This window comes from Hippopotamus amphibius, chromosome 5 (genome assembly GCF_030028045.1).
Source record: "Hippopotamus amphibius kiboko isolate mHipAmp2 chromosome 5, mHipAmp2.hap2, whole genome shotgun sequence".
In the NCBI taxonomy this organism is placed as follows: Eukaryota; Metazoa; Chordata; class Mammalia; order Artiodactyla; family Hippopotamidae; genus Hippopotamus; species Hippopotamus amphibius.
Genome location: NC_080190.1, coordinates 64102333 through 65248527, shown reverse-complemented (window position 1 = coordinate 65248527; position 1146195 = coordinate 64102333). Strand labels below are relative to the sequence as shown.

Below are 1146195 nucleotides of genomic sequence, written 5' to 3'. Positions count from 1 at the left end.
TGGGAGGGGGATCATACCCCAAAGGACCAAGCCTGAAGGAAGCAGGCAGTCCAGCCAGCTCTGAAATGCATGCTGGAGTGTTGTAGTGGGCTGGGAGATGACAGATCTGTACACAAAGCAAGACCAGCTTGGGAGGCAGCTGGGGAGGGGGACCTTTGCTGAGGGGTCCTCAAGCTGGATGGCCCTGATGGAGAGGGAAATGAGGTCACCTAGCAAGCAAAATATGGGTCCAAGGCCAACGCTGCTGAGTCTACAATAAATTGTTAGCTCTTTGAAGGGAAAGGGGAGACATGCACCATCCAGAAACCATTGTTACCCTGTGATCCTTTGGCAGTGCCCTGTCCCTGCATTATTGCAGAATTTCCTTCTTCAGCTTGGCTGGGCATTCAAGGCTTTAGCCATACACTATTGCTCAGTCAAAGCACTTGCTTCTCTCCTACGGTCTCAAACTGGTGGCCCATGGGCCACATTTCATTTGGCTTGCCCATGTTTTGTTTTGTTTTGTTTTGTTTTTGTCTTGAGTGCCCTTGGCTGTTTTGGGTACTCTTTCCATTTGTCCATCCCTACTTTTCCTAATTTCATCTTGAACCTGGGCTGCTTCACTCATTTACATCATTTACCTGGCTCCATCAGTCATATAAGTTTGCAATCCCTATGTGCTCATCCAAACCATGTGCTGTAGCTCATTTGGCCTCTCCACTGCCCCTAGACCCCATCTCAGCCTCCTCACTCCTCCCATCTTTGCCATACTACAGCTCCCTCCAAACACACCTCCCCAAATCCCGCTGGTCTTTTAAGGCCCATTTCTAGGAGGCCATCACCTCTGGCCTTGGGACCTCAGCATCTCTGTTACTCTCAAGCCCCAACAACAATGCTCTGGGGGCATTCCTCCTGGGTTCCCCTTAAGTCACTCCCTTCCTGGGGTCATCTTGTTTACTCAGGTTTCTAAAACACATCCTGGAAAGGCCTTACCCAGTATCCCCAAAAAGCAAGTTGCCAGAATGGGAACATAGTATAAGCTGAGAGACCGCCCAGTATCCAGCTGTCAGAGGTTGAAGGGGCCTTCTGTGTGCAGAGCTATGGACAGGGCAGCAATATAGGAAGGGAGTTGCCCCAGGATGATCTCATGTCCTCAGGGCAGCGAACTTCTGCTGTGAGTGCTACCCTCTGCTGTGATGCTAAACCTTTGCCATCTTAGCACTCACCTGTTTCAGTATTCCACACTGCTGGCCAGCCCACTTCCTGGTCTATGTGACCCTCAAGCCACCACCTCCGGCACACATACACATACACACACACTCATATATATACACTCACATATACAGAGACCCCCCCAAACACAGGTATACAGGCCATTGTACCCCTATCCATCACACCTAGAATTCTGCCCTCTCCACAGATACCTCACATGTAGAGTTCTGTTCCCAGTACATGTACCCAGAAAGCTCCCCGCTATCCACACCTAAAATTCTGATCGCATGCCTAGGACATTCCATTCTCCCTTATGCAACAGGAACCTCTGCCCCACCTTATTACCACTCCATTGCTTTGGAAAGCCTCCCCTTTCCTCACTCTTGGAGTGATGCACCCCGCATCTGTAACATCTCCCTTTCCCTCCATTATACCCGCATCTTGCCCGTATACCTGCCCATCTCAAATTCCAAACCCATAATGTGGGAGGAATACTACCCTCCCGCACAGACATACAATAGGAGCCTGGAGAATTCTGAGCCCCCACTGTCTGCCTGCCTCCCACCCTTAGCAGTGTCTTGTCCTTCCCCCACACTAGGGCAAAAGTGCTTTCAGGCTCATTGTTTTATAGTCTGAGTGAATGAAACACAACTGCAGGGAGATATCAGGATTCACCTCCAAGAGGGGGAGGGGTGAGGAGGGGAATTTTCTCCTCCTTTGTGTATGAGGTGAATATCTTCCTGGTTTCCTAATTCTGAGCTTGGTTCATGGAGCATTTTAGGGAGGCTGAGATTTGAGCAGATGCTCAGAGATTTTAGCTCCTGGCTGTCAGGAGGAAAGGTGGGGGGACCAGAGTATTGGCCTGGGAAAGAGTATTTTTAGTTTCTAGGCCTTGTGAAATGTATGGGCATCTTACCCTCTTTGGTCACAGACTCCTATATTAAAACAAAGCATCACTCTTGAATAAAGTAATCTATGAGAAAACAAAAGGTACTGAAACCCTCTTATTCAGAGAGAGAAACCAAAGTAGATTGGGAGGTCTTGCAAACACAGGCTTCAGGCTTCTGAAAGCCAGGATATGAGAGATGAGTGACAGCTGCTATGTGATCTTGAGCACATGAATTAAAGTGAAAGAGAGAGAGGGCAGGAGAAGTTTCCAACATGGTTGGTAGGTAGAAATGGGAGAGGTTTATCTTTGAGGGAGGTTCGGTTGATAAGACAGACAAAAGCCACCAACCAATTATGCATCCAAAAAATTCTCATTGAGCACCTATCACTTGTTGGGCATGATGTAAAGAGTCTGGGGTAGAAAGATCTAGCTGCCCAAATCCTGTCCCTGAGAGAGAGGAAGAGGAGCTGGGTGATGTGGGGGTGTGGACCTGTGGGAGACCAGAGGTGCACTGAGGTCAGTAAAGGCTCCAGGGAAGAAGGGCCATTTGAACTGGTCATGGAAGACTATAAGAGGGGCTTGCCAGCCAGTGGAGGTAGTGAAGGTGGGAGGTATCACATACACAAACACATGGAGGAGGGACAGAGCATGGTGATTTTTGAGAGGCCATGCTAAGTTGTTTGGACTTGACCGTTGAGTACAATGGGGAGCCCTCCAACTAGTGTGGAGGGTCGATAGGCATAACGTGGAGGCAGGAGACCCAAGAGAAGCTGTGATTCAGAAATGAGGGTCAAAGCCCACAGTGGTAGAAAGAAGGGCATAAACACACTTCTAAACTAGCCTTGGTGTCTCGCAGGCTGTGGGGGCGAGAAGAATGGAGGGGCTGAAGATGACTCAGAGGTCTCTAGCTCAGGCAACCAACGGATGGTATATATTCAGAATTTTGCTCAAGAAAATGAATGAAATCAGCCATGCTTCATTCTGTACAAGTGTGCACTGCCTCCCATACCCAAGTCTCAGCATCTCTCCCAAACACACTGATACTGGTAAACAGGGTATAGATGGGACAGAGCCTCAACCTTACCCTAACTTCCCAGGAGGAAAACAAACCTATGGTTACCAAAGGGAAAGGGGAGGGGAGGGATAAATTAGGAGTTTGGGATTAACATATACACATTACTATATATAAAATAGATAACCAACAAGGACCTACTGTATAGCACAGGGAACTATACTCAATATTTTGTAATAACCTATAAGGGAAAAGAATCTGAAAAAGAATAGATACATATGTAGGTGTAACCGAATCACTTTGCTGTACATCTGAAACTAACACAACATTGTAAATTAACTATACTTCAATTAAAAAAAAGAAAATTTTAATCTTTACAAACATGATAGAATTGCCAAAAGTGCAAGAATCAGCTACATACATTGGGAAGTAAGAGGCATGCTTCTTTTTGTGCTGCAACATTAAAAAACCCTTTCATTAAAATTATCAAGTAATAAAAAGTGTGAGTCTTGGGAAAGTTTGGATAGGAATGAAAGAACAGGAGAAACCACCTCACCTTTCAGTCTAAGGAGGCTTCAGCACAGTGGACAGCAACACATCAAGGAAGGTGCCAAAAAATGTAGTCCTGAAGCACAGTGGGGCTTGAAGATATCTGTGAACCACCTACAATTGTGCACAAATGTAACAGGCTGAGTCATTAGGAATTCAATATTGTAGGTGCTTTAATATTATTCTATCCATCCTTAGGAAAGGATAACCTTGAAAGCAGAAAGCTTGCCCACCCCACCTTCACCACAAATGACTGTATTTTTGCACCACGCACCAACCCTGAGTAAAGGAAAACAAGCTCCACTGAGGGTCTAGATTTTGAGTGTGACCTTGGGACTATCAGATCTTTTGATAAGGAAAAGGGGAGTGGGAAGGAAAAATGTATGTTGGAGTTGAGGAGCAGAACAACCTGGCATCTGAGTGTTATGGAGCCTCTGTAGCTTGTGAAAAGAACAGCATTTCAGGCTTCTTGGGAAGGGAGGGAGTGTGGACCTGAGCCCATTCCCAGGAAGGAGGACACCCAATGGGCTGGCTGTTTGGGTGGCTGTGAGGACTGGTCACTGAATGGCAAAGTGAAGGTCCTTGTGAGCTGGCAGGTGGAGCCTCTATTAGGGGAATGGATTGTACACTCAATCAAGGCTGAACAAGGAGGAATTGAGGGGAGGTGTGACTCCCTACATCAAGCAAGCATCAGGGCCTGTCCAGGACTCTAAACCTGGGGCATTTATTCAGACAAAGGCTTAGGAGAAGCCTGGGGAGTTACTGATACTGCTTGGTGGGTGCTGAAGCTGAGTTTACTTTGTTCAGAAAGAATAAAGAAATGTGCACTATGTATACTTTGAGCACTGTGGAGTAACAATGCTTTAATTCATTCATTCATTCACTAAACAAATATTGGACACCTATGATGTGTTCCATCCACTGAGTGTGGCCTTGAAGATAACTAGGGGGCAAAAATTCAGTTTCTATCCTCTTGGATATCATCTAATAATGGAGACAGACATTAGTCAAATAATAACACAAATAAAAGGAAAATTGCAAGCATAACAAACATTTCCAAGGAGGAAAGTTACCCAAAGGTATGCTAGAAGAATGCACAATGGGGTGTGTTGGCTGGTCTGCAGGTAAGGGAGGTCCCTGAGAAAGTGATGCTTGAGCCAAGAGGTGAGGAATTAGCTGGAGTCATCAAGAAGAGGAGAGGGGAGGGAAGAGAGCCCAAGAAGCACCCGCTTGTGCAACAGTCCTGAGGAGGGAGGAATTCCAGAGAGGGAAGGACACTTAAAGGAGGCAAGTGAGGCTGGGGTGGGAGTAGAAAGAAGGGTGGGAAAAATGGGGCTGGAGAGTCAGGTAGGGACAAAACTTCAGATTCTCATCAGTCACAGAAAGAGTTTCATCACTAGCACAAAAACACTGAGGAGTTATTGAAAGGTTTTAAGGGCAGTGGGAAAAGGGCCTGGCATCATGCTCAAATTTGCATTTTGGAAAATGTACTGTTTTTTCCTGGTTTCCACTCAGATGGAGGACGTGAAGTAAGGACTCATGTGCAGGCAGTTTATTTAGAAGGTGATCCCAGGTATCGAGGATGAAGGCCCAGGGAGAGTAAAAGAGGGAAGGAGAAAAAGCCAATATAAGGGTGCATTGCTGAGTTGTCCCCACCCATGTAAAAGCAGAGCTGATCCCACCGGGACCCTCTGAGGAGCACATGGAGTGCCTCTTGGAACTTTCCACAGATGGTCCATAGGCAGAAGCATTTCTACGTTGACTCCTATCCCCCTACTGGCCCGGGAGTGTTGATTAACCCCCTGCCATGCTTGAGGCTGCAAACGCTCCATGCTATGCAGACCTCTGCTGGTGCCCCACATTGCAGCATCAGAGGAGTGCAGAAGCAGAAATCACACACTATGTAATTGAGCTAAGATGCTCTCAGTGGAAACCATGCTAGAAGTGTTCACTGCAATCATGTCTGGCATCAGAGAGAGGCTGAGAGGTCTGTTCAGTGAGCACTTGGAGCTTCTGGTACATTCCTTTAGCCACAGAGTCTATTTCAGGTGAGGGAGGAGGGTGGTTTCAGCCAGGCCACAAACACAGATGGTGGCGGTATAGACAGAAGTGAGTTGGGGAGAAGTGAAGATGGAAGACTTGGGCTACATTTTGGAGGCTGAGCCAACAGGACTGGCTGATAGGTTGGCTGTGGAAGGGCATGAAGGGAAAGTGGAGTCAAGAATGACTCATGTATACCCAGAGAAAACCGTAATCCAAAAAGAAACATGTACCATAATGTTCACTGCAGCACTATTTACAATAGCTAGGACATGGAAGCAACCTAAATGCCCATCAACAGATGAATGGATAAAGAAGATGTGGCACATATACACAATGGAATATTACTGAGCCATAAAAAGGAATGAAATTGAACTATATGTAATGAGGTGGATAGACCTAGAGACTGTCATACAGAGCGAAGTAAGCCAGAAAGAGAAAAACAAATACCGTATGCTAACTTATATATATGGAATCTGAAGAAATGGTACTGATGAACCCAGTGACAGGGCAAGAGTGGAGATGCAGATGTAGAGAATGGACTTGAGGACATGGGGCTGGGGTGGGGGGTGGGGGCAAAGGGGAAGCTGGGATGAAGTGAGAGAGTAGCATAGACATAGATATACTACCAAATGTAAAATAGATAGCTAGTGGGAAGTTGCTGTATAATAAAGGGAGATCAACTTGATGATGGGTGATGCTTTAGAGGGCCAGGACAGGGAGGGTGGGAGAGAGTCGCGGGAGGGAGGGGATATGGGGATATATATATATAAATACAGCTGATTCACTTTGGTGTACCTCAAAAACTGGTACAAGAGTGTAAAGCAATTATATTCCAATAAAGAGCTTAAAAAAAAAAAAAAAAAGAATGACTCATGGATTTTCAGCCTGAGCAACTGAGCAGATGGTAGAAACTCTGCTTGTAGAGTCTCCGAATAAAGGCAAATGGGAAGGAGTGGCCAATGAGGGAGGAGATGCATGGAAACCAAGAGTAAAAAGAGCTTCGAAGACAGTGGCTAACTGCGAGGAAGATGGTGTGACAGGTTGAATTGTGCCACCTGCCCCAAGATATCCACACTTTAATCTCTGGAACCTGTGAATGTTACCTTATATGGGAAAGGATGGGAGGTTTTCCGGGTGTGATTAAATCAAGGATCTTGAGATGGAGTGATGATCCTGGATTACCTGGGTGGCCCCAAATGTATGTACCCTCATAAGAGGGAAGTAGAGGGAGACTTGACACAGACAGAAGGGAAGGCAACATGATCAGAGAGGCTGAGCTTGGAGTGACATGCCACAAGCCAGGGAATGCCAGCAGACACCAGAAGCTGGAAGGGGCAAGGAAGAGGTTCTCCCCTAGAGCCTCCAGAGGGAGTATGGCCCTGCTAACATCTTGATTTGGGCCCAGTGAAATTGATTTCAGACTTCTGACCTCCAGAACTGTGAGAGGATAAATTTCTGTTGTTTTAAGCCACCAAGTTTGTAGTCATTTGTCACAGCAGCTACAGGAAGCTAATACAGATTTGGGTAGGAAAGTGATCACTGGATTTGGAAACATGAAAGTCATTAGGGACTGAATGTGGGGAATGAAGGAAAGGGAGGAATCAAGGATGATACCTGAGTTTTGGGCTTAAGTAACTGAATAGATGATGGCGACACTGAGATGCGGAACAGGTTTTGGGGAGCAGGATCAAATGTTCTGTTTTAGCCATGTTAGGTTTGAGACAAATGTAAACATCACTGCAGCTAAGAACATGACAGCCAGATGAACTCCAATCCCAACTGCTCCTGCAGAACCTTGAAAAACCCATGGGGACAACGCCTCCTGGTTTACATGTGGAATGAGAACTAGAAAAGATACTTTAGCCCTTACCCAGTGCATACCAAGTGAGCATGTACGTGCCCAGAGAATTCTTCCCTGTGCCAGAGTAAGTGCCAGCTCATGCCAGAGGTGTCCCTAGGCATTCCAGAAATAGCGGTTAGTGCCAGAGGTTTGTGATGAATGCAAGGCAAGTTAACTTGATGCTGCAGATGTGGAATGCATGCCAGAAGAGAGATAATATAGGCTGGGGGGATTAATAACATGTTCCAAAGGGGTAACACTGATACACTGAGGGAGGAAAATGAGTTCAGAGTGACTGCATGTGCCAGGGGAGTCACATGGCACGTGGTGGAACTGAAGGAGCCAAGGAAAAACATGTGACAGGCTGTATGCTGTTGGATTAACCACTCATGCAGCAGGAATGAGGTCTTGGCTGCCAGTGCCAGTTCGGGGCAAGCCAGCACTCAGGCTCCAAGAGCCCAGGACTACTGCAATCCTGTCTCACACCTGAGTCCTCCCACTTCAGAGGAAGCTGGGATTGAAAACACCCCTCTTGTCTCTGGGATCAACATCACATATGTGAGAAGGACAGGTCCCAGCTCAGAGGGGATCAACTGTCCTGGGATCCAACTAAGGGGGATCCCAGGAGATTCAGGGGTGCTGATGTCCGAGGGTGTGAGGCTCCAAGAATGTGCATACCATAGCAGCCTCCCACGAACTATCCTGGTTTGCAACTCTTCCCCTCCACTTAGCACACCTGAGATGGGGTTCCTTGTTTTTATCCACCTCCAGGAACCAGTAAGGAGAGAAATGTGAAAGGGAGGCCAGGTAACTGTAAAACCACCATCAGGCCACAGGGATTTGCTGAGCACTGACTGGGTCTGGGCCTGAGCTAACAGCTCAGGAGGACAGGGTGTGCCAGGAACAGAAACTAGCAGATCACGTGGTGGGGAGACAGGGGTGAGCAAGTGTGTGGCAGTGTGTGCCAGTAGCCAACCACTTCCCAGATGATGTCACACTCACCTTTTCCTTTTCTCTGTGTATTAGGTATGCTGAGCAGGAACTCTCCTTACCCTCGTTTTACAGATGAGAACACTAATGCACAGGAAAGGGAAGTGATCTGCCCAAGGTGACCGATCTTGACCTCTCTTCCCTGGCCCAGCACTCTTCTCTTTATAGCTTTCTGCCTCTGGAGATAAATCAGACGTGATCTCAACTTTGTATTCTTGATATAAGCTCCACCTAGTCCTGGTGTATTAACTTTTCAACTATTACTAGATTCAGTTCACTATTATTTTTGTTAAGATATTTTGCTTTTTGTTGACCATGGGAAATTGGACTGTAGCTTTTCTCTCTTATAATGTCTTTGGTTTTTAGTATTGGAGTAATGGTTGCCTCATAAAAGGAATTGAGAAGTGTTCCCCTCTCTTCTATTTTCCAGAAAAGCTTCTGCAGAATTGTTATTATTTTGTTGTTAAAAGTTTGATATAATTAATCAGTTAAGCCATCAGAGACCTGGAATTTTTATGGGAATGTGTTTTTTTTTAAACTTTTTATTTTTTACAATAAACTGCATATATTTAGAGTGTACAATTTGGTATTCCAGTCTCCCAATTCGTTTCCACCCCCGCAAGCCTCCCCACTTTCCCCACTTGGTGTCCATATGTTTGTTCTCTACGTTTGTGTCTCTATTTCTGCCTTGCAAACCAGTTGATTTGTACCATTTTTCTATAGTCCACATATATGTGTTAATATACAATATTTGTTTTTCTCTTTCTGACTCACTTCACTCTGTATGACAGTCTCTAGGTCCATCCATGTCTCTAAAAATGTCCCAGTTTCATTGCTTTTTACAGCTGAGTAATATTCCATTGTATGTATGTACCACATCTTCTTTATCCATTCATCTGTTGATGGACATTTAGGTTGCTTCCATGTCCTGGCTATTGTAAATAGTGCTGCAATGAACATTGGAGTGCATGTGTCTTTTTGAATTATGGTGTTCTCTGGGTATATGCCCAGTAGTGGGATTGCTGCGTCATACGGTAGTTCTATTTTTAGTTTTGCAAGGAACCTCCATACTGTTCTCCATAGTGGCTGTATTAATTTACATTTATGGGAATGTTTTTAACTACAGAATTAATTTTTAAAGTATAGATGTGGACCCCAAGAAACAAAACAAGGATGTCCACTTTCATCACTTGTTTTCAACATTGTACTGAAGATTCTGCACAGGGAAATTAGGCCATAAAAGAAGTAAAAGGCTTCCAGATTAAAAAGAAAAATATAAAACTATCTCTATTTGTAAATTATATAGTTTTATATATAGAACCCTAAAGAATCCTCCCCCCACAGTATTAAAGCTAATAGGTGACATTAGCAAAGATGTAGGATACTAGCAAAGACTAATCAGAAAATTAAGAAAACAACCCCATTTACAATAACATCACAAAGATTAAAGTACTCAGGAATAAATTTAGTCAAAGAAGTACAAGACTTGTACACTGAAAATGATAAAAAAAATGTTGAAACAAATTAAAGAAAACCTAAATAAATGAAAATATATCCCACGTTCATAAATTGGAAGACAATATTGTTAAAATGCCAGTACTCTCCAAACTGATCTACAGATTCAATGCAATTTCTATCAAAATTCAAACTGCCTTTTTTTTTTCTGCAGAAATGACAAAAGGATCCTAAAATTCATCTGGAAATGTAAGGGACCCAGAAAAGTCAAAACACAGTTGATAAAGAAAAACAAAGTTGGAGGACTCACATTTTCTAATTTCAAATCTTACTACAAAGCTACAACAATGAAGACCATGTGATACTGGCATAGAATATACATATAGATCAATAGAATATAATTGAAAGTCCTCGAAAAAACTCATACATCTGTAGTTAATCAATTTTCAACAAGGGTATGAACACCATTCAACTGGAAAAGAATAGTCTTTTCAAATGGTGCTGGGACAACTGGATATCCACATGGAAAATAATGAATGAAGCCCATCTTATGCCATATATAAAAGTTAATACAAAATGCACCAAAAACTTAAATGTAAGAGTTAACATTATAGGAATTTTAGAATGAAACATAGGGACTTTCCTGGTGGCACAGTGGTTAAGAATCTGCCTGCCAATGCAGGGGACATGGGTTCGAGCCCTGGTCCAGGAGGATCCCACATGCTGCAGAGCAATGAAGCCTGTGTGCCACAACTACTGAGCCTGTGCTGTAGAGCCCACGAGCCACAACTACTGAGTCTGTGTGTCACAACTACGGAAGCCCATGTGCCTAGAGCCCATGCTCCACAATAAGAGAAGCCACAAGAGAAGCCACAGTACTGAGAAGCCTGAGCACCACAACGAAGAGTAGCCCCCGCTCCCCGCAACTAGAGAAAGCCCGTGTGCAGCAACGAAGACCCAATGCAGCCAAATAAATTAATTAATTAAAAAAAAGAATGAAACATAGGTGTGACTGACCTTGAATTAGGCAATGATTTCTTAGATATGACACCAAAAGCACAAAGAAAATAAATAAATTGGAATTCATCAGAATGAGAAACTCCTGTGTGCCAAAAGACACTATCAAGAAAGTGAAGAGACAGTCCATAAAATGGGAGGAAGTATTCGTAAATTATATATCTCATAAGGGTGTGGCATCCAGAATACATAAAGAATTGTTACAACTCAGCAATAAAAGACAAATAATCTATTTTTTTTTAAAATGGGCAAAGGATTTGAATAGACATCTCTCCAAAGATACACAAATGGCTAATAAGCATATGAAAAAATATTCAATATTATTAGTTATTAGGGAAATGCAAATCAAAACCACAATGAGATACTACATCACACCCACTAGGATGGCTATTTAAAAAAAGAAGAAAGAAAGAAAGAAAGAAAGAAAGAAAGAAAGAAAGAAAGAAAGAAAGAAAGAAAGAAAGAAAGAAAGAAAGAAAGAAAGAAAGAAAGAAAAAGAAAAGGAAACAGCAAATCTTGGCAAGCATGTGGAGAAATTGGAACCCTCAGACATTGCTAGTAGAAACATAAAATGGTACAGCTCACCTCATACTGATCAGAATGGCCATCATCACAAAATCTGGAAACAACAAATGTTGGAGAGGGTGTGGAGAAAAGGGAACTCTCCTGCATTGTTGATGGGAACGTAAGTTGGTACAGCCACTATGGAAAACAGTTCGGAGGTTCCTTAAAAAACTACAAATAGAACTACCATATGATCCAGTAATCCCACTCCTGGGCATATACCCAAAGAAAACCATAATCCCCAAAGAAACATGTACCATAATGTTTATTGCAGCACTATTTACAATAGCCAGGACATGGAAGCAACCTAAGTGCCCATCAACAAATGAATGGATAAAGAAGATGTGGCATATATACACAATGGAATATTACTCAGCTATAAAAAGGGATGAGATGGCGCTATATGTCATGAGGTGGATAGACCTAGAGTCTGTCATACAGAGTGAAGTAAGTCAGAAAGAGAAAGACAAATATTGTATGCTAACTCACATATACGGAATCTAAAAATGGTACTGATGAACTCAGTGACAAGACAAGAACAAGGACGCAGATGCAGAGAATGGACTGGAGAACTCGAGGTTTGGGGGGGCAGGGGGTGAAGGGGAAGCTGAGACGAAGCGAGAGAGTAGCACAGACATATATATACTACCAACTGTAAAATAGATAGCCAGTGGGAAGTTGTTGTATAACAAAGGGAGTTCAACTCGAGGATGGAAGATGCCCTAGAGGACTGGGAGGGGGAGAGTGGGGGGGGAGTCGAGGGAGGGAGGGAATACGGGGATATGCGTATAAAAACAGATGATTGAACTTGGTGTACCCCCCAAAAAATAATAAATAAATAAATAAATAAATAAATAAATAAATAAAAACTAAAAGAAAAAAAAGAAAAAAAAAGGTACAGCTGCTCTGGAAAACAGTTTGACAGTGCCTGAAAAAGTTAAAAATGGATTACCATATAGCCCAGCAATTCCACTCCTAGGTATGTAACCAAAAGTGAAAATATACATTCACACAAAAACTTGTAAAAGAATGTTCATCGAAGCACTATTCATAATAGTAAAAAGTGGAAACAACCTAAATGTCCGTCAACAAGATATGGTATGTCTATAAAATGGAATATTATCCAGTTATAATCAAGAATGAAGTACTGATACATGGTAAAACATGAATGAATCTTGAACACTTATGTTAAGTGAAAGAAGCCAGTCACAAAAGGTCATATATTGTAAGATTCCATTTATATGAAATGTCCAAAATTGGCAACTCCATTGAAACTGAAAATAGATTAGTATTATCAGGGGTTGGGGGAAGAAGAGAATGGAGAGTGACTAGTATGGGTATGGGGTTTCTTTCTAGGGTGACAAAAACAGTCTGGAATTAGATAGAGGTGATGGTTGCACAACCTTGTGAATATGCTAAAAATCTCTGAATTGTACACTTTAAGATGGTGAATTTTGTGTTACATGAAATTTTATGTTATATGAATTATACCTCAATAAAAAATAGGTTAAAAGCTATTCAGAATTTTTATTTCTTGTGAAGTGAGCTTTGGTAGTTAGTGCATTTCAAATATTTTGCCCATTTCATCTAGTTGTTACATTTATTGGTTGAAGTTTGTTTATAATATTCTCATATTATCCTTTTAATATCTACAGAATCTATTGTAATAGTCCCTCTTTTATTCCTGATTTTAGTCTGTGTCTTCTCTCTCTCTCCTTTTCTTCCCCTCGTTAATATGGCTGGAGGTTTCCCAACTTTATTGATATTTTTGAAGAACCAGCTTTTGAAGTCAGCCTCCCGCAGTCTCTCTGTCTCTCGTTCTTTCTCAGTCTCCCTTCCACCCCACACTTTTCTATTTTTAAAAATGTCTCCTCTTATCTTTATTATTTCTCTTTTCCTGTTTACTTTTTATTTTAATTTGCTCTTCTTTTTCTACTTTCTTGAGGTATAACAAATAATTGATTTAAAACCTTTTTTCTTCTAATACAATCATTTAATGCTATAAATTTCTCTCTAAGCACTGCTTGAGATGCACCCCACACTCCTAGATATGTTTTGTTTTCATTTTAATCCAATGCAAAACATCTTCTGATTTCCCTTGTGATTTCTTCTTTGGTCCATTGTTTATTTAAAAAGATGCCATTTAATTAACAAATATTTGGATATTTTCCAGATATCTTTTTCTTATTGATTTCAAATTTATTTTTGTTGTATTCAGAGAATATGCATTATTTTGTGGCCTGGAATATGCTCTATCTTGGTAAATGTTCCATGAGCACTTGAAAAGAATGTACATCCTGCTGCTGTTGGATGGGGTGTTCCATAAATGTCAATTAGGTCAAGTTGATTGATAGTGTTAAATTCTTCTGTATTCTAACTGATTTTTTGTGTACTTCTTCTGCCAATTGCTGAGAGGAATGTTGCAACTCCAACTATAACTGTAAATTTGTCTATTTCTTTTTTTAGTTCTATCAATTTTTGTGTCGTATTTTGAAGCTCTGATGTGCAGTGCATACACATTTAGGATTGTAATGTCCTTTTGATTAATTGATGCATTTATCATCATGAAATGTCTCTCTTTATCCCTGATAATATTCCTTGTTCTGAAGCCTACTTTGTATGATATAATCACTTGAAATTTCTTTGAATTAAGCTTTGCACTGTATATATTTGTCCTTCTTTTTACTTTTAACCTATCATATATAAAATAGGCTTTTTATAGATGAGATATAGTTGGATCTTGCCTGTTTACCCTATCTTCAAATTTCTGCCTTTTAACTAGAGTATTTAGATGAGTTTACACTTAGCATAATTATTTATATCACTGGTTTAAACTTATGATCCTGCTATTTTTTAAAATCTGTCCTGTATGGGGTTTTGGTTATAATGTCTTTTGTTAGCTTTGCTTTTTTGTTTATTTTTTTTTCTTAGATGCTCTACGGTTTACATTACACATGTTTAACTTATCAAAGTCTACCTTTAAGTACACTATGCCACCTCACATATACAGTAAAAACCTTATAACTGCATACTTACAGTTCTCCTCTCCCATCCTTTGTGTATTGTCACCATACATGTTACTTCTACATATGTTTTAAACCTCAAATACATTATTATTTTATCTTGAAATAGTCAATTATAGGCCCAAGAAGGAGTAAAAGGGATCAGATTTACCCTCCTATCCAACACAATAATTTTTTAAAACAGACACAATGTAAGAAGCAAAATTATCAGACACTAGACATCAGGCAATTAAGGAGAATGATCTCTGGGAAACAAGAAATAAACCAAGTGAGGCTTGCAATTGCTGCAGCTTACTGAAAGAGTTTTCAGGCCTCAATGCAGGGAGGAGGAATCCAGGTAATTTAGCTGTATCATCCCAAGGGGGGAAAATACCAAGAATATTTGCAGGAATATAAAAATAGCCAGCACTCAACAAGATAAAATTCATAATATCTGAGATCCAATCAAAGATTACGAGCCATACTAAGAAGAAGAAAAACATGATCCTTATTGAGGAAAATAATCAATGAACTGAATCGAACCCAGAACTGAAAACAGATGTTAAAAATGGCAGACAAGGACATGAAAACAGCCATTATAGCTATATCCCATATGTTCAAAAAGTTAAGTAGATATATAGATGATAGTTTTTTTAAAAATGAACATCTAGAATTGAAAACTACACGTCTGACATAAAAAATCTCAGTGTCTGAGATGGGATTAATGACAGATTAGACATGGCAGAAGATATTAGAGAATTTGAAGGCATAGCACTAGAAACTATTCAAAATGAAACACATAGAGAAAAAAACCTTTTTAATACAAGGGCATAGTTGAACTGTGGCACTTCAAGGAGATTAACATAGTATAAGTAATTGGAATCTCCAAAGGAAAGGAGAGTGGGGGGTGGAGAGAAGAGAAAAAAATATTTGAAGAAACAGTAGCCAAAACTTTTTTCAAATTTGATGAAAACTATTAACCCATGAATCTGAGAAATGAAACAAATTTCAAGCACAAGGAACATGAAGAGAATGACCCCAAGGCATATCATAATCAAATTGTTCAAAATCAGTAATAAGAAGAAAATTTTATCAGAGGAAAAAAGACACTTTAGAAAAGAAAAAAAGGTAAGAACAATATTGCAGATTTCTCATCAAAATAATAAAATCAAAAATACAACTTTTTAATTACTGGGAAAAAATTGTCAACCTAAAATTCTATCCCCAGTGAAAATGTCTTTTAAAAATGAAAACAAGATGAATACATTTACAGATATTCAAAAGCTGAAAGAACTCATTGCCAGAAGATTTGCACTCTGAGAAATGTCAAAGGATGTTCTTCAGACAGAAGGAGCATGACACCAGATGGAAATATGCATCTACACAAAGGAAAAAAAGAGCACTGGAACTGGTAACTACATTAATACAAATATTTTAAAGCTTTTAATTATGTGAATATCTTCAAAAGATAATTTATTGTTTGAACAAAATGATAACAAATATGTTGCATAATATGTATCATGACAATAGCACAAGGGCCAGGAAGAGAGAAATAGACATGAATTATTGTAAGATTCTTATAATATGTATGTAGTAGTATATTATTTGAAGATAGACTGTGATAAGTTAAAGAGGTAACTATAAACCCTAAAGCAAACACTACTATAATAAAACAAAGAGTGATACATAACAAAAAAGCCAAGGATAAAATGGACTCATAAAAAATACTTAATCCAAAAGAAGGAAGAAAAAAAGAATAGAAAGAATAGATAAAGGAATACATCAATGTGATGTTGGGCACTCAGCTGCTCTACAACCTTGAGAGATCACAGTGTGCTAAAATCCTGGCAGATCCCTCTGATGGCGCCCACGTCCCAGGCACATGGAGCGCCGCATTTACTGAGATTATTTGTACAAATTGGAGCAGTGTTGGCCTATACACCTCTGGATGAGAAGAGCTTTGCTTTATTACTGAATTATCTTCAGGATTTCCTTTTAGGAAAAGAACTCTGCAACTTTGTTTAGTGCCAGTGACTAATGAGTAGCTCCTCCTGAGTACCAACGGAAAGCTGTGTGAGGTGCTTGTACTCACTTCCGTTTGGATCTCTGTAAACACATTTTTGTTTCTTAGTCCTTCTCTTGTACAAATGATGTACTTTGGAAATGTTAGTGTATAACAGAATCGATGTTTGTTTTCTGTTTAATTTTAAACAGAGAAAATAAAAGGAGTTAACAGCTAAAAAAAAAAAGAATAGATAGAAGGTTTAGTGACTAAATAGCAAAATGATAGATTTGAATATAACCACATCAATAATTACATTAAATGTAAATAGTCTAAGCACCCCAATTAAAAGGCAGAGGTCATCAGAGTGGATAAAAAAGCAAAGCTCAATTATATGCTGCCTACAAGAGGTGCACTTTAACTGTAAAGATAATTAAGTATAAAAGGTTAAAAAATATACTAACAATATATACACTAAACATACAATATATACACTAAACATAGTATATATATAAGTATATATATATATACACACACACTAACAATAAATACACTAAACAAAAGAAAGCTGGAGTGGCTATTTTAATATCAAACAAATATCTCAGAGCAAAGAATATTACCTAGGATAAAGAACTTCATTTGAAATGATAAAGGGGTCAATTAAGAAGTATCTAACAATGCTAAACATTATGCCCTTAATAACAGAACTTCAAGATACAAGAAGCAAAAACTGTTAGAACTGGAAGGAGAAAGAGAGAAATCCACAATTATAGTTGAAACAGTCAATACACTCTCAATAATAGAGGGAAAAGTAGGCAGGAGATCATCAACAACATAGTAGGTTTTTAACAACCCTACCAACCAAATTGACCTAAATGACACTTGCAGAACACTCCAACAAAAAATAGCACAATATCAATTCTTTTCAAGTGCACATAAAACATTTATAAAGATAGACCATATTTTGGGTCAAAAAACAAGTCACAATTAATTAAAAATGATTCAAGTCCTACAACGTTTGATCTACCAAAGCTCACTTGGGAAGAAAGAGATGTCCTGAATTACCCTATATCTATGAAAGCTGTTGAATTCTTTTCCATAAAGAAAACCCCATGCCTACATGGCTTCACTGGTGAATTCTACTAAGCATTTATGGATAAAATAATAACAATTCTAGAGCAATTCTTCCATAAAATAGAAGAGGAGGGAATACATCTCAATTTCTTTTCTGAGGCAAGCATTACCCTGATATCAAAATCAAAGGCATTATAAGAAAGGAAACCTATAGTCCAATATTCTACAACAACAAAAAAGCTAAATGCCTTGATGAAATATTAGTGAAGTGAATTCAGCTACATATGAAAAAGGTAGTACACCATGACTAGTGTAGCTTATTTCCAAAGTTCAAAGTTATTTTAACTTTCAAAAATCAAGGGACTTCCCTGGTGGTGCAGTGGTTAAGAATCTGTCTGCCAATGCAGGGGACATGGGTTCAAGCCCTGGTCTGGGAAGATCCCACATGCTGCGGAGCAATTAAGCCCATGTGCCACAACTACTGAGCCTGCGCTCTAGAGCCGGTGAGCCACAAGTATTGAGCCCTCGTGCCACAACTACTGAAGCCCGCATGCCTAGAGCCCATGTTCTGCAGCAAGAGAAGCCACCGCAATGAGAAGCCCATGCACCACAATGAAGAGTAGCCCCCATTCGTCGCAACTAGAGAAAGCCCATGCACAGCAATGAAGACCCAATGCAACCAATAAAATAAACAAATAAATAAATTTAAAAAAAATCAATGCATTTCACCAGCTTAATAGACTGAAAAAGAAAAACCATATGATCATCTTAACAGATACAGAAAAAGCACTTAAGAAAATTAAATGCTCATTTGTCATTTTAAAAAGAAAATTCTCAGCAAACTAGGAATAGAAGGAAAATTCCTCAATCTGATAAAGGGTATTTATGAAAAACCAACAGCTAACATCATATTTAATGGTGAAAGACTGACTGTTTCCTCTTAATATTGGAAACAAAGTAAGGATTTCCACTCTCACCACTTCTACTGAACATTGTAATGGAGGTACTAGCCAGTGCAAGCAGGCAAGAAAAAAGAAGACATACAGACTCGGAAGGAAAAATTAAAACTATCTTCTTCACAGATGACATGATCATGTCTAAGAAGAAAACCCTAAAGGATGAAAAAAAAGCTACTAGAATTGGTAATTGATATGGTCACAGGACATAAAAATATGTTGTGTTTCTGTACACTAGGAATAAATAATTTGAAATTCAAATTTTTAAATACTATTTACAATAGCAAGAAAAATATTAAATATTGAATACTTTGGAATAAATTTAATAAAATATTTGTAATTCCTGTACAATAGAACCTTTCTCAGATAAATTAAAGATGAACCAAATAATGGAGAGACATACTATTTTCATGAATCAGAAGATTCAATATCATTAAGACATCAATTCTCCCCAAATTGTTCCATCGGTTGCATGAAATCCCAATCAAGATCTGATCTCATATATTTGTAGAAATATCACAATTTGATTCTAAAATCTATATATATATGTAAAGGACCTCAAAAAGTCACAAACTTTGGGAAAAAAAAAGAACAAAGTTGAGGGACAATGCTACCTGTTTTCAAGACTTAATATAAAGCTACACTAAAATATGGAATTGATGTAAAGACAGGCAGTAGTTCAATAGAACAGAATAGAAAGATCAGAAATAGAACACTCATATATGGATAACTCATTTTTTTGTAAGGCACAAAGGCAATTTAGTGGAGAAAAGATGTTCTCTTGAAGAAACAGTGCTGGAACAATTGGATATTCGTGTGCAAAAATAAAAAGAACTTTGATTCATACAATATCATACATAAATATCACATACAAAAGTTAACTCAAAATGAATCACGTGACTAAATGTAAAGCCTAAAACTATAGAACTTCTAGAAGAAAACTTAGAAGAAAATCTTTGTTACCTTCAGTTAAACAAAGATTTGGTAGATGTGACACCAAAAGTATGATCCACAAGAGAACAAATTGATAGACTGGACTTCATCAAAATTAAAAATATCCGTTCTTAAGAGAGTAAATAGACAAGGGACAGACTTGGAGAAATCTTTGCAAAGTATATATCTAATAAATAATTTATTAGATATAAAGAGATCTCAAAGTTCAATAATATGAAAATAAACAATCCAATATAAAATTTACAGAAGATATTTGTGAAACAGATACCTTATTAAAGAAGATATCCAAATAGCAAATGAGCACATGAAACGATATTCAACATTATCAGTCATTAGGGAAATACAAATCAAGTGCCACTTTATATCAATTAGAATGGCCAACATTAAAAAGACTGATTATACAAATTGGTAATGAGGATGTGGAGGAACTAGAACTCGCATACATTGTTGGTGGTTATGTAAAATGTACAAGCATTTTGGAAAAGAATTTGGTAGTGTATTTGATTGTTAAATGTATCACTGTTAATTTAATATGGTCATTCCTCTTTTAGGTATTTACCCAAGGTATTACACATGTCCATACAAGAACATGTACATAAATATTTATAGCAGAATTGTAATAGTCCCAAAGTAGAAACAATTCAAATGTCCAAGCATTCATCAATAGGTGAATGGATCAACACCTGCTGGTATATCTAAACAATGGGATACTACTCAACAAGAAAAAGGAGTAATAGTCAGTCACAAAAGAATACATACTGTATTGATTCCATGTTTATAAAATTGTAGAAACTGCAAACTAATCTATATTGACACAATAAGTTTAGTGAACATCCCTCATCTCATAGAGATACAACATTAAAGAAATAGAAAAATTTCTTTTTCCTTGTGATGAGAACTATTAGGATTTACTCCCTTAACAACTTTCATACATAATGTACAGCAGTGTTAATTATATTTATTATGTTGTACATCACACCCCTAGTACTTACTTATCACAGGACTGGAAGTTTGTACCTTTTGACTACCTTCATCCAATTCCCCCTCCCCCCACTTCCCCAACTCTGGTAACCACAAATCTGATCTCTTTTTCTATGAATTTAGTTGGTTGGTTGGTTGATTGGTTTTTGAAGTGTAATTGACCTACAACACTAAGTTAGTTCATAATACACAACATAGTGATTCAATATTTCTATACATTTCAAATGATCACTACGATAAGTCTAGTTTCTGTCACCATACAAAAATATAACAATTATTGACTGTATTCCCCATACATTTCATATCCATGACATTCATTTTGTAACTAAAAGTTTATACCTCAATCTCCCTCACCTATTTCTTTCCTCTTCCCCTCCTCCCCTTGGCAACCACCTGTTTGTTCTCTGTATCTATGATTATTTTTGTTTCATTATGTTTGTCAATTTGTTTTTTGTTTTTTAGATTCCACAAATAAGTGAAATCATACAGTGTTCGTCTTTGTCTGACAGTTCATTTAGCATAATACACTCTAGGTCCATCCATATTGTTACAAATGGCAAGCTGTAAAATATTCTAATTCAACTATATTTTAAAGAGATCAAAAATTATTTTTAAAATGTCTTTTATATTTATTTGCATTTCTGCATTTCCACCACTCTTGATTTCTCTATTTCTATCCAAAATTTCTACTGGGTATTATTTTCCTCCTTGCACAATTTCCTTTAATGTTTCTTGTAGTGGATGTTTGCTGCTGATGAATTCTCTTAGCTGTCATTGGACCAAAACTTAATTTTGTTTTCATTTTCAAAAAGAAATTTCTTTCTGGGTATTAAATTCTAGGTTGATAATTTCTCTTTCAGTATTTAAAGACATTATTTCATTATCCTCTGGATTGAATAATGTCTCACAAGAAGTTTGTTACCATTTCTATGTTCCTCTAGACGTGTCTTTTTCTTACGGCTGCTTTTAAATTTTTCATTTTATCACTGGTTTCAGCAATTTTATTGCATTGTGTCTTGGTGTGGTTTTCTTTATGTTTCTCCTGCTGTGGGTTCATTGAGCTTCTTGAATCTGTGGGTTTATAGTTTTCAGCAAATTTGGAAAGTTTTGGCTCATCATTTGTTCAAAAAAATATTTGTCTCCTTTGTGTGTATGTGTGACTCACTGGATTGGTTGAAAATGTTCCACAGTTTTGTGTATTTTTTTCTGTGTGCTTCATTTTGGATCGTTTTTTATTCCTGTGTCATCAAGTTTACTGTCTTTTCTTCTGCTATGTCTAATCCATGGTGAATCCCATCCAGTGTATTTCCAGATACTGAAAATACAGTGTAATTTCAGACACTGAATTTTTCATTTCTAAAAGTTCCATTTGAATGCTTCTTGTCAATATATCTTCCATTTCTCTCTCCATCACCATCGTAATTTCTTCTATTTTCTGGAACATATGGAGCATATTCATAATAGTTGATTTAACATCTTTGTCCACTAATTCGAGCATCTCTCTCATTTCTGGTCTATTTCTAATGTTTGATTTTTCACTCAGAATGGATATCTTCCTGCTTCTTTGCACACCTGGCAAAATTACAGCCCCCAAGAACATTCTATACTCTAATCTAGAAAGCTGTGGATATATTACCTAATATAGAAAAAAAGTACTTTGCAGATGTAATTAAGTTTACTAACCATTTGACCTTAAGATAGATTATACTGGATTATCTAGGGTGAGCCCAACATAATCACATGAGTCCTTAAAGTAGAGACAGAAGAGACAGTCAGGGAGATTCCGAGCATGAGTGTAACTTGATGCACCACTGCTGATGTGTAGATAGAGTGGGTGTCACGATGAGGAATGTGGGAAGCCTCAACGAGCTCAGGGCAGCCCCTAGCCGACAACCGACATGGAAATGGGACCTCAGGCCTACAACCACAAGAGCTGAGGTTAAGCTGGGAAGACAATCCCAAGCTCCAGAGGAGAACTAAGCAAACTGGCACTGTGTTCTCAGCCTTGTGAGACCATAACCAGAGTGCTCTGCTGAGCTGTGCTATGCCTGTACTTCTGACCCACAGAAACTGTAACATAATAATTGAGTGTTGTCTGAAGCCACTAAGTTTATGGTTATTTGTTATGGCAGCAATAGAAAACTAATACATCTGGTAATTTTTGGTTGGATGCCAGACATTATGAAGTGTACCTTGGGTGCTAGATATTTATGTGTCCCCACAAATATTCTTAGGTTTTATTCGGGGACACATGTTATTTGAAAGTAGTTGGATCCTTTCAAGGCTTGTTATTTTATCTTTTTCAGAGTGATTCCAGAGCACCCTTTGTTCTAGAGATAATTTAGCCCTACTATTCAGAACACACTTCTCAGGACTCTAGCTGATGTCTCCTGTATTACAAGGTTTTCCCACTCTAACTGGGGTGAACAAGAATAATTCCCAGCCCTGTTTGAGCTCTGGAAATTTTTCAGTCTTTTGCTCTCTAGTGGTTCTTTTCCTGGTGGTTTTCTTTCACATGTGCTCAGATGAGTTCTTAGCCAAAGCCCCAAGAGGACCCCTCTGCTATCCTCTGGAGTGCTTTCTCTCTTTGCAGCTCTCACCTCACCAGGACTCTCCCCTACAAATTCTAGCCACCTTGGTCTCTTCAAACTTCAACCTCTGTTTCCTTAACCTAGAGTGGTAAGTTGATGAAATTGTAGGACTCACCTTGTTTATTTCCTTTCTCTAAGCAATTGCAGTCCTGCCCTGCCAGTTGTTCAAAGTTAGAAAACCATCATATCCTATATTTTGTCCAGATTTCTGGTTGTTTAAAATAGAAAGGTAAATTCAGTTCCTATTACTCCTTTATGGCTAGGAACAGAAGTCTCTGGGGGAACATTTTAAATATTGAAGCATGGATCCCATCCCAGGATGTCCTAGGGGCAGACCTGGGCATTTTTAAAAGCTCTCTTAGTGGTTCTAATGTGCAGCCAGGGTTGAGAGTCACTGACCTGGAAGAGCTGGAAAGTGAAACCAGCCAGCCTGACTGCAAGGGTTCTTTTCACCCCATGGCACTACCATGTCTTTCTTATCTGATCATCAGATTCTGGGTTGCCTTATGCTGGGTTCTGTGGAGGTTGGACAGACCCATGGGCCAGATAGGGGTGGGACTCAGCTCCTGACTTTCCAGTGCTCCACTGAAGGGCTGTGGGCTGAGAGGGCCCTTCTCACCTTCTTCTCAGCTCAGAGCCCCTCCTGATATTCAACTCCTATCTCTGCTCTTGCTTGAAGCTGCTGATAAAAATACTATCAGCCTCCTGAATTCCCCACTCACTCCCTAAAGATGGGGAGGCATCAGTTGCTTTGGAGATGGCACAGCTGGAGCTGTTTGTTCGGGGCAGATGGACAAGAAAAATGGCTTCCCTGGGTCCTCCATTCCCCTCACACTTTGGGCCAGTGGGTCTGGATGTGACAGGAGAGGGGAGTGGTCTCAGGAGAAAGTTATAGATCTGGGGGGGTGGGGGTAGGGTGGTCATTAGAGACTCTTTGTCCAGTGCTTTCATTGTGCTGGTGAAAGCCAAGCCCAGAGAACCAAAGGGACTATCTCAAGGTCACTCAGAGACCATGGTGGGGCAGGGAGGGGGCAGGTGGATAGCCAAGTGCTTTAGCCACCTGCCTACCTACCTAGGATCAGGAGCCTGCGAAGGGACCAGGCCATGTTAGGTGACCTGCCCGGGTCCCTCGGCAGGCTGAAGCAAGACAGAGGGCTCCGCTGTACAGACTGCTGCTCTGGAAGGCTGAAGGGCTGCTCCAACCTGGCTCACCCTCCCGTTCAGGGACCTTGATTGAGCCATGTGGTTCCCTTGGAAACAGAGCCGCTTGTCTCCTGGGGTCAGCAGCACTTAATCTGCCGTACCTGCAATTTTGAGGCTAGTGGGGGAAGGGATCCAAACTCTCTCCACATTCCTACACCACCCCACACACCACCCTACACACCCCTACACACCCTTACACACCGTCCTACACACCACCCTACACATCACACCACCCGACACACCACCCTACACATCGCACCACCCTACACATCACACCACCCGACACACCACCCTACACATCGCACCACCCTACACATCACACCACCCGACACACCACCCTACACACCCTTACACACTGCCCTAGACACCACCCTACACACCCCTACACACCGCCCTACACACCACCCTACACACCCCTACACACTGCCCTACACACTGCCTTACACACCACCCTACACCCCCCTACACACACCCCTACACAGGGCCCTATACACCCACCTATACACCCCTACACACTGCCCTACACACCACCCTACACACCACCCTACACAGCACACCACCCTACACATCACACCACCCTACACACCACCCTACACACCCCTACACACTGCCCTACACCCCCCCCTACACACACCCCTACACACCCCCCTACACACCGCTGCTTCATGAGGGTGCACATGCTTTCCATCCTCGTCCTCACACGCAGCTTCCCCACATGCGGGATACATGTGCGCACACGTGCATGCACACACACGCACACATGCTTTCTCCTAAGCTCAGAGAGCTTTTAATGACTGTTTTCTAACCTCCAACTGAAAAGGAGCAATCGTGTTCCTACCAATTACCCACCCTTTGTGCCCTGAGGTTGCCCAAGAAGTAGAATTGGAACACCCTTTCCTTTCAAATGCTATCCCCATAGCAGTACAATCAGATTAGAACTAGGATGGGGGAAGCAGGCCGGATGATCCATTTTCCTTGCCCCTCTACTTCCTAAAAGACTCCAATGTCTGCCAGGAACGTCCACATTATGTTTGGGCATTACTTCGGACACAATGAAGTTTTTAAAAATCTGCATTACACTTTATCACATGTACTCTGCTCCTGGTGGAGTCCTTTGAGGGCTGGCTTCCTGTCTAACCTCCACTGTGGCTCCCTAGTACCCTGGTGCCCAGTGCTGAATAAAGCTATCCTAGACTTCAGGAAGGCAGAGATGAAAACTTTCTGAGCAAAGATGGATATGGTCCCACATCCTGTGCCCTGATTCTGACCCATGAAAACAGTTGACATTAAGCAAGAAGAGGAGAGGCTTCTAAAGTGTCAATTAAGCTTTACCAGGGATCTAGGCAGAGGAAGGAAGGAGAGACATACCCAAACCAGAAAACAAAAGGTTTGAAGTGAACCTGTAGTTCAGAGGATAGTGTCTGAATGAAGATTAACTGGGGCGGGGTGGGGGAGGAGAACTTCACCCAAACAATAGAAAAAAGAAAGAAGGATCCTTGAGTCTTGTCTGGCATCCTTCTCCATCAAGAAGAATGATCAGGAGCCTGACACAGGGGCTACTGGTGAACACTTGCATAGTTACATGATCAAATCCTTAAAGGCAAAGACATATGCATTTAAAATTTTGATAGGTATTATTAAACTATCCTTCAAACATATTGCAGCAACTTACACTTTCATCAACCATATATGTGAGTGCCCATTTCTCCACGTCCTTGCTAGCATTGGGTTTTATCAAACTTTAATTTTTGCTAATCTAATAACATACAGATTTAACCTTGTTTTGCATTAATGGTGAGAGATTGAGCACATTTTCATATGCTTATTAGACTTTTGTATTTCTTGCTTCTATAAACTGCCTGTTTAAATCCTCTGCTCATTTTTCTCTTTTTCTTATTGATTTTTAAGACCTACTGTATGACAGAAAAGTTAGTCTTGTGTCATATTTGTGGCAAACATTTTTGTAATTGGCTTTTACTTTGGAGAGGTCTTTTTTCCATAGACATGTTTTTAAACATTTGTATAGCCAAATACAAGGAATTTTTTCTTTATGACTTCCAGGCAGCTAGCTGCTTTAAAGAAGTTTGCCTTCTAGTATGCACTAGTTATCTTTGAAGTTTCTGAAAGAACCAGCAGATATGTTTGCAGAAGCTGAAACAGCAATCCTTGAAAAATCATGCAAAACTAAAGAGGGGCAAAGGAGGTCACTAAATGTCCCAGTTTTCCAAAGGAGAGAGATTCCAGAAATGTTAGACAAATTAATTTTATGCTAGTTGCAAGTAAAATTGTAGAACTGATCATTAAGCAGGTAGTTTAGGGTTAGTTGTCAAAGGGTGTGTGGGCATCAGGAACTGGCATGGGTTCCCCAGGAGGTCATGTCAAACCTACTCAGTTCCCATTTTTGTCAGGATCCTGGACAGATGAATCAGAAGATTACTGTAGACCTAAAACTTCTGGGTAGGGCATTTGATAAAGTCTCTCAAGACTTCCCTGTGGACAGGATGTGAGCCAGACCCATAGCTGGTTGAACAACTATGTCCAAAGAGACTAATTAATTAATCAATATCAAATTGGAGGGCTCTCTAGAGGCTACAGAGCTTTCTCTGAACTTGACCGTGTCTTGTTTAATGCTTTTATCAGTGGCTTGGATAAAGGCACAGAAGGCCATTTATCAGATTTACAGAGGACGCAGGCTGGGAGAGAAAGCTAATACAATGGGATGCTGGAATCAAGATACAAAAAGACATTACCAGCTGGAAACAACATTAAGGGAGTAAATGTAAAATGCTGCGCTTTTTTTGGCTGGGGGTTGGGGTGGGGGTTGTGAATAAGCAGAGCTTGGGAGAGATATGGGTTAAAAGCAGTTACTTACGTGGAAAAAGACAAGCAAATTCCCAATGTGACTGGTTGTGGAAGAAAAGTCTTAGGACCTCGCAGGGACTAGTTCCGCTGGGCTCATGGGGGGATGGTTCCAAGATCAGTACAATGATCTGGAGAAAACCCAAGAGGATAAGCTACTGACACTAACCATGGCAGGGCTGTCCTGAGAACAGAGAGCAGGTGGATGCCTTGTGGCTCCAGCTGGCTGAATATGATCCAGCTGGTACACTGACAAGGAGGAAAACTGAGGCTCAAAGAGAAGAATTCACTAAACAGCAGACAGCCCAGAAGTCAGAGATCCATGCCTGGGCTGGGAGCTGCCTGGCCACCTTCTGGCCCAGGTGCTAGGGTGGAACAGATTGCTTTGCTGTAACTTTGGATTCTACCAAAGTTCAAGGTCACCTTCAGATGCAAAAGCAGCTTCACGATAAGCCCCAGTACTCATCCTTGCCAGTTTGCTGCCCCTAAACTCCTATGGGATAGAAATCCTGGACCCCCATTGTGCTTCTTAGACATACCCTCTCCTCCTTACCCCAGTCTTGGGAGTCCCCAAAACATTTCAGGGCCTGGTACTAGCTCAGTCACAAAGTCGAGGTCTCTAGCACCTGGCACCTGGTCCCATTTTTAGGGAACTTCTGAATTCCTCAGGGGGAGCAGGGCCCAGAACCTCCCTAAGCAGAGCCTGGATTGGTGAGGCCTTAGGGTAGGGCTTGCTGGGAGGGGAGCTGACTTCTGAAAAAACTTGATCTTCTGTCCTTTCAGGCACCCCTTTCTGTGGCTGGGAGCTACTCACATTATATGACACCCTCAGGTCCACAGAAAAAGTTAGTGTCCATGGGACATCACAACCTTCAGAATTATCTGATTACAGGAACCATATACCACAGATCCCTCAAGTTACCCCCAGGCAAAGCTACTACTCAGTCCACCATGCCAGCCTTGGGGCTCCTGTCACCCATCACCCTCACGGATATGTGTGAGGACATGGTCGGCTAGGAAGGTCCCATTTGCCTGGCCAGATTCTGGCCCTGCATTTAACATGCCTGACACCCACCACCTCCAGTCACTTCCAGCCACACGGTCAGTTCCTGCCACACTCAGCAGCCCAGAGTGCCCTTTCAGCAGAGGGCCAGCCCAGCTGCCTCACCTCCCACCATCATTTCCACCCTCTGCTGGCATCTGCTTCCTGTTTCCTTCCCTCCCTCCCACCCTCCCTGTCTGCCACTGTTCTTTCGGACCCAGGTCTGCTCCCAGCTCTGAAGTCACTTCCCAGTGTCCCCGCCCCACCTGGGAGCTGGGGGGAAGAATGCTGAGGAATTTTCCAGGTTTTTCTCTGACTCCTTTGCCTTAAGCTTTTAGAACTTCAGTTTTCTCTGTACAAAATGATGATCTTTCAGATTTCTTCTGCATCCAGCATCTAATAGCCTAGCATTTTATGTACTTCTGCAATTCCTAAATCCAAATAACAAATGGTCTGCATGTATGAAGAGCCTATTACGTGCCAGGCTCCATGTGTGGTTCAAGCCTCTGGAAACCCTGAGACGTGGTAGTATTAGCCCAAAGGGAGAAAGAGGCGGTGCTGAGAGGTTATGTAACTCACCCAAAGTGAGCGAGCTGGCCTGTGGCAAGCCAGGACTGAAACCAGGTGGTGGTGTGGCCCAGCTCCAACGTCCCACCATGGCTCAGGCTGCCTGAGGATCCCAGAGCTCTGGGCTTCCACCTTACTTGTGCTGATCAGGATTTGGGGCCTACAGGTGAAGAGAACTTTTTGCCTTGCTACCCCAAGCTCAGAGGAGTGGTGATGCTCCACACTGTCAGCCAGGGGGCCCTCTGAGGAGCCCCCCAAAGCCATTACCCACCCCAATTTGATCCAAGTACAGGCTAACTGCAGATGGCCTTCCTGTGCAGTGGGAGGGATTCGGGTTAGGCAAGAAGATTTGTTAAAAAATGAGTTTTCATTTTTGTCGACGTTCATCAGTACCGATCGGCTGTACTGACGACAGCCTCGTTCTTGATCCTCACCCCTCAGTCCAGCTGCTCAGAGGCTGCCGTGCATAATGGTTCTAGTTGTTCCTTCTAGTTCTTGCATCTTTCCAGATGGAATGCTTTTGCAGCTATGTCTTACTGATTTTAGCCATTTTCTATTGACTTGGACCAATGATTTCTGACAGGATGTACACAAGTGCCCCAGGATCAGGGTGGGAGGTGGGGAAGAATGCCCTTTCCTAGAAAAGAGGGGTTAGTGGGCCGGGCCTAGGGACAGGGGACGGCCTATATTTTGTATCATAAAGAAACAGCCATGCTGAGGTGCAAGGGACAGCCTTCCAAGCCTGAGGCACCCATGGTTCCAGGACTTAATGAGCACGTCTCTCCTCTCAGCTTGAACAGAAACACCAGTTCAGTGCTACCTCCTCCAGGAAGCCTTCCTGGCCTCCCTAGCCTTCCCTTTCCTTGAGTTTCTGAGGAAATAGCACAGCTTGTACTTCCCAGTTCTCTGCCAACTCAGGGGTGCATCTCACCTCTCTGGTCAGACACCAAGGCCCTAGGAAGCAGAAACCTGATGGCTGACTGGCATCCCCTCTCCTGAGCTTAGCCCCTGGCGCATGTGAGGGCTCAGGACACAGGGCTGTGATGATGATCACGGGTTCCCCTAGAGGCCCTGCAGCAGGGAGGAAAGTGAGTCAACTAGATCTGAGGTGAGACCCCTGCTCTGCTGCCTGAGGTTCTGAAAAGAATAAAATATCCAAATCGCCTTTTACAGTTTACAAAGCACTTTTACAACCACCCCGTGCATTATGCATTGACAACATTCCAACTTTTAGGATGAATTAAATGAGGCTCAGAAGTCCCACGGCTGGAAGGAGCAGAACGGGCCTAGAGACCAGGTCTTCAAATTCATTCCTTTGTCCCAGGGCCCTGTCCAGCCCCCACCCCACCCCAAAGTGGGTTTTGAGCAGAGGCTGCTCAGGCAGCTGCGACACCGTGTGGGGAGGAGGCCACCTGTCCTTTAGACTGACGTGAGACAAGGGGCCGGTTGTCCCTCAAGCTGTCAGGAGCGCCCTGCATGGTCACATAGCTCTCATGGGTCCCTGAGACAGAGGCTGGGCCCAGCTCACCTGTGGGAAACACCCTCGCAAGTACTCACCTCTCAGGGACACACCTGTAAATATTCCGCCGTCTGGTGGGCTAGGCTGTGCCTAGGGCTGTGTCCAGAGGTGGCTGTGGGCTCTCTGGTCTTCACGCAGCCTGTCTGCTGCGGTGGGGCCCTGCCCCCACCCAGGTAGTTGTTTGGCCTGAGGTGCCGGCAGTCTGTCGGGCGGAGCCCGCCCTAGTGAGCGAGAGGGAGGAGCCCACGCAATGGCCCCGCCCAGCAGCACGTGGCTCCTCCCAGAAGGAGCGCCCAAATATGGCTGCCGCAGTGTCTGTGTCCTGCTTCCCGCACCACGCCCCTCCCTGGGGAGGCTCTCCAAGACCAGCAGGTAGGTCTGGCCCAGGCTCCTATCAAACGAGTGCTTTTGCCCTGGGTCCCCGGTGCATGTGAGGATTTGTGTGTGCCCTCCAGGAGTGGAGTCTCTGTTTCCCTCAGTCCTGTGGGGCTCCTGCAGTTAAGCCCCACTGGCCTGCAAAGCCAAATGCTCTGGGGGCTCATCTTCCTGGTGCTAGACTCCGCCTGCCTCCCCCACCTCGGGCTGGGGAGCCTGACTGGGGCTCAGAGCTCTCACTCCTGTGGGAGAACCTCTGCAGTATAATTACTCTCCAGTTTGTGGGTCACCCACCTGGGGGGTATGGGACTAGATTATATGGCGAGCCTGCCCCTCCTACCTATCTCGTTATGGTTCCTTCTTTACACCTTTAGCTGTAGAAGATCTTTTCTGGTAGGTTCATCTTTTTTCATCGATGGTTGGTCTGCAGATAGTTGTGATTTGGGTGTGCTCATGGGAGGACATGAGTTCAGGGTCTCCCATCTCTACCATCTTGGCCCACAGGCACCTGTCTAAAAAGGGAAATTTCAGCCAGATGTCCAGATGTTTTCAAATAGCCATTGTGCACTGGGCACGCCAAACATCTGATGGCTTGAACTACCCCATCCACATGGCTGGGGTACAGTCACCCTCAACATGTCATCTGTCATTTTCTGTGCCAAGAACTTGGGTGGGGGCTCTATTTGTGTCCTGTGGGCTGCAGGTCTGGGAGGGATTTTATGCACACGGCACACCCTTGCTTCCCTTAAGTCCTCCAGAGGAAGAAGGCTCTGGTCATCCTGTGGCCCTTCCCCTGACCTGCTCCCCCTCCATGTCCAGCAGGGCAAAGACCATTTAGTGCTAGTTCTTGGCGGGTTCTCTGGAGGCCCAGCCAGCGCAAGCAGATGCTTGGAGCAGGCACATCCAGAAGCATGAAGGAAAATCAATGTCCCATTTGTCCGAGGACCCAGACTTCCCATGACTTAGAGATGAACGTTCCACAACCACCACACTGCCTTATTTGGAAGGGAAACTGAAGGCTAGGAGAGGGAAAATCCGTTTCCCGTGACAGAGCCTGACAGTCCCCATCCCCATCCTGCTCAGCCTCAAGCTGCCTCCTGGCTCTGGGGAGGGCGCCCCCCACCCCTGCTGAGCCTGGAACATGAAGGGTAATTTCCTCTGCCGACTCTCCCTCCCCAACCCCCAGCGGCTCCAGATGAGCTTGGCAGCTGGAGTCCCAGGGAGCGGCTGAATCCATCACTGGGGTCAAAGACAGGGCCTGGGGTATGTGTTAAGACAAGAAAACCAATCAGAGCTGAAAATGAAAGGCAGTGGAGGTGTGAAATGAGGATGGAGACTGCCAGACGGGATGCTTGGGTGGCTTGCAGCCCGGGCGGCCGGGTGGCCGCTGCCCGCACACCTGCCCCGAGTCAGTGTGGGCCCTCTTCGGTGACCTGCTGCTCCAAGAAGCAGGTGGCCAGTGCAAACCAAGGGCCTGCCTCTCTCAACCTAAATAGCAGGTTCCCAGTCCAGGGCTGCAGTGACAAGGGCATGTGGGAGAAAGAATTTCCATATTTATTTGTCTGTCAATCCTCAGGCACCTCCCAAGTTGGTACCCAGATGTCCCCTGTTGTGACATTCCAGGCTGAGATGATCCTTGCTCTTTAAGAGTGATCTGTGTTCTCAGAGAGAATCTGGGTGGCCTCCGGATTCCAGGTTCCATAGCCCCCTCCCTGTCAAAGCTGGGGGTGGGTATTGTGGGGGTACCGGGTCCAGGGAACAGGTGGCAAATACTGACCAAGCATGTATCCTGGGCCCGGTCCACTTACCATTGAGTCAAGTGTCACACCTGTGAGAGAGACGGTATTTTTGTGCCCACAGACTGGAACTCCCAGGGCTAAAGTGATTGCCCAAGGTCACAGAGCCGTGGAGGGGCAGAGCGATGGCTGGGAAGCTGGGGGTCGCTGGAATAGACTCTCCCTCCCAGACAGCTAGTCTCATCTGGGCCACAACCATGGTCCAGGTCTTCCTGAGAGGCCAGGGCCCTCCACCTTCCGTGCCTGGGGTAGGCCCAAGCATGGTGTCCCCTCAACAAATACTGATAGAGCGTGTACTGTGTGCTGGGCATGCAGCCATAGTGGAGCCAACAGGGTCCTGTCCCTTCAGACATTACCGCCCATAAGAATCAAAGCACTGAGTCCTCCCCTTAGTGTCCCCTCATTACCAGTTCCCCACGGTGGCACCCTGTGTCAGGAGAAAGTGTCAAAGGAGCCCAGCTCGCTGGCCCCAGCTACTGGCTACCCAACAGGATTAGCACTCGTCCAAGCTCCCATTTTACAGAAGGAGAAGGTGAGGTCAGCTGCACACAAAGGTGGGCAACTGAGTGGGGCCACCTCCTGAGGCCTCCCGGCACCACTCCCTACAGGGCCACTTCGCCCACAAGGCAGCACTGGGCCTGCTCTCTGTTGGTACATGGCTGAGGGTTAGGCTGGCATGCAAAGGCAGCTAAAGATCATGGGTGCTGGGCAGTAGGATGGGACAGCTAAAGATCAGGGGTACTGGGCAGTAGGTGCCCCAGGGACACGCTGTCAGCCTGGATGGCACATGGAGCGCAGGAAACAAAAAGAGTGGGCAGAGAGGCGTGAGGAAAGTACATCATGCTGGGAGACCAGCAAGATGGGCTGAACTGGAGGGAACTTGGATGCTGGGCTGGGCCGGCAGGATGCCTGTCTTCAGGCTGGTGGCAGGAGGTGAGTTGTAGTGGGCTCTGGGCCCTCAACCTTGCATTGCTCAGAGCTCCAGACAAGAGAGTAAAGCCAGGTGGCACGGTCAGGTTGACAAGGGGACCGCCAGCTTTAGGAGGAGGCGAGCGGCTGGCCGAGGCGGAGCCCCCACTTCCCCTCAGCCTGGCCGCCTCTGCTGACAAGCCCAGTTGCTCCGCTGGCCTTGGACTCCCAGCAAAGCCCGGGAGAGGACGGGCAGCCGCTCTATTAACACACAAACGGATGGCCCGCAGCTGCTGACACCGGGGTTAATTAAATCTATCTCCCCATCAATTCTCATTCAACTACTATCGTCGGCCATTAGATGGGTGATAGAGTGACAAGGAAACAGTAATAGACTTGTCTTAACCCTCCTGCTGTGTGGAGAGGGGGCACTACGCTAGAATCTCCCAGGAGAATCACCCTTCTGCTGTGGTCCCTGGCTCCCTCCCAGGTAGAGCTTGGCTCACCAGAGAGGCTGTGCCTCCACCACCTGGCAGCCAGCCAGATGCACCTCACTTTTTGTTCATTTTGCAAATTCCTCCTGGGCTTCTTCTCTGCACCAAGCTGACAGGTAGAGAAGACCATGGCCAGAGCTGGACTGCTCCTTCTCCGCACTTGACCCAGCCCTTCCTCTGCCAAGTCGAGTCCATCCAAGTCTGTCCCCTCTCAGAAGCCTCCGTCCAAGCCCAGCTCCCATGACCCTAATGGTCTGGGCTACACAGTCCCCCTGTGGCTGCAGAATAATTCTCCTCCAAAGATGTCCACATCCCAATCCTGTGGGATGTGTGACTATTACCTCCCATGGCAAAAGGCACTTGGCAAATGAGATTAATTTAAGGATCTGAGATGGAGAGATTATCCTAGATTATCCCGGAGGGCCCAATATAATCACAAGGGTCCTTACAAGGAGAGAGACTAGCCAGTCGGAGAAGGTGTGACAATGGGGGCAGCGTCAGACACATCCAATGTGAGAAAGTCTGCACCAGCCATTGCTGGCCTTGAGGATAGGAGGCCACAAGCCAAGGAATGCAGGAAGACTAGACACCGGAAAAAGCAAGGAAACGGATTCTCCTCTAGGGACCCAGCCCCACCAACACCTTCATTTTAGCCCAGACAAAATAATTACAGACTGACATCTAGGGCCATAAGAAAATTAACTTTGGTTTTAAACCACCGAGTTTGTGGTTATCTGTTACTGCAGAAATAGGAGAGTAACACCCCTTGTGTCCATCCTATGCTCTGCCTACAGTTATGTAAACCACCACAGTTCACATCTCCGTGCCTTCATACATGCTGTGTCTTCTACCTGAGGAGGCATTCTTGGCTAGTTGCCAGAGTCTTACTTTGAAATTCTACCCAGAGCCTCCTCTGTGAAGCCTTCCCTGATTTCCCTTCTCTGTGGACAGCTTTGTACATCCTCGTGCCCCCACTGTACTTGCACATTCCTCTCACTGAGTGCTGCTGAGTTTTGCATTTAGTGTGAACTCCTTTAGCAGGGAGTTTTATCCACCTTCATAAGCCCCAGTCCTCTCACACATGACAGTTCGAACAGTAAACATTTGCAAAATGATGACTGTAGGATGGCCTGGTCAGTTTTGCACTGTGTACAGAAGCAGTAGAGCAAGGTGGTTGAAAATGAGTTCGTGCCAATTTCACATCAAGCAAAAAAAAAACTCAAATATTAAACCTTAAAGATTCATGCTGAAGTATTTAGGGGAAGTATACAGATATCCTCGACTTATTTTTAAACATATCAAAAATAAGATGGGGATGCATAGATAAGTGATAAAACAAACTCTGTGAGATATTAATAGTATATTGACGTTCGCTGTAAAAGTCCATCAGCTGGGCTATGTTTGATTTTTTTCATTGGGGAAAAACGTATACACCTGTGATAATTAATTCTGTGTCAGCTAGACCAGGCTAAGGGATGCCCAGATAGCTGTTAAAACATTGTTTCTGAGTGTATCTGTGAGGGTGTCTCTGTAACAGATTAACACTTGAATAGGTAAACTGAGTAAAGATCTCCCTCTTCAATGACAGTGGGCATCATTCAATCCCTTGAGGGCCCAAATAGAACAAAAAGGGCAGAGGAAGGTCTACTTTGCTCTCCACTTGACCTGAGACATCCGTCTTCTGGTTTTTAGGCCCTCGACTCAGACCAGGAGCCATCAGCACCCCTGCTTCTCAGGGACTGAAGTTTGGGCTGCAACTACACTGCCAGCTTTCCCGAGTCTCCAGGTAGCAGATCATGGGACTCTTCAACCTCCATAATCATGTGAGCCAATTCTTTATGATAAGGATCTATCTGTATATATATATATATATATCCTATTGGTTCCGTTTCTCCAGAGAACCCCAATACCCAGGAACTAGATAGTCTAAGAGCAAATTTTCATTTTACCACTCCCAACCATATAAACCTAAGCAAATTGCTTAACCCCTCCGGGCGTCAATTTCCTCATTTATTAAATGAGACAATAGCAACTTCTTTGGTGTTAGTGTGAGGACTCGAGTTAATGCCTATGAAGCACTCAGGAGCACACTAAGTGCTCAGTAAATCTTAATTTTCACGGTCATCTCTTGATAAGCCCCACATTTCCTTCCTTGCCACCCTAGAAGGGTCACCAAGTGCATGGCAGACACTTGGGAGCTCCTTGGTGGCCCAGGAAGAGTTTCTATTGGAACTGAGGACAGAGGGGAGAGAAACATCTGCCAGCAAGCCTATTGAATGAGAGGATTGAGTCTTTCCAAACTTCATTCCCAGCACATGCTGGGCACTACTGCTCCTTGGCATCAGGGCTGCTTTGGAGTTCTAGGCAGATGGAATAGTCCACAAGGTACAAAGGCATCAGACTGGCTTCTGGAAGTAGCAGCAGTCAGTGGAGGTAAGCAGGGCCCTAATGAACAGAGCATCTGAATTTGTATTAGGAGTCATAGGCTCTTGAGGAAAACCATATTGGTATGTGCTTGGAACAGTTATACTTGAAATATTGAGAATAGGTGGGAGGGGAATAGAAACCCAGAGACCAACTAGGACGCTCTTGCAGCACTCCAGGGTAGACAGAGGCAATGGTGGATGGAGGATTTATGTATAACTCTCTACTTCCTGGTCTACAAAAAGAATTCTTATTCTTAGCCTTTACCCCAAGTCTGGCACATCTGATTCACACCTGCTATTAAATTCAATCAGGGCCCTTTTACCCCCACCTCATACTGAGGTCCTCTAGAGGAGCAGTGATGTCAGATCCATCCACTTCCCATCTACAGACCTAAATAGGTACTTAGTAAGTCAGAGTAAGCAAACCCCTGCTAGAGTGAGGGGGACAAGCCTGGTGGGGTCCTGGTGCTCATGGGAGGGGTGGAGGGAAGGAAGAATCAAGAATCAAGGATCAGCTTAAGCTGATTGTTGCATCTCAAGCTGCATACAGTCCCTGGAAGCCCTAAAAGGAAGGCTTCAAGGCAAAGGACAGAATCAGACCAGACGATTCCTCTCCTCTGGGTTTGGAAAATAGTTGAAAAGTTGAGCCTCTTGCACCCAAATTCTGACGCATCCAGCTAATGCATGGGTGGGAATAAGGCCTCTGAGTTAGAGGAGCCAGAGATCCAGAGCAATCAGGCTAGAGGGGAATTGGCTTGGTTTATCCTAGAGAAACTCCACCAGGAGTTAAAAGTGAAGAGCGATCAGGGCACTGAGCCTGGTGGTCAGGAAGGGTTCTGAGCATAGATAGGGTGTAAGGTCAGCAGAACAGGGGATACTGAAGGTAATGTACCCATACAGGAAGGCTCATGTCTAACCATGCTCTGACAGATGCTGCCCATGTGTAGGTATCAAGATTAGACAGCAAATGAAGAGCTGGCTTTTAAAAGGTGAGAGCTGTGACAGGACATATAGGCTTCAGGGGGCAGGCTGGGCCTTCCGCCCATCTAGAGAATGGGGTAGTGGTTTAACCAGGCCAAAGAACATGCATCCAGAGCATCTTCTGTGTGGTCACACAATGGCCATATTGATCTGAAACACTGATTTAAGCAGGAAAGGAATTAGAATATATGGCCCATGTAATGACTCAGTCAGATAACAGGGATCAAGAGAATACCCCCTCCTCTCGAACCACCCCCCAAAAAAAAAAATCACAGCTTAGAACTGCTTCAAGATCCCACTGCTGCCACCTTCAAGCATGAGCTATAAGAGTAGCTGACATAGTTATAGTTTCATACAGGACACTGACACATCCAAAAGACAAACCTCTAGACAGAGGGACAAGTTCACAGCAAGTCATCCTTAAATGTTCACTTCAGTCCAGCCCCCTTTTACTACCTAACGTCAACATCCACTCTTCCTATACATCAAGGAAGTGTGATACAATTATTAGATACCTATTCTCTGGTCCCCTAGCAAGGGGAGTATCCAAATCAGCTATATTCTATTGTAATCCAATATAAGGTGATACTCAGTTTTATCCCAATCCTGTCATATTGTGATCTATGAACTAGAGTATCAACTGCCTCCATCATACCCTATATAAGGGGGTAAACATGTCACTTCAAGGAAGAGGGTAGACAGCAGTATCAAGCAGTATCAGCAGTATTTCATCTTGTGGAACTGAAAACCACAGGCACAGAAAGACAGAGAAAATGAAAAAGCAGAGGACTTTGTACCAGATGAAGGGACAGGATAAAACCCCAGAAAAACAACTAAATGAAGAGGGGATAGGCACCCTTACAGAAAAAGAATTCAGAATAATGATGGTGAAGATGATCCAGAACTTTGAAAAAAGACTGGATGCAAAGATCGAAAAGTTTACCAAAGACCTAGAAGAATTAAAGAGCAAACAGAGATATGCAACACAATAACAGAAATGAAAAATACACTAGAAGGAACCAATAGCAGATTAACTGAGGCAGAAGGGCGAGTAAGTGACCTGGAAGACAGAATGGTGATAATCACTGATGTGGAAAAGAATAAGGAAAAAAGAATGAAAAGAACTGAAGACAGCCTAAGAGACCTTTGGGACAATGTTAAATGCACCAACATTTGCATTATAGGGGTCCCAGAAGGAGAAGAGAGAGAGGAAGGACCTGAGAAAATATTGGAAGAAATTATAGTTGAAAAATTCCCTAACATAGGAAAGGAAATAGCTACCCAAGTCCAGGAAGCGCAGAGAGTCCCAGGCAGGATAAACCCAAGGAGAAACATGCCAAGACATATAGTAGTCAAACTGACAAAAATTAAAGACAGAGAAAAGTTATTAAAAGCAGCAAGGGGAAAAAGGCAAATAACATACAAGGGAGCTCCCATAAGGGTAACAGCTGATTTCTCAGCAGAAACTTTGCAAGCCAGAAGGGAGTGACACGATATATTTCAAGTGATGAAAGGGAAGAACCTACAACCAAGAATACTCTACTCAGCAAGGTTCTCATTCAGATTCGACAGAGAAATCCAAAGCTTTCCAGACAAGCAACAGCTAAGAGAATTCAGCACCACCAAACCAGCCCTACAACAAATGCTAAAGGAACTTCTCTAAGCAGGAAACATAAGAGAAGAAAAGGACCTACAAAAACAAAAACAAAACAATTAAGAAAATGGTAATAGGAACATACATATCGATAATTACCTTGAATGTAAATGGACTAAATGCACCAACCAAAAGACACAGACTGGCTGAATGAATACAAAAACAAGACCCATATATATGCTGTCTACAAGAGACCCACTTCAGACCCAGGGACACATACAGACAGAAAGTGAGGGGATGGAAAAAGATATTCCATGCAAATGAAAATCGAAAGATAGCTGGAGTAGCGATACTCATATCAGATAAAATAGACTAAAATAAAAAATGTTACAAGAGACAAGAAAGGACATTACATAAAGATCAAGGGATCCATCTAAGAAGAGGAGATAATTGTAGATATAAATGCACCCAATATAGGAGCACCTCAATACATAAGGCAAATGCTAACAACTGTGAAAGAGGAAATGCAAGGCAGAAATAGAGACACAGGTGTAGAGAACAAGCACATGGACACCAAGTGGGGAAAGCAGGGGGGATGAATTGGGAGATTGGGATACCAAATTGTACACTCTAAATATATGCTGTTTGTTGTCTGTTAACTGTATCTCAATAAAAGTTCTTAAAAAAAAAGTCACTGCAAGGAGCATAAACACAGATCATAAGGACATTTTATTAGAACAAGTACAAGGCCATGGTTATTTGTGACCCATCTTCCAAAACAGACTTCGTTGTTCCCTTTGCCTTAAGGAAACTTCAGCTGATTGGGTTATTTAGCTGGTGGAATGATCCAAACCTTCATTACTGAGAATCATACCATTGGTGGCACTGCTAGTTGGAGCTGATGTGGTCTCCTAACCTGCCCAAGCACAAGGTATTTCAACAGGGGATTCCCTGGATTGTGTCTGTACACCCCCTGCCTCTACTGCATAGAGTGATCTTGTTTTCTTAGACAAGATCATCCCAGGCAACACTGTAAACCACCTCCCCCCATTTCTTGTTCAAAGTAGCAGAGAAATGACTAGAGCTTGTCTCTACTTCTAGTTCAATGATAATTGTATTCTCTGGTAAAATCCTCTTAACTAACGCCTCTAAACTAGCAGAGGCCAGGAACTTAGGAAGGGGAAATTTAATGAACAGGACCTTTGTTACAGTGGGAGATGCCACATTCTTTTCTACCATTCAGTAGCTGGATCTAAGCAGTCTGGCTATGAGGGAACCACCACCCCATTAATCTCTGGTTTAGAACATATACTACACCTTCTGATAGTATTCCAACCTCCCAGGCAGTGAATCGAGGTAGCACAATTATGGAAGTTTCCATGAACTATTCCACAGTCCTATAAGGCTAGCTACTTCTGGGAGGTGGGGTACATGCAAACGCAAGAGGATTCCATGGGCTTCAGCCTATTGATTTACACCAAGAAACTAGTTCCTTCATCAGATGCAGTGGATGGAGGACATTCAAGTTGGTGGATGCTTTTTAAAATACTTGGTGGGCAGGAAAAGTTATACTTCCTTGGGTTTATCTGTTCTGGTAATGGCAAATAGCTCTATGAGTCCAATGAAAGGAACCCACCATCAGGTAGCTGACTGCTTTCCCAGGTTTATGTGCTTTATCAGGGGCTCAGGGTCATTGTTGCTGGCAGGTTGGTCTCAGTTGCTGTCAGTTCAGTTTCTATGAAGTTCAAGTTGATCCATGCATGGCCCTGAACTTGCCCCCATAGCACTTCATTCCTGAGTCCTTTAAGCAAGCACTGGAGTGCCTGAGGAAGAAGGCTGACCAATCAGACAGCAGACCACCTAGCTCATCTAACTGAGAGCCTTCTCAATTCAATGAGGGGCTTTTGTGAGCATTTGCAAGGGATAGCACCACATTTTGCATGTATTCTAAGAATCTTACCTACGTACTTCTTCCCTAAGCCTCCTTGTCGCTAATCATATAATCTTGCTCCCAAGTCCGTGACTGACAGTCATAGCCTTAACCTTTGACAGGTGTGTGTGGATCTTTTATACCACATGCAAGGGATAAAATAGCCTGCCCAAAGTCCTGCCTGTCAGGAAGGCTTCCTTTTCTGTGGTCCTTCAAGGTCACTTTGAGTGGGGCTAGAACACTATAGCAGTCTATCCAGCTGATACTTGTATATTGTCTAGACCTGTGTCTAGGTTTCTCTCTATGAGAAAGGGATGGATTGAGGGATAGGTGGCAGGTTTAGTCATTATGTTAACCAACTACTCATGTAATTTACATGTGTCCTTAAGACTTGCCTGGACCTGTCCTTACATAGAAATTCCATTTGATGGGCACTGGGCATGCCCAGTAATGGCTGGGTACATCACAGCTGGTTTGTGTAGACAGTATCTGCTTTCTTGCAGGGACCAAATAGCAAGTCAAGTGCCACTTCAAGAACAGTTACTTACAGATGGCAGCCTCACTTTGCCCTAAAACCTTAGGAGAATCTCAGTGGACACCCCATCAGGGCTTGCTAGGAGTTCCATAATGCATCTTGATTTGCTACAGACACTTGGACACCAACATTCTGCTGGATCCTGGGAGCCAAGGGGCAGAGCTACAACCTGCTCTGAGTACCACTCAAAGTCAGCCTTTTTAGGTCACCACTGAAACCAGAATAATTACGGTACATGCTGTCTTCAAAAACCAAAAGCAGCCCATCGAGTGTCACGCTTCTTACTGAAAAGGTGATGTAAGGAAGGCCCAGCAGCATTATGTCCACAGGAGCACAGCTCTGGGCGAGGAACCACTCTCTGAGCAGCATGAAAGATGTGACAAGACCAAGCTGAGTGGTCGCTGGGCAGCTTAAAGCCCATTGTTCTCGGTGACTGTTCTGTTTCCACATGCCACAGGCTGTGAGAATCTCACACCTTCATACCAGCTGGATTGTCACTGCCTCCAGGCCCAACTGGGCCAGAATATAGTCCATTTCCTTTAAGGTCTAGTTCCTTGCCAGCCAGCCTAGCTTGCAATTCTCCCAGGCAACGTTCTTGGTTATAAGGCAACAAAAGCCTCTTCTGGCCAATTTAAGCAGAAAAAAGGAACTCATGAAGACAGGGTAGCTCGCAGGATCCTAGGAGAGCTGCAATCTGGTACATAGCACACCTGTCTGGAGAGGACATCTCAACCCCACTACTGAGTACTAGCTGCTCTAGCTGACGCTGCTGATGTGACAGATGGGGCCATCTCCAGTGCTGCCTGGAACTTGATCTTGTTGCAGTTGTCACAGTTAGCAGAGAGAAGGTTATCGTCCAGAGTCCTTGAAGCTTTGCCTCATTGGCTTCTATTCCAAATCCAGGAAGGGCACATCGATGGAGCCTGGGTCCCATGTCTACATTCTACCTGCAAGAGGGGGTACCCGAGTTTGCTTCCGTAGTGGCAAGTGGGTGCTGCTCCCCACTAGGACCAAAATGGTAAAAACCCAAGCACAGGCAGAGGAATTCAGACAAGTGGTGGTCAGAGACAGACAGTGTGGCTAGTTTCATACATACAACCCTGACCTCCCCAGGTTTGGCTCTCACCTGTTTGCACAGGATGGAAGTCCCTTGCTGTCTCTGCCGCACCTAAGGGACGGTCACAGTCCAGGCTTCAGACAGATGCTGTCTACTGGTTTTTTGCCCTTGAGAATGCCTTTGTCCAAACAGCTACTGAGGGAACATCCCCAGAGCCAAATCACAGCCACCATGAGAAGGCCAGCTTCCATGCCAAGTGCCTGGGCTGCAAGGCCACCACCAAGAAGATGCCAGGGCAGTGCCTGGCTCTGGGCAGAAAACAGAGTAGGGAAGAAAAGAAAGTGCTTTACAGCCTGGTTAGGATGATACCCAGGGATCCAGACTGCAATGTTCAGCCCCCCTTCACCCCTGTCCTTTGGACCATAGCGCTTTCTGAGCCATCTGCAATCCTTTTGCCATGGCCTCATGCTAGCGCAGAAGCAGGGCTATGTGGTATGTTGCGTGCTACTCCTGGGTCCCATCTCTCTCTACCCCCAGGCCAAGGGCTCACATGTGAACCTCCTGCAGCTGGAGGCTATGGAATGCTGGCTTATGCCCTCCAGGCAGGCCTTTGTGGATGAGGAACAAGTGGTCCAGGCCCTGATATACTCATTCTTGGCCTCTAGCCAAATGCAGTTGCTACATTTTCTGTCTTTCACATTGGCTTTGGCTCAAGTCTTCCATGTTTCTCAAGAATTCTGGAACCTACAGAGGTAAAACAGAGGTCAGAGCAATGGTCCTGGATATTGAGTCCAAGCCCCCACCATGGTGATATTTGTGCTGAGATGGTCTTCCATCCTTTTAGCACAGGTCTCCAGCCCCTCGTGATGCTACTGGGTGCCCTTGGGACCTAACATACGGTGAATAGAAGACAATGTACGATGTAGGTCAGGGCAGACCAGTTAGATAGATGCAGAGACCCAAATTCCAGTGTACATATGGAATTTCTTACCTGAATAGACATTCATGAGCTGTAACAAGGATACAGGGAAAGCTTTGGGCCACAGGTAAAAAGCCACTTCTGTTGGGTGTCAGAGTCTTGCTTTAGCACCAGGTTCACAGTCTATGTGAGACTACTGCAGCTTCTCCAAGGGATCAGGAGCCAAGTGTGCAGTCGTGCAAACCCACGCAAGGGCTGCTAGTCCTGTGGGTGGAGGTGGCTTGGCCTTCTCAGCACATCTGTATAGGGCCTAATAGCCTCAGCCATTATGTGCACCAGCCTGGTCAGATGGGTGCAGAGTTTGCTTGGACTCTACTTGCTCAGTCACCTGTTTTTCCAAGATTCTACAAGAAGAACAAAGTCAGGAGCCACTCACAGGGAAGGTTGATGCTCCTGGGAGGAAAGGGAGAGATCCCTGGTTCTTGTGTGGTAGTTTCATGCCTGCTGGGAAGATCTTTTGGCTGCTTCATAGCAGTGACTATGGAATCTAACAATCATTCAGCATGCTGATGTGATGACCAGCTGCAGGACCACCACTAGTCAGAGTGACGTACTGAGCTTTGCCTGCACATGGACCAGGGGCCTGCATCCAAGCCCAGTGGTCTCCAGCTTCGATTCCAGCTCAGCTGCCAATACAATTTCTGGTTCAAACATAGACTGTTGACTTGAAACACCTTCTACAAAACTCCTAGGAAGTTCTGCTTCTGGTGCCTTCTCATAGCTGCCAGTATTTCAGGCCAGATTAGTCCACCCAGTGATCTTTATTGGGCTCCAAAGAAAGTCCACAAGTTGGGGGTATACAAGCTGAAGATGGCAGCACCTTCTTCTACCATCTTGGGCACCTCCCTTAGGTCTGGCTGTTGTAGAGGGTTGGTTCTCCCAGCTCCAATCTCTTGCCTCCTGCCCGCCCTCCCCACATACCCCCACTCCCCTCTGAAAGCTTCAGTTTGGAGAAAGGCTCCCCCCTGTGTTTGAGGGTTATTGTACTTGTGGCCTCAACCCGGTTTCAGGTGGGGCTGAAGCCAGGAGTGAGTGATGGCTTAGACAGGCTTCACTTAGAGCTGTCCTCTGCTAGAAACAAGCCCTGCTCTAGACCCCTTCTGCTAGGATTTCACTGTATCAGAGCAAACTTTCTGACCAGCACTGATCTCCCTGCAGGGAGGTAGAGAGGTCAAGAGGCCATAGCACCCAGGAGAAATGCCTCAAGACTTCTCTCTACAAAAGGTCTAGCACTGGTAGCCTATTTCCACCTTTCAGACTATTACATTTCAGTGCTTAGAAGCGCAACTACGACACCAGGTACTTCAACAAATCTCAGCTGGGGAACATGAGATGCTTAGATAGACCTGGCTGTCCCAGTCTTGTCCATGAGAGCCCTCTTTCACTCTAGCAGCCATGGATTATGCTACAATTCTATTATCCTGTGTTCTGTTCCATGCTTGGCCAGAACTCCGATCTCTATAGAAAACAGAACTTCTAGTATATTGGTACCCTTGCAGCCACCTCCCCTCCCTTCTCCAATTTCTTCTGTTTGTGGACAAGTTCTCCCATCCCCAGAAATGCTGCCTGGGTCCAGACAGATCCCAGAGATACCATCCCTTCCTTCTGCTTATCACCTACACTCAGCTGATGCCTTCTGCTAGGGTCATTGTTTCTGCCTCAGCCTCAGCACATCCTAGGGCTAGAATTGCAAGAAGTCTGAGGAGGTCCTATCTCCCCAGGACTCCCCAGGCCTATGATGCTCATTTCCTGGGGATGCTAGTCTAGAAGGCCAGAGACAAACCAGCTTTTACCTGGAAGTAAATCCATGCTCACTGTTCCCAGCCTCTGTTCTACTAAACTTCCAAGACCATTCTTTTGGAGGTATGGAAAGGGTGGGGAAGGTATAAGACTTGAAGGGATAGCAGTCTGTACCCCCTGCCCTGGCTGTGCGTGATGTGCTTAGGACATCCTTAGAGTCTGGGTCAAGATCAGCCTCCATAGTAGCCCAGCACCGTCTGCATCTGGCCTTAGCCTCCCTCGCCAGCCCAGGCCAAAAGACCCAGCTGCTAGGGCCCCAGGCACTGCCTGATCCAGGGTGAATCACAAGAAAGATTCACATGCCACTCCTGGAGAGCCAGTGCCCCAAGCAAGGCTATAACTTTCTCTTCCTGCAAATTTAGGGAGCTTCAGTCTCACTCTTGGATAGAAAGAAAGGCTGTGTATATGTGAAACTAGTACATTTGACTCACCCATGAACATAGACCTTAGTTCAAGGAGGAGTCTGGAGGTCTATACCATCATAGGACAGGTGCTGGCAGCAAAGCCAGAGGGGTAGACTGCCAGCAAGGGGCCCAGAGCAGCCTGAGGAGCAGCAGCCAGACCAAAAGGTCAGAGGCAATAAGTAGGACATAGTCAGGAGCCCAGGAACCAGGCTGCAAAGAGAATATTAGGAAAGTCTGAGGACCAAGAGAAGAGTGGAAGAGAAAGATGAAGGGGCCCTGGAGAATACACTTCATGGGCAGCAGGGAATCGGGATGGGCCCTGGGATAGGGAGAAAGCTGAGGTCCAGGAAGGCAACCAAAGGCTTGATCCAAGGACCAGGGCTCCTACCCAAAGCAGGTGGGAGCCAGGAACCTACACTTGATGGACCTTTAGCAACCTGAGGGGAAGTCCCAGGGGAAGTACTTATGGGAGAGAATGGAGGGAAACCAGCAAGGCCGAGTAGAAGGTGAAAACCTAAGTCATGTTTCCCCTCTGAGAGGGACCCTGCCATACACAATTTGCATTTCTTGAGCAGACTCAGCCCTGTGAGCCAGTGGGTACCTGAGTATTCTTACTTCTAATCAGAAGCTCAGCTTGGGGGTACCCAGCCCTGAGAGAAGCTACGCAAGGTGCCAGCAGCCCCAACTTCTACACAAGACCTCTGCTAAGAGATGCTTTTCCCTGGGGAGAAATGTTCTTCCCTGGGGAGAAATTCTGAGCCCTGAATCAGAGTCAGAGCTTCCTGGTAGACCTCCCATGCCGAGTTTGGGCTTTACCTGGCACATATTTGTTATAGCCCAGGGATGTCACCTATTAGTATGACCTGTCATTCATTACCCTGAGCTCCCTAAAGGCAGAGACTGGGCTCTCTTATACCCCAGGCCATGACAAAGTTTACACAAGTGAATCTAGTGGAGGGGTAGCCATGTGTGGAGTTTCTATAGAAGATAGACCCCCAGGAAGTTTCTCAGGTTGAACAGACAAGCAGGACCCTAGGTGATGTGTTCTAGGGTGACAGATTTGGAAGGTCTGTGGGACAGATGTTTAAGGCGGCTTCCTGAGTGACCTTGGCTGTTGATCCTAAGCAGAGTAAGGCAGGACAGTACAGCTCCTGGGATAACTATGGAAGGACAGTGGTGACCAGTCCATAGGCCAGTTCTGGTCTTTGTCCAAGGGAGGACCAAGTGCTTGTCTGCTGTGATCTTCTGGAAGATCCATGGTCAAGGGGTATCCTTGTGGTCACTTCTTCTCTAATGGGACCAAGAGTATTAAGGGGGCTTTGGCCTCATAATGATTTCTAGTAAACACCAAGCATGCCAAGTTCATGGTCTACTGCTTAGGCTGATATTCCACATACACAGCTGCATGACAAATGTGACAAGCTCTCCCCATGTAAGAATTCTAAAGTAACTCCTGGGGCCAAGAGTTCATAGGAGACATGATCTGAGGAAAGAGGCAGGAAGGAGAGATGCTTACACAAGTGAATCTAGTGGAGGGGTGGTCAAGTTCCAGCCACATTTATTCTTATCAGACAGAACCTGACCCATATGACTAGGGTGAAGGGAAAACTGGGATTAAATTGGGCAGATTTAGACCTTAGGTGCCTCACCCACTGGACTGTGAGCAAACCATAACAGATGAAAATTAGGGCTCAGAGGTAGAAGAGGCAAAATAGCTTTGAAGAGAAACCTCCAGCCCAGCTGGGATCCGAATAGACCTCACCAGGCGAGCGCCAGTGTCTGGCATAGCTGGGAGACCACACACAAGCAGGCAGAGCCATGGCCCTGATGCCAAGAGCCATGGCTGCCACTGTCCTTGTCTCCATGGTTGGCAGGAACAGAGGACCCAGGTAGAAGGGAAGGCAAACAAGTTCGAGAGAACCAGGAAGAAGTCTCTGAAGACAAGGTTCCACATATAGCATTGAGCAGACCAGGAGCTGGGATGCTCATAGCCGGGGTCCCTAGATGCCACTACTGGTGCAGTTAACTCTGAAGAGATGGGAAATGAGTGAGAAAAGCCATTGGGTCAAGTCCTGAGAATAAGGCCCTGCTTTCCATCTAGATTCTAGAACAAGCAAGTTCTCCCCACACCTTGGCTCTCAGGGAGCCACACACCTGGGAGGTAAACTGAGGGGGACATTCAAAGTGGCTCCCAGGCATCCTGGGGATGCCTGTTTCAGCCTGCGGTGTCCTTCCCAGACATCTACCTGAGGTCCCCGACCTTGGACATCCACCAAGGCAGATCCTGGAAGGCTTCCATGGAGTGAGGTCGGCAGCCAGCTTCTAACTGGCCCCTCGACACAATTAACACAGTGCTCCTTCCTCCTGACATGCCTGCTTGCCATTGACTTCATGCAGTTCTTAGCTAATATCAGCCCCAGCTTCTCTTCTGTTCACCTCCAGCCCTGGGGCAGGCTCCTCATATTTTAATCAGAAGCATCTGTGATGGAAGCCATCTTCCAGAATCCAGGGCTGCCAGCTGACTTCCAAATGGAAGTTTCTAGATGGACCTGACCAGTTCCTGCTGCCTTGACTCACCACGCCCAGTAATGTGGAAGAGCTGACAACTGAGTAAAGAGATTTCTTGCTAAGACTTCTGGAACTATGCCTGTGGCCAGGCACCTGCTGGGTAGCCTCAGACCTTACCTACGCCCTTGATGCCCTCAACAACCTCAAGGTCCACTCAGGAGGTGGAGCCTCCCTGGATGATAACTGTCACATGTGGCTTTAGTGGAAGCAAGGGATGATAGTCAGCTGACAAATTTCAGCAGGCTTGGGCCCTGGGAACCCAGCAGGCTCCCCTAGCCTGGGATTACTAGAAGAGAGGAACCCAGAGCATACAGTAGAGAAAAATATTCAGACACCCTGCTCTGTACTACTGGCTTTGGTCACCAGTCAGGTAACACTGATTCAAGGGGTGTCAGGAAATGCTACCTGGTAAAGGCCAGAAGGACCAGGACACTTGGCCCCCCTACATGCAGAACAGGGCAGAGAACCAGGTGTCCAGGTGCTCCCCTGCTGTATTCCCTCTTGCTTCCCCACCTCTCCTCTGCACCTGGGGTAAAGAACAGACTCAGAAGAGTGAAAAGTTGTCCCCACAGGCCGTAGAAGATATGCTGTGGGAGCAGGCTCTGCACACAGTGTAGGAAGAATGATGTAAGAGCCTGGCATGTATCCCTGACCCCCCCCACCCTCCCCCCACCCCACCCCCGCCGCCAGGCTGCCATGTCTTCTAGACCAGCGAGGTCCTCAAGTGATAACCCCAGAAGCCTCACTGCAGCTTCTTGCCTCCTAGGGGCTGCTTTGCACCGCTTAGGATGGCCTGTGGGGCAGCAGAAGCCTACCTTTGGTGCTGGTAGCTGGTCTGTCTGCCTGGTTATCAAACTTCAGCCACTCTGAGTCTCCCTAGGGAAGCACCTCTGGCAGCTTAAGGGTGGGCCAGGGGGTTAGAAAGAGACCCAGTGGCAAGTAGGGAGAGATTTATAGTCTTCAGCCCCGATAAGGTCAAGACACCAGTACAAACGGGCAGCAGATCAGTTTGAGTTTCTGTGATTGGAAGAGCCCACAAGCCTATGTAAGTGCCAGAAAACCAGATCAACACCTGGCTAAACCCCCCACACTGTAGAAGGGTAGGAGCAGCGACACCAGAACGTTAAGTGGATACTGAGTGTTGGTTTTCCACTGTTTTGGTTTTACGTATTCTTGTGATAGAATGTTCAAATGCTTCCCTTTAAAGTTCTGTCCAAGATCTAGTTTTGTACTGTCTAATAAGATGTCATCTTCATCTGGTAAGTATAGGAAAAGAATTCTCTTACTAGCTTGAGTCTTCTATGGGGGAAAAAAAAAGATCAGTGGTGTTCTAGCTTCAGTTTGTACCAAAGTAGAGACAGCCTGAGCTCTCCTCCATGGGGTGACCTAAAGAAATAGTGAGATCTTGGGAGAACAAGACTACAAGGTATCTTACCAGAAGTAGAGGGAACAGCAAGGCATTTAAGCCCTGAATGCAGCCTGGGCTCTAGGGTGACAGTTCTGGAGATCTGGAGTTGTCCCAGGAGCAGCAGTGGCTGTCACAGCAGAGGCCCAGAGACAGGCAGTGATGGAGTTGGTCAGGAGAGTACTTCTCAGCCCATGGGGTACATGTACCAGTTCACATAACGCTAAGTTATGGTCTTATAACTCAGTTTTAGATGGCTTGACACAAATGTTTACTTCCGGCTCAAGTCCCATGAGGGTAAGGTAGTTTGTGCAAGGCTCTCTTCTTAGTACAGGCCCAGGAATGGCCTTCAGCTATGCCATTGGAATACATAGCTTTTAGGGCCACCTCCCTTGAAGTACATGGGGAAAGCACACCTACCCTCTAGCGCCCTGGACCGGAAGTGACATCGTTTTCACTTACATCATGTCAGTGAGGTACTCATGTGACCTGTGATGCACGGCGACAGGGAAAGAGGGCATAGAGACGGTCACTGAATATAACTGATGGCAATATGCCTAGTTCCTGCCACAGTCACTGCATGTTACACTAACACAAACAGCATCACTACCACACTGGCTGAAGGATTCTTTGAATGAGAACAACCCCTGCCCCACCCCCCTCCCTGGCCGGTGGAGGAGAGATGCCAGTAGTGGCCTCACATGTTGAATTTTACATGTTACTTTTAGTATGATACATATTAGCACACAAGGACCTTTTGGGGCAAGGAACATTCAGAAACAGCCTTAAATACTCAAAGAGTAAATCCATCCCTTTGGGCACAAAGTCACCATCAGGGCAGGGCCTACCTTAGGCTTTGGCATAGTCTAAGATGCTACCTCATCTTCTAGGAGCATTGGCTTTCAGCAGTCTCCATGACTGAAGTTCTCACCACAGCATCCGAACGTGAAGGTGGAGTCAAAAGGGCCAGCCTCGCCCCATGGGTACAGTCAGCGTCAGCCCCACGTAAGCCACAGTAGGTCTGAGTGAGATTCTGTGAGCCCGCCTCTAGGAGTTGGCCTGACCCTAGTCTCAGTGGCATGCTTTTCATAGCCAGTCTGAAGTCCATAGAGCCTCATTCACCTGGAGGGCAGAGGCCTTCCTCCCATTCACTGCCACATCTGCTGCCCAAGGTGGTGCTACAGCGTGAACGTCTCATGCACGCTTAGAGGGCGTTCTGTAGCGCAGTTGACTGCAAGCTCCCACATAGTTCAAAGTGGCTGCTTTCCCCAGGGTAGCACCCCTGGGAACCTCTCTGAGAGCACAAAAGCTCTTTAAAGAGGAGCTACTGAAAGTTAACTAGGTCCTCACGAGGTCTCTGCTAGTAAAGCGTAAATCTGAGAAAACTTGCTGTTGTAACAGAAGCGCCATCATGTGAAACAGCTATATCAATCCCAGGAGGTGGGAAAGAGAGTGGTGGACGCCCAGGAGGACCAGGATGGAGCTCCTTCTGCAGGTGTATCAAACCCTCTGCAGAAGAGACTGAGGGCAGTGTTGCCTCTAAGTACAGCACCCCAGGTCCAGGGGAGGACTGTCAGTGTATGTCAGGATAGCTAATAGATGGAGGTAGGACACTGGATGTTTGTCTAATACTGAAGTGATGACACTTTGGATTTCTTCCCCCTCACAAGGAGGGAGAGACTATGAGAGATCAGATTGCCACCTTAATCCAGTAGAAGTTCACTAATCGCATCTTCTGGCGAAGCAACGTGGAGTATTACCTAAAATGAATTTGAGCTCAACATTACACTAGACCTCAAACATTTAGATGTAAGTTCTAAGTTCCAGGATATATGGAAGATAGAGGTACAATCTAGACAGCACTAAAAGGCAGCTACCAATCCAATCTAGAATGTGGGACAACCTAGAACTTACTTGGTCTCTTAAAGATCAGAAGGGACTATACTAGACTGAAACTAGATATAACCAGACAAGGCATAGTAGGATGGAGAACAGTTTGGACAGGTTTTAGGGAACATTAGAACCAATGGATAAAATCTGAAATATGAATTCAGTGAGCTCTTACTGATGTGAAGATAGATCAATGATTGAAAGAATTATAAGATTGTATTCAGGTTAGTCTCATTTCATACATAGAGAAATATCTGTGTAAGTACTAGACCACTGCAGTACTGTCTGAAAAAGACATTTTTTGCTTATCTTTGTAATGTGCTCCTTCTCATAACTGAGTTATTGTAAATACAGGAGAGTCTGGAAAAATGTGGTACATCTTTTTTTTTGACTAAAGCAGAAGACTTGACATTAAATTCTCAAATGATCCCATGAGTTCAAACTTACTATATCTGCATGAACATAAAGAACTTAGTTGGCTCTCTGGAGATGATACTGCAGATGTTCACCGGCTAGACAGCCCCCAAAGTGGCTTCAGGCAGACCAGCATGGAAACACCAGCTCTGCTGACAGGAAGCCCACCATGATGGGCCGATGCCTCTGGGCCAGTGTGAGGAGTCGGACAGCCTTTTTTCCTAGCTTTAGTATGTTCTGGGCATTCAAAAAGTATAACTTATTTTGGAGCACTCTGTGGAAGAATGATTTTACTGCTATGGAGTGTCCGATTTAGTTCCCAGCCAGAAAAGTCACAGGCCCATTCCACTTACAAATATGGATGCAAAGACTGAAAAGTTAGTTAACTGAATCCAATGGTGTATGCAAGATTATGTGATCAGGTAGGTTTTATCCCAGGAAAAAAGGAGAGTTTAGATTCAGAAGTCTAAAGGTGTCTTACCATGTTAATATATGGAAGAAAAAAAGTCAAATGCTTTTTATTCTAGCAAGGAAGATAGTTTGCTTGTTTAGGATTTAATTTAGCAAGCCAGGAAGAGGGAATGTACTTAACTACAAGGTTTCTAGGAATTAACTTAAGGTTCTAATAAGGTTCTGAGTGAATGAAGAGAACATGCTCTATAAAAGAATTAAAGATTTTTGTTCTCTCTAAATTAGTTCCATAAATTCAAAGTCATCCCAAATTCTTGATTTGAATACATTTACTGTAAAACCTACATGGAGAAGAGTGTCCACAGATAGCTAAGTCAGCTTTAAAGTATAAAGGGGACTTGCCCTAGCAACAGATTGCTATAGTGAGAGGCAGCATGGTATTTGCACAAGAACAGAGGAGCAAGGCCCAAGTGTGCATAGGAACTATGACAAAGTCACTACCGCAGGTTAATGGTAAAGGATAAACTTGTCTATCTTACTTTAGTGAGAAAGATAACTGAATACTATACCACTGTATGTTTCAAGTCTTTTGGAAAGCTCTTTAGCCACATTTTTATAATGGTACCTAGATTTATTAGAGACCTAATAAAATAGAAAACAGACTTTGTGATCTGGGGATAGGAAATAATTTTATAAGATCCTAATAGCATAAACCATTAAGTCAAGACTTGAGGTTGATCAAAGTTTCTCTTCAACAGAGGATACTGAGAACAAAATTGTCAAAACAGGTTGGAATGTAATATAAAATGAATGAGGGACTATTATCTTTGAATAAGAATCCCTTAAGATCAACTCGGTGATGGGTGATGCCTTAGAGGGCTAGGACAGGGAGGGTGGGAGGGAGTTACGGGTGGGAGGGGATATATGTAGAAAGACAGCTGATTCACTTTGGTGTACCTCAAAAACTGGTACGAGAGTGTAAAGCAATTATATTCCAATAAAGAGCTAAAAAAAAAAATCACTTAAATACGAGACCTATGGAAACCCCAAAAAAGGCAAAGTCAAGGATACCCAAGACCCTATCATAAGAATGTCCAAACTCAGAAATGCAAATGATACTATGAGATCCCTTCATGCCCGTTAAACTGGCAAGTGCCAGAGAGCTGAATTACATGAAATGTTGACAGGGATGCCGGAACACAGGAATACTCATGTGTTGCCATGGGAATGTGTACTGGGACGATCATTCTAGAGAACCATCTGGTATCATTTAGTCGAATTAAGCAATTCTGTTCCTGGGGTAAAACCCAAAAGATTTTTCCTACAGGTACCTAAGGGCACATGTGGAAGGATGTTCTTGGTATTTGTGGTGACAGAAGCAATTAGTGTTCATTCCTGAGAGAATAGCTAGGAAAGATACAGTGGCCAAATGACAGTATCATAACAAAAAACACTAGGTGTATATATAATGTGAATCAGACAAGACCTGGTAGGTAAGAGACAGGTTGACATTAATATATGCACATGAGACATTTTATAGTAATGGAAGTAAGCTACCAGCACCATTGTGAAGCTCTGCGAAGTACCCTATGTGGCTTCCATGCTCTTCTAGGTCTGGATTCATTGACCATGTAATCACTATGACCATGTAATCTACTCATACTGCCATGTGGAGTTGAACTCCATGTATTTCCCTGACATTAAGCACAGCTTCCAAGACCATGATGCCCCTTCAGTCTGTCATCTTGGCATTTATTTTATGGGTATCCTGAAGTAAAGGTTTTATTGGGTATAATAAAGCATGCTCAGACCAGCAGACAGTAACCATGCTTAAAGTATCCAGAATTAGGAGATCTCAAGATGGCGGCGAAGTAGAGAGACGTGGAATGCATCCCTCTCCACAGTTGCATTGGGACTGCACGGAAGGATGCAGTCATTCCCACAGAGAACCAGCTGAACACCAGCAGACGGCCTCGGACACCAGAAAGGGCAGCGGGGAGCCCGACATAGCCGGTAGGGAGGCATCTACGAGGGCTCAAAGAGGGTGAAGCGGCGGAGCTGTGGCAGACGGGAGGGAGTGAGAAACATACGGACGGTCCGCAGCGCAGCTCAGCGTTCCCGGACCGAGACATCGATCTGCGGCTGAACGGAGGGTCCAGGAGCGGGAGCGTGGGAACCGGAGAGCTGGTTCAGGGGGAGAAACATTGTTGCCGGTAGGGTCACCGACCGAGAGCACAGGAGGGAGGAGGTCCGCGGAGAGCAGTGCCCGTCCCTGAGAGCTGCCCGGCCATGATGGCGGCTGGAGGCTGCAGGCTCCCGGGCGCCGGGGAGGAGCCGCGCGCATAGCCTCTCCCTCTCTTTCGGCGCCTCTGCAACAGGCAGTGGAGAGACGCCCTGCGGGCCACCTAAGGCACTCAGGGATAACAAGCACCCTCAGGCACTCGGGCGGGGCTAGATTAAAACTCCTTGCAACGCCAGCAGCAGGGAGGCTGCCGAGAGAAAAAAAAAAAAAAAACAGCATCAAAAAGAAAAAACCCTGAGAGAGGCCCAACTCTAAGACTTTCTGTGTACGCCTGAGCCACCAGCGCCCTCTGCAACAGGCACCTCCAAGCCTGACTGAAACAACAGTGCACCACTGCTCACTCACTCCCAGGAGAAGGAGCCACTATTGTACCCTCTCCCTCCCCACACACCAAGGCTTACAGATGAACAATAAAGGAACCTCTGCTGGTCACAGAATAACGCAAAAAAAAAAAAAACCAAGGCAAGGAGAAGGACACTTACAGCTGAGACGCTAAGGAAACAGAAATAGTAGTATCAATACCTATTGAACTGGTCCATTCTGGGATCAGTTCTGGATTTTTTTTTTTTCTTTCTCTCTCTCTCTTTTTTTTTTTTTTTTTTGATTTATTAAATACAATCTTAGCCCTAAGGGATCTACAAGTTTTATAACATAATTTTTTAAGGATATTTTTTATTCTTTTTTTTTTTTTTGCCTTTTTATATACTTCTATATCTAGCTAAGTTTTTGGTAGTACGGACAAAATATCTTTCATACTTTCCTTTCATCCCTTTCTTTTATACACTTCTATTCCTTTCTTTTTCTTTGCATATTTCCAACCACATTACGCTCTTCTGTTCCCCCTTCTTCCAGCCATTTTAAGTGTATTTTATCTTAACATACTTATAAGCAACACTATCGGTCTGCTCAGACTCCTTGCTCTATTCTCCAGATGATGCACTGCCTTGGTATTAATATTAGGCTTTTGTCTTTATCTTAGTTCTTACTACAGTTGTCTAATTACATTCTGAGAATCTCCATTCTCTCTGGTGGTACTCCAGCTCATTTCTATATTTGATCCTAGCTTACAAAATCTCCCTGGATTGATGTTTGTATGTGTAGGGTGTTATTTGTTGTTTGTTTGCTTTTGCTTTTGTCTCTGATTTGTTCTGTTTCAGTTGTCAATTTCTGCTGGGTTTCTCTTTGAATATCTGATAGCACACTGGGGTTCTGTCAGGTCTTTCTAGAGCCTTATGTCCTAACGGATTCAATAATTGTGTGTCTTATACATGTATGTGTGGGCTTCCTAGGTGGTGCAGTGGTTAAGAATCCGCCTGCCAATACATGTATGTGTTTCCTAGACTGAATATTCGTCTAATCCAATACTTGGACATTAGTCTGAGGCTTGGACAGTCTTCTATAAACAGCTCTATCACCAGGACAAGCAACCCCAAAAGCTTGGACAACCATGAGGAAACAAAGAAACCCCATGCAGGCAAAGGAGCAGGAAAAAAACCCACAAGACCAAATAAATGAGGAGGAAATAGGAAAAATGCCTGAAAAAGAATTTAGAGTAATGATAGTAAAAATGATACAAAATCTCGATAACAAAATAGAGAAAGTACAAGAAACAGTTCATAAGAACTCAGAAAAACAAACAGCAATGGATAACAAAATAACTGAAATTAAAAATACTCTAGATGCTATAACCAGCAGAATGACTGAGGCAGAAGAACGAATAAGTGAGTTGGAAGATAGAATGGGAGAAATAAACGCCACAGAGCAGGAAAAAGAAAAAAAAATAAAAAGACTAGAAGACAGCCTCAGAGACCTCAGTGATAACCTTAAACTTACCAACATTCTAATTATAGGCATCCCAGAAGAAGAAGAAAACAAGAAAGGGACTGAGAAAATATTTGAAGAGGTTATAGTGGAAAACTTCCCCAACATGGGAAAGGAAATAATTCACCAAGTCCAAGAAGCACAGAGAGTCCCATACAGAATAAACCCAAGGAGAAATACACCAAGACACATATTAATCAAACTAACGACAATTAAACACAAAGAAAAAATATTAAAAGCAACAAGAGAAAAGCAACAAACAACATATAAGGGAAAACCCATCAGGATAACAGCTGACCTTTCTACAGAAACTCTGCAGGCCAGAAGGGAATGGCAGGATATACTGAAAGTCCTGAAAGAGAGAAACCTACAGCCAAGAATACTCTACCCAGCAAGAATCTCATTCAGATTTGAGGGAGAAATCAAAAGCTTTCCAGACAAGCAAAAGTTAAGAGAATTCAGCACCACCAAACCAGCCTTACAACAAGTGCTAAAGGAACTTCTCTAAGTAGGAAACACAAGAAAAGGAAAACACCTACAAATACAAACCCAAAACAATTAAGAAAATGGTCATTGGAACACACATGTCAATAATCACTTTAAATGTAAATGGATTAAATGCTCCAACCAAAAGACACAGACTGGCTGAATGGATACAAAAACAAGACCCTTCTATATGCTGCCTACAAGAAACCCACTTCAGACCAAGGGATACATACAGACTGAAAGTGAAGGGATGGAAAAAGATATTCCATGCAAATGGAAGTCAAAAGAAAGCTGGAGTAGCAATACTCATATCAGACAAATTAGACTTGAAAGTAAAGACTATTAAAAGAGACAAGGAAGGGCACTACATAATGATCAAGGGATCCATCCAAGAAGAACATATCACAATGGTAAATATCTATGCCCCCAATATAGGAGCACCTCAATACATAAGGCAAATGCTAACAGCTATAAAAGGGGACATCGACAGTAACACAATTATAGTGGGAGACTTGAACACCCCACTTACATCAATGGACAGATCATCCAAACAGAAAATAAATAAAGACACAAGCTTTAAATGACACATTAGACCATCTCGACTTAATTGATATTTATAGGACATTCCATCCAAAAACGACAGACTACACTTTCTTCTCAAGTGCACACGGAACATTTTCCAGGATAGATCACATCTTGGGTCACAAATCAAACCTCAGCAAATTCAAGAAAATTGAAATCATATCAAGCATCTTCTCAGACCACAACGCCATGAGACTAGATATCAATTACAGGAAAAAAACTGCAAAAAAGACAAACACATGGAGGCTAAACAATTCACTCTTAAACAACCAAGGAATCACTACAGAAATCAAAGAGGAAATCAAAAAATATCTAGAAACAAATGACAACGAAAACACAACAACCCAAAACCTATGGGACGCAGCAAAAGCAGTTCTAAGAGGGAAGTTTATAGCAATACAGTCCTACCTTAAGAAACAAGAAAATGATCGAATAAACAACCTAACCTTACACCTAAAACAACTAGAGAAAGAAGAACAAAGAAACCCCAAAGTGAGCAGAAGGAAAGAAATCATAAAGATCAGAGCAGAAATAAATGAAAAAGAAAGGAAAGAAACCATAAGAAAAATAAATAAAACTAAAAGCTGGTTCTTTGAGAAGATTAACAAAATTGATAAACCATTAGCCAGACTCATCAAGAAAAAAAGGGAGAAGATGCAAATCAACAGAATTAGAAATGAAAAAGGAGAAGTCACAACGGACACCTCAGAAATACAAAACATCATGAGAGACTACTACAAGCAACTATATGCCAATCAATTGGATAACCTGGAAGAAATGGATACATTCTTAGAAAAATACAATCTTCCAAGACTGAACCAGGAAGAAATAGAAACCATGAACAGACCAATCACAAGTACAGAAATTGAGGCAGTGATTAAAAATCTCCCAACGCACAAAAGCCCAGGACCAGATGGATTCACAGGCGAATTCTATCAAACATTTCGAGAAGAGTTAACACCTATCCTTCTCAAACTCTTCCAAAATATTGCAGAAGGCGGAGCACTCCCAAACTCATTCTACGAGGCTACCATCACCCTGATACCAAAACCAGGCAAAGATGTCACAAAAAAAGAAAACTACAGACCAATATCACTGATGAATATAGATGCAAAAATCCTCAACAAAATACTAGCTAACAGACTGCAACAGCACATTAAAAAAATCATACACCACGATCAAGTGGGGTTTATCCCTGGGATGCAAGGATTCTTCAATATACGCAAATCAATCAACGTGATACATCATATCAACAAATTGAAGGATAAAAACCATATGATCATTTCAATAGATGCAGAAAAAGCTTTTGACAAAGTTCAACATCCATTTATGATAAAAGCTCTCCAGAAAATGGGCATAGAAGGAAATTACCTCAACATCATAAAAGCCATATATGACAAACCAAAAGCCAACATTGTTCTCAATGGAGAAAAACTGGAAGAATTCCCTCTAAGAACAGGAACAAGACAAGGGTGTCCACTCTCACCACTGTTATTCAACATAGTTTTGGAAGTGTTAGCCACAGCAATCAGAGAAGAAAAAGAAATTAAAGGAATCCCAATTGGAAAAGAAGAAGTCAAATTGTCACTCTTTGCAGATGACATGATATTATATATAGAAAACCCTAAAGACTCTACCAGAAAACTGCTAGCACTCATTGATGAGTTTAGTAAAGTAGCAGGATACAAAATTAATGCCCAGAAATCTCTTGCATTCCTATACACTAACAACAGAAGAGCAGAAAGAGAAATTAAGGAAACTCTCCCATTCACCATTGCAACCAAAAGAATAAAATACCTAGGAATAAACCTGCCTAAGGAGGCAAAAGATCTGTATGCAGAAAACTTTAAGACATTGATGAAAGAAATCAAAGACGACACAAACAGATGGAGGGACATACCATGTTCCTGGATTGGAAGAATCAACATCGTGAAAATGACTGTACTACCCAAAGCAATTTACAGATTTAATGCAATCCTGATCAAATTACCAATGGCATTTTTCACAGAACTAGAGCAAGAAATCTTACAATTTGTATGGAAACGCAAAAGACCCCGAATAGCCAAAGCAATCTTGAGAAGGAAAAATGGAGTAGGTGGAATCAGGCTTCCTGACTTCAAACTATACTACAAGGCCATAGTGATCAAGACAGTATGGTACTGGCACAAAATAGAAAGGAAGATCAATGGAATAGAATAGAGAACTCAGAAGTAAGCCCAAACACATATGGGCACCTTATCTTTGACAAAGGAGGCACGAGTATACAATGGAAAAAAGACAGCCTCTTCAATAAGTGGTGCTGGGAAAATTGGACAGCAACATGTAAAAGAATGAAATTAGAACACTTCCTAACACCATACACAAAAATCAACTCCAAATGGATTAAAGACCTACATGTAAGGCCAGACACTATAAAACTCCTAGAGGAAAACATAGGCAGAACACTCTTTGACATACATCAAAGCAACATCCTTTTTGACCCACCTCCTAGAATCATGGAAATAAAATCAAGAATAAACGAATGGGACCTCATGAAACTTAAAAGCTTTTGCACAGCAAAAGAAACCATAAACAAGACTAAAAGGCAACCCTCAGAATGGGAAAAAATAATTGCCTATGAAACAACGGACAAAGGATTAACCTCCAAAATATACAAGCAGCTCATGCAGCTTCATACCAAAAAAGCAAATAACCCAATCCACAAATGGGCAGAAGACCTAAGTAGACATTTCTCCAAAGAAGACATACAGATGGCCAACAAACACATGAAAAGATGCTCAACATCACTAATCATCAGAGAAATGCAAGTCAAAGCCACAATGAGGTATCACCTCACACCAATCAGAATGGCCATCATCACAAAGTCTGGAAGCAACAAATGTTGGAGAGGGTGTGGAGAAAAGGGAACTCTCCTGCACTGTTGGTGGGACTGTAAGTTGGTACAGCCACTATGGAAAACAATTTGGAGGTTCCTTAAAAAACTACAAATAGAACTACCATATGATCCAGTAATCCCACTCCTGGGCATATACCCAAAGAAAACCATAATCCCAAAAGAAACTTGTACCATAATGTTTATTGCAGCACTCTTTACAATAGCCAGGACATGGAAGCAACCTAAATGCCCATCAACAAATGAATGGATACAGAAGATGTGGCATATATATACAATGGAATATTACTCAGCTATAAAAAGGGATGAGATGGAGCTATATGTCATGAGGTGGATAGAACTACAATCTGTCATACATAGTGAAGTAAGTCAGAAAGAGAAGGACAAATATTGTATGCTAACTCACATATATGGAATCTAAAAATGGTACTGATGAACTCAGTGACAAGAACAAGGAAGCAGATACAGAGAATGGACTGGAGAACTCGAGGTATGGGAGGGGGCAGGGGGTGAAGGGGAAACTGAGAAGAAGCGAGAGAGTAGCACAGACATATATATACTACCAACTGTAAAATAGTCAGTGGGAAGTTGTTGTATAACAAAGGGAGTCCAACTCGAGGATGGAAGATGCCTTAGAGGACTGGGGCAGGGAGGGTGGGGGGGACTCGAGGGGGGGAGGCATCAAGGAAGGGAGGGAATATGGGGATATGTGTATAAAAACAGTTGATTGAACCTGGTGTACCCCCAAAAAAATAAAATTTAAAAAAAAAAAAAAGTATCCAGAATTAAATCCCATTAGATTCAGAACTAAGAGAGTCCTAGATGAGGAAGGAGTCTTACATACATCTAAACACTAGGCTCTCATCAGGGTGAGGTTCAGGAACACCTGCTCTTGGCCATGAACTGGGCTTTGCCAGAGCTCAGATCCCACCCTAGGGCTCACTGAGCCTCCTAGTATCTTCTGTTTGCATGAGCACACTGAGGGCAAATGCCAGCTTTTCTCCTAGCATCCTTTATGCCCTGGCCCCTAGGAAGAGGCAAAGCAAGATCTTTGGTTAGTTACTTTCTCACAGATATAGCTTGATCCAGACTATGCCCAGAATCCCAGTGGTGCCTCTGCCTCTGTTTCCATGTAGTGCAGTCCGTGGTAAAGAAACCTAAATCTGTGTTCCCCCATTGGTAAGTTCAGTGCCTCCATATCAAGTGACTAGGTGCCATGACCTAATCAGTAGCTTTAAGCACAAACCTTTTACATGCCCATATAGCCCTAGGCCCTCACCATCTGCTATAGAAATTCCAAGTCAAGCCATGAGCTACCTGGACTTTGCTGCTAGGCAGACCTCAAATTCTGCCAGAGACAGATATTATTTGTATGGTTTCCTTACTCTATGAGCCCAGGAAACTAAAGCCAACTGTCTGCTTAGGAGGCCCAGTAGAAATCAAAGTCAACTGGAAGACATCAGGGCAGGTCATCGCTAACCTCCAAGGCCCTAGCCAGGTCTAGTGGTCTCTGCTAGTCCTGTGAGCTCAATTCAATGGAAGGGAGGGCCTGGAGACATGCTTGTACTTAGGAATGAAAAGAGCAGACAAGATCCAGTTAAGCAAGGGCAGGTGAAGGTGACCATGGCAACAAGTAGTAGAGGTTTATATATCTCTGTCAGCCAGAAATGTCAAATCTAGATGCTATATCCAACAGCCTTTTTGGCCAAGGGTCTATTCTTTATAGATGGACAAGAATTTAGATAGCGTCTCAGACCCTAAGAAAAAGGGTATATACAATGCCATGTTCAGAAAGGTCTAGGAGACCAATCCGGAGCAGGGCCAGGTCTCATGCTCAGCTGAGCATAGAGTATACCTGCCATTTCTGTTCTCAGTTGTTGAAAATCAAGGCCTCAGAAAAGAGGAGGAAAACACAACCCTACAGAAAGGCAGACTGAAGAGCAGGGCTCCAGAACAGAAGTGGCAAGGATGCCTAGATTCTTTCCTGTACTGATATATTGCAGGGAATAGTCACTCCCGGGAGGAAAAGAGGCAAAGCTCCCAGTGGAAGTGGAAGGAAGTTCTGTCAGGTCTTGAAAAGAGATCTAGATAAAAGCCCTTAGGTACCTCGACACCTGATCCTAGGACTCTTCCAGGATGAGTGAGGCCCATGACCAGCTTCCAGACCATCCCTCTAGTCAATGACAATGATCAAAGCAGATGAAATACATTAAAGACAACTTGTTTAAGTACATTTATCCCATCACTGGGGCCAGTGCCAACAGACAATGTCAACTGTCAATTCGAGGACTTCATATTGCTAACATGTACATGTACATATTGTACTATACTACCACAATAGGATCCTAATTTAAGATATTGAATTTATGTGGAAATGTCATTATTTACCACAGGTTGGCCACTGCTGATGTGAAGCACACATTATCCGAGACTGAGGCAAACTCCAAGCTGTATCCTGATTTTGAAAGGTAGAGAGAGTAACGAAAATTGTGATTACTGAAAAAAATATACATTGAATTTATGAATTAGACTTAGGACTAGATCTGGAGTAATATGTTCTACATGGAAATGGTTGCATCCTATTTTCTTTCATTGTACTTGTATGTGATTATTGAAAGCCTGTAGTAACCAATACACTTCTTGAAATTGACCATTTATATATGCTTGTCATGGTAAAGATGTTTCTAGTAAGGGAAGAGCCATTTACTATGTTCTTGAGATTGTGGTCAAGATAGTGGAAAAGTTACACCTTTGGATGGCACCGAAAGCAATCATAGGAAGTTCTACACAACTCAAAGTATAAGCTGTTTCTCTTGAGATGGAGCTCCTCACTACATATGCATATACAGCATGAGTAAGGTCCCAGGGAACAATGGTGGAAGCTAAGGACAAGGATCTTAAGAGACTCCATAAAAACTCAGCCTGAACCTGAGTCAGGTCAGAAGAAGAAAAAAGACTAATTTTGACAGTACTGGGGAACACCTGCTAGGGTACTATGTGGGGGTCAGGCAGGACCAAGGACAGTCACACTAACCTACCTAAGAGCCTACATCTAGCTTGTGGGAAGCAGGGATGAGGCTGCCTAGTTGAAGCAACAAGCAAGCATCAATAAGGGGAAATACCAATACAGAGCTATCCCAGACTAGCCTGATGGCTCCAGAAATCCTAGAGTCAGAAAGGTGAGAACTAGGACAATAGTCCAAAAGGGCTCATTTCACAGGGCAGCAGAGTGTGGGTGGGAGGGCCCCAGAGTGAAGAACACCCTGAGTCACAGGCAGAGAACAAAGCTTTCTTCAAGGGCTTCCAGCAAGGAGAACCCATCTGCTAGCAGACTCGACAGCTCAATGACAGCATCTGTGACAGGAAAGAAACAACCCAGGAGGAAGTGACGTTATAGACCATCTAGAGATTACATACAGCTGGACATCATGAGCCAGTCATTTAGCCCCACATAGCTACATATCCAAGTATATTTTGTGTTTTACCTAAGATAGGTAACAGTCTTTCAAAGTAAAGAGATTGGAATGGACTCAAATAACACATCTGCATCATCCGTAGATGCAGATTCTAGAATAGTCCTTCGGGTATTAGAGGAAACTCCCATGATATTTCACCTCAGCTAGGATGACCAATGGACCCAACAGCCAACCTTGAAAGGATTCTAGAAATAGAATTTTCTCCTCCATAGACCTGGGAATTGTTGTGTATGTACCTGTGTATGTCCCTATCAATGGGACAGTCCCAGGCCCCATTCCTGACCGTGGTCTCTACATAGCTGTCTCCCTTGATACCATGGGACTCTTACCTCGTTTGGCACAAGTCCCCTCTAGCGACTCACCACCCTTTGTTAATCCTTCTGCAACAGCACTCTGAAGGGCTAGAGAAAGTGTCTGGATTTTTCGTAGTTATTAGTTGATGCGGACAGCACTCCCTGCCTTAGCTTTCAGGCAACATCCATGAAGATGAAGCCTGCCCCTGATGGATGGTAAGTAGAAACTTTCCCAGGTGGACCCAAGGAAGCTAGCCACCCAAGCTAAGTCCTTTAGCATCCTAAAGTCTGGACCCCTGACCTACCAGCATAGTCCAAGAGACCCTAATCTCTTCCCATGAGACCATTAGAGTCATGCTTAGGTCTCCCAGGAGTTGTACTGCTTGGCCCATCCAAGTTCTGCCAGAGAGGGACATCTATCAGGAAGAACCCTTACTTAGCTTCCTAGGATCTCTTGCCACTTAGCCCTAGGACTGTGAGGCCAAGTCCACTGTCCAGAGACCAGAGCTGCCTAGAAAAGTACATACCATCACATCTAGATCTCTGGCCACTGGCCTTGTAGTACCGGCAGTTTCTGAACAATTTATGACCTAGTATTGCCTCCTGTACCTGTCAGCTTAACTTCAGGAAGAAGTGGCCCAGGGGCATACCTATGCTCTGAATTTGAATCTCATTCTCAGGTTAGAGAACAGATGAAAGCCAGAAGATCTCATGATAAGACAATTCTTATATGTAGCCTGGAAGTCAGAGCAAGTTGTTGGAATTGTATTCACACCCACACCTGCCTGCCCAGATACTACCCACATACGTAGGTGTGAAGCAAAGAAACTAAGCATGTTTACCAACAGTCTATCCTGACAGACTGTACCAAGGGCCTATTCTATACATATTGTGAAATGATCTATGGAAAGTAAAATTCTATATTCTGAATCACAGATAACCATCCACAGGACTAGAGATGTCACTGAAGGGTCAGATCTGTGCTCAGATCAGAGGAGAAATACAATCTACATCTCATACCTGATGCTACAAGGGACGGGGTGCCAGGTTTCTACAAGCAAAAACAGATTTTAGTATAAAAGAAAATGGACAGGAAAGAATAATCCTGGGCTCAGCAGACCGAGAAGCAATCCAAGCTGCACCCCATCCTCATGCCTTAAGTCTCGGGGACAGAGGTGCTAGGTTTCTACAAAAGAAACCAGGTTTTAGATCCAGCAGATAGGTTGGACCACAGGAAAGGATCAGACCTGTGCTTAGTAGACCAGAGCAGCAGTCTAAGCGATCCTCCATCCTCATGCCTCACGTTCCAGGGATAGGGGTCCCAAATTTCACAGTTTCCCACAAAAGAAACCAGGTTTTATTAAATCTAGCAGAATTGTTGGACCACAGGAAAGGATCAGACCTGTGCCCAGCGAACTAGAGGTAAGCAGTCTAAGTTATGCTCTATCCTGATGCCTCAAGTCCCAGGGACAGGGCTCCCAGGTTTCTACAGTTTAAGAAACCATGTTTTAGATCCAGCAGATGAATTGGACCACAGGAAAGGATCACACCTGTGCTTAGCAGACCAGAGGAGCAATGTAAACTACATTGCACCCTGATGCCACAATTCCCAGGGACAGGGATCCCAAGTTCCCATAGGTTTCTTTTGTAGAAACCTAAGGTTTTGATCCAGCAGATAAGTTGGACCACAGGAAAGGGTAATTCTGGGCTCAGAAGACCAGAGAAGCAATGCATGCTACACTCCATCTTGATACCTCAAGTCCGAGAGACAGAGTTACCAGGTTTCTACAAGAAAAAAAGAAAAATAGGTTTTAGTCTAAAAGAAAAAACTGGACCACAGGAAAGAATCATCCTGTGCTCAGCAGACTAGAGATAATGCAAGCTAAGCCTCATCCTCATGCCTTAAGTCCCAGATTCCAATATCCAGTTGTGTTTTACCTGGGCATACACCCTAGGAAGCATACATGGAAGATGAAGCCATCAGGGTACATAAAGCAGTCAGACAGACATGGGCAGGTCCCTAGCCTGTGGCAAAGCCAGTGATGGCTGTCTTCTTTAGGGACATAGGAATGTACGTGATATATCCCCAGGTCAGTCCACTCTATCTGGGCCCAGGATACCAACTCATCTGTCAACCAGAAGGCAAACGTGGAACTTTCCTTCCTCCTAGAGGTAAAAAATGTCTGTAACTGGATACATGACACCTTTCTTGTCAAGCCCCATATCTAGGAGTTTTCATATTTCTGCCTTTCTGAAGATGCTAAAACACATTGAGAAGTTAGGTGTCCCAGAGACACTGGGATCTCAGAAGCCTATGAGAGTCCCAAGGATACCCTCCCCGAGTTGACGTCAGCACAGCCAAATGACTTTCCGATTTTACATGAGTGAGATGCCCTGGAGCCCTCTCCACTCAGCCGGTACCTTAAGGGCCTCAGTAGCAGAAGTGTCCTTCACTCACCTAGCAGCACGCTCTACTGCTGAGCAGTCACTGACCTGCTGAAGCTGCTGCTCTAACTCCCCAGCTCTACTTTAAAACTGGTCTTGTTCCCATAGGCTTCTGAGTCCAGGGAAAGAAGGAAACATGGCAAGAAGATATGTTCTTGATCTCACTTGTCTGTTGGAAGGACTAAAGTGATGGGAACCTGAGATCACACTGGGGAGTCTCAATAGTTCTTAGTGGTGATGAATCTGGTTGAGATACTGATACATCTAGTTCTGTCATAAGGCTGCAGTTACACCAAGAGAAAGTGAAAAGTGCAATTGTGCATAAAATGGTTCTAGAATACATCAAGGACCTCACAGAATCCTAGACTCCAATGCTGTAGATCTCATGGCCAGGACAAGGAAAGACAGCTCGGGAACTATGCCAATCTAACCAAGAAGAGCTACAGCTGGACTGACCTAGGCAGAGCTAAGGACAGAGGGTCAGATGCTTTGGAGGCAACAGATTACAGGACCTGGGACGCGACAGCCTAGAGGCCAGTCCAAGTGAAGATAATACCAAGTTGCAGCATCTCTTGGACCACTTAAACACAGAAAGCAGAGCACAGAAGCATATGCTGCCAGCCAAGGATAAGAGTCTGGTGGGATGGGTCCCATAATCACCAGGGGGACGGCAGGGAGAAATGCTGGTAAGAAATCAGCTTAAGTTTAGCTCTCCCAGCGAATTTCCAGTACACAGTACAGTGTGTTCTCAAAGACAGCAACTGTGTGAGGGGATGGATATGGTAAGTGGTGATGATTACAGTGGAAGTCATGTTGTATGCTTTATCATTTGCTCAATTCTACCTCAAGACAAAGCTTCTAGGGAAGAGGTAGACGTCATTGTGTCATGGAAAAACAAGCCCATAGGAAACCCTCATTACAGAAGGGGAGGGAAGTAGTGACCCAAGAGGAGAAGATTTTAGGCCATGTCATGCTTTCAAGTTCTTTGTACAACCGGCCACCATGAGCCACATGCTTAGCCTGCCACTGCCATGATAATCCCATGTCTGTTGTTAACAGGGACAGTACCTATACAACAGAAGCTCTAAAAGCACTAGACTTATCTCCTGAAACAGTCCTTCCTTGTGTAGGTGATGTGGGAACAGGAACAGACCACCAAGATATATGGTTACTCAAAGCCAAGTTAAAGAAGTATAATCAACTTCTAGTTTCTGGTTCTACATGTAATAAGCTTGGAAGCTGCCACGTCCTGATCGTTAAGCTGAGCAGACCATAAAAATGTTCTTGGACCAGTAAGAAGGGAGGACATAGGATGGAGCAGTGTGAATTGGGGAGACAGACTAATACAAGGAGCTGCAGTTTACCCCAGCAGAGACTCAGGAGCTGAGCCTGCTGTAAGAACCATGCTGGAGTAGGACAACCTCAAGTATAATTGCTAAGTTGCTGGAGGCTTAGTGCAAACAACCCTGTGAGTTAAAGGCTCACATTTCCTTCCAAGAACTCAACCAGGCTCCCATGGTAAATAGAGGAAAAACATCTGGCTCTGGCAGAAAGGGAAAAGGAACCTTTGTGAAATATGCCAGCACATGCTTCTTAAAGGCCTGCCCTCATAGGAAACTAGTTAACTAGGCCCTCACCTGCTGGGGTATGAGGGCCTAACTGACCTAGGGAAGTAGAAATACTCAACTCCAGTCCACTCCATCCAGCCTTTCCCACCTTCGGGGGCAGGGTGGGGGGGAGGAAAAAAGGAAAGATGTTTGTGAGCCTATGCCTCTGGACAACTTCACTAAGAGAAAAAGTTTCACAGGACTACAGAACGCTTCGCTCCGCACTCTCTACCACACTACTGAAGACCTATCCACAGCAGTTCCTTGTACCTAGATACCTGTTTGGCTATTGAGAAAAAGTTACAAGGCATACTGGAGAGCAAAAAACATTCAAGAGAAAGCAGACATCAGAACCAGACATGGCAGGAGTGTTGGAATTAGACTGGAAATTTAACTATGATTAATATGCCAAGGTCTCTGGATAAAGTAGACCACTTAGAACAGATGGTCCTGTAATCAGATGGAAATCCTAAGAAAATGCTAAAGAAAAAACTGCAAAACAGAAATGAATAAGGCCTTTGATGTGCTTAAATTGGACATGGCAAGGGAAGAAGCGAGTTACAGGATATATTGATAGAATCCTTAAAAATCAAAAGGACAAGTAGAATAAAAACTTTTAGAATATGTGAGGGCTGGGGGCAAGGTGTAACATACATGTAATGGGACTACCAGAAGGAAGAGGTATTTGAGGCAGTAGTGACTGAAAATATCCTCAAATTGATGTTAGACACCAAACCACAGAAGTTCAGAGCACCAAGTAGGAGAAATGGCATGCTATACTTTGAGTTAAAGAGTAAAATCCCTGAAAGCAGCAAGAAAAGGCACATTATAGAGAAACAAAGAATCACATCCTACTTCTCAAGCTATACAAGCAAGGAGAGTAAATTATTTGAGATGCTGAGAACTCTAGCATGCTGTATTCCACAGAACTATCCTTCAGAAGTGAAGACTCAAACTTGTTGCCAGTAGACTTGTCTGACAGGAAATGTTGGACATTCTTTCAAAAGATATAGGTCAGAAACTCAGGTCTATTATACTGACAGGGAAGAATGAGTAAGTGAAGGTCAGTTTCTTACTCTAATATGAGTTTATTTGCAACAATCTGATTACGCTTATGAATACATATTTTACTTGTGAATAAGTATATAAAAGTCTGACAGAGATACGAGGGATGGGAAGGAATTAGGGTTTTTAAGGTACTCATTACCCATATAGTGTTATTTGAAAGTGGACTTAGATTAGCTGTAAATTGTAAACTCTAGAGCAACCACTAAAAAGTCGAAGTATAACTGATATTTTATGGAGGGCAACTGGAATCACAAGATACCCAATTAAAACCACAGAAGGACAAAAATAGGAAAAGAACAAGGGCAAAAAAAACCAAACAAACAGTAATAATGTGGCAGGTATTAATCTACTCAGTTACATTTACTGTCAGTTGTCTAGATGCACCAATTAAGAGATCACAGGAGATCAAAACACATGACCCAGCTACAGGTTATCTACGAGAAACTTTAAGACATAGGAGTAGACAAAGATATGCCATGCTGACACTAGTCAGAAGCAAGTAAGAGTAGCTATTCAGGCAGAACTGACTTCAAAATAAGGAAAGTTATGAGGGATAAAGAAGGGCATTCCATGAAAGAGTCAGTTCTTTAAGAAGGCATAACAATTCTTAATGTGTATAAGCCTAACATTGTCAAACTACATGAGGCAAAAAGCTGATAGGTGAATCCACTACTATAGTTGGAGACCAACACCTTTCTCAGCAAATAGATGCAGCAAGCAGAAAGTAAGGACATAGTTGAACTCATTCCCTATCAACTGGCTTTAAAAGGACATCTCTAGGCTACCTCATTAAATAAGAGCAGATATGTTTCCCGAGCTCACATGGAACATTCACCAAGATAGACCATTTTGGCCATAATTGGCCATAAGACACTCTAACAAATTTAAAAATAGAAGTCATAATCTCTGTTCTCAGACTACAATGGAATTTAGCTGGAAGTCGGTAACACATAGCTACAAGATCCTGAAATGCTAGGAGACTGCACATACTTTTAACAGAGGTCAAAGAACTATTTAACTAGATGAAAAGATAACTTATTAAAATGTGTTGTGAAAGCAGTACTTAGAGGGAAACTTACAGCATTGAATGCTTAAAAATCTAAAAATCTAGTTTCCTAAGGTAGGAACTTAAATGAAAGAGCAAATTAAGTCCAAAGTTAGTGAAGAATTAGCAGAAATCTGAAATTGGTAACATAAAGTCAATAAGGGAGGAAAAATCTAGTGAAACCAAAATCTTGTTCTTTAAGATCAACAAAGTAAACTTCTAGCCAGGCTAAGAAAAGACAAGTTAGTATCTAGAAGAAGGGGCATCACTGCGGATACTAAACATTTAAGAAAGTGATGTCAATTCTCTATAATCTTTAAGATAGAAGCAGAGGGAATACTAACTCTGAGGCCAGTGTTATCCTAACACCAAAACCAGACAGACCTCTTTCCACATACCACCTTACCTAAGAGCTGCCTATAATCAGGCTGACTAATGGATCCAGTCCAAGTTTAGGGAAAGTGTCTAGAATTAAGCTACTTTTTCATTATCTGGTCGCTAAAGGGCTCCCAAGTAGGGCAGGGGGTCTTGTCTTGGAACAGCCCAAAGTTCTGTTCTTGGCTATGAAGAAGGCTTGGCAAGAGACCTAGATCTTACCCCCGTCTCTCTATAACTGGCTCCCCCTAAGGGCTAGTTTCAGTTCCTCTCTTGTCAGCCCTCTAAATCTGGCCCCCTGGGAAGGACATTAGAGCAAGATCCTTGAATTTCCTTTCCAAGTTTAAGGGATTCACTCCCCAAAATCCCAATTCTACCTCCAACTCCTAGTGTGTCCTGCAGCCCTGCCTCAGTTGTGAGGCAAGACCTACAGGAAAGGAGCTAAAGAACTTTTCAAAGGGCTAATTAGAACCAAATTCCTCTAGGTATCCTGGCAGAAACCAGCCACCATAGCTTAGCAGTCATGTTATCTTCCAAAATGAAGCTCACATTCCTACAGCACAGCCCAAGAGGTGTGAGCCACCATCCTTGAGCACACCTGAGCCCTTCTCAAGCCACCCGGCTCCACAGCCCGGCAGACCTTAGGCTCTGCCAGGCATACCTTTGGACCCAATCCTAGAAGATGGCATGGGGTATGTGCCACCTTATCCAGGGAAGTAAAGGCCAACAATTTGCAGATTAACTACCACAGACCAGAGTTAAACTGAGACTCTCTGCTCAACTGACCTAGCCTTAGTGCTACATTCCCTAGACAAGGGGAGCCCAAGGACTCACCACTGGACCTGGGAGCTCAACTCTAGGCTTGAGTCAGACATGCAGATCCTCAGTCCTCAGTTTGTGGGCAATTGCAGTGTTGGGGGATTAATTGTGTCCCCCCTCAACATTCATGTTTTGGGGTTCTACCTGTTAGTACTTGGAGATGGGGTCTTTACATAGGTCAAATCACTATGAGGTCATTAGGTAGGGTCATAGGCCCCAGGCCAATAGAGCTGATGTCCTTATACAAAGGATAAATTTGGACATCCACAGGCAAAGATGCCATGTAAAAATGAAGCCAGAGATCGGGGTGATTTAAGCTATGGGACATCATGTTGTCAGCCAGCCACCTGAAGCTAGGCGAGAGGCATGGAACAGAGTCTCACAGCCCTCAGAAGTTACCAACACCTTGATCTCCAATGTCTAGCCTCCAGAACTGAGACAATACATTTCTATTGCCTGAGCCACCCAGTCTGTAGTACTTTGTTATGGTAGCCCTAGCAAAGAAATACGTAGGAGGGAAATGACCCAAGAAGCAAGACAGAGTCGCTGTCATGGTCAGCCAGGAAAAAGCCCAGGACAGCAAGTAGAAGCCCTGCTTATACCTGTTTCTCAGCCAGGGCACTGGCCAGGCTGCCGGGTATGGAGTAGAGAAGCCAGGCCTTGAACCTGATTTCTTTTTTCTGACAGACACGGATGCCAAAAACCCATTTTATAAATATCATGGCATATTTAAATGGGGTCTAGGTCCCAAGAAGAACTCCACATTCAGATCAAGAAACTGTTTTATCAGAACCTGGAAGAGGTTTCCTTGGAGGAGTAGACCGGTCCTGTTCTCAGCCAAGAAAGGAGCAGATTCAGGTTCTAATTCTCCTGATGCCACTGGCTGCAAGGGCCATTATTCTATTTCTCTAAAGATCAAAGTTGGAGGTCTCCAGGAGAAAGAACAGGACTTAGACCAGGGAAAGAGCCTCTCTATAACCTCGGACAGGATAGAGCAGGGCAGGAGCTAGGTCAGAAGCAGAGACACCAGGACTTCCCACTTATAGCTGCCAGGGACTCAGAGGTAGTATCCCTAGTTTAGGAAAAGAAATGTAGTCCTGGCATGTCTTAGATGTAACCAAGCTCCATATATACAACCTTAGATCTAGGGATGGGCTAGAAGGTCCTAACAGGACTCATGCCTTTCACACCAAGGACTACTGGTGCCAGAGAACACAGAACCACAGCAATGACCTGAGACCGTAGCTTCTCTGCCTCACACCTCCAAAATGGAAACCAGCTTTGGGGAAACTCTCCAGCTGCTGGGTTCTAGTAATTTTCCAATCTTATAGGGTGAAGGAGGCCCTCAGAATCATATAAGACTGCCTGTTTAGCCATAGACAGCCATCAGAAGAGAAACCATAAAGAGAAATGGTACATCTAGAAGAAATTATTTTACAGGGGGCCCACCAGGCTGTAATATGGGACCAGAGGCCATCAAGAACCTTCACACTGAGCTGTCAGTGTCTGAAATAGCCTAGACCTCTTTCTAAACCAAGATCCTGCTCACGTGCCTAGGTATGGAAAGAAAGTCAAGCATTAGGTGTCATGGCCGTTGCTGGCCAAACCCATGTGTTCTTGCCCATCCTTTAATGTATGGTTAGATATAGCTGACCCTGTCAGAACCTAATGTCAAAAGGTCTGACCAGAAACAAGCCCTTGTTGGAAGACTAGACCCTGGGCACAGTTAGGATGCTACAAGCTGCTCTGACTATGGGCAGTTGCTACACCATAATGCTATCCTCTAGTTGATAGGAAAAGCCATCCCAGGTAGTGAGGGAGGGATAAGAGGTGTTAGAGCAGGAAGGGACTCTGAAGCTAAGCTTCAAGCAGAATCAGCACAAGGAACCAGAATGTGGTGAGAGTACCAGAATCCATCTTCTGCAGCCACTGGGAAGAATGATACTTCTTAAGTTAGAGGTCCTAGACTACTTTGAGAACAAGTACTTCATGGCATAAAACCTAGCTACGAACAATGGTAAGAGCCCAGCTTGACATATGCTTGCATCCTAAGGGCCATAGGTACCCAGGATGAAGGCCCCCAACATAGACCACAGGCTCAAGCTACATGCTCAGAGACTTACAGCACTGGGATCCCTGAATAGCGAGCCTCAGACAGAATCTCTAAGAGAATTTCCAGCATTGTTCAGCCCAAGGGAGGCTCACAGCCAGCTAGTTCCCGGGCCATCCATCCAGTCATGGGTAGTGAGATATACCATGGGTAATACAACCAATTCCACCAACACGGCCAAAATCATTATAACGGAGAGTAGCAGCAACTAGACCCTTGAGAGTCACTTGGCCAACAGACAAGTAATCAGATCCCATTTAAGGACAGTCACATACATGAGTAGGCTTAGGACTGAATCTGAAAATATATGCAGCAACAGTTGTGTTAGTTTCTTCTGTAGCCTTGTCTAAAGTTTGTGAAATTAAGCAGAACCAAGCATCTTTTATGTTTTTGTGTGAAGAGTGACATTTAATAGATAGGAAAGTTTGGTTCTTAGGATTATATACAAACTTGTGAAAGGTATTAAATCTTTAGTCCCATAAAGTGCCATAAGAAAGCCCTGTATTATGGAAAGACCTACTGTGTTCTCCTGTGGAAGAGGAGTTTCCTTTTCTACACACGCTGGGACATAAGACAGTATGGAATCATTGTGGGATTCCATGCTAGAGGATACAGGGCCTTCAACTCCATCTAGGCCCAGAAAAGGCTAGCCTCAAATTCCAATACCTCTGACTTATCACATGGGGGCATCATTTTCTACTCAATCATACTTCCCATATAGGCCAGGGACTTCTTCCTGCCTGTTCCTCTGAAAAATGTTAGAGTTGAAGGTCACCAAAGAGGTATAAGTGGGCCCCAGGAACAGGTATCTTAGACCTGTGGGAGTCCTCAGTTGTTCATGCTCTAAGACATCACTAGCACAGATTGGGCCACATCCGAGTGTGGTTTGTATCTCATCTGGCTGAGACAGGGCATTCTTTAGCTGATGGACCCTCCGTATCCCCCTCAATTCAGAGACACTGGATATTCCTGAGGGGACAAGGTGGCAGAGTAGAAAGACCTTTAGCTGACCTCCTCTCGCAAGCACACCAAGTCACAACTGCTGAACAAACATTGATAGAAAACTGGGACCAAAAAAGGTCTTCTACATTCCAAGACATAAAGAAACCGCAATGAGACATTAGGAGGGGCACACTCGTGAGATAATCAAGTCCTATACCCTCCTCCCAGGTGGATGACCCACAAACTGGAGAATAACTATCACAGAAGTTCTTCCACAGAAGTGAGAGTTCTGAGCCCCACATTAGGCTCCCCAGCCTGGGGACCTGGCATTGGGAGGAACCCCAGAGCATTTGTCTTTGAAGGCCAGTGGGGCTTGATTGCAGGAGCTCCACAGGACTGGGGCAAAACAGATCCACTCTTGAAGGGCACACACATACTCAGGACCCAGGGCAAAAGCACACACATACCCAGGACAGATCCACTCTTAGAGGACACACACAGCACATACATACACTCACGTGCACCAGGACCCAGGGCAAAAGCAGTGACTTCATAGGAGCCTGGACCAGACCGACCTGCTAGCCTTGGAGAGTCTCCTGGGGAGGCGAGGTGTGGGGGTAGCTTTGGTCACTCTGGGGACAAGGACACTGGTGGTAGAGGTGTCAGTATTCATCAGCATACACTCTCCTGGAGAGTGACATTTTGGAACCAAGACCTGGCCCGACCCGACAGCCCGAAGGCTCTAGTGCTATAATACCTCAAGCCAAACCACCAACAGGGTAGGAACACAGTCCCAACCATCAATGGTCAGGCTGCCTGAAGACTTCCTGAGCCTACACACCCCTTGACACAGCCCCACCCACCAGGAAGCCTATACAAGCCTCTAGACCAGCCTCACCTACCAGGGAGCAGACACCAGAAGCAAGAAAACTACAATCCCTCAGCCTGTGGAACTGAGTCTGCAAACACATCAGAACCTGCCCTGGAACTAGCTGGTCCCCGGCCCTTAGGGTGATGAGAGGGGAGTGAACTGCTGGGACACAAAGGACATCCCCGACAGAGGGCCACTCCTCCAAAGCAGAGAAACATAACCTTCTATATACATAAAAATACAAGTAGAAATTTACACAGTGAGAGAGAGGAGCATGTTCCAGATGAAGGAACAAGATAAAATCCCAGAAGAACAACAAAGTGCTGTGGAGATAGGCAATCTATCTGCGAGAGTTCAGAGTTACAATCATAAAGATGATCCAAGAACTTGGGAGAAAAACAGAGGCACAGAGCGAGAAGTTTCAAGCCGTTAACAGTTAGAAAATATAAAGAACAGAGTGCACTGTAGACCTCAGGAGATAAGATCTACCCTTATCCCACCTACCTCCCCATCACTCCCAAACAAATGTAATCATCCCCAAGCTCCTGACCACAGCCATAGATGTCAGCAGAGGCCTCCCTCTGATCTCAGGGATCTGCCTCATACCTGCTCTTTCCTAGGCTATCAGGAAATCACCCCCAGCACTTTGGGAGGCCCATCCCAGGCAGTCAAGTGCCACTACCTATATAACGAGCCACACTCAGTCCCCAGCATTTCTTTTTTTTTTTTTTTTTGGGGGGGGGGGTACGCCAGGTTCAATCATCTGTTTCTATACACATATCCCCGTATTCCCTCCCTTCCCTGACTCCCCCCCCCTCGAGTCCCCCCCACCCTCCCCACCCCAGTCCTCCAAGGCATCTTCCATCCTCGAGTTGGACTCCCTTTGCTATACAACTTCCCACTGACTATTTTACAGTTGGTAGTATATACACGTCTGTGCTACTCTCTCGCTTCGTCCCAGCTTCCCCTTCACCCCCCGCCCTCTCCCATACCTCGAGTTCTCCAGTCCATCCTCCGCATCCGCGCCCTTGCTCTTGTCCCCAGCATTTCTTAATAGCTCAAAATAAGAAAGCCAAGAGCCTAATAGATGGGCTATATGATTGACTATTCCAGATGAGTCTGTAGAAGTAGACACAAATTACTGCTATTTGTACCACAGATCTCCAATACTTGAGCCTTTGAGTACTATAAGTTCTTATAAAATTCAAAGAGGCAAGACTGAAATGATCTATGTTTTATCAGTTGAACTTCTGTTCCTGAGCATGAGAGGCTCAGACAAAATGAGCAGGACTCCAGAGGAATCAGGAAAGACTCCCTACCATCAGACCCAATGCTGTCATAGAACCTGAAGCTAGCGAAGTATGTCAGCTTCACCAAGTACCTGAGCTTGGAGGTGGGGGTGAGACAGTACTCTCAAGACTACAAAGCTCCATGCACTCAAGAGGATGCAGCTTGAAGATTGCCAAAACCTCAAGACAGTGGTCCCCGCCTTGTCCTTGGGGGCTACGTTCCAAGTCCCCCAGTGGATGCTTGAGACTGAATTAGTACTGAAACCTACATGCACTGTTTTTTCCTGTGTATACTAATAACCTGATCAATTAGCACAGTAAGTTATGAATTTTAGTATACTGTCAGAAAGTTGTATGTTCTCTCAATGCATTGTACAAATTTAATGTCTTTCCCTTCTTAAGCACTGACCACATACTACGGCCACTGCTTTTGCAATTAGAGATTCAACAAGACTAGCATGCATTTTTCTCCTTTACAAATTCACAGATAGAAGATTCTTTCTTACCATAGATCTTATTAACCTCAGCATAGGATTTCTTTCCTTAAGTCAAAAACTTTCACCTTTTCACTTAAACATTTTATGGCTTCTTTGGCATATCTGAATGCTAGCATTGCTACTCATGCTCTTTGGGGCTGTTATTAAAATAAGGGTTACTTGAACACAGACAATGTGATAGCCCAATAGTTCATCTGATAACAAAGAGGCTACTGAGTGACTGGTGGGAAATGTTGGACAAAGGCAAGTCACGTTCAGGACGTCATCATGCTACACAGAACATGCAACTTAAATTATGCAGTGCTTATTTCCAGGATTTCCGACTTAAGATTCAGAGCATAGTTGAACACAGTTACCCGAAACCACGGAAAGCAAAACCGCAGAAAGGGGAGGGAACTACTGTACATCCTTTGCCCCCAGCCAGTTTTGTGTACGAGGAGTTCCACAGGATTGTGCTAGCAGCTCAGAGTGAGCTGAATATCCATGGCATAAAGGTAGAAGTCTAAGCCACTCTACCAGTGTGATTTCCCTGTCAAATTGTTCCTACCAAGATCAAGATAGTTACAGCAAAGTATATTTCTACAAAGTAGAAGCAGCAAGCTGCGGGAGCTCCTCCCACTAAAGGGCTAGTACAGTTGTAGTACCTACTGCAGCCTTGAGTGTCACTGACCGTCATGGGGAGGAGTCGTAGGACATGCAGGAGGCCGAGGCAGCTGCCTTCTTTCTAACGTTCAAGGGCCACACGGGAGCCTAAGTGTCAGGTGGCTAGTGGTAATATGGGGGATGTCCCTCTGCTGGGTTTAGCAGACGTAGGAGGGAAAGAAGGTTGAAGTTTGAGTTCCAGACGGATAGCAGGCAGTTTAGTCTGACCATGCCGCAGACCCTGCATTTGACCTGTCAACCCTGTACCCTGAAGAAAGTCAGTGGTCACTTGTACTTTCTTGCTGGACAGACCCTAGAAATCATGGGAAGAGAGACATCCATGGCCTGCCCGCAAACACCCTTATATGGAAGGCAAGATGTTCATTGAACACTTTCGGGATATACACCCTTGAGAAGCTTCCAGTTGATGCAAACTACCACAAGAGGACAACCAGGGCACTTTCTTAACTCAAGAAAAGTGAAGAACCCCAAGGAACTCCAGGGCCTCTGGACTCATACCCAGAACCACTGCCTTCCACCCTGCTGGCAATGGGCAGATGGCAGGTGGTAGATGGCACTTTCTCTGGGCCCTCCACTTGGAGTTCACCCATGGTGACAAGTGCTTTGTGAACTGGTATAGAGGAGACACTAAATGGACTGTTTTTTTCAAACTACAGTTAGCCACTCACTCCTGTTCAGGCTGGTTGCACAGCCTGTATCTTAACTGTGCCTCTGAAGTAGGGGCAAATTCAGCAGCTCTTAGACAGGAAGATCTCCAGCTGAGCATCATTGAATTAAGGAGTCGGAGCTTCCTTCTTGCTTAGATTTCCTATTCAGAAGATAGTCTCAGGAGCTGTTCCTTCTGAACTGGCATGCAGTTTAAGTCACTGAACTGCTGGCTTAAGAAAAACATTAGGAGGGGGACAAACATGTCTACACGTGACAGTCACTATTTATATCCAAGCCAGCATTTTTCTAGTTTCCCAAACTAGAGAGTTGTGCAAAAATGGCTCCAGTGTCAGGAAATAGACCATTCAAAAGCTAACTAGAACAGAGCAGTTTTGTTTTAGGTACTGTAAGCCATGCCAAGTAAAAACTATAGGTATTTAGTGAATTAAGATACTATTTTTTCTTAACAAGTACTTACGGTTAGGGCGTCATTTTGGTTACATCTCAATTTAGAGAGACTAAGCCAGCTAGCAGGATTCCTTAGTTTTATACTTAGTCCTGAGTAACCAGGGAGACTTACCTGGCTGACCTTTTTCATTGCAGGTTCTATCATTTCGTGATTAAGAGCGTCCCTCCACAGAATGTAATAGTGCAGCTCTGTGGAAATCACAGGATTGGGCCCACGATGTGGGGAGAGGAGCAACTTTGGGTAAGTAACTTATACTTCCGTTTCTCTAACTGTAAAGGCGATACATTTACATGTGTTTAGGGTCCCTGAGATGTGTTAGTTTAATCTTTAAAACATCTGAGACACCGCCTCAGTTCTCATGTGTGAAGTAGTTATACTTTCTACCTTAAAGGAGTAGAGAAGAAGCTGTTAGACATTTGAATTGCTTACAATTCCCTCTAGCATGTAAATTGCATTCAAATGGTAGTTAACACCTGGCACAGGAGCTCCATCAGTATTCATTCTACGAAATGAGTATGCCCCTAAAACACCTGGGCGTGATACCATGAAAAGGTGTGAGCAAGACTTTATCTTGGATATCTTACCTTGGTTATTTACCAGGGATATTTTTACCTATTCCTTAACAGAGGGTCTTAGGGAGCTTCTGGGGATGCTAGCAGTAATTTCTGCTCTAAGTGCCAGTTACGTGAGTGTTTAACCTTGGAAGTTCATCCAGCCGTATACTTGATTTGTGCACATTTCTGCGTGTTTTCCATGTGTACAAGGATGCTCATAGCAGCCATATCCAAAGTAAAATGAAACTATAGTTCAAGGCATACTCTTATAAAAAAAAAAAAAGCAAAGAGTTTCCATAAGAGTCAGGCTGTGTTACCACTAAGAGGGAGTCAGAATCTAGAAGTAGGGGGTACTGATAGTTCTATGTATTCATACAGGGGTTAGCTTTGTGAGATTGTTTACTCAGTTTCACAAGCAGTTTAAGTTATAATATGTTTCTTCTACTTAAAGGGCTGACTTTGGGAAGCCATAGGGCTCTCTCACCCACAGTTCCATGACCACTTTGAACACAGGTGTACTACGACTCTGAAATGGCTGATGGGTAGGAGTTGAACCATTGTGGTTTGACTTGCTTTCCTGCTTTAGATGGAGCAAGGCAGCTAACAACTGCTAGATCACTTCCCTACCTAGCCTTCACCCACACATGTACTGGACCCGCTCGGACACTTCTGCACGGATTGTATCTCAGCCTGAAACTAGCTAGTGACTAAAATTCCCACTTCAAGATATCCAATTTGCTTTTAACTGCTAACGTTTAAGATTGGGATGGTCAGCTTAGAAAGTCAGGAAAACAAAGTAAGCAGCCTTTCACGTTTAATGGCATGGTAGGTTGTGTTAGTAACACTAGGCGTTTTCACAGGCCTCAGCTTCAGAGGCTAAGTTTCTCACATCATATCACTATTCAAAGTGGGTGTTCCTGTTGACCTCTCTTGTTCTAGCTCGGGGACTGGAGCTTCTTCCCTGTTGTGGCTTGACCCTCCCTGGGGTCTTCTCCATTAAACCAGTGGACATGGGGGAGAAAAAGATTCGGGGAAAATTATGGATTAGACTTACAAGTAATGTGCATTTCTGGTCACATTCTACTGGCTAGAATTTGCCACACAACCATAGCTAGATGTAGGGGAGGCTAAAGGCTAGTCAAGCTTGGTAGCCAGGAGGGAATATGCGTGTTGGAAGCACTAGAAATCTCTACCACAAATGTGTACTCTGAAGGTGTTTAAGAAATCTGACATCTTCCCAAAGTGAAGAATCTTTAACATACCACACTAAATCTTGTTTGAATAGGTTTTGCTTAACAATCATTGAGTCTACGCTATTAAGAGACTTGAGTTTTACTAACATGCTTCCGTAGGACCTTCTAAGAGAGGCTGCTTGCTTGGTCTGATCAGTACAAGTACGATCAGTACAAGTGACTTTGGGAGTCAGTACCAAAATGTCCCTGGTGCCTCAGAACTGGCTCTGTTTTCTTGGCATGTATCATCTTAAGAACTTCTAGAAAGCCAGTGTTAAGATTCTGTTTTAACTTGACAGTATTCTTTTGAGCAGGTTTCAACCTCTTGCCTATTTTTTTTTTAATCAAATGCCAACATTTATGCTCCCAGGCAGCTTTGACCTATAAGACTAATACTGCTTTACAGATTTCTATAGAATCTGTTCTTTGGACTCACTTTTGAGCACCTGTAATGCGACACATTCTAGTTGCTACAGAACAATCATCTCTATAATAGACTATGCTATATTCATAATCTGACCTCCATGAGCATGTTTCATTCTGTTTATATCAGCTAACAATTTAATAAAAAAAATCATGGTTAAGTTATGGGAACTGATAGAAGGAAAGAATTACGTGTTTATGCTGACTTTTTTAAAGGGATAGTTCTTTAGAGATAAATGACAGGGACTGCAACTTGGCAGCACGCTAGTAAGACAAATGAGGTGATAGTTGGTGGCTGTTAATCTCAAGAAAACAGAGGGTATGTACCTCTTGATGTTGGTACACAGCTACATAGGAGGTAGCCTTGCCAAGAAGTAAACTTGAAACTCATCTTTTAGAGCCAACCACAGACTTACAGGAGACAGGAAAGAGGGGAACTTAAGGTAAACCAGAGATGCTGTTAGATTCCCAGATGTGGGTGATTCTGTAGGACAAGAGACTGTTAAGAATTAGGGAAAGAAATATGTTGAGACATAAGATTCCAACCATTAGATTCTAGTTCCCATTAAAACTAGAATGAACGAGACTGGTAAAATGTGAACTCTGAGTATAATTGATACCTTGGTTTTGTTTAGGTGTGAGTAGTATCGTTAGGGTCCCCCCTCCAACTCCCTGTCTGAGAAATACTAACCTATTTATAGAAAGTGTAAAGGACAGATATTTTTAGAAGTAGGACTATTCAGCCTTCTGTTTCTAGGCCACTAGGACATGATAGCCAATTAGACATCTTCCCAAGTCCTTTAATACCCCTTATTGGCGGGGGTGGGAGCTTTCCTGCAAGAGGATCTAGAATGTCACAGCCTACCCCTGATCTCCAGCAGAATAACAGGTTAGATTGAGGTAAGGTCAAAGTGGCTGAGCTCAAGGCAGGCTCTTTCAACTAAGAACCCTATTGTTCTATCTACCTCCAGCAGTAAGATCCTCCTCCCCCCTCCCCCAACGTAAGAGTAAAGTACCTCCTTAATAGAACATGTAAGGCATATGCTCAAGTCTCTAGGAAAGATGAAGCAAAGAGACTCCTGGGTGGAGGAGTATGGTGCATCTTGGTCATCTTCTCCCATCCCTACCACTCATCTTCCCATCTGTGGCCAATAGATGGGAAGGCACGTTGTGAGAACATTGCATGTCTACTTCCCCTCAGAGACTTTTTCTCTCATTAAGGTGGCAGTGGGAAATACATCACAGGCCTACAAGCTGACCTGTAACCTACACCTTCTTGAGCAGTGGTTTCATAGAAAGGCTTGTTGTCCACCTGTGTCATAAACCCTTTGCTTTATCATCTCATGCTTTAGGTAGTCTTCCATTTTAATATTGGACTACCCTCCCATCATTATCAAAGTGAAATATCTCACTTGATAAGACACCAGAAACACCTTATTTCTTCCTTCTATTGCCAAAGTGTTTATGGCTTACAGCCAACTGTATTTCTTTAGTTCAATCAAGCTTCCATTTACACTATTAAACAGCATCTATGGAAACTAAATTACTCCTATTTTGGTAAATCCAATGGATGCTCCCATTTCCATTCACTTTTCTAAGCCTTCCGCGTTGACTTCTTGAAGCTCTCCTTTGCTTTGTTACCACCAGCTGTTTTTGCTCTTCAGTATTCATTTCCTGCGTCCCAGTCCCCTCTGCCTATATACTTACTTGTCCAGACATTAAAGTTGGGCATCCTCTGGGCACCCCATTTTTACAAACAGGCTATTTCTGAAATTGTTTGGTAATTGTATTCTAGACAATTCCAAGTCTTTCCCCTCCTGGTACTTCCTTACTTTTGGGAGCTCCAAGTTCAGTTTTCCAATTCCCTGGTTGATGTTTCTACTCAGATGTCCTATGGGCAGTGTAAACTAAGCTGCCCAACACTAAATTAGTCATCTTTCCTGTGAATCCTCCAGCTAGTACTGTTATCTAACTCATCAATGGAGCAAAATTTATACTTAAGTTTTGATGGCCTAGTATCTGGGGCTTCTCAATTATTCCTTCTCTCCCTAAACGTGGTCACTAAGTCCTGTCATTTCTACCACTCAAATCTTAAACCTATCCATTTTTCCTCTTGTTTCCATGTCATCACTTCTAGCTAACACTGCCTTCCTAGCTTGGGCTTACCCTGCTCAGCCCCCACAGTGCTTTCTGCGAGTCATCTTTCAGGAAACTGATAGCACCTATTTCAATGGCTATGCTAACATGGCCTTGAACTCTGGGTAGGCATCAAGGATGAAACAGACAAGCCGGTCTAGCTATCGTAAGCATAAGTGGGACACTGAACTTTCTTTAAGAGACTTTAGGCTGGCTTCTGAAAGTTGCTAGAGCAGTGTTAGAGAACTTGCCAACCAGGAGAGTAGATACCTTTGCCATGACCTAGAAGGTGAGGAATTAGAACTGCCTAATTTCCCCAACACCTATGAAGATTATGCCAGATACTGGAACACTAAGTACTATCCCTAGATCCTGGCTTGCTGAGAGAAGACAGGCTCAACTGCATCCAGTTGGCAGAATCTGATTGCATCTAGAGTCTTAGCTGTAAGAATGTGAGAAAAGAAGTCTTGGAAATGAGTTTTCTATTTTTTTACAGTATAGGAAGGAGGCAGAATGCTCAGTTAGGAAGGTGGATGTACCAAACTTACTATGTAATTGGACCTTGTCCTAATCTTCCTTTTATTCTCATTTTGTGCTTCTCATCCAAGATTTTAGTTACACTGCCTCGTACTGCCACCCATCTACACTTTCACCTTCAAACCCAGGTTGGCTTTTAAAGTCAGTTACTGGACCAACCTGGAAGATTGAAGGTAGAGGCATCTAAGGTTTCCCAAATATCCTTCAAGGCTCATTTGTGAGACTAGGTCAAAGAAAAGCCAGTCCTAGTGTATGCAGATGTCTCCTACTTCCTGGCAGCTCTAATATTTGCTCTATGACCCAGGGTAGTTGTGATTTTGTTTCTTTAGGGTAGAGAAGCTATCCAAACGACCCCCACCCTCATGGTCAGACATATGGATGCTTTCTGCTAACAGCAGTTGTACTATTTTATATTCTCACCAGCAGTGTATGCAGTTTCCAGTTTCTCTGCCTCAACACTTCTTATGTTGACTGTTATGAAGACAACAGGTGATACTTGCACAGTGCCTATGTCAGTTCGTTTGGGGCCTTCAGTGGTATACGTGCCCCTTTCTCTCACTATCCCTGTCTTCACTGCCTGTTCGACCATGCTCCTGAACCTGCTCCTACGAGTCTGGCTGATGCTTTTATTGGAAGCAGTTAAAACTAATCCAGTACTGTCTTTTCATACAGGTCTACTGACAAAGCTTAGTTTTTGGCAGCACCTTTCTACCTAAAGACTTTCCAAAATTAGATACCGTGTCCCATTGTAGGCTAGCACTGAAAAGTCGCCTTTTGTGGTTTGATGGGGAACAATAACTTTGAACCACAGATTTCTTGAAAGCAGCTCTTTCTTTCATTAGTAAACTTGCATGACCTAATCAATTTTTACTCCTATAACTAAGTCTTATGAACTTTTGTCATTAGTACCTCTAATATCCTCAATTTGGCCTCTTAGCCCACAAAACCTTAAGTATTTACTATCTGGGCCTTTGTAGAAAGAACAGAGGTCAACAACCCTAGGAGGAAAAAAACCATAGAACAATTCTAAGCCTGTTCTGATATTAGCAATGTATTTCATTAAATATAGTATCTAATTTTCTCTTCTAGAAGATGGAAGATCTCACCCAAACCCAGGCAGGCAGAATATTGCATTTGAAAATGTGACCATAAGCCAAATCCAAAGTAAGGCCATTTAGACTTAAGGAACAGAAACCTGACAAGAGCCAATTCAGGCTGGAAAGAGTTGTAAGCCCAAAGCTCAACATGCTTAGCTAATCCGGCTGCCTTCATTTGCCATTAAGTGGTCTCTTGTGGTTTCCCCTAAGCCTCTCATCACTAACCATTTCCAAAGTGGAGATTCAGTCATTAAGCAGGTTGTGAAGACACCACATGTGAATGAGCAGACAGGCACGGGAGGTACTGTCGTATCACAGCCCCTGCAGACTTATTCACTAACACAACTGTATTTTCAGCTTAAGTGTTAATTCCAAAGTTAGCTACTGCTAGTTACTTACAAGACTAGCTCACTTGAATTGGCAGGTCAAGTGGTAGGAGTTAAGAGCTGCATAAAGAAGGCTTGTTACGTTCACTGTCAGCCACTAAGTACATCTCAAAGAAACCAACAGCTCAGACTTTCTCCATGAGCCTGGATGTTTGGTCTTGATACTATGGCATTGATTTAAAAGTGTAGATTCAATTCCATGTCACCTTTTACTCCATTCTGCAAATTACTGATGTTTATAGCCACCTATGTTCATGGAACTTCAGTGAGAAGGCATAGGTATGACAGAAGGAGCCATCATTTTTAGATCTTTGGACACAGCAAAGTATCCCCAGAAGTTAGCTTTGAGAAGTCAAATTCACATATCCCTCACTACAGATGGATTATATGTCTAGTTAAAGTCCTGTTCACCACACTGATTCCATTTCATATAGAAGCCCAAGATTGTTGTAGCCCCTAGAATATCCAGGAAGTTCTTAAAGTTCAGAAACAAAAGCAAACACGTAGCCCAAAGAAGATATTTCTGAGAGGTCATGGAAGCATCGATTTAACATGCTTGAGATGATAGAGAACTCTAGAAAGTCTACAAGACCAGTGGTGTCCAATCTGAGGCCAGGAGATTGGAAGCCCAGCATTTGACCACAGCAGTGATTATGGTCAGGATAGAAGGAGTAGTACGACCAGCAGTGGTTCTTCAAGTACAACTGCAGGAGTTAGAATTACCTACTTTTATGTCTAAGATTTCTAAACTTAGAAAAGTGTTAGAGTAGAAAAAGGAATAATGTTTGACCTTGAGGCTAAGACGTCATTAATACCCAAATCATAAGTCATAATGGGCTGAGACTAGAGAAGGACTGAGCAGAAATATTAGGCTTGTTTAGTCATATCAAAACTAGACTGCTGACTAGAAAAGATATCAGCACTAGAAAGTGACAAGGGGTATCTGTAATACACGGGAACTCCTACCAAGAGAGGATGCCAATAGGAGAGTAAATGCATCAACAGGTAATTCAGGAGAGATTTATACAATTTTACTAATCAGAAATACAATTTTATAGTGATCATCTTTCCCCCATCAAGTTAAATCTACATTCTAATGTAGATGAGGTAGGAACACTGCCAGCTCTGAGGAGCTGTTGTACTTCGTAACATGCAGTGTGCCTGTGTCCAGCAGTCCTGTGGGGAGGTGGACCCCTCAGCCTCAAACACGAGGCACTGAGAGGCTGTCCGTCCTTCACAGCATAGACAAGAGTGTGACCGGCACTGAACGCCCACGGTATCGCCGGCCCTGCCTCGACTCCTGCAGCAGTAGTCTGGCGAAGGCTGACGGGGGCAGGCACCTAATGCTGTTCCTGTCGGTCAGCACACCAACCAGCATTTCCCAGGATAAGCATAGGAACTCCCCCAGATGGGAGAGTCTAGTTCTATCCCCACTCCGCCCCCACAGCACCAGAATGGGGTGGGAATCCCTGCACATCTCAAGTGCTGCTCCTAGGGTAGGTAGCCCATGAGCTACACACAGGCCAGACAGCCCTGCCCAGGGCCCACACCAGCCCCCCTCATCGACTCTGGTTACGAGTTCCTCCAGGTTCATAGCACACGCTGCAAACCCAGGCCCAGCTTTCCACAGCCAAGTGTTTTCAGATCAGTTGTTTGGCACTTGATGTTTTCATGATGGCCAGACATTCCTGAAGCTTCTGTAGGAGTCTAGGACACACTAGACATCAAGTTTTGACATAGCTGAGCTAATCCAGATCAGGCCATTTAGTTTGTAGTAACAAGACCCCAAACCAAATTCATGTACACCATGGGCAAGAATTGGCCTTCTACATGTTCATGAACTCACTTGTCTTTAAATTCAATAAGTCAGAGTCCCTGGAGTTACTAATTTTTAGCTTGCTTCATGTCTCACCCAGAACTCAGGTAAACAGGGTTAGCAGGGAACACCAGATGCTCTGAATAAACCAAACTGAGGCCAACTCTATCCAAGAGAGAAACCATCTTCCCGACACCGACCTGAGAGGTTTTTATCCCAAACATAAGGTCATGGGCGAAAACATATCCCAAAGTCCTCTTAAAAATAAGGGGACTGGACTTCCCTGGCACAGTGGTTAAGAATCCATCTGCCAACGCAGGGAACACGGGTTTGAACCCTGGTCCAGGAAGATGCCACATGCCACGGATCAGCTAATCCCGTGTGCCATAACTACTGAGCCTGCGTTCTAGAGCCCGCGAGCCACAACTACTGAGCCCGTGTGTCAGAACTATTGAAGCCTGCGTGCCTAGAGCCTGTGCTCTGCAACAGAAGAAGCCACTGCAGTGAGAAGCCTGTTCACTGCAATGAAGAGCAGCCCCCACTTGCAGCAACTAGAGAAAGCCCACGCACAGCAACGAAGACCCAACACAGGCAAAAAAAAAATTATTTTTTTTTTTAAAAGGAGACTAAAGGAGCCAGGTACTCTACAGAGTCAGGATGGAGGCGCCATTGTGGGGTGGACAGCTTGCCTCCCCCAGGGTGGAGCCTCCACCTTAGGAACAAGCCAAGTGCTATTGGGGCTCCAGTATTCTTCCTCTTCTGTGCCCAAGGTAGAGCCTTCGGTCTACACTGGGCCTGGGGAAGGAGGGAGCGCCACCTCTCGGCTGCCCTTTGGAGCTGTTGCAGAGACTATCACACATATGGGTACAGCTCAGTCTCAGACCTGAAAGGGGGGCTCCAACCCCAAGAGGCCCAAAGAGAGCCTGGAGCGCTTCGGGTCCTTTATGCTACTTAAAGGGCCATGCAATCCAGTGTGAGAACCGCAGCAAGCAGGGGTGTTCCATGAAGAAAGTTATTCATGTGAAAACCAGCTCTAGCATGTGAGGAGCCTAAGTTATTGCTTAACAGTCTGGAGAGAGAGCAAGCACCAGAATCAGATTCAGATTTTGGAATTATCAGATAGGAAATTTAAAATAACTTACATGTTAAGGGCTCAAATGGAAAAAGGCAACATGCAAGAACAGAGGAGTAACATAAGATGGAAATTCTACAAAGGTCTAAGGAAATGCTAGAGATCGAACACACTGACAGAAGAATGCATTTGATGGGCTCATCAGTAGATCAGATACTGCTGAGGAGAGGAATGAGAACTTGAAGATATGTCAGCATACGCTTCTCACACGCAATGAGAAAAGAGAAACATTGACTCGGATCCCTGACCAGCAGGTCTTTAGTTAGTCTTCTTCCCCATAGGCCCAGAAGCAAGTATTCTGAGTAAGAAGCTTCCTAGACCAACTGTGCATCAGATTCTCCATCCTTGAGGCATCCAAGTCCTGCCTGTTGGCTAATAGGCAGAACAGTAGAGCCTTCCCCTGTTCTTAGAGATCACTGCCTCTGGCTGCACCTTGGAACCAGCTGGGTTTACCCTGCTAGGCCTTGGTTCTGGCTTAGGTCAGTGCTGGCCTCTCTGCCAACCTTCTTTCTTAGAATAAGAGATATGCTGACCCGGGATCTCTGTACCTGTCACTTTCCTCATAGTCGCAGCATGTTCTTGATTTCCTAGTATCCTATGCCGCTGCCCAGTTTCCAGCATGTCCTGATACCCTAAGAGTTCTTGAAGGTGATGCGCTATTAGAACCACAGATCTGCTGCTCTCCCTTGTGAGAACTCTTACACAGGGGCATATTCTAGGTGGTTAGCTGCCCTAGCCTTGTTAGTCCCTTTTAGAAGCTTCATCCCCTGCAAGATGAAGTAGGGAAGGCCCTGCTGCCTTTTAGAAAGCCATTCCAGCTATCCCATGTAAACCTGGTGCTCCTCTGCCTTGAGCCCTGCCTGTCCAAGATAGCCCCAGGTAGACCTCGTATTACTACTTTCCATAGCCTCCTGTCAAAGCAAGGGCAAACTAGACAGTCAAGAGTCACCAAGAGTGGTACTGAAAGTCTTAGCTGGTAGTGTGTAACCTGCCCTACTCAAATTAACACCCATGCTCCCCAACAGGAACTTGCCCTTGTCAGTAGGGCAGAACCATAGACTCACCTATGATCTGAATTTAAAAGCTAGGAATCCTGAAGATTGAGAAACCAGGTGAGAATTAGAATGAACGTTTCAGCACCACTGGAAGTTAAAGCCCAGACATTTTACAAAAAACAAACAAAATAATTTTTCTCCTCCGGGAACTGAGAAGCGGCAGAACTGATAGAAGATAAGGGACGAGGGTCTTTTGAGTAGGCATCGAGATGCTGTGATGTGGGGTTCAGGAACAGGACTGGGCAGTCCAGGTAGTGCCTAGTGTACATGTAAGCATGAGGGCTAGTGCCTAACGTAATCTGAGCCTAGAAGGGACTTGGGAGTAGGAACATCTTCTGTGACAGACACAGATACCCACCAGTAGGGACCAGAGATGTTCATACTGCTTGCAAACTTTATTTTTCTGACTATTAATCTACACTGCCTTGATCTGGGATATTTTTCTGATCTTATTCACTGATCATCTCTACCCCCTTCCACAGTAGCGTCAGGATAAAACCCACAAGGTCTTGTTAAACTGGCCTTGAACTTCCTTCTCTTACTTCCTTCCCAGCAAGACTGAGTCCCACCAGGTACACACGTTTGTCCTGTCTGTTCCACAGGAGCTGTCAGGTGGAGAAACAGGCAGATAAGAGATCAGTCCTTCCATAGTCTCCAGAGACACCAGCACCTGCCCCTTTCCTCCATGCGCTCCTACAGGAGACACCTGCTGGGTAACAGTCCCCTCCAATTCCCAAAGCAGCTCCCTCGGCTTGTAGCCATGCTTCCCATCTATCTGCCCTAGTATTGTAGCCTTCGGCCCAGAAGGACACTGACCATCTTCCTTTATCAGGTAACAGGTTAAGCAAGATCCAGGGGTCATTAACTGCCTTCATGACTCATGAAGCATCCAGCAGGGACCTGTGGGATCGTGTCACGCGTAGTCCAACTCAAGAGGAAGAGAGAAAGGGACAGAAGCCAAGGTGGCTAGGAATTTCCCAACAAGAAAAGCCCAGAGGTCTAAGAAATACAAACTGCAAGCCAAGTAGGCTAAGAACGTAGGCATGTCAATTTTGGTAACTGATAGAAGTCCCAAAAATGAGCCAAGAAGAACAGGACTAAGGATCATCGCCAACTTCCCCAGAGCAAGAGAAGCCAGGAGATAGTTGGAGAAATACTTTGACAGCGCAGAGGTCAGGCGTCAACCCAGAACTCTATACCTGGCAAAGACATCTTTCAAAACTTAAAGCTGAAATAAAGATATTAAGACAAAAGCTGGAAATGTCACCAGCAGACTCACAGTAAAAACTGAATTTGGCCAGAAGGCAAGTGATTCCAGATGGAATCCCAAATACCTGGAAGAATGAAGTATCCAGGAAAGTCATGGTCAGAAAAGTCAGGATTCAGAGGAAGCAGTAGGAACATGTAAGCAAAGCCAGAAGACCCTAGTTGAAACACAGCAATCCCTGGGTGAGGTTAAGCTGCATATTCACGTAGTCAGTTACTAGAACTACTTTCCACCTCAGGATTAGACACTATAACAAACCTCATGTCTCTTAACAGAGGACTGAAAGCCTGCCACAATAGTAAAGGCGGTTTAGTCCTTTGGATCTTCCAAAGGACCCTCTGAGGAAGAGTTATACAGGCAAGTAAGTCCCTACACTGTGCTCTGGGTCTTGCCATTGGCCCGTTAGCTATCACTGGCCAGGAAATGATACCAGGAGTGGGCCTGGATGTCCTCACAACTCCTCAAACACTCCAGTGACCTAAGAGATCAGAAAAAGTAAAAAGAGAGCCAGGAAAAGACTGGCATTAAGATCAAGGGCAGATGGCCTTCCCAGCAAGGCAGGGAAAGCAAGGAGTACTTTCCAAAAACATGGTTAAAAGGATAGTACAGGAAAGCAAAGACCTGGAAACTTCACAGTGGACTTAGTACATTCATATTAATTATTTGTTTAGCTTCTATTCACTAGGACTGCCAGAACCAGCACAGTTAAATTTGTAATCAAATGATACCTTTTACTCAGTTCTTTGGGGGGAAAAGAACAGGGATTGGGTCTAGGTTCCTGCTCTTACAGTGCTGATCCCAGTTGCTAGCTCCCTCCATCACATCAGGCCCAGGAAGAGTAAGCGAACCAAAGATGCAGGCAGCCACAGGGTGGGCGTGGATGTGACCTGCGGATGGGGTAGCTCTTCCAGGATAGGAGGCAGCCTGATGTCTGTGGAGGAGTTCAGAACAAAGGTAGTTGGAATTCTGTTCCTGATTCTCCCCTATTACTCGGGGAGCGAGCTTGCCTCATACCTGCAGCAACTCTGTTTTCTAGGCCAGGTGTCTCCAGGAATACAATCAGGACCTGGCGGGATCCATGGGCCAAGGAAGAATCGGTGGGGCAATGTTTGGCAAGGGGCCATTCCTCCTCTGCCACCTTCTCCCCCATGGCTGGGGTTTACAGTCTGACTGTTCTATTGCCCCTTATGCCTGGCAGGCAAGGGCAGGCTCTGCCTTTTGTGGGGTCAAGAGTGATTAGCTGGTTTCTCAGCACCCAAGTGCTTCACCCAAGGGCTCATCTTCCCTCCCACTCTGAGCTCAGTGAGCCCTTTGAGGACTGGTGTCTGGCCTCCCCTCAAAGGTATTGCTGCAAGTAGCCAACAGCCCCGGGAAAACGAACTCAAGCCAAGTGAGACGTTAGGAATGCAACTATTTCAAGACAGTTAATAGCATCAGATTCCGTAGATAGAAACGATAGAACAGACCAAAGACTTTAAGGGTATTAAGTGTTCAATTAGACATGAAGATAAGTAAAATGAAGGAGATATCTAAGAGACTGGACTTAGCTAAGGAAGAAGCAAACTTACGTGGAGTTTGGATTGAAAAGCCTCCCAGAAGGAAAGGTCACATGTAGGTAAGAAAAGTTACGATGTGGAAGTTGGACAAACCAATGGCTATGTTGAAGGAGTCTTAGAGACTGGATTGTCTGAAGGGAACTCTCAAGGTCCAGCGATACTGAGGACAAAATGAAGAGGCCCATAGAGCAGGGATAGGTAAGGAAACCAAGCCATACAGGAATTGGCTCCGACATTCTTACACTTCGGAGTCTTCTTAGGCTATAGTCAGAAGCTGGAGAAAGGCATGTCACCCCAGACCAGAGTCAGACTCACTCCACAGTGAGTGTGGGTAGAGGGGTAAGGCCAGGCTTTGAGGAGGTGGCCTTCCAGAGAAGGGAGCTAGGAGGGCGGCTCTCAAGTACACAGGGAAAGCTAGGGACCCTGCCTCTGCAGGTGGGACAGCATCCAGACCCCTGGGCCACATGATGGTCCGCGGAGCTTGTCCTGGGCCAAGATAGGAGCACCCTGACTCCTTGTCACAGCTGCAGAGATGGCAAGAGGGAGTGGCACCACAATTGCTTCCCTCCCAGCCCTTGGGGGACCCTCGCTGCTGGCCTGAGGCCTGGGAGGGGCAGGGCAGCCCAGCTGAGGCTGCTTCACAGCCAGCTGGGGAGGGGTGCCTACAAAAACACTAGATGCCATTTAACCAGCTGCTTCCACTTCGTTTGGTGGAAGCCCCGCTCCAGCCTGTCATGGTATCTTGTCCTTTCACGCACGGTCCACCCACTCTTCTAGCCCTTAGTTCTTGCTCAAGGGAGAGCGACTCCAGCCTCCTCAGCTTGACCTCAGCCCTCAGTCCCGTATCTACCATGGCCTGGCCTCTCTTCAAAGAGGGGGACATTAACACCCTGCATTGCTGCAAGGGAGAGAAGACACTTTTCTCACCTGCAGCCTGTATTCCTGCTACTACCCACCTCCTCTTCACTCAGTGAGGTGGGACCACTTTAGTCTAGGCTAGATCCCTGGGGGGAGGGAAGGCCAAAGGCTTCAAGGCAAAGTAGGACCCATCCCATCCATCCTTGGCACCGGTGCCCCTCCTGGAGCCAGGATCCTCCTACATGGATGAGGGAAGCTTGGAGGCCCAGTGGAATAGTGAGAAGGCTGTGCTTCCGCCACAAGGCCCACTGGAGGAAGGGGGCCAGGCCACCTAAGCTCTGTGTGAGACCTTCAGCCCAGCTTGTGAGCTTTCCCAAGTCTTTCCCCACCCAGCCACAGTTGGTTCACATATTTCGCCCAGGGAATCTAGAGCCATTTACCACTTCCCCAAAGTCAGAGGGCCTGCTCTGTGCTGGGGGTGGGGGACAGAGAACCCCACCCAGCACTTGAGGCCTCTCCTGCCAAGGAGGCACACGCAAACAGCATGGCCCAGGGCAGTGACAGAGGATTGTTAAGGCAACAGTAAGGCATCCGCACTAGGGATTCTGTGGCCTGGGCTCTTCCCTACCAGGCCCTCTGGTTCTAGTTCCTTCACCAGGAGCCACAGCTTAAGAACCTGGCTGAGCAGGTGTTGAGTGTACCCAACTGAAGACATTTCCTGGCTTCAGTCCAGACATAAGGAAGTCCTCAGGCCACCAGTATAGACTTCTAAGCTTTGGGATCTCCCTGGCCACAAGCTCGTTTTCCCCAGGTGGCACCTGAAGACAGATTAAGAAGGTTCTGCCTACCTGGATTTTGGGACAGCAGGTTGCACAAGACTGGGGATCCCACACAAGAGGCCTGCATGCAGGACTTGGGCCTCTGCAGGGCCCTTTGTGTCAAGTACACAGACATCGAGCTTTCACCTGTCAGTCCCTTCCTGAGCCACAGACCAAGCCAGACTGATGCTGGGTTGGGATTCTCTCAACAGACCCCAGGAGTTCAGGTGAAATAGAGGCTGTTAGGGAATTTCACGGCCACCTGGCCATTGGCTCCCTAGCAAGCCAGGTAGCTGTTTAGAGCCTCTGGTATCCTCTGGTATCCTTTCTCAAACCCAGCCCTGCTCAAAGAAGGCCCTTAGTTCTAAGAGCCAGGCCCAAAGCATGTGATCCTGGTGCACCAGTGTCCTCCTCTGGGACCCTTCCTGCGACACTGCCTGGACATTTGAAGCAGCAGGATCCCTCCCAAGAGCAGAGATGCAGGACCTGGGGCATCAGTCTCATTTCACCCACCAAGGCCAAGACTCTGCCTCTTCCTGCAGCCAATCAGCCAAGGTCTGCCCAGCTCAGGAACTCAAACCCAGGCCTCCCCAGGAGATCGGTCTGCCCCAAGCACCCAGAGTTGACCAGGTACTCCCCATAGCAGCCACTCCCTGCATCCATGGGGGGGCCACACTCTAAGGCCAAGATCAGGTTCCCATCCAGCCCAGGACACAGGTGCTGGCCCAGGCTCCAGCTTCCCTCCTTCTCCCAACTCCACCCTTCATCCGGTGGAAACCCTGCACAGCTGTGCCCCGGAGGTTTCTCATCCCACCAGCTCTTTTCCCCTCAAGTGGCCGGGAGGCTGCCAACTAGCCTGCTGGGTCGAGCACCAGAGCTACCATGTCTCCTCCAGTCAGGACTGCCAAGAACTTCTTCCCCTGGGGGACACTACCAGGCCCCCTCCAACTGAAGCAGGAAGGCAGCTGGGGGGGGGGGGGGTGGGGGCAGGGAGGGAGGGCAGAGTGCTGACAGAGGCAGGACCCACATCCCCTCAGGATGTATGCCCAGGCCAGCAGCCTCCAACCCTGAGCACTGACCACTAGATGACACCACGCTGAAGGCAGTCTGGCTCTCAGAGTTCCCTCACAGCTCTTAACTCAAGCCCAAGTCAGAGAGGCGTAGCCAGTCACAGATGTCCAGTTGTCTTCTCCCAGCCCAAAGCAAGCACATCACCTGGAGACACAACCTTCAGCCCCGCAGTCAGGGGACCAAGTCCAGCAGTCCCAGCCTTCAATCAGACCTTCATCTTCATCAGTCACCAGTGTGCATGTGTTCCCTAGGTCATGGCTCTTCTAGAGTCAGGAATCCCCTCCAGACCCAGCCAGGTATGGCCACCTCCCAGTCCAGGCAGTACTCCTTACCCATTGACCATGGCTCAAGGGGATTACTGGCTTCAAGTAGATCTCTAAGGCCCTCACTGGAGGCCACTTTGGTCTGGAGTTGAGTAGGAGGAGATATGTCCCTCCCAAGGTTTCTGCTAGGCCTTGAGAGGGCACGGCAGCAGGCAGCAAGCATGTCTAGCAGTGCGGCTAAGGCTCTGCGTGAAGGTTTTTATAGAGCCCTGCTGCAGCTTCTAAAACCCTGGTTCTCAAGCCTTTAACATATATTAGAATCACCTGGAAGGCTTGTTAAAACATGATTGCTGGCCCCACCCCCAGAGTTTCTGATTCAGTAGGTCTGAAGTAGGACTGTCTCCAGTCTTTGCATCTCAAAGATGTTTCCAAGTGGTACCGATATTGCTAGCAAGAAGCCCATGCATTGAAAACCACTGTTCTAGAGTTTCCAGAGATGAAAGGGCCTTTGCCTCCCCCTTAAATGAAGGCACAGGTGGAGCTGTGTTTATTGGAATAGTTTTAGTGCTTTGGGGTTGATCCTTGGGATTGTATGAAGAGAGTGGCCTGCCTTGGTCCTGATGGCCTTTGGGACTCCTAGCATCAGCAGACCCCGGGGTACTGACGTGTCTTGGGAATGAACATGTATCTTTCCTACTTCTGGGCTTCCTGGAGTGGAGTCGCTGCAGATGGGAGAAGACAGGCAGAAGAAGAGGGTGTGGGGATTGTGGGGAGCACACCCTAGAAATCAGAGCAAATGGGTCTCAGGTCCAGCTCTGCCACCAGCTCCTCAGGGACACCGGTAAGTCACTTGCTGGGGTTGGACCACATCTGTCATTAGTTCAGCCAACTTATTGAGCACCTATTTTGTGGCGGGCACTTATTGTGTGCGGGAGGTGGCAGTAAAAGATGTGGCCCTTTGCTGGGAGGAGTTTTCAGCCTGGAGGGAGAGTGACAGGAAAACCGGGGCAAACACGGGGAGCAGTTGGGAGCCTCTCCTGTTGCCCCCAAACCTGAAGAGAAGGAACGGCAGCCAGAAGGGAAGGCCAGCCCAGTCATTCTGAGGCAAGCCGCCTCCCCAGCTCTGGGGAACAAGCGCACCAGCTTTCAGAAGGAAGAGGCGATGCTTAAATTAGAAGCAAAATCAAGCTTTTAAAACTTATCCTCCCTGCCCTGGTGAGGCTCATTCTGAGGCGGATTATGGGCCGTGTGTTTTATTGTTTATACAAGCTTATAGTTTACCGAGTGTCTCGGATGTTAAGATATCGAAGCCCAGACTCCATCCCAGACCGATTTAAGCAGACCCCTGGGGGCAGGACTCAGGCATCAGGAGGTTCTCTGTAGACAGCCCTTGGTTGGTTGGAAAATCACAGGCCTAGATTAGGAGGAAGAAGACACCAGCGGGGACAGAGCAGTTCCAGTCAAGGGGAGGCAGTCCAGACCGGGGTCCTGGAAAGGTGAACCTCCCAGTGTGACTACTGGAGCAGAGAGGGGGATGAGAGTGTGGAAAGGTGGTTTGGGCCCAGTTCTGCAAAGGGCCTTCCTCGAAAACCTGAGGGGTTAAGCTTTTACTTCGTGGCCAATGGGGAGCCACTGAAAATCTCTGAGGGGCACGAAGTAATGAAAACTGAGCAGCCAGCCTCAGCTTCCTCCTGCCTCCTCTCGCTCCTAGGTGTTACTGTTTCTATCATGTGTTAAAAAGGAAAGAGTTTGGGCCGCAGGAGCCCATCCTGTTAGAGGATGCATCTTTGTGAAGATGCTGATGGAGGGACACCCCAAACCAAGAGATCAGAGGATGACTATCAGAGTCGACTCCTACCCCTTCACTATCATTAAAAATTTCCTGTGTGGCCTTGAGCAAGTGGATTAACATCTCTGAGCTTAGCGGTCAAAGATGGCTCTTCTGCCTGCCAGGAATACAGACAGTGTGCAGAAGTGTGCTTTAAAAAGGTGAAAGCCAGGTCCAGAAGCAAGGTATCAATACATTTAGTATCCTTTGCTGAGCCCAGTTGAAGCAGGAGGTGCTGGTGTGGTGGGTGGGGGCCAGGGAATCCAGGTGACTGGGAGAACATTTGAACAAGATGACTTCCTGTTTAGGCCCAAACCTGGGAAAAAGCAGGTGGAGTAAACACATCTATTTTTCATGATCCCAAGCTCGAATGTGAGAAGATAGTAGTGGGGGTGATATGGGATAGAAAGCAGATGAAACATTGATAAGAAGCAGATGAATATTGCAGGAGGGGCCAGGTGTGGAGAAGGACCCTAAGGTGCCCCTCCCAGACTCAGCTTACCTGGAAAAAAGAATTGCGCATGTGGCTTTAAGAGGAACTAAGGGGCCGGGCTGGAGCAGAGGGTTATGATGAGGAGTTTCCTCTTCAGAATTCAAGCCTGTTTTGCTGTGTGACCTGAACACATGGAGGCACCTCTCTGGGCCTCATTAGAGCTACTTTACCTGCTCCCCTAATTAGGGTAGACCTCAGACCTTTGCTTGGGTTATTAACACATTGCTCTGGTTAAGTAGGCATCAGTGTAGGTCTGTGTGGTGTAAAGTGGTAAGATGAGTCTGAAGTGAGTGATGGGAAATAAAAAAGCAATTTTCTCCATTGCTTTTTTAAAATTGAGGTATAGTTGGTATACAGCATATATGTTTCAGGTGTACAATATAGTGATTCACAGCTTTTAAAAGTTATACTCCATTTATAGTTATTATAAAACATTGGCTATATTCCCTGTGTTGTACAATACATCCTTGTAGCTTATTTATTTTATCCATAGTAGTTTGTATCTCTTAATCCCTTGAACCTATCTTGTCCCTTCCCCGTTTCCTCTCCCCACTGGTAACTACTAGTTTGTTCTCTGTGTCTGTGAACAAGATATATTCATTTGTTTGTTTTATTTTTAAGATTTCTCATATAAGTGATGTCATACAGTATTTCTTTCTCTGACTTATTTCACTCAGCATAACACACTCCAAGTTCATCCATGTTGTTGCAAATGGCAAAATTTCTTTCTTTTTTATGGCCGAGTAGTATTCCATTGTGTGTGTATGTGTGTGTGTGTGTGTGTGTGTGTGATCTCACATTTTCTTAATCCATTCATCTGTTGATGGACACTTAGGCTGCTTCCATATCTTGGCAATTATAAATAATGCTGCTGTGAACATTGCAGTGCATATATCTTTTTGATTTTGTGCTTTCATTGTTTTTTCCCCTTCGGCTGTATAAACCGGAGTGGAATTGCTGGGTCATGTGGTAGTTCTATTTTCAGTTTTCTGAGGAACTTCCATGCTGTTTTCCACAGTGGCTGCACCAGTTTACATTCCCACTTACAGTGTACAAGGGTTCCCTTTTCTCCACATCCTGGCCAACATTCATTATTTGTGTTCTTTCCGATGATAGCCGTTTTGACAGAAGTGAGGTAATATCTCATTGTAGTTTTTTAAAAAGAGCAATTTAAATAACTAGAGTTATTCAAAGTGATTCATTTGACTCCCAGGCCCCTGCAGCCTCAGGCCCTGAGACTCAGCCAGCAGGGCCCCTCCCCAGGCAGGCAGCCGGCCCCAGGGCAGCCCAGCTGCCTGACCTGCCTGACGGGCTCCTGGCCTGGGTGAGTCCTTTGAGTCCTAGCTCCAGGGACTGGCTGTCCCCAGATAAAAGCCTTGTCCCCAGGATGGGCTCTCGGGTGGCTAGCCCCACCTCAGATTTCCTTTTTTTCTCTTTTCCTTTTCTCTTTTAAAAATTGTGTTTTTAAACCAATACGGCCCATCAAATAACCTAGTAGCATGCAATGCAGTTCACCTTATTTTAACAACCACCATGTTCCTCTCCCCAACCAAGATACCAGGGAGATAGAATAATAATTAAGAAGTTTGCCTCCTCTTCCTATTTTCTTTTATACACAAATACTTACTGAGTCCCTAATATGAGCCAGGCGCTTCCACATAAGCCAAGCTTCCACATAAACCAACAGCCTGAATTCTCACAACAGCCTTACCAAGGGGATGGGAGGGAGCTGGGGGGAGGGGCAGTGGGGGGGGAAACCCTGACTCAGAGTTGCAGATCTGGCAGAGCCAGGATCTCAGTTCAGACTGACTACCCCCAGAGCTGTGTTCTTCCCCTGCAGTCTGACGGCTCTGCCACTATTAGTGCTAAGATGCACACTGGCCTCAACATCCCCCTCTGGACAACGGGTGTGCTGTGCTCTGCCCTGCCCCCATCACGACCATCAGGATGGTCATGAGGAGCTCAGAAGGCAGTGGCCCTGAGAGCCCCACTAGGCCTCCCTGTGGCTTCCTCCTGGCTTTGCACATGGAGGGCTGTTTTCCACGGCTCTCCCATTCACCCCCGGCCCGGGGTGGCGAGTCCCACTGCACGCAGCGTGGGGGGCCACGTGCCAGAAACCTCAAACCTACCTGGGGGCAGAAAAATGTGGTGAGAGATTGAGATTTGGAAACGGAGACACTTAGATTTGAATTAGGGTTCTCACATTCACTGTCTTTCACTGTGTGACCTTGGGTAAATTGCTTACCTTCTCTGGGCCTTAGTGGGCTTTTTGCTTTTTTTTTTTTTTTTAATCTCTCTCGAATGGGGATCATGCTACTCACAGGGTTGCTGTGAGGCTTTGGAATGATAGTGAAATAATAGGCTCACCAGGAAGGGGGCCCACCCCTATTGTTAGTGCTATCAGCAGCAGTTTGCCAGAGACAGAGTTCACCTGTAGAGAGGTTGGCTTACACCCTACTTGGAGGGCCTAATGACCAAAGACCCCATACCCAAGTGGTCTCACCTGTGAGGGACTTCCAACGAGTGCTCCAAGGGCCGTGGCCTACAGACCCTGGTGAAGTCTGGGGGGGGTGAGGGTGGGGGGTTGATAGTGCCACCTTCTCCTCTAGTCCTGGAAGCACCCCCAAGCCCTTTCCTCCCCCACCCCACACTGCCTGGCCTGTCACATCTGCTAAAAGCCAAGCCCCTAGACTCTGGCCACCCCACCTGGAAGTTCAGAACATTTCCACACTAGCCTTAGAGCTGGAAGGAGCCTCATCAACCATCCAGTCCAGCACTCTTTTATACAGAGGGGGAGACAAGGCTCAGAGCAGAAAAATCACACAACCTACACAACCGGTGGGGCCAGGACCAGACCCAGGCTCCATGACTGCTGGGCCAGAACTCCTTCAGTTGCTCTAAACTGGCTGCAATTGCTCTTTTGGTAGAAAAACACAAAGAAAGCAACCAGTTTGTAGACCAAACTAGTAGCTGGGACTGGATTTGGTCCACTGATGAATTTGCTTTGCTGGTACCCCTCCTTTCAAATTTTTAACCCACATTTAAAAATCAGGAGATTATTTATGAAAATCCACATTCCGTCTCTCCCTTGATAAGTAGGTGAGCACGGCAACCCACATGGCATCGTCTGCTGTTGCCGAGTAGTAGACACCTGTTTTCGACAGACGTGCAGCTCCAATTCTCCACAGTCCCCACCACTCCCTGTAGCCTCACACCCAATCAGCTGCATGCACTGTACATTACCTACCTGTCCGCTCCAGGAAGCCCTCTGAGGGCAGGGTCTATGTGTTTTTGTTTCACCCCCTTCCTATCCAATCCCCAAAGTGTCTGGCCCTGGTGCAGCCTCCATGGCAAAAAGGACTACTTGAGGCATTCATCCCGTCAGTCTTGGCTCGGACAGTGCTTTCCCAGCTTTCCAAGGTGATATCACACCTGCTTCCCGAACCACTGTGAAGTGTGATGGGGAGAAGGGGGGAGAGAGGGTATTAGCAGCCTTATTTTACAGGTGAGGAAAGTGATTAGCAAGTGAGGTTGTGGGATTAGAACTAAGTAAACTGGTAGCTGCCCACAGAGGTGGGCCATGGGGTGCTCCCTGCCTATTTGATTATTAGAACTGAGAGGCAGGTCCTGCCTGGGATGGATGGGAGGCAGGGGCCCTGAGGCCTGGCCTGACCACAGGACTTGGAACAGGCAACTCTGGGAGGTGGGCAGAGAGGGCCTCCCAACCTGACACCCCCTTTCCTCTCCTCCTTGGCCAGCCTGGCTCTTCTCATGAGCCACTGGGGGTCCTGTTGGGGGCGGAACAGTGAGCAGGCTCAGGGCCAGAACTCAGCCCCGCATACATTAGGAGAAACACAATTGTGCAGAGATCTGTAAAACATTATTGCCTGTGCATTATTGATAGTTATCGTAGCCTGCAAGCCATAAATTATTGACAGGACCGAGAGCACAGAGAGGCGGGAGCTGTGGCCTGAGCCAAGGGGAGGGGGCTGGGACCAGGGTGTGCAGGATGCAGGGACCAGGGAGAGGTGCCACGGGTTTGGGCAGGAGGATCCAAGTTGCGGGGAAGGGTGCACCTATGCGCACCCCCAGGCAGGAGAGTGATACCAGTGTTTCTCTCTTTCTCTCACTCCTCCTCAATCTTTCTTCAAGATCCCCCTTCCAAGGGCCATCATTTCTTCCCTCCTGCCCCTTCCTCCTCCTCCGCATCCTCCTCCTGTTCTCTGACCCAGAAGAGGACCTCTGCTGCACTGGCTGACATCCAAAAGGAGCCATCAAGGACAACTCAAGTGATGAACACCCGAGTGCTGGGGGCACCATGTCCCAAGACAGGGCGAGCTAGGGCACAGACATTTGGGTGGGGTGAACCTAGCAGTCCTGGGTAAGTTTGAGACAACTGTCAACCATGCAGGTGGAGGCGGGGAGGATGTTTGTTATCAAAACAATGGCTGACGCTTGGTGGGCACTCTCTGTGTGCCAAGAGCTTCAGGCATATTCCTGTTGTCCTCACCGCAATGCTAGGAGAGAAGTACAGAAACGTTAAGGCACTTGTCCAAGGTCACACAGCTAGTTTTCACAGCAGAACCAGGATTAAGCCCAAGTAGTTAGGCCCCAAGCCTGGACTCTTACCCATCACACTGGGTATGAGAGTGACTGTCCCTGAATGGGGAGATTAGCAGGGCTTTTATTTGCTTTTTGCACTTATCTCTCTTTTCCAAATTTTCTACAATGAATATGCATTGCTTTTGTAATCAGAAAAAAACACACACAACAAATTACTTTTTTTAATAGCATTTCCCCTCCTCCCAGGTCCCTAGATGCCTCTAACCTATCACCTCCTTGACCCCTTGGCAGCCCCAGCGCCATCCTCCAAGCCGGAGGGAGCAGGAAGGAACAGGCAGCTGACCCCACACATACACCCTCCAGCAGGTGCTGCCCCCTCCATCTACCTCATCCACGTCCTGAGCTGTGACCACAGGCACTGGGTGTGGGGCTCCCTCCAGCCTCCATGCGTAGCCTGGCAGCTTCTCCTTTGGCTCCTCAGGGACTAGGGGGTCAGCGCCAAGCCAACCCCCACTGTAGCTCTATCTGTCCATAGCAGCTGGGCTGGCGGCTGGGCCCAGGGCCAGGCCAGCAATGTGGAAGGGACCCTTCGTAAACCATTCCCAGCCCTGCCTGTGCCTCCCGGAACACTGTCTCCACCTCTTGGTACCAAGTTCCCCTGGATTAATTAGTGTTCCCAGACTGGGTCTGTAGGGACATTGCTTTACTTTCATCCTCATGGCTCCAGGTAAGAGCTTCTCTGACTCACCACTCGTGGCTCTCTCCTACAAAGACTGGGTGGGTCCAGGAGGGAGTCAGAGCCCGTGATATGGGCAGAGTCTCAGGAGGAAGGCTGGGGCTGCCACCATTCTGCACACCGTGCCTGCCCACCTCCCCAGCAGTGGGCAGAAGGCAGTGCACTATCCACACTCCCACCCAGACCCCCAGCACCCCTGGGACTTACAATATCCATTCACAAGCCTGGTGGCAAGGACGCCAAGTACAACCAAGAGATGCCCACTCCTGTCTGGTGAGGTCAGCTGGCCTAGGTGGTCTTGAAGCATTGCTTTTTTTTTTTTAACTTATGTTATTAAAGTATAGTTGATGTACAATGTTGTGTTCATTCCTACTGTATAGCAAAATGATTCAGTTATACATATATATGCATTCTTTTTCACGTTCTTTTCTGTTATGGCTTATCGTGGAATATTAAATATGGTTCCCTGTGCTATACGATAGGACTTTGTTGTTTATCCATTCCAGATATAATGGTTCACATCTGCTAATCCTTCCCTCCCCCACCTCCCCTTTCCCTTGGAAACCACACGTCTATTAAGTATGAGTGTAAGTCTGTTTCTGTTTCATAGATAAGTTCATTTGTGCCATATTTTAGATTCTACATGTGATATTGTATGGTATTTGTCTTTCTCTTTCTGACTTAGTATGATAATCTCTAGGTCCATCCATGTTGCTGCAAATAGCATTATTTCATTCCTTTTTATGGCTGAGTAATATTCCACTGTATATATATGTACCACATCTTCTTTATCCTTTCCTCTGTTGATGGACATTTAGGTTACTTCCATGTCTTGGCTATTGTGAAAAGGGCTGCTGTGAACATTGGGATGCATGTCGTTTCGAATTATAGTTTTGTCTGGATATATGCCCAGGAGTGGGATTGCAGGGTGATATGGCAACTCAACTTTTAGTTTTTTGAGGAGCCCGTACTGTTTTCCATAGTGGCTGCACCAATTTATATTCCCACCAACAGTGTAGGAGGGTTCCCTTTTCTCCACACCTTCTCCAGCATTTATTGTTTCTAGACTTTTTGATGATGGCCATTCTGACCGGTGGGAGGTGATACCTCATTGTAGTTTTGATTTGCATTTCTCTGATAATTAATGATGTTGAGCATCATTTCATATGCTTTTTGGCCATCTGTATGTCTTCTTTGGAGAAGCATTGCTTATGTACACACACACGCACATACACACACACACACACCTGAAAACAACTCAAGTGGCTGTTGATGGGTGGACAACTGGCTGACCAAATTATGATGCATCTGTTCTACAAAACACCACGTAAACATTGAAAAGAGTGACAGAGATCTTTGTGTGCTGACCTCCAGTAACATCACTGTGATCATGTTAAGGCAAAAGCAAGTTGCACCCCAGTATAAAGCATATACTCAATTTTGTTTTTAAAAATAGATATTTTAACCATGCTGATATAAACCAACATGTTGTATAATCTCATGACCTAATTGGAACATGCACCCAGAGACTGTTAACAGAGATTAGGAGGTTGGTTGTCTGCAGTGACTGGTTAAGGGCAGCCAGGAAGAAACGAACACATCTTGTTTTACTTAGTCCAAAAATAGAAGTGATAATATATGGGTTTTTTCCTACCATGGTAGATACAACTTTAAAAAGAACTAAACATGGTGGGCACATTCATGCCTCCAGACTCTAGCAACAACTAGCAATCCTGTGACTGGAAAATAAGTGCCCCTGCCTCAGAGCAGGGTCCCTCTCCAGGGAGTGTCGGGCACACCCTTGGTAAATGATGGCCAGTGGTCACCATGGACAGGTGACTCTGGGCTTCTTTGCAGACCTGGCCTTGGCTCTGGGAAAATCCAATTGTTCATTCAACAATTATGTCAGGCACTTCCTATGTGCCCAGCTCCCTCCCTGGATCCTTCTATCACGTTTCCACCCTGTGCCCTAAAGGATCCAGCTGACAAGAGGGACCTCTGACCTACTCATAGGGGACTAAGTCTATGTATTCTTTCAACTCATCACGCCCCTGAAATGTGTCAGGCAGTATGCTAGCTGCCTCCATTTCCCTATCTTGACATGATTGTGTAACTATTGTCTGGGAGGGAGGATGGGACAGATAAGAGAACAGCCAGGGATGGGACAGACCTGTCCAATTTGGAAATGCGTATGTAACAAAACTACTGTTTTTATAAACCAACTGTAGAGAGTTAGATTCGAAGAGATCTTGGCTGGCAGGTGCCACGGGAGACAGAGGGAGAGTGTAAGTGCTTCCTTGAAAGGGTTGGAGACACAAACCCATGGAATGTTTGGAGCTCACAGGACAGAATGGGGTAAAGGGTCTCCCAAGGGGAAGAAACTGAGGGGAAGAGAGAGCTGGTCCTTTTTTGGATGGGTGTTGACAGGGGGGGAGCTGGTGGTGATATGGGGGCCCATGTGATCTAAGGGGGCCTCAGATACCCTCTGGATTGAACGTGGCATCTATAGGAACAGGCCTCTGGCATGGCTGAGCAAAGCCTTGGGTGTTAGTGGAGGCAGCCGCAGGTATGTGCTGAATTTGGTGAGCCCACCCTGTTGTCCCCGCAGAGGTCACTGTCTTCCAAGAATGAGGAGATCCCATTGGGCAGAGGGAAAAACTGAGGCTCAGAGAGGCTGGGTGCCCAGAGTTAGAATCAAGACAGGGGCTGTCCTGGGGTGACTAGCCCTCCCTTTCTGGGTGAGCCTCTGCCCCCTATGACCCCCATCCCCAACCCAAACTGCCCGTCTCCCTGCTCCTGAGTTCAGCCTTCGGAAGAAGGGGAGCCGTGCTGTGTGGGCCTCCTCCTCCCACAGGCAAGGCCTGGGAAGCCTCAGAGAAGGCAGTCAGTGAGGGCACAGAGCATCCTGGCTGTAGCCGCCCCCCTGCTGGCCTGGGCCAGCTCCAGGAGGACGAGGGAGAACAGGCGTGGGGAGAGAGCTGGGGAAGGGGAAGCGGGGGTCTCAGTCCCAGCTCTGCCGCCCGCTTTCCACATGGCCACAGAGGGCCCTCGCAGGCTGGGCCGGAAAGGACAGGCCACCGTGAGAGTCAGGGGCCGTCAGGGTGAGGGTGCTCATCCCTGACACCCACTGCTGGTGGGGGTGAGCGAAGTGGGGTCTAGGGAAGGGGCGAGGCTTAGAGGTGTGGACAGGAGAGGACGCCCGTGTGAAGGGACAGAGGGCGGGTAACCAGGTGTGCTCAGGAGAGGCCGGAGGGAAGGCGAGCGTGAGCACGAGGCTGGGAGAAGATTCAAGAGCTCGCCTGCATCTGTGCTGTGCAGTGCGGCAGCCACTGGCGACAGGTGCCTACTGAGCACTTGAAGTGTGGCTAGAGTGACTAAGGAACTGAAACTTCAGTTTTAATTTTTAAATTTTCATTCATTTAAAAAGTTTTAATTTTCATTTGAATTTAAAATTAAAATTTTAGTTTTAAAACTGATACTTGCGGGACTTCCCTGGCTGTCCAGTGGTTAAGACTCTGTGCTTCCACTGCAGGGGGCACAAGTTCCATCCCTGGTTGGGGAACTAGGATCCTGCATGCCACAGACTGCTGGGAACAAAAACAAACAACTGACACTTGATTCACTTACTGGAAAACTTTAGTATGTTTATCACAACATGGATACTTTAATGCTGTAAATTTTATGAAATGTGAATACTGATCAAGTGTTTCTGATGAAAATGTAGCATCCAAATTAGAGGAGCTTTAAACATCAAATATACCCCAGATTTTGAAGACTTAGTATTAAAAAAAAGAATGTAATAACTATTAATAAATTTTATATCGATTACAGGGTTACATACTGAAATATTTGGGGCATATTCAGTTAAATATAGTATATTAAAATTAATTCTGCTTTTTTTTAACCTTTATAATGTAGTCACTAGAAAATTTTAAATTACATACATGACGAGTTATATTTCAGCTAGACAGAGCTGAAAGTCTTGAGCACTGCCCTAAATTTAGCTTTAGAATATACATTGTCCATTAGGTGGCTCAGATGTGAGTGGCCCTGGGAAGCCTTCCTCGCTGCCCAAGGGTGAGCAGGGCCCCCTCTGTGTGCTTCCAGAGCACCCCACATTCATCTCAACATCAAAAAAGCACTATGACTCTAAGGCTTTATAAGTGTATCTTATTCAAGACACCCAGAGGGTGTGTGAGTTGGGGTTCTGCTTCTAGGTTCTGTGCTCCCCCCACAACCCTGAGCTGTCAGCAGGCCTGGGCCCAGCATGTCCTAAATCCAGCCAGGCGTGAAAAGCAGGCATGGCCAACCCCTCCCGCCTCCCTGCCCACGGCCTAACGGCAGCACAGACAGGCCCGGGGCAGCTGTTGTCAGCCCAGGCCTCTGCAGGCTTCCTGTGGCCGGGTGCTGGCAGGCAGCTCTCAGAGGGAGCATATCGTGACCCACGTCAGACCTGTCAGCTCTGATGCTGGAGAAGGGATACATAGGCCAGTGAAATATGACCCCAGTTTCTGCCTTGCGGTATCTGGGCTTGGGCCACCAGCCTGGAGGGCCCTCCCAGGCCTGCCAGGAACTCCCTAGCCAGAGAGGGGAGGAAGGGGAGAGGAGACTGGGGCCACATCCTCCCCAGGCCAAGAGAGGAACCAGATCAGCTGGTCTGGCCTGTTACTTTTCTCTCTCTCCTTAGTTTCTCTGGACCTTTTTCATAGGGAAGGTTTTCACCCAGTCCTTGAAATCACCTTTGACCTGGTCTTCATCATAGGGAGAGAATCTGAGGCCAAAATTCTGGCCAAGGCAGTTTCTAGGGGCTGCTGTGCTACACTGGAATTGCTGTGCTGCCTGGGAGGGTCACTTGGCTTCTTTGTGCTTGTTTGCCCAAGTGGGAAGACTCTCCTGGAATCCCCTCTGATGTCCCACACCTGACATCAATCAAACCTTTATGGAGGGGAAGAAAGCTAGGACGAGTCCTGTGTGTGCAGGCATGCAGAGAGGAGATCCAGTCACAGACCCAATACCTCAAAAGAAGTGGCTGCCCTTACGGAGAGCCAGGTTTGCAAGTCAGGTCGTTAAGTGAAGACTACAAACATCATGCTTCCCATTTCTCTTTAAAGACTCCTCTCGATCAACTTGATGATGGGTGATGACTTAGAGGGGTGGGATAGGGAGGGTGGGAAGGAGTCGTGGGAGGGGGGGATATGGGGATATAAGTATAAACACAGCTGATTCACTTTGTTGTACAGCAGAAACTGGCACAACAGTGGAAAGCAATCATACTCCCATAAAGAGCTTAAAAAAAAAAAAGACTCCTCTCTCTCTGAACACTTGGGACACCTGCCTCTCTATATAGGGATAGGCTCATCTTGTTCATTTATTCAGTCAACAAACATCAATCTGCTATCTCTTATGAAGAGGCCTGGCACAATGCTGAAAGCTCACTAAGATGTAGCTGTAGTATTATAATCCTCCTCCTCAGCTTCTATGCCAGGTGCTGAGCGTGCTCTTCCTGGGGGACTATCACCTACTGAATACTCCCTCTCGGGACCAAGCCCATCCCAGGGATGATGCAGATGAAGGCTGTACAGTCTCACAAAGGGGTCATCCATGCCTCCTCCATCGTTCCAAAATCTCTACCCACTCATTCCCCTGGTTTCCAAACTTTTTTCTTTTAGTAGTTAAACCTTTTCTTTAAAAAGACCCCAATGTGTAAACCAGCTACATTTAAGAAGGGGGTGGGGTTGTGGAATTCTCCTACTCAACATCCCCCGCCCCCCCCCCCCCCGCCCCCATCCCACTCTGTGGCAGCCTCTTAGATACCTATGCAGAACTCTGGGACTTCCTGGAACACAGATTGAAAATCACCAAGGTGGAGAAAAGACTGAGAGTCAGAAGAATTGGGCTATATACCACAGGCCATTGTCTTGCTGTGTGACTTCAGGCAAGTTATTACCCTCTCTGATCTTCAGGTCCATTTTAGTCAAATGAAAAGTGTAGGATGTGTGAGTCTGAAGAGATACCCACAACCCTACGTGGGGAGAAAGGGGAAGGTTACCATGAGCATAGGTGAGACAGTGCCTTACCCTCCCTGAAACAGGCAACCTGGGAGCAGCCACATCTCTTCAAGTGGCAGTGCCCCTCTGGAGTGACATTGCACACCAGGAAGGTTTTGAGGTCCTGCAAAGACATTGCCCCCAAATATGTCTCCTTTAGTCTTTCACAATGTCTAAAATTCCAACATTAACAATGCATCCCTTTGGATCCCCATTACTTCAAGTTCCACTCAGATCTCGTGAAAATACAGAAGCTATACATAAAAGACAGAAACAGCCCATCAGATAAAACCTTGGGGAAAATGAGCTGGCATCTGGCAGAGATGGGCTTGGAATAACAGTCAGGGAGGTCAGCCGGAGAACTAAAGACCAACTTCACCAACACCATCATTTTCGCCAACAGATGCTCCAGCAAACAAGCTTGAGATTTTACCCAATCTCAGGACCAACCCAGTGCAGCCAAGCTTCCCTACAAACTCACCTCCCACCCATCCCCACTCCTGCCTCCCAACCCAGCCATCATGTTGTGCTGATTTAATTTCATCAGCAGCCACTGCCTGAGTGCCCCCGTGCACTAGGCACTGTTCTCTGTGCCTGGGACTCAGTCATGACAGAACAGACCAGGTCCCTGCCCTCAGAGGAAGACACACAATAAACAAACAAGTCCCTAGCAGATTGTGCAAGTGGTATGACCTGGTTTATGCTTTAAGGAGTCACTCGCCGCTGGATGGAAAAGGGATTTTTACGGAGATAAGAACGCAGCCATTTGCTCAGGAAACTGGAAAAGGGCCTAGTAACCATCTTGTCCAGCTGGGACCTAGAGTGGGAAGTGGCAGCAGTGTGGTGTAATGAAGACAGTCTGGGCTGACTGGTCTCGTCTTAAACCCAGCCTCGACAACATTCGCTGGGTGGCCTCGCTGGAGTTCCTCAGCCTCTCTGAGCCTCACCTCCCACCTCTGAGAGTGTGGCCCCCATCCTGCCTCGTACGGGCCTATGCGTGTGGACGAGGTGACTTGTGCAAAGAGCCCAGAGCATAGTAGGTGCTCAGTAACAGTCGTCATCAGGATGAGCTGCCCCAGGAGGCCAGCAGACAAGCCAAGTCCGCACCCCAGGCCTCCCACTGCCCTGTCCACCCCGACAGTCAGCTCTCAGTGAAGTATCCAGGTCAGATGACGGAGGCTGGAAAAAAATGAATGGGATGTTATGCAGCTGACTAACATCAAGATAAGTGATTTAAAAAAAAAAAAAAGGGAAAGTGCCTAAGAGGTCACACCGTCTTCATAAGCTGCTACTCTGTCTCCCAGCATGTTTTTCCCTGAAGTGAGCTCAGTGGAAGACACACTAAATTACTGTTGAACAGGAAAGACCGTCCCAGCCCCAGGAAGCACTCCCGTCCAACCAGAGCTGTGAGGAAGGGAACTTGCTTGTCTAGCAAGAAACCCCAGAGATTGCAGCAGAGTCCTTCAGCCAGCCAAGGCTGGGAGAGCCCCAGGCAGAACAGAGGCCCAGCGGGGGACCAGCACGCAGCACGGGCACCAGCCTGCTGGTGGGGTGAGCAATGTGGGGTCAGAAAACGGAGTCATTGTTATTGCTGTCATCATCCGGGTGACCTGCCCCAGGTCACGTAGGAAGCAAGCAGACAAGCCAAGACTGGACCCCACGCAGTGCAAAGAGGAAGGCTTTAGAGTGACCGCTGAGCCTGATTCTTGACATTCCCCTCTTGAGCCTGCTTTTTCCCAATGAGTGTGAGCCTCAGTGTCTTCATAAAGCACGGGGCTGGCAGCATCCTTCTCGTGGGGGTGGGGCTGCAAGAATCCCAAGGGACTGCTGATTGCAGAGTCCAGGAGCAAAGGAGGGACTCAAGACTTATTTACCTCCTTGTGGGTTTAGGTCCCCATTTTGGAGAGTAAGGGCAGAGGTGGCTCCTGGAAGGCGAGAGCAGGATGGAACTAGGGGAGCAGAGGCAAAAGGAGGAGGGTTGGGCGATCCAGTAGCTTCTTCTCTGGGTGGGGCAGGGGCAGGGGCAGCTCCAGAGCCCCAACTAGGAGGGACTTGGGGGAAGAAACTCAGATAATAAGGGAGCGCAGAGAGGGGCATAGGGGACACACTTGGCTGTTTTTAAGGTCAATAAAGTAACACTTTCTAAAGGGGCTTGTTTAGTTTCCTAGGGCTGCAACAACAAAGTGCCACAGGGTGGCTTAAAACAATGGACATTTATTGTCTCACAGTTCTGGAGGCTAGAAGTCTGAGATGAGGTGCCAGCAGGGCCATGCTCCCTCTGAGACTGGGTAGAATCTTTCCTTGCCACTTCTTAGCTTCTTGGTCGGCAGTCCTTGGAGTTTCTTGGTTTGTAGCAGCACTGCTCCAATCCTCTGTCTTCACGTGGCCTTCTCCCTGTGTGTTTTCATGTCATCTTCCTTTGGTGTGTGTCTCTGTCCAAATGTCCCTTTCTCGTAAGGACACTAGTCATATTGGAATAGCCCCCCCACACCCCATATCAAGCAATACTATTTTGGGTGATGGCTTGGAGGAAGGACAGATAGCATCATAAGGGGACTAAAGCCGCTACCAGGCCCCTTTTGTTGTTGCCACTGGTAAGAGACAGTGCTAAGGTAGTCTCTCCAGGAGAGATGAGCACTCCAACCTCAGACTGGAATAACTAACACTGGAAAGGAGGGACCGGGTATCATGCACTGTGCTAGTCACATCACATCGCTCATCTTATTTCCTCCTCCCAGTAACCCCATGAGGGCTCTTTCCCAGGTAGGGTTCATGCCCATTTCTCAGGTAGGAAACTGAGGTTGAAACAAGCAAGGGGTCATCTTCAAATGCACACAACTGTCAAGGACAGGAGCTCAGATCCCAATCCAAGCAGTCTGACTGCGCTGCCTCTGGGTTTCACCACGAAGCTACGTTGCCTCTGAGAGAGAGAATCACGTGGTGCTATACCTTCCTCTAGCCCTTGAATTCCAAGGTCCTGCCAGAATCGAATCCAAAGGTAAACCAAAAGGCCATCTGAAACTGCAGCCAGACCCTTTCCCAGCTTAGTAACAAGATTGAAAAGCTGCTCATTGCACTTGAGGTTGCAGGTAGAGCTAATCATAGGTGACCCTATCTAATTAAAGCTGAAGCCCAACACCAATCAATTCAACCCAGGAAGAATCTGATTGATCTTCTCCTCACCACAGACAGAGGAAAGTGTTTATGAAAGACAGAAGCAAAGAAAGCAAAATTACATCTCAGTCTTAATATTTTTTCTAGATAGTATTCATTAAAAGAAATTTATACGTATGGGGAAGTAAGAAAATATGCAGTGGTGTGCTGGAGCTACCTCTGCTCATGAGAACCAATTGTACACATCTTTTTATAACTCTGTGTTCAGATATGGTATGTTATCAACATGTTGGTTACTTGAACTCAGCTCTTGGAGTATTCGCATAATGGAAATTGGCAGACACTACAAATCAGGGCCACAGCTGCTCCTGCTTCTTTTTCTTTCCCTTTCCCCTCCTTCTCCTCTTGCTCCTCCTGCTTCTTCTTCTTTTTTTTTTTTTTTTTTTTTTTGGCACACGGGCTTAGCTGCTCCGTGGCATGTGGGATCTTCCTGGAGCAGGGATCAAACCTGTGTCCCCTGCATTGGCAGGCGGATTTTTAACCACTGCGCCACCTAGGAAGCCCCCTCCTGCTTCTTCATCAGAGAGCTGGTTGTTAAGCATTTATAACACATCACTGCAAATACGACCCATAACCAAGGAAAAAACAGTCACTAGAAGTAGATCCACAGATGACCTAGTTATGAGAATAAGCAGAATGGAATGTTAGAAAGAACTGTTATAAATTCATTTTAGAGACTATATACAGGAAAAGATGGGCATAACAGGTGAATAGGTGGAGTATTTCAGGAAAGAAATAGTAACTCTAAAATGAACTAAACAGAAATAATAGAAAAGAAAAAAAATTATTATATGAAATAAAGAATTTACTTATGGACTTAAACATTGCAAATGAAACGATAAGTGAAACTTGAAGCTAGGTGAAGAAAATTATCAAAAAAAAGCAGAGAAATAAAATTGATATAAAAATAATGAATGGAGCATCAACAACCTGTGGGATAATAGTAAGCTGTCTGACATGTATTTGGAGTCCCAGAAGGAAAGAATAGATAATGGGGCAAAAAAATTTTTTTTGGAAAAAATAATGATTAAGTGATGAGAAATATTAACTCACAGATCTAAGATGCTCAATGAATCCTAAGCAGAATAAGCAAACAAAACAAAAAACCAACCAAAAAAACTCACACAACCTTGATATATCATAGTCAAATTGATGAAAGTTAAAAGTGAGAAGTATGATAGTTTTATAATGTCTACAAATTCTTTGATACCCTTCCCTGCAAGAGGTTATGCCTAATTTCTCTCCCCTGGAATGTTGGCTGAACTTGGTGCCTCCCTTCTAATAAAGAATATGGTGGAAGGGACAGTGTGTCTGTCAAGACTAGGTCATAAGAGGTGGTGCTCACTCTTGGATCACTTACTCTGGGGGAAGTCAGATGCCATGCTCTGAGGACCAGAGCATGACCCGTGGAGAGGTCCACATGGTGAGAAACTGGGGCCTCCTGCCAACCAACAGCAAGGAACTGATGGCGCCTGCTAGTGCCATTTGAGTGAAGCATCCTGGAAGTATATCCTCCGATCTCAGTTGAACCTTTAGATGACTGTAGCTCCAGCCAGCACCTTGACTGCAATCTCATGAAAGATCTGAAGCAAACAAAACCATGAAATCAAGTTGCTCCCAAATTTCTGGCCCACAGAAATTATGAAATAATTAATGTTCAATGCTTTAAAACACTGATTTGGGGGGTAATTTGTTACATAGCAATAAATAACTAATGCAAAAAGAAAGTCTTAAAGCAGATAGAGAATAATGACACATTATATTCAGAGGAACAATAAGAACATTGACTTCTAAAAAGAATGAAAGCTAGAGGATAATGGAACAAGATAAATGGTGCTGGGAAAACTAGATAACTGCATACAGAAGAATGAAATTGGACCACTATCTTATACCACTCACAAAAATTAACTCAAAATGGATTAAGACTTACACATAAGAACCCAAACTGTAAAACTCCTAGAAGGAAACATAGGGGAAGAGATCCTTGGCTTTGGTCTTGGTAGTGATTTTTATGTATGAGACCAAAACACAAGAAGCAAGAGAAAAAATTAAGAAGTGTGACTGCATTAAATGTATCAAACTAAAAAGCTTCTGCACAGTAAAAGAAACAATCAAAATAATGAAAAGACAACCTATGAAGTGGGAGAAAATATTTGTAAATCATATATCTGACAAGGTGTTAATTTCTAAAATATAAAAAAAAAACTCATACAACTCAATAGCAAAAAGCAAGCCAATTTTAAAATCAGCAGAGGAACAGAATAGACATTTTTCTAAGGAAGACATACAAATGGCCAATAGGTACATAAAAAGATGTTTAACATCACTAATTATCAAGGAAATGCAAATCAGAATCACAATGAGCTATCACTCCACACCTGTTAGAATGGCTGTTACCAAGAAGGCAAGGTAACACGTGCTGGCAATGATGTGGAGAAAGGGAACCCTTGTGCATATATATAATGGAATGTTATTCAGTCATGAGAAAAAAGGAAATCCTGCCATTTGTGACAATGTGGATGAGTCTTAGGGGTATTATGCTAAGTGAAATAAGTCAAAGACAATGTTGTATGACCTCACTTATATGTGGAAACTAAAAAAGCCAAACTCATAGAAACAAAGTAGAGTGGTGGTTGCCAGGGGCTGCAAGGTGGAGGGAATGGAGGGATGTTGGTCAAAGGGCACAATCTTCCAGTTATAAGATGAATAAGTTCTGGGGGTCTAATGTACAGCATGGTGATTACAGTTGATAATACAGTATTACAGACTTCAATATTGCTAAGTAGCTCTTAAATGTTCTCACTACAAAAAAGAAATGGTAATTATGGGACACGATGGAGGTGGTAATCATTTTGTAATATATGAGCGTATACCAAATAAATATATTGTACACCTTAAGCTTACACAGTGTTATGTGTCAATTATTATACAGGTTCTAGCCAGGAAAATTAGGCAAAAAGAAAAAAAGTCACCCAGATTGGCAAGAAATAAACAAAACGGCTTATTTGCAAATAATATGTTGGTCTATGTAAAAAATCTGATGGAATCTACAAAAAAGCTAGAAGATTTAATGAGTTTAGCAAGGCTGCAGAATATAAGATCAGTATACTTAAAAATCAATTGTACTTCTGGACTTCCTAGGTGGTGCAGTGGTTAAGAATCTACCTGCCAATGTAGGGGATACGGGTTCGATCCCTACACCAGGAAGATCCCACATGCCGCGGAGCAACTAAGCCCATGTGCCACAACTATTGAGCCTGTGCTCTAGAGCCCATGAGCCACAACTATTGAGCCCATGTGCCAAAACTACGGAAGCCTGCGCGCCTAGAGCCCATGCTCCGTAACAAGAGAAGCCATGGCAATGAGGAGCCCACACACCACAATGAAGAGTAGCCCCCCTTTGCTGCAACTAGAGAAAGCCCGTGTGCAACAATGAAGACGCAGCCAATTAATTAATTAATTTTAAAAAATCAATTGTACTTCTATATATTGGCAATGAACAATTGTAAGTTGAAATTTTAAAAAATATTACAATAGTGTAAAAATATAAAATACTCAGGGATAAATCTGATAAAATATGTGAATACCTGAACATTGAAAACTAAAATATTGCCAAGAAATTAAAGAAAAGCTAACATTAAGATATAAATTCTACCCAAATTGGTGTGTAGATTCAATGCAATTCTAATCAAAATCCCAGCAGGATTTTTAGTTGAAATTCACAAGCTGATTCTAAAATTTATATGGAAATGCAAAGGAGTTAGAACAGTCAAAACTACTTTGAAAAAGAAAAAGTTGAAGAGCTAACACTACCTGATTTCAAGACTTACTCTAAAGCTAGGGCAATCAAAACAGTGTGGTATTGATATAAAGATAGACAAATAGATTAATGGAACAGAATAAAGAATCCAGAAATAAACCCACACATAGATAGATAACTGATTTTTTACTAAAGTACAAAGGCAATTCAAGGGACACAAGTTAGTCTATTCAACAAATGGTGCTAGAAAAACTGGGTGCCAATATGCAAAAAAAGAAAAAGAAAAGGAAAAAATGCAGTTGGATCCCTACCTTGTACAGTGTACAAAAAAGTAACTCAAAATGAGTCATAGATCTAAATGTAAAACCTAAAACTAGAAAATTTCTAGAAGAAAACATAGAGAAAATTCTTTGTAAAAAAAAAAAAAAGAGAGAGAGAGAGATTTCTCAGATATACCACCAAAAACAAACATAGAAGAACAAATTGATAAACTGGATTTCATCACGAAAAACTTCCAATCTTTAAAAGACACTATTAAGAGACGGAAAAGACAAGCCACAGACTGGGGGAAATATTTTCAAAGTTTATATCTGATAAAGGACTTAATACCCAGAATATCAAATCTCAACAATAAGAAAAGAAATAACCACCTGAAAAATGGACAAAAGATTTAAATAGATGCTTCCTCAAAGAAGATGATACAGGGGACTTCCCTGGTGGTGCAGTGGTTAAGAATTCGCTTGCCAATGCAGTGGACATGGGTTCAATCCCTGGTCCGGGAAGAGCCCACATGTTATGGGGCAACTAAGCCTGTGCGTTACAAATACTGAAGCCTGTGCGCTTTAGGGCCCGTATGCTGCAACTACAGAAGCCCATGCACCTAGAGCCCATGCTCCGCAACAAAAGAAGCCATTGCACTGAAAAACTGGCGCACCACAGCAAAGAGTAGCCTCCACTTGTCACAACTAGAGAAAGCCCGCACACAACAACAAAGATCCAACATAGCCAAAAATGAAATTTTTAAAGTGGTAGAATTTGGGATATAAAACAAAAAAGTACATGAAAAGATGCTCAGCATCGTTAGTCATTAGGGAAATACAAATTAAAACCACAATGACATATTACTATATACCTATTAGAATGGCTAAAATTCAAAACACTGACCATACCAAACATTGGCAAGAATGTGGAGGAACTGGAACCCCCATGCACTACTGGTGGGAATGTAAAATGGTGCAGCCACTTTGGAAAATGAACAGTTTGTCAGTATCTTAAAAGTTTAAATATATCAATACACCAAATGGTATAATCCAAGTATTCCACTCCTAGATACTTATCCAAGAGAAATGAAAGCATATATTCTCCATATGAAGACTTGGACACAAATGTTCATGGCAATCTGTAATAGCCCCAAACTGGAAACAATCCAAGTGCCCATGGATAAATTGTGCTAAATCCATGCAACATGTTACTGCTCAGTAATAAAAAGGAATAAGCTATTGATATACTCAACAACATGGATGAATCTCAAAATAAGTATGCCGAATGAAAGAAACCAGACAAAAGAAGAATACATATTGTATGAATCCATGTTTATAAAACTGTAGAAACTTCACTCTGAAATGTAGTGACAGAAAGCAAATCAATGTTTGCTTGGCAGAGATGGAGAGCACGGGGTGGGTGGAAAAGATTACAAAGTTACATGAGAAAACTTTTAGGAGTGATGGATATAGTCACAATCTTGATTGTAGTAAAAGTTATATATATATATATCCAAAATTTGTAAGTTTTTACATGTGTATATATATATGTGTGTGCAGTTTTTAAAAATGAACTTTATTATGTCAATTACATTTCAATAAAGCTGTCTAAATTTTTTTAAATATGTGCTATGGCCCATATGTACAATGAATCTAAGTTCATATTGATTTATTTGATAGATTGTTTGCCTTTGTCTTATTGCTCAAATGTAACTATCTTTTTTTGTAACAATCTTTTTTGAAATCAATTTTGCGCTATAACATATAAAACAAGTTTTTCTTAAAATGTAAGAAAAAGTTGTTGTTGCTATATTAATATCAGACAAGTAGGCTTCAAAATAAAAACTATTACCAGCAATAAAGACAGATATTACATCATGATAAATGGCCAATTCATCAAGAGGACATGTTGCTCCTCAATGTCTATGCTCTTAATAATAGAGCTTCGAGACACATGAAGCAAATATTCACAAAATTAAAGGAAGAAGTAGAGAAATTATATTAGAATATTTTAACACTATTCTTTCAGCATTTGATAGAATAAGTAGATTAAAAATTTTGTAAGGATAGAGATTCCAACAAAACTATCAATTTGTTAGCCGTTTTCCACTAACAAACTACCTAAGTGACATTTGTAGAACATTACAGTTAACAATTACACATAATTTATGTGTATTTATTATTTTACACTCAGCATATTCATCAAGATAGACCACATATGTATACAATCCTGATAAATTTTAAAGGATTGAAATCATGAAAAGTTTGCTCTGTGACCACAATTGAATAAATTAAACATCAGTAACAAAAAGGTATCTGGAAAACACCACATATTTGAAAATTAAACAGCCCATTTATAAATAATTCATGGGTCAAAGAATAATCCCGTGGGAAATTAGACAATATTTGGAACTAAATGAAACTGGATTGAGATCCTTTTCTCTTTCCAATGCAAGTATTCAGTGTTATAAACTTCCTCACCAAGGTGCATTTCAGAATTTTTGATATGTTGTATTTTCAGTATCACCCAGTTCTAAGTATTTTTAAAATTTCTTTTGTAACTTCCTGATTGACCCACATATTATGTCATTATTTAATTTCCAAGTGTTAGGAGATTTTCCGGTTTGTTTTTTTCTGCTATTGATTTCCAGTTTGATTCCATTGCAGTCAGAGTACAGACTCTTTATGATTTCAGTTCTTTTAATTGCAATTAATTTTATAGTCTAGGGTATGGTATATTTTTGTGAACTTTCCATGAACACTTGAAAGAATGTGTATTTTACTGTTTGGAACGGGGCATTTTGCAAATGTCTATCAGGTCCTACTGGCTGATGGCATTGTTCAGTTCCTCCATAACCTTGTCGATTTTCTGTCTAGTAGTTCTACCAGTTGCTGAGAAAGGGATGTTCAAGTCTCTAGCTATAATTGTAGATTTCTCTATTTCTGTTTCTCCTTTCAGTTTTATCAGTTTTTGCTTCGTATATTTTGAAGTTCTGTTGTTTGGTTCATACACATTTAGGATTTCTATGTTTTCTTGACATTTTGTCTCTTTTATCAATATTTAATGTCCCTCTTTGTCCATGGTAATTTTCTTTGCTCTGAAGTCTACTTTATCTGGTATTAATATAGCCACTTCTGCTTTTTTAAAATTAGTGTTTGCGTGGCATATCCGCCCCCCCCATTTTACTTTCAATCTACCTATATTTCTATATGTGAAATTAATTTCTCATAGGCAGCGTATAGTCATTTTTTTATCCACTATGCTAATCTCTGTCTTTTAATTGATGTATTTAGATTATTTTTATTTAAAGTAATTATTGATATGTTATGGTCTAAGTCTGCCATTTTATTATTTCTTTTGTTTGTTCTGTTTCTCATTCTTTTGTTTCCTTTTTTTTTTTTTGCCTTCTTGTAGGTTACTTGAACAAAGTAAATGAAATTGAAAACAAAACATATCAAAATTTATGAAATGCAACCAAAGTGCTACTAGAAAGAAAATACAATTTCAAATGCTTATATTAGATAGGAATAAAGACTTAACATCAGTGATCCGAGTATCTACATTAAGAAGTAAGAAAAAGAAGAGTAAATTAACTCCATGGTAAGTAGAAGGAAAGAATTAATAAAGAGTGGAAAACAATGTAGAAAATGGAGAGATAATAGGAAAATTCATCAAAGACACATTTGGTTGTTTGAAAGATTGATAAAATTGATAAACCCTTAGCTGGATTAAATAAAAAGAGAGAGCAAGAGGAAACTCAAATTACCAATATTAGAAACAAAAGAAGGGCTATTACTCTAAGTTCCACAGACATATGAAAATACAAACAAATATGACAACAAACAAAATGGATAAATCCCATCAAAGTACAACTTCCCAAAACTGGCCCAAGAAGAAATAGAAAATATTAAAAGCCCTAAGTGTGTTAAAGAATTGATAATTACAACATTCCAACAAAGTATACATTAGTCCCAAGTGACTTCACTTGTAAATTCTATCAAATATGTAAGAAATAAATAATACCAATTTTACACAAACTCTCTTCAAAACTGGAAAACGAGGTAACATTCCCTACTCATTTTGTGATACCAGCAGAACCCTACATCTAAACCCTACAAAAATATTACAAAAATTAAACTTATAGACTAATATCCCTCATGAACATCGATGCAAACAAACTTAACAAAATATCAGCAAATCAAATCCAGAATATATTAAAAAGATAATATATCATGACTAAGTATTGTTTATTTCGGGAATAAAGGCTAGATTCACACTTGAAAATAAATCAACATAATTTACCACATTAAGAGAAAAAAAGAAGAAATAATGTATGATCATCTCCATAGATGCAGAAAAAGCATTTGACAAAATCCAATACCCACTCATGATATTAAAAAAAAAACAAAACCTCAGCAAATTAGGAGTAGTAGGGAGTTTCCTCAATATGATAACAGATAACTATGAAAATCTGACAGTTAATATTATACTGAACGGTGATATGTGAATGCTTTCCCCCTAAGATCCAGAACATAGGAAGAATGTCCATCCCATCACTTCTGTTCCACATTTTATTATAGATTTTAGCCAGTACAATAAGGCAAGAGAAATAAATATAATTCATAACAATTGGAAAGGAATGAATAAAAAAAATTTTTTTTTTTGGCTGTGTTGAGTCTTCACTGCTGCACACGGGCTTTCTCTAGTTGTGGTGAACGGGGGCTACTCTTTGTTGTGGTGCGTGGGCTTCTCATCGTGGTGGCTTCTCTTGTGGAGCACAGGCTCTAGGCACATGGACTTCAGTAGTTGTAGTTTGCGGGCTCTAGAGTGCAGCCTCAGTAGCTGTGGTGCACAGGCTTAGTTGTGGTGCGCAGCATGTGGGATCTTCCTGGACCAGGGATTGAACCTGTGTCCCCTGAGTTAGCAGGAGGATTCTTAACCACTGCACCACCAGGAAGTCCCAGTAAAATGTTTTTCATTCATAGATAATATGTTTGTGTATAGAGTCTGAAAGAATTGACAATAAAACAACTAGTACTAATGAGTGAATTTAGTAAGTCACAAGGTCAGTATACAAAGTCAATGGTATTTTTATCCAAACAACTGGAAAATGAGGTAAAAATATTTTACTAGCACAAAAAGCTATGAAATGTATAGAAAGACATTTAATAAAAACGTACAAAGCCTATACACTGAAAACTACAAAACAATGCTGAAAGAAATTAAGAAAATGAGGAGGTATGCCTGTTTGTGGGTTGGAAAACTCAATATAGAGATGTCAGTTCTCCCTAAATTGATCTATATATTCAATGCCCTCTTATTAAAATGCCAGTGGTTTTGTATGGAAATTAGAAAGATGATTCTAAAGGAAATGGAAATGCTAATGATCTAGAAGAGCCAGAATCATATTGAAAAAGTTGAACGGGGTAGAGACCTTAAAGATTAACTATAAACCTATAGTAATAAAGGTGGTATGGCATTGGGGTAAGGATAGACGAATTAATGAAACAGAATAGAGAATCCAGAAATAGATCCACACTTACACATTCCATTGATTTTGAGAAAGGGGGCAAAGCAATTCAATGAGAAAAGGAAAGTCTTTTCAGAAAGGTGGTGCTGGAACAACTGAATAATCATACGGGAAAAAAATGAACCTCAACCCCTACCTCACATTATACATTTAAAAAAATTGAAGACAGACTTAAACAAAAAGGCTAATTACTGTAAAGCCTCTGGAAGGCAACAGAATATCTTTATGACATGAAATGCAGTAACCATGAAAGAAAAAAGTATAGAATTAATCTTTATCAATTTAAAACATTGGCTCTTTGAAACACAGTTAACCAAATGAAAAAGCAAACTAGACTGGGAAAAAGTATTGACAAAGCATATGTCTGACAAAGGATGTATATTGAGAATGTTTAATAAAATATTATTATAATAAAAAAACAGTAATAAAAAAACAAACAACTCAATAAAACTTGGGCAATAGGTGTGAACAGATCCTTCATGAAAGAAGATTTACAAATAGTTAATAAGCACATGAAAAAGTGATTAGCACCCACTAGTCATCAGGGAACTGCCAATCAAAACTAAACTGAAAAACCTACTGGCTAACAGTAAAAAGACAGACAATATCGATTGTTGGTGAAGAACAACTGGAACTCTCATGCATTGAAGGTAGGAGTATAAAATGTTATAATAACTTTGGGAAAGAGCTTTGGCAGTTTTATATAAAATTAAACGTATACTTGCCTGATGATCCAACAATTTCACTCCATTTCCTGCTGAAAAGTGAAAACATGTCCACAGAAAAATTGCTCAAGAATATTTTAGCAGCATTATTCATATTAGACTAAAATGGGAAACAATCCAAATGTCCATCATAAGTGAATGGATAAACAAATTACAGAGTGTTCAAATAATGAAACCTCTTCAACAATCTCAAGGAATGAACTTCCTTTAACAGAACAACACAGCATCCTGGAATGAATCTCAGTCATTATGCTGTGAGAAAGAAGCCAGACACAGAAGACTACATGTTATTTGATTCCATGTATGAGGCATTCAAGAATAAGCAAAACTAATCTCTCTAGTGTTAGAAATCAGACCAGTGGTTGCCTCTGCAGAGTGAGGACTGACTGGGAAGGAACAGGAGGGAATTTTCTAAGATGATGGAAATATTTGAATCTTGATTGAGGTCGTGGTTACTAGGTGTTTTCCCTTGCCAAATGTCATGGAGTTTTATGCTTAAGACCTATGCATTTTGCTATACATAAATTACACCTCAATCAAGAAATTTTTAAGAGAAAGAGAAGAGGAAGCACTGGGCATGAACATGGGTGTGCTAGTTCTTTAACTTCCTTTTCTCAAACTTGACCTTCTTTCACCATTGGGCTTTCCTGGTTCCAGCAGGCGACGCCAACCAGGTGACAACAGTCTAAGTCCTGATTTCAGCACATCTTTGGGTGATGATGTTCTGGGGAGCAGCCATTGGAATTTTTAATAGGTCTCTTAATTTGGAGCTGGAGTTTTCACTTGTTTAAAAATCTCTCACCATACAACCTAACCAAACTACTTGAAAGAAAAGGTAAATTTCTCAAAAAGCTTAGCCATGTTAAGACAGAATATGTATATCTGTGTAGGCATTCACACTGACAGCCTCAAGTCCTGCTTAAAAGATGCCAGCAATGATAAAGAGTCATCACATATATACACTAATACGCATAAAATAGTTAACTAATGAGAACCTGCTGTATAGCACAAGGAACTCTACTCAGTGCTCAGTGGTGACCTAAATGGGAAGGAAATCCAAAAAGGGGGGGACATATGTACACGTGTAGCTGACTCACTTCGCCGTACAGCAGAAACTAACACACAATTGTAAAGCAACCATACCCCAATTTAAAAAAATGATAAAGTCGTCAGGAACAGCATCTCTAGAAGCAAACAATGAAAAGCTAAATAGTTCCAACTTCATAGTTCAGAGTGGAATCAATTTTATAGCAAAAATGCAGAACAAAGAGAACCAGATGAGTTGATGGCTGATATTGCAAGAAAGAGCAGAGGATCAGAGGACCTAACAAGGAAGGCTCTCCATAAGGGAAGGTTTTCACTACCCCTCCCATTATACACACCCTCTCCTTTCCTGTGGGATTTCTTTCCTTTGCTTCTTCCTCCAATTAAGATCTTTCTTGCCAATGCATCCCAGGGGACAGAGTTCACAACTCAGGGACCTCCTCTTCCTCCTGCTCCCGTGGAAAGCTTGTATGTTCAACCTCAAGAATCCTTTCTACTGTAGGGTTTCTTTGGTGTGTATCCTGAAGACAATAGTGAGTTATCTTCAGTGTCAACTCAAGCTTCAAAAGAACCTGCTCCTAAAAGTCCACAACCACAAAAGAAACATGGGAATTTTGCCTCTCTTCCAAATTAATTTTGAATTCTTCCTCAGTCTTAGTTTAAGGAACTGCTATAACTTAAGTGGTCATACATTTGCCCAAAAGAAAGCTTTACAGAATTGTAATTATCAAGATGGTGTTTTGTAAGTAAAGTTGATTTAAGTATTAATCTAAGTGAATTATTGCTGTTATCTTGTAGTTTCTGGATAGTTTAAATATTGTGTTTAATTTGATTAACCATCCTTATTATATGAACAATACTGGAAACATCACATGAGCAATTCTGAAATTAGACATATTTGGTTTTTTAATTTTTTTTAATTTTTATTGAAGTATAGTTGATTTACAATGTTGTGTTAATTTCTGCTGTATAGCAAAGTGATTCAGTTATATGTATATATATTCTTTTTCATATTCTTTTCCACTATGGTTTATCACAGGATATTGAATATAGTTCCCTATGCTATACAGTCAGACCTTGCTGTTTATCCATCCTATATATAATAGTATGCATCTGCTAATCCAAACTTCCAATCCTCCTATCCCCCAACCCATTCCCCCTTGGCAACCACAAGTCTGTTCTCTATGTCTGTGACTTTCATAGATATGTTCATTTGTGTCATATTTTAGATTCCACACATAAGTGATATCATATGGCATTTATCTTTCTCATTCTGACTTACATCACTTAATATGATAATCTCTAGGTCCATACATGTTGCTGCAAATGGCATTATTTCATTCTTTTTTATGGCTGTGTAATATTTCATTGTATATATATTCCACATCTTCTTTATCCATTCATCTGTTGTTGGATATTTAGGTTGTTTCCTTGTCTTGGCTATTGTAAACAGTGTTGCTATGAACACAGGGGTGCATGTATCTTTTCAAATTATAGTTTTGTCTGGATATATGCCCAGCAGTGGGATTGTTGGATCATATCACAACTCTATTTTTAGTTTTTTGAGGAACTTCCACACTGTTATCCATAGTGGCTGCACCAATTTACATGGCTATAGGAGGATTCCCTTTTCTCCACACCTCTCCAGCATTTGTTATTTGTAGCTTTTTCGATGATGGCCATTCTGACTAGTGTGAGGTGGTACCTCATTGTAGTTCTGATTTGCATTTCTCTGAGAATTAGCGATATTAAGCATCTTTTCGTGTGCCTATTGTATGTGAAATTAGACATATTTAAAATGGCAAAAGGCATTTTTATATGCCAAGGGCTATATTCTATAGTTTTAAAACAAATGTGAAGTGCCTTGATGTTTTTATTAGACAAAGTAACTTTATGTTTCCCTGAATACATTTAAATTGGAATGTTTATAACAACAGAGTATGAGCAAGTTTAAAAAGGTCCATCTTGCTATTTTATAGTCTCCCTATTAGACTGTACCCTTTCCTCTACATGGATAATTTCCCACTCAAATTCCAGAGAGGATCTGGAAGAGGCTGGTAGTGTGGACTGGTCAATAAGAATGTGGGTTTAAAGCTCAGAGTCAGTACTTACCAGCTGACCTTAGGCATGTCCCTTTCCCTCTCAGAGCCACAGTTTCCATTTTAATGGTCCATGACTAATGCCTACCTCCAAGAAAAATGGAAATGAACAATGGGAAATCATACTGTTAAGATAAAACAAACAAACGAACAAAAGCTACACCCCGGGGATTTGTTGGATGTGCAGGCTCTGGAACCAGGCTGCCTGGGTTTGAATCTAGCCTCTGTTTCTAGCTAAGCGGGGAAACCTCAGTCACAGTTTTCTCATTAAAATGGGGATAATCATAGCATCTACCTCACCACTTGTCACAGAGATTGAAGGAGCTAATTCATGCAGAGCTCTTGGCACAGTATCTGGCTTGCTGCAATTGCTTTAGTATATGTTAGCTGGCTTTGTTATTTTTCAAGATGGCGACCCCCCACCCCCTGTAAGCACTGGTCAGTGCTGCGGTCACAGCTCTGCACTGGGACGTCCACAGGCACCTCTGACTCACCACGTCAGGGCTTGGACCTGGCTACCCCCAATCACACCATCCACATTCCTGACCCTAGGCCTTCCTCACAAATGTTCCCTCTGCCTGGAATGCACTCCTCTTTCATGTTTACAGTTTCCTTCTCACCCCTGGGTCTAGCCTCCTCCGCTTTCCCTTCAGAGCGCTAAGTAAGCCCCCTCCACCAATGCAGGCAGGACCAAGCCATGGTGGCCACAGTCTGCAGCCTGTTCCAGCTCTGTCCTCGCCTGCCTTTTCTGTGCCCCATAACCCACAGGCAGGACCTACTGCATAATTTATGGGACCCAGCACAAAATTATTTTGAACAGGGCTCCTTGTACAAAAATTATTAAGAACTTCAAGATAGACAAATCCCAACTGAGGGGTATTCTACAAAATACCTGATGACTAGTGCTCAAAACTGTCAAGATCATCAAAAACAGAGAAAGTCTAAGAAACTGTCCCAGCCAAGAGAAGCCCTTAGAGTCCTGACTGCAATGTGTAATGTAGGATCCTGGAACAGAAAAAAAATTAGGTAAAAACTAAGGAAATCTAAGTGAATTTTAGCTCATAATAATGTTTCAATATTAGTTCATTAATTGTAGCAAATCCACCATACTGATATGTTATTAATAGGGAAAACAGGGGTGAGGGGCATATCGGAATTTTCTGTACTATGTTTATAATTTTTTTATCAATCTAAAACAGTTCTAAAATTAAAAAAAAATTTTAACTTAACAACAACACAGAATTTTGAGAAGACAACAGCAGAGTAAATTGTCCAAGACAGAGTCAGGATTTGAACCCAGATCTGCCTGACCCCAGAGCTTTTGTGAATGACTGCCTACACTGTTTGAATTCCAGGGAGAAGGGCCTCCCCTGGAGGTAAGAGAAAAGATTTGTATATGGTGGGGGAGGAGGTGGAGGGTTGTCACAGTATTTAGTAGAGAGGTTAAGAGCCCAATCTTGATGACTCAGGCCACATAGCGTGTGATTCCATTTATATGAAATTCCCAGAATAGGCAAATCCATAGAGACTGAAAGTAGATTCCTGGTTGCCAGGGGCAAGGGAAGAGGCGGGGAGAATGGGGAGTGACTGCTTAATGGTATGTGGTTTCTTTTTGGGGTGATGAAATGTTATTGAATTAGTGGTGATGGTTGCACAATAATGTGAAGATACTAAAAAACACTACATTGTACACTTTAAAATAGTTAAAATTGTAAATTTTATCTTATCTCAGTTTTAAAAAAAGGAGTACACGCTTGAGATCCATTCTGCCTGGATTTGAATCTCCAGGGTACCGTTTACTAGCTGTATGCGACCTTGGGCAAGCTACCTCCCTGTGCCTCACCTGGTAAACGGGGTGGGTTGCTGTCAGCAAGGCCCAGGCGTTTGGGGTCCATCCTGGCCTTGATGGGTCAGGGGAGGGATTGTGAACTCATCCCCAAACCTTCCTACCCAAGATCTTGCAAACCGAGTGGCCTGAGGGCCCCCTCCCCCGACAACCTGGAGTGGAGATCCACTCCTGTGCGGGCCCCAAAGTGGAAGCGAAGCTGGAGCGCATCTCCCTTCCAGATCCGCTGCTTTAGGCAGCAGGCTGAAGCAGCGGGGAGGAGGTGTGAGCTTCAGCGCGCCGCCTAGTGGCACCTTCGAGCACAGCGGTACCGGCCGCCGAGAAAAGGACCACCCCAAGCCTCCAACCACGCCTTCAGGGAACCCCGACAGCTACTCCTTATTATAAAACAGGTGGCTTGTATTCAGCCAGATTAGAGGCTTTCTGTATATTCTTTTCAACCCCACGAGCTAGTTATTGTCGCCGATTTACAACTGATGGAACTGATGCTTGGAAAAGCTCAGCAGCCAGCCCAAGTTCTCCCAGCAGCCCCACATCTGGTTATCCATCGCTCAACTCCAGATTTAAAACTCTGTCTCCAACACTCTCTTCTGATTTGGGATAAATGAGGGTAGGCCGTGGAAGCACCTTAGCCCCCACTAAGGGTCAGAACTAGCTCTGAGACTGATTTCAAAGCAGTTGTATTGCACAAAGTCTGCCCCACTTCCAGCCTCCTTCCCTGTAGACCACTCCCCCCCCCCCCCCCCCCCCCCCGCCCAGGAAATGGAGGGGAGGTGGGAGGCTCCTTCTAGGGCTCACTCGGCAAGGGTGTAGGCCCTTTAACCAGTAACCCTTCTTTCCCCAGCCTCACTGATGCATCCACCCAACCAATATTTATGTATGCTTACTATGTGTGGGACAGTCTGAGGTACTGGATACATCATGGTGGGGGGCAGGGCGCAGCCTCCAAGCAGCTCACCGTCTCATCCTCTTTCTTAACTCATAGCAGGACCTCTTTGCTGTGAGTCTGATGGCACTGGGTTTGGGACCACCCTGGTAAGTCTTAATCCAGCTACTCCAATGTGTCATCCCAGGGCTAGGGCCTTGCCCATTCTTCACCCATTCTGGAGAAAGGTGTGGGCTCAGGGCAGTGTGACTCCCTCGGACATCCTTTCCCTGGCCGCAGCCAAGGGCCAGCACTTGGAGATGCCCAGGGTGGGGAGAAACCACACCCAAACTGGTTGCTTAGCTGCAGATGACTGGGGAAGGGGCATTCTCCCGGACACTGGAACAGCAGGGAGCAGGTACAGGGGAGGCTTCCCCATGTGGTTAAGTCCCCTACCCCGAGGTGGGAGCCCTGGAGAGAAAGCAAGGTCCAGGATCTCCCCTGGGCATATTTCTAGGCTGGAGGTCGAGGACGTGGGATGGGGACCAGCAGAAGAAGGGGAAATGACCACTCTTCTTTTGCTTCCCTGCCCCCCTGTCCCCCTTCTCTCCAGTTAGGAATTAAAGTCATGAAACCTGACACTAGGACTGGAAAGGCCTTCCTCGTGCAATTAGTGTCTGAACAGCCAAGTCCTGAGCACCGGAACTTTTTTGAAAAATCTCCAATATCCCACTGGCCTTCTGGTTGAGAGAAAAGAGGGGATGGGGGTGGGGGCTGCCCTGTGGTCCCTGCCTGCTGAGGCTCTACTGAGGTCCCTGCTGATTTATCCAGCGTAATGCCCTTGACCTTGTGCCTGCGCCAGGGGTTGACAGTCAGATGCTGGGTCTCAGTACATGTCCCTATATGTCTTGCCTGATGGAAGTTAAGTATCGAAATATCTATTTGTCTTTATCATCATCTGCCTGAGAGTGTATTTGTGCTTTTGGATGTGCATGCCTTTGTGTGTGTTTGTGTCTGTGACAAGGTGTGTGTGTGTGCTTTTTTTTAATCCTGTGTCGTAAGTATGTGGGTGTCTCTGTGATGTTTCTGGAAGGGTCATTTTGCACCTGTATATTTTTGTTGTATGTTTCTTGTGTGTACCTTTGTAGGTGTGCCTGTGACTGTCTAGGGGTGGGTGTGTGTATGTGGGCTTGTACTTCTGTGGCTGGGTGGGGCTGGCTGGGTGTGATGAGCTATTGACTCCCTCACCCACTGCCCTTGCCTGGGCCCAGCTAAAAATAACCCACCTATCTTTGCCCACAGGGACCTTTCTCAGTTGGCCTAAGTTCTTCCAAGGGAGTCCCACTCACCCATATCCACCCTCCTGACCCTGGGTGCCCGGCCAGAGAGCGCTGAGGAGGTGGATTGACCACATGCACCCTCCCCTGCATTTTTCAGACTCCTGTGTGGGGAGTGTGTGTGGAGGGGTGTCCTGGGCAGTCCTGCCTTTCGCTCTCCTCTGGGGAAACGGCTGGGGCAGGCTCTTATTGCTTCTCTGCCCCCTCCAGTAACCCTTCCAACCTGCAGTTCTGGCCCCCAAGTCCTTTCTCCTCCAATCTAGGAAGTGTCCATGGGAACACTGACCCCATTCCAGCCTACCCCCTACTGGCTTCTGGGCCTGGCTGGACCGCCCTCTGCCTTCCTTTACCCCTTCCTAAAGCAGCCACAGCCTCTGTATTTGAGGAGTGATTCCAGATCCCAGTTCTGGAAAAATCCCAAGTAGTGAACAGATCAGGGCCAGGAGGAAGAGGCTTTCCTGCTGGCTGCCTGTCCTTTCTCATCTACCAGCCCCAGAAGAGATGTGAGGGTGGAGGATCCCCAGTTCAAAGCAGTTCTTTCCAATCCTATCTCTCCTGTCCCTTTCACTCACCCACTCATTCACTCAGTGCTGTGTGCTCTTGGGCAAATGACTATGTCTCTGTGCCTCAGTTTCTTCATCTGTAAAATGGGGCTGCAAATGGTACTTACCTCAGAGAGTTGTTGTGAGGATTAACTGAAGTGATACATATAAAGTGCTTAACCCCATACCTGGCACATAAAAGGACTCTGCCAATGTTAGCTGATCCACCCCTTCTAATGTCACTGGGTTTCAATCTCAAGATATCGCCCATCCCCTCAAACTCCACATGATTCCACATGCCCTTTGGCTCACCCTTGGGGTGGTCAGGATTTTCCACCAGGAATCAGATTGGCTGAAAGGGGAGATCTTGGAAAGAGAGATCACTGACATTTGCGTTGCAGTTTCTATATATATATATATTTTAAAAATTCAGTTCTACATCCCCTTATAAAATTATCATTTTTCTCCATTTTGGAGTTCACGATGAAGGAAGCATCAGAGTAACAGGGTCACACAGCAGGCAAGGGGCAGAGCCCAAATTTACACCCACGAAGCCAAAAATGGCTTCCCTACGCCCCATTGTCACTGAGGGCGAACATCCTAGGCCCTGGGTGCTACAGGAGGTTCAGAGGCGTCTAGTCAAACAGATCTGCCCAAGGTCGTACCGACGAGTGGGCTAACAGGATGACCCAAATCCACGCCCAAGTCCACATAGCTGTAAGCCCCTGCTTAACAAGGACTTGAGTGTTTGAGATTTTCTCATGTAAGGGGCTTTTTTGGGGAAAGGACCCCACCCCCCCCACCTCGCCTTGTAAAAGGCATAGTAGTACAGACCAGGGAGCCAAAAACGACAGTGCTGAGTTTCATCAGAGGAGGAAGCTGACACAGCCAAACTAAAGGAAAGCGCCAAGATACATTTCCTTAGTTTCTGGAAACAAAAATTGGGCAGACTCCGCTTCCAGCTACAATCCAGAGGCCAGGTTTTGCAACGCTCCGGGCCCAGCGTTTCGAAAGGACCCCCCCTGAAGGGCCCCCAGCTCCGCCGAGGCCGCGCCCAAGTGGCGGTCGTCACCCCCCTTGAAAGGCCCTCCGCCGGCTCCGCCCCTGCCCGCCCAGGCCCCGCCCCGGCCGCGCGCGGTCCCCTTCAGCTGGCCGACTCACTAGGGCGAGCGGGTGGCAGCGCTCGGCATTGTGGCAGGCGGCTCGGGCCGGCGAGGGCGCCGGAGTCGCGGGCAGCGGCCGGGCGCAGGGAGGCGCGCGCGGGGGCTCGGACGGCGCGGCGTCGGCCGCTGCGAGCGCCGCTGAGCGCTCTCGCCTTCCGTCGCGCAACTTCGAAGCCAGGACGCGGGAGCCCGGGGAGCGCTCAGCCCCGGAGCCTGAGGAGCGCAGAGAGGGGCGCGCCTGAGCCTGGCCGGAGTGCGGGCGCCGGGCACCCATCGCGCTCCGAGCGCCGGGCAGCCCTCTGCGAAGCGTGGCTGCCTCTGCCCCCACGGAGGGCACGGGCTGGCGCGGCCGGGCACCGGGGAAGACGGCGAGGAGGAGGCGGCGGCGGCGGAGACGGCGACGGCGAGGCTGGGGCCAGGGAGAGAGCCCCGGGGGAGAGGCGCCCGAGCCGGGCCGCGGGAGCATGTGGGCCCGGAGCGGAGCGCGGGGCGCGCTGCTGCTGGCGCTGCTGCTCTGCTGGGACCTGAGGCTGAGCCGAGCAGGTAGGGAGCGATTGGGCATGGGGGAGGGGAGCCAGGGGACCCCGGCACCTCACTCTGCCCCGAAGTTGAGGTGGGCCATCGCGCCGTCGGTGCGCACAGGGAAGGCGACAAGGGCGCCCAAGTTAGAAGGTAGATTTTTCTGCCCCACCAAAGTGGGCGATGGCGCAGCCATCTCGCGGGGTGGAGGGGGTGCAGGCGCTCCGGCTCTCGCCTGGAAGGGAGGGATTGCTTCTTTTCCCTGGAATGGTGTCCGATTCGGCGTCTGCCCTTCCCGGAGGACCGGCCTCCAGAGGACCCCTAGTTCCGCGCGCGCCTGGCGGCAGCGCCGAAACAACACAGTCGCTGCACAGGCCAGCTGTGCGCTCGCTTGCCGTTTGCCGGCAACTTCCTAGTCCAGGTCCCGGCTCGCCCAGACTCCTAACGTGGCACCGACCCGAATCCGCAGACGGGAAGGAGGGAGCGAGAAACCTGGGGAGCACGGGAAGCGCGGGTCCGCCCCTCCAGCCAAATGAGGCCGGCTTGCAAGGGTTTGATTGTCGAAGTGGATAGATCTGAGTCTTGCACGTACAGCTTTCCGTGAGATCTTGGGATCCGCTGGTCTGAAAGAATTTGTTTTTTCTGGGTGTTGCTGTTGTGTGTTGGGGGGGGGGGGGGAGTACGTAGTGATCCAGCCGCGTTTCCTTTTAAATGAATCACTGACATTCTCCCCTTATGGGAGGCCGACAAGGTGCGCTCTCCAGGCTCCTACTCTGGACCCAGTAAGATGCCTTAAGGAAGTCGGTGGGCTCCTAAAATAAAGTCCCTATACTGCCTCTCTCGCCGTGGATGTGTACATGTCTCGTTGGTCTGTAGCTGGGCCGGGCGTAGCTGACTGGGCTGCGTCTTCCTGGGGAGCGCGTGGACGCACGGGAGCCAATCCACCTCCCTCCCTCCCTCCACAACGCAAGCACCGGGTTTCAGAGGTAGGATGAAGGTGGGCCTAAACCTGCATTGCCTCTTCGGAGTTGAGGCCGAGAATGGGGCAGGAAAACTGGTGCAGAAAGTGGACAGATGACGCAGCCCTCCCTCCTCCCCACCTTCCGCTGAGTTGTTGACGTCCGCCGCCCTCCTCCCCAGACCCCACCTTCCCACGCCCGCCCCCTCCCCGCCACTCATCTTATAGTCCGAGATTCCTTACTCTCGAACTACTGATTCTCACGGCCCAGGAGTGAAGACTTGGTTTTAGCACAGCCCCACTTTTTTTTTTTTTGCCAGCCCTGTGTTGTAAAGTTACGACACAATCATTTGATCCACGTTAATTATGATTTGGGCAGACTCTGGTATTTAAAGCAGTGTTTTGAAGTTGGAAGGTAATGATGGGGGAGGGGCAGGCTGCTGAATGACGAACTGTTTTAAAGAGTGTAGTTGGGTGTGGGAGATACTGGGCTCGGGTGTTGGTTCCTGGTTTGGGGGTGTTTGAGGGGAGGTGATTGAAGGGTTGGCCGAAGTCTCTGTAAATGGCACATGGGCAGGATTGGGTCTTCGGAAGCTGTGTTTGGACCAGCAGGGCAACGGTATCAGGAATAAATACTGGGCGGGGGGGGGGGGGGCGGGGGGAGGGGGCGCTGGGTAGGCAGGAGAAAGACAAGACTGGTTGGCTTAGAGTTCTCCAGAGCTACAGAGTAGGCACCGCTGGGGAGGCTGGGGGTGGCCTGCCTTGCCTGCTTAACAAAGCATCCAGTCCCCACCTTCCCCAGAAGAAACCCCAGGCCCAGGGCTTTGATGGATTTGGGCACGATCGGTGCCCAGCCAGAAATGGCCTCTAATACTGGGCTTTGATTTCTCACTAGCTAGCAGAACTGCCGTTGGAATCATGCTCATTACTTAGCACAGCAGGGGTTGCCTGCCCACCAGCCTGGAGAGGGGCCAACTGATGGGGTTCGCCTGCTGCCTTCCCTTTGCCCTTAGAAACCTGCCTTCAGGAGAGAGAACATGCCCCTTCCTCCTACACAGCCCTTGTACTCTAACGCCACAGGAACGGAACATTTTTCAGAATGTTCTTTAGGTCTTCCCAGTGATTCCTCATGAACTCCACTGCACAGATGGGGAAAATGAAGACCAGGATGTTGCCTTTCCTCAAATCTTGCCTTCAGATGACCACAGATCGCAGATTTGTATCCAGGGCTCCTGTCCAGTAGCTGGGCTGATTCAAGCCACTTTGGACGACTCCTTGTGGTCCCATCCATGGAGGGGGCTCTTTCTTGGAGTGTCCAAGCTCTCCTCAAGGGGCAGGCACCTCTCTCTCCTTTCCCCTATCCCCATTCCCAGTGAATATGGGAATGAGTTCCCTTTCCAGCACTGAGAATTTTCTTTTAAGCCATAAAGTTTGATGGCAGAGAAATCAAACCCAGAACCATAAGCCCCAGACTCTTAGAAGGAGATGTCAGCAAGTGACTGGCCAGGAGAGGCCACTTCAAAAGCCCAGATTGGCCCTGGGAGTCTCCTACCACCCACCCCTCAGCCTTTCCTGGAGCTTTTAATGAGCCTTTCCTTGGCCCCTGGCTGGGATGGTTGAGAAGGAACCAAGGTGTCATGATAACATTTCTTTTTAAGGTACAGTTAAAATCGGAGCTTTCCTAGTGTCTCTGCTGTGTGTGTATGTGTGGTGGTGGTGGCCTGTCCTTGTCTTCCTCTACTCTATACCAAATGCCCATTTCACTTAAATAAATGGAAAATCAAGAGTGTCTTAATGGGTTTTTTCATTAAAGTGAAAGTACCACCGCAGGGGAGGAATTACTTACGTAATTTCTCTCACCCACCCCACAAACTGGGAATTCCATAGGACAAAACAATTCCCCTCTCTCCCAATCCACTTATTTAACTGCTGAAGCTTTGGGACAGGCCCTGACTTGCCCAGGACTACACGGGGACTCAGGGATAGAGCTGAGATTTGAACTCAGCCCTCATAAACCTCATTCTAGTCTTGGCTCCTTTATTCCCCTTGGGCTATAGACTGGCAGCATGGGTCTGGGATTGAGATTCTGAAATCAAGGCCCAGCTAAGGCAGGCAGTTAAAGATGAAGTCTGTTTGGTAGCTCAGTTAGACTGAGACTTGCTGGGGGATGGTGGAAAGAAGTTTGGAACAGGGACCTGGGGGAGGTGGAACAGGGCTGGGCCAAAGGTCAAGGTGAGACCCTCAGACCAGGCAAGTGCCCAAGGGTAGCTTCACCTTCCTTCACCGGAAGGGTAGCCTTCCAACACTGATCCTCTCAGCAAAAGCCCCCACTTGCCACAGGTGAGATAAATCACAAGCCAGGCTCCCTTGGGCTGCAGGGCTCCATGTTAGCATTTTAGAGCTCTGTATCCATTTGTATAGTTGGGGGCAAAATAGGTTTTTCCATTTTTATTTTGAAGCTTTGGGGGCTCATCTCCTGCACCCGCTTTGTTGTTGAGTTTTTCCTGCAGTGAGGTACTATGACCTGTTCCTGGCTGTCAGACCAGGCCATCAGGTCTGCCTACCACTTCCCCTTCCCTTTTACCAACAGTGTCTTCTAAGGAGGGCCTGGCTGCCCAGGACTTTGGGGATGAGGCTGGAGGTGAGGTGGATTTCTTACGTTCCAAGTGCTTGGTTAGTGATTCCCCATGGCCCATTCTGGAGCCTCCTCCCAGGCCTGCTGGCCAAACATAGGGTCATTTGAACCTTATCGCTGGGATTGGAGGAGCGAGGAGGCAACTTGGAGCCCCCTGAGGCCTGGAGGAAAGGGAGAAGAGGCAGGGGTCATAGGGTGGGATTTAGGGGTTGCCCTCATGGGGCTGGGGAGTAGAGAGCAACTGCTGTCTAGGCAGGATATCCCCCCGGGAGGGGGCGGGGCGGGGGGGGGGAGGGGAGCTGCATTGAGGCCAGAGCTGATGATTCTGGCCTCCTCCTCATCCTCCCCAGTTTCCTAAACAGCTTACACAAATGGAATCATTAAAGCTGTGAAGGCAAAATGAAACCAAACAAGTATGTTCTGTGCTTTTCTGTTTCTTTCCCTTTTTAAAGGAAAATTTAGAATACCGTGATTAGAATAATATGAGGAAGAGTAGCCTCAGGAGGGTGGAGGGAATGTGCGCTCTCCATCCTTTAGATTTGCTACTGAAGTTGGGGCTGGGGCACCGCCTCCCGCCCCGGATTTGGGCCTGCGCTCAGCCGGGTGCCAACGGACCCTGGGGAGTGTCTCCCCGACCCGACCCGGTGCTTTCTGGTGAGTCTCAGCCAGGTGAGCCCCACTCCCCCACCCTCAGGGCTTTTTGGGAGAAGCCTGGCTCTTCGCTGGGATTTGGGCGGGCAGTTGGATTGCGATGGTTTCGAACTCGGGCCGCACCGCCCCAGCCGCTGCGCACCCCCAGGCCAGGCGAGGCCCGGCCACAGGTCCCCGCGGCGCCCTTTTCTCTCCGATCCTCGGCTTCGGCGAGGCTAATGGTATCGAAAACATTTGCTGAAGTGCTGGCATAAATCAGCCGCCTCCCCGCTCCCCCCCACCGCTGTTGTCTCCTCTTCCTTCTCTCCCAAAGCCTTGAGTTGCTGGAAGCTCCCGAGTTTACCCTTGCAGACAAAGCGGCCTGGTTAGCGTCTCCGCATGGGGGGCTAATTCAGCGCTAGGGTACCTGGGGGTTGCCGCACCTCGGCACCTCCCGCTCCTCCTTTCCTTCCTATCCTGAGCCGTCCTGCTTCCCCTTGGCCGTCTGGCCACCACCCCCCCTCCCCTGCCGAGCTCCATCAGTCTACAGGAGCCGGAGCTCTCTGGCCAAGATTAGGGAGTGAGCTCGCCGAGCCTCCCTCCTTCTCACCTCCCAGAACAGGCTGCCCCCACTGCTTCACAACTTCGCTGCTGCGCGGCTGTTTTCTCGAGGAAGGCAGGCTGTGGGTGTGAGAGTGTGCAGGGAGGAGGGGGTGGGGTGGGGGTGAGAATGTGTATGGAGGAGGTGAGCAGGGCAGAAGTGTGCGGTGGCAGGTGAGGAGAGATGTGGTGCTTCATTGGGTGCTGGGCGTGTGTGGAGGTGAAGTGTGCAGGAGGAATGGGTGTGTGTGTTGAGTTGTACCTTTTGCATGGAGGATGTGCAGTGTAGATGGCTGTGTGTGTTTGGGTGGAGGGGTGTGAGATGTGCATATGGGTGCAGCTGTGGTGTGTTTGTGTGTAAATAGGTATGTGTTGTGTGGAAATGGTGAGTCACCACCAGGCTTGGGAAGCTCCTCTTTTAAATTCTTAGGGATGCCTGTTTGAGGTGGGACCCAGGTGAGCAGGATTTGGTCCATTTGGCCTGAATGCCAGGTTGTGGAGTTGGAAGGGAGGAAGCTGGCTTCCCCCACTGAAGGCAGGTGGGACAGATTGGCCACAGGCAAGCCCTAAAGCCAGCCTAGGAGCTTTCGTGACTACCCCCAGGAGGAAAGGGGTCCAAGTCCTGGGGTTTCCTGCAGTCACCTCCCAGCTTCCCTAGAAGAGTGGCAGGGCCTGTGGTTTGACGATCTGCTGGGTCAGATTCATGCTTCAGCCCTCCAGGGGGAGTGGGGTGTCCTCTGGAATTTGCTGGAGAAGAGGCAAGCAGAGCTTGGATGAGTGGCATCCCTCGTGGAGAGCAACATGGGCAGGCACGGCTGGGCCCGGGACCCTCCTTGGATACAGTTAAAAGAGGACACATGTACACACAGACAGACACACACGCTGTTCCTCATTTCCTGGGTCATAAAGGGCTCCCCTGCTTTCCCAGTTCCTCTCCCATCCTTAATGCTAGGGTAAGGTGTGCTGTTGTGAACCAGAGAGACCTATAGGAAAATCACAGCCCCACCGATATACATATTGTTTTAGATTATAAAACCCTCTTATATGTAAGACCTCAGTTTGTCTTGTAAGAACCCCAGTGGGGAGATGGGTGCCACTTAGGAAGCCCACCTCAGACCTGGGTCAGAGCCAGAGCAGCTCTGGCCCCAGCCCTCAAGGTGGATACTGTGTGTAAGGGATGCTGATGTCCACTTCGAAAAAATGGTAAATGACATTCTGAGAGCCTCTGTATGTAGCAAATGAGGGCAACGACACTATAGCTGACCTTTGAACAACTTGGGGATTCGGGGCACTGACTCCCCAGCAGTTAAAAATCCTCTGTCTGCTACCTCAGCCTCAAAAAAAGAAATTGATAAGTGACTCACCCAAGGGCAGGAAACTGAAATGGTTTGGATAGAATCAGCACTCAAGCCCTAGTTCTTTTGATTCCACATATCTCTAATTGAACATAAACGCATCCCCACATTTAATTAATTTAAAGGTCTGTAGAATGAAAATACAGGTACTATGTTTATTGAAAAAAAAAATCCGCCTATAAGTGGACCCACACAGTTCAAGTCCATAGAGGAGAGCCTTGGTGCTTCCTGGAGCCAGTGATGTAAGCCAGACCTTGACTCTTTTTTTGAATCTTTCTAAGAGCATTTCTGAAGAGGAGACCGGATGGGGGCAGGGGTGCTGGCCCGAGACTTCTCCCACTCTCAGGAAGTTGGCCCTGTCAGCATCTGCAAGACCGCCATCTTGCATGGACACCAATCCTTGATGAGCCAACCTTCAGGTGTATTCCCATCCTGGCCCTCCCAGGTTCAACTGAAGGGGTGTGCATTGGGGACCGCCCCCTCTCAGCTACCTCTGGCGCTGGAATAAGATTTTGTATTCTTTGATTTGCTCTCTGTGATTCTTGAAGATGGAGTGAGCCCAGAAAACACTTTTTGAGCAATGGTAGGAATTATGTAGGGCATGGAGGCATGGGCAGGTATACTTCTTTGCCTTCTGCCAGGCCCCCACCAAAGAACACAGAGTGGGTAAGAAGGGAAGCACGGAATCCTCAGCCCAGCTACTCCCATGAGCCGGTTGGAGGGGGCAAGCTTGCTTGTCATCACCTCCAGGAACCCCCAGCCCCTCCACTTACCCCTCCTCACAGAGGCCCCTCCCTAGGGCCTCAGATTTGGGCACATGGTGTGGCCAGCTGGGATTCTGAGGAGGTTAACATAGCCACCCAGCTTTGCCACTTACTAACTATGGCCTTGGGCAGCTCACCTAACTGTGCTCTGCCTCAGTTTCCTCATCTGTAAAATAGGGATGATAATAATATTGTCCTCATAGGGTTGTTTTGAGGATCACATGACCTGGTATATGATAAAGCACTTAGTACAGGGCCTGGGACACAGTGAGCTCAGGGAGTGCTCAGGCACAGCTTCCTCAGGAGAGAGCCCTGCAATGACAGAGACGTCTGTCCTCCAGGGGAGTGGGGGGAAGAGAAAGCAGGGAGGCTCAGGGCCTGGAGGCCCAGCAGCTCCTGGCCTGAGAGTTAGGAGACTCTGGTTTTTGCTCTTTCTCTGCTATGTGACCTTAGGCAAGTGCCTTTCCCTCTCTGGGTCCCATCTGTAAATTTGGGATGGGGGAAAGGTGGAAGGATGATCCTTAGGGGCTCTGGGGTTTTTGTCTGGTTCCATCTGAAGAGGCCCCAGCAACCAACAAGAGACAGAGGTAACCAAAGCCCAGAACCACTGTGTTTACAGAGGCCCCTCTGGAAAGTCAATATATCGACTAGAATGCCCTTGTGAGCATTATGTGGCCCTGGGTCTCTCTCTCCCCAAAGCTATAAATCACCCTCTGGGACCTCGGTCCCTTCTTCCTATTTCATACGCATCTCTTGCCTCACAGACCGAGAGCCCCAGGTGCCAAGCAGGGCCCGGGAGGCAGAGAAGGACCCCATCACCAAAGACAACCTGGGCATGTGAGCAAAGAGACACTTGCTCCCCCTACCCTGTCACCCCCACCAAGCCTCAAATGAGCCCTGTGGAGGGTGTGGTAGGAACACACTGTCCAGACCTGGCCATCCCATTCACTCTTTCGTTTCTCAGGGGTGGAGGGTCGCTGAGCTCAGGGGTGGGGAATGAGGACTCCTGTCCCCACATCAGGTATTGGAACACAGCCAGCCCTAAAACTTTGTACACATGGACATTCATTCAGTCTGAGCATGTACTGGGCTCTGGGGTCAGAGGTGGGCAAAGTACTGGCCTGGCCCTTGAATTGATTTGTGTCTCTTCTTAAAGCACGAGTGACATGCCAGGCCTGTGATGCTAGGAGTGTGTGATGGGGCAACAGAGAGGAGCTCTTTCGAGGAATCTGGCGTGGTGCTTAGAGGGCAGGCTGTGCAGTCAGACCACTTGGGTTCAAATCCTGGCTATTCCAGCATCTGGCTGTGTGCCCTAAAGCAAGTTGCCTACGCTCTCTGAGCTTTAGTGTCTTCATTTTAAAGGGGGAGTGGTCATAGCACCAATCTCGTCAGATCCTTGTGGGGATGAAGAGATATAGTGTATGAAAGTGCTTTGCACATCCTCAAGCACTCAGTGATGCTCACTGCCCTCCTCCTCCCCCTCCTTGTTATCGGTGCCAGGTATTGGGTGGTAACAACAGGAAATCCTTCAGCTGTTGAGAGAAGACTCGTGTGGGCCTGGGTGGTTGATCAGGGAAAGCTTCCTGGAGGAGGGGAGGATGGTGCTTGACTGGCCTTGGAAGGATGAGCAGAGCTTGGGTGAACAGGAAGGGCGTTCTCGGTAGGGGGTGTATATGCGAAGGTGTGGGGTGGGAATGTCTGACGCATCCACCCAGGAAATGGATTCTGAATTCAGTCATCTGATCATCTGGTAAAACAAGACTTCTGGAGCCAGGGGTCCTTCCTTAGTGGAAAGAGCCAAGGCTTTGGAATTAAAAGGATTTGAGTCTTACTAAGTGCCCGGGCCAGGTGGATCAACCTCTATGTACTCCAGTGTCCCCATCTGTGGGGTGGGGTGACCCCACTGCCTTCACCGAATGGTGATGTTACGTGAGATAGACATGCAGTCCTGGCACAGAGTGGGTTCCACTGATTCCCCTTGGCTTCCCTCCTGCCTGCCTCTCCCCTGCCCCAGTCTGGCTGCCCCCTTGGCTGGGCCTGGGCCCTGCTTCTTTCCCTGTACATCTCTGGGCAGGAAAGCAGGGGGACAGAGAGTTCCTGGTGACAGCTTCCTGGCTGACCAGAGAGCCAGGGAGAGGGGCAAGAGGAAGGAGGCTGCCTTTTCTGGTCCCTGTTGCCCACCTGGGCCTGGTGGATATCAGGAGGCATCCCCAAGGTCTGGGAGGAACATCTGCTGAGATCACCCAGGAGCCTGCAACCCCCAGAGGCCCTGAGTGGCGTCTAGAGGCATTACTGGCGTCAGGAGACAGAGCCGAAGGCAAGCAGCTCTGTAATGCTATCAGAGGCGCCTGCCTGCCCAGCCTGGGCCTGGGCACCCATGAAGGATGCAGAGCTTACAAGAAGTTGAGTCAGGATTCCAGGAACACTGTTCCTGGCCCCCTCCCCCATCCCACCTTTGGTCATTCTGTGACACAGCAGGACAGAGTGAGACTCAGAGACAGAGTGAGGAGTGACCTGGGATGGGGTGGGGTATATCTTACGGGGCAGCTTCCCACCCTTCTCTTTCCTTGTCACCCAAGCCAGGGCCCCGGGGACAAGGAGGCAGGGTCAGTAGGTGGAGGCAGGATGGGGTTGAAACAACTAGATGACAGGAGAGCAACTGTGACACTCGGTGCTTAGGGAGACTGAGTCTGATTTGTCTGATTTTGCTTACTCGCATGTCCCTGGCGCCGAGCACAGTCCCAGGCACATGGAGAGTGCTTGATAAACACTTGTAGAACAGATGAATGAGGAACTCACACAGGCCTTCCTCAGCCAAAAGGTTGCTGTCACTCACTCCCTACCACGCCTTGGACTTGCTGCTGCAGATGTATAACCAAAGAATTAGAAGATTCTCATTATTTTGCTTACAGCCCCTGCCCCTCCCCTGCTTTGCCTACCTCTCTCCCTCATTCTCTCCTGCTTTCCATCTTTGATCACTTACTACGCACGGGATGCCATGAATGTCAGAGCCAAGTCTTCAGTGGTCAGAGCCCCTAGATAGGAAAGAATTTACTCACTAAATCCAGTGGAGCCACAGAGAATTAATCAAGGACTGCAGTGAAGTGCCCTCTGCCCCTTTGTGTGGAGAAAGCAGACTAGCAGACGCTGGGCTGGTAAACTGTACTTATCTGCAAGGTAGCCTCCACAAGGCACATCTGGCTGGTCTAGGCCCTTTAAGGATGTGTGTTTCCTATTTGCAGTCCCAAGCGCATTGATCACTCCCCTCCACCTTGCCTTCTAGTGGCTCAGTAGAATGTCCATTGCAGGGACACTGGCCCTGAAGTCTGGGGAAGGTATATCTGAGAGTTCATGGGCAGAGTCTGACTGAAGTCCTCAGCCCTCCAGAGCAACTGTCAGCAGCGTCTTGGCAGGAGCTGGGTTTGATGCAGGGGAGCAGTTTTGGCTGCAGAGTCTGGCTAAGCCAGGCTTCCCCTGGCACTGCTTCTAGTGTTAACATTCAGGAAGCATCCCTGGGAGATTAAACACCCCCCCAGGCCCTTAGCGAGGCAGCAGTAGTCCTGACCCCACTGCCACCCTCACAGCTGGGCACCCGCTGGCCCTTGCCAGGAGCCCTTAACACAGGCTGATCTGGAACTCCTGCCTGGCAGCCCAAGATTGCCAAAGCTGATGGGTACAGCAACCCCTGCTGCAAATCTGATCTGGCCCCATATTTTCCTGCTGGTGCACCCCACTCTGTACAAACACACACATACAGAAAGAGCCCTGAGCTGAGGAGTGGGAAATCTGGATTCTAATCCTAGCCATGCAGCTAATGTGCTGTGTGGCATTGAGCTAGTCCCTCTCCTTCTCTGGGCTTCAGTGTCCTCACCTCTCCAGTGGAAGAGGGTCTGCCCTAGAATCAGTAAACTGGGTTCAAGTCCTGGCTCTGACACTAACCGTGATTCCCCTAGCCTGCGTTGCCTCACTGTGAAACAGGGTCCTGATTGGTTGTTGGGGAGATGAAACGAGATGAGGCATGGTCAGTAAAGGTCAGCTCTCTTTTCTTTCTACTTGGGAGGAAATCAATCTGCAAATCACTGGTTACACCCCTCCTTTCTTTCCAATGTTCCCCTCTTGACATGGGGAGTATTAGGCATAAGGTTCAGGATGGCCCACAGGGTGACTTGGTGAGCTGCCTAGGGAGAAGCCTGCATTGTTATATGCATTTGGAAAGAGCACTGGACTAGGAGTCTGGAATCTTCAGCCCTAAGGCCAACTCTGTCTTTGTGTGACAGGCAAATCACTCACCCTCTCTAAGCTTCAGTTTACCCATCAGCAAAAGGAATAAAAGAAACCGAGCACTAGGTAGGGCCCAGGGAGAAAACGCCTGAACAGGTGCTTTGGAAACTTCTCCAAACCCCAGGGGCCGCTGATCTGAGGTGGAAGGAGGCTGGCACAGCAGGCTCTGTTCCCCCAGGGGCTGTGCAGAGAGCTGTTCCCTGTGGGGCAAGCAGGAGAGGGCCCACGTTTCCACTCTTCCGGCTGGAACCTCCTGCTGGAGGGTGGGCCCTGGCTTCTCCCCATGGCCTGGGTGGCCACGGCTGTTGAGCTAGATGACAAGAGTTTGGGTTGCTTCCCATCCCTCTCTGCTCCACACCCAAGAGTAGGGGAGGCCGAGGTGCCACGTCAGGGAAGGTTAGTGTCAGTGCTGGGTTTGATGTGTCCAAGCCAGCACGCCATCTGCCATGCCCACCAGAAGTTACATAATCCCTCGGCCGGCTGCCTGTTCTTAGAAAACAGGGCAGGCAGGACAAGCAGGGAGTGGAGGTTAGGGTTTTCTTCCCTGTGCGTTGTTGCCCCACAGCCCACCACCTCCCTGGACCTGTCTTCATTCTCTAAGTTGTTCCCACACTGTCCAGAGCCTGAGACATACATGCCAGGGCTGATCAAGGCTGAGATTGGAAGGGGATGTGGCAGGCCCCAGAGCTGCTTGCGGCCTGGCCTTGGGGCAGCCTGCAGGCTACTTGCCGACAGCACACTCAGTGAGCAGCCCGCACAGCCCCGCGTGTCCTTCCTCTGCTGAGCTCGGGCAGAATGGGCTGTGGAGGGCCGCTCAGGGTTCTGGGAAGTAGGGGCAGACCCTCCCCCCAGTTCCTACAGAGGTGTTCCCTTTCCAACACCTTATCAAATAGTCAGCATTTTTAATGTATCCAAATAACAGGTAAATAATGCTGCCCTTGTATTACTAAGGCCTTTGGAATCACTGAGACCCAAGATCCAGCCCTGTCTCTTTTATGTGCTAGCTGTGTGATGTTGGCCAGGCTACTTCACCATTGTTAGTCTCTGTTTTCTCATCTGTGAAATGGGACTGATAAAGCCTGCTTCACTTAGGTATCTTAAGGATTGAATCAGACAATAATGCTTATAGAGGACAGAGAAAGTGTTCGATAAATGGTAGCTATCATCATTGGTATCCAATTCCATTCCCCCCTTTTTTTTTGAAGAAAAGAATATATAATGACTGAATCTTATTTATTCTAGAAAAGCAAGGTTGGTTCAAAATTAATCTATTAATATTAATAATATGTGCCAAATTAATTATATATCATATTAATTAATCTAAGGAAATGAAATCATATGATTCTATCTATAAATGCTGAAAAAGCCTTGGACAAAATTCAACACTTATTCATGATCTTAACATTCAAGAAAATAGGAATTAAGGGATACTTCTTAGTATGATTTTATATATGCATATATATATATATATATATATATATATATATACACATACGCACACATACCCTAGTCCTAAAGCCAGTATCTTATTTAATGAGGAAACGCTAAAGGCATTTCCATTAAGATCAGTAATACAGCACAGACACCCACCATCTTTCTTACCATCCAATACTGTGCTGGAAGTATTAGCCAATGTAATTAAACAAAAGAGATCAATTAGAGGCAAAAGAATGGGTAAAGAAGGAGTAAAACTGTCCCTACCAGATATTAAAACATACTATAATGCCTCTCTGTAATTAAAATAATGTGGAGCTCGTGCCTGAATTGGCAGATAGACCTGTGAAAGATAAGAGAAAGCCCAGAATTAGACCCAAATGCATATGGAAATGTAGTATCCCAGGTCGCTGGGATAAAGACAGACTTTTTTTTTCTTTTTTTTTTATAAATTTATTTATTTATTTTATTGGCTGTGTAGGGTCTGTTTTGCTGTGCACGGGCTTTCTTTTTAGTTGCAGTGAGTGGGGGCTACTCTTCGTTGTGGTGCTCAGGCTCCTCATTGCCGTGGCTTCTCTTGTTGCGGAGCACGGGCTCTAGGCGCGTGGGCTTCAGTAGTTGCAGCACATGGGCTCAATAGTTGTGGCTCACGGGCTCTAAAGCGCAGGCTGAATTGCTGTGGTACACGGGCTTAGTTGCTCCGCGGCATGTGGATCTTCCTGGAGTAGGGACTGAACCCGTGTCCCCTGCATTGGCAGGCGGGTTCTCAACCACTGCGCCACCTAGGAAGCCCTAAAGACAGACTTTTAAATAAATGATGCTGGCCATTGTGTCTCCCTCATCTGCTTCTTAGGATGCAGCTATCCTTAGTTATAACTTGTTGATTAGCCAATCACAAAAGCATTGGGAACAGAAGATAATGCCGGGCTACCCTGGTGGCGCAGTGGTTAAGAATCTGCCTGCCAATGCAGGGAACATGGGTTCGATCCCTGGTCAGGGAAAATCCCACATGCCACGGAGCAACTAAGCCCATGCGGCACAACTACTGAAACCCGTGTGCCTGGAGCCTGTGCTCTGCCGCAAGAGAAGCCATGGCAATGAGAAGCCTGCGTACCGCAACAAAGAGTAGCCCCCGCTGGCCGCAACTAGAGAAAGCCCGTGTGCAGCAAGGAAGACCCAATGCCACCAATAAATAAATAAATAGAATTTATCAAAAAAAAAAGAATGGATTATTTAGAAAAAAGATGATGCCCACTCTGTATTTTGCATGATATTAAAATAAATAACACTAGCAAACTCAAAAAAAAAAACGGGGTGCTGGGACAGCTGAGTAGCCATTTAGAAAACAATAAACATTGATACATATTTCACACCAAACAGAAAAATAAACTTTAAATGGATTAGGGATCTAAATGTAAACAGTGATACCATACAGGTAGTACTAGATGGAAACTGGGGTGAATTTCTCTTTAATGTTGGGGCAGGGAAAGGCATTCTAACTATGACTCAAAATCCAGAGACAATAAAATTAAAAATTGATAAATTTTATTACATAAAATTTTAAAAAACTTTTACAGTAAAGCACCCTAAAGAAAGTCAAAGGACGAAATATTTTACAAACTAGGAGAAAATGTTCATTACTTGCCACAGACAAAAGACTAATATCCCTAATACATAAGGCACTCAAAAATATTGAGGGACACAGGACAAAAAAATCTGATTAAAAAGTGGGAAAAAGACACGAACAGCCAATTCACAAAATAAGATATAACAGTGAACCTCAAACACATGAAAAAAATGTTACAACTCACTCATAATTAGAAAGGTGCAAATTAAAACAACTCTGAGATATCACCTCTCACAGGACTGGAAAAACTTAAAAATTGTGACCATACATTCCATTGGGGAGGCTGTGGGGAACAGGCACTTTCAGACATTGCTGGAGGAAATGCAAATTGGTAGAATCCTTTGGAGAGCTAATATGGCAATACTTAACAAAATGGCATATACCTTTTATTTTTAGCCCAACAATCCTACTTCTAGAAATCTACCCTTAAGATATACCTTTATCAATACAAAGATGCTTATTTGCCTGGTGATTCATTACAGCATTATCTGTAATTGCAAAATATTGGAAATAACCCGAACACCCTGGTAGAGGAGCTGAATAGACTAGGGTATAACCACACACTGGAGTACTATGCAGCCCTAAAAAAGGATGCTAGAACTCACCAAGAACTGATATGGAGAGATTCCCAGGACATACTGACAAGTAAAAGAAACAAAGCACAAAATAGTATCTATAGGATGCTACCTTTCATGTAAGAAAGAAGTGGATATAAGACCAGGCTGGACCCAGACCTCTCTTCTCATTCTCTTTTAATGGCTTCTTGACTATGTTCTGCTTCCTCATCAGATGCCCCATCCCACTCTGCTTATCGATCTAAGCAGTGAGCCCTGCGTGAGGAGACGGATTCCCTGTGCTGCCCCCAGGAAGATGCAGAGGAGAGGGGCACCCACAAGTGCCATCCCTGCCCCAGCTTGAATTGTGACTCTTGGCTTCATGTAGTCCTATAGCCCTCTGGGCCTCGCTTTCCTCTTCTGTCAAATAGGGGATAATGAATCCCATACCACTGGCCACACAGACAGAAAGTGGGACCAACATCATAATTAGTTTGTGTGCAAAGGGCTTTGCATGATGTGGAATGTGTTATTTATTACTTACTTACAGGCTCTGCACGTTGCTCCTTGGGGCTCAGGTGGGTCTTGGGTCCTCCTTTTCCAGTCCCTTGCGACACACACATGCATACACACATATAAACACACACACACTCTCCATCTTGTATAGAGCTGTGGATGATGCTGAGGGGGTTGCTTAATGTACTGTCTCCTTGACCCATGAGGCTCCCGTCCACATACATTCCATCTGCCCGCCAAGTGTGTTTCAGGCCCTCCGGGCCCTTGGCGTCCCTCCTGCTCTGGGCCTGCTCTCGTGCCCACATTGGCCAGTTTGAACACGTTGTGTCATTTAGTCCTTGTAATGACTGGGAGGAAGGTCCTAGCAGAGGAGCAAAATGGGGCTCAGAAGTGAAGTTACCCACCCTGATCTCCCAGCTTTGGGGTCAGAGCCTAGTCTAGGTCTAACCCTAACTTCTGGACTCCAGACTCAGTGCTGCTTCCAGGAGCCCACTCTCCCTCCCCTCTCCAGGGCCGGGGCCAGGTCTTATCCCTGTGTACCTCCCTGGGTGTCCTGGTGAGCGCTGGCTGCTTGGTGATGACTCATGGAGTGATTGCATCGTGAGTGAACAGAACTTGGAGCTGCTTTGTAAAATGCAGAATCCCCCACTGACGTGGTTCTGGCCTCAATAAAGAGCTGTGGATTGTCGGGCAGAACTGGCCTTTTCTCACAGGCTGATCACAGCAAGCATCATCAGTCAGCCCCTCTCTCCCCGGCTTGTGCCAGTCTAAGGATTGGTCCAAGAGCGTGTGTGTTCACATGGGTACCTGAAAAGGAACATTAGCAGCTGCAAGGGGTTATCTGCACTCCTCAGGCCCCTGCAGGTCCAGTGGTCTGCGGGGAAGGGGCCAAACCAGACCTGAGTCTCCACAAAACAGGAAGGGCCTTGGACAGGCAGTGGAGGGTGTAATTGCCAGAAGGTCATGCTCCAAGCACTAAGAACTCTGCTTGCCAGTCAATAAGTCATTTGTTACACCCTTGACAGCATTTTCCTCTGCCCCACCCTGGGTTCTTGCAGCTTGCAGAGGAAAGGGCCGGGCCAGCTAGGGGTCTGGCCTCTCCAGGGAGAGAGGCCGCTGGGATCCTGAAGTAAGCCGTCCTCCCTGCCTCCCCATCACGGCCCACTGGACCAGAGTGATTGCTCAAGCCCCCAGGGACCCTGATCACTGCTGAAAAGAGCTGGCTACACAGAAGTTCCCAGGTGCTTAGGCATCTGCATTTCACTGCCCTGGACTTCCTTTCCAAGGCTCCTTCTGGAGAATTGTAGTGCTTGCCGGGGAGGGTGTGGTCCTTAGGAACCACAGCCTGGCAGACCTTATAAAGGGGCACCTGAGGGCCCAATGTCCCCTTCGCTTGAGCAAGAGCTGGTCAGCCCCATGCGGTTTTTGGCTGTCCCACCCACCACACGTCAAGGTGGTGCCCATCGGCTCACAGGTGTGGTACACTTCATGCAAAAAGCACCTTCACATTAAATGAGAAAATGTATAAAGTTTATAGAAATCTAAGTTATTCTTACTTCAATGAAATTCAGTGCAAAAGTTACAATAAAATGCTTTATAATGTTGTCTAAAAAAAAAAAAGCACCTTCACAAGTGAAGCTGAGCGTCTCAGCAACCTCAGGACAGTGTCCCGGTGAGTGCTTGCACGGCACGTCCCCCCCTCCCCTCCGCTTCCAGCGGGGGGAGCTGAGGCAGAGGGAGGGGGCTGACTTGCCCACGTCATCCCTGCACTTGCTTTGTCACTGCCTGATTTTCCACCTTACTGGCCCGTCTCCACTCTTCACGTGGCGGAGAAAGATTAAGAAGATTGTCCTTCCAGGGCACCCTGTCTAATCTCCAGGTTTTACCCCAGGAAACTCAGCAGGAGAGTAAGAGGAGCTATCAGGGCTTTAACTCTCGTTGGCCTGAGAGGGTAGGGGGGGTATAGCTGTCCAGGGAATAGGAGCTCTCCTCCCTCCGTGGCCCTGCGAGGGAAGCTGCTGACGCAGCCCCTGGCCTCGCCCTCCTGGCTGCATCACGTTCAAAGGTGGAAATGAGGGCCGAGCAAGAACAAGCAGTGGCCGCTTTCAGAGGTCTGTCCACAGAGTGACCCAGTGACCCAGCCTGCCTCTGCTGGGCACGGGTGTTCCAGAGACAGCCAGCCACCTTCTCTCTGCCCACCCTGCCCTCCCCTCAACATCAGGCCTCTGACCCTGAGTGCCTGCGTCCCACCTCCCCAAGATACACCATACCCTTCCCTTGCATGCCCACTGGGGGTGGACAGCGGGGACCAGCCTTCCACATAAGGGAAATTCCAGCTCCCACTAAACTCTAAATTCCATGGCCTTATCGCGCACCATTTTTTCTGACCTTTGATGGCTTCCCCGGTGTGGGAGGAAGGATGTCCCCACCCTCAGAGAGACCATGGCGGGAGGCCCCACTTTCCCGCCACCCAAGCCCCCTGGGTGTGCCGTGGCCTTGTACTGGGGCTGGAACACACAGGTGGTTGTTACAGAGATGAAGAGCAGCGGGGAATTTGGGAGAAGGGTGGACACTGGACCTAACAGTGACTCGCAGTGGAGCCATGGTCCCATTTAATGCTTTCAGAACTGGGATGCCACACCAAAGCAAATCACTGCCTCTCGCCGAGCCTCAGTTTCCCCATGTGTTAACTGAAGGGACTGGGCCAGGGAGCTCTGAGGTTCCTGACAGCTTTCAGGTGGACGTTTTCTAAACTCCTTTTATTCCAGTCACCTGTTGAACTTCCTGAGCGCCAGAAGAGGGCGATTGTGACACCATCGGCCTCTGCTCAGCATTTCCTGTCTAGCCAGGACCTGTAAACGGGGGTTTTGATGAGAGTGTGGGTCAGCAGCTGACAGGAGGCTGCAGCTCCCACGTCAGTAAACACGCCTCTGCACGGGGTGCTCTCCCCACTGACCTCGACGTGGCCTGTTCCTTCCTGTCATCTGGGTCCCAGCTCAGATGGCCCTTGCTCAGAGAGCCCCTCCCCGATCCCCCTACCGTGTTTACTTTTCTTCTAGCACTTATTGCCGTTGGGAATTATGGTTTGTGGACGTACCTATGTGTTTGTTGGTTTATCGTCAGCCACGCCTCTAGCATGTCAACTCCATGAGGACAGGGCCGTGTCACTCAGTACTATACCCCCCAGGTTCGGGACAGCGCCCAGAATGGACTGGGCCCTCAATGTCTAGCTGCCCAATCAACAAATAATCAGGGTTGTACCTAAGAATCTCCTAGAGATTTTTTTTTTTTAATTCACATGCCTGACCTTTGCCCTTAGCAGCTCTGGTTTAGGAAATCTGGGCATATGAATTTTGACAGAGCACCCCAGGTGATTCAGATGCATGCCTCTTGTTAAAAAGAGAAGGGCTTGCTGGTTCTTAGCCTTGGCTGATCAGTGGGACCACGTCTGCCTGGTTCCCATGCAGAGATTCTGACTTAACTGGGCTTAGGGTCTGGCCTGGCCATTGGGAGCTTTAAAAAGGGAACCCTTCCGTACTGTTGGTGGGAATGTAAATTGGTACAGCCACTATGGAAAACAGTATGGAGGTTCCTTAAAAAACGAAAAATAGAACTACCATATGGCCCAGCAATCCCACTACTGGGCATATACCCTGAGAAAACCATAATCCAAAAAGATACATGTACCGCAATGTTCACTGCACCACTATTTACAATAGCCAGGACATGGAAGCAACCTAAATGTCCATCAACAGAGGAATGGATAAAGAAGATGTGGCACATGTATACAATGGAATATTACTCAGCCATAAAAAGGTATGAAATTGAGTTATTTGTAGTGAGGTGGATGGACCTAGAGTCTGTCATACAGAGCAAAGTAAGCCAGAAAGAGAAAAACAAATACTGTATGCCAACTCATATATATGGAATCTAAAAAAATGGTACTGATGAACCCAGTGACAGGGCAAGAATAAAGATACAGATGTAGAGAATGGACTTGAGGACACCATTGGGGGAGTGGGGGTGACGGGGGAGCTGGGACGAAGTGAGAGAGTAGCACTGACATACATACACTACCAACTGTAAAATAGCTAGTGGGAGGCTGCTGCATAACACAGGGAGATCAGCTCGATAGGTGATGACTTGGATGGGATAGGGAAGAGGGAAGGAGTAGCGGGGAGGGAGGGGATGTGGGGATATATGTGTAGATGCAGCTGATTCACTTTGTTGCACAGTAAAAACTGGCACAACAGTGTGAAGCAATTATATTCCAATAAAGGGCTTTAAAAAAAAGCAATCAGGTGGTTCTACTGTGCTGCTAATGTAGAGGCTCCAGGATCCCATCATCTCCAAGGCTTCTCTGGTCCAAAGTTCTGCCATTCTTAGAGAGCCCTGCAAGGTCAAGCCACTGTTTCTTCCAAACCTCCAGTGGGAGTCAGCTCTTTGCCCTATCCTTCTGCACAGATAAAGAAAGGGATAGCCTGCTTGGCCTTTGTAGGTGAGCTGGGAGTGTTGCCCGGGGCCGCACAGCCCCTCTCCAGTGACTTCCCAGGAGTGGCTGGTGGCTCTCTGCACTATCCAGCCTCCTTTTCCTGGCAAGACGGCGGAGCTGTGTTGGAACCTGTCTCTTCCTATCCCCTGAGACCACACAGTTTTAAATAAGATCTTCATTTACCAGACGTTCACACCACAGCTTATGTGTTATATGAGAAGCAACAATCTTGTGTTGTGGGGAGATGCTCTGGGACTCGCTCAGGGAGTCTGGAGGAGAACGGACTGCAGAGGGGGTGCGGGAGGAAGGAGGAACCCGGGGAATCCGAGCTGGCGCCCGCCCCGGCCCTGGCAGTGCCATGCTCCTCTGGGCTCCGTGCAGTGGGTGGGGGAGGTGCCACTGCTCTGCAAGCTGACCTCACGGCGACTAGAAGGCTCAGGGCTGGGTGCTGGCAGGGGTGGGGAGGGAGTGTGATGTCCACACCAGTTCTGCCAACTGGTGCCCGCAGTGTTGTTCCAGGTCAGTTGTGCGTCTTCAGTTGGTTCAATGGGTGCTGTTGCTGTTGATGTGTCAGCTGCCTCCTGCCTTGCCTTGGAGGCTGGGATAGGAGGGGATTGGTGGCCTCGGACAGACACCATTCCTCCCCCATGGCCATCCTGCTTCACTTCCTCCCAGCCCAACCTATGCGGCATCTAAATCAATAAACAAATTCCAATTATACAGCGCTTTACCATTTCCAGGGTTTCTCCATGCAATCCTCCCAGCTGCTTTGTGAGGTGAGTGTGATCCCTTGCTTGTGCAGAGGAAGAAACTGAGGCCGGGGGGGCAGGGGGTTGAGTACCTCATAAAAGACTCCTGTGGCAAAGCTGCGACCTTGTGCCAAGATTCCTTTCTGCTCTGCCTGCACCTGGGGGGTACTGGAGGGCAAGTTGCTGTCACATCTCGCCATGTGGTCTGCGGTATTTTTACTCCAGCGGCGTTTGTTCTGGTGGCCTGAAAGCCAAGAGATCAGGGATCAGGTACCAGAGTGTCCTGTAACCTTGAGCAAGGCTGCTTCTCCCTCTGGGCCTCAGTTTTTCCCCAAAGGTGAACCAAAAGAATTGGATTAGGTGGTCTTTCGGGAAGATGCTGCCCTTTAGCTCTTCCTTGCAGGTGTTCAAGTGCCCTGGCAGGGAGGAGATGCAGGGAGAGGGTCCTGTGGCGGCCCCATCACGGGGTCCGTGGTACAAGGCCAATGTGCTTGTAATAAATATTGAGCTGACAGATGCTAAGCCGCATCCCCAGCCCCTGAATAAATAAAAAGTTGCCCAGAATAACAGCCCGGAAAATGCTGGGGCTCCAACCAGCTCTCACCTCCACCCCTCCCATTGGCCATGCCTTTGTGCCTCCTCCTCCCACTCCCTCCCATCCCCCTCCCCTTCCCCTGTCCATCACTCACTCCAGTCCCAAAGGCAGGCACTGTCCCAGACTGGCTTTAATTCACTGCCTGTTCCCAACCCCGCCCCCAGCTGCCACAGCAGCTAATGAGGACCAGGCCCTGCAGATGACAGCTGGGGGACAAGCCAGCCAGGCCTTCATGGGGCTGTGGGGAGCATGCCTTTAATCTCCAGTGCTAGCCAGAAGCCTTTCTTTGCGGACACTCCTCGCATTTCTGGCCTCCCACCCTGGGAGATGAGCTAGCCGAAATCCAGCAGGAGGCTGGTCCACTCTGACTGCTCCTGGCTGAGGCCACCAGGGAGTCAGGGCCAGGGTGCACATAGGGTGTTCCCAGATACATGGCTCACCCTTAGTTTGATGTTTCTCTGATATGTGTATGAGTATGTGTTTCCTAACTTCCAACTGTTAGGTCAAGTGTGAAGTCATAGAATGTTAGAGTGAAAAAGACATCTCCCTCATTTTACAGAGAAGGAAACTGAGGCCCAGGGTGGAGATTGGGGGGGTGAGGACACCTGCCCAAGGTCACAAAGTCAGACAAGTGACAGAGCCTGGATTTGAACTCACATCTAGGCCCTGTGCCCTTAACCCCCATTGCCATTGCCCTTTTCCAGGGGCCTTTCTTGGGGCAGCACAGAGATGATGCCTCATGCTTGGGGTTCAGCGCAGCACCAGTGGAGAAAGGCCAGGCCAGGGCATCATGGCTCCTTGATCCCATTCTTGTTTTATGGACCACCCTGGGAAAACATTGCACCAGCAGAAAACCTGCTTTCTGCTCTGTAAGAGGGACCACTGCATGTGGGGAGCCAATGCAAGAAGCAAAACCCCTTGCATGGCCTTCCTTTGGGCTCCCAAGCTGTGTGAAAACCAGCAGGGAAGCCTCCTAGGTGGGGAGCACCAGGCAGAACAACAGCCGCCCTTTGCATGGCTCTTGCTGGCTTCCACAGACATCTCTATGCAGGATGCTGGTAGTGCAATGCAAGAGGCAGTGGCGGTTTTAATCCCCATTCTACAGGTGAGAACGCTGAGGCAAGGCCAGTCAGGAACTTGGCCGGAGTCTTGTGGCCAAGCCAGTTCTGGGCCGCAGGATCCAGGGACTCACCTCAGCCCACCTCCCCTGTTCTCTTGGGGAGGTCCTAGGGCCAGTCTGAACAAGTAGGGCCTGAGAGCTGGGCTGGAGAGAACGTTTGGTGTCTAGACCCCCTTCTAGGCAAGGCAGATTCCCCTTGGTCCTCAGGCTCTGCTGGCCCAGAGCAGACGGTGCTGGCCCCATCCCTCCGCAGTGCCCTGGGCACGTCCCCCACCGCCACCCCCGGCTGCAGCTGCAGGGCCTCCTCTGCTGCAGGACGCCTGGCCTGCTGCTGCCGCCTCTGACATCCCGCCCCGGAAGATAAGGATCCTGTCTGGCGCCTGAGTGCTTTTTTTCCTCCTACTTTCAGAATCGGTTCCCTGATTATCTGCAGACAACCCCTCAGTAGGGGGGCCACCTGGGGAGGGTGCTCAGAACAGAGAAAGGCATTGGGGGGGGGGACCAAGAGGCCTGCAGCCACCCATCTGGGGTCTTGACAGCCATTTACTAAGCCTCACTTGCAACCTGAGTGCCCAGTTCAGCAGAGAGCTAAGGACTGGTTTCCCTGGGTGGACTGACCCACTTCAGTGGGAAGAAGGGGTGTGTGGGCTGGGGGCCGGGGTGGGGACAGAGGGTGGGCTCACTTCCGTGGTCAGCATTCCTCAGCATTGAGCCTGGACAATGCCCAGAGGGGATGTGGTGGAGGCTGCAGCCAGCCAGACGGCCACATCCTGTGGGAGACGCTGGCCCTTCCCAGGCCAGACAGGGTCTGAGGACACTTAGGGACAGGGGAGGGAGGGTGCTGGAGGGCTCCCAGAGCCCAGCCTCCAGCTCTGGGGACTGGTCTCAGAGAACGGCTAGGGCTAGCATGGCCTCCTGGCCTCAGCCTGAAAAGGAGGGGCATCCCCATCCCCTGGGACTAGGACCAGTCCTCCTCATAGAAGCCCAGCCTTAGCGTGCCCAGGCTGCCCCTGGAGAGTGTCTGGTCACATTCAGGCAGCATACAGACAAGGAGACCTGTTCTGAATGAGAAGGGATCATGCCCACCTCACCCCTTGGCTGGGCAGATGTGCGTCCATCTTCCAGGGGTCAGGAGTCTGCAACATGGGCCCCGCTTACTGGGAGTTGGGAGCCCATGCTTCACCACTAGCATGCTGTGTGACCTTGGGCAAGTTTCTTTCCCTCCCTGGGCTTTAAATTCTTCAGCTGTAAATTGGGGGGTGGGGGGGGCAGCCTGTGTGGGAATGATATACAGCCTTCTCTCAGTGGGGGCAGGAGGTGACAGCGGAGACCTGAGCCCAGAGATACCACCTTTCCAAATCTTGTCATACCTCCCAGTGCTGTGAAGATTGAATGAGAGGTAGGAGGTGATATCCTGGCTTGGAGTAGGTGCTCCATAAATTTAAGTATGGCCAGCTATTAGCAGCACAGGCTGGGGACCCCAGGACTGGCAAAGCTGATGCAAGAGCCTGGGCCCTACAGTGTCAGGAGGCTGAGGGGCCAGCCCTCTCTCTCCATGAGTATTTGCTTGTGCAGGCTTTGGAAAAGGCCCTACACCTTCCCTGCCCCCAGCCTCTGCTCGCCATCCCCTCCCCCACACCCTGCAACCATTTGGGGGAGGGGAAGCAATGCAAGATCATTTTTTATGGCTTCCTGGCCCCGGATCCAGAGGGCTGAGGATGGGGTGGTGTGGGCTGGATTCCTGAGCCTCCCCCTCGGAGCCTTCAGCTCGTAAATATGAAGCCCGGGGCTGGGAGGAGCTGGCTGTTAAGCTGTCAGCAGAGCGCCCACTTAGAAAGTCGTAAAGCGTTTCGGAGCTTCTCGGAGCTGGGCCTAGCGCTCTCTCACCCCACCCTGATGGGCAGTGGCCTCCTCTTCCATGTGTGGTGGGTTCCCTCTGCCCAAGCCCCCATTTAAACTCACCAGCCACTCCTGCTTCCTCCCCACGCCCACCACTAGCAGTGCCTTGGTTTCTCCTCTGTGCAAAGAAAGTCTCGGGGGATAGATGGGGAGGCCCAGGCTCAGGGGTCCCTGGAACTCTTTGAAGGCCAGTGGAGATTTCAAGAGGCCTTAGAGAGATCTGCTCCTGGATTTCTCCTCCTGAGAACAGTGAAGCCCCCATTCTTCCTAATTCCCTTCTTTGTGCCTAGCCTAAGGGAACCCAGAACCTGCCCCAAGGAGCTCTCAAAATTGCAGTCAGATAGAGAAGATGCATGCCTAGGAAGAGAGAGCTCACATTTTCTCCAGCTCAGAGGAAGAAGGGTCTCCATGACTAGGATGGAAGAAGGCTTCCTGGAGGAAGCAGGAATGTGGGGGCAAATGGGCCCGCCTGGGGTGGAGCACAGCTCAGGGCCCAGGGTGAGTGTGGAGTGGCAGAGGCCAAGTAACCAGGACCTGAACTTGGGGGCCATGAGATCCATGGAACTTTGTGAACACATCCCCCCAGGACCCCTGTCTCTTGGTCACCTAGACTCGTCCTTACGTGGATAGGCTCTGGCAACAGGCTAGGTTCAAATGCCATCTTCCCCACTCCTTAGCCATGTATCCTGGGACAGGTTAGCTTATCTGAGACTCATCTTCAACCTTGAAATGGAGTTAATAGCAATCCACCCCATAATGTCCACCGTCATGAAGTTTCAGTGAGAGCATGTAGAGGGGGAATATTGCTCAGTGGTCAGGGGTCTTTGGAGTCTGGTAGCCTGGATCCCAAACTCAGTTCTACCTCTTAACCAACTGCGTGACCTTGGGTGGTTATTTCACCTCTCAAGGCCCCAGTTCTCCCATCTGTAAAACGGGAGTATGCGTAGCGAAGAGTCGATGTTAGCTGTTACCGTGGGCAGCACGCACACGGCAGCTGGTAGAGGGTAGGTGCCGGCAAGTGTGCCTTGGGAGCGCCTGCCTCCGTCCTCACTCAGCCTGTGGCCTCTGTAGGTTTGGGAAGGGATCGCTTTATTGGGAGCAAGAATGATCTTTACCAGGGCTTCTTAAGTCGTTTTTTATGTCTTAAGAAACATTTAATGCTTACCCTAAGGCAAGTAAAAACAGTAAAACACCAGCCAGTCCATTTTCCTTGTTCACGGAGAGGGGGTTGGGGGAGGAGGGGTGGTAACCTGAGCTGGGAAGGTGGGGAGAGGCCCCTGTTGGGCAGGTAATTGGGGATGGAGGGGCCTCCTCTGTCTTCCCACAGGGGAGTGGGAGAGACCTGGCTTCCACTGTGTCGCCTCATTAACTCCACCACAAATAGCCCAACTGCCTGTAACTCCCTCAGGCAGAAATCAGGGGCTGCTCAGAAACTAAATAAATAGGAGTGTGATCATTGAAAGTAGGATGGCGCTGGTGGCCCCTGCCCCAGATGGAAAGCCTGCTTCCTGTTGGAAACACCAGTCTCTTTGGCGTCCTGGGAAGGACGGACACCCTCCAGGCAGGCTTGGTCCCTGCCCAGGGGGCAGGGAGGCAAAACTGTTAGGGAGTCACTTCCACAGAGTTGCCCTTGTCCTCCGCAGGATTCCAGTGACCCCAAGCTTTGAAGCGCCATTCTTTGTCCCCCATCCTGCCCACCTGCCTCGACCTCACCAGCACGTGAGGCCTCCGTGCATCTCCCCTTCCCACGGCATCTACAGTCTCCTGCTGGGACTCCTGATAACTTATTTCCCTTCCCTTGAGCCGCCCTGGATGGTTGATGGTGGGGGAAAGCATGGGTTCAGGTTTGAGTGGCCTGTCCTCCAGCCACCCCAAACCCCTGTCTCCTTTCCCGGCACGCCTGTGATCCAGGAGAGGCTGACTTACCACCTCCTCTCACCTCGCAGACACCTAGCAGTCTGGGGTTCACACAGCAGTGATGACTTTGGCGGTAGTAGGGTGGGTTTTAGCAGCAGCCTGGGAAAGAGAACCGTCTTCTGTAATGTGGGGTCCACAGAGCCCCCCTCCCCCAGGAAGTCCTCGTGATGGGGCGGCAGCAGCAGGCAGAGGGAATGAAGGAGGCTCTGGGTCCCCATCCTGCAGAGCGGTGAGGCGCTCCCCCACCCCCGCCGTGAGTGCCCCATCACTTCACCTGTGCCCCCTTGCTACCGCAGAGGAGCCTGTGAGGGTCCATTGAAGATCCCTGAGAAGTGTCCAGCTCAGGGCTGGTACATTGTTAGTGCTCAGACGGGTACGCCATGCCTCTCCCAATGCTCATACTCGTATTTGGTGCTAGGCTGGACTCTACCCCCACCGCATCCCATTCTCTGACAGTGCAAGAGCAGGGCGTCCCTAGGTGGGCAGTGGACAGCAGGCTGATTCCTGGATGAGCCTGAGGCCCAGGTTTCTTAGGTCAGCTTCACAGAGGTCTGTCCTGTTTCTGTAGGTGCACCCTGTACATAGAAATCACCAGGCCTGCCCTCCAGGAGCTGCCTGCTCCGAGGGGGAGACCGGCTTCTGGCTCCTGGAGAAATAAACAGGTGTCCCACGTGGGGTTTTTGGAGGTGGGAGCGGCAGGGCTCTGGGGGGCTTCAGACAGGGCGCGAGGGGGGCACAGTCGATGCTGCCGCTGCTGCGCCTGCCTCCCTGCGCCCGCCTCCTACCCCACGGTCTCTCTCCCTGCCCCCAGAAGCCCTGCCCTCAGAAGCTCTGGCCCACAAAGAGTCCCAGAGCTTGTGAACCACACTTCTCACATGCCAACCTCTGCTCCTCACCCCGAGTGGCACGGTGACTCTGCTGCTGGTGGTCTGCTCCATTTGGGGATGACTTGAACAGCTGCTGATATCAAGCCTAAATCTGCTTCCTCTGGCTTCCACTTGCTGGCCCTGGGCCAGCCGCTTGCCGCTAAGGAAACAATTCCTCTGCTGACGTAACCTCCCGAGTCTTCATTTCACCTTGCCTCAGGACCCCTGTAACCCCAGAAAGGAATGAAGGCTCTCAGGGCATGGGCAGTGCCCACAAGAACCCGTGTCCCAGCCATGGAGGGGATGGTGATGTGGGTGGCTTGCCTCTGCTAGGCTCCAGAGTGGGTGCAGGGCCAGCAGGGTGGGCGTGGGCGGTGAGGCTTGGAGGGTCCAGTCTCCATCCCTTGTCTTGCATTCTGTTCCCTCAGACTCCAGCCTTCCAAGAGGCCCACGCAATCGCTTCCTGTCAGGGTCACGGCTAAGCAGAGGCCAGCAGCTATGATTTCCTCCCTGCTTGGTGGACGCCTGTCTCCTCTCTGACCAAGACAGAGGCCCACCCCCTACTGCCCTCACCCCCCCCCCATACATCCCCCACGACCCCTCCAGGGGCAGGGGAAAGCAGAGGGCATATTTGATATTTCTGGCCACTCTTCTAGTCTGAGGACACCTGTGGCTGAGGAAACTGAAGGAGGTTCCTTTGACAGCCCTTAGAAGTCAGAGGAGGCAGCTCCTTGGTACCAGTCCCTGAGGGCCAGAGAAGACTTTGGCGGGAATTCCTGCCTGGAGGGGAGTTCAGGCTGGCCTGCTTAGCTCCCTTTCACTTAACAGCCTGGGAATCCAGGATTCTCTGATTTTTTCGCTCCAGGGCTTGATGTTTCTAAGAGTCTGTCATCCTGGTAGCTTCCATGTGTGGCGGGAACAGCTCTGTGCTCTCGGTTTATGTTGCCCCATTGCTCCTGAAAGCCTCCTTAGGTGGGAACTCTATCTGCATCTTCCAGAGAGGCCAAGCGGCCAGCTGGGGTCTCGTCCTCTGGCAGCTCACCTGCAGACCCCACACCTGCGATCGCAGTGCTACCACCGTTGCCTGCATGATGCTTGGCAGCTTTCTACAGCTCTCAGAGCCTATATCTTGAGGCTCTGGGGAGAGGTTGCCCAGGCATCCCCGAGAAGCCTGAGGGGTCACGGATGCCCAGGGGGCCCCCTAGGGAGACTAATAACTGCATGGCTGCACCAAGAGCTCCCCACACACATCCTAGATGTTGCCTTGGCTCATTGCAAAGGCATCTGAAGGCTTCGTCAAACACTCCGCATCCGTACTGCAGCTCAGCCCTCTGGAGTCAGAGAAACTGCGTCATGGAACCTGTGGCTGACGTGTCCAAGGTGAGTGCTGGCTCCAGTGGCCCTGGTCTGCTCAGGGAATGAGCCAGAGGCCACAGTGAGCACGTGAACCCTAGAGCCAAGAGCTGCCCTTGGGAATGGCCTTGTTGTCCTTCCCCACCCATCACCGCCCCCTGCTGAGTGCTGCGCAGGTGGCCCGTATTATCTGAGTAGGCGGAGCGCTGGAAGGGAGGGAAAAGGTGCTTATTGGGCATATCTAGCTTTGTGCCTGGGAGCATGGGCTGGACTTGGACATTGACAGTAGTAACTGGCCCCAAGACACAGGCCTGCGGTCTTCTCGGCCTGGCACCTCCCCCGGAGATCTCTATCTTTAAATCACAGGCTGTCAGAGCTGGAAGGAGCCTCCCGTTACCATTGTCCAAGTCCAGGCCCAGAGTCTCTAAGTGCCACCCAAGGCCACAAGGTCATCATGGTGCTCCTGGGCCATTAGAGTGGGTGAAGGCCAGGTTAATCTTCATAGTAAACTTCTAACATTGGGGATAAGCACAGCCCAGGCCGCTGCCCCCTTATCCTGAACATCACCTCCAATGAGGTTACCACCCAGAGAGGATGTGGGGCTGGCCTGGAGTCGCGGAGCGAGGAGGCGAGGATTGCCCGGGAGTCCCTGGTGCTAGGGAGATGCTCACACGTGGTCTTGTGCTCCAGGAGGCTGCAGAGAAGCTCGTCGTGCTGATCTGTGCTGCTGGGGCCTCGTGCCTTCTTCCTGGGCTCACCACAGCCAGCGCCGCCGCCGTGGCATAGAGTGGGGAGGGGGCAGGGAAGGGGGGTGGGGTTCGGGGGGCCAGTTTGCTTTCTGCCCTCCCTGTCTCCCTTCCTGTGTAGCCCCCCCGACCGTGTGCCAGGCCCTGTGTTTGGTGCTCACACACGTGAGCCCACCTGATCCTGCCACGGGAGAGATGATCACCTTTGTGCCGCGGAGGGAGCGGAGGCTCAGGGTGCCCCACACGACAAGGCCAGAGAGTAGGGAAATTGATGGAGAGGTTCTGTGAGGTCCCCTGAGCTAGTGCAGCCAGAAGAGGAAGCCCACTGAGGGAGAGGGGAGACCGCCCTGAGCTCCTGAGGGGCACCAGTGTCTTCATCTGGTTTCTGCAGTGCCCGGTCAGGACTCCCCTCTTCTGCCTGTGGGGCTAAGGGTGAGTGCAGAGGGGCTGCTGACTGCCTGGCCAGCCCTCTGAGAGTGACAGACACAGCATGTGGGCACCAACCTTCCAGGAGGAATGCTTTGCAGCTGGGATGTGGCAAGGCTGCCTCTCAGGCCCTCCTGTAACCTTTATCTCCTGTGAGACCCAGCTGCCCCCCGGCGGAGGGTTGGGGCTCTAGCCTGCAGGCCAAGGGTGCCCACTGCCCCCTCATGCCATGCAGACCCCTGGTTCTGAGCTCTTAGGGGCTCCTGAAATCTCATCCAGGCACGCATAGGAGGCATCTCGATGAGGCCTGGGGTAGGGAGAACAGGCTATGTGTGCCACCCGCTCTGTGCTTGGTTTGGCCCTGCCAACGGCAGAGCAGCAGGTGGGACCGTGGAACACCTGATGAGGACCCAGACCTCAGGGCTGGGGGGACAGCCCTGGGGCTGAGAAGAAAGAGCAGAAAGTGCTTCAGGCTGGGTTTCCCCATCTGTGCAGGGGGCCATCACACCCTCCTCTAGAGCAGTGCTGTCCGGTGGACCTTCTTGTGGAGCAGGGATGTTCTCTACCCACGCTGTCTAGGACAGTAGCACTGCTGCGTGTGGCTGTTGAGCACTGGAATTATGGCTATGCAACTAATGAACTGGGTTTTTCATTTTAATTAATTCAAGATTGAACAGCCACATGTGGCAACTGTATTGGATAGCACAGGCCTGAAGTTTCTGGAAAGATGCCGTCCATCATGTGTCCAGTGCCACCGTAGGCACTCAGCCAGGGCTAGTCCCCTTCCCTGCTTCCCTGAGGGGCTCCTCGCAGACCACCCCTCCAGGCCGCCCCACCTGAATGGCCAAGGCAAGAGGACCAGAGACTCCAGGGTGGACTGGAAGGCTCTCTGCTTGTCTGAAAGCCTTCTGCAACTTAGAGGAGAATAATGACTGTGACAGTGCTGAGCACACACGGCGGCAGCTTCTCCTGTGCCTGGTAACAATGACATTTGTTGAGTGCCAGTCAAGCACCAGACACTGTGTGAAGAGGCTGACATGTCATGCTCCTTAACCCTTGGAGCTAAGCATTGTTTTCCCTAGTTCATAGTTGAGGACTCCAAGGCCCAGAGAAGTGAAGCAACTTGCCCAAGGTCACACAGCTCGTGTGACCAGGATCTGTACCTGGGTGTGTCTGTCTCCGGAATCTATGCCCTTTACACAACTCCATGTTTATTTACCATCCACCTATTCTGCTGTGGCCGGTATTAGACCACAGAGCCTCTAAGTGCCACCCAAGGCATCTTTGGGGGACATGGAATTGTATAGGCAAGGTCCACACCCGTCAAGTCTCACACATCACTCCCTGTACAGAAACGGTAAAGGGGGCCCCAGTGCCTCATCAGCAGGTCTCTGAGCCCCAGACTTCACAGGGTACACGTCTGTCCCTGCATCCTGGCTTCCTCCCCTGGGACCACTCAGGCACTGTGGCTACACCCTAAACCTGGATGCTGAAGTTTGAATCATAAGCTTTTAAAATGACACCCAGCACCCAGCAGTTTTCTGGCTCACAGTAAGTAATAGCTGGATGGAGGTTCTCTAGTGTTCTTTCTCTGGGGAGCCAGGCAGGAGAATCACAGGGTGGCCCCCCATTCTCCTGACGCCTGCTCCAGGGCTCTCTCTGCTTCCCGCGGCTGCTTTTCTAGGATAGCCAGGGAGCAGGTGGAAGGAAAACACTCAACTTGCGTACTCAGAGGAGCAAGTCATAAATATAATAACATCCAAGAGGGGAGGAGGGGAGGCGGATGCTGAGAGCAAGGATGTCCGCTTCCGAGAACCTGCGTTCTCAGCCCCGCTGTGAGCAAGGCTCCTGTCAGTTACTGGGACGGCCTGTGTGCGTGCGCGTGTGTGTGTGCATGCGTGCGTGTGTGTGTGTGTGTGTGTGTGTGTGTATGTGCATGTGCGTGCTCCACGTTGGCGGGCAAGCTTGGGGCTTGCTGCCGTGGCAGCGTGCGTCTGTGGATGACCACCACACACAGACTGTCTCCAGCTTCCTCTGGCCCTCCCCAACCCGCTTCCCAATTCTCCGGCAGCCAGATGTCTCCCAGATGTTTCTCACTTCCTGCCTGGCTCCGTGCAGTGCGTGTGTGTGTTTATTTTGGACAGCCCACTAAATAATAACCATTTTAAGAAAAGCTTTTCATAACCCCGTTCCCACGAGGAGTCAGAGTTCAGGAAATAATCCCAACTCTACTCACTATTGTCCCCAGGCTCCCTTCTTTCTGACCTCTACTCCCCCCACCCTTGGGGATCACTTTTGAAAAGATTTCTTTTTATTCTGCATGACGTGTTCTCTCTCTGTGAGGCTGGCTCTCTGGGAAGCTGGGGCTGGGTGTTTGAGAAGAGCAGGGTGAAGCTGGAGCAGAGCAGGGAGCCCGTTAGAGCTCTGCTACTCAACGTGTGGTCCCCGGACCAGCATCCCCTGGGAGGTTGGTAGAAAAGTAAAGGCTCAGCCCTATCCCAGAACTCTTGCATCAGAGTCTACATTTCCACAAAGTCTCAGCTGATTCATACCTACTTCAGATTTGAGAAGTGCTGATCTGGGCCCAGGTCTGCCTTGTTGTTGAGGAATAGGAGCTGACTCTGGGGGTGAAGGGCCCTGCCATCAGCCTTTTCTGAGCAGACCCCAGGTAGGACCTGGTGGTACAGACTAAGAGGCCCTGAGCCCCCAGCGGTTGGATCCTGGGTGGGCCAGGAGAAAAGGCAGCCCAGCAAGCCCCTGGTGGAGGGAGCCAAGGAGGTAGATTTGTCCTCCGAATGTCATCCCAGCCCTGGCAGCCAGGCGGGCAGCAGGCTAAGTGCTGTTCTGGCCTGGCCACCCAGCATGGTAAAGCGGCCATGGTAAAGCTGGCCCTTTCTGGCCAGCCCTGTCCTCTGCTTCTTGGGCTCTGTTAGTCCCTGCTCTGTCCCCAGGTGACCTGAGCTCTCAGGTGGCATGCTGCAGAGTTCGTGTCATCGTTACCCTGTCCTTGTGTGACCTAGCTTGTGGTCCTGCCTTCTGTGAAAACAGAGTGAGTAAGGTCGGCTCTGCTCGCCTCACGGGGACCTGGGGAGGCTGGGTCTGTGACTGTCCCATAAACTGCCAGACTCGCCACCTGCCCCGCGTTTCTGTCTCCACTCCATCTCTCAGTGAGGGTTTGCGGGAGGCGTGGCGCACCTGGCTCAGGGTGGATGCGGTAGGTGCCCGGAGAGGCCTGAGACCCAGGCTTGGGCTTGACCTCAGCTGGTTAAGCTGGTAGCTTAACAAGGGAAATAAGACTCCCACGTTTGGAAGGTTAAGGAAAAATCAGACCCCACTGCAGGAGACCACCAGCGAGCAAAGGCTGCCTCTCAAGCCAGGATGGAGCTGACAGGCATTCCTTCATGGATAAGGTGGTGAGGGGGCTGCTGCAGGCTGGGAGGGGCGAGATTCTGAGGGGAGTGAGGGAACATGGAGAGGTCGCAGCGAGGTGGGGACCCCAGGGGGAGGGGATCCCAGAGGGCTCTTTCCAGAGAAATGGCTCTGTGGATCTTCAAGCGTGGGAAGGCAAGGTCCTCACAGGGTGGGGGTCAGGATGGTAGAGGAATCCTCCCCGAGGGAAGTGGGGTCCAGACAGGGAATGCCCTTGTGTGCACCCTGAGCTCCTTCACTACAGAAGGTGACCAAGTCACATGTCAGAGTAGGTACACATTAAATATTTCTTCATCAGTAATCAGCAGATGTGTGATTAGGTAAGTGAAGGAAGGAAGGAAGGATGGAGGGAGGGAGGGAGGGAGGAAGGAAAGAGAGAAGAATATAACCATCCTAACATTCTGCATTTGTCCAAACCCTTTCACAGCCACCACCCCTTTGATCCCACTTGCCCTCTGAGGGAGAAAAAGCCACAGTATTTCTCCATAGACAGGATCAGGAAGACCCAGACCCAGACCCAGGGAGGGGACGCCGGCAGCCAGCCGACCACAGCGGCCTCCTGTGAAGAGTGCCTCTTTCCTCACACTCCCCGCCGCGGGGCGGGCCTGGCACCGACTGATCCACACTCCCTTGCCCGTTAGGGACCAGAGACCCGCCCTGCAGGCCGTCCAGGACCCGTCTGATCATGCCCCTGCTGCTTGGAGCACGCCCACCCAGCCTTTCCCCAGATGCCAGCGCGAACTCAATGGGAAAGTTGATGGCCCTGATTGTCCACCAGGGCCATGTCCGGGCCCAGCAGTGCTGTCCAGGAAGCTCGTCACTGAACATTTATTGAGCACCAGCTGTTTGTTGGTGGTTCCTTGAGACAATAAGGATAGTAAAGGTCTGTTCCTGCTGCAAAGGTGCACACGGTATCTGGGAACAGAGGAGTCACACAGAGGTGGCAGCAGCTCAGGCTGTGGTGTGAACGTCCCGGGCACGTTGCAAAGGCTTCTAGGGCAGGTGCCATTGGAGCTATGCCTGAGGGAGGGTGGGGGCCCCTGGAGAAAGCTCTGTACCATCTGGCCAGCCCGTCCAGCGGTTCCCCACCACCCTGGCTGGGTACCATGCAGGAGAGGAGAGGGGAGGGGAGGGGAGAGGAAAGGCCAATCAACAGGCCAGGCTTGTTTCTCTCTCGCCCACTGAGGGCTCCGCTCTTGGATGAGCTCCCAGACACTGTCAGCTGGGGGCCTTGCCTTCTGTGAGCCCCCCAGACCTGACCTCTGCACTTCTAAACCTGATGCTCACTCCCCAGCCCCGGGGAGCTGTTTCAGGGACCTGAACCCAGGCCTCACCTCTACACCCCCAGCTCCCAGGCCCTGGATCGTGTGAGCAATTCCTATATTTCCCAAACTGGAACCCGTGCAAGGTTGGGAGTTCTGTGCCACAGGGGTCTGTGGGAAACCAGGCAGCAAGTTCCATAGACATCAGACAGAGGGCCTGAGGAAAGACATGCTTCCTTTGGTTTGCCCTGGGTCTAATGCCAGGGGAAGTAAGGCTCCCTAGTGATTTGGGGACTGACTTGTATCTGGGAGACCCTTCTCGAGACCTCAGGGAATGGAAGAGGGGACTGGGAACACCACACATGCTGTTGGCTAGCTATGGTCACCCTCCTCCTATGTGCCTTTATCTTCTTCCTCTGTGAGATGAAGGATGGACTCACTGGCCCCTGCCTTCCCCCCCACCTCCAGCCCCTCTTCCAGGGCTACCTTGCCACGCGTGGGATCCTCAGGGATGAAGATGCCAGCTTCACCCTGGGGACCTGTCCGAGGGCCCTGGGCCCCTGGACCAGCTCTCATCTCCTGGTGGCAGAGCCTTTGAGAAGCAGAAGACAGGCGCCCCTGGCCACCCTCCCTGGGCAGGCAGTCTTGCCTCTGGCCTCAGCAGTGCTTACCCAAGCAGGAATGTCCTGGTAGGCTGCAGCCAGAGGGGAGGAAGGAAGAGAGGGAGGCAGACAGTAAAGATGAGCCCAGGGAGAGGAGTCCTGGAGCCAGAGGGGCCCTCGCCCCCTGGGCTCCACCTGGGGCCAGCATGTCCTCACCCCTGTCCAGGAGGGATGAAGCGGTGGGAGGCCCACCCTCCCCTTCTTTCCCTGAGTTGCCACGTTTTCCTCTGCATGTTAAGCTCAGTTCTTCCTCCCTTTTTCTCCCATTCCTGACTGCCTGTTAAATAATTTAAATATTTGGGCCTAAAGGGCTTCAATTATCCTTTAATTTACATTAGTAATTTATGTATTGGGCAGAATGGACACGCAGTTAGTGTAACAGCCCCCAGTGGACTGGCTAGTATCTGCTGCACTCGCTGTTCTTAAGAATTTCATCATTTTCCTTAGCAGCCCAGGGTCTTTGTTTTAAAAGCAGATCCTATACATGCATGTTTATGCAGACCTGTGCACATGTTCCTGTGTGCACACAGGAGGATGCCTGAACTCACAGTGAACATGGACATGCACCATCTTGCATGCACGCAGGTGTGAGGACGTCTGAAGCAGAGGACACAGGTTTTACACACACACAAACACATACACGCACACACACATACACCCTACAGAAAGATATAAAACACATACCCCACTGACCTACAATCCCCACTCCCACCTGTACACCCTTTCTTATTCCTCTAGGCAGTGGTGTACACAGAGGCCTGTGTATGCGTTGGTTGGCCAGGTGGTCCCAAACATAGCTCCTTCTGGCAAAAGGCTGGGGGCCCCAGATGGCATTCAGATGGATCATTCTGTGTGCTGGTTTTCTGTCCCGCCTTGTGTAGCCCCACACAGTTCCTGAGTGACCCCAGGGCAGGATGCACATGTGAGAACATTATCCCCACGTCTCCAGCCCACTCATATGCCAAGGGTTGGCACCAGCTCCAGAGTCCTTCTGGGTGTCTGAGGTATGCTGCCCACCTGGCCTTGGCACCAGAGTCTTGCAGCTTGGGTACCAGCAGCCTCAGCTCTTGCCCTGACACAGCCAGGCTGCCATTTGGGATTGCCAGCCCCCGGCTGCTCTCAAATCCTGGCTCAGCTGCCCCAGTGCCAGCTTGCAAGGGCTGGGGGCTTCCCAGGAAGTGGGGACAGTAGTGACAGAGAATGATGTTCCAATGTGTGAGCGTATGTTTCTGAGCTCAGTGGCAGCTGAGATGGGCCCTGTGGGAAGGCACCTTATAGCTCTGTGCTGAGACCATGCTTTCCACCAAGACTCGTAGGATCCAGTGCTGTCCTTAACTTCAGCAGAGCCCCCTGGCATGGTTCCTGGCCCCTCCCTCACATCACCCCTCACGCCTTCCCTGTGGCCCCAAAGCACATGGTAGCTAAGGAGGCAGGTAGCCCAGTGGGCACTGCAGACATGGTTGGTGGGATAACCCATACAAGGCAAAAACCAAGGCCACAGAACAGAGTACTTAGGCCTCTAGAAAGGCCCCTTGTAGGACACGGGCCATATATCCCAGTGTCTGTGGGGCCTTTTGGAGCCCAGACTTCTTTCTTCCCACTCTGGTACCCAGCCTGTGGCCCTGCTGCTTGGGATAGGGTAGGGATATGGTTCCTTCCCCAAGCACCTGCCCAGGCCTGGGAGAACAGCCCAGGAGAGCCAGGCGTCAAATGTGTGGGCCACAGGTGCCCATCTCCCTGCCCCATCAGGGGTCTACCGTGGCACAAGCACCTGCCACTCCTGAGCTGGGGGGTGGGGGGGTGGCACAGGGAGCCTGTGGAACACCCCACTGGGCCCAGGCTTCCTGGCTGCTGAAGGCCTTTTACCCTGTGGGGGCCCCAGGCCCTGCTCCCCAGGATGCCTTTGATCATGGGGCAGTGCCAGTGGGGCAGATTTCAGAGCCCCTTTTACCTGGTCCCCAGGGATGACCCTGCCCCTCTAGCTGTTCTGCTGGATCCAACAGGATGCCCCTGCCTTGATTGGCATGCTCTCAGGTCCTCCCGGGAATCCCTGCCATGGCCCTTCCCCAGCCCTGGCCTCTCCCTCTTCTTCAGCTGTATGGTCTTGCTTGGGTGTTTGGGTGCTTCCTCAACTCCCAGTTAATTCCTGCCTCTCCCAAGAAGTCTTCCCTGATAACCCCAGCTTCCCCAGGCCTGTAAAGCCTGTTTCTCAAAATCTAGGGCAGCAGTGGCCAAAAAAAAGGGTTCATCTCAGGTGGCTATTTTGAAAGCCTGAGGGTGACTGCTTGGTGTGTTATGTTGAGAAGAATTCTAGGGCCACATCACCTGCTGTGGGCACGAGATTGGAATGTGGTAGCACTGTCACCAGGTATTTGCCATCACTGATCCAGGTTAAAGTCCCAAAGTCTAGTTATTACTCTCTAGTGCTTTCACAAAGGGTTATCCCCCTCCTAACTCCCAGCACCCCAACATAGATTATAACTTTACGTGTGAGCAGAAACTGTTTCCCACAGATTCTAACATACGTCCAGATACATGTAAAAACTGAAGAGGGGAATGCCTGTAGCATTCTAGAGGTGGGAGGACTTCTAGAGACCATCGAGTTCAGGGATGGCAAATAGGTTTCCTCTTGCCTACCAACTCTGAACAAGAAGTAATGATTTCCATGAGCTGTGCTGGTTCTGAGACTAAGATCAGGTTCCATCAGAAGAGTGCCACAAGCGATTAGTGATGCCTGTAATGGGCTCAGCCGTGGCAGCAGTCGTATCACAGTATTGTTATCTCTGTTTTATTTCAGTCTTCCAAGTATATTGATGTGGAAACTAGGACTTAGGGAGGGGTAATCTGTCAGAGGTCATTCCATTGCTTGGTTGAATGGTTAGAGAATCCTAACCCCTGCTAAGGGAGTCAAGGTAAGGAAAGCAGGAGCTTTTCCAGCACATGCTCATAAATTTCCACTTGTGCTTACCTACTCACATTCCCCTGCAAACACGTGTACTCACATACACACATACTCCCAAACATACACACCCCCCCGCCGCCCCCCCCCACAGACACAGTCTTTGCCTTCTCACCTGGCAAACCTCATCCTTTCTCAGCTGGTGAACGGGACACAGTGACAGCTCAAGGAAGCCTGGACAGACACACCGATGATGTCCCTACAGCTGCAGTCTTCATGCAGTTTTTAAACTTTTAAACTTTTACCTTTTCCCCTTTAATATCTTGGGTGGTTAGTGTGATAGAAACACTCTGTAAATGGCATTTAAAGACGAATTGGATTTTCTTCTGGCAGCTGCCCTGGACTTCAGACTTGCAGGCCACAGAGCCCCTCCCTATGTGTGAGAGCAATTTTCCATTTGCGCTTCAGTGGGAAATGAGAATCCATCACATGCTGGTGTATGGCGAGGGTGGCCCGCACTTCAATAAATTTGCTTTTAAATACTGTCTCTCCAGATTGTTTCGCTTGTGCCTGCAAAGTGATGGAAGTTGCAGAGTGTACATGGCCCCTACATCAGCTCCATCCCTATCTGAACCCCCTGCCCCACAGTCAGTCCTGGGCAGATAAAGGAATGAATGAACCAAAAAGTAACTCCTGTCCTGAGAGAGTCTCGCACCGCAGAGTGGCACACAGGCGGGGAAGAAATGGGGATTATTTTTCTTTAAGTTTTTTTCTTTTCTTTTATGAAAAAATCCACAGGCTGGGGATATATATTTCCAGCCAGCCATTTCATTTGCTCTCATATCTTACTTTTCTGGGACTTTGCATCTTTAAGTATACCAGGTGTGCCATTTTTATAAGTAAGTGAAGTGAGATGTAGTGCTTTTTTTTTTCTCCCTCAACAAAAAAGTGACTTGAAATCTGGGTTAAAATAATTATCATATAATATTTTCCCAGTGTCTGTACTCTCTGTCCAGTGCTCTCTTCAGGAATGTCTGAATCTTGAGTTTCATCTCTCTGGGTCTAGTTCCTTCAGAGTTGTTCACTCACTGTGCTGTGTGACTGTAGGCTGGCCTGTTGCCCTCTCTGGGCCTCACTTTTTTTCATCCATCAAATGGGATGACTTTGGGCCTGGGCAGCAGAAACGGTGATAGAGCACTAGGCTATAGCAGGCAGCTCCCTTTTGTGACTCTGTATCAGGGCGGGTAAGGTTTGACCTGATGCCCTACAAGGGGCCCAGCATCAGTCCCAGAGGACTGATAATAGCAGCCTCACGCCCGCAGCCTCACCCACTTCTGTTTACAGAGTGCGTTCATGTCTCTCATCTCTTTCTAATCTCACAATCACTCTGTGAAGGTGGAACTTGTCGAAAGAGGAAACCAAGGCTCTAAGAAGTTGCTAATAATAAAAGCCACTAGCAGTTGTGCAGCTTTTATGATGTGCCAGGCACTGTGCTGAGCTTGTATTAAATTGCCTCCATTCAGTCCTCAGAACAATACAAGAGGTAGGCAGCGTCTTTCCCCTTTTGCAGTGGAGGAAACAGGCTGGAGTGGTGAAGTGACTTGCCCAAGGCTTGGACCCCTTCTTGGGTGCTGGAGGCATTAAAGTACACCCAGAGAGGAGAAGAAGTGGCTGAGAGCTCCAGAGACAACCAGGGCCTGACTTAGACCCTGGCAATCTATTCTACCAAGGGAGTAGAGGGCAGGCAGGGAAGGGGTTGGGGGTCAGGGGAGCAGAGAGAGTTTTCCTGGAGAAGTCAAAGGGTGGGAGGAGGGCAGAGCACAAGCACCAGGGCCCCAGGGTCTAAGGGCAGCCCACCCTGTCCCACTTAGCTCTTTGGCTCTTCGAAGCTCAGGCATGTAACTCCTCCCCCTCCCCCCCCATTCCCTCATCAACTGTGGGCTCTGGGCCTCTGCCCTCTGCCACCCACACTTGCTCACTGTAGACCCCAGCCTTAGGGGACCCTCAAAAGCTGAGCAGCAGAAGGGCCACACCCCCCCAGTATGGCCACACTGGGCACCCCACCGTGCAAGGCGCAGGTGCCAGAGTTTTGGCGTTCTGCTCTTCCCCCGACAGTGTGCCCCAGAGATCCTGATGCAAGGAGAAGCAACAGCTGAGCTTCCCAGGAATGAGGCTGAGCTTCCCAGGAACGAGGTTTTCTTTCCTCCACCTCCTTTTCCATTACCCAGGAAATACATGCAGCATGTAGGCAGGCTTGTGAGGAAGGCCAGGGTGGCAGATCTCGGGAGTGGCACTGTTTTGGTCCAGGCTACAGTGGTGGTGGTGGTGGCGGTGGCGGTGGCGGCATGGGTGTGTGTGTTTGTGTGTATGTGTGTGTGTGCGTGCGCGGGCCGAGTCCTCTCAATCCCTGGACAGCCCGGGGCTTTGCCTCCCTCTTCCTGGGGCCCTGCCAAGCTCCCAGGCACCTGGCTCAAAGCATTTCCAGGGTGTCAGAGTTGCTAGGTTCCTGAAGGCTGCCAAGGGAAGGAGGGGCAGGAGAGCTGGTCAGGGCCATGAACACTCTTCCTCCCCAGGGACCCATCAGCCTGGGGATGGTCTGGGGGCGGCCCAGGAGGCCAGAACGCTGGCTCAGGGATGTCTTTCAGGAGATGATCAGGGAGCACCTGTCCCAGGTAGGGGTCCCAGGGACCTCCTGCCTGCTCCATGTGTTCCTTCCTGCCCACCATGCCATGTCAACTTACAGTAAACCTGCAGTGCCATGCCCAATTCAGCAGATGGGAGACTGATGCCTAGAGAGGACAGGATTTGCTCAAGGTCGCATTGAGTCAGTAGTAGTGTTGGGACTAGACTCCAGGGTTTCTGACTCGGTTCAATGCTCTTTCCACTATAGCAGGTGGTTATGAAAATTAATGTAAATTATATGCAAATGTCCACGGCTCTCTACACCTAGCATAGGGGGTGCATTTCCTGGGGGGCTGATGGGGATCTCCTTCCTTCACAGACTGTCAGATCTGATAAAGCCCTTAGAGATCATCTTACCCACCCCAAGGCCTGGGTCCCGGAGGGCTGTGGTGATAGGGGAGGAGTGCAGGTCAGCTCTGGGACTGTGGGCGTGCGGCATTCTCCGGTTGTGGGGCTGACAACACCAGGAAACAGCCAGAGGAAGCCTCCAGGATGGGCCCCTGAGTCTACAAGACGCCGTGGGCTCAGCGCAGGGAAGTTTTCTCACGCATCCTGGGAAGGCGGCTTGCTCTCCCCAGGCCCCCTGGGTCCCCATCAATAAGCTGGCCTGAATGGAGAGGCCGGGTTGGGGGAGAAGATTGATTTCCTGGCTTTGGAACCAGCCATTCTCCCTGCCCCCCACCTTCTTCCTGGCCAGAGAACAATGGGGCATCCCCCAAGAGGCCTTCCTGGGGCGACAGGTGCACAGAGCAGGGTAGATGGCCACTGGCCTCCACAAGCTCCCAGCCTCAAGGCTATTAGGCATTTGATGAGCCTAGACTGTTCGCTCTGCTTCCAGAACTGCAGCCCGAAGGTCACTTGCTAGAATCCCTGGGACCCTTTGAAAGAACGCCAGGCTCTGGCCCTCTCCCCAGTACCTCTAGGTCTGAGAAACATTTGTTTGTTTGTTTATAAAGCCCAAATAATGTTGCCATGTTGCCCCAAATAATGGGAAACAAAGGTCTGAAAAATAGTCAGCCATCATCCCACCACTCAGACCCAACTGTTACTTACATATTAGTGTGTTTCCTTTTAGGCTCAGGTCCAGGTTTGTTTCATGGTGTAATCCAAGTTAATACTTTCCTTCACACTCTGGTCTCCTTACTTCACATGGTTCCATGGACCTTTCTCATGTGATTACATAGACTTCATACATAGCACTGTTGATACCTGAGAACCATTCACACTGGGGATATACTTTAATTTATTCAACCCGTTCCTCCCCCTCTATTTTCCCTGGTAAATAACACTGCAGTAAACATCTCCATGCACACAGCTTGGTTGAGCTCCTTGGGAGAGCATCCCAGAAGTAGAACTCTAGGTGAGAAGACATGCCATCCTTGACACATGAGTCCATATTGCTCTGTGGATTTGGAGCAAGGTTATCCTCAATTCATCCTCAGTGCTGGCAGATGTGCATGGGCACGGGAGGCGGTAACAAGTGTTTCCCAGACAGCACAGACTCGCAGACGTCATCAGCTGTCCCTACTTATGGGGGCAGGGAATGTGAATCAGAGACAAAAGGAGCTCAGGGCTCCCGCTTCCAGAATCCCTAACTTAGAAACATGGGGCCCCCAGGGACCTGCCTTAGGGAGCGGACCACTCCTTGTTGGTAATTAGCGCCATCCATCTGCAGTGATATCTGCAGTGAGCTGAAAGCCCTTTAAAGCAGTTTGCTCTTTTAATATCACCCCTGTGATCTCATTTAATTTTCTCAACCAAACTTTGTTCACTGAGGATGCCAACGACTCCTGTGTTCTACCCGCCTGGGCTGAGTTCTCACCCTTTCCAAACAGTGGGTCTGACTCCAGAAGCTCTGCTGAGAATTGTTTTGCCTCTGGCAGTTTCGATTCCAAGAAAAGAGCTGTCCCTGTCCTGCTACAAAAAGGAAGAGTATAGTGTAAAACATGTGCCTTTAAAGATAGAGAGCAGACCACACTCGCAACTCTGAGCCCCCACAGGGGGAAGGCCAGTGGTTATTTACTGAGTCATACTCTGTGGCGTTTTGTGTATGTGTGGGTGGGTCTCAGGGAATCCTCCCATGAACTTTGTGGGGTTGATATATGATCACCCCATTTTACAAGCCAGGAAACTGAGGCTCTGGGTCATGATGACTTGCCAAGGAAGGTCCCTACCATGTCCCCTTCCTTGAATGACCACCAGGTGACCCTCTGTAGGGATCTGGGGGTGCTGCTATCACAGTGTCATACCCCAGAGGTGACAGGGTGAGTGGCTGTGTGCCTGCCACACGCTTGAGCCACTGCCCCTCACACACCCACTCCAGACCTGGCCCCAACTCCTCTAGGAAGGGAGACTCAGCTGAGCCAGCAGAGCTTCCAGGCTGTCCGCAGCCAGGCTGGGAGAGAGGGAGCCACGGTGATTTATGGCCACCTCATCCCCCAGTGCCCTGCCCAGGCCTGTGTACTTATTGACTAATGGAAGCCCAGCACAGAGGGAAATAATTCTGCCAGGAGCTGGCTCCAGTGACAGGGGCAACCACCATTGCCATGGGGTGAGGACTGGACAGGGAACAGAGGGAACTCGGGCAGAGGCCAGAGACAGAGGCGCATTGAAGGCTCTGAGAAAACAGATGGAGCCAGGCAGGGACTCAAGGGTGCAGAGGGTGGTACTGCCTGGCAGCCCAGTCCCTGGAGCAGCTTCTCCAGGGCCCCAGTGGGGAGCCAAGAGGTGAGCCAGGAACCCAAGGTCCCAGATGCCCACCAGCACACCAGTCTGAACATTTGGTGGGTTTTGATATTCATAGAAATCAGAACTTCTCGCCTAAGCCCTCAATGACAGATGAGCAAGCAGGGGCCCAGAAAAGGTCACGACTTGTCCAAAGTCACACAGCAGTGGATTCCTAAGTTGAGACAAGAGCCCAGGTTCCCTGCCTCCTTGGGATGTCACAAGAACACTCCAGCCTGTGTGGAGCCTAATGGGGTGGAAAGGAGGACTGTGAAGAAGGCAGAGGGGCTGAGGCAAAGCAGAGAATATGGAGTTGGTGGTGGGGGCCAGTCAGGGTCCAGGGAGAAGGAGGGGCATGGGGATTAAGGAAGTCTACTAAGAAGGAGGATCGGGACAGCCCCAGGAGCAGGAGGGGAAGGGGGTGTAGTGTCCTCCATCCTGGCAGGGGCAGGTTAAGGAGGGACCCTGGAAGGCCACACCCCGATGGATCTCTCTGTTAATTAGCAGGTGCTCCCTGAGGTTCTTTGCCTAGGGCTGAGTGAGGGGAGAGGCAGCGGCACCCTTAGATCTTACCTTGTTCTTCTCTGCTGGCATCTGCCAGCCGATGTGCCTAGCCTCACGGTGGGAAGAGAAAAGCCCTGGGGTTGCACCCCAGCTTTGCCACCAGCTCAGCCTGTGAGCCAGGCCCACCATTCACCTCTCTTTAGCCTCTGTTTCCTTATCTGTTAAATGGGACCATTCTGCCCAAAGAAAGAGTGAATCAGGCAGTTTGGGCTGAGAGGAAGTCTAAGTGAAGAGGAGGCACTGGCCTCAGGTCAGGGGTCTAAGGACCCCTGGTGCCCCTCTTCGACCCCTTCCCCCTCTGGGCTCACCCAGACCAATCACATAGGTGGCTAGTGCCTCTATGATGGGTCCCATCTGTGAAATGGGCAGAATCAGGTCACTTCCCTGGGCTCCCAGCTCCCTGCCAGCCCCTGGTGGAAAAGTATCCCTGGCTAGGCAGCAAGCTCCCACCTCCTCATGCCAGGTGCTGCACAGAGGGGCCGCTTGGGTTTGGAAGGTGTTGCCCCTGGCTGGGGGCCCAGCAGCCATCTGGAGCCTGACAACCAGAGCTGAGAAAACAACCCTCGCCTATTGCAGGGCTGAGACGAGGCTTGGGTCCCCTCCCTGGAACCGGGGGCGGCTGTGGCCAGGTGTGTGTGAGTGTCTGCCAGGTCACCTGGCTGCAATGGCTTCTACAGACACCTAGCAAGCTTGCTACGCACCAGGCCTGTGCCGAAGCCTCTCATATGTGTGTTCTGTCAGAGGTAGGCGAGGTCCTGATACCTGCTTTACAGACAAGAAAACAGAGGCCCAGGGACTTGAAGCGACATGTCCAAGGACAGCACTGCTTTACTGAGGAACTGCCATTGTACTAAGTATTTCACACACAGTGCCACTCATTTTTCCCAGTTATCCTCTAGGCTAGGGGCTGATACAGGTGAAAAAATCAAGGCCCAGAGAGGTAAAGCTTTGTGCCTAAAATCCCACAGCTGCTGATGCCAAGTCTCTCCTGGGTGCATTGGGCTCTTTCCAAGAGCAAGGGCCTCACCCTTCTGATGTCTCAGCTCCAGCCAGGGCTCCCCAGTTCTGGATCTAGGCTGGAGGAATCTGTGCGTTGCCTCGTGCTGGCCTCTGGCCGTCAGCAGGGTCAGGATGCAGCCCTCATGGTCTCAACCACTCTTGCCTCTGGAGTGTTCAGAGACCACCCCGATGTCCCTCCAGACCAGCCCTGTGGCCTCTCACTGAGCTGTGTGGACGCGCTGGCTTCCCTTGTGCCTTTTGCAGGACCCTCCACTCCCATCAACCCAGGAGCGGCGGGACGAGCCATGTGCTTACAGGTTATCATTTCAGAGGTAGAAGTACTTCCGAAGAGAGGAGGGGGCTTGTCCAAGGGTCCATAGCTGGGGGCATTCCAGGGGACCTCACTGGAGTTCCATCTGAGGAAGGAAAGGAGGAACCAAGGATGGGCTTTACCCAGCTGGCTCCTACCTATGCCCATCTGCCTGCAGGGTCTCTTGGGTCCCCCCAGTCCCCACCCCAACATTGCCTTTTCTCCTGGGGTTGATGCCCAGCTGGTCAGAGGATTTGCCTGATGGGTAAAACTTTTTCCCAGAGAACTAAGCATCCAGAGCCCCTCTTTGTCCTCCCTGCCCAAGGACCCTCCAGTCACCTGCCTGTTCAAGAGGTAGCTGGCAGATAACAAAGAACAGGCCGAGCCTCGGGGCAGGCAGCCGCGTAGGGCCATGTGAGCCAGATGTCACCAGATTCACACAGGTGAGCTGGGTTAGAAATGGGCCAGCCTGACCTCATGGGTAGGGTGGAGGAAGGGTAAGTGTAGCTGTTCGTTGGAAAAATCACAATGACTAATCTTAGACTTGGATAGCCCTTTATAGGTTATAAAACACACTCACGGGGCTTCCTAGGTGGCACAGTGGTTAAGAATCCGCCGGCCAATGCAGGGGACACGGGTTTGATCCCTGCCCCGGGAAGATCCCACATGCCGCGGAGCAACTAAGCCCATGAGCCACAACGATTGAGCCTGCACTTTAGAGCCCGTGAGCCACAACTATTGAGCTCATGTGTTGCAACTACTGAAGCCCATGCGCCTAGAGCCGGTGCTCCACAACAAGAGAAGCCACGGCAATGAGGAGCCTGCGCACCACAATGAAGAGCAGCCCCCGCTCACTGCAACTAAAGAAAGCCCACGCACAGCAACAAAGACCCAACACAGCCAATATAAAAAAAAAAAAAAAAAAAACACACACTCACGTCTCTAAGAAGAATGCACTGTTCACCCCATCTGAAGATTAAGAAACCGAGGCCCAGAGAGGTGAATTTAGTATATGGGCAGGATTTCAATCTAAACCAAGTTCAGCATGAGTTTTCTGAGCAGCGCAGCCAGACCCTGGGCTGATTACTTTCACATTTGTGACTTTGTGTATGCCTGGAAGATTCATGTGAGTCTTTCCATTTTATACAGAAGGAACTCAGGGCATAGAGAAAACCTGTGGGTGCAGGGCCTCAGCCACAGCCACACTCAGCCAGGTCAGTGGGCCTGGGCCCTCTGCCCCACTCCTGACATTTAGGGGCAGACAGCCCTGGGCAGGTCCAAGGCTGCCCATCTTAGATGTGGGAGAACACTGTCTGCTGGGGAGGATGGCTGGAACAGCATGGTTTGGGTTTAAGCCAGAGCCTCTAGGAGACAAACAAACCTTTGTCATTGTCCTTACTGCTGGCCAGAGGTGGGGGCACACAGGGCCAGGGGTGGAGTCTCCGGTGCCCAGTCCCTTTCGTGGCCCAGCATAGGGGTGGCCGCGGCCCCCTGCCTCCTGCCTGAGGATGGCTTCTCCAATTTTGCCAACCATCTTCAGCTCCCCTGTTTCCGCCCCTGAGATCCATGCCTCAGCTCACGCAACCACACCTGAGACATACGGTGTTCCTTTCTAGGGGCCCCAACATGGGGGCAGCGAACGGGTGTTCAGGGATCTCCCCTCCCCACAGTCCCAGGGAGCAGGTGGCAGTAGGTGGAGGCTAGAGAGGAAGGCTGGGCCTGGGAGTTTAGAGGCCTCTGACGGCTCCGGGCGCGGCCTATAATCCTGCTGGCTGACTGCCCTGTTCCCTAATTAAAGTGTCCTTTTGAAAATGCCCTCCGGTCCAGGCCTGGTACTGCTGGGTGAGGCAGAGGCACCTCCCAGAAAGCTCAGTGGCTTTCACACCTTCCCTGGAGGGCCTCTGAGCTCAGGACCTTTGGTCATCCTGGTGAGGCTGGGGGTGGGGGGCGAGGGGGAGTGTCCCATGAAAGTGAGGACCTCAGGATTGTGCCTGTCCTGTCATGGTCACCATCCTCCCAGACCCACCTATTTCCAGCACCCGTCGCTGAAGGCAGCAGGCCATCCTTGTTTAAGAGACTGGAGGCCCTGGATCAAAGGCGCTATTGAAGAGGCTTGTCAGAGCGGGGGACGCCGAGGGCAGAAGACGTGGGGAGGAGGGAACAAGGAGACTGAGTCACCACAGGCCAGTTGTGGTGAGTGGGCAGCGGGTCGCTGCAGCCAGCTTTTTGGGGCTGGGAGGAGAGCCCAGCCAAGAGGCCCAGGAAGGGGCATGCGGGCCGCTCGGGGCCACGTGGAGAGGTTGCCACTGCTGCGGCTGGGGCACCTCCACCCGTGAGCAAGCCTGTTCCCCTACCGTCCCTTAAGAAAGCTGCCTTCTGGTCAGGGCAGCAGATCAGCCAGCTGGGTCAGTACTGCCGGGCCTGGAGAGAGCCTTAAGGGAGCCTTTCCCACACAGGAAGCCCCACGTTGACAGGGCTGGACTGAGGGTACAGTGGGAGTGGCAGGTTGGCATCCACAGAGGCTGGGTCATTCAAGAGTAAGAGCCACTCCATTCCTGGGGCAAGTCACCCCAACTCTCTGGGAAGTGAGGATGAGTGGGAACTAATTAGATCAGGGATGCTTGAATCTTTTCTTCCTTGCTTGATTGGTATGGCTGTGTGGGCCTGGGCTGAGAAAGAATCAGAGGTCCTGTCCAGGCCTGCCATGATTGATGATCAATTAGTGATGTCTGCTGCAGCCTCAGGATGGGCCAGACTGCTGTGTATTTGCCCCTGCACTATATTTTCCCTATGGTCCTTACATACTAACATCCTGAGGTTCTGAGACCAAGACCACCCACATCCTAACTCCGCTTCTGGATCCTGAGATGCCAGTGGAAATCAGAGTCTCGATTTCTCCATCTCTAAAAGGGAGAGGAGGACTCGACTGGACCTCTCAGGACTTGACCTGCAAAACACATCATTCTCAGGATTCACTGAGCCCTTCCTGTGCCCCACCCCATGCCCAGTGTAGTGAGGGGGAACAGAGGGAATGTACCCACACCCCAGAACCTTCTCCCTGTGTGGGCCTGGCTCGAGCCCTGGGTCTGCCTCTTGCTGCCTGTGTGATTTGGGGCAAGTTTGTTAAGCACCAGACCTCAGTTAGTAACACAGGGGTGTTGTTGGCTGTACCCGTGAAATACGACTGTGGGGAGCCATTAGCCGGCCTGGCAGAGAGCTCAGCCCCGAGACGGGGCGCGGATGAAAGGATTACAAAAGCAGCCTCAGCTGGTTTCTCTGCCCATTTCTGACCTCGGCTTTGGATGGGCATTTTTGATGAGGGTGGGGTTGGAGGAGGTGCAAGGACAGTTTCAAAGCAACACAAGCCAGACTTTCGACTCTCCTCGGCTCTCCACTCTTCCGAAACCACAGCTCCGGCCTGAGCTGGCTTCTCTGTAAACTCCCCGGTCCCTCCCTGTAACCAGCCCCATAAAAAGGGAGCGGGGCAGAAGGGAGTCCGGCTGCAGACTTTGTAATGTGGCTTGGGGGCGGCTCCTGTTCGTTTTAACCAGGCTGCAATTACCGCTGGCACCCAACACCCCTCATTACTGGAGCCTGGAAGGAGGACTCTAATTATAGCGTGTGGGTCCCGGCCGGGGCGGCGGGGGGCCCGGCAGAGCTGGGGGCTGTGAGGCCAGCAAGCAGCGCTAGGGCGTGGGGCCACCCTGGGCTGTGGGTGCCTGCCCCGAGGGTCTTCATTTCTCTTGCTTTCAGAGCCATCCGTGGGAAGAGTGGGGCTTAGGTCGAATTGGGGCTCCTCCCTCAGGGAGAAGAGGAACCAGAGGAGCCCGGAATGTTCATTCATTCATGCAGGAAGCGTTTACTGAACATCTGCCGTGTGCCAGGCTGGCGCTGGAGGTCAGCAGTGGGTATGCTTGTGCCATCCAGCCAGGGGTGGGGTCTGGGCAGAAAGTGCCGCTGAGGCCATCCTGCTGCTGACAACGGCCGAATTTGTTGACTCTTCTGAGCCTTGAGTGGCCTCGGTCACTCCCCTGGGACCCTGTGCCTTCCTTGGCACAGCAGGAGCTCCAGGACTCTGCCCTAGGGCCCACACAGATGGTTAAATGTTGTGTCGACCCCTAGGCCCCCAGAACCTGGTGGGGACTTGCATTAAATAAGGAAATACACAAATGAGTTTATAACTAAAAAAGGTGATGAGGGCAATAAGGAAAACAAACACCAGAGGAAGAGCCAGGGCCCCAGTGTAGTTGGGAGGGTGTAGTCAGGGCCGGGCTCCCTGAAGAGGTGACCTTCAAGGTGAGACCTGAGGACGGAGGAATTCAGCCAGTGAGGGGGTGGGGAAGGGCAGGTGTCTCCACTGGAGGCCAAGAGAATGGGAGGCCTGCAGTCTGGGGTCTCACACTCGCAGGTGTCCCCATGCTGGGTGGAAGCCCAGACAGCGGTAGGATTTCTCCTGCACGTGGTGCCAAGAGCACTGGGCCATGCGCCTGTAGACTTGTCGCCCAGGCCCAGTTCTGCCGGAATGCTGTGTGACCTTAGGATGGTCACACCCTCTCTGTGCCTTGGCTTCCCCTCTCTGTCCACAGGAGGCCCCTTCAGGCCATAAGCCCTCCTTCGCTGCCCCACCCCTGACAAGGTGAGGAGACTGAGCAGCAAGTCTTATTTCAGTGCCACATTCTGAGATGCCCTGGCAGTGAAGCCAGGGACCCTGCAGCCTGGGTGGGGGTGGGGGCCTGAGAGCTCCAGGCTGCCCCTGTGAGTTATTAAAAGCCACCCGGAAGCAGACACAAAGGGAATTGTCCTGAACTGGAGTCAGCCCCTTGCCCCCCAGCTGAGAACAATCGGGGAGGAAAACCTAGGCCATTTGTCCAGCACAGAGTGCGGCAGTGACAGCGGCTGGGAAAATGCCTATTATTTCTCAGCTAAAATTAGCCACCTACTGAACCTTTACATCAAGGGCGCCCCGAAGCCTCCATTGTTTTGAACTGGGGATCCCGGGGGACGTGGGGGCAGGGAGTCTCAGGAGAAGCAAGTGACCGTCTCCACTCTCAGGACCTGGACCAGCCAATGCCAGGCCAGCCCTCACACCTCGAGGGTGCCCAGTAAGGAGGAACAGGCAGGGGACAGATGGACAGACACAGAGGAAAGGGGTCTGGCTACCTGAGGTCACCGAGTGTGGGTGGCTGACACAGCCTCTGCTTCCCTACTGGAGACATTCTCCCTTCACTGGTGACACTGATGGAACCCTGGGCTAAGCTTAGGGGTCTAGAAAGAAGAACAGAAAAAACAAGTAAGAAAATAACTCTTCATCCTTTCCGGAGGAAGCAGCCAGTGTGGGCATCTCTCTTTGTTCGTGGTGGACAGTTTATACCACTGGAGTCCCAAACCCAGCTTAGAATCTTTCCTCTACCGCTTAGCGACTGTGTGGCTTGGGCCAGTTGGTTATTGCCTGAGCAACTGTAGGTAAACAGTGGAGGTGGATAGAGTTGTTGGGAAGATAATGTAGATGAAGTAGATAGTAACAATGATAATAATTAAAAAGAACAGTAATGCAGCTTATACTCAGTAAGCCCTTTTGATGTGCCAGGCACTGCTGTAAGCAACTTGTGTGTATAATATGTTTCCTGGAAATATTATTACTCCCATTCTGCAGATAAAGAAACTGAGGCCCAGAGAGGCTAAGTAATTTGCAGGAATGCAGGTGCAGGTGGTGAGTGTCACAATCTTGATTACCACACACTGGGGCCTGATGCAAGCTAAAGCAGCCGGTACCATGCTGCCATGTAATTCCTTTAGTTCCTCTTGAAAGGTCTCCAGCTGAATCATAGAAGTGCTCAGGGAAAGGAGTTGACCTGCATTAAGCACCATTATGTGTGCTAAGTGTTTTATATTTCTGTTGGGAGGCAAGGGAGTGTCGAGCAGTGGACCAGTGGCAGCACCTGGGAACTTGTTAGACGTGTACGTTCTCAAGCCCTGCCGCAGACCTGCTAAGTGGAAACCTCCGGGTAAAAGTGGAGGTTTTCCCAAGCCTCCAGCTGAAACACGCGGCAGTTTCAGAACCTCTGGCACAGAGGTTAATGAGTGTGGTCTTAGAGTCAGGGAGATCCAGACTGAAGTGCTGATGACCCTGTTCTGTGATCGTAGGCAAGTTGCTTAACCTCTCTGTTTCTCAGTTTCCTTACCTGCAAATTGGGGATCAGAGTAAGAGTATCTGTCTCGAAGGTTGTGGGCAGGATTCAGGTAGGTGATATACACCAAGTGATCTGCACAGTGCCTGGGAGTGGGTTAACCTGTAAACAGTAGCTGTTGTTGGCTGAAGGGAAAGATGGGTCTTTGCGGCCAGGGAAGCTCACAAATCCCAGCTGGAGTGCAGCTCCCGCTCCAGCGCAACCGGGCAGAACTGAGGGCCCAGTCAGGAAAGGAAGCTCCTCTCTCCCAGGCCGAGGAGTTGGGTGCAGCTGAGATGGACATCTCCTCCTCACCTGGCTGGTCCCTGTCTTTTTGCCTTCAATGTCAACCAAAAAGAAACATGAACTATGTGAGGCTTTTTCCTCCCCAACCCTTTCTTAGGGAAAGAGCAAAGGCATCTCCAGGGAAACCAGCTTTGAGAACTATAGTCTAGAGACAGGACAGTCCTCAGATCGTGGGGTCAGGGGGCCCTCAGCTGCACGCAGGTGGCTTTGCAGTTTCCAGCTCTTGTCCTCATCACCTGCGTGTTTTTGACAATTCCTTGGAGGCCTCTGGGGAGGCATGTGCTGCTCTCCCGTGCCTTTCTTCCCGAGGGGAGGCTCCTGGGGCCAGGCCAGGCAGAGTGTACAGCTGACAGCCCCATCTCCCTTACCCAGCGTCTGGGAGCCCCAGGCTCCTGGCAAGACCTTCCTTCCCAGCTCTCCCCAGGTCCCCCGAGCTATCCACATGCTTTAGTGTCATGTCACACTTTCACACCTCTGGCCCCAACTCTCTCTGTGAAGTGGCCACCGTGATGTTGTGCCCATTTTACAGATCAACAAGCTTGAGGCCCCAGGAGGTGAGCTGGTAGCTGGCCTAGGACTGTTCTGGTGTTTTATTTCCACAGAGCCATGCTTCCGTCCTTTCTCTTTTCACCTCTCAAACTTCCTTATCTGCCTTGAGACATCCCTGGCAGAGAGTGACAAGTTGAGTGCCTGTTATGTCCAGGCTCAGACATGGGACTGCTCACTCCCCTGAAGTGACACAGTGGCAGAGCTGGGGTTGGTTGACCCAGGTCCTGCTTATCTCTGAGCCTTTTTCATGCTATTTCTCTGGCTCTTTCCCTCCCTCTGCCCTCACTGGGGCCCCATCACCCCTCCCTAGAGAAGATCCCTTTAGTGGTGCACGCAGCCGTGACCTCACACCCTTCCTTTGGCTCTGAAGGCCGAAGTGAGCAGGCCGAGCCCTGAGCCAAGGAGGCCCAGTGATTACATCAGCAGGTGCAAACAAGCAGGCAGGGGCCGGGCCTAGCATCCCACGAGGCTGGGGGTGGAGCTCCATCCGCCCCACTCAAGTCTGTTTCATTCCCTTCTTCCAGCTTGCATCAGCCTTTTGCAGTTGTGTGTCATCACAGAGTGGGCTGGGCAGCAGCTGGGAGGCCGGGGCAGGGTTGGGGGTGGGGAGTGGGGCACCTGGCTGGCATCTTGAACCCGGAGGGAGACCCTGAAATTGTTGGTCAAGATGTCAGCCAGTGCTCCTGCCAGCCCAGTGAAGGTACGCCTACTGTTTCTCACTGTGAAAGCAATAATAAAAATTAGCAAATGCACAAGATGGCCCGGGTGGCAAAACAGTTTCACACTTCTGACCTTGATGTTCCCAACAACCTGGAGGGTGAAGCAAGTCAAAGTGGCCCCGTTTCCCAGAAGGGAAGACTGAGGTCCAGGGGGTAATGGCTTACTCAAGATCACCTTATGAGCCAGTGGCAGCACCAGTGTGCTTAAGCCCAAGAAATACGAAAGATTTTAGGAGCCTGGAGAATGAGAAATCCCTACAGCCATCAAGGTGGAAGTAGTCAAAGCCTACTTCCTGGAGGAGGTGGACTGAATCCTCGACAGAGAAGGAGGGAGCTGCAGACAAAGCTGTAGATTTATTTCTGCGCTGATGGTGGGTCAGCAGGCAGAAGGACCATCACATGGCTGTGGGCTTGCCTGGAAGCAGACTGAGCACGAGTCTGAGAGCCAGGGTGTCTGGGTCCTTAACCTGAACTTTGTCGTAAGCTTTTTGTTGGTGGGACTGAAGCTTGGTTGTTGCTCTCCAGACCCTACTATAGGCGTGGTAAGGGGAAGCACTCAGGCAGTGTTTGAGGAATGAATGGAGGAATGGGGGCGAGTCCCTGCCCACCACCTTGCCTCCCTCAAGGTGCACCCGTGTGGCCATCTAGGCCTTTCCCCTGGGCCAGTGCCACCAGTCTCCCCACATCTCCACCCCTGACAGCTCAGCTGCTCACCCAAACTCAGGGCTAGGGTCTTCCCCACTGCTGGAACCACAGACAGACAAGGCAAGAGCACGGGGCTGAGTGCCCGGGTGCCCACGTTCCAGTCCTAGCTTTGCTCCCAATCCTCTGGGTGACCTGAGACCAGTTACTCCGCACCTATGGTCCGCAGGGTATTCCTGGGAGCCTAGTCTACAAAGTCTGCCTTCTCTGGGGCCCATGGAGCTCTGGCCCAGTGCCAGGCTTGTGGAAGAGGCAGAGCAGAGTGTGGAGGAAGGCCAGGGATGGATGGCACCTTCTTCCCTTGTCCCTGGGGCCCTAGCCCCTGCACCCAAGTGGATTCTAGGTTCAGAAAAGTACAAGAAGCCCACATACAGCGCCTCTCACCCCCTGACTGTTGAGCGCTCTCAGATTTCTCTTTCTCAGTCCTTCCTGCCATGACTCCATCTTCACCTCTCCCATTTTGTCCCATGCCCCATTTCACAAATTACAAAGGCCAGAGGCTGGGCACTCTTTCTCTCACCCTGTTGTGATTCTCTTTATGCCAACGTGAGGCCAAGATACCAGGGGTGCTGCAGCCACTGACCGGTCATTTGCACTGGGACAAGCCATTGCTCCTCTCTGGCCTCAGGATCCCCCTCTGGAAGTGAAGGGCTTGGACTTAGTTCTAAGGGCCCCACAGCCCAGGGTCTGAGCCATCTCCTGGTGCCTGCCAGGGGGCCCACAGCCAGCACTGGGGCAGGGTCGGGCCAGGCGTGGTGATGGTGCTGACGGCAGCGGGCAACGATCACAGTTTTTCCACTTTGCAATGTGTTGGCAGCCGGCTTCCCTTTGGGAGGAGGGGTGGTTCAACCCCAGAGCATGACGCTGGGAAGGCAGGGGAAGTTCGTACCTCGGGGCGCTCTAAGAACAGCCCTGACCCTGAACTTTCCAGGGCAGCTTGGGCATACCTCACTTGGAAGGGCAGCAGGGATGTCCCCTGTCAGGCAGCGCCTGGGCCAGAGGCTGTACCCATGGGCGTTTTGACTTTTCCGGGAGACAGGGACAGGACCCTGGTGTCTTTCTGCCCAAAGCCCAAGTGTGCAAAGAGACCCTGATGTCATTGCCCAGCAGCTCCCACACCAGCTCTGCATCCTGCAGCTCCTCCAACAACCTGGAATGCCATGCAGGGGCAGTCAGCCCAGCTGACGTGTGCCCGTGTGACATGTGTGACTGTGAGAGAGGGAGAGGGAAGTACCTGGTGCACTTAGCTTGTGATTGTAAAGTCCTCAGTTAACAGCCTTGAAGAAAAGCATACGATACACAGACTGTATCCTATGGTGAGACCCCGTAAGTAAAACAATATGTGTGCATCTAAAAAACGGCAAGACCAACGTCCAGTGTTAATTCTGGTCAGTTGGGGGCAGGAATGAGTGACTTTTATCTTCATCTTCATTTTCTCCTAAATTATAATCAGAAAAGGCCAAGGAAAAAAAAGTATTTTCATTAAAAAGAAAAGGAGGATTTTTCAACTGGTTTGCAAGACAGAAATAGAGACACAGATGTAGAGAACAAACATATGGACACCAAGTGGGGAAAGCAGGGAGGGTTGGGGGATGAATTGGGAGATTGGGATACCAAATTGTACACTCTAAATACATGCAGTTTATTGTATGTTAACTCTATCTCAATAAAAGTTCTTTAAAAAAAAAGGTTGCTACTGGGGCATGACAGCAGCTGGGATGTGGTAAGGCAGGGGACTTTGACATTTTATTATAACTCATTTCTTGACCATTTGACTTTATACAATGTGTATAGATTACATTGATTAAATGAGAATTTTTAATAAAAACGTATTAAAAGTAAATCTATAGCAAATAATGGACTGGAATAATAACACATGGCATCTATAGAGAAACATGGAAAATATGTGTTGTATGCTGAACCGTCTGTGAAAGTAGAAGTACAATATGATCACAACTTCATCAAATATGTAGGCATGTGGACAGAAATTAAGAGGTAATATGCCAATAAAATAGATATTGTGTGGAAAAAAAAAAAGGATTTTTAAAATAAAGTCCTCACTCCCCCAGAAGTCTAGAGCCAACTTTCTTTTAGTGGCTCTGCTGCTCAGGTGCTTTGTGATCAAAGCCTAGCCCACACCTTCTCTGGTCTCCATCCTAGGGGACAGTAGTTAGATGGTCTCTGAGGTTCCATCAGTTGGTGGCATCCTACAGGATGGGGTTTCCAAAGGGACTGGCTCCCACGGCCCAGGTCAGCCCAACCTGTGCCCACCTCCCCTGGCTGCTCCCCCACCCTCACCTGCCACCACAGGTGTTTCCGGAGGGGCTGGGCAGCACAGCTGGAGAAAGTCTTGTGTCCTCAGTGGGCCCAACTGAATGAGCAAACAGGATTTCCAGGCCCTCAAGGAGCTTGCCTTCCAGAGAGTAGACCTGTCCAGACAACCATCAAACAATCAAGTACATGGAAATGGTAATTCCAGAGAGAGGTGAACACTGTCAAGAAAAACAAACAAAGCAGGACAATGTGAAGACATCATTGGGGAGGGTAGAGGATGATGAGTTTTCACTGGGTAGTCCAGGAGGGCCTCACAGGGGAGGTGGCAGGTGGCATTTGAGTTGAGATCTCAGTGACAGAGAGTCAGCCACGGGAATATCAGGAGATGGGCAGGTAGGGGTGCATTTCAGAGGGAGAGCAGCAAAAACCCTGATGTGAGAATAAACAGGCATGTTCAGGGGCCGGAAGCACGCCTAGGTGGCCTGGAGCCTCTGAAGTCTGGGGGTTCGGTGGGGGTTCAGACTTCCTTCCAGGTCCAAATGGAAGCCATTGGCGAGTGTGAGCAGGGGAATGGTTTATTTGGAATTTGCAAGATTGCTCCAGCTGTTGTGAGGAGAGTGAATTTGAGGGGGCAAGAGGGGAAGAAGGTAGTACAGTGAGGGGGTTCTGGGCTGGAAGACGTGGGCTTGGAGATGGTGGGAGGTGGTGGTGGGTGGTAGTTTGAAGCACATCTTGAAGGTTTACCTGGCAGCATCCAGGTTCGTCAGCATCATGGGTTGGATGCAGGGGAGGGAAAAGGGGGGTCTCCCCATGTGGGACCTAAGCTCTTGGGTGTTTGGTGGAGTCTGATATTGCAACTCAAACTCACCCCATCCCAACTCTGGATGGGGGAGAGATGACCAAATAAAATAACAGATACCCCACAGGCCAGAGTCACTGCCATTGCCTTAAAATTGACATCAACAGCCCTAATAAAGGAGCCACTGTCCCAGCCTGGTTGGGGCTCTCTGGGTGTCCAGGGGGGATGGTTGTGGGTTGTGACCTTGGGCAGGCATGGGTGGTTCTGCTGGTGTGAGCCTGTGTGTCTGAGTGTGACATCTTAAGGGCTGCACCAGGCCACCAGCAGGCCCTTCCCAGACTAGGATGAATCTCTGTTTGGCTGGGGCATTCCATACAAGTCCAAGACTTGTCAGGCCCACAGAGGAAGGGGGGCCAAGGGCTGGGGCTAGGAAGCTGAGACTCTTCCCCTCCAGCAAGCTAGTGAACTCTGGAGAGACTTCATGTGTTCATCTGCAACATGGGCAGAAAAATAGCTGCTGCCTGCTGATCCCTCAGGGGCATCGTGGGCCAAAGGAGGCCTTGGGGTTTAACGGAAAGAGCTTTGTTTCTTGGTTGCTGAGTGCCTGAGCATGTCTTTTCACTTCTTTGAGCCTCAGTTTCCTCATCTGTGAAATGGACCGCGTACTTCATAGGATTATTGTATTGTTGATGGTGTTTACTGTCACACTGTGTGCTGGATAAATGGTTATTATCGGGAGGGTGATGGATGAGAGGGAAGCAGAATGCCCCCTCCTCAGGGCCCAGACCTCCGGGCACAGTGACTAGGACTTGGAAGGGGAACTAAAAATTAGCCCTAGAGGGACTCAGGCCAAGGCCAACCGAGCCCAATGGCCAGAGGAAGGGTCTGGAGGGAGGGTCTGGGCCTGTGGGTGTGGAATACAGCTTCCCCAGGTACCACTGAGAGTCTGAGGGTAGACCAGTGACCCAGGAGCCGTAGTGTCCCCTCTCTGTTTTGTAAGCAGTGTGGCCCCTGGAGAATGGGGCCTGGGCTTCATGCCAGGGCTCTGCGCCTGCCCTGGGACCTTGTCCCTAGCCTTCCATCAGATCCTTCACTTGCCCCTAAATCCTTCCAGGGGAAAGATTTCTTAGGGTTAGCCAGACACGCCTTCAGGATGCAGGCTTCTGGCCCAGCTGGCCGTCTTGGTGAGGCTGCTTCCTGTGGCCAGCAGAGGAAGTGATGTCACTGGCACGGGCAGGTCTGCAGAGGGTATGGGAAAAGGGCTGTGCAAGCGGCCTCCTTTGTTAGGAAGAACTTGGCGCCCCCCAAGCCCCACCAGGCCCCATTCGTCATCGGTAGCGGCTATTGTAACTACCTCCGAGGGGGGCCCAGCCTGAACCCCACAGCCGCCAGAAGCCAGGGACAGATGGAAGAAGGGCTTTGTGTCCAGGGAGGGGTCCTTCCATGTGGGGTTTGTGTGTTTTTAAAACATAATAATAAGCAGGCTCCTCTCCCCCCACTCTCCCCACTCCCCGCTGAGCACATCCACCTCATAGTGAATGGAAGAGATTTTCCATGCGGTGGGAGGTCAAGTCTGGAGAGAATTAGCCGGTGTCCAGGGGTTAGAGAAAGACTGATTGCTGATGATAAATGTGCCCAGCGTGGGGCGTTTCTCGCCTCCTCAACTCCTGCCTGCCCCCCATTCTCCCCTCCCAGTCCTGCCCCTCAGTGTGGGCACCGCCTCACACCAGCCAGCCCTGCTCAGCTACCGATGCCCACTCCCTGCAGTTGAGACCCCGGGGGACCCAGGCCAGGCCTTGTCACCCATCTGGGGACAAAACCCAGAGGGCAGGAGTATCAAGGCCCTCTCTACTAAACCGCTGCAGCCTCTGAGGTCTCTGCCCTATTGGCCAGGGGTGGACCTGGCTGAGATGGGTGGTAGTGAGTTCCACCCCAGGCATGGGAAAATACAGAGCCCAAGCTTTTACCCATAGCCATGCCATGCTGTGCTGTCTCCCGCCTCAGCCCTGAGTCAGAAATGGGGCTCTGGTCCAGCTTGGCTGTTAATTTGTTGTGTGATGTTGCATTGGTCACTTCCCCTCTCTTAGCTGGTAGAACAGGGCGCCAGGTGCCTCTGTACTTGACTTGCTGTGCTTCTGGCCTAAAGGGCTGAGGTGTCTATAGGCCAAGGAGTCTGCCAGTGCAGGGTTTCAGGACTTCGCACACATGGCTCTGCTGGAGAACCTTTCCTGCCTGGTGCTTCTCCCTGGGACATGGGCTCTACCCAGTTAATAGAGTTCATTTGCATCTGTTTTCTTAGCTGAGCTTCACAGCAACACCACAGAATTGACAGGGCAGTACCTGTTAGCCTCTTTTTCATAGAGGGGAAACTGAGGCCTTCTCAAGGTCTCAGTGGCAGAATGAGGATTTGAATTGGTCTGCTGGCTCTTAGCCCAGCCTGTTCCGCCATATGCCCATCCAGGCTGGACCCCAGGCTCAAGGTCACTGTAAGGGAAGCAGAACTCCTCTGGCCTCTCCTATTGACTGGTGACCATCTCTCATCCAGGGATGTCTGAGCACTGTAGTTTTAGCTTTCCCTTCCTCTCAGGGGTAGCTCTGGGAAATATGGTTTCTTTACCTTTGTTCTGAAGCTACTTCCTTCATCTCCAAGGCCCCCTGACTTCTGCTTATTCTAGTGGCTCAGATTCTGGTACCTCTTAAATAAGCCCATGGCCTTGACTTCCACCCCATGAGGACCTCCCATCTGCCAGGTGTGTCTCCACACTGGGCACTGCCCAGGCCCGGCCCCAGGGAAGGAGCATGCAGGCTGGCACGGGTCCTGCTGTCAGGTGGAGACCAGGCTCAGACTCCTGTGTCCTGCAAGCTCCAGTCCCCTCCCAGGGGACGGGTACCCTGTCCTGGACACCATGGAGACACTAAGAAGAGTGTGGTGTGTTCCCTGCTTTCTGGAAGCAGCCACCCACAACTGCCAAGGAAGCAGGGAGGTGCCACCAGACCCCTCCCTAAATTTTAAGTGGATTGTTAGCAGAATGGAACTTGCCCATGAGGAAGCCAGGTTGGTGTTGAGGGGATGCAAGACAATGTCTTGTGAATACTTGAAAGAAAGGCAAAAAAAAAAAAAAAAAAAAAGTCAAGAAGACCAGGGCAGGCAGGCCACAACCTCCAGAGCCTAGGACAACATCATGGGGAGGAGGAAGCACACTGTTTTGCGTAACCTCAGAGGTTGACATTATAGCGATGGCTGGAGCCTCTGACAGCAAATTTCAGCTGAAAGCAAGGAAGGCTTTTCTGTTAGATCTGTCTAAAGGAGAACCTGGCTTTGGGGAGCTGTTGTGAGCTCCTTGTCCCTGGAGGTATGTGAGTCAAGGTTGGATATGGAGTTGATGGGGGTAGGGGGTGAGTTGTATGAGATGGTCTTTGAAGTAACCTCTATCCCTGTGAACCAGTGCGTCCAGTGACACCAGCTGACGAGAGACCCCATACAGGAAGGCATAGGTCAGTGAGAAGCGAGGGTTTGAATGGTGCCCATCAACAGTGAATAATTCCTCCTTCTCCCTCCCTGGTCTCCCCCCAACACTGTGCCCTAGGACACCAATAGGCCTGGGTCTTTGAGCCAGGAATAAAAATGGCAAGAAAGGTGACCCCACTTTAAGCAAATTCACGTCATGAAAAAAAAGTTATGCAAAAGGGTCCTGTCCTACATTAACAGATTTCCCCATCAGGCATCTTCAAATCTCAAAATGTGAGAACCAGAGCGGGGCTTGAGAGCTTGACTCAACCAACTTCCTGATTGTACAGATGGAGGCCCGAGACCTGAGAGGAAGGCCACATGACAGTGCCAGTCCCCAGCCGGGGTGCAAACCCAGGGCTCCTGACTTCAGTGGTGATTCTTTCCCTGTGTCTGACCATCTTTAGTTACATCTGTGCAGGGATTTCATACCTTCAGTTTGGATTAGCTGGGCCGTTCGTGGATGCAGCTGTAAAGGCAGGTTGCATTTTTGCAACTATAGGTTCAAATGAATTCTGTGATTGGAAAACTATACTTTATGTGGGCCATTTTCCCACCAGGAGGAAATCCAGATCTGGCCTGGAAGTGGCAAAGCCTCCTCCTAGAGAACCTCTTCTTAGGTGTTTTATTCTCCTCTGTGAAGATGGGGCAGTGGGAAGAGCGGTAGTGAAGCCAGGGAGACAGGTGATGGAGAGATACGGCTCCAGGCCTGGCTTCCTTCCACTCACCAGGTGACCTCAGGCAAGTCCCTTGGTGCCCCATGTCTTCTTCTGTAACATGGGAAGACAGTGCTCACCTTGGGGTTGTGAGGAGTAAATTAGGTGAACTATCTGAAGCACTTGGCAAATAGTGGACATAAATGCCAATTCCCAGTTCAGAAGTCAGATTCAGGTATCTACCTGCCTGGATAGGCTCCCCAGCTCTGCTACATTCTAGCTTTACAGCCCTGTGCCAGCTACTTAAACTCTCTTGGTCTCAGTTTCCTCATCTGTAATATAGGGATAATAATAGTACCCAATTTAGAGATGTGGTTCCCAAACTGTGTGCCCAGGCACCCTAGGATGCTACAGCAAATTCACAGGGGGTGCTGTGGGATATTTTTAATCTTCATGGAAACACAGCAATACTGGACAGCTGCCAGATGCCGTAACAACTGCTAGCTCCAGATAGCTTACAATTTCAGCATCACACGTACTTCTTTCCTTTAGATGGCACCATACCTTTGCAAAGCTGGAATTTGGCATTTGGGAGTACCCAAGACAATCCGTGAGGGTAGCAGTGTCCACTATGATTCCAAGACATCCTCATTGTAAGTCGTTGTGGCTATTTAGGAGTGGAATACAAATATTATTTTTTCTTCGAATTTATGTGTATTATTTTTTTCTAATGGCTACTAAGTTGTTAGGACACACACACACACGTACACACACGTAAGCTGGTTGGATCTAACTACTAGGAATTTCTTTTGACCTTGGGGTAAAATTACCAAGAAAAATTTCTGGGTAAAAATTACCAAGATGCTAAAGACCAAAAAAGTTTGGGAACCTCTATCAAGGATTGTTGCAGTGCTCAATGAGTTAATATAAAATACCCTCTGAAAGCCTCTGGTAGAGGAAGCACCCAGGAACCCCAAGACTTCATTATTCTTCCCCCCTCCAAGCTGGAGAGGGCAGGCTCAGGTGGCCCCCCTCCAGGACACCTGTGGAGCCTTCCTCACCCGATAAGGCCCAAGCCAGGACCAAGAAGGAGGGGACATGTCCACTGGTCAGGACAGGGGCCCAACTCAGCCACTACCCGGGGTCTGGCAACACCCCCCCCCCCCCCCCACACACACACACTTCTAATTTGTGTCCACTGAGCACGTCCTGTGTGCCGGCCAGCACATGGTCTGCAGTGGTCCCTGTGGGGAGGAATCTCAGGTCAGCCCTTCGTTCTTTTTCCTTGACTCCTGCAGGACCCCGGGGCAGGGTGGGGGCGGTGGGGGGGGAATGTTGGCAAACGGGCAGTGGCTGCATTGAGAGCCACCCAGCACTGCCCTGAATGACAAGGAGGCAGTGATGAGGACGCCCAGCCATCCTCCTGCCAGGACCAGGGCTGCGTCTTTGTGCCAGGGCTGAGAGGAGAGGTGGGGCGGCAGGGCGGGGCCCCGGGGCCGCCAGACTCGGGCCTACTGCCCTAATGGATGTCTGATGTTTGCTTTGCTCAGTCGAGCCTGCGCCTGCTTTATAAATGAGCTGCATTAGGGTTATAAAACAAAGTCATAAATGCAGCCCGCTGTGCCGCAGAGATCCAGGGCAGCCGTCTCCTGCAGGCTGGGGGCCGTGTGTTTAGAAGGTAGGGCGAGCCTGCGACTGCACCCATGTGCTCCCATATACCTGGTCTCATGGCTGCCATCCCCAGAGGGAGGCCCAGTCCCCCCGTTTCACAGCTGAGGTGCCTGAGGCCAGTAAGGACTGGTTCAGACCCAGAGGTGTCTGAGTCTGAAGCCTGAGCCCTGGCTTACACCCCTCAGGCCTGAGACTGAAGCAGGGATGCTGGTGGTGGGAGTTGGGCGTGGAGTCCTCTTGCCCCACTCTCCTCTCCCTAGAACTGCCCGGTGTGGCAGAAGGGCCACAGTGAGCAGCTCTCAGGACACCAGCATCCAGCTCCCTGGGCACTGTGTCATCTTGCCATCCAACTCACACTCCCAGACCCTAGCGGCTGCCAATTTACCTACAGAGAAGGTGTCTGCCTGCCTGACAGAGGGAAGCAGGTGTGGGGAGCCCTGGCCTGGCCTCAGGAATCCTCATTGCTGTTCTCAGTGTAGATGCCCACTAACCAAGTGACCTTGCATCAGTTTGATAGATTTCAATTTCCCCAGCTTTGAAACACGAAAAACAGTCCCAGCCTTGCTGGCCCTTTGATGAGAGAGCCCCCATAATTGTAGAGACCTGGCCAGTGTCAGAGTCTATTAGGAATCTCCCGTGTGGGGGCAGCCGCAGTGTTATGGAGCTACTCCAGGGATAGGCCGTGGGGACTCCTGGGCAACATCTGAAACACTGCAGTCTGGCTTCTGCCTCTTGCCAGCTGTGTGACCTGGGCAAGCGGCTTACCTGCGCTGAGCCTCCACTTCCCCATCAGTAAACCAGGGACAAATATAATATACTTTACAAAGTTGTTGCAAGAATTAGGTCCGTTCACTAGATATGTAAACTGAAAACATAGCAGCTCATTCCAGGGACGCACTGGTTGCTATTTTGACGCAGCAACGTGAACCCATGGGGCTAGGCGCCTCCTAGGTACTCATGTCTCTGCTGGCTTCAGAGACAAAGTGACGAGGTCGGAGTGAAGGGCTCTGCGTGGGTCCCGCAGACCATGCTAGGAGGAGCTGGATTCATCCTCCTCCTCGCTGGCTTCCCCTTCACTCCCCCATGCCTCTCACACACACCCCACCCCCGGCCCAGAGCTCGGAGCCGGTGACAACCCACGCGTTTTCTCAGAGCCCCCGTCTTAGCAGGAGCTCGTGGTCCACACGGAGATGACACGGCTGAAGCACGTCAGGAGTGTTTTGTTCATTCTGCTGTGGAAGAGCCAGGTGTCCCTTGGGCCCCTCTGCCCACGGGGGGACTCCCGAGGGCCGAGCGTGTCCCACCTGTGGCCTCCTGGGACCCCAGCTCCACTTGGGGGACTGGAGCCCTGGGACCGCGACAGGGCCGCCTCAGGCTGGGGAGGGGCTGGGCAGACACGCAGCCCTGCAGCGTCATTTGTTGGTTCCTCTGGAGCAGTGAGCAGAGGAGGACAAGCCCCCTGCCGCTCGTCCCCAGCCACCTGATCGTTTGGCGCTTGGCATTGGAAAGTCAATTTTCCTAAGTGGATGGTAAACCAGCCGCCTGGCCCGGCCTGGTTTCCTCCCTCCCAGTGCTGGGGGTGGCCAGGCCCCCCTCCCTTCCTGTTTGTCTCCCCTCCAGGGGTGCTGTTCTTTCCAGGGAGGCGGGCCGGGCCAGGGTTTCCCTTTGGCCCCTTTGGGGGAGGAGCTGGCCGCGGGCACAGCCTCACTGCCTTCCCAGCCTCCCTCGTGTCCTCGTCCACAGGGCCAAGGGTGTGGATCTGGCTGAAGCGGGAAAGGCTAAGACGGTGGGTCAGAGCCACAGACCAGGGGAAGGGAGGCGGCAGGGAAGGTGGTCTGCCCCCTTGCTGCCGCCCGCCTTGGGCTTCCTGGAGGAGGAGGCACGCTGGGAATGAGCACCAGGGAGCCCAGGCCTGGTGCTGCCACCCCTCTTCAGCCCACCCCTCACCCCTGCGGGCCCTGGCTTGTCTCCCTGCTTCCACCAGCCTGGCCAGCCTCGGCTGCAAAGGGCAGCTGTTGCTTCGGGGCAGAGCTGGCCTGGTTTGAGCTCCAACCTCAGGCCCATTCCCAGCTCTTCACATACTGTGGCATCACCATGGGAAACTGGAGGCCCAGGAGGGCCAGTGGGGAGGGCTGGAGAGGGGTGTCCTTGCCCTGACGGATCGTCTCACCTCCCTGGGCCACCCTGACTCCTTTATCTGTAAAGTAGAATCACGCTGCGTCGTAGAGCTGGGACTGGCTCCGAAACACAGCCTCTTAAAAGCAGGGTGCAGTGGGGAAACCGAGGCCCCAGGAGTGCCAGACCTTGCCCAGGTCACAGAGGGTGTTCCGGCAGGTCTCCTCCAGCTGTCCGCCCCGCCCCCTCCCCAGCCTCCTCTCTCTGCCACAGCCCCCCGGGGATGAAGGGGACCCAGGGCCTCCCGGTCCGTGGCCTCATGGAGCCCTCCACCCTTCACCCTCCACAGGCACTGATCCTGGCAGCGAGGAGCTCCCCGACTCCTTCCCGTCGGCGCCGGCAGAGCCGCTGCCCCACTTCCTGGAGGAGCCGCAGGATGCCTACATCGTGAAGAATAAGCCGGTAGAGCTGCGCTGCCGCGCCTTCCCCGCCACACAGATCTACTTCAAGTGCAACGGCGAGTGGGTCAGCCAGAACGACCACGTCACGCAGGAGAGCCTGGACAAGGCCACCGGTGAGCCCGCCCCACTCGCCTGGCACCCCCAGGTCACCCCGGGCCCAGAGGGTCCTGGGCCTGGGTCCACCCTGGCTCCGTGTGAGACCTCACCGAGCCACGGTGCCCCCAGTCCTCAGTTTCCCCTCTGGGGTTCACCCTGGACCAGTATTTCCCCAAGGCTTGGCCGCTTGCCCTGCCTGCCTGGGTGACCGGGTGAGACAGCACCAACGCCCTTGCTGAGTGCGAGCTCCCTTTTCCAGTTTCTCCCATCCTCTGCTTACATCAGAGAGCAGGTCCAGCTGGGGACGAGGGTTCTTCCCTCCTCCCCCGGCACCTGCTGTGCTCCTTGTTTAAGGAACAGGAGCTGGCTCTGTCTCACAGCCCTGCCCCCAGCACCCAGCCAGAATTCTAGACCATCGTTAGTTTCACAGGTCCTCTCTGTTGGTGAGAAGGGATACTGTTTTTGTTCACATTCATGGTGCAATGCTTCCTTCATAGAAATCAATTGGTGTAGGTTTTTTTAAAAAGGCTAATGATCTTAAGTGAATAATCACAGAAGTGGTGCTAGGATATAGCTCCAGTCCTGCAGGAGAGGAGAGTGGCAGAAGGGTGGAAGGCTAGGAGGCAGCGTGAGGTGTGTGCAGGTCCCTGGGCGCCCTCCGCGCCCCAGGCAGGAGGCAGAGCCCCGGGCTCCTCGCGTCTCCCAGAGCACAGCGCCTGTTTACTGTGGAGGACCCGCGGGGGTGGAGGGCCTTGCCCAGACTCAGGCCAGAGAGGGGAGCCATGCCCTGCAGGTCCGCTGCAGGTGGCCAGCTTTGGGCAGCCCCAGCCCTAGGCTCGGGGTGGCTCCGTTGCCCCAGAGCCTGCCTCGGCTTTGATTTTGTTTTTACCATCTCTTCCCTGACCTTTTCTCTCTCCTTTTTCAGCCCTCTCTTCTTTCCTTCTGTCTCTCCTGCTTCTCCCTTCTCATCCCTGTCTCCTTTGGTGTCTGCCTTTTTTTCCTTATGTCTCTCGCTTTCTCTGCCTCTCTCATTCTCTGTGTCTCTCCCCTGACATGTTCTCTTTTACTCTCTCTCCTTCTTTCTTCCTCCTTCAACTTCTATTTTTCTGTGAAAAGCTGACACATTTCAGAACCGCTCAGGCTTGAAATCATACCCCAGAATGTACTTAATGTCACTCAACACTATACCCTAAAAAATGGTTAAAATAGTAAGTTGTAGATTATGTATATTTTACCAAAAATTTTAAAGAATTCCAAGAAAGTTAGATCTGGAGTCACATTCTCGCCCAAGGTCTAAAAATATAAAAAAAAAAAAAAGGAATTTTTAAAAGGGAAAAAAAAACCCTTATCCCAGCTGCCCCTGTGCTCTGGCTGTATGCCCCTGAGGAAGTCACTCAACCTCTCTGAGCCCCAGTCCTTCTCTCTCTTTTTTTTTTTAAATTTTATTTATTTATTTATTTATTATTTTTGGGGGGGTACACCAAGTTCAATCATCTGTTTTTATACACATATCCCCGTATTCCCTCCCTCCCTCGACTCCCCCCCCCCCACCCTCCCCATCCCAGTCCTCTGAGGCATCTTCCATTCTCGAGTTGCACTCCCTTTGTTATACAACAACTTCCCACTGGCTATCTATTTTACAGTTGGTAGTATATATATGTCTGTGCTACTCTCCAGTCCCTCTCTTTGTAAACTAGGATGTTAACAGAAGGTCTTGGTGTGGATGAACGAAGGTAGTACCTGCACAGCATTGAGAACGGTGCCAGGGGCCAACAGGCTTAGTACACACCCGTTTCCTTCATCTTCCTTCTGGGTTTTTGTTGGCTTCTTTCCTCTTGAAACCTACTTCTCCGAGCCCCTCTGGCCCTCACAGACCCTGTGATTATTGGTAACAGGGTAGCTCTCACTCCCCTGCTACCAGGCGCACAGGCCCTGCCAGCCCTAGAAATCGAGGCACTGTTGTCCCCATTAGCTACAAAGGATGGACAGTGGTCCAGCAGGCCACACCCTTGGCGGCAGTGCCCACCCCCAGCCCTCCCGGGCACTCCCCAAAGCCCTGAAAACACAGGATGACAGCTGGGGGCCAAGAGAGGCAGGACGAGCCCACCCACTAGCTCATGCCAGGTCGAGGCAGACAGCCCAGCCCTGGGTGTCCTGGTCCAGGCGCTGCCTGCCACTTGGCCATCATGCTGGGCGGACACCTCATCTGGGGCCCAAGTCTCGGAGACCAAAGGCCCCCGTCCTCCTCTTTTCCTGCTGGTGGCCATTGCCGTGGTGTCGAGCCCTGCTTGGTGGTGGTTTTTCTGTCCAGCTGTTGGGTGCTCCTGAACCCTTCTGGGTGGATGACCCCCTTGAGAGGGGCCACTCCTCCAGGCTCCCAGCCTGGTAAGTAAAGGGCAGGGCCCCGCTTTCCTGCCCCGGGCCATGCAGGCGCTTGGGAGCAAGCACTCCAGGGCAACCACCGCCAATGGGCAGGGTCGCCCTCCTCGCCCAAGAAGCCTCTTCTCTCCTGGCGCTCCCCCACAGCAAACACCCAGCCCCTCCCCACAGTTTAGATCCCTGGCCATCAGGAGGGGGGTTTCCTCACTGTCTGGGCTCCCAGTGCAAGAGCCCCCTCCCTCAGGGTGCAGGAGAGTTAAGGCAGTGATTTCATTGGGAGAGGTCCAGAGAGGTGTCGTTCATTACTGGGCAGAGTTCTAACTGGGGTAAGACACCAGATAGCTGATCTCAGCTCTGCGGGCAACTTGCTGTGGGACTTTGGGCCCGCCACCTACCCACTCTGAGCCTCACTTTCTCCAAATGTAAAAGAAGGGGGCTGGTGAGATCCAGATGAGCTGCCAGAGTAGTTTTGTGTCCAGCCTGGGCTGGGTGCTCTAATTGCCATGACTCATGTAGAATTTACCCTGAGTGTTTTACTCTGATGAGGGAACCAAGGCTCAGATAGGCTAAGGAACTTAGCCAAGGTCACACAGCTGGGGAGTGAGGGTGGGGCCAGGATTCAAACCTGTCAAGAAGCAGTCCAGCCCTCCACCTAACAACCGTGCCACAGTACCACAATGTGTACACTCAACAGTCCCGCCCTCGGGGCTTATCAGAACCCACATGCAACCGTGAGAGGATGAGCTCAGATACACGATGGCAGGGAGGAGTAGCTTTAGGAATTCTGAGACGGGGGAGGGGAGAGGGCAGTCAGGGAGGGCTTCCTAGAGGAGGAGGCCTCCTAGTTCTCCCACAAGCTTTGGGGAGGAGCTTCGAGTGGGCACCCTCATCCCCGAAGGTTCATCCCTTTCTTGAACGTAGAGGGTTTTGTCGAGGGAGGTTGGCAAAAGAATGAGTGATTCCTTCTCTGTGGGCTGGTGGATCTAGTCAGTTATTCAGGGAGGCCCTCGGACTCTGGCGGGAGCCATTGAGAAATTAGGGATTGCCAGGAAGAGGGGCCTCCCCTCAGCTCCAGCCCCACAGGCTCCTGGGCCATGACCAGAGAAAGACCTCATGCTCGCCTCATATTTGTTGAGCCCATTGTCTATGCCAGGCTCTGGGCCACAGCAGTGAGCATGGCAAAGCCCCACCTCGTTCTCGTGCAGGAGATACAGTTTACATGTGAACACGTCAGCAAGTCAGACAGTTCCAGATAGTGGTCAGAGCCATGAGGGAATCAGGCTCGGTGGGGATGATAACTGCACAGACCAGTGCCCAGTGCAGTGGTGGGAGCGCTGAGTGCCAGTGGGGGTGGACCAGCATCAGGGGGCTTCCCTCTGAAGTGAGGCCCAGTCCAAAGCTGACTGTGTTAGGGAGTTCACCGGACACAGAGAGGACAGAAGAGAGTTCCAGGCAGGGGACTGGATGTGCAAAGGCCCTGTGGCTAGAGGCTCCTGGGAAACATGAGGCCTGAAGACACCCAGTGAGGCTGCAGTGGGTAGATCATGCAGGGCCTGGAGGCCACGTGGAGGGTCTCGGTTTTTACACTGGGATGACTGGAGACATAGCAGAGGAATGACACGCCACTTGTGCTTTTCGAAGAACACACGCTGTCTGCAGGGTAGAAAGTGGACTGGATGCGGGCAGAGGGCTTGGGTTAGCCATTGAGTTTCCAGGTGAGTTGCAGTGGTGGCTTGGGCCAGGCTCGAGGCAGAAGAGATGAGAAAGATGGAAATAGGAGGCACCTGTGAGAGGAGCCCGCAGGACTCAGGCGGTTGGAAAGGAGAGAGAGATCGTGGCCCTATGCCTGTGTCTCCTGTCCCCAGACCTCCCCCCGATGGCATCTCTCTCCTCCTCCCAGGCCTGCAGGTGCGAGAGGTACAGATCGAGGTGTCACGGCAGCAGGTGGAGGAGCTGTTTGGGCTGGAGGATTACTGGTGCCAGTGCGTGGCCTGGAGTTCTGCGGGCACCACCAAGAGTCGCCGGGCCTATGTCCGCATCGCATGTATGCCACCCTGATACCCTCGCCCCATTCCCCCAGGCCCTTTCCCCTTTCCTGTGGATCCTGGAGACGGAATCCCACACACAGACAGTAGGGCACAGGGATGCCAGCTCAGAAGGCAGCTTAGAGACCCAGAACCTGTGCCACCTTTGGCCCCAGGATTTCCAATGGCCCTTTTTCACCTCCTTGTATATAAGGAAGCTGCCAACTTCCTGACCATCCCTGGCCACCATGTGCATAAGATCCCAGAGTTAGGCAGGGTACCTTGTTCTCCCAAGCCCCCATTTTGGAGACGTTCCCCAGGTAAAGCCAGATGGCCCAGTGAATGTTTCTTTGGTGTGCACTGCCACCTAGTGGCCAGAATGGGGCACTTCAGGATCCGGCTCTGCCTGACTGGCCTCCTCCCTGACCCCACCTGACTGTGCAGTGGACCCCTTTCCCTTCTCCCAGACCTGCGCAAGAACTTCGATCAGGAGCCTCTGGGCAAGGAAGTGCCCCTGGACCACGAAGTTCTCCTGCAATGCCGCCCACCAGAGGGGGTGCCTGTGGCTGAGGTGCGTGGGGATGTGGGGAACACTGGGCAGGGCAGAGGCCAGCCAGGCACGGTGTTTACCACCAGTCATGGTGCCTCAGCCTCCCAGAGCCCTCCCATTTCACAGGTGGGGGTATCAAGGCTATAGACAGAGAAAGGAACCATTACCTCTGTAGGACTCAGCCCATGCCAGACCCCAGCTGGGCCCTCCACAGGCATAACCCTATGGGATGGGGCAGAGCTGGGGCAGAAGGCCCAGGGCTCTTTGGGCCGACCCCAGGCTCAGTCTCCTGCACGAGAAGTGGCCATATACACCATGCTCCCCACCCCACCTAGAAGCCGAGGCCCCAGCTTTATGGACACCAAAGGGTCTCCTACTGCATGCGTCTACGCAGATCTTAGCCCATCAGCTGATCCCCTCTTCCACACCGCATGGCCTGTGCACCCTGGGTGATGCCCACCTGTCCCCTTACTGTCCAGCTTGTGTTCCAGACCTTCTGCCTCTTCCACTCCCTGCACTGGTGGTCCTGGCATCAGAGCAGGGCATGGGGGAACATCTCAGCTTTGTTGCCAGGGACCTCAGTAGAACAGGGATTGGGGAAGATGGGACCCTGGGCTTCCAGCTCAGGGTCAGACCTCAGAATCTCGCTCTAATCAATTAGCTTCCCCCCAGCCCAGGCCCCCATTTGGAAATGGGCTCAGACAGACACCCTCTGTAATGGCCACCATCGTGGCTCCCACATGTGCCTGGCACTCGGCATTCTGGTCCTCATAGCAACCCTGCAGGGTGGATGTTGCCATTCCATCTCTGGCCAGGAACACAGCACTGGGGTGGGTGAAGCGGTCACCCAGGGTAACCCAGCTAGTGAGTGGCAGAGCTGCGCACCCAGGTCTGCCGGACCAGGGACTGTGTTTTTAATCACCTGCCAGGCCTCTCACCCTGGCTAAGGGAGTCAGTTTGCAAAGTTGATGATGGAGACATGTACTTATTTAGTACTTACCGTGAGCCAGGCATGTCCTCCCCACTTTCCATATACTGATTCATTTCATCCTCACAGTAGCTCTATGGGTAGTGCTATTAAATATCATCTTAGAGTTGTTGAAATTGAGGCCAAGTGGAAATCCCTTCCCAAGGCCGCCCAGCTGGTGGGTAGTCATCTTAACCACTGTGTTCTGTAGTGTCGAGCACAGAGCCTGGCCTGTGAAGGCCCTGCCCCCTGTGTCACCACCATGGGTGGACACGGCTAGAACTGCTGTCTTGTTTATGTTCAGGCCTCCCTTCCCCTCCAGAGAGGGCCCACTGCCGGGGGTGCAGGGGATCGGGCACTGGGCCCTCACACTCCCAACCCCACCCCTGCAGGTGGAATGGCTCAAGAACGAGGACGTCATCGACCCCACCCAGGACACTAACTTCCTGCTCACCATTGACCACAACCTCATCATCCGTCAGGCCCGCCTGTCAGATACGGCCAACTACACCTGTGTGGCCAAGAACATCGTGGCCAAGCGCCGCAGCACCACCGCCACCATTATCGTCTATGGTGCGGCCTAGATGGGGGGGACGGCTGAGGGAGGGGGAGAGCCTGGGGCTATTTCGGCCCAGGGGCCAGCAGGACCCTGGTGAACAGGTGGGGAGGAGGAGGAGGCTCAGAGAGGGGAGGTACCTTCACAAGGCCACACAGCAAAGGTAGTGGTGAAGTCAGGCACTCCTGGGTCCCCAGCCAGGAGCATTTGCCCCTTCTCAGGCCCTTTGCTTATCCCCGAAGGAGAAGACCCAGTTCTCTGGGAGTCAGGGCTGAGGCAGGGCCCAGTCGGTATCCCAATCACCAAGCCAGTTGTCCTTGCAGAGTTAGGTACCGCTGCTCAGGCCTGTCAGCTGTTCCTTGCTGTTCCCTTGGGCTGGAGGGACAGAGCCATGGCTGAGAAGAGTGTTGTAGAAAGAGCTCTGTACTGGGTTCCAGTTCCAGGCCCCCCATTACTCACGGGGAGACCTTGAGTAAGTGTCAGCCCTCTCTAGACCTTCGTTTTCCATTGCACAATGGGGCGGGGAATAGACAGTGAGCTTCCAGGTCACCTCTGGTGCTGACAGATGCAGCCCAGGTCTTCCCACTGGTATCTGGGCGCCCAGCCTTGTAGGCAGGAGGGGCCCACTGGAAAAGGCCTGGCCTCAGCAGAGGCTGGAGGATGGGGCTTCAGGGGTCCACAGGGCGAAGAGCCAGGCTAACCGGGTGCCACCTGCTGTGCCTGCAGTGAATGGCGGCTGGTCCAGCTGGGCAGAGTGGTCACCCTGCTCCAACCGCTGTGGCCGTGGCTGGCAGAAGCGCACACGGACCTGCACCAACCCTGCCCCCCTCAATGGAGGCGCCTTCTGCGAGGGCCAGGGCTTCCAGAAGACTGCCTGCACCACCGTGTGCCCAGGTAAGGCCACTGGCCAGGTGGCACCACGCCCAGCCCCGCGCCAGCCCCAGGCCCGCCTCTGGGCTGTGGTGTCTGCCAGACTCAGCACTCCCCGTTCGGGAGCGGTAGGGGCAGAAGGTGCCTGTCCTGGGACCCACGGCTGGCGGACCAGGCTGGACTGGGTGACCGGTCTTGACCTCTTCTTCTGCCCTGGGCTGAGGCAGGGATGAAGGCAGAGGCTCTGCGCTGCGGTCTGAGGGGTGGGCTCTCTGCCCTCCAGGCTGAGGGTTCTCAGCATCAGCCCCCGGCCTGGGGCCCCAGAGGCGCCTGGGGTCAGGCAGCCTGCACGCCTGCCCTTGGCTGCTAGACACACTGGCCGCTGACCCCTGTCTTGCAGCAGCCCTCTTTGCCTTCTGTCTTACGCCGTGTCCCCACCAGGTGGTCTGTGTCCTTTCTTTGGGGACGTTTGTGTGAGCACGTGGTGTCTTCACCCACCTGGTGCTCCTGACCCTGCGCCGACAGGCGGCGTGGCTTTCTCTGGGTGGCCTGCGTGTGTCTCAAGTTCCTCATTCCCTGCCACGCTGTGTGCGTCTGTGTGTGTGTGCGTGCACTGCTATGCTGTACACACATAACCGTGTGTGTTCTGTGCCTGCACGTGTCCCCATACCCCGCGTGCTGTGCCCCCACAGTCGACGGCGCGTGGACGGAGTGGAGCAAGTGGTCGGCCTGCAGCACCGAGTGTGCGCACTGGCGCAGCCGCGAGTGCGTGGCACCCCCTCCCCAGCACGGAGGCCGGGACTGCAGCGGGACCCTGCTCGACTCCAAGAACTGCACCGACGGGCTGTGCGTGCAGCGTGAGTCCTCGGAAGGAAGGGCCCAGGGTGGGGGCTCTGGAGCCAGATACGGGACCCCCAGCTCCCCGAACCTGGCCTGCCGTGGCGCGGCCCCTTGGGGCCCCTGCCACACCAGCATCTCACCTGCGCCTCTCCCCATCGCCTTCTCTGCCACCCTTTCCCTGCCACCTGTGTCATTGTCTTTCCCTTTATTTCCCTCGACAGATAAGAAAACTCTAAGTGACCCCAAAAGCCACCGTAAGTCCCATTTCACGGCTGTCCTCTTGCCTCTGGGGGGATCCTTGGTTCTCCTTGGCCGGTGTTTCTAGGGGGCGGGGCGCGGGGCAGGGCCGGGGCCGGGAGAGCTGAAGGCCCCCCCCCCCAGCCCTCTGTGGGGTTCGCGGCGCCCAACGCTGCACACGGCCTGGTCCCCATCGTGGTCAGACAGGCAGACCCGCCGCTGACGGAAGGACCCTGGGACTCCATCCTGGCCTTCCCGTTATAGGAGGAGAAACTGAGTCTCAGAGAGAAGGGGCTTTCCCAAGGATCCAGCCAGGACTGGAGCCTAAATGTTTGGCCGGGGCTGGTGCTTCGAGCCCCAGCCGCTCTGGGGGAGGGGCCCGCAGGCAGGCCCACCCCTGCCCTTCCCGGTGCCTCTCACGGTGCCCCCAGCAGCCGACGGAAGCCTCCCAGGTCCCTGGGACGCCCGCTGCCCTGCGTCGGCCCCGGGGGTTGGTCCTGCAGCCCCTGGGGGCTGTGCTGCGGCCTGGGGTAATTAAACCACAATTTCCACCTAATTCCAGAATTATAAAATCAGCAGTGAGGCCCCCAGGGCAGTTCACAGGGGGCTGCGGGTGGTGACTGATGACGTATCGTAAATCGCCAGGCAGGTGCCCCCCCCCACCCGTGATTAGCAACCGTGTCACGAGGCAGAGCCCCCAGAGAGGTGGGAGCCCGGCCCTGGGGACCTTCTCTGGCAGCGCTCCTGGAGAGCCCCAAAATGAGGAGAGATGGGGGTCCAGAAGGTGGTGGAAGCAGGCAGACGTCAGGGCTGAGAGCCCTGCCCTACCTTGCGGAGGCTCAGGCCCCCGCCGGGCAGAACAGCGGGCCTCTCTCTCCTAGGACCCTCGGGGAGGGCAGGGGAGTGGACAGGGGCTTCCCGGAGCTCCCAAAGGAGGCAGGGGGTCAGGGCAGCCGTCTTGGCTCTGCTGTGCTGTCCAGGCTAGTAGCCACTAGCCGCGTGTGAAAATGACATTTATCTTAGCTGCAAATAAATATATTGAAAAACTCATTTCCTCTGTCAAGCCAGCCGCATTTTAGTTGTTTAATAACCACGCGTGGCTAGTGGCTGTCACGGGGGGTGGCACAGACACGGGACATGCCGTCATCGTAGGAAGGTCTGTCCGACGGCCCCACTCTAGCCCCTGCCTCTTGACCCCGCCTCTCCCTGCCTGGCCGGGTGGACTTACTCCCAGCTGAGCAGCAGCCCGCCCTGCTCCCCACCCAGAGTTGGGGGTCCTCCAGCCCAGCAGCCTGTCTGGGGGCAGGGAGTGTGGCCGTGGGTTGCCTCCCTGAGCCCCTTCCTTCCCTTCCTCTCCATCCCATTGCCATGCATCTCATTCCCCTCCTGCTGCCCCCCCTCCCCCCCCACCTCCTGCCCTCAGCACAGAATGGAAGGTGAGCTCAGAGCGGCTATTTGCAGAGATATCTGGGACCCTGGGCCTTGGGTCCTATGGAGATTACTGCAGGCTGCTAGTGAGGGCCATAGGTTTAAATCCCAGCTCGTGGAGGACACTCAGTGGCCCCATGACTCTGAGCCACAGGCTCTGTCACCTCCTGGGGAGAGAGCAGTGAGTTAACTCTTGGGAATGTTAACTCCAGGAACCTCTTTGCCTCTCCTTGCCATACTGGAGGAAAGCAGGGCAGGGGGGCAGGGGCGTTTAGACCATTTTACTTACTTGCTCAGAGAGGCTCAAGGTCACCAGCCTGTCTGGCAGGACTCTGAGTAGAACCTAGCACAGCGCCAGTCTGCCCCAGGCCCTGCCTCTCCCCGGGAACTAAGGGAATCTCTGGCTCCCCCGAGGCCTGGGTCTCTGCCCCCTGCCCCTCACTCGGCCCTCCTGTCCCCACAGTCCTGGAGTCCTCGGGGGATGTGGCACTGTATGCAGGCCTTGTGGTGTCCATCTTCGTGGTGGTGGCCGTCCTCATGGTGGTGGGCGTGGTGGTGTACCGCCGCAACTGCCGGGACTTCGACACCGACATCACCGACTCATCCGCTGCCCTCACTGGCGGCTTCCACCCAGTCAACTTCAAGACCGCAAGGCCCAGTAAGGACCTGGGAACACCTGGGGTGGCAGGTATGGGCAGGGTCCCAGGGGACGTGGCAGCCAGCCAGACCAGCCAGACCAGAGCAGAGGCTCCTGACTCTTCCAGAGTTTTTTCTAGAGTTTTCTCTAAAGATGACTGGATGAGTATGGGTTAGAGAGATGCAGGAAAGAAGAGAAGTAACCCAGGTGGTACGTCCCTAAGCTTCCTGCTGCAGGTGGCAATGGAACCTCTCAGAGCTGGATATGTGGGTGGGATTTTGTAAAACAAGGGCCTCTGGCAGGAGCAGAGGGTGGACGGGGCCCGTGAGGCACGGCTGGGTCTGAGCGCACCCCTGGCCCTTCAGACAACCCGCAGCTCCTGCACCCGTCTGTGCCTCCGGACCTCACTGCCAGTGCCGGCAGCTACCGTGGGCCCATGTACACTCTGCAGGACTCAGCTGACAAGATCCCCATGACCAACTCACCCCTGCTGGACCCCCTGCCCAGCCTCAAGATCAAGGTCTACAACTCCAGCACCACCGGTTCAGGGCCAGGCCCAGCAGACGGGTCCGACCTGTTGGGAGTCCTGCCGCCCGGCACATACCCTGGTGATTTTGCCCGGGACGCCCACTTGCTGCACCTGCACAGTGCCAGCCTCAGCTCCCAGCAGCAACTGGGCCTGCCCCGTGACCCGGGGAGCAGTGTCAGCGGCACCTTTGGCTGCCTGGGCGGGAGGCTCAGCATCCCCGGCACAGGTGGGTCCCTGCTCTGCTTGCCCATCAGCCTGGCCTCACCTGTCCCCTCTAGACAGGCCCAACACTCACCCAGCAGAAGACAGGGCTTCCCTGGTCCCATTTCGCAGGCAGGGAAAGCGAGGCCCAAGGAGAAGAAGTGATTATAAAATAGAAGATCTGGGGTCCAGGCCTGCCTCTGCTTTACTAGGGCGGGGGAACTCTCTAAACCTCAGTTTCACTATCTGGTAAGTTGGAAAGAATACCCCTATATAGTCAACAAACCCACATAGTGCTGTTGAAAAGGCAGGGATGCCCAGCTCAGGTTGCCAAGTCAGCAGTTGACAGCTTCCCAGTGTCATACACTGAGCTAGGGCTGGAGCTGGCACGGCACCTTCAGACTCCAGGTCTTTGCCTTATCTCTGCACCCCATCGCCGTGCCAGTGGCCCCCTGTGCTACTGGACAGTCCCTCTGCGGTCAGTGACCTGGCCTTTCCTCGCACCCAGTCCCTGCTCCCCACCCCTTGCTCATGCACAGAAGACACCTTTCTCTCCCTGCTTGAAGCAGGGAGCCAACCCCCCCATCCCCTGTTCTAAGCTCTTGGCCCCCCCCAGCCCCTCCCTGCTGACCCCCCTCTCCTCTTAGGGGTCAGCCTGCTGGTGCCCAATGGAGCCATTCCCCAGGGAAAGTTCTACGAGATGTACCTCCTCATCCACAAGGCAGAAAACACCCTGTGAGTAGAGACCCCCAGTCCCGGCCCGGCTGCCCCCTCCTTGGCCTCTGTCTCCCTGCTGCTTGGCCACCTTGGACTGAGATGTCACCATCTCCCATTCTAAGTCCAATCCTAAGGCCAGAGGTAGTTCTCCAAGGAAGATATTGCTAGATCTTACTATGTTCACATTTAAACCATGCAAAACCAGCACAACAAATCATAAAACTGAAAGCCAGTTGACCAGCTGGCTACAACACGACAAATGGCTACTGTCCCTGCTGCGTAAAGAGGTTTGAGAGACCCATAAGAAAAACTGAACATCTCAGTACAAAACTGGGCAGAGGATATGAACAACTGATTCACACACACACTCTCTTTCTTATACACACAGACACACACACACAGTGACCAATAGGTTATGAGAAAATGTTCGACCTAATTTGTAGTCAAAGAAATAGTCATTCAAACAGCCATGAGATACTGGAAGTTTTTTTGCTTCATGAACTTGCAAAGATATTTTCAGATGTCATAATAGCTTCATACGGGTGAGAGCGTGGGAACACAGCCCTCCCCATGCACGTTGGTGGGAATGTGGGTGGGTACCGGCTTTCTGGAGGACATTTTAGTAGCACTTACCCACAACGTCCCCAGAGCGCAGAACCTTTGAAAATGGGAGCAAAGATTTGGCCATGAGAATGTTGCAGCGTGATAACAAAAATCTAGGAACGATCTCAAGGCCTGTGCTATTTTTTCTTAACCCATGGTCTCTTGGAGCCCCGGGGGGGCAGATGTACCTTCTCCCATCCCAGGAGCCGGGGTGGGACAGGGAGCCCGGCACCGCAACCTCACTGCCTCCCTCCCGCCCTCCGCCCTGCCCCAGCCCGCTCTCGGAAGGGACGCGGACAGTGTTGAGCCCCTCAGTGACCTGTGGGCCCACGGGCCTCCTGCTGTGCCGCCCGGTCATCCTCACGGTGCCCCACTGCGCCGAAGTCAGTGCCGGTGACTGGATCTTCCAGCTCAAGACCCAGGCCCATCAGGGCCACTGGGAGGTGAGGAGCCGCGGCCGGGGCCCGGGTCCCCTCGTCTAACCTGCCCCAGGGGGCCTCGGAGCGGAGAGAAGGCCCCTTTCCTCCGGGTCCCACCTGGATGGACCCCCTCCACCCAGGGGGTGGCTGACGCGGCCTCCTCACCCCCACTGTCACCCTGCAGGAGGTGGTCACCTTGGACGAAGAGACCCTGAACACCCCCTGCTACTGCCAGCTGGAGGCCAGGTCCTGCCACATCCTGTTGGACCAGCTGGGCACCTACGTGTTCACGGGTGAGTCCTACTCCCGCTCAGCAGTCAAGCGGCTCCAGCTGGCCATCTTCGCCCCTGCCCTCTGCACCTCCCTGGAGTACAGTCTCAGGGTCTACTGCCTGGAGGACACGCCCGTAGCACTGAAGGTAAGGCCAGGCCATGGGTACCCACATGGGCCTGCACCGCCGGCCTCACCCACAGCCAGCCAGCTGCATGGTATCTCCCAGTGTCCCCCTCCCCAGGATCATGGTACCTGCCAGGCACCCTCTGCCACCATCCAGTCATTCATTCATTCCTCAGATGTTGAAGTGGCATCAGATCCTCGAGATAGCTGGGCGCAGTTCTGCCCCCGCCAAGCTGCGGGCTGGAAGTGGGAGACAGACCAGGGGAATCAGTGATGCAGGGCCGAGGGGGCACCCGCCTGGGAGGGGCTGGCAGAGCCTGGTTCTTGGGGGTAGGGGGTGGTCTGAGAGGGCTTCACAGCAGAGCTGACCTTAGACCTAAACTCCAAAGGACAGGTAGGGATTCCGGGCAGAGAAGGGGAAGGGCATTCCAGGAGACAGAGCAGCTTATGCAGGGGCAGGTGTGTTGTTCTGTGTGCCAAACCCTGCAGGGGTGTGAGAGGTGGGGCGGGAGAAATGGGCAGGGCTCAGCCTCCCAACAGCCTTGGGGTCAATAGCCTTGGAGTCATGCCAAGGAATTTGGAGCCTACCCAGTGGATGGGGCAGAGATCTGGCAGACACCTGGCACAGGTGCTCTTTTGAAAGCTATGTTGTGGGGATGGGTAGACAAGAGGCAGGGAGACCAATTGGGAGTCTGCAGCTGGACCCTGAACAACAGGCAGTGACAACAGCTGGAGAGGGGGCTGGACTCTGTCTAGTGAGTAGAATGGACAGAAGCAGTGACTGATGGGAGCAGGGGCGGGGGAAGGGTCAGGGCTGACAGCCAAGCTCCTAGTATGTGTAAAAGAACAGACAGTACCCCCTAAGCAAAAGGGGGGCGGGGCGTGGCAGATGAGGAGGGGCCAGGGCAGGAAGAGAGAGAACGTGAAGGGATTGGATTTTAGCATCTAGAACCTGGTAACGGCGGGTGCTAATACTACCCTGTCCTCCCAGCCCCTAAGACCCTGTCCATTCTATGCCCAGCCCTTCTGCCAGTTCCCAGGACCTCAGTCTCATCCTGACAAACAGTGGAAGAGCACAGACCCTTGGCCCTGTTTCAACCCCTTTTCCTTCATCCTTCCACTGCCCGCCTCTACAAAGCCTCCTCCTTTCCTGAGCTCCAGGCCTCCTCCCGCCCATATGTGGGCTCTTCTAGCTCTTTTGCCTCCCTGTCTCATGTGACTTGTCTCAAACTCCAAGTTGCCAACTGATGCAACACAGGTGAAAAGGCCTTGTGGGAGAGTGTCTCCTACTGGGACCAGGCTGACCTGAAATTCCAGGAGGCCCATAATGAGTTAGAAGCTCCTGGGAAATGGTCTTGCAGCCTGGATCCCTTGGTAGTGGGGCATTGGCTAATATCCAGTTATGGCTAGAGAATGGAATGGAGATCAAGAGAGAAGTTGCCACTTATTGGCTTGATGACATTCTTTGTTTTTTCAATCCCCATCCATCCATCCATACAACTTTATGCCCATCTGTCTATATATTCATTTAGTCTATAATCCATCTGTCCATCCAGCCATCACTCATCCACCCATTTATCTTTTCTTCCATCTGTTCTTCTGTTTATATATCCATCCATTTGTATATTCATCTGCACATCATTTTGTCTGTCTGCCTCTTATTTATCTGTCTATCCATCCATCTGTCAACCCATCTATTTATTCATCTACGTGTCTATTCATCCATCAGTCTATCTATTCAGGCATCTATAAATCCATTCAGCCATCCACCTGTCCCACCATCTGTCCATTACCTATCCATTTTTCCATCCATCCATTCGTACATCCATGTATCCGCACAATAAGTCTTCTATGAGCACTTACCACATGCCCAGCCCTGTGGCTTAGATGGGTCCCTGCCCTCAATGTTAAAGCCTGGTTCCCTCTGCCCACCTGTGTCCCCAAGCCCCAAATTTGCAGCAGGAAAGGACGCATTGGCCAAATGTGAGAAGCTTCCCCTTCCCATTTGTTCCCTGGCCCACAGGAGGTGCTGGAGCTGGAGCGGACCCTGGGTGGCTACCTAGTGGAGGAGCCAAAACCCCTGCTGTTTAAGGACAGTTACCATAACCTGCGCCTCTCCCTTCATGACATCCCCCATGCCCACTGGAGGAGCAAGCTGTTGGCCAAGTACCAGGTGAGGGCTGGACCAAAGGAGAAGGAAGGATGGAGCTGGGGAGGGGTCAGTTGAGAGGGTGCTGCCCAGAGAAGACCAACCGCCCTTCCCTGCCTCCCCTGCCTCCCCTCTCAGTTCTACAGCCTTAGACCCCACACCCACCCATGTCTCTCTCTGTCTCCCTCCCCCTGCCACCCCTGTCACACACTCCCACACACAAATGTCTATACACATCACCTTTAAAGAGACCTTACCATCTCTAAGAATGTTCACGCCTGGCAGATTGTCCAGACTAATCTCTGATGGTCACGTCCCTCTGCCTGCGCCCACCTGTGTGACACCGTTGAGTCCACAAGGCTTCCCAGCCCCAGACACATGGACGCACAGTCACATACCCGGACTCGTGCCTCTTTGCCCGTATACTCCCTTTCTCAGCTGCAGGGCCCTTGCCCAGCTCTTCTTCCTCTGCCCACCTGGATGGAGAGGTCCTAGCCCTCCCTGAGGCTGGTCCCCTTACCTGCCTCTGCCTCCATTCCCCGAGGGCAGGGCAGGCTGGCCTCGCCTCCTTAACTCTGCCCCCCATTCCACCAGGAGATCCCCTTCTACCACATTTGGAGTGGCAGCCAGAAGGCCCTGCACTGCACCTTCACCCTGGAGAGGCACAGCCTGGCCTCCACAGAGCTCACCTGCAAGATCTGCGTGCGGCAGGTGGAGGGGGAGGGCCAGATATTACAGCTGCACACCACGTTGGCCGAGGTGAGGGCCGGAGCGTGGACGCCCCGTGGGGCTGGGCGCTGCAGCCTTTCTGGGGGAAAGACCACCTCCCACAGAGCTGTGCCCCCCCCCCCCAGTCTGAACTGGGACTTGGTCACTCTTTGCTGACAGCTGTGACTTATTGAGTGCTGAGCCTGGGCTTGGCCTGTACCGAATCTCACCAAATCTTCACAACCACCAGGGAGACAGGTACGAGGATCCCCATCTGGGAGATGAGAAAGTTTTAGGGAGAGCAGGTATCATGGATCTTGTATCAGGACGATGCTTGGCCTAAGCCTGCGGCTCTCCACCCCTGTAATCCAGATTGAGGTTTATAAAACCTAGGCCACCCAGGAAGACAGTGCTAGGCCCTCCTTGCAGTGCAGTGTAAAGAGCACTGGATATACTCTAGCCCCAGCTCTGCCACCAACGTGGCATGTGACCATGGATTAGTCACTTCCCCTTTCTGAACTTCATTTTTGTTTGTGTAAACGTGGATTAGACTGTGGCTTCGTAGTCATAAAACAGCATCAGCATTAGTGCGTTAGCATGTGCACCGCGAGGGTGGGGAGCAGGGGGTGCAGCCCTGGCCCTGGAGAGCTGGCCTTCCAGGGGAGGAGGCCTTTGACTGAGCAGCTGGAGCCGCCCTTGAGGGCGGGAGCGGCTGGAGCCTCCATGAGCTCACAGTCTTCAGGTAGGAAGGCTGGAGGGACAGATGCCTAGTGGTGCCTGTGCCCCTCTCACCCTTACCCCCTGCCCTTCCAGACACCTGCTGGCTCCCTGGACGCCCTCTGCTCCGCCCCCAGCAGCACGGTCACCACTCAGCTGGGACCCTACGCCTTCAAGATCCCCCTGTCCATCCGCCAGAAGATATGCAACAGCCTGGACGCCCCCAACGCACGCGGCAACGACTGGAGGCTGTTGGCGCAGAAGCTGTCCATGGACCGGTCAGTGTCAGGACGGCCTGCCCGGCCTGAACCACAGCCGCCCCCCTCTCTTTGTCTCCATGGGGCCGGCGGGGCAGGCAGCCTGAGGGTCTAGGAGTGGATCCGCCATCTGCGGTGGCCCAGGAGCTCAGGCTTCGAGGGGCTAAGTCAGAGAAACCAGTTCCTTGAGGAGCACCGGGCTCAGAGCGCTGGCCTGGGAGAATCTAGTAAAGTAGGGTACCAGCCAGGTGTGATCACCGTTAGCAGCCCAGTGCCCAGGACAGGGCACGTGTTCTGGAAATGCTTGCCGGGTGACAGAATACATCCTGGTGTCAGAACTCTTCTGGAGAACTTAAAATGCTGGATAAATACAGTGGCAACAGTTGCCATCATTGTGACGGTACATTTACTGAGAAACCATTTAATAAAGCTGCACTGAGCAGATGCCGGGTATAAGACGTCTAAGGCTGTGTTCCTACTTTCAGAGGAGTGCACGGGATGGGTGATAACAGGCAGGGAACGAATGTGGGACAGAGAATGGAGTGCTAGGTTTGGACAGTCTCTCCTAGGGTCAGTGTCTTTCAATTATAATAATACCGATGATGATGGCTGATGCTGAGTGGGAGAGTTTCCATTTTAGAGATGAGACTGGGGCTCAGAGAGGAGCAGTGCCTTGCCCAGAGCCACACAGCCTGCAAGCAGAGGGGCTGAGATTCAGACCCAGGATTGTGGGAACGCAGAGCCCACAGTCCCAGTGCTCCCGGGACGTACTCCCAGTGCCTGCTCCACCCCAGGCTCCTGGGAGGGGCTGAGCATTTTGGGAGCCCAGTGTCCTTCTCCTTTCCTCCATCAGGTACCTGAACTACTTTGCCACCAAAGCAAGCCCCACGGGTGTGATCCTGGACCTCTGGGAAGCTCTGCAGCAGGACGATGGGGACCTCAACAGCCTGGCGAGTGCCTTGGAGGAGATGGGCAAGAGCGAGATGCTGGTGGCCATGGCCACCGACGGGGACTGCTGAGCTGCCCTAGACCTGCGGGCTGGCAGGGACCAGCAAGAGATGGGCACAGGCAGGCCCAGGGCAGCCTCCTGTGGGGCAGTTGGGTCTCCTCGGCCACCAAGCTCATAGCCAGAATCGCCCCTCTTCCTCCTCCTCCTCCTCCTCCACCCCCTCCCCTTGCCCCACCCCCAGACCACGACCAGCCTTAGGAAATCCATGGACTTTGTTGTTGGGAGGACTTAGCGGTCCTTCTCCACCCCCGTGCTGTCTCCTGACCTCAGACCTCTGCACGTGAACGCGGGGACGGGACGGGGCTGGGGCCTCTGGAGGCAGCTGTGGGGCAAGGCGGTGGCCTCCGCCCAGCCCTGTCTGTTTTAGCTGTGTTTTTCATCTGCTTCCTCGGTTACAAATCCCTCCCTCCTCCCGAAGCCCCTTCCCCTCTCACAACGTTTTCCTCTTTGAAGAGTCAAGTACAATTCAGACAAACTGCTTTCTCCTGTCCACAAGCAAAAAGGAAGAGGGAAGAAAGAAGGAAAGAAAGACAGCTTCAGCTAGTAAGGCTCAAAAAAAAAGAAGAAAAATACCAAAACCACAAGGGAAAAGAAAACCCAGTTTCTTAGGAAACGCAAATGATTTATTATCCAGATATTTGGATAAGTCCTTTTTAAGAAAAAAAAAAAGAAAATGAAAACACAACACAAAAAAATAGAAAATGCTTTTCTTACTGTGGGTGAGTGTGGGCATGCTTGTGGTTCTGGCCAGGAGCCTGTGTGTGTGTGTGTGTGTGTGTGTATCAGGGAGAGAGAGACTGAATAGGGAACACTTTGCTGTTAATGATTCCATCTTAGACTAAATTCTAACAAGGCCTCACCTTCAGCAGTTCTACAAGGTCAGATGAGGTGTGAGCTGTGGTCGCATGTTTCCTTCTAAAATCTTAAGCAGTTGCTGACTCGGTGAAGCCAAGGAGCCCTGAGGTCTGGCGTGGGGTGGGGTCCTGCCTCCCTCTCACAGACCCAGGCAGGGGCCCCAAGGCTCCTCTGGGCTCCTAGGAATCCAGATTAAGAGGCCCTGGGATGGAAAATGTAGGCAGGCAGGCCCAGCTGTGAGGCAGGGAGAATTTCCAGTCCTGTGGTCTGATGCCCCCTGGAGACGGGGCGTGGCCCAGAAGCGGGACCCTAGCAGAGAAAGAAGTCAGGGATGAGAATCCCCCACGGACACCTCTCTCCCCCACCCCAGTGTGAGGCCAGCCGGCACGCCCCCACCCAGCAGCCTCTAGACCAGATGGGCCAGAGCAGGTGGGCATTCTCTTAATGCCCAGGAATCCAGGATCTGTCCTTTCCCAGCTTCAGTTTCTCCTTCTGTACCGAAGGAGTGGATGAGATGGCCTTTCTAGCTGCAGAAGCCTGAGCTTCTGGGGTCGGTGTGACTTTGAGGGACGTATTAGCAGACAGCCCTGCGGGCAGCATGGGAGGCTGGGAGGTGGGTGGCCTGGCTGTGCTTTACATGCCAGACTGGAGTGGAGGAGGAAGGGTGGAGGGCTATTTTCCCAGCTCTGGTCTCCACAGGCTCCTCCCTGCAACCGTCTGCAGTCTGGGAGAGTTTGAAGGAAGCTTTGACAGGCCGGGTTGCCAGGGTGGAGGGTCTGGAACCACCGCACCAGCCTGTTCCAGGATGTTCCAAGGGGGTCATCAGCGTCCCTTTTGGGTCATCAGCCGAAATCTTGAGCTGGCGCACACACCATATCAAAGGCCTCTCCTCCTTGGCACCCAGGCCAAAGCAAGTGCCAGCTCTGGGCCCTGACCCCAGGGCTTGGCCCAGCAGGTCCATGAGCCGCTGCTGGGACCAGCCCAAGCACTTCCTGGCCTTTGAAAGTCTGGTCTCCTGGGGGGAACGCAGGTTTGAGGGCTGCAGGACCAGCCGGTGTCCCCAGCCCGGCTCCCCTGCCATGCACTCTGGGGCTAAAGGGGATAGTGGGGCTCTTGGCGCCCAGCAGCACCCCCTGGGGAATGGGTTGGCTGTGGCTGGTCAGGGGCCTGCTGGGTCTGAGGGGTTCCTTTTTATCAGGGCTGCCGGAGGGGTCAGGCCTGCGTCGGGCTTTGGCCCCTGAGGCTGAGACCATGGCTCTTCATCACCCCAGGGCCTGTGTGGACGTTGCTTCAGACAAAGGCAGCGAGCCTTTCCTGCCAAAAATGCCCGTCCACTGTGGGCTCAGCCTCCCCGCTGGCGCCTCGTCTGAGGTGTGGGCCTGTGCGGCAGCTTGAGGGCAGTCTGGAGTCCAAAGACCAGCGTTCAGGCTCCAGCTTGCCATTAAATCTCTGTGTGACTTCGGGTATATGACTGTCCTCTCGGGGCCTCTTTTTTTTCCTTTTTATACCAAGAAGGCCCCACAGCTGCTGATGACTTCTGGGCTCTGACACACCATTCTAGGCTTCTGACGGGAACCCTAGTGGGTAGTAGTTGACTGAGGTCTGCTGTGCCCCTCCTCCCTGCCCCACCTTCAGAAGCCTGCTTCCTCAGCACCCAGGACGGGAGCTCTTGGCGGATGAGGCCAGCCAGCCACCCAGGTGCCATTTCTAATCTGATTTCCAGAAATTGTATACCAGGGCCTGGAGCACACAACCAATTGGCTTAAGCCTCCTGGGAGGGTTCATACTGCCCAGCTTTATAAGAAAAGCCTGGAAAGGGTTTGTGGGCTCCATCAATCTGCCGTGGCTGCTGTGACTGCGTCTGCAGGCTGCCCGCCTCGGGGTGGGATGGAGGTTTCTCTGCTTCTTCAGGCCTGAGAGGCAGCCCCATGCAGCCTGAGTCCCTTGAGAGCCGCAGATTAAGTGCCGCTGCAGAAATGCAGGGCCCTCACGTGGTGTTGCCGTCTCTCTCATCTCTGGGGTGTGCTTGCCCATGCGTGCATGTGTGTGTGTACTTTTATCTGTGGGCACATCAGCGTGCCTCTCCAGGAACGTGTCCCCACCTGTGTGCACATGTGTGCCCTCCTCGCGTCCATGCTGGGCCATCTGGAGGTTGGCATGCCTGGTTTTGCCCTCTCTGAGTCCACAGGGTCAGTCAGTGTATCTTCTACGTGCCTCTCCCTCTGCTTTCTCTTGCAGTGCAGTGCCCCGGGCTCCAGAGGGACTCCCCTCTCTCCTGGATGATCCAGGCCCCTCTGGTGGCCTTCCCACAGCAACCAGGCAGCTGAGCCAGGTCCCTTAGCAGCCCCTCTGAGGAGAGGTGACCAGGAGCCTGGGTGCAGGGAGCAGCTCTCCTGCAGGCCAAGAGCTGGACCATCCGCCTGGGCTGTGGACATGGTTATATGCCCGGGACTGCAGGGCTGCAGGGATGGCCCCAATCCCACCTCTGTTTATTCTGTAAACTACAGCCTGTAAATAACATTTAGCATTGCTATTGTAACAAAATTAATTTTTATGAAATAAATTATATTTCCTAGTCTAATAAAAAATTCAGGTTATGTCCTGCTGTCTTTTTTTTTTTTTTTTAGATTTTTTTTTGATGTGGACCATTTTTAAAGTCTTCATTGAATTTATTACAATATTGCTTCTGTTTTATGTTTCGGTTTTTTGGCCACAAGGCATGGGGGATCTTAGCTCCCTGACCAGGTATCGAACCCACACCACCTGCATTGGTAGGCAAAGTCTTAACCACTGGACCACAAGGGAAGTCCCATCTGTTGTCTTCTTGAATGTCTTTCTGTCAGCAATTAGGAATGACCTTCCTGCTTTTCTTAAAATTCCACGGGTTAGGGGCCAAGAGGTCATTGCCAGAGCTCTCTGAACTCCTGGAAATGATCAAGTTCAACTGCCTAATTTTACAGAAGGGAAAACTGGCCCAGAGATGAATAAGAACTTCCGCGTGATCACACAGCAAGTTAGGGCCCATGCTGACTCTAGACCCCAGTCCCTGCTCCCCAGCCAGCGCTCTAAGTGCGTAAGCATTCATGGGATGTGTTCAGGGGTCAGTCATTTGAGCCTGTCATGGGTTAGGTGATGGGTGGGAGGAATAAGAGAAGTGAAGCCCTCAGCGTCCCTGTCTACCTGTGAGTTCAGAAGGGTGTTTCCCAGCTGGGGTTGAGGGTGAGGTCAGTTGAGAGCACTCACCTGAGACATAAGAAAAATCATGCAGGCAGAAAGGGAATGATGGGCAGGCTGGGATTGTGTAACTTTGGTCCCAAGGCTGCCATGTATGGTTGGGCAGGTTACACACTGGACAAGAATGCCATATCTAAGGGGGAGGGTGGTGCCATTCCCACACAGATTGTAGATCTGTGTATTTACTATGAGATATTTCCAGCAGATGTCAGTAAAGGGTCTTGTTCTAATAACATCAACACATTGGTGTTAATTTTCCTGTAGGTGGAAATGTCTTGAGGGGATGTTTTTCTCCAATTTGCATAAAGGTGTCATGCGAAAGCAGCCCTGGTCTCCTCTGTGCCGTAGACCTCAGGTCTCCCTGTGTGAGTTGAGTCTGGTCCCAGCATTTTCCAGCATGCATTGTCTGCTCTGCAGGTGAATTCTGTAATCCCGAAAATTTGAGGTGAGACCACCCTTTGGCTTTGTAGTAGAGAGTCACACCACATTAAAGGCTCTGAGAAGGCCTGCATGAAGAAGCTGATCTGATAATATAGGGTGTTCCACATGTATTTGGCCATGGGACGCTTTTAAAATTTTTCATGCCCTAAGGGCCCTGCCAGCTCTGACTTTCAGGGACGTGTGGCCCTAGGGTGTGTGTCAAGGATGGCCTGGCTGTCCCCCTGGGGTAGGGAGCGCCTGTGGGCTGTGTCCTCTGGGAGCTTATGGCCTAGTAGCGGAGGTGGGATAGGCAAGGCACATACATATACACACACACAGACCCTCCACTCAGATGGTCATCATTTCCTGGGGATCCAGAGTACCTGGAGGCTTCACATTTGTGTGTGTGTGTGTGTGTGTGTGTGTGTAGGAAAAGGGGGTTATAGGCTGAGGTGGGGCAGCAGCCCAGGGAGGGGGTGAGCAGAGTCAGGTGGGGGGCAGTTATTTTATACAAGTAGCCCCCATAGGCAGGTAGATTATCTTGTCCCCCCAGGAGTCAAGGGTACCTCTGGTGGGCAGAGGTGCTCCTCACCCTCTGCCCACCACCTAAGCAAGAGGGCCTCATTTGCCAGCTGCTGCTTGGTGTGGTGCAAAGAGTTCCAACCTGGGAAGCAGGAGACCCAGGTTCTAGCATGATGCTGTGGGGGTCACTGTCCCTCCCCAAGCCTCAGTTTCTCCACCCGTGAAATGGGGACCTTGGACCTGCTGCTCTGTAAGTTTTCTTTGCCTGCTGTAGTTCTGTAATTTGGGGGGATGGGGGGGGTCCTCATTCTAGGCAGGGGTATGACAGCCCACCCCCTGGACCCTCCTCTATCCCAGGGTGGATGATGGAAAACCAGGAGCAGGCAGAAGATGGGCTGGTTCCACCCCTGTGACCGAGCAGCTCCCCAGTGAGATGCCCTAGAGCAGAGCAGTGAGGTCACAAGGCTGCCACACATGCCACCCAGCCTGGCACAGCCAGCGATCTTCAGGCCACCTGCTGTTGCCCCTGAAGGGTTGCTGGGTGCGGGCGGGCCTCCAGCTGCCCCTTCCTCTACTAGGGGCCAGAAGGGGAGAAAATCCATTCCAACCCCAGCTGACAGCTTGAGATCAGACTCAGGAAGACCTCATCCATTTCTGTTTAGCAAATTTTTGAAACTTTTACCATTTGAACTCGAAATATCATACATGCTTATGGTTTAAAAATTAAGATACAAAAGAATAGGTGAAAATTAGATCCCCCTCCTCCTCCTGTCTCACCCCTTCCATTCCAGCCCTCCCCTGTCCCCCGTCCTCCCCCACAGAGGCAATTGTTACTTTTCTTATATATCCCCTCGGGAAGATCTATGCGTATACAAACATACACTTGTACATGTAAATATTTAAATATAATGGGTTTGATCCAAGAGTCTCAATCCCTTAAGGTATAAACATGAAATAGTTTTATTTTTCCAATAACTGCTCAGATATTCATTTTGTTGACACCATCTTTCCCGCTGGATAGTAGGCTCTCTTAATGATGTCTCCATGGAGGTCCCTAACTTTTCTCTCCCTCACTGTTATTAAGACAGATTCATTTTGGTTGCTAAGGCTCAACCCATCCATCTTGGAACTCCAACCTCATCTTTAACTAAGGTGCTTGTAGCGCCCTCTACAGGCCACTGGAGGCTGCGCTGCCTGTTCTCCGCGCCTCCCCCTAGCCTCCCTCTATTCACTGCCTCAGCCAACCACTCCCTGTCCCAAAACCAGGATTTCTTCCTCCCTCCCGACCCGCCTCCCTTGTCACTTCGTCAGAAAAGTTGCCGTCAAGCCAACTGTTGCCTCCCGCACCAGGTACACACATCTCACATCAAGACCCCAACCTTCTCTGAACTGGGCCCTTTGAGGGTCTAGGGATTGTTCTTGACAGGTTGCTGTTTCTAACCATAATCCTTGCCCTGGGTCAATGTTGCAGGGAGAGCAAGCGCTTGAGTTTAGGAACCACCAGGCCCTGATATTTCAAAACACAAACTGGCAGGGTGGGCGCAGCCTCCATGCTGCTGCATGTCTCACTCGGGGCAGTGCCCGTCACTGCTGGGTACCAGGGCTGGGCAGCACACACTGCCCTCGGAGCCACAGCCTAGGGGGAGACAGGGAAACAAATGGGCTAGGGGACCACGGACGCTCAGAGGGGCTCTGACCGAGCCTGGGGTCCACAAAGACTTTCTGGAACGAGGATGTTTTAGAACGCTGAGGTTGGTTTCCCTGAGACAGTTTCTCAATTATGCATTTTGTGGAAAATGCTTTTGGGCAAAAGTCGGCAGCAACTTTTTTGATGAAACGTCTTACAAAGAGAAGATGCTGATGTCCTTTTAGCAGCTGATGAGCCAGATATGAAGGCTGCTCTCTGCCAGAGGTGCTGAAGCAGCCTCAGGGCCCTCTTTGGGTGTGTGTATGAGTGTGAGGGGTGTGGGTTGGTTTCCTCTCCATGACCCTAACCTGGGAGACCGGGTGGGAGTGGGGGATGGGGCGGGCACCAGCAAGCCTGTGCTATTCCAGCAGCCCTGAGGGGCTGGCCCAGCCCAGGCCTCTCCGTGGGTGATTTGCATCTGCCCATCCCAGTTTCCCCACCTAAGAAGCTTCCTTAAGGAGAGAGTCTGGATATCTGGAAATATAGTCAATATATATTGATCTAATCCATAAACCAGCTTGGCACAGGCAGTGCAGGGGAATGAATCAGACCTGGACTCAGCCTTTAAGCAGCTCAGCAGAATAAAAAGCGAATTCTCGTAGTGGGTACGCCAGGACCAAGCAGCAGCCAGCCTGAGAGGGGCACCCACAGAGCACAAGGGAGCGCGAGGAAGGGAGGGGTCATCCAGCTGGCCCACCTTGAAAAGTGTGGTATCTAGGCAGGTGGAGATGCGGTGGAGGGCTGGGTCCAAGGGACCACCAGGTGGCAGGAATGGGGTGATGACAAGTACGGAGGTGAGAAAGCCCATAGTGGAGAAAGGGCTCGTGGAGTCAGAGAAGGGGCAGGATCAGGCTGGGGGGCTGGGAAGGACAGAGGGCCCTGCTGACCCGACTGCCATAGGGGTGTGGCTCCCCATAAGGCCACCCGCTCTAGGTTCACAGGGATCTGCTTCCTGAGGCCAGAGGTCAAAAACAAACATCTCCAGGACCCATGCTGCTCAGTCATGTGAATAAGAGAAGCAGCCTCAGCAACACTTCACAAAGAAATGTGCCCTCTCGACTGTTTCGTGGCACGTAGGCTGTCTCAGCACACTGCCCACTTCCCCCTGTTGTTAGCAGCGTGGGTCTCTACTGGAAGGAAACAGGAGGGTAAGTGTTCTGTTAAATGGACTCTCTCGTTTGGGCTTAGCACAACAGGGAGGCGATAGGGGCAAGTGGTGACTGGGGCTCACTAGAGACCACGCAGCCCACCCAGAGGGGAGGCCCTCACTACCGGCTCAAACCGTGGCTGCCAGGCAAGAGTGAGTACCCAGGGCTGCTCCAAGGTCCTGCTCTTAGAAACCAGAGACCACGATTAGGATTTGTATGTGAAATTATTCTATCTGTAATTGTTGGCTCAAATTTCATTTGATGCTGTGTAGGCCAAATAAGGCCCACCCAGTCTGTGACCTGCTGGACAGTGGGGAGCGGCAGAGAGGTTTTGAAGCAGCAGTGGGTCAGGCTCAGAGATGCTCTGGTTCAGGGCTCTGCGGCCTGGGTAGGGTCCCGAGCCCCTGGCCTCTCTGCAGACCGCCAAGAGGCCCCTGCCGGGGTGCTGCTTTCCCCAGGTTGCATCAGAGGGACAGTGGCACCTGCCCCAGCACCCCCTGCCGCATCCCTCCATGGGATGGCAGCCTCGGCTGGTCCTCTTCCCAGGAGCCTCTCCTCTGCCTGATGAAACCCAGGGCAGGGCTGAGCTGCCAGCCCTCAGGTCCCAGCGATTCCCCTACGACCAGGAGCTCAGGGACAGATGCCCTGCACTCACACCAGTAAATACTGTGATCACCCAAGGGGGTGACACTGGGCAGAGGCAGCTCCTGAGAACCACAGGCGTTCACTGGGGTCCATTTCATAGACTTCTAGGATGGCAGAGGTGGGGCTCCTTGGCCATTATCTAGTCTACCCTCACCTGACGCCAGAATTCCCTCCACAGTGGCCCACACGTGGGCTTGACCTACCTCTGCTTGAATACTTCCAAAGTTGGGGAACTCATCACTTATTAACAGTAATAATAATAGCTGACATTTGAGTGCTTATTTACTTTCACTGTAGGGGCTGATTTTATCCTCAGGAACCAACAAGAATAAGTCTAAGTCTTGAGTCCCTGAAAGCTTATCAAATATTTGAAAACAGTTCTCATTGTCCACGCTGGAGCCATTTCTCCCCCATCGAAATGCTCCCAGGTCCTCACGTGGTGCGGCTCAGCATCCACGTGCAGTTTTGTGCTCCCTCAGGTTCCTGCCTCTGTGTCCTCGACTCCAACAGAGGAATAACAATGGTGCCCACGTCATAGAGTGTGTGAGGCATAAAAGCCACCAACAACTGGGAGGTGCTGAGCACAAGGCTTGGCACTAAGGAGGCTCAGGAAATAGAAGCTAACATTAGCCATAGCCCCATCTCAGCTGTGGGTTTAAGGGGACAAGTTCAGGGGTCTTCCTGCCCTGGGTTTGAACCCAGACTCCATCATCTGCTTTCCATGTGACCTTGAGCCAATTGCTTAAACCATATTCCTGACCCACAGACTCTGTAACATAATAAATTGTTGTTTTATACTACTACATCTTGGCGTCATTTGTTTTGCAGCCATAGCAACTGGAACAGAGGAGTTTCTGGGGTGCTAGTGTTACCGACCTGGGTTCTTGCACTCTTTAATTAATAGAAATTGATGATGCCAGGTGAGGAATTCAGACAAGGCTTCATTGAGACTCGTGCTAGCATGAAGGAGCGAAAGCAAGTTACAGGTGCCCTTGCTTGTTCTCAGTGGAGGGCAGGCTGTTTCCTTCACTGGGGTGAGGCTGGGGGCAGATCCATGGTGGGGCCAGAAGGGTGGCTTAGGTGGTCTGCTCACCCCCTTGGTGGTGCCATGTGCAGGGACCATGGGCACAGGACTCAGCTTTTGCTCCCGGCACCTCAGAAGTGGCAGTTGGGTTTTGGCCTTTTTGTATCTTGTTTATAATTTGCCCCAACTGCACACGTGTGCAGTTATTTTTGGTCCCTTAGAGTTTCTTGGTATTCTGCTGCTCAAGGAGACGAAAAGACATTTGTCCAGGTGCAAGCACTGCAGCAAAGGGTCCCGGGTTCCAGCCTGTGTCACTAGTAATGTTCCACTTCTTAATCTGGGCGCTGGTGGCATGGAAGCATCCGCTGTGTGGTCATTCATAAATTCGATCCTTACGATTTGTACACTAGGCTGTACGGAGGTTATACCTCCATCAGAAAACATCAAACAAGAAAACAAAAGAAACAGTGGAAAGAATGCCTTAAGGAGTGTGAGTTGAAGGTGTAAGAAAGAGAAGGGTCGATGGATCCTGAAAGGCTCCTGAGCTGGTGGGAGGGGAGGGTTTGGGATCTGGAGCCAAAGGGGCAGCAGACCTAGGACAGAGAGGACAACTTTCCTGTTGTACCTGGAAAGAGAGAAAAAAACAGAAGCGAATAGAGGCATTTTTGGTGCTGAGAAATGAGGAGGTTTCCTCTCTGGTGGCTTCTGTTTTCTCTGCCAAGTAGGAGGCAGGAGGCAAGGCCATCTCAGGATGGGGTGTGTCCAGGTGTTTGAGATGAGTGGAGAAGGAAGACAGCAGCCGTTCTTGCGGAGAGCAGAGGCTAAGATGTGTTGTGGGACTGCCGGGATTCTGGAGGCCCATCCCAGGTTGGTAACATGAATTCAGAGTGGAGCCACTGGCCCGCTGGGGACTTTCTCCTGCAAGGTCCATCTGCTCAGGTGTAGGTGGGCCCACCTGGGGTTGGCCGGCAGTGCCACTGAGAGACGAGGGGCGTGGGAGTTGAGGGTATTGCTGAGATGTTACTGAAATGGTGGACCATGGGACCTAAGCTGGCTCCGGCTTGAAGGAAGGTGCCTGATGTGTAGAGGGGAGACAGACGGGTCAGGAGCTGGAATCTCCAGGAGGTTCCCAGAACCTCTCCCAGAGGGAGTAGTTGAGCAAAGAAAAGGAGAGGTGGTTCAAGTCAGAGAGCTGGTTAGGACTTGAGCTAGTGATGTGGGAGCAGAGAGCTATGGGTCAGCAGTTATGGATGATTCCTTATCTCCCAGGAGCCACGTTCCCTGCTTGGGGGCCTAGGAATTCCTGGTGAGCAGGACATGCACTGAGCCAGCCAGGCCTGCGAGCATGACAGTGACAGGAAGGGGCCACAAGATGGCAGCGTCAGCCTGATGGAGCCTCAGCCTCCTCCTGGTGGCCTTCTCGCTGTACAGGCGCTTCTTATTGCTTAATGGCCTGCAGGTTTGCAGGCTTTGGGTGAAATGAGGCATTTATGTGAGCCTCTCCCCGCCCCCACACCCAACCACCTTTGACAGAATCCCTGACTGAGCTCCGGAGGCTGAAAGGCATTGATCTGAATCTTGGCTCTGCTGCTTACCAGCTGTGTGGCTCTGAACACATTTACTAACCTCTCAGCACCCCCAGCTTCCTCATGTGTAAAATGAGGCTAACTAGAGTACCGACCTCAGGGGGTGTGCCTTAGGCTCAAGGAGATGGTCGCTGGCGGGTGGGGAGTGCCGCCAGAGCCTCCCTGAGGACAATCAGTACTACCTGCCCCCAGGTCTCATAGAAGACTGTTAGGTTGGGATGATCAGAGAAGGGAACCCAGGCTTGTCTTCCTAGGGATGCCTAAACAGCATCCAAGCCCAGGGCCTTCTGGCTCCAGTTCTGTCCACCACGCCAGGTGGCCTCTCTGGCCAGTCCTTGGCATCATGTCCCAGCTCCCTGGGGCCAGGAGCAAGTCCCTTTGTAATAGTGAGATGGCTCTGTCCAACACTCAGAACTCTCAGGGTACTTCCAAGCCAAGGAGTGACAGGATGCTTTTCTCATATGGTTAAGAGTTGTGAAATATCAGTCCAGTGGAGAGTGCTTTGGATATTTTGAGTTTTCCTTCCTTCCTTCTCCTGTCTCCCTTCCTCCCTTCCCTCCCCTTACCCTCCTCCTTCTTCTTCCCCCTCTCCTCCTCCTTTCTCTCCTCTACTTCATGGGTATTTCAGAATAATGGCAATGCCCAGATGCCGTGCAGCACTGCACCAGTTACAAATATTTCCCGACATTCTCTGACAACGCCTGCAAGCAGGCATCAACTCTGCCCAGTTGCAATGCCTCTAGTCCTCATCCCCACCCCAGACATAGAGTAGAGGGCCCTCAAGGCAAGCAAGTGTGGCTGCTCCACTCCTAGGCCTTATCGAAAGGGGCCTCCACAGCCAGCCCACAACAACAGCAGGTCAGGGTAGCGACCCCGCCAGTCACAGGGGCTGCCCGCCTGCCCAGCCGCTCCCATCCCCTCCCTGGTCCTGGAATCAGTCTGCTCTCAAGTCGGCTACAGGGCTTCCTATGTCCTCTCCCCTTGCTGGCCTGTCCCTCTCAGGGAGAGAACAAGCTCCTCCAAAGCAAAACCCCAGCCCTTTGTACCTTTGGGTCTTTGCATTGTTTTTACTCTCAACACTTCTGACAACAAATGTGGTAGGTTTCTTTAATTTATATTCCAACAACAAACTCTCCAACTCTCTGGACACCAACTGGGTGTCCTACAATTCAATTCAGTTCTGACACTACCTGGAGCCACAGACCCCACAGGTTAAGGGCTCAGTCCCCCAAGCCTGTCCCCACGTCACACTCCGGTCACAAGTATGGGGTACCCAGGGTGCCCAAACTTCTGTCCAACTTGGTGACAAAATTGGGGGTTCCCACACACCCCCTTCAGTTTCAATAATTTGCTAGGATGGCCTACAGAACTCAGGAAAACACTTAACTTACTATCACTGGTTTATTATAAAGGATACAAAGGAACAGGGTACCAGGTCCAGAGCTTCTGTCCCCATGGAGCTGGGGTGTGCCACCCTCCCTACAGGTAGATGTATTCTGAACCCCCATCATTTAGGAGTTTTTATGGAGGTTCCTATGGAAGCATGGTTAATTAACTCATTGGTCATGGGTGATTAAGTCATCTCCAGCCCCTCCAGCCTCCGCCTCCCTGGAGGTGGGGCATGGAGCTGAAAATTCAAACCCTCTAATCCCAGGGTGGGTTCCTCTGGTGTAAACCAGCCCTCATCCTGAAGCTATCATGGGCCCTCAAGCCCATCTTATTAACATAAATTTAGGTGTGGTTGAAAGGGGCTTGTTATGAATAACAAAAGACCCTCCTATCACCCCCGCCACTCAGGAAATTCTATGGGTTTTTTTTTGAAACATCCACGTCAGGAACCCAGGAACAGACCAAATTTCTGATTCTAACACAACACCACAGGGCCCCATTGCAGGGCCTGGCACACAGAAGGTCTGCTTAATGAAGGAAGCACCGTGTTCTGTGAGCCTCACCATGAAACAGGGCTGCCACCTCCCTTGGCCTCAAGAGCGCACAGCACTGAGCCAACCCCCCTGGGGCCCGGGGCATCTCAGCAGGGGTTTTCGAACCAGACATATCTGGTGTTACATTCCAGCTCCATCTGGGCTTCCCACAAGCCCAGCTCTCTCAGGTCCCTAACAGGGGCACAAGGCAACTCTGGCCCCTCGGGGCATGTGACGTTAATGAGACAGCGGATGTCCGGGGTCACGGCAGAGAGAGCATAGGAAAAAGGGGGCTGCCTTGGCCCTTAATTTAGATAGGAAGGTCTGGAGGCTGGTGCGAGGTGCCTCAGCCAGACAATGAGCTTCTGGAAGGTGCTGGCACACTGGAGGGTCCCTGAGGCGGCGCGGAGGAAGGGGTGCGGGGAACAGCAGAGGATCGGGGAGGAGCCGGTGAGACTCTGCAGGAGTCTGGGGGAGGACGGAGGGCTCTTCCGGGGCCTGGGGACCAGGGCTCTAGGAGCTGATGGGGTCGGGCTCCACCGTGGAGAAGCAGCAGCGGCAGCACCGGCTCACTCTCACGCCCGCCTGGGCAGTGCACCTGGCGGCCCGGCGCCTCACTTTCTCCACCTGTGAAATGGGCGCGTGCCCGCAGCCCAGCGGCCGCGCAGGCGGCGGCCAACAGAGATGGGCTTGCGAACAGGGAAGCGCCGGCGGGGGTGGGCGGGCCGGGGCGGGGCCTGGAGGCGGAGCCCGGCCTGCGGCCCCGCCGAGCCGCGAGTCGCAGTGGCAGCGGCCGCCCGGGAGGCAGCGGCGGTGGCGGCGCGGCGGCGACAGTAAGTGCGGGCCGGCGGGTCGGGCGCGGGCCAGCCCCCCGCCCAGCTCCTCAGGCGCCCGGTCGCCCCCCGGGCTCGCGCAGTCGGCGGCCTCCCGCCGGAGCCTCAGAGCCCGGCCTCTGGCTTGGCGCCGCTCGCTGCGACCCCCTCCGCGGCGGCCCTCCCCTTCCTCCCTGCTCTCTCCTTCCCCCTTCCCCCCGCAGCTTTCCTCTCACTTTCCCTCTTTCTCGGTCGCTCTCCTCTTTCTCCCCCAGGTTCTCTCCCCTCCTCTTCATGGATTTCCTGAGGCTGGACCTCACCGCCTGAATGTGGGCGACCTGAGTCTGGACAAGTCAGCGCAAAGTATACAGAAGGTTGTTGACTGTCCAGGCTGGGGAGCCTCAGGCAGGGGTGTCCGCAGCCCCAAGGCAGATTCTGTCATGGCCTCTGGGTGGCGCCCTGTTTCCCAGCAGTGCTTCCCCATAGGTTCGTTTCACCAGCCCCCGCCCCCATTTCACAGGTGAGGAAATAGAGGCACAGAGGCGAGACCGACCTAGCCAGAGTCCGTCAGAAACTTCCCGGGAACCAGCACCCAGACCCAGGGGATGGTCTGCAGTGGCCTCAGGCCCCCAACATTTCTGCTGCTTTGTGCAGGGGCTGCCCCTTGCCCCGGGTCACCCAGGACAGGAGCAGGGCTGAGCCCAACCAGCTCCTGCAGGTGCCTGAGGAACACACTCCAGGCCATAGCCAGCCCGCCAGCTGAGGCTCTTCCTTACCTTTCTCTTTTTCTTTTTAATCCAAAAGCCAGCAGCTAGCTTTCATAAAGAGTAATAAGACTTTGCTCACTCCAGTGCCCTGGCCCATGACCTGGATGAGAGAAAATTCCTGGCTCCTTCAGAAGCTTGGTCAAGGCTGAATGGTCCTGGATAAACAGACGCCTGGAGCTGAGAATGGACTCTGGCCAAGTGTGGCCTGGGGGACTGAGCTGTTGGCCCCCGCACCCACCCCTGGAGCTGGAGCATCTGGAAAGAACCACTTGCCCTTTGTCTGTTGTCATACGTGGGTCATCATTTTTATATTTTTTAGACACTAATTTAGAAATGGTGTGTGTGTGTGTACGCATGTGTGTGTGCGGCCACACTGTCTGGGTAGTTTGTTAGTGCTGACTTCCCTGTGAATCAAAGCTGGGAAAGGACTCTGCTCAACCAGGGAGTTTAAAATAGACTTGCTGACTCGGATGCTCTGGGCCTCCGACAGCCTCCTGCCTGCCTCCTGCAGGGTGTGTGCTGCCTCAGTCAGGGAAGACATCCTGGCTGCACAGAGTCCGTTCATTCAGCAGACATTGATGAGGGTGCCCTGCACTGCGGCCTTCACCTCTGCTCACAGCTCACTGGCCAGGAGGCCTTCCAGAAGGTCTGTACTTGGAGCCAGCAGACAAGGGTGCACATTGTCAGCCACCTGCCTCCCAGCCAGGCCGAGGAGTCCACATGGGCCTCAGGCTGCTTGGCTGTGTAAACTCACTCTTGCCATTTGTTAGCTGTGTGACTTTGGGCAAATTACTCAACCTCTCTGAGCCCCACTCTTCACCTAAGAAATGGGTCTTTAGAGTGCTACCTACCATCTTGGACTGTTGTCGGTCTCAAGTGCTAGGTACCAACCTCGACATGCATGAGTACTGGGTTTAATTTTAACTATTGGGAATTCTTACTGTTTGAATGTAGGACAAATTAAGTGACTTTAAGACTTCATTCTTTGAATCTGATAAAAAGGAGGCAGTGATTCCTGTCCTGCCTAATTCTGAGAAATATCGTGAAGCTCTCCTGAAATAGCAGATAAGTCTCTGTACCTCTGTGACAGTGTTCCCATCTCACCTGGCCTGGCTTGATGCTCTTGAGTTAAGGCTCAGCCTCCTATATAAGCCGAGATGCACTGATTTATTTATTGCAGAAGGGACTACAGAGTGTCCCATCCTCAGGTTTATGGAATTATTTCCCATTTATCAAGCTGCTGCCACAGCCTAAGTGCTATATAGAGCATAGAAGTAGGCATGCTACCTTGCAGCCAAACTCCACAGCCAGCCAGCCAGCCAGGTGACAAGCCCAGGATGGCAGGGAAGATGCTGACATTTGTCAGTATTGCCAGCCAATTGCAGTTTACAATAACCATTGTAAAAAGGCTTCCCTGGGTTTGCAGATGGGGGAAGTGAGGCTCAGCATGGTGACTTGCCCAAGGCCATGTACATAATTGTTACTGGCAACCCAGAATCTTTAGTTTGTCTTAGCTGCTACCACAGATGGAAAGCTGCTATCTCGTGGTGGGATGTGATGAACAGAGGTGTGGGCCCAGGGAGGAGCTGCATGCCCAGGCTTGGCCATTTGCCTGGTCTGTGACCTGTTCTTTGGACCTTGGTTTCCCCAAAAATGAAATGAGAGAGTGGACTGTTAGATGCTTCAAACCAACTTCTAGGGGCAGCTCTAGACAGCATGAGTCTTTTTTTTTTTTTTTATGTTATTTAACTTGAATGCCTTTATTTTTATTTATAATTTCAATTTTGAACAGGTAGTACATTCACAAAGTTCAAAATTGGAGACACGCAAAAGAGTATGCAGTGAAGTCCCCACCTCCCCATCCCAAGCCTCCCTCGGAGGCAACCACCGTCCGAAATTTCTTGTGTATCCTTCCAGAGGATATATGTACATATTTGTGTGTTTTCTTTTCCCTATCTAGCCCATCCCTGCTTTTTTGCACAGATAGTACTGTATTCTACACATGTTCCTGCTCCTTACTTTCCTCACATGAAGTTGAGAAGGATTTAGAGAGCGTTCTGGGCTCATCAAGGGTCCTAATTTTGTATGGCTGCTTAGAAATTTGAATGCCTTGAAACCAGATTTGCCCTTCCACATTGATTGCCACAGGCCCGCACTGCATTATTCCCAGCCGGCCCCACATTTATTTGCTACTGGGTTGCCCCTGTATGAATTTGGGGGGAACCTGATGTCACTTACAGTGTGACATCTTGTCTTTCTCTCTTAAACCTGAGAGAAACTGAAGTCACCCTTCACTTTCTGTGACCCTGTAGACCCCAGAGTTGGGACATATTCAGCTCTGTAGGTAGCTGAGTCCCCAGCTATGCCTGGCCTCAGCTTCTCATCACCTGCCCTAACTTTTCCTCTCTCTGCTCCAACAGTGGCCATCGTCTCAGAGGATGACTTTCATCAGAGCTCCAACTCCACCTACAGAACCGCAAGCAGCTCTCTCCGAGCTGACCAAGAAGCGCTGCTTGAGAAGCTGCTGGACCGCCCACCGCCCGGCCTGCAGAGGCCTGAGGACCGCTTCAACGGTACCTACCTCATCTTCTTCAGCTTGGGCATCGGCAGCCTGCTGCCATGGAACTTCTTTGTCACAGCCCAGGAGTATTGGACATTCAAATTCAGCAACTGCTCTAGCCCAGCCACAGGGGAGGAACCTAAGGGCTCAGACATCCTGGTAAGGCGGGCTTCTCCTGGGAGGAGGCGGGGAGCAAGCTGCCTGGAGGGGTGAAGGGCGACTTCACTTGGGTGCACTCTTCCAGGAAGGCTTGCAGCTTGCTGAGAGGATGGATGCAGATTGGGAAGCTGTGTGGAGTACAGTAGGTAGATGGATTACACTTCACCTCTAAGACATGCTCTGTGTTGTGTATGAGGCCTCATTCTTCATGTGGCAGGGGAAGATGGAAATGGATAAGACGCAGTCCCAGCCTTCACATTGCTTAGCATTTAACTCGGGGAGGAGATGCAAATGATGATTCTGTGCTGTGTGGTATGGTAACCCAAGAATCTAGAGTCCGTGTCCCCGGGGATTTGGAAGGGTGGATATGATAGTGCTAAGTTCAGCTGTGAGTTGCAGAAAATTCCAAAAGAGCAGTGGCTACTACAAGAGGGAAGGTCATTTTACTCTCATGTGCAAGTCTGGAGGGGCCAGCCCAATGCTAGTGTGATATTCCATGTTGTCAGGAACCTAGTTGCTCCACTATATGTAGCTTCCATGTTCAAGTTCACTTCATAGTCCAAGATGGCTGTTGGAGTTCTAGTCATTACATCAGAAAGGAAGAGGAGAAAGTGAGACATAAGAACATAAACACTCTGGGAAGTAAAACACATTGCTTCTGCTCATACTGCATTGGTCAGAACTCAGTCATGTGACCACATGCACTGCAAAGGAGGCTGGGAAATGTAGTCTTTAAGTGCCATCTTCATCCCGGAGAACCGTGTGCGCAGTTCAGATGGGAGTTTGTGTAGTTATGGAATACAGGGAGAACCAAAGACTGGGAATAAGTAGTCTCTTCATTAGGAGAGAGATCTCTATGACTTAGAAGAATGAGGAGGAGACATTCCAGGTGGAAGGAAAACTCTGAGCTGTGGCAGGATGGGAGGAAGTTTCAGATCTCTATGAGAAACAGTGAAGCATCTGGTTTGGCTATATATGGGGTACACGTAAGAGAGAAATAAGGCTTGAGATCATTGCCTTGGCCTTGAAGTCATCGCTCAGGCCTTGAATATCAAGGTGAAGGGTCTCAGTTTGGTTGGCAGTGGCATCAAGCCCTCTTTCTCCACCTGGAGCTGCTCACTTTGTATGGTGACCTGGGGCAGGGAGAGTGTTAAAGAAAAAAATTTTTCTGCCACTTGTTAAAGTGGTAAGGAAGCCTTTACTCAAAACGTGCAATAAGGGAAAGAGATTGGGCTCAGCTCCAAATACTGCAAGGACAAGCAGGGATTTATAGCTAAGGAGCAGAGTGAGGGGGTTAGTGGATGGAAAATTACTAAGAAGAGCCATCAAGGGTAGGGGGATTTTTTTCTCATAAATTAAAGTTTTATTATAATTTGGTTTAGTATAAAAGTTGTCACTAACCTTACTTGGAAAGTTGCCATAGCATTTGAGAATTATTTCTTTTTTAAATGTATTTTGTTGAAGTATAGTTAACCTGCAGTGAAAGGTAGGGGGATTCGTGCTAAAGGCAGGCCAAAGACATAGGCACCAAGGGTGGCGGATGAAGAACTTGATCAGATCTTGAGGGTGATCAGATGTCAAGGGTGGGAGGGATTCTCCGTAAATGGACTTAGCAGGATTCTTGCTAAGACTGGGCTGGGCAGGTGGAAGACAGGATGGGGACCACGATCGAGGTCCAGTGGGAAGAGGACCCAGTATGGTTACTCTTTGTCAGGAGCCTCAGTTTCCCCAGCTGATCTAGGGCAGGGTCTGCTCTCTCTTGAAAGCTCATGGTTGGGGGAAGTGGGTCGTCTCTAACGTTATGCTGGGCTGGGGGTTGCCAGCAGCCCCTCTCCTCTAGGAGTGCCCCAGGGGACAAGAATTGGCAACCCTTGCAGACCCTAGCTGACCCCTCAGCTGGCCTAGGAGTTGGCTCACCACCCCTCTTCTGAGAGCACCTTTGAAATCCTTGACCTAACCCCTCGGGACTTTTAATGAGTCTGATACATTGGCTGAGGCATCCCTATTGTCTGTCTGGAAGGGCTGTACCATGGCTACGCATTGGAATCACCCAGGGAGCTTTTTAAAAAATTCCAATCCGGGCTGTACCCCAGAGGTTCTGGTTGAATAAGGCTGAGGTGAGGTGTGGACATGGGCATTTTAAGACTTCACACCCCTTCCTCCAGCCCCAGCCGCTTGATTCTGACACCCTGGGAGGGCCTCTCCCTGTGAACTGATGAATTCACAGATGCCTCCAGGGGCCAGAGCAGTGCATATAAACTCATTTCTGCAGCTGAAGGGCTGTCATGGGAACGTAGTATAGTAGTTTAGAGTGTCCTACTCAAGACGTGGTCGTGGGACCAAGCATCGCTGGGAGCGCGTTGGTGATGCAGAGTCTCAGGCCCCCAGACCAGCTGCGTCAGGAGCTACTAACACGCCACCCCGGCGACTGGCAGACATGGTCGAGTTTGGGATGCACCGGCTATGGCAGGCTTCTGGTAACAGACTGCGTGCCTCTGTTCTTAGTTCCCTGGCCCCTCGGTGCTGCCTCATCTTCCAGGTATGTAACAGGAGGGTAATATCCCCACCAGCTTCTTAGGTTGTGAGGATTAAATAAATTAATATGCATGCTAAGCGCTTAGAACAGGGTCTGGCGCCAATACTGTGAGTGCTCTATAAACATTATTATTGTTATTACCATTCGAGGGATGGGGCCCACACGTCTGAGCTGCATGTGGCCCTGGTGTATTTCCAGACGTCTGGCTTAGCCAGGGTGCTTTATGATCCACTTTTATTTACCAGTGACGCGCACGTCCCAGCTTTCTGCCAGCCTCAGTAAATCAGCCAGCCCACTTGGGCTTCATCCAGAAGATCCCTGTCTGACTGGGCCAGCACCCAGGCTCCGGTGGCCCGCAGGACTAGATTCCATGTGCACCTGTCCTGCCTCCTCCTCTGCCCGCTGCCCCAGCCTCAGCAGCAGACAGCCCAGGGCGGGCGAGGACGCGCAGTCTGGTCTCTGGGAGTGTCGCCCAGTGGACTTGTGCAGTGAGCTGCTCTCGCTGCAAGGCGGTCCCTTCCCAGCTGCAGGCACTTAGCATTCCAGGCCCTGCTACTATGCTTTATTGCCTCTTTCGAAGTGCTGGCAGGTGCAGATGTAGTACCTGCGGCTGCCCGGAGCTCCTGGCTCTTGGCATCAGAGATGAGAGACCTGTCACCCCTCGATTCATGGGCCGGGTTTGGGAAGCAAGCATGCTGGGGTGTTTCTGCATTTTGTGGGCCATTTGTCTTTGCCTGATTCCTCACTCCTGCCACCCACCTCCCCAGTTCTTTCCCCCTCTCTTCCTGAGTTCCCTGTGAGAGGCGGCTGGGCTACACGGTCACCTGAGGGCTACTCTGGGGGGAGGGAGGGGGAAGAGTCAAATGGGTCTGTCTGCAGCCACCACCTGCAACTCAGTGAGCTATGGGTCTGGATGTTGGTTGTTCTCTGTACTTTCCTTTTTGTATTTCCCAGGGATGGGTACCACTGGGTGGGGAGTTTGACTCCGTAGGAATGTTTACACAGACCCTCCCCCCCACATGTGTCACTTTCAAGGTCGCCTCCCTTCTCAGGCTCATTTCCTTCTGCCTGGAACAGCTTTGGGATGGTTTAAAAGTCATTCTGCTCACATGCCCCCTTGTCTCCATTCTCTGGAGTAAGAACTTTGAATAAACTCACCATGGGACTGTGGGCCCAGAGCCAAAAAAATTAGAGCATAAACGAGGAAGAATTGATAGGAAAAGACGGTGCGGTGGGGAGCCATCTTCTGAGCCCGACTGCGGGCCACCATGCTGGCAAGGGTGTTAAACACATTGTCTCTCATTAACCCTGTTTTTGTTTTTTTCAGACAAAAAGCCCGAGGCTTACAGAGGTTCGATAGCCTGGCCCTAATTGCGTAGCTGGGAAGGGCTGTGAACCATTCTCCAGAGCGTTTAGGTGGATAGGTGTCATGCTCCTGGAGACAGGGGCCACCCCACACCCTGATTTGGCCAAACCCTGTCTTTCTTCCTATGGGGAGGTGACCCTGGTCTGGCCTCCTTTTCCACCCTGGAACCCCTGGATTCTGGACCCAGCGTCCAAGCTGTCAGCATCCCTGATCCCTCCCCTCTACCACCTCTACCATACACCCCTTGCCCGCCCCCCCCCACCCCGCCCCAGTCCTTGCCTGGCTCTGGGGTTTGTAAATCATCCGTGATCCTGTGGGGCTTCCTTGCCCTCCCCTTGGCCTCTCCTGCAAGCCTGTAGGGCTGCTGCTGGGCCAGAGACAATAAGCCAGACACACCCCTGCCTTTCTGCCCCAGGGAGGACGGTCATGACACCTCCCAGTCATTCCCTGCCATGAGGCCTCCACAGCCCCTCCCCACACATTCTTCCCATGCACCTTGGCCTGCCCAGGGCTCCTCTGAGGGGGCTGCGGGACGTGGCCAGGTTGTGGGTGGGACCCACAGTCTGACTTGGTGTCAGCGAGGCCAGGACCCAGGCCTGACCATCTACTGCTGTCCCATCCGTCCTCTGACCAGAGGGGGCCCCGGTAGCCCAGACTCAGGGCAGGAAGCAGGTACATCTCTTACTCCTGGGAGCCACCCCTGCCTCCACACATCTGAACTATGGGCTCCTCATCTGGGTCCCCAGAGCCCAATGTACTTCCCCATCAGGTCCTCAGCCCACAACGCGTGGTATTGAGCACTTATTGTAGGGGAGCCACGCTCTCAGCACTTTGCCTGCATTAACTCATTTAATCCCACAGCAGCCTGTGAGGCAGGAACTGTTATTATCTGGGATGACAGTACCTTTTTCAAAGATAAGAATGCCTCTCCCACCAAACCGTTTGCTCTTTGAGGATAGTGAGTACAGCTCTCTTACTGCATATCCCTGTGCCCCCAACACAGAGTTGTACATAATAAATATTTGTTGCATTAGTTATTATGTGGCTGGGGAGGAAAGTCCCATCACCCCAATCCAAGAGAAGGATGGCATGGTTTTGCAAGGGAGCAAAAGATCTGAGGGTCACAGTGGCCACCACTAAAGGAGTTCTGATGTTTTATGTGGGTTGGCAGATACATGAAATGGGATTCCTGCATAAGGAGGGGACCCAAGTTGATCTGGTTCAGCAGGTGGGGGCTAGAGCATCTTCTCATTTATGGCACCTTGGTCTTGGCCCAACCCCTCACCCCGCCCCCCCCGCCCCCCAAAGAAGCAGGATGGCATGACTTGGGAGCTGTTCTTACAACTAAGGGCAGACATCCCAATTCAAGGAATAAGGGTTAAAAGTAACCCTAAACTAGGATGAACTAGTTTATTTTATTTATAAATTTGTTTCTTTATTGGCTGTGTTGGGTCTTTGTTGCCAAGCGAGGGCTTTCTCTAGTTGTGGTGAGCAGGGACTACTCCTTGTTGCGGTGTGTGGGCTTCTCAGTGCAGTGGTTTCTCTTGTTGCCGAGCATGGGCTCTAGGTTCGTGGACTTCAGTAGCTGCAGCAGGTGGACTCAGTAGTTGTGGCTCATGTGGTCTAGAGAGCAGGCTCAGTAGTTGTGGCACAAGGGCTTAGTTGCTCCATGGCATGTGGGATCTTCCTGGAGCAGGGATCGAACCCGTGTCCCCTGCGTTGGCAGGCGGACTCTTAACCACTGCGCCACTGGGAAAGTCCCTGAACTAGTTTAGAGAAGAGGAAACTGGAGGACAGATTATCAGAGGTCTTGGTAATGGCCTGTTGATTTTACAAAGTCCCCGCCACACAGCCTGTGCCTACAGCCATTGGACCCACCATATTACTTCCTCTGCAGGATGACCTGGTGGGTTAGGTGCTGTCATCCCCAGTTTTCAGATGGAGAAACTGAGGCTCACAGATCTGGAGCCACTGTCCCAAGGTCACTGGCTAGCAAGTGACAGAGCTGGGCTGTAGACCAGTCTGGAGGTCAGCAGAAGCCCGTACTGGTAACCAGCGTGCTTTGGCCACTCCACCTCCCCTGGCATCCTCAGCTCTGGCTGCACACCAGAATTACCCGGAGAGCTGTGAAAGCTTACCCACCTGTCGCACCCCCCTGATTCTGGTGACATTGAAGGAGGGGCCTGGGCAGAAGCATTTTGAAGCTCTCTAGCTGAGGCTGACATGCAGCCACATGATCCAAGAGAAAAGTTACCAGCTGGGGGTAATGAGCTGCTGTCTTCTGCCTCTACCAGAGCATCCACTGAATGGGCTTAGGCTACGTCAAGAGAGACTTAGGTAAGCCCTCTGGAAGGGCTTCCTGCAGTGCAAGTTGTCAAAGCTGGCAGGGGGGGGGAGAATGAGAGCAGGCTCCCTGCTGGAAGTTTGAGGAACAGTTTTCCTTCACCTGGTCTTCTTCAGAGAGTGTGGGGTCCTCACTGGGACTCTTACAAACGGAGATGGTGATGCTGAAAGCTCAGCCTTTTTGCACCGGTGCCAACTCAAATCTTGGAGACAGTTTTGGGTAAAGTAGAAAAGAATAGCTTTATTGCTTTGCCAGGCAAATGGGGACACAGCACCCCCAAAAAACTAGTGCCCCAACCTGGAGGATTTGGTGAGGAGTTTTATAGCAAGAGTGGGGTTGCTGATAAGATTAGGATGTGAGCAGGGCCTGTACTTCTCTAATCTGGTCTCAAATAGTCTTCTTGATGAGCTTCTCTGGTGTGAAGAATGCTGACATCTTCCCTTTGTTGGGTTTTACTTCTATAAAGAGCTTAAAGACATTGTTATGTGTATTCCTTGAGGGGGACCCAGGACCCTGCCCCATGGCTGCACTGTTGTTTCCTGGCTGCCCCTCCTTGTCTTTGCCTATTCCCTCAACTGGCCTGGATACCGGTTACAGGCAGGATCCCTGTTCTCTATCATGCCAGTTCTCAAACTCATTCAGGAGGCAAGGTGCTTGTGAAACAGGAGGGAAGAGGGCAGGGCACAACCTCTAAAAGAATGACAGCCTCAAGGGCTCTCACTTTCCTGAGATGACCCCATGCCCTGGGGCTGCTCTCACCTTTTGAGACATTCTGTCTATGGAATGTGTATCTCTAAAGAAATCCACATCTTATCTTTCACTTTGTCTCTCGCTGAATTCTTTCTGTAATAGACATCAACAGCCTGAGCTCTGTTAAGTCCTGAGACCAGGTGAATGATATCAACTAAAAGTGTGGGTTCAAGTCCCAACCTGGGCTCTGGCCAGGTTCGAGTCCTGGTCCATGGGTTCAAGTCCCATCTGAGTTGTGCTATTTCAACTGGCAAGAGCGACCCCAGGGCATGGGATCATCTGGGAAAGTGAGAGCAGCCGTGGGAGAAACACACTCCATGGAGTGTGGGCCATCTCAGAAGGTGAGAGGCCCAAGGTCTACTGGAAGTTGACTCTTCCACCACCTTGAACCTAGTTGGTTCTAACCAGTTTATGTCATATCCTCAAGGGCTATGTCATTCTTTTAGAGGTTGTGCCCTGCCCCCTTCCCTGCTGTTTCGCTTGGAAGGTATGCATTCTGCAGAACACTTCTTTCTGTTACAGAAGTCCCTTCCCTTCCTGGATTAGCAACTGTTTGAGTCTGCCCTTTGGAACTCAGGAAGGTCATGGAGGCTGGAGTCTGTTCCCTACAAACAGGGAATGGAGCTCCTGGCCTCCGTGCTCAGGAGCCCCACAGGGTCCTGCTTGGTTTCACTGAAGGTAGGGTCTGATGCTAACCTAAACGCTTCGGGCTGAATTCCTCAACCTGACTCTGCTGTCCCTTGATGCTTGACAGCCTGGGAAGAGACTTCAGCCCTTCCTCTGGGCACATGCTCGGTGTGAGCTGTGGGGCTCCATATCTACCTTCCTCATCCTCCTCGTTTGCCAGCCTCCTGGAAAAGGAGCAGTAGGGCCGACTGGGCCCCGAGGTACATGTCCTAGCACCTGGGGTGACAGGCAAAAAAAGTGAAGCCATGAGAACAGAGGACAGGGAAATGGAGGCAGTCTCGGCCTCCGCTCTCCTGTGCTGCCATCACTGTCAGGACCAGCCAGTACCCTCTCTGCTGGATCCGGGGTGAACTGTGACCTGCTTCTGGAGTTTTAAGAGCCACGGGTCGTTTATTTTGTAAAAGCTGTGCACCTGGGAGGAAGCTGGGTCTGTCCGTCTCATGGGACTGCAGGGTAGCTGCAGCTACCCTGGAGGAGCCCAGAGGGTGACAGAAAGACTTCAGCTCCAGTCCTAGTGGTGCCCTCCCCCCGCTCTGTGGCTTGGGGCCAGGCTTCATGGCCCCTGGGTCCTCTGCACGCAAACCCACCCACAGCATGTACAGAGTGCTCCAGATATCGCCGGGAGGGAAGTCTGGTATTTACTGCACGTCTCCCATGTAGCAGCCGCGGTGTGAGGACTAGGCCAAATCTTCATAACATTCACCACCTTTACCAAACCCTTACCCTGTGCCAGCTACCGCGCTAGAGGCTCTGATTTGGTTCTTAATTCCATGATATTTATTAAGCAACCTACTGTTTGCCAGAGGCTTTCTTTTCCTTATCTCTTTTGGTCCTTACTACAGCCCTCAGGGATAGATATTATTATACCCATTTTACAGAGAAGGAAACCAAGGCTCAAAAAATACAAGTTATTTGTTCCCAGGCACAAAGTCAGTGACAACTGTGACTCAAGCCGGGCCATCTGAACCCATGGTGTCCATGCCCTTAACCCTGGGCTCCATGTCAGCCTTTCCAGATGTTTTCAGACTGCACATTTCATCTGGCAGCACCTCCATGTCTGTAATGGAAACAGCAGTTTCATGAAGCAGCATCTACACTTAAAAAAAAATCTCTGATTGTAGTTTTCAAGGAGGAGCAGGTGCTCATCCGTGCTGACCTTAGAAATGGCTTATAAGCCACCCAGGCTGAGGATGGAGAGCTTGCCTTTGGACTTAACCTCGTGTGGGCCTTAGTGGCCTTGGGGAACAGTGTCATGGTGAAGGGACAGAAGATGGACCCGAGGCTGTGGGGGAGGGACTGGGGAGACCTCAAACCTGGGAAATACCTCTAGGAGTTTTGCTCTGAAACTGTTTCCTTCTGGAGGGTTGGAGTGGGAGTTACAGGGGACGTGTGGTCAAGAGGGTATGGATTTTCTGGGTTTGTTTGATTTTCAATACAGGAGCAATAGCAGGTAGTTTGTGTGCTCATGTGAATGGTCCAGTGGAGAGGGGACAATGGATGCTGAGGAAGAGGAAGAAGCGTGGCTGAGTGCGGTCTACAGGCAGGCAGGGCCTGGGCTTGGGGTGCAATGGAGGGGGTCCCGGAAGAGCACACAGATGATTCATCCTGGGGAACAGGAAAGAAGGCAGCAAAAGAGAAAATAAAATAAAATGCTGGTCGTGACCCATTAAGTGGATTTCATATCCTTTATGAACAGGGTTGCAACCTGTCATTTGAAAAGCCCTGCTCCACCCATTTGACGGTCACCTCACATTCAGCCATAAGGATGCATTTTGCCCACAGAGGAGGAAAGTGAAGCAGAAAGGGACTTGCTGATGCCACAGCGCTGTGGAGACGAAAGTGGGGGCTATAACCCAGGGGTATCTGAGTCTGCATCAGATTCCCTGGGGGACATGGCAAACACCCAGATTCGCAGGCTGCGCTGTGCTGACGCCTCCCTGGGCTGGGCCTGGGCACCGTTGGCAGGGGAGCACGTCTCCAGGTCTCCTCTGTGCCACATGCTGTTCCTTGAGAAGTTTGCACCATTCTGGAGGTAGATGGATCATGACGGTCCTGCGATCCACTCCTGTTACAACTCGGATCTCTCCGAATAGAAAAGGTGCTTAGATGCCATTTGGGAATCTACTATCTATATCTATCTATCTTAATCTATCTGTCTATTGGCTGTGTTGGGTCTTCACTCCTGTGTGTGGGCTTCCTCTAGTTTCGGTGAGTGGGGGCTCGTCTTCATTGCGGTGCCCAGGCTTCTCATTGCAGTGGTTTCTCTTGTGGAGCATGGGCTCTAGGCACGCAGGCTTCAGTAGTTGTGGCACATGCGCTCAGTAGTTGTGGCACACGGGTTTCGTTGCTCCATGGCATGTGGGATCCTCCCAGACTAGGGCTCGAACCCATGTCTCCTGCATTGGCAGGTGGATTCTCAACCACTGAGCCACCAGGGAAGTCCCACAATCTACTTTCTAAGAGCAGAATTCTGAAGAATGGTGCCAAGTGAGTGAAACACCCTTCCTCACCCCATGGAAGCATATTAAGACAGGATTTTGCCTGAGCCCTGTCAGCCCAGAAAATGAGAAAATGGGGGTGGCCTGGGGGTCAGGCAGGTTGGGATGGGGCTCTCGGCTTCCTGCACAGGGTGTGGCTGAGTGGCCGCCAGGCAGATAGGGCAGGTCTCTCCTCCCAGCTGCCCAGTGGCCTGGGCTCGCATGGATGGCTGCTCTAAACCGTTTTTAAAAATTAGAACGAAAGTGAGTCATTTTTTTTTTTATTCCCTTGTCCACCCTCTGATTCTAACTGCAGACCCGACCAGCATACTAGTCCCAATAAATATACCTGGGATGGCTTTTTCTTCTGTTTTTAGCTCTTGCTGTGTCCTACAGAGGGAGAGGAAAAGCCCGACCTGAGACGCTGTCAGTCATGCCTTTGGTGGCCTCGACTTCTCTTTTCACTTTCCGCCTGCGTGCTCAGGGCCCTCTCCACGCACCTGCGCCCTGCTCCCCGGCCCTCCCGGGCTGTCCGTCGCTCCACCTCTGGCTCCGGCTTTATTTCTTGCTGCGCTCACCCTTAGCATCCAGAGGCGATTTCCTCGACAAATTAGAACACAGCCTGGGCCTTAAGTGCTCCAGTGTCTCCTTAATGTGGTTGATCGTCTCCAGTGTCTGGAGAGCAGAACCAAACTGTAGTCCTTGCTGGGCGCCTTCATTACAGGGTCGTCATCCGGAAGGGGTCTGTGGTGGTGGCAGGGGCTTGGGGGACCCTCTTGGGAGTCCTGTGTGTGTGTGCACACACGCACATGCGTGCACCTGAGGCCTGTAGCAGCCTGTGGTTTCTGGCCACACGGATCCCCAAAGAGAAACAGCCTCCCTGCAGAGGAGAGCGCGTGTTGGGTGAGGAAGTGCAGCCAGGTCTGCTCAGGACTACCTCTTCCTGGTGGTTCTCCTAGGTTTCCTTCTACAGAGAGAAGCTGGAGCACCACCAGACCACCTCCTCTTTTTTTTTTTTTTTTTTTGCCACCACCTCCTCTTTACGCATATGCCACAGGGCCTGGTCCCTGTCCCCAGCCGTCAGTCCCCTGGGGGCTGCAGGAGCTGAGGGTAGATGGGGAGTTTCCTTGGAAGGCCTCTTCCTCCTTGCCATGGCCACATGGTCAGGCTGCAGAAGAGGAAGGACAGGCTGGCCAAGTGTCTGCAGGGACCGAGCCCTGAATCAGCTCTCACCCCGCAGAGGTTGTGCGCGGATTTACAGGCTCCCTGTTTCTCTGACCATTCCCTATATCTGTTTCTGAGCTATCTCCCTGCTGATGAAGGATCCAGCCTGAGTGTGCGCAGGCGGCACATAAAAGATGAAGATCCAAGGCCCGCTGGCCCCTGGAGGCAGGGGGCGGAAGGATGACAGAATTGATGTTGCCACTTTCTGGGCTCACCCTGCGTGGTGGAAAGACCTGGGGCTCAGGAGAGCTGGGTTGTTTGTGACTTTTTGTTAAATTTGCTGGGTGACTTAGGGCTCCATCTCCGTATTTAAGAAACTAGATCGAGGCTGGCAAACTTTTTCTAAAGGGCCAGATGGTAAATGGTTTAGGCTTTTGGGGCCACAGGATCTCTGTAGCAGGTACTCGGCTCTGCCCGTGTAGAGCGAAAGCCACTGTGAAGAATCTGTAAACAAATGGGTGCAGTCACTTTCCAGTATTTCCAAAAAATAAAAAACGAGGATGAGTGGATTTGGCCCCTGGCCAGTCTTTCACCAGGACTAGCCGCTCCCTGTGGTTCTCCCACAAGTGTCCTGAGATCTGTTATAGAGGTGCCTGCCTGGCTTAATTTCTCTTCATAACGCTTAATCACTGCCTCACATATTGTCTAATCATTTGCTTATGCATCTGCTGACTGTCTCCTTTTTTTCTTTTTTCTTTTTTTTTTGGAGTCCAGGCCTTTGATTTTCTTTACACCCATCATGCCGTGAACTCGTAGGGAATGGGCTCCAGCAGCTCAGGCTCCTTTCCATTCGTTCTCACGAAGTGTGCTTCTCTGGGTAGAGCAGGCTGGCGCTTCAGCTGAACCCAAGTACTCTTCTCTTTGGCTTCCTTCTTTTTCTGATCATTTTCCTTCACGCGTTTCAGGAAGTTATCTCGGCTCTTAGAGTGCTTAATATGCTTGATACGCACATTAATTCTCTTGGCAAGAATCTTGCCCTTAACTAGTTTGTTTACAGTGATGCCAACAGCATGCTGGGTAACATTGTAGACTCTTCCAGTTTTGCCATGGTAACATTTGTGGGGCATTCCTTTTTGTACATTGCCCATTCCCTTGATATCTACAATATCGCCTTGTAGATTCGCATGTATGTGGCCAAAGGAACAACTGTGTTTTCTAAAAGGCCTAGAGAACATGTAGCGGGTGCCCCTCCTCTTCCCTTTTGTGTTGGTCATTTTGGCGAATTACTGGAAGATGGCGGTTCCGGCCGAAAGCTGACCGTCTCCTTGAGCAGAACATCATTTCCACGAAAGCAGGAACTTGGACTGAATCCCCTGTGAATAGCTGTTGGGCTTAATAAACATGAGCAGAGTGAAGAGTTAATAAGTGTTTGTAGAGGGCCTGTTGTGTCAGTGCCGGACCGGCGGGGAGAGGGCACAGGAGGAAGACCCTCGTCCCAGGATTAGACACCGTGGTTGTCTAATCATTCAGGGGGTTGGAATCTCACCGTGAGGTCATTATTTTACCCACACGCTCAGACTACACCAGCGCAGACTTCCTTCCCTGACCAGTCAAGTTGCTGAAGCCAGAAACTGAGGCGTTATCCTTTATTTCCCTCCGTCCTTCCACCCCCACATTTGGCCCATCAGCAAGTCCTGTCCATTCCACCTCTGAAACGTCTCAATCCCTCCAGTTCTCCCCTCCACGGCCTCAGCCTCGCTGGCTCCCAGGGGGTCCCACACCATTGATTGTCCATGGAGGCTGCAGAAGTGGTCTCTTTAGGACAAAATAGAGAGGCCGTCCACCTCGCCACGTAAGGGGACAGAGGACTAGGTCTGAGCTGTGTGACTTGGGGCGAGTGCCTGACCTCTCTGAGCCTCAGTGTCCTCCTCTGCAGCATCGAGGGAGTGAAGATGTGAAGAGCAGTCAGAACAGCACTGTGTGGTGGGGGCTTGGTGAATGGGTGCTGGTACCAAGTTTCACAGCTGTTTAGAGTCCCACATCCAAACGCAACCCAGCCTGGATGCCCAGGCCCTGCCCATGCCCCCGGCCTGGTCCCTTACTCTCTCCCTCCCTCCCTGGATTCCAGAATAACCCTGGTTTTTCAGTTGCTTGAACACACCAAGCTCATTCATGCCTCGGAGCCAGCTATCTGCTGTTCCCTCTGTCCAGAATGCTTTTCCCCTCACCCCTCACAAGCTTATCTTTGGGTCTCTGTTCACACATTACGATCTCACTACTCTCACCAACATCAATCCCCCCACTGTGCTATATTTCACCTTATTTGGTTTTTCTTTTTATTGCATTTATTATAACTGGCAGTCTTTTTTGTAAACTTATATACTTGTTTTTTTGCCTCCCTCATGAGAGCATCCCAGCCTCTAGCACATGTTGGGCAAATAGAAGGTGCTCAGCCATTACTTGATGAGTAAGTGAGTGAGCTCTAGGAGATCGACTGCCTTTAACGTTTCTTGAGTGAATGAATGAGTGGATAAATGCATAGCCCCTGCCACCCACTTCTCCTCCTCCAGTCACCCCACCCCCTCCTGCCAGGTGACTCACTAGACCTAGCAGTCATCATACGGTTTAGCTGCTCAGAGGCCTTCCATAGCTCCCTAGTACCATCTGAAATAAACACCCCTCTTCAGCCTGCTACATGGGACCCCCCCATTAGCCTCCCTCATCCCCATTTGTCCCATCATTTAACCAAACTGGAGCCTGGAAAAGGGCCCAAAAGAGGGGACAGTGCATTAGGCGCTCCAAGGAGGGGCCAGGAGGCCAGGCTACTGGAAAAGGGGGCATAGCTGCTGGGCGCTGCGGGGCAGAGGGGCACTGGACAAATGGGCTTGACTTGGGGGTGGGGTGCTGCAGGCAGAGGAGAGGGCTGAGCAAAGATGAGGGAGGAGCTGGGACCCAGGGGAGTGAACATGAGCCACAGTCAGGTGATGGGGACGTGGGGACCAGCAAAGATGGAGCTGGGGTGAGGGTGAAAGGGAAACCAGGGAAACACTGAAGGGAGGACACTGAGAAAAGGAGGGAGGAATGATGGGGCCTCGGGAGGGGGGCTTGGGGTTCTCTTGAAGGCCTTTGATTTAGCAGCTTAGAGCTTGGGCTCAGCAGTGGAATGGCCACCAGGCAGTGGAAAGTGTTCTGGAGGCAGGGACCAATGCAGGCATGGGGGCCATCGAAACCAGGGGAGATGAACTCCCAGGCTGGGGCTATAGCACAGGAGAGAGGAAACTAATGAGACCCCTCCAGTGGCAGAGAGAGCAGGGGACTGAGACACCGAGGAGGGGGCCTGGAGGTGGCCCATGAGTCCAGGTGGGGGTGCTGGAGGGAAGGTGTGGGGGTTTCCCGTGGCTGCCCCATGACAAGGTACCACAACCCTGGTGGTGTGGAACAGCAGGAAGTATATTCTTATACTTCTGGAGGCTAGAAGTCCAATATCAAGGTGCCAGCAGGACCACGCTCCCCCTCTAACCCCCACAAAGCCTCTAGGAAGAATCTTACCTCGCCCCTTCCAGGTTCCGGGGGCTCCCAGCGAGCTTTGGCCTTCCTTGGCGTGTGGCAGCACAACTCCGGTCTCGGCCTCTGCGTTCACCAGGTGCCCTCCCTGCGTGTCTCTCTGTGTGCCCTCTCCTTCTTGTAAGGACACTGGTCCTTGGATTTAGGGCTCACTCTGATCCAGTATGGTCTCATCTTAACTAATTATATCTGCAAAGACCCTTTTTCCAAACCAGGTCACGTCTGAGGTTCTGAGTCGATGTGAATTTTAGGGGGGACACTGTTCAGCCCATTCGAGTGGGTGGCATGTGGTGTCAGGAGCCTGAGGGCTGAGACTGGACCTTGGTTGTGGGTGGGCTGCAAAGAGGACCTCTTGAAGGAGTCTCCCCAGAGCCACCTGGGAGCGGGTAAGGTGTTCACAGTGAGGGCATGGGCTGCATTTTTAGGGAGTTTGGAGTGAAAGGAAGGAGGGGACTGATAGCTGGAGATAGTGAAGTCAAAGAGGTTTTTTTTTTCTTAGCCCAAGGGAGACCTGAGTAGGCCTCTGAGATGGAAGAGAAGGAAGGAGCAGCAGTGAAGGAGAGAGAGGAAATGCAGACCAGGAAGGTGAGGATTTGCGGGAAAGGTCTCCCAGAAGCAGCTTCAGTGGAGGAAGAGCACCTTCTTGCCCTGGAGAGCTTTACACAGAGGAGGGCTGGGAGGCTCATTCCAGAAAACCTCAGGAACTTTGCTTATACTCTGGCAGGAATTCCAAAGGAGTTGTAAAAAAAGATCGCAGGCTGGGGAAGGCTTCCTGGCTATTGAAGAGCAAGATTTATAATGTCCCTGGGAATCTGGGCCTGAAGGAGGCCTGAGAGGCCACGCTTGGGCCAAGCATCAGGGCTGGTGTTAGAACATCTTGCAAAGGTTTCATGGGCCTCCTTTCCTTGGAGCGGCTGGGTCATCTTTCTGGGTCTTACCTGTCTGGCTATGACCCCAGCTTTGTTGTACCCTTGGTCGCCTGGCTACCCCATTGCACCTCAGTGGATCTGGGCTCCTATTTCCCTCACCTGTCTGACCCCTGGAACAGGCCCTGCCCCTCCCTCCCTGATCAGCCAACCCTCCCTGCTCATCCAGGCCCCCGGCCACAGACCCCTTAGCTTTCTGAGGCCAGTGCCCCAAACAGGGGGCCTTAGAACCCACAAACAGGATGCCACCTGCACCTCTCCGATCCCCATGGGGACACTGGCCCTCTGCTCACTGCGTGGCCTGCCCCGGAGTGACTTTGACCAATGCCAGGGTGGGGCTGCCTCCCCTGCAGCATCCCAGACACAAAACTCAGCGCTGGGCTGTCCGAAGGCAGCACGGTAGCAACGGCAGGCTCGTCTTGGCTCCAGCCTGCTCGCTGCTGCTAATTTCATGCCCCTGTGATCCAGGTAACGCATTGCTGCCTCAAGCTGCCACCCCCAGGCGTGAATCGCGTTTTCTCACCCTGCAGGAGCCCAGCTGCCTCTGCCCTGCTCTTGAGGTGGGGGCCGCACAAAGCTGCCTCTCAGAAGACGCTGGGCGGTGGGCCCCGAGCTCGTCGGCCGCGGCCCGTGACTCATTTGCTGCATTTATTTCAAAGTGCCCAAATGGCATTTTGGGGAGAGGACGCTTACCCAGGGTCTGCCAGAGATACACGGGCTCATGTTGGGGCCTCCCTGCCCGAAGAAACCTCTTGACCTGGACTCTGAGCTCAGAATTAAATTCTTCCGGAAGAGATGCTTAGCACGGAGCCTCTCAGCGTGGCGGAAGAGAGGAAACGTTCCCCGTCATAAAATGGGCCTCGCGTCTGGCCGGCTGGCTCTGGTGGGTTTTTAGATTGTGTTTGAAGAGTGTCTCTCCCCTTTCTGGTGTTCACAAGCTGGGCCAGAGTGTCACCGATAGAAATGGGTTTCCTCATCTCCGTCTCCAGTGGATCGACGCCCTGCAACCTGGCCACAGGACTCCTCCACACCAACCTGCCGCCTGGGTGCCGCTGGCACCTGGTGCCCCTGGGTGGGCTCTGTCCCCAGCCATCCTGGGGCATTCTGCTGGGGTTTGTATGGTCAGGAGAGAAGCTGGAAGCCTTCCCAGTGCTTCCCAACTGTAATGTCCTCTTTCACATGGTCTGTGCTTATCAGCAGACCGTGTCCATCCATTTCGGTGGCTAACAGTAGTGAGGGCTTTTCTCTTAATCTTTATTATTATTATTATTATTTTCCTTTTTAACGCTACTCAGATCCACAGGCCTGAGGAAATGCCCAAGGGAATGGATGGTAGGGTTTAAGGAAAAGAGTTAGCAGGCATAGGGGAGAAATCAAGCACCATCACTTGCTGGTTGGGGCAGAGGGAAGACGCCACCCTGGTGGAACCTTTGATCCTGCGGGCTGGTCCCTGCTCACTGCTGGGATGGCATGTGGGCTGTCAGTCCCGGCCTCTGGGGCAGCCAGTGACACGCTATAATCTCAGTGATGGCGTTTGTGTTTGTGTGACTGTGAGGCAGGCCGCCTCAGCTAGAGCAGCTCTTAGGTTTGTGGAGTGATGATAACAATCTCCCCATCCCACCCCTGCCCTGCATCAGAAAATTCTGGCACCAGCACTCTCCATGCATCTCTCTGCAACTCATCCACCTCTGTTAGCCTCAAGCTTCTTATCTATAAAATGGGCAATCCCAGCTCTCACTTCCTTTTAAGGCCGAGTTAAGAACAAATGGACTGGGGTCTGTGCAGGCCACAGGTAAGCAGTTTTATTCAAATGTCAATAACCTGGTACTCTACAGGGCTTCCGTGTCCATTGGGCTACCTGGCAGGTGCCAAAGAGGACCTTTGATGTTACCTTTGCCAGACGCCGAGCCCTAGGTAATTGCAGAGTGCGGGGAGATACTGGAGGGCAGGGGATTAGATTAGACATTCAAGGAGCAGAAGCTTTCCTCTCTGTTCCTCAGAGCTAGGCTCTCCTCACATTGAATTGGAGAATTCAGAATGGTGATTGATAGGGCTACTCTCTCTCCTTAGCACCTCAAGGGGGAAGGGCAGGTGCCGCAGCTGCATTTCTGCCTCTCTTCCCTGTGTTTGCGTTGAATGGACCACAGAGTGCCTTTCTGTCTCAGTGTAGTAGATTCCTGTGGATGCTGAGGAAAGCCTCAGGGTGGTCTGTTCCGACAAATGAGCTGAAGTTAGAGTCCTAAGTGGCAAAGAAGCATCCGTCCCTGCCTTTGCATGTGCTCTGCCCGCCTCTTGGAATGCTGTTTCTCTCCCCACCAGCACCCCTGCCTCCCTATATCTGTCTGGCAAAATTCCCCCATCTTTCAGGTTGCAGTCCAAGATGGTCTTCTATGGGAAACTCCCCCCACCCCCTAAACTCCCTCCTTCCCTCCCCTCCCCTCCCTTGCATCCATTGTTCCAGAGCTGTAGGATTGCACCAGACTATATGTTCCCTAAGGTCATCAGGCCCCCTATCTTGTCTATTTTATACGCCAAACCAGCACAATGTTGGGCACACGGGGCCTGCCACATCTTCAGTGAACAAAGGAGCGGGTAGAACAGGAAGGGATGCTAATCTGGATGCACAGTGGCCACTCAGCGAGGCTGAGGGCTGTGGGATTACCAGCCTCTGGATCTCCCGCCTGCTGGGGCAGACCAACCTGCCTAGGGAGGCTTCATCATCTCCTAAAGTCCCGCCCTGCTTCATCCACCCACCTTCCAGCCCTACCTTCTTCCTGAATCACATATGCGCCTCCTACCTGCAATTACGTCAGGCCCAAACTGACCCCCTGGGCTGTGGGTTTCTAAGAGTTTTCTATGAGCTGTGTAAACAGCTCTGAGGAGCTCCATTCACATCGCTGTCCATATGACTGGTGCCCCCTGGGGTTGTGCACAGCACAGCCTCCACTGTTTATAGGAGGGGGCCAGTGTCATCGCCCTGGGGGTCTTCTTGTTCCTCCACTCCTCCGCAGCCAGAGTTCTTGGGGTCCTTGGACTCACCTCTGGAGGTGGAGGCTGCAACCTTGTTGCAGGGTGCCTGGTGGGATAAATAACAACAGAGCCTTTTGAGGGAGCTCCCAGGAATCTGTCCCAAGTGGAGGTGAACCATGGTGTGAATTATCCCCAAACATTGCATTACATAAAATTGCCCTGTGGGATGGAGATTTCAGATTGCTTTGGAGGGGGCAGCACTGTTACCATTCTCACTGCAGTGTGCTTGAACCAGTATTCAGATGTCTTCACACGAACCCAGGAAGGGAGTGCCAGCTGCAAGTCTGCAATGTGTGCGGTCAAGAATTGAACATAGGGCCATCACTGTTGGATGTTTCTTAGGAGTCTGAGGCAGCACCTTCTGTGTGATACTGTGTGGGGAGTGCAGTCCTGGGGAAGTAAGAGTAAGGGAAAAGGAAGTGAGGCGGGAATGGAAGAGGGCAGATACAGGCTGTGGTATCACGTGCTGGCCACAGCTTTGCGATTAACACAGCTGTTTGCTCAGCCTCCCAAGGAGCCACCACATTTTAGAACAGATGTGGTTGGGGTTGGGGGTGAGGAAGGAAAGACAAGCAATGTGTCTCTAGTCTCCTTCCCATCTCCCACCTCTCATTGGTTGAAGCCTACCTGTGGGTGGGGCTTTGCCGCCCCCACCCTTCAGAGAGGGTCACCTGACTCCTCCCACAACCACCCAGGGAGCAAGAGCCGCTGGCCCTGGGCAGTACGCAGGCTCAGGGGTCTCTCCTTGGCAGTTGCCCCCCCACTTGTGGTGGCAGTGGCCCTGGCATTATGACCACGTGGGACCAAGTAGCAAGACAAATGGCCTGAGGGGCAGGTGAGGTGAACAGATCTGGGGTGGCACATAAACTAAGTCCAGTTTCTTGAAATCAGTGTGTGCTGCTTGCAAAAATGATCCTAATTTCAGTAAAGGATTTGGAGAGGAAAGGCTAAGGGGACTGATGATGTCAGCAAGCATAAACCCTCTTTCCCCTAGTGGGCAGGCACGTTGGTCCTCGTGTCTGGCAAGAAGTTGAATAAAATCATGGTCAGCTGTCTCTACTTTCATCAAGGAACTGAATGTAAATCGCAGCTGGAAGGCTGCGATACTCAGAAAAACCCCGGTTTCTAGGAACTCAGCTATCCCAAACCCTCACTAATTAGGAATCTATTGCTATGGAAGAAAATACTACAAACTTAGCGGCTTATGAAAACCCATGTGTTATCTCACAGTATTTGTAGGCTAGGAGTCTGCACACAGCCTAACCCAGCCTTTGGCTCAGGGCCTCACATGGCTGCAATAAGGGGTTAGCCAGGGCTGCAGGCTCACTGGAGGCTCGACTGGAGAAGGATCACTTCCAGGCTTACTTGGGTTGTTGGCAGAACTCAGTTCCTTGCAGTTGTAGGACTGAGGGCTTCAGTTTCTTGCTGGGTATTGGCCAGAAATCACTCTCAGCAGTTAGGGGTCACCTGCTGTCCTTGCCATGTGGGGTTCCTCAGCCTGGCCATTCGCCTCCTCCAAGCCATCAAGGGAGGAAAAAAAGAGTCCAGCAAGATGGGTACCACCATCTCATGTAACATAATCCCATGCACATGTGTATATCCATCACCTTTCCGTGTTCTGTTAGTTAGAAGCAAGTCCAGGCAGGTCCCAGCCAAACTCAGCAGAGGAGATGATACAAAGGCATGAACACAGGAGGCTGGGATCATGCAGGCCACCCTAAGATGCTGCCCACCATACCTCATTTTGCTGGAACTCTACATATAAGCTAAAGCAGCAAATAAGTAAAAATCACCACATGTTTCTATCAGGAATTAAGTTTAAAAATAAAAAGCTCTATGGGATGTGCTGAGTCCAACTATGTCACCAACCACAGCTCCCCAATCTGAACCAGTAGAAAGATGGCCCAGGGTCAAGTCCATTCTTCCCCTGCCTCCACGCCCCCCGCCACCCCCACCCCCCCCCCACACACACCATGCTCTTTGTAGAGAAACGGGCTCAATCAACAGAAAGGGAATCCTAGCCTTATCCAGTTGTCAATATTTAAAAAGCTTTCCAACATTAAAAGGAACTTTTTCTGCTTAAATATCAACAAACCAGAACATTCAATTACCTAGAAAATCCCCATTCCTAAAATGTTCAGGGAACCTGAGCCTGCATGAAAAAACAAAGACAGAGCTTCTGCATTCCACGTGATGGCCGTTCAAAGACTTGCCACAGAATGAAAAGCCACTGAGGAAGGCTGTCATCAGGAGCTCAGATTTGGGGCAGTGCTGCAGCCATCTCTTCCTTGAAGCCTTTTTCCATTGCTTCCACCCACCCAACGCCTGCCTGGCCTCACGTATGCCCAGCCACTGTGTCAAGACATAATTGACTGAGTGCCTCACACCAGTCCAGCTCTCCTGAGCCTATCAGGGCAGGAACAATGAGGTGGCTCCTCAAAGGAGGAAGGCTATTTCTAAGGCTCATGGTTGATGGACCTCACTAGCTGTGATTATCATTTTAATTGCAAGGCCACCACAACCTTATATTCAGGGTGCGGATTTCAAAGACCACAAAGCACTCTGCAGGCTTAAAAAGGGACCATGGCAATGGTCTGTGCTTCAGACTAGAAGGGGCCCATTATGACATCTTTCTTTCTTGGCCTCCACATTGCAATCTGACTCTCCCATAAAGGAAAGATCTTACCCTCCATTTTAAGGTCTGACGCCAATCCCTGCTCCTCTGAGCGCTTTTCCCCAAACCCACACTCATTCCCATTCTCCCCAGGACTCCACCCCCTCTTCCCACTCCCCTACCTGGAACTCCCTTAGAACTCAGTGCTCCTACCACTGATGTGACCAAAAAAAAAGAAAAAAAAAAAAAAAAACCCACAGAATTCTAACAGCTCTTCCCATGGTGTTTTGAGACTTTAAAAAACCTCATTCTATCTTACACTCCCAGTAGGACACCCTGTTCTGTAGAGATCCCTACAATTGCCGGAGCTCTTTGCACATTGGCAGGATTTTTGCACACATTGTTCTTTGCACTTGACACATTTGTACTCAAAATATTTCTCCAGTTCAATTTTGTAAGCTTTCCAGAGTACTCACAGCTTTTTTATATTTAGGGTAAAGAATATCGTTCGTATAAAGTCCTTGTAGTTGCACACAGTATGTTTAATACATGTAAGCTGTTTTCATGGCTTAGAACCCATTGTCATAATTGACCTGGGGCTCATGGTTTGACATACAAGGACCAAAGCCAAGATATGTCGGCCCTTTTCCAATGTTTTGGTTTTTTGTTCTACACATGTATTGAGGGATAAGGTACACTCAGTAAAATCTACCCTAGTGAGTGGACAGTTCCCTGAGTTTTGAAAACTGCACACCGTTGCCACACAGCTTCTTCAGCTGTAAGTGCCGGCACATTATAATTAGGAATTCTTTGTCTTGTCTGTAGTCGCATGCACGCTTTGTCTGTAGTACCATCAAGCTACTTCCAGGAAAATGCCTTTTTCCTCATATTGGCCAGTCTAAGAGCCACTTCCCAAAATGGCTTTGACCTTGGGTAGCAGCTCTATTGAAGGAGCAAATCCAGAGTCGGAACAGAGTTTCTCTGCAGGCATCAGGGCCCCATGTATTACTAAGAGGCCTCACTTGGTTGTAAGAATGTGAGAAGGTGGATGAGTCATGACAAAACCCATTTGGATAACTCTGAAATTTGACAATGGGCTAAGGCGACTGATAGGACAAAATTTTTCTTGTAAGCATACATCAAGTCCTGTCTCCCTTGCCTCACCCGTGGGTGGGACAGGTAGGATGGGTGGGAGCATGAGCTGCAAAGCATTAGGGTGGGGACAATGTCCTACCTTTCCTATGTCCCCAGCACTAAGCACATCTCATTGCTGGTGTCTCTGAGTGACCAAGTGCATGGTCTTAGGTAGTGATGGGGTGAGACAGTGCCGTCTTGGGGTGGAGTTACCCGTCATTTGTAGGTGTCTAAAGGCAGTGGGGAGAAGCCCCACCGAGAGGGGCCCTGTTCCTGCTCTCGGATGGGGCCCCTCCCTCCATCCCGAGTGACCTTAGCAGCCTCCCCACTTCTGTGCTTGCAGAACTACTTTGAGAACTACCTGGCTGTCGCCTCCACTGTGCCCTCCGTGCTGTGCCTCGTGGTGAACTTCCTGCTTGTCAACAGGTAGGCTACTTTCCTCCCTCTCCCAGGCCTTATCCCCTCCAGCCTTATCCACGCCCCTTTGGTCCCCAGCTGCTGCTTTCCTGCCAGCTTAAACACGGCCACTAAAGTAGGAGGCAGGCAGCTCAGACTCCTCCATGAAGACTGAGAGTCAGATTGGTTACCTGGGGCCCTGCCTATGGAGGGCCCCGTCAGGGAGCCACACGCTGTCATGTGAAGTCAGCAGCCACAAGGGAGCCTGTGGGGACACAGGTCTCCCTCCCTTTTCCCCTCAGAGGAGCCTGACTGTCAACAGCTGCCTGGGCCACAGAGCACCACGGATGGTAGGTGGGGCCCAGGGAGCAAGGCTCGCAGAGGCTGGTCTTCCAGGTCTTTCTGAGAGCAGTCGGAAGTGAAGAGCCTGGCGCCCCGCCCCCCCAGCTCTCACTGTGTGCTCAGCGCCAAGCTGGTAACTGCAGCTCCTGAGTCAAGCATTCACAAGGGGGTCAGTGGGTGACTTTGTGTTCATGAAGGGTGGGGTGCACTGTGGAAGAAGGAATGATTTAGGAGACAACGTGTGGCCCTTTGACATGACCGGTACCATCCCTTCTCCATTTAGGTTTATAGGGTAACAGCCTGAGCTACATTGCCTGCATTTCCCCTAAGCTATCATTAGCTGATAATGGTGGCTACATTATGATTCAGAAACCTGGGCATCGCTTGGGCACAGCCTACGTGACCTTAGGTCACTGGTGGCAAACCTGTTTTACCCAGCTCTGCTCAGTTTGTAGTGACTACCTGAATCTCTGCTTGAACAGGATTCTATGAGGCAGGTCTGGCCTCAGGGAGTATGCTGTGATTGATTAGTGATGTCTGTTCTGAGGCCAGGCGTAGGGAGGGCAGCATATGTGCCTCAGGCGTGCTAAGCCTGAATAGACCCGGTCTTTCCAGACACGTTATGGGGTTATTCCAGTGATCTGTTGTTGCATAAAAATGATCCCAAAGCATAGTGACTGAAAACGCTAACAGGAATCCGTATCTCTCGTGGTTCCGGGAGTCAGCAGGCTCAGCTGGCAGCTCTGGCTGGCCGTCTCTCACGCAGCTGTAGACAGCTGGGGCCAGAGCTGTCAGGCCTCCATGCGGCGCCTCTTTCTTTGTCTCTCTGTCTCTGTCCCTTCCCTTGGTCTCTTTCAGGTTGGCCTCAGGTAGTAGGACTTTTCATATTGTGGCTGAAGAGCAGGTGCTCCAAGAGAGCAAGACAGACGCTGTGTGGTTTTAGTAACCTAGTCTCTGCAGTCACACACTGTCCCTTCTGCCCGCTTAATTTCAAGGGAACATGGACCCCACCTTTCATCGAAAGGAACGTTAAAGAATTTGCACGCCTCTTAAAACCAAAGTGCAGGCTGGATGCACGAGAGGGAAAATGGTCTCAGACGGCCTGGGGGCGGAAAGCCAGCTGGCCCCTAACCTGCTTCCTCATGCCTGCCCCTGGCACGCAGGGCTACAGTCAGTGTCCTCACAGGAGGAGTGCAGGCTCCAGAGATCCCACCCAGAAGGAGGTGGGGAATGGAGTTAGGAACAGGGCAGAACTGGGTCCCTGAGGGCAGAGCTGGGTCCCTGGCAGTGACGCAGAAGAGGAGGCATGAGGAAGGAAGGGCATGCAAGAGGAGGACAACGAGGAAGAGGTGACAAAGCCATGGTGGTGGGCAGCCCCTTGACCTCTCACTGCCTTCTCTCCTTTCCAGGCCCATCTCATGATCCTCTGTCCAAAGTGGAGGTCGAGAGATGTGCCCAGGACCACAGTGCCAGGAAGAGGTGGCCCGGGCCTGCTTTGTATCTGGCCCTGCCTCCTCTGTGGTCATGAGGTCCAGCAGGCCAGAAGCCAGCTGGGACCAGGGATAGCAGTGGCAGGGAAGGCCCAGCCTCAGGGCCCTGGGCAAATAATCTCTAATCATTGCAGTTAGCAGTCTGAGCACTCATAGCCCTTGGAGGCATTCTCTCTTTTAATCCTTACAATGGCCTAGAGCAGCAAACTTATTCACCTGTTTTACAGACGGGAAGACAGGCTGACAGAGTCGACCTGCACAAGGTCATGTGGCCGTTAAGAGGCTGGAGCCAGGATTGGAAGTGGGATCTTTCTCCACCCACATATGTGCTTGGAACCTCTGGGCCACCTGCCTCCTAGTTCTCCAGCTTCGCCCAACCCCTCCCTGCAGCCAGAGCCACATCTCAGACCCTGTAAGTGAGAGCCCGTCTCTTCCCTGACTTCAGGCTACTGGAGGGAAAGAGGTGGTGAAGAAGGTCTGGGTCTGTCTGCAGTGGGGACGGTGGGCCGGCCAGGCAGGTGCCCTCCCAAGGATGGCTGGGAGCTGGCTCTGAGGCATTATGGGGCATCCTCCAAAAGGGTCCAGCCTACCCCAGGGCCTGCCCGTGCCCTTTCCCAGCTCCAGGAGAGGGGCGAGGGCAATGTGGGAAACACTTCCAGCCTCTGTTTCTGGACTGTGGGAAGACGGTTTGAAGCTAAGCTGTTTTTTATTTAATGTGCGAGATTGAAACATCCTTTTTTCTCCCCTCCTGGAGAACCCGGCTTTCTTAACTGGCTCATCCATAATCGCCAAGTGTTTTATTATGTTAAATCTGTAGCATCATAAATACTTATGAGGAGGATTTACATTTTGGAGACTTAGGAAGAAATCAGTCCCCTGGGGTCCTGAGCCCTCAAGAGCAAGAGGGGGAAGCTGGCAGCCCGGGTACAGCTGGCAGCCTGGGTACAGCTGGCAGCCCTCTCCAAGAATCTCACATCAGCGTGACTTGCCCCAGGGTCCCAGGGCTGGAGCTGTCACCTCAGACATCCCCTGTCCCAGAGCAGAGCCACCAATTCTAAGGCAGCACTTGTCTACACTTTCCTAAAAATCCCAGCAGTGTTACCACCCCCTGGGCCACTGTCCAGGTGGAAGAAGCAGAGAGTAAGGCAGCGTGCCCCCACGAGTGGATGTGGGGCGGACTTGCACAGGGCACATTTCATAAGGCTTTACGAGCATTGAAAATAGCCACAGGCAAGATCCCTGAGGGCTTAGAGGCCTTGCGTGGACGCTCCAGCTGAGAATGAGTTCCGCAGCCGGTAATTAGCAGGCAAGGAGGAGGCCTGTGCAGGTGAGGGACGTGATGAGGGGAGCAGAGGCATAGTTGGGAGTTGTGTTGCTCTTGTAATGCATTTGGTGTTTACCTCCTCATCTCCCACTCTGCCTACCTCTCCCCGCCCTAGGGGTGTCTCAGTAAGAACTCCCCCCACTCTCTCCAAAGCAACTTTCCTGTTCAAGCAACTATTTACCTTGTCGTGACAGGCACAGGAGAGCTTCTGGGATGCCAGCAGCGTTCCTGGGGTGGACTTTTTCTGCGTTGCATCTGCGAGGAGGCCGTTAGAGGCAGAGGCCATTCCCAAGGCTGTCTGGGATCGCTGCTGATGTTTCCAGCTGTCTTGCTGCCATGCTGAGGGGGTCAAACAGCAGAGAGTGAAGGGAAGCTTGAGGCCCCGTGTGCACTGCTGGGACCCCTTTCGTATCAGTTTGTGCATCCGCAGGTGTTTACCAGGTGCCTGCCAGGCCCTGTGCCAGCCCTGGGGGTGAGAACGAGACAGGGCCCTGTCCCTGTGGTGCTTCTCATGTCTCCTAGCCTGTCGTTTGCCTTTTTCTTGCTCCAAGGAACTGATAAAACTTTTCGGCATTTGTCCCTAGCCTCTCTCTCCACTTGAATTTTTTCAGATTTAGAAGCACAAACTGGAAGAAACCTGAAAGGTATCTTGTCCTACCTCTTCTTTTTCAGGATGAGGAAACTGAAGCCCAGAAGGGATGAATATTGCCTGGGGCCACACAGTGAATTGGTGGCAGAGTTGGCAGAGTTTCTGTGTCTAGGCTCTGTGCCCCTGTGGGTGTGGGTGGGGAAGCTCCAGCTGCTGGCAGAGAGTGGGGGCGGGGGGGCCCTGTGACAGGGTCGAGGGTGCAGCATCACCCCGAGCATCAGAGGCCAGGCCTGACCACTGGCCTTCAGGGTACCTGGTATGCATTTGAAATAGATACTCTGGGCCCTGTGGGGCCAAGTGCGCACCTGACTGCGCACCAGCCCCTGCCCAGGCCAAGGCCCCTGCAAACCCTGTGGGGAAGATGTGTCTTGATGTGGAGTTTCTCAGAAACAGACCCTGGAACAAGGATTCAAGTATAGGTAGTTTATTTGGGAGGCACAGGAGGAGAAGAGGGGAGATTGGGAAGGGATGGCAGCCAATAAAGGATGCCTTATTGAGCCAGCTCCCAGAGGTGAGAGATTGACCTGCCCAGAACTCTGGCAGCCAGTGTGGAACACACACCCAAGGGGGAGGGAGCTGGGATATTTATCTACCATCCCATCATTGGTTGAAGGCTGCTCTTGGTGTTAATTACCTGTCACTTACAGCCTGCTTCCTCCTAAGAGTGGAGGGCAGGTGGGCAAGGCACCCACAGGACAGAGGTGGAGTTCTGACCATGTCACTCACCATCTGGAAACCCTGATATGCCTCTATGTGTCGGGTGGCGCTCTTGGTAACGAAGGAGAAACAAAAAGGATTTCCTCATTCTTTCCCTGGAAAATTAAGGTCAGGCCTGCCTCCATTGCTGGACCTAGGAGAGTACAGATGTCCTTCTCATCCATTGTCCCTGGGCTCTGTGTGTGTCTGCTTGGCTTCATCTCAAGTGTGGCCTCTCCCCAGGCAGCTGGGCAGGTAGTGACCAGCAGCCCCTGACATAGTCTCGGCAGAGAGACAGCTTCTTTCCACCTTTGAGTCCTGGGGATGACTGACTGGCCCTGCCTAGGTCATGTGCTATTTCCTAACCCAATCCAGTGGCCGGAGGTATGGGACTCTCTGATCACCCCAGACCGGGTCGTGTGGCCTCATTCGTGAGTGGGTTGGTATGGACAATATGACCGGCCACCTCCATAGGACGACTTGGTATGGAAGGAGTGCTTTTGGTGGGAGGGATGCTGGCAGACAGCCTGCAAGCCACCCCACGCCCCACTCTGAGGATCAAGTCTTGCCACTTATCAGTCAGACAAGGCCCTCCAGCGTGGGGCTCTGTGTCTCCCCAGCATCCTCTGCTCTCAGTGTCACCTGCAGCCAGAGTCCATTTCAGTCGCCTGAACGTGCTGCTCTCTCTCACAAGATATATTCACTCACATCCAGACACACCTTACACGCCAGCTTAGGTATCGCTTCCAAAAAGTCTTTGATGCCCAGGGTGGGTTTTGTGCCTCTCAGATCTGCCCAGGATGCCCTTTGGCTCTGCTGGTGGAGCACTTTGGACACTGGAGCAAAATGCCTGTCGCTCATCTGTCCTGTGGTCTGGGCATCCAGCCCAGTGCTGGACACACAGTAGTTGGCCAATATATTTGTGGAATGAACACACCAGAAAGAATGTGCCTTAGCAGACAGCCATGGGCTGGGGCGCAGCAGACCTGGGTCCTCATCCCAGCTGCTCACACCACAACCTCGAACTATCCCTTCACTCCCTCGGGCTTCCTTCTGCCCCTGACACAGCCCGGGCAGCACTTGCTCTCCCTTCAGCCGAGGATCAGAAGGAAACTCAAATCAGCCTGGGGCCACAAAAGCACTTTGAAAAAATCCTTTCTTGCTTTTCATGCTCCTCATTTCACACCTATTTATGTACGTACATATTTTTTCTATCTTTCATGTCTTTCTTTTTTTTATCCAAAAGAAATTTGTGTATAACTAATCTGGCTTTTCGCCCAGCCCCCACCCACTGGTAGCAGGATAATTAACTAAACATCCAGTTGGGTTTAAAGCTTAGTCTAATCTGATGATTTAAACAGCCTCTTTAGATGATGTTCTCTCTCTCTGGAATAAAAATGCAGTTTCTCAGAGAGCCAGGCTTCCCTGCTTCTTCCTGCGTTGTGGTGTCTGGGTGGGTTGGGGGCTAGGAGTGGTGTATGGTTTACATGCAAGAGTGGGATTGGGGAGGGGGGCAGCTGGCTCTAGCTTAGCATCGGCTGCTGCCCGTTACAACTGAGAGCCTCCTTCTGCCCTGGCCACCTGTTCTGGGCCACCACAGTGCCTTCATTCAAGGGAGGCAGTAGAGTGTCATTCTGGGAGCACAGATGGGAGCAGATCTCCTGGGTTCTCAGCTGAGTGACCTTGAGCAATTTGCTTAGCCTCTCCAACCTCGGTTTCCTCATCTGTATATGTGGGGTAGGTGAGAATACCTATTTTGTAGAGCTGGGGTGAGAACTCAACAAGTTAGCATTTAGAAAACACTTAGAAGAGTACCCAGCACACATGAAGTATCAATACTGTCTCAGTGTTTGCTGTGATGACAGTGAGAGGGATGATGATTTCCCTCCCTTCCCCCGCCTCTCCTGCCTCTGCTAAGTTTTGGGGGAAGGAAGCCCGGTGGGTGGTTGTTCTGGTTAAACACTAGACAAAGCCAGCAGCAGCTCATCCCCGTGACAGGAGGAGTGGGGGTCTTGCCTCAAGAGCCCTCATCCCCTGTCCTTGAACATCACAGCAGGATGAAAAGAAGCAGCATCTGAGAGCATCTGCCCTGAGCAGGCACTGCTCCCTTTCTCTATACACTCCCCTCTGGAGCTCCTCACAACCACACCTTCAGGTAGACTGATTCTCCTTTCTGTTGTACATATGCAGAAATCAGAATGATTGAGTCACTTATCCAAAGCCACACAGCCTGTGAGCCAGGAAGGCAGGATTCAGACCCTGGCCTCCTGACTGCAGAGTGCACGGTCCCAGCCACTGAGTACACCGCTTCCCTTAAGAATGTTCACCAACCCCAGCCTGGCATGGGAGGCCCAAGGGGACCTGTAACGGCTTCTGGTGTCCTTGCTATAGAGTTCCTCTTCGTATCCGTGTGCTGGCCTCGTTGACTGTCATGCTGGCCATCTTTGTGGTGATGACCGTGCTGGTGAAGGTGGACACCTCCTCCTGGACCCAGAGCTTCTTCGCCATCACCATTGTCTCCATGGCGATCCTCAGTGGCACCTCCACCATCTTCAATAGCAGCGTCTTCGGCATGACTGGTTCCTTCCCCATGAGGAATTCCCAGGCGCTGATATCAGGTGAGAGCTGGGGTCCAGACAGCTGACCTGGTCAGTCTTCCTGAGAGTCATTCAAAGGAGCCAGAGGTGAGCATGTGGTAGCCCTTCCAGAAAAAGTGTTAGGTGTGTTTCCATGATCTATTATCGTGTAACAAAGCACCCCAAAACTTAGTGGCTTAGGACAATAAGATTCGTGTCTTTGGCTCACATATCTGCAGTTTGGGTAGACGTTGGAGGGGGCAGCTTTCCTCTGCTCCACGTGGCGTCAGCCAGGATAGCTCGCCTGGAGCTGGAGGACCCACTTTCGAATTGGTGCTGGCTGTTAGCTGGAAGCTCAGCTGGGGTTGAGGAGGCCAGGATTCCTCTCCACGTGGACGTCACCACAGCTGCTTGGGCTTCCTTACGGCATGATGTCTGCGTTGCGAGAGCAAGCATCCTAAGAGACCCAGGCATAAGCATTATTTCCTTTTATGACTTAGCCATGAAAGACATTGAGGATCACCTCCGCTATAGCCATAAGCCCACCTGGATTCAAGGGGGGAAACAGACCCACATATCTCAGTGGGTGAATATGAAAATCATACTGTAAGAAGGGAATATGGGAGGGGAGACATTGTTGCAGCTGCTTTTGGAAAATAGTCTGCCTACCAAGTGTGTTGCTTGAACCAGTGTTCCTTTTTTACCCCTTCCCGCTTCCTCCTCCGTCTCCTTCTCCTGTCCCCTTACCTTCTCTGTATTTTCCCTTTCCTTTACCTTTTTCCTCTTCTTTTCTCCTTCTTTCCTCCCTTCTATCCATCTTTTCTTCCTCTCTAATTTTATAGAAGACCTACTATGTTCCAGGGATTCAACGATGAACAGGACTCAGCCTTCCAGGAGCTGATAGCCTAGGAATAAACTGCTCTGTTACCCTGAACTTTGGCATTTTATGGGGGTGCTGATGTGACGTGGGCCAACCCCTTTAACTGAAATTTTGGTGCTAACCTAAGCCTGTTGCCTAGAGCCTAGCAGGTCTATTCTGTCTCCCAGGTGTCTCAACGAAATAAAAGAGGGCTGGGTCAGTAAAAATCTGTGCTTTCCCAGGAGACCACTGTCCCTTAAAGCAAGACTGGGGTCAGCTGCTCTGTTCAGTGTCTCTGCATGTCTGTGTCGTGTGGAGTGCTGTAAGCATTTGCCCACTTGAGAAGAATTTTGCAAAGAATCTGCCCTGTGCCCATTAGTTAATAATGCCAAGTAGTATGTGACAGGGATGACAAACACCTCGACAAGTGTATACCCCCTCCCCATTCCCGTACCAGTGCCAGACATCACTAACTGATCTGTATCTTTCCTCCTAAGCTTCTAAATCCTTCTCAGCATAGCACTGTGTCAACAGATCAGCATTCAGATGTGAGCTCAAATCTGTTTGCCTTTTTTTTTTTTTTTTTGCCATTTTTGATATAAGATTTAGCTTCTGGCTATATCCTCGGAGAAGTCCTTGGGCCTAAAATAAAATAAAAGTGGACCCATGGCTAAGTTTCCTGAGTACAATCAATATCCCCTAGCAGTGCTTCAAGAAGGGCATGCCTAGGCTGAGGGAAGTGGCCACTGAACATTGGATTTAATCCCTTCTGTCACCCCAGTGTCTTGTCCCCTCATCTCCTCTGTCCTACTCTAGGATATATTTTTCAACATAACAACCTTGCTGGCTGTCTCTCCAGGAGCCAGTGACCAAACACACCGATATGTTGGCAAGGGACCCTTCAGGTTTATCTGGCCACCTGCGAATCTTCCAGAGAACGAGACTCTCCCATGAACTTTTAAGAAAGTCCATTTTTGAAAAAGTGGAGAAATCTAGTACTCACATTTCAGTATTAATTACCCTGGGCCCTAAACCATTGTCATCACTGTGTGCAGCCCCCAGTGGGGGCCCATTGCCCTGGAAGATCCGAAGTGTCCCGATCTCCCAGAGGCCCCAGCGCCACTCACCAGCCCCTGTTGTTTTTGGTCCAGAGGAGCCCATCTGTGAATTCTGTGTGTCTTGGCATCTGAGGAACAATTCATTTGTTTTGTACTGCTGTTTTTTTTAAGCCCCTAATTTGCATGTATTTCCATAACTGATGAGATAAACGTAGGGAGTCATGAAGGATGAGCTCCCGGAGGCCTGGTTTGTTGTTGATGATAATATTGTAAATTCTCTACAAGTTGGGAAGAGAGAGAGGAAAATCAATAGGCAGTGATGTTAAGATCTCTTCCTCGGGGCAGCTGGGGAATGACTTACCAAGTTTAACTCCAGTTCTTACAAAACACCCAGGTGGGGATTACAGCTTCTTAGAAGTTGGCACCCTCTTGGCAAAGGGTTTGCCCTGTTGTTGCTGCTTTGATGTAGGAAGGACAGAAACAGCCAAACACCTAGTTGGGAATCTGAGAGGATTTATATGGCACTTCTGAGCACCAGGCAGTGTCCTGCTTTACATGTAATGAACCTTTTAATCTTCATAACAACCCTAAGAGGTGGGTTTTAACATCCTCATTTTACAGATGAGGAAACAGGCACAGAGAGGTTAAGTGAGTTGCTGAAAGTCACACAGCAAGGAGTGGTAGAGCCAGGATTGGACTCAGATGTTTTCATTCTAGAGTCTATGTGCTTTATCATTATGCTAACTTTCATTTCTTTGCCCTCCCCTCAAATCCCAACCTCGGGCCCCACCCAGGCTAATAGAGCTCATATTGAGAAGGTCAGGGAGAAAAGGGCTGTGGGCTGTTCCCTGCAGACCACAGAGGTGTTGGGCAGAGTGTGGGTGAGGCAGACAGGATGGGCATCATGGTGGACGAGGCCCCGACTATCCCTCTCTCACCTCTGCTCCGTGCAACAATGGGCAGAAAAGCGGTGCCTGGTCAGACCTGCCAACTACTGACAAAGCTGCTCACGCCCACACGGACCAGTGGCATGTTTGCAGTCAGTGGCCTCCTTGCCTCCTTGAGACTCAGTATCCTGACCCTCTAATGCAGGCAAATCCATCCATGCTGCCAGGCAGTCCTGTATTCACAGACACTCACTGTGTTGATCCTATTGGACGCATCCATGTATTCAGTGTTTTTTCCATTCATTGGCTCCGTTTCCAGCCCACTGTAGTCTCATGGGAGGGACAGAACAAGTATGAGCTCCATCTTCCAGGCAAACACACAGGCCAAGAGGAGTAATGATCTGCTCATGTGTGACCATGTATAAGCTCTGACTCATGGCCAGCACCCGTTGACCACCCACAGTTGTGAGGGTTCAACAGAGAAGCAAGACACATGCCCTGCCTCCCAGAAGTGACTGTGTGATTGTGGTGAAGAAGGGGACTGGCATTTGTAGAAAGCCTGCTGTGTGCCCTTTTCAAACATCATCTCAGTCCTGAAAGCAGCTCTGCAAGGCAGGTGTCATTGTCCCCATTTTACAGATGAGCAAGCTCTGGTCCCAAGAAGTCATGTTAGCCCCCAGGTCACAGCAAGCAAGGGGCAGAGTCAAGGGTCAGATGTACATCTGTTTGTCTCCTGGAGCCATGGGTCCCCTCAGCTAGGTTCTGCTGCCTCCTCCGTTAGGAAGCAGAGAAAGGTGTGGTGCCACGAGGTCACCTGGGCCACCTGTCAAAGCCCTTAGCAGGAGAGCACATTGCATGCGGTGGGGCAGTTGCATGCATGTGAGTGTGTCTATAAGAGTGTGCGGCAGCATGGTGTGTGAGTATATAGGAGTGTGTGTATATGATAGGGTATGAGTGTGAGTGTGTGTGTGTGAGATAGTGTGGTATGTGAGTATATGTGAGTGTGTGACTGTGTGTGTGAGTGGGGGTGTGTGTGAGCGTATGGTAGTGCATGTGTGTGAGTACTGTATGTGTGTGTGTGATAGTGTATATGTGTGGGTGCATGTGCACGTGTGTTCACATGTGTATGGTACACAGCTGCCATGCAGTACAAGGTAAGCTCCGTGAGCTCCCAGGTGAATGGCATGGGGGTTTTCTAAGTGGTAAGGACTCCCAGATCGGCTGGCCTCACTCGAGGCAGCGGGGAGCCTGTGCTCCGATAGGCCTGAGCCTCTTTCCCAGTGTGGTTGGTGGGTGGTTGGGCCCCAGGGCAGGGAGAGGAGCTCTCTGAGCTGTCCCACCCCTGAATCTAAAGTTTCTGATGCAAGTAGAAGGGCAGTAAAGAGAGATGGAGGGTCAGGGGTCAGAGGTGAAATCAGGATGCAGGTGAAGCCTTGGAAGGCGTTTGCCTCCTCAGGCAGCAGCCTCTTTCATGCCCATCAGAGAGGAGGGGGCTAGGGATACCCTCGTAGAGTCAGAAAGCTCATGGCTGCAGGACCTTCCGTGTCTGCCAAAGCCTTGGGGTACTGTGAGAACCACAGCATTTTTCTCAGCAGGGAGAACATTAAGCCAGAGCAGAAAGCGGGTGGGCCTGAGAGGCAGGGGGGATGGGCCCACTCTGACCATCTCTGTGGTGTCCCACGCTCTCCGCAGGAGGAGCCATGGGGGGCACCCTCAGTGCTGTGGCCTTGCTGGTGGACCTGGCGGCGGCCAGTGACGTGACGGACAGCGCCCTGGCCTTCTTCCTGACGGCAGACGTCTTCCTGGCAGCCTGCGTCGGGCTGTACCTGCTGCTGCCGCGGCTGGACTATGCCGGGTGAGGCCTGCGCGCGCGCTCGCCATCATCCTTCTTTTGTGTGTGCTTATACCTTTATACTTCTGTCCTCTAGCTGGAGCTCATGTCTGTTTCCTAGCTTACTGCCCGTCTCCCTGCTGTAGTGTGACGCCCCTGAGGGCGGAGATCGTGCAGGTTTTGTACTTTGCTGTATCCCATGCCTCAGGCTGTGCCAGGCTCATAGTAGTTGCTCAGTAAATTGGCTGGGCCTTTGGACGTGAAAAGTCGGCTTTGCTTTGCAACCCCAAGCAGCTGGAGTCTGCACGTTTCGGTCAGAGAGGGTAGGTGGTGGAAGTGGGACCTGAGGAAGGAGGATGGAACAGTAGCTCCTTGGGCTGAACACCTCCCCTGCTCCTGCTCTGCGCACAGCCCGGCCTGATGGGGCCTCGCATTTAAAGCTCACACACCTGCTTCTCATCGGGTGCAGTGCTGTGACTTATCGCGATTATTCCCATTCACACATGAGAAAACCAGGCTCAGAGACATGGAATTACCTTGCCTGAGTCCTAAAGCCCATCAGCAGCACAACCAGCATTCGAGCCCAGCTCCAAACCTGTGTTTTTAACCGCTGTCTCTTGGGGCCTCTCTCGACCCTGCAGGGCCTCTTTCCTTGCCTCAGTCTCTCTGGCTTTTTCTTTCTCCTTCCTCCTTTTTCTTTCTTGCTTCCTGCTGCTCTTTAAAAAACAACCCGTGACCTTTTCTGCCTTTTTATTGTTTTCAGTGCATTTTCATAGCCATTGTCATCGTTGATATAGGAATGGCAGGAATTATTTTCCCCATTTTACAGATGACAAGGTGGAGACAGAAGAGGCCAGATGTTTGGCCTGTGGTCCCACGGTGTGCAAGCCGGCAGAGCAGGCGGGAGCACACGGGTCCTGGCTCTGCTGGGTCCATGGGAACCTGTTTGGTGTGGGGGCGCTGAGCTAAGCAATCCATTTTATTCACTCGGAATATATGACAACCTTGTGCCGTTATTACTGTATTTTCCCATTTTACTGGTGAGGAAACTGAAGCTTTGGAGAGTTAACAAACATGCCCACGTTGCTTACCTAGTGAGTCGTAGGTGGGGACTCACTCGTTTCCTGGCTGCATGCTCTCCACTGCATCCCTGGCTTGTGACCGCAAGGTCCTTCCTCGCCACTGATTTCTCCTGTCCTTGTGAGAGTCGCCTCGTTAATCCCCAGAGCGCTCTGCCTTCCCCAGAACCCTGACTCTGCCGGGGCAGGTAGCTCTCCCCAGGTAGAGGATTGCTATAACTTCAGCTGGCCTCCGTGGCCTCAGGAGGGTAAAAGGGGACTGAGCGCTGACACCACGTGCCCCCGCTGGCTGCAGACCTGAGTCTGCCCATCCCCTCCCTGCCCCCTCAGGGCTGCCGTCAGAAATTACCCAGTCGTGCTCCGTGATGATGTTCCTGTGACTCCCGGGGTCTGGCTGGGTCGCTGTGCTGCCAGCACCTCACACACTGCCTGGGCACCTTGTTGCTGCTGATTAAATTATTTCTGAGTCAATGAACAGAAGGCAGGAGGTTCCCACCACTCCTTCTGCCATTTCCCTGTGTCCTATTTCAGGGAGCCTCACCTGGGCTGTTTCCAGAGGGGTGGCCAGCCTTCCTTGTTTGCCTGGGACTGAAGGGGTTCCCAGGACCAGAGGCTTTCAGTGCTAAAACCAGGACAGTCTTGGGCAAACCAGGACAGGTGGTCACCTCAGCTTTGTCTCACTTAAGCAAGCCAAAATCCTTTCCAGCTGCTCATGGGAGGCCGAGAACAACCAAGGGCTGTGCCAGCCCGTGGAAGTTTCTGTTCCTCTGCTGATTAACACTTTGGTCAAGACTTCCAGGTTTACAGTAATTCATCTCAGGATGGAGCTTCAGAACTGTGTTCCCAGGGCTGCTCAGACTAAATCTGACTTAAAAGTAACCCACAGGTGCTGCACCCAGGAGGCTGGGGAAGACTGCCCCATCCCACTCAGGAGGAACTGAGCCTGACACAGTGGTGGAGGCTGCTGACTGAAGTACGGTGAGATAGGGCAGTTAGATTTGGAAGAACTTATGAGGAAGAGCTTTGACCAGAGGAACTTGGTGGGGAGCTTCCTCAGAGCAGACTAAGGCGAGGACTTGACGCTGAATAGAAGGGGAAGTAAAAATAGTCCTTTCTCTAAATAGCGATTAGGAAACAAGGTTCAAGGCCGAAGTGCCCAGCTCAGCATCACATGGAAAAGTGATTCTGGGGAGGAATCCTCCCACTGACTTGCTTATTGACAATATGTGGGCTCTTAGGAAGGGAGCTCTGGCAGGGATCTCAGAAGCTACAGCTACAGAACCCCTCCACTTTTACAGAGGAGGAAACTGAGGCCCTGAGAGGGGAGTACCTGGCCTAAGGTCAGAGTGGGGAGGCAAAGTAGGGCTGAAACCAGAATCTAGCTATCGCCAACTTACTGTTCTCCCTGGCCCCACACCAAGTCTTCTGTTTGAGATATATTAATATAGCCAACCTATGTCTCCTGGTTTTTAGGCACCTAAGGCCAGAGAGGTTGAGTGACTCAGGAAAGGCCACACAGCAATGCAAAGAGACCCAGGCCTTTTCTACTCTGGTCAGAGAGGCAGAAATTGAAAAAATTGACCATATTCAGTGTTGAGTATATGGGGGAAAAGATTCTTTTCTAAGCTTATCAGTTCTTTCAACAATTATGTTTTGAAGGGTTATTCTGTTCCCAGAAATTTAGCTGGGAACAGCCAAACTTCCTTGCCCCAGGGAGCTGTCTTCTGTTGAAGGAGACAGATGATAAACCAGTAAATCAACACAATGGTTATAAATTGTGGTCAGTTTTTTGAAAGAAACAGGTACTCTCATGGAGACTGAAGGGTTAGGTTGCTTTAGTTAGTGTGGATAGGTGGTACAAAGCAGAGATAAATTGGTTCTAGCTCTGGAGAGCAGTTTATCAATATCTATCAAAATTTTAAAGGTACAAACCTTGTGATCCAGCAGTTCTTCTTCTAGAAATCTGCTCTACTGAAATACTAGTATATATGTGCAAGGATTTATGTATAGGGATATTCACTGCACCGTTATTTGTAGTAGAGAAAAACTGGAGGTAACCTAAAAGTCTAGGCTTAAGGGAGCAGTTAAATTGTATATCCATACAGTGAAGTACCCTGCAGCAACACAGCACAGAGACAGAACCATGTGTCCTTGTGTGAAAGGATGGCCGCAAGATACTGTTCTTTTAGACGGTTGTGTGTACACGTTTATGTATAATAGTTATACATGTATTTAGGCAGTTACATTTATATTATGTTAGTTATATTGTTGCAAAGTTTTACAGTATATTTTGATCCCACTTTTGCATAACAGTGTGTGTGTGTGGTGTTTGCACAATGCATGGAACAATATACACCAGACTTTTATTAATGATCTGTACCTCTAAGGAGCGAGACCAGAGGGGGGAGGTGAGAGTTCTTATTCTCCTTTATCATTTCTCTTCTGTATTATTTGGGTTCATTGAATCAAGCATGTGTTACTTTTTTTTTTTTTTTTAATTTTACTGCTGCACCGCTTGGCGTGTGGGATCTTATTTCCCCCACCAGGGGTCGAACCTGCGCCCCCTGCAGTGGAAGCGCAGAGTCTTAACCACTGGTCCACCAGAGAAGTCCCTAAGCATGTGTTACTTTTATAATTTAAGATTTTAAATTACTTTTATATTTGAAAAATAAATGCTACTTTAGCTCCACCTCTCCCCACCCCAAAACCAAACAAAAAAAAAGTGAGTGAAGACCGGAGCCCAGACTCCCTGTGCGGTGGTCAGTGCTGGTTTCCTCTGTGCCTGCTCATGGCAGGGCCAGTAGCACAGAACAAAGGACTGGAGTCCAGCCTTTCAGGCAGCTCCAGGACAGGAAGGCTGGGGACTGTGCAGGCCTCCCTCTGGCCGCTCCTCAGCACATGTGTCATCTGAGGGCATCCCAGGGCTTAGGCTTTACATGCTGGACCTAAAGACCCGCCTCCTTGTCCCTGGAAATCCCAAGTGACCCTGCTTTCCAGGCCCTTTTACCACTAGCCTCTCCCTTGCAGGTACTACATGAGGCCTGTCTGGCCAGCCATGTTTTCTGGTGAAGAGCAGCCACCCCAGGACTCCCCCAACCCCGCTTTGGGGGCCCCTGGATCCAGCAACTCCCAGACACCACCCCTCCGCCCCATCCTGAAGAGGACTGCCGGCCTGGGCTTCTGCGTCATCTACCTCTTCTTCATCACCAGCCTCATCTTCCCCGCCATCTCCAGCAACATCAGGTCCCTCAGCAAGAGCTCAGGCTCGCCCTGGAGCACCAAGTTCTTCGTCCCCCTCACCACCTTCCTCCTATACAACTTTGCCGACCTGTGCGGCCGGCAGATCACAGCCTGGATCCAGGTGCCAGGGCCCAGAAGCAAGGTGCTCCCCGGGCTTGTGCTCCTCCGGACCTGCTTCATCCCCCTCTTTATGTTCTGCAACTACCAGCCCCGCATCCACCTGCAGATGGTGGTCTTCCAGTCCGACATGTACCCGGTGCTCTTCATCTCCCTGCTGGGGCTCAGCAACGGCTACCTCAGCACACTGGCTCTCATCTATGGGCCCAAGATCGTGCCCAGGGAGCTGGCTGAGGCCACTGGGGTGGTGATGTCCTTTTACATGTGCTTGGGCCTGGTGCTCGGCTCAGCCTGCTCTGCCCTGCTCGTGCACCTCATCTAGGAGGGGCGATGGCTAGACATCTGTGCCACGGGATGCCTGGGAGCCTCAGCAAGATAGGCAGGAAGGGCCAGGAGGGCCCAGGCGGCGAGCAGGAAGGGCTGGAGTTGGGCTCTGCAGAGCACAGAGCGCACCCGGGCCTCGTTGCTCCCAGGGAGCTGGGACCAGTGCTGTCCCCAGGCCAAGTAGACATTCCAGATACTTGGACAGATGTCCTGAGATGTTTAGGACCAAAGACACCTGAATAAGACACAGTTACAAGTTACACAGTCAAAAAGCTCCTTGCCGATGGGTTATTCCCTCTTGGGAACCATGTTGCCAGTGTTCAGCTCTGAGTTGTTACAGGGTGAGTGCCAAGACCATCTGTAGGCCCTTTGCCTTCTCTCAGCCTTGCTCCTTCTAGCTGATGGCAAGATGCGAGACTCCTTAGCCCTCCCTACCCAGAGGAGGTCCGCGTGGGATGGCCAGTCCTCAGGCCTAAGACCCAAGCCTGTGCACACCCCCACTTTCCACCAACTAGACCAGGGACCCCGGGAAGACAGGCCTTCCAGGAGCCCTTCATTCCCTGAGATGGGCTCCAGAGAGCCTCCCTGCTGTACCTGGGGTCGAGCATGTTGGGCCTGGATTTCAAGCAGGGATCCTTAAAGTGGTCTATGGCCTGGGTCAGGGCAGGGTTTAATGTCCATGTTTACAGTATATCAAGGCCATTGGTTCAAGGGCCTGATAAATACCTGGGTATTTAATGAAAGCCTTACTGGTGACTGTTTTAGGGTCTTGGCAGGAAACAGCATATGCAAATTGAGTAATTTAAGGATATTTGAAGCGTGGGTGTAGGAACCCTAAGGGGTTATGCATTTTATCCCAGAAGTAGTAAGGCTGTTCCACCCCAGGCCTGAAGGGATGGGTACGACCAGCCTGCTGTGACCTGTAGGAGGCATGTTGCCTCCTCCCGTCCATCTCCTGCAAGTGCCTGTGGACTGACTCACAGCCAAGGAGCAGGCGGAGGATGGAGAGTGGACTGGAGGGGCAGAAGGTGCCCAGAAGGGGCCGCCAGCCCCTTGCCCTTCATAGGCTGGTTTATCATGAACATCAGTAGAGCTCTGAGGCTTTGGTCAACAGAATTAGGTGTTGCTTTGTCCTGGCTTGTTCTGGGTAGTTGTGTATTTTGAAGCTGTTGTTTCAAAAGGCAACCCTCAGGTTCTGAGGCCCCCATACACTCATGATCACCTGAAATGAGGAGTAATTTATATTTTTTCAGGTTCCTTGAAGGCTCCTGCAAGGCTGTTCCTTGGGGGAGCAGGCTGACATGGGAATCCGAGAGAGAAAGGAACTAGATCAGGCCAGGAGTTCTTTCTCAAGAGTCGTGCAGGAAGCACAGAGCTTGCCTCCGAGAAGTGGCAACGCTGAGAGCCGTACATCCACCGGCTCCTGCTCTGAAGTGCACGGAGCGGAGGTGTCCTGCAGACAGCTGATTAAACCGGGAAGCAGTCAGTAATCCACCCAGTGGCAGCAGCTTACGTTCCCCACTGACTTGGGCTGGTACACACTCCCTCTCTTTGGCCAGAGAATTGAAAAGGACACCCTTGAAAGCTTTTCTGAAACTTGATACTTGAAAAATAAAATTTGTTTTTAACTTTAAAAATAAATTCTCCCATCTTCCCTCCCCTTGCAGGAAGCTGAAATCTCCCCCTTGGTTTTTTTTCCACTGACTTCAGTGCTGTTGATCATTTGGGGCATCTGAATGGGAGGTGACTCATCTCAACCTCAGGTATCTTATAAATGAGCGGCATGCCTGTTTTTAAGGTAAAACAGCAATCTGAGCTCAGAGGTAGGGGCCACCCTGGAGCTACCAGGGGAGGAGGAGTGGGGGTCTCGCATGCTCTGTTGAAGGGGGGTAGCTTTCCCATTAGTGAGTTGATTTGAAATTAGTGTGGAGTGAAGGGGGAAGATGGTGGCCAGCTGTGAGGATGCAGCACTGGGGGGGGAGCTGAGGAGTTGACAGGACTCGGTCAGTGCCAGCTGTGCTGCTGCTGCTGCCGGCGGAGGGGCCCACTGCTTGGCAGGTGGGAGGATTATCCAGGCTTTTGCCCACTTTTCTTTGTTGCTCACTTTAGTGGGCATTTTGCAAAGGATCGTTCCTTCTCAGGGAGGGAGGAAAGTAAGTAAAAATAATATCTCCAAGTAGAGGGGCAGATTGTAGAGTTCAGGCACCCTTGTCCCCGGTTACTATGGTAGCAGCTCATGGGGTTTGTCTGCTCTGGGTCTCAAGACTTATGTGACCCCAGCAGGCTTGTGGAACTAGCGCACGTGTTGTGGGTGTGAATAAAACTTGCTAAAGAGAAGGGGATTTTGCAGTAAAAGAGGTGGAGGGGGAAATCCCTGAGAAATTGCCTTTGTCTAGTTCTCTGATTTAATCCCAAGCGGCAGTTTTTAGTGCCTGCCCTTGTGTATTTCCAGACCATACACATTTTCATTTTTTCCTTTCATTCAAGGAAGAAAGCCAAGGCAGCCAAATGAATTGACTCTTTAACTAGTGGGTGACCAGTTCCTACATGCATGGGGACATAAGGAGGCTTGAACCAGGGGGTGGATATTATTAGCAAAGACCCTTCATTCTGCTGTCTTCAGCCCAGTGTTCCTGAGAACATTCAGGGCCCTCTAATCAGCTTGAACATGATGTGGGAGGGAGTCAGTGCAGGGCCCTGGCTTCCGAGACCATGGAATGCTTTACTACGGAACTTCAAATAGAAGAGAGAAAGCCAAAAGTCAGTTGAAAGATTTTATTCTACTGGAGGGTAAATTTAAAGCTCATACACATCTTTTTTTTTTTTAATTGAAGTATAGTTGATTTATAATGTGTTAATTACTGCTGTATAGCAAAGTGATTCAGTTTTATGTATTTTTTTCTTTTTTTAATATTCTTTTCCATTATGGTTTATCATAGGATATTGAATGTAGTTCTCTGTGCTATCCAGTAGGACCTTTTTGTTTACCCATTCTATATATAAAAGCATACATCTGCTAACCCCAACCTCCCACTCCATCCCTCCCCCAGCTGCCTCCCCTTGGAAACCACCAGTGTGTTTGTTCTCAAGGTCCGTGGTCTGTTTCTGTTTCATAGATAGTTTCATTTGTGTCATCTTTTAGATTCCACATGTAAGTGATATATGGTATGTCTTCCTCTTTCTGACTTAACTCATTTCACTTAGTATGATAATCTCCAGTTGCATCCATGTTGCTACAAATGGCATTATTTCGTTCTTTTTTTTATGGCTGAGTAGTATTTCATTGTATATATGTACTACATCGTCTTTATCCATTGATCTGTTGATGGACATTTAGGTTGTTTCCACATCTTAGTTTCCATGTGAACAGTGCTGCTATGAGTGTAGGGGTGCATATATGTTTTTGAATTATAGTTTTGCCTGGATATATGCCCAGGAGTGGGATTGCTGGATCATATGGTAATTCTATTTTTAGATTTCTGAGGAATCTCCATGCTGTTTCCCACAATGACTGCACCAACTTACATTCCCGCCAACAGTGTTGGAGGGTTCCCTTTTCTTCACATCCTCTCCAGCATTTGTTACTTGTAGACTTTTTAATGAAGGCCATTCTGACCGGTGTGAGGTGATACCACACTGTAGTTTCGATTTGCATTTCTCTGATAATTAGCGATGTTGAGCATCTTTTCATGTGCCTATTAAGCCCATGCTCATCTTAACCCTGTGTGCTTTTTGAGTGAAAGTATATAGTTTCTACTTTACCAGCATCACTTCCTTGGTGGCAGCTTTGTCAGTGCCAGTTATGTGTGGGGCCTGAGTCACTGCCGCCTTCCACCATTGGCTGGGGTCAGCCGTTTCCAATCCAGCTTTGACCCCAGCAGGATCCCACAAGGAATTTCAGCCCCACTAAATGGTGGAGGCAGGGACTAGCCTCCTGGCCCAGTGCTCCCTGTGCTAGGTGCTTTATCTGCATTATTCTCCCATCTGTAGATGCACACAGTGAGGCTTAGAGAAGTTAAGTAACTTACCCAAGATCACTCAGCTACTAAGTACCCTAGACAAGAAACCTAGGTCTTCCTAAACTCAGAGGTCCTCACCCACCCTGCCCTGATACTTCCATGTTGAACCTTCACTTTCTCCTTGGTTCTGTTGCCCCTATTCTCACTCATGGGTTGCTGGGGTGTTGTTCCAAGTAGATGTAGTGCCCAGAACCCTAGCCTAGTTGATCTGACTAATGCAGCTGGCCGGATCCCCTGCTGGACTGGGCCCCTGTGGATCCAGACCCTGGACCACGTCAGGCTTACCACTCTGACCATTCCTTGTTGAGCATAGGATCTTGGGCTGCTTCCAGGCCTGCCCTGTCCAGTCCATTTCCATCCCCAGCCCCTGCCCTCCTGGCTGCTGCTGACAGACCCATCTTTAGACCCAGAGTGGTAGGACACAGTGGAATTTGGGGGTCACAGAGCTTGCGCCCAGCCCCATCAGGTTCTGGCTTTGTGAATCACGAAGCTGCCCTGAGCCAGTTTCCTCGTCTGTAAAGAGCGTGGTAAGTCCATGAGTTGTGACTACCTGCTGTGCCAATGAACTGCCCAGCATATCTGGTGACACCCACTTCCCAGCCCACACAGGCAGAGCTGCACTGTCTTGCAGCATTTGTATCAGGGCGACTCAAGGACACAGTGCACACCCTCTGCTTCCGCCCAGACGCCAGCCATGTGGGAGGTACAAAGGCAGCATGAACCTGAGAGGACAGCCTCAACTTCAGGCTGCCGTGGGCTTGACCCCAAAGGAGAGCAGTGATGACAGCCATACTCTCTGCGCCACGAGACTCCAGTCCGCTGACCCTGTGCACTCCACTGAGAACAGTTCCTGCCCTCGACTGCAAGTTAAAGGAAACTTGGGGTCTGCAGCTTGGGATGGAGGAGTCAGTCGTAGCTTCCAGTGCCCAGCAGAGGCTGGAATTCTGGTTCTGTCACCTCCTGGCTGGTCACTTTGGTCCAGCCTTGCTGACACCTTCTCACATCTAAAATAAGAAGCCTCTCAAGCCTGTTAGAAGGATTAAATATGCCCCAATATTGTAGGTCAAAGTATCTGGCATTTAGCAGATCCTTAACAAATGTGTTTTCTTCACACTTTTTGCTGCTGCTTGGACCGTCTGTTGTGATGCCCAACGCCTTGCCCGTGGCAGGTACCCTGTACCCAGTGCTCAGTGCCCACCCTTTGTCTGGGCCAGCACCTCCAATTCTGATGCCTGCTGGTTGATGCCCAGGCCGCTGCCTGGGTCATGCCTGATCTGAGGCAGGCAGGGTGTACAAGACAGAAAGCTGGAAATCCAAGACACCAGACCAAGCTCTGCCCCTCACTCTGACCTCCGGGTAAGCCACTTCACTTTTTTCTAAGCCTCAGCTGGAAAAAATGGACACCCTAACACTCTCCTACCTTTGTCATGGACATGTGGCCAGGCACCCAGATGCCCTTTAGAAACTGGTTCTGTCCAAAATGGTTCCGAGAGCCTGCACCCTGGAGCCAAGACTGCCTAGGTTTGAGCCCTCACCACTTCCCAGCTGCGTGCCCATGGGCAAGTTCAACCTGACTCCGTTCTCTCCACTGACAATGCGGGCAGTTGTAGCCCTGGCCTTGTCTCACGTCTGGTGGTTGTGTACACCTAATGGTAACTGGTAATGCGTATAAGACATTTAGAGTTGAGTCTGGTGCGTAATCAGTGCTAATCTCCTCCTAGAAAGCTGTGTCTTCAGACCTTTCCTGTTCACCCGACACTAAACTGTCGGTACTAACCCATGCCCTCGTTTCTCTTCCTCACTGGATGCTGGGCTTGCCCCCGTATCCCAGCTCCTGGCCCCTCCCCTGTGCCAAGTGCTGCCTGCAGCTGGGGGCAACAGAGTCTGCTTGAAGGAGCGTCCTCAGGAGTGTGGCTTTATGGTGCTGCTCACCCAGTGATGTTTTTAAAAAGGGAAAGAGAAGAGACAGGAAGGGAAGGGAAATGAGGAAGGGAAGAGGAAGGAAGAGAAAAGAGATGAGGATGGGCTGGGAGTCTGGAGTCTGCTCTAGGATGCAGGCAGGTTCAAGAATGAGAGTGAGAGGGGATCATTTAAGTCTCTTAAGTGCAAAGTTCTGGAAGGATTCCAGCTGTGTCCACCAGATCTGTCTGGAAAGTACAGTTGCTTTCTTCTCCTTTTCTCCTTGCCTACCGGTTTCACCTCTCCACCTTTCAGTGAGGCAGCTGGAAAGGCATTTCTGCCCCATGGATGACACTCTGCTTTGTGATCCCATGGCAGGTTTTGGTGCCTTTAACCTTGGAAGAGCACCTTTGGATGAGGTGTTTCTCTGCTGGGCGATGTCACAGACCACGATTCTGAGGGAGGCTCTGCGAGGCGCTGGCCTGGCAGGGAGCCTCTGAGCAGGCCCGGCTCCTGTAGCAGGGCGAGGGCGTGGTCTCCATCATGGTAAAAGAGGTGCCAATTACTGGGCACCTACAATGGACAGGCTGTGCCACATACAAGAACCCTGCCAGGTGGGGCTGGCATCCCATTTCACAGGGGGAAACTGGGATTCAGAGAGGTTAAGTCTCGGCAAGAGGCTGAATTGGAACTCAACCCAGGGCTATGAGGCTCCAAAGCCTATCTTCTCTCCACCCAGCTGCCTTAGGAGACTGAGAGGGTGCTGCCAATTTAAATGGTTTGTGGCTCTGACAAGCCCCAGGCCACATGCTGGGTGGGCAGGATGGGGTTCCTGGAGGCTGGATTAACCTGTCCAGTGTGAGTGACAGCAGGTGCCCAGCCTGCCCTCCATGCCTCTGTGGGGCTTGGTGCAGGATCACTGGTCTCCAGTAACCAAGGCTACAGTCTTCATGGGCACTTGAACCACAAGCTCACCAAGCCGAAGCCAAGGTTTACAGAGACGTGATAGAGGCAGGAGATTCACTGTATGGACCTTACGTGTCAGACGCCTTGCATGTATCCCCTCCAGGGTACCAAGGAACCAGGGGGCCCATCTTCCCAGACACAGAGCAAAGTGTGATGTCCTGGTATCACCACATCTCCTATCCCTGACTTAAACACACACCCAGAGCTGGGAGGGGCCCTGCAGTCACAAAGTCCACCCCCTGCCTCTTGCCAGGGTGATACTTGGGTTATTCCAGGTATCACCAGGAGCTGGCAGCAGGCCTGTGCTACCCTGCAGATTCTTCCAGATTGAGCCCCAGAGCCCCAAGAAGATTAGCATCCTGAGTCCTGCTCTTATTCTGGAAGCAGTTCCATATTCCCAGCCCATCTCTCACACACTTCACTGTGGACAGAAGAAGGACATGGAATCTTTTCCCCAAGCAGTTTCACCTGACAGCCTTCATCCCTGGTGCTCTGGCCTCAATCTTGCTCCCTGGAGTTTAATGAGGGCAGAATGTCTAATACTGTTGGACTTCTAAGTCCTTCCTACTTCCTTCTAAGACTCTTACACAGGTCTCGACTGGGAATCCCTGGATGGAATGAGAAGTTCCCAGAACCCTGAGATCATATTCAGAAGTTGGTGTGTTTCCCATGGACCAAGGAGCCATAGCTTCCATCAGATAGTCAAAGGGGCCATGTTCTAAGGCATCAGAGCCCTGGGTGCCAGGCTACCTGTCCCATCCGATGGTATCCCTATACAGGGCACAGAGCTGAAGGGCAGGACTCTGGAGCCAGGCTACGTGATTTTGAATCGCGACTCTCTTATTAGTGATTTTGGGCAGGTTTTGTAACCTCTCTCAGTTTCCTTATCTATAAAATGGGGCGACAGAGTACCTACCCTCATGGGGTTGTTGTGAAGACTGAATGAGTTAATCCACATAAAGCTTTTCATCTGCGCTGAAGTATTACTTCTCCCCATTGTCCTGTGAAGTTGGCAGGTCAGGGGTGAGCCTCACCCTCTTCTGATGAGGAAGAAGGTGGAGACTGTAACTCAGGAACAGAGCCTCTGCCTGCAAACACAGCAGGTCCTGCTGGGCAGACGGTGAGATCACTGCAGAGGGGAAGTTGGTGCAATGCTCTCAGAGGTGGGAGGGCTCCCTTTAGAGAAACTGCCAGGAGTTTCCGTCACAGGACACAAGAAGCTGGAGTTGGCTTTAGATGAGTCAGAAGCCACACACCTGAGTGGGCCCGATGCCCTGGCCTGTGAGCCTCTCCACGATGGCCTCCTTGAGGCCACCCTGTCTAATCTGATTTGCAGAGAAACACAAGAGCTACCATTTATGGAACACTATCTGCCAAGCCTGTTAATACATAATCTTAATCCATTGAATCACACTATGAGGAAGTAGTATTATCCTCAATTTACTGGTGCCAAAACTAAGATTCAGACATAGCTGCTTAGCAGCGGCGCTGAGATTCAAAGCCAGGTCTGTCTGACTCCAGGACTCCAGCTCCTAAAGATTATGACAGCAGCAGTTTGCATCAGAATCACCAGAGCGTTGACAAAGTGCAGACTGCTGTACCCACCCGCAGGGATTCTGATTTCACAGGTCTGGGGTGGGGCGTGAGAACACGCATTTTTAAACACCTTCCCAGGCGGTGCTGATACTGCTGGTCGGGAGCCCCACTTGGAGAACCAAAGTGCTGGACCACCAAAGACGGATGAGGGGCTGTCAGGAGCTGACACCTGGCCTGAACAAAGAGAGAGCAAGGGCTCCTGCTCCTGTTCCAGTCCAGGGCTCTGGACTGGAAAGTCTTTAAAGAAGCGAATGCATTGTGGACGCTCACACATTGTTCCTTAAAATGATCACGGATCCGGGGCAGAGACTGCATTTAAGTGCCAAGCTCATCTTCTCCACCAGCCCCCAAGGTTGGCACCCAGTGGCTTTACTCCTCTTTCCCACCTGCTTCCTCCACCCTGAATGTTCAGGAGGGAGGAGGGAGCAAGAAAGGGTAGGGCCTGAGGGGTGAGTCGGCCCCAGCCCACTGCGTAGAGTTGGCAAGTTGGAAGGAGCCCTGGTCTCACTCCCTGCTGGGCCATCTGTAACGGGGAGCCGAGGGAGCAGCGGGGTGGGGGTACAGGGCTGCCTCCTGCCAGGGGTGGGGTCACACCTCCTACCTGTTCTCGGGCGCTCGTGAGCTGCTGAGATGGTGTTAACTGTTTTTCATTTTGCTGAGTCTTTGCTGAGACTCAAAAAGGGAAATGAGCCATTACCAAATGGCAGCCTTTTTTGAAACAGAAACTGAATTGACTGCATTTTCTAATAACATTTTGTGAGCTAAGAATGCAGAAGTCTGGCCTTGCTTTATCAAAGTTGTCTTTCAGAAGTTGTCTCTGGCTCACCTTCTGCTCACACAGTTCTGTGAGGGGGGATGGGAAGCGTCATCTGCCAACACGTGCCAGCCTCTTAGTGCCACACCAGTTGGTATTTAGTGTCCAATCCATGGCCTGTTGTGAGGATGTCAGGAAATTCCCCTTTCCTTGCTTTTTGCTGCTCCAGACCCTCAGGCTCTGCCCTAATGGGTAAGGACTAGCCAGCTCAATTCCTGAAATAGAGAGGCAGGGTGCAAAGCTCACCATCAGGGGACTTTGGGCAAGTCAGTAACCTCTCTGAGCCTTAGTGTGCTTACCTGCAGAATGGGGATATTAATCTTGTATATCTCAAAATCCTGATCAGGTCAGAGTGCCCTGTAAACTGCAAAAGGTATACAAGATATTAGCTCTTGTTATTATTATTAAACTACCTGTAGGTCCATTTCTACCCCATCCCAAGGGGCAAGGAATCTGTAGATCTAAGGGGACATGACAGCCTGGAGGTCACACCTCTTCCCCCTTCTGGACCACTCTCTGGGTACCCAGGATCCCTTGCCTAAATGGGCTCAAACTGCAACCAGGAACTGGGCAGGCTCTTTCCTAAGTCCATCCCCCCAGGGGCTGACTGCTCAAGGAACTTCTCAAGGGATGGCTGTGTACAAGTGGTACTGAGTTGGGACATATGGGTTGGGGTATCTACATTTGTGCGTAGGAGACCTCTTCAGGTGTAGGATTGACCATCCCATTCCAGAGTCAGAGAATTCCAGATTCAAACCTTCCAGGTTGTTATAAAGGTGTATGTGTCAAGGTAGGAGGAAGAATATGTTGTATTTAAGTTTGCTACCTGATTTATAACTAACATACTGAGACACATGGTATATGCGCCTCTATTTGTAGTCTTGCCCCGGGCCCACAGATGTTCCTTTTTATTACTAGAAGTTTGAATTCTACTTCCTTTGAGCCAGGTCAACCTCTTACTTTCCTCTTTGAGTCTATTCTCCTATTTCCTCTTCTCTGTCTTTCTAAATATTCAAAGCTGTACCTTATTAGAAATGTAGCCAGGTCTAGTAGAAATTCTTTGAGATTCCAGGGGCCCCCTTTCTTCTCTTCCTTCAACTATTTTTCACCCCCTAGAGATACATAGGTCAGACCATGGGCAGGAGCATGGGTCCCCTGGTTGATGGCTGTGCTCCTTTTTTGTCTCCTAAGCAGTGTCCAGACAGTGTGTATCTGTACTGTTTTGGAGTATGAAGACAAAGCTCCACGCGGCTGCCATTATGGTAACCCCTAAACCATGGGGACTAGGTGATTCTAAAAAAAGCCATGGGCTCCATCATGGGGGGTGGAGGAGGCCCAAGAAGCCTACAATTTTGTACAAGACGCACCTATAGGAAGAGTGGTGCTGCCTGGTCCGCCCCCATCTCTGACCTGGAAGGGTGCAGGTCTTCAGCTGGCAGAAGGAGGGGAACGTTGGTTGGTGAGAGGTAGCAGCCAGCAACTAACTGCAGGCCATGAGTTGAGGCCCATCAGGCCCCCCTACCTCTTCCTTGGCTTGCTGTTGCTGGTGTCATCATCCACATTTTGCTCCTTATAAAACCCTTTCCCAATGTCCCCTTTCCTATTCAGGCACCCTTTGGCAATGCAGAGACTCTGATCCGGAAGTAAGGTTGCTTGCCTCTGTAAGTTAAGTCTCCACTGCCCAGAAAGTAAGACAGAAAGAGGTGCTCCTTCCCTCTTGCCTTCTGCGGTCCTGGGAAGATGCGGACAGTAGTCAGACAGCCTTTGGTGCACATCAAATTCTGCTGAATGGCTGTTGATCTCACCTGTGCCTGAGATGGTTATATGTAGAGGATGAGGGACATGGGGAGAAAAGGCTTGTAGTGGACCCACTAGGGGGGTATCTCCTGCTCCCCACCTGCCCACAGACCCTAAAAGAATCAGGCCAAATGCTGGCTATTAGACAACTCCAAGGACTGTTGACCACTGTTTTCCAAGTGTTGAGAGTGAACTATTGGTACTGTGCTGGGTGAATTTAGGTGCCATCCAGCAGAGCATTAAACAACACAGAATCTTATCATGTGGAAGTTCTTCCCTTTTCAGTTCTTTCAATTCTAATTACTCACAGGAGGAACTTTCAGTTTAATTCGTGAATGTCTTCAACACCTCGCTAAAATTTGTTCTCCCTTTTTAACAAAATGAGATCAGGCCTCAGTTCAAGGTCTTGCCTGCTAGAATTGAGAACACTGGTTTGTTTTTATTCCTATTTCTTTTTATAGCGTCTTACCTTCTATTTATGACAGGTGATACTGATATTCCAGTAATGATATACAGTTTGCTTTTTAAAGAAAATTTAAGTAAAGCAGGTGAGTTAATGAATATCAAATTTAAAAGATACAGGTAGTATTTGCATATGACAAATATCATTCAATTTTAGAGGCAGGGAAACTGAGACCCAGGCAGGAGTCCTCAGAACCCAGGATGGCTAAGTGTCTCTAACATTTAGGAAGGACACAGACATCTATCTTTCCTGAAAACTACAGACTGTTCTGCTTGAAGGTCATGGGCTAGGTAAAGCCCTCTTCTAAGTTTAGGTTCCCATTAACTCCTTCCACGGCTGATGTTTTCACTACTTCTATTGATATTTTAACCAATAAAAGTGAGAACTTCTGAAGTTCCTGATTGTCCCCTTTAAACTCGGGGCACAAACCTGGCCTTTTTCAGAGGCAAAGGGCTTCATCTCTGTAGCTAGCAGTGACGGGTAGGGAGAAGAGGAATGGGGTAAAAATAGAAGTGAAGTGTAAGTAGGAAGTATAAGACACAGCAGCTTCAACATTTTTAAGGACCTGAAACTCCAGAGTGGGGCGGTGCCATCTCCCAGAATGCCCCTGTCCTAAGTGGACAAAGCAACATGCCTGACAAAGCTATGGCCAGGGTCACCCTTTAATGCTGATATGACTGTTATTACTTGTTACCACGACTGTGATGATTTGCCCACTAACCTTGCCTGAGTACTTCGTAGGTGTCTGGCACTTGGCTATGGTTTGACATCCTCTCATCCATCCTCACAAGAAGGCTTTAAGTTAAAATCTTGCCTCTGGAGTTGCACTACGTGAGGCTGGAAAACTGGCCTCTTGGAGCTGTGTGACTGAAGGCAAATTAAACCCCTCCCTGAGCCTCAATTTCCTCACCTCTCTCAAACAGGCAGAATAATATACCTATCTCTCAGGATCAGAATGGTTCCATAATAGTACGCTTATCAAGGGTATAAAGTAAGCAATGATAACGTCACTTATTAATCACTATTGGTATTAGCGCCACGAAGGCAAAGCTTCTGATAGTCTACCCAAGGTCACAGAGCTGAACCAGGTTGGCTGAATTGGTGGCAAAGGTCCAGGAGTGTTTGGGCCTCCGGGCTTCGGGGCCCAGAGCTGGGGTGGCGTGACAGGGGCCCGAGCCGTCTGCCGGATGCTCCAAGCTGCCTCCAGAACTCAGTCCCTTTTTCCTGGCGCTCGGACTGGCCAGTGACACACACTGCTGTGACCTGCCAGGCGGGATGCACCATACCCTCAGCCCCGCGAGGCCGCCCCGCCTAGCGTCAGGTAGCGATGACCTGCCAGCCGCGCTCAACTCTGGGAACCGATCCCACGCCCGCCTTTCTGGAGCTGCAAGAAGCAGAGGCCCCAGAGCGCCTTCCGGGAGCCGCGGGGCATTCCGGGAGGGGCCGCACAGCCAATCCCCGCGCGGAGGCGGGCAGCAGTTGCCTGGCAACGGGGCGTGCGCCCAGGCGAGGGGGCGGGGCCTGTAAGGCTAGGCAAGCTGATGTGGAAGCCAAAGAGGTAAGCGACAGGCCAGTCCCGGAGGAGGCTGGTTTTCCAGTCCCCAGTTCCTTCCGTCCTACCTGGACTTGAAGGAAAGAGACTATCAAGGCAAATGATGAGAAACAAGAATAAACCATGGGAACTAATAATAAAGATACTCATATTTATTGAGCACATACTGTGGACCAGGCTCTTTACAGGGATTATGTCATTTGATCCTCATTTGATCCTGCTGGGAAAGTCCGATTACTGGCCTCATTTTGTAAATGAGTAACGGGAGATTTAGACCGATTAGGCACCTTGCCCAAAGTAACTCAGCTAGAGAGTGGCAAAACTGGTATTTGAACCTGGGTGGTCTTGAACCCAGGTGGTCTGTGTTCTTACTGAGTCAAGCAGTGGAGGGCACATTTCAATTCAGCAACAGAAGTCTGTTTTCCTAGTAGGCCTACATGCAGGGGCCAATCCAGTTTTTAAGGGGGCTGAAGCTTAGACAATTTGGGGGCCCTCTTTAGGAAAAAGAATAACAGATTGCAAATACAAAATCAAGTACAAAAAAAAGTTTAGAATGTAAAAAAATCACAATAAAACACTTGTGCTAATTTTATAAAAATATCTGACCATGTGAATACTTTTCTAGGGTTCTACACAAAGCCATCCTTTGCCCTTAGCTCCTACTGAAGTCCTTCAGTCAGAGGTCAAACTACCTTAAAGGCTTCTCTGCGCTTTCCCTCACCACCCTGCATCCCAGCCACAGACCTTCCCTTGGCTGGGCCCTAGCAATGGGTTTAGCAGGGCTTTTCTGGCTGTGGCAGCAAGCATGGCCTGCTCAGTGAGCAAGCTGAAGTGCCAGAGAGTTAATGCCCTTGGTTGGAAGCAGCCCTCAAAAACTGATGGGCCCAGAGTTGGTAACCATTGAAATCAAGTAGCATCACACCAGTGGTTCTTAGGGTGTGGTCCTGCAGCACTTGGCAACCTGTTAGAAATGCACATTCTCAGATTCCACCCTACACCTACTGAAGCAGAAACTCTGGATGGTGGGGCCCAATAGTTGGTGTTTTAACAAGCCCTCCTAGAGAACCTGATGCCTGCTTAAATTTGAGAACCACTGTTCCCAGAGTTCCCTGTTGCCTGGAGCTCCCGTGTCTATAATGGTAACCTGCTCAATAACACCTATTTTTTTTGTCTCCTTCCTTTGCTTATCTCACTTCCTCAACTCTTCAACTGAGGCTTCCTAGGATCATCTCCAATAAACTACCTGCACTTTAACCCTTACCTTGGGTCTGCTTCTAGAGGAACACCAGCTCAGGTGAGAACAGGAGGTGTCATGCCCAGTGAGGAGGAGGATGGTGGCCGGCACCCACAAGATGGATGCTGAATGTTCTGCTAAATGCTTTGCTTTCATCGTCTCATTCCCCACCCCACTCCTCCACGAGGAAACTGGAGTTGGAGGATTTAAGTGGCTTTGAACTCAAGGATTTGAACCCAAGTCTGCTTAAGTCCCCAGGGTGAGCTCCTTACCCACAAGGGTAGAGGGTCAGCCCACATTATATTCGCTTGTCACCGCTGCTCTTCTCAGGGCAGGCAGTTCAGTTTTGTCAGGAGACCTGCTACAATCTGTGACCTTTGGACACAGCCAGAGCACCCACTGTGGGACGCTGAAATGATGGGTGCACTGGCCTCACAGAGGGCGCAGCTGGAGAGGCTCCCTCACTCCAGTGCCGAGTTCCCTTGGGTCCAAGGCTGGTCCCTATGCCCTCCAGCCCACCTCTGTGCCCAAACATGTGCCCTTAACCCAGAGCTGGAGCCTTTTCTGTCACAGATACTGAAATCCAGCCAGCTCTGCAACTGAGGGTGCTACTTGGCAGCAGGTGGGAGGGATGTGTGCAGACCCCTGAACTCTGCTTCCTCTGATGTTAGAGGCCCTAGGCCACTTGATTCTGCACATTTCCAGGAAACTACAGCTCTCACTCCCTTGTCACCTGCCCTAGCCCTCTAGGCTTGTACCCTCAAGAGGAATGGCTTTGCCTTCTCTGGGCCCACAGCACCTGGAGCTTGAGGTCCCAGCTGTCTTTCTCATTAACAATTTCTTCCTACTCCTCCTACCTGTGATCCAGGAAGGATGGCTGTGTTAACAGGTTCAGGTAGATGGGGGATGCTGAGGAGAGCACAAGCCTTGGTCTTCAGCTCTGCTGCTGACTTTGGGTGAGTCTTTTTTTAACTCCTCAGAGCCTTGTTTTTCTCACCTGTAAAGTGGGGAGCCCTCCTCCCCTCCCCTGAGGTTGTTCTAATAATGCTCATGGCAGATACCATTGTACACGCACGATACAGGCATGAGCAGTGATGGCTCCAGTCTGCACTTGGGGCCTCTTGTTCTCTCCATCACAACGACAAGGGACCTGGGGTCTGGTCTGGGGTTCTCCAGGATCCTGGTCTGCCAGAAGGCTGCTGGTGATGCCCAAAAGGTAGAGCTCTGCCTACGACACTGCCAGCCCTCCCTTCAGGGTGGGAAGAGACAGAAAGGCTTACTTGGAAGATCACTAGCTTACGAATGTTCCAGTGCCTCACCCTGCCACAAACTGATCCTGACTCTCTAGTTGAAATCAGGCCCCTCTATAATAATTTCTAACCACCTATTTGTTTTTCCTTTGTGGTAGTTATCATGAACTGTAATTATTTGTCTGCCTTCTTTTAGACTTTTTTACAATGGAAAATTGTGAACAATTACGAATGAAAACAGAATAGTACACAGCCCTCATGAGCCCCACCACCTGGCTTCAACAACTGCCAACTCAGGGCCAATCTTTTTTTTTACCTGTACCTGCACTCACTTCCCTCTCCCTATATTAATGAGTCATCATATCATTTCATCTGTAAATATTTTGTTATGTATCTCTGAAAGATTAGGGCTCTTTTATGAAATATAACCACAATGCCATTATTACACTTAAAAAGATGAACAACAATTTCTTGCCATGTGATTATTATTAAATGTCTGCGTTCCTCCACCAGGCTGGGGGCTTCACGAGGGCTTTCTCTCTTGTTCTTGACTATATCCATAGTGCCTGAGAGCTAGCCGACTCAGTATTTGTCAGATGGATGGATGGATGGATGGATGACTGGGAGAAAGGCAAAGGATGCTGGGGACCCACCCTGCTTTCTGTGGATGCTGCTCCATCCCTTCAACACTGCAGTGTGATCGCTGCCTTGGAGGCCCACAGTTACATAGTCTCTCTGACGTGAGCAACACCATAAACCTCTCTGTTTCTTTCTCTCCCAACCTGCCTTCAGCTTAATCGGGCGGCAAGTCACTAATCCTCTCCTCGTGGCTGCAGCCCGCTCCCCCTGCGCAGCTAATTCCACCTTCCAACTTAATCATCATCCTTAGTGCTTTCAATAAGGGGCTTTGCATCTTCAGAGTCCTGCTCAGGCATTAGCTGATTACTGTAATCTTTCCGACTCCCAAGGCGTCAGTCAGGATGGCAGGGGAAGCACAGGGCTTCCTTCATTCTCTCGGAGCCTCAGTTTCCTCATCTGTAAAATTGGGTGAGTGAACCTAACTGGCATTGGTGTGGAGATTAAGTAAAACGAAGTATTTAAAGTGCCCGTCCTCTGACACAACAGAAGCACTCAGGAATGATGACTATTTCCCAGGATAATTCAAGGGATAACTCTCACTGGAGAGCCAAACAAATCTGGGTTTGTATCTGGCTTTCTCCACTTAAAGGGAAAATTTTCCGAGCCTCAATTTTCTCATCCTTAAAATGGGGATGACGGTGCCGACATTTCAGAGTTTGCTAAAAGGATGAAAGGACACAATATGTGTCTGTGAAGGACTGGGCAAGAGTGCTGGGCACCTAGTAAGTGCTAAATAAAGTGCTAAATAAGTGCTGCTGGTTACTGCTCTTCCCAGAAGGAGGTGGAGGCAGGGGAAGGAGAAGGAGGCCGTGGTGCCTCTGGGAAGGTGCCAATTACATCTTTTCTCCTCTGGTCCCTAAGGTGTATAGTCGAAGGAGGATGCCTGTTGCACTCACCATAGTACCCTGGCCCTTTGCCTAGCTGTGTTTTCAGTAATGAATAAGTGAATGAATTTGGTGAGGGGGGAATCAGAATAACACATCTGAACAGGACTGGATAGTTTATAGAGGACTCTCAAGATCTTTATCACACAACCAGAGAAGATAAGCAGGCCAAGGATTATACCCACATGTTACAGATGAAGAAACTGAGGCTTGGGGAGATCAACACTTGGTCTGTAAGTGTTAACAGCTGGAGCTAATCCCACACCAATTTGGCTCTGCCAGGAAGCGTGGGGCCTCTGTCATAGGAAGAGTTGCAGGTCTTTCCAAGGTTTTCTAAAGCTGCAGGGATTCTGCCTCCTATGCCTTCTTCCTCCCATTGTGCCTGTATCCCAATGCACTTGTTCTTTTTTGTTTGTTTGTTTCTTTTTAATTTTCTGGCTATTTTCATTAGGTAAGTTTTTCCTCTTTATTTTTTTTTAATTGAGACATAATTGACATCCAAGTGCACTTGTTTTTAATTACTGACAGTGTCAACTTCAGGGCTGCCATGAGCATCCACAGAGGTTACACACTGTGCATCGCCAGGAGACAGATGCCATTCACCAGGACAGCCACAAATCACCAAGAGGTAAGTCCCACTGTGAAGCTGGAGGTGGCCCTAGGAGGAGAGGGGGGGCCTCCCCCTGCACTGGCTGGACTTGGGTCAGGAACTCTGCTCCAGGAACCAGGGCTCCTGGACACCCTCTGGTCTCCCTGGCAGGGTCCACGTTTGGAGTGTGGACATCTGGGGGCTGATCTCCACCCTTCTTAGGGATAAGGGTAGGAAAGCTCTAGGAACAGAGCCCTAACTTTAAAACTTGAGGTAGTTAAGGAAAAGGAGTAAGACTCTGAACCTGGTACTTTATATATTATATTACATATATAGGTAATAATTTAATCTTGATAATAAGGCTTTTTAAATAGGCATCATCTGCCCACTTTACAGATGACTTAACTGGACACATGGAAGTTAATGAACTAGCTCCAAGGGTCACACAACAAGGATGTGGCAGAGTTGGGATTCAAACTCCAAGCCCCCCATGTTACCTCTAGTTGTAACCTGCATTTTACAAGGGAGGTAGCTGAGGCCCAGAGAGGGGCAGTGACTTACCCAGGGTCACACAGTCAGCTAGTGACTGAGTAGATACTGAACCCAAGAATCTAGACTCTCAGTCCCAAAATAAGCCTGTAAGTATGCCTGGCCCATCAATTAATATTTTTGATAAAAGCAAGCCTAGGGAGAGACCTAGGATGGCTGGAACAGGATTGCTGGGGGATGGGGGGGTGTGGACCAGATGGTGAAGGACAGCCACCAAGCCCCCGAACTTTTGGCCCCGGGTCTCTCTGAAAGGAGAGCCCGTGTTCCCTCCATTTTGGGACTGCGGGTGGGGTCCTAGAGGGTGAGAGGTGCTGCACTGCACTCGGCCTCTAGGTGGCGCCGGTACTGCAGATCTGGACTCCCTCGGGCAGCCGGGCACTGGAGAATTAGTCTGTCCCTGGGGGCTGGTCTGTCCCCAGAGTTTTCAGTACGCCCTGGACAAAAGCTTCCCGTCCCGTCCCGCCCCCCCCCCCCCCCCCCGGCTACTTCTGCCTTGGCTTTGGCAGCGAAGGGTTGGCAGGGCCCAGACTGGGAGCTCTGCCTTCCTTACAAGCCCTCTCTGCAGGGCCCTGGGTGAGCACATTCAGAGGGACTTTGGGAGCATCCCATCTGCTTGACCTTGGGCAGTTTGCTCAACCTCCTTGAGCCTCACTTACCTCATCTGTAGAGTGGAAGTGGGTTTTCTTGCCAGGATATTGAGAGGATCAGATGGAACATTTTATAAAATGCCTGGCCCCTTGCAGGTGCTCGACAGATGGGAACTATTAGGATTGTTCTGTGGACGGTGGCTGCCAGTTGTTACTTCTGCTTGGCTGCTGTTTCTTCTTCGTCTTGGGAGGACCTTGAACTCACTCTTCACGTTTAGTTGAGGAGACAGAGGCTCAGAGGGAGAGATACCTTCTTCAAGGTCATTCAGGCAGAAAACAGCAGAGTCAGGGCTGAATTGTGGGTCTTCTGACCTCTGTCCAGAGCTCCTCCAGATACACCTTGGCCCCTGCTCTCTGGGAGCTTATGATTTGATTGAAACAAGATATACAGACATAAGACAAAATGATCACCGAAGATTCCATGCGGGAGTTGTCCAGAGAGTGAGGATCCTGAGGGTCAGAGGAGGACCTGGGGGTCTGGGAGGTGGGAAAGGAAGGCTTCCGGGACGTGGTGGGGCTTGGGAGTGGGCTTCAGCAGAGAGCAAGGAGGGCAGTGGGCAGTAGCAGGACAGAGGACAGGGTAAGCCTAGGCCAGGGGATGGGGAGGTCTGAAGAGCCGGGCGGCCCACAGTCAGGGCATGGTCTGTTTAACCGGTCCTCCCCTGCCCCCGCCCCCCGCCCCCATTATAAAGAGCGCCGCACTAAACATCCTCATACCTGCCTCTGTGTATCTGTGTATTTTGCCAGCTGAGATAGAGGCTTTGTAGGGAAGAGAGGTTGGGTTGACTCCCAAAGGTACGTTGGACCTGATTTCTTAGAGTGAGAGGCTTGGGGGCTTTGAAGGCCACCCTGATGCGTCCCCTTAAGTCTTCACATCAGGAGACATGAAAATGGGAACAAGCTCTTTTCTGGGGTAGTCTGACTGCAGTAGGGCCGAGAGGTGGGAAGCAGGGCCAGCTGATCTTGGGCTGCGTCTCTCTTTACTGGACATTGGGTTTTCTGGTGTGTGACTAATGGGGCCGGGGTGGGGGCTCAGAGCCTGGAGGTGGCAGCTCTTGCTTATTGCGCCCCCAGTCCAAGCTGTGGACGTGCCCAGGGGCGTTGTCTCTCTGCCCCGCAGTCTGCAGCCAGGGCCGGCTCTGTGGGCGGCACCCAGGGCCCCACTTTGGAACGGCCCAGCCCTGTTTCAAGCTCTATCTCCATCCTCCTATGGAATACGTGCTGGCAGATGAACAAGGGGGAGGCAGCCCCTCTGTGTATCCATGTAGAAAGAGCTCCAGGATATATTTTAAGAGCAAAAAGTCAAGTTATAGAACAATATGTGAAGTATGACTATTTATAAACAACAAATAATTCTTAAAATTATACATACACATGCAACCTTATTATTCAATTTTCCCCTCTATTGGCTGGTTATTTCCATCCATTTACGATTCTTCTAGGGTTAGCCTAGAGATAGAGCAGGCATCTGTGATTTATTAACGCTTACCACGCATCACATTTTCACCCATTTCCCAGATAATGCAAGGGCCCTAGAACATCCTAACTCCATTTACCCCCTTCCTGACTCATGTGCTATTGTGTCGTGTATTTTAATTTTCTCTCTGTATTTTAAACATTAGTTGTATTGTTTTACACAACCAAGATTCATTTGTATTTATCCATATTTCCCTTTCTATTGCCCTTCTTTCCTTCCTGAATATCCAAGCTTCCATCTGGGACCACTTTCCCTCTGCCTGAAGCATCCCCTTTATATTTATTTTTATATTTGAACCATTCATATGGTTCAAAATTCAAAAGAGGAGAAGTGTTCTATGATAGATGTCTCTCTCTCCTACCCCTGCCCCCAGTCCCAAACTATATATTTCCATGTGTACATAGAACATTGCTTGGAAAGATACACACCAAATTGAGAGGGGTGGCTTGTCTATGTGGTCTGAAACGTCTGCGATGATAATATATTCCTGCCTCCTGTGTGCAAAGAAAAGTCAGGGCCCAGGACAGGCAGCCAGGAGAGCCAGTCTTTGCTGACTGACAGCCTCACTGTGTCCCCCAGTGCACACAGCCTCTCTGTGTTATCTGAGTCCTCTTTTGGTCCTGGCCCCAGCCCTGCGGACCAGGAGGGGCAAGGTTCCCCATCCCCAGGACAGCTAACGACCGCGGCTCCTGGGTACCATTTTATATTCATCAACTCATTGAGTTTTCGTGCAACTATACTGGCATTGTCACCATTTTACAGATGAGCAAACTGAGGCAAGAGAAGTTCAAGAACGTCTCTGCCAATAGGCAGAGCCAGGATTCAGACTAAACCCAAACAGCTCAACTCCAGAGCCCAAGCTATTACTAATTCCATTTTACAGATGAGGAAACGGAGGCCCCAAAGTGTTGAGCCATGTGCTCTACTTCACATAGTCAGTGGTGGCAGAGCAAGAACTCACATCTGTGACTTTTGGGGTCAATATCCATACCTCTCCGCTCAAGACCAGTGGTTTCCCTCTGCACATTACAATCACCCAGGGAGCTTTCAAAAATGCCTTGTGTAGATGTCAGCCCAGACCAATCAAATCTGAATCTCCGATCCTATTTTTATACCCCCGACCCTCCTCCCAGGAGCTTCTAAAGTGTAGCCAGGGTTGAGAACTACTTCCCAGGCCCACGGGTGGTCAGGGCTTGGGATCTGACTACCTGGTTTTGCTTTAATTCGGACTTTGCCCCCAGTGACCTTGGGCAACTTGCTTTCACACTTCTGTGCTGCCTGCATTTCCTCTTCTGTCAGACTGGATCATTAGAGGGTCTTGTCCACGTGAGGACTGAATGAGGTAATCCATGCGAAGCACTTGCAACAGGGTCTGGCACAAATCTGTTTTAAATTAGTGGCATTATTATTATTATTACTATTACTATCTGTGTAGCTTTGTAGAGAGCCTGCCCCTCTCCCCTCAGGTTCTCCGTCTGTCAAGGCACCTTGAGGTGTGGACTGCCTGGTCTTGAAAGGCGTCTTACAGCTCCTATGTGCTCATGTCAGTGTTAGCTGGCTGGATCGCAAGCCTTCGCCACCGCCCCCACCCTTTGAGAAGCCCAGCCCTGCCCATTTTGTGCAGAGGCTGCAACAGGCACGTGCCTGCAGAGCCAGGGACCTGCTTCTGTGGGCTGAGGCCAGCCTCTGATTATGGTGTTGATGCCACTCCCAGCCAGGACATGCTGGGCTGTGCGGAGAGAAATCGCCCATGGAGGGGGGTGGCGGACGTGGCTCCAGCTGCCCCTGGAGAATGACAGAGGGTCCTGGACGGAGGGCCCCTCAGAGAGGGAGGGTGGGGGACCCTGGCAGAGCCGGGGACCCCATGCCCACAGCACACAGTGCTGGTCCGTGCCATCAAGTGCCATTCCACACCAATGCATAATTCATGCCCCCATGTGCCAATCTGTGCCAGCTTTAATTAGCTCCTAACTTTTTGTCATTCATTTTGCTGTGAATACCTTATAAATAAGTGATGGGAGAGGGGAGCAGGGAGCGGGGCAGGAACGTGAGGGGAGGAGCCTGGTTCCTAAAGCCTCGTGGGGGAGGGATGAACTTCCGTAGCGGGGCCAGAGAAGCCATGCCCTTGGGGGTTCCCAGGCGGCCCTCGACTCTGCAGATGGGTGGCCCCAGCCCACCCTGTTCGCCTTCCAGACTTGCTCGTTCACAAGCTGCATCGAGCCGCCACAGCTGTGCCAGGCTCCGAGGGCCCACAAACTAAACTCAGGAGCACACATGCTTGGTTTATGGTGGCAGGCGCTGCCCCCGGAGAGGGGAGCGGGTGGGATGCAGACAGGAAGCAACAAACGGCTCCACACCAGCTCAGGGCTGGGAATAGAGGGGGAGCAGGAAACGGTGAAGTGGAAAAGGGATGCTGTTATGGAGGGTGCCCAGAGGAGAGGCGTTTATGTGCGTTAAAAATAAAAATCGACCCGGGCGGGGAGGAGAGACTTGTTTGTGAGTGTTGTTTTGTTTTCACGGTTTATAAAGCACTTGAGTGTGTGTTTTTCTCTTTTGACCTGAACAGCAACCTTGGGAGGTATTTAGGGAGGCTGGGGGCTACCGTGCCCATTTACAGCTGAGGAAACTGAGGCTCAGACAAGTGGGCTAAGACCCAGGTCCACTGCGTTCTAGTCTCCTGTGCCTTGCATTACACCCCCTTTCCTGGCCTCCATTCCCGGGGAAGATAGGAGGAGTGGAAAGCTCCCCAGTGGGGGCTGGGGGGCCGAGGGGGGAGCCAGTCCAGTCCCAGGTGGTTTAATAGGCTAGACAGATTTAAAAGAGCAGATCTGGACTCCCTCCCCCTCCTTTCCTCCTGTTCTTTCTCGTTGAGAGTGCCAGTGGGTCAGTGGATTATTTGGTGTTTTAGGGATGCAGAGACAGTGAAGGGGACATGCCCATTCCTCCAAGATGCCAGCCCAGGGCCACTGTGGGGCAATGCGGTCTCTTCCTCTCCATCCTTTAGGTCATCATGCTTTTTAGTATGATCACGCATCATGCTGGGCATCTTCGCCTCCAAGTCCATCCCCCTGTGCCTCCAGCATCATTTGCTGAGTGATCGCCCAGGCCCAGGTGTGGCATACCAGGCCCTTCATGGTCCAGCCCTTGCCCCTCTCCTGAGACTCCTCTCTCACCTCTCCTAGCACACCTTGGTCCAGCCCTACTGCCCCACTACCTGAAGTCTCTAAACCGTGTGATTGCCCTGTGACTTTGCACACACACAGGCCCCTCTACCACAGATGCCCCTGCTGGCCTTATCTGGCCAGGAGCACTCATCTTTCAAGCCTCTGCTTAAGTGGTCCCTCCTCTTGGAAGTCTTCCCGTCTCCTTGGTTAGGGTGGACTGTACCCTCCTTGGGGTTCCTCTGTCACTGCTGAACCTGGTCCTGGCCTCAAGAGTGGCATCGTCTTCTGCCTATATCTGCCATTCCAACTGGACTGTAGCTTGTCTCAATACCAGAATGACGTCATATGCTTCTCTGTGTTCTCAGCACCCAGTCCAGAGCCTGGCACACTGTGGACCCTCCAGGAAATCTCATGAGATGAATGAACAAAGACATGGTCCCAGCCATTGAGGAGGTTAAAATCAAATGTGTCTCTGAGCTAAAGATGAACTTGAACCCACTGCAGACATGTGGCCACTTCTGGAAATACCTGGACAAGGTCATTCTGATATGGAAGGAGCCAGTATATCAATTCTTTCTTTTCCTTCTTTCCTTCCTCCCCTCCCTTCCTTCCCTCCCTCTTTCTTACTCTCCCTCCCTTCCTTCCTTTCCTTCTTTCCTTCTTTCTTCTTCCCTAAATCTTGGGAAAGGGGGGATGGAGGTACTCTGGCAATGCTGACCCCATGCTGTACTGTAATCCCCTATGACTGACATCCTCACATGGTCCATACCAGGTAGGGTTCTCATGGCTGCCAGCAACAGAAATAAGCTCTGGCTAATTGATGCAGAAAATGAATTTACTAATTAGATAAGGGGGAGTGCTTGCAGAATCAAACAGAGGCTGGAGGGCAGGTCCAGAAAACAGATAGGAACCAAAGGAGGCAGGTGGCCAAGAATGCAGCTGAGAGTGAAGCCCAGGCCAGGCCTCAAGTGCTATTGGCCAGGGTTTGGTACTTTCCATAACTTCTAAACTATTCTAAACTCTTTCTAAACTTTGTGATTCTCTTCAAGGTTCAAAGTTGAGAGGGGAGCTTCTGATTAGCTGCCTTGGCCATGTGCTGTGCCCTGTGGCCAGGAGGTGAGATGATGGAGGACCTTCCCTTTTAGTTGTTAGAGTTAAAGCAGAGTCTGGTCCTTCCCCAGTGGGGAGCGCCCCCCAATAGGAGGGGGGTTTGCATGATGCTGGGCCCTGAGCAGGTAGCATCTCTATGGTTCTTTATGGTTGTCAAAGTGCTCTCACACTGCCCCAGGAGGAAGGCTGGGCAGGTGCCATGACCTCAATTGCAGAAATGGGAACCAGAGCTCAGAGAGGCTGAGTGACTTGACTTGTCCAAAGCCACATAAAGTGGTAGGAGATACCCCAAAGGGGAGAGACAAAGGTTTTCTAAGGGAAGGCAGCTGGGAGAACTCTGAGCTGTTGGTGGACAACCCTGAGATAGTTTGAGAGATGGAAACCCCAGCCAGGAAAGAAGGCTAGAATTCCAGGGATTCATCCCCTGGAGATGAGAAAGCGCTGGTTCAGAGGGTAGAGGCTGAGTTCTTTTTTACCAGATCTGAGTCCCCTGCAAACACTGCCCTCCTGCATTTGGCTGCTTTGTGTACAGAACAGCAGGACAGCTTCTCACCTCTAGGGTCAGAAGACTCCCACTGCTCCTGTGGGGAGAGTCCATATGCATGCCCCCAGACCTTTGCCCATGCTCTTCCCGCCACCTGAGATCCCCTCTGCTCCTGTGGAACTCCTGATCATCGCAGAAAAACTCAGCTCTGGGGTCTTCTTGTCCAGACAGCCCTTCTGGAATCAACTTTCTTGAGAATCCATCACCCGCCTCTCGTTGGGCTACCTCTCCACTTTGCGACACTTACCTTGCCAGTCTATATTGATTTATATGTCTGTCTCCCGTTTGGATTTGGAGTGCCTCAAAGACAGGGCTGCCTGTTATCCACAGCTCTGTCCCCAGTGTGAAGTGCTGGCTTGTTCCCCTCAGATCCATTCCCTGCTCTCCTCTGCTGTGCTTTGAATCATAGCAGGGCTGACCCCAGGTCCCACCTGGGTCTGCAGCTTCTGGCTGGGGTCAGCCAAGGGGAGGCACTGGGGGAGGCCAGAGGGCTGGGGGTAAGGGAGAAGTCAGGATGTCTCTTCTTCACACTTGACCTGAAGAAGTATCTCTGGCAGTAGCTGTGTCTCCGACTCCCACCAGCTAGGTCCACTGCGGTTCCATCTTTCGCTGCGTGACCCTGATCCTGGTGACTCTGCTTCCTCCCTTCATCCCTCCAGCCTTGGGGGGTAGCAACTTTCTTCTGTTGATGAACTCTGGATTTCCTCACCATCCCCTGTTTGAATTAGCTTTTCCATCACTGTGAGACCAAATTTGCTTTGAATCCCCTGTCACACACTCAGAGCAGTTCTGTGGGCTGGCTGCACTTGGACAGACACCCCAGTTCCTAGCACAGTGCTTGGCACAGAGTGGGCACTTGACAAATGCTTGTGGAATAAAAGTGGCAGCCAAAGAGGTTCTGTGAATAGAAGTATGATACCCACATTGGAGGAGGTGATGGTCTCCCTGAATTCAGCGCTGTTTTGTTCACATGTAAAGTGACTGCAGACAGCCTGCGGAGTCACAGTTTAAGAGAGAAGGTGGCAAATCAGAAAGAAAGGAGGTTTTAGGATTGGGGAAACGTTGAAGAGTACCTCTTCTAGTACTTTCATTTTATGAATGAGGAACAGGAGGCTAAGAGGTTGTGTCTAGCCCAAAACCAGACAGAGAATGGTCTGATATTCAGAACCCAGATATCCCAACTCCCGGCTCCATCATCCTGCCTCAAACTGTGACCCCCTGAGACTTGTCAGACTGCATCTCCAGCTTTGCCCTTTGTCTTCAAGCCTCAGACTCATGTGTCCAGTGGCCTACCTGACCTCTGCATTCAGTCATCTCACACTTGACATGTCCTGGGGGGCTCTTACTCCTCTCCCCATAGCGGTCCTCTTCCCTCACTCCCAATCTCAGGGAACAGCACCCATTCATCTACTTCCACAAGCCAAAAACCTGGGACCTCCTTGACACCTCCCTCTATCTCACCCTGTAATCACTCTCTCTCCTAATCCTATAGATTTTTACCTCGAGTATCCCTTCTCTTCACTTCTACACTACCGCCCCAGGCCAGGATGCTGACACCTGGGCGGCTGCCATAGCCTACAGAGACATGAGCTCCAAGAGGACAGGGATTTGTGCACACACACTCGTGTGTGTGTGTTTTGTTCACCGATGTATCCCAAAGTGTCAAGATTCACAGGGGTTAGCAGCTTTTTTGTAAAGGACCAGGTAGTAAATACTTTAGGTTTTGTGGGCCATGGAGTTTCCGTTGCAGTTGTACTGTGACAAGAGCCATAACCTGATGGACATGTCTCTGTTCCCCTAAAATTTCTTTACAAAAAATGGGGGTCAAGTTGAATTTGGCCTGAAAGCTGCAGTTTGCTGTTCCCGGTTGAGAAGCTCCTGGCACACAGTAGATAAGTGAATATTTCTAATTGAAGAAATATGCTCTTATCATCTATTACCGTGCAATCAATTCCCCATTTTTCCAACTATAAAACAGATCATCACATTCCCACCCCTTAACCTCCATCTCAACCATCTGCTTCAAAGCCTCCACTCTTAGCATAGAGATCAACCCCTGGTTAAGGCCAACACGCCCTGCACAGTTTGGCCCCTGCTCCCGCTGTGGCTTCACGCTCACTGTCCTCCTCACCCTTCCAGTGCTCTAGCCTCTCTGGCCTTCCTTAACTTCCTTATGTATACCAGTTACTTTGCTGTTTACATGCTGTTTCTCCTACCTAAAATCCACTCTCTCTCTCTCCATCGCTCGTCCTTGAGATCTTGGCTCAGTGTTACCTCCTCCAAGAAGTCTTCCCTGATCCCCTAGGCCAGGTGCCATTAAAACACTCCTCTTCTGAGCACGGATTCTGACTGTAATTTTACCTGTTTATTTGTTTCATTGACTGTCTGTTTCCCCATCAGAGGAGCGCTACAAGGCACAAGGACCAAGCCTATTTTTTTCCCCTCCATTACATCCCCAGAACCTATTTCCATTAGCTAGCACGTAATAGCAATAATGACTGAATGGTAAAGAACAGGAACTTTGGAATCAGGCAGATTCTAGGTTCAGTACCTGATTCTACCACACGGGAACCGACTTCCCTAAAAGCCCATTTTATAACCATAAAACCAGGCTAATGACGGGACCTACCAGAAAGGCTATGTTGAGGATAGAATGAATTGAGGCCGAAAGTCTCAGCCCAGAGCCTGGCTGCAGGCAGCTATTGTCAGTAGGCTGATGGCAACAGTGACAGGTCCAGACATCCTGTCACATGAGAAATAGTTAAAAGAATTCAGAATGTTTAGCACTGGGAAGTAAAGATCAAGGTCAGGGAATGGCCCTCTTCAACTATATGAATATGGACTCTTCCTGACTCCAGCTGTCTGGAAGTCATAAAGTCTCCATCCCTACTGATGTGTAAAAAGAAGCTGGGATGCCATTATGCAGGTGTCCAGCAGAAGTGTCTCATGCATGGGTGAGGGTGCTCAGGTGACATCAAGGGTCTCTTCCAATCCGGGGTCCCTCATTTGTAAGCAATCGGGGGCATTTTGAGTTCGATTAATGGAGAGGGCGCAGATGCAAAAGCATGAGTGGGGTGGGCAAAGGCAGCTGGTTGAGCCAAGCACAGCTAAGTGGCCCCAAGGACTAGAGGGGCAGCCCAGCTCGGCGCTCAGCGCGACTCTGGGAGCAGAGAGGGGGCGCTTAAAGCCAACAGATGGCGCAGGCTCACCTAGGCCATTTGCCCGCTAGCTTGTTCTGGCTTCCCGGGAGCGTTTCCCAGTTCCGCGGGAGGCGCAGCACCGGCGCTAGGCCGGCCGGGCCCCCACCCCTCTGCGGGACAACGGGCTGCCCTGTGGAGCACGGCTCCAGCACGCACCTGGGGCCGCTTCCTCCGGCTTCCTCCTTGCCCCTTTGGGGGATTCGTCGAGTTGCCACAGCAGCCGGTGCCATGACATCGGCAGAGGGCAGCTGGGCCAGCACTGAAATATTCATGCCCTGAGCGCCTGGCCGGGCTTCGCACCGCTCCCGGGGGTCCGAGTGGGACCAGGGGTGGAGGGATCCCAGAGCCCACGGTGCAGGGAGGGTGGGCGACGGGGCGCGGCGGGTCGGCCGGGGGCTGCGCTAGGCGGGAGGTGAGGGAGGGAGCGTCAGGAGGCGGGGTCTGGGTGGCGGGGGCCGAGCGGGGCGGAGGAAGCGAGGGAAAGTTGATCGCGGACTTGAGCGGCGGCGGCGGCGGCTCGGGAGAGAGGGGCGCGGGCTGCGGGCGCGATGCTTGGTGAGAAGACGCGTCCGACGGCGGCCGGGCGCTGAGCCGGGCGGGGCGGGGCGGCCCGGCCCCGGGCATGGAGCGCAGGGGTGCGGAGCCTCGGGACGATTGGGGCGCGCCTCGTCTGAGCCCGCGGCGCGCCTGAAGTTGCGGCCGGCAAGCGGCAGACAGCGAGCGGACAGCCCAAGGGGACCGCGGAGCAGCCGGCGTGCCGCGGATGAGCCTTCGCACCGGCGGCGAGACGCGGCGGTGGGCAGCACCCGAGCAGGCGGCCTGCGGGGGCCGATCCAGCGGCGAGCAGAGCCCAAGGCGCGGCGCGGCGCCGCTCCGCACACGCATACGGTACTAAGAGCCGCGCACCGCCCCTTCCCTCCCCGCTTCCCTCGCCTTCTCCGCGCCGTTCACCCGCCACGCGGTGGGAAAGTTGGAGCCGTGGGGTCGCGACCGCAGCCGCTGAACCACTTGTTCTCGGTGCGGCCATCGCCCCTGGCGGGCGCCCGGGGCTTCCTTTCATCCCGGGCCCCTAGCCAGCATCCTGAGCCCCTCTCCGAGCCCGCGGCCCGACGCGCGGCAACTTTGATTCCCTGGAACTCGAATTCCCTCCGCGTTGGCCTTGGGAGGAAAGGCACTCCACTCCCCACCTGGACCCGCGAACATACGGGCGCTTTGCTCTCTGCGCCTCAGAGAGGGTCTGAGTCTGGGGTGGGGAGAATTTCGGGGACAAAAAGGGCGTTGGGACCCGATCCCGTCCTTCTGCGCCCTGGGTCCCCTTTTGGACAGTGGGGATGGGGTGGGACACACCCCCACCGCGGGGTAGGCATCGGCACTGGAGGGACCTAAAGTCACGTAGCTCTCCCCTTCCCTTATAACCTCTCAGTGCCGGCGAGAGACCCCCCCCCCCCCCCCCCAGAGAACTCCTGCAGCCCACCCCACTCTGGTCCGGCTATGGGAAGACGCGCCCTTCGCCAAGCAGGGAGCCTTGTGCTCCTGGCGCTTTGCTTCCCCAGTCCCCGGGGCAGGCCCGCCACAGGCGGTGGTGGTTGTCCCCAGGGGCTTGCGCTCAGGAGCGCAGCCCGTGTCTCCCCTGCAGGTCAGCCCGGGACGCGTGCAGAGCCCGTGCATTCCAAGGTGGTGGCGGCACCAGCCGGCGGGCACTCAGTGCCTTGCTTTCTTTCCCTGAGCCGACACCTAGAGCGGCTGCCTCCTTGCCGTGCCTCGGGCGGAGATCCTGTGCCCTAGCCACCGGCCACCGCCCCACTGCGACCCCAGCCCGAAGTGTGTGCCATCAGCGGCCCACTGGGGGCAAATTAGCCTTTCCTGGGTAGTAGCACGCCCCACCCTCCCTAGTAATTCAGAAAGCAGCGCCTGCCTCTTTTTCATACTTTACCCTCTCAGACAAGAGCGGGCACCGACCCTTGCCTTTCAGCGGCTTAACCAAGTACCCCCAACCCCAATTTGGATTTTGAAGTAAGCTGGAGAGGCACAGGAGGAGTGTGTGTGTGTGTGTGTGTGTGTGTGTGTGTGTGTGTGTGTGTGTGTGTGTGTGTGTGTGTTGGGTGGAGTCTGACTGTTGCATAGGGGAGAATTAGGCTGCATTGGGTGGGGTGAGCTTGAAGAGCCCGGCTGGGGCCAGGTGAGAGGTGCTGATGAGTCAGCCCATGGTGGTGGAGAGCAGACTTGGAGTTCATGTTTGGTTCGTGGTGCAGGGGTAGGCGCACTGTGGTCGGCACCTATGAAGGTGGTCAGCACCTAGGAGCCTGGGGCACCAGATGTTACCCTGCTGCAGAGGGGCTGGGAGGAGGCACTTTAGCTGGGAAAACTGGGGTGCTTGGTGCTGTCCGGGGAGGGTGGTAAGGCAGAGTGCTTGAAAGGCAGAGGGGGAGAGTACCCCGTGGGCTGGAAAGGTGGCACTACAGAAGTGGCTGGTGTGAATCGAAAGGCTCTGCTCTGGGTGGTGGAGAGCTACAAGGATGTGAGAGGTCTAGAGCTGGTATCCTGGCCTTGTCTAGGCTGGGCCCCCATACACGTTTGTCTTCACTTTCCTGAGCCCCCAAACAGCTGGGCTTCTCACATCTACTTACCAAAGGGCTTGATATGAGGTTTATGATGGTGGATGGTCCTGGTTGCCTCCCAAATAGCTCCTCCACCCGACAAATGACTTTACCTGAAAATTCACCATTTGAGGTTCATTTCTTTGAGCTTGACATTTTAAAGGATGCCTTTCTGAAGTCCTAATTTAAAATGCACATGCTTCTGGGAGGTGAGAGTCTAGCAGAGCCTTGCTACTCTAAGCATGGCCCGTGGATGTGCAGCCGCTGCATCATCCGGGAGCTTGTTAGAAAGGCAGACTCTTGCACCCCACCCCGACCTCGTGAATCACAATCTATATTTGACAAGATCTTTGAGTGATTTGTCTTCTCAGTAAAGTTTAAGAAGCCCTGGTTCACGGTACCTTCTCAGGAATGAGCGTTTCACCGCCTCTTGGTGCAGAAAGAGGCTCAAAAAGGCAGTGGATAAGAATGTAGGTTTGAAAATGAGACTGGAATTTCTTTTCCTGGACACTTGCATAGGGTTGGATTAACAGTCCACTGCTTCTTGGGGGTATTCCCTGCTAATGCCGGGAGGGTGTTTGTGCTTTGGGGATCTTTTAAATAGATTCAAGTAGCAGGTCAGCTTTCTGTGCTATTAAAACATTGCCATGTATGCTGCGTATGGGCAATAGGAAGTGGGCAGAGGGAGCAGGGTTTCTGGAAGCTGGGTAAGCTGCTCTGCCTCTAGGAGGCCTGGGGCTGGGTAGATGCTGTCCCTTAAGAGGAAATAATTAAGTAACTGTCCTCCACTTCATCTGTGCCTCCCAAATGGGTGGAATAACCCACTGATCACACCTCTCCATGGCCCTCAGGACTTATGCAGAGGGAGCTGAAGAAATGCTGATTTAGGGCAGCCCTCAGAGGAAAGGGTACCAACCGAGCTCCACTCTTAGCCCCACCCCCCAGCCCAAGCTGGACATCCCATTTCTGCTGCCCTGGTGCCATGGGAGGCCCCTAGCCCCAAGACACAAGGATGATGCCAAGGCATGGTGGCAGATCACCACCCCTGGTCCTCTGGAGGAATAATGGTGACCCTGAAACCATCAAGGCTAGCCTGGGAGTGGGGGTCTGAAGGACTATAGAGGGATTTGGATCAGAGCATGACTCATGCTCCCCAGACCTACCAAACGAGGACTATCCTTCCTGTATGCCGGGCTCTTTGCCGGGGGGCAGAGTGGCAAGGGGGAGCCGTGGGAGGACGTGCGTCCGCATGGTCTTGGGCCTAACGGACGGCGATGCTCAGGTGAAAGATTCCTTCATCGGTGAGTTCAAAAACAACTAGGTCAATAAAAGTCTTACTGTTTCCTAGCACCCTCAGGTATTAAAAAATTCATTGTTTTAAATTGTAAAGGTGGCTTTTAAAAATTAATTTAATTGATTTTGTTCATTTCTTCCGATTCTGAGCCCTGATTTGAGTTTTTCTTGGCCTCGGGCCATCCTGCTTGTCCAGTTAACAGGTGAGCAAGGCCATTTGTGAGTTGGGTCCTGCTGGATGGGCTATTTCAGGATGGGGTTATTTTGCCTCCAGTGGAAGAGAAGTGGGGTTGGGAACACTTCTGTGTTCTCCGCTGCAGCCTTCTTCACCTGTGTGGGTGATACCATCAGTCAGGTCTTCACTGTGGGTGGGGTGGCCTCTCCAGCTATGCCTCCCTCTCTCACTGCCCTTCCATCGTGTTTTTCACTACTCTGCAGTGGTCTGGCCCCTCACAACATGGTGAATGCCTTCAGCACGAGCTGTATGTTATTCCTCCTTGTATCCGCAAGGACTGGTGCTTAATCACTGTCCATTGACTAAATGGCTAGTACATTAGCATTTGGTGTGCCTATAACCAGTTTTAACTATTCACGTTAGTTCAAGACCGGACAGTGAACGCTCGTCTTGCCGTATTCTGGGCTCTAGGTAAATGCCCTTGGAGTAGAGATCTCAAACTCACAGGGCTAGAGGGGCTAGGAAGCTGATCAAAGAGTAAAGCAGCACCAAATGTAAGACAATAGGGCGTGGTGGGGACTGTGGAGAACAGAAGAGCACAGCCCCCAAGTAAAAGGCACAACTGTGGTCAAAACCTACCTATATGACAGGAGTCAAAATAATGGTTACTCCAGGGTGTGTCTGGGGCCCAAGGGGTGCTTCTGGAGTGCTGGAAATTTCCATACCTTGATCTGACTATCTACAACAGTGGCAAGTGATCATTTGTGCAGAAGAGTCAATTCAGAAGAATCAGAGCATTTATGGAGATAAATAGAACCATATTTATTTTGGTTCAATATGAAAATGGCTTTATTGAATTCCATAAGGCAGAAAACGCATATTCTTACCAACTCTATTGACTAGAAGGGTGTCAGTGAGAAACTTGGCATATTTAAGAAGTAGCCACGTGGAGACAGCTTTCTAGTCTTTCACTGTGAAATTTAATCTGCTTCTGTCCTGGGGAGTGGACGGGCTGCTGCTGCTGCTCCTTGCTGGCTGTGTATTTGGGTCTCGGCTTTGGTGCTCTTGGGGCGCTGTCTCACCTCGGCAGCGGAAGGGCACGTGGCTCAGTGTGTTGCTGGGGGATCAGGACTATCAGACGTCCGTCCTCAGCCCCAGGGGCCTCAGGCGGTGACACCGAGAGTGACACAGCAGGCTCAGGCTTAGCGTTTGGAGTTTTGATCTTTCCTTTGCATCGTTTAAAAGCTCATGCGCGAGTGGGTTGTTATCGTGATCGTAAACCTGATCCCTTCGTGGTTTTTGTGAGGTGGCTTGGAGGCAGACAGAGCTGGGGTTGAACGCCAGCTCTTCCAATCCTGAGAGCTAAAGTCTTGCCCAGGCCTTAGTTTTCTCCATGGTTAATGGGAATCATTTCCAACTACATTGTAGGCTTGCTAGCAACATTACTAAGAAGAAAACTGTACAGAAAGCCTTTTGTGCAGGGCCCGACACACGGTACACACGCAGAACGTAGCAGCTTTTATCATTCATTTCAGTTCAGTCATATGTTAGGCACGTTGTATTCCACCTAACAGGTGAACCGTCCCCTTATTTTGAGAGCTGGACAATCTATAAGTTCATAAATTGAATCCTGCCTGTGTGCGTGTGGTCTTTCATTTTGCGTTAGTTATTAGCAACATTTTAAAAAACCCAGCATTTTCATTAAAAAAAAATCAAGATTTCTGGCATTTCTGGCGGAACTGGCAACACTGTGTCTATGTTCCCAATTGGCAGTAATTGGTTGGGGCTGAGTTGTAGCCACCTCTTTTATTTATTTGTATCTTTATTTAAGAAACTCTTTGACTGAGGGTTACATACACACAATAAGGTAAACAGATCTTAAATGAAAGTGGTGGATTTTTGCATATGTGTGCACATGTGTAACCTGGCTGGACCTGATGCATCCCTGGCGCCTGGGTGGGGCTCCCTCAGGCCCCCTCCTGCTGCAGAGGTAACCACTATTCTGACTTTGCTCTGACTTCTGTCACATATGTAAGTTTTGCAGGTGAGCTTGTAGCCTTCAGTTCTCCTGTCATCTCACATTTGACCCCACTTTACTCATTTGCACTACATCCTGGCTCCTTTAGCCATTTGAGTTTGTGTCATCTGTGCCAAGGGCTGGAAGCGTCCTTAGAGACTAGCTAGATGTATGTACCACGTTACCTGTGCAGAAACTGAGGCTCACAGTCGAGGAGTGAGCTTGTTTTAGACCCTCTCCCTGGGTGAGGTGGGCCTGGGTGGTGGCCAGTCGAGGGCAGAGCCGGGCTCCTCCCAGCCAGCATGAGGTCAGGCAGACCCTCATCTCTTGGACCCCAGCAGCCCAGGGCCTGACCCTGCAATCACAGTCACCCAGAGCCTCCCGCAGGCTGATCAGCCTAAGAGGGAGGGAGTCTTTGCTGGAGATGCATCTTCCCCAAGGCAGGCTGTTAGTCGCACTGCCTTTCTCTTTAAAGGCCATGCTCCATTTGGAGAGGACCTGCAATGCCATTTGTGACAAGGGCCCTGTGTAGCACCTTGATTGTGTCTGTTTCTGAAAGAAGGCTGTAATTTGGAGCCAGTGAAATCAAGGGAGGGAAGTAGAGGAGAGCACGAGAGAGAGAGGGAGGGAAGAGAGAGAAAACAAAAGAGGTGGCTGGGACCATGTCTGAGTCTTCATTTTCAGCACTGGTCCCATCTCCGAAATGTTGGCTTTTCCTGGCTTCCCCAGGGGTCGAGTCAGGGTAGGCTTGGTCCCTCGAAGGGCCCCCTTTTAGCTCTGCCCCTCTTTTCTTCTGCTCTTTGCCTTCAGAGCTAAGAGCCTTGTCATCCTGCCCCAGGCTTACCCAGGGCTTCATTCTCCAGCCCTCTGCATCCCTTCTCTGGCTCTGAGCTGCCCTTTCCCTGGGAGGAGGCTGATTTTGACCTTTTCTCCTGGGGCCAGGAGAGCTGATATTATCTCCAGGGAGCAGTGTTGACAGAACTCTAAGCCAAGCCTCTCTCTGCCCCTTCTACAGAGGCCTGAGGCTTTGTCTTGGGAGAGGCATGGGTGGACTGGCACAGGAAAACCAGCACATACTGGACAGTGGGGCAGGAGGTCCTTCTAAATCCATCCTCTTGTGTTTTAGGGTCCCACATCCATCCCACATCCACTGCTGGGAAGACCTTTCATTCAGCCATTCAGTCAACCAGTACAGAGCATCACCTGTGTACCAGGCTCTACCTAGTAGCTGGGGATTCATGCTGAGTGTCACCTAGTAGCTGGGGATTCATGCTGAGTGTCTACAGCAGTGCTGTCCAGTAGAAATATAATGCAGGCCACAGGTGCAAGTCACATACGTAGTTTTAAATTTTGTAGTAGCCACTTTAAAAAAAATTAAAAGAAATAGGTGAAATTATTTTTGATAACCTGTTTTATTTAACCCAGTTTACCCAAAACATCATTTAACATATAATCAATATAACAAACTATTAATGAGATATTTTACATACTTAAAAAATTAAGTCTTTGGAATTTCGTGTGTGTTTTGCATTTATAGCACATCTCAGTTTGGACTCGGCACATTTCAAGTGCCCAATGGCCACGTGTGGCTGGTGGCTACTGTATTGAACTGGGGTAGACAGATAATAAATACACACTCAATTACAGATGGTCATGAGTGCTTCATAGAAAACAGAGAGGGTAACTGTCATGCTAAAGGTGGAAGATAGGGTGGTCTGGGAAGGCCTCTTGGAGGATGGGAAGATGTGGTCCATCTCCATGGACCTGAGCCTTGGCAGGGCTAGGGAGGGGAGTGGAAGGGCTCATGTGTCCATAGGCAGCACCCCGCCCAGCACCCCACTGCACCATGGTTACCGAGCATGGGATGAAATATCCCCCTCTCCATAGAAGACCCGAGTGGAGGGGCCCAGAATGGATAACAGTATTTTAGAAAAGCACCTTATCTCTGGGGTGTGTGCGCGTGCGTGTGTGTGTTCCCCCATGTTTTCTACACACTTTCTGTGAGTTTTCCAAGCAAGGAGGAAGTTGGCCTGAAAAGCTGAGGAAGTTGGGGTAACCTGGAGCATTTGGGGTTGTGTCCTCTCGGGGAGAAGGACTGGCCTGTCCAAAGTAGGGGGCTTGGATGTCAAGGGGTCTCGGGGTGCTTAGCAGACCTGAAGGCCCATCTTTCCTCCTGGATGTGGAGTGGGAGGAGGACTGGGATGGGATCTTGGGCCATGGAAGAAGCGCTGTGGGCGGAGTGCTCTGGGGCTGGGTAAATGCAGACCTTCCTTGCTGTCTGGACTTCACCTGATTGACCTGAGCCAAGGTGAATGTTCAGGTGCCCACAACGTGCAGTCTGTCTGCAGCTGGTGTGAGAGAGTGAGGCTGGCTGGGCAGGCAAACCGCACATGCTCGCCCCATATAAAGGGGGCACTGCGGCTGCCGTTTCTTGCGTGTGATGGGTAAGCAGGTGTGCAGGACAAGTGTGGCCAGACACTTTGACTTTTCAAAATTCTCTGGAAATCCAGATTTTAAAACTACAAACTTTTATTTTAAATGTTAGCAACTGATTGAAGTATTTAAAAACACTGTGAAGCCATTCATTCATTGACCAAATATTTATTGAGCCCCTACTGTATGCCAGGCACTGTCCTAGGCCTCCGGGGTCCGTCCGTGGCTCCTGCGCTATGTAACGTACATAGTTGGGAAACCCCTCAGCAAGCTGCAAGTGGCCAATGGGTGACCAGTTTACATGTGACCTTTGTCATAGTGTTGGGGCTGGCAATAGTAACAGGAAACATTCATTAAGCACTTATTGTGTGCCAGGCCCTGCGCTTAGCACCTCATAAAATCCGTCACTTAGTCCTGACAAGAACCCTATGAGATAAGGACTTCTGTTACTTGTATTTTACAGATGAGAAGTCAGGCACAGAGAAGTTAAGCAGTTTACCCAGAGTCACATAACTAGCAGGTGACAGGGTGGGATTTGAGCCAATGCAGTTTGAGTCCTTAATTCTCACTGTTCTTCTCTGTACTGTACTTAGAGAAGGCCAGATCCCTGACTAGACAGATGGAAACTGAGTCTAGAAAGGACAAGTGACCCCGTCAGGTCTGCACAGAGTGGCAGGGCTGGACTTTCAATCCAGGCATGTCAGGTGTGTTTATTGCTATGTGGACCTCACCTGTTATTGACCCTGGGCTGGGGTTGGACAGTCAGGTGCCTACAGCACCCAGGCATTTAAGAGTAGGGCTGGGCAGTGATTTAACACCTGTGGGAGTAAATGAAGGGGACAGCACAGCTCACTAGCTTGGAAGCTACAGGTCATCTACCTGGATCAAGTTGCCCCATCTGTGAAGGCCTTGTACTTCAGTGCTCTCTGCGCTTGCCCGGACTGGAGACTCCAGCCTGACCCCAGCTCTTCCACTTATAAAACCAAGGGGGTCGAATGCAATGACTCCTGTGATTTAATATCTGCCTCACATCTCTCCCCCTGCTATTGGCCAGGCTGGCTGGTGACCTGCCCTCAGTATTTCTGGCCAAGTGTTAATCCTGTACTGACCTCAGCCTGGACTCTGGGTCCTGGCCTGAGTGACTAGAGGACCACAGATTCATCTTGTAGTTTCCTTGTGTTGGTGTACACGTAGTAAGCTAACCATGAGGCAGGGAAATATGTGTGAACGCTGAAGAAAGACGCCCCTGGCTGGTGTGTGAAGACTGCAGTGACAATCCTTGCATTGACTCAAGGGCTTTCATCCTCTGAGCCACAGTTTTCTCATCTGTGAAGCAGAAGGAAAAACCCTTCTGGCCAATCCACTTGATTCAGGGAGGAGTGGGCTCTCGTGAGATATAGGAAAGTGCTTGGCTAAATTAATTGTGATATATAGACCTTGCAGTAAATAAATATTTATGTCATCACTATGTATTAATGACTTGAACTATGCAGGATTTACAAGAGCTATGCAGATAGATGTGGAAATATCTTGAACATCTGTAAACCCAACAGCTGTGTCTTTGCATGGCTTGATGGCTTATGCCCACTCTAGCAACTTGACACCCATCTTTAGGGGAAGGTGTACAAGTCAACACATCAAGGGGCTACTGTTGGCAGAACACTGTGCAAGGCACACTGAGGATAGAAATAGACAAGTCCAAGAGCTTTCACAGCTATTCAGAGTACTATATTTGGACCAGTCAGTTTGGGGGTGGGGGGGTGTGTGTGACAGAGAGAGAGAGAGAGGGAGCACGCGCGCTCTATAGTCCCCTTTTGGAATTTCAGCATCTCATGCCTGACTCAGCTAAGGTTTTCCTTCTACGCTCTTCTTCTTCACTGAAGCCAAAGCTCTCCCATTCACCTGAAGTGCCACGTGAAGTGAAATGCTGGGCGCTGAGTTAGCACGGGGATGGCTGCGTCCTGGGAAGGAGACAGGAAGGACATGGGGTGTAAAGAGTGGGGGTTGCCGCAGGCTAGACCTGCCGGGCTGGCTGGCCTGCTAGCCGAGCCTGAGGGCTGTTGGAAACTGGAGCTCAGGCGGGAAGAAGGGAGCCCATGAATAATACAGCGGGAGGGAGGCTGTTAACTAGGTGACCTCCTTGCACCTGCGTGTTTCACAGCTTCCTGGGGAGCTGCCGCAGGGAGCCCGGGTGTCGGGCAAGGGCAGAGGGGAGAGGGAAAGGCCAGGTGGAGACACAGCTCCTTCGTTTTCCTTCGTGCTCTCCTTTCAACTGTCCAGCTCAGAACTTTGTGCTAACAGCTCTGTTTCCTTCTGGCTTTAACCCAGATGGCCTTGGCTGTGTGCGTGCGTACGCGTGAGTGCGTGTACGCGTGAGTGCGTGTACGCACGTGCGTGTACGCACGCAAACACAGGTGCGCTGGAGTCAGTCACGTTGATGTTTCTGAGCAAAGGCTGAACATGAGGCTGGGCCTTCTCCTGTGCCCTGCCCCCCAGCTCTGGTTTCCGGGTCTGTTTGCTGATCTAGGTGTCGTGTCGGGCCTGCCCCTGGCCTCTGGCACTGATGTGCTGTGTCACCTTTGCCAAGGTGGCCCCCTCTCTGGCCCACTTCTGGCTGCCATGGACAATGCAGGCTCCTGGGCCAGGACTGTGTTGTGTCCCTAGGTTTTGGCCTCACACAAGGGGAGCACCGTTTGATGTAAGTTGGGGGTAGGTAACTGTGACTTTCTCTTCTAATGTTGTATGGTCTGTCATTTTAAGTGTTTGTCACTGGGGCCTGGTTACAGCCATGCTGACCTGGCACAAAGGAGCTTCCCTAGCTCCCACACCTCCCAGTGAAGCAAAGAAAGTCTCTGGGCAGAGACGGGGGCCTTTTTAGGACAGAGCAGAGGGAGATGAGCTTAAGCTGCAGCAGGAGAGCAGAAAGGTAGACCTAAGGAGAAACGGGTTGAACAGTGTGTCGGGTGAGGGGTCGAGGGAGGTGAGGTGCTGCAGTCCGTTCCCAGAGGAGGCTGACTTTACCTGGCTTTACCTTCTAAGGAGTTGCTTCCAGACCCCTGGCCTGGGGTGGTAAGCAGAGAGCCCCAGGCCAGTGTCTGGGACAGGAACAGGAGTCCTGGCCTCCACCCCCTCCATTGTCCTGAGTGCTGTCAGCAGGGGACAGGACATCCCAGGCCCTCCTCCCCAGGACGGGGAAGGGACTTCCCACCAAAGCCACGCTCTGGCCTCAGCTTACTTCCTCAGGCTTAGGAGCCCAGGCCCAGTGACCCAGGCCTGCCTGCTAGCCTCTTAGAACTGGGCCTTCAAGAGGTTGTACACGTCCATACACACACACCTCTCTGCACAGATGTGTAGACACATTTGCCTGCCTGGACGAGATGGGAAGCACCTCCTCCTCTGAGCTTCATCTACGTGTGTGTGGCCAGAGCTACAGGTAACAGGCCTCTTCTTTGGGCTCATTGCCTAAGCAAGGGGAGTATTTCTATCTCCAGGTTCAAATCCCAGCTCTTCCAATGATTAGCTGTGTGACTTACAGCACTTTAATTAATCATTCTGTGCTTTAGTTTTCTCGTCTAGAAAATCAGGATAATAATAGTACCTACCTCAAAGCGTTATTGGGAGGGTTAAGTGAGTTATTGCCTGTAAAATGCTTAGAAAAAGTGCCTGCCATATAGTAAATGCTCAAGAAATGCTGCTGTTAGTTATTAGTAGGCTACTGTTATTCTCAGCTGTTAGTTATTATGCTACTGTTATTCGCAGCAACTGCGTTCTGGAGGCTCACAGTCTTGTAGGCTGTCTGTGGGTACCAGGAGTAACTATTATGCCTGTGAGAAAGACTATGTATCAGTAGGTTCAAAACAGGTTGGGGCGTGGTCTGGGTTGGGGGGTCAATCTTGGAAGGCTTCATGGAGGAAGAAACCTTGCGCCCTTGCTCAGAGGCTGTAGCTTCTCTCTGTGCCCACTGGCTGCGTTCCCATGGTAGAAGGGCAGGAAGAGAGGTAGGGCGGTGGCAGTGGTTAGTAGCATTGATGTTGGCCCCAAGTCAACTAGAACTTTTTTAGTCAGCTTTTTAATTGAAGTATAGCACATATGGAAAAATGTACCAATGCTACATGCATAGCTTGAATTATCACAAAGTGATCACTCCTCTATAACTGCCACCCAAACTAAGAAAAAAGAAATTACCAGAAGCCATTTCTCTGTCATTAGCCAAAGGTAACTTCTATCCTGACTCCTAATAGCATGCATTCATTTTGCCTATTTTGAAGTTCATAGAAATTCAGTCATACAGTGTTTTCTCTTGGCAATGTTTTCTTCTCCTCGACTTATTTGTGAGACTCATCCTGCTGTGTATAGCTACATTTATTTGTCTTCATTACTGTATAGGTTTCCATTGTGTAAATATACCACAGTTTACCCATTCTATTGTTGATGGTCAATTGGATTGCTTCTAGTTTTTGGCTATTATGGAAAAGGTTGTTAGGAACATTTGTTATGTATCTTTTGGTGTACATGTATGTATATGCAATGCTATTGGGTATATTGTTTTTTTACCAACACAAACTTTATAGTGTAATTACTAGCTTTATATATATCCAGTAATATAAATTCTCTAGTTTTATTCTTCAACACTTATATTTACTTTTGGCTCTTTGCATTTCCATATGAACTTAGAGTCAAATTTTGAAATTCCACAAAGACTCTGCTTAGATGATTGAGACTATGCCACCAATATGTAGATCAATTTGAGGAAAATTGAGATCTTTATAATATAATATTGAGTTTCTGATCCTCAAACAAAATATACTCCTCCATTTTCCTAGGTCTTAATAATTTTCTTTCAAGAATGCTTTTTAGTTGTCTGTGTAGAGGTCTTACACTTCTTTTATTAGATTGATTTCTATGTGTTTTATGTTTTTTGATATTATGTGACATTTAAAGGTTTTTTTCACTTCTAATTATTTGTTTTGGGCATATAGAAGTACCACTGATTTTTAAAATATTGACCTATATCCAACAATCTTTGTTAAATTTACTTATTAAACCTGATAGTTTATTTATAGAATCCTTGACTTTTTACCATGCACAATCATGTTTTTAATAAATAATAAAAATTTAATATCTTCCTTTCCAATATTTATATCTTTTTTCTTGCCTTGTTGGAATGGCTAGGCCTTCCAGCATAATGTTGCATAGTGGTGATAATGGGCATCCTTATTTTGATTCTGGTGTCGAGAAAGCTTTCAATAGTTCACCGTTAAGTATGATGTTTGCTGTAGGTTTTTTGTAGATGTCATTTATCACATTAAGGAAATTTTCTTCCATTACTTTTTCCAAAACTATGGAAAAATATACATAACATAAAATTTACCATTTTAACTACTTTAAGTGTACATTTCATTGGCATTAATAACGTTCACAATGTTGTGCAACCATCACCACTATCCATTTCCAAACTTTTAATCATCTCAAACAAAAACTTTGTACCCATTGAACAATTACTCCCCATTTTCTCTCCCTCCAGCCCCTGGTAACCTCTATTTTCTATCTCTATGAATGTGCCTATTTCTAGGTATCTTGTATAGTGGAACCATATAATACTTGTCATTTTGTGTCTGGCTTATTTCACTTAGCATGTTTTTGGGGTTCATTCTTGTTTAGCATGTCTTGGAATTTCATTCCTTTTTAAGGTTGAATAATAATTAAATTGTATGCATATACCATACCTTATTTATCTGTTCATTCATTGATGTCATTTGGATTGTTTCCGCTTTCTTGCTATCGTGAATAATGCTGCTAAGAACATCAGTATACAAATATCTGTTTGAGTCCCTGCTCTCAGCTCTTTTGAGTATATATTTAGGAGTGGAATTATCATATAGTAATTCCACATTTAGTTTTTTGAGGAACCATCATAATGTTTTTCACAGAATTTGCTTGATTGTACATGCCCTCAAGTAATGAACAAGTTACAATTTTCTCCACATCTTCACCAACACTTGTTATTTTTGTTATTATTAATCTTTTTCATAATAGCCATTCTAATGGGTATGAAGTGGTATCCCATTAGATAAAATTGTGATTTTGATTTGCATTTCCCTCATGGCTAGTGGTGAGTATCTTTTCATGTGCTTAATTGGCCATCTGAACATCTTCTATGGAGAAATGTCTATTCAGTCCTTTGCAAAGCTGTTTTTGAATTGGGTTGCTTATATTTTCGTTGTTGAGTTGTAAGAGTTCTTTACATGTTCTGGATACTAATCTGTTATCAGAATAGAAATATTTTCTCCCATTCTATAGGTTGCCATTTCATTCTGTTGATAGTGTCCTTTGATGTACACAAGTTTTTAATTTTGATGAAATCCATTTTACCTTTTTTATTGTTGTTGTTGCCTATGCTTTTGGTGTCATAGCCAAGAAATCATTGCCAATTCCAATGTCATGAAAATTTTCCCCTAAGACGTTTATAGTTTTAGTTCTTACATTTAGGTCTTTGATCCATTTTTAGTTAATTTTTGTATGTAGTGTAACAAAAGAATCCAGCTTTTGCATGTGGATATTCAGTTTTCCCAGGACCATTTGTTGAAAAAAGACTGTCTTTTCTCCATTGAATGGTCTTGGCACCTTTGTTGAAATATTCAGTGGTTTATTTCTGTGCTCTCTGTTCTATCTCATTGGTCTATATTCATGCCCGTACATCAGCATCACACTATTGTGATTAATATAACTTTGTAGCAAATTTTGAAATCAGGAAGTATGAATTCTCCAACTTAGTTCTTCTTTTTTCAATATTGTTCTGGCTATTTGGGGTCCCTTGAAATTCCATATAAATCTTAGAATGGGTTTTTCTATTTCTGCAGAAAACACCATTGGCATTTTGATAGAGATTACATTGTCTGCAGATTGCTTTGGGTAGTATTTTACCTTAACAATATTAAGTATAGTATTTTAACAATATTAAGTCTTCCAGTCCATGAACATGGGATGCCTTCCCACTTATTTAGGTCTTCTTTAATTTCTTTCAGCAGTGTTTTATAGTTTTCAGTGCACAAAGTCATTTGTTTTCCTGGTTAAGTTTATTCTTAAGTATTTTATTCTTTTTGATGCTGCTGTAAATGGAATTGTTTTCTTAATTTTGCCTTTATGTTATTCATTGCTAGTGTATAGAAATGCAACTTATTTTCATGAGTTGATTTTGTGTTCTGCAACTTTGCTAAATTTATTAGCTCTAACAATTTTTATTTTTTTCCAACAATTTTTAAATGGAATCTTTAGAGTTTTCTATATATAAGATCATGTCATCTGTGAATGAGATAATTTTACTTCTTCCTTCCCAATTTGGAAGTGGAATTCATTGCCCAATTACTCTGGCTAGCGCTTTATACTGTGTTGAATGGAAGTGGTAATAGAGGGTCTCTTTGTTTTGTTCCTGATCTTAGGGATGTCTTTAGCCATTGAGTATGATGTTAGCTGTGGGTTTTTCATATATGGCCTCTTCTCTTCTGTTTTGCTTAGATTTTTTTTTATCATAAATGTGTATGGAATTTTATCAAATGTATTTTTGCATCTATTTGAAATTGTCACATAATTTTTCTTCTTTGTCCTGTTAATGTGCTAAATTATATGAATTGATTTTCAAAAGTTAACCAACTTTGCGTTCCTGAAATAAATCCAACTTTGTCGTGATGCCTTATTCTTTTCATAATCCCTTGGAAGCTATTGGGCTAGCTATAATAGCTTTCCCTTGACTATATTTTGCATGTGAATTGTTAATATTCTTTAAAATTTTTTTTTTCATTTGTGTTCAGTAAAGAGATTGACCTATGAGTTTCTTGTCAGAATATAGTATCAAGTTATGCTGGCCTCATAATATAAATTGAGAACTGTTCCTCTTTTTCTGTTTCTCTGTAGGGGTTTGGATAAGATTTGTATTATGTTTTTCCTTAAATGTTTAGGAAAATTAAATGGAGAAGCCACATGAGCTTGTATTTCTTTTTTTTTTTTTTTTTGAGCTTGTATTTCTTAGTGGGAAGGCTTTTTATTACAATTTCAGTATCTCTAGAGAAATAGGACTATTTTTATTTCTGTGTTTTTGTGTGTCAGTTTTGGTAAGTTGTGTTTTTTTGAGGACTACATAAATTTTTATATGAATTGATATAAAGATATTCATAATATCTCCATTATTGTCTTATAGTCTCTATACTTTGTAGAATCTGCAGTGATACTTTCTTATTCATTCTTGATACTGGTAATATATGCCTTCTCTCTCATTTTTTCCATTGTCTTGCTGATCACTGGATTTGTCAATTTTGTTAGCCTTTTCAAAGAACCAACTTTTAATTTACTGATTTTTGTTTGTTTTCTATTTCATTAATTTCTGTTTTTGTTAGTAAATTTAAAAATGTCTTTCTACTTTCTTTGAGTTTAGTTTACTCCTGAAACACTTTTTTTTGAGATAGCTACATAGATCATTGTTTTTTAGATTTTTTTCTTTTCTAAAACCTGAATTTAAGGCTATAAAGTTTCCTCTAAGCACAAAAGTTGTATGTCAAAAATTTTGATGTTTTATTTTCATTATGTTAAGCCTCAAAATATTTTCTATTTTCTGTTGCAGTTTCTTCTTTGATTTACAATTTTTTAGGACATTGCTTCATTTCCAAAGATTTGGGGATTTCCTCATTTTTTTTCATGGTTGTTTTTGAACTTAATCTGCTATGATCAAAGAACATACTTTGAATGATTTCAATTCCTTGAAATGTTTTGAAAGTTACTTTATGGCCCAGAATGGTGGATTTTGGTAAATTATCCATTGCCTCACAAGAAGAATGTTTATTCCATAGTTGTACACAGTGTTCATTTTTTCAGTGAGGTCTGATACGTAAGTCAGGTTGATAAGATGTTGGTATCGTTATTGATTTGTTTTTTTGCTTTTTCTATCCTTTTGTGAGAAAGGTATGTTGATGTCTTCCATTTCAATTGTAGATTTGTCTATTTCTCTTTCTAGTTTTCCCCAAAAGTCCCCAAACCATAGGACAAGGGCATTGGAGGGCCCCCTAGATATAAAAAGCCACTTGAAGTTTTGTGTAGTTTTTAATTCTCCTCCTTTCCCCTAGTTTTATCATATAGATTTTCAAACATGGAGAAAGTTTGAAAGACCTATACAGTGAACACCCATGTACCCACCACTGGGATTCTACAGTTTACATTTTGTTGCATTTCGTTGGTCATATATGCATCCATCAAACCATTTCTTTGGGGCTGCATTTCAAAGTTAGTTGTGTAACATTGGCTCACATTAGCCCTAAACCCTTTGCCATGTGTGTCATTAAGTTGTCAACTTGCCTAATTTTAAAATCAAAAGTGGGGACCGGAAACTTAGTTCAGACACAAGGACAGCTCTTTAAGAGAAAGTTGGCCAAGTAGGGGAGAAGATGTATCATCAGAAGGGTCTCACCTGGAAGACCTAGGACAGTGATGGTGAGGCCAAGGGTCCCTCTCATCTGCCAGGCCGTGGGATGGGGTCTGGCTTGGCCTCTGTTAAGTGCTTTGCATCCAGCAGCTTGGGACTGGTGTTCAGGATAGGTCTGCTGAGTGAATGAGTGGCTTGCTTCAAAGAGCAGAAGTTGACTGTGTGATTCTGGAGGCCATAAGCCCAAACAGAGAGCAGAAGTTCCTGGAAGGCAGCTTGGGATCTATTAGAAGAGAAATTTGTCTTTCTTTTTCTTTTTTGAAATACCAAATTATCTTTTGTTTCTACAACTTTATTTTTGAGTCAGTCATATAGTGTGTGTAGAAAATTCAAAAGGCCCCAAATGGAATACATTGAAATATCTTTCTCCTCCAGCCACCCAGGTTTCCGTCCCAGAGGTGGTCAGCTTCTGGTTTTGTAGTGTCCTCTCAAGTAGTCTGTACACACACGTGATGGTGATGATGGTGGTGGTAACACTACTTATAACATTTATTGTGAGCTTGTTGTGTGTGAGCTTGTATTCCGAAATGCATTACTTCATTTGATCTTTGCAGCAACCCTATGAAGTAGGTACTATTATTACCTCCATTTCAGAGGTGTAGGAAACTGAGGCCCAGAGAGGTTAAGCAGCTCAGACAAGCTCACCCGCCCACATGGGCAGTCAGGATGTGAGTCCAGCTGGTGTGGTTGTTCTCTTGACCTCTTGTTCTATTCCTTTCAGTGCTCCTTGGAACCAGCTCCATCAAAAGCTCCCTCCAGTGGCCTGACAGTGGTGCATTTAACAGTGCACCAGGCTGGCTGAGGTGGTGGTGAGCTCCCTGTCCCTGGAGGGAATTCAACCAGACGACCCCAAAAGCTTCTCCACAATAGCCTTGTTAGTTTCCCGCCAGCTTTAGTTTCTGCTGCTCTCCTGCCTGTGGGGTCAGTCTTTCTTTCCTGTCTGTAGGGGTCTCAGGTCTGTATCCTGTTCCCTCAAACCCAAAAGAGGAGCTAGCTCTCTGTGCATTTCATAAGGCAGGATGAGGCCTGGGCAGGTGTGGCCCCTCCCTGTTTGCAGGATGCAGTGCTGAGGCACAGAGTGGGCAGCTGGTGCTACTCAGTCACAAGCAAGGCTTTGTCTGCCAGGAATGGTCCTCCACACTCCTTTTCAGGTCCCTGCCTATCTCCCTGTGTTTAACCTGGCTTCTCTCCCCCTTTCCATCCCCCACCCCAGGCCCGGCCTGAGGAGAACCTGTATGCCTGGAGAGGTGGGTGGGGGCATATGGGAAAGAGCTGAGTAAAATTCTTCACTAGGAACAAATCTCATTTTCAAGAAAGTCTTGACAAAATGAGGCATTAAATTACAATATTTCGGAGAGCGTTGTAATTCTATTGCAGACAGCCCTTCATCATGGAATCTGAAAGCTGGGAAAATACAAAACTCATTAGATTAAAATAAACCACCTACCACTCTAGAGAAAAGCTTATTTATCAATATCAATTTACTTATGATTACTCTGGCCTGCAATTTGTTATTTTTAAGAATTATGATGTGTGTATTGCTCATACAGATGTGAAATATTTTTTCTTAAATTGAGTGTTTTAGAAAAGATGTCCTTAGTAAAGGTTAGAAAGTGGGTACTGAGGATGAGGAATGGGGGTGGGTCAGGAGATAAATTAAAAGAGGCTGGGATGGGGGATGGTGAGGAAGTGGGTGTGTGAGGAGCTGAATGGAAGCAGATGTGGACAGAGTGAACCCGAAGCCACATGAAGCCTTTGGGTCTTTAAAAGAGGTTTTTTAAAATTCATTAAGAGGAAGTACATCCCAATCAGCCAAGCTGTCTAAAAGATGGAATGTGTCCTGTGTAGGCAGTGAGCTTTCTGTCACTGGAGGCATTCAAGTTCAGGTTCAAGGTCTAGAAAGGAGGATACTGTAGAGTACAACTGTTGAACGAAGAGCCAACTCTAGTTCTCTCCAATTCTGGTGTTCAGTGATTCTCTGAACTGCACACACCAGGTCTGGAGGGTAGGATAGTGTGGGGCAGCCTTGCACCATGTAGAAGAGAGAGCATGGGTTGGGGGTCAAAAACCTCCATCTTGAATTCACTGGCTCTGGTGCTCCTGGCTCCAGGCCAGCCCTTGCTCTGTGGTACTATGGAAAGAGCTCTGTTCCCGAAGCTAGAGCCTCCTGGGTTTGAATCCCATTGTCATCACTTTTTGCTGTGAGACCCCAGTCAAGTTGTGGATTCTCCCTCAGCCCCAGGTTCTTCATCTGCAGAATGGGTCAGTAAGGTCCCCTCACAGGTGGTGGTAAGGATCTATGAAACTTTATAGAAAGTCTAGCACATGGAGGCACATCCAACATGTGTTAATACCCTTCCTGCCTCCCTCCTGGGACTCGGTTTCCTTATCTGCAAAATGGACCGTCTGCTGGGAATCTCTGGGTTTGTTCTGGTTCTGTTTTTTTGCCCCACGTATTCAGTGTTCCTTGTGTGAGGAAGCAAGGTGGTTGGGGTGAGCCCCAGCAGCTCCTGGCACCTCAAACCTCCTTCATGGCCTCCGCACTGATGTGGGTGGTTTTCCTGGTCAAATGACCTGCTCTCAGTTCTCCACGTGCTTGTTCTGCCTTTGGGAAATCAGATCCTCATTTCATAGATGGGGAACTGGAGGCCCAGGAAAGAGGGGGTAGTATGCTCATCTGCCTCCCCCAGAGCCCTGGGTCCCCCTACTTTTGACTCCCTTTCCTGGGCAACTCCGAGGGTTGGGAGGAGCAAAGGGGAAAGCCTTCAGAATTTCGGGGTGTGTTTGGCATGGGACACACCCACCGTAATCTCTCTTTGGCAGAAGCAGTTTCTCTTCGGGAGAAAGTTTTACTTTCTCTCCCTCGCTTCCTCTCTTCCTTCCATTTATTCTTGTATATTTTCAATACCTAATACCTTCTGTGCTATGACAACCCCTATGTTAGGCTCCAGAGCATCCAAGGTGAGTAAGACAGAGCCCTGATTCTAGGGGATTTCAGAGGCCAGTGAAGGAGATAGAGGTACACACACACACACACACGCACTATGTATGGTATGCTGGAATGGGGGTAGTTTGTGAGGGGCACTGCAGAGTGGAGGAAATCATGCCAAAGACTAGCTGATGAAATCAGAGAAGACTTCCCAGAGGAGGTGATGGCCAAACTACCTGTAAAAGGAGGAGAAGGAACTTGCTGTGGATTTTGTGCCCTTGCAGAGCTGGGACTCAGTGCCAACCAAATGGCTAACCATGCATGGCAGCTGCGGCTGGGTTTGAGACCACTCCATGCCCCAGCCTTCACCTCCGGAGGAGGAAGTCCGAGCAGGAAGGCCCTCCTTGGCTGGGTCCTGGTGAGGAGCACATCTGGGCAGTGGTTAGCAATGGACAGGCAGAGGGGTAGCCAACCAGCAGCTCTGGCAGAGTGATTTGGCCTCTCTGGGTGGATCTGTTTGCTGGGAGTGGGATGGGGAGGCAGGGAGGTCTGCGGCGGGAGGTGACAGCTTTGGGGCTCACCTGAACAAATTTCTAGTTGTCAGTTGAACTGAGGTCCAAGCACTTCAGAACTTAGGGGTCATGCTTCTTATCCTCCCCGACATTCAGTCTCACTGTCTTGATAAGTGGGTGTCGTTACCACCTGCAAGACACTGTGAGAACCAGTAACCTAAAGGCAGCACTAAGCTGGGTAGGCAGGACGGATGGTGCTCCCTGTCCTGTCTGAGACCACGTGGTGCCTACGCCCTCGTGGCTTGTGATCTCGGTGGGGGGAGGGGCCGTGATGAGTGTGACAACGGTGACATGCCCTACACATGCAACGGCATCACTGCTGCTGTTAGTGTTTTGTGAATTAGGCAGAAGAGACAGAGACTGAGGATGGAGCAAGGCAAGCGGACATTTGAATCAATTGGATGCTCACATGGGCGAGGTGCGCTCGAGGGCGCAGGGATTTGAACGCAGATGTCTCCCTCCAGTCTCCTGAAGGTCCCCATGGGGAATTGTCCCTTTCTTCCCACCCCACAGTAAGATAGCCTAGCAGGACCCCGGTTCCTCACCGAGTTCTTGGTTGAGGGTCCAAAACTCCTTCCCCATCAAGCCCCCACTGGGCTCCTCTTTCTCCCTTCAGGAGCTGTGATATTAATAAGCATAAAAACAATTGAACAGCATCTCACACAATTATGTGGGGAGGAAGCAGCTGTCACAGACAATCTGGAAAAGATTTATCACTTAACTTCAAGGGAAGAGTGTTGGCTTACTGTTAGAGAGAGAGCCCAGGCCTTATCCTCCATCCTCCCCGTTCTCTGGGGTGGAGACATAACCCTCACCCTGTGGGGACCCCATTTCTCCCATATGGACTTGGCTGAGAGTGGCTTTCCTGCTGGCTGGGGGTTCAGGCCAGGGCCTTTCCCGCATCAGAGCCTCGGGCTGTTCAAGCTAGAAGGGGCCGTATCTGTATCGATTTCCTCTTGGAATGTTGACTGTGCACCTATTATGCGCAGGCTCAGCCTGGCTGGGGAGGAGCGCTCAGCATGGTTAGCACAGAAATGAGAACTCATGTGCCTGTCAAGTGCTTTAAAGCAGTGTAGTCGCATAACAAAGATCCCAGAGGATGGAGGGCTGCTTCCACCTGGGAGGCTGAGAGGGGATCAAGGGAGACTCCTCAGGGGAGGTGACATTTCAGCCTCTTCCTGATGGGTGAGTCCCCACATGGCCAGGTGGGATGGAGGGCCTCTGGGCCTGGGGAACTGCCGAGGCGAAAGCATGTGCTGTGACACCCTAAGCGGCATTTTGCAGGCAAGGACACAGAGGCCTGGAGAGACCTGACATCTTGCCCAGGTGATTCATGGCTGCCCTGTGATTGAAAACTCCTGTTTGCACCTAAGGATGAAGAGGAGAGGCTCAGTGCTGAACGGGTGTCTGTGAGAGACTGGAAAGTGTTACGGAGGGCGTCCTGGAGGGGTGAGGTGGAAGGCGGGTGAGGTGGAAGGCAGGTGAGGGAACCAGTGTAGCTAACATCACAGTGGGAGAGAGGGAAAGAGAAAGAAAGAATAAGAATGGGCTCCTAGTCATTATTCCCCTGGTGTGGGGATGAGGAGCTTGGCAGGGCCTTTCCTAGGAGTATGGCTGTCTTGGAACCCGCCCTGCCCATCTGCCAGGACAGTGCCTGCCCTGGCCTGGATTCTTGAGCTCCTATGTGGGTGAGACCACAGCAGGAAGTGGGCACCTTCGTGCGCTCTCTCTCTTGCCTTCACTCCCTGCAGCCCCTGGGGTCCTGTGCCAAGGAGGAGGCCTGGACTCTGCCACTTGACCCCTTGGCCAATTCTCAGCATCAAATTGATCCTCTTAGCACTCAGTTTCCTCATCTGTGAAATGGCCTAATATCTGCCTGTCTAGATTCGCCATCGCATTCATGGAAAGCCTTTGCAAAGTTAAAATCAGCAGAGATGTCCTCCTGACAGCTCCCTACAGCTGGGGGTTGTGCCTCAGGACGCAGCGCAGGAATTGCTGGGTGACAGCTTCCCAGCATTCCAGACTCTTTGGGGACAGGTTTTGGGGTGCAGGGAGCAATAGTGGGAAGAGCAAAAGGAGAGAAGGAGGTGGAGACTTGAAACCGATGTGGACCACTCCATCTGTCTGGTGAGAAAGGGAAATAAAAAAGGATGACCTGGCTTTCCTCTCACCCCTCTGCGTTGGGGATGCCAGTGAACTGGCTGATAGAGATTAAACTTGGTCCCACTCACAGTTCCCTTGACTGACTGGCCCCTGAACAAATGGTCTTGTCTGGGAACCGGGCGGGGCGGTGGTCAGCATCTGAGAGGCAGAGAAGAGCAGAGCTGGGAAAACCGAGTCTACCTTGCCCTTTACAGAGGTGGGCCGGGACTCCCCAAAGGCTACCCAGCAAGTGAGTGGGGGGACAGGCTCAGGACCTAGGGTCTCCATCTCCATCCCTGGCTCTCAGGCTGAATTGCTGAAGACAAGGAAGGCAGCCTCTGTGGCACTCAGTTTCTGTGTTTGTAACATGGGCTGCTCCTGGCCCGGGTTGGCTCAGCACCGGGCATGGACGTCAGGTGTGGAAAAATGGGGCTAGGTGAGGCCAAGCCATCTCCCTGGTTGGGGGTGGGAGGCAGCACCCAGGGAGGCCAGCGAAGGGTCTGCACACTGTTGAACTTGGCAGGTTAACTGGCATAAATTCTGATACACTTCAGTTTCTACACTAGCTTGCTTTCTTTCTAAGTTTATTTTTTAAACAGCTTTATTGAGATATAATTTACATAGGATACTATTTACCCACTTAGAGTGTGCAATTCAACGATTATTAGTTCATTCACAGAAGAGTGCAACCTTTGCCACAGCCTATTTTGGAACATTTTCATCCTCTTAGAAACTGCACACCTTTTACCTATCACCCCTGCATCCTTCCATCACCTCAACCCTAAGCAACCACTGATCTATTTCTTGTCTCTATCAAGATTTGCCTTTTCTGGCCAGACATTTCATGTAGATAGATGCATATAATATGTGGTCTTTTGTGACTGGCTTCCTTGACTGAGCATGTTTTTAAGGTTCATCCGTGTTGTATCAGTACTTTGTTCCTTTTTTATGCCTGAATCATATCCTGTTGCATGGATACACCATGTTTTGTTTATCCATTTGTCCATTGATGGACATTTGGGTTGCTTGACCTTTTGACTGTTAAGAATGATAATGCTTGAACGTTCATGTGCTAGTTTCTGTGTGGACATAAGTCTTCATGTCTTTTAGCTGTATACCTAGAAGTGGTATTGCTGAGTCTTATGGTAACTGTTAATAGTTTGAGGAACAGCCAGACTATTTTAAAGTGGCTGTACCATTTTACATTCCCATCAGCAATGTAGGAGGGTTCTGTTTCTCCACATCCTCTCCAACACTGCTATTATCTGTCTTTTTGATTATAGCTATACTAGTGAGTATGAAGGGGTATCTCATTGTGGTTTTGATTTGCATTTCCCTGATGACCAATGACATCGAGCAACTTTTCATGTGCTTATTGGCCATTTGTACATCTTCCTTGGAGAAATGTCTATTCAGATCCTTTGCCCATTTTTTTTAATTGAGTTATTCATCTTTTTACTGTTGAGTTGTAAGAGTTCTTTATATATTCTAGATAAGTCCCTTGTTAGATGTATGATTTGCAAATACTTTCTCCCATTCTGTGGGTTGTCTTTTCACTCTCTTGGTAGTGTCCTTTCAAGTATACATATTTTTAATTTTGATGAAGTCCAACTTATCTATTTTTTCTTTTGTTGCTTATGCTTTTCATCTCATATCTAAGAAACCATTGCCTAATCCAAGGTCATGAAGGTTTACACCAGTTTGTATTCTGAGTGTTAGCTCTTTGATATAGGTTTTTGATTTTGAGTTAATTTTTATAGATGGAGTGACATAGGGTCCAACTTGATTCTTTTGCATGTGACTATCTAGTTGTCCCAGTACCATTTTTGAAAGGACTGCTTTTTCCCAGTTAAATGGACTTGGCACCCTTGTTTAAAATCAGTTGACCGTAGACACATGGTTTTATTTCTGGACTGTCAGTTCTATTCCATTGATCTATAAGTCTGTCTGTATGCCAGAACCATGCTGTCTTGATTACTAATTTTTAAATGGGATATTTGCTCCTTTGTTTAAATACTGTTAGTACCCCCAGTGGGGATAGCTTAGAAAACACAGAAAAACATTAAGGATAAAAAAAAATCACCTGTTATTTCACTATTCAAAGATAAAATTAAGATGCAAATGTGTTGCTGTATGTTTTCTATACAGATGTATACATATATAACTTAATTTTTTTCCAACATGGTAACACACTATGCATATAGTCTTGTAGCTTGGGTTTTCTGTGTAACAATTTGTCATGAACATTTTTCCTTGTCAATAAACGTTCTCTGAAAACATGGTTTTCTGTGGCTGCCCTGTAGTCGGCTATATGAAAGCACCCTAATTTACTCATGTAAACCTCTGTCATTGATTATTGACTCACCTGTTTTTACCAGTATAAACAGTGCTGCTGCAAACATCCTCAAAACAGACCTCTGTGCCATGATTTTGACGATTTCCTTAGGGATATTCCTGTCGGTGGAACTGCAAAGTCAAAAGGTGTGAGTGTTTTTAAGGCTAGAGTTTTATTGTGCCAAATGGCCTCCCAGAAAGCTGTACCATTCATACTAGAGGAGACTTTCACAAAAAACTACCGTGTGGAATATAGTCTGACTCAAAAGCTGTTTAGGAGTTGTTTATATGCTTTATATACTAATCCTTTATCAGATATGTGATTTGCAAATACCTTCTGCAGGTTTGCCTTTTTACTCTGTAGGTAGTGTCCTTTGATGTACAAAAGTTTTTCATTTTGATGAGGCCCAATATATCTATCTTTCCTTTTATTGCCTGTGCTTTTGGTGTTATAGCCAAATCCAATGGCATGAAGATTTCCCTCTGTGTTTTCGTCTGTGTTGTATATATTTCATAGTGCTGATATCAGTCACTTATTGCCTCAATAAAACTGCATAACAAACCACTACAATAATCATTTACTCTCACTTGTGTGTCTGTGGACTGACTGGGGAGGGTCAGAAAATCTAGGCGAGGTGTGACTGCGTTTGACTCCGGGCCTTGTGTGGGTTCAGTCTGCTCACTCTGCCTTGGGCATGTCCTTCTCAGGTTGAAAGGCAGAAGCTCAAGAGGCAGGCCCCTCTGCATACGGGTCATGCTTCTGCCATTATGGAGCTTGGCCAAAACATCCACTGGTCAAAGAAAGTCACATGGTCAAGCCCAGCATCAAGGGTGGGACAGCATCCTCTGCCTATTGTGAGACCCCAGCATGGGTATAGATGCTCAATCCTACGCAGAGTGAAGGGTTGGGACCATAATTTGGTCATCCACAGTGATGACCAGGGTGGGGAGATGAACTTGGCAGGTTTGAGGCTGAGAAATGGCTAGTGTTCCTGAAATACGGTGATGGAAGGGGTAAGGAGGAAAGTGGCGCTTACTGGATACATGAAAGATATTTGTTACTGAATTAATCAAAGGAATGTATCAGTGGAAGTGAATTTACTGAGATGGGAAAGGTGAGGATGGGAATCTATTTGGAGAAGAAATCACATTGCTATCGGATAAGTTAAATGTTAGAGACACACCAAGAGGAGATGTTAAGTTGGCAGATGACTGTATGGGGTAAAGTAGACTCTGCTTGCAAGGAGCTGAGAGTCGTCTTGCAGAAGGAGAATGTGTGAAGGTCTAACCCTTGCAGCTGGGATAGCTATCTCCAAAAATATACGAAGGCCAAGGGAGCTGAGGATCCCACTGCCAGCAGAGATCTGGGAAGGCTTCGCGGAAGAAGTGGCATTAGAGCTGCGCCTTGAAGGGGGGCTGGACAAGCAAGGTGTGGCCAGGTGGTGGTCCAGGTGGAGAGAGTAGCTTGACTGAAGCACAGAGGGAGAGCACAGAGTGTGGTGACTGGTAGTGACCCCTTGAGGGAGAGGGTGCAGGTTTCAGCAGCATGCCAGAGCTTGGCCAAGGTCTTTTGGCTGTTACCCTGCTGGTGAGTTGGGGGGGTAGGAGAAAGATGACCTTGAGCAACTCTGTTCTTCCTCCCTGCCCTGATGGGACTGGGGATCTGAGGATCAGGAGCCTCAGTTAACTTTTCTGGAACTCAAAAAAAGAGTGGGTGCCCAGGGCTGGTGAAGGTATGGGGAAACTGGCCCTTTCCTAATTTTTGGAGGGAGTGCAACTTAGTGTACCCTCTTTGGAGAGCAGTTTGTCAACAGCTATAAAAATACGAAAATCTCCTACTTCACATGTGTGTAAAGGCACAGGAACAAGGATATTCATTGTGTCTTCATCCGTTCATGCAAAAGGTGTAAAACAAACTAAATGTTCATCAGCAGAGGTTAATTATGGTGGTCCCCCTGTATAGAACACTCCACAGCTTCTAAAAAGATCAAGGCAGCTCTGTGTGTACTGAGATGGAACAATCTTCAGACTATATTGTCATGTGAAAAAGCTAGGAGTAGGATAGCATGAATACCCCTTGGATTTTTTTTTTTGGAGAGAGGAGACCTATATGCTATATCCTTACATGTACCTACAATACTTCAGGAATTATTGGTTGCCTCTGAGAAGGTGTAGGCTTGGGTAGAAGGAGGATTCACTTTCTGCTCTACACCCTTCTATATAATTATTTACCATGTCTGTGTATGACTTCCAAAAAGAATAGAATAAAATGTAGCTCCTGCTGAGTGATTTTTTTTTTTAAAGTATAGGTTGAGGGGACTCAAGACACCAAGCTTCCTGTGGAGGATGCTGGACCACCTGACATGCCACCATGGGGATCTCAGGCTGTGCCCCTCCCAGTCCTGCCTGGCTCACCTCCTCCCTGCCCCCCAACCCCAGTTCACTCAGTGGGAGCTTTGGGGAGAGACCCAGCGGAGGGCACAAGAATATAATGGCAACAAGGCAGTCTTTTCTCTCCTTCCAGGTAGGGTCCCTGTAAGTGACCTTCCGTCCTAGCAGCCTCTCTAGCCAGTGGCCTGGATGGTGTGGGCTTTGAAGCATGGCCATCGGTGGCCGACCATGGCTTGTCCATCAGTGGCCCTAATGGTGTGTCTGCAGGCATCTCCTTGCACGCACGAACATCTCTGTGTGTAGTGGTGGTGAATAATCCTCAAATTGTCTTTGATTTCTGCAGTGTATTTCTGTATTTCTATTCAAAGTTGAGTGCGTCTGATTTTATGGGAATTCATAACAGTTCAAACAAAATCGTGGCACCCTGCTGTGAAAATCTCTCATTCCTGAGAAGTTGAAATGCTGCTCAGATGTCCCCTCCTGCCCTTTCCCTCCCCCTCTGCTCTGTTCCTTCCTGTCCCCTTGCTTGCTGGGACGGAAAGCCCTGCTTCTCTGCACACTGAGTGCAGCCTGTGCCCCTGCGCCTCCTGACCGGGCTGTGGGGAGAGGTGGGAGATGGTGACAGGAGGGCCCCGCCCGGGAACTGAGCCCAGAGTGGGCTGGCTTCCTGGAAGAGGGGAGAGGGCTTTGCTCCGCAGCAATGAGGAGCACGCTTTCCAGTCTGTTCAGGAAGCCAGGCTGCGATGGGCTTCATCTTGGGTTTGGTTGCAGAGGCGTCTGGTGAAACCTCTGCAGATGGGGAAGGGCTTTGTAAAGAATCTGGCTCCCTCCAGCCCGGGGAAGTGGGGGACAGGAAGGAGGGGCCCTCCAAGGTTGGGCCAGGGGCCCCACTGGGCGGTGGGTACATACCCTGCAGCAGTTCATAGAGCCCAGATTGCGTGTGTGAGAGAGCGGATAAGTGCATTCAGGTACTTGTTTTACTTTAAAATTGTTAGTCCTCCCAGACCCCCCACCCGGGGAAAGAAGAGCCCTCAGGACAGGGCCACGCTTCAGACCTGGGCCTGGTCTCCAAGGCCTTGGCTGTAGCCCACTGCGCTGCTGGTGGGTCTCAGCGGGCGTGGGCAGAGCAGAGGGAAGCCCTCCTTGGTGATGGGCCTCCCCTCCCCTCAGCGGGGAAGGTGGCCTGACTTGACTGGCAGGGCAGAGACTCAGGGCCTCTGAGCTGGGACCCACTGCCTGGGAGGGAGGGAATGCCTGTCCCTAGAAGGGTCTGAGCAGCTGCAGAGGGGTGTGGTTAACCTGAGGACCACTGAGAACCCGCCCAGCTCTGAGGGTCTCCTCTGGCCTTCAGACCCAGGACTGAGGGCCTCAGGGAGGCTCAGCAGAGCATAGGAAGGAACTTTCTAATCAGAGTTGTCTGTCTGTTCACAGGCTGCTGGCAAGGTTTTGGTAGGGTGGACACAAGCTAGGTCTCTGATTGTCAAAACATTGAGTGTTTATTATAGAAAATGAGGAAAATGATAATCGTATATAGAAGAATATAAAATCAGCCATAACCTCACCAGTCAGGTGAAACCACTGTTTCATGTAACAGTCCTGGATGTACACCGACCCCCAACACACACTCACACACGTACATAGCTGTACACAATCCTCTGTGTGCTTCCTGTGGACATCCCGCAGCTGAACCCGTCCCCCTTGGGTGTCTGGGCTGTTCCGCTGTCGTAAGTAATACAGCAGTGGACATTCTGTGGTTGAGTCCATGCGCAGCTATGATGATTTCCAAAGCTAAAGTTCTGTAAGTGGAATTGCTGCCACCACAGTGGCTGGCAAGTAATACGTGCTCAGTAGGTGTTAGCATTATGTGTCCTTGAACTCTGTGCAGCTCACACCTCAGCTCCCCTAGGAGGCTCGGGAGTTCTCTGTTTGCATGGCCCCGGGCAGTGACAGGCACTATTGCTTATTTTATACCTCACAGGCGTTTTCAGCCATTCTCATGGCCCTGTATCCTCCCACAGTGCCTGGTTCAGGGCCTGGCATGAAAAAGGATGTTGAAAATTGGCAGCCTGAGGGCTTTGGGGACTGCTTTGGGTCTTCTTGGCAGTGGGTATGTTTGAAAGGTATCTGGAAAGCTTTCTGCCAGAATGGGTTTTGGGGTAGCCGGCTCTAACCCTGCTCATACCTCTGGGGCAGGTCTCTGGCACTGATCCCAGGCCAGACAGGAAGCCCAGCACGGAAGGGTGTGTGTCTGTGTTTCCTGGTCCAGTGGGGACAGGTGAGGGTTGGTGGGAGCTCAGGCTGCACCCTGAGGGTGGTGCTGCTAGACGGGAGGTGGGAGGGCTGGGAGGCTGGAGGAGCAGCTGTTTCACAGGGCGGAGCAAGGTCAGGCAATCCCGGGGGACCCATGCCGCTCACTGCAGCCCCAGCACCTAGGGAATGCCAGTGGGTAAAGGCAGCATCTATTGCAACACATGGCTTGGAGGTTGAGGCCCAGGGGCCTCTTCCTACTGCCACTAGCTTCTGTTCTCTCTGGACCTTGCTTTTCTCTTCTTGGCCAAAGGGACCAGAGGAAGAGTAAGATCTGGGATCTCTGGGAAAACCCGGCAGCAGGATGGACCCACTTTGTCCTGACTACTCTGCGTCACCCTTTGGAGCCTGTGGCCCCTCGACCTAGCGTCCGTGCTGCCTCGCCCCAAGGCAAGGATGGAAAGTCAGGATGGAGCAAAGATTGTCCCTGCTTCTGGATGCTCCAGAGGTGCCAAGTGAGGGCTGTGTTTGGCTGCGCTTGACTGACAGAAGGGGCACTGAGGCAGTGTGAGTGCCTCTGAAGGGGAAACAGACATTTAAGGAGAGAGGATGGGGACAGTGCCCGGCCGCGTCAGAGCCTGAGCCAGCACGTGGAAACTTAGATGCATTTTGCACGTGTGTGTGTTGTGCACACATGCTCACTTCTTTGTGTCACGTTCATCCTGTGTTTACTGTGTTGTGTTTTGTCCTCCTTGAGGGAGAGGCCACACCTTCCCCTTTCATAGATGAGGAAACAGGGCAGGCGGGGGGGTGGACAGCAGCATGGTGTGATGCAAATAGCATGGGGCTCAGGTCCAATCCAAGGTGACCTCTCTGAGCCTTAATTTCCTCATCTGTAAGATGGGAACAGTAATATCTATGTTTTAGAGGTATTTGGGAGGATTGAATAAAGTCATACCTGTAAAAATCCCAGGCTTGTGGGAGTTGCCTAGTAAGTGTTCATTTTCTTCCTTCTTCCACTGAGAACTTCCTACAACACCCAGCAGGATGGTGTGCACTCCCAGCTATTTGTGGATGATCTTCTTAGCAGATGTTGTTTAATTCTCATAACAGCTGGTTTCCAAAGGCAGAGGGCTGGAGACTTTTTTTAAAAGACACTCACTCACTAGGTAATGTCAGATTGCCACTTAATTGCTGTGTGCCTCGGTTTCTCCACGTGTAAATCAGGGATAATGCTAGCAATGCTGGCCGGCTTCTTTGCAGGATATGGTAGGCTGACGCAAGGTAACAGATGGAAAGTGGTTTGAACATTTAGAGAAAGGCGTCATGCTCAACCTCACTGGTAGTTAGGGAAATGCAAATTAAAGCAACAAGGCCATACCATTTTTCATGCTTCCGATTGGCAACCATTTAAAAGAGGGATCACTTCCAGGTGGGCACAGAGGCCCTCTCACACACTGCTGGAGGGAGTGGGAATTGCCACAGCTTTGCAGAAGGTAATATGACAATGTCTAAGAAAAGTTTACATGCATGTTCTGTGTTGTATTTAATTGGCCCATTAATGCTACTGTTGGAGAACCAAGATTACGAGCAAAGTCCCAACACAGTTACATGCAGAGAGATGTCCACTGTGACGTTGCCTGTGTGGCAAGAACCTGGAAACATCCAGATGTCCAACGACAGGGGGTGTTTGTCTCCATGACGAAACATCCGTACCAGGAACTGTTATCTAGCTTTGAAAATGGAGGAAGTGGATGTGGCACTGTTGACCTGGAAGGTTGTCTGTGAATTATTATGACATGAGAAAAGCGAGTTTCTTTTGTGTGGAGGGTAACTTCATCACCCTAAAGAGAACCAACAGCCACCCCGCTCGTATGTGTTTATAATGTGAACGTATCTGCTTGGGTGTGGAGAAGGGCCTTGTAGGATACATGCCAGGCCCAAGCTGCCCACTCTGGCCATCAGACAGGTCATGTTTGGCTCATAAAAATGGAATTATTTGCCAACATTTAAAAATTGAATTTGTAGTAAAAGCCAAATTTCCAGCTTTTCATTGAGAAAAATCGGAAGCTCTGGGCACACTGGACCCACATTCCCCCTTGGCTGAAACACATCAGCAGCTGCTGGTTTTGGACAGAGCGTGTGGCCTCTGAATGGCCATCATCCCCACCACCAGGGTCTCCTCATTTTTATGCCTTGCCTGGCCCCTGTGATAGGCTGTTGACCTTTGGAAACACAGTGGGTGGAAATATAGGGATATGATGGGGGCATTTGTCTTTTATTATGTGAAAGCATTTTAGAATCTTTTATTTCCCACATCACTGTTTCATACCTGGTGATTAGAACATTTTAAGTACAGTGTTCAAGGAAAACAAGGGTACAATGGGCCATTGCATGTGGTGTGGGACAGGATCCATCCTCTGCCCAGCGTGGGGCTGGGAGAGGGAGCCCGCTCCAGGTCCAGAACCAAGGGATCTGTGCTCTGGGCCCCTTCTGCAGCCCTCACCCTGAGGTCTTGCAGCGAGGTGAAGCCTCTCCTTTTCTTCAGCTCCCCTCTCCTCCCCATGTCTTTCCTGATCATTTATTGATGAGGGAGGTGGCATGTCAACTTGGGTCCAGATGCTGACCCCGCCACTAGTCGGAGGTCTCTGAGCAAATTGTTGAATGGCTTTCGGCCTCCAGACCCCAGCTCGTGAACCCGGGAGGATAATGCCTCCCAGGCAAGGCGCACAGTAGGTGCTCCCTGAAGGAGGATGTGCGGGCCCTTGGCTAGTCCGTGGGGATGTGGAGGTGAGCGGGCTGTGGGCTGAGACACGGAGCTGAGACCGTGTTAACAGAGCTGACTGTTTGTTCAGTGGGAGGCAGGGGTTCCCAACTGAGGAACGTGGGCCCCTCCCAGTGTCACCGCTGGTCTCCAGGGAGGCCTGCTCTGGAGCTGCTGCAGGCGTAAGAAGGAACCAGAGGACCATGGCCCTGCTGTAATGGGGCCAGACAGGCCACAGCTGTGGTGGGAGGAGCAGCACCCAGCCCTGCCACGCTTAGAGACGGGAGCTGGCCTTGCTGAGCCTCTGGCAGCTGGACCCCAGAGGACTCTAGAGCTTAGCTAGAGAGAAAAATCCAGCTCCAGCTTTCCTCAGACTTGCTGGGGGGCCTCGGGCAGGCTACTTCCCTTCTCTGTGCCTCTTTGGACACCATGGCCGGGTGCCTCCTTTCACATCCAAGGCTATGAGATGCTATGTAGATATAAAAAAGGAAAAGGCATGCTTGTTGGGCACTTCGGCTGGGGCTGGAGGGAGTGGGGGGCGGTAGTTGGATGTTGGGCTCTGAGACCCTTGTCTTCCAGCTCAGCGCCCATCTCCTAACTCTGTCCCCACTAACCAGGTTCCATCGCTCTTGGGGGATGCTGCCCTGGAGGATGGAGGCAGCAGCCCCTCCCTTCACCCACTGAGCCCTGCATGTGTCACGAACCTGTCTCTGTGCCCCCTGAGCTTTGCCCACAGGCCGTGCAATCAGCCTCCACGAGGGCAAAGAGGGAACTGTTGCCCCCGCCCTCGGCCCCGTCCCTCTCCGGCCGCTGTGCCCTAGGAAACCACAGGGGCCCCTCTCTTCTTCCCACGTCCCCTCCCTGCCCCCACCCCACATTTGCATTGATTCCCTCTTCTCCCTTCTCAGGCCCAGTTCTCCCGAGCTGCAGGGGCTGGGGCGGTGCTGGAGGGGCTGGAAGAGCAGGGCGGCTCCCATGGGAGGCTTCTCACCCTCTCCTCCTTTTGTCCCCAGGAGCCATGAGGTGCCACGTTGCCTCCGGCTGCCTCGTGGTCTGGTTTTTTGTGCTGATCTCTGGATGCTGGGGTAAGTCCAACCCTTCACTTCTCCCCCCACAGTGAGCGTGGGAGGCCGGGCTGGACGGTGTGTGGTGGGGGTTTGTGCTCTGGGCCAGGGCTGCTCTGGGATTCTGGGGACCCTGCCTCGCTGTGTGTGTGACTGGGCACGCACTTCCCTCTCTGGGCCTCAGTTGCTTCTGCAGCACTCACAGGACTGAAAGTACCAGCCATCCCCAGGGCCTGGGACACACAAGGGAAGGGGAGGAGCCTTGAGAAATACTTGAGCTCTAAGGGAAGGCATCTGTGACCGTGAACTGTCCTTCTGGGATGCGGGGACTGGCCCCAGTTCTAGTCTGTTTCACAGTTGTCTTTTGAGCACCTACCGCGTGACGCTGTGTGCCTACTGTGTCCAACTCCAGGAGTATGGAAAAAATGACATTCGCAGGAGCTCAGAGTCTCGCCAGGGAGAAAGACACAGATAGGACTGCTATAAGCAGGGTGAATAAGGTGGTAATAAAGGAGGTACAGAGCTCCAGACAAGCCCCCATCGGAAGAAAAGATGAATAGAGCTTGTGGACACAGGAGAGACCCAGCCAGAAGGGAGATGTTTCATCTGGGCTCTGAAGACTGAGAAGTCATTTTAGAGGCAGGAGCAGGAAGGAGGGGATCCTGCAGGAAGGAACAGCCCGAGCGAGGGTGTGGCTGCCAGCAGTCTTTCCTCTCTGCAGGGGGACCAGCCCTCCTTCCCCTGGCCCTGCAGCAGCCAGGTCAGTGCCAGCTCTGGAGCCCACGGAGGAGGCCAGGAAAGGCCTGGGCATTTGCCTTTCCTGGAGCAAAGCAGCTCTGGTCTGCGCAAAGGAAGGCCAGGACAGTAGGTACAGCTGGCTCAGTTCCCCCAGGGCCAGGGTGTCCTTAGGGAAGAGCTATGGGCACAGCGTGCCTGGCGACAGCAGACACATTCCTGAGGGGCACCGGCTCCTGCTGTCACTCCAGGGCACTGGGAGCTTCTGGAGGAAGCCAGAGCTTCGTGCTTGGTGGATTGCTGCTGGCATCCTGCTGCCCGAGCATCCCTTGAAGTTCCCCTCTCCTGGCTTCCATGCTGGGAGGGATCTCTGCTGCAGTGCCCCTGTGATGGGGAGCTCACGCCCATCCAGGCAGCGCAGGGTTACTGCACAGCCTCAAACACTCTCAGGGGCAGAGCCGGAAGGGGTCTCAGACACTTTCTCAACTCCCGGCCCACTTTACAAAGGAGAAACTGACACCTGGAGAAGCAACTGGCCCAAGGTCATACAAGCAGGGCCCGGCTGGGCCTCAGTCCAGGTCTCTGCCCTCCATTGGGGCTTTTGTCAAAAAATCTCCCCTCCCGTCGCTCTTTGCCCCATTCGGGGAGGCTTCAGTGAGGAGCACCTGAGACCAGCTCTGACCCTCTGGGTTTACTGGACAGTGTCCTCTGCCTCCTCAGGGACTACGTGACCTTGGACACTCACACCCCCCCCACCTCCATTAAAAAGACATATGTAAAAATAAATCAGGTGCTAAGAGCTCAGCTGCCTTCCTAGAAGAGGGGGCAGTTCTCCCCTTGATCTCTATAGATCAAAGACGGTTCGTGCATCCACAGTGGGCACAAGGCAGCAGCATACAGGCAGGACGCCTGGGTTCCAGCCCCGCTTCTCCAAGGGGTTCCTTCCCTCTGGCAAGTTTCTTAGCTTCTCTGTGCTTCAACTTCCTTCTCTCTAAAATAGGAAGGACGATAGGACTTTGCTTCTTTCATTGTCAAACTGATCGGATGAATTAATAGATGATCAAGCACTTAGAATAGTGCCTGGCACATATTAGGTGCTAAATAAGTGTAAGCTCGTTTATTATCAGCTGTATCTTTCTCTAAGGGGAGAAAAATGGGGCATGGAAAACAGAGGAGTTAAGCAAGTTTCCCAAGGCCACCCAGCATTCTCTAGCCTGCTCGTTGGCGGGCCTGCTTTACGTGTGTGTGTATGTGTGTATATACATATATATATGTGCATGTATTTATGTATATATATCATTGCTGGCACAGTCCTCTTTCTTGGTCCCTGTTGGAGGTGGCCAGTGTTGTTCCTCTGGCACGGTGGGGCCGTGGCTCACCTTAGGGACTGAAGGGCACCATCTTCCCGCCCTGCCTTCTGGCACCTGCCTCTGACTACTAACCCTCGCCTTATCCCCCAGACCACACCACACTGCCCATTCCTACTTTGTTTCCATCTGACCCTGTAGCCCCAGCTGGTCTCTCCTCCCATCCCTGACAGTCAGTGATGGGTCAGGCTCAGGGGCAAATGCCCCCTCGACGTCATACTCCCTTGTCAGCCTATCCTCTTCTCTCTGCCGAGCGTTCTACTCCCCTCCCCCAACAACTCTACTGCCTCAGTGTGCGCCCTAGCATTTCTCATTCTTTGTCTGTGGGCTTATTGGGAAGGCAAGAGGTGAAGGCCTGAGCAGGCCTGTCCTGCCCCATCCTTGTCTGGCCTGGCCAGTGAACATCCTGCCGGGTCACACAGGCAGTCCCCAGGCACCGGCTGTGAGGGGCCCCTGATGGGGACGCCCCGGCTTCCCCACTTGATGTCAGCACGTCAGGCCTCTTACTGCTGCTCTCCCACGGGCCACGCTGTGGCCACCATAACAGTGATGCCGTGCACAGGGCACTTCTGGCAAGGAGGCAGGGAAGCAGGGAGGCAGGGCGGGAGGGCAGTGATGGCTTTTTGTCCTCATCTTGAAGCTGGGAAATGGTAGCCAGAGAGGTGGAGAGATTTGCCTGGGTCACACAGCCGCGAGTGGCAGGGCAACAAGGCCTCACTCCTGGCTGCTGCTTTGCGCTACCTGTCCTGTGCACCTTCCTTGTCATGAGTTGGGGGCGGGGTCTAGGCTGTGCCCAACGTGGACCTCAGTGAGAACCACTGCGCCTTCGGAGCCTGGGCGGGCCTGGGCTGGGATCGGGCTTTCCTGGTTCCAGTCCAGGCCCTGCCACTCGCCAGGGTCCTTCAAGCCCTAAGAGGAATCCCCTGTCCTGTCCCCGGGTTCTGAGTGAAGTTTGTGCTTCCCGGCCGGGTGGACGCCTGGTGCTTCCCACATCTCCACTGCTCCGTGTCTTCTCAGCTTTGCTTCCTTCGCAGGTCTTTCCCTTCCTTGCCCGCATGTCACCCAGCACCGCTGCTCAAATCTACCTTCTCTGTGAGCCTCCCCCTCTCCCTTCTCCCCTCAGGCCTGTGGTAGTTAAAAGCTCGATTCTTATTTAGGTGTTTGATGTGTTTAAACTGGTGGAGTCGCATCTACGTTGTAGGGAAAGATCAGTGTGAGTGGGCCAGGGAAGCGCGAGAAGGCATCCAAGACAGAGCAAACAGTAGGTGCCACAGCAGGGAATGAGCACGTGTGGGGCGGGGACAGAGGGGTGCACCGTGGGTGCAGTGCACTCTCCTTCCTTCAGAGAAGTCGCTGTTGTCCCCCCCCACACATGCACTCCTGTTCCTACTTGGCTGGAGGCCTCAAAGCTCCTGAGGCTGCAGTTTGCCTGGGAAGACACAGCCTTCGTGCCTGAAAAGTGTCTTTTAAGAGGACAGGCGATCTGTATGTCAGATGGCCAACACACACATGAAAAGATGCTCAACATCACTCATCATCAGAGAAATGCAAGTCAAAGCCACAATGAGGTATCACCTCACACCCATCAGAATGGCCATCATCACAAAATCTGGAAACAACAAATGTTGGAGAGGGTGTGGAGAAAAGGGAACTCTCCTGCACTGTTGGTGGGAATGTAAGTTGGTACAGCCACTATGGAAAACAGTTTGGAGGTTCCTTAAAAAACTACAAATAGAACTACCATAAGATCCAGTCATCCCACTTCTGGGCATATACCCAAAGAAAACCATAATCCCAAAAGAAACATGTACCATAATGTTTATTGCAGCACTATTTACAATAGCCAGGACATGAAAGCAACCTAAATACCCATCAACAAATGAATGGATAAAGAAGATGTGGCATATATATACAATGGAATATTACTCAGCTATAAAAAGGGATGAGATGGAGCTATATGTCATGAGGTGGATAGACCTAGAGTCTGTCATACAGAGTGAGGTAAGTCAGAAAGAGAAAGATGAATATTGTATGCTAACTCACATATACGGAATCGAAAAATGGTAGTGATGAACTCAGTGACAAGAACAAGGACGCAGATGCAGAGAATGGACTGGAGAACTCGAGGTTTGGGGGGGTGGGGGGTGAAGGGGAAACTGAGACGAAGCGAGAGAGTAGCACAGACATATATATACTATCAACTGTAAGATAGATAGCCAGTGGGAAGTTGTATAACAAAGGGAGTCCAACTCAAGGATGGACGATGCCTTAGAGGACTGGGACGGGGAGGGTGGGGGGGACTCGAGGGAGGGTTGGGGAGAGTTGAGGGAGGGAGGGAATATGGGGATATGTGTATAAAAACAGATGACTGAACTTGGTGTACCCCCCAAAAAATAAAAAATAAAAAAAAAAAGGACAGGCGGCCTGTGGGCGTGCCCCTTTCCCACCCGGCCCGTCACCCTCCCAGTCCCCACCGGCAGCCCAAGGCCGCTGCGCTTCCTAGGGTGGCAGCCTGTTCCTGGATCAGGTCCTTCTGGGTGTGTGGCAGGCGACGCACGTCCCCGAGGCTCCGTCCAGCTGCCTGAGCAGGGCTCTCGGTGGCTGATTATCGGCAGGTCCTGTAAAACGAAATTTGAAAACGAAAGATTCTGCTGCAGGTGTGTTTTTCCTGGCCTGTTTCCCTCCCTGATCAGCCCGAATTCTCTGGGCACCCTGAGCCTTCTACCCTGCTCAGCTCTTTCCGTAAGGGAGCCCAAGGTCCCCAGCAGGGTTCCAACATATACCCCTCTGGCTGAGCAGACAGCATTGTCATTAATACCAATATTAATAATAGCTACCATTTATCGAGCGCTCGCTGTGTGCGGCAGCACGGCGCTAAGCACTTTATGTGTGTCATCTCATTTAATCCTCAGCAGAGCTGAGAAGTAAGTCCTATTGTTATCGTTATTTTACACCTGAGTAAACTGAGGCATGGGGCGGTCACATGACTAGAAAGAGGCACAGGGAGGTTCCAAACAAAGGTGAAGCCCTTGACCGCTGGCCTCTTTCTGAGGCTGTTGCGTGTGCAAGGAGCCCCAGGTTCCTCATATGAGAAAGTGGAAGGGTGTGGGTGAGTGTGCATGTGTAGTTGCAGTGGTCAGGGAGGGCTTCCTGGAAGAAAGGACATCTAAGACAAAAACCTGAAGGATGAATAGGAATTTGGCAAGTGGAGGCAACAGGGCCAGCAGTCCTGGCCAGGAGGGGAGAGAGAGGCTACACTGGCTGCAGAACCAGAAATGACATCCGCTTGGGTGCCTGAGCAGATGCGGTGGGGGTAGGGATGTTACTAGTTCTGCGTATTCCCCACTAGGAGGTCTCCAGCAATGAGGGAAGTGCTGGCCTCTGTGTTCTTGCCTGGCCCAAGCTCTGAGGGAGCGAGGTCGGTAGAAATGAGGAACGCACCCACGTTCAGGGTCCCAGGAAGACCCAGCAGGAGCCGCTTATATGTGTGCTGCACAATGTTGGCCCCATGTGAGACACACCAGCCCCCCACCCCCGGTTAGTAGGGGCAGAGGGGGAAGTGCCCTCACTTGCCTCCTTCTGGGGTGTTTTCCAATACCAACAACCAGTTCTCCAGCTCTCTGGACACCACTGACTGTGTGTCCAACAATTCAATTCAATTCTGATGCTCGCTACCCAGAGTTAGCGTCAGATTCCACAGATTTAAGGGTTCAGCTCTACTTTAGATGCTAGTGGTGAGTCCCAGGCCACCTGTACTTCTGACCAACTGGCTATAAATCAGGGCTTCCTACTTCCCTTTCTCAGGTTCAGTTAGCTAGAATGACTCACAGAACTCAGGGAAATACTTTACTTACATTTACTGGTTGAATGTAAAGGATACAACTCAGGAAGAGCCAGGGGGAAGAGATGCACAGGGCGAGGTATAGGGGGCGGGGTCAGGCGGTGTCTCCATGCCTCTCCAGTGCACCACCCTCTCAGCACATGGATGTGTTTGCCAACCTGGAAACTCATCCGTCTTGGAAATCTCCAGCCCCTCTCCCCTCCCTAGAGGTTGGGGGTGGGCTACAAGTTCCCCATCTAATCACTCGGTCTTTCTGGTGACCAGCCCCTTCCTGAGGCTCTTTGTAGAGGCCCCACTTTAAGTCACCTCATAGGGAAGAGGGAACCCTCCTACCCTGTTGGTGGGAATGTAAATTAGTGCAGCCGCTGGGGAGAACAGTATGGAGGTTCCTTAAAAAACTAAAAACACAGCTACCATGTGATTCAGCAGTCCCACTCCTGGGCATATATCCAGAGGAAACTCTAATTCGAAAAGATACATGCACCCCAATGTTCATAACAACACTATTTACAATAGCCAACACATGGAAGCAACCTAAATGTCCATTGACAGATGAATGGATAAAGAAGATGTGGTGTATAAATATATGCAATGGAGTACTACTCAGCCATAAAAAGAATGAAATAATGCCATTCGCATGGATACAATTAGAGATTTTCATACTAAGTGAAATAAGTTAGAGAAAGACAAATACCAATGATATCGCTTATATGTGGAATCCCAAACATGACACAGGTGAACTTAGTTACGAAACAGAAACAGACTCACCGACATAGAAAACAAACTCATGTTTACTAAAGGGGAAAGGCAGGGGGAAGGGATAAATAGGAGTCTGGGTTTAGCAAACTACTATGTATAAAATAAACAACAAGGTTACCATACAGCGCAAGGAACTATATTCAATATCTTGTAATGAACTGTATACACTGGAAAAGAATATGAAAAAGAATATATATATAAAACTGAATATATATATTTAACTGAATCACTTTGCTGTATACCAGAAATTAACACAGCATTGTATATTAACTATACTTCAATAAAAAATTTTTTAAATTAAAAATTTTAAAAAGTAAATCACCTCATTTGCATAAACTTGGGTGTGGTCAAAGGGGCTCCTTATGAATAACAAAAGACACTCCTATCACTTTGAAAATTTCAAAGATTTTGGAAACTCTGTTCCAGGAACTGGAGACAGAGACCAAACATGTTTCATGTTATCCCACACTACTGAAGGCCACTTTTGGGGGTGCTCAGGGGACAGAGGAAGCCAGCCTTGAGGAGGCTTCACGTGGGGGACTTGTGATATGAGGGGCTCTTCATAAATGTGAAATTCCTCAGCCCATGCTGGCATCACGCTGTCCCCTTCCAGAGCCAGCCGCCAACCCGAGGCCATCACAGAGTGGTACAGGGCGCCTGCTCAGGCGTCCACGTCTGGGTTCCGGAATGGCCCATGCCACACTTCGTAGCTCTGTGACCCTGGGCAAGTTACTGGCTATCCCCTCGAAGCCTCATTTTCCTCAGTAGTAAAATGGGGATGTGACAGCACATGTCAGACCACGAGGACTGGTGGAGATGGTGTAAGTGGCTGGTGTAGAGAAGGGTTCCACAGGTGGTGGTTATTATTATTGTTGTTGTTACGATTATTGTTTTTAATCCTATGGCATCTGCTGGCCATTGCTTCACACAGCAAATAGCTGCTGAGGGCCTTCTGAGTACCAAGTCCTGTTCTGGGCACCAGGGTTGCAGTGCTTAACAAAGCAGACAGCCCTTGTCCTCGCCGAGTTCCCGTTCTGTCTACAGCTGGGAGGCCCAGTAGAAATACAATGTGAGCCACACGTATGATCTTAAATCTTCTAAGAGGTGCATTAGAAAAAGAACAAGTGAAACTCATTTTAATAATGTATTTTACTTAATCCAGCATAGCCACAAGATTATCATTTCCACGTCATCAGTGTAAAAGATGAATGAGATATTTCACACTCACTTTTTTGTACAAAGTCTTCAAACTCCTGTGTGTATTTTACACTTCAGCACATCCTTGTGTGGACCAGGGCTCAATAGCCACATGTGGCTGGGGGCCTCCCTGAGAAAACGACCTGACAGCCTTCTGCCTGCCTACTGACGTGACTCCCCGTTTCCCTTGAGGCAGATCAGTGGGCGGCCAGGGGCCTTGGAAGCTATTCGTGGCACTGGATGCAGGTTCAGTGCCCACTGTAGCCCCTATTCTGTGCCCCTTGCAGAACGTGTGGAGCTGGCATGAGGGGACTTGACTGATGCTCTTGTCCTCTACCTTCCAGGCCAGGTGAACCGGCTGCCCTTCTTCACCAACCACTTCTTTGATACATACCTGCTGATCAGCGAGGATACGCCTGTGGGTGAGTTGGTGCAAGGGCTGGTGGGCATGCTGGGTGGCATGCGGTAGGCTCCTTCCCCACAAGTGAAAGGATCCTAGAGATTGAGATGATCTTCCCCCTGTTATTGGAACCTCTTCCATTGGGTGTTCGTGCGGCCTCTGCTTGGTTGCCTCCAGGGATGGGACACTCACGACTTCATGTGGTGGCCTAGTCCAAAAGAGAGGAGTTCTCGGTGTCAAAGAGTTTATCACATTTAGCCCAAATTGCTTGACTTTCTTTCACTTCTGCACTAATTTGGACCTACAAAATGGCTTGTTCCTTTTCCTTGTGAAAATTTAAAGGTGGAAGCTCTTGCAGAGTTTGCTTTGTAGCCTTTTGTACTTTTCCATGATTACTGAGTTTTCTGAACTGAGTATGCCTATTTTTTGTCATCAGAAAAAAATTAACTATTTAGGAAGTGATCATAAACATCCTGGTGCCCACTCCCTGCCCGCTCCCTCCCCCCCGCCGCCCACCTGCCCTGAGCTTGAGTCACCTCATGACCCAGGTCTATCCTCATAAGCCCCTCTCTAGGGCCTGGCTCCTACATCTGCTGCTGGAGGTCGGCACGCATAGCCCCAGGGCCTTAGCTCAGCTGTAGGAACCCCAAAACTTCTCAGGAGATGCGGTGGAATTGAACAAACCCATGTCGCAGCTGTGCTGATGGGATGGCACTAGTTCCTGTGAGCACCCAGGAAAACCATGCCGGGGGGTGCCACTCACCTCCACCGACACTCCCTCTTGCGTCCTTTCATTCTTGTCCATGTCATTTTAGAGAAAGTGCTTGTCATCTGGGCTTCTTCCACTCAGGTCTGCCTGCTCCGGGGGCGGCAGGGTGGGGCTGTGCACCAGGAGCAGCATACGTCCGCGGCCAGCATGGTGCGTCTCTCTGGAGCGTCACTTGTATTTCAGAATGAAGGAGGATGGCTTGGAGAGGGGAGGGCTGTGAAGATATTTAACCAATAGGTCATGTAAAGCACTCTTTCATATATGTGAAACCAAACATAGATGCAAAATTTTTCAAAGAAAATCCCTGCTTGAAGCAGGGAGCTTCAGTGGGCCCCAGACCCTCCCCTGCTGTTTGCAGGGGCACACGAGCAGCCCCCTGCAGAGGTCTTTCCTTTCACTCTTGCTTTCTTCGCGGGTGGGTGCTGGGCATAGCGGGTGTGTTTCTGACTGTTGTGGGGATTGTCCCCGTGGCCCAGTGATGCTCTGTCTCTAGGGCTGGGGCAGGACACTGTGTGGAGAGTGGCCACTCTTTTGATGTTTAGCAGCCCCCACGTGTCACTGTTCTGAGGCTGGATTTGGAGGCTGGTGTTTGGGGATCTGGGTGTTTGAAGTGTCCCCCAGGAAGGAGACAGATTGCCTCTCTGGAATGTTCTTCCAGAGGCTTAGCTTACCGTCTGAGGGGTGGAGAGGGTGGCTGGTAGTCCCTTGGCGACCCTGCTGTTCCTCCCCACTGAACTGGGTCAGGGGGTGTTTGTGGGCTCCTGGATTCTTTGTGACTCCTCTCCCTGCCCAGACCTGGCGTGGAGCTGGCACCAAGTCAGCAGAGCAGGTGCCCAGCACTTGTGGATCCGTAACTAATGAATGTTAGTAGCGTTTATTTCCATTAGGGGTTCTGCTTTTTTCAGTTCATTCATCAGTTTATCAGATATAGATGGGGTGCTCCCCTGTGCCCAGCCTGAGTGCTGTGGATTCAGAGAGGCATTCAACAGAGGGATAAAGAAATCAGTGTCATGGGCCATAGGGGCTGGGCTGGTTTTCCGGTTCAGCCCCAGTGGGGATTGAGGGGGGAGGGGTCGTCCCTCTGGGGGCAGGGCAGAGGCAGGAGGAAGCAGGAGAGGTTTTGGGGAGGTGGTAGCACTTGGAGTCCTGAAAGGGTCCGTTCCGTTTCTTCACACATTATTTCCCGTGGCTGATTTTTGTACGTATCTCATCCTCCTGGAGATTCTTTCGTGGTGGGGGGGATATATCTGGGACAGGTGGGCCCCTGAGGCGTGGCCAGCCACTCGCTGAGCGGGGACGCTGGCGAGGAGAGGCCAAGGCCCCCTCGGCTGAGCAGCACCGGCCCCGTCGCCCCTCTGTGGCCCGCACGGCCCCGCTCAGCCCTGAGTGTGGGCTTCTCGGAGGCCTGAGCTGCAGGGAGGGTGGGGGGGAGGGGTGCGGGGGCTGTTGCTTGGCCGGTGCTGATAGGGATACGCCCTGGGCTGGATGCCCCCCAGTGAGCCCTCCAGCAGGCCTTGCTCCAGTTACCTTTGGCTCTGGCTCTGGACCGTCCTCTGCAAATGCTGGCATCGATTGGCCTCCAGGAGCAACGCTCAGGACTTGGCCCCATTATGGCTGCGCTTGGCAGTCACAGCAGGGGCGTCCATCTGATGCAATGGGGATTGATCCCTGGCTCTGGGAGGCCGCAGGAATGAGAGAGGGCTCAGTGAGCTGGAAGACAGCTCTGCTCGTCTCTCTGGGCAGGGGCCGGTGCTGAGCGGGCCTGCACCCTCCTGGCCTCCTCCCTTCCTTTTGCATCAGGATGGGGCAGCACAGCTCTGCCCTGGAAGTCATGAGCCCAGTTTCTGTTCCTTGCTGTGTGGCATTGGACAGAGTGCCTCCCCTCTCTGGGCCTCTATCTCCCCATCTCACCAGTGAGAGAAAAGATCGGTCCAGCAGGCTTTGGCTTGGGCAGTCCTGCTAGCCCAGCGTGTCGTATCTCTGCGCTCTCAGATGACACAGCCCTGGAAACCACGGAATGCTGTCACCTGCTTGCCCTGGGCCATTCAGAGGGTACATGTGGATTCATGTGGACAAGGCAGGGTGCAGACCTCTGACCGGCAGCGGCCAGGGTGAGGGTAAGGGTTAAAACGGCTTGTCAAGGGAACTGGCCCTTTGCCTGCTGTGTGGAATGGGGTGGCCTAGAAACTTGACTTTGAGGCTCGACTCTCACTAACCCTTTGCTCTCTGACTCTCAGTGCTGCAGACTGTAAATTGGGGTGGCATAGTCTCCCCTTGGATCGTTGGGATGTGTCTATACACTATCAATAAGTCGAAGGTCTCCACACCTAGAATGCATTGTTGTTACAGGAAAGAGAACTTATGTGTGGCCCAGGCATGTCTGGTTGGACTATCCTGCCAGCCACAGGCTTGCAAGGGGGACAGACAAGCACACAGGTGAGCTGGGTCCAGTGGGGTGGCTGGTGCCAGTGGCTAGAGCCAGAGCCCAACTTAGTCTGAAAGTGTCAGCTCAGTGGAGGCGGAGGTCAGAGCTGTGGGCAGACCAAACTTCCAGCTCTGGGACAGATAAGCTGACTTCTGCTTAGACCCCCAGTGATGAGGAGCTCATGACCTTACCAGGCTGCTCATTTCTGTGCTGTGGGGACAGTTCTGGAAATGAAAGAGTCTTTCTAATATTACTATGAAATCTGTCCCTGGAATCTTACCCAATGGACCTAATTCTGACCCCTGGAGGCTTACAGAATAAGAATAACATAACATATGATATACAAGATACATGTATAATATGTATTATTATAATGTTTATTGAGTGCTTGAGGCAGTGTCCTAAGTGTTTTAATCCATTTTTAAATTCCTTTTAAGAATGGAAGGTAGAGTTTGTCTACAGGCTCTATCAGAATGTAGTTTCTGTGAATACACTCTCCTGGGTTAGTGATTGGGACTTTCATTCACCCCAAACCTTCTGAGCCTTTCCATTTTTTATGCTCTTGCCTCAATTTCCGACCAAGGGCCAGCAGCCACGTGCTCAGGAGCGGAATGGGAGGGCACAGCCCGGCCATCTGAAATCCCATGCGGAGGCCGCATGTTCCATCTCTGTCTCCTCTTATCTCAGCTTCCAATTCCCTCTGCGTGATGTTCTTTTTGTAGACCATCTCCCAGCTGGAAAAGACAGAAGCCAAATGAAGTCGTTCAGTGCTTCTGCCTTGCCCCAGCCCGTTAACATCCAGGGCCCTCTTCTCCCTGCGTATCTTCTCCAGACGTGAACCTCAGTCACTGGCAGCAGAGCCTGGCCTGGGCAGGGCAGGGCAGAGCAAGGGCACAGCGAGGACTCGATACCTGGTCAGGCTGGTTGGCATCGCCCACACCTTGGTCCTGGCTGTCGGCAGTGAATGGCCACATGGCGCCTTTAGGATGAGAGACAGCGTGCAAGGATACTGTGTCCAATTGCCCTCCCCAGTCCACTCCAAACACTCCGCCAATATTGCTCATGTCAAGAGCACCCACCACCTCCCTGTGGCTAAAGCTGACTGTTAATCCTCAGACCTTGTGGCCTTTCAGCAGTTATCTTTATCTTCTCCAGAGCATCACCTCTGGCTGTGCCTTCTTGTCTCCTCTGCTAATTCCCTTACCTCTCCAGGACCTCTTGGCACTGGAGGGCCCCAGGGCCCAGCTCCTGTGTCCCTTCTCCATACCATGTCTAGTCTGGTGACTCTGGGTAGTATCTGTGTGCTGACAGTCCCGAGGCATCTACCTTCTGCCTGGGCCTCCTCGCACTGGAGATTCTAGACTCATATACACCTCTCCACTCAGCGTTTCCATGTGGGTGTCTCAAGGGCTCTCAAACTCAGTGTAAAGCCGAACTCCTGATCTTCCCCCCAAACCTCTGCTTCCCTGCAGCCGGTCCCATCTCGGTTAGTTGTGACTCCATCCTTCCAGTCACTCAGACCAGCAACCTGGGGTCATCCCTGACTCTTCCTTTTCCAGTTCATCAGGATATCCTGTTGGCTCAATCTTCAAAATATTTCCAGAATCTTCTCACTTCTCACGCCTTTGCCTCCTACCAGCACAGACCCAGTCTGGATTATCCCAGCAGCTTCCCGATGGTCTCAGGGATCCCCCTGCTCCCCCTGCCCTGCTGCAGCCTTTCTCACCCTCACAGCCGAGTGGTCAAGGGTCCTTTTCAACCCGAGACAGAGCCTGTCTTAAGGTCTTCTCAAGTCCCTTCAGCCTCTTGGAATGAAAACCGTGCTCTTAAATGGCATTGAGGCTCTTTGCAGTCCAGGCCCTGCTACCTCCCAGACCTCACTGTATCCCCACCCACCGCCAGCTCACTGCACTCCAGCCACACCAGTCTCCTTGAGGTTCCTTGAGCGTGACAGGCAAGTTCCTACCTCTTGCCTGTTGCAGTTGCTGCTCCTTTTGCCTGGAAGAGTTGATCCATCAAGTCGGTTCAGATGCCGCTGCCTCCATGTGGCCTTCCTGGGTTTCTCCTGGCAGGGTTCACGTGCTGCTTCCTTTGCTTTCTCTTTCTCTATTAGTCCCAGTCGCAGTGCTGTTGTTACTCAGCTGCTCATCTGTCTCACCTGTTGCCCTGTGAATGCTTCCAGGTGCCTGGGCCATCTCTGTCCCCTGGGCCCATCCTTGTGCCCGGCTCATGCCTGGGGCTCAAGGTGCCTTGGGGAAGGGGTGAAGTCTGGAGTTTGTGAGTGCAGGGGAACGTTCCAAGTCAGGGGCTGGGGCTGGCTCCATGCCTGGTTGCCATCCTCCTGGAGTCACAGGCCAGGGGCCCCCCTCCCCAAGGTGTCAGGAGCGAGGTGTTGGTGATGACAGGGACGGCTGCCCAGGGAGAGTGCCCAGGAGAGTATGTCTCCCAGGTGGCACAGATGCTGTCCGTGCCTGTGCTTATGAATGGCAGAGCTGACACTGTGCCAGCTGCCTCCCTGGCCTGTGTGTGGCATATTTGCTGGGGACCCTCGGGGCACTGAGCCCTGGCTGGCCTCCAGGGAGGGACACAGAAGCAGCAGCATGAAACCTGGCTTGAAGGCACCGAGCTGACTTAGGAGTTCTGAGGGGGTGGAGGGCATCTAGTCCATCTACCTTGGCTGCCACCCCAACCCTCACTCATCAGGTCCTGGAAGGGGACAGTGCCCTTCGGGGCTGGGTCCCAAGGTCAGTCCTCCTATCCCAATTCTAAATACCCCCAGAGCAAAGCCTCCCAAGTGCCTAGAGAAAGGAGTGAGCACTCTGTCATGGCCTGTCACCCACCACGTCTCACCTGCTCCCCGGTCACGGGGACCCGCTCAGCACCGCAACACCTCCCTTCCGTCTCACCACCACACCCTCGCCCACGCTACCCCTTCGGCAGGGAGTGCCCTTTCCTCTTCCCTGCCTGGTGAATACCTACTCATCTTTCGAGGTGTAGCTCAGATGTCACCTGCCCTGGGAGGTGCCTTAGCCTCCCCCACCCACCACCATCTGTTTGCTTTGAATTTGCTTCTATGAAAGCTCTTAGCAAGTCCTGTCATGGTTATTTGTGTGTAACTCCCCGTCGGCTGTTCATTTTTACTTATTACCTTAATTAATATCGACATTACAATTAATTATCATTTTGGTATTTATGTATAAGATTGTAGAGCCATACTATTCGCTAGCGTTTATTGACTGCCAGCCTCCGGCCAGGGCCTCTGTTAAGCATTTTAAACACGTGGGCTCCTGTGTGCCTCACCGTGCGTCTCAGAGGGGTGTCGTCATGTCCATCGTACAGCTGAGCAAGCTGAGCCTCTTGGGACATGTGCTCTGTGCAGGCACAGTGCTGGGTGCAGGGTGCCTCAGCAGATGCCGGCCGGATGAGCAGAGGGAAGAATGAGAGGCTGAGTGGATGTGGACTGTCTTGCCAGTTCCCCTCCCCTTGGCTCCCGGTCCCTCCATGTGTTGCCAAGGTTGGTGCACATGGAGCTGGCTTCCCCAGGCAGACCCCGCCGGACCTCCAAAGTGTCTTGAGCCACAATTCAGGTGATAATGCCCACGCTAATCACCTACACGACTAAATTAGCCTTGTCAGGAGCCATTAAGGCAGGAGCTCGGGATTCATTAGGATGGATTGGGCCCAGGCAGCGCCTGGCACCGCTGCCAGTCGGTGCTGATTAATTTCTCTGCAAACTCCATCAATGCCCAGCTGTTTCGTCTGGACCCAGTGAGAGCAATTTTTAGGTGGGCTGACCCACGTCAGCGGTCTCGGTAGACGGAGGAGCTGTGTGCCTGCAAGCATGCAGACAACTCGCTGCAGGGCCAGCCCTCACCGGGTGCAGAGTGGGAGATGTGGGGCGGGGTGGGGGGAAGGGGGTTGACATGAGTGGCGGGCGTGTGGGCAGCACACACTCAGGGATGGCAAGACATCCAAGCACGAGGCTCTGGAGCAGACATGAAGAGGGGCGGGTGAGAGGGGAATCTGGGAGCGTGCTGGGTCTTTCCTGGACCATTCTTTGTATCTGGCGTCCTGGGAGGGGCTATTTATCCTCCCGTGTACCCCTCTCCCCTTGTCTCAGTGTAGGGAAGACGTCATCTCTCAGGAGAGGATGGAGAAGCGTAGGATGAGAATATTTCTTCCTTAACCAGAGTGTTCCTTAGGATTGCCATAGAGGAGAGGGGGTCATTGTCCCCCAAAGCAATTCCTGGGCAAGGGCTGGTGGCAGGACTATAGAAATGGACGGGTTAGAGGAACACGGATATGAGGAGTCCAGTGGGGGGCCCTAAACATCAGCTAGGTGTGTGCACTTTTCCACCAGCCGCCTGTGCAGAGGCAGTGTAGCTCGGTCGCTAATAACAATACAAAAAAATGAGGATGCCTGAGACAGAGATACGTGCTAAGGAGAAATAACCATCTGTGGTTGAAGTTGTCAGAGGTAGACAGTGGTAACAGCCTGAATTTTTCACCTTGACTTTTACCCCCGACATGAGGATCCTCAGAGGGCCTGCAGTGAACAGCTGGGGCCTCCTGTGGGACAATTTGATGATCACTAGTCAAACACTCCCACTTTATAGATGGGGAAACTGAGGCCCAAGTGGGGAGCTTGCCCAGGAGCCTCAGAGAGTTACTGCTGGATTCCTGCCCTGACTTCTCATACCAGCTGCAAAAGGAGCTCAAGGGGGCTCTGCCCACGCTGGCATGGGGTGCCTGTGGGCCTGGGGAGGAAGCGGCATCCCCCTGGGTTGGTGGGCTGTGAGCTTGGGACTTCATGTTTAGAGAAAGGGCTCCAGGTGCTTCCGAGCTGTGACAGTCTGGGGTTGGAGTGCTTAGGGAGGAGAAGTGAGGCTATCCTAGAGGCTCCCTAAGGCTGTCAGTACTGGGTGAGGTTTTGGACGAAGGAGATGATCTAGTATCTGTCCAGGTGATCAGGTGCTAGGACCAGCTGGTCTGGGGCCTTGGCTTCCTGGTGACTTCACAGAGAGGGATTTTACTCTCCCTTCTTGGAGGTGGGGGATGACTCACGGGACTTCTGGAAGGGCCTGAATGCCTCTGTGGCCTTGCTTCCTTTCTGCCTTTCTCCAGGTCAGCGTCGGCCCTCAAAGGGGGTTATAGGACAGATTAGTGCCCTTTGTGGGGTCCTGGGCTATAGCCATTGCCAAGAGGCCCCTGCCTGAGCACATCTGGAGCCTGTGGCAGCCCCAGCTGTGGACTGCCTTTCAATACATGCGTGGAGTGGGGCAGGTGTTTTGGATGCAGCCATAATATCACTAATGATAAGGATGATGTGCCACCTGTTGTGTGGGCAGGTGTTAATGGCCTGCACGGCACACCTGTGCCAGGCTGTGCTTGGGGGCAGGGTAGGGACACACACATTAAGGATAACAGGGAAAATGGCAACTGTCTTTATTTACACACTTACTCTGTGTCTAGGTAAGCTCTTCATACACATCACTTCATTGAATCTTTGTAGCAAACCGAGAAAGTGGCCCTTATAAACCCCATTTTACAGATGAGAAGACAGAGGCTCAGAGAGGATGAGTAATTTCCACATGGTCACACAGCTTATATAGGATGGCAATTGGGCCTGAACCCCGTGCTGCCTGACCCCAAAGCCTGTGCACTTAACCACAACTTTGGGATTCTGTGTGTGGGTCATTGCTTTTAAGGAGCCCCAGTCTGGAGTGGAGAAGAAGACGTTTTGACCAGCCCACCCCAGGCAAGTGGGAGGCGTGAACTCCAGGGTGCTGCTGATGCTCAGGGGAGGAAGGACTTCATTCTAGGCATGGAGAGGCAGAGGTTCATAGTGGAGGTGGCATTGAGTGGCTGAGTTTATATGCAGAAGCCACAGGTGAGGCCTGTCAGAAAGGCACGGACCAAGCCAACCAGCAGTGGGGCAGAGTAGCTTGTGTTGTGTCTTGGATAGCAGAAATAGGTTGTTGTGGTTAAAAATAAAAATAGTGGTAGTAATCATTTAGTACTTGTGTTTTACTAGCGAGGTTACCTGCATGATTTCATTGAATCCTTACAGCAGTGATGGGAAGTCTGCTCTTTCATGTGCCCCATGTCACAGGCTCAGAGAGATCGAGCTGCCCAAGCTCCCACAGGATTTGAATCCCAAGAGTTCAGTTTTCAACATCCACACTCTTACTACCCCACTGTGCCACCCCTCAGGATTTTTGAGGACCTTTCCTCAATCTGTCACCCAGGAAAGGGTCTCAGTGACCAAGGGTGCATATCGGAGAGGAGCTGGGCGAAGGGGCAGCTGCCCCAGAGAGGGGAGAGTGGCCAGCACAGGTCCGGGAGCACAGGCCTGGCACTGGGGCAGGAGCGTTGGTCTCAGGCCTGGCTCTGCTCCCTGACAGCTGTGTGAGCTTGGGTAAGTCAATTTCCCTGTTTGGGCCTCACTTCCTCAGTTACTCAGAACATGCTAGTGCTTGCTGGACGTACTGTGCGGGGTTGGAAATATTGCTGAGAAATGACGGAGGAAATAGATGAGAGTGTGGGATTACCCAGGTTGTTTGCTCCTAGGCCTGCAGGCTTTTCCGGTGATCAGCAGCGGAGGAGGTGGGGGCCTCGGCCAGCTGTGCCGTGGCCAGGCAGCGGGCACCCCCTTTAGGGGGGTTGGGGGGCTGTCAGCTGAACCTGCCTCAGCTGCGTCGTTGGGTGAGGATGTGCTGAGCTTGCAGCCCGCCGGGAACACTTGGGCTGTCTGGGAACCAGCCGAAGGTGTGATTTACAAGAGCTGAGCATCCTCCAGCTGTTTGGGGAGATGATGGCAGGCAGAGCCGACTTTGAACTTGTCGTCACTTCCCTCACCCTGACTGTTCGTTACGTGGCTCAGGGGACCTGTGAGCCTGACTGTCCAACTACAGCTTAGCTCGGAATAGGAGATCAAGTCCCTGTGTCAGCCCTGGACCTGGACTTGGACACCCAGGAAAGTTGTCCCTTGGGGTAAGGATCTCCCTGAAGGTCCCCTCACCTAGGTGCCGTCCCCTTCCTCCTCTTCGCCATCTGGGCACAGGGTCCCGAGCACTGGGAGGGGAGGCATGAGGCCTGGGTTCTAACCCCAGCTGTACTACTTCTTAGCTCTGTAACCACGGGCAAGTCCCTTAGCCTCTCCGAGCCTCTTCTTCCTCCTCTGGAAATAGGGCTGACCATACTTGTCTAGCTGACTTCACAGGGAGCTTTATGAAAGAGCTTTGAAAACGAAATCGCCATGTAAATGGCAGGCTTTGTTTTTATTGCGGTGTTTGTCTTGAAGTGCCTCTTCTTCCAAGAAGCGCCCCATTGCATCTTGAACAAGTATGGACCATATAAACCTCTCTATGCCTCAGTTTACTTGCTTGGAAAATGGGGGTGATGATCACACAGTGTATGCTCACAGGATTAAATAAGTTAACTTCAGAGATTGAGAACTGCGCTTGGCACTAATATATGCTAACCATTATTGTTGTCACTGACGAGTGCTTTTCCCAACTAGGAGGCAAGCAGCTTGGGGACGAGAATGACGCTCTAAGTGGCCAAGCCCCACTGTGCCCAACACATAAATATTTGGTGTGGTTTATATGTTTCCCTTCCAAGGGCATTCGCTTTGCAGATAGGAGAGGCCCAGAGGTCCCCAGTCCCACCTCCCAGCCTGAGTGAGCACGTACTTGGCACAGCTGTTGGCCAAGAGCTGGTGCAGGTAGTGAGCACACCTCCCTGGTCATGGGCCGCCGGCCTCCTCCCAGTGCTTTGTCAGTCCTGGTCTATCAGTCCTGGTCTGCCCAGAGCGTCCTGCAGCCAGCCTGGCCCTCTTCACATGACGCTGTCCATGGTCTGAAGACAGAGACTTGCCCCTGAATCTGCTCTGTTTTACTCTGGAGGTCCTGGCTCCTGTAGCCATCCCCCAGACTCAGGACAGGCTTTCCCACTTGCTCCCTCCTGGCCACCCTCCTATGTGCCAGGTGCTGTGCCCAAGGGCTTCGCATGCCTTGCTTGTTTAATCCTCATAGCTGCCTATGAAGGAGTGGTTATTCAGCCCATTTTACAGATGAGGAAACTGAGGGTTAGAGAGATTGTCACTTGTCCAGGTCATTAAGTGAGCTGGACTCAAGCCCAGGTCCTATTCCCTCCACAACCACACTCTACCCTCTTTGCAGGTGAGTAGATCAGAGTAAGTGAGGAGGAAAACCTTCTATCCTTGGGGTAGAATGGGGTCCTCACCCACCATCTGTGACTTCTTTCCAGCTTCCTCACTCTGCCCTCATTCCACAGTCGATGGAGGGGATGAGAGCCTCAGACTCTGGTCCCCTCCCACCCCTTGCCCTTGGGTGAAGGAGAAGGTGTTCTTTGCCTGCCTGTCTCTGTCGCCACACCCTGGTGTCACAGTGCTGCCCACGGACCCTCCTTTCCTGGGCTTTCTTGGCAACAGGACTGTGTACGGCGGCAGCCCTAGCACTTCCTAGGATTGATTTGGCCTTTGAAAAGGATAATTCAAGATGAATATGCTGGCATCCGACCAGAGTGAGATGGAGGGATTATTGAGTGTGGAACCTGCTTCGCCGCATCAGCTGCTTTATGAGCTCTCCAGAGAGCCCTATGCCGGGGATAACTCAGCCCTGACGGCCAGGGAGGTGGCGTGTGGGTGAGCTGTGCCAGCAGGGCCCAGGCACCTGGCTTGCCCCACCTGGGTGCCAAGAAGCAGCTTCCAGCTTCATTGCGATGCAGGTCATTGTCCCTCCCACTTTGTTCATCCTGTGCTGCCCCAGAATGTGGGGTGAGGGCAGTGGTGCCCACCTGCTGGGTGCCCTGTGGTCTCTGGCTCCAGGCTGCCTGGGACAGTGCAGGTAGAGTGGAAGTGAGTGGAGCAGAGCCTGGGGACAAATCTCGTTGATTTCTGGCAGCCTGACACTCCTGGGGGCAGCCCAGTCCCATCGCCAGGGACACTGCCTCTGCCGGCTGGCAGGTGCCCCAGCAGATCAGCACGGATCCGTAGTTGGGGACTCAGTGAACTCTTGGGGGTGTGCTTGGTGTTGACACACAGGGCATGAGGTCCAGAGAGCAAAGCTCCCTGTAGGTCCTGGCAGCTCAGCTAACCCCCAGTCACCCCAGGTGTCTGTCCTCATCAGCCACCCTGGCAGCCCCTCGGTGTTGTAGGGGACCAGCTAGAGTGGAGCCAGGGAATAGACTGGGTTGTGAGCTCTTTGAGGACAGGGACCATGTCTTAAAGCTTGTTAGGTGGGGTCACTGGAATGTGCAGGAGGCTGGCCGTGAGCACCGATGGCCTCCTTCCTCAGTGTCCCCTGTGGAGCCTGGCACAGGGAGTGGCACTTGTTCTGTGTGTGACGACTTCAGTATCTGTCCCAGCCCAAGAGTATGTTCCTCCCTGGGCTGCAACAGCCTTTGGTTGGGAAAGGCTTTTCTGAGGAAGAGGTGTCCAGGAGAGGAAGTGACAGGAATGCACACTGCACACACAAGGGGTAGCTCTGGGACAGGAGACCGCGGGGGGGGGGGGGGGCTTCCCCACGGCAGGGGTCCAGAAAGATAATCAACAGTTTCTGCCCTGGGGGGGTATTCTGGTGCTGGCACTAGTATTCTGTCTCTTTTTTTTCTTTCTTTATTAATCTTTTAAAAAAATTATTTATTGGTTGTGTTGGGTCTTTGTTGCTGCACATGGGCTTTCTCTAGTTGCTACGAGCGGGGGCTACTCTTCAATGTGGTGTGCGGGCTCCTCATTGAGGTGACTTATCTTGTGGAGCACAGGCTCTAGGTGCATGGGCTTCAGTAGTTGCAGCACACGGGCTCAGTAGTTGTGGCTCACGGGCTTAGTTGCTCCACGGCATGTGGGATATTCCTGGAGCAGGGATGGAACCCATGTCCCCTGCATTGGCAGGTGGATTCTTAACCACTGCGCCACCTAGGAAGTCCCTCTGTCTCTTTTAACACAGTCGCCATCTCCTCCTCAGTCCTCCCTCTTCTCTGTGCCCATCACATGATGGGACTCGCAGTGTGATGGCAGCATCTTGGGACAAAAGCAATTTACAGACCTTGTGCCGGGTTCTCATGCATCTGACCCTCAAGACAGCCCATAAGGGCCACTTCTGCCCCCACATTATAGGTGAGGAAAAGTCAGTGACTTGTCCGAAGTGAAAGGACCCATTAACTGTTAGCACCAAGGTTTGAACTGGACGGTCTGGCCCCCAAACAGGGCTTATGGCTGCAGTGCCCAGCTCCATCCCCACTGTGTGCCCTTGAGTAAACCTCAGCTCTTCAGACCTCAGGCCCCCCATCTTGTAAACTGAGGCTAACAGGGTCCTTCCATTTGCATTCTTTCCCTCCCACTAGTAGTTCAGATCCCCAGGACTTGTTACAACAAGTTGCAGGGCCATACCCTCTGCATTTCTGATTTAATAGGTATGGCTTGGGGCCCAATAATTTGCATTTCCAGCAGGTTCTTAGGTGATGCTGCTGCCGGTCCAGGGACCGCATTCTGAGACTGTTATCCTTGCCATGCTACTTCCCAACCTCTGGAATTGGCTCTGGAGTCTGGCATGAGTCCTCCGTCATCCGGGCCTGTTCAGGCCTGCAGCCCTAGTGGCAGCTGCCCTGTAGGCCTCGGGTTGGACTCGCTGAACCCGTTTCTTGCCTGCCTGACTTTCTTGCAGTTCCCCTGCCTGGGACATTGCCAGTGTTCGCTACATCTCAGCTGTGTCTCATCATTGGGTAACAGATGTGTGAATTAGGAGGGGGTCTGTGGGGGAGGGGAGGCACAGTAGAACCGGGATGCTGAGATGCCCTCAGTCCCCGCCTTTTGTGTTTACACAGAGTGGCCGCGAAGCAGCAGACATAATTACTCCTGACGGCCTTCATTAAGAGCTCTGGAGCAATTTACAGTCAATTAAGGAGAAGGGAACGTCTTCCTCCTCAGGTGCCCCCCACTACCACCTGCTTGGGAAGGAGTCCTGCCCAAGGAGATGTGGATCTGGTTTGGGGGCAGGGCGTGTTTCAGGATCTGTGCAGGGAGGAGGAGGAGGGCGGTGGCTTCTGAAGCCAGTGAACCGCTGTTCTCACTGTCAACAGCCTAGCCATCCATCACCAGCTCCTGGCTGAGCACTCCCAGCGTGGTGTGAGAGGCCGTGAGCTGTGGAGGAGGGAGCTCCAAGGCCTGGCTCTACCTCCACACATGCTGAGGCCTCAAGCAGATCCTTCAGCCCTGGGAGCCTCAGTTTTCTCAACTATAAAATGGGGCTAGTCCCATGCACTTTGCAGAACTATCGTGGTTGTTGAATGAAATAATGAATGCGGTGAGCACAGGGCCTGACCCCCACCAGGTGCCCAGTGGCAGGGATGGTCATTCCTGTCCCATTTGGGGACCTGCCCCTGCCTGCACAGGTGCTTTCAAAAAGCAAAAACCTGTTCAGATGTTGATAGGCCGAGGTCCCCCTGAGCCTGGCTCAGTCTCTGCCCTCACTCTCTGGACACAGAAAACCAGAAGACACAGGTGGGGAGTGGGCCTGTGGTGCCTGCCCCTCTGGGTGGGACCGCTGAACTTAGAAAGCCTCGGATCCAAGGGGGAGCACTTCTTCTGTTGCCTGAAGGCCAACTTAGGAAAATCAAAATATTTAGCAGCTGCATTTCACTCCATCTAAAATAAAAATAGCTTCATTGAGTGCCATGGGTGAAGGTGGGGGAGGAGAATGAATATTTTCACAACTTAGATTACCTACTTTTTTGACTAGAAACATGTCAATGAGAAAAGTGGCACTGCTTTTTAGCTCCAAAAATATAAATATATCTGAGTCTATTTGAGAAGCGGCGATAGCGAGGCTGCATTCTGAAATTAGACCAGGGGCCACACTGAGAAGACAGGCTGCCTGGGAGCCCCGGGTGCTTGTTCCCGCTGCAGCCTGGTGCCCTCATTTGGTGAGATGACATATGGGTTGTGACATAGGACATGTGACATATGCCTGGCACGGAGCCTGGCACACCATCAAGGCTGGTTAATCCCAGCCTGCACTCACGCGGTTGGCAAGAAGTGTTGTCTTTTCCTTCCCAGTTATTTTCTGTGCAGTCGATGCCATTAAAAGAATAATGAGGACTGAGGACAGGGTCACCCTCCCTCCCTCCTTTACCCATTCCTCAGCCTCCTCTCTGGGCTCTGGGAGAGGTGGGTGAGTGTCAGGGAAGACAGGGTGGGTGGTGGAGGAGGTTAACATTCTCTTACCAGCCAGCTCTCTTGTCAGAGTTTTCTCGTCCAGAAATCAGGACGTTGACTCTCTTGTGACAAAGCATCACTGGGTGTAAAGTCCCCAGGGTGTTGGAGAGCAGGCCCTTGATGTCAAGGCATCTTCATGTTAGAACTGCTCTGTTTGGTTGAAGTTTTCTGCTGAGTTTCTCATCCTCTGCCCCTTCACTTTGGCCAGGGCAATGTCGTGCCGTCAATAGGTCAAACCCCAGGCCTGCTGGGGTTTCTTACATTGGCCATTTCCTTATGAGGAAATGTAGACATCGTCCACCTACTACCCTATCTTTGGAGGTCTCGTTAGAATATTTAATTTCACCAACACATGTAGTCCTTATTCTGTGTCAGTAACTGCTGTAAGCCCCTTTAAACCCTTATAGCAACCCTGTGAGGAAGGGTTATTATCATTTCCATTTTATAGATGGGGAAACTGAGGCACCCATTGGAGTGACTTGCCCAAGATCATATAGCTGGTGGATGGGGGTGGAACTGGAATTTGAACTGGAGTGGTCGTGCCCCAGCAACTGGCCTCTTAACCAGTGTTTTCTGCTACCTATGAACAATAGTGGATGATCACAGACGATAGTAATCACAGCTTTTATTTACTGATCACCTGTGAGGCACTTTGTACACATTATTGCATCAAATCTTTATGGTGACCTGTCAGATAGGTATTTTTGTCTCTGTGTGGCAGATGAGGAAACTGAAGCTTGGAGAGAACAATTAATGTGCCACGCTCCCAGAGCTAGTAAATGGTGGCGTCAAGACTGAAACCCGGGGCAGCCTGTTTGTGAATCCCTGACTGCAGGGTTTTAGAAGATTGTCAGATGGTCATTCCCCCAGCCAGTCCTGCCTCACCTCTGTATGCTCTGACTCCAGAGAAGAGAATCTTCTAAAACCCACTAGTTATCTGTGATGAGAACTTGTCTCATCCAGAAGCAATTCTGCCCAACCCTACTATGCCAGAACCTGGGCAAACGGCTACCTTCACATTTCTGGGTGATGCTGAATGAGGAATAGGGGTCGGGGATGGAGGGAGCAGAGGGGGATGGTAGCGCAGGACAGCAGGACCTCTCGTGGGCCATTGATTGCTGACCCTGGTCATGTGTCCCATGTGCCTCTCACTGGTGGCAGTTAAACTAATTAAACTGAAAACTAATGACAGGAAGGTAAAGTGCTGTTATAACCGAACACTCCCAAGTTCAACTCTTCTTCCCTTCTGTGCTTCCGACCATGTCCCGTAGAGTTAATAAAAGCTGTCACTTATGGAGGGCCAGCTAGAGGCTAAGACTTTATATGCACCATCTCATTCAATCCTCACAACAACCTAGAATGAGGGCGCTATACTCATATCTGCATTCTTGCCCGTATGAGATACCTGAAGCGCGTGGAAAAGTATAACGCTGCATTCTCTGAAATGCAACAGCCACTCGCCACATGTGGCTATTTAAATGTATATTAATTACAGTGAAATAAAAATATAGAACTCAGTTTCTCATTCACCCTGGCCATGTTTCAAGTGCTCGGTAGCCACACGTGTGGAACGGCTGCTATCTGGGACAGCACAGATAATGTTTCTGTTCTCCCTGCACACTGGGTTGGATGGTGCTGGTACAGAGTATCTCTGTTCTTCAAGTGAGCAGCTGAGCCTCTGCACCCAGCCCGTGGCCACTCAGCTGGGCACAGACGGTCCCCTGAGTGAGCGACTGGGCTCTTGCCCACTGTTCTCCGTGCCTGGCCCTAAGGACAAAAACCTTCTCTCCAGGTGGCAGCTAGAACGCTTCAGGGACAAAGGCAACGTGACCTACTCGAGGTTGAGGGGCTGGGGTTGATGGGGTAATAGAAACCAGGGGCTCTGAGTCATTGAGTGCCAGCCAGCTTCCTGGCCCCCAGCCGGGCCGGCTCAGAGCCGGGGCTCCGGGGCCAGAGACAGCCCTGCCGGTTATGAATTTTTACAGCTGTTTACCTGACATTGTTCCATCCCGGAATGAAATAATTCTCCCCACGGCCGCTGTGAATTCTTTGCCTCCCTGGGAAAAAAACCGGCCCCTGTGATTGGAACATTGTCTGCAGTCCTGTCAGGTAGCCGGCAGTGAATGACAGGTGAGAGAAAGCAAACGGCTGAAAGCCATTACCCGCTTACTTCAGTGGACTTGGGAAAATAGTCATAAATTAGTGCCGTGTGCTGAACAAGGGGAGAGGAAAAAACACAGAAAAAAAAAAACCTCCTCCCTGAGAAAGTCATAATTTTCCTTCCGATGGTGGGAGGAATAGGATGTTCAGAAGGTAATGTCTTAGAAGAGCCTGCCCGGCACCCCGGCCTTTGCCCGCTGATGAGACAGAGTGCGGGGGCTGCGTATGTGTGTGTGTCTGTGTGTGTGTGCATGCGCACGCGCGCACACTCACGCGCACACACCCGGGGTCACAGTCCACCTTGGAGGCTGCTATTTATTATGAAGTCAGAATCTGGGGAAGAGCAAAAGGGCAGCCTGGGAGCCCTTGTGGGGCTGCATGCGCTCGGAGGTTGTTATTACTTAAAGGACATGGTTTCTTTTTCCTTTGGGAAATGGTAGGAGGAGGGGTGGGGAGGAGCTGGCATGAGGCAGAATGGCTGAGCGAGCCCCCTTGGAGATCCGAGAGAGGATCCCTAGGATCGGGGTTACTGGGAGCAACCATCGAATTCCAGCAAATTAAGCTGACAAACCTGAGTGTGAACTTGAACAAGAACATTTTGTAGGTGGATAACGTACACCAGTGGTTCTTAGACGTCAGTGTGTCTCAGAATCCTCTGGAAGGCTTGCTAAAACAAATTGCTGGGCCCCAATCCCAGAGCTTCTGATTCAGCAGGTCTGGGATCGGGCCAAGAATCTGCATTCCTCACCTGTTTCTAGGTGATGTTGATGCTGCTGGCCTGAGGAGCACACCTTCAACAGAGTCCTTTCATGGATCCCCAGTACCCCACCCCACCGTCTCCTGAGCACAGCTCAGCAGGTCCAATGGCCCCAGCCTCCTAGAGCTCCCACTGGGGTGGGAGGGTCAGACGGTTCTCAGCTTCCACGACCACCCGGGCTGGACATGGGTAGCAATGAGGGGCAAGCTGGGAGGGATGAGGGGAGCACCGGAGACAGTCACGCCCTCGGGAGGGGTCCTGGCATTGTAGTCAGACCCCAGATCTCTGCAGACATCTCTGTGAATGCTCCTGCTGTGCTGGAACCAGGGTCCTCGCTGGTCTTCCCTAAGGATTCGAGGCGTGAAGGTGTGTCAGGGGCTCAGTGCACAGCACAGGCACTCGGATGAACACTATTGGGTCAGGTTTCTGGTAGGAGGGGGGTTGACGGGGGTCTTGGTGGATGCTGGGCAGAGCCTCATGAGGCAGAAATGAAGAGGAAACGTGAAGATTGAGAGGCAGGGAATGCTTGGGGCCTGTCGCAGGTCCCAGGGACCTCTCACTGCCCCCTTGCAGACAAGCTCCATCTGGGCTGTCACTCGACTGTCAGCAGCGGTGGCTACTCCTCCTTGGAGCCTGTGGACTTGTTTGCATGTCACCTGTTTCACACTAAGCACCTTGGGTTCAGCCGTTTGTTCCGTATCTATCCTTCCACCTCCCCAGAAGGGGCTTCCCTGGGTGGAGGAACCATGAATCCATCATCCTGGTCCCCCTGCTGCCAGCTCAGAGATGGACCCAGTTGTTATGCTCTCTGCTGTATCCTCACCTGTGTCCCTTTTTCTTTACCTTTTTTGTCTCCCTTTCTCCTCTGCCACTGCTCTTTCTTCTCCCAGATGTCCTCACCTTCCCCTGGACCTTGTCTCCCTGGCCCCTAGGACCTCTAGGCAATTCTTTTGGTGGCACCAGGGGAAAGGAAGGCTGCTATGGTCCAGAAAGGTGCTGTGCTGTAAGAACAACATCTTTCAGGCCCAGAGGCATACATCCTGTCCCTACAGGCAGGCCAGGCCCAATGCAGAGGCCTCCCTCCCTCCTTCCTCCACCCTCCTCCCTCCTCCTCCTCTTTCCTCCCTCCTCTATCTTTTATCCTCCATCCTTCACCCAACAAATGTCATGAACACAGCTCTGTCCTTGGCACTAAGAAAGTTTTAAGTTTATAGTTAATATTAAAAGGAGTTTTCAATCTATTGGGAGCCATGGCCAACCACCCGCATACAAAGATTTAAACAGCCAAAGAGCTCAGTAACCAAGAGGGTCTTGTCAGGAGAGTCTATGATTGGGTCCAAAATAAATGGCAGCTACAATGAAGACATCCAGAGAGAGTGTTCATCACTGACACAGAGTAATAATAATCATCATGATAAAGAACAGTTCTTGAGCACCTACTATGGGACAGCACTCTTCCGAGACGTTATGTCTGTTAACCCGCTCATCCTCACCTCTCCCAATGTACAAGCCAGGAGACCTAAGCTCAGTGACATACGTCCCTGCCCAGGGCCGCCTAGGCAGGAGGTAGGGCTGGATGGGGCTGGCATATGGGAAGCACTCACTGAGTCGTCTTAATGGATGAACAAGGAGGTACTTAGGACAGGTTTCTTCAGGAGGGAGGTGGAAGGCCAGCCTTGTTGCCCCTCTCCTTCCAGGGCCACCCAGTCCACCCTGCAGCTAGAGACATCATTTTAAAGCATAGATCAGCATGAGCTTCTCTGCTTACCACCCTCCGTGTGCTTTCCTTCTAGTTGGGTGAAACCCAGACCGCCTCCTTGGCCTGCAGAGCTCTGTGACCCATCCCCTGTCTTCCTCTGACTTCCTTTACTATCAGCCTCCTCCTGGCGCGCTCTGCTCCTGCCACATGACCTGCCTTTGGTCTTTGAAGGAGCCAAAGCATATTCCCACCTCAGGGCCTTTGCACTTGCTGTTCCTTCTGCATGGGACACTCTTCCCTGAGTCTTTGCAGGTAGTTTGCAAAACTGGGACCTCCTCATCGCCCATTCCCATTTCTCTGGGAAGCCTTTTCTGACCACCCTCTCTAATGTAGCCCACCCCTTTCTTCAGCCCCTCATCATCCCGTTACCCTGCCTTATTTACTTCTTAACGCATCACATCTGAAAGTCTCCATTGTTTCTGTGTTTATTGTCTATCTCCTACCTTACCAACTCCCACATCTGGCTTCATAAGAGTGGGGACTTTGTCTTTCAGCGCTGTGTCTGGTGCCTAGCTGAGGGCTTGACACACAATGAACCTTCAATAGATATAAAACAAATGAATGAGTGAATGAATGAATGAATGAATGTCAGAGTGGGTAGACCTTAGAAGAAAGGACAGCATTTGGGTGGGTGGATACTATAAGCAGAATCAGAGAGTGGTCTTGTGTGCCCAGGTGGTCTGGCTTTAGGGGAGGGCTTGAGGAAGGAAGTCATGGCAGAAAACATGGTATGAAAAGACAGGATCCCACTGTGGGGGCCCTGAGGCCGAATCCTCATGACCTGAACTTGAGCCTAGGTAACGGCAAGCTGTAACCATTTTTTTTTAATTATTTTTTTTTAAGAAATTTTATTGAGATAAAATTGACATACAATAAACTGCATATATTTAAAGTGTACAATTTGATTTTTTTTCTTACTAATAATGGATATATGGTAATCTCAATCTCCCAATTCATCGCACCCCAACCCCTCCCACCCCCCACTTCCCCCCTTCATGTCCATGTGTTTGTTCTCTACATCTGTGTCTCTGTTTCTGCCTTGCAAACCGGTTGATTTGTACCATTTTTCTATATTCCGCGTATGTTAATATACGATATTTGTTTCTCTCTGTCTGACTCACTTTACTCTGTATGACAGTCTCTAGCTCCATCCATGTCTCTACAGATGTCCCAGTTTTGTTCCTTTTTACAGCTGAGTAATATTCCATTGTATATATATACCACATCTTCTTTATCCATTCCTCTGTTGACAGACATTTAGGTTGCTTCCATGTCCTGGCTATTGTAAATAGTGCTGCGATGAACATTGGGGTGCATATGTCTTTTGGAATTATGGTGTTCTCTGGGTATATGCCCAGTAGTGGGATCATTGGGTCATATGGTAACTCTAATTTTAGTTTTTCAAGGACCCTCCATACTATTCTCCATAGTGGCTGTATCAATTTACATTCCCACCAACAGTGCTAGAGGATTCCCTTTTCTCCACACCCTCTCCAGTGTTTACTGTTTGTCAATTTTCTGATGATGCCCATTCTAACCAGTGTGAGGTGAGACCTCATTGTAGTTTTGATTTGCATTTCTCTAATAATTAGTGATGCTGAGCAGCTTTTCATGTGCCTCTTGGCCATCCGTATGTCTTCTTTGGAGAAATGCCTATTTAGGTCTCCTGCCCATTTTTTGATTGGATTGTTTGGTTTTTTTTTGATATTGAGTTGCATAAACTGTTTATGTATTTTGGTGATTAATCCTTTGTCTGTTGATTCGTTTACAAATATTTTCTCCCATTCTGAGGGTTGTCTTTTCATCTTGTTTATAGTTTCCTATGCTGTGCAGAAGCTTTTAAGTTTCATTAGGTCCCACTTGTTTATTTTTGTTTTTATTTCCATTACTCTAGGAGGTGGGTCGAAAAAGATCTTGCTGTGATTTGTGTCAAAGAGTGTTCTTCCTCTGTTTTCCTCTAGGAGTTTTATAGTGTCTGGCCTTACATTTAGGTTTTTAATCCATTTTGAGTTTATTTTTGTGTATAGTGTGAGAAAATGTTCTAATTTCATTCTTTTACATGTAGCTGTCCAGTTTTCCCAGCATCACATATTAAAGAGGCTGTCTTTTCTCCATTGTATATCCTTGCTTCTTTTGTCATAGGTTAGTTGACCATAGTTTATCTCTGGGCTTTCTATCCTGTTCCATTGATCTATATTTCTGTTTTTGTGCTAGTACCATATTGTCTTGATTAGTGTAGTTTTGTAGTATAGTCTGAAGTCAGGGAGTCTGATTCTTCCAGCTTTGGTTTTTTTTCTCAAGGTTGCTTTGGCTATTCAGGGTCTTTTGTGTCTCCATACAAATTTTAGGATTTTTTGTTCTAGTTCTGTAAAAAATGCCATTGGTGATTTGATAGGGACTGCACTGAATCTGTACCCATTGCTTTGGGTAATATCGTCATTTTCACAATGTTGATTCTTCCAATCCAAGCATACGGTAAATCTCTCCATCTCTTTGTGTCATCTTTGATGTCTCTCATCAGTGTCTTATAGTTTTCTGAGTACAGGTCTTTTACCTCCTTAGTTAGATTTATTCCTAGGTATTTTATTCTTTTTGTTGCAGTGGTGAATGGGATTGTTTCCTTAATTTCTCTTTCCGATCTTTCATTGTTAGTGTATAGGAATGTAAGAGAATTCTGTGTGTTATTTTATCCTGCAGCTTTACCAGATTCATTGATTAGCTTTAGTAGTTTTCTGGTGGCATCCTTAGGATTTTCTATGTATAGTATCATGTCATCTGCACACAGTGACAGTTTTACTTCTTCTTTTCCAATTTGGATTCCTTTTATTTCTTTTTCTTCTCTGATTGCTATGGCAAGGACTTCCAAAACTATGTTGAATAGTAGTGGTGAGAGTGGACATCCTTGTCTTGTTCCAAATGCTTTCAGTTTTTCACCATTGAGAATGATGTTTGCTGTGGGTTTGTCATATATGGCCTTTATTATGTTGAGGTAGGTTCCTTTTATGCCCACTTTCTGGAGAGTTTTTTTTTTTATCATAAATGGGTGTTGAATTTTGTCAGAAGCTTTTTCTGCATCTATTGAGATGCTCTTATGGTTTTTATTCTTCAGTTTGTTAATATGGTGTATCACATTGATTGATTTGCATTTATTGAAGAATCCTTGCATCCCTGGGATAAATCCCACTTGATCATGGTATTTGATCCTTTTAATGTGTTGTTGGATTCTGTTTGCTAGTATTTTGTTGAGAAATTTTGCATCTAAATTCATCAGTGATATTGGTCTGTAAATTTCTTTCTTTTTTTTTTTTTTGTAGTATCTTGTCTGGTTTTGGTATCAGGATGATGGTGGCCTTGTAGAATGAGTTTGGGAGTGTTCCTTCCTCTGCAATTTTTTGGAAGAGTTTGAGAAGGGTGGGTGTTAGCTCTTCTCTAAATGTTTGATAGAATTCACCAGATGAAGCCATCTGCTGATCCTGGACTTTTGTTTGTTGGAAGATTTTTAATCACAGTTTCAATTTCATTCCTTGTGATTGGTCTGTTCATATTTTCTATTTCTTCCTGATTCAGTCTTGGAAGGTTATACCTTTCTAAGAATTTGTCCATTTCTTCCAGGTTTTCCATTTTATTGGCATATAGTTGCTTGTAATAGTCTCTTATGATGCTTTTTATTTCTGTGGTGTCTGTTGTAACTTCTACTATTTCACTTCTAATTTTATTGATTTGAGTCCTCTCCCTCCTTTTGTTGATGAGTCTGGCTAAAGGTTTATTAATTTTGTCTTCTCAAAGAACCAGCTTTTAGTTTAATTGATTTTTGCTACTGTTTTCTTTGTTTTTATTTCATTTATTTCTGCTTTGATTTTTGTGATTTCTTTTCTTGTACTAATTTTAGGTTTTGTTTGTTCTCCTTTCTCTAGTTTTTTAGGTGTAAGATTAGATTGCTTATTTGGGATTTTTCTTGTTTCTTGAGGTAGGATTGTATTGCTATAAACTTACCTCTTAGAACTGCGTTTGCTGCATCCCATAGGTTTTGGATCATTGTGTTTTCATTGTCATTTGTCTCTAGGTATTTTTTGATTTCCTCTTTGATTTCTTAAGTGATCTCTTGGTTATTTAGTAGTGTATTGTTTAGCCTCCATGTGTTTCTGTTTTTTAGTTTTTTTTTTTTTCCAGTAATTGATTTCTAATCTCATAGTGTTGTGGTCCAAAAAGATACTTGATATGATTTCAGTTTTCTTAAATTTACCAAGGCCCGATTTGTTACCCAAGATGTGATCTATCCTGGAGGATGTTCCATGTGCATTTGAGAAGAAAGTGTAATCTGCTCTTTTTGTATGGAATGTCCTATAAATATCAATTAAATCTATCTGGTCCATTGTGTCATTTAAAGCTTGTGTTTTCTTATTAATTTTCTGTCTGGATGATCTGTCCATTGGTGTAAGTGGGATATTAAAGTCCCCCACTATTATTGTGTTGCTGCCAATTTCATCTTTTATAGTTGTTAGCATTTGCCTTATGTACTGGGGTGCTCCTATATTGGGTGCATATATATTTATAATTGTTATATCTTCTTTTTGGATTGATCCCTTGATTACTGTGTAGTGTCCTTTCTTGTCTCTTGCAACATTCTTTATTTTAAAGTCTATTTTATCTGATATGAGTATTGCTACTCCAGCTTTCTTTCAATTTCCATTTGAATGGAATATCTTTTTCCATCCCTTCACTTTCAGTCTGTATGTGTCCCTAGGTCTGAAATGGGTCTCTTGTAGACAACATATATATGGGTCTTGTTTTTATATCCATTCAGCCAGTCTGTGTCATTTGCTTGGAGCATTTAGTCCATTTATATTTAAGGTAATTATCAATATGTATGTTCCTATTACCATCTTCTTAATTGTTTGGGGTTTGTTTTTGCAGGTCCTTTTCTTCTCTTGTGTTTCCCACTTAGAGAAGTTCCTTCAGCATTTGTTGTAGGGCACGTTTGGTGGTGCTGAATTCTCTTAGCTTTGCTTGTCTGTAAAGCTTTTGATTTCTCCCTTGAATCTGAATGAGATCCTTGCTGGGTAGAGTATTCTTGGTTGTATGTTCTTCTGTTTCATCACTTTAGATATATTGTGCCACCCCCTTCTGGCTTACAGAGTTTCTGCTGAAGAAATCAGCTGTTAACCTTATGGGAGTTCCCTTGTATGTTACTTGTCATTTTTCCCTTGTTGCTTTTAATAATTTTTCTTTGTCTTTAATTTTTGTCAATTTGATTACTATGTGTCTTGGTGTGATTCTCCTTGGGTTTATCCTGCCTGGGACTCTCTGCACTTCCTGGACTTGGGTGGCTATTTCCTTCTCCATGTTAGGGAAGTTTTTGACTATAATCTCAGATATTTTCTCTGGTGCTTTCTCTCTCTATTCTCCTTCTGGGACCCGTATGATGCAAATGTTTGTACGTTTAATGTTGTCCCAGAGGTCTCTTGGGTTGTCTTCATTTCTTTTCATTCTTTTTATTTATTCTGTTCTGTGGCAGTGATTTCTGCCATTCTGTCTTCCAGGTCACTTATCCATTTTTCTGCCTCAGTTATTCTGCTATTGATTCCTTCTAGTATATTTTTCATTTCAGTTATTATATTGTTCATCTCTGTTTGTTCTTTAATTCTTCTAGGTCTTTGTTAAACATTTCTTGCATCTTTGCCATTCTTTTTTCAAGGTCCTGGATCATCTTCACTATCATTATTCTGAATTCTTTTTCTGTAAGGGTGCCTATCTCCACTTCATTTAATTGTTTTTCTGGGGTTTTATCTTGTTCCTTCATCTGGTACAAAGTCCTGTGCCTTTTCATTTTTTCGATCTTTCTGTGGCTGTTTTCATTCTGCAGGCTGCCAGGTTATTCTTCTTGCTACTGCTGTGTCTCTGGATGTGGGATGTCTTTGTTGGTGAGTTCCAGTGTCTTCCTGTCAATGATTGTTCAGCAGTTAGTTGTGATTCCGGTGCTCTCGCAGGAGAGAGTGAGCGCACATCCTTCTACTCTGCCATCTTAAACTAATCTCCTGTAGCCATTCTTGAGCATGATAAATGTAGGGTCTTTGAAGCATTGCTTTCATGGGGTGACTCCTCAGTTTAGAAACCTTCAGTGGCTCCTGCTGCCCACATATCCATCCCATCCTTGGTCTACCAGGCCTGGCCATCTGTGGTTGGCTTCACTACCCTTCCAACCCACATGAATACTTGGTTCCCCTGGAAAGATCTGTGCCGCATCCCCCACGCTTTCTCTGGACCATTGTGTTGTACAACTCCAGGGGGCGTTGTTTGTGCACTTAGCTGGACTGCACTTGCCCTGCACTTTTCAGCGCTGCCTTCTGCCCACATAGTCCCTACCATGTCCTCCTCTGCAGAACTCCTCTCTGCTCCACAGCTGGAAGTGGTTTCTGTCACCTCTGCCTTCCAGGAACCCTTCATTTGTATGATTCCGACACCCTCCCTGCTTATGATGATTTGGGCCCCTCTTACCTGGAACACTGGTTCTGTAGTACACAAGCCCCCCATACAGTGACCCCACATTTCTACTGCAGGAGCTGGGGAGAGGATGGGGGTGGAGCAGATAACTTGCTTGTAGCCTCCACTCCTCGCCTCTCCCAGAACTCCCTGACACCTGCATCCCTCTCTGCCTTCAGGACACTGTCTCCCCTCACACGGGCTCTCAGGGGTTGTCTTTCTCCTAGGCTCTTTCTCTGTGGGCCTGAGGAAGGCTCACCAGTCCCCTTGTCCCCACAAGAGCCCCAAAGCAGGGCTCACATCCCTTCCATCCTAAAGCACAGCCCTTCTGGACCCTGAAGCTCCTGTCACCAACTTTCCTTTCTTTCCCATTCAAGCTCCTTTTGAAAAACAAACTTATCTACAGCTTTATTGAGGTATAATTGACATATGAAAAATGACACCATTTAAAGTGTATAATTGATTCGTTTTGAGATATGTGTATACCCTTGAAAGCATTACCACAGTCAGGATACTGAACTTATCCATCACCCTCCAAAAGTTTTCTCATGCCCCTTTGTAATTCTTCCCTCTACCCCCTCCCATCTTCCCTCCTCAGATAACCATTGGTCTACTTCCTGTCTCTGTAGGTTTGCTTTTTCCAGAATTTTGTGTAAATGGAGTAATACCATATGTACTGTCTGTCTGCTTTCACTCAGTGTAATTATTTTGAGATCCATTTGTATTGTTGCTACATAACAGTTCATCTCTCTTTGTTGCTGAGTTGTATTCCAAACAAAGATAGGTCACAATTTCTTTATTCATTCACCTGTTGATGGCCATTTGGGTCGTTTCCAGTGTTTGGCCATTCCAAATAAGACTGCCATGAAACTCATATACTTCGTATGGATATATGCTTTTATTTCTCTTGGGAAAATATCTAGGAGTGGGATTGCTGAGTCATAGGTATATGTTTAACTTCTTAAGAAACTGCCAGACAGTTTTTCAAAGTGGTTGTACCATTTCACATTCCTATTCAGCTGCTCCACTCACTATACTTGCCAGCACTTGGCATGGGAGGTCTTTTTTTTTTTTCATTACGGAAATATATACAAGGGTGAGTCAAAAATTATCCACACTCTGGCTGTAGAATTTATTTTAATTAACTTTTAGAGAAGACAAATAGGTCATTTTTCGACATGATCTCCTTGCTTTTCAATACACTTTGTCCATCTGTCAATAAGCTTTCATATTCCCTCATTAAAAAATGTTTTAGGCTGAGTTGCGAGCCATGAATGCACCATTATCTTCACTTCTTCATCAGAAGTGAATCTTCACCCTTGTAGGGCTGCTTTCAGGGACCAAACAGGTGAAAGTCTGATGGAGCAAGATCAGGACTGTAGGGAGGATGCTTTAACACCTCAAAATGAAGTAATCCACGACAGACTTAGGTTTCAAAAATTTTGTGCAAGATGAATTCTGAAACAACTCATGGAAGAGCATAAACAGAAGTGTTTGGATATCTGCAAACAAAATTTGGACCAATACTCTAAGGAAGGTGAAAGTTTCTTAAAGAGAATCATTACTGGTGATGAGACATGGATTCATCACTACGAGCCTGAGAGTAAATGGCAGAGTATGGAACAGAAACATCCTCAATCACCGACCAAGAAAAAGTTCAAGAGTCAACCATCAACCGGAAAATTGATACTTACAGTTTTCTGGGATTCTCAAGGGCCAGTACTGGAACATTATCAGGAAAAATGTTCGACAATCAGTAGTGCTCATTACAGTGAGATGCTTATTGGAGAGCTGAAGCCTAAACTTCGGGTTAAACGCAGATGACTGCTATCCAAGGGCATTGTGATCTTGCATGACAATGCATGTCCCCTCACTTCTGTCCACACTGTCGACACTCTGCAAAAACTTCATTTTGAGGTGTTAAAGCATCTTCCCTATAGTCCTGATCTTGCTCCATCGGACTTTTACCTGTTTGGTCCCCTGAAAGCAGCCCTATGAGGGTGAAGATTCACTTCTGATGAAGAAGTGAAGATAGTGGTGTATTTGGAGCTCGCAGCACAGCCTAAAACATTTTTAGTGAGGGAATATGAAAGCTTGATGACAGATAGACAAAGTGTATTGAGAAGGAGATTATGTCAAAAAATGATGTATTTGTCTTTTCTAAAAGTTTAAAATGAATTCTACAGCCAGAGTGTGGATAATTTTTGACTCATCCGTGTGTGTGTGTGTGTGTGTGTGTGTGTGTGTAACATAAAATTTACCATTTCAACTATTTTTTTAAAGAACTTTTATTGAGATACAGTTAAGGGACAATAAACAGCATATATTTAGAGTGTACAGTTTGGTATCCCAATCTCCCAATTCATTTCCCCCCAACCCTCCCCGCTTTCCCCACTTGGTGTCCATATGTTTGTTCTCTACATCTGTGTCTCTATTTCTGCCTTGCAAACCGGTTGATTTGTACCATTTTTCTATAGTCCACATATATGTGTTAATATACAATATTTGTTTTTCTCTTTCTGACTCATTTCACTCTGTATGACAGTCTCTGGTCCATCCATGTCTCTACAAATGTCCCAATTTGTCTACTAAGTATACAATTAAGTGGCATTAAGTATATTCCCAATGTTGTGCAACCATCACCACTCTTTCCAGAACATTTTCATTGTCCCACACAGAAATTCTGTACCCATTAAATAGTAACTCCATTCTTCCCTCCCCCAAACTTTAGTAACTCTATGATGGGAGGTATTTTTAATTTTAGTCATTCTGGTAGGTGTGTATGGCGTCCCATTGTGGTTTTAATTTGCATTTCCCTAATGACTAATGACGTTGAGCATCTTTTCATGTGCTAATTTGTCATCCTTATATCTACTCTGGTGAAGTGGCTAGTTAAATCATTTGACCATTGTTGAAAAACAAGTTGTTTTCTTTTTTTTTTTAATACATTTATTTATTTATTTATTTTATTGGTTGTGTTGGGTCTTCTTTGCTGTGCACAGGCTTTCTTTTTAGTTGCCGTGAGTGGGGGCTACTCTTTGTTGTGGTGCGTGGGCTCCTCATTGCCGTGGCTCCTCTCTTGTTGTGGAGCATGGGCTCTAGGTGCATGGGCTTCAGTAGTTGCAGCACATGGGCTCAATAGTTGTGGCTCAAGGGCTCTAAAGCGCAGGCTCAATAGTTGTGGCGCATGGGCTTAGTTGCTCCATGGCATGTGGGATCTTCCTGGAGCAGGGATCGAGCCCGTGTCCCCTGCATTGGCAGGCAGATTCTTAACCACTGTGCCACCTAGGAAGCCCCACAAGTTGTTTTCTTATTATTGAATTTTGAGAGTTCTTTATATATTCTGAATAGGAGTCCTTTATCAGATGGGTGATTTGCCATTACTTTCACCCAGTCTGTGGCTGGTCTGTTCATTCTTTTAAGCAGTGTCTTTTGAAGAACAAAAGTTTTAAATATATGCAGCCAGGCTTCTTGACGGGTGGTCTACACTCACCCACTGACTGTCTCTTGACCTCTGTCTCCTGTTTACTCCTGACGCCCCTGCCCAGCTTCTGCCCCCACATTGCACTGACATGCCTCGCACTGAGGCCAGCTGGTGGGGCAGTTTTCAGTTTTCAGTAAACAGATGCCCTACTGTGTTTGACCTTGCAGCTCCTGTGACCTAATTCACTGTCCTCCCGGGTGCCCTCCTGCTCCTCTCCTGTCTCTGTGACCACTCCTTCTTGGTCTCCTTCTCCCCCTGAGCAGTGCTTCCCAGTGCTCTCTCACCCCTTTACATGCTCCCCATGGTGAGATCTCCCGCTCCGTTTGATCCATGACCACCCCGAGCCAGTGATACCCAGGTTGCCAACCCCAGGCCAGTTACCTCCTCAGCTCGGGACACATGGCCCCAGCTGTGCCCTAGCAGCTGCACGAGGAGGGGCAGAGGCACCTCTGTTGTCATGTGCCCCACAGTCTGCTGTTTCCTGCCTCAGTGCCTGGTTTGTACACTTCCTGCTGCCTAACATGCCCTTCTTGAGTTTCCTTTCCTCTTTCTTTTCCCTCACCCATCTCACACCGTCTCTCTTCCAGGAAGCTTTCCTGGAATTTCTTCCTCAGGAGTCTGTCCTCTGGCCTCTCATGGCCTGTGATACAGCCTTGCACCTATCACATTACATGGAAATGATCTGTTTAGGGGTTTATTTCCTTCACTGGTCAGTTATTGCTTTGAGGGCCAGTATGACTTCTAATGTTTGTTCATATGCCCCACATCTGCAGGTGTGCCTGGAATGGATTCGGTGCTCAGTAAATGGGTGATTAAATTTCAGGACTAGACCCTGGGTCAGTCCTGAGCTTGTTTATACTCAGATCCATTCTTGGCCTCTTCAGCTCCTCCCTCAGTCTCAGGGAGCTGACCCCGTGGGCCGCCTTTCCTGGGTCTGCTGATTTCCATCTGGATTTAGCCCCGGCAAGAGACTGGACAGTGGGAGAAAGGGTGTCCACTGCTTGGGTGGTGGCTCCAGCTCCCGCCAGGTGACCATGGCCCCACAACTTTGGAAACGCTGCTTCATCCCTTGTCCCTGCTGCGCAGAGCTGGCAGTGGGGGCTTCCTGCTGCTGCTGATCTCTGGGTCACTGGGCCACCCCCTGCTTGGCCTCTCACTCCTCTGTCCATCACCCTTGTGACCGATTCCCTGCATTGGATCCCCTCTGCGCTCCACACTGACAGTGCTTCTCTCTTCTTGGTTGGGTGCTCTCAGACATCAGGGACATGAGGGCAGGGACCCCTCTGCTGGTACCAAGGACCAGCCCCGGGATCATTGGTCCCAGGAAGGCACGGTGAATGGCAGGCATGTGGGCCCAGGCCCAGCTCGCTCTATCCTCAGTCTTTGGCCCTGAAAGTCCTTCCAGGTACTTCACAGCTAAGCAGGGCCTATGTCCTTATACTAGGGTCACCGAGGGAGCAGCCGAGCGGGTGGGTTGACCAGGTGGCTAGCTCCAGCTCCTCCCACGCTCTTGGCCTGGCCCCTTTATCGAGTAAGCCTGCTGAGTGGTAAGAGCCAGCCAGAGTGGCCCCAGGTGGTGGGATAATAGCATCTTTAATTGTGCTCAAATGAGATTAACTTCTTATCTGACAGTTTGACATCTTTATTGTTATTAATGCCCAAATAATGCATTGTTATTTTTATAAACTCCATGGTGGCAAACATTTTCCCTTTATTTGGATTAAAAATAGATGTATCTGTTACTTCCTTCCCCTCGTTACCCCAGGCGAGACTCAGGGTCCCCAGCTGGGGAGCAGGGACTGGGGTGAAGGGAAGCCACATCTTCCTAGTCACCTCCCAAGGGGCGTGAGGGACGAGGCCCAGAGCTGGTCACTTGGCAACAGTGTAGCCAGGGCCTGGGTGAGCCAAGGCCGCCAGGCTTTTAGTCACTGCCCGAGAAAAAGGGGTGCTTCTGGGTGCCCCCCCACCAGAGAGGCAGCATTCTGGGATGTAAAGTGTGGATTCTGTCCTGGGCGGTTTCAGGAGAAATGGCCCCAAATTTAAATTCAGATTCTCTATAGTACTAAATAGATTGAGAAAGAAGATGTAACATGTAAATTAATATAAGCACTCTGAAAGAACTAAGAGCTCCCTCTGCTTATTCATTTGTTCATTTGTAAGTGTTGATCACCTGCCAGTGATAGTGTTAAATGCTGGGTGAGCTATGCTGTGCTGGCCTCCAGGTTGCTTCTTTCAGGGGTGGGATCGAGAGGAGGGGTAGGATAAAACAGAGGCCGTGAGCATGGCTCTGGAGTCACACTGCCTGGATCCAAATCCTGCTACCCGTTTATCCCAGGGCAAGTTACTCAACTTCCCTGAGCCTCAGTTTTCCTCTTGTGTAAAATGGAGCCAATGAAAGTATTTACTTCTAGGGATTTGAGGAGCATTAAATACATGTGAAAACATTTAATACACAGCGTGGAGCACGTAATAGCCAGTGTTAACAGTAGTTATTGTAAGTGCTAGCCATCACTGGGACTGCCCTGCCTGGGGATCCCACAGCCTATGTGGTGTGGGGAAAGGTCCCCGCAGAAGGACTGCTGGAGGGTCAGGTGAGCCCTGGGAGGGAAGGCTCATGGCCTTGCCCCAGGGCTGAGAGCTGCTGAGGGGCAGTGCCCCAGAGAGCTCTGTGCTCGGCCCCCACTCCCGTCACCTGTTACCCATTCCCAGACACCCTGTCGCCTCCACTTACCCATTTGTTAGCCCTGCTGACAAGGTCGATAATGCTTCCGCCTTGGAGAGCTGGCACCAATGTCTTTATCAAAGCCAATATTAATTTTCACTAATTAGGAGCTGCCGCTAATGAGCGTCACAGCTAATTTAGCTTATCCATAACCCGGGAACGGCACCGCTCACCTGCCAGGCTCCAGAGTTCAGGATGCTGGCACCCACTGCCTCCCCCGCCCCCTTGCCACAGTGCTGAGGCACCAGCTGCCAGTACAGCCTGCACTGCCAAGCCGACCCAGCCAGTTCGTTCTGCTGCTGACGACCCAGTGGTCCCGTCTCCAGGGAGGCCCCGGTGGGGCCAATCGGCAAGTCCCTCAGGGGTAGATTAGAGTGTGTGCCCGCCAGCCCCCAGTCTGGGAGGCTTTCTATTAGGAAGGCTCTGGCTCCGTTCTGATGCTTCTGCCACCTCCTCCAGGAAGCCTTCAGAGACTACCTCAGCCTGTTGGGCTCCTTCCCCTCTTGGAGAGCCTTGCAGTCACTGGAAAAACATTGGCAATGAATTAAGTCTTGTCAAGGACAGTGTTTGCCAGCTTGCCTCTTCCTGGGAGACAGTAGAGCCTGGTGGTGAGAGGGTGGGCCCCAGATTCCGACAGCTAGCAGCCATGAGACCTGTGCCTCATTTTCCTCCTTGGTACAGTGGGAAGAATAACATTACTTCTGGGGTCCTGGTGGGGGTGAGATGAACTGTTGCATTGCTGTGATCCTTGCTCTTAACGTTTCCACTGTAGTTCGAGGATCCACATGCTTAAATCTGTCTCTTCTTCATGCATCCTTGTGCCCCTCTCTGTGCCCGGTACCAGGTTTCCCTGAAGCAGTGGGGCAAGAGCCCTGGCTGACGGGCTAAACACCCAATGCAGTGCCAGTAATTGTTAAATGAATGAATGGACTTGGATACTTATATCTCCTATCTGAGCCTTAGTTTATCCATCTGTAAAATGGAGCCAACAGCCTGGTCAGTCTCTAAGAGCCCTTCAGCTCTCTGTCCTGTGATTCTTGGAGGCTCTGGGTAAATATTTAGTGAATGGATAGACATTGACCTTTGCCCCCCACTAGGAAGACTGGAGCAGTGATTTATTTCCCCTCCAGGCCCCTCAGGGCAGCTCCCATTTCTCAGGTTGGTCTTGAGATCAGACGCTGGCCTGAGCTGTGCAGCCTTGGAGCAGGGCCACTTTGCCCGGGCCAGGCACAGCTCTCTCTTCCCCTCACCATCCCCAAGCCATCACTTCCAGGGAGCCAGAGAGGTGCTTTACCTGGCTTGGCCCTTGGGCACACTGTGCAATCCCCAGAAGCGTCCTCTGCCCCTCCATCCTCTCCTGGCCTCCCTGGCACCTCACAGCCACGCGTGAACACATTTGAGGATCGTGGTGAGGGTAGGGAGGGTGGGAAGGGAGGGAATATTGGGGCAATGGGTTCAGACTCTGCTTTGGAGAAATTCCATTCCTGCCTCCTTCCCTCAGATTCCTTCTGTGCAGCCTGAGCTCTTGCTAGAGAGTGGGGGAGGGCCCGGGAGGACCCAGGAGGGCAGGTGCGGACATCGTTTTTGCACTTATCACCTCGGAAAAGCGACCTTCAGGCCGAGCCAACTTTGGGGAAGTGCCTTCAGCCGTGACAGATTTGACTATAAATCTTCAGTATTAATGCCTGGGTCCCAAGGTCTGTCATTCTGTATGCCCGCATGACAAGCAAAAACAGTGCGTGGCCCATCCGTCACCCAAGGGGTCCCCACCTCCCACTGGCTTTGCCTGTGGAGCGTGGTAGCTGGGGCTAGGGGTATGAAGGAGACAGGGAAGATGGGGACGATCTGGTCAGTGCCAGAAGGCGGGGCATGAGCCAGTAACTTGAAGTACAGGACCTAAGGGGTGGAGACTGGAGGCTCAGGGCGAACAGGCTCTGGTTCCATGTCTGGGTTCCAGAAGCCTGGAGGAGTGTGGGAGGAATGTCAGCCTGTGGGTCGGAGCATGGTTGAGCCTCTCAGGTGGCTGAGATGATTTTCGAGGTCCTCTGCCCTCTGGTTGTGTTTACACAGCTCCCACTTCCTGGGGGCTTGCAGACCTGTGGTGATTCTTTTGATGGGAGCTGAGTATAGCTGTACATAGGTAGCAGCACACACAGCAGGTAACTGCGTGAGAGGCCAGCAAGTGGGGAAGATGTGTCCCCAGCTCCCATTTACTCTCCTGGGTTCTCTGCAGAGATTCAGGGTTGGAACACACTTTACAGCCAAATGGAAAACCACTGGCCTGGCTGAGGGGACAAAGGTGGTGTTGGGAGGGGACCCAGGGAGCTTAGAGAGGGTTTGTCTGCTAGGCCTTGTCCCCTTTGTGCCTATTTTACAATCCATATTTTCACTTCTGTGAAAATATAACATGTAGACAGAAGAGTGACTAGAACCTGAACATACAGGTTAAAGAAATATTATAATGCAAACACCTGTGTGATCTCACCCTGAGCACTGCCGGGACCTTTAAAGCACCCCCTTCCCGTGCTCGCTTGGTCTGTTCCCTCTTCCTCAGGAGTGGGGACACTCCTCCTTCAGCGCTGCTTCAGAGTGAGAACATTCTCCAAAAGAGCCTGAGAAGAACTTTGACAGAGAAGGAGCCTGGGAATGTCGGGGCTACTTTACTCTTGGCCTTGAATGACAGCCTCCGTGTAGCATCCCACATGGCCAGCCTCTCCCACTTCTCCATCCACTCTCCCAAGGCCCCCCTCCTGCCTCTCTGACCATTCCTTCTTGCCTTCCTCCTTGCTCCTCTTTGAATGTTGGCATCCCTCAGGCCTCTGCCTTCAGCCTGCTTCATCATACCCGCTACAGCCCTTTCCCTGGTCCTTACCTCTCCCATGGCTTCAGCTGCCACGTGTAGGGTCCAGCTTTAGAAACCACCTCCGGAGTGCTAAACATGTATGTCCACCTGTCTCTTGGACCTTACCTGAGGTATTCCTCAGGCACCTCAGACACAGATCTAAACCAGAATTTGTCTCCTGCCTATCTTCCAAAGTTCAGTTAGCGGGACCGGTTGCCTAAGCCAGAAATCTACAAGTCAACCTTCCTGTCCCTAGGCTAGTTTACTAAGGAAGTCACTAGGTCTTGCTGTTTTTACTTCTGAAATCTCTCTCACACTGCCTGTCCTTTCTTTCTATCCTGGACTGTTATCATCTCTGCTTAGTGCAGGATTGGTAAATCTTTAGCACTCATGCCATATTTCTCTTATCCTGTGCCCATGCCAGACATCATTAGTCAACTGTTGGACTTTTTCCTTTCTCAACACAGTAACCCAGCAGCCACTACCAATCTATCAGAATTGGTGCATGAGATGAAACTGATTTGCTACCCATGACCTGGGTTTCATAATAACTTCCCAACTGGTCTCCCTGCCTTCAGTGACTGCCCACACAAATCTACCTTCTATACTACTGCCAAAAATCTTTTTATTTATTTATTTTTATTGAGGTATAGTTGATTTACAATATTATACTAGTTTCAAATGTACAAATAGCAATTCAAAATTTTTAAAGTTATTGTATTATATAAAATATTAGTTATATTCTCTGTGCTATATAACACATACTTGTAGTTTATTTTATACACAGTAGTTTGTACCTCTTAATCCCCTACCCCTATCTTGCCCCTTCTGCCTTCCCCCTCCCCATTGGTAACCACTAGTTTGTTCTCTGTATCTGTGAGTCTGTTTTTGTTTTATTATATTCATTTGTTTGTTTTGTTTTTTAGAATCCACTTATAAGTATTAACATAACAGTATTTGTCTTTCTCTGTCTGACTTACTTCACTAAGTATAATATACTCTCCAGGTCCATCGTTGTAGCTGCAAATGGCATTATTTTATTCTTTTTTAATGGGTGAGTAGTATTCCATTATATATATGTACCACATCTTCTTTATCCATTTATCTGTTGATGGACACTTAGGTTGCTTCCATATCTTGGTTGTTGTAAACAATGCTGCTATGAACATTGGAGTGCATGTGTCTTTTTGAATTAGTTTTCATTTTCTTTACATATATACCCAGGAGTGGATTTGCAGGATCATATGGTGGTTCTATTTTTAGTTTTTTGAGGGACTACCAAACTTTTCTATAGTGGCTGGACAAATTTACATTCCCACCAACAGTGTATAAGAGTCCCATTTTTGCCACATCCTTGCCAACATTTGTTATTTGTGGTATTTTTGATAATAGCCATCTGACAAATATGAGGTGATCTCTCATTGTGGTTTTGATTTGCATTTCTCTAATGATTAGTGATGCTGAGCATCATTTCATGTTCCTGTTGCCTTAAAGCATCTTCTTAAAGTGCTTATTCAGGTCTTCTGCCCATTTTTTAATTGGGTTGTTTGGTTTTTTGATATTGAGTCTTATAAACTCTTTTTATATTATGGATATTAACCCTTTATCAGTCATAGCATTTGCAAATATTTTCTCCATTCAGTAGCTGTCTTTTCATTTTGTTTATGGTTTCCCTTGCCGTGCAAAAGCTTTTGAGTTTAATTAGGTCCCATTTATTTATTTTTGCTTTTGTATCTTTTGCCTTAGGAGACAGATCCAAAAAAATATTGCCCCAGTTCATGTAAAAGAGTGTTCTGCCTATATTTTCTTCTAGGAGTTTTATTGTTTTTGTCTTGCATTTAAGTCTTTAATCCATTATTTTTTCTTTAAGAACTTTTATTGAGATAAAATTGACATACAATAAACTGCATATATTTAAAGTGTACAATTTGATTTTTTTTCTTATTAGTAATGTATATATGGCAATCCCAATCTCCCAATTCATCCCACCCCAAACCCACCCCCCCACTTTCCCCACTTGGTGTCCATATGTTTGTTCTCTACATGCATATCTCTATTTCTGCCTTGCAAACTGGTTGATTTGTACCATTTTTCTGTATTCCACATATATGTGTTAATATACAATATTTGTTTTTCTCTGTCTGACTCACTTCACTCTGTATGACAGTCTCTAGCTCCATCCATGTCTCTACAAATATCCCAATTTCGTTCCTTTTTATAGCTGAGTAATATTTCATTGTATATATGTACCACATCTTGTTTATCCATTCATCTGTTGACGGACATTTAGGTTGCTTCCATGTCCTGGCTATTGTAAATGGTGCTGCGATGAACATTGGGGCGCATGTGTCTTTTTGAATTATTATGCTCTCTGGGTATATGCCCAGTAGTGGGATCGTTGGGTCATATAGTAACTCTATTTTTAGTTTTTCAAGGACCCTCCATACTGTTCTCCATAGTGGCTGTATCAATTTACATTCCTACCAACAGTGCTAGAGGATTCCTTTTTCTCCACACCCTCTCCACCATTTACTGTTTGTCGATTTTCTGATGATGCCCATTCTAACTGGTATGAGGTGATATCTCCTTGTAGTTTTGATTTGCATTTCTCTAATAATTAGTGATGTTGAGCATTTTTTCATGTGCTTCTTGGCCATCTGTATGTATTCTTTGGAGAAATGCCTATTTAGGTCTCCTGCCCATTTTTTGATTGGATTGTTTGCTTTTTGATATTGAGCTGCTTGAACTCTTTATATATTTTGGAGATTAATCCTTTGTCTGTTGATTTGTTTGCAAATATTTTCTCCCACTCTGAGGGTTGTCTTTTCGGCTTGCTTATAGTCTCCTTTGCTGTGCTGAAGCTTTGAAGTTTCATTGGGCCCCACTTGTTTATTTTTGTTTTTATTTCCATTACTCTAGGAGGTGGGTCGAAAAAGATCTTGCTGTGATTTGTGTCAAAGAGTGTTCTTCCTCTGTTTTCCTCTAGGAGTTTTATAGTGTCTGGCCTTACATTTAGGTCTTTAATCCATTTTGAGTTTATTTTTGTGTATAGTGTGAGAAAATGTTCTAATTTCATTCTTTTATGTGTAGCTGTTCAGTACCACTTATTGAAGAGACTGTGTTTTCCACATTGTATGTTCTTGCCTCCTTTGTTGTAGATTAATTGACCATAAATGTGTGAGTTTATTTCTGGGCTCTTTATTCTGTTCCATTGATCTATGTGTATATTTTGGTGCCAGTACCATACTGTTTTGATTACTGTAGCTTTGTAGTATAGTTGAAATCAAAGAGCATGATACTTCCAGCTCTGTTCTTCTTTCTCCAGGTTGCTTTGGCTATTCAGGGTCTTTGTGTTTCCATAAAAATTTTAGAATTATTTGTTCTAGTTCTGTGGATAATGCTGTTGGTATTTTGATAGGGATTACATTGAATCTGTATTTGCCTTGGGTAGTATGGTCATTTTAATAATATTCTTTCAATTCAGGAATATAGCATATTTTTCTATCTCTGTGTGTTGTCTTCAATTTCATCAGCATCTTATAGTTTTCAGAGTACAGGTCTTTTAACTCTATAGTTAGATTTATTCCTAGGTATTTTATTCTTTTTGACACAATGATAAATGAGATTATTTTCTTAATTTCTCTTTCTGATAGCTCATTGTTGGTATATAGAAATGCAACAAATTTCTGTATGTTAATTTTGTATCCTGCAATTTTACCAAATTCATTGATGAGCCCTAGTAGTTTTTTGGTGGCATCTTTAGTATTTTCTACATATTGTGTCATGTCATCTTCAAACAGTGACAATTTTACTTCTTTCTTTCTAATTTGGATTCTTTTTTATTTCTTTTTCCTCTCTGATTGCTATGGCTAGGAATTCCAATACTATGTTGAACAAAAGTGATGAAAGTGGGCATCCTTGTCTTGTTCCTGATCCTAGAGGAAATGCTTTTAGCCTTTCGCCATTGAGTATGATGTTAGCTATGGTCTTATCATATATGGCCTTTCTTATGTTGAGGTATGTTCCCTCTATACCCACTTTGTGGAGAGTTTTTGTCATAAATGGATGTTGAATTTTGTCAAAAACTTTTTCTGCGTCTATTGAGATGATCATATGGTTTTTATTCTTCAATTTGTTAATGTGGTATATCACATTGATTGATTTGTGTATATTGAAATATCCTTGCATTCCTAGGATAAATCCCTCTTGATCATGGCATATAATCCTTTTAATGTATTGTTGAATTTGGTTTGCTAATATTTTGTTCAGGATTTTTACATCTATGTTCATCAGTGATATTGGCATGTAATTTTCTTTTTTGTGATATCTTTGTGTGGTTTTGGTATCAGGGTGATGCTGGCTTTGTAGAATGAGTTTGGTAGCATTCCTTCTTCTGCACTTTTTTGGGATAGTTTGAAAAGGATAGGTGTTAACTATTCTCTGAATGTTTGGTAAAACTCACCAGTGAAGCCATCTGATCCTGGACTTTCATTTGTTGAGAGTTTTTTTTTTTCTTTTTTAATTACTTTCAATTTAATCACTGGTAATTGGTCTGTTCATATTTTCTTTTTCTTCTTAGTTCAGTCTTGGGAGATTGTACATTTCTAGAAATGTGTTCATTTCTTCTGTGTTGTCTATTTTATTGGCATACAGTTGTTTGTAGTATCCTCATGATCCTTTGTATTTCTGTGATTTGATTGTAACTTCTTTTTCATTTCCGATTTTATTAATTTGGGCCCTCTCTCTTTTTTTCTTGATTAGTCTAGCTAAAGGTTTATCAATTTTACTTATCTTTTCAAAGAACTAACTCTTAGTTTCACTGATCTTTTCTGGTGTTTTGTTTTGTTTTGTTTTTGTTTTTTTAGTCTCTATTTCAATTATTTCTGCTCTGATCTGTATGATTTCTTTCCTTCTACTAACTTTGGCTTCTCTTTGTTCTCCTTTTTCTAGTTCTTTTAGGTGTAAGGTTAGGTTATTTGAGATTTTTCTTGTTTCCTGAGATAGGCTTGTATCACTATAAACTTCCCTCTTCAAACTGCTTTTGCTGCATCCCATGGATTTTGGATCATTGTGTTTATGTTTTCATTTGTCTTCAAGTGTTTTTTTATTTCTTCTTTGATTTCTGCAGTGATCCAATGGTTGTTTAATATCATATTGTTTAGCCTTCACATGTTTGTGTTTTTTGCAGCTTTTTTCCTAAAAGAATCTTTTTAAAAGTACAAACGAAGGTGGGTTACTCTTTTTTTTGTTTTGTTTTGTTTTTGTTTTTTTTTGGGTTACTCTTTTACTTTAAAAATCCTTCTATAGATATTTTTTAATGGATATAGAATTTCAGTTTTGCAAGATGAAAAGAGTTCTGAAGATGGATGGTGATGATGGTTGCACAACAATGTGAATATACTTAATACTGCTGCACTGTACACTCAAACATGGTTAAGATGTAAATTTTACATTATGTTCATTTTTTCACAATAAAAACATTGAAGAAAAAAATGAAATTCTGACACATGCTATAATAGGGATGAACCTTGAGGACATATACTAAGTGAAATTACCCATTCACAAGAGGACAAATATTGTATGACTTCACTTATATAAGGTACTTAGTAGTCAGTTTCACAAAGACAGAAAGAGTAAGGGTGGTTACAGGGCCTGGGGGAGAGGGAATGTGGAGTTACTGTTTAATGGCCATGGTGATTGCAGAACACTATGAATGCCCTTGATGCCACTGAACTGTACATTTAAACATGCTTAAAATGGTAAGCTTTATGTTATGTATATTTTACCACAATTTAAAAAATATATATATATTTATGATTTTATGTTATATTTTATAATTCTATATATACACACATGTATATATACGTGTGTGTGTGTATACACTCATAAATATATAAATTCCTTCTATAGCCCTCCATTGCCAACAGGATAAAATAAAAGCCTCTTAGTCCTGCATATAGGGCCTCTCCTGGTCCAGGCCCTGCCCACCTCTCTCAGCTTCTTAATCTCATCTCCTACCTGCTGCTTCATTGCCCCTATCCACTCCTGCCACACCTGGAGGTTTGCAATTCTGTTGACACATCATGCAACCTCATGCCTCTGAGCCTTTGCACCTGCATTTCTCTTTGCCAGGAATCCCCATCCTGCCCCCTGCCTCCTGCTACTTCCTTTTTATCCTTCAAGGCTCTGTCTTCTTGGATTCCATGGTCACCTTACCGCATCGTAGTGGGTTGCGCCTCCCTGCGCTCTTGGAGTATCCTGTTTGACAGAGCTTGTCATGGGGTTCTCTTTGCCACTCTGACTGCATCTGGCTCACCTTGACATCTCCCAAACCTGGTGCTGGGCTGGGTACACGGAGTCATTAGGTAGTCCACTGGGTGCTACTGGGGCAGAGTTTGGGATGCTATGCCTCCCTCCCCCGCTATGTTTCTCTGGTGCGGCTGCCCATTGCTGAAGGGCACCCCACCTTCAGTAGTACATTAGCAACCCCAATGGCTGTGGAGAAATCAAAGAGCCTATTCCCAAAGACTTGACGAGAAAAGAAGTCTTTTTCTTCTCTCTCCTTTTGTAAGAATGGAGAGGCTGGAAGGCAGTGGGCTGGTTTATCTGTCCCCTTGGTTCTTATGTCTGTTCACTGGTCACATGGAGACTTAATGGCTTTAGTTTGGGGAAGGGAAGGGAATGGCCATTTACTGAGCGTCCACTTTAAGGTACGGACTTTCAGATGTGTTTCTTTTCTTAATCCTCAGAAAGACTCGAAGAAGCAGGAATGATTGTCCTTATTATATAGATGAGGCACAAAGAGGTTAAGTGCCTTGCCTAGGGTCACACAGCAGGCAAGGAAAAGAGGCAGGATTCAAACCCAGGCATAGCTGTGTCCCAAACCTGCATGCTTCTGTCTTTCTTGAAGTTAGGACTGATCTCCAACCTGCCCACGTGAAGGGAGAGTGGAAGGCAAGCCTTAATGTTGGGGTTTCTGTGCTCGTTTCTTTCATCTTCTCTTTCCCCTCCCTCAAGGAGTGGTTCCTCCAGGTTCCTTGGGGAGCCTGCAGGTGGGAGCCTTCGGGAGGTTTGTCTAAAGAGTTATGGGTCGGGGGTGAGCTGAATCCCTGAAGACAGTAGGAGTAGAAGGAAGGGGATGGGGTCAAGGGTGAGTCTGCCCTCGTGGGGGGTGGGCCGGACTTTGAAGGGGGACAGAAGGACCAGAAAGGGTTCTCCTGAGCCAGGAGAGTGGCTCTTTCAGTGCCAGAAATTCCACCATTATGGTGTCATTCCTTTGGGTCTTTAAAATTTTGATTCTTTAAAAAATAAAGTGCACCTGAGAAGCATCACACCTGAAATAGTTACTGGTCCTGATTCAGGTGAGGGCCTGCAGCCCTCACCTGCCGGGACGTTCAAGAGTGGGGAGCCAGGTGAGGGTCAGGGCCGATGGCAAGGGAGGCGAGGGCACCAAATGCACACGCTGGTGTGAGAGCAGTGTGACAGGTTCAGAGGCATGCGCGTGCGTGTGTGTGCGTGCGCCTGTGCATGAGGGCACGTGTGTGTCCACGAGGGCTGGAGGGCCACTGGACACACACATGGCTGAGATCACACGCTTATCGGTATCATCTCAGGACCTTAACAGATCTCCTTCTCGTTCACATAAAGTGCAAGTTGGGTGACCAGGTACCTGGCCCCCGCACAGTGTTCCACTGACGCAGCCCACTTCGATCGCGTGGCTCCGCCACCGTCTCTGCATGTGGCCTCTACGGTCCTCCATGGCAAGGAAGGATGGGTGAGGACTCGCCCTGCTTCTTTCTCCACACTCTGGCCAGGAGGTGACACACAACACTGCCTCTGTTTCCCGTTGGCCAGACCTGATACGTGGCCCGCCCAGGTGCCAGGGGGCTGGGAAATGAGGGGTCGCAGGAGGGGGGAGAGCAGCAGGTACAAAGGCATGGGGGCGGGAGGGAGTGTCACCCACAGCAAGCATGCTAGCAGGAAGCCCCTGCCACGTTTGATGAGGGACAGGTTGGGGTTAGGAGGCTGAGTGCAGACGAGGCTGGAGGAGTGGGAGAGAGTGCAGGGAGACCAGGTAGAAGGCAGTCGTGGTCCTTGCTCGCACAGGGGAGCAAAGCACATGGATGAGGGTGCATTTGGGGATTAGACTTGGCAGCACTCGACAGTGGGCTGGCTGTGGGGTGACACGTAAGGGAGGTCGGGCTGTCAGGGCTGGGCTTCCAGTTCTGGCTTTTGGAGTTAGAGAGTTAATGATGCTTTCCAGGGGCTCTCCCCTCAGAGGAAGATAGGCGTTCATTTTTAGCCTTTGGGTATCCAAGTAAGCATGTCAAGATGGCTTTGTGAACATCTGTAGCTTGACAGCCGAGGAACCTAGGGTTGAAGTTGAGGTTGGGGCGACCTCCTGGACCCCTGGGGAACCCCACCAGTCTTGTCATTGTCCAGCTGTAGCCCTGGTGGCAGCTCCATTTCCCCCGTCAGAGGCCCAGACCTTGCCTCTGCTTGTGGGTACACTGGCTTCCCCTAGGTGTCTGCAGGCTGCAGCACAGTCTGGGGCATGCCTCCAAGGAGATCTTTGATAAGTGGATACAGCAAAAGGGACAAAGTTCTCTGCCCCCAAAGGGTGCAGAGCAGCTGGGACGAGCGTAAGGGGAGAGGCTTGAGCTGGGGCCTTATGTGAGACAGGGCTGTGGCAGGCAGGAAGCTCCCCACTGACAGCCACCCTTGGGAGTCAGGAAACAGGGAAGGAAAGGGTGTGTGTTTGGCAGTCAGAAGGCCCCATAGCCCCAGGGAAGGGAGCAGGGATTGTGAGAGTATCTGAGTGGCACCTCTTCTCAGAGTCACATTAGATAAAGTGGGGTCTTTGGGCACCCGGGTGACCTAGGCCAGGGCCTGACCTGCCACATCCCTCTGCTTGGGTGCCAGTTAGCAAAGAGTTCAGTCAGTACCAGCCTCTGTCTACAAATGGACAGTTAGGGCTCCAGAGGAAAGCTTTATGAAACTGGAGGCTGGGGAATCCCTGGAGAGGGCCAGCAGGAGGGAAGGACTTCTTGGGTCAGTTCTTCCTCTGTGCTGCTCTCCTCAGCCGAGCTCCAGAGGCCAAGGCTTCCCTCTCATTCTCGGGGCTGAGTCCTGGGACCTGGCTGTGGGGGGGGATTTCTGGGGCAGCCCCGGGTCTGGCTCTGCGTGGGTGTCCTCTTGCCTGCATGGGGTGAACGAGCTCCCACCAGCCCACAGCAGGGTAACGATGCTCTCCCCAGACAGGGAAGAGTTGGATACTGTGGGCCTGGCCTGGGTCTCGACTGTTTCAGGGCAGCTCAGTTCCTGAGCGGTGCCAGGAGAGCCTGGGCTGCCCTCCCCTGCAAGGGACAGGGGAGTCAGGGGCTGGCTTGAGTCCCCGACCCACCTACCCACCCTCCCCAGAAGAGCAGGAGCTGGGTGGAGGTCCTTTGCCATGGGGGCAGCCGAATCCTGGTCGTCCCTGTTTTGTGCATTCCCCACCCGGAAGGCCTCATTCCCAGCAGCTTCCAGGCAGGAGGGGCCCTTCCCTCTCTCTCGCCCTCCCCTCTTCTCCTCTCCTCCCCTCCCCTCCCTTTGCATTTCTTTATCTCCTCTGTATTAAACCTCTAAAGTACAGTTCCCTGACATCAAGGGCCTCAGACCCAGAATCCCTTGCAGGATTCTCCCACCTCCCCCCACCCTCTCCCTATCCCAGAAGAGAAACCTCTCCGTCATCTCTCGATCACAGGACTGCTTTCAAGTTGATGTCGGAAGTTTCTGGCCCCTTGGAAAGTTTTTCTCCTCTAGGCCAGAGAGGACAGCTGAGGCTAGGACAGGTGAACAGGCCCCACAGGGAAGGAAGAGGCTGCCTCCTCCACCCCAGGAGGTCACCTGTGGGAGGGGGGCTCTAGTGCTTAGGACCACACAGGCCAGGCCATGCTGCTGGGCAGGTGGAGGGTCGGGGTGTCATTGATGCTGCTGGGCTGGTTGTTTATTTCAGATTTCTTACTTCCAGAAGGAACTGGGAGCTTAACAGGAAAAGCCCAGTGTGACTGGAGACTCAGGGAGAAAACATCACAGCGGATCCAGGAGACGCCAAGGGATTAGGTGGTTTCAGGTGCCCGAGTTGAGCAGATTACAACATTTAGGGCATTAGCATCTGGCCCTAAGTGTCCTGAGAGTTAAATCCAAGAGGGAGCCACGCTAAGTGTTTGCAGGCAACAGAGTGGGTGCCCATTAATCTACGGAGGCACTTCTCCCTGGAAGCGGAATTGATCATGTGGGTCTTAGGACGTTGAGGGGTACAGTCTGTAGGGTCTTACGAGGAGGTTTTGCAGGAGGTCTGAGACGCTGCTCGCCTGTCCTGGCATTGACCGTGGAGGAAGGCAGGGGCCTAACGATAAATCACAACACAGTGGAAGCTCAGATTCCACGTGGGGCTGGGCTGGGGCCTTGTTTTCTGTGAAACTCCCTTGATAAGGGCTAATCCTTAGGACTCGGCCACCCACCTGGCATAACCGTGCACTGCTCAGGCTCTGGAATCACACCCCCACAGCTGCCACAGGTGACCTTCAAGATGCTTCCCAACCTTTCCAGCGTCGGACATGCCAAGCAGAACAGATGCTGGCCTGCTATGGGGCTGGAGCAGGTCCCACAGACCCTCTGGAGTGAGCTTTTGGGGGAGGGGGCCAGGGCAGAGGGGTGGGGAAGGTCTGGGGCAGCCTCACTTTCTTAATTGGCACGTGGGGTTTCAATGTTTTAACAACTGGTGTGGCTGTTAGGGAGCATCCCAGCTGGGGCTCAGCCCTGCCCCTCCTTTTGTTTCTTCCTGTGCTCCATCTCCAGCATCCTTCACAAACTCAGGTACCCATCATCTCTTTCCTTCATTCTGGTACCTTCTTCTGGGCACTCACTCACATGCAAGTTTGCTTTAATAATCACAGCCATGGGAAAGAGAACTTCCCACCCTTTCCTGGGTCTTCGCCATCCTTGAGGCTCAGCCTTTTATATGAATTAGCTGATTTAATCCTCCCAGCAGGCTGTGTGGTGATGTGGTTATCACGCCCATTCTACAGGTGAAGATACTAGGGGTTAGAGAGTTTGAGTTGTAGCTGTGGGACTGGGTGTTGCAAAAATCACTCTTGATGTGTCTACTCACTTACACGTATCACCTGTGTCTCCACATTTCGTGCCCCTGCACACACACACGCACATGTACACATGTACACACATGCATGCACAAGCCCTCTCATGTGCGCATTTTTACATCTTCGGTGCCTGAGCTCCCAGAGGGAGTGCTGGCTCTTGTCCTCCAGCCCACGTGCTCCTGTCGACATCACGGCTCTGGGATCCTCTGGTTCCCCACACCTCCCACGACCATGGGGTGCGGCTGTGGTTTTCCTGGGGCCTGTGCCTGGAAGTGGGGGCCGAGAGCCCGCGGCACAGCAGTCTCATTACTCACAGGTGGGAGGATGTGAGAACAGTCGGTCCGCTCTTAAACGTCTCTCCACGTCGTCCTCATTAATAACTGTAATGCCGGCATCACTCGCTCTTAAATAGCCTCATTTATCAACAAGCAATTTGCCGTGGCGAGGTGGCAGGGACGCAGATAAGCAGACGGGGCCGAGGTGCTTGCAAGACACCTGCCAAGCACCTTCCTCTCTCCTCCTCCATCTCCAGGGCAGTGGGAGGAAGAGGAGGCAGTGGGCAGGAAACTCAGTGAAAGGAATATTCCAGCCTGGAGAGAGGTTCTCAGACTCACCTCCTTTTCTAAACACAAAGGACTTGGCCAGTGTGGGGCAGGTGTGCCTGCTAGAAAGACCCTGTCCTCTCTGGATCCCAGAGCTTGTTTGGTGCTCACATGAGGTCCTTTGTCCCCTCAGCTGAGAGCAGGACTGAAAGTCAGGGGGTCCGAGCTGGGCCCTGCTCTGTCACCTCCAGGTGATGGCCTTGGGGATGCCGTTTGACTACTCAGTGTGTCATCTGTAAACCTTAGCAGTGGTGGTGAGCATTCTTGTCTTGTTTCTGGTCTTAAAGAGACTGGCTAAAGTTTTTTCCATTAAGTATAATGCCTGCTGTATGTTTTTGGTATATAGATTCTATACAGTTGAGGAAGTTCCCTTCTATACCTAGTTTGCTGGGGTTTTATTACAAATAGGTGTTTATTTTAATCGTATGTGTTGATGGACTCTCCTTCTGTAAAATGAACACCTTGTAGCCATCATGGGGATTGAATGAATAATTGACACAAAAATTCTTGTACACTCTAAAGAGCTATATTACTTAGGAGTGTATCTGGCTAGTTATAGAAAATTGACTGACAGTGGTATAAACAATTAGGGGCTTGTGTTTTCCTTATAAGGAGGCGTAAAGGTTGGGAGTTGCTGGAATTGATCAGCTAGTGGGTGAATGACACCATCAGAAACCCAGGATCTTTCTTTCACCATCCTTCCTACATTGACCTTTTGTCCTCAGGCTGCCGCATCTGCAGCCATCACCTCTGCCTCTTCATTCCAGGAAAGAGCAGGAAAGGAGCCAAAGCCTTTTCCTTTGACATGTCTTTGAAAAGACCTTCCCACTTGCTCCCAAGCAGATCTCCCCTTAGATCTCGTTGGCCAGAGTCAGCCAAGGAAAGTGAGGCTGTTTGACTGCTTTAGCTCAGTTCTTATTCTGAGGCCAGGAATGGTTGTACCAGTCAAGGGTACTCCACTGGCTGCCTGAAAAAATTGAAGTTGGTGGGCAGAGAAGGCTGTGTGGACAGAGAAGGCTGTGTGTATGGAGTGGGCATGGTTTCTGGGCAGGCACATTGGCCTGCTGTCACTTGGGTGGTGAGGACTGGTTTGGAACCCATTGCTCTGGGCTGATCTCCAGGTGACCGGGTGTCCTGCTTGCCCAGGATTCTTGGATTCTCTGACAAAGCCAGGAGTAAGCAGGAGGTATGGTCTGGACTTCTCATGCTGGGATGCATGGACCCATCTGGCACACAGAAAGCCGCAGATAAATCCGACTCATCTTCCTGGAGGGCTGATTTTATTTGATAATGGAATAGAGAAAGAAAAATTTCATATTAAAATAAACATGAATATATTTTGGAGTAGAAAGCAGAATTTATAGATTTTTAAGACAGGCCCACTGGACTCTAAGCTCCTTGAAGACAGGGGCCGTGTCTGTCCTGTTCAGTGTTATGTAGGCTCTCAGGTGCAGCTTTATTGAGTGAGTAAATGAGTGAACTAAGATGTAAATAAATAAAATATCAAACAGACTTTGAATTAATTTCATCTTTGGGGTCTGCTCCTTTAGGTCTACATCTTCAAGATCTCCCAAGATACAAGTTCCCTTCTCCTCTGCCTCTAGGGATATTTTGGTGTGAATTAACTTTTTATTTGGTGAAGACTCCAGGTGCTCTGAAAGTATACAGAGGAGAGGGAGGCAGAGAATTCAGAAATATCAGAGAAGGCTTCCTGGAGGAGGTAGGCCTTGAGCTGAAAAAGATGGGATGGGAGGAGGGGAGGAGCAGTGTACTTTTGTAGCCAGGGACCAGCCTAGAGTAGAGGGTAGGAGGGGAGGGCTGAGATGGGATAAATGGACGGGGCTCAACTGTAGTAACATGGCTTAAGGTGGCAACACTGTCTACCAGGGTTTCCCCACATATCATCTCACACCAGGCCTCCAATGGAGTAGGCCAAGTGTCATAGTCCTCGTTTTATAGATAAGAAACGGAGGCTCAGGACAAAGCCAGTTCCATAGTTAGTAAGGAGGAGGCTGGACTTGAACCTGGCATGACAAACTCCAGCTCTCCTGCTCTTGGACCATTTCTCATTGCCTTAGGCCAGGTTCCCTAGAAACAGGCTCTGAGGTGGAGATCTGCATGCTGGAGGTTTACCGGGGTGTTCGGGAGTGAAGGGAGCAGGATTGGGCAGAGGGAGAAGCTGGGCTGTGCTGCAGTTGCAACAGTGACCTCGGCTGATTCTCAGGGGAGCTCTGGAGCTGGGATGATCCAGACTGAGGCAGGGGGCCCGGCCTTTGTACCCTGCATCAGTCACTCACGGGGCACAGGCTGTAACCTTGGGCAAGCCATGTGCTTCATGCATTCCCCCTGTTGGCAGAAGCCATCCCCTTCTCTCAAGTCTCCATAGTGTAGCTGTAACACATTGTTCCCTCTGCCTGGAATGGTCCTCTCCTCCCTCTCACCTATAAAACTCCACTTTATCCTCCAAGTCCAAGTTCACATGCCATTTCCTTTAACTCTAAAATGTGTTCCAGGTATATAGCAAAGTGCAGGACAGTAGACTCCCACTGGTATAAAAAAAAGAGAAATAAAGTATCTGTATATATGTACACACATTTGCTTGTGTGTACATAATATAAACATCTCTCTGGAAAGACACATAAGAAACTGCCAACAGTGGTTGCTTGCAAGGACCGAGTGGGTGGGGACTTTTTGTGCCTTATGCATTTTGAGTGATGTTAATTGGATCAATTATTTAATAAAAGGAAAATAAATAATTGTTAAAACACAAAGAAGGAAAAAATGGTTAAATCATTTGGTGGGGTAGGGCCTAGCTGCTCACTTTTCTCTAATATGGCCTCTCACCACTGTAATTAAATAATTCATGGAGACATTATTTATTTAGAGTCCATCTCCACGCCCAGATCGTAAGCTCGGTGAAGGCCGTCTTGTCCACCACGGTCACCCTGTGTGCAGCACACCTAATGAGCAGTTGAGGAGATCCAGTCTTAACGTCCTCAGACTGGCTGCTGCTTCTCCTTCACCTCTCTGCTTCCCACACCCCATGCATAAAAACAGCCCGCTTTCTTTCCAGTTTTTGCTTATTAATGCTCTTTATGATCACTTATGCAACCAGCCTAGAGGCCCTTTGCATAATACATCCATCCTGTGCACAGGGTGGAGAGTCGTTGCGTACGTAATGTGCAGGCATCTGCATTCCCTGGCCCATGGTCCTCGCCCTTGTCTGTATATTTCTGAGATTCTCAACTATTGTCCACTGAATGCTTACCCCATGCCCTGCAAGAGAGCCAGGGTCAAGCTCTCGAGAGAGTGGGGAGATGGGCCATGGACACGTTATTTCATGTGGCCAAGTGCATGCTCTGATAGCAGCCAGCACGAACATCTTTGGGGGTGGGTCAGGGAGGGCTCCCCACTCCTGCCATGCCACCCCACCCAGGGGATATCTGGACTGAAATATGGAGGAGATGGCATATACTGAAAGAAAGGAAGTGAAGGGCCATCCAGACAGAGGGATTTGGGCCTTGAACCTTCTCCTGAGTACAGGATGCTGTGAGTTTGGGTATGGTGCGTAGAGAAAAAGATGGGAACCTTTCCACCCAGGAATGAGGGCTACCTGCTGCTCCTGGGCCTCTGGGGCTGCTGCGTTTGTCCACAGAGCCTTTTCTCGTGCTGCTCAGGCTACTTTGACATCCCTTACCCTGTCACTTGCTTAGTCATTTGTCTCCATCAGCTACTGGTGTATACCAGTGATCTACTGCCTGCATTTCGTTCCCACACTGGCTTTACTTGGCCCACTCAGGGATTCTTTGAACCTCTGATTGGTTGCCAACACTTAAAACACTGGGAATTTTTTTTTTATGTATCAAAACATGGGTTTCCAGTTTGGATCTGGCAACAATCAGATGGCTGCCCCCTTTAGATGGGACACATATGCCCTGCAGTTTGGCATAATCCCCGCTGGGACTTCTTTGTTCATCTCTGTTCCAACCTGACCCCTAGTGATACTGAGCTATGACTTCGTTGTTTCCTGAAGAGACTAATAAATAACCTAAACATGTCTTTGTTTCACTCTTGTTCTTGAAAGGTATTTTTGCTTCATAGGGAATTCTAGGTTGGCATTTACTTCCTCTCAGCACATTAAAGATATCAATCTATTGACTTGGGCATCCATTGTTGTATTTGAGAAATTAGTTCCAGTTTAAAATGTTGGTTCCTTGATGGTCGTCTGTATTTCTTCTCTGGTTTCATTTAAGATATTTTGTTTTTCTTCAGTGTTTTGCAGCTTTGCTCTCACCTGTCTGGTGTGGATTGTTGGTAATTATCCTGATTGGGTTTCATTGGGCTTCCTGAATCTATAAATTGGAGTCTTCAGTCAATTCTGAAACATAATCTCTTCAAATATTGCTTCTGTCCATTCTTTGCTTCTGGAATCTTAGTTAAATATAGGTTAGACCTTTTAATTTTATCCTCTGTGCTTCTTAGCCTCTTGGTTATATCTTCCATCTCTGACTCTCTGTGCTACATCCTGGATAATTTCATCAATTTTATCTTTCAATTCACCACTTGTTTTCAGCCATGTCTAAGCTTCAATGAAACCAATGCTTTTGAGATTTTAATGATCATATTTTGATTTCTACGAGCTCTATTTGATCCCTTCTTTAAATTTGCTTGCGCTTGTTCCTATTGGCAAGGCTCTCTCCTGGTTCTTAAAACATAGTAAACATTTTATATTCTATGCCTGATAATTCCAGTATGTGAAGTATTTGAGGTCTGATTATGCTGTTTTTCTTCATGTTTTCAGTTGGAGTGTTTAGTGTGTGTGTGTTGATTTTGACTGTGAGATCCTCATTTGGTTGGCAGGGTGAGGGGAGGGATTCTTTGAGACCTGAGACCTTTAGGTGGGTCACTACAGAGAGGATTTGTATTTGTTTTTATTAAGCACTTAGGCTTACTACTTGTCTAGGACCATTTTAAATAAAACCTTTTTGCTTACAGATTTTTGGACACCCAGACAAGGTGAACTTGGACTATAAGTGCATCTGAGGGCCATCTTGTGGTCATGAGTCCTTGAGGGCTGCATACCCCTTTCATCATCATGATTTCAGAGAGGCATTTTTTTTAAGCTCCTGGTTTATGTGGGGGTACAGAGTTATTTCTAGTTCACTCTTACACTAAGGGTGTGGGGTCCCTGCTTTGGTGGGGATAGTTTTCTTTTAGACACCTTATCTTCAATGGGGCATGTGGACCCTAGCCTTTTTTCTCCTCTTCTCTGAGCCCTGGGAGCTCTGACAATGATAACTCAGGTTTACCTGGTTCAGTAAATGGCCCCAGGGCATCAGATAGCCTCTCTGGGTTTCTTCCCTCACTTAGTATTTCTGGTCCAAGCTGAGCCTCTGAGAGGGCACTGCTGTGTGCCATGTGGCCTGGCTGCAGCTCACTCGGGCACCTTTAGACTTCTCCCCCAATGCTACCTTCCATCCAGCACCCCTCACTTACCAGCTCCCTGCCTTTGCACACCCCAGGAAATACAGTCACCTCGAGGTTCCCCAGTCCAATAAACAGACTTGCACAGTTTGGGGCACGTAGTTGAAGTCCAACAAAATACCACCCTCCAAACTTGACCTGAGCCTCAGCACCTGTTTACCATGTAAGGGCTTTGAACCATAGTGATGGTGGTTAATGTGACTGACTTGCTCTTGGAGGAGTCGGTTATTTTTTTTAATAACCTGAACTAGCTTCACAGTCTATGCCCTTCATTTGTGATGCAAGTAGAAACATCACATTTTGTTCTCTGAGGTTGTCTTTTTTTTTTTTTAATCTTTATTGGAGTACAGTTGCTTTACAGTATTGTGTTAGTTTCTGCTGTACAACAAAGTGAATCAGCTATATGTATACATATATCCCCACATCCCCTCTCTCTTGAGCCTCCCTCCCACCCTCCCTATCCCACCCCTTTAGGTCTTCACAGAGCACCGAGCTGATCTCCCTTCTGAGGTTGTCTTGATATATTCTGTACAATTTGCGGGAGGAAGGGGGTACGGCAAAGTTGAGGTAAAAGAGCACTGAACTGTGACAGAAGAGAGCAGGATTTTAGCCCTAACTCCACCACTGTATAGGGAACCTCGACTAGCCCCCTCCCACCCCTAGGTCTCCGTGTCCCTGTAAAGTAGCCTCAGGGCACTTCATGGTGTCTGAGGTTCTGTCCAGCTCTGACATTCTGTGATTCCCGCTGGACCCCCTTCTCCATGGGAGCACGGCAGGTCAGGGCCCCGCACTCAGGGGTTCTTTGCCCCACCGTGCACAGCTTCCCAAAGTGCCACGTTGGCCTCGGTGAGGTGGGGTTGGGAAGGCAGCCAGTGCCTCCTGCATCTGCCTGGTGGGTGGTGGGACACTGTCGCTGACATCCTGCCACGCCCTCTGGTCTGCTCTGGTGGGGAGATGGTCCTCTGTGCCCTGGCCGCCCAGCCTCAGGCCCTGTTGCAGTGAAGGACAGAGGGACCTAGAGGAGATGAAATACATGTCCTCTGCCTCCCTTTCTAGGCTTCTTGAAGCACCAGCAGGTTTCAGAAATCCATTTAAGAGGGAAGACCTAACCAGAGAGAGAGAGAGAGAGAGAGGAGAGAGAGGCCAGAGTCTTGCCCACAAGTTTCCAGAAGTGAATTAACACCCTGATGTTCAGAGAATGGGGGCACTGAAAGCCATGGGGGGAGAAGTGTGGGTGCAGAGGTGTGTAGGTAACCAGTCGCTGGGCAGTGCCTTGGCTAACTTGCCAGGGGACCCCTCTGCAGCCCACCCTCAACTCTTCACTTACTTGTTCCCACCTCTCGTCCACCAGTGTCCACCATTTCCATCATGTGAGGCCCGAGAGCTTCCAGCTCTGTCCACAGGAGACTGGGAGGAAGAGTTTTTCTTTTTAAGAACTCTTATTGAGATACAGTTAACAGACAATAAACAGCATATATTTAGAGTGTACAATTTGGTATCCCAATCTCCCAGTTCATTCCCCCCCAACCCTCCCCGCTTTCAACCACTTGGTGTCCATGTGTTTGTTCTCTACATCTGTGTCTCTATTTCTGCCTTGCATTTCCTCTTTCACAGTTGTTAGCATTTGCCTTATGTATTGAGGTGCTCCTATACTGGGTGCATATATATTTATAATTGTTATCTCCTCTTCTTGGATGGATCCCTTGATCTTTATGTAATGTCCTTTCTTGTCTCTTGTAACATTTTTTATTTTAAAGTCTATTTTATCTGATACGAGTATCGCTACTCCAGCTTTCTTTTGATTTTCATTTGCATGGAATATCTTTTTCCATCCCCTCACTTTCAGTCTGTATGTGTCCCTAGGTCTGAAGTGGGTCTCTTGTAGACAGCATGTATATGGGTCTTGTTATTGTATCCATTCAGCCAGTCTGTGTCTTTTGGTTGGGGCATTTAGTCCATTTACATTCAAGGTAATTATCAATATGTATGTTCCTATTACCATCTTCTTAATTGTTTGGGGTTTGTTTTTGCAGGTCCTTTTCTTCTCTTGTGTTTCCTGCTTAGAGAAGTTCCTTTAGCATTTGTTGTAGGGCAGGCTTGGTGGTGCTGAATTCTCTTAGCTTTGCTTGTCTGTAAAGCTTTTGATTTCTCCATCGAATCTGAATGAGATCCTTGCTGGGTAGAGTATTCTTGGTTGTAGGTTCTTCTGTTTCATCACTTTAGATATATTGTGCCACCCCCTTCCGGCTTACAGAGTTTCTGCTGAGAAATCAGCTGTTACCCTTATGGGAGTTCCCTTGTATGTTACTTGTCATTTTTCCCTTGTTGCTTTTAATAATTTTTGTCTTTAATTTTTGTCAATTTGATTACTATGTGTCTTGGCGTGTTTCTCCTTGGGTTTATCCTGCCTGGGACTCTCTGCACTTCCTGGACTTGGGTAGCTATTTCCTTTCCCATGTTAGGGAAGTTTTCAACTATAATCTCTTCCAGTATTTTCTCAGGTCTTTTCTCTCTCTCGTCTCCTTCTGGGACCCCTTTAATGTGAATGTTGGTGCGTTTAACATTGTCCCAAAGGTCTCTTAGGCTGTCTTCAGTTCTTTTCATTCTTTTTTCCTTATTCTTTTCTGCATCAGTAATTATCACCATTCTGTCTTCCAGGTCACTTGTTCGCCCTTCTGCCTCAGTTAATCTGCTATTGGTTCCTTCTAGTGTATGTTTCATTTCAGTTATTGTGTTGCATATCTCTGTTTGTTTGCTCTTTACTTCTTCTAGGTCTTTGGTTAACTTTTTGATCTTTGCATCCAGTCTTTTTTCAAAGTCCTAGATCATCTTCACTATCATTAATTCTGAATTCTTTTTCTGTAAGGATGCCTATCTCCACTTCATTTAGTTTTTTTTGGGGGGTTTTATCCTGTCCCTTCATCTGGTACAAAGTCCTCTGCCTTTTCATTTTCTCTGTCCTTCAGTGGCTGTGGTTTTCAGTTCCACAAGATGAAATACTGCTGATACTGCTTGATTCTGCTGTCTGCCCTCTTGTGGAGGAAGCTGTCTAGGAGGCTCATGCCTGCTTCCTGATGGGAGGGACTGATGGTGGGTAGGGCTGGGTGGGCGGAGCTCAGTAAGACTTTAATCCAATTTGGTGGGCAGAGCTCAGTAAAACTTTAATCTGCTTGTCTGCTAATGGGTGGAGCTGTGTTCACACCTTGTTGGTTGTTTGGCCTGAGGCTACCTAGCACTGGAGCTTATAGGCTCTTTGGTGGGGCTAATGGCAGACTCTGGGAGGGCTCACACCAAAGAGCACTTCCCAGAACCCCTGCTGCCAGTGCCCCTGTCTCCTCGGTGAGCCACAGCTGCCCCCCACCTCTGCAGGCAACCCCCCAAAACCAGCAGGTAGGTCTGGTTCAGTCTCCTATGGTGTCACTGCTCCTTCCCCTGGATCCTGGTGAGCACACCTTTTTGTGCGCCCTCCAAGAGTGGAGTCTGTTTCCCCCAGTCCTGTGGAGGTCCTGCAATCAAATCCTGCTGGCTTTCAGAGTTTGGTCCTCTGGGGATTCCTCCTCTCGTTGCTGGACTCCCAGGTTGGGAAGCCTGACATGGGGCTCAGAACCCTTACTTTAGTGGGTGGACTTCTGCAGTATAACTGTTCTCCAGTTTGTGAGACACCCACCCAGCATTTATGGGATTTGATTTTAACGTGATTGTGCCCCTCCTACCGTCTCATTGTGGCTTCTCCTTTGTCTCTGGATGTGGGCTGTCTTTTTTGGTGAGTTCCAGTGTCTTTCTCTGGGAGGAAGAATCTTGATTCCAATGGGAAGAAGACCTCCAAGGACTCCAGGAGTTTGCCCTCTGCCTAATTAAAAGATAAACATACCCAATTAAAGGATATCCTCCCAGCCAGGCAGTCCCCAGGCAGGTAGGCACTGGGAAAGCTGTCTGGCTCTTACTCTCTTTTCTCTGCTCCTCAAAGGCAGCAGGACACTCCTTGGGATGTGTCTGGTAGAGACTGGGGATGAAGTTCTTAGCATGGCTTTTAGCATTACAAGAACCACACTCCTGCAAACTCTAGGACCAGATCCCCTAATGTTTACACAGCGATGTGTCCCTTCATTCACTGATTCATCCATTCACTCATTTGCTCAGTAGACGCTGACCAAGGGCCTGTTCTGTGCCAGGCACTGGACAAGGATCTGGGGATCCAGCAGGGAACAGGGTCACAGTCCCTGCCCTCAGGCCTGCTCACTCTCAGGTGGGAGAATCAGACCGGAAAATCAGCCACGCGTTAGGACTCAGGGTGCAGAGTGCTTTGGTTGGGGTCTGCTGTGAGGGAATCAAAGCCTCTATAGGATGTCTGGCATTTATGAAGTGCTTCATCTTCTGTGGTCTGGCCTGGCCCTTGCCACAGGCTTCTAAAGCAGGAACAAGGCCAGTGAGGTGGCAAGATTTGCTTAGATTACACAGATGGGGCCGGGAGCGGGACCTGGGCCTCTGACCCCAATTCCAGGAGCCCGCTCTGGACTCTGGACTCACCACTCAGCTGCACTGAACCATAGTTTCTTCCCTGTTAAGAGAGTCTGTGGCCCCTGGACAGCCCCCTGCCTGGGGGTGTGGTGGTGTGGACTTGGAACGAATGGCCAGGAAAGCGCTTGCTAAGTGCTGGGTATCGTGCACATATTTAGACTTGGTATGATGATTATCTCAGGTGTCAGGTGGGCAGAATTTGGCCTGAGTGAGAAGCAGTTCACCTGCCACCCAACTAAGGAGGCCCAGGTTCCCTATCCCTGAAGCAGTGATTTATAACCTGGCAGGGAGACATGCGGAATCATCTAGAGGAGCTGTCTCAAGCTCTGTACTCATGTGTTCCCCTCCGTGACACAGGTTCTGAGAGGCTCCTTGGATGAGAACAGCTTACTCGTTTATTTCTTCCTTTATTCATTTGTTCTTTTGCTTATCCATCCATCCATCCACCCACTCATCACCCACCCCAAGAAAAGATATGCCTGAAGTAAAACCAGCCAGAAAACTTTCTGGCACAATGTTTCTCCAATTATTATTTCCTAAACCACTGACGTCCTTTGAGATGCTCTTGGAAGAAAGGTTTTCTTGGCCAAATAAATTTGGGGAAAGCTATATCTTCTCTACCACCTCATGGAGCTTCACAATGCATGTTAATGTAATAAAGGCTCTGAGATGTCCTGCAGGAAAGAAACCTATTTAAATTTTTTTAATGCAGTGTTCCCTAGACCTTCGCGTCCAAGGAATGCTTTCTCATGGTGTATCCATTAGCCTCCTAGGGAATTAATGATTCGTGAATTACACTGTGGGAAGCATTCCTTTAAGCACAAAATCTTTTTTTAATTATAATGACTTGCATGGAATATTTATAAGATATATTTTATATGCACCTGCCACCTTACATAGGGATGACATCATTCAACACTTTCTGGGCACATCACTGAGCGCATCACCATGAATAGCACTCTGTGACGATGCATCGTCATTGACAAGAACTAGTGAAGGGACTTAGAGTATTTTAAGTTTTCACTTTTCCGAGAGTTTTGATCTTTCCCTTTTGTAAGCAGCAGAAGCTGTTGATAATTGCTTCTTCATCTTGTTCATGTACCTGCTTGATATGTCTATGAATTGAAAAACAAAGAACCAGTCTGATTATAATTGTATGTAAAGTAAGAGTAAACAGGCTCTGAGTGAAGACCTGACCATATCTCTCTTTCTCATAATAGGCTTGAAACTTGGTACATGGATTTTGTACCATCACTTTTAGCTGCTCAAAGATGTTTGGGGCTAATTTCCTGCTTTTCATCTATGGTATGGATATGTGAATTTGTGGGATATGACCCTTAGATATATGGAGTGCTACTAAACCCCCAGCAGAGGACAAGCCCCTGTGAATCTTTTGGTGCCAGTATTAAATAAGAACACTGTTTTCATGGTCAGCTGGTCCTGGATTTGGATTCTGACTCCACCTCTTTTTAGCTGTGTGATCTTGGGCAAGTTGCTAAACCTCTCTGAGGCCCAGTCTCCCCATTTGAGTATGGGAATACCTTTCTCACAGGTTTGTGGTAGGTAGTAAATGAGATTGTGCCTGTGACGTGCTTACAGAGTGCCCGTCAGACAGTAGGTGCTCATTGAATGGTGTCTAATGGCAAGGCCGGGACAAGGATGAGACAAGCGAGGTGCCCAGGTTACAGAAATCGGGGGGACGCTCTGAGACTCGTGCAAGTACAGGGTCAGTGCTGAGAGGGAGTGCCACCTTAAATTTTGAGTCCTGCGTGCCTCTCGTCTCACGCCCTTGCTAGTGGATGCTGTTACCCCACAGTTGTTCTTAGAGACCAAGGGCCTGGGAGGCCTCTGATTATGAGCCCACCACCTATAACTGCCTCACCCGAGGCGGCAGGTGAGCCCGCTAAGAGGACTGGCCCCAGATGAATAAAGGCGTACCTGGGAGAGATGGAACAAGGGGTGAGCCACGTGGGAAGGCTTGCTCACCTGGACCCTCCAAGGTCAGGAACCAGCACGGAGCCCTACCCCACCAGCCCCTAAGTAGGGACAGGGCCTCTGCCAGCTGGGCTGGACCCCACTTCCCTGTCAAAACTTTTAAAAACACAAACAGTGGCAAGAACAGCATTTGCATAAATCTCATTAGAAAAAGTACAAGTTTCATAAATCTTGTGATAAATTAGTGCGATATCATTCTCAACGTGATGTATTAATTTTAGGGCAAAATGAATGGTGCTGTGATCATTGTGGGTAATTATGAGTCTCCTCAAAGAAGAAGTGATTCCTGGAGGGACTTTTCTGGCCTCCTTTGCAGCGGGAGGGGGAGCAGGGGTAAGGGGAAAGGCGTCTTTCTCACCTGCTTTTTGCTTGCACCTTCCTTAGTTTCGTACTCTCCCTTCCTGCTATTGAGAGGTGAAAAGAGGCAGCCCCTGAGGTTTGAGGTCACAGGAAAGGATGAGATTCTGAAACTGGCCCTAAGGTCTGAATTCCCCTTGAAAAGAGTTTTGAATGACTAGGACCAAGGCCCATGGAAGTTCTAACCCTGTGGTTCTCAAGGTGATGGTTCCAGACCAGCAGCCTTAGCATCACCTGGGACCTTGTGAGAAATGCAGATTCTGAACCAGAAACTCTGGCAGGGGCCTATGAAACTGCATCTTAAACAAGCCCTCCTCGTGATGCTGCTGAAGGTTCCAGTCTGAGAAGCTGTACTCTAACCCAGTCATTCTCTATTTGGCTGCACGCTGGAATCACTTGGGGAATTATAGCAAAATACTGATGTCGGGGCCCTGGACTAGACCAGTTAATTAAAACAGAACCCTTAGGGAGTAGGGCTGGGGCATCCTTATTTTTAGAAGCTCCCTAGGTGACGCTAATATGGAGTCGGGTCAGGGTTCCCTGCTTTAAAGCCATGAATTTCTTTTTTTAATATTGGTACTTGGGAAATGTTGAACACGGGAAGTGGCATCAGAGCAAACAGTTTTTTCTTCCTCTGCCCCACCTGTGGAATTGGCCTGAGCAGAATGTGTCTGGGGGCACTGATGTAACCAAAGACCCACGTTTGAGGCTGTGGAGTCCCCTGGAGGAGGGTCATCGGGAAGTCGGCTTCCCTGTTCGCCAAGTGAAACCACCACCTAGAGTAGTCATTCCCAATCTCGCCAGCACGTTAGCATCACCTGGGGATTTAGACCTTTCCAAAGCCTAGCTGTACCCCAGCCCAATCAATCATGGCCTTGGGGTGTAGGACACAGGCATGGGGAGTGTTTGAAAGCTGCAGGTGATTCCAGTGGGCTGACAAGTTTGGGGACCACTGACCTATAGGTTTTCCTACATCATAGTTTCTTGGATTAGTCCTGGAGATTGAAGGAATCTCAGGGATCATCTAGATCTTGATTCAACTTTGGCTGCCTTTTGGAATTATCTGGGGATTTTGTTTTTTGAGAATTCTGAGGCTTGAGTCCCTTCCCCAGAAACTCTGACACACTTGGTCTGGAGGGTACAGCTTAGCATCTGGAGTTGCAAAAATGCCACAGGTGATTCTGACATGTAGCCTGGACGAAGATCCACTGGACTGAAATACCCCCTCATTTGCAGGAGAGGGAAGGGACACCCTGGAGATGCAGCCTGTTAGCAGAGCCTGGCTTCACTATCGCTGCTCTCACTGGGAGGCTGTGCTGATGGGTGACAGCAGCGTGGCTCATTCTGAGCTGGGGGACTGTGAGTGTCGACGGGGTGCGTGCGAGGCCGGAGGGGAGCACCAGGGTCGCTCGGAGCGGGGAGGAGTCAGCATGTGCCTGCAAGTGTTTGGATAATCTCTCCTGAGCCTTTAAGGGCTGGCAGTGCTCTGTTTATTTTAATGATAATGTCAAGTTCAATTTGCCATCATTTTTCCACATTTCCTTTTGTAAAGTTAATTGAACAGTTCAATGAATTGAAAAGTTTCAGGAGAAGGGGAAAAAAATACCCACCCCACTATTATCACTGTTATTAAATCTGGTAACTACTACTTGGCTTTCCCGGCCCCTGTGACAGGACTTCAGCCCCCGTGGGCTGGGGAACTGCAGCAAGGACTCAGGAAGGTCAAACAGAATATTCCGGAGCCCCTTTATTCATGGCTATTTCATGCTCAGTCTGCTATTCTTGAGCAGGAGAGAATATCCAGCCTACCCTGGACCCGGGCTGTCAGCCCTAACGAGTCAGGCTCTTTCTGGAGTGTTTCAACCAGGTTGGAGAGCCATGCCTGCGGGGCTGGGTCATCTACGCCCTTCTGTCTTCCACAGGGCCTCGGACATAGTGCGTGGCAAATAGAATCACAATACCGTAGATGCTTTAGCTGGACAGGACCTTAATGTGGTGTAGTGGAAAGAATATTGGGGAGCCCAGGACCCACCTGAGTCTCAGCTCTGCCACCTGTAGCTGTTGGATGGGTGACTGTGGACACACTGCTGAGCTGCCCAGCCCTGCTCCCTCTCCTTTGCCTGGCTGGCCTCATCAAGAGTGTGAACATGTGGCACGTGTACTGCTACCCCTTCCCCTACTCATGCCACGTGTCTTTAATGGGTCACAGCGTCCTTTGCCCCTGAACCGAGGTGCAGCCTCGAAACCCTTCACCACATTATGCCCACGAAACCATGACCTGGGAACCAGCCTGGCACCTGAGCCGAGACCCACTTGCCAAGTTGGATTCAATTCTCCCCGAGGGCCTCTGTGCTTTGGCCATGGATGTCAGCCCCTTCATAGTGTCAGTGGGGAAAGGGAGGCTCAGAGAGGTGAATGACTGGCCCGTGGTCACACAGGAAGTCGTGGCTGAGCGCCATCCAGTGTCAGCCTTGGTAGCTCTAAGCCCTGCTGCTTCTCTCTGTCGCAATAAAGGGATTTCACTGAGGCTGCCTTCCTCTTGAAACTTCTTCTGTCTCCTTCGATCCTGTGCCCCGAGTCCCCTCCTTGCCAGGTGTTCATCCTGAGGGTCACAGCCCGTGAACCAGAGGGAAGGGTAGAAACTCAGTTCTTCCTCCATCTAGGCTGTGGCCAGACCCCAGACCAATGCTCACACTTCCCACATGTGCCTGTGAAAGGCCAGAAAGAGCGTGTGGCGTCAGGGGTATGTAGGCGTGTCCACTGGACTGTCGGCTCTGGGACGGCAGGGACTTCTGTCTGCTTTGTTCACTGTGGTATCTCCAGTGCCTAGAGCAGTGCCCAGGACAGAGCAGGTGCTCAGGCAATGTTTGCCGAGTGAATGAATGCAGGACTATAGTTGCCACATGGGAATTAGAAGGGTTAACAATCCCAGCTCTGCCTTGTGTGAGCTGTGTGACTTTAGGCAGGTAACAACCTCTCTGTGACGCGTAAGGTTATAGGGGCTTAGAGCACGTTGGTGTCTACTGCCAGGCCAGGCAGCCCTTGGCAATGATGACTCTATCACGGTTGTGCCAGAAGCAGGACAGCTCTGGGATTCTGAGACTCAGGGCCAGGTCCCTCAAATATTTAATGTCTGATCTTTCCTCTTGTGTTTTATTGCTTTAAAATAACAACAACACGTAGCTCCGACTCTTCCCCGCCGCCAAAGCCTCTGAGCTTATATCGTCCTGCTCTGTTTAACGTCTCTTTCTGTTCTGCTGAATTAGCCTGTCCCCTTAGCCATCAGACCACCTGTGTGCCCAGATGAGCCAGCGGCCCCTTCTCTGACTCTCAGAAGGGACTCGCCATCTTCTTGGCTGGTGATGGGCTGTGGAGGGCGTGGTGGAGGGGGCCCCCACAGTCCCTGCCTCAAGGGTGCTCACCTTCAGGCTAGCCAAGCAATCCAGAGCAGCCTAAAACATGGAGGGGGCCTGGGGGTCTCCCTGGGGGTCAGTCTTTGTGGAGCAAGGAGAGGGAAGCCTCAGATTGGGGCTTAGTAAAAGGCTTTATGGTAAAAGCTATGATGGTGGTGGAGGGAACGTGACTTCTGAGTCAGACAGACTTGGGTTCAAATCCTTGCTTTGCCACCTCCCAGCTGTGTGACCTTAGGTAGGTTAGTTTACCCCTATGAGCCTCAGTTTTCTCGTCTGTGTCATGGGGATGCTGACTCCTCTCTGTGGGGCCATTGTGAGAAATAGATGACAGAGAATGAACAAAAACCATTGAGCATAGTGCCTGGAAAACAGTAGGTGCTAACTGAATGCTAGTTTCCTTCCCGCAGGCAGTTCACGGCATCTATGCTGAGTGGACGGAGCTGTAGGAGAGAGAGGATGTGAGGAAGGCCTGTGGGCTTTGGAGACAGAGACAATTCCTTTATCTGGACAAGGGTGTTCTCATGAACGTGAGGGCATCCGCCAGTGCAGGGTAGGCTTGGAGAGAGGGGGCCGCCTCACATCTCACTGTGGAGTAGGTAGGGCCCAGGACCACAAAATAACCCCCAAAGTTGGCTCCCCGGAGGTCAAACCAAGTTCAGGACCCCAGGGCATTAGAGGGAAGGAGCCTGACTGATGGCAGGAGAGGGGGGAGGGGAAACCTAAGACAAATGAGATTATCCCCAGGAATCAAGGCACTTAACTGGCCTGTCTGATCCCAGAGGGGAGAAAAATGAGATTGCAGCCTCCAAGGCCAGCCCTGGCTCTGGGGGACTCATCTCAGGGGAGAGGGGGAGGGCAGGAGCCCCTGGCTCTGACAGAGACCAAAGCCAGAGCAGCTAGGTCCCTCCAGACCAGGGGTGGGGGGGGGATGAATTCCCTCCTAAAGGGGATGGGACTTGTGCAGCGGGCCCTTGGCTGTGGGGAGCGGGGAGTGGTTATTCTCAGAAAGACCTGGGCATAACCCCGGGCCTGTAATCTGGGGTTGGCGGCCTGCCATCTGCTACTCCTCGCTCAGCCACTCACCCATACACAGCCCTCTGTCAAGCAGCCGTCTTCCAGCTGGGACCCTTGCTCCTCTCTCTGTAAAAGGAGAAGGCACTTTTTTTGGTTCTCATTTCCGCTGTAATTAGTCCTTGGTTCTAAGCTCAACTGTAGACTCTAAGTCTGATTCTCTCCCTCCTAACTGCCCTGAGCCTGATAGGAGCAGACTGCTAGATCTTTGGCCCCTGGTTGAGAAGGGACAGATCAGGGCTGGTGTGAAGCCCTTTTAGGTCACAGATTACAAAGGGTTTACTCTCACATGCCTTTGAGGATTGATTAGTAGTGGCTGTGTGGAACCCAGTGTTGTGAAGGATTCTGAAGCTGAATATAGACTCAACAGAAAAGGGAGCTATGATTGGTTAGTAACGTCTGCTTAGGTAGGGGAACGAATGGGCCAGCTCCTAGGTCCCAAGAGAGGAATGATAGTTAATCATGGAGAGGTGGGAAGATTTGCCAAGTGTGTCCCAGAACATCAGCCTCTAGCTTCAAGAGGTGATGCCCGCTTCCTGCTGTGCAGAGGTACAGACAACGAATCAGGGAGATGTTTATGATGCAGGTGGCATTTGAGGTGTGCATTTTAGGGTGACCAGGATTTGAGAGGCAGTAAGAGGAGGAAGGGCTCTCCAGGTTGAAGGAACAGCAGCAGCCCAGGTGTCGGAAAAGGTGAGGCCCCAGTGTTGAGGGATGACAGCAGTGTTTTGGGCTGAGCCCAGAGGATGTGGTGGAAACGTGACCAGCCAGGGGGTTGAGGACAGGTTGGGAGGAGCATTGGCCATTCAGTGAGGGATTAGGTTTTAATTCTGTGTGAACTCTGAGAGGTGTCTGAGTAGGGTGTGGCACAATCAAAGGTTTGCCTTAAGAAGATGCTCCTGTAATGAGGAAGACGGTGTACTCTCCTTAGCCTGTCTTCATTCTGTAGCACCCTCTCTGTGTTTGGGGAACATAGCTTTCATCCTTCCCCCATCCAAAACATAAAAATAAAATAAAAGGCCTAGCAGCCTGCCACTGCCCTGCCTGAGTTTCTGGCCCCGCCTGGTCTAGCAGGTAAAGACTCACAGCTCCCCAGCAGTGTGTGACATGCCAGTCCCAGGCCTCGCCCCTCAGTGCAAATAACAATAATAGCAGTAACAGTCATCTCAGCGATCAGCATGGGCCCAGCAGGGCTGCACAGGAAGCTGTGATTGTCTACCCCTTGCCTGGAAAGCAGATGTGGCCTGCTGCTGAGGGGCTGAGGCCACCGTGGGGGATGTGTCACCAGCCCTGTGCCTCCCAGGGAAGGGCATTTGCAGCCTGCTGAGCAGATCCCCACTCCCACTGGTGTTCCTGGCCTCCAGGACAGGGTTCACTGCCTGAGGACGGGGTACTTGGGCCCTAGGATAGGGTACACTGCCAGGGATGGGGCACATGGCCCCCAAGATGGGGTACACTATGCAGAATGGGGTGCATGGCCCCAGGATAGGGTAATTGACCCTAAGATGGGGTACATGGCCCCAGGATGGGGTACCTAGGTGCCAGGATAGAGTACTTGGCCCCAAGAATAAGGTGTATTGCCCCTAACAACCCCCGGGGTAGAGTACATGGCCACAGGATGGGGTACAGGGTTGTTCCTGAGAGAATGGACCACCAGCCAGTGCCCCAGTATGATTCCACCTGCATCCAAATGCAAGTACTTCTGGTTTGGGCATTGGTAGGTTTTGATTATCCATGCTTTTTCCTAACCATTAGTGTACATAATTAAGAGTTAGCTTGCTGTACTCTCTCCTCTTGTCGTGGCTCAGAGATCTTCAAGACTTTTAGGAGCTATCTTCCCCCAACACTTCTAGGCAGTTGGCAGCATTCATTTATTTACCCAATGATTATTTACTGAGTGCCTCCAGGATGCCAGCCTCACATCAGGCTTAGGGATACATCAGGGAACACGACAGGCCAGGTTGCTGCCCCCATGGAGCTAACACGAGTGTGTGTGTGTGTGTGTGTGTGTATGTGTGTGTGTGTGTGTGTGTGTGTCAGAGAGGGGGTTGGGGCAGGCAGGCAGCAGATCCAGTGAATAAACAGATCATTTCAGAGGAGGGAGGGGCTGTGAAGACAGTAACTTGGGGTGTGAGGGCACAGAGTGATGCGACATCTCCTTAGATAGACGCTATCTGTATGATGGCGTATTTGAGGAAGGCCTTTCATTATTCATGGCCCAGGAGGTGAATGAGTAGCATGTAGTGACCTAGGATTGGTACATTCCTGGCAGAAGACATGACCAGGGCAAAGGCCCTGAGGCAGCCACAGAACGTTCAGGATCAGAAAGAAGACCATGGCAGAGGGGGGTGAGCCCAGGGACCCCTTTGTGAGACGCAGTGGGAGGATTGTCTAAGGTCAGGTCACTAGGGCCTTAGATGTGATCTGATTTAAGTTCTGGTTTTTAAATGTTTAAATTGTGGTAAAATATGCATAACCTAAAATTTACCATCTTAACTATTTTTAGGTGTATAGAGTGCTAAGTACATTCACACTGTTGTGCAACCGATCTCCAGAATGCTTTTCATCTTTAGAACTAACACTGAACCTATTAAACAACAACTGCCATCCCTCCCTCTCCACAGCCCCTGGCAGCCACCCTTCTCCATTCTGTCTCTGTGAATTTGACTACTCTCGGTACATCGTGTAAGTGAAATAATACTAGTGTTTGTCTTTTGGTGACTGGCTAATCAGCATAGACTTAAGCACAATGTCCTCAGGTTTCATCCATGTTGTAGCATGTGTCAGAATTTCCTTCCTTTTTTAAGGCTAAATAATTTCCATTGAATGTATATGCCACATTTTATTTATCCATTCTTCCTTTGATGGACACTTGGGTTGCTACCACATTTTGGCCACTGTGACTAATCTTGCTATGAAAATAGGTGTACAGTGATTTAAGTTCTTTAAAGTCCATGTTCCACCCAGGAGGTTAGGCTGGGCCCTGACCTGGATTGGGTGGGCAGAGGGTGGAGAGGCCAGCCTCTCTGGGTTACCCTTCCCATGAGAGTAGGGGAGGCCAAGAGCAAAGAGTCCTCTAGCAGCACTGATTGAGCTGAGAGCCCTAAGACTGAGCCTTTAAATCATCCTGGGGCCAGAGGAGCTTTTCTCTGCATCTAAAATGTGAGCCATAAACCAGGCTGACTTACAGGCAGTACTCACTGGTCCGGTTGTTTATGGCCAGCATCCTTTCTGATTGGTTGATGCCTGTACTGTGCCCGTTGTTAAATATTTGAATATCACCCTGCTATAAACCAGTCTCAGGACTTCTAAACCTGGCTGTGTGTCAGAGTCTCTTGCAGGGAGAATGGAAGCTGCAGTTTAAACGTTTACACTCTGGGCTCCCCAAGGCCAATCAAGGCAGCAGGGCTTGGGAATCTGTATTGTAACAAGCACACTGGGCGATCCTAATCCTGCAGCCTTAGGGGGTCTTATGAAGCAGAAGCAGGCCTCGTGATGAGGATTCAAGCGCAAATAGTTTATTGGGGAGGAAATTCCAGGAAACACAGGTCGGCCAGTGAGGATGTGAGAGTGGGAAGGGAAGGAAGCCGTAAAGATGCTTCATCAACCACATCACCTCTGTGGGCAAGTGGAGATGAATCCCATGGGGGAGCTCCGAGAGCAAGTGTGGAACACGGCCTGTGGGTTACCCCCCAGAGGGGCGAGAGAGCTGGGGCATGTATCTACCAACTCTTTATCTGCCATCTTCCATCAGTCATTCATTGAGTGCTGCTACCAGGGGCGTTAGTTCCCTGGCACTACTGGCCTGTCCTGTGTAAGGGTGGGGCAGTCTCTGACGGCCAGAGCCCCTCAGGCCTGGCAGTTGGAGGTCGGGCTGGTGTGTGTGACAATGGGATGTGCTGAGGCGTAGCGGGCAGAGTACCAACAGCATCAGCTACGGAGGGCTGCTGAGCTCCCATCTCTCCACCATGCAGGGAGTGCTCAGCCCCTGTGAAACACTGATTATCCTTCTTACCACTGAGAAGAACTCCAGGCCTCATCCATTGTTGGCAGAAATGTCAATGGTGTGATCACTATGGAAAACAATCTGGTGGTTCCTCAAAAAGCTTAACATAGAGTTTCTATAGGACCCAGCAATTCCACTCCTAGGTAAATATGCCCCCCTCCCCCCAAAATTGAAAACAGGTGTTCAGACAACAACTTGTCCGCAGGTGTTCATAGCAGCGTTATTCACAGTAGCCAGAAGGGGAAACGACCCAAGTGTTCATCTGCTGATGATGTGGGTAACCAAAATATAGCATACCCACACGATGGAGTATTACTCAGTCATAAAAAGGAGTTAAATACTAATACACGTTACAAATGGATGATACTTGAAAACATTATGCCGAGTGGAAAAAGCCAGCACTTACTGTGTGATTCTGTTTATATGAAATATCCGGAACAGGCAAATCTGTAGAGATAGGCAGTGGATTAGCAGTGGCCAGGGGCTGGGGGAGGAGGGCACGGGGAGGAAGGCTGATGAGTGTGCGTTTCCTTTAGGGGTGATGAAAATGTTCTGGAAACAGGTAGTGGTGATGCTTAACCGCATTGTGAATGTACCACATGCCACTGAATTGGTTAAAATGATACATTTTATGTAATGTATATTTTATCACAATTAAAAAAAAAAAAAGAGCTCCAGGTATTGCACATCCTGAGTTGCAGGGACTACTGTTTCCCAGGTGAGAAACAAATCCAGAGTGTGGTTTGTGTATCCAAGAATCGCACAGCTGGGATGGTTCTCCTGAGGGGCTGCTTCTGGGGGCAGCGGGCGGGAGTTGGGCCCCACAGCTTGGCTTCATTCCTGTCTGAATGGTGCAAACAGAGGTTGCTGGAAGCTTCCCTGAGGGGGAAATGAGCCCTGTGTCCTGGAGAAGCCAAAGCCAAGCCCAGCTTCTACAGAATGGCAGGACAGCTGGGCGGGGGAATATGTGCCCAGTGGGAAAATTGCGGGGCGTCTTATCTTAAATATAATATTAAATTGGCACCTTTAATTAGTACACTTAGAGAAGGTCGCTAGCAATTACCTGGGACACAAAGAAGGCGTGAGCAAGCAGGAGCTCGTGAGGAAGTCGAAAAGGACCATTTTGAGCAGCACATAATTGAGGGGAAAATGGATAAAAGTCCAGGAAATTACAGGGTGGGTGACAGCAGCTGATGGCCCCATCCCTGTCCTGCCCAGCGCCCCCCTTCTTAGGAGAGCCTGAGCATCGGGCCTGAGAGAGCCATTTGGGATACTGGGCCAAGTTGTGTGACCTTGGCTAGAGGGCCAGTGTGGCCTTTCCAGAATCCCATCGGCCATCCGGGAGCTCGGCCCAATATTCTCCACCTGGGCCGGGCCCCGAAAGAGGTTGGCAGGTGAGGTTTCCAGTCCAGGGGGCCGCCATGGACTCACTGATGTACTGTGGACAAGCAGGGCCCCCGTGGGCCTTGGTTTCCTCAGGTGGGATCTCCCCAAGGCCTTGGGAAGTAGCTCAGTGTTCCTCAAACTTTGACACTGAAGGACCCCTGCGGATATCAGAAAGGAAGTGTGTGTCCCTGGAAGTCAGGGGGAGGCGAGAAATTCTTTTACAGCTTTAGATTGTGTCTTTAAAAAGTGAATTAAATGTTATATTATACTCCCATTATAGTCCCATTTATTTTACTGTAAAATAGTCGCTTGTCACTGAGCAACACAGCTGCTTCGGGGAGATGTACTCAGTTTAATCCGTGACTTCACATACCTCTTCCTTCCTCATCTAGGAGAGAGCACTGTGCTGGGAGTCTGGAAGCTTGGGCTTAAGCCCTGACTCTGTTGCTCACAGTTGTACTTTGGGCAAATTGCTAAATGCCTTCAGTTTCTCCATCTTTAAAATGGGAAGGTCAGGCTCCCCGAAAGGTCTCTGTTCCATGATTTCACTCCCCCTTCTCCTGCTTCTCACCTCCTCTCATCACCTTGGATGCTTCCATGTCCTACGCTGCTGTGTGACTTTGGAGAGTCTACTTTGCCTTTCTGAGCCTCAGCTGCCTAATCTGTATCATAGATAGAATAATGACTACCAAACAGAGTTGCTGAGAGGATTTAATGAGAGAACCCATGTGAATGGGCTAGCACCGTGTCTGGCATATCGTAAGAGCCCAGTGATTGTCCAGTATCTTCCTTTTCTAAGTATTGGGCCTCCACTTAGGGCCTGATAGGGTCATGCATGGAAATCCTGAATTTTGAGTTCACATATCAAGTGTCGAGATTTGTAAGGTTGTGGAAACAAGTGTGGGCACTGTGGCAGAATGCCTGGGCTTTGAAGTCCAGCTCTGCCATTTGCTAATTGTGTGGCCATGGGAAATTGCTTAATCGCTCTGTTACTTTATCATTAAGTGGGGAGAATAACAGGAAGGACTGAGCTGTAGTACACAGAAATCCCTTAGTCCAGAGTCTAGAATGTGGTTACCACACCAAACTGTTAGCTCTCATTGTCATGTTAGAATTGTCTTTTAGAAGTTGACTTAGAAAAGCTCGTTGGGGGACTTCCCTGGTGGCACCGTGGTTAAGAATCCTCCTGCCAATGCAGGGGACACAGGTTCGAGCCCTGGTCCAGGAAGATCCCACATGCTGCAGGGCAACTAAGCCCATGTGCCACAACTACTGAGCCTGCACTGCAGAGGCTGTGAGCCACAACTACTGAGCCCACATGCCACAACTACTGAAGCCCACGAGCATAGAGCCCGTGCTTTGCAACAAGAGAAGCCACCACAATGAGAAGCCCGTGCACCACAACAAAGAGTAGCCCCCACTCACCGCATCTAGAGAAAGCCTGCACACAGCAATGAAGACCCAACACGGCCAAAAATAAATAAATAAAAATTAAAATGGATAACTAGTTGTCTTAGAGCCATTTAATGGCTACCCTATTCTTTAGGAAAAGAAAAGAAAAGCTCATTGGCATTCTTTTCTAGATAAAATTCCCAGAGTTTAGAATCCTTCCTTCCTTAGCTATTAATAGATCTTCATAGCTATTCAGTAAATATGAGAGTCGGTATGTAGGGAAGAGAGAGTGTCCGTCTCATTTTAGAGGGTAAATTGAGGCTTTAAACAAAGTGATTTGCCGAAGGCCATGGTTCTAACCTAACTACTCCTTGAGGATCAGTTGGAGACTGTAGACCTTCTCTGTAGAAACTGACACACTGTACACTCAGAACATTTTGCACAGTTCCTAGGGGTTTAAGGACCTCTTGAAGCTAAGGTGACCAACTGATCCAGTTGCCTGGGACGTTCTGGTTTTGGCACATATCCTGGGAAATGCCTCCATCCTAGACAAACCAGGATGGTTGATCACCCTACCTGAAGCCCACCTGTGGGGGTGCTGTGGACCCCAGGAGAAGATGCCCTGCTCTAGGACTTCTTAAGCAGGGCTACAGGCCAGGCATCCTGATGCCCAGGGTGGCCTCTGGCCAGGGCTTTGCTTCTTGGTGAAGGCAACACCTCTGTCCTCTAATTGTGGACAGGAGCTAGACTTTGTCACCCAGTTCTAGCCTGGAGTTCCTTGAGGCTGCTCTGTGTCTTCCTAACCCCTGTGTACTCCAGTGCTTACCACGAGGCCAGCACCTAATCTCTGTTGAATGTAATGCCAGGTTTTATAAAATTTTCTGAATTAGAAAATATTGTTTCCATTTGCAGAAATCCAACTCAACTTACTTAGGCAAAACCGAAATTCAGCTCAACTTAGGCAAAACCGAAAAAAAAAAAAAAAAAAAAAAGGAGGGGGTGATTTATTAACTCATATAGCCGAGCAGTCCAGAGGATGGAGCTAATATCGGGTACAGTTGACTGCAGACCCTCAAATCGCCAGGAATCTCTCTCCATGCACCATGTGGCTCTGTTTTCTTCCTTGTTGGCCTCATCCTCAGGCAGGCTCTTCCTGTGGTGTCAAAGATGGCTGCCAGCAGGACCCATTTAGCAACCCGGGTGGAAGGGGAGCGCTTCTTTCCCAGCTGTTCCGGCAGAAGTCCCAGGGTTGGCTTTGATTGGCTAGTTTGGGTCACATGCTCATCCTTGAACCAATCACTGTGACCAGGGAGATGGAGTGCTCCGAGTGGCTAGGGCTGAGTATTGTGCCCATCTTGGAACGTGAGAATTGAAGGGCTGGGGGCTTGCGCTCAGCTGAGCCACTTGGAGAACCCCTTCTCTAAGTTAAAATTAAGAAAAGAGGACAGGCAGAAGTCACAGTAAGTGGTGAATGACAGTTCCCTGTTACACACTGTGACAAGTGGTTGGGAGGAGGCAAGGAACCTGGGACAGAGCCAAAGAAGCCCAGGGGTCTCACGGTAGTCACTGCCCTGCTGGCGGTTTGCTGGGCAGCTGTTCCCCATGGGGACTAGGCCACCTGAGTAAGGCACTGAAGAATGCACTAATCTCCTGTTTCTGCCCTCTGCTTTCTCCTGCGGCTATTTCAGGTTCCTCTGTGACCCAGTTGCTGGCCCGAGACATGGACAATGACCCCTTGGTGTTCGGCGTGTCTGGGGAGGAGGCCTCCCGCTTCTTTGCCGTGGAGCCTGACACGGGCGTGGTATGGCTCCGGCAGCCTCTGGACAGAGAGGTAAGACCCGCCACGACCTCTGCCCCCATCCTTTCCTGGGGAGGCAGGAGCACACATTATTGTCTTCTGACCCTGAAGCAGTATCTTCCTGCCTGAATGGTGTCCCTCTTCCAGGGCCAGTGCTGGTATCTGGGTGTCTGGTTGGGGTGTCTCCAAGTAAAGGACAACATTGGATAGGCAAGAGGGACAGTGACCTTGTGTTCATCGCCTGTAGAATAGTGGCTCCACGGGGCGTACAAGTCTACCTCCTCCCAACAAATGTTCCCCCAAAGAACATTTTCCAGAGACACAGGAATTGATGGCAGTAGCCCTTAGCAAATTAAGGTAAGAGTTTGAACAAACTCTTACCAACTCCTGCTTTCTTCTCACATTGAAGTGGCCCTGGAGGTGATTTGCTCAAGATCCCCCAGCAATTTAGAGACAGAGCCCAGATTAGAACCCAAGGTTTTTGACTTCTAATCTGTTGCCTTTTTATGGGAAGGGTCCATATTTTGAACCTACTTCCCCAACCCGAAAGTCAATGTTTATTTTTTAGGGAAGCCTTCAGATACCCAGTCCCAGACCAGCTCCTGGGGTAATGCTGGAGGGTCTCCACCCCGCGTAGGGCTCCGGACTCAGGACCGCAGCTCACCTTTCTGACTCTGTCTTCCTCCCTCCCTCTGTTTTCTTTCAGACCAAGTCGGAGTTCACAGTGGAGTTCTCTGTCAGCGACCACCAGGGGGTGAGTGTGCCCAGAGGCCCCTGCTGCCCTGGGAGGCAGGTTCCTGTGCCCTTGGGTGGGAACAGGCCGGAGGCTGATGCCGTTGCTAACTCCCCACCCTTACCTTGCCAGGTGATCACACGGAAGGTGAACATCCAGGTCGGGGACGTGAATGACAACGCACCCACATTTCATAATCAGCCCTACAGTGTCCGCATCCCTGAGGTAGGAGCCCCCAGGGCCACACGCGCGGAACACGGGGGGCCTGCCACTCTGGGGCCCCCTGGGAGTAGGCTCATGCTGGGGATAGGGCAGCTCCAGCTCCTCCTCTCCTGCCCACACCTCAGCCCAGGCACCAGCGCTGGGCAGTTGGTGACCGAGCTGGCACCTCTGAGGGGTCCTGCACCGGTTGGGGAGAGCCGGTTGATGGGAGCCTCATGCCTGAGAGAGGGCCTGCCTTGGATGAGGCCCCCAACTCCAACTGGAGTCAGGGACAGGACAGAGGTTGGGAAGGGCAGGTTGCATCTCGTTTTCTCCATTCATAGCCAATGCGGGTCTTGGGCGGGTGGGTTGGCAGACCTAACCCCGGGCCTCCCAGATTTGGCCAGAACAGGCCCCCCAGGCCACAGGGGGCATGCAGTGCCTAGAAAGAGCTTTCTTTCTCGAACCCTTTGCTCGGCCTGCTGGCTCGCCGGCCCTCAGCTCCTTTGGGTCGTCTGTGTACTTTGAGTGTGTTTGCATGAGTGCATGTGTGTAGAACCAAGCCATTGCTGGTAATTGAGAAGCACAAATTATTGCATTACAGACGGTTCGTTAATGAGCTGGCTGCTGGCTCCTGATGGCCCCAGGGTTCTCACTGCTTGCTGTCCCTCTCCCCGGTGGCTGATGGCAGTCTTCTGGGTTGGCAGTTAGTGATTCAAAGACCTTGAAGGTGGCGGGTAAAGAGCTTCTAACTGAGTGCCCCTCAGGCTTGCCCTCAGGGCTCTGGGTTGGGCAGCGGCAGTAAAGGGTTGGGATGGGAATGATGGGAGACTGAATCCACCCGGGAGAGGCAGGCTGGCAACATGGCATCGGCGTTCTAGCCCCTTTATGTTATAGGTCACTGGATCAGGAAACTGAAAGAGCGTTAGAAAATACCTATTCAGTTTATAGGTGAGAAAAGTGAGGCACAGTAAAGGAGAGTGACTTGCCCAAGGTCACACAGCTTTGACTTTGAGCCTCCTGATTCCCAGGGCAGCCTCAGACTCCTCAAGGATGAAGGAACCTGATCTCATGCCCCAAGTTCCTTTTGCTAGCCCTCCTTACTCAGCTGTGAGCCAAGGGTCCTATGCTTGTGCCAGACAGAGTGCAGTGGGACCAATGTGCAGGTGGGCACACACCAGAGGTGCCCATGCCCGTCCCCTGATCAGGTGGGACACAGGGAGAGAGGGCCTGCAGTCCCAAGCATGGGGACACGGTGCCCTGAGCTGGGGCTGGCGTGCCCAGGACTGCAGCTTGGCTCTGGGCCCCTGCTCATGTGGAAGTCTCCCTAATTTAATTAAGGGTCTCTACGTGCCAGCCTGCACTCCAGGCCCGGGCTCAGAAACCAAGGGCATGGCCTGGAGTTAATGAGCCTTGGACCCATGGCTCAGCTGCCGTCCTGGCAGGCATGGCTGCCCTCTGCCTTCCCTCACGGGGGGCAGCAGGCGGCGGCAACGGCAAGGGGATGAGGGGTCACATCCCTGCTCCCCGGCCCTTGGGCCAGGGCCAGGCTTTTCCTCTCTCCCTTGCCCGGAGAAGATGTGACCTCCAACACCGCCCTGTTGGAATCCCCCGGGATTCTCCAAAGGCCTCTGCCTCCAAGGAGAGAGCCTCTTTAGTCATTCATTTATTTAACAAATATTTATTGAGTGTCTGTTGTGGGCTTGGCGCTGTGCCAAGCTCTCACTGCACAGAGACCTGGGAGACCAGAGGAATGTATAATGAGGGGAGCTAGAACCAGAGGCCAGAGACCCCAGGCCTAGCCTCTGCTCTGTTCCCAGATTGCTGGGCCCATTTGGGCATGTCACTTAACCTCTCTGGGCCATAGTCCTGCTTAGCTAATAAAAGCAGAGGACAGGTGGAATAAAATGGCCTGCCTCCTGCCCATCTGATGAGGAGAGGTTGGGCTGAGAGGGGCCCGCTGGAAGGACACACAGTCCTTGGAGGAAGGCCCGTGTGGTTTACTCGCTCACATGTACACCTCCCTGGGTCACTTCAGTAGCCTGATACTTGATGCCATGCTCAGGGATGCTCCGTGTGGCCAGTGGGGATATGGTGTCAGCTGGATGGAGGCCTGGCCACTCCTGGCCTGAGGTGGCTTGGCACTGACCAGCCCTGGCCTGGGGTGGTCACCTGAGCTAGAGCTTAGCTGCCTGGCTCAGGCCCCAGCTGGAGTACCAGCAAAGAGTATGCTGGTCCTGGCCCAGAATTCAGCTAGGGGTCTCCTGCTCACATTGAGGTCACCCTGGAAACCCCAGGCCCTCACCCTTGAGAAGCATGATTCAGTGGAAGAGGCCCTCTGATGTGAATTGGGTGAGAATGCAAACCAGAGAAACAGCGGGTGCTGCAGACCCTGTGAGGCATTGCTCTTGAGGGGTTCCCAGAGTGAACAGAGAAATCTCAACAGACTTCCAGGAGGAGGTGGGTTTCCAGGAGAAGCTCCCCAAGGTGAGCAGCAGAGCTCCTGTGTTGTATGGTGGGAAGAGGGAGACTAGAGGTCAAGACATCTGGGTTCTAGTCTTGACTGTGACAACAACTGGCTGGGTGAGGCTTTAGACCTGATGCTGCCCCTCTGCTGGCTTCAACTCCCACAGCTGTTAAACTGGGGAGTTGGGTCAGGCCCCCTCCAGGACTGACATGCCGTGATCTGAGGAGGAATCCCAGCAGGAGTGGCTCCTTTCTTTTCCTCCAGTAATTCATTATTCCTTGAGGGCTGACAAAGATCTCCACTGGCTGCCTGCATGCACTCAGCTCCTCTTTTGGTCGTCCCAGCCACCTGCACGCCATCCCTAACCTTCCCAACCTCCACTCCCCCCAGCCCTAGGGACCCTGATAATGTTTGGGTCTGTCGTGCCCAAAACCCAGGGATAGGTGTGGGGAACAAGTTACAGGGAGGTAAATTCCAGGTCTATATACGGAAGAACTTTGTAATGAGACCCACCCCACAGCCTCTTCCCCTGCCCTGCGGAGGATGTACTGAGCTCCCCATCTCTGAAGTTATGCAAGCAGAAACAGGGGAACCCCATGTTTCAGAAGCCATCTACTACTGAGTGTTGGAGAGGTGATGAATCAGAGGCTCCCAAACATACCCCATCAGAATTTCCTGGGGGACTAGTTAAGATGCATATTCCCAGGCCCCTGCAATTCTGAATCAGTAGTTTGAGGAGAGCTGGCCCAGGAAGCTGCATTTTTAACTCCATGGTGACAGCAAGCCCTGGAGGATAACATCTGTGGCCCTCCCTATCAGAGGGTTTCTGAGACATGCGGAGGTAGCCCATCTTCGAGAACTTTCAGCCTGTCAGAAGCTCCCTAGAGACATCACCCATGGGGACCCATGTCCTCGGGCCTGGAATAGGAGCAGATGGGAGGCAGGTCAAGACCAGGCACTGCCCCTTTCCTGGGAGAAGCCCCTTTCCCAGGAGACCACCCCCTGCCCACCCAGCCCTGCCCCCTCTCCCTCTGAAAGCCGCTACCTAAGCCAGGCAGGTGTGTTTGTGTTTGTTTGTTCTCGGTTCCCCTCCTGCCCACCCCTCTCCCCTCACTAAGCTGTTCTACATGTAATTATCCATTTTATAAGGGTGAAAGGCCCTGCAATTCACTTGTCGAAGCCCTAACAAGGCAGCGTGGATGCTTTCAAGTCCGTAAAGAAAAGGGAAATCCTGCTAGAATTGGCAACTTAATTCACCAAGCCAGCCTCGACAGACCTCATTAAGTCCCTGTGTATTCATTTCAGGCTAATGGCTGTCATGCTGACTGCTGTTTGATTTGCTGTAATAGACTTTTATGGCGTTCCAATTTGCTCAAACGTGTTTGCCTGTGTCTGTGCCCAGCAGCTCTGCTCCAGCACCTCCGTTAGGGGTGCGTGCCCACCTCACTGACCTTCAGTGCTGCTCCACCCCCCATGCCCCTTCTCCCAGCCCCGCCCCTCAGCCCTCCCGCTGTGCCCTGGGGAGGTGATCCTAGAGCCCGAGAGTTTGGGCAGGAGGATGGAGTGAGGTTAGAAGTCAGATGGTACCAGGTGACTCCTAGGGTCAAGGAAGGCCTCTGGAGTGTCAGGGATGGCCGTGTCATTGAAATGCCTAGAAGTTCAGCTTCCTTAGCTGGGTAGTCAAGGCTTTTCTCCATCTGGCCTCAACCTACCTTTCTCCACTTATCTTCTGGAATTCCTCCACATGAATCCTCCTGTCTGCCAAGGGGCTGATCCAGTGCCTCTGAGCATGTGTCTGTGTCTCTCTCTTTTCTTTCTAAAACACACACTGTACTGTTCTAACTAGTATTGGGGTGTGTTTTCTTTCTTCTCTCAGCCTAACTCTATTCTGCCTATCCTTCAAAGCCCAAATGTGATCCACTGTGCTTTGATGCACTGATTGTTTGAAATGAACGCAAACATTTGTTGAACAGCCCTGGAGCAGGCCCCAGGGATTTTCAGCTGGCTTGGACAGGCAGGGTAGGAAAAACAGACTCTACTGTTTGCTAGCTCTACAACTTTGGAAGGAACTTAACCTATATGGAGCTCAGTTTTCTTATCTATAAGATGGGCAACAGTATTTGCCCTTGTGGGGTTATTGTGAGAGCTATCACACTGCAGGTAGGAAAAGCCCTTAGCCCAGTTTGTGTAATTGGCTCGTAGTATATTTGGTAAAATACTGGTGATTGAGACCAGGGTCTTTGTTTTCAGGGAAGGTAATTTTACAGAGAGAAAACCAAGTAAGTAGATGTCTAACTACATCTAAATGTATTAAATGCTGTGGTAGCTTAGAATGTGCAAAAGGGGGTGGAAGGGGTAGACCTATGGAGGGGACGGTGGTAGGAGTAACCTGGTCTATAGATGGGGGCTATTTGTTTGGGACCTTAGAGGATAAGTAGGAGTTTGTCAGAGAGCCAGATTATGTTGTCTCTGAATATCATGTACTTTCTGAGATCCTTTAGCTTCTTTTCATATATTGGAATTTCCCGAAGGGGGAGGTAAACTCTAACTCCTGACCTGAGGTGGGACAGTGACTGTATAGGTGTAGGTGTCCCTTGCAGCTTGTGGAAACAAAGCTGGGCTGGAAGTGGGCCCCCTGGGTCCCTGCCCAGGTTTCTGTGATGGACAGGTCCTACACAGATCTTTGTCACCCCAACTTCGGGTGACCAACCGTAAGGTGGTGATGAGGCTAGAGGTGGGTAAGGGAGTTGACAGGGGCCTGAGAGACTGAGTCCTTGCCTGAGCCTCAAACCTGGAGACAGGGTTGGAGCCAGAACCCAGGGCTCCGGGCCCTGGGTCCCACTAGGTCACACGTCTCTCCATGTCACTTAATAAGGACAGATGAAAGTTACTTACTCCTTTTATGTCCTTACTAGAGATGGGGAAATGGAGAAGAGTATTCCTGTCAATCATTTGTCAATGAAACAAAGTAAATAATTCATTTCTCTGGTGATAATAATAATTTGATGTTTTGTTGTTATTGAGAGCTTCCTATGTGCTCCATGCCATGCTTCCACTGTGGGAGCTCACGGAGTCCTTACCTCATGGCGTAGCCACTCTTATTCCCATTCTACAGATGTGGATGTGGAAGTAGAGAGGTTATATAAGTTGCCCAAAGCTAGGCAAGGATGGAGGCAGGATTCAGAGACAGGTCTGGTTATGTGACCTTCGGCAGGTAGCTTCAATTCTACCTGCAAAATGGAAGTAATTATACTGCCTTGCAAAATTGCTGTAAGGATTAAAGTATATGGGACCATGTATGAGAAGTGCCTAGCAGAGTGCCCAACATAAATGCCCAATAAATGGTCATGGTTGTAATTGTTATTTGTATGTCCATCTCTCCTGTCAGAGAGAGTAGGGACAGAGCTTGGTCACCTGTGCGTCCTCAGCACCCAGCCTAGGACCTGGCCCTTGAATGTTGAACTTCACGAATGAGCAGAGCCCTGCTGCTTCCTTTGCCTCTTGGGTGTTGGAAGGACAGCAGGAGCATTTATGCAAAGAGCTTGTTGCTGGTGCTCACTGATGCCCTCTGTTGCCTGCCAATTCCTGAATCTCAGTCATGCCATGCCACGTGCTGCGGGCATGTGGGGAGCCCAGAGTGGCCCAGAGCGTGTGGAGGTGGACTTGCCAAACTTCTTAGCACCCACTGGGCCCTTCAGCAGTGCCCCCAGCTGCCCTCCTCAAGGCGTGCCCATCAGACGCTGAATGATTTATAAACTGCATCCTCAGGTTGCAGAGGGAGATGGGGGTGAGGGGAACTCCCACTGGCTTGTGCCTGCCGTCCCCCGCGAGGTGTCAGCTCTGCTCATGAGAGTGTCGTCTCCCACGCCAGGGGAGGCAGCCCCTTGACAGGCCATATTAATTTATACCTCGGGGCCACGGTGCCCAGTGGCCCCCTCTGCATCTATAACCACCCGTCTATTGATCTGGGAGAGGGAGACCAATAAATCATTGCAGCGGCTCTGGATCCTGCTGGCCAGAGTCCGAGTAGTTTGTTCTCACCAGGCAGCAGCCCTGGGCCATGTCTCTGTGTCCCTCAGTGAGCACCCTGAGGTGCTTGTGCCTTTCTGGTCTCCTCCTGCTATCAGCACAGTGACGGATACCTGGAACCCCTCCTTTCTCCCAGCGGGCAGGTGTCACAGCCTGCAGCAGCAAGGACAGAGAGCTTTGGGCTTTTAGCAATGAAGATACGCATATGGGCAAAGTAATAGGGCTGCCTGCTTCTACAGTCTTGAGGTGCCGTGGGTGTCGTGGTGTTGTGCGAGTGGGGGGTGTGTGTGTGTGGGGGTGGTGTGTGCACACACTTATTTAAGTAATGTCTTTTCTGTGTCCTAGTGTTTTCACTATCTTTCATCTGTCCTTATGACAACTCTGTAAGTCAGGAGAAAATTATTCTTCCCATTTCCAGGATGAGAGAAATTGAGGCCAATACAAGGTCACTGCCTTCCCCAAGGCCCCCTGTGTCAGATATGCTTGCAACTAGAGCCATGGTCTTGTTCTCACTCATTTTTCAGCATCTTTGCGTGGGTCTTTTTGCAACCTTGTCATGACCTGCTGTGGTTTGCCAGATGTTGCCCTGATATAGCCAGGATGCAAGGAGACAAGCTGGGGACTCTGGGCTCTGAGCAGAGGCTTCCCTCTATTCACGGCTGGATGCTGTCACACAGCCCTGTGAACAGGCTGTGGGGGTCCAGTGGAGAAGCTTCACTCAGAGCCCACCGCCCACTGTCTGCAGTGAGGACCATCCTCAATGGTTCGGACCCAGCCATGGTCTTAGTGATGCCCCTTCTGTGTGACCTGCAGGGTTAGTGTGCGCCCAGAGGGAGCCTCCAAGCTTTTGGTCCCCAAATGTGCATGCAACATTGTTCGTGAGACATGTGAGACCCACATACGTGGGTACATGCCAGCCTGCTCCGCCTGCCTGCAGGGAAGAGTCAGCATCTTTCCGCCACCTCCTCCTTGGTCTTAGGTGCCCAGGAGGCAGTAAATGGAGTCCCATAAAACCCAGGCCCAGAGAGCTCAGCCCAGCCACATAGTCCAAAGCTCCTTGCTCCCTCCTCCACCCTGTGGAGTAAAGCCCAAGACCCCTGTGGCACCTCCGTTCATGCCCATGGGGGCGTGGCCAGCACGCCCACCACCCTTAACATGAGGCAAGAAGACAGTGTGGGAGCAGGAGACGGAAGGAGCCCAGATGTAATTAAAATTATTATTTTCTTTGAATGGTAATAATATTCTTAATTACGTCGGTTTCCTCGCCGATTCTCGCTGGGAGTCTTTGGGGGCCCATATAGTTCTACTGCAACGACTGCAGGACCCTCTGCCATGAATACGAAGCAGAGGACTGTGTGTGGAGCCCAGTTCGTGCGCATTAGGGATTCTCTGGCACGTGCCGGGATTCCTTTTATTGTGTCCCCCACCCTTTAAATAAAGAACTTCTAAATGGGAGGAGATGATCACTGCGTGCTGGAGATGTTCCCGTGGTGTTGTTGGGCTGTCAGCCTTGCGTGCCGGAGTCCATCTGGCATCTTCCATCTCCCTTTATCTTTATTGCTCTCCTCTCCCCTCTGGTGGGGCCTGTTGGAGGAAGGGTGCAAAACTCCTGCCTGTACCCCTTTTCTTCCAGGCAGTGAGCTTTCCTTAGACCTTAAGTGGGAGGACAGGTTTAGGAAATCGAGGGTTGAAGAAGGTCCCTCGTGCAGCCAAGGGAAGTTGTGGCTTCACTGCATCGTGAGAACCTGAGCCCCATCTATGACACGGGGACCCTGGTCCCTACTGCAACACTGTGATGGAGCCAGGCACGCGTGGGCTCTCATTCCACATCGGGAGGCTATGAACAAGGTGCTGAGCCTCCCGGAGCTCAGTTGCTTCATCTATAAAATAAGGATACATCGGGGGTTGTTGTGAAAGTTTAATGAGAGCACATGTATGAAGCAGCACACCCACGGGGTAGCTGATCGGCATTCCTGTTGTTCTCAAAAGTTCCCAGAGAACTTTGGGAAAGTTGCTTGGAAGTCCAAGGGGCTCGACAGGTAGGCTCCATTGCTATGGACTGATTAGTTGATGTTGGGGTGTCAGTGGTGGACAGGAAACTTGTGGAAAACATGAAACAAAGATAGGGAAAAATGGAAACAGTCACCTAGGAATAACTAGTAATAGGCCAAGAGCATTTCAGAGAGGCCCCTTAAAACCAGCACCAGAGGGACCACTGAGATGACTTCATCCCACCACACATTCTGTAGAGACCAACAAAGTCAGAGAGGGTCAAAGATTTGCACAAGGTCACCTGGTAGATCAGTGGCAAACCACTGAAGACCTCAGGTAACTGGGGAAGATGCTCAGGGAGATGGTTTCCAGACCCCTGATGAGACTGAGCGCATTGCTGGGTGGGAGGTGCAGCACTGTCTTCCCAGGTAGATGTCCAGAGCTGGGCTGGAGGCGCAGCGGGTGCTGCCTCCTGGACTCTCATAGCACCCCCATACCCCAGGAGCAGTGGCCTGGCAGTCTGCCTTCTCGATGCAAAGCCCACGTGCGGGTTGTGGCCTGACCACCAGCACGCGCTGCTGCCTTTCCTATTCTCGGGGGCTCTGGGATTTTTGTCTCAGCCCCTCTACTTACTCTAACAAGTTCAAATATTGTCAGAAGGGCTTGGGGACAGGCCTGGCAGCCCCCCATAACATTAAGGCCTCCACACAATGAGCTTGTTTTGATGTGTTCGCAGGCTGTCTGACCCACCTTGTTTTCTACCAGAAAATGAAAGAAAGAGAATGAGCGAGGTCTCAGGTGATGGAATTATTATAATTTCTCTGATTCCTTAGCAGCCTTTAATTACTTTGCAACTTTGTGGCGCTGGCTGGAAGCTGGGAGGGACCGAGCTCTCCCTCTTTATAATAACCTTAAGTGGAAACCTCCTGTCCCTCTATTGAAAAGCCCGCTCTTCTCTCCAGATACAATAATGCGCCTGAGAGATTTCACCCAGGCGTAATCACTAGGTGCAAGGCAATGGTCCCCACTCACTGTCTTCATCAGCCAATGGCCAGCCCACCTCCCCGGCGTGGGGAATTGCCAGCCACAAAGAGCCGAGTGCCTGGTCGTGTCCTTGTCCAGGAGGATCACAGGCTCAGACTGGTCCCCTCTCCCAGTTCTGGCCCCGAGAGAGGGAAAGGGCTCGGAGGCCTTTCCCACTGACCCCTCCCCTCTCTGTATCTCCCAGTGTGAGCCCAGCTGTGCCGCCCACCATTCCTAGCACAAACCCTACACTGAAATCCATCCCATGTGCATGAGGCTTTACTCTCCCAGCTTTCCTGTGCTCTCTCTCCTGGATCCTCACTATAGGGTGGTCATTTTCCTGCCACCCTGCCTTTGTTCATGTTGTGCCCTCCCTGGAGATGCTCTCACCCAAACCCACTGCACCATCTTCCTTCCTACTGTTTAGCCAAACCCTGCTCTTCCTTCCTCAGAACAATCCAGTGGGGGAGGGCGGGGGAGGTTGGTCCTCTCTGTGCCCGTTTCGAGATCATACGTGCAAGCCAAGTAACAGAGGAGTTGGAAGGCTTGCCTGGGTTGTTCCCTTAGGAGGTGGCCCACTGGGATCATACCCAGGCCCTTTACTTGGTCTTCTGCACTGGACTTGAAGGCACAGGTCTCTCTTAGTCCTTGCCCTTGGAGTTTCTCCTACACCCATTCCATCTATCCTGGCTTCTAAACCCCACTCCTGGGCTAACCCTCTGCCTCCTTACCTTGGCCTGGCCTTTCCTTCCTGGGGTGGCCCTGGCCCGCCCATGGGCAAGAGAGGCGCACCAGTGCTGGTCGGGGTGCTGAGTCTTCCTCGGGCTGGCTCAGCCAGTGGGCAGGCCCTCCTGTATTGTCACCTGTCCGTGCAGCTCAGGGAGTTAAAGTGCAGCGAGCTCTAGCCTGGAGGGGACAGGAACGCCACCACCTGTGGCTGGTGAGTCGCTTCCCCCGTCCAGGGCTCAGTTTGCCCCTCTGTTAAATGGGACTGTTAGTCGTGAGCCTGTTCACTCCATAGTGGGGGTCAAGGACAGGACAGGCAGGAAGGCCCTGAATTTAAAGCCTCATGCAAGTGGGATAGATTAACCCCTGGAGTATTTTCTCCAATGGCTCTGCAGGCTTCATGAGTTTTCTTTTCTTTTCTTTTTTCTTCTTTTCTTTTCTATTCTTTTCTTTCTTTCCTTCCTTCCTTTCCTTCCTTTTTTTTGTCTGCATATTACATAAGATACATATAGAGAAGTAAATAATCACAGGTGTTCGTAAGTTTATGAGTTAATTGCAAAGTGAACACATTTGTGTCACCACATCTGGATCAAGAAGCAGAACCTCTCCAACATCTGGAAGCCCCTTTGTGACCTTTCCAGTCCTTCCTCCTCCCTCCAGAAAGTAAGCATGATCCTGGTTTCTAACCCCATGGACTACTTTTGCTCATTTTCACTTTATTGTATACACTTTATTAGGTTTTTATCATCACCTAAGACCTAGGGTACAGGCAGCCAGCTTCGTATCAGAGGTCACTTCCCACAATGAATAGAAACAGTGGTTAGGTTAGTGGTTTGAACCTTCGTCTCACAAGAGTCTCTAGGAAACTTCCTGTCTCTGATTAAATGGGTGTGGTGCTGACGCAGAGTTGCCACCGTGCAGGCAGCATGAGACGATGCACGTGCAGGGCGCAGCCTACAGCCCACCTAGGGTGAGACTGGAAGGACTATCCCCTGTGGGCATCACCTCAAGGCAGCCCCTCCCGGGTCGGGGGTCATCTCTGTAGGTGGATATGGAGCTCTCTGGATGCTGGGGCAGGAGGCTGCACGGGGAACTAAATGGAGTGGCTGAAACTTGGGTTCAGAGGAAGGGGAAGGGAAAAAATGAGGTATGGTTTCCTTCGATCCTCATAGAAGTCCTTCATGTTGGTAAGAAAGGTGTGATTGTCCTCATATTATAGCCGGAGAAATGGGCCCAGAGAGGTTACCTGGCTTGCCCAAGGCTACACAGCTAGTCCCAGATGGTGTCCTCTTTGTGCTGCCTCCCCAGAGTGAGTCTAAATGCATTTTACTCCTAGTGTATCCACGTGGGGTTTGGGGTTTACTGTAAGTCTGCCAGCTTCGGAGAGGCCAGCCTTAGATCTGGAGAAGGTGGAAACGGGGAGGTGTTTGGTTAGGAGAGGGATTCTTGAAGTGACCTTTATTGCATTTTGGCACCTTCAGCCTTCCACAGAGCTGCAGCTCCTCTCAGCAGCCCAATCTCAGGCCTGCGTGAGAAAACACAAAAATCTTTAAAGGCTTCTTAACAGCTTGAAGTGATTGTTGGGTTTTTTTTCCCCTTCTCTATTCAGGGCTGGGGCAGGGCCAGGACCATGGCAATGGGAGAAGAATAACACATTTCCCCAAAGCATTGTCTTTCTCCCCACCTCCCCAAACCATCAGATTCCCCAAACTCAGGGGCCAACAGACCTTTAGAAAAAGACAACAACAAATGCACCCAGCACAGCCCAGAGGATGGAGATGGAGGGAAATGCAACAGCAGCTATTGGGGCGGAAAGCCCTAAATGGTGTGGAAATAATGCCTAAAGTGTGCTGGCGATTACAGACATTTCCACGAAGCCACGCTCGGGCTGCATGGGTCAGTGGCAGCAGCCGTGGGAAATAAATAAATAAGTGAGCAAGCCTGGGAGACCCTGTTAACTGTTGCTGTGCAGAAGGGAGGTTTGGGGCAGGTCACTGATGCAGGGTGGAAGGAAGGTAGACAGGCTCATTCATTCATTCTTCCAGCCATCTGTTCATTCAATTGTACTGAGTCCCTGTGACGTGCAAGGAATGTCACTAAAACCTTTCCATGGTGTTTTGAGGATGGCGACCAGAATCCCACCAGGCTGGCAGGGTCTGGCCCCAGTCCCTTCTTCACCTCCCCTTGACTCTGTGCTTTCTTGTGCCTTTACCTTCTTTCCAGTGCCCGAGGGCATTGTGCCACAAGGTCCTTGCATGACTGTTCCCTCCCCCCCCTTTTCATGAACCATTCCTGGTGTGCTCTGTTCCCAAGGCCACATGGTGAAGGTAGCTCAGAAGTGCTGGCAAGCCCCACACCAAGGCCTTCAGAGAAGGGTTGAGCCTGGTCTCGCCACAGTTTACAGGCAGCAGTGGGAAATGAGGGCGCCTCACTCAGGGATGTTGGAGGAAAGGGTGTCATCTAATGGGGCTGGGGTATGGTGATAGAAGAGTAGCCCCAAAGATGTCCACATCCTAATCACAGGAACCTGGGACTATGTTACCTCATGTTGCAAAAGGGACTTTGCAGGGGTAAGTTATGGGCCTTCGTGGGTAAATATCTGGCTGATCTCTGTGGTCCCACTGTAATCACAAAGGCCCTTATAATACAGAGGTAGGAGAATCAGAGATGTGACCATGGAAGCAGAGGTCAGAGAGAGAGATTTCAAGGTGTTGTGTTTCTGGTCTGACCACGGAAGAAGAGGCCACGAGCCAAGGAATGAGCGTGGCCTCTAGAAGCTGGAAAAGGCATGGAAACAGATTCTTCCCTAGAGCCTCCAGAAGGAACACAAGCCTGTTAACCACGTGATTTTAGTCCAGTAAGACCCCTTTTGGCCTTCTGGCCCCCAGAACTGTAAGACGATAAACTTGTATTGTTTTAAGCCACTAGGTGTGTGGGACTTTGTTTCAGCAGAGATAGGAGACTGACACAGGTGCTTTGAAGGCAGAGCAGTCGAGCACACGTTCCGCAGTGCACCCCTCTAGTTCACTTGCTCCTTTGGGGCCCTTCAGGCAGGAGGATTCGTGTATCCGGAGGTGGGTTGTCTGGATGTAGGTGTGAGGCCGATGATCATTGGGGATGATCCATGAGGGCTGGCCATGGGGCAGGAGCACCCAGAGCTGGGGGTGGGGGTGGGGGTGGGGTGGGCACTGGCTGGAAAGATGGCTTGTAGAAACCAGGAGGGCTGAGGCGGGAGAGCCTAAGAGCCCATACCGTGGGTGTAGAGACAGGGAGAGCTTGCAGGTGAGGGGGTGGGCGGTTGTGTTGAGAGGTGCTGTATCTAAGAACTGGCCGCCGTGCTCCTGGGATCCCAAGAAGACCTCCCTGTTGCCCAGAGGAGGGCCTAGCGGGTGCCTGAGTGCTAGAGGCCCTTCTGGAAGGCTTGACCTCTTGGCACCAACGAGCCCAGAGATGGAGAGAAAGGAGTCTCTGCTTGGCTTACTGCTAGAGTAGTAATGGGATGCAGAAGTGTTGGTCCCTTGTGCCTGACCCCACCTCATTTATTTATTTGCTCATTCATCAAACATTTTCTGGGTTCCTGCTGGATGCCAAGTCCATGCTGGGTCCTGGGGACACAAGAGGAGTGAGATATGGTCCCTGGCCTCCAAGAGATCCCGGCTGGGCCCTGCTCACCCACAGTGGCACCTTTAAAGCAGGGTGGGAAGCCAGTGCTTAAGGACTTGGGCAGCCACCACCTAAAGCTTGGCCCCCTCTGGACTGCTGATGGGTGGACTAGGGCAGTCCACCCATCCCATCCTCAGTGCTACAGAAAAGCTGGGCCCTGCCACCCACCCCCTCCCCCACCTTCCCTGTCCTAACTCCCAAGTCCCGTGTGACATGTGGCATGAGTGGAGATCAAGCATATCTCCCTCCAGGCAACAGAATTGGACACACGAGCTCTCAATGAACTTGGCAAATTGATTCTCTGCTCTGTCCTGCCCCTCTGCCACCCTGCCCTGCGACAGCCTAGGTCACCTGTGGGCTGGGGAGGGAGGGAGCAGGGACCGACTGGCTTGGGTCTGAGGGCAAAGAGGCTCCTTATCTGCTTCCTTATATCTGAAGAGGGTGCTGACCCCACAAGATAGAAAAGGCCCTTCTGGATTCAGGGGCATTATCGAGGAAGGGACGGGGCACCAGGCCCTTAGGAGACCTGGCCTGGGCTCAGTGACCATGCCTTCCTCCCACCTCCTGTTCCAGCTTCTGTTTATACCACTTGTCTGATGTGGGGGTTCTCCTGGTCCCAAGTCCCAGGATTCATGAACTGATTAAAGATGGGATCTGTATCTTATAATTCCTTGAACCCGTAAGGGCCAGGGGTACCGGGCATGAGGAGAGCACTGAACAACAGTAATAGCAATACTGGAGACTGTGTATGCATTCACTTGGCACCTTTTTTTTTTTTTTTTTTTTTTTTTTTTTTTATTTTATTTTATTTTATTTTATTTTTTTTGGGGGTACACCAGGTTCAATCACCTGTTTTTATACACATATCCCCATATTCCCTCCCTTCCTTGACGCCCCCCCCTCGATTCCCCCCCACCCTCCCCGCCCCAGTCCTCCAAGGCATCCTCCATCCTCGAGTTGGACTCCCTTCGCTATACAACAACTTCCCACTGACTATTCTACAGTTGGTAGTATATATATGTCTGTACTACTCTCCCGCTTCTTCTCAGTTTCCCCTTCACCCCGCGCCCCCTCCCATACCTCGAGTTCTCCAGTCCATTCCCTGTATCTGCTTCCCTGTTCTTGTCACTGAGTTCATCAGTACCATTTTTAGATTCCGTATATGTGAGTTAGCATACAATATTTGTCTTTCTCTTTCTGACTTACTTCACTCTGTATGACAGATTGTAGTTCTATCCACCTCATGACATATAGCTCCATCTCATCCCTTTTGATAGCTGCGTAATATTCCATTGTATATATATGCCACATCTTCTGTATCCATTCATTTGTTGATGGGCATTTAGGTTGCTTCCATGTCCTGGCTATTGTAAAGAGTGCTGCAATAAACATTATGGTACAAGTTTCTTTTGGGATTATGGTTTTCTTTGGGTATATGCCCAGGAGTGGGATTACTGGATCATATGGTAGTTCTATTTGTAGTTTTTTAAGGAACCTCCAAATTGTTTTCCATAGTGGCTGTACCAACTTACAGTCCCACCAACAGTGCAGGAGAGTTCCCTTTTCTCCACACCCTCTCCAACATTTGTGGTTTCCAGACTTTGTGATGATGGCCATTCTGATTGGTGTGAGGTGATACCTCATTGTGGCTTTGACTTGCATTTCTCTGATGATGAGTGATGTTGAGCATCTTTTCATGTGTTTGTTGGCCATCTGGATGTCTTCTTTGGAGAAATGTCTATTTAGGTCTTCTGCCCATTTGTGGATTGGGTTATTTGCTTTTTTGGTATGAAGCTGCATGAGCTGCTTGTATATTTTGGAGGTTAATCCTTTGTCCGTTGTTTCATAGGCAATTATTTTTTCCCATTCTGAGGGTTGCCTTTTAGTCTTGTTTATGGTTTCTTTTGCTGTGCAAAAGCTTTTAAGTTTCATGAGGTCCCATTCGTTTATTCTTGATTTTATTTCCATGATTCTAGGAGGTGGGTCAAAAAGGATGTTGCTTTGATGTATGTCAAAGAGTGTTCTGCCTATGTTTTCCTCTAGGAGTTTGATAGTGTCTGGCCTTATATGTAGGTCTTTAATCCATTTGGAGTTTATTTTTGTGGATGGTGTTAGGAAGTGTTCTAATTTCATTCTTTGACATGTTGCTGTCCAATTTTCCCAGCACCACTTATTGAAGAGGCTGTCTTTTTTCCATTGTATACTCGTGCCTCCTTTGTCAAAGATAAGGTGCCCATATGTGTTTGGGCTTACTTCTGAGTTCTCTATTCTGTTCCATTGATCTTCCTTTCTATTTTTGTGCCAGTACCATACTGTCTTGATCACTATGGCTTTGTAGTATAGTTTGAAGTCAGGAAGCCTGATTCCACCAACTCCATTTTTCCTTCTCAAGATTGCTTTGGCTATTCGGGGTCTTTTGCGTTTCCATACAAATCGTAAGATTTCTTGCTCTAGTTCTGTGAAAAATGCCATTGGTAATCTGATCGGGATTGCATTAAATCTGTAAATTGCTTTGGGTAGTACAGTCATTTTCACGATGTTGATTCTTCCAATCCAGGAACATGGTATATCCCTCCATCTGTTTATGTCATCTTTGATTTCTTTCATCAATGTCTTAAAGTTTTCTGCATACAGATCTTTTGCCTCCTTAGGCAGGTTTATTCCTAGGTATTTTATTCTTTTGGTTGCAATGGTGAATGGGAGAGTTTCCTTAATTTCTCTTTCTGCTCTTCCGTTGTTAGTGTATAGGAATGCAAGAGATTTCTGTGCATTAATTTTGTATCCTGCTACTTTACTAAACTCATCAATGAGTGCTAGCAGTTTTCTGGTAGAGTCTTTAGGGTTTTCTATATATAGTATCATGTCATCTGCAAAGAGTGACAATTTTACTTCTTCTTTTCCAATTTGGATTCCTTTAATTTCTTTTTCTTCTCTGATTGCTGTGGCTAACACTTCCAAAACTATGTTGAATAACAGTGGTGAGAGTGGACACCCTTGTCTTGTTCCTGTTCTTAGAGGGAATTCTTCCAGTTTTTCTCCATTGAGAACAATGTTGGCTTTTGGTTTGTCATATATGGCTTTTATGATGTTGAGGTAATTTCCTTCTATGCCCATTTTCTGGAGAGCTTTTATCATAAATGGATGTTGAACTTTGTCAAAAGCTTTTTCTGCATCTATTGAAATGATCATATGGTTTTTATCCTTCAATTTGTTGATATGATGTATCACGTTGATTGATTTGCGTATATTGAAGAATCCTTGCATCCCAGGGATAAACCCCACTTGATCGTGGTGTATGATTTTTTTAATGTGCTGTTGCAGTCTGTTAGCTAGTATTTTGTTGAGGATTTTTGCATCTATATTCATCAGTGATATTGGTCTGTAGTTTTCTTTTTTTGTGACATCTTTGCCTGGTTTTGGTATCAGGGTGATGGTAGCCTCATAGAATGAGTTTGGGAGTGCTCCGCCTTCTGCAATATTTTGGAAGAGTTTGAGAAGGATAGGTGTTAACTCTTCTCGAAATGTTTGATAGAATTCGCCTGTGAATCCATCTGGTCCTGGGCTTTTTTGTGTTGGGAGATTTTTAATCACTGCCTCAATTTCTGTACTTGTGATTGGTCTGTTCATGGTTTCTATTTCTTCCTGGTTCAGTCTTGGAAGATTGTATTTTTCTAAGAATGTATCCATTTCTTCCAGGTTATCCAATTGATTGGCATATAGTTGCTTGTAGTAGTCTCTCATGATGTTTTGTATTTCTGAGGTGTCCGTTGTGACTTCTCCTTTTTCATTTCTAATTCTGTTGATTTGCATCTTCTCCCTTTTTTTCTTGATGAGGCTGGCTAATGGTTTATCAATTTTGTTAATCTTCTCAAAGAACCAGCTTTTAGTTTTATTTATTTTTCTTATGGTTTCTTTCCTTTCTTTTTCATTTATTTCTGCTCTGATCTTTATGATTTCTTTCCTTCTGCTCACTTTGGGGTTTCTTTGTTCTTCTTTCTCTAGTTGTTTGAGGTGTAAGGTTAGGTTGTTTATTCGATCATTTTCTTGTTTCTTAAGGTAGGACTGTATTGCTATAAACTTCCCTCTTAGAACTGCTTTTGCTGCGTCCCATAGGTTTTGGGTTGTTGTGTTTTCGTTGTCATTTGTTTCTAGATACTTTTTGATTTCCTCTTTGATTTCTGTAGTGATTCCTTGGTTGTTTAATAGTGAATTGTTTAGCCTCCATGTGTTTGTATTTTTTGCAGTTTTTTTCCTGTAATTGATATGTAGTCTCATGGCGTTGTGGTCTGAGAAGATGCTTGATATGATTTCAATTTTCTTGAATTTGCTGAGGTTTGATTTGTGACCCAAGATGTGATCTATCCTGGAAAATGTTCCGTGTGCACTTGAGAAGAAAGTGTAGTCTGTCGTTTTTGGATGGAATGTCCTATAAATATCAATTAAGTCGAGATGGTCTAATGTGTCATTTAAAGCTTGTGTGTCTTTATTTATTTTCTGTTTGGATGATCTGTCCATTGATGTAAGTGGGGTGTTCAAGTCTCCCACTATTATTGTGTTGCTGTCGATGTCCCCTTTTATAGCTGTTAGCATTTGCCTTATGTATTGAGGTGCTCCTATATTGGGGGCATAGATATTTACCATTGTGATATGTTCTTCTTGGATGGATCCCTTGATCATTATGTAGTGCCCTTCCTTGTCTCTTTTAATAGTCTTTACTTTCAAGTCTAATTTGTCTGATATGAGTATTGCTACTCCAGCTTTCTTTTGACTTCCATTTGCATGGAATATCTTTTTCCATCCCTTCACTTTCAGTCTATATGTATCCCTTGGTCTGAAGTGGGTTTCTTGTAGGCAGCATATAGAAGGGTCTTGTTTTTGTATCCATTCAGCCAGTCTGTGTCTTTTGGTTGGAGCATTTAATCCATTTACATTTAAAGTGATTATTGACATGTGTGTTCCAATGACCATTTTCTTAATTGGTTTGGGTTTGTATTTGTAGGTGTTTTCCTTTTCTTGTGTTTCCTACTTAGAGAAGTTCCTTTAGCACTTGTTGTAAGGCTGGTTTGGTGGTGCTGAATTCTCTTAACTTTTGCTTGTCTGGAAAGCTTTTGATTTCTCCCTCAAATCTGAATGAGATTCTTGCTGGGTAAAGTATTCTTGGCTGTAGGTTTCTCTCTTTCAGGACTTTCAGGATATCCTGCCATTCCCTTCTGGCCTGCAGAGTTTCTGTAGAAAGGTCAGCTGTTATCCTTATGGGTTTTCCCTTATATGTTGTTTGTTGCTTTTCTCTTGCTGCTTTTAATATTTTTTCTTTGTGTTGAATTGTCGTTAGTTTGATTAATATGTGTCTTGGTGTATTTCTCCTTGGGTTTATTCTGTATGGGACTCTCTGTGCTTCTTGGACTTGGTGAATTATTTCCTTTCCCATGTTGGGGAAGTTTTCCACTAGAACCTCTTCAAATATTTTCACAGACCCTTTCTTGTTTTCTTCTTCTTCTGGGATGCCTATAATTCGAATGTTGGTACGTTTAAGGTTATCACTGAGGTCTCTGAGGCTGTCTTCTAGTCTTTTTATTTTTTTATCTTTTTCCTGCTCTGTGGCGTTTATTTCTCCCATTCTATCTTCCAACTCACTTATTCGTTCTTCTGCCTCAGTCATTCTGCTGGATAGAGCATCTAGAGTATTTTTAATTTCAGTTATTTTGTTATCCATTGCTGTTTGTTTTTCTGAGTTCTTATGAACTGTTTCTTGTACTTTCTCTAATTTGTTATCGAGATTTTGTATCATTTTTACTATCATTACTCTAAATTCTTTTTCAGGCATTTTTCCTATTTCCTCCTCATTTATTTGGTCTTGTGGGTTTTTTTCCTGCTCCTTTGCCTGCATGGTGTTTCTTTGTTTCCTCATGGTTGTCCAAGCTTTTGGGGTTGCTTGTCCTGGTGATAGAGGTGTTTATAGAAGACTGTCCAAGCCTCAGACTAATGTCCAAGTATTGGATTAGACGAATATTCAGTATGTCTGAAGCAGGGCCCTGGAGCAACACCTCACGGAGTGCAGCAGCCTGCGGACAGGACATGGCGGCAGCCACTTGGCACCTTTTATCACGCATCTGTGGTGTAGGTGTTGGGAGTATCCCCAGCTTTAAGGCGGGGAACCTCAGGCTCGGAGAGGTTAAGTCAGTTGCTGAGCCAGGCCTCCACTCACCCTGTGCTGCCTCCGATGACAGTGGGCCTGGGGGCGGGGCCATGGCGGTGTTTGAGGCCGCGCGTGCGCGCCTTGTCGCGTGCACCTGCTGGATTCTCAGAGGACCCGGCAGGCGGCAGACCACTGTGAGAGGGGTGCTAGGCTCCCGGGCATGACTTCTGGACTGTGGCTCCTGGCAGCCCTCTCGAGGTCTCCCCTCGTCCTCCTCTCTCCAGCACAGTGCCCAGTACCACGATCAGCATGGGATAGCGAGAGGGTGGGAGTGCCAGACCCCGCTCCCAGTCCAAGAGAGCGCGGCTGGGCGGCGTGTTCCTGGAGAGACGCCTTCCCACCCCTGCACCGGGACACGCACGTGTGCACACACCTCAGGCGTGACGTCCGCCCTGCCTCCTTCTGTCCCATGTGTCTCCCTCACGGGTCAGCGCCCCAGAGTGGTAAATCACGAGCAAATCGGCCACAGCCAGCGGGAAGCCAGGAGGACACAGGGAGGGGACACTGCCATCAAGGCCATCAGCACCAAGCTGGCCAGGCAGAGGATAGCACAGCTGATTAGGAGAGAGTGGGCCAGCCTCTTCCTCTGGGCGCTGTTCTGGAGGCCTCCAAGGTGTGACGTGGTGTTCCACACATGTGCCCACTGGAAATTCACCGAGTGTGCAGCATTCATGGTATAGACCCTTGGTTATGCCTCCCCTGTGAGAATAGTTTTCAGATGGGGACAGTCAGATCAAACATAAGCGAGTGGAGATAAGCCAGTTCCTGCCTAGGTTCTTTGGACTGGAGCAGACCCACCCCCACTCCTCGCCCCTCACCTCTCATGGCAGCAGTGTATCTTAAAGGAACACGAGACTGAGAGTCTTCCTCATGTCTTTGGCCCTCTCCTTCCATCTCCTTGGGCCTCAGTTTACCCACCTATGCAGTGGGGTTAATACCCTTAGCTCTAGCCAACTTCCTAACTAGTCAGCGCTGTTGTTAAGACACAGACGAGCCAATGGGTACAAAATGACATGAAGACTAGACCCCAGCTCCCCAGGTTGTGGCCCAGCTGAATAGCGCCATCATGCCGTGGCACTCAGAGGGGTCTGGGTGGCATTCCTGCCCCTAGAAGGAGGAAGTAGAATGAGTGTTGTGACAACGGAGACCGTTCTGAGGCACGCCACTCCCTGCTGCCTCCCTGGACGGGGGCCTCGGGGTGCTCTCCCTGGGGCTGAGAGTCGTTCAAGCCCGGTAGCTGATGAACAGAGGCAGGGCATGTGTTGTCGGCAGACTGAGGCTCTGCCCCTCAGTGTCCTCTCTGTGCAGCTGGGGCCTTGGGACGGGTCCCTTCCCATAGTCTCCCCTGGGGGGCTGTTAGGCAGGCAGGCCCATCCCTTCTGCACGGCTGGCCTTGCAGCCGGCCTGCAGCAGACACAGCTTTTTTGTTTTTGGTTAAAAAGCCTCATCGGAGCGTTATGATATTGGAATGTGAAGGGTAATTGAGCTGAAAGCTATTCTCTTCCTGCGACCAGCGCGATAGGAGTGATTGAGGCTCGCGGGCCTGCGCACCAGGCTGGGAATCCTGATGAAAAGCCTGTGCAGAGATGGGGGGTGATGGACAGAGTGGAGTCAGGCCCCCCAGAACCCTGGTTTCCCACCCCAGGGGTCCAGGCCTGCCCTGAAATGTGCTGCCCTGGGAGTATGAGCTGCCAGGCCGGGCCTCCACCCACCTGGAGCAGATAGCCGAGGTCCCAGGTGTGCTAGGACTAGGTGGAAGGGCCCCGATGACAGGTCATGGGGGGGCTGGGCTCTGGACTGAAACAAGCAGAACAGGCTGGTGCCAGCATCCTCTGCCCCTCCTCCCTGCTTTGTCTTCTCCTGCCCCTGCTCTGTAGAGGGTCTCTTTCTCTGCTTTCTGCATCTTCCTCTCTGTCTCTCCCTGTATTCTACCCTGCCTCTGCCAGCATCTGGACAGCTCCAGTGTTTTCTAAGCCATTTTACTGCACAGCTGAGCCACCTGAGGATCTTGCTGAAACGCAGCTCCTGATTCAGTAGCTCTGGGATGGCGCCTGAGACTCTGTTTCTCCCAGGCTCCCATGGGGTGCCAGTGCTGCTGGTCCCCAACCTCACTTTGAGGAGGAAAGTTCTAGGAAGCAACCAGGGCAAGCAAGAGTGACCCAGATTCTTAGTGTAGGGCCTGAATGTAAGGAGACACACAGGGGGACCACAGGGCTGCAGGGCTGCGCTCTGTGGTTGTGCAGGTAGTACACTGAGCAAGCAGGAGAATGCTGGTAAAGTCCAGCCCAGTGCTGCTCATGAAGCTGCATACCTGGAGCCGGTGGCATTGCCTGAAGAAAGGAGCGCGTTTTTCTTGGCACAGTAGGCCATTTGCTCACCAAGCTGTGTGCTCACAGGGCAGATCCACTCTGAAGGGCCATCTTTTTCTAATTTTGCACAAAGGCATCATACAGGATTGCCCCCAAACTCCAAGCCGTCACTCTGTGCTTGCTTCTGCATCCCCTCGGTCCTCCTCCCTCACGCTGCCCAATCTCACAGCTCTCCTGCAAGTCCAGGGAGGTCCAGGGATTTAAGGGAACTGGAGTGCATCACACTTACACGTCAAGACCCAGATTCTCCCTTCAGTCACTCCAGCTGCACCTGGGTGCAAAGGGTGGGCTCGGGGCCCCTGAGCCCCAGAAGCCTAGGAAACAGGCCCTTTCCTACCTCCTGCCCCCTCCCTGCCCATAGAGTTCAGCTGGAGAGGTTAGGTTAGGACAGCCTCTCTCTCCCATCTGGGAACGGGGATGAGGTCTTCTGCAGCTAGGGGTTATCACTGAGGAAATATACTCAGTACCCCCAGCCAATCCAGCCTACACGCCCAACCCCAGCCTGTATGTACACGCGCACACACACACACACACACACACGTACACGTACACACAACAAACTCGGTCTCTCTGCCTGGCCTGTTATTAATTACCATGAAGGCTGAGCTGAATAGGTCCCATTAATATGTGCTCCAGCAGCTCCGAGGAGCCAGGGCTTGTGCTGGGACGCTGCAGCTTATCTCTCTCGGCCAGGCTTTCCCTGCACAGGACTCCACTGGCATCTAACAAGCCCTCCTCGGGGACTTCTGGGCCCGTGTGCCAGGCCCAGCAAGGACAGAGAGGCCCAGCCCTTCTTGGCTTTGCGCTGCGAGCTCCCAGGTACAGGCTTTCCTCTTACCCTGCTGATGCCCACAGCCTGGGTAGGGTGGCGCCACAGTCACGGGACAGGCCTCTGCAGGCTGCCACACCCCCTTCTCACCCCCTACTGGGCCTGAAGCCACCCCTCTACCTTCTGCTTCAACCCTGACTTCCCTCATCCCTCAGCACTGCTGTGCCAAGAACTGCATTGGATGGCCTTGTCATTCTTGCCTGCTTGGCATGTTATCAGTGGGCAGATGTACAAGGCAGGGTCTCTGGTGGTCTTGTAGGTGGGTCACCTCTTCTCTTTCTCCCTCTTTCCCAAGCACCTACCTTCCTGACAGCCTCTCATCTCACATCATTCACAGCCCCTGTGCCCATCACAAGAGGAAAGAGTCGGAATGCTTATTTTTTCCACCTCTCTGTCCCACCAGTAAATAGAGTGATACACATGGTTAATGCTTACCGGATAGCTAATGCTTATCAAACACGTCCCGTGTACCAGGAACTATGTTTGGCACTTTCTAGGCATTATTTCATTCTTAGACCAGTTTGGAGAAAGGCGTATTCACTCTCCCCATTATGCAGATGAGGAAGCAGAGGCCCAGAGGTGTTAAGTAACCACCCAAGGTCACACAGCTTGCTAGCAGACACCACAATATGCACGACAAATAGAGTGCCTCTATTTGGACACTTTCCTGTGACATGGAGCTCCCAGCTCCTTGGGGTCATCCAGGACAAGTTCAGGCATCTCTAAATTGTAAGAAAAGTCTTCCTATGTCAAGCTGAAATATACTGGCCTGGGGTCAGTCTGTGATAGTGTAGCCACAGGAGGCTGCCGTGGGGTGGAACCCACTGCCTTGGCCCCATTAGCACCAGCATGTAAGGACTTGTAAGGGGCAAGGTGGGCCTCAGAGTAATCTCTTCTCCCCAGGACTCCCCCAGCTGTGGACCCCAGGGCTTCATCTCCTCTAGCTTTTGGCTGGCACAAATAGTCAGTACTCCCAAACCCCTGGAGGTAATAACCCAGTGTCCCCATTCAGGATGCTGAACCCCCTTTGTTGGGGGTCCCCAGACTCTATTGGCACTAACATACCTCCCGGAGTATTCTGTTGCTTCCATTCTAAGATGCCCGTTTGCCCCTCATTTTAAAATATATGAAGTTGAAATTCATCTGAGTTAGTCACCTACAGTCTTCGCCTGCACAAATGGTGACCACACTGACCTTACCAGCGTGTGGCTGCTCTCTGCTCCTCAGCCCCGCTCCACAGGAAATATCTCAGGGCCCCGTCCTTGGGAACGTGGGCATGGCTCACCCCTCCCATCCCTAGGGGCAAGCCAGGTTGCATTCGGTTGAGAACCTGAGGACCAGGGAGCCTCCAAGGGCCATCACTGCCCTGGTCCTTCTAGCCATAGACAGCACCCTCATTTGGTATTTCCTGTGCAGGCAAGAAGTGCTGACATTTTTAAGCTCCTATACTTGGTCTGCTTCAGCATCGGTGTGGTACCTCAGCACTGGCCCCTTCGGTCCAAGATGTTCCTCTGAGTGTGCAGATCACAGCCAAAGAGGGGACTAGCAGGATTAATTTTTACATTCTGCTCCCAAGTTCAGCTTTCTAAGAAGTTGAAGAGTTCTGGACTGGGCTGAGTATTTTTCCTTCTTGTTCAGAAGACACTTAGTCCTCAGGGAAACTGCTAGCCAGCCCCTCGCAGAAAGGGGGAGTCCCTCCGAGGTCCCCGATATCCACAGCAAAAGGCAAAAGCAGCTGCTTGGGAGCTGGGTTTGAGACCCCTCCAGGGGCCTGGGTAGCTTGAGGCATCAGGACCTTTTGGCGGGAAGCCAGTCTGCCCGCCCTCCCCCACCCCAGCTCTTCCCAGAAATCCTCAGGCAGGAAGGCTCTAATTGATGAACTTGTTCCTCTGTAGCTGTCACACGTCTTCAGTTCATTACAGCCCCATCTGCCTCTCACCGAGGCTGCTCTGCCAGCCTCCAGGCTGCGGCTCAGGGAGAGTGCGCACGCAATGAGAGCAGCTGGGCTCTGAGGCCCTGCGATTATCTTAGAGAGTCCAATCAGGGTAATGGCAGGTCCTTCTTCAGGGGAACTGAGTGTCAGGACAGGGTGGCAGAGGGGGTGGAACTTGAGGAGGCAGGTTAACCCTCAGCCTTCTGAACCTGGAGGCTGGAGCCACAGCCAGCACCTCTTTCCACCCCGCAGGGGGCCCTCCCTGAAGTCCACCAGGACCACTCTGGACTAGACTGAGAGACAGCCTGGCTTTTTGAATCTCTACCCTTGAGCTTTCCTGACGCTAAGCCCTGGAGCTTTCAGATTAACACTATTAAGTTTGACCACTGGCACGTGTTTTTAGTTGTCAATATGTCCCCAGCACTAGAGCTAGCCCTGTGGGACGTGACAGTCCCCTGCTGTTCCAGCATCTCCTGTCTGGGCTCCACCTCCCTGCAGAGCATGGGTCTCTGGTACTGCCTGGCTCAGACGGCGTTCAGGGAGTGTGCAAGTGAATGAGAGGGCCGAGATGCAGCGTAACGGGCTGCAGAACCGCAAGCCCCTCTCATTGTAGTCCTGCCTCTGCCACTGGTCAGGAGACTTGGAGGATCATTTCCTATTGGACTTTAGCTTCCTCACTGGCACAATAAGCATGTGACTACCTTCTCACCCACCTCACAGGGTCAACCGTGCCATGCTCTATTTAGCCTTCAATTTTATGGGTAATAAATTCAACAGATACTTACTGGCTCCTGGGAGATGGAAGACACACAAATGTCCCACAACCCTGGCCTCTGGGAACTTCTCATCTAGTGAGGGAGAAGCACAGAAACCCACTAATTGTGAGCCGAGGTTGGCTGGACAGGACACATGCAAATACCTGCTGCAGGTAGAGGCCGAAAGGCAGTGGGTGGGGGAGGCAGCCTTTGCCTCCTGCTGAATGGGCTGAGATGGAGAGAAGGGCAGCCCCGGCAGGAGAAGAAGGTGTCGGCACGAGGGAAGGTGTGGAGTCGGGCAAGGGCCAGGTGCGGTTGGGGAGCAGTAAGAAGTACTAGAGCAGGCCCCATGGACGTAAGGTAGAAACTTGGGCTGATTAGAGCCTCCACGTGAAGCACCCCGGATGCCCCTGTCAGTAGTTTGGGTTTTCTCCTCTTAGGCAGTGGAGAGGGGTTGGCGGTGCTTTGGGGACAGGGAAGGATGCAGTCATAGCTGAGCTTTTGGGAAGGGTCTCTGGTGGCTGCAGAAAGGATGGATGGGGTGGCAGTGCAGGATGTACAAAAATTCTGTGCCCCCCATGACCACCACAAACTGTCTAAATCTATAACTCCCTGTTCTAGAAAAGGCGTCCTGTCCCACTTCTCGTTTCCCTGCATTATCTTTTTCCTGAGGTTTCAGAAAGCCTCTCCTTTGAGGCTCCCACCGTCCCCACCCCCATTCCCGGCCAGGCTCTGAATTTTAACCATTCTATTTTCTTTACCGATTTTATGATAAACAGCCCAGTGTTTTCCGATGCCTTTCCTAAGTGTGTCAGGCTGTCCCTCGAGGCACTGATGCGTCCCTTCACTCCAAGATGCCCAGTCTCATCCCCACCCGCATATGTGATTGTCCCCACATCCCACTGGTTCCTTCTAAGTGGCCGGCACAGCTCTAGCCCACCCCAGATCCATAATATTTGGGGGCGAGTGTCCATCATCTCAGGCTGAATCTGGGTCATGCTGGCTCATAAACTAGCCCATGGAACAAGCCCCCTCAACTCAACCAAGGGACCTCTGTCCTGATTTTTCACATTTTTCCTGCCACTTCCATATCTGGAAGGGCTGGCTGCCCCTACAACCACTGAAGTACCATCGCTCTGCCCAGGACAGCTCCCCATCATCCTGGGATCCCCCAGTGCCATTCGTCAGCTGCGGCACCCCAGTTCAGTCTTTCCTTGCTGATACAGAAATGAGTGTATTTTAAACACCTCTGAGCCAGGGACTTTCTTGAATTGTCTCTTTTTCCCAGTATTCAGAAGTATCTTGCCAGCCTGACAAGCATGCCTATCTCCATTTCCCCCCAAATATTGCCACCACCATCCACATCAGAACCAACAGTTAAACTCATAGGATGGTCACACCAGGTTACCTGAAACATTAGACGCCCGTGGTCTTTTAAGGGTCTTTCCTCTTCCTGACTTCCCGGTCCATTGGCTGTGTCCTGAGGGTGGTGATGGTTACCTACACCGGACACCACGGGTAGGGCAGGTATAGACACTGCCATAGGCTACTTTGCTTGGGACCGAGGAGTGAGGCTTGGAGGTCTATAGGATTCACTTTTGCTGTAAACTCCAGGATCCTTGAGCCTTCCCGCCCGCTTGGACAGGCAGAGGGAAGAGGTCCTTTCCGCCGAGAAAGCCAATAGTTCCTGGCCTCATGCCTAAAGAGCCCCCATCACCCCCTCCCTGCGCAGGTGGCCAGGAGAGGGCCCCTCGGGGCTAGACTCACTCTGCTGCTGGCCTTCGTCCTCCGAGGCTCTTCAGGGAAGCATGGCTGACTGCCCGCTCCATGCCCGATCTCTTCCATCCAGACTGCTCATTGCACTTTTTATGGCTTGGAGATGGTGGTTTATGGAGCAGGAGAAAGACAGCAGTAGAACTGAAGGAAGGGCAGACTGGCTGGGGGCGGGGTGGATGGTGCTTATAACCTCTGGTTAAGCCCAAAGACACTGTGTAAATCATGGCCCATGTCTTCCTTCGTCCCCACGTTGCATTCCTGATCAGATCATCACTTTCTGCTAGGAGAGGGGTGAGTGCTGATCCCCTGCACACAGGGCCCAGGCCCCTCTTGCCTCCTGGGTCTTGTTCCAGAGGGCCAGGAGCCTTCACAGCCACAGCTACAATGAGTCTGCTCATTTTTTCAAGTTGATCCCAACTCACAAACATATTGGGGTTTGTGGCATCATAGAAAGCTTTGCTCCACCTCCTGGTAGCCCTAGAAAATTGCCACATGTTGAGGCCATTCAATGGGTCTTAAGAAACAGGAAGAAAGCTTCATTGATGGGAAGACACCCATCATAAGGAGCTTTTACTGTGTGGAGTTGTGCGGGGTAGGATTTGACCTGTGTCTGCCCAGTAGCATTTGCCCTGGGGCTGGCTAGCTGGAGGAGACTGACCCCTGATGTGACCCCCCCACCCCACCCCCACCCAGGGCAGGGACTTGGTTAATCAGGCCAGGGCATAGCTGGGGCCCACCTTCACCACTGTGCACTGGAAACATGATGATTTATGCCAGGCAATTGGCATCACATCTCCACTTTGTTATCATCCAGAAGTGCGGACCAGGCAGCTCTCTGCATGTGGCATGAGTTTGGACACCGAGGAAAGTGCCTGTAACTGACAGACGCTGTCAACCCAAGACAGTCAGGGAAATTGCCAAGGAAAGGCCACATTCTCTCAGCTCAAGTTCTCAGTCTGAATGTCGAGGGATTAGCTGCCCTGGTCTCCACTCTGACTTGGGTGTCAGAGGGCAAGCAGGAGGGTAAGTCCCTTCAGCCTTGGTGTCCCCACATTCACATCGCAGGATGGAGAACCTAAAACAAAAGGAGTTCATGGGGACAGGGAGGCTGGGGGGAAAGGTTACTTCTGCACCATGTGGGGTGCAGGCTGGGGGTGATGTTGGGGAGATAGAGAGTGGGGAGACCTTTGAGGGCCTGTGGGGACAGAAGGGGTTCTGTGGAAGGAGGACTTAAGGCCCCTTGAACATGGAGTGATGAAGGGGGCACATTCTAGGAAGAGGACAGGGGAACAGAGGCGGGGAGAGTGGTGTGATTGGGGCTGGTGAGGAGGGGACTGGTGGGACTGAATCACAGAAGGCACTCAGGGAAGAAAGAGGAAGGGGTGGACTGGAACCAATGGGAAGGAACAGACCCCAAGGGCTTTGAAAGGCGTGGAGAGCGTTTACTTTCCATACAGTGGAAATAGTGAGCCTCTAAAGGTTTTGGAGTGATGGCATGACTCAGTGAGAGTAGGAGGAAGACTGTCATGAAACAGGAAATGAGTGGGCAAGGCTGCAGATTTGGGTTGCAGCTTGAGTCTGCAGTGGGGCTGGAGACTCACTTGTGGGTGGGGTAGAGTTGTAGATAGTGGATCATGGAAATCCACCACCCATAATCAATCCGCACCCCTTCTGTTCCATCCAGACCCCAAAGGGGTCAGTGGGGTCAGCTGGGAGCATATGATGTTACAGGAGGAAAGGTCTTCAGGGGAGAATGTCACCATGAGGCAGAGAGGCTGGGAGCCCTTGTGTCTGAGGTGGTGGAAGGGACCCATCACATCAGAGCTCAATGGTGTGACTGAAGGGTGGGGAGGCCATCAAACTCAAAGGGTGAGCATCTCAGCCACACTCCTTATAGCACAGGAGGTGACCTGGAGGGAGGACAGTCTGGTCTATAAAGTGGGACAAGAGTTAGGACAATTTGGATGTTTATTTGCAAGGCTGTTCTTGACGCTTCTGTGTTCCTCGGACACCTGCATTGGACAGAACCACTGCAGGAGCCAGTGTGGACCACCCAATAGCTCCCGCCCTCCAGCCCCATATTCCCAGCTTCCGCCAGTCCACAGCAGAGGGCCTAGGCATGGGAGCAAGAGGAAGTGCCCGTTCTCTGGGGCTGGCAACCCTGACTTCCCAAGCAGAAGAGCAGTTCAGATCGCTAATTGAATAATGTGAGGAAATAACGGGATTTCTCCAGAACCATCGGTTATGTTTCAGAGTCAAATCGTAACGAGAAAGTCATCCGTAGTAATAAACACAGCCGAGAGGGTCTGTCAGGGGCCTGACAGGGGAGGCAGGGGGAGGGGAGTCGGCCCATTTGCATTTTCGTTAGCTAGCAGAATGTCACCAACACTCCCCTTTCCTCCCCCCCAAAAGAAGTTAAGATTCACAAAAGCACATTAATCTGAAGGACTTTTCTCTGGTGTCGTGATGCCAAGGACAATGCAGCCAATAATAGCTTTGCCTCTTCTGAGTGGCTCTTTATATTTCCTTGAAAAGTGAGTATCATCAAGGTGATTTCCACATCCCATCCCTTCTTCCTTTGCATACCCCGAGGAACCCGATAACGGATGACCGCTGTGTGTGCCTCTCCTGGCTTGTCTCTGCTTCCTGCCCATCCCATCAGTCTGGTTTTCAGTCTCCCCCGGCTCACCCCCCAAAAGATCCAGGGTCTCAGCTGTTGATCCAGTTTTGTCCCAGGGCCCCAAACTGACAGTGTGGGTGACCACATGAGGCGTCCTTACTGTGAGCCAGCCCTGTGTTGCTTGTTCTCAAACATCACTTCATTTCTTCCTCCTGACTCTTTTGAGATGACGGTGTTATTAGCTTGTTTCACAAATGAGGAGACCGGGACCAAGGAGAACAAGTCAACCACTCAGATTCACTCGGTTGGCGTAGAACAGAGCTGCAATTCAAACCTGTGGTTTTCCCATCTCCCTCTCGGAAAAGTACAGTTGAGGCTAGAACAATGCGGGGGGCCAGCCCTCCGTGCAGTCAAACATCTGAGTACAGGTCACCATCGTCCCTCCATATCCGCGCATGCTTGCGGACTCATCCAACCTCGGATTGTGTGGTTTTGTAGTATTTACTCTTGAAAAACATCCTCGTATAAGTGGACCCAAGCCAGTCAAACCCGTGTTGTTCAAGGGTCAGCTGTGGGTGCCCAGTAAGTGGGTGGGTTCATTTCTGCCACAGCTCTCCTGGGTGTGGTCCAGAAGCCCCCAGCATTGTCCATATCACCACGTCCTTCCTGCAGGTGGGAGTAAGTGAGGGCGGAGTGCAGGGTCGGTTTATTCTAGGGCAGGCAGGGGAAGAGAGAAACAAGCCTGTCTTCCTCCTGCCAGCACCATAAGGTCCCCAGGGCTCCTGTTGCTCAGGGAGGAGCAACTGAGAAAGTATCAGTTAATTTTCACATACACTAAGGGTTACCCCGAAGCCATGACCTTGCCACACCCTCAGCAGGTATTAATAACCTGCCACCAGGTCCCCCAGGGAGCGTGACGATGAGAGAACATGTTGGTCTGATGCGTAACTGTTGTCCTGACATCTCCCAGAATTCCGGGGCCTATCTGGTCTACCCCTCAGTTGACATCTGGGGAAACTGAGGCCCAGGAAGGCGAAGAGACTTGATCTTGCGCACATGACTGGCAGAGCCATGGCCCCACACAAACCATCTCTCTTCCCAATCCGCTGTCATGTCCAACATATTTTTTCCCTGTTCCTCAGATTAATCTGATTTAGCTAAACAGAAGAGAGGCAAGTGCATCAGGACTGTCTGATGCTGAGGTGAATATATTCTGGCAAATGACAGGCAGCTACAAGAACTGCCTTCTCGGTGGACTCGGCGCGCGATAAACTCCCTGGGGTTAGCAATCCATCATAACTGTTTGTATTTTCTTTTCTTCAAATGAGCACGCTTGGGTTATAGAAGCGTCCCGGGTGCTTTTGTGTGCCTCAGTCTAGTGAGTCCTCACCCAAACCTTGTGAGGTTGTGCAGGCGGGAGTTCTTATCTCTACAGTACAGATGAGGAAACTGAGGCTGGAGGCGGCGATTTGCTGAGTTCACACAGTAAAGGGAAAGGATCAGAAATTGGGAGACAATGTAGGAGTCGGAGGGCCAGAGCCTGGGCTCTGTCACTGCTGTCCTCAGTTGATTTCCAGCGTAGGAGACTGTGCCTTTCTCCTGGGCACCTAGAGAGTTTCCAGTGCCCTCCACCAAGTCCAGACATGAGCCCCAGAAGAGTGGTGGGAGGCTCTCCTCACCTCGTGTCCCCCTATTTCTGTCTTCCCAGCTGGTGACCTCTGCCTCCAGAGGGCAGCAGCCTGGACCCGTTCTCCCCCCATCCCCGGTTCCCCTCCCCTGGGCACCCCAGCCAGGAACCCAGAGTGAGCACCTTGGTGGATGGTGCTCCCCGGGCTGGGACTGACTCGCCTCATGTATTTCGCGCCTGCAGCCAGGTGCTCCACGGCTCCCAGTTCCTTCAAGCAGGGCATCACTTCCTCAGAATAAAAATCAGAAGCACCTGCTCAGTGCTCAGAGTCAGGGGAGGGCCGCTCTCCCCGGCTCTCTCCCTTCCTTTGCCTTTCTCTTTCTCCGACGTCTTTCGTTCCCTGCTTGTGGCTTTGTTTGTTAGACATACGTCAAGCCTGATGAACTAAATGATGCAAAGCTGGAGATATAACAGCTCCTTTTATCTCTCATTTCAAAACCCAATTTGTTCCTGCTGTCTCCTGAGGGCTGCACTACAAACGCAGCCTCTCTCCTCCAAGAACGTGCATGTTCAAGGCCCGTCTGCTGGGCCGGCTCTGTCCTTCCCTTCTTTCCCCTCTTCTCTCTCCTTCCTCTTCCCACCTGTGTCTCTCTTGGTCTCTCTTCCTCTCTGTCTCTTTCCCCAGTTTATTCCTTGTTCTGACTCTTTGGTCTCTGTCTATTCCTCTGTCTCCCTGTCTCTCTGTTTCTTTCTCCCTTTCTCCCTCTGCCGATCGCTGCCCGCCCCCCCCCCCCCCCCGCCCCCATCATCCCTGTTCTCTCTCCTTGGCGACAGGCTCTCTGTGTTTGCCTTCTTCCTGTTAAACAGCAGAAGAGCAGGTGTGCTTGCTGGGGGTGCGGCTGGCAGGGAGCAGGTCGGCTTCCATCCTTTGTTGCCTGGTCTTGGCTGGGGAGTCAAGGCCTCTCTTTTCACGGGAGCCCCTGGAGTTCTGGGGAGGAGGCCCATCCCTCCCCCAAAGCAGACCAGGACTTTCTGCTCCTTAGGGCTGTGGAGCACCCAGCCCACTCTCTTGGACGGTAAGCGGTCAGGTGGCATAATTTTCCTCCTGTCTCCCCACCTCCAAAGACATTGGTGCAGAGGACTGAGGCTCCCTCACCAACCAGCAGTTCATGGCCCTCCTAGGTCCGCACTGGGGACCCCTTAACCAGCCCAGACCCTGAAGCAGAAAGCAGCTCCTTCCCTACACCTCACTTGTCAAGTTCAGCGTGACTGGGTTATTCAGTGCGTGTGCCGAGCAGCCAGGGACCCTGCGGGCAGGGCCTGTGTTGGCCAATTACTTGACTGTGGTCACAGAACGTCCTGTGCACCCCAGCCTCCCAGGCTCGTAGACCCCCAGGGACTGACACAGGAGTGGGGCCTGCTCTGATTCCCCTGCACAACCACACCCGTGCTGTTGCGATGACTCGATACAGTCTCCATTACCCAAGAGGATCCCCGCGCATCCCCCCAAGAGATCAGGGATTACCTTAGTTCACCCTTCCCTGCCCACTTGAACACAGAAAGGAGAGGAAGGACCTGAGATGGGCTGGAAGGCGTTCCTCCTCCTAACTTCTCCAAGTTGTGCCGACTGCGGTCTTAGCTCAGGAATTCCCAGCAGCACAGTTCGGTGCTCATCTCAAGTTCCCAGGTGCCTCCTAACTGCTTGGGCCTCACTGGGGCTGGGGGTTAAAGGCCCCAGTGGGAAGGGCCTGCCCGGGATGACACAGCAGGTCAGACTGCTGCTAGGCCTGCAACAGTGTGTTCTGCTGGCGTCCCTCAGCCAGGCGCACACCTGGGATGGGTGGCCTCCCTCACGTGCCCCACTGTTTCCACCTCAGCACCTGGCTCTTGGGGCCTCAGGCTCCTCCCAAGGATGCCCAGCTGAACCCTGTTCCCTTGGCGGTCAGCAGGAGCGTGAGCATAGGGCCCCTCCTCGGCCAAGTCCAGCCAGAGCTCTCCTCCTGCACACCATTCTCATGCAGTTGACGGTCCCCTTGGAAATAGACAGTCATCAGGCTCTTATGGATCTTTCAAGCCCCCCTTTCTCCCTAATAATCCCTCCTCTGGGGCGGTATTGATTCCTGGCCGCCGGCAGCCTCTTGGTATGCTGAGGCCCGGTTTGGGGTGGATAAATTGCTGTGCTGTCATTTTCACATGGCAATTACCCGCTCTGATTCCTCTCCTCCCGGGCCCCCCGCACCTGCCACACAGCCACCCACTTATTGACAATATACGGAAGGGCAGGCCAGCCAGGCAGGGAGTCTGTGGACCTGTGCGCCACGGGAAGTCAGCAGGAGAGGAAACTTTGGGAAGGCAGGCCTCGGGCCCGGCTCTGGGCTGGAGAGCGGATGGGAGGCAGGTCCCCAGAGCTGCAGCTCTTGGGAGGAAACCTCTGCACCCCAGCCATGGAGGAGGGTGTACCCCTGGAAGTGTGCACCTGGTGTAGCTCAGTGTTTTAGACTCTTGTTCCCCTGTGAACAGAGTGCTCAGCACGAGTTGCTTCACCTAGCTTCCTCCCTGAGCGTTCCCAGCCCTGCTTACTTGGGGGCTTTGGAGCCCAGACCCAGCTCAGCCTTTTACATCAGGGCTCAGGAAACATGTTCTCGTACAGGACCTGTTGGTAAGTATTTCGGGCTCTGCAGGCCAGTCTCAGTGTTGTTGTAGCACAGAAGCAGCCACGGACAGCATGTAAATGAATGAGCATGGCTGCGGATGCTGACGTGTGAATTTCATGCAATTTTCACGTCACAAACCATTATTCTCTTTTGATTTTTTTCCCCCAAATACTTATATTTTTATTTAATACTTAGTTTTTATTTATTTTATAAGTATTTCCCAAATAGTTATTTTTTATTTAGCAGTATTGTGTTAGTTTCTGCTGTACAGCAAAGTGAATCAGTTATACATATACCCACTCTTTTTTAGTTTCTTTTTCCATATAGATCATTACAGAGTACTGAGTAGAGTTCCCTGTACTATGTACAGTGGGTCCTTATTAGTTATCTGTTTTATATATAGTAGTGTGTATATGTTAATCTCAGTCTTCCAATTTATCCCTCCCCCCTTTACCCATGGTAATCATAAGTTTGTTTTCTACATCTATGACTATTTCTGTTTTGTAAATAAGTTAATTTGTACTTTTCTTTTAGATTCCACATATAAGCGATATCGATATTTGTCCTTCTCTGTCTGACTTAACTTCACTTAGTATGGTAATCTCTAGGTCTATCCACGTTGCTACAGATGGCATTATTTCATTCTTTTTTATGGCTGAGTAATAGTCCATTGTATATACCAAATACTTAAAACCTGGAAAGCCACTCTTAGTTGGTAAGCTGTACAGAAACAGGCAGTGGGCCAGATTTGGTGCAAAGGCCGTAGTTTGCTGAGCCCGGATTTAGATCTGAAAGGGCTATGAGGACTTTTCACTCATCACTCCTCCTCTCCCCGTTTTCCAGATGAGGAAACCAAGGCCCTGAGAGGAAGGATCTTGGCCACATGAAGGGGGAGGGCCCCCTTGAAGGATTTCTCAGCCTATGGAGACCTCTTGGGAGCGTCCATGTAGTTTTCTTGGGGATAGAGAGGTGGACTCGGGGGTTGACAGCGGGGAGTCTGGGCACCACGGCCTGCGGTTGGACCTCGGCTCCGTCAACTCCATGTGGCCTTGGGCAAGTGATTTCATTGCTCCAGAGCCTCAGTATCCCCATGTGGAAAATGGGGAAGGGTGGAAGAGACGATGAAATAGTCTCAGGGATCTTCCAGCTCTGATGATGGTTCATTTCTGACTGTGATTTCTCACCCTGTTGCTGTGTCTTTGGGATCAGAAGGCCCTACCTCCTATAGCAGGACTCAGCCTGGCACCCCTAACTGCCCAGCAGATGTCAGCTCTCCAGGGCCCCCCTGCCCCCACGTCTTGTCCCTGGAGCAGCTTTGCTCTGGGCTTCGCAGGGAGGCTGAGCTCAGCAGGCACCCACCCTGGGCAGGAGGCGGAGGAGATAAGGCCCACCCGGGGCCTGGCCACGGACACCTGGCGTGAAATTGAAAAGCGCCAGACTCCTGCCTCCACAGCTCAGTGCCTGAGTGAGAGAGGGCTGGGATGGTGAATGAAACCAAAGCTCCCCAGCCTGCTCGCTGGGCTGGGCTCCAAGCTGCCACACTTTAGCTCCTCGCCCTCCTCCATGCAAAAGTGCAGGAAGAGCAGGTTCTTGTACATCCGGCTTCTTTGAGGATGCCAGTGGCTCTGAGCAAACAGCCCCCTGCAGGGGGGCTTGGACGGACCTGTGTGGGGTTTTTGTGGACCTGTGAACCCTTGGTTTTGGAGGGAAAGGGGGAGTCTTGGGAAGGGGGTTTGGAGGAATGTGTGGACTTCGCCCCGTGGAATTACGCCCATCCAGAATGGCTCAGGACGGCCTGAGGTGCAGACTCATGGGTTGTTCCTCCTGCAGTCCCATTCAACAGGTCAGGGCACTGAGGCCCAGAGAGCTAAGCACCTGGCATCAGGTGCACAGGGAGGCAGGTGGGGGCCCAGGCCCTGATTCCTGGGACAGAGCTCTCACCTCTTCAGTCCAGAACGTGTCACCCTCCAAACCTCCTGCCATGCGGAAGTCTGTCATCCAAAGAGCCCTGGAAGAAGCGTAGCTATGGCAGACTTGAGGATAGGCCGGGGGCAATCCTCACTCCTTCCCCTCACTGTCAGAGCACCGACAGGGTAGCACGGATGTTGGCAATGACCTCGCCAGGGTCCAGCCCTGGGGGGACTGGCCTACTGCATGCTGTCCCTGCTGGGTTATTACATGCCAGTTGCGTTCCTGTAGAAACACCCTGTTCCTCATAGATGATTCTGGTTATAACAGTGTGAGCAAACAGCGGGGAAGGCCACCATCTTTTTTCCAATCAGTAACCTGAATTTGACCAAATCCTTGCAGTTCTCCAGACCACTCTGGCAAGGGAGAAGTTTCTCTCATCTCATTCGACAGATAGAAAAATAGGGGCCCAGAGAGATACTCTGGTTACCTTCAGGCCCTGTCGGAGTTTAGGGGCCAAGGTGGAACCGGACCTCCCAGCCTCCCGTTCCCAGCCACCACCGCTCTCCCATGCTGGGGGGAGGGAGGCTCCAGGGCCGCTGGGAGCTGCTTCTTCCAAGTGAATCCGTCCTAAAGTTGTCGAGTACTGAGGGCAGAGTGAAGACTGGTGGATGTGATCCTCTCGGAGGGCTGAGAAGGTGAAAAAGGGGTGAGAAAAAACAAATTGGAGACAAGAGCAGGCTGCCTTTTCTGTCCCTACAACTCTGTCCTGCTTTAAAGGGCCAGCCTCATCCTTGTGGAGTGGGGGTGGGGTGAGGAGGCAGGTCTCAGCTTTTAAACAAAGTTACATTAGATGAAGCCTTTATTATTCACCTGGCTTTATGATAGCTATTTTTTACTCTAAGGTTAGAAGTTAATTTTTCTGGTTTTTACTGAACTCTGGTCTGCATGGCTGCCGTAGGCCCAGGCAGAGTGGATGCGTGTAGAGGAAAAAAGGGAGGTGGGGGGAGGAATCAAATCGAATAAACTCACCTCATCCAGTAGACCAAGCAAGTAGAAGGAAAACAACTTTAACAACAGGGGAAGGTTCCAGAGGTGGGAGTAGGCTGGTGAAATCAGGCCTAATCAGCCCTAGCAGAAGGGTTCCAATCGCCCCCCGCTCCACCAAGGGGAGGGCAGAGTGGAGAGACTGGAGACGGGGCAAGCTGGGGGCTGGCGCGCGGGCAGTCAGGGCCCTGCAGCAGAGCCTGCCCCGTGCCCCTGGCCAGGGGCTTAACCGGGTAGTGACCAGATGAGGGAGAGGAGCCGCACACCCACTCCAGGCCCAGGGGCACGGGCACCCTGCCCCAGGGAGCACTGCCCCAGCCCCGAACCCCGCTCCCACTTTCCAGCGTGAAGTGGGGGTTACCAGTGCTGCAGACGAGCCCACGAGGCGGAAAACATTAGGGAAGCTGTCTGGGGGAAGAAGATGGTGCTTCTTTTTCTTACTCTCTCCACCTACACAGGGAGTCATATCATTTTAAGCTGACATCTCAGCCAGCCTATCAAATGATGTTCCAGTTTCTTCATAGTTGGGAGTCATTTTATGGCTAGATTGAGAGGTGGGGGGTGGCCCATGGCTGGGGTCTGGTATCCATTCAAGACCTGTGCAGTGTGGGGCCTGAGGTCAGCCTGGGGCCTGGGTCAAGGCTACTCCATCTCGCCATAGCAGTGGAAGAGAACCAGCCACATCTGCCCTGTAAGTTACTGTCACAGGAGACACTCACAGCCACTAAACAGAGCCTTTAGCCCGAAAGCACCAGATGCAATAGTTTGAGAGAGACAGCACTTCTCGCCCAGCCTTTTCTGGCGATTGATTGTTTAATCTTTCTAGTGCCTGCCAGAAGGAGGGAAGAGGGCTGCAGAGTGAAGTGGCACAGAAGAGGTATAGGTGCTCCCAGGCTGTGTTCTCGTATCCCGAGAGGAAACAGCCGCCGGTGGGGAAAGGAGGAGTGACTGGGAGGGGGTGATGGGGTGGGTGTCGCAGACCGAGAGGTCAGGTCTGCAGAGGAGCAGTGCACTAGGCTGTTCTCATCTACCTGGTGTTTCAACAGACGCCCCTCCAGGCGGTTCACATCTTCCACTCTCAGCGAGCACATGTCACATCTCCAGGGTTCAGGATGCAGGTGGGCAATGTCTGTTTGCTCCACAGGGGATCCTCCTTCTTATTCTCTAAGAATCTTTACACTTTTAGCCCAGTAAGAGTTAGACAGTACATACCGTCTTCCTATTCCTTCATTTGTTCAAGAAATAGTTCATGAGAGCTTATTGTGTGTCAGGCCCTGTTCTCAGAGCTGGGGACTCAGCTGAACAAAACTGACAAAGTCCCTGCTGTTGGCAGCTTCATCTAGTGAGGGAGACAAATAAATAGCACATAAATCTACGTCTGTTGATGATAAGGGCCCTGAAGAAAAATAAAGCAGGCAAGGGGCTTGAGCAGGATTCATGGCCAGGGAAGGCCTCTCTGAGGACACTGGGGCAGGGACCTTGAGGGAGGGAAGCACACGCTCTCTTGGGGATGGAAACTCTCCAGGCAGAGGGCAAAGAGATTGCAGAGGCCACCTCCCACCCCACAGTGAGGGCAATGCCAGGAGGGCATCCGGGAGGTATGGACACTTGAGGGAAGCAACAGACCCAAACCCCTGAGTAAGGTCAAAAGTGGAGAGGTTTGGAGTTGTGTGTAACAAATATGTCTGAGCTGGCCTGTCTGAGGTTTCCACTCTGACCTTCTGGCCTCAGACTCAAGGCAGGGAAGTCCCAGTTCTTCAACTTATGTCTCCTCTCTGTGTCTTATCTCAAAGCCATCCCCTCCTCCTCTTCGTCATTGCCCACGGCCTTCTCACAAATCCCCTTCTCCGTGTTTATTTCAGCCAGCTGTGTCTTGGTTCAAACTGTCTCCCCCTCTACCTTTAGAGCTTGGGGAGACACAAGTGGAAGAAATGGAGGAATTTGTTCATGCAGAAAATATATACTGAATGGCTGCTATGTACCAGGCAAAGGGGTACAGAGGTACCGGGGGTACTCTGGTGAGCAAGACAGTCATGGGACTTTAATGCTATGTAGGCAGTTTTAATGCAGTGCAATAAATGCTGTGATGGTAGCAGTACAAGGATGGGGCTCTAGGAGCCCATTGGTTGGGCACCCAACCCAGGTTCAGGAGTTAGGGAGGGCTTCCTGGAGGAGGTGATAACCAAGTTGAGACTGAAAATGCATAGGAGTTTGCCAGTGTGTCCCCTGCACCTCAAACACTGCTTGATACATAATTAAGTGCTCAGTAATTATTTGAATGAATGAGTGAATGAGGAGGAAGAATGTTCCAGGCAGGAGAACAGCGTGAGCAAAGGCCAGCGGGTACCAGATCCAGGTGGTGGCAGTGGAGCTAGGAGCCATAGCTCAGGTTCTGCACGTGCCCGTCTGTCTCTGGCGCCCTCAGACTTCCTAGATAGGGTACCCCGCGACAGTGCTTGTCCGTGTCACTTCACCACCCAGCAGAGTCTGAACACAGGTGGCGCTCAGTCCATATTTGGTGAATTCACTGAAGGGAGAAATTTTGGAGCTGGTGTTTCCCAACCATCTCACTAGATAGGAGAGTGGGGAGAGTGTCCAGAGAGGCGTGCGGAAGATGGTGTTCATTCCACAAGTATTTATTCGGCACCAGCCGCGTGCTGGGCCCTTGGGGCACAGCAGTGGGCAGAAGCAGACATGGCCCCCGCCCTCAAAGGGTTACCCTCTAGTGGGGGGACAGATGGGAATCGATGGGTCATAAGATTACCAAGTGGGATGGGAGCCCCTGAGGAAAAGCCCAGGAGGCTCTGAGCAAATAGAGCCAAAGATCTGACCCAGACTGGGGGGTCAGAGAATGTTCTGGAGAAAATGGGGCTTGGTTGACATATGAAGGCTGAGTAGGCACTCATTGGGGGTGAAGATGAGAAAAGATGGTGGACAGAGAGCACGGGCGAAGCCTCAGAGGCAGAAAGGCACCTAGTTTATCTGAGGAGGTGGAAAAGGGTTAGAGTGGCTGGAGCACGGGCAGAGGAGGTGAGCGGAGGGAAGCAGAGCTGGAGAGCTGGGCAGGGTCAGGCCGTCTAGGGCCATGGAAGGGATTCTCTGATATTTATCTTAAGGTCAGCAGGAGGCCACTGGGGGGTTATTGGAGCACAGGGGACAGGGTTGTGGCACATAATCAGATGTGTGTTTCTAGGGGAGTCCGCATTGCAGGGGCCCAGTTAGGAGACCACAGCAGTGGTCCAGGTGAGAGCTGGCAGTGGGCAGGAAGGGGGAGCAGCAGACTGATGTTTGGGAGGAGAAATTGCAAGGAGGACTGGTTTCTGGCTTAGCACCTCGATGCAGAGGGAATGTATAGCTATCACAGAGCCAGGGATGCAGATTCCAGGGGAGACTGAGAGTTTGCTCCTGAGTGAGTGGCATCTAAAAGGGTCTTGGTGACATCATGTGGGGGTGTCAAGTGGGCAGTGGTTTGTTTAGAACCCAGAGGGGCTTCTTTCCATGGAGGCTGGGGGTCCCCAGGCTGCTGCAGCCAGGGTGAAGGAGCAGCTCAGCCTGTGCGACCCTGCCGGTAACAGGAGCCAGAAGAGAGGCCCAGTGGGGCGGGGTCAGCTGGGGGCTGGCCACGCCCTCCAGCCTGCCTGGAGCCTGTCAGCGGCAAGGTGACAGGGTGCACTTCTCAACACCACAGTAGATTTGGGCTCAGCAGTTGGCTCTGAGTGCTTTCTGCCCTGACCGTTTGGAGACGAGCACCGTGGGCAGCAGGAGGGCTGGGATGGGGGCGGGAGCCCAGGGCACGGGAGCCCCAGCCTGCTGGGGCCTGCTGCTTGCCCGAATGAATACACGTTTACCCGACAGCCGCTCACGCACCTCACATCACACGCTGGCGCCCTGGCGGGGGTGGCGGTGGGGGTGTTACAGGGCAGGGAGGGGAGAGTATATGTGTGTGTGCGAGTGGTGATGGCCTGTGGGTTTGTGCCCTAAATTCCAGTGGCCTCAGAGGACAGGAATTTTTCAAAGTCCGGATGGGATGGACAAAGTCTGAAAACATTTCCATTCTTTTTCTTCCTTCATTTGGCAAAGATCTCAGTCAGAAGCACCAACCCTTCTCCAAGAGAGAGTACTGGGAAACAGGGGAAGCAGAATCTGGGACAGGCACTGAGATGGGCTGGGAAGAGGCAACATAGAACCCCTGACTTGGGGGACCAGAGGACAGTATAATTAATACGCACGTGTAACCTCCTTGTAGGTTTCTGGGGGTGTGAGGATGCCGAGTCTGGCCAAGGAGGGCACTGCGTATTCACTCACAGAGACACAAGGAAGAAGGAAGCGGTACAATCCCCAGGGTAGTGCTTAGTGGTTATCATTTCATCTTTTAGGGGAACGAGGGGACTACTTTTATACAATAAAGACTACATTTAAGATCCGTGTGGAGCTGCCCCTTATTAGATTGCAAGGCCTGAAGAGGCCGCTGCCTTGGCCACATCTGTTGGATGTAGCCTAAGCTCGGACAGAGTCCTGTGAGAGTTCTCCGTGAGAAACCAGCTCTGAGCCTGGCTAGGCCGCCTCTACATTGGCTTGAGAGAAGTGACAGCATGCCTACAATCACCATAATTGATAGCTTGTGAGGCAGAGACAGTAAATAATTGTTCCACACATTTCAAGAGCGAGTGTAATTAGTACAGTTAACAATCTTAGGTGATTAATTGGTTCATTCAGTACCCGTGTGAATGGGGGAGAAGGTGAGCAGGAGAGGGCGCTGGAGCTCCCCAAACACCCAGCCATGGGCTGCAGCCCACTGCTAGTCCGTCAGGATCCAGCATCTGAAACAGCATCCGATAGTCAAGTGGCGTTAACCTCTGAGAACTCGGACTCCAGGGGCCAGGGCAGAGGGCGGGTCGTAGAGCGAGGGCCTGCAGAGTTTGGCCACATTAGCAAAGACTCAAGGGAGGAAAGAATTGGATTTGACGTCCATGTTGTTTCACGTTAGCCAAAGGTCCGAAAGCTGTTGTACACGGAGATAAGACTGGCCAGTTGATTCATTTAGCAGGGGAAGAAGTAACCGATTCACGGAGCTCCAGGCTCCATAGGTTAGAGGGATCCCAGGAGGCTGTGTAACCAATTTCTTGGCCACTGAGCTGAACTGCTCTTGGGCATCCCTGACAGAGGAGTCTGGATTGTATTTTAAAATTCTGCAGGGAAAGATATTCTAAAACAGAGATAGCACACAGCTTTCAATCATGTGCCAACTCCACTCCGTTGATAGAAGCTGCTTCGAGCACTGGGTTGGGAATCCTGCGGCCAGGACTGGGGAAGAGCTCTGGCATCATTTGGCACTGTCTGCCCTGAGTGCAGAGGGGATGAGAGGCAGCCTGAGTGCCAGCGAATGGCAGATCAAAACCTGCCTGAGTCACCCAGGCTGGCCTGACACTTTCTTCCAGTGTGGTTTCCTGGGGCCTCACTTATTGCAGAAATGGTCTTGATCTCAACTTCAAGGAACTGAGAGGCTGTGAGAGACAACTCAGCTTGTTGGGGGCCTCTTCCTCACCCCCAGGAGACCTGGGAGATGACCACATGAAGCACTGAGCCGAGGGGTGGAAAGTCAGGGCCAGCCTGCTGGGTTCGTCCAGGCTGTACCTTGCCTCCACCAGGATGCTGACCCATCTCCCTGGGAAGAGCTGCTATACTGGCAGTTTTGCCGTGAGGCAGAGCTGCGTCCCGAGCTCGGCGCCTCCTTGCTCAAACTCTCTAAACCTATTTCCTGCCCTTTACAATGGAATAAAGCCTTGAGGACCGTGGTGAGCACTGAAGAGGAGAAAGTGGATAAAACGCTTAGCACAGTGCTGGTCAGTGAACACCTGAACTCTCTCCTTGAAACGGTAAGACCAGTCAGACGGGAGGAACCTCTGGAGAACAAATGGTGGCCATAGCTGTACCCCTGCAACCCTCGTTCAACCGAGCTGCCCCTCCAGGGCCCTCTTGCTGTTGTTCCTTCCCCCACCATCCCATCTTCAGGGCCAGAGAGCGCACACTGGGGGCACTGGATTTGGGGGCCATCCCCAATCCTACTTCTGACATGGGGGTCCTGAGCCTGGGGGAGGGCTCTGGGGAGAGAAGGTGGGATTCTCTGGGGGTTGAGGTGGTCGGGGGAGAGGAGGAAAAGCAGAGGCAGCAAAGTCTGGACGAGGCTTCCCCTTCCACTACCACAGAGCCAGCCCCCGCCGGCTGCCTCCCCCACCAAAAGGCCAAGGCACATTGGCGGCAGCAAACATACACACATACTTGCAAGCTGCAGTACAAACGAGCAGCGAACCTAATGATTCATGATTATTATTTGAAGGGTCCCACTGTTACAGATTTATTTGTCATTTCTTGTAATAACACCGACGGTAATGAATTCATTTGTATTAATGTGAGTGTCACGCGGACTTCCGTCGAAATTCCGCATTCATTAATGTACCATTAAAACAAAGTGTCGCCCAATTAATATCAAACGGAGGTAAGGCTGCCAGGGTCCTCTTCATCTGGGTTTCATTTGTAATTCATGGTATTAGCACCCCGCTTAATGAAAGTCATTTGCAATTCCTACCCATGGTCTCTCCTACTTCCTAGGGGAGGGCCAGCGCCCCTCAGCGCCTCATTCACTGGGCACCCTGGGGCCAGGAGGAGGAGGGGCGGGGAGGGGTGTGTTTCTCGCGATAGAAATTGGCCTCCACATTCCTAATTCCAGGAGGAGGTTGGGGAGACCCTTGGAACTTCCTGACCGGCTTGGTCATTGACTTGAACCACTGAGGACGTGTGTGGAGGCACCTTCTCTGGGATCTGTTAGGGAAGGGGAGGTTGATTTGTTTCTTGGTCAAGTCTGGTCTTAACAGATGAGGCCTTGCCATCCTAGGACCACCTTCAAGCAGGGATTCTGGGTCTCCATTTTGTCTTGGGGTCAGTCTGGTGGTCTTTGTGCGGGGACTCTTGGGTCCCCGAGGCCAATGGTGGAGTCCATGGGCCTTGGTCTACCATGCACAGTAGACCAGAGAGTTATACTTCCTGCGCTGTTTCTCCCACAACCCCTGCAGAGGGGCCCTCTCCCCAGAGCAGTGGGAACAGATGCTCCACCCCACCCCAGCCTTTAAAGCCCTCAGGACCCCTATCATGGGAAAGTTCTCAAGGACAACATAGCAGGGCACCTTCTCCCTCCCCAGGTGTGTTCCTTGGATGAGTGAATCTTCCTGGGTCACCCCCACCAAAGCAGGAGAATGGAAGGCTGCCCTTACCTGGTAATAATGAGGTTTGTCACATTGATGGGGGCTGCTTCTGCCATTACCGTGGGCCAGGCACTGGGCTAGTGTTTCGTAATCATTACTTCATACCCAGTTTCTAGATGAGGAAACTGAGGCTGCAAGAGTTTTAGTACTTGCCCAAGGTCACACAGAAGTGGAAGAGGTGGCAGGACAGGGATCTGGGATGGTTGCACTGATGTCTTAGTATCTTCCCATCCTTTAAGGACCATTTGAGAGCTAGTGAGACAGAGCCACAGGGGTGCAAGGCCCCTGGCTTCCTGACCCATAGTGCCCTTTGTTCTTTCCAAAATGTTCTTTCTGGGCTTGTCGCCCACACTCGGGGCTGTGCTCTGCTGTCCTAGTACAGGGCAAATACCTGCCACCGGCAGTGGGGCACTTTTCCCTGTGTTCTGTCCACAGGAGAGTGTTATGTATCCCAGTAGAGAGCAGCACGCTAAAGGAAAGGAAGGGGACCGGGAAATGCCTTTACCAATTTTTGCTTCGATACATGCTGCCTTTATATCTTCTGAAGACAGTCTCAAATGAAAGGACTGGCTTTGTAGCAAGAGAGCCTTGGATTAGATTTCAGGAAGGACTTACAGTCATACCCTTGCAGAAGAAGAAGGGAATGTGGAGATAATGGGCTTCAGTTCCCTCATTTGACAGATGAGGACTTGAAGGCCAAAGAGGGTTGTAACTTCTCCAGGATCCCACGGAGACCACATCCATTCCAGGTCTTCTGTCCCGCAGCCCAGTGCTCCTTGTACCTGAAGGATAAGCATGATGGGAGTCACCTCCCATCCTTGCCAGGACAAGGGTGGGGGAAGTCAGGAAGTAAGCACTGAGGTGGGTGTCTGCCGCCACTGACCATCTGTGTGACCTCGGTCAGGCCCCCTCCACTCTCTGGGTCTCAGCTTTTTCGTCTATAGAATAGGGTGACTGGGTAGGGCAGCGCTTCTCCCCGCAGGCTGTACAAGAGAATTCCTCTGAGAACTTAAAAAACACAGAGGCTGGGGTGGGTGCCGGCACTGATATTGTTTCAACGATTCCCAGGTTTTCTAACATGTGGCTAGGGGAGTGAACTGCTGGACGAGGTGGTTTCTAAAGTCCTTTGTAGCCGTGATAGTCCCCGTCTGCTCTCTCCACTTACTGAAGCTTAAACATTTTCCCAAGGCCCCGCGGCCCAGTGAGTTCCTGCAGCTGTGCTTTCCCTGCCTGGGTCCTGGGCCCACCGAGTCCCCTGTCTCCAGCCCTCACCATCCCTCAGCTCCCCTGCAGCCTGGGGTGCAGCCTCCCCCAGCCTGTCTGCCCTTAAGCCCCTGGGCACCAAGTGACAGGTTCCACTTATCACATCACATCGCCTGAAGGGCCAGCAGCAGTAGCTACAGGGGAGGCGGGGAGATTGGAGAGGCAAAACCCAGACCAGGCCCAGACCACTACTCCTGCCGGCCCAGGCCTCTGCCGCCTCCTTCACCCGGCCCTTCAGACGGCACACCCAGCTGGGGACAAAGGGGCACACGGATGGGTAGAGCCCAAAGGTCGGGGGAGGAGAGATGAGCAGGAGAAGTTGCATTGCTTGAGCTGTCTTCTTATTCAGAATCCATTTGTTAGCCTCGGCGTCTATAGATGTAAGGCCCGCCCTAAGGAGATTTGCATATTCATTTTGTTTAACATGATTCATCTTCCTGTGGGGGAATGGATTTGGGGCTGGGAGATGGAGCCCCATTTGTGAGCCATGGAGCTGTGCACAGAGAGCTCAGGGCAGCACTGGAGGCCCCACACACTCGCAGTGGGCTCCATGCAGACAGGGATGGAGGTGGATGCCACAGGGAGAGCCCCCCAGCCCTGCCTCTCATCCGGGACTTTTATCTCTGCTGAGTGCAGAGCAAGGACCGCAGCCTTCAGAGGCATTCGCTCCCCTTCCAGACTGTCTCACCAGAAGTAACATTTACCAAGGACTTTATAGACCCTTACATCTGCCCCATGAGATAATAACATTAAAATAGAGCCTAAGGTTTGTGGAGCATCTATTATGCACTAAGCACTTATTGTGTGTTCTCTCCCATAAGCCTCACAGTAATCGCATGGGGCAGGTTTTGTTATTATGCCCATCTATAAGGAAACTGAGGCTCAGAGAGGTTCCCTAACTTCCCTGAAGTCACACAGCAAATAAAGGGTGGAGCTGGGACTCATACAGCACATTCCCTCTTGCTCTTGCTTCCTCAGAGGCTCCCTTTATTGTGTCTCTTTTCTTCCCCGTGAGTAACCACTTGTAATTTCTCGTAACCATGTTTCTGTTGGAAAGATAAGAGGTGTGCGTGTGGGTAACACAGTCTTGTACTGTGTTGCTCCATAAACATGTTTGGGATCAATGGATGAAAGAACCTGACAGCTCCTGATAACTGACTCCTCCCCTTCCAGCACCTTCCTGGTAATGCCTGGCACCTGTAAAGTCCTGAGCCTGGGACCTCTGGATGGCTTAAGTTATTCTGTAGCAACCCCTTTAAACATCATTAGTAGGCCTGGCACTTAGCCATAATGAAAGGATCCCAATTTCTCAAGATCATCCTGGCAACCCCCCTGCTTCCTGGACCTGTTACACGTTGCTCACTCAGCACTGAGAATAGTATTGCATGGTGGTTAAGAGCCTGGCCCTGGTGCAGCCTGCCTGAGTGCAGATCCCACCATTCCTGCTAGTACACATGACCTGGGACATCTGGAAAATGGGGATAGTAATGGTGTCTGCTTCAGAAGCTGCCAAGAGGATTATACAAGATAATGCATACAAAGTGCTTAAAACAGGGCCTGACCAGATATAAAATACATAGCTAGTGGGAAGTTGCTGTGTAACAAAGGGAGATCAACTAGGTGATGGGTGATGCCTTAGAGGGCCAGGACAGGGAGGGTGGGAGGGAGTCACAGGAGGGAGGGGATATGGGGATATATGTATAAATACAGCGGATTCACTTTGGTGTACCTCAAAAGCTGGTACAAAAGTGTAAAACAATTATATTCCAATAAAGAGCTTAAAAAAATAAATGAAAACAGGGCCTGACACAGAGGAAGTCCTCGGTGGCTATGAGTTATTACCCTAGACCCCTGGAAGGACTTTTCTTATTTTTAAAAAATCCCAGGAGACTCCATGCATCTATTAGTTTCCACTTTCCAAAATTGACCAAGTCACAAGACCAGCCACTTCATGCCTCAGCCAAACCCTATTTCTGTCCTGGACTCGGCCCCCTGCAGCCCTAGGCTCGGGGGCAGTGTCCTGGAACCCAGGCGACCCTGGTTCTGGACTCCAGGTTAGCTTTTTAGAGAGGATTCTTCTATAAGTCTCATCATAGCTTTCCCTAATTTTTTAATCTTAGAATTTTCTGCTTCTGCAGAAGATTGTAAAGATTTTGTTTTGGCCTTTGATTTTTCAAAATGACTCATTTTATCTCCCTTGAAGCTCTGTGTGGAAGGCAGTGCAGGGACTGCTGTACCCATTTCCTGGATGGGAAAACTGAGACATCAGATGTTTGCACTGACGCCCTGTAGCAACAGAGAGGGAAGTCACACAGATTGTTATTGGAAAGCCAGAATGTGACCCAGAGTTTGAGGACAGTTGTTTCGGGATTTTTTCCCTGATCAGGCCAATGTTGATGGGGGTGATTGTCAGTGAATGGATCCTTTACTGTCTCCAAAAGCTGGTTTCCAAGTCCCTGCGGGGGGAGGGAGGCTCCCAAGTGTCAATCAGACGACTTTCTTGGTTTGGGGAAGGGTGGGAGGGTAAAACTGAACAGCTGAGGTCTGGATTCCTCTCTCTACTCCTGTTACTCCTCCCACACCATAGAGAGGGAGATGGGAGCCCAGCCCTGAGGGAGGGGGTCATACTGCCTGTGTTGAAAGCAGGGCCTGGGCATGAGGGGCTGCCTCGCCACCACAAGCCTTCCTGTCGCCTTCTCTGCACTGGGCCTTCAGCAGCTGCTGGGCTGCTCTGTCAGCTGTGCACTGTCCAGGAGGCCTCACGCCCTGTGCTGCAGCTCGCTCCCTCCCTCAGCTCCTGCAGGCCAGCAGCTGAGAGGGTGGAGAGGGTGGCTGGAGGAGGGCGGGTGCAGGGACAGCCCTGGAATGGGGGGGCTAAAGGGGACGGGGTGAATCTTGAAACTCTGTTACTCATTCTGCAGGAAGGTCCCTGGGCTGGGGAAGGGATGCTGCGATGGGGTGGGGGGCGGGGGGAGGGGGGAGAAAAATGACCTGGATCTCCTTAATCTCTGAATAGGAAGGTAGCTGGGGCCATTTCACACTTGGGTATCCTACCTGGCTTTGAAAACCAAACTTCTGAGGAGAAGGAAGGGAGGTCCCAGATGTCCCTCTGATGCGGTTTCTCCCAGTCCTACATGCCCCGCATCTGTGTAAAGCAGGGCCTAGGAGTGTGCGCAGGAGAGGGTATCTCAACCCGAGCCTGGGCACGTGTGCCTAGAAACATCAGGCAGCCTGGCCTCTTCCGGGAAGGGAGGGAGCACCAGTCCCATATGCTGGCTGGTGATGTCTGCTCTCTAGGGGAGCTCTCAGCAGGAATGCGTGTGGAGAGGGCACAAGCGCCTCTAGCAAAGGTGGGCCGTCACTCTGGGGGCTGCTGTGTAGACCAGTCTGACTGAAAGAGTGTCTCAGTGAGGCAAAAATGAAAGATAGGCTTAGAAAGGGAAGCTTGGATCAGACTGTGGTGATGTTCGAGGTCCAGGAGGAACTTGCCATGGACAGAAAAGAGGAGCCATTGATAGTGTTTGAGGAGGAACATGAGATTGGGGGTGGGGGGAGGCGGTCAGTGCTTTGGGGCAGTGATGTTCCTGGATTGGATTAGTTACAGGAGCAGGGCTGAAAGAGGGGAGGCTATTGCAGTGGTTCAGCCATAGCGATGTTTTTTTTTTTCAATTTTTGTATTAATTTTATCAATCATATATGCATGAGTTTAAACGTCAAATAGTAAAGCTAGGCTTATAATAAAAATAGCAGTGCCCTGCCTCGTCCTTTCCCACTCCTGATTCCCATCCTGAGATAACACTGTTCAACTTCTGATAGTTACCTTCTTATTTCCAAATTGCATGCTTATACATTTTTCAGTTTTAGACATTATCTATCGACTTTCAGCTGTGAAGGATGAGAATTGCACTTTTACATCACCCTCTACCTCATCTTTGCTACACACACACACACACTGCTCTTAATGTGCTCCACCCATCCTCCCAACATAATTATATCCCTCCTTTTAGCTTAAACAGCATTTAATGTATACAGTGTTATAATTATGTAAATATTATTCACAGCTGAGCCACATAGTGTACAGTACTATCATTATATTGTGTTGGCCAAAAAGTTCATTTCGTTAGTGAATACATTGTTTAATAATGTTCTTCGTGAAAATGAAAAATGTCTTTTATTTTTACTTAAATCCAAGCTTTTTGGCTTACCCAATATTTCCTCTGTAATTATATTTCCTGTTTTGTTTTCTCTAGAATTAATAATTACCTCTTTTTGTTTGTTCGCCTAGTGTTCTATGAACCTATCATTCATTCATCCCTAAATATTCTGACGTAATTGAATACCTCCTCTCAGTGTATTAAAGGTATATTGATTTTTTAATTCAGTTTGTGTTTTTCTTGGTAACATTCTCCCTGGAGCTTTCATCCTTCTGCTCCAATCTGGACTAGCTTTGCTCTGGCTTGCTTGCTATTCTGGTTGCTGAATGGCTAAAGAGGTCTGATGTAGGGTAGGCTTGGGGGAGGATAGGGCAGTCTCCCTAAGAATATCTTTATCTCTCTCCTATGTTAGATCCCCTGTTACACGGGTTCCCTAATATCCTCTATCTTGATTGCTGCCCTCATTTTAGTAGAGTACACCCTTTATTAACTTCCTGAAAAAGAATTAATGGGAATTTTTTAAATTTTACTTTGAAAAATGTTTTATTCTACACTCATATGTGTTGTTAGTTTGGCTGGGTATAGAATTCTAGAATGAAAATAGTTTTCCTCATACTGTGATGTCATTTTTCCTTTGTGTTCTGGCTATTAAGAACTTTGATATCATTTTGATTCTTGGTCCTTTAAATGTACCCTTTTGTTTTCTCTCTGAAAGTCTCTAGGATTTTTTTTTAAATACTCAATGTTTTGAAATGTCATCATTTTATGCTTCAGTGTGGATCTTTCTTCTGAACACATAGTGGTCTGTTTCCATTTGGAAGCATGTCCTTCAGATCTGGGAGTTTTCTTATGTTACTTCTTGGATAATTTCCTCCCCTTTGCTCTGTTTCCTCTCTCTGGAATCCCTATTAGTTGAGTGTTAAATCTTCTGAACTACTCTAATTTTCTTACTTTGCTCCCCCATTTTCCATCTCTTTGAGTTTTGTCCTACTTTTGGAGAAATTTCTTTATTTTCCAGCTCTTCTGTTCATTTTTTTTTATTTCTACTAGCTCTTTCTTTCTCTTGAAAGGTTATTTCAAAGATGCCGTCTAGCATTGTCTAAGCATGTTAAAGATAATTATTGTTGTTACTCCTTTTTACTGTTCCCCCCTCACTGTCTTTCACATTAGAGGCTCTTCTCAAATGTTTAGTGACCTTTAGTTGTCTGTTCACATTTAAGAGTGAGTTCACATTTACTTGCCTGGAAGCTCACTGTGTGTATTAGGACAGGGTAGGGAGGGGGGCTGCTCATTAACCAGTGGACTTCACTATGGGTTGATTAGGTGAGGACCTGGATGTTTTTTGTGAAAACTCCAACGTGTTAATATTTGTGTTTTCTCTTGGGCCAGTTTTCCCTATCTCCTGCCTGTCTGTCAGTCTTCAGAAGGCTGAATGGCTGAAGAGGCCATTGGAGATGGGAGTGGAGAGGAGAGTCAGCTTTTCACTTAACCTCCCTGTTTTTAGTGCCTCGTCCAGCTCCCAGCTTGAGTCCAAAGCCCAACTAACTCAGCCCCTCCAGAAAACAAACCTCCTACTTCTGCAAGAGTTGGGAAAAGCATTTGGGAATCTTATTGCTCTTCTTAAAGATTTCCAGCTGGTCTTCCTGTTTTGAGCATTGCTTTGTGACTCAAGTTACTGAGCTTTTCCAAGATCCTGAGATGCTGGCCTAAGAGGCTTCCCCTCTCTCCTAAGGCAGCTTCCAGTTCCGTTTCCAGGATTGTGTTGACACTCTCATCTGTTGTCACCTCCTCTCCTGTTCTTTTTGCCCTTATGTATTTATGCATTTTTAATTCCCATATTGTCATTTTGGTGAGGGGATTGGGACAAAAACAGAAATCAGTGGATGTGTTCAATCTGCCATGTTTAACAGGAAGTCCTGATGCTCCTAAAACATTTATTAAATGCCTTCTGTGTGCAAGTGACAGTGCTAGGACTTCAGAAGTGGCTAAGGTAAATCACAAAGAGAAGGGGAAGGATTTGAGGAGTGTTGAAGGAAGAATTGACAGGCCCTGGTGGATGAGGAGTGGGAGGCAAGAGAGGGGCACATCCAAGATCACTCCAGCAGGTGAAGACACTGGCAGAACTCAGGAAGTCAGGATGGGCATTAGGTAAGCACTTTGATGGAGGTCTTCCTGGGATTCAGAACAGGCAGTCCACAGCCAGAGGCTGAGAAGGAGCAGGGCCTCAGAGATGGGAGAGCACTGAGCTGGCTCCATGGAGATGTGGAACAGCTGAGGAGCCAGCCCAGCCCAGGGAAGGTGCTGGAACCATGTCAGGGTATGTGAGACTTGGGGCCCAGCCCTTTGGGGCTCCTTCTGCCCATAGAGTTGGCACCTACACCTGATAGTCAGCCTGGCACTCAGAGCAGACCCAGCACCTTTTAGAGTTCAGTGCATGTCATCCAAGAGAGAACAGACACTGGTCGACAGAAGGGATGTTGTAAAATGATCTCTTCCAGACTCATCCTCAGAGAGAGGTGCTGGAGCACGTGTGTACATGTGTGGGTATGTGCACACCATGTGCCCTCTCCCCGACCAGAATGGGGCCACCTGAGACATCCACAGAGGCCTGGTGGGCACCTGCCTGTCCTGGTTCTTCCCCCTGCACCGCGTCCCTCCTTGGACTCTGCTCTCAGCTGGTGCCCACACATGCCTTCTTGCCTATATGAGAAAGAAACACAGCCCACATCTCCCACAGACCCCATTTCTCCTCCCCCACAAGCTGGAATGCCACAAAGCTTCCCAAACTTCACACCCTCCTCAAGTACCGCTGTGGGCCCCTGGCTCTAGAATCACAAGTGAAAAAGCACTTCTTTGGCATTCAGTGGAAACCAAGGCACAAGTGCCTCCACTTTGCCCTGGCACCACCCTACCCCCTCCCACCCCCATCAGAAAGGTCTTTACTTATGACTTTAATTCTTCTTGTCACAGTGGAAGCTCATTTCCTTATCCCCAGTGAAAGTGTGCAAATTTTGAGATACTTTCTTCCTTCCAAAATTCTCTTTGGGGAGCTAAAGCTCCCCACCAACCTTCTCATCTCTAATCCAGACAACCTGAATCTCCCATCTTCAGCTCCCATGTCATCCCCAGCCCTTCCATAGAGCTCACTCTCCAACCTCATCTCCAGGGTCTCCAAGGTATGGGGACACAGATAACCTGATTTGAATCCCGCTCCCACCACTTACAAGCTGTGTGACTTTGGACAAGTTGCTTCATTTCTCTGAGCTTCCAGTTCCCCCATCTGGGAACAGGAAGTAATGATTTAAGATTTGTAAAAATGCTGATGGATGGAGGGTTGAATCCCCTCGCCTCAGGGACCAGCAGCCCAGCCTCTGAGCCACAGGCTTGGTCCAGGAGGGTCTGTTCCCAGCTTGGCTCCACCGAGGCACCCGCACCTTGTCAGAACTGCATCTGTCAAGAATTTATTACTAATGCATTTTATAACAGGCTTTATAATAAGATATTAAAGACTGTGGCGGCATCTGGCAAGCATTCCATAAATATTAATATAGCCTTTAGAGATGGCACCTATGGTGGAAACAGGCAGGCGTGTTCCAAGGTTTGGTCCAGGGTTGAGAATAAATCTAACGGGCGGGGAATTGGGGTGCACTGAGAAGATGAGAGGGTATGCTGTTCTTTTTTGTTTCTCCGATCTTCCTTTCTCTTGCTGCTTTGAATTTTTATACTTCTTTTCCTTGGTTCACGACTTTTCCTCTGTAATGTCTCTTTTGCTCCCTTAAGTTTTCCTTTCCTCTCTCCCCAACTTTCTTCCCTCTCTCTACTCTCACAAATTCTCTCCCCCGTCATCCCCATCCCCCTTTGGCCCCCAGTTCTGCCCCTTTACCACCCCATCCTATTTTTCTTTGTCCCCCTATGGTCTTCCCTCCACTTTCCCCCTCCTCTCCCTTCCCCTTTCTGCACACTCTCTCTCTGTTCCCTCCGCCCTCTGCTCTGCCTCTCTGTCTGGCCCTCTCCATCCCGCAGCGCCCATGCACCCCCCACCCGTTCCAGTGAGCACCCCGAGCCACCTCTGTAGCAGCCCGGAGTGTACTGTGACTCACACTGCATGTGAGAAGTGAGCTATTTGTCATTATTATTAACGAACAAGATCCCGTGCACGGTAGAACTTTGCCAGAGTCTATTCCCTTGTCACCCCAGGAGTAGCAGAAAGATTTATTTGTCTCTGAATTGCACAGGGTGGCCCATTTACAGCAGGTCCATCAGAAGTGATGTGGAGCTGAAATGGGAGCTGGAAGAGGCAGGGACCTGCCCTGTCTGCAACCTGCATGGAGTGGGCCTCTCACTGAGAGGGACAGTCTGGCAAGGGCAAGGGACTTGCAAGGGATGATACCTAAACACATTGCCCAGCCCCCAGGAGGCATGGGCAATGCATTTGGGGAGATTTCCCTTGAAATGACCCAGAAGACTGTGAGGGAATGGACAGGGCTGGACAGGGGATGCCGTGGAGGAAGGGACTCTGGAAGCAGAGTTGGGAGAGAGAAGTGGGCTAAGAGGCCTGTCTCAGGGACAGGAGTAATCATGCCCCATGGGGGCCTTTCCTCCAAAGACCAGCTGCTCCTTTCCAGCAAAAAGGTGGACCCAGAGCCACTTTCCGCAGTGCATGTGTAGGGAGAAGTTGCCCTAGAATGGGGCTGCCCCACCCCCGGCTGTAATGGGCCTTTTGGCCCTGCCTCCACGGCCCAAGCCCATCTGCTGATAGTTCTGTAGACCTCAAACTCCAAGGCTAAACACCACAAGGGGACCTTCTCCCTGGTCTCCTGTCTCCAGGTGGGCAGAGCCTGGCTCTCTGGGATATCTCTCCTCCAGGCCTGTCCTGGCTGATTGTGTCAAGCCCACGGTCAAATTCTCCCCTGCCCATCCTTGCCACCCCACATGCACGCTGATCATTGCAATGACCTGAGCAGATTTGCATGTTAAGAGGAGTGTCTAGGGATACTTAAAAAGAAGAGGGAGCCAGCATTCATTCATCCAGGCCGCTTTCTTCTCCCCATATTACTTCCTGTGCCCTCAACAGTTGGGAGTGCAGGCCACGAGCTTTGCTTTCTGTGGCCCAGCTGTGGGCATTAGAGGGGCCAAATCCCGGTAGGCAAGGGGCAGTGTGAGCCTGGGGCAGAGCTGTGGGGATGAGGAGGACTTGCCTATCGCTGGATGCATTCTGGGGGTGCCAGAGGGGCAAGGAGCCAAGACCCATGCAGGCCAAAGTGAGCAAGTGGTACCCACGGGAAGGACAGCATGGACCATGTCTCAGCATCACAGCCAGGGACAGGAAGGGAGGGCCAGAGAGGCCCCGGCGGGAGAGGCTCTCAGAGCCCCTTGTCTCTGCTTTTTGCTTCACCGTGCTCCGTTCTCACTGACTTCTAACCAGGTAGCAAGAATCTTTTTTTCAGGTCCTTACAGAAAATTGATTGAATTTCCAAGGCCACATCTGATTGGCTTGCTTGAGTCAGGTGGTTACCCCGGGCCAATCACATGAGACCTGGGTCTGAAGTCACTTGGTACAAACATGGCTGACTAGATCCATCCCTTTGAGCAGAGCTGTGGGTATAAAGAGCATCTCTACTGGGAAGGAGGGTGGGCAGGGAGGCAGTGGTTGGTGTCTCTGGGTGGGGTAAGAAAAACACTTATATAAGAGTCAAGGCACCCAATTTCCAGTCACGGTGCTGCCATTAACCACCCGTGAGTTGGAGAGCACAGAAGCATGTCCCCCACTTTTCCCATCTATAAAATGGGGAGACTAGGCTGGCTAATCTCCAAGGTTCCTTCCAGCTTCTACACTCAAGCCATCCCTGAGTGGTGCATGGTCAGGCCTGGCCTCCATGCTCAGGAGTTTCCTTGGCCTCCAGGCACCCCTCCCACCCCTGTCTCAGATCCCACCCACCCTCTCCCATTCCCCAAACCCACTTTGGAGGGTCTTCAGAGGTTTTCCCATCCTGACCCTGTCTGCAGCAGCCATGAACCAACCAACAGAGATGTTCTCTTTCTGAATTTTGATATGCCCATTTGTCTAAGTTCATGATAAAGAGGTTGGCTGTTTACCCTATTACTAATAACCACCCCCCCTTTAAATAGGGCTCATCTCATGCCACCTGTGATGGCATTTTATTACCATAATAATAATGACAACGGCTGTTTATTGAGTATCACTCAATATTGCCTTGTGCCTGGCTTAGTGAGAGGCTTTTTTTTTTTCATACCTTATCTCATATAATTCTTTCTTATAACCCTAGGAGGTAGGTACTGTTAACACCTCCATTTTTACATCTTCCTTTACATGGAGAAACTGAGGCCAAAAGCGTTAAGTTTAACAGCATGTGTCCAAGGTCTCCAACCAATAAGTAGAAAGGGACTCAAACTTAGGGGGTCTGACTCAGAGCCCACGCTCTGAGCCATGAAGTTTTACTGCCTACAGTGTACGTGAAAATCCAGACGCACCTGGCCCCACAGAGGAAATCTGTTTGCAGTGAGGATGTAGACCTGTGAGCACATCTGCACGTTTCTGTGAAACAGCAGCTGGGTGCTCAAAGAAGCCCCCAGTGTATGTGCTGACGAGAGTCCCTTTTCCCCCATTTCCCCAACAGAGCATGGCGCCCAGGATCTGAAATGCGGGGACGTCAGCATTCTTTCCTCTCCAACGGCTTGTCTCTCCCGAGTATAGGAGCGGCTCTTTGCCAGGCCTATTTGAAGCCTTTTCTAAGTCACGCAGAAATTAAATGGGTTTCCACTGCAGGGCATGAAACATAATCCAAGAAGGTCAGACCCAGGACCGTCCCTTCTTTTCCTCCTTTTCCTGTCTTCTTGGATTTTGCTCTTAAATCCTCTGATCAGATGCTCAGAGAGCCTTCGCCCCAGACCTCACGGTATAGATGGGTGAAATGTCCTCTCCTCCCCGAGGCAGGGGGCTGGGGAGCTGACATTCTTGTGGGAGCTGTCCCTCTCCTCTGGGCACTGGCTCCATGTGGGGTGTGCTATGAAGTGCTGTCTAGCTGCCTCACGGGGGCTGGCCGCTCTGAAATCAGAACATGTCCTTCCCTCTTGAGGCAGGAACCACCCGCTCTGATGGTGTGCTTTGTTCTGGAGCTTGGGGCTGATGCTGGTACTCCTGTGATGTGCATGTTGGACCTGGTTGGGGGAGGGGGGGCTGTAGGTTAGATGAGAGCCTCATAAAGCTCTCCTCAAGACCAGTGCCCCTGTGGTGGTATGTTGGGGTGTATTAGGGTGGAGGCAGGCTTCGCTGCGCCCAGGGAGTTCAGTTTCCAGGGCTTTGCACATGGTGACTCAGGGTAGGTCCTTGCAGAGTGCCTGTATCCATCAGGGTCCCCTAGGAAACAGTCCATCTTGGATAGTTCCAATAAAGGCATTTCAGTAAAGAGACAACTTGCAGAGGGGGTGCGGGGCTGGTGCGGATATTAAGTGACGTCGAGGCTGCACTTCCCAGCAGCACTGGGAAGCTCGCTCTACTTCTGGGTCTGGAGGGGCAAGGGGAGGGGGTGGAGCCCACTGGAAGCTGGGGCCAGGGAGGAGGGGATGCTGGGTTGGAGCTGGAGGGATTGGGGAAGTAATACCCCAAACTCTTTCTTCTCCTGCCTCTTCCCCAAACTCTGAGCTCCTACCAGCATCCCTTCATTGGCAGAAGCCAGCCATCAAGGGAGCCTGGGAATGCAGTCCCCTGAGGCCACCCTGGGCTGGGGAGGCGGGGCGGGGGTGGGGCACGGCAGAGCAGAATACTTGGTGAATCTGGGGATTGCAGACAGGGAATGCCCAGTACAGTATCATTAATAGTCATAGTGCTTCTTTATGCCTCCCTGCTCTACCCTTGAAGGTGTTCTTGTCTGCCATCCTCTAGAAGGCATTCAGACAATAAAATCACAACTGCCATGTTCTAAGCACTTATTATATGCTGGGAAGTTTACACCCATGAGCTCGTGCACTCTTCACATTAACCCTATTAGATATTATTAACTTCGATGTACAGAGAGGGGACTAAGAATCGGAGAGATTAAGTAACTAGCCCAAAGACACACAGTGAAGCTTGGGTTCCAACAGAGGTCTGTCCATCCCTGAAATCCTAGCACTGTTCACTCTGCCCCCTTGTACACTTGATTCTCTTTTGGAGGGAAAGAGAGCATCTGGTTTCCAAGCCACTGAGCTGGGTAGGACAGATCTAGCAAAAGCAAAGCAGGTTCAGAAACTCAGAAGTATGAGGAGGCTGCTGTGCTGGAGAAGTGCAGATAGCTCTGCCTGCCAGGAAATAGTAAACTGATAAGTAAAGACACTACTCATGATCTTAGCCAAAAGGCCAGGATGTGATACCTGCCAGGAAATACAGTATAAAGGAGGAGACAGGGCCAGACCTCGAGGGCCTGCGTCGTGTGCAGAGAGGCACTGGGGTGTCATGGATGGTATGGAGGAGAGGGGCTTTGCCCATCTGCCCCTGTCCTCAGTACTGCTTGGAGAAGGACAGCATATGAGCTTGTCCGTTCAGGCTGACACTGGCCTGGTGATGGGGGAGGGACAGCACACTCAGAGAGAAACAGTGGCAACTCCGTGGCATTGTCCTCTGGAGGCCCTTTCCAGTCTGTCTAGGGGCCTTAAAAAGAACACCCTTGCCTCCAGAGATAGTCTTGGGGAAGGGCTGCCAGTGTGCCCGAGGCTGGTCTCCCCTCAGAAAAGCTTCTCAAGGCAGTGACCCAGGGCCCAAGTCATGGCCAGCAGCCTGGAGAGGGGGCAATGTGGATACCCTCCTTGGAAGGAGCACTGCAAGTGTCAGAAGGGACCCAGTCATTGTCCCAGCGTAAAAAAGATCACAGAGAATCAGGAATGTTGTCTCTGCCCTCAGGAAACTATCAGGCCAATACCATACTCCTGGCTAAGGGGTACCACTTATGCTGGCAGGTGACCTCAGCACTGGGCAGAAGAGTTAGGGAAAGAACTGCCACCAAAGTTTAGAGAAGTGTTTAGAACAGAGCATAGGCTTAGAATTACCTACACCTGAATTCAAGGCCTTCTTTGCCACTGCCTGGCCGTGTGACTTGGATGAGTTACTTAACCTCTCTGAGCCTCAGCTTCCTTTTTAAAAGTGGGGCAATGGAACCACCTAGAAAGCTACTTGTTACAAAGCTGACAGGTACGGCCCATAGCACAGACATGGTACATAACAGTCAGTCGTCAGTGGGAGCAGGGATTGTTTCTTCCTTTCTGTCTCTGGGCAGAGCCTCGTTAGGTTGCCTATCCTCAGCTGTGTGTAGAGCGCACTAAGGAATAAATTTACTCACCTAGAATTCTGCAGTCATGGCTTACTTACATGCCAGGCATTGTGGTGTGTGCAGTGGTGATAAGAGCTGACAGCTGGGCAGAAGATGCAAACAGATACTTAGAATACAATGTGCTAAGTACTGTCGTAGAGATTCGTTCCTGTCTTCATACAGGATATTTATTGGACACCTGCCATGTGCCAGGCACCGTGCTGGGCAAGGCAGATAGAGCCCTGTAGCTTCCGTGGAGCACACGTGCTGTGAGGGAAGACAGGCACTGACCAGAGAATTACAGAAGAAATGTAGGTGAGGAAACATTCCAGGGTGCTGTGGGACCCTGAATATAAATAGAGGCAGGGGTTGGGAGCGTGGTCAGGGCTGACCTGTTTTAAGGGTCAGGAAGGCCTCCATGAGGAAGTTACATTTAACCAGAAGTCCCAAGTCAGAAAGGAGCAGGGGTCTATACACAGTGTATAGCAGAGGGAATCATGGAAGGCTCCCAGGAGGTAGTGACGTTTGAGCAGGCTTTGGGGGCCTCTCTGGTTATAGGCTGCCACGTCCCAGGGATGGCAGGTGGGTGCCCCACCCTTGGGTAAACCAGGTAATTGCTGTGGGCCAGGCAAAGCCCCCAGACTCTCTGCCACATCCCTCTATCACATATCTCCCAGCTCCCTACCCTTGGAACCTCCCAACACGCAGACTCCTGGGGCCCTCCAGAGCACCCGCGCCTGAGGCTTGGGCAGCCATGGGGCACCGGACAGAGGAAGTGAAACCGCCAAGAAACAGGGGTTTGGGGACCAAAAGGCCCTCATCTGGAACTCCAGGACGAGCAGATCATCTTTGGAACTGGTACTGTTACAGCCACCAGGAGGCCATCAAAAAAATGAAAGAAAAAAAAAAGATATTGCATTTTAAATTCCTCTGAACCCTCTTAGAATAAAAACGACAAAGCCAAGGTTCTGGTTGGCTGGAGGGATGTGGTTAATGGGCTTTGGGGGAATAGTCGCTGATGGAGGCAGCTGCTCCGCGCTCCAGCTCAGCCTTTTATTTGCTTCTTTTCGCCCCCAGAACACACCGGTGGGGACGCCCATCTTCATCGTGAACGCCACGGACCCCGACCTGGGTGCAGGCGGCAGCGTCCTCTACTCCTTCCAGCCCCCCTCCCAGTTCTTTGCCATCGACAGCGCACGTGGCATTGTCACAGTGATCCGGGAGCTGGACTACGAGACCACGCAGGCCTACCAGCTCACCGTCAACGCCACGGTGAGTCCCATTGCCGGGAGCCCAGGCAACCAGATGTCAGCCTCCTCCCGCCCTCAAAGAGAGCAGAATGTCAACTTTGTTCCCTGCTAGTCAAGGCTTATAATGATGATGCTGGCAGTCGGAATAATAGTAACAACAGCTCACGTCACTGAGGGTTCGTGTTATGCCCCTGGTGCCGTGCAGAGCACTTGAAAGGATTGTCTCCATTAATCTTCACAACAGCCCTATGTCATAAAAATTACGATACCCATTTTACAGATGAGGAAACTGAGGCACAGGAGCAATTCAGACTTGCTCACAGTCAGCCGGCAGCTGGACTCTAGCTCCTGCTCTGGTAACCCCACGGGGCATTCCTAGTGCAGGGTGTCGTCTCTGTCTCTGAGACATAGGATGGAGGTGTCAACCCAGTTGTGTCCTGACACCACCTAACATGCCACAGCCAGAGGGTCCAGGCATCCTGGCTGCTGCTCTAGAGTGGTGATGCTTCCACAGAAGGGAGCACCCATCTGTGCCAAGCACTGTGCTGAGTTCTGGGAATTCCTGGATAAGTTAGTGAGGAGAGGGAGGTGGGAGAGGAATAACTATCCGTTTTATAGCTGACACGGTTGAGCCTCCCGAGCCTGTGAGTAGTAGGCAGCAATAACCCACACCCAGGTTGTCTGACCCGCTCGTCCAGTGTCCCATGGCGAGGACTCTCTGAGTCTCCAGAACGCCACAGCTACTTGGCCTCTGTCACCAGCTGTTCCCGAGGGCCTAGGGGCCAGGCAGACCACACCCTCAGTAGGGTTCTTCCCCTGCACGCCCCTCTTCCCTGCTTCTGGCCGCTGCCTCCAAGCACAGCTGGAGCCTTCAGCTGGCAGCAGGGCGAGAGCTGGCCTGTTGCCCCTTAAATTTCTGTTTACAAAGCTCAGGTCAACAGTGAAACAAATCACAGGAGTCCCTCTTGATCCTCCGGGACCCGTTAGCCTGACACACAGCATCCACCACCAGGCCCCATGTCACTGCAGGGGGGCTGCCAGTAGCCCTGGGGGCTCCACTTGGCAGGTCACAGAGCCCAGATCCCAGGGGAAGACACACTGGATTGGGCCCAGGGTCCAGTTTGAAAGATGGGTTTCCCCTAGGATTGGACAAGACCCAGAGGTGCCCCCAAAACCAGAGAATGCAAACTTTTTCTTTGCACCTGGTCCAGCGGCTCCTGGGGAGGCCACTGCTGATGACAGCCACATTCTTTTCTTCTCCCCTGATTAAGTGTTAGTTGCCTGGGAGAACGTGTGTGCTGCTAATTGTAAAACTGATTCCTGGGATCAAGGGGACTTACAAGACCAGAATCCACGTTTTGGAGACACCTATACCCTTCTGCACGCCCTTGCACAACCCCTCGGGGTGGTGCCCCTGTGACCACTCTCCATTTGCACACGCCTGGGCCCACAAGTGCACCGATGCTTGCTCTCTTTCTCACTGTGAACTTGTTGCCGTGGGATATTTTCCACCTACCATAAAAACGTCTTTGGGCCAGTGGGGAAGAGAGCAGCGCTGGCAGAGGCACGCATCTGGGTGGCCGGGCCTGTCAAGAACCCTGGGCTCACGCTGGGATGGTGAATGCCGTTAAATTGCCATTAATCCTCCAGGGATCAGGCCTGGAAACAGTGGAACAGGAGGGGCCCTAGAACTCCCTTCGGTCTTGATGGCTCCCCCACCTGATGCACAAATCCCTCCCAGGGCTGGCTGTGCCCTTGGCCATTGGGCATTTCCCCAAGGAGATTCTCCGGTGTGGCATCGCAGGGAGCAGTGTGGGTCCCCAGCCGCTACTGGGTGGGTAGTGGGTGGGGAAATGTGGGACTGCCCTGGGGACAAGCTGCTGAGGACAGTAGGTGCCAGAGTGGCAGCTGGAAGCCTGGCCAGGGGTCTGCCCGGCGAGATCTGCCCACTGCCCATTCCCTTTCCCCAGCCACGGAGTCCAGGGTGGGCTGGATGGGAGCATCCGTGGAAGGAGCAGGGCTGCAGCCACAGGTGTGGGACAGGAAGGGCAGGTGCCAGGCTGGACAAAGCCAGCTGCCCACAGAAGCCTGGAAATGGTAAATCAGAACCACGGGCATCCCCGGCCCAGAGGTCAAGGGACTTCCTGCCAGGCCTCGCCCTCTGGTCCTGTCTGCCTGGTGGTCATGCGAGGCCCTAGCTGAGAGCTCTCACCATGGGTGGTCCCTGAGCCTGGACCGTGGGCTCTGCCATCTTGGATGCTGGGGGGCTGTCTCCTCTGTGGTCCAGAGGGGCCTAACTCCTCCTGCCTCCAGACTCTCCCCTCCCTTGCTGCACCCACGACCTATCCCCAAAGCCCCTCCACCCTCTCCCTGGCCGTCCCCGAGGACTTGTAAGGACAACCAACCCTTCCTTCTCCTCGAAGCCTCAGCAGCTGTATCTCTGGAGGGCAGGAAGAGGCACTGGGCTTATTGTAACATGGAGAATGCCTTGCATCGTTCATGTCACCCCAGACAGACTAAGGGAGATCTAACCCAAGGACAGTCACTCCTCAAATCCCAGACCAGAGAATTTACAAGCCCTAGAGTCCATAGAGGTCATTCCAGCAAATCCCTTCATCTCACAGAAGAGGAAGTTGAGACTCTAAAAAGGGAGAGAACTTATTTGAGGTGACCCAGCAAGTCAGCAACTGGGCTGATATTAGGGTCCCAGATAAAGACAGGGCAGGTTTTTATGTTAAAAGGACCTGAGTTCGAGTCCTGATTTCTACATACTTGCCAGCTGTGTAACTTGGGGCAATTTACTTAGCCTCTGTGTCTCTGTTAAATCTGAATAATGGGCACATAATACCTACAAAAGTGAATGAGGTATCTAGTACAGTGCCTGGTATATATCTACTTAGCATGTAGTTTCTATTCTTCTTGGTTACTGTTTTTCAGTAGCAGCAGCAGCAGCCATTTAAGTCATTTATCATGTTTAGGGTAATAGAAGATGGGATTTGGATTGCCTTTCTTGGTAAGCTTTCATAGGCCCACATCTCCAACTAGGAGGGTTTAAACATTGCCTGCCTGGCCACATGGCCTGCATGACCTCTCAGGATTCCTTCCTGGAGTCCCCCAAATGTCTCAGGCCCTGGAGCTCCCCCTACTGGTTCTACTGGGAACGTTGCTTGACCAGTAAACCCAGAGCGCAGACCAGGGATGCATGTCCCAGAGGAGCCCCCACTGCAGTCAAAGGGCCTTTCTTCTGAGCAACCCCCATCTGAGTTAATTCCCTTGTTGCCCCTAGAAAAGAGGGGGCAGGAAGTTGGCATGGAGGGGGCAGTGGGCCCCTGGCTGAACCCAGAGAAGGAGCTAAGGGCAGCACCATCCCTTTACCCCAAGCCAGTCATCCTGCCCACCAGAAGTCAGGGGTGGTCAGGCCTAGGCTGGGCCAGGAGCTGGAGATGTGACTCTACTCCAGCCCCGCTGTGTGACAGTGGATAAGCCATCTTCCAGTGGGCCTTGGGGGCCCTGCTTGTGTTTTCCTGCACAGGTCAGAGATCACTGAGGGTTCTTAGAGCTCCAGAGCTCTGTGTGCTAATGCCCTTCCCTGCGGGAGTGTGGGAGTACGTGTGTGCCTATGTGCACACATGCTTGTACACATGGGTGTCGTGTGTGTGTCCATGTGTGTGCATGTTTAACCTAAAGCTGTGTATTTTGTCCCCTAAGGATCAAGACAAGACCAGGCCTCTGTCCACCCTGGCCAACTTGGCCATCATCATCACAGATGTCCAGGACATGGACCCCATCTTCATCAACCTGCCTTACAGCACCAACATCTATGAGCATTCTCCTCCGGTAAGACCCTGCCCGCCCTTGTGAGACTTCCCTCTGCACTTCTGGTAGGGGTGGGGGCCCTGTTCAGTGGGGTGGGCTCCTTGGCGTTTCCTACTCCCCCAGACCCCTATACATGGCAGTGCTGGGTGTCCTCGCACCGTGAAAACCCACCCCCTTCTTACACCACACCCCACCTCCTCATTGTCTCTCTTCATCCCTGGAGGCCTTTGAGTGACAAAGAGCAAAGACTGGCTAGTGCAAGTGCAGGGTGGCAGTTCAGAACGATTCATGTGGGATGATGGGGATGCCCGTGGAAAATCCAGCCTGGGCTGGAGAGCAAATTTAGACTCAGCCAGCCTCACCAAAACATCAGTGGGGCTCAGCCATGCCCCTCACCGGTCAGTCGGTCAGTCTGCCTCTCTTGGCCAGCCAACACTGCCCTAGATGGTGGCCACTTGCCATCTGCCCCACAGGCCCTCTCAGGCTCGGCTCGCCCCTGAGAGCTCACAGCTCCAGCTGCCCCTTCTAACTGCCCATGCTTTGAGTTTCTCAAGGCCACGTGTTCAAGAGAGGCATCTGATTGGCCGTGGTCTGATTTTGTGCCATGTCCCGAGGTCATAGGTCACCAACCAGCCTGTAGATTGGCTGCCTGTGGGCCACGTGCCCGCCGTGGTCCAGTCAGCTGTGACTGGGGGTCTTAGAGACAAAGCACGCCGCTGTCCGTGGGCAGGAGCTGAGGGTTGGCGGCTTTGCTCAGCTGTGGGCCAGGCAGGCAGTGCCAGGCGTCCCTTGTGCAGTAGCCAGCCATACTTTTGTACGGACTAGAATAGAACACCCGCTCTGGGCTGATGAATTAGCAAAAGGCGGCTCCTCTGGGCAGGTCCAAGCCCTGGGCGTGCAGCCTCGGGAGCAGCTCTGTGGAAGGAAAGCCGTGCCCCTCCTCCTGAGGGAACTCGGTGTGCCTAGGGGCAGGACACAGCTTTGCAAGCAAAGGGGGGTCACCCACCTGAACACGTGGATGTTCAGGCCCCTGACTGCACGTCTGCTCAGACTCGCAGAGTTGGGTACAAGTGAGAGGCAGGCTCCCCTGACCAGAGTGCAGGCCATGCTCCTGGACCACCACAGACCAGGAAGCCTGCCCCCCGTTTGGGACCGTGGTCTGTCCTAACTGTTGGCCTCCTCCAAGCACCATGGTGCAGGCTCCAGGTGTGGGGGGGTAACTCCTTCCTTCTTGGGGCCGCTGGTAGGCTGGAGGGTCTAATGAGCAAGACGGCCTCCTGTTACAGGTGTCCGAAGCTGCTCTGAGGGTAGAGGGAGCCCTCTGAGTGTCCCCACCCCAGTCCGTCTTTCTTGGTGGTCCATGGACAGCAGGAGCTTGGGCTTTTGAGACTGAAGTGTGCCTCCCCCGAAACCTCTTTTAATAAGCCCACACGTTCTCAGCCCTGACCTTTCAGATGAGGTGGGCCCTTCCGTCGGCCCCGGCCCCTGGCTGTGCCTCCTCAGCGCTCGGTGCTCCTGCACAACTCACTGGCCCTCGGTGTCTCTGCTGGCCTGTGGGAGCAGTGCAGCAGGAAGGGGTCTGCTGTGGGCATAGCACTCTGTGGGTGCTCAGGAAGTGTTTATGATTGATTGAATGCACGAACAGATGCTCTGGTCAGACCAGCCCTGTCACTCTCCTGTCATGCTCGTCACTGCTTGTGCCTGCTCTGGTCACCAATCCCAAGTCCACCATCTGTTGGTTCCCAGCTCACTGACGACCTTCCTTAGGACTTTTTCCTGGCTTTGTCCTCACTGGCCCGCGGGCCTAGTCATCCCTCTCCCCTCAATTCTGCTGGAGTCCACCCTCCTCATGCCGCATAACTTCCCACTGCATTACAGCCACATCTGTAACATTCACTGATGTGTAAGTGGGTTACTTTGGGGATCCGGGTCATCAAGGTGGCTAAGTCTTTGGGACCTGGTCTTGAACCTCCCAGGGCGTCGTGCTCAGGGCTGCATGCGGCAAATTGGGCAAAGCCAGCTTGTTGATTGAAGTAAGGATGTGATGGTGGCCAGGCAGCCGGGGGATCTTGGAGCAGTTCCCTGTACTACCATGCACTTGCTTGGCCAGATCGCATGACCTCCAGACTGCTTGCTTCACTGAGGCTACAGCTGTCTCAATAGTGCCTCCTTGGCCTGGTGGTTTTAGGGATTGGAGCACCCAGCAGTGCCAGCATTAGCAGGTGTTAGAACGCTGTGGTTATGTGTTTGCGTTGGGCTGGGGGGTCCCAGCTTCAGCCTCATCTCAGAGTCTCGGTGGTCAGCAAGTGGGGTGTTGATATGAGTGTCCTCCGAGACCCTTCAGTTTGTCTTGTCTTTCCTGGCATCCTATATCGTAGCAGAGTAATACTAAATCAAACTATTACACAGGTGTTCCTTTCAGATCTGCAGATTTCTGAGTTCGTCCAGCCATCCATTTTTCTCCCCATTCTTTTACTCATCCACTAGACATCTATTAAGCCCCTGCTGTGTGCAGCCCTGTGTTAAGCCACATCCTCTCCTTTCCAGATGATTCCATGGGCTCCTGCTAGGATGACTCCTCCGAACAGGCAAACAGGGCCCTTGCTCCCCGTGGCCCCTGCCCTCCTTATGCTCAGTTTCTTGGCGTCTGATATGGGTCTTTCTCAGGATGAGGGACCTTGATATCTCTTTGCCTTGCCAAGGTTGTCTCTTTGTCCCCAAGGCGCCTCTAAAGCCAATGTCTGGGGGGCTCCCAGGGAGCAAGTCCAAGTCCTGCCTCTTGGGTCATGAGCAGGCTTGGGCAAGCCAGACAGGAAGGAAGTTGGGAGTTTCGAGCTCTCCCAGCACCCACAGCATCACCTCTGTGTCCGCACACCTCTGTCCTTCCTCCCTGCCTCCAGACTTGAAAGTTCACCTCATCTCTTGCACAGCTTCCCATACACCCTAGGCCTGATATTTCCAGGCTTCTAATCGGTTTCCGTGCCTTGATCCGGTCCCTTCATGTCCCTTTACAGTGTGGAACCCTGATTTAACGCAGCACTTCCCAGGCTGGGCCAAGGCTGAGGAGCACCACGGCCTGATCAGGGCCAGAGGACCCAGGCGTCCCCCATCGCCGGTCCTACCTCTGCTGGCCCGGGGCCTCCATCCGGACCCTCGCACACTCTCCCTCACTCCCCCTTTTTATCTGTGGCTCCCAGCATGTATGCCCCCCTCTATCAGTGTATCAGGCCAGCATGCCTCATCTAAAGTGTATATATTACCTAATAAAATCCTTCTTATTTGGGATTATTGCATCAAATTTTAATTTCCTCACTCGAGCAGCAGCATGTCGGCCTGCCCGTCAGTGAAGGACCGATAGAAGGTGAAAAGAGCGGATAAACTGCACAAATTACTGCCAGCCGATGCCTATCAGCCCTTTGACTGGAATTGACTGGAATTAAGGACTGAGAAATAGGATTTTCTGCCTCAGAATCTGCTGTGGCAGCTCTTGTCGGAAGTCCCCTTCAGCCCCCACCAGTCTCCTCCCTGCAAGGGTGCCTCCCTCTCCCGAAGCAAACTGCATGTCTGCCTTTCAAGTTTCAAGTCCTTAATCCTGTCATGGGGAGGTAGGGGGGAGGTGGGGGTCGGCCTGGGCTGGCAGAGAAAAAGGTGGATGGGCCCCCTGAGGCTCCAGCTTCAGCCACTCTTCGGGCCAGCTTCTTTGGAAGGAGGCAGCCACAGAAGGGAGAGCCATGTTCCCATGTTCCTTCTAGAGCCGTCCCAGCTCCTCTTGACTCTGTGCTGACTTCCCTACTGGTACCCAGGCCTCGGAGCCTGGGGCTGCCTGCCTGGCACCCTTACCCACCCACTCATCACACCTTGTGACTTTAAGCAGATTCCGGAACCCTTGCGCCTCAGTCTCCCCACATGTACCCCCCGTGAGAGGTTGTAAGGAAGAGGTAAAGGGACCTATGTGGGGGCCCAGCACAGTGCTTCCGTGCTTGGCAAACAGCAGGTGCTCAACTAATGCTGGCTCTCCCTGTGAGCTCCTAGCTGTCCTGTCTATAGAATGCCTGGAAAACGCCTTGCCTCCAGGGCAGGGATGATTAGCCTGAGGTCCTGGGGAGTGTGCATTTGCTGACGTTGTTTGGACTATCCCGTGGGTGCCTCTCCTGGGAAGAGGCATCTTAGCTTTCATCAGCTGCACACGGCAGTTCCAGGCCCCAGTGAAGAGTGATGCTCACTTTTATAGCATTTTCGTGTACCCAGTGCTGTTTCAAGTGCTTTACGTGTATCACTTGCTGCGGTGTGGGGACTGTTGTTACACCCATTTTATAGATGGGGAAAACCAGGCAGCAAGAGGTTAAGTAACTCACTCAAAAGGATTCAAACCCAGGCATTCTGACCACAGAGTTAAACCCTTAACCCCCTTGCTGTACTGATCTCACCGCAGGAGTTGGGACCCAGAAAGCCTGTGCACCTGTAGCCTCTCTGGGAGGAAGGCGAGGGGCTCACTTCCCAGGAGGCCTTCTCCTTGCCATGTGGTTCCTATGAAGGGAAGAAGCTCCATGGCCGGGTTGGCCCCATCTCTAGCCCTTCTGGGCCCACCCACCTGCTCTCCCAGCCATGCCCTGGTGCACGCCCAGCTGGGGTCCCTCTCTGGAGAGCCAGCCAGGCGGAGTGACCCCTGTAGAGGGGCCCAGGCCCAGGGTAGGCACTTCTCCATCCCCTCATCTTTGGAAATAAGTTTCAGTATATTGAAAATATAATCACTGAGACTCTGAAACAAGAGCCGTGGGTTCCCAAGAGCCCCCGTTCCTCCCTGTTAATTCCTTCTCATAACATTTCCAGTCTTTGTGGCTGCACTTGTATTAAAAGCTCAGGGTTTTATTAAAAATGGATTTATTTATCCAAAAAGAGATGAAACCCCAAACTTTGTCAGGAGCCTTTTAGAGCTCACTTCTTGGAAGCTCCGGAGTGGCTCTTCCTGGGGGAGAGCCAATCTCCTTGCTGTCTGGTCCTGGCTCGCCCGCTGGGCCCTCTGAGCCCCACCCACCCAGGGGGACTCCAGGCCACTCAGGGCAAGGTTGCCCATGGGGTGATGCTCACAGGGCTGAGGGTTCCTTGGCCACCAGCTCCCCTCTTTGCACAGGACAGCACTGGCCCCTTTAGTCCTCCTGAGGCTCACTGTCCTGGGCCCGCCCAGCCAAACCCAGGCTCTGATTGTACGCCTGCAGGCATGCAGCTGCCCCTTGAGGTTTATTATTTGTTTGTTTGTTTGTTTATTTTATGGTTTTTTGGCTGTACCATGCGGCATGCAGGATCTTAGTTCCCTGACCAGGGATCGACCCACGACCCCTGCAGTGGAAGCCTGGAGTCTTAACTGCTGGACCACCAGGGAAGTCCAAGGTTTATTGTTTAGCGACTGTCTGGAATGGTGCTTTGGTAGGCACTGGGCCCAGTCAACCTGAAAGGCCAGTCCCTGCCCACAGCAGGCCAGGGGCAGCCAGGGGACCCTCATGCTGGAACACAGGAGAGGCTCAGGCTGGATGGGGCTATAAAAGAGGGAGCGGTCCCTGTGTCCAGAAAGCCCTTCCTGGCAGCCAAAGCCTCAGACCAGAGTCCTGCACTCTCAGGACCTCCTCCTGGGACAAAAGCAGGCCTCTCCTATGTAAGGAGTGACCCTAGGAAAAGCATACCTCTAAAAAGAACCCGATGGAGTGATGGGGGGAGCCACTAGTGTAGACCCTTCAGATCTAATGCACTGCTTCCCAAATGACCTCCCACGGACCCCTGGGTCTGGAGCTGTTAAGATGTTACTTGAAAGGAGTCTGTCTTCAGCTCAGAAAACCAGGGAGAACAAAGGTTAGCAGCTTTCTTTAGCACTTGACTACTTCTGGGAGCCTTTACCACGTTAAAGCCCATGTGCATCTCCAAGGGAGGGATGAGGATGTCTGTTTTCCCATATTTGGCATGAATTAATACTTGTAAAGTGTTGTATGTGTGGCACATAGCATGACTTTCATAAATGACAGTTATCATTATTGTAACAACCTGTTACAGAAACCTCATCGCCTGGCGGGCAAGAGCATTTTGGAGCTAAAGTACCTGAACTTGAATCCTGGCTTCACCATTCACTCTTTGCGGTGGGACCTTGGAAAGGCCACTTAACTCACGGTCCTCAGTTTGCTCATCTGTAAAATGGAGCTGGGATGGTTGTGAGAGTGAAATGAGTTAATGCATAAAAAAGGTTCGCAGCAGCGCCAGGCACTGAGTGAGTGCTGGAGAAGGGCCCCTGCTGCCGTGGGTGCTTCACACTCTCTCGCACAGCTCAGGTCCTCAGAACCCACTTTGAGAGATGCTGCTTTAATGGCATCTTCTCTGACTTCTTGGCAGCCTGTTTCCCCCAGACGATCTAGCTAGGGCTCCTGTTGTGGAGGGTGGAGGGGAAGGGGCCAAAGGAAGGAGCCAGACCTGTTTTCTGCACAGCCTCAGCCTCTGCGCTGTGTCCATTTCTCTAGGGGAGATGTTTCTTCTGCAGCACTCTCACCTTCCCTCAGCCAAACCTGGGGACATTCCGGATTGCCACAGTCTAGGCTCAGGAGAGGCTGGAGATGGTGGGGTGGGGCGGGGCGGGGGTGGGGGGGTACTGCACTGGGAGGATGAGGTGGCGGACACCCTTCCTGTGTCTTGCCAGGGAGACCAGGAGAAGTTGGAGGGGAGGCACCTTGCCCCCAGGGCACCCTTTCCGGGTCAGAGACCTGCGTATCAGGAACTAGCCTGTGTCCACAGGAGAAGGTGCTCAGATGGAGGTGGAGGGTACAGTCTGCAGGCATCAGTCTCCAGCTGATGAATGACCAATGCGTGAGAGGCACCAAGGCCACAAGAGACCTTCATTAGATGTGCGGATGCCAGGGTCGATATCTCCCTAGGGGATGATGCAGGGCTGCCCTGCTCTCCATCAGCGAGGGGAGCTGCAGCCTGGCCAGAACCTCAGGCAGACATGGCTAGTGTGATAGGGCCTGGAGAGCAAAGTGCAGGTTGCCCTGGGCAAGGGGCAGCTCAGCAAGTGGTGGTGGTGGTGGTGAAGTTAGGATGCAATCGTTTGTATGTTCATTTATTCAATGTCAACCAATCAGTTGGTATTTTAGTGTGCCTATTATACGCCAGCATCTCTTCCTAGAGTCTTAGGCCTCTAAGCCCCTGCTGGTGCTGTCTTTTGCCTGGAGCACCTTCCTTTTTATTTTCCCTCTCTGGCAAACTCCTACTCACGCTTCATGACACATCCTAAATGTCATCATTTTCCTTTTCTCCAGGTGGACTTCTACACTGCAGGGTACAGTTATGCATCTAAGCAGCCCCATATCTGTATAGCAGTGTCTGTGCATATGTCCTTGACCCCTCACCATAGACTGTGCTCCCCCAACGTAGGGATGCCTGAATCCCCATCATGGGAGTCCCAGCCCCTAGCCCCTTCTCCCCCAGTGCTGCAGGGAGAATGAATGGGACATGGGACAGAGCCATGTGAGGCAGGAGCTGCCGGTTGCAGTGTTGGGTGGGGCATGGTTCAGAGGACCATGGTGGCCTCCAGGGTTGTCACGATCATCCCTGGAGATGCTCACTTTCAGGATTTATGATGCTTTTATTCATAGAGTAATTGGTCCATGATGTTCTCCTTTACTCAAGCCCTAATGAAAACAAGGTCCCAGGGTTTTGCTGATACTCATATTAAGGTGAGGCAAACTGAGACCAGAGGGGCGCAGCAAACTTCCTGAGGCCACATAGCTGGATTGGGGACAATTTCAGTTCTCCTAGTTGCCCTTAACTTTTATTTCCAGTTCTAATTCCTTGGAAAATCTCCAGTGTATGTAAATTTTTTTATGATGTCTGTACATAAAGGCAGTTCTGAAAGAATGAAAAATTTTACATAAAAAAAAAGGTCCTCCTGCTGGATGCTTCTCTATCAGCTCTTTTTCTCTGGGTGGTTCATCCACGAGGGGAGGTGGGGAGGGGAAGGGGGAGTGAGAGCATCAGGAAGATGAGGCCTCTCCGGTGGACCCTGAGGTGTTTGCCTGGGGGCCTCAGTGCGTGTCCCAGGGATGTTGGGGACAGCTGAGGCCTGTGTACTCGGCACCTACTTTGTAGGCTGGCCAGGAAGTCCCCATGGGGAGGGAACCTGTGGGTGCCAGCACAGCTACAAAGAAGAACAGCAGCCTGGAGTCTAGGTGACCAAACTCAAGTCCTTTCTCTTTCCTACCCAGGGCACGACGGTGCGTGTTATCACTGCCATCGACCAGGATAAAGGACGTCCCCGGGGGATTGGCTACACCATCGTCTCAGGTGAGGCCTGGGCTCCCCTAATCCTCCACCCTGACCCAGGAAGAGCCATTGTTGGAGTGTCAGGCTCTGCAGGGCAGAGGAGAGGTCTGTGGGCGTGTGGGGCCATGGCGTGAGAAGACCTACCCCAGGGACCACCCTGGCCAAAGGACCCAGGCAGGACACTGACCAGATGAAGGAGGGAGGAGAAGGGGAGGAGAAGAGGAGCTTGGGACAGAGGCTAAGGTGTCTGGGGCTGCTTGGGTGGTGTTGGGGCCAGGAGCATGTGCCGCTGTCTGAGGTCTCAGGCTTCTGGGCACGTTGGGGCCCTGAGCCCTGGTCATTGGTGACTCCTGTCTCACCTGCTTCAGTACTCTGAGTTTTTCTTTAGTTGATGAAAAGACGGTAGTTTTCACATCATTTTAGAAATAATACAGCTGCAACGTTGGCTGATTTCATGCTCTTTTTACATTTCTGACTGTTAGAAAGTCATGTTTTGTCTGGAATGTATCAGGGAAGCACATATGCCCTCCTCTCCCACCCGATCTCTTGATTGAACAGAATAGCAACTGAATGAAAAGAGAGTTCTGGCTGATGGGACCCCTGACCCCACATACCCACTCGAAGACTAACAAAGCAGCAGCTTCTTGGCTGTGTTGGGACTAGGTGGCTTTGGAGCAAGGGGGCTGGTGAGAGGTTCCAGAGGAACTGCTCACTCACACACATACTCTGGATCTGTCCCTGTTCTCCCACCCCCACCCCCACCCCACACGTGGCCTCCCTGCCCAGCCCACTGGTGAGTGAAGGGTCAGCCTGGTGCATCTGGGCAGGCCAGACTGATGACCAGGAGGATGGCAGGCCACCAGGCCCGTGCCCACCCCATTGCCCCTCTAGCACACTGCCAAGAATAGAGAGTGGCATTTTGGGGGCATGTTCTCCCTACAGCTCAAAAGACACCAATATGTAGTGAACAAGAACATGGATGCAGTTTCTTGAGCGTACTACCTGGGGTGGATCTCCATACCTCAGTTTCTCACCCATAAAGTGGCAGCAGTAAGAATACCTGCCTCAGGTGGTTCAAAAGTCAAAAGACTTAATATATGTAAAGAACTTAATTAATGTAAATAGGTACTTTATAAGTATTAGCTGTTATTATTATTACTGCCAGCATCTAATACCTTCAGGATGCTGGGGGTTAGCTAGTGGGAGGGAGACCCCTCATATCCTTGGGAATGCAGGAAATCAGGGGTATTATGGGTTTCCTGTGACAGGCAGCTTCTAGCATAGCTATTACTGTGCTTCTAAGCCCAGGGGACCCCAGGATCCAGAACGAAAGTCAGACCAGCTCACGTGGTTAGCGCCTGTAACAGCAGTGTGGATTTGGGCCTCTGCTCCCCTCATCCTGGTGCCTAGCACATGACTCAGTAAGAATAAAGCCCAGTATGTACTTGTAGAATGGATGAATCAGTATCACTCTAGGTAATGGGCTCTCAAATTCCAGTGTGCCCAAGAATCACCTGGGGCTTCTACCAAAAATGCAGAGTCCTTGGCATTCATGACGATTCTCATTCTGTAGGCTGAGATGCAGCCCAGAAAAGGTCCTTTCTCCCAGTGCCCCAGAGGCAGATGGTCCTTACACCAGGATGTGGGAAAGGAGGTCCTAGGAAGGAAGCCATTTTGTAGGAAGGCAGGGTCCTCCTGGGAATTACCAGGTCCTCTCCTGGTGGGCATAGGAGAAGGGAGGCCCGTGCTAGTGCTGGTCTCCTTCATGAGTTTGTCAAACTGGGAAGCAAAACAAGTGCCTCCCGGTGACAAGGGGCTTGCGCTGGAAATCTGAGGGAACACCAGAGAGCCTCAAGGGTGATGGTGTTGGGGACCCAGTATAAAGTGGTAGTATGATCAGGACACCTGGCTGGGTAGGGGATTGTCTTCTCATCTCACTGTCTCTGGGCTGGGTCTAGACATATTCCTAGATGGGAATGGGGAGCAGAGAGCTAGGACCTGACCTGAGGTCATGGCCAGACTGGAAATTCCTGCAGTGACATTGGGAGGCCATCCTCCAGGGCACTGGTCCATTTCAAGTCCACGCTGGGTGCCAGGCCACTAGCCCCAGACCCTTGGCTCCTCTCTAGCTTCAGAGATGGCCCCAGACACCGCTTTCCTCTGGAGCAGGAGGCTGGAGGGCATAGCTGCTTTGGTGTCTGGGTTGGGCTCTGCAGCTCAGAGCTGGGAACAATTGCCTGCAGCAACATCCTGTGAGATTTCCAGGGGCACGCTCTCCTGGGCCACGTCCCCAAGTGCAAACAACAGGATGAGGAGGGAGACCCAGGATGTGAAACTACAGGTAGGGGATGTGTGTGAAGGTGGGGGCAGGAGGCAGACACTTCTGGAAGGCCTGGAGTACTTAGCATAGCTGTATAGGATTCCTGTTGCCAGCACAGATGTGCCTCGAGGGCTTTTAGAAAGGATGACACATGGGTTTTCTCTTACCTGCCGACTTTGATTGATGGGTAATGGCTGCCTGAAGAGGACCAGGAAGCCAACAGGCTCAGTGCAATATTCAATCGGTAGAGTCTGCTATGGGTGCGGACATGGAGGGGCAGCACTGCAGCAAACATCTGCCATCCTTGGTGAGATAGTGCTTGGGCCACGTTTGCAGGGTGGCCACTGTGGTCCTCTTTGTCATGGGTATTTGTCACCACCCAACCCCACCCAAATCCTCTTCCGACAGCTTGAGGAAAGGGCAGTCCTCGTTCTTCCCTTGCCATCCTGAGCACTTGACTGCCCTCCCTGCCCTTCTCCCGAGGCCTGGGCTGGCGTGGTCTCTCTGTGAGCCAGCCTCAGCCCAAGCCCAAGCCAGCAGACAAGGTAGGAGGGCACAGCCCCCAGGGAAGCAGGTGGACAGAGGCTAGGATTTAGACTCTTCTCTACCTCCCTCGGCCGGCCAGTGTAGACACTGCTGCAAAGAACATTGTCTGCCGAGGGCCTGACCTCACACGCCTGCCTCCCAGGTGGTGGTAAGTCGCAGCCCTCTCCTGGGTGATTTGGCCGGTGCCTGTTTGGCTTGAAGCAGGAGGAAGGATTGCCCTGCCCGGGCGCCTCCTTGCTGACTTCCACACACTGGCCCTGAGTGCCCAGGCGGAGCCTGCTCCAGCCTGGGGGCTCTGGAACCATTTTCATTTGAAAGAAAGAACTGAGGCCTCAGGGGCTCCTGCAGCCAAGTCCTGAGGGCACTGTGGGCAACCGAGTCTCCGGGCCCCTCCGGAGCCTGGGCAGGTGGTCTGTCTTGGACACAGGCCTGAGCCCGCAGTGATCCATGCACACGGTTAACCTGCCCAGCTGCCTGAGGCCCCGTCCCCTCCGGGCTGTTTATCAGCCCCGCAGCTGGGGGGATTTATGTCCGCATACCTGTGCTCTCCCCATTACTAATGACCCCTCTGTTTTGCCAAGAACAAAGAGGCCTTCTGAGGTAAGTTATGGCCCCGTTGCCATCAATTTGTTCTCAGCCTCTTGTGGCCAAACTACGACTGAAGAATGACAAGGTTCTTTCCCGTAGAGGACCTGGCACGGGCCCCATCACTCCCTCAGCCTGTGCCTGCCCTGCCACTCACCAAGGGCATCGCTTCCTCCGGGACCTGACCTCTGGAGTTCTGCGGGCTTCTGTCCCCAGCGGGCAGCCCAGCTGTGGTCTCAGCAGACACTCTCCTCCTCCAGATGGAGGTAGTCCTGCTTCAAGGGGCAGCTGCACCCCTGCCCTGCAGAGCGCTGGACTTGAAGTCCAGAATTGTCAGTTCAAGGCCCAGCAGTGCCACCTGCAGCAGGGCATCCAAGCAAGGCGTGTGGCCCTCTCAGCCCCATAATCCTCACCCATGAAACGGAGGTCATAACTCCCACAGCAGGTAAAGTGATGCCGGAGAGGCTCTAAAGGGCCAGTAAACATTAAGCATTGTTAATTGTCTAAGAAAGATCAGGACCAGGGTGCTAGGGACTCCTCCTCATTTCCTCCTTCATTCATTTAAGTACAGGGAAGCACGTGGTTGGGAGTGCAGGCTTTAGGGCCACGGCCAGGGTGGTGACCGCTAGCTGTGCTGGCCAGCACGGTTGCCTGTATGGCATTGGTGCACTTGAAGTGTGGCCAGTCTGATTTGAGATGTGCTGTAAAGATAACACACAGGATTTTGAAGACTTAGTATGCAAAACAGATTGTAAAATATCTCAATAATATCTTACATTGACGACGTTGAAATAGTATATTCAATATACGGGGTTAAAGGCAACGTATTATTTAAATTCATTTTACTTATTTATTTTTTCTTTTAATGTGGCTACTAGAAAATTTCACATGGCCCATGTGGCTCGCACTCTGTTTCTATGGGCAGCTTTATTCCAGAGGTAGACTGCCTTGGCTTACCTTCTACCACGTGTGTAACTTTCTGAGCATCAGTTTTCCAGTCTGTAAAGCAGAGGTAATAATAACCCGTGTCTCATCGGGATGCTGTGAGGATTCGGTGAGCTAAGACGTGAAAGCAGTTAGCAGAGCACCTCAATTTGTAGTAGGTGCTCAACAAATGGGGACTCTTAATATCCACCCACAGTGGACTGAGGGTCTTCTCTGTGCTAAGGTCCTGAGAGCAGGTGGGGCCCGCGTCACTGTCTCGGCCTCAGGAACCTGCAGGCAGTCAGTGGGGACAGGCTGCAGTGCCCTGGTGGAACGCTATGGAGACCAGCAGGGGTTGTGCTGATAACTGGTAAGGTGGAACAATGGCTCCCTGGGGGGCTCCGCTGCACCGTTCTTTCTACTTTTGTGTATGTTCGAAAATATCATCATGTCATAAGAAATAAGAAAGCATCTGTGGGAGGGGACCGCCTCCCTAGTCATCACCTCACCGTCACTGGGTGGGGAGGCTGGCTGAGGAGAGATCACCTAAGCCAGCCCTGACTGATGAGCAGGAACCAGCTGGGAGGTGTGGAGGGGCTGGGGGTGGGGTCTGTTGCAGGCAGAGGCACAGCCCGTACCAAGATCCCAGAGCAGGAGAGAGCAAGGCCCGACAGTGGAGCTGCAGTAATTGAGCGTGGCTGAGCGCAGAGCATGAGGGAGGCTGTGGGAGAGGAGGCCACGGGGGAGGCAGGGCCGGCCATGCAGGGTGCAGAATGCCTGGCCCGGGAGAACGCGGGCCCTGGCTCTGAGGGCCGTGGGGAGCCAGTTCAGCAGGGGAGGGACATGGGAGGGGGTGCATTGTGCGAAGCTCATGGCTGGTTGGGAGAGGGCAGGTAGGAGCAAGCAGGTCAGCAAGGAGACTGCCCCAGTGTCCCCCAACTGGGAGACGTCACAGAGGAGGCACAGAGACAGACAGAGCCAAACGACGGGGAGGAGGCCGAGTTGACAGGTGGTGACCAGTGGGCTGGGTGGTGTAGGTGCGGGGGGAGCCCAGGACTGGCCCTTGGCCTGAGATGTCTTTAGAGCCTCCTCAGGCTGAGAAATTACTTAATTTCAAACTACTATTTGTTCCAGAGAGGCACCCCCTCTTTCCAATTAAGTGACCTGGAGGAAGCGACTAAAACTCTTGAAGCATCAGTTTCTTTCTTTAATCTGCAGCCAGGGGTGTCTTTCTCACAGAGTTGTGACAAGTAGATGAGGCTGTTATATAAAGCAAGTGGTATTTCGTGCGTGTCCACCATAGGTCAGCACACAGTAGGCCCTCAACTGACGTCAGCCGTTTTCTTTCCTGCCTACCACCGGTCAGGATGCAGTAGGGACAAGCGCACGTCATGCTGTCAGGAGCCTATCTCACTAGCTGTGGCCACTCTTACGTGTCAACAAGCAGGCCTGCCCAGGTGGCCGGGAGCCTGGGTTGGAGGCTTCTCCCAGTCAGTCCTAAAGGCTCTGAGGCCCAGGATTCTGTCATGTCATTATCTTCCCACAAGTGCCCAGACTCTTCATCTCTTCTTAATCACCCGTCATAGGAAGCCCATCTATGAGAGGCTTTGAAGCAATGGTTCTCAAAGTGGGCCTTGGACCACCAGCAGCATCCCCTGGGAACCTGTTAGACATGTGAATTCCCCGGCCCCACCCCAGAACCACTGAGTCAGACACTCGGGGGTGGGCCCAGAAAAGTGTCTAACCTCCAGGTGGTTCTGATGTTGTCTGAATGCTTTTCCCCACATTGGAAGCTTTTTTCCCCCTCGTTGGTTATTTATTTTACATATAGTAGTGTGTGCATGTCAATCCCAAACTCCCTAACCATCCCTCCCCCCAGGTAACCGTACGCTCGCTCTCATTTTTCATAAGTACTGGACTGATGTCTGTCATGACGCTCTCTTTCCTTTAACTGACACTAAACAGAGCCTTCTCAGCGCCTGAGGGGCTCTCGCCACCCTGGGGTGTGAGGCTTTGGTGACGGAGCCCAAGCGAGTGTTTTCCACCACGACGGCACAGCAGCCTCCACCTCAGCCCGCACGCCACCTTCCGGGCAGGCGGAAGAGGCCTAACCACGCTCCCCACTCCTTTCCCTATCCGAGCCCTGCCACCCGGGGCCTCCCGCAGTTCTGCCACATCCCCCGGGGGGAGGGGAGGGGAGCCCCATTTGTTGGGTGCCTGCCGTGTACCAGGCGCGGGCCGGACCTGTTCATCTCTCACAATAGTGTATGAGGGAGACGTCATTATTCCACTTTGTAGGCATGTTAAAGCAAAGCTCGGGGACTTTTATAGATGGACCGAGGGTCACAGCCATAAAGCGGAAGAGCAGGGATTTGAACCCAAGTCTCTTGGGCTCAGGAATATAGTCAGTTTGCATGACGACAGTGGTTCTCAAAGTGTTGTCTCCAGATCAGCTTCACCTGGGAATTATATTAGAAATGAAAATTTTTTTACCCCACTCTAAACCTGAATCAGAAACTCTGGGGGAGGGGCCCGGGTCCTGCTGATGCTGCGGGTGTAGAGACCACCCTTCGAGAAGCTCTGGTCTAGACGAGCACGTGTCAACAGGACAGTGTCACCCCCAAGGGGGCAAAAATTTGTTCTAAGAAGTAAAAAATATCTTACTCCTTTTATGTATAAAGCACAGATATACATATGTTAAATCTGTGGTATTAAAATTTCATGCAGTTGGGGGAGCAGTTAGGAAAAAGGTCTCAAAGGGCTAGGGAGGTTGCAGGGACATGCAATAATGAAAAAAAGGTTGAGAAACACTGGCGCAGAATGAAGAATAGGTGCACAGTATCAGGGCCGACACCCCTCAGTCACAGCTTGAAAGGCAGTGGCCTCACCGCCGGGTCACACCGGAGGACCTGCCCCGGCACGCTAGTGAAGGACAGAGCCCTCACTCGCCACTCACTGGATTTCACGTCTCATGCTACCAAGTGAGGCAGTTCCTTGAAAGTACATTGAGCACTTCAAAACGAAAGGGGTGTGTGTGTGTGTGTGTGTGTGTGTGTGTGTGTGTGTAGAGAGAGAGAGAGGGAGAATAAGCAGTCTGACTTGCACAAGCCCACATCCCCACATATGACAATAAAGAAATCGGGCCCCTGGCCATGGCCTGGTGGGGGACAGCTATCACAGGGTACCATCATTTGAATCACTTCAAAGCCCTTGTGATTAAGCTGCGTGGCATGTTTCTGCCCACAAGAAGTAAAAACTCAGGAAAAGCAGATCTGCTTTGGAAATCTGAATTGCACACCAAAGCCCCTGGCTTGGGATACACAGTGGGTGCCTGGAAGCCCCAGAAACCTCAGGGCATCTGGCCAGGCACAGCGGGGAACGGCTGGAGCCAGGGAGGAGTCAGGGAGGAGTCAGGGCAGATCAGAGACAGGTGGTGGGGCCCGTCGGTGGAGGGCACACAAGGCAAAAGACGTGGGCTCTCGAGTATGGCTTGGGGTGGATGGTCATCAGCAGATGTGTCTCATGGGAGTTCTGGACCATCCGAACAGGAAGCCCTGCAGTGAGGGTGATCTGCGAACAGGCTACTGCACCCGTCTAGGGGAGGACTGGGGGTCGCTGTGGAGATGTTCAGCAGGGAAGTCAGCAAAGTGATAGAGATGGTGCAGGAAAAGGGGGAGACAAACAAGCTTCTAGCCTCTAAGTCTAGGTTTCTGGGCTCCTGGTGGTGGCCTAGGCAGAAAGGGACATATTCATAAGGAAAGTTGATCTGCTCACACCTATGACTGCCATGCTAGACCCATCTCAGCACGTATACCAGAACTCCCCCATCCGGTACCAAAGCAGACGTGACTAATTGATCCCAGCACAGTTTCCCACTGAGCCTGAATGGGCCTCCAAGGCTCCATCAGCCACTAGTAGTTGATAGGCATTCTCTTGAGAGCTGGAGTGAATGTGCTATCCAAGATTTATCCAGTTTGCATCCCATGGCTCTCTTTCAACAATATTTAGGGACAGTGCCTCTGGCTTTTTAAAATTTTGATTAAACATATGTTATTTCCAGTTCTTTCCCACCACCATATCAAAACAACAGTAGGTCACACTAACACTAAATTCCTCCCGGTGAGCCACGGGAGAGCCCACACTTCATTCTCCCTGACCCTTCTCCCTCCTCTCTTCGGGGCACACTTCTTTGCTCCTGCCCCCCACACTCTTCTGTGCCCCACCTTTGTGATAAACCCGAGTCTTTGTTCTTCTCTCCTTTACGAGACCCTGCACACTCTTTGTCAGTAGCTGTGCCTTGCCCCTTACGTCTTTCACGTGAATTGAATTGGTCAGTGGACTTTGAAGAGGTTTCACTGCCATGGTCTGAGACCCTACCTTTCTTCCTCTCCTCTTTCCCATACCCTCCTCACGGGCAGGAGTCTCTGACCCTTGCTCAGAACACTGTCGAGCCTCCTGAGGATCCTGTGCACTGTGCGAGCACCCCAGCACCTCCCACTTAGGCCTGAGCAGCACCTCAGTTCCACCACCACAGATGGGCAGGGATGGCTCTCAGCTCAGCTCAGGAGCCTCTTCTCCCCAGGCCTGGGGTCTGGCAGACCAGTCATGGTAAGAGGCTGCCTTCGGGGGCTAGGACTCATTCTGATTCATGCCTAGAGGCTACTTTGGGAGGAAGTTCTAGTCTGGTTTCCCCATGTCAACAGGCATTTGTCTTTTTTAAAAATTTGGCTTGTTTCTAGTTTTTTCTCATCTCTAAATAACTGCTTTTTATTGGACTGCTGGGAGCTTGAGCTCCTCGGAGGATTATGAAATTAGCCAGCATTTATTTTGTGTTCTCTTTCTTTCTTATCCTGGCACACTTCAGGCACACAGAACTGATTTAGACACCAGCCTTGGCTACGGCCAGCATTGGTCTATGTGTAGCCCTCGTTAGTTTTATTATTAATTTTTAATAATATTGTGGACACCTGTGAACCCACCAACCAACCCCAGAGCTATACCGTCATGTATGCCTCACATCTGCCTGTGTTCCTCCTCCAGCCCATCCCCTGTCTCCCCATCCCATAGCCATCTCTTTGAATCTTGCGTTTTTTCATTCCTCTGCTTTTAAGAAATGTTTTGTCACGCGTGCCTGTTGCTTGGATTTAGTTGTCTTTGAACTTTATTTAAAAACTATCATGTTATACACAATCTCCTGGGACTTGTATTTTCTCTTCAATATGATATATCCATGATCCATCTGTATTTTTTTTTTGGTTTGGATATCAGTTCATTTTTATTACTCTATATTACTTCGTCATGTGAAGATATCACAGGTAATCCATTTGCTTGTTGAATGGTGTATGCACTGATCTTTGCTATTACAAACCAAGCTGCTCTAACATCTTGTATATCTCTCTTTGAACATGTGGGTGAGTTTGCCTTGGGCTGCATACATCCTCTTTTACCCTCACCCTAACCCCAGCATGCAGCTGGCCAGAGCCATTTTACAGGTAAGGAAATCAGACCCACAGAGCTCATGAAGCATGCTTAGGGTCACACAGCATGTAAGCAGGGGACACAGGGTTTAAACCCAGACCTTCCTGCTTCCAAAACCCACATTCTTTTTGGCATCTTTTACTGTTCTGCCTGGGAAACCAAGTGATTTGTGTCAACCCGCTGGTCTGTGTGCCGGACTGGTATCCTAGAATTCATTCATTCATTTATTCAGTTAACCAGTGGATATTAATTGAGTGCCTACTGTGTGCCAGGCTCCATGTCAGACCCCGGGCACCAACTGTGAAGGGAAAGTCACTATCACTGCTCCCACGGAGCTCACATTCTAGTGGGGAAGAGAGAACTAAATAGCAGCAAAGGCAGGGTCTCCTGGCAGTGTTAAGTACTGGGAAGGAACCACCAGTGTGAGGAGAAAGTAACTGGGGCGAGGGGCCACTTAGGAAGGGGGTCCGGAGGGCTGGACTAGGGGGACGTCAGCCGCCCGCCTCAGCCTCCCCAGGCTGTGGGCCTGGGAGGGGATCTCGTCCCTCCCACCTCAGAAAAGTTCTCAGATATCTCTGGGGAGCTTTGAACCTGCAATAAGCCCCTCTAAGCAGTTCAGATTCCCAGCTCTCTTTTTCATCTGACTCCCCGGATGACTGCTCAGCTTTCAAGGCAGCCCCCAGCCGGGGCTAATCTGAAATAAAAGTTTTTATTTATCTAGTGTGATACCTGGTGCAAGGTTAAATCATTCAGGAGAAAAAGCAATAAAAAAGAAAGATTAAGCATAAGGCACCGTCTTAGGCATGCCCTCTTGCAATATGGTTACAAAGATATTAAGCCTGAAGTCACCCCCAGCCCCACACCGCTGTTCCCTCACCTCTCTGGGCTTGGTGCAGCCAGAGCAGGAAGGGGGAGATGATGGGGGGGGGGACTACAGGAGGGAGACACCCTGGGGAGCCCTGCGGAGAGGGTGAGTAAAGCAGATGGAGTTCTAGTGGCTCAGCCCATCAGCCACCTCCCGCCCCCACGCAGCTCTGATTCATGACTTCCCAGGGGAACAAAAACGTTGACATCTGCACCTACGTTCCTGTCAGCATCACCATGTCATCAGTATTTATTGTGTGCCTGCTGTGGGCCAGGTACTGTGGAGAGAGGGGGGAGAAATCTTAGTCACAGGCCCTTACCATGGCCACCCTGGCTCAGGTCTCAGTTGACCTTGAGCAGGTTAGTTTGCCTATCTGTGCCTCAGTCTCCTCATCTGTACAATGGGAATATTAATAAGGTTTATCCAAACCATTATCGTCTGGTTGATGACAAGCACATACAGGAAAAGATACTAGGGTTCCTCAGCACATAGGTGGTAATGGAGTCTCTAGAAAGGCAAATGTCACTGGCTCTGCGCCCCCCTTCCCCCCTACCCCTGGCCTGCAGACACCTAATACTACAGCTCAGTAAGATCCGCAAGCATTGCAGGGGCCCCTGTGGGTAGGGAGGGAGACGGTTCCCATGTGCTGTCTTACTGACCTCGTCTTTTGCCCCGATCCCTTGTGGGTGTCCCTTGCACAAAGCTAAGTGGGTAACTCACCTGGGGTGCTGCTATTAGCACCCTCCACAGCCGCTGGAATGGCCCAGCATCCCCCAGACACTCCCTGACCTTGGAGCCAAAACAGATCGTGGACAGAGATGGGGGCTGCTCCTCTCCCCGCGTAGCTGCACTTGGGCTTGGGCCCCACAGCATCCCTGCTGGGCCCCTTTGTACTCTCTGCCCCGCTCCGTATAAACAGCTCCTCCCACTCCAGCCTTCAGTTCATTTCCCAGTGGGGCCCAGACAGGGCCATGAGGACACCATGCCACCCTCCCCACCCCCATCTCTACTACAGAACCCATGTTTTAAAGCAATTTAAAATATGAAAGGGAAGGGACCTTTCTTTTACCCCATATGTCAGCCACTGCAGGCCCACCTACAAGTTCACCAGACAGGTCCAGTATTGGCCCAGGGAGAACCCAACTGCACAAGTAATTCATCATAAAAGCCTGAAGCATGGCATGGGTAACAAATGCTCCAGGAGGTCAGGAAAGGGTTTGTTCTTAGGAACAGCAGTCCTTGAGAGATGATTTGGAGAGACCACAAGGAAGGGGGTGTTACCAGCCAGGGTGTGAGCACATATTCAGGGGACCTCCTCTCCAGCCCTAACACCCTCTTCCAGCATGGGATTCACGTTGCAAGAGCTTCAAATGCCAGAGTAAGGGGTCACAATAGCAAATACTTTGTGGGTGCTTAGGACTAGATCTAAATGCTTCTCCTGCATCAACTCTTTAAATTCTCCTACTGTCCCCATGAGGTAGGTACTATTATTGTCAGCCCATTTTGCAGATGGAGAAACTGAGGCCCAGCTACCCAAAGTCACATGGCTGGTGGGAGGAAGAGCATGCTGGCTCCAGAACCCACACTTCTCCAGTGCCCCTGGCCTCACCCCACCCCCCTTGCCCTGAGCACCTGATGGGACCACTGGGGTTCGGGAGTCACTGGATCTGCCTGTGGCCTCAGCTGTCTTCCTGTGCCCCCGTAGCCCTCCCTCTGCCTCTCTGTCAAGTGCTCCCTCCTCCTGAGTCAATTAACTGGCTGCCCCATTCAAATATTTGACCAATATCCTGGAAACAGAGATTTCAGAGCAGATATTTTCAGACATTGATTGAAGTGAACAAACATTCTGACATAGAAGGAATTTATCGCTCACATTTTTCTTCTGCTGTGCTCCATTCCAGCAGCTTCAGAAGGCATTTCTTTTGTGGGGGGCAGTGGGGCGGAATCAGGCTCCCTCTGCTTTCCAGTTCACTGCCCTTCCCACCCTCTCCTGCTGCCAGTGCACAGGACGCCCCACTCTGAAGGACCACATCAGTGAAAACAGAGGCTGATGGTCACTTCACAATAACATCCAGCATAGCAAGGGTTATTTTAAAGGAGCCGGTGACTGATATTTCTTAATGATGGTGGGAGTCTTAAATGTCCGAGAGCCATTTAGCTGGGACTTAGGGAGCACTTTGGAAAGGAGGACTTGAGGTCTTGGGGTGCTATCAGCCTAGGCACAGACGCGTTACCTCTTGACGACTCAGCAAGTGCTTAGTGAGGAGGTCTTGGTGAGCCAGCCTCCCTCCTTGGTGGTCTTGAGGAAATGGGATCTCGAATGGAAATTGCAAATGGAGAACCAGTCTGTGAGAAGCTTAAGGACTTGCTGGGGAGATGAACGTATGAAAAGTTGCTTGTCCATCCTACAGCATTTGCTGAGGGGCTCATGCTGTGAGTGAGTCTTCCGGGAGAGGAAAGGAGGCTGAGAGTGTTGGGGCTGGGGCAAAGGCAGTAGCTTCACCCCAACTGACTGCTGATTCCCCAGAGAGATGATTTTAAGTGACGCATGGGTGGGGCGTGAAATAACATCAAATGATACAGTGAGACGGCTATTCCCGTCTCAGTTTTCTTTTAGAATTTCTATTTCTGTCAGTCCTGTCCAGGAGAAAGTCCAGTTGGGTATTCACACCTTTAACACCTCTCTACCCGTTGGCTCATCTACCTATTTAACAAAAAGAAAGCAGGCTGGAGCCTTCAGATGCCAAGATGATGCAGCTAAAATCTCACCATGTTGTCTCATTTTATCTATTTTACAATCACTATTTATGGCGAATGAACTGGTTCTCCATTTGTGATACTCTTTTTTAAAATTAATTAATTAATTAATTTATTGGATGCTTTGGGTCTTTGTTGCTGCACATGGGCTTTCTCTAGTTGCGGCGAGCAGGAGCTACTCTTCATTGCGGTGCACAGGCTCCTCATTGCAGTGGCTTCTCTTGTTGCAGAGCATGGGCTCTAGGCATGCATGGGCTTCAGTAGTTGCGGCACATGGGCTCAATAGTTGTGGCTCACAGGCTCTAGAGCGTAGGCTCAATAGTTGTCACGCATGGGCTTAGTTGTTCCGTGGCATGTGTTATCTTCCTGGGGCAGGGATCAAACTCGTGTCCCCTGCATTGGCAGACAGATTCTTTTTTTTTTTTTTTTTTAATTTTATTTATTTATTTATTATTTTTTGGGGGGTACACCAAGTTCAATCATCTGTTTTTATACACATATCCCCGTATTCCCTCCCTCCCTTGACTCCCCCCCAGGCAGGCAGATTCTTAACCACTGCACCACCTAGGAAGTCCACATTTGTGATACTCTTAAATGGATTCTTTTAGAATGATTATTTAAAGGAGATACTGAATCGAATTACAGAAAAATAGTAAATAATACTAATAGGAGTTGCACACACATATGGAAAATGTTGAGAAGGTGGCATCCAAATGACTAAAGATGGGGCAATCCTGACAGTGGAGTAACTTGACCTGAGCCTTTCCTTATCTGTACCATGGGAAAGACAGTGGAGCTCCCAGGGGTTCTGAGAGTTGTTCTGATACACATAAAGTGTTCAGAACAGTGCCCAACAGCAGGCAGGAACCCAGGAAATATCAGCCCTCGATTGGGTAGGATCGTGTAAATGATACCACCTTGGAAATGGGGGAGGACTAGAGCCCACAAGGTGGTGTTATTGGGACTGAAGGATGGGTGGTTTAGGTGGGGAGGAGGGCATCCCAAGCAGGAGGGACCAACTGGAGCAATGCCTTAGAGGAAGGACTATTCATGAGATGTCTGAGGGGCAGCAGACAAGCCCACTAGGCTGCAGAAGAGGAAGGAGGGAGGTGATTTGAAGGGTCTTAAGGGTCAAGCTAAGGAGTGTTGGTTGTTCCTTTCAGGGTACCTGTGGTCCCAAGAATTTGAGAATGCTTAGAAGGCTCAGAGAAAGAGGCCTTCTGTGAGGCTGTGGGATTCCTACAGGAATCTGGGACAGACCCTCCTCGAAGTCTGGCCTCCCAGGATGAGGAACTGGGACAGAGCTTGAGCCCTCTCTCCTTTCTTATAGCATTTGTGTTTGTTTCCTATGGCTTTAGTAACAAACTACCAGAAACTTAGGGGCTTCAAACAACAGAAATGTTTTCTCTTATGATTCTGGAGGCCAGAGTCCAAAATGATTTAGCTCCATAGGGCTGAAGTCAAGGTATCAGTCAGGCTGGTTCCTTCTGGAGGTTCCAGGGGAGAATCCATCCCTTGCCTCCTCTAGCAGCTGGTGGCTGCCAGCATTCATTGGCTTGTGGTTGGCTTGTGGCTAGGTCATTCCAATCTCTTTTTCCCTGGTCACATTGCCTTCTCCTCTTCCATAATCAGATCTCCCTCTGCTTCCCTCTTTAAGGATGCTTGTGACTATTTGTAGGATCCAGCTGATGATCTCCGTATATCAAGATGCTTAACTGAATCACATTTGTAACTTCCCTTTTGTTACACAGGGTAACATTCAGAGGTTTCAGGGATTAGGGCCTTGGTGACTGATGGCCATTATTTAGCCTACCACAGCACCTTTGCCCCTCTCTGCCCGTTTGACCCGCTCATATCTCTCTTCCCCACTGGCTCCCGCATGATCTTCCAGGATGGATCCACGCATCTACCTAGTCCATGATGGGGTATTGACCTCTCTCCATCATGACTACTCTTGAAATGTCCTTTTGGCTTCTGTCTCAGCTGTCAGTCATCTCCATACTCTAGCTTTCTAGTTCCAGATTTCCTAGAGGGGGTCAGATTGGCCAGCTCGTTATCACAAGCAGTGTCCACAAGCCATAGGGACCTGGCAGCCTGAGATGGTGTCATCCCCGGAAGCTGGTACAGAAGAGGCAGTAGGGCCACGGGTGGGACAAGCCCCAGATCTGTCTATTACATTTTTTTTTTTTTTTTTTTTGGCACACGGGCTTAGTTGCTCTGCAGCATGTGGGATCTTCCTGGAGCTGGGATCGAACCCATGACCTCTGCATTGGCAGGCGGATTCTTAACCACTGTGCCACCTAGGAAGCCCTGTCTATTACATTTTAAAAGATAGACAGAATAGAGCTCTTAGAACCTGACCCACATATAAATATGGGAACTTGATATATGATAAAGATGGTACCACAAATCAATGGGGAAAAAAGGATGACTTGTATAGTAGCTGGTGTTAGGAAAACTAACTCACTATATGGAGAAAAATAAAGCAAGATCCCTACCATACACCATATACTAAAGTAGACTCCAGATGGATTAAAGACTTCACTGTGAAAGGTGAAATATAAAGCTCATAAAAGGAAATGTGGGGGTATATCTTTGTGACCTTGTAGTTGGAAAGGACTTCTTAACACCCAAAGAGTACATGCCATAAATGAAAAATTGATTATCAAAGGATTTCCAATTCCATAGAAATATATAAAGTTAACAACAGATGACGTGAGGAGAAGATTTTTGCAACAATTGAAACAAACAAGGGACTAATATTTAGAATATATAAGGAATTCCTGCAAATCAGTAGGAAAAAGTTGGGAAATTCAATAGAAAAATAGGCAAAGTATATTCACAGAATGGGACACCCTAATGACTAGTGGATATATGTAGAGGTACTGAAACTGACTAGAAATCATAGAAATGCAAATGGCCATTACAGTGACCAGCCTCTTCATAACCCCACACGGGCATATGGGTGAAAGCCTCCCTCTGCCTGTTTTTCTGTGATCTACAGACTAAGAATGTATTTTAAAGATGAGTATTTTTGCAGTTGGTTTGATGGTAGTAAGCACTATCTTTGAACTCCACTTAAGTTAAATATTATCCTTTGCCCCCAAAATTCCATTCTTCTTACTGGTAGACCAGGGTTACAAAAAATTGTGCTCAATTATTGTTATATTTCAAATTTCATCAAAAATTTTGTGAAAATTTGTTTTTCTCTCTTGTTAAATAAGTACCAACCTGACGTCCTCATTTTTTCCTCTTGACCTGCAAAGTCTAAAATATTTATTATGGCCTTTCATAAAAGGTTTGCCTACACTAAAGAATACTCTGTATCAGTTAGAAGCTACATACTATTAGGTTAAATCACATGAAATCACCATTTTTGTAGGTCAAAAATGGCTGAATATCAGCAGTGTTATAGGATTCAGCTTAATAGATGTACATATGGCAAAACAGGTAAATCTTTAAAACCTAGTGTTGAGTGATAAAAGAAATAGAATGGAATAGCATAATACCATGTCTGTAAGTTTTTTAAAAAAAAGCAATAGCTACAGTAGATATTTAACAATAATAGGTGCATGTACAGGGACATTTAGCAAGGCAGTGGATTGGTACTTCTTTGGGAGAAGGGAAGGGGTAGGATGGGAGGTAAAGAGGAAAACCCATCCGACTAATGATAACATTTACTAACATTTATTTGGTAATCACCATGTGCTGGCACTGCTTTAAGCAGCTCATGTTTTAACTCATTTACTCCTCACAGCACTCTGATGACAAAGGTACCATCGTTGTTGCCACTTTACTGATGAAGAAACTAAGATCAGAGAGGTTAAGTAACTTGCTCAAGGCCACTCAACTTATAAACATCAGAGCCAGGATTTGGACCCGAGCAGTTTGGACTCCAGTTTTGGAGATCAAATCCGGAGTCCAATAAGACGGTATAATTCAAAGGGATGTAGATGGACCCAACAGATATGAAGAAGCACACTCCCCTTTTACCTAAACCCTACACCCATTCCATGCCCAGGAAATCCCTGCTGTTTCTTTCTCATCTTACTTCTCTGGGACGCAAAGTACCTACCTCAGCTACTGGCCATCCTACAGGCACAGTGGCCAAGGAGTTAGGAGATATGGACCCTGTCCCTAACTTGGCTCAACCTGGAGTGATGGAATGTGCCACCCACAGGACAAAATGACCGCCTGGCTGCTCCCTGAGAAGTGGCTTCAGCATTAGTGTGCTGAGGGAGCAGCTAAGGGCTTTGGATCTGATAGATCTGAGTTCAAATCCTGACCCCGAGTTCAACTGCCTGTGGGACCATGACAAATCACTTCTGTCAATTGACGTTCAAACCCCAACCTCAAAGAGGAGGCAGTGCTTACTTAGCACATTGACTGGCACATCGTAAGTGCTCAGTAAATGACTATTGTTCCCAAGTTCGTTGACATCACCTAGAGCAAGGGTCCCCAATCCCCAGGCCGTGGACGGGTACCGGTCTGCAGCCTGTTAGGAACCGGGCCGCACAGCAGGAGGTGAGCGGTGGGCAAGCAGGCAAAGCTTCCGCTGCCGCTCCCCCCGGCGCTCATTACCTCCTGAACCGTCCCTCCCTCCCCACCCACGCCCCCATCTGTGGAAAAATTGTCTTCCATGAAACCGGGCACTGGTGCCAGAAAGGTTGGGGACCGCTGACCTAGAGGAAGTGACTGCTTTTCACTGTCCCGTCTTGAAAGAAGGGCACTTGGGAAGAGCAGAGAGGCGCTGTGTCGTCCTGTTTACCTGATTACTCTGCCTGTTCCGCCGTGATCCGTCTTTCTGTGCCCCTCCCCGCCTTCAAACTTTATCTTCCCACTCACCGCCTGCGGAAGCCTTCCCTGAGCGCCAGACTTGCCCGGCCCACTGAGCCGACGGCAGCAGGCTGGTTGCTCCCTTTCCTCTTCTGAGGCGAAGTTCATGCTCACCGACCAGATCAGCTTCCGTTTTCTCTCTGACCCACCGTCCCCCACCCCGTGCCCAGGACCGTGTCCCCTCTGGCCTGTGGCTGCCTGGGTTGGCTCGGGGTCCACAGGCATCTGCCTTCTTATCCTCATTCTCCCCCTGCCCCACCCCCGCCACCCTCATCAATGTGATCACAGAATCACCTGGAATCCACATGTCTACCAGGCCCCTGAGACACGAGCCGCGGAACCCTGGAGGCCTGCTTGGGCCCCATCCACATTTCCCTGGGAGCCCAGAAAGCAGCCATCCTTTCCTAAGGGGCTCATGTGTGCCTGAGCAGCTGCCAGGGGCCTTCACCTAAGTTATCCATCCTCAGGATGACACTGCAAAGGAGGGATGGCCTTCGCGTTTCACCCCATGAAACCATGGAACCCAGCCAGGGATGGCCTGCCCAGGCTTGCCCAGGTCACGTGGGGCATGGCCACCCTCAGCTCACATCCGGGACCTTTCTGTCACACCCTGGCCATCTCCATCCAGAGGTCACCATCTAACATCCACGTTTCTACTGTGAAATCCATCCCCCTTCTTATTTTTCCAGGGAACCAAAGGCTATACCAACCGCCTTTCCTTCGTGGCCCTTGTGACTCAGACAGCTAATTGGGGCTTGGCTGGCGTTCAGCCTGGCCCTGGGCAGCTTCCCTATGATCAGCACTGATGTTCCCTGGCTCCAAGAGTGGTGCCTTCTGCTTGGCTCCACTTGGGAGTGGAGGGAGGTTTGCACACAGAGTGGGTCAGCAGGAAGAAGGGACTGCCCTGGGATGAGAGCAGAAGACAGAAAGCCACTGTGACCGCATTCCTCTTGCAGTATAATTAGGATGTCAGTGGAAGCCCTCCCAAGGATGTCATGCCAGGCCCTCTACAGAGGTTGCATCTTATGCTGACAACAAGCTCTATCAGTGTCCCCATTTCACAGAGGAGGAAACAGACTCAGAAAAGTTATGTAACATTTAGGGTCATGCTAGACCAAGAAATGGCAGGTCTATGTGAGTCTGAAGTCCATGTGCTTTCCACAGGCCACCCTGCCCCATTGGGTCTTCATGACAGCCCCATCATGTACAGACCTTACCTATGCTGTTCCCATTTTATGGATGGGTAAACTGAGACTGAGAGAGTTCAAGAAACTCAAGGTCATATGGTTGGAGAGGTGGTAGATCCTGAACTGGCTCCTGGTCCATCCTTATTCTGTCTACTGTACATAGAACTTTCCCACCCCTACCAGGAAGCCCCACCCCCCAATTCTGGGCAGTAGGAGTGTAACTAGGAGAGGACAGGAGATAGTGCTGCCCTGAGCTGGCATGAGAAACAGATGGTAGGGAGGGCCGGGTTGTTGGAGATCAAGAAGGGCCAAGCTGCAGAAAGTGTTGAAAGCAAGTAGACGTGGTGTATTGGGCAGGAGGAAGCCGTGCAGGGTCTTCTAGGAGGAGTGCAGTGCCGGCCTGGTATTTTACAGTGCCCACGTGTGCAGCCCACCCCATGGCCTGCCCCCCAGCACAGTGTCCCCCACCCCCCGAAACCTGCCACCAACCAAAGCTCCCTCCCTCACAGGTTGGGGACCTTCGGCCGCTGAGGTCAGGTCTTTGTTTGAAGGACAGATAATTAATCCCACAAAGTAATCCCAGCACACGCTGGCAGATTTATGGAGATCGCCTCTGTCCCAGGAACTCTGCCTTATCATCTTTCATTTCCCAGGCAAAGCGAGTGACTTGTTATATCACAGGCCTCACGCCAACAGGAATTTCATTTAGGGGTGTTCTCCAGGCAGAGGGAGATTGATAACACGGGCCTGAGCACAAGGCCATGGCAGTGCTGGGGTCAGGGAGGGAGAGGAGCAGAGCTGGTACCATCGTGCCTTCACCTGTGTCCTTGCCGATCTCCATCTTTCTCCCAATGCCAGTGGCCCAATCTCATGGGGCTCACCTGTCACTGGCCACAGGGACCCAGAAACCATCCAGTCCAACCCTCCCAAGTTACAGGTGAGAAAACCAAGGCCCAGAGCAGTGAGGTAGGGACTCACTCTTTGAGCTACTCTGCCCTAGTTCTCCCACATCAGCACATCTCCCTATTCCTGACTCCCCAACCTGCTCTGCCCTGAAGCTGCCACAGGTACAGGAAGCTGCCAAGGTCCATCACTGGAGGGGAGAGGGTAGGACTCCTCAGAACCCCCATGATGGTCCTTGGAGCCTGGCTCCTCAGGGGGCTTTTATGGTGAGGAAGGGAGCAGAGGTTGGCAGGCCTGGCAGCTCACCCCCCAAGCGAAGATGGGCTGGTAGAGCAAGGAAGGGGGGCCTGGTCCTGGAGGTCAGGGTAGTCGCTTCTGGTCTATCAGCTGCCTCTAGCTTGCTGGGCAGTGTGGAGGTCCTTGTCCCTTTTTGTAACGCAAAGAATTGGGGCTAATTTAATTATTCATAAATATTTATCCAATGCCTCTCATATCAGCTGTAGGGACACAGCCATGAACAAGACAGATAAAGCTTTGCCCTCGTGGATTTTATAGTTTAGTGAAAAAGACAGAAAATAAACAAACAGATGAATGCACAAGATAATTGTAGAGAATGACAAGGGCTTACAAGAAAATAAAACAGGGAGTGGGGGTGTGATGGAGAATGAGCTGGAGCCACTTAGCTGGGGTGGTGACCTCTTTGATATGGTGACATTTGAGAGGGGCCTGAGCAATGGTGGAGGAGACAGCCATGTGGAGCTATGGGGGAAGAAAGTTCCAGGCCAAAGAAACAACATGTGCAAAGACCCTGAGGCAACAATGAACTGGGCATATGTAAGAAACAGAAAATTAGAAAAAGAGGTTCAATGAGGCTTGAGTGTGGTGGGGAGCAGAGGATTAGGAGTAGGAAATGAGGTCAGAGAGCTGGACAGGGACTGATCATTTAGGGGCTTGCACACCAGGCTGGGGAGTTGGGGTTATTCCATTTGCATTGGGAAGATATTGCAGTGGAGTAACTTGATCTGTATCAGGCTTTTGAAAGATCTCCTGGGTGGAGAATGGGCAGGAGAGGGGGTGAGAGGAGAAGCAGGGAGACCAGCTGGAAGGCCACTGGGGTGACCAGGTGGTAGATAATCTGGAGGGTTCTTCATGCTAACCGTCTCAGCTACATCCATTTGTCTGTCCAGCCACTCACAACTCTTCCATACCACCGCAGCTTCTTTGGCAGCCTTTCTCCTTCAGGAGGGCCTGGTCCTTGTCCTGAGTGCTCCTGGGCCTCACCTGCTTTTCCCTGCCCCGGCTCATCCCTCTTGCATCTCCCCACAATTCTCAAGACAAAGCTCTCTCAGGGGCCAGCCTCAGAGCCGCTCTGCCTGCACACTGCACTTCATCCACACTCCTCCACCCCACCCTCAGAGCAGGTGGGCAGGCTGCAGGCACCCCAGAAGGAAAGGAAAGGCTTGGTCACCACCCAGAGAGCAGGGGATAGCGTGGCAGCATGCAGGACAGCCCTCGCCAACTTGGCAGCCCCTTGTCGACAGGAACCGAGCCTGGTGGGGCTGACTCCTTCCTGAGGCTCACACCCGGCTCTCAGTAATTAAAGCCATAAGTCATCTTCGGACTGGGGAGCTGCAGGCTGGGGCTGCCACAGCTGGCATTGCTTGGGGCTTAGTGCTGGGAGGGAGAGTGGGCACATCTGGGGAGAGGTTGGAGGGGGCCAAAGATCAAAGACTGCTCTCCGTCTGGCCTGGGCTAAAGGGTGTTTGGGCTCCGAGGCTCTGCTCAGTGCCAGGGACAGTGCCCGGAGCTTCCTCCACAGAGGGGGTTTACTTCCACTTTTCCATGGGCACTGAGAGTCTCAAGCTTGCAAAACATCCCCTAAAGATACCACCTGTCTCCAGCCAGATCCTTTGCTTCCCCTCCCACCAGAAGTATCCATTCACAGAGCTTGGAGTGGGGGTACCATAGGGTGCCCATCCCTTCAGCTGTGCTGGGAGCATCCCAGAGAAACTGCCCTCCTGCCAAGGGAGTAGGGATCTGTTGCCCAGGCCAGCCTCTGTAATTGAGAAGGAGCCCAGGCCACACATCCCAAGGGTGGCCCAGTGGGGAGTACCCTGAACACTGACCTGTGGCCTTTCTCTTTCAAAAAAGTGGCCAGAGGCCTTGCAGAGATTTTGGTGGCTGGCCATCCTCCCTGGCCAAAGAGGCAAGGACGTCTCTCTTTTTCCTGTTTGTTGCTTACTCAGCAGAAGTTCCTGCCTGTCTGAGCCAAGGGGACGGAAATGTCTCGGGGCACCCCTCCCTGTCTGGCGGGGCTCACTCATCAAGCATTCTGAACGCCCACTTGGTGTAGGGCATCGGGCCAGGGCCTGGGGACATAATGAGACAGCTGGGGCTGATGCTTGGGCTGAGAGGATGAGGGCATTCTGGAAGCCAGGCTGCCAGGATGAAATGGTCAGCAGCCCCCCGCCCCCCAACACAGACACACGCACACCAGCCCAGGACCCCTGGCCTTCATCAGAGAAGCAGGGCCAGGATCACTGCAAATGTGAAATATTAAATATTTAGAAAAGTACAGAAACTGACGTAGCACAGCCCCATGTATTCACCACCCAGCTAACATTTGTTGACATTTTGCCATATTTACTTCTGACATTTTTTGCTCTTCTTTTTGTTCTTGTTTAAGAAATGGAACTTGACAGGTATTGTTAAAAGGACCTTTTCTTCCATTTTCAGTGATCTTGGAGGCTTGGTCTCTGAGGACTGTGTAGAAAGGGTTAATGCCTGTAACCCTAACATCAGCCTCAAAAATGGCCCCCAACTTGAATATGGTCTGTCTTGGGTGGCATTAAGGAATCATTGGCTTTGTTTTATGTGATAATGGCATGTCTGTCCACATGTATGAAGGCCTTATCAGAGATGTATGCAGTATTTAAGGATGAACTGGAATTTGCTCTAATAGCTCCAGTGGTGTCAGGGGCAGGGTGATTTTAAAAGAAGGAAAATTGGCAAAATGTTGATCAGATTGTTGAGTCTGGGTGATGGGTACACAGGGCTTCATTGTGCTCTTCTCTTTACATTGTTTATCTTTGAAATTTTCAATAGTAGAAAGTTTGTTTTTTTTTAAGTGTGGTCCCAAAGTTCCCAGGGGACCCACTCCTGGTCTGGAATCCACATCCAACTGTATCTTGGTTGGGGGCCCAGACTTGAGCCGGACATGAGGTTGACCTGTCTGGTGCCAGCTCTGCCTCTAACTTGCTGTGTGATGTTGGCCAAGTTACTCACCATCTCTGACCCTCAGTTCCCCAGGGGAGAAGGAGAAATTTGAACCTGATGGGCTCTAAGCATCTTCCATCTCAGACACTGGACACATCTACCTTGTGTGCTCAGAGGGCCCACTGGAGAGCAGTGTTTCCCACACTGCTCCTTAAGAGAGCCTTTGCAAAAAAGAATTTTGTAGCCAAATAAGTTGGAAAGATGCCGCATCACAACATCCTTCTTCCTGGCAAGTCACAAGTCACATTAGCACATTAAAGGCTCTGACAAGTCCTGCAGTGAAGATGCCTGTTCAGCATTTCCCAAATTTATTTGACCACAGAACTTTAAAAAAGTTGGCCTTTCCTATACCCGAGGCATCAGAGTTCCCAGGTTCACTCTCTGAGAAACCCCAACCTTCCAGTTTTCACAATGGGGCCTCCTGCCCTGATGGATAAACTTGCCATTTTTTTTTCATAATTATTCTGACTCATTTTCAGTAGAACACAAAATTTATTTTCCATATTGTCGGGTGGGTTTTGTACTTAACTAAATCTGTAGTTTCCACCCCTCCCGTCATTCCCTGATCAGAAACATCTGCTTTGATGTCACATTCTGAGTCATTGACCAGATGCTGGAAAACCCTCCGACATCAGGAAACTGGGCCTGGCACAGTCTGGAGCTTTCCTAATGGGGCCTTCTAGAAGCAATGTTTCTAGGGAGGAGTAGGAGAGAGAACACAGGCTTTGCCATCAAATGCTATAGGTTCAAATTTCAGCTCAACCACTTACCAGCCATGTGACTTGGGACAAATTTTTTTTACCTCTCACCTCAGTTTAGTAATCGATGAGGATTAAGCTGCAAGGGATGTTTTGAGTGCCAAGTTTCCTTCCTTCTCCAAAAGAACTTATAACTAATGTTTACTGAGCACTTACTATGTGCTGGACTAAATAGATGCATTACCTGCTTTCGTCTTCCCATTAGCTCCATGAGACAAATATCACCCCTCCCCTTTTGCAACTGAGGAAACTAAAGCCCAGAGAGGGTAGGTAAACTGCTCATAGTAACACAGCTTATAAGGAGTGATGCTGAGATTTTAGCCCTGGTCCTAGACACTACAACATCTGCCATTTCCAAAAAGATCCGATCTGGATGTAGAAATGTTGATCCTCTGAACATCTTACCTTACCTGCCTGGTCAGCGTTTATTGGTCCTCAGGTAACCCAGATGGTATGATGTCAGGCCTTGTGTATCCTTGGCAAAGCACACTTAGACAGTCATGGAATCCTAAAACTGAAAGAGTCCATGGGGACTTCCAGGTTCCCTGAATCCCCAGGCCCCCAACTCCATTCCTTAGGGCCCCCCCTGGGGGTAAGGGGGGTACTGAGTGTGCTGGACTCCAGCACAGCCCCTTCATCTACTTCAGCCAGGGCAGCTAGCTTTAGTTTTCATTGTTTTTTATATGAAATTCTGTGCAAGATTTTGTCCGATAAAAGGATTCACTACTAAAACAAAGAAATTTGAAAACTGCTGCCATAGAAAAGCCCCCTCTTTTTTAAACAACAGAGGACCCTGAAGCCCAGTAAAGTAAAGCCCAAGTAAAGTAACTTGCCCAGGATCACCAGCTGTCCTCCTGAGCCCCAGGCAGATCTCTGTCCTCTTTTCAGGACTCAGCAGGGATCAGATTGAGGGGGGCTTCTCAGCCCTCAGGGAGCCCCTCAAGGTCAGTTATCCAGACCGGTTCTGCCAGCTGGTGGCGTTTCTATGAAGATAACTGTGTCTGAGGCTGGCTCCCTGAACCTCGTCTGACCACATCTATTTCTGGGCCGCGGAGCCCTGACGGAGCACAATTTGACTCATAAATTACCCAGCTCAAGGTGTGTGTGATGGCCTCTCCTTCCCAGATTTGAAAGTCGTTCACTCTGGAACTTGCAGCACTTGGGGCCGAAGGGGGGGGCAGCTGTGCGATCAGCACTCAAGGAGGGAACGTGGCGGAGGAGCTGGGAGCAGGCAGGGACTCAGGGAGCGCTGCTCTGTGCCAGCTCCGTGCTCCCCGTCTCGTTGAATCCTCCCAGCAACCCCAGGAGGCACCTTCTCTTATGAGTGTCCCTATTTGGCAGGTGAGGAAACTGAGGCTCATAGAAGTGAGGTCACTTGCCCAAAGTCACATGGCTGGAAGTAGCAGAGCTAGGATTCAAATTCAGGGCTCTCTGATGCTGACGTTTTTCCCAGTCACAATGACGGCAAGACAAGGAACTGAACAAGCGGCACTTAGAGGAAGAGGTTAGACCCTGGGAAATAGGATTGGAAGGGAGTGCCGGGCCTCCTCTTCCCACCAAGTTCAATGTGCACCGACAGCTGGCGTTGCGCCCCACCCTGCCCCTCTTGGCCACCGTCCTTCCTGTCTAACGTCATCCTGTTCCAGGCACTGCTTAGTTCCACCTGCCCCAGGCACTGGGTTCACTGTCCTTGACACATACCCAATGTAGGCTCAGCACTTTACAGTTTGTAAAGCATTTTCTGGTCCCTTATCCCATTGAACCTCCAAATATCCAAGTGAGTAGGACAGGTATTCTCAGCCCCAACGAGGAGACTGAGGCTCAGAGAGGCCCACGGGCCCATAAGTGTGCATCCTGTCAGGCCATTTATGAGTTCTTCAGTTGGCTTCTTTATACGCATGCTTTATCCTTCCCCTGGAGGTGCCCAGTCTTCCCCCTTAGATGGTGGTCTCCCTGGGGACATTACCCATCACTCCCCAGACCCCATGCATCAGACAGGAAGGCCTTATAGTGTGGAAGGTGGTCTCAGGTGCCCCACTCCCCAGGAACCCCTGTCCCCTGGGCCTGCCTTTCCCATGTCTCAGTGCTGGATCCGTGTGGAGGTGCTGGAGGAGGGGGTGACGGCCTCACCAGGATGACAGATAGCATATACCCCCCTTCGTGCCTCCTTCTCCTTGGGCATCCGATCACTGTCCTCTTTGTTTTCTTAAGTATCTCCCCTCCTCCTTCCCTCCTCGTACTCCCCCTCTGGGACAAGGCCTTTCAGATCATCAAATATCAAACGCTTCTTATGCGAGGGCTGAGATGGCTTTATCGGAGCCCGTAAATCTCCCAGAGCCCTGACGCTCTCTTGAGTGCCAAGCCTCAGGTGAATTATGTGGGCCAGTCCGGCAGCGGGCGGAACACAGCCGAGGGACCCAGCGCACCTCAGCACCCACCCTTGGCCCAAGGAGGGGCTCCAGCCGAGGGTGGGCATGGGTGTTCTGGGCCCACCTGCCCCAGGTCCTGGAGGTAACCAGCCTCCAGGCAAGTGAGCAGGTGGGTCCCTGAGGGACTCTCAGCCTCAGCTTTCCTTCTCCTCACCTTGTTCTTCTCCTGGCCAGCCTCTGGCCCCCAGAGCCAAGGGAGCACCAGCCCCACCCAGGAGAGACCACAGCAGCTAGGAGGGCCATCTGAGACCCAAAAGACCCAGGTTCTGATGCCAGCATGGTCACTAAGTAACCAGGTGTTCTTGGACATGTCACTTCCCTGATTGAGCCTCAGTTAACTCATCTGATAGCAGTTCCAGCCTTGCAGGGTGTCTTGAGGGTCCAGTGAGCTCAGAAGTGCTCTGCCAATGGGCAGAAACATGCATCTTCCCTGTGGGGGCAGCCTCCAAGCTCTGGAGTCAGACAGACTTGAATCCTGGTTCTGCCACTCACCAGTAGTGTGACTTCAGGCAAATCACTTGGTTTCTCTGTGCCTCGATTTTCTCACCTATAAAATGGGAATAACGATAATGGTGATGGTGATGGCAATGCTGCCGCTCTGCACGTGGAGGTGCCTGACGCGTAATTGACCAGTACATCAGAAGCCCTTAGAACCCACAATAAATGGCCCTGGTTATTGCTCCTTTTCTCAGTGCCATCACCCAATCCATGCTCTCATCACCAACAGGCCTTCCTGCCTCCAGGGCCTCCCCACTGCTGTGGACAAAAATCCAGACTACTTACCCGGCATTTGAGGGTCCTGCCTCCTGGCATCAGCCACTGCTGACACCGCTTCATGGGGGCTTAGCTCCTCCCACTGGCTCTGCACTTGGGAAGTGATTCTCCCCTCCAGCCCTTTGCTCACAATGCCCTCTCCCTCTCCATACTGACCCAGACCTGCCCTCCAAGGCCTGGTGGCGGAGCTCCCCTGCACCAGGCCCCATGAGCTTCCTTGTCTAGATCAGATGCCACCTGGGCACAGAGACCTTATCTTTTGCTGCTCAGCCTCTTCAAGTGCCTCGCAAACTCCCCTTAGAGTGAACCCCTTCCTTCAGCCGGCTGAGGTAGCAGTGACCACAGCAGGAAAGGTCCCTGTCCTCAGGGAGATTAAATTCAGCAAATTATTGTCAGTCATGTGGTAACCCAGATAGAGAAAGAATTACTCATTAAAGTGAACCCGTTGAACCCGTTTCGGAACCAGCGCATATCTAACACCAACTTAGAACACGTGGACACACATCATCAAACATTGGGGGGTTTTGGTGGTAAATATACACAACATGAAATTTACCATTTTAAAGTGCCATTACACGCATTCACAATGTTGTACGACCATCGCCACTATCTAGTTCTAGAACTTTGGGGATTATTCTTTAAAGGTACTTGTATTAATTCTTTTTACAAATATAATTCACATACATCAAAAAGGAGAAGCTGAAACGGCCCTAGAACAATAGTTCTCAACCAGGAGCGATTTTGCCCCCCTCGACCCCCACCCCAGGGAACGTTTGGCAATGGTCTGGAGAGTTATTGGTTGTCACAACTGGGAGAAGGGACACTACTGGTTTCTAGTGGCTAGAGGACAAGGGTGCTGCCAACCACCCCACAATGCGTGACGTCTTCCGCAGCAGAGAACCATCCCCCCCAGATGTCATGGGAGCTGAGGTTGAGAAACACTGTTCTCACATCACTACTCAGAGATCATTTTTGTTAACATTTTGTCAACATTTCATTCCTTTTTCTACCTATATATTTTTAAACAACAACAACAAAATGTGTTTCATGAAACTATGCTATTTTGTGACTCCTCTGGGGGGAACAGGTTAAACATCTATCTTTTCAAGTTGCAAACTTCTCTTCTGAAACATTGTTTTTAGTGGCTAATGGAATCTCATATCATAACATAATTAATCCCTATTGTTGGACATTTAGGTTGTTCCCAGTTTTCCTTAGTAAACAGAACCATGGTGAATATCCTGGTAGCTGCACCTGTGGGCACATCCATGATTATTCCCTTTGGAGAAATGCACGTGGTTGCAGAGTAAAGGTTTTTCAGGGAATGGGGAGGTTCTGATTGCAGCCCTGGGCCTTGGTGATGTCTTGCTGATCCCCATTAAAGTATCCGCAGAGGACGAGGGGCTGCCTGTCCCTGTAGATGGGGAGCCAGGTGCTGCTGTGGGTGAGAGGGGCCTGGCTTGACCCTTAGCAACCTTAACATAATAGGCTTTTCTATCCTTGGCTACTCAGGTTAATGTTTCATAACTTGGAGCCAGTTATTAGCAGATTAGTAAGAGTCCAGTTTGTAGTCTTATTAGGAGAGGCGATCATTGTTCGTGTACTTGAGCTTGATGAAAACCGTCGTTCTGTGAAATGTCTACAAGACAAGCAGACTGCAATTCCCACTTGCTTGGGGGGCTCAGAGGTCGTCTTTCCCTGACTGGCTGGTAGTAACAATAATTAACAAGACGCACTCAGCTCAAACAAACATGCCCCTGTGGGTGCACCAGGAGTGTGTGATAGCCCCAGTTGGAATTGCTAATTGGCTGACCCCTCCTCATAGCCCTGGTGCAGTTATGGTCTTTGTGATGTGCGACATTATGTCACCCCAGTACCTGTAGCCTTTTACATTAGCCTCAGAATGGTGCCCTGACATCCCTGCTGCATCCCATGCATCATTCAAAAGCCTTTGTTGAGCACCTACCATGTATCACTTGGGCACTTGGAGAAACTGGTCCCTGCCTTCCTGGGACATATATTCCAGTGCGGGGAGACAGACAATAAGCAAACACATAAATAGATGAAAAGAGAGGTTCAGAAAGTAGAAGTGCTTTGAAGGAAACAAAACAGAATAATGGAGAAAAGAGTGATGAGGGTGAGAGTGGGATGGTGAGGTGACTAGAGAGGGCTCCTTTGAGACCCCTTCAAAGTTACCACCTTTGAGCTGAGACCTGAATGCAGACAAGGCATCCACAGAGATGTGCAGGGTGAGCATTCCAGGTGGCTTCAGGGAAAGCTTTGGAGAGGGGGAAGGCCTAATCTGCCCCCTCCTCGACAGTCCCTAGGAGGGGCAGCAGGCTCTCAGCCTGCGTCTCCCTCTCTGATTGAAAGCCGAGGTAACCCACACCGCTGGTTGCCATATGTTGGTCACAGAGCTGTTGAATGCAGCCCAGCCCAGGTGCCACCCGGGATTCAGCCCCCTTTGTCAGCAGGCAGCTAAGTAACGATTTTTAATTCATAAGGTATCTTGCCCAAAGCCCATACCTCTGACTGACTCCCAGTTTTCATTACACAGTGATACAGTTCTGTACTAGTCAGAATTATAGGCTCCACTGGACAGTGATAGGCCTGCAGGCCAGCTTGTCCCACTGGCCCAGGTGGCATAGACAGCACACACATAGCTGTTTAACAGGCTACCCCTGGCGGGGGGCAGGAGGGAGGGAGGAGGAAAATCCAGGGGCCTGTGCATAGGACATGAACCCTTTAGCTTAGTGAGAGCTGAGTTTAACTCCCTGTTCCACCTCTTGCTATGACCCAGGACCAGTTATTCTCTGTTCCTTAGTTTTTTCATTTGGAAAAGGCGGATAATTGTACCTATCTCGTGGGAGCTTTATGAAAATTGAAAAAAAAACAAATACACACACACACAACACTTTGCACACTGCCAGGCACAGTACACGTTGGCTATTGTGGGGAGAGCTCCTCCTGACTCCTTCTGGGTGAGATGGGCCATAGTTGGGACTGATGTGGCCCGATTCTTCTATTCAGAAAGCAGGCACAGCAGGGAAAGAAGGAACGGGAACCAAGTCAGGCACCACAATAGGTGCTTTACGTACATGATCATGCCTGATCCTCACCCAGCCTTGTGAGGTGGGAGCCGTTATCCACACTTTACAGATGAGGGGTTTGGCTCAAAGGAATTCACAATTTGCAGGAGGTTTCACAGCTGGTAACTGGCAGATCTGTTGTTGGTGCCTAGGTCTTTTGCATCCTGTGAGTTCACGCACAGTAGGCAGTCTTCACTAGGTGTTGATGTAACAGACTCCAGGCAGAGACCCCGGCTGAAAGAGGGACTGGGGGGGGGGGGGGGGGGGAAGTGTGGTGCACATCCCAGTTCTGCTAACTTGCCTGGAGCCCTGGGGAGGGCCGGGTGACCAAGTCAGAGGCCAGCTGAGGCATCAGGGTCCCAATGGTCCTCTCATCCATTCAGGGACTAGCATTTGAGTGGAATGATACCCGGGCCCAGAAAACAAGCTAAATCATGAGCTCCTCATAAACATGGCTTTTAATTTTCTGTGTCAGCCCCGTGGCCCAGCATGGGCCAGGCCCAGAGTACACCCCACCTAGTGTGTGCTCATTGACCCTTCCTAACCCCTGCAGAGGGGGACGAGAAACTTCAGGCCATCCAACAGATAGGTAATGAGCATCGTTCTGGGTACCATGGGGGATGGAAGCATGAGACCCTAGCCTTTACCCTCGAGGCCACGCTGGGTCTCTGGATATGAGAACCAGGGAGGCCCCACAGCACAGGGCTATTCAGAGGGTACCAGCCCAACGCTGGGGCTCAGTGGAGTGAGAGAGGGTGCAGCCTTCAGGACTGGCTTTCTGAGACCGGCAACATTGGTAATGGATCTTGAAAACAGATGGGACCAAGGTGGAAGCCGTTGGTTTTCCTTTAACTCTGAGGACAGTCAGAGTGGTTGCTGTCAGCCCAGTGGAGCAGACAAAGCAATTGAAAGTCATCAGCCTGTGTGTCCACATGCACCATCAGCCACTCACTAAACTGCTTTTCGCCCAGACCCAGCTTCTCCAGGGGTCAAGATGCTGCTGGCGAGATAACCAGAGGACAAGATGTGGGAGTGTTGAGATTGGGCAGGGGCTGGGAGGAGGGGTGCCTGGGGAAGGGGAGAGGCTGCCAGCCTTGAAGGAATGAGGAGGTGGGAGGGTAAGCCCCCCACGGCCCAAAGAAAGAGCCACCCCCCTGCTCTCCAAGTCTGACCATCTACCCCCATCTGCATACCCTCCAATCCAGTTTCCCTCTCCCTCTGCCTTTGACCATATATGAAACCAAAGCCCTTTGCTTGACTCTGCTGCGCCCTCTAGCTGCCACTCTGCCTCTCTCATTGTTTTTCACACCAAAATCTGGGCAATAGCGCTTGCACTCAAGGTCCCCAGGTCTGTGCCCCACTCAGCCACAGTATCTCACAGTCTGACCTCCAGGGGCATCTGAAGATCCCAGTGGGGGACCTTTGCTGGATCTTCCTTATCCTGAGCCTCTTTCTTGGTACTGTTTGACCCTGCTAACCGCCTCTTTCTCAGAATTTCCGCCTCTCCTTCCTCTGGGCACCTGGCTCTATACTGGTTTCCCATCTGCCTCCCTGACCACTGCCTTTATATCTAAAGTTTCCTGTGCGTTCTCACTGGAGCCATAGGTCTGCCCTACAGGCAGGCTTGCCAGAGCCTTATATGTGTCACCACCTTTGTGCTGACAGCCCCTGTCTTCCTACTTTAGTCCCCATCTAGCCCTCCCCTCCAGCTCCTGGAGGACATTGCCATGTGGACATTCTGCTGCTACATAAAACTCTCTCATTTTAAGAGGAATTTATCTAGAACTTTTCAGAATGTATAGACATTTTAACTAGGACTCCTTCTTGAGAAAAAAGCAACTTATTTGCCACCTCATTCTATGAAAGATGACAGTCTCTTGTTTGTCTCGTCCTGTTCCTTGTCCCTTAGCACAGGGCCAGGTGCAGAGTGGGTGCAAAAGTATGTATAGGGTGAATGCCTGCAGGGAGAAAAAGAGAGACGTAAATCTCAGTCCAGGCCAGCCACTCACCAGCCATGTGACCTTGGACAAGTTATTTAACATCTCTGAGCCTGCTTCCTCACATATAACATGGGAGACCTTCTTCTAAAGTGATTGTGAAGACTGAGTGATATAATTGTGCAAACAGCTTAGCTCAGTGCCTGGCACAGAAAAGTGCTCAATACGTTGTAGCTACTATTTTTTAATAAATAGGGAAAAGAGGGCTGTGACTCCCCTTCAGCAGCCTTTTGTGCTTTTGCAGACTTGATACACATCTTCTCAACCTCCCTCTTGCAAATCTGAAGAGGTCTTGATGCCCGAAGCTACTGGAGGACATTGCTGCCCCCCACGAGAACCAGCAGGGCCAGCAATGACCTGGTCCTTCCCTTGTGTGAACGCTTTAAGTCACCAGTTCCCAGAACCCTTAGGGCGCTCAAGGTGCAGCCTCACTCCCCACAAGGACCCCTCCCCTACCAGGTATATCCCCGTACACCTAGGACAGCACCTGTCAACCCAGGGAAAGCAGCTGCCCTTCTGCTCAGCAGTGGGGGCTGCACAGGTGAAAGGCATCCCTGGTGAGCCTCCCCCAGCCCCCTGGTCCCCATGGGACTTGGAAAAAGAACGTCTGGGAGACCAGAGGGCTGAGAGGGTGGTATCAATTTCCAGGACAGCAAGAGAAACTTGTGTGTATGGTTGCCAAGCCCACGCCCCCCCGGGGGGAGGGAGGATGGTGAGAGGGAGCAATAAGGGAGGGAGTCAAGGAAGCAGTGACCCTCCCCGAGGCTGGAGCCCTGGGTGCAATGCCCTGGCACCTGAGGGTTTTGTTCCCAGCCTCGGCCCCAGGGCTGCCACCTCGTACATACGGGCCGTAGGCTGTGAGGCTCTCCTGGCAAGAGGGTGGGCGAAAGCTCTAGGCATAGGCTTCTGGAGTTGGGGTGGGGGTGGAGGAGATGGTCCATGGTGGTGTCTTGGTTTAGGACAGGTGGCCAACATTTATTGAGAGGTTCCTATGTGATAGACACTGTATTCACTCATTTAATCCTCACAGCAACACTCTGAGGTGGGTACTATTGTTACCCCCATTTTATCAACTAGGAAACTGAGACCCAGATATATAACTTGACCAAAATGACCCAGCTAGCAAGTAGCAGAGCCATGACTGGAACCCAGGGCATCAGTGTTTCTCTGCTCTGCATAGCTTTCCTTCAGGGGCCTTGGCTTAGCAAGTACTTATACATTCAATAGTGTGATTTTTATCCTGAATGTGGATCTTTCGTGTGAGACTGAAGGCATGAAACTTGCCTGCTTTTCTCTGCTGATTCTCTAGCATTTTGTACACAGTAGGTGCTTGATATGAACTTGAATGAATGAGTGATCTGATCAACCAGTCAGTCTTTGAGTGAGACCTGCCCTGCTTGGGGCACAGGGCTCACCTCCTGTCCCTGCCCAAGCCAGCATCCCAGTGAGTGCTGATGTTGCCATGGTGACAGTAGGACCATCAGAGCCAGTGGCTCACTTAGGTGGCCTTGTCAGCTCCCTGGGTGTAACCCTTTCTGACTGTTGGTCCTGGTAAGTAGTCACTCATACTTTGCAAGAGGCTGAGAGGTGAACTCCACACAGATAGATATGTGAAAAACAATGTGTGTGTATGTATGTGTGTGTGTGTGTGTGTGTGTGTTGGGGGAGGGTCCTTGAGTTTGGATTTATACCAGTTGAGGGGCATTTGCCTGCAGGTTGGTTAGAGAAGGTGCCTAGGCTGGGGGAGGGGTATTTTATGTGCTGGGGAAAGACTCAGTTGGGGATGGGCAGTGTGGCCATGAGTTGGGCAAAGGTGCTGAGTGGGGGACCCAATTGAGTGTGTCAGGGGAGATAACCTTATTTTCTAAACTGAAAACCGCAGCACTTCATTCAACAAGGGGCTTCTGGTTTGTGAATGATTTATAGGAAAAATCTGGCAAAGATAAAATTTGAATCACATTTAAACATTGATAGCTTCCTTTATTGGAAGAATAAATTTATATGAAAATCTGGAATGATAGGATGCCGGACAGGGGCCCTGGGGAGGTGGGACCTGTGCCTGTGTGAATGGTGGGGGAGAGGGTGTAGGAGGCAGGAGACTGGAGGTCTTGCCTCAGGGCAGCCCTCGGGCTCAGCATTTAGGGGCTCAGAGGACCCTGTGCTGTCCATGCTACATCCCTCATGGAAGGTGTCCCTGGTACATTGTAGGAGCTCAATAATTGTTTGCTGAGTGGATTTGCTAATAATAAGCAGATGAAAGCATACGTCCTCTTGTTTCCCCAGCAGCAGAATTCCTAGCTAAAAAAACTCCTTTATCTTCGTGCATTTATGTGCCTTTTTGCAACCCTGTCCTCCCTGCTACACGAGGGCAGCCATATAAAAGCCCGCCAGGCTGCAGGACGAAGCCTTAGGCAAGGTGGAGGCTGGAGTGACGTCCCCTCCCTGGACTGGCCCAGGTCAGAGTCTCCAAAGCCCACAGTCTGAAAGTGACATGAGACCCGAACGGGCTCTGCTGTCAGCAGCAGCCTCTCCCCTGCCTCAGACAACCTCGGGAGTGGGCTGGGAGGATGGGGTAGGAGAAGGCCATCTTGCTGACCAGAGCAGGGTGGCTGAGAACAGCCCCTGCCTCAAAGCCTAAAGTTAGAGGAGGACATCGTCTCCCCTCTTCTTCTCCCCTAGTTAATCCAAGAGAGGATATGAGCCCCTACTGTGTGCGGATCCCTTTAGAGCCGGGGAAGAGGCGGAGCGGGGAGATACAGCAGCTTCCGTGGGCACTCCTGGTGTCCACCTTGTGTGTTGGGGGCTTGGATGTTAGTTCCCACCTGTAGAATTAGTGTCCATCCGTCCCCTTCCCCAGCCCTGCCTGTCTTCCAGGGTCCAGCTCAAACAACATGTATGAAGTACTTATTTTGTGCCGGGAACTGTTCCAAGCCTGTACATGTGTATGTTTTTTATTTTCTCACATTTGTTTTATTCTCATAACCGTATGAGGTAGATCCATTATTATCCTCATTTCCAAATGAAGAGACCAAGATACAAAGTGGTAAGATAAGTTGCCTAAGGTCACACAGCTAGACAGCGGTGTAGGGAGTTGCTGTCACCTCCTGCATGAATCTTTCCTTCTTTGAGCCTTCCCCTGTGCGAACAGTCTCTCCCTGCCGTGAACTGAGATGTTGATTCTTGTGTGTGTCAAATCTCCCGTAAGAGGCTGTCAGTGCTTCAGCGTCAGAATTCCTGGCAGAGTGGCCTCTGCATCCCCACAGCGCCAAGCACAGGGCCTGGCCATAGGGCGGCCGTCCAGGGGACCGCTGAATCTGAGTGAACGGCAGGGAGTGAGCGAGTATCTGAGTGCACCAGAACACTGGGTAATGAGGGGGAGAGAGGAGTGGCATCGGGAGTGTCCCAGTGAACTCACAGCCTGGTGGGAAGGGCACAACAGCAAGTGTGGGGGCCCGGGGAGCTGGGAGCAGCCATCCTTCAGAAGCACGCTTGCCACTCTGTGCCCAGCGCTGGCCAGGTACCCTGAGGAACGGGCGTGAAAGCCCTCCATCTCCAGGGGACCTTGAGGCTGGGCGGAATGAGCACGTTAACACACAGGGAGCAGCTGGGGAACAAACGGAGACGCACCCACTGCCTGTGGGGCCAGAGGGGTCAGTGAGAGAGCCGGGGGCCACCCTCCTGGAGGAGGAGGAGGAAGGGCTGGCGCTGGGGGGGAGGACGGGAGGGGAGGCCGAGAGAGAAGGCGGACAGTGAAAGACAGGAGGCAGGAGTGGATGTGGGGAACCTGCGGAAGCCGCGGTGGGGGCTGCGGTGCCTGTAGGGGAGCGTAAGCCAGCGCCACTTGTGTGTGATTTTTGCCAGGACTTGAAAGACATGTTTTAAATTTTAATAAATACATAAATACTTCTTAACATTGCATTTTCTTCTTAACTCATATTTATTATAAAAGGAAGCTTTAGATTACTGCCACAGAGAAAATTAGAGTGAAATAGAATAGACTAGAAAGAACAGAATAGAATAGGAAATGACCATAAGAATAAGCATGAGAGGAACAAAACAAGGTTACTGCCTTGGTCCACGGGGGCTGCCGTAACAAAATACCACAGACTGGGTGGCTTATAAACAGTGGAAATTTATTTCTCACAGTCCTGGAGGCTGGAAGTCCGAGATCAGGGTGCCAGCACGGTCGGCTCAGGGCCCTCCTCCTGGCTCAGGTGGCAGCTTTTTTTTGCAAACTCTTCATATGGTGGAAGGGGCAAGGGAGCCCTCCAGAGTCTCTTTTATAAGAGATGAATCCTGTTCATGACGGTTTCACCCTCATGACCTAAGCTCAAAAGCCCCACCTGCTAATGCCGTCACCTTTGGCGGTTAGGATTTCACCATATGAATTCTGGGGGGACACAAATATTCAGACGGAGCAGTTGCTGAGTCCTTGCTGTGTACCACTCCCTTGAAAGGCTCTGAGCCTGAAGCCTGCTCTCTCTCTGTTAAAAAGGAAAAGAAGCAAGTGTTACAGAGACTGTTAAATACATGTAAGCACCAAACCAAGACTTTCTCCTTGACTCAGAGAGCCCTGGGGAAGAGTGAATGGGCATAGTGTTCTCATCCTGTGATCCAAGGCTGTCTGCTGCCCGGCCTGTGTGCTCCTTTGTACCCCAGAGCTCTTTTCATTACTCCTGGAACCAGCGTCCACTTCAAGTTACTGGTTAGTCCTTAATGTCCAGAGAGGAGCCCCGGCCCCAGCCCTATGTCCACCTGCCCTGGGCCCTAGTCACACCCTGACTTCTTCTTTCTCTTACAGGGAATACCAACAGCATCTTTGCCCTGGACTACATCAGCGGGGCACTGACCTTGAATGGCCTGCTGGACCGGGAGAACCCACTGTACAGCCACGGCTTCATCCTGACCGTGAAGGTGAGAGCCGGGCAGTGGGGACCTCCATCCTGAGTAGAGAGGATGCACATGCTGTGGTGCCAGCCCCCAGCGGTGCCCCAGGCAAAGCCTCCAGGAGGCGTGCCACTTCTGTTCCCTTACGCCGCACTGATGCCCAGGGTTCGTGCCCAGGGCCCCTGTCAGGAAGGGCCAACTCTTGTCACGCGTGGGCCTTGTCAGGGGCCCTGCTGGGCATTTCACAGCCCTTATCAACAGCTGCAGGGGATGGCAACTTTCATCCCAATTTCAGGGGTGGGGAGGCACAGAGTGGGTGTACATCCTGTGGTCCTTTCTGTATCCCATGATTTCAAATTCTGTTATAGCCAACTCAGATTCTTAGGTGTACCCTGTTTCTAGGGTTTTCTCCCATTTCTAATTCTCGGGACTTCCCTGTGGCTACTACCTGGTTAGGAAACAGCAGTGTGGGGGGCAGAGGAGAGCAGAAGCTGCAGTGGTCCCCACCCTGGAAGGTATGAAGGAGCCACAGCCCCCCGCCCCCTGCAGCCCCCTGCCACTCATGGTTGGTTTTAATTAAAGTCAACAACTTGCTGAGGCATTCCCTGGGAAACCCATGTAGGGTACAGATGCCGCCTGGACCACAGGGTCCTCCCAGCCCCAACCTTCGATTGAGAGGAGGGGGTGGTACAAGGACTGAGGAGAGGGGCTCTGGGAAGGAGGCCCTTCCGTCAGCGTGGGAAGGATGGTGCAGCCCAGCCTGGCCCTTCGTTGCTCTCCTTGACCTTGAGAAGGCCTGTGGCGGCGACGGATTGATTAGCCTTGACGCGCCCACTGGCTCCGTCCTCTCTACCTGACGTGCACACATGTCGGCCAGCAGGGGAGGGCGAGCTAACACCGCCTTTCTCCATCCGGCACCAAGCCTGAGGGCCCCCCTCAGCCTCCCCTCCTGTCTCTGCTCCCTTCCTATGGAGGCGGGCAGCTCCAACGGGAGGGCTGCTCCCTAGTCCCAGCACCACCACCAACTCACTCTAGGACCTTGAGCTCAGCTTTTCCATCTTTATGTAAAATATAAGGATGAGTTCCCACACTTGGCTGTGAATCTGAATCCCCTGGGGAGCTGGTAAACGATACCTAGTCCTGGGCCTCTCACCCAGAGACTGTGGTGCAGGAGGTTGGGGTGGGACTGGGAATGGGGATTTAGAGGCCCAGGGACTCTGGTCCAGAGACTGGGTGCCCAGGTATCTGTGTCCATCTATTGCTGGGTCCAACCCAGCCCCTCCCAGCGCCAAGCACAGTGTCCAGTCCTTAGCAGATGCTGAATCAAGTCTTGATTATCTGCAAACACAAACATTCTTGGCCTCAGTCTCGTCATTCACCACATGAATAAAGACTCTCCCTTTGCCCATAGATGAACCCCTAAATCTTACTTGTCCTCTCCACCCCACCTCATCCCCTTGGTTCTATAATCCCACTGCCTGAGTTTGACAACTACTCTGCCTGTGTGTCCTTGTACAAGTTACTTAACCTCTCTGAGCTTCAGTTTCCCCATCGGTAATGGGAATCAGTAAAACGGGGATGCCAATGATAGAATCTTCCTCCTGGGGTTATGGTGAGGGCCAGATGGGATAATTCACAAAAAGCGCAGTGCCTGGCATTGAGAAAGCCCTGGGAAATGACGGCTCTTTTTGTGATTTTGGCCACCTTCATCCCTGGGGTGCTCGTTCCCCTATCTGCAGGGCACGGAGCTGAATGATGACCGCACCCCATCTGACGCCACAGTGACCACAACCTTCAACGTCCTGGTGATTGACATCAACGACAATGCCCCAGAGTTCAACAGCTCCGAGTACAGCGTAGCCATCACTGAGCTGGCGCAGGTCGGCTTCGCCCTCCCCCTCTTCATCCAGGTGGTGGACAAGGACGAGGTGAGTCCCAGAACACGTGGCTGTCCAGACCCACACCCGGCCTGGGCTGTGCAACCCCGGGAGGGTGCCAGCGATCACTGGGCTCCCAGGTCCCCATCTATAAAACAGAAACAAATGTTGCTGCAGCCTCCTCCGCTAATGTGCTGAGGATAAATAAGGCTGCAAAAATCTGTAGTCTCTAAACTTTTGGACCAACCCCCCTACACCCTGTAAAAAATGTTTGAACATACACCTCCAATGTATAGTTCTATATTTAGAAATTTATATACATGATCATTGCACTAATCTAGTATGTACATTATGAAACACACACACCAAAAATAGAAAATTTTAAAGGTAGAGGCTCTGTATCAATGGTGACTTTGGAAAAAGTCTTATTCCTGCTTTTGGGGGAATAATGACCTGCCTTTTCCTTGCAAGGAGTGTAAGTGCCTTCCAGAGGACCCCAGGCCGTAAGGAGACTCCAGAGGGGTCCAGGACACCTGCATCCCCTTGCCCAAGGGCCTGCGGGGCTGAGGCCAGTCTTAAGAGGGAGGGACATGGGCCACGAGTGAGGGAGAGCACAAGAGGGACCGGAGGGAGGGGCTGGGGCCAGGCTGCAGGTCCTGTGAGCCCAGCCACGCCCTGTATCATTGGGCCCAGGGCCAGGCCTGCATGGGGCAGCTTCCATCCCTTCAGACCTGCTCAGCCTGCCTCCTCCCCAGCCCCTCCCGTTGCCCCACCTCCCTTGCCCGTCAGCAGTCACAGCTTTAATAGGACTTCTATTTATTACCGCTGCTCCCCTGGCCCGCTCTGCTCAGGAATTCCATTAGGTTTTCCTGCCCGAGGTGCTTCTCTGCAGTTACTCCTCACATGGGGCTCCCGCACTGGCCTTGCTCCAGGCCCGGCTCCTCCTCACTCCCTGGCCCCTCTCCTGTCAGCTTCTCTCAACTGGACATAGTCCCCCCAAGGACTCAGGTTCACAAGGGCAAGTCAGCCCCAGTGCATGTGTGTGCATGTGTGGACACATGCAGTCACATCTGTGCATGTGTGTACACGTATGTGCACATATGTGTGCGTGCACACGTGCCTCCATCTCCTGCTGTTTCCATCCCTACCTGTCTGAGATAACTGAAGTATGTACTGAGCGCCTACTGTTTACAAGGAGCTATATTTGGCCACTTCAGGGAGTCTAGGAGGTGGAATCCATGGTCCCTGCCCCACAGGGCCACATGTATTTATGCAAATGTAATATGTAATTTTAAAACATGTACAATAATGTGGAAAGTTTAAAAGGTGGAGATAAACGGGTTCTAACATTTTCTCACGCCCCAGTGGATCATCTTGCATCCCCCCAGAGTGCAGGCCCGCCTTTGGAGACACTGTGTGAGTGAGAACCTCAGAAGAATGTCCCATCCTTGGTTTCAGGCTGATAATAATGCCCAAGGGAAGAGAGGCACCGGATGCAGGTCTGAATCCCTCCAGAGTGTTGGCTCACCTGGGCCATTCTCCAGTCTCCCGGTAGGGCTGCACCCAAACCACCCGACGTGTGGTCCTGGGCTGGTTCCTAAATAAGACGGAGAGAGAAATTGCTTTCTCCGTTGCCCTGTTCTTTTGCACCTCCCATCTCTTCTTCACTCTCCAGAACTCTGGAGGGATTCAGATCTGGCCAGGTAAATGCTCCCAAAGCCTAGTCTTGGATGCTGATGGTCAGGCCCCAGGTTCTCAGGGTGGAGTGTTCAGCCAACAGGAACAAAAGACAGGGGCCACTGGCACTTGCTGCACCGCCCAAGTGTCCAGAGTCTGAGAAAAATCAGAGAACCTCAAAGAGGAATCAAGAGCTATTATAAAAGATTTTTTTAAATTGTCATTTATTTGACTTGTCTTTCTGAGGGGAGATTCCATCTGTTGGGATTTGTGTCTGGGTTGAAAGTGACTCTAGATTTGCTAGGTGTGACAGGAAAATGTTTATTGAGCAGATTTGGAGAAGGGAAGGGAGCATGAGGAGAGGTCAGATCCCTTTGCTGTAGATTCTCTAGAACATGTGATTCACTCATCATGATTGTGACTTTGCAGTTACCAGTGTGGTGATCTCAAGAGTATCTGTCTCCCCATTAGACTGAATGACCCACCGTAAGAGCAGGTCTGTTTTTGCTCACCAGTGTAACCCAGTGCCTCAGGCTCTGCCTGGCATTTGAGGGGCACTGCAGAAATGTATTTTGGTTGAGTTAAAAGCGTGATTAAATGATAAAAGAAGCAATGAGATTGCCCAGGGCTTTATCCAAACTGGATCACCAGTCAGCACCCCTACGCTAAAGCCCAAATCCGGCTGAGTTTGTGCAGGAAGGTGACCTCAAAGGTCCACTGTGGGGCAGTAGAGGGTGCTGACGGAAAGCAGAAAGGGAAGGGGGAGGCAGTTGAAGCTCTCCATGAGCGCTTTGTGGCAGTCTCTCCTAATAAGGATGCTAATCTAATTCACAAAGACTCGCTAATGCCTGCCATCCCCTCCAGATCTAAGATTCTACTCAGCCTCTTGCTGAACCTCAGGCTCTGCCAGACCCTTCAGGACAACAAAAGTGCTTGAAAGAGGCCCTTTCTCTGTCTGAAGGATTCCATCCCCATTGTCAAGTCTCGCCCGAGTAATTTCTTCTGCTTTGCCCAGCTATAGAAAACTCACAGAAGCCAGAGGAGAAAAGGATGGGGTGGGCTGAAACCAACAACCGCCCCTCTGCACCCTGTGACAGTTGAGATGCAAATAGATGGTTGTAATGCAAATCACACACAAAAAATCTCAAGGCAAAGGCCCCAGGAGTCAGCCTTGGTAAGGGAGCTCATCTCTGAGTTTCAAATTAAAGGCTGTGGCAGCCTCATTCCCCAGCTCAGCTGCTGGGCATTCTCCTATCTCCTCCTTGCTGTCCTCGGAAGCCACAGGGAATAGCTACACACTCCGCCACCGGGATTCCTACCGTGTCCTTATCCACTCGCTTGCCCTCAACATGATCTTTGCATTTTCTCCATTTTGGTCAGCTTTTCTCTCCCAATCTTGCCTGGAGCCCTCCCCAGTCCTACCTACAGCTGAGCCAGCCACAGGCTGTCATGTTTTCCCATCTGCACAGATTGGGAGTGTTGGAAGTTTCCGTTTAGTTGTCCTAAAAAGCCGCTCTTCTGCTTAGTTGCAAGTGGTTTATCTGCATCCTGCCTCTGAAGGGTTGTGGGTGGGAGGCAGGGATCGTGGAAGCCCATCCTTGCCTCTGGGTGCTTTACAAATTCCAGCAAAGTGGGTTGTTTTAAAATACTGCTTCTGCACCACACACAAATGACCGCGCCCAGTTGACTGGACTAAAAATGGACAGTTCCTCTCACGTGCTCCTCAGGAGAAATACTGTCCATGTTACATCCTACCTGTCTTCTCCGGAGTTGGGAGCATTTGATCCAGTTTACCTCTGACCCACAGTTTCTCAGAACAGATTTGCTGCTGTCCTTGAGAATATGTTTGCAGAGGAGGGGCTCAGAGTGGAGAGTGGGGTACCAATATCCCCCCAGAGAGGCCTCTGCTGCCCGGTTCTGCTGGCTTCTGGGAACTGCAGTCATTACAGAATGGCCCTCAGACCTCATTCATTTGCCGGCTGCCCCCATTCCCTGGCCTCTCTGAGAGACTATATTGAAATGTACACGGGTGGAGGATGATGCATTCATTCGCTCAACAAACATTATTGTGCACCTACTGTGTGCACGCCACTGGGGAGACAGTGCTAAAGATGTGGTCCCTGCACTCCAAGAGCTTCTGTTTCATTCCAGTGGGGAAGCTAGAGGAGTAGGCACCAGGATCACTGCAGGTGGGACTGCGTGTCAGGAAGTCAATAAGTAGGCTGAGTGGTGGGTAGGAGAGGTACTTTAAATTCAGGCTTCCCAGAAGACTTTGCCAAAAAGTGCCCTTGGGGCTGTGGTTCAGTGGTGTGGAGGGGGCGGCCACGCAGAGTTGCGGAGACCCTTCCAGCTGTGGGCGCTCCCCTGCAATGGCAGAGGTCCTCCACAAGGGATCTGGACTGGTTTCCAGGGAGCAGAGGAGAGGCTGGTGGGACAGGCTGGGGAGCTTGAGCGAGCGGTAGCGGGTGAGGCTGCAGCCATCCGCAGAGGCTGGGCCGGGCCTGCCGGCCACAGAGAAGTCTTCCTCCGTGACTGTGAGCCTGGACGGGGGTGCTCTGAGTCATCTCTCTTAAGGGGCCCCTGATGGCTGTGTTGAAAATGGGCTACCAGGGGACATGAGTGGAAGCAGGGAAACGCAGCAACATCTCCCGCACAGAAAACCCTCCCACCTCCCTTAACCACCTGTGCCAGCCGGCAGGTGCTTCCTAGTGTCTGACTTGAGGCTCTCCTGTCCTTTAGCTACTTTCCTCTTAAGGTATTTGCAGAGAACCCCACACCCCTTATAATGAAACCTAAAAAGTCCGCTAGAAAGCGCCTTCAGAACGCTTCTCAGGAGGACATCAAGTGGCCGTCTTCAGTCTTTGTGACAGAGGCTTTCCTGTGTCCAAATTGATCCAAGGTTTTGAACTCTGACCATGGCACTCTGTTACCAGACCTGCTCAGGTGCCCAGAAAAGATGGTGGTGGAGAGAGCAAGGGAGCCAGGTCCCCGCCCCCCCCATCACTCATAGAGGGATTCCAGGCAAGTCATATCCCCGCTCTGTGCCTTAGTGGTCAACGCTGGGAAACCATGGGTTGGACCAGTCAGCCTTAAGACTATAAATCCTAACATTCTTTTTGTCCAAGAGGACCTAGGTGGGAAGGGGAAGGATGCCACCTGAAGCTTCCCTAACCCTAACCCTAACCCTAACCACTCCCCCACAGTGACATCGGCCCATCCTCCCTTCCCTCAGCGTGCTCCAGCTGCCTCTGCTCCCGCTTTGGGCAGAGGGGCCTGGCACCTCTGTGGGCCTCATCCCCCACGCCCAGCCTCTCCCCACCCACCCACGTGTTTCTTTATTTGATGCACCTGGGGAATCCCTTCGTGGGTTAGGAAGAACGAACCAGCTAGAGTGGTTAAAAATAAGGGCTTTGCAGCCAGTCTGCCTGGGTTCCAATCCTGATGCTGCCACTTTGGTTCTGTGTAACCTTAAGGGACTTATTTATCCTCTCTGATTCAGTTTTATTATCTGCAAAATGGAGGCAATAATAGTACTTACCTCATAGAGCTATTATGAGGATTAAGTGAGTCAATATGTGTATTTAGAACAGTGCCTGGCCCATAGAAAGCACTTTTTAAATCCTAACAATTCTTATTCCCAGCCCTGGAAGATATGTGTATTCTTGTATCCTTTCTAGGGAAAAGGAAGTTGAGGTTCAGAGAGGTTAAGGGGCTTCCCCAAGGTCATACAGCCAGTGGGTCTCAGAGCTTGGCCTTAAACTCTCCTGTTCTTCTTGCTTGTGCTGCGGGGCCCCCCATTTGCAGCCATGGCTCCCCATTCTCAGAGATGTGGGTCTCCCACCTCCAGCGTGGCTGGTGGGAAGGCAAGGGGGAGATGAGGTAGCTGGGGAGGCTGCACTGCAGAGGCGAACGGGGACACATCTGGCAGGAGCTAATTCCTATTTCAGACAGGAGATGACACAACTCATTTGTTTGAGGGGCATAGGAAAAACAAAACAGAATTACCCACCTCCCCAAGGAGAAAACATCACCAAACAAGTAAATAAAAGAAGGCAAATGATGAGAGAAAAGGCCATATTCCAGAATATTGGGTTTATTTGTAGGGATGGGGGGGGTAGTGAGACAGAGAGGTTGCTCTCGTTCTCCTGTTAGTCTTGGCTTTGTTTTTATCCATCACCCTCATTTTCCATTCCACATGTGTTCCAGGCCTGTCAAGGAGCCCGGCCCATGACCCTGTATTTACCTAAATTCCTTTTTGCATTTGTTCCTGTTAGTCGGTCTGTCCAGCCTGCAGTGCCTCTGGCCCTTCTCCCCAGGCAGCCTTGCAAGGTTGCAGTGCCGGCCCCACAGGCCCCTCCCCGGCTTCCTTTCAGTCCAGGGGTTCTTAATCCAGGAGTGGAGTCCCACTGACTCTCCAAGGCATCCTTGACCTTGGCTGGAGGAAGGTCTGCATCTTTATTTTTGCTAACCTCTACCTGAACTTTCACACTCTCTTTAATTATGAAATAGAAACAAACCACAGCAGCATTAGTAGTACCTGTGACTTTGAGCCCAAGAGAAATCTCAGATATTTTCATGTCGAATTACAGATGTCATAGGGATCTCAAAATATCCTTTACACTCATCACTACTTTGAAATTACAGCATATATTAGACCTGCTGCCAAATCTCATTGTTTTATGCATTAAGAAGCACATAATTCTACCATAATACCCTTTTTAATGCTTTGATAACTGTGTTTCAAGATAATTAATTGACACAGTGTGGTCCCGTATTTTATTTTATGCAATTACCATGTTATTCTCTTTAGGAGGTCCGTGGGCTTTACCACTGTCCGAGGGTCCATGGCACAAAAGAGATGGAAGACTGCTCCTTAATCCCTGTCCTTGCTAACTGCCCCACTTCAGCCCAACTACCCCCTCGGGCTTTTGCTGTAAGGTTGACCTTCCACTGGTTCTCAGAGTTGCTGTCCTGAGCTGCACATCCATTTGGGGTGAGGTGGGGCGAGAACAGGGAGACCATTTGCTCCATGTCAGACATTCAGCTGAGGGTCCATTTTCTGGCTCTGGACCCTCCCGGTCACTGTTCAACTGAGCCCCATAAATCCACCCACCAATATCTACTTTGCAGTAGAGGCACAGGAAATCCACATCCCTGGCACCCCAGGGAGCGATCCCAGCTGCCCTAAACTCTCCCTACCTGCCGATGTGACCCAAGGCATGGACCTCTGCTTTCCTATTTTCCAAAGCAATCTGCACTAGAAACCAAACTCTAGAAGCAGTGAAGAGAGGTGAGGGAGAGGGGGAGGGCAGGCTGCCAGCATCCGTGGAGGCAGATGCAGGTTTTTGCTCCCTGTGGGTGTGTGATTATCCAATCATCCAGGCCCTTCTTTCCCCTCCATTAGGGAGATAACTGGGATCTAGCTGGAAATCACCCACCTCCCACTGAGTCCCCACGGGGGATATGAAGGAATTAGATGGAATGCCTCCAACAGTCTGTACCTCTCACCCAGCTTGGGACTTCATCGTTGAAGTAAAGCAGAGGAGGTAAAGGGTGACAGGTCTGGCCCAGGGAACAACCAAGACCAGCACATGGAGAAGAGATGGTCAGAAGTGCCTAAGCCCCTTCCCCAGGTCAGGTGCCCCTCCTGGCTGCTCCTGTTTCTGAAAGGTTTTCTGGTGGTTCTGTTGCAAACCAGGAGTTAAACATCTACCCAAAGCACAGTCAACACAGCTGGGACCTGGGATCGGAGGCGCCTGGGTGAGCACCACTTGGCACCTTTGTTCCCCGCCTCTGACCTGGCTGTCGGCAGAGGTCTGTCTGCAAGACCTCTGCCGTATCACAGCTTCAGTGCACATTTCTAGGGTTCTTCCCTCAAGATTTAGGCTCTCCAGGAAAATATCTGTTGACTTCAAAGCAAAGCCACTCTGGAAGGGAAGCCAGGGGGATTAGGGCAGCCCCATCGGTGCTTTTTCCCATTAATTTCTCCCCAGTTGCCTTGGCTGAGGTTCTTATTATGACGGTGATGATTATTAGGATTTTTCTGTGCGTGGCTGCATCCCGTGGTGTGTTTCCTCCCAGCGTGCTAAGCTCCAGCCTCCTCGAGGACCAGAGGGTGTCCTCCGTGTGATTCAGACACCTCCTAGTTTAGCCTCACCATAGATATAATTAGCATGCTGTTTACATCAGGCCCCATAGCCTTGGCAGGGGGCTGGGGGGTGGGGGGGCGTGAAGCAGGCAGGGCCTGTTTGGCAGCTGTGGTGCCACCACCCAAACCTCACCCCCTCTCCACCCCAGTACTTCTGGCTCTAGAGTCACCTCCAGCGGCTGGAGGTCACCTTCCATACTGGATCTGGGGGATCGCTCCCCTTTCACCCAGCTCCCTTCCCCACACCCACCACCTCCCACTGGCACGGATGGGAAGTAGCAGGAATCGTTGTATCCTCAGAGTCCCTAAAGGCAGCAGCTCGTCTTCCTGTGGACTCCCATGCAGATCAGAAGCAGAACTAACCAACTTTATCCTCTCTCCATCGCCTTTTGGCTGGATCGTGCCCACTGTGGTGCCCCTTCACCACTGGCCCTGATGAGCCCAGCCTCACCCTAGAGCTTGGTTTCTGACTCCCACACTCTCCCTCCTGTCCCATTGGTTTCTGACTCCCCATCTCCCTCCCAACCCCCTGTCACAGCCCCAACAGCGATTGCTGGTGTGTCTAGTTCATCCCCGTCTTGAAGGGTAGGGGTAAGCACAGCTCAGCTGGGAGCTGTGCCTGTGTATCCCACCCCATCTCCGTGACTGTGGGCTGTGAGAACATCCTCATCAGCAAGGCACAGGGAGTGCAGGGCCCTGCAGGCAGCTGTGGTGAGGGCCGGCCGCCAAGGAGGCCAGGGAGCCTTCTCCCCTGCTTTCCTGGGCTCCTGCTGCCTCTGTCCCCTGAGCCGGGAGAATGGTGAAGGGATGGGGCCAGAGAGGGTAGGAGGCATTCGGTGCAAGGCAAGGTTTCACAGCCGTGTTGTCACTCTGCCCATGAAGGCCTAAGGCAAACATTTCCTCCTCCCTCTCCAAGCATTGGTTTCTCCATTGAATTTGAAAAAGGAATTGGGAATGAGAGAAGTTTTCCAGATCAATGTTGTCATATGTTTACATCCCAGGTTGGGAGGATGTTTCGGCTCAGAGCAGAGCCAAAACATCCCTCTCCTTTGACCTGACAAGGGCCCTGAGCCTAATCTCAACAGGCAAATGGTACCTGTGCTCTTCTCACATGAGCACAGGCTCAGAGAGGAACCTTCCATGTGAGGTCACAGAGCAGGGCCAGTGATACACAGTGAGCAGCTTGCCTGCCGGGGAAGGAGGATGGGGGCAGGAGGAAAGAGATGCCCTAGAGGGACTCTGGCATTGAGTGGGAGGTGAGAATCAGTCATTCGTTCATTTATTCAACAAGTATTTGTTGAGCATCTACTGTGTGATGCATGCTCTTCTAGGCACTGTTCATAAGTGAACCCGCAGCTGAAGTCCAGCCCTGGGGCAGTGTGTGTTCCAGCAGCAGAAGACTAAGGAAACAAATCAACACATATCATGTCAAGTGGTGATGAGAGCCCTGGAGAAAAATAAAGCACAGTGAGGGGCCTAAGGGAGCACTTGGGAGGGGGAGGGGTCAGAGGAAGTATCTCCAGTAAGATGACATTTGAGGAGAGAGCTCAGTGAAGTGGAAAAGCATTCCAGACAGAAGGAGCAGCAGGCACGGTGGCTCTGAGGCAGCGGTGGGCCTGCACGTTGAGGAAGCCGTGAGGAGGCCCACGAGCTAGGGGAGGAGGGCAGACAGGCCTTGCTCTTGTCGGGGCTCAGCTTTCAGAGCCAGGAAGGTAGTGAGCAGGGAACGAGGGACTTGATCTGACCAGAGTTTCAAAAGGACAATCCATGGAAACAACCCCAATGCCCACGACCTGATGAATGGATAAACAAACGTGCTATCTCCGTACAGTGGAATATTATTCAACTGTTATAGTAAGGACGTCCTGATCCATGATGCAGCACAGATGAACCTAGAAAACAGGCTGCTGGGTGAGAGAAGCCAGACACTAAAAGCCACCTAGTGGGTGATTCCATTTACGTGAAATGTCCAGAACAGGCAAATCCATGGAGACAGAAGGCACATTAGTGGTCTCAGGGGCTGGAGGGAAAGGGAATGAGGAGGGATGCGCGTGGTGTGGGATTTCCTTTTGGGGTGATGAAAATGTTTTAGAACTAGATATAGGTGGTGGTTGTACAACATGGTGAATATACTCAAAATGCTGAATTATACACTTTAAGATGGGTAAAATGATTAATTTTATCTCAAAAAAACTTTAAGAATGTGCTGACTGGCTGGATGCACAGTCAGTGCAGGGCAGGGCCACTCCTAGGAGGCGAGGGCAGTCTGTGGGCAGGGGGGGTGTGCAGGGGTAGGGAGTGGTCAGCTCCTGGGCCTGTTTTGAAGGGAGAAGATTTGCTGGGAACACGGGGGTCATTGAGAATGACTGCAAGAGCTGTTTGACTTGAGCAGTTAGGAAACCAGAATTCTTACTGCCTGAGATGGCGAAGCAGTAGCTTTGGCGAGAGAAAGATGGAATCCGTGGGTTAGCTTTCAACACAATAGGTTTGACATGCTTGTTAGACAGTCAAATGGAAGTGCCGGGAAGCCAGAGGGGGGTGTGCTGGTAAATGTCCAACAAGCAGCTCTGGGGTAGGAGGGGACTCTCATATGTAGCACTTGGTGATCTCTGCGGTGTAAATACTCTGACCATGGCCCATCTCAGGCTACCAGTGTGACCTCAGCTGGCTCTCTGTGGTCCTAGAAATCTGACAGGAGCCTCTAGAGCCAGGGAGGCTCCAGCCACACTGTGTGGGCCCAGGCTGCAGGGGAAGTGGGCGCGTTGCCAGCGTCTGGTTTGTAGTTAAAGCCGTGGGTCTAGCCCATGGGTGTGGGAAAGGGGTGTGGGAAGAGCAGAGAGCAGAGCTGGGCGCCGAGCAGCCCCAGGGCACCTCGGTGTGCACATTGGGGACGATGAGGGTGCACCAGAAAAGGCACGGAGAAGGAGCCACCCTTGAGGGAGGAGGAGGGCCGAGGGGGAGCACTGAAGGACAGGAGAGCGACGGAGGCAGTGGAGGGGAGAGGGAGGAGGCAGCTGCCCAACCTCTATCAGCAGTCCCCATTAGCATACGCATCTGTGTTTACTTTTCTGTTTTCTGCATAAGGATGCATAATTACCCTCATCAGGGAAGGTCCCAATCCACTAACATTTACTGACCAGGCCCACCAGGCTTTTTTTTTTTTTTTTTAAACCCACTTAACCCTCTTCCGCCCACCTTCAAAGCCCTCCTCAGGACACCAGGGTGGCCCGGCCCTTAGAGGGAGGCAGGATTTTCCTTCCCTAGCTCTACAGTCCATGCAGATGTGCTAACTCATCGCAGAAGAATAGGACTGTGCTTAAATACGGTAAAGTGAGAATCAGATGGATCTTAAAGGCATTCTGCTGAGTGAAAGCAGCCAGTCTCAAAGGCGACATCCTGTGTGATTCTGTGACATTTTCAAAAGACAAAACTGTAGTGACAAGGAACCCATCAGTGGTTACTAGGGGTTGGGGTAAGAGAGGGGTGACTGGAAAGAGACAGCACAAGGGAGTTTGGGGTGGGGGTGGCTCTGTTCTGTACCCTGGTTGTGATGAGGGAATGCAAAGCTATACATTCTAAAAGTCATAGAACTGTATACCCCAAAATGTCAATTTCACTGCATGTTAATTATAAAATTTATAAAAATTTATATTATTGAAGACCTCTCCACCCACATCCCCCCAGAAAAGATGATGTGAAAGGTATCGGCATAAATAGCACTACTGGTAGACTTTTACACTCAGATAGCACTGTTGCAGAAATTGGTCTGTCGAGAAATCAAGCACGACACTCAGAGAGTTGCAGAACTCAGGTTTATTAAGCCAGCGGCCCCAGACGAGCTAACGCTCCAAAGTTCTGGGCCCCAAGCTCAAGGTGAGCTTTACTTTTATAGGGGTCAGTGCACATGGTTACAGTTAGCATTGGTAGATTGGTTACTTGGTTTACAGAGCACAGAAGTTTCCAAACAGAAACTTACAAGCGCAGGTGCAGAACATTCCATATTAGCAAAACATCCTATGGTTACATTTGATTGCTAGGTTATCCTGTTTTTGTTTTTCCTTTTTGGGCAGCAAGCATATTTTACAAAAGCAGAAGAGCATGGAGTTATTTTTAGCTGAGTGCAAGTTTCTAATTTTCCTCTTCAGCACTAGCCTTCTCTCCACTCTCCTTTAATTCAGCACATATATAATACCACACTCCTATAAAGGGAGAAAGGCTGGAGGGCCATGAATGCCACAATGAGTTTGAACCTAATTCAGCAGGCAGGCGGGAGCCATCGACGATTCTTGAGTGTGAGTGGTCTCCTCAAAGCTGTGCTTTAGGTTGATTAATCTGGACAGAAGGAGAAAGAGAACAGAGACAGACCAAATGGGCAGGGACTGGATGTGGGATCCATGAAAAAGGTGAGGGTTGGAGTGAGGCTAGGGCTTATAATCCCAGAGATAGAAGTGGCAGAAGCTCAAAAGGGCAGGCGAAGGAAGTGGCTAGATGGAGGAAAAGATGGCAGCTGCCACCATCTGCCACCACTCTGCTGGGCATGGCCAGGCTCCTGGTTTCATCTTTCCCTCAGCTTAGTTCTTCATCTGAATGCCCTCCACCACGCTTGCCTGCTCTTTCTCTGATTCTCTTTGTTAGTTTTTTGTTGAATCGGATCATCCCTCTTGCCCCTCTTCCCACTGTCTCCATTTTCTGATTTTTTCTCACACCCACACATTCACAGATACACACATGCAGCTCATTCACTCATGCCTGTATTGCTGTGTCCATTTAACCACTGTTACTGTGTGGCCAATGCCTGGTGCCCGGGAAGGTGTGGCATGGGTCATGTAGGCAGGGCTCTTTGCAAACATGGGCTGTGCCCGGGTTTGACTTCAGGATGCTCAGGGGCAGCTGAGTGATGCTGTCATCAGGCATGGTCACCCATCTGGCTGGAGCCCAGTGCCCTGTCCCAGCCTAGGACCCATTCCTTAGGGCATATATGGTGCCTTTGTTCTCAGGGAGTGGGCCCCAAGCCTGGGCAGCTCCACCTGGCAGAGGGCTAGGAGCAGGAAGGAGATGAAATCACCCACTCCCTTCTGGCTCCCAGGACACCCAGGTTCATGGCCACTAAATAGTCTTGAGTTCTGCCGGCCCCCACCACCCCTCCACCAAGTCTCTTGGGGCAATGGGATCCCTCGCAGCCCCCTTCCTGCCACCCAGAGGCACAGGGAAGGTGGACTTGCTACTGTAGAGGCATAGGAATATAAAGTGGTGTGATGAGCACAGGCAGGCAGAGGCCCCCTCCTGATTTCCATAAGGCGTTTAGATTTCTTTGCCTTGCCACATTTCTCTCTCTGTGGGAACAGGGAAATAGTTTTAGCATGGTAAATCGATGGAGCCAGGCGGCTGCTCCGTGCAAGGCCCACTTCCAGCTCTGCACCCCGCCTCTCCCTGCTCCAAGGCCAAGGGTCCTAGAGGGCCCAGCCAGGAAGCAGAGGCTGGACACCCTAGGCCAGCCAGCAAGCCTCGAGGCTCCTTGTCCTCCTGCTGTGGCCCTACCCCTCAGGCCGTGTGATCTTCTGCAGAAGGGGCCCTGGAGGGAGGGTGGGACGATTCTGGCCTTGGGGCAGACTGGGATGCACACCCTTTCTTCCTGCATTTTGGCCCCTCCTCCCTGCACCTCTGAGTACACTTACACTTTAGCCCACTGCCCCAACCCCAGCCAAAATCCGGTGCAGAGTTTGCCAATGGAGTGAGAAAGGGGGTTGAAGCTAGGTATGAGGGTGAGGCCCAAGTTGGCAGATTCTGATCAGAATGGCAGACCTTCATGTTAGAAAAGTGGCCGCCTGTGCTGGGAGGCCAGGCCACAAGGAAGGAACCCTTAAGCTTTCCACTTAGGGCAGGTGAAACAGGCTCCCATGCAGGAGGGAGGGAGGAAAGGACGAGGGGGGCACGGTCTGGCTCCCTAGGGATTTTGTGGGGTGGAGCATGTTGTCCTGGAATTAAGAGGTCTCATGAATCTCGCGTGGCCCCTGTGCCCTTTGCACGTGAGGTACCAGTTTAGTACCTCTGGCCTGGGCAGCAGTACCTGCATGTGTGGGCCTAGAAAGGTCCCGGTGAGCCCTGGGCCTTCCACATAAAGCTTACCCTTCAGCCACACCCACAGGCACTATTAAGGGGACCCTAGCCCTCCTGACCTTCAGGCGCTCCCTGAAGCCACTCTGTTTCAGTAAGTGCCTACTGGGCTGATTGCTCAGTCCCTAGAGGTCCAGGGCAGCCTAAAGATTTGGATCCCACCAGAAATGGCTATTTGCTTGCCGCATAGAAATGAGGCCAGAGTGGCCGATTCCACCTCTGGGGGTGGGTACAGTTAGCTTTGCTGTATCCAGTGGACACAGGTGGCAACTGTGACCCCCAGACGGAACCCACCCAGAGCCATGGTCACCAGGGCTGAACAAGAGCTGCTAGTCCGCCATGCGCCCATCCTCATCAGTAAGGACCAGTTCCTGTGTATGAGCTGCTTGGGGGCTTGAGCCCCTGAAGTCAGCTCAGACTTTGGGGAGCACCTGTGGGACACAGGGGCTGGTGTGGTTGGAACTAGATGCTTAGAGTCCTTGTTTTCCACGCCCAGTGCATGACCTCCGCACCCAGGCAGTGGTGCTAACCAGCCCCTGCTGGGCCTCAGCCTCTCCTCATAGAGTTGGGGACCTGTTATCCTAATTTGCCTGAGATCACCAAGGTTTTGGTATTTAAACTCACATCCCAGGAAACCTCTCAGTCCCAGGCAGACTGAGACAGCTGATCAACCAGGGGCAGTGCCCATCATCTCTGATGCAGGCTTGAGAGGGAACCCACTCCAAGGCTCTGAACCAGACAAGTCTGGAACACAGAAGAGAAAGAGACGGTAGAGCTGAGCTACCACCGTTGGACGTGGGCTTTGCTAGGTGCCAGGAGTTGGGACTCACTACCCAGGGACAGGAGGGGCGAGGGGAGAGGCAAGGAAAGAGACAGGTGGCAGGTGCAGCTGGGCTTTGGAAGTGTGAGATTCCCATAGTGCACTAGGGTGATGGGCTGCAAATTAGGAAAACAGAATTTGAAAGCACCTGTCCCTCATTTACCTTAATGCAAGTACCCAAAGCACATTGTGATTCATTTCCCAGAAGAGCTGGGGCTGGCGGAAGGGCTGACAGGACCAGATCCCTGGGAGGGAGGAAGGGAGGGAGGGAGAGAAGGAGGGAGGTGTGCACGTGCAGGTGAGGAGCACCTTCCCACCTTGCGCCCTCTTCTGTGCACGAATAATACACACATCAGCTAGCAATGGAACTGACAGCTCTCTAGTATTCTTTCTCCAAAGTGCCGGCTGCCAATCGGATTGAATTAGATTTCACAGGGGTTTTTGCAATACATGGAATTCACCAGCAAATTACTCTTAAAGAGGGAAAATCAATCATTTGGAGCAGAGATAAGCTGAAGGCAAGGCAGCTTCGGATTGATCCCGTCTGTGCAGGCGTGTGTGGAATTCAACAGATAACCTGGGAAGAGGAGGGCGGGGCCTGCGGGAGAGAGGGACAGAGGAGGAGGAGGAGGGAGGAAGAGCTAGAGGTAGAAGGCAAAGGAGAGAGGGCGAAAATGAAAAGGGGAAGGTGAGAGGGGAGGGGGAAGAAAATAGGGAGAAGAGGGATAGAGGAAAAAGGAGAGGAGAGAAAAGATGGAGAGGGAGGGAAGGGGAGAGAAAGGTGAGAGGAGTGGACAAAGCGAGTGCAGGGAGGAGCGGAAAGCAATTTGAAAAAGCACAGCAGGTGTAAACCGGCCCTTAGAGAATCACCGAGTCCACACTTCCCATTTTGCAGATCAGGAAACTGAGGCCCAGAAAGATAAAAGGTCCTGCCCCAGAGAGGAATGGAGATCCAGAGAAAACCTCAGATCCTTGGTTTCTGACCTCAGGCTCACACTGCTCAAGGGTCCAAACCACAGAGGAGTTTGGGAAGGGAGTGTAGGTGGACTGACAGCCTGAAATGAGAGCAGCATTTCACCCCACTGCATCCTGGGAACCCTCTCAGGCCCAGGCCGACTGGGACAGCTGGTCGGCCAGGGGCAGTGCCCATCATCTCTGATTCAGGCCTGAGAGGTGGCCCATTCTCAAGGTGGAGAAACTGAGGCTCTGAGCCAGACAAGCCTAGGATGCAGAAGAAAAAGACACAGCAGAGCTGAGCTACTACTGTGTGACTTGGGCTTTGCTGGGACTCCATGCCCAGGAACAGGAGGGGGTAGGAGGAACGCGAGGAGACAGAAAGTGGTCATTCACCCAGAAATTATTGGGGAGGTGCCAGCATCAGTTCTCCAGACTCTGAAACTTGGAAGAGCCCTGGGGATTGAGGCAGAGGTAGGGGAGGGAGGCAGTGACAGCACAGGGCTTCTCCCCATTGTCCCCTGGACCCTGACTTCACAGCGGAGCAGCCTGTGCAGTGGGCGTGGCATAGCTGCCCTGGGCAGGCAGGCAGGGCCAGAGCCACTTGGTGCCTCCCTTAAGTGTGGGGGCTGGAGGGAGAAGCAGCAAGTTTTGAGGTGAAGGTGAGGAGACGCTGGCCCCCTGCCAAGTTCACTTTGGCATGTCTGATTGGAGTTAATTAAGTGAAAGGATGGACAGAGGAGTGATAAAGAATACGTCTTTGGTGGACTTTGATTTTCTGCCGCTCAATAGCGTGGATTAGACCAATAGGGCACAATGGAGGAGGGAGGGAGACCTAGGGCCTCCTGCCCAGGATGGGGGGGTCCCCTCACCCCTGCACACATCCAAGCCTTTGTCCTTCTCTGCCTGCCCTTTTCGTTCCTGGCCAAGCAAGGTATAAAAATCAGCTCCCCCCCCCCCCCCAGGGTTACCTCTTCCCCTCCCCTCCCTTCTAGAACAATAATAACCACTCTCCTTTATTGAGCATTTACTCCATCCCAAGCACTTTACTCAGATTTTGCAGCTCACCCACAATAACCCTATCAGGTAGGCTTCATTCTTCCCATTTTGCAGATGAGGAAGTTGAGGCTCAAGGAGGTAAACTTGTTATGCAAAAATCACACAGCTGGAAAGGGTAGTATGTGCATCTGGACTCGGGTTTAATTCCAAAGCCTGTGATTATAGCCACCACTGAAGCTTAGGGCCTCACACTGTGGAATCACTGGCCAGAGGGCTCTTCCCTGGCTGGCTTGAGTTTTGGACAGGGCTTCTGTGAAGGTGGCATGGAGTCTGTGGGCCTATCTTCACACTCCAGGCCCCCAGCGCCATTCCCACCTTGAGCTAAGGGTGTCCCACTGGCCCACAGAGCTCTGGGGGGGTCCCTGGCCCTTCTTCATCATGATTCACAACACTGCGAAGTCGCTAGCCCCTGCTGCACGTGTGTGACCCTGGTCCTTCCTCTTCTATTGAAAGAAATTAAGGTCCCCTCCAGGGCACACTGTGGTTCATAGGATGGGGTGAGGGTCCCCCAGCATTTGGGTACAAAGGGAAAAAACACACGAGGCTCCTGCCATCAGGGAGCCTCCTGTCTTAGGCAAGAAAACATAACCCACAAGTCACCTACCAAAACCTGGTGGGGCAGAGACAGCACTGCTGCTTACTCCTGTGGGGTATGCTTTATTCTCCCCACCTCACAGATGAAGACACTGAGGCTCCAGGAGTGGAGGTGCGTTGCCCGAGGTCACACAGCTAGGAAGCAACAGAGCCTGTTTCCCAACCCTGAACCCCATTCTCTCCACTGCATTACACCGCTGGGTCACCAATCCGGCTACTACCCTGACCAACAGTGAGCATCTCCAAGGGACAGACTGGGGCCACCATCAGCAGGGAGGTGCCTCAGGATGAGAACCAGGCAGGAGTCAGCGGGATGAAGGAGGCATCCAGGGAAGGAGCCTGGGCGCTGGGCTACGCCTTCCTCCCTTTGGGGCAGCAGGTCATCTCCAGAGGGAAGTGCCTGTGTCCAGAGCCCTCAAGGGATGACCGAGGGAAACTATATCCAGAGAGAAGTCAAGTGCAGGCTCTGAGAGCACCCAGGACACTCCCAAGAAAACTTAATGGCCTGACAGGGCGGAATCTGCCCCCCAAGAGGAGGAAGGACCCCGCCTGTGGCAGCTGTTAACCAGTATACATGCTACCCGGGACCCTGCCAGGGTCGCTGTGAGCACACAGTGACCTCATGGTTGCAGAGGGCCCAGCACATAATAAACTCTCAACACATAGTTGAAACACAATACTGGGTCAATCACGGAGCCAGTAGTGGCTGTGGCAGCTGCAAAGAGGCGAGGAGGGAGGGTCCTTGCCGGGCAGTGTGTGCTCTGACCGCTCTCGAGGCCCCTCCACTTCCAGGAGCGGCAGGGGAGGGGTGGGAGGGTCGAGGCTGGGGAGGCAGCCCCTTCTGGCAGCGGCTGATAACTCGGGCTGGGGGCTGGCGAGCTGCCCTCCGTGGGGGGTGGCAAGACTTCAGCCACCAGGAGCAAAGCGTAGCTTGCTGCACGGGGTGGGGGGAGTGAGGAGTGATTTCATGCGTCCTTCCCCCTCCAATAAGTAAATGAAGTCGACTGTCGCAAGCCCCATGGGCAGCCAGCCGGCTCCGCAGCGCCGTGCGGGGAGGGCAGGCGCTGCAGCTCGGCTCTGGGACCCGCGGCTGCCCGCTATCAGCCTTCTCATCGCCTCTCCCAGCTGGAAGAGAATTTAATCCACCGGCTCCTCTCCACACACACTGGGATCCTTTTGATGTTCCTTTTATCTCCCTTCCCAACAAAATTGCCCCTCGACAGCTCCAAGAGGGCCTCCTGCGTCTCCCCACCTCCCTCCCTCCCCGCCCCACCTAAGCAGCCCCCTGCGGGGCCTGGCAGCAAGCAAGGAGCAAGGGTGTGGGGGAGGCCCAGCCAGGACCCGGAGGAGCAGGGCCGCGCCCTCCGCCTTGCTCCCTGATCTTGGGAGAGGCGGGCTTTGCCGCTTGAGCCTTGCTCCTGGCATTTTTAGTGAAAGTAGGAAGAGTCCTCCAGGGCCATCTTATGCAGGTTCTTTGCACACAGGAGGAGCAGCGTTCCGTAGAGGGAGTGACATGCAGGAGGCCAGGAAAGGGAGGCAATAAAGAGCTTAGACTCTGTAGGGCTCAGTACTGACCCGAGTTTGAATCCTTCACTGGCAGCTGTGCATCTTGAACAAGTTACCCTCGCTGGCCTCAGTTCCTTCTATGTAAAAGGGGTGGACTGATGCTGACATTACTGTGAAGATTCTGCTTAAGGTATGGGAAGCACATGGTTGGGGCTTGGTAAATGGAAGCTGCTGTTTTGGAAGGCTCTGGGTCAAGGCCTGCAGTTAATAGGGGTTTTGCACCAACTTGGCAAACTGGGTAAGAATCCCCCACACACATCCCGAGGGGCTGACAGTCACAAGCCAAGTCCCAGCAGGAATTAGCCCTCTGGGCAGGTGCTGAAAGGGGCAGGCAGAGCATTTGTGGGAATTTAGCTGGAGGTGGCTCTGGGGTCTCACACGCGGGGTCCTGACAGCTGCAGTGTCAAGCCTAGTGAACTTCCAGCCCCTCGTGGCAGATCAAGGGGAAGGAGCAGACCTCGTTCGTTGAGACCAGTGATCTCACCTGAAGGGGCCAGGAGGCCCTGGGGTTGGGGGCAGGCTGGAAACCCAGTGCTCCTGCCTGGCCAGGTGCTCGCCCTGAATCTGCACTGAGCTCAGCTCCACCTTCCCAGGCATCCTCTCAGTCCCTCTACTTGCGCAGCACCATGGTCACAGCCCCGCTCCGTCCTCTCTCTCCAGCTGCTCATCCACCACGTCCTGCTGGCCGATTTTCCTCACTGTGATGACTTGCTCTCTGCACTCCCTCCCACCCGCCAGCCTCGCTCTGTCCGGGTGACTCTCAGACATCAGCGGGCGTGCATCAGAACACCTGGAGGGCTTGTTAAAACAGTGCTGGGCCCCACCCCCGGAGTTCCTGATATGGTAGATCTGAGTGTGACCCCCAGATCTGCATTTCTCACAAGTTCCTAGGCGATGCTGATGCCTCTGGTTCCTGTAGCACACTCGCAGAACCACTGCTCTCCTGAGTAGTTCTCATCCTTGGGTGCACATTAGAGTGAGTAACCTGACGTGGCATCTCCCCCACCCCAAGTCTGATTTCCCTGGTCTGGGGGGCAGCCTGGGCCCGGGGATATTTTAAAGCTCCCCAGGTGGTTTTGATGTGTGGCTGGGTGGAGAACTACCATTCCGCTGCTCCCCTGCTCGCCCTTCTGGATCCCTGGGGGTGCCTCCAAGCTGTCCTCCCTGTCCCGGCTGATGTCTTCCCAGCCCTGACTGTGCAACGTGGTTCCCTAGGGAGCGTCGAAAAAATGCAACTGCCTGGGCCCCACCCCTGAGAAGTTCTGGCACAGTGGCCCTGGGCATCTGTGTTTCTTTTTCGAGCTGCACTGGCAATTCTGACATTCAGCCAGGTAAGAGGGGCTGCGCTGGCGTGATTCGCACATGGCAGCCAAGTTCATCTCGCTTTTGTAACCCTAGGATTCCTATGCTCCAGAGCCTAGAACAGCTCCCCGTTGCTCTTGGAAGCAATGCCAGAGCCCTCCAGATGGTCCCTGCGGCGGGCCTCCAGGAGAGCCGCAGAGCCTCCCGACATCCCGACAGTCTCCCCAGCTTCTGTACATGGACCCCTTGCAGTCAGCTGACTTGTCTGCCTCATCATTAGTCACACGTTCCCCACTCTATGCCTTGCTTAGGCCAGTGGCTCTCAAATGGTGGTCTCAGACCAGCAGCAGTATCTGCATCACCTGGAACTTGTTAGAAATGCAAATTCACAGGCCCCGCCCCAGACCCACTGAATCAGATATTCCCGGCAGAGGACAGCAATCTGTAGTTTACCAGGCCTGCAGGTGACTCTGATACACACCAAGGACCGAGAACTTCAAGTTTAAAGCCACTTCCTCCACCTGGAATCCATTTTCCTTTCCTTCATTCCTAAAACGCCCCCTCTTGGGGCAGCCGCCTCTCCTGGCGTTCTCTTAGATTGGGCCCTGGGGTGGTCAGTGAGGCCATCTACGTTTGCTCCGCTCACTCACATTGCTGGCTGAAACTCCAGGACGTGCCCCCCTGTGCCCTGGAGCTGCCGTGGAGGGACACCCATATCAGGCCCTGACTCCGCTTCCCTTGGTCTGGAAGGCACCCCAGCCTGGGAGCTGGGCCTGGGCTCTTATCCTCTCTCTGCCGCCAACCTCTGTGAATTCCGTTTCCTCTGGAGGGGCTTCCAAGCTCCAGAATTCCTTCGTCTCCACCGTGTGGCCCCTGGGAAGAGGATCGCACAGAGTGATGGGTGAGGAAAAGCTGCTGAAGCCCCGTTGCACCTGAGCACCTACTGTGCGCCTGCTCGGATGTGGCTTTGTACGGCCCCAGGTATGGCCTCTGCCTCAGGGGCTCCCACATCCCCCAGCAGCTACCGAGGGTTACTCTGCGGTTATTCTGAGCTGTGTCTGGCAGAGAGGAGGCGTCCCGTGAATGTGTGCTGTGTGGTTGCTGTTGGTATCGTCAGCTCTTTGAACAAGTGTGCAACAAGTTTCAGGACATAGTTTCAAGTGGAAAAAATCCAGCCCAGCAGTGTGTAGAGCACGCTACTGTTTGTGTCGAAGAGGGGAGGCATAGATACACAATGCGTGCACGTGCGTGGACTTCCTGGGGAAGGAGACCCAGGGGTTTGGGGTATGGGTATCTCTGGGGAAGGCTCTCAAGTGGGGGGTGTCAATGGGGAAAGGGAGTCGGTGGTGTGCCCTTTACACTTTTGAACTATGTGACTTTCCATGTCTGTGTTTATCACGTTGTTAACATTTTCTGTTAGGAAAATTAAAACATGAGACAATGCTTGGGGTCGTTTCCTACAGAGGTTCTGTCCAGGCTCCTGGGCGCAGGACAGAGGGACATGGCCCCTCCTCTCCCAGCCTTGCACCACCCCCAGCTCCCTCTGGGTGAGGACGGAAGGAGCTCAGGGAGACAGGAGCCCCAGCACCTCACACACACACTTTGTGCCCTTGTACCTCTTCCTCTGTGTCCCTCCCCCTCCTCTGGGTGTGGAGCTGCACAGATCTCCGCGCAGCCCAGCACCCGTGTGCACCCTGCCCCCACCCCAAGGCCATGGCCCACCAGACGCAGAGGGGGCTGTTCCTCTGCAGCAGGCTGTGCTCCTGGGGTCCGTCTCGGCCCCTCTCCCTCACCCTGACCTCCGTCTCACCATTTTCTCTCTGGTTCCTCTCTCCTCTCCGTACCTCTCTGGCTCCTTCTCTGTCTCCATACCCTCTGACTGACCGACTCCCACTGACAGAACCTGGTAAGTGAGCCTGGGAAGGACAGGGGCTGGGAGGCGTGGGAGGCACCGTGGGGAGGGAGCTTCGGTGGTGGGAGGGTTGCTCCCCTTGCTGCCGGCACAGCTCAGAAAGCCCTACCCTCCTGGACTCCAGGTCCTGTGGTGGAGGGGCCGAGGTCCAGGAGCGGGAGCGGTGTCGGTGTCAGCTGCTCAGAACTGTCACAGTCTGCCGGCTTTGGCTATTAGTGCCCCTTCGGGCATTTAATTGGTCCCCTCCATCTGACGGATAGGTTCCACACCAGGGAGACTGGAAACTCCACAGTTCAGCAGGGCCAGAAGAGCGTTGCCCACACAATTTGTGGGAGTCCCTCTGGGCTGGGGGCCCTGGAGGGCCCACTGCTTGCCTGGTCCCCAAAATTGGCAGTGCCCTTATTTTGCTAATTTGTAGTTGTAAGTAGAAAAAACTCGAGAGACGGAGGGGTAAATGTTAACATGCATTCATTCCACAAATGTCTCTGAGTGCCTAAGGGACAGCTCCAGGGGCGTCAGAATCTTGTGACTCTCCGGCTCTGCTGAGGGGTGCCTCCAGCCTTGCTGGGACCATCCCTCTCTAACCGTGTAAAGGTTTCCGGGTCACCTGTCTGCCCCTCCCCTCCCTTCTGACCCACGTTCCTCTCCTTCATCTCCCTGCTGGGTCTTGCATCTGGTAGATGCCTGCCCCGTTGGAGTCACTGGGTCAGAAGAAGGGAGCGGGAAATGGAAAATGAACCAAACCCCCTGGAAGGGACATTGTGGGCATCCGATGGGTGAGGAAGGCAAAGAGAATTGGTGCAGACTTCCAGAGGGCCTAGACATGGGCAGGAGGGGCAGGGGGCCAGGCCAGGGTCACGCAGGGGAGGCCAGACCACCGTGGGGTGCGGGGTAGACAAGCCCTGCTTCAGCCCCTGAGCCACATCTTCCTCCCCCACCCATGCAGCCCTGCTCCTCCAGCCATGCCCCGGGCCTTGGCTTTCTGTGCCCTCTGACTGGTTTCTTCTCGATTTTGATCCAGGGCCTGAACAGCATGTTTGAAGTGTACCTGGTGGGAAACAACTCCCACCACTTCATCATCTCCCCCACCTCCGTCCAAGGGAAGGCGGACATTCGCATCCGGGTGGCCATCCCCCTGGACTATGAGACTGTGGACCGTTATGACTTCGATGTAAGGCCCCCTCACCGTCTCCTTGGCTGGGCGGGAGATTTCAAGGGAGGGAGGGGGAGTGACACCATCCCCTTAAGTCCCCCCTTCCACCTCTCCCCACCCTTCCCTTGTGGATCTGGCTCAGAGAAGCCCACTGAGCTGTGACAGGGGCTGGGCTGGGCTTTCCCCTTTTCCAGGAGGATAAGATGTCCAAGAATTGAGTGGAATTTTATTAGGTACTATTACAGCCTCTGAAGCCCATTAGGAGCCTCTGCTGCCCAGCCTCAGCTAGTCCAGCCCCCGTGAGCCCCTCCCTTCCCAGCAGATTCTGTGGTCACCCTACCCCTACGAGCACTGGTGGAGGGTTTCACAGTAGCACGTCTGGGATGGGCAGTGACTCAGACAGGTGCTCTGGGTTGGAATGGGCAGAGGCCCCGTGGTGATTTATGGGAATGAGGGCTCCAGGAGTGTGCGAGAGCTCACCTGGGCTCCTGCTCTGCACACCCAGCTCTTTGCCAATGAGAGTGTGCCTGACCACGTGGGCTACGCCAAGGTGAAGATCACCCTCATCAATGAGAACGACAACCGGCCCGTCTTCAGCCAGCCACTGTACAACGTCAGCTTGTATGAGAATGTCACCGTGGGGACCTCTGTGCTGACAGTCCAGGTGAGTCCCCACTTTCCTGCAGGGCAACTGAGCTCTGGGGTAGACCATCGAGAGGCATCCAGAGGGATCCAAGGAGTCTGGGAAGTCAGGGAAAGGGGCACCTCCAAGCCCTCAGAGGCTGTGGTATAGTAGAGCATCTGGACTCTTCATGATGGGGCTTCCGTGGCCAGGGCAGCAGTGTGGTAAAGGGACCAACCTAGGGAAAAATGAGGTTGGGCCCAGGATACTTAGGTTTTCTGCCTTGTCCCTGAGAGATCCTGAGCCTGGGTTGGCCAGGAGCCCTGAACCTGCCCTCTAATGGGACAGGTGCCAACCTTCTCTCAAGAGGGCAGTCCCCTCTATCTGAGCACAGACATCAGGGAAGAATGGGCTCCTTGAGGATACCTGGGCATCCTCAGCTGTCTTTGCTGGGACTTTGACAGGGAACTCCTCCCAGTGTCCATTTGTATCAGTCAGTACTCTTGGTCGCGAGGGACAGAAACCTTTAAGTGGCTCAGGCCAAAAAGGATTGGTTCATGTAACTCAGAAGTGTAAGTGATTTCAGACATGGCTGTATCCAGGCACTCATTTGAGCTGGAATCTGACTGCAGCACTGGGCTCTGCTTTTTTGTATTGGCAGCGAGGGACACCAGCACCCCTAGGCTCACTTCTCACCAATTTATCCACCCCGGTGGGGAAAAAAATATTCTTTTTCAATAGTTCCAGCAAAAGTCCCAGAGCTGATTCTCATTGACCCAGCTTTTCTGGCCACCCTGGAACCAGTCATCATAATTCTGACATACCAGAGGTGGGTCATTCTCTCCCTCATGGAGCTGGGGGTTGGGTCAGCCCCATTCAAATTATATGGGCTAAAAATGGGGCATGATGTTCTATAGAGGCTTCTGTTACCAGAACAAAGAGGGTAGCTGAGCAGATCAACGTGGTGGATATGTGCTGCACAAGCTCAGGGGCTTGCCCATAGTAGGCGCTCAATAAACGTTATGGAGCTTAACTCGCTCCTGCCACTGCCCTGCCCACCGAGGCCCCCAGTGTCCTTCTACTTCTTGCTCTGTTCTCACTCCAAGCACAGACATTGCCCGCCAGTCCCAGGCCCCCTACTCCAAAGTGTGTTTACTCTACAGACAGATGGTATGAAACTGTTTCAAGCCCCCAGCCCCTTCCCTTCTGACGGTTATTAATATTTCAAACAGATGTTTAGCTAGGCAGGCCGTCAGACGTAAACGATAAGTCTGCTGGGGCTGTTTTCCTTCCCCGGCTCATGGCTTCGCCGGCTTTCACCAGGTTGTTCCTTGCAATCAGTCACCTGGTGCCTGAGGCTCCATGGGCCCTCTTGACGCCTCTAGGGGCCCAGCCAGAGAGCAAAGTGCCAGAGGCTCTAGCCTCCTGGACCCATTGAGAGCCTCTTCAGCCCCCCAACCACCTTCCTGTGTCAGGGTGCAGGACACCCAAGCAGCCTGTCCACCACAGGGCCTGGGGCCATATGGCAAAGAGTTCAGCTCTCAGGCCCAGGCTTGGCGGGTGGCCAGGGATTCCTTCCTGTCATTCTTGCTGAGGATGGAAGGTCTCGCTTTGCAGTCCGCAGTGCCTGTGGCCCTGGCAAGGGTTGAGGGAGCCTAGGATGTAAGGTGGGGTGTGACGTGTGGGATGGTACACCTCTTGGCTGATGGCCGGCTGCAGGTGTCATGGATGATGTATGAAGCCCAATCCCATCTGGGGTTGGCAATGGAGAACAGGTGCTCAAAGTGGGTTTCCTCAAGCACTGGAGCAGTTCCTGGGCCTGCACGAACCTCTGCCTATGACCCCTTTTCCAGTCCCTCTCCTGATGTTTAGCAGATGTGTTCAGCCTCCTGAGCTGAATGTGGCTGCCTGAGGGTCTCTGCCCAGGGCTGGCTCATCTGGGCAGCCTCTAGTTCCTAAGTGTGTCTGTCCAAGCCCTTCCCACCTTCCTAACAAACCCCCAGCCCCAGGGTCTGTGGAAATGTGCAGCTTTGAGGGGGCTGTTTCACCCAACGATAAGCTCTAGTAGCAGGGCTGTGTGTCTGAAGGAGCTCAGGTCCTGAAGTGAAACCATGTGCCCTGCCTTCCTGGCTTCGCTGTGTGCCCATCTATCCATATCAACTCTAAGAGCCTTCATTTCCCATCTGCAAAATGGGCATGATCCCCTACCCAAGGCTGCTGTCAGTAGGTGTAAATGATGGATATGAAAGCATCGCCTGGTGACCACCACTCACCGTCATCTCCCAATCTCCCCAAGGTACTTCCAGAGCTCCTAGCAGGTGCCAAGTTTCATGGCCACACCTGCCACACCCACTGCCCTGGCCTCTCCCACCCTGCCCTTCTCCACTCAGACCCGGGGTCAGCCTGGTCTCTCTACCTCCTTTGCTCCAGGAGGGGCTGAAGTTATAGCTGCCTGCTCAGGGACTGTGAAATTCCTTTTCCCTGACCTTTTCTGGAATGTTATTAAAATGTTTCATGGGCAGTTGTGTCAGAAAAAAAAAGTTATGATAAAAGGAAAATGTTTTAATTTGCACTGAAGGCCAGGGCAGAACTGCTGCAAGGGGCCTCGCACCCCCACCACAGCAGGGTCGCATTTCTGTGGCCCATCACCTCTCCTGGGTGAAGGCAGCAGTCCAGCAGTGAGGTGAGGAAGCCAGAGTGGGAGGGGGCCATCGCCTCCAACCTGGGTGTCCCAGCTGGGATGGCATCCCTTCTCAACCCCCTGCTCCCTGGGCCTCTCTCAGCCCAGGGTTTGAGGCCCTTGTAGCCCCCAGTTATAGAAAAATGAGTTTCCACTGGTGGAGGGGAAAGAGCAGGGATGTAGTGGTCAAAGACTTGACCTTGAGCCCCAACACTGAAGGGCGACCACATAGGGGAGGGGTGTGTAGGGGCACGTTTACCCACGTATGTTTTCTTGTGGGGTGCGTGTGTGCATGCACACACTGGCACGTCCTTGTGTCTGTGCCTTTATATGTGTATGCAACCATATGCACTCAGATATGTGTATATAACACGTGTGCAAGTATGTGCACGTGCAGGTTCCTGTATGATGCTGGTGGCTCCCCATCCTCGAGGCTGTGTGGTTTCTTCCCTGCTCACACCTCCAGGCTGCTATGATTCTCTCCTTCCAATTCTGCCTCCTGCCCTGATTATATGGGTTGGGTGGGAAGGCTGTGGGGTATCTTCCTAGAACCTGCTGGGCTTCGGGCAGCCCTGTAGCCTGGCTGATGTGTACCTAGGGCCTGATGGGGTTTTCAGGTGCTGCTGGACAGTAGGAGAGCAATCTAAACATTCATTCAACAAATGTTTTCTGAATACCTACTACTGTGTCAGGCACATGGCCCTGAGGACACAATGGTGATATGAGTCTTGCCCTCATAAAGTTTATAGTCTCTTGGGAAAGCCTGATGTTAGTACTTAGAAATGAATCTTTAAGTATTACTTTCTGTGATGGAGAGATTAGGGAGCTATGAAAACCTGTAACAGGGCACCTGAACTTGACTGGGGTCAAAGGAGGCTTCCCTGAGGAAGTAGCAATTGAGTAGGCATTAACAGGTGAGCAAATGGAGGGAAGCACATTGGAGAAAGAGGGAACAGCATGTGCAAAGGTCCTGTGGCTGGAACCCATGAGTGGGGTGGAGGTGATGTGCAAGTAGGTGGAGTGCTGCTCCTCTGAGGCGGCGGTGGGGGCCAGGGGTGGTTCAGCTCTCTCTCTCCTTCCTGAATTGCGCCCACTCCAGACATAGCTATCGTGCCGCTGTTCTGATAGTGGAGAAGTCTTGTATCAACCCGTCCACATTCTCTTACCTATTCCATCCTGGTGGCCTGTGGCCGGCATTTGGGAAACAACTGGCAGAAGTTGTGCCTGGGATGTACAAGGAGGCACCCTGGCCTCCTGCCGTACCGAGCTGGTGTCCCCAGATTTATTAGCTCCGTGTCCCCTGGTCAGTGAGAGAGGGACCCTGAGGAGGAGCAGCAGCCAGGAGGGCAGGTCTTACCGTGCTCTGAGGCCTTCCCTCCCTGCTCCAGGTGCATGGGGCACAGCAGGGTTGGGCAGAGGATGGCCTGCGGGACAAGACTGGATTCTTCCTCAGGCAGGAATCAAAGCAGGAAGGAGAGGTACAGAAGAGCCCTGATGGGGCAAGTGCGGGACCCAGGACCAGCTCAGTTTGCTCAGCCCGGGGGTGGAGTGCCACTCCTCAGCCTCAGGCAGAGTGACCTGTAGGGGCTGAAAGGCATGGCTCCTCTCTCCCCTCCCTGCCCCTCTTCCCAGCCAGTCCTTAGGAGGCTGGTACCATCTTGGGCAAGGCCCTAAATCCTGTTCTGTTGTGGACCAGTCACTCTTCCCCTGGTGTTTGTTTTCTTTCTGTCACGTGAGGAAACTTGTACCTGCCCAGCCTGCATTGGCTGGGTTGTTGGGAGACTCCAGTACAGTGATGTGGATGTAAGTAGTTAAGGGTTTACAGACCTAAGTTGTGGTTCTTATTATTGTTGGCCTTAAAGGGGCCCATCTGGCCTCCCTTCAGCCTGTGTGTAAGCCCAGCTCTGTGAGCTGGGCCTGTTTCCTCCTCTGTCACCTGGGGAGGTACCCTGACAGGATCCTAACTGGAATGGTTGTCCTGAGAGTTCAGTGGAACGGTTGGTGAAGACACTCGGCGCCGAGCCTGGCCGGGAACACTCAGAAAATGTCAGCAAGTCATGCCGGCCTCCCGGCTGAGCTCTGATGGAGCCAGGACTCGCTCAGAGCCATGGCCCTGCCCCAGGGAAGCCATGTAGCCCAGGCACATCCCTGAGCCTCTGGGGCTCCAGAGTCCTCGTGGTAAAGTGAGATGGTTGGGCCGGTGCTGCTTCATGGCCTTCTGGCTCTATGAGGCTTAATTGCAACTCACTCTGCCCAAGAGGAAAGGTTGATTTCTGCTGTTCAGTTTCACTCCTGGCAACACAGACATGCTTCCTGTGCTTTGAGGGGCCCTCACCCACCCACTGTTCTCTAGAGCTCCGTTGCCTGCCCTGCCCGCCCTCTCCCACCCCCCGTCTGGAAGTTTGGTGAAGATTCCAAGGTGGTCACTTGGTCTGCTCCTGGAGCTCACCAGCTTTTCCTCATCGTCCAGCATCAACAGAGGTAGCCCTGCTGCTATCGGTCCCTTTCTCTCCCTCCTCCCCTGCCCATAGCAAAGACCACTGACACCAAAAGGCAAAGGTGTGTGTGATGTCACTGCCCCAGGCTGACCGTGGTGAAGAACTGAAATGCAGCATGCCTCTTCCACCAGCTGTCTGGCTGTGAGGCCTCTTCCCCAGCCCTGTGGTGTCTGAGGCTCAGGCCACACCCCCTCCCATGTTGCTGAATCCAAGGAATTTAACATGGGCCTCACCCCAGGTGCTGGGAACTCAATGGGGGTATGCCTCCCAGCTGCATCAGCGCCTGCAGGAGGGAACTTTAGGAGCAGGACTTGGAAACCAGGGAGACCCAGGTTGAAATCCTGCCCCTACTCTTGCTGTCTCTGTGACCCTAGACAGACTCCTGGCTGTGTCTGACCCGCAGTCCCCAAAGTCTGTCGTGGGGATGATAGTAATATCATCTAGCCCATGATTACACGGGATGCATTTAGATTACTTACACCCAGAAAGCGCTGGGTGACTGACGGCTGTGCTGGCTAGTGCTGTCGCTGTTATTCTTCTCCACCATCATATTCGGGGCTCAGAGAGCACTGGCTCGTAAACCTGGGTCCCTGGATTCTCTGGCTTTGCCTCCGACTTCACTGGACACTGGGTCCTCTCAGTTGACACAGTGGTGAGTTCTTGTCTGTGCCCAACCCTGGGACTCTACACTCAGGCCCAAGCGTCAAGGAGCAGAAGACAGAGGTTAAATGAGGATGCAGGAAGAGGGCTGAGGCTCTCTGAGGAGGCAGGCAGCAGGCATGACGGGAGGGCTGGCTTCACGCATGTGCGGCCTGGCCGTTTGCCTGGGAAGCTGGAAGTAGGAGGGCCCCGCCCTGGGTTTGATGCTGTGCTGTCGCCATCTTGAAATTCTTCCTTTCTGAGCAAGGGGCCCTGTGTGTTCATCTTGCACTGGAAAATTATGCAAATTACGTATCCTGTCCTGGCTAGAGGAGCTCCATAATTCTGTGCCCAAAGGAGCTGCATGGTTCTCTGTTGTTTCGTCTGTTCCACGTTCTGTCAGCACTCTCTCAGGAATCACTTGCCTTGTGCCACGCTCCGAGGAAGGGCCCACCGAGCTTGTTTCGGTTCCACATGCTGCTTGAGAAACCATCCTATGCCTGGCAGCATAAAGCAGCAATCGTCTTCTTACGTTCGTGGGTCAGGTGGGTGAGGAATATGGAAAGGGCCCAGCAGGGCAGCCTTCTCTGCCCCTCCGGGTCTGGGGGTGACTCCAGCCACTGGAGGCTTCTCCCTCTGTCTGGTGCCTGGGCTAGGCTGGCTGAAGGACTGGCTCAGCTGTGACCTGAGCCCCTGACTGTGGCTTCTTCACGTGGCACAGGCATCTCAGGCATGGGTTGTAGAGGGAGCACTTCAGAGGAGGCCTCTGGGGAACGAGTGTCCCAAGAGAACCAAGCAGAAGCTGCGTGGCCTTTTGTGACCTAGCCTAGAGGTCACCCGGCATCATTTCCACCGAATGCTGTTGTTTGCAATGAGTCACCAAGGCAGGTTCACCTTAGAAGAGGGGCTGTAGACCCTCCCCAGCCCTCCACGGGAAGAATGTCATAGAATTTGCACAAATGAAGGTGTCTTAGACCCACTCGGAGCTCACTCTAAGTCAGTGCCCCTTTCGTGAGATGCTGCATGTGAGCATGGCACCGGGAGACAGCCAGTTCCTGCCCCTTCTCCTGGGTGTTGTGCAAACACAGGCAGAAGAGCAGAAGGGGAGAGAAATCCCATTTTCAGCCTGGAAGTGCTCTCTGCCAGTAGTGGGAGGAGGGGAGAAAAAAGAAGGTAATCCCAGACACTCCCTGGCCGGTACAGATCCAGTGCCCTAGGCCTGTGTTGGCACTCAAGGCCTCTACACCCCGGCCCTGAGCCACTTTCTGGCCCTCTGCCCCACTACACCCCCACACCCCTTCTCTCCTGCCTGACCAGAGTCCCCAGCTTCCCTGCACACCCCCTGCGTTTCCTCACACCCCTCCTGCCCCTAGCACTCCCTCCCTCCTGAGACCATCAGAAGCTTGCTGACCCTAAGAACCAGCCCAATTGGCAGCCTCCCCGTAAGAAGCCATCTCCCTCTGGTAATGGGCACGTGCCCACCTCCCACGAGGCCCTCCCCCTCCTTGCCAGCTCCCCTGCGTGCCTGCATCTCGCTTTCCTGGGCTGCTCTCACCACTCCTGTTGGGGCAGCGTGGCTGATGTCCTCTCCTCGCCACTCCACGGAGAACCTCCTGAAGGCATATTCTCTCTGTCTGGGTGCCGCCATCCCTGGGGTGTGCAGCACAGAGGAGGTTTGACTCCTGCGATCTGGAGCGTCTAGGGAAGCTTCCTTGAAGGAGGGATGGAGGCAGAGGTCTCATGGGGAAACTGAGACATGGGAAGGGTAAATTATACACCCAAGTTCACCCAGCGAGTCAAAGGTAGAGATGATTGCCTGAATCCAAAGCATCGTACCCCATTGATTCTCTGTGTGTGCCAGGCTCCCAAGCACCCACTCTGGTGATGGGCACAGGGGGAAGACTGCTGGACAGGGAGTGCCAAGGCCTGGACTCTAGACCACTGACTTGCTCTGTGACCCTGTGCCAGTCTCATTCCCTCTCTGGACCTTGGCTTCCTGCCCAGTCCAAGGAGGGGGTAAACCAGAGGCCCTCTGATTATCCTTCCTAGGTCAGGCGGGGTCTGGGGATGCAGACCCCAAACCAGGGACAAAGGCAAGGGTCTAGGAGGTGTAATGGCCACCAGATTCCAGGGTCCCTTAGGCCTCCTAGTCCTAATCAGGGTATGTGATTACAAGGTCAAGGCTGAAATGTGCCCGGCCCTTCAGCCTGCCTCTGCAGACAGGTATGCAGGAGCTAACCTTGCTTCCTTAGCTCCTGTTGGCAGGACCGGGTGCCCTGTGAGCCCCTGTGTTTCCCCTGCAGAAGCCTCCCCACTGTCCCTCTCAGAGCAGGACTCTGCACTCTCTGGGGGAAAGTGGGCCCCTAGATGCCATTACTGTACTCCTTCATTCAGCAGCTGTTTATCGAAGGCCTGGAATGACAGCAGTGAACAAGACAAGCATCCCTGTATGTTCCAGGGGTGGGAGACAGATTATAAATAAGGAAATACAGAGCGTGTCAGAGGGGCTACGGGCCATAGCGGAAAGTATGGCCAGGGGCAGTGCCGGGGGTGGCATTGTTCCTGTGCTCTACCAGGTGGTCAACGAAGGCAGGCCTCTCGCAGAAGGTGCTGTTAGAGCCCTGAAGGAAGGCAGGGGAGTCTGAGTTGAGAATTCTGCACAGAGCTGCCCCAGGCAGAGGGAGCTGCAGGTGAGGGGCTTGAGACAAGAGCCTGGTGGTGTGAGTGGATACGCAGAGAGGAGGAGGGGGACCAGAGGAGGTCAGGAGGTGACGGACTAGGACAGGGTTCATTGGACTGCACCGAAGGGGAAGCAGATGAATCACCGAGGCTGCTGTGTGGAGAGCAGGCCAGCAGGAGGGGCTGAGGGTGCCAGGGTGGAAGCGGGGCGACCAGGTGAGCGATAGCTCCAACCACCCAGGTGGCAGTGGAGGTGGGAAGAGGTGGAAGATTCAGGAGCCCTCCTCTCTCAGCCTACGCTCAGGTCTGGACAGTCTGCACCGTTCCTCTCCCCAGACCCAGCGACGCACACCCATCTTCATCCTCACCTGGCTGCCAGGTGCGCCCTGCACCTTAACAAACACTGAAGTGGGTGGGCAGCCCCAGGTCAGAGTCCTGCCTCAGCTTCTCACCAGCAGGTTGGCTTTGGGCAGGTTACCTACTGTTCCTGAGTTTTGGTTTCTTCCTCTATAAGATGGGGAGACTAATTCCCATCTCAGCAGTGTTGTGGGGTGATGTGTGGAGTGACAGTAGTCTGGGGCCCACGCACAGCAAATGCTCTGGGGGTGGTTCCAGCCCCTGCTGTGGGCCAGGCGTCCAGGGTTATCCGTGCTGCTCTAGAACAGTGGCCTCTCCCTGTTTCTGATAGCACTGCTTCAGCTCGGTTCTATCATTGCATAAAGTTGGTGACAGCAATTGCCAGCGTGAATTAGTAGCAAGTCTGGGAGATGATAACACCACCCAAAGGGTAGGCCTCATCCAGATGCTTTAGCAAAACCCAGCAGAGGTGGGCAGGTCAACACAGGAAAGAGCTGAAGCAGGACTTCCTGGCAGCTGGGTCCCCTCAGCTGCCCTTCCCCTTCCCCCTGCCCCCCCACCTCTGCTCTCTCTCCCCACCCGTTCCTGACACCCCTCACCACAGGCATCTTAATTGATCTCATTGTTCTCCGGTCCCTAGAGACCTGAGACTCCAGCTGTGCTTAAACAGAACAAAATCTCTTCCAATTTCCCCACCGTTTAAAAGAAAATTGAATTCTTTATCTGCAGCCTGGGGAGGGGAAGAGAGAGGCTAGACACACATGCACACACACACACGCATGCACACATGCACACACACGCATGCACACACACACACAGACACACACACAAGCACACATAAATAATCACCCCAGCCCTGCTCCCAAGCTGGCCTGGAAGGCTTTTGTAGACACACTCTCCCCCATTTGGGGGGTGTCTAGGCTGTATTTTTGGGCTCCTTTAATCTGCTGTTCAGTTCATCTCCAGGCGGAGGGGCCAGGCGCTGCGAGGAAAGCGGAGCTGGTTGATGGTGATTGACGGGTCCGAGTTCCTCTGTCTGTCAGGCCTCAGTGCTCCTCGGATGTGTTTATCTCTTTAATCTAAATATCAATCCGTAAAACCCAAATGGGATGGAATGAGAGGTAGGACAGGCACTAAGGAGAGAGAGAGAGAGAACACAGCTGGCTGCCCTCTGCCACCCTGGGCGTCTGGAAGGAGCCTCAGCAGGGCCTGTGGGTTGCAGGCTGCAGGGGGCTGCCTGCAACTGCCTAGAGCCTGGGTCAGGATGGAGAGCTGGGGCTCCCCCAGCTCTGCCCCTGAAGCGGATTGTCCCAGACCTCGTTCAGAGTCCAATGGTTTCCCACCATTGAGTCACTCGACTACTTGATTTTTGGCAAATTGATTTAAAGCCTCGTTTCCCATCAAGCCTTTGATGCTTTCCTCACTGGTGCCTCCAGAATCCCCTATCCTTGACAGGAGCAGCTCTGTCTGACACTGACCTTTGCCCCTTTGCCAAAAAAAACTGAAAGGACGCTGTTGTTGATCACCACAAGCCTGGTGAGCGGCTGTCGTGAGCTTAGTAAATGGCAGCCACTTTACAGGATGTTACTTATCTCTTCTGTACCCATTGTACAGAAGAAAGAAATAGAGGCCCAGACAGGTAAGTAACCTGTCTGGGGCCAGCCAGCTAGTGAGTGACCAAGCCAGGATTCAAACCTGGGTCTGCCTGATTCCAAAGCCCCGGGATCCCCCTCCCGCTGGCCGGTCACCGTCAGGCGCCCACGCCCACGCTGGGCTCCAGCTTGTTGTTGGAATCGGCTGTCTCTAGAGTCCAGGGAGATGGGCGCAGCGCTGGCCTCAGAGGCCGGAGCCGCCCCGTCATTGGGTGACCTTGAGCAGGTCCCTGGCTCTGTAAAAAGAAGGGGTGGTGCCGGATGCCTTCTAAGGCCGACAGCGTGTGACCCCCCGCCCCCGACAGCCCCCTGCTACACCGAGAGCTGTGACCCCCTGCCCTCTGCGCCTGTCAGGGTCCCCTCTCGGGAGGGCTGCTGCTGACTGTTCCTCCCAGGCAGTTGTTCGGAGGACACCAGAGCAAAGAAAATGGACCCCCTGGGTGAGGGGACAGCGGGTAGTTGTAAACGTGGCCAGGGCCAGAATGAGTTCATCGAAGCCGTAAAGCAAATGGCTGTACAAAGTCCACCTGTGCCTTGTGCCAGGAGGGTCAGGAGCCCTGGGACCCGCCAACAGGGGAGGGGCACAGACCTGAGAGCGCGTCCTGGGAGCAGAGGCGAGAAAGGCTGAGGGAGCAGGGAGGGGGCCCTGCGGAGATTTAGGGATACATTGAGCTGGGCTTGTGGGCTTGGAGTGGCTTAATCTTATTGCACAATCCTCGTTGGAAAGGATGACAGCTACGGCGCCTTTCACCTTGTTTCTGGAGTGGCTCAAAGCCCCATATGCCCATTGGCTTGGTTAGTGTTTTTCAAAGTTTTTCTTTTTTTTACCGTGATCCACAATAAAAACTGCATTTAACTTCATGGCCCTGAATACACACACATGCACATCCGTGTGTAGGACAAAACATTACTTCCGTACTAAGTGTGATAATACACCCTAATTGTTTCTATTTTATTCCACTAGATTTCTTTTTTTTTTTTTATGAGAACTTTTAAGAGCTACTGTCTTAGCAACTTTCAAATATACAATAAAGTATCATTAACTACAGTCACCATGCTGTACATTAACATCCCCAGAACTTATTTTATAATAAGTTTGTACCTTTTGACATGCTTCACTCATTTCGCCCACCCCCACCCTTGCCTCTAGCAACCAGCAATTTGTTCTCTGTAGCTATGAACGTGGTTTCCGCGGTGTTGTTTAAATTCTACATGTAAGTGAGAGCATATGGTATTTGTCTTTCTCTGTCTGATTTATTCCACTTAGCATAATGCCCTCAAGGAGGTCCATCCCTGTTATCACAAATGGCAAGATTTCCGTCTTTTTTTTTATGGCTGAATAATATTCCATTGTATGTATATATTTACTGCATCTCTCTCTTTTTTTTTTTTTGGGGGGGGGGTGGGGGGCTGCGTTGGGTCTTCATTGCTATGCGCAGGCTTTCTCTAGTTGTGGCCAGTGGGGGCTACTCTTTATTGTGGTACACGGGCTTCTCAGTGCAGTGGCTTCTCTTGTTGCAGAACACAGCCTCTAGTTGCACGGGCTTCAGTAGTTGCAGCACATGGGCTAAGGAGTTGTGCAGGGGCTTCAATAGTTGTGGCATGCGGGCTCTAGAGCACAGGCTCAGTAGTTGTGGTGCATGGGCTTAGTTGCTCCACAGCATGTGGGATCTTCCTGGACCAGGGCTCACCCATGTCTCCTGCATTGGCAGGTGGATTCTTAACCACTGTGACACCAGGGAAGTCCCCCGCATCTTCTTTATCCATTCTCCATCAATGGACATTTAGGTTGTTTCCATATCTTGGCTATTGTTAAAAAAAAAAAAAGTGTTGCAATCAGCATAGGAGTTCAGATATCTTTTCAAGTTGGTGTTCTCATTTTCTTCAGATAAATATCCAGAAGTAGACTTGCCGGATCATATGGTAGCTCTGTTTTTAATTTTTTGAGGAATCTCCATACTGTTTTCCACAGTGGCTGGACCAATTTACATACCCACCAACAGTGCACAAGGGTTCTCTATCCACAGTCTCATCAACACTTGTTATTTATCTTTTTGATAATAGCCATTTGAATAGGTATGATGTGATATCTCATTGTGGTTTTGATTTTCCTTTCCCTGATGATTAGTGATGTTGAGCAACTTTTCAAGTACCTGTTGGCCATCTGTACATCATCATTGGAAAAATTCCTATTCAGATCCTCTGCCCCATTTTTTATCAGATTGTTTGTGTTTTTGCTAGTGAGTTGTATGCATTCTATAGATATGGATATGAATCCCTTATCAGATATGTGATTTGCAAGTATATTCTCCCATTCAGTAGATTATCTTTTCATTTTGTTGGTTTCTTTTGAAGCTTTTTGGTTTGGTGTAGTCCCAATTGTTTATTTTTTAATTTGTTGCTTTTGCTTTAAGTGTCAAATCCAAAAAAATCATCACCAAGACTGATGTCAAGGAGCTTCCCACCTATGTTTTCTTTCGAAAATTTTATGATTTGAGGTTTTCTAAGTCTTTCATCCATTTGAGTTAATTTTTTTAAAAAATTTATTGGAGTATACTTGATTTACAACGTTGTGTTAGTTTCAGGTGATTCAGTTACACATATACATATATTCATTCTTTTTCAGATTCTTTTCTCATATAGGTTATTACAGAATATTGAGTAGAGTTCCCTGTGCTATACACTAGGTCCTCGTTGATTATCCATCGATACCTCGTATATAGTAGCGTGTGTCTGTTAATCCCAAACTCCTAATTTCTCCCTCCCCGCCATGTTTCCCCTTTGGTAACCATAAGTTTGTTTTCAATATCTGTAAATCTGTTTCTGTTTTGTAAATAAGTTCATTTGTGTCATTTTTAAAATTAGATTCCACATATGAGTGATATCATATGATATTTGGCTTTCTCTGTCTGACTTACTTCACTTAGTATGAAAATCTCTGGATTTATCCATGTTGCTGTAAATGACATTATTTCATTCTTTTCTATGGCTGAGTGATATTCCATTGTATGTATGTAGCACATCTTATTTAATACATTGTTGACCGGAGACATATTAATGCCACAGGCGTTAGTTTCTACAAAAATCCCCCAGTCAATAATGTGTTAACCATTCCTCTGTTGATGGAATTTAGGTTGCTTCCATGTAAATAGTTCTGCAATGAACATTGAGATGGATGTATCCTTTAAAACTATGGTTTTCTCCAGATATATGCCCAGGAGTGGGATTGCTGGATCATATGATAGTTCTATTTTTAGTTTTTAAAGGAATCCCCATACTGTTCTCCATAGTGGTTGTACCAATTTACATTCCCAACAACAGTGTAGGAGGGTTCCCTTTTCTCTACACCCTCTCCAGTATTTGTTTGTAGACCTTTTGATGATGGCCATTCTGACTAGTGTGAGATGATACCTCATTGTAGTTTTGATTTCCATTTCTCTGTTAATTAGTGATGCTGAGCATCTTTTAATTTGCGTTTTGGCCATCTGTTTGTATTATTTGGAGAAAAGTCTTAGATCTTCTGCCAATTTTTTGATTTGGTGTTTTTTTTTTTTTTTTTTTGATAGAGAGCTGCATGAGCTGTCTATATATTTTGGAGATTAATCCTTTGTCAGTCACTTAATTTGCAAATATTTTCTCCCATTCTGTGTGTTGTCTTTTCATTTTGTTTATGGTTTCATTTGCTCTGCAGAAGCTTTTAAGTTTAACTAGGTCCCACTTGTTTATTTTTGTTTTTATTTTCATTACTCTAGGAGGTAAATTAAAGAAGATATTGCTGCAATTTATGTCAGAGAGTGTTCTGCTTATGTTTTCCTCTAAGAGTTTTATAATGTAGAGCCTTACATTTAGGTCTTTGATCCATTTTGAGTTTACTTTTGTGTATGGTGTTAAGGAATGTTCATTTACATGTAGCTGTCCAATTTCCCCAGCACCGCTTATCAAAGAGACTGTGTTTCCTCCATTGTGTTGTCTTGCCTCCTTTGTCATAGATTAATTCACCATAGGTGTGTGGGTTTATTTCTAGGCTTTCTATTCTGTTCTATTGATCTATATTTCTGTTTTTGTGCCAATACCATACTGTTTTGATGACTGTACTTTTGTAGTATAGTCTGAAGACAGGGAGCCTACATCTCCGTTTTCCTTTCTCAGGATTGCTTTGGCTATTTGGGATCCTTTGTGTTTCCATACAAATTAAAAAATTTTTTCTTCTAGTTCTGTGACAAATGCCATTGGTAGTTTGATAAGGATTGCACTGAATCTGTATATTGCCTTGGGTAGTATAGTCATTTTGCAAATATTGATTCTCCCAATCCAGGAACATGGTATAGCTTTCCATCTGTTTGTGTCATCTTTGATTTCTTTCATCAGCATCTTACAGTTTCCAAAGTAAGGGTCTTTTGTCTTCTTAGGTAGGTTTATACTTAGGTATTTCATTCTTTTTGATGCCATGAAAAATGGGATTGTTTCCTTAATTTCTCTTTCTGATCTCTCATAGGAATGCAGGAGATTTCCCTGTATTAATTTTGTATCCTGAAACTTTACTGAATTCATTGATGAACTCTAGTAGTTTTCTGATAGCACCTTTTTTTACTCTTTATGTTTTTTTAACTTTTATATGATTTTTATTACTTTTTTTTTTTTTTACAATAAACTGCATATATTTAGAGTGCACAATTTGGTATCCCAATCTCCCAATTCATTCCCCCGCAACCCTCCCTGCTTTCTCCACTTGGTGTCCTTATGTTTGTTCTCTACATTTGTGTCTCTATTTCTGCCTTGCAGACTGGTTGATCTGTACCATTTTTCTATAGTCCACATATATGTGTTAATATACGATATTTGTTTTTCTCTTTCTGACTCACTTCACTCTGTCTGACAGTCTCTAGGTCCATCCATGTCTCTAAAAATGTCCCAGTTTCATTGTTTTTCACAGCTGAGTAATATTCCATTGTATTTATGTACCACATCTTTTTTATCCATTCATCTGTTGATGGACATTTAGGTTGCTTCCATGTCCTGGCTATTGTAAATAGTGCTGCAATGAGCATTGGGGTGCATGTGTCTTTTTGAATTATGGTGTTCTCTGGGTATATGCTTAGCAGTGGAATTGCTGGGTCATATGGTAGTTCTATTTTTAGTTTTTCAAGGAACCTCCATACTGTTCTCCATAGTGGCTGTATCCATTTACATTCCCACCAGCAGTGCAAGGAGTTCCCTTTTCTCCACACCCTCTCCAGCATTTACTGTTTGTAGATTTTCTGATGATGCCCATTCTAACCAGTGTGAGTTGATATCTCCTTGTAGTTATGATTTGCATTTCTCTAATAATTAGTGATGCTGAGCAGCTTTTCATGTGCCTCTTGGCCATCTGTATGTCTCCTTTGGAGAAATTCCTATTTAGGACTCCTGCCCATTTTTTGATTGAGTTGTTTGTTTTTTTGATATTGAGCTGGGTGAACTGTTTATATATTTTGGAGATTAATCCTTTGTTGATTCGTCTGCAAATATTTTCTCCCATTCTGAGGGTTGTCTTTTCGCCTTGCTTATAGTTTCCTTTGCTGTGCAGCAGCTTTGAAGTTTCATTAGGTCCCACTTATTTATTTTTGTTTTTATCTCCATTAATCTAGGGGGTGGATCAAAAAAGATCTTGCTGTTATTTACGTCAAAGAGTGTTCTTCCTGTGTTTTCCTCTAGGAGTTTTATAGCGTCTGGCCTTACATTTAGGTCTTTAATCCATTTTGAGTTTATTTTTGTGTATGGTGTTAAAGAGTGTTCTAATTTCATTCTTTTACATGTAGCTGTCCAGTTTTCCCAGCATCACTTATTGAAGAGGCGGCCTTTTCTCCATTGTATATCCTTGCCTCCTTTGTCATAGATTAGTTGACCATAGTTTATCTCTGGGCTTTCTATCCTTTTCCATTGATCTATATGTCTGTTTTTGTGCCAGTACCATACTGTCTTGATCACTGTAGCCTTGTAATATAGCCTGAAGTCAGGAAGCCTGATTCCACCAACTCCGTCTTTCCTTCTCAAGATTGCTTTGCCTATTCGGGGTCTTTTGTATTTCCATACAAATTGTAAAATTTCTTGTTCTAGTTCTGTGAAAAATGCCATTGGTAATTTGATCGGAATTGCACTGAATCTGTAAATTGCTTTGGGTAGTATAGTCATTTTCACAATGTTGATTCTTCCAATCCAAGAACATGGTATGTCCCTCCATCTGTTTGTGTCTTCTTTGATTTCTTTCATTAGTGTCTTATAGTTTTCTGAGTACAGGTCTTTTACCTCCTTGGTTAGGTTTATTCCTAGGTATTTGATTCTTTTTGTTGCAATGGTGAATGGAATTGTTTCCTTAATTTCTCTTTTTGATCTTTCATTGTTAGTGTATAGAAATGCAAGAGATTTCTCTGTGTTAATTTTGTATCCTGCAACTATACCAAATTCATTGATGAACTCAAGTAGTTTTCTGGTGGCATCTTTAGGATTTTCTATGTATAGTATCATGTCATCTGTGAACAGTGACAGTTTTACTTCTTTTCCAATTTCGATTCCTTTTATTTCTTTTTCTTCCCTGATTGCTGTGGCAAGGAAACTATGTTGAATAGTAGTGGTGAGAGTGGACATCCTTGTCTTGTTCCTGATCTTAGAGGGAATGCTTGTAGTTTTTCACCATTGAGAATGATGTTTGCTGTGGGTTTGTCATATATGGCCTTTATTATGTTGAGGTAGGTTCCCTCTATGCCCACCTTCTGGAGAGTTTTTATATAAATGGATATTGAATTTTGTCAAAAGGTTTTCTGCATCTATTGAGATGATCATGTGGTTTTTATCCTTTGGTTTGTTAATATGGTGTATCACATTGATTGATTTGCGTGTATTGAAGAATCCTTGCATTCCAGGGATAAACCCCACTTGACCCTGGTGTATGATCCTTTTCATGTGTTGTTGGATTCTGTTGGCTAGTATTTTGTTGAGGATTTTTGCATCTAAATTCATCAGTGATGTTGGTCTGTAGTTTTCTTTTTTTGTAGTATCTTTGTCTGGTTTTGCTATCAGGGTGATGGTGGCTTTATAAAATGAGTTTGGGAGTGTTCCTTCCTCTGCAATGTTTTGGAAGAGTTTGAGAAGGATGGGTGTTAGCTCTTCTCTAAATGGTTGATAAAATTCACCTGTGAAGCCATCTGGTCCTGGACTTTTGTTTGTTGGGAGGTTTTTAATCACAGTTTCAATTTCATTACTTGTGATTGGTCTGTTCATATTTTCTATATCTTCCTGATTCAGTCTTGGAAGGTTATACCTTTCTAAGAATCTGTCCATTTCATCCAGGTTGTCCATTTTATTGGCATATAGTTGCTTGTAGTGGTCTCTTATGGTACTTTTTATTTCTGCAGTGTCCATTGTAACTTCTCCTGTTTCATTTCTAATTTTATTGATTTGAGTCCTCTCCCTCTTTTTCTTGATGAGTCTTGCTAGAGGTTTATCAATTTTATTTATCTTCTCAAAGCTTTTAGTTTTATTGATTTTTGCTATTGTTTTCTTTGTTTCTATTTCATTTATTTCTACTCTGATCTTTATGATTTCTCTCCGCCTAGTAACTTTGGGTTTTGTTTACTCTTCTTTCTCTAGTTTCTTTAGGTGTAAGGTTAGCTTGTTTATTTGGGATTTTTCTTGTTTCTTGAGGTAGGATTGTATTGCCGTAAACTTCCCTCTTAGAACTACCTTTGCTGTATCCCATAGGTTTTGGATCGTTGTGTTTTCATTGTCATTTGTCTCTAGGTATTTTTTGATTTCCTCTTTGATTTCTTCAGTGATTTGTTGGTTATTTAGTAATGTATTGTTTAGCCTCCATGTGTTTGTGTTTTTTACAGTTTTTTCCCTGTAATTGATTTCTAATCGCATAGCGTTGTGGTCAGAAAAGATGCTTGATACAATTTCAGTTTTCTTGAATTTACCAAGGCTTGAAATATGACCCAAAATGTGATCTATCCTGCAGAATGTTCCATGTGCACTTGAGAAGAATGTGTAATCTACTGTTTTTGGATGTAATGTCCTATAGCTATCTATTAAATCCAGCTGATTTATTGTGTCATTTAAAGCTTGTGTTTCCTTATTAATTTTCTGTCTGGATGATCTGTCCATTGGTGTAAGTGGGGTGTTAAAGTCCCTCACTATTATTGTGTTACTGTCAATTTCCTCTTTCATAGTTGTTAGCATTTGCCTTATGTATTGAGGTGCTCCTATATTGGGTGCATATATATTTATAATTGTTATCTCTTCTTCTTGGATTGATCCCTCGATCTTTATGTAGTGTCCTTTCTTGTCTCTTGTAACAGTTTTTATTTTAAAGTCTATTTTATCTGATATGAGTATTGCTACTCCAGCTTTCTTTTGATTTCCATTTGCATGGAATACCTTTTTCTATCCCCTCACTTTCATTCTGCATGTGCCCCTAGATCTGAAGTGGGTCTCTTGTAAATAGCATACATATGGGTCTTGTTTTTGTATCCATTCAGCTGGCCTGTGTCTTTTGGTTGGAGCATTTAATCCATTTACATTTAAGGTAATTATCAATTTGTGTATTCTTATTGCCATTTTGTTAATTGTTTTGAATTTGTTTTTGAAGGTCTTTTTTCTTTCCTTTCTCTTTTATTCTCTTCTCTTGTGATTTGATGTCTATCTTTAGTATTGTGTTTGGATTGCTTTTTCTTTTTTGTTTGTGTATATATTGTAGACTTTTGGTTTGTGGTTCCCGTGAGGTTTTGATATAGCAGTTCTTTCAAGTTGCTGATCTTTTCATTTCTGATGCATTTCCAATATCCTGCATTTGTACTCTCATCTTCTCATGCTTGCTGGTTTTGATACCATATTTGTGTTTGGATGATTTCCTACTTTTACTGTATGTTTGCTTTTACCAATGAGCTTTCACATTCATAATTTTCTTGTTTCTAGTTGTGCCCTTTTCTTTTTCACCTATATAAGTTCCTTTAGCATTTGTTTTAAGTTTGGTTTGGTGGTACTGAATTCTCTTAGCTTTTGCTTGTCTGTGGCTTTTGATTTCTCTGTCAAATCTGAATGAGAGCCTTACTGGGTAGAGTATTCTTGGTTGTAGGTTTTTCTTTTTCATCACTTTAAATATATCATGCCACTCCCTTCTGGCCTGCAGAGTTTCTGCTGAAAAAATCAGCTGATAACCTTATGGGGATTTCCTTGTTGCTTTTCCCTTGTTGCTTTTAATATTTTTTCTTTGTCTTAAATTTTGTCAATTTGATTAATATGTATTTTGACATGTACTTCTTTGGGTTTATCTTGTATGGGACTCTCTGTGCTTCTTGGACTTGAGTATTCCCTTTCCCATGTTAGGGAAATTTTTGGCTATAATCTCTTCAAATATTTTCTCAGGCTCATTATCTCTCTTCTCCTTCTGGGACCCCTATAATGTGAATGCTGGTGCATTTAATGTTGTCCCAGAGGTCTCTGAGTCTGTCCTCATTTCTTTTCATTCTTTGTTCTTTATTCTGTTCTGTGGTAGTGATTTCCACCATTCTGTCTTCCAACTCATTTATTCTTTTGTCTCAATTATTCTGCTATCGATTCCTTCTAGTGTATTTTTCATTCCAGTTATTGTATTGTTCATCTGTTTGTTTGTTCTTTAAGTCTTCTTGCTCTTTGTTAAACATCTGTTGTATCTTCTCGACCTGTGCCTTCATTCTTTTTCTGAAGGTCTTGGATCATCTCTACTATTATTACTCTAAATTCTTTTTCAGGTAGGTTACCCATCTCCTCTTTATTTAGTTGTTCTTTGGGTTTTTATCTTGTTCCTTCATCTGGAACATATTTCTCTTTCACCTCATTTCATCTAACTTTCTGTGTTTGTGGTCTCCTTTCCACTGTCTGCAGGATCATAACTCTTCTTACTTCTGGTGTCTTCCACCTGGTGGGTGAGGTTAGTCCTGGGGCTTATGTAGGCTTCCTGGTGGGAGGGACTGGTGCCTTCCTACTGGTTGGTGGAGCTGAGTCTTGTCCCTATTCTGTTGTGCAGGGCCGTGTCAAGGGGTTGTGTTTAGAGGTGGCTGTGTGCTCAGTACAACTTTAGGCAGCCTGTCTGCTGATGGGTGGGTCTGTGTTCCTGTCCTTCTGTTTGTTTGGCCTAAGGTGTTCCAGAAGTGGAGCCTGTAGGCTGCTGGGTATGGGCAGGTCTTTATGCTAAAATGGCGAACTCTGGGAAAGCTCATACCAATCAATATTCTCTGGGGCCTCTGCCACCAGTGTCCTTGCCCCCTCAGTGAACCACACCTGACCCCCACTTCCCCAGGAGATACTCCAAGATTCATAGGTAGGTCTAGCCCAGGCTTCTATGGAATTACTGCTTTGGGCTGGGTCCCAGTGTATGTGAAACCTTGTGTGAACCCTTCAAGAGTGGAGTCTCTGTTTCTCCCAGTTCTTGGAGCTCCTGCACTCAAACCCCACTGGACTTCAAAATCAAATGCTCTGGGGAATTCCCTGGCGGTCTGGTGATTAGGACTTGTTGCTGTCCCTGCCAGGACCTTGGGGTCATTCCCTAGTCGTGGAACTAAGATCCCACAAGCCGTGTGTCACAGCCAAAAATAAAGAGAAAGAAAGAAAAGAAAGCCAAATGTTTTGGGAGTTCCTCCTCCCAATGCCAGACCCTCAGGCTGGGGAGCCAACGTGGGGCTCAGGGCTTTCACTCTCCTAGGAGAACCTCTGCAATATAATTATTTTGCAGTTTGTGGGCCACCCACCTGGCAGGTATGAGATTTGATTATTTCATGAAAGTACCCCTCCTACCATCTTACTGTGACTTTGTCTTTGAATGTAAATTATCTTTTTTGTTAGGGTAGAGTCTTTTTTGTCAATGGTTGTTCAGCAGTTTTGATTTTGGTGTTTTCATGAGAGGAGGTAAGATCAAGTCCCTCTATTTTGCCATCTTTTCTGGAATTGAGGGGCTGCATTTAGTTCGATGTTCACTGTCTCTTTCCTCAGTGTGTGCTGGCTGTTATCCCTTTGACATGGTGTGTGCAGGTGCAGTGGTCTTTGTGCACTCCTGGGTCAGCAGGGGCAGCACTTAGGGCTTACTCATATGTCTCCTAGGAGTGGCTGTTCTCTGAACACTCCCAGGAGCAGGAGCAGGGCTTGGCACCTGCTCATGGTTTTCCTACAGTTGTCTGTGGTCCTCACACTCCTGGGACAGTGGGGCAGGGCCCAGTGCCTGCTTATGGACCTCCTAGGGACAGCTGCTCTCTGCACACTCCAGGGATAGCAGGACAGCTCTTGGTGCCCACTTGTGGGTCTTGTATCAGTGGCCCATGCCCACCTCTTGGACCAGAATAGCAGTGACAACTCATGCCCACCCCCAGAGCTCCTATAGGTGGTGTCCTGTTGCCTGGGAGCACTCACAGGGAAAGAAGCCCTTATAGTGGTCCTGCCCCTCTCCTCATGCACCCCCTCCCCAATAATGGCACCTTGCCTCTCTGGCAGGCCCCAGCTTCTTCTGAGTATCCCCTTAATTGCCACAATCCAGCCTCATAAGGCTGTCTTGGTGCAGCCAACCCCAGTCCTCTCCTTGGGTCTGACCTCTAAAGTCTGTGCTTCAGCCCCCAGCCCCCAACCACACTGACAGATGAGCATCTCAGGCTGAGGAGTGCAGGGCAGCAGATTACTGTGCAGAATACTCTTTGTTTTGCCTTTTGCAAACCAGTTGCTGTGCTCTTCTCCTAGCCTCCGAAGTTCCCCTCTATCCAGGCTGATCTCCCTGCTGATGAGGAACCTTTTCTTCTTCACAGCTCTCTCCCTGGGGTACAGGCCCCATCCCGATTCCTTTCTTTTTCTTTTTCCTCTTGTCCTACTTGGTTATAGGGAGGTTTTCTTGCCCTTTCAGAAGTCTGAGTTCTTCTGCTGGCATTCAGTAGGTGTTCTTTGTGAAATGTTCCACTTGTAGATGTGTTTTTAATGTTTTTGTGGGAGAAGGTAAACTCCCCATCCTACTCCTCTGCCATCTTGATCCCCATCCAGATTTTGAGTTAATTTTGTGTATGGTATAAGGTAGTGGTCCAGTTTCATTCTTTTTCATGTGGCTGTCCAGTTTTCCCAGCACAATTTACTGAAGAGATTGTCCTTTCCCCTTTGTATATTCTTGGCTTCTTGTCATGAATTAATTGACCATATATACGTGAGTTTATTTCTGGGCTCTCTATTCAGTTCCATTGATCTGTGTCTGTTTTTATGCCAGTACCATACTGTTTTGATTCCTATAGCTTTGTAGTTTGACATCAGGGAACATGATGCTTCCAGCTTTGTTCTTTTTCAAGATTGCTTTGGCTATTAGGGGTTTGTCATGGTTCCACACAAATTTTAGGATTGTTTGATCTATTTCTGTGAGAAATTCCATTGGAATTTTGATATGGATTGCATTGAATCTGTAGATTGCTTTGGGTAATATGGAAATTTTAACAATATTCTTCAATTCATGACCACAGAATATCTTTCCATTTATTTGTATCATTTTCAGTGTCTTTCATCAGTGTCTTAAGAGTTTCCACCCTAGTATTTTCTGTTTCATTCTTCTAGATTTCTTTTTTTTTTCAATGAATTAATGTATGGTAACCTAAGAAGGGGCCTTCTCTGCTACCATGTAATGATGATGATGATATCATCTCGTGTTTCTCACGTGCTTACTACAGGACAGGGGAGGGGCAGAGTGCTAAAAACCCCGGACTCCAGATTTAAACCACCCAAATTTATTCTGACTCAGCCATTTCTGAGCTATATGAGCTTGAATAGGTTACTTGTATCAGCAATGACCCAATACAGCTACCACTAACAGAAACCCTCCAAATCTTTGCTTAAACAAAATCAAAGTGTATTTCTCTCACATTTAAATGGAACTTAGAGGTGAGCAGCCTTGGTTGCTTCCTTCAGGTTCTCTCCATCACCATTCCTAGTGTGTGGCCCTCATCTCCATGATCCAAAATGGTTGCTAGAGCTCCAGCCTTCACATCCAGATTCCAAGCTGCAGAGTGGAGAAAATGAGGAAGGGCACTCTCCTTTCCTTTTAAGGGGACTTCCAAGGTAAATGCCTTGTAAGATTCTGCTTTCATCTCGTTGGCTAGAACTTAGTTGTGTGGCTGTGCTTATCTGCAAAGGAAGGTGGAAAATGTAGTATTTTAGCCATGTAGTCTTGTACCACCTAAAAAGTATGGTTTCTGTTCATTTGAGAAAGGGAGCATGGGTATTTACTTCTCTGCCAAATCACCTCTGTGTGCTTCAGTTTCCTGTCCTGGAAAATGGTGATGACAACAGTTCCTTATGTATTTGTTGTGGGGGTTCAGTGAGATGATGTAGAGAACTTAGCACAATGCCTGTCACAGAGTGGGTGCCAAACAGATGATAGGCACTAATATTAAGTGCCTGGTGCCAAACTAAGCACCTATGTGTGTTATCTCATTGAATCCCTGTGACAGCCTGGTGAGGTAGAAATTAGTGTCCTTATTTTATAGATGGGAGCACTGAGATTCAGAGTAGTTAGCTGCTTGCTGGGGTCATGCCTGTGGAGGGGGCAGAGCCTGAGCCATGGAACCCTTGTCTCTAGGATGCCGAAGTCCTTTCCCTTCACCATGAGGCAACACAGCCTTCTTATGGAGACTGAACCCCTCCCTGAGATTCACCTGGTGAAACTATGGGGCCAAGAGGTATGACAAGATGGAAACTGAACTTGGCTGACATCCAAGCTGAACCCAAGGCCCAGAGTTCCCTCTGCCTGCCCAGCCACCTCCAGGGGTTACCCCCTGCCCAAAGGAGAAACAGGAGCAGGACACAGAAAAACTTTCAGCTCCCATTGTAACAAGATCTGCAACCTTGGGGTCAGAAGTTCAAGGATTTCAATTTGCTGAAGGACCGTGGGCAAACCCCTTTTCTCTGTGAACCTCAGTTTCTCTACGGAGAGAAGGCTGCTGGACCCTCTCTCCGTTCTGGGACATTTTTAGAACAGCGTAGCTAGAGTGCTTTGAACTCCTGGGGAAGCGGGTCTTTATAAATGAGATCTACTGCTCTCCTATCAGTGCATTTCTCAGTCTGAGTTAGAACATTATAACTACTGGAGGTGGAATGGGCAGAAGAGTGAGGGAACCCAAATGTCTGTGGACAGGGGCTACTTCTCAGGCATGAATGCTCCCAACACACCTTCCCCAGCCTGCACTGATACACAGAATCTGGCTGTCTCACCATCAAGCCCTGGGCTGGACTGGCCCAGGTGAGTGAGGGGCTGGGACTGCAGCCCTCTGCTGGTCTCGGGATCACGGGTGATTTATAGTTCCTGTGTCGGACTTTGACCTTAATTTCTTCTGTCATTGCGGGGCTGTAAAATTCATTAGGGACCTGCAGGCGGAGTGATGAAGATGTCCGCGGGCAATCGTGTGAGTATTTAATCTATCAGATGTGTGGCTTGCCATTTAGGGAGACAACAGGAGGATGTGGAATCAATACGGTTCATTAGTGAGTTGCATGTGCTGACCCAATCAGAGCCCGCTGATGGCGGCAGGCACGGGAGCCATGCCACCTGGCTCCAAGCCACCTTGAGTGAGGATGTGTCCTTGCACATGGGTGAGGACCAGTGCCCACCCAGGTACCTCTCCGCACCTTCCCACTAGGCCTGGAGCTGCCTGTTGCATCCCATGGGGGCAGGGAATTAGAGGGAGGGGGTCAGACTCCAGGCAAGGATACAGTAGTGAGATCCAGCAGTGGGGGGAGGTGTTCTCAACCATGGTTTGGCTGCATCCCCAGGGGGTTGATTGGACTGTCTTCTCCTCCTTCTTCCATCTCCTCTGCACATAAGGCCCCTCTTAACTGAGCCCTGGCCACAGTGTCTGTCCCCATATCTCTCTGGCACCCTCCCTTTCTCATCCTCTACCACGTAATCCCAGCTTGATAATTGGCCTCAGAGAGGCCTCGAGTCCCTTTTGACTGTGAACATCTCGTTCATCCCCAGCCGCCCTCCCACCTCCTGCATCCCTGGGGAAAATGGCTTTCTGCATCCTAGTCTTCTTTGTTTGATGGTCAGATGTGATTTTTTTTTTAAAAGGCACTCAGTTGAGTCTTCCTCAAACCCAAGGGCATAAAAGAATGGACAGCACTGTAAAAGGGTTAGGAGTGGGATTTTTTTTCCTCTTTGATTTGTGTGTGTGAATGTCAGACAAGGGTTCACGTCCCAGCTCTGCCAGTGACCGACTGCAGGACCCTGAGCCCAGTAGGAGCTGCCCCTGAGCCGCAGGCTGCTGTGAGTGCCGTAAGGGCCGGGAGCATACTGTTGGGCACAGTCCTTGTGTGCCCAGAGTCCAGCCTGAGGCTTGTGTCTGAGATCTGGCTCCCCAGAAGCAGACCCTGAGACAGGGACTTGAGGATGGGCGGTTTACTTGGGAGGTGACCCCAGGAAACTCAGGTGGGAGAGGGAGGTGAGATGAGGTCACTCAAGGGGACATTGTGAAGCTGGTTACCACGGGGGCTTCTGGAGCTCCATCCACTGGGAAATCAGGGGGAGGCGGTGCCTGAGCTATCCAAGCTCAGGGCAAGGAGGCTGGGGTATTGGTCCATCGACTCCTAGTCCTCACTGAGTGGGGACAGCTTCCAGGGAATGTGGACACCCCATCATTCCAACTACTTCCTTGAGAAGAAAGCCCACAGGCCAAGAGAGGCACAGGTGCTCCCACTAAAGCAGCCCCTGGTGTGTGGAGGTGGACACAAGGGGTTGTGTGGGGCACCAGCAGCTTCTGCCACAGCCAGGCGCTTTCCACACCCATAAAACAACTGTAGTATCAGTACTTAATCACAGAGTGGGAATGGAAATGAAATGTGCTAATACACGTAGATTTCTTGGACTAAATCCTGGAACCCAGTAAGGACTAAATAAGAGTGAGCTTCTGTTTCTGTTTTTGCAGTCATATCAGCTGGAGTTGCTTCATCTATAAAATGGGATTGTGACCCCATCTTGCTGGTTTCTTTAGGATTAGGGACAAATCGTGTCAAGTTGCTCACACAGTGCCAGGCCCTAGCTGACACTCAGCAAGGCAGTGATTGCATTTACCCCCTGCCTCCAAGGGGCCCCCCCACACCTGTTCTCCAGGCTGACCTGGCATCTCCGCAGCAGGAGGCCCAGGGACCACTAGGCAGCGCCAGGCATGGGGCACAGGCATCCGCGGCCACCCTGACAGCCCTTGACATCCCGTAATTGCTTTCTCATGATGACTCCTTTAAGCACAGAGCCGCTGGCCAGAGCAGTTTGCTCCCCATCAATTTTTATTTCCAGGTTTTAAAATAAAATAAAGAGAAATAAAGAAAGGGGTGGAGGAGCCCAAGAACAACACCGTGTGTGCAATAACAACCAAGCCGGAGACCCCACACCTTGCGTGTACCTGTCAGCCCGATTCTCATCCCTCCTCCCCCGCCACAGACTGCCACATCAATAGGCGGGCTCGGGTCTGGACCCCGCTGGAGCACCCCCTCCTGCAGGGCTCAGTGCCGCTTCCCCTCCCCCTCCACCGGCCTGCTGCTGTCACGGCCCAGGAAGGAGGGCCGGGCTGAGAGAGGGCTCAGCAGGGACATGTCTTCAGAGGACCAGAGAGAGCAAGTGGTTAGAATTGGGGGTGGAAAGACGAATACTAGCTCCACTTAGACAGCAGTTCCTATGTGCCAGGCACTGGTCTAAAGCACCTTCCGTGGAGTACCTTCTAAAATCCCACCAACCGCATGAGGCAGCTACTACTATTAGCCCCATTTTACAGATGAGGAAGCTGAGGCTTAGAGTGGATGTTACTGTGGTTGTTGGCAGATGGACCAGGAGAGGAGGTCAGAGGCCACAGAGGCTGGCCCACATCAGGCCTCAGGGGCGTGGCAAGCAGTTTGCACTTTGTCTTCCATGCCCTGGGAGCCTTCTAAGCTGGAGAATGAATGGTCTCGTATAGTCAGATGCTTCCTCTGGCCCTGGTGGAGGATGGGCTGCTAGTGCCAGAGAAGTGAGCAGATGGGTCAGGAGGCTGCGCCGCACATAGGCCGTGAAGCCCAGTGTCTTCCTCAAAGCGCCACAGCTGGATGGTTGGGCAGAAGCTAGGCCAGAACGCAGATCTCACTCTCCCATTTTGGAGGGATTTTCATGACCCTTCACAGAGCCACAAATCCTTTTGAGGCCCTTGGCACCTGGCCTTGTACTGTGCCTCCCAGAGAGAAGAATGTTTCTGAGCCTCCAGGGGCAGAGATTCCAGCAGGCATAGCAGAGAGGCTTTACCCGTGTTGCGCTGGTCATTGACTGCATAGGGAACGTAGAGCTGAGGGAGGCCTTGAGGCCTTCTCTGCACTCCGTACAAGTGATGTGGCGTGGGCATGTGTGATGGAGTGGTGGCAGTCCACCCCAGGTCCATGATGGAACATGAGTGAGCCTCACCACCCACCAGGTCCCCACCCTTCCCTAACTGCCCTCCCACTCAGCAACTCACCTGACCATGTGCTCTGAGCCTCTGTCCCCAGCCTTCCCAGTAGTACCCCTTTGTCCTAAGGCCTCCTGCACACTCAGAAGGCCAAGAGCAGGACCTGGGGGCTGTCTTGAGTGTGTCTTTCTTTCTATGACCCATAGTCTCCCCGAGATCTCTCTTGCACCCTCTCGCTCACTCCCTGGTCCCACTGCCCACCTGGAAACCTCACCTTCTTATCCCTACACAAGGTCCAATAGGAGGCATTTCCTTACAGCTGCTATCATTTCCTCTCCTCCCAGGAGTGTGACATCCGCCTCATAGCCAGGGACCCCCAGGAAGGTGCTCAGAGCAGCAGCTTGCAGCCAGCCCTGACTTCTGCCCACCCAACACTCACCATGCCCTCACCCATCAGCCCTGGCTTCCTTCTCAGATTAGATAGCTTCCTTCTGAGAGGACAAGGGAGACTGACACAGCAAGCATTTCTCCAGAAGTGTGGAGCAGACCAGATGATATTTCCTGGCCATTGACTTCTACCTTGTGTCCTAGAGAGAAGCCATAATCCTTGTCCATAGCACCATGGGAGGGAGTGTGGGAGCAGGGGAGAGGACCAGGCCCTATGAACCTAATCAGGCCAAGTGGAGGTCACTCCAGCCTCTGGGCTGCCAGGTTTCTCCAGTGGAGTCCCTCCTACCTCACACTGGCCCCCCCAGAGCTTGCAAGAGTGCAGTTAATCTCACGTAGTTTAAGGAGTTATTCAGAGAGGCTCAGAGGGTGATGAATGTGGAAAGCATTACCAGTGAAGCACCGGGGCTTCATGGAGCTGTTTAAAAATGCATTCTCCCGTGTAAATTTCTGCTCCATCAATCCTTATGACATGTCAAACATTGCTATTGTTTCCTGAACAAATTGTACCGTGTGCCCTTCTCTGCAGATTTGTGCATGGGAGCAGAACTGCTCACCGGTGCCCGCTGCCTGCCACAGTTGCTGGGACCCAGGGCTGCTGGGGAGGCAGCTGGGCCTGCCTTGCTTCAGAGCAGAAGCCCTGTGCGGGGCATCTGGGCAAGCGTGCGTGACGGGGGTGTGGACGCTGGTGGGGAGTGATTGAGTGTGTGCCTGCCAGCTGCCAGCCTGCAGGGACAGGTGCACAGGTGGCTGGGGAAGGGTGTGGAGGGGCCACAGCGGCTGAGGCCTGGGTGGGGGTTGCTCGAGACTGAGGGTGGGTGCAGATGTGCCTGTGTTTCTGTGTGAGTATGTAGCAGGATAGGGTCCACGTGAGCCAGACAGAGAAAAAGAGAGAAGGCTTCTGTGAGTATGTGGGGGTGGGCTGGGACAGGGAGGTATTGGGGGCTGCTTGAGACAGGGAGGAAGAGAGAGAGAAAGGGGGTGTGTGCGTGTGTGTGTGTAAAGAGAGAGAGAGGTAGATAGGGAAGCTAGAGGGCACAGGTCGGATGAGAGAAGACACAAGGGAAGGACTTTCCAGCTATAAAGTAGGGTAGAGCGTGTTTAGAAACATGAGCGAGGAGGACGTCTGCCCCAGGGAGGGGATCAGGGTATCAGAGTGCAGCAGCATCTGATGAGAGATAGTTGGAGGCAGACCTCGGAGGAGGCCAGAACAGGCGGGCCCAATGTCAGCAGATGGGGGTCTGCCAGGCCGTGACGTGGGACGACAGGGAGGTGCAGGGATCTGTGGGGGTGGTATGTCGGCAAGGCAGATAGCCTGTAAGGGAGGCTCCTGGTCCAGGGCAAATTAATGGAGGAGGGTGAGGGATGGTGACTGCTCTCTATCAGAACAGGCTGGGTCAGAAGGGGGCTCTTGGGAGGAGATAAAGAGACAAGAGGACCTGACAGCTGTTGAAATGGTAGCTCCCTGGGAGTGGGCGTAAGATGCTGTGAAGAGCATCAGAGGACAGGGAGCTGGGCTGAGCACGGAGCCCTGGCATCCAAGTTGAAGGGAAAGCTATATCCACAAGGTGCTGGGTGAAAAGTGCTTGGGAGGGTCAGAAGGGTTCCCACAGCCAGCCAGGCTGCCCTGGCCTTTAGCAGGTGACAGCCTCCCCGCCGCCTCCCTGTCTAGGCCCTGAGCCACCTGCTTGGGTGGGACGGGATGTGAAGAAACCTTCTTTGAGGACCAAGGATCTCGGCTGAGGGCCTGCATCCTGGGAAATGACAGCCAGGGACCCCTGCATCCTCTGCTTTTGGGCACAACCGGAGTTGCTGGAGCCCACCCGCTCCAGGCAGAGGCTGGGGGCAGACCCCCGTGGCAAGAAGGAAAAGACTGCCTGTGGGACCCATCTGTGGGGGCTTCATCTGCAGGGTGAGGACAGTGCCCTGGTAGGAGCACCCTGAATCCCATGGCTGAGCTCTCAAATGGCAGGAGGATGCCTCTCCCCAAGCCCCACCAATGGGGGAGGGGTGCAGGGGAGGGGAGTGGTTGAGAGCACCTGCCTTGCCGTTGACTGTATTGGGTTCATGTCCTGGTACTGTGGCTTTTTGACCTTGGGCAAGTTGATTGACCTTTCTAAGCCTCAGTTTCCTCCATCTGTAAAATAGAATAATATTGGTGCTGGTCCCCTAGGACTTTTGGGAAGACAGAGTGAAATAAAGCATGGGAAATGCTGGGCACAGTGCCTGACGCTGTGAGTAAATGCGCAAAGGGAAGTGGCAGGGAGTCATCTGACCCCCTCCCCACCCTACAGCCAGGGGAACGTTGGGCGTTTCTGACACGGGCCTGGCCGGTCTGGGGATCTGGCTATCCCCCACTGCAGGTTCACCTCGTCTCAACCTTTGGAATTTCACCCCTGTGTGTATTTATTTTTCTCCCTTTTGTCAGCAGAAAAAAATTACACTTCTGCTGGCATTGTCCATCACAGAAATAAGCACTCACGGATGCAATTATAAAGGCCCAAATGAGGCAATTAGTTTTGCTGGTAATGCCCGTGTTGGGGAGGATGGGAGAAGATGCCATATAAATCAGGCGCTGGACAGCAGCCAGTCCCGGCCTCGTCCTCTCCCACGCGCTGACCCCGGGCGCAGAGGCTGAACCACCTGTCGGTCTTCCTGGGCTGCAGATGCTTCCACTGGCGGAGGCAGAGACGCTCTGAGCCGCCTCCGGGCCTCAGTGAGAGCAGCTCTCTCCAGGAGCTACCAGGCTTCTCGGTGCCCAGCCAGTGACTGTCCTGTAGACCCAAATCCACTTTGCCAAACGTCTTCTCCAGGACTAATCAACCTAAAATAGCACCCCCAGTCACCTGCTAGCCCATTTTCTGCTGTATTTTCCCTGCAGTTCTTACCACTGTCTGGAATTATGCTATTTAGCTATTTCTCTCCCCCATTGTTGTCTGTCTCCGCTTTCTGATTATAATTCGCACGCCAGCAAGGGAGTCGTCATGCTTATGGCCGTGGCGTCAGAGCCTGGCACGGTAGCTGGCACATTGGAAAAGCTGAGAAAAGAGTTACTGAGTATCTGACTGAGTGCCAGCCTGGTTACCATCTTGGTGGAGGTTCTTTCTGTGCTGTGCCAGGCACCCCCACTCCCCGTCCCTCAGACCCATTCTGCCCTTCTCACCTGCCCTGCAGGTGCCAGCAGGCTGACTGTGAGGGCTGTTCAGCGAGTGCTCCCTCCCAACCGCACCCCCCCCCCGCCTCTAGGGTTTGGCCAGGAGGGAGCTTGGGCGGGAGAGCTGAGCTTGGGAGACTCCCTGGAGATGCTTTATAGACCCCAGCCCTGCCTCCTGAGCAACCCAAAGAGCCCCACTCTGGCTGCTCTGTTTGCTGAGGGGGGCATTAGCCCCCCAGAAGGAAGGTCATACGGGCCCTCCGTGTCTGGCAATGGAAATCCCAGATTTTACTAAATCTAGCAAAGATTTTGAGCTCTGTGCCAGGCACAAGAGAAGATAACAAAAATAAGTTAGATACAGACTTGTCCGTCAAGGGGCGGGAACGGCGCATACACAGGCAGGTTTCAGGAAGGACAGACTGATGCTGAGTATTCCAGAGCGGGTCCAGAGCGGCAAGCAGCTAGGGAGCTCCCTGAGGGAGGGGGCGTTTGGGGTGGGCTCTGAGGGGTGGGTCAGAGTGCGGACAGCAGTTACAGGATGAAGGGATGGGGCAATCAGGCAGTGAGAGGGCAGTTTGGGTGTATCAGGGAAAGATGGCTACAAAATCGCCAAGGCCAACCTGGCCGTACAGAGCTTTGATGCCAGGTGTTCGTCTGAAATTAATTCAGCAGCGATGGGGAGCCATTGAAGGTCTTTGAGCAGAGGAAGATCATTGGGGCCCTTGGTTTTGACTTCTTGCCCCCGGGCCTCTTATGAGAGTCATGGCAAGTGGTAACATGTGCTAGTGTGTACTCGTGGGTGAGATTGTAGCCCGGGTGCAACGGTAACAGGGACACGGAGGCCTCAGAGGGAGGGCCCACAGCACAGTGGAGGGGTCCACCTAGAACCCTGGTTTGGCATTTCTTAGAGTCGCCGGGTACAATATAAGAGCCACCCAGGCTGGCCTGCTGGGCCATCCCCTTCCCCATCCCTGTAGCCATCTGACTGGCCTGTGAGATCCCGGAAGTGGCCCCGCAAGGAGACGAACGTTCCCAGAACGTGGCAGGAGGCGGGGGTATTCGTAAGCTGAGGAGGACATTTGTTCTCTGTGCACAGGCCCCTGGTCACGCTTCAAACCCTCCTTCCTAAAGTGGGCCAAGAGTCACCGTCTTTTGGGCACTTGATGTGTTTTTTCAGCTGCTCAGACACAAAGCGACTTCTGGGAAGGAGGTTGCTGTGAAAAGTAGTGTAGCAAGCAGAGTGGGGCTGGGACAGGGCCCTGCCTGGGTGGGGCAGGCTGCAGGGTAGGTAGCGGAGCAGGCCCCGGCAGCACCCCGTGCCGGGCGACCAGCACCAGCGCCGCTCCGAAGGCCTGTCCTAGGAGGTGCTCAGTGGTTTCCAGCGTAGGAGGCCAGGTCTGCCCCTTGGCGCTGTGAGATCTTAGGCAAGTTCCTGATCGTCCCGTCTCTGTTTCTTCGTTTGTTAAGGACAGGGAGCAGAGGGTGAGAACAGTACCAGCCGCCTATGGGTGTGGTCAAAATAAAACAACGTATAGTGTATACATTAACGTACCTGCTGTGGATGCGAATGCAGGTGTAGCTATAGATGAGGGAGACACGGGCTTTCCTGAGCCGCCCTCACGTCCAGGCCCCATGACCCCATCCTGGCCTCAGGGACCTGCGGCCCCCTGCGGTGGGAGACACATCAGCCGACAGCCTCCGCTCCACAGTGCGGTCAAGGCTGCGACTATCTCCAGCGAGGCAGAGCCCTCACCTAATCTTGGGGAGTCAGGAGGACAGGAGTGGGTGGAGCCAGGCCGGAAAGGAAGGAAGTGATCCCAGCAGAGGGAGCAGCCTAAGCAGAGCCGGGCAGGTCCAGAAGCCGCACAATGGTCCATCCAGGCTGCATGTGGTCAGAGATGAGGCCGGAGCCGGCAGCAGAGGCTGGAGTGCAGGGCTAAGAATGCATGTAAAGGAGGCGGGCCTTCAACAGGGCTGCCTAGTCGTTAGATTTCCTGCTTTCTCTGTGCCCTAACCAGCCCCACTGCAGCCTGGCACTGGCCCGATCACCCCGGCCAGGCCCTCTGTGTCAGTGCCGGCCGCCCCCATCCTGGCAGGCACGCAGAAGCAGCTTTTCATCTTCATATTATTCTGCTTCATGCACTTGAAAAATGAAAGTTCTCCCTCTCCTCTTCACCAGGCATACATATTTCATACGGTCATTAGACGGTGGCACTAAAGGACTCACAAATCTTCCCTGGTCAGCATCCGCGGCCTGGGCCGGCAGCAAGAGGCCCCTGGGGAAAGGGGTCACCGTGGGAACCATGGCTGTGCTCAGTCCACTCGGGGAGGGCGTGGGGACTCGGCAGGGGTGGCAGAGGCCAGCGTCTGCCCAGAGAGAGAAGACAATCCCGTCTTGTCCCCAGGGGCTCGTCACCTAATTTCCCTGAGCCTCAGGGTGAAGAGTACTGGACAAGGGGACCTGGGGGTCCTTCCCGCCCTAACAGTCCGAGTGCAATTCCGTAGGGCACACAGATGTGAAGGGCTTGTCCCTAGGGTCCCGATGTGACCTTCAGGGGCAGGGAACCCCCCTTGCAGTTTGGCCCAGCCCACTCTGCGGACGCCCCTGCACCTCCTAGCCTCTCTCCTCCTCTTCCCTTTCCCCTTCTCTTCGCCACCCCCCCCTTCCCTTAGAACCCTCTCTCCTCCTCACCTTTGCCCCCATCTCTCCACCACCCCCTTCTTACTAGAATTGGTTCATTCACTTTCCAAGCATTTGTGAAGCACCTGCCATGAGCTAGGCACTGTCCAGTCTGGGAGGCAGGCCCGGAAGATGCAGCCCTGCCTTCACTGCTTCCCCAAACCCTTTCCTTTGACAGACGAGGGTGCCAAGGCCCCAGGAGGTGGCTGTTGGGTCACATGGTGACCTGAGCTGCTGACTCTGACCTGGAACTAGGGTCCCTATATTACACTGACCCCTCGCCAAGGGGCTTGATGGCATCCGGGCAGCTCCTCCCCAGACTGAGCCGCCGCTGTTATAGTCTAGTAATACCATGCAATGGTGGTGATCATTTATCAGTGGAACAAAAGGGGACTTATAGTCGCCTCCCTGCCTTCTCTGGTCCCGGAAAGGGGAGGAAAGAGGTGGGCTCATTATGAGGAGTTTTGGTCTCCTCTCCCCCTGGAATAACCAGGCGCCTCTCCTTCTGAGAACAAGTTCTCTTCTTGGTTTAGAGGCAAGAACACATTGAGGCAAAGGATGTGGCAAAGCCAGCACTGAGTTCAAATCCTAACTCTGCCGCTTTTGTAGCTGTGAAGCCTTGAGTGAGCTGTTTACCCTCTCTGTGCCTCAGTTTCCCCATCTGTAAATTGGGGGTAGTACTAATAATGGAACCTACCTCATAGGGTCATTATGAAGATCAAATACATGATAAGTGCAAGGAGTCGATAAATGCAGCTGTTGTCGTGAGGAGCGTCTCAGGGCACAGGGGAGGGTCTGCCCAGGAATCGGTCCTGCATTTACCTTCCCACTTACTCGACACACATCCCCTGAGAACCTGTGATGTGCTCGGAGCCTGGCCAGGGCTGTGAGAGGACAGAGGTCTGCACACAGTCTGCTGAACACGGTGGGGACACTGAGTAGAAATCAGTACAGCGTCTGTCCTACAAAAGCAGGCTGCCCACAGCCCCTGAAATTGGCTTCCTTCCAGATAACCAAGTTTTCTACACAGCTAAGATCTTAACCCTTTGAGTATAAACATTTTTTTTTCATTTCAGTCATTTGGAATAGAAATATATCATTCACTTCTCTGCCTTCCTTAATTGAATATACTGAACACAAATTGGCATTTTCTTGAAATTCAGGTTTCTTAAAATTCACAGAATCTAGGAACTTTAAAAGGAATCTCAAAAATTACTTAGTACCAAAGTATTGAGTGGGGGTGGGGGAGGGAGGAAATAGGGAGAGGCTGATAAACGGGTTCAAGCTTTCAGTTATAAGATGAATAAGGTCTGAGGATCTCATGTATAACATGGTGACGATAATTGATAACGTATTGTACAATTAAAATTGGCTAAGAGAGTAGAATTTAAGTGTTCTCACCAGACAAGGAAAAAAATGGTAAATCTGTGAGCTGATGGGTGGTTAATTAACTCAATAGTGGGAATCCTTTTCATTGTCAATTGTACCTCAATATAATATATTCTCATAATTTTATTGTATAATAAAGTTATAAAATAATTTTTGTCAATTACATCTCAAAGCTAAACAATAAAAATAAAAATAGGTATTGAAACATATTTTTAGCAGCAGAACCTTTATCCAATTGTGATCTTATAGAGAAACCTGAAGTATAAAACAGATGACCCCAAGGTCCGCGCAAGGCCTTTCCCTCCCGGCATCTGGTGGCAAGTAGCAGTTTGCCCGGCTCTCGGGCAATGGCCTGGGAGGGAGCAGAAGTCACAGTGCCTGGCATGGAGTACACTGTGGCCTGGGCCATGCCAGGGACAATGCAGAAACCCAGAAGTCCTAGTCAACGGAAGCCAAACCTCAGCTATAAATACCATCATCCTGAGAAGGCAGGGGATGAAGAGGGGCCTCACGTGGGTGGCCTAAAGGAAGGAACCCTGAGCTAGGAGTAGCGATCTCAGGTTCTGCCCCATTCTCCTTGAACCTGCTCATGACCTAGAGTGGTGACAGGGTTACACTGGACCTCACTGTGGTCTGGGCCTCAGTTTTGTGATCTGTGTGATGGGTAGAAATGCGTGTCTTCCTCATCATTTTGTGACAGCTGTGAGGATAAAATGAGGTCATAATAAATATGGATGGCCTTTGATAATGTCTGATATATGATAGCAGCGCAGGCTGGCAGTGGTCACCATTGTTGCCATCATTGTAAGGCATAAGGCAGACCGCTCTCCCTCAAGTCTCTTTTGACTGTTAGTGAGAGAAAGCCACCTTGGACCAGCCTGGATAAAAGAGATCTTATTTGACTCGCAAACCAAACTGAGGTGGGAAGGGATGTCAGATTCAGAGCTCTACAACTACCAGGATCAGCCCCTCTCATCATCCTCCCTACACATCCGTCAGCTTCCAGTTCACATTGTCCCAGCTTCACTGCCCCAGAGGAAAGCTTTTCTCCCCAGCAACAATAAGAAGAATCCCAGGGAAGGATTCTGATAGGCCCCAGCTGCGGTCAAGGACCACTTCCACCCTAGTTCCTGGGGTCATGGGCAGAGCAGGTCCCACTCGGACCACTTGTTCGAACAGAGAGAGATGCCAAAGAAGATGGGTGGGGTCGGTAGCAGACTGTTTCCAGCAGGAGGTTGCCAGCCAGATGACAGTCTGCCCGATGCATGCAGTGGATTATTCCTGGGGTTCAAGAAGGGGGAACACCAGAAATATCCCCAAGCGGCCTCCCCCGCTGCATAGCATACCTGACTTGGGGGCTTTGGGGACTGGAGGAAAGTCAGCAGAGGAAGCCACCAGATGGTTGAACCCACCCCCACTTTTGTTTGAGATATATTGCAAATCTACAAGTTGTGACCCTAAGCCATAGGTCCAGGGTCTCTCCCCTCAAGCCCTCTGAACAGCTGCAGAGAAAAAGTCTGACATGAGTCCAGGAGGGGAGGTTTTGCGAAGTTAGAGATTTAGGTAGAAGACCAGTCCTCTGGAACTGTGTGCTCCAGTATTAATTTAAATCACGATTTATGACTGGTGAAAACCTTACTGAACAGCATGGCTGTAGAAGATTTGGCCTAGGCCTGAGGAGCTGTGTAGGGGAAGCATGAGTTTGCTGTGGACATTTCCTGCTGAGATCGGGAGCCTTGGCCGTTTCTGGCAGTAATGACCTTGTTCTTACCTTTGCAGGCAACAGACAATGACGTGGGCACCTTTGGGGAAGTCAACTACTTCTTCAGTGATGACCCTGACCGGTGAGCCCCTGCCCCTCAGCCCCTCCACAGTGGCCCTCTGCCACTCACCAGGCCTGGGATACTTCTCAGTGCCCAGGAAAAGCACTGTGCCCCTGTGGCTAGGGAAGTGGGCTGGGAGTCAGGACTCATGGGCACTGCTGCTGGTTTGGCCCTGGTTGTGGTACAGTGTTGCTCAAGTTCCTAACTCTCTGGAGCATAGTTTCTCTGACCCTCAAAAGATAGTTTTTAGTTTGGGGAATGAAGAAGCCTTTTTTTTTTTTTTTTACATTGCCTAATGTCTTTATTGTACAGGGGAGACATTTAAGCCAAGGGAGGAAATTAACCATTTTTACAAACTTTTCAGTATCCTTTCATTCTGTTGTTGAAAAATGAAAATCAAATGACAATAGATTTTCCTTTTTGCTTTAGTTTCTAAAAATCTTAGAGTGAAATTGTCTACACATGGTTCTTTTTTTTTAACTCTTCAACACTTTGTTTTAATTTAATTTTTATTTTATATTAGAGTATAGTTGATTTACAATGTTATGTTAGTCTCAGGTGTACAGCAAAGTGAATCAGTTATACACATACATATATCCATTCTTTTTCAGATTCTTTTCTCATATAGGTTATTACAGAATATTGAATAGAGTTCCCTGTGCTAGACAGTAGGTCCTTGCTAATTATCTATTTTATATATAGTGGTGTGTATATGTTAACCCCAAACTCCTAATTTATCCCTCCCCACCCCTACCTATCCCCTTTGGTAACCATGAGTGTGTTTTTGAAGTCTGTGAGTCTGTTTCCATTTTGTAAATAAGTTCATTTGTATCATTTTTTAGATTCCACATCTAAGTGATATCATATGATATTTGTCTTTCTCTGACTTACTTCACTTAGTACGATAATCTCTAGGTCCATCCGTGTTGCTGCATTATTGGATGGCATTATTGCATTCTTTTTATGACTGAGTAGTATGTATCATATGTACCACATCTTTATCCATTCCCCTGTCAAAGGACATTTAGGTTGCTTCCATGTCTTGGCTACTGTAAATAGTGCTGCAGTGAACATTGGGGTACATGTATCGTTTCAAATTATGGTTTTCTCCACATACATCCCAGGAGTGGGATTGCTGAATCATATGGTTGCTCTGTTTTTAGTTTTTCAAGGATCCTCCCTACAGTTCTCCATAGTGATTTCACCAATTTACATTCCCACCAACAGTGTAGGAGGGTTCCCTGTTCTCCACACCCTCTCCAGCATTTATTGTTTGTAGACATTTTGATGATGGCCATTCTGATTGGTGTGAGGTAATACCTCATTGTAGTTTTGATTTGCATTTCTCTAATAATTATCAACATCGAGCATCTTTTCATATGCTTTTTGGCCATCTGTATGTCCTCTTTGGAGAAATGTCTACTTAGATCTTCTGCTCATTTTTTTATTGGGTTGTTTGGGGTGTTTTTTATATAGAGAGGGAAAGAGCTTAATGAGCTGCTGGTAGATTTTGGGGATTAATCCTTTGTCAGTCACTTCATTTGCAAATATTTTTCCCATTCTGTGGGTTGTCTTTTCGATTCGTTTAGTTTCCTTTGCTGTGCAAAAGCTGTTAAGTTTAATTAGGTCCCATTTTATTTTCATTTTTATTTTCATTACTCTAGAGGTGGATCCAAAGAGATATTGCTGCAATTTATATCAAAGAGTGTTCTGCCTATATTTTCCTCTAAGAGTTTTATAATATCTGGTCTTACATTTAGGTCTTTAATTCATTTTGAGTTTATTTTTGTGTATGATGTTAAAGAATGTTTTAATTTCATTCTTTCACATGTAGCTGTCAATTTTCCCATCACCACTTATTGAAGAGACTGTCTTTTCTCCAATGTATATTCTCGCAGCCTTTGTCATAGATTAATTGACCATATGTTCGTAGGTTGATTTCTAGGCTTTCTATCCTGTTCCATTGATCTATATTTCTGTTTTTGTGCCAGTATCATACCATTTTGATGACTAGCTTTGTAGTATAGTCTGAAGTCAGGGAGCCTGATTCCTCCAGCTCCATTTTTCTCTCTCAAGATTGTTTTGGCTCTTTGGGGTCTTTTGTGTCTCCATACAAATTTAAAATTTTTTTGTCCTGGTTCTGTGAAAAAGTGCCATTGGTAATTTGATAGGGATTGCATTGAATCTGTAGATTGCCATTTTGACTATATTGATTCTTCCAATCCAAGAACATGGTATATCTTTCCATCTGTTTGTGTCATCTTTGATTTCTTTCATCAGCATCTTATAGTCTTCAGAGTACAGGTCTTTTGCCTCTTTAGGTAGATTTATTCCTAAGTATTTTATTCATTTTGATGCAACAGTAAAAGGGATTGTTTCCTTAATTTCTCTTTTTGATCTTTCATTGTCAGTTTATAGGAATGTAAGAGGTTTCTGTGCATTGATTTTGTATCCTGCAACTTTACCAAATTTATTGATGGGCTCTAGTAGTTTTCTGGTAGCATCTTTAGGATTTTCTATGTATAAAATCATGCCATTTGCAAACAGGGGCAGTTTTATTTCTTCTTTTCCCATTTGGATTCCTTTTATTTCTTTTTGTTCTCTGATTGCTGTGGCTAGGACTTCCAAATCTATGTTGAATAAAAGTGATGAGAGTGGACATCCTTGTCTTGTTCCTGATCTTAGAGGAAATGCTTTCAGCTTTTCACCATTGAATATGATGTTAGCTGTGGGTTTGTCATATATGGCCTTTATTATGTTGAGGTAGGTTCCCTCTATGCCCACTCTCTGGAGAGTTTTTATCATAAATGAGTGTTGAATTTTATCAAAAGCTTTTTCTGCATCTATTGAGATGAGTATGAGGTTTTTATTCTTCAATTTGTTGATGTGTATCACACTGATTGACTTATGGTTATTGAAAAGTCCTTGTATCCCTGGGATAAATCCCATTTGATGGTAATATATAACCCTTTTAATGTATTGTTGAATTCGGTTTGCTGGTACTTTGTTGGGGATTTTTGCATCTATGTTCATCAGTGATATTGGCCTCTAATTTTCTTTTTTTTTGGTGTTATCTCAGTCTGGTTTTGGTATTGGGGTGATGGTGGCCTCATACAATGAACTTGGGAGTGGTCCTTCCTCTGCAATTTTTTGGTAGAGTTTCAAAAGGATAGGTGTTAACTCTTTTCTAAATGTTTGATAGAATTCACCTGTGAAGCCATCTGGTCCTGGACTCTTGTTTGTTGGAAATTTTAAAATCACAGTTTCAATTTCAGTACTTGAGATTGGTCTGTTCATATTTTCTATTTTTTCCTGGTTCAGTCTTGGGAGATTGTAGCTTTCTAAGAATTTGTTCTTTTCTTCTTGGTTGTCTATTTTATTGGCATATAGTTGCTTGAAATAGTCTCTTATGATCCTTTGTATTTCTGAGGTATCCATTGTAAATTCTTCTTCATTTCTAATTTTATTGATTAGAGCTCTCTCCCATTTTTTCTTGATGAGTCTGGCTAAAGGCTTATCGATTTTGTTTATCTTTTCAAAGAACCAGCTTTTAGTTCATTGATTTTTTTCTATTGTTTTCTTTGTCTCTATTTCATTTATTTCTGCTCTGATCTTTATGATTTCTTTCTTTCTATTAACTTTGGGTTTTGTTTGTTCTTCTTTCTCTAGTTGCTTTAGGTGTAAGGTTAGGTTGTTCATTTGAGATTTTTCTTGTTTCCTGAAGTAAGATTGTATTGCTACAAAATTCCCTCTTAGAACTGCTTTTGCTGCATCCCATAGGTTTTGGATTGTGTTTTCATTGTCAGTTGTCTCTAGGTGTTTTTTAACTTCCTGTTTGATTTCTTCAGTGATCCATTTGGTGGTTTAGTAACATATTGTTTAGCTTCCACATGTTTGTGGGGTTTTTTTTTTACAGTTTTTTTCTTCTTGTAATTGATTTCTAATGTCATAGCATTGTGGTCTGAAAAGATGCTTGATGTGCTTTCAGTTTTCTTAAATTTACCGAGGCTTGCTTCATGGAGCAGCATGTGATGTATCCTGAGAATGTTCCATGTTTCACTTGAGAAGACTGTGTATTCTGCTGCTTTGGGATGGAATGTTGTTTAAATATCAAGTCCATCTGGTCTAACGTGTCATTTAAAGCCTGTGTTTCCTTACTGATTTTCTTTCTGGATGATCTGTCCATTGATGTAAGTGGGGTGTTTAAGTCCCCCACTGTTATTGTTACTGTTGATTTCTCCTCTGTGGCTGCTAGCATTTGCCTTATATATTGAGGTGCTCCTATGTTGGGTGCATATCTATTTACAATTGTTATATCTTCTTCTTGGATTGATCCCTTGATCATTATGTAGTGTCCTTCTTTGTCTCTTGTAACAGTTTTTATTTTAAAGTCTATTTTGCCTGATATGTGTATTGCTACTCCAGCTTTCCTTTGATTTCCATTTACATGGGATACCTTTTTCCATCACCTCACTTTCAGTCAGTATGTGTCCCTAGATCTGAAGTGGGTCTCTTGTAGACAGCATGTATATGGGTCTTGTTTTTGTATCCATTCAGCCAGTCTGTGTCTTTTGGTTGGCGCATTTAATCCACTTACATTTAAGGTAATTATCAATAAGTATGTTCTTATTGCCATTTTGTTAACTGTTTTGGATTTGTTTCTGTAGGTCTTTTTGTTCTCTTCCTCATTTGTTCTCTTCTCTTGTGATTTGATGTCTATCTTTAGTGTTGTGTTTGGATTGCTTTCTTTTGTTTGTGTGTGTATCTATTATAGATTTTTGGTTTGCAGTTACAATGAGGTTTTTTTAAAAATATTTATTTAATTATTTATTTGGCTGCACTAGGTCTTAGTTGCAGCACCCAGGATCTTCATTTTGGCATGTGAGATCTTTTTTCTTAGTTGCAGCATGCAGGATCTTTTTTAGTTGCGGCATGTGGGCTCTTAGTTGTGGCATGTGAGATCTAGTTCCCTGACCAGGGATCGAACCTGCGCCCCCTGCATTGGGGGCATGGAGTCTTAACCGCTGGACCACCAGAGAAGTTCCTACTATGAGGTTTTGATATAGCAGTCTATTTATAAACAAGATTGTTTTAAGTTGCTGATCTCTTAATTTCAAGTGAATTTCTAATATCCTGCATTTGTACTCTCGTCTTCTAATGCTTGCTGGTTTTTATATCATATTTGTGTTTGGATGATTTCCTACTTTTACTGTATGTTTGCCTTTACCAGTGAGCTTTCACATTCGTAATCTTCTTGTTTCTAGTTGTGGCCTTTTCTTTTCCCCCTAGAGAAGTTCCTTTAGCATTTGTTGTAAAGCTGGTTTGGTGGTGCTGAATTTTCTTAGCCTTTGCTTGTCTGTAAAGGTTTTGATTTCAACACTGAATCTGAATGAAAGCCTTGCCAGGTAGAGTGTTTTTGGTTGTAGGTTCTTCCCTTTCATCACTTTAAATATATCATGCCACTGTCTTCTGGCCTGCTGAGTTACTGCTGAAAAATCCGCTGATAATCTTATGGGGATTTCCTTGTATGGTATTTGTTGCTTTTCTCTTGTTGCTTTTAATATTTTTTCTTTGCCTTTAATTTTTTCACTTTGATTACTATGTGTCTTGGTGTGTTCCTCCTTGGGTTTATTCTGTATGGAATTCTGCATATTCTGGACTTAAGTGAGTGTTTCCTTTCCCATGTTAGGGAAGTTTTCAGCTAAAATCTCCTCAAATATTTTCTCAGGCCCTTTCTTTCTCTCTTCTCCTTCTGGGACCCCTATAATGTGAATGCTGGTGCATTTAATGTTGTCCCAGAAGTCTCTGAGACTGTGCTCATTTTCTTTTCATTCTTTCTCCTTTATTGTGTTCCACAGCAGTGATTTCCATCACTCTATCTTACAGCTCTCTTATTGTTCTTCTACCTCATTTATTCTGATATTGATTCTTTCTAGTGTATTTTTCATTTCAGTTGTTGTATTGTTCACCTCCCTTTGTTCTTTAGTTCTTCTAGGTCTTGCTTAAACATTTCTTGTATCTTCTCAGTCTGTGCTTCCATTCTTCTTCCAAGATCTTGGATCATCTTTACTATCATTACTCTGAATTCTTTTTCAGGAAGATTGCCTATCTCCACTTCACTTAGTTGGTCTTCTGGAGTTTTATCTTGCTCTTTCATATGGAACATATTCCTCTACATCTCATTTTGTCTAACTTTCTGTGTTTGTGGCCTCCATTCCTCAGGCTACAGGACTGCAGCTTCTCTCGCCACTGGTGTCTGCCCCCTCGTGGGTGAGGTTGGTTCAGGGGCTTGTGCAGGCTTCCTGGTGAGAGGGACTGGTGCCTGTCCACTGGTTGGTGGAGCTGAGTCTTGTCCCTCTGTTGGGCAGGTCTGTGTTAAGGGGTATGTTTAGAGGTGGCTGTGGGATTAAGGTGACTTTAGACAGCCTGTCTGCTGATGAATGGAGCTGTGTTGCCACCCTGTTGGTTGTTTGGCCTAAGGTCCCAGCACTGGAGCCTCAGGCTGTTGGGTGGGGCCACATCTCAGTGCCAAAATGGTGACCTCCAGGAGAACTCACGCTGATGAATATTCACTGAGGTTTCTACCACCAGTGTCCTTGCCCCCACAGTGAGCCACAGCTAACCTCCACCTCCCCAGGAAATCCTCCAAGACCCACAGATATGTCTGGCCCAGGCTCCTGTGGAGGCACAGCTTTGCCCTGGGTCCCAGTGCACATGAAACCTTGTGTGCACCCTCAAAGAGTGGAGTCTCTGTTTCCCCCAGTCCTGTGCAGCTCCTGCACTCAAGCCCCAAAGGCCTTCAAAACCAGGTGCTCTGGGGGCCCCTCCTCCTGATGCCAGACCTCCAGGCTGGGGAGCCTGACACAGTGCTCAGAACTCTCACTCCTGTGAGAGAACCTCTGCAATGTAATTATTATCCAGTTTGTGGGTCACCCACCTGATGGGCATGGGATTTGATTATATCGTGAAGGCACCCCTCTTACCATTTCATTGTGGCTTCTTCATTGTCTTTGGATGTAAAATATCTTCTTTGGTAGGTCTGACTCTTTTTCTGTTGATGATTGTTCAGCAGTTAGTTGAGATTTGGATATTTTCCTGAGAGGAGGTGAGCTCAGATCCTTCTACTCTACTGTCTTCAGGAATGAAGAAGCTTTGAAATGCTAGTGACAGCACACCAGCAGCAGCAGCAGCAGCAGTTGCTGAATTTACGAGGCCCTCACTATGTGTCAAGCTCTTTGTCACATGCTTTGCCCGTGTTAAAGCATTTAGTTGTGATATGATCCTCACAACTAAATGCTGGTGGAACTTGGTGCTAAGCACTCTTATCATCCCCACTTTACAGATGGGGAAACTGCAGCCCTCTCTGGCTGTGTTACTTGCCCAAAGGTATACAGCTGGTAAGTGCCAAGGCCAGGCCTGGGTATGTGGTATTCACCACCAGGATACACAGCCACCAGCAGGAAGGGACTCTCAACATGCTGCCGCCATTAAGTGGGTGAGTGAGCTCACCACCTGACCTGTGCCAGCTTTGCCCTGTTACCCCCCAAGGTTGTGGGCCATCTCTTTCCCTCATCTTCAATTAAGCTGAGCCAAGGGGAAGCCCTCTCATTTTCTACACAATCAAAAGCCAGGTTGTATTCAGAGGGCATGTCTGTTTCTGAAAATGAAGTGTCTGATGCATCTGGAAGCCCAACAGGATAAGTAAGACAGTGGCTGTCAGCTTGGATTACCAGTCCCAATTCTGTATAAATGACCAGGAAGAGACAGAGACTGTTAGGTGTACCTAGCCATTCTCAGCCACTCTCCAAATGAGAGGAAGGAACCAACAACAGGACCAAGTCACAGGACACCCCTGTCCCTCAGGACATCCATGTTCATGAGGCCTTGTCCTGATCATCTTGGATTTTTCTCAACTCCTCCCCTCTTCTGGACTGGGGACTTTCCTGATCTCAGAGCCAGGACCTTCCAGGCTTGGTGGCTGGCAGCTGTGAACCAACTCAGAAGGAAGTTCCTGAGGAGATGTTCCTATTACCATGTTCTTAATTGTTCTGTTTTTGTTTCTGTGGGTCCTTTCTTCTCTTATGTTTCCCGCTTAGAGAAGTTCCTTTAGCATTTGTTGTAGGGCAGGTTTGGTGGTGCTGAATTCTCTCAGCTGTTGCTTGTCTGTAAAGCTTTTGATTTCTCCATTGAATCTGAATGAGATCCTTGCTGGGTAGAGTATTCTTTGTTGTAGGTTCTTCCCTTTCATCACTTTAAATGTATCATGCCACTCCCTTCTGGCTTACAGAGTTTCTGCTGAGAAATCAGCTGTTAACCTTATGGGAGTTCCCTTGTATGTTATTTGTCATTTTTCCCTTGTTGCTTTTAATAACTTTTCTCTGTCATTCATTTTTGTCAGTTTGACCACTGTATGTCTTGGTGTGTTTCTCCTTGGGTTTATCCTGCCTGGGACTCTCTGCGCTTCCTGGACTTGGGTAGCTATTTCCTTGCCCATGTTAGGGAAGTTTTCAACTATAATCTCTTCCAGTATTTTCTCAGGTCCCTTCTCTCTCTCTTCTCCTTCTGGGACCCCTTTAATGCAAATGTTGGTGCGTTTAACATTGTCCCAGAGGTCTCTTAGGCTGTCTTCAGTTCTTTTCATTCTTTTCTCTTTATTCTTTTCTGCATCAGTGATTTTCACCATTCTGTCTTCCAGCTCACTTATTCGCCTTTCTGCCTCAGTTAATCTGCTATTGGTTCCTTCTAGTGTATGTTTCATTTCAGTTATTGTGTTGCACATCTCTGTTTGTTTGCTCTTTACTTCTTCTAGGTCTTTGGTAAACTTTTCGATCTTTGCATCCAGTCTTTTTTCAAAGTCCTGGATCATCTTTACTATCATTATTCTGAATTCTTTTTCTGTAAGGGTGCCTATCTCCTCTTCATTTAGTTGTTTTTCTGGGGTTTTATCCTGTCCCTTCATCTGGTACAAAGTCCTCTGCCTTTTCATTTTCTCTATCTTTCTGTGGCTGTGATTTTCAGTTCCACAAGATGAAATACTTCTGATACTGCTTGATTCTGCTGTCTGCCCTCTTGTGGAGGAAGTTGTCTAGGAGGCTCCTGGGTGCTTCCTGATGAGAGGGACTGATGGTGGGTTGGGCTGGGTGGGCGGAGCTCAGTAAAACTTTAATCTGCTTGTCTGCTAATGGGTGGGGCTGTGTTCCCACCCTGGTAGTCGTTTGGCCTGAGGTGACCCAGCACTGGAGCCTACAGGCTCTTTGGTGGGGCTGATGGTGGACTCTGGTAGGGCTCACACCAGTGAGCACTTTTTAGAACCCCTGCCACCAGTGCCCCTGTCTCCTCAGTGAGCCACAGCTGCCCCCCACCTCTGCAGGCAACCCTCCAACACCAGCAGGTAGGTCTGGTTCAGTCTCCTATGGGGTCACTGCTCCTTCCCCCTGGGTCCTGGTGAGCACACTTTTTTGTGTGCCCTCCAAGAGTGGAGTCTCTGTTTCCCCTAGTCCTGTGGAGGTCCTGCAGTCAAATCCCTCTAGCTTTCCAAGTCTGATTCTCTGGGGATTCCTCCTCCCATTGCTGGACCCCCAGGTTAGGAAGCCTGACATGGGGCTCAGAACCCTCAGGACTTCTGCAGTATAACTGTTCTCCAGCTTGTGAGTCACCCACCCAACATTTATGGGATTTGATTTTAATGCGATTGCACCCCTCCTACCGTCTCATTGAGGCTTCTCCTTTGTCTCTGGATGTGGGATTTTTTTTTTTTTTTTTTTGGTGAGTTCCAGTGTCTTTCTGTCGATGGTTGTTCAGCAGTTAGTTGTAATTCCGGTGCTCTTGCAAGAGGGAGTGAGCGCACGTCTTCCTACTCCACCATCTTGATTCTCTCTACCCTGAGGAGATGTTTAGAGGAGTAAGATTGAGGGATGGTCTCATTGGACCTTACCTCTCCCCAGGAGACATTTGCTAGCATCTTACTCAAGGCTCAGTCCTTCGAGTGGAAGACACGCTCCCAAGAGAGGACAGGTCTCCCCTCCCCTGGAGGCTTTGTTGCTTGTTTAAAGCATTTTGGTGCAAAACCATCTGGATGGAAGAATTTTTTTAATTGCCCAAATATGTTATTTTTATCAAGATATAATTACATATAACATTATAGTAGTTTCAAGTGTACAACATAATGATTCAATATTTGTATATATTGCAAAATGATCACCACAATAAGTCTAGTTAACATCCATCACCATACATAGTTACAAAACTTTTTTTCCTGTGATGAGAACTTTTAAAACCTACTCTCTTAGCAACTTTCAAATATGCAGTACAGTATTTTTTTTTAATTTATTTTATTTTTGGCTGCGTTGGGTCTTATTTGCCACATGCGGGATCTTCATTGAGGCATGCAGGATCTTTCATTGCAGCTTGCAGCCGTCTCTGTAGTTGTGGCACGCGGGTCTTCTCTTCTCTAGTTTTGGCACCCAGGCTCCAAGGCGCGTGGGCTCTGTAGTTGTGGTGTGCAGGTTCCAGAGTGTGTCAGCTCTGTAGTTTGTGGCACACAGGCTCGCTGGTTGAGGTGTGCAAGCTCAGTAGTTGTGGCGTGTGGGCTTAGTTGCCCTGAGGCATGTGGGATCCTATTTCCCTGACCAGGGATAGAACCTGTGTCCCCCACACTGGAAGGCAGACTCTTTACCACTGGATGACCAGGGAAGTCCCCGTAGAGTATTATTAAAGACAGTCACCATGCTGTATATTACATCCCCGTGACATTTATTTTAGAGCTGATAGTTTGTACTTTTTGACCCCCTTCATTCATTTTTCCCATCCACTTCTCACACACTGCCGCTAGCAACCACCAATGCTCTCTGTATTTATGAACTCTGTTTTTGTTTGTTTGTTTTAGATTCCATATATAAGTGAGATCATATGGTATTTGTCTTTCTCTGCCTGATTTATTTTGCTTAGCCTAATGCTCTGAGGAGGTCCATTCATGTCACAAATGTCAGGATTTTCTTATTTTTGTGGCTGAATAATATTCCATTGTGCGTGTGTGTACACACACACACCACATTTTCTCTATTCATTCTTGGATGGACACTTAAATTGTTTCCATACCTTGGCTATTATAAATAATGCTGCAGTGAACATGGGGATGCAGATATCTTTTCAAGTTAGTGTTTTTGTTTTTTTCAGGTAAATGCCCAGAGTTGGAATTGCTGTATCATATGGTAGCTCTATTTTTAGTTTTTTGAGGAACCTCCATACTGTTCTTACATAGTGACTGCCCCAGTTTATTGATACATTCCCACCGACAGTGCACAAGGTTTCCCTTTTTTCACATTCTTGCCAACACTTGTTACTTATTGGGTTTTTGATGATAGCCATTCTGACAGGTGTGAGGTGATACCTCACTGTGGTTTTGATTTGCAATTCCCTGATGATTAGTGATGTTGAGCATCTTTTCGTGTGCCTGTTGGCCATTTGTATGTCTCCTTTGGAAAAATGACTATTCAGAGCCGCTGGCCATTTTTAAATTGATTTTTTTCCCACTACTGAGTTATGTGAGATCTTGCATGCATATTTTGGAGATGAACCTCTTATCAGATACATGATTTGCAAAAATATTCTCCTGTTCCATGGGTTGTCTTTTGACTTTGTTGATGGCTTCCTTTGCTGTTCACAAGCTTTTTAATGTAGTCCCACTTGTTTGTTTTTTCTTTTGTAGCCTTTGCTTTTGATGTCAAATCTAAAAAGTCTTCATTAAGACTGATGGCAAGAAGCTTACTGCCTAGCTTTCCTTCTAGTTTTATGGTTTCAGGCCTTACATTGAAGTTTTTAATCCATTTTGAATTGATTTTTGTACATGGTGTAAAATAGTGGCCCAGTTTAATTCTTTTGGTGTTTTTTATTCTTTTTTTTAGTTTAATTGTTATTTTATACTAGAGTATAGTTGATTTACAATGTTCTGTTAGTTTCTGGTGTACAGCAAAACGATTCAGTTATACAAATACACATATCCATTCTTTGTCAGATTCTTTTCCCATGTAGGTTATTACAGAATATTTAGTAGAGTTCCCTGTGCTATATAGTAGGTCCTTGTTAATTTTCTATTTTATATACAGGAGTGTGTATATATCAATCCCAAACTCCCAATTTATCCCTCCCACCCACCTTTCCCCTTTGGTAAACATAAGTTTTCTAAGCCTCTGAGTCTCTTTCTGTTTTGTAAATACGCTCATTTGTATCATTTTTTTTTTTTTTAGATTCTGCATATGTGATACCATATGATATTTGTCTTTCTCTGTTTGACTTCATTATGGTAATCTCTAGGTCCATCCATGTTGCAGCAAATGGTGTTATTTCATTCTTTTCAATGGCTGAGTAATATTCCATTGTATATATGTACCACATCTTCTTTATCCATTCCTCTGTCAAAGGACACTTAGGTTGCTTCCATGTCTTGGCTATTGTAAATAGTGCTGCAGTGAACATTGGGGTACATGTATCTTTTCAAATTATGGCTTTTCTCCACATATATCCCAGGAGTGGGATTGCTGGATCATATGGTTGCTCTATTTTTAGTTTTTCAAGGATCCTCCCTACAGTTCTCCATAGTGATTTCACCAATTTACATTCCCACCAACAGTGTAGGAGGGTTCCCTGTTCTCCACACCCTCTCCAGCATTTATTGTTTGTAGACTTTTTGATGAAGGCCATTCTGACTGGTGTGAGGTTTTACCTTATTGTAGTTTTGATTTCTATTTCTCTAATAATTAGCAATGTTGAGCATCTATTCATGTGCCTCTTGGCCATCTGTATGTCTTCTATGGAGAAATGTCTGCTTAGATCTTCTGCTCATTTTTTGATTGGGTTTTTTTGTTTTGTTTTGTTTGTTTTTGATATTGAGCTGTGTGAGCTGTTTATAGATTTGGGGGATTAATCCCTTGTCAGTTGCATCATTTGCAAATATTTTCTCCCATTCTGTGGGTTATCTTTTCGTTTTGTTCATGGTTTCCTTTGCTGTGCAAAAGCTTTTAAGTTTAATTAGGTTCCATTTGTTTATTTTTGTTTTTATTTCCATTGCTCTAGGAGACAGATCGAAAAAGATATTGCTGTGATTTATGTCAAAGAGTGTTCTCCCCATGTTTTCTTCTAAGGGATTTATCTGGCCTTACATTGGGTCTTTAATCCATTTTGAGTTTATTTTTGTGTATAGTGTTAAAGAATGTTTTAATTTCATTCTTTTACACATTGCTGTCAAGTTTTCCCAGCACCATTTGTTGAAGAGACTGTCTTTTTTTCCCGTTGTATATTCTTGCCTCCTTTGTCATAGATTAATTGACCATATGTTCTTAGGTTGATTTCTAGGCTTTCTATCCTATTCCATTGATCTATATTTCTGTTTTTGTGCCAGTATCCTACTGTTTTGATGACTGTAGCTTTGTAGTATAGTCTGAAGTCAGGGAGCCTGATTCCTCCAGCTCTGTTTTTCTTCCACAGGATTGCTTTGGCTATTTGGGGTCTTTTATGTCTCCATACAAATTTAAAATTTTTTTGTCCTGGTTCTGTGAAAAAGTGCCATTGGTAATTTGATAGGGATTGCATTGAATCTGTAGATTGCCATGGGTAGTATAGTCATTTTGACTATAGCGATTCTTCCAATCCAAGAACATGGTATATCTTTCCATCTGTTTGTGTCATCTTTGACTTCTTTCATCAGCATCTTATAGTTTTCAGAGTACAGGTCTTTTGCCTCTTTAGATAGGTTTCTTCCTAAGTATTTTATTCATTTTGATGCAAGGTTAAATGGGATTGTTTCTTTCATTTCTCTTTCTGATCTTTTGTTATTAGTGTAAAGGACTGTAAAAGATTTCTGTGCATTAATTTTGTATCCTGCAACTTTACCAAATTTATTGATGGGCTCTAGTAGTTTTCTGGTAGCATCTTTAGGATTTTCTATGTATAGTATCATGTCATCTGAAAACAGGGGCAGTTTTATTTCTTCTTTTCCCATTTGGATTCCTTTTATTTCTTTTTGTTCTCTGATTGCTGTGGCTAGGACTTCCAAATCTATGTTGAATAAAAGTGATGAGAGTGGACATCCTTGTCTTGTTCCTGATCTTTGAGGAAATGCTTTCAGCCTTTCACTATTGAATATGATGTTAGCTGTGGGTTTGTCATATATGGCTTTTATTATGTTGAGGAAGGTTCCCTCTATGCCCACTTTCTGGAGACTTTCTATCATAAACAGGTGTTGAATTTTATCAAAAGCTTTTTCACTATCTATTGAGATGATCATAGGTTTTTATCCTTCGATTTGTTGATGTGGTGTATCACACTGAATGATTTGCTGATATTAAAAAATTCTTGCATCCCTATGATAAATCCCACTTGATGGTAGTGTATGATCATTTTAATGTATTATTGGGTTCTGTTTGCTAGTGTTTTGCTGAGGATTTTTGCATCTATCTTCATCAGTGATATTGGCCTATACTTTTATTTTTTGTAGTATCTTTGTCTGGTTTTGGTATCAGGGTAATGATGGCCTCATAGAATGAGTTTGGGAGAGTTCCTTCCTCTGCAATTTTTTGGAAGAGTTTCAAAAGCATAGGTGTTAACTCTCCTCTAAATGTTTGAAAGCTTTCTGAGAATTTGTCCATTTCTTCTAGATTGCCCATTTTATTGACATATAGTTGCTTATAGTAGTCTCTTATGATCCTTTGTATTTCTGAGGTGTCTGTTGTAACCTCTCTTTTTTCATTACTAATTTTATGGATTTGAGCATCTCCCTTTTTTTTTTCCCGATCAGTCTGGCTAAAGGTTTATCAATTTTGTTTATCTTTTCAAAGAGCAGCTTTTCGTTTCATTGATCTTTTCTATTATTTTCTTTGTCTCTATTTCATTTATTTCTGCTCTGATCTTTATGATTTCTTTCCTTCTACTAGCTTTGGGTTTTGTTTGTTTTTCTTTCTTTAGTTGCTTTAGGTGTAAGTTTAGGTTATTTGAGATTTTTCTTGTTTCCTGAGATGAGATTGTTTTGCTACAAACTTCCCTCTTAGAACTGCTTTTGGTGTGTCCCATAGGTTTTGGATCATTGTGTTTTCATTGTCAGTTATCTCTAGGTGTCTTTTTTGTTTCCTCTTTGATTTCTTCAGTGATCCATCAGTTGTTTGGTAACACATTGTTTAGCCTCCACATGTTTGTGTTTTTTACAGTTTTTTTTTTCTTGTAATTGATTTCTAATGTCACAGCATTGTGGTCTGAAAAGATGCTTGTTATGCTTTCAGTTTTCTTAAATTTATTGAGGCTTGCTTCATGGACCAGCATATGATGTGTCCTGAGAATGTTCCATGTGCACATGAGACGACTGTGTATTCTGCTTCTTTGGGATGGAATGTTCTATAAATATCAAATAAGTCCATCTGGTCTAGTATGTCATTTAAAGCCTGTGTTTCCTTATTGATGTTTAGTCTGGATGATCTTCTGCCCCCTGATGGATTAGGCTGTCGAAGAGGCTTGTGCAGGTTTCCTGGTGGGAGCCACTGGTTTCTACCCACAGGCAGGTGCAGTTGGATCTTGTCTCTCTGGTGGGTGGGGCCGTGTCAGAGGGTATGTTTAGCAGGCATCTTTGTAGTCAGGAAAACTTTGAGCAGCCTGTCTCCTGATGTGTAGGACTGTGTTCTGTCTTGTTGGTCGTTTGGTCTGAAGCATCCCAGCACTGGAGCCTACAGGCTGTTGGTTGGGGCCACGTCTTCATGAGAAAATGGCCACCTTCCACAGAGCTCATGCCAATGAGTACTCACCAGAACTTCTTCCACCTGTGTCTTTGTCCACACAGTAAGCCACAACTGCCACTGCCTTTGCAGTAGACCCACCAATACCAGCAGGTAGATGTGGCCCAGGCTCTTATGAGGTCACTGCTTTTTTCCTGGGTCCTGTTGTGCACAAGACCTTGTGTGTGCACTCCACACGCGGTGTATCTGTTTCCCCCAGTCCTTTGGGATTTCTGCTATCAAACCCTGCTGGGCTTCAAAGCCAGATTCTCTGGGGGCTACTCCTCCCATTGCCAGACCCCCAGGCTGGGGAGCCTGACATGGGGCTCAGAATTCTCACTCCTGTGGAGAACTTCTGTAATATCATTATTGTCCACTTTGTGGGTTGCCCAGGCAGCAAGTATGGGATTTGATTTTATCGCAGTTACACCCCTCCTACCATCTTGTTATGACTTCTTCTTTGTGTTTTGATGTAGGATATATTTTTTGTTAGGTTCCAGCAGGTCTTTTTATTGTTGTTGATGGTTGTTCAGCAGTTAGTTGTGATGTTGGTGTTTTCATAAGAAGAGGTAACATCACATCCTTCTACTCTGCTGTCTTGTCTCCCAACAAGAACTTTTTTTTCTTTTCCTTTGTGCTTCATCTGGCTTCACTTGCTCATAGGGTACCACAGACAGAGACCTCCACCTGGCACTTCAGACCAGAGTTTCTCTCATTTATGTATGTGCTTTTATGCCAATGCCATACTGTTTTGATTCCTATAACTTTGTAATATAGTTTGAAATCAGGGAGCATGATGCCTCCAGCTTTGTTCTTCTTTCTCAAGATTAGTTTGGCTACTGGGTGTCTGTTATGGTTCCACACAAATTTTAGGATTGTTCATTCTATTTCTGTGAAAAATGCCATTGGAATTTTGATAGAGATTGCATTGAATCTGCAGATTGCTTTAGGTAGTATGGACATTTTAACAATATTAATTCTTCCAATCCATGAGCATGGAATAACTTTCCATTTATTTGTCTTTTTCACTTTCTTTTATCAGTGTCACATTTCTCAGTGTACAGGTCTTTCACCTCCTTGGTTAAGTTTATTCCTAGGTAGTATTTTATTGTTTTTTGATGCAATTGCAAGTGGGATTTTTTTTTCTTAATTTTGCTTTCTGATAGTTCATTATTAGTGTGTAGAAATGCAACAGAGTTTTGTATGTTGATTTTGTATACTGCAACTTTACCAAATTCCTTTTATTCTAACAATTTTTGGTGGGCTCCTTTGGGTTTTCCATATATAATATCATGTCATCTGCAAGTGGTGACAATTTTACTTCTTTTCTGATTTGAATGGCTTTTTTTTTCTTGCTTAATTGTTCTGGCTAGGACTTCCAGTACTGTGTTGAATAAAAGTGGTGAGAGTGGGCATCATTATCTTGTTCCCGATCTTAGAGAAAAAGCTTTCAGATTTTCAGCATTGCGTATAATGTTAGCTTTGGGCTTGTCACATATGGCTTTTATTATCCTGAGATACTTTCCCTCTATACCGAGTTTGTTGAGAATTGTTATCATAAATGGATATCAAATTTTGTCACATGCTAACTCTGCATTTATTGAGATGATCATATGATATTATCTTTCACTATGTTAATGTAGTGTGTCACATTGATTTGCAGATGTTGAGCCATCTTTGCATCCCGGGAGTAAATCCCACTTGATCATAGTATATGATCCTCTTAATATCCTGTTGAGTTTGGTTTGCTAATATTTTGTGAGGTTTTTGTGTCTTTATTCCTCAGGGATATTGGCCTGTAATTTTCTTTCTTTGTGGTGTCCTTGTCTGGTTTTTCTGGACTCATAAATGAGTAATGATGGATTCATAAAATGAGTTTGGAAGTATTCCTTACTCTTCTATTTTTGGGACAAGTTTGAGGATTGGAATTGGTTGTTCTTTAAATTTTTGATAGAATTCACCAGTGAAGCCACCTGGTCTTGGACTTTTGTTTGGAGGAGATTTTTGATTACTGGTTCAGTCTCCTTACTAGTAATCAGTGTGTTCAGTTTTTCTATTTTTTCATAATTCAGTCTTGGTAGGTTGTGTATTTCTAGGAATGTGTTCGTTTCTTCTAGATTGTTCAGTTTGTTGGCATATAATTTTTTTTAGTAGTCTAATGATCCTTTGTATTTCTGTGGTATCAGTTTTAAGAATTTCTGACCATCATAGTTCTTCAACATCTAAATATCTCCAGTAGGCAGAAACTTTTGTCCATAGCAAGAGCAGGGTCATTCTGCCCAAGTTTTCTCTTTGAGTAAAGCAACACACTCCTGCCCTTTCAGTACCTGACCACCACTCCACCCCTCATGTGGTCCTGATCCCTGCCTGCCACCTCCTGCCCCACCTCCTGTTAAACATAGCTGCTCTTCTTACTTAGGAAAATCGAAAAAGAAGGCAGATTTCAGACTTCATTACTTTCTCTCCTGTTTATCACTACAGGCAAGGACAGGCTGGTAAATGCAGGCCCTTATCTACAAGCTTCTTTAAACCAAGGCGTCCTTTCCCTTCCTCCTTCCTACCTGACACAGGTTCTCTATGGACAAGGACACAGGACTCATCATGCTGATTGCCAAACTAGACTATGAGCTCATCCAGCGCTTCACCTTGACAGTCATCGCACGGGATGGGGGTGGTGAGGAGACCACAGGCCGGGTCAGGATCAATGTGTTGGACGTCAATGACAATGTGCCCACCTTCCAGAAGGATGCCTATGTGGGTGCCCTGAGAGAGAATGAGCCTTCTGTCACACAGCTAGTGAGGATCCGGGTAAGATACCAGGGTGCCCTTTGATCTGTCTGTTTCTCTGGTCCTCCTCTCTCTGGCTTCTCCTTGACCATCACCTCAGGAAGCCCCTGCAAGAAGTGCTAACCATCCATCCACTAAGAATTCTGCTCAGATCAGGGGTCACATTCTTGATCTGTCTTAGGTTACCTCTGGTACTTCGCATCACTGGTTACTGAGTGAGGCTAGTGTCTGTTTCAGCTTAAATGTTAGGTCTCCATTCACCCCCCATCTCTCTTGGTGAGTTCTGAGCAGTTCTTTGTGTAAGGCCCCCCATCCAAGCCCTTTAGTGACTGCTTAGAATTAGGTACTGCTGCAGCTGGAAGGCACCAGAGACTGTGGGCACAACCCAGTTCATGGAAGGGTAAATGAGGGGAGAGTCAGGTGCAGTGGATTAGTAGAGTAGAGAGCCAGGACTAGAACTTGGGACTCTACGTTCCAAGCGCCCTCCTGCAGTGAGTCCCCACCTCACTTCAGTGGCCTCTGACCAGAAACTTCTTAATGTCCTTCTGCCCCTTCTCCACTCTGCCCACCCACAATGACAGGACCCAGACCCTCCAATTAGAACTTATTTCTGAAGGAGGCAGGGATGAAGGCAAGGTGAAGGGGTGGGCATGGGGGACACAAAGAAGGTAGGACCATGTGCCCACCCAACGTGGCTGTGGCTCCCCAGTGGACCTTGCCCTCACTCCCCGCCCATCTCCTCTTACAAGCAGAATAGATGGAGGCCCCTGGAGGCTCTCTAGGGTCAGAGACATCTGGAAAGAGCTAAGAAATGCAGCCACCCCAGAGACAGTCAAGGGGAAGGAGCATCCCTGACCCAGTTCCAGGTGCCTTCTTCCCTCCTTGCATTCATGCAACATACATTTATTAGGCACCTCCTGTGTGCCAAACCCTGTGCTGGGTTCTAGGCATCAGCTTCAGTCAAGAAGCGAAGTTCCTGCTTGCATGGAGCTGACAGCCTGAACAAGGAAGGCAGAAATTAAACAAGAAGTTACAATCAGGAGGGGGCACAAATGGGATGCCCAGCACAGGGCCTAACCCAGTCCAGAGGTCAGGCGAGGCCTCCGTGCGTGGGATGGTCCTGCTGGGACCGAGGGTCTAGGAGATGGCCGTGACAGCTATGATGGAGACCATTCCCATCCTCTGCGTAAGGCCCGGCCTTCCTCTCTTCTTCCCTGGGCCTCCAGCCTGCCCTTTAGATTCCGCAGAATACCTCCACACCCCATGAGGTGTGTCTGCTGGGAGCCAGAGAGTAGCCTCCTGCTGAGGGTCAGGGAGGGCCTGAATCACCCAGAGAAGGGGGCTCAGAAAGGAGCCAGGCCTCCCCTCCCACCCGCCCTCTTCTGGCCCCTGGGTCACTGAAAGCTCACGGGCCCTGCCTGCCTTCTTCCTTCCAGGCTACAGATGAAGACTCTCCTCCCAACAACCAGATCACCTACAGCATCGTCAGTGCCTCTGCCTTCGGCAGCTACTTCGACATCAGCCTGTATGAGGGCTATGGAGGTACGCGTGGGGCACAACAGAGGGCCCAGCCTGGGGAGAAGGGTTTGCAGGTGGGAGCAGGGTTGCACCTCACACCTCTCTCAGGAGGGGGGCCCTTCTGTCTCCCAGACACTCTGGACCACTTGGGAAGCTGCCCCACAGCTCCTGTCAGCTGGAGCAGCATGTGGTATGGTGTCACCATTTCATGGGCTCAAAATCTGTCTCAGATCAGCCAGATCTTTGAGTCTTAGGCCTGTGGCCAGCCAGGCATCTGAAGTTACCACAGTGTGTGGGGTACCTATTAAGAAGGGCTGCCTGGGCAGATCAGTGGCAGGGAGTGGGGGGAGGCTTGTTAGCCAAGCTTCCCCATTCTTTGGGCGTGCTACAGCCGCCTCCCAGCCTTTCAGGCAGTGGCCTTTCCCTGCTTGGCCAGGCACAGTTCCATACTCTGGATCTTGCCCTGCCTGCCCTGCTGTGAGTCCTGATCCTGAGAGCCCAGGAAAGGAACAGCAGCAGCAATCGTAAGCTCCAAGATCCCCAAAGAACACTTGTTTATTTTGTTGAGGCAACTAGGGCCCAGAGACAGAGGGTGACTTACCTGAAGTCACACAGCAAAGCTGTCCAGGGAGGCCCTTGTGATCTGGCTCTGGATTGCCTTCCAGCACCTGCCTCCGCACCAGAATCCAACCTCTTTGAACTCCTTGATGCTCTCTCCCCTTATAGGAGCCACTTCCACGTCTTTGCAGAGTCTGTTCCTTCCGCTGGGAAAGCCCTTCTTCCCTGTCCCTTTAACCTCTGGCTAGCTTTAAGCCTCATTTGGACATCCTCTCCTCTGCACAGCTTCCCTGTTGCTTGAAGATGGGCTAGGTGTCTGCAGGGCAGAGTAGATGTGCACTGGATGGCTCTGAGTGTGGTGCTCATTCCTCCTCCCACCCAACACTTCTGTCAGAGACACGCACTTGCAGAAGCTGCAGTCCTGGCTCTGGGTGCTACAGCCCAATGGCCTCTGTAAAACCTGTGTCCCCCCCTTTTAAAACCTTAGTCCCATGTCTCTGCCCACACTCACACCTCACCACTTTCTCAGCTAGAAGAAACGTCCTTGGGTTTTATATTACTAAAGCAATAGTTTTGCTTCCATTTCCCAAATAGAAAGTGTCAATTTCATATTGTGGTAATGCCACTGCAGACGACCCACGCGCCCCACTCCCAAGCCAGTACGTCTTCCCTCCCAAAATTGAGAATCAGTGGCTTAGCATGAAAGAAAATGGTGCGCGTCCAGGCATGTGCAGTGTGTCTTTGGGGAAGACACGGAACCTGAGCCTGGTTTCCTCACCTGTAAAGTGGGGCTTACACTACCACCAGAAGAGTTACCACCTGCTGGACTCAGCACTGTGCCTGGCCCATATCAGGCAGTCTGTAAACCTAAGTCAGGACCACGAGGCTCTGGGAGTTCAGAGGCAGGAGGGAAAAACAAGGCAGAGCTGGCTCAGGCCAAACCAGCCACACCCTCTCTGCCCAAAGGGAAGCCCTGGCTGGACGGACATACAAAGTCTGCTGATAGAGGGCTGGGGCCCTGTCCTGTCATTTCAGTAATCAGCGTGAGCCGCCCCCTGGATTATGAACAGATACCCAACGGACTGATTTATCTGACGGTCATGGCCAAGGACGCTGGCAACCCCCCTCTGAACAGCACTGTCCCTGTCACCATCGAGGTGTTTGTAAGTAACCAGGGGTGCCCTGGCCTTGCGCTTCCAGGAGATGGGGTGGTGAGTGCTTCCCAGAGTGTTGGGGCCCTGCCAGAACCCTGTGTCCCCACACCCTTGGCTGTCCCCACAGCTCAGAGGGTTACTCAGCAGACCTGTCCCAAAGGCTGTCCCCTAGCAAACTGCCTCCTAGCTTGGCCAGGGAATGCACAGGGCCCTTGGACCCAAGAAGAGCCCAATGGTCCTGCTCTAACTTCGTTCAGGAACCTTAGGACACCCACTGAGGGGGAACAGGAGCCGGGGCTCAGGCAGGGAGGAAATGTCATAGATTCCTTCATTTATAGCCATATTCCGTGAAGTTCAAGGGAATTCCTGGAAGGTCATCTTCTCTCTTCTGTCCCTCTCTCTGGTCCTCTCTTTCTTCTTCACTTCCTTTTTCCACTCCTGTGAAGATGTAAAAGGGCCTGAAGCAAAACCACAGCTTGTCTGACATGAATGTCAAGTATACCTTAGTGCTTTCCGTGTCTGAAATTATCAGTCGCCGAATCCATCTCCACACGGGTTCATTGGCCCCATGCAGCTCCCCCAGAGATCCCAGGGATGCAGATCTGGTCTAACAGGTCAGTGGGCCTTCCCCGCTGCCCCCCGAGACACCCACCCCCATCTCATAAAGGCTGCTGCCTGCAGAGAGGATGGATGTGTGTTGATGGAAGAGTTAGTGCATTACTGGCTCCAGGAGGATTTGATCAGATCGTCAGGTTAGGAGATACTCTGTGATTTGACAAACGCTCAGCAAAATCTCGCCCAGAGCAGGTTGCTAGATGACCTTCCTGTCCCAGATGGCTTCACCAAGAGCCTCCGGTGCTGCCTCACACCTGGCTTTAACGAGCGTCTTCCTTTCAACCGAAGTCCGAGGCTCCGGGGCCAGCTCTGGGCAGGGACCCCACTTGTTTGTGGAATACGATGGGGGGAGCAGTGATGGAGAAGTTGACAGTGATGCCTGGGGGAGCCCTGCAGCTGGGCATGTGGGAGCAGCATTTAGGGGTAGCAGAGGATGGAGAGGCTCTGCAGAACCAGGTCCAACAAATGGAAGGGCAGAGTCTGGAGCCCTACATCTGGCACTTCAGGCTCCAGGGAGTGGCCAGGAGGAGATCCACAGAAGCCCAAACACATGCCTGCCTTTGACCTGCGACCTCCCACCTTGCAATGCTGAGGGTGATAACAGAGAAGCAGAGTGTACTCCCTGCCAGTCCTGGCCACGTCCTGGTGTTCTTCCCCACATGGCCCCAACTCTGACTACAGCCCCCAAACCTGACCTTGGTTTCCCAGTCTTGACGACAGTCCACAACCCCCCACCAACCCTGGCCACACTCATAACCCTGACCGATCCACCCATCACTTTCAACCAGAATCCTGCTCTGCTCAGGCAAGCAGTGAATTCCTCTTGTGTGCGTGGTGCAGTAGAAGGTCCTGGGGGCGTATGAAGGTGACTGTGAATCCCGCTCCCCCCACAAAGGGACACTGTGAGTAGAGGGAGGAGCACAGCTTGGGAGATACGGCTTTGAAACCCAGCTCTGCCCCCCTATAATGTGACCTGGTGTTCTTTTCCTCCCTGAGCCTCAGTTTCCTCCTCATCTATGGAACAGGAATTCTCATGGTACTGCTTCATGATATTGTTGTGAAGATTAAATGAGATCATGCAGGTGGTCCCTGGCCCCAGTAGCATGGGGTGTCATTATAGCTGATAAGACAGACGTTTGTACCAGCAGCAGCATCCATGCACCACGCTCTCTAGTGCAAGGGGAGTTCCAGAGAACTCAGGCAGAGAAGGATCCTCTCTAGACTTTAGGGAAACGGAAGTGAGAGAGGGTGAGTGTAGGGGAGGTTTAGGGAAATAACTTGCTTGAGGTGTTCCACGCCACCCAGGGATGGGCAGGCAGAATTGACCAAGTGGAAATTAAAACTTCTTGAGCTCCATACCGTGCCAGCTGCTTTCACATTACACAGTCTCTTTCAATCCCATTCTGCAGATGAGGGAGCTGAGGCTCAGGAAGGGAACATAGCTGGCATAAGGTCACCAGTGCCTTCCTCACTTTCCGGCTAGTAAGTGGCATTTCAATTTACTTTCAATCTTAGTAAGCTAGGATTTGAACCCTGACGTGTCTGACTCCTGGGTTCATGTTCTTTCCACCACATCCCTAGGCTTGGAGCCTTGGACATCCCAGTCTTCATGTGACTGAGACCAGCGGGCCTCAAATTTCATGTGGATTCCCTGGGCATCTTCTGAAAATGCAGATTCTTAACTAGCGCATCTGGGGAAGGGCTGAGGCTCTGCATTTCTAACATGCTCCCAGTAGACGTTGATGCTTCCAGTAGGGGACCACACTTTGAGTAGCAAGGCCTTCAAAGTTCTGCCCTTGTGGAATCTTGAAACCCAGGGACTGTCCCAAACCCCAGCCCACTTCCCAACCTGTGGTCAGTTAAGGAGGGGACCTGGGGAGGGCCTCTTTCTCTTTTTGTCTCAACCCCTCACGTGGAACCAGAGCAGGAAGACGATGGCCCAGAGACAGAACGGACCTTTTATCCACGGTGACTAAGAGAGTGGCCAGCAGCCTCAGCCTCCTTCCCTGATACCAGGGAGGGGGCCCCATGTCCAGGGGTGGGTGGGGGCAGGAGTCCGCCTCGCTGTCCTCTCAGCAAGCCAGCGTGTGTCCTGGCCTGGAGCCACCTCAGCCCCACGGAAGGGGTGCCCTCTTCAAAGTTCCTCAGAGCCACTGTGTGGGTCAGCAGGGACCCTGCACGTCCTTTCGGGGTCTGCCCTGGCCTGTGGCAGCAGGTCAGATCAGGCAACAAAGACAAGTGCCACCTTGACTGTGAGTGAACATCGACTCTCAAGCAGGGCTTTGGGATGGTGTACTCACTTGTGTCTAAGGACCACACTTGAAAAGGTCACCGCCTCCGGGTTGATTTTGCATGTGGGTGATTTTTAAGTAGCTGTCACTTGGCTGAGCTGCCTCCTCCCTCTACCAAAGAGATTTTTTCTCGACTAAAAAAAAAAGGCCCCAGCAGAGATGGAGTTGATGGCAGCACTTACTGCAAGGTTGGGGGAGGGGAGAGGCAGATCAAGGCAACGGGGCTATGGAAGGAGGGGGCAGGTGAGCGGGGCCAGGTGATTCCTTGTCATCCACCGCTTGTTGGTTTTTAATAAAGAAGTCAAACTCGGTTTGTAGATTTCCCATTAGGGGACAATAAGCTTTTGTAGAAGGAGCCGCTGAATTAGAACTAATAGTGAATGCAGCGCCAGGATCCAGGGAAATATCACCGCTGATAAGTTTCTGCCTCATGCTCTGTCACTGACATTATCCGTGCCGTTCTGTGCAGCCAAGCAGAAGGCTTAAGTATATAGGTGTATGGGGCGCTCATGCCCGCACCGGGAACGCCCAGGAGCACTACTGGGCATCAGACATCAGGCTGCGCCTCTGAGGCTGGGGAGAGGGACAGGCCAGCAGGAGCCAGTGAGGGGTCCGGAGCCAGCGGCCAGACTGGGGAAGAAGAACATTCCTCTCTGAGCACCCACAGTCCTGGCACAATGGCATTCTCTAAAGTCCCCAGGGGTGAACAGCCAGATATCAGGCCACCCCCTTCTTTTTAAAGTTTTTTTCTATTTTTTAAATTTGTTTTAGTAAAGTAAAATTGATTTACAGTGTTGTGTCCGGGACACCTCCTTCCTCATGCTTGCTCAGCCAGAAGTGAGTGATTCCAGCACAGTGACTCACTACAGGAGCCTTCCTCTCAGAGGGCTCCCTGTGCACAGGGGAAGTGAGGCCCTGGGAGCCTGCATGGCTGAGAACTGAAGCCTACAGACTCCCCCGGGGCCTGCGACCCAGTCTGACCCCTGAACTCAGAGCTGGGCTTTGGAGGAAAGGGGAGGAGGAGCTGAGTCAGGTGGGCCAGCGAGGCTTCCTCCAAAAGGGGGACAGGGAGGAGTTCTTGTTGAGTGATTGCAAAACAATGGTGAGGGTGAGAGCCTTAGGGTAGGAAAGTCTCCCCGACAGTGACAGAGCTTCAGGAGCAGGAGGAGGCCGAGGCTGCGCCCGGGCCCCACGCTGCTGGCTCAGCCCGTAGACCCAGCACCATCCCCTGGCCATCGGTGAGGGCTGGGCCACAGGAGGGATGGCTCCAGAACCGGAGCCGCTGCTTCTGGGCCGGGTTTGCCCAGGAGGGCGGAGGGGCTGTTGTTCTTGTGTGTGTGCAGAAGGGTCCAGAATTCAGGCTCTGGGGGCCCCCTGGCCCCTGCCTGCCACTGCATACTCCAGTATCTCCTGGGTTGAGGTGCTCCTTTCTCCCTTCACTTCCAGGAGGGAGAATGTTGATAGGAGGGTTCCTAGAACCTTTCACTGTCATCTTGGCGGAGCTGGATGGGAAGGTCCGCGTGTGGGGGCTGATGAGCTGAAGGTGAACTGGAGAACTAGAGGGAGCTTGGCTTTCAGCTGGGAGACTGGGGGGAGAGCCAGGGCAGCTGGGAGTCGTGCGGAGTCCCAGTGACTGCCTTCATTCTCCATCTCTCTGGACATCATCATCCCTTCCCGATCCCCACGTTTTCCCAAGGCCTGTCTTGACTGTAGCCCGGCTGGAGGGCCACCTGACTGCCTCAAGACACTCCACCTGGCTCTGGTTATACCTTGAGGCCAGAGCTCCTTGGTGCCAGGCATGCCCAGCCTCCCCTCGGTGCCAGCCTGGGATGCTGACCAGTCCCGACGGACTCCCTGGCTCCTGCAACCTGTCTGTTTTCTTTCCAGGATGAGAACGACAACCCCCCCACCTTCAGCAAGCCTGCCTACTTTGTCTCCGTGGTGGAGAACATCATGGCAGGTACGGCCCGGGCAGGGGAGGTGAGAAGGCGGGAGGCCGGCAGGCATGGCGCCAACGGGGTGCAGGCCTGACCTTGCACACGGGTGCAGGTTTGACCTTGCACACGAATGCCGGAGGCTTGCACCCTCCCTGTGTTTCCCATGACAAGTGGAAGCTCTGGAGATGTCCAGTTGTCTGCCAGCCAACAGTTCTTTACAGCGTACCTACTGTGTACAGATGCTCCACTAGGCACTTGGTCCCTGCTCCCCTGCAACTAGTTTTCCTGCAGGGAAGAGAATAATGACTGATGATTAATTCGACAACCTTGGTTAAACAAGAGTGTGCAGAGCACTCCGAGTTTACCGGGCTGGGAGGCCAGTCCCAGGGCCTGTACGGCTGAAAGAGTCACCTTGGAGGATGGCGCGTGTTCCCAAGTGAGGGCAAGAATGGGACGCTCATCCCTGAGCTGCGTCTCAAGTGCCAGGGCCCAGCTTGCAGACCCAGGGCCACCAACTCCACACTCAGGTTCCAGGGGACCTGCTCTGTCCTCAGGGCAGCCCAGAAGCGTCACCCTTACACCAAGAGTAGACATTCTGTAGGGGAAACTCATGTCAGGAATTGCTGCAGCAGCTGGAGGAGTCAGGGTCAGCTGGAGTCAAGGGACAGCTGGCAGAGCAAGAGGACAGCTAGAATCAGACAGCTGGGGCGGGGACAGTTGGAGGAGTCAGGGACACCTGGAGTCAGAGACAGCCAGAGAAAGCAGGAGCAGCTGGAGGAGCTGGGATCAGCTGGAGGAGTCAGGGACACCTGGAGTCAGAGACAGCCAGAGAAAGCAGGAGCAGCTGGAGGAGTCGGGATCAGCTGGAGGAGTCAGGGACACCTGGAGTCAGAGACAGCCAGAGAAAGCAGGAGCAGCTGGAGGAGTCGGGATCAGCTGGAGGAGTCAGGGACACCTGGAGTCAGAGACAGCCAGAGAAAGCAGGAGCAGCTGGAGGAGCTGGGATCAGCTGGAGGAGTCAGGGACAGCTGGTATAAGAGGTAACCTTCCCTGGCATCACAGGGCCTTCTAAAGAGAAACTTCAGGCACCTTTCTGGTGTCTGGTGATTTGTTGGGCAGATGCCAGTCTGTGCCCAGCCCACCCTTCCCCACCCCAGCCTCAGGCATCACCTGGAGAATATCACTGCTGAAGCAGCCCCCGCCCCCCCCCCCCCCCCCCCCGCCATCCCCAGAGACTCTGACAAGGAGAGGCCTTCATCATGGCACTTAATCTTCTTCCAAGTTGAGTGTGCTGGGATAAAGGAGCGTGTCAGGGCAAAGGTGCCTGTCCTTCTGCTCAGGACAGGACTGAGAGTCAGATCAGAGGCCTCACGGCTACCTGGAGGGGCCCGGAATGACCTGACTGTCCACAGCCCCAAGCCTGGCCCCCCACGCCCCCAGGGACTACTGATACATCAGCATGATAGTAGCTGTGGTCTGCAGTTCAGGGGGAGCTACCGTGGGCCAGGCCTGTGCCCCGCGCGTTTTGTGCCTTGGGATCCTCACTGACAGCCCCACTGTCGAGCTTTATAGTGAGAGCCACTTTACAGAGGAAGAGGCTAAGGCGCAGACAAGGTAGGGCGTTTGCCGGAGGTCCCGCTGGATTCCAGCCTGGGCGTGGTGACTCTAGAAGGCCACACACCGACCCTCCTCACCACCCTGCCAGAGCGGGCAGTTGGGCGGCAGGAAGGGGGGCCTAATGCCCTGGCAGGCACGGCTGTGGGGCAGACTGCCCCCAGGGTCTGGCCAGGCAGCTGGAAAGGCTAGTCCCTGACCCAGGGTTTCACAGAGAAGGAAACAAAGGTGAGAGCCTTAACTGGGCATTAAAGAGAAAATAAAAACCCTTACAAGTTCTCCTTGTGATCAAGATAAAGTAAGACCAAAATTGAATACAATAAATGTAGAATAATGTAATACGGAGCTTCATTTCTTTTTGAGTCAAAGTCGAAGCTGGTCAATCTGAGAGCATTTAGTGTGGTGACCAGCCAGGGAGGAGTGGGATGGGGCAGTGATGCGCTCTCTGAGGCTGGATGGGGGTGGGTCGGAGGGAGGGAGCGGGTGGACCTGATCACCCCGGGCTCCACCCTGTCCCATGGAGCCTTGTCCCCACACAGCCCAGGAATCTGGGCCACAGGAGCAGGTGGTTCAGCCCGCTCTCCTCCCTGGGCCGCCCCTGCAGCAGGCGTCCCACCTCCTGAGGGCTCGTCCCCTCGGGCCTGCGCCCCATCCTGCTCCCAGAGCCTGGGGCTGTGAGCCCAGGGTGAGCAGCCCCCACTCCTTTTGTCTCCCGGAAGGAGCCACGGTGCTGTTCCTGAATGCCACGGACCTGGACCGTTCCCGAGAGTACGGCCAGGAGTCCATCATCTACTCCTTGGAGGGCTCCTCCCGGTTTCGGATCAATGCCCGCTCAGGTGAGCCCCCGCGGCCCCCGTGCCCTCACCTCAGGCTGACGCTCCACACCCAGCCCGGGGCCTGGCCTCTGGGCCAGCGTCTCCCCCCTTTCACAGGAGGCCCGTGTTTCTGAGCAAGCCAGCTTTGAGCACCTGGCTTTATCCCTGAAATATTCATTGGAGTGAGATTACTGATCTTACCAAAAGAAAAAAAAAAATCACAACATTAATTCATTCACCAAAGAATGTCTTTCAGTGGTGAAGAGCTCTGTTATGCTTAAAATGTATTCCATTTTACACATATCTGGCTAACCCACCACTCTTCAGGGACACCTGAAGAAGTCAAGCCTAAGCGTCTCCCGTCCTCAGCTGCCGACCTCATTCTTTTTTTTTTTTTTTTTTTTTTTTAAATTTATTTTTGGCTGCATTGGGTCTACGTTGCTGCCTGTGGGCTTTCTCTTGTTGCGGCAAGTGGGGGCTGCTCTTCATTGTGGTGTGTTGTCTCCTTAGTGCGGTAGCTTGTCTTATTGCAGAGCACAGGCTCTAGGCGTGTGGGCTTCAGTAGTTGTGGCATGTGGGCTCAGTAGTTATGGCACGTGGGCTCAGCAGTTGTGACTAGGAGGCTCTAGAGCACAGGCTTAATAGTTGTGGCGCACAGGCTTAGTTGCTCCACGGCATGTGGGATCTTCTCGGACCAGGGATCGAACCCATGTCCCCTGCATTGGCAGGTAGATTCTTACCACTGTGCCACCAGGGAAGTCCCTGCCGACCTCATTCTTGAATCGTGGCTCCTCTTCCTAACATGGTGTGTGCCTCAGTTTCCCCACCTACAGAGGATGCACTTATTAGGGCTGTTATGTGAATTCAGTGAGTCATTATAGAGAACTCAGAGTAGTCCCTGGCACATAGTAAGTGCTAACAAGGGTAGGTTATCATCGTTATTTTCTTTAGTCTTTTCACCCTGGGGCCTGCATCCCCATCTCCCTACTCAGCCCAAATGACTCTCCTTTCTTCCTCATTTCTCCATATGCCTCCCTCCAGCTTTCTCTGCTCCTTGAGGCTAGAAGGGAAGGGAGGCAGAAAAAAGCAACAAGAGACCCCAGGCTTCTGAGTCAGAAGCTGGGACAGAATGAGAGGCCCCCAGACGTTCATTCATACCTTCATTCAGATATCAGTGGGGGCCTGCTCTTTGCCAGGTGCTGTGCTGGGTGCTGGGAAACAGGATGGAATAAGACATGGTCTCACCTCAAAAGGTTCCAAGTCAGGGGACTTGCTAGGTGGCGCAGTGGGTAAGAATCTGCCTGCCATTGCAGGGGACACAGGTTCAATCCCTGCCCCAGGAAGATACCACATGCTGTGGAACAACTAAGCCCGTGTGCCACAACTATTGAGCCTGTGCTCTAGAGCCTGTGAGCCACAACTATTGAGCCCATGTGCGGCAACTACTGAAGCCCACGCGCCTAGAGCCCGTGCTCTGCAACAAGAGAGACCACCGCAATGAGAAGCCCGTGCAGCACAACGAAGAGTAGCCCCGTCACCGCAACTAGAGAAGGCCCGTGTGCAGCAACAAAGACCCAGCACAGCCAATAAAATAAATAAATAAATAAAAATTAAAAAAAAAAAAAGAGGTTCCAAGTCAGCTTCATGTGCGTGCAAGGCTCCCCACTTCCAATTACCCATTTGTGTATTAGATAAGGGAACTCGTAGATGCCAAACAGGCAAACCCTGAAACCTCAGTGGCTTAACGTAATAGAGATTGTAACTCACACAGCAGTGCAATGCTGTGTTCAGCGGACAGTCTTCCCCATGGTGGTTCTGGGACCCAGGCAAGGGCCCTTCCGTGTCGTGGCTCCAAGGTCACTGCTGAAGGGAAAAGAGAACATGGGGTCTTGTGCAAGGATATGTGTACATGTCAGGCCTGGAGGTAAAATACATCACTTGTGCCCACATCCCTTTGGCCAGAAGCAGGCAATGACCCTGCCTAGATGCAAGGAAGCCTTGGGGAACATCACAGTCCCTGGCCTGGCAACCCCTCTCCAGCAGGCATTCTGGCCTGGGAAGGGAGCAGGAGTCTCTGAAGGACACTGGCCATCCCTGCCGCAGGTGGTTGGTGGCCCTGTTTTCCGTGCCTCCCTGCTCGAAGTCTGCCTTGCATCTCTCTCTCATCCCCCTTTTCCTGGAAGCTCAGGACGTGTACGAAGACTGACCGCACCCAGGGCCATCCTGGGCCTCCCATTCCACCTCTGACGGAATAGGTGCCTCCCGCCCTGCGCCCTGGAGCCTCCGCCTCAGCGAGCCTGCGTTTCTAGGGAGCTCAGAGTCATGTCGTTAACGAATATTAGCCAGGCGCTCAGCCCTGTGCTAAGGGCTCTGACAGCATTACCACCACGCTGAGGCAGGTACTAGCCTCACGTCATCCCCATTTCCCATATAAGGAAACTGAGGCACAGGAGAGGTTACGTCACTTGACTGAGGACTTGCAGAGCCCGCACTTCTGACTCCAGAGCCCACACTTTCAATGCTCCCTTCTAGAAAGCTGTGCAGAGCCACGTGCTGCCCCCAGATATGGTGGCGGGCACACTGACCTTTCAGCACCTACCCAGCCTTCCCAGTCAGGGACTCCATCTCCACCCCGGGGCCTTTAATAATGACATGGACATTTTCTTGCTGCCTGAACACTTGCTGCCTTCAGCTCCAAAGGTGTAAGCATTTTCCTCTGAGCACCTTGGTCAGATTAGCCAGGCCTGCTCCACAAAGGTGGCCTTAATTGGATCTAATTTCCCAGACAGGAGGAGCCATCTATCATGCCGACAAGTTCATGTTTAAAACTTTTTAGAGATTAATTCCTTCCTCGCCCTGCCGATTAATTGACACCACCTCAGCAAGGAGCATGGCTCGGCAGGCAGGCCTTTGCCAGGCCTTTGTTCCTGGCTTGAGCACCTTCACTGCCCCAGCCCCCACCCCCAGCTCCCTTCTCAGCCCTGTCTACAGGCCAGAGGACAGCCCAGCATGGCAGGAAGGGAAATGTGAGAGTGAAAGAGTCCTAGGGACCACTGGCCCAGCTCCCTTATTTTATGATAGAATAAACCAAGCACAGAGAAGTTAAGTAAACTGCACCAGGTCACACAGCTCAGGCAATGGGGATAGCACACAGTCCCTGCCCTTGGAGAACCCTCACAGTCCTTTGGAAGGAAGTGAGCATTTTCTGAGTGTTGGAAACTTCACCTGGAGTTATTTAATCCTTACAAAGCTCTGATCTGAAAGCAGACTAATCCCTCTTTACAGATGAGAAAACTGAGCTCAGAGAAATTAAGTAAATTTCCCAAGGCCAAGCATTTGGAAAGGGCCATAATCAGAATTGGGATCTGGGCTCACTGCCCTCAAAGTGTTGGCTCTTTCCCGTGGCCACGTGTGGTGTAGATGACCCGGCTGCCGTAACGTGCTGAAGCTAGCTTGTGCTGGCTCACGCCTGCTCACGAGAGCCAACTGTATGCGTCTCTTCCCAACTCCAGGTTCAATGCCATCAAGTGGGTAGCTTAAAACGGGCCCCGGTGAGAATATTTATAACCATGGAAATCAGCAAATGCCATTTCTTTTTCCTTGGGGGAGCCAGTTGTCAAACATTTACAGCACTGCCACTACCAGGTGACGTCCATATTTTAGTTATACCAAAATAGAAAAGCCCAAAGCAGGCTGACAAAGATTACGGCCTATTTTAAATGTTTATATTTAACAGAATAACTTGTTTATACATTAAAAAATTCAAGGCATTATCATTATGTTACATACAAGGAAATTGAGGAAATTACTTTGTAACTATTAAATCTCAGTGCACTGCAGGTGGAGCTGTCTAGAATGAGCCACAAGTTGGGCCATGCATGAAACACTTGGTGTGTTTCAGTCCTCTGGCTGTATTTCTGTGACCACATGAATAAATAGTGCCACATGCTGCTCTAAGCTTTAGAACTAAATTAACAAAATGAATCCCGTAACAGCCCTATGAGGTAGGCTCTATTATTGTTCCTTTTCAACTAGATGAGGAAACTGAGGCACAGGGGATTTAAGTAACTAGTTCCAAGTGATAAAGCCAGTGAGGTAATGTCAACAGTCTAAGTGAGAGGTCCTCTGTGACTGAGCTTGAGGCCAAATGGCCCTCCTGCCCTGTTTTCCAGCCCCTGACCCCATAATCAGCCTAGATCGTCCCACATCTGAAAATACCTCCTCCTCATGGGGTTATATTGCCCAGCTCTGGGATTCGGGTTCCCAAGGCATGGGTGCTGTGCCCTCCCCCCCGTGAGCACCATCTCACCACCCCCCAGGCACACATGTACACGCGCACGTGCAGCCAGGCCACGCGATCTTGCAGGCATCTCTCTCTCACACTCTTGCTCTGGCCCTCCTTCCCCAATGCCTCTCTGGGCCACCCAAGCCCTCTCTCAAGCACCCCTCTCTCCCGCAGGTGAAATTACCACCACCTCCCTGCTGGACCGTGAGACCAAGTCTGAGTACATCCTCATCGTCCGGGCAGTGGATGGAGGCGTGGGCCACAACCAGAAAACCGGCATCGCGACAGTGAGTGCCCGGTCCGCCCCCGCCCCCAGCTTCCCACTTGCCAGCCAGGCTGCTGCCCCCAGCTCAGCTTCAGCTTGCGCCACTTAGGTGCCTGGGCGGTTGTGTCCTGAGGCAGTGTGAGGCCTTGTGCGAGTGGAGGGAGGGTGGCAGGTGCCGATTCATTGTCAGCCAAGGTCAGCCCTGGGGCCTCTGCAGCTATCGGAGCAAAGGCATTCGCACCTGGAACATCGGGGTACTCGGGAGGAGCAAATAGTCTCTCTCCTGCCCCAGAGACCCGCTGGGCAGAAGGCATGAGCCCCATAGTTCCCTCCCTGCCTTGGCACCTGCCAAGAAGCAGGAGCAGGTATTCCTGCCAGAAAGAGCAGCTCAAAGCAGGAAGCAGGGCCCTGGAGGGCTCCTGGGGGCCTGTTACCCCCCCCCCCATCCCTACCTGTGCAGCCCTGAGGCGATGCCTCGGTTTCCCTACCATGAGCAGTTTTGTAGGACCTGGGAGTGTCCAGAGCCCCACCTAAGGCCTTGTGCCTCCGAGAGTAGGAAGCTAGAGGAGAGCCATTTGAGGGTCCTGACGGAGCTCTTAGCTGCAGAAGAGGATGAGTGAGACACTCCCTCTGTGAGAGAGGAAGCAGGAAGAGCAGCTGACAGGTCACTCCAGCCACTCCCCTCCTTATCCTCATTGGCTCTCTTGCTCCCCCTCTGGGGCCCTCTCCTGACCTCTCTCTTTAGCTCTCACCGGACCCGCAGCAGCTACCCCCATCCTTACCCAGACAGAGGGGCTGGGGTTGCTATCACTCGGCTAGGAACGTGGCAGAAAAATCCCCAGTGCCCTATTCAGTCATGGGAGGCCCCTGCTAATAAGACGCAGAGCTCTATAAATAATTTACCTGGGTGGCAGGTGAACAGGGAAATTGCTTGGCTTACAGCCGAGACTGACGGGAGAAGCTCTAGGGATTCTATCAGGTTCCCCACCCCAAACCTCCCCCACCCTGTCAGTCACCTTCAGCCAAGACTGGGGTGGACAGAACAAGTCCCAGGTCATGAGAACGATTGCAGGGCTCATCTCATCCATTCCCCCTGCCTCCTCATGGGGCAGCACCCAAACCCTCTGAAGGGTCTTGGCTCCCTCCTGGCCTTGAAAGCCCTGGCCCAAGGCCCCCAAAGTGGGTGGAGCCAGAACTAATGCCAAGGTGCCCCCACAGGCATCTAAGTGTGTCCCCCAGCATGGGCACTGCCCTCGCACAGCTCAGCTAGGTGCGTCCCACAGTGCCCCCTGTGGCTCCTCAGGTGAACATCACCCTCCTGGACATCAACGACAACCACCCCACCTGGAAGGACGCTCCCTACTACATCAACCTGGTGGAGATGACCCCTCCAGACTCTGACGTGACCACGGTAAGTGGTGCTGGGAAGCAGAGCTACCAGGCGGCGTCAAGGGGTGTCTGCCATCCCCACATGAGCCCTACGGGCTTGCCAACGTGGGGCTGATGGACTTAAGGTTTCCCTCTGAACCATCTCTTGCAGCCGAGTTCCAGAAGTTCTCTTGCACGGTGAAAGGTAGTCAGAGGTTGGGGGAAAGCCCTCACACCGTTCTTAGGGACAGTGGACTCCAGGCTTTGTTAAAAGGAGCACAGGCAGCCCAGGGATAGTGCCACAGGAGCTAGGGCTGCTTCAGCTCATAGCCACCCTTACCCTCAGACCCTAGGGCTCTGGCCAGCCCCTCAGGAGAGCCCCCAACCTCCACGGGCAAGGCACAGTCCCTCCCGCAAATCACATGTGCTTCAGCTCTGCCCTTAGCGCCTTCCTTCACCACTTCTGTGCCTGCAGCCATCGGCCTGGGTCAGCTGGCCCAGGGCTGCCCCAGCAAGGGACTCAGAGCTCACGCAGGGCTTTCTGGCATGGGATGTGGCAGGTTTTCACGGGACCCTAGGCACGCTGCGTGCAGGGAGGTGACTCAGGGTGTGGAGGGGGAGGCATGGCCAAAAACCTCAGGCGTCCGGAAGGGAGGGCAGAGTCCTGGGGAAGCTGAGTGACACCGGCGTCGAGCATGCCACTCGATCTGCTCTGCTCCGCTCCGGGATTCACATTTGTGAGGCTTTCCTTCCGCCTCATACTTGTGCCCCATTTGGCCTCATTCAGGGAGGCTTCTCCCCAGACGTCCAGCCCCACAGACCCCAGCCAGCCCTGTGGTAGACGTGAACCTGACAGGTCGCAGCAACCCCATTTGCTGAATGCTGGGCCGTGCCAGGTGCTGTGCTGGGCATGTCTCATGAATTCTCTCATCCTCCCAGTGATCCTGCGTGGCAGGTGGACTCCCTGCTCCCCCTGTACAATGGAGGAAATGGAGGCTCAGCATTTGAGGGGTTGCCCAAGGTCGCAGAGCTAGTAAGGTAGTAAGGGAGAGTGTCAGGACTCGAACCCACGTCTGACTGACTTTGAAACCACCTGGGCTTTATGCTTCTGCTGGCTCAGGGGTCCTCTGACGGATGGCCCAGGTCCTGAGGAGCTGGAGAACGCGGGTGGGTTGGGAGGAGGGATGGTAACTTTCCTGTCCGGCTCTCGAGGAAGGCTGCCCCGCCCTGAGTGCGGGCACCCTTAGGCTGGCGATGCCTCGCTTCCCCGCCCCCACCCCTCCCCAGCCACAGCCGGTAGTGACACAGTCTACCTGGTCTCGATGGGAGAGGATGTCAACCTGGAAGGAAGGACAGAAAGAGAAAGGGAGGGAGGGAGAGAGGGGGTGACCGTCACATCTGTCCTGTCTTCTTTTCTACATGTTCAAGATCCAAATGACTCTCAACTAGTGGGCAGGTCTCCCTCCCAAGGGTTCCAGTAGGGCGGGGGTGAGGGATCTGGAATCTCTGTTTTCTCAAAGCCCCAGGTTGGGGGAGTTCTTCCAGCTCAAGGCCAGATTTGACAACCCCTTCCCCAAGCCCTTTCCTCTGTGCTCTCTGAAGGCTGCAGATCTGATGGGCCCTCTCTGCTGCCACCTCGTGGACACTAAGGCTGTAGACTAGGACAACCCCAGCCAGAGACCCCAAGAGCTGGGGCAGCATGCCCACTGCTGAACACCTGTCTGGTCAACTCTTACCTTTGCTTTACATGTCTGGGAAATTCCTCCCCAAGGAAAGTGAGGGGAGAAAGTGGCTGCATGGGACAGCAGCCAGGGATGCCATTATTAAAGAGTCTACCTGCCCAGCAAAGAGTAAGTCGGCCAGGCTGGGACTGCACTTGCCCTTGGGCATTTCCCAGGTCAGGTCCCCGGTAGCCGTCTCCAGATCTCCAGCCTTTCCTCACGTCCTCTGAACCATGAGCAGTTATGGACAATGGGCCAGGGGCGTGCTGCCCAGCGCCTCCTCATTCTCCAGGAAACCTCCACAGACCTTCAGTGAGCACCTCCTACGGGCCAGGCCCTGTGCTTGGCAGGCTCAGGAGTACAGGAAGCAGCAAGTTTCCTCTCTGCCTTCAAGGAGCTTCGTGTCACTCTTAGGCTCAAACCCACCACTGGTTCCCACCTTACCGTGTGTAAAAGCCAGAGTCCTTACTGGACCTACCTGGCCCACAGGACCTGCCCCACCTTAACTCTGGGGAGATGGACATGTGAGTCCACCCCTCTGTGCAGAGTGGACGTGGCCGTTCCGCCCCCAGCTTGGGGCAGCCACAGGGGTGGGGGACTTCAGCTTTTCAGTGACTCGTGGTAGTGTTAGAGACCTGAAAAAAAAAATGTTAATGACTCAGAATTTCAAAAGGAAAGAGCAGAATCAGAAATAAAGCTTGTTATATTAAACATCTGCCAAATATGTTATGACAACTTTAGAAATTACGGTATTTAACGTGTGTAAAAATTTCATTGCATTTGAGGACAAACTGTGGGTTTGATTTTCTAGAATTATGGAGAATTTTCCAGAATTTTCTGGAATTCCCAGTTACATGTGATGATTGTCAGGATGCCAGAAATTAATAAGCCCATTCATTAATTTTGTCATAGCAAAATAATTTCAAAAGGAATAGTCATAAAAATTGTTTCAGATTTTATAGCTGTGAAATGTGTGTATGCATATATACGTGGGTACATTGTAATACCTTTGACGGGGGGCCCCTGGGGCCTTCTAAGGCTTCACAACGGCCCTGGGTGAGGTAGGGGTTGTGGCTGAGGTGCAAGAAAAGTGGGCTTCAGGGAGGGAACAGCTAACCCAGAGGTGACATCAAGGAGGAGGTGATATTTGAACGGAAACTGGCCCACCTTCTGACTCATCTCCCACTCCCCTTCTCATACCCACCACACACCCCCACCACACATACCCATCTGCGCACGCACGCGCACACACACACACACACACACACACACGCACGCACGCACGCGCGCATGGCGCACGGCCTTTCAGTTTACTGAACCTGCTGAACTCTTTCCCACCGTGGAGCCTGTGCACAAGCTCTTCCCGCCCCCCAGGGTGCTCATCTTCCTCTACTCCACCCCCACCCCCACCCACTCTTCCCAAGACTGCTCATTCTCCTCCCTCTGTCCCAGCTTAAAATGCCACCTCTTTACACTCCATTTCTTTTGGAGATGTCCCCACAATCCGTGTGTTTATCTGTTTGTTAGGTTGCTTGCTTATTAAGAGGCAGGATAGCTCAGTGATTAAGTGGGCAGCCTCTGGTACCAAAATGTCTGGGCTCTAATCCCAGCCCTACTACTTACATGCTGTGTGACCTGGGGCAAGTTACTTAACCTCTCTGTGTTCCCACCTTCTGAAGGAGAAAATGGGGATAAAGTCTCCACTTGACAGAGTTGTAGTCATACTTACTGAGCCAAAATGCACCAAATACACCAGCACACGCGAGTGGGCAGCAAATGGTAGCTGTCGCCAACGACGGCCTCCCCTGCTGGAATCACATGTCTTGTTCACTGTTGAGCCCCGGTGCCTAGCACAGCGCCAGGCACATTGTAAGGGTTCAGTACTTGTGAATGAGAGCTGTTAATGGACTTGTGTGCCTTTCTTCTCCACCCTACCTGGTTCCCCTCTGCACCAGGTGGGGTCAGGTCTTCCTTGTGAGAGGGAGATTAGGATGTATGACCAAGGACTCTAGAGGGGGTCCTGGCCACAGCTCCTGGAGTCTGAAGTGCAGGGTGATTCCAGTGATTTTTTTCAGAGCTGTGTGCAGACGAGCTTGTGCCTCGTTCGTGTGCCCCAGGAGCTGGCCAGGCGGATGTCTGTGTGCACCTGTGCACCACGAGTGTCTACCCACATGGGTGTGAGCTTGCAGAGTGGCCATTCTCTGTTTGGAAGTGAGATTTTGGCCCAACTCTCCCTCCCCGCTCCTGCAGCCTCCTTCAAGGACCTGGCTGATGGGCATTGATTTAGAGCCTTTCAAAGCCCTCCAGCAAAATAAAGGAAAGGGGAGAGGGAGAGAATTATTCCCCGTCAGGCCAGGAGAAAAATGACAAGCGTGAAATGGGAAATAAATGAGGAGAAAGTGGTAAGATTCTACACAATCGCCCAGCAGGGAGCTTGCAGGAGGGGTCCCAGCCTACCGCCTTCTCCTTTGCCCCCACCCCATCCCATGACCAGGGAGTGGGCCAAGGGGCCAGGAGTCAGTGCCCAGCCCCAACCGTGGTCACTTGGAAGCAGCTGCCCAAGGTACCCTTGCTCCAGCACTTGGGGATAGGGGAAGGTATCTCAGAGCATTCAGCAACAGGCTGCTGCCCTGGAATGGGTGGTTTAACTGCTCTGTCCCTCAGTTTTCCTATCCAGAAAAATGGGAATAAAAACTATCTCCCTCCTCTAACTCAAGAGAAACATTGTAGAAACTCAAGGCTTGCTGGTTTCCTCTGTCCATCAGTGGGATGCCTTTGCCTGGCTGAAATGCTACCAGCAGAGCCTAGGGGACAGGGCTCTTGTTGTCAGTACAGGGGTGATTGGGTCCCCATTATAGAGGCTGGAGGAATTGAGTGCCATGTGCACAGCACAGAGGGCTCCTCAGGTCTGGAAGGCTGGGGCCTCCCCCACCCCCCTTGGCACAGCAAGGCTGAGAAGGGAGGAGATGAGCTGAGCAGCTGGGGTGGGAGTAGAGCCATGTCCCAGTCTCTAAAGCAGAAAAGGGGCCCAGAGTGGCTCGGGGTTCAGCACCACCATTGGCCTCTCTCCCTGGCCTCCCTGGGGCCCAGGGGCAGACGGGCACCCTCGGCAGGACAGCCCATTTGTCTGTTCTGATCTAATGGCCCCTGAGACACCGCCAGCTGGGGATTAAGCCAGAGGAGGGACAGATTCTGCTGCCAAAGCGCAAGAGGCCCCACATCAAGTACGATGAAGGAGCTGACGAGGCCAGGCTGTCATCGCCGAGTGTCCTGGAGTTAAGAATGACACTGTCCTGATGCGGCCCCTGGGACTACGGTCACTACCACCTATTGATCTTGTCCATGTCTGGTGCTGCAGTGGCCCCTGCAGCACATGGTGGAGGGTGAGCCAGGGTGGGTGCCCCTGCTGTCCAGGGTGGGAGCTGGGTCGGCTGCAAGGCTGGTGCTGGGTGACACTGAGTCTGGCCCATGCCTCTCTGAATTCTGTTTTCCCCTTATAGAAGGTGGATGGTTGAGAAGTTCCCTGCAGAACAGGGAATTGGTGGGCATGGGGACCTGGGAGAGAATGGGCTGTAGGGTTTGTTGCTCTGGGTTAGGTCAGCATTGAGGTTGATCCCTTCATGGGAAGGGGCTTACAAGTGGGGAACCAAGGGCAGAGCTGGAAAGTTAAAAGGGCCAGAGTGTCTGGGACCCCTGTCCTGAGACCCTCTCCCTTCTCGGGGATGGTGTTCCTCCCCTCCAGGAAAACTCAGGCCTCTCCCTCCTCCAGCCTCCCCTGTCTCCAGCCCCATGACTGTCCCAACTTACTGGGGCCCACCCTCCAAACCAGGGGATTTATCCATGGCTCCCTTCCCATGCCCTGTCATCCTTGGTGTCACAAGAGGCCTAATTCTTTTCAAATTGCCTCACAATCTAAAGCTCCAAAAGAAAGAAGAGAGGGTTTGATGATGAGGAACCCAGTTCCCAAAATCCGGGGTTTCAAATCTTTTCAAAAGATCATCAAGGATTTGGACTCCCTAGCCCTTCCCAGCTCCCACCCTGAAGAATTCCATGGTCATGCACTACAGGGACTCCTGCTCCCCCCAAAGCCCCATGAACATGTTACCCTGCATGTCTGGAAAGGAATGACACTGGCGGTGTTGCCTGCTGGAGGAACCTAGAGCCACTTCCAGGCTGGGAGACTTTGGGAGACTCGCTGTGCCTTATCTGTGAAATGGGCTTAGTTATAGGTGTCTTCCTCCTAAGACTGTTGACACGGTAGGTAGAGAAGGCCTAGCGTCTGTGGGGTTCAGGGAGCCTCCTATATGCTAGGGGGTGCTAGGTATTGCTTTTATAGATCAGAAGCCGAGGCCTGAGTGGGGAAAGGGACTTACCTAAGGTCAAAACAGTGGGTTGAGAAGCCAAGGAGCCCAGGACTTCCAGCACTGGTTCATCTTCTGAACCTCCTGCCTCCCAACCCCCAGAGACCTCCCTGCTGAAGCCAGGAGGGAGACCCACTTCCCAAGTTTGAGCGAGGATGTGTCCTGCTCCCAGGCAGTGGGGTGCCCCAGACTGGTGTGTGAGTGCAGACAACCTGGGCAGGCAGCCCGGCCCACAGAGACACCCTCCCTGGGCTGGGCTCAGTAGAGGGGTCGGTTCCTCCTGGGCAGGTGGTGGCCATTGACCCAGACCTGGGGGAGAACGGCACCCTGGTGTACAGCATCCAGCCGCCCAACAAGTTCTACAGCCTCAACAGCAGTACAGGCAAGATCCGCACCACCCACGTCGTGCTGGACCGGGAGAACCCTGACCCCCATGAGGCGGAGCTGATGCGCAAGATTGTCGTCTCCGTCACGGACTGTACGTGCCCCTCCCGCCTGTGCTGTGGCCCCTGACACTCAGTGACCTGGGGACCTCCCCCAGTGGCATGTCCTCTGGGCGTCCTGGGGCCAACCCAGGAGGGCTGTGTCTTGATGACCAAGAGTGGAGTGACACCCACTTCCCAGTCGTTACCCCACCAGAGCGCCCCTGGGGAGCAGAGAGGGCTGGGGGTGCCAGGCCCGGGCTGCTTCCTGGAGGGGCCACTGGGATGGAGAGCCACTGAATCGTCTTTCTCCCTCCCCCTTTTCCTCCTGCACCCCTCTTCCCCCTCCTCTCCCCCGCTCTCTGCCTGGTCCCCCTAGGTGGCACACCCCCTCTGAAAGCCACCAGCAGTGCCACAGTGTTTGTGAACCTCTTGGACCTCAATGACAATGACCCCACCTTTCAGAACCTGCCTTTTGTGGCCGAGGTGCTTGAAGGCACCCCTGCGGGGGTCTCCGTCTACCAGGTGAGCTTCCCTTTCCTGGCCCAGAGCCTGCTCTCTGTCGTCTCCGTCACCAGCCAGCCAGCAAGGGGGCAGTGGGTGCTGTGTGTGTGCAGCCTTGTGATGGGCACTTGGCAGGGTGGGGCAGGGGAGGCCGCCAGAGACCACCAGACAGCACACAGCCCACACCAGAGTGGAGAACCAGTGCTTGGAGAGATGGGAATGGAAGGCTTCCTGGAGGAGGAGGGGCTTGAGCTGGGTCTTGAAGGGAAAGCACCACAGGAGATGGTTAAATGCAGAGGGAGGGAGGGAGGCAAAGACAGAATTCTGGGATGCCAAATCGGTTTCTCAGGGCCTGATTGTGGAGGTCTGACCCAAGAGCCTCAACACTTCATGCCTGCAGGTGGTTCTGTAGGTGGTTCTAGAGCACAAAGAAAGTTGGACGAGAGTAGCCCAGGCATCCCACCTCCATGGGTAGCCCCGTCTCCTGTGCTCTCCTATAAGCCCCAAGGTTGAGCCGCACAATGAGTGGGCTTCCCCTACTTTTCAGGAGACTTAAAGAGATTTGCCCAAGTCCCTGTGGCCACAAAGAGGTAGGGCCTGAACTGCCTCCTGCTTCATCACCCTTCTGGACAAGGAGGCCCTGGAGGCGCAGGTTCAGAGGAGGTGGTGCCCTAATAGGGGCTGTTTAGAAACACTGGAAGGCTCTCAAAGTTAAGAGATGGGCTTTGGAGTATGACCAACATGGTGACCCCAGCTCTACCACCTGTGTGCTGGGTGACTTGGAGCACACTATTTAACCTCTCTGGGCCTCTGTTGTCTCACCTGTGAAATGGGGATCCGAAGAGTACCTGGCTGGCTGTGCTGTGGGGATTCAGTCAGACACATGTGTAAACAGCTGGCACTTGGACTGCGGGAAATCCACGGTAGCCGATGTGCTCATGATTTGTGTCTATTATGAGGGTTTATACCCAAGACACAGAGGGATCCCGTGCCACAGGGTTAGCCTGATCCCATTTGAAGAAGACAAGGTTGTCAGGGTGCCAGAGCGGTTCACCTTGGCCATGCCCTGCAGGCCCACTCTGCTTCAGTTTCTTCATCTGTAAAAGGAGATGGAGGTTCCAGGGAGCTTTCAGTCTCTCCAACAGAACGTTCTCCCCAAACCCCCAGCAGGGGGAGCTGCGACCCAGGGAACAGCAGCCAGTCCCTGAGGAGTCCCCTGAATAGGGGAGTTGGTGAGAGAGCAGGTGAGCCCCCAGACCTGGTTCTCCAGGGCTCACAGACAGCAGAGAAGGGAAATGCCCACCAGCACAGCTTCTGAGTTCACAAGGAACTGGCTCAGAGTCACGCGAAGATGGTTGGAGGCGCTGGGAGCGTTTAACTGGGAAACTGTCTTCAGATACAGGAAGAGGGCTCTGACTCGAGCTGTGTGGTTCCCCTGGTCCCTTCTACAACATCAGCCAGTAATGATTTCTGCCGAATATGTAGAAGAACTTTCCCAGGGATTAGAGCTGTGTGCAGATAAATTTGAAGTAGTGAGCGCCCCATCACGGAACGCACTCAAGCTGAGTCTGGATACCGTCTTGTCCAACATGTCGGACGTAAATTAGACCAAATGACTTTGACATTGTCTTTCAATCCTGAGAGTCTTGGCTTGATCCAAAGCTCTTATTTTAACTACTGTTGCACTTTTTTTTTTTTTTTTTTTCCAAATGCCTTGAATCCTCTTCTGTAAAACTTTCAGCATATCAGGGTCTTGAGTCAGGATCTCTCTCCTCAGGACGGGCGGTGCAAATGGGAGCAATGTAGGGACTGGCAGGAGGTTTGCCTACACATGGCCTCAAATGGCCTGTTTAAAATAATAATCAAATCCTCGAGTGACTTTTAAAAACAAGTTCTTTATATCATCTTATTTTTGTTGTCTTACAAATCAGAACAAAGCAGGGGAGGGAGTTCTTTTGGTCCCGTGTTCTATATAGCCGAGCTCCACGTAGTTGAAGGGGTCTGAGCTGTTCGCTGCTCCTAACCAGTGGCAGGAGGGCCGGGGGTGAGGGAGACAGCCAAGTTTGGAGGGTCCAGGCCAGCCGGGGTGCGTCTGGGAGGGCTTCCTAATGAGGAGAGCAGGGTTTTGAGGTGGGGGAGGGCTGTGGACCTGGACCCTTATTCTGAAAAGCCCCTTTCCCACCCCTCCCGACTACCGGCCCCGCTTGTTACATCTGGATACCTTTCAGCTCTGACATGCTGCCCCCTTAAAGAGCATCTGGGAGACGGCACTGGGGACAGTGGCCTGGCCTGAGGCTCTGGGAGAGCAGGGGTGTCTGCTGGAGCTGAGCGTGGTCGGGGGAAGGAGGGAGTCCCTCTCGGGGAATGAGTGTACTGCTGGTGACCCCACCCCTCACGCGGCTCCTCCTCTCCCTCAGGTGGTGGCTGTTGACCTGGACGAGGGCCTGAACGGGCAGGTGTCCTACCGCATGCAGGTGGGCATGCCCCGCGTGGACTTCCTCATCCGCAGCAGCAGCGGGGTCGTGGTCACCACCACCGAGCTGGACCGCGAGCGCATCGCCGAGTACCAGCTGCGTGTGGTGGCCAGCGACGCGGGCACGCCCACCAAGAGCTCCACCGGCACGCTCACCATCCGAGGTGAGGGCTGAGGGTGTCTCCTGCTGCGCTGAGCACATGGCACAGGCCCTGGGGCAGCGCCAGGCGGGCTGGGAGCTCACCACTGCTGTCCACGGTCCAGGCGGCACAGGCTGCCTTGTCAATGGGCGCCGTCTTCAACTGGAGCCATTTGACACAGCAGAGTCCTCTCTGTCTCCACCACGTCAAAAATGCCCGCAGAGCCTCCTTCCTACCAGGTCACTGCCTTCAAGGCCCCGGAGCCCGGGGGCAGTGCCAGGACCCCCCCCTGCTAAGGTCCCTGTCTCTGACCCTGCAGCAGCAGAGAGGGCTTGAGCAGGGACGGCGCCCTCGGGGTCACGAGCAGGCAGGGGAGATTCAAAACCCTTTGATGTCGTTCTTAGAGGCACAGAGTTTCTAGTTGGAGATGTAAAGGGACGCTTCCCCTCCCACGTGTGGGGAGCGCCTGGAGTCCCGGTGGAAGGGCATCACCCTGGAAGAGGGCAGCTGAGATTCTCAGACTCCCTAAGATTCCTCATCTCCTTGGGGCCCTCTCAATAATTCCCACTGTCTCCATCCTCTACTGGGGCAGGGCCAGGCCAAGGAGGATTACTATTTCTCGTCTACTCCAGCTGTATCTTTAATTCTTAAGACAAAACTGGGACGTAGACGTGAGCTGTTGCCAGAGGGCCAGGAGTAACCCCAGGGAGATAAGTTCAGAGTGTAACAGGCAGGATGTGGCCTGTTCTCTAGGACAGGTCTTGTCCCATGCTGGCTCCTGCCAGCCTCCATGGGATGGGGGGTGGGGGGTGGTTGGCTTGGCACAAACATGAACCCTTCTTAATCACGACCCAAGACGATGAAGAGGAGAGAGAGCCAAATGTTCTGTCTCCTGCTGGTCCAAGGCTTGTGGGTTCCTGGTGCCAGTTTGAGGACCCACTCTGTGCCAGTAATTGACAGGGTGGGTGTCCGGTCCTCTCAAAGAGGACCCCAGATTTTTTTCCAAGGCTCAACAGAAGCCATGTCATGAAATGAACCCATCATTTCTCCTGGTGTTACCACAAAGAGGAGCCAAAGTGCGGTGGGGCCCATTTCACTATGAAGGTCATCCCAAGCCCCATCTGCCCAAGGAATAGGGGCCTGGTGTGCAGAGCTGAAAAAAACAAATTGATAAGGGAAATTGGACTTTTTTTTGGGGGGGGGGAAGGGGTTAGTTCTCAAAGCCAGGTACTTTCCCTGGGACAAACTGGGGACATGCCTCCCCAAGACCCCCACCCACCCCTCTCTTGCTGTATGACTTTGGACAAGTCCTTCAGTCGCTGTGAGCTTCCTTGTCTATGCCGTGTGTCTAACGGTGGCTGCCTGGTGAGGACGATGTGAGGGCCACGTGGTCCTGGACAGGCAGCAGTTAGCCTGGGCTCGGCGGGTGCGGGGAGCTGAGAAGTGCTGATGGCTGTCCCCACCGTCGTCATGACCGCTGTCCTCGTTGCTGTTGGGCACACCCTGGAGGGAGGCTCTGGGGTTTGGACGGCGTGAGCAGCAGCGAGGGGAACAGGAGCTGCGGGAGGGTGCGGATCTCCGGCCGGCTCTGTCCTGGCCCCAGCAGCCGCGAGGGCCTCAGCTCGTGACCGGCAGGGGTCGACTCCTAGGAAATGTGTTTCCTGTTGGTCTGTGGCTTGAGCCGCTGCCTTGGAGCTGGTTGTTTAGAGGGGAAGCCAGGCCTAGCCCTGAGCGCCAGCTCTGCCCACAGTGCTGGACGTGAATGACGAGACACCCACCTTCTTCCCTGCCGTGTACAACGTCTCCGTGTCCGAGGACGTGCCGCGGGAGTTCCGGGTGGTCTGGTTGAACTGCACCGACAACGATGTGGGCCTCAACGCGGAGCTCAGCTACTTCATCACAGGTGCGGCCCTGCCTCCGCCCCCTCCCACACGAGCAGCCAGCCTGGAGGGGGGAGGGGGGAGGGCCCTGAGTTAGCCATCAGGTTTTGCCCCTGCTGGGGCCTCCCTGAGGGTTTGCTCTTGACTTTCCCAGGGGCTTTGCTCCTGGGTCCCTCTGGTCTGGCTCTCTGGGGGCCTCCTGAACCTTTTTGGGGATGGGGGGAGGTGACTTCCTGAGGTTTATATGAGAGGGTGGTGGAGCCAGTGACTCCTGGGGAGGATCGCTGCCCCCCCCACTCCACCCCACATCAGGGTGACAAAGCAGTGAGCAGAGAAATGTGGCCTTGTCCTTCCCTGGAGACTCATGAGAATTTGCATCTGTTTAGAGGTAGATGTTTAGATGTCTCTGAGTGAAATCGTTTTGGCTTAAAAGTGTCAAAGGGTTACCATTTAGAGAGCTGTGGAGAAATACTATGAGGCCATGTCCTGGCTCAACAGGTGAAAGGGAGCCATGATTGATTAGTGATGTCTGCCATGACAGTAGGCTTGGTAGGTGGTGGCAAACACGCCACATGTTAGTCATTCCTGGATTAGAAGTCTACCAGCGTTCTCCAGTCCATGACACACCTAAGAGGTGCTGGGGTGCGTGGCGGGGAGCAGGGCAGTTCTTTCACATTCTTCAGTCCCCCCTCGGCCATTTTACTGGCTCACTCTTCCCTCTGCCCATGGCCTACCTGTCGCTGCATTAGATACACGCTCATATATACACGTGCTCGTGCACGCACCAGTCTCCCTGATGCCTCTCCCCTGGAGCAAGGAATCCCAGACTACAGCCCATCCACAGTTGCCACAGCCAAGGTGACCTCCTAGGCCTCCCCCTCTCCTTTCCAGATCCTCTCCCACCTTCCCCTCCCTAAAGGCGCCCCACACCCTCAGGCCAGCTCCTTCCAGGCTGGCCCTCGAGACTGCTCTGGAAGAGGCTGGTACCAAGACCCCCACGTGGCGCTGGCCATGGTTTGGCCCCCAGCACTGCTTGTGTCTTAGTTCCTCCCCTGCCCCTTGGAGCCAGATGGTGTCCCTTGTAGACAGTGCTTCAGACACTGGGGAACAGATGCTGGAGGCTCGGGGAACAGGGGCCTTTCCCCAGGGGCAAACCATGTGAGGACAAGGGAGGACCTGATGACTTCCCAGACCCTCCGTGTGGCCAGTTCCTGCTGCTCTGAGGGCCCTCACAGCCCTAGATTTCTCTGATTTTAATTCTGCGTGTTCTGCCAGGCGCTGTGCAGTGTCCTTTGCCAAGCCAGCCCAAACCCAGTGCAGTGGCGCCCTCTGCTGCCCAGAATGCCTCACTGCCTCCCAGCCGGCAGGGGAAGGGTCTCCACGCTGTTCTGATGGAGTCTTTTCCTGGCTTGTGTCTACCTCTGGGAGGAAACCCTCACCCTTCCCACCTGTCCCAGAACTCAGGAAGACTCAGTAACACCTGTCTCCTGTCCACCTGCCCTTACTCTTTAATCTGTGGAGGCCCCAGGAGTCCCCACTCAGAGGACCCAAGAACGCTCGGCTGACCCCAAAGCCCTTGGCCACATATAAAAGCCCCAACCCAGGTTAACTGCTCAGACTTTTCTACCAGACAGGCAGGTGGCCGAATGGAGAAGAACATAGGCTCGGGAATCAGCCTGCCGAGTTGGAGTCCTGCACCCCGCGTAGGTGACCGTACCCCATAACCTCACTAAAGGACCACTTTCCTTCTGTGAAGTAGCGATAGTACGAATGAGAGGAGATGCTCCACGAAGTGCCTGGTGCACAGTAGGTGCTCAGTGGACGTTCGACCCTTCTGATTTCAGGCGTTCTGCAGTTCGCCTGAGCTCACATAGGCCATGCCGTCATCGGAGCCCCCCAGGACCCCCTCCCCTGGCAGAGCTGCAAGGACAGCCTGCCTTTCACCCCCGGGCCACCCCGGAAGTGGTGGTCCCACACAGCAGAGCTGCATGCCTGCGTGCCGCCGCCCTTTCCCTGGCCCGGAGCCCCGTTTCCTGACTGGAGTTTCATCCTCACTTGTCCACAGGTGGAAACGTAGATGGCAAGTTCAGCGTTGGCTACCGCGATGCCGTTGTGAGAACAGTCGTGAGCCTGGACCGGGAGACCACAGCCTCATACACGCTCGTCCTGGAGGCCATCGGTAGGCGCCAGCCCAGCCGCGGCGTTCATGTCGGGGTGGCCTTCCAAGAGCCAGGCCTTAAGCCAAAGGCTCTGCCCTGATGCCAGTGGAGAATGGGCAACCAGACCCTCAGTGTATTACACAGTATATTACTGCGCACCTGTGGGCCTTGAGGCTCGGCACCTGGTGCTCCGTGCTAAGGTGGTGTGGCAGAGGCTTTGTGGGAGCCAGATGGGAGACCAGCATTTAGACAACTCCCTGCAAAACCAGAACAAAGCAGAACGGGAGAGGGGATGGCCCAAGGGTCGCGAGCACACAGGGTGGTGGAAGCATGGGCAGGGGTGACCAAGGCAGGCTTTTTGGAGGAAGTCACCTCTAGCAGTACCTTTGGGTTCGTTAGGACTCTTGGTGGCAAATTTTAAAATAAACTAACTTCAGCAGCGCAGGCTCACAAAACCAGTCCACAGGGAGATGGAGCTTTAACGGAGACAGGCTTTGGGATTCAGGTGATGCCACCAGGCCTCAGTCTCTGTGCATTGCCTGGCTCTGCCTTCTGCATGTTGGCTGCACCCTATGGCCCACATGGTGACAGATTCCTGCTGCGGTCCCAGCTTAATCTGGGTTCAAGCGCAGCAGCAGCAGCACTCCTTCCTGGGGTGGCCATCCTTGCCTGGACACGCAGCACCGGGCACAAGCTTCTTCTCCCAGGGAGGATGACCCAATAGCTGCCCCTGGGGCTGAGCCACTTCCCCAGCCCTGGGAGGGTCCTGCAGGGAACTGAAGGGGCAGAACCCCTGGATACTTTAGGCTTAGAAATCAAGCAGAGCCCACATCCCTGAATGCAGGGATCCAATCTGTCCTGCAAGCGTGTTTGACCCATCTCATGTTTCATAAGAAATGACAATGCATTGTGACTGTTTAAAAATCAGGAGATTTTACTTAAAAGCTCAGATGTTTGATTTCTCTTGAGAAATCAGAAGATCTAGTGTCGCTGGGCCCCATTCTGCCTGTCCAGCGTGGACAGGAGCAGAGGACAGCTGCCCTTTGAGGCAGGCACACCCAGGTGTGTGGACCTTACCCTCCTGGCCCCGACAGCAGTCAGGTTTGTCATCGCAGTACCTGTATCTGGTTCTTAGGGCCGCCGTAACAAATGACCACAGCCCTGGTGGCTTAAAGAACAAATTTATTCTCTCATGGCTCTGGGGTCAGAAGTTCAAAATTAAGGTGTTGGCAGAACCGCATTCCCTCCGAAGGCTCTGGGGAGAATCCTTCCTTGCCTCTTCCAGTTTCTGGTGGCTCTAAGTGTTCCTTGGCTTGTGGCTGCAGAACTTTGGTCTCTGCCTCCAACTTCACATGGCCTCTCCTTTCGGTGTCAAATCCCCCCTCCCCCTCCCCCCGCCTTTCTCTCATAAGGACCTTGTCATGGGGTTCCTGGCCCACCCAGATAATCCGGGATACCTCATCTCAAGATCCTTAACTTAATTACATCTCCAAAGACCCTTTTTCCCAATAAGGTTACATGTATGGTTCCCAGGGATTTGCCATGGATGTATCTTTTGGGGGCCACTGTTCAACCCACTTCGTGGCTCGGTTGCCTCCTCTGTAAAATGGGGCTGATGTTAGCAGCGCCCACTTGGCAGGCTTGCTGTGAGGACTGAATGAGTTAGAATAGTGCCTGGAACATATTAGTTGTGGTCAGTGTTGTTCCTAATCTAAAGAGACAAAGAGCCACCCCTTGCAAAGGCCAGAGCAGGTGGGGGAATAGGGCGTACCTCCGGCTGGTGCCCGGGAACATGCCCCTCGGCAGCTGCCAACACCCATCCTCCTTCACCTCCTACAGACAACGGCCCTGTGGGCAAGCGGCGCACGGGCACAGCTACTGTGTTTGTCACTGTCCTGGACGTGAATGACAACCGGCCCATCTTTCTGCAGAGCAGCTATGAGGCCAGCGTTCCCGAGGACATCCCTGAGGGCCACAGCATAGTACAGGTAGGTGGTGGCCGGGGGCCAGGCCAGGGCCACACTCAGGGCAGAGTGCACACGCTCAGTGGCCTCGCAGCAGGACGGGATGGAAACAGGAGAGGGTCCGGCTGCTGCTCCACAAGTAGCCAGTGCTGTGGCCAAAGGGGGACCCCGGCTCCCTCCTCCCTCCTGGGGAGAGTAGGCCCCCAGGTTATGTGGCCCAGGATGAGCCCTAGCTACCCCCAAAACAGAAGGAAGGCCTCCGCCCTCCTCTCCTCCCTCCCTCCCCCACAGTCCTCTTCCCATCCCCCACTGCACCCAGAAGGGCCTTTCAGAGCAGAGGGGAGCTGGAGATGTCACATTTTCCCAGAAAGGAGTTGAGGAGAGAGAGCCAGGGCCCAGCGAGGCCCAGAACAGAGCTGCTTTCACAGGACTCTTGGCCGAAGCTCCCCTCTTGGGAAATAAACAGGCACAAAAAGAAAAGACGCCTTTGCCTGGAGGGCAGGAGCGACCGCTTTGGGGCTCAAGGGAGGAACGGGAGGACCTGAAAAGGAGGATGGGTGCCCTCCCCAGCCCTCCCTGGAGGCCTCAGTTGCTGGGTGGGGAAGGAAGCTGAGCAGGAATTACCCTCTTCACCAGCTGCGGAGTTTCCAACTTGGAGGCTGAGCCAAGCAGAGCAAATCTGGGCCTGCCCACTGGGACGGGCCCCCGGGCGTGGGAGGGGCAGAAGAGTGGGGGCGGGACTGTGTCCACCTCCCTGCATTAGGGCTAGGCGTGGGGCGGGGGGAAGCCAGCAGCAGGGTGCTGACTCCCCAAGGTGCTGAGAGCCCAGGAAGCCCGAGGGGTTGCCAGAGTCAGGGGGCTGTTCCAGAGAACAGTTCTCTCCTTCCGAGCCTTAGCTCCTAGGGGCTTGGAGACACCCCACCCCGCCAAGCTGCGGGGCCCCACCTCTCCCCTAGCCTAAAACCGAGCACCTGCCACCCCCAGCTCACACAGTTCTCCCAGGACCAATCTAGGGACACAGCTCGGGGTATGGCAGACCTTTGAAGGCCCCCGCCCCCTCCCCCTCCCCCTCCCCAGCTTTTGCTCCTTCAGGCCGGGAGTAGCCTCACGGCCCGCCCCGCGACCCCACGTGTCGGGCAGAGCACGCTGGCCGGAGGGAGACAGGGGTGACCGGCTGCAGGCAGAATTCAGCCTGAGCTATCTCAGGGAGACCTGGCGGGGGACAAACCAGGAAGAGGTTACTAAGCTGTAAGGGAGGGGAAGCGAAGCGCTGCGGGAAGAGGCCTCCCCACTTTCTAAACCCAAAGAATTGGTTTCTATTTGTAGAAACTACTCAGACTGAAATCCTAGACCCTGTGAGTATCATAAGGCTGCCCTGATTCTCTCCACTTTGCTGGGAGAAATTCAGGCACTGGTGATTTCTCCAAGGCCCAGAAAGTCAGTTTCTGGCCAAGATGGACTCGACATTAGACCCAAAAAGAAGGCACAGTGGGCCTGTCCAATAGGGCCTGCTTGGAGAGAGACCTTCTCTGTAAGGGGTATCCGAGGGAAAAGGGGGTACCCCCAGGACTAGATTGGGCCACCCTTCACTCAGTCAACAGAGGCCCCATACTGGGCCCAGAGCTGGTGAGGCAGAGTGAGGGGTTGGACATGATCTCGCTCTCTGGGAGCTCCCAGGCTGATAGGAAGGAGGAGACACAGACAGGGATGACCCACACTGCCAAGAGGAAGTGATCCAGTCCTCCCTGGGTTTCAGGCAGGAGGTGGCTTCAAGTGGAGAGCAAAGAGGGCTTCACAGAGGGCGTGCCAAATAAGCCGTAGCCAGGGAAAGGTGGGTATTTCAGTGTGCTTGGAGTCTTGGGTCAAGATGAGGCTAGAAAGATAGTTCACAGTCAGCTCTCAGTAGGCACCAAACACCAGATGAAGGCATTCTGGCTTGATCTAGCAGTAGGGAGCCAGTGAAGGTTTTGGAGCTGGGGAGTGGCAAAACTGGAGCTCACTCTGTAAGAAGACTTGGCTGGCTACACTGTGAGTCATAGCAGGTTGGGGTAGAGCAGTCCCTGGTGGAGTACAAGGTGGCCCTGGCCAGGTGGCTCTCTGGGGCAGGAGCTGGCAGTTCAGGCCTCTCTGCCCACCCTCCAAATTTGGGACCCAACCAGTGTTTAGCCCCAGCCTTGTGAGGAGAGGTTGAAGGTTTGGGACTCAGAGAAGCCCACCTTGGGGTGGGATTGCTTTGACAATAGCCAGTCAATGAAGCAATTGCCAAAAATAGAGATAGCACACCTTGTGTGGTGCAGGCCTGAGGTCCCACAGCTGTCCTGGAGAGGTCCAGACCCTCCCACTCAAACGAAGGCTGCCTCCTTCCCTGAGTGAGTCATGGAGCCGCTATGATGTGACCTCAGAGCCCAGACAGCATCACCTCCAGCTGCTGGCGGTGCCTCCTCGCACACTGACACAGCACCAGTCCTGGCCTCTGCAAGGAGCTTCTGAACTCGTCCTCAGCCCCTTCCTCATCCATCCTGGCATAGATGCGTTGGGGGAGGGGGGCACACCAAGGTGATAGCCAAGATTGTGATTGGCCAGGTGGTGTTGAGAGCCTCCTGCTTGCCCCTCCTCCCAGCAGGCGCTCAAGGGTGCTGGCTGTTCCCATGGATTACAGGCGAATGCTGGCAGGCCCAAGAAGTCCAAGGAGAGGAGTCCCTGGGTTCCCCTTTGCCTTGGGCTCTGAGTTGGCACAGAGGGCAGGACACTCCCTTGCCCCCAGTAGGGGCTGTGTATTTTACTTGGCTGGAGGGAACCTTTGGCTGTCCAGCAACTCGCAGTGGAATCTGAGCTGGGCTTTGGCACCTGGAGGGCAGGCAGGGCTTCTGTTGGGAAGCAGGGGTGCTGCTTCCTGGAGATGGTTGGTGCCTGGTGGTCAGAGAGGGGCCCTGGCGGCCCCAGGTCTGTACCATTCGGAGCCTTGGGCCAAGGGTCCAGTTGGCTGCAGGTGCTCAGTCATTGGTCCAGGAGTCTCAGCAGACAGCAGCCAGAGCGTCTGCCGGAAGGAACGTATTCTTCCAGGGGCCAGCTCTGGGAAAGGCCACAGGCTTGGGCACAGAGGGAACCACTGGGGGTGAGCGTGTAGCACAGGTTGTTTGCGCCACTGTCCTCTTGCAGCCTGCGGTGCCAGGTTCCGTCCCAGGCAGGAGGGCCTGCGGATGGACCCTGGAGTAGGGGGACTCCCCCGTTACATCGCGGTAGATTCGGTGCAGTCACAGTCGTGGTTGTCCTCTCTGCCCGGCAGGGGGCGCCGAGGGGCAGGCCGGCCACAGCGGAAGCTGTGCAGGGAGCAGCGCAGCGAGCCCAGGCGCTTCCAGAGCCGGAGCTGGGGCTCGCTGGGGCTCCCCGGGTGGTGGGGCATGTATTCGCGGGCCTGGCGGCAGCTCAGATCCAATGCAGTGGGCTTGCAGAGGGTCATGAACAGCAGACAGGTGGCCAGCAGGAGGAAGAGGCAGGCCAGGGCGATAAGCACGGGAATGGGGTCGACGGCCTCCGAGGGCCTCCCCGGAGTGACAGGGGCTGTGAGGAAGGCAAGGGGGCTGGGGCCCTCTGTGCTCATGGCTCCTGCAACAGGAATGGGACAGAAGCAGATCAGCTAGACCCGGCACTGGAGAGGGGAGGGAACTTTGATGGGTGCTGGGCGCTGCCAGACTAGCTGCAGGTAGCATGATGGTCATTTTACAGGTTAGAAGGGTGAGGCTGGGAGAGGTAACAGGCCGAAGGTCACACAGTGGGGAAGTGATGGAGCTGGACCTGACCTCAGGTCCTCTTTCTGCTACACCCCCTGCCTTCCTGCCTTGGAGGAGGCAGGAGGGTAACACCTTCCGGCATTGTAAAGTCAATCCTCACGAATTACAATAGAGTCTTAGACCTGAAAACTTGGGATCTAAGTCCAACTCCCTCACAAACTTGCTCTGTGACCAGGAACGAGTCATTAATTATAGGTGGCTGCAGCGGTCAAGGACTCTAGCAGTTATCTAATGCCAAGGCTACACACTGGAGACCCACCAGTGTGTTTTGCTGGGTTCTTGTAGTGTTTTTATAAATTTAAATTAATTGTGAATTTTTTTTTTAAACAAACCCAAAAAGAGAGAGAGATTTCACATATATATCTGAACATCTGGCTTCTCTTGAAATTTCAGAATTTCAGCCCTGGCAGCATGGGGCCAGGTGCTGCCTGGCACCCAGTGGCTGGGGCTAGGCCGCAGCTGCCCCATTTAGACAGGGTGCAGGCCCCCAGCTCACTGCACTCCCCGCCCTCAGGCCCCTGCACACCTCTGTCACCTGCCTGGCCCCAGGGGAATTCCTGTTGGTGCTTCCTGAGGAAGTCCAACCTGCTCCCGCGACAGGTCGGGAAACTGAGGCCCAAATAAGGGACGGCGAAGCCCAAGGCCATGCAGTGAGGCTGTGGCCAAGCTAAGGCCAGAACCAGATTTCCTGACCCCTGGACCGGTGGCCTTGCCGGCCTGCTGGCTCCCAACCCTCTCCCAGGACTCCCTGAGCACCTCTAAGAACAAGTGGGAAGGAATCCACAGAGAGCAACAGAGCTGACAAGGTGAGGCTGGAAACCCCAACATAGTCACCCGTTATCATTTCGGATCATCCCACTAGAGGGAGGATGGCAGGTGGTCCTTGTAGCTGGAAAATCAAGCTGAGCTTCGGGTTGCAAATTAAAATGCATACAAAGCCCAGCTGATAGATAACCTGTGACCAGCAGGACAAGTGGGCAGGTCTACCTGGAGAGCAGAGGTGGAGGGGCCTCTGCAGGGCTGATGGAATGCCAGAAGGCAGGCCACTGTAGTCCCTCTTTCAGGTTCCCAAGAGAAGCCAGAAATCTGGATTTTTTAGGCAAACATTCCTAATGTTTAAATATTGGCAACTAATTCAAATCTGGTTGAGAGAGAGAGAGAAAAAAAAAGAAGACACTGCAAAGGCCAAACTTGTTTTTTTTAAATATCAAAATGAATTTTCAAATATTTAAAATACTACAACAGGCCAAGCAAAATACATAAGAAGGCCACATCCAGCTTACAGGCCAGTATTTGTGATCTTTGATTTCTATAAACATAGGGCAGGAAATCCAAAAGTGGGTCTCATATGAAATAATTATATTTCTTATATTTCTAATAAGAAATAATTTATTTCTCTTTGACCTCAGAGACTTTCACGAGCCTGAGGGGTAACAGATTTACCGCCTTCCCCAACGTGCAGCTTCGTCTAACTCCGTCAGGGTCGAGCCCCAAACACGAGGCAGGAGGAAGGGCTTTAGGTCATGCTGAGGCTCTGCCTGCGGGCTGCAGAGTCCAAGTCAGCAAGCAGAGGGGACTGCAGGGGGGCCACCCCGCCCCCACCCTGCCGAGCCCCCAGCCCCACCCCGGGCACTCACCAGCAGCCGCGGGACCTAACTCCCAGCTCTCTGTACACAGCCTCCTCCTGCCTGCCGCCTGCCCTGTGCCCAGCGACTGAGGGCATCCCGTTCACCCCACCCCACTCCCACCCAGTCCCCACCACCACTCCTTCCAGCATTTCCAGAGCATGACCCCTTCCGGCTCCCAGATGGAAACTCTGATGCCCATCTAGCTGCCCAGGGCCTCCGCCTCTCAGGCATCAGGCCTAGAGAGGCCTCTGGCCAGGCCATACGTGGGTTGGCCCTTCCTTGAATCTGAGCGGCAAAGAGGGATGGGGTGTGCCCACCACCATGTCCCATGGGGAGAAAACTGCCCCTCCCTCTATCCTACCCTGAGCAGTGATTGGCTGGGAACAAGAAAAGGGCAGTCAGAAGCGGGACGGGCCTCAACCCTGCTGGTCCTAATGTGGTTTCAAGGCCTTCATGTGGACCTGGAGAGCCTATCAGGCTGGCATAGCAGGTCCAGGCCTCAGTCCTTGGGACAATGCTTTAAAAAAAGATAAGTGAGGCTGTAATTAGCATTTTAGTATTTTTCCTTTTAAGTAAGAGATTCCAAAGTGCTTGAAAACATCAAGCCATATCCTCCCTGGGACTCCTGGCAAAGCCAGCTGCAGGCCCCCTTGATACCCTCTCTGAGCAGTCAGCAGGGATCACTGGTTCTGGGGAAAGGAGGCCTCCATCAGACCAAGTCCAGGAATGATCTTGAGAGCAGCTGAAGCCTCTCCCTGCCCACCGGCAGGCCTTGCTCTGGACATATCTCTGTAAACTCAGTCTAGGCCTGCTGTGAGCAGAGGGGACTGACCGCAGCACGTCTTTCTGTGTGGCCTCGGACTAACCACTGCTCCTGCCTGGGCCTTGTTTCCACTTTCTACAAAAGCGAAGGGATTCCCCAGGTCTGAGCACACCCTCACATCCTCCCCAGAGTAGCCCAGGAAGGGTGCAGCCCCACTTTCCTGCAGTCCCCCAGCACTGACCTCAGAGCCAACCCTCAGCAGTCCCCAGCCGGGCGGAGACGTCTTCTCAGCTGTCCAAAAGAGGCCCCAGGAGCACCGGGCGCCACTGTGACCCCAACCTGCCCTAGGCTCTGCCTTGCCCTGTGCCCCTCAGCCAGCCAGCCAGCCAGGCAGAGTGGCCTTCGCCCCTCACTCTCCAGTTAGACCTGGCTTTGTCTAGAAGAGGCTGGGCCCTGCCTTGGGGGAGGGGACAGCCAGGAGAGTAGGGATGGCAACTGGGCTGGGACGAGGGAGAGGGGAGCCTTGCAGAGGAGTTGGGAGCTTCTGAGCCTTCCCACGGCCTCACTCCAGCCTGTCTCCTTGGAACCCTCTGGAGGGGCGGAGGCACTGGGAGGATGTAGGGGGAGGGTTTCCCTGCTTCTGTACCCATGGCTCTCACCTTCCCCCAGTGGACCTTTGAATGGTATGGTCAGCGGGGAGGCGGGCAGCCAGCTGGTTGCTATTCAGTGCCTGCCAGCCTCCAGGTTACCAGGGAGAGGGGCTGCAAGCCACACAGCGGGAGGGAAACAGTCAGAGAGATGGGCCCTGGCAGCCCTGAGGCCCCTCTCCCCTCAGCTTCCCAGAAAACCACCTTCCCTTTGAGGGTGTCTGGCTGCAGAAGCTGGGGAGAGAGGCATTTTTCAAAGGTCAGAGAGATCACAGGGCAGAAAGCAGAGGATTGAGAGATAGCCAGGGCTGTGCTCCTTGGAGTTTGGGTCGGCCCTTGGAGACCCCCCCAGGCGGTGGCCACACACACACACACACACACAGACACACACACACGCACACCCCTCACACCCTCCTCCAGCCTCCTTTCTTCCCGGAAGCCAGCGCTTCCCTGGCAACCAGCCGCCTGCTTAGGAGCCTAAGTCTTAAGCAGCTTTCCCATCAACGATCCCCAAGCTGGCAGAGATGTCACCCGGAAGGGAGGAGCTGTGGCTCCGCCCAGGGCCTGAGCCTGGGGGAGGGGAGGAGCTGTGGCTCCGCCCAGGGCCTGAGCCTGGGTCCACCTGCCTTTTGAGCTCCTCCCTCCTGCCCTTAGCGCTTGACAACAAAAGGAGCGTCCCCTGCACAGCCCCAAATGGATCGCATTGTCACAGTCCATTAGATGACTGAAGGGTCATCTCATCCAGCCTCCTGTCTCCCAGATAATGAAACTGAGATCTGAAAAGGTGTGGCCTGGCCAAGGTCACCCAGCAATTGGGGGGGGGGGGGGGGGAGAATTTGGTGCTTTCCCTGAAAAGGAAAAGGAAAATGGGCAGCAGGCATCTGGTGCCCAGAGCGCCCACTGGACTCCTGCATCTTACACCTCGCCCTTCAATGAACCTCATTTTCTTTCACTTTCTCTTCCCAAGCTGACTGCACACCTCATCTGTGGCCTCCAGTTTTCTGAGATGGCAGGAGGCAGAACTCCCAGGGTGGTGCAGGCTGCCAGGGGAAGTACCACCATGGATGGAGACACCCAAGGGCATCCACTTGGCCCTCTCCCCTGTCCTCATCCCTTCCAGATCCGGACTGTTAAATGCCCCACTACGTCCCTCCATTTTCTGGCTCTTAAGACGTCTCACGGGAGGAAAGAACTCCACAGCAAGGGGCAACCCAGCCATCCCAACTCCAGTATAAATCAAGAGGGCCTCTCAGGGAAAGGTGGCCTATTTCATACTGTCCAACCTTCAACATCTATCTCTGCACCAGGCACCAGAACAGACGCTTTGCAGAGATTATTTCTAATCTTGCCGTCAGCCCTGTAAGATTGGTTATCATTGTACCTACTGAGGCTCAGTGGGGTTACGTATCCACGGCCACATAGCCAGTAAGTGACAAAGCCAGGATTCGTGCCTGGGTCTTCCTGACCCAGGCCCCCTGTTCCTTTCACGCCAACAGACTTCCCCTCCTCCCTACCATCAGCACATTTTTCAAAATCCTTAGACACATTTACAGCACAGGGTCGAATTGATTGGTGGAGACAAGAGAGCAGATCCAGAAGAAGTGGGAGGGTCCCAGGTATGACAAAGCAAGTCACACATACCACGGCCCCATGGCAGCCTTCCCAGGCACGCAGGCTAGGGTCTCTCTCTGCATCATTTTGCAGGGGTGTTCTCTACTCCTTTCCGGTGTGTAGCAGGTAGAGGAGGTGTTCAGCTCTCAGTCTGACAGGACACACCTCAGGGCCGGCTGTGACTAGCCAACAGCCTCGAGGCCAGACTCCTTGTCTAAAGGGCTAGGCACTGGGCCTTCTCAGAGTGAGAACAGCACACCCCCACGTCCCACCGGCGGCAGTACGTAAGCCTGAGGTACAGCCCAGCAAGCCGGGGTGGGCTGGGGCTACAGGGGATGATCGCGTGTGTGGGGATACGGGGCCGTCCTCCGGGAGGCGGCATGCGGCTGGGAGCCCGTGTGACCAGGATAGCTTCACACCGAGGAAGCGTGGGCGAGGAGCCGTCATGCAATCCAGCTACCCCAGGGGAGCGTCGTGGAGCCTCCAAAGGCCCAAGGAGGGAACCGTGGAGGACTGGGCTGAGCGAGCCAAGCCTGGACCCAGAGAGCGACAATGCCGTCACCCACCGTCTCCCCCCCCGCTGTGCTCCCCAAGAACCTGGAGGAGGGTCAGGGAACAGAGCTGACAGGTCCCCCGCCACTGACAGGACAGCATGGGGCCATCAACAGACAGGTGTCATTGTGGGGGATGAGCAAGACGTGTTCCTCTCCTCTTCCACACCCCCAGCCTCATGGGAAACTGTGGGTTTGGGCAGGACAGCCTGGGGGTGGCGTGAGGGAAGGGGAGGGACTCCACAAATACCTTCTCTGCCTGTGGGTGGAATTCGAGGAGTAACCACGTGTCTCATTCTCCCTCAGCTAAAAGCCACAGATGCGGATGAGGGCGAGTTTGGGCGTGTGTGGTACCGCATCCTTCACGGTGAGTGGGCTATCCTAGCATGGCTTGGGGTGGGGGGGGGTTGTGGCCCTCCTGCCTGGGGGTAGCAGAGCTTTTCTAGGCTGCCAAGGGTCTGGGAGGTGGGGCCAAAGAGGCCCCAAGTGCTATACACTCAGCAGGCAGCTCCAAGGGAGGAACCAGGGATGCTCTCTATTCATTTGCACCAAGTTGGTTGTATTTTAAGTGAGGATGCATTTGATTGCTCTGCTCCCTAAGTTCCACGTGTCACACAGCGGGTATCACCCTGACAGAGGGGGCTTTAGGGACCAGGGCAGCCCCCGGCAGGGAGCTCCCGAGAGAGTAAGCATCATTGGCCCAACGTGTGTCATGTACCCATCCCTGAACCAATCCCTATGGCCTTGGACACGAGGACAGCCCCCAGCACGTTCCCCAGAATGAGTCTCACTGGGACAGCTAGAATCATGGGACCACGCTTGACCCAATCACTATGGCCAGAGACTAAAGTGTGCTGATCTGCTCACTTCTGGAACGAGGGATGAAATTACCTCTATGTAAAGCACACGGCCTGAGCGTGGAGGTGGGTGGATCCCAAAGGAAAATCAGAGTCCACAAGATGAAGGAATGGGCGCTTCCCCTCTAAACCCCCCACAGAGAATGTGATTTGGGTTCCTTTCTTTGTAATGCCTCAGATTCCTCTGAAATACTGAATCTACTGACACCTCTGGGCATGGGGACCTCAGAGGACCTCCAGGCCTTCTGTAAAGGGGCCACAGAGTGTGCTTCTGCCCTCTCCCTCAAGTCCTGCTAGGCCAGGGCAGTGTGAGGCAGAGCCTTCTTTGCCATTTTGAGCTTCAGCCAAGCTCCTAAGACCTCTGGGCAGGGTCTGCATTCTGGGAGTCTGGGCTTCCAACCTTCCACCCCGCCATGATCCCACAAGCATCCTACTCCAGGGCAGAGCCCATGCATATCATCTCTCTCTCCACACAGGTAACCATGGCAACAACTTCCGGGTCCACATCAGCAATGGGCTCCTAATGCGAGGGCCCCGGCCCCTAGACCGGGAGCGGAACTCATCCCATGTTCTGATAGTGGAGGCCTACAACCACGACCTGGGCCCCATGCGGAGCTCCGTCAGGGTGAGGCCAGGGGCGCTCAGGGTGGGCGTGGGGTGCACCCTGGGGCCACTCATAGTGAAACCCTGCGTCCCGTTCAGCATCGATGTGAGGACTGGGCCAAGGCCTCAGGTGGACCAGAGATGGCCACCAGTTGGGTCCCTGTGGGGGCAGGGCCGCAATTAGTTTAGGTGTCAGATGACGCCTGGAGCTCAGGTACAGTGGGGGTGCCTGGGATCTTGGACGTGTCATTTTGCCTCGAGCTTCAGTTGCTCCAGATGTGGAAAGGGGTCAGTGATACTGATGTCTGCCTAAGGGATGAGGTGTCCTTATTATACTAACCCCCTGTCGCCACACAGCTCTCTAGTTTGGGCCAAGGAAATCTCACATACGTGATCTTGGAGCTGTAGATGTTGCCAGCTTCATTTTACAGGTGAGGAGACTGAGGCACAGAGAAGTCACTCGTGATAGAACCAGGACTTGAGCCCAAGTCTTCTGAGTCCAAGTTCAGTGTTCTTTCCATTGAAAGTATCCCTCAAATATTCTATTCAGCACTCCCAGCTGCCCCATCAGATATATTCTTTTCTGCCCACCCTCACTCATCTCAGGCCTCTCCCCTATGCAGCTAAAATCAAATCAACCTTAATCTTCCTGAATGGTCAAAAACATGCACCCAGATATTCCGCTGGCTGGGCCGGTTGATGTGCTCCCCTGCCCTGTGACAAGGGGACGACTGAGATGAATGAGATGATCTTCACAGTCACCCCGCACCCTACCCACTCTGCATACTCAGCAGCTCACAGCCCCTTCCACTTAACCAGGTGGAAAGTGAGTCAGACGCTAGAGGTGAAGAGTAGGAGGAAGATGGGAAAAGTTGGGGTGGGGAGCACGCAGGGACTTTTACCCAGAACTGAGTGGGACAGAATCAGCTCCTCTTATCAGCCCCATCTCCAGCCCGCTGTTTCCCTCAGGCTGGAAACAATGAACAGAAGGCTGCCTCGGGTCACCATCATGAAGGAGGTGCTGGGGAGCGCGTGACTCAGCCTTAGCCCGTCTTCTGCTGTTGCCCCTGCAGCTCTGCCCCAGGAAGAGATGGGAAGGGAAGCCTGGGTCCTTACGGCTGCCCCTCTGGGTGAGATCTGCCCAGATGGAGATGACTGAGGGGGTCAGATCCCTTGGGTTTTTATACCTTGGGGCTGCTTGGAATGATTCCAGGGCCCTGGTGACCGAGGGTCAAACACTTACCCGAGTGTGCACCGGGGCGGCCCCACACAGCCATGCTTACCGGCATCACTGCAAAATATTAAATCAGCATGTGAATTACTTATTCACATGCTGATCAGTACACCCACGTCAGAGCCTGCCCTTGGTGGGGCCAGCTTCAGGCCGCAGGGTGACTGATATCAGTGGAGCTTGGGCTCGCACCCTGGACTTCAAGCTTTCTAACCACAGCACACCCCCTGCCCTCCCAGGAGCAGGTGGGCCCCTCTCTCCAGGACCTGTTCCTGTCATTGCCTCAGCACTGCAGCTGCACACCTTGTTAAACAAAATGGTATGCAGTGCCCCACGTACTGTGTAAAAGAAAAAAACAAACAAAACAAAACAAAGCCAGGCTATGCCAATCCGTGCTGGATAGGACACCCAGGACCACACCTGCTCAGTCACCCTCCTTTTGTTCCTCTCCCCATGACCCCTGAGGAATATTAAACCCTCACATGGTCCTTCCTCTGTGCCAGGCACTTTTCTAAGTGTTTCGTGTACTTGAATACATTTAAGCTTCATAACAGCCCTATGAGGTAGGCACTGTTATTATACCCATTTATAGATGAGGAGATTGAGGCAAGGAGGGCTTGGCCAATGTGTTTAGGGTCACATGGCAGTAAGGGTACACAGAGCCAGGCTTCACACCTAGGCAGTCAGCTCAGGTCTGTTCTCTTAACCACTATACTATGCTGCCCCACAGAAGGTTCCAGAGCACAGAAACCACTGATGCCTCATCCCCAAAGAGTCATTTTTAAGGTGGGAGTTTGGTTCCTGGTCCCTAGGGCTAGAACTTGATGGCCCTTACAGCACATCCCATACTCCCGAGCCCCGGGAAAGCCGGGGACCTTCCTGAACACAGTGTGGGGACTCCAGCATTGCCCTGGACGCATTTTCCCAGCAGCAGCAGAGCTGGTTTGTAGGGACCACCCGTATCCTGCTGTTCCTGCTTCAGGGGCTAGGACAGCACCGACAAGGGGCCAGGGAGTGTGGAGTGAAACGGTCCTTGTAGAGACCGCGCGTGTGCACGCGCCTCCACGTCTCCTGCCTCGTCTCCGCTGGAGGCACAGCCACGGACAGAACGTGGGCCCGGGAGCCCAGGGAACCCAGTAGCTCAGTCGCTGAGCCCTCCTGCTCAGCAAGAACTTGGCAGGCCTGGGTGTTTCCTGTACATCTGTGTCTCTCAGGTTTGCAAACCGCACACCATTTTGCCTCCTGGCTCTGCTGCTAAAAACAAGGCTGAAAGCAGCAAGAAGGGAGTGGCACGCAGCCAGTCTCACAAAGGACCCCCCGCAGGCTCCATGCTACCTCCCTCCCCTGTTTACTGCACTGTCAGGCTAGCCCTGTTCTCCCCCCACAGCTCTTGGAGTCAAGGCCATTTGGCCAAGCAGACTCGGGAAGGGGAAGGCTCAGTTTCGAAAGATGGCTGGGTAGTTTCTGTTTACAGCAGGCGAGTTCCTGAAATTCATCCATGCAAATTCCCCCTCATACCCACCCACCCCACCCAGGATCTCCTCAGCCAAGTTCTTGGTGGAGCCAGACTTAGAGGGTTCTGGCTTGTGAGCAGCTGTGCTCTGGAGTAGGCATGCTAGTTTGCATAATGGGTTCCGGGTGTCTGGACATGAAAATGTGATGACCTAGCAGGGCTACAGGGGCCCCAAGAGCAGAGAAGTAGAGAAACCTTAGCCCCCGTAAACTTCTCCTCCCTCTGGCTCTGCCACCCTGTTCACCTCACAGCTTGCCACGGGTCAGGGCACCATTTCTGCTTACACTGACAGAAGCCCCTTCAATTCTGTCCCGCCCGTTCCCAGCTAACCCCAGAAGAGAAGCTGGGGCTGATCTGAGCGGCAGTGATGGATCAGAAGCCAAACGTGCGTGCTCTCGGGTGGGGCCTCACGCCGCCGTGGGTGCTGATGACCGCACGTGGAAGTCGCGCTGCACGTCTTTGCCCCTGCCCCATTTGCTTCCTGCCTGCCCTGCTGGCCAGTTCCTGCTAAACAGTTCCCGCTGGTCCTGGCTCTGCTAGGCTGCAAGGACGCTGTCTCTCCTGTTTGGGGGCCAGCTCATCCCCAGCATAGAGCAAAGAGTGGCAGGGTTGCTAGACTGGGAACCAGGAGAATCCCTACTCTCTTTGCAGCTCTTGGTGACTGTGAGGGCTCAGGCAAGTCCCTCCTCATCTCTGGGCCGCTGTTGCCTCATCTGGACGAAGAGGCAGGAGCCCTGGGCCTCCGTGTGGCTCCTTGAGCACCACGACTCTCTGGCTATAACTCCGCTCCCCACCACGCTAACCCTTCTGGACACAGCCCTGGTCCTGCCATACCTGGGCCAGACCCTCTGGTGCTCCTGTGTGTGCTGGGGGCAGGGAGGTGCACAAAAAGAAGGTGGGGGGGCTTCCTAGGTAGCGCAGTGGTTGAGAGTCCGCCTGCCAATGCAGAGGTCACGGGTTCGATCCCAGCTCCAGGAAGATCCCACATGCCGCGGAGCAACTAAGCCCGTGTGCCGGAAAAAAAAAAAAAAAAAAAAAAAAAAAAAAGAACAATGAAAAAGAAGGTGGGGTGCTGATCTCTAGCCGTAATATCTCTCTCCATAAACATCTTTCAAACTTTTGTTGTTGTGTAAGATGTACGTGTTCATCCAAGAGAAATTAGAAAATGTAAATAAGCAGTGATGGAAATTATGCATAATTCCACAATTCAGACATAGCCACTGTCTTGGGCGGGGTCTGCAGAAGCAAATCCTGAGACAAGGATTGGTGTGAAAGTGATTAGTAGGAAGTACAGGAAGTGTTCCCAGGAAAAGCTGGGGGGCGTGGGACCAGCTAGGAAAGGCAGCCAGCAAAGTGGAATACAGGAAACTGTGACTCAGTCTCGCAGGGAGCTCTGGAGAGAGTCATCTCAGCTGCTCATCCGTCAGTGGCTAACGGCTGTCTTAGCCAGAGCAGGACGTAATTCCCAGGCACCCCTGACTCTCTAGGTGTCTTCTGGCTCCAGCGCTGGGGTGGGGTGCGGTGTGTTGGGCTTAGTCCCCCACAGAGAGCCACGGTGCTGGCTGTTGGCAATGAGAGCACCAGAGAAAGTGCCTGAGAGCCTCGAGGAGCCTGAGCGCCAACATCTTCTGCTACCACCATACTTCACATTTCCATGTCTGTTCTCCCAGATGTATCTTGATATGTGAATGGTGTCCCTTTAAACTTTTCAAGCACTTTTGCAAGGCCCTGGCTCGTTTTGTTTTCATACAGCACCCTAGGAATGGCACAGGGCCTGAATTGTTACGCTGATGTTACCCTTTCATAGCTGAGAAACTGGATGGCCCAGGTTTCACTAATTAGCCGCAGGTTCCCACAGGATTTGTAGCAGAGCCAAGAGCAAGACAAAGTTTGTTCTCTAACGAATGATATTTAAGCACCTGCCACATGCCAGGTCCTGCGCAAGGCTGGGGGGAGACAGGGGACGACACACAGTGACCAAGCGGACAGCCGCAGGTCCTCCGTAGGGCGCTCACAGCTGACCCAGGAGAGCAGAGCAGGGAGCACACACGCAGGCTCAGGTGGGCCCAGCCTTGGGCTTGCCCTGCCCCCACCGCACCCTGACCCCTCATCCCTGGCCTGGGCCCGGCAGGTGATAGTGTACGTGGAAGACGTCAACGACGAGACCCCAGTGTTTACGCAGCAGCAGTACAGCCGCCTGGGGCTCCGCGAGACGGCAGGCCTCGGCACGTCGGTCATCGTCGTCCGAGCCACGGACCGGGACACTGGTGAGGCTGGCAGGGGGAGGCCAGGGCGTCCATTCCCCAGAGTGAGCGTGACCTCCCCGGCCCACCCCTCTCTCTCCCGCGGGGCCTGTCATCCGTGGGGTGCCTCGGGCTCCCCCACCGAGTGGCTCCCGGGTGGGGAGGGGCTCCTGGGACAGTCTTGGTGGCACCCCCACCAGATTCCCAGGCCCAGGAGGATGGGAGTCGGGGAGAGTTGCCCTGGTTTCTGGGCAGAGAAAGGAGAGGTCACAAGCTTGATATGTCCAGATTTGTCATCCCAGGACCTGGCAGCTCCCTGCTAACCTTGGGCTGGGGCTAGGCAGGGCCAGGAGGGGTGAAGGACTCATCCAAAGCTGGCTGAGGCCTGGTCCTCCAGCCAGCACAGCCCAGGGCCTGGCATACACACATTTCACAAGAGGCAGTGTTCTGCCAGGCAGTGGTCATTCCTGAAGGCAGCCCGGACCGCGCCAAAGGCCCCGAGCCCTAGAGGCGGTCACCATGAGCAGCACAGAATGAAGGAGAAAGGTGGCCAGGTCACTGTGGCCCTCTTCGTGGGGCCTGGCTGTCTGGGCTTGTGCCCCAGGCCAGGGATACAGCCAGAGAAGACCTCCTTCCTGCGCTTCTGGGTTCCCAGCTCCTGCCCTTCTTTCATGTCAGCTGCTCTGGTGGCTCCCAACCCAGCCCCCGTCAGCATCCCCAGCTCACCTGGAGCACGGGATGGAGTAGACGGAGAAATAGGCCTGAAAACTTCCAGGTGATTGTTCTCCCTTAAATGGCACGTTTATACAGTTCAGGTCACATACACTGCTGAGGGCTAACGGTTCAAGACCTTTTCTGGGTCAGGAATCTGTTTGAGAAACTAGTGAAAGCTATGGATCCCTTCCCAGAAAGAGTGCATGCCCAGAGTTTTGCAAATAATTTCACGGAATTCTGGGATTTCCTGAGTGACTTTGTAACTATTTTCTTGAAAGTATGTGGGCTGCAGCTAAGGAATTCCAGCTCTAGCTCTTGGTTGAAGCGTGTATTCCAAGGCACAGGAACTGGGGGCAGAGGGAGTGGGGAGAACAGAGAAAGGTGACCCTGGCGCTGGAACCGTTTGGCTGAAGGAACCAAATGAAGGCTTGGCCACTTCTAAGGATGCTGCCCCTGTCTAACACTTTCTAAATCAAAGTTCCCACCACAAGGGACCCCTGATTTCCCCACCTTCTCCTTACCCAAATACCCAAGAGAGGCGCTTGAGCTTGAATTTTACAGCTCCAGGAGCAGAACCAACCCCCTCTAGCATATCTTTCACCTCAAGGCCTGGCCCCAGAGAGGGTCAACAGTGTGTGCTGGGCCTTGCCGTCCTTGAACTTGACCCCATCCTCTGCAGTTTCTCTTGGGACAGTCTGACCCTCAGAGGTGGGGGGTTGTGCACACTGGGTAGTTGAGCCAAGGCCACTCGCCCTGTCCCTCTGGGACAGCAGTGGGTGTGCTGGGGCCCCTTGTAAAGCCACAAGGCATCCCACTCCCACCTGGGACTGCACAGCCTCTTGTGTCCTCCTGCAGGGGATGGTGGCCTGGTGAACTACCGCATCCTGTCAGGGGCGGAGGGGAAGTTCGAGATTGATGAGAGCACAGGGCTTATTATCACCGTGGATTACTTGGACTACGAGACCAAGACCAGCTACCTGATGAACGTATCTGCCACCGACCAGGCACCCCCCTTCCACCAGGGCTTCTGCAGCGTCTACATCACTCTGCTCAACGAGCTGGATGAGGCTGTGCAATTCTCCAATGCCTCCTACGAGGCTGCCATCTTGGAGAACCTGGCACTGGGCACCGAGATTGTGCGGGTCCAGGCCTACTCCATTGACAACCTCAACCAGATCACCTACCGCTTTGACGCCTACACCAGCACCCAGGCCAAAGCCCTCTTCAAGATAGATGCTATCACGGTGAGGGAGGCTGGGGACCAGTACTGCAAGGGTTCTCTCTGAGGGCAGGGAGCTCAGTTCCTTTAAAGCTAACCAGCATTTATTGAGCTCCTTGTGTATGCCCAGCACTCTCTTCTTTGTCATAAAGATAAACATCCCTATAATACATCCCTTTAATATGCAGGGATAAGATAAAGTTTATACATAGGCAACCTGGTGTCTTCTTGTTACTAGACGATGAAAGCTGTGCAAGTCATCATGTATCCCTTTTTACCAGGGCTGTTAGGAAGCTCAGATATAAATTTAGTGCTTCACTGCAATAGCTAGTCTTAGCTAGGTGTCTGGTGCAGCTATGTCTTATCTACTGCCTAGATCTTACTCTTCCATCTTTGCTTTAGTGTGTCTTCTATCAGAACCCCTTCTTTGAAAATAGGCAAGGTAATAATTGCTACAATGTGCCGGGCCTTGTCCTGGGGCATGCTGGGGACGCAGAGATGAACAAGACCCTTCCTGGCCCTCAAAGAGCTCTCAGGCTAGGAGTAGAAGTGGGAATAATCAAGGATGCATATCAGAGCACCACAGGGGAAGATATGAAAAGAACTACAATAGAAGTGTAATGGAGCGGCTCTGGGGCCCAAATAAGAGAGCGATCGTACCTGGCTGGGGAAGCGGGAAGCCTGCACAGTAGAGGTAGTATCCTGGTGGGATTGAGAGAGAGGTAGGATTTCAGTGGACAGAGCTTCATGGAGAAGTCATGCCAGCAGAGGGAGTAATGTGAAGGTGGGAAAGTGGGCAGGATGTCCAGGGCTGGCAAGCAGTCGAGTTTGGCCAGCGCACGGAACTGCTAGGGATACAGTGTCACTGTCCATCTGGCCCCCTCCCGGCAGGGTGTGATCACGGTCCAGGGCCTGGTGGACCGGGAGAAAGGTGACTTCTACGCCTTGACGGTGGTGGCAGATGACGGCGGCCCCAAGGTGGACTCCAGCGTGGTGAGTGGGTCCCCGGGTGAGAGCCTCACGGGTATGGCCTGTCACTGCTCCAAGGCCCCCTCAAGCCCACATCTTCACCAGTCACCCAACATGCAGGCAGGCAGTGGGTGAGGGGTTTCAGTAGCCTAGGGATGGCACTGCAGCCGGCTATGCCACACCTTCCCAGGCAGCCTGAGCAGGGCTGAGACCTCAGGTGGGGGAGGGGGTGACATCCTCAACAGACCACTGCTCAGAGTTGGGGCTGGAAGAGCTAGGACTGCTAACCACCTGCATCTTTGCCTTTTCTCTCCCTCGGCCGCCTCCTGCCGCCCCCGCCTACAGAAGGTGAGTGGCCTGTGGACGGGGGCTCTGCCCTGTGGGTTGTCTGTGGTCAGTGCTGGCTTGGGCCCTGTGTGGCGCTGGGCCTTCCTGCCTCTCCTGGGGAGAGGGCATGTGGACAGGCCTGCAGCTGGTCCCTGCTCAGACCCCTCCCAGCCTCTCCAGCCCACCCACCTGAGCCCAGGTCCCTCTCGAGCATGAACTCCACATCCAGCTCTGTCCTCTCTGCCTTCCATGTCTTGTCAAGCCCCCCATGGGGCCCTGGAGTGGGCATTGCACTAACAAGGAGTATGTGGAACACACAGCGGAAGGAACACTGAGGCCTCATCTCAGCTCTGCTCTTCAGTGGCTGTGTGACACAGGCTAGTTGCTCAACCTCTCTGTGCTTTCTTTCCTGGGGCCTAAAATGGGGATCATGCCAGCTGCTCTGCCTTCCTCAGAGGACGTGATGGAGATGGCAGATAGGAAGCCTTTGTAAGCTAGGAGGTGTGATGGGAGCAGTGTCTGTGAGGGGGACAACGTCCCTCTCTCAGGGCTGGTGTGAGGAGTACGTTTCAGTGCCAGAGCCTGGGGAGTGCTGGACAAGGGCAGCGGTGGGCATGTGGTGTGGATCAGGGCCCTCGAGGACTCCAGGTAAAGGCACAGAGACCTTGTGCCCTTCGGGGAGGGTGACTGCTGAGGTCGGAGGTGTCCGAAGAGATTCCTCGAAGGGCAGGGAGGCGGCGAGCTCAGGCTAGGCGTGGATATGGAGGTGGGTCCCAAGGGCGGGTCGCGGGGTGGCCTCCTGCAGTGGTGATGAGAACACTTAACCATGCAGTCAGCCCGGGTCCCCGCCAGCCAGGTCTGAGGCCCTCTGTAGACCACATGGTGTCTAGCACATCATCAGCCTTGGGTACCACCACATTTTCACCCCCACGGAGTCCCTCTCATCTTAGCCTGAAGGCATAGACCAAGCCGGTGTCCAGGCTAAGAGCCGAATGCAGCTGGCGTCCTGCACCCCACGGCTCCCTGGAGGTGCCCGGCTCCAGCGGCCCTGGTTGTGGCTTGACCATACCCAGAAGGCCCCTCCGCCCGTGGGGCCAGCCTGCGGGGAGTGAGGCCAGGAGCAGCAGTGAGCCCACACAGCTCCCCCTGACCCCCCGAGTCCCCGAGGACAGCCAGTGAGCAGAGCCCTCAGGTGGCAGACGTGGGCAGGTGCCCGGTGTCCCGCAGCTCCCAGCGAGGCTCCTGGTCTTCCCAGCCAGCGCATCGGAGACTCAGAGGGGTTGATGGAGCCCTCTCGTGAGCCTCAGCCGCCCCTCACCCCTGCTGTCCTGAGGAGTCAAGGGGTTGAGGCCAGTGGAGCCTGGTAAGCAGTAGGGACGTTCCCCCCAAGGCCGCCAAAGCCCCTTGTGGACCAGGAGGCCACTTCCTGTGCTTGGGCTGGCGAGGGCGTCTCAGAGCACACGTTCCTGCGTGGGCCCCTATATTTCCACAGGCCCTTCACCCTCCTCCAGGAAGCAGGACTCACCCCCCTTTGTTCTGCCCTGGCTTCCTCTCAGAGACTCCCAGGGGCCATTGCCCTAGAAACACCAGAGCTGTCAGCCCCAAACTTGGAGGTGCCAGGGTGGAGGCAGGCTGAGGGACCTTTTAAAGGCACCACCATTTCCTCTGTGAGGCCGGAACCCCCAAACCACAGCTCACCTACACCTGACGCCTCCCCAGTCCCAGCAGCCCCTGTGGCCCTGAGAGGGGTGGGGAGGCAGCCGGAAGGGGCAGGCTGAGCGGTAGTGGCTCTGCTGTAGGAGCTCTGAGTGACACCCTTGGGCTTTTGAGGGATGGGGGAGGGAGGTTTGGACCATGAGACCCTGTGTGGGGACCCATAGCTCATTCCCATAGATCTTGGTACGTGCCCTCCCCACTCACTCACTGATGCAGACTCCCCACTGCTGGGAGCACCTCATCAGAGCAGTAATTATAGAGGGAGCACCTACTGTGTGCCGGGCTCAGGGTACATACAACAGGAAACCAAATCAGATGCAGACGCTGCCTTCACAAGCACAAGGTAGAGCAGGGAAAAGACACTGATCAAATTATCACACCAATAAATATATGCCACGAGAGAGCGGCTAATTAAGATGTCAGGGAAATCAAGGAGGGCTTCCTGGAGGAAGTGACTCAAGCTGTGATCCCCAGAAAACATAGGAGTTTACACAGTTGAGAAGGAAGAGCATTTCAGGCAGAAGGAACAGCATGTGCAGAGGCCTTGTGGAGGGAGGAAGCATGGGGAGTCCCAACAAGGCCTTGACCAGAGTGAGAGAGTTGGGAGATATCAGATTGTGGGATGCTCTTTTGTTTTCTCCCTGGGAACAGCATGGTAGGCATTATTATGCCCGTTTCACAGATGAGCAGACGGGGGCTCTGGGACTCCACAGAATTCCCTGACCAAAATTCATGATGAGTGGGCAGTGTCTTCACGGGTGAGATCCTGCCTATCTGCCCGGCCGGAAGCAGGACAGGGACCATTTTTTGTTGCACCGCCACTTTTTGTTGGCTCATTTATTCCTTCTAGCATCCTGATTCTGTAGGTGTTCTCGTTCCTACTTTCATCTGAGGCAATGGAAAATCAGAGAGGTTGAATAACTTTTGCCAGATCACGCAGCTAGCAAGTGGTGGAGTTGTTCCTGCTGTGAAGCCTGGGTTTGTTGCCTACAGTTCTGACAACTGCCTAAAATAGAGAAGGGGGAAATGCTGATTAGTAAGGAGTGAGGTTGAAATGGAATTTTCTCTGCATCGTGGTGAGGTTCCACAGGCTCCCCATGGAGTTCTGTGCACACCAGGAGGCAGGTGGGCCTGGGAGACCCGGAGCCCCAGGCCTGAGGAAGGAGAGGATGGGATCTGACCTGGAGTGGGGTGGTGGGAGGAGGCCTCGCTTGAAATTGCTAAAACCCGAACCTCCTCCCCTCCCACCACTGCCATCCCCTCATCAGTGAACCCGAGGGGCACCTGTGACTCTGGCTGCGTGGCCGTGGCCATCCATGGACTGGAAGCTGTACCCCAGCTCGGCCTTCTCTCCAGCCTTGCTCTTTGGACCCTGCAGGAGGAGCCTGAGCTGCGGAGACACTGCAATCTGTGCTCTTTGCATGCAAATTGCCTGTTGCCTGTTGTTATCTCGTAGTTGAAAATTCCCCTCCCTCCCCCACCTGCCCTCTCCCCACTGGGACCACGAAGCCACCTTGTGGCCCCTCTCCTGCTCCTGAGCCCTGTTTGCTTCCCTCTAATCTAAAGGTGCAAACAAAGAGGCCTTTGGGCACTATCTGGTTGCCAGATGTGTTTTGGCTGGCCTGCACAGAAGTTTTTTGTTTTTTTTTTATTAATCACCACCTAATTCCACATAAAAATCTGGATTCCTAGTTCCTTTTGAAAAACAGGAAACTATGCAAATGGCAAGCTGACACCTCCTCACATCTCTGGAGCTGAGTGGCCTCCGTTTCCTTTAGCCGCCGGGGCCCAGGCGTTCCAGTTCTCCAAGGCCCCCCCGCCTCTGAGTACCGTGTGCAGCCCTCCCCCACCAGACTTTCAGAAGAAATGCACTCAGGGCCTCTGTGTAAAGTCCGGATTGGCCTAGGCAGGCTCTGAAAGCTTGCTGACCTTCCAGAACGGATTGGAGGTCTGGTCCCTGCTGGAGCCATGGGGGGACCCCATGTTTGGCCTCAGGGAGAGGAAGGAGGCAGGAGGTCTCTGGCCGTGTTCACCCCCAGGTCTACATCACTGTGCTGGATGAGAATGACAACAGCCCCCGGTTCGACGTCACCTCTGACTCACTGGTCAGCGTGCCTGAGGACTGCCCCGTGGGCCAGCGTGTGGCCACCGTCAAGGCCCGGGACCCTGATGCCGGCAGCAACGGGCAGGTGGGCACCAGTGAAATAGTCCAGATCTGCCCTGTCAGTAGGGGCTCCCGCAGCCCCTCAGCCAGAGGGCGCTGCCTAAGCCGTCCCCGTCCCTGAGCAGGAAGGGAGGTCATCCAGGCTCTGCCGGGCCCCAAGCAAGACCGCCCTGCCCTCACCACAGTCCAGGGTCCAGGGAAGGAGACAGAGCTGTGCAAGCTGTCAGCTCTGCCTGCATCCAGGAAACACAGGGCCCACGGCTGGCATGGCTCGGCCCACGGCTGGCATGGCTCGGCCCACGGCTGGCATGGCTCGGCCCCCGAGGCGACGTGAACACAGCGGGGGCTTAACTTCCCCAGTGACTCCTTGGTCACCTCATCTACAAACCACACAGCGTCTCACCACCCCCACTCCATGTGCCAGCCCTGGGCCAGCCCTCCCCAGGGCCCCAAAAGGACACACTCCCCCTCCCCCTGCTTCTCGTGCCCCCCTCCCCGTCCCATAACAAGAAGTGCTCCCCACCACTGCAGGTTTGGGCACCCCCAGAGCACACCAGTCTTCACACCACTTTGATCTGTCCTACAAATTGGGTTGTGTTTGAGGTGGTTTCCACTGGCCTTTAAATGCTTACACACCTCTAGGGGGCCAAGAGATGCTGGCTCTGGAGTTGGAAGCCTGTGGGTTCAATCCCTATTCTCTTGGACACTTGCAAGCTGTGTGACCTTGCTAGTGGCGGCTTGTTTCTGAGCCTCCTTTCTGAGCTGAAGAGAACAGCTGCCTTTGACGGGGTGGTTGTGAGAGCCGAACAGAGCCATGTGACACCAGGGCCATGCCTGCTCCTCACAGGGCAGCTCAGTGCTTCCCCATCCCCCACCCGGGGAAATCTCATGTGGTGGGACTCGTGCCTGCCCACCTGGCCCCAGGCCAGAATGTTCCCATCCCCCCCACCCTAAGCCTGTCATAGGCCCTGCATCCTTTCAGTGGACCTTCCACCCCCGTTTTGAAGGATGTAACCACTTCTGAATAAAACACATTCTTCTCAATCTGCCAGGCTGAGCAGAGGGCCCAGGTGGGCAGGAGAGCACTCCTTGGCCTGGCCGGCCCCCATTCTTCACCCCTTGTCCCTCACCCTCTCTCTTCCCTGACAGGTGGTCTTCTCCCTGGCCTCTGGCAACATCGCCGGGGCCTTTGAGATCATCACCACCAACGACTCCACTGGCGAAGTGTTTGTGGCCAGACCCCTGGACAGAGAAGAGCTGGACCACTACATCCTCAAGGTGAGCACCAACCCCCTTCCATCCCAAGAGAGCTCAGTCCTCAGCACGCCCTGATGGTCAGCTTCCTGCTGTTACCAAGTGCCGTGGGCAGGCAGCACCCCTTAGGGCCAAGAGTGTGAGTGAGGCTGACCTGGAAAAGAGCATCCTGGAAGGGGTCTCTGGACCCAGAGCAGGAAGCAACAGAGGTGTCCGGCCCTGCTCTAAGAGCCAGGAGAGAAAGCCTGGCAGCTGATAGAGCCCTGACTCTTCCACAAACACAGTGTGACATTGGGCAAGTTGTTTACTCTGTCTGGGCCTCGGCTTCCCCTCTTGTGCAATGGGTAGAAAAACCTGGCTTCCTCTGCTGAGGTGAGAAATAGATGCAGGTGAGGAATCACAAAGGCCACCGCTGTTGCTGAATTACTGTGGCTACCTTGTTTCCTGAGGGGTCTCTGGGGACCCTAGGACCATGTTTCTGCAGGGGTCTGAGCTCTAGAGCACTTTCTGCAGGCCTCTGGGAAACATCAGGGCTCCTAGGGGCAGGCTTGGACTATGGTTAGGACTCCAGCCCATTGCCAAAAAGATTATTTGAGGCTGTTTCTCTGTTTGCCAAAGACCAGATCTGAGTGCAAGGAATAGAGGGCTTTAAGCAAAAGACAGGAGCCCTGAGTCTGGTTGCCAGCCCAGGGTCACAGTCAGGGGCAGGATAGGGAGGTAAAGACTGCGCACATCAGAGTCAGATCGCAAAGGAGGGTCTCCAAACAGATAAGAATTGGGCAACGAATGTTTGCAGCAGGGGGCAGAAGGTGAAAGCCTTGGGGAGAGCCCAAGGCCCAGGGGGCAGGGATGGGCCAGCAAGTCTGTCTGGCCTCTCAGTCCTCCCCACTGAGCATACAGCCCATTTGGACTTCATATTCCAGATCCTTTTAGCCCTGACTTCAGTCATCCCCTTGCTCGCAGGTTGTGGCATCTGACCGTGGCACCCCTCCACGAAAGAAGGACCACATCCTGCAGGTGACCATCCTGGACGTCAATGACAACCCTCCAGTGATCGAGAGCCCCTTTGGGTACAATGTCAGTGTCAACGAGGTGAGGGCAGCTCTGGTGCCCATACAGCTGGACGTCCAGAGTGGACAGTGGGTGTGAGCCAACCACAAAGCACCTGTTTAAATATCTGTCTGGCCCACTAGTCTCTCAGATCACAGGGATGGGGATGTGGCTTACTCATTCATGATTCCATCCCTAACACCTAGGCCAGCTCCTGGAATGCGATATTGTTTTTGTGGTTGGAATGCAAAGGTGAGGGAAAAAAGAAAGTGGCCTTTCACCACCTAGGTTTACCCTGGGAGAGCTGCTTTTAAATAAAACAGCTCATTTTTTTAAAATTTTTGTTGGAGTATAGTTGATTTACAATGTTGTGTTTCAGGTGTACAGCAAAGTGATTCAGTTACACATATATGATGGTGAGTCAAAAATTATCTGCACTCTGGCTGTAGAATTTATTTTAATTAACTTTTAGAAAAGACATATACATCATTTTTCAACAGAATCTCCTTTTCAATACACTTTGTCCATCTGTCAACATGCTTTCATATTCCCTCATTAAAAAATGTTTTAGGCTGAGCTGGGAGCCACGAATGCACCACTGTCTTCACTTCTTCATCAGAAGTGAATCTTCGTCCTCATAGCGCTGCTTTCAGGGGACCAAACAGGTGAACATCTGATAGAGCAAGATCAGGACTATAGGAAGGTGCTTTAACACCTCAAAATGAAGTAATCTATGACAGACTTAGGTTTCAAAAAGTTTGTGTGAGATGGGTACCGAAACAACTCACGGAAGAGCATAAACAGAAGCGTTTGGATATCTGCAAACAAAATTTGGACTGATACTCAAAGGAAGGTGAAAGTTTCTTAAAGAGAATCATTACTGGTGACGAGACGTGGATTCATCTCTACGAGCCTGAGAGTAAACGGCAGAGTATGGAACAGAAACATCCTCAATCGCCGACCAAGAAAAAGTTCAAAAGTCAAGCATCAGCTTGAAAATTGATGCTTACAGTTTTCTGGGATTCTCAAGGGCCAGTATTGGAACATTATCAGGAAATGGTTCAACAATCAACAGTGCTCATTACAGTGAGATGCTTATTGAAGAGCTGAAGCCTAAACTTCGGATTAAATGTGGAAGACTGCTATCCAAGGGTGTTGTGATCTTCTGTGACAACACACATCTGCACCCTTCTACCCACACTGTTGATAGCCTGCAAAAACTTCATTTTGAGGTGTTAAAGCATCCTCCCTATAGTCCTGATCTTCCTCCATCGGACATTCACCTGTTTGGTCCCCTGAAAGCAACCCTATGAGGACGAAGATTCATTTCTGATGAAGTGAAGACAGCAGTGCATTCGTGGCTTGCAGCTCAGCCTAAAACATTTTTAATGAGGGACTATGAAAGCATGTTGACAGATGGACAAAGTGTATTGAAAAGCAAGGAGATTCTGTTGAAAATGATGTCTATGTCTTTTCTAAAATTTAATTAAATTCTACAGCTAGAGTGCAGATAATTTTTGACTCACCTTCGTACATGTAGTCATTCTTTTTCAGTTTCTTTTCCCACATAGGTTATCACAGAATATTGAGTAGAGTTCCCTTTGCCATACAGTAGGTCCTTGTTGATTATCTAGCTTATATGTGGTAGGGTGTATATGTTAATCCCAAGCTCCTAATTTATCCCTTCTCCCCACGTTTCCCCTTTGGCAACCATAAGTTTGTTTCTGATATCTGTAAAAAAACAGCTCATTTATTATTCAGTCCTAAGATTGAGCCACTCCAGGAGAAATTTTGCCTTGCCACTGCTGGGTATCATGCCAGGTTGGACATTCATGAAGGCCTCCCTCAATTCAGACCGTGGCTCTGCCGCTAACTGTCTGTGTGATTTGCACACATTCCTTCCCTGCACCTCAGTTTGCTCATCTGTAAATGGGTTTGACCTCACCTGTAGCATTATAGAGAGGATCTGATGCGTTAACTCAGGTCCCAGCATGCAGTAGATACCCACAGAATGTTCGCCACCACCATCGTTATCTCCCTCATTGTTGCCCCAGGGTAGTCATAGCAGAGCATTCTAAAGGTCCAGATGTAGCCTTTGGGCTCCCAGGAGCAGGAGTTAGACTTTGCCCCAAAGGTCTTGAATCCAGAATAACCGCTTTCCTGCTCTGTCCCCAGAATGTGGGCGGCGGTACCGCTGTGGTCCAGGTGAGAGCCACTGACCGTGACATCGGGATCAACAGCGTCCTGTCCTACTACATCACTGGGGGCAACGAGGACATGACCTTCCGCATGGACCGCGTCAGTGGCGAGATCGCCACGCGGCCTGCCCCACCCGACCGCGAGCGCCAGAGCTTCTACCACCTGGTGGTCACCGTGGAGGACGAGGGCACCCCTACCCTGTCGGTCAGTGATGCAGGGCAGCCGCACAGAGAGCAGGGTTGGGGAGAGGCAGTTCTGCTTTCTGCGCGGCAGGGGACGAGATGGGTGGGAGAGGAATGCTATGCGCTGATGAGTTCTCGACAACTCCTTTACTGCGCCTCGAGTGCATCAGCCTGTGAGTCTTTTGGAGGGATGGCGTGTGCCAAGCTAGGGTGCCAGTTCACCTGCCTCTGCAAGCCACTCAGCCTCTGTTTAGCAGTGCTTGCTCACCCAATGCAGCTCTATGGGACAGTACAGATTGAGCCTGTACCTCAGGGCCTGGCCAGCCCCGCCTCTGCCTGCCAAGTTGTGCTGTGTACCTGTGGCGCCTCTGTGCCAAATAGGACAAGGTGCCCTCTGGCCTCTTCCCCTGCGTCATTTGGTGTGACACGCTGTGGCAACACATCAGGGTCAGAAGGGGCTGATGTCCAGGCTGTTGCTTGCATGGGTGTGGCCACTGCCCAAGGCAATGTGCAAAGTCTACAAAGTTGGAGCTGGAGGTGGGACCTGCAGGGCTGGATGGTGACGGTCATGTGGAGTGATGGGCAGGGGTGTGACAGTTTCTACTGTAATTGGGCTACATGATCGTGAGCGAATCAGAACCTCTCTGATTATTGGTTTTGTCATCTGTGAAAGAGAGATAGTATCTCCTTCATAGGTGGTATTTGGGGAATTGAACTGAATTAGCTCCTGTCTGTGCAAGCACTTGGTAAACCATGAGGAGGAGGAGCGTATCAGCTATCTATCGCCGCAATAATCCTGCACAACAGACCAAATCAGAGAGGCATAACACAACCATTGAGACCTGGCCTAACTGGGTGCTGGTTCTGCTCTCAGCTGAGCTCCCACGTGTATGTGGGGCAGCTGTGTGTCAGTTGGATGGCTGTTCTTTTGGAGGTTGGCTGCCCATCAGCTGGGATAACAGGGCAACTGGGCCACCTGTCTCTCCCCTTCCAGAAGGTTCATCTGTGCTGGTTCACATGGAGCCAAAAAAGGTCCAGGGGAAAGAGCAGAAGCATGCAAGGCCTCTCAAGGCCCAGGCTTAGAACTGGAGCAGGATTACTTCTGCCACATTTTGTTTGCCAAAGCAAGTCACAAGGCCAGCCCAGGTTCAAGATATGGGGGGAACAAACTCTATCTTTTGAAGGAATGAACTGAAAAGTCACATTGCAAAGAGTATAAATATAGGGAGGTGTAAGGATTGGGGACATTCGTGTAATCTCTCTACCCTAGGGACCCTGATTGTAAATGAGGCTTCAGCTCTTTCCTTCTGCCCCTAAAAGGTGACTCTGTTGGACCCCTCTCCTTTGGCAGTGGCACTGTGGACTGTGGGATCAGAGCAGGTCTGGGCTAGGCCTTTTTTCTGGAATGTCTCTGGGGAGGATGGTGGAATTGGTCAATCTCAGGAAACTACATTCTGAAGAGCCCAGGATAATACTAATCACTTCAGCCAATCAGTGGGCCAAATGGAGACACATTTACAGGACACGTATAACTAACTGAGGGGCGGGCAGGTAGGGGTATCATTAATTGTGGTGACATGGAGGGACTCAGTTTTGACATAACCCCTCCCTACCTGCGCCTAGCTTCAGAGTGAATCATCTTCTTAGTCATCTCTCCAACAGCATTTAGAGATATGTTTGACTACAAGTAACAGAAACTTAACTATGGATTCATAAATAAGTGAGAATGCATTTTTTTCACATAACAACAGTTCCAGAGAGAGAATTATAAATGTTGATTTCGTGCTCAGTGATGTCGGAGCTAATGTTTCTTGGCCTTTCCCTCATGGTTGCAAGATAGCTGCTATAGCTCCAGCCATCATGTCAGCCTTCAGGGCAGGAAATGACAAAAAAACAAAGAGCTATGCAAGCCCCTTCTGACATTTGGCTTATTACTTGGGGGGGCCATGTATAACACTGCCTCAAAATAAAAGCGGGGCTGTGTTAGTGAGGAAGAGGTGGGCAGCTCATAGCATCTGCCATGCTGCTCTTTCTCATACTGACCTTGGTGAATACACCACTCTCACCCCCACTTCCCACCCTTCCCTATAACCCACAGTCCTAGAGTTTCCCAGGGAGGCAGATGGTGAGACCCATAATATTCTAAGACCCTTAGTGTGGGAGGCAACATTTGGTTTCCTTTTGGTCCCCAGAAGAAAGCAGAATTAGAGAAATGTGAAGTCACCCTAGCCACATTTAACCACCCACAATGGGTGGGCCATTCCCCAAGCAATCAGAACTTGGGACTAGTCCTCACTGCCAGAAGTTTCATCTGTTGAACAAATCTCCATAGAGATCCCCCCTAGCCCAGTTGGGGACCTGTGAGCACTGCCTCCTCACACTCAGGCCTCTGACATTCTGGCCCTCCTTGAAGCAGGTCTCAGCCTGTTCCAACTCCCTGGTGAGAGTATGGGAAGTTGGGTGGTGAGAAATACAGTCTCTCTTTGTCTCCCTTCCTCATCTTGGTCATCACCAACTCTGCTCCAAGAAAACTCCTTCAGGATGACCAACGTCAGGGGTGGGGTGTATGTATATGTGTGTATATGGCTTCTGGGCTGTAATATAATACAGACAGACAGCGTCAGGTACCAGCAGCTGGAATAACACTTAAAGGAGAAAACTTACAAGTCAAAAAGAATCTTTCCCTTCCATTTTTTTTCTGCTTCGTCATGATGGGAAAAGGTCACTTTTATTTTATTTTTGTTGGGGACACCCTGTTGAAGAACTACAGGGACCACAGGAGCTTTGTTGAGAACTTAGCACTGGACCATGTTTGTTCAGTTGTTTGTTCATTCATTCATTTAGCCAGTATTCCCTGAATACCGGCTATGTGCCAGGCCCCAGAGATACAGAGATGAAGGCAGTGTGTGTCTTGCCACAATACAGTGCAGCTGAGTAAGGGAGGGGATGAGGACATCCATGTGTGGGGCCAAGGTGCAGATGCGGCACTGAGAAGGTCTTGGGGAAGGCTTCCTGGGGCAGGTGACACCTGGGCTGTCTTGTCGGTCAGTCACAGTTAGTATAGCAAAGGGGGAAAGTATATTCTGGATTTGGACCTCAACGTGAACAAAGGCCTAAGAGCAGGTGATAATCCAGGGTGGGTCCAAGAAACCTCAGGTAGTCTAGACCCATGGCAGCATTCAGAGCCCAGAGCAGAGCTCTCTATCTACATATCCTCCCCATGACGTCCTGTCTGGGGCAGGCCCCAGGGGCTGGTCCCAATACTTTCCCAAGCACCCCCTCCACTCCCTCCTGGCCCAGCTAAACCAGGGCCCTACAGCCAGTGACCCGCCACGATTGGCATTTGTCTCCAAGGAGTGCTGGACCCTTGAAGATTTTCTGCCACGGACCAGATTATCACCTCTGGACAATGAACCCCGCAGGGTCATGACTGCCCCCAAGCCAAAGGTGACCAGAAGAGGGAGTTTCTCTGCTGTTGGGCAGATTTCACGGGATGAGTATTTGAGGAAGTAGGATCCTTCCAGGCTCTCCTAGACCAGCCATAGCGCCAAGAAGCCTCAGACCAACCAGGAAAGATCACCATGGTTTAATAGGGGTGCATACATCTGTCTAGAGATGCCCGACAGACCCACACGCTGTCCTGTTCCCATCTACAATCATCTGCCTGGTTCAAGTGAGCCCTCACTGGCACAGGACCAGTCTTTCTGTTGGACAAGGGCAAGTAAGAGTTATTCATTCATTCATTCATTCATTCAACACCAAGTATGTGTCAGGCCTGCACTAGAGGCCAGGAAGTCACAGGTGAGTCGGACACAGCTCTGCCCTCAAGGAGCCTATGGTTAGTGGGGGAAATGGACATATAACAGAGAGTTGGCACTCTGGGATGTGATAGAGTGCTAGGAGGTCAAAGCCAGGAGCCAGGGAAGGTTCTGGACAAGGCATTTGCATCCCTGTCTTAAAGGATGAGGCTTTCTAAGCAGGGGGGTGGGATTTGGCTACAAAGTCTCCCTAAAACCAAGAGAAATCCTATATCCAAGCCCTCCCATCTCTTCTTTTCTCCCTAGGCTCTCCTCCCCCCAGTTTCCTGAGAACATTCCTGCAGAACATTCCTGCAGAACATTCCTGCAAACAGCCTAGGCTGTCCCCACCCAGCTCTCAGCCCCGTATCACCCAGAGTTCAGAACAGCTGTGCTGCAAGGGGCATCCGGGCCAGCCTAGGCCTGCCGCACAATGGTGTGTCACACAGCAGGGGAAGTAGCTGTACAGCCTCAGCCCTCTGCCTCGCTCCAGGCCACTGGCAGCCAGGCCAGGCTTGGGGGAGGGGTCCAAGCAGCCATCAGGAGGCCCCTGCGAGAGGAAGGGCTGGGCCCAGGGAGGAAGGACGGAAGGCAACTGGGAGGTCAGGAGCTGGGCCCCAGCCACAGAGGCACCTTGGCAGGCGGATGGGGAGAGGGAGGTTCCTGAGGGGGCCTCCCTGCTGTGCGAATCACAGCCAGGGGTTAGACAATCCCAGTTAACGGGACCTGCAGAAGACACCTGTCCAGGCAGAAAGACAGAAAATCTCCCACCCCCTGCTTCTGGTACCAGAGTCGCCAGTAATAGCCCCCTGAAAGTCTGTGAGCAGGGGATGCCGCTCTTGGCAGCTCACCTCGTATTTTTCGGGCCGAGGGCTCCTCTGTGTATTAAACTTGGACGTTGCTGCTGTTCGTGAAGCCGGCTTCCCCTGGCTCACGCTCAGGAGACCCCAGCCTGGCCCATTCCCTGTGCCGTACACCAAATAAGCTGGCCTTCTCTGGCCAGCACGATTAAATTCAGGCCCTTCCCATAGCCCTGCTTCTTGAGAATGTTCTGCAGCTGCTCAAACGCTATACATGCGACTGGCTCAGTTCCTCCAAGAGACCCTGGGGCTCTGCGGGTAGATGAGTTTCTCCTTTCCCCATTCCCCTCCTGCAAGCAAGTGGGGTGCATGGGCCGCCATGCTCACCAAGAGTCCTGTGGCTTCAGTGCTGCCAGACAGTAAGGGAAGTGAAGAGACATGTGGAAGGAGTAGAGCCACGGGCTTGTGGGCACAGGTTCATCCCCCAGGGCCTGGTAGGTACTGTAAGCAAGTCCAAGTCCTGGCCTGTAATGCCACTCGCTTCAGTGCAGAGGAAGGAGCACAGGCCTGGGAAGCAGGAGACCCAGGCTTCAGTCCAAGTTCCACATTCACTTGTGACAAGACACAAACCTTTTGGAACCTCAGTTTCCCTATGCATTAAATGGGACAATGAAACCTTCCAGGGTTTTCAGAGGCGAGGAGGGAGAGGGCGGGAAGCGGAGAGTAGGAACCACGGAAGTCATAACACCCAGGAAAGTGTTTTCTAAAGCACAGAGTGTTATCACAGAAGAGGCAAGGATATGGGACACATACTGATCTTCCCTGTCCTGTGCCCAAGGCGGGCATTGCTAGCCGATGTCAGCACTTTCTCATTAAACTATATTGATACTTCAGAATCCCTCAACACATATTACAGGAAGCCGTACCAAGAGCTCAGAGTTGCAAAACGGTATAAAACCCATGCGCCTTGGCCTGCATCATTGCTGTTGAGGAGATCCCATGAGGCCCAGATGAAGCTGCTGGGAACTAGAGCTAGTCAAAAGTCAGAGGTGGCCCTGTCGATTGTGAGTGGTCCAAAGGACAGAACTCTGGCATCCTGGTTCAGCCCATCATCCAGTGGCTATGTCTTAGTCATCAGCTCTACAACTGGGTCCAAAGGGCAGGCTGTTATTAGACCCCTGCCCTAGAACTCACAGAATAGTTAGGGAGACATAGCGTCCATGCAGGAGAGTTGCCCGTGCAAAGCGGGTACAGGGAATGCCCAGTGAAAGGGCTGGATGGCCACTGCTCTCGGTGAGGTGGGACAGATGCTTACCTGGGCTGTGAGTGTCGGCTTCTCAAAAGGACTTTGCAGCTAGCATCCTGGCTACCAATCCCAGTTCCTCTTTCTGCCGTTGTTATTCCCTTTGCGTTCCCTGAGCACGTCTTAGCCCAGCCCCCAGCACAATCAGGCCAGCCCTGGAGAGCTCTAGCTGCCACCCAGGAAGGCCTCTTCCGTGAGGCAGGGCCCGAGTGCCCCAGCTGGGGTGCAGAGCCCCCAGCCCCACCTCGTCCTCCCAGCTCCCCCACCACAGAGCACTCCCTGAAGAAGGTGAGGCATTGGCCCCTCTATCCCAGGCTGTCACATGTAGGTGGGATCTCTGGCCAGGCAGGGGCCAGAGTATTCCCAGGGCTGGTCTTTCGAGACGTGGCCCCAGGGTTCCTGCACACCTACCCCAGTCCATTACCACAGATCCCCACGCAGGGCCAGCCTGATCAACAGCATCTCCGTGGCCTCTGCAGTGTGTTCTCAGAGAGTGTCAATTCCATTCCCTTAGCGTCTCCCTTGAAGGAAATAAAGGCAGGAGATCTTTATTAAATGTGAACATCAGGAGATAGGTCATAGGCCCCAGAACTCCTGATACATCTCTTAACAACCCCTTAGTGCCTAAAAGCACAAATGTCCCTCCCAGGGCCTCAGGCAGTGCCATGATCCATGAGCTTCCTGCCGCAGTCCCACCCTTCCCAGGAGGTGCCAGGCTCCTCCCAGCCCCCTTAGAGGCAGGCACCATGTTCTCGCTCCCCTACTCCGTTCCACACACTCCAGCCCACAGGCACTGAGCCTGTAGGAGCCAGCCACCAGAGCTGGCATCTCCAGAGGCACTACCACCCCAGGGCCAGCACAGAGGGACACCTTGGTACTCTGCCCCTCCCCGCAGCATCAGGGAGGGTGCCTTCAGGATTGCTAGGGCAGGGCGTGTTGTCATGGATGAAGATGGAGCCTGGAGCTCAGAGTAAATTTCACTGAAAACAGGAAACCACGAAGCGGTACGTTCTCTAGTAAGGGTCCAGAGAAGAAGAGCTCAAGGCCACGCAGCAGGAAGCTGGAGAGGAAGTGTGGTGTCTTTCTGCTGCAGGGCCTCCTCCCTCCACACAGCAGCAGTTGGGCCTGGGGTCTGGCAGTCAAATTCTTAGAAGTTGTCTCTGCCTTGAGGTCAGAAGCTGAGGTTTGGGCCAGGCCAGCCTCCTCATTGGGCAGGGACATTCTTTCTGAACTGGGGGATGAGGAGTCTGGTCTGTGGGCTTGTTCTTCAACCCTAGGGGTAGCCTGGCTCTGCCTCGAGCAGGTATCACCCTGCCAGTGCCTCCCCCTGGGCCCCCACAAGCTGTGAGAATAGCACCCTCTTCCTGTGGCAGCTGGCCCTAAGTGTCCATGGCAGCAGATGAAACAGAGGAGCAGACCCCCAGGGAGAAAGCAGAAGCCAGGGTTCCATGCTCTGGCCTCTGGAGGCGTCAGTGCCGTCTCGAGGCCTGAGGCCTGCGCCCACCTTCTCCTCGAGGCCCCCAGGCAGAGCTGGAGGCCCACGTTGGCTAGAGGCCCAGCCTTGGGCCTGAGGAGGGAGTTTTTGGAGTCAGCCAAGGGGCTCCCTGGCTTCAAATGCAGGCCCGGGGCTCACTGCTGCTGGACAGCCTAGCGTGGTTCCTTTCTCCCACCCCACTCCCACCCCCACCAGGCCAGGCGGGCTTCTCCCTGCCTGCTGGGCCCTTATCCTGGCCTGAAACCCTGGCTCTCAGCACCCAGGCCCGGCTCAGCAGAGCCAGCGTAGGCTGCCGGGACGTGAACGCCCAGCTGAAAGGACACCCTCCACCGTGCAGTGCCCGGGGATCCTGTCCAGGCTAAACTTCCCCTCCCCCTCTTAGGCCCCACCACCCGTTTTCACCCCACAGTGTACAGAGACCCCTCCCCACACTTTAAAACTCTTTAATTGGAATTCCACAAAGGAGTCCGCTCACATATGTGTATAAAAACAAACGGGGCTCACGCCCTGAAGCAGGAGACGGCAGCAGAGGGTCCAGAGCAGAGCAGGCACGAGACTTTCTGTGGACACGCCCGCTCCTCCCACCTGACAGGGTCACGCTGCGGGGAAGGCTCCGCACAGGTGGACTGGAACAGAGGACCAGAGACTGGGGCTGGGCTGGGGTGGCAGGAGGGCCCCCTGGGCCTCAGACACCTCGGAAGCAGAGTAGGGATTTAAACCCAGCTCTTACAATCCGCCCACAGGTTTTGCACTGTTGCCCAATTCGTTTTTAATAGCACCCCCTCTTCACACTCAAAAGTGTCACGGTTTGGGCAATACATTATGTGGTCACCCTCTCTCTTGACCACAGGGAGCAGGGGGTGGAGTCCTCTGCTCTTACCTTCCCAGCAGGTCCCCCTCCCTGGCTCTCCCCCCAGGTCCCCTCTGTAGCAGGCAGTGCAGTCTCTGGCCTGGCTCCCATTGCCCGAGATGCCAGTTGGCTCCCAGGGGCCGCCGCCCCCCAGTGTATGCTTCCTGTTTTGGGGCTTCTGGCCAGTGAATCATGGGGACCAGAGTGCAGGCAGTGGGAGCCCCAGATTTGCTTAACCTGTTGACAGCTCCTCAAAGAGTTTGCTGGTAGGAGGCAGCTGGCGAAGGCTCCCATGGCCGCGGGTCAGGCAGGCCCAGCCCCAGAGCCTCATGATTACAAAGAGTGCGTGTGACAGATGAGCAGTCTCAGGTGAAGTGGGGGAGCTGGGTCCACCGCAGTGGGAAGGAGTCTCTCCACATCTCGTCCTGCGTCTCATGCCTGGAGGGTGGCACTTGGAGGTCTGCCCAGTGCCGTCAGGTCCCAAGGCTCATGTCCCAGAGAGAGAGGCTGCCACAGAGCTGGCAGTTCTGGGGCTTCTAGGATGTAGGTCATTTGGCATCAGTAGCTGGTGAATGTCAGGTCTCTGGGGTGGGATCCCAGCACCCCACCATCCTTGAGACAGGGGCTGAGTGATCCAACACCTTCTCCTTTCTGCCATGTAGCATCCAGAGAGGCTGAGGGTCTGGCCATCAGGGGTATTTCAAAGAGCCTGAGCTTAGAGCAGGAAGAAGGAAACCAGGGCCAAGGCCAAGGGACCACTCAGAGGGCCAGCCCTGGCTCAAATGCGCCTGCCCCAGGCCCAGCCAGAACTGCACACTGGCCCCCAGCTGGTCTAGACAGCCTCAGAGTTTGGGGAGTCAGGGACAGGGTCTACAAAAGAAAGGAAAAGCAGCGTGAGGGGGGCGGGGTTCCTCTGTCCTTCATCCCCGCAGCCTCACACCCTGAGGCTGTGAGGACTCCCCAGGGAGAGTGGGGAGTGAGGCTGATGCCCTGCAGGCCATGGAGAGGGCATGACCTTGCAGGCCGTCGTGCTGTGAGGGAAGAGAAGCACTCACCTAGGGAGGGGAAGAAGACATCTCCCGGGCCTGGTGGAGACAGGGGAGTGTTGGGCTCAGAGAGCAGGTGCCGCCCAGACTCAGAAGGCTGCCTCTGGGCCACATAGGTCAGGGGTTGCCTGGACTTGGCCTCCTGCATCCCATGGGAAGGTGGAGAGGTCTCAAAGCCTGGATTTTCAATTCCTTGAGTGTTGTTGCTAGAGAATCAGAATTGCAGGTCATCCATGCTGCCTGGGGCTGCGCCTCTGCCCTCCCGCCTGCCCCGCTTCTCTGCTCCCTGCCCCTCGCCTGCCTTCCCACCCAGGCCTCTGCAGCCTCTGCTAGCAGGAAGGGAGGATCCAGGGCCAGAGAGAAAAGGCCATGGGCTGCAGTCCCCACCTGCCCTGAGCTGAGAGCATCTGACCCCAGCTCCACCCGGTGGTCTGACCATCTGCCGCAGGCCCAGGAAGGAGCCCAGGGTCAGAGGTGCCTCAGAAATTTGGGGACGGATCTCTCTTTGGTCCATAGAATTAAGGGCATTAGGACTGAATGTCCCCACAGCTTGTCTTGAGCTGAAGGGAGGCATTCTTCCTGCTGGAGAGTGGGACAACCTCTGAGGACCCCTCCAACTCTGAGATTCTAGCAGGCTTCCTGTGACTTGTCTTGAATATCATCCCTTTCAAACATCAGGGAGGAGTTCTGAATTTGGTGTTGCATGTACCGGGGCCAAGTTCCTGAGTGTGGTTCATTCCCAAGCATGCCCTCCATGCCAGGCTCCATGCCAGCTTCCTGCCCAGAGTGCGCCAACACACACTCCCCGTCCACTCCATCCCCAACCTGCCGCCCCCATCTGAGTCCGGTCAGCCTCTGCCCTTGTGGCCTGACAGCTTTCTCCTTGGGGTGCCCTGCAGGAAGGGGCCACAACTCCAGATGTGCTGGCCTCCTTTGCATGTTTCAGTGTCTGCCTGGGCTCAGCCACTTCCTCCCCTCCCCCACCCCCAGCCTGGCTGACCACTGAGTCCTGAAAGTGGCTGTATTGCTCATCCAAGCAGTGTTGGAACTCAGCCTGCTGGGCGAGGGGTGGCAGGGAAAACAGCCAATCAACACAGATGTGTAGGCTTCAGTGGCAGATGGCAAATGCTCTTCTAACCAGCTGTGCCAGGCAGCTAAACAGGGGCCCTACTGCACAGAAATATCTCCTTCCTGACAGCTGGCCCAGAGCACAGGGAGGACCAGAGAGGCCATGCCTGTGTTCTCGGCCCTGTCATGGTATAAGCAGTGACCAGAGAGGAGAGGGGAGAAGATCCTGGTGAAGTCGGGAGAATCAGTTTGTCCTGGCTAAAAGTTCCCCTCCCCCTTAACTGCTGCATAAGGAGTTTGGGTGTAGATGCTGTGCTATGGAGACAACGGCCCAAGGAGAGGCAAGGAGAGAGAGAGCCTGCTAAACTTTGAATCGGGCTGCCACAGCTGCAGGAAGTGTTCTCAGGAAGGTCTCCATGGGCCTTACCTGTCCATCCGCACCAGCTCCTGGGCACCTAGGGACAGACAGACAGAGAAGCTGGTCACAAAGGGAAGGCTTCCCCAGACAGCATCCCCGCCCTCGCTGGCAGATGCCCCTCGGGCAACGGGAGCAAGCCTGGACCACGCTAAGCCCTGGGTCCCACTTCTGTCCACTCGGGAAGCCCGTATGGCAGTGCTCTGCGTTTCTACCCAGCAAGTGAGGCCTCAGGGAGCGGCCTGTTTTGACCAGTGATAAATGAAATTTGGGTTGCATTTTACAAGCGTATGGGACAACATTTGTTGCCAGGAAACCAAAGACAGCCAATGATTTGTCCCATGTCTTAACCTGGTGATGTTAGACGTTCAGGATCAACCAAAGGCCTGGCTCCTGAATTTGCTGTTTCCTGTTTGCACATTTGTCACGTTCTGGTCATCGGCCATGATTTACTGGGCAGGAGTGTTGCAAGGTCCGTTCCTAATTAGAGTTCCTGTGCTCTCTGTCCCATTCCCTGCATTGCCTAATAAGGTGGCTTTCAAGGCAACATCTCTTAGAGGAAACGTAGGGGGCCTGAGACCCCATCACTTCTCAGCCATGCTACTGCTTTCTACTCCGCAGCCAAGCTGCTGCCACCCTGCCCCACTGTGGGGGTTCCCCACCCCCCAAACTGGCCACCAACCAGATGCAGTGACCCCAACTTCCCTCTTTCTTGCAGTTCCCCGCGTACTCCCACAGATCCTTCTCGTTTTTAAGAGCTTTGCTGCTGATTATGATGGGGAAACCAGTGGTGGGGAGGGGCACAACAACAGAACACCCACGGGAAGTTGCACACAAGTTCCTGAAATCTCCGAGGTATCTGAATCATGGCTTCTTGTTTACTGGGTGACTCTGCACGGGGCTTCGTGCAGGTCACTGCGTTCTCTTACCTCGGCCTCTTCTCCGCCCTGGGGAAACCGAGTGCCTGTCTGATACTAGAGAGCTTGCCACACCCACTGGCCTCTGCAGCACACTGCCTTCCTCAGTGCTCCCAACCCTTTCTCTTTCTTTTTTCCTGAGTGTGGCTTATTCCCAAGCACGCCCTCCATGCCAGGCTCCGTGCCAGCATCCTGCCCAAAGCGCACCAGGCACACTCCTGTCCACTTCGTCTCCGACCTGCCACCCCACTCCAGGCCACTCAGCCTCTGCCCTCTGGCCGCACTCCTGGCGTGTCCCAGGTGACTTCTGTTGCCGTAATTCCAACAACTGCTTCTCTAGAGTCTAGATCAAGCAAAATGACCCGAATCTCCATTCCCTCCATACCTGGTTTCTCTGGCATCCCTTGTGTCTGTCTCTAAGGCTTCAACTATACAAGTCATTTCGTTTTTCTTTTGGAGGGGACAGAGGATTGGCCTCAAAAATACTTTTATTAGGAGATAAATGAATGATACCCTCTGATTATTGCATATATTATATCTGGGGATAAGGTGCTGTGGAGTGGCTACCCATCACAGAAATGGGGTTCGTTTAGAGTTTCAGAAGACATGTTCAACATTGGTCGTGGCACAGCCCTAGCCGGCCCACCGCACCCCCTTGAGCCTTCTTTCAGTGCAGTTCTTCAGCACCCAGCTCATCTGTCCCTTCCTCCGGGAAGCCCTCAGTCTGCAGGTGTCCCAGTGCATGGAGTAGGAGATACTGGGGGATGACCCCAGGCGCCCCGTGTCCTCAGGACACCCCCACAGTGTTTTGGCCTGGGGAATATCCCCTCTCTGGTTTTCCTTCCTCCAGCCTGGGACGTGGGCAGAGTCTTGGCCCAACCCCTGAGCGCCCTGTGAGGCACCAGAACAAGATCAGCAGTGCCCCTCCCCAGCCCCGTGCCGTCCTCTGCCGGGAATGTGTTTCCCAGTTTCTGTTCCCTGATGGAGGCCGCCTTGTGGTCTGGAGTAAGGGGGGCAGAAAGCACCTCTTTCGCTGGGATCTGTGCCCCGCTGAGCCTGGCCCCCTCCTCGTCCCATTCCCACCTCCATGGACGTGCTCCCCAGATGACCAGGAGCTAAGGGCAGCTCTGCAGTGATGTCTCTCCCTGGTTGATCCCCTGGCTTCCTCTTTCTGCTCCAACCCCTTTACCCTCCCCCACCCCAGCCCCAACCTGGGGTGTATCTATTTGTGTAGATAGACTGTGGTGGATTCTGTGAGAGGAATAAGGGCGTCCTGAGAGGCAGGGAGAGGTGGCCACAGCCCCTGAGTGTCCCTGAGGGACAGGGACAGAGGGGTGTCAAGGTGTTACAGTCCAGCCAAAGGCAATCAGATGTGAGCCAAAGCCTCCCTGCAGAGGACAGAGGGGAAGAGCTGGGGGAGGTGGAGCAAGGGCCCCCACCCTCCTGCTCTTGGAGGACTGAGACTGGCTGAGGCTCATGGGTGGAGTCAAAGGAAGGGCAAGGGCACTGACTCCCGAAGAGACGGGTGAAAAGGTACTTGTGGTCACAACTTGAAACTTGGCTCCACCAAGTACTCGCTGTGTGGTTCCTTAAGGGAGTTACCTAACTGCTCTGTGCCTCGGTGTGCTCAGCTGTAAAATGGAGCCAACAGTAGGAACAGACGTAGAGGAGTTATGAGGAATACGTGAGAGAATGCATACAGCAAGCCTGGCGTGGCACCTGGCACAGCGATCCTGCCAGCTAGGGGTCGTGGGCTCTGTCGCTCACACCAATGAGCGTTTTTATTCTGCCGTGGGACTGTATTCCCTGAAAAGCGTGAGTTGAAAAGCTCTGAGTTTGAGTCTTAGCTCTGCCTCTTACTAAGTTACATAACATTTGGTGAGTTATTTAACCCTGCTGTTCTTAGGTTTCTAACCTATAAAAGGAAAGAGTTGAATCAAGTTTTCTGTAAGATCCCTCTCAGTTCTGATAACCCAAAGGTCATTTTGTCCCAACGATTGCTCCCAAGGCAAACCTACCCATACAATTAAAGCAGGTCCCCAAATGATCTCCGGGTGGTAGCACTTTTATAAACCAATGTCAGCTATTCCATATGATTATTCATTCATTCAACAGATATTTATTGAGTGCCAAGCCAGCACTGCCAGGGGCTCATGGGCCCCTCTTCTCTCCATTGAGCCCAGCTCCTTTCACAGACTGTGGCAGCGCCTGTCTCTTGAAGCGCGGAATTGCGCCTGCCTTTGTCTCTGCTAATCCCGGGCTAGGACGAGTCGCTCACGGCCCTGCCTGGCCTAGGCAGGCGGGGATACTCACGGCGGTTGGAGGCCACCTGCCTCTGCTTGTAGACCAGGAGCAGGATGAGGGGCAGACAGAGGATGCCCACGATGCAGGCGCTCGTCGCCAGGGCGGCAGCGGTGATGCCTGAAAGGACAGAGAGGCAGCCACACTGAGGCCGCATTTCCACTGCTCCTCCTGAGGGGAAACGCAAGCCCAGAGAGGGAAGGCCTGGCAACAGCGGGACCCACAGCCAGACCCTCAGGGACCTGCAGAGGCACAGAAGGTCTGGGGACCCCAAGGAGGCCAGAGTACCCAGAAATCAGGCCAGGCGCTTACACTTGAGGCAGCTCAAGGCGGGGAAGAGAACGGTCCTCATCCCAGCCTAGTGCGAACAGCTCAACCGACCTGGGCCACAGGTCGTTCCCCGAAAAGGGAGAGCAGGCCCTTCACAGACCCCATGCCGCACAGTTCAAGGTCAAAAGGAGCCCGAGAGATGAAAAACTTGTGGAAATAAATAGTGAGATAGTGGTAATAATTGCACAAACTGAGAGTATAATTAATGTCACTGAATCATACACTTAAAAATGGTCAAAATGGCAAATTTTATGTTGCATATGTTTTATCATAACAGAAAATAAATGAATAAAAAGCCCTATTTATCCCCTGAGGGACTCCTTGGCTCCAGGACGGGGCCTCTAAAAGTGATCTCACATGTACCTAGGGAAATGTGAATCCCTGTCCAACATTTAAATTTTTTTTTTCAAACTTTCTAAATTACACACACACAAATTGACAAGTTTAAAAAAAAAGATTCAAAAGTTTCTTCCTCCCCCTCTACCTGGTCTCCCTCCAAAGACATAATCACTGTCAGCAGTTTCTTTTGTGGGTGTATAGTCGAGATATGTTCCCCACAGGTACAGCATGTGTGGGATCACGTGACAACTGCTTTTCCCACGTAGCGCAGCTCGGACACCTCTCTGTGCTGGCACAGAGATCTGCCTCACTCTGCCTAGGGCTTTATCACATGGCTTACCCAAAATTTATTGAAACGGTCCCCTACTGGTGGGTATGTAGGTTGCTTCCATTTTTCAACATAACTAATAACACGGCAGTGAACTCCTTGTGTAGCATCTTTGCTCACTTGGGCAAGTACATCCGTCCGTAAAACTTTAGTAGTGAAAGTGCTGAGCCAAAGAGTATGCATATTTTCTTTTAGGCTATTGCTACATTGGGCTCCAAAAAAAAGTTGTACTGCTTCACGATCCCATCAACAGCATGGGAGGTTTGATTTATTTCAGCTCATCTGCTGACTCTAGGAGTTTGGCTGGGAACAGAGATGCCCTCAGAACCACAACCAGTGTAAATGCATTTCCTTCCCAATTTTAGCCCTTCCCTCTGACAAAAAAAGGATGGGCTGGGATACCTTGTCACAGCGTCAGCTTGGCCCCAGGGAGCTTTGGGAAGGCAAATGGGCTCCGCGTTGCCTTTGCACTGCTTATTTGGGAATAGAGGCTGTTTTTGTCTCATTGCATTGCTGAACAACCTGATGGTGTAAACAAGCTTTCAGGGGGTTTGTTCAGACCTCGGAAGAGAACAAGCTGTTTTCAGGCACTTTAGAAGTACCCGCTGGTACAGGAACAGTTGCTGTGGTGTTACAAAGCAAGTTCAACTCCACATTAAAGCAGGTTCCCCGCAGGTCTTAGCGAGGCTGCACTTTGACATGGAGTACTGAAAGTAAAATATTCTATAATTCAGACATTTGAGTATCTCTAAACCCCATCACAGGACCTTATTGTGGGCACTGAGAAACCGGCTGCAAAGCCCTTTTTTCTGGTCATCAACGCAGGTCTCCTCTGGACTGGTACTAACCAGCATCTGGTGTAGTCCATGACCACTGAGTCCAGCTCCCTGTCAGCCATGGGCGGCTCGGCCCATGACGCTCTACCTGACTCCTATCCCCAAGCAAAGACTCCCTCTCTCCGACCCCTCTAGGCGATCAGGACTTGGTTTCCTTACAGCCTGGGCTGGGAGTTGAGGCTAGGGCCAGGGGGCAGGGTGTGGAGAGAGTTCTGTGGGCCACCTGCCCCCCGAGACCATGGGCGCCTCTGCAGAGCACAGCCTCGCCACAGCTCCCCGCCCCTCCCCCAGTGTGTGGCCGGTCCCTGGGGCGCGGGGGTGGGGGTGGGGGGCTCCTGCTCTGTAGCCATCCAGAGCCAGGCTTACGCTGAGAAAGTGACCAGGTGTTGGCAGAGGCAGCTGCCTCGCCAGCACCACAGTGAGGTGGGATGGGAGGGGCCCAGCCTGCTCCCCAGGTCTCTGTCTAGGGCCCGCCAGGCCCCCGAGGGTGTTTATAGAGGAGGGAGTTCCGTAGAGCTGCCTGGTTCCAGGAGGGGCTGGATGAAAGCAAACCATACACCCTGCTATGTTGGGGGGGGGGGGGGAGTTGCTTCTCAGAGAGATGGGCTGCTCAGCCCCCTTCCCCACGTTCAGTGAAACACCACAGCCCCTCAGCAACTCGGGGTTCCTAGGCTCCTTGGGTACCACCTTCCACAGTCCCACTCCTTTCTTATCACCTCCCCTGCTGCCTCAGGCTGATAAGGGCATTCCGAGGATTTCATAGACCAACTACCCTCCTATTCCCCAGAGATAACATTAGGAGACTGAGGCTGCAGTTAGAGAAGGAAAACTCACAGAGCTTCTTGGCCGGAAGCATCATTAACGGATCAGGTGCCAAGGCTGGCTGTGGGGCACCTGTCTTTCAGCTGAGACTGGGGTCTTTCCAAAGTCAAGTGGCAGTGGAGGGCAGCACCCAGCAGTCAGCCCCGGTGCCTAATAAGCACATGGGTCACCAGGCAACTATTTCAGACTGTTAGAAAACAGGACATGTGTCCACTGTCTGCTGCCATCTGCTTGCCATCCTGCCTTGGCACAGGAGAGCAGATGAGATGACTTGGGAAGCCAGGCCTAGAATTCCGCATCAAAAGTAATAGTAGCCAGCACACACACAGCACTTACTCTGTGCCAGGCGTGGGGTTTTTAACACTTTCTTTACACAGAGTACCTCATGTTCGCCTCATAGCAACCTGGAAAGTGTGATTATAACCATCATCTCCATTTTACAGATGAGAAAACTTAAGGCACAGGGAGGTTAAGCAACTTGGCTGATTTCAGGATCTGTGCTCTGAGCCACTTCCATACACTGCCTTTCACTAGAATGGACTCAGGTTGCAAATATAGCCAACGCAGTACTTAATTTTTTTTTAATTAGTTGCCAACATTTTAAAATTGAGAGAGTTCATGTGAAATCTGGACTTCTGACTTTGCTTGAAAATTTAGTGGCTCTGGCAACCCTGGGCCCCCCTCCTGGCATGTGGCGGTTGGAACTGCACGTACAGACTGGCAACTGGGTGCCCACCGCAGTCACTATACCTCCCTGCTGTCTCACCCACCAGCTCCCTGGCCCTGTGGGCATTTAGTTTTCGAGCCCTGACTTAGCACCTTAGATAACACAGGGTGCCTCCCTGTTAGTTGGAAAGGGACACACTTGCTCCCATTGCTCAGTGGACACATGGTACCCAGAGAACGGCAGCACTATCCAAAGCCCCCACCCAAAAGTACAGCTGGGTTTCTTTTCATCTGAGAACACTTTCCCCTTAGTGCCAAGACTCCACCACAGCTGTAGTTTGCAGACCTCCAAAACCAAGAGTCTGGAAGGGGATTGAAAGGGGACTCCAGAGGTCATTGACTCTATCCCACTGCCCTTGACAGCTGAGCCAGAAGCAAACATGTCCCTTTGGCTCTTAAAAAGCCAATTCTCTGTAGACAGTAGTTCAGGGAAGCAGGGACCAGAGTGAAGCTGCACATCCCATGGATTAGAGAGGAAGGAAAATGTCAAAACCTGAGAGCAGAGGTGCCCAGCAAAGGAAGCCTGACCATTAACAGTCAAGTTCAAGGTTCTGCCTCACCCTTGGGCTCTTATCAGCCCAAGTGACTGATATTTCCCAGGTGACATCTGTTCCCTTAATTCCAGCAGCTGCTTCTCTAGAGTCTAGATCAAGAAAAATGACCTGAATCTCCACTCCCTCTTCATTTTGCACCTGGTTTCTCTAGCACCGTCCCCTCCGGCATCTCTTGTCTCTGTCTCCAAGACTTAACTCATGCAGCTAATTTTCAGAAAATGAGTGTTGACAGAGGGGAGGGCCTCGGTGCTCAGGCAGGGTTTGCACACTGAGAATCAGGCACTCTGGCTTCTCCTCTTGGCTCTGGCAGACTGGGAACAAGTCCCTTCACCCATTTGAACCTCACTTTCTCCATCTATGAAATGGGGGCAGTGGCAGAGGTGTTTCTGCAGGAGCCCCTGGAAGCAGAAGTGGGACTGGGGGGTTGCTCAGAGTGGATGGGGAAGTGAACACTCATGGGCCCTGCCGCGTGAGGCTCACCCTGTTCTGTGCATACCCCTCGTGTGCACACGCAGTCGGGAGGCTGCTGCATGGGAAGGAAGGGGCTGCTTGGGGGGGGGGCCGCTCTCCACCCTCCCCAGGGAGCCGCGAGTGGAGGAAGTGAGGAAGGCAGCAGCTTGGTGCCGAGGCCACACATGAGCTCTGTGGTGTGCAGGCAGAGGGGCTTGTTCTTAGTTCCATGTGGGTCTGGCTCAGACCAAACTGTGTGTTCTAATTTTGTTCCTGGCTTCCTGGCTAGTCCGTTTGTTGCTTCAAAAAAAAAAAAAGTAGTGCTTTGAATAGAAAGTCACCATGGCCTTTGAGCGTGGGCCTGGCTGGGGCAGTAGCTGAGCTGTTCCCATTCCTAGCTTCGGTTTTGGTGTATGTCCTCCTGGAGGGCAGGGAGGAGGCCTGCACTTTTGTGTCTCTAGGGCCTAGGCAGGGGCTGGTCCACGCTGGGTGCCCGACAAATACGAACAGAGAGAAGGCTGAGGAAGCCAAGACCGCCACCTCTCAGAAGAGGTGGTGCCCCTGAGACATCTCCCCTTTGCCCGCTGTCTCCAAGCTGCTGGACATTCTTGCCTGGCCTCCTAGTGCCCAGATACCCCTCGCAGCTGTGCCCCCATCTCCCATAGGGCACCTCTGGGCAAACACCAGGGGGCGGACTGACACCCACTGAGCTGCACTGTGTCCGGTCTCCTACCCCAACGCGGGAAGAAGGTGTTGTGAGCACAGTCCCAGTTGCAAGTCCCTCGTCAGCTGTGTGAATTGAAACGAGTTACGTCATCTCTCTGGGCCTCCGTTTCCATGTATTATAAAGTGACGTTGGTGACGCCTACGTCACAGGGTTCTTATAAGAAGCCACTGAGATACCAGTACTTGGAAGGACTTAGCACAGTGCCTGGCACACAGTAGGAGCTCCAGAAAAGGCAGTTCCGTTCCCCTTCCTGAGCCTCTCCCTCCTCCCTCCCCCTTACACACAGAACAAAGAGATTTCAAGTAGTTGAGTCCAACCCAGGAGGACCCCACCACCACCACAGCCCTCCAACCTTCCCATGTGGCAGACGGCTGGTGGGCAGGAGCAGTGCCCGCTGAAAACAAGCTCGGCAGCCTGGGGCACCCTGTACCTGTCGTGAGGGCACTTGGCCAAAGGTCCCTGCCAGGGCACAGCCCCACTCAAGAGAGTCAGGAGCTGGGACTCCAGGAGCCAGCCTCCTCAGGCTTTGGGCCCTCGTGGGCTTCTGGGGGCTGCAGCCCAATGGCTCAGGTGAAGGAGGAAGCGAAAGGGAGGGGCAGCAGCAAAGGAGGAGGAGATGGGGGTTCCATGGGCTTGGGGTGATGAGGTCAGAGTTCAGAGTGAGGTCTGGGTCCAGGATGGGGACAGAGGAGAACAGAGAACCCAGAAGAGCCAAGAGGGTGTTTCCTTACTTTCACTCTCCTTGGAGGAGGGTGGGTATGCGATGCACGTGGATGGTGCTTCTTCACCTGTGGGAACAGAGAGAAGGGTCAGACCCAGGAGGCCAGGAAGTCTTGTCCAGGCCAGCGTGCCCCGCTCCTGTGACAGCTACTCATGCTAGTATCCCCTTGGCAATGTTGACCCAGCTGCATGCGTGCACGCGTGCGCACACCCACACACACACACAGAGGCATATTTTCACTGCACAGCCACGCGTGCCCTGCCAATTGTCATGATACCCTCAGGGGCATGTGGATACCTGCCCCACCCGTACCTCTATCTAGTCTACCACCCCTTGCCTTCTCACTGACACACCACACACACACACACACACACTCTCTCTCTCTCTCTCTCCCCCCCTCCCCCCCACCCCCAACTCACACCCTGGGTCACATATGATGGCCGTGGAATTGTCGTGAGTAGTCACACTCCCAGCCCAAGTTCGTATATCATATACCCTCCCATATAGTCTCATTAAAAAGTTCCACCATCATAAACAGAGCCACACACGCCCTTCCTCTCCATCACACCCAGCTACCCAGAGAGACGTGCACACAGCTCCGCACAGCGTACCACCCCTGTAGTGCCAGCACCACCCATACACACACCCGCCAGCATCACACCATCAGAGGCAAAGCACCACTCCCACAGTCACACTGTCGTCCTCTCTGCTCACGCTCCCAGACAAGCACAGGCACCATCCCCACAGGGACACCTCCCACCACTCCCGTCCTGGCTGTCCCGCAGAGGAAGCCCTTACCTCTCTGCACCCGCAGCTCCATGGCTCCGTAGAGCCGCTGCTCCGAGTGGTGGTGCCTGATCTCCACCACCAGGCAGCAGTAGAGGCCTCCGTCCTGCAGGGTCAGGTTGTGCATGGTGATGGTGAAGTTGCCATGGTGGTCGGAGGCCGACTCCAGCCCATGGCGCTGGGCCAGATCCTGGCTGGCGTTGGCCTGGTGGCTACTGTGGTGCAGGTGAAGGTCCTGGAATGTGAGGTTGCGTATGGGCCGGCGCTCGGAGCAGGCCTGCACCTCACCCCGCGAGCTGCGGTACCAGGTCTTGTAGAAGGTCACATCGTGCCCTTTGGCCAGGGGGCCCAAGAGTCTGCAGGTGAGAGTGACGTTCTGCCCCTCGGGACACACGTACAGGGAATACGGCGTGGCGACCTTGAATGCTGCCACCAGACCTGCTCAGAGAGATGAGAGCCCGTCACCCGCCTGAGCCAGCGCCACTCCCAGTGCCACCAGAGTCGGAAAGAACCTTGGCCTGGGGCTTCAAAGATGCAGGTTCCCCAGCCACAAGCTCTGGGCAAGTCAGCTGACCTTCGGAAGCCTCAGCTTCTTCTTTAGCTCCTGAACCCAGCTACGTCCCCGGCTGCGTGGGAGGAGCCACAGGAGCTTTGCCAGGGGAAGTGGGATGAGGCATAGGAGAGACGCCAGGCAGGCAGCAGACTGGGCCCCGCCAGCATGTATCCCTCTCCCAGGTGGCACATGTGCTCCAGCCCCAGCTCCCGTCCCCCTACTGCAGGCACCATGACTTTGCCCGTGCCTGGCCCCTGGCACTTCCAGCTTCCGTGCGCGGCGCTGTCAGTGGGAAGCAGGGTGAGGAGCAGAAGGCTTTTTGGGAACAGCAGCCCTTTGCCCTTGACCACCCCTCTGGGGCCATCGACTCCTGGGCTGTCTACGCCTTCGCACCTCCTCATCAGTGAGCAGTAATGGAGCATCTACCTGCCTGAGGCCTGTGCCAGGTGCTACATCTCACCTGGATGCTGAAGATGAGACCTTCCCTGGGAGCTTATGGCCTAGCTAGGTAGACAAGTCCTGCCTCTTGACAAAGTAGCCCCATAGGCTAAAGGGCAAACCCGTGCCAGCCTTCAAGGAGGAGAGAGGACATGACCTTTCCTGGGGATGGTCAGGAGACTTCTTAAAGGAAGGAGGGGGTCTTTGGGGTTGATGGACAGACAGTATTCCAGCAAGTGGAAGGTGGTGGGGAAGCAGGAAAACCCAAGGTGTCTCAGGGTCAAGGACAGGAAATGCAGAAAAGGTCATCTCATCGAGGCACCTGTCTGCCACTCAGTCTTCTTAGAAATATTTTCTAGTTCATTTTGTTTTCAGTAAGCAAATGAAGCCATGCCCTGGTCCTCTTTACCCTATCCCAGTTTCCCAGCATTTAACCAGGTTGACCCCCAAAAGCACTGACCCTTAAAAACAGAAAATTCTGTCTAGCTGTGAGCCTCAGTTTCCTCATGTGTGCAATGAGGAAAATAGTAGCAACAAGAGGCTTGTGAGAGGACAGAATGAGGAAAAGAGGAGAACACGAGATATGAGCTCTCATGCCCTCTGCAGACATAGGAGGTATCGCTATAGTTATTAGACTTTAGTGATATTTTGATTTTAGTTGTCATCCCAGGAGCTGTTGTGGACAGACAGGGAAGGAGAGTTTGGAAATATGTACAGGATCCAAATGGATATGTCCTTTCTGTTGCTGTGGTCTGAACCCAAGATAACAACACCACTCCTTCCTCCAGATGCCCCTTCCCTGATTTACAGCCCACCCCCTTCTCCCCCAACCCAGCAGAGCTGAAAGTCTGGCCCAATCAGGAGAGAGGCAGCCTGGTATAACTTTGGAATTGGCCCAACCTGCACTGGAGTCCAATAGCTGTGAGTTACATAGACTCTGAGCCTCAGACTCTTCACTATAAAACATAAAAGTGAAACAGCTACCTGCCAGAGCTAAGGCAGAGTTACAGATGAGTTACATGAAATGCTCTGAAAGTTGGTGCTTGATACCTGGGCAAGATAGGTCTCTAACTCATTTTTGCAATTCAAGAGACATTAGGAGTGAAAACAGTGCTGCATGATAGAATGGAGAAACCAGCTTCAGATTCTCTCTTACTAAGGTGTGAATGACTGATAACAGCTGTGGTCCAATCTTGGCATGCCTGCATATTTAAAGTAGAGTGTGAGGAGGGAGTAAAGCCATGGCCCCAAAGAATATGTCTGCAAGTTTTAAGCCCCAGAAGGTAAAAAGGACAGACACACCAGAGCCTCTCACTCACAGTATCCACATGTAAGGAGGAGCCATGTCTGGGAGCCCCAGATTTTTGGAAAGTCATTGGCAAGGTGAGCAGAGATCTTAGAATTTCTTTAGCAAGATGCTGATCTCCCTTTCAGGCAGAAATATAGAAGCCCAGGAAAGGAAAGTGGTTTGCCTGAAGTTCCAGAGGTTATAAACTCAGAACCTAGAGCATGGGGGCTTCAGGTAAAGCAGGATCTAGTTGGAACTAGAAGAAGAAATAGCATGGGCATGTCTAACAACCCAGTAAGGTAGGTGTTATTTTTATTCCTGTTTCACCAGTGAGGAAACTAAGGCACAGAGATGTTAAGTAACTCAGCAAAGTTCACGTAGCAAATAAGTACTAGAGTCAAAATTAAACTCAGGCACTTAGACTCTGTGCTGAAAGAAAAAACTTCAGAAATTGGCAGCCCACAGGCTATACTCAGCCCTCAAACATATTTTATTTGACTCTCAAAATATTTTACTGTTGTTTTTTTTTTTTTTTTTTGAGATTGCCAAAATTTAAAGACCAGGAATTTGGTATGCATATTCTGACTTCTAACTTCTCTTTGAAAATCAGAAAATTAAGACTAAATCAGCTTTCCGGTGAGGCAGTTGTCAACTGCAGCTGCTCAGCATCAACCTTTTTACGCGGGACACTGGTGTTCTAGCTTGCTGCAGTCCCCGCTACTCCCTAATGTTTCCACCCGGCCTGCCTCACTCCCTCACCATAAATGTCCCATGGACATTTGAGTTTCTGATCCATGAGTGTGGCTCCTTGGTGTAACCAGGGAGGGATTCTATCCCCCAAGCCCACTGTCCTACAGATACAACCCTCAGGCTCAAAGAGGAAATGGTCCACTCAAGGTCCCCAGTGGAAGCCTGACTGCCAAATTTTGGCTGTGCCAGTGAATGGAAGTGGAGAGTAGCTACAGCAAGGACCCTCTAAGGAAGATTAAAAACCCACCCAGAGAGTGGACCCTGGATTATCTCTGCCCTGTACTCCCCCTTTCCCCAGCAGGCCACAAGGCAGGTCCCACCAGCATCTCTCCCAACTGGTACCCTGTTTTCCCTTTTCCCATCATTATCTTCAGCCCCAGAACTACCCCCAAGGGTGAGAGTCGAATCTGGATCCAGCAGCATTTGCAGGAGCGCACACACACTTTGGGGGTTATGGGGAGGCCGGCTCAGTAGAGGCCAGGCCCACGGGTCTGGGGTGGGTAGAGGCAGAAGCAAGAAGTAGAGCACAGAGCTGAGCAGGGTGGAGATTGTTGAGTGGATGGAGGTGTAGATGGGGTGGGGCCAAGACGTGGGCAAGATGAGGCTGGCTTGTAGCCGGGGTAGGTGTGCATGAGAACAGGGAGGTGGGGCAGGCTGAGCAAGCAGCAGGGCCTCCAGTGGGGCACCAGCCCAGGACCTCCAGCAGGATGTCAGGCCCAGAGCCCCCCTGGGTCCAAGCAATGGTGTTACTGACTGCAGAATGGCCCAGGCAGCAGTGGGGAGGGGATTTTCAGCTCGAGAAGCAACTTCGTTGAAGACCCACGGAGGGACACAGAACTGGGATTCAGAGACGGAGTTGGGGAGGGGCATTGCTCAATCCCTAACACCCCATACACCCCAAAAGGACCTCTTCCCCTTTTAGAAAAAGGAGAAGCTACGCTGGGCTTTAGGTTTGGGTGTGGGGGGAAGAGTGTTCAACTTGAGCAAAAGGGCCAGACAGGAGTGGGCCGGGCGTCTACAGGGTTTGTCCTGGGGGAGAGAAAACATCTTGTTTGCTGTGTCTGAGACTCCAGGCAGGACAAGGTCCAGGGGCAGCCTGTCCTTAGGAGGACTCTCAAGGGCATGCTTTAGGGAAAACAGCACACATGGCCCATGCCTTCCACGACTGCGCGTGCGCACATGTTATCAGGGGCTATAAATAGCCCAGCTGGAATTATAATTATTTAGTGGGAGGATGTCGCTTATTGTCAGGAGCAGATCCTTTTGGACACCTGGGGCATTGTCAGAGACTGGGGAGGAAGGCCCCTGGCTCCAGGGCGGCCGAGAGCATGTGGGGCAGGAAAAGGCCCCCGGCCCTAGGCTGAGCTGTGCCCATGTGGGAACCACCCATCACTGTGCTGTCCTTGGGGCCCTGCACCCCACCCCAGCCCCCACCCGCTGCTGGGTAAGATGGCAGAAGCACCTGGAGGAAGCATGCCGTGACCTTGGGAAATTCTGGGTCCCGGGATTGAAACTCTGGCCTGGGCAGGCAGACCCCTGGGCCCCACTCCCCACTTAGCCAAGCCCTACTGGGTGCCTCTGGGCAGGTGCCATCTTTCTCTGAGCCTCCCTTTCTTCATCCTGTCTTGAAAGACTCCGCACGTTCCTAGGCCCCTTCCAGCTCTGAAACTCTGTAGCAGGGGAGAAGGGCTGCCTTTCCTAGGGCAGAAGGAGGACGCAAGGATGGGCTACAAAGGTAATCATGGGCATTTATGAGCGCTTCTTCCAAGTAAGGACTTGCTGAGCACTTTATATTCATTTAATTCTCATAACACACCTGATATACTTCTCATTATCCCCATTTTAAGGATGAGGAAATAGAATCAGAGAAGTCAAGTGGTTTGCCCAAGGCCACACAGCACTAGGTGGCTGAACTGAGACCCACACCTTGGACAAGCCAGCACTGCAGACAGGAAGAGCCCTCCACCCCTCCAGTGGGTGGGGCTGACACCTCATCCTCCAGCTAGAGAGTAAACTGACCTCCAGTTGACTTCTCTGCTCTCCACGCAGCCAGCCTTGCTCTGCCTCAGACCCAAACCGAAAACATCATTCTTTCATTCCACAAATATTTACTAAGGTCCTAACATGAGCCAAGCCCAAGGCAGAGAGGTCGTGGGGGTGCAAAGTTCCCTAAGGGACTTCCACTCAGAATTTAGTCCAGCTTTTACCACTTTCTAGCCGTGGGACCCTCAGGCACAGAGGGGTTCAGCCTCTTGTAAAAGCTTCTGTTCCAGTATACAGGAAAGGAGTTCTTATTTGGCTTCATCTCAGGATGCTATTTTTGTGACCTCTTTTCCCCTCAGCAGGCATCTCGTGAAACCCTGTGGGTGTGCATGGGATGGGTGTGTGTGGGTGTAGACATGCCTGTGTATTTTCCCTGACCAGGCATGAGCTTAGCCAGCAGTCGCCAAGGCAACGCCCCAGGCTTTGCAGGTGGGTCCCCGGCTTGATTAGTCAGGCCTAGGAGGCCCCACCCAAAGAGCTGGGCTCTGTCCAGCTGCTAGGGGCTAGAAGGAAACAGTTACTGATGGCCTACTATTGCTGGCCCCGTGCTAGATGCAGAGGCCAGGTCCTCGCCCCAGAGGGGGCCCCAAACAGATGTGGACCTTGTCTCCAGCTCCCTGCCAGACCCTGTCCTCTAGGACAGTCCATGGAGGGTATAAGGAAAGGCTAGGCTCTGTCTTTATCAAAATGGAGAGCACAGAGGGCAACAGAGGCAAGGACCAGTCGGGACTGGTCCTAATCCCAGCACTCACCTCCAGGAAGTACCTCCAGGGCGAGGGGCTGAGGGCCCAAAGAAGGCAGGCCCGCCCGTGGGGCTCCATGGCCAGTGAGGACAAAGGGCATCTCAGATGTGTTTATTGATACCTGCTCCTGCAGGAAGTGTCCATTCACATCAGACCGAGGAGTCTGGGAAAGGGAAGCCAGGCTCTATGGGAGGAAGCGGCACTTCCAGCACGTTGGGAAAGCATGGATGCATCCGGGGCTGGAGGCTGTTGGCCAGCACACCTCCCCAGGGAGGGCCTGGGCGGTTGGCCAGAGCCGCACCAGGGGATGCTTCTCTGGATGACTCCGTCCTCAGCTCTCCCAGGCCCTCCCTGCGGACGGCTGTGTGCAGCCCAGACTACCAGCTCTGGCCAGCTACCCTCAAGATCTTGTGCTGTGAAGACGTCCTAGGGTTCAGATTCACGTCTCTTTGTGCCCTACCCTCAGTGCAGGAGGCTCGATGGTAGTGGTGGTAGCTGGCACTTACGCTGTGCCAGGCATCTTCTGATCACTTTTACATGGATTCATTTACTGAATCCTCTCCCTATAAGGTAGGTACTATTATCATCTCCACTTTACAGATGAGGAAACTGAGGCACAGAGAGGTTAAGTAACTTGTACAGTCTCATGAATAGTAAGTGGTGGTGCCAGGATTTGAACCTAGGTCATCTCACTCCGAAGGTCGGGAGTGTAGAAGTAGCCAGGGATTGACCAGAGGCCCTGCTCCTTCCTGCAGGTGGACAGGTTGACCTGGCCAGTGAGGCTGCAAGCTCCCTTTCCCACTGTCCCCGTGGTTATTGGGACGGCCAGTTGTCCCAGCATGGGGGGAGGACCCAGCTAGAGCCACTAGATTTATCTGGGGAAGGCAGCAGGGGCTGGGAGAATTAGGGCCTGGAGGAAGCCCAGAAAGGCGTGCTGACCCTGTCCCAGCCTCTTAGAGGGATGAGCACCGCCCTCTCTCCCTTCTTCCAGGAGAGCTGAACTGTCCCCTGCCCCCAGCTGCCACTCCTCACAGTGGTGAGTTTCCTTTTGCCGTGGAGAGGAGCTGACAGCATCTATAGCATAGGTAGTTTTACTTTCAGTTTTATGGCATTAAATAACATTGAATCACATAGAGAGCAATTATTCCCTTTTCGATTCTCTCTCAGTCCTGATTACATCAAAGAGAAAGTCCCAGGATGATGCCAGTATGTCTTCAAAACATCTCTTACGTGCTAAGCTCTTCTTTTCTCTTTCCCTTGCAAGGTACAGCAGGCTTGAAGCCTTCCCCAGGCTATAGTTTCCAACTAGAATTTACCTTATTTGGTTTTCCTGTTATGTGCTTTTATGATTTTGTTCTATTTATGGCAAGTGACACTAGCTTTCCATTTTTGGCAGTGATATAAAGTTTCCTTTTAAAATCTATTTACTTAAGTAAAAGAATGTAGCTTTAAAGAAAGTACATATGGTGATAGGCAGACACTATAGAAATCCCCAAGGTGGTGAACGAATGGACTGAAGGTCAGGAAACACCATCATGGAATTACCCTTCAGAAGCGAGTGGTCCACCTTGCCGAGACCCTGTTACCTAGCCGGCCCAGGGCTCAGCTAAAGGGGGAATGTGTGTTTGTGGTCCCACAGTAAGTGAACAGCAGAGGCAGGAGTTGATCCCCGGTCCCCTTGGGAAGTAAGATCCTATGTAGAAAGGTTAAGGGACTAGGCTGGCTTGGTCAGGGGCAGAGAAACTTCATTCCTGAATTACTGATGGGCACAGTGGTGGCCATTGTCTTTCTCTCTGGGGATGGTCAGCAAAAGTAAATCAGCTGAATATTAAGCTCAGTTGCAAGAAAGACCCCAATAAGACAAGTAGACCCTGAGCCCAGCTTGCCTTGAAGTTGTAAAGTCCTCATGTCTGGGAAACTTTAAGAGGAGAATCTACAGGCACATCCATGGACATTTCAGAGTGTAAATGCGTAGAGGTGCTACAGAGGGCTGGGCCCAGCACTTCAGACCTCCAGGATTCTAGACAGTTCTGTCCCAGTGAAACCAGTCAGTGCCTTCCCATGCTCTGGGCACTCTGCTGGACCCTGTAGGAAGCAAGGAGCTGAGATGATAAGCCAATGGCATGTGGCCTCCAAAAGCCAAGAGGCAGAATAATACTACACAGTTAGAGTTCACCAGGTGCCAGTCTCTGTGTTACGTGTGCACCGAATCTTCACCGCAGCCCTCTGAGGGAGGTGCTGTCATCAGCCCTATTGGAGAGATGATAGAAGTTGCTAAGGGATGCTGAGTAACTTGCGCGAAGTCACAGAGTAGTAAATGGCCATCTTGGGATTTGAACAAAGGCTTGATTGACTCCCCAAACCAGATGTTAAGTAGCGGGGTTGTACGGGAAGCCCTGGCATGCTGGGCACACAAATCCAAGTCCCTTCCTTTGCCATTCTCACACAGGGTGGCGTCAGGAAGGCTGGTGCGTGCCAGCGCTCCTGCTAAGGGAATCCGAAGGTCCCTCAGAAGCTGCACCGCTGCTCCCTGGCCCCGCCTCCCCTCGTGAGGCCAGACTGCTCCTTGATGAACACCTGGTTTAAAACCTGAGCCCCAAACTCAGCCTTTGGAGCTTGGTCAATACTGGTTGAGGGGTCACTGCCAGTATACCTGATGGGCACCCAGGACCCCTTCCTTCATCTCTTCTTTCCCTCAGTCTGCTTGGGCCTAAGACCCCATATGTGTGTGCATATAGGGAGGTGGCCTCCCAGCAGTGTACCTCCCACGTGCATCACCCTCTTGTGTAGAGGTCAGGCCCCAGCAGGGAACCTTTGCTCCACTTGGGGGAAAGCGAGAGCAACCAGCCCACCTCAGCAAGGGGCTCTCCAGTATTGCTGGGTACCCCTGACATTGGGTAGAGGCTCCCGCATGCCCATGGGCTGGCCTCAAGGCTGCTTCTCTCCACCTCAGGGGCTCTGGGCAGCAGATTAGGGATTTCCTAAGAGCCAATCATTGCTGCATCAGAGGCTTGCACCATGGGGTTGCTCAACAGGGCCCTGCAACGCTCTTACCATATGGGGGAAGATGGGCTCTCCCCTCCCCAGCCCAGTGTGCCTGCATGGGCTAGCCCCAGAGTTTAGGACTCCTGGGTCAGCCTGTGAAGACATGGTAAAGACAATAACTTCCACAGGTCCTAGGAATGCCAATAGGGGAAGAAGAGGCTGTACCACCCTTGGGGTCTGCTGGGTCCTGGCTCCCTAGGTGCCTCCCTCCACCCATCTTACCCTGATTCAGGCCCAGGAAAGGGATATCTGCAACTGTCCCTGGGCGCCCGAGCACCATGCTCACCACCACCATTCTCCATGGTGCTGGCCAGCCCCACAGCTAGAGGACAGGTCTGCACCAGCCACCTCCCTCTCACCTTCCCAGAGCATCAAGGCTTTGACCTTGAGTGATCCTGTCCAGGGCAACCCAGCACCTCAGCGTGCTGGTGAGAAGTTCTCTCCAACTCAGAGACCCTCCGGACCATGCCGGTAACCAGGCCTCCCCATCTCTTATCCCCCTTGCTGCATAAATACTCATTAGCACACCCATATTACAGTTAGGAATACTGAGTCCCAGAGTAGTTCAAAACTAAGACAATTCTCCTGATTCCTTTCAGCGGAAAACTGCTTCAGACCCTAATCATCTCCCTGAGCTGGGCCCAGGAAGAGATGGAGTACCAAGCTGTTTTAGCAGCCAGGACTTTTGGGGGTGAAGTCTCCTGGCTGTACAGACAATATGGAGCTACGGGCTCTGAGCCTCTCTGCTACTGGCTGCTCTGCAAGCTGGCTCACTATGCCCTGGTTCTCTGGAACTAGGGCTGCTGAACAGGGAGTAGCCCAGCCAGAGGAGGACAGGGTAAGGGTAAGAAAACCGAAAAACCTCTCAGGGTCACTTGGAGAGGAAGGAGCAGGGCAGGTGGCTTGTGGTGGGTGGGATGCTGGCCTTCCTGCCTGCCACCTTCCCCTGCTCCATGTCTGCCATGAGCCACGGCCTTGGTGCTGAGACTGCTCCCCCCGCCCCCTTTGGCTCTTCCTGGGGGGGCATCCAGTTCAGGGCTTAGGCAGCTCTGTCTGTGGGGTGTGGGCTCCCTCCTCCCTACAGGAGGCCCAGGCCAGCCTCCCAGTGCTGAGATAACATGCTGCCTGCAGGCTCCCCAGTTTTCCAGGTTCTCTCGCACTCCTCCTCTTGCTGTTACCCTGTCTTCCCCTCCTCCTCCTCTTCTGACTCGCCCACTGGGTCCCTTACCAAGCTCCCCACTTCCCTCCTGCCTCCCTCTGACTCCCTGCATGACTCACACTTTCCCTGAGCCTTCCCAGAGAAAAAGTTTAAAGTTTAGTTCCATAGGCTGCCTGCCAGCCACCTCTTCCCTCAAGATCCAACTGCTTCAGTCCTAGACAGGCAAGAACCAGGGGCCAGGCTGTGGGTACCAGGACCTTTGCCCTCCCGCTTAAGGAGCCCTGTGTCCTGACCAGGATACCACCTAGAGTTGTGACAGTCTGGACTTTGGAAGAGGAAAGTGACACCTCCCTGTGTATGGCTTCTGTGTTTGAGCTGAGGAAACTGAGGCCAGAAAGAGGCTATAAGTTATCCAAGGACCTAGAAGGGGTTCATTCATAGCCAAACTGGGAAATGTTCCACATTCTTCCCAGTGCGTGCCCTACACCAGTCCCTGACCTGCAGCTTTGCTAGGATGCCGGGAATCCACGAACCCCTCAACTCTCAGCCATCAGACCCTCAGTTTAAAGACCAGATGGGTGCCCATGTCCAGAAGCGGACCAGTGCCCACACTGACCAGTACCCACCAAGGCTGAACCAGGAGTGTCACCAGGGTACAGGACACTGGCTGAGAGTTTTCAGCTCCTGCACCTTGTTAGATCCTGAAGCCCTGAGGCAGGGCAGGGAGATGCCACAGGTGTCAAAAGCCAGTGGCGTCCACTAGAAACACTGGGCTGTCTCCACCGTGTTCATCTGTTCTGCAGAAGGCACTCGTGCCCTGGGCTCTCTGGGCTAGGAAGGGTTGGTCAGGCAGCTGTCAACATACAGAGGTGCCCACCGCCCAGCCAGGGCACTTGGCAGAGAGCTGCTGTCTCCTGCCAAGCAGTCCTAGCAGCCTCCCTGCCTCGGGGCGGGGTCACGGCAGGCTGAAGGGGGCTGCGGCGGCGCCCCCATCTGACCCGTGACCCCCACCCTGCCCGCCGTGCCCTCCCGATGCTCCTCCCCAGCGCCCAGGCTCCGCCGACCTTACCTCGAGAGGCAGTCAGGAAGAAGGCGAGGAGCACTGGCCCCCAGCGCCAGCTGCCAGCCTCCGGGACTGGGGGGACGCCCATGACGCCGTCGGGCAGAGCTGCTTCTGGCGCAGCCGGGCCGGAGCGGAGCCCGGGGGTGCTCAGGGGGCACTCCTGGTTCGCAGCGAGCGGACGGGACGCGGCCGGCGGGGAAACCTCCGGGCAAGTGAGTGTCGAGCCAGTGAGCGCAGCCGGCCGTCCGAGAGCCGCCCGCTCCAGGGGCCCCACAGCGCCCCCGGGCGGCCGTGAGGGGGCGCTGCCTCTCCAAGGGCCCCGCGGGAGGGGCTTCCCGCTGACTCGCACCCGGCTGGCCCTGTCGGTGGGGAGCCAGGCAGTATCCCAGAGGCAGTGCCATTTGATCGCCAGTTGCAAGTTTTTCTCCTCTCCCCCATTACTCTTTGCAGAGGATTAGTACTGCTGTAAAGCCTGAGAAGTACATCTGTGGCTAAGTGAGCATGATACATCATCATCATAGATTCTGTCAGCCCTCACCCACCAGCAGGGGCTTGCACCCGGCATCCTCCAGCCCAGCCCAGGTCCTGGTATGCAGTAGGCACTCCCAGTAGTGGGATGAATGAGTGAATGGATGAATGGATGAAGTCTAACTTTTGTAAAGAGCAGGTGAGTTGGAGCAGGCTTGACTGTAGATTCCAGAGCCCACGACACCCTTGTGCACGTGCACACACACACACAGACAAGGCCCAGGCACAGGAGTCCCCAGCAGCCTTGGCACACTCCTATACTAGGACACACACGTGTGTGTGTGTGTAACATCGGGTAGTGTGTCCCATAGAAAACCATCAATGATCCTCTTGCCCAGGCCCCAGCCTCACCTCTGGCCTTGCAGTCTGTCTTGCTCCCTGTGCCCTAGATGTCATCGGGATGCTCTCACCCACACCCCCACCTCTAGGCCTCTGCTCTTGCACCCTACCCAGCACTGGCACTGCTGGCGATTTCTTTCTCCGCTCCTCCAAGTTCTTCTCATCACTCAGGGCTCAACTCAAGGCCTTTCCCTTCACAGAGTACCCTAAATGTCCCCTGAGGGTCTCCCTCCAGTCTACACCCTCTTTGGCCATCACACTAAGCCTGGGGTTACCAACCAGCTGATCTTCTCCCCGGGCTCATCTGCCCTCCTGAGCTAGACTCTGAGCTTTGGGGAACCAGGGCCTCTCTCTGATGTTTCTGAGTCTCTGGCACAAAACTGGGCCTAGGGGAGATGTTTTATACACTTTTACCTGAATGCATGTATTGATGAATAAGTGATTTCCCAAATAGAAGTGGAGGTGACAGTGGCTAGGACTAGGGATTGGGAGAGAGGGAGGGCACAGCTACTATACCCAGTTTGCCCCAGCCTGGGTGAAGCTTCCAAGGGCTTCGGTGACCCATTAGGGATCTTGAGCTCACAAGCAACACCCAGGCTGAAGGACAGAGTACAGCCAGAGTCCGTGTGGGTCAGGAATCAGGATAGTGAGACAAAAGGGGAGCCAGGAATTCTGGGTGCCCCATGGACCAAGCCAGAGGTTCTCTGAGAGCTCCTGACCCTCACTCCCAGGGCAGGGAAGGCTGCAACAGAAGAAGGGTGGGTGCCGTGCTATTACTAGGTGAACTTGCATAGGCCTAGTCCCCCTGGAGTCCCATACCCCTGCGATGGAAGCCCCAGAGATTTCCAGGACATAACCCAGGTCCTTGGTCATCTTGTGACCCTGCTTTAAGAGACAGCCCAGGGCCCTTCATACTGCCAAATTGTGAATTCTTCCACCCAGGAAAGGTACAAAGCCAATGGAAACCAGGTGGGTACCAGGCCCTCTTCCCACCCTGGCCATCCTCTGGCGGAGGTGAGGTGGGGTCACTGAAGGATGAGACCATGGAGCTCCTGCTCTGCCTCCCCTCATCTCTTCCTGCCCTGGCCGTGCCCAGACCACCCTTGAAACCAGACTCCCTCTGCCCAAGGGCCTAGAAGGTTGGTGTGGAGAGCCTGGGATTGGGGGAGGGGAGCAACTGCTCTGCCAACCCCTTTCCCAGAGGGCAAGAACACCTGAGCTGGGTCCAGTCCCCCTCCCCTCCACTTCCTTCCTCCCCACCACACTCCTCCCCATTGAGCCTCCTGGGTTTGCGTCAGGGTGAGACACAGAGGCCGTGCCTAAGGTGTGGGCGTGGTCTAGAAACCTCAGGCACTCATTCTCCAGGGTCAGGGCAGGAAGGGCTTGGCTGAGAGGGCCTTTGGGGCACCAACGTCCTCCTCACTCCAGAGGCCAGGGGGAGTCAGACCCCCCTCCCCCTCCCAATCTCATTGCTGGTCTCAGAGAGAAGGGGCCCCATGGGGCAGCCCTATTAGAACCCCCACTCCCAGCCCCTGCAGCCTACACGATGGCTAGACCCACTTCCAGGAGTCTGGGAAAGTAGGAAGTATCAGTACCATCACTCCTGTTGGTGAGGCTAGACTCCAGCCCTTGCCAGCCGTGCAGGGCTTGCGTGTTCTTGCTTGGCAGGAGGGGCTCAAGAGGAGGCCGTGCTGGGCTCCTCACCGACGGTAGGTGCTCACAGCTGGATCTGTGTGCAGCGCCACCCGGTGAACGCAGGGGCCTTCTTTGACAGCCATCTTTACTCAAATATTTGGGGCCTCCACCACCATTTTTAATGGAAACTATACAGACACATTATGGGAAAGATTGTAAAATTTATGAGCTTTCAAAGATAACATGAGATATTTCAAAGGAATTTCATTCTTGACAAATGTTTCAGGCTTTTCCCCAACTCAGGGCACGTTGCCTCTCCACTCCAGTGGGAAAGTTTGAGAAATGTAAAAATAATGCATTTTCCTTCTCTGTGTGATTGTTATTTTTATGAAGATTCATTGAGAGTCTAAGACCCAGAGGAATACCCCCCTGATGGAGGAGGGATTCAGATTGATGGTGGCAGACCAGATCCTCGGAATGTCTGAGCCAGAAGGCATGTTAAAGAACAAGTCAGGTCCCAAAGGACTTCTGTGACATGTCCAAGGTCACAGAGCCCATCTCAAGGCTGCCAACCCTGCCTGCTTTGGAAACAGTTCCAGCAACCACCTAACATGTGTCCCCACCCCCACCCCCCACTGCCAGAGCTGCAGCTCAGGGGATTCATGGCCTCCGCAGAGGCAGTGACAGTCTTCTTGGGTTCAGGTGTTCTGTCCATTTGTACATCCTTCCACAGGTGGTTCCAGAGCCAACCAGACCCAACAAAATGTGCATGCAAGTTTTCTACATCCAGCTTTTTTGCACCACCTGCTTTCTGTTCCCTGCCCTTGGCAATGGCCTGGTCATATTCTCTCTACCCAGATGTTTTTGAAGTTGTTACAACCTTATTATTTTGTATTAGTCATTAATTACAGTTTGCATGAGTCAGGGTCCTGGCAGGAAGCAGATGGCTCGCGCAGAAAGGGCTCAGCTGAAGAGAGTGTAATGGAGGGCCTGTTAACAGAGGGCTGGTGAAGCACCTGTAGGCTAAAAACTGGAGGAAGCCATTACCACCCCCGCGTGCAGAAGGACAAGAAGAAGGGGTGAGGTGACTGGAGCCCAGTGAGGGTCAGAGCCGTGAAAGAGGGGCCACCAGGCAGGAGGAGGCCTCTGGCAGAACTGCAGGGAGGAAAGGAGGGAGTCTTCTGTCTTCTGCCAGGACCTCCCAAATCATCTGGAAGCCAAATGGCAAGGGAGCCCGGGTGAGGCAGTCCACAGAGGACATCCTCCCAGGTGGAGAAACAGAGAAGGGAGGAGGGCAGCTGAGGGACAGAAAATACCAACCCATAGCTATTTTCTTTCTTCCAGTTATTTCTTCTGCTTGTGAAGTGCCATATCAACCATTTCTCAATGGTTCTTGAGTGCTGCTTGCTGAGTTTCAATTGGCTGAATATTACCTGTGGTCTGACTGGACCAAGCAGCCAAAAATGGCCAATCACAGGAGGGCATGATGTGAAATTGTTCTTGCAGTGAAGTCATGCACCGTGAGCTTTATTTTTCACAGCTCAACAAATTCTGCCCATGTAATTGCCCTAAACACAATGTCCTTCCTCTCAAAAATGGTGAAAATAGATATTGTTTCCATTTACATGAACAATGGGTAAAGCTTAAATGGGTGGGCTGAGTACATCACATTCTTGCCTTCTGTGATCTGGAAAGAGGCCCAGGGTCAGTAAGGCCCTGGCCCAGTCAAACCTATGGGCTGGAGGCATTTACTGGGATTCATCTCATATGTCAATTATAATCACTAGATCAGTGTGCTGACAAGGATACTGAGGTTGATCTCAGCAGTGCCGTGATTGATTAGTGATGTCTGCCATGGGCATGGACATAAGAGTGGTGGTGCAAGTGCCATCTTGGACCTACGCAGTTACCCAGCTTGGCTTTTGGTGGAGCCTCTGTGATTCCTCTATCAGCCTGTGACTTCCCTCACTCTCATCCTTCTCCCTTTCCCTCACCATGTTGGGTCACACTGAGGAAGTTCAGCCTAGGAATATATCCAGCTGGCTCCACCTCAAACCTTCTAGCCAGCTGACCAAGGAACCTGATTATGTTCTTCTGCACAGGCCACCACCCATGTGTACGTGACCATCGTGGATGAGAACGATAACACACCAGTGTTCCAGCAGCCCCACTACGAGATCTTGCTGGATGAGGGCCCAGACACAATCAACACCAGCCTCGTCACCATCCAGGCACTAGACCTGGATGAGGGGCCCAATGGCACAGTGACCTATGCCATAGCTGCAGGCAACATCATCGACACCTTTCGTATCAACAGGCACACGGTCAGCAGCTGGTGGTGGGGTCCAGGAAGAGGGTCAGGGATTGGAGGGGAGCTCAGCAGCATCTTGGGGGTGGGGGCAGAGCAAAGACGGAGTCCAGGAGGAAACTGTGGGGACAGCCAGTGTGGAAGGATGAAAAGGTTGAGTGGGGCCTGGTTTGGAGGACAACAGGGGCTTCCTATCATGGCCAGGATGTCAGGACCTACCTCCTTGGATGGTCAGAGGGTGCCCTAGACCTGCCACTCATTGATCCACCTCTCCTTATCCCACAGGGTGTCATCCGTGCTGCCAAGGAGCTAGACTACGAGATCAGCCATGGCCGCTACACCCTGATCGTCACTGCCACGGACCAGTGCCCCGTCTTGTCCCATCGCCTCACCTCCACCACCACGGTGGGTGGGTGTGTGGGGGGGACACAGCCCCAACTTGGGGGTGGGGTAGCACAGGTCACAGAAAGCTCCTGTGGGGAAGCAGGGTAGGGAAAGATTGGCCATGAGAAACACTTAAATCCATGAGCCCTGTCCTGATCTCAGCAACTCACCCAAACCTGCAGTGTGACTTTGAAGAGAGTACTGAACCTCTCTGTGTGGCTACAACTATCAGATAGACGATGACACCTGCCTTCCTCCCCTTTAAACTCTGGTCAAGCCAACAGGGGTTCACGTTCCTGATCTTCTACTTCCTAACTGTGTGACTCTGGGTAGGTCACTTAACCTCCCTGAGCTTCACTTTCCTCCTCTGTAAAAGGGGGATAATAAAAAACTGTGTCAACGTGTGGGAGGAGCAAATGATACCATAGTACATAGATAAAATGACCACAGTACAGCGATAAATAGAAGTTCATAGCATTATTATTAATAATATTATTATGCCCATAGAGAGACTTTGACAATAATAATAATATCTTATCCCCATGCATAGCTTCAAAGGCCCTCCCACATCCATTAATATGATTCTTACATCAGCCTATGAGGCAGAATTATCAGGTCCAGTTTATAGATGAACAGGGCTGGCTGGGATGCGGTCCTGACTAAGCTCACCCATCATCTCAGGTGCTTGTGAACGTGAATGACATAAACGACAACGTGCCCACCTTCCCCAGAGACTATGAGGGGCCATTTGATGTCACTGAGGGCCAACCAGGACCCAGAGTGTGGACCTTCCTGGCCCGTGACCGAGACTCAGGCCCCAATGGGCAGGTGGAGTACAGCATCGTGGATGGAGACCCTCTTGGTGAGTGGGGCCTGAGCTGGGTGATGGGTGTGGCACGACCCAGTGGGCCTCTCCCCGACCCCACTCAGGAGCAGGGTGAGAAAGGAGGTCTCAAGGTAGTTGGCCCCACCTTTGTACGATCTTGCCCTCTCCAGGCCTCAGTTTCCCCATCCGTAAGGTGATGGAGATAATCTTCCGGGAATATGGTGAGAACACTCTGAAATCTGGGAGCAGAGGCTGGTAGCCTTGGAAGGTCACAGACTTCTTTGAGAATCTGATAGAAAATGCCCCTGTATCATACCCAGAGAAAAGGCTCCAGGGAAGAGGAAAAACGAGCATCCTTGCCCCAGACCTTCAGGACCCCCAGATGCACATGTGCAAGGAGCACCCAGATTTCTCTGCACATTTCATCATCCTTTAATAGCTTTCACAACTAACGTGACTGTTCTCCTCAGTTGAAGAACTGAGTTTGCCTGGCCAGAGCAATTTCTCAAGATAGTTTTTACTCATATTTGTAGAGTAGGAATTCCAAACTCAAGGCCTGCTGGGGCCATGCAGGGAGCACACATGGGAGAAAAGGCCTGAGCAAGAGAATAGGGAGTAGTGGGGGCTGTGGCAGCCGCAGCTCCGCTCCTGTCGACTGTGGTCAGGTTGAAATGCAGGCCTGTGGGGGAGGCCTTCCCATCTTTAAAAGAAATGCTGGAAATCCAAACCTTTGTGAGACATCCTGATTTTTAATTGATCACTCAATAAATATTTATTGAGCATATTTGCTGATCACGTTCCAGATGCTGAGGATACAGAATGGTGAAAAACAGACACAAATCCCTGCCCTTATAGAACATATGTTCCAGTTAGAAGATACAGGCCATGAATATAGCTGGTTAAGTAGATGACTGAGTCTGTTGGAAGGTGCTAAGTGCTGTGGAAAAATATAAAGCCAGGAGGTGGGGAGTGCCAGGGTGAAGGCTGTAGTTTTAGAAAGAGTGCTCAAGGAAGACCTGTGCAAGGAGGTGACATTTGAGCAAAGACCTGAAGAAGGTGAGGAATGGGTCATGCTCATCCAGGGAAGAGCATGACAGACAGAGGGAGTAGCAAGTGCAAAGGCCCTGAGGTCAGACTGTGCCTGGCTTGCGCACCGAGGAACAAAAAGGCCCAGTGGCTGGCATGAAGCCAAGCAAGGAGAAGAGTAGGATGAGATGAGATCAGAGAGGTAACAGAGCCAGATGTTGGGTCTTGCAGGCCATTATGAGGACTTGGCTTTTTCTCCGAGTGACATGGGAATGGCTTTGAGCACAGGAGGGATGTGATTTGACTTAGATTTCAACAGGGGCACTCCAGTTTCTCAGCTCAGAACAGACCATAGAGGTTAAGGAATGCCTGGTAGGAGCCCTTTGCGGTCACTCAGGCTAGAGATGCACAGCTGGGACCGGGGACGCAGCACTGGAGATGGTGAGAGCACTGGTACGTTTCATAGACAGCCAACAGGATGTGGTGACTGATCAGATGTGGGACGTAACCAAAAGTCAAGGATGACGACACCAAGGTTTTGGCCTGAGCAGCTGTGCTGTTAGCGGACGGGAGGACTGTGGCGGGAGCAGGAAGGGGGGGCGGGGGTGGGGGTGGTCGGGGGGTGAGGTTAGGTTTGAGATGTCAGATAGGCCTTGGATATACAAGCCAGGAGTTCAGGAGAGAGGTCTGCAGTGGAGATAGATATTTGGGAGTAGTCACCCCAGAGATATTTAAAGGCCTGAGATGAGAGGAGTGCACTGAGACAGCAGACAGAGGAGAGGTTATAGAACCTGGGATGAATTTTCAATTAAGAGGCTAAAAAAACAACTACTTCTGTAGGGCCAGACTTGGAGCCCCTGCTGTCCAGAGCTCGTGGTGGGTCACTCTTTTCTGACATGTCATCCTTTTGCATCCCAAAAGTCCTTTCTCTGGCCAAGCACTGTGCCTTCCTGCTCTGCAACCAGCAGCACATGGGCCTTTCTCCTCTGCCATTGTCACACACAGCGGTTGTGTCATTTCATGGGAGTCCCACTCCTGTTCGGGAGGATGCCAAAGCCTGCTTGACAGGTGGGTGCTGGGTGGGCAGTTCAGCCCCCTCCCAGGAAGGAGCCCTCTCTGCACCCACCTCCAGAGTGCAGGGCTCACACTCATGCCCAGCAAACTGCAGATGGCTCCCTGCCACAGGCCTTTGCAGTCCTGAGCAGAACCTGCCTCGTTAAATGTACACATCAGGGCCAGCCTAGGAGCTTGGGGCCTCAGAGGGGCAGGCAGAGAGGCAGGCCCCTGGAGGAATCAGAGGGGCCAGGAGTTTCCCCAGGCTAACGCAGCCTGGGTTTCCCTCCCCCTGGGAAGGAAGAGTAGACATTCAGAGCCCCAGGATAACTTGGGGATCACTGAGCACTGCCCCCGCTCCAGAGGCGATAAGCAGAGGGTGGGCGGGGTGGAGCGGATGACCTAGTGTTTTGCCGGAGCGGCTTGCACGGGTCACGACATCCACTCCCCACCACTCTTCTCACCTCCGGGTTCACTGATACCATGTTGGGAATTTGAAAAATTGACAAACACTATAAATCAGGGCTGTTTTCCATGGAGAGCCAGTTTAGCGACACTGAGGATGAAAGGATATGCTCCAAGCCACCCAGCTTCAAGGTCTCCTCCCCACCACTGCAGCCTGCGCCTGGAGGGGGCTCCTGCTGGTGGGGAGACGTCAGGGCTGCCTGGGCTCTTACAAGCCCCACTAAGCTGCAAGGAGACACGTGGTCAAAGGGCAGTTGGGAAACAGGCCGTGTCACTTGCACCTTTCCAGCCAGCCCCAGCCTTCTCAGAACCTCCAGCGGCCCCTTCTGGTCAGGTCCACTCCTTGGACCGCTTTCTTACATCCTCGTCTTCCATGTAAGCCCCCAGCTCCTTCACAGGGGTGCCCGGGCTCCCTTTCAGGATGCCCTTAATGATACAGAGAGCTGCCGTGGGTCCAGCACACACGAGCTGAACTGGGCCTCGACCAGCACCGGCCCAGCCCTGCGACACGCCACTTTTTTAGCCCACTTTTCAGATAAGAACATCAAGCGAGATTTAACCACATGCCCAAGGGCACATAGGAACGAAGTCAGTGTGCAGACCTGGATATGACTGATGGAAAGCCTCAGCTTTTAACCCTCTATTTCCAAAAGGAGTGGAGTGATGGGAGGTGCAGGCCCCAGGGCAAGCTGCTGAGGAGGGTAATTTTCAGTGTGGGGGCCTTTGACCTGTCCATTTCCCCCAGTGAGCTGACCTTGTGGGGGTCTAGCCTGGGCCCAGCCCCCAGAACCTCAGGCCTGCTCCCCTGAGCCTTCAGGACCTCTTCCCGTCCTTCAGAGGCACGGCTGGCTTTGGAGAGAAGGCAGCTGGCCATCTGCTTGCACGTGGCCAGGGGCTGAGACAGGGCTGGGAAACCCCTAGAAAGGGAATCCCCTGTTCTTTGGAGACCTTGGAGTATCAGGCTCAGGAAATCCTGCTTCAAGCAGCTGCTGCCCCTCTAAGCAGGGTGTAGCGTATAGGGCTGCTGGGAGCGGAAGGGCAGGTGGGAAATCCCAGCCGCAGGGGGGCTGTGGAGGGGCTGTTTTGGTAAATCAGAGCAGTAGGAGCCGGGGGCAGGGCGTTGCGAGGTAGGATGTGTAGGCAGAAGGGGGCAGGGGGTTGTGAGGCAGGTAGAAGCAGGCAGAGAAAATTGCTGGGGAGCTTGGGCCTCTGTCCTTGCTGTGCCCTTGTGTGCTGTGTGTCTATGAGCAAGTCAGCGCCTGCTCTGAGCCTTTTCCCCCAGAAGTCAAAAGGGAAAGTGAAGGAAGTAACTTTCTCCCTGTTCCCAGTTCCTGGAGGAGTGCATAGAGATGACCCCCTCTTCCTGACGCTCTCCCCTCCTCCCTCATTCATTTTCCCCGCTTTCCTCAGCCCCCTGAGCGCTTCCATCCAACCAGGACCCCACTTGCTCCCCTGGCATCCTGCCCCTCTGCTCTCCTCTCTACCCCCTCCCTGTCCTTACCCCTCCCACCCTGGTCAGCGCTGAGTGGTAAGTCTCATGGATGCAGAGATGCAGAACCCTGGGTTCTGTTGTTTACTTGCTGTGGGGACTTGAGCAAGTCACCCCCCTTCTTTCCTGTTTCATTTTCCAAAGGACACGGGATGGTCTCTGAGGTCTCTTCTGGTTCAGAGCCTGAGCATCTGAGGTTCTTGTTCTAGACACTCTCAGACACCTGGCCCCTCAGCCAGGCCGAGACCAGGATTGAAGCCAAAGGGCCAGCGGAGGGGCCTCAGCAACCTCAAAGAAAGGAAATCAGGGCCAACTAGGGGCCACGGGGTGGCCGCAGGCCTGGCAGAGCCCTGGTTGTGCTCCGTCTGGCTCCGTACAAGGCTGAAGGGAAGGCCGTTGGGGGCTTCCCTGTCCTCAAAGCCTCCCACTCCCTCCTGCCCTGGCGCCTCACGACTAGCAAGTGTTCCTTTGGAGTAAGTTTTGCCCTTCCCCGATATCCTGTTTTACAAGATGTGGTATCTGGAAAGGATTGCACATGACAAAGTTTCTGACACCTTCATTATTTGATTTCGGATCCACAGTGGTGGAAAAGAGCACGCTTGTGTGGAATGGGAGCCCCCACTTTTTCAACATGACCGTCTCACCCAAAGGTGGGCCCCTGGCCTGGAATCTCAGCTATATCAGGGCATGAGTAGGGCCCTGCCCGCTTGTACCCCTAGCTGTTATCTGCTCCCCGCCTCCTGCACGTCCCAGCCCTTGGCAGGTCCCATGAGGATCTGAGGCGGGGGGCGCTGGTGGGCCCGCACCCCAGCTGTCTCCAGCCCTGGGGAGTAAGGCTCACTAGAGGACGCGGGAAGAGGCCTCAGCTGTGCACCACTCTTGGCCGTTCTCAGCTAACTCTGGCCTCCCCTGGGCGACACCCAGGGGAGTTTGTGATCTCTCCTGTGGAGGGGGTGCTGCGGGTCCGGAAGGAAGTGGAGCTGGACCGGGAGACCATTGCTTTCTACAACCTGACCATCTGTGCTCGAGACAGAGGGGTGCCCCCGCTCAGCTCCACGGTGAGTCTGGGGGCCCCATTGCGCTGGCTTCACCTCCCTACCCCCTGACCTCTCCTTAGAGACGCCTATAAACACCGCCACCTTCATGCCCAGGGTGGCCTCAGGCTGCTCTGGAGCCAGTCCAGGCCCTCAGGGCCCCTAACAGACCTGCGAGTGCCTCCTGGGGCTCACCCGTGGAGGCTGAATCTGGGGCCTGGCAGCCACGGCCACTCGGAGCTCCCCGGGGAGGCTACCCTGTCAGCCAAGCCTCCGCGCCTGTCACTCTGCTGTTTCCATCCCGCCTCTGCCTCTGCGTCTTTTCTGCTTCCCTCTTACCCTCATTTTCATCCTCCTGCCTTTTTTGTTATTTTCTTTGTCTTCCTCTCTCCTCCCATGACCAGCTGCACCTTTCCTTACTCAGTTACCACCCCTTTGCTGGCCTGCTCCATCTGCACCCTCTCCTCTTCGGCTGCCACGTCCACCGTCCCTTTATCTACCTCCTCTCTCTCCTCCGTCTCCCCTGGGCCCCCCTTTCTCCTGGTCCTCCTCCTCCACCGCCGCCTCCTTCTCCGCCCTGACATGCCCCAGATGCTGGTGGGGATCCGGGTGCTGGACATCAATGACAACGACCCTGTGCTGCTCAACCTGCCCATGAACATCACCATCAGTGAGAACAGCCCCGTCTCCAGTTTTGTCGCCCGCATCCTGGCCAGTGACGCTGACAGTGGGTGCAATGCCCTCCTCACCTTCAACATCACAGCAGGCAACCGAGAGCAGGCCTTCTCCATCAATGCCACGGTAGGATGGGTCTGACCTCAGGGAAGCCCCCAGGATTTTTCCTAAAAGACAGGACCCTGCCCTAGGGGCTTTTCCACTCTGCTGTCTGGGCTTCTGTTGGTTCCACTTCCTCCTCAAGTCTCTACCCTCTACTGGGATGTGGGGGTCTCAGTGGGAAGCATGGAATCTTGGATTCCTCAGTGAGCCACTTTTGGGGTCCCTGTCACCCCAAGGCGTGTCACGTGCAGGGATGGGACCAGAGCTTCGGTACCATTGGTTTGTACCAGCATGCACCAAGAAGTTCTCACTTGGTCTCTTGGAGTGTTACCGGCTGCTGACACCATTCGGTCCTCAGAGGGACCATCCCTTTTAGGCAGCTCTTGCCCTGACAAGACCCTGCTGGCCCATTTTGGCCTTCTAGACCATATCTTTGGCGATTTGGGGAGATCATTCATAACCACTCCTACAGGTGGAGCAGTTGGGCCTCTGTGAGCCAGAGCCCAAAGTGGGAGAGAGGTCACTGCTCAGCTCACTAGCCTCTACATCCCAGACAGGGATCGTCACTGTGAACCGGCCCCTGGACCGCGAGCGGATCCCAGAATACAAGCTGACCATTTCCGTGAAGGACAACCCAGAGAATCCACGCATAGCCAGGAGGGTGAGGCTGGAGGGCACGCTGGGGAGCAGGGCTGGTGCTGGATGTACCCAGGTGGCATGGCCCCGGGGTTAGATGCACAGGCTTTAGAATGGGCAACTTCTGGGTTCAAACCCCCTTTCTGCCTGTCCGTGGGTATGTGGCTTTAGTAAGTCAGTGTCTCTGAGCCTCCACTTTCTCTTCTGCAAAATGGACACACACCTACCCCAAAGTCATGGAGAGGACTTGAAGGAGCCAATATCTGTAACGTCCTCCGCACCGTGCCTGGCACATGGCAAACTCTTGGTAAACAGCCGCTATCATCATTTCTCACTAAACCACTACTACCTGGGCACACATGACAGTGATATCTTGCCAGGGCGGGGGGGGTGGGGTGGGTAGGCAGTGTACTCACAAGCACATACTCTAGGGTTCTGAAAGGGTTGCATGTTCCAGGCGGCTTTTCCCTCAAAAGCCAAACAATTGGCTCTCTTTACTAAGAGGACGTGGGCATTGCGACGAAAACAGTCCATGTGGGGTAGGGATTAGCCCTCTTCCCACCCATGAGGTCTGGGCTTAGAGCCCTGGCCAGGAGCCCTAGGGCCCGGCTCATCTCAGCTCTGCTTCTGACCAGCTGCATGGCTTAGCCCTTTCTGGGCCTCGGTTGCTGCATCTGTACAGGCTGAGGAGACTTCGGGCTGGAGGTCCTCACAGGCTGCTGGCGTCTCTCATCCTGGGCTCCTCCCTTTCCTTTCTTCTCTCACTTCCTACCTCCCTCTTCTCTCCTGCTGTCACTCCCTGTCCTCTGCCTGTGCCTTAGGAGGGCCTGGGTCACCTGGAAAGCAGCAGCACTGAGCGGTGGGAATCAGGGAGCGTGGAGGCCGGGCCCCCCTCTACTGCTAACCTGCCATATGGCTTTGAATAGTCACCCCCCACCCCGAGCCCTGGTCCCCCCACCTCTGCAACGGAGACGCATTCGGGGTACTGGGAGGTTCTCAGAGATGAGGATGCTAACTGTGGTTTTTGAAAGGTATGAAGGGCAGCACTGGGTGAGAGTTTGTATGAACGCTGACCAGGGCGCCAGGCCAGCCTGGAAACTAAAGCTCATCTTCCTGACTGAAGGCCTTCCTCACCATGAGGTGGAGCATGATTAAATATCCTTCACATCCATTCTCCTGGGAACTTCACAACATCTCTGTGGGGGAGTTAAGATCCCCATTTGTCAGATTGGAAAACTGAGGCCCAGATAAGGGGGAAGATTTGCCTAAGGCTACCCTGTGAACTGATAGCACAGCAGGGGCTTGAACCCAGGTCTCTGGACCCGTGGCGTGGGCTTTTTCATCATCTACCTCTCTACCTTGACCCCCTCTGACTTCCAAGAGCTCCTCCCACTGGAGCACTTTGCTAGGACCTGGCCCACAACCCGTTCTTCCATGGTGCCTCCCACAGGATTTTGACTTGTTGCTGATCTTTCTCGCCGATGAGAATGACAACCGGCCCCTCTTTACTGAGAGCACCTACCAGGCGGAAGTGATGGAGAACTCTCCTGCGGGTAGGTGCTGGGCCCGCCTGGGAACTCCCGCTGCTGCCAGTCACCACCTGGGCCCCAGATGCCTGAGGACCTCCCTTGTGCCTGGTGGGGGCCCAGCTGTGGCCTGGCTGAACACAGACCTGGCAAGTGCAGAAGGATGTGGAGGGCCCACAGCTCTGAAGAGCTGGTGGGCCAGGGCTGCCAGGCCTCTTAGGGGCCACCAAAGAAGCCACAGGTCTGGTTGGAAGTGGCCATTGGTGCCCAAGGTTGTCTGAGAACAGCCCCACTGCCCCTCCTTGAGGGGCATTACGGTGTGAGGACTACCCAGGAGGGGAATAAGCCCAGCCCTCCCTGCTCCCTGCGCTCCAGGAGCGTAGGGCATCCTGAGGGCTTTTGAAAGCTCAGGGAGCATCTGTAATCAGAGGTGGGGGGCAGGGGCCCCTCATAGGTCCGTGTGGCCCTTCCCCCACACACGTGCATTGACCAGCCTCGCCTCCCTTCAGAGAGACAGAATCTCTTCGGTGTCTCCCGAGGGGGAGTCCCCTCACTCCTCCTCCAGCCTCCCCAGCCCCCACAGCTTGGAGTCTAAGTCGGAAGGAAATGAGCTGAGATACTCATTGCCTCTGGCCGGACGTCTCCCATATAGGAATTTAATCTTAAAGCTGCCCGTGCATATGCTCACATGTGTGCCAGTGCACGTTTATCTAAAGCGCGTGTGTGGTCTTAAACACGTGTGCACAGACACACATAGGCACATGGGCGCCTACACGATGCACTCCGTGTGCAAATATGCCCACCTGCAGAGGCAGACAAGTGCACAACCAGGAGACCCCCAGGCCTGTAGGTGCTACAGTGTGAGTGCTTGTGGCCGTGTGAGCACGGAGTCCCGCACACACATGTGGGTTCCTGGCCTTTGTATAGTCAGACAGCTGCTAGAGCATTGTGTACACACATGCATGGACAGACCGGGCTGGGGGTGCACACCTAGACAGGGTCTCCACACAGGAGGGGACGTCAGGGAGCCCCCGACCCTCCCGCGGAGTGGCCAGCCTCAAAGGCTGCTGGGAAGGCAGGCGTGCTCCGGGCGGGCCAGAGGGGCTTGCTCACCGCTCTTGTGTTTTCTCCCCAGCAGGGCTTTGAGGCCGCTCCCCAGGCATCTGCGTCAGTCTGCCAAGGCTGCCGCAGCCCGGCCCAGGGCCTCCCACCCCGTCCACCTCACCTCCCTTCCTCTCATCCATCGTCAGCCATGGCTCACCGGGACTGGGTGGGGGAGGGGGCGGGTGGGGGGCCAGGTCGGGCCTGCAGTGACCCCTCTCCCCTCCGGCCCAGGGACCCCCCTGACGGTGCTCAATGGGCCCATCCTGGCCCTGGATGCGGACCTGGATGTCTACGCTGTGGTGACCTACCAGCTGCTGGGTGCCCAGAGCGGGCTCTTTGATATTGACAACAGCACCGGTGAGGCCTCTGCGTCACCCCAGCTCTCCCAGCCTGGCTCCAAGTCTTCCTGCTGGGGTGGGAGTGACCCCACTGCTAGATCTAGGGTCTCCTTTCTCAGTGCTGGATCCCAGTTCTCCATAGAGACCCCATTCCTCACAGCCCCCATCTTACCGCTGGACTAGACCACCCAGGGGCCAGGTAGGAGGAACCAGGAAGAGGCTTGGGGTCAACAGAAGGGACCTGCTGGTGTATAAACTCGCAGCCTTGGCAGAGGACCCCCCAAACCCACTCCCCAATCTCCCCTTCCCCAGCCTGGAGGATGGGGCCCCTAGTCTACCTGAAGAAGCCAATGGTCTGTCCTCAAACAGGATCCAAAGTTCCCCAGAGACCATGTTCCATCAGTCTGGTCCTGGCCAATTTGGCGGCAGGTGACAAGGAAGGATATACCAGCACCTCTTTCAACAGTGCTGGTCAATCCTGCAGCATGGGTCACTCATCCCAGGCAGGACTCGGGAGAATTGCAGAGGGTCCCTGGGGAGGGGACAATCTCGGGGCACTGACACCCAGGGAACCTCCCTAAACGTTGGTTGGTGAGCCTTTGGGGAAGGAAGTCATTGTGTTGCTTTCTCTGTTCCTCTTTCGTCTCTGTCCCCATCATGCCTTACCTTTCTCTGTCCCCTCCGGGTTGGTTCTCACCTGGTCTCCCCACCACATCCCTTTTCCTTTGTATCTCCCCGGTTCGTGGTGCTGGGTGCCAGGAGTGGTGACAGTGAGGTCAGGTGTCGTCATTGACCGGGAGGCCTTCTCACCCCCTGTCCTGGAGCTGCTGCTGCTGGCTGAGGACATTGGGCTGCTCAACGGCACAGCTGATCTGCTCGTCACCATCCTGGACGACAATGACAGCCGGCCTACCTTTAGCCCTGCCGTCCTCACTATCCACCTGCTGGAGAACCGCCCACCAGGTACGCAGGGGCGGGCCCCAGGCCCTGGTCCCCAGACAGGAGCTGGCTGGTGGCCTGTGTGGACTGGAGGCTCACAGGTTGGAGGTAGAAGTCACCTCCAGTGGGGAGAAGGACAGGCAGCAGGGTAGGTGGAATGAGAGTCAGGAGACCCAAGGCCCCGCTCACTTCCCTTCTCGGGGCCACAGTGTCTTGTCTATAAAACGAGATGATTAAGGTATGTTTAGTCCATGTTCCTGGATGGAAGGACTGACTGTTTTAAAGTCAAAATAGGGTTAATGTGACTTCCATCAAAATCAAATATGATTTGGCATATAAATTTGACTCCAAAGGTCATCTGGAAGAAAAAGAACATTTTGAAAAATAAGTATAGTAAACCCAGTTTTGTCTTACCAGATATTGTAACATATTACCAAACTACAGTATTTAAAACCAGGTGATACAAACACAAGGCTCTGGGACAGAGTAGCCCAGAAACAGATACTGGTAAATTAAAGAATATAACATTATATGACAAAGGAAACAATGAAACTAATAGTGAAAACTAGTGTGCAAAACATGTATTCATATTTAGTGTAGATTCTCACCCCATGTCAGACACCAAAATGAATCCCAAAGACATCCTAAAGAAAATTTAAAAGATTATAAAACATTAAAAAAATAAAAGACACTTCAGGTGAATATCTGATTTAGGGATAAGAAGGTTCTAAGCATATAAGAAACAGAAGCACGTAAAAAAGGAAAAATGTTAAATGTTGGTGCATGTGAATTTAAACGTCTTTACATCATATAATTATAACCAGTATCAAAAGGCAGACAACAAACTGTAAAAAAAGATATTTGTCACAAGTTATCATAATTATATACTTTGTGTAAATTGACAGAAAAATGGACAAAGGACAAAAGCTGACACTTTGCAGAAAAGATACAAATAATGATTTAATTATTAAAAACTGTTCAGTCTCACAAATAATCAAAGAAAGCAAAATAGGATACCATTTTCCTAGAAAATTGCAAACATGAAAAATGCATAAAAGATAGATGCTTATTTACAAAATAAAAATAGACTCACAGACTTTGAAAACAAACTTATCATTACCAAAATGTAAAGAGTGGGTGGGAAGGGATAAATTAAGAGTCTGAGATTAACAGATACACACCACTATGTATAAAAGAAACAACAAGGACCTACTGTATAGCACTGGGAACAATATTCAATATCCTGCAATAACCTATAATGTAAAAGAACTGAAAAAGAATATATACATGTGTATATATATGTGTGTGTATATGTGTGCATATATATATCTGAATCACTTTGCTGTACGCCTGAAAATAACACAACATTGTAAATCAACTATGCTTCAATTAAAAATAAATAAATTTAAAAATAAGTAGGCTTGGGCTTCCCTGGCGGTGCAGTGGTTAAGAATCCACCCGCCAATGCAGGGGTCAAGGGTTCGACCCCTGGTCCAGGAAGATCCCACATGCCGCAGAGCAACTAAGCCCATGCGCCACAACTACTGAGCCTGTGCTCTAGAGCCCATGAGCCGCAACTAATAAGCCCATGTGCCGCAACTATTGAAGCCCACGAGCCTAGAGCCCGTGCTCCGCAACGAGAGAAGCCACCGCACTGAGAAGCCCACGCACCGCAACAAAGAGTAGCCCCCACTCGCCACAACTAGAGAAAGCCCGCATGCAGTAACAAAGACCCAACACAGCCAATAAATTTAAAAATAAATTAATTACTTTTTAAAAAAGGCTTAGGTTTAAAATAAATAAATTAAAAAAATAAAAATAAGTAGGCTTTATATATAACAAAAAAAACATAGATGCTGGCAAGTCTATGATGGGAAGAGGCCCTTGTGAACCACCAAGAAAAGTATCTCGGGGTGATGTTTTTATATAAGAGGTCACTGCTCAGCCGCTCCCTATTCCCACCCCCGCAGGATTCTCAGTCCTTCAGGTCACAGCCACAGACGAGGACAGTGGCCTCAATGGGGAGCTGATCTACCGAATAGAAGCTGGGGCTCAGGACCGCTTCATCATCCACCCAGCCACCGGCATCATCCGCGTCAGCAATGCCACCATCGACAGGGAGGAGCAGGAATCCTATAGGCTGACAGTGGTGGCCACCGACCGGGGCACTGTCCCTCTCTCAGGCACAGCCATCATCACTGTCCTTATTGATGACATCAACGACTCCCGCCCCGAGTTCCTCAACCCCATCCAGACAGTGAGTGTACTAGAGTCAGCTGAGCCAGGCACTGTTATTGCCAATGTCACCGCCATCGACCGTGACCTCAACCCTAAGCTGGAGTACCACATCATCAACATCGTGGCCAAGGATGACACTGACCGCCTGGTGCCTGACCAGGAGGACGCTTTTGCTGTGAATATCAACACAGGTACAAGGATCTGCTCCCCTCCAGCCCTCCTCCTGACTCCCTGCCCCAATCTCCTGGGTCTGCTTTCCCTCTCACCCTCCTTCTTTCTGTTCTCTCCCTCTGCTGCTCCCTTCCCTTCAGCTGCTCCTTCCTCCTCTCTTCTCCCTCCTGTTGACACCACATCCTTCCCTCTCTTTGCCATCTTTCCCTTGGCTCTTTCCCTCTCTCCCTTCTCGTCTTCCTTCTCTCTCTGTCTGATTCTCTTACTCTGCCAGTATTGTATGAGAGAGCCCATCTCACCACACTCTTGACAGTATTAAATATTACACAGTTTTCATGTTTATAATTTCCTAGACAAATGGCCCTGTTTTAATACGCATTTCTTTAATAACTGGGTGGTTGAACACTTTCTTCATATGTATCCAGGCCATTTAAGTTGTCTCTAAGTTTCATATATAATGTATAAAATATAGAAATACATATAATTTATATACACACACACACATATTTCTATATTATATATATATGTGTAAGTGTGTGTGTACCCTTAATGGTTTTCTTGCACTAGCACAAAACAAAGGGAACTTCTGTGGCTTATCTTGCACGACTTATGCAGTTTATTATAATTTTGATGGTTTTACCATTTTCCAAAAGTTTAGTGTTTTTGCTCTTCTGGTGATTTAAGTAGGGGATGTGAGACTAACTTACAGGTGTACTTCTTGGAAGGCCCAGAGGAGTGACAGAAAAACTAACATGGCTATGACAAAATGCTAAAAATAATTGTGATTCAGAGAAATGCATAGTAAAACAGCAATGAGATACTGGTTTTCCATAAGCGGTTAGCAGACATTAGGATGCTGGACAGTACTGAGTGTTAGTGACAATGTGGGGACATCGCACACTACTGTAGGAATTTTGACTAATTTCACATCTAGACAGTAATCCAGCAAAGTACACTCATACCCGGTGACCCAGCAATTCTGCTCCTGGGTGTATGTCCCAAGGAAATTCTCAGGTTGATAATGGGACTGAGGATGTTCATTGCAGTGGTACTGGTGACAGGAGCTTGGAGGCAACCAAGGCATCCATCCCTGGGATGTTGGAGAGTAAAATGTGGTGGGTGCACATCGTGGGTTACCAGACAGCTGTTAGAAGCAATAGATGAGAGTCACACAGAGAAACACTGGTGGACCTTTAAAACAAGGACTTACTGAAAAGGATAAGAAATAGAAAGGGGGAGATACACACACACACACACACGGATCCCATTGCATACATGTAAAATACATGCACAAAAACAATACATGATTTTTAGGAACACTTTCAAATAAAAAATAGACTTTAATACATTGCCCAAGGGGAGGAGGGAAGGGGAGCCGAGTATGAGTATAAAAGGGAATAGATACATACATAAAACAAGAGCAGTGCCAATGACCATAGTGCACAGTGAAGCAAAGAGGATGATTAGCTCAGTATGCCTCGGAGGCGAAAGGAAAAAGGAAGACAGGAAAACCATGAGCCACTAGGAAGAATTAGATAGCTTAGTCATGTGTCAGGTTAGCAAAATTCCTGCTGAAGCAGTTTCTCAGGACCATGGAGAGCTGCTCCATGCCCCTACCCAACTTTATGCTGTACAGTTGCCCATTTTTTTCTGTCCTCCCTCCCTCCAACTGACTCTCTTCTTTCTATTTTCCTTTCCAGTGTCTTCTCTGCCCCTCTTCCTCATGCTCTCTCCTTCCTTGCTCACCTCTCTCTCTTTCTTGCCAGAGCCTCAGCCTGCTGAGTGCTCCTCTCCAACTGGGCTCCTCCTTGCTCTCCTAGCTTCCTGCCCTTCTGCCTCTTCCCATCCACCCCATCCCTCCCAAACCTCCTGCCCTGGTCAGCTCTGAGCCCTTCCGTCCCCTATGCCCTACTCTGCTCCATCCCCTTTGCACCCTGAACTAACTGATGTTAACCCTCTTCTCTCTTCCTCACGGCTGGCAGGCCCACAGGTTTGAGCTCTGTTTCTCTGTCACTTCCCACCTCATCTCTTCTCTGCTTCACCCCATCGCCTTCCTCCATACCCACTGCACCCCCACCACCCTTCCCATCCCGTGGGGCTTGGGCCAAGGCCGTGGCCCAACCTTTGCAGACTGATGCAGCCACCCTCTCCCCATCCTCGCTCCCCAGCCTCGGGGACGGGGAGCGAGAGTAGGAAGAGGAGGAGGAGGAGGAGGCAGCGGCCCAGGGTAAGTGACTGCCCCCTGGCTGGGGACCCGAGGAGGACAGGAGCTCAGCAGGGGGATCCACCGAGGGGGAAGGGAATCCTAGACATCCCAGTGCCTGAGAGGGAGCTGGGAAAAGAGAGAGGGAGAGAGGAGGTTTCACCCTAGGATGAGGCCAATGGGAAGAAGAGCCACCAGGTCCTCAAACTGGCAGGAAGAAGAGAGGTCCCAACAGAGCCAGGCCTGAGATCAGCAAAACTTGGTCTGTCTAGTTCAAGCCCAAGCCTCTGGAGGTCTCCTCTGTGATTCAGGAGCAGGCAGGGGCTTGGGGAGGCAGTGGGTAGGAGAGAAGGAAACAGCTCCTTGCTAGTTACTGCCATAGGGCGGTGCTCCTTCCCAGGCAGCTGTGTCATGCCCCCCACAATCAAGACAAAGGGCTGGGCCTTTCTGTCCAGAGTGGGCCACCACTGTCCCCTCCAGGGAACCCCCGCAGGGCTTTTTAGCTGCCTTAACCTTCCTTTATGCTGATCTACCTAGAATACAAGCATTTTTAAAATTGTGATAAAATACATATAACATAAAATTTACCATCGTAACCATTTTTAACTGGATGTTCAGTGGTTCAGTATACTCATGTCGCTGTGGCAAACAAGCGTGTGTGTGTGTGTGCGTGTGTGTGGGTGGGTGACTGTGCCGCGTGGCTTGCGGGCTCTTAGTTCCCCAACTAGGGATTGAACCCAGGCCCTGGGCAGTGAGAGTATGGCGTCCTAACCACTGGACTGCCAGGGAATTCCAACAAGCATTTTTTTAAACAAGCAATTACATAGCACTTTCTATGTGCTGAGCACTTTTCTAAACCCTTTACAAATGTAAATTCATTTAATTTTTATAATCCTCCAAATAGCCCTCTGTGGTAGATACTGTAATTATCTTCATGTTACAAATGAGGAAACAGAGGTGCAAAGGGGTTAAATAATTGCCTGGCTAGTAAGCGGTGAGTGAGGGCCAGAGTGATGTGCTCCAGCTTGCAGGTGGCTGTGGTCTCATCCCAGCCAAAGATAAGGCTAGCAAGTCCCGGGTCCACTGGGGACCGTTGCCCATGGTGGGATTGGGAGGGTTGGCCAGGAGTACTCTTGGGAGGCCCAGATTTTAGGGGGTTCTCCCCAGGCTGAACCTGACCTGGTCTGGTCTACAGGGTCTGTAATGGTGAAGTCACCTCTGAACCGGGAACTGGTCGCTACCTATGAGGTCACTCTCTCAGTGACTGACAATGCCAGCGACCTGCCAGCGCACTCCGTCAGCGTGCCAAATGGTAAGGTTCCCCACAGGCATCTCCCACGTGGTCCCACAGAGAGACAGGCCCAGAACAGGCACAGGCCTGGTCCCAGGGAGGGAGCAGCGGGACCCTGCCACAGCGGCTGCCAGGAGTCAGGCCACACGAGGGGAGGAGAAGGTGTCAGCTACGGTGAGGCTGAGGGTGGCTCTGTGTCCCAGCTGTTAGGCAGAGCTCAGTAGTGGGGGACCCAGAAGCCCAGAATTGTGTGTAATCTTGAACTCCAAGGCTCAGAGTGGGAAGGAGGCTTGGCAGAGGCTAGAAGGGGACTGAGAAAAGGATGGGTTGACAGAGACTTAGGTTTGGAATCCCATTGTCAGAACTGGTAACCAGTTGGGATGTGAGACAGGAACCTCAGATCTGTAAGAAGCCACGTGGTCAGGCCAGAGGAAGCAAAGAGCAAGGAAAGGTAATTTGAGGCCACAGACACCACACTGGGGGACACAGGCACCACAGCAGAGAAGAGGGGCACGCATGCTGCCTTGTGCAGCTGGGCACAGGCCGCCCTGCCTGCATCAGGCGCTGGGAGGAGCTGCTAGAGGCACTGGATTTTGTGTGAGCTGAGCAGAGCGTGGAGAGGAGGGTATAGGGATGGGGTGGCCTCTGCCATGAGGCAAGGACAGCTGCTGGGGTGGGAAGATTGGCCTGGCAGATACTGGCTGCTTATCTTCACAGCCCAGAGGCCCAAGTTTTCAGGAAGGAAGGGCAGACCTTGTCATATCCTACTTGTCCCAGGCTCAGAGGGCAAAGGGCCAAGGCTGGATATATAAACAGAACAACTCAGAGGGGAAACGAAAGGTCAAATCATGGAAAGGATCTTAAAGATCATCTTAGTCCTGTCTCATGGGACAGGTTAGGAAACTGAGGCACAGTGAGGGCCAGGGGCTCCACCAAGGTTACCCAGCCTGTTGGCAGAACCCAAGCCCCTTTCTCTTTGGAAGAGTGAGCGACCAGACCAGAGGCAAGGGTCGCATGTCACCACCCAAGGCTTGGGGCAAGCTTCAGGGAGCCCCAGGAGGGCTATGAGATGCTGCCATCCTCTCCGGCTTGGCTGAGACTTAGGAAGGCCTGGTCCAGCCACACTGGGGCCCTCTGATGCCACTCTCACCTGCTGCCTCCACCCCAGCCAAGCTGACGGTCAACATCCTGGACGTCAATGACAACACGCCCCAGTTCAAGCCCTTCGGGATCACCTGCTACACAGAGCGTATCCTGGAGGGGGCCACCCCAGGCACCACGCTCATCGCTGTGGCAGCCGTGGACCCCGACAAGGGCCTCAATGGGCTCATCACCTACACCCTGCTGGACCTGATGCCCCCAGGCTATGTCCAGCTGGAAGACTCCTCAGCGGGTAGGTGGGAAATCAGCCAGAGGAGGGTTAGGGAACATGTGTCTGTGCCTGCTTAGCCTCCAAGAGGGACCATGGCTTGCTTCTCACCCTCCACTGGGGGCCCCACCATGGCCCCTCAGTGGGATGGGCCAGATTCAGTATGCCTGACATTGTAGTCACTCCCAGATGCCCAAGCTAGAGGCAAGGACAGAGTGAGATGGATGGAAGCCCCCTTCAACATCTGCTGGAAACCTGGAATACTCCGTCACCCTCTCTACCACCCAAACGCCACCATTAGTATCACGTGGGGAGCAAGAAGGCCCAGAGGGACGTGTCCCAGAGGAGGTCCCTGGCTTGTTTTTGTACATCCTTTGACGCGTGAAGAGGTTCTCACCCCGCCAGGGAGGAGAACAGCTGGACACCAGTTCCTCTCGGCCCTCTGGCCTGCCGCTGGGTGGTGCTGCCTGGCCACCCTCCTCCTTCAAGGGACCATGTTCATCCCTCAGAGCCCGAGATCCTTCTCTTCATACTTTAGAGAGCCTCCACCAGTGAGGGGTGGCCAAAATAGCAGTGGGTGTCTCTGTGTCTTAGGGAAGGTCATTGCCAACCGGACAGTGGACTATGAGGAAGTGCACTGGCTCAACTTTACCGTGAGAGCCTCAGACAATGGGTCCCCACCCCGGGCAGCTGAGATTCCTGTCTACCTGGAGATTGTGGACGTCAATGACAACAACCCCATCTTTGACCAGCTCTCCTACCAGGTGGGTGACCAGACCAACAAATTGGGTCTGGGACTTGTGCCCATTCCTTGGGACCTTTGGGCATCTTCCACGCCTGCCGTGCCAGCCTTTAAGTCCCATGGGAATGACCACCCACGAGTAGCTTGATGCTCTGGGTTGTCTGCATCAATGAGTTTCTCGGGCAAGGGCAGAGACTCTAGGACTGACCATGGCCCATGCTTTCTCCCTGCCCAATGGGCTCCAGGAAGCCGTCTTTGAGGATGTTCCTGTGGACACAGTCATCCTGACAGTCACTGCTACTGATGCCGACTCGGGCAACTTCGCCTTCATTGAGTACAGCCTTGTGGATGGCGAGGGCAAGTTTGCCATCAGCCCCACCACAGTAAGTGGGCAGCAGAGGGCCTGGGTTTAGGGAGTGGGAAGTGGGAAGGGCCCAGGGTCACAGGCTGAGAAGCCACCAAAAGTATTGCAGTCATCCCCGTTTCTAGGTCCTGCCACCTGGACATCTATAGCCTCAGAGGTCTTTCCAGCCAAGTTGGCAAGCCCTGTTTTCAGAGTCCCAGACATCTTGTAGACTGCAGCCCTTCTGTCCCAGCAGACATGGAAGGACGTGGCCAAAGTCTTTTGGAACTAGCCCTTGTGGGACAGATACTGAGTTGTGTCTCCACCAGACTAGAAGACTTGATTCAAGTCCATGCAACTGCTTTTTGAAACTGTCAAGAAAGGCATAGGAAGCTTAGCAGAAAGTGGGAACAGTATTTGAGCACCTACTGTATATATGGCTCTATCCTCAGTGCTGGGGGAGGAAAGAAGTGCCCACGGACACAGCCCCCACACTCCCATGAGTCTCAGACTTGTGGGAATGCAGAAGCTCAAGAGAAAAGATGGGTGATGATTTTAAATGTCGGCAAGTTGGTTCAAAGTTGCTGTTTCAGTGCAGGGAGAGAGCTCTGTGGCCTGGGGGTGGCTGGCCAGGCAGGGCCTTCCGCAGTTGTGGGGCTGGAGCTGGACTTCCCCTCCCACTGCCTGCCCACATCCCCCTGCACTCTGCCCTTTCAGCAGGGATTCTCTCCTTCCCCTTGGTGTGAACAATAAGACACACTCCTGGCCCGGCACTATGAACAGTGAATACTTATGAAGTATTAGTGTATACCTGGCCAGATAGTGAGCTCCAGCCTGGGCTGTTCATCCCATCTCCAGGTGGACTGAGGTATAGTGAGGGCAAGAAGAGCCACCAGAATGAGCACTTCATGGGGCAGGGGCTATTGTCTCTTTAGTGCTGTATCTCCAGAGCCCAGAACAGTGTCTGCACATAGCAGGTGCTCAATAAATATCTGTGGAATTCAGGAAGGACCTGACGCCACCCTCCCCCACTAGGGTGACATCTACGTGCTGTCCTCTCTGGACCGGGAGAAGAAGGACCACTATATCCTGACTGCCTTGGCCAAAGACAACCCTGGGGATGTAGCCAGCAACCGACGAGAAAATTCGGTGCAGGTGAGGGACCTTGGTGTGGACCAGGGACACGAAGGACTGTGGTTGTGGAGGCAGCAGGCAAAGTCTTTAGAGAATGGCTGCGGCAGGGCGGGGACAGAGCCACCCTGGCCCCTCTGAGGTGTGGTACCAGGAAGGAGAGGCAGGCACTTAGCTGGAGGTTCTCAATGGCTGTGGCTTAGGGGGACAGGGACTCCGTAGGAGAAACTTCTTGTGTCAAACCTCTGCTAAGGAAGCTAAACATACCTGGGAGTAACCCAAATAGAGCCTGGGACTCCACATGGCCCAGTGTCTCCATGGTGTCTCATTGAAAGAAATACAGTCCAGCAACCAAACATAATTATAAAGCAGTTATCTTTATTTATATCTCTTGAAGAACATTAGTGAGGGATCAAATTCACAGCCCCATTTCCATTCCAGGTCTAGCGTCTACACAGTGGCTCTGGGGAAGCCAGCATCCCACCTTTAGGCTCTGTTCCCATTTCTATCAAAAGTCCCACACCTCGAGGCTTTGCTTTCTCTTCCTTTCTTCTCCCTTCTTTCTGCCCTTTCCAGTCCTGTCTTTCGGTATTCAGTTCTTCCAGTTCTCAACAATAACCAACCCAAGGAGATGGGAGGTGAGAAAGTGCTTTGTGCACTGAAGGGGGTTCTTAAAATCATGGCTATGAAGGGCTCTGATATGGATGCCATCAGGCAGAGAAAATAGAGCTTCTTGGTGTATCCATAGGGGCTGGGGTCCCTGGGCTCTGGTGTCAGCAGACAGAGCCAAGTCCCAGGCCAGACACAAATCCCAGTCAAGAGGGGCCTTAGGGAGTGAAGGAATCACAGTCCAGCATTAAGGTTCAGAGATTAGAGGCGGATATATGAGGCCACTGTGGAGAGGAACAAAGGACAGAGTGGGAGGTGGGTGGGGAGGAGTCCCTGCTTCAGGACCCAGACACAGATTACCTGTAAACCACAGTACTGGTTGCTGAGCATGTACTCAGGCCAGGTGCCGCGCATATACCATCAGGGACAAGCCTCACAGCCCCTGAGAGATAAGATCCTATTGTCCCCAATGTGCACCTAAGGAAACTGAGGGGCAGGGGGTTAAAGAGTTTGGGGTCAGACTAAACAGTGGGCACTGTCCACCCCGGCTTACTCCTGTATGACCGAGTCGCCTAAAGCAGCCCCCAATATACTCCTGACCTTTGACCTCAACCTCCCCTCCAGGTGGTGATCCAGGTGCTGGACGTCAACGACTGCCGGCCGCAGTTCTCCAAGCCACAGTTCAGCACGAGCGTGTATGAGAACGAGCCAGTGGGCACCTCCGTCATCACCGTGATGGCCACCGACCAGGATGAGGGCTCCAGTGGGGAGCTGGCCTACTCACTTGAGGGCCCAGGCGTGGGTACGTAGCCTGCTCCCCACCCATGACGCCTTGGGGGGTAGGAGGAGCAGGCTGCCTTGCCGCAGCCCTAGGCCGGGCAGAAGGCGGGGGCGGGGAGGAGGGATGGGAAGGCTGTCGCAGCCAGAGCCATGCCCTGCTCTCCCCGCCCACCTGCCAGAGGCCTTCCACGTGGACGTGGACTCGGGCCTGGTGACCACAAAGCGGCCACTGCAGTCCTATGAGAGGTTCAACCTGACCGTGGTGGCCACGGATGGCGGACAGCCCCCGCTCTGGGGCACCACCATGCTCCTGGTGGAGGTCATCGACGTCAATGACAACCGCCCCGTCTTCGTGCGCCCGCCCAACGGCACCATCCTCCACATCAGAGAGGTACCGCTGTGCCCCGGGGCACCCTGCCACCTCCACCCCCTTCCAGTCCTCAGCCTGCTTCTCCAGCCTGCGGTCATCCTGCAGCCTGCGAGGGTGAAGGGGCCCGCATTGTGAAAGCAGGGAAACTGAGACCAGAGTAGGGAACAGGCCAGCTCAGTGCCACACAGGGCAGTATTGAACAGTGGTTAGTAATAAGGGCCGGGCCCGCAAAAGCTCTTGGATTCCCACGAGACTCTATCGCTTACCAGCCAAATGACCTTGAGCAAGTGACTTCTCTGAGTCTGTTTTCTCATCTGCAAAGTGGGACTAATAATAGTAGAGGCCCCATCTCTTGCTCCTAAGTGTCTGCCAAGAAGGACAGTCTCCCCGCAAGTCACTTCCCCCGTACTTGTCTCAAAATAAACACACAGCCCCTTCCGTCTGTCTGTTGCTCCTGCTGATACCAGCGTGGAGACAGCCTGGGACTTGAGGATGAGCTTCAAAACAAGAAACAAGGGGAAGTGGCTGAGCTGCTGGCTCTCTCTAATTCTTCTTTCATGCCTTGCTCTCAATCGTCTTGTAAAGATGGGGAAGTACTCCTTTGACTCCTACCCTTCCCCTCCCTCTCAGCTCCAAGCCCAGAATGCTCCTTGGTGGAATACTTGGGGTGTCTCCCACTTGTTCTTTGCCCCCCAAGCTTCAGCATGTCTCCATGTCATAGAATGTCAGTGTTAAGTCCTTGCTGTCACTCTCTCATCTTTGAGGTCACACAAAGGAAATTTCTCCCAGGGCTGAACTCTAGGAAACACTATACTTTTACCTTGTGAGTTGCTTTTACCTGTGTCTACTGCAGTGATGCAGTGGCCCTCTTTGCCTTGCCCACTAGGGAGCTCACAGTGGTCAGTCCAGCTTGAATGATGTTGCAGGAACTTAGCACACATGCCTTATATCCCATTCCTCAGTTTTCATCTTCCTGCCAATCATTTTTTTCTTTACCCTGATTTTTTTTTAACTTGTTTACTCTTACTGTTTATACATTCTTGTAAGTGGCCTCAAATCTTTTTTGTAGAGTGAGGCAGCATATAAATTAATAATAATCTAGTTCTTTTTCACATCAAAGCCCCCCTTTTACTAAGTTTTTTCCCTTCAAGGGGTCCCTATTTTGAAAGATTCATGTCTCCCAAACAACCAGCATTTGTTAAGTAATTCTCTTTGTCATCCCACTTTCCATCAATTAGATGTAAGTACCATTTGGAATTTCTGATTGTCATGGTCAATGAGATAAACAGGGAAACCACGCTGAGCTGATAATTTTTTAACTAAAAGCAAAGAAACTTGTTTTTTTCTTGTGCCCTTGGCAGCCTTTTCATGGGTCAATGTCTGACGAAAATTGGGTTGATATCTCAGACTTAACTCAAAGAACTTGGGAGGCTGAGGCACAGAGAGATGAAGTGACATATCTAGGTTACACAGTGATTTATTAACAGATTAGAACATAGGTGTCCAGTTTCTAGCCACCACGTCACACCATGTTGCCCTACCTGCATGCCCCCCCCCCATTTTCAGGTACCCCATTGGGTGGATGGTGTTGTCTGCGGATACCTAGAGCTCCTGTGATTGGAGTGGCAGAGAGCAAGACAGACCCGGGAAAAGAGGGCAGCAGTGGCCTCAGCTTTAGAATTCCTCTTCTGTCTTCTAAACCTCAGCATGCGGTGGGATTGGAGGGATGGGATAGCCCCTGGAAGGGCAGTCACCCTGTGAGTCTGGAGCATGGTGGATCCCAGGCTGGACTTTCAGTGGACAGTGGCCTTAGCTGGGGGTGGGGTGAAGGGATGTTGTAGCAAATGCTCAGACTCCAAGAGAGTCCAGCCAAGCAGACAGGTGTTTCCTAAGGATGCTGAAAGATGGCAAGGACATTCTACTAGGGGAGGAGAAGGAACAAGAGCTCCATCAGGTCTGGGAGCTGGGATTCTCTCAAGATGCCCCAGGAGCCTCCCTCCCGTGCCCCCCGCAGGAGATCCCACTGCACTCCAACGTGTACGAGGTCTATGCCACAGACAAGGATGAGGGCCTCAATGGGGCCGTGCGCTACAGCTTCCTGAAGACGACAGGCAACCGGGACTGGGAGTACTTCACCATCGACCCAATCAGCGGCCTTATCCAGACAGCGCAGCGCCTGGACCGGGAGAAGCAGGCAGTGTACAGTGTAAGGGGGTGGGGCCCGGCACAAGGGGTGGGGCCCAGTGTGAGGGGCAGGGCCGAGGAAGAGACTTTCCTCTGGGTGCAGGGCCACCATGTCCCCATCTAGAATGTCTGCGAGGGTAGTGACCTGTCCTCTGGGGATGCCTCCGTGGGGCCCTTTGTCTCCTCCTCTGACTGCACTTCTCCACTCCAGCTCATCCTGGTGGCCAGTGACTTGGGCCAGCCAGTTCCCTATGAGACTATGCAGCCACTGCAGGTGGCCCTGGAGGACATCGACGACAACGAACCCCTCTTCGTGCGGTCTCCGGTGAGCTCACCCATCCCCCTCACTGTCACACCCACACAGGGACCACTTGCCGGCAGGCGCACGTGCACACGCTCTCCTGTGCACACGTGGCTGTAGACACACGTGGTTACGTGCGGAAACTGCGCGGCACAGAACAAATGTTTACTGAGCAGCTACTAAGTCAAGGCACTACCCAGCAGTCAGAAAAGCAGACAAAAATGCCCGACTCGCGGAGCTAACGTTCCCGTGTTTGCATACACACTCACGTAAGAAGCCTGAAAATCAGCTCTGCTTTAGTGAGCTGGGGCTGAGCCCCTCCGTGTGAACTTAGTCTCTAACTTGGTGGTTTTCTGTTCTTGTGCGCGCAAAGGATGTGATGTTCCCTGGAGACTGTGTGTGCATGCGTGTGTGTCTGTGTGTGTGTGTGTGAGAGAGAGAACAAGAACAAGAACGTGCACAAGCCCCCCTCGTTCAAACATCCACCCAGGTGCGGGGAGACCTCAGAGAATGTGCCAAGCCCAGCCCTGCCCTCATGGAGGATGTCACGGGTGACACTCCCTGAGGGCAGAGCTGGAGTCTCTTCCGTCCAACCGTTGCTCCCTTGAGGTTACAGCAGTTCCTCTCACCCCACAAGGCCTGGGCAAAGATGCTGATCCCTCAGCACCCACGAAAACACTGCCTAGGGCCCTCTGGCAGGAGCCAGAAACTCAGGCCTTCCCTTGGCCCCCCATGACCTCTCTCTCCCCCTGCAGAAAGGCAGCCCCCAGTACCAGTTGCTGACAGTGCCCGAGCACTCACCGCATGGCACCCTCGTGGGCAATGTGACAGGCGCTGTGGATGCAGACGAGGGCCCCAATGCCATCGTGTACTACTTCATCGCAGGTAAGGCCTGATGGGGCTAGTGCCTACCTACCCTGGAGCTGGAGATAACCCAAATATGCCCCCACCCTGCCCCTCACACTGGCCACGTCCCCCCTCAGCCGGCAACGAAGAGAAGAACTTCCAGCTACAGCCCGATGGGCGTCTGCTGGTGCTGCAGGACCTGGACAGGGAGCGCGAAGCCATCTTCTCCTTCATTGTCAAGGCCTCAAGCAATCGCAGCTGGACCCCTCCCCGTGGGCCCTCCCCAGCCCTTGACCTGGTCACTGACCTCACCCTGCAGGAAGTGCGTGTCGTGCTGGAGGACATCAATGACCAGCCACCACGCTTCACTAAGGCTGAGTACACTGCAGGTGCAGGGACTGGAGCCTGGGCCTGGGGTGTGGGGTGGCCTCTGCTCTGCCACTAACACCCTCCTACCCATTCCTGCAGGAGTGGCCACTGATGCCAAAGTGGGCTCAGAGTTGATCCAGGTGTTGGCCTTGGACGCAGATATTGGCAACAACAGCCTCGTCTTCTACAGCATCCTGGCCATCCACTACTTCCGGGCCCTTGCCAATGACTCTGAGGATGTGGGCCAGGTCTTCACGATGGGTAAGGGCTCCAGCCATTTCATGGACTGTAGTCTGGAGAACATAGGGTCTGTGGGGGTACCACAGGGTATAGGTGGCCAGCCAGCCAACCAGCCATGTCAGTCCTTCCATTCACCCACCCACCCACCCATCCATCCATCCATCATTCAGCCAGCCAGCCATTATTTTTTAATCCTTTTATTCATCCACCTATCTTTCTATCTATTCTCTAATCCACCTATCCATCTCTATAGGTACCCACCCACTTTCTTCCCTTCTTTCTTCCCATCTCCTCATCCATCCATCCACATTCATCTCTCTGTCCACCCATGCATCCAACCATTCATCCTCATTCATCCATCTGCCTACCCATCTACCCATCTGTCCATCCATCCATCCATCTTCTCATTCTCCTTTCCACATGTCCACCTATCTTTCCATTTGTGCACCTTACCCTCCCCTGCGTCAGGCATTGTGCTGGGTAGGCACTGGGGAGCCAGAATTGTACCTAGGCACACTTCTACCTAAAAGTATGCATGTTTGCTTTTGCATTTGCCTGCATGGATAGCTGAGCATCTCTGGGTTAGGTTCTAGAAGGTGTCCCAGTGGGTATCCCATTACCTTACCTCCAGCTCCAGCCCCTTCCCTGCTCTTCTCTGCCCACAGCAATCAATCCGGGCTCCTTGGCCTGGCTTTCAAAGGTTCACCAGGTCTTCCCCCAATCCCTCTTTCTGGTTCCACAGCTCCTTACTACCCTTAAGGGCACTGCGCCCACCCAGGCTGAACTGCTCCCCATTCCTTCAGCCTGCTCCACATCCTCCTCCCTTGGGCCTCGGATCCCCTTGTCTTCACTTCCTGGAACACTATCCTGACCTTCACCTCTGCCTTCAGATATGCTCCCCCGGATCATCCTTTGAAGTCTAGTTCATGTACCGCCACCTCCAGTCACACAACCAGACACCATCCCTTTGTCCTCTGAGTTCTCACTGTTCTTACCTTAATAAGCACAGAGAGGGTCCGCAGCTTGCTAAAGGTCACAAAGCTAGACAGTGGCAGATTTTGAACCCAGGCCTACTGTCTTTTAAGACTGTGCCATACCACCGCTGGTCATGTCTCTGCTATGGCTGTGGAATTCCGAAGCGCGTGTGTATGCGTGGAAACAGACAGATAAGATACTGAGGGGACCCAGAGGTGTTCCATAGCCTCCCAGCATGGGACAGCAGCGTCCCAGACTTGTCCTCCTTGGATCAGTTCAGCCCAAGTTGTGTTTCAATATGCAGCATGTTTAAATAAAAACTTAAAATTCTTCAGAAAAAGTGCACCAGCCATGGGCTCTCCCTACAGGGAGTGTGGATGGCATCCTGCGCACCTTCGACCTCTTCATGGCCTACAGCCCCGGCTACTTTGTGGTAGACATTGTGGCCCGGGACCTGGCAGGCCACAATGACACGGCCATCATCGGCATCTACATCCTGAGGGATGACCAGCGGGTCAAGATTGTCATTAACGAGATCCCTGACCGCGTGCGTGGCTTTGAGGAGGAGTTCATCCGCCTGCTCTCCAACATCACCGGTGCCATCGTCAACACCGATGACGTGCAGGTACCCCGTGGAACCCACCCTGGGTCTAGGGGCAGTGGAGGCAGAAGGGGGATCAGGCCACAGAAGCAGGGCATTGCAGAGATCAGGGGTATGAAAGGGATCAGTCATTTCCTAGCTGCATGGCCTTGGGAATGTCCTTCCAGGTCTCTGGGCCTCAGTTTCCTCATCTGTAAAATGGAGCTAATAATAGTGCCTGGCTCAGTGATTGGCATCGAGCTTGGTCCTTGGTGAGCATTCAGTAGTGATGGGTTTATCCTCAGGGTAGGGCAGGAGGAGCTACTAGAAGAGGCCTGCCCATCACATCCCTTGCTCTTGCCACACAACCCATGATGCCCCTTCTCGCCTAGTTCCACGTGGACAAGAAGGGTCGGGTGAACTTCGCACAGACAGAGCTGCTTATCCATGTAGTGAACCGCGAAACCAACCGCATCCTGGACGTGGACCGGTGGGTGGGCGTCTGTGCTCCGCCTGTCAGTCTGCCTCCCTGCCCTGGAGTTGGGGAGGGGACCCACCTAAGGAGGCACAGATAATACCACCAGGCCTGCTGTATGGGGGGGGGGGGCTCTCCCCCAGAGTGGGGCAGGGCAGATAGAACATGGTCTGGGTGTATAAGCAGAGCTCCACCCCCCGAGCCCTTCTCTCCCCATGTGTGAAATGGGAGTATTTCCGCAATTGCGAGCATCAGACAGCAGCTTGTGTGAGGGATGGTGAACTCTGCTCTAAGATACAAAGCTGGCTGAGCTGGGTGGGCCTTAGTCTTGAAAGGCTTGGTTGGGAGTGAATGTGGGGGCAGACTGGCCTGAATGGGACGAGCTCTTGAGGAGCGGCTGAGAATGGGAGCTGAGGCCCCTGCCCCTCGCCCAGGGTGATCCAGATGATCGATGAAAACAAGGAGCAGCTGCGGAATCTATTCCGGAACTACAATGTCCTGGATGTGCAGCCCGCCATCTCTGTCCGGCTGCCCGATGACATGTCCGCTCTGCAGGTACCCCTGGCGACACCCACCCGCACCGTCCCCCTGCTGCCCTGGGTGCTCTCACCCACTCATGCCTGTCCCTGCTCCCCTAGATGGCGATCATTGTCCTGGCCACCCTCCTCTTCCTGGCTGCCATGCTCTTCGTACTCATGAACTGGTACTACAGGACCGTGTGAGTGACCCGCACCCGCCCTGCCCTGAGACGGGCTGACCAGCCCTGCTCCTGGGACACTCAGGAGGCAGGCAGGGCCATCAGGCCCTGATACGCCAGCCCAGCCTCAGCCTCCTTCACCAGCCCCTCTGCTTCTTTCCAGACACAAGAGGAAGCTCAAAGCCATCGTGGCTGGCTCGACAGGTAAGAGAGGGCTGTGACGGGTCGGGAGGTGGGAGGGCAGGAGGGGCCCCTGAGGGCCTGGAGCGACCGCCTGGGCCTCCCAGGGCTGCCTCAGGCTCAGCTCCCCAGCGCCAGCAGGGTGTACGCCTCCCCCCCCCGCCACACACCCCAACCCTTCTCCTGCAGGGAATCGCGGCTTCATTGATATCATGGACATGCCCAACACCAACAAGTATTCCTTCGATGGGTGAGTAGGGAATGGGGTCACTGAACCCTGCCGGGTGTACTTTGGGGAGACCCACCCAGGACCCAGCTGGGATGGAGACGTCCCCGCTGCCTCTCAAGCACCAAGAGCATCACGGACCGGCTGAAACCTGGGGCGTGGGCGCCCCCTACTGGGCCAGACACCCCTCTCCACCCTGAGGTGGGCTCCACACCCTGATGGGCCCCAAGTTTCAGGGGGCACAGGCTTTGGGCACAGGGTGCAGAGTGAGGCCTCTGCATCGAAGCTGATCTAGATGGACGTGTTGTCCCGGCTCTAGCGGGATCCTAAGGTGGAGGACGCACCCACAGCTGCCACAGACAAGGGGCCTGCTTCTCGCGGCCCTGAACCCCCAGTCCTGTGAGAGGCACAACCATGGCCAGGGAGACGGCGCGGGGCTCGGGGCGAGGCTTCAGGAGCACCTGTCCACTCAAGTCTTCCTTCTTCACCCTTCCCCCAACCCCGCTCCCCACCTGCAGGGCCAACCCCGTGTGGCTGGACCCTTTCTGCCGGAACCTGGAGCTGGCCGCCCAGGCGGAACACGAGGACGACCTGCCGGAGGACCTGAGCGAGATCGCCGACCTGTGGAGCAGCCCCACCCGCACCCACGTGAGCCCAGGCCTGGGTCGAGGCAGGGGGAGTGGCCAGTCACGAGGGACGGGGTGGAGGCTGGGTTGTTTTTGGGGGGTGGGGGGGTCCCCTGCCCTGTACGCGTGGGTACATCTGCGTGTGTGCCGTCTACCTCGGCTCCAGCTAAGTGCTTCCTCTCCCCAGGGAACTTTCGGGCGTGAACCAGCAGCAGTCAAGCCTGATGACGACCGGTACCTGCGGGCAGCCATCCAGGAGTATGACAACATTGCCAAGCTGGGCCAGATCATTCGGGAGGGGCCCATCAAGGTGAGCCCTCCTTGCAGGCTTCTGCGCCCAGGCCCCCACTTGAGCTTGGACTTACTCCAGAGGATGCAGGGAGTGGGGAGGGTCCTGGGAAACAGCTTTCTCCACCTCTAGGGACTCAGCTACACCTGCCCTCCGTGGGGGCAAGAACACCAAGGCAGAGAGGGGCCAGGGCCCCTGGCGGATAAGGAGCCGCTTCGGCCTGCAGTGGCCTCGAGGCCGGGACTCTGACATGAGCCCACGTGGGTTCTGGCTGGCCACTGTCACCAGGCTGTGCTCCCAGTCCTCCACCCTAGGATCCGATGCCTGTACGTCTTAGATTCCCAGACACCTTCAGTTACGGGAGTAACGGGTGGGGCAGGGAGGGGAGGGCCTTGGTGGGGGTTAACCCTCTCCCTCCCCCAGGGCTCGCTGCTGAAGGTGGTCCTGGAGGATTACCTGCGGCTCAAAAAGCTCTTTGCACAGCGGATGGTGCAAAAAGCCTCCTCCTGCCACTCCTCCATCTCCGAGGTAGCGGGTGGGCCGGGAGCTGTGTGCTGTGCCCCAGCCCTGGGGGTGCTCTCTCTCTTTCCTGTTCATCCTCCTCGGAGTCTCTGGAGAATCAGTAGCCAGGGCTCAAGACTGCGCTGGGTGGGGGTCCAGGGAGTCAGACAGCGGGCTCTGCAGTGGACTTTCCCAGGGATGGGTGGGTGCTGAGGCAGTGTTTCTCAGATCTGAGAAGCCCCAAGAAGATACCTTTGAGAACTGATGTCAGTTTAAGAAATTGGCTGTCAGGTCAAAAAGGTCTACATATTTATTTGCCTGCAGTGATATGTCAACACTTTAAAAAGTCAGACTTTATCTAAAGACCCAGATTTCCAGCTGGGTCAGTATTCCCAACCACAACAGGCTAAAACTGAATAGCTCCACAGAGGACAAACGTACCATTTGTGAGTCTATGCTCTACCTTATCAATCCCCTCCAGCTTCAACTGTGGACTCTTTCCACCTGGCCACAATTATAGAGTTGATCCTGCTTGAGGCTAATCTGGTAACAAATCCACATTCTACAATCGCAGTCACAGGATCTTTATAGATCATCAAATTACAGGAAATTAAATACAGGAAATTCTCATAGGAAGCCCATGTTCCGGAGGACACATCTGTAGCACCAGAAGTATCCATGGTTCCCCTTTATATCCTGTTTGAGAAACACTGTCCTAGGCTGCACATGTGGCACGAGCACAGGGTTCCTCGTGTGCGGTAGGGAGGCAACAGGCCCACAGCAGGTGAGACTCTGGGGCCGTCCACCTGCTCAGGGCCAGGCCCTGAGCATGTGGCGGTCCCGGCCTCTTGCAGCTGATCCAGACTGAGCTGGAAGAGGAGCCGGGCGAGCGCAGCCCCGGCCAGGGCAGCCTGCGCTTCTGCCATAAGCTGCCTGCGGAGCTCAAAGGGCCGCACGGGATGCACGGCAGCACAGGCACGCTGCTGGCCACCGACCTCAACAGCCTGCCTGAGGAGGACCAGAAAGGCCTGGGCCGCTCACTGGAGACGCTGACGACCGCCGAGGGCAGCGCCTTCGAGCGCAACGCCCGCACAGAGTCCGCCAAATCCACGCCCCTGCACAAGCTTCGAGACGTGATCATGGAGAGCCCCCTGGAGATCACAGAGCTATGACTAGATGTGGGGAGCCTGACTGGTATGAATGAGCAGCCCATCCCCAGCCCCTCCCGGGGCAAGAGCAGGGACAGGACCGTGGGGTGTGGGCCCCTCCCCACTCTGGGTGCCCAACCGTGGGCTGACCCGGCAGCAGGGCCCGCGTCAGCTGCTCGGGTTCCACTTTTGCCAGACGCTCATTCAGCATCGGATCGCTACCTTCATAAAATGTGTTATTTTTTTAAGAAAACCGAACAGAAATGATGAGCATCTAAGGACGAGGTAAGGAGGCTCACCAAGAGCCCAGGAGTCTGAGGACCAACTCAGCCCTGGCTGAGCTGAAAAGTGGCCAAGCCGGCCCTCTTCCCCTCCCACCCGGCCCCTGTCCCCCAGCCCCACAGCCCAGGAGCCAAGCATGGGGGTGGGAGCCCAGAGCGGGCAGACCCTGCCTGGCCTTGACTCTGACTCCAGTTCAAGTCCCGGTACATTTTTTGCCACATCCCCGGCTGGACATCCAGGTGGGGGCAGTGAGTAACCCCTGCCTCCCCCCAAGGACATGGTCAATGTCAGCGAACAGCATTCTCTCCATGTCACTGGCTTCCCAAATGTGCCCGGCTCATAAAGAAAAAAAAAAAAAATGACGGACGTTCCCTTGGGTTTTGACTGTAGCGTGTTCGTGTGTATTCCTTTTTTAAATTAAGTTATTCCCTCCGTATTTTCCCCTTGGTTTTGTTCAACTGATATGCGCTGAACGTTTCTGGAATGGTCTGAATTTTAAAAAGAAAAGCAACTCACAAGGAACCAGCAGTTCACGCTGGCTCTGGCAAACGCCCCATGGGGCTGGGCCGAGGGGTGGGTGGGTAAGGACAGGGCAGGTGTGGCCCCCCTCCTTCAGGGGCACTCCCCTGACCACCGGGCCACTGCTGGCCCCAGGTCTGTCCGGGAGGACCACGTGGGCTTTTCTTTCTCTGGCCAAATGGGGCCATAGGACTAGGGGACACTTATGGGTTCATGGCCTCGGAGCTCTTCAGAAGCCAAACTCCTCCGGCTGAGATGTCACAGAAACACTCGGGCTCTGGTTGACAGACTTTATTGTTAAATCACAGACGTTTTAGTGCAAAACAAATCATTACGTTCACTTAATAGCAACTGCACATCTTGCTGTCTCCTGGCAACCGGAAGTGGAGCAGACGATACAGCCAAACGGGAGTGAAGGCAGGGCGGCACACCCAACAGACCCACTACCTGGAAGCCAGAGGCTTAGGAGCTTGTCATCCACATTAATTTGCAGGTCAAAAAGAACATCTACAAGATGGGGGTTGGAGGGGAGGCGGCTGTACTGCCCAGAGCAACGGTGGCACACGGCAGCAGGGTGGACACAAGAACAGGCATGAGGCGGCCACCACTGTCCACACACTCACACACAGAAGCAGGACCACAGGACCTCCGCAGAGAGCTAGCACGTTACATTCAGGCAGATTTTCCCCCTCCCACCCAAAACCACAGAACTCCAAACAAAGCATCAACCAGAGAAGACAGGAAAGCCAAATCGAAGGCTGACCCAGGAAGAGTGAGCCCGGCCCCACCAGGTCTCCTGAGCAGCTGCTTCCAACAGATCTATTACAGTGAGAACCACATTGGTTAAAAAGCCTAATTATTCTGAACCTCTCATCTTTCACATAAAACTGCCTTTGTTTTGCAGTCAACAGGCCCCTCCTTAGAGTAGGCGGAGGCTCAGCACCCCAGGCTCAGCCAGGAGGATGGACCACCTCTGTCGAGAGGCTCTGGCTCATGCACACAGCCTCTCCTCCAGGTAACCACCATGCAGGAACAGACTCAAAAGACCTCCAGTGTACGGTATGTCGGCATCCATCTAGCAGAGAGGAAAGGGACACTGAAGAGCTACGTGAGCAGCACTCTGACAGCAGTGCTACAATGAGGGAGAGAAGAAAGGGACTGAGGGCAAGGGGTCCTATTTTTATAACAAAGTCAATAGATCTGTGTTCGTTCCCCCAGACACACAAGCAGGAAAAGATGCTGCAGTTTCTCCAAGATGGAACATGCCTTCTAGTTCCACACGTGACGCTTGCAATGCTCGACAGCCTGACAGGAGAGAGGAAACAGTTTAGTCTGCAGGTGACAAACTCTATCCCTGGCCCATTAGTGCATCAGCCAGCGCCCAAAAATGGGACCCGTTATCCTGTCCCAGATCAGCCAGACGGCACCAGGTGCTGAAGACCCAGGACAGTATCTCATTTAAACCTGAGGCTAGTATGTGGCAGTGAGTTTTGGGGAGTGAAGCATCCAGAGCAGTGGATGAACAGCACCCCTGCAGGTAGGACCCAGGACCCCTTCCTCTGGTTACACACCTGAGCCCCTGCATCGAGGCCCCCAAGGCAGAACTCCTCACCCAACAATCAGAGGTACACACCAGCTCAGGCCAGCCCAGAGATGGGCCCGTCATCCAGGAGAGCGACAGAAACCTACTCTACCACTGACCGTGCTACAGGGCGGGGGTGCTGGGGCAAGGGGCTCGACGTGGTGGGCCTCACTACCCTCCCGGCAGTGGCCCAAGACGTCGCAACGTCCCTGACAGCAGCTCGCTGGTCAGGAAGAACCCTCGGCAAGAAAGCAAAAGCTGCGCAAAGGAACATTAAGTAACAGAGGCTGATCCAAACATCCCCACCCAGGGAAGCAGCACAGATCACCCAGCAGTGGCTGCCCAGCCAGGAGCCAACTCCCAGGGCCATTCAAGAAGAGCTCAGCTTGGCCCGGGGTGAAGATTCAGGCCGGGAGCCAGCCAGGGCAAGAGTGCCCCGAGAGGCATGAGGCCTTGTGCAATCCCTCAGGTGATCTCATGCAAATCTGTCCCTGTCACCAGAGAACTGAAGGGCAAAAGCAAGACAGTGAGCCCTGCTTTTGCTGGTGGCTGTAAGTAAGCCTAACTGCCCCTCAGTCTCCACCACCGCAACCGCCCAAAGACAGGGTAGAGAACTGATTGCCAAGGCGCCTGTTAGATTCCCCCTCAAGCTGCCTGCCTCGCAGGAGGGCCTGGGGAGCAGTTACTAAGCTACTCACGTTGCACAGGGCTGCAGACTCCATGTTCTGGCACCAGTAGCTCGGGCCCCAGACACACTTCTCAGTTCCCAAAAGAGGCTTGTGGGCTGCGGGGCAGGCTCCAATTTTCTATATGGTCAAAAAAGGTCAAAAGAAAGGCAAAGAATTAGATCTGCCCAGCTAATCCTTTTCAAAACTGAGATGATCAGCTTCTAGAAGCAGCTAGAATCAGAGCTCTAATAAGCACTTTCCAAAAAAGACAAGGTTGTGGAGTCAAGTGGTGGGGCCTGGAAGCCTGGTTCTCCCACATGCCATCCCCAGACTCTTCCCCCGGCCCCAAATCTCAGAGGAACCCTTCCAGGGTCCACGCAACACCTCCCAGGTCGCACTGCCCAGGAACCCACCCGCCCAATGTGGCTTACCAGGCACACGAAGGAAGGGTCCATCACCTCCACCAGGATTTCTATCAGCACAGGCTCGTACTCCGCCACAAACTGATCACACTGTTGGGGAAACAGCAACATGGGTCGGGGTGGGCCCAAGCAGACTGCAGGCATAAAAGGAGGGGCTCTGGACATGCTCCTCTACCAGAATTCCTGGCCTTGCCAGCCCAGTGGGTCCAGGGCCTGCCTGCCTGCCTGCCCAGGTGACACATCTACCCACACCTGCTCATGTTATTTTCCACTCAGTGGTTCCCCTTGAGCCAACACAACACCCTTAAGAAAATCTTACTGGATTCCATGCCAGAGGCAGAAATGCCTGGTTTTCCCTCAAAACTTAAACCAGGGGTACAGCCAATGAGCTACCCAGCTCCTGCACTCCGCAAGCAGGTTCTGACATTCTGGCCCAAAGCAGCCCACGCATACCTGCTTCTGGTACGGGTCAGGCAAGAAGCTGCAGCCTTTCTCGAGGGCAGCCAGGATCTCCTGCTTTGTGCTGTTTTTCTCCAGGTTGTGGTCCAAATAGCTCACCAGCTTCTTGCACACCTCACAGAAGCCACCATCCTTCCGTGGCGTCACGTGTACTGTGCAAGAGAGCACAGCCTCAGTGCTGGCAAGGCCCCCCCACCCCAGAGGGCCGGGCCGGCCTCACCCCGCCAGGCTCACCGGGCAGCGCGGGCAGCCGCTGGGCGGCGCACAGGTGGAGCATGCTGCACACCAGCTCCGGGCTCGCCTCCTGCAGGAGGATCGACAGGATGGAGCTGCCGTACGTGTCCACCACCTCCTGGCACTCCTCGGACAAGGACGTGGGCAGCTTGGAGCACACTTTGTCCAAAGCATGAAGTATTTCTTCCTGAAACACGTGAGAAGATGGGAGGCTGTGTGGGGGTGGGAGAGACTCTGAAAATGCTGATGTGACCAGGACACCAGCCAAAAGCCAGGTGCTGTCTTCTCCCCTAAAGGCCAGAGCTACAGAGCAGGGCAAAGCGGCTGCCCCCGGCCCCAGCCCCAGAGGGACCTGCTGGTGGGAAGTGACTGCACCGACTCCCAGGCTAGTGTCCTACACCAGCAAGGGCCAAGCCCAGCTCTTCTGCCGGGTCCCCCCACTAGGCCATTCTGGCCCTAGGGCCAGGAGAGCACCTCCCTCCGAGATGGCAGCATTTCCCGAAACCCACGTACCTCCGTCCTGTTGTTGTCAATCAGCTTGACCACCTCCTTCACCACGTACTCGCACAGCTCGCAGTAAATATCACCCTTCGCCGGGACCGGGTCCTTCTGTTGAAAGGGCAGGAGAAGAACACTAACGCTGGCAGCCTCGCCTCACCCCTTAGTCCCGGCTCCTCTAAAGGGGTGCAGAGGCCAGGACAGGCTAGCGTCACACAAAGGCCACTTCCTCCCAGTGTCCAAGCCCCAGTCCCCACTGCTCTTACATGGTGGGAAACCTGTCCCTTTCCCCAACCCTCTACCACACCCCCAAAACCAGGAAAGAAAAGCAATGGACAGAAGCAGTGAAACTGTCCTCCAACCCCCAAAAGTTGTCCATTCAATGTCCATTTGGTTACAGTCACCTTATCATTCAATATTCATTTAGGGGAGGTGAACGGGGTAGCAGGAACAGAGAGAGGATTCACCATCAGTCTACTATTTAGAAGACAGTTTTAAACACGCTGCAGGTCTGCGTCTGCTCTTGAGTTGCAAGTCTCAGCATCCGAGACTACTTTTCTACAGCCTGCCTTTGATAAAACGATACTGTTGAACATTACTTTCTCTGACAGCAGCAGCATCCTCTAGCTGTGCTGTCCAGTACAGCAGCCGCTAGCCACGTGTCTACTGAGCACCTGAAATGTGGCTAAGTATAACCAAGGTACTGAATTTTTAAAAATTTTAATTTTCTTTTAAGCATCACATGTGGCTAGAGTACAAGCTATACCTCTCCTTCCTTTTCTCCGGCCACTAATTCAGTCAGCAAGATGGGCCAGAGCCTCTGAATGTCTCAACTGGGCAGGTGGGGCAGCAGTAGTGCTTTCCTGACTCTGTCAGACACTTAACCCTTGTGTGGTCCACACAGTGCACATGTCAAGAGAAGACAGTAGAAGGAGATGAGACAGCTAAAGGGCAAGTGACACTGACACGGAAAGTTCTGGAACAAGAAGTGCATGCACATGCCATGTGATATGAAGTCACGTGGCCAGGTGCCCTGTGAACACAAGGACACTTCTGTTCACCACTGTGGATGAACTATTATAGGCCTCAATCTCCAGAACTGCCTGAACCATAAGAAATATAAATATATAAATATAAATCGATTATGGAATGAAGGAGATCTGTACCAAGTGAAGGATGCTAGGGAAACAAAACAACACAGGCACACAGAGAAGTTTCTGCACCAGCCCTGGGACTGTTCTGGGAACATCAAGTTTTGTACCATGGCTACAGTGTGGGGAAGGATGTGGGAGAGGCCACAGAAAGCACATCAGAAAGATTCAGTTGGGGCTTCCTAGGTGGCGCAGTGGTTGAGAATCCGCCTGCCAATGCAGAGGACACGGGTTCAATCCCTGCTCCAGGAAGATCCCACATGCCACGGAGCAACTAAGCCCGTGCGCCAAAAAAAAGAAAAAAAAAAAAGAAAGATTCAGTTGGAGCCAAGCACTGAAAAATGATCTCGTGATCCTGTGACCACTAGGTTTATTACCAAGGAAATAAATGTACAAGGGTAGGGGTGCTGCATTAGTTTTGGGGATACTGTAAACTAATGGTCTCAAACACCTTTAGAAGCCAAGCAGGGAACCAAAAGAGAGTGTGCCTTGCAGGGGTGACAATGTGGAACGGCGGGGCATCATACACCAGTGGTACCAGGTACCTTAATGGGCTCCACCAGCTCCAGGGCAGGGATGACGTTCTCTGAGACCACCTTGGCAGGCACCAGAGTCTTCATGGGCATCTCCTTCACCTCGTCACAGAACCCAACCAGCCCACAAATCTCCTTGGGTTGCTAAAAAGAGCACAGAAGCAGCAGTGAGAGGCAGGCCCAAACCCACCACCCCCTGTCCCACACTCTACACACAAAGTTGGGGTGCTGGAGGAACATCCTAGACCCAGTGTCGAAGCTGACTGCCCCCCAGACAGGCAAAGATTTCACATTAAATGTAAAGGGGCTTGTGCAAATGCAGATGTACCAGTTTCACGTGGGAAAGGAGGCCATGCAAAGCTCTGAAGGGTGATCAGACAGAACCACCGTCTGCTTCAGCCAGGGAGCACCCAGGGTACCAAAACTCCCAGCACCTTTCACAGGCAATCGAATCATCTCCAAGGACAACTGGTCTGCTCTAGAACCTTTTTCAATTGAGCTGGCTCACTGTCAGGAGGAAGTAAGTTATATATATATGTTCTTCCTAGAGGAGGAACTATGATGCCCATAAGCGAACAGAAAGCCAAATGTGTTAGAAATAAAACCATGCCAGATCTTTCAGTGGCAGGACCATTTAAAATGATACATTAAGGGGAAATGCTGGCTTTTTAAAAAGCCACATCCTATGTTCACAATTGCATACACACAGTACACACGAAAACCTAGTCTCCCCACATGATGGATCTTTTCAAGTCACAAAGTCTCCAGATTGATCCCCTTTCCCCTCCAGACACCAAACCAGAGAACTAGACAGTATGGACAACATCTTGACCATTTCACTATGACGATGGCCAAGAGCAAGTAAAGTATACATACCTGGTATACTCTGTAAACAAATGCAACCAGCAACTAGCTCTGGCCTGATGGCATTTGCCTCCCATCACCAAACCATAAAGCAGCAGCAACAGGACTGCTAAAATGAGCCCTGTTAAGGGGAGAGAGCTAGCCCATGGCTACGGTTCATCTTGCTTTACTATCGAGAAGGCTCTAAAATTAAATATGGTTGGAGAAGTCTTTAAAGTATAACCTAAAAGTATTATATTTCTGGGAGGCTTTAGGAATGGGGAAAAATCAGAAAGGGCTTGAAGATACAGCAAGCTTTTTAGAAAAAAGACAAAGATCAGGAGCTGCGGCTGCTTTGTCTCTCATCAGCTTTGCTCTACTAACTCCTTGAGGAGGCCTGGGTGAAAATTCAGATATTTCAACCAACTCTCCTACTAGACTTCACAATTAAAGAAAATCTCTAATTCTAGAAATAGATGCCGGTGCTCAAAGGAGAGCAATGCTCAGTACAACCCCGAAAGGGCACAGCTCAGTAAGTCAAGTCTGGGGGCTCGATCCCCACATTTTGCCACCCGTGGCCTGGCTCTTGAGCTGTCTCATGTGGCTCCAGCACCCAAAGGACCCCATCCCCCAGAGGGGCAGAAGCCATAATCAAGAGATTGTTTCCAATTCTCTGGATCCAACAGACAGGGGAACAGTCTGCTCGCTATTTGCAAACGACATGCTCATGCAGCAGAAGCATCTCTGGGACAATGAAAAACACAACTAATGACATGCAACGCTCTCCTGAGTCATGACAGAAACAAGGTGTCCCACAGAAGTTGGGCCTGCATTGAAGGAAGCTGAAGCCACCGACGGTTCTGACCACACTGGTGGCCTGCCTGTGGCCGGCTAGGCGCTGATTCTGATCAGCGCGCAAGGCTCGGCTGGCTTCATCTGCTGGCACCCCGAAGGGGAAATGAGACCCCTGAGCCCTCCAGTGCTGAACCACACAGGAGAGATGCGCAAGTTCCCCTGACAGCCAGTTCGTTAACACAGAGAGGGAGCCTGCCTCTCCCCATCACTCCTTGTATCTGTCAGAGCTGATCACGCCATACAGAAAAAGAGAAGTAAAAGTAACTACGAGCAGCAGCAGACCACTACAAGCCAGTTCCCACCACATACCTGATCCTGCTGTCGAACAAAAAAACAGGAAATCGGAGATGAAAATCAGAGAAAGGAAAGGACACAACAGTTAAGAAAAAATTAAAACAACAATAATCAAGCAGTTAACCAGGTGTAAGGATGTCTGTCACCAGAAGTTCAGGGGAAACGCCCTTTCAGGCACCTATCAGCAACCTACCTTGTCCCTACTATTGCATGCACGTGGGGGCCCGGAAGGCTATTCTCTCTTTCAAGGGTCAGACCACTCTGCCCAGCCTGTTTCTTTGTGAACCATCCCCATGTCCCTGACACACCAAAGCAGAACACTGAGCAGGTCCCAAGAAAACACCACGTTATGAGGGGCTCTCCTTGCTCAGAAGCCAAGCCCACCATGCCTGCAAGGCCCTTATCTCAGGCTGGTGTTGAACAGCCAGGAACAAGACAGAGGGCTGCTCAAATCAGGGGCGTGTGTTAGAAGATCAGATACACCTAGAGGGGTCAGGGACCCCTGGCCCAGGTCTCAGGGCAATCTGCCCCCGGGTGGCCAAATGCTGGCCTGGAAGGCTGGTTTGACAATGCAGGCATACCTCACTTTATTGAGCTTCAGATTTTACAAACTGAAGGTTTGTAGCAACCCTGCTCCAAGCAAGCCCCCACTGTTCCAACAGCATTTACTCACTGCATGTCTCTGTGTCACATTTTGGTAATTCTCCCAATATTTCAAACTTTTTATCATTACTAATTTGTTATGGTGATCTGCGTGATCTTTGATGTTACTACTAGGACTCACTGAAGGCTTAGATGGTGGTTAGTATTTTTTAGCAATAAAGTATTTTTTTAATTAAGGTATACACATTGTTTCTTTAGACCTAATACTACTGCACATAAAACAGACTACAGTGTAGCATAGACATAACTTTTATATGACTGGGAAGCAAAAAAATTCATTTGGTTCACTTTATTGTGATGTTCACTGTACTGGAGTGGTCTGAAACCAAACCTGCAGTATCTTCGAGGTAGGTCTGTATGTGAAGAGCCTTGCCCTTTGATTCGGCAATTCCAGTTTTAGTTACCTATCTTAAGGGAAAAGACAGGGACGTGCATGTCTATCTATCTGGCTGTAAGGAGAACAAACTCAAGGACTGTAGGCCAATCTCAACATAGTCAGGAAGTCAGCATGACAGAAAAAAAGGACAACTCACCCCTCACCTGCTGCAGATGAGATCTCAGGAGGCCAGTGCATCTTCCCATGTAATGATGCCTTCAGATCTCCCTGCTCTGTACAGTTTGCTGCATGGAGCTAGCTGGCTTCACTTTGCATGATGTGTATTTTCTACCTCTAATAATGAAGGAATGAATGCCCCCTACCACCTGGATGCCTCAGAAGCAAGTGCAGGAGTTACGGGCTCAAGCAGCAGCGACAGCTAACACTGCTGCAGAGCACAGGACCAACTCTGGGAGGCAGATTCTCCCCGCCCTCAGAACTCAGGCTGCAACAGAGCAATCCTCAGGCCTGGCCTAGCTACAGAGCAGACTATTCCCATGGGTCCCAGAATGAAAGCCAGATACTAGAAATCTGATGGCCAGCTCACATGTACACAGGCAAACAAACTGCCCGGAAGCCACCAGGGCAGTCCCAGGGGTCAGGCTGCTTCAGCCTTTCCCCTGCCTGGGGAAGGCAAGGGGGAGGTCCTAAGTTGCAGATGGACAGTCTGCTGGCCAAAGAGGGCTCATTTTGGCCCAATTCAGTACTCAAAGGTAAAAGGGAAACTAAACCATGTAATTTTCAAAATCCTAGAAATCAAAGTTTGAGACAAGGAAAAATGTTAATAAGGCACTTCCCCCCGCCACCTACCATATGCATCACCATTTGGATAGCAATCTGCGAGTACTGGTTGATATAGTTCTTGCACTGGGGAGAGAGAAACAGACTGTTAGTGAAACTCACTGCTCCAACACCACACCAAAAACCCAGCCTTTCCAACAGTGCCAACAGATGAATACAAGCAAGTCTCCAACAGTAAAATCTTATCAGTGTCTGCTCTGGGCAAGTCTCAGGATAAAAAAATGGCCATTTGGTTATTCCATACCTTACAGGAAAACATGCGTGCAAGAGTGTTTTGAGAATGTTTCCCAAAGGCCCTTAGAGATGACGTCCTCCACCCTCTTTTTATGGCTCGTACTTTCCCCAAGATCACACAGCAACTACTCAATGGCAATTTAGAGTGAGTGTGGCTACAAGACACACTGCTGATGGATCCAAGATTACTTTTTAAATCCGTTCACACATTCTTAGACAGGATTATAAAGTTTAAATCCAGTATAATCAAGTTAAATTACAATGATTTTCATAAAAATCTAGGTATTTCCTGCAGAGCCTCTGATCAGGACTGGGGAGCCTCTGTTAAGTGAGAAAACCGAGGGTGATATGACAGCCCTCAGACAAGTTAACCTGGGGAAGCCAATTGACATAGCAAATATACCAAGAAACTTCAATGAGGCTAAACGATTCACAGGCTTTAAAGAAAGTTAAGTCAACAGAAAGAAACCCTTAGCTCCCACAGCCAGCCATTCCCACCCAGAAAGGCTTCTCTAGATCCCAGACCCACACTTCCCTACATCCAGTATCGCAGAGGTTTGTTAGGTGTCGGGTACTACGTGGCATTTTGGTTTCAGACGTCAATCTCATGAGCGTGGTTAATGTGAACAGGGTCCAAGAAATAAATCCCCACAGGGCTAACAGAGAGAGTTTCTGAGCCCATAGGACCAACATTCACCAAAGTAAGGAAGGCATACTGGTGAGCCTCTTACAAGCCAGGTGTGTGACCTCCCCGGGCAACCAGCACACTTAGAATTATGAACAATGTTTCCTCAGAGCCCTCAGGCTGGAACTTAAAGTGGTACCCCAGGAAGTGAACTTTTCTTGGTTCCCCCACTCCTGTCTCCACAGCCCAGCTCCTGGCCCAGAACAGGCTCTGATGCATGAGGGAAGGCTCACCATGTCGGCCAAGCCGGGCCCCAGGCGGTCGCACTCCTCCTTGGCGTGGTCCACCAAAGCCTCAACAAAGGTGGAGTTGGTCCTCACAGCATTCTGGATGTCAGTCACCATCTGAATGCAGTCCTGGCAAACGTCCCCATTAGCCTAGAGAGACGGGGGTTAGGCTGTAGACACTGCATGCTCCTAAAAACAGCTGAGAGTGTTCAGGTTCCCACCCACTCGTAACTGCAGCACCAGGGGCAAGTCCCTGAACAGTTCCTAATGTGTTTTCACAGGCTCGAAAGTGACTGATAGGTTTAAAATAAGAGGGCATTGATTATAGGAAAACAACAGGAAGGAGGAACGGTCTTTGCATATGTTAAATATCCCGGTTCTTCAGAACCTTCCAGGCACAGCCATCTGAAGGGTGGCTCGTGTAACTGCAAAGTCAAGTAAAGGAATAATGCCCCAGTTTGAGAACGGCACACACGCACAGCTCCTTTCGTGTCGCAGCTCTAACCCAAACAAAACCGGGCCGGGCGCCCCGCCTTACCTGCGGCTGGGGCTTGCTGTGGGGGCCGTCCTGAGGGTAGAGGAGGAGGGGGATGTTGGCCATGAAGGGAGCCACCACCTCAGCCATGTCCAGTTCCGGGATCTGATTGGACTCGAGCTGTTTCTGGTGATTCAGCTCCGCCAGGTGCTTCTGAAGAGACTCGCAGAGGTTGAGAGCGGAGCAGACCTCCCCGGGATGACTCTGGCGGGAAACAGGCCCAAATGGAAATCTTCTCCCCCGAAGGAAACAGGCTTCCTGGTGCCTTTGAACTCTCCCTTTCCTCATCTCCTGGCTTGACTCAGGTGCGCACACCCAGCTCACAGGCATCTCAAACTAAACCCCCCAATCTGCTCGCCCCCACGGCTCCATTTTAACAAATGGGTTCCGCCACCATCCTCCCAGAGGGGTCAGCCACAAACCTGGAAGATATGCCTAACTCCTCCCCTCCACCAGCAGCAAGTCCAGTTCCTTTATCCACTAAGACCAGGTGCAGCTGTCCGCCTCCACTGTCCCCATCACATCTCACATCTGCCCGTCCTGCCAGCTTCCCCTCTTGCAACTCTCATTTGGTGGGACCCTGACCAACCCCTTTGACAAAGGATGATGTCACTTCTCTCTGTGAAACCCTCCAAGGACTCCCTGCTGCACTGGCAATCCTGAAACACAGATTGAAAGGTCTTGCCTGATGTGACCCTGCTTTCCTCACCAAAACCTTGGTTCCATCTCAGGACACTCCTGCCCCCTCTGGAGGTTTTTAGGGTCTTTCCAGACTCCACAAACCTGGCTCCTTGTCCCTTGCTGAAAACCCAACCTCTAGCACGTGGTTTATGCATAACAGATGCTTACTGAATGAAAGTCGAGCATCCTTGTAGCAGACATGTGTCATCGAATCAGCCCCTATAACTGTTATACCACTAACCCATTTCCCATACCCTCCCCAACCCCTGAATGTTACAAGCAGAGTGGTCTGCTGTGCCAAAGCCATTCTGGTTGTCAAACCTGTGGACAAGATCTACTGACGAAATCCCCATCTTTGAGCTGACTTTCCATTTTAGTCACTGTACTCTGGTCTGGAACCTCCCCTGGGCCCCAGAGGTGCCCTGAAGGAAGAGTCTGTCTACGCTCCATCACGTACCATTTGTCCCTTAATCATGTCCAGGATGACCGGGAGGTAGGAGTCGACGATCTCTTTGCAGGAGGCAGACAGGTTCGGCTTGGGCAGCCAGTCACAGGTCCTCTCCAAGTACACCAGGATCTCTTGCTAGAGAGGACAGAGGCAAGGGTCAGAGCAGGATGGACTTCTCCGCAGATGGGCTGAGAGCAAGAGGCCCTCCGCAGCCCCTGGAAACGTGAAGGCTAGAAACTCTTATTTCTAGGCCACGTCCCCCAGTGGCCCTTGGGGAAGAGGACCTGGGAGAGGGCCCGTGCGGAGCCATGTGGCTCTGCCAGATCAATGAGGCACAAAGCAGATGAGAGCGTGACTCAAGGTGAGGCTCCTCTGACCTGCAGCCTCACGGGCACAGGGAATTCTGAGCAAAAATCGCCAAAGATGGACCTAAAGGTTGACAGCACGTGATAAAAAATCCCAATCAACCTTGGGCATTTAACACCTAGCCCAGGAATCAGCAAACTAGGGCCCGCGGTCTGTTTTTGTACAGCCTGAGGCTAAATATGGTTCTTACATTCTTAAAGGATGGGAGTGGGGGAGATTACGTGACAGAAACAGTCTGTGGCCCACAGGACAGTTATTTCCCATCGGGGCCTAGACCATTCCTCGCTGGACTCCCCGAGTCACAGCTCTGTAAGGAACCGATGCACATGGCCACACGGCCACCGCTCACACACAGTCACACGCGCTGGTGGCGGCTCACCTCAGTGGCGTTGTCTTTCAACATGTCACCGGCTGCAGTGATGACATCTTTGCATATGTCGCAGGGAAGGGATTTCTAAGAGGAAAGAACACAAGAGAGAAATGCAGGACATAACTCACCCCACACACAACTGAAAACTGCCCTGGCCTTTTTCCTGTTTCATCTAACCATGGCCACCGCTGACACACAGGTACATCCTGGTCCCCCAAACTGAGATGAGAAGCACTGGACACCGAGGGGGAGGCTTAGGTGCGACTGATCACACTACCCCGTACCCTCCACCCCTCGGCGCCTTGCTCCGTGCACACGGCACAGGCCACATCTCACACTCATGCTCACAAGAGCTCTATGAGGAAACTGAAGCTCAAGAGTCAGCTGGAAATCAGAGCACCAGAAATCAGAGAAAATCGGTAATGTGATGCAACGTCAGAGTAAGGGGGGTAGGCAGGGACACAAGGCCCAGCCAGACCTCTGAGCATTCACACCAGCACTGCTGCCGGCACTCTGTCTGCCCTCCACCTCCCGGGCAGTACTGCGTGCCAGTGGAGGCCACACGTCACCACTGCAGAGCTCAGCGGCACACCAGTCCTCTGGACAAGCTTGCATCCTTACATAGCCCAGGACCACCACGGAAATTCTAGCTGGTTTTCAAAGCTCTTGGGACGCTCCCTGCTTTACGTCAACTGATTTTTGACCCATGAAGGAGGAACTAACATTTGGGTGAGGTTAAGGATCACATGTGAATTTAGCTGCATTTAGAGAAACATGCCTTGAACCTTTGGACCTAATCAGACTAATACCATGCACGGGGCCACTCAGCCATCCCAAATGGATGCCCGAGAGGTCCAGGTATCCACGAGGCTGTCCTGTCAAGAGAGAGAGATCTAAATTCCCCCCATGATACATAAAACTTCAAAAGAGGAAGCAGTATTAAAAACAAGATCAGAAGCAAATCAGATACCAAATCTGAAAGTAACTTTGGCCACAGAGGGCCGTTCAAGACAGAGAATTCAGAAACTAAAAGAGCAGTGTTAATTAATTAATTCTTCTTCTCTTACTGAAGGAGTACTAGTGGCCACTGACAAGTTTTAGACCTCAAGCTCCACACAGTCAAACCTGGCTTGTAGCACAGGCTGAAGTACATCCCAGAGCAAACTAAGAGCACTTCCTGTGGTCAGCTGGCCCAGCCAGCAGAGCTCGGGTGCCCCGAGAGGGCTCAGGTTGTGTGGAGTATGCACTTGAGGTTTGTCATCTTAAGAGTATTCCCCACATCAATGTGCTATATTTTTCACTGTTTAGATGAAAAATCAGTGGCATCTTTTCCAGTTTGGCTAGTTTCCAGTTTATTTCCAGTTGAAAATAAAATTTTAGCTAGCTACCAAGCTCTAGGGTCTGAATCAGTGATCTGCTTATTTGAGAGGCAGAGAGAGAAAAATACCAAAAAAGGGAAAAAGGATCTCATAAGCTTAGCCAGCTACTTTGAGTGAGGGACCGACCAAGAACAGAGCTGTACCCGTGTGCCCAGTCCTAGGAATGAGAGACGCACCTGCCGGTCCCTTATCTGGAGTGGAGAGGTGGAAGCCGCACCTGGAGGGCAGCGTGGAGCACACAGTGGAGGACAGGCAGGACCGCACCCTATCTGTGCCACCAAGGCACTGGGCAGCCTTGGTGGAACAGAGCCTCCCCTCTCCAGCCCTCCATTCCTCCGTGTGGGTAGCACCCCCACCCGCAAACAGGTCCTGCCTCCCTCAGGGTCACCCGGAGGAGCAAACAAAAGGAGGCGGGAGAGGACACTTCATAAAGGACAGCAGTTGCAGACGACACAGAGGACAGGCGCAGTCGGAGGCACTCACCACGGCCGGCTTGTTCCAGACAGTCTGCAGGCAGTGCTGCACGGCCCCGCAGTCGGACGCCGTCTTCACGTTCTGGCACCACACGGCGGAGCCTCTGGTACATTCTCTCAGGCCCAGGACGGGGCTGGCGAGAGCTGCAGGCAGGACCGGTGTGAGGACGTGGCCCGTTCCCACACACCAGGCCCGCCTCACGTGCTTCCCCAGCCTCAGGGGCCCTGGCGTTTCGGGGGACACTAGGCTGGCCCCTCGCCGGCTGTATGAGACCCGAGCCACACAGCCAAGGAGCTGCGCTGTCACATATGTCCCGGGGCTGAGAGGGACTGATCTACCTGGTTCGCCATTTTCCTCGCACACTATCTTTAAACAGCATCAGACAGATCAGTCCTTTCAATCTTTGTGATCCCAATTTCCATAAAGTAATGAAAGCAATCACAGGAGAAAAGACTGGCATGTTTAAAGACAGAAGGTTTTAACTTCCGTAGAGGGAAAAATAGCCAAAGTTAAAATCAAATTGCAATGAGAACACAAAGATTCATATCATTATAGAAAACTGGCTCTTAATGCTATTCTAGTAGAAGAGACCTTTTATAATCAATTGGGTGCGTTTTTGCACATAAACAAGTTTGCTAGCAAAAAAAAAAACAAGACTACATAGCCACTTGGATACCACAAAGTGTACGTGTGTCCACGCAAAACCAGTTGCACGCACAGAGTTTCATCTATGATGTAACAGGGAAAGGACTTGGGCAGAAGTCACAGCTGCAGAAATGGGATTAGGGAAAAAAACAAAACAAAACAAAAAACAAAGAAAGATTCAAGTCACCTGGGACCAAAGAAATACAGGTTAAAGCAAGAAGGTACCATATTTTTAAAGTTAATAACCAAAGGAAGACAAAAACAAAAACCTCGTCATCAAATAGTGACAAATTTGTGGTAAAAGATGTATTCTTATAAGGCTGACAGCAGTGTAAGTACTTCTCAAAACATATTAATTTATTTCAAGAACCGGGGGGAAAAGTATCTCTTCAGAAATCCACTTCTAGTAAAACATTTCAGGGAAATACAGTGATTCAAGAGGTAAAATATGATGTGCATATGTATATACATTCAATCAAACTCACAATACTAAAAAAAGGCAGATGTTACCTGAATGGTCAAAACTAGAGGTAAAAAACTAGTGATATTCTTACCAAAATGCTATGAAGCTGCTAGATATACCTATAAAGATCATGTATGTCAAATAGAAAAAAAATTCAAGAAGAATATGAAATTGGGGGACTTCCTAGGTGGTGCAGTGGTTAAGAATCTGCCTGTCAATGCAGGAGACACGGGTTCGATCCCTGTTCCAGGAAGATCCCACATGCCGTGGAGCAACTAAGCCCATGAGCCACAACTGTTGAGCCTGTGTGCTGCAGCTACTGAAGCCCGTGCACCTAGAGCCCGTGCTCCGCAACAAGAGAAGCCACTGCAATGAGGAACCCATGCACCACAATGAAGAGTAGCCCCCGCTCGCCACAACTAGAGAAAGCCTGTGTGCAGCAACGAAGACCCAACGCAGCCAATAAATAAATAAAACTTATAAAGAAGAATATAAAATTGCGGTTGTACAAAAATCAGAAAATAAAACAAGGTAGTTGGCTAAGTTATTTTTTTAATTCCTCATGTCATGCTGTGTTTGTAATTTTTAAAGAATATTTTCTAAACTGCCCTAAGAGTGCTTATGTTTCTTAAAATCGGTCTATGGTATTCCTTGATTCAGGAACTGAAAAATGGGAAGAAAATGCTCACATTCACACCTCCCTAGGAAACAACAAAATTTATCAGGCCACATGTAGAGGGATGACTGCCCAGGGGTCAAATTTCAGCAGATATCACAGGAGGGTTGAACTAACTTCCACATTCCGCTTGGGTCTGAGAAGAAAACCCCACAGCCACGTAATAAACAGGTTTAGAACCTCAGGAGTCATGCTGCATGTTGCTTCACCTTGTCAATCAAAGAGAGGACACACTAATTCCATAGACATCTCTCCCTCCCTCTTTCCCTCCCTCTCCCCGCTCCTCTCTCTTCCTCTCCTTCCCCCCCCCCCCCCCCAACCCCACGCACAGCACAGGCTACAACCCATGGAGGGCGATGGGCGCGCTCCCTCCAGAAAGAAGGAGAGGAAATGCTGTTATTACTTTACTAGCTATTCAAGCTGAGCTATAGTTCCACAAACTATTCATGCAGAGACGAGGTCACAGGCCCCCCAAAACCTCAAGCCAGGTGATCTGCGCCCCTTCAGACACCACCAAATGAATTCCCAATCTGCCCAGATTACAGCCCAGATTTCTCAGCCCTTTGGGAGCAAAAAAATCACAACCCACAGCCAGTTCACAAACTCAACAGACCTGGCCACATTCCAAAAGCTGTTGGTTTGGTCTGGTCTCTGTGGGAAAACACGTGCCAGATTCAAAACAGCACTACACTCCCCAGATGGTTAACCGTAATGCAGCCAAGCTAGGCTGGGGCCCTCAGCCGTAGGCCCAGGGAGGTTGCAGCGGGGCAGAAGTCCAGTCACGAGGGTCCGTCCTCGCTCTGAGGAGTGAGGGGATCACAGAGACAGCCCCAGACCTGGCAGCTCCCACCGGCACTTCCCATGCTCCTCCCAGGCACTGTTCTCCCAGTTCTCCTGAACAGTACCCACTAAGTACATTGCCTGCTTCTACCTCCAACTAAGGAGCGTGAATCATGAACAGGAGGCTACAAAATGAGTCTCTAGGCAAAGGAACACACAGTGATACACACTGAAGCCGGAAGGATGGACATCAGCAGATAAAGGCAGGGCCAGTGAATAGCGCTCCCTGCACAAGGCCTGACCACCACTCTCTATCCTTACAAATACTCAAAGACAACTGCCACCTGGGGGTTTTCTCCAACCATCCCGGCCAGGAACTGGCTGCAACCAACCAAAATCTACCAGGTTTCAGGAACACAATACACCATCTCAGGCCCAAGCAGCAAGAATACTTTGTAACTTGTTTACTCCCCTGAGAACTTGAAACAAGGAATCACCTGCTATGAAGACTTTGTTACTTGTTTTGGCCAGGCTATCCTGGACTAAAAATGTAGCCCCTTTTATCTGAAATAGGTCCAGCTACCACAGAAGGCAAGGTCATTTCCCAGTCCCAACAGTTACTGCGTGGTAACAAGCCCCCACCTCAGAAACAGAGGTAAAAGATACGCCTTGGTGGCCAATCTGGTAGACCTACGAGGTCACCCAGTCCAAACCTAAAACAGATTTCACCGACACTGAGAAAGGAAAACTGAAGTCCCGGCTCCTAGAAATTCAGTTCTTAGAAAGGCACCCCCACTTACCTCCAACCTAAAACCAAATGTATAAAGGTGCATATTATTAAAATGGTCTGCGGTAGGATATCCTAAGATGACCCAAAACAATTGCGTGTCCTCAGGGTGAAATGAGCCTGGTGATGCTGGTGAGCTATCTGCTGAGAGGTTCGGAGCTTATTTCAGGAGCTGGTCTCCTGAGAGGGAATCAAACAGTGGGTCAAAACAAGTTTGGGACACAGATCCTTTCCCCAGAAAAATGCACAAATACACAAAACCCTCACACCCCTTAAAGGGGCCCTCAACACCTGACCAGGGACTCCAGCTAGGGACTGAAAGCTCCAGGGGTAAGCATGGTTTTTCTCCACAGAAGCAAGAAAACAACTAAGATGGAGGCACAATGTCTCCCCTGATTGAGACAAGCACAGTGCCTTTAGGTGGGAGGGACAGACACAGGAATGATGGTGCCGTTTGCCACAGGCCCAGAAGCAAGGAGGATGCCAAACCGCCTGGGGGAGCCAGAGGTGGCTTCTTCAAAATGAAAACTGACCTGGCACCTGAAAGAGGGCAGCTGAAAGACTGGCTAAGGAGAGAGGGGGTGGGGGAATTCCTGAACATTCCAAGGGAGAGCAGTGCTCTCTGTTGAAGGAAAAGAACACTTGTCTTTCCAGGAGCGGGGCTGCAGCAGACCTCAGGCCCAATGGGAAAGACCCCATCTGGTACTCATCCCTCGTGATGGGTCCAACCTGTGGGCAATAGCTCGTGTGTCACCCAGGTGTGATGTGGCAGAAATGAGGGGGAGGTGGGAGATCCAGATGACGGGCACCTCCATGGAGTGGAAGGCGCGTCCCAAAAGGCTGAGCAGGGAGCAGGGCAGCAAGGGCTGAAGAAGACAGCTGGGCGAATGAAACTCTCGGGGTTACATGTAAATGTGAAGTCTGTTAGGCTAAAAGAGAAAACCGGGCAACAAGAGCCAACGGCACAAGCACAGAGGTGAGGGTCAGAAGCGTGGCGTGAGAGGACACGGGCAGGCAGAGCACACCTGCGCGCCCTGCTTCCCAGCGCAGCGGAGCACAGCAGGTCGGAAGGGGAGGCCCCTAGGAGACTGCAGGTATTTAGCTGGGAGAGGTTTCCAGGAGAAGCACAGTTATCGTCACAGGTGAACAACACCTTCCACCTCTGACATGTGAGCAGATCAGCTCTGGGTGGTGGTTTCAGACCCCAGACCTCAGAGCAGTGGGTAGAGGTGAAGGCAAGCAGACCACAGCTCAAGGTAAGGAATGTATTTAACAACCACAGGCTATAAAAGGGGAATGGGGGACTTCCCTGGTGGTCCAGTGGTTAAGACGCCATGCTCCCACTGCAGAGGGCACAGGGTTCAACCCCTGGTTGGGGAGTTACGATTCCATATGCTGTGTGACGCAGTCAGAAGGAAAAAACAAACAAACAAAAAAGGAAACCTGTGAGAGATTAAGCAAGTTCTAACGAATAAGTGCAGACTCAACTTGAACTCAGTTCTCCCTCTGAAGCCTGAACTGTCCTCTAACCATTAAACTGATGCTTTAAAAAAAGGGGTGGGTGGGGGGGGGATGGGTTGGCTCATTACATGATGACCTCTCCAAGAGTGGCAGCAACCGAGAAGAAATGAAACGCCCAACGCAGAGGGACTCTGTGTAAGAGGGATCCTGAGTGGTGAGCAGGGCTAGAAGACCTCAAGGGGCTACAAAAGTCATCACTCATAATAATGAGGCAAGTGACATTTTCCGTATTTACACATAACCGATACTAAAATTACCCTAAGCTACCTTCTTATGAGTTATTTCTCAAAACATGTTCCCAGCAAAGCTTTCATCTCTATTTTCACCTTTCCACACGGCCCCCAAAGAGCAGTTTCCTTCCCTGAGGCAATGGGCTGAACTCCCAGACAGTTTCGCAGAATGTCTGCCTGAGCCCCTGGAGATTTGATTAAATTTGTCCTATCAAGAAGGATCAGGATTCCCAGGTGGCGCCGTGGTTAAGAATCCGCCTGCCAATGCAGCGGACACGGGTTCAATCCCTACTCCAGGAAGATCCCACATGCCATGGAGCAACGAAGCCCGTGCACCACAACTATTAAGCCTGTGCTTTAGAGCCTGTGAGCCGCAACTACTGAGCCCACATGCCGCAACTACTGAAGCCCACGCGCCTAGAGCCCGTGCTCCGCAAACAAGAGAAGCCACGGCAATGAGAAGCCCGGGCACCACAACGAAGAGTAGCCGCAGAAAGCCCGTGTGCAGCAATGAAAGACCCAACACAACCAATAAATAAATAAATAAATAAATAAAATCACTGCTCGGGGTGAAGCAAGCACTACACTTCTTAGTTCAAGGGGCTGGCACCTGAGCCCTCCGTGAAAAATGTTGTTGGGCTGAAGTCAGAGAATTGATCGCCTCAGGGACACTAAAACCCCACAACCAAGTTTCATTTTATTAAGACAGGGTTTTGAGGTTTGTTTTTTTTAAACTTCAATGGTTATTTCCTTAGGAAAGGGGTCAGTGCTCTGTTCCCTTTTTACTCCCCAGGCTGAGAAGAAAACATGCACATGTGCTCTAACGCATTCCACGTGTAGGTCATTTATTAAAGATAGGCTGTAATGGAATTTTACTGTTTGAGGACAGCTGCCGTGAGCTGGATCAGTCATGGGCTTTGTGGCAGCTCTAGACTCTGACCAAAAATCCTCAGTGAACCTGGGAGGAAGAGAAGGAGGCAGAGCTTACCATAACTGTGTGCATTTTAGGTGCTCTTATGATGACTTAAGTAAGAAGGAACTAAACCTTGAGTTTAGGGTGAGGCTTCTAAGGCAACTTACCCACCATCTAATAAATTACATGTTTTTCAAATGTGGTATACTGAAAAGAAAACAAGATCTGCCTGCAAGCCCTGTCCAAATGACCCTAAGCAAATCACCATCCTTCTGTGCTTGTTTTTCATCTGTAAAACGAGGATGAAGCCACTGATCACTGGATTGTTCTGAGAAACAAAATGACATAACTATGCACTTTCAACTGCCAGAGGACTACACTCTCAACCATCACTCCTTACCATCATCTCTCCGGTATCTTAATTTATCCACATTATCTCGACCCCCCTACCATACTGGCTTTGAAATCAGACAGTGAAGGTTCAGATCGTGGATCTACCACTTCCAGTCATGTGACCTTCAAACTTCAGTCTTCCAATCTGCAAAATGGGCCTATTACTAGTACCTACTCCAAGGGATTTGTAAAAATTAACCTATTTGTAAAACACAGTGCAGTGCTGGCATGCTATAAAAGTCCAATGAGCACTATTACTATTATTGCCCATAGTAGCAACTGGAAGACCTTCTTCAGGTCCACTATCTTTCCCAGAACAGGTATTCCAAAAATAGCTGAATCAAGGATGTTCTATTTGCTTTCTCTACATTTAATCAGGTCATTAACTGAAAGCTCAAAGACCTGGAGAGCTGTATCCCAACAACCTCAGAAGTTGTTGGTTACTAAATTCAAGACCCAGAAATCACAAGGAAAGTGAAGCACAGGCCACACTGTAATGAGCCCAGGAGTCAATGCTGTGTATCTAAGAGCTAAACAAGAAGCCCTGCATGGGCAAAAATGAAAGGTGCCCAGCGAGGCACCAGTAACACCACCAACAAAATGCTTTCAGTAATTATGTAATTGGAGCTACAGGCTGATTGCCCCCCAATCTCAAGAAAATTGCCACTGTTCAAAATACTTTTGGAATCCACTTTTTAGGAAAGCCCCCTAAAAAACTTCTTTTCTGGAAGGATACGGAGGCAGCATGGCAACATGACGACTGCCCTGAGTGCTGGGGGTAGACAGACCTGACGAAACTCCTGCTCTGCTAAAGCCAAGCCTTGGATGACGTACTAATGCCAAAATTATCTGCGAAACATGGAAAATAAGAGTGGCCTCTTCTCAGGAATTCTGTGAAGATTAATGAGAAAGCAGAGAAAGCACTGAGAGTGCCTGGTACCCATGAAGCTCAGTTAACTGTGCACCAGCTTGCTGTTAACGGCAGACCTGAGAGGGAGGATGACAGAGGGAGGTGTGCACATTCTAATTTTTGGCATAAATTAATTTTTTCTCATGTTACCTTTATAATCAGAAAAACCAGTTAAACCTTACAACCTGTTTCAGGGAACAATTATCGCCCAGTGTGGCACAGACCACAAGTTGCTCCCTCTATCTAGTCTCCACTCCTTTCAAAAGAACAGAGCTGCAAATTCTTAGCTATACACATGGCTGCCAAAATTAAAAACCACATTTCCCAGTCCCCCTTGTAGCAGGGTCTGGCCATGAAACCATATTCTGGCTGATGGGACGTAGGTAGAGGTTACTGCACTTCGAAAGACAGATGATGGCTGGAACTTTGGCAGCCATGATGGGCCATGAAGAAAGGGGCTAGACCTCAAGGATGCAGAACACTGAACTAGAAGAGGCTGGGTCTCCAGATTCTTTTGGAAGTAGTACTAGCCCTACACTGCCTGGCTACTAAACTCACTATGATAGATAGGAACAGTTCAATCATATTTAAACCATCATTATTCTAGGTCTCTGTTGCCTGCAGTCAAACCTAAGCCTAACTATAATACCAGCTTAATCATCTACCTCATTCACCAGAATAGTCTCCAATGACAAGTCTTTACTAAGGCTTACCTCCATTGAGGATACTTAAAAGTCCATGTACACAATATAATTAACAAAGATTTTCAAAAACCACCTCAGAATCAAGGGGACAATCATTCCTCAGAATCAAGGGGACAATCAGAATGTGTATTTTATGCCCTGTTTCTTAAAACAGTCATTATCTTAGCCATATAAAATCTCTTTTTTCCTTTTAAATATTTCAGGTAATATATGCTAAATACTGTTTGAGTCTAACTATTTTTAAAAAGGGGGGGGAGAGGGGTAACAGAAAATGCAAGCCGCCTCCCAGTATCAACAATCAGAGCACACATTCCACAGGGCAATGAATCTGCTGCCTAAGTAATGCACTGCCATGGCAACAAGCAGGTTGCTAGGAAACCAAGAGAGATGAACCCCAGGAGGGACAGCATCTACCTCAGGCTCCCTGCATTCAGACATGTCTCAGGGTAATTTGTGCACTTTGATTCACTAAGAGCAGGAGATAATGCAACACATTCAACACCAACTACTCGATGAAACAGCTGGTGTCACAAATACCTTCGATGGCAAACAGCACTTTGTCTCTTCTTTAAAGGATCTTGTTTTTGGAAAACATTCCACAGAGCAACATAAAAACATTGCCCATTTAATTATTCAAAATGGCATACACTCAGAGGCAGGCTGCCTTGATCTGGAGAGGAAGTAAGGACCAAATATTCCTCTTATCACAAAAGAAATCTGTGGCAATAAAGCTTTCAAGCTCGCTAAACTGACATTCCATTATTCTGGCCCAGATAAGCTATTATTTCTGTTACTTAAGACAAAGGTTCTTTCTTCCCTGCTTCTCCTCTCCCACTGCCACCTTGCTTTTTAATTTTCCTCACAAGCCAGATCATTCTAGGACAAGAAATCAATCCACATGAAGAAAGCAACAGAATCCTCAGGTACATTGCTTTGTGTGATTATAACACACGCTGAGGGGCGAGGCTGTGATCTTAGATTTTAAAAGAATGATTCACTTTGGTGTAATTAATTTTGGGAAGAGAAATTCCTATCTAGTTCATTCAAGAGCACTCCGGTCCTAATACAACACTGTAAATCAACTATACTCCGATTTAAAAAAAATAATTAAAAAAAAAAAAAAAGCATTGCAGGGACTTTCCTGGCGGCACAGTGGTTAAGACTCCATGCTCCCAATGCAGGGGGCCTGGGTTCAATTCCTCATCAGGGAACTAGATCCAACAACTAGCTGCCACAACTAAGAGTCTGCATGCCACAACTAAGGAGCCCCCAAGCCACAACCAAAGAAGCCCACCTACTGCAACTAGGGAGCCCACGAGCTGCAATTAGGGAGCCAGTGCAACCAAATAAATTTTTTTTTTAAATAAATTAAGGGACTTTCCTGGTGGTGCACTGGTTAGGTGCAGGGGACACGGGTTTGAGCCCTGGTCTGGGAAGATCCCAAATGCCTCGGAGCAACTAAGCCTGTGCACCACAGCTGCTGAGCCTGCGTTCTAGAGTCCATGAGCCACAACTACTGAGCCCTCGTGCCACAAACACTGAAGCCCACGCACCTGGAGCCCGTGCTCAGCAACGAGAGGCCACCACAATGAGAAGCCCACACACCGCAAAGAAGAGCAGCCCCCACTCGCTGCAACTAGAGAAAGCCTGCAGGCAGCAATGAAGACCCAACACAGCCACTAAACAAATAAATTTATTAAAAAATAATAAAAATAAATTAAAAATAAACTCCTGTTAGCAAAGCTCTTCTTTTAAAGTGTCAACCTATCGGGTGATGATCAGAGAAGAACTTAAATCACCTTAGATAAGATTATACAACTGGACCATGAAGAAGCCCCTGATAGGACTGCCCAAGGTCCAGCCAGGTAAATGGGTACAGACAGAGGTCAAAGGCACATCTGTATAGTTCTACACCTGGCCCACTGTGCAGCCCAGGAGTCAATTTAGCCCGCCAGCCAGAAGACAGCCCAGGCTCTACCCATTCCCACTAACCAGCTTGATCTCTGCACCCATGAAGAAGACAATAAATAATATGCTAAAAAGAAGATTTCATGCAAACCCCACTAATAAGGAAATTCAGTGTTCTGGGCTCGTCCCACATGACTGTTTACTAACCAAAAAGTTTCAGACACATGCAACTATATCTACTACAAATGCCACTTTTGACTTATTTAATACTTATAAAATCAATGTTAAGCAAAAAGCACTTAGAACAGTGCTGGGAACACAATGAACTCCCAGGAAGTATTACCTACTATGAATGCCTGCAGTTCCTGTAAATCAGCTACATCAGTGGTTCACACTCAGTGTGGTCCACAGAACCCTGAGGGTCTCACAGATTCTTTTAGGGGGTCCATGAGGTCAAAATTCTCATAATAATAGTAATATGAAGATGTTGGTTGCCTTTTTCACTCATTCACTCACAAATGAGCAGTGAAATTTTTCTGGAAGCATATGACATGTGACAATGCAACAGACTGAGGGTAGAAGCAGCTGAAAATCCAGCCAGGTGTTAAAAAGCCTGCAAAAATGCAAAATAAGTTGTTTTTCTCACTAAGTATGTTTATGTTTAGGAAAACAGCTATTTTTCTTTAAAATCACAACATGTTAACATGTAACGGGTTTATTTTTTAAGAATTATTTTAAAAATTTTGTCAGCCTAATTTTTAAGATGGTAAACATCAATAGATACAACCCACATTAACAAAAGCTCTTTTGGGTCTCTCAAGGACTCATGAGCATACAAGGATCCTGAGACCAAAAAGTCTGAGAAACACTGGGTTAAACATTTAAAAACTAAGTTCTGGAACCAACAGGGGAAATAGGTTCCTCAAATTACATAGCTGGTTCTCTTTTCAGATTTACCTCAAATCAGGGCTACCAGGAGTATCAGTTATGTTAGGCTCCTGTGTCCCTACCCCCTACATAAAATCCTCTCCAACAGGCTTGGGGGCGGGAGTGGGGGGCACCTTTTACCTGGACACAAACTATTATTAAAAGCCAACACTTTACTTGAGTCCAAAGTCACTCTTGACTTGTAAACTCCTAAACACAATCTCTTAAAATTAGTTTCAGCTAATAAAAGAAAATGCTTTGTTTAATCACGACAAAGATTTGGCACTACCCAGCATTTATGTTTCATGCACACTGACTCACCAGCACTTACTGAGCTGAAGTCCACTTGCTACACCTCACACCACAGTTCAGCAGTGCTGAGCACCTATTACGTGCTGAACCCTGCTGTACATGCTGCAGATCTAGTAAGTGACCACGACAACGTAGCTGAGAGCTATGAAGAACAATGAAGCCAAGGAAGAGCAAGACTAGGGCAGGAGGGCATGGCCATTTCAGACAGAGCAGGGGCAACTCTGGGAGGGCAACAGCTAAGCAGAGAATAAACCGCATGATTATCTGGAAAGGAAGAGGTCCCAGATAGGTAGAACACAAAATGCAAAGGTTCTGAGCAATGATAAGACAGCAGCCCAGACCTGACGGGAGAGTAAGAACTCTGAAAAGTAGTGAAGGGCCAGATGATGTGACCTTCCAGAATAAACTTCAGGTTTTAGTCCTAGTAATAGGAAACCACATGACTCTCTGGTATCAGTGCCTGAACATGCAGGACAGCATTCCAGCACAGCTGTTAAACTTTAGTTGTTGTTTTGTTTTGTTTTTTTACTGTAATAAGTGACATCACTAAAACTGGCCAAAAGAACTTTCTGTAACATCTCCTTCAATCTTATTTATAAAGTTTCCTGTCATGTAAAGAATTTCTTTTCAAAAGCAGTATCTATCCAAATATGGCCAGAGTTCAATTTTAAAATCTGGATTAGAATCCATCTCATTTTTTCTGTGACACAGATGTCCATTAACATTTTTAACTAAATTGACACATTCATACAATAAAATACTGTGCAGCTATTTTTCTTTCTTTCTTTTTTTTTTTTTTAACAACTAGGAGGTAGAAGGTGATTAAGAAGATAGGACAACGTCAGTGCAATGTGGTATTCTGGATCCACTCCTGGAAGAGAAACATGAGGTTAGTGGGAAAATTGGTAAAATCCAAATAAAGTGTGCAGTCTAGTTAACAGTAAGGTTAATTTCTTAATTCTGACAAATGTACAGTGGTTATATAAGATGTTAACAGTAGAAGTCTGGGTAAACAGTATGCAGAAACTCACTGTACTAGCTTTGCAACTCTTCTGTAAACCTAAGATTATTCCAAAAATTTTTAACTTTTTTTAGAAAGGTAGTAGTATAGATCTATCTGAATTAGCATGAAATAACCTCTAAAGAGAAATGAAAATGAAAACCACCTCACCCTTTTACTCTTATCATGGCAAAATTTTAAGTTTGACTTCAAATGTTAATAATGCAACTAAAAACCGCATATTCTGTAGGAATAGAAATTCCTAAAATCATTTCAGAGAGTAATGCATCAAATTCTAATTAAGGTGAAAACAGATACAGTCTACAACTCAGCAATTCTGTTCCTAGGTATATCCTCCAAGGAAATGTTTGTTCATGTGCACAAGAGTATTTATAGAAGCAGTTTGTAACAGAAAAATAAAACTGGAAATAACCTAAATGTCTATCAACAGACTGGAGAATAAATATGATATAAGTGGAATACTGTACTGTAGTGAAAATGAATGAAACAGATCTAAACATTTTCAAAATCAATGACCTAACTAGCAAAAAAAAAAAAAAAAATACTAACCAAGAACATATATTATTCATAAAATGTTTAAAATATTCAAAACAATACTACACATACTGATGAAGGTATGAAAGTATAAAGACAGGCCTGCAGGGGGGATGATAAACACCAAGTCCAGGAAGGTGGTTATCTATGGAAGCAGGTGGGTTGTTCTCTATCTTACCTAGGGTGTTACATATATACATACATGAGTGTTCATTATAATCACTCTTCCATTTTTCCAGATGTCCAGAATGTTCCACAATTTTCAAAAAAAAAAAGCGAGGAACTTCCCTGGCGGTCCAGTGGTTAAGACTCCATGCTTCAACTGCAGTGGATGTGGGTCCCATCCCTGGCTGGGGAACTAAGATCCCACATGCCACATGGCGTGGCCAAAAAAATAAATAAAAATTAAATTAAATTTAAAAGAGCAAGGAGCAAAACAGTCAGTGTAATACGTGTCTGTGTTGAAAAACAGAAGGGGAAATCATACACACAGCCACCTGCAGGTAGCTCTGGGAGGCTCCTCAAGGAGCTGGTACCAGGCTGCCTCTGGTAAAGGACTGGGGGACTGTGAAGGGAGGGAAACATGCTTTTTACTGAATGTACTATTCCACTGATGGAACCTGTTTACTGTGTGCAGTTATTATCTGAACAGTTCACCTCCATTGATGGATGGGGAAACCAGACTGGAGGGGTGGGGTGCTGAAGAGACTTACCCCAGGTACCATGGTTAGTGACAACAGGCCTAGAATCTGAGTAGTCAGGTTACCAGGAACCAGCCCTGATCTGCTGGGCTGCTCTGTTAAAGACTGATGTATAAACCTAGCCAAATTCTTTCCCACCTCCCTCCTAATGCCTGACTAACCTACCCTGGCTTGTTTTCTGACCCAGTAATTATGTCCAACATAACCTATTTACAAGTCAATTTAATTTTGTTTGTTGTTAAATTTACAACATCCTTTGAAATGAAAGAAGGCAGGAGACATCACAAAATGCTGAGAGGGGTGGCTGTGCTGGTGGGACAAGAACATTAACAAACACAGTATTGTTCTTATTTGTGGTATGATAACAAACCTTATAGTATTTACTACCTAAGCCCTGTCATACAGTAAGCTATTAAAGCATCACTACATTATTAATCCCATTTTACAGATGAGGAAGCACAGTTTAAGAAAACTGCCCAAGGCATACAGTCAGTGATATGATAAAGTTAAACTTCTATCCCACAGTATCATCTCACTCTCATTATAAAGAACTATAAATTCCACAAGAAAACATGGAATTTCAACAGATTATTTTTCAGTGCACCTGTCATTACCCAAGGCCATAATTCAGGTTATTTTCTGGAACTTCAAGGAACTAAAGTAAAAGCAATGAGTGCTTTTGCCAACAAATTCTTCATCCCAATCACTGTATTTACCAACAGTTTTAAAATGATTTTAAAGACAAAAACAAAAAACGAAACAGGCAGGGCAAGAAAATCCAGACCCTCCTTCCAGCAGGCAGAACCAAATAACTGGTGCTAGGAGCAAGGCTCAGAGCCTGGCATCCAGCCATCCAGAATGTCCATGCTAGAAGACTGCCTCCAGAAGCTGCAGCGCACGCCTGCCCAAGTGGCATGGTCTTGGCCTTAAGAGCGTCCCATGCCATACTAGGTGCTTTCCCCAGCCAGCAACACCCCTTCCACCCTTCCTCTTCCCCATCCAGTCAAGCCACAGCCCAGCCATTCCAGAGTTTCACAACCCAAGAAAATGGAGGAGCAAGTTCTCCTTCCCCATCTAGAACAATCCAGACCACCTGATCCAATACACTTCAACTATCGCGATACACCTTGTTAAATGCAATTAAAGCACTTACCAAATCCTTATGTTCAAAGCTGATTATTGACTAAAAATCGATAAACAGGGGAATTATCCAAATTCCTGGCAGGTGAGAACCGGAGTTGTTGCTTTTCAGCAGGCTCCGTCATAAATTCATGTCTTGCATCTTAATAAAAATAAGCTATCAAATGAATATATATGTGCACATAATACATTCTAGCAACCCAAGAGAGCTACCTGCCTCAGTGTTGGGTAAACACCATTCAGCTGGTGAGCCTCTACACAAGTGTCAGTAACAGGGGCAGCTAAGCCTCATTAGGGGAGTATGTACCACATCCCAGGCACCAAGCCACATGTTTTATACTTGTCTCCTCATTAACCCTGGGCCTGCCTTTCTCCACTAATCACCCAACAGTATGTCCTCACTATATGATCCCATTTATAAAAAGCTCAAAACAGCAGTTAGGTTTTTACATCTACAGTGCTAGAAGCTAACCAAGTGGTTTCCTTTGGGGCAAGTTAGATAGGATAGTGGACAGGGAGGCACAGGGGCTTCTGGATGCTACTCCTTAACCTTGGGGGCCGCTTACAGTGGGCTTGTGCTTCAATGTGAACACTTAAAACGTGCATGTTTGCTGTATGTAAATTACAGCCCAGTAAGTCTGTAAAGAGTTAAGCGGCTCATGTTGATGGAAAGATAAAGAGCAAGCACTGTCAGGAGTCCTGGATTCTGATTCTGACTTCCCCAGTAAATGGCCTACAATTTGGGGGGAGTCATTTCTGGGGGCCTCGGTGTCTTTATTCCTAAGAGGTTAGAGGAGATAATCTCCAATTCTCTCAGTATACCATCACTGCCATTTCTTTTCCAGGCGGAGAAAAAGTAGGGGCAACTGGATGAAAAGGAAAATAACTCAAAAGCAAAGGACATTATTGAAACACAAAGCATAAAGCCTCTCCATATTCAGGATGACACTCTCCACGTTGGAACATCAAGTCCTAAGCTCTTAGGGAGGCGATGATGGCTGCCGTCACTAGACACCTTCATTAACAAGCTCATTATCAATATTAAAAATTTTAGGAATACATTTCCAAAAAGCTACACTGGGGCCAGAGCTTGTCAAGGCAAGTAGGCGTTCATACACTGTGCTCAGAGCATGACCTTGGCATAATCCTAAAGGCTGGACAGCAAGATCAGAGCAAGGCCATTGTTACACACTCCTATTTACCCAAGTGTTCAGGGAAGAGGGTGACTAGTTTAACAGTCTGGTTAGCCATACTCCCATATATACCAGAGGAAGATTTTACATTTTCAAAGAAATAATTAAGTCCTTTTTGTGTGATGTGAGTGATTCAGAACTCTCAAGGGTCTCGTGAGGAGTGAGTCACTGCTAGTATGAACAATCTGATACTGAAAAACAAAAAACTTGTTTTCAATCAGTATAGAAAATTTAAAGACTAACATCAGTTTATTATACAGACCATGGAATAACAAGCAGTATCAATCTCAGCAAGAAAAAAGTTTCTTTGGTGACTATAAAACCAAAAATCTTTTTAAGTTGATTGCCTTTCATAATCCACAAGTAAAGCAAGTTTAGGAGCTTGGTATATGGTTATGACACTCGTGGAAATTACTGAAAGCTAACATGAGAAAAGCACCTTAAACCTATCTCACCTATAAATATCTTATTTCTTTGATATTCCATCAATTCTGTTACCCATTTTGTTACTATTAAAATTTGGATTGCTGCATGAGTTAGAATGGAAGCTAGCCCTTAAATTAGTTAACTAGAAACAGAAACTGAGGATGGACCTAAAGATCAGGTTTATTTCCCTCACTGGGCTATTATCTGAAAACACTCAGATTTGGGATCCTCTCTGCATTTAAGTTAGAATCTGGCTCCACGTCTATCAACCTCACTCCTTTCCCTTTACCATGATGATTTAAATGAGGTTAAGATGTGAAGGCAAGAGTTGAGGGTGGAGGGTTGGTCTTGATGACATAGGGAGGGCACAGGGACCCTTTCTAATTCCAGGAAGGCAGAGTAGCTGGTTCTCAAGCATTGCCTACGTAACCACCATCAGTAATATTTCAGGACAATCAGTGGGTGTAAGAATACTGCTGTGTGCAACAACTTCTCAGGTACTTAGATTTTCCCCCAAATAAAGGCCACTGCCAAAACCTACCAATGGCCGTGCAGGATGAAATAAGGGCTCCACTGCAAACCCATCAGGACCACAAAAACCCCATATCATCTTCAAGATGTAGGATCAAGAGCTAATATATACGCAAAGATAAACATCAACATAGAAGATATACTTATGCGCTTCCTGCAACTTCAATACTCTTAAAAACTGGGGCAAATGAGGCCAAGGGCCAAAGTCTGTCCAGAAGTTGGGACTCCAGCCCATCTCGATCACATGCGTCCAGCACAAGCACAACACAGCTGCAGGAGGGGTCGCCCTACAGGCCCACCCCGAGAGCTGGACCCGCGGCCCGAGGGAAGGCCCGGGAAGCCCCAGCTGTGCCAACTCAAAGCCCTGAGGGAGACGCTACTTTCCGGGCCCCGCCCGCCAGCCTAGCCCACCCGCCCGACCCCACGCCCTTCGCAGCCAGGCTCGCAACCGCCTCCCACCTCGCGCCGCCCCTCTGCCGCCCAGCAACTACCACGCGCAGCGCACGCGCCTGCGCAGTGCGCGCCCCTCGCCAAACCCTACGGGGAGCGGAGGGGCGAGGCCGGGTAGAGCCCCCTCCGGGACGAGCGTTGCGGGTTCTGCGGAGGACCCCTTCCCCAGGCTGGGGGGCGTCCCAGGGCTTACCCGCGCCCAGGAGGCTGGCCAGGAACAAGAGGGAATACATGGCGCCGCCTGACTCCGCCGTCTGCAATGCAGAGCGTCAGCTGATCATCGGCGAATATAAACCCGCCCCGCCCCAAAGCCGCCCACCGCGCAAGCGCAAAGCTCCGTCCGGCCCGGCGGCCCGAATTCTGCCCGCAGCCTGACTCAGCGCCGCACAGGGCGCCTGCGCAAAGGGCAGGCTGGGCGGAGGGAGGAGGGTGGAGGCCGAAGGTAGGGTTGAAGGAGGATGGGAGGAGGATAAGGAGACGGAAGGGAATGGAGAACTCATCAAAGGAGAATACACAAATGAAGAAGTCAACGCTAGGGATGATATATACAGGTATATATCAAGCCTTCAAGCCTTCAATCCTCCCCTTTTTTCTATGACGTACCGTTTTCTATTATTATTACCATTTTTCAGTTGAGAATCCGTACTCAAAAAGGTTATCTATTTTTTTTTAAGCTCTCACAGTCAGAACTCAAACTCACCACCTGACCCACGCTGTCTCTTAAAGGACGTTCGTAGCATTTACGTGGCTTGGCCAGTGTGTAGCTCCATTCTGGGCCCTGATGTACCCTCTACACGTTTCATATCCACAGGCCCTTCTCCCTGTGACTCACAGACAGGTTTTTCAATCTTAGATTATGTAGGGTTTCAGAACAGGTCTCTGAGATGTGGTACTTTAGCATGTGGATTCCTTTGCAGTAAAGACAATGGAGACCCTGTGGGCTCAAGAGAAATTGTTGCCTCTCCCTTAACTTCCTAGAAGAATTTAAATTGGGGATTTTTCCCAGAAAAAGAGTTATTACCAGGGACGTATTTTATCTAGTGCCCCATCTATGTGTCAGGGCAGATACCTAATTACCAGAAAATCTGCTCATCTTATCTGCCTTTGGATGACACGGTTGTCCTTGGAATCCCCAGGTCCCTATCCCATTCCTTAGCTCAGGATGGTGTATATACCTCATTTTACCTCTCTCTCTGACCCTCTCATGTTTGTGGGGTTCCTGAACACGTGAAGTTAAATTTGATTTTCTCCTGCTAATCTGTCTTACATCATTTTAATTATTTGACCAACCAAAAAGAACCAAAGAAGGGAAGGGAAATTTTCCCCTTCCCAACAAATTCAAACCCTCCCAAGACCCTGCCATGGTTTGTCCCAGAGTTGGAAGGAGTGGAGGAAAAGGATTGAGAAGCAAGATGGGGGAGGACAGGAAGTGCCTGAGCCATTGGAGAATGGAACAAGGAGTGAAGCCCAAATTTGAGAACCAGGCTGAAAATCAGCAAGGAGACTTGTTGGAGAAGGAAGCAGCCCCACCCTGTCTAGCCCTCTATCCTCATTTTATTCCAGAATAAGAAAGGCCTGGGTGGCCCACAAAACCACTCACTTTCTACCTCTGGTTTTCCCTCTGGTTCTGAGCAGAGGGATGCCCCCGACCTTGCTGTCGCCCAAGGAACAAGTACCCGCAAGCCCAAGGGAAGGAAAGGAGGGACATCTCAGCCTTTTAGGGCAGGCCCTTAAAGGTCATTTAGTCCCATTCCATCATTGTACCAATTGGGAAATTGAGGTCTGGAATGGGAAGGACATTTATCCAAGGTTACACATGACCAGGGAGGGACAAACCCAGGGTCCCATCCATCTATAACAATCTATAATCCTCTCTTAGGAACAGCCCACAGACAGGTCTCCGTGCTTTTGGCTTACCTCCTCTGCCACTACCCCCACACCAAGGCTCTTACTTCCTGCTGGGGAGCTAGATGGGGAAGTGTGCACCACAGCAGGTGATGTGAAAGAGCTGAGTAAAGTTGGGACAAAGTGTGATCTCAACTGGAGGCCTCACTGGTTGGCCTCAGTGGCAAGATGGAGGCTACATGGCTGCCCCATCTGCAGGCTTGCTAAGTCCAGGCAAAGCATGGGGCAGACCACCCCAACAGCCAGATAAATGCAAGGGAGTTGGGACTCTAGGACACAGCCTGGTCCCCAGCTCCTTGCTGATGAAGTACAGAAGCCAAAAGGAAAGTTGGAGACCTTCAGATTACAGGCTCTCACTTTGCTGGAGTTACTCAGCTCTCAGAACTATTTCATGACAGGGCCTGAACCCACCATGACTCTTTTTAATACCCCACCTCCCTCACAGCTAGAGGGATATGTCCGTGTTTTTGAGGTGAACTTTTGCTGCCTTTTATTTGCACACCTGGAACACACGAGTAATACGTTCCTTCTTCCACCCCCTTCCCTGTAAAGATGGAATTTTAATAAAGAATATAAAAGCAGTAAGTGGGTTATTATAATGTTTTACCAAGTCAGTAGATGCTTAAATCCTCTTAAAATACCTTCCCAACCATCTGTGCGTAGGCAACAAGAGCTATGAAGCTATTTGGACCCTTTGACCCTATAATACCATTCCTAGGGACTTCCTGGGTGGCGCAGTGGTAAAGAATCCGCCTGCCAAGGCAGGAGACATGGGTTCGAGCCCTGCGCTGGGAAGATTCCACATGCCACGGAGCAACTAAGCCCGTGCGCCATAAAAAAAAAAAAAAAGTAAAAAAAATAAATACCATTCCTAGCTATATACACCTCCCCCCAAAGAAATAATCCAGAGCTAAGAAGTATTTTATCCAAAGCATTCACAGAAGGGCCCTTTGTAAGAGTGGAAACTGGAAAGATTTCAAATGCTGAAAGATGATGGGCTAGCTAAGAAAACTGGCCTTGACAAAACAATGTTACTTGAAGCAGCTTTGAAACATGAGGCAGAAGCAGCAGAGTGCCCCTCTCTCTTAGAAGTGGCAGGATTTTCAGAAGAGGAACAGAGAATTGGAGGTGGGAAGAGTTTTCTGACTTTGGGTTTACCAGTCATTACATTATTTCAGTCATTGCAATGTCCATGTTTCACTTTACACTTTTTAAAGAAAAAAATTATAGCAAAATTTTTAAAAGGTAAGAAAATCCCCTTCTTTTCTTCCTACAATGAGCTCTAGTTTTCAGGGAACTGCAAACATATTTTTCCTCAGAAACTGAACCATACTGCAGATCCTGGCGGGGTTCTTGATGGTTTCCCAATTCTGGGTCCCAGTTCCTCATGAGGCCTCACTTCTAGTGCGTGAGACCCCCCATCTGTCAGATGAACAATTCCCCTTCTGGCCCCAGAGGGCTTCCATTTGTTACTGTTTCTACAACTGAAAAAGCCCTTGGCCAAGAAAGCTGGTAGAACAGAGGCATTCACTGTGAAGGCCCAGCGCACCTGCTTGGCCCCGAAGCTCCACTCCGGCTCCCCCTTGTCCTAGAAGCACCCCCCCCACACACACACACAACACACACACTGTGTCTCACAGAAAGAAGCTCAGGCTCCTCCCCTGCCAGCCTCTCCCTCATCAAGACCTCCAGCCTCCAGTCTCTCCTGCCTGCATTTGCCTTTCTGCCTAGTCTGGACCATCAGGCAACCACTCGAGTAAGCCCCTCCCAAGGACCACTCTCTCCATTAAACTTCACCCACTGCCAATCCCTAGCCTCTGATGTTTTTTTCCTCTCTTCCCACCTGCCCTGGGCTGCTGGAGAAATCAACTGTCCTAGCTAGGCTCACAAAGCCCTCTGTGCTACTTGGCACTTAATTGGCCCTCCCATGTGGCCGAGTCTGCTATTATCTCCTAATATCCTTCACCTCTTTTTCTGTGACCTTGATAGTTATTAATCAAACTCCCTATTTATGGCTGCATACATGGCCACCCAGAAAAAAGACATTTTGCAGCCTCCCTTGCAGCCATAGGACTTCATTCTGACCAATGTAATAAAAGAGCAAGTGCCCATTTTGTGACTTTAAGGTTCTTAAAAGGAAGAGACACAGCCAATGCAAATATTTAACAAATGGTACTGCCAGGACACCGGCCATAGTGTTGCGGGAATGTCCTGCAAGGTCCCAACAGAGCCAAGTTGTTGTCTTGGAGGGGTGGGTGGTCCCAGGGGATGAGTAAGCAGGGGGATGGGCAACAGGGAGGCAGCAGCTAAGTACAGAAGAATTTCAGTAATTTTACTGCTGAACAACGCTACTGATTTGTACCAGCTAAATGTCAGCTATGGCTGCAAACTCCTTTCTTCTTTATGCTGGATTGCAGACATGATGGCAGGAACTCAAGCTTTCATTCTGGGCCATGAGGTAGGAGTCTTGTTAAGGATGACAAAGCAACAAGATAAGAAACTGGATCGCTGATGATTATATTTGCTCTATATTGTCCACCTCCAGACTATTTATGTAAACACAGCCATATCTTCTTTAAGTTTTCATTATCTCAATTTTTTGTTAGTTTCCAGATCTTCTCAACAGTGCTCAAGCCCTGGCCTCTTCATGCTCATTTCCTATTTTACCTCTTCCTTTCCACCTCTGAGGAGGAAATGCCTTTCTTCTCTTTGTGAGGCCAAACTGTAAGCTGCTAAATGCTCCTGTGCTTTTGTTGATCAGCTGCTCCTGTGACCTTTAGGACAGAATTGATATTGTGTCCATTCTTTTTATTTTTAACATATTTTTTCCTTTTTTAAAAATTAGAGTATAGTTGATTTACAATATTATCTTAGTTTTAGGTGTGTCCATTCTTTTTGTTCATTCCCCATGCCTTAACAGTTGTTAAATATTTTTATTATCATCCCTCTAGCACTTTGCTCCATCAACTGTCCTCTCCTTTTTCATATCTTCAGCCTCCCTCCTCACCACTGACTCTTTCCCCTCAGGTTATAAATACACACAAGGCTTTCCTATCCTAAAAGAAATCTTCCCATCCCTGACTTTCATTTCAGCTACTTTCTCGTACCTTCCCTTCACTGCCCTGCTCCTTGACACAGTCACCTACACTCACCACATTTAGGACTCTCCCTCCAGACTATCCCTAGTGCAGCCCACCACTCCACAGAATGACTTTTTGAAAGTAAGTAGTAAATTCCTACTTGGAAAGTCCACTAGCAACTTCTCATTCCCTTTCACCTCCGACACTGTTGGTCTGCTCCTCCTTCCTGCAACTCTCCCACTTGGTATCCGTGACACAGCACCACTCTGCAGGATGCTGGACATCCAGCACACAAGTCCCCATGCCTGCTTCCTCACCCATGATAAACCTCACTACTAGAACTTACTTCGAAGCCTCCTCAACTCAGTACTCCAGCTGCTAGGACCAACGGATCAAAGTTGGCTCTTGGATTGACACATATTTGCCATCTGTCAAATGGTGGAGTTCTCTGGGAAACATGCTCTGAGACTGAGATGTGTGGGCACAACGGTTTAGCGCATGCTCACAGGATCACATCTGTGAGGCAGTGAGGGCAGCAAGATAGGGCAGGGGGGAAATTAAACTGCAGTGAAGTTGGCACCGAGGCCTCAGCCCACCCCATGTTTCAGGGTTGGCCCTGCAGGACTGTCCTCAGTTGAGGCAAGAGGAATGGCCTTTACACCTCAACATAGTAGTGCCCCAGGGGAGGGGCATAATCTTGGGCCAAGGGCTCCCTATGGCTGAGGGCAGTTCCTGAATGGGGGCTAATATGGATTGAATGTTTGTATCCTGCTCCAAAATTCACATATTGAAGCTTAATCCCTGCTGTGACTATATTTGGAGATGGGACCCCTAAGGAAGTAATTAAGGGTGGGCCCTGATCTCATAGGATTAGTGTCCTTATAAAAAGAAACACCAGAGAAATTAGAACACTTCCTAACACCATACACAAAAAGAAACTCCAAATGGATTAAAGACCTACATGTAAGGCCAGACACTATAAAACTTCTAGAGGAAAACATAGGCAGAACACTCTATGACATCCATCAAAGCAAGATCCTTTTTGACCCACCTCCTAGAATCATGGAAATAAAATCAAGAATAAACAAATGGGATCTCATGAAACTTAAAAGCTTTTGCACAGCGAAAGAAACCATAAACAAGACTAGAAGGCAACCCTCAGAATGGGAAAAAGTAGTTGCCTATGAAACAACGGACAAAGGATTAACCTCCAAAATATACAAGCAGCTCATGCAGCTTCATACCAAAAAAGCAAAGAACCCAATCCACAAATGGGCAGAAGACCTAAATAGACATTTCTGCAAAGAAGACATACAGATGGCCAACAAACACATGAAAAGATGCTCAACATCACTACTCATCAGAGAAATGCAAGTCAAAGCCACAATGAGGTATCACCTCACACCAATCAGAATGGCCATCATCACAAAATCTGGAAACAACAAATGTTGCGGAGGGTGTGGAGAAAAGGGAACTCTCCTGCACTGTTGGTGGGAATGTAAGTTGGTACAGCCACTATGGAAAACAATTTGGAGGTTCCTTAAAAAACTACACATAGAACTACCATATGATCCAGTAATCCCACTCCTGGGCGTATACCCAGAGAAAACCATAATCCCAAAAGAAACATGTACCATAATGTTTATTGCAGCACTATTTACAATAGCCAGGACATGGAAGCAACCGAAAGGCCCATCAACAAATGAATGGATAAAGAAGATGTGGTATATATATACAATGGAATATTACTCAGCTATAAAAAGGAATGAGGTGGAGCTATATGTAATGAGGTGGATAGACCTAGAGTCTGTCATACAGAGTGAAGTCAGAAAGAGAAAGACAAATACTGTATGCTAACTAACATATACGGAATCTAAAAATGGTACTGATGAACTCAGTGACAAGAACAAGGACGCAGATGCAGAGAATGGACTGGAGAACTCGAGGTTTGGGGGGGGGCAGGGGGTGAAGGGGAAGCTGAGACGAAGCGAGAGAGTAGCACAGACATATATATACTACCAACTGTAAAATAGATAGCCAGTGGGAAGTTGTTGTATAACAAAGGGAGTTCAACTCGAGGATGGAAGATGCCTTAGAGGACTGGGACGGGGAGGGGGGGGGGACTCGAGGGGGGATGGGGGGGGAGTCGAGGGAGGGAGGGAATGGGGGATGTGTGTATAAAAACAGATGATTGAACTTGGTGTACCCCCCAAAAAATAATAAATAAAGAAATAAAATTAAGAAAAAAAAAAAACACCAGAGAGGTCCCTACACCCCACCTCCCAATCCCAACTGCACACACTGAGGAAAGGCCGTGTGAGGACATATCGAGTAGGCAGCCATCTGTAAGCCAGGAAGAGAGCCCTCACCAGAAAGCAAGTTAGAAGTTAGCAGAAACCTTGATCTTAGACTTCCAGCCTCCAGAACTGTGTTGTTTAAGCCCCCAGTCTATGATATTTTACTATGGCAGCCCAAGCCAACTAGGACAAGTGCACAGCTGTGAATCCTCAGCAGGCTGTCCTCCAGGCAGCAGGGAAATGAGTTCTATTAAAAAACCAAATTCAACTGAGTAAATTCTTAAGATCTTATTGGCTTTACTCAACAATTCATGGCGGCTTCCCTGGTGCTCAGGTGGTTAAGACTCTGTGCTTCCAGTGCAGGGGATGCAGGTCAGATCCCTGGTAGGAGAACTGGGACCCCACGAGCCGCACAGCCAAACAAACGATGCAGGAATCAGGCAGCATCCCATCTGGCAGATAGAAAGGAGCTCTGAGGAGCTGTACGAAACGAAACACTTTTATGGACAGAAGGGAGTAGGAACAAAAAAGTTATACTAGGCCAAGACAAGCAGCTTGGTTATGGCAAGGTCATTTTCCTTTAGGGGATGTCATGGGTCTATCAGCCAGATGACCTAACGAATGCTGATTGCTGACTAGGTAATTCCTGAATGACTGGTTTAATATTCCATTTCTGGGAGAGCCAACACTGTAATTCTCAGTTTGGTGCCATGGGGCTTAAAGTGACTCCATTTGGGGCCTGCTGTCTTGTGTTTAACCGTTCCTTGGTCCTGACAGGGAGATCTGGGGGTGCATACCACCACTCGACCACCCCTGCTCTAAGTTGTCCTCCTTCTTCTCTGACATTTCTTCTCAGAACACAAGGCCTTGGCCCCAGCCCAACTCTGCAGTCTGTGCCCTCGAACTCCCCGCCTTGCCCCTCCCTCCCATGGTCCCAGCCACTCTGCCCCACACCCTCTATGGTTGCCTGAATAACCTGTGTGGTTTTACATCTGTGTGCCCTGTAAATACCCACCTCCCCACCTCAAATTCCCTTTTCTACGTCTTTTCCTGGTGAACTTTTATTCAACCTTCAAAACCCAGTTAAAATGATACTCCCAGAGGGAAGTCTTTTCTGTGCTTTAGGAGATGGTCAAAGCTCCCTCCTGCCCCTACTGTACTTTATGCACTTCTCAAGTGGCTATCTTGTTATTTTCAGCAATACTTTTATTGAACACCTAGTATATACCAAATCCTGTACCAGAAGCTGTGGACACTGAATTGAAAGACAAGGCTGAATGGAAAAGCCACACCTGATGCCTGATGTTTTCTCGCCCCATCCAGGGAAGCCAGAGTGCCCCACCGGGTCCGCAACTCCCTCGGGGCTCTTGGTACATAGGTCCCAGTTGGCACCTTGGGGCCCTGCCACCTTCTGGGCTGGGGAGGAGCACAGTCCCCGGCAGCCAGTCTATTCTGGAGGCTGGCTGCCCCCAGGATGTGACCTGGACCCAGAGCTCTGCTCCCAGGTGTAGTCACAGTGGACTGTGCCTGGCTGAGCCAATCAGGTGCTCTTTAGGGAGGTGGCCCTGGGGGCTGCTAAAAGCTCGTGTTTGTGAGTCAGCTGTGGGCAGCATGGGAGACAGCTGAGTCACTGTGAGAGCGTCTGCCAGTCCATGAGGTTGGAGCCCTTTTGAGAATCTGCTGAAAGCTGGGAACACTGCCAAAAAATGCTCAGACAACATTTTGCACTGGTTTCAGAAAATTCTCAGACCCCCACTGTCCATCTGTGAATGTCAGAATGAGAACTGTAGTAAACCCAAAGAGGGGAAGTGACAGAACAAGTCACAAGGCCAGTAGGGAACAGAACGGGGACCAGTCCTCCTGGTTTAGCAGTTTAATCTCTGTCCTAGGCACCTGCCTTTTACCTCCAGGGAAGCCTCCCTGCTCCCTCCAGCCTCAGGCAACTTTCTTTTCCTCTGACTTCTACAGCATCCTCAAGCCCTTGCTCTGGACCAAGCTTGGAGGGTGAACAATAACAAAGATGAGATTAGACTGAATAGCTAGTTCCTGAGCCTGAAAGGAAAGCAAGAACTGGGCTATAATCAAATTGACTACATTAGCATATCTTTAACAAGAGAAGCTTCCTAATGGACTTGGAATTTAGAGAAGGTGGGAGAGAAGACTCAAAAAGGCAAACTGGCATTATCCAACAGCAACAACCACAGCCACAACTGGCATTAACTGACAACCTGTTATATGCCAGGCTCCCTCCTGATTGCTTTACATACATGGACGCAAATTTTTAAATCAAAGATTTTGCCCATTTTACAGATAGAGAAATTGAGTCTCGGGAGGCTGACTTACCTAGGATATCCCTGTTCCTGGAAAAACCGAGATTCAAGCCCAAGACAGTTTGGGGCCAAGGCCTATGCCACACTGCTTGCATTGAGAATGGCCAGAATTACCCAGGGTGACACAGCTGGGACACTCACCTTCGTGCCCAAAGCACGGGGGCCATCAGGGCCTGATGCCACCACCCTTCCATGTTCAGGTTCCACATGACCCGGAACAGATTCTGTAACTTGCCTGACCGGCCTGATCGTGGTGGGAAGAATGCTGCTTGCCTGGGCAGATAGTTCCGTTCCGGTGACAGAGCTATTCCTGCAGTAAAGACTGTTGGTCTGGCCTTCGTATTGAACTTGTGAGTTTGTTTGTCAGCCTCATTAACTCTGGGCCAGGTGGACTAAGACTCTTGGACCACAGCAGTTCATCAAAATTGTTACACCCTATGAAACCAACTGAAAAAAGCTGAGCCCACATAAGGGATCGTTGTAACCCCTGGGAGGCATAAGCCTATTTCAAGGTCAGATTTGTCCACTGAGCCATGAACTCAACTAATGCACATTCCTGGCCAGCTCTGGGCATATGACGGCAGAGATGTCTACCTGTCCTCAGGAGGTGGCAGGCCGGGTGGGGATGCAGATGGGTAAACACCCACCTTTTCTTTTTTTTTTATAAATTTATTTATTTATTGGCTGTGTCGGGTCTTTGCTGCTTCACACGGGCTTCCTCTAGTTGCGACAAGCGGGGGCTACTCTTTATTGTGGTGTGTGGACCCCCATTGCCGTGGCTTCTCTTGTTGCAGAGAATGGGCTCTAGGTGCACGGGCTTCCGTAGTAGCAGCACACGGGCTCAATAGTTGTGGCTCGCGGGCTTAGTTGCTCTGCGGCATGTGGGATCTTCCTGGAGCAGGGCTCGAACCCAGGTCCCCTGTATTGGCAGGCGGATTCTTAACCACTGCGCCACCAGGGAAGTCCCACCCACATTTTCTGAGAGGAGACTATGGCTGACAATTTCTGAGCAATCTCTTCTCCCCACCTTTCAGTGGAGGATAGGAAGGTATGTCTCTCATGACCCAAATCCTTTGCCAAGGAGACCCGGGCAGCGCCTGACTCCTTCGTAGGCTCTCCTAGGGCACAACAAGGTCAGTTCTGGAAAAGTTCACGTGTATATCGGGACCTCACAAAATGGAGGCTGCCCCTGCCGCGTCACAAATCTCCACTGAAGTCAGCCTTACTTTACTTACTTACAGGAAACACCTGTCAAGGAAACTTACCATATACCAACCACAATCCTCCAATTCAGCTTAACTAGCTCATCTGACCCTAGAAAACAGGACCCACCAGCCTTATAAGGAAACCCCTGACCTCCTAGCCAATCTTGTCCTGTTCCCAAGTTGCCTCTTCTTTTTTTTTTTAACAAATACATCATTTTTATTTTTCTTTATAAATTTATTTATTTGTTTAATTTGTTAATTGGTTGTGTTGGGTCTTCGTTGCGGTGAGCGGGGACTAATTGTGGTGGCTTCTCTTGTTGCAGAGCACGGGCTCTAGGTGCGTGGGCTTCAGTAGTTGCAGCACACAGGCTCAATAATTGTGGCTCACAGGCTTAGTTTCTCCGTGGCATGTGGGATCTTCCCAGAGCAGGGCTCAAACCCTTGTCCCCTGCATTGGCCAGTGGATTCTTAACCACTGTGCCTCACCTCTTCTAATGCTCTGTAAAACTCGCTCTTGTCTCAAATCCCTCAGGAACAGTGCTCCCTTGCTTGCGAGCTACTGTGTCCCCCTAATCCATGCATTGTTTTTCCCTTGAATAAAGGACATCAAACCTGACTAAATTGTTTTAGTTTTCTCATTTTACAGTTCTCAACAGACCCCTGCCCCTAGCCTTTGTGTGGCCTCCAGCCCCTCCCTGGAGCTGGGAGCATCACCCGCGAAGAGGACAGGCTTGCCCTTCAAAACCCTGTCACACAAAACTAGGGAAACAGAGAAACAGTAAAAAGATTTAAGTGGTGACCTGTGGTGGGGGAGGGGTGAAGGGCTGAGTAGGTGGAACAAAGGGGATTGGAAACTATTCTGTGTGATACTGAAATGGTGGATACATGACATTATGCATTTGTTAAAACTATAACACCAAGAGTGGACCCTGATGTAAACTATGGACTTTAGCTAATAATAGTGCATTAATATTGGTTCATTAATTGTAACGAATGTACAACACTAATGCAAGGTGGTTGTAATGGGGAAACTGGGGAGGGGAGAGAAGGAGCGTATGAGAACTCCATTAGTTGTTCAATTTTCTGTAAACCTACAACTGCTCTAAAAAAAAGTCTAGGGACTTCCTAGGTGGCGCATTAGGTAAGAATCCGCCTGCCAATGCAGGGGACACAGGTTCAATCCCTGCCCCAGGAAGATACCACATGCCACGGAGCAACTAAGCCCATGCACCACAACTATTGAGCCTGTGCTCTAGAGCCCGTGAGCCACAACTATTGAGCCCATGTGCCGCAACTACTGAAGCCCACACGCCTAGAGCCCGTGCTCTGCAACAAGAGAGGCCACCGCAATGAGAAGCCCATGCACCACAACGAAGAGTAGCCCCCGCTCACTACAACTGGAGAAAGCCTGTGTGCAGCAACAAGGACCCAACACAGCCAATAAAATAAATTAAAAAACAAAAACAAAAAAAACACAGTCTATTAATTTAAAACAAAATACAACAGACAAACAAAAGTACCCTGCCACAGAGACTGCACCTTTAAAGCCCTACCAGATTCTGCCTGATTTGCTCCAGAGGGAAATTAAAGGGTCACGACCCTGCAGGCACACTGGGACCTCCATGGCTCCTGTAGCACTAAAGCAATGTTGAAATATGTAATGATATAAAATGGAAAGTCAAAATACAGAAAAGTTGCTTAATATGTTCCATTTGTGTTTAAAAAAAGAACATCTGTACATATTTTATCATATTTGCATACAATATCTCTGGAAGAATTTAGGGCAGGTGGAAGGGAAACTTTTTACTAAACTTCCTTTAGAATTCATTTAGAAACAATGAAAGGCATTATCCATTTTCAAAAAAGTAAAGAAGATTAAAAGTATTATAAAAAGAAATGGCCAATATCATTAAATATTAGAAAAGAGGCCCAACATCATCAGTCATGAAGGCAGTGTAAATCCAAACCACAACGAGACACCCGTTCACACTCACTAGGGTGGCTGTTGTCAAAAAGACAGATAATAACAAGTGTTGATGAGGATGTGGAGAAACTGGAACCCTCTTACAAGGCTGGTGGGAATGTAAAATGGGGCAGCCATTGTGGAAAACAGTCTGGCAGTTCCTCAAAAGGTTAAAAACAGAGTTATCATATGATCCTAGGTATATACATGTGGAAACGGAAAACACATCTACACAAAACTTGTACGTGAAGATTCAGAGCAGGATTATCCATAAGAGCCCCCAAATGAAACAACCCAAATGTCCGTTACCTGATGAATGGATTAAACAACATGTGGTATCTCCATGCAGCACAGTACTCAGTGATAAGAAGGGATGAAATACAGACACATGTCACAGCATAGCGAGCTCCCAAAACATCATGCTGAGTGAAAGAAGCCAGTCACAAAAGATCATATTGCATGGTTTCATTCACATGAAGTGTCCAGAAGAGGCAAACCCATAGAGATGAGTGGTTGCCAGAGGCTGAAGGGGATGGGAAAATTGGGGGTGACAGCTAAGGAGTACAGGCTTTCTTCTGGGGGTAATGATGTTCTAAAATTGTTCTAAAGTTGATTGTGCTGTTGGTTGCACAACTGTGTGATTGTACTAAAAGCCAGGGTACTATACACCATAAATATATGTAAATCATATGGTATGTGAATTGTATCTTAATAAAGCTGTTTTTTAAAAAATATTTTAAGAAAACATTTTCAGAAAGAAAGAAAAAGAAAGGAAGGAAGGAAAGACAAAGGGAAGGAAGGAAAGACAAAGGGAAGGAAGGAAGGAAAGGAAAGACAAAGGAGGGAAGGAAGGAAGGAAGGAAAGGAAAGGAAAGGAAAGGAAAGGAAAGGAAAGGAAAGGAAAGGAAAGGAAAGGAAAGGAAAGGAAAGGAAAGGAAAGGAAAGGAAAGGAAAGACAAAGGAAGGCAGGCAGGCAGGCAGACTTAAACAATCTAGGCCCTAAAATGTCCAGAGAAGAGTCGTCAGGGTCCAAATCCCAGCTCTACCACCTGCTCTACCAACTGTGAAATCCCGGACAAGTTACCAAGCCTCAGTGTCCTCATCCAGAAAGTGAGGAGAAGGCTGCACCTTGGTCATAGGACTGCTGTGAGAACGGGATGAGATCAAGATATTCAAAGAGCCCGGCACAGGCCTGGCACGTTTTAGCACTGCACAAACGAAAATCCTGAGCAAGAGGATGTTGTGAGGGGTTTGCTTCCCTCTTATGTATTAAGAATGGGAGGAGGAGGCTTCCTCAAGTGGATGAGGAAAGTGAGGAAACTGCCCCAGAGCCTGTGCATCCCAGGGGACAGTTGTTCTCCATCCAACCCTCCCACATCTACCCCCACTATGGGCCTATATCTGCTCCACAATTTTGGATTCTCCCAGGACCTGGAGCCATAATCCCCCCAAGCAAAACTACCCTACGGCCGCATCACCATGGGCACCTCACCCTGGGGGCCCGCAGTGGCTGGAGAGGCAGTGAGGTCAATGCTGGGGAGGGAGAGAGATCCCCATCCCACTGCCACCAACCCTTCCTACCCCAGCTGCCTGCGAGCTTGCTCTGCTGGCTGTGGGCTGGGGCTCTTGCTTCCTCTGGTCTGCCCGCTACCCTCAGGTGCTCCCACAGCTCCCCCCTCCGCCCCGCACACCCCCACCCCAGCCCGTCCAGGAGGTTGTGGCCCACAGAAAGGGCCCTGATAGGAGTCAGGAGACCTGGTTCCTGTTTCCCATTCATTGCAACAGCTACAGACCTTGGGCAAGGGACCACACCTCCTTGGCTGTGCTGTGCCCATCACCAATGGGACAGTGAGAGGCTGGGGTGCAGCCTGTCAGGCCCCATCCAGCTCTCATCCCCATGGTGACGCAGTGGCTCAGAAGCCCAGTGCTCTAGGGGTGTGTGTGTTCCTGATGTCACTGGGCATTTACACAGGCTCTCTCTGACCCTGAGGGGAGTGAGGGGAAGGGCTGCAGATAGCTTTAGGAATGGCATTTAAAAATAATAACAGACTTGTAAAGCAACTATACTCCAATAAAAATTGATTTTAAAAATATAAATTAAAAAAATAATAACAGGCCTTTTTTTTCCTGCCAAAGCAGGTATGTTCACTGTCTACAATTAAGAAAATTCGGGAAAGCACAAAGAGGGACGTAAAAGTCATTTCCCCTCTAGGGCTTTCTGAAAACCTTCTCTCTTGAGGACAATAAAACGGGAGAGGACCTTCATTCACCTTATGCAAGGCCTTACTTAGAGAAGCCCAGAAAGAGCTGTGACTAGCACCCACCCTCCTGGGCCCTCCTCCACCCCCACCTGGAGTCACAGCCTTGAGGAAGTTCACTGCCGGCCAGAGCCGCAGCTGCCTAGTCACACGCAGCTGCCTAGTCACATGCTCTGGTAGGAAGGCCAGCCACAGGCTCATCCCTGCACAGAAACATCTTGGGGGCTGACCAGGCCTGGGGTCATAAGCGGAGCCCCAGATACGGGGCCCGTCGCCAAACCAAATGTCACCACTTTCAGAAAATGAGTGACAATCAAAACTCCCTTTCTCCTTGATTCCTGGCCTCAGGCCATGAGGAAAGGCCACAGTGGAGCTCTGCAGGGCAGGGCTGAGACCCTGACCCTGAGGCACCAATACCAGGGAAGGAAGAATTTCCAGTTCCTGAGAGAGCCCCTAGGCCAAGATCTTCTTTCTACAGAAAGAGAAACTAAGGCCCAGACACAAGGAAGTCCTCAAGGTCACCCAGAGAAAAGCAAGAGCTCAGGCTAATAGGAAGTTTCCAGGTTCCCTGGACGATGCTTTTTCTACAGCTTTGGCCTTTCTGCCCTAGAAATAACCTGCTAAAAACATCCATTTGGAAGTTCACATAAGGAACCCTGCCCAGGGAAAGAGGAGGACTGGTTATCAAACTTAATTCTGGAAGTGACAGGGACTAGGCCTCTACAGGGCCGAGAAAGACATGAGCCGCCCTCGTCCTTGGCCAGGAGCAGCTGGTATTTATGGAAAAGACTTAATTTGCAGGAGGTCAGAGCCCACAGGCATGTTGGGGGCTGGCGTTCCTCCCTCGATTTCTCTTCCCCATTCAGGACTGGATTCTGGCCTTCTGGGAGCCTTCAGAGGTGCGGTGTGGGTGGGTCCCACAGTCTACCATGGAAGCGCCATCTAACTTATCCTGACTAGGACACTTTGAAGAGTGATCAGTCATCTGGGCACACCACTCACCTAGCATCCTGAGCTTCATGGTGGGTTAGAGGGTTGATCAACACAGGGGTTAAGGACCCACTGGGCATGGGGTTCCATGCCTGATGGGAAATAGAAGCTGACGCTCCTGTCCTGCCAAACCTCAGCCCCAGGAGATAGTAGCACACAGCCTGGGGAAAGTAAAACTGAAATCATCAAAGCTGAGAGGACCATTTGAGGGCTAGTTTATTGCCCTTATTGTAGGACTGGGAAACCAGCAGCTTGGTGAGGCCAAGGGCCTGGCTCAAGGTTGCTCCCCAGGAGATCAGGAGACCCTTTAACAGGCAGGCAGGCTCTGCACCCAGTAGGGCTGTAGGTATCTAGTGGGTCTAAACACTCCTCATTAGAACCTCCGAGCTGCACTTTCAGAGGTCAGCCTGGCACACGGCAGGGTCTCAAGAGGGGAAACTGAGGCCAGAGGTGCTACTGTGAGATGGAAGCAGGTTGTGCAGGGCTCCTGGTGCCTCTTGGCAAATCTTTCCTTTCTGCCTCTCCTCTGATCTATGAACTGGCCATTCAGATCGCAACAAGCAACGCAACGTTAGGAATTAAGGAAATGCCCCGGGAGGGTAAGCTTGGGCTGAGAAAGCCCAGACAGTGCCGGGAGCAAGAGCCAGGCTAGGTTCCTGAGTCGCTGCCCCTCAGAACCTTGAGCCTCTGGGACCCTAATCTCTGAAGGCACAAAGCAAGGTGAGCCTGAGGCTGTCTGGAGTTCCCAGGGGCCTGGCATGCTGGCCGTCCCACAGCCCATTCCCTCAGCAGCTCACCTTTGAGAGTTAGGCAAGGCCCGGCTAACTTTTCCTATGTGACAAATAAGCCCCAGAGAAATTAAGTGACTTGCCAAGGTCACACAGCTGATAGTGGCAGGATTAGGCTTTACATTCCTTCGCTTTTTATACTAGGCCCAGGATTCGTCACCTTTGCAAAGAAGTGTGCCAGGCTCCAGAACATGGCGCAGCCAAGCACTTCCTGAACAAAACCACCTCTCACCACCTTCACCGCTACCACCCTAGTCCGGACCACCCTAGTCCCGTCTCACAGGGTGGTCTCAGCGTCCTCTGAGTGTCTCCTGTTTCCCTCCCTTGTCCCCCTGTTCTCCATCCTCCGTGCCAGGAATGTGGGTGTGGTGAATCAGTGCAGATTTGACAAAACTCTCCCTTAAAGCCATCCGTGCCCATGGATGTCACTGGGATACACAAAGATGCCAGCACAGCTGAGGTCCACCCATCTAGCTTTCCCATGTCCCCGTTCCTGGGTGTGTTACTGAGTCCAAGCTCGCTCCGCTCACCACGACAGGCCAGTGGATTGGAGACGAGGTGTTGAGAGAAGGAATACAACTTTATTTGGAAAGCCAGCAGATGGAGAAGATGGCAGACTAGTGTTTCCAAAACACCATCTTATCGGGGTCTGGATGCCAGTTTCTTTTATAGAATCAGAGAGGGAGAGGCTGTGAGGAAGTAAAGTAAGAAGGCAGAATAGAGAGGGAGAGGTATGGGGAAGTAAAATAAAAAGGGCCATCTGTCTTGCAAAACATCTCTGGGAATGACTAGCCTCAGGAAGGGGGTGTGTTAATTTCTTCTTTTCTGCAGCCTTTCACAGGTGGGCAGGGTTCTCTGAGGCAGCCCATTATGTGTGATCATAATAACAAAAGCAATGGAAAGCAAAGGTTAAAGTCAAAGAAACAGATCCCACATGGAGTCCAATTTAGCTCTTCCCTGTTACAGGTGTCCTTCTCCCACTCCACAAGGAAAGGCACACCTCCAAAGCCAGTCCTCTGTGGGGCACCTCCATGACAACCTCCTGGCACCCAGTGAAGGGGCAGTTTGAGAGGGAACCGTGAGGCAGGCCCAGGCCCCGGAGCATATCAGGGAGGGCAGGTCCCAACAAGGCTCTGTTTCCTGCCATCTCCCAGCAGTCGGAGCTCGGAAATGAAAAGGTTGTCATGGGGACTCATGCTTATTTGAATTTAAAAAGTGAAGTCAGATGTTTCCTGACATAAAGGAGGTCTGCTCTGTTGACTGCGGTGACAGAACTTGATGTGACACAGACACTCCTCTTAAATCAAAGGAACTAAAGCTGCAGTCCCAAGTCGGGGTGAAAAAAAATTTTTTTTTAAACATTGACAATATACAGCAAGCCACAAAATGCATCATTTGCAAGTTTAAACTTATGATTAAAAAGACTTCAAATGTGTTTTAAAGGGTTTCTGTGGAGAAAAAGTGTGAAGATCGTTGTCTCCTTAAAGCTATCTTTTCAAATGTCATCTTTTGAAAATGTCCCCTGTGGCCTTTCGTGGCTGCTCTACTCAAATGCACCCAGCTCCTCCCCACCTGGGGGCTGTGACCCTTTGTTCTTCTCTCTCCTAGAACATTCCTCCTCTAGATATTAATTCTAGTGTCTGTTCCCTGACCACCCCAACCAAAACAGCCTCCACCCTCACCCTACCAGTCACCCTGTTGTCGTTTTCCTCTTGGCATCATCCTTGGATTTCCAGCAGTATGTTTGTTTACTGTCCAGAGTACTTGAATATAACTGTGAGGAAGACAGAGTTAATCTTCCTGTATCTCCAGCCACTAGGTCAGGCACATGCTCCAGAGCATTCTCTAGATGAAGTGGGGACAGTTTGGATCCAGTATGGGCCACAGATAATCATTACAGCTGGCCCTCCATATCTGCAGTTTTCAAATCCACAGATTCAACCAACTGAGGATCAAATGTGCAGAAAAAAAAAAATTCTAGAAAGTTCCAAAAAGCGAAACTTGAATTTGCTGCACACCAGCAACTATGTACATAGCATTTATATTGTATTGTTAGGGGAAACAGGGACTAAAACCGCCCATCCTAGCCTGGCAAAGACAGTAACAATTTTCATGAATTATTTTACAACAGGAAATCCTGGTAAGGAAAACGGAATTAACAAGCCACCACCAACCTGCAGAATACAGGAAAGGTCAAAAAAAGAGAGGAAACACCAATCCACATGTCCTACCCACCTCCCAGAATCCTCCTCGCTGGCATCCATCCTGGCTGAGAGACGTACACACCACAGGAAAGGACCCTAAGTCAGAATGATTGGCCAGAGACAACCCCGAAACCGATCCCATCACCATAAACCCCGCGCCCGCGAGCCACGTGGGAAAGCGGTCCTCCTGGGCTCCCTCACCCTCCTGCTCTCCGTCTGGGCGCCCCTTCCCGAGTCTCTTGCTTTGTCAGCACGTGTATCTCCTCAGACAATTCATCTCTGAGTGTTAGACAACAGTCCACTGTCGAGCCCTGGAAGGGGTGCCCCTTCCTGCAACAGGATTAGATACTATAAGTAGAGATTAAACTGTATGGAAGGATGTGCGTAGTTAATCTGCAAACACAGTTGACCCTTGAACAAGGAGGGGGTTAGGGGCTCCAACCCTCTGCACAGTTGAAACTCTGAGTGTAACTTTTAGTCGGCCCTCTGTGTATGTGGTTCCTCCATATCTGTGTTTCTGCATCTGAGGACTCAACCAACGCTGGATCAGGTAGTCCTGCAGTATTTATTATTGAAAAGAAATCCACGTATAAGTGGACTCACGCAGTTCAAACCCATGTTGCTCAAAGGTTAACGGTCTTACACCATCTTACATAAGTGAGGTGAGCATCCTTGGATCCTGGTATCCATAAGGGTCCTGGAACCAATCCCCTGTGGCTACCAAGGGATGACTGTATTTGAGGAATAACTGAGTGAATAAATAGAGGAGTAGAGGAATGTGGATGTGAGTGCCTGGAATCCTGCATTCTTCCCAGGCTGACAAACTCCTCAACCATCCTTCCTGATCCAGCTCCATCATTATCCAATGTGTTGCAATCTTCCTCCGTTCCAAAGGGGAGTGCATCCCCCGGCGGGGCCCCTGATGACACAGTATTGCTAACTTGGACAGCAGATAATTGTATCAGTTCCTGCGAGGCCTTGGGGTGGTTGACTCCCTGAGAAGCTTGGTGGCCTCAGCCAGTGAAGTTATGGAGGGGGACTCAGGCTTGGGACCTGAGGCAGAAGGAGGCCAGTCCCTACCTGGGGCTGTGCTTCAGTCTGCAACAACCCTCATTGTTCTCTCACTATCTCTAGGCCACTTTATCTGGGTTTAGGGACATGGGACTCACTGGGAGACAAGATAGGCCTTCTCCCTGGGCAAGGAATCAGCTGAAGGGAATGCAGACAGTCATTTCCTCCACTGCCCTGGCTGAGTCCACCCTGGTGCACAGGGAAGGCTGGGTGCTGGGTACCAAGACGAGGCTACAGATGAGCCCTGTCCTCAAGAGACTCTGAAGGGGGCCGTCGAGGCCCCATGCAGATCAAGAGATGACCTTCCTCCACATTCTCCCCTCTCTGGGGACTCCTAAATCTCAGATATCACTGTCATCTTCATTGTTACCTCCACCGCCACCACAAAGGGCTTTACATAGGCCATCCCTTCTGGCGGTCTTCAGAAACACCATACCGCCCAAATGTGTCATCTTTTTTTTTCTTTTAAACAAACATCAGCGGACAGAATTTTGTGTGTCATAATCCATATTCATGGCATAGTCTTCATGGTAGATTATATGCTTGTGAAAAACAGGAAGAATCTATGGGAACAGGGCCTGGGTCCACCGTGATGGTCGCTAAATTCCCAGGGCCCAGAAGTGTCTGGCACCTTTTGTTGAATAAATGAGTCTTGGAGAAGCTGAAAAGATTTGCCTGGCCAGCAAGTGGCAGAGATGGGATTTGATCCCAGGTCTCTAGGCTGATTTGGCCCCAGGTCTCCACTGCGCCCACCATATTCCACACCACTTGCAGTGTCTCTATACTGGTTTGCAACAAAGGGAAAAACAGAACTTGTCTGTGAGCCAACAAGCCCCTGCTCTCTCGCCTGGGAGCGTATGGCCTTGGGCAGAAGTGTCAAGGAAATGAAGATAGGGTCCCTTCCTCTCAGTAGGAGATTATTGCTGTGGAGCCAGGAAGACACCAGGACGTGCCCCTTACAAAGCAAGAGAGCATTCCCAGCCAGATCCCTGGGGGAACACTTGGGAAGAAGGTTTGATGCTGTCCCCGAGAAGAAAGAGAAGAATATTCTCCAACCTCGCCTAACCTCTGGAAAGCAAGGTCAGATACTTCAGCTTTCAAGGCAGGTGGGAAGGAAGGGAGGAACGAAAAGTAAGAAATGGAGGCTCAAAGAGGTCAAGCGATTTTCCTCAAGCCACACAGTCGGTCGTGGTGCCAGCCATGATTTCAAAACCCACAGTACCCTGCTCCGTCCACTAAACCACAGGGAGGGAGGACAGGAGTGGGGGAAAACTGAGTCTGTTTGCAGGGAGAAGATTCAGAAAAGGAACTGGCCTTCTTAGAAAATGAAATGGAAAATTACCTCCTGAGAGTGCGCTCCTACAGGGCTTGGGTAGTGGAAATAGTCTCTTCCCCTTCATTGACAATTTGGCAAGAAGTGCCAGGGACTTAAAAGTATTCTTTCCATTTAGTCCAGGAATGCAACTACTGGGAATGGATCCTAAAGCCCAAGTGCAGGAAAGCATTACATCCAAAGATGCTTACACGGCATTAGTCACAATAATAGCAGTTTGGAGATGATCCAAATATCTGACAATAAGAAAATTATTAAGAAAACTGAGACAGTCATAGAATATTACACAGCCAATTACAGTGTTGTTTGAGAGGGCTTTTTCATGGTGGGGGGGGGATGCTTACATTAACATGTAGGCGGAGGAAAAACAGGATGTGAAATTATTTATGCTGAATGAGAACTGATATCTAAACAAGGCCCAGGAGAAAAATGGAAGCAAACAGGCCAAAGTGGTACCGCAGTGGTCTTTGTGGGATAAGACCATGGGGGACTTGGGTTCTTTATTCTGCTTTTTGTATCTTCTCTAATAACTGTATTGCTTGTAACTTTTTCTTTAAAAGATAGAAAATATTTTAAACATTTTATAAATTAATACCTTCTGTTGGTAAAAAATTTAAAAATATAGATGTGTATGAAAGTAAAAAGTGAAAGAGCCTTTGTAATTCCACTGGCCAGATATAATGTGTTAATAGTTAATATTCTCTTAGTGACACACACACACACACACACTTATACACACACCTATCTACATACATACATATATATGCATGTGTTTATGTAATCAGGTAGAGGTAAATCGGACTCTGTGTTAGATCTGTTTCTTTGACTTTAACCTTTGCTTTTTGTTGTTTTTGTTATTATAATCATACGTGATGGCCTGCCTCAGGGAACCCTGCCCCTCTGCCTGAATGTTGAACTAAAGTGCCCTCTGTTCCGCCCACAGGCAGACAATCTGCCCTGCCCACCTGTGTGCATGGCTGAAATTAATATATCCCCTCACCAAGGCTGGTCATTCCCGGAGATCTTTTGCAAGACTGATGGCCCTTTTGCTTTACCTCCTCACAGCCTCACCCTCTGTGATTCTATAAAACAAACTGGCACCCACACCCTGGTAAGATGGTTTTTAGGAGACACTAGTCTGCCATTTTCTCCATCTGCTGGCTTTTGGAATAAAGTCCTATTCCTTGCATCAACACCTCATCTCCGATTCATTTTGGCCTGTCGTGTGGCAAGCAGAACGAGCTTGGACTTGGTAACATTTACATACACAAATACACATACATATTATTTCCTTTAACACAAAAAAGTGGCAATATCTAAACCCTGTTTTGGAAATTTTTTTTTTTTTGGCCATGCCATAGGGCATGTGGGATCTTAGTTCTCTGACCAGGGATTGAACCCACGTCTCTTGCAGTGGAATCTCGGAGTCTTAACTACTGGAGCTCTAGGGAAGTCCTGGAACTTGGTTTTTTTTCATGTAATATAAAGTATTCATTTCTCCATGTGAATGTACATAGATTGGCCTCATTTTTTTTTTTTTTTTTTTGATGGCTGCTTAATGCTCCACTGTGGGACATGGCAAAAGTTCCAGCTCTGCACTATGGAAAACAGTATGGAGGTTCCTCAGTAAACTAAAAATAGAATTATCATATGCTCCAGCAATCCCACTCCTGGGCATACACCTGGACAAAACTATAATTCAAAAAAAAGGCAGAAATAGAGACACAGATGTAGAGAACAAACATATGGACACCAAGTGGGGAAAGTTGGTGGGGGGGGTTGGGGGGGATGAACTGGGAGATTGGGATTGCCATATGTACATTACTAATAAGAAAAAAAATACCAAATTGTACACTTTAAATATATGCAGTTTATTGTATGTCAATTGTATCTCAATAAAAGTTCTTAAAGAAAAAAAAAAGACACACGCACCTCTATCTTCACAGCAACACTACTCACAATAGTCAAGACATGGAAACAACCTAAATGTCCCTCAACAGATGAGTGGATAAAGAAGGTGTGGTACATATATAAAATGGAATACTACTCAGCCATAAAAAAGAATGAAATAATGCCATTTGCAGCAACATGGATGCAACTGGAGATTGTCATACTAAGTGTAGTAAGTTAGAAAGAGAAAGACAAATACCATATGATATCACTTATATGTGGAATCTAATATATGACACAAATGAACCTATCTACGAAACGGAAACAGACTCACAGACTATTACATATAGAACAGATAAACAGCAAGGATCTACTGTACAGGGAACAATATTCCACATCCTGAGATAAACCATAAGGGGAAAGAATAAAATATATATATATATATATATAAAAACAAGTAGCATTGACATATATACACTACCAAATGTAAAATAGATAGCTAGTGGGAAGCTGCTGCATAACACAGGGAGACCAACTCATGATGAATGATGATTTAGAGGGCTGGGATAGGGAAGGTGGGAAGGAATTGCGGGAGGGAGGGTATATGGAGATATATATATAAATACAGCTGATTCACTTTGGTGTACAGTGTAAAGCAATTATATTCCAATAAAGAGCTTAAAAAAAAAAGAATCACTTTGCTATACAGCAGATATTAACACAACATTGTAAATCAACTATACTTAAATTAAAAAAAAAAAAGTTCCAGCTCTGGTCCAGTTTTTCTCCTAACCTGCTATGAGGGTTCTGCATCCTCCTTTGCGGTGAGGTCAGCAGCTTTCAAAATCTTAGTATGAACTCCCCGTCCCCCCAGACCATGATAGCACAGTGCTTCTCAATCCTGACTGTACTTTAGAGAAATCTGAGAACTTTTTAAAAATACAACACTCCCAGTGACCACCCTAGAGATCCTGATTCAGTGTTTTAAAAAGCTTCCAGGTGGCTCCTGTGCGCAGCCAGGGTTGAAGACACACATTAAAGCAGGGCTGCTCCGGCTAAAATGAGGCAGAGTCACAAACCCCACCAATCCCATCCTCAGCCATCCTTGAGCCTGGTCCCAGGACCATACAGACTCCAAGAACCTGTGCAGAATCACTGATGCAGCAACTCTACAACTATAGCATGGAATACTATGCTGCCATCAAAAATAACAAGGCAGCCTGCTTGTACCAATTGGGAAAATTTCCCAAAATACATTTTTAAGTGATGTCGACTGAAAGAAAAATGCATGGGGTGAGAGTTGTGGGTTTCAGGGTATTTCTGGGTATTGTTTTCTCTTTTCAGCCATGTCGCATGGCTTGTGGGATCTCAGTTCCCCAACCAGGGTATGAAGCCGTTTCCCCTGCATTGGAAGCAGGCAGTCTTAACCACTGGACCGCCAGGAAGTCTCTGTGGGTTTCAGTTTTATCCAGGAGACCCTGCTGGAGACCATAGCCTGGGAAATAGCCTCTCAGAAGCCAGTAAATATATGATTTCAGTGAGAGAATAATAAATGCAGTCAAGCATAAGGGTCATTGCTAGTCATGGATCGGATGTCTCAGTTAATGATTTTGGTCTCTTCTATGTATGGGAAGATTCAAGAATCTGATTCATTAAAAATTTTCCTGAGATATCACTAACTGTCTAAGGGGCCTGTTTTCCCAAAGCACAGAGTGTGTCAACCTGTTTTTCATCCTGAATTCCTTCCAGGGGTACTGTCCCTCAGGGACTGCAGCGGTTAATAACTAGATCCTCGCAGAACTGGATGGTGGGCAACGTTCTTTGTTATATAGTGAGAAAGACAATTTACTGAACAGCATGTATTGTATATTATCCTTACATTTTAAAAAAGTCTACATGTATGTAATATACAAAATTTCCTGTATGTTTGCACATGCATATAAAAATTTTATATATGCCATACCTGCGGAATCCTTATCACAATGTGTGGTGATGCAGTATTTGTTTTCCCATTTATTTGTCAACCTCGCTTCACTAGACAGTAAGCTATTAAGAGGCAGGAACCATGTCTATTCAACAGTGGAGCTCTAGAGCCCAGACCATTCCCTAGAACACGGTGGGTCCTCAGAAAATTACTTGTTAAAGGCCGATAGAGAAAGAGAGAAAAACAGTAAAAGTAAGAAAAAAGAGAGAGAGAAAAAAGAAAAACTTGTTGAAAGAGAGGAAGGAAAGAAAAGAAAGAAAAAGAAAGACAGACAGAGGAGGAAAGGAAAGGAAAGGAAAGGAAAGGAAAGGAAAGGAAAGGAAAGGAAGGAAAGAAGGAAGGAAGGAAGAAAAAGAAAGAGAAAGAAAGAAAGAGAGAAAGAAAGAAAGAAAGAAAGAGAAAGAAAGAAAGAAAGAAAGAAAGAAAGAGAGAGAGAGAGAGAAAGAGAAAGAAAGAAAGAAAGAAAAAGAAAAAGAAAGAAAGAAAGAAAGAAAGAAAGAAAAAAGAAAGAAAGAAAGAAAGAAAAAGAAAGAAAGAAAGAAAAAAAGAAAGAAAGGGAAAAGGAAAAGAGGGAGGGGAAGGGGGGAGAAAGAGATGGAGAGAGGGAGACAGGGAGGGAGGAACGAAGGAGAAAATTAGAACTGGAATTTTACTTTTACAGCTTTGGTTGAATATCTTTTAAACGTTTTCATTGTAAAATAAAACACAGATACAGAAAATCCTATGGTTCCAATGTATGGCTTAACTAATTACTACAAGGTTAATGCCACGGAGCCCAAGAAAAAGAACTTGGCCAGCCTGCTCATAAACCCCTCCACGTGCCGGTCCCCAAGCACCACCCCTCCCTCCTCCAGAAGCAGTAACTGTTATCCTGACTTTTACAGGGCACAGCGATTGCATTTCAACCGCAAGTCGGGCATCGGGGTGGGGGTGGGGTGGAGGTTTTAAAGCTCCTCTGGCGTCAGGGCTCAGTTCCCTCTGCAGAAGTACCTCTCCGCCAGCAGCTTGTGCAAGACTCGCCTGACCCAAGCTCCATGAGGCGGGCTCCGCAGTCCTCATCCGCTTTCGAAATACAATCTTATGCAACGCTAGCGGACAGAGCTTCGGGTCTACGGAGAAGGAGAAGCGAAAGCGGATCAGAAACCACGCGCTGAGTAATCTCGGGTTCAAAGCGGTCCATCAGGAAAGCGGCGGGGTCGCGCACCGAGCCGAGGGGAGGCCCCGGGCCAGCCCAGCGGACGGTGAAGGGGCCGCCGCCCCCGCCTGCAGACCTGGCGCCGCGCGTCGCGGGTCCGTGCTTGCCAAGCGGAGGCGCAGCGGGGCGCGGGAGGCCTAGGAGCATCCCTGTACCTACCTGCAGGCATCCATCCATACACCCAGCGGAGCAAACCTGTCCTGGAGGGACGCGCGGGAAGCGCCGCGAGAGGGCCCTCGGGGGTGGTGGTGGGGAGACCAACTAGGAAGGGAGTCAGTTGGAGGACTCAGTTTTCCTAATGCTTATTGATTAATTTTAACAACCCACACACTCCCCGCTTCCAGTCTGTCCTTTGGGCGCAGCCAACTCCTCCAAGAAGCTGCCTCTCTCTCCCAGCTTATCAGGAATTCTCTGTCCTCTGAGCTTCTCCTGCTGGAGCTGGTATCAGCCCTGGTATGTTTCTGCTGCCTGTGGAATCTTGGGAAAGTGCTCCCTGTCCCCGTGCCGCAGTCTTCTGGTCTGTCAGATGGGGACTGGGTGGTTGGGAGGGGGCTCGTGCTTAAGTGCAGAGCTCGCACCTGGCGCATTGGCATCACCCTCCACCTTAGAGAGGAGAGAGCCTGGAGGCCTGAATTCCACCCCCACCCCACTTTCCCCTGGATCAGGCCCTGCCACCAACCTGCTGGTTTACCCTTTCATAGGCTGTCATTTCCTGAGCTCTCAAATGGAGTTGGAGAAGCTCAGGGACTGTGCATAATGATGTAAACGGTGATCGTGAGGCCTGCACAGCAGCTCTGACCGTATTTGAAGGCAGCAGCTTGGCTTCCCAGTCCCAGCTTCCCTCTGCCCTGTGACCCCCTCCTCCCTCCCCGTCAACCCCTCCTCCTCAACCTCTCCTGGTCCCCATCCAGGCCTCCTACTGGAAAACATCTCTGAGCACAGTCCCCGTGCTGTGGATGACCAGGGGGGGATTTCCGGATCAAGGAGGAAGTCAGTCCCTCAGCTGGAGCTCCAGACGGGTGGCCGTTAAGTCCGTCCCCTTAAGGATGGGTTTGATTCGCACAGTCTTGAAGGAATTATGTTTGGTTTGTAAACATGATTTAATTTAGTTGCCAACAATTAAGATAAAGAGACTACATGTAGAATTTGGGCCAGTTTCCTACAGGGTCACAGTCACTCAGCTGAGCCCTCTGATGCACGCCCAGCCCCACTGAGTTCCTTTGGGCCTTTGAAACCAAAATTTCTGCTTGAAGCTAAAGAAATGCATAGCAGTGGAGGACTGGTGAGCAGAGCAGAGGAAGGATTTTGGAGTCAGGAACTCACATCTTCTACAGATGAGAAATTCTACAAAGGCAAAGTCCGGCCTTGCCCCAGGAAGTGTCACATTGGACTCTAGGCCTTGGTGTTTCCATCTGTACTATGGTCGAGCAGGCTAGTTGAAGCGTCCATGTGGACCCAGAACTTTAGACATTTCAGGACCTGTGCACCTCACGTGTAACAGTTTCTTGTCCTTGCTTGGAGGCTGCTGCTCTTCTTTCTTCACACGGGCCAGGAGCCAAGCGTGGGAACGCTGGGCAGCATCCCTCCCTGGGAGGAGCCTGTGTTCTGACATCTGTAAAACAAATGTCTCCGGCCATCCAGTCATTAGGCACTGCAGCCACGGACCTACAGTACACCCTGGAAGGAATCCAGGGCAAAAAGCAGGATGGGGAACTTACTGCTCATTCTGACAGAACTGGCCCTCAGATAGTTAGCTATTTTCAGGAGAAAGCTTTGTGAACCCAGTTAATTCCATCTTCCCATACTTAGAAAAGCACTAAAGCCATTAACTAAGCAGCTGTCCTCATGAACAGCAGAACCTTCTACCAAGATGTGCACCTGGTTGCATGTACCTTCCTCAAAATCACGTATCTACTAGCCTCCCCCTCACCTCCAGGGAACAGTTCCCAGAGCTCTCTCTGAGAGACGTCTCCTGCATTATAATCCTCAGGTTGACTCAAATAAAATTTTCTATTTCTTTCTTAGATTGGCTATTGATTACTTTCTTTGTTGACGGTACCCACGGAGGCACCTTTGGTTATGACAGGGATGTGGGAGGGGCGCCACTGGTATCTGGGGCAGAGGCTGAGGACGCTGATCCTGCAGTGCTCACCGCTGTCTCTCAGGACAGAAACATGTCCGTGTCCTCTCCTGATTCACATATGTCCCTTCAGATATTCATGTCAGGGAAAACACCAGACTCCATTTCACACTTAAACACAAGATAATCTGCACATGTTAAAACGCACTCTAAGAATGCAAATTAATGGAAAACTAGTTTGTTTTGTATGAAACTCAACCAAGAGTTTTAGCCATTTCAGAAGATCACAGTGGTGACAGCCACATCTCTCCCGGGATTCAAGTCCCCAAAACATCATCCTTAAGGCCCTCCTCATCTGCAGCCAGATACGTATGACACTCTAATGTGCTGTGGGCATCTGGCCACCTGTGTCACCTTGTGCCTTCTGGTGGAATTGTCAGTGAGCATGTACCTACTGAGATGCACATAAGTTTATTATGACTTTCTTTTTCCTTTGTATATTAGTTGGGACATTATACTGTTTTTTAAAAATTATATGTATAGGTAAGTTTTATTATCTGTTGATGATTTTACAGTGAGGTCCATGGACCCCTAGCGTCCCTGAGACTATTTTGGAGCAGTTTACTAATGTCACCATGATGACATTTGATGATGAAAAAGCCTCGGCAGGAAGCAAGGAAGTGGCCCTAAACTGGGCTGTGTCCTACATAGATATGCACTCACAGTGACAAAATAGGCCAGTGTCACTTAAGAGGATCTTTGATGAAGCAGTTAAAAATAATAAATTTCATTGACGCTCAGCCTTTGAATATATGACCATTAATAGTCTGTGTGATAAGACTGGAATGTAGACAGCTGTAGAGGAAAAGCACTTGTGAGCTTGTTACAGCTGGAGCTGACTTGCCTCCTTGTCCATGGAACACTGTTTTTTACTTGAAAGAGCAACCAACAGACAAACTGTGGGTATTCAGACTTGGCTATTTGGCGGTTTTTCAAAAATGAGCCAAGTGAGGCTGTCATTTCAAGAAAAAATAGTTGACCACGTTTGTCATCAATGATGAAGTTTGAGCTTTCAAGCAGAAATCAGAATTTTGGAAAACTTGTATCCACCACTATGAGCTTGACAGCTTCCCAATATTTAAAGACTTTACTGATGAGATGAGTGGTGACGTGAACAAATGCTATTTTTGACATTGTTTAATGACCTATGTCATCTTTTGGAAGATCTGAAGCATTCAGTCAACAAAAATTTTCCAAATGACCAATGCAGGGTACAATAAAAATCACACCTGTGTAAAACATCCACCTAGAGTACAAGATAGACCCAAGCATTTTAAAGTAAGACAGTATGAAATGTTCATTGATATGGTTTCATATTAAACATGGCACTAAACTTTAAGAAACTAGCACTTGTTGAATTCTGTGTAACATCAAAGAAGAAAATCCACAATTATCTGCAAAGGCTATTAAAACCCTCTTCTCTTTTCCAACATGACTATGTGAGGCTAGATTTTCTTCAATCAAAACAACATATCACGGCTTCCTAGGTGGCTCAGTGGTTGAGGATCCACCTGCCAATGCTGGGGACACGGGTTTGATCCCTGCTCCAGAAAGATCCCACGTGCCACGGAACAACTAAGCCCGTGCACCACAACTATTGAGCCTGGGCTTTAGAGCCCGTGGGCCACAACTATTGAGCCCGTGTGCCACAACTATTGAGCCTGTGTGCCGCAACTATTGAAGCCCACGTGCCTAGAGCCTGTGCTCCACAACAGGAGAAGCCACAGCAATGAGGAGCCTGCCACTGCACCGAAGAGTAGCCCGCGCTTGCTGCAATTAGAGAAAGCCAAAGCGCAATGAAGACCCAACACAGCCAATAAATAAATAAGTTTATAAAAAAAAAAAACAAACCCAACATATCAGGAACTTCCCTGGTGTCACAGTGGTTAAGAGCCTGCCTGCCAATGCAGGGGACACAGGCTTAATCCCTGGTGCAAGAAGATCCCACATGCCGTGGAGCAACAAAGCCCGTGTGCCACAACTACTTAGCCTGCGCTCTAGAGTCTGTGAGCCACAGTTACTGAGCCCGTGTACTACAACTACTGAAGCCCAGACTCCTAGAGCCTGTGCTCTACAACGAGAAGCCACCTCAATGAGCAGCCTGTGCACTGCAAGGAAGAGTAGCCCCCACTCACCGCAACTAGAGAAAGCCTGCGCACAGCAACAAAGACACAATGCAGCCATAAATAAATAAATAAATAAATAAATAAGTTAATTAAAAAAAACATATCACACTTCACTCTTGTCAGAATGGCTATCATCAAAAAGACCACATATAACAAACACTGGCAAAGATATGGAGAAAAGGAACCCTTATATACAGTTTGTAAGAATGCAAATTGGTGCAGCCACTATGGAAAACAGGATGGAGGTTCCTCAAAAAGTTGAAAATAGAACTACCATATGATCCAGCAAGTCCATTCCTGGCTATGGATTTGAGGAAAATGAAAACACTAATTCAAAAAGATAATATTCCATGTTCATAGCAGCACTATTTACAACAGCCAAGACACAGAAGCAGCCTAAGTGTACACTGACAGATGACTGGGTGGAGAAGATGTGAGACAGAGACAGAGAGAGAGAGAGAGAGAGAATGGAATATTACCCAGCTATAAAAAAGAATGAAAATTTGCCATTTGCAACAACATGGATGGACCTAGAGAGTATTATGTTTAGTGAAATAAGTCAGACAGGGAAAGACAAATACTGTTTCTTATCATTTATATGTGGAATCTAGAAAATAAACGAATGAATATAACAACATAGAAATAGACTCACAGATACACACAACACTAGTGGTTACCAGTGGGGAGACAGAGGGAGAGAGGGGCAAGATAGGGGTAGGGGATGAAGAGATACAAACTACTATGTATAAAATGAATTAAGTGACAAGATATATTGTACAGCACAGGAAATACAGTCAATATTTTATATAACTTTAAATGGAGTATAATCTATAAAAATTTTGAATATTATATTGTACACCTGAAACTAATATAATATTGTAAGTCAACTTTACTTCAATAAAAAAAAATTTTTAAACATATCACAACAGACAGTGCAGAGGCAGATATAAGGACCTAACAATCTATTAAGAAAATCATTAAAGAGATTTGCAAGCGTGTAGAACAATGCCACTTTTCTCACTAAATTTTGTTAGTTCTGAAAATGCAGACATTTCATAAAAATATGTTTCTTATGTTTACATGTCATGAGTTTACTACTGTTATTTTTTAGACAAATTAATAAATATTTAGGTCCTCAATAATTCTTAACACTGTAAAGATCAAAAAATTTGAGAACTGTTAACTTATGCATCTAATTTGAAAACGGAAGCATTTCAAAATATTGTTTTGAGGAAGGATGTGTTGGGCTACCACTTCACGCCCACTAGGATGGCTATAATACAAATGACAGACAGTAACAAGTGTTGACAAGGATGTGGAGAAATTGGGACTCTCTTACACTGAGGTTAGGAATGTAAAATGGTGCAGCAGCAATGGAAAAAAAAAAGCCTGGCAGTTACTTGAATTGTTAAACATACAGTTAAGCGATTCCACTCTATATATATACACTCGAGAAATGAAGATATACATCCACCATAAAAATATGTACACAAATGTTCATAGCAGCATTACTCACAAAAGACAAAAGTAGAATCTGCTCAAATATCCATCAGCTCATGAATGCATAAACAAAATGTGGTAAATCCACACAATGGAACATAATTTTGCAATAAAAAGGAATGAAGTACCAGCCTGGATGAACCTTGAAAACATCGTGATAAATGACAGAACCCAGTCACAAAGACCATATATTGTGTGATTCCATTTATGTGAAATGTCCAGAACAGACAAATCTATAGAGATAAAAAGCAGATTAGTGGTTTCCTAGAGCTGGGGGATGAGATGGGAATTGAGGGGTAACAGTTAAGGGAGAGTGATTTCTTTTTGCAGTCACGAAATGTTCTAAAATTAGATTGTGGTGATGGTTGCACAACTCTATGAACACACTAAAAAATATGAAACGGTACACTTCGAATGGGTGAAGCGTACAACTTAAGAATTATAGTTCAAGGAGTGGCTAAGATGGTGGAGTAGGGAGACTCTGAGCTCACCTTCTGCAATGGATACACTAAAATTACAACTTTTTACAAAGCAACTACCTAAGAAAAAGACCTGAAGACTAGCAGAAAAGATTTTCCACAACTAAAGATATAAACAAGAAACCACAATGAGAAAGGTAGAAGGGGGTAGAGACAGAGTACAGGCGAGACCCAAATCCTGGGGTAGGTGATCACAACTGCAGAACTTCTCCCCAAGGAGCAAGTGGTTTGAGCCCCACATCTGGCTCCTCAGACCTGGGATCCTGCACTTGGAAGACAAGCCCCTGGGATGTCTGGCCTTGAAAGCCAGCAGGGTATGGTGCTGAAGAGCCAGAGAGCAGTAAGAAACAGACTCTGCTCTTAAAAGGCACATGCAAGGGACTTCCCTGGTCATACAGTGGTTAAGACCCTGTGCTTCCAAAGCAGGGGGCATGGGTTCGATCCCTGGTACCAGGTTGGGGAACTAAGATCTCGCATGCGGAGCAGCCAGAAAAAAAAAAAGAAAAAAAAAAAAAACACGTGCAAAATCTCACAAACTTTGGTTTCAACCCGGAGGCAGTAATCTGAAAGGAGGCTGGATCATACCACTTGCTAATCTTGGAGAATCTCCCAGAGAGGAAGGAGGCAACTGAGACTCACACTGAGGACACAGACACTGGCAAAACCCATTTCTGAGCCCTCCTTCCATCTCAAGGACACCATGCTGGCAAGTGCCATTCTGGATGCTGCCACTGCCCTATTAGTGCCAAGAGCTCACCCACCTACAAGCAGACCAGCACCAGTCCCCAGATCCCCAGGCCATATGGCCAGCCAGACAGTGACAAATCCCACCTACCAGCAGGGCCTCAATCCATGGGCCTTGCAGCCACTGGGCTAGCGGACAGCACCGCCCACCAAATTTACAAAACCACTAATTTAAAAGATAGATGCACCCCTATGTTCACTGCAGTATTATTCACACAGGCAAGATATGGAAGCCACCTAGGTGTCAATCCATAGATGATAGATAAGGAAGATGTAGTATACATACAGAATTGAATATGACTCACCTATGAAAAAGCAGGATATCTTGTCATTTGTAACAACACGGATGGGTCTAGAGGGTATAATGCTAAATGAAATAAGATACAGAGAGAAAAATAAAGTCTGATTACACTAATATACGGAATCAGAAACGAAAACACACAAATGAACATATGAAAACAAAACAGACTCATACATACCGAGAAAAAACTGGTGGCTGCCACAGGGGAGCAGGTGGGAGAATGAGGGGAATACGTGAGGGAGAGTAAAAATATTAACTTCCCGTTATAAAATAATACGTCACGGGACGTAGTGTACAGTGTAGGGATATAGTCAAAATATTGTAGCAACTCTGTATTGTGACAGATGGGAAACAGACTTATCCTGGTGATCATTTTGTAATGTATTCAATCACTGTATTATACACCTGAAATGCATATAATATTTTAAGCCATTAGACTTCAATTTTAAAAAAGAATCATGGGGGGACTTCCCTGGCAGTCCAGTGGTTAAGACTCCCTGCTTCCACTTCAAGGGATCCCAGGTTTTATCCCTGGTCAGGGAACTCAAATCCCACTTTCCCCCTGGCGTGGGCAAAAAAAAAAAAAAAGTCATATAGGGGCTGTGAAGGAGGACAGGGGCTCAAGGGCACCTGAGGGAGGGATCTGGTTGAACCTGCGGGCAAAAAGGAAACTTGGAGAAGGGTTAGGAGTTTATCAGGTGATAAGAAGGGAAGGAGAGCTTCAGGTACAGGGAGGAGCCAAGGCCTGCAGGAATCTGAAAGCCTGGAGGCAAGAAAGGGCCCGGTGCCCTCCAGGAACCAAAGGAAGCCAGTGAGCTTGCAGTGACATTCAGCTATGGAGCACAAGGAAGTGCCCACACCGCGGCTGTGTGTCTGAACCTCCAAAACATTCTGAGAGCAGCCAGGGACCCAAGGTCACACACTGCAGGATTCCATGTAGATGAACCATCCACGCCAAGCAAATCCATAGAGGCAGAAAGCCCATTGCTGGTTGCCAGGGCCTTGGGGAGAGGGGCTGGGGGAGGGACTGCGTCACGGGTACAGGGTTTCCTTTTGGGGTGACGACAACGTTCTGGAACTAGATAGAGGTGACAGTGATGGGCGCACAACATTCTGTACGTCCTAAGTGCTCTGAACGTGACTGGGCTGATGTCCTATGAATCTCACCTCCAGAAAAGCCAGAGCCCAGAGTGTGGGGTTCAGGGAGCGACGGGGAGCCCGGCCAGGAAGGGCAGGGCAGGGCACTGGCGGGGCATTGGAAATATAATGAGAACACTCTTAACACGTTTGTATAGTAACAGATGACAATTAGTCTTATCCTGGTGTTCATTTTGCAACGTATCGAATCACTGTATTATACACCTGAAACTTACATAGTATTGTAACTCGATTATACTTCAATTAAAAAAAAAAGAATTATAGCTCAATGCTGTTCTTTTTAAAATCGACTTTTATAATGCTGGGGTTGAGAAGGTGAACTTTATCCTGCCCTCTGGTGGCCAAGGCTAGCATAGCACCAGGGAGGCAAGGAAACCGGCACTTGCTATCCAGGAAGTGACCGCAAGATGGCAGAAGAACACAACATTTGCTGCACAAACCCCTGGGAAACTGCTCCCAGTCTTCTGAAGCCCCACACCCAGCCCGATGCCCAAGGGACTGGGACGGGTGGCCAGGAAGAGCCTGGCTGGGGCAGGAGTGACCTTATACAGCTGTCCACGGGAATGATGCCCGAAGTGCCCCCGTTAGCAGGCTAGGCGATCTTGTCTGGCTGCCACCACAGCCCTAGGGAGGGGCCCCCCAGACCCCTGAAACTCAGATAGGGCTGAGGAGGATGCAGATTTGGACAGCTGCGACCCACAAGCTTTCAGATGCCGACGCTGACCACCGCTGCACCTGACGCGCAGAGAACTTTGTAGATATACAACTCTCACTCCCTAGTCAATGCTTAATGAAATAAATAAAAGATACTAATAAGTTCTATAAACAGGCCTCCAAATATATCTCAAGATTTTTTTTAATGATATCCCAAAGACCAGACAACAGTGAAACAACCAGCATTAGAATTTTAAATCCTTTGTCTTTCCAAGATTGTGTCTCTGAACAAGTGACCATCAGCTGTCACAGGGCAGGAAGCAGAGGCCACCCTGGGGCAGGCCCCCTGGCAGGCACTGGGGCAGAAGGAGTGGCTTCCTGGCAGCCTGTTTAGCTACAGAGCTATGTGCAGAAGGGAGCGTGGCCCTGCCACCAGAGTGCTGATAAGGCCACGTCTGTGATTGCCCCAATTCTCCGAGGGGAGATCCCACCCCTCACCTTCTGCCCTTGGCCATGGATTATTTTTATCCATCCCAATCACCAGTTAGCCTGGCAGCCCTGTCATTTGGGATCCTGACCACCTCTGTACTATAATTCCCCAGCAGACACTTAGACCTCAGAATGGCCTCTTCAACCCCCTTTGGTGATGCTCTGTGGCCAGAAGTCTCTTCTGCAGATTTGGGTCAGGTTTTGGTGCTATGGAGTCAAAACTGGGGCCAGGTGGGGGCTGGGCCTTTGGATTTTCTGCACCTGCCTCCTACACCATTAAACTGGGCTTGGACAGTTTGAATGTGCCATCTCTTCTCACAGGAGAAGGACGGGTGCCGAGTATGGGGCTGACTGGAGCAGCACCAGGTCCCCCAGGTGTCGTCACCTTTGGTAACGGGTACGCGCATTCCTCCCCACCTGGGGCACGTTCACTGCAGAGGGGCTCACTTCCCCCGCAGGCCTGGGCTGCCATCCATGACGAGGCTGCTCTCCTGCCTCAAAGGTGACTCCAGGGGCCCTTTGGGTGCTCATCATGTTATTTCACTAAAATTCAACTTCCATCATGCCCCTCCTCTAGCTCCTCAGGAAGGACCTAGGATGCTATTGAGGACTTAACAGAGCACTCAGCACGGCTGAGGTTGTTTTATTTTGGGTGTTTCAGGGCAGATTTTCATTTATTTAATGAGTATTAATACATCAATATACACAGACCTTATGACAAAGAAAAAAAGCAAATAAAATCAGAAACTGGATGAACTCATTTGCTACACTGTCTTTCCCCGACACATGACATTGGTAGTGAGTCTTTGGCTAAAAAATATGCCATTTTTTCCGGCATCCTTTACCCTAGACAGTAAAGGTTTTTGTGATGTTATTTGATCCTTGGGAGGTGGCCATGCTTCAGTCCAGGCTAAGCATGAGGAAACAGGCTCGGATTTGGGCCAGGAGCTTTACCCAGACCAGAGCTCCTTCTCTGAGCACATTATCTAAAGTAATCTCCCCCAGGAGAATCCTCCTCTGTTCTTGGCCCTGTGTTGTATTTCTTCACAGCACTAACCTCTACCTGGCACACCAAAACGGCATATCATAGCTTACTCCTTTGAGTTCCATTATATTATTTGATTGCTTGTGACCTGTGTCTCTCCTGCACTGCAAGCCCCCTGAAAATAAGGAGCTGGGCATTCTTATCACCATGGAAACTGGGCCCCTTGGCTTCCTTTTGAAGAAAGTATCTTTGGACAGCATTCCATCAGCCAACAAGCCCCCACTGCCTAAGCTGGCCCTGGAAAGAAACTGCAAGTTGGGCTGAGGCCTCCGAGGCTTCAGGGCTGCCCTGCTGACCCAGTTTCTGATCAAGATCACAAAAAGGAAAGCACGCTCATTCAGCAGGAAGGTGTGGGTGGCTGAAACACTGTGCTCAAGGCTGGGACACGGAGGACAGGGGAGCTGCAGAACACAGGGGGCCTGACGATAAAGGCATGTTCCCTCCTCTGCATCTCTCACATAATGACGGCGGTAACAAGCACTACCACACTCTGTGCCAGGCATGATGCTAAGCACCTATGCTGCAGAGTTTGCTACTGGCCCATCTTACAGATGAGCAAAATAAGGCTCAGAAAGGGCACACAGCCAGCAGGTAGCAGAAGTGATTGTCTTGCTCTGGAATGCTTAATGCACGTCCGCCTTGCCACCAGCATGCGAGCTCCCCAGCAGGAAGAGTGCATCAGTTTTACCAGCGTCTCCCCAGCACCAAGCTTAGGGCTGGACATGTAATGGTAAATATCTGTTGAATAAACTAATGGATAACTATACATTGCAAAGCTGTTTTCCAATATATGATTATATTTCTTTGCTCTCCTTTTTTCCTTACTCTTGACTTCTCCCCAGTCATTTTCACAACATTTTTTTCTTCCAGTGTGATAGAGCTATAGTTGACATACTGCACTGTATAAGTTTAGGGTGCAGCATAATGATGTGATTTACATACATCATGAAGTGATTATCACAAGTTTAAGGGACATCCATCATCTCATATAGATACAAAATTAAAGAAAAAAATAATCTTTTTTCTTATGCTGTCATGTTGTACATTACATTCCTTCTTCCCAATAATTAAGCCTCTCTTGGTGGCTCTATTTTCCCTCACACCCCAAAAGGCTTTGGAATCCATAGTCCCACCACGGGTGGAGGTGTAGGACCACTGCCTCGAAGATGCAACTTAGTATAATGGGTAAGAATGCAATCTTTAGAGCCAGACTATGTGGGTTTGAATCCCGGTTCTGCTATTTGACTACTTGGGTGACCCCTGTGAGCATCAGTTCTCTCAGCTGTAAAATGGGGATAATGATGGTGGTGTGGTGTTAAAGGTGATGGGGCATGAGACACCTCTCAAGCACACTTCAGATGCCCTTGGCCTCCGCTGTTATTCATTCTAACCACTGATGTGGCAACGCACTCTGCATGGACTGTGACCAGCTTCGCTGGGGTGTAACCTGACAGCACCTGGCCTCGTGTCCATGCTGCACGCCTCCAGCCTCTTGTTCTGGGGGCTTCTCTGAGGCGATCGAAGCATGGGATGCCAAGGGCCCTGCTTGGTGTCCGCTCCTACATGACTGTGCGTGTGTGTGTATGTGTAGCCCCTTGGGGTGGACATTGGCCAATGGGAGACAGGAGCTGGTGGGTAAATTCTTCTTCTTTTTCCCCCTGGTCCAACTGTCCTGAGGTGCATTTTATGTGCCTTTTTGAAGGATACCCCCACCCCGGGGACAGAGCATTCATTCACGTGCACCTAGGGGCAGCCAGGTGAATCACACACCTGTGCTTCAACTCTGCCTCCTTCCCTGCTTCACTCCTGTCCCTCCCTGCCTCCTGCTTCCTGGGGTCACTCTTCCTAACAAAGCAATAGGCATCATCTCTTAGCCGCAGGCTTTGCTTTTTTTTTTTTTTTTTGGCGCATGGGCTTAGTTGCTCCACGGCATGTGGGATCTTCCTAGAGCAGGGATCAAACCCATGTCCTCTGCATTGGCAGGCAGATTCTTAACCACTGCACCACCTAGGAAGCCCAGGCTTTGCTTTTTAGGAATCCAGGCAGGACAACAGTTATCTCCCTCTAAGGGTGTTGGAGGATGGAGGGAACAAAAATGGCCCACTGAACTGAGAAGGAAGGTGTCTTGAGATGGGAGAACGAGGCAGGCAGCTCCATCTAATCAATGGATCTGTTTATGACAGGATCCCTCACTCTCAGGGTGGGATCAGACGGACAGTGATCTGGCAGCATTCGCAGCTGCACTCTGCACCACCAGGGGGCCATTCAGACAATTTTATAGTTAACCTAGGGTATGGGGGTACATTCCTAAGTCAAGATTAATGGGAAAAAAAAAAGATTTATGAATGGGTAACTAGTCTCATGGTGCAGGGAATAGGGAGAAAAGGTCTTCATCGTTGTTTGGGGACTAACAGAGCATAGCGGCCACCTGGTCCAAATGATTATCAAACAACATCTATTAACTCCAAAGCCCTTGATGACAGAGAAGTGATTTACCACACGGTACAGCCTGGGGTAGGGTCAGTGGAAGGACAGGAGGAAATGAACAGACCCAAGATGCCGTCAGTTAGCCATACAAAGGGTTTGTGCGAAGGTGAAATATACTTATTAATGTCAAGTGCTTAGATCAGGGTCTGGCACCAGTGGGCCTTCTGTCTTATTACCACTGGGCTCATCCTTCTCCCTCTTCCCCCACATCCAACAGTCAGGAGGCCCTCTCACTCCATCTCCCAAACAAATCTTGACAAGGTCCACTGCCTCCATACCCACTGACACCACCTGTCCAGGCCACCACCAGCTCCTCGCCTGGACACTGAGTGAGTTCTAACTCCAGCTTTCACCCTGCCAAACCCTCCTTTATTCTGCATCCACAGTGACCTTCCTAAGGAACAAATCTGGTTGTGCCACTCTTCTGCTTGAAACCTTGCCATTTCTCCCCATTACTCCTTAAAGAAGGTGCAAGCTCCAAACTAATTCAAAAAAATATATGCACCCATATGTTCATAGCAGCACTATTCACAGTAGCCAAGACATGGAAACAACCTAAATGTCCACTGACAGAGGAATGGATAAAGAAGATGTGGTATATATATACAATGGAATATTACTCAACCATAAAAAAGAATGAAATAATGTCATTTGCAGCAACATGGATGGACCTAGAGATTATCATACAAAGTGAAGTAAATCAGACAAATATCACACGATATCACTTATATATGGAATCTAAAATATCATACAAATGAACTTATTTACAAAACAGAAACAGACTCACAGACATAGAAAACAAACTTATGGTTACCAAAGGGAAAAGTGGGGGTTGGGGGCAGGGATAAATTAGGAGTAATTAGGAGTTTGGGCTTAACAGATACACACTACTATAAATAAAATAGATACGCAATAAGGATTTAATGTATAGCACAGGGAACTATATTCAATACCTTTTAATGAACTATAATGGAAAAGAATATGAAAAAGAATATCTATATCTATATCTATCTGAATCTTCTGGCTGTACACCAGAATCTAACACAACATTGTAAATCAACTACACTTCAATTAAAAAAAAAAAAGAATGTGCAAGCCCTGTAATGTGGGGATACCGCCCAGGCTCCTCCCTGACCACGCCCACCCCACCTGGGCTCCCAGCGGTTTTCCCTTCTCTTCGGCTCTTCCCTCACTTGGTCTCTCTGCCTGGAAGGGTCTCCGTGTGTCCCGTTCCCCTCTTCGTCTGGCTGATATCAAGTATTGGCAGAAACAGGGAGAATTTTGCTGAACTTTTTATTGAAGTTCTCAAACACATACAAAAATAGAATGACTAGTGTAAGGAACCAGCTTCAACAGTTATCAATGCATGGCCAATCATCTTTCATCTTTACTTCACCCCAACTCCTTCCTCCTCTTCAGATTATTTGGAAGGAAATCCCACACATCATGTTACTATTGATGTTTCACTATGTAACCCTATAAGAACTCTTATTTTACAAAAATAGTACCATAATGCTATTACCACAGCTATACAATTTAACAATAGTCCCTTAAATCATCAAATATGCCGCCAGAGTTTACATTTCACCAGTTACTTTATAAAGTTTTTAGGAAGACGTTTTGTTTGTTTGAATCAGGATCCAAATGAAGTCCGTACATTGTGTTTGATTCACATGCCTTTAGGTGGCTTTTTTTTCTTTCTTTTAATTTATAAGTTTCCTGTCCATCTCTTATTTTTCTCTTTGCAATTTTCACTTGGTTGCTATTGAAAAACTTGTGTCTTTTATCTGCAGAATTTTGCACAGTCTGGATTGTGCCAGTCTTGAGGGTATCATTTTAACAATGTTCCTGTGTCCCGTTACTTCCTTAAATTGGTTGTTAGGTTATAGGCTTGATCAGATCCAAGTTCATTTCAACTCCTCTTCCTCCTCTTTCCCCTCTACTTCTTTTTCTGGACAATTCTATTTAATAGGTGATATTTTATTCTTCCATCAGGGGATGTACAATGTCTGATGATCTCTCTTTTTGTGATATTAGCAGCCGCCAGATCAATTAGCATCGATCCAGATGATCAATGCTTGGATCTCTTAACTCATTGGGAATGTAAAATGGTGATATTCAATTCTATGATTCCTTATTTGATGATTAGCTGGGGCATTTCGCAAGACAATGTCAAGGATTCACCAATCTTTTGGCTTTTTGAAGCCTGGATTACCCAGAAAGGGCTCAGGGAACAATACTTCTTGGGTTCTTCCGTGGTCATAACAGTTTGGCTTTCATACTTGAAGGTCAGTTTCACTCAGTATAAAATCCTTTGTTCGCATTTCCTGAAATATGTCAGTATACTGTCTTGTGACAGAAAGCATTGCTGTTGAAAAGTCAGATGACAATTTGTTTTTTTCTTTATAAGTGACTTGTCTTTTTTGCTTTTATTTTTTTAATTTTTTTATTTTTTCCCTTTAAGGCCCAGTAGTTTTCCTAGACGTAAGTCTCAGGGTTGATTCACCCAGGTATACAGACGTTTCTTTTGGATGAAATTGCAGGCCATGATCTCTGTAAGAAACATTTCCTTGAATTATAGTTTTTAGTACCTGTTCTGTTCCATTGTTTTGCTTTTCTTCAGGGCTCTCCATGGATCCCTATTACATGTATGTTGACTCTTTCTTTTCTATATTTTCTCTGCTCTATCACTCTTGCATCTTTTTATCTTTTTTTAAAAATAAATTTATTTACTTTTATTGGTTGCGTTGGGTCTTTGTTGCTGCACGAGGGCTTTCTCTAGTCGCGGTGAGCGGGGGCTACTCTTGGTTGCAGTGTGCTGGCTTCTCGTTGTGGTGGCTTCTCTTGCTGCAGAGCACGGGCTCTAGGTGCATGGGCTTCAGTAGTTTTGGCACACAGGCTTAGTTGCTCCGCAGACTGTGGGATCCTCCCGGACCAGGGCTCGAACCATGTCCCCTGCATTGGCAGGCAGTTTCTTAACCATTGCACCACCAGGGAAGTCCACATTGTTTTATCTTTTATGTCTCTTTTAAAATGTCCTTCTTTTCTATCTTAGTTTCCTTTGAAAATATTCTGTATTATGGTTATTCTCTCTTCTGTTCCTTTTCTTTTTATCTTTATTTCTGAAATGGTTTCTCATTCTTTTATTTTTTATTTTTATTTTTTTTTAATTTTATTTATTTATTTATTTATTATTTTTTGGGGGGTACACCAAGTTCAATCATCTGTTTTTATACACATATCCCCGTATTCCCTCCCTCCCTCGACTCCCCCCCCACCCTCCCCCTCCCAGTCCTCTATGGCATCTTCCATCCTCAAGTTGAACTCCCTTTGTTGTATAACAACTTCCCACTGGCTATCTATTTTACAGTTGGTAGTATATATATGTCTGTGCTACTCTCTCATTCTTTTATATTTAGTTATTTTCTGACTTTTATCATCATTCTTTTCAAAACTTTCCTTTTTCCCTAATCGCTTGACTTCTGAGCTCATCTAATTTTGATTTATGTAGTTTCATAACTTCTATCATTTAAATTTTTGCTGATTTTTTTTGAGATACTAATTTTTCGTCTCCTTTTTTCTAGCGTGCTTTTATTATTTGTAGGAATGTTATTTTGCAACTCATTCTCCCTTTTTTCATAATTTCACATAGGATTCAACCCTGATGCTTTCTGGTGCTCCTTTTTAAGGTAAGATGAATTTTCCAGTACTTTTAGGAAACATCAGGTGAGTAAGGAGAGCTCTCTAACTCCGTGGGTCTTGAACTCCTCCTGTTGAGTCTACGAAGTGATTGTTCTGATTACTACTGCTGCATAACAATCACCCCAAACTTAGTGTACGAAACAACAACCACCGTACTGTGTCCACAGATTCTGTGGGTCAGACACGCAGAAAGAATACAGTGAGGACGGCACGTCTCTGCATCGTGATGCCTGGTGTCGTAGATGGAAGACTGGGTGGAGATGACTTGAGAACACTGGGGCCACCTGACAGCTCATTCCCGCACGTGTCTGGTGCTGGATGCTGGCCGTCTGCTAGAATAACTACCTGTGGCCTCTTCCTGTGGCTTGCTGGGCTTCCTCACAGCGTGGTGGTCGATTTCCAAGAGTGAACACTGTACGAAAGCAGGTGGACAGCATTTGAACAGTCTTGGAAGCCACGTGGCCTCTACTTCCACGGTACTCTATCTGTCAAGCCAGTCACAGATTTCCAACCAGGTACATACATCCCACAATTAAAGGGACAAAAGTCAAGGCCACATTGTAAGAAGGGCGTGTGGGGTGGAGGAGATAATTTTTGCAGCCATCTTCGGAAAATAAAATCTGCCTCAGTGATTTACGTGTGTGTGTGTGTGTGATACATGATATATATCATATGTATGTACACACACACATGACTTTGTTCTTCTTGAGATCCCTTGATCCTCCATCCTCCAACTCCATTTTGTCTGGAGCTTTTCTTTCTTTGTCCCTAGTGTGCCTGTCCTGATTAGTTTGGATTCTACTCTCCAAGTCCCAGTGTGGGACTTTGTCATTAAAGAGAGCTTCAGTCTATTAGTTTCAAGAGTGTATAGGGGAAGCAAAAATGAGTTTATGGGACCGAGATGGCTCTAGCACCATCAGACCTCATTGTACAGTGGTCCCCTGGCACTCATATGCAAATCGGATTCTGCAGAAGTATTTTCTAGTTTTAGCTGCTTTTGAATTGCGATGACATGCTTTTGAGTAGAAGTTGGTGATTTGGGAATTTCACTGTTCTCAGCACCATCAGAAGCCCAGGTGTCTTCCTTCTGCTTCCTCCTACACAGAAACCAATATCACATGAGTCTAGTAACTGTGCTTTGTCCCCACCCAATCAGTATTTTGAGCTTGTGGGTTTAAATTTGTCACCTAGTTTTCTTGTAGAAGTTGTCTGTGGCTCTTCTGATTTTTTTATTCTTGTTGGGTTTTTATTTGGCAGGGTGAAGTCAGGTGACATATTAGTCTGTTGGGTCTGTCGTAACAAAATACCACAGGGTGGATGGCTCAAACAACAGAGATTTATTTTCTCACGGTTTTGGAGGCTAGAAGGCCAAGATCAAGGCGTTGTCAGAGTTGGTTTCTGGTGAGACCTTTCTTCCTGGCTTACGGACAGCCACCTACTCACTGTGTCCTCACACATCCCCTTTCCTCTGTGAGCACATGGAGAGAGGGAGGGAGATCTCTGGTGTCTCTTCCTCTTCTAAAGACATCCATCCTGTAGGATTAGGCTCCTTATGAACTCAGTGAACTTTGATTATACACTTTAAGGCCCTTTCACCAAAGACAATCACTTTGGGGGCCAGAGCTTCAACATACGGGTTTTGGGAGGACAGGGTTCAGCCCATAACAGGGGGAACTTGGGGAGAGGCTATAACTACATTCTGCCATCTTCCCAGAATGAGAGAGACTTTGGCTGCAGTCCGTACAGGCCAGTAACCCAGGACAGGGAGTGGAGTGGAGGCGGGTGGGGAGTGCTCTGGGGGCGAAGGGAAGATGCCACCAACACTTGACAAAGGCCCTCGGTGGCTGGGCTCCTACCTACGTCTGCCTCTCATCAACTCCCGACACGTACTGCCCTCCCCAGTACGCTCCGCTCCAGGGACAGCAAGCGGCTTCTCCGTTTCCTTGCACCCGCCGTCCTGCGCCTGGTCTCCTTGCCTTTGCACTCACAGTTGTGACTGCCTGTAATGCCCTTCCTCACCTCCCTGCCACTTCTCTCCCGTTCAACCAAGAGCTCCTATTTATTTAATCCATTAGCATTTACGTTGGGCGTCTCCTTCTCTAGAAAGTCTTCCTAGATGTCTGGCTGGCTGCAGGGACCCACCATCTCCACGCGCGCAGGCTGTGCAGGCACGCACACACACGCACACACACACGGCACACGCACACACGGCCCTGTGCCACCCACACACGCCCCCTCACTGCACTTTCCTCACTGCATGGTAACTGTGTCGTTATGAGACCCCCACCACTAGACTGCAAGCCCTCTGAGGGCAAGGCCTGTGTCTTGTCACCTGCGGCAGACTGGATCCCTGCTCTCAATTCACTCCCCTCATCACAGAAGTCACTGTCTGCTCCAGCACTGTGGCTTCATGGTGGGTAAAACAGACCTCTCCGCCTTCATATCTTTAGGCTGAGCATGGGATTTGTTCTGGCCAGTGACACTGGCAGAGGCTTTAAATGTGCTTGGGTGGTTTGGTTTGTCTCCCGTATTCCTGTGGTCTCCCTCGAGAACGTGTTCAGGATAGCCACTGGTCCGTGTAGAATGTGGGGGCATAAGGAACAGACTTGAACCCAACCCAAAGCTGGACCCAAGTCCAGCCAACCTGTGGCCCGAAACAGAGATCCCTGCTGACCCCTGACCCGCCTCCCCTAAGAATGAGGAAAATAAACACTTATCACTGGGAGGCCCTGGGATTTGGAGGGGTGTTTGTTTTGCAGCATTATTGCAGCAATAGCTGACAAAAGCAACCTTCATCCTAGTGTTCCCAAGCCCAGCACAATCCTGGGCCAAAAAATGTTTGTTGAATAAAGAAGCAAATACATCCTTTGATCCAATACCTTTGTGGTATGAGTCAGTTCAAGTCACCACACCTCCTGAGACCTCTGCTACCTCTTCTTTGCAAAGGGGATCATAATGGTTTCTTTTCAGGGTTGCTGCAAGGGTTCAATGAAATAACGTAGGTAAGGCTTCTGGTACTTTGTGCCCAGTAAGTGCCATTTTTCTTCCTCCCTCTTCACTCTCTGACATCTTTAAGTGAGCTCTTAGGTTAAAATGATGGGGGCCCAGGAAGCTGAGTGAGGAGAGGGAAGAGCTTACTGTAGGCTCTTGGGCCTCAGGCCCTTTAACTCCAGCTGGGGAAGACTCTTTATATTCTTCCCTTTCCCCTCTTCCTTTGTCCTCAAGATTTCTCCCTGAGTCACTGCCAACTAGCTCTTCCTGGCCCAGAGAAGGGGATTTGCCCCAGATCCTAAGAATGGCTCAGCAATTCCTCGACAGCCTGCAGCCAGGCTGCCTTAAAAGGTCGGGCAGCTTACACTTCCTCTCTCTTGGAAGGTGGCCACTACGGAAGAGGCCTGACTACTCTGAAACCACCATGCTGTGAGGAAGCCCAAGCTAGCCACGCGGGGAGAGAGAGGCCATGCTGAGCAGCACTAAGGTGCCACACATGCGAGTGAAGCCTCTTGGACCTTCCAGCCCAGCCCACCTCAATTGCCAACCGAACACAGCAGAATGAGCGACCTCAGTTGATGCCATGTGGAGCAGAGGGGCCTTCCCGATGAACCCAGTCAATCCACAGGACTGGGAGAAATAATACATTTTTGTTGTTTTAAGTCATTAAGTTTTGAGGTAGTTTGTTACACAACAGATAAATTAATAAATAAATGAAAAGCTTTCTCTATAATATATATGTTATATATAATATGTATAATATATATTTTTATTATCATTTCTGAATCATTTGAGAGGAAGTAGCAGAATTCATGACCCTAAATATCTGTGTGTATCTCTAGTGAACCAAATATCACCTTACAGAACAGTACAGTTATCAAACACAGGAAATTTACTATTGACACAATATTATTATTCATTCTGTCCCTACTCATATTGGGTCAATTATCAAAATAATGTCTTTCATAGTGATTTTTTTTTCAGTTCCAGAATCTAGTTCAGGATTACACATTACATTCAGTGCCTGTATTACTTGTAAGTAGCTGTATAACGTCACCCCAAAACTTAGTGGCTTAAAGCAGCAGCCTTTATCATCTGACAGTTTCTGTGGGTCAGGAATCTGGATGTGGCCTCGCTGGGCTATTTGGCTCAAGGCTGCAATCAAGGTGTCAGCCCGGGCTACAGTGATCTCAAGATTCAACTGGGGCAGGATCTGCTTCCAGGCTCATTCAGGAATTGCTGGCAGGATTCAGTCAAGGCAGACTGTTGGCCCAAGGGCCTCAGTTCCTTGAAATATGGGCCTCTCCACAGGATAGCTCAGAATTTGGCAATTTGCTTTATCAGACCAAGCAAGCCGAGAAGAATCAGAGAGAGAATGCTAGCAAGACAGGAGTCACAGTCTTTTGGATTCTCAGACGTGACATTCCATCACCTTTGCTAGTCACCAACATGGAAGCAACCTAAGTGTCCATCAACAGATGAATGGATAAAGAAGATGTGGTGTATCTATACAATGTAATATTACTCAGCCATAAAAAAGAATTAAATATTCCCATCTGCAGTAACATGGATGGACCTAGAGATTATCATACTAAGTGAAGTCAGACAAAAGAAGACAAATATTATATGATATCACTTATATGTGGAATCTAAAAAAAAATACAGATGAATTTATTGACAAAACAGAAAGGCTCACAGACATAGCAAACAAACTTATGGTTACAAAAGGGGAAATGCATAGGGGAGGGATAAATTAGGAGCATGGGATTGGCAGATACACACCACTATATATAAAAGGGATAAACAACACGGATTTACTATATGGCATGGAGAACTATATTCAGTATCTTGTAATAAGAGATAATGGAAAAGAATCTGAAAAAAAAAAAAAAACTGAATTACTTTGCTATATACCTGAAACTAACACAATATTGTCAATCAACTATATTTCAATAAAAAAAAGAAGCAAGTCACCAGATCCAGGCACACTCAAGGAGAGGTGATGACACAAAACAGGGGGTGTCATTGGGGACCATCTTAGAAGTCTGCCTGACACAGTGCTAACGCCTCATTAACCTCCTCCAACTGAGAATGATTTCCTAGTCTTTTGCTTTGTCTTTCATGGCATTGACATTTTAAATATTACAGGCTAATTGTTTTGTAAATGTCCCTCAGTTTGGGTTTGTTTGATGTTTCCTCATGAGTAGACTCAGGTGAAGTGGGGTTTTTTTGGCACGAACACTTCATATGTTGTGTCCTTCCCAGCACATCACATCAGGAGGCATATAATGTAGGTGTGTCCCATTATTAGTGACCTCACCTTGTATTAATGTTGAAAAAATTAATCAATAGTCAATCTAAGAAAGAAATGGAAAATTTTATTTGAGCCAACCTGAGGATTATAATCCAGGAGACAGTTTTTCAGAAACCTCTGAGAACTGTTCCAAAGAGGTAAGCAGGGAGGCTAGTGTATACGTACATTTGGCAGATGGGCACGTGCAACCAAGCGCACATCTTGGTAGAAGGTTAGTATTATTTGGAGGAAAGATATCTTAGTCAATGGCTTTAGTGCTTTTCTAAGTATGGGAAGATGCAAGAAGCTGAGTTCATAAAATTTTTCCTGAAAACATCTAACTCTCTGATGGCCAGTTCTGTCAGTTTTCCTAGAGCACAAAGTGCCTCATCCTGATCCCTGAACCTATCTCAGGGTGCCCTGTAAGTCAGCGACTGCAGTGGCTAACGACTTGATTCTCGTGGAACTGGATGGCGGGCAACATTCTTTATATTACAATCCCCTCCCTTTCTGTCTTAATTTCGACCAAGGTTTGGTTGAAATTTTGTGACCAATGTGTCCCACAGCCCTAGGAATGTTCCTTCTCAGGTCAGGCAAAGACTTCGCTGATAGGCCACTCGACATGCTATTGTTGGACTAGACCCTGTTAACAGCGGCCAGAAGCCTCTGGATTGCCTTTCTAGTCTGTTATGGTCCAAGAAATGGTTCTCTCTTGTTGCTTCTTCCCATATCTAGAATTACACTATGACAACATTGATCTTACAGGATTATATTTTTGCTCAACTGTTTTAAGTTGCCTAGGCATCATTATTTTTTATCAGAGGTTCAGTCACACATGTGGTAATGCAAGAAACAATAATCTTGTAAAATAGGCAGAATACAAGTAATACAGCTAGTGACATTAATAAGGTCATAAGTAAGTGTTCAAGTTAAGAACTTCCATTAGGTACAGCCCAGTATCTCCCCAGGCTGTCTGACCAGTCTGTTCTGCAGCAATTGATATCTTTAAGTGAAGTGTTACATTGGCATTGTACATAAAGTTCACCAAAGATGTCTGCACATACAGAGAGAGTGGTGGGTCATCACGACACTTTACAGGATTGAGAAAGGAATTGTGTCTTCTAAGGAGTTACATGGCTGGTGTCAGAAGGAGCAAAATGGATCTTTCTGATTGAGCAGGTGTTTCTGCCACTGGAGAGGTCTAGTTAATGCATAATGCAGATATACAAAGTGCACTAGCGGGGAGAGACGAAGCCAAAGGGCAGAGAAAGCTTTATGTTTAAAATTGTCTTGTCTTCCCTTTAAAGTGTGAATTTTTATTTCATCACTTGGATCACTTGGTTAAAATGGTCCCACATTCTAAACCACCCTGCAATTCTGCCTCTAGCCTGGAAAGTTCTTTCAATTTTTCAAACAGTGTTACAAAAAAACAAAAAAATGAGACCATTTCTCTTGGCAGGGCAATTGTGGGAAGAAGTTGAGCCTGGAAACTATTTTAGGATGAAAATTCTCAATGTCCTGGATCAGACCCTTACTTTGTACCTCTCATCTGCACCCAAGATACCCTCACTGAAGGCCCAAGTAGTGGCTGGCATGTCTGAGGAGTGAATACCCTTGCATACCTATGTTTATTTCAATTGCTGGTCCCTTTACCTAGAAAGCCCTGGCTCACAGCCACCTTCTTTCCTATCTGCAGAACTTCTGCTCATCTCTTAAGCCCAGGCCTGGGATCTTCAGCTCCAGGAATAAGGCTGCTGCATTGCACAGTCCCAGGGGCCAATAGTCACATCACATTCCACATGCCTGGTGCCCCCTGGAGTTGTGCAAGCCTGTAGTCTTGTTCTGGAGACACCTATCCCCATCCCCAGCCTCACCTCACACAGCACATTGATTCACTAGAGCTTCTTTAGACGTAGGTCTGTCTTCTCTAATCAGAAGGTGAGACTAGGCTTGTTTACCTCTATGGGCCCCCACATCCAATATGTGTTCAACAAGAACTGGGTGAACACAGGAATTCCTCAGTGACTACTCAGGTGTACTCTCCCCACCCCTAACCAACATCAGCAGCACAGAGTCTCATTCTCTACAATCTGGTGGTGACACAGCCTAAGTTTCCACCTTTGTATCCCCTGCAGGGCTTCACAAAGTTCTGGCAATAAAATTCCAGACTCCGTATGTCCTGCAGGAAGGCCTCCCTTATAAGACCTGCAGGTGCAGTTAAAGGTAGCTTCTTGATAGATTTGTGAGGCTGAAATGGAGGCCCTCCCTTCTGAGAAGAGGGGGTAGGATCTGGAGAAGCCCATGTGTCAAGATACCCACTCTGAAAACAAGCTGGAGAGCCTGCTGACTGACAGCAGAGGCCTGGCCCCTGTGATGTGAGGTGAGAGCAACCAGGGTGGCTGCAGCTGCATAGGGAGGGGTTCTGGGAGCTTACCCAGGAGATGAGCTGGTGTCTGAATTCTCACCAAATCTCTGGTCCCCTAATGCAGGTCGCTGTTAATAACAGAAGGGAAGCGGGGCTTCCTAGGTGGCGCAGTGGTTGAGAATCCGCCTGCCAATGCAGGGGACACGGGTTCGATCCCTGCTCCAGGAAGATCCCACATGCCGTGGAGCAACTAAGCCCGTGTGCCACAACTATTGAGCCTGCACTTTAGAGCCTGCAAGCCACAACTATTGAGCCCATGTGCTGCAACTAGTGAAGCCCACACGCCTAGGGCCCGCATGCTCTGCAACAATGAGGAGCCTGCGCGCCACAACGAAGAGTAGCCCCCACTCACTGCAACTAAAAGAAAGCCCGCACACAGCAAAAAAGACCCAACACAGCCAATAGAATAAATAAATAAATTAATTAATTAAAAAAAAAAGATGTATAATAACAGAAGGGAAGCACCCAGTCGGGTTTTTCTGCTATAAGAGATACCAAGGTCTCATGTCACAGCCTGGAATGCCTTGCCCAGGCCACCTCCAGCTGGCAGCTGTTTGAAGCTTTGAATGGCCTGGACCCAGGAAATGAACAGGGACCTCTGACTTCTCACACCTGTGAGGACCTGCTCCTGGGAAGGCCTGGGTCATTCTCAGTCCTTTTTGGTTTCTCATCTACACATGTTGAGAATGACAAATGCCAAGTGCAGATGTTGAGGTTTTTGCTTTTTTGTTGGTGTTCCAACGCCAAGCCCTTTACCACATTAGCATTGTACCCCAGAGGTGGCTCTGCCCAGCAGGGCACTGCATCACGCGTGGGAGGTATCACACTTAGTCAAATAGGATCATAGGTCACTGTGAAATAATACTTATTCATTTAACCAAAGTGACAATAAAAGATTTCAAAAGCAGATATAGAAAGTTTTAAATTACTTAAAAGCTTGCAAAGATACTTACAATCTGTTATCAAAAGCAGCTCAGTAGTCCAAAAAAACTTTATCTTCATAGAGAGAGAAACCAAACTCAGGTTTTGCACTATCTTACCTTTAACATTAAAATTCATTTACTCAATTAAACTCATTCTAATCTTAGTCCTGACTACACATAGAATTCCTTTCTAAAGAATTTTCTTTTCTGTCTTGCAAAGTTTCCACAACTTTCTATGCCCATATTAATTTGTCCCATATTTTCTTTCCCATTTAGAAGTAATCAGCCTTAGGACCAAATTACTTTCTTTCTCTTAACAAAATGTATTTCCTTTTCTTATATCTTCATTTCCTTGCATACAAAGATGTTTTCCTCATTAAATTTTAGTTTTAATTACACATATTAATTAGAACTCTCAACTCTTAAAAACCTTAATTTCTAGTGAAAACTAACAAATAAGCAATTATGAACTGTCTGTTACATTAGTACTCCGCAGACTGGCAAACTTGTAAAATACTCAATAAACTTCCATCGTTTAACTTAATTTAGCAAAAGTCTAAAGTTTCAAGTTACCAAATATCTGAAGAAACTATTTTTAAGTAGACACTCATAAAACATAATTATTCCTGGGCTTCCTAGGTGGCGCAGTGGTTAAAAATCCACCTGCCAATTCAGGGGACACAGGTTCGATCCCTGCTCCAGGAAGATCCCACATGCCGCGCAGCAACTAAGCCGGTGCACCACAACTATTGCGCCTGCACTTTAGAGCCCGTGAGCCACAACTATTGAACCCATGTGCTGCAACTACTGAAGCCCACGTGCCTAGAACCCGTTTTCCACAACAAGAGAAGCCACGGCAATGAGGAACCTGCGCACCACAACGAAAAGCAGCCCCCGCTCACTGCAACTAAAGAAAGCCCACACACAGCAAAAAAAGACCCAACATGGCCAATAAAATAAATAAATAAATAAATAAATTTATAAAAAAAAAACAAAAAAAGACTTACATTTAATTTACTTAAAAAATTTCATCATACCAACTTATTTTTCTTGCTGACAAATTTTGTAACAGCTATATCTTATTTAACATCTAGTAAACCTAGGTACAATAAAAATATCATACTTACTGTTGATGGCTCCAAGGGCATCTCTGATTAATTAAAGCAGCAAAAATTAACTTTAATGCCAAAGTTAACTTAATACTGAATATTTCCCAGTTTACATAAACCTGAAATTTCTTTGGTTTAGTCTATTTTATATTTCTGAAAATTTATGTAATGCTTCGTTCCCTTTAAGCCAATTAAATAGAGCTCATTTAGAAATTTATTTTGTTAATAAGGTCCAGAAGTTGAGACATGTCGTATGTATAAGGTACACACAGACATATAGACAGACACAACTAGAGATCTCATAGGTTCATTTTAACAGTCATGAATCAGGTATTACAATATAAAACTCGCTAGTATATAACTAACAATTGGAATAAGTTAAATTTAAAGAGGCCTCCTCTCCCCACCCCACCCCCCATTTTTCCTATCAGTCTCAGGAACTGGAGATGTCTAGATAAGACAGGAGTTCCTGAGAGCCCTGGTAGAACATTTATATCTCAAGGCTCAGGGAGGGAAAAGCAAGTTCCTCCTAGAACTTGTTCCCTTAGGGTCAATATTCTGAAAAGATGTTTTATCAAGTTGGCAAAACTAGTTTTGAATTATCAAATGAGCCTAATCTTGGGCATTTTTCTCCAGAGTCTAAAGAATATTGGGGGACTTCCCTGGTGGCGCAGTGGTTAAGAATCTGCCTGCCAATTCAGGGGACACTGGTTCGAGCCCTGGTCTGGGAAGATCCCACATGCCTCGGAGCAACTAAGCCTGTGTGCTACGATTACTTTGCCTAGCAACGAGGCCCCAACACAGACAATTAATTAATTAATTAAAAAATAAAGACTATTGTGGTCACAGTAATACAAAAAAAAAATCATCTTTTTGGCTTAAGTCATGGAACCAGAAACAAAGGTGGTCCAATTTTGTTGGATGCATCTAAAGGGCTATCTTTAGGAACTGAACTTTCATTTCTCATGTCCACCAGATAAACCAGTTCATCTTCTTTAACACGAATACACACACACACACACAAAGATAAAAGACAAACCAATTCCAAAAGGCTCAAAGCCAAACCAGTTCCAAAAGGTTCACTTTGATACAATAGCATAAAAGCCTATACACAAAGAATCTCATGTCATTTTCCTTCCCTTTTACAAAACATTTCTAGTTGGTGATCCCTTTGTGGTGGCCAAAATTGTTACCGAACCAAACTCAGGTCCGCTTGCCCAACAAAGCAGTAAAGCCAATATACCTATACTAGTCTGTAGTGAAGGAAAGTACAGGGTTTATCTGCAGGGCACCCAGCAAGGAAGTGGGAAACAAGCCTCAGAACTGCTCCACTTGGTCTTTGAGTGAGTGGGTTTCATAAAGGGGAAGAACAAAGAGGCTGGGATTAATCATTGTCTTGGGACACTTCTGTGACCTTTTTTTAACCCTTTTTAAAATTATAGTTAATTTATAATGTGTTAGTTTCAGGTATACAGCAAAGTGATTCAGTTATACATATATATGTATGTATACATATATATTTTTTTTTTCATATTATTTGCTGTTATAGGTTATTACAAGATATTAACTATAGTTCCCTGTGCTTTCTGTGACATTCAGGTTCTGGGACTCAGGATGTCTCTGGGTTTAGGATTCTCTGGCCAGGTGGTCCAGGCCTCAGGGGGTCTGTTAACTTATCTTGCCCTGAGGAAACAACCGAGTTTATACATTAATGATATCTGTAATAGCAACTTTAGTACATTAGCAACGTTATTCACAACAGCAACCTTGGTACATTAACAATGTTTTCAACAGCAGCAGTTTTAGTCGTCTGACTCTGGTTGACTAGTGTTCAGTTAGCACAGGATTGAAGTCAGAGGGTACAAGAAAGGGAATAAAGTTTTGGATAGACACATTAATCATAAACTCTTAAGGGAACTCCGGTTTTAGAAAGACTCCCTTTCAATAGGATGGGAGGCCGGAAGGGCTTGAGGGGCTCTGGCAGGGTGAAGCCACGAGGATCTCCAGGCCACCTCCCCTCTAACCCACTCCCTCCCCTCCCAACCCAGCAGGGGAGCTCTTCCCAGCTGCTCTGAAAGCGGGTAGGGATCCCAGTGGCTTTAAGAGAGTCCCAGGGGAGAGGCGGGCTGAGGCGCGGCACGGGGAACAAAGGCCCACAGAGGGGTCCTGGAGAGCGCGGCTCCCCGGGGACTGGGGCGAGGGCGGCCCCCTCCCCCTCGGCTCCTCCCTCTCCTCCCCTGCTTCTACCCCGAGGCCCGTCGCGCAGCCCGAGCTGCGCCAACTTCGCCAGCGGTTCCCAAGTTGCCAGGGGCGCAGGGGTGGGAGCTGGGTGGGGTGAGGAAGAAAAGGAGGAGGAGGAGGAGTGCTCCCCGGGCGCCTTGGACACGGTTCAGGAATCCGCCGCCGCTGCCGGCCGCTCGCAGACTCCGGCCGAACGGGGAGGACGCCAGGCAGGACCGCTCGCTCGCTGCGCAGGACGGCGCCCGCCTGGCGCCGCTTCCCGCCCGGCGTGCGAACCGGCGGGGGCGCGCCTCCTTTCCTCCCCGCCACCGTCCCCGGAGGGGGGTGGCGCAGAGCCGGGGCCGCAGGGGCGCTGGAGCCCCGGAGCCCCTTCTCCCTGGTCCTGCCGAGAGGAAGGCAAAGTTGCGGGCGGATGCTGCCGGCGCCGGACCCCAACCTCGGAGAGTCGGATACGCCCCCGCTGGAGGAGGCTCGGTGGCGGGGTAAGTAGGGCGCCGGCATCCCGGAATCGCCTCCGGGCCCGGGGGCGGTGGCCCAGCGGTGCGCACCCCTACCAGCCCGGATCGGGCGCGCGCACCAAACTTTGGAGGAAGAGGGGGCGAAACCGAAGGTGGGAGAGGGAGTTCTCGGCTCGGGGAAAACTCCACGCAGGCACCCACACCTCCAGACCCACTGCACCCAGATTCACAACTGCCAGATACGCACAGCTCATCACCCATCGAGCCATAGGCAACGCACGCACGCCACACCGACCAGGCACACGCTTCAGACCGAACTGTACAATTCCGGGAGTGCGGGCGTTTGGATCTTTAGATCAAGCATGTCCTCCAGCCTCAAATAAATCCACTGTCTTTGTCTGCTGCCCCTACAGCCCCACAGTGAGGTATCCCCAAAGCAAGACGGGCAGGGGAGGGGGCTGCCTTGTCTTTGAAAAGTCGTGGCCGGGACCTCGAGACTGAAAAGTGCGGAGGGGAAATCAGACATTGCAGTCGGCACTCCGGGTTCAACGGGAGCAAGTCTGGTGTGGAAACTCGGTGTCTGGGTGATGTGTCTGGGTGTGCGCAGCCCTTCCGGAGGCGAGGCCGGGAGAAAGGAGGGAGTGATTCATAAACTCAGACCCGGTGTGTTAGGGTCTGTGCGCAGAGTAGAAAAGACTGGCAGGCGGTGCTGCCCTGGACAGCTGGGTGGTGGCAGTGGCAGGGCCTGTGAGGGAAGCACAGACCCTTCCCCCTAGCGGATGTGCTTCCTCAGAGAGACTTCCAGGGGATGGGCTGAGGAGATTCCAGTCCTGTGTGTGTATTAAACGTGGTAGGGGATGTTTAAGACTCCAAGGCCGTGGAGAAAGCAGGGCAGTCCTGAAGCCATATTTTTCATTGCACCTGAAGTTGTGTTTGTTTTCGGATACCCTGGTGTCCTGGGGTTCCAGGGTGTTTCAGGGGGTGTCCTGGATCTCGTACAGTGCCTAGCACGCTGTTGGTACTCAATAAATAGTTGTTTGATGAATAATGACACCAATAATGTATATATGTTAAGGACACGCTACGAGCCAAGCCAGGTGGCCTCAGCTGGCTTGGAATTAGTCTATCTGCAGAGGAGGGGGCCCTGAGTGGTTCCAGGGAGCCCTGCCTGATCTGTTTAGCCCAAGCAGCATGTCCCACTGTGCCCTGTGGTCTGGCATTGGGGACTTGAGTCTCAACATTGGCCTCTGCTTCCCTAAGAGGGGCAGTAAGAAAGTCTCCACTTTTGCATCTGGCTAAGCTGGGAGTGTCGTGGAGTGTTCTTCCTGGCTCCTACTGGCCTGGAAACAGATGAGTCTCATGAAGGGTCTAGAAGCCGTGTCCTCCAAAAGTGGCTTAGCTCTGTGATGGCAGCAGGTGGAGGGGCAATCACAGTCCCTGTACTGAGTTTTGGGTGGGCTCCTCTGCATCAGCTGGCATGAGCTTCCCGGAGGAGTGGAAACACCTCTTGTTCCTGGAACTGGGATTGCAAGCAATCTTCAGAATGATTCTGTACTGGCATGGAACTGGGAACATGCAAGGATGTGGTGGCGACTTGGCCGTGTAATCACAAAGAAATGTGTCATTCCCCCCATCCCTATCCCTGGCCCTTTGTGACTAGGTCTGGTGGGCATTTCAAGCTTCTAAGTGGCCTTAATGCTGCAATTAGCAAAGTATGTAGGCAGCACCCAGGATTGTGGCACCAGATGAGCAAAAGAGTGATCTGGGCTTGACCACCCCCAGTTTCAGGTGGAACACTGCCGCCAGTCCCTTCCCAATATCGCCTTTCCACCTTAATTATGTCTTCTGTGAATCAAGAGCTCTATATTATCTCATTAAGACCTTACATCCCTATGAATTTAGCATGTTATCACCATTTTACAGATTAGGACACTGAGGTTCAGAAAAGCTAAGTAACTTTTGGGGGGGGTCACACAGATAGTGAGGGACAAAGCTAGGATTTGAAACTGGACAGTCTGACTCTGGAACCCATGCTGTTTCCACCATGCCCAGCTGTCTCTAAGGTCCCTAACTGGTTTTCCATAGCAACAAGGAAGCAACACTGATGCACTTACTGGGTCCTGGGGCCCCAGACTGCAGTCCTCTTTTCATACACACTCTGCCCAGATTGGGTTACACCACAGGTCACGGCAATCAAAGGTTGGGTGGCACCAGGCTGCTAGAGCCTTCCATGTGGATTTGGAGTCAGGAAACGATGGGGGTTTGGCAGTGATTGCAGGGAGATGTTGGAGTGATTCCGGTGAGAGATGATTCACTGCTTATCTGAGAAACGGGGACAAAGCTACTACTCATGACCATATATGTCACAAGTTTGGGTTTGGGGGGAATTGCCAGGTAAATATCCTCAAATGGATTACTATATCCCTTTCCCCTTTTGGCCCTTGCAAGGGTAGATATCTGTTACACAGGGAAATCAGCCCTCACCTGAATATAAAGGGGCACATCATGGCCATCCTTCTCACCCCCAGCACATGCCCAGGAGAGTTAAACACCATGGTGGTGTCTGGTCCGCAGGAGAGATGGGTGGGGCAGAGCCGGGGCAGGGAGGGGGTGTGATAACCACATGGCTCACCTGGTCCCCAGCTTATGGTTTCTCACACATTTCCCACAGAGGGGCAGTGGTTATCGTTCCCACTCTGCAGATGAGGAAATGAGGCTCAGAGAGGTGCAGTGGCTGCCCAAGGTCACAAAGCTAAGGAGGAAGTGCAAGCTGTGCTGCCTTCAGAACTCCCTGCAGGCACTTAGGGGCAGCTGTGTTTTCTGCCTCATTGGTATTCTATCTCCCCAGCCCCAAGGCTCAGAGGGGCTTACCCCTGTTGGGGCGGAATCCTCACAGCTCTGCCCACCCCCCTCTCTACCCACAGAGCCTCTGATACAGGTGTTCATGGTATGGGGAAAGCTGGCAATCTTAAACAAGAAGCAGAAGATAAGCACTGCCCAGGTGGCCCCACCTTCCACAGTGAGCCCACCTGGTGAGTGCCAGAGTCTTCACAGTGCTGAGCTGCAGAGATACTGGAGCCCTCTCTCGCTGTCCAGGATGGAATTTGGGAGACTGAGTGGGGGGAGGAGCTGCCCCATCTGACGGGTGGGGGCTATTCATCTTTGTCCCCCTGGCTCCGTCCTAGTGTGTGACACACGGAGGTACTTAGGGACGTTGTCAGATGATGGGTGAAGACCAGGGAGAGGCTGTGAGTGCCTCTGTTGGGAAGTGGTAAAGCAGGGAGCCAAGGGAAGCAGCCTTGAGGAAACACTCAGAGAGGCCTCTGCCCTTCATGAAGTCACGCAGAAGGAAAGGAAAACAGCTCTCCTTTTCATTCCTTAAATAGAAAATACGTGTCCCCTTTTCTTTCTGATGCTTAAACAGGTGGTAGAATGCCGCCTGTCCTGTTCTGCGCATGTAGATTCCACATCTGGGTGTGGGGTGGCCCCTGGCAGGCTGGACAGTTGTCTCTGTGCTTGAAGGTCTCAGCCTATGTCTACATCGACCTAAATCTGGTTGGTAGCTCCTGCACACCAGCACATCCTGCCCTCTGCACGCTTGGAAGGAGGGGCATACAGGCCATGGGAGCCCCTGAGCACCAGCAACTTCAGGTCTTTACTGGCTCATCGCGCCCTCTCTATGCCTCTCCCTTCCCCCATGTCTCCCCTTGCCCCACAAAGATGGCTGTGTGCTGAGGGACCTTGGGTTTTTTGGGGCTCTGGGAAACTTATCACTGGGATTCCAGAGGGCTCTCTGAAAAGGATTTGGAGGAAAAGTGTCAAAAATAATTAAGCCAGTTCCCAGCTCAGCCTCTCCTGAATGCCACAAGTAAACAGCCAGCCTAGGAAGCTCTGTTTTGGCCTCTGCGCTTACACCTGGCTCACTGGCTGCCTTACCAGCTCCCTCCTTCCTGCCTCCTCCCCATCCAGTCCCTCCTCCTTGACTTTGGGAGCCTTAAAAGTCAGGGAACACACCCACCACCAGCCTGTCCTTGTGCTGTGGGACACTGGGAAGCTGGCACACGGGTGGCTGGGGACAAGAGGAGCGTGTGGGGGAGAAGACCGCTAGGGGTTGCAGCACAGCCTGCTCCATCTGAGGAAGTCTCCCTGCCTCTGCCCACCTCAGTGAGGCAGGGTGGTCTCTGTTGGTGAGTTTGACTTTGATGATGGAGAATGCTGGGGCTTTTCCCAATTTTGTGGCACCTGAGGAAGCTTTGCATCTTAAACATCAGTTTAGAGTGGATGAACCAAAGCTAATTTTCTCCAGGGTTGGGCTCCCATGTGAAGAAACCCTCAAAACACCATTTACATTGTAGGGCTTCCCAGACTAACCAGAATGTCAGGGGTCTTTGCTTTTGACCGGAATCCCATCAGCTTAGGCCCTATCACTTCAGGGTTCTGGTGGTATAAGTTCACTGTTGTAAGTTTTCTTTGTCTGTGGAATAGGAAGTAAACTTGTGATCACTTAATCACTTTATTCAGTTGACCCACTCTAAAACCCAGCACCCAGTGAGAAGGGGTGAGGGTAGTTCCCTGGTGGGATTGGCAGCTGAGGGCTCCACCTCAGTCCCAGGGAGTGGCCAGGGGGCCTTCCCGTTAATGTGGCTGTGCCAAGCTGGGTCAGCAAACTGAAACCTCTAGGATCTGGGGAATGGGCACCACCCCGAGGTTCTGGGTCCTGCCTCCACGCTGCCAGGCTTCTGAGAGGGAAGTTAAGAGGTAAGCCCCATGACTTGCAGTCTTGTTGGGAAAGTGGCTGCACACCCACATGCTCACAGATTAACACACATCATCATGGGCCAAAGTACACACACACACACACACACACACACACACACAGATACATAAGCACAGGGATATACTCATCCCAAAAGGCAAATTATATAACGGTGAAGAGCACATATTCTAAAGCCAGAATGCCTGCCATATTGCTTAGTAACTATGTGATGTTGGGCAAGTTACTTAACTTCTCTGGGCCTTAATTTCCTAATCAGTGGGGGGGGGGATGGTAATGGCTTATAAGTAATAGAGCTATAAGTGTATCTGTATCTGTGAAAGTTTAGAAACATGCCTCTACACAGCATGTGTTCTTACTATTGTTCCCCACATACTCTGCCCCAGATAATCAGGCCCAAGTGCACAAGACTTCTCGGACAGGTGCTCACAAACTTGCCAGCAAATGGGATCGATCACTTTGCACTTTCTGAGCCCTGATTCTCTGGATGTGTGGCATTCTCTGAATTAGACTCGAATTACAACTTATTAGAAAGATCATTTCAGCTTCCCTTAAGAAGCTCATTATTTTAAAACAATGTGGGCACTAACACCCCAGAGAGTGGTATGATTCCTTTAGCAGCATCGGTTTTCAAACTAGGTTCCATGGAGCCCCAGAGCTCACCCAGGACCCCTCAGAGGCCTGATGGGAGGGGCGTTCCAGGCCTCTCCACCCATTTATCTTTTCTACATACTGGGTTTCCTAGGAAAGCTCTGGTTCATAAGAGCCCCCCTCTACAGGCTGACCCGCTTCCCTTCCAGTGTGCGCCTGTCGGAGCCCGCTGTGCGATGCCCGTGCAGGCCCATGCTGCTATCTGAGAGTTGGCCCGGGGCCTCTCCCACTCTCCTTCCTGCTTTCCTCCTCCCCTCCCCTCCCCTCCCCCTCCTCTCTTCTCCTTTCCAGCTGCCTCACCATCTGCAGGATTGTGGAAAGTGCTAACATGTCTGAGCCAAAATAGCGCTATCTGAGGAAATATTTTGAAAACAAACCGGCCCCCCCCCTCCCCGCCCCCGCTGGCTGGGGTTGCACTGATTTTCAGCAAAGAATTTCACAACTTCTGAGGTGTGCTGCCGGGGCTACAGGCCCCTGGCTGGAGGAAGCCCCGGCAGGGTTAGGACAGACAGGCCTGAAGAGGCCCAAGATTGCAACCCTAGAACCAGGAAGAGGAAGTCATCCTCACAGGATGAAGAACTGAAACGCCCCTGTGAGCGCAGAGGTCAGGCACCCTGTTGTCCTCTTCTTATTCTGAGAGCTGCTACTTTCCTTTCAGTTTTCCTCCTCCTCTTGCATCTGGTGCAGGTGACTGCGGGCTGAGGACACAGGAAGTATCAGTGCTGACAGCTAGCGTGCACAGCCCTGGGCTTCATTAGAGCCTTGGCCCGCACTCACCAAGTTCTCACAGGAAGCTCTCGAGACAGGTACCACTGTGATCACCGCTGTACAGACAGGAAGACAGATGGGAGAAGTTGCTGGTGCTCCACCACTGATGAGTGCAGAGTCGGGTCTGAGCCCTGCAGCCTGGCTCCACAGTCAGTGCTCTTGACCCTGGGTGTGCCCATCTTGCTGGGGTCACAGCCAGAGAGGTGGAATGGCTCACCAGGACAGTCATTTTGTAACTGGCCAGGACATGCCACTGGTGTGTGACTGGGCAGCTCTAGAGAGGCTGGCTTCAGGGGTAGCCACAGCCCCTCAAGGGCCCTGCAAGGCGAAGTCTGAGCCTCAGCCTTCCCCAAGGCTGACCAGGCAGGGTATTGCCCTGGTACAACAGCCTCTCCTGCAAGGCCAGCCATTTGCTGATTGCTGCTTCCCCTTGGCAACGACAGGTCTCAGGAAGTGACACCGATGGCAGCAGAAGGGATTTAAATTATTAGCAAGGAAGAACTCACAGATTGGGGGCCTCTGTGTCCCAGAAGGCCATTCTGGCAAGACAGAAACCCCACCCTGGAGTGAGTGCCAAGCTGCTCAGGATGCCGAATGGCTTCCTTGGGCCCTGTGACCTCCCAGTGATATCATCCCCAGCCTCTTCTTTCACCAGCCCTTGTCATGTACTCATTGTTCCAGGTGCCAAACTGTCCTCTTTCCAGACGCACATGTCCTGCTCTCTGTAGCCTTTCCAGCTGCCCAGAACACTCTCTCCTTGCTTCTTTTCTCATGGTCAGCTCCCTTCGTCCTCAGGCCTCAGCCTGGATGTCTCCTTCTAGAAGACAGCAGCCCTCCCTGTGGCTGCCTGCACGTACCCATCCTCACATTTTGCGCCGCTGTGTTGCCCTGGCTGCTTTCATGGTCTGTGGCCTCCACCGGGTAGTGAGCTCTGAGAGCAGGACACAGTCTGCCTTGTTCTCCTTGTGTCCCCAGTGCTTAGCACAGCCCCAGGCATGCACTGAGTAGCGATGCCTGACTGGGACCATGAGTGATGGGTGTGAAACCTGGCTCCAGGAGGAAGGAGGCATGGGACAGTGCCCAACCTCCCAGGATAGGATGCTGCTGCTAGGGAGTGATCTGTGTCTGGGGAGAGGTGGAGGGAGTCATGGTGAGTGGAAGGGGGCAGCTGATGTGGACCAGAGGCCCTGTGAGGGACAGGGAGGGAATGGGAGCGCGATACCCTGGGGATACCCTCTTGCAGTCACTACCCTGTGGCCACTGGGCTGGGATCCCGAGAACGGGCCTAAAGCCCTCAGGAGGCCCCTCTGAATTAGGTGTGCTGGTAGATGGTTGCACTATGGGCCTCATTACTCAACCCACCAGCAGGTGGTCCTCAGTCCTGTCCCCTTTCTGGACAGACATCCATTCACCCTCTCCAGGCTTCAAACCTGACCCCCAGGCAATGGAGGCCTGCCGTGGCTGAGTCCTTTCCTCTGAGCAGAGAGAAGGAAGCCCAGCTGGCAGGCTGAGGGCTGGGTTCCCCTCCACACCACCCAAGGAGCACACATGAGGTGTTCTGGCCAGGACATCACCTGTCTGGGTGCCTGCTCATGCCTGAAACCATGCCAGGTTGGCTGAGGGTAGCAGAAGGTGCCTGCAGGCTAGTAGAGGAGAGGATACCTGGGCACAAATAACCACCTTCGAGTCCAACGGTGATGAGTCCACAAAGGTGAACAAGAGGGAGGACTTGGGGAAGGCTTCATGGAGGAGCGGGCATTCCAGTGCAAGAAGGGAACCTGGGCAAAAGCATAGGGATAGGAAAGTTCACATCGAATGCAGAGGTTGGTGAGGAGTCCAGTTGGACTGAACTTTAATTTGTAGGTTGCACAAAGAAGGGAAAGAGATAAGGCAGGGTAGAGTTGTGGTTACATGTGCAAGCTCTAGAGCCAGGCTGCCTGCATGAGGAATCTCAATCCCCACTTATTGGCTGTGTGACCTTGGCCAAGTTGCTTAACCTCTCCGTGCCTCAGTTTTCTCGTCTGTAAAATGGAGATACTAATAGTACCCACCACGTGGGGGTGATAGGAGAATAAAAGGTGTTTCTGTACAAATGTTTAGAGCAGTACCTGACACACAGCATCAAAAAGAGTGAGCTATTATCCTTTTTTTTTAAGCAGCTAGAAAAGTAAATTGAGGTCAGATCAAAGAGGCCTTTGGGATGCCATACTTTCTGTTTGCTAAACACCTACTGTGTGCCAAGTACTTTACAGACCTCACTAAGGCCCATACAACCTAGCAAAATTGTTAGCAGTGTCTCCATTTTATAGATGAGGCAACTGAGGCTCAGAGAGGCAGAGTAACCTGCCCAAGGTTACTCAGCCAGGTGGAGGCAGAGGCAGTAATGAAACCCAGGTCTGTGTGGCACTTAGGTCTTTCTTCAACATGGAGATTAGACAGATGTGACAGAGGCAGCATGGGGGGGACATCCCATGGGCTGGAGTCGCAGCCAGGAGCAGAACATGGATGCTGCAGCCATGGGTCCCTAGGCTCGGAGAGTGGCAGGTGACGGGGAAGGAGAGATGTAGGCAAGCCTGAAAGGCAAGGAGATGAGGAGGCCCTGAGGCCACAGCACACAGCTCACCATTCAGAGCTCAGGGACAAGCCATTGAGTCATTTTGGGAAAACATGACATCACTGAGCCTTGCTGTCTGCTGTCCACCTGCCAGTCCTCATGCCCAGAGTCCGGTAAGGGGACCCTCACACACAGGCAGCAGGGCCAGGTCAGCTTCCCGGCTTCCTGCCCTGAGTTCTCCCCAACCTCTGTCCCCCACCTTCCCACTGCTCCCCTCTCTGCCTGGGGCCTCCACCCCACCTCCACTCATAGACCCGGATGAGGCAGGAGCTTCTGGATGTGAGGATGAGCATGAAGAGCTTCCAAAAGGGCCTCCGTGCCAGGCCTGTGATTAGAATTCTGGGTGGGAAGGGGACAGCTGTGTCGAGTGTTTAGCGCTGCCTGCCCCTTCAGAATGGTGCCTGCTGTCCCACTGGAGTTCCTTTTTAAAAGTAAAGCTTGGCTGAGCTGCGTGCCCAGGGCTATGCCAAATCTCAGCAGCCTCTGCCTTCCTGGAAGGTACAGTTGAGTATCTGAGAGCTCTTTATGTACTAGGCATCCTCAGGCTGAGTGATTTATTTGTGTCAATCTGATTGCATAAGGTAGCCCCATTTTATAGATGCCATTGCTGAGGCCCAGAGAGGTCAGGTGACTTGTCCAAGGTCACACAGCCAGAATTCGAACCCTTGGCTGTCCACTTCCAGATGTGCCTGTGCTCTTAGCCACTCCAGCCTTAAATAAAGGCAGTGGAAAATCATAGGAGGTGGGGTGTACTGAACCTATGTCTGCCAAACGGTGCGGCATAGACAGGAAGTGCCAGGAGAATTTTCATCTCAGAGTGTGGGTCACTCCCCATAGCGTGTTGGAGGTTGTGGATACATTTAGGAGGTGACAGAGAGCTCCGTCTTCCTTGGCCAAGCAGACGCTGCTGACGTGGCCATCTGGGGTGAGACTCTGCCCTCTGGAAGGAGCGCTGGGGCTCGGGGGTGCCTGTCCTGGTTGTGGTGGGCCGGACCTGGGAAAGGAGTGTGAGTCAAGCAAGGCGCCGAGTGCCAGCTTCCTCAGCCCAGGCTGCGGGCACAGGGTGCCAGGCTGCTGCAGCTGCTGCTGCCACTCACAGCTCCCTCCCAGCTGGCAGGAGGGCCTGGTGGCCAGCCCTGCGCTGAGTGGCGCCCTCTCCCTCTCACCACGGCCTAGCAAGGGGGGCACCTAGCAAGGGAGGCCCGGTTATCGCCATTTAATAGGTGAGGACACTGAGGCTTAGAGAGGTTTTCTGGTGCACCGGAACTCCCCTTGGCCGGAAAAGGGAGGAACTGAGACTCTTAAGTCTTCTTTCTGCCAAGAGACAGACAGAAGGAGGGAGGGGTTAGCCTGCCCTCTGACACTGAGCCACGCAGGCTGGCTGTTCTCAGGCTTGCATTTCTGATTCATCTGAAGTCACCGGATCCCTGTGTTGCAGGGCGAATAACCCCTGGGGTGAGAAAAGCTCTGATTTCCCTTGGGCCATGAGTCACCATTTTTCTGGGAGCACTTGTGAAGCCAAAGAGCTCCTCCCCAGGTTTCGGGGGGCAGGTTCCTTCTCTGCCCAAGTGCCAGCCCCACTCTGGCCCTGGCAGCACCTGTCCGTGGAAGGAACAGGAAACAAAGGGCCTCCATGAGAGGCCCGGCCTTGGTGATTACCCAGCATGTGACACCCTGCCTTGCTCTCAACAGACAGGTGCCAGATTCCCAGAGGTCTGTGGGGTCTGCAGCCTTCAGGGGTCCTTTGGTCCTCTTTAATGCCCAAGGCCCATGTGGTTAGCACAAGTCCACTTGCCCTCTCCAAAGATGTCTGGGAATCCCCCAGGATTCCACAGTCTGTAGGGCGGCTCCTGACACTCCTCCCCGCACAGGAAGGAGGGGACTGAAGCCAGTTATGCCCTCCTTGTCAGTCTCAGGCCCAATCACTGTAGTAATAATTTCTGAAGAGTTGTCGCTTTTCTCACAGAGAAAGTAGCCTGTTAAGTTCGACTGTAGGGGCAGTTTTGCTTCTCCCTGTTCCCAAATTTTCCTTCTGGGATAGGATTTTGGCTTTGCCTCTGCTTAAATTCAAAAGCCTGTTCAAATGACTTTTCCAAAATGAGAGTCTCACCTCACAAGAACTTTTGCCACTACCTCTACGGGTATAAAACTGGTACCTGCTTTTATTTTATTTTTAGTTTTATTAAATTTTATAAAATAAGTAATCCATGCCCCATGGTATAAAATTGGAATGGTACAAAAGGATATGTGGTGAATTCTCTTTCCCATGCCTGACCCAGACACCCAGGTGCTTCCCTGAAGGCTACCAGCATTATCAGTTTCTTGTGCATAAGCTGCTTTTTATTTATTTATTTATTTTTATTTATTGGCTGTGTTGGGTCTTTGTTGCTGCACACGGGCTTTCTCTAGTTGCGGAGAGTGGGGCTACTCTTCGTTGTGGTGCGCAGGCTTCTCACTGCGGTGGCTTCTCTTGTTACGGAGCACGGGCTCGAGGTGCATGGACTTCAGTAGTTGTGAGCACGGGCTCAATTGTTGTGGCGCACAGGCTTCATTGCTTGACGGCATGTGGGATCTTCCTGGAGCAGAGATCGAACCCATGTCCCCTGCATTGGCAGGCAGATTCTTAACCAGTGTGCCACCAGGGACGTCCCTAAGCTGCTTTTAAATTGTCCAGTTTTAAAACAATTAAATCATACTTTATTGGGCTGCCAGTTCCACCACCATTTTTCAGGCACAACCTGAAAAACTGCAGCTCAGTAGTAGCAGGGCCACGTGCAGAGTGCAGCTCTACCCAGGACTGTCTCTCAGAAGCTGCGCTGGCTACTCACATCCCAGCCCCCACTCCTCAGAGGTCACCTTGGGCTCCCCCACACAGCACAAATGGAGGCCCCCACATCCCTTATCCCCTGCAGCTCCAGGGAGCCAGCCCCAGGCTGTCCCCAGCTTCCAAGAGTGGCTCCTCCAGGCTCCTGGCTTGCGCTCCTGGCTGCCCCTTCTCCATTTCCCCCTCTGGCCTGGCTGGGCAGGGGCCGCAGCCTGTGGCATCAGGGCCTGGTAATGGTGATCTGCCACCTCTTGGGCAGACTGAGTGTTCAGAGCCCCCTAAGAGCTCACACAAGTAGGGTGCATTCTCCACTCCTATCCTGACTGCGACCAGAAGCCTCCCTGCTTCCCTCCCCTTCTCCCCTCCCTTTCCTCTCCCCTTCTCTCCTGCCCTCCCTTCCTCCCTGCTCCTCCCCTCCTTTCTTCTTTCCCTACACATTCATCCAGTGCGGTGCTGTACAGCAAACATTAACTCTAATGTGAAGCGGAAGTGATAAGAATGGTGCAAGGCAGAGAAGAATGCTGCTAGAAGAGCCCTGTCCTTGAGACTGGCCTTCAGCAGACCCTGCCCTTCACATTCTGGCCTTGTACCTCCTCCTGCTGGGTGACCTTGGGCAAGTCACTACTTAGCTTCTTCGAACCTCCCTTTCTCACCTGGTTAAGAAAGGAGAGGGCGGCAGTAAGGATCCAGAGGGCTGGTGGGAGAACCTGGAGGTGCCAAAGGGCTTTCTAAGAGGGTGACGGGTTTGGGGGGGGAGGGGGCCGTGCTCTTGCTCTAAAGGAGTGATTATGACTGTGAGGGAGGGCTCTGGGGACACCTGGGATCTGGGCTCAGCCTTAGCGCATGAATCAGGGAGGGGTGGCCCTTTGGGCAGCACTGTCCTGCCTTGGCAAATGCCTTCTTTTTTCTGTATTTCTACACAGAGATGGACCCTTGACTTTATGTTTTTTAAGTAGTGGTTTTATTTTTGTAATAATAATAGATGTTCAGCATGCAAAATTCAAGCAAAATGGATGAATACTGAGAAGAAAGCAACAAATCACCCCTCCACCCTACCACCCAGATGTAACTGGTTAGCTCTCTGGTCCACATACTTCTCTAGGCATATAATAAAGAAAAGGAGGCATGGGAGGGACAGAAAGTCTTGTAAACATGGGGGAAATGCACAAGTTAATATAGCTTTAGGCCAGTGTTGTAAAGAGGCTGTCTGTCCCCAAAGCAGCCCCTTTCATCTGTCCAGTACCCTACATGAGGGCCTGGTGTGGGGCAAGGGAACGCCCACGCCAGGATCTTTAAAACCTCCCCATTCAGACAAATTACAAAAAGGGAGCCAGTTGAATTACAGATCTTCCTTAACTTATGACGAGGCTACATGCCTGTAAACCCATCATAAACTGAAACCCATTTAATACACTCAACCTACCGAGCATCCGACCCGCCTAGCTAAGGTGGGCTTAGCTAGCGCACCCTAAACGTGCTCAGCACACTTGCATCAGCCTGCAGTTGGGCAGAAGCATCTCACACAAGGCCTATTTTATAATAAAGTGTTGACCCTCTCACGTAACTTATTGAATCCTCTACTGAAAGTCTAAAACAGAATGGGTGTGTGGGTGCAGGACGGCTGTAAGCGTGTCAGTTGTGGACCCTCGTGACCGCGGGGCTGACTGGGAGCCCCAGCTGATACTACAGCATATCACTAGCCCCACTTCGCGCATGATCACTACGGAATGTGCGCCACTTTTGCACAATCTTAAAAGTCAACCACCTTAAGTCGGGGACTGTAGTACATTCTGGCTTTAGAACAGTGGCTTTCAATCTTTTGGATCAAAACCTCAGACAGAGGCCCACACACATCACTGAAACAAAAGTCTTATGAATCCCACACGTATGCTTATTACACATCCGTAATACACTCTGCTATTTTCTGTCTATGCAGTTCTGCTCTTTAAAAAAAATAAAAGCTTGTCCAACCTACCAAATTGATTGCACAACCTTAAGTTTGAAATGTATGGCTCTAGAATGGTGATTTTCAAACTTGAGCGTGCAACAGAATCACTTGCAGAGCTTGTTAAAACAGCTTGCTATGCCCACCCCGCGAGATTCTGACTGAGGAGGTCTGGGGCGGGGCCTGAGAATGTGCATCCTGTCAAGTTCCCAGGTGCTGCTGGCCCAGGACCCCACTTTGAGATTCCACCCCCCTAAAATATGTTTTAAGGCAATGTATTCCCTTGGCAGAGATTGTATTCAACAGATGAGGACTGCTGATGGCTAGCACAGAATTGTAGGTCTCTGGCATTTTTTGAGGACACTGATCAGGCACTGTCTTTGGGATATAAAACACCACCCTCCTGAAATCCAGCTATTCATATCAAGTGCTGAATGTAAAAAAGGTCTGCTAAGCAAAAGGACATTTATGCCCAACCCTGGTTGAATTGCCTTAATCCCAAGGCCACAGAACATAAAACTCTCCCAGCCCTTTGGAAAACACTCTTCTATAGGCAATGAAAGGCGCCATTTACCGTGTGGATTTCACCTTTCTGTTTTTTTAAACGGGAGAAGGTAGGTCAAGTGTGACCACCCCATAAAGAAAGCTGTCCCCTGGCTCTGGTTGGGGTCTGGTGGGTTTCCCTGTCTGTCCCTGGATCCCCAGCTTTCATGGGAAACTCTTCCTGGCTTGAGTGCCCACATCAGCACCGGGGCTTTCCAGCCTGCTAACTTCTGAGACTGGCCTGTGTTTCCAAGCTGCCTCTGCTCCTCCAACCAGGGGACTCAGCCCCCACCCCTAGTCCGTCCCCTTCCCCTTCGTAGCCTTGGGGCCCCTCCCCAGCCCCGCAGCCCTCCAGAAGCCAGCCCTCAGCTGGGAGCAGCTTCGTGAGGGAGAGAAGTGTTAAATGGGCACAGAGCCCTTCTGTTCCATTAACAATGGCCCGTTGATGACTGGATTCTGCCCGGCCGGCCCCCTTGACTGGACTTTGGAGAGGAGGAAAGACGCCAGCCCCCCAGGCAGCTACTTCTGGGTGTGAGGCTGATTCAGAGGCCGAGGCCTCTGTCTGCCCACAGAACCTCATTCTTCAGGCCCTGATGCAGCAGTGAGAAACCCTCTCACCCCTCCCATCCCATCCCAGGGGTAGTTTGGGGCCCCAGGAGTGATTCACTTCAGTCGAATTCAACAAACATCTATTGAACAGCTCCTGGGCAGTGAGGCCCGGTGCTCAGTAGCTGTGGGAATAAGAATAACTGCTGACATGAATTCGGTGCTCACTCTAGTCAGCCCCACCCTGGATGCCCAGCAGAGTCACTAGGGAGCTTATAAAAATTCCAATGCACAGACACTTCCCCCACCCCCAAGTTTTTAGGAGTAACCCCGGGCACTACTTTGTAAAAGCTCTCAAAGTGCTTCTCATGCCCAGCTGAGGGTAAGCGTCACCAGTCTCCTAATGCTTAAACACTGTGCTGAGCATTTAACGTGTAGCATCCCATTTCATGGGGTACGGTGCCTGTAGGAGGCTAAATAATGCCCCCCCCCCCAAAGGTCTCCACATATGAATCCCCACATCTGTGGACATGTTCTGTTACATGGTAAAAGGGACTTTGCAGTGTGATTAAGGATTCTGAGATAGGGAGCTTATCCTGGACTGTCCGAGGGGGCCCAGTGTAATCATCAGGGTCTTTCTAAGAGGGAGAGTTGACTACGGAAGAAGCAGTCTGAGTAATGCATTAAGAAAGACTCAACCAGCCATTGCTGGCTTTGAAGATGGAGGAAGGGGCCATGAGCCATGGAAAGCAGGCAGCCTCCAGAAGCTGGAAACGGCAAGGAAGAAGGTTCTCACAGAGACTCCTGAAGGAACACAGGGCTGCTGACACGTTGATTTTAGGCCAGTGAAACTGATCTTGGACTTGACATTCAGAACTGAAAGATAATAAATATGTGCTGTTTTAAGCTGTGACGTTTGCGGTAATATGTTAATACAGAGCTATTACTAACCATATTGCATAGACGAGGCACAGAAATGTGAGGCACTCACTTGGGGTCACATAGCTAGTGGATGGCAGAGCTGGAACAGGGAGAACTCAGGTGCATCTGACCCCTTAATCTGTGCTCTCTCCACCTCACCACACTGCACCTACGCTGCAGCCAAACAGATATGGATTCAAACCCCAGGGCTGCCATGTTCGGTCCTGGTGTCCTTTGCTAGTGGTGGCTACATTTGGCCAGGGGGGAGGCTGCCAGGGGGGTAGGTGTGGAGACCCATGGGAAAGCTAGGGTGGGCCAGGTTGTCTCCAGGTGGAGCACCACGTGGAAGAGTTTGAACTTGATTCTGAATGAATGGAGCCTCCCGGGTGCCATCCTATTTTACCTCTGCATTTCATGATGCTGCCTCAGACTTTCCGGCCCACTCAGTCTCTGGGATCTGGCCCTACGGCAGCAAGCCAGCTCCCCTGCAGAACTGCAGGGTTGGGGCCAGAAGCACCATTCTACTCACGTCACCTGCAGCCAGCGACAGCTGCTTGTCTGGGGTGCCCGCTGAGCTCCCATTTCATGGAAGGCCAGCAGTGGCCTAGTGCCTCCAGAACACATCGGAGACTCTCCAGCAGCCTTGCGTTTGGGGCCACGCGTGTCTTAGAGAAGGAGTGTGAGATATAAAGAGGTCCAGAGCGTGGTTCAGAGTCACACGAGTTGGTACAGGTCCTGGAAGACCAGTTTCTGGCCAAGGCTCTGAACTGCCCACTGCTGTACAGCTCCTGCCTTTTGGCTAACTCTGCCTGCTCAGTGTTAGAGCTTAGTGGTTGAGTTCATGGACTATGGAGACGGACTTCCTGGGTTCAGATCCCAGCTCTGCCTTATAATTGAGGGCAAGTTGTTTGGCCACCGCTTGCTTTAATGGGGGTGGTGATTATTATCTATGAAGGTGCTGTGGTACCTTCCTCACAGGTTTGTTCTGAGGATTAAATATATTTACGTGCACGAAGTGCTTGGAACAGTGCCTGGTTCACTGGAAATGTTAACTTCCGTTACGATTCGGCTCCCTTAGGGCAGAGACTGTCTTTTCTTCCCTCTATTCCCGATGCCTCTTGCCATGCTTGGCCGAGAGCAAGTACTCGGCAAATGAATTTACTGGTTGAATGTGAGCTTTTATCAGCCAGAGGCTCACTAGGTACTTTCCGCAATGTATTCACTTCTCAGAAATTCCACCTTAGTTATTCAAACCCTTCTCCTCCTTCTTCTTGCCTGGGAGCTGCAGAATTGCCATAAAGCAGCCTGAAGCTTGCGCTGCCCCGTGGTAGGTCCCATGAGCAGTTCAGAGATAACCCAGGCATCCCCAGGTATCACCAGCCCTTGAGTGCCAGTGTTGCACAGTTAGCATGGCTGCCCAGATCTCCTCACTTCAAGGCCATGCCTGACCCACCTGCTCAGGCTTCCCTGGGGTCTCTGAGCCCTGTGGCAGCACAGCTTAAGCACCCATGTGGCCTCCCAGCCCCTCTCCTACTGGAGCTCATACCAGGTCTTCCAGCTGATAGGGGGTCAGAGTCCTGTCTCCATCTTTCTATCTCCCCTGCTGTGAGGATGGGCCTCCTCATCATTTTACTTCCTCAAAAAGCTCCCAAGCTTGTCCGTGCACGTGAACAGACCCCAGTACGGTGGCCAGTCCATGGTGTTCCAAAAAGCCAAACTCGGAGTTCCAAATTGCACTCAGTTTCCTCGCTCCTGCCCCAGGAAGGCCATTTCTGCTCAATATTATCACCCACCTCTAGCTCCATTTTCCAAAGACCTCTTAAAAACCTGCCTACTGTTGTGGGCGCTACTTTTCTTTTCTATTTTTCTATTTAATTACACACCTTTTTTTGTTGTTTTGAAATAATTACAGATACACATGCAGTCTTAAGAAATAATACACAGCGATCCCTTGAACCCATTACATGGTTTCCTCCAGTGGTGCGAAACTAGTGCAATATCACAACCAGGATATTGATATTGATACAGCCAAGGTTCAGAACATGTCCATCACCACAAGGACCCCTCATGTTGCTGTATTATAGCTATGCCTACTTCCCTTCCACCCCCACCCCTTCTTTAACTCCTGGCAATACTAATCCGTTCTTCTTGCTTACAATTTTGTCATTTCAAGAAGGTTATATAAATGGAATCATGCAGTATGTCACCTATTGAAATTGGCTTTGTTCAGTCAATGCCTCCCAAATTCATTCAAGTTGTATTCGTAGTTCATGCCTTTTTATTGATGAGCAGTACAGGGGAGGAGGTTTTAAGTGGACCACTTGAACATGGACCTAGAAGCTTCCAGCACTGTATCCTGAGTAAAACAAGAATATTGGCATGTTCTGAGATTGGGACCCATGCATAAGCACTTTTTGTTTGTTTTTTCCCAGGTGATTTCAGCATGCAGCCAAGTTCAAAAACCAATAGCCTAAATCAGTGGTTCGTAAACTTGAGTATCAGAATCAGGGAGAGGACTTGTTGAAACAAATTACTGGGCTCCACCCCCAGAATTTACAATTCAGTAGGTTTGCAGGGGCAATCAAAACTGAGTGCTTGTAATGTGGTTAGTTAGTTCAAATTGAGATGTATGGTAAGTTAAAAATACACACTAGATTTCAAAGATTTAGTACAAAAAATGTTAAATTTCATGTTAAAATGATAACACCTTGTAACTTGGGGGTTAAATAAAATATATGATTAAAAAAAAAAAGAATATTGGCATGTTCACCCAGCATCCACCCCGGGTCAGCAAGAGATCAGCAGCCCTCCTGTCCGTCTGGCCTTGCTGCTGAGCTAGTGTGCACACTGGCAGCAGCTCTGCAGTCTGAGATGCTCTGAGGTGGCACTCTCCTAGGAAGCTGGGTGCTCTAAGGCGTGGCTCTCAATCTTCCATCACCTAGGGAGCTTTAAACAATTGATGCCCAAGCCATACCCAGACCAATTCAATCATAATCTCCGGGGGTGGGACCCAGGCCTCAATAATTTCTGAAACTCCAGATAATTCTCACTTGCTGTCAGGGTCAAAAGCAGTGCTCAAGCAGATTCAGCAAATGCGCCACAGCACGCTACCGCTCTAGCCACAGCAGACATCCCCAAGCAGTCACCACACTCTTTTCCAACAGAGATCCACCTTTTCAAACACGCTTCAGGTAGCCACTTCCAGTTGATTGGTCTTGGCCCAGGAATTGAAATCGACTTGCCTCTCCCAGCTGAGCAGCCTGAAACTATCTGGCAACTGCCATGTCCAGGTGTGTCTAGGCCTGGGGCCTGATACATTAGGTGAGTGTCCCTAGAAATCATGCTAGAAAGGAGGGTCCTTGGCCAGTAGTAACAGCAGCCGCAAAGCCACAGTAGACAAGGATTTTCTGGGCTGGTTCCATAGGAAAAGGTGAAGTGAATTAGCCAGTGTCCTTCCCCTGCTGCAGCCCTCAGCCCAGCTGGGAGAGAGATGTGCACGCAGAGTGTAAACCAGTGGTGCAATCAGCATAGACAGGACCTGGCTCGCGTTGGTCCAGACCTGTAATAATGACCAGCCTGTGTGTAGTCCTCCCTGTTTTCAGAGTCTCACGCAAGCTTATCTGATTCTTACAACAGCCCTGTGGGGCCAACCCAGGCTCAGAGCGGTTAAAAACCTTGCTTAAAATCACCAGAGAATAAATGGGAGAGCTGGCACCCAAACCAAGTCTGATTGCAAGTCCCCTCTCTGTCTAGTCCCCAGAGCAGTCAGACATTGACGGCCTGGACCTCTCTCCCCACACTCAGACTCTGTCTCTCCTCTCCAGGGGCTGGGTATAGATGGACTCCTTCATGGCCACTGATCAGCCCAGACAGTAGCAGTCGTCAGTGTGGGCTAAGACCCAGGCTGCTCCCCTCTCTCCTACCCCTACCTCCCCCACAGATCTGGCTCTGGGATGGTGGGCAGAACTCCCTGGTGAGAAAGAAGAGGCTGGATTCTTCTTTTGTCATAAGGAATAAAGCCCCTTCCTGCTGTTGATAGGACCATGAAATGGGGGCTTGAGGAAACTGGGACTGCAGACTGCTCCAAATTCTGTATCCTCTGCATTGAAGACAGTAGGATTGGAAAAAAAACCAGGGAGCAAAAGAAATTCTCCTTTCCCTCTGTCCCTTACATGGACATTCTCTGAGTGCAGAAAGGTTTGAAGTCTCCTTAAGAAGGTCAGTCAGTAGGAAAAAGTAGGAAGGGGATGCTGGGCTTATGCATTGAGAGCTTTTCTCTTCCCAGTTATCTCAGAAATCCCGTCATGGTGGCGTAGCACCACAAAGGCTAATTTTGTATTTGCATCACATCTGATGCAGGTAGGGTGACTCTCCAAGCAGCGGCTCAGCATCTGGGCTGCTTCCACCTTGTACTAAGGCAGTAGGAACCTGTGGTCTCCAGTCTTGCCACAGCAAGAGAAGAGAGGACCTGGGGAATGTGTCAGATCATTTTAAGGACCAGGACTTGAAGTGGCTTATGTCACTTTAACCTACATCCCCACAGGTCAGAACCTGGTCACTGGCCAACCTAACTGCAGGAGGGGCTGGGGAAGGTGGTGGGCATGTGGGTACTGGTGAGCACCAAGTTTCTGCCAGTTGTTTCCCTGGAATTTCGCCCACACAGTATATTATAGAACATTTTGTTCTTCAGTCTAACATGGGAAAAAATGGCACCACACATCATTTTGATTTGCCCTTATATGCTTTCTTTAGGCAATTGGCCTCAACCTTTTTCTGCTGTAATACCCATGGCAGATTATGTTCACACTTAAGACATGCTCCAATGGACTTGCCCAAATATTCCCAAAACCCAAAAAGCATTTTGTAAGAAAGCCCTAAGACTTTTAAAATTTTGGCTCTTATTCATAAAAACATATAAAGGCATGTGAGTAATAATATAAAATTAGCCACGTGAAGATCTTTGCCAGCTGTGGCATGGAATGGATTGGCAGCCGTTATGTGCAATGTCCTAGGCTCTCTGTAACCCTACCTCCACTCTCAATCATGAAAGGACAAGCCAATCGAGGGAGGAAGCTGGAGTTATAAGAACCTGTATCCACTGCAGTTCTTTTCAAAAGCAATTTTTTTTTTTTTTTGCAAATTTTGATGCTTTAACTATTCTTAGTGTCCTCACCATTAATTGTAATCTGTTTTGTTCAGTAAAGGGCTTTATATGCTACATGAAAGGCTTGGAGGATGGATGTACAAGGCATATGTGCTTGAATGGGGGGTTTACATAAGAGGAGACTTGGAATTTGGCTGGCATTCGGGGATGATGTCAGATAGCAGAATGGCAAACTAAAGGGTGGTTAGGAATTTTGTTTGGTAGCCAGTAAGGATCTCGTAAAGTTGGAGGGGCAAACTGGTTTTATCTCACATGCCAGCTCTAATGGATTGGCACTGCACTGAGAAGGCTTATGAGGCTACATTAGTCTCAGCTGGCAAGAGGAAAATGATTGATTAGTGATGTCTGACCCAGGCATATGACTGCTGAGTGGAATGTGTATCGTTTATTTGACATCCCTAGGCTTAAGGTTCTTGAGTGGACTAAGCTATGAGAGTCAGGGTGATAAAGATAGGCAGGGCTGTCACTAACCTAGGAGACAGGAGACCTATGTAGTAGTTCAAGTTTTGTCACCATCCAGTTGTGCCTTGGTCAAGCACTTCCCTTCTCTGAGCCTGAATTGCTACAGATGAAAAATGAGGAAGGGTGAATAAGAAAATTTCCAAGCCCTTTCAAATCCTGACATTCTGCAGTTTTAGGGCAAGAGCCATGTTTTTCAAGATTGGTGGGGTGGTGTATAGCGCAGATTTCTCTTGGACCTTTCCGAAAGAAATGACCCCTCAGACTTGCAGTCGAAGGCAAGTATAACTAGCGTCGGAATACCAAGCTGCTTTGTGTAAGGCTGCTGGTTTGAGTCACTGCTGATAGCATGATTTTGTCCTGGGGGCAAAATCACTGGCATTCAACTTGACCTCAGCCTGACAGCTCTGAGACCTGATGCCTCTGTTCACCACAGCCAGAGTGGAGATGGCTATTTTGCAGGGGTTCATTGTACCCCATGGCTCCTGTCATTCTGCAGCCACACTCTTGTCAGCGCACTCAGCACTTCCTGGCCATGCGGGGCCGTGTGGAATTTGTGAGCAACTCTGGCCTATAGGGAAGCTGGGGAAAGAGCATCCTTAAGGATTCTGCCTATAGTGTTTCTGGGTCTCTATCTGGCTGCTCTGCTGCTTCAGGGCTACAGGTGACTACAGTGCCTGGGACGGGGAAAGTCAGCAAGTTTATCCCCAGATGAGGCTGCGAGTGAGGATGAGCTGCCCAGGGCCAAATGCTGTCCATAGTGAGTGGATGTTGGCTCTGCCTGAGGAACGTTTCTAGCTGTGGCCAGATCAGGTTATCTCTGTTTCCTTCACCCTGGTATTTTTAGGGGACTGAGACCCCCACCCCACTGCAACCATTCCAGTACTCGCCACCAGTCACAAGCCACAAAATCTGCTGCATCTGTAAAGACAAGGTGAGTGGTTCCTTAGTAGGAACATTTACCACAACTTGGGCTTAGGTTAAACATTTCACTAGCATCTTCTCATTGAATTCTTCATGACCACTGAGTGTACAATAGATGCTGTAAATGTCCCATTTGCAAATAAGGAAACCACTCAGGTTTAAATTCCTTTCCTAAGGTCACAGGGCTTCAAAGTCAATATGTAAAAGCAAAGAAGTCAGGAGTACCCACAGTTGCAGAGACAGTCACTGTATAATTTGTTCAGGCTCTTCCAGAATGTCTGTCTGTGTTTCTGTGTCTGTCTCTCTGTCTCTGTGTCTATCTCTCTCTATATCTATCTATCTATCTATCTATCTATCTAATCAATGGCATATTAATCGTTTTCCCCACTAACATGGGGAAGAGAAGTTATAAGAAACCACAGCCGACTCTTTTTTCTTCATATAAACTTATTTATTTATTTATTTATTGGCTGTGTTGGGTCTTCATTGCTGCACACAGGCTTTCTCTAGTTGCAGTGAGCAGGGGATACTCTTCATTGTGGTGCGTGGGCTCCTCATTGCCCTGGCTTCTCTGTTGTGGAGCACGGGCTCTAGGTGTGTGGGCTTCAGTAGTTGTGGCACATGGGCTCAATAGTTGTGGCTCATGGGCTCTAGAGGGCAGGCTCAATAGTTATGGTGCACGGGCTTAGTTGCTCCACGGCATATGGGAGCTTCCTGGAGCAGGGATCGAACCGGTGTCTCCTGCATTGGCAGGCAGATTCTCAACCACTGCGCCACCTAGGAAGTCCACAGCCGACTCTTAAAAACAGTTATGAATCCATTCATTCACCTTACAAATGTTATGAGCCCTGCCACATGCCAGGCACTGTGGGTGCAGCAGCGAACAGGACTGCTGTCCAAGGAAAGAACCAAGGATCCTCCTAGAGTCCTCTGTTGCCCTCCTTCCCCTGCCTATTGTTTGTGAATTCATTTTTTTTTTTACTGTGGAAAATAAACATAGCATAGAATGTACTACTTTAACCATTTTTAAGGGCACAGTTCAGTGGCATTAAGTGCCTTCACATTGTTGTGCAACCTTCACCACCATCCATCCCCAGAACTTTTCATTTTCCCAAACTGACACTGTGTCCTCACTAAACACTCACTCCCCATTTCCCCTCCCCCCGGGGCTAGGCAACCACCCTTCTCCTTTCTGTCTCTATGAATTTGGCTCCTCTAGGTACCTCATGTATGTTGAATCAGGGTTTGTCCTTTTGTGTCTGGCTTACTTCACTTCATAAGCGTGCTGTCCTCAAGGTTCATCCATGCTGTGCACACCACAAACACCACGCTGGCTTCCTTAAGGTCCCATGTGTCTGTTCTTCCACTGCTCCACTCTGTCCCCACTTGCTCAGGCTACCTCCTCTCTCCTGGCCCTGTGCAGAAGGGACAGCTTGCTCTCCCGGCCTCCAGTCCTTTCTTCTTCCCATACATTTTCCACACCACTTCCAAAGTAATCTTACATTTCTCTTTTTAAGCTTCAGATGAGATTTTAAAACTTATTAATTAAAGTGGTACATGTGCATGGCGGTCAAAAATTCAAATACAAAAGGGTAGAAAGTGAAAAGAATCATCACTTACTCTTCCATTTCTGTAGCTGTGCATCAGCGTCTTTAGCCCCTGCATGGGTTGCTTTCATTGCGCCAATGCATCACAGTTACTCAGCCAGGCCCGTGTGCTAAGACACTCAAGACGCTTCTCACACGTGGGACTTCCAGGGCTGGGTGCACATCCTTGGCCATCAATCTTGGCCCACGTCCAGGTCGGTTCTGAACAAGCCAACAGACTCCTCACCAGGCTGCCAGGCTGCATGGCTGTGGGCATCCTGGATGCCAGCCTCCACTGGAACTCCTGACTGGGCAAGGGCTGGAAAGCCGGAGCAGTGGGTCAGCTCCGACCTGGTGCAGGGCCCAGAGTTCAGCATGAGAAGCACGGGAAGTACCTTTGCTGACAGGGAGGCTGGGACTATTCTCTGGGGCCCCGTATCCATGCAGCTGTCCGCGTTTTGCACAGAATGTGTTTCTCACACAGCTGAGCAGGCCCTGATGAAGTGACTGTGTCAAATGGGGTAGAGAGCATGCTCCCCCACATCCCCGCACAGCCAAACAGGGCTGAGGGGCAGCGGGGTCTGTCCCAGCCAGGGCTGGCTCCCTGAGTGTCTGTGGCAGCCCCACCCCACCAGGCTGGCCCTCAGCCCCGTGGTCCACCTCGTGGCTCTGGCCCATGGCTGCTCACAAGTTCTTGGATGTCCACTGCCACTCAGGTGACACACGCCTCCACCTCTGGAGCATGCACTCTGGCTCTGTCTTGGCTGAGGCTGGACCTGTGCCCATAAGGAAGTTTTAGATGGTTTGTTCTTGGGAGGGGAAGCTGGAGCCCTGGGATGTGAGGGATTTGGGGAGGAACGATAGCCCTGGGCTGCGCAGGGGAGCATCCATCAGCCAGGCCTCCATCCACTTCCTTGTTCTTTCATTCCTTCTCTTCTTCCTTCCATCACTGGTTCATCCAACAGCTCCTGGCCATTTATTCTCTGGTCAGACACTAAGCTTGACAGCCCAAGCCATCTCTGGACATCCTTATGTGGAACCTCACCTGGACAGGCCACTGGATGGACTCCTGCATCCCCCAAGCGGAGATCACTATGAGCATGTGTGCTCTTTCTCCCTGTCCCGCCCTCTGCCTCCACTCCAGGGAGTCAGAGACAACTCACAGAAACCCCCCGAGGTCTCCCCTCCCAGGTGTTTGGTGACAGAGCATGGTTGGGGCAGCCTCCCAGCCCCCTAGGGCTGCAGCTCATGAGTTAGTTCAGATGTGAGCTTCACTGCTAACACCTCTGCCCGGGAGCCTCCTCCATCTCAGCTCTTGGCCTCCCTCAGCCCAGGCAGCTCCTCCTCCTGCCCGGTGGAGAGGCTGTGAGCAGGGCCTGCCACAGCTGAGGCCCCAATCCCCACTGTGCTCTCGGCCCTGAGCAAGCCAAGTGAAGGGAGTAGAGCTTTGCTGCCTGATGCAACGTCTGGCAGGGCCCATCCCTTATCAGAGCACCATTCACAGCGGACTCTGGGACCCCACCTCCCCCACGGGAGGCAGCAGCAGGCCCAGGGCCTGCCTGGGAGCCATCCAAGTAGAAGACTGTTCTCTCGTGAGGGCCCCTTGCCAGGTCACGAGGGAAGCCTGAACAGAAAGGCCCTGGAGGGGAGAGCAGGATAGGGAAGCTGGTGCCTGGAGTTTAGGGCCTCAGATCACAGCCTGCATTCTTTCCACTGCTCCCTCACTGAGATTGCCCAGGATGCCTTCGCTGTTTTCTGCCCTCCCTGCTATTAGCACATAGCTGGAGAGACTTGGAACTGAAAGCCACAAGGCTAGTTTGTTTATCCTCAAAAAAGGCATCCCAGGTTGATATGGTAATTCAAGAGACTGATGTATGTGAAGCCCCAAGCGTGAAGGTTTGCCCATAGAACACACTCATAGCACACACCCGTAACATAGACGTGTAGCACCCACTCGGCCCGTGCTTGTAGTACCTACTCAGGGCATATACTCAGTGCACACCTGCAGCACAGGTCCCAGCACACATATATGCTTCACTCAGGGAACAATGGCTTTTGCTTCTTCCTCTTTGTATTTTCCATCAACTTAGGATGATTAAGCTTCTCACAGTGGGCTAAAGGCTTTGGAAAAGGGATCCATCTATTCATTCTACAAGTATTTTGAGGCACCTACTGTGCCTGGTGCACATGGAGCAGCGCACTGGGAATACAAAGATGGGGCAGACAGAGAGCTCTCTCCCCAGGGAGCTCACACTCCAGTGGCTGAAACAGGCAGTAAACAAGTACATTTCCATCCAGAAAGGAAATAAAGCTGGATGCTGAGAGGGCACGTGATAAGGAGAGAGGAGATGGTCAGCATTAGGTCAGTGGTCAGGGAAGGACCCCAGAGGAGGGGACATTTGAGCTGAGTACTTGAGTATAACTGGGCCCAGGACAGCTGCCCCACTCCCCACTGCATCCAAGCAGAGCTGGGCTGGCGCATGCCTCTGGCCTTCTTCACCACTGACCTTGGTGCCCTGGAAATGTGACCTCCGCTGGCATCCCAGCAGGGAGGTACCACCTTTTCCTCTGGCTGTCGCATTTTCCTTTTGCTGGGTGTTGGGGAGAGGAAAGGTATCAAGTGCTCCCCTGGGAGATGGCACCCGCCAAGAAAAGGAAGAGATTTTTCTTTCTTCCCATGAGCTAAGCAAAGTGGGCACCACGGGTTTGGAAAGGGAGGTAGCACAAGGCTTTGTCCAGTGTCACAGATATCACAGACACATTTCTTGCAAAGGGCCTCCTGCAGGCCAGGTTCTACCTGAGTGACCCCATCCCAGGCCTGTCCTCCTCCCTCATGACCCTGTGACCTCCTGGCATCTGTGACCCTCTGCTACCCCCTGGGTCTAAACCTCCCTCGCCTGCCTGCCCACTTGCCTACTGGCCTGACAAAGCTAACCCTAGGGTAGCCTGCCTTGGGCCAAGGCAAAGGAGCCAACAGCCTGCCTGGGGTTTCATTCAGAGGGAGTTTTTACCCTTGTGTCTTCCTTTTAGGGCAATGTCAGGAAGGTTCTCAGGAACCCTGTATTATTTGGGGGGTGAGGAGGCTGGGACACTGACTCAAAAATAGAAACAGGGCCTGGAAGGGAGGGGAGGAGAAGGTTCAAGATCTTTGTCGTCAAGACAGCCAAAGTTCTAAATCTTACCTAAGATGTTAGACCCAGAAGAGAGAGGACAGCAAACGAAACTCCCCCTGTACCATGCCTGTGTTTTCTCCCCCTCCCGTGTACCAGCTATTGCTTCTCACAGCAACTTTATGCAGTAGGAACCATCTTTTCCATACTACCAGTGAAGAAACTGAGGCCCAGAGGGGTTGTCATTTACACAACGTCACACAGCACAGTAGGCATACAGAAAGCACGAGAGCCCAGGACTTCTGGTCATAGCTCCTGCTTCCCTCACATCGTCAGATCCAGGCAACTCTCAGCTGAGAGCTGAGAGGGAAGAAAGGCAGGATTTCAACTCTTTGTACTCTGCAGACTCAGTATTGGGGCTCACCCTCCTAGCGGGACAGGCAGTCTTGCATCCCACCACAGGCTAAACTGGGTGCATGGGGAACATGGCCCAGCCCGGCATTCTGCAAACAAATGCTGACAGCCTTCCAGGCACCAGCTTTGACGGGTTGACTTACCAGTGGCTTGTGAGGCAGCTGGTATGTGGCGGGTGCCGTTCTAGATGCTGGTCCTGACTTCAGAGAACATGCAGTCTGGGAATGGGAGACAGACAGACCATCGGCTGGAAAGCCCAACCATATGTGCTGTTGGGGGGTGGGTGTTGCTGTGGAACATCAAGAGGCTGGAATGACCTAGATCTGGGAGGCGTGATCAGACGGCGGCTGGAGGAATCTTGGGCAAATTATTTAATCTCTCTCAACCCCAGTTTCCTCAGCTGTAAAATGGGATGGTCACTACCTAATAGGGATTTTGTGAGATGAGGAAATGCAAATCAAGTGCTTAGCAAGGCACCAGGCACAGAGTAGTAACTTTATAAATTTCAATCAATTTCATCTACGCATACCCCTCTAGTTGGCTGTTTCAACCAGAGTGTAAGCCCCATGAGGGCATGGGCCGGGTGGCTTGTTCACTGCTCTGTATCCTCAGTGCCTAGACTGGCAGAGAGTAGGTGCTCAGGAGATATTTCTTTGATGAGTGCCTTGGAAATGGCCCAGAAGAATTAGGAAGAGGCAAAGATATTCAGTTGCCCTTGAACTGGCCTTGCAGCCCTTCTTCCCTCCTGGCTCCTCTCCACCTACCCACACTCACAAAGCACCCCAGCATTCTGCCAGGGAAAGCTGCCCGCTGCCCCACCACCACTCTGCCCTGCACAGCTGAGGAACTCCACTCCAGCTGCCAGGGTATACATCTGTCTTCTCACAAGTCTCACTGCTTTCTCCAGAATATAGATTTTCTGGCTGTCCCTAAAGCCACTTCTATTGTGTGATGAAGATGCAGCCCTGGGACCCTCCTTCCCGCCTTCCCACTCCCCCATGTCAACATCAGCTTGGAAGAAATCCATCTTTCCCAGAAAGAAGGATGGTCCTGGATGCCCTGCACAAAGTCACAATAAGATTTTTCCAAACTTGAAGCAGACTGTTTCCCATGGATGGGGGTCCTTGTGGAGAAAGAGACAGACTTTTAGAAAAGGGGGTTGTGCTCGATTCTTGGGGCTTGTGGTACGGGATGGGTGTCTGTGTGATGGTGAGGATAAATGAAAGGAATGGTGATTCAGGCTCCATTGGGCAATGGTGTATTTCCTCCAGCTTTTAAAAATATAGGGACTTCCCTGGTGGCACAGTGGTTAAGAATCTGCCTGCCAATGTAGGGGACACGGGTTTGATCCCTGGTCCGGGAAGATCCCACATGCCTCGGAGCAACTAAGGCCGTGCACAACTACTGAGCCTGTGCTTTAGAGTCCATGTGCCACAACTACTGAAGCCCGTGCACCTAGAGCCTGTGCTCCTCAACAAGAGAAGCCACCGCACTGAGAAGCCGAAGCACCGCAATGAAGAGTAGCCCCCGCTCACCGCAACTAGAGAAAGTCCACACGCAGCAACAGACCCAAAGCAGCCATAAATAAATAATTTTTAAAAAAATAAATTAAAAAAAATATACACTTTCCGTTGAGTCACTTATATCTTAAAAAAAAAGTCATTTATTCCTTTAACCATTCTTTCATTTAGCAGCCATACATGAGTGTCCCTTGTGTGCCTGGCGCAGTGCTAAGGGATAATGAGGGGCCCAGACAAACTCCCTGCCCTCCACAAAGGGATGATCAGCACTGAGGTCATTATAAGTGGGTCTGCTTTATGACAAAGTCTCAGGTGCTAAAGGGAGTCTTTGTACTGTGGTGGGGCCGAGGGGGCCCTAACCTATCCCAGGGGAAGCTACCCCACGAAGCTAAGACCTGAAGGCCAAGGCCATGTGAAGGATTTTGTTAGAATTCACATGTTATGGTGGAAAACCTTTAGTTAATTTTTAAAAATTTATACATCTGCATGGTAAAATTTCTAACAGTGCACAACGCTACCCAGCAAACATTAAGACTCATCCCACCCTTCTCTCCTGACCTACCCGTCCCTTTATTATAGGCCTTGTGTATCCCTGCAGTCACAATCCATTTGTATCTAGCATTTACATTTTTCTCTCCCTTAATTTTTATTTTTCAAATGGGATCATACTACATCAGAGGTTCTCAACCTGGGATGATTTTGTACTTACTCCCTGCCCAGAGGACATCTGACAATGTCTGGAGACCTTTTTGATTGTCACATCTGAGCAGAGGGGATTCTACTGTTATCTAATGCGTAGAGGCCAAGGATGCTGTTAAACGTCTTACGGTGCACAGGATGGCCCCCTCAACAAAGAATGATCTGACCCAAAATGTCAACGGTGCTGACATAAAAAAGAATGAAATAATGCCATTTGCAGCAACATGGATGGACCTTGAGATTGTCATACTGAGTGAAGTAAGTCACACAGAGAAAGACAAATATCATATGATATAGATTATATGTGGAATCTAAAAAAAGGATAAAAATTAACTTATTTACAAAACAGCAATAGAGTCATACATGTAGAAAACAAACTTATGGTTACCAAGGGGGAAAGGAGCGGGGGATAAACTGGGAGATTGGGTTTGACATGTACACACTACTCTATATAAAATAGATAACTAATAATGGTCTACTGTATAGCACAGGGAACTCTACTCAGTACTGTGTAATGGGACGTCCCTGGTGACGCAGTGGTTAAGAATCTGCCTGCCAATGTAGGGGACATGGGTTTGATCCCTGGTCTGGGAAGATCCCACATGCCACGGAGCAACTAAGCCCGTGCACCACAACTACTGAGCCCACATGCCACAACTACTGAAGCTCATGCACCTAGAGGCCATGCTCTGCAACAAGAGAAGCCACCACAATGAGAAGCATGTGACCTGCAACAAAGAGTAGCCCCCACTCACCGCAACTAGAGAAAGCCCATGTGCAGCAACAAAGACCCAATGCAGCCAATAAAAATAATGTATTTTATTTTAAAAAAAATACTGTGTAATGACCTATATGGAAAAAGAATCTAAAAAAGAGTGGATATATGTATATGTATAACTGATTCACTTTCTTGTACAGCAGAAACTAACACAACATTATAAATCAACTATACTCCAATAAAAATTAATTTTAAAAAATGTCAATAGTGCTGAGACTAAGAAACCCTATCCTATACAAACACACACTGTCTGCAGCTTGCTTATCTATAATATATATACACATCATTATATATATATAATTCTAATACATATAGTAGATTATTCACCTCAGCACTAGTAGATCCACCTCATTATTCTTTGTGGCTGCATAATAATCCATTGCTTGCTCCATCAGTTTTTATTTAGATGTTTGTACTCTTTTGCGATTGCAAACATGTATAATGCAAGGAGCATTCTTTTCATATACTTGCCTTTCAGTAATGTGTGAGGTCAAAGCATAAATTAATGGAAGTGACATGGATGAATCAGAAGGTTCATCAGCATTTTAAATGACCTGATTTCAAGTCTCTGGGGCAGAGTCCATTGGGAGAGTGGGTCTGGGGTTCTGGCTGCTTAACAGGGCTGGGGTCCCCAGAAGTCTGGCAGAAAGGCTCCTCTTTGTTCTCATCTACAGACAACGGTGTCCTGACTGCGCATCTCTCCACAGGACCAGGTGTCCCCCACCTGAACGACAAGCCAGGTCCTGAGTGATGCCCCCGAGCTGAGTGCCCACAGCCCTACCCTTCCCCATGGAGAAAGGACTCACTTTGCCCCAGGACTGCCGACACCTTCTGCACAGCCTGAGAATGAGAAGCAAATATGCCCTTTTCCTGGCTTTTGTGGTGGTGGTTTTTGTCTTCATTGAAAAGGAAAATAAAATCATATCAAGGTGAGGGATGCAAGCACAAGTCTTCCTTATCAAGGTGGGATGGGTGGGGGCAGAGAGGTAGCTGTAGGGCTCCCTGTGGACCTACAAAGGCAATCCCTTAGCCAGTCATCATCAGGCCCCTCCTGTGCCCAGGCAGTAGGTCATGCCCCCAGCCACATGACTGCACAGCAGTGAGACCTGGGTTCCGGACTCAGGCAACCTGAGTTGGAATCCTGATTGTGCACCCCCTTCCTTTTTTTTTTTTAGCCACAGCGCACCTCTTGCGGGATCTTAGTTCTCCCACCAGGGATTGAACCCATGATCCCTGCAGTGGAAGTATGGAGTCCTAACCACTGGACCACCAGGGAAGTCCCCTGACTCTGGCCCTTTCTAGCTGTGACAGCTTAGACAAATTCTTTCACTTTTCTGTCTTAAGTTCCTCTTCTGTAAAATGTGGCTAACGATGGGGCCTGCCTTGTTGTAAAGATTAAATAATAAAATGTAAAAGTATTTAGCTCAGTGCCTGACACATAGTTGGTGTCCTGTACTTGCTGGCCATGGTTATTATTATTAACTTCCTGGCCTAGGATGATGCCTCACATTAATAGCGTATCTCCTATACCAATCTGAAGTCATGGATGAGGGTGAGGCATGGTCCTGGTACAGATAGCCTGGTGTGCAGGGCTGCCATGTTCAGCTGCCCAGGTTGTGTATTGCTCAGCTCCAGGGGTGTGCACTCACACTGGCTGTGCTGGGAATGCTGCCCCCTAGAGTTGGCAGTATGTGTGTGCAATGGCCCTGCTAGACAGAAGGATTTCATAGACCTTCTCTCTGAGGCACAACCCCTGCAAGAAAGCATCAACCAAGATGGGCAGGTTAGGAATTGGGCTGTGGAGTAGGCACTATGTCAGTGGGTTCCTCAGCGTGGACTGTTCTAGTCTGTGCCTACTGGGTCCTATTGCAAGCCCCTGCAACTCTCCACCTGAGGGCATGCTCTCCACCTGCACACTGGCAAGCCAGAAGTCCTGGGGAGAAAATGCCTCTGGGAGGTGCTCTCAGCCAAGGCCACCTGGGAGCTTCACACCCCTTGGGTGAGAGGTTCCTGAGGTGTGTTCTATCTACATTACCTCCTGGGGTTCCTCCGGCCGAACGAGTTGGCCACAGGGATAGCCTGCTCACCCTTTTGGTCTTCCTTTCCTCCCTGCCTCACTTCCCTGCCCCTGTAGCCGTTCTTCCTGGGATTGTGTCCCAAATAAACTACTTACACTCAAGTCCTTCCCTCCAAGTCGGCTTCTGGGTGATCATCCTGAGATGCTCCTTAGGGTGGCACAGGGGATTGAGTCCCCAGTCAGTCACTGACCCGAGTATCTCTTTGTTCTCACAGGGTCTCTGACAAACTGAAGCAGATCCCCCAATCCCTGGTGGATGCCAATAGCACCGACCCAGCCCTGGTCTTGGCCGAGAACGCATCCCTCCTGTCCCTGAGTGAGCTGGATTCGGCCTTCACGCAGCTGCAGAGCCGCCTGCGAAACCTCAGTCTGCAGCTGGGCATGGAGCCAGCAGAGGAGGCCGAGGAGGAGGAGTTGGCGGCCCGCGAGTTAGAGCAGGAGCAGCTGGAGCCCGGCGCGCCCGCTAAGGCCCCGCCCCGGCGCCACGTGCTCCTCATGGCCACCACGCGCACCGGCTCCTCATTTGTGGGCGAATTCTTCAACCAGCAGGGCAACATCTTCTACCTCTTCGAGCCGCTGTGGCACATAGAACGCACGGTGTCCTTCGAGCAGGGCGGCGCCAACGCCGCGGGCTCGGCCCTGGTCTACCGCGACGTGCTCAAGCAGCTCTTCCTGTGCGACCTGTACATCCTGGAGCATTTCATCATCCCGGCGCCCGAGGACCACCTGACCCAGTTCGTGTTCCGCCGGGGCTCCAGCCGCTCCCTCTGCGAGGACCCCGTCTGCACGCCCCTCGTCAAGAAGGTCTTCGAGAAGTACCCCTGCAAGAACCGCCGCTGCGGCCCCCTCAACATGACTCTGGCCGCCCAGGCCTGCCGCCACAAGGAGCATATGGCGATCAAGGCCGTCCGCATCCGCCAGCTCGAGTTCCTGCAGCCGCTGGCCGAGGACCCCCGCCTGGATCTGCGCGTCATCCAGCTGGTGCGCGACCCCCGCGCCGTGCTGGCCTCCCGCATGGTGGCCTTCGCCGACAAGTACGAGACCTGGAAGAAGTGGCTGGCCAAGGGGCAGGACCAGCTGAGGGAGGAGGAGGTGCTGCGGCTGAAGGGCAACTGCGAGAGCATCCGCCTGTCCGCGGAGCTGGGCCTGAGGCAGCCGGCCTGGCTGCGGGGCCGCTACATGCTGGTGCGCTATGAGGACGTGGCCCTGCGGCCGCTGCAGAAGGCCCGGGAGATGTACCGCTTTGCCGGCATTCCCCTGACCCCGCAGGTGGAGGACTGGATCCAGAAGAACACGCAGGCGGCCCACGACGGCATCTACTCCACGCAGAAGAACTCCTCGGAGCAGTTCGAGAAGTGGCGCTTCAGCATGCCCTTCAAGCTGGCGCAGGTGGTGCAGGCCGCCTGCGGCCCCGCCATGCGCCTCTTTGGCTACAGGCCCGTGCAGGACGCCGCCTCGCTCTCCAACCGCTCCGTCAGCCTGCTGGAGGAGCGTGGCACCTTCTGGGTCACGTAGGGCGCCCGGGGCGGCCAGCGCCCCTCCTGGTGAAAGTCCCGTCCCGCCCCACCGGCCTCACCCCGCCAGCGGGGAGACCGCGGCGGCGCTGCCGCGGAGGGCGGGCGGGCAGACGTGCAGGGCCGAGGCGGCGCCTGCGCAGTAGAAGTAGGCCCGCAGTCCGCTCGCTTCCCGCCGCGGCTGTAGGCGTGGGGCTTCCTGGTGAGAACAGGACAGTGGCTGTTTTGAGGGCTGTCAAACGCAGACCTAAGGGGCTGTGGTCTCCTGAGCAGACCCAGGCAGGCCCGGGCCTGTTGACAAGCCTTACTCTTCTCTCTCTCTCTCTCTGGCTCTCTCCCCCTCTCCCTCCTTCTTTATCTCTCTCACACACACATCCCAAACATACATGAAACACACGTGGATGCCCACAGACCCAGTGGGCCAGAGTCCACAAATATTTAACAACCGGAAGGGGTTCCGGGCACTGACTAGTCACACTCAGACCCCCTGCTGTACCCAGTGTACGGAATTTCAGTTTCTGAATTTCTCCATAATCCAGTGTGACATCTGGGTGGGTTCCAGGGGAGAGGTGAAGTCAGTTCTATATAGGGCTACAAAACAAACATGCACATATAAAGACAGATACCTACACTCACACCACACATAGGCAGAAACACACATACACGCAGAAAAGGATCTTCCCCATCGCTTTACGCCCACAGTGTTTATCTGTATAACACACCTAAAGAGGAGACTTTGGTTACCTTTTTAGAGTTAATCAGGGATGGGGGAATGATATACACTTACGGACCATGACCCTGGTCCCCATCCAAGTTTGAGGCTGAATGGTGGATACAGAACTGCCAAGTCCATGGCCTCTGCCCACCTTAGATTCTCGTGGCTACCTCCCCTGACCCATTCATGTCCTTGCTGCCAGCAGGCAGCATGTTTCGAAATGGCGTGGCTGACCCTCGTGTGACTGCAGCCCGAAGGCCCAGTCCTAGCTCAGCTGGCTTCCCAAGAGCATGTCCATATTTGAAGGCTGCCTCAGGCGTGAGTGGCAGGAGCATCTGTGGTCCCTGGAGGCAAAAGGCAGCTCTCAAGTCCTGTTATTTCCAGCCAGGCCTCTCTGGGGCAAGGCCCAGAAGGAATTAGAGTGCTTTTGGGGGAGAAGTCATATCAGGATACCCCCTCCCCTGAGAAGACAGGGGACAGAGGTCAGCCACATGGTTGGTCGTCATGGTTATGTGGTTAGTGTCTGAAATTCCTTCTTTAGGGCTCTGGGAAGAGTATTGCTCAATGTGGGATGGGCTGAGTGGTTTATGTTTTTTTTTTTTTTTTTAAGTTATTTATGGTTTGGTCTCTTGTGGCTGTGTTTTCAGATTTGTTTCTGCAGGAGTGCTGCTTGGAAGCAGTGTGGGCTTGAGGGGCTGAGGGGGGCTGGGAGGACCAGTGGGGAGCACGTTGGCTCCTGCTAGAGGCAGAAGAGGAGGAGGAGGAGCCTTCCGCCAGAAGGATCAGAGCCTAGGTGGCCACATGGCAGCCCACAGTGCCCATGGGCTTTTCTGTTGGAACCCATGTGGAACAAATCTCAGAAACCACCAGCGTTCTTTGCTGAGTGGCCAGAGGCAGCATAAATTAGCAATCCTCACCCCCTCCCCGAGAAGAAGCCAGATCTGAACATCTTTCCCAGGTCCTGACATATTTCCTGGGGAGTCAGAGGCCCATGACCAAGCAGCAGATGTCCCCAAAGGGGAAGCGTTTCCCCACTCCCACCCCAAACGGGAGCAGAACTCAGTACCACCTCAGAACTTGCAGGAAGTATCAGCAGTTCACTAAGGGCTGTTTCTGATTTCCTGGACAACCTCTGTATCAGATCCATCCCATTGTCAAGCCCAGAGGGCTGAGTTTTGTTTTGAGTATTATGGGAAGCAGGGAAATACAGGATCTGAGTCTAGCTAGTGTTGCCATAGGGAAGGGAGGGATGTGTCCTGGCAGCAGGCCAGCCTTTGAAAAGGTGAGGACAGTGGCCATCTTGTGGGATCCATTGCAATCAGTGCATTTGAGCTGCTGGGTCTCCATCACCATGGATTCAGCCAATCACGGAAGTCTGTAGGTTTTCTAGTCCAAGAATAAATTGTGCAGGGAACTGGCTCTAATTTGGGGTCCAAAGGGACTCTAGCTCTGAAAACTTGATCCTGGGGCAGAGTGGGGCCAGGATGGTTCTGGCAGGCCCAGAAGTGCTGGCCATTCTCCCCCAGCCCCTGCCCTGCTCCCTCCACTGTTCCCCACCTGGGGGTGGTGGGGGGCAGGCACCTCTATCCAGGGCCTGCCCTGGGGCCCTCCTAGTGTGGACAGCAGACTCCCTTCCTTCCTTCCTTCCTTCCTTCCTTCCTTCCTTCCTTCCTTCCTTCCTTCCTTCCTCCCTTCCTTCCTCTCTCTCTGGGGCCAGGGCCTCCACCCCTGAGCTCTGAGAACTGTGCCGAGAATGGACCTTTGGGACGTCTCAGGACAGTGACAGTTTGTACACTGCAGGTTGACTTAATTTATTTATTTTGTGAAAAAGAAGAGACGGAAAATATTTTATTACTTGCAGGGACTCAAAGCTGTACCCAAATCAAGAAAGACAATAATAGAAAGCATTCACTTCATACATACAAGGACACGTCAAGACGATTCAGAATACACGAGAGGACAAAACTGAGAGCATGGGAGTCACGATGGCTGCAGGGTATTTTTTTAGCTCGGTTTCCTCTTGTTGATTTGAAGATGCGGCAGGAAGGTCCTTTCTGCTGTATTACCTTTGTCCAGGTGTCTGAAATAGGACACAGCTCAAGTGAGTGTTGCCTTGGGATCAGCAATGCTCTGGAAACCCTTGGGGATTAGGGAGGACAGGGTGGGGTGACTGCTGACTCTGTGCTCCATGGGACCTGGTTGGAGTCACCCATGAGGGGTTTTCAGCAGGGAGCTGGGCTAGGGAAGGTGGTCCAGTTGGGAGCTAGTGCCTCCTTTTCCAGCCAGGCCAGACCTGGTTTCTCTGCTCTCACTGCACCACCCCCTCCAGGAGCCTTCCCCTCTGCAGCACCCACCTGCCTGGAGACAGAGGGAGCATTGAGGCCTCACCTCTGCCGCCAGCTTCCCCGGAACAAGAGGCTCATTCAGCAATGAGCGTTTACTCATTTTCTTTCTCTTCATGAAGACCTCTTTAGCCCAGCCTATAAAAATAGTTCAGAACATTCCAGGTCTTGGTGAGACAGGGCAGTGTCCAACACTCTTAGGCCATCGCCACCACTGTCCGTTCCTGGCTTCTCCTCTGGGCTTTGTTTATAAACCTTGGAGGACACTGGGGGAAGGGTCTTTGGGAGCAGGATTTTTGGGGGCAGGATTCCTGAGTCCCACGGAGAGGGAAAAAGAAGAAGCAGATGTGCAGATCCCTGTAGCACAGCCTCTGCAGGTTATCGCCAAGTTATTACTAAGGTTGAGAGACATGAGAAAATTCTAGCCTTTTGTCCCTTTATGGGATGCACTCACTTGCAAATAAGTAACTAAATGAACAGAGAAAAATGTTTGTCTGCCAGTACCCTCAGCCTGGGAGCTATGCCAGAGGCTGGTCTAATGGGGCAGCTGCTGACCAAACCCTTAAGAGCAGAGGACCCACCCAACCCTTTACAATGACATCTTTCCCTTCCGCCTCTGCTCTCTGAATGAGCTCCAGGGGATCCCTGTCCCAGAAGATGTATGCTTGGTCTAGAGAGCAGACAGGAGATGTAAGCATCAGATAGTCTGGTCCTGACCCTATAGATCTCTTCCAGCCCTGGTTCTGTGTTAATTGACTATGAGACCTATCCCTTAAGAGGCCCTGGATTAGGAAAGACAGGGGCGTAAGATTGGATGGTTCTGTCCCCAAGGCAGTCCTCTCCCACTCTCATCCCCAAAGGCTGAAAGCAAAGGTGGGTTCCTGAGGCAGGGAGGGGTGGGTGGGGGAACAGATGGCCTACAGAGGATGCTCCTTCTTTGAACTTTTACAGACTGATGAGATCCAAGAAGAAGTGGATCTTGTCAGTCTGCACAAATTTAAAGAAGGAGCATCCTCTGAGATCCAAAGTTAATGGGTTTGCCTGTGAAGATTCCTAGCACATGGGAGAGAGGAGGCCCAGGGTTTCCTGAAAGCAACCATATGGCCTTTCAACTGCTAGAGTAGAAGTTGCTCTTTACCTCAAAAGGATGAAGCAGAATTGGCAAATGCAGATGTCTTAAGAACTTCAAGATCCTAGGGTCTTGTGACCTTTGTCATTCCATACTGTGCATGGGGAGCTAATTAGTTACATGTTTCCAAGATTACATGGGGCCATCTTCAGGGCCTAGCTCATATTGTAGACCAGGTATTTTATTTGTGAAATAAAATGACCTATGTACCTTGCTTTTTCTAACATTGGACTTGAACTGGGCACCCCCTAAAATCTCCATTTCATCTGTGCTTTCTAGGCCAAGTCTGACTGGTTGCCTTGTTCCCTCCTGGATCCTGCAAACTCTTTTTGCCAAGAGTTATGGCCCTATGTCATGTTTCATGGCCACATAGTACAGGATACCTCTTCATGGCCATATGTGGCCAAGGTATGTACATATGTGTCCACATGTGCATGTGTAGCATGTAGCTCAGCCTGCTTGGCCATGTTGCTCCCAGCCCCCTTGCCATCAATATCCCAGATGTTCTTGCCGTGGCTACAATCTCCTGGAAATACAGGGGCTGCCTTCAGAAAGCTGGTGGCCACTGCTAGTCAGGATCTGCTTTGCAGAACAGAATGTGAACCCATCACCTGATGGCTTACTTGATTTATTTAATTAAAAATGAAAACGCGCAATGAGCAGAATCTGAAGTGTGTCTCTGCCCTCTTTTTTGCGTTTATTCTCAGCAGCAATTGGGTGGTAAAAATTAACAGGAAAATTTGTACGTCAATCATATCTCAGCAAAGCCAGCGGCAGGTGGAAAAAAATTAGCTGTAAAAAACAATTAGCAGCAGTAGGAAAGGGGTAACTTCCAGCATGAAGCAGATCAGAAAAACTCCTGCCTGCTCCTGAGGGGTGAAAGGCACAAGGGAAGTACGGATAAGTGCAGAGAGTGTGATGAATGTTCTTTATGTTACCAGAATGGCAGAGCTGATGATAACTGTTTGGAGTTGGCGGTAAGGATGAGGTCTGTGGGACTTCCCTGGTGACACAGTGGTTAAGAATCCTCTTGCCAATACAGGAGACACGGGTTCAATCCCTGCTCCAGGAAGATTCCGCATGCCGAGGAGCAACTAAACCCGTGCACCACAACTACTGAGCCTGCGTGCCACAGCTACTGAAGTCCGAGCACCTAGAGCCTGTGCTCCACAAGAGAAGCCACCACACTGAGAAGCCCATGAACCTCAACAAAGAGCAGCCCCCACTCACAGCAACTAGAGAAAGCCCATGCACAGCAACAAAGACCCAATGCAGCCAAAAGTAATAATAATAAATAAAATAAAAATTTTTTTAAAATCTGAAAAAAAAGGATGAGGTCTGAGAGATAGATACCCAGACACTGTTGGGCAGGGACAGGAACATTAGCTAGAGGTCAAGGGACCTGGGGACAGTTTCCAGCCTTGGCAATCTCCAGTCTTGTGACCTTGGGCAATCACTTCCCTTAATCTGTACCCTAGTTTCCTTTAGAATGAAAGGTGTAATTAGTAGTTGACAACTGTTGTTCCAAAAAAGCCCCATAAGGATGGATTCAAGGCAGCTGTAAGGGCAGGCAATGCTCTCCCTGGAATCAACAATTCGCATGTTGAAAGAGTGCTTAAGATTTCACTTGGCCTTCAACAAAATCTCAAAAATCACCTGAGATTGCTAAGAACCCTTTCAGCTAAGAAATTTAATGCAATTACTTACATTGCTGTATCAGTCAGATCAACTTAGTGCAAATTAAATTTCCACTCTTTTGTTTCCTAATAGCCACCTGGAGGGAATGGGCATTTTCCCAGGGAGAAGGGTGAGGGTTCATTTAGGAACACAGGATGACAGAGCTGGTGGAGCCTTGTGGGTTCAGAGTTTGGGGACAGAGCGGGAAGCAGGAACAGCAGCAGCCATGAGGAGGCAGAGAAGAGCTGAGCACTGGGCACAGTGGTCCCTGGAGAGAGGGGGTGACAGAGTGAAGCTGATATGAGGAAATGAGACCTCGTCCAAAAACCTCAAACCTGTATCTCTGTCAGTTCACCCAGGCCAGGCCTTGGAAGTTCGAACCATTTCCCTTCCAATCCTTAAAATATAGGAGTCAGCACAATGATATCCCAACCTGGGTGGAAGCTCGGCCACCTCGCCCCCAGCCAGGTGCCAGTGCTGTCTCCAATCTGCTGGGGACTGGATATATTTAGTTTAATTTCTAGGCTGTGTTTCCTACCACAAATGGCCTCCTGGAGAAACAAATTGCCCTAATCATAGAGGAGAGAAGCCTAGACACCTCCCCACCTACCCGCCCCCTCAGCCAGCAGCCTAGGCCGAGGCTCTCTCCACTCCCAGACCTCTAGGGCTCCTGAATCTTCCTGTACTACACCCCAAGTTATCCACCCTGGGCAGGAGTCGAAGCCCCCATGGGGTCTCTGAGGGAGGGGCAGTCAGCTGGCTCCATCCCGGCAGGCAGTTTCACCACCCACAGAGAGAGGCCTTGGACTCGTGCCACTTGCTCATGAAGTCCTGCCAGGGCCCACACTGCCAGGTCCCTCAGTCTGCAGCAGAGTGTCCCCGCGTGCTTCTGGGGGAGCTGTGGTTACCTAACCTCCCTTAAGAAGTTACAGTGTACGTTAGCACACTAAAGGCTCAGAAGCCCCGCGTTCCTCTGACTGACCCAGCTGACCAGGATTCACTCAGAACCAATTTTATTGGTGGAATACTTTTATCATGAAAACTTTTTTGTTTGTTTGTTTGTTGTTTTATTGCTGAACAAGATCTTCAAGACTTTGGCATTTTACAGAACAATTGGTACCTACCGGATACCTGCAAGTATAAGTGTTTAGGACTAAAAGCCATGGTAAGCAGACAATAAGGTGGTAGGTGAAGCGGCTGGGGAGAAAAAGCCCAGGGTTTCAGGGCCCCATCCCACCTTTACATCATTCTCACTGAGCTGCAGGCCAGGAGCAAGAGGGCCTGTGGAGGTTGCAGCAGCCTCAGGGTCACTGTGGGTCAGAGTTCACAGCCCCAAGGCATCCATGCTGCTATCATAAAACCTCCCAGTCGCTTGAAACCCTCGGTGTCCTCAAATCAACCCACACCTGTGGGGTCTCTATGGCATTACCCCAAAAGATGTGATGACCCCACAGAAAGTGCAGACCCTGGAGAACCAGGCCAGGCATAAACACCACAGGACACTATTGATCTGAGAAACAAGAGCTTGGGGTAATTCTTAAAGGAGCCATTTCGGAAACAGCTGGGCAAAGGTTACCAACAGTAACCAGGTTCCCTGGAGATGTAATCTCCTAGTAGCTAGTAAACCCCTTGCTAAATGCTGCTGTGCGGTTTTTTAGAAGAGCGAGCAAGTAGTAAAGACTCAGCAGGAGAGGCTTGCCCAAGAAAATCAGAATGAGAGCAAGAAGGAAGGAAGGGGGGGATGGAGGAAGGAAAGGAGAGTGACAACAAGGAGGGGACATTCTCGTGAGAAGCAGGGGAGGAAGACAGCCAAGTTGCTGGAAAGAACACCCATGAGAATAGCCACAGCCACGATGCCCAGGCATTAAAGGGGTGTCAGGGTCAGGCCAGGCCCAGATGCACACATAGGCCCGCACACCACTGCCGTGGACCAAATCTACCCTGTGGATGTGTGGTGCACGCATGCTCTGCTTTTGTTTTTAACAACTGGCATTAGAGGCCAACACTTAAAAATTAAGGGATTTTTATATAAAAACCAGATTTCTGCTTCCTCTTAAAAACTGGGTCTTTTGGTTTGAGTTACACCAGAAGCTGATGTTGAGACGAAAGTTTGAGAGCAGATGGGTTATGAGGGAGCTGCAGACAGCACAGCAGGGGAGGAGGGGAGGAGACAGGCAGCAAAGGGTACAGTGTTGAGCCAGCTGCCACCTTGGATAACTGGAGCTGAATGCCTCCAGGACGCGCATAAAGCTTGAACCTTGGAATGACCTGAGCTGAGGGGAGAGGTGAGGGAGCCAAGAGTATTCCTACACCAAAGACCTGTCAGTCTTTGGTTGAAGGCTATTCTTGGGACGTATCAGTTTCCCAGCACTCGCTCTGCTGGCAGAACAACATTCCAGAATTCTGGAAAAAGCTGTCAGGCCCAGAGAGGAAGGAAGTTTCCAGAGCACAGTGCAAGTTTCCAAAGTAAGGTGTGACGGAGGGGAGGGGCCTGACAGCAGCCGCTCCCTGGGGTGGTGAGTCAGCTGGGGCTCTAATTCAGGCAGGAGCAGTAGGTTGCAGCTGGGAGAAGGGCAGGGCCCAAGCTCCCCCCCACCCCCCGCCCCAGGTCTCTCCAATACTAGGCAGCATTGATCACAGCATCTGCACTGTTTTACTTCCAACAGACATCTTCTCTATGAATCCACGTCCAACCAAAGTGAGAAAGCAACAGGCCAAGAGGGCCACAGCTGGGACTCCGCTCATTAGGACCGCACCCCAGGCCCTGGAGTGTTTGAGTTTTCACACCCCGGCGTAAAGTCCTGGTGGAATGCTGGGGTCTGGGTTGGTTTTCCCAACAACGCCCACCGGAGGGCCCTTAATGCTGAGACCTCGGGAATGACGAGGTCAGTCTAGAAAGCTTGGGCTCTGCCTGGGTCTGCCTGGTTACCATGGAACTCAATCTTCCCTTCACCATATCTCGCTACACCCACCTGGATTTCTCCTGCCCACCTCTACCCCAAGACAGCTGCTGCCCACCTGAGCGGGAGGACAGAATAAGCAGTCAGGAGGAACACAAGTATTTCTCCCACCTGGAGGGTAGACAGGGCCAGCCGGCATACGGTCCATACCAGAGCTGCCCTCCCTGGAAAGTTTTCAACTCCTTTCTGCTCTGAGGCACACAGTAGGCGATGCTCACCTGCGGGGCCAAAGAGGTCCCTTGGGTGTGCTCTTGTGATGATTTGCCTGAGTTCAAATGCCACCCCTTTCCTTGCCCACCCAGGAAAGTTCAACAGGGTGACCAAAGAGACAGCATGTAAAAAGGCCTGGAGGATGAAGAGGACTTGGAGGGTTTGGGGACCGAGAAACAGTTTGCTCTGGCTGAGGCAGTAATGAGACAGGAGGCTGGAGAGGAAAGCTAGGAGGAAAGCTAGGCGTCTAGGAGCCTCTAAGTTATGATAAGAAGAGATTGGACTTGATCCCAAGAGCTATAGGGAGCCTTTGAAAGGTAGAGTGAAGCAGTGTGGCCTGGCCTGATCAATTATGTCCCATTTAACAGGTGAGAAGAGAGAGGCACAGAGAGCTGATGTGATCAGCAGTGTCAGGATATGAATCCACATCCTTTCTCCTTGAAGACCCTTCTGTCCCATCTTTTGCCTCAAGTCTCCCACTTCGATCTGTTGAGACCCCTACAGGCCACGAAAATGCTGTGGAGGCCCAGAACCAAAGGCTTCCCTTTGGGATCATACAGAACAAGCCTAACCTCTACCCTATGTGCCAGCTTCTCAAAGTCATCCTGAGTTTACCCTTCTCCAGCAAGGTGTCCTAGCTGTGTGACCTTGGACCAGTGAATTGCCCTCTCTGAGCCTTGGGTTGCTCATGTATAAAATGGGGATAATATCAATGTGAAGGACGGGGCTGCATGTAGTGTATCTGGTTCATGGTAAGCCCTGAATAAACAGTGGTTGCTATTACTTGAAGACAGAGGCCCTTCACCCTATGTTCACCTTCTTCTGGATGCCTCTCAGTTCATCAACAAATCAATAGGTATTTTGAAGCCTATGGGGGAGCCTAAATAGAGCTTATAATGGAACGTGGGCCCAAATAGAATAGGTGCCTTAGCATCTGCCCCAGGCCGTCGGACCGTCCCATGTAGGACAAATCCTGAGAACCAGTGCTGAGCTTCCAGAGACAGACCTTGAGATGGCCCACAGGGCAACTCCCAGAGTTTGGATGAATAAGTAGGGGCTAAGCTTCTCTTCCTTTTGGAAGCTTTCATTAATTCCACTTCTGTGTTTCAACAGTCTCTTTCCCCTGACTTGATATTGGTATCCTTAAGCAGTTTCCTTTCCAGGAAAAAAAATGCCCTCTGCCTTCTGTCTGTATGAGTGGAGAGATTGACCCTTGAGCACCAAGAAGATCTGGGTTTGAATCAATTCATTCAAAACATTATCCAATGGACAGCGCTTCTGCCCCCTGCCCTGGTCCCTGAGGGATCTGGCTGGCCCAGATGGAGGTGTGTTCACACTTGGTCTGGAGTCTACTGCTTCCTGATGCAGGTCTCGTTTAGCGGGGAGCAGAGGAACTGCTGAGAAGACATGTGTCAAGCCTTGCCCTTGGAAGTAGGAATCCAAGGAGCCCATCACAGGGAAATGCTCGCCACAGCTTACTTCTAGATATCATGCCCTTCGCGTTCTCTTTCTTGGGTGGTTAAGCCTCAGTGCCAGCCTTTATATTGTCTCCCACTATGCCTGACAGCACAAATGGTGGTCGAATGAATGAATGGTGAGGAAATTTAAGAGGCACTTGGAATAAACAAATGTTTTTCAATTGTAGTAAAATACACATGACATAAAATTTACTGTTCGTGACATTTAGGACATTCATAATGTGCAACAATCACCACTATCTAGTTCCAGAACATCTCCATCACCCTAAAAGGAAACCCTCATATGCCCTGCAACCACGAATCCACTTTCTGTCTCTGTGCATGTGTCTATTCTGGACATTTCATGAAAATGGAATCATACGATATGTGACCTCTTGTGTCTGGCTTCTTCCACTTAGCATAATGTTTTCAAAGCTCATCCACATTATACAATGTATTAGAATTTCATAAGACTCCCTACTTTCACTGCAGCGGGCATGGGTTTGATCTCTACTCAGGGAACTAAGATCCCACAGGCCACGTGGCTCGGCCAAAAAATAAAAGTTTTTTTCATTCCTTTTTAAGGCTGAATAATAGTGCATTGCATGGATATACCACATTTTGTCTATCAGTTGATTAGCTGATGGACACTTGGGTTGTTTCCATTTTTTGGCAGCACTTTCATTTAATGAACATTTCCTGAGCTCCTACTATGACCCTGGCACTGTCCTGGGGACTTGCTCATTATCTATTTTTTTTTTTCTTTTGGCTGCGCTGAGAGACATGTGGGATCTTAGTTCCCCAACCAGGAATGGAACCCATGCCCTCTGCAATGGAAGCACGGAGTCTTAACCAGTGGACTGCCAGTGAAGTCCCTTATTGTCTATTATTGAACCCTCTGTACTGCTCTCAACTGGGTGGAAATTATTTCCCCATTTCAAAGATAAAAGAACTGAGCCTTGGGAATTCCCTGGTGGTCCAGTGATTAGGTCTCTGCACTTTCACTGACGAGGTGGGTTGAGGGCACAAAAAGGAGGACTTCCCTGGTGGTGCAGTGGTTAAGAATCCACCTGCCAGTGCAGGGGTCATGGGTTCAATCCTTGGTCCAGGAAGATCCCACATGCTGTGGAGCAACTAAGCCTGTGCACCACAACTACTGAGCCTGCACTCTAAAGCCCGCGAGCCACAACTACTGAGCCCATGTACCATAGCTACTGAAGCCTGTGCACCTAGAGTCTGTGCTCCACAAGAGAAGCTACCGCAATGAGAAGCCCATGCACCGCAACGAAGAGTAGCCCCCACTTGCTGCAACTAGAGAAAGCTTGGGCGCAGCAACAAAGACCCAACGCAGCCAATCAATCAATCAATCAATAAATTTGTTAAAAAAAAAAAGGAACTGAGGCTTGGAAAGGTTTAAGGAACTTGCTGAAATAGAAAGTAGCAGAAACAGTTCAGCCCAACAAACACTGGCTGTGTGCCTGCAGTGTGCTGTCCCATGCTGGGCTGCAGGGCACAGAAGTGAAAAGCATAGTACACATCTGAGTGATAACAGACATCCCATGTCAAACTTGCCAGGCAGACTCAGTATCACTTACTTCTATGCATTCCATTTCATTGGAAACTCAGCAACAATTCCAATGTGGCTTAATATGTAATCATCTGTACCAATAAATTCCCAATCAGAGCAAAATAAAACCCACCATCAGACCCCGTGTCCGTGTCAGTCCCTCCCTGCATATGACTGATGGCGCTGTCCAGTTTTAAGTGGTTTGTGCCTCACTGGTTCAAGTGTAAGTCCCCAGCTCCTTTCTGCCCTTGACAATGAGATGTCATTCAGTCCATATGTGTAGCAACAGCTCTCTGAGCTTTATCAGTCTCTTCAAGAGGCCCAGGACCTCCACTCACTCAAAATACCTCTCTCAAAACCCTCCAGATACTCACACTTGATCAATACTCATAATGACGATGATTTATTGAGCACGTACTGTGTGCTAGGCACATGGCCAGTACCTTCCATGCGTTATCTCCTTGGATGATCCTCCCACCCTGTGAAATGTGCTCTTGATTTGATAATTTTACTCATTACCCCCCATTTTACTGATGAGGAAACTAAGTCTTGGAGAGGTAGACCATAGGTGGACCAGGTTGCACACCCAGGCCTTTCTGCTCCAGAGCTTGACCTCAGAACAGCTGTGCCGCACCACTTTAGGGACATCTGCATGCTCAGGGCCTTTGGTACCCTCAACCCTCTCCTCGGTGACAGGATAAATAAAAGGCACTTAATTGTCAGCCCGGTTGTCTGGGATCTTGGGCAATCCCTGCAGATGTCATCTGCCTCTGTGAACAGCGCTCACGGGATCCTGGCCAAGAAAGAGGCAGTGGGAGCAGAGACTCCCTAGAATTTGGCTTTCAATGCCAGCAGGGCAGAGCTAAGACAGAGCAACAACACATGCAGAGCTCCTAGAGGAAGGGTCTCCTGTTGCTCTCCAGATACAAGTCCATAGGAAACATAGGCATAAAGCTCAAACTCAGCAGACAGCCAAGAAATGTAAGCCAAAACAACAATGACCTCTTAAACTGGCAACAATTTTTAAAAATAGTAAAATCCAGTGCTGGTGAAGGTATAGAGAAACATCCATTCATCTGCTAGGAGGAAAGTTTGATAATATGCATCAAAACACCTTGACATTTTCATACCCTTTTATCCAGCAAATCCAGTACAGCAATTTGTTCTAAGGAAATAACTGTGGCTGAATGCTAAGATTGAATGTTTTAAAACATTAAATGTTATTTATAATAGTGAAAAATCAAAAAGAGACCTCCTAACTACTGAATAATAGGGAATTTGTCGAATTATGGTTACAACATGTGATGGGATACTCTGCAGCTATTAAAATAATCATGCAGAAGACATTTTTATGACAGTTAAAGATGTTTAAGATATATTAGATAACAAAAGTAGTCTATAAAACTCCATTTAGGGACTTCCCTGGTGGTCCAGTGGCTAGGACACTCCCAATGCAGGGGGCCTGGGTTTGATTCCTAGTCAGGGAACTAGATCCCACATGCATGCTGCAACTAAAGAGCCCACATGCCACAACTAAAGATCCCACATGCTGCAACGAAGATCCCAAGTGCTGCAACTAAGCCAAATAAATTAATTTAAAAAAAACTCCATTCATATAAAATATTCTTTCTAATGTGAATATATCTGCACAGAGAAATGATTGAAAAGATATAAACCAAACTGTTGACAGTAAATTTCTTACCTGAATTTTAAACAAACATATGTTCCTTGCATTCATCATATAGTGTTTAAGAGTCTCGCCCTTGGAGTCAAGCTGCCTGAGTTCAAATCCCAAATCCATCGCTGATTCAGGGAGACCTCTCTGCATTTCAGTTTTCAAGTACAAATGGGGGTAATAATAACATCAAAGCACCTGCTCGGGGGAGGGGCAGGGGGGTGCTGGGAGGCTCTAAATGAGAAGATGTGTGTGACGTTCCCAGCACAATGCCTCATGGCAGTTTATCACCACCACTGCTATGATTACTATGACTAAATATGGTTATGATTATTAATAAACTCGTGCACTTAGGAAGGAGAAAAACCTGAGCATTTGCCCACTTCCTCACCCACCTCGGAAAGCCATGCCTGCCAGCTGTTCCCCAATAGGGCAGGCGCTCGCCCTCGACTTCCTGCAAGGCCTTCAGCTCACACTTGCCAGGACTCCGGTGTTCCGTCCTCCTCACCGCTGTCCACAGAGAGGAAGAAACAGCCCAGCAAACACTGGTCTGCTGGCCCCAGAGTGAGACGTGGAAGTTTACAAAAATGCATAAGCAAATGTTTGGTTTGGGAGGAGAGGGGGAGCAAAGGCTGCACTGAGAAAGGAGACTTTTCAGAAGGCCTTGGAGGAGATGGGCCCTCCACCGCTGGGCCTCCCTCTTTCCCGTTTGTTTCCTCACTTCGTCCCAACCACCTCATTTTCTCTGGAGCATCTGGCCCCAATATGGGGCTGATTTTAATAAATCCAAGACATCTCCCTTAGCCCAGCAGACTTGGAAGAAGCCAAGGAGAAACCCCACAGTGTTGCCAGCAGAAGATCTGAGAGGCAGAGACAGACAGGAAAGGGGATGGTGGTTAATAACCAAGTGAGGACCAGGGTGTGCCTGAGGCACAAGGCGTGTACACAAGGCTGATGTGTTCAGAAGTCGAGAGGCCAGAGGGAGATGGGCCCCTGGAGCCAACAGCAGCCTCCGGCAAGCGTCCACCTACCCTTGGTTTCTCTCCTCTCCTGTGGCCCCTCACTAGGCAGGAGCTGGCTCTTGTGGGTCACAGATTTCTCCAGATGTGGGAGAACCAGATCGAGGGACATGGTTGCTCCCCTACACAGACACAGACACATACAGATATAGTCACACACACATGCACACACCTACTTCCAGTCTGGGAAAGCAGAGGGTATGGAATTCCAACCAGACTCCATCCTCCAGTTGCTTTAACTTAGTCCCTTCTGCTTGAAAATACCAATATGACTGTTAAATTCTAGTGACCCCAAGACAAAGCAGAGTAAGTGTTGCTGGATGCAGCATCAGGAACGGCTGACGGGAACATTAGACTGAAAATGAAAAAAAGAAGTGAATGGAAAAAGGAAAAAAAAAACTGTGATTCCTAGAAATTCCCACTCCATCCGCTTCCCACAACTATTCTATTACTCCAAAATGAGAAATTAATTCCTCCAGGATTAGGATTGTGAAGAATGAGCCAAAACCCAAGAAAAAGGCTTTATGTTTGCAGGGTGTGAACTTGGCTCAGCTGGAACTCACTAAGATGCAGCTAAGGGAGCCTGGGCTGCACTTCTTTGCATTTCAGTAGAGTCTCAAAACACAGTTCGTCAAGGATGCCCTGAGCAGGTTTGGGACTGGCCTCCTCTGTTACTGGTGTTGCTGATAGAGCAGATTGGGTGGCAGTATTAATTATGAAGATAATTTCTGTCCTGTTCTCACTTATGTACGTAGAAGGTGTTCAAAGAATAGGAAGGTCACTGCCTCCTTTCCCCTTACAGGGAATAGAGCCTAGCTGCTCTCATCCTGAACTCTGAACCTCAGCAGGGAGAAGATAAGCCACCATTTAAAAGGCCAAGAAATTCAACCCTCACCCATTCACTACTTATTTTAAAAACACAGAACTTGCTAAACTAACCCAGTAGTTTTCAACTCTAGAGATACATTAAAACCACCAACTGGTGCTCAAACTTTTCTGTGCATCAGAAACTCCTGGAGGACTTGTTAAAACACAGATTTCTGGATCCCACCCCAGAGTTTCTGATTCAGTTGGTCAGGGATGGGGCCTGAGAACCTGCATTTTAACCAGTGCCCTGGTGCCGCTGGTCCCTGGGCCACACTTTGAGAGACACTGCCTCCCCCCATCCTCAGAGAGTCAGTTGGTCTGGAGTGGGGTCTGGACATCCGCTATTTAAAGGGGCTGAAATTGAGCAGGACCCTGTGGGGCTCCTGGGCACAAAAACCTTTCTGTGTCCCCCATTTCTGAATTACAGGAAATAGGCTTCATTCAGCCTCTGTGACTTTCCCTGAGTTTCAACAGGCAGGTTCAGTCACTAATTAGGGAAAGGAGGGGATTTGGAGATAAGAGAGGAACAATCAAGGAACAATAGTGCAGCCTTGGGACAAGGTCCTGGTTCCCCCTCAAGGGATATATATAACAATATCTTTGAGCTGCTTTGCAGATACTGAAACCCCCACCTGGTGGGAAAAGTTAACTGTATGCTGCCCACAAGCATGTAGCCCCCAGAACCTTCTGGAACCAGAAAGTTGATCATGCTGACTCCCACTTACCTCACCACCAACCAATCAGAAGAATGTCCACGAGCTGATCATGCTCTCTTAGAACCATCACTATGAAACTCCTCACTATCCCCTCCAGGTCAGGACACACAGTTTTGAGAGCATTAGCCTGCTGTGGCCCCCTTTGCCTGGCAAATCAGTAAAGCTATTCTTTTCTACTTCACCCAAAACTCTGTCTCTAAGATTTAATTCAGTGTCAAGGTACAGAGGCTGGATTCGGCATTAGGGCCCAGGGGATCCTGGAAGAACCACTGCTAACACCACGAGGAACAATTAAGGTGAAATCAACTACAAGAGCACATTGTAAAAATTAATACAAACAGCCAGTTAACAGTTAAGTACTTACTAGAATCCAGCTGTTCTCAATCATGGCCTTATCTAACTTCTATTCCTTTTTTACATCAAAGAGAAATCTTGACATCTCTCTCTCACTTGGCATGTCTGCAACTTCTCAGAGGCCATTTCTATACATCCCTGCTCTGCGTCTGGTTCTGGCTGAACTTTGGGGCATCAGCGCTTGGTCACAGCCCCCAGTTCTCAGTTTGCAGGTTCGTTGGCGTCTTAATGTTCTTCTTCTCTTTGTTTAAGAGAAACATTCGCTCTCCTTCCACATGGCACAGAGAGTCGTTATGGCCTGGCTTCCTTATGACACAGCCCAAGGAAAGCTGACTCATCTTGATCCATGGAAAAATTGAGGTCCACTGAGCCCAGGACCTTGGCTGACTCTGGGAAGGGCAATCTGTCTAACACACAGCTGATGAGCTGATCCTTGTGTAAAATAGTTAAATCAGACTCTGACTCTGTTTCTTTGACTTTAACATTTGCTTTTCATTGCTTTTGTTATTATACTCATACATAATGGTCCACCTCAGAGAACCCTGCCCACCTGTGAAAGGCTGCAGAAAAGAAGAAATTAACATACCTCCTCCCCAAGGCCAGTCATTCCCAGAGATGTTTTGCAAGACTGATAACCCTTTTAACTTTACTTCCCCATACCTCTGCCTCTCTATTCTGCCTTTTACTTTACTTCATCACTGCCCCTCTGTCTCTGATGCTATAAAACAAACTGGCATCCAGATCCCGATAAGATGGTTTTTTGGAGACACTAGTCTGTCATCTTCTTGGTCTGCTGGCTTTCCAAATAAAGTCATATTCCCTGACTCAACACCTCATCTCCAATGCACTGGCCTGTCATGGTGAGCAGAGCAAGCTTGGACTCGGTAACACTTAGTCTGCATGAGCATAAATCCCCCTCCAAGGCCTGGCAGCAGGGGAGGCTTGGGCCTCCAGCCCCACTGTGGGAAGATTTACGAAATAAAGAGCAAATGCTTTGAGTAATGACTTCACCCCAGAATGAGGCCCAATGTATTTACACCAGGAAGGGAAGTGTCAGCCAAGTCCTGCTCAGAGAAGCCTGAGAGAGACAGGCAGACAAATACATTTCCCAGGCAGCCATAATGGGGAGCAGAGACAGGAGAATGAACACACTTCACTTCCCCTGGGCCATGCACTTACAAGTAGTACCTTATTCATTCCCTACAACAACTCCACAGTAGATGCTGTCATTGCTTCTATTTCGAAGATGAGGAAACAGAGGCTCAGAGAGGTCACACATCCTACCTACAGTCACACAGCTGGTATGATAGCTAACATTTATCAAGTCCTTACTATATGCCAGGCACTGCTTCAGTCACTTTATGCATATTGACACATTGAATCCTCACAACAATCCTAGAGGTAGTGTATCAGTCTGCATAGGCTAGGCTGTGCTGTAACAAGCAATCCCCAAAGTCTCAGGGCCTAACATAACAGAGGTTTATTTCTTATCTACACAAACCTGGCTATGGGTCCATGAACCTCCCCAGGGCATCTTTCCTTCACACAGTGACCCAGCAAGTCAGGTAGCTTTGATCGTGTCACTCAGCCAACTAAACGGGAGGCCTTGGTGCTGAGGCAGAGGAAAAGACAACTGGAGAGTCTTGCGCTGGCTCTTTTCTTCTTTTCCCCAGAGGTGACTCATGTCACTTCAGCCCACAGGCCATTGGCCAGTGCTAATCACATGGCACCCACCCAGTTGCAGGGGTGGGAAATATAGGGGAACAAATAGAGTATTTGACTATCACTATCTCTGCCACAGTAGGTACTATTATTTTTTTATCTTTTTTTTTTTTTTTTTTTTGGCAGCACTGTGGCATGTGGGATCTTCATTCCCCAACCAGGAATCGAACCCACAGCCCCGCCTTGGAAGCATGGAGTTTTAACCACTGGACCACCAGGGAAATCCCTTTATCATTTTTTTAATTGAATGAAATTGAAAGAGTCTTTAAATTTTATAGTGCTTTACAATTTAAAATTTTTTCACACACATGATTTCATATAATCCCATAATAACACTTTTATTTTCCCCTACTCCTATATTACCCTTCCCAGTAGGTACTATTATTATCCCCATTTTACAGACAGGAAAACTGAGACTGAGAGGTGAGGTGACATGCTGTATTAGTTTGCTAGGGCTGCCATAGCAAAGTACCACAAACTGGGTGGCTTAAACAAGAGAAATTTATTGTCTCAGAGTTTTGGAGGTTACCAAGTCTGAGATCAAGGTGTCAGTAGGGTTGGTTCCTTCTGCGGGGTGTGAAGGAGAATCTGTTCCATGCCTCTATCCTAGTTCTTGGTAGTTTGCTGGCATCCCTGGTGTTTCTTGGCTTGTAGAAATACCAAACCAATCAAATCACCCCAATCTCTGCCTTCATCTTCACATGGTGTTCTCTTTGTGCAGGTCTGCCTCCAAGTTTTCCCATTTTTATAAGGACTTCAGTCCTTATAAAAGGCTCACCCTACACCAGTATGAACTCATTTTAACTCACTTCATCTGCAACTATCCTATTTCCAAATAAGGTCACATTCCAAGGTACTAAGAGTTAGGAGTTCAACATACGAATTTTGGAAGACACAATTCAACCCATAATTCTTGCGCAAGGTTACACAGAACCAGTAAGGTTAATAACTTGTACCTCGGTCTGTCTGACTAATTTTAACTCTCCATCCAAGGTGATAATGACTTCCTCTGAAATGGACAGTCTATAAAACATTTGGAGCCATGTTGATGATGAGAATTAATCATGTTGTTCTTGTCAGTCTCCAAAAGCAGGAATCATACCTCATAAAACCCCTCTTACCCTCATCCTTAAGAAACACGAAACTCATTTAAACGAGGATTCTTTTAAATAAAATCTTCAATGAGGATGTTGAAAACCTCCAAGAAATTAAAATCCCTCTCCCTCCCAACTGTCTCTACTCAAATGGGATGCAGTGTTCTCCTTAGAACATCCAGCTGTGGGGCTCTCTTCTCTCATGGTCCCACCCGCGGGCCTGGTCTAGAAGGAAGACATCTCTCCCTTTCCCATCTTTACCAACTGGGATGGTGATCCGGCCCTAACATCCTGATATTAAACAAGCTGGACATGGGAAAATGTGTGTGTGCTTGTACGCTGATTCACATACCTTCAGGGAAGGGAAGAATTACACACAAACAGGAAGGAGGTGTTGGTCCACGTGAAACCCCTCAGGGTTGGCTAACTGGCCTTGTGGAGTTTAGGCTCCTCCCCTCCCGTGGAGACTGGGAGGTGCCCCCTCTCTTCAGGTGACAGCTGGGACAGTCAGTTCTTTCAGCAACCTTGAGTTTCCCCATGCAGGCACTTTAAGAGGGGCCAGCATCATCGCAGGGATGTGGCCCTGAGCTGTTAGAAAATATGTTAGTGTCTGTTCAGGTCTTTATTGGCCAAAGTGGAGGCTTAGTCCAGAAGAAAGCTCCAAGGAGCCTGGCTGGGGTTTGGTCAAGGAGAGAATCCTTGTCACTTCCGTCATTCCCTGCGTTTCTTCAATGAAAGCAGTTCAGCATTCCCCTCAAGGCCACATACCCGGTGAATGGTCAAGCAATACCTGGCCTCCTGAGTTCCTCACCATGTCTCTCTGGCTTCTGGCTTACCTGTCTCTCCCTGGGTCTGTCCACTCACATCACTCCACCTCACCCCAACTCCCTGCTCAGGGCTCTGCCAGGAGGATGACACATCTGTGAGGGTCAGGCTGCCGGGAGCAAGGCGAGTGAGTGGCCTGAGCAAGTTACCCACCCTCAAGCCTGGGTCCTCACCCTTCCAGTGGAGGATTATAGTGCATCCGCAAAGGGGTTGGGGAGGCCAGTGACCCCATTCAGAAGCTGACAACAGCAGACAGTTATTCAACACTTATGATGGGCCAGGCATTTCATCTGATTTTTTTTTTTTACCTGAAAGTCCAGCAAAGATGCTCAGAGTTTCCTCTGCCACCAAGATGTGTGGGCCACTTAGAGTAAGTCAAGTCAGTCATCTTGGCCAGAGGATGAAGAGGGCAGAGAGGAGGGCTCCTTCTCAGCCCTCAGACCCTGCTGGCCTCCTTGGGTCTCTATCCCATGGAGAGAGGTCCGTGTGAAGCTGTGGGCTTGGGCCCCAGTGTCTGGGTGACCAGTGGTTAAGAGTGTAGTTCATCCCCTGAGCTGAACACCAGACCAGGCCCACTGTTTGTTAGCTGGGCACCCTGGCCTTGTTAGTCTTATTTTCCTCACCTGTAATAACTCTTGGAGTTATGTGAATGCTGGGAGGTTTAATGAGATAATGCAGACAAAGAGCTTAGGAGGGGGCTTGGCATGCAGAAAGCCTCACAAATGTTAGCTGACACTTATGGCAGGGACGAACTTCAAAATCACATCTCCTCTGGGAGATGGGGAGGGTGGACAGTGGTGACTAAATGCCACCCCTCACCCCATCCTATAGAGCCCCAGGCCAGAGCCTCAGGGCAGGTGGATCTCCAAGCCCCAGGGAGCCCTAGTGTGGGACCTCCTTTCAGGCCCCACTGCCAGCCTCCTCCAGCCCCTGGACACCCTGCCCTGCTCTAAGGCAGGAGGCTGCTCATATGCCCACACACATGCCAACACGGGGCAACCTCCACCATGTGACTCGGCTCAGAGGGAGGCTGAGTGGGGGTAGGGGATGGGGAGCAAGGCTGGGAACCCAGAAATCTGTCACCCTTGAAGACAAAGAAATAGCACTTTGCTGTTGTTATTGAAAAGAAATTCTCCCGTTCCAACCCAACCCCTGCAGACAACCCTAGCTTCAGATTCTGGGCCAATCCATGTCCCTCCTTGGCTCCTGGGACCCCTGTCCTGAGGGGTCCTCATCCCCCCTCAGGGCACTTCCCATCCCAGCACTTGTTCCCTAGCTGTTAGCAACTGAATCCTGCCCCCACAGTGATATCTCACATGAGGCTGATTAAAAAACTAGATAGGGCTTCCCTGTCTTTCCCCACAGCGGTTGAGAATCCGCCTGCCAATGCAGGGGACATGGGTTCGATCCCTGCCCCGGGAAGATCCCACATGCCACGGAGCAACTAAGCCCACGTGCCGCAAATACTGAGCCTGCACTCTAGAGCCTGCAAGCCACAAATACTGAGCCCACGCACTGCAACTGCTGAAGCCCGTGCGCCTAAAGCCTGTGCTCCACAACAAGAGAAGCCACCGCAATGAGAAGCCCGCGGACCGCAACCACAACTAGAGAAATCCCATGCACAGCAACAAAGACCCAATGCAGCCAAAAATAAATAAATAATAAATAATAAGTAAATCTTAAAAAAAAACAAAAGCAAGATAAACCCTAAACTAAAAGCCCAGCTGTTATGCTTGAAGCCCTGTCCTCTGATCCAGTTTTTAATAATAACAATAATAGCTATCACTGCTTTGTTGGAAGGACATTCGACTAAACTCAGTGCTCACAATAACCTCCGGGGTAGGTATTATTGTTATATCCATTAAACATGTGGGAAAACTGAGTCACAGAGAGTTAAGTCACTTGCCCAAGGTGATGCACAACAAAGCGAGGACTGCATAAAGGCCCCCAGCAGCCCCCTCCTCACTGCGGAGACTCTCTCTGCCCTCTCTGTCCTCAGGGATACATGTGGCCATCCTAGTGTCCATCCCTTGCCTAGGAGTCTCTGCTCTCAGGGGTGGGCACGGAGAGCCCTCTGGCCACCTTCCCATGTTTACCCTGAGGCTGCCATTTAGACAAAGCCTCCTTGTCTTGTCCCGGGAGATGGCAGGTTTTTAAAAACATGGGTTTAGTACCAGGGCTGTTTATCATCAGGACTGGGTTTCCTCTCCAGGAGGCGGAGAAGTTGTTGTCACAAACTGTGTGGAGAGTGATGTTGAGCTCGCCACCTCTTCCTCTGCTCCTTGCCCAGGAAGAACGATTCAACTCAACGGTGTGCCACGTACATACACAGCACCCTCACTCACACACACATACCTGCAAACACACACATGCAAGTGTGCATATATGCAGGCTTCCAGGATGTAGGGGAAGCAAAAAGGTCTTTCTTGAGTCTTTGAATGGGTTCATGGGATTCTTGCACATCTGAAGTCATTTGTAAATTGTGGGGTGTGTGTACACTTGTGCCTATGAAGTCCAGGCTCCTGCAGGACATAATTTGCAGGGCCTAGTGCAAAATGAAAATGTGGGACCCATTGTTCAAAAAGTAATAAGAATTTCATGATGGCAACAGCAAAGCATTAAACCAAGCATGGGGCCCTTCTGAGCACAGGCCATGTGTGACTGTACAGCCCGCATGACGAGGAAGGGGGCCCCATGCACATGGGTGGGTTGTATGTTTACACTGTAGGCACTTTCCTGATTAGAAGCCTCAGGGCTTTCATTAGAATGTCAGAGGGGCCCATGACTCTCTAAAGGTTAAGAACCATTTGGCAGTAGAAGGCCAGAGTTAGAAGTGTGGGTCTGAGTCCCAGGCACACATGGTTTACTAGCTGTGGGACCTGGACCAAGTTCCTTAACTTCTCTGAGGTAATTTCTCATCTGTAAAATAAGGGTTATAATAAAGCCTACCTCACAGGGTTAGTGTGACAATAGTGAAACTGAGTAGGACCCTGTGGGGCTCCTGGGCACAGAAGGCTTTGCTGTTCTCCATTCCTTGTTTGTAGGGAACAGACTCCAGCCACCATGACCTTCCCTGAGTTCCAAAGGGCAGATTGGAACAGCAAAGACAAGGGAGGAGCAGCCAAGAAACAACAGTGCAGCCCTGGGGCAGGGTCCTGGTTCACCTCAAGGGATACACATAACAATATTTTTTGAGCTCTTTACAGAACTAAAACCCCCAACAAATGGTAGGTGTTAGCATTCATTCCAGAGAAGACCACCTGAGGCCAAGTTAAAGGAACCAGGGAAGCTCATCATCAAAAGATTACCTGCGGGCCTTCCTAGGTGGCGCAGTGGTTGAGAATCCACCTGCCAATGCAGGGGACATGGGATCGATCTCTGCCCCAGGAAGATCCCACATGCCACGGAGCAACTAAGCCGGTGCGCCACAACTATTGAGCCTGCACTCTAGAGCCCTTGAGCCACAACTACTGAGCCCATGTGCCGCAACTACTGAAGCCCATGCACCTAGAGCCTGTGCTCTACAACAAGAGAAGCCATGACAATGAGAAGCCTGCGCACCACAACGAAGAGTAGCCCCCACTCTCTGCAACTAGAGAAAGCCTGTGTGCAGCAACGAAGACCCAACACAGCCAATTAAATAAATAAATAAATAAATAAATTTATTAAAAAAAAAAGATTACCTGAGACCCTGCATACACCCTAATCCTTATCAGCAACCCCACCCTTGAACCATTGCTATAAAACTCCTCACCAAATCCTCCCAGGTTGGGACATAGAGTCACTGAGGGACACGAGCCTGCTGTGTCTCCCTTTGCCTGGCAAAGCAATAAAGCTGTTCTTTTCTACTTCACTCGAAACTCTGTGTCCGAGATTCGAATCAGCACCGGGGCACAGAGGCCGAGTTTTCAGCATCAATAGGGGTGTTGAGCTAAATAGCTTAGCACAGAGCCTGGCACATTAGCTCCCAGGAAGAAGTTGTTAATGAACTGTGAGTCCATTCTGTTTTGCTTGTTACATTTGATGTCACATCCTTTTGCCAGCTTGACCTCAGCAAGCTGTGCCTTCCGTGGATGTCCTCAGCAGGCCCAGCACAGAGCCTGGCAGGGGCTCTTGGGGACACGTGCTGGCGTTTTGGAGGACTGGTGTCTTGGCTGGTCTCTCCCCCAGACCTGTCCCTGCTGGCTGACCCGACTGATTTGGTCTGCAATGCCTGGGCCACAAGAATATGTGACGGGTAGCATCAACCTAGGGGACTTAGGGCTGGTGGACGATTTCTAGGTTGAGCTTGAGAGAATCGGGCCCCTCAAGAGGACCTCATAGCTTTTAAGTCCAGTGTTACACTTGACAGAGCCTCTCTCCAAACTGGGGCACCCAGGAGAAGGTTCTGAGGAAACCTGGAGCCCAGTGGCCTTTGGTGGCCCATATTTCCCCTCTGGTACTTACATGGTAGCTCCTCAGGGGCCTCTGTGCTGCCTCAGCAGTTGTCTACATTGGCCTGCCAGCATCGCAGGGGAGAAGAGCCACTGTGGCCCAGTCACCCCTTCCCTCCTTTCCCCCAGAATGGTGCCCTGGCCCCACTCCCCTTTCAGGGTGGAGACTCCTGAAAGAAAGAGGGAAGAGGGCACACCAGGGCTGAGACCACCACACCACCCCCAGCGTGATCCGAGGGAAGTCTGCAGCCCCTCAGGAGACCTCAGGGTCTCCATGGCCAAATCTGTAACATGCAGGGAGGAGCACCTCCATTTCTGCCCTGGAGAAGCCCACACACACACAAGGAGGCATTTCAGTATATGCAATATGCATCTTTGTACTGCTGAAGAGTGGAAGCAACCAAATGTCCATCCAGAGGGGAGTGGTAAATAAATGGCAGATGAGAACTAAAACATTGCCTGCCATATCAGTGAACAATGGATATTGCAGCCATCAAGCCATTACATTATAGCTGCCAGGAAGGTGAGCCCTGAAGGAATTCAGGATGGAGACAAAGGGGCTGCCCTCTGCCAAGCCCATCTAGCAGTCAGCCACAGCAGCCTCCTCTGACGGTGCACCTGAGGAAACTCAGGATGAGAAAACACAGGATACTGGCCCCAGATAGCTGAGGTGCATATCAAAGAAATGATTTCAGTGAGCCCAGACTCTTGCATCTTCTCATACATAGAAAAGTGTTAAATTCCTTAACTTGAAATAGCTGGTTTTCTTTTATTAACAATAATCTTTTGATGTTCCAACTAGTTGGTCTTTTGTTGCAAAAACGCCTATATATCCTGGCTCCCCACTCTTGCCTCTTCAGGACAGTTTTCTCACGGTTATCTGAGATGCTGTCTCATGGGCTTGAAGTCCTCAGAAAATCCACCAAATAAAACATAACTCTCGACTTTTAGGTTGTGTTTTTTTTTTCAGTCGACACAGTCATATTAGGAACACAATCCAGCAGTTTTTAAAAGCCAAATGGGATGACACATAAAGGTGTCCAGGATGCATTTTTAAGAGAAAAAGGAAAATTGCAAGATAATATATAAAGTGTAAATCATTTCTGTAAAAATAAACTATACATTCTCTAAACATATCTATGTGCAGGGAAAGGTCTGGAAAGATGTATTTCAAGTTGATCATAGAGGCTGCCTCTGAGAGGGGAGGGGGCAGAAGGGGTACTCAAAAAAGGACTTAAAGTCCACCCTTCTGGAGCCCTTGCCCCAGGTCCTGCAAGCCTGTCCCAGACCCTGCTGGGGTGGCATTCCTAACCCCAGGGTCAAGGCCATGCTGCACTGCTGGCATTTTGGGTGGGAATTCTGATTGGCTCATGAATAGCCAGCCTCCCATCCACTGATAGTAAAATTGTTCCAAACATCATTTATTAACTCCCCACCAAAGGTCAGGCATCCCACCTTCCCACAACAGGGTGAGTATTAGAGTCAGGCATGGACTGCCAAGAACAGTGACAGGTCTGAGACTTTCCTCTGCTTGTAAGCCAGCAGTCAGCCTGCCAGTGCCATGAATGCTGGCAGAAGACTTCTGGGACGGAGACAACAGACTTACTAGGTAAAATAGGTGACACAAGCTGCATGCTCACCTGGGTTCCCTTTGCCCCCTTGTCTCACAGGCCAAGTGGCAAGCAGGCTCAGGGGAACACTGTGCCTGTAGAGGGTTTGTGTCACAGCTGAGGAGTCCTGAGATTAGGAAATCCCCAGTCTTATAAAGCGGCTTCTAGCAAACCTGCCCAGTCTTTGCCTTGGAGGGAGACACTGTTTTCCTTCTCCTGGAAAGCAAATAAGTCTGCCTTCTGCCCAAGGGAGACACTATCTTTATCTGCCAAGGCTGTTTGCTAAAAACAAACATCCTTGAAAAGAAAGTCCAGAACAAAGGTGTCACGAGACTCCAGAAATTCCAGAGGCCCTCTGGAGAACTGTCTCCTGACACTGACAGCCTGAGATGAGGCACTGAGAAGCTGAGTCTCTTCCCCAGGATCACACAGCTAGGACACAGTGGAGATGTTACACCAGGTAAATCTTCTGACTCTGGCACTCTTGATTTTTCCTCCCTGCCTTCAAAATGGGTTGTTGGGCCGGCCTGGGAACCAACGAAACATAGACAATGCTGCTTCAGAGGGGAAATCCACCCTGAGTTCCCAACAACGAGCTCCAGAAGAATTGTGGGAACAGAGCCTGTCTGTGGCTTGGGATCAAGTGCTGCCCACACATTCCTGACCCGACTTCCCCAGAGGATGAGAAGAGAAAATTCCTCTCCAGCTGCCCCTGGGTGATGTCAGAGAGAAGCTGGAAATAAGGAATGAGCTTCTGGAGACTGGATAAATGCTCTTTTCTTTTGCAGAAGGAAAATAATGTCATGCCATTCCATATTTATTTAAATGTGAAATTTATTTATGGAGCAGAAAGAGTTGGTGTTGGCTTTCAGCACCCAACTAGGAAACGGTCTGGGCTTGTTTTTGTCTCCTCCAGCACCCTGTCCCCCGGTGACCTAATCTGATTTTTCAGACTTGAAGGCTGGCTCCTGTCCCCTGGTTCTCAGGCCTCCCCTGACCCACCTTGTCTCCAGAGCCACTCCTCCCCGCTTGGAGGATGCGCAGAGAGCGGCCAAGTCTGTCGCTGAGGTTCCTCTGTTGCTTACCGTTCTCGTCTGTAAAATGAGGACACACGTCTGCCTCACATCTCCCTCATCAACAAAAAGCAACTAATAGTAATAATAACAGTAATAATAATAGCTTCTAATTTGGTGAGTTGCTATGAGGTATTAGGATTCTTCTTTACAGACAGGGAAACTGGGGTCAGGGACGTTGGCAAAATTGGCCACTGTCACATAGACACCCTTAAAGAATGTCTGCCTCCTGTCACTTTGCCCCTCCTGAATTCCTCCTGGCCACCGAGGAAGATGCGTATCCAACATCTGCTCCTTTGAGCTCTGTCTGAGTTCGTACGAGGTTTATATACTCAGAGGCTTGGACAGGGCTGAGGCTGGGGTTTTGTCCTACAGACAGCAAGTCCCCTTCCCCAAGAGCTGCTCTATATGAGGCCCTTTAACATTGTTTAACCTCATGGCAGCCCTGAGAGAAAGAGCTTTATCTCCATTTACAGGTAGGGGAAACTGAGGTTCTGAGAGTCTTATATGGTCAGACCACGTGGCTGGTGGGGACCAGGGCAAAGGTCTCACTCTGTAGGGACCTCTGTATCTCCACACCACAAAGCCTCTGAACAAGGAGGCTGTGATACAGCCTCAGTTTCCCCCTCCGCAGCACAGGGACAAGACCCAGCTCCTCACTGTCTGAGATCCTGAGGGGCTTCTACATTCCCTTCAGATGAACTCTTTGCTGTTAGTTTGGAAAGATGCAGAGAGGATCCATGACATGCCAGAAGTCACCCAGGGAGCCACAGCAGGTCCAGACAAGGTCTAAGCCCCCTGCCTTAGAGCCAGTTATCCGCCACCCACACCATGAGGCCCAGGCCTCTCTAGGGAAGTGATGGTGATGGGTGGGCCGAGGCCCTGTATCAGGGAGGGGGCTGAGGGGAGTGGTCCTGGGTGAGTCCCAAATAAGCTCCCATGGCAGACAGGAAAATTACAGGGTGAGGTGGTGGTGGCGAGGCCGGAGGACGGAAGAACAGAGAAGAGCAGGCCTGATGCCCACACTTTCCTGACTGGGGGCGGCTGGCAGCTGTGTGCCCACCTCAGGAAAATTCCACCAGAGCTGGGGCTTCCTAGGTGGCACAGTGGTTAAGAATCTGCCTGCCAAAGCAGGGGACACGGGTTCGAGCGCTGCCCCAGGAAGATACTACATGCCGCTGAGCAACTAAGCCCGTGTACCACAACTATTGAGCCTGCACTTTGGAGTCTGTGAGCCACAACTATTGAGCCCATGTGCCACAACTACTGAAGCCCATGCGCCTAGAGCCCGTGCTCTACAACAAGAGAGGCCACAGCAATGAGAAGCCCGCGCACCGCAACAAAGAGTAGCCCCCGCTCGCCGCAACTAGAGAAAGCCCGTGTGCAGCCACAAAGACCCAACACAGCCAATAAAAAAAATAAAATAAAATAAAATAAAAATTCCACCAGAGCTGAGGCTGGCAGGCATGGGGTGGTGATGACCCAGAGGATGTCCCTCCCCGCCAGGGTGATGAGCTATTGTCCTGCTAACTAGAAAATGTTGGTAGCCACCCGCCACTTGCCACCCGGTTCCACAAGAATTAGGTCATTAGTCACTGCAGTTTCTGACCTTCAGCACACCCAGGAGTTCAGGACAGAGATCAGGATGAGGCATTCTGTGCTCTGGGAAAACTGACAGAACAGGCCTTCAGACAGGTTAGAAAAGCACTAAAAGCCCTGACATAGACATCTGCCCCCTGTGGCCAGCAGCAGCTTCTACTGAGATGTGTGCTTGGTCGCCTCTGTGCTGACCTCCTCCCCTACCTCTTCAGAGCAGTTCCTCCCAGCACTCTGAGAGGCTGTGTCCTGGCCTATCGTCCTCAGAAAGTTCCCCAATGAGACTGAAACTTGCGGCTCTCATGTTGTGCATGTTTACTTCTGCCTGGATCTCTTTCTGCCCCCTCACCCTTCAGGTCTCAGCTTAAACTCTCCTTCTCAGGAAAGCCCCCCGACCTGCTTGAGGGGAACAGCCCCCTCTCCACTCCCACCTGCTGGGTGCTCACGCCCAGTGACTGTTGGTCATCTGCCTTAGTTCAGGCTCGTCTTGGAGCACCACCTGTGAGCCCCCCGGAGTCTAGGCCTTGCCTGGTCATTCTCCACCGCGGCCGCCCAGTGCCCAGCTCGGCCTGACACACAGCAGCTGCTTGGTGCCTATGAACAGGGCCCAGGATGCACCTGCCCATTCAATGGCATAACAGGAGGGTGAGAGACCTGTCCCACGGGTCCAAAGAGCAGCAGCGAAGCAAAGCAGAGGACCGCTAAGGTGGACTGGGGCCCAGGTTTTAAGAGAGCCCATCTGGGGCGAGACACCTCTCCCCAGAGCCCTGGAGGCCAGCCAAACTGAACCCACCCCAGCAGCCCCCACCCTCGCTTGGTCACAGAGCGTGGGGGATGGTCCCTTGAGGGGAAAACATTCGGATGACAAATAGCTCTTTCCCCCTGGCCCCGTGGTGGGAAGGTGGCTCACCCTGTCATCACCCCCAGCCTCCTGCTGGGGGGACTCTCAGAAATCTGCGTGGAAACTTGGGGGTTCCTGCAAGGAGCGGGGGCTGCCGTCTGGTGACCCAGAAGCATAGGCAGGGTTTTCCGGAGAGCTTGCCCTGTGTCCCCAAGAGTTTGGGATACTGGAGAGCGGAAAAGCGGATTTGTAAAGGCAGGAGCCAGGGCAGCTGTCTGGGCAGGTGCTGAAGAATATGTCGATTAGAGGCAGGGCCTCGTCCAACATGAAAACGCGGGGCCCTTGTTCAAAGCTTACTAAGCAAGGTTAACATCAACAGTCACAAGTCATGTGGACCACACACTTTGATATGATTTGATGAGAAGGGCACTTTACTGCCTTGGGCTCCCTGGACTCCCCGAGGGACCACCTCCCCAGAGGCAACTATGGAGCAGGAATTGAGAAGAGGAAAGCCAACGGCCAATAAAAATTTGAAAAGATGCTCAGCCTCATCAGAGTTCAGGAAAATGCAAATTAAAGCCACAGTGAAATACTATTTTTCACCTGCAGATAGGCAAGAATTTCAAACATCAAACAGCAACAGCCAGGGGCACTGAGGGTGACTAGGACAGGCAGCTGCGCTCTGCTGTGAGCACGCGGCATCACCCTTTGTGGAAAACAATCTGACATTTTCTTCTAAAACACAAAACACACATTTACTTCAGCTCAGCAGCCCCAACACTGACAAGTTTCCAGAGGAATAGAAGCACCCACCAAAAGGATATATAAAAAGGAGCTGGTTTGGTGATATAGTTTGAAATAGTGAGGGAAAAAAAACAAACCTAAGCATCTGAAGAGCCATCTTTCTATAAGAGAAATGACTGAATGAACATGGTAGATTCCTGCTGTTGCACATTATGCATCTGTTTAAAAAAAAAAAAACAATGGATTAGGCACAGCTCCACTGTCTGGAGGGCTGTGCACATCCTGATTAATTTAGAAAGCATGTTGCAAAGTCGGGACACTATGGGAACTGCAGGCGAGAGGATCTGATGGGTAAAATTGTCCCACACATTACAGGACATTCAGCATGCCTTGTCCCTTCATGGTCGCACCAACTCCACCCTCTCATTGTCAAACAAACAAACAAACAAACAAACAAAAAAGCCTTAACATTTTTCCAAATATTCCATGCTAAAAACCAGTGATAGTGAGGCCTGGAGTGGGTTTTTGTTTTGTTTTGTTTAACAAACATTAGTGAGACTCTGGTTGTATAGAAGTTTCCACGTGCCTATAAAGACGTGGGGAGGTGTGGAAGGGTGGGGAGGTGTGGAAGGGCACCCAGGGCTGATGTGGGAACAGGGAGGGGAGGGAGAAGAGCCCTGTGCCTGGTTCCGTCTTTGTATGGATTCACCAGGCAAGTGAGCACATGTCACTCTTGTAATTACCAACATTAACAAGAAGAAAAACCTTTGAAAAGAAAATAATGAAAGAATAACAAGAACAAAAATAAAATGGAAGGGAGGGAGGGAGAGAGGAAGGCTGCTCTGGAGACCAAAGCCCCCACCCCCAGCACCACATATGCTACACACAGTCCCTGTTCCATCCCCGCCCCCCATCCCCAGGGCAGCAGCATCAGGCTGTGCACAGGGAGCATTGCCATCATCCCAGCTCTACAAGGATCAAGCCATTAGCCACTGCAGCTCCCCATTGACGGTGCACCCTGAGTCGAATTCAGGATGGAGAAAAGCAGGAAACATGCTGTGCTTTGGATATTGGTCCTAGATAGTTAAGATGCGTATCTAGGGGACAATTTCAAAGAACCCAGATTCTTGCATCTTCCCATACACAGTAAAGAACTAAAAAAATTAACTGGAGACGTCTGTTCTTTGTGATCTTTTGACGTTCAACTATGGTTTTTTCCTGGCTCCTCCCTTAGCTCTTCGGAGCAGTTCCTCAGAGCTAACAGAGGCTGTCTCTCACGCTATAGTCCTCAGTAAGACCCCCGAATAAAACTGAATTTGTAACTTTCAGGTTGTGCGTTTTTTCCTCCAGTAGAAAGGGGTGACCTGGTGGCAGCACCTGCTGGCCACTTCCATGGCCACACAGCACTGGCAACCTCCCTCCAGTCCATCAGCCATCCTCTGCTCACCACAAAAGCCCTTTTCTGTTGGCTGTTTTGGTTGGGCCCTGCCCACCTCCATGGGCAGCCTCTGGCCACTGCTGGTGGCACCAGGACAGGCCCTTGCCTGCTGCTGAAGGCTCACTTTATGGACATAAAGATTCGTCGGCTGGTGAACCCAGGCCCTTGGAAGACAGCTATTTCCACCCTCCTGCCACATTCCCACCCCACTCCCCCCAACCTCGGCTCCAGGAGGGAACACACAGCTCCTGTTCTTCCTCATCTCACGACATAAATCATTGCTTCTCAGGGTAGGTAGTGAGGCCAGGTCCCCTGCAGCCTGCATCACAGGCGTCCTTGACACCCTGCTGGCTGGAAACCACACCCAGTGCCTCCCCTCCACTCGGCCCTCTCCCCTCTCAGAGGCCTGGGTGAGGCCGAGCCAGGAGCCCCCGGCTACACCCCAAGGCCATGGTAGGGGGTGGTTCCAAATTGTATTTCTCATTTTTAAAACACTATATGTATTTAAACATGCCCTGTCTCGTTCCAAAAATATAAAATAGCCACAAGGACACATAAGATGCAACCAGCATAAACTAAGACTGGGAGAAGAGGCTCATAATAATCTTGCGACAGAGATTTTTAGTATCATTTAAACCATGGAAACCTTAGAAGCCACTTAATGTCCAACCACAGGAGACTGGTTAAATAAATTACAATATAGCCACACAATTGAATATTATGCGGTCATAAAAGTTGAAATTATAGCTAGATAACCTAACTTACTTATAAATAGTTTGTTTATTTATAGAACCTAATGCTAAATTTGTATGTCTATATGCCTACGGGTATTTTTATAGGAAAAAGCCTAGAAGTCTCATGAGCGTCTTGAAATGACTGCAGCTTCCAAGAAATTAAAGAGTCATTGTCCTACGGAGGGACTTGTAATGCCATGACTAGATATTTATGTTGTATATAAAATGTATGTGTTACAAAGGCCCCTGCTATCTAGGCTGAGGGCGCAGAACAAGTTTGATGTGGAGCTGAGGGGCCTGCCAGTACAGATGGTCTGTCCAGCGGAACACCTTGCAGCACTCCCTCTGCTGGCGCCATTCAGGAAAGGAGCGGACTCATTCCCTCACAGTGGGGTAGGGTGAGACGGGGTCAGAAACTCTCTCTGTTCACCTCTCAGGAGGAGAGTTAGCGACACATCCCAAAGAGTCAGCCACTAACGGTGGACTTTCTGGCACAAGCAGCAGAATGTTTAGAGGTGACCAAAATCAGAACACACAGAAAGCTATTCACTCCACCCAAGGCTGGGAGGTTCGTACTGCCTAACCCCAGAGGAAAACCCCCCAGAACACATTTTAGATCGTTCTGTTTTCCTATTGCTGAGCAACAAGTCACCCCAAAACGTAGTGGCCCAGAGCAACAACAATCATTTGGTGATCGCTCATGGTTTCTCTGGGCCAGGAAATCAAGGATGGGCTCAGTTGGGTGGCTCTGGCTCGGAACCTCATGAGGTTGTCGTCAGATGGAAGCTGGTGTTGGGACAGCATGGGACTGAGGCGGCCGGGGGATGGCCAAGCAGCTCTCGCTCCCTTCATGTAGTCTCAGGGCCTGTCCACGTGACCGCTTCCTGTGCGATAGTCTGGGCTTCCTAACAGCACGGTGGTCATCACACAGAGCCGTCACCAACATCCTGGGCAGGCGAGGACAAACCGAGGCAGGCGGAAGCCCTGTGGCCTTTGATCCCTGCATATTTGACATCGACATCCTTAAGCCTGTCTTTTGTCTACGCAAAATTCAGCCATGTCATGCCTCAGTTGACTCACAAACACGTTGAGCTATGATGGCACAGGGGCCCTGGTTGTCGGGCAAGAAATGGACTTGGGCAGTGGCCACTTTTGTCTGAGTTTTGGACAATTATTTGGATACAGTATTGAGTTTTACCCAAATTGTTTGATTTTTTTAAACATAAGTAGAAAACAGAAAAGTGAACTTGTTGATGGAAATGATGAAAAAGATATGGGCTCCCACCCCAGGACAGTTGAGGCTGAGATGGAGTAAAGAGGGACTCCATTGGCCTGAGCTGGATGGTGATCGGTGTTGAGTGAGTTGGCCATGAGTTCTCTTGTGAAGAAAAAGAACAAAAGCAAAGGAACAAAATAAAAAATTGTATGCTACTAAAGTATTTTGGATGAAATGACACAATGTCTGGGATTTGCTTCAACATGCTCTGACAAACAAAAAGTACAAAAAGGGGGAGGCAGGATTGGTCATGAGTTGCTAATTGTTGAAGCTTGGAGGTCCATGATACTATAGCCTTCCATTTTTGTGAATGTTTAACACTTCTGTAATAAAAAGTAAATATAAATTTATATTACATATTAAAAACACATCATTAAGCATTGCAACTCAAAGTCAAACTGTGAATAGTATAATTATATTCCTGGAAATGTCCCCCTCCCCATAATTATTGTACACTTACGTTATGATTTTTGTTTTTTGTTTTGTTTTTTGGCCACGTGGCATGCGGGATTCTCCGACCAGGATTCAAATCCGCATCCCCTGCAGTGGAAGTGCAGAGTCTTAACCACTGGACCACCAGGGAAGTCCTGATTTTTTATAAGGATTATCAGGTCATATTTATATAGAAGTCAGTAACCGTGTACACTGATGTACTTAGTTCCATTGTGCAAACAATACAGAATTTCCCTTGCAAGAGAAGGGAATATATATATATATATATATGTATGTGTGCAACAACAACAAAAATAATTCCAATCCCTAGATTCAGCGCTCTTGACGCAATAAGGGAGTGTTAATTAACAGAGATAGCGGGTGTTGGCAGTGGGAGCAGGAATATTCTGCATGGTTTGAATTTCCTTTTGCTATATGTGTCAATTTTTTAAACTTAATTGATTTATTTAGAACAAGAAAAAGCTGTTGAATAGGTACAATTGGCTGTTCCTCTCTTTTTCCTGTAGTATATCTTTACTACTTTTGAACTTTTTTGTCTGCCAAGGGAGTAGGTATCACTAGCAGACAAGAGATAACAGGCATGAAAGATAAAGAGAAAAGGATGCAAAAGGTTTAAATGGAATGAACCCTAGTCATCAGGTTAATCTCACTTCTCTCCTTTGCCCCCACTCACCCTGCCTCCACCCACCACCTCCAACTTAAAAAAAAAAAACCAGTTGTTGGATTTCAGACCTTGGATGTCTCCCAGGCCTGCCTAATGCAATGACCAGCACGCCATCTGGTGGCTTCTGGTAGAAGTGCATAGGCCGTGTTCTTTTCTGAGCTCACAGAAGCCAAGTTGTAGAGTTTCCACTGGGGGTCATAAATGGATGCTCCACAGTTCAAATCTGACATACAGATATACTGCCTATAAATGTACAGATGTATGGATCACAATGCTTTTACAGGTTTTGAATATGTTGTCAACATTTAAAAATTCAGATGTTTTACATACAAAGTCCAATCTCTGGCTTCTTTTGAGAACTGGACCTGAGGATGCCTAGGGCTGAGGCCTGTGCTCTCCGGTTACCTATCTGGCCTCTACTGTGGCCACTTTGGTTTGTGTTAGTTTGTCCTACACAGGATCCCTGTAGGGTGTTGAATAGTGCCTCCCAAATATACATGTCTACCTGGAACCTCAGAATGTGATCTTATTTGAAAAATAGGATGTAATGAGTTAAGGATCTTGAGATCATCCTAAATCAGCAACTGATGTCTTTCTAAGAAGAGGACACAGAGACACAGAGACCATCACGTGAAAACAGACATTGGAATGATGTGTCTACAAGCCCAGGAGCGCCAAGAATCACTGACAACCACCAGATGCTAGGAGAGAGGCAAGGAACGGATTCTCCCTCACAGCCCCCACTGACACATTCCTTTTGGATGCTTGGCCTCCATAACTGCGGGAGAATAAATTTCTGTTGCTTAAAGCTACCCAGTTTGTGGTAATTTGTTACAGCAGCCCTAGGAAACTAATATACAGTCCCCAAGAGGTCCTCACCTTTTTCCAACATCCCCCAAACCGGTCTCTGCTCTAAAGCCTGCAGGGACGGGGAGCTTACTACCTCCCAGCTGCGTGATGGACTAACTGTTGGAAAGTCTTTCTGCTAAACCAATACATAATACAAACAACATAAAATCAGGTTAGAGTCTATAAAGAGTGAGGGAAACCAAGTTCTAAAAAGAAATAAATCCCCACTGGTTGTGGGCTCAGGGGTTTCATGGAGGAGGCAGAATTGAATTGGGCCTTAAAGGATAGGTAGGATCAAAACAAGCAGGAACAGGCGTGGTGATGGCCATGTTCCGGGTGATAGAGCAGTGGATGGCCCCGAAGGAGGAAAGTGTGCGCCATATACATTCATTCATTCATCCCTTCTAGGAATCTATCTATTCTCTGAGCAGTGAGTAGTGAGCTTAGTTGGAAGGGAGGTGTGTGTCTGGGTGGGGTCAGTAGGTTGTAATTAATAGTAAAGCATCTAAATCTTTAAGAGCTCTGGTCTCTCAAGCAAACTAAGTAAAATATGTGACATTTATCCACAGCCCTGGGTTTTTTTCTTCAGGCTAAACTACTCTCCTCACCGCTTGTATAGAGGGCTGTTGGTTTGTATCTTTCTAGGAAGCTTCCGGGTGTCCCTTCCCCTGGTCACAGCCCATGTTCTGGCCACGAGGGTGGTTACATGACCCGGGCTGGCCACTTGCAGCACCCTACCCACCTGGCAGCAGCAATGGGTCCGGTCGGATTCCTTCCCTGTGACTGATGTGTAGACTCTGGGAGCAAGTTCTCTGCCACAGGGAGAACGCCCATCAGGAGTCAGAAAGAATGAGGCCAACAGGTGAAAAGAAGCAAAGTAAAGCGTTGATGAGAGATGGGCAGCACCGGGGTGAGCCCTGGGGCACTGACCTCACAGTTGCTATCCCAGAGGCCCTGGTTCCTAGACTTTTTCCTTCACTGCCTCAATATCCTCCCCCTTCATGAGGGCCAGTAAATTGTTTCTCTGCCTAGACTAGGCTGAGTTGGGTTTCCGTTGCTAGCACAAAAGGGTCCTGGCTGATATGGTCCTGTTTCCACACTCTCCCACCCCCACTGGCCAAGCAGCCAATGAGAGCAAAGGAGGGTGGTCCCCATCCAGGCCAGCTGCCCTCCCTCCAGTTGAGAGAGATCACTTTCTGGTGAGCATGTGAGAACTTGGTGCTGTTAGGGTGACAGTGAAAAAGCACAGGGGTATGACTCCAAGTAAAATCCAAGTAAAATGCAAATGAGGTAATGAATGAAAGCCTCTCTGATATTTCCAGCCCAAAGGACACCCATTTTCATCCTTGGAGAGTCATTCCTTTGGGCTAGGGCTCGTTTTGAAATGTAAGCTGGGAGAGTAGTTCAGAAGGCAGTACGTAGGCCAATTTGCCAAAAAATTTATACACCAAATTCACTAAATTTAAACAATTATAAAAACTTGTTTCTTATAACTAAATATAAAATTTTCAGCACTTCATATAAAATGTTGACATTTTGGTTTCCAACATGAAATTATTGGAATCCTTTAGCTTGGCTGCAAATTGCAGAATGTTTCCACAGGAAAGAGTAAAATTGTTTACGCACCTGAAGAGAAGTGAATCTCCATTGATGACAAGCGACACCGGGAGTGACAAAGGCCTGTGTCAGGCTGAACTGGGACAAGATAATTCATGTAGTCACTCATTTGTTTAACATATACATCCTGGTTACCTGCCCTGTGCCAGGCCCAGGACTCAAGGATCACATGTGACAAGACATAATCCATGCCCTCAAGGAATTCCAGCATGGGAAAACCCAGGGAATCAAGGAGATGCAGCCCAGTGGTCTTAGGACAGAATATAGACCTAGGCTGATGAGGAACAGAAGCAGAAGCAGCTTGGTCCTATCTGCCTGAGGAAGTGGGAAGGAGAAATGATGTTTGAGCCGGGTTTTGAAGGACGTACAGGAGTTCACCAGGTAAATAAGGAGAATGGAGAAAATTTTCAGGCAGGAAATACAGACTAAACTAAGGTTCTGAGGCACAGGAAGTGGAGAGGAAGAAGAGGAGGAGGAACAAAAGGAGTGTTGGGGCCAAATCACCAGGCTTCTAAAAATCCAGTCAAAAGGAATTTGACTTTCACCTGTGGGTAATAGAGAGCCACTGAGGGTATTAAGTAGAGGAAGCAAATCACTCTGTCTCCATGGCTGTTGTGACCAAGATGGACCAAGAGTGCTAGAAAGGAGGGGGCTGGAAGACCAGGTTGGAGGCTGCTGTAGTTGTCCGAGTAATAGATGAAGGGGGCTAAGTTAGAATTCATTCATTCAACAGATATTGATTGATCACCACCCAACTAGAGACAGGCACTAGCTTAGGTGATCCCTGCTGGGGCCTGAGCAGTGGGTAAAAGCTGGGTGATTGAAGGGGAGGCAGAGGAAGAGCATTCCAGCCGGAGGGAACAGAATGTGGGGGCCCTAGTGTGGGAAAGATTGGGGTTCTTTTCAGACAGGGAAGGAAGAACCATGTGGCTAGAGCCTCATGACTGGCAGGCTGGGAGAGGCTAAAACTGAGGCTGCAGTGGAGCTAGGGCCAGTCTTGCAGGGCGTTGCTCATCCACATTTATCTCTGCCCTTCAAGGTCCAGTGTAAATGCCACCTCCACCAGGAAGCTTCCCCTGATCACTGATTCATCTTCCCCGCTCTCAGCCCTCTACTACTTTTACCAGGATGACAGCTGCAGCCGTTTCTGGCCCAGAGTGGATGACCCATAAATGTTTTTTGAATAAATGACTGTTTGAAAGAGGGAAACAAGAGGGAGGTAGTGAGGGGTAGCAGGTGGACACAGAAAAGTGGGAAAGCTGGTGGCCTGAGGGGAGCAGTATCAGCCTGGGTGATAGTCTGGATGGTGTTTTGCAGACCTCAGGTCATGACAATTTAGTGAGCACACAATAAGCATATTTTAAAAAACTAAATAGAGTTAAAATATTAGAATCCAGAGTGTGTGGGAAAGATTGGTATCGTTTCATGAAGCCTTGTTCTGGTTACACACACACATTCCACCGTAAAACCTACTTGTTTCTGTGGTCTCGGCAAAAGAGTTTGAGACCTTCAGAATTTGGATATAGATTTGGCTTTTGTATCAGAGACTAAAAATAACGATTTAAACAAACTAAACACCTACGTTTCTCTCCACTGGCCGGAACCGTGACTCCGGGGTGAGTGGGGCCCAGGCTCCTTCCCCTGGTTGCATCACCTCAAGATGGAGCCATCGTGTCCATACTCCCCCCAGTGGGAAGGGGGAGAAGGAGTTGGGGGGCATGGCTGCTTCTCCTGAAGGCCACCACCAGGAAGTGGTGTCTGTCACTTCTGCTTTCATCCCAACTTTCCAGCAGGGAGTCACCTGACCATGTGGAGCGGCAAGGGAGGCTGGGAGATGTGGCCTTGGTCTGGGCAGCCAGGGGCCCAGCTAGAAATGGGGGGATTCTGTTACTCCAGAAGGGGAGAGTGAACGTGGGGTCATCCTGCAGCCTCTGCCCCGGCCTGTGTTGGAGGAGCTGCTAGGGATCCCATGGGCTTTGGGATCTGTTGCCTGAGCACACAGACCCTGCAGGCTGCATGCCAGGCCCTCCTTCCATCCTACTCCATACCCTGTGTCATCTCTCTGGACACCAATAGCCCTCAGAGCTCCCCACGCTCTTCGGACTCTGGGAGGAGTGAAGGAAATGTCCCAGGTGGGTCCTCCTATGGCACAGGGCCTGGTGCAGAGCAAGCCCCTCTGTAAAGGAAGCCATCTGCATCCATGTTTCCCTCCATCAGATTTCCTCCTCACTTAGCCCAGTTAACTGTCACAGTCCCCAGGAGCCCCCAGCACCCAACAATCTACAGACACCCTTCATCACTCACTCAGCCTTGTGCCCTTTGCCTCAGACTCATCATCTGTAATGGGGGACTCGTGAGAGGACTTGGCACAGGTAGTTGTGTGATGATGTCCTCATGCATAAGATGATGAGGGCTGTTGTAAGGCTCAGATGAAATCATGCACGTGAAGGCTCTGGCTTGGCCGGGCCTGAGGTCAACGTCTGCCCAGGCCACGTGCTATGAAACTGTGTCAGCGACGTGACCTCCTCCGCCTCCTCATCGTCTCATGGCGGTGGGGACAGTGCTTGCCTCTCCCCTCCTGTTCACCCAACTCTAGGAAGCACCCTGCTCCAGAGCGTGGCCCCAGCTTCACGCACCCCCAGACGTCACCAACAGAAGCACTCAGTCCTTTGGGCCTTCAGAACGGTGGCTGCCGTGCTCACAGCCCTTCTCCAGCGTTCTTTTTAAAGCACAGTTAATTTTGCTTTGCAAATGTGTGAGCCCTTGGGGTTAATTAGAGGAAGTGTGGCATGTGAGAGGGAGAGCAAGAAAATTCTGAGCCTGTCAGGATTCCTGCCTTTGCACTCCGGCACAGCATCACGAACCTGGGCAGTCTAGCCCAACCCCTTCTTCCCACAGCTGGAGAAACTGAGGCTCGTGGAGAGGTGCTGACCCAAGTTTGGAGCCAGGACCAGGCGAATCCCAGGTGTGCTCACTTTTTCCGTGCTCTTCCCCGGCACTCACGCTCCCGTCCGTGTTCGCCCATGACTTGTTTATGAAGACGCGGGTTCTCTGTGGTATTTACTGTCTCACTGTGGGACTCACACAGCAGTGGCAGCAGAACGTGGAGGCTGACACTGGAGTCGGCCAGGCTGGGGTGACATCGAGGCCACAGAAGGAAACAGGGTCACCCCCCCAGGGGCGTAGTTGTTTCCTGTATGTATGGGGTAACAATACCTGTCTCTTGGCGTTGTTGGGAAGATTAAACAACATAATGTAAAAAGCAAGTAGGATCCTGATGGGAATACAGAAACATCTGTGGTTTCCTCCTTTCCCTCCCTCACCTATGTTGTTCAAAAATAAATTTAAAAAAATGTTTTTAAGTTAGGGGGGTTTTGTTGCTGTTCTGTTTGTTGCTTATTTGTTCTTGGTCAACCCACCCCCCAGAAGGTGTGAGACCAGCCAAAGGCACGTGGCCCACAGGGCAGGTGTGGGGAGGCTGGTTCTGAATGGGGTTTATGTGTGGGGTTTTTTTCTTTCTAGATTTGTTCTCAGGTCCTGGCTATTCACCTGAGAGCAGTAAATATATAGTTCTTGTTTCCAGGAGGCTAAATCCTGAAGAGAAAAAGGCGCCAGAACAAGCTGGCACCCACAGTGCAGGCAGCTCATTTATTGCCATCAGCACTTGGGCCTGTCCTGGGCGATGCTCTTTGTCGATGGCCCTAGAAACCCAGGTTGCCAGGATATGGTGACAATGGATGAATTGTTCCAGAAGCCTGGGCCCTGACTGGCCTCTACCTTCCCATCGCCTGAACACATGTTGATCATGAAATACAAACGCCAACATTTCCCTGCACACTGAGGATACTCACACAGAGGCTTCCCAAGGGGTGCAGGCTGCAGGCTCCTCAGTGATCCAGTACCCAGGCCTGACTTGGTGACTGAGATGTTAGATGTTAGATGAAACAATAAAATGGAAGCCCTCCTGCCAGGGAACTGCTGGACCTCCTGGCTCCTGCCCTTAAACTGGCCTGCAGGCCTCCTCCTGCCCCCACCCAGAGATGAGGGCCCAGTCCTAGCTCCTCACAGGCTCATTCCTGCCCTGGCCTCTTGCACATCCTGCCCTCATCTAAGGGACACGCCCTGCTTCTGTCTGCTTAACCTGGATGCACACATCTAGCTGCACATCAGCAGCACCTAGTGATGGCCCCAACCCAGAACAACAAAATCAGAATCTCTGCAGGTGGGGCCTGGGGCATGGACTTCCCCAGAGGACTCTGATGTGCAGCCAGAGTTGACCCACTAGGTAATTCCTACCCATGCAGGGGGCCTAGCTGAAGTCCCATTCCTCCAGAAAGCTGTCCTGACTTACCCCTGTACAGCTGACCATTCTCCTCTGGACCATGCAAGGAGCAGTCACTGGGCACTGATGGCAGCCTGCTTTGTATGGGATGGTAATTAGGAAGCAGAATCCAGGCTTTGCTCCATGCTAGCTGCATATCCTTGGTCAAGTTACCAAACTTCTCTGAGACTCAGTTTCCTCATCTGAAAAATGGGCATTAATAATAGTGCCTACCTCATAGGCTGGTATAAGATGCTTCCACTGACAAATCCAACCTCAAGGACCCCACACCTCTTCATGTCTTTATTTCCAAAACCACAGGTTCCCACAAGCCCAGAGTGAACCAGTTTCCAGGGATCTCCACCTGCAACTCCAGCCTACTTTCTCCTGCATCCTGCATGCTGGGAGTAGCTCCTAGGCAAGTCACATCCATCCTCACACTTCCTTCCGGGAAGACTCCTGAGCCTCCAAGTCTGACCTTGCTGGTGACAGTGAGAAACATTAGATGGCAGAACAACAGCTGGCACAGCCTCCCACCACCCCGGAGGTAGCTCCCCTCCCTTAGGATCCATTCTTGCCAGACAGGCAGAGTCTGCCCTGGCTATGGGCTGGCATAGACATTTATGCAGGGTTTCCACTGTTGAGAAAGTGCTGTACGTGATCCTTGTGAGATGACTTCCTCTCCTCATCTGCAGATGACTTGACCAAGATGACGGTTAGCAAGTTCTAAGGCTAGAGTTGAGAGTATCAAGAAATTGGAAACAATAGAAATATCCAAAAACAGGGAAATGGTTAAATTCATTACAGTATATCCATATTGTGGAATACTATGCAACTATTAAAGTAATGTTGGGGTGAGGGAGAGGGACAAATTAGGAGTTTGGGATTAAAATATATACACTACTATATATAAAATAGATAACTAACACAGACCAACAGTATAGTACAGGCAACTACACTCAATATCTTGTAATAACTTATAATGGAAAAGAAGCTATATACATAACTAAACCACTTTGCTATATACCTGAAACTAACACAACATTGTAAATCAACTGTATTTCAATAAAAAATTTTTCAAAAGTCATGTATTAATTTTAATGACATAGGTAAAGGTTCATAATAGGGCTGAATAAAAAAAGCAGGACACATAGTTTGATCTGTTTTGTGATACAGATGTATTTATTGGCCTATCTACAAATATATATTGCATATATATTTGCAATAAGACCCAAAATATTTCTAAGTTGCTTCCGGTCCTCCCCTCCGTAAATCAGGCCCCTACTCGCAGCCCCACCCTCTCGGATGTCTCACTTATGAAGGTGAATAAGACATGCATGCTGACCACGAGCCTGAACGCTGGGACCTTGTTTTGTGAAAAATGACACCAAGGGGGAGAACAATCAGAGTGTCGCCAGTAGGTGGTGTTTATAAAGTTTTTATTTTTCGTTTTCTTAAAAATAACATTTGATTTCCTTTATGCATGTGTGGAGTGTACTTGTTTCCTTAGGCTGAGTTAATAGGCAGATAAAGACAACACTAGGTGGGATCCCCAAGTGGAGGCAGGGTGGGGGGATTGTGGGGGGAGGAGGAGCACAGGGGAGAGGAAGAGGGTGGGGTGACCTACGGGACGCTTGAGTGCCCATCAATGCACAGACACAGTCTAACACTTTGTTTTTCGATTTTTTTTTAAAGACATCTAAAATTACTGAGAGATACGATTTCAGCACTTAAATATACAGACGGAAATCCAAGCACTTGAACACAACTCTTAACTCTAAGCTCAGTTATTGCACATGACACAGTTTAAGTAGGCTTCAGGCTATAAAGCAATTTGCTCTGCTTGGGACTTCCTTGGATGTCTCGAGTCGCATTTTGCACCCCCAGGGTCTCTTCCCTTTGACCCCTGCCAGCCCACAGCCTCACGATGATGCCAGGGGTCGGTGGATTAGCCAATCATTCTCCCCAAGGGCTGAGGGTGAGGCTTTGGTGAAATGGAGGGTTCCCATGTTGATCCCAATGGACCACCACCCACTCAGGTGAAGCTGAAAGCAGATGGAGCTCAAGAAAGGTGAGTGGGTGGCCTGCCCATTAAGACCAGGCTGATGTGAGGACGGAAGTGTGACCACTGGCCACATGTGGCCACAGCCCCAGGGGGAAAATGGGGGGCAGTCACACCCCCTCACATTCTCATCAGCTTCGCCTCCCTCCTCCTTCTTCCTGAGCTCCCACACCTCCTTCTCCATCACCCTGAACCCCCTCTGAGTGGTTTCTCAAGGCACATTTGTTCGCTGCAACTCCAACCTGCCCCATCTTAGACATGCCCATGTCTCCTAAGTGCCAGAGGGTAAGGAGGCCTGAGGTGGCCAAGGGCAGCTCCAGGGCCAGGCAAGAAACGTCTTTGAAAATTTGGTTGAGCTCTTTTCAACACAGACTGAATTCCACTGCCTGCCTAAGCCAGGGGATAGGACAGAGAGAGGACACTGAGAAGAGGGACATGGGAGGCACCAGGTGGCAGACAGCATGGTCAAGGGCACATATCTGAGTAGCTGAGGAAGGACCACCACGCTCACAAGGAAACCCGCACCTTGTCTGACAAGAAGTAACTTGGAGGCCTTCAGCTCACTGGGCACAAGCTGCTTGGTCTAACACTGAGGGGGCCTCAGTCCCAGAGAGTTGGGTGAAAAGCAGCATAGGGGCTTCAGAGACAGGGCAAGGCTGGACCCTTGAGTCCCACTAGGGTCTAGTTCAGCGCCTTTTGCTTTTTTCCTACAACCTATTTACAAGGTCATAAAAATGTGCACAACCAGAAGACCCAGAGAGGGCAGGCGCCCCCAGGAGGGGAGGGCAACAGTAAGAGGAGAGGGGCACCCCTCCTTCTCTGCCCCTCCCCATCTCAGAATGCCCCAGCATCTTCAACAGCCATGCCCAGAAGGTTCCGGAAGTCTGAGCCAGGGCAGAGGGAAGAGACAGACAGACTCCAATCCTAGCGAGAGCAGAAAGTTTCAAGTAGCTCTGAGAGGAGCTGTGCTCAGACAGCAGAGGGCTGACGCGAGCTGGAATTTCCCTGAACTGAGCTGGGGACCAGACAGAAGGCTGGGAGGACAGGAAGGGGAGAGGGGGAGACGGCTGAGGGGGATCTGGAGCAGCGCGACACCTTAGCGATCAGAACTGTGCTGCAGAATGAGAAGCGGTTCACGGGGCATAACTGGAGCTTCATTACTTCCCCCAAGGGAGGACTGGAAGATGTGGATTCCAGGGAGGAAGTAAAGAATCCAGGGAGCAAGGCTGGGAGGCTTGCCCAGGGAACCTCACCACGTGGACCCCACACTCTGCCACCACCCAGCACACAGGGTGCTCATCCTCGCATGCCCGGCCCCCAGGGATGGTCCCTAGGCTTACACACACACACACACGCATGCACACGTGCACACACATACACAACTGCACTCACCACACACCAAAGGGCATCAGAGGCCCAAATCCATGTAAGAAATTCTTCACCCAAGGTGTTAAGAAATTTGCTTCAACTGGGAGAACTGGACAGAGTAAGGAAAAAAAAAAAAAAACCCAACAACCCACGGGACACCTTCTCATCCACCCTGGCTTCCACATGGTGAGGAGATTTGGGGGAGCAGTGAGGCACGGCCTCAGATTCTGGCTGCCCTGGACCTGTCCCCTCTGACTTTGCACAACCCTGAATACCTCAGAGTTTGAAAGCCCCTCCACTAGAACAGCCCTAAGGGACACTCAGAGGGGATGGAGGGAAAGCCCAGGGGCTGAGAGGACTGGGGCTGGAAATGGCCATGGGTGCCTCTCTCTAGAAAAGGAGAGATGGGGAAATGTCTTGGTCTCTGAGGGCAGAAGGTTGCAGCTTTCCACTACTCCTCCTTCACAGGGTCTCAGGGACAATGCTTTCTATTGGCCTGGATGGGAGGGAAGCATTTATTAAGGGGTCAGGGAGGACATGGGTGCACACACACACCCCTGGGCAAGACTCGGGCTCCTCACCTGCTGCCTGATCCCCAGGTTCCTGGAGTGGGGACCCAAGCAAGGGAGACAAGGGAAGGCGTAGTCCCCCCACAGGGCTGGGGGAGCGCGCCTGCATAGCCACCACCCACCACCTCCACAGAACAGCCCAGACCAGGCCCCCACCTGAGGGCCACAGAAAGGGGCCTGAGCTGTTCCAGGGTCTGGCATCCAGGGCTGCTCTGTCTCTATTCCTAAGAGCGCGACCTGGATCTGCAAAGGCAGACTCTTCCTGTCCAGCTGGCCCCTTCTCTTCCTCACACGGCCCCACCCCAGCCCCCACCCCTCCCCTCCGCAGCAGCTTGCCAAGGCCTTCCCCTCCCCCACCTCTCAGCTTCCCCGCCAGCTCCTGCTCAGCCACCTCTGGTCACACTGGCTTGGGTTAGGAGGGGAGTCCAGCAAAGGGAAAGGGCTCCCTGAGGTGGGTGTCCCAGCCCCTCTCATCTGAGTCTGGTGGGGGTATCACAGCCAACCTGGCCAGCAGACAGCTCCCTGCCCTCCCTCCCCTCTGCAGTGAGGACTTACCCATAGGCCAGTGCTTGACTCCAGGAGGGAAAGAGAGAAGGGCAGGAGCAGGAGGAGGCAGGGCTTGTTGAGGGGAGGCTAGCAAAGTGGGTCAAGGAACCCCAGGATGTCAGGGTGGGCCTGGATAGGGCTGGGGGACTGGCAAGGGGGCATCTGATTTAATCAATTTTGACCTTGCAGCGTGTGTATGTGTGTGGATGTGTGTATTTTAAAACTAACAAATGGAAGGAAAACAACTACAAGGAGGCTGAAGGGGCCTTTGGGTGACTCACTGTGCCAGTAGCAGTGTGGACCAAGGACACGTTTTTCAGTGCATGCCACACACACACACTCTCACACATTCATACATCCCGGCCATACATGCCACACACTTGCCACGCACACTCACACACACACGTCCGGTCCTCCCTGTTGGAGCCAGGCTAGCTTCAGACTGTATTTTCCAGACACATTCGTAATCTGCCTGCTTCTGTCCAGGTCTCTGCTGGCCCATCTCCCCGGCCATCAGCACCCTGGCCTGCCCCGGCTCCCCGAGGGCCATCTACCAGATGTAGCCTCCGTCGTCCGCCTCGCCCGCCTCGCCCTCCTCCTCCTCTGCCTCCTCGCCTGCTTCCTCTGTCTCCTTCTCCTCCTCGTCCTCCCAGCCAACACTGCTCCCAAAGTCCCCTGAGAAGCCCACGATGTCATCTGTGAAGGGAACAAGCCAAGGGGCAGGTTAGGATCCTGCCAGCAGGAAACCCCGCTACACTGAGCTGCGCCCCCAGCTGCCATCTGGCACTTACCGCAGTCAGGGCTCCCATGCGTGCGGGTGCCGGTCAGCTCCAGGCCCAGCTGGTCCACACACCAGCAGTCACCGCTGCTCTGGTCACACTGCATCTTCCTGTAGTAGCCATCCTCGTCACAGCTCGGGATGAAGACTCCTGAATAGGGCAGGCCCCGCAGAGTCAGAGCAGAGGTCTCGGGGTGTGGGCTCTTCCGAGAGGTGGCCCTGAAACCTTGGGCTTGCGGGGCCCAGACCCCACCAGAGCCCAGCCAGCCCAGGTACCAACCACCCAAGCTCAGAAATCCAGGGCTGGACGCCAGTGTTTCTTCCAGCTCGACTGACTGGAAACAAGAAAACCTGCCTTTCTAAACCACCTGCTCAGCCCCTGAGATGGCTCCCATTTGCCTTCACGGTTCCCAAGTCCTGTAGGATGGCTAGTCTGACCTCCTCGTGCCAGACACCCTTGATCCTACAGCTGCTACCTTGAACCTGCCTGGCTGTCTCCTGCCGGCAACGCCCAGCTTCTCCTTCCAGCCCTGATTCTGACCTGCCCTCAGGGCCCATCCACTTTCCCTCAGGCTGCTCCTCTAGTCACTCAACAGACACCTGCTGAGATCCCCACTCTGGGGCCCCAGTGACAGACTCTGCCCCCTTGGTGGTGGTAAGATACATAGAAATGTTAACACCAGGCACCACAGCACAGGTGCCCTAGGGCCCAGCATGCATGCTTGGGGTATGCAGACTAGAGAAGAGTGCTTCCAGGAGGAAGATCTTGGCTTCCTGGCAGAAGTGGCACTAACACCTACCCCCAAAGGCCACTGAGTTCTCAGTCAATACGGCTTTGCAGGGAGGTTCCAGTGTTTGGTTTCGTGTGCGCTGGTCTCACTGCCCAGTTAAATGCCAAGCTGCACTCAGGAGCTCTGCAGCCCCACGGGATCTGCACCTTGGACCTTTGTCCCCTCAACCACCACGCTCAGCCACATGGGTCCCTTCTGTTTCCCAAGAATGTTTTCCTGGTCTCAGCTCTGCTCCTGGCTGCCTTGTTCTCATCCCTCAGGTCTCCTCTTGAACACCTGCTCCCCAGGGAGGCCTTCGCTGACCTCAGGCTGACTTCTGTCCACTGTGCTCTCCCTCAGCACCATACATACAGGAGCCACAATCGGTCGCTCTGTCTTTCTGGCGTGTCAGTTTGTGGGTTGTTTTTCCCCAAGCAGCCTGTGTGCTTTATGAGGCCAGGGACCACATCTGTCTTGCCCATCAGTTCTGACCTAGGCTGGGTCGCTCTTTTCTCTCTAGGGCTCGCACTCAAGTGTTTGCTGAGAACATGAGCATCTGCTGTGGAGAGGCCCTCCTCCAGCTCTGCACATACCCTGGCTGAAATGAATTGAACAGAGGGTTCTAGAAACCTTCTGTATCCCTACCTCCAGCCCCTGCAGGAATGGGCACAAAATTAGTGCTTAAAACACACTTTTTGAGGGGCTGGTTGGGAGACCTTGCCCCACTACTGGGATAAAAACAGGAAGGGATTTTCCCTCTCCTGTCTTCGTAAGCCAGGGCCTCCTCTGAACTCAGCATCTTCCAAGATACTCAGGGGCTGGAGCCTCTGGGCCTCAGAGGGACCCCGGGGTACCTGCCTCCTCCTCTGAGCCCAGCCCAGCCCCCTCACCTGGCTTCTTCTTGGCAGCCTCCTGGATCTGGATGCGCTCCAGCTCTGCCAGGCAGGGGGGCTCTGCAGGGAGAGAATCAGCCTCTGATGGGGGCCATACTGGTGGGACTCACTGAGCCCCCTCAAGGCTTAGAAACCCAAGCAGGGGGCTCTGCAAGATAAAAATACCCAGGCTCTGACACAGGGCTGCCCCACACGTCGGATGCACTGATCCCTTGAAGGTCTCCAAAACTGGACGAGGACTCTGCCAAATAAGAACGCCCGGGCTCCAACTGGGAGAGGCTGTTCCATGGCTGTGGGAGGGGCCAAGGCCCCCCAAGAAGCCCAGGGCTTCCTGAGGATATTGGGGACTCATGGGATGAGTACACAGGATTCTGAGGAGGAGACGGGATGCCTGCACAGATTCCCCAGGGTAAGCGGCGCTGGGGGCAACATAAGATTGGAAGGAACGTTAGACGGAAGCCTGAAAATAACTAACAGCCAAATCTAACTCGTCTGTGACCTTGACAAGTCCCCTAGCCCTTCCCAGCAGGAGACCTGGCGGGCTGTAAGATGAGATCAGCTCCCAGCCTCCTGCCCAGGAAGGCTACTGTACAGAACGGACAGCACGAGCTCCAAAGGCCTGGGAAGTAAAAGTGCTGGAGCCATGCAGAGAGAGCAGGAAGGCGGAGCAGTTACAGGCAGTAAAACTGATCAAAATACCACACGTTGGCAGAGGGATTTGTGATTTACATGGTGCTCTGCATTCAGATTTTCTCACTTCATCTTCACAACAGTCTCTGAGGTATCGTCATCTCCCCATTCAGATGAAGAAACTGAATTTGGAAAGATTCAGTTGCCTGCCCAGTGTCCCAAACCAGCTTATGGCGGAACCCTAGAGGAAGCCCCAGCCTCGGGCTGCAGATGCTGTACACTCCCATCACACAAGCACAGCGGGGACCAGGCCAGACACCAGTGGCACGCACAGGCTACCCCACCCCTGGCTGGTCAGGTGACCCCTTGGAACCTCAGTTTAACCATCAGTGATGGTTACCACTGGGCCGAGATGACCTCTAAGCACATGTCCCGCTCTGGTTCAGGATGTATAAAGCTGACAAATGGCACTATATCTCTAAGGCTAATGGTCACATGCATAATCACACTCTGGGGGCAAATCCGGTGAGGTGGACCTAAAAGTGAGATCACTGAGAAGCTTCGGGACCCCTCAGCCCTTTCCCAGCCCTCCGAGGGGCCCTAGAAATTTTACATTTGTAGTTTTTAATACTCTCCCTTACGGTAGGCCTCCAAACGTGCATGAGCTTCAGGATCCGCAAAATCCACCTCGGAGCCTGCCAGGGAAGGGAGTCCAAGTGCTGGCTCCCCTGGGCTCCAGGAGATGAGGTGCTGAGAGAGTACAGGAAGTGCGGGAGCTGGAAAAGTTCTGGGCATGGGCAGGCAGCCAAGAGGGAGCCACCCCGACTCCCAAAGAGCAAAGGGCAGAGCCTGCACAGCAGGGCCGGGGGCCCGGAGTGGGGCCACACTCACTCTCCCTCCAGAAGCAGAAGCACCACTCAGCAGTAGAGACACGGCCATCCTTGTAGGTGTCGCAGGAGTTGAAGAAGGGGCGGATGCAGACCTCATACTTGTCCAGGTTGATGGCAGCCAGCTCTGACTGGTCTAGGAAAAGGTCGGCACTGGTGTCCAGCTTGGAGAACATCCAGCCGATGGAGTCCTTGCAGCTGGCCCCCAGGCTCTTGTCCAGTCCTGGGGAGAAGGCCACGGTTCAGACCTACTCAAGATAAATCACTCCATCCATCTGTCCATCCATCCCTTCACCTCTCTGTCAGCCCCAGCCCCCTGCTCAGGGTCAGGACAGCTCAGAATCTAACATGGGGGTGAGAAACTCAAGAACGGCTGAAGGCCCATCCCTCTGCCTCTGCATAGGACTGCACCCAAACCAGTCAAAACTCTGTTCTGAAAGCCCTCCAGGGAAAATAATTCCTTACCTTCCCCTGGCTACCCATTTCAGGGTTTAGCTTCCTTCCACCCATTTTAAGAAGTTCTTCCTGTTAGCTAACCTGAATCCCTCCTGTCTGATTGGAGCCTCCTTGCCCTTGTTCTGAGGTTTAGGTTCTTTTAGGGGCCCAGAGTCTGGCAGGAGAGAGCAAAAGGCAGGTGCTCCCCCATGCAGCCAGGTGGCCTCAGCGCACACCTGTCTCTCCATCTCCCATCCTCCTCCCCCGCAGAGCAATCAGCTCCTATACCACTGGCCGGGCTGGCTCCACTGCTGGCTGAGCCGTTCTGCTTGGAATTCTCATGAAGGAGCTGGAACCAGTCCCGTAGCCGATCCCCCAAGTCAGCCAGGTCCTGACCTGTGCAGGTCTCTGCAGTCGGCAAGAACAGGGAGAAGGGGGTGGAGGGTGAAGGTGGGGTGAAGCTGATGGTCTCAGCTGGGGGTGTTGCCTTACAGGCCTGGAGGCTGGGCAGTGGTCAGGGATGCCAGAGGGAAGGGGAGTTAGAAATCAGAGGCTCTCTCTCCTCCTCTCCCATCTTCCTCCTCCCCCTCCCTCCCTAGCTCTAAAAACACAGCGCAGACTCCCTGTGATGAGGCCAGAGCCCTCCTGCTCCATGTAAACCAGACCTCCAGCCCCACGGGTCCCTCAGGCCTGTCCCTGTTTTTGCTACTTCTTCCTTCCTGCTGCAAACCTCTCTTGCCATCCCAGAGCCCTGAAGGAGGTGCCCCAGGGGCCCTGGCAATGAGCCGCCCCCCACCCCCAGCCTGGCCATGGCCCAGCACGTGTTACCTGGTTTGCCGTCGGTGGAGGAAGTGGCAGCCTGATCTGTGGGGCAGGGGCAGGGGCCCTCGCATCTCACCGTCAGCTGCTTGCTGCTCAGGCATGCCTGCTGCTCCAGCTTACACTGCACCACAAGAAAGGTTGGGCTGGGTGACAGGGGCACTGCTGGGGCCACCCTCCAGCCCACCATGGCAGCCACACCCGCCCTTCCCCCTTGGAGACAGGAGGGACAGAACAGCCCATGAACAGCTCGGAGGGGCCCTCCTAGTCCATCTGGAGGCCACGGGTGCACAGTGTTCGGGGCAGCAGGCCCAGGCAGTGGGGGGGATCCAAGGCTTCCAGGAGCCCCACTTGGCACCAGCCTACCCTCTCTGCACATTTGTCCTTCCCAGGGTACCCCATCCCCTCACCCCCACTCACTCACCCCTCCTTGCCCTCTTGGCCTCTCCTCCTCCTCTCCACAGTCCCTTGGCCTCTGGGTAACCAGCTGTGGGCCCCTCCTTCCTGGCCATCCCACAGTCACCTCCATGGGCTCTCTTGATAACAAACAGCCACTGGCTATCGAGCATCTGCTAATTCCCTGGCCTTTACAGCTTTCCAGAGGGGTTTGTTCATTTCTTGCCCTTAAAGTGTTTTTCCCTGGTGGTGTCTGGTTTCTCTCATGGGAGGACCGCTCAGGAGAAGCGGGTACTCACAGCATTTTACAATGTGATCTCGCCTGGTCCCCAATAGCTCTGTGAGGGAGAAATTGTGTTTCTCGTGCTTAGCAGAGAACATGGAAGCTCAGAGAGACCCAGTGACTCAGCCAAGGCCACGGGGCTGGGCTGGAAGCCAGACCTCTTGGTGACCTCCACCTCCCCACAGGGCAGCACGGGGACCCTCAGACCACAGCCTCCTGTTCAAACCTCACTTTGCCCTGGGGTGGTGTGACTCAGCGCTCTCCTTCTTCCCCATCAGCTCTGCCTACCTCCTCTGTACCCCTCCTGCCTCCTCCATGCAGCTTCTGCCCCCTTGCTTATTCTCTCTCCTCCCTGTTCTCCCCAGGTGACCTCATCCCCTCCCCAACTTCAATCATCACCCACAGCAGGTGCATCTCACTCCTAACGGGTCCCTAAGTCCCAGAACCCAGCTCCAGATAACAGTCTATGCCCTCCAAACAGCAAGCAACTCCTCACAGGTAGTGGAAGCATTCACAATTAGCACCTGCATTTCTATGGTGCTTAAAAGGTTATAAAATGCTCTCACAAACATTGTTTCATTTAACGCTCACAAAAATCCCATCAAGTTAGAATTCATTCCCCCAACCACCGTTCCCTCCCACATTGTCATCTCATGGAGGTGACTTCCTCCTGCCCTAGAATGCCTGGTGCTTGCTGGAAACATCCTGTCCATGTGGATATCCACCCATGGAAAGATTTCAACCCCAACACCTGGAAGACAGAGCTCCTTCCTTCTATGCCCTACGTACATTCATGAGGCCCTTCCGCCACTTACTCTGACTTGCAGTTACCGGCCTCCTCCAGGGCCCACCTCCCACCTGCACCTGCCCAAGGTCAGGGGCAAGGTCTAGCTTAGACTCTCAGGCTTGGTCCCCTACTCTGGTTGGCCACATTGAATGCGCTGACAAGTGCATCTGCCCCCACAAGAGTACTGGGAGCCCCACAGAAGGCCTGGCTGAGTTGTTCTCTTCACACCCTGTAGACTCAAGTGCACCCCACCTTCACCCCACCTGGGGCCAGGGCTCCTCACCACTGAGCTGTAAGTGTGGCCATCAGAGCCGCAGACGGAGGCGAGGTGGGCCATGTGACAGGGCTTACACACGGTGTCTTTGTTTCCATGGAGTTTCAGGGCAGGCTGCTTGATCCTACAGAGGAGCAGGATGCGAGGGCACAGGGATGGAAGCAAAAATGAGAGACAGACAGGGGAAGGGAAGGTTCAGGAGACTGCTTCCAACAAGAAGTTGCCTTTGGTGATCTATAGCAGATGTAGCTGCCTCCCTGTCCCTGCCCACCCTCCCATCACCCCTAGCTAGGCGCTCTTCTAGTTCATACAGGTAGAACCAAGAGGGCAGGGTATAGACTCCCCAGCTTCCTCCTTCCAGAAGGGCCCTCAGGTTGCAACTCCAGATCCAGGTGTAAAATGTAAAAGGGGCTTGTACTTGCATAAGGAGTCAGACCAAATCAGAGGTTGCAAACTGACAGTCCACGGGCCACAACTGGTCTGTAGACTCATTTTGTTTGACCACCAAGGGTTTTTGTTGCTGTTGTTTTTGCTGTTTTTTTTCCTTTTTAAATTTTTATTTATTGGCTGTGTTGGGTCTTCGTTACTGAGTGCAGGCTTTCTCTAGTTGCGGTGAGCGGGGGCGACTCTTCATTGTGGTGCGCAGGTTTCTCAGTGCGGTGGCTTCTCTTGTTATAGAGCACAGGCTCTAGGTGCACGGGCTTCAGTAGTTGCGGCATGTGGGCTCAGTAGTTGTGGTGCATGGGCTTAGTTGCTCTGTGGCATGTGGGATCTTCCCAGGCTAGGGCTCGAACCCATGTCCCCTGCATTGGCGGGCAGATTCTTAACCACTGTGCCACCAGGGAAGCCCTGGGTTTTTGTTCTTAATTGGGTTATTCATGAACATTTGCAAAATGGAAGAGTTCATATAAAAACCCTGGATTTCTGGCCTAGTTAGAATGAAAGATACGGGAGTCCTGGTCCTGGGCTCAACACAGTGGTCTGTCATCGAGCTCTCTTCATGCATTTACATTACCTGCCAGGCCTGCAACTCCAAGTCTCTGGTCTCTGATTCTATGATTAATGAGAAAGGGGAGGGAAATGGGACCTTCTCCAGGGGTCTTGGAGTCAGGCAGGGTCTTGTCCTTGGGGTAGAGCTAAGGCCTCAATGCTCCTCACTTCTTCCCTCCTCTACGAGCCTCAGAAGCTACAACCTTAAATATTTCATGAAGTTGTTCCATGTCAGAGCTGGAAGGAACCTCAGACTATCTGGGCCAACCCATTTGTCTTACGGATATGGACACCGAAGCCCAGAGAGGAGACGTGCCTTTCCCTGGGTCCCACAGTTTGGTGACTGATCTCATACAGTGTGGTGGTTTTTAAATGTATCCACAGATTCTTTGACACTCCTCCCTTCAAAAGATGGAGCCTAATTCCCCTCCCCTAGAGTGTACTAGTACTTAAGACCTACTCCTGACCAACAGAAGTGGCAGAAGTAACAATGCGTGAGTTCTGAGGCTAGGTCATGAATGACACTGTGGCTTCCTCCTTGCTCTCTCTCCCTTGAATGACTCGCCTTACGGGAAGCCAGCTGCCATGTTGTGAGGACACTCAAGCATCCCTGTGGAGAGGTCCCCCTGACTAGGGCCAACAGCCAAGTGAGTGAGCTTGGAAGTGGATCCTCTAGCCGGAGGCCAGCCTTCAGATGATGTGGCCTCAGCCAGCATCTTGACTGTAACCTCATGACAGTTCCTGAGCCAGAACCATCCAAAAGAACCACATCTGATTCTGGACCCTCAGAAACTGTGTGACATAACACATTGGTTGTTTTAAGCCACTAAGCTTTGGAGTAGTTTGTTCTGAAGCAAAAGATACCTAATACATAGGAGAGGATCAGTTAAGCCCTTGCTCTTTAAGCAAACCCCCTCCAGCCTCCCACCTCCCCAGGGCCCTCACCTGTGCTCCAGCTTCTTGCGGCTGATGCACATTGCCCGCTGGTAGCCCTGGGCGATGCACACTTTGTGACGGCTGCACTTCACCTTCTGGCAGGGGTCCTTGGTGGTATCCAGGGCTGCAGGGACACAGAGTTAGGACACAGGTCACCTGGGACTCAGTGTTAGAGCGCCTAGGAGCCCCAGCCCAACTTCTGAGCTGGGAAGCCCTTCTCTCTAGCAGCCCTTGATAACCAGAGCTCCTCAACTTGGAAGTCCCATCCCCATCTGGGCCTGGCTCCCCAAGGAGCCTCCAAGGCCACGATCAGGAGTTGCCCTCTGGTCTCAAGTCCTCACTGGTGTCAGTCAGGAGTGTGAGTGGCATGTTACCTTCGTCTCCTTGCTGATTGTCCTCCCAGCTCTTGATGTAGTCATCCTAAGGAAGGACAGAGGGGGTGATGGAGAAGGGAAAGGCTAAGATTTATATCCTAGAGCTGAAGTTCAATTCCAGGGCCAACAGAGGAGCGGGCTGGGCCACTGCTTCTACATGCTAATTGCCACCATCCTCGTGGCTTCCCAGATGACCCCTGTCCACCCAGGCCCTGCCAGCTGCCTCCCCCAGACCTCTATCCCCCTAAACCCATGTCCAGAATCCCTTCCTGCCTCTCCCCTAAGTTCTTTATTCTCCACCCCCATCCCACAGTGGATGCTGCAGAGAAGGAGAAACTAGGGTAAAGGTGCAGAGGGAGAAGAGAAGAGAGTGGGGTGTGTAGATGCAGACGCATATGCAGTGGAGCCCCAGGCAGTACTCACCTCCACCTCCTGGGGATCAGGAAGCAGCAGCAGGCCACGGGAAATGGGGCAGAAGGAGAGAGGGAGAGATGGGGATTTTAGCGTGAGGCCTACCCTCAGACCATGTGGTCTCAGGGTTCCCCAGGCCTCATCGTCTGCCTGTGGATGCTGGAAAACGGTCTCTGATTGCTATGGTCCTCTGACCACTATGGCTTCCAATTGGAGGACAGTACTCCTGCCTTTACAATAGAGAGCTTAAGGCCTGGGCCTGCCCAGGGCTGGCCTTACGAGCAGTAGTGGTGAGACCCATGGCTTTGAGGGTGAGGCCCCATCCCTCTAGTTCAGGCCCTGAAGCTGGTCCCAAAGGCCCAGCCCTGGCCCCACCATCAGGACAGATGTCTGAGGGGCCCATACTGCCTGGGAAGTGATTCTCATGCCTATGCCCTAGCTATTCCAGAAACACCCTTTTTCCTTCTGTCAGGGTCCCTCCCTCCCTAGGCAGTCCCCTCCCCTGACACCTGTTTTTCCGTCAAGGTCTGACTTGCATGCAGAACTCAGATGGTACACTGAGAGAAAGGGGGGCCACGACCCTTCCCAGAAGCTTCCTTAGTTACCACCGTCTAGTCGCAAATCCTCAGACTCAGAAGATCCTGAAAAGGCCCTCTGAGGTCATCTGTCCCAGCCCCCTCTCTGTGCAGGAGAGGCCAGGAAGTCCAGAGACAAGAAATGACCTGACCCAGGTTGCCCTGTCTCAGAACCCAGGTCAACCAAGGCCCAGCACAGACCTCTCTTCTGGATACAGCACACTGTTGGGCACCCAGGGTACCCAGGAGCCCTCTCTTTACCCTTCTCCAGCCACAGGGCCTCCCCTGGGCCTGTGGACCCCACAGTGGCCAGAGGCAGAGCAGCTCTCACCCAGCCTAGCTCACTGGCATAAAACCCCAGCTTATTCTGGTTTCCCCACTTTCCCTGTGGGGAGGAGGCAGCAGCTGAAACCCAGTAAACAGCTCCCAAAGTGCTCCTGGTGGCAGCCCTGCCAGGCAGGCAGGGAGAGGGCTTCTCAGGACTGGAGGCTGGCAGCACCAAGCAGCCAGCTGCCGGCTTGCTCTGGATGGGGCACCTATCTTCTGGGACCATGCAGAGATCCAAGGAGATGGTATCTGAAGGGTGCCTGGTGTTCACAAAATACTCAACAAATAGAAGCTGTTATAGCAGAAGAGACCAGAGACTTCAGGTAGAGAAAATGGTGGAGGGGCGGGAAATGGGCAGAGAGCGGCCACACGAGGGGCCCCCCCAAGTGGAGAAGAGAGCAGCCACCCCTGGGAAAGCAGAGACCAGCGGGGTGTGAGGAGAGCTGCTGCCAAGCCGTCTCCGTGAGAGGGGAGGTGGGGAAGTCCTGTGGGTGGCATAGGAATGGCTGCTCTGGCGGCAGAGACCAGGGACACACTTCAGAGCCCCTAAGGGCAGCTGTGGGCTGGCCCAACTACAAGCGGAAAGAGGTGTCTGTCGCCAAGTGTGAATAAGGCCTTTCAGAGCAGGGGTGTCTATTTATGGCTCCCAAGTGGGCTCCTCAGCAATTGTGAGAAATGGTCTGATAAAGGCACCAGAGTCTTCTCGGGAAACAGGAGGCCTGTTTCTGTCCTGGCGCTGCTGCTGATCAACCCTGTCCTCCCCTGAGAAACGGGGATTTGGAAGAGCCCAACCTCCAGGACTCTGGGGCCAGGGCCAGGGCCAGGCTGGAGGGGAGATCCAAAGCTCTAGGTAAAGGAAGAGCACGTCTATTTTACCTGGTAAGTAGAACCAACTGTGACCACCCCTGCACCCAGTGGTGCTCAGCTCAGGGCAGGTAGGTGGGAAAAGGTTTGGGATATACAAGCGGCTTGTATGTCTTGGTGTTTTTAAATTAAGTCCTCTTCGTGTATTTTTTTATGTCTGTCTTCCTTTTATTCTCACACTCCTGTGAACTGGGCAGGATGGACAGGAGAAGCCCCACAAAAAAATGAGAAAACTGAGGTTCAGAGAGGCATGGCAACAGGCTAAGGGTACCAAGACAGATGAAGAGCTGGGCCAGGACTCCCCATCCTGACCCTACACAAGAAACAGTCTTGCACTGAGAGGGGCAGGGGAACAGGTGGAGAGGACTTTGGACCCTGGGTCTGCTCTAAACTTGGCTCATTGTGCATCCTTGGCAAGTCACTTGCCCTCTTGGGGTGGCTCTCAGCAACAGCTGCACATCGGAACCACCCTCAGAGCCTTTTATGCCCTCCATTGCCCCAGCACCACCTGAACCCATGGGGTGGGCAGCTCTGGGCTCCCCTGGCGCTCAGCAGGCAGCTGAGTGAGCCCGTGGTGACAGCCGTCAGGTGTAAGGTCCTTCAAGCTCTGCCTCCTGTGTCTAATGCTCTTATCGTCTCTCACATGGGGCCTCCAGGAGGAAAAAGAGCAGCTATTTGCCTCCCTCTGAGGACACCTCACACAAAGCAGATGCTCAGGCCAACTCTCTAGACCCAGGTCTCCTAACTTCCAGCTCCAGGCCTTTTTTTTTGGAGTGCACATCAATCCATCCTCTCCAGTTTACTCCACCTCCTGCTCTCTCTCCAGCCTGCCTTCCCCTCACAACACCCACTGGTCCCACCCTAGCAACCCCAGCCTCAATTACTACAGCTTCTCCTCTGGGTTCTCCCTGACACCACCCATCTTCCACACCCCTGTGGCCACAGGAATCTGTCCAGAGCATAATTCTGATCATGTTTCTCCTGCATTAAAACCCTTCACTAAATATACAGCTTGCTTTCATTTTGAAAAAAAAAAAATGTTTAAAGGTGATTAGGTAAAAAGGATTCATATCTAAATGTTAATGGTGGTTTCCCCTGGGGGAGAGGCATAGAGAATTTAGGCATCTTTCTGCCTTTTTCCAAGTTTCCAAAATCTTTACAATGAACATGTATTACTTTTGTAATAAAGGGGGAGAAAACCACAATAAATATTATATTTAAAAACCCTCACAGGTTCCCTGTCACCTACAGAAGAAAGTACATCTTCTCTTGGTCTCTTCTTGTCCCTATGTCCTCCCAGCAGATGTTTCCGTCTGGCCAGCGCTTGGCACAGCCTTCTTCCTCCTCTGGAATGTATGTTTGCAACCAGCCCCTGAATTTCTATTCATCTTTCAAAACCCAGCTATCAAACTTCATCTTCCCTAACCTGGCCCCATATCTAGTTTTCCTTCAGGCGGAGTCACCTAGTGGAAGTTTATTATTGCTCTGGTTACACCAAGCAATGCCATTGCTTCTACCCAATTTAGGTGGCCAGTTCCTTGAGGGCAGAGACCATGTAAAGTTCACCTTTCTGTGCTCAGCACCGAGCACATAGTAAAAAACACCCTAATAATAGCTAACATCTTTTGAGCAATTACTGTGTGGGAGGCATTGTGCTAAGCACTTTATGCTCATTGGCTCATTTTACTCTTCATAAGAATTTAAGAGAAAATTACTATTATTATTCTATTTCTCAGGTGATAAAATTGAGGCTTAGAGAGGTTAAGTGACTTATGTAGGATCACACATCAACAGCACAGCAGAAGAGTATTGGTACCCCCAGAAATGGGATTCCAGAATCTGTGCCCCTAAGTTTGTATTGCTCCATAAATTTTCACAGAGAAAGAAAGTCCCACGCCAGGACTGGGCCCAGGAGGCCCAATTCCAGCCCATGGGTGGTTTCTCCCACCACACAAGCTTTGCTCCAACTCCTAGTCTTGTAGCAGAGTGGAGGGATTGGTAGGGGTGGGGGAAGACACCGGGGGGCCCTCCTTCTCCAGGCACTCTCCAGAACCCTCTTCACACGCCCCTGGTTTGGCTGGTTGGGAGCTAACCCATCTCCTGCTTTGATCTCGGCAGCTCAGCCTGGTTGCCATGGAGACAGGGCCCACTGTGCCAAGCTGGGGGAGAAATGGTGGTGAATGCGCAGGCCTAGCTGGGCTTAGGGGCACATGCTGGGTGTTTCCAAGCGCTGTTTACTTCCTGTCATTTTAATTAGCACCCAAATCACCGGCTCACTTCACAGCTTGAATTAACCCAGTCTCTCCCAGCCTCTCCATCTGGTGGGGAGGATGGGACACAGCAGTGAATCAAGCAAAGGAAAAGCAGTGCCCCAGGGCTAAAAACCACCTGGGCAAATCTCCACCTGCCTCTTTGCAGCACAGTCTGATAGGGAGACCGACACCCCCCCACCTTTGCCCTGGCATGCAATCAGGGCACTGGGTACCCGCTTGGCCAGGCCTCTGACTGCCAACAAGACTGGGCTAGAGAGCCTTGCCCTCGCTGGACCCCCCTCCCTTGTCTATAAAGTGAGGATGACTCCCTTGCCTTCCTCTCTGAGCTGTGGAGGGACCCAATGTGATAACGGCTATGAAAGTCTTTGTAAACTGTGATGCTCTATACTTTCAAAATCCACAAAACAGGAGCACTGAAGCTGGGTTCTTCGGTATGGTGGGAATCTGGGGGACAAGGTGGACAAGAGGCACTTCTGGGTCTCACAGTCACAAGGAACCTCAAATGCAGACTTTTGACATTGTCTTCAGTTGAGGCTCTACAGGTAGAGGCACACTGACAGGACCAAAAGATATGCATCATGAGACTTTAAAGAAACCACAACTTTTGTAACTCTAATGGCATTTCTTCATTTTTTAATAGATCAAGAACCTCTAAAAATGGGAGTGGGCCAGATCTCTCTCAACCTCTGAAAGGCCCTATAGCTGGCATTATTTTTGCCTCATTCCTCAGGCAAGGGAACCTCTGATGGAACCCGGTCCACTGAGAAGGCCCAAGAGTGGAGAACTTGTGGCTGGGGGCTCCTCATGCCCCTCCCTGCAAACAGCCAGGGAATACAGAGGGAGGGACCCAGAAAGGAACGAGCAGGGGTGAAGTGGGGGCCACCTGGCTCCTTCTCAGCTGAGGCCTGACACCCCCATCACATGCCCAAGCAGAAGGCATCTTGAGGAGGCAGCGCCCTCCGCACGGAGGAGGCTGGGAAGCGGGGCAGTCATTAAATATTTGCCCCTCTCTCAGAGGGAGTGGTGGAGGCTGTGTTAGGCCTGGACAAACAGACGGAGGCAAGCATCTGGCGGATTCCCCGCCTCCCACCTCCTCTCCCCTCAGAGGAATTTCCTGGGAGGACAAAAAATGTGTTTATCCCTCCCAGCATGCCAGGAGCTCTACCTGGCCTCAGGTATGCCCACACCAACACCCCCACCCCCAGACACCCGTGGGGCCCGAGCTCTCTACTGCTCCAGGGGCATCTCAGGCCCCAGTCCTTGGGTTTCTGGTTCAGGCAGTGGCCCCAGGGGTCCACAGAGGGCAGAGAACAAGAGAGAGGTATAGGGGAGAGCGGGCCTGGAGCTGACTCGGGACTTCTGTTTCCTTCCCAAGGATTTCTGAGGAGGGCCGGACACTGGAGCTGAGGAAGCACAGGCATGGGGTTTTGAAAGAGCACATGGGGTCGTATCTGGTCTGTTTCTTTATGTGTAATACGTGAGGGCTCAGCACTTAGTGCTTAATGCTGCTGAGGCTCCACAGTTCTGTTCCTAAATTGCAAACTTTGAGAAGGGAGGAAAAGGAGCCTGAACAAGTTCAGACTCTTCCTCGTCCTCTAACCTGTGCAAGGGAGCAAGGCATCAGGGAAGGAGCCAGTAGCTCGCGTCCAAGTAGGAGTAAGACACCGGCCGGGCCTGGCTTGTCCTTCCTGCTGTGTGCAGCCTTGACCTCTTCTCAGATGTTGGGGAAGGGAGCTGCAGGGGCAGGCTGCCCTTCCTCAGGGAACCTGGTCTCCACCTGAGGGAGCCCTGTGCTCACCCCACCCACAGGTCTGATGGGTAGGTGGCCTGCTCTGTGGGCCCATTGAGGTGGGGGGAAATTTGGAGCCCCCTACTTCCCAGGAGAAAGGGAGAGGCTGGCTGTAAGTTCAGGCCCACAGACACAGGGGAGAACAGGGAAGCCTGGGAAATAATCTTTCTTCATGGCATCATTCACTCCCTTATCCTACAAATGAATCACTGGAGTCAGGGTGCTAGTGTTCTAGTTGTGACTATCCCAACATTTCAGGGTCCAGAAAGAGGAAGAGATCACCCCAAATAGTCAGCATGGCTCAGCCCAGAGCCCCATCTCCCCCTCTCCTCCTTTGCCCTTTGCCTCCTGAATCCACAGTGCTGCTACCTGGAGAAAGAGTGAGGGGCTCAGAGGACAGGTTAGTTGAGATCCTTTCTGACTCTCATTTTCCACAGTGCATACATTTATATTGAGCACCTACGATGTGTACAAACACCCCATGCAATGCTCTGAGGATGGGGTGGTCAGGTTGCAAAGCAGTCTATCCCCGGACCCTACCCTCCGGGACTTGCCTTGGGAAGAACGTCATAAACGCCAGCAGAAGGACTCTTGAGATACAAGCCCACAGTGTAAGTGAAGCTGCAAGGCAGCACCAACACGTGCCAAATGAGTTTATGACCAATACATGCTGCAGGAACCCCAAGCACAGGGCCACACATACAACTGAGCACTGGCTGAGCCCTCAGGGGGTCAGAGGCCGGGACATTTCAAGAATCACATCACCCTACAGCTCTCAGCTGGGCGTGGATCTGCCCACCAAGGTTACACACATTTTCCCTGTCTGCAGCCTTAAGAAGACCCATATTTCACCTGCAAGGGAACCTACACAACGGCAGTATGGCCATCCCCTGCCTGGTGTTTGCCCCAGGATGCCATTAGGCCTCATTTCTCAGGTCTCTCAGTATCTGGTTAATCCACACTCAATCCTGATCTGGTCACAGATACGTCCTCAGGAGCAAAAAGAAAACCCTTTTCCTAAACCCAAAGTCTTGCTGCCCAGCTTGCGGCAATGGTGGGGGTTGTGGGGTGGGTGGGGGATGTACGCAGGTGGAGGGGTTGTGGATGGGCTCTCGTGTCATATTCCAGAGTCACAGTATGACAAAAGCTGCCCACTAAACCAAGGGGAAAACCAAGGGCCAGAAACAGGAAGTGGCTCCCCCAGGGAGGAAGCCAAGTTGAGCACCCTCCCAGGTTCCTTAGGGCTCAGGGTAGGAAACAGCTCTTCCACTCCTTCAGACAGCCCTCTGACCTTCTGGAGAACGGAGGGGGTGGTGTCGGCTGGCCATCCTCTTCAGACTGCCTGGAAGTTGAGAGGAGACTAAGACGGCCTCTCCAGGCAAAGAGTGCTCTTCTCTCCCTCTCTTCCCAAGGCCTGGAGCCCTGCTGGGTGTTCAAGAGTCCCTCACTGTGCTACACGCTGGGTGACGCCAGCCCTTCCAGTGTGGGAGAGGACTTGAAACCAGGGTGGAGGAGGAGGAGGCCAGGGCAGGACCCAGCCTTCCATCCCCCAACCCCAGTGATGGAATTCATTCTGACCCAGTTTGCGGTTCTTCTCACTCTCCCACACTTATCCACGAACACCTGTGCAGTTCATTCCCACACTTGCACTGATTCTACTGTGTGGGGTGGGGAGAGGGGAGGGGTGGTAACAAGGGAGCCCCTTTGTGGCTGAAACTTGCTACTGGCCTACTTGGTGTTCATAAAAACATGAGAATCTTAAGTAGCTAGCAGGCGCTGTTTCCCTGGGCCAGACCCCAGGTTCATGGTGAAGCCCTGGGCCTAGAGGAGGTGCTCAGATCTGCAGTGAATGAGTGAATTAGTGAACATACATCAATGTCATTCTCATGGAGACGGAGGCATGCTGTGGGCTAGCTCCAGAAATACTGATCCATCTGGTGGTTTTTCTATGGGGCTGGAGTTTCTTTCTATATTGCCTGAGATGGATGCCCTCCAGCCCTCTGACAAGATGTCTTCATGTTTACGTGTCCATTTCAGTCTCCTACACTGAAACTGAAGTTCAGAGATGTTATGTGACGTACCTGGCATCATGTGGACAGGCAGTAGCAGAGTCAGAACCTGAACCCAGGCTTCATGGCTCTCCTGGGTAGAGAGCTGCTCTGGAGGATTGCTAGGCCGGGCTGGTGGCAGGCAGCTGAAGACACTGAGAGCCTTGCCCACCCCCACCCCCCATCCTAGGAGGTGCTGCTCCTGCCCAAGCATCCTTGAGCCCATAGGGCTTAAGCCAGGGTAGACTCTTCTTTCCCATCTCCACTAAGGGTTAGACTTAGAGTTCTCTTAAAAGCAAAGCTGAGTTAGAGGTCCTGAGCTCAAATCCCAGCTCTGCTGCTTACTAGCTATTTGACCGTGGATAAGTTACTCAGCTTCTCTATACCTCCATTTCTTCAACCATAAAATGGGTGGACTATAAAATAATGGTAACTATCTCACAGGTTGCTGGGGGGGCACAAGAGGCCACAGGGATAAAGTGCTGACTGCAAGGACTGGTAGATGTAAGCACTCCCTGCAACCAGTGGTTCAACATGTGCTAACTGTGTGCCTCCTGGGTGCCCAGCAGTGTGCTGGACACTCATAAACATCATGAAAATGTAATGGAAGTGGAGTACAAAGCAGAGACGAGCCAAGAAGAAAGAGAAGAGCCAAGAAGAAAAACAACAGTCAGCACTGCCCAGCCAGCTCTTGGAAGCTGCCCGGAAGAATGCTGTGTAATGGGCCTGTCTCCTCTCAAGTGTCCATCTCTATCTACGAGGCCCTGGATGCTTTGTTCCAAAGCCTGTGGTAAATTCCACTCACTTCTGTGGGGAGTGAATTTAGAGATGGTAGCAATGGAGAGCAGGGCTCCAAAAAGCCCAGGCCTCTGCAGAGCTGGTCGCAGCTAGATCCTCATCTCCTCTGACTTGAAATTCTGTCCTGCCTGGCAGCAGGGCAGAGATCTATCCAGATACATGTGAGAGCTCCGCGCCCACTGGAGGGGAGGATTACTCTGCCAGTAAATCCTTCACAACCCCCCCCCCCGCCCCCAATAATCCTAGCGCTCAGAGGAAGAATGCTAAACTGAACTCCCCGCTAACCAGCTCAGACCAATTCCACACTGGAGCAACGGCCCACACTTTCCTTCTCTTCTTCGTTCTCCTGACCCCTTTGACATGATTCCCTCAATCTCCCCCCTCAATTCGGTCTGACCATTTAATGAGACAGTCCCCTCACCCACACTATTGACTCCTTGCTCTTATTCCCCAAGGTTATTCCATTCCCCCCGCTTGCTTGTCTCCCTTCCACAGAGGCAGAGTAGGGGCCCTGCACCATTTTGTGACTGATTATCAACAAGGTTCTGGCTCCATCTGGCAATACCTCAGAGGTTCAAAAGAAACTCCTACTTCTCTTTTGAGGAGCCAAGGAGCATGTTTTCAAAAAAGCTTACCTGATGAAATGTACATAAAGCCTGATGCTACTGTGCCCAGCTAGAGGGCCTTCAGTCCTTAGGGTGGGAAGTGGGGCCTCTATTATCAGGGGAGGAATGAGAGCTGTCTGCAGTCCTAGCAGAGCCCCTGTATGGTCTGTGCACTGCACAATTCCAGGGGGCACCATTCACACTATGGCACCCCTAGAGTTATGCAATGCAGTGGCTCTGAGTTAGCAGCCTCCTGCCTTTCTGCAGAAGCTGCCAAAGGATCCCTACAGACAGGCCCTCCTGCCCAGCCTTCCTTGTCCTCCTTCTCTCCCTGATCCTGTTCTCCTATAGCCAGAGCTATCTTAAATGGGGTTTTAGAGGAAATCTCCCTATAAATGCCTGAGGCAACACAAACCAATACATGCCTTGAAGTTATTCACGAATCCTATGGGGGCAGGTCCTGCATTCTGATGCCTTTCTTTTGATGAGCATGGGAGAAAGGGGGAAGTGATTGGCATGAGTACAGGGAGACAGGTGGGCAGCCCTGTGCCAGGGGGTCATGCAGTCAGTCATTTATTCTCACCCATAGAGTTGGCTATTGGAAGTCAGTGGAGGAAGGGAGGTGGGGAGGAATCTTTTATTTTTAAACCTGTACTGTTCTGATTAAGCATTTCTTTTCCCTCTGACATTCACTAGGCCCATTTTGAAAGATCAAACTGCCAGCGAGTCAGAGGGAGGCCTGGACCAGTGACACATGGATTCAGGATGGGCCAGCCTGCTGCCACCCTCTCGCTGCTGTGGTCGGGCTGCTTCCCAGGCAGCGGCAGGAGACTGCAGCTAATCTGTGCTGGGCCTGCAGGGGACACGGAAAAGGCCTTGCTGGAGCTCCAGGCTCCTGTCACCCGATCAGCTGTGGCGTGGGGCAAACCTCCCACCCCACTCAGCCCTGAGGACCAGGCAGCATGCAAGTTCTTCAGATGAATTACAACCTACCAGTTTGACTTTGGGGATAAAGAGTCACTTGTTTCAGGGTAACAAAAAGATGCGTATATCTGCCTGTTTCTATTATTTGGCTGGATACCATATGAAGCATATGTGTTTTAAACACACTGCTAAGGAACTTCTGGATTCATACAATTTAAGATGAGAAAGGTCACAGTGTGGCCTGTGTTATACTAGGCAGGTCCGATGAGGGAATTTGGGGAATGAGGAGCAAGAATTGGGGTCGTAGAAGAGGTTTTCTGGGGACAGAGTGATTGAAAACACCATGTCGCGGGTACCAGCCTTCCTCTCCTGCGGAGCATCAGGGCCCATCCTCCACCTCACACCCCCGCCCCCACCTTTCTCTAGGTCCCAGCCACGCCCTCTGCCCTCCCCTCCTCACTCCTACTTTCCCTTTTGCAAATACGGCAGCCTTTTATTTCCCCTCTGATCTACAGGTGCCGTAAACAAAGTGCTGCAGCCACGCCCGCTCCGCCGCAGCCGCCTCCCCATCCCCTACCCCGCAAAGTTCCGCACAAGGTTATGCCAGGCTTCCAGCGGGCATCCGCGAAGGGCCCCAAGACCTAGCTACTGGGTTCTCCTCTCTATTTTTCAAATCTACTGGGCTAGGGAGTCTTCCCTCCAGGTTGGAGCTCCCTAACTTCTGGACCGCGCTGCCCCATGAAAGGTTGGTCCTGGAAAACCAGCCTCCATTAGTGCTCACGTCCTCAGCACGGGGACCCCAGACCTGGCTCTGGCGGCCACCCAGAGGTGGCCTCCGGTATTTTCACTGCCTTCACCCGCCCCCCATCACGGACACGCCTTTGACCATCTCGCCTTAGGAGGATTGCTAAGAGCGCCCCCCACCCTCCCAACTCAAAGCGCTAACCACGGGCCCTGTCCCCTTCCGTCCAGCCCTCCCCCAAAGCCCTAGATGGGAATAGAGGGAAAGCGCAAGAAGATGCTACCGTCCCCGCCGGCCCCACCCAGACCTGCCCCTTCTGCAGTGGCCCGAATGTGGAACCTGCAGCATCTATCCAGCTGGGGGACACCTGCGGGTGGCTCACCAAAAAAAAAGAGAGGAGCAGGTCGGGGGCTCAGCCAAAGCCAGGGTCCCCGCCCCTCCCTGCCCCCCCCTCCCCCTCCCCTGGCAACCCGCGCCCCTCTCCTCACCTAGCCTGCAGGGGAGAGCTCGTCACTAACGCACGCCCCCAGAGCAACTCCTCGCTCGGGGCGGGTGTGGGACTGGGGGTCCCAAGCCCGCCAGCTCCTGGGCGGGGGAGGGGGTTACATGAGGAGGGGGCTAAGGAGCCCAGTGGGTGCGCGTTGTTTACTTTTGGTGCAATTAACCAGTGAGCTGCGGGAGCCTGTGGCTGCGACGTGCAGCCGCCACTCCCAGCCCCAGGGTCTCTGCTCCGAAGCTCCCTCCTCAAACCCCCAAACCCGGCCCTAGGCCTTCTCGGTCCCGTAGACTCACGTCTCGGAAGCGGTTCCAGTGCTTGATCTTGCCGCTGTACTGCGAGATGGACGACAGCCATTGCTCGTCCTCCATGAAATTGCCGGGGGTCTCGCCCTCCTTGAGCCCTTTGGCGTTGCCTTCAGCCAGGGCAGCTGCTGTGAGGAGCAGCAGCGGCAGCGCCAGCCGCCCGCAGCCTGGAGAGCGCATCGTGGTCTGAATTCGACCTGGGAGGGTGGGGGGGTCTTGACTTCCGCAGTATTTTAATGCCCTTCTTCCCACCCCGCAGTTGGGGAAGCAAACGCCTTGTCTTCCTCAGCCCTCCTCCTGCGGTCTGACTCCGGTGACAGACGGATAGTGGGTCGCGGCTGAAATGTGACCTGGTTAGGAGATGCACTTGTCTGAAAAAAGCCCAGCTCTGGACTTGGAGAGGAAGAGAGAATCAGAGAGGCTGCGCCAGCAGGGGCCGTGTCTGTAACTGTAGCATCAGCATCACGTTTGACATCATCATACCTGGTTTAAAAAAAAAAAAAAAAGGAGGGGGTAGATTTCAAAGGGAAGCGCTTGATCAGAGCGTCTAACGCCAGCCAGCCGCTGCAGAGCCCAGAGCAGCCCAGTACTTTGGGAGTTGCAAACCAAGGAATCCAGATTCCGAGATGGCCCTGCTGTCTCTCCAAGGGTGGAGAGCAAGAAGGGTGCCAGGTCTCCTCAAGGAAGGTGGGAGTGAGGAAAAGACAAAACTCTCTCGTTACCAAGTCAGCCAGGCTCAGCTGTCTAAAAGGGAATTTGGCCACAGACACTCTTTCTCTCCCCCTGCCTCCCACCCAGAGAGGCCTGTACCACAGCCCTGACAGCTGGCTTCTTGCGAGTTATGGCTCTATAGTAATGGGTGGCTTCGTCAAGACAAAAGCCATATAACAACTGGCTGCCTCAGAACTATTGTTGCCCAGCCCCACATGCTCTTTTCAAGGCAAGGCCTGAGCACTGAATAGCTGGTAAAACACAGGCAGATGTCCTTCTCCCCAAGCAGCTGTTTAAGGGCTGTCACCCTTTTAGTTAGCTCTTCTTAGGGCAACCCTAAAAGGCAAATGTCTGGCCATTTCATCTGCCTTGAGGCTGCAAATTTTAAAAAGGCACATTTGCTATGGTTTTGACTTAAGTTGATTTTAATAAGCCACTGGGGAAGGGGGTGTGGGGAGGCTGATTTTTTTGAGGTGTTCAAGTTTTTTAAAACTGCGATCCTTATCATTGCCTTTAGAAATGCGTTGACCAAAAAAAAAAAAAACAAAAAAACAACAACCAGAAATGTGTTGACATACACATTTCTGGGCACACTTCCAGGATCAGAGCAGAAATGGGGTGTGGTTTACATCACAAATAAATTGAAGAGGAAACAGATAATCTGACAGGACGAAACATATTAAACTTTTGAGACCCAAGCCCTAGATTGTGCTTTTATTTAAACAAACAAACAAAAACAAACAAACAGAAAATTTGGCTGTTGTGCTGTTAAAAAAAAAAAATCAAAGGCAAAGAAAAACATGATCTTAATTGGTAGCAAAAAACACACAGGTTGAAAGGTTCATTGTCACCCTGAGTCTGGCTTGCCTGGAAATTCTGACCGCATCAATGGCTTGGGTTGGGGTCCCTTGGGAAAACAGAAAACAATAGCTCCCTTTCCGTGTTTTCTTTTTCATCACAGTTGGATATAGAGGTGGTGCTGCAATGAGGCCCCAGTCATTGATGTCTTCATCTCACAGTAAATAAAGCAGCCTTGCCTTGTCCAGTTGTACACAGCCGCAGTGTACAATGGGAGGGCAGTTTGTTGTCACATAGACTGGAGATGGAATCCCTCTTACTAGCTGGGTTCTTGGGCAATATACCTAATCTATTTTCTATCTGTAAATTAATGATGATACCACCCATCTCAGAAGATTGCTGTGAAACCCATGAAAAATTACACACTAAGTGCCTGGGCATAATGAACATTTTTGAAATGTTAGTTCTTCTTCCCCCAGGTTGGGAAGAAGTGCCTATGATGTCACATAATTCTAAGTATGCACTAACATTTGCCATCCTTCTCCATTTCAATCTTAGCCTTTTAGCAAAGCTAGTTTTGTGTCTCCAAGGCATTGAGGAGTTAGATCCTAGATATCATAGCTCACCCATTCCAATACTATCTTATGAAGTCCCTGGTCTTCTGGAATTACTACAGTTGCCCAATAAAGAGTTTGGGAAGGCACTAACAAGATGCCCTTCAATAAGACAACAGCTGTTTCCAGACCCCTGAAGGTCAAAATGTTTCCCACACTCCTGGGTAGAGCCTCCAATGGGAACTACCTTCTATAGCACCTTCAAGTTGGGTCAATATTAGCCCTGTGCTTAAAGCAAATCAGTAACAGTCCAGGACTGTTAGTTAATCTAATAGTAAAGCTATTTAGGAGAGAAAATCCAAATTTCCAAATGAGGGAGGAAAGAGTTGTAGAAAATGGACAATAACTATAGCTTATAAAGAAGAAAAGTTTTTCCTAAATTTTGAGAGATTTACTGGCACGTCAGCCTTTTCAAACCAAAGGGGCCCCAAAGCTGCTGGGTGTATTTGATAAATGGTACATATGTTTCATGCTCTTTTTCTGTTTGTATTTAATACCTAGCAATACAAAATAGAGGAAGAAACCTCAGTTTCCAAATAAGAAACTTAAATTTAACCACATCTTTAAAACCATTTAATCTCATTTCTAGATGACCTCACAGACATAAAAAGACAAACACACGAAGATGTTCAATCCAGAATTATTTATAATAGCCAAACCTGGAAACCAAATCAAGGTCCATTAGTTAGGGACTAATTAAATTATAATACAGACAACAGGCTATGGTGCAGAAGTAAAAACCATGTAAAAAATCTGTATCTATTGATAACTAATGTGATCCACTCAATATTACTGGGTAAGAAAAGCTCATTATAGAAGACCATGTATCATTTGATCCCATTTGCAAGGAAGTAATAGTATAGTGCAGCAGTTCTCAAACTTTCTGATCTCAGGAGTCCTGAACACTGAAAGATTACTGAGGACAGCCAAAGACCTTTTGTTTTTGTTTATGTGAGATATACAGTATAGACATAGATATAGACTGTACTTGAAAATAAAACTAAGCATGCCCCTCAATTTTTCTGTGAACCTAAAATTGCTCTAAAAACCTTTAAAAAAAAAAACCCTTAATTTAAAAAAAGGTTTTATTTAAAAATACCAAACCCATATTAATATTAAAATATTTTATGAAAAAAATGATATCCCCCCCCCCCCAATTAAAGAGTAGTAGTATTGTTTTACACTTTGGAAAATCTTTTTAATGTCTGGCTCAAAAGAAGAAAGGTAGATTACTTTCTGTATTATAGCAAGTGTATTAATTTGTTAAAGCTGCCATAACAAAATACCACAGACTGGGTGGCTTAAACAACAGCATTTATTTTCTCAATAAATTCTGGAGGCTAGAAGTTTAAGATCAAGGTATTGGCAGACTTGGGAATTCCCTGGTGGTTCAGTGGTTAAGACTCCCCACTTTCACTGCCAAGGGCCTGGGTTCAATCCCTGGTTGGGGAAACTAAGATCCCACAAGCAGCACAGTACAGCCAAAAAGAAAAAAAAAAGGTCTTGGTAGACTTGGTTTCTTCTGTCTCCTCCTGGCTTGCAGATAGCTGCCTTCTTGCTGTCACACATGGTCTTTCCTCTGTGCACGCACAAATCTGATGTTTTTCTTTCTTTTTTGGTTGCCAAATGATCCTTTATTGAAATATTTTCCTTTGTTGTCCTTAACTAGCTGGGCATTCCATTGCACCACTGCTGATGTCATCCATGATGTCATGAGGGTGGCAGCCATCAACATTGGAGTCCACAGACTGGGCAGTCCCTGGGGTCTCTTTAATGGTACCGGACAGTTTTTGAGCTAAAAATAAGTGCCACATCTGTTGGGCAATATTGACAATCTCATCAAAAATTTTATTTCCACTGCGCTTAATGTTCTGCTTTTTTCTGTCTATTGGCCATTCCTTGAGGGCTTTGATGATCAGGGCAGACACAGAAGGAACTTCCTCAGCCTGGCCCTGTCTGTTCTGAATTGGTCAGTTTCACTGTCATTCTCAGACCCTTCCAATCACCACTTACTAGGCAATATCATCAACCAAACTTTTTTAGAGACAGACCCAGCGGGCCGATCTTGGTAGTCAGGGGTCTGATGTTTCTTTGTGTGTCCAAATTTCCTCTACTTATAAGGACATCGTCAGACTGGCTTAAGGCCCATCCTAATAGCCTCAGCCTCATTTTAACAATCATCTCTTTAAAGGCTCTATCTCCAAATAGTCACATTCTGAGGTACTAGGGGGTAAGGGCTTCAACATATGAATTCTCAGGGGACACAATTCAGCCCATAATAGCAGCTATAATGGGAAGTAGCTAGTAACAGCACAGCAGAAGTACTGAGAGCAAACTGAGTGAATCTCTAAAAACACATATCTATAACCTAAACCTACCAACTTACAAAATTCTAGAAAACACAAAAATATACAAACACAACATTCTATTAACCACCAGTGTGATGATGTTACCATATCACATAGCCTCTGGAAAACTCCATTGTACACTCAGGAGAGAATTAGAGTGAAAAAGGCAAATTATGCCTTAATATTTTTATGCAAATAGTAGGACCTTCCCGCCCATTGAAAGATCTCAGGGACTCTGAGGGGCCCAAAGACCATATTTTAAGAACCACAGATACAAGCTTTATGGTCTCAGGTAAATTTCTCAACCTTGTTAAACCTTAGTTTCTAAAATGTAGTTATTGATAACACCAACTTCAGTGGGCTTGTAAAGATTTAATGAATAAATACACATTATTCACAAATAAATGACAAATGTGAGCATTCTGCTAATGTTAGCTGTTATCATTTGTGAGAAATTACTTAGCAATATGACATATATGCTTAAATGCATAGGAAGTACTAACCTCTGGATGAGGAAATTTATTTTTTAAACAAATATTTAAATTGAAGCATAACATACACACTGGAAAAAGCATGAGACATAAAGTGTATAGCTTGATGATTTTTCACACAGCAATCTTATTTTACCTTTGTTTAAGAGATCATTTTATTAAGAATAACAAAAAAATTCCTGATAAACAACCACAATAGCAGCCCCTATTCTCACCTATAGCATCCGTGGGCTTTGCTATCCATCTCCCTATAAGCATCAAGACAGAATCTGAGCAGTGTTCCTTAACTCAATAATCCTCTGGTCCCATCAGGTTCCCTTTAGCTCCAGGAAAAGCACACAGCGCAAGAGCAAACCTGAACCAAGCTTTGTGTCATTATGAAGATGGAGTCTCATCAGTGTCCAATTTAATAAACTCTGAAGTTCACTTAAAAAACAACCATTATAAGTAACATTTATCATGTCTCTACCAAGGGTATGGAGTTCATCTGGGGGTAACTCATTGTGCCCTCTTCAAAAAACACCAAAATTACTGTCCATAACAAAGTTCCCTATATAACACAAATCTTGTGTAATATTCACGGTGAGAGATGTTTTTCCCCTCCTCCTCTTAGAGGAGTTGAGGGTGAAGTCAGTACCTCAAAAGCCAACTGGGGCAATGTTAGGTGCAATTTAACTCTATTTCAGTGCAGAATAAACTGCAAAGTGCTAATACTAAGGGAGAATGGATTATAAGCACAGAAGTTAAATCCTCCAACCTTGACCCCATTACAGTTTGGTGAAAGGGGACCTGGAATGTTGAAAAATTCTTTTAGCTTCATTAAAAATTATTTGCTCTGTAACACTGCTGCTCTTTCCTAAAAGTTCTACATCAAAACTACCTGCTACTCCCCCTTCTACAACAGTAGTTAAAAGTGTACTTTCTTTAGAGCTACATTGTCTCAAACATTTGTCTACTGGCTTCTAGAGAGAAAACTTAAAATATAAATAATTTTTTTTCCAATTCTACCAATACCTACCAACTTACAAAACAAACAAAAATACATAAGCACGGTCTATAACCATCAGAGTGATGATGTCACCATATCACATAGCTGCTGGAAAACTCCACTGTACAAGCATGAGAGAATGAGAGTGAAAAAGACAAGTAACTTGTGAAAAATTACTTAACAGTATAAGTCCTTAAATGCATAGTTACCTCTAAATACTAAATGACAGAATTTCTAATTGTGTTAAGAATTTAGCATTTGATATGTAAAGTTACATTTTGCAAAGACAAAATTTTTTTCCCTGAAAACGTAAGTCATACCTCTGATATTCAAAAGAAGACATCTTTACTTCCTGGTCAAGGTCACCCAACGACAGCTGTCAGAAAGAAACCAGTATGACAGAAGCGGTACCAAGATGAGATGAGGACACTGAACTCCACAGTCGACCCAGCTATTCAGTACTACCTTTGGGAGCACTCATTCCCATATGCCATCTAACAATCAGAGGTGAGTGAGATAAAAGTTCAACTTAAATTAAAAATGAATATTACCAGTAGAAAGCTTTTTCAGGAAACACCAAGCCTGCAGGCATCAATATGTAAGTCCTGGATGAAAAATATGCTATGCCAGTGAATAAGTGATGGCAGCACTGCATCCCAACACACACTGATCAAGGGGGTCAAACTGAAACTATATAATAATACTAAAAGAAAAACACAGTTACTTTAGAAATTCATTTATTCACAAACGATCTGTGCAGTCACACTGATAACAAATCTCTGAGTGCTATACACAGCCCTTACCATGTAGTGGCCTTAGTAACACATGGGGTTCAGAATCAGACTTCTCAAACAGCAAGTAAGAATCAAGATAAGACTAAGGAATGAAGGAAAGAGAGAGGGCGCGGAGGGAGAAGGGCTGTGAGGGGGTGAGATGAGAGGTGACAGTGAGGCTGGAGCTCCGCAGCAGAGAGTGTGGCAGGACTGATGGGTGAGGCAAAGCTGTGCTGGGAGCTCCTTCCCTCTGCTGGTCTGCAGCAAGGAAGGAGTGAGTGCCTTCTGTGGCTGACACTCTCCCAGGGAACTGTGCATAGTCCTGCTGATATCATCATTGTTTTGACTGCTGCTGCCCTGAGAAGTAAACAGAAAAGAGCTACAATACTGCAGCTCCATCAACGGCATGGGACGGCAAGGGTTAGGGTAGGGTGAAGGAACAGGACTCTAAGAAACATAAAAGCTACCAACTTCAGAAAAAAAAGGACAGATCAAAGTAAAAGGTAAAAACCTTACCAGTTATTTAGCTAAAGTTAAAATTCTAAGTAGTAAAGGAACTGAAAGCAGGATCTCAGATATATTGTACATTTGTATGTTCATAGGGCATTTATTCATAATACCCAAGAGATGGAAGGAACCCAAATGTCCATCGATGGAAGACTGGATGAACAAAATGTGGTATTGTCGGCCCTCCACATCCATGGGTTCCACATCTGTGGAGTCAACCAACTGCAGACCAAAAATATTTGGGAAAAAAAAAAATTACAGAAAGTTACACAAAAGAAAACTGGAATTTACTGTGTGCCAGCAAATATTTACATGGCATTTACCTTGTATTTGGTATTATAAGTAACTTAGAGATGATTTAAAGTATAGAGAACGGTACAAGTTATATGCAAATATTATGCCATTTTATATAAGGGACTTGAGAATCCACAGATACCAAGGGAGGTCCTGAAACCAAGGGAAACCGAGGCATGAGTGTATATACATCCAATGGGATATTATTCAGCCTTAAAAAGGAAGGAAGTCCTGACACATGCTACAAAATGGATGAACCTTGAGAACACTGTGCTAAGTAGAATAAGCCCATCACAAAAAGACAAATACTATGTGATTCCACTTATATGAGGTATCTCAAGTAGTCAAATCCATAAAAACAGAGAGTAGAATGGTGGTTGTCAGGGGCCTGGGGGAGGGGGGAAACAAGAGTTGTCTAATGGGTACAGAGTTTCAGATTTGCAAGATGAAAAAGTTCTGGAGGTATTTCACAACAAGATGAATATATTTAACACTAGCCAACTGTACACTTTAAAATGGTGTATAAGATCATACATTTTATGTGTTTTTTACCACAATAAAAAAAAAAAGCCCGGGTATTGATTAAAAGTTAGAGTACAGGGGGAAGGGAAAAATACAAACCTTCTAAAATTTGTAGATATTTGATTTAGGTGGAGAGATTAATAGGATCACACATTTTAAATTCTCTTTTAAAGTATTAATACAAAAAAGTTTAATGGTTGGGGCAAAATCACTACATATATCATAATGTGAATCTGAGCTCCAATGGGCTTCAGAGGTATTCCAGAGAAGAGCTTTGGAAAAAGAGATAGACCCTGTGAAAGATGAACAAACTAAGGGTTACTGGCGTATGTTGTCCCTGTGCCCACGATCATCTTGGCTGACACAGTGATGACTGTGGACACCATTAGACACCATGGTATCCTTGGGGAGCCACCCAGGAAAGTTATCACCCAAATTTCCACATCCCGTCTTGGCAGTTAAAATGATGATACTTTCCCTCAGCACCTTGTAAGGATGTTTAAATTCCAGTGTTTCCCAAGATCCACCTCAGGAGAAGTTGATTTGTCCGCAGGAGGCGTAGTTTCCAAAGCTGTCTACTGTGAACCTCTGAGAGACGTGAATTGAATTGAGCTTTAGGGTACCAAAGTGGAAGTTCTCAAACAGCTAAAAGGAAGAATAAAAACCCAGAATGAATATCCAAAGAAAATCATAGATGAAAATATTAAACATCAGATTCTCTTATAAAAACACCACAACAGTCCCGACAAACCTCCTGTACTTTCTTTTCAGTATTTATTCTGAAAAATGATCCTGGAGAGGAGGGGTAGAAGTGGGAGTGAGAAAAGAACAGCAGCTCTTCTTGATTAATTAAAAAGCCTCCTCTGATAAAATGCACTAGAAAAAGAGGTCTGAGAAGTCAACTCCAAAATGTGTTTACTGAGCAGATATGATCAAGAACTTGTAACAAATATCCTGGGGCCATACCCTGATTCATAGGGCCTAACAAAACTGCTTCTATGACTTTCACTTACTGACCATAGAGGATGTTAGTTTTGTTACAGCCAGGATAAAATTTGATATAATACATTCCTTTACCTCATCAACAACATTTATGAGAAACACTGACTAAAATAAACAGAAGATAAGGTTCCTGCCCTACAAATGATTCTGATAACCCAGCAAGGAGTACAGAACACTTTCTCACACAAAATAGCCAGAGGAACACTTCTATTGAATGATATAATAAGTACAAATGATAATATTTATCAAAAACCTTTCATTAGACTTTGGATTCAAGCCAGCATCCTGAAGTAAATGCTCTTTACTACAATTACTTAAAAAGCTTTCAACTTTGTCAGAGGGAGGGATGAGCCTCACCCTGAGAAAGACCTGCTTTTGTGATTAGCACATTTACAAGGCAGAATGCAAAATGACATCAAAATTCATCCCAGGAAAATTAAGCCACACTGAGTAGATAAGCAGTGTCAAAGAGTAAAGGGCTGACCTTCTTTTGTTAGGATGCAAGAGTTGCTCTTTCTTAAAATGTCAGCACGATCCTGAGAAAGGCTTTCAGTACGTGAACCAACAATGCTTGAGTAGAACCTAAGGCTGAGACCTTTGCACATTAGCAAGTGACTGCCTTGTCTCTTCACTTATTTTTATACTATCTCTACAGCCATGGATTTCAGCCACTGTCACCTTTCCTCTTTCTGCAATTAATGGCCTAGCAAAATGCCTGGGGTTCATTAAAGGCTAACTTTATAAAGCCCAGTAAATATTGATTCTTCAACATGACATCAACTTGACCCCAAAGATCTATTTAGAGGTTGTATGCTGCATTGTCTTGTCTTTCAGAAAGGTGATCAGCTCTTGCCTGCATTGATTTACACAATTAACTTCTCTTCCTGGCTTTGGCAACCTGTTCAAACCATATATATCCTTTTGTGTAAAGAAATACAGCCTGAACATTCATCGGCTAATCCCTTTGTTGAATATTAATTTGAAGTGAGAGCCATGTCAACAAGACTGACAGATTTATAGCTTTACAAACTGAAGCCTTCCAGGTACAAAAAAGACATAACCAAAGGGGCAATAAAAGACAAGACAAAACAAAACTAAAAGGGAACTCATAATACTTTCAACAAGTTACTTTTTAGGGATTAGCAGCCCACGGTTCTTTTCTTTGTGCCTATGCTTCCAAGTGATGGAGACACCACAGCTAGGAGCCAGAAAGTACTTACCTCTGACTTCACTTTGCCTTATAAATACTTATAACCTCCAGACGGCATGATTTGCCAGGGAAATTTCTCACGCTTTAGGTGTGAAGCAAAGAGCAAATACAGCGATAATGTGATTTCAGTGCAGAATTACAAAATTAAGAGAGAAGACTGAACACAAATTCTCACGCTCCTCAAAGGCAAGAGCAGCGGGTAGGAATGTGGGAAGACATTCGGGAACCTTTCTGAAACCTTGAAAATGTTGAAGTATGTGGGCCGAGCGATGGGATTCAGAATGTCCTGCTTGAGCAGTGGAGGAGCTGAGGGTGCGGGGCGTGGAGACTAATATCACCCTGTTTGGTCCTGAGGGATGGCTGGTTAGCCAAAGACGGGTAAGATTCCTCAGAGGAGGAACAACCTAAGACAGGCACAGCCGCAGAGGGGCCAACAGGGGTGGTGCATAGAACCTTCCTTATATCACCGTGTTTGGCCCTGGAGGATGACTGGTTAGCCAGAGACGGGTAAGATTCCTCAAGGGAGGAACAACCTAAGACAGGCACAGTCGCAGAGGGGCCAACACGGGTGGGGCACAGACCCCCAATATCTGAGAGAGGTCTCCTGCCCCCAGGGCTGTTTTGCTCTCCACCCCCAGCTCAAATCCACACCTGCTCAACTCGGACCCAGGAAGTAAACAAAGATAATTGCCTCAGTCATGTGAGGCCTTTGATTGTTTATGAGTGTAACCTGAGAATGTCAGCCCACGAACTCAATAAAAGCAGCCTGGGATGAGTCAGCAGGGCTCTTGATCCAAGAGGTCTTGAGCCCCCCGTCCCACTTTTCTCTTCAGTCTGTGTCTGTGTCTTCTTCAAGCTTGCGGCACCCGTCACTCGCCTCGAGTCGCCGAGCTGGTCTCGGCATAGGAAGAGTGAAGTCAGTCTACACTTACAACAAGCACGTGGGAGCTGGGTGGCTGTGGAGAGATGACACCACCCACAGTACAAGATCATAATGGGCAAAGACTCAATAAGATGAACAAGTCAAAGTACCTTCCTTGTAAACTCTAAAGCACTACTGAAAAGTAAATATTTCCTATGATGTTTACAACAACTCTCTGCTCTTCGTAACCTGTCCTTATGCTACCTTCATAGGCTGCCATCTTTTTCCACACCTTTTGGTAACATCGTAATCAAATGGATTTTTTCTCCAAAGTCCCGAGTGCAAGACCAAGCTTCATTTTAGCCTTTCCTGTTCCCATGTTCTTGTTCTCTCTGTACGTTTATGATGATTTAATAACAATTTTTCAGTTATTTTATTGTTTAGTCATTGTTTTATCTTTAGTCTTAAGCTTTTCTTTCAGTTCTGCCGATTATTTCTAGTGACTCATTAAAATACAAGCTCTATAGAAGAAGGATCTTTTATGTTCTTCAAGGCTGAATCCCACTATATGCTGTAACTGTATCTAGTAGACTGCATATGATCAATAAATATTTATTGGATAAAATGGCAACAAAAACAAATGTTGGAGATGTCTGTATATTTTGTGTCAGAAAAGATAAAAGTATCACATGGCCTTGTTTAGATGGATATAAAAATCTTATTTATAGAGCACCACCTAGGAATCCTTGAATAAGACTTACCCAACCTTTAATCATACCTCAAATGTAACTACATATGAAGAAAGAATTTATAGTTAGTAATGGAAATTTCACACATTCCTTTAAATTTCTATGTGTTTCTTATTTGTCAAAGCCTAGTCTTAGCTTAAATTTCTGACCTAGAATGTCACTGACCACCTGATGTTGTGCATTCTCATGTAAAGAGGCATATGATGTGGTATTGTCTCCCAGGCAACTGCCATCTGGTTAGGGAGACCGGGTATGTATCAGAAGAGAGGCATGCTGATGACATGGGTGTGTTCACCTTGTGAAAAGTTACTGTATCATGTAGTCAATTAAAAAGTTTACCTAAAACAATATAGTGGCAAAGGTTAAGTGTAGGAGGAAAGGTACAGACAATCAATAAATGCAGCAGGAGGTGAAAACACTGGATGCAGGGGACTGGAGCATCTAGAAAAGCCATCTGGAAGAGACAGAAACTGATCTGGGCCTTGTAGCAAGTCTAAGACTTAGTGAAGAGGAGGAGGGAGGGCAGCATGAAGGTAGAAATGGGTATGGAGGGTCAAGTAGACCAGGTCAGATGTATGGAGGGTTCCTAAAAAGAAGTAGTGAGAAGAGTAAGGCTAGAGATGTAAGGAAGGTGAATCAGATTAAGGGCGGCCCTGAGGGTCAGGTTCAGAAGTTCAACTTCATTCTAGTTGGTGGGGAACCACTGAAGCCTTCTGAGGAAGCTGGTGGCCCAAGATGAAAACCAAGGGAAATTAATCTGGGTGTGGTATATTGTGCTGACTGGAGAAAGGAACAAGAGAAGAAAGAAAAGAAGACCAGGGTAGCAGTTAAGTTGTGAGATACTGTCTATTGACTAAAAATAGTAGTAGTGGGCCTGGAAAGATTGGAGCAGATGTGAAATACTATGAATGAAACATAGAACAGACTCTGTGATTTTCTGGATGAGAGGAAGGAGACAGGAAAAAAAAGATGAGAAAAGTCACATATGACAGGGTATGTGAGGGTACCATTGGTAGTAACAGAACATTTCAGAGTGGGAGCTATTTTATGGGGGGAAAAAAAAAATTCAGGTCTGTTTACACACTCATGTCTGTATCTTTAGGCTTTGTGTCTCAAGCCCTTCTCCAATCAAGGGTTTGCCTGTTATGCTCTGAAAATATATACTAAAGACATGAAATCTGTAGCACAGTTAAAGTGGAAGCACATCACCATAAAAACTTTACAACTGTCCATTTTTTTAATTGAGTAGTAGTTCTCTATATATTAGGGAAATGAACTCTTTGTGTGATGCACTGCAAACATATTTTACCCCAGTTTGTCATTTGTCTTCTGACTTTACTTATGGTGATTTTTACCATGTCAGTTTAAATTTTTATAAACTCAAATATATCATAACAGATTTTTAAAATAGTTACCTAATGCCAATATTGTTCTATATTAAAAGATCAAGTGAACAACAAACATATGTGTTGACAAGACACTAATGAAATAAAGATCATAACAGCTAAAGTTTACTGAGCAAGCATGCATGACAGGCATTAAACTTTCAGGCTCTATGTGATTATCTGACTCCTCACAACACCTCAAGAAGCAGATACTATTATTAACCCCCATTTTAGAGCTGAACTTGAAGTTTAAAAAGCTAAAGTAACTTGCCCAAGAATATACGGCAAGTAAACAGTGGAAAACTGACATTCATAAAGCTGGAAAAGAAAAAATTAAAAAGGAGATTAAGATTCAAACCCAGAACTTATATACAAAATAGAAACAGAACTACAGACATAGAAAACAAACTTATGGTTACCAATGAGGAGGGAGGGAAGGGATACATAAAACAGATAACCAACAAGGACCTACTGTATAGCACAGGGAACTATACTAAATATTGGTTTGATAACCTAAAAATCTGAAAAATAAATAAATAAATAAATAAAAAAGATATGTATGTATGTACAACTGAATCACTTTGCTGTACACCTGAAAGTAACACAACACTGTAAATCAATTATACTTCAATTAAAAAAAAAAAGATTCAAACCCAGGTAGCCTAACTCTAGAGTCTGTGCTCTTTAACCTCTGCACTCTACAGCCTCTCCTTATAGGTGAGGCCCTTTAAAACCTAGCCCTGTTAAACCACAGAGAGGAAGCGTGACTCATAAAACTCAAAACTTGGAAAGACTGAAATGAACATGTTCTTTCCTTGTTATTCCTACTTTCACTGTCACCTGGTTTAAGAATCAGATGGCTCTAGTTCAGCTAGAAGAATTTTAATTGAATTCTGGATGAAAATAAGCACAAATCAACTAGAGGGCTCCATTTAATTACGTACCTGAATGGAGAAGAAGAAGAAGCTGAAACCAGAAGTTTAAAAAAAGAAAAAAGAAACTTGGTTGCTCTTTACAGGCTAAAGTAGTTCAAGAAGAGCAAAGTGGTCTATTGTTTAGAAAATAAAAGACCTAAAAGGAAAAATTTAAATTAAAAAAGAATCACGGCAAGGTATTTAAATCATGTTGAGCTTTTTTCTCCTCACTGTTGTTTTGTGACAATTCCCTTAGGGATTCTGAAACCTAAACCTTTTTCTTTCTGAAAACATTTCTCTCTGACCCTCACACAGAGCCCTGTTGTGTTGGAAGCCAGCATTTTTTAAAGCTTGCCATAAAGGAACAAAACAATGAACAGCTGCACAAAACTACAAATATTTGATAAGGAAATAAAAAAAGAATTTAAGACTGCCAATATTTGTGATATCACTTGTAAGTAATAAGTACTGATTTGGACAATTTAAGAAGAAAATTTAAAACCCAAGTAAATGTAAGTATGACATTTGAAAACTGTTAAGCATACAGCTGCTATTCTTTATTGACTCTTCACAGTTATCTTCAGAAAATTAAAGTTTTCTTACCACCAAGTAAACAGACAAATGTGGACCACCAAGATGAAAAGGTTTTTGGTCAAAACCAAAGTTTCCCTGACAGAATCTCATGACAAAGATCCAACTATCCTGCTGTCCCCTGCTCACATGATCTGTGAAGCTTACCATATTTAGTTTGTACATGTTTGTTTCCTAGGGAGAACACAGAAGGAATTATTGATTCCTGGTAGTGTAGTGGTACACAATGAAAGAAAACAAACAGCAAGATTTAAGGGCTAACTGTGGTCATTTTTCCTTGTGCTCATCTCAGACCTTCTACTCCTTCCTCTCAGGCTCTATGACACAACCATAAAAGATGAGAAATAATTCCACATGCGGCTAGGCTGCAAAGATGAGCCTGAAAATCTCAGTGAGAGGTGGGGAGGAGAGTAAAGAGGAACCTTCTCATATCTGTGACCTCCAATGTTGGTAGAAATGTAAACTGGTGCAGCCACTATGGAAAACAGTATGGAGGTTCCTTATAAAACTAAAATAGAGTTACCATATGGTCCAGCCATTCCACTCCTTGGTATATATCAAAAAAAAGTTTAAAAACAATATAATTCAAAAAGATACATGCACCTTATTGTTCACAGCACCACTATTACAATAATAGCCAAGATATGGAAGCAAACTAAGTATCCATCAACAGATGAATGAATAAAGAAGATGTGGGGGGTGTGTGTGTGTGTGTGTGTATATATATATATATATTTTGTGTGTGTGTGTGTGAGATTGTGTGTGTGTGTGTTTGTGTGTGTAGGAATATTACTGTGTCATAAAAAAAAGAATGAAATTCTGTCATTTGCAACAATGTGGATGGACCTAGAGAGTATTATGCTTTAATAGTTCAGATAGAAAAACACAAATACTGTATATTATCGCTAATATGTAAAAGCTAAAAAATAAAACGAATGTATATAGCAAATCAGAAACCGACTCACAGATACAGAAAACAAATTAGTGAATACCAGTGAGAAGAGGGAAGGAGGGAGGGCAAGATATGGGTTTGAGATTAACAGACACAAAATACTATCTATAAAATAGATAAGCAACAAGGATATACTGTACAGCATAGGGAATTATAGCCATTACTTTGAAATAACTTTTTTTTTTTGGCTGCACTGTGCGACATGAGAGATCTTAGTTCCCCCACCAGGGATCAAACCCGCACCTGCTGCAGTGGAAGCAGAGTCTCAACCACTGGACTGCCAGGGAAGTTCTAAAATAACTTTAAATGGAATATAATCTATAAAAATACTGAATCAGCCTGCTGTACACCTGAAACTAATATAATATTGTAAATCAACTATACAATTTAAAAAAAGTAAGTCCTATGAAATTTATAGTCATTCCTGGTATATGCAAGTTAAACTAACCCTTAGAACATAATCTGGTACAACTGAAAATAAGTACTGGTGTTCAATTAATGCAAGTATTTAGAAGGATACAGCAGGTCCTCTTTATCCCCCAAGAAAGGATGATTTCTATTGTTTTCATGCATGGCAATTAGACTCTTGAAACCTAAAGTAAACAGGAATAGCAAATGCACACTACTTTGAAGTTTTCCCAATGTTTTTCTTCTATAATCTGTTTTACCAACTTCTATTTCTCACAATTACCCCCTGTTTACAGATACAAGTAACGGTAATAACACTATTTTGTACTTAATAATAATGCTCACCCACCTACCTCCCCTTCCAGGGATGGTATGAGGATGAATGGAAGACAGTCTGACAAGCACTTTGAGCTCTTTGGAAGGCACTCCTGCAGGAAGCCTTGCTGAGGCTAAATAATACCTTTCATCTAAGGATCTAAAAGTATCTCACAAAGCCCAGATCATTAACCCTTCAAAAAATCACTGTGACATAAACCAGAGCTCGGCATTATTATCCCAATTTAGAAGATAAGATACAGAGACAGGCTAGGTCCACTAACATTGTTATTTAAATTTAAGAGTTCCTGGGACCAGGCCTAGAACATGGCCTGCAGAAGGCCACGTCCACATGGCAGTGTGCATTTGTCTCACAATCTGAGTAACAAATCCATACCAAAGAATGCCAAGTGGGGAAGAAATTTCATCCTTGGGCTATGTGTATGCAATCAGACAGCAAAGGAAGCGTTCACTTGGTTTTGTAGCCAAGAAAGAGAAACAAGTAATGTGAAAAACTATAATCACAGCCCTTGGAAGATCGTAAATGAAAAAACAACAAAACAAATTATGGTATATTTCAGAAGTATTCTTCATGAAACTGGCCTCTAGGTACAAGAATGATAAGACTTTTGGCAGTAAACAGAAAGATATGGACAACAGGCTAAAAATATAATAGATTTGAAAAACATCACAGCTCTTCATATGTCATTTTGCTAATCTCACTTAGAATTAGGATCACAAATAAGTTTTTTCTTTTCCCACAAGTTGCGTTTCAAAGTTTTGTTTGTTCAAATTTCCCAAACCTAAAAAAAAATGATTCTGAGTTTCTGCCAAGGTACCAGGCAATTCAAATTCTCAAGCCTTCCAGTACCTTGCATTTTCCTTCTGGCTATGTGCAAGATTAGTCATGAAGAGAGCAAATATGAGAGATGTGAAGAGATAAGAAGGAAAAAGGTGATCTAACATCAGGTCAAAAACACCTTCCATCTACTTAAAAATATTCATATAGGCTGCACTCACATGGATTCTTTCTAAATCACCACAAAAGAACACAATGGAGCCTATTAACACTAAGGTAAGCCATGTCCCTCTACACACACAAACATACACAACTTCACCTGGAAACCAAAGACAGAAATGTCTTTTCTTTTGAAGAGAAAGATCAAAACAGTTCTTAGGGCAAACTAGACTTCACCGTTGTCAATAACCACATAGCTAGTCTCTCCCTCAATTTCTCCGTCTTTAAACAGGGACAATACCTTACAAGGATATTCTGCAGTTATAGGAAGATAAATTATCAAACGGAATTTTGAGCTCCATTACTGTCACTTGCCAACGCATCATTACAGGACAAAAAGCAGCTTCCTTAAAAGAAAGAAGAAAAGGTCTAGTAGGAACTCTGATAGCTTACAGTCTCTGTAGTCATCAACTGGTTTCACGGGGCAGTAATATTTTTAAAGAATAGAATAGAAACATCTACTTCAGTTTAGAAGATAATGTGGTTGGTTGTCTGGTGGTTACTACCCTAGAGTCACCTCCAAATACAGCCCTAACTCCACCCAAGATACCACATCTAATCTGAAACCTCAAACTGCACTGATCAGTGGTGAGAGAGCCAATAATAATAGCTAATAATAGCCAATAAAAATAGGACACACATAGTGTACCTCCAGAAGGCCAAGGGTACCTCAGATCTAAGAAGCAAGTCAAGGCCAGTCTGTGGGAGGAGTAATTCTTATCATCGATTACTTCTAAAAGGAAAGCAGCAAGAAGGATGTAATCAGTGGATCAGCTATGATTTTTCAACCTATCAGCATATCACTCCTGCTCTGGGCATCTCCATTAAAATAGTACCAAAAGGCTTGCATGTCACCAGAGCCCAAGTCTCATCTCCACTGACTGCAGGAGCAGAGGAACGTTATCAGGCTGCTCACACAGAATGGGGATGCAAACTTCCCTCATTGATGCTGCTCTCCCAAACCACCTGCCTGTCTTGGCTGCTGGGAATGTTATAGGCCTGACCTGAGGAGGTGCCAGGCAGAAGGCAGACAAACAGCCAGGGAATGAAGGCTTTAAAACCTCCTTCAAATAATTACGCAGGGTTGCACTTTTGGTTATTTGGCCTGAGCCTCACTGCTGACGTGAGGATTATCAAGTTTAAGACTCTGCTGGTAAGGCCAAATTACCTATTAGAGAGTGAATTAAAACCGCTATATACAAACAGGATGCCAGGCAGTTCTGCTGAGCACTTCAAGACTCAAAATGCCAAGGGACTTCCCCTCCCTGCAGAGCCTTTCAATTTTAAAAAGCAGCAAGAAAAAAATGTGGGGTAGAGGTAGGAGGAAGGAGGAGAGAAGAGGTTGTGCTGACACGGCTGAAGAACCCAGACCTCATCTCAGCACACACCAGCATGCTCTGCGGGTTTCCACAGCAGCACGTAGAATTAGCATCAGAGATAGGACGCTGGGAGTCGAGTTTGCTGCAAGATTTCTTCCAGAGAAAGCCTTGCCTTCAGGCATGGATATTACTGCTTCACCAGGGCAAAACTGCCCCAGGTGGCTGCTGGCTAGCAGGGACTCTTCAATGTCCTAAGCTTGTGACCACCAACCCTAAGGGCAGATGCCCTTTCAGAACTAATCTAGGTAACCTTTCTCTATATAAATTCTTTGCCTCAGAAGAAGGCGGCTTAATGCTCATTTAAATCTGTTACCACTCTTACTTTCAGTTTGGTCATCTTCCCTCAGGGATAACTCATAATTGTCCCTCAAACAATAGCAACAGAAGGTAAGTGTTTGATCTTTGTATTATATATGAGAATGGATGTGCAAGTCAGCAGAAAGGAGCAGAGATGATTTATGCTTGGCCTGGGTCTCTAGACAAGTGGCTTTAGGGAGGCGGGGCACAAAGAGGCTTACTGTTGTGCCAAGGGACAAATTTAGAAAAAGAACAGTGAGAAAGAAGAAAAGGTCATCAGGTAGAGCCACCTCCACTCCCACTTTTCCAACAGGAGAACAGCAGCCAGAAAAGTTAAAGAGCAAATCAGATGCCCCTCGGCAACATCAGGCACCAGCAAGAATATATATACATATAAATAAGAACTGTCCAAAAAATAGCTGGGTTTGAAATGCTTCCTTGGAAGATGAGAGAGAGGCTGCCACATGTTATCTTAGATTTTCAACTAAGTCCTTTCATCTTATTAGACAACAAGATGCGAAATATTTTGTCCTCTGTCAGAACCGCAGGAAAACTGTCTTCAATAGCACCACCAGAACATTATCTATTATGACATACACTTACTTACTTGTCTGTAATCCAGTCCAGATGGCCTCCTTCCCCTTTGCAAAGGTGTGGGCTAAATGTCAAATAAGCAAAAGGCCTTGGAAGAGGGACAGGGTTATCATCGCCACACACATCTCAGGAGTTGCAAGACAAACTGGTATCAATGTTTAAACTACAACTCAGAGCGCAAACTCTGAACTGGAGTTCTGGTTGACTTATATCTGTTTTTCTAGTTTTATTTTGTAATAATAATGTTCACCTATGACCATTAATTCTAAAACTGTTTCATCACTGAGATATGGGAAAGAGGACATGATTTCTTAAGAAATCATCACAGTTTCATCGCATGGTGAATGTCACTCTCATTTCCTTTGTCTCTTTCCACGATATCCTCCAACATTTGGAATAACACTTAGACATTGCTGGCACCAAGCCACCTAATCTAACATGGTTTCATTTGGTCTGATCTCTAAACAATAGGCTACCTCAAAGAAGAAAGAGCCCTGTCACCATTTCTAGGTGCAGATTTATATTTGGCTACTGGTGTGTTTACATTGTAGCTAAAAAACCAGAAGGGAATATATACATACAGTGGAATACTATACAGTCTTAAAAAGAAACTAAATCCTGATATGTGCTATAATGTGGATAAAACTTGGAAACATTTTATAATTGAAATAAGCCAGAAACAAGGAAAATACTGTATAATTCCACTTACATGCAGTACATATAGGAGCCAAACTCAGAGAGACAGAAAGTAGAATAATGGTCAGCCAAGGGTGGAGGGAGGGGAAGAATGAAGAATTGTTGTTTACTGGGTATAGAGAGTTTCAATTTGAGATGACGAAAAAGTTCTGGAGATGGATGGTGGTGATGGTTACACAGCAATGTGAATATGCTTTTTGATGCCACTGAATTATATGCTTAAAGTGGTTAAAACGGTATATCATATGTATATTTTACCACAACTAAAAAAACAAACAACAAAAAAATCACACAATGGACCCAAGTAAGCCACAACCCAATTCCCTTAATTTGTGAACTACACCCAAAATGACATACTAGGCCCCTAGAAATGAATATCTAAAAGAGGTAAATATTTCCCACAGGTACCTTGTCAAAAGAGTTTATAGGAATGGGACTTCCCTGGTGGCGCAGTGCTTAAGAATCTGCCTGCCCAGAAATAGAGACACAGATGTAGAGAACAAACATATGGACACCAAGTGGGGAAAGCAGGGAGGGTTGGGGGGGGGATGAATTGGGAGATTGGGATTGCCATGTATATGTTACTAATAAGAAAAAAAAACCAAATTGTACACTCTAAATATATGCAGTTTATTGTATGTTAACTGCATCTCAATAAAAGTTCTTAAAAAAAAAAAAAAAAAAAGAATCCGCCTGCCAATGCAGGGGAAATGGATTTGATACCTGGTCTGGGAAGATCCCACATGCCATGGAGCAACTAAGCCCGTGTGCCACAACTACTGAGCCTGCGCTCTAGAGCCTGCGAACCACAACTATTGAGCCCACGTGCCACAACTACTGTGGTGTATGCCTACAGCCCATGTTCCATGATAAGAGAAGCACCTGCAATGAAAAGCCCGCATACTGCAACAAAGAGTAGACCCCGCTTGCCACAACTAGAGAAAGCCCACACGTAGCAACGAAGACCCAATGCAGCCAATAAATAAGTAAATAAAATTTTTAAAAAGAGTTTACAGGAATGGGATTAGAGGGACCAAACAATCGAATACTTATCCCCATCACCCACAAATATACCAAGCAGATAGCTTAGTGTTTTATATTTAGTAGGTATTAAATAAAATATTTTTCATCTTGATAAAAACCAGAAATGATTTTAAGGAAAATAATTTTAAGCTCATAATTCTTTTCTACTCTCATTGTCTTGCCTATTTCTTGTCATTGCATAGGTTAGACTTTCCAAACCCATCATTCCTTGCCTGAGCCAAGACAAGGCATGAAGTATTCCAGTGCTACTGCAAAGATGAATAACCAATAAGCACAAATTCAAAAGAGTGAAGGGAGAAAAAACATCTTGCATGAACAGACAGCAACAGACCAGGGAGGGTGCATATTTCTAGAACGGATGTTGGCTCTGTCAAAAATCAGCCAACTGCTCTTTTTCCAGTTTCATTTTAACAATGGTTTGGCCTCACTGCCAGTCATATCTTTGGTTGCCCTCATTAGTGTTTTAAGACTTCATTTTCCAGGCAAAGTGACACATAAAACAAACACAGAGGATAAGTTTTAGTGAAATACTGCTTGGATTTGAATCTTCCCCCTGACCAGAACCCAATAATCTAAAACAAGAATGTACCCAAATCAAATTGAAGCATTTCAAACTGCACTTTTCCTTATATATCTGATGCTCTAAGAAACTGCCCAATCATCTTTCAGAAGTCTTTCAGATTTTTAACATATAATACACTATTTCTATTACTAGCAAAATCTGAAAAGCCCCTAATGATTTCCTGCATCTCAAGTTTTGTTTCTGTAATCATAATTTGCTCAAATTTTGTTTTGTAATCATCAAGAATGGAGGCAGGGGACTTCCCTGGTGGTGCAGTGGTTAAGAATCCTCCACAACTGCTAAGCCTGCGTTCTAGAGCCCACAAGCCACAACTATTGAGCCCGTGTGCCACAACTACTGAAGCCTGCATGCCTAGAGCCCATGCTCCGCAACAAGAGAAGCCACTGCAATGATAAACCCCCACATCACAATGAAGAGTAGCCCCCACTCAACACAACTGGAAAAAGCCATGTGCAGCAACAAAGACTCAACACAGCCAATAAATAAATAAATTAATCAAAAAAAAAAGAATGGAGGCAGAGCCATCTTTTATCACTAATAGAGCAAAGCAAAAGTGGTCATATTTTGGCAAGATGTCACAGCTTCCTTTCTAAATGCCACATTTTTCTGATATTCATACTAATTAAAAAATTAGCACAGGTTTACTTACAAGTTCACTGGTCTTTATTTTTCATTCAATACTTTTTATCAATACATTCTGTAATAAAGGATAAACGAAAATGCAAAAGAATTTCGCTGTTCGTGTTTCAAGTTAATTAGTGCACACCACAGAGAAACATAACATTAGTTTTGGATGTATTTTCAAATAAAAGGAATTTAAATGTAAATTCAAGCTCATTATCCCTATCAGCTGAACCTTGCTGATGTGAAGTAATAAAGTTGCAATTAAATTTAAAAATGAACTTCACTTATTAATGGAGGATTGTGAGGTATGAGTTATAGGTACATTTGACTTGGGGCTCTCTTTTCTTGAATTTAGTAAACTAATTTTTATTTATTTATTTATTTATTTGGTTGTTCCAGGTCTTAGTTGTGGCAGGCAGGCTCCTTGGTTGTGGCATGTGAACTCTTAGTTGCAGCATGCATGTGCGATCTAATCCCCACACCAGGGATCGAACCGAGGCCCCCTCTATCGGGAGTGTGGAGTCTTAACCACTGTGCCACCAGGGAAGTCCCTCTCATCTGTAATTTTTACCTTTCCTCTCTGCCCATGCAACATGTTGGATAATTTCTTCAGACATAACTTCCAGTTCACTATTTCCCTCTGCAGCTATATCTATTTTTCTAATTTGCTGCTAAACCCATCCACTGAGCTCTTAAGCTCAGCTACTGCATTTTATAGTTCTAGCATTTCTACTTGGTTCTTTTTCAAAATTGCTATATCACTTTTTCTTTGCAATAGTTCCCAATTACCTGATTAAAAAAAGGTTTTTTTAGCTTAAGTCTGATAATTCTAGAATTTCATGTCTTTATGAGTTCTGGATGTCTTTTTGCTTATGGTGAGTGGTTTCCTCATATGCCTAGTTATCTTTGTGTGTTGGCCATTTTGGGGGCAAAAGTTCCTTGGAAGAATATTTTTAGGCAGAGGGTGACGGAATTTTCTTCCAGAGAGGATTTTTCTTTACTCTTGCCAAGAACCTGGGAACACTACCAGTCCAGAGGCTCTTTCATCCAAGTTCAAGACTCCAAGGTCTATTTTCTCCTTTTAGAACCCTAACAGTTAATTTTTATACTGCCTGAGGATCCTCTTTGTCAGATTTTTCCCTCATGTTTTCTATCTCTCCACTTTGCCAGAGATTTCCTTGACTTTATTTTCCAGTCCTTAATTGAATATATATGTATGTGAGTATATATGTTATTTCCATGAACTCTCTTCTCATCACAGAAACCTTTTCTACATCTTGTTTTTTATTTTCCAATGAAATTCTTCAGAAAGTTGTATATTTGCTCCTCTAACAAGCTGCCTATTTTACATGATTGTCAAGAATGATGTGACTGCTTCCAATGCTGTAGATAAAAGCTATTACCAAATATTAGTATGTTCAAATGAAGTGAATTTAATAAATATCAACAGTGTATAAGCATAAATAGCCTAAAAAGAAACTGACATCTGCTTAGTGATTTTATGTAAATTAAAACTTTGGGAATTCCTTAGTAGTCTAGTGGTTGGAACTGGGCACTTTCACTGCTGGGGCCCAGGTTTGATCTCCTGGTCAGGGAACTAAGATGCCACAAGCCATGCGATGTGGCCAAAAAAAAAAAGAATTTCAAGTCATAGAAATATCAGGTAGTAAAAATGACACCATAGTTACAATGGTAATGAGAGATAGCAACTTTTTCTACATTCAATTTGCTTTTATTCACACTGATAAAATAGTGCAATGGAACATTTAGTGATAGGTTTTCAAGGCAAGGCTTTCTGAAAAAGGTGAGTTTTGGGGGAAAAAAAAATTCTAAAGAAGAGCCATGTGACTAAGAAGCAATTTTCAAGAACAGTATGTAATATGGCTTAATATTGAATTGGATAATAAAAAACACAGTATTTTCTTCCTTAGAAATAATATACTTTCTAAATGCTAGTCTTCCTTTGTAGTCATTAATACCTTTTTTAAAAAAATTACTGGGACTTCCTAGGTAGCACAGTGGTTAAGAATCTGCCTGCCAATGCAGGCGACACAGGTTCGATCCCTGGTCCAAGAAGATCTCACATGTTGTGGAGCAACTAAGCCTGTGCGCCACCACTACTGAGCCTGCGATCTAGAGCCTGTGAGCCACAACTATTGAGCCCATGTGCCACAACTACTGAAGCCCACACGCCTGGAGCCTGTGTTCTGCAACAAGAGAAGCCACTGCAATGAGGAGCCCGCACACAACAATGAAGAGTAGCCCCTGCTTGCCAAAACTAGAGAAAGCCCATGTGCAGCAATGAAGACCCAATGCAGCCAGTAAATAAATGAATGAATAAGTAAATAAATTTATGAAAAAAAATTACTAGCGAGTTCTCCATCTAATCTCTCTTCCCTTGAAAAAATCAAAATGAATTCATCTTTTCAATATTCTTCTAATACTCTGAAACAGAGTAATCATTGAAAACAAGCCTCTTCACTAAGAGTATTTAAGAAATTAACTCTGCCTTTGTTACCTTAGGACAAATAGACCACAGAATTGTCCAGGGAAGGACATGTGAGGCACATTCTGCTTTTTGACCTTGGTAGCAGTTACACTGTTCACTTTATGATTATTTGTTTAAAAGTACATATATGTTTTATGAACTTTTACCAAAGAGAATAAACAGTATGTATTTTTAAACAGCTTCCTTTATAGAAACTTCTCTAAATGAAGAAAACTAAATAAAGCTCTCATTTAAATGTATTCATTCTAACTGTCCTTTTAAGGACTTTAAGAGGCAGAGATGGAACAAAAGCAAAAATGAATGAAATACTTGAGTTGCTCTCATTTACAACTTTCAAAAAAGGTTTCAATGTACCTAGCCAGATTTAAAACATATTTTCAGGTAAAGTACTATTAAATATTAATATAGTTAAATACTGCCAATTCCCTCTTTCTCTAAACTTAAATATTCTCATATATAAAAAGAAAAAAAAAACAAATTCATCTCTTTTTTACTTGGTTTATATGTTCCAGGATTCTTAAGTATCTAAAGAAATGGCACTTTGACAGTGTCCTTTGATTTTGGACCTATAGTACTTTCTATTCTTTCCCAAATATATTACTGTGTCTTCATTTGTACCAAATCTCTGGAGACTAAAACCTAGGGCTCTAATGTCTCCTCTTCACTTTGCAGTTAGAAGCTATGCTTTTAAACAGTTACTACTGTACCCCTGTTCAATCTGCTGAGAGCACAGTCTTGCAATACCGATTCGATTGCATAAGGCCATTTCACAAGTTCCCCAAACAGACTTCTCTCTCCTGAAGCTGGCAGTTAATGACCATTCTACTTCTAGCTAGAGAGGGAGCGGTTGTTTCCTGGCAGTGTCTTTAGGTCAGCATGATTTCTCCATTTACAAGTTTATCACTACATTACAGATTAAAAAAAACACATCTTTGCTCCTATCCCTTAGATGAGAAATGGAAACTCTCTGACGGGACACTATCCTATTAATTTGGCCTAGGTCTCCTTCACTTGTACATCCTCCTTTCAGAGCTATCTGTCAGTCTTCCATAAAAAAACAGCCATTACTAAATATATTCCTTTTCTGGTTTGAAAAACACAAGGGAATGATTCTTTAGTTGTCAGTTCTTCTTTCAAAGTCCTTCTTAGGGTAAGAAAATTCTTATTTTAACTAGGAATAACCAGATACTAGTCTATAACAGTTGCAACAACTCTCAAAAGAACTATACAAAAAAAAAAATGTGGCTTCTACCTCCAAAAGTCATTGGAGACTTTTTTTTCTTATTAAGGCATCCAGAACACATAATATTATACTGAGCCAAAAGGACCAATTCTCTTCATGGAGTAGAATAGCAATTGGCTGTTACTCATTAAATTCTTACAGCAATGAGCAATGACTTGCATTCTCATTTTGTTTCTCTTTGAATAGCAGATGAAGCTGATTTTTTTTTCCAAGGCTGCTTCCCATCACCAGCATTCCTGATCCTTGACCTATGTAGCTGTTAATATGCTGCACACATATGCTTGGGCTCCTTAACAACCAATGCAGTTAACCTTTCTGTTTATCCCAAGTCAGTTCCTATCTTGTTAGTGAAAGTGATTTTTTTTCCTTTCTAAACATAATAATTATATCTGGTACAAAAACTATATACAATCCATCAGTTTCTTTAATCTTTTTTTTTGCAAGGGGTTCAGGGGCCATGGGTTCTCATATTCTAATTGAGAAAGACTTGCCTTATAATTCCAAAAGTGGGCTGCTTGCTATAGCTACTTCATAAATACAGTTACTATCTCTTATGTGCTTGGGAGGCTAGTTGTTGGACGCCACATTTTATCTTTATTCTCAAAGAAAAGTTAATTCCTTTGATTAAATATAAGTGAAAGACTATCTTTGTATTTTCTGGAACTAATGATTAAATAGTAATATATTGGAAATTCTATCAAAAGATACTTTGTTACAACTACCTGTGTTCAAAGGTACTTCTCCATCTCATAATTTGCCCACATCATTTTATACTGTAATTACCTGTTAACCAGCTATATCTCTCAAAGACAGGAAGCTCCTGGAAGGTAGGGACTATATCATAATGACTGTTTTATCTGCAAGGCACATGGTCTGACAGATGGTATACAGTCAATAAGTATTTCTGTTGATGTTAGTATTAACTCAAAAGTCTAATTCTTAATTAGCCAGTTTTAGACTAATTGGCACACCTAGTGCCCCAACATATGTCTAGTCAGATACTATCACAGTTCAAAAAGATAGGTCCAATTTCAAATACCTTCTGATCTCTACCTAAATACTCAGCATCTTTATGGAAGAAACAATGCTAATTTGTGAGCTTTAAATCTTTTTGTTCTGATTCAGGCTCTGCTACTATCTAGTGGTAACCTCTGGCAAGACACTTTAACCATATTGGATCTTGCACCCTCAGAGAGTAAAATGAGAAAATGGATTAAATAGTTTCCAAGTATCTAGCTGGGCCCAGCTCTACAACTCCAATTAGGCATTAACCGTAAGGGTACAACTACTATAGAATGCTTTCGTCAACACTAGAGGGAGCTACATCCATGTCATCTCTGGGGTGGGTGAGGAAGATTTCCAAGCCAAGCATCTTTAAATGGAAAACTGACTTTAGAATGAGAGAAATTAAATATCAAATGAGAGATTCATACTGTTCATACAGCCACTTCTCAGGCTCCCTGCTGCTACTTCCCTCTTATAGATGTCAAAGCACCTCACACTCGACTTGCATCAACATACCTTTTGGGCTTTAATTCTAATTTCAAAGGAACCAAGTTGGTCTGAGTCATTTCAACAGACTTTTTTCTCCATTCATCTAGTTTCTTTCTTAATCAAATTAACAAAACAAAAAAGTAAAGTAATTAATGTATTATTTAAAAAGCCCCAGGAGGGACTTCCTAGGTGGCACAGTGGGTAAGAATCCGCCTGCCAATGCAGGGGACATGGGTTTGATCCCTGCCCCAGGAAGATCCCATATGCCGCAGAGCAACTAAGCCTGTGTGCCACAACTATTGAGCCTGTGCTCTAGAGCCTGTGGGCCACAACTATTGAGCCCATGGGCCACAACTACTGAAGCCCACATGCCTAGAGCCCGTGCTTTGCAACGAGAGGCCACCGCAATGAGAAGCCCGCACACCACAATGAAGAGTAGCCCCCACTTGCTGCAACTAGAGAAAGCCCATGTGCAGCAACGAAGACCCAATACAGCCAATAAAATAAATAAATTTATTAAATAAATAAATAAATAAATAAAAAGCCCCAGGAAATGAGCTAGAAGAGGAAAAAGATTCATATCACAATGAAGCTATGGCCTGGGAAAATAAGTAAAGTTAACTGCAACTGAATTCATTAGCAGCTCGCCTCTCAAGCTGAAGCTACAATAGCTACTTTGAAGACAAGAAAATTACTCAAAGAGTGAAAAGGTATCAAGGAAAAGAAGGAATCAACAAAGCTCTGCAATGTGGGAGCAGGAATACCTGCCTAAGTGCGTGCTGTAGTTGCCCTGTTGGGCTCTGCAGTGAGAAGCTTGCAGCTGCTGAAGAGTGATGTCATTAATTAGAAGCAATGGGGTCACATTAGGCATTTGCCAAGAAAACTGTCAAGTGACAAGATAAGGGAATGAAGGAAGGAAGGAAAAGGAAAAAAACATTTCTAAAGCTAGAGCTTATTCTGAAGTTGTTATATACACACTCTCCCTCCCAGCTCCAAAAAACACCCATGGCCTTGAAAAGGCATGACCTACACCATTATAAAACAAGTAAAATGAAGAATCAAAAACCTCTCCTTTGGTATCAATTTATGTTTCTCTATGCCCAGAGGCACAATGGCATGTTACCCTGATAGAGAGGGCATAAACTGTGGATGTTACAGACTGTGGTCTGTGGGAGAAAGATAAATGCAACCCTGAAGAACACTTTTTATTTAAATTTCATAAGTTAATTTAACACTCAGAAGCAAATCCTCAACAGTCAGAAATGGACCACCTACTTTTTAGCATATGGGCTGTTCCTGAGTAAAAATAGATTCTACAGGAACTTTGGAGAGTGACTTTGTGGGTGAAGAGAAAAATCTACTAGAATAAAACAATTCTTTTTCACTTAAAAAAATGCATACTCAGTCCTCTAGAGGTAAAATACAGAGCAAGACTTACAAGGTTAGAATCTTCTTATTCCTATGGATCCAAACAGTCACTATACTTGTTTCTTAAATCATCAATTTCAAGTACTCTAAGAGATACCAACAGCCTTAACAGGTCAAAAAGATTTCTCTTTTAGGACAATGAAAAAAAATTTTTACAGTCCTTTCAATCAATAATCCTCATGGGAAGTATGAGAAAAATATACTTTATTGTTAAAAGGAGAACCACTTATCATCCTCCCTTATTTTAGGACACGTGCCAAAGGATTTCCAATTCACTCTGTTTCACACTGACCTTTAAAATGTTTCGGCCATCAAATGATTCTCTTTCCTTGAAGATGTATTTGCCATCCGCTGAGTAGAGGTTGTACCTTCCTTCAGCTGTAAATATTCCAAAGACAATGTTAGAAGAGAAGCTTCAGTTATGTATCTGTCTATTTCCTCCTGGACTTATATAAGGAAAACTAGCAAGATCTTCACGTGCTACCTGGAAAGTGACGTTATATGGAGGGGAAAACACCAGGCTATGAGTCAAGAGACCTAGCATCTAGTCTCAGCTCTCTCACCAACTCATTCAACATATATTTATTCATTCAACATTGTCCAAGTACTCATTGTACGTAAACTATATATCTAACCATATTCTTAGGCAAATTATGTCTCCTCTATAGACCTCAGTTTCTCATTTACAAAGTCAGAGGTTAAGTCTAGGTGATTTCCAAAGGTTCCTTGCACTCTAAAACCCCAAGATTTTGGATAAGCTACATGCATTTTTAAACACCTAAAAATATACAAAAGTTCCCACATTAGCTAGTCAAAAATGCTCACAACCATGCTTTGGGTTGATTTAAGGACTCCCCCCAAAAGAGAAAAATCTCTTCAGCTGCAACCAAAGGTATCCTTACATTCTACACAGAAATCTGCAAATCTATGACTTTAATTTCATCAAAGCCGTGCTCTTAACTCCTTGCATTAATTTAGCTCACTTATCCCAAAAGATGTCCTTCAAACAGAGCAGAAAAAAGGATATCAAAGGAAAGGGATATCTGGTAAGAAAAAGCAAAACAATGTATTCTATGGCCTTTTCAAGAGAAAAACACAAGACAGAGAAGAATCTAGGGTATATAAAATTCAAAGCATCTTCAAGAATTATTTAACTATCAGAATATTTTCTGAAATATCAACCCTTTCCTGCCCACCAATAGACACTCAAAACTATTTGTATTTCTACTTTTGAGTATATACTCTTTTATTTTATATAAATATGGAGATTATCACGTCAGAATTGATAAAATACATCCCAAGTGCTTACTCCATGAACATAATATATTTTAGTTCCCACTGGAACTACACCTGGGTACTACAGGGCTATTTCTCTAATGAGAACTATTCTCTTAATCAAAGATCCCAATCCCATGCGTACTTCACAACTTAAAAATAGGTCCCCTGTTAAAAGCAGATGTGAAACTTTAAAGAAAATTCATACTAAGTAAATGTCAATAAAAAAAGCAGTAATGGGGACTTCCCTGGTGGTTCAGTGGGTAAGATTCCAAGCCCCCAATGCAGGGGGCCCAGGTTCGATCCCTGGTCGGGGAACTACACCCTGCATGCAGCAACTAAGAGCCCACATACTGAACCTAAGACTCAGAGCAGGCAAAATAAGTAAATATTAAAAAAAAAAGGGGGGGGGGGGAAGAAAGATGGCGGTGAAGTAGAAGGACATGGAACGCATCGCTCTCCACAGATGCGTCAGGAATACACCAAAAGACGCAATAATTCCCACAGAGAACCAACTGAACACCAGCAAATGACCTCGGACACTAGAAAGGACTGCAAAGATCCCAACATAAATGGGTAGGACGGGGGGAAAAAAAAGGGAGAAAGAGGAGGAGAAGAAAGGAAAGGGATGGGTCCCACACCCTAGGGCGGGGGGATCTGAAACAGAGGGGAGATTGCCGAATTTGGGGAAAAGTCCCTTATCTGACAGGGAAACCCCTTCTCCAATGGGGAATTTCCCTGGTTCAGAAGGGAGGCATTTGGGACTGTTCAAAGAGGGTGAAGTGGCTGAGCTGTGGCAGACGGGAAAGAGTGAGAAACACATGGAGAGTCCACACCACAGCTCAGCATATCCAGACTGAGACATCGGTTCACAGCTGAACGGGGGTCTGGGAGCTGGAACGTGGGAACTGGAGAACTGGTTCAGAGTGAGAAACATTGTTGGCATTGGGGAGACGGACTCAGAGGACAGGAGGGAAGAAATGTGCAGCGGAGAATGCCTACCACGGAAAGCTGCTGACTCACAAGCAGCGGGGAGGAATTGCGGGTGTAGCAGCCGAGAGCCGAAAGTGTCCACAGAGTGGCCCAGCTCTGGAGACATTCTGTTTACACCTGAGCCACCGGTGTCCCTCTGCAACAGGCACCGCCACGGCAGACTGAGCCTCCGTGACCCAGGCAGGGTGCCCTGGGGGAGCTGTAGCAGGGGGAGGAGCCGTGGTTGGAGTCACTCTCAGCCTGAGCCACCCAAGCCTCTGTGACCCAGGCAGGGTGCCACTGCTCACTCACCCCCAGGGGAAGGAGCCACTATTGTACCCTCTCTCTCCCCACACACCAGTGCTTACAAACAAACAATAAAGGAAGCTCTGCTGGTCGCAGAGTAATACAAAAAGCCCAAGGCAGGTAGAAGGACACTTACAGCTGAGACCCCAAGGAAACAGAAACATTATTATTAATTCTATTGATCTGGTTCATTCTGGGGTCAGTTCTAGGTTTTTTTTTAAAATTTATTTTATTAATTACGATCTTAGTCCTAAGGGACCTACACGTTTTATAACATTTTTTATTCTATTTTTCATTCTATTTTTATTTTTAGCCTTTTATATATTTCTATTTCTAGCTAAGTTTTTTGTAGTGCTGACTGTATCTCTCCTACCTTCTTTTCATCTCTATCTTTCATACATTTCTATTTCTCTCTTTTTCTTTTCATATTTTCAGTCACACTACACTCTTCTGTTGACCAGTCTTCTATTCTTTTTTAGTTTAGTTTATCTTAATATACTTACAAGCAATATTATCGGTCTGCTCTGTTTCCTTGTTTTATTCTCCAGATGACACACTGCTTTGGTTTTTATTATTAGGTTTTGTCTTTATCTTAGTTCTAAGTATAATTTTCTGATTTCATTCTGAGAATCTTCAGTCTGTCTCGTGGTACTCTTGCTCTTTATTATATTTGATTCTAGCTTTCAAAATCTCCCTGGATTTGGGGGGGGGGGGGGTTGGCGTTGAATTTCTGTTGGTTTTCTCTTTGATTGTCTGATGGCATACTGGGGTTCTTCTGTCAGGTCTTTCTAGGGTCTTATGTTCTACTGGATTCGGTATCTGTGTGTCTTACACATGTATGTGTCTCCTTGACTTAGTATTTCTTTGACTCGACACTCTGCCATTAGTCTGGGGCTTGGATAGTCTTCTTTAAACCCCTTTATTGCCGGAACAGGTAACTGTTGAAGTCCGGACTACTCCATCAGAAGTCAAGTAGGAGGGTCTGGGGAGGGAGCACTGAATCCAGGATGCTAGACTACTAGGGAGTCCTCAGACACAGGGAAGATTAACTGCAGAGAATTCTCACAGAGCCCTGTATTAGCGACTAAGACTCAGCTTTGTCCAACTGTCTGCAACTGCCAGTGTTGGACACCTCACACCAATCTACAAACAAGACAGGAACACAAACCCAACCATCAGCACACAGACTACCTAAAGCCATATTAATCTCACAGATACCCTAAAACACACCTCCTGACACGGCCCTGCTCATCAGAGAGAAAAGACACAGAGCCACACACAGGAAAGCAGACACCAGACCCCCCGCCACCAGGAAGCCTACTCAAGACACTGGACAAACCCCACCACAGGGGGCAGAAGGCAGAAACAAGAGGAATTACTACTAGGCAGCATAGGGAAAGGAGACAGCAAATCCTATAAATTAGACAAAATGAGAAAACAAAGAAACACCATGCAGGCAAAAACCCGACAAGACCAAATAAATGAAGAGGAAATAGGAAAATTGCCTGAAAAATAATTCAGAGTAATGATAGTAAAGATAATCCAAAATCTCGATAACAAAATACAGAAAATACAAGAAACAGTTAATAAGGACTCAAAAGAACTAAAGAGCAAACAAACAGTAAAGGACAACAAAATAACAAGTTAAAAATATTCTAGATGGTAAAAATAGCAGAATAACTGAGGCAGAAGAATGAATGAGTGAGTTGGAAGACAGAATGGGGGAAATAACTGCCACAAAGTAGGAAAGAGAAAAAAGAATAAAAAGAATGGAAGACAGTCTCAGAGACCTTGGTGGCAACATTAAGCGCACCAACATTCAAATCGTAGGCATCCCAGAAGAAGAAGAAAACAAGAAAGGGTCTGAGAAAATATATGAAGAGGTTATAGTCGAAAACTTCCCCAACGTGGGAAAGGAAATAATCAAGTCCAAAAAGCACAGAGAGTCCCATACAGAATAAACCCAAAGAGAAATACACCGAGGCACATATTAATCAAACTAATGAAAATTAAACACAAAGAAAAAAATTTAAAAGCAGCAAGAGAAAAGCAACAAATAACATATAAGGGAAAACTCATAAGGATAACAGCTGATCTTTCTGCAGAAACTCTGCAGGCCAGAAGGGAATGGCAGGACACACTGAAAGTCCTGAAAGAGGAAAACATACAGCCAAGAATACTCTACCCAGAAAGAATCTCATTCAGATTTGATGGAGAAATCAAAAGCTTTCCAGACAAGCAAAAGTTAAGAGAATTCAGCACCACCAAACCAGCCTTACAACAAGTTCTTAAGGAACTTTTCTAAGTAGGAAACACAAGAGAAGGAAAAGACGTACAAAAACAAACCCAAAATAATTAAGAAAATGGTAATAGGAACACACATGTCAACAATCACCTTAAATGCAAATGGATTAAATGCTCCAACCAAAAGACACAGACTGGCCGAATGGATACAAAAACAAGACACTTACATATGCTGTCTACAAGAAACCCACTTCAGACCAAGGGACACATATAGACTGAAAGTAAGGGGATGGAAAAAGATATTCCATGCAAATGGAAGTCAAAAGAAAGCTGGAGTAGCAATACTCATATCAGACATATTAGACTTTAAAGTAAAGACTATTAAAAGAGACAAGGAAGGACACTACATAATGATCAAGGGATCCATCCAAGAAAAACATATAACAATTGTAAATATCTATGCATCCAGCATAGTAGCATCTCAATACATAAGGCAAATGCTAACAGCCATAAAAGGGGAAATCGACAGTAACACAATAATAGTAAGAGACTGTAACACCCCACTTACATCCATGGACAGACCATCCAAACAGAAAATAAACAAGGACACACAAGCTTTAAATGACACATTAGACCGTATTGACTTAACTGATATTTACAGGACATTCCATCCAAAAAAGACAGAATACACTTTCTTCTCAAGTGCACATGGAACATTCTCCAGGATAGATCACATCCTGGGTCACAAATCAAGCCTTGGTAAATTCAAGAAAACTGAAATCATATCAAGCATCTTCTCCGACCAGAACACCTTGAGACTAGATATCAATTACAGGAAAAATACTAAAATACAAACACATGGAGGCTAAACCATATGCTATTAAACAACCAAGAAATCACTAAAGAAATTGAAGAGGAAATCAAAAAATATCTAGAAACAAACGACAATGAAAACACAATGACCCAAAACCTATGGGATGCAGCAAAAGCAGTTCTAAGAGGGAAGTTTATAGCAATACAGTCCTACCTCAAGAAACAAGAAAAATATCAAATAAACAACCTAACCTTACACCTAAAACAATTAGAGAAAGAAGAACAAAAAAAATCAAAGTGAGCAGAAGGAAAGAAATCATAAAGATCAGATCAGAAATAAATGAAAAAGAAAGGAAGGAAACAATAGCAAAGATCAATGAAACTAAAAGCTGGTTCTTTGAGAAGATAAACAAAACTGATAAACCATTAGCCAGACTCATCAGGAAAAAAAGGGAGAAGACACAAATCAACAGAATTAGAAATAAAAAAGGAGAAGTAACAACGGACACCACTGAAATACAAAAGATCATGAGACACTACTACAAGCAACTACACGCCAATAAATTGGGTAACCTGGAAGAAATGGATAAATTCTTAGAAAAATACAATCTTCCAAGACAGAACCAGGAAGAAACAGAAACTATGAATAGACCAATCACAAGTATGGAAATTGAGGCTGTGATTAAAAATCTCCCAACACACAAAAGTCCAGATGGATTCACAGGTAAATTCTATCAAACATTTAGAGAAGAGCTAACACCTATCCTTCTCAAACTCTTCCAAAATATAGCAGAAGGAGGAACACTCCCAAACTCATTCTACAAGGCCACCATCACCTTGACACCAAAACCAGGCAAAGATGTCACAAAAATAGAACATTACAGGCCAATATCACTGATGAATATAGATGCAAAAATCCTCAACAAAATACTAGCTAACAGAATCCAACAGCATATTAAAAAGATCATACACCATGATCAAGTGGGGTTTATCCCTGGGATGCAAGGATTCTTCAATATACGCAAATCAATCAATGTGATACATCATATCAACACACTGAAGGATTAAAAACAAAATGATAATCTCAACAGATCCAGAAAAGCTTTTGACAAAATTCAACATCCATTTATGATAAAAACTCTCCAGAAAATGGGCATACAAGGAAATTAACTCAACATAATAAAAGCCATATATGAGAAACCAAAAGACAACATCGTTCTAAATGGTGAAAAACTGAAAGCATTCCCTCTAAGAATAGCAACAAGACAAGGGTGCCCACTCTCACCATTATTATTCAACATAGTTTTGGAAGTGTTAGCCACAGCAATTAGAGAAGAAAATGAAATAAAAGGAATCCAAATTGGAAAAGAAGAAGTAAAACTGTCACTCTTTGCAGATGAAATGATATTATACATAGAAAACCCTAAAGACTCTACCAGAAAACTGCTAGCACTAATCGATGAATTTAGTAAAGTAGCAGGATACAAAATTAATACACAGAAATCTCTTTCATTCCTACACACTAACAATGAAAAAGCAGAAAGAGAAATTAAGGAAACTCTCCCATTTACCACTGCAACAAAAGAATAAAATACCTAGGAATAAACCTGCCCAAGGAGGCAAAAGACCTGTATGCAGAAAACTATAAGACACTGTTGAAAGAAATCAAAGATGATACAAACAGATGGAGAGACATACCATGTTCTTGGATTGGAAGAATCAACATGTGAAAATAACTGTACTACCCAAAACAATTTACAGGTTCAACGCAATCCCTATCAAATTACCAATGGCATTTTTCACAGAACTAGAACAAGAAATCTTACGATTTGTATGGAAATGCAAAAGACCCCAAATAGCCAAAGCAATCTTGAGAAGGAATGATGAAGTTGGTGGAATTAGGCTTCTTGACTTCAAACTATACTACAAGGCTACAGTGATCAAGACAGTATGGTACTGGCACAAAAACAGAAAGGAAGATCAATAGAATAGAATAGAGAACTCAGAGCTAAACCCAAGCACATATGGGCACCTTATCTTTGACAAAGGAGGCAAGAATATACAATGGAAAAAAGCCTCTTCAATAAGCGGTGCTGGGAAAACTGGACAGCAACATGTAAAAGAATGAAACTAGAACACTTCCTAACACCATACCCAAAAATAAACTCAAAATGGATTAAAGACCTAAATGTAAGGCCAGACACTATAAAACTCCTAGAGGAAAACACAGGCAGAATACTAAGACATACATCAAAGCAAGATCCTTTCTGACAAACCTACTAGAATAATGGAAATAAAATCAAGAATAAACAAATGGGGGCTTCCTAGGTGGCACAGTGGTTGAGAATCCGCCTGCCAATACATGGGACACGGGTTCGATCCCTGCTGCAGGAAGATCCCACGTGCCGCAGAGCAAATAAGCCCTTGCGCCACAACTATTGAGCCTGAGCTTTAGAGCCCGTGAGTCACAACTATTGAGCCCACGTGCTGCAACTACTGAAGCCCACGCGCCTAAAGCCTGTGCTCCGCAACAAGAGAAGCCATGGCAATGAGGAGCCCGTGCACCGCAACGAAGAGTAGTCCCCACTCACCGCAACTAAAAAGAAAGCCCGTGCACAGCAAAAAAAAAAAAAAAAAAAAAGACCCAACACAGCCAATTAAAAAAAAAAAAAAAAAGAATAAACAAATGGGACCTAATGAAAATTTAAAAGCCTTTGCACAGCAAAAGAAACCATAAACAAGACTAGAAGGCAACCCTCAGAATGGGAGAAAATATTTGCCAATGAAGCAAAGGACAAAGGATTAATCTCCAAAATATACAAGTAGCTCATGCAGCTCAATACCAAAAAAGCAAAGAACCCAATCCACAAATGGGCACAAGACCTAAATAGACATTTCTGCAAAGAAGACATCCAGATGGCCAACAAACACATGAAAAGATGCTCAACATCACTAATCATCAGAGAAATGCAAGTCAAAGCCACAACGAGGTATCACCTCGCGCCGGTCAGAATAGCCATCATCAAAAAAGCTAGAAACAATAAATGCTGGAGAGGGTGTGGAGAAAAGGGAACTCTCCTGCACTGTTGGTGGGAGTGTAAGTTGGTACAGCCACTATGGAAAACAGTTTGGAGGTTCCTTAAAAAACTACAAATAGAACTACCATATGATCCAGTTATCCCACTCCTGGGCATATATCCAGAGAAAACCATAATCCAAAAAGAAACATGTACCATAATGTTTATTGCAGCACTATTTACAATAGCCAGGACATGGAAGCAACCTAAATGCCCATCAACAGATAAATGGATAAAGAAGATGTGGCATATATATACAATGGAATATTACTCAGCTATAAAAAGGAATGAAATGGAGCTATATGTAATGAGGTGGATAGACCTAGAGTCTGTCATACAGTGAAGTAAGCCAGAAAGAGAAAAACCAATACTGTATGCTAATGCATATATATGGAATTTATAAAAAAAAAAAAACAGTACTGATGAACCCAGTGACAGGGTAAGAATAAGGATACAGATACAGAGAATGGACTGGAGGACACGGGATTGGGGGGGCAGGGGGCGAAGGGGAAGCTGGGACGAAGTGAGAGAGTAGCATAGATATATATACACTACAAAGTGTAAAACAGATAGCTAGGGGGAAGCTGCTGTATAACAAAGGGAGATCAACTCTACGATGGGTGATGCCTTAGAGGGCCAGGACATGGAGGGTGGGAGGGAGTCGCAGGAGGGGATACGGGCATGTATGTATAAATACAGATGATTCGCTTTGGTGTACCTCAAAAGCTGGTACAAGAGTGTAAAGCAATTATATTCCAATAAAGAGCCAAAAAAAACAAAAACAAAAACAGTAATGGGGACTTCACTGGTGGTGCAGTGGTTAAGAATCTGTCTGCCAATGCAGGGGACACAGGTTTGATCCCTGGTCTGGGAAGATCCTACATGCCATGGAGCAACTAAGCCCGTGTGCCACAACTACTGAGCCCGTGTGTCACAACTACTGAAGCCTTAGCACCTAGAGCCGTGCTCCATAACAGGAGAAGCCACCACCATGAGAAGCCCTCGCGTCACAATGAAGAGTAGCCCCCGCTAGCCGAAAGCAGAGAAAGCCTGCGTGCAGCAATGAAGACCCAACACAGCCAATAAATAATTAATTTTTTTAAAAAAAGCAGTAACGAAATCTGCAGATTAAAATGTTTAACAACAGGTTCAAAATCTGTAAGTAAGAAGCATTAGCCATAACGGGAATGTGAATCAAAACCACAATGAAGGACTTCCCTGGTGGTCCAGTGGTTAAGAATCTGCCTTCTAATGCAGGAGACATGGGTTTGATCCCTGGTTGGGGGAACTAGGATCCCACATGCCACAGGGCAACTAAGCCCGTGTGTTCTAGAGCCTGTGCACCACAACTAGAGCCCACGTGCCACAACAAAGAGACCACCAAGAGCCACAAGGAAAGATATGTCACAGTGAAGACCCTGAGTGCCACAACTAAGATCCCAAATGGCCAAATAAATAAATAATTTAAAGAAAAAAAAAAAACCACAATGAGATACCACTTCACACCCCAAATGATGGCAATAATAAAAGGCAGATAATAACAAGTGCAGACGAAGATGTACAGAAATTGAAACCTTCATCTACTGTCATCTCCCCTTATTCATGGCTTTGCTTTCCATGGTTTCAGTTACCCATGGTCAACCGAGCTCTGAAAATATTAAACGGAAAATTTCAGAAATAAACAATTCCTAAGTTGAATTGTGCACCATCCTAAGAAGCGTGACCTGTCCCGTCTGGGAAGTGTCATCCCTTTGTCCTGCGTATCCCACAGTCTCAGTTATCAGATTGACAAGGTATTGCAGTGCTTTTGTTCAAGTCATCCTTAATTTATTTAATAATGGCCCCAAAGGGCAAGACTGGTGATGCCAGCAATTCAGATCTGCCAAAGAGAAGCCATGAAGCGCTTCCTTTAAGTGAAAAGGTGAAAGTTCTTGACTTGATAAGGAAAGAAAAAAATCATATGCTTAAGTTTGCTAAGATCTACAGTAAGAACAAATCTTCTATCTGTGAAACTGAGAAGAAGGAAAAAGAAATTTGTACTAGTTTTGCTGTCACACCTCAAACTGCAAAAGTTATGGTCACAGTGCATAGTAAGTGCTTAGTGAAAACGGAAAAGACATTAAATTTGTACAGTAAGAAATTCTGAGAGAGACAGATGGCATTCACATAATTTTTACTATATTGTTTAATTCTTCTATTTTATTATTAGTTGTTAATCTCTTACTGTACCTAGCTTATCAATTGAACTTTATCATAGATATGTATGCATAGGAAGAATATAGAATGTGGTATGTGGTTTCAGGCATCCACTGGGGATCTTGGAATGTATCTCCCACAGATAAGGGGGAACTACTGTACTGCTTGTGGGAATGTAAAATGGTGCAGCCACTTTGGAAAACAGTCTGGCAGTTCCTCAGAAAGTTAAACATACTGATATACTATGACTCAGCAATTTCACTCTTAAGTATATACCTAATAGAAATAAAAACATATGTTCACAGCAGCATTATTCATAATAGCCAAAAAGTGGAAACAACAGAAATGTCCATCCACTGATGAATGGATAAATGTGGTATGTCCACACAATGGATTATTATTTGGTAATAAAAAGGAATGACATTTCATACATGCTATAACAGGGATGAAGCTTATAAACATTATGCTAAGTAAAAGAAGCCAGTCACAGAAGATCACATATTGCATGATTCTATTTACATGAACTATACAAGAGAGGCAAATTCACTGGACAGAAAGTAGACTGGTGGTGCCTAAGACTGAAGAGTAAGGGGAAAATGGAGAGTCACTGCCAATAACTATGGAGTTTATTTTTGGGGTGATGAAAATGTTCTAAAAATTTATTGTGGTAATGGTTACATAACTTACTATACTAAAAATTATTGAATTAAATACTTTAAATAGGTAAATTATATAGTATATGAATTATATCTCAATAAAGCTATTATATTTTAAATGTCTGTCAGTAGGAAAGAATAACTAGACTGTGAACAAAGAACATTTTCTTATATGAAGCTCTGGTGCCAAATGAATATATATCTGGATCCATACAATTTAAAAGATACAAATTCCTATATAATTCAACTTTTTTATGTTAAAAGGTTAGTTAATAATGGTGCATGCTATAGTTGTAATAGCTCTGAACTAAGATTTAAGGACTAGGACAGATGCAGAATGTACTACTGATAGTATTAACTGTCTAATAACATACTGCACTGTCCAAAACAGTAGCCACTAGCCACAGGTGATTATTAAAAAAAAATTCTTTTTTGGCCATGCTGTGTAGCATGCCAGGATCTTAGTTCCCTGACAAGGGATTGAACTCGTGCCCCTGCATTGGGAGCTCGAAGCCTTAACCACTGGACCTCCAGGGAAGTCCCTATTTGAATTTAAATTAATTAAAATTAAAAGTTCACTTTCTCAGTCTCACTAGCCAGCCATCTTCAAGTCCTCAATAACCACATGTGGATAGTGGCTACCATACTGGATTTCACAGATATGGAATATTTCTATTATCACAGAAGGTCCTATTGGATGGTGCTGGATACAATGTAACTTCTGAACCAATGAATTAGAGTGTACTTTATTTTTTTTAATTTATTTATTTATCTATTTATTTGGCTGCACCGGGTCTTAGTTGTGGCATGCCGGATGTTACCTGCAGCATGCATGCGGGACCTAGTTCCCTGACCACGGATTGAACCTGAGCCCCTTGCATTGGGAGTGCGGAGTCTTAACCACTGGACCACCAGGGAAGTCCCTAGAGTGTACTTTAGAATTCTGAGCCTCTGTCTTTACCTGATGATGTTAAAATGTACACCACCTCAGGGTATCTAACAGTGTTTTCCAAGATTAAAACTGACTGTCCAGAACAAAATAAAAACCACAAACTCCTTTAAATGTTCCCATTAGATAACTTACATTATAATATATATCAAATATTCCAGAAAAATTTTTTTCTGGAATTCCCAATGTTCTTCTGCAATACCACTATCCAAGTGAAAGAAATGTATTCCATCAGAACAAGAAGAAATATAGAGCTTCAGATTCTATTAACTATCCTGAGTCCATAGGTTTTGACTGAGTCATTTGAACCTTTTTTGATCTCAGTGCTCTGAAAGGTAAAGCAGTGATTTATTTAGAAAAGTCTTAAAGAGAATACAATTTAGCATCATAGAACAGTAACAGTAGAGCTAAGAATTGGATAGCTACATATGTCTTAGCCCTACAATGGTTCTAACCAAACCAAACAACTTACAGCTGAGATCTCTGATATATATCTGAAAGAAATTAAAAGGTGTACTCTGGCAAAAAGGGACACAAAAACTGTCCTAAACTATAAATCTCTAAATAGTTCATGGGTTCTGATGGAGTCCTCTTCTGATGCAGAACTTCTTAAACCAAGGTCAGGGTCCTAATAAATGTAATAAAAAACCTGAACATGGGTTTTTGGTGCTAGTATATTTTAAACAACAGGCCTTTGAACAAGAAGCTACACATAATCTGAATTTGTAGCTCCTAATCAGATAAATGCTGAATGTGCTAGACAGTTCTTACTTGGTGGGTGGGGATGGGAAGAAAAATAATCATTATTAAAATGTAGATTATTATCCCAAATAAAGGGTTAAAACAAGGCATTTTTATATGAAGGCTTAGATTCATGAGGGAAAAAAACATTACTCTAACACAAGGTTTTTCAACCTTGTTGCTACTGACATTTGGGGCTGAATAACTCTTTGTTATGGGGGGCTGTCCTGTGCATTACAGAGGGTTAAGCAGCATCCCTGACCTCTACCCATTAGATGCCAGTAGTAACCCACTCCCAGCCCCCTAACTGTGACAACCAAAAACATCTCCAGACAATCCAAATGTCCTCTGGGAGGCAAAATTACCCCTAGTTGAGAATCACTGCTCTAACATTTACTTTTATTATAATCTTCTTTCTTTTTTCAACAACAACAACAACAACAACAAAAAGCTGCCATGTATTTCAATGGGACATACTTACACTAAACCAATTATTCATTGTTCACCTAAAATTTACTTGGGCATCCTGTATTTTTATTTGCTGTATCTGGCAACCCTATGTGCAACAGAAATAAAAGATTTGGAATGCTACAGTCCCATGCTAGATATGTCCTTGCTCACTTCCACTGTGCTCATCAAAACAAGCTAATGGATCTCAAACAGAAGATATACCAGAGATTCTTTGATAGCCCATTCTCTTCAAACTCTAGGGATATCATCAGGTCTTGCCAATCACTAACTGTGCTGTGGTTCTATGAAGCACTTACCATTGGGGTCTTTCCTGAATAGAGTATTCATGACTGTAGCATGGAGTTTCACACTATTCCACTCTTTCACTATTAGTCCAGATGCCTGAAAACGTTCCAGCACTCGATCAACCAATTCCTGCAGCCTGGAAAAATTGAAGAAAGAAGTTCAGAAATCTTAGTAAACTCCTAAACCCTGATTACTAATTCAACATTTTTGAAGCATCTGCTCTGAGCCAATCACCATATAAGGCCCTCAAAAGAAGAGGAAATAAGTAAGGCTGCAGTCCCCACCATCATGAAGTGCACAACTTTGTGTGGACAACAGACCTGGAAACAACTGCACAACCTCATGGTGAGTGTTAAGAGAGTGATCAGCTATATTTGGAGGGGTCAGGTTTTCACAGGAGGTTTAAGCATGGCCTGGAAGGAATATGGAAGTTTATCATTTTGGAAATCTGGTGCAAGAAGCCAGGCTCAGCAGAGAACTGCCTAAAAGAAAGTGCTTTATTGGTTCATCCAGTCACAGAACTAAAAGCTACTGTGGTTGATGTGTTTCTGACAGGGTCAAATGAGATCTGGTACAACTCTAAGACATTTGCTCATTGGGAAGGAGCATGCACTGTGAAAATTCCAGCAGCCCTGGCCACTACATCAGTGTTCAATGAGGTAGAAGTGTAGTACCAATGAAGACAACTACAGGAAAGTCCATGGGCCACATGACTGATGCCCCAAATGCACTCAACCTGGCTCTAAGCACTAAGGGTTCTACAGTGGGTGAGTTCTATCCTGATGATGGCTGTTCATTCCAATATCTCCGCCAGAAACAATTCTTACACAGGAAGTTTTCACTCTGTTTAGGTGTTTTGATCAAAAACTTAAAGAACTCTCTTCAACATTTCTTGTAAGTCTAGTCTAATGGCAATGAACTCCTTCAGTTTTTGTTAGTCTGAAAAACTCTTTATCTCCCCTTCAATTCTGAAGAACTTTGCCAGTTGTGCCACGCATAGGGGGCCATTATCCCACCAAGGGTGTGGTGGAGCAGATCTTGGCCCTAGGCCTCAGAAAGCAGCCATCTTCTGTGACCACCCACTCATCTGATGGTGAAGTTCAGCCTGTAGCTTTCACATAGTGTGCCCAAACGTCCAACCTGAGCCTGAAGTTCTCTCTGAACACAGGTGCTGATGCGGAGGTCTGCATCAAATGACAGAGCAGTGCAGCTGACGAGCGCACGATTCCTTTCAACCTTTCCCTTGGCTTTTTTTGGGATTTGTGCTGTACACTGACTTTGCAGGCTTAAAATCTTTCATTAGTCACCAGTACACTAATGAACAATAGATTTCACATTTTTTAGATTTTACATGCCACACACCACTTCTTTTCCCAGATGCAAGTGGCCTTGAGACACTTGTAGCGTTTGTGAATCTTCCACTGCTTCTTGGGCCACGGCTTGTGATAAAACACTGTGGCCCAGTGAGTGGTTTCTCCTTCGGCAGGCCTGGATGGGTATCTGTTTTATGTGACATGTGGGCCAAGCCCACCTTGTGTGGCCCATTTGTGGGAGTTTTCCTAAGGCCACGAGGCAGAGTCTCTCTGCTTGCAGCAGCTGAGTTGCTCAATGCCTGTCTCCACATGGACAGCAGCCTCTGGTACCCCTACCCCCTAGTTACCTTTCACCCATTTAGACATGGGCAAAACAACCCTTTTCTGCTTGCAGTCATACGCTGCAGCAAGAGGGAGTTATCTTCCCCTAGAGATTGAGTCAGAAGCACAAAGGACTCTTCTCCCTTTTGTGTTTTTCAGGCTCCAAAATTCCAAATTAATCTTCTTATAATTCTAACTTCTCTACCTTAATTGTTTTTACTTTGTCTACTAACCAAAGAATATTTAAACATGAGTAAGCTATAATTTTTTTTTTTTTTTTTTTTTTTGCCACACAGCATGCAGGATCTTTGTTTCCTGACCAGGGATCGAACCCATGCCCCCTGCAATGGAAGCATGGAGTCTTAACCACTGGACTGCCAGGGAAGTCCCAAGTAAGCGATAATTAATAACAAAATAAATACGTATACCCTCACCAGTGACCTCCAGAAACAGAACACAGGGCTGGGACTAGGGTGAGACAAGTGAGGCTACTTGACTTAGGCACAAAATTTAAGGGGTGTCAAAAACACAGCAATCGAGAGAAATAATGTTTTCTTTAAATAAGATAATGTTTTAATGCAATATTTTTAAAAATCAAAATTAATGCAAAAAAATTCATGATGAACAAGATACCAAATTTTTGAATGAAGGCAGGATCAGTATTACTGAGTTTTCCTTTTGCCTCAGTACAGCTTGGCACAGGACACACTAGTTCCTCAGGATGCTCACTGCTCTGGAGACCCCAGTGATTCCCTGCTGTCTGCCAGAGCATCTACTGGGGCAGCCTTATGTCCTCACACTCCTCAACACACACATTTTCCCACCAGGCTTCCTCCACTTAGCAACTCGCCAACTGCCGCCTCTTGTGCCTTCTGTTACCTGGGTCCCACAACCCCCACTCCCCCGTCCTTCCACCTGTGCAGATTTTATTATCCTTCCAAGCCAGATTCAAATACCACTTTTCCATGAAGCCTTTCTAACCACCCTAAACACACCCCACACCCCCATACCCGTGAGCAGTGATTTTGCCCTTCTCTGAAATGCTACCCCACTATGTGGGTCTACTTATTAGCCTTCTCAGGGGTAGACCCTCAATGTTTCAAGTTTGTCTGTCTTGTTCCCCTAAAGATTGTCTGCTCCTCAAGAGCATATCTGTCTTATATCTGCCAGAGCACTATTATACTAGACTTCCAGTAACTACTTGCTATGATTGGTTAACTGATGGATTTGATTGATTAAAAAGTGAGAGCTGAATGTAAAAAAATAAAATAAACATGGTCTTGAAGGACCATTAAAGATCTGCAGATAAAACCAGGGAAAGGACACTTCAAGCAGAAGAAATAATGTGCAAAGATGCTGCAGCATGCAAGACTACAGCTTACCTGGAAAACTAACAATTATTAATTACTGTAACAGAGTAAGAGAAAAGGTACAGTGAAGATGAGCAGGATGTAAATAGTGGTCAGACCATGGGAAGCCACGGAAATCTTTTAAAAGGGAATGATGTGGTCAGATATCTATTTGTGAAACTGACTCTGTAGCACAGTGGAAAATGGTTTAGAAGGGGAAGAGACCAGCTGTCCTGAGGTCAGCTAGGTGGTGCTAATAGCACTGACAGTAGAAATTACAACAAAGACGATGTGTCAGACACTATTCTAAGCACTTTATATCTGTTAAATCATTTAATCCTCATGATAAATTATTATCCCTACCTTACCAATGAGGAAACTGAGGCACAGACAAGTTATAAAACTTGACCAAAGTCACATAACTAATAAATGATAGATCCAAAACAAGAAGCCACGCAGTCTGGCTTCAGAGGACAAACTTCAAGGACCATGCTATAAAGGAGAAAGGGATGAAGATCTAACTATGGCAGGGGCAGTAAGAACCGAGACAAGGGAATGGATTCAATAGAGCTTGTGAGGGGCTTCCTAGGTGGCACAGTGATTAAGAATCCACCTGCCAATGCAGGGGACACGGGTTTGATCCCTGCTCCAGGAAGATCCCACATGCTGCGGAGCTACTAAGCCTGTGCGCCACAACTATTGAGCTTGCGCTTTAGAGCCCGTGAACCACAACTATTGAGCCCACGTGCTGCAACTACTGAAGCCCATGCACCTAGAGCCTGTGCTCCACAACAAGAGAAGCCACAGCAATGAGGAGCCCGCGCAGCACAATGCGGAGGAGCCCCCACTCACCGCAACCAAAGAAAGCCCACGCACAGCGAAAAAAGAAAAACCCAACACAGCCAATTTAATTAATTAATTAATTAAAACAAACAAAACACATTTAAAAAAAAACAGAGCTTGTGAGAGAGGCGCTCGGGCCCTCAACTACGGCAGTGTTATAGCAGAGGAAACAGCTGAGAGCCATTCCCACAAGTCCGCCTTAAATGAGCAAGTGGGTCACTGACCAAGGTGGGGAGTGGTGGAGAGGGTTAATAATGTGTATATTTTTGCATGTGTGGCACCAGATACCGAGTGGGACGTGTCCAGGGGAGAAATGGAAATAACAAGCCTGAAACTCAAGAGAAAAATCTGGGCAAAAGACACAGGTTTGGGAATCATCAGTGCAAAAACAGTAGTTAAAAGCATGGGATAGATGCAGTCACAGGGTGAGGGGGAATCAGAGCAAGCAAGAAGAGCACTAAGGATGGAGCCTTTATGGGACGCTCCTATGTAAGGGGCAGAGAAGGAACCAGCAAGGACAATTGATAAGGATGAGGAACAAGAAAAGGAAAACTTCAGAAAGGCTGAAAAGAGAATCACAAGGGAGAAAAAAAGAATAATCAGTATAGTACAATGCTAAAGAAAAGTAAGTAAGAAAAGGAGCAAAAAATGCCTACTTATTTCTTACAATCAGAACATTATTAGAGGCCTTTGCTAGAGCAATTTCACTGGCACACTAGCAACGGAAGCCTTACTGCAGAGGACCAAGGGAGAGGCCAGAGAGACAGGGAGGGGACACATACATAAACTCAAGAAACTTGCACAGAAGGGAAGAAACTAACTGCCTGGCTAATTAGATACAGAATTGAGGGCAAGCTGTTTGCATTTATTTTCAATGAGAAGAAAGAGTTGAAAATACTCACTGACAACAAGAAACTATCCAACAGAGAAGGAAGATGAAACTTTAGGAAACAGGAAGGATCAAAAGAACAAGATCTCAAAGGAGACAGGAAGGACTGGTGTGAGGAATGCGATAGGAATATAAAAGATGAGCAGAACACGTCCCTGCTCTTGAGCAACTTACCTTCTGGTGGAAGGAGACAAACAGTAAACAAACACACATGTACAACATCAGGTGGTGCTTAGCACCATGAAGAAAACACAATGGAAGAGAGGGAGGAGAAAGGGATTGAGGGTAAGTGTACTATTTTAGACATGGTGATCAGGAAGGCTTCCCTGATAAAGTGACACCTGAGCAGAGCCCTAAGGGAACAGCATTCCAGAGAGAGGAAACAGCAAGTACAGTCATCTGAGGCAGCATACGCATGGCATGATGGAGGAACAGTAAGAAGCCAGTGTATGGAATGAAACTGTGGGGAGAGGTGATGAGGTGGGAGAGGAGGGAGGACCAGGTCACAGGGGCTTACATAAGGCTCTTAGGACTCTGTAATGACTTTATCTTTTACTGAGTGAGGTGGCGAGCTTTTGGAAGGTTTTCAGCAGAAGAATGATATGATCTGATGTTTTAAAAGGAAACCTCTGGCTGCCGTGTGGAGGACAGACAGTGGCGGAGGCAAGGATGGAAGCAGGAAGGCAGTTGAGAGGCTGTGGCAACAACCCAGGTGGTGGGTGTGGCAGCAGTGGAGGTGGCGAGGAGTGCGGTGGCTTTTCTAATATAACTGCAGTCAGAAGTTGAAGGTGATTCTAAAAGAATTTTTGTCCTGAACAACTGAAAGAGTTAATATGAAAGAATACACCATACTCCAGGGCCATGAGAAATTCTGTGAAGAGGAAAGAGCAGCGATGAAGTGGAGGTAGGCTGAAGCCAGGCTGTGAAGGCTCCTGTGTGGCAGGCAGGGCTGCAGTCTTACTTGGTAGACCTAGGAAAGCAACTCGGGGTTGTAAGAAGCAAGATATGAAGGAGAAAACTAAAGGCATGGAAGCCAGTTAAGAGAGACCCTGTGCTTTCTTGCATAGTTATCTTAATTTTTTTCTGATTACAAAAATAATACATGTTTGTTACAGAAAAAATGGAAAATGCAGAAAAGGACAAAAAGGAAAACAACCTTACCACCCACAGATAAACACTTAATTTGAGTTTAAATAATTTTAAGTATTTTGCTACAGATATGCATCAATTTTAAAAAGACAAAACATTTTTCTATAACCTGCTTATTTCACTTAATATCCCCTGAATATTTTCCCATGATACAAAACATTTTTCTCAAGTATTTAAACCGGCAATGAGAAGGGCTAACCAATAAGACATTAGTAAGGATGGAGAAAGAGGACTGATTCAAAAAAATGACTTTGTTCCTACATTCCTAAGGGGAAAATAAAATATATTCACAATGGATGTAACTGTGATTTTGTAGTTAACTGATTTAACTAATTGTGCATCTGGATCCCCAAGCCAAGACCTATTGTGTCTAAAGTTTCTGATTAACTAACACCACCTCATAAAGTTTAAAATATTTTAAAATATTACAACATAACTTAGGTCTAAACAAAACCAAGCACTGCAAAATGCACCTTAATTTCAAATCACAACAGAATGATGCCTCACTGTTCCCTCTCTTATATTAAAGAAAAAGAAGTGGATAGGAGAGCTCGGCTATAGAGAAACAGGCAGCATGTAATACTAGAGGAAGGAAATTAAATTGACTAAATGAAACAGTCCAGTTTCCAGCTTTGTCTTTCTGGAAAATGAAGATTTCTGCCAAACCTACAGACTCAGAACTTTGAAGAGACTAAAGTCCTTTAAAATGTTCTAGTCTAACCTGCTCATTTTATACAAGAGGAAACAAAGCACAGACAGGCTGAGTTGCTCAGTCAGGACAGAGGGACAGGAATCTAAGTCTCCTGGAAGCCAGTTCTCCTCTGCTATCAATTTATTGTGCACTCTACGAAGCCAGCTCTTTATCTTATTCGCTGCCTCATCCTGGTACCCAACTTAATGCCTAAATAACATATTATCAGTGCTCAATGAATAGCTGTTGCAGGTATGCATGCATGAATTAATAAATATCTTTGGAGTTCTATTAAGAGAACTTAAGGGTGCTTAGAGGCACTCACTAAATTTCAGGCTGCTGTCATGGATACTACATTTGACAATATGTCAGTATACTTCTAACAGTATAGTCTTTCAATTCGTACTTCTTTGATCCTTTCCTGGTTGACTATGAATGAGTCACAAAGCTTCTCTATGACTTTGCATCTTCATAAGTGAATTAAAAATAATATAGGGTTGCTATGAGAAAAATAATAAATTATTCTTAAGCAGCTTTATCATTTAGATAGTGCTTTGTATTTGAAAAGAGAGCCAGTTATTAATGCCCTGAATCTGAGCTCTTAGTTTAACGGCCTATAAGTGCTACTAAGCTCAAGCATTCCAGAGCCATCTTTCCAGATACGGAGTTGTACTGAAGAATGACCAGACTCCTAGAAAGTGCAAATTCCAGGCTTTGGTTTGGGCTTTTTTTCCCCCAATTTAATTCGGTTTTATCCAATTAACATTTCCTGAGTGCTTACTGTATACAGGCATTATGCTAGTCACTAAAAGAATTAAAACCTAAGCAAACATAGTTCTTGTCATTAAGGAGCTTACAATCTATTAAAGCAACCAAAGAGGACTTTGGTAATGACACAAGCAATACAAGGTACTTTGGTAATTTAAGTGTGGAAGACATTACAGCTGGGTGGAGACCAGAATAGGCTACCAGGAGGATGGGCTTAGGACAGAAAGCTAACTGTACTCAATTCATCTTTGTAAATCAGCTGAATAAATAAATGACTTAAGTAAACAAACATTTACTGAACATCAACTATAAGGCATGAATTATAAAAGCCACTGGATATATAATGCTGAATGAGACACTCCCTGTCCCCAAGAATTTTAAAGTCTACTTGAGAAAAAAGAAGGAAGGATAGCAAGAAGGAAAGACAGCATTAGGACAAAAAGAGATGAGGAGTAACATGAAAGAAATTTTAGTTACAAGAAAAAACATTAACAAAGACACAAAGAATCATCAACAAGCAGTGAAGTGTGCTAAGGCTTGGGGCAAGTCCAAGATACTGGAAGACCAAGTTGAAATATTAAGTTGGTTTCATCCTGGAAGATCCTGACTGTTAGACTGAGGAATATGAACTACTTCAAAGGATGATGTGAAATGATGGGAGATTTCTAAGCAAAAAAATACAATAGGGAAATCCTACTGCATATAGGCTATGGCTTAGAAAGGCTGATGTAGTAGAAGATCACAGGATCTATAGGCATTGACATAAAAGTAATGTCTATGTTATGTTTCATGAAAAGAACAAACTATATAGTACAGTATGAATAATGTGATCCAGTTTGTATAAAATAATACACACAGACAGTGACACTCAGCAGTATTTGCTCTGCTTACAGTCTATTGGGGAGGAACACAGCAAGAGTCACAGCAGGGGGAAAGGGAGCCATTTAATTTTCACTTTACCCATCTGGAAGGCTTTAATTTTATGAGAGAAAACAAAATAAAAAGAAGCTCGGCTATGAAAGGAAGATGGCAAACTGGAAGACAGTACAATGATGCTGAGCTGCACAGCTGCGGAATCTAACTACATCTCTCTCATATTCCTTTTACCAAAGTTCTCAAAAGAGTGGTCTGTCTCCAACTATTCTTATCTCCTTTTTTTGCCCCACCATGAACACAGGCTTTACAGTCAAACACAGTTAGGTCAAATCATAATTCTACCACCTATATGCACATACTGATTACTACTGACCTTGACATGACAAAGTACACCAAGTGTACCTGAGCAAGTGTAACACTTGCCTGCTTTACCAACATTGTTTTTATTTTTTTTAAATCTTAGATAAGCTGAAAGAAAAAAAATTACTTACCTATCCAAAAATAACCACTGATAAGAGGCTTATGTATTCAGACTAACTGATTTCTCTTTTGCTCTCTTCCCACTTTTGAGGGGAAAAAAGTAAATGTATATTTACAAATTGTTTTGTAATCTGTTTTTATCACATTATACTCTATAGTGAATAAGACAAATATTCTTGGATTCCTGCCTCCAAGAATCTTAGAGTCTACTTGAGAAAAAGAAGGATAACAAGAAGGAAAGACAGCATTTGGACACAAAAAGTTTTTATTTCACTTTTGATCTTTAAAGATTTTTTTTTTCTGGGTAAACAATTCCAGCTTGACAGTTATTCTCTCTAGAAAACAGTCTGCTATCTTTTGGCTTTTGCTGTTGATATTGAGAAGTCCACTGTCCTGATAACTGTCAATCCTCTGTAGGTGACTTCTTTTTAAATTCTTCTCTGTCTTTAGTGTTCTGCACTTCCACCGTGATTTATCTTGATATGGATTTCTTTTTATTTATTCTGCTTGTATTTATTCTTTTTTCTCTTATCTATGCTACTGCCTCAATCCAAGCACTTTTAATCTCTTCACATGGACATCTCATGTGACCCTACCTCTTCCTCATTATGCCTCATACTCACCTGGAATTTGCTAAGCTTTTTCCTGCCACAGGGCTTTTGCTCTGCATTTTCTTTTGCCTAGAATTTCCCACCACTCCTTTGCCTGCAAACTCCCACTTCTTCAGACCTCAATTCAGTATCAATTCCTCAAAGAAGCTTTCCTTAACTTGCCCTCCCACAGTCTAAACTGCCATATTTTCTATCTTTAAAAGAGCACCATTTCCCCCTGGTTCACCTTTATCACACTTTGCTATGATATATTTATGTGTTATTTGTTAACGTCTGTTTTCTCCATTAGTCTGTAAATTACATGGGGGCAATGACTGTGTCTGGCTTTACTGACTATTCTTTTTTTTTTTTTTTCCCTTTGGCCATGCCTCATGGCACGCGGGATCTTAGTTTCCAACCAGAGATCAAACCCGAGCACCCAGAAGTGGAAGCGCAGAGTTTTAACCACTGGACCACCAGGGAATTCCCTTTACTGACCATTCTATGTTTACATTCTAGCACAGTGCCTGGCACACAGTGTGCATTTAATAAAGTTTTACTGAATAAACAAATGACCAATGAAATCAGCGTTCCTTTTACATGGCATATAACACTGCCTCTAGATCTGCACTTGGTATTTATTCCCTTTTCCTAACATGCTACTCCTTCAGCCTGCAAACTCCTTACTCAGTAAAGAAACCTCTTTTCTGAAGCCTTCCTTTACAAAATTTGCTCACACATGGGCATAGTCTTGCTGCTTATTTATGCACTGCTAGAATCTCAATCACAGCCCTCACCCTAGTGTACTCTAGTTACCAACATCTGCTTTCTCCATAAGAAAGAAGCCCTAGGTTCTATTGCACCTCACATCCTGGGCATTTGAAAAACACCTGAGGGGAAAGGGGACTGGAAATGCCCTGCAGGGTGGAATAATTGATGGTGTCAGGTCTTTGAGGAGATAAGGAATAGAGTCCCAGAATAAGTAAAGGGATTAGCCTCATCAGAGATAATGTATGCCATTCTTTAGAAAGAGAGTGAAACTGAGTGGGTGGGTGTGATGAAAATCGGTAGACCGTGAGGGAAAAAGGAAGGAAGTTGACTTGGCTTCATGTTCTCAGTATAATGTGGGGAAGCTGTTCTTCTAGGGGGGCAAGGGAGGAAGCCTGTGAGAGTAAGAGACAGAACAGAATAGCCACTGTGTTCAATGCTTAAGTCTCAGCAACAGGCGACTACTAAGTAATATGAACGCAAATTCCCTACACAGTCAGGTTTTACAAAATCCAAGGATCTATCAATAAGTGTAGCTATGCTGTCCCAGCTTTGTTTCCAGAGGAAAAATGTGATCTAAGTGGTTCCATTCTTCTAAAGGTCAGGCACTTCATGGTCAAGCATTTTAAGGGAACCTTTGATTTAAAATCATACAAAGAAAGTTGACTGTGTTTTTATTACAACATTGCCTTTTCTCCATGACTCTGCATCAAGCACTGGCTCTTCACATTAAGAAACACAAATGGGGACTTCCTTGGTGGCGCAGTGGTTAAGAATCCGCCTGCCAATGCAGGGAACACGGGTTCAATCCCTAGCCCAGGAAGATCTCACATGCCTGAGCTCTAGAGCCCACAAGCCGCAACTACTCAGCTCATGTGCCATAACTACTGAAGCCTACACGCCTAGAGCCTGTGCTCAGCAACAAGAGAAGCCACTACAATGAGAAGCCCACGCACCACAATGAAGAATAGCCTCCACTCGTCACAACTAGAGGAAAGCCCGCACATAGCAACGAAGACCCAATGCAGCCAATAAAATAAATAAATAAATAAAACAAAACAACCAAAAAACCCCACAAAGGATTGAATGTGCCTTAAAAACAGGGCCATGTCTTACTCATTTCTGTATCAGTTTACACAGTCTTTCAAAATACCTTGCACAAAGGAGGCGTTCAAATACTTTTAATATTGAATTAAAGAAGAGGTGTACAAGTCCCTTAGACCCTGCAATTTGGGGCGGTACAAATCTTTTTTGTTTTGTTCTGTTTGTTTGTTTTTTAGGCTGCACCGAATGGCTTGCGGGATCTTAGTTCCTAGACCAGGGATGGAACCTAGGCACCCTGCAGTGGAAGCGCAGAGTCCTAACCCCTGCACTGCTGGGGAATTCCCACAAATCTTTTCTGAAATAACACAAACGTGTCTCTTCTTGTGGAGGCAGAATGGGCAACAGAAAAGAGAAAACAGAGAAGAGCGATGAGAATGGTTCAAAAATGTTCTTGGTTAATCATATTAGTGGATTCAGTCAACAAATTCCACAAGACTCTTCAACGTATAAGGCTTTGACAACAGGAAGTGTGCAAAATTTGTAAGGGCTGGATATGTGGGAAAATGAAGGGTGTATTCACCTTCTGGGCCCTTTCCTTTTCATTACTGTGGGTACAAATTATGTCTGAGCACTGTCTTCAGAAGATATCTAGCTCTTATTTTTCTTCCCATTTCAAAATCCGATTCTTGGGACTTCCCTCTTTGTCCATGGAAAATCATTTTTGCTTGAAAGAATGACTGACAGACAAATTATGGTTATTCAGACTTGGCTTTTTGGCAGATTATGCTCTCAAAAAAGAACTTTAAGGAAAACAATTACCAGTAATTTTTGCCAACAATAAAATTCAAGCTTTCAAGTGAAAATAAGAATTTTGGAAAAAATGTATCTGCTACCATGAGCTTGACAGCTTCCCATCCTTAAAGATTTTGATGAAATCAGTAATGGTTTCTTTCTTTTTCTTTTTTTTTTTTTTTTCACTGCGCTGCCTGGCTTATGGGATCTTAGTTCCCCGACCAGGGATTGAACCTGGGCCCATGGCAGTGAAAGCACTGAGTCTTAACCACTGGACCACCAAGAAATTCCCAGTAATGATATCAACACACTTTTTCCCTCCAGTTTTATTGAGATATAACTGACACACAGCATACAAAAAAAACAAAAAGAAAAACAGAAAAACACTGATTCTATACCATTTTTTTCTCCCTTACACTCAAAGTTCACTTCCATTGGAATTGAGATAGAAGATAATTGAGGTCACCAATTCAAACTGAGATAAGAGAAAGCTTATAAGAGATCCTCTAGGAAAGCAAATCAATTTGGGAGCCTGCCTAGAGATACAGATTTTTTTTCTAGAGAGCTTTTTGTTCAGTGTGAGTTCTGTTTTATCCTGCCTTAATGAAAAGACCACATAAAAACAAACTTCCAGTTCAAGTTGGGCCCCTTGCTCACCAAAGGCCTTGCGTAGACTAATAAACAGCACTAACATGGCAAATGGCTCTGGATGCCTAGGCTAGACTCAGAAACAGCCTGGGTTGCAGACTGAGAATTTCTAGTAGGGATCGAGGTATGGTAATAACAAAAATTAAAAGTAGCAAACAATTTTAATGTATGTTTTGATGATGTTAGTATGTGCCAAGCACTGATCTAAGCATTTCATGTATATTAATTTAATCCTAATAATCTTATGAAGTTTGTATAGTTATCATCCCTATTTTGCCCTGGTATTCACTAGATCTGCACTATGTCACTTTTGAAACTACCATCCTAATATGCCATCCTTCCTGCCTCCTATTATCCTGGAAAACATGAAGGAAGCTCTGAGTTCCATGAAAACTAGATTGCTACTATCAATATCTACCACCCAAGTAATTCAATAACTACCAAACTAAAACTCTGAAACTTTTTCCTACAACAAATTCCTCTTGCAAGATATTAACTTACTATTTCAGAAAAAGAAAGAATTTACACACTCCTTACAATAATATTTCAAAAAAAAGGAATCAAAACTACCTGAACTTCCAGGGATGCTTTTAGGAACCTCCTGATTAAAACAAAGAAGTATTCCAGAAACATACCTGTTGGAGCCATCTTTCATATGGACTTTGGCATAAAGAACATCCACCATGCCAGGATCATCATTCATGTATTCTATCCCTGCCATCTCTACTTCCAGGGGTTTGCCCCCAGAAATGTCACTGCAAAGGAAAAAACATTAGATTTTTATAACTGTTTAAGCCAAGAGGGCTATTATATTTTGAAACATGGTTAATATACATAGTCAAATACTACAAAAATGAAGTTGTTGGGGGTTTTTTCACTAACATGATTTAACGGTCCTTCTAATTTCAAAATTGATACATGTTTAATGAACACAAACTAGAACCAAAAGTATTTCCAAAGTCACACTATATCTATCCCAATACCAATTTATTAGCATGTCTAAGAAATGTCTCAGAAAAGGCCAAATGATGACAGTTCTGATTGACGAAGACATTTACTGTGTTGCCCATCTCTCCGGTTTTACCTCATTATTTCTACAAATTGCAGACAGTATTTCACTCATATAACAACTGTGAAGGTGCAAACCAGTATCACATCTTTAAGAGCAATTCGGCAATATTTATAAAAAGCCTTCAAGAACAGAAAACCTTTGCCCAAGCAATTCAATTTCTAGGAGCCACACCCAAGGAAATAATTACAAATTCATGTACATATCCAACCACAGCTGATAAAAGAAAGTACTATCAGAAGAATTCCAACTGATAAATATAGAAGTAATGATGGAATTAGAATATCACCATTTTGCAACTCTTGATGAAATATTTAATTGATTCCATTATTTGTGCAAAAGATGGAGATAAAATATTTTACATACATAAAATCTTTAAAAGGATATAAAACAAACAAACTGCTAAAATCTGCTGCCTTTAGAGAGGAGATCAGGGTGCTTGGAGACAGCGGTGGGAAGGAAACTCTTCACAGCATATCCTTTGTACTTTGAAATTTTTGAACTATGTAAATGTATTATTCATTAAAAAGTTAAAATTTTAAAAATATATGCAAAAGAAGCCAAGCACAAACATTTATATACTGAATGATTCTATTTATGTGACACTGAAGAACAAGCACATTTAATCTATGGTAACAGAAATCAGAATAGTAGTTATTTTTGGAGAAGTGAATTTATTAGAAAAGAGCATGAAGGAACTTCCTAGGGTGCTGGCAATGTTGTACATTTTGATTTGGGTGAGGTTACATGGGTGTACACATTTATCAAAATTCATCAACTACACTTAAGATCTGTGCATTTTACTGTAAGTAAATTACATCTCAAAGAAAATAATACATATGTGCATACAAAAAAGCATGGGAGTGCACACTGCAAAGTGTTAATGGTAATTATATTCAGGTAATATTACAAGTGATATCTTGTATATCTGCAAATTTTTTTTTTTTGGACGCACCACTCGGCTTGCAGGATCTTAGTTCCCCAACAAGGGACCAAAACTGCACCCCGGCAGTGAAAGCATGGAGTCCTAACCACTGGACAGCCAGGGAATTCTTGTTTATCTGCAATTTTTGGCTTTTCTAAAGCTAACATGTATTTCTTTTATGTTAAGTAAAACCCACCATCTTGCTTTCTTCTCAGACCCCTTATACAGACTTACGCTTCAACCAGTAAAGGCCTTGCTATGCCAATCTCAAACCCAGCTAAAAATCAGCTCACCACACAGCCTTCTCCAAGCGCCACAAGGCCAGGGACTCTATCCATCTTTTCTACTCCTATATCCCCAGTACCTTATGTAGGGCACAGTAAGGGACTTACATAAAACGGGTACTCCATAAATCTATGATAAACATTGATTGGATATACCACTTTAAAGGGAGAAGATATTCTGAACAATTTTAAGAATGTGGACACATGCCTGAATTGTCATTGAATAAAATGTGGTACTGGCTCAAAGACAACAGAATGTTAAGATTAATCAAAAGATAATTCCAGATAAGGCAAAACAAAAAAGTTTTCTTGATATTTAACTGAGGCCCAGGGAGATTCTTTATAGCCTAGGAATCCTAATGGTAAAGATTCCCTTAAAACACGAATGCGATTATTATTGCACAAGACCAGAATTTTTCTAAGAAATTAAATAACTCAACTATTTTAGAAGATACTTGAAGGAGAAAAATTACGACCTTGATCATAAGTATCCCCATAACCACCTCCAATAAGTGGGATACTCCAAAACACAAGTCAAGCTTTGAACTATTATTTGAAGTTTTCAGCTTCAATCACCAATACATTTCTAGTCATAGCCAAAGAATTCAACATGAAAGACTGCCATTCAATTCTATCAAAGTGCAGTCAACAAAACAAAACTTCTTTTGGAAAAAAAAAAGAAAAGTTTAATACTAAATATACTTTCCTCTATGTTTTTTTTAGCTCTAACCTTGCATAGTTAGATCACCAGAAAGTACCATACCATTGGTTTGGTTTCCCACTAAAATGTTTTTACTGGGTTATATTTAATGTTACACCCTCAATTTCCAGGGGTCAATATAAGAAAGAGCCACATGAACAATGTTTTTGTATCTTCTGCAAAACTCCTTTTGAAGACACGGCTCATCATCATTTTAGGTTCTTTATGTTAAGATTTATACAAATTTTTCTTGAGAACCAGAAAAGGATTCTCTCCCCCAAAATTGTTACATTACTTTCTATCAGATGAGAACTATAATAATTAGTGTTCTCCTTTCCGGAATTTAGTTCAAGTACATACATATATATGTATGTGGGTGTGTATGTATGTATGCATGTATGTTTGTATGTGTATTTTAGCTGCATTGTATGGCTTGCGGGATCTTAGTTCCCCGACCAGGGATCAAATCAAGAGCCCTGGCAGTGAAAGCATTGAGTCTTAACCACTAGACTGCCAGGAATTCCCATAGTTCAAGTATACTGATGCTTGAAAACAGCACTAAATTTTAATGTTCTAGTGCAATTATTATCTCACCTCGGTTTTTGGATAGAATTTTCTTCCCATTCCATCTTTATGGTTTCTAATTTGTCTGACTTTAACATTTCTTTTGTATATATGTCCTCACTCTAAACTACCACAAACCACTGGAATTAGATGGGGCACCAAAAACAAAACAATGAAACAGGATCCACGAGTAGACATAGGAACTGTTTCAACCTATCCCTAGGATTTATCAAGAGGGAGAATTAAAGAGCAGGAAAGAATCCAACAGTTTGCCTGATAAATGCTCTTTGTCTTGGTGACAAACTAGTTGGGACACCACTGAGCATACTCCTCAATGGAGAGACATCCAAGGCAGTAATAAGGGACATTTGTCTATGGGTATTTTTCTTCCTCTTCTCTCCTCATTCTTGTCCCTTTTTAATTTCTTATTTGATTTTACTTCAGGCCTACTGGGAACACTTAGGTATGAGTAGTGTTATGGGAGCTAAAGAAGAACTGCATGTTTGTCAGACGATATACTCAGAGCCACTGCACTGTGTTCAACATCTCACAAAGTCACAAGGGACACATTTAGAGCTTCAGCACTTACTGAATACCGTGAATAATTCTTCTGAAATCTACACAGCTACATGAGACTTTAGCCTAAGAACTGAAATCAAAGTTCTATTTCTGGTCAGGTAACATCCCTTAAACTCAAATACTACTCCCAAATTTAAAACAAATATTCAACTACCCATTTCTTTAAAATATCTATATATCACCACAGTTTTAATTAAATTCCAATATAGCCACATTTATTTAATACCTCAATTTAAAAAGTCATTAAATTAAGCTACAGCATGTTATATAGTAGACTATTAATTTCCAATGTTTTCCATTTTTATATTTTAATCTGCAATCTTTACCTCATAAAAGTTTCAGATTAGATATGCCATTATTTACTGAATTTTCTCTCAGCACACCAAGCACAAAGACCAAGATGGGAGATCAAGAACAAAGAAGAAAAAAAAGTCAGATGATGCGTTTCATACCAGGGCTTTATTCTAAGGATCCTTTTAGGAAAACAAGGCACTTCTGGACAATACAAATAACTAATTCCAATTCTCATTCCCCTGGCCAATCAGGTAAATTAATTTTGCATTATATACTTTTTAAACAAGTGTGTGTAATAGAGGGGAAGATGAAAGAAGAAGGCTGAGGAGGCTTGCTTTACTTGCTGGTTTCAAATCTTTCCAGCTTTTTGAAAAGAGCATCTTCAAAAAATTTTTGCCTGCATTGCAGATTTTTGGCAGGGTAACGTGTCCTATTTCAAAAGCTTTGCTGAATTTGAAAAACTACAATTACTGTTTTCATCCTGTCATGTCAAAATTCTTAGGAACTATTAAGGCTGCTCTTCATTCCCTATGCACACCAACCCTGACATGCTTAAAGGGTTCAGATTTGGCATTTAGTCACAAAAGACACCAAGAGACATAAAAGGGAAGAACTCAACTAAATCCTCACATAGCTCAGGATAAAGCTTCAGTGATTAAAATCCTGTGACCTGATTTTCATAAAGTAAAAACAAATACTTCTCTAAACAAATATTTTATCTGCCTTTAATTTTTTTGTTAGCAGGATCATCCTAATGGCAGCCAAAATATGCAGCTGCTTTCAGTTTTGTTTAGCAAAAAGTAATCTGGGAAAAAGTATCAGAATTGATTTTTAAACAAGGTAAAATTGCCCTGCTTTGTAAATATCTAATTACAAACACCAAATTATTTTGAATTTTAGGTAAGATAGAGAGAAAATAGTTATGCCCATTACTAAGCAAAGAACAAGGCAAAGAAGTACTCTTTGCTCTTTGAAATTCAGAAAGAATAGGCAGCTGCAAACCCGATCAGCTTATGATTTTGCTCAAGAAAAATATATTGTCTTCAAAACAATTAATGGAAAAAAAAAAAGAACTGGCCCACAAATAAGTCTTTGTATTACAGTTTCATATACAACATAACTAGAGAAAAAATTTAAATTCTTTTACTTTGTTTTACGCAATGAACCAGGTAACCCATTTCTACAAGGCCATGTCAAAATAGTATGGGAGTCAATTTTCAAGTTCCTCTTGTTCTGCAACAATCTTAAGTAAAAGGAGTAAAGAAAGAGGGGGAGAGAGATGATCCTTTGAAACAGAGCTGCTAGGTCAGATGTACACGCAAATTAAAATCTTACAGTACAAAGAATAACCACTCTGCCATCAGAACAGCAATGTTTTCCCTGAGCCAAAACAGACTGCTTGGACAGTTTTTGGTATCCTTACTGACTCAAACAAAATTACCTGTATTAAAAAAAAAAGAAAATTAAAGTCTGCATTCCTGAAATACAATGAAGACTCTCCTAGGAAATCATGTTATAATGTTTGACTTACTATGGTAAGCACAATAACAGCCTTCCAAAGATGCTCATGTTCTACTCTTTGGAATTTGTAAATATACTACCTTACATGGCAAAAAGGGTTTTGCAGATGTGATTAAGGCCAAGGAGTTTGAAGTGTGGAGGATATTCTAGATTATCTGGGTGGACTCAATTAAATCACACACATCCTTAAAAGCAGAGAACCTGTCCCTGCTGTGGCCAGAGAGAGACATTAACAACAGATTGAGCGTCAAATGAATGGAACATTGTTAGTTTTGAAGATGCAGGAATGGGGTACTAGCCAAGTACTGTGGGTGGCCTCTAGAAGTCAGGGCTTTAAAGCCAAGGAAACAGGTTCTCCCTTAGAGCCTCCAGAAAGGAACACAACCCTGCCAATAACTTGATTTCAGCCTAGTGAAACCCATATCAGACTTCTGCCCCACAGAACTGTAAGACTATAAATTTGTGTTGTTTTAAGCCACCAAGCTTGCAGTAATGTGTTACAGCAGCACAGAAAACTAATACAGCATCCTACACTCTTCCATAGATAATAAAGAGAATTTCCTTTTTGAGAAAAGAATGGGGTGTCCTGTTAAAGAACAAAATTTTTCAACTGAACTAGCAGAATTTAAGGTAGAGCCTTTCCATACAAATTTGTAAATACATGCTTTAAATTCATCTTAAATCTTTCACACAATAATCCAATGTTAAGTGTTACAGATGGATGAGTCAACAAATCTTGTTCCCGTGTCACCCAGCTCCCTAGTCCAAAAACAAGTCTGTGATACTAGAAAGAAGCCAGTACAGGGTAACCACCCTTTCCCACTCCTGTGGATTACTCACTCGATGAATTCCTCTTTACACTGCTGTAGCATCTCACATGTCTGCTGGATCTCTTGCTCACTCAGAAGCACCAACATCCCAATAGTTAGATGAAGCTTTTTAGGATTCTGGAAAATGGTGCTATCAACCCCGTGATCCTATTATCAAAGAGAGAAAAACAAGAAACTCAGCCCACACAAAAGTAAACAGTAGGAACAGAATTGAGCGCAGAGAAATAAACCCACACATCTATGACCAACTGATTTTCAATCAGGGTGCCAGGACAATTTAATAGGGAAAGAAGAGTCTCTTTAATAAATGATGTTGGGACAACTAAATATCTACATGCAAAAGAATGATTTGAACCCATACCTCGTACTATATACAAAACCTATGTTGAAATGGATCAATGATATAAGAGCTAAAACCATAAAATGATAAAACTCTTAGAAGAAAAAGACAGGAAAATCTCCATGACCTTGGATTTGGCAATGGATTCTTAGATATGACACGAATAGTACGGCAACAAAAGAAAAATTAGATAAATTAGACTTCAAACTTTAAAACTTTTGTGTATCAAAGGACTATCAAGAAAATGAAGAAGACACTATCACAACACTGTTAATCAAGTATACTCCAATATAAAATAAAAAGTTTAAAACAACTAAGTGAAAAAGAAAACCTACAGAATGGGAGAAATATTTGCAAACCATATATCTGATAAGGCTCATATAGTATCCATACTATATGAAGAAGTCTTACAGCTAAAAGACAACTCGATAAAGGAAGGAAGGAAGGGAGGGAGGGAGGAAGGGAGGGAGGAAAAAAGGAAGGGAGGAAAGAAGGGAGGAAGAAAAGGAAAAAGGACCTGAGTAGACGTTTCTCCAAAGAAGAAATACAAATGGCCAACAAGCACATGAAGATGTTCAACTTCTTCAGTCATTAAGAGAAATGTAAATCAAAGCCACAATGAAGGGACTTTCCTGGTAGTCCAGTGGTTAAGACTCAGAGCTCCCAATGCAGGGGGCCTGGGTTTGATCCCTGGTCAGGGAACTAGATCCCGCATGCCACAACTAAAAGATCCTGCATGCTGTAACCAAGACCTGGCACAGCCAAATAAAATTTAAATAAAAAAGAAAAAGCTACAGTGAGGAACCATTTCACACCCATCAGGCTGGCTATAATCAAAAAAGTGGAAAACAACTGCTGGTGAGGATGTGCTTCATGGGTATGGGATTCCCTTTTGGAGTGATGAAAACATTTGGAATGATACAGAGTTGGTGGTTGCACAACATTGCTAATGCACAAAATGCCACTGAATCATTCATTTTAAAATGGTTAATTTTATGTTAAGTGAATTTCACTTCAATAAAGAAATATTTTTTATGTTCCTTTCTTGGAATTGGTAGCCTGACAGAATGTCATGCCCAGGAAAAACAGAATGCTACCTAATTATAGGTTCTAAGAACATCTTTTGTTCCTCATCAGCTTTATTAGTTCCAGAGCAACTGGACCTCTTACGGGCTTCCCCCAAAATAATACAGTCTTTACAAAAAACAGTTTCTATCTTAGCAGACATTGCAGTTTTTTCATGTAAAATATTTTGTGTTAAGAACAAACTGTCCCGGGGCTTCCTAGGTGGCGCAGTGGTTGAGAATCTGCTTGTCAGTGCAGGGGACACGGTTTCGATCCCTGCTCCAGGAAGATCCCACATGCCGCGGAGCTACTAAGCCTGTGTGCCACAACTACTGAGCCTGCGCTTTAGAGCCCGTGAGCCACAACTATTGAGCCCATGTGCTGCAACTACTGAATGAAGCCCACGTGCCTAGGGCCTGTGTCCTGCAACAAGAGAAGCCACGGCAATGAGGAACCCGCGCACCACAACAGAGTAGCCCCCACTCACCGCAACTAAAAAGAAAGCCCGCGCACAGCAAAAAAAAGACCCAACACAGCCAATAAAATAAATAAATAAATTTATTAAAAAAAAAAAGAACTGTCCCAAATTGAGTTAGCACCCCCCAACTCCCAATCCAACTGAAACTTTTTTTTCTTGTCATGTCATTCACTTCCCTACTCCTACTGAACCTACTCATTGCCCTTACCAAGAAAACGACTTGTTTCATTCTACTCAGGGCTTTAGGGCTTCAGATGTTGCCAGGCTAATGGTGTTCTCCTTATCACCCAAAACGCACTCATTCTCCTGACTTTCTACTTTGACCACCAATTAGTTACCAACTCTAAATAATTCTTCCAGCTACTTCCTGGAGCAAAGACCTGTGCTTCAGAAAGAAAAAGAACTATGCTACACATTCTTATCATCTAGTTTCAACTTGAATCCCACTGCTGTCTTTACTTATCATTTCTGACTACCTAGCACTGCACTGTCCAATATGGTAGCCACTAACCACATGTGGCTATTGAGTGCTTGAAATGTGTCTGATCCAAACTGAAATGTGCTATGAATGTAAAATACAAACTAGATGGATTTTGAAGACTGTCAACAAAAAATGCCAAATATCTCAATATGGTTTATGCTGATTACATGTTAAAATATTTTTATATGGTGAGTTAAACAAAATAAATTACAAAATTAAAAAAAAAAAAAAGAACAAAATTTCCCAAGTAAAGATGAGTGAAAAACGAATTTGGAGAGATATCTAGACACTGGAGTTGCCATATCAACTCCATTCTTTTCTGACATCATCATTCCTTGCACTTTAAAACTTTTGTCTCCCCCACTTCTAAACTGACAAGAAATTCACTTAGCATACAATTAACCATTTTAGAGTGTACAAAAATTTAGTGGTAGTGTATTCACAATGTTGTACAACCACCAGCTCTCTTTAGTTTCAGCACCCCATAAAAACACTTCATACTTATTATATAATCACTTCCTACTTCCCATTGTTCATCCCCTGGTAACCTCTAGTTTGCTTTCTCTCTCTTTGGATTTGCCTATTCTGAATATGGTAAATAAAAGGAATCACACCATATTTGACTTTTATGACTGGCTTATTTCACTTAGTATGTTTTCAAACTTCATTCAAGTTGCAGCATATATTAGTACTTCATCCCTGTTTATGGCTTAATAACATTCCATCATTTGCATGTACCACAATTTGTTTTTCCATTTATCCCTTGATGGTCATTTGGGTTGATTCCATCTTTTGGTTAGTATGAATACTGCAGCTTTCAAAAACATTTGTGTACAAGTTTCCATGCTGACATATGTTTTCAACTCTTCTGGATATATACTAAGGAATGGAATTGCTGGGTCCTATGATAACTCTATTTTTAACTTGTTAAGGAACCATCAAACTGTTTTTCACAGGAACTAAACTATTTTACATTCCAAGCAGCAGTGTATGAGGGTTTCTATTTCTCTACATCTTCACCAACACTTAATATTTTCCTTTTTAAATTTTATTATAGTCATCCTAGTAGGTATGAAGTGGTATCACATTGTGGTTTTGATTTACTTTTAGCTATTGACCAATGATGCTTAACATCTTTTTCATGTTCCTGTTGGACACCTGTATATCCCCTTTGGAGAAATATCTATTCAAATCATTCGCCCATTTTCTGTCTTTTTATTGTTGCGTTATAAGGATTTTTTATATATTCTGATAGCAGTCCCATATCAGATCATGAATCTCTTCTGAAGATAATTAGGTCTCAAATTTCATTAAAGTCATTTTGCAAATGAAGACAAGAAGAAAAAGTTCAGAATCTTATCCTCCAACAGGAGCAAAGTAGGAATTCTTCTATCTCTGAATTGCAAGTTCGTATCCCATAATCTGATCCCTGGACTAAAGGCAGAAAAATGCATTTATCAAATGCAAATAGTTTATACAGTATCCTGTTCTTGGTTTGCCTAGGACTGCCTGATTTTGGCCTTGGCAAGAGGAGTTAACAGATTATTCATTTTCTAAGTGTCAATGGAGCTTGAGCTATTTTTACATCTGATGAAGAGTTTTATGATTCTACACATCAACCCAAACTGCCTCATTTGATAAAAGTGATTTTAAGGAAGGAAGTGTGTCAAGGAAGGCTAAGTGCAATGCTTATCACCCCAGCTGCTGTAACCCATGGCAGAATCTGTCACTTCAGAAAGCATGCAAAGCCCCCCAAATGATTCTAATATGCACAACCCCATCCCAAACTACAGTTGAGATTTGCTTCCCGAGTAATAAGAGCTAATATTTTTTGAGCCCTTACTCTGACCCAGGCATTTCTTATGAACTTTATATACACAAATACCCTATGAGCAAAGTACTGGGTTGGCCAAAAAGTTTTTCCATAAGATCTTATGGAAAAAAACAAACAAACTTTTTGGCCAACCCAATAGTATTATCCACATTTTACAGATGAGGAAACTGAGGCACAGAGAAACAAAGCCACTTTCCTGAAGTAACAATGCTAGGAAGGGATGAAGCTAAAATTCAAACCCAGGTAGTCAGGCCCCAAAGCCTACACTTTCGATCAATATTACACTGCCTCTTTAGTAACAGTTGCCCAGAGGAGGCTGGAACAATGTGGCCATCATCCAGACATAAGGCCTTATACATTTCAACAAAACTCACACAATAAATGGGTCTAATCACCAGACTAGTCCTGAAAATAAGGCAAATCTTATAATTCCATGAAAAGAAGTTTTAATACTTGCCTTTTCAGCGATATGAGCATCAAAAGCATAACCCATAAAAGAAGAAAAAAAAGAATTATTGAACTTGATCAAAGTTAAAAACTTGTGCTTCAAAAGACACATTAGGGAAGCTGAGACGAAGTGAGAGAGTAGCATAGACATATATATACTACCAACTGCAAAATAGATAGCCAGTGGGAAGTTGCTGTATAACAAAGGGAGTTCAACTCGAGGATGGATGATGGCTTAGAGGACTGGGACGGGGAAGGTGGGGGGGAGTCGTGGGAGGGAGGGAATACGGGAATATGTGTATAAATACAGATGATTGAACTTGGTGTACCTCAAAAATAAATAAATAAATAAGCAAAAAAAAAAAAAAGACACATTAGGGAAAGTGAGAAGACAAGCCACAGAGAAAAAAATTATTTGGGAGAAAAACATTTGCAAATCATATATCTGATAAATATAAATATTTTTAAATTTTTTAAAATTCAATAATAAAATGATACACAATCTAATTTAAAACTGAGCAAAGTATTTGAATAGACATTTCACCAAAGAAGATATACTAATAGCTAATAAACATATGAAAACATGCTGAACATCATTAGTCTTTAAAGAAATGCAAATCAACACCAAAATGAGATATCACTTCACACTCACTAGAATGACTATAATCCAAAAAATAGACCATAACAAACATTGGTGAGGATACAGAGACTCTGAACTGCTCATACACTGCTGGAAGGAATGTAAAATGGTGCAGCCATTTTGAAAAACAGTTTGGCAGTTCCTTAAAAAGTTAAACATGAATTTTCAGTACAACCCATACATTTCACTCCTAGGACTCTAATCAAGAGAAATGAAAATGTAGGTCCACACACAAACTTGTAAGTGAATGACACAGCAGTATTATTTATAAGAACCAAAAGTGGAAATAATCCAAATGTCTATCAACAGGTGAAGGGATAAACAAAATTTAGTATAGTCATACAACAAAATACTATCGGGCAACATATACATGTAATAATATGGATAAACCACAAAAACAATAGCTAAGTAAGAGAAGCCAGATGCAAAAACTACATATTATGTGATTCCATTTATGTGAAATATTCAGAAAAGGAAGATCTATAGAGACTGAAAGACAGATGGTTGCCTGGGATTAGGGCTGGGACTGCAAACAGGCATAAGGCATCTTTTTGGAGTGACAGAAATGTTCTAAATGTAAATTTAGATTATGATAATGATTGCACAACTCCGTAAATTTACTAAAAATGACTGAACTGTACACTTCAAATGGGTGGGTTTTTTGGTATGTAAACTGTACCTCAATAAAGCTGTTAAACATAAAAATGTGTATGCCTTTTCTTTTTAAGAGCATCTTAGCAATCCTGAAACAAGCTTTCACCTGTAACTCAACCTGCTGAGAGAGCTATCCTCACTGAATAGTTTACTTGACCTCTGATCAACTCTTATTTGACCTTTCGTATTTGATGACTTCCCAAAGGTCTTTCAATATAAAATGTTAAAAACATCATGTACACACAGAAATCTCTGTGGGTGGTAAAGCTGTTATCTCAAATCACTGAGGCAAATATGATTTTTGTTAATAAATCATCTTTTATGATGATTTATTAACCATTAACCAATTGCCATGATGTCCAATGGCAACTGGACAGCCATTTGGAAAAAGAATAAAATCATATTCATTCACTGCGCCACACACAAGAATAAGCTCCAAATTAAAGACTGAAATGCAAAAACACAGACTATACAAGAAAACAACATGGGTAAATTCCTCTTTAACCTGAATGCCAAAAAAGGCTTTCAAACTAAGACTAGAAATCCAGATGCAATAAGACCAATAAATTTGATTACTTAAAAAGAGAAAACCTTTACATGGCAAAAAGTATAAGCAAAGTCAGAAGACAAACAATACACTAGAAGAAAATATTGGCAATATATATCACAGATAAAGTGTTAATATCTCTAATATATAAAGAACTTTTAAAAATCAAAGGACGGACTTCCCTGGTGGCGCAGTGGTTAAGAATCCGCCTGCCAGTGCAGGGGACACCTGTTTGATCCCTGGTCCAGGAAGATCCCACATGCCAAGGAGGAACTAAGCCCGTGCACCATAACTACTTAGCCTATGCTCTAGAGCCCGTGAGCCACAACTAATGAAATCCACGTGCCTAGAGCCCGTGCTCCGCAACATGAGAAGCCCCCACTGGCCACAACTAGAGAAAGCCCACATGCAGCAACAAAGACCCAACACAGCCAACAAATAAATAAATAAATACATATTTATTTATTTATTTATTTATTTTTTTGGGGGGGTACACCAGGTTCAATCAACTGTTTTTATACACATATCCCCATATACATATTTATTTTTTTTAAAAAAAGGAAAATGACTACAAATGCTACTGAGTAATAGACAAAAGACATAGAGACACTTCACAAAAATAAAAATGACTCAAACATGGGAAGATATACATGGTTATTATGCAAAAAAAAAAATTCCAATTCTCAGGAAATATATATTGAGGTATTGGGGGTAAAGGGTCATGACATATGCAATGCACTTTAAAGTAGTTCAGAAAGAATGAAAAAAGAGACAGAATGATAAAACAAAGTAAAATATTAACAAGTGAATCTGAGTAGAGTACTATCCTTTTAGTCATAACTTTTCTGTGAATTTAAAATTATTAGTCTCCTATTGCTACTATAACAAATAACCACATACTTATTGGTTTAAATCAACACAAATTTATTATCTTACTATTTTAAAAAAAGAAGCTCTAGAACTTTTCTTCCCTTACCTTATTCTTTGGGAGCCTACCCCCTTACCTTATTCTTTGGGAGCCTACCACTTCAGTCAACTTGAGTTCCCTGGCCACAAAAATACTGAATACTGGGAAATAAAAAAAAGAAAACACAAAAGAGCAAGAAAAGGAACAGATGGGATACCTACAGGCCACATTATCTGAAGTCTTTGGGGGAATTCTGAGTCGTAAGAGTTGAAACAGTCTTTAAATGTATTGGAGATTATATAATGCATATGAAACCCTACTGGACATTCTTTTAGTAAATGGAGAAACACCCTAAATTTCACCCTGCCTAGCAATGCCATCTACCAAGAAAAGCTTTTCTCTTACTGAACTATCTAAATTTACTGTGGAACCAAACAATCTTCAGGGCAATGGCATAAATCTCTAGAGCCATTATTTTTCTTTGCTTGGAATATATCATTTTCCTACCCACAAGCCTCTTCATTGAAATGAATAAAGGCCAACAACAAATTCTTTACTTCAGGGGTTTAATTACACTGGGCCCTGCTCCAAGTTCACCATTACTTGGAGCTGGAACTATTTTACTTCATTAGGTTGGCCACCCAGGCTGGCGCCTGAAAATTCTAATGGTGGTGACCTTCCACCCAGCAAGCAGAAGCAAAGGGTGAAGTAACAGGAGTTCCCTAGGGCAGTTCTATCTAGACTGGCAGGGTGGGTTCTTTATGGCTAAGTCACATTTATGAGCCCTCAGTTTCTTCATTTGTTAAATAAGAAGACCTCATTTAAGGAAAAAAATGCATGCAAAAGCTACCTCCACAGAAAGCGTATGTGCAGGCCTAAGCCCTAGTTCAGAGCTCAAAGCCGAGCTACTGGGGCTCAGTAGTCCCAGGTGCAAGACCTTAAGCCTCTCATTCAAACTGCAGCTCCATGATTTGCTGGCAATCACCACATGATCACAGGCCCTTCACTGATTTCACTTTTAATCCAGCTCTCGGGGTCCACTGGGCAGAACTGCTGGCAGTGCTAGCAGAATGGACAATTAACAAGGAAGAGTGAAATGTAAAAATGTCATGCTTGAGGAAAAGGCCAGTAGAGAGAAGTATGGATTAGCCCCCTTTTTTTTCCGTTAAAGCCCCAGGAAGAACTCAGACCATTCTGTCTACACAGTTGGGATACAACGTAGGCACATCTGCCAGAGCTAACAGCTGGCAAAAGGGAAGCATCTCTTCAGACACAGATCCCAAAGGTTACACTCCATCACATAAGAGTCAAGAAAAGAATGTCTATGAATCTGATCCAAATGGGTAGCACCCAGAACATAAATAATTTACAGCGCTCTGCCTTGACAGTACATGCTGAGAGCCAGGAACAAAAAAATAATCCTCAAATTATATTCACATATATCATCTTCCAAGAACTCCCGCATAACAAAGGTTTGGGACTTAGTTACAAAAGGCTTTTAAATTGGAATACAGAGTCTAGGATTCTAATTCCAACTCTGTTATAAACCAGCTATGATCAGACAAACCATCTCACTTCCCTACACCTTGGTTTCTTTCTCTGTAAGATGAGAGAGAGCCTAGTTTACCTCTAACTCAAAGGTCCTATAGATTTTTTCATGCAAAACCTATAAATAAGTATGAAACAGGTATCTATGAGGGGTCCACCAATTAACTTCCTGATTTCAATGGAAAGAAAAAGAGGAAATAAGTACAGACACCTTCCCCTGTGCTCATTATATTTTCTTTCTTTTTTTATGGCCAAATCCCAGAAAAGCATTTCTGGGTGGATGATATAAACCTCATTACCATAGGAAAGTTATTCACATAAGGCAGACTGGCAAAAAGAGCATTTGGCTTTGCAACCAGATAGGCCTAGGTTCAAATTCTACTCCTGCCACCTATCAACAGTATTACCTGAGGTGAGTTACTCATTGCTCTGAAACTCAATTTTATCATCTCTAAAACAGACATTTCCTTCCAAGGGTTGTCCTGAAGCCTCTGGCACATAGCAGTATGGAATAAATACAGGCTTTCCCTCTTCTTGCTTTTTTTTTTTTTAAACACAGACTCTTTATTTTTTTCTTCTTATTTTTGGCTGCATTGGGTCTTTGCTGCTGCGCGTGGGCTTTCTCTACTTGTGGCGAGCAGGGGCTATTCTTCGTTGCTGTGCATGGTCTTCTCACTGCGGTGGCTTCTCTTGTTGCGGAGCACAGGCTCTAGGTGCACAGGCTTCAGTAGTTGTGGCACGCGGGCTCTAAAGCACAGGCTCAGTAGTTGTGCATGGGCTTAGTTGCTCCACAGCATGTGAGATCCTCCCAGACCAGGGATTGAACCCGTGTCCCCTGCATTGGCAGGCAGATTCTTAACCACTGTGCCACCAGGGAAGTTCCCCTTCTTACTTTTTATATGACTATGCAACACTCTAAACAAATGTCATCTTTACTCTTCCTTTTAAAGCACTGTCAAGAGCTAATTAGACTCTGCTGAGTCATTTCTATTCTTTAAGAATGTTTACAAAAGCTGACTTTGATTTGAAAGTCTCTATATGATATTAATAAAATGCTTTGTTAAGTTGAATAAGCTTCAGAAAACAGGATTTTGACTCTTCTATCTTATAAATTCTATCCACACATAAGTACAGGAAAGTGGAGAGATTCTTTAAAACAAAGGACAGATATTCAAGGATCAGCTTTTACAGTGACCAGAAAAAAATGACTGTTCTCACGCATTGTCTAAATAGCCTTACCCAATAGAAAGGAACAAAGAGCACCTCCCCTTCACTACAGGATACATCTCTCTTATGTTGATAAGCATAATGAATAGTTATACCTACTCTTCTAAAAACTTAGCTATTCCTCCAAAAGCTACTTGTAAGCACTTGCTGGCAATCAATCTACCAACCTACATTTATTCCCAAAGACAATGATCACTTAAACATTAGTGATGAGTTAATGGTACACCTCTTATTCAAGTCAGGGCCTCAGCTCCTTCTTTTTTTTTTTTTTTAATAAATTTATTTATTTATTTATTTATTTATTGACTGCATTGGGTCTTCGTTGCCACACGCAGGCTTTCTCCAGTTGCAGAGAGCGGGGGCTACTCTTCATTGTGGTGCGTGGGCTTCTCATTGTGGCGGCTTCTCTTCTTGTGGAGCACGGGCTCTAGCACATGGCCTTCAGTAGTTGTGGCTCATGGGCTCTAGAGCACAGGCTCAGTAGTTGTGGCGCATGGGTTTAGCTGCTCTGTGGCATGTGGGATCTTCCCGGACCAGGGCTTGAACCCGTGTCCCCTTCATTGGCAGGCAGATTCTTAACCACTGCACCACCAGGGAAGTCCCTCAGCTCCTTCTTGATGCTACACTTAACCTCATCTCCTATAAGGTAATCCATGCTATTATTACAACAGCAAAAACAATAACAACTATGCACCATGCTCTGCTCTAAATACCTTAAATTTATTAACTCATTTACTCTTCATATTAACACTAAAGGTAGGTACCAGGACTTCCTTGGTGGTGCAGTGGTTAAGAATCTGCCTTCCAATGCAAGGGGACGTGGGTTTGATTCTTGGCTGGGGAACTAAGATCCCACATACCATGGGGCAACTAAGCCTGCATGTTCTAGAGCCCATGCACCACAACTAGAGAGTCCTCATGCTGCAACTACTGAGCCCACGCCACAACTAGAGAGAAGCCCGTGTGCCACAATGAAGAGCGTGCATGCTGCAACTAAGACCTGATGCAGCCAAATAAATACATACATATTAAAAATAAATTTAAAAAAAAGGTAGGTACCATATTATTATCCCCACTTCAGAGAGACCTCCAAAATATCTCTAGAATACATCTCCTCCTGAATATGCCACAGACCCTGGTCTTTTCTTCAACAGACGGTATCAATAGTCTCTACCTGGTAGCTGCCCCTGACATCCCACTCCTTAAATCTCAATCCATCCTCCACACTGCCTTCAGAGGTATTTTTTACAATGCTAAATTAATCACATTTGTCCCTACTTAAAATCTTTGTTAGTTTCTGATTATCTATAAGATACTTTCAAAATCCTTAATCCGGACTTTCCTGGTGGCACAGTGGTTAAGAATCCACCTGCCAATGTAGGGTGCACAGGTTCCATCCCTGGTCTGGGAAGATCCCACATGCCGTGGAGCAACTAAGCCTGTGCTCCACAACTACTGAGCCTGAGTGCTGCAACTACTGAAGCCTGCACTCCTAGAATCTGTGCAACAAGAGCAGCTACTGCACTGAGAAGCCCGCGCAGCCCCCGCTCTCCATAACTAGAGAAAGCCTGTGTGCAGCAATGAAGACCCAACGCAGCCAAAAATAAAATTTTTTAAAAACTGTATTTCAAAAAAAAAAAAAGGAATCTTTAATCCAATATACTTTCACAATCTAGACACCATTCACCTTTCCACTCTTAACTCTTACCTCTTCCGTACCCTACTCACTTTCCAGGCTGCACACTTAACAAACTCCTCACTCTCCTCTGAACACAACAGACTAGAACACCTCCATATTTTGCAAGTGCCAGTTCCCCTACCCAGAATGTTCATCCCCCTTTGCCAGAACTCTTGTTCCTCCTTCAAGACTGTTCAAATGTCACCTCCCTTATTAAGCCTTTTCCAACCACTAGAGGATCGCTCCTCTGTGCACCTACTGCACTCCCTCTAATAGCACTTAACTCACAGTACTGTAACTGCTTCTATAAGAACACTGTTCCCCCCCCCCGCCACTAGAGTATGGGATCCATAAGGGTAGAGTCCGTTGTTAGTACAAAAATATATACCCTGACCAATGGTAGACATTTAAAAAATAGTGAATGAATGAATAAAAGATAAACACAACAACCATCTCCATCCAAATGGTGCACTATGTGAATCTCGCAACAACTGCTTTTCTTACTTTCCCACCTAACATTAGAATTCAGGAATTTACAACTTTTATTACAACCAAAGACAATTACAGGCACACCTTGTTTAACTGTACTTCACTTTACTGTGCTTTGCAGGTATTATGTTTTTTACAAATTGAAGTTTTGTGGCAACCCTGAGTGGAGCAAGTCTATTGGCGGTATTATTTTTAATTAAGATATATACATTTTTTTTTAATATTCTGACGCTTAAAAAAAATTTTTTTTGGCTGCATTGGCTCTTCGTTGCTGTTCACAGGTTTTCTTTAGTTGTGGAGAGTGGGGGCTACTCTTCGTTGTGTTGCTCGGGCTTCTCAGTGCGGTGGCTTCTCTTGTCGAAGAGCAAGGGCTCTAGGTGCATGGGCTTCAGCAGTTGTGGCATATGGGCTCAGCAGTTGTGGCACATGGGCTTAGCTGCTGGTGACATGTGGGATCATCCTGGGCCAGGGATTGAACCCATGTGCCCTGCACTGGCAGGCGGATTCTTAACCACTACGCCACCAGGGAAGTTCCAAGGTATGTATACTTTTTAGACACAATACTATTGCACACTTAATAGACTGTAGTAAACTGTAAACATAACTTTTATATGCACTGGGAAACCAAAAAAATTCATGTGATTCACTTCATTGCAATATTCACTTCATTGCAGTGGTCTGGAACCAAACCCGCAATATCTCCAAGGTATGCCTGTATCTGTCTTCATTCTAACTCAGTTCACAAGATAATTACAAATCCTGCAACTCCACTTACACATGAAAAATCCTAAATTATACACTAAAGCTTTTATATATAAATTTTCTTCTTCAGTGAATAATACTAAAGGGAAAAAAATAATCCTATCTTGGGGAAAGGGGATGAACCTCAGATCCATTAGCCATTTCTGCCCAGTGTCAGCCTTCACACTATAATATGGGCAGAATGACGTAGTTTCTGGTCTATAACCTATTCGGGTTCTCCAGGCAGCCTGAGAAATCCCGTTGCTTCAGACAGATCTATAAGCCTTCAGAATGCTCCACCAAACACAGTTTTGAATTACTATTTTTCATTACTGATGTGCTTTCTATTGGACCCTGCTGTGAGGTAAAATGGAATTACAGCAGCATTACTACCTATAGATAAACTGACAGATATACATGGTTTTAATATACTTTTTGAACCTGCGGACAGTGAGACATCTTTAAATCTTAACGCAAGAGAGGAAAGAGTGAAAAAATAAGGTGCAGTTCATCTGCAGATCACATAGATGAAAAATACTTTGCTGATGCCTGTGAGCAGCTAAATTCTACATTAAATACTCACGTTTAGGGAGCTGAACCACAGGATGCTGATGATGATAATGTCTGTAGTCAAACAACATTTCTTATATAATTGATCAGCACAAAGGAAAGTGATTTCAGGAAACGTTATACTAAAAGGTAAATTCAGGGTTTCCTTAGAGAGTCTAAGGATGAGGTCAATGACAAACATGCTACCAAATAAAGAGAGAAAAGGGCCCCATTACTTTATTATTTTTTAAATCTTTTTTAAAAAATATTTATTTATTTGGTTGCACTGGGCCTTAGTTGTGGCATGCAGGCTCCTCGGTTATGGCATTTGAACTCTTAGCTGTGGCATGCATGTGGGATCTAGTTTCCTAACCAGGGATTGAACCTGGGCCCCCTGCATTGGGAGCGAAGAGTCTTAACCACTGCACCACCAGGGAAGTCCCAGGGGGCCACTATTTTAAAGGAAGAAAAGAGTTCAAGGAAGGGTGAGGGAAGGATAGGATGAGATCCCAGAGTAGAAAAGTTGTCTGTTGTATCAAAAATGTGTTCTTCACAACGTGTTAAAATGAATATTATTACAGCTACAGTAGGCAGAATTTTAAGAACGACCCTCAAAGACCTTTAACTTCGTATAATCCCCTCTCCTTTGACTGTGGGTGGAACCTGTGAATGTGATGAGATATCACAGCTGTGATTATAACTTTTACAGGCACAGCTGACCTTAATATAGGCAGATTATCCCGGTAAGCCTGATCTATACACATGAGATCTTTATTTTTTTAATTAATTAATTAATTAATTTTTGGCTGTGTTGGGTCTTCATTGCTGCGCACAGGCTTTCTCTAGTTGCAGGGAGCGGGGGCTACTCTTTGTTGCGGTGCACAGGCTTCTCAGTGCAGTGGCTTCTCTTGTGGTGGAGCACGGGCTCTAGGCATGTAGGCTTCAGTAGCTACAGCAGGTGGGCTCAGCAGTTGTGGCACATGGGCTTAGGGGGATTCTTAACCACTGCACTACTAGGGAAGTCCCCACATGAGCTCTTCAAAAAGCAGAGTTTTCTCTGACTGGTGGCAGAAGTCAGAGATATGAAGCACAAGAAGGATTTGACAGAAGTGAGAAGGGCCAAATATCAAGGAAACAGGGACTTCTGACCCACAGCCACAAGGAACTGAATTCTGCCAATACTGTGAATGAATTTGGAAGTGGATTCCCCTCCAGGGCTTCCAGATAAGATAGCAGTCTGGCCAATACCTTGATTTTGGCCTTATGAGACCCTAAGCAGAGAACCCCGTCAAGTCCACTAGGTCTTCTGATCTACAGAACTACTACAATACTGTGAGGTGACAAATGGGTGTTGTTCTAAGCTGCTAAGATGGTGGTAATTTATTACATAGCAATAGAAAACTAATACAGTAGAATAGCCTACAAATGTAAACTAATAAATTCCTTTTTCAATACTACTTTTCACCTCAGAGATCCCAAAAGGACTTCATATATTTGACATAAGCTGCAAAGGAGGATAAATTCACCTTCTCAAAGAAAGAAAAAAAACAATAATATTGATGAATTTTTAAAAGATAAAGAATCTCAATTCCTTCAGCCCTGATACAGGATTGAAGATGGATATCCCTAATGAACAACAGTCCTTCCAAAATAATATCAGATTCACATGATATCTTTTTTTAACTATTAGGGAACAGAATATGACTTGGAGTTGAAAAACCCAAGCATAATGGGAGACTCTGTTGCTCTTTTTTGAATGCTCAAATACTGTACAAATTACTATCCAATTCTAGTCAAGGCTGGTTCCAAGGAAAATAACTGTTGAAAGATTGGTGCAAGTGGTTAAATGGCAAGCAGCCATCAAAAGATCTTCAATTTAAACAGGTTTTTCTGGGGGTTTTTGGTAGGGCTTTTTTTTTTTTTTTTTTGGCTGCGCCATTCAGCACATGGGATCCTAGCTCCTCAACCAGGGATCAAACCTGTGCCCCTTGAATTGGGAGCACCAAGTCTTAGCCACTGGACCACTAGGGAAGTCCCTAAACATTTTTTTTTTCTGTTCAAATAATTTCCCACAGTGACTTGCAGGACTGATTTCATCTATTTGTTCTATTGGACTGTATAAATTACAGCCATTCCTAGGTCTTACACAACTTTGTATCATTTATCCTACTTAGCATGGTGGTACCCACTAGCTGTGGTACCTTGGGAAAGTTATCCTCTCTAAATTTCAATTTCTTAACCAGTACAACGGAAAATAATATCTACCTCATAGGGATGGACTGAAGATTAAACAAAATAAGCACAGGAGGCACTCAGAACACTGACTAGTACAATGCAAGAGCTATTTTTTTTAATCAGATCAAGGTCAATTAAGTGAATAAAATTAACGGTAAATGCAGCCTTGTTTACAATTTACAAATTATTATAAGAAAACATGTATGAATATCAACATTATTCATAAAAGCCCAAAAGTAGAAACAACCCAAACATTTATCACGTGATGAATGCATAAACAAATGTGTTTTAGCCATACAACGGAATATAACTTGGCCATAAAAAGAAATGAAGTAGCATTACATGCTAAAACATGGATAAACCTTAAAAACATTATAAGTGAAAGATGCCCAGAGACAAAAGGCCACATACAGCATGATTCATTTACATGGACTATTCAGAACAGGCAAATCTATAGAGACAGAAAGTAGATGAGTGGTTGTTAGGGGCTAGGAAAAGGGGGCAATGGGGAGTGACAGCTTAAGGAGTATGAACTATCTTTTACAGGGTAATGGAAATATTCTAGAATTAGATGGTGGCAATGGTTGCATAATGTAGTGAATATACTAAAAATCACTGAACTGTGCACCTATGTTATATGAATTATATCTTAATTTTAAAATGTATGAGAATGTCTCCCTTTGCCCGTGAAGAATTAATTTCTACAGGACTTGCCTCCTGCCATCAACAGCTAGAAAACTAGACAAAATATATATAACAAATGTTTTCAGACACTGGATAACCGATGGTGCTAGACAGACTGAGCCCCATCTTGGCTTTCTGAATGGAGACAATTTCCAGACCGGGGCACAGAGTAGGGAACCCAAACAAGGCCCAATGACTCAAACGAATTGAGGGGACAATTCAATTCAATTCTGGAATTTGGGAATGCTAAGGCAAATAAAATTTGTAGGACCAAGCACTGAAGAGGAGGAAGCCATGCTGGGAAAAAAAAAAAAAAAAAAAAAAAAGGACTCTAGAAGTCTGCATAAAGTTCTCTTTGAGACTTTGGCTGAACAACAATCTGCCCCTGCATAGGGTGAAATCCACAAGAGCAGATAAAAAAACAACTACTGGGGAACTGTAAGCCTAACAATACCCAAAGCTCAAAAAGCAGGGAAACACTCAAGTTCCCACCAGCCAGAGTGAAGACACAACTCTTGAATACACAGAACACTGAATAAGATTCCAAGAGGGACACACAGTAGAAGTGAAGCTAAACTACCCCTAGAGTAAGGAATACTCCAGATCTGTCCTTAAAAGGCTTAAAAACAAACTTTGGAATGATTATGCTGATCCACAAGTGGCTATCTTCCAGAACAAAGTTTCAGACTCTCTAAAGAGAAAAAGTAAAATTTGTCCTCCACAGAGTAAATTCACAATGTTTACCATCCAATAAAAGATTACCAGATATACAAGAAGCAGAAAAATGTGACTCATAAGCAGATAAAAAAATTCATCAGTAGATATAGATCTAGAATGCTATTATGCTAACGGAATTAGCAGATAATGACTTTAAAATAACTATTGAGTTGGAACCCAAACAAACGTTTTGGCCAACCCAATATTATTTATAAGCTCAACTATTTTAAGGAAAATGTGGAGAAAAGGATGATATAAAGAAGAAACAAATGGGATTTAAAGAGATTAAAAAATAAGTGCAAAAATGAAAATTCTATTTGATGGGCTTCACAGCAGATTAGACACTTCAGGGAAAAAAAAGAAAACAGTGAACCTGAAGACATAGCTACAGAAACTATCCAAACTGAAGCAGAAAGTGGAAAAAAAAAAGTCTGGAAAACAAATTAACAGAGCTTCAGTAATCTGTGAACCAATATCAACTGGTCTAATACAGGTGAAATTAGAGTTCGAGACAAGGAAAAAGGAAGAGAAAAGATATTTGAGGAAATAATGCCCTAAAATTATCCAAACTTGGAGCAACATTAGCAAGATGGCACACTAAGAAGATTCAGGCCCTCATTCTCCAACAGAAACACCAAATAAACAGTAACATACGGAACAAAGTAGCTTTGGGAGAACTCTAGAAACCAGTTGAGAACCTGCAATAACCAAGCAAATGCCTAACCAAAGGAGAGCTGCACTCAAAATGGTAGCAAATTTCATGTTTTCTATCCATCCCTTACCCTACACCCCTTCCCTAGAACATCACAACAGATCAGAAGGAAGCCACCCAATCTACCCCACCATCAGGGCAAAAGGAAGAATGAAAGTGTTTGCAATGTTCTGCCTTGTTAGGAGGCTGTCTGAGGAACTGGTTTCTGTCTTACCTAACTTGTAGTGCTGTAGGGAACCAGACTGGAGGCCACTATAAGAAGCATTAATTGCCTGCAAAGGGAGAAAGGAAATACAGGAGACAGCAGATCCTGGTTTGAGAGGACCCTAAGATGAATCTGAGACAATTTAAGCACCAAAATAATTAAGCACAACATTAAATTATAAACCCTTGGGGAAAAAATAAAACTTATGAAATCAAATAATAACTAAATTTAAAAGTAAAGGGAGAAGGAAGGTCCTCTGCTTACAACAGGATGTAGAAAGCTGAACACTAAATGTAGAGCAAGTGCTAGAATCATTTTGCAACCATCATGGTAAAGATCAGGTAAGAATCACCAGTGGATGCTAAGCCTGGGGAAAATGCTGATGAGAAGCAGGATACAGCCGGCCCTCTGTATTGACAGCTTCTGCATCTGCAGATTTAACCAATCCCAGATTGAATTTTTTTTTTTAATTCCAGAGAGTTCCAAAAAGCAAAACCTGAATCTGCCACACACTGGCAACTATCTGCATAGCATTCACATTGTAACTAGGTATTATAAGTAAGCTAGAGATGATTTAAAGTATACAGAAGGATGTGCATAGGTTATATGCAAACACTTATGCCATTTTACATGTGACTTGAGCATATGAGGATTTTGGTATCCACAGAGGCTCCTGGAACCATCACCTACGGATACCAAGACATGACATGATCTTAGAGTGTCTTCCCACAGATTACTTATTAGTTGCAAGGAAGATAGATAATATAGTTATTACACTAAGGAGCAATTTGCACAACATCTTTATTAGATGTAACATCACTTATGAAAAACAGATGAACATTATATGTCCCTATGTGTGATATTCTCAGAAGGACACAACATCACCTATGCAGTACTCTAACTGAGAAAGCACTATACCAACTTAAACATGAGGAAACATAAGACAAATGCAAAGAATGCTCTGTTGTTTAAAACAGGTTGGAAGGAATTGCATTCTTCAACTATGTCAATAACATAAAAGTCAGAAAGGCCATGAAATGTTACAGATAAAAGAGGTTAAAGGGACATAAAAATTAAATGCAACTCCTGATCTTACCCTGAAACTTGTATTGGAAATATTATAAAGGATATTATTAGATCATACAGCATTACCACATGTGAGTATTCCTCATACTATTTTTTTACCCTTTTTATAAATTTGAAGACATTTCCAATAAAAAGAAAAAAAGGTAGCCAAACATATTACACACAGAAGAACAAAGAATCACAATAGATTTCTTATCAGAAACTGTACAAGCCAGAAGACAACAGAATGATGTCTTTATGGTGCTGAAAGAGAGAACTATCAACTTAGAATCCTATAACCAGTAAAAATTATCTTTCAAAAAAGATGAATTAAAGATTTTTTTCAAAGAGATAGGATTAAGATGGCGGAGTAGGAGGATGTGCGCTCTCTCCCTCTTGCAAGAGCACCAGAATTATAACTAACTGCTGGACAATCATCAACAGAAAGGCACTGGAACTCACCAAAAAAAAGACACCCCACATCCAGAGGCAAAGGAGAAGCCACAATGAGACGCTTGCGGCACCCGTCACTCACCTCGAGTCACCGAGCTGGTCTCGGCATAAAGCTTTACTGAGCTCTGCCCACCCAGCCCTACCCACCATCAGTCCCTCTTATCAGGAAGCACACAGGAGGCTCCCAGATAGCTTCCTCCACAAGAGGGCAGACAGCAGTATCAAGCAGTATCAGCAGTATTTCATCTTGCAGAACTGAAAACCACAGCCACAGAAAGATAGAGAAAATGAAAAAGCAGAGGACTTTGTACCAGATGAAGGGATAGGATAAAACCCCAGAAAAACAACTAAATGAAGAGGAGATAGGCACCCTTACAGAGAAAGAATTCAGAATAATGATAGTGAAGATGATCCAGGACTTTGAAAAAAGACTGGATGCAAAGATCAAAAAGTTTATCGAAGACCTAGAAGAATAAAAGAGCAAACAAACAGATATGCAACACAATAACTGAAATGAAAAATACACTAGAAGGAACCAATAGCAGATTAACTGAGGCAGAAGGGCGAATAAGTGGCCTGGAAGACAGAATGGTGATCATCACTGATGCAGAAAAGAATAAAGAAAAAAGAATGAAAAGAACTGAAGACAGCCTAAGAGACCTCTGGGACAATGTTAAACGCACCAACATTCGCATTATAGGGGTCCCAGAAGGAGAAGAGAGAGAGAAGGGACATGAGAAAATACTGGAAGAGATTATAGTTGAAAACTTCCCTAACATGGGAAAGGAAATAGCTACCCAAGTGCAGGAAGCACAGAGAGCCCCAGGCAGGATAAACCCAAGGAGAAACACACCAAGACATACAGTAGTCAAACTGACAAAAATTAAAGACAGAGAAATGTTATTAAAAGCAACAAGGGAAAAATGACAACATACAAGGGAACTCCCATAAGGGTAACAGCTGATTTCTCTGCAGAAACTCTGCAAGCCAGAAGGGAGTGGCATGATATATTTCAAGTGATGACACAGAAGAACCTACAACCAAGAATACTCTACTCAGCAAGGATCTCATTCAGATTTGATGGAGAAATCAAAAGCTTTACAGACAAGCAACAGCTAAGACAATTCAGCACCACCAAACCAGCCCTACAACAAATGCTACAGGAACTTCTCTAAGTGGGAAACATAAGAGAAGAGAAGGACCTACAAAAACAACAACAAAACAATTAAGAAAATGGTAACAGGAACATACATATCGATAATTACCTGAATGTAAATGGACTAAATGCACCAACCAGAAGACACAGACTGGCTGAATGGATACAAAAACAAGACCCATATATATGCTGTCTACAAGAGACCCACTTCAGACCTAGGCACACATACAGACTGAAAGTGAGGGGATGGAAAAAGATATTCCATACAAATGGAAATCAAAAGAAAGCTGGAGTAGCAATACTCATATCAGATAAAATAAACTTTAAAATAAAAAATGTTACAAGAGACAAGAAAGGATATTACATAAAGATCAAGGGATCCATCCAAGAAGAGGAGATAACAATTATAAATATATATGCACCCAATATAGGAGCCCCTCAATACATAAGGCAAATGCTAACAACTATGAAAGAGAAAACGCAAGGCAGAAATAGAGACACAGGTGTAGAGAACAAACACATGGACACCAAGTAGGGAAAGTGGGGAGGGTTGGGGGGGAATGAATTGGGAGACTGGGATACCAAATTGTACACTCTAAATATATGCTGTTTATTGTCTGTTAACTGTATCTCAATAAAAGTTCTTAAAAAAAAAAAAAAAGATTTTTTTCAAATAAAAACTGAGAGAAAGTATATCCAGCACCAGCAAACTTGAAATATTAAGAAATCTTACAGAAAGTTGTTTATATATAGAAGCAAGATTAATGACAATCAGACAAAGGACAGAAGGGAAGAAATAGATGATACATTGTGAGGTTCTTAAATTACATGTAAAGTGGTGTAAAAGTATTTGAAGGTGATGAATTAAATACATATTATAAAGCTAAGAACATTTACTTAAAAAATAAAACAAACAGGTGTAGTTATTAAGCCAACAGTGTCGAGAAAATGAAATTTTAAAAAACAGTCAATCTAAAAAATGGTAGGAAAAAATGAACAAAGGAAAGACAGGACAAAAAAAAATCACAAAATGGCAGATTTAAACCCACCTATATCTATAATTATATTAGAAGTAAACAATCTAGTTATTCCAGTTAAAAAGGAAGAGATGACAGACCAGATTAAAAAATTCAACTAAATGCTATCTTTAAGAAACCTATTTAGAATACAAAAATACAAATATGCTAAAAGTAAAAGAATAAAAATATGTATACAATGAAAAATACTAATCAAAAGAAAGCTGGAGGGACTTCCCTGGTGGCACAGTGGTTAAGAATCCACCTGCCAATGCAGAGGACATGGGTTCAATCCCTGGTCTGGGAAGATCCCACATGGTGCAGAGCCACTAAGCCCGTGTGCCACAACTACTGAGCCTGTGCTCTAGAGCCCATGAGCCACAACTACTGAAGCCTACATGCTGCAACTACTGAAGCCCGCGTGCCTAGAGCCCATGCTCCACAACAGGAAAAGCCAATGTACTGAGAAGCCCGCACACTGCAACAAAGACCCAATGCAGCAAAAAAAAAAAAAGGAAAAAAGAAAAAGCAAGGTGGCATGGCTGGATTAATATCTAAAAAAAGTAGACCTCAGGACAAGGAATATTGTCAGGGATAAAGAGGGACATTTCATAATTATAAAGGAACTGATTTGCCAAGAAGATATGAAAAAAAACTGACAGAACTGAAAAGAGAAATAGATGAAGTGAAAGGAGGAACAGATGAATCCACAATTACAGTTGGAGATTTCAACAGTACTCTCTCAGTAATTAACAGAACAAGTAGACGATATCAACATGGAAACAGAAGACAATGATCACTAACAACCAGATGGCATATATAACATTTATAGATCAACCAAAAAACATCAGAATGTACTTCCTTTTAAATGTACATAGAATATTTACCAAGATAATATTCTGTTACAAAGAACATGCACAAATACATTTAAAAGAACTGGAGCCATACAGAACATGTTATCGGACTAAGAGAATTAAATTAGAAATCAGTAACAGATTTCTGTGATGGTAACAAAAAAAATCCCCAAATGTAGAAAACTAAATAACATACTTCTAAACAACATGGGTGAAATAAGAAATCACAAGACCTACAACAAATAATAGACAATTATTTTAAAAATGTTTACTTAAAATATTAAAATATTAAGGTCTCAAATCAACAATTTAAGTTTCTACATTAAGAAGCCACAAAAAGAAGAGCAAATTAAACCCAAAGCTAAGCATAAGAAATGCAACAGTAAAGATAAAAGCAGAAATCAATGAAACAGAAAATAAACAAACAACAGAGAAAACTCAATGTAACCAAAAGCTTTTTTTTTTAAGACCAATACAATTAATAAACCTCTAGCCAGACAGATCAGGAATAAGAGAGAGTAGACACAAATTACCAATATCAGCAATGAAAAAGGAGGAATATCACTTCAGGGCTTACAGACATAAAAAGGATAATAAAATATAATGAATACCTTTATTCTAATAAAATTCAAAAACTTTAGATGAAATGGACAAATTCTTTCAAAGACGCAAACTAAAAAAACACATTCAAGAAGTAGATAACCTAGATAGTTCTAACTTGACTAAGTAAGTTTAATTCATAATTTAAAACCTTCTCAGAAAACATCAGATGTATATGGCTTCACTAGTGAATTCTACTCAACATTTAAAGAAAAATAATACCTATACAAATTTACACAAACTCAGAAAATAAGAAGGGAACACTTCCCAACTCACTTTATTCATTTGGTTTTGTTAGCATTTGCCTTATGTATTGAGGTGCTCCTATATTGGGTGCATATATATTTATAAATGTTATCTCCTCTTCTTGGATGGATCCCTTGATCTTTATGTAACATCCTTTCTTGTCTCTTGTAACATTTTTTATTTTAAAGTCTATTTTATCTGATGTGACTATTGCTACTCCAGCTATTCATTTCATTCATTGCATGGAGTATCTTTTTCCATCCCCTCACTTTCCGTCTGTATGTGTCTCTAGGTCTGAAGTGAGTCTCTTAACAGACAGCATATATATGGGTCTTGTTTTTGTATCTATTCAGCCAGTCTGTGTCTTTTGGTTGGTGCATTTAGTCCATTTACATTCAAGGTAACTATCAATATGTATGTTCCTATGATCTTTTTGGTACAATTGTTTTCTGTTTGTTTTTGTAGGTCCTTTTCTTCTCTTATGTTTCCTGCTTAGAGAAGTTCCTTTAGCATTTGTTGTAGGGCTGGTTTGGTGGTGCTGAATTGTCTTAGCTGTTGCTTGTCTGTAAAGCTTTTGATTTCTCCCTCGAATCTGAATGAGATCCTTGCTGAGTAGAGTATTCTTGGTTGTAGGTTCTTCCGTGTCATCACTTGAAATATATCATGCCACTCCCTTCTGCCTTACAGAGTTTCTGCAGAGAAATCAGCTGTTACCCTTATGGGAGTTCCCTTGTATGTTACTTGTCATTTTACCCTTGTTGCTTTTAATAACATTTCTCTGTCTTTAATTTTTGTTAATTTGACTAGTATGTGTCTTGGAATGTTTCTCTTTGGGTTTATCCTGCCTGGGACTCTCTGCGCTTCCTGGACTCGGGTAGCTATTTCCTTCCCCATGTTAGGGAAGTTTTCAACTATAATGTCTTCCAAGATTTTCTCGGGTCCTTTCTCTCTCTATTCTCCTTCTGGGACCCCTATAATGTGAATGTTGGCGCGTTTAACATTGTCCCAGAGGTCTCTTAGGCTGTCTTCAGTTCTTTTCATTCTTTTTTCCTTATTCTTTTTTGCATCAGTGATTTCCACCATTCTGTCTTCCAGGCCACTTATTCGCCCTTCTGCCTCAGTTAATCTGCTGTTGGTTCCTTCTACTGTATTTTTCATTTCAGTTATTGTGTTGCATGTCTCTGTTTTTTAATTCTTCCAGGTCTTTGGTAAACTTTTCTTGCAACTTTTTGATCTTTGTATCCAATCTTTTTTCAAAGTCCTGGATCATCTTCACCATCATTATTCTGAATTCCTTCTCCAGAAGAGTGCCTATCTCCTCTTCATTTAGTTGTTTTTCTGGGGTTCTATCCTGTCCCTTCATCTGGTACAAAGTCCTCTGCTTTTTTCATTTTCTCTGTCTTTCTGTGGCTGTGGTTTTCAGTTCCACAAGATGAAATACTGCTGATACTGCTTGATTCTGCTGTCTGCCCTCTTGTGGAAGAAGCTATCTAGGAGGCTTGTGTGTGCTTCCTGATGGGAGGGACTGATGGTGGTTAGGGCTGGGTGGGCAGAGCTCAGTAAGACTTTAATCCGATTTGGTGGGCAGAGCTCAGTAAAACTTTAATCTGCTTGTCTGCTAATGGGTGGGGCTGTGTTGACAACTTGTTGGTTGTTTGGCCTGAGGCTACTTAGTACTGGAGTTTACAGGCTCTTTGGTGGGCCTAATGGTGGACTCTGGGAGGGTTCACGCCAATGAGCACTTCCCAGAACCCCTGCTGCCAGCGCCGTCCCCTCATTGAGGCACAGCTGCCCCCCAACTCTGCAGGCAACCCTCCAACACCAGTACGTAGGTCTGGTTCAGTCTCCTATGGGGTTACTGCTCCTTCTCCCTGGGCCCTGATGAGCACACTTTTTTGTGTGCCCTCCAAGAGTGGAGTCTCTGCTTCCCCCAGTCCTGTGGAGGTCCTGCAATCAAATCCCATTGGTTTTCAAAGTCTGATTCTCTGGGGATTCCTCCTCCCATTGCTGGACTCCCAGGTTGGTAAGCCTGACATGGGGCTCAGAACTGTCACTTTAGTGGGTGGACTTCTGCAGTATAACTGTTCTCCAGTTTGTGAGACACCCATCCAGCATTTATGGGATTTGATTTTAACGTGATTGCACCCCTCCTACCATCTCATTGTGGCTTCTCCTTTGTCTCTGGATGTGGGGTGTGTTTTTTGGTGAGTTCCAGTGTCTTTCTGTCGATGATTGTTCAGGATTTAGTTGTAATTCCGGTGCTCTTGCAAGAGCGAGTGAGCACACGTCCTCCTACTCCACCATCTTAATCCTATTCTATCAGCAAAGGCAGTTCTAAGAGGGAAGTGTATAGCAATAAAATACTACCTCAAGAAACAAGAAAAATCCCCAATAAACAATCTAACCTTACACCTAAAGAAACTAGAGAAAGAAGAGCAAACAAAACCCAAAGTTAGTAGACAGAGAGAAATCATAAAGATCAGAGCAGAAATAAATGAAACAGAAACAAAGAAAACAATGGCAAAAATCAATAAAACTAAAAGCTGATTCTTTGAGAAGATAAAATCGATAAACCTCTAGCAAGACTCATCAAGAAAAAGAGGGAGAGGACTCAAATCAATAAAATTAGAAATGAAACAGGAGAAGTTACAATGGACAAGCTGAAATAAAAAGCACCATAAGAGACTAATACAAGCAACTATATGACAATAAAATGGACAATCTGGATGAAATGGACAGATTCTTAGAAAGGTATAACCTTCCAAGACTGAATCAGGAAGACATAGAAAATATGAACAGACCAATCACAAGTAATGAAATTGAAACTGTGATTTAAAAATCTCCCAACAAACAAAAGTCCAAGACCAGATGGATTCACAGGTGAATTTTATCAAACATTTAGAGAAGAGTTAACACCCATCCTTCTCAAACTCTTCCAAAACATTGCAGAGGAACACTCCCAAACTCATTTTATGAGGCCACCATCACCCTGATACCAAAACCAGACAAAGATACTACAAAAAGAGAAAATTACAGACCAATATCACTGATGAATTTAGATGCAAAAATCCTCAACAAAATACTAGCCAACAGAACCCAACAACACATTAAAAGGATTATACACCATGATCAAGTGGGGTTTATCCTTGGAATGCAAGGATTCTTCAATATACGCAAATCAATCAATGTGATATACCATATTAACAAACTGAAGGATAAAAACCACATGATCATCTCAATAGGTGCAGAAAAAGCTTTTGACAAAATTCAACACCCATTTATGATAAAAACTCTCCAGAAGGTGGGCATAGAGGGAACCTACCTCAACATAATAAAGGCCATATATGACAAACCCACAGCAAACATCATTCTCAATGGTGAAAAGCTGGAAGCATTCCCTCTAAGATCAGGAACAAGACAAGGATGTCCACTCTCCCCACTACTATTCAACATAGTTTTGGAAGTCCTTGCCACAGCAGTCAGAGAAGAAAAAGAAAGAAAAGGAATCCAAATTGGAAAAGAAGAAGTAAAACTGTCACTGTTTGCAGATGACATGATACTATACATAGAAAATCCTAAAGATGCCACCAGAGAACTCCTTGAGCTAATCAATGAATTTGGTAAAGTTGCAGAATACAAAATTAACACACAGAAATCTCTTGCATTTCTATACACTAACAATGAAAGATCAAAAAGAGAAATTAAGGAAACAATCCCATTCACCATTGCAACAAAAAGAATAAAATACCCAGGAATAAACCTAACCAAGGAGGTAAAAGACCTGTATGCAGAAAAGTATGACACTAATGAAAGAAATCAAAGACGACACAAACAGATGGAGGGATGTACCATGTTCTTGGATTGGAAGAATCAACATTGTGAAAATGACTACATTACCGAAGCAATTTACAGACTCAATGCAACCCCTATCAAATTACCAATGGCATTTTTCACAGAACCAGAACAAGAAATTTTACGATTTGTATGGAAATGCAAAAGACCCTGAATAGCCAAAGAATCTTGAGAAGGAAAGATGGAGTTGGTGGAATCAGGCTTCCTGACTTCAGGCTATATACAAGGCTACAGTGATCAAGACAGTATGGTACTGGCACAAAAACAGAAATATAGATCAATGGAACAGGATAGAAAGCCCAGAGATAAACTATGGTCAACTCATCTATGACAAAGGAGGCAAGGATATACAATGGAGAAAAGGCCGCCTCTTCAATAAGTGATGCTGGGAAAACTGGACAGCTACATGTAAAAGAATGAAATTAGAACATTCTTTAACACCATACACAAAAATAAACTCAAAATGGATTAAAGACCTACATGTAAGACCAGACACTATAAAACTCCTAGAGGAAAACATAGGAAGAACAGTCTTTGATGAAATAACAGCAAGATCTTTTTTGATCCACCCCCTAGAGTAATGGAAATTAAAACAAAAATAAATAAGTGGGACGTAATGAAACTTCAAAGCTTCTGCACAGCAAAGGAAATGATAAGCAAGACGAAAAGACAACCATCAGAACGGGAGAAAATGTTTGCAAATGAAGCACCTGACAAGGGATTAATCTCCAAAATATATAAACAGTTCACCCACCTCAATATCAAAAAAACAAACAACCCAATCAAAAAATGGGCAGAAGACCTAAATAGGCATTTCTCCAAAGAAGACATACGGATAGCCAAGAGGCACATGAAAAGCTGCTCAACATCACTAATTATTAGAGAAACGCAAATCAAAACTACAATGAGGTATCACCTCATGCCGGTTAGAATGGGCATCATCAGAAAATCTACAAACAGTAAATGCTGGAGAGGGTGTGGAGAGAAGGGAACATTCTTGCACTGCTGGTGGGAATGTTGAGACCCCTCCTAATTTACAGATGAAGAAATTCTCATCAGAGATGTCAGACAATTGTCAGAGGAATCAAAACAAGACTGAGGGCCACACAGTCTTTCAGGGAACAACTGCTATCTCAGTGAACAGGTAAACATTCTTCAAAGTCACTAGAAAGGAAGTCTCCTAAGTTGGAAAAATAAAAGCAGAGTACCAGTGGAAAATGCCTACATGGTTTTACAGCCATCTGCTTGTGTTCTAACATCAGAATGAAATTTAGTAAAACTTTCTTCCATATAATAGGTAGATGATGGGCCCTTATTTACTCTTTTATGCTGTGCTTACTTCCCTGCTGTTATCAGGACTTGATTTAAAAGCAGAAGTAAGACAACGTCAGTACAGAGTCTCCCTGAAAGCAGGAAGGAAGTACTTCGGACTGATTAAGGCCAGCATGACTTTCATAGTGGCCGATCTCATTCCAGCTGAGTTAAAAGTAATCACTCCGATATTTACTCCCTGTCAGCCCACGTCAGGAGCCAAAAGAAAAGTGAGAAAGCGTTCATACATATACACACACACAAAGAAAAAAAGGCTAACTTATTACAATCTGCTTGTTGTGTATCAGGTATTTGTAATATTCCAAAATAATCACTGAGCTTCCATAAGTGATATTTTCAAGGTAAAACAATTCCAAAACTTACCAGCACCACCCCACAAAATTTACCAGACCATACTGAAACTTCAGTGTTCTTGATCTTCTCCTACCCCATCCTCCACTCCCACTGAGAATGAAATCATCTTGCTATGAACTGTTAAGAGGAAAAAAGATACTCTGATGGTTTACTGAGAATTAGTAATATTCTGATGGTTTACTAATCAAATATGTATGTATGTACATATAGTATTTGAGGATTGAACTTATAGATGTACCTTTCTTCAAGCACATAAATGCCAAGTAAGTTACCTAAAAATAGATTATACAATTCTATACTGTCTACTCACATTTGCCCAGTCTGAATCTTCTCACCATCTAGCCTCAAATAATCAAGTTGATAAACTGTCACCCCTGTCTCACAAAAGTATGTACTTGGATTCTAATACTTCTACACCTGCATACTTACATCTCACTATATATTCTAACACTTTAGACCCAGCTTGAGCAATATGGACAGGACAGACAAGAGAAAGGAAAGGAAAAAGGGGAAAAGGAAAAAGAGAAGGAAGAAAGGATCTTGTAAAAATTTTCACCAAAAACATTTTCACTGACCTTGCCCACAACTATCAAATATAGTGCTCATCTACTCTGAATACTCCAAGTAATACTAATAATTTTAACCTAAGCAGGCATAAAAATATCAGGAGTAGCAGTTACCATTTATTAAACGCTTATTATGTAACAAGCACCATGCTGAGTATTACATGTTATTTCATTTAATCCTTCCTGCAACTCTCCAAAGCAGGCTGTAAAAATTTGGAGAGGTTCATTTGCTCAAGTCTACACAGACTGAGGAACCCAGAATCAGATGTAGGTCCATCTGTCTCAAGAACCAAAAAAACAGAAAATACTAACCATGGTTCTATTTTATTCCACACGCTTTTATTCCTCTCTTTACTACAAGATTGAGAAAACACAGCATGGACGCCCATATGCAAAAAAAATGAACCTTGACCTAAACTTTACAATTTATTTAAAAATTAACTAGATCACAGACCTAAATTTAAAAAAGCAAAACCATAAAAATTCTAAGAGAAAACCTTTGTAACTTAGGGTTAGGCAAAAAGTTCTTACACATGCCATCAAAAGTTCAATCCATAAAAGAAAAAGTAATAAACTGGACTTCATCAAAATTTAAAACTTTTGCTCTGTCAAAGTCACTGATAAGAGAACAAAGAGATAAGCTACAGCCTGGGAAAAAATATTTGGAAATCATATAGCCTTGAAAGGACTTGTATCTAGAATATATACAAAAGAACTCTCAAAACTCAACAGTAAAAAAACACACAATTTAAAATTGTACAAAGGATGTGAACACCTCACCAAAGTAGATGTAAGAATGGCAAAAAAGCACATTAAAAAGATGTTCAATATCATTAGCCATTAAAGACATGCAAATTAAAACCACAATAAGATATCACTACATACTTATTAGAATGGCTAAAATGAAAATGCCAACATCACCAAATGCTGACAAGGATGCAGAACAACTGGAATTCTCTTATGCTGCTGGTGGGAATGCAAAGTAGTACAGGCACTCTGAAAAACAGTTTGGTAGTTTCTTACAAAGTTAAACATAATACCTACCATATATCCCAGCAATCCCACTCCTGGGTATTTACTTCAAAGAAGTGAAAACTATGTTCACATAAAAACCTGTATACAAATGTTTACAGTAGTTCTATTCATAATTGCCAAAAACTGGAAACAAATTAATGAACGGGGACAAACTACTGAAACACACTACAACGTGGAAGAATCTCAAAAGGTTAAATACTAAAAAGAAAGAAAAAAAAAAGGTTAAATACTGTTATGATTCCACTTACATGACACTCCCAGGAAGACAACACTATAATAACTAAGAAGAGATCAGTGATTGCCAAGGTTTGGGGTGAGGAAGAGGTGACTGTAAGAGAGAGCATAGGGGAGGTTTTAGGGGGAGAAGAGCTATTCTGTATCCTGATTGTGCAGGTGGCTACAGAAATCTCACATGTTAAAGTGCATAAAAATACACCCACAAAGTGCAGAATAGTGTGGATATTAGTATAAGCCTTCTGTGTCTTTAATATCCTTTAAAAGATATTTTTGTAATACACAGAAACTATGTGCTGATAGGTATGTGTTTTTTTTCAGTTCAGAATTAAAAGAAACCATCAGAAATGGTTCCCTTTTTCAGTGGGAGAAGAGATTTGTATCTTTTTACTGTTTGAATCCTGAGTCATTTTTTTTTACTTTTCTTTATATTTTTTTCTTTAACTTTTTGTTTTGTTCTGTTTGCTGCTTACCATTGAGCACTTCTCCAGTACTTCCTCCTGGAACTTCAGAAATCGCTCCTGAACCTCAACTTCATTGAGGAAAAAGGCAAGGAAGTGAGTGAAGGGCTGTTTTCTTCTAAAAGTGAGCAAAAGAACATCAATTCGAGTTCGGGCTGAAATTACACCACTTCGATGCTGGCCAGTGATTACTGTAAGCAGAGAAGAAAAAAAAGATTAACATACTCAAGGACCATCAAATAGGTGACCTCTTGAACCTGTCTTCTCTGGGGAATAAAACTGCTATGGAAAAGTCTGGCAGTTCCTTGAAAAGTTAAACAGAGAAATATCATATGACCTAGGAATTCCACAACTAGATAGAAATTCAAAAGAAGTAAAAACAGGTGTTCCAAAAAAACTTGTACAAATGATCATAGCAGCTCTATTCACAATAGCCAAAAGGTGGAAAACACAAATGTCCATTAATCAATAAATGAATAAATAAAATGTGGTATTTCCATACACTGAAATACTATTCAGCCAAAAAAAAGGAGTGAAGTATTCATACATGCAAAAACACGGAAGTATGTTGAAAACATTATGCTAAGTTAAAGATGCCAGATGCAAAAGGCCACATATTGCACGTTTCCATCTATAGGAAATATCTAAACAGGCAAATTCAGAGCGACAGAAAGCAGATTAGTGGTAGCCAAGAGCTGGGGAGTAGTGAGGAATGGGGAGTAACTGCTTAATGTGTATGGGATTTCCTTTTTGGGTGATAAACATTCTGGAACTAGACAGTGGTGAAGGTTGTACAACACTGTAAATGTACTAAATGCCACTGAATTCAACACTTTTAGGTGGTCTAAATGGTAAATTTTATGTTGTGTATATCCTACCATTTAAAAAAAGAACAATACATCACACAGAGATTCAAACGACAATAAAAAAATTAAGAACAAAAAAAGTGGAGTTTTCTGTCATGTGAATTTTACCTCAAAAAAAAAATCTGTGGCAAAATTTTTAGTGATTTACTATAGTAAAAAGCAAAAGAGTCTACTACAATATATTCAATCCTACCCTAACTGTATGAAAATATAAGGTTAAAGTTAAAATGTTTATCTGTATTTGTATTGCATGTATGGATATCAAGTTTCCATGCCTTGGTGTAATTTGGTCTTCTTTGATCTGGGCTGTCTTTATATATATATATGAAAACGAAAATAGGGGGAAAAGCCACAAAGCCTTACACAACTGTCTGTAAAGAAAAAAAATCATTTAGGGATTACACAACCTCTGTTTAAGCAGAGATTAAATCTAACTGGCAGCGCTTGGTTCAAAACAGAAACTAAGGGAAGGTGCAGAAGATAGGAACAATGAACAAAACTGGCATTTCAACAGACTGTTTATTAAAGAGGAAAGGACAGACTTCTGAATATGATATAAAATATTGAAATATTAACTCTAATAGTACCAAAATGTGCTATGTGCTTTTAAGACCACAAAGCTTGTTCCTTCCAAGCAACTGTAGAAGTTAAAGCAATAATTCCATTTATCTGTCCTAATACTTCCCATTAAAGCACTTGAAATTTTCTACAAGAACCACCTATTTCTTCAAAAGAATGAAATTATCATACCCGTTTTGTTGTAGAAAAACAAGATGGAAATATCTAGTAAAAGAAGTAAATTATGAATGAATTAACAGAAAGCCTAAAAACTGTTTGCCTAAGTAAAAAATTGACATAAGTAATAACCAAAAAATGTAAGAAGTAAAGATATGATATTTCCTAATGACATTATTTATATTTTCAAATAGAATACTTTGAGAATCCAAAAGACTCAAATGCCCAGTGAAGGGAAGTATCCTAGCAGGCATTCACATAATGTGCTATAGAAATACTGACAAAGGATTCAACATTAAACTGGGAAAAAATAAAGAAAAGTAGAAATTATAATTATCTCTGCAAGAGACAGAAAATATGGTGAGAAACTAAAAGAAAAAGGGATGGAGCGAAGGCAGGCTTAAAACGCATGTTTATGTTTTATTTTTGTAAAAATTCTGTACAAAATGCTACATCTATTCTTTTCCATTAAGAAGGTGGTTTGGTAGAGAATAAGACTAATAAGATGTTTTCATTATTTTAACACAGAAAACTGAAAAGGGCACTTCAAAGGTGCTCAGACTGATTTCTAGAAAAAGATTCAAAGTTGAGCAATGACTAAAGAGCAAATGTGAGAAATATTCTAAAATTACAATATCTGAGAGGACCAGAATTTACATGGCAGAGGTCTAAGGACTATAACAAGAGATACAGAGGAAGAAAACAGAGGCATTGATGTGAAACTTTAAAAAAACCAATTGCCTAACTACAATGACAAAATCATTTTAAAAGCATATTCTTATATTCCACTGCCTGAGACTTCAAAACAGACAGATCCTTATCTAGAGGACAAATTAATATCTCCTAGATCATCTTCTTCTCTAGTTTCTCTAATTAAGAAGAGGCAAAAGAAAATAACTAATTACAGCATATACCACACCAATGCAACTGCAGTCTTGATTTTACATCACAACCCAATCTACTGTACCAATAAATTTGATTTTTCTATATACTTTACTTCCCTACAAGACCAATAAACCAGTTTATCCTCTTGTTTTTCAATTAAATTAGTTCCACTAAATTCTTACTTTTAATGATTACACACCCTTATTTTTCACACTGAAATATTTGTGCTTTCTAAGTCAAAATGGAATCTTAACCTGCCTGGCCTTTCCTGGATAAGTTCTGAAATGACTCCAGTATCTTAAAACGGCTAAGGTCTCCACATTTATAGCATGTTATAATTTTTACCAAAATAAAAATTATCATCCATCTGTTACTATATGCACAGAAAAAGTAGAGAACAGATTCAACTGTTAACAGCAATTATGGCTGAGGTTCATACACAAGAGACTTCCCTTTAGATTTTATATATAATTTCTACAAGTTCCTATTTTTGAAATCATGTATTAATTTTTAAATCAGAAAAAAAAGAAATAAGCTTTAATGCAATTAATAAAATTACTTCAATGTTTGTAACTTGAACTTTAAACAGGAAAGATCCAAGTTTTTTTAACTATAATTCTAATGAACTAAATATTTATTTTAATGAGAGTCCTTCAAAAATGTCATTAAAGTTCTTAGCTAGAGTTTGCTAAAGTTACCAAGGGGCTGGGGAAAAATCTAGCACTTCACTGTCCGAAACAGGAGCTCACATGAAGCTAGTTAAATTTAAAGTGAAATGAATTAGAATTAAATAGAATTAAAAATTCAGTTCCGCAGTCACACTGGCCACATTTCAAGTACTCACAGTCACATGTGGCTAGTTGCTCCTGTACTGGACAGTGCAGATACAACTTACCCACCATCACAGAAAGTTCTTCTGGACAGCACTACTCTAAGGTCAACTGCTACTTACCTGCCACAATGATTATTCTTACATAGCACAAGATGAGAAGAGTACTTATAATCTTCTTCTCCTAAAACTGATTACAATCTATGAGTGTTTGTGGAAAACTGATTATTGGAGGCTGCTACACTTACTCGACATTGAAAAAGTCCCATTATTTTAGAATACATTTTAAAAAATTCTGTCCCTTCAGTGCCCCTTACTTGAAGCCACTTTACAACACAAGCCCATGACCTTGGTTCACACTAATGCTTCAGTACAGACACTTTCCGATGTGATTTTTATTGCTATTTTTCCTCATCTGGCCAGTTATTAGAATCAGGTTGTTGTTTTAATTATTACTCTTATAATTTCCTTCCTAGTCTACAAAGCAAGATAAAAACAAGAGAACCATATGGAAAGGGCTGAACTTTATTTCAAATTTGCTGATCTCACTGGTTTTCTCTAATTCTAACTTGAAATAATTCACAAACTCCACTTCAAGCTACTAAAGCATAAAAGAAATCTGGTCCGCAACAAAATCTGGAAGCTTTATTCCATCAATGCATGGTAAAGTATAAAATTAAGGCCCAGGTACTCAATCAAGATAAGGTTGTATAACTACATCTTTCCTCATTTGGGAGACTAATACTGATATAAAAAGGCCAATAGCCACAGAACCACATAAAGAATATAGTCACCAAACACCTCGGTTGGGTCACTTACTCCATACACACACAAAAGTGATTGCAAATATAATATATATATTGAGTCTCACCAATTTCTCCTTCTTGTCCAGGCTTAGGAATGCTAATAGAAGTTTTGGTCTCCACTTCTAGTTTCTTCCTAGTGTCTCCTCTCTTTCCAACTATATGCCTATAATATAAAGAAAATTAATTAACACAAGTCAAAATGTACCAGAATAAAGAGCCCCATCATGTTTAAATCATATGTGGCCAGAGATACTCCCTCACAGAAAAGTGCTTCAGTAAAAAGTCAATATTTGTAGAGGAAATTACAAGTCATATAGTTTTACAGGACATGCTGCATTATGCTCATTGGCAAAATGATGTCCTACAGCCAAGTCAATGCATAGAAAGAATAACTATGCCCAATGCCTGTTTGCTTCTCAAAACTAGATTCAAAAACTGCAGCACAGATGAAAGGAAAGGTGGCATAGTCTCACAGGACACTTGAATGGGTCTACAGTTTGAAGGGGGGAAACCTTGTACTCTTAGAGAGCAAATTAACTACATTATGAGTTCATCCTAAGGGAACTGTCCTTGATTGATTAAATAAAGGTAAACAGCTTAGCAAAGAGCAAGGTCCACCAATCAGGAGAGATTCAAGCACAGAGTAATGAGGTATCCCTCAGGTTGAATTCAAACACCAGGCATGTTTTGTTTGGGAGATTTCACCTAAAAATATAGATTTCTGATTTCTAAGTTCTTTTGAAAAATTGGGAGGTCTGACTACTCATGGCAAAAACAGGCTGGAACATGAGCCTGTTCCTAAAAATGGAACATGAGGGAAAAAGATGGCAGTGAAATAGAGGGACATGGAGAGCACCTCTCTCCACAGATGCATCAGGAATACATCAAAAGATGCAATAATTCCCACAGATAACCAGCTGAACACTAGCAGAAGACCTTGGACACCAGAAAGGACTGCAAAGATTCCAACAGAACTGGGTAGGACAGAGGGGGGAGAAAAAGGAGAAAGAGGAGAAGAAAGGAAAGGGATGGGTCCTACACCCTGGGGTGGGGGGAGCTGAAACAGAGAAGAGATTGCCAAACTCAGGGAAACCCCCCTTAACTGACAGGGAAACCCCCTCTCCAACGGGGAATTCGACTGGGTCAGAAGGCAGGTATTTGGGACTGTCCAAAGAGGGTGAAATGGCCAACCTGTGGCAGACAGGAGAGAGTGAGAAACACACAGAGGGTCCATACCAGCTCTGCGAGTCCTGGACTGAGACATGGGTTCACAGCTGTACAGGGGGTCTGGGAACCAGAGAACTGGTTCAGGGTGAGAAACACTGTTGGCTGTGGGGAGATGGACTGAGGGGACAAGAGGGAAGAAATCCGCAGCAGAGAATGCCTACCACAGAAAGCTGGGTGGCCATGGTGGTGGCGCGCTACTGCTGACTCACAGTGGGGAGGAGCCACTGTTGTAGCCTCTCTTTCGGTGCCTGCGACGAACAAAGGGAGGCCCTCTCTGGGCCTGGCTGTCACAGTCACAGTCGACAAGGGATAAAAAAAGCCCCTTGGCAGGGCTGGCCTGGTGTGCCTGTGGCCAAGAGACAGAAGAAGTCCACAGAGAAGGACATCTCTGGAGACATTCCTATTACACCCGAGCCCACTGGCTTCCCTCTGCAGCTGACACTGCTGCTACCAGGGCTCCCACAAGCCGAGAAGGCCACTACTGTACCCTCTCTCTCCCACACACTGGTGCCTACAGACGAAAAATAAAGGAAGCTCTGCTGGTCGCAGGGTAATACAAAAAGCCCCCGAGGGCTGCCCATCAGGCGCCTTGTGCCAGGCACCAGTAAAGAACCACACTAAGGCCAGATTTACTATACCTGCGGCCGCCGGCATCCCTGAACATTCAGTGTCATCCCTGGAGCTCCTATAATCTAAGCAGGGTGCTACTGTTGAGTCACACGCGGGGAGAGGAGCCACTATCACAGCCTCTCTCTCCCCACACACTTGCGTGTGCAGATGAACAATAAAGGATACCTTCACTGAGGCAGACCCAAAGAGCTCCAAGGCAGCCTCAGGACCAGATGCTGGCGGTTAGACCACATGCAGAAGCAGGGACAAAAGGAAAGCTGAACACCAGGGATAGGCGGACTAAGGAAGAGATTCTAAAATCTTTCCATCAGATATACACGCTGCAGACTAAATCCCCGTGATCAGCTAGGTAGACCCTATGTCCTTGGAATATCCGAGTAGACAAAGAATGTTCCCACAAATGAAAAAGGTCTAGCTCTGGCAGCTGTGGACTGTGGGAGCAAGCATACACAGGAATTGGGCCAGATCAGAGCCTAAGTGGACCCCATAGGAGCCACAGCAGGTCCAGAGCTCAACCCCGAGGCAAAAGAGGACCCCTTGAGGAGGCAAAGGCAGCCTGAGGCTCAAGGTGTGCACAAGGACACTTACAGCTGAGACCCCAAGGAAACAGAATTATTATTATTAATTCTATTGATCTGATCCACTCTGATCAGTTCTAGCTTATTGTTTTATTTTTCTTTTATGATCTTAGTCCTAAGGGATCTTCATGGTTTATAACATTTTTTATTCTATTTTTTACTTTTATTTTTATATTTAGTCTTTTTAAATATTTCTATTTCTAATTAGCTTTTTTGTAGTGCTGACTTTATCTCCCCTACCTTCTTTTCTTCATCTTTAATATATTTCTACTTTATTTTTTCCTTTTCTTTTTATATTTCCAGTCATGCTACAATCTTCTGTTGCTCTGTGTTCTAACCCTTTTCATTTTATTTTATCTTATTATACTTTTAAGCAATATTATTGGTCTGCTCTGTTTCCTTGCTTTATTCTCCAAATGACACACTGCTTTGGTTTTTGTTATTAGGTTTTGTCTTTATCTTAGTTCTAATTATAACAGTTTGATTTTGTTTTGTGAATCTTCAGTCTATCTGGTTGTTCTCTTGCTCTTTGTTATATCTGCTCCCTGTTTCTATTTGGTCCCTGTTATATTTGGTCCTCGTTTTCACAATTGCCCTGTTTTCTGTTTGTTTGTTTTTGTTTTGAATTTTTGTTGATTTTCTCTTTAATTGTCTGATTGTGTTCTGAAGTTCTTCTGTTAGGTTGTTCGAGTGGGTTATGTTCTACTGGGTTGTTTTTGTGGTTCTTGTGTGTATATGTGTTTCCTTGATTCAGTATCTGTTTGACTTATACTTTTGCCATAAGTCTGGGGCTTGGATAGTTTTTTTCAATCCCCTTTACTGCTGGGATGAGTGACCTCTGTAGTCTGGATTCCTCGACCAGAAGTCAAGGTGGACATTCTGGAGGGGGAGCACCGAGTGCAGGACGCTAGACCACTAGAGAGTCCTCAGCCACAGTGAAGATTAACTGCAGAGAATTCTCATGGAGGCCTCTATCAAAGTCTAAGACCCGGCTTCACCCGACTGTCTGCAACTGCCAGTGCTGGGTACCACACACCAAACTACAAACAAAACAGGAACACAAACCTACCAGTCAGCACACAGACTACCTAAAGCCATATTAAGCTCACAGATACCCTAAAACACACTACCTGACATGGTCCTGCTCATCAGAGGGAAAAGACTCAGATCCACACACCAGAAAGCAGGCACCAGACCCTCCCATTAAGAAGCCCACTCAAGGCCCTGGACAAACCCTACCACAGGAGACAGAGAACAGAAACAAGAGGAATTACTACTAGGTAGCATAGGAAAAGGAGACAGCAAATCCTATAAATTAGACAAAATGAGAAAACAAAGAAACACCTTGCAGGCAAAGGAGCAAGATAAAACCCCACAAGACCAAATAAATGAAGAGGAAACAGGCAAATTGCCTGAAAAAGAATTCAGAGTAATGTTAGCAAAGATAACCCAAAATCTCGAAAACAAGAAACATTTAATAAGAACCTAGAAGAACTAAGAGCAAACAAACAGTAATGAACAACATTATACTCTAGATGGTATAAACAGCAGAATAACTGAAGCAGAAGAATGAGTAAGTGAGTTGGAACATAGAATGGTGTAAAACACTGCCACAGAGCAGGAAAAAGAAAAAAGAATAAAAAGAATGGAAGACAGTCTCAGAGACCTTGGTGGCAACATTAAGCGCACCAACATTTGTATCACAGGCGTCCCAGAAGAAGAAGAAAAAAAAGAAAGGGTCTGAGAAAATATTTGAAGAGATTATAGTGGAAAACTTCCCCAATGTGCGAAAGGAAATAATTAATCAAGTCCAAGAAGCGCAGAGTTCCATAGAGAAAAAACCCAAGGAGAATTACACTGAGGCACATATTAATCAAACTAACGAAAATTAAAACACAAAGAAAAAATTTTAAAAGCAGCAAGAGAAAAGCAACAAATAACATATAAGGGAAAATCCATAAGGATAACAGCTGATCTTTCTGCAGAAACTCTGCAGGCCAGAAGCAAATGGTAGGCAGGATACACTGAAAGTCCTGAGAGAGAAAAAACTACAGCCAAGAATATTCTACCCAGAATCTCATTCAGATTTGATGGAGAAATCAAAAGCTTTCCAGACAAGCAAAAGTTAAGAGAATTCAGCACCACCAAACCAGCCTTACAACAATTGCTAAAGGAACTTCTCTAAGTAGGAAACACAAGAGAAAGAAAAGACCTAAAAAGAATCCCAAAACAATTAAGAAAATGGTAATAGGAACATACATGTCAATAATCACCTTAAATGTAAATGGATTAAATGCTCCAACCAAAAGACACAGAATGCATACAAAAACAATACATTTACATATGCTGTCTACAAGAAACCCGCTTCAGACCAAGGGACACATATAGACTGAAAGTAAGGGGATGGAAAAAGATATTCCATGCAAATGGAAGTCAAAAGAAAGCTGGAGTAGCAATACTCATATCAGACATATTAGACTTTAAAATAAAGACTATTAAAAGAGACAAGGACAGACACTACATAATGATCAAGGGATCCATCCAAGAAGAACATATAACAATTGTAAATATCTATGCACCCAGCATAGGAGCATCTCAATACATAAGGCAAATGCTAACAGCCATAAAAGGGGAAATCAACAGTAACACAATAATAGTAGGAGACTTCAACACCTCACTTACATCCATGGACAGATTATCCAAACAGAAAATAAATAAGGACACACAAGCTTTAAATGACACATTAGACTATACTGACTTAGTTGATACTTATAGGACATTCCATCCAAAAACTACAGAATACACTTTCTTCTCAAGTGCACATGGAACATTCTCCAGGATAGATCACATCCTGGGTCACAAATCAAGCCTCGGTAAATTCAAGAAAATTGAAATCGTATCAAGCATCTTCTCCGACCAGAACACCATGAGACTAGATATCAATAACAGAAAAAATAATAAAAAATACAAACACATGGAGGCTAAATAATACATTATTAAACAACCAAGAAATCACTGAAGAAATCGAAGAGGAAATCAAAAAATACCTAGAAACAAATGACAATGAAAACACAATGACCCAAAACCTATGGGACACAGCAAAAGCAGTTCTAAGAGGGAAGTTTATAGCAATACAGTCCTACCTCAAGAAACAAGAAAAATTATCGAATAAACAACCTAAGCTTACACCTAAAACAATTAGAGAAAGAAGAACAAAAAAGCGCCAAAGTGAGCAGAAGGAAAGAAATCATAAAGATCAGATCAGAAATAAATGAAAAAGAAAGGAAGGAAACAATAGCAAAGATCAATGAAACTAAAAGCTGGTTCTTTGAGACAATAAACAAAATTGATAAACCATTAGCCAGACTCATCTGGAAAAAAAAGGGAGATGTAAATCAACAGAATTAGAAATGAAAAAGGAGCAGTAACAACGGACACCACAGAAATACAAAAGATCGTGAGAGACTACTATAAACAACTATATACCAATAAATTGGATAACCTGGAAGAAACAGATAAATTCTTAGAAAAGTACAATCTTCCAAGACAGAACCAGGAAGAAATAGAAAATATGAACAGACCAACCACTCAACGGAAATTGAGACTGTGATTAAAACACTCCTAACAAACAAAAGCCAAGGGCCAGAAGGCTTCATAGGTGAATTCTGTCAAACATTTCGAAAAGAGTTAACGCCTATCCTTCTCAAACTCTTCCAAAATATAGCAGAAGGAGGAACATTCCCAAACTCATTCACCATCACCCTGATACCAAAACCAGGCAAAGATGTCACTAAAAAAAGAACATTACAGGCCAATATCACTGATGAATATAGATGCAAAAATCCTCAACAAAATACTAGCCAACTGAATCCAACAGCATATTAAAAAGATTATACACCATGATCACGTGGGGTTTATCCCTGGAATGCAAGGATTCTTTAATATATGCCAATCAATCAATGTGATACATCATATTAACAAATTGAAGGATAAAAACCATATGATCATCTCAATAGATGCAGAAAAAGCTTCTGACAAAATTCAACATCCATTTATGATAAAATCTCTCTATAAAACAGGCATAGAAGGAAATTACCTCAACATAATGCAAGCCATATATGACAAACCAACAGCCAACATCATTCTCAATGGTGAAAAACTGAAAGCATTCCCTCTAAGAACAGGAACAAGAGAAGGGTGCCCACTCTCACCATTATTATTCAACATAGTTTTGGAAGTGTTAACCACAGCAATCAGAGAAGAAAACGAAATAAAAGGAATCCAACTTGGAAAAGAAGTAAAATTGTCACTCTGTGTAGATGACATATTATACATAGAAAATCCTAAAGATGCTACCAGAAAACTGCTAGCACTAATTGATGAATTTAGTAAAATAGCAGGATACAAAATTAACACACAGAAATCTCTTTCATTCCTATACACTAACAACAAAAAAGCACAAAGAGAAATGAAGGAAACAATCCCACTTACCATGGCAAGAAAAAGAATAAAATACCCAGGAATAAACCTGCCTGAGGAGGCAAAAGACCTGTATGCAGAAAACTATAAGACACTGATGAAAGAAATCAAAGATGATACAAACAGATGGAGGGGACATACCATGTTCTTGGATGGGAAGAATCAATATTGTGAAAATGACTATCCTACCCAAAGCAATTTACAGATTTAACGCAATCCCTATCAAATTACCAATGGCATTTTTCACAGAACTAGAACAAGAAATTCTACAATTTGTTTGGAAACGCAAAAGACCCCAAATAGCCAAAGCAATCTTGAGAAGGAAAGACAGAGCTGGTGGAATCAGGCTCCCTGACTTCAAACTATACTACAAGGCTACAGTGATCAAGACAGTATGGTACTGGCACAAAAACAGAAATATAGATCAATGGAACAGAATAGAGAGCCCAGAGATAAACCCACACACATATGGGCACCTTACCTTTGACAAAGGAGGCAAGAATATACAATGGAAAAAAGCCTCTTCAATAAACGGTGCTGGGAAAATTGTACAGCAACATGTAAAAGAATGAAATTAGAACACTTCCATACACAAAAATAAACTCCAAATGGATTAAAGATCTAAATGTAAAGCCACACACTATAAAACTCTTAGAGGAAAACATAGGCAGAACACTCTATGACATAAATAACAGCAAGATCCTTTTTGACCCACCTCCTAGAATGGAAATAAAATCAAAAATAAACAAATGGGACCTAATGAAATTTAAAAGCTTTTGCACAGCAAAAGAAACCATTAACAAGACAAGAAGACAACCCTCAGAATGGGAGAAAATATTTGCCAGCAAAGCAACAGAGAAAGGATTAGTCTCCAAGATATACAAGCAGCTCATGTAGCTTAATACCAAAAAAGCAAATAACCCAATCCAAAACTGGGCAGAAGACCTAAACAGTTCTCCAAAGAAGGCATGCAGGTGGCCAACGCATGAAAAGATGTTCAACATCACTAATCATTAGAGAAATGCAAGTCAAAATCACAATGAGGTATCACCTCACACCAGTCAGAATAGCCATCAACAAAAAATCTAGAAACAGTAAATGCTGGAGAGGGTGTGGAGAAAAGGGAACCCTCCTGCACTGTTGGTGGGAATGTAAATTGGTACAGCCAACTGTGGAAAACAGTATGGAGGTTCCTTAAAAAACTAAAAATAGAACTACCATATGACCCAGCAATCCCACTACTGGGCATATACCCTGAGAAAACCATAATCCAAAAAGATACATGTACCACAATGTCCACTGCAGCACTATTTACAATAGCCAGGACATGCAAGCAACCTAAATGCCCATCAACAGATGAATGGATAAAGAAGATGTGGCACATATATACAATAGAATATTGCTCAGCCATAAAAAGGAATGAAATTGAATTATTTGTAGTGAGGTGGATAGACCTAGAGTCTGTCATACAAAGTGAAGTAAGCCAGAAAAGAGAAAAATACTGTATGCTAACGCGTATATATGGAATCTAAAAAAAAAATGGTACTGATAAACCCAGTGACAGGGCAAGAATGAAGATGCAGATGTAGAGAATGGACTTGAGGACACGAGTTGGGGGGTGAAGAGGAAGCTGGGACGAAGTGAGAGAGTAGCACTGACATACATAAACTACCAAATGCAAAACAGATAGCTAGTGGGGAAGCTGCTACATAACACAAGGAGATCAACTTGATGATGGGTGGTGACTTAGAGAGCTGGGATAAGGAAGGTGGGAGGAGTTGCAGGAAGGGATACAGGGATGTATGTATAAATACAGATGATCCACTTTGTTGTACAGCAAAAACTGGCACAACAATGTAAAGCAATTATATTCCAATAAAGAGCTTAAAAAAAAAAAGACCCAAAGCTCATGTCAATATTCTGCTATAATTCTTTCTATAATTTTTTTGTTAAATAACGGGGTTTTTTGTTCTTTGTTTTTTTGTTTGTTTGTTTGCTTATTTAATTGGCTGTGTTGGGCCTTTTGTTGTTGTGTGCAGGCTTTCTCTGGTTGTGGTTAGTGGGGGCTACTCTTCATTGTGGTGCGCAGGCTCCTCATTGCCGTGGCTTCTCTTGTTGCGGAGCACAGGCTCTAGGCGCGTGGGCTTCCGTAGTTGCAGCACATGGGCTCAACAGTTGTGGCTCACGGGCTCTACAGCGCAGGTTCAACAGTTGTGGCACACGGGCTTAGTTGCTCTGTGGCACGTGGGATCTTCCTGGAGCAGGGATCAAACCCATGTCCCCTGCATTGGCAGGCAGATTCTTAACCACTGCACCACCTAGGAAGCCCTCTATAATTTTTAAGAAGTTCTGGATTTAAAGTGTGTCTGTGAATAAGTCTGAGTGAATTTGGTGTGAGTTGCCAAGTTTGCATCTACAAGAGTGAATCAAAAATTATCTGCACACCAGTTATATTAAAACTTCTGTTGGCCACACTGTCTTATCACTGCTTTCCGTTCAAGGCTACTATCTCCCCAGTCACTGCTGTGCAGGTGTGAACGTGTTACATCAGTTCATTTGTAACTGTGGTGTGAGTAAAAATGTGATTTGCACAAAAGAAGAGCAACATGCAGTGATTCATTTTTTGTGGTCTGAGAGTGTACCTGGTGCTGTTATATATCGAAGACTTTGTGCACAGTATGGAGGAAGTGTTTTGTCATGAAGAAGTGTATATGAATGGATAGAGATGCTTACTGAAGAGCTGAAGCCTGAACTTCAGATTAAATGCAGAGAACTGCTATCCAAGGGCACTGTGATCTTGCATGACAATGCACATCTGCACACTTCTGCCCACACTGTCGACACTCTGCAAAAACTTTGTTTTGAGGTGTTAAAGCATCCTCCCTATGGTCCTGATCTTGCTCCATCGGATTTTCACCTGTTTGGTCCCCTGAAAGCAACTCTACGAGGACGAAGATTCACTTCTGATAAAGTAAAGATAGCGGTGCATTTGTGGCTCACCACTCAGCCTGAAACATTTTTTAATGAGGGAATACAAAAACTTGTTGACAGATGGACAAAGCGTATTGAAAAGCAAGGAGATTATGTCAAAAAATGATGTATTTGTCTTTTCTAAAAGTTAATTAGAATAAATCCTACGGCCAGACTGCAGGTAAAAAAAAAAGGAACATGAGCTCATCCCAAGCCTTGTCACTCCCTAATGTCTTTCACTGACTCCACTTCAATCATCTATTGGCTCACTTACGTTAATTGCCTATACCTCCTAGTATAAATAATTCTTACAATCCAAGGTTATCTTCTGGAACCCATAGTAATTAGATGTGTTAAAGCAAATGAGACTACTGGATCCCAGGAGAAAAGTTTCAGAGTCTATAAAGCACTAAGAGACCATCACAGGGCCATAAAGTTAAGAGAAAAAACTTTCTCATCAACAGTATTTCAGCTTCTATGATTTCAATTATAATACCCAACAACACAAGGGACTGTGTCTAAAACTCTGCATTTATTTTTACATGGGATAACCAAGCCCAGTTATTTCCATTAAGATCTATTGTAGTAAGCCAGTTTTTTATAAAACAAGATGTTTAGAAGAGGACTGGAACCCCACAATTTCCATGTGGCTCTTTTCTGTGTTGGGCTAGGGATTGTGCCACACCAACTCCATCAGGCCTTTGTCTTTCCAGGCCTTATCAATAAGGGGAACTTTCAACCAGGCTCCTGTTTGTTAGCATGTGGCTAGTGGACAAACCTACCATAAAGTAGTTGGTTCAAAGTGTTATTAATAGTCTAGGCACCTTAGAAAGGGAAGTGGTTAAGGTTAAAGAGGCTTTAGAATCAAACAAACCTTAGGCAAGTCATTTAACAACTCTAAGCCTATTTCCTCATTTATAAAAATGGACTGAATAATACCTAAGTATCATAAGGGTGTTGTAAGGATTAAATATGATCATATGCAAAAAGGCTTCCCAGTGACTGGCCCATAGCACAGTACAGCCCATACCATCCTCATTAATCCCATGATCTTGCCAGTTAAGAGTACAGCCAGAACCAAAAGAGGTTTACGAGGAAAGTCTAAAACATTCACTACAATAATACAGATACACAGTGAAAAGGTCACTCCTTTATTGATTATATAAGTGGAAATTCTTGCCAGGTCAAGTGGTTCTCAATCTTGGCTACACACTGGAATCACCTGGGGGGGCTACAAAAACTAATGATGCCTGGGTTCAGCTCCCAGAGATTCGGAGTTAACTGGTCTCGGGTGCACCTAAGTATCAGGAATTTTTAAAGCTCCCCAGGTGATTCTAATGCGCACCTTAAGTTAAGAACCACAGTATTAGATCTAGTCCATGAACACATGTACCACCATTAGGCTTTGACTATAAATTAGTTTGGTCAAGTAACCTTTTCCTTGATCCAAATAAGCTTACATAAACGATTCATAAGAAAGAAATCTTCCTTGTATGTCAATTATTTCTCAAGAAGACTGGAAGGAAAGAAGGGAGGGAGGAAGGAAGGAAAAAAGAAGTCTTCCTAGTAAATATTGTCTACTAATTAGGATTCAGCAGAACCAATACCTAATCTAACATGCAAGTCATCTAGAACAAAATGAGTACTTAGAATATACAGAATTCAAAAGGTCATCAAGTTAGGGGCTTCCCAGGTGGCACAGTGGTTAAGAATCCGCCTGTCAATGCAGGGCAGATGGGTTCAATCCCTGCTCCAGGAAGACCCCACATGCCGCGGAGCAACTAAGCCCGTGCGCCACAACTACTGAGCCTGCGCTTTAGAGCCCGTGAGCCACAACTATTGAGTGCGTGTGCCGGAACTACTCAAGCCCACGCAGTCCGTGTTCCACAACAAGAGAAGCCATAGCAATGAGGAGCCCACGCACCACAATGAAGAGTAGCCCCTGCATGCCGCAACTAGAGAAAGCCTGTGTGCAGCAGCAAAGACCCAACACAGCCAATAAATAAATAATAAATAAAATAAAAAAAAATGTCAAGTTAGAATCAGACATTTAAGGAATCTTTACACATCTTAGCAGTAGCAAACATATACATTAAGGAAGATATGTTGCATTGATTTTATCAGGAATCTGAGCCACAACTTTCTAAAATCATGTTTCTTAGATGAAAATATCACTGGAACCTAAGAGGAAAGTGAGCTGTCAGGATTAGTATTTGGTTTCCCATTCGGCCACTTTCCAGGAGAACAATTTCATCCTTAATAGGTGTTTCAAAAGATTCTCAAGGTTGACAAAAATGAAACTATTTGCCTCTTGGAGCTTAAAGGTGTATGAACATCAAATAGCACACGAATATATATAAACATAAGACTGAGAAATGCTATAAAGGAAAAGTAGAGGATGTTATGAAAACATTTAGTAGGGTAATCAATGTGGTGGGTGGGGATGTTGGTGTCAAAGCAAGTTACTCTAAGGAAGGAGAATAAAATTAGGTAAGGAACAGCATATGCCAAAGCTCAAAGGCAGGAGGGAACACGGCACATTTGAGGAACTGAAGGAAAGCAGTTAAGCTTAGGTGCAAAGCCAGGGAAAGAGTGGTGTTAGCTGAGACTGAAAAATGAAAGGCTGGCTAACTCATATTCAAGATTTTGGCCACTGCTCTAATGGAATAATATTCCATCTTCAATGGAAGGATGTTGACAGATTTCAAGCAAAGGCAATAAAATAATCAGATTTGCCTTTTAAAAAGGATCATTCCACCCTCAATGTGAAGAATTGACTGGAAGTCAGAGCAAAAATCAATGTGGAGACCAGTAAGCAGGCTATTTGAAGTAATCCACAGAAGCAGCAGCAGGGGGCTATGAAGAAAGAGATAAGTGGTGGATTCAAGAGATACTTAAGAGGCAAAATCAACAGGACTTGCAGACACATGTGAAATGATGAAACTGATCTGTAATCAGTCCTTAGAAATTCTAGGACATTAAACACTAAACCATTTTATCACTAGTAATCAAGCACTGCAATAAGTGTAAAAAAGAGGAGAATCAGCTTCCTGCTAAGTCTCCTGGAAATGCCTTCCTATGAAGCTGTCAGGGGCCTCACTCACTTGTAGAGCAGGCTAGGGGCCTTCACGGTACACCGGAAACCTTGCGGGGTCTGTACCACCTCGTAGGCGTCACAGGGCTCTTCTGCACACTCCATGAGGCCTGCACAGAAACCATAACATCTTGCTCAGAGTTACTGCTCTGTGGACAACAGTCTTTTTTCTCCCCAGCTGTCCAACCACTCTAGAGTTTTAAAAAAAAGCAATACACACACACACACACACACACACACACAAGGAACAGCCATACACTTTACACTGCAGAACACTGCTCTGACATTCTTTCTGACCTGCTCTTAGAAGAAAAATAAAGAATAGAAAACACATGACTATTTTAAATCTTCCAATCCTGGAACCTTAGAAAAGGAGTACATACATAACACTATTTTAACTGTTTTCTCCCAGAAGGCTAAGACAAAGTAAATTTTTTATACATTTTTTTTTTACGGAGATGTAATTCATGTAACACTAAATTCATTCTCTTGGAACTTCCCTGGTGGCACAGTTGTTAAGAATCCGCCTGCCAATGCAGGGGAGACGGGTTCGATCCCTGGTCCAGGAAGATCCCACATGCCGCGGAGCAACTAAGCCTGTGGGCCACAAATACTGAGCCAACATAGAGCCCGCGAACTACAACTACTGAAGCCCACACGCCTAGAGCCCACGCTCGGCAACAAGAGAAGCCACTGCAATGAGAAGCCCACACACCACAAAGATGAACCCCCGCTCACCACAACTAGAAAAAGCCCATGTGCAGCAACGAAGACCCAACACACCCAATGAAAATACATAAATTTATTTAAAAAAAAAAAACTTTATTATGAGAGATTCTAAGCAACTGGATGTAGGTTTCCAAAAAAGAAAAAATTCATCCTCTTAAAATGTACATCTCAGTGGTTTTTAGTATTCAGACACAAAATCACTTCAGTGAATGAGGTAGGAGTGACAGTGGAGAACTTACTCCACACAGCCAAGACAAAAAGAAAGGAAGAGGGTGAAACGAAGGAGCTCAAGGCCCCAAGGCTGAAGGGAAACAGCCAGGAGGACCAAGGGGAAGACTATCCCCCAAGGCTTAGGGCATAATGGAAAAGTTTATAAACAAAAAGGAAAAGGAAGCGGGGACCCTGAAAGGCCCTATTTGTGTATTAAATCCAAGTCCAAGTTAATTAGCCTGAAAAAATAGCCCATCTCAACTGTTTACTTCTTAAAATTATCCCTATTGTAAATAATAATATTGGTTATGTATTTGAAACTACCTTTACACCACTGCAAAGAAATACTACAACACAACAATAACAGCCAGCACTGGGCATATGTTCATTTTTTTCAATAATTTACATAAATTATTTCATAGCTTTACATATAACAGAACTAAATTTTGCCACAGATTATTAATGGTTAATATCAATAGTTAACTAAAATTACCCCTTATATTACATTTAAGCCTCTGCACAAAGATGAGACACAACCTGACTTATGAACTGAGAACACCTCATCAAACTCAAACTCATCAGTCCCCAGGACATCAACACAAAGGGAGCTTTGAGAGGCCAAACATCTCAAATTTCAGTACTCACACAGAAACACACTGAAACAAAGAATTGCTTCTACAATATGGAGAACATTTTGCTTCTAATCTGACCATAGAGCAACTAGGATTACCTTGATAATAGTCATCATTTTCTTCTTCATGTTGATAAGTCTGTTCTTGGATGGGATTCTTCCTATAAACCCGTCCACCAATTCTTATAAGCTGTGGACGCAGAACTTCCATGACACTTTCTGCAAACAACAGCCGTGAAATACTGAAAAATAAATGATCACCTTACCTTTTGTTGTAATCAGAAATAAAAACTCTACCTCTATCATGTGATCTTCACGTAGGCCTAAAAGGACATACTTGGACATCAGCTCACAGTACATCCTAAGGAAAAGCTGCACTGTTCCCATTAGATTTCCCCTATGTAGAAGCTGTTTTAAGTCAACTGCTGCATTTTCCACTACACTCCTCCACTCCTAGCACACTCTAGACAGTAATTTGTAAACTATTCAGCATTCCCCCCAAAAAGTGATTAAAAGATACTGAACCTGTCCATGACTTTGAAAGAGAGAATAGAGATCTCATTACTTTAACCTAAAGGGAGTAAAATGCAACCTTCTTTTGCTTATCTGAAACATTTGCACAGCGTCTCACCCTCGCTATCCAGCATTATAATTAAGAGAATTAGGGATATTTAATACACTTATCCTCAAGAGGAGGACAAAAAACCCCTAAGTACTTTTAGAGGTGCTAGAAATATATACCCAACAATTAGATCCAGGTGCCTATCAAAACAAAGTTAAAATATGACTTAACCAACATGGTTCTCCAAACCAACACACTGCTGAAGGGAGGAATTCGATTTCTGTAGGTCACTGCCCAAAAACTGTACATCACTCAAGGAGAAGCCGAGTTTCTAGTCATCACTTAACGAATCAATAATTTAAGAAACAAAGGTTCCTTACGGGTTAGCTGTGGTTATGTTTAACCAATGTTCCTACCATATCTGTTAGATGGTCTTGAAGCCCAAAATAACTTGAGTTCCCTCTCAAAAAAGATCAATCCTTACTAAACCGCAGCAAGTCGCCTTACTTGGTAATTTACTTGGTAATTTGCTTACAGAACCAAGGAGAGATTTCGTGTTGCGAGAAATAACAATATAAAAGGCAAACAGACTTGAATGTCGGAAAAGGGGGCATAATTAGCAACAGTTTAATGACATTTCACACTGGTGCCCAATTTCCCAGGACCTCTCATACAAACACACAAAAAGGCTCTCCACAAAATCAGACTTTAATGCTGCGGTCGGGCCCTCAGGGAGAGCGGGTTGTTTCAGAGACAGCAAAACCCTTCATCTGCCTTTCCTATATGGCCCTGGGCTACCAGACTGTTCTTTGGGAAAGACGGGGAAATAACCAACTTAACCCTGCTTGGCCATGGTTTGAAGAAAGAGAGGAAAGCAGAAGGCCTGCAGTGTCGTGGGGGAAGATGAAACCCTGAACCATAAAGCGAGCGAAAAAAAAAAAAAGTACGTCAAAGCGAGCGAAGAGAAAGAGACTCCGCTGCGGTAGGAAAACCGCTTTAGGGCGACCAAGCGAAGGACCCAGTACGCTTCTCCCGGAACGCGTTCTCCGCTCTTCTCCGCTCTTCTCCGCTCCCGCCACGCCCACCACTGCGCGGGCGCGCGCACGCCGCGGCCTCCCTCCACGCGGGCGCGCGCACGCCGCCGCCCTCGTCGTTGCAAACGCGGCCACTCCGGTTAGCCTTGGGGGCGGGGCTGTAGACAAAAGCGCAAAGCCGCTGAGGTGAGTGGTCGAGGGCTCAGGGACCCTGGGGAGGTTGGTGGAAAGGGAATTGATCCCTGGGATCCTACCTGCAGGGACTAGTAAAGTGGAGAAAGCAGGAGGAGAAACAGAAGCCTGCCGCAGCGGGCACGTAAGAGGAAATTTCCTCAGGCCGCAGTAGACTAGTGCGCATGCGGGCCGAGGGGTGGCGCCTGCGCATTGGGATGGCGCAGAGGTTGTCGCCCCCTGGGGACCGGGCAGGGGCGTGGACGTGGGGTGGGGGTTGTGGCTTTTGGTTAGCTTGGGAACCGGGGCGTTCTGACCCCTCCCCTCTTCAGCCCCTTTCTTTCCACCCCAACTGTTTTTATTTTTGTTGTTGTTTTTTATTTTTTTTGAGAACTTTTATTGAGATACAGTTAACACAATAAACTGCGTGTATTTAAAGTGTACAATTTGGTATCCCAATCTCCCAATTCACTCCCTCCCCAACCCTCCCCTCTTTCCCCACTTGGTGTCCATATGTTTGTTCTCTACATCTGGGTCTCTATTTCTGCCTTGCAAACCGGTTGATCTGTACCATTTTTCTATATTCTGCATATGTGTGTTAATACATGATATTTGTTTTTCTCTTTCTGACTCACTTTGCTCTGTATGACAGTCTCTAGGTCCATCCATGTCTCTACAAATGTCCCAGTTTTGTTCCTTTTTACAGCTGAGTAATATTCCATTGTATATATGTACCACATCTTCTTTATCCATTCATCTGTTGATGGATATTTAGGTTGCTTCCATGTCCTGGCTATTGTAAATAGTGCTGCGATGAACATTGGGGTGCATGTGTCTTTTTGAATTATGGTGTTCTCTGGGTATATGCCCAGTAGTGGGATTGCTGGGTCATATGGTAACTCAATTTTTAGTTTTTTAAGGAACCTCCATACTGTTCTCCATAGTTGCTGTATCAATTTACATTCCCGCCAACAGTGCAAGAGCGTTCCCTTTTCTCCACACCCTCTCCAGCATTTACTGTTTGTAGATTTTCAGATGCTGCCCATTCTCACGGGTGTGAGGTGATACCTCATTGTCCGTTTTGCTTTGCATTCCTCTAATAATTGGTGATGTGGAGCAGCTTTTCATGTGCCTCTTGGCCATCTGTATGTCTTCTTTGGAGAAATGCCTATTTAGGTCTCCACCCCACCTGCTTTTAGGTGCAGAATCTTTTTGAATGGTAATCCACCTGTTTGGAATGCTTGCTTGATGATGGAGTTTAATGATTGCTTGTAATAATTTCCTATTGTACCAGGGTACTTCCTTCAGCGTCTTTTTGATAAGGAGACTTTAAAAAGGAAGGATTCTTTTTAAGAACATAAGCTTGTATATTCTAGGAAGGAAAGTAGTTTATGAAGACGAGGTCATCCCTGTCATGATCATCTTATCACTTTGAACACAGCCATGCTATGTCTCCTCAGATAGCATTGCTCTCCTATAAGGATCTCTACTGCCAATAGTCCCAGCTTCCTTGATAGGGTCAAATCCCAGGTTATTGCATCATCAGTATTTAAACATTCATCAAAATTTTACTGAGCACCTACCTTGGGCTTGGCAGCCTAATGGAAGAAACAGTTGCATAAATAGATCTGCAGAATGAGGAAGAAAAAGAAAATGGTAACGGACCAACCCTCATGACACCAAGCTTCTCTATCCCCTGCATAACCTTTGCTGAGCTGCTAGCCCTGTGTTCTCTCATTTATTCTTCATTCATTCATTCATTCAGGAAACATTGTGATCCAGGTTCTGTGCTAGGTCTTGAGGATAGAAAGACAACCCCTTCCCTTTTCCTAAGAAAAGTGTTCTTCCTAAGATCGTGAACCTTAAAATGAAAGTGTAGAGTGCATTTTCCCTCTTCCTGAGCAGGCCCTTTCCCCTCTAGGAGTCACTTGACATTGACACTCTATGTCAAACGGAGAGAATTGGGACTTTTACCATGTACATGTGTTGAAACATAATAAGTATGAAAAACTGGGATCTGCAGAGGAAAAAAAAAGATTCAGGAGTAAATATCCATTAGTGATTTTGGATAGCTAATATTATTTACTGTGCCTATAACTGTTCCAAATGCTTTAGTTATATTAACCTTCCTGACACCTCTGATATAGGTATTATTCATTTTCCCCATTTTAGAGATGAGGCAACATAGGAACAGAGAGGTTAAGTGATTTGTCCAGAGTCATACAGCAAGTTAAATATAAAACCAGGACACGAACCTACACCAAGAGGCTTCAGTCAGAGCTCTTAATTACTATGCTAATTCACTTCTCACATAGCACGTGACATACCAATAAAGCCATTGCTTTAAAAATGGCACAGCAAATAAGCTAAACTCTCTATACCTCAGTTTTGTTTTGTCATCTGTAAAATGGGGGAATTGGATCAGATGACCTTTAAGGAATCTTGTGATTCCTGTGAAATGTTTAACTCATTTAGCAAACATTTATTTAAATCAACAGCTACTTAGTATATGCCAAGCATAATGTTTGGGTCTGGTAATCACAATGCCTGCCTTCATAGAGAAGTTACAAACTAGGAATTTATTGTTAGTTGCACTTTAACTCCTGTTACCACCTGCTGGTAGTATTCAAAATTTAACCTAAGTCTTTAAAGCTAGAAATTACTTAGGTGTATCTTTCCACCTCAGCAGAAAACTGCTTATTTATGTTAAAGTTAGTGCTAATTCTGCACTCCACTTTTCAACCCTGGCTGTTTTATGTATTGAGTGATAGCAGTTCTGAGTTTGCAGGAAGATTGCAGTATTCTTTTTAGAAAACATAAAAATGTTTAGCATCTTTGTAGATGTGTAGTGTAAGCATCTATTTTGTTTTGAATGTTTTTAAGGAGCCCTGTATTCGGTACAGATTTTCCCATTTACATTTGGACTTTTTCATTTTTTTGATATGACATAGTATTAAACACTCACCGCTCCTCTAATTCCTAATAGGTTGTCAATTCTGAGATCATTCCTGAACTATTTTGTTCCAATTTGGGGACGCCACCAAGTGATCAATTTGGGTATTACATTGGGATATAAAAAATTTTTTTTTTAATTTTTAATGAAAGGGCCAATATGTATTTCCTAACCAATCTCCCTTCCTTGGGAACAGAACACAGTGTTATTCTGGAATTTTATTTGGAAAATTTTATAAGAGAATTTCTTGGTGTGGCTTAGTCAGGATGTATCCAAGACAAACTGTCCTATGAGGGATGGTTGTTTTATCCTCATATAATTTATTTCCTCAGTTAAATCGCTACCTTAGCACTGCCATATCACCCCTTCATAACCCATAAATCACCCACAGTCAATCTCAAGTGACATAAACAGTTTGTTAATGGTAGGAAGTAGTGTTGTAAGTAGAAAAACTAAGAATAAACATATTTTCACTTATTAAAGTCCTGAGTGACATTTTGGCCTGAGGCATCAATAAAAGATTGTGGGAGTACAGAGGGTAGAAAAAAATTGGAGCTAATTCTTGACTAAACTGTATGCTGGCTTTCATGGCAGCTGGAATGAAATGTCAATCTCACTTCCATAAACTTGCCAATTGCTGTTTTTCCTTCTCTGTAGTGAAGTGAGAATTCTACTTGAGAGGAAATGGCTGCGTCTTCATCATCTTCCTCAGCCGGTGGGGTGAGTGGAAGTTCTGTCACTGGATCTGGTTTCAGTGTCTCAGACCTTGCCCCACCACGGAAAGCCCTTTTCACCTACCCCAAAGGAGCTGGAGAGATGTTAGAAGGTGATCTCATGCTGCTTTTTGCTGAATAATTGGATTCAGACCTGCAATGGATATTAATCGTAAAGAAGCTTTTAAGTGGATTAGAGATGAGTTTGCCCTGATTTCAACTCCACATTTCATTTCTTGTCCCCATTTCAAAATAATATCTTTAAAAGACAAATCTTTCTCCCAGAATCAGAATTTTGGAGCTGAAAAAGACTTTGGAAATCAAGGAGGTCATCTAGAGTTATTTAGACCCAGAAAAGATACAGTGATTTGATGATGTGAAAGGACAAAGTCAGCACTGGAACCAGGAATTCTGTTGACCTCCTGCTCCAGTTTGCTTTATCCTGGCACCAGTCTGCTTCCCTATGGTTAGTAGGTTTGATATATATTTTTTAATATAATTCATCTACAGATAGATTAAGAGATTCTGAGAGGAAATAACCAATTTACTACTCTTATATGTGAAGATGACTCTCCTGGCCCACTGCAGGACAGTGCTGTGTGGTTTTTCTAGCACTGGAGTTGGATCTGCATCAAATCACCCCCTATCTTATTCAGCACACATTTGCAAACTGGCTGGCCAAGATCAAGGCACAGGGTGTAAGCATGAAACAGCACTGGTACCTAGAATTCATCAGGTTCATGTCACTTTAAGAGCTGGACCAATAAATTCTTAATAGGGAGCATAAAAATCACTTGAAGAGCTTATTAAAATGCATATTTCTGGCTCACCTTAGAGATTCCAAATTAGTCTAGGTTACAGCACAGGAATATCCATTTTGACTAACATCCAGGGGATTGTGAAGAAAGTGGTCTTTAACTAGTAAACTATTCATCATACCTTGAAAAAGATCAGCAAAGAACCTATTCAGGATTCAAAATCTACTTGATTCTAGCACATCTATGCTTAATTATATATTGATCTTTTTTGCTTTAAATATTTCAAATTTCAGTAAGTATATTTAAAAATTAACCTGGAAATGTCTGAGAAAGGTACAAACTGTAGTTAAGAGTCAGCTTTTTGGTGTGGTCTTTATTCATTTATATCAGGTATAATAAAAAGCAGAGGTTTGGATTAAGCCAGGGCAAACAGAAGAATCATTTGTGACAGGAAGACATGGGAAGACTGGGACCATAAGGCTTTTTAGAATTGGTTCAAATCATGATTAGTGAAGTAGGCAATTAGATTGTGTAGTCAGTGATACATCTGAGGTGTATGTACTTCTGTCTTTGCCATTTTGTTTTCTTCAATTGTGTTAACTGAATACTCAAGCTAGCATCACTGAATCTGGAGGTAGTGAACATTCAGGGCCTTGTTTACCATATTTGGCACTAAAAATAAATTATGACTTCGCTTATATGCAGCAGAGACTTGGTATTAAGGAAGTTTCCCACAAAACAAATCAAAATTGGAGGCACTTAAATTGCTTAATGTGTTTTATAGCAGCAGAAGAGAAATCATCATTTAACAGTGGACCCTAAGATTGAAGTCATTTAAATTCTAGCTACAGGAGGAATTTTATACAGTAGGTACCTCCTTGGTCTCAAAGCTGTCTGCATTCTTTGTCAGTGTACACCAGATTACTTGGAAACAGTAAAGAAGAGAGGCTTCTGAGATTACTCTAAATGTTGATGTTCTAACAAGTTCACTTTTATCCACTTTTATTCCATCCCATTATGCTTCATGGGGGCCTTTGTTGCCTTTCTGTTGTAGAATGAGTTTAAGTTTAAATTCATAGTACACAGTTTTGATTCTCTTCCCTAGGTTTAAAGTTTCACCTATATTTTAAAGCTGTTTACATTTAAGGGCAGGCTATGAAAACTTAGAGAAGGCAGTCCTTGAACTATCCTGGTCAAATGAAGAATGTTAAATTGAAAAGAGTACCCTTAAATGTGAGTTAATAAGGCTGCTAGATTTGGAAGCATCATCTACCATGTTTATAGGTGATACTATTATGCAAGTAATCTAATGCACATGTACCTGACCATTTTTCTTACGGTAGTTTAATCGAATACAGGCATACCTTGTTTTGTTGGACTTCGCAGATACTGTGTTTTTTACAAATTGGTTTGTGGCAACCTTGCCCTGAACAAGTCTGTTGGCACCATTTTTTCAACAGCATTTACTCACTTCCTGTCTCTCTGTCACACTTTGGTAATTCTCACAATATTTCAAACCCTCCACCAGCAGAAAGGTTACAATTCGCTGGAGGCTTGATGATAGCATTTTTTAGCAATAAAGTATTTTTTAATTAAGGTATGTACATTGTCTTTTTAGACATAATGCTTTTGCACACAATAGACTACAGTATGGTATAAACATAACTTTTATATGCAGTGGGAAATCAAAAAATTAGTGTGACTTGCTTTATTGCAGTGGTCTGAAACCGAGCCCACAATATCTCTGAGATAGCAAAAATAGAGAAGGAACAAAAGCAATCAGAGTAAGGAACAAAAGCAATTAGGAATCAAGACTGGATGCTGTTTATAATCTTAACAGGTTCAGCCTGATCTTGCATCCTCCTAAATCTAGGATAATAAACCCAAATAACCTGTACTTAACCTTGTGAATTAACTTTTTTTGTATATCTGCTCTCTGATAACAACACCTCACATAAGCAGTACACTATACAGGACTTTTCAGCATTCCCCTGGCCTTGGCAAGGATTGTCCTCACCCAGTTATTAGGAAGCAAATTAGAGGCTGCTTTCCAGCCCAGAGTGGATGAATTTTAGTGACATTGTAGGCCACTGAAGTATAAATTACCTGCCATTGTCTATTTTCCTCCTGTGAGATAATATTCTTTTAAATGAACTTGTTAGCATCCTATTTTATTGGAGTTGGCAATGGTCTTAGATTTGGAAAATTAGTGAACTTTACCATTTATAACCTTTGCTCGTCTCTTAAGAGTAAAGCTGATGTATTGCTACTTGGTGTGCTACAAAGGGTTTGATTACAGTTTCTAAATGGAAGACAGATTGCCCCAGGCTGACTCCTCTCTGGAGAAATTCCAGGCTTTAGATTGATACAGATATCACATCTAATAGGATGTGGCTAAGAAGCAGTGGATTTTGTGGTTAATACAGAGCTGCAAATCAGCAAAAGTGTGTTCCATAGACATACAGAGTGGCAAAGTGATATGCAGGTGCCTTTTTGAATGACTGGCTTACATCCTTCTGCTTTGAAGTTACTTACCAAAGGAAATATGCAAATGTTATAATTTAAGCATTTATCCTAATAACACCTATGATTAAATGTAAGTGGGAGGTAGCACTTCCAAGAGCTTCCAAACAAATCTTGGCCTGGTTCTTACAGCCAGAATCCCCACTGCCTTGTGTGAGATCCTAAAGTTCAAGATCAAAGCACCTGAGAAGTGAGCTCTAATTCTCTATGCTTTTATCTTTCTAAAATAAAACTTAAGTTAGAATTTGATTCTTTAAGCAAGGCTATGAATGCTGGCATATTTACACAGAAGAGGCATAATAAATTGCATCACTGGTAACAAATCTTCACACAGTCCCTCTTTCCATAGTGGGATTCATACCTATTTTCTGGCCATTGCCCTTATCTAAAAAACTCAGTAATATCATTAGCTTACCTAGATCTTTTAACTGGACAGCCAGTATAATATTCAGCTAATTGAAAATAAAAAATTGTCTGCTAAGTTTAGATGATATGCTCACAAATGACTTACATTCAGCCAGAAGAATGGGGGTGGTGCTATATATGGGTGCTATATATCCCATATAGCACAATATTTAGAAGAGAGGTTGAATTTGAAGAATAACTCTCTCCCCAAAGTTTACATCATTATATGAAAGAAATTATATTTTGAAATAATACATAATATGTATATATCAATACATAATATAGTTTCATATATATTATGTATGGAAATATATGTTATTTTTGCATCAATTTTTAAGATTTCTTTAAGCCCTCTTGGTTATATATTCAAGCTATTTGGATACAGTATCTATAGTTTTTCATATTTTTTTACTATGAGCTTCTGAAATAAGGTCTGCCTTATGTGAAACTCAGCATGAAGCCAGGATGTGTTAGGCCTATCTCCTTGTCACTTAATACCTGGCTGACGCACCAACCCATGATTGATGGGTGAGTGCTTGACACCCAGTAGTGCTGGCATGAACAACTGCCTAAAAAAAAAGACAGCTGTGTCCTCTCCCTCTGTTTGTTTTAGGATTTTTGCAATAAGATCCCTTCCCCAAATGGTTTCTGCTACCCCTTTAAAAGTCACATTTTCCGACATGAGTTCTGTGTCTTTTGGAGTATGTTTTGCTGTATCAGCCCTTGCCTGACAAGGAATAACATGAACTAGCTTATGTTTCACAATCATCTTTCAAGTACTGGGGTGACTGAGTTAGCTACCTTCTTGTAGCCAGTTCTTGGCACCAGTACAATGCTAGGTTCTGAAATTGCACCATACTCTTATCGCCATCCAAATTGCAGTGTTTCGGTTCAGTTGGAAAATCAAGGTTACAATTTGCGTTTACAGAAAGAATGAAATTTCCCAGCAGTGTTTTGTGATGGTCACAGTGATGTAATTTGAAATATAAAATATCAACAATAGCTGTTTTTCCTCAGCTTTACTTTTTAGAATGAACATGATTAAGAGTTTTGGTGTACCTTTGTATTTTGAAAGTGCACGGGCCACATGGCCAAATATGTCAGCTGTCAGTGTTTGCTTGACATACACAATAGGAGAACATTAAGAAATTGTCAGGTTAGGATGGGGGAAATGTTGACCAGGATATCAGACTGGGGTTTCTTGTTTTTGTTTTTTTAACACTATTTTTAAACTCCTGAACAAGTAGAGGGACTATTTTAATATTCTAGGTATAGAAGTAGCTTTTATAACACAGCAATGTTAATTCTAAATGAAACAGAAGCCCTCTTTATAAACACTGAAGACTAGACCCTGAATATAAAAGCAGGGAAAAGAATGGACATGTTTACTAGGTTTATCAAAGCCATTAGATTAAAATGGATTAGAGCAGATTAAAACTTCTCTTCTGTTTGTAGATGGCTCTGAGAGATTCCTCTGTGAATCTGTTTTCAGCTATCAAGTGGCATCTACGCTTAAACAGGTGAAACATGGTAAGCACATGAGTGTTGTGTACTTAACTATGAGAATAAATTTACTGGGGGTTGGAAGGGTGAGAGAGGGGGATTTAGAAAGGTGAGAGTGCTCTGTAACAAAAATTCAGCAAGGCTATTTAAGTGGACTTTCCAAATTACCTGCAGATAAGAACATTCTACGGTCTTAATCCAGACATGTCTCCACTGAGGCTTAAAGTTGAAGTCGAAGGGGTTAGTTTTCTAGGGGAGTTAATCCTTCCTACTCCTCTTGTATTGCTTTTTCCTCTCCTGAAAACTTCTTTTACTGCTGTCCTCCATTGGTTACCATCATCATCTGCATCTTCAGGTATTTATGTGACACCTCTTGGTCTACCTGGACGCTAAGATCCTGGTAGCACGTTTTCTGTTCCATCTTGCCTCACCAATCCTTCATTTATGCATTTGGTGGGTCTTCCCCCACCAAACCAGACCATTTCTCCATTGAGGGCATAATGTTGGGGGTGGGGGAAGCTGCAATTGCCTGTAACCCTGGATTTTTAGTATACAAATCACAAATTTAGTACACAAATGGCATGGCGGATAAGTGCTACTTTTTTTTTTTTTTTAAAGATTAAGTCTTCTGACCAACATAGGGTGAGACCCCATTACTAGAATATAGAGGGGGAAAAAATCTTTCTAAAATTATTTTTAAATCAGTCATCATGTTGGTGGTTGGTGTATTATATATTATCTCCTTGATTCTTTACAGATCAGCAAGTTGCTCGGATGGAAAAATTAGCTGGTTTGGTAGAAGAGCTGGAGGCAGATGAGTGGCGATTTAAACCCATTGAGCAGCTGCTGGGGTTCACACCCTCTTCAGGCTGACCTTGCCTGGATGGTCAACTCTGGTGCACAGCAAGTGCAGGTCCAGCGAGGAACTTTTCTTACAGCTGACACAGCCACCCAGAGATTCACAGCTCCATCACTGAATTGTTAATTCACATCCATACTTGGTTTCTCTGTATCTATCCACAAGCAACAAATACTTAAATGTGTGATCTTACAGGGAAATTTTTTGTTTATTTGTTTAAAAAAGCATTGAGAATCAGATTTAGACAATCGGCATCAAAGAACCAGGAGGTCTGGGTTTAAGAGATTTATACAACTTCGCAAGCCAGGACACATGTCAGAATTGGCCAACGGAATGGCATCCCTCCTGTCATTCATGCAATTCCTAGAATCCTCACCAGTCAAGTCCGAGGTCGGGATCTGGAGTTATAAAATATGACATTTCTGACCTAAAACCATTCTTTTATCAGATGAATGTGATTTCAACTCTCAGGACCTGTCCAAATTAGGAGTTTTTTAATGTTTGGGATTTTTTTCTATTTTTAGACATCTAATTCTATAGATTCTAACTTTTTCTAACCTCTTCTAGGCATGCCAAATGCTGGCAAAAAGAGTTGCTTTTTGAATGCTGAAGTTCTGGTAAAAATAAAGCAGTGAGCAAAATCCTTTTAAACACAGAAATCCTGAGTTCATCTTGTTGGTGGGCTCAGGCAATTCTGCAGCAAATAAATCCTTTGAAAGAGCTCTGAATTGGTTTCTTTCTTTTTTTTTTTTAATAAATTATTTATTTAATTTATTTATTGGCTGCATTGGGTCTTCGTTGCTGCACACGGGCTTTCTCTAGTTGCTGCGAGTGAGGGCTATGCTTCATTGTGGTGCACAGGCTCCTCATTGTAGTGGCTTCTCTTGTGGAGCACGGGCCCTAGGCGTGTGGGCTTCAATAGTTGCAACACTTGGGCTCAATAGTTGTGGCTCACCGGCTCTAGAGCACAGGCTCAATAGTTGTGGCGCACGGGCTTAGTTGCTCTGTGGCATGTGGAATCTTCCCAGAGCAGGGCTCGAACCTGTGTCCCCTGTATTGGTAGGCGATTCTTAACCACTGCGCCACCTAGGAAGTCCCAAATTGGTTTCTTTATCCTTTCAAAGCCTCAGGGATTTGGGATGAGGGAGGAGGTCAAATTACTTTTTATAAGAAGGGAATCTAAAAACCATTTCTCCTAAGCAAATGGTAGATTTGCTTTATCTCAGGGACATTTGTGTTTTAGAAGCATATGAATTTATCATCAGTAACTGAGTAGGTTTTTTTTTTTTTTACTATGAAAAGGAAAAACCTGGAAAGCTAAGAGGTGTCCTTTGTTTTTCCTCATGGGACCTCAGGGTCCACACTGCAAGTTAGGAGAATCATTTATTAGACTGAATGCAGATTTTGCCTCAGATAGCATTTGCTTTTCTCCCCATTAATAGCTTGTACTTGACCTGCTTAGAGTTGGTTAATTATGAATAAATAGAATCCCAGTAGCAATTGGCCTTAATCTCAGGAGTTCAAAATGTTGTAACACATACTACGTGACAGGGAGGTGGTGACCTCATGGAGTTGATAAAGAATCTGAGCACAGGGAAGTTAAAGACCTGCTCATGGCCACATAGCCCAGACAGAAGAAAATCTTGGAATTTGGAATAGGCTGCAGTTGATTGACAATGCAGCCCACTAACCTTGTCTCTGAAACACATCAGAGCACAAAAATTACCAGCCCTCACCTATTTCCACATTAATACTTCTTAACCTAAACTAGCTCCATATTTGAAAGCCACTGAGTTTCCTAACATTGTCCTTTTTGGCATCAACCATCTTTACGATTACCAAAGAAAAAATTTTAAATACCTAGTCCGCAATAAACCTTTAAATCATATTTTCAGTGACAGTTCAGAAGCAATCACTAACTTTCTCTCATTTGATTTCTGTAACTGTATGACAGACAGTATTACCTCATCTTTACCCCTTGGTATTTGAACTTACAGAATTTTTTTCTCTTTAAGTTGGACATTTCTTTTTATGACCTTAGAAATTGAAGAGGGGACTTCCTTGGTGGTGCAGTGGTTAAGAATCCACCTGCCAATGCAGGGGACACAGGTTCAATCCCTGCTCCAGGAAGATCCCACATGCTGCGGAGAAACTAGGCCTGTGCGCCACAACTATTGAGCCTGCGCTTTAGAGCCCGTGAGCCACAACTACTGAGCCCATGTGCTGCAACTACTGAAGCCCACATGCCTAGAGCCCGTGCTCCGCAAGAAGAGAAGCCATGGCAATGAGGTGCCCACGCACCATAACGAAGAGTAGCCCCCACTCACTGCAACTAAAAAGAAAGCCCACGCACAGCAAAAAAAACCCAACACAGCCAATAAAATAAATAAATAAATTTATTAAAAAAAAAAAATCCACCTGCCAGTACAGGGAACACGAGTTCAAGCCCTGGCCCAGGAGGATCCCACATGCCGAGGAGCAACTAAGCCCATGCGCCACAACTATTGAGCCTGGGCTCTAGGGCCACAACTACTGAGCCTGTGTGCCACAACTGCTGAAGCCCATGTGCCTAAAGCCCATGATCTACAACAAGAGAAGCCACCGCAATAAGAAGCCCAAACACTGAAATGAAGAGTAGCCCCCACTTACTGCAACTAGAGAAAGCCCACGTGCAGTAACGAAGACCCAGTGCAGCCAATAAATAAATAAATCTATAAAAAAAAAAAATGAAAGAAATTGAAGAGATCCTAGAGTTGAGCAGAAATACTTTCTGAAGCACCTTTCCCAGTTATCATTTAGCTTCTACTTGAGTGCTGCCAGGAACAAGACCCTCACTATTTGAAGACGGCCCCTCCCTCTCTACACCTTTCTGTTGGTCATTATGTCTCATCCACAACTCCTGTTACCATGCTTTAGGCTTTAAGATGGACCTGTTGTTGCTCATCTTTCATCCCCTCTGCACTCATTATGTGCCAGTCACTCACAGCCATTAATTATAATCCTTTATATAATCCTTTATAACACCCCCTAATATAGAAGAGGAACTTGAAGCTCAGAGCAGGCATTACTACATGCCAAGGCTACATAGCTAAGAAAATGGCCAAGTCTGGATTTGAACTCAAAGTCTGCCAGACTCCAAAGCTGAGATTATTTTGGATGTATCATGCTGCATCCCAATGAGCTCAACCCAGTGCCTTGCACAAAGAAAAATCCTAAAACCTTTTTTCTTTTCCATGATAAAGTGAATTAACTACCTGGAGGAAATAAGCCTTGTCGCTACCCTCCCTTCTTCCTCCCAGTGCTTGGTGATAAGGAGTCTTAAGTACAATGAAGGAACAGCCTCTTCCTTTAAGAACTGATAGGAATTAGCTATACATTAGTATCTACATAAACTTTTAAGATTCAGTATGATGAAATGTAGTTAGACGCTTAAGGAGTACCTACGTAAGTGAGCAAGGAGGAAGGCAAGAGGGCAGATGGCAGCTAACAACCAGGACTGCACAGACAGCCATCTTAAGAAAGCTGATGGTAACGGTCCCTCAGTACACAAAACAACTTCCAAAGCATTTTCACATATGTCGTGTCTCGAGTCCCACATCAACCCTGTGAGATAAATGAGGCGGGTAGTTTACAGTTGAGGAAACCAGTACAGAGAAGGTTAGGTACTAAGATTGTTACCCAAATTATAGTTAATAATATAGGCCTTTCAAATCTTTGTGTCTCTGTGCCTTCTAGTTATAGACAATACTAGAAATACTAGAAATCCTGAAGGCAGTATTTGCTGTTAATAATTGTTGATGTCAGTTTGATACATAATTCCATTTAAGTGTTTTGTCTCATGGTAATGAGACATAAATAGTAAACTTAAAGCTGGTTTTACATTTATATACCCCAAAATCTTACTTTTTTACTTAAATTATCTAAAATCAGCATTAAAGTCCCACACTTTCACTGATAAGCTTAAATGTATTTATTAGTGCCATCCCATGGCTGATGCTTATCTGGAATGACAGTGGTCTGGAACTCTAAATCAAGTTCCTGACCCTAGGACCTCTCTGCTCTGTCCATTTGCTTGCAGCCTGTGGCTTCCCTTCCCCCACATGGTTGGGAGGCCTTGAATCCCTTGTTCCTGATCAGAACACCATATATTGAAGTGGTAGAAACTTTGGACCTTAAGGCCAGGCCAGGGCTTCTTAGGTGGCTCAGTGGTTGAGAATCTGCCTGCCAATGCAGGGGACACGGGTTCGATCCCTGCTCCAGGAAGATTCCACATGCCGTGGAGCAACTAAGCCCATGCACCACAAATATTGAGCCTGTGCTTTAGAGCCCGTGAGCCACAACTACTGAGCCCATGTGCTGCAAGAAGAACCTGCCCAAGGCTGTGTTTCCCTTTCAGGCAAACCCAAGAGATACTACAGAAGGCCATTCTATCGCTCCCTCTCCTTTTGCCAAAGCACCTAACTTTGCCTAAAATATCCTGCCTGGCCTCCTTGTAATTGCCTGAAGTTCCAACCAAGACAGATCCTTTCCACAAAAAAGATAAAAGGCTTAACTAACAGATACTTGTGAAAGTTTTGGGTTGCAGGCAGAGTACAAATGATGCCAGAACTTCTCCTGTTTCCCAGGGCGGAGTTTGGGACGGAGATGGTACCAAAGGTGAGAAAGAATGGGAGAAGGAGGCTGGAGCAGGATGCTTTGCCACTAGCCTGCCTTGTTAATTTGCATCTGGTCAAAGAGGGAGTCTCAGAATTTTATAGCTGAATAGAAGAGACCTTAGAGATCATCTAGTTCATCCCTCTGGTTGACAGATAGGATGTCAGGACCTTGTCTGTCTCATTCATTGCTGTATATTCAGTACCTAGAACACTACCTGGCACACTGTAGGTGTGCTACAGGTATTTATTGAGTGAATGAATGCATGAATTTGTTGTATGTTTACCCTGTTTCAGAAGCTGTGCTAGCTATTTATAGTGCAGCATCCATAGTGGAGAAACACCTAAGGTAATTGAGACAGGTGGTGGGCGGAGCCAAGACAATAAGCCAGAGCTCAGCCCAGAGCTCTCTTTAATGCTGTACTGACAGGTGGAAGCTGTGGAACAAGTGGAAACTGTATCCAAAACAGCCATGGGAGGAGCCCTGGCAAATGATGCTGGTGGCTCCCTGCCCTCCTCATAGGCTCCTGCACATGGGCCCAATGGTACTTCCACATGTCAGCATCCACAAGCTGGTCTCCACTTCTCCAGATACTTTAATTTCTCCAGCCTCTCAAGTCTCCCTAGAAGAGCTGTTCCTCCAAAATCCGCTTACTTTATTTTTATAATATAAGCTCTTTATGGAAGGTAATGAAACAATATACAATTTATTACCAGCAATAGCAACAGAGTGTTTATTTTCAAATGTCTTTTTTTCATTTAACAGACATTTATTGAGCACTTACTATGTGTCTAGCATCTGCTAGATGCTGAGGCTATACTGTCAAACAAGACACACTCATCAGCCTCGAGTTTATAAATATATTAAGAGAGACAAAAGAGTAATTTTCAGTGTAAAAACTGTTTGATAACAGAAAGCATGAAATGCTGTAAAATCAGAGACAGCTAATCCAGCTGAGAAGGGACCAGAGAAGACTTCTTACAAGGATGATGTTTAGGCTGAGACCTAAAGAACAAGTAGGTGGGGTGGCAAGGAAGGACTGTCTAGATGGAAGGAACAAAATATGCAAAGGCCCAGGAGAGAGGAAGGGCATCGTGCTTCTGTGTGGCTGCAGGTGCTTCGTTATGGCTGATTCATAGAGTATAAGGGCAAGAGATGAGATAGAAGACTGGACCTGATGGATTTTGCTAAGGAATTTGAACTTCAACTAGAGGACAGTGGAGAACTAGTAAAGGGTCTGAAGTAGGGGAATGGAAGACCTGGTTTCACTTTAGAAATTTTACTTGGAAGGCATAGTGGCAAATCAGTGGCAGTAAGATCCAGATCCTTTTGGAAGCTGTCATGGAAACCCAGGTGAGACCTAACTGCAACCTGAATTAAAGATGTGGAGACAAGATGATAGATTTTATTTGAGAGTTACTCAAGAAGTAGCATATATGGGACTTGGTGACTGGTCAAACTTGGAGAACTCAGAGAGGACACCCGGGTTTGTTGTGTCAGTGACTGATGGACTGGTGATTCTATTCACTGAGACAGAGGTACAGGGAGAAAAACAGGCTCAAGGAGATGTCCAGTAGGCAGGTGACTCTATGTCTGTAGCTCAGGAGAGTGAGCTGGGCTAGAGCTAGATTTGGGACTCACCAGGCCAGAGATAAGAAACCAAAGGTGAGCATGGATGTTATTGCCCAGGGAGAGAGCCCACAGAGTGAGAAGAGAATTGGAACCGTAGCATCTAAGGGACAGCAGAAGAGGAGAAGGAGCCCAGGAAAGCAACTGGCAGGAAGTCAGCAGAGACAGCTGGAAAACAAGGAATGTGGCATCAGGGAAACCAGAAGAAAGGGCATTTTAAGAAGGAGGCTGCTGCAAAAACCAGTATCTGGTGTAGCCAAGCAGTTAACTGACAGGGGTGGAGAGGCCTTTGGAGTTTACCAAAGAGCTTGTTGGTGACCTTGTCTCAAGAGCAGCTACCTTAGTGGTACAGTGGAGGCAGAGCCAGACTGCTGTGGCTGGGAGAGTGAGTGGAAAGTGAAAATGTGGGGCCAAATCTAGGCAACACTTTTAAGAAGTTCAATGGGAAGGGGAGGCAAAAATAGGGGGCAGAGGGTGACAGTTAAAGGAGGATACGCAGTCAAGACCTTTGTTTTGGGGAGAGATCAAAGAGAAAGAGGGCATAATTGAGGATGTAAGGTCCCTGAGGAAGTGGGAGGGATGGGATCCAGAGCCCAGGTGGAGTGATTACCCTTAGAGGGAAGGAGGGTGAAAGGATAGTGCTGATGTGGGTAAATGTGTAGGTGAGGTGGCAGGAAGTTAAGGGAGTTCCCATCAGATGGCTTCTATTTTCTCTGTGATGGAGGAGGCAAGTTGGTGTATGGCCTGTGGCAGGGGCAGGAGGAAGCAGGAACAGTGGGGTTGGGAATGGTCCCTGTGAAGAATGGGAGGGAGCTGACCAGGGTCAGAAGATTGCCAAGTACATTCAGGAGCCATTTGCAGTTCAAGCCTCTGAATTTGCAATGGCACCAATCGTTGGGGAAGTATACCAGCAGCTCCTAGCAGCCTGGCAATAGGAATGGAAAAAATGAATAGTTGATGGTTACAGTTTTACTCGGTAAGGGCAAGATAGTAAGCAAATTGTTGGTCTAGGGCTAGCAAGGGAAGGAAGTGAAAACAAGAAGAGATTACCAGAGAGAAATTAGAAGGGTCAGACATTTCTTGAGGGCCTACTATGTCTTTGGTAATGTGTAGACAATCAGAAATACAAAGATGGGGCAATAGTTCCCAAACCTAGCTGTGCCTCAGAATCAAGCTTAACAACTGGCCTTATTCCTGGGGTCCAGTCAGTCTACGACTAGGGGTCTTGTGTGACTCTCCTGCAGCCAGGTTTGGAAACTACTTGGACCAGTGAAAAAAGCAGACAAGTAAACAGACATATGGAATCTATACAGCACCATAACTCCATGACTCTGGTCTATACAGGGTGCTGTGGAAGCCTAGAGGGCTTGTAGGGGGTGGCGGGGAAGAAGGGGAGATGACAAGGAAATTTTCCTAGAGAAGGTGCGCCTGGGCCTGAGCATGACTGGTCAATTGGGGTTAGAGGGGAAGATGCCAGAGAAGCACTCCAAGTAAAGGGAATAGCACGTGCATAGGCAGGGCCGCATTCGTGGAACTCCAAGTCATCTGGTGTGGCTGGAGCTGAGCAGGTAAACAGGGGAGGGTGGGACCTCTCAGGAGAAGGAAGCAAGAACCAGATTCTTTTGAGCCTCGTTCACCATGCTCTACTTTCCATCAAAAGAACATTTCTCTGACATGGCCAGGGTACACCTAAGAAAAAGTCCAAGAATTTTGACTTTTACAATAAATAACTTAGGAAGCAGGCTCCTCAGGGCCGGGAAGGGTTAGACCCTTAGGCTGCTATAATGCATCAGAGGTGATCTTTACAGGCCACTAGGCAGTACTGTTCACAGTATTTTTGCTCTGGCTAGAAACTAAGCATTTACAGATTTGTATTTATTTATTTACTTTTAGGGAAAGGCAGATGTTCTAAGCTCAGAATTATTGAAGGAGCCTCCCTTCTGGGCTCTGAGACAAACCAGGATAAGAGGCAGCCTGAAGGGATCAAATTTAAAGTATATGGACATTGTGGAGAGATGTTTTTCCCCCCAAATAGTTTCTCCTCCTTCCTTCCCTGGCCCTGAAGCCCTGAAGTAAACTCCCACGTCCTCTCTCCCCCTCCTTATTCTCAGAACTCTCCAGGCATATATTTGAAGATAAACCACATAAGCACGGGCATTTCATCTGTTTAGCAAACCCAAAGGTCATGTTTGGGGGCTGCTGAAGTCAGACTCTACCCACTTAACTTTCTGCAGAGTCTCTAAAATATAGTAAATCTGGAATATTCTATGAAGTCAGGGCAACTTAGCTCTCCAACATACTGCCCTAGAGGACAACTTAGGACTTTCTATTCTGAACCAGTATCATTGCCCAGAGAAGACTCAAGGCTCATTCTGTGATCCTGCTTCAATGCTTAAGGCTAGAGTGCTTTTTGAAATCACTCCTGATCATGAAAAGGAAAATCAGACTCTCCCAGCCAGCCTGCGAGTGCAGCTGGAGGACCAGGTGCTATGGCCTCCAGAGACTTACAGACTCAGGATCCAGGAAGAAAGCAGGACATTATCCCCATGCCATCTCTCTGTACAGAGGAGTATTCATTCCAAGAGTTAGAAAAGAAGCAGAAGAGGGGATGGAGGACCAAGGAGGAAAGCAGTGCCTTGCTGTCTGGGAGCACAAGCCCTGGCTGCACCTGCAGTTAAGCCTTATTCATTATGCTGCCAGCCAAGGGGCATCCTCATTAGGCAAACAGGAAAGCAGAACCTTAGCCTCAGAGTTCTGCAGCAATACATGACCCTGAGGAACATTGAGTCCAAGGACAGAGAAACCATCTTCCACTCTGAGCAGTCTCTTTAGAGTCCTGCTGGCTCTGTGGCCAAAATGAACTTTCTGTGAAAGAGAGTTAGGCTCCTGGAAGGTGCCAATTTAATACTCTTCAGTTTAAAAGCTGCCGACAGGGATGGGAAAGGCTTCAGTAATGAAGGCATGAGTGATCATGAGGGCCTGGGCTCAGCTCTCATTTTGGCACAAAGTTTCTCAGGGTAGGTACAAGTCACGTCCAGGCACTGGGGACACATCATGGTTGATATATAGTGAGGAGTTACTATATGTGGGGCATCGTGCTAAGCACTTCACACACATGATGTCATTTACTCACTGGGAGAGGGTAACAGGCCGTGCGGGGCAGAGGAAGCCACCAAGGAATGGCAGGAAAGAATCCCATAGTCTAAGAGCTGAAGGGTCTTAGTAACCCTTCATTTGTATTCATTTGGGCTAGGGCTGCCATAACAAAGTACACAAACTGAACGGCTTAAACAACAGAAACCTAATTGTCTCACAGTTTTGAAGTCTAGAAGTCCAAGATCAAGATGTCACCATGGTTGGTTCCTGCTAGAGGCTGTGTGGGAAGGGATCTGTTCCAGGCCTCTCTCCTTGGCTTGTAGATCACCATCTTCTCCCAATGTCTCTTTACATCATCATCACTCTATGCATGTCTCTGTGTCCAAATTTCCCCTTTTTATAAAGATACCAGTCATATTAGATTAGGGTTCACCCTACTGAACCTCACTTTAACTCAATTACCTCTATTGAGGTCTATCCTCAAATAAGGTCACATTCTAAGGTACCAGAGTTAGGACTTCAACGTGTAAATTTTGAGGAGGGACACAATTCCACCTGTAACAGCAATGATGGCTAACCAAATCCTCTCCTTTTATAAATGAGGGTATTGAAGCCTCGAGTGGGAAAGTGACTTGCATAAGGTCACACAGCAAACTGGAAAAACTAAGACTAGAACTCAGGTCTTTAGGAGCTGCAAGCTTTGTGTGGACTTCCCCGGAGTAGCAGTACTGCCGGCTTTGGGAAGCCCCTTCTCTGAGAAGGGAATCCCTGAGCTTGGACAAGTCTGGGAAGCACCTAGTTGAATCTCTTTATGGGCCTGGGGTGAGGACACCACTAAAACTCTTACAAACCAATATTTGCGAAAAGACTCTGAAATGCCAGAGTGGAAAGAGCCCTATTAGTAGAGGTTACTATAAGCACCAGGGTCTATCTTCAATGGCCAGGCCCCTCACTAAGGAGGCAGATATGTGGTGTGTCATAAAGGAAGAGCTTTGCTTCTTACTTGCAGCCCCCAATAGCGCAGGGAGTCAGAGTATGGCTGGGTGGTGCTGGCTGCTCACAACCCTCCCCCACCGTTCCCTCTCTCTGGGCTTGCTTCTGCCTCAGGGCTGGCATCTGGCCTCCGTACATGGCCATTCTGCAATCAGTTGTGAGAACTCACTAAGAAGACTCTTTTGAAAGTCTCAGGCAATGTGCAGGAGCAACATGGGTTTAAGGGCCTTGCTCTTGCAGCTTCAAAAACAAGGAGGCAAAAATTGAGATTGAATATAGTACGGAAGTGTGGGTGATACCAAACCACAGATGAGCTGATAGGCTGTGGGGAAGGAAGTGAAAAGTTCACCTTGTCCTTCCCTGTAATGGAGGGCTGTTGGTTTTGCAGAGGTTTGCTTTTTTAAAATTTTTTCATTCAATAAAAATAGCTCGGTGGGACAACATATTATAGCATTCGTGGAAATAAAAACTAGGAACCACATCATAGGATGTTCTACTCCAAACTTGGCCCTGGTTCCCCAGGCAGCTCCCAGTTCCTTCTGATTTATGCAGCAGCCGTGGAGGCCCTCGCCCCGTCCCAGGTGGGGACTGGGCTTCAGGGAGGAAGGGAGGAGGTGGTTCAGAGGCATCAGCTGTTTCCCTGCATCTGAGCCAAGACCCTCACCTCAGCTAGAAACTCAGCTTCGTCCCTCGTCTGCCTTCCGCACTGTGAAAAGTTTCCATCACAAAGGGCTGATTCAGGAAACCAAGGTTAGAGGCAAACGGTCTTATTTGAAAATGGTGAAGGCCAGCCAGGCTTTGGTCTTCCTGCATTGATTGCTCCCCCGGGGCCTGGGACCAGCCCAGCAGGGTGGGGCGAGCAGCTCTGCAGGTTACAGGATGTGAAAGTGGGGACTGAGGTTAGGAAAAAGAATAAAAGGCTAGGACCAGAACACACCCAGCAGAAGGCCATGTGCAGTTCTCCTCTTCAGGGTTTCCTGTGGGTACACTGAGAACACTGTGTTCTGGCTGTGAACTTACCCAGCTGAGGCGGCTCCAGACTCGTCCACTGGGTCCTAGTGCTGCCTCTCACTAGCCTCCGCCTTAGCTCGCCTGCACGGAGTGAAGCCCACTGTAGGGCCCCAGGAGGCTGCTGCCACTGTGCCCTCCCTACTGGGTGAGGCCCCAGTGACCAGACTGTGAGCACTTACATTCCCATTCACCCTGAAGCATCTTCGACTTGCTTGGCACTGTCACACGATAGCATCTCACGTTCCTCATGACAAAGCATCCTTCAGACGACAAAACTGAGACCCTGGGAGATTGGGAGGAACAACCGAGGTCAGTAATTCAACGTTTTTGGACTTATATCTCCTGACACTTTAGAGGTAACTATTTTAAGATCAGCACTTCAAATACTTGAAATGAATGCAAGCCTTTACCTTCAAAGTTTCTCTCCAGATGAATTTGAAAATAAGGTGATTTCTTAATGAATTCTCCAAAACAGCTAAAAGCTCAGGCGTGTGGTGTAGAGCTGTCCAGAGGAGACTGGAGAGCCCAGTGCTCCGTGTGCCCTGTGCTTGAGCTGCCTGGACCTGCCACAAGGAGCCCGTGTGCAATCCCACACCGGGCTGGGATTGTTCTGGGCTTGGGGAGGGTCCTGAAACTCAGAGGCATAAGCTGAGCCCAGCGCAAGCAGCCAAGAATCAGTGGGCCAGCAGAGCGGGAGAGGAGACCTAGGAGGGGGTGGCAGCTCTCTGTTAGAAGAGATTTTTACAATTTTTTTTTGGGGGGGGGCGGTGAGGAGAGGGGCATGCCACACAGCATGTGGGATCTTAGTTCCCTGACCAGGGAGCGAGCCCGTGCCCACTGTAGTGGAAACGCAGAGTCTTAACCACTGACTGCCAGGGAAGTCCGGAGATGTTTACAATTTTTAAAGTGGGTTCTGGATCATCAATTCCTCTACTAGATGGTGAGCCTCTTTTTCCAAGTCATCTTTGTATCCTTTGGGTGTGCTGGTCCTTGATAAACCGTTGTTGAATGACCTGAATGGAAGTCACTCACCCGAAGGCCTTACCGGTAGCTATGGATCACAGTCATTCCCAACTGCACACTGAGCACCTACTGTGTACTAAGCACTGATTGATAAAAGGCACACAATTGCTAAAACAAAGGAAAGGCAGCCATGGTGTCTGCCCCTCCTAGAGATCACAGTCTAGTGGAGAGAAAGGCATTCAACAGGCAAGAACAACCCCAGGGGTCCAGGCTTATCCTGGGGGAGTCCAGAGTGCTGTGGGTGAGGGCAGATCAGGGAGACTTAAGGACATGGGGGGCCCAGGAAAGTCCTCGAGGAAGAACTCTTCAAACTGAGACCCAAAGGGAAGTTAGGAATTAGCCAGATGGAGGAGGCTGGGAAAGGGAGCTTCAAGCAGAGGTTACAGTGCTTGTGAAGACCCGGAATTTAGAGAGCAGGTGGCTCATTGAAAGAACTGAGAAAAGTCTTCCCACCAGTGGGAATTCTCCCTCCAGGAGAGAGCCCAGGCATTGTTATCATCTGCGAGAAAGGAATCCTACGACTTCTCTGTGGCCTTCCCCTAGGCCCTATACTCCAAACTAGAGGAATCCTAAAAAGATTAGTGGGATATATCTTGAGACAGGAAGGCCATGAGTGTGGCTGGAAGGGGCAGGTACTAGTCCAGGCATTGGTACCCTGGACTGAGACACTGGGCAGATCACTTCCCACCTCCCTCTGGACCTCAGTTTTCAGGCTTTATGTATTCTCAACAGTTGGCCTGATGCTCAGACCTTTCTGAATGAATGAATGACTGCAGTTTCTATCTAGAAAAAGATTTCTTCCAATGCTAAGATTCTGGGTTTGAGACCCACAGTCAGTCCTTCGCAGGATTCTTTTGGCAACAGAAGTGCCATGAAAAGAAGGAGGACAGTGCCCAGCACACCCAGCAAGTGTTTGTTGAATAAACGAGTGACTGCTCGCCCTGACGTCACTCTAAAAGCTCTGATGGATCCTTGCTTCTCTCAGCAGCTGCTTTGATCGCCATCGCTCCTAACCCTGTGCAGTCATTATCCCCCACCTACGTCACAGGCAGACATCAGATTTAGTTGTGAAAATAAACCCTAGATCTTGCCTTTAGTGTCCCATCCTAAAGAAAGAAGATGGAAGATATCTGCATGAAGCTGAGAGGCAGTGTAAGGAAGAAAGAGAAAGGACTAAGAGGGTCAGAATCTGAAAAAGTCAGGGCACATTCTCACATAAGGCTCCCTGTCTTAGAAACCCCAAACCTGCCAAGGGCTCTGCCCTCTCTGGTGAACAGCTAGAATTCACCAGGGCTTGCTCGGAAGAGCTCTGGAAATCGACAAGTGCTCCCTGAGCCACCACATTCCCTGCTTGCCCTGAATCAGGCGCTCTGGTACGGGCAAGAGTTCCCAGCTGGGCACACCCTGAAATGCATTTTCCCTCTCCTGTGGGTTTCCAGGCTAGCCCGCAGAAGCCTGATTCATCCACAACCACACTGAAACACAGAATTAATTCCGGCTATGCCCTGGGTGAGCTAGGCCATTATGGCAACCAAACCACCACTTACAGCATTATTTTGATGGGAAAATGTGTTCTGAGCTCCAAGCAACCAAATTATAAGTGGGACATAGGCACACCCAGGTTCGAATCCCAGTTTTAACACTTCCTAACCATGTGGTCATGGGCAAGCCACCATCCCCAGCCTCAGTTTCCTGCTTTGTAAAAAAAAAAAAAAAAATGCCTCCTTTAGGAGGTTGGAGTGCTGACTGAACAGTCCCCCATGAAACTGCCCCTTGGTCCAGGGCAGCTGTCTCCCTCCTTCCTTTCACAGGCACTTTTGTGGGGAGACCTGGAGATACAGCTTCAAACACAGTCCCTCTGAGGAAGGTTTACCCAGCTCACATGGTGGCAGCATTACCACTGGACTCGGGCTCAGTGCAAGCATTTCTGAGATAAATGAGCTGCTGTCTTAGAAATCACAGAACATTCCTCATCTTTGACCTTCTCCAGGCTTTTACTGGCTTATCTGAGCCAAGAAACCTCTCTTGCCCCAACTCAGCTCCCTCTCTCAAAATCTCTCCCATTGTTCTGATTTCCTTTGCTCCTGATCCTAGTCAGGGGCTTCGCCTCCGGAAGGGGCCAGAGGCCCTGGCCTTTCACCTGAGCCTGGACATGAGCCCACAAGAGCAAGCAGGAGGGCAGAGACCCAGGCGGCACCACCACAGCCTGTGGAAGGCAGACTCCTCCTGCCGCCTTTGGCTTTGGCCCCTCCTTGCTCTGTTTGTTTCCAAGCTGCAGCCAGAACGGTTTGTACCCAAAGGATGGTTAAACAGCCAAGGAATCCGTAGGGTCCTAAAGGTCGACCTTCCTTTCCTTGTCCTTGCTTCCAAAAGTTAGGGTTTCCCGGCCTTGGGCTCCTTGTCCCCTACCCAGGGTCACAGGGACTGTGGAGGTCGGTCACCTTGAATGAGCCTCCCCTACACTGCCCTGTGTGTCCCACGCTCTGTCTCCACAGCTACCCTCACTTCTCCCCATTTAGAACCACAAGCCGTCCCAGACCCTCCCTCCATCTGTCCAGGTCCTGTCAGTGCCCCCTTCTCACTGGGTCTCCACTGCTGCAGCCCCACCCCACCTCTTTATCCAACTCCCAACCTCATCTGTTATCCTGCAATAGCAAAAAAATAAAAACAAAAACCTCTTGTGAAAGTAATATGAGCTCATGGTAAAAATCCAATTTCCAGTGTTTCTACAAAGCAAAATAAAGGTAAGCTTACTTTTTAACCTAAAAAGAAAAGAGTATAAAGTGAAAAAGTAAAAGTCTCTCCCTCCCCTCCATCCCTCAGAGATAAACTCTGTGGACAGTTTTTCCAGTATCCTTCTAGATGTTTTCTCTGTACATGTAAGTGTGTCTGCAGGGGAGTGTCCTCTGTTTTTCTTTCAAAATGAGATTAGAGGATACAAATTGTTCTGCAACTTGTCCTTTTTACCTAACAACATATCTTGGGCATTTTTTCAAAACTGACCTCACTCTTTTTAACACCCACATAATACTCCATGATTTGGATGTACTATAGTTTATTTAACTGTTATCCTACCACAGACACTCAAGGTGGTTTTTGGTTTTTTCCATCACTATCTAACTGGTTCCTGGCCTCAGGTCTCAAACCTCTGATCTGCCTTCCACATCACTGCTCGATTGCAACACCCTGTATATCATTCCCAGCTCAGCTGTCTTCCTTGCGTTAGAGTTATTCACGAGGTGTCTTATCTCCCCTCCTAGGTCTTAAGCTCAGGACAGGGTGTTTGCCTTGGAGGTCCTGACAAGGAGCACTAGGCCTGTCAACTCTGCAGGTTTTGAGCCAATCTCAGTGCTGCCCTGGGCAAGTGGGGGAGGTTCTCAGGCCACATGGATACTCATTTTCTTTTTCATACATATGTGTTGGGAACTCTGGGGGCCTGGCTTTGTGCAGGGCACTGAAGCTCTGGGATGAAACAGATACAGACCCTGGCCTCCTGGAGTTTGCAGTTTAGTGGGAAAGACAGGCATTGTACATCCACACAGATAAATACATGGATAATTATATATGGGATGAGTGCTTTGAAAGGAAACAACAAAGGAGAAGGGATGGGGTCATCAAGAGGGAGGGCCAGTGAAGCCAGCAGACCATGGGATCTGGTTCCCATTCTGGGCCACTTCTGCTTTAGTCTTCTCATCTGACAAGAAGGGAAATCCCCCTTTCAGTTTTAACTTTCTGTGACAATACACACTGCCAGAGTTCAGGGAAAGCAGAGTTCCCCACTGCCTGATAGAGGTCAAAGGAGATTTCTCATTGATATCACATTGACCTTGAGTCACAGGTGAGCTCTAGTTCCATTCAATTCTGGGCCAAATACTTGCTAAGCTTATACCATATGTATCTACAGAGGTATAGGGGTGTGTGTGGGGGTGTGTGGGGGTGTGTTGGAGGGAGTTGTGATGGTACATGTTTAAAGGTTTAAAATAGGTCTCCTCTGAAGCAGTTTACAATCTGATGGAGCATCAGACCCAGGATAGGATCATTTCAATATACATCAAGTGAGAAGACAGCGACGTATCCACAGCTCTGGGAACTGAGCTCTGGCTTCAAAGGCAAACAGTTTTGGGCTGGACTCCCTGCCCTGTACTCCCCAGCCAGGGAATATGGAGCTTCCCAAGTGTGTTCAAAAGGGGCTCCTGGGGGGCCCTGGGCTGAGACAAGCTTGGAGTGTGCATCAGAAGGAGCTAGAAGGGCATCTGGAAAGAGTAACCTGTGTGAAGATGGGAGCAAGTTGGGAGGGAAGACACTTGAGACCACAGAGGAAAAACATCCCACAGGGTACGGGGCACCTGGGCAAAGTCAAATTACACTAGCCCCAAAAGAAAAATCCAAGCCAAAAAGAGCAGTTTAAGGACTGCAAGCATCCCCCATTCTCCTCCCAGGGGCCAAGGATTTCATGCCCCAGAGAGGGCACCAATGAGAGGAGACAGAAATCTGTTACCTCTGCCAGCCTCACTTTCAGGTCTATGTGTCTGTCGCTCTTTAGCGTGATTAAAAATACTGCAGATTATATGCTTATACTTTGTTGATGTTCTCTTTATGATCCATTGTACATGGCTGTATATATTTTGCACATCTATATACATATTACTGTGCAAAGTTGTATACACAAAGCCAGGCATACTGTACTTCATGGAAAACTTAAGAGTGTTTCAGAGGTAATTAGAACCATCTGTGATTTTCCCCACCTGGCCCTAGGAGGGAGATGCAAGCTAGATAGTCAAGGGCCAGCCCTGGAGGTTTATGAGGCCAAGGTAAGGAGCCAGATTTGCTCTAAAGGCAGTGGGGAGCTACTAAAAGGTTTGAGAGGGAGGCCTTAGTGAAGTGGAACAAAAGTAAAATTTCTAGGCTCTCCTTATTTCTACTTAAGATAACAGATTTATCTCCATAATCAAAGCAGGAAATCCCAAACCAGTTCTGTCCAAAACTCACCTCTGCCTCACTTTCTCCATCTGTAAAGGGAAGCCTTACTAACTGCCATACAATGGGGCTGCAGGACCACACCAACTTTGGCAAGCAATGAAGCCCAGGCTGGGGGGGCTTTAGGCTGGCCTGGGCAAAACTCAGGGACAGTGTTGCCAAATCTGACTATCATTAACGGTCTCCAAGGCTAAGAACCTCTGGACATGGTGCATCCGGGTTTGGATCCCGTTCCTTGGGGAAAGAACTTCGTGAAGCTTCTGCAGGCCTATTGACGTCTTTCTTTTCTGGGCCAGAGACTCTTAAAACTTCCTGGGAGAATGAGGCAACATGCCCCATTGTGCAGTCCTCAGCAAATGCAGCAGCTGCACCGCCGAGTGCTCAGAAAAGCTCCCACAATAACCATGTGTGATAATAAAAGCATAAAGAGGCAAATAGGTATGTAGGTCAGCTCAAAAATAGCCTCCCGCCCACCTGGCCTGGGGAACCATTTGTGCCAATGGATCCAGAGGGTTTTCTTCCTTCCTCTCCCAAGCTGATTTTCCCTGTTTTATAAGGTTGCCTTAAATAAAAATCCCTTCCTGCACTAGCTGGAGGTGGCCCGGGCAGTTCGGACCTGCAGCCCTACAGGGGCAGGCACGGCTCCCTGTACTCCCTCTACCAACCAAACCGTGGGGTCAGAGGGCACAAGGGCTCGGCCTCTCTGACGTGGGTTCCTGGGCCTAAGTCAGGGTGTAGGGTGGTGACTCACAGACACTCCCCCGCCTACCCCCATAAGCTTCTGCGTGCACCCAGGAGGCCTCCCCCACCCCAACAGAGACCGCTTTGTTCTCAGACCCAGTCAGAGGAGAGTTACAGCCTCAGGGTGGTGAGGGCCTCCTCAGCCTCTCCTCCCTCCCCCGCTCCCCGCATCTCTGCCCTCACCAGAAAGGCGCCGGCTGCTCGCCCAGCCCCCACCCAGCAGCGCGACAACGACCGTAGCGCTGAGCTCAGCATCTCTGTAGCCAGGACGCCTTCCTCTCGGACGGTGGGAGGAGTCTCCTTACTCTCCAGAGTGGGCGGGACCAACGCTAGCCCCGCCCTTCTCCCCTGTCTCACTTTCCCTCCGTCCCCCCAGACCCCCAAGACGCACGTTCTCCAAGTCACGTTCCCGCTCCCCCAACACGCACCAGGGGGTCCGTGGAGACAGACGCCCCCCCCCAGTCAGCTGCTCAGCATCTGTCACCTCCACTACCGGGCTCCGCAGAGGGTGCACCTCGGCCGTGGGTGGGGGGTGGGAGGGGAAAGGAGATGGAGCAGGGAGTCTTCCCTTCCCCCATGCCGGCTGGCCCCACTGCAGACTAGCCTCAGCGGGGGAGTCAATTCAGCTCTTGTGTGCACCTCTCCCCGGAGCACAATCTAGAAATATGGATTTTTTTGTTTCTCTGTGTTTGATTTGTAAGTACAAAAAGATTCAGCCGTGGCTTCTGGATTCCTGCGCCAAGTCTGTCCTTTGTGGGTTACAAACGGAACAGTTGGGGGCGGGGGAGAGGCACCTCTTTGGAGCACCACCTCCCAGATGGGCCTTCCTAAAGACCAGAGCTCTCAGGGAGGATTACCTGGAGGGAGGATGTGACAGAATCACTGTCACTTCTGGGCTTGAGGTTGTCTAGCTGAAGGGGACGCCATGGGTGTCAGTGTGTTTTGCCATTGAGTCAGCACTGCTGGGCCCTACTGAATTCTGCAGGGGGAGGAAGAGCTTCATCAGATAAAAAAGAACCAAACCAGCAGAGAAAGTTTTTTGTCAACAACTCCATACCGACTCCAGGTGTTCACTCCACCTGTTCTACACCACTGCTCCCCAACGTGCACTGCCCCCCTTCCCAGCCATACAGTCCCCTTTGGCTCACAACCAGGAGTGTTAGGGGCTTGGAATCAAGGAAGTGAGCCTAGATCTAGAATCACGGCTACAGCCTGCTGACTGGCTGTGTGACCTTAGGCAAGTCCCTACACCTATCCGAACCTGTTTTCTTACCTATAAAATGACACTGAGGAGGCTTGTCCTATCTACACTATGCAAATATAAGTTGTTTTTATTGACAGTTATGAAAATACTAAAGGTATAAGAGTGTTTTTAAAACCATAAAGAGTTCCAGAAAGGTCAAAGATCTTTGTGAGGAGGTGGCAAAGTTGCCAGGTGGAACTGGCAGCTGCCATTACCTGCAGCCGAGGAGTTCCAGACAAAGGCCCAGGACGCAGACCCTGGGTGGCTGCCTTTTGCATAGACCAGTTTCCCAAGCCTTTGGCTACTAAGGCCACTGGAGATAAAAACCGCACTTCTGAGTGAAGTTAGAGACTTGGCAGCAGGGCGGCGAGGAAGGGGTTGCAAGCCTGGGAAAAGAAAGTTCCTAAAGATTGAATGAGGCCTATGGGTACCTCATAAGGCTCCCTCCTCTCCAGCCTGGTTCCTTATCCATAAAGTGGGGGAGGGGGTTGCTGGAAGAGGTGCTCTCCCAGGGCCTACGGGCCCTAACAGTCAAAGATTTCAAGTTTCATTCCACTGACCGAAGAATCCTGACAGTGAGAGGGCTGACTTCTCTCTCTGCTGAGTATTAATCCAGCGCTACTCACCCCAGCCCCTTAGGGTACCCAGAGGCTGGCCAGCCCTACTGGTCTCTCTTCTCTGGAGGGAGGGGGGAAGTGAGCTCATTTTGCTGCCCAGGCAGGCGGCAAGCCTAGATTCAGGCTCTCCCCACTGTAACAGCTTCTCACCATCCTTGACATCCCCCACCCCCACTCCCACTCCACCCCCCCCCCCACTCCCCCCACCCCCGCTTGATGAACAAAGCCCATCCTGAGCCCGCCTCCCCCCTTTGATATATGGCAATTGGAAACCCTCAAAAAGCAAGAACACTGAAAGGGCTGGAACTGGGACGTCTGTTTCTACCTTCTCTGGCAGACCTCCTCCAGATGGTCCACCACCCTACAGGCCAGGCCTGGGAGTTTTAGAAAAGGCGCTCTATAGAACTTAAATCTTTTTTATCTTGTTATCATCTTTGTGGAGGTTGAAGAGACCTTTGAGATTCTCTAGTTCTGGGTTTTCAAAACTGGGGTATGAAAACCCCAACAGTATATGAAGTCACAGGATAAACGCAGTGTATCTTTTTGTTAAAAAGAGTTTTGAGGGGGCAGGGAAGATTAACTTCAGTCATTTTAAAGTTTGCTACTAAAATTAACACAAATTCCCATACACAGATAAAATATAAAATAGAATGCAAGATTGCATTATTTGTAAAAAAATAATAAGATAAAATAATAATTTGTAATGAAAATACTGGATTGCAAAGACAAGTTATGCTTCCTAGGAGCTGCTTCGGGCCACAGCCCAGAACCCTATTCATCCTTAGCAGCCAAATAGCCTGAACTCAGGTCAGCTGACTCCTGTCCCCTCACAGGGCTTGCGCTTGCCTCAGAAAGCCATTTAGCCTAGGCTTTGGGTATGAACTGGGGAGGGGTGTTAGAGGTGTGTTGCCTCACCCTCCTTCTACTTCACCAAAGTAAGCTTTTTTCCTCATGAGAGTTCAGAAGCTAGGATGGGAGAAGGATTCTGGGAAGCTGACCAAAAGCTGACCCCACAGATCGGATCCCTTCCTGAGAGTCAGTCCAATGTGTTAGTGAGAAAAGAGACAATACCCTGGAGTCTGGGTCCCTAGGACAACTCTGACTGCGTGGGAGATGTGGTGGGGGAGCAGTGAAGGTCTGGTAGGCTGTCGTGCCTTTCACCACTGCAGGGGTAAACTGAGTTCTGGCAGGATCCTCAGGCTACCCTCCTAGCTCCACCTTTGTCATAGTGGTTTAACAAGCCAGCACTTTGTGGGGTACCCTCTGCGCTTTGCCCTGTCCCCAGAGGAAATGACTTCTTGTGAAACCTGGGAGCCCAGCAGAACTGGCTGTCTGTGAGCTCACCATCACCACTTGTGGGCCTAGTCTCCACAGCTGTTTGCCATCTCAACCGCCCCGAACCCCACTCCCAACCCACAAAGAGGCTGGGGAGCCAACCCAGCGTTCTCTCCAGGACCTACCTTTCTTCCTGAGACGTCAGTCTGCAGATATCACAACTAAAGATGAGTATCAGGACTGCCCGGAGAGCTTTGTACAAAAGGGCCCCATCCAGACCTACCAAATCAGAATGGGGGTTGGGGAGGTGGGAATCTATGGTTTACAAGCTCCACAGAAGATTCTAATTATCAATCAGGTTTGAAAGCTACTAGCTGATGCAAGGATTACAGGACACTCACTTGGGGCCTCCATTTGCTTGTCTGTAGAATGGCATTATAGTCATTCCTCTGGGTGTAAGTAGATAATACAATTCAAAAGCTTCTTTGAAAGGCTGCACAATACAATGTAATGTTAGTATTTCCATTTCAAAAAGTAGCTTCATTTGCAAAAAGATTCCCCACTGAATTTTTAATTTTCCCTCCACCAGCACAGTCGAAATCCTACTGAAGCGCTTGGCTGTCAACAACTTTTCACAGCCCTCCTAGTAAACCAGGTGCACTTATAATCTTGCTATTTTGACTGAGTTGTTTGTTGTTTTTCAAGTAAAAAAGCCACAGAAGTCCCGGGAACACTTTTGCTGGCTTCATTGTCCCCACCTCTCACCACCACTCCACCCTCTCCCCACCACCCGGGCTCCTCCTGCCGCCTCCACTCCCCTCAAAGACATGTTTCCAAAGGGTTTGTGGAGGCGCCCCAAGCAGAGCCGCGCAGGCACACTTGCTGGCCTTCAGGGGTTCCCATCCTGAATTCTGGGGTTCCCAGAATCGCACCCCCACCCCACGATCTGGTTTAACTCCCCAAACCCGACTGGGGCAACTTGCCAAGCGAAGGTCCTGGGAACCGATGCGCAGGACAGAAACAGCCAGAACAAGGAGGGGCATGTGGCCAGGAGTGACTGCTCATTGACTTTAAATTGCAGGCTGCTGTGGGTCCTACAGGAAGAGAGCAGAGCCTGGGAAGAGGCAGAGCGTCTGCACGGGCAGGGCTTTCTGGCACAGAGACTGGGATGTGGGGCCCAGTTAGCAACTCCGGAGGCCTGAGTCACCAGGGACGTGACACTAGCCCACTCCTGCTGGGAGTTCAGCCATCTCCCCATCAGGGTCGTCTTGATGTAGATCCCAGTTGCACGTTGTGTCTACATTAGGAGTGCTTTCCCCAGAAGACACATGTAAATGCACAGACTCAAATGGTAATTGTGCCCTCTGGAGTTGTGCAAAGGGGCATCCCTACTCCCACCAACAAGGGAATATTAACTTCAAAAGTATTTTGAGGAGAGTGAGTGCTTGGTGAGTTCCGGGTCTCCTTTGGGATGATAAAGATGTTTTGGAAGAGACAGAGTGGTGGGTGCACAACATTGTGGATGCACTGAATGCCACTGACTTGTTCACTTTTGTAAAGGTTAATTGTGTATGTGAACTTCATCTCCCTAAAAAAAAATTAAGTATTTTAAGGCATTCAAAGAGAAAGTACTAATTGCTTTAAAAGATTTACTACAAGTCAGCCCTGTGCACAATGCATCTCTATCCCCAGCTTCCTGGGGTTGCCAACTATATTCCAACAGGAAGAATTAGGTTGCCTTAGAAGCCCCACTCCCAGACCTGAGCTGAGGAGGAAGGGAAATATTCAGATGGATCCAGTGCTCTTAGTAGCCCCACTCCCAGACCTGAGCTGAGGAGGAAGGGAAATATTCAGATGGATCCAGTGCTCTTAGTAGCACCTGTCAGAAAGGGGATAGAAAGGTAGCATGTAGTTCTTCTGAAGGCTCATCCCAAAGGCCACCCAGATCCTGAGAGTCCAGGTGTATAACAGGTCTGCAGTTCTGGGAAAATCTACCTTCTTGCTTTATCCTTTCATTCATTTATTCCTCCAAGGAATATTCACTGAGCCTCTACGTGCTGGAAGTTAAGAAGAGTAGAACATCACCCTCAAGAAGCTCATAGTCCAGCCAGAAAACTGAAGTGGAAACAGTTATTAACAGAGATGTGCATGGGGTGTGAGGAAATCTGAGGAGGGGCACCTAAGGGATGGTGAATTGGATTGGGTGCTGGGGAAGGCTTCCTGGAGGAAGGGATGCCAGAGCTGGGTCTCCAAGGCTGCTGGTGGGAGCATGTCCAGGCAAGCCTGACCTGCAGCCAGCCTAAGCCCGAAGTGGAGAGGAACACATCAAATTCAGGGTTCATAGGATCTTTGAAGGCTCTGAAGAGGCCAGGCTCAGAGGTCAGGAGATGAAGCTGCCTCCTCCCTGCTGAGTACCACCGTTTGGGGTCCCTCCTCATCCCATCTGCTTCAATGCAGAGACAGGTGTGTGAGATGGTAACAATGTCTTTCCATGAATTAAGACCCTTCACCCTGGCTCCTCAGAAGGGCTAACAGTTAGGAAACTCCCCTTCTAGATCCAAAGGTTCTCCTGACAGACAATGGTATGGGGCTTTGCCCTCTCCTTCACAGGGGTGAAGAGTTTCAGTGGGGAAGCCATTTAACCCTCCACCCTCAACCCCCTGCAGCCAGGCCTCGAAAAAGGTGGTTGTTTACCCTATAGCCCACTCCCTCCTACTACGGGAAAAACCACCAGAGTTAAGACTGCCTGTGCTTTTTTTGAAAACAATGAGACAACAACATTAAGGGATTTCTTCTGAAAAGAAAATTACCCAGTGCCAATTAACGTAGCCCTTCCCAATTATAAAAAGCTGTTTTATTAACAGAATGAGACAGCGAATGAAAAAAGGTGCTTAGCACACTGCTTCCCTGATGGCTATTGAATGAATGAAAGATTCCTGGTAAACTGACCTTTCCAAAATGGCTCTGGATTCTTTTGTTTATGAAACCTCTACTTAAAAACCTCTATTTTTCTTAGATTAGTGTTCCACATTTTTCTGGTATTTTTTTCATGCAGGGGAGGGGAGGGTAGAGGGGGAGAGAGAGAGAGAGAGAGAAGAAAAACACCCTATCTCCTGCTGTCTCAGATGTGCCCAACACAGTCAGCCTGGGAGGAGTGAATGGTCTTGGATTAATTCCCTGATCTTCAGTCCTAAGTGATAGAAAGACACATCCATACAGGTCATCCCAACTCTTTCCCTCCCACCTCAGGAAAGGGTGATTTCAAGAGGATGTCAATGACCATCAGTCTTCCAAGCACTTCACCTAACTGCCATGACCTGGTGTCTTTAAGGCTCCCAGCAAGAGGCTGGAGCTTGGAGGATAGGAAGAAAGGGCCAGTGTCCAGGTCTTGAAAGCCCCGGCAGCTAAGAGACTATTCTATTCTGCAGCAGTCTTTAAGATATCTCCTTATCTAAGTCGTTTAATTTGTTTTTCATCCATAAATGTCTCCAGTGATGGTTCTCCCATCTGGAAAAAGGGGATGGGGTGCAGGATTTGACTTCTGGTCGTTTACAGTTCTAAGTCTTGGTTTGCCAGGAAGGCCCACGGGTCAGCCTTTTTTTTTTTTTTTTTTTAATGGGGCGGGGGGGCAGGGGGGTGTGGATGGCAGCGGCCCTACTCCTCAGGCTGCAAGTGTCTTCCGTCACGCACAAGTCTGCCCCGAGGCGAGGCCCGCCAGTTTGATCTGGTTAGGCTCTGGCCCGCCCCGGGACGGAGCGTCTGATGTAAGTTTGGTTCTCTCTTCCATCAGGATCATGTGTCCCAGATTGATAAATCTTTAAATAAATAAAGGTCGAATCCGTCCGAACCTCTTCCCACCGTCAGCAATCTGTCAGCAAAGTCTTCGAGCACCGCCATCGGGTCACATTTTCTGTGGCCCCGCCTGAATGACGAAACAGGGGATGGCGATTGCACTCCGGGGCTTTTCCGGAGATCTAGGTCCTCTGTCCTGGTGCAACTCTCCGGGTCTTTTACACAAAGCGTTTTGGAAGAGGGGCGGTAGGACCCGGCGGACGCCCGGGGCTTCTCGGCCGCAGCGGGCGGAGGAGGCACAGCGGCACAGCAGTCTGTCCGTAGGGCCGGCGGGTTCCTCTGATATAGGTCCCTTTTCCCAGCTGCAGAACCAGGCGCTAGGAACAGGGGCCCATCCATACTCCTTTAATCACGTTTCCCAAACCCTCTCCTTGGAAGCAGCTGGAGGGTGGGAGCGGACACGGTTTGGAGACCAGGCTCACATCTGGGGCACGGACACCCCCTCCCCCCCATTAATCCAGCCCCTGGGGCTGTAGAGTAACAAGCAGACGTGCAGGCGGGGCCGCCAGGAAGAGGGATCACAGTGCCCGGAGCTGCCCAGTCTTTGGACCCCACCCCCATATCCCGACACTTCGTAAAGCAGGGTTAGCGTGGGGTACGTGCGCGAGAGCCGGCGGGATTAACGTCTGCTCCCCCACGGACATCCACCCGTGCCCCCAATTGAGCCCATAGTTCGCAGGCTCTCAGACGCTGGGAGCAGCCGTCTTCCCTGCCTGCAGCCCCCCGCAGGGCCCCCTGCCTCTTCCCCCGCGCGGTCGCGGCCTTCCCCTCCCCCAGCAATACGACCCTATAATAAACAAGTCCTTCCTTGATCCTCCCCTGCCGCGAGCGCCCTCGGGGACCTTGGCAGCTGCAGCCGCCGCGGATCCCTTCCAGAAAGGGGGCGTGGCCGCGGCTCGGGGGTTCGGCCCGGAGCGTTCTGGGGCCCGACGGGGGCGGGGCCAGGCGGCTGTCACCGGGCAGGAGAGAACGTTGCGAACGTGCGCCCGGAGTCCATTGGCGGAGGTGGGCCACACTCCCGGGCCTGCATTGGGCCGCGGCGCAGAAGGGGTGTGGCCTCCCTGCGCTAGTCCTTATAGGCCTCTCGGCGCTGGTGCTAGGGACCGCGGCAGGCCGAGGGGGAGGTGCGGGTTGGGAGCGGGGACAGGTCTGGGCAGAGCTCGGGGGTTGGCACCAGTTCGCGCACTCATTCAAGCGGCAGTACGCACTTGTCCCAGCAGTTCTCGCTGACCTCAGTAGCTGGTGAGTGTCCCTTCTGTACGTGTGCTGATCGCTGCGTGGAGAGGCCTCGGCCGTGGCGGGGTGGGGGCGGGGGGGTGGTCCTAGAGCTCTCAGTCTGGTCCAGACCCCAGACTGACGCCCGGTCCGTGCGGCTCTTGTCTTACAGCGTCTTCTGTGCTCCAGCACCCTGAGCTCATCTGCAGACGTCCTGGCGTCCGTCCTCACCATGCCTAGCCTTTGGGATCGCTTCTCGTCGTCCTCCTCTTCGTCCTCGTCCTTGTCCCGAACTCCCACTCCAGATCAGCCGCAGCGCTCGGCCTGGGGGTCGGCGGCCCGAGAAGAGGGACTGGGCCGCTGCGCGAGCCTGGAGAGCTCGGACTGCGAGTCCCTGGACAGCAGCAACAGTGGCTTTGGGCCGGAGGAAGGTAAGCCGTGGGCGGGAGCCGGACGCGACTAGAGAAGCCGGGGAGGTGAGAAAGCACCGCTCTGGAAGGAGTCAAAGCCACCTTGGTCTCCTATCCCATCAGGATCCGGATTGTTGAAGGGGGCGGGCAGAGGAGGGGGATTGAAGTATAGGGTACGAGTGTGGGGCGGAAACTGAGGCACGGAGTGGGGAGGAGTGCTGGTTTTTTAGCGAAACAGCACCTCCCCGTTCGGAGCTGCTCTTACCCCCTCCCCTACGTGCCTTTCCTTGCAGACTCTGCATACCTGGATGGGGTTTCCCTCCCTGACTTCGAGCTGCTCAGCGATCCCGAGGATGAGCACCTGTGTGCCAACCTGATGCAGCTGCTGCAGGAGAGCCTGGCCCAGGCACGGCTGGGCTCGCGGCGTCCTGCGCGCCTGCTCATGCCCGGCCAGCTGGTGAGCCAGGTGGGCAAAGAACTACTGCGCCTGGCCTACAGCGAGCCGTGCGGCCTGCGGGGGGCGCTGCTGGATGTCTGCGTAGAACAGGGCAAGAGCTGCCACAGCGTGGGGCAACTGGCCCTTGACCCCAGCCTGGTGCCCACCTTCCAGCTGACCCTCGTGCTGCGCCTGGACTCACGCCTCTGGCCCAAAATCCAGGGGTTGTTTAGCTCCGCCAACTCTCCCTTCGTCCCTGGCTTCAGCCAGTCCCTGACGCTGAGCACAGGCTTCCGAGTAATCAAGAAGAAGCTGTACAGCTCGGAGCAGCTGCTCATTGAGGAGTGTTGAACTTGGGCCTGGGGGGCTGATACTGCTCCCATGGCAGAGACAGTTGAACTTTTGGGGTGGACATTGACAAGCAGAAGGTGAGGGACTGATGCTTGTCATTAGAAAACTGACAACAGCCCCATGAAGGGAGGAAGGTCGATGTGGGGGGCAGTGGGGGACACGGTGTTTCCCTAGGAAGCTCACTGAGGTGTGTGCAGGTGGCTCCCAGTTGGGGCACACACGCCACCCCTCAGTACTGTAGCATGAAACAGAGGCTTAGGGGCCAACCAGGCTTCTGGCTGGATGTGTATGTAGCATGTACCTTATTATTTTTATTGTTACTGACAGTTAAGACAACAGTGGTGTGGCAGAGCCAGGAGAGCAGCTGGGCTGCACTGGCCTCTTCAAGGGATGTGAGCTCATGGTAGCCAGCCCTGGTGGGAGGGGGGAGGTCATCGAGGTGGTTTGTGTATCTCATGGTCTGAAGGGGCCAAATGTTTGTTCTTTGGTTTTGTATCTTTTTTTTTTTGATCAGAGCTTCACTACTGACCTGTTCTAGGCAGCTATCTTACAGACGCATGAATGTAAGAGTAGGATGGGGTGGGTGTTGGGATCACTTGGGGATCTTTGACACTTGAAGAAAAAATACACCTGGGAGCTGCGCGTGGCCCATCCCCAGATGTGTACTGAAGGGTTGAGCTGTGAGGGGATGGGGCTGATTGGGGTGGGGGCTGGAACCCCTCCCCCAGAGGAGTACCATCTGGGTCTTCCATCTAGAACTGTTTACATGAAGATACTCGCTGTTCATGAATACACTTGATGTTCAAGTATTAAGACCTATGCAATATTTTTTACTTTTCTAATAAAAAAAAAAAATGTTTGTTAAAACGGTTGTCTGTCATCAGTGCCATGAAATAAAAGGGAGGTGGATGGGTGCTGGAAAAGGTGGGTTTCATCAGACTGGTGCAGCTGTGTGTTTCTCTGACCCTTTCTGGGGCTGCCTGCCAGCCTGGTAATGGAGGTATGTAGACTGAGTGCCATCTGTGTCAGAACCCTGGCTCCCTTGGCTCTTCTGGCTGAGGCTACCAAGGGAAAACACTGGAAAGCCCTGGAAGATGAGGAGTGAGTCAGACCTCTCACAAGAGCCAGAGTCTCAGTAGAAAGGGCTCACCTGACTGCCCTGGGTTAGAAGGGCCTGGTACAAAGGGATCCTGAGCCCAAGGTCCTTACAGGCACTTAAAGGACTGCAAGAGACTTTTCTTTGTGAAAAAAGGCACAGTTCTATTTGTTCTGCAGTCATGGAAGTTACACATTTTATCTCTGGATATGAAAAGGCCAGGGAGCAGGAGCACTAAGACATGGAGTTTGACAAAGACTTACTGGGTTCAAGCCTCTGACTAGACAAAGAACCTAGGGCTCAGGGGGGCATGACCTGCCAGGCAGGAGCAAAACACAACACACGCAGGAGGTGTGGTGAGGGCCTTCGAGAGCTAAGGGACTGCAGGCCTGTCTTCATGAATGTTTTCAGTGACTTGGACTCATTGCACTCTCTGGGCCCCAATTTCCTTATCGGTGAAATTGGGGTTGGGCCAGATGAAGGCCCTTCCCACTCCTCCCTCCCAGTGACTCTCGGCCATTCCTCCCGCACCTTCCTCTGGAGAGTTGTTATCTCCCTCGTTTCTCTTCCTGGCCTCAGACAGGCCTTGTTTGCCCAACTGTAAAACAGTAGTTCTTCTACTTGACTGTATAGTCAAATCTCTCGGGGCCCGAGGTAAACGCAGATCCTCCTGCCCTAGTGGAGTTTCTAACTGCATGCGTCTGGGGAAGAAATCTGCATTTCCATCCAGGATCCTGACACAGCGTCTTGCACCTTGGGAAGGTTTAGAAGACTCCCATCCCTGGTAGACTGGAATGATTTGTCCCCCAAAATGAATGAACTGGTTAGAACTAGATTTGAAAATGGTGGTAACAAGTAAGAAGGTGCCCAGAGCAGTTTTAAGAGAGCCCTTACTAAGACTTAGCGCATTCTCCTAACAGCCACCCTGGGAGGGGTGGGTGGGGCAGGGGTTAGTAAAGTTTTACAGATTAGTAAACAGAGGCCCAAGCCCTTGAATGACCCTCTTCAACTAACCACGGTTGACCTTGCCCACTCTCAGCCCCTCAGGATGGAGCTGAGAGTGAAGCAGGCTCAGCACCTGGGTGGTATCTGGGGACACTTTCCCAGGAATTGAGATCAGGGCCAATGCTCATGGCTGTGCTTCCCTGACCTGCAAAGAGGAAAACAACCCTGTCCAGCTCCAGAATAGAGTCTCACTGGTACTTGCAGGCAAGAGCTGGGTGGGGCGGTAAGCATTAACCCTCTCCTAGACCAGGAAGCAGTGAATACCCTCAGCTCCTTCTCTTCAATGGTCAGACTGAGGCCAGAGAAAAGCCTGGTTTCCAAGAAGGCTCAGCTAAGATGACATTTTCTGAGGCCAGACTGTCTTGCCTCATCCTCACAGAGCTTGAAAATCCCCCCAAATAAGACAGAAAGACCCCAGGTGGGGGCCCTTAGTCCTCCTAAGATGTGGCAGGGAGCTTTGTCCTAGGTATTGGGCTCTTGAAGAGAAGATGGAACAGGTGCCTTTGTTGCTAAGTCTAAAAACTAATAACATTTATGAGACAGCCACATAAAATCCAGCTTTGGAAAATGCTTTCGGAAATCATTCTATTTGGCCTATAAAATTTGTATTGATTCCCTCCCTTTGTATAGGATTCCCTCCCTTTGTTCTATTTCCCACCCCAACAGGATATTACTGGAGAACCGGCCATAGCTCCCTATTGTCAGATCCCACTGCCTGCCTTTGAAGACCTTTGGTATCGGGCCCTATTCACCCTACCCAGGCTGACAGCTCACCACTCTCTACCACTCCCCTGGCCTGCCCCCTCCTCTAGCCCCAGACTCTGCTCATTCCAGTGCCCTCCACCTGGGATGTGATCCCTCTGTCTTGCCTGAAAACCCTACCCTTCCTTTAAGACCCAGGGCAAGTTCCAGCCTTTTTATGACTCCCCTCTGCCTCCCCTTGCCTCCTCCTTCACAACTGCAGTGTAGAAAATGTAGCCGTTTTCCAATCTCATTGTATGCACTTGTTTTGTATCCCACCCCTGAGTTCCTCTCAAGGCTGGCTGACTGCTTGCTCATCCCCCTTGCCCTCAGCTCAGACAACACAAGATGCCCCCACCCGCCTCCAACTCTCAGGCTAAGGAGAGAGGAGGGCAGGGTAGAAAAACTTCATTGTCTTACTATGCCTGCTGCATAGTTTAGAGAAATAGTAAAGTCTAAGGTCCTAGAAGGGAGGTAGTGTCTTAGTGCTTAAGGCCACCATGCATGAGTTAGTGAAATCGGTTCAAATCCTGGCTCAGACATTTCTTAACCAATGACCTTGAGCAAGTCACCTTCAGTTTCCTCTCTGCAAAATGGGGATAATAGTGAGGAAATTTTATCTATAAAGGTATAACTGGAGTCCACCGTTGGCAGAGGAAGCCAGTGACTGGGCAAGAGATGGGTGGAGCCGGCACTGTGTGATAGGGACCACCTTTGACCGCCTTCCCCTCTGGTCTGGCTTTCCTCTAACATTCAAGAGTCACCAACCAACTTAACAACAGTCATGTCAATATATAATCTTAACAAATGCTTGTAAAAAACATCATTGTGGGCTAATGTGCTCACATAGCGTCACTTCTAAGCCGTATTTTTCTTAGCCCGGTCCATATTAAGCACTCTAGATAGGTTTCCTTTAATTCTACCTCGTGTTTCAGAAAGAAATTTGAAGGCTCAGAGTGGCTCAGTGAGCAGGGCTGCAGGGCTAAGACGGGAAGTGTGTTCTCCTACCTCCTGGACCTTTCATTCAATCCACTGAGCCCTCCTGTTTCCCCAGCTAGGGTGTCCCAGTCAGCCTCATCCTGCCTTCGCTGCTGGAGGCGGTCAGTACTGCTGGGGCAGCCCAGCGGAAGGCTGAGGAAACATGAGGAACAGAAACCAGGCCTAATTCACAGATTATTACAGGACTCTGTAATTATCCTGAAAAGGGGGCTCTTTATGAAGGAATCATGAATTAGAAAACAGCCCATTAAACCCAGGCATGTCCACGCTGGGGCCCAGCTGGGGAGTCTCCATCTCAGTCCCAACAATGGGCAGCTGCATGGCAACATCTGTGGCCATGTGGTACTGATGGTTCTGAGGGCAGACACTGATAGACTCTCACTTGATGACTGCATTCATTCATTCAACCTATATACAATCAAATGGGTCCACAATGCTGCAAAACAAAGGCAAAGTAAGCAGGAACTGTTAAGGAACTGACGTCAAAATCAAAATTCTCTCTTCCTCTCTCACACACACTCCCACATAATCACACACACACACACACTTACAAGAAAAACTGTGGGGCATGACAAAAAAGAGAAAATGAGCACATACTCATTTTTCCCTATCCCTAACTTTCCAGGGGGGAAAATACCTAACAATATAGAAGGATTAAAAGTATATAAGATAGGACTTCCCTGGTGGCGCAGTGGTTGAGAATCCACCTGCCAATGCAGGGGACATGGGTTTGATTCCTGGTCCAGGAAGAGCCCACATGCCACGGAGCAACTAAGCTTATGTGCCACAACTACTGAGCCCACACACCGCAACTACTGAAGCCTGTGCACCTAGAGCCCGTGCTCCACAAGGAGAGAAGCCACTGCAATGAGAAGCCCATGCACTGCAACAGAGTAGCCCCTGCTCGCTGCAACTAGAGAAAGCCCACACACAGCAACGAAGACTCAATGCAGCCAAAAAAAAACGAGAAAAGTATATAAGATAAAACTAATTAAACTGTATACTTAAAATGGTGAATTTTATTGAATGTAAATTACACCTAAATACCTGAATTTTTTAAAAGAAGTATATATACATAAAAATTAATTCAAAGTAGATCACAGACCTAAATGGAAGAACTAAACTAGAAAACTCTTAGAAGAAAATACATGAGTAAATTTTCATGATCTTGGATTAGGAAATGATTTCTTAGCTATGACACCGAAAATACAAGTTTTAAAAGATAAGATCAGCAAGTTGGACTTTATAAACTTTTAAAACATTTAAGTAAAGTAAACAGACAACCCAAAAGTAGAAGAAAGATTTTGCAAATCATATATGTATAAATGATTTTCATCTAAAATAAAGAACTCTTGCAACTTAATTAAAAAATGAGCAAAATATGTGAATAAACATTTCTTTGAAGAATATATACAAATGCCCTATAAGCATTTATGAAAAGATGTTTAACATTATTGATCAGTAGGGAAATGTAAATCAGTGCTACAACAGGATACCATTTTTTACCACCAGAATGGCTATAATCAGAGGTGGACAACAGCAAGTATTGGCAAGGATGTGGAAAAACTGGCACCCTCATACTTTGCTGGAGGGATCGTAAAACAGTACAGGCATTTTGAAAATAGTTTTGTAACTCCTCATAATGTTAAACATACAGTTACCATTTGACCCAACAATTCCACTTCTCAGTATACACCCAAGAGAAATAACATATGTCCACAAAAAAACTTACACATGAATTTTCATAGCAGCATTATTCATACTATTGAAATGGAAACAACCCAAATGTCCACCAACAAATGAATGGATAAACAAAAATGATATATCCATACAATGGAATCTTATTCGTCAACAAAAAGAAATGAAGTACTAATCAATGCTACCACATTTAATGGGCCTCAAAAATGTTAAGCTAAGTGAAAGAAGCAAGTCACAAAAGACCACATATTGTATAATTCCATTTATATGAAAATTCGAGAATAAGCAAATCACAGAAATAGAAAGTAGATTAGTTGCTTAAGCCTGGGGGACTAGGGGACTGGTGAATGCTAATGGATATAGAGTTTCTTTTTGGGGTGATGATAATATTCTAAATTAGTATAGTCACAGAGTTGCAGAACTCTGTGACTATACTAAAAAGCATTGAATTGTACACTTTTAATAGGTGAAACTTATGGTATGGAAATTAAAACAAAACTGTTTTTTTAAGTACATGTTTTTCAAATTCATAGAATTGAACACCTAATAAAAGGGTACATTTTACTGCATGCAAATTATACCTCAATAAAAAAAATTTTAACACGCATGAAAAAGTACATAAAATGAGCTCTAGAAGTTTTAAAACGTAAATTATAGCTCCATAATTAGGGTTCCATTTAGTGTAAATATGGTAAATTTTTCACTAGGAAAAGGAAGGCAAGAGAAGCCATGAGCATTTTGGTTCAAATTTTATTTATTGTCTGTCTCTGCCAACAGAATGTCAGCCAACATTTTTTGTGTGCCTAGATAAGTGCCTGGCTCATAGAAAATTCTCAATGCACATGTGTGGAAGAAAAGAAGGATGGAAAGGACCACGACATCTCAAATACACCATCTCTGGGAGAGGCCCATTGGAGCCACTTCCAAATACTTTTTTTTTTTATTGTGGTAAAATACGCATAACATAAAATTTACTGTCTTAACCATTTGTAAGTGTACAGTCCAGTAGTGTTAAATATATTCACACTGCCATGCAACCAACCTCCAGAACTTCTTCATCTTGCAAAACAGAAATTTTATACCTATTAAATAACAATACCTCATCCCGCCCACCCCCCCCCCCCCCCACCAGCCCCTGGCAATCACCATTCTACTTTGTGTCTCTGAATTTGATGTCTCTAGATACATCACATAAGTGGAATCATACAGTATTTGTCTTACTGTGCCTGGCTTACTTCACTCAGCACAATATCTTCACGGTTCAATTATACGGTAACAAATGTCAGAAATTCTGTCCTTTTTAAGGCTGAATAACATTCCACTGTATGGATATAGCACATTTTGCTTCTCCTTTCATCCGTCATGGACACTTGGGTTGCTTCCATCTTTCGGCTATTGTGAGTGCTGCTGCTATGAACATGGGTGTACAAACATTTCTTTGAGATCCTGCTTTCACTTTTTGGGGGTATATACTCAGAAGTAGAATTGCTGGATCATATGATAATTCTAGTTTTAACTTTTTTGAGGGACCACGATACTGTTTTCTACACCATTTTAAATTCTCATCAACTGTGCACTTTCAAGCACTTTTATGCCTCTCCACATCTCAGTCCAGGTCCAAATCACCCCAAAAGTCAAGTCCACTGTATCTATGCCTACAGGTGGTAAGTGGTAAAGGGCTGAATGAGGGTGCTAAATCTGCAGTATCCTATATGTTCTAGGAATTCAGAGACAGAGCGAGGACACGTTCCCAGAGGAGGAAGGAGGAGAGTTCAGCACTGAAGATGTGAAGGCAGCTTTCCTTATTCTCTCTCCTGGGCTTCCCCACACCACATTCCCATTGCGCCCCCGAGGGGAGGGGGTAATCTGAGGGCTGTGGACAGAGTAGTGGAGCTGATTTGGGTTGGCACATCTCAGAGGACAGGAGAGGGGCCTGGGCCCCGAGGAGGGAAGGGCTGATGATTGGAGAATCTGCCCCAGTGGCCTCCAACAAATTCTCAGCCTCCAAAAATTTTGACTTTTGCCATCACTGATTGAGGGAAAATATGACAAACCTGTGACTTCAGTGACAATGTTAAGTGAACATGTATTTTACTCACCAAAATTGCATCTACGGACACTGAAAAAGCAGCAGGACAAATATGGACCAGACATGCTGTGGACAGTCTACAGACAACACCGGGCAATTCTCCTCGGAAACTGCCAGCCCCTGGTGATAACTCCAAACCCTCTTTTAAGTCCCCCCAAAAGTCGGCAGCTGGCAGAATGGGAACTGCACACTCCACCACGGGGCTAGAGGAAGGGCAGGCCTAGGGCTTACATTTATCTTTACATCTTTAACTCACTTAACATATCACCTGTCCTATGAAGTAGGTACTGTTATTATTATTCCCAATTTGCAGATGAGGAAGCCAAGGAACATAGGGCAATGGAAGAAGCTTGAACTGGAGAGGGGAGACTTGCAGTCTAGCATGACTTGCCATTGACCTTGTACCTTTATCTTTGAACTGAGGGGGTGGGACTTGATGACATCAAGAGCTCAGACATCAAGATTCTACACTGCAGAGCTCAGCTGCCAGCTGCTGCCTCTGCGGCTTTTCCCCAGCCCCGCCTCCTCACTGCTCCCTGGGTTCAAGCCTGGGGTGGGGTGGGGATGGAGGAGGGAGGAAGAACAGAGCCACCTTGCAGGTCACTGGGCAAACGCTTGACTGCTTTCTGGGGCGAGTCCAAATGTGGAAGGAGAACGTTAAGAAATTTCCACGGCCCTTTCCCCAGCCAGGGATTTTCCACTCTGCCGGGGCAGACATGCCTCTCCCAGGATCTGGCTCTCCACAGGTGTTAATGAAGGGCTTGGCTGAGTGCTGGGAAGAGTGTGGTACCCGATTCTGCTTCCTGCCCTAGGAAAAGGGGCAAGTTTATTGTGAAGGCACAACTGCCCCAGAGAGACAAAGAGGCGGGGTGGCAACCGAGATGGTGTAGAACAAAGTGTTCACTCTAGGAGAATCCCAGAGAGAGACCAGCGGGGACAGGAACCATCAGGGGAAACGTCCTAGAAGAGGGGACCTGAGCTGGAGGGCCAGAGGAGGGAGGGTGTTTTCCAGGGCAGACAGGAGAGAGCAGAACAGATGAGAGGGGGAATAATGTGGACCAGCTTTGCAAAGGCTGCCATGAACACAAGGACAGTGCAGTGGCCAGGAGAGAGCTGGATGAGAGAAGTGGAAAATTTGGTGAAGCAGATGGTGCAATACAGGAGACACATAACAGTCGCAGGGGTTTTGCTGTGGCCCTTGCTCTAGCTGGTCCCTCTGCCGGAAACATCCTTCCCTCACAGCATCACCTGGTTGGCTCCATGTCTGTCATGCTCCACAGGGAAACGTTCCCTGGCCGCTCCTGCTATGGCAGCCTCTAGCAACACCTCCGTGTTTCCTTTTCTTCACAGCACTCATCACTACCTGCACTTACCCTGTTTCTTTCATGAGAGCTCCATGAGAGCAGAGAGCTTATTCTTCTTCGACTCCTCAGAGCCAGGCACATAGCAGGCCCTCCATAAATATCGTGGAGTTTAACGGAACTGCAACTGGGTGCGATGATAAAAGGAAGCCTATAATAATGTTGTTTTTTTTTTCCTGAGCACTATTATACGCCAGGCATTGTGCTGAGCGCTTTACAAACATTATCTTATTTATTCCTCCGAACAACTCTATGAGGGAGGTGCTACTATTATCTCTGTCTTAAAGGTGAGGAAACAGGTCCAGAGAGGTTCGTTAAGTTGCTCTAGGACACACGGAGCCAGAATTTGAACCCACACATTTATCCTCTAGACTAGCACTGTCTGATAGAAATATAACATGAGCCACATAAGTAATTGAAAATTCTCTAATAGCTGCATTAAGAAAATAATCAGATGAAAGAAATTATAATAGTTTAAATATTTAATTTAAATATTTAATAATATTTAAAATTGAATCTGATATATTAAAAATACTATTTCAACACATAATCAATATAAAAATATTAATGAGATATTTTTACATTTTATATTACTAAGTCTTCAAGATCTGGTGCCTCGTTTACGTACAAAACACGCTAAATTTTTATCGGAAAATGATACGTACTTAGATTTCATAAAATTTGCGGCTGAAAAAGTAGATCTACATATTCATGGTGTTCCAAACATACTTAAATGTTTTCCAATCACTGCATCAAATATCAATTTTTAAGCTTAAATGTAAACTGATCAAAATTAAATAACGGGATAACTCATTTCCTTGGCTGCCCCAGTCACATTCCAAGTGCTCATCAGCCACACGTGGCTAGTGGCCACGGTGGGCTCTGCAGCCTCATCTGTTGTGAAGGCAGGTTGGGTGGGAGAGGCCCCGGGGAGGGATCTGGAGCAGACTGGGGAGCAGCTGTGGGAGGGAAAGGGCAGGGGGCCTGAGGTGGCAGGCCTGGGCCCACCTAAAAATGAGGTGGGATGACCAGCCATTACTCATGCTAAGCAGCACAGGTCTGGGCCACTCACAAGCGGATCACTTCCTATGGGTACTTGCTGGGTCTGGGCTTCTGCCCACCAGGAAAGTAACGGTCCTCAGATCCCTGGGCTGAACAAACAGCGGCTCGTCTCAGGGCTTCTATGCCCTCCAGCACCACTCTGAAGGGATCCTGGGGGGTGTGAGGCTGGATCTGCACAGGCTCTAGCTGGGGGGGGGGGGAATGATCTCCTTCTGCCCTCCCCCACGTGTGGGCAGCTGGAGGGCGTGGTCAGGTACGGGGCCCTGGCTAAACAGCTGTGGAGTCAAGTACACCAGGTTCCAATCCCAGCTCAGCCAATTCCTTGCAGTATGACCTCAGACAAGTCAAGTCTCCCCTCTGAACTCTGGCTTCCTCATCTAGAAAATGAAGACCAGTACTGAAATGCTTGAGACTACGATGATGCCTACAGAGTGCCCAGTTCATAGTACGTGGTCAATTAACAACAGCTAGTCTTCCTAGATAATGTCCTTTTCCTGTTAAAAACAGGAAAGTAGACTAGAGAATGCTCGTGATCACTGAAAAGGAGATGTCCAGCCTGAGCTGTAGAGGGGGTGAGTTAATCTGGGTGTGTGAGGGTTCCCTCCTCAGGGCTCCTGCACGTCCCCTCTGTGACACAGATCTGGTTAACCATTGGGTTGGGGGGGGGCGGATATGCCACTCCCACCGGCCCTGGGTGCCCAAGCATGACATAAGAATGGCCAAGAGCCACCTTCCAGAAAGGGGGAGGGTGAGTCAAACTGAATCAGGAGCAGGTGAGGTCACCCTGGGTCCCTGGAGTTACTCAGAGTGACCCTGGTACATGCCTGGCATCAGTGATGGGTGAACTGGGCTCCAGAAAAGCAGGTGGGGCTGGAAACCACCCAAGACAAGGAAACTGAAGGGGTGGAAACTCCCAGCAGGCAGAATACGGCCTGAGATGCAGCAGGCAGAGGCCGAAAGTGGCCTGGGTCCGGGTATTTCTGAGGTTGAGGCAGCTCCAACTCCCTCTCCCAGTCAGCACCCAACTTGAGCCAGGAATATTGAACCCAGACCCCAGCCTTCCCCACTTCAACTCCCCAGCCCCCAAACCTTTGCTCTGCTGGGTCCTCCCAAGTTCAGGGGCTGAGATAGCCCTGAGCCAACCTCTGTCCTCTGCCTGCCAAAGGTCTCCTGGCTCTTGTCACTTTGTCCTGCCAACAATTTCAACATTTCCTCCCTTGTCTGTCACCCCCTACTGGAACTGGTGCTCCCGGAGGTAGGACAAGTCTGTCTTGCTCACTGCCGTATGTCCTGGGCGCAGCTCAGATGCTGACACCCCACTGAGAGCCTAGTAGATACTTGCTGGGGGAATAGACTCAAGACCTGGGGGGTTCTCATTGCACTTCTAGCTCTTGTTATGTGGCTGTGGGCCAGCCTCTCTCAGCCCTGTTTCCACATCTGTAAAGTGGGAAACATAATCCCTACGAAGAGCCTGGAAGAAGCAGGTCAGAAAGCGGGGAGGACGAAGCATCCAGACGGCTCTAGGAAGTTTCTGATGGGTCAAACTTCAGACAACGCTGTGAGCAAGTCAACCTACCGAAGAGGAAACTGAGGCACAAGGAAGCCATGCTGAAAGGCTGTCAAAGGAGAAAGGGTGAGCCCTCCCCTCCCTCCCACCCCCTCCCCCAGGCCCTGATTTCTCCTTCTGGGACCTCTGGTTAGATCACTCTCATTCAACTTCCCTAGGAGTTTCAATCCAGAGGTCCTGAAGTGTGCCAGCCTGTCCCTGCTGCCTTGGGAGATGGCCTTTCCTCAGTCACCTTCCTGTATGGGGTGGGGCCTGGCTTCTGGTGGTAGGGAGGGTGCTGGAGACAGCACAGATGGCGGCCTCTGTGCTGGGTGATGGGGTCACAAAGCCTGGGCTCTGTGTGTGTGTGTGTGTGTGTGTGTGTGTGTGTGTGTGTGTGTGTGTGTGTTCCTCACTCCAAAAATACTCACTGGATCCTCACTACACCCCAAGAGGGAGGCAGTTCAGCCTAATGGTGAGATGCTGGGACTCTGGAGTCTGAATGAATTCATATTAAATGACAATGCACAAGCCCTTCCTAAGTCCCCGGGCACTAGGGACACTTGTTTTTGGCTATTCTTACCCACAGCCCTCACCCTTAGTAGGTGCCCAGGTGGATGAATGAATGAGTGGAAGGAAAGAGAGAAGGAAGAGATGGAGGGAGGAGGAGGGGGAGAAGAGAGGAAGCAGCAGCTCCGTTCTGGGCGCTCCCAGCTTCCATGCCCACTGCATCCTCCTTCTCCCACCCAGAAGCTTCCTCAAGGCTCCTCTCTTCATGTGCTGCTGCATGTGGTCTAGGGAGGAGAGCTGAGCTGAGATGTGGGTGCTGGGTCTAAATCCTGGACCTGCCTCTCGCTAGTTGACTGAACTTAGCCTTCTCAACATTCTCCTCTGTAAAATGAGGATGATCATACCAACTACCTCACCAAATTGGAGGGAAGGTCAAAAGATGTCTATGAATACATTGAGTACATTTGTAAACTGAAGAGTGTTAGAGATTACCTTGGTGGAGTGATAGGCAGTGTAGGCTCTGCAATCAGACTTCCTACATTCAAATCCCTCTCCACTGCTTGCAAACCTTGGGCAAGATCCTTAACCTCTCTGGGCCTCAGTTTCTTTATCTGTAAAACAAGGGTAATTACATACTCACTTCACAGAGTTGTGAGATTTAAATGAGATAATGTATGAGAAACTCTTGAGTCAGTGGAGAGTGCATGGCAGACAATCAGTAAAAGCTGGCCATGATAACAAAGCCTGCTCTCAGGAAGGAGTCTATGAACTACTTCTCATTAAGTGTGAATGAATAATAAGACCTACTATGCCCTACTATGCCCTCTCTCTCAGAGGAATTCAAATCTTAACAGGAATTAAAGGAGTGAAATCCTATCTAATGATGGAACTTTTATTTTTAATTAATTTATTTTTTTGCCTGTGTTGGGTCTTTGTTGCTACGCGCTGGCTTTCTCTAGTTGCGGCAAGTGAGGGCTACTCTTCCTTGCAGTGTGTGGGCTTCTCAGTGCGGTGGCTTCTCTTGTTGCGGAGCACAGGCTCTAGGCTCGAGGGCTTCAGTAGTTGTGGTGCACGGGCTTAGTTGCGCCACAACATGTGGGATCTTCCTGGCCCAGGGATCGAAACTGTGTCCCCTGCATTGGCAGGCGGATTCTTAACCACTGCATCACCAGGGAGGCCCCTGATGATGGAATTTTTTAAAATAAAGGGGGTAGAGAAAGGCTTTCCTAGGGTCCCTCAAAATCGCAGTTGCTGCCTGCCACACAAATCCTGCCAGGTCCCAGAGGAGGACCACACACAGGGGAAGGGAGAACATAGCCTGAGTGCCTGAGGAGCCTCCCCTCTGCTTGGAGAAACAGGAAGCAACTAGACCCCAGGACAGGGCATAACTCCGGCTAAATGTGGAGTGCCTTTGGCAGCATGGCGGGTAATAGCCAAGGCCCAGCTATCAGAAAGGCTCCAGGAAAGAACAGGAGCCAGAGCCAGAGGTGGGGATGGGCACCAGGTGTGATGAGCACAGACCTCAGACTAGTAGGGAAGGGGCAGGCTCCCTCCCAGGTTGGGGGCCTCATCTTCCACATCTATGTTTTCTCTACTAGGACCTTAATACCAGGCTGGCACCTGTAGTAGAAGGGCCATGGGTTCTGGAGTCAGACTGCCAGGGCTCAGTCCAGGCTCTACCTCTTTTCAACTGTGCGACCTTGTGACCTCAGCATGGAGGACACAAGCAGAGTTAGCTGCTGGCACCCCTCCCCCATCTCTTCCAGTCCTTCTTTGGAGAAACATTCCTCCCTCCTTCCTTTTCAGCTCATTGGAACAGGTGAGGCTGCAGGCTTGGGGCCCATGACCAGACCCATTAATCAGCACTGAATTTTCCTGCGTAGGGCCTTTTATCTGTGTAGACCTGTGACCACCAACTGTCTAATTAGAGTGAATCCTGGGTCTTGTGTCGCAGTTATTAAGAAGAGAGCCTTTTCTACTGACCTAGAATTTGGGATGATATGAACCTGGAGCTGCAGAAGACCACACATGGCAGAGTGAAAAGATTCAGGCTTTATGATGTTTTTGAGCCTCCAGATCAAGCTATGCCTCAATTTTCAGTTTCCCGAGCCAGTTAATTCTCTTCTTGGCATAAACCAGTTTGAGTCAGGCTTTCTGTCATTTGCATCAGAAAGAGTCTGAAATTTACATGGTGAACTTTTTTAACCTGTCTATAAATGTCCTCATCTACAAAAAGGGGATGACAATAACAGCATTTTTCAGGAGAAAGAAAGGGTTGTTTTAGGATGATTAAAAAGCTTGATCAGGGTCCAACACTTAACGTCAAGCCTAACATATGTGAGGCACTCAAAAACCATCAACTTTTATGTGCTCCATAAGTGTTTGTTAATGAATCTGGCCCCAGGTGAACTGCAAGGGCATCTGGGAAAAAGCCTCTTCCTGTAACTTTGAGGGGTCCCAGGAAACTTTTTTTTGGGGGGGGGAACTCTGCACGGAGTACCAGCTTGTCCATCCGGATAACAGGTGGCACGGAAAAAGGCTCTAGAGGGTGTCACGATTATTTTTCCTAGTCCTCACAACCTAATCAAGCCCATTTTACGGGTGAAGAATGTGAGGCTCAGAGATTAGGTCCAACCTAAGGCTAAATCCAGCGCCCACTCTGCCGGCTCAGCCCCTCCCTTGGAGCGCATCAGTGCGGTCCCAGGGTGGGGCCGCTCCTTGCCGGATCTCAATCCCAGCTAGGCTAAATTAAATGGGTCCGTTATTGTTAAAAGAGGGCTTCCATTAGTAATTCCAGGCGGTCTTGAAAGGGCAGAAAGGAGTTATAAACACTCTCTCCCTTCCTCTCCAAGGGCGGCTCTATCTTTAACCCTCACAGGGAAGTTTCTGGAGAAGGCTCGGTTTCCCCTTTCTGATCTCCAGTAGTGAAGGCGCTGTCAACAGTTGCAGGCGGTTTACCCCCCAGAGAGAGCCTGACGCAGTTTTGCTAGAGGAAACCACGCAAGCCTCAAGGCTTGGCACGACCCTTCCTTCCGGACAGGCCGGGATGCCTGGGGGTGGGGGTGGGAACGGCACCTCCCACTTCCCTCCAGATAACCGCCAACGCGGCCACATCATTCTCACGTCTGGGAATTGAGCTCACCTTGGGCTTTTCCCACGTAGCCTCCTTGAGCCTCAGTTTCCTCACTGGTAAAAAGGCACGGACCTGTTTCAGGGTCGTCGAGGGCATTACGGAGGGAAAGTCCTAGGGTGTCCAGCACAGGGGTCGGCGCAAAGACATGAGTATTCGAACCCTCCCCCGAAACAGAGGGCGAGGGCCGGGAAAGGATTCGAACCCGCGTCTTTTGTGACTCCAAACCCCGACCCTTACCTCCAGGAATCTCTGCCTCTTTTACTAGTGAGATCCTCCCCACCCCCTTCCCTAATACTTTTCCTCCTCAGCCTCCTCTCCCACTCCGCCTCCGCCTGGCAGCCCTCGGGGACCTCCCAGCCGCAGCCTCACGGAGCCAGATCTCCCCGGCCTGAACTGCTGGAAAGAAATGCTGTCTCCTCCCCAGTCTGTTCACCCAGCTCGGCGTCTATCCAGCCCCGCCCGAGGAAACCTCCAGAAAGATGCTCCCCTACCCCACCCCCACCCACGACCGACTCTGGACATAGCTCCACTGTAGCCAAGAGGCACATGAGAAGTGGGATCATGCGCTCGTGGGTCTCCCTGCGGGAGGGGAAGCAAGACGCATCACCCCCTCTAATCCCCCAACTGGTTCTCACCCAGTCTGCCTCCGGTTGGTGGCTTCTGATGGCGGAGGCGGGATCTCAACCTCAGTGGCCAATGAAGAGGCTCACAGGGGTGCTTTTAGTTGTCACGGCAACAGGGAGCTGTATCTTGCGACCTCCATCCGGTGGAGCCCGATCTGCCAAGGACCCGCCAGGTCACACTCTGTGGCCCCAGTTCTACCTTAGGAATGGGGGGAGGGTGTCAAAGTTGAGGGACAAGTAGGGCCCAAATCCTTTGCAAATGCTAACAGTGTAGATGCTCCCCATGTGCACAACATTGATAAGAGAAGGCTGACTGGAGGAGGAGCCCTATGAGTAGGGTTCTGTTAGAAGGGACAAGGAGGGACTTCCTTGGAGGTCCAGTGGTTAAGACTCTGTGCTTCTACTGCAGGGGGCCTGGGTTCAATCCCTGGTAGGGGAACTAAGATCCCACATACGAAGTGCCAAAGGAAAAAAAAAAAAGTTAAAAAAAAAAAGATATTTAAAAAAGAAGAAGAAGGGATAAGGAAACCCAATTTATTATATTGGAGTGGCCATAGCACTGCAGGGGCAGTGCATGGTGCTGGGCAAATTTAGGTAGAAATGAATGGAATAGGTGCTTAGCAAGCAGTTTAAGGCTTCCAAGCTAATGACTCACCCAGGGCAGGGTGGGGGACCAAGATGAGCAGCCACAGCTGAACTGTGGGTCTCACAGTCCTTCAGTCCTGGGCAGGAAGAGAGAACCAAGGGTCACCAAGGCCATTCCCTTGCCTCCAGGCAGCTTGCACTCTGTCTTCAGTATAGTCATGTCCGGTCTTGGGCATTCATTAACCTCATACTCTTCTCAGGAAAGAGGAAGGTGACCAGGTTCATTGTCCCCATTTTACAGATGAGAAAACTGACACCTGCCTGGTAAACTATCTCACCCTTGGGCCCTAGGGCCTGGCGCTGGGCCCAAGTAGGGCTCTCCAGGCCTTTAATTCCTTGGTGTGGTGGCTTGTCCAAAGAAGCCCCATGCCACAGTTCTGACGCTGCCCACCCCTGCTGATGATACAGGGATGCTGGGGCCACCTGAACCCCATATTTAACGAGGCAGGTGAACCAGGACAGAGAACCCTGTCCCTGCCTCTGATGGCTCTGGGTGGAGGTGCAGAAAGACTGCCTCCTTGGTCACTCTGAGAGCAAGTCCAGTTATCATTCAACACTCCCTTTCTCAAGAAGCCCACAGTCAAGAATGGAAATTGGTGAAGCCACTATGGAAAATAGTATGGAGGGTCCTTAAAAAACTAAAAATAGAGTTACCATATGATCCAGCAGTCCCACTCCTGGGCACACATCTGGAGAAAACTCTAATTTGAAAAGATATATGCACCAACTAATGTTCACTGCAGCACTATTTACAATTGCCAAGGTAAGGAAGCAACCTGAATGTCCACAGACAGATGGATGGTAAAGAAGATGTGGTATATATACACAATGGAATACTGCTCAGCCATTAAAAAGAATGAAATAATGCCATTTGCCGCAACATGGATGGACCTAGAGAATATCGTACTGGGTGAAGTAAATCAGAAAAACAAATATCATATGATATCACTTATATGTGGAATCTAAAAAAAAATGATACAAATGAACTTATTTACAAAACAGAAACAGACTCACAGACATGGAAAACAAACTTATGGTTACCAAAGGGGAAATGGTGGGGAGGGATAAGTTAGGAGTTTGGGATTAGCAGATACAAACTACTATATACAAAATAGATAAACAACAAAATCCTACTGTAGAGCACAGGGAACTGTACTCAATATCCTGTAATAAGCCATAATGGAAAAGAATATGAAAAAGAATGTGTATATGTACGTATAACTGAATCACTTTGCTGTACACCAGAAACTAACACAACATTGTAAATCAACTGTACTTCAATTAAAAAAAAGAAGCCCAAAGTCTAATGGGGAGACAGACTTGCAATGACTGCACAGTGTGATAAATGCTGCAGAGACACCATGGACAAAGCATAGAGGCCTCTCAAGGGAAGGGGTTCCTGAGTCTGCTCAGTAATGCCAGGGGAGACCTCGCAGAGGAGGCAGCCTTTCAGGGGCCACAAGACACGTAGGCCAGCATCTGAAAAGACCTAGAGGCCCGGGCGAGCCTGATGCATCAGGGAAACTGCAAGTCAGGAGTGGGACTTCGGCAGGACCTAGGCTGTGGCGTGAATGACCAGGACAGGACCGTGTGCTCTACAGCTGGGTATTTCAACCCCCTTCTGAACCAGCAGACACCCACATTTGCTTTTCTCCAAATGGTAGATTCACAGACTCCCCCCAGAACCACTTCTGAAAAATCCCACTTTGAGAAACGCTGGATTGGAAGCTGAGCACTGTCGGGACTTCCCTGGTGGCGCAGTGGTTAAGAATCCTCCTGCCAATGCAGGGCTCAATCCCTGCTCTGGGAAGATCCCACATGCCATGGAGCAACGAAGCCCGTGTGCCACAACTACTGAGCCTGCGCTCTAGAGCCCGTGCTCTGCAACAAGAGAAGCCACCGCAATGAGAAGCCCACGCACTGCAACAAAGAGTAGCCCCCGCTCGCCGCAACTAGAGAAGGCCTGTGCACAGCAGTGAAGACCCAACACAGCAATTAAATAAATATATATATATATTTTAAAAAGAAGCTAACCACTGTCAACTATGGCTACATGCCAACAACGTGGATGAAATTCATGGGTATCAGGTTGAGAGAAAGACGCCAGGGACCAAAGAGTCATTCTATATGACCCACTTATATCAAGTTCAAAGAAGTCAGGATAGTGGTTACCTTTGGGGGTGTGTGTGCAAGGCTTAAGGAGGGTGTTCAGGGGACAGTAATAATATTGTGTTTCTTGATCTGAGTGTTGGTTTCTCAGATGTGTTCTCTTTGTGAAAATTCATCCAGCTCTATACTTAAGCTTTGTATATTTTTCTGTATGTAGCTTCTACTTAAAAAAAAAGTTAACTGCTTTCCATAAACATCAGTGCAAATGTAGACACTAAAATTTTGTGATCATGTAATCAGCTGTAAGCCAGGCATCCAGATGATATAGAATAGAATATGTTTATATTGATTTTTGATTATTCCAAAATGAAAACACAAACATTTTATAGCCTCAGAGACAGCTCTCAAACTCCAGAGAACCTGTCCGTATACAGACCCCAGGGCTTGAGAAACCCCAGCTCAAGTGGAAGCATTACAATGCTTAGTCCTGGGCCTGGGGGATGAAAGGTAAATGAGGGGCCTGGAGCCTCTTCCCAGGGTACAGGGAGGTGGTATCCTTTTCCAATAGAATGAGTGGCCCTGGGAGGCCAAAGACCCCCAGGCAGAGGGGACTGTTTCCTCCAAACCCTCTGAATCTTAGATCCAGCTCCATCACAGCTGGAATGGCTGTGAGAGGTGTGTCTCCCTGGCTTGGCTGTCAGCTCCTGGAAGACAGGGGCTCACTCTGTGTCCCTGGTGCCCAGAGAGGGACCTGACACACAGTGGGTCTCAGAGGGCCTTTTCTGTCAAGGCCTCTTTGCCCAATTCCACACTGAGCATGGAAGAGGGGGATCTGTTTAGGAAGTTGTGGTTTCCCAGTCACTGGCTGAGTTCCACACCACAGGCTCGCAAACCATGGATGGGCGATGTTGCAGGAGGGATTCAAGGGTGGGGTTTGAGTTGTCCAACTCCCTGTGGAGGGGAAAGCTGGATGCAGAGGGGGCTCTGAGCCTTGGGGACCATGAATACGGGCAGGAAATCCCAACTCTGCCTGTCCACCAGCCTTGCTGGAGTTGGTAACAGCCCAGCTTTGGGGGAGACAGACTGTTCCAGAACCCAGAGAGGGCTGTGTCTGTGGGCAGGATGCTCAACTGCCACTCAACAGGTGTCTTCTCCCGTCCCCTGGGACTTCCCTCCTCTGCCTGCCCCGAACTCAGCCACTCCTGGCCGCTCTCAAGAACAACCTCCTTTTCCCCCGCTTTGCTGTCTCCACTCAGCCAGCACTTCCCAAACCACCTTTATGATTCTGCCCTAACCTTGTGCTACCCAGAGTATTATTTACTTAATAATTTTTCTTTAAAACAATGTTCAGTTGTTGTTGTTCTAACTTGCCCTTGTTCTAAGCAATAATATGAATATTTGTGAAATCCTGGATTTGATGTGCCAGTTTTATTTTTCTCTAACACCCATTAAATTTTCATTTTAAATACTTCTTGTTAAAATTACCCTATGTACCACCACAGTGGAAACAATTTTTTACAATGGTTCAGTCAGGATATGTAGTTATCGTTATTAATAATAATTATAGCCTCACGTTAGCAGCAAGCTACACACCTCTTCCATGCATCTGCAGTGTCCATTCAGTCCTCTCAGATCCTGCACTACGGCCCCATTTTACAGATGAGAAAACTGAAGCTCAAAGAGTAGTAGTGACTTGCTTAGGGTCACAAAGCCAGTTAGGACTTTGATCTTCATTCAAGGCTCTAGTGGCTCCTGACCTAGAAGAAAGCAGGGAAGCAAGAGGCATTTTCCTAACCAGACCTACAAGAGCCACAGGATGGCCACTCATGGCGTAGAGAGTTTGGATTTGACATGAGGAAGGACTTCCTGGCTAGAAACATTTAGACACAAGAATGACTAACCCTGGAAGGGTATGGAATGCCCAGCTTCCCAACTCCTCAAAACAAGATAAAGCCTTGCCCACCTGGGATCATGCTAGTGCTGCCTGGAGGCAGGAGAATGGACTGAATGACCTCTCCAGGCCTCATCCAGGCTCAAAGGTTGGGTGCACCCTGCCATCAACATGGCTGTCCTTGCCGTTTCCCAAAAGCATCTATTAAACAGGGAAAGGAATGTGGAGGCTCCCACTTAAAGGAACTGGAGCACCTTGTGTTGGCCCTGCCCTGCGAGGGAGTGTCAGCAACAGCGGGCCAGGGTGGCGGGGCATTAGCTTGCCCCCTTCCCTTCCCACCACTCTGGCAGCTCCCAGAGCACGTCTCCAAGGCCGGGAGTCGAAGGCCTGGCTGCGCTCGGAACCACTGGGGCTGCTTGGCTACCTGAGCCAGGGAACCTGCATTTCTTCAATCCTCTCCAGCGGATCCTTTTCAAAACTCCCTGATCTGAAAAGTTTGACACATACTGACTTAAGGTGTTGCCACCCAAGGGGATGAATTTTTTTTTTTTTTAAAGTCAAAGTATTTATTCCTCGAAACAAAGAGGGTGGACTACTGGGCATATACCCAGAGAACATCATAATTCAAAAAGACACATGCACTCCAATGTTCATTGCAGCACTATTTACAATAGCCAGGACATGGAAGCAACCTAAATGTCCACCAACAGATGAATGGATAAAGAAGATGTGGTACATACATACAATGGAATATTACTCAGCTGTAAAAAGGAACGAAACTGGGACATTTGTAGAGACATGGATGGACACAGAGACTGTCATATAGGGTGAAGTGAGTCAGAAAGAGAAAAACAAATACCGTATATTAACACATATATGCAGAATATAGAAAAATGGTACAAATCAACCGGTTTGCAAGGCAGAAATAGAGACAGATGTAGAGAAAAAACATATGGACACCAAGTGGCGAAAGCGGGGAGGGTTGGGGGGAAATGAAGTGGGAAATTGGGATTGCCATATATACATTACTAGTAAGAAAAAAAATATCAAATTGTACACTTTAAATATATGCAGTATATTGTATGTCAATTGTATCTCAATAAAAGATCTTAAAGAAAAAAAAACCAAAACAAAGAGGGTGGGACTTCCCCAGTGGCACAGTGGTTAAGAATCTGCCTGCCAATGCAGGGGACACAGGTTTGAGCCCTGGTCAAGGAAGTTCCCACATGCCTCAGAGCAACTAAGCCCGTGCACCACAACTACTGATCCTGCACTCTAGAGCCCAGGAGCCACAACTGTTGAGCCCACGTGCCACAACTACTGAAGCCTGCGTGCCTAGAACCATTTTTAAGTACACACGAATCATAATTTTATAAGGTCTCCTGAAGATAAGGCTAAAAGTTCAACTTCAGAAACCTCCATGGGCCGGTGGGGAAGGTGTTTTGGGGCCAGGGCCCTGCTGACATTGTTCAAACGGAAACACAGAGGCAGCCAGCCACTATGTTTAGCAAGATTGGTCCTGTTAAAAAGTTAAAGCCAAGAATAACTACATTTAGGTGTACGAAGGAAAGCAGGTCTGTCTCTTGACAGGGCTGCCTGAGGAGAAATGAGGGGCATAGTTTTGGTGAACTTCTGGAAGAGATCAGTCTGAGACAAAGAAGGCTAATGTGTCTGTGATTATCCATCAGGAGCCTCAGTCTAAGTTGTTTCTCTCCTGCCCTGACCTCTGGGGTGATCAGAGCTGCAAACTCCAGAGGACAAGAAGGGCCGGGACACAGCAGCAGGTCAGGCACATGTTAACCAACCCTGGGGAGTAACAAGCCCTTGGCAGGAAGGCAGCAGCCAGCAGACCAGGAAAGAGTAGCGCCAGCCTCCTCCACCAGCACAGCCAGGCCAAGTCGTCCTTCCTCCAACCCCTTGGAGGGCCCGGGGCGGGTGGAGCCTCCAGCTCCCAAACAAGGATTTCAGAAAATCAATCAGGCATTGCTTTACCATGTGTTGGTTTCAGAAGATCCTTTAACTCAAGGAGCTGAAACTACCCTCACCCCTGTGTACTAATGGTCCCCACTTCCAGGTCAGGAGTGCTGGCTCTCTTTGCTGATCTCCCCCCACATTTACTGTGCACCCTCACTCAGCCTTTCACACCCTCATTCGTGTTTTTGCCCTCTGTGCACCCCAGCTGAGTTGTAAGATCCTTGAGGGCAGCTACTGGGGCTTCAGGGGTCTTCATAAGCCCCTGTTTTGGCCCAGTTCAGTGCCCTGCATAGAGCAGATGTTTAGGCAACATTCACATGGTGAGGCCTGGGTGAGGGGCCCTGGCAACAAGAGCAGCTGGAGTTCTGAAGGAGGCAGTTCTAAGGCCCTCCAGGTGGTCTGAAAGGCATACAGGAGGAGATGAGGAATACCTGAGGTCTTGGAGGTAGCAAAGAGTTCAGCTAATGGAGAGGGAGCAGGCGGAGGGGGCATTCTGATGGGAGGATCTGCCGGGGCAGTGACGGGGTGGCGGCTGAGCCCCGGCATGTCTTTCATGTGGTGACTCCCAGACTGAGATGCCCTTGCTTGCAGGCTTACACCTGTGCCTGCCAGGAGGCGAGGGTGAGATGCATGGGCTCCGATTACAGTCATGACCTGGGATGGTCTCGGGGCGCCCCTTTTCCAAGAAGCTGACTTTTGAGGAATTTGCCCGGCCATGGAAATCATGACGTGTTTCCACCGGCCTCAGCTGTTGATTAAACCTCCATCCCCGCAAGTACCAACCCAGGAAGAACACCCTCTTCCTCACGGTGTGTCCCCTGCTCCTGTTTTTCATGTTCACAGGTATCGGGTGGTTTGTTGAGGGATCCACACCCAGACTGCGCACCCAGTGAGGTCAGCTGAGAAAACAACAGCTGCCCCTCGTTCTAGGAGCTGCAGGCCTGGGCCACCATCACCCCTGGGCACGCCCCCTCCCTCCTGCCTTCACCGGCCCCCAGTGCTTCTCTTCTGTCCCTGCTCCAGCCTCGCGCCTGCCCAAACTGTTGTTTATCAACACAGACCAGAACATTCCGCTGCCAGCAGAAAACACACATGGCGATGGCACTGCCATCCCACACCCTGCCGTCAACACACTCCCACGTACTGTTGGCCGCTGTCAAAGCTGTGCTCACACACACATTCTCACCCCCTCCTGCCAACACAGCTGTTCCCCGCTGCTTGGAATCGGGCCCTCAGGCTCACACAGGCCTTCTCTGTGGGTTTCTCTCACATGTGCTCATGGCGGAGGCTCACACTTGTGGACCAGGCCAGCACGCACGCTGCACTCTGACCTGGGCTGTCAATCTCATCACTTGCGACTGTGTGACCTTGGGCAATGGACTTAACCTCTTTGGACATCAGACACCTCACCTGTAGAATGGGGATAATAATTACCTTATAGGCCTTTTCCCGTAGGCTCAGGGGTTGGGCGAGAGCGCAGGCATCCAGGAAGTGCTCAGTCTCCGGGAGCTCGCATGGTGGTGACGATTAGCGCCGTGTGTCCTCTCTGGAATCTGGCCATTGGTTTTCCTTTCCCGCACCCAGCGGCCGGCCTCTCCTCATGTTCGCACCTTTCTGGCTGTGTGATCTCGAGGGAGGCCCATCACCTGTCCACTTCTCATGTCCTTGCTGGTGAAATGGGTTTACCAAATGCCTGACCTGGCCCAGAGGCCTGCCGCGAGGGGCACAGGGAACAGGTTACCGTCCTACTTTGGGAGCCCAGCAATCCTGGCCACAGCTGCAGGGTGTTGCAGAAGAATGGGATTTGAATGGGTCAACAGCCAACCTTGGGCCTTTTTAGCCACTTTTCGCCTCCTCTCATCTCCTTGGTCAACCCTCAAGCTGGAGTCAGTGTTTCCATTTCAGCTCTGCTAGGGGGCTGCAGTCCACCCAAGAGGCCGCAGCAGGGGCCTCGCTAAGCCGCCCACCTCCCCCCACCCACTGCTTCCATCAGGCACAGCTGCACTTTCCAGCAGGCCCAGTCAGCCGCACGGCGCCTCCAGCTTACCATCTTCTCCTGCTCTCTCACTTGCCCCCAGAGGCTAAGGGCCCCTGGCCCTCTCCTCAAGTTCCCTGCCACCCTGTCCCCTTCTCCAGGACCCTTTCTGTCTAGTCTCTCCAACCCTGTCTTTCCTTCTCCTTGGCCAGTGAACCTGCTCTAGCTTTTTCTAGTCTGGGAAACGAAACAGGTGTTTGCAGAGGGATAGAAAACAAATGTGATCTGAGAACTGGGGCAGCTCTGGGTTGCGCAGGTGGCTGCGCGTTGCGGACAAGCAGGCTCTGCAGCGCATGGAGCAGCAGGTCGGGCCCTGTGGGTGAGCTGGGCTTCTCCCCACGCTGTAGCGACGTACCTTCCTGCCCCCTGATGGAAACAGGTGAAATTTCTGGAGGGTCCATGGCCTGGTCCACGCTCAGAGGTTGTGGCTTCTCCCTTTGACTCTGAGAGAGTCTCAAACTCTGGCCACAACTGGGAGGCCACTGGAGATCTGTTGGCTCAGGGGAACCACAGTAACCAGGCTGCCTCTGTCCTTTGGGGCACTGGAAAGAGCACAAATGGAAACCCATAAACCCATATCTAAAATGTATATGTCAAGCTAAAAAGCTGTCAAATAAAATGACTTTTCCTACCTCCAAAAATAAACCTTCGGAGTGACCTGGAGAGTCAAGTTTGAATTTAGAACTCTTGGACTCTTCAGAGTCCCTCCCCCAGAACACGGGGACATGAGACAGCTGGGCTGGTGGGTGACAACGTGTGCAATGGGGGCTCTAGGGCAGTTGGCTGATTTGGCATAAACATAAACTATGTTTCAATCTGATCAGTACTTTATGCTTTTAATTTTTGCCTAGGCCAGTGCTGCCAAAAGAGCTGGAAGGTAGTGTCATGAGCTTCCTTCAAATCCCAGGGCTGCCAAAATCGAGCACTTAATCTTTCTGAGGCTCAATTTCCCCATCTGGAAAATGGGACTAATGATACCTCCCTGATAAAGTTATTGTGATTATTAAAAGAGATAATCATTGTAAAGCCCTCAGCATGGTCCTGGAACATAATAATTGCTCAATAAGCTGTGAGCTATTATTGCTATTATAATTTCTCCACGCAGGCAATTATAGCATCAGAGCAGGAAGTCATCTGCCTGTCTCTTCCCTGCACATATGATGAAACAGGTCATTGGCTAAGCAGAAGCAGATATGGAACCAGGGCTTCCAACTTTCCCACAGTCTTGGGTTTTTCCCTAGCTAAAAATAAAAGATAAAAAATGGTGGCCCAATAATGTGAATGCCTTAATTCACTGAACTGAACACTTTTAAAATGGTTAATATAGCAAATTTTATGGTATGTTCATTTTATCACTATGTTAGTTGGTTAGGGCTGCCATAACAAATTACCACAAACTGGGTAGCCTAAACAACTGGACTCTGGAGGCTAGAAGTCTGAAATAAAGGTGTCAATAGCGTTGATTCCTTCTGAATGCTGTGAAGAAGAATTTGGCTTTCCTTGGCTTGTAGAAGCAAGCAGCATGCCAATCTCTGCCTTTATCTTCACATGGTGCTCTCTCTGTGTATATGTGGCTCTCTCTATGCGTCCAAATTTCTCCATTTTATAAGGATGCCAGTCAGATTGGATAGAGTCCACCCTACTGACCTCATCTTAACTAAAGACAACTGCAATGACCCTATTCTTGAATAAGGTCACATTCTGAGGTACTAAGGATTAAGACTTCAACCTAGGAGTTTTGTAGGGGACACAATTCAGCCCATAACAACCACAAAGAAAACCTGTGGCTACCTTGTATTCAACATCAGATCATAGGCAGGGGAAAAACACCTTTGCTATGGTCATAGTAAGTCTTCAAGATGTGATTCTTGATTTGTGTTAAATCTGATGCCAACAAGCTAAAAGGGCTGGACTCTCCCATTTTCCAAAATGAGTCCTCCTCTGGCCATGAACTAAAAGGATTTTTAACGACCAGTACTGTTTCCAGACAAGTACTTAATAAACTCTTTAAAAATAATTGGTTCTCAAAAAAAAAAACAAAAAATTGGTTCTCTTTGGTTGGCTTAACTCTGCAATCCTGGATGCCATCTTGTTTCTACTATTTCTGTCCTCAGAGAAGAGGTGAAATTCAGCTAGAGCAGACTGAATTCCTATTGTCTTGTTTTGCATGTGAATAGTTTATTTAAATGTTTCCCTTTAAGATTTTATGGAAAAAGTCTTCAAACAAATAGAAAAGTTGCAAGAATGGCACAGCAAATACCTACATAGCCTCCACCTAGATCCAATGACTGTTAACCCTTTGCTTTATCTGTATCAAGTTTTTTTGGTGAACCACTTGAAAAGAAGTTGCTAGAGTCGTGATGTTTCAGGTCCAAATATTTCAGCATGAATTTCTTAGGAATAAGCTGTTTATCTATAGAATCACACTGTGATTCTCACATCTGAGAAAACCAATTGTTCCATAATATCATCTCATATCCAGTCCATACTCAAATTTGACCAGGATGATTTTTCAAAAATTCTGAATCTAATGAATTCTAAATCTGTGAGCCTTAAGGTCTTGACAGTATGACCTTTGTAGTGGGAAATTTTGGAGCTTTTGAAAATTAACTTAACATCTAGAACACTTCAGGCCCCACACGTTGATGTTTCTTTTTCTCATTTCCATCAGCTAGCAAGCTAGGGCTAAGAAAGCTCAAACGCATGCTTGGGGTGGGGCGCGCCTGGAATTTCTTTTATTTTAAGACAATGTCCTTTCGAGGAGTACCTGCAGGAGGAGCTCCTGCAGGAGGAGCTTTCTGGTCTGGGGACCTACTACACTTGCCGGGGACCAATCTGTGGGTAGTCGCCAAAGCGAGCTGGGTGGGGAGGGTAGCTCGACCTGACCTTGACCTGGGTGGAGACTCCCAGACTGAGCACCGCCCTCTCCAATGCTGGCCAGGTGCCAGTCTGGCGTGGTTGCCAGTGCTGCCATTGTCACAGACTCTTTCTGGGAAGTTCCAGATGGAGACCCAGAGGATCATCCTGGCCTCCAAAAAGGCTGCTGCAAATAAACACTGAAAGAAGAAAAAGTGGAAAATTCTGCAGTGTACTTCCCTGAGTTTGGGGGGAATGGTCTTCTTTCTTTCCCTTCTCTGCAAATCCAGGGTTCAGGATTAAGCCTTCAGTTTTAAAAACTGCTTCATAACTAGGAACAGCATTAATCCATAGAACCATGCAAATAAAAAGGGGGGCCAACAAAGATGGAGGGTGTGGGGGGAATATCTGGTTTGTGACTCAGAACTGCCTTCCTCCTCCAGCCCCCAGGCTTGCTCGAGCTTGGCTGCAACTTGCAGCCAATGTATTTCTGGATGGGACGGGAGCCAGGGGTCAGATAAAGTTCCAACGTATTTTGCAGCAGGCCTGACACTTTGCCCAGTGCTCTGCGCCTGTGACAGCTGCCAGGATGGTGTGTTGGGAAAGCTAGGCCAGATGGAGCTGGTTTAAATGGGTTTGAGGGAGCAGGCAGTTGACTAACCAGACAACACAGCAACACCCAGCACGGTAACACCACTGAACCAACGTGGCTGCCTGGGCCACCAAAGGCCCCGCACGCCATTCCCAGGAAGTCGCTAGCAGCCACCACGCCAATCCCCCACCCGACCCCCACCCCCGGCATCTCCAGGACCAAGATTTATACTTCCATCTTATTATCTTTAATAAAACAGGTAAACGCTTAGCACACCAAACACCTGACGTGCATTGTCTAGTTCAATCCTCACAACAGCTCGGTGAGGTAGGTACTGTTATTACCCCAGCCAGCCAGATAATAGTGAACACATATAGATAACAGATACACCTAAGTGTATGAGGCCCACTTCTAAACACTTGCCACACGTTACCTAATTTATTAGGGAAACTGAGGCACAGAGGGACAAATCCAGTCGTCCAGGGTCACACGGCTGGTTGGTGTGGACCTGAACCCACTGGAAACCAGGTGACTCCTGATGGAGGGTCCACCCCTCACCACCCCATGATTTTCCAGATGGGGAACCTTTTCTGGGTTAGGCAGGGGAAGAGAGACCGGGTCGAGATGCGAAACAAAGTGAAGGCGAAGGTCTGCACTCTTTTCCGCTTCCTGACAAGCATAGCGAGAGGCACCCGTGGGAACAGAAACTCAGACATCTGACCCCGAGCCCTCTGGCGCTCTTCCTTCCTCTCCCCTGGTCCAGTTAGTCTGAACTGTGTTGTTCCAGGCCTCACGGGAGCCGTTGTGGGACAGACAGGGACAAGTGGGCAGGCTGCAGGTGGCCTTTTGCTCCCACCAAGTTGCATCTGACCCTCCCGACGCTGAGGCTCCCCGCGGGCAGTGACAAGCTGCCCTGTGCACCTCCCACAGCCGAGGCTGACGGTCCCAATCTGGAACCGAGCCAGCTGGGCCCAGCCTTGCATGAAGGCCAGGCTTCCTGTCACATTTTGGCTCTTCTGACAGCCCAAGGCCACCTGCAGCGTTGTCACCTGGCAGATAGCGATAGGCTGCCTGGTGGCAGTCCTGCTATGGTCACTGTCCTCATCAGCTCTGCTCGCAGCTGCGTGCACGCGCGGACAAACTCATGCACCCAGAAGAGCTGCTGTCTCCTGTCCCAGCGGCCCGCACACACTCACGACCTCTGCACTGGACTCTGAGGCAGGAGCGTCAGGCCTTGCTTTGGAGCACCTGGCTGAACACTCAGAGGCAGGCCCTCCAACACGAAGGAAGGATCAGAGAGGACTCTCACAGGAGATGATGTCTAAGCAAGGCTCTAAACACATAATAAACCGTGACAATGTATTCTGCTCCTTGGGGATATTTAGCTTAATATACACCGCCTTGACTTTTTCTTATGTTTACAGACATATCTATGCCTTTATCTATATACATGCTCCAACTCCTGTTATTTTTTTATTTTTATTTTTTTTTTTTGGCGCACGGGCTTAGTTGCTCCGTGGCATGTGGGATCTTCCTGGAGCTGGGATCGAACCCGTGTCCTCTGCATTAGCAGGCGGATTCTCAACCACTGCGCCACCTAGGAAGCCCCCAACTCCTGTTATTTTTAATTAGAAAGGGACTGAATTTCTTTCTTCACGTCTCAAGCCATCAGGAACACTCTTCCACATAGGTATATATCGACCTAATGGCTGCAGAGTATCCCACTGTATGGCTGTACCATCGTTTGCAACAGCAGTCCCCCACTGATGGACATTTAGGCTGTTTTCAATGTTTTTGTTAATCAATAATCCATCCTTTTTTCCTTTCCATAAATATTTATTAACCTCTTACTATGTGCCAGGCACCTTGATAAGTGCTACGTATAAGAAGGTGAAGAAAATGGACATGGTCTCTCCCTCACAGACCTTTCAAGCCAGTGGAGAGACAAACTTCTAATCCCAAGACACAATAAGAGCTGAGGAGGGAAGGAACAGGAAGCTCCACAGGGCCCCTGCTCTACTGGGCACTTGAGAAAGACCTCTCTGGGGTGGTGACACTTCACTGGACATCTCTATGAGAAGGAGCCAATCATTCGAGGAGTGTAGGGAAGAGCATTCTGGGCAGAGGGAACAGCTCGAGCAAGGGCAGAGCTGTATGAACACTCACTGTGTATGTGGTATGTTTGGGGAAGTCTGACATTCCTCTTAAGGCTACAGTGCAGGGGTGTAGTTGGCAGTGTGGCTAGATAGGCTGGGTGCAGTTCACGTGAGAAAGCCTTGACTACTAAGCCAAGGAATTTGGACTTGACTCTCTAAGCAGCAGAGCACTCATGTCACTGAGCCTACACCCAGAGCTTGCAGTAAAAGGCTCCTGCCCAGAGGTATCCAGAATATTAATGTTCCAGCGGAAATCTCTGCTTCAAATGGAAGGTTTTCCTGCTTGCTAGGAGTTCAAAGCCTGTCCTGAGCTTTAGGGCCAGGCACGTTACCTTATCACTGAGTCCCCCGAGAAATGTCGCCCAGAGAGACCACGGGATTTGCCCAACAGCAAACAGCAAACCCGTGCCAAAAGCAGAACCTGAGGCCCCGATTGCCGGCCTCCAGCTGCAGCCCTAAACCTCGCCCCATTCACCTGGGCTTTCCGGCAGCCACTCAAAGCGGGAGGAGGGTGAGAGAGTGCATTTTAAAGAGAATTTGCGGAGCACCCGCGGGTGTCAAGCACCGTGCCTGGCCTGGCAGGTACACGCCAGTAAGGCCAGCCTGGCGGGTGCTCACAAGCCCCGGAGGACTGCAAGAGTTCCCAATCATCTTCACTCCAGAAACTCTCCCTGACCCCCACCCCCACCCCCAGCCCCGAAAAGTTGCTGAAAAATCGTGCGTAACAAAGTGGCCTGGAGTTTCCTGCCTTGGTAAGCTGGCTTACTCAATTTCCCTCATTTGTCTGCTCGGACCAGACGGAGCAAAGGGCAGCCATCAAAGGTGTCTGGGACAAGGCTCTGGCAGCTGCGGGTTGAATGGGCCGCTGGGGACTCAGTCTGGCTGTGGTTTGGGCCGGGGGAGGGGGAGGGACACGTCTGGGGGCAGCCCGAGGGGCCCCGCCCGCCCGGTGCGCGGGGTGTGCTGTGTGCGCCACGTGCGGGCGGGCGCGAGCGGCTGCGGCCAGATGTGGCAATCGCGGGCAACGTGCGGCCGGGCCCGTACGGGGCGGGGCCTGGGGGGAGGGGAGGGCGCTGGCGGGACCCGCCCACGGCACTTAACCCCCTCCCCCTCCCTCTCTCCCGGCCACCCGTGCAGGGCTCCGAGGAGGGCGCCGCGCTGGAGGCCCCCTGCGCCGCCGGCACTGGCTCGGCCCGGCGCCACGAGCACACTGGTGGGCACGCGCGGGCGCACGGCCCGGGCGCGCTTGCTCGCATCCACTCCCAGACGCCCTGGCTCATTATCCTCGGGCGATTGGTGTGCTGTTCCGCGCTGGTCCCTCTACCCCCGCACTGCGCTGACAGACATACGAATTCCTGGTGCCAACCCGCAGACACACCTGGGCAGCTCCGCGTGGGGCGCCGCACGCGCGGGGGCCCATCTGTCCCGCTGGATTTGGAGAGCTATTCTAAGTCAGCCCCTAGATTTGTTGTCCTATTCTTGCTGGAACAAGCGCTGTGTTTTGGGGGAAGTTGCTTAACCTCTCTGAGCCTCCGATAAGTCATCTGTCAAATGGGGTTGATGATAGTAGGTACCAACCTCATTGGGTTGTAGTAGGAATTAAATAAGACAGTGTCTGTAAAGTGTTAAGCAGCAGTGAGCATTAGGACTCACCCCATAAATGAAAACCGTGGTGATTTTCGTAGGAGAAAACTGAGCTACAAGTCCTAGCTGGGCTCAGGGAGTCTGTAACAGGGGCAAGACCGGGCTTCTGGGTGTTGTTTTTGTTTTCTCTCCTACGATGTTCATCTTTTCTGTAATATCACCCCTCATCTCCCCACCCAGGGGCTACAACACAAATCTCTTTATATTTGTGCCTATTGTACAGCATTAAAAACTTTGAGTGTGTGGCACCCCAGGCCCTGCCAGCTACACCTGTGGCCTCCCAGCCTGGACTGTTGCCAGCTCTGGCCCCGACTCATTGGAGTAAGTCACTTCCTGCCTCAGTCTCTCCATCTGCACTGTGCGGATAAGAGGCCTCTTCTCTCCGGTCTCCTGGGACCAGCAGAGGATGACTCAGATAACGGTGGGGAAAGCCCACAGAAGCAGAAAGAGGCTCTTACTGGAGCCAGGGCCCACGGACTGATGCAAGGTTTGGGTTTTACGTGCAATCTAGCAAGTGGGAACAGGGATGGTTGGGGAAAGTGTAAGGAGCCTGGGAGAGCAGAGGAATTCCTGCCCTTCCACCACATCTGACAGCTGGGGTTCAGGGACAGAGCCTCAGCCAAGGAGTCCCAGGGGCCCCCGAGCACTAGGTCCAGACTCTGCCTCCCCCAGCTCTGTGACCACCAAAGGTTCACAATCCCTTTGATCTCTCTGCCTTTTCTGTCAATTGGGAGTCGTGGCATTTCCCTCACTGGGCTATTGTAAGGAGTAAAAGTGGTAACCCCAAGAGAGGAGAGCAGAGTACATTCTGCGTTCCAGGTGGGGACTCAGGGAGAGGGCGTGAGATAGAAGGAGGCAGTTCCCAAAGGGTGAGCATCGTCTAGTCACCCCAGGCTGATGTCCAAGGGCCCCCGCCCCCACACGTCAGGGATCAGTGTACCTTCCGCCAACTCCAGACATCACAGCCCCCTACTTACACCCCCTGAGGCACAAGAAATTTTGACTCAGAGTGGGTCCAGGGAATTCCCTGGGGGTCCAGTGGTTAGGACTCCTCCTCACTCTCACTGCCCAGGGCCTGGGTTCATCCCCTGGTGGGGAAATTAAGATCCCACAAGCCACATGGTGCAGACAAAAAAAAAAAAAAAAAAAAAAGAGCAGGTCCAAACCTGATCTCTACCATATACTGCTTGTATGATGTGGATGGAGCAAGTTACTTACTGTCTTTGGCCTCCACTTTGCTACACATAAAATGGGGACAGTAATGCCTGCTGGATGAGGCTGTTGTGAGGATAAGAGAAAATGAGGTAAATATGAAGGGTTCATGATAGTGGCTGTTGCTGCTGTTGTAAAATGCAGTTTCTTAACCCCACAGCTCCTCACCCTCACCTATCACAGGTGGAATATTATCATCTTGGGTCTTTGGATTAGAAATGTGTACTGAAATCTGTAGTGTCTTTGTGTTTTTTTAAGTTGATAGCCTCATCCTATGAGCTTTAATAGAAAGAGGTCTGTTTGCTTGGGGACTTTATAGACAGTACTGTGTTTGACATGTGACAAAGGCCTATGACATGACATCCATTATACAGATGAGAAAACTGAGGCAGGGAGAGGTCGAATAACTTGTCTTAGGTCACATAGCTAGAAAGTGGCAGGGCCAGGATTTAAACTTGACTCCAGAGTGTCCCACCACACAGGGCCCTCCCTGCCTCTTGTGTTTCTGCTCTGGGTGTGTCCTGCCCTTTCCTGAGTGGGTCTATTAAGGTGTCCCCAAGGCCAGGTCCAGTCATGATTATTGCTTCCTTGTCTCCCAGGGTGTGGCTCAAGCACACAGTGGGTCCTCAATCTATGCTGCTGACCAGCGAAGTTGAGTCCCACTTAGCAAGGGGATGAGTCGTCTTAGGAGGGAAGTGACTCACACAGGGCAGCTGAGTGTGCGGGCTGTGTCCGTGTGTCTCCGTGTGCGTTTCTGTGTGTGGGCAGGGGTGGGGAGTGAATGTGGGTCTGTGAGGATGATGTGGAGGGAAATCCAGGCTGGTGATCCCTGCAGTCTCTGCCAGCCCCCGTCAGGGCCAAGCCCTCCGATTCACGGACCCTCCTGTCCCTCCCCAGGCCCTGTCTGCTTGAGGCCTTTCTTCTCTTCAAGCTCCTACCCCACCCCAACACTGCTTGTGTCTCAGCCTTCCAGATACTTCCTCCATACCTCAGTGCCTTGTGCTGAGCCTGGGAAGGGGTGGGGGGCAGTGGGTCTCAGGGCCATCCTCCTCCTTGGCCCAGTGCAGAAATCCGGCTGAGGTCATGGCTGGTGTCATCGCGAGTGAGAAGCTGGCTCCGCCTTTGCCCAAGGAGAAGCTCTTTGGGTATCTCTAAGGCTGGGCCCTGCTATTTTTAGATGCCATCCCCTCCCTTCCCCTCGCAGCCTCACACCAGCTGGGGGAGGACATGACTCACCTCAGGCCCAGACAGGTAGAGGCCGCCTCAGTGAGCCCCAGACAGGCGCCGCCTGGCTCTAGCTCTAGGGTTGCCCCACCTGGGGTCACCCCAGAGTGGTCTGCCCCCTAGTCTGAGGATACAGCTGCTTTGGGATCAAGGCCCAGGATCCCACTAGGCTTCTCGTGGGCTCCCTTTGCTATTTATCTCACAGGGCCTAGGGCAGGACGCCTCCAACAGGTTGTGGACCCTCTGCTCACCTTAGCAGACTCTGGGCCTTCAGCTCCACTCTGGGCCTGTGCTAGGCCCCAGCCCAGTCTGAGGGGGCCAGACAGCTCTAGTGCACTGACCATGGCCCTACCCATTAGCCTCACTGGAGACCGATGGTATAGAAAGAAGAAAGATCCTGCTCAGTGAGGGAAGGGGAAGGCATGAAGACCCGGGGTATGTGTGTGCTGAGTAGGGTGACCAGTTGTCCCAGGTATGAGGACTTTCCTGGGACTTTCAGTGCCAACCAGGAGAGTCCTGGGTAAGCCGAGACAGTTGGTTGCCTTGGCACTGAGTTATGGGCTGTATCTTAGGGAAAGGGCAGGTGTCCGGAGCTTGTTTTTGATGTCCTGGCCTGGTCCCACCCAGTCATGGCTGGAGGACCAAGGTCCTGGCCCGAGCCCTCTCTGTGGTCAGGGGATGGTGAACAGAAGTTCACCTCCAAGGGAAGAAACTGGGCCCAGGCTGTGCGGAAGGCCGGAGCTCTGTGCTGGCTGGGAGACCCAGGAAGCACCTTGGTCAGGGCGGCTCTCCTTGCTAAAGCCAACGAGGGGAAGGTTGGGCCGGTCAGCACAGGGTCGGGTGCAAGGGTAAGCAGTGCCAGTGTTGAGGGGAGGAGTGGGTGCTGGGGAAAGATACCGGGAAGAGGAGGAAATAATGATGAGAGCACAGGGTTGGCATCGGGGAGGCTCGGTTCCAGGCCCACTTACTGCCGGGTGCTTCAGTGCCCACAACTGTAAAATAGGGAGAGGGGCACCTGTCTGCCTGCCTCAGCTGTTTGCAGTGAGACTCTGAGAGAATGCCTGGGGCCGTGGGCAGCAGGCTGGAAAGCTGGGGCTGGGGTCGTTGGTTAGCTGGAGAGGCCTCACACGCAGAGCTCTCAGCGGGTCAGGGAAGCGGGCCTTTGCCCTCCTCTCCATCCCAGACCAGCACCCGGTCAACGCAGCTCCTGACCCTGAGGCCTCGCGTCACGGGTCATACCACAGCAGCTGAGGCCAAGGCCCAGGCCTCGATGGGGGCACCCACCTGTGCCATTGTCCTCCTCATCCTTGGGGTGGTGGCTCTTTTCCCACAGACCAGGGGTGAGTGGCCTAGGCAGCAGCTCTGACACAACTGAGCTGGGCAGTCTTGCAAACCACTTTTCTTTTCTGGGCCTCAGTTTCCTCCCTGGTGTAACTGTGGGGTTAGATGAGGTCTCTGGTTTTTCAATATTTATTTTGTAGTGGCACCTCTTCTCCAATCAGAGTTCCAACTGCACTAAGCAAAAGAGAACTCTTTTGTTTAGTGGGTGATTGAAACACGGGCCGGCCTGTGGCCCCCTCTCACCCTCACCCTTGCACCCCCAGGGGCCCAAGGGCTTAGGGGAACATAGTATGAGACCCTTCTTTGGGGTGCCTGCTGTTTCTAACACTATTATTTGTGCCTTGATGGCAAAGGTGTCCTTCTCCTCCCCCCCTAGGCAGCCCAGAATTAGAGCCCAAGCCCAGCACCTGGCACCATCTACTGACTTCTCTAACTCCTGGTTCCTGCCGACACGGAGGTCTGTCTCAGCCCTTGTTGCAGAGTTTAGTGGGGCCATAGGCTCCTCGTCCTGTCTCCGGGAAGTTACAGGACCAAAACCTATGCCATGGCTAATCTTGTGGGGGCACTTTTTGGCTTGTGAAGGACTTCCATGACCTCATCTCATGTGCCCCTCAACAGCCTTCAGGACAGGCCTGAGACTCCCATGTGACATGAATCTTGGGAGATTGTCTCAAGATCCCCTCGCCTGTGGGTGCAAAGCTGGGCACCTAGCCAGGAACCCTGGTCCTTTCCTGAAGCCACAGTCTGGGGCACCTGGCCAAGGCCCAGGCTTTCCCTAGCTTATCCTGGGATGCTGGCACCTGCAGGCACCGATGACAGAAAGAGGAGGTAGGACTCTATGAGGAAGGTAGGAAAGGGAAAACTTTCTTCCTTCTCCTGGGGGTCTCGGGCAGTCATTCTTCCCAGCTTACTGAACAGGTAGGGTTATCCCCACCCCCACCCCATCACCTTCCCTGCTGCAGTCAGAGAGGGGCAGGGAGAGGGAGGGAGGGCAGGAGGAGGAGGAGAGGCCAGGACCTCAGAAGCTGGGACTGCACCAACGGGCACGGGAGGATGCCAGAGGCCAGGCAGCTGACCCGGGGTCACCCAAGGGCCCTTGGGAGGCCCCTGCCGGGGGTTGACATCAGCAGTGCCCTGGAGGGACGTGTCGTCCTCATGCTGTCTTCTCTGGCTCTCACGACAGCAGGCATGGGGAGGGGCCAGAGCGGAGTCAACAGTTCCTCGAATTGTGTTACCGCCTTGGCCTGCCAGCTCCGGAGCTAATAATACAAACAGATGTGGGTCACACAGCTCTATCACATGGCCTGAATCCCGCCCCGCCGCGTGAACCCCAGGCTCAAGTCCTGGCCTGAGGCTGGGTCTGGGAGGGAGTTTGTACAAAGCCCGCCCCGGTCAGGCTAGCCACCCACAGGCTCCACGGTTGACCGAGGCTGACGTTAAGGACTCAGTCAGCGAGGTCTGTGGAATGATAATAACTGTAACAAAAAGTTTTAAATGTTGCAAATTAAAATGCTTCTTTATGTATAATTTTACAATTATAACAAAATATTTTAAATGATACAAATGAAATATGATACAAATGTCCTTTACAGCTGAGGCTTGAAACCTGATCTCTGGACATTATGTCCAGTGCTTCAGCACTGAGAAGGGACCAGAGGGGGACTGAGGTCCAGCACAGTCCCAAGAGAAGTGGCCCCAAGCACCACCCCCTCTCCATGCTCACAGCCTGAATGCCATGGAAACAGTTGCTGCCATGTTGTCTGACGCATGGGGTCCAGGATGCCACCTTCAGCACCCAGGGCCCTGGGCTGGTGGCCAGCAGGTAGCAAAGCCTGCCAGCAGTGACCCTGAGGCCTGTGGCCAGGGCAGCACTGGGGCAGCCCAGGGACAGAACTGGGCCTGTGTCCAGGAGTGGGTGGTACCACCCGGCACAGGCCTGAGCACCGGAGAACACATCCTCTTCCACCCATTAGGGGTGGGGAACACTTGTGACAGTGGTCAGAGGTCCCCTTGAGGATGAGCACTGTTTATGATTCTCATACTAGCCCCTGGTACAGCCACACCCCCTCAAGGAGAGGAGACGTGGTGGGCATTTTCAGCAGGACTCTGCTTTCCCCAGGGAAAAAGGGAAAGGCCTCACTCGGTGCTTATCTCACAGGAGCCTGGTTCACATATGCTATCCGTTCAGCTGGATGTTGGTCCTCACTGGAGCCCTGTCAGGTTTGGCAGAACTGTCCCTGGTCCTGCATGTGGGTTTATGGCTGCAAAGCTACCTACAGGGTGAATCTAGGCAGGGTTGGTGAGGTAGAGAAGGCTGCAGAGGGACAGCCATGAGTGGCCATCAGAAAGATGTCCTGGTGCCGGGGGCGCCCCTTTCTTCCTCGGCAGTGTTTATGGAGGCCCTGCTATGTTTAGGCTCCGGGGCTGCAGCACTGAACAAGTGGACAGCCCCGGACGGGCCCTTCCCTCTTCAGGCTGCGAAGCCTTCTTCCAAGAACTGCGCGAGTACCTCCAGTAAGCGGGCAGGGCAGGCCCGGGCTGTGCGAACACAGGCAGGCCTCCTGGAGGAGGAGGGTGGCGGGGCTGCAGGGAAGCTGCGGGCAGAAGGAGCTGGGCGGCGTGTCAGGGAAGGGTGGGTAGAGGAGGCTGCACCAGGCAGCCAGGTCAGTGTGTGAGGGCCTGCAGGTCACCTGGAGACAGGAAAAGGACCTCACTCCATCCTCCTGGCCTCCATTTCCCTTGTCTGTAAAGAGACCACCAGCATCTTCCCATACTGTTTGGGTGCCTGTCTTGTGGGCTCCTTCACTGTGTCCATCAGAAAAATGGCAACAATCCATCCAGTTAAGGTAGTAGGAGTGCTGACCAGAGCCCCTCAAGGCCTTGAGCTTGAGCTCTTGGCCTTTCCAGTACCAGCCCCACTGGCGGAACTATACCGTGTCCTTTCCAAGGAAAACTCCAGCCAGAGTCAGAGCTACAAAAGGCAGCCAGGCCCTCCCTGGGACTTCGTTTAGACTAAATTAATGAAAGGAAAGGGGAGAATGGGGTAAACAAGGTGTGGCAGTCAGACTGCCCACTCTTCTCCCAAGCAAAGGCCCAACTCCTGGGTTCTGGGAGGGCTGCTTGGCTGTGGGCGTCCTAGAGATGCCCCTCGCACCCCTTGACGTACCTGGGCCCTGGACCTTTAATTTTCTGCCCAAACAGCTGTGGGGCTGTTGGAAATAACAGGAAGCCTGGTCTCTGTTCCTGGTGAAACATCCCTCCATGAGGGTCGGGGGGAGAGTGTGAGTGCCACAGCCTAGGCCTCCAGCTTTGCCAACTTTTGCCCCCAATCCCCTGCCCCACTCCTGCACAGCTGGCCTTAAAGGACTGCCTCCCTGAGGGCAGGGCCCAGCACCAAGAAAGGCTCAGACACGCTTGCTGAATGCCTAACAGAGTGGACGGGGACAGCCAGGATTCCGGAGGCACGGGGTCTCTCATTCATTCATTCATTCCCAGTGAAGTTCTTTCTCGGCCCAAGGCCACTGGGTGTGACTGGCGAGATGACAGTTATAGACCGGGGACCTGGGGTATTATTGTTCCCCGAACGCAGTCCCTCCTGTGCTTTCCCGGCTCCAGGACTTTGCCCACACTGTCTCCTCTAGCCAGAGTACCCACCCCACCTGGAGCCCTGCCCACACTCTCACCTGCTTCACAGATGCCAGTTTCTTTACTGAGTCTCCGGCCAGAGCCGCTCGCACCTCCACTCTCCCAGGTGTGTTGTTGTCACCAGTCCTCTGCCCACTGGGGTCTGCTGAACGCCTGGCTCACCTACCCAGCTGGTGGTTCCTCCAGGGCAGCCCAAGTCTCAGTTGCCTTTGTGGTTTCGGTGTCTGAGTGGGATTTGACAGTTACTCTTCTTTGAGGACAAATAACACAAATAGAGCTTCCTATGTACCAGACTGTTTTTTTTTAAAAAATGTGTGTATGTGATAACTTTTACTCCTTGCAATAACCCAATGAAGTAGGTGGTTTTATTACTTGCATTTTGAAGATGAGGCCACTGAGACAGAGAGAGCTGAAGTGACACACGCAAGGCCACCCAGCCAGTATGTGGATCAATCAGCCCAGGCAGCTGGGCTGTAGGGTCCACACGGACACCCAACGGATCCGCCATGCTGCCTGTGGGGTGTGACTCCAGCTCAGGGAAGTTGCCCTGCACAGCAGGGTGGACACCTCTGTCATTGCTGGGCAAGAGCGCATGGCTCAGATGGGCAGCCTGTCCCCAGCGCAGCCCCTCAGATTAAGTCCCATTTTCCTTCGTGAGGCCTTTCCTCCCTTTCCCACCCTTCTGAACTCAAGGCTCCTGCCACTCTACTTGGCACGAGTGGGTTTGATCCCCTCGAGGATAGCAAATGTTTTCAGAATGATTGCTCTGCTACACAGACCCCAAAGACAGGCATAGGTTCATGGAGACCCTCAGGCAACACCTTCCCTACCTCAGGCCTCAGTTTCCTGCTTTGGGAAATGGGCTGACTTGCTCAAGTCACATGGTGTGACATTTGGCAAGGATTCTGAGTTGCTCCAGAGCTGACACTGTGTCAACAGTCTATTTACCCGAGTCTGCCTGTGCGCCTGCCCTCAACAGCCAGGTGACTCCGCCCGGGGAACTCGGGGTGGGGATGCGGTTACAGTCCTGCTGGGGTGTGCGCTCCTTGCCCCTTGGAGCAGTTCCCTTCTCGCGACCTGGGGGCAGCCTGGGATGAGGAGATAAGCTGGCTGATCCCAGGACCTTGGATGGACTAGGGGCTTGTTTTGCCACCTGACAGTGGGTGGGGACACTTGTCAAAGGCTCTTTTTTGCAGCAGTCAACGGAATCTGTCCCGCCCCTTTTGGCTCACAAAACCACACAGCCTAGGGCAGGGGGTTCGGGTGGGTTAATGGGGGTGGCTGGCAACGCCCCTGCCAACTGCAGCCAACAAGTGGCAGCTCGCAGACCAGGCTGGGCAGGCCGAGGTGACCCGGGTGGGGCAGCCAATGAGCTCTCAGGCTGCAGTGGCACCACCGGGCAGCCTGCCTGTCTTTGGCTGGAGCGGCAGCAGGAGGGGCCTCGGGCCACCAGTCAGGGCCGCCGGGCCCTGTCTCTGGGAGGCCCCGGCAGATCTGCCGCTCCATTCATGTAAAGCCCTACTCGGGCTGCCACATTTTTAACTTTTCCAACCTTCTGGGGGAGGAGGGTGGGCTGTGGGGGCGGTGTGGCAAGGATGGCTGGCAAGACTGTGCAGCCAGAGATGGAAAGAAACTTTTCCTTTGCTTTGGATCCAGGGTGGGCTCAAGCTCCAGTCTGGGGAGAAGGGAAACCTGCTGGGCTCTCAGCAGGCCTGGCAGAATCACAGGGACGAAGGGAGGGAGCAGGACCAAGGGGAGGCAGGGGCTGTGACTGCTGCCTGGGCTGTCCACCCTGGACTGGTGTCAGAAACCCCAGGGGGGCCTAATGGAGCCTCTTACCCTTTGCCGGGATGGAGTCAGCCCTGGAACAACACTGGTGACTGAAGTGGCTGGCAGCTGGGGCGAGGGGACATTCAGCCTCGCTACCAAAACTCCTTGTGGTACCGGCTGGACAGTGTCAGCAGCAACAGGTGCTCGTGCCCCCTCCCTTCCCAGCTCAGCCCCATCGCTCGACACAGACCCACCAAGGCCAACCAGTCACATAATAAACATATATTTATAGATATACAATTTCAGAATTCTAATTCAAGAAATACAGCTTCTCAGGGGATCCATTAGGATCTATGTTCTTATTGCACATGGCTCAGCCCACCTAGGGACCTCTGCCGAGACTAGAAGGTCAGGGTGGTGGGGGCAGAGCACCAGGGCCACCATGGGCGGGGTGCTCGCACCCACGTCCAGTTTTGAGCATCTCTCTGGGCTGGGGTGGCCGCCTCACCACAGGGCAGGACCTTGTTTAAAAACTGTTCGACATTTCTTAACCAAGCTTCTTTTCCCAGCAAGAATCCTATGTGTTGGGGGACTTTTATAAAAAGAGCCAAGAGAAGCTCTGGGAAGGTGGTGATCCCCTCCTGGCTGGCAGCTTGGGGTAGTAAGGCTTCAGAGAATGGCAGGCTCAATGACACACCCACCACCAGAGGAAAATTTGGGAAAAACGTTAATTCCAAAAGGCCCAGTATAAACTGTGGGAATAAATAAAACCTCCCTCCCTTCCCCTGGCAGCAACTGCTGTTTTGAGAAAAATCCTCATTTGAAGGTGACAATAAGAAAACCCTTCTGGTTCAGGTGCGTCCTTTATCCAACGTGCACGAGAAGGCTGGGTGGCATCATGTCCACGGAGGGTAGAGACAGAGGTGCCCACGGTCACGAACTTTCTTCAGGAGTCAGCTTCTGCCCCAGGGTCCTGGGCACCACCTGGTTGATTCTTGGAGGAAAAGCCTTCTGGAGTCCTTGGTACATGACTTAGGAAAAACCAGTAGCAACAATGGGGCTGTGTCCTGGGGCACCTATAAGGCAAAACTCACGTAGGAACTAAGGGGGGAGGGGGTCAGGCAGAACCTGGCTCCCCTTTCCAACCCTGCTCTTCTCGGTGGCAGGGGGGCAGAGGGCTCCTGGGCACCAGGACAAAGCGCTCACCTGAGCTGGCCAAACTTGTGGTGGGTGGTCTCATCTCCGCAGTCTGTCTGGGGCCTCTACCATGACTCAATACTGACCTGGCACCTGGTCCGAGGGGCACTTTCTTCTCCCACAGCCCGCTCCCCTCCAGTTTAACCATAAAGCTGGCAACCGTCCAAGTTCTCTACAGATTTATGCTATCATGATTACTGCTGCCATCACAAACAAACTGGGGCTGAGGGGAACGTTAAAAGCTATGACCCACCTTTCCTTATGCTGTCAGCTATGGCTAATGTCTAGCCTTTGAAGGACCAGGCTGCCTCCCCAAAACAGGTCTTGTTTTCTAAAATAGGGAAGAAACCAACTCAACAACTTAACCAAATCCCTGCATAGCTGAAAAAGCAGACTGTGTATATATATCTCTTTATATATGCTATTTACATATAAATAGATATATACATGTATGCGCATCTATAAATTACATTCTATGGAGAGTTCTTTCCTCCTCCTCTTTATCCTTGGCCAACACCTGATTGCTTCCGCCGAGGTGACTGGTGGTGGCTCCTGGGAGGGGGTAAGAAAGGCAGCTGGGTGCCCCCTCCCCCAGCCCTTCCCACAGACATTTGCTGCAAGTTTTACATTCTACTTTCGTTGCCATGGTTTCTGTATCCTAGCAGAGAGCCGATGTGGAGCCTGAGCCTCTGCCAGCCCTGGGAGGAAGGGAAGCAGCCCCGTGGCAGGTTTTCCTGTCTGTCCTAAGAGCTTTCTGCATTTACTGGGTGAGAGAGAGGGCAGTTGTGCAGCGTTCGGCCTCCAATTCCATTTTAATTTTTTTTCTTTTTTTGTCTTTCTTTAAACATACAGTTCGTCACCTTGGCTCAGTGCATGTCACCAAAAATTCTCCAGGGATTTCATAGTCTGGGGAGGAGAGTGGTAACAGTTAGCTTGGCAGTTATGTGCCCCGGAGCCTCTAGCTTAGCCCACACTAACAAGCCAACTCCTTGGCCCTGTCCTGCCCTCCTCGGTCCCTGCCCCTGGCTCCCTCCTGCAGTCTGCTTCTCCCTCTCAGAGGCACCAGCAAATGGCCTCAAAGCAGAGAGTCTGTTGCTGGATCCTGCTGAGGGGACACAGGCAGAGGAGGGGGGTGGGCAGAGGACCAACACAAAAAAGAACCTTTACCAGCTCTGCCCACACTCTCTGGGCTTGGTCCAAGCTGTCCCTTCTGGCAAATGCTGGGAACAGAGCCTGCTACCCACATGCAGGGGTAAAGGAGGAGGGGAGCCTGCTACCAGCACCTTTAACTTTTCCCCCACTCCTCCTGCGCTGAGGGCTCTCTGTTCCTTCAACTCTGAACTCATGACCTTCTGTTCCCTTCTTCAGACCACAGGTGAGATGCCTGGGCGGGCCGGATGCCTGCGGCTTCCAGACTGCCAGGTGCAGTGGTGTTGAGAGCGCCTCTGATCCCACCAGACCAGGACCAGTCTGGGGGCCTGGGCCCCTCCTGCTCCCAGCCTGTCGGCTCCTCCCCTGCACACTGTCTGGCTGCCCATCCATCTTGTTCCATTTCCTCCTGCCTGGAAGGACAGGGGAAGAGGAGGGGCTCTCGGCCTACGCGTTCCCACATGGTTCATCCTGGTGTCAGCGGGGGAGTGTGGGGGGGCTATGGGGGGCCAGTAACACTTGGTAGCCTAAATCCCAGGGCACAGATAATAGTCTGCTGCACTTGGGAAAGGGTCATGGGGGACTGCATGGCTGAAGTAGACCAAGGAGGCATGAGTGGCCATCAGCAGCAGCCTTGGGCACCCCTTAGCTCCGGAGCCAGGGAGTGGAGTGGGGCGGCGTGGAGGGCTGAGACAGACTTCAGTTTCCCAGCATCCCTCAGAGCCGTCCCAGCTCTGCGGGCTGGAGATCAGGCTGGGGACAGGGAAACTGCGCCACAATCACCAGGCTCCCTCCCTCCCTCCTTCCTCCTCCCGCCCTCCTTTGCCTCATGACCAAGACCAGAGCTTCCAGGAGTTGCAGCGCAGAGGAGGCCCTGGCTCATACTTGGACCTCGGTGGCACGGCTGGCCCAGGACTATCCATGCAGGGAGGCCTGCACCTCTGACAGTCGGCTACAGCTCGGGGTGCCCATCTTCTGTGCTTTGTGGTACATATCTGTGTCGCCAAAGTAGCGAGCCCGGTACAGCAAGCCTTCCTCTGCAAAGCAATGGGGCAGGGTTAGGGCATGCCTCTAAGGCTGCTACGATGCCTGCTTGGCCTGTGGGGGGGAGCGGAAAGGTAGTTACAGGCCCAGAAGCTGAGGCAAAGCTGGCTTCCCTTCAGGGTAGACTCTGGAGAAGGAAATACGGTCCCACCTTGGGAGCAGAATAGAGGCCCCTTTCTATAGAGGATAGGTGAGGATAGCCAAAGTGAGAAACTGTCATCCTGGTCAGAATGCTCCAGCATCCCACAGATAGATCCAGATGCCCAATCAGTGGGTGAGTAGGAGATTTGCTCCAATCTCTATCTACATTACCTACGGCAGCCAAACAGCAGGCTGACTGCAGTGATTTACAAGAAGCTGGAGGAAACCTCCAGGTGGCCCCTGGCTCCCAGCCCCAGGGAAACACAGGAGCGGAGGCTGGCTCTTGGCTGGGACATGGCTGGCGCAGGGCAGTGCCAGGTGCTGGGCCCACAGATCACTGGGGGAACAGGGCTTTCTCGTTCCCTGCTCTCAAGCTTTGTGACCTCAAACACACACACACACACACACACACACACACACACACACTCACTTTGCTGTTTCTCCTTCCAACAGTTGTTTCGGAGATTGGCAATATAATCATCTTCCACATTCCGTTCAACCATTTTGAGGCTGGAGCCTGTGTACTCCTCAGAGAATGTGTCTGCCACGTAGTAGACGACGTTCAGGTGGTCAGTGACTCGCCTGTGGACGTGGCCCACTGACCTGGGCAGAAACAGACCAGGCACAAAGTGGGTGCAAGTCCCCAGGCCCAGGAGTAGCTGCTTCCCTCCCAAACTAGAGCAGGAACTCCATGCTACCCAAATGAGAGTTTGGAGCAAAGGCAGGGGGTCCCTTCCCGTACGAGCGGTGCAGACTATGACAAGGCCTTCCTCAGGCTCTCTGCTTACTACACTGCTGCCCAGGGCCTTGGGGAGAAGCCCCTCCCTGGAAGGACCTGGTCAGGGAAGTAGGGAGCCCAGAGTGAGTTCAGGCTCCCCCTTTAATGAGCTATGTGACCTGAGCTCCCTGTGCCTCCGTTTCCTCTTTCATCCCCTAAGCCAATCGTTGCTGAGGCCTGCCTGCCTGCCTGCCTGCCTGTCTATTCAGGTGCTCCCAGTCTAGAGTGAATAGGCTTAGGAACAAAATGACAGGAAGGATTCCAAGGAGTTGTAGCCTTCCAGCTCTTGGATTCTGCCTTCCAGCTCCAACTGCAGGTTCTGTAGGCTCAGGAAAGAGCCTCAACATGCAGACAGGAGTTAGTGCTCCGGTGAGGACAGCTCCTATCTGCCCCTTCCTGCCTCTCAGCTCTCTGGCTGCAGATAGACTGACAACAGGCCACAGAGCGCCTGCGCCGGCTGGTGTGGATCCAGTGGACCGACTCTGCCCCCCGCTGGCTGAGAGGGATCCTGCCAGGCTCCCAGGCAGAGCCGGGCCGCTAGGTGGGAGCAGAGGGCTTCCAGCAATAGAAGCTGAGCACCGGCTCTGGATCAGATACTGGGCCAGGTACTGAAAATAAATGAGGGGAGCTGACGCCCTAAAAGGGCAAATAACTTGCCCAAGTTCACCATCGGTGGTTGAGACCATATATTCATTCAACAAATGTTGCCAAGCATTTCTAACGAGCTTGGCATTTTATGTGTATTACTCATTTAATTTTCACAAGCAGGTAGATGTTGCTATTCCCATTTTATAGATGAGGAAACCAAAGCTCAGAGAAGTTACATAACTAGTCTAGGGTCACACAGATGCTTAGTTAGCAGAGGAGCTGGGAGTCAAAGCCATCCTTGCTCTGACTCTAGAGCCCCTGTTCTTCCCATGGCCCCAGGGCCCCCAACCAGAATGGTTATCTCAAGGCCAGGAGATCAGGAGAGTGTCATGAAGCCTGTGAAATCACATGCAAAACCGTGTGTGTGCGCGGTGTTCCAGGGAACAGATCTCCAGGTTTCATTTCATTTTCTTAGGGGACTATGATCCTAAAAAGATCAAGAATCTCAGCTTAACAGGGAAAATCTATTTTCTTGATTCTACGCAGCTCTCTGCATTTTGATCAAGAACCTGCTGTATGAGGATGGGAAGGAAGGCCCCTGATGGGTGATGAGACTCCAGAGCCCCCTGTCTATCTACTACCCCGGCCTCACCCCAGCAGCAGGTACTCACGGCCTCAGGCTCAGACTGTAGGGTGGACTGGAGACCATGAGCTGGCTGAGAGCTGACACGAGGATCAGGATAAGGATGGGCATCAGCTGGACAAACACACCCAGCCCACCCTGGAGGGAAGAGCCAAAGGTCACTCAAGCCGGACCCGGGTTGGGGGTGACGCTGGCCGCAGTCGCCACCAGCTCCCCCAGCACAACAGAGCCCAGGTGGCTGGAGCCAGCTGCCATGCAGACAGGCCACAAGGCCACCCTCTCCCCTTCCCTCCCATGGGTCCCCAAAATACAGAAACTCCTCTACCTGCCAGTTTCCCCAGATATACTGGGGTAGGAGGTGGGTATATGTATTTACTTGTGAGACAATACAAAAAAAGGAGCAAAAGCTAGAAAGGAGGCTTTCACTATATACACCTTTTTGAATTCTAAACCATGACTATATTACCAATTTAAAAATTGCCAGTTTAAAAGAAATTGCTAGTTAAGAAATTATAAAGAAATCTGTTCACTGTGATAATTTGTGATTTAAAAAACTCTTCTGTATGTTAAATACACAGAAAATAAAAGATAAAAAAAATGAACACAAAAACAGAAGACCACATTATCAGAGCAGAAGAGAACCCCTCTGCCTGGCATAATTTTAAATATTCTACAACTGTCCCCAGTATTTTAATCTTAGCTAATTGCTTTGATTTCCGTCATCCAGCTGTTCTTATAATCTGTGGCATTCAAAATGTTTGATGCACTGTCTCATTGCAGCTTTTGTATACATTTTTAAAGAGTGCTGAAAAGATGCACATAAGAGCCAGCCCTATGTTGTCATCCTTTACAATTCTCTCATGAAATTTAACTTTCCATTGCTTGGAAAAGTGCCACTTTGGTCTTAAGAACAAATGGACCTCACAGAGGCCATTCACAAAGGCCAGCAGGTAGAGAAGTTTCTGCATTACTTTCCCTAGCAGAGGCTATCACCTGCTCCACGCCGCCCCCCCACCCCCCACCCGCCGCCCCGCCATGGGTGCTGTGGAGTGTGGCTCCCTCTGGTGTCCCTCAGCAGAACAGCCAGCTAAGGATGCCACTCCCTCGTCCAGGCCCCACCCCCTCAGATGGGACTAGGCACCCTCCCTGTCCCCTCCCCTGCACCCTCCTCACTCACATCACCCTGGTTCTCCCTGCGGTCCTGCCTTTGATGGTACGCGTAGCGCATGCGGCCGTTGCTATAGACATGGACGTTACCTGGGGGTCACAGGGACTGAGTCAGGAGTGGGGCTGCTGGGAAAGGGGGAGGCCGGCATCTAGTCTCCCACCATCACACCAGGGAGGCCTGGCTGTGGGGAGAGTGGGGGGACTTACTAGACGGGAAGCCACCTCCAAAGAACATGTTGAAGAGGTCTTCAGGGGAGATGTCGGCCTCAAAGCCACGGTGGAAATCCCCATGCCCGTGGCCGTGCCGGGCTGCCTGGCTCTTGTCATCACCGAACTGGTCATACTGCTTCCTTTTCTCTGGGTTGCTAAGTACCGCATATGCTGTGCCGATGGCTAGAAAGGAGGTAGAAAGGTCAGGCCCCAGGATGCTGGGGGTGCAGGTGGAGGCGCCCATGGTGGCCAAGTGCTCACTTCCTTCATGTACTCAAGTGGTGCTCCAGGAAGCAGGAGTCCTAGGGGCCAGCAGGAAGTTAGGCTGCTGGGCAAGAAGGGGCAAGGGGGGTGGGGGGGCATGCAGGAATACCTCTAAGTGAATCTGGGCCACCTGGGCTGAGTGGAGGATTAACACTCAGGCTCCTCCTCACTCTCCACCTCATGACAATGGTCCGATTTTTCCTACATGCCAGGCCCTTTATGGGCATTACTTAGTCTACTCCTAACAGCCCATCTCTATTTTACCAATGAGAAAACTGAGGCTCAAAAAGGTTAAGTGTAAGCTCACACAGGTCTGATGCTGCGGAGCCAAGAATCAAACCCAGGGTGTCTTGTTTGAAGTATGCCCTCTGACCTTATGAAAACCACCAAAACGCCCCCTTCTCATTCCTCACTCTTGAGGTGTCCAGTGGGATGGGGCATCCCTTTCTGGAGGGTATGTAATCTTGAAGTCATAGCACAACATGAGGGCTGAACAAACACGCGATATGCTGCTGTAAACTGGAGAGCAGCAGAAACCACTGGGAGGGGCCGAGTCCCCGGGCTCTCGTTGAGACTCCACTGCTGGTGGTGTAGGCTGGGTGAGTCCTTTCTTCCCTGGGGTCTAGGTCCCAGCTGCTATTCCTCAGCCCAGCCCTGGGGCCTCCCCATTGGAGCTCCCCGGGTGGGAAGCCTGTGCCCCGAAGGCCCCAGCTCCGAGCCCTCCTCAGTCTCTCGTTCCTTCTCCAGAAGCCCACGCTCTCAAAGGAGCAGGTCAAAGCTGCATCTGCTTCAGAACCTGCAACGCCTGAGAATAAGGAGAATGCCCCTCCTCCTCCCACTGTGACAGGGTCCAGAGGCTAGGTGCGGCCTCTCAGCGCCTGTTGGGGCAGGCTGCAGGCAGAGGTCAGGGCTGGAGAAACATTAATCACAGCTACCTTGCCTCCCCACTCCCATTCTCCTTCTCCCCCTGGAGCTGGCGGACCAGCAGCAGGGGAAGATGGCTGCAGACTGCCCCACTTGGGACCAACCCCAAGCAGCCTGGAATGGAGCACCTCGGCCCCACGAGACGGCACAGCGGGTCTTCGGGTCTGCTAGGCCACAGGCTCCCCACCTGGCTATGCTCACGGCCCCTGTACGGCACAGCACCCTGCCTGTGTCAGACAGGGCTAGTCCCCACACCATCCCCCAAAGGGAGACGAGCCTGAGACCCTGAAGGTCCTGTTGAAGACAAACCGGGTGTGAGAGAAGAGATGTCTGTGGAACTGCAGCGCCCAGCAACTCAGTGCTGGCACAGAGCCAGTGTGTGTGCCTGATCTGTTCAATGAAAATACAAGCGATTAAAGGGCAGCTTAAGATTTTAGCCAAAACTGAGGCACCCACCCCAGAACCAACAGGCCCTGAGGCCAGAGAAATGCCATGCCCCCAGGGCAGGCCCTAGGCTGTGTGTGGTGTGAGAGGGAGCAGGTGTGTGTGTGTATAGAGGCCGCGGTGGGTTAGCTATAGGTGCTGGTGCTGAGGAGGCCGCCAAGCTCTCAGCCGGGGCTGCCCAGTTTCTCAGCACAGGGGAACTATTACCAAGATCCCAGGATGTGGACGTGAACATGGGCGAGTCAGGAGGCCTGCTTCTGCCCCTCAAGTACCATGTGACCATGGAGAAGCCACTGGTCTTCCCTTGCCTCAGCTCCCCTCCTGTAACCCCTGATAAATGAGCGGGAAGGAGAGGGAGGAGTGGCGCCCTCTGTGCTCTAACAGACTGCGTGGCTGGAGGTGGCTACTAGGACCTTCCCAGGAAGCAGCGCCTGAGCTGGTACGACTTGGGTCCAAGGCCACTTCCTGGAAAAGCCCCCTTTCCTTCCCTCCCTCCCAAGGACAGGTCAGAACACCCAAACACTAGGGAACCAGGGCCGGTTACCTTTGAAAGCTTCAGTGGCTCCAGGCGCGTGGTTCTTGTCAGGGTGGAACTTGAGGGCCAGTTTGCGGTAGGCCTTCTTCAGGTCGTCATCTGAGGCCCCTCTGCTCACCCCCAGGATCTCGTAGTAATCTTTACATTGCTTGACCCTGGGGGAGGGAGCAGAGTGTGGTGGGGGAGCTCTACATGGGCCCAGGCTAGGAAGTAAGGCAGGCGAGGAAAGAGCAGGGTGGGCACACAGCTCTGAGCAGGCCTGGGGACCAGCAGGACAGGCCCAGTGGAGACAGCGAGAATATATTTAGGATTTAAGAGGGAGCAGTCGCTGTTTCTGCCAGGCCAGGAACCATTTCCCTGAGCTAACAGCACCCTCACTGCAGGCAACCTCAGATGGGCTGTCAGTGTCCGTCAATCAGGGGCCTCTGCCCAAGGGCAGGTGTGTCCTGGGCTCTGCGAGCTCTACTCTCCTGGCAATCCGAGTCTGAGGGGGTAACAGAGAGGCCAGACACAGCAGATGTCTGTTCACCCCGTAACAGGGCCCTGAAGAGACTCTGTTTCTCTACCACTAATTCTTACTCCTGAGGTCCCTGAGAACCCCCGACTCTTGGAACACAATCAGTTTCTATTGCCTACGACTGATTTCTATTGACCTCCCCACAATCAGTTTCTATCGCTTCCAACCCATGGGCTTGTCAGGTCAAAATCCTGTCTGGTCGGAAAGATGGAAATTTGGCAAATGCTTTTATGGCAAGCTACAGCCATGCTGGTTCACACACAGGCTGAACCCCAGGCCTGAAGCTTGCCAACATCTTCACTAGCAGCCAGGACCGTGTGGGAATGACCCCAGAGGGATTCCCGAGGCTAGCTGGCGGGGAGGCCTCGGGAGAAACAGGAACGCGAGTATCTATTCCTGAGAAGCCTTGGCGGGACCGCCTCAGCCTGCTAGTGAGCTGCTCTGTGCAGGGCCTGCCCAAGCCTTGGAGGAATAACTGTCTCCTGTCTCCACGCTACCCCGCACAGGCTCTGATGTGAAAGGGTCTTTGTTAGGGGCAGGAGTGTGGGTTGGGGGAGTATCTGGAGGGGAGATCAGGCCTCATCTCTGACAAACAGGGCTGTGTAAAGAGGCCTAAGACCTGCTGGCCAGCGGCAGAGGAAGCTGGCAGCGTCAGCGTTTCCAGCCTCTTCTGTGGGCTGTCTTGGAGGGAGGGGAGAGTGGAGCCCTGAAGCCTGCACCATACTCCAGGGCCTTGTGGGAAACAGGCGGGGGCCCGGTGAGCTCAACTCTTTGAACCTCCTCCAGCCTCAAGACCCTCCCACGTGAGGTGGATGATGGTCTGCAGGAAGCCTTCTCTAGACCTGAAAACATCCCAATACCACCAGGCTCTGGCCCCTGCCCGCCCGCCCGCCCACCCAGCCCCCTACCTTTTCACAGCCGCTACTTGTTCTGCAGTGTAGCCTTTGGTGCTCTCTCCCCCTCCAGCTTCACCGTTGGCCGAGGGGGCGCTGGCCCCACCTGGTTTCCTATGGGTGGCCTGGGTTGCCTCTGTGGGTTGGGGTTGGTCGCTGGCAGACTGTGGTTTCTGATTGAGGGACTCGATCAGGGCTGTGCAGAAGCAAGGAAACCATTCAGGGCTCCTGCTCCAGCAAGGCCTTGTGCAATGGCTGAGGGACCGCATGGCCCTGGGAAATCCCAGGACCCCTGCATCCCACCCACTCTTTTCCCAACAAAGCGCGCTCCTTCCCTGCCTTGGGCCTGTGGGGCTAATGGGATAGTTGCCTGCTCTCTTAGGATCCACAGTTCTTAGGGTATCGGTCATTTTTAAAGTCAGCATAAAAATAAATTATTAACCCTATAGGTTTTTAAAATCCCAAAGTAACATGTTTAGTAGCCACCCTCTATTGATTGCCAAGATGCGCGAAGTACTCTGTAATGGCGATTCCACTTAGTGGGACCACCTTAGTCAGCTGGGATTGGTGGGAAGGCTTCCTGAAGAAGGCTTCCTGTCGCTTAGCCACGTAGGGGAATGGGGGCAATGATTCTGCCCCAGAGGGCCGGGGGTGGTGTGAGACTCAGCACAAACGTCTGCTGTGCTCACTGCTTGCTACTCTTTACCTTTTCCAAATGGCTGCCCACGTCAAATGTCCTACTTCAGTGTTCATAGTCTATACAGCGCATTAGCTGTCGCCTTCAGAGAGGGTCACAGTTATCAAACCCCAGTCCTTGGTGCCTTCTGACTCAATGAGGAAAGGCCCATATCTCTGACAGGAGTCTCCTGTGCTCAAGTAGACCACTGTGTCCTGAGCCACTGCTGCCCTACTTGCAGTAAACTCATGTGTTCTCACCAAGTCAGCAGCTAGGAAATCCAAACGCAGAGGCTGACGGGCGAGCCTGCCCTGCATGAGGGGGTGGAGGGGCTCCTGTAACAAAGCCTGAGAGGGCGCTCAGAGAGCAGCCACAGTGACGAGTGCTCACAATGAGTCAGCAGGCCTGGATGTGCTGCTCTGCGTGTATTCGCCCATTTAATCTTGACAGTGCTTTAGAACTGGGTCTTACTACTGCCATCTTACTACTGTTATAAGGAAGGAGCTGCATTTGATCACCTTGCCATGGCTACACAAGGTGAGAAGCAGCACTTGAATTACAGGATGTCCAGGTCCCAAAACCACTCTCTTGACTACGCTGCTATCCCAGAACACACGAGCCTGGCAGAGGGCGCCCCTTCCAGCACAGTCGTTCCAAGAGAGAAGTTCATTCACAAAGACCCAGGTTTCAAATCTCAGCTCAGCCACTTCCTAATGCTCCGACCCTGGATGATCTGTGAAATGTCTCTGAATCTCACCCTCCTTACACAGCAGATGAGGATAAAATGAGACGTGTATAAGCATCTGGTACAAAGACTGACATAAAGTTCGAAATGAGAAGCTGCTGATACGGTGACCCGGGCTGATGAACTGGCTGGCCAGGGAGGTGAGAGGACCCAAGGTGTGGGGGCCCGGGAGTTCCAAGTCTTGGGAAGGCAACGTCTCAGCACCCAGTAGGCTTTGGATCCAGTTGCAACCATGAGATGTCAGGCCATCCCAGGCTCCAGGTCTATGCCAGGCACCAAGGAAATGGCAAAGGAAGAAACCAACAGATAAAGCGATGCTGATCAAGATGGGACTGAGGGAGGCGCTGGTTTGCTGGTTTCCTAGGGCTTTTAAAGAAGTTGTTTATTCTGATTTCTCTGGAAGCCCCAGTGGTCCAGGCTGATGTTCTAAGGACAACAGGACCAGCCATTCAATTGCTGTAGGTACACAGGAGCATCAGCCAGGAGATGGGATGGACTCTCTCCAATACCGTTCAGGGAAGATTCTGGAAGCTTTTTAGGCAGTTACATGGAATCAGCCCCTCTCATTTCCCTACAGTGCAGAAAGAGAGCCCAGAGGGGAATGGATGTGCTCCGGGTCACACAAAACGTTCCTGTTTGAGGTGACAATTCAAGATTTCCGGTTGCCAACAATGAAGTCTCTCCTGTGGCCTGGACATCCCCTCTGCTAGGCCCTGGACCTGACTGCCTCACCCTGTCTCACTGTTACATCCCTCATGGCCCAGTGGCTGACAGGCAAAGCCACGAAAGAGCAGGAGACAGAACAGCTTGCTGTGGCGATGGAGTTAGACAGACATGGTTGGGTTCAAATCCCGACTCTGCCCCTTCCCAGTAAAGGTGGCAGACATTTAAAGGGAAGGGAAATTGGTGGAAGAGACCAAAGCTGGGGTGGGAGCGGTCGCAGCTGAGGTAGATGTGAGAGCATTTCTACAGCCAAAGCTACCAGGGGAGGCCCCTCCTCAAACCCAGATTCAGAGTCAGACTGCCCGGCTTCACACCTGGCCCTGCCACTTGCTCCGGAATCACCTTGGACAAGTTAACTTAGCTTCTCCATGGAAAACTGTATCTCCCTCAAGAGAGTTGAAATAGTAAATCAGTAAATGAGTGAATGGTTACAAAGGACTGAGCACAGTGCCCAGCAAATATTAAGTGTCATCTGTTACTGTAACTTCATCTCCAGGTGTCTCTATGTACTTGTAGTGCTCAAGGTAAGTCAGGAGAGGGAGGCTGGATTAGGAAAGAGCCTGGGAGTGGGGCACAACAGTCTGAGACCTTTGCTAACTGGCCACATGGCCTTGTCAAGTTATCTAATTCCTCGGTGAAGACACATTCCCTACCCTCACAGAGTTGTTCAGGGGGGTGAATAAGATTCAATGAAATAAGGTAAAAAGAAAGACTGAGCGCACAATGGGGTGTGCTCAGGCCATCAACAGACCAGCCCCACCCTGGACCTCGCCAGTCCCGGAACATCTCTCACTCCTAGACCCTGAATGCCAAACTCTCTCAGCTACCAATTCTCCCTTCTCTCATGCGCTGGTCTTCCTGACTTAGCCTGGACCCCAGAGCCAGCCAATGTGTAGAACCTTGGGCAGCCTTTGGCACGGACCTGGAGTCTGGGATGGCTTAACATCTCATGGTTACAACTCGGTCCAAAGCCTGCTGAGTGCTGAGACTTTAACTTCTGAAGCCCTGGATTTTCTGGCTCCCCACCTTGGGTCCCTTCACCTCCCTGGCCAACCTGCTTCCGTGGCTAGCCAGTTCATCAGCCCATATCATAGTATCACTAGCTACTCATTCTGAACTGTGTCAGTCTCTGTGCCAGGTGCTTCCCCAGAAGCTGAGGCAGCCGAGCTGTCCTCCATGGCTAACCCTCACTTTGTACGCTGGGGAAACTTAGGCTTGCAGATGTTCTCATCAGCTCTCTGGAAAACACAGTGCCTTCCACCATTGTCGCTAAGCCTGGGGTGAAGCTAATGGCTACCAGGGCTGCAGGAGCTGGATAAAAACTCTCAGAAAGGGACCTATTGGCTCCACTCCCCCTGCCCTGTGACTTCCCTGCTTAGGGCCCCGCTACTGCTCCAGGGTACATCTATCCAACCCTCAGTGCCTCCCCATCCCACCTCCTGCAGCAGAGTTTCAAGCCCTCTCACAACCTTTCACTGTGAGGTCCCTTGACCCTCAGAGGTTTCTCTGAGCCTCCTCTCATCCCAACCCTCTGTCTGTCCTTTCCCTTCTCCAAGACCAATGGTCCACCCATGCTCTTGATCCTCCCCCTTTCCTTTCTTGACTTGCCCTTTCCCCACGTGGCCTCTGCAGCAACTGACAGTGCTGCTCACACCCTCCTTGACACATGGCTCCATGGCTACCTGGCCACTGCCCTCTCCTGGGACTGCCTCTTCCTGCTGTTGCCCTGTCTCACTCTCTTGCTTCCTCTGTCTCTGCTTATTGGCTAAGGGCAGATGTGGCAACGGTTGTGCTTGCAGCAGCCTCCACTACACGTTTCACATTTTCCCACAGGGGCCCCAGCCAGACATGACTCCAATGACTTCCATCCAACTGATGACAGCAGACTTTCAGCTGGAATTGGGAGCTCTCTCCTGAGTTCCACGCTGGCAGCTTCTTTGGAAGATCCCACCAGCACCCTGCAGTATGCCCATCTCTTCCCGCCCATATTCTTTAGCTTTGGTTTCTTCCTAGTCACACAGGCTTGGATTCTGAGTCCCCATTTCTCCTCAGCATCCTTCTCACAGAAGGTTTGGTACCTCTCCTCCAATGACTTTAGCCTGATCCATGCTGCCTTATCTCAGGCCCTCATAATTCCTAATGCACGCAAGGCAATTGTCTGCCAACTGGTTTCTGCCTTGAGTCTCTCCTCCCACTCATTAACCGTTTTTGTTGTTCTCTGTTAAGAACAGTACCCTCATCTTCCTCCTGTTATCAAAAACTTCAATAGTCTTTCCACTAACTACAGAATAAAGTGAAAATATCCTGGCGTGGCAGGAAAGTATTCTCACAATCTGGCCCCAACCTGTTTTCCAAGCACAGTCTTTCTACACTCAAATTACCACCTCCACGGCCTCCACATCTTGTTACACTCAGTCCCCTCCCCCAACCTCTTACAACTTCCAGCCTCCATGTGTTTTTCCCCATATGCCCTTCTCAAGTCTCCTCTCTCCCTCCAAAGTGCAGTTCAAATGCGGCCTCCCATCCTACTCCCTGAAGCCTTCCCTCACTGTGATCTACCATTATTTTTACATCCCTGTCATGACATTGCTTATAATATATCCCTCATGCCTCCCACCCCCAGTACTCCCCTCCACCTCACCAGAATGAACTCATGGAGGGCAGGGACTGGATTTTTCACATCCATCCTTAAGTCCTCAACATCTAACACTGTTATTAATTTTTGTTTAATCACAGCTCTTGTTTTATGGTTTGCAGTATTATGTTTTCTGTAACTCCATCTCCTTCACTAGATCGTAAGTTCCTCAAGGTGAATGATCATGTCTTACTGATCCTGCTATAACCGCTTAACACCAAGCAGAGACTTTGCAAATAAAACAAAACAAAGAAGTCTTTGCATTAAATGAGAATCTGGAATGAGTTCAAACTTTAAACATCAGGTGTCAACAACTACCTAATATTTTTTAACCAAAGTTTCCCTATCTCAAGCCCAAATTATCCCCACATCCTTGTCAGCTCAGCGCTGGGCTGCAGATAGTACAAGGTGAAGTTTACAGAGAGGCATGAGGCATATACTCTTTCCAGAATAACATGAATATGACAAGTATGCATCAGGTCACTCTTCTGCCTGAGCAAATTCCAGTACTTGTGCCCAGGAACGACACCTATCCAAGCACCTGAATAGGACCCGGGGGCCTGCTGTCAGAAGAGCTCCACAGGCCATGTTGTTACCATCCTTTTTCGCTGCCTGTTTCTGAACCCTCAGAAGTATCAGAGTCAGACAGAACTCTGAGAGCTGGAGGGTGCCCCCACACTTATATAGAGGGCTCCCCTTTTACAGAGTGTGATTTCATAGAAAAGTTCCTTGAGCAGGTTACCTCAAGAGTCCTGGAAAATACAGACTGAAACTCTCTAAGGCAAACAGGCCAAAGATCAACCTGCAGAGTCAGGAGAGAGAAAAATTCAGGAATTCCAGGCTGCTTCTTCTGCTAGTAATCCCCTTTCTCAATTTCATAATGTGGGCAAGAATGGTTAGAAGGCTGACTGCTGCTGTTCAATTTCATTTCATTCCTTTAGTAAACATGTAGAGAGTCACAGAACTTTCCAACTTCTAGCTGTGTAATCTTGGGCAAGTCCCTGGCTTCTGAGGTATTTCCTCATCTATAGCACAAAGATAATGATCTTTGCTCTGCCTCCCTGATAGGGCAGGCTCAAGAGACAAAATGCACTGAAAGAGCTCTCTCAACTGAAAAGCCCTATGGGTATGATAGTTATTCACATCATCTGTGCCAACTCTCTAATTTTCCAGTTGAGGAAACCCAAGTTCGGAAAGATCACATGGTAGCAGTTAGGATGAGAACCCAGGTCTTCTGAGTACCTGATATAGGCCACTTTACTAAGCGGTAATTGCAGGCACAAACTCTGTACCTTTAATGGACAACCTCTTTCTCCCCTCCAGCGAGTATGAAGAAAAACTTCAAAGAAGCCTTAGGTTAAAGATAAAAAGGGTTCCTGGGTAGAGCGAGATGATGAGTAGTACAGTTAACCTCACTATTCCCTCACTGGTTTGGAAACAGACCAGGGCCGCTTAGCAGCCTGGTGCTGTCCAGCCGTCTATATGGCCAGCCACTGATGGACTCGTTGGGGCGAGGGTGGGTGTGGGTCGCTGAGGCCTTCGTTCTGAATCTCGCCAAGCGGGAGAAGAGACTCCAGGAAGGAGTAAGGAGCCCGGTCTCAGGACAGACGGTTCAAGGCGGTGTGTGGAATGTGAAAAAAGCAGCCTCTAGTTTGGGGAGGGTGGTCCCTGGCCCTCGCCCGGAGACGTGCGGGAGAGTGGAGACATGGGGACGCCTTTTCATACCGTCCGAAAGTCGGAAGTCCTCTTTCCCTCTCTAGAACTCACTCTCTCCTTCAGAGGAGTTATGTTTATTTTCCTAAACTATAATATTTCCTAGGCCGGCAACTGGCCTCGGTCCACCGAAAGGCCCCTTGGGAAAAGTAGTTCGATTTCGCTTCCACGTAAGTTCCTTTCGCTCCATCTGCCAGCGCCTCTCATTCTTGGGACTCCAAATCTCAGTCGGTTCCGCGAGTACCTGGAAAGCTGAAGTCGCTGTCACCCCTGTCATCAGGTGTCCAGCGTCCCGGAGAGGCGTGGGAGCCAAAGACTACACCTCCCGGCGGTCACCGCGCGTCTCAGTGCGCAGGCGTAGCCGCGCCTCGCCGCCCCTCCCCCTCCTCCAACTGCTCCCGTCGGTCCGTTCCCGTATTCCCCCCTTCAGTTCTAATGTCCCCTCCGTGTCTCCCGCACCTCACACTCACCGCGAACTCGCGGAGTCGGGTACAGCCGCTGCGCCTTCTCCAGGAAGCGGAGCGCCCGGTCGGGCTGGTTGCTCTGGATGGCCTTGAGGGCGATGCTAATACAGCGCTCGGCTTCATCCTTGTTGGATTCCATGGCGGAACCAGAGCGCGGAACCAGGGAGGGGGAGGCCGGGCGAGCGAAGGGCTGCGCCAGCAGCCGGCGCGTCGCGGGGCAGGCGGTCGCGGGATGATGACACAAACCCTCCGCCCCTCCTTTCCCGAGATTTGAGCGAGGGCGGAAGCGCTACCGTATGTCTTCTAAGAGGGGGACGTCTAAGAGAGGCGCTAAGGGTGCAAGCCCACGTTCCTGGAGCCCAAGGGGGCATATTCGGAGGTGTTAAAGTTTTGTATGCTTGCACGTTCTTGGTCGTAACTGTGCATTTGAGACGAAGGTCGCTTATTTATTCATTCAACAGATATTTGTTGAGTACCCACTATTTGCCAGGCTAGTTATACAGTGGGTAAACAAAACAAAGCCCCTGCCCTTACGGAGCTTACATTCTAGTGTGTGTAGTGGGGTGGAGAGACGTCCAATAAAGAGATATATTCAAATTGTGATAAATGCTATGAAGAGAAAAAGAAAAGAAAGAAATAAAGGGATTGAGAGTGGATGATGCTATTTTAAATAGCCTGATAGGAGAAATCTCTCAGAAACTGTCATTTTAATAGAAATCTGAATTCTGGAGAGAGAGAGCAGGTATTCCAGATGTGACTACCTGGAAGAAAGGTAGTCCAGGCAGAAGGAAGAGTAAATACAAAGGCTCTGAAAGGGGAATTTTCTTGATGAGTTATTACAGATCAACAAGGAGCATGTTGGATTCCGCTCTACAGTGGAATCCAGCTCTGTCAAGCTTTCACACCTGCTGATCAATCCAGTGAAAGCAGTCTTATCAACTTACCAATCAACCACATTGGCAAATCCATCAGTCATTTCTCTCTCTCTTTTTTAAAATATTTATTTGGCCATGCTGGGTCTTAGTTGTGGCATGTGGGATCTTCTTTGCAGCATGCAGGATCTTTTAGTTGAGGCATGCTGGATCTTTAGTTGTAGCATGTGGGATCTAGCTCCCTGACCAGGAATTGAACCTGGGCCCCCACTGGACCACCAGGGAAGTCCCCATCAGTCATTTCTCAGTCCTTATATTACATGGCCTTCTCAGCGAGATTTGCTAAGACTCTTACTATAGGTGAGTGTTAGGAGGCTACTACTATAATCTAGCTGAGAATTAATAGTAATTTGGATAAAGGCGATGGGGGAGGTGGTGAGAAGTAGTCAAATTCTGGATATGTTTTGAGGACAATCAAAATGATTTTGCTGATGGATTGGATGTGGGATGTGAGAGAAAGAAAGGAGTCAAGGATGATTCCAAGATTTTTCCCTGAGTAAGTGGAAGAACAGTTTCCATTTGCCGAAACTGGGGGAAGATTGTGAGAGGAGCAGTTTGGCAGGAGGAATATTAAATGTCTGATTTAAGGTGTGTTAAGTTCATGATGCCTTTTGGAGTCAAGTGAAGATGTAGAGTAGGAATTTGTATATATGTAGGGTTTAGGGAAGAAGATGGGGCTGGAAATATAATTTTGGAAATTATCAGTATATATAAAAGACATTTAAAGCTTCGAGACTAGGTAGACAAAGAAATATAAATAGTATTTAAATCCTTGGGACTAAACACCCCAAGGAAGTGAGTGTAGATAGGGAAAAGTAGAAAGCTGGTTACCAAGTCCTTTGCCACTCTCATATTTAGAGGTCTGGAAGAGGCGAATCCAGGAAAGGGGAATGAAGAAACAGCTCATGAGATAAGAAAATTACTTTCACTTAACAAATGTTTCAAGAGCGAGGGGCCAAACTTTGGCAATCCATGTGGGAGGCCAAGCACTGTGAGGACTGAGAAATGGCCAATGGGTTTTACAAGGTGGAGGTCGGTGGTGACCGTGCCAGGATTGATCTTAGTGGATGGTAAGCAGTGAAAGCCTGACAGAAATGAATTTCAGAGAGGGAGGGCCAGGAAGAAATGGATGAAGAATGTGGGGAATGTGAGGAAGAATGTGGGGAATGTGAGTAAGACTGGGGGGAAGTTTTGTTTTTGTTTAAGATGGGATATATTATAGCATTCTGTGATCGGAATTATTTAATTGGGCAAGAAATTTGGGTAAAAGGAAAGAGAGGAGACAATTACAGGAATAGACAGAGGAGGTGGGATACCAGGCATGGTGATGGCATGGCTTTAGATAGCGGCATGCACAACTCACTGATTTTCAGGAGGGAGGCGGTGTGGCTAGGTATACTGCGGGCCAGCTGACAGATCTGGAAGTGGAAACACGAGGAAGTTCTTTCCAGATAGCTTTTATTTTCTCAGTGTACTAAGAAGCAAGGTCATGGCCTCCTTGGCTACATGTTCAGCCTTGGAAATTTCTTCACATCCAACCTTTCTTTCCATTCCCACTGTTCTCTTCCCAATGAAGACCCCAAGCTGGCCTGTGGAGAGTATCCTGGTGTGAAGAAATCAGCCTCTCCTTAAGACAGCCCTATACTTAGAGAAAGTCAAGGTCTCCACAAATTGATAGGCTCTTCAGCTGTGTTAAAGGATAAACACTTGGACACCTTTCAAGTAACCCTTCTGAGGTTTGTTGAGCCGGGACTGCTAGGTAGTCCCCTCTCCTGCTAAGTATCTCTCCCATTTGCTGAGTGTCATAAGGCTCCCCTTCTTGGGCTGATCGCAGGCACTTCACTTAGTGAGAAGGGTGCTCGTGTGTAAAAGGCCTGTAATTTATTGTGTTAAGGAACTGGACTGTGATTGCTCAGCTACTGGCTGGTAAGCCTTCCTCTCCTTTCCCACAGGGCGTATCAATTTTGAGTCTGTAGTCAATAATTTGGCTTGGTCGGCAGGGTCTGGAGTAGTAAGGATCTGGAGAGGCGGGCGGAGTGTGTGCGTGGTAGGACCTCTTCCTGCCTCATTTCGTGGAACTGTTTCAATTCAGAAAGGCTGTGTTGTTTCAGGAAGGATTATAAATTGAGCCTCAATGCTGGTCTAACCAGCCTCCATGTTATCACTCCCTACCTTTCTTAAAGATCTCAAAGTGGGTGTCTTGTTTTCTGTCTGGAGGCAATTTGACTTTCTGTGGTTCCTTCTTAGTCCAAAGGCTGGGAAGAGAGCCACATTCCTGCTAAGTTCATGTTAAACATTATGGCCCCTGGTCTATAGATGTTGTTTAAAAATGGAACTGGTATGCCAGGGGTGACCTGAAATTGCAGTTTCTCCTTGATAGTTCTTGAAATCAAGAAGTCATGGTGTTGGTCTAAGGAAAAAATTAGAAACTTCTATCCTGACGAGCTGGAATCATAGCATGGGTGGGAGGATGAGGCCTAAAAAGAGAGAGAACATCCTTACTTGCCTTCACAGATATCCAGGTGAAGTCACTGGGAAAATGACTCTGCTAAGGAATCTCAGCTTCTCCTCATTTTGCTCTTAGAGCTGAAACAACCCCTGTGCTGCATCAGGTGACCACCGCCTCCGGATTCCTCTCCTTGGGGGACACCAAGAATTCAGTCTGACCTTAATATGCTTTAATCTCATATGGTCCCCTCCCCATCTCTCTTAAGATACATTTCACCCCACCCCTATCCACCTACCTGTCCTCCTTAATTATCTTTTACATATGTCCAAATCTAACTAGTTCTTCAGGGCTCAGCTTAAACTCTATCTCCTTTGTGGAGAGATGGAATTAATTTAATAGGTGTCTATACTGAAAGCCAGGCACTGTGCAGTTTTAGCGATTCAGAGATGCACTAAGGATAAAGGATAGAACCCAACATCAGGGAGTTTGCACTGTAGTAAGGGAGACATTGTTAGAGGATAGTGTGGTAAGTACAACAGTGGGACTGGGTGTAACCCTGAAGAGGCTCAGAAGAGGGAGCTGTTACTTGTGTTTGTAGAATTGGAAAGGGTTCCTGGGGGAGATGACATCTGAGGCTGAGGAAGGGCCAGCTCCTCCAAGAGCTCTCCCTGAATTGAATGCCCATAGCACTTAAGCCTGGCCCCTCCATGGACACCCACCTTCACTGCCCTGCACAGTTGGTGCCCTTCGCTTATGAGTCTGTTTACATCCTATCTCCAGCTAAAGCAGGATGGAGATCTTGCCCTCATGCTCCCCATGGTCTGAGCACAAGGCCTGACACCTAATAGGGGCTCAATACATATTTGTTAAATGAATAGAATAAATGAATCCCAGAGACAGATTTTTCTTTCCCCAAACACTTGATCCAGTGTTTTCCTGAGCTAGCCAGGGGGATAAGTTCCTTCCTAAGGCTACAGGAAGAATTGCCAAGTCAGTGGAATGTCTCCCACTTCCTGTCCTTTGCTCTTTTGCTCTCTGACTCCCCAGTGTCCCCTGCTGTCTCCAAATGTGACCCAATTCCTCCCTTTCAGAGAGCTCTAGGCTCCAAAATCTTTCTCCAAAGAAACTACCCTTATTGATTAAACTATGGTACGCAATGGAATGCAGCTGTGGGAATGGTTGGGCATGAGGCTTTCCCATGTATACTTTTTCAATGTAAGTTTGATTTTGGAAACATGTGAATGTTCACCTATTTAAAAAAAAAAGGTGAGAAACCTAAACCTCATATCGAGGATGATGAAAATTCACCCAAGAGTGTAAGTGACTGATAGGTAATTGAATTTTCAATTTTAGCTTCAATAAATTATTTGTTGAATGAACACATGAAGATGTCCCTGTAGCAACTCAGGATCTAGACTTCAGTCCCTTACTTTCTCTTTCTCCCTAGAAAAAGAGGAGACCTCACACCTAGGGAGGGCCAGAGGCTGGAGAATAAGGGCACAGGGTACTTGAAGCCCTTTCTCCCAAACATGTCTTGTTTCAGGGACATGCCACCAAGTATGGGTTCTTTGATTCAAATTCCTTTCACTTTGATGGTCTCTATTCCCGGCTTCTCTTGGGGAAGAGGTGGAACTGATATTAGGACACTGATTGAGACCTCATGTGTTCATGATTAGTTGGCCTTGAAATTGGGAGAACCCAGGTTTTTAGGGGATTCCCTAGACCCCTTTCTCTAGCTCCGGGCTCGTATCTACCTACCTACTAGATGTTTCTCTGGGGTATCGCTCAGGCCCCTCATCATGTCAAAAAACTGCCTCATCATCCTCCACCCAAACCTGGTTCTCTCAGCCTCCTCATCCCCTTGAAGAGCCCTACCACACATCCAGTTACCCAAACAAATCTGGGTTTCATGCTGAATTACTTCCTCTCCTTTACCACTATCCAGTTTATATGCCCCACGCTACCCCTCAGGCGTGATCTAAACATCTTCCAAATCTCCAAATCTGGTAGCAACTCTCCAACTCTGCAGCCATTCCCCTCAGCCAGGCTTCACGCATCTGCTAACTGGATGATTACAGCTGTCTCCAACCCGGCTCCCACTCCAATCCACCTGCAGCCTTGCAGGTGAAGTCATCATTCCAAAATGCAGAGCTCATTATGTCATTTTCCCGCTTAAAACCCTTCAGTGGCTCCTAAGTGGCATTAAGGTAAAAGTCCAAACTCCTTATTGGGGCTTACAGGGTCCTTTAGAACCTGGTCCTATTTCTTTTCTCCTCCCATATATAAAGCCATCTGGGTTTGGTACTTCTGCTTGTAGGTAGATTTTTAACTGTTGATTCAATTTACTATAGTTATTGAATACTGAATAGTTATTCAGATTTTTATTTTTTCCTTGTGTCTGGGAAGTTATAGTTTCCAGGCAACTATCCATTTCAGATTTATTGGCATAAAGGTTTCCCCACAATATTATTATTTTTAAACAGCTGTAGTATCTAGTTATATGCATTTGAAAATTCCTAATATTATTTATTTTTTCTGTTATTTTTTTGTTTAGGTTTTTTAAAAAATTAATTTTCCGATTGAACTTGGTGTACCCCCCAAAAAATAATAAATAAATAAATAAAATTTAAAAAAATAAAAAAAAATTAATTTTCCTTTTTGGCTGCATTGGGTCTTTGTTGCTGCACACAGGCTTTCTCTAGTTGTGGTGAGCAGTGGCTTCTCTTGTGGAGCATAGGCTCTAGGCATGGGGGCTTCAGTGGTTGTGGCACACAGGCTCAGCAGTTGTGGCCTGTGGGCTTTAGAGCGCAGGCTCAGCAGTTGTGGTGCATGGCCTTAGTTGCTCCAAGGCATGTGGGATCTTCCCAGACCAGGGATTGAACCCATGTCTCCTGCATTGGCAGGCGGACTCCTAACCACTGCACCACCAGGGGAGTCCCTTTTGTTTAGGTTTTAATCTTTCATTTTTTCCAACTTTTTGAGGCAGATGATGCTTAGCTTATTGTTAGCCCACCTTCTGTAAGTATGGAAGTTGTTAGGATGTTTCTAAGTTTCCCTTTAGCTGTGTCTCACGTTTTCACATCTAGTATTTTCATTACCATATTCAGCTCTAAGCATCTAAAAATGTCCATCATGATTTTTTCTATAACCTATTAGTTATCTATAAGTGTGTTTCAAAATGTCCAATGGTATTTTTTATCTTTTTTTGAATGACTGCCATCTTAATTAATCCTTGGGTCACAAAATCACTCTCCAATCTGTACTTACTGGATATACCCTAGAACTTCCATTCCCAGAAACATGCTTTTTGGCCTTTGGAACTTCGTACATTCTATACCCTCTGCCCGGACACTCCTACTCAACCCTCAGGTCTCAGTACTTCTTTTATTTAAAAAAAATTCTCTGCAAGCCTGCCTTGAACTTCCAAATCTGGATTAGATACTCTTCTGCTTTTCTAAGTGCTCTCACACAGCTTGTACTTAACATTTTTGCTTCTTTTCTGTTTTTCTCACTTTTAGTTTCCTCCTGCAGACTCGTTGAAGACCTTGCTCAGTGCCTGGCCCACAGTAGGTGATCTGTAAAGAGTTGTAGAATGAATAGTGGATCTTACCCTCTCACTTGCTGGTAAAAATTCCCATTCTGGAGCCACAGAGAACGATACATAGCTGCTTCCCTCCCTCAGGTAGCGTCGTATCTATCATGTCTTTCTTCATGGTGCATCTCTGGTTGTTCATCCTGTTCCACCCAATGCCACCCAGGTCCCTGGGGGGCTTATTCTCTGGAGCAGGACTGGGGCTAGGCTGGACTCTAGCAGCTTCCCCTCCCCTGCTCCAGGCCAGTGACTCCCGGCACTGAGCCTTCTTGCCAGCAGGTGGCACCCAAAGCCTGAAAGCTGAACTACTCTGTTCCACGTTCCTTTTCTGAGCTGCTTGTTGGGACACATAACCTGTCTTGGGCTGTGCTTGGGCTTGGAGAGGACACTCTGGCCTGGGAACCTAGCTCTTGGCTCCCATGCTGCTTTCCTTTCCTCCTCGTTTAGTAGCTGTCGTTGTCTGGCCTTCCCTTTGTCTTACAGTTCAATTCAGTGCCTATGCTCCAACCAGATGTAAAACTAGGTGGGGTACTAAAAGCTATTAAAATGATTTTTATATATCATGTATGTTCTTATGCCCTCTTTCCTCAGTAACTCTCCACATTCTCCCTGCTTGTCCTCTTAGATCATCTAGGAAGCCCAGCTGAGCCCATCAAGGAGGCCTGGCTCCTGTCTTAGTTTCTTTTCCTCTCCAAAGTCTAAGGGCTAGAGATGGAGAGTTTTTTTTGTTTTTGTAGAAGTAGAGAACAATAACAAAAGTAGACAACAGTTGTGGGTGTGTAGGTGTTACTGACTTGGTCCTTGGACTCTTTAACCAACAGAAACTGGTAAGTGGCCAGACGAGGAATTCAGGCGAGTCTTTCCTGGGACAGGAGGGAGCGAGACAGGTAATAGGTGCCCCTACACTGCAGAGGGCAGGCTGGTTCCTTCAGCGGGGGGAGGATGGAGGTGGATGGGCAGATGGGGCCGGAGGGGTGGCTTAGGCGGTCTGCCCAGCCCCTTGGTGGTGCTGTGTGCAGGGATCATGTGTGGTACCCTGCTTTTGCTCCCAGCTCCTAAGTGGCAGTTGTTTGTGGCCTTTTATCTTATTGTTCATAATTGCCCAGAATGCGGCATGCCTGCAGTTATTTTTAATTCCTTTAATTTCTCTGTGTTCTGTGGCTTGAAGAGATATTTGTCCAGGTGCAAGTGTAAGCACTCCAGTAAAGGGTCCCAGGTGCCACCCTACCTCAGGAGGAATTTATTGAGGCACTGATGGTATCACTTTTACTTTGTCTGAGAAATATTTTTAAATTAGCTTTTGGTGGTAGACTGTTTCTTTGATTATGTCATTGCTTGGGGTCTGAACTTTGCGGCTGATAATCTCACAAAAATTAATCAAATTACAGCAGTGTTGTTATGGGTGAGCAAGTGATCTTTGGGAGGCAAAGGAGGGGCTACTAATCTTGTCTGGAAGAGGATCAAAGAAGGGACAGTTTGATCTGAATCTTTTTTTTAAAATTTATTTTTGGCTGCATTGGGTCTTCGTTGCTGCACGTGGGCTTTCTTTAATTGCAGTGAGCAGGGGCTACTCTTCGTTGCGGTGTGTGGGCTTCTCATTGTGGTAGCTTCTCTTGTGGAGCGTGGGCTCTAGGCGCACAGGCTT

At 49.0% G+C, this 1146195-nt stretch overlaps 14 protein-coding genes, 2 long non-coding RNA genes and 1 pseudogene across 47 annotated transcripts; 8 read left to right on the top strand and 9 right to left on the bottom strand.

The window, feature by feature from the left end:
• The first annotated feature begins 131157 nt into the window (after nt 1-131157).
• UNC5B (unc-5 netrin receptor B) lies at nt 131158-218416 on the top strand. Of its 3 annotated transcripts, none has more exons than XR_009053682.1 (18): nt 131158-131726; nt 196566-196790; nt 201053-201196; nt 201644-201747; nt 203086-203266; nt 203976-204143; nt 204812-204976; nt 205181-205213; nt 207088-207282; nt 207627-208016; nt 208639-208726; nt 209586-209754; nt 209915-210148; nt 212150-212299; nt 212870-213034; nt 213797-213978; nt 214811-217519; nt 218060-218416. XR_009053682.1 is itself a non-coding variant. In XM_057734492.1 (18 exons), exons 2-18 carry the CDS (start codon nt 193062-193064, stop codon nt 214974-214976), a joined length of 2781 nt encoding a protein of 926 aa, XP_057590475.1. In that variant the 5' UTR covers nt 131158-131726; nt 192983-193061; the 3' UTR covers nt 214977-218416. The 3 variants fall into 3 exon arrangements, 2 of the variants coding, with proteins under 2 accessions (XP_057590475.1, XP_057590474.1); XM_057734492.1 differs by adding an exon at nt 192983-193083 and having other exon boundaries at nt 214811-218416; XM_057734491.1 differs by having other exon boundaries at nt 214811-218416.
• Nucleotides 218417-228773: 10357 nt separating this feature from the next.
• On the top strand, nt 228774-274168 carry SLC29A3 (solute carrier family 29 member 3). Of its 12 annotated transcripts, XR_009053913.1 has the most exons (9): nt 228798-228842; nt 229626-229880; nt 232009-232307; nt 255243-255325; nt 259063-259095; nt 262188-262414; nt 266869-267031; nt 271114-272108; nt 273435-274168. XR_009053913.1 is itself a non-coding variant. In XM_057736400.1 (8 exons), the coding sequence occupies exons 2-8, from the start codon at nt 229772-229774 to the stop codon at nt 271763-271765; spliced, it is 1566 nt and encodes a 521-aa protein (XP_057592383.1). In that variant the 5' UTR covers nt 228774-228842; nt 229673-229771; the 3' UTR covers nt 271766-272505. The 12 variants fall into 12 exon arrangements, 11 of the variants coding, with proteins under 11 accessions (XP_057592383.1, XP_057592391.1, XP_057592388.1 ...); XM_057736400.1 differs by lacking the exon at nt 273435-274168 and having other exon boundaries at nt 228774-228842; nt 229673-229880; nt 271114-272505; XM_057736399.1 differs by lacking the exon at nt 273435-274168 and having other exon boundaries at nt 271114-272505.
• LOC130853937 (60S ribosomal protein L21-like) lies at nt 244429-244930 on the bottom strand (annotated as a pseudogene).
• On the bottom strand, nt 250570-252938 carry LOC130853940 (uncharacterized). The gene is made up of 3 exons (XR_009053914.1): nt 252517-252938; nt 251359-251541; nt 250570-251197 (listed from the first exon to the last, which is right to left on the bottom strand). It is a non-coding gene; the product is annotated as an uncharacterized LOC130853940 (long non-coding RNA).
• Nucleotides 274169-285017: 10849 nt separating the features above from the next.
• On the top strand, nt 285018-714334 carry LOC130853933 (cadherin-23-like). Its single transcript, XM_057736393.1, has 47 exons — nt 285018-286167; nt 286976-287063; nt 287921-288097; nt 289409-289508; nt 334537-334608; nt 342831-342908; nt 415579-415721; nt 416395-416442; nt 416554-416646; nt 477292-477486; nt 481173-481301; nt 489521-489599; nt 527104-527216; nt 528929-529117; nt 551201-551206; nt 552234-552383; nt 552871-553029; nt 590371-590435; nt 608740-608977; nt 610393-610498; nt 612068-612195; nt 616980-617052; nt 619363-619479; nt 623918-624030; nt 625312-625419; nt 631747-631936; nt 632260-632405; nt 634802-635021; nt 636748-636900; nt 638943-639056; nt 640876-641024; nt 650298-650358; nt 651325-651473; nt 656327-656462; nt 658008-658396; nt 659263-659364; nt 663423-663572; nt 664697-664825; nt 665765-665893; nt 668027-668254; nt 704530-704751; nt 705021-705140; nt 705801-705981; nt 710903-711036; nt 711604-711813; nt 712343-712450; nt 713876-714334. The coding sequence occupies exons 3-47, from the start codon at nt 287996-287998 to the stop codon at nt 714230-714232; spliced, it is 6381 nt and encodes a 2126-aa protein (XP_057592376.1). The 5' UTR covers nt 285018-286167; nt 286976-287063; nt 287921-287995; the 3' UTR covers nt 714233-714334.
• C5H10orf105 (chromosome 5 C10orf105 homolog) lies at nt 644230-644601 on the bottom strand. The gene has a single exon (XM_057736412.1). It carries the CDS (start codon nt 644599-644601, stop codon nt 644230-644232), a length of 372 nt encoding a protein of 123 aa, XP_057592395.1.
• Nucleotides 676055-700145, bottom strand: VSIR (V-set immunoregulatory receptor). Its single transcript, XM_057736411.1, has 7 exons — nt 699932-700145; nt 688856-689281; nt 688068-688124; nt 682237-682344; nt 679019-679046; nt 677533-677729; nt 676055-677347 (listed from the first exon to the last, which is right to left on the bottom strand). Exons 1-7 carry the CDS (start codon nt 700011-700013, stop codon nt 677310-677312), a joined length of 936 nt encoding a protein of 311 aa, XP_057592394.1. The 5' UTR covers nt 700014-700145; the 3' UTR covers nt 676055-677309.
• Nucleotides 714335-714568: 234 nt separating the features above from the next.
• LOC130854224 (cadherin-23-like) lies at nt 714569-722148 on the top strand. The gene is made up of 5 exons (XM_057736962.1): nt 714569-715412; nt 716153-716356; nt 718303-718761; nt 720910-720968; nt 722140-722148. Exons 1-5 carry the CDS (start codon nt 714632-714634, stop codon nt 722146-722148), a joined length of 1512 nt encoding a protein of 503 aa, XP_057592945.1. The 5' UTR covers nt 714569-714631.
• LOC130853934 (cadherin-23-like) lies at nt 716288-737925 on the top strand. 4 transcript variants are annotated; one of them, XM_057736396.1, is made up of 25 exons: nt 716288-716356; nt 718303-718761; nt 722140-722256; nt 723404-723628; nt 724199-724368; nt 724592-724729; nt 725725-725844; nt 727054-727231; nt 727389-727600; nt 729594-729785; nt 729975-730088; nt 730820-730949; nt 731048-731299; nt 731379-731540; nt 732863-733119; nt 733467-733564; nt 733984-734104; nt 734188-734267; nt 734410-734450; nt 734616-734676; nt 735171-735300; nt 735466-735588; nt 735991-736095; nt 736923-737262; nt 737466-737925. In XM_057736396.1, the coding sequence occupies exons 3-24, from the start codon at nt 722148-722150 to the stop codon at nt 737238-737240; spliced, it is 3336 nt and encodes a 1111-aa protein (XP_057592379.1). In that variant the 5' UTR covers nt 716288-716356; nt 718303-718761; nt 722140-722147; the 3' UTR covers nt 737241-737262; nt 737466-737925. The 4 variants fall into 4 exon arrangements, with proteins under 4 accessions (XP_057592379.1, XP_057592380.1, XP_057592378.1 ...); XM_057736397.1 differs by having other exon boundaries at nt 732932-733119; nt 736923-737925; XM_057736395.1 differs by having other exon boundaries at nt 736923-737925.
• A 368-nt stretch (nt 737926-738293) lies between these two features.
• Nucleotides 738294-770273, bottom strand: PSAP (prosaposin). Its single transcript, XM_057734312.1, has 14 exons — nt 770154-770273; nt 752805-752938; nt 750952-751026; nt 750216-750341; nt 749081-749281; nt 748549-748692; nt 747406-747462; nt 743577-743708; nt 741896-741991; nt 741383-741569; nt 741143-741300; nt 740699-740779; nt 740298-740405; nt 738294-739322 (listed from the first exon to the last, which is right to left on the bottom strand). The coding sequence occupies exons 1-14, from the start codon at nt 770191-770193 to the stop codon at nt 739287-739289; spliced, it is 1575 nt and encodes a 524-aa protein (XP_057590295.1). The 5' UTR covers nt 770194-770273; the 3' UTR covers nt 738294-739286.
• A 54874-nt stretch (nt 770274-825147) lies between these two features.
• On the top strand, nt 825148-865185 carry CHST3 (carbohydrate sulfotransferase 3). 9 transcript variants are annotated; one of them, XR_009053933.1, is made up of 6 exons: nt 825148-825742; nt 855159-855438; nt 856666-856887; nt 858251-862365; nt 864015-864143; nt 864677-864778. XR_009053933.1 is itself a non-coding variant. In XM_057736486.1 (5 exons), the coding sequence occupies exons 4-5, from the start codon at nt 856748-856750 to the stop codon at nt 859548-859550; spliced, it is 1440 nt and encodes a 479-aa protein (XP_057592469.1). In that variant the 5' UTR covers nt 825148-825742; nt 847775-847861; nt 855202-855438; nt 856666-856747; the 3' UTR covers nt 859551-864392. The 9 variants fall into 9 exon arrangements, 5 of the variants coding, with proteins under 5 accessions (XP_057592469.1, XP_057592468.1, XP_057592466.1 ...); XR_009053930.1 differs by having other exon boundaries at nt 858251-864143; nt 864778-865185; XR_009053932.1 differs by lacking the exon at nt 864677-864778 and having other exon boundaries at nt 858251-862260; nt 864015-864392.
• Nucleotides 865186-905908: 40723 nt separating this feature from the next.
• SPOCK2 (SPARC (osteonectin), cwcv and kazal like domains proteoglycan 2) lies at nt 905909-927825 on the bottom strand. The gene is made up of 10 exons (XM_057735712.1): nt 927473-927825; nt 915325-915370; nt 914960-915074; nt 913034-913148; nt 911294-911408; nt 910754-910873; nt 910035-910253; nt 908511-908573; nt 906864-907001; nt 905909-906768 (listed from the first exon to the last, which is right to left on the bottom strand). Exons 1-10 carry the CDS (start codon nt 927659-927661, stop codon nt 906623-906625), a joined length of 1266 nt encoding a protein of 421 aa, XP_057591695.1. The 5' UTR covers nt 927662-927825; the 3' UTR covers nt 905909-906622.
• A 3614-nt stretch (nt 927826-931439) lies between these two features.
• Nucleotides 931440-1042111, bottom strand: ASCC1 (activating signal cointegrator 1 complex subunit 1). 5 transcript variants are annotated; one of them, XR_009053722.1, is made up of 11 exons: nt 1040267-1041866; nt 1038608-1038707; nt 1025685-1025782; nt 1021511-1021689; nt 990107-990243; nt 983966-984085; nt 970821-970945; nt 957117-957202; nt 936014-936172; nt 934825-934933; nt 931440-933925 (listed from the first exon to the last, which is right to left on the bottom strand). XR_009053722.1 is itself a non-coding variant. In XM_057735005.1 (11 exons), exons 2-10 carry the CDS (start codon nt 1040376-1040378, stop codon nt 936056-936058), a joined length of 1074 nt encoding a protein of 357 aa, XP_057590988.1. In that variant the 5' UTR covers nt 1040379-1041921; nt 1042018-1042111; the 3' UTR covers nt 934624-934933; nt 936014-936055. The 5 variants fall into 5 exon arrangements, 3 of the variants coding, with proteins under 3 accessions (XP_057590988.1, XP_057590989.1, XP_057590987.1); XR_009053721.1 differs by lacking the exon at nt 931440-933925 and adding an exon at nt 933948-934561; XM_057735005.1 differs by lacking the exon at nt 931440-933925 and adding an exon at nt 1042018-1042111 and having other exon boundaries at nt 934624-934933; nt 1040267-1041921.
• On the top strand, nt 1041848-1052372 carry ANAPC16 (anaphase promoting complex subunit 16). Its single transcript, XM_057735007.1, has 4 exons — nt 1041848-1041949; nt 1045545-1045713; nt 1050742-1050816; nt 1051547-1052372. Exons 2-4 carry the CDS (start codon nt 1045572-1045574, stop codon nt 1051660-1051662), a joined length of 333 nt encoding a protein of 110 aa, XP_057590990.1. The 5' UTR covers nt 1041848-1041949; nt 1045545-1045571; the 3' UTR covers nt 1051663-1052372.
• A 1728-nt stretch (nt 1052373-1054100) lies between these two features.
• On the bottom strand, nt 1054101-1070029 carry LOC130853303 (uncharacterized). The gene is made up of 4 exons (XR_009053723.1): nt 1069955-1070029; nt 1063210-1063313; nt 1061245-1061419; nt 1054101-1054359 (listed from the first exon to the last, which is right to left on the bottom strand). It is a non-coding gene; the product is annotated as an uncharacterized LOC130853303 (long non-coding RNA).
• Nucleotides 1070030-1077858: 7829 nt separating this feature from the next.
• DDIT4 (DNA damage inducible transcript 4) lies at nt 1077859-1080038 on the top strand. The gene is made up of 3 exons (XM_057737577.1): nt 1077859-1078000; nt 1078146-1078404; nt 1078677-1080038. The coding sequence occupies exons 2-3, from the start codon at nt 1078206-1078208 to the stop codon at nt 1079168-1079170; spliced, it is 693 nt and encodes a 230-aa protein (XP_057593560.1). The 5' UTR covers nt 1077859-1078000; nt 1078146-1078205; the 3' UTR covers nt 1079171-1080038.
• Nucleotides 1080039-1122117: 42079 nt separating this feature from the next.
• Nucleotides 1122118-1137795, bottom strand: DNAJB12 (DnaJ heat shock protein family (Hsp40) member B12). 4 transcript variants are annotated; one of them, XM_057735925.1, is made up of 9 exons: nt 1137584-1137795; nt 1130637-1130817; nt 1129221-1129366; nt 1127042-1127227; nt 1126845-1126924; nt 1125696-1125805; nt 1124089-1124261; nt 1123359-1123510; nt 1122118-1122230 (listed from the first exon to the last, which is right to left on the bottom strand). In XM_057735925.1, the coding sequence occupies exons 1-8, from the start codon at nt 1137714-1137716 to the stop codon at nt 1123389-1123391; spliced, it is 1131 nt and encodes a 376-aa protein (XP_057591908.1). In that variant the 5' UTR covers nt 1137717-1137795; the 3' UTR covers nt 1122118-1122230; nt 1123359-1123388. The 4 variants fall into 4 exon arrangements, with proteins under 4 accessions (XP_057591908.1, XP_057591909.1, XP_057591907.1 ...); XM_057735926.1 differs by having other exon boundaries at nt 1123365-1123510; XM_057735924.1 differs by having other exon boundaries at nt 1123413-1123510.
• Between the last annotated feature and the right edge of the window lie 8400 nt (nt 1137796-1146195).

Coding starts and splice junctions, on each gene's coding strand:
- UNC5B (XM_057734491.1), top strand. CDS start 131,648: ATGTGGGCCCGGAGCGGAGCGCGGGGCGCGCTGCTGCTGGCGCTGCTG. Junction 212,300..212,869: donor AGCTGTTGGCCAAGTACCAG/GTGAGGGCTGGA, acceptor CCATTCCACCAG/GAGATCCCCTTCTACCACAT. Junction 213,035..213,796: donor TGCACACCACGTTGGCCGAG/GTGAGGGCCGGA, acceptor CTGCCCTTCCAG/ACACCTGCTGGCTCCCTGGA.
- DDIT4 (XM_057737577.1), top strand. CDS start 1,078,206: ATGCCTAGCCTTTGGGATCGCTTCTCGTCGTCCTCCTCTTCGTCCTCG. Junction 1,078,405..1,078,676: donor TGGCTTTGGGCCGGAGGAAG/GTAAGCCGTGGG, acceptor CTTTCCTTGCAG/ACTCTGCATACCTGGATGGG.
- CHST3 (XM_057736484.1), top strand. CDS start 856,748: ATGGAGAAAGGACTCACTTTGCCCCAGGACTGCCGACACCTTCTGCAC. Junction 856,888..858,250: donor GAAAATAAAATCATATCAAG/GTGAGGGATGCA, acceptor TTGTTCTCACAG/GGTCTCTGACAAACTGAAGC.
- SPOCK2 (XM_057735712.1), bottom strand. CDS start 927,661: ATGCGCTCTCCAGGCTGCGGGCGGCTGGCGCTGCCGCTGCTGCTCCTC. Junction 911,409..913,033: donor GCCACACTTACAGCTCAGTG/GTGAGGAGCCCT, acceptor CTTGTGGTGCAG/TGTAAGCTGGAGCAGCAGGC. Junction 906,769..906,863: donor GCATGGGAGCCCTGACTGCG/GTAAGTGCCAGA, acceptor TTCCCTTCACAG/ATGACATCGTGGGCTTCTCA.
- C5H10orf105 (XM_057736412.1), bottom strand. CDS start 644,601: ATGAGCACAGAGGGCCCCAGCCCCCTTGCCTTCCTCACAGCCCCTGTC.
- LOC130854224 (XM_057736962.1), top strand. CDS start 714,632: ATGCTCACATGTGTGCCAGTGCACGTTTATCTAAAGCGCGTGTGTGGT. Junction 715,413..716,152: donor TGATATTGACAACAGCACCG/GTGAGGCCTCTG, acceptor GCTGGGTGCCAG/GAGTGGTGACAGTGAGGTCA. Junction 718,762..720,909: donor TGCTGTGAATATCAACACAG/GTACAAGGATCT, acceptor CTCGCTCCCCAG/CCTCGGGGACGGGGAGCGAG.
- PSAP (XM_057734312.1), bottom strand. CDS start 770,193: ATGTATTCCCTCTTGTTCCTGGCCAGCCTCCTGGGCGCGG. Junction 741,992..743,576: donor AGCTGGTGGAGCCCATTAAG/GTACCTGGTACC, acceptor CCCTTTCAACAG/AAGGACCCGGTCCCGGCGAA. Junction 741,301..741,382: donor GCGGCTGCCCGCGCTGCCCG/GTGAGCCTGGCG, acceptor TCTCTTGCACAG/TACACGTGACGCCACGGAAG.
- VSIR (XM_057736411.1), bottom strand. CDS start 700,013: ATGGGCGTCCCCCCAGTCCCGGAGGCTGGCAGCTGGCGCTGGGGGCCA. Junction 688,125..688,855: donor GGAGCTGCGGGTGCAGAGAG/GTAAGGGCTTCC, acceptor CTGTTCCCACAG/GTGAAGAAGCACCATCCACG. Junction 682,345..688,067: donor CTCCTCCAAGGAGAGTGAAA/GTAAGGAAACAC, acceptor CTGTCCTTTCAG/GCATCACCGCTGCCGCCCTG.
- ASCC1 (XM_057735005.1), bottom strand. CDS start 1,040,378: ATGGAAGTTCTGCGTCCACAGCTTATAAGAATTGGTGGACGGGTTTAT. Junction 1,021,690..1,025,684: donor TGGACAAGAAGGAGAAATTG/GTGAGACTCAAT, acceptor CTCTGCTTACAG/TAATCACTGGCCAGCATCGA. Junction 984,086..990,106: donor TGTAAAGAGGAATTCATCGA/GTGAGTAATCCA, acceptor TTTCCTTTGCAG/TGACATTTCTGGGGGCAAAC.
- LOC130853934 (XM_057736396.1), top strand. CDS start 722,148: ATGGTGAAGTCACCTCTGAACCGGGAACTGGTCGCTACCTATGAGGTC. Junction 724,369..724,591: donor TTGACCAGCTCTCCTACCAG/GTGGGTGACCAG, acceptor AATGGGCTCCAG/GAAGCCGTCTTTGAGGATGT. Junction 735,589..735,990: donor TTCGGGAGGGGCCCATCAAG/GTGAGCCCTCCT, acceptor TCCCTCCCCCAG/GGCTCGCTGCTGAAGGTGGT.
- ANAPC16 (XM_057735007.1), top strand. CDS start 1,045,572: ATGGCTGCGTCTTCATCATCTTCCTCAGCCGGTGGGGTGAGTGGAAGT. Junction 1,045,714..1,050,741: donor AGCTGGAGAGATGTTAGAAG/GTGATCTCATGC, acceptor TTCTGTTTGTAG/ATGGCTCTGAGAGATTCCTC. Junction 1,050,817..1,051,546: donor GCTTAAACAGGTGAAACATG/GTAAGCACATGA, acceptor GATTCTTTACAG/ATCAGCAAGTTGCTCGGATG.
- DNAJB12 (XM_057735924.1), bottom strand. CDS start 1,137,716: ATGGAATCCAACAAGGATGAAGCCGAGCGCTGTATTAGCATCGCCCTC. Junction 1,124,262..1,125,695: donor TACAGTCTGAGCCTGAGGCC/GTGAGTACCTGC, acceptor GTTTCTGCCCAG/GTCAGTGGGCCACGTCCACA. Junction 1,122,231..1,123,412: donor GCTGTAGCCGACTGTCAGAG/GTGCAGGCCTCC, acceptor TCTCCTCCCCAG/ACTATGAAATCCCTGGAGAA.
- LOC130853933 (XM_057736393.1), top strand. CDS start 287,996: ATGCTGGGGACCCACCCTGCTTTCTGTGGATGCTGCTCCATCCCTTCA. Junction 552,384..552,870: donor TGGACCGTTATGACTTCGAT/GTAAGGCCCCCT, acceptor CTGCACACCCAG/CTCTTTGCCAATGAGAGTGT. Junction 635,022..636,747: donor CGGCACGCTCACCATCCGAG/GTGAGGGCTGAG, acceptor CTCTGCCCACAG/TGCTGGACGTGAATGACGAG.
- SLC29A3 (XM_057736400.1), top strand. CDS start 229,772: ATGGACTCTGGCCAAGTGTGGCCTGGGGGACTGAGCTGTTGGCCCCCG. Junction 229,881..232,008: donor CCCTTTGTCTGTTGTCATAC/GTGGGTCATCAT, acceptor CTGCTCCAACAG/TGGCCATCGTCTCAGAGGAT. Junction 232,308..255,242: donor CTAAGGGCTCAGACATCCTG/GTAAGGCGGGCT, acceptor CTGTGCTTGCAG/AACTACTTTGAGAACTACCT.